General features: G+C 35.3%; 1 protein-coding gene and 1 non-coding gene across 6 annotated transcripts; both read left to right on the plus strand.

The window, feature by feature from the left end:
* The first annotated feature begins 16,054 nt into the window (after positions 1–16,054).
* Positions 16,055–579,702, plus strand: Pcdh9 (protocadherin 9). 5 transcript variants are annotated; one of them, XM_028883014.1, is made up of 4 exons: positions 16,055–16,641; positions 17,880–21,050; positions 331,117–331,218; positions 577,384–579,702. In XM_028883014.1, the coding sequence occupies exons 2-4, from the start codon at positions 18,015–18,017 to the stop codon at positions 577,636–577,638; spliced, it is 3,393 nt and encodes a 1,130-aa protein (XP_028738847.1). In that variant the 5' UTR covers positions 16,055–16,641; positions 17,880–18,014; the 3' UTR covers positions 577,639–579,702. The 5 variants fall into 5 exon arrangements, with proteins under 5 accessions (XP_028738847.1, XP_028738849.1, XP_028738851.1 ...); XM_028883016.1 differs by having other exon boundaries at positions 16,056–16,641; positions 577,510–579,702; XM_028883018.1 differs by lacking the exon at positions 577,384–579,702 and adding an exon at positions 339,377–339,416 and having other exon boundaries at positions 16,056–16,641.
* A 186,654-nt stretch (positions 579,703–766,356) lies between these two features.
* Positions 766,357–766,518, plus strand: LOC114702557. Its single transcript, XR_003736009.1, has one exon. It is a non-coding gene; the product is annotated as a U1 spliceosomal RNA (small nuclear RNA).
* Positions 766,519–1,153,433: the final 386,915 nt, after the last annotated feature.

Below are 1,153,433 nucleotides of genomic sequence, written 5' to 3' on the forward strand. Positions count from 1 at the left end.
GTTAGGGATGGGACTCTTCACTTCCCCTGTCAGTGCTGGGAGTTTTGTCTGGTTTGAACCTCTGAATATCTTTTGGGTGCTGTCACAGTTTTGCGAGTTCATATGTGTATCATTCCTATTTATTTTCAGCTCTCCAAAATGGATAACTCTCTTTGTCTTGGGGAGAAAGGATACCTAGTAGTTGAAGAGAGTGAGAAATAAGCCATGACAGCGGTAAAGCTTAATGCATTTTTGTAGAACTGTCCATTCCTGATGCACAAAGACAGAAAAAAAGAAAGAAAAGAAGAAAGAAAAAGGTGTTTGCTAAGTTTATTCTCTTAAGGCAGAAATAATCAGATGACTGGAGGCTGTTCTAAGGGCAAACAGCACAGATAATATGGTATTCACCATAACATTAGCTAAAACTGGATTTAGAGAAGTATTTCTAAATCTCATATATTCCATTTGTACATACAGCCTTCCCTGGTCTCCAAGAGGGAATGGTTTTGGGGGCTCCCCTGTGGATAGTAAAATCTGCAAATGTTCAAGCCCTTTAAATAAAATGACAGAATTTGCATATAACCTATACACACACTCCTGTATACTTTGTCATTTTGAGATTATTCATAATACCCAATATAACACAAATGCTATGTGAATTGTTGTTTGTGTTGTTTAGAGAATAATGACAAGGAAAAATGTTCCTGTACAGTCAGAAGAGAAGCAATTTTATTTCTTAATAGTTTCCATTAACTGCTTGAATCTGGGGAGTTAAAACATGTATTTGCAGGGTTGACTACATAAATGTATATGTGTATGTATATGTGTTTATCCATGTAAGATTGCTTTTTTTTTTCTGGAAATAATGATTTCATGTTTGCTCCAGTTCTCAAAATATTTTTAAAAAACAGCAATGCAGAAAGTTCCCACATTATGTGAATGAAAAGCATAGCCTAACTCTTAATAAGCAAATCTATATTGTTACTTATGAAAAATCAGGGGGAAAGTGGAGACATGCAGTTACCCAGGAAATTTTGAAATAATTCTAGAACAATCTAGAAACCACATCAAGTTTAGGTATGAGAAAAACTCTATGTAAGTAGCTTATGCAGGATGAAGGGGAAGAATCTTGAAATCTTGTTTCAGAAATTTTGAAGTTCAAAGAACGGTTCTCTCTGTCCAAGACATGACTTGTTTTTAATTGAAAATAATTACTTTTCATACCATATATTCTGATCTTCCATAGCTCCTCCAAGGCCAACCCCACCTATCCAACTCCATGCCTTCTTTCTTTCTCACTTTAGAAAATAAACAGGCCAATAAAACAAAGAGACAAAATAAACTAGAATAAATTTTAAAACACAGCAAAAAGCAGAAGCTCATACACACACATACAATACAAACACAAAATCAGAAACCATAATATTCAAGCAAAAGACCAATAATGTTTTTTAAAAAGTCCCAAACAAAGCTGTATAAGATAAAAATCTACAGAAATAACGCTGAATTTTTTTTTTTTTTTATATTGGCCATCTTCTGATGGCATGGTGATTGTCCTTAAGTTTATGTATCCACTGAGACTCCATTGGGGAAAAAAAACAACAACTAAATTTTCCTTCAATTGACAGTTAAAGATAGTTTTCCTTGGTTAGGGACAGGAACATATATCAACTTCCATTTCTTAGTGCTGGGACCTCCTATGGCATGGCCCTCAGCAAACTGTGGGCATGTTTTCATATCTCTATGAGTTCATCTATGCATCAGTCCTGTTGTGTCTGCAAGATAATGTATAGCTTGTCTTAAACCTTGACCATTTCCTTTCTTATCTTTACAGAGCAGATTCAAAGTCTCTTCAAACCAAGAAATATCTAGTTAATTTAATATTTGGAAAATAATGTATATGAAAGTTAAAAGAACAGGCTACCATGAAAAAGGAACTCTTCCTAAACATGAAGGAAAATTCAGATGTAAATTCAATTGTCTTCATTTTTTTTTAAAGAGTAGTACAGCAGACTTAGGGTGGGTTGGGATCTCCTTACTGCTAAAAAGTGTCATCTAATAAAAGCAATCCTATTCTTACATGACAAATACTGTGATTTTTGATTCATATGTTCACTTGAAGGTCATTAATGTATGCCAGAATCTTACAATGCCAATTTTTCAAGTAACAGAATATTCATATAGTGACATTGAATCATCCCACAGGTCACTGGCTATTTGGAAGGAGAAATAATGTCTACACTGAGATGCACTGCAGCAATTTCCTCAGTAAAATGACCATGCTTGACATTATGCACGGTGAAACAACCTGACATTACAGATCTCCTGGGAAACTGAACGTCAGGAATACAACCTCACCTATGAACTATTACTGCCCAGAGTGGTGTATCACTAAGACCTAGTTCTCTGCTATACAATTAATGTAGAATTATGACTAGTTCAAATTAAGATGTCCTATGAAAATACTTGACAGATTTTAGAGAGGTAGAGTTTTAATGTACTTTTATATTGGTTTCATGATGAAATGATGTGTTTGGATATATTGGGATGAGTTAAATTTTAAGTTATTAGATTTTTTCTTAGTTTTGAAAATGGCCATAAGGATATTTTAAGTTATGCATAGAACACCAATTACATCTTTAATGAACATTAGTGCTTTAATTCTGCCTTCCCTTTTACAAAACTGTAGGTGCTAGAGCATTAAATTAATGATCCTAGGAGAAAGTAATTAAGCAATTTCAAATTGTGGGATGATGCACCCTACAACTGTCCTTACCTCTTCAGAAAGTCAACGTCATGGAAGTGTGCAGATGTTTAAACTCAGGGACTAAGAGACAGAACAATAGAGGCAATGGAACCACATCAGACATGTTGTCGAAGGGGGATTAGAATAGCTGTGAATTGTATATATGTACATATATATATATATATATATATATATATATATATATATATATATATATACACATACACTAGATGACATTACAAAATGGTTGTTACTTTTAAAGGAATACTGTAGTTTCACATAAGGTCATAGTTGTCTAGTCCTGTGTTATTTGGCAGTCACATGGTGTGGTGCTTTGAAAGAACATTCCCCCCAAAGAAAGTGGCACTAATGGGAGGTGTGGAACAGGTGTGGTCTTGTTGGAGGAAGTGTGTCGCTGTGGAGGAATGCTTTAGAGTCTCATATGTGCTAAAGCCATGTCAGTAAGACAGTTCACTTCCTGTTGCCTGCATGATGTAGAACTCTCAGCTTCTTGTCCTGCAAACTGCCTGAAAACCTGCCACCATGACTTGCCATGATGATAATGAGCTGAACCTCTGAACTGTAAGCTGCCACCACCACAATGAAATGTTTTCCTTTATAAGAGCTTGCCATAGTGTCTCTTTGCAGCAATAGAGAATAAGATACCAAGGAATAGGGTATGGCTGTGATAGACCTGACCACATTATGGTTAGAAGGAATATGAACCTTGAGACTGTGGCTTATAAAAGCAGGTTAACACTTTGTGGTAATTAATGTGGATCCTAGTAGGAGCATGGAAGTCAGCACTACTGAGTGTGATTTGAACTGTGGGGGCAGAGCTGAAGATGTTTTAGAGAAGAAGAATTCTAATATGCTGCCTCAAAATTATTCTTGTTCTATTTTTGGTGAGGAATGTGTCTGTTTTTGTCCTTGCATGAAAAGTTTGCCTGTGGCCAGAGTGAAGATTTTTGGATTAAATATCCCCTTGGCAAAGGAAATCTCAAAACAGCCTAGTATAGATTCTGTTATAAGGTTACTAGTGTTGCCTCTAATGAAGATATATGATGTAAAGGAGCAAGCTGAGCCAGGAAAAATATTTAGGAGAAAAGGAGCACCAAAAAATGGAATGAAACTAAATCTTACATTCAAGGAGATAAACAGATTAAGATATGATGAATAAGGGGCGTGGTGACCTCTGAGCAAGATCCCACCCAGCTAAGTTTCCAGCTTGTGAAAAGGAATTAAAGAAAAGCTTAGAATTGGGTGTGGTGGTGCATGCCTTTAATCCCAACACTCAGAAGGTAGAGGCTGGCAGATTTCTGAGTTTGAGGCAAGCCTAGTCTACAGATCCAGTTTCAGGACAGACAAGCTTAGGCAGTAAAGGACAGAAAGCTGGTAAAGATGTCATTGAACTAGGGGGCCATGTTCCATCTCTAACAAGTGTAGAATTTGGCAGCTTTGGCTACATAGTTCTGTCTTTAGAGTCTAGATAGAAGAAAGGCATTATGAAACCTTCCTCCTCAACTAAGGAAAGCCACTGAGGCCAGGCATGTGTCAGGGGTGTCCCTGAATGGATGCCTAGAAAGGCCTTTGTGTGATGCTTTAAGTTGGAGCCTGGATTTCCTTGGAGACTCCAAGACAGTGGAGATACCAGGAGTTGGAGATCTAAAGAGTGCTTTGATATCAAACATGAGACACAGAGTGTGGAGTTTGCCCAGATGGTTTTCGGGCTAGCTTTGGACCAGTATTTCATCACTATGCTCCCTTCCTTACATTTTAGAATGATAATGTACATCCATCCTATGATGGGAGAATGTCTTTCTGTACGCTGAGAATATGTGTTACTCTGATTGGTTGATAAATAAAGCCATTTGACCTATGGCAAGGCAGCTTAGAAGCAGGTGGGAAATCCAAAGAGACAGGAAGAAGACGAGAGAGTCGCCAGCAAGCCCCCCAAGGAGCAACATGTAATGGGACACAGGTAAAGCCACAGAAAACATGGCAAAACATACATTAATAGAAATGGGCTAATTTAAGATAAAAGAGCTAGCTAGCAGGAAGCCAGACATGGCCATAGTTTAAAAATAATATTAACCTCTTTGTGTTTACTTGGGTCTGAGCAGCTGCTGACCAGGTGGGACACAGGAAAACTTCTGGTTACAACCCTCTGTCATTATATATTGGAAGATCACATATGATCTATTTTTTTTATTTTGATTTTATAGGGGACTATAGTTAATAGATTGCATGAGTCTCTGAAGAAACATTGAACTTTAGACTTTTAAATAAGCTTGAGATTGTTATGGACTATGGGGACTATTGAATTTGAATTGAATGCACTTTTGCATTATGATATGACTACAAGCCACTTCATTTTTACTAAAACTAAATTTTTACTAAAACTAAATTTGAATAAAAGCTAAAATTAAATAAGACTGCATCCAATGCCTATAAATGTTTACTTTAATTAGAACTTCAAATAACAAAAATAAATCTTACTTCCTTACTATTCTGCTGTTGGTTCCCCCTTCCAAAGGCTTCAGCACAGCTCTATGTTAATTTGGCAGAATTCTACTTAAATGCTACCTATTTGACTATATTTGAAATGTATGATTCATTTTCTAAACATATAAAGAAGCTTATACTCTTCTATGTTTTAAGTTCAGATCAGTCTTAAAAGAAAAAAATTATCAGTGACAAATTGTAACACTGGTCCCAATTATTGTGAGTTGTTTATCACAAACTTCACAAAGTAATCAATCTGCAAAGAGTGGAACATATAGGCACACTTAAAAATGAGGCATCTATTTCTAACATTCTATTCTGCTTGTGCATTTATACTCATTTGAATCGAATGTGGACATTGCCAGTACCTCTAAAATTCCCATTAAAAACATTTTTATTATTCACCAATACTTCTACAGCATTATATATCTAATAAAAAGTGCTGCATAGACAAGCACACCTCCATTTGTACTCTTTCACGTCCTGAATACATGCAGGGTCTCGACTATCGATGATGAATATCTTTCTCTCCAAGAGGCCGATAAGAGATCAACACGTTGTGCAAGCTAATGAAACAAGGACAAAAAATTCACATTGAGAAAAACAAATTAAAACTAACATATTATGGAACACGGAGGAAGAAAGCAAAAATAATTCAGGTAGATTTGTTGCCTTTCTGTAAGATTGTTCATTACAAAGTTCATTCATAATACATTGGCATCATTATATTTTGGCATTTTTACCATTTACTTTCACCTAATTTTTTACTTCTCTGATGAATTATCCCACAGATAATATTTATTTTGTAAAAAGAAATCCAAATCTAGGAATTTTGTTAGCTTCTGAACTTTATGAAGTAGAAGATTACATCATATACTTGTTCACCCTTTTAGTTTTTCTTTTTATGTGTGTTACAGAAAAAGTCCTCTAGATGGCAGCATTTACCACAGTTAGAAATTATTTTGGAACTAATTTAACTCTAAAACTGACACAATAATTGATAAAGTTGAAATTATTCCTTGTACATTATGTGTCTTCAGTATTTCTGCAATGCCGTGGATGAATCAATGACCTTCATGAGTACATGTTTGCTCATTTATTTATCTGTTAATACAATTAAATTTTACACATTTTTAAAAACAATTAAGCCAACCCCAATTACTAAAATAAATAGATATTATGTGAATCTTTAGGAGAAACTAAAGTAGGATACATTGCTGTATAAATAAATATTAAAGAGATCTTAATCACATGATTAATATCTGTTTTTAAAAACTTGCTTATCATTACATTTAAATGGTATTAGAGATAATTTGTTAGAATGTATAGTTTTAGAATAAAGACCAGTTTTTAAATTTATATTCTGAGTAATCATAGTTTTAATGTTATCACCCTTATCAGCATTCTGAAATTGTGGCTGCATTCACAAGAGCTAGGAAATAGAAACAACCTAGAAAATCACAAATTAATTACAGAATTTAGGGCAGTCAATATTTTGTCAGAACACTTCTAACTAAGTTCAATAATTTTAACTATTTAACTACAATATCAGTTTTAACTATTGTATTGTATATATTGAACACTTTTATAAAAATAACAATTATTTACCATATTCACTGAAATTGTTTTTCATATTTGAGAACAAAGACAGATGGAAATTTGATAGATAGGAACTTGTGGTTGACTTGTACATTTTGTTTACCTTGTATAAATATTGTAGCTGAAGTTTTCCTGGTCCCACCCAGATCCCACAGTCCTGCACCAAGTAAACACACAGAGACTTATATTACTTATAAACTGTATGGTCATGGCAGGCTTCTTGCTATCTAGTTCTTACATTTTTTTGTTGTTGTTGTTGGTTTTTCGAGACAGGGTTTCTCTGTGTAGCTTTGCGCCTTTCCTGGAGCTCACTTGGTAGCCCAGGCTGGCCTCGAACTCACAGAGATCCACCTGGTTCTGCCTCCCGAGTGCTGGAATTAAGGCATGTGCCACCACTGCCCGGCCTAGTTCTTACATCTTACTCTATAAATCTATACCTTACCATGTGGCACGTGGCTTACCACTACTTTTACATCTTGCTTCTTATGGCGGCACAGCTGGCAGTGTCTCCTGACTCAGCTTTCTACTTCCTAGAATTCTCTTCTCTGCTTATCCTGTCTGCACTACAGGCCTGGCTACTGGCCAATCAGCATTTTATTTATCAATCAATCAGAGCAACACATTCACAGCATACAGAGAGACATCCCCAGCAAAATAAAGAACATTTATCATTAATGGTTAGAAAGAGATTTACTTCTTGCAATGTTAACTAACTATACAGAACCATCATTGGTAATATTCCTAACAAATCCCTAAAGATAAGAATTTTACTGATATTATAACCTTTGGTGTGACAATTTAGAAACTCGTATATAAATTCACTCAAACATATGATAATAAAATATAAGTGAACTCCTCTAAATCTGAAGACCTAGTTCAAGTAAGATAATTCTTCGGTTTTAGTTTTAATGTCAGTGGGTAAGTTTGTGTATGCTGAGTAAAAAAGATTTTCTCTTAGGACATATTTTACTTAAAATCATCCCTGTCAATAATAACTAGACGAGTCTACCAGAATCTCTCCCATTGCTCAAAGTGCTCGTAAAGATAAAACACGACTTTTAGTTGAAAAGCATGAAAACAGACATTTCAACTTTTGATTTATTTCCTTTTAGAATTATAAAAGTAGCAATTAAGTTAGGACACTTTACATTCTTTAGTCTTTTGTCAATAAATCAGGATAGAGTCAAGTTAATTTTTCTATGTCTTCAGGTGGTTAGGACTATAAAAAGCAATAGTTATGACCAAAAGGTACAGGGCAAGCTTTTGAGAAATTGTGGCAGAGTGTTACTGGACAGTGGTGAATGGGAGCCAGGTACTTACCCATGGTAATTGTAGTCCCTACATTTAATCATATTCATTTTTCTTATATTTTCTCCACCTACTTCCTGGTGACAACCTAATTTAACACAATGAAAACTTTACTGCATATACAACACTTATTGATCACAATGCAATTAGTTTGAACCTGGAATATTTCTTAGAGACCAAATTGCCTTAAAGAATATGATCATTAGTCTATCTTTAGTTTAGTGTTTGTACAAATACACATGGAATCATGGGAGGACTTCCCTGATTCTTGATGTGGTGTGGTAAATGGGTAGATCTGTATTATTTGAAAATACCTGCTTTATTCATAACCATGTAGGTAAAATCAGGATCAAGACATTTTCAAACATATAGGTACTTTCACTATCATCAAAATTTGCCTAAAGCTTTCTACTTGTGTCTTATGCTACCTCTAGTTGAATTTACCACATACTGCAAAGTATTTGCCAGAAAGCTCCCTTGATGTGCACAGCAGGTGTGATGGTCCTTGTTCTGTTCTATGAATTCTTCCTTCTTCACAAGGGTACCTGACTCTGCATAAACCTGGTCCTCATTCTTAGTCCAAGGTAAGACTAGAAGTTAACTCCAGAGATCTAATCTCATTAAGGAAGAAACGAGATGTATCAAATTAATATGTAAGCAATTGCGTGCACCTCTAGACTGGTTGAGCAGTGACATAGAACACAAAGAGCGTAAATGGGAGAAATGGAGAGTCAGAGGAACAGAAATCCCCATTCTCTGCTTCCTGATGCAAGATAGGTACAAGCCGCTTCCCACTGCCATTGTCAGGCGGTGGTCCCACCGCTAAGTCTCCCCTACTAGAAGAGAAAGTATGCCCTGCCTATGATCCAAAGTACACCTTTCCTCTCTTAAGTGGCTCTTTGTCAGATGTTTGATTACAATGTCAATAAAAATAAAAAGATACTTAAGTTATTCAAAATGTTCTTTACCTAATAAAGAAACAAAATATTTCATAATTTTCTAATAAAGTGTGTGTCAACCTTTTGGACCAAAAAAAAAAAATTCAATCTAAGAGTATGTTTGAAATAGTAAACTCAATAAACAATTTTGCTAATATTAAGTTTTAAAATACACTAAGTTGCTAATACAATTATATATAAGTATATATAATATATTTATGTGTTCATATTTATATCATGTTGATAAATTTCTGAACAGTCTTAATAAATAAATACATGGAGCCAAATGTAGGCATGAAAGCCCTAGAAAAAGATCAAAGAAATAGGACAAACCACAAGCTAAACTCACCTCACCAACTCCGCAGCTTTCAAAGAGAACTTCTTCCTAAATACTCATGTTTATAAGCCTTTTCTGTTCTGTTATCTCATTGGCTCTCTTAGCCCAGCTACATCACTTCCTCCTCCTACACAGCTCTGACACTTTCTGTCTGTCTGTATAGACTTCCAGACCTCTATGGTTGGTACTGGGGTTAAAAGCATGTGTCACCACTCTTGGCTCTGTTCCCTAGTATGGCCTTGAATACACAGAGATCCTGTCTGCTAAGTGATTGGATTAAGGGCATGTGCTACTGCTGCCTAACGTCTTTGTTTCTTAAAATGGCTTGCTATTTCCTTTGATCTACAGGCAAGTTTTATTTACTAAAGCACAAATAAAATATCAACACAATATCAAGGTTTTATACATATATCAAGGTTATTAGTTTTATATATGTATGTGTGTGTGTGTGTGTGTGTTGCATGTTTGACAGTCTATCTGTATAGTGCTAGTTGTCCTGGAACAACTCACTGTATAGACTAGGTTGCCTTGAACTCACAGATATCTGATTATACATAGGTCTTAACTGTTTATTATGTACTTTATATCTAGTAGGCTTCCTAAAATGGATTTTAAGTCAAGTAATTACATCGTATGACACAAAATTCATCTCTGGTATAGTTTATAATCATATCACATTACTCTCCAATTCATTTTTTCTAGTAATTATGGTATTACCCAAAGTATTACTTTATTTATAGGAACAATATTACTATTATTTATTATTATTATTACTGGTTGTTGTTGTGACATTTTAAAATGTCATCTCTTTCGATGATAAAGGACAAATATTATTTGAAATTAACCCTATCATCCTTTTACCATAGCCATTAAAATCACTTCCCTTTATGCAACTACAAGCTATGTAAATTAAACAAAGAGATGTGATTTGTCCTGAGGCCATAGGTATCAAACACAGGTGCTAAAGGACTGCATGATGGTGTTTGAATGGCTCTGAAACATAAACATTTACATTCTTTCAAAAAATTCCTTGGAGTACATGATTATTTTATATTTACAAGGAATAATTCCCAAGAAAATTTTCTTAATTGGGCTTCCTTATGAAGTGTATTTCCTATAGTATTTTAAATGAATATATTATATATTACGTTTTGCTTTGAAATTTTTTATTTATTTTGGTAACTCTAGTTTTCAAACTTAGGCCCTGAGAATGTCATAGGCAGCCCTCCATTCATAGCCAGGTCTTCAATTACTTACCTGCTTTAAAGACAACCTATATCCCTGAAAGCCAATTAATTTCACCAAGCCCTTCCTAATTCTTCACAGTATTTCACCCATCAGTGTCCTGGACACAAGAAGTTCATACAGTGATGAATGACATGATATTGTGCAGTTTAATACCTTTGAGAGGCTATTAACTATAGATTTTACAGAATGAAAGTTCACTTTTCTCCTTCCTTCCTCCCTCCCTCCCTTCCTTCTTCTCTTCTGCCTTCTTTCCTTCCTCCCTCCCTCCCTTCCTTCCTTCCTTGTTTCTGTCTGTCTGTCTGTCTGTCTGTCTTGACATGATGTCATATAAATTGTATCCCTATCTGACCTGGAACTCATTATACAGTCATAATGTCCTTGGGTTTGCAGTAATCCTCTGGCCTCAGACTCCAGATGCTAGAATCATAGGCAGGATTGGCAATGTCTGAACAGAATAAGATTTTCATCTTAAAATATTTAAGGACATATAACTCCATGAAGAAATATAGTTTTACATAAGCAGAGTGATACTGACTCAAATCCCAGACAAAAATGTAAGGGTGTCTGCTGAAGGTAGGGCAGATTCATCTCCATTACGCTGTTACATTGTCCTGTGGAGATAAGCCAAGACTGCAACAGTCAACAAAATGCAAAGTTTTCCTGACTCACCTTGATGAAATCAGAAGAGGACCCTGTTTGAATTTGGTTCTGAGAAACTATAAGAGGAAAACTAGGCTTCTCCGCCTTGCTCTACATGAGTAGTCTATTTATGTGCACCTTATGTAACAAACTGGGCCTCCAAAGGGAAATCATGTGAGTATAGTTTTTAAATAAAGTCTGAAAACATTAAAAGAAGGGAGGGGGATGGACAGTGAAGTCACCCAAGATTTGTGCCCCAGATAACATGAAGTTTTATTTTCAACAATGTATGCTTATTAATGAAAACATAAAGAAATTTAAAATCATAGTATCATTTTTAAAAGAACTTTATAGATTATTTTCTCCTAGTTAGATATTTGCAAATGCAGTTGTACTTAAATTGTGCACTAACAACTAGTTTTAATGTATCAATAAAGTTTCTTCTAAGCAATAAGCATATTTATTCACATCATTGTACATTAATCATTTATCAACATGTGGATTGAATAGATAATACTCAATATTTTAACCTAACAAATTTTAATCTACCTTTTCCATAAAGAATAAAGAAAAGCTTTCTATATTTTGTTTCCAGTTACACAGCTTTAATGAAATTATTTAATTTGAAACATTACATAACTATATTATCATTTTAAAAATACATACCTACCTACATAACCACTAGCTACTTCAGTCACACTGATGAAAACATGTACTTTGAAATGATTGCCTATATATAATTAAAATCTCCTATAAGCCATGAGAAAATCTGAGAGTTCAATATATTTTTAAATGTATGTAGTGATCGTGACAGAATAGTGGTTCTGGAAAGTGTAGGTTTACATTGTAATAATGTTAAAGGCACTGATGTGATTCCTGCAATCCATGTCACTCATGAAAACAGCAAACTGGTTTAAATTTAGATCACTCATTCAAAGAGAATGAAAGATGTCACCAGGGTTCCGTGATGATTTGATCACCTACATTAGGTTGCCTTTAAAAGGGAGGAAAAAATGCAAAAAGAAAAGGAGAAGAAAGAGACTGGAAAGGAAGAGCTGATCATGACTCAGGGAGGCAAGGCATCCTCCAGGAGTGCACTGCAAGTACTCAGTTTGCACAGCCTTTGGAAGGTGCTAATTCCTTCTTGTGGTGTTAAAATTCTGCATTTGTTTTCCCAAGAGTGGTAATACACAGAACCCTTAACACTTTTAACACATCCCTCCCCAAGAAGTACAGCTCAACAGCCTAGTCCTTTTGTGGAACGGGTACAGTGAGTGATACTGCTGCCACATCAGAGTCCCATGATGGATTCACTGTCTGTTAGATACAGTGCCACATTTGGATTAAAATTACAAGTATAGAGCCCACAAATATTTTTTATATTATTTTTAGCACTGAGTGGAACATAGAAGCCCTTTTACTAAGGCCTTGAAATCCCTGAGGAGGGCATTTGGTAATTCTTAACATCAGAGCCTGTGTCTCTTATATAAAATGTAACTTTCAGGAAAATCCCTTATAATCTTTGTGTGAAATGCAATTTTAAAAATGCTGTGTGATAACTAGAAAGTCATACACGAGAATCCAATTAAAGTGAACTGCTTAATAATTCAGGTTATTATATGTCATTGCATGAAAATTATTGTTTAATATATAAATAGAATGATGCTAAACTCGTGGGATGTGAAACAATTGCATTCACTCTACATCTGTTCCTCTGCAGATGTGAAGGCATTTTAGTCTCCAGTTAACTGTCCAGAGGTGACTTCGATTTATAAAGTGTCCCATGACCTAGATAGCCAGGACAGAACAGTGTGGCTCTTTACTGTTGCCCAGATGTTATAATTCTGGAAGTACTAATCAGGTAGTCAGGGTAAGAACATCATGCTTCCTGGTTGTAAAAATATGCATTGTCAATGATGAGTGATAATTAGATAAAGCGGTCTAGTTAGAAATACACACACACACACACACACACACACACACACACACACACGCACACACACACACACACGACTATTTACACACAGCAAATTAACTAAATGGCAATGTAATATTTTCAAATACACCAGAATATACAATAAAAACAGCATAAAAGAACAGATATTTTCACACTAAAATTAACAATATTCTCCCAATTCTTTATTTATATAGTTATATTTTTAAACAGTATACTGTATTTGAAATTGTACAACAAATTATGTTGTACTTTGGTAAGAAACTTCAAGTTAAATAGCAAAGGACTATTTCATGTATAATTTTCTTTTAGGACTATTAACAAAATAATATTTCTCATTGTAGAGTTTATCAGCTGAAATAGGATAAAGTAAGCCTGCACGCTCTTAACATTAAGAGGTTAAGGAATTGCATGGTTAAGGGATGCCTAAATACAGATATCTCCAACAGAAGACAGTGTCTGAAACAAGAGCTCCATTTCTCCTTTGAAGAGCAGGTACCCATGCCTCATTCTGGGGCTTTGACCTGAGGTTTTTATTAATTGAAGTCTTGTGGTCATGCTTCTCAAGCTATGATTTGTTTCCTCTTTCCCAACCTTCATCCTGATTCAGATTAAGATTTCATTTTCAAGCATGGGGTACATAATGGCCTTGGCCAGCTAGTAAAGCTATCTCTTCACAGAGAATAATATCCCTGCTTAACAATGAGGTTAAATAATTATTTTTAAGCTGTGGGCTGCCATTACCTGACTTTGAAATGACTGTGGTATGATTAAAATATAATTGCATTGCTCATGAAATCAACCGGAAAGTGCCTGTGCTGTTGTTTATTGTGACTGTATCAGAATAGTTCAGCACAGACAATACGTGAGCATGAGAACGATGAATTAGCTTTAATTTTGTGAATGACAAATGATCATTCACTGAGGTACGATTAAAAGACAACCTTTAATTCCCTAGCGTTAGTGTATAAGGGTTGTTTTCTGTTGACATCTGGATACTTAGGGGTCCTTTCCTTAAATTTGTTCATTCTGATCATATAAAATAATAATTCAATACTTTTTGACTGTACACAAACACCATCAACCTATTAATTGTAAGAAAAAAAAATGTTTTACCACCCAAGGGGTTGAACTGTTTCATGGTGAACTTTTTGACACTGCACTTTCATTCTGAGTATGCACCTGAAGAAAAGTTTAAGTAAAAAACGGGGACTAAATTTTTATATGAGGAAATCGCGATGTCAAAAAAGGCAGCTAAAAGTCAGATTATTTATACACTATTCCATTTGGAAGGCATGATGAGTGATTTGTTTTACTTTTGACTTAGTTATGTAAAAATAAATGTTATTTTCAGTCACAAGCAAAAGAAACTCCCGAATTAAAAAAAAAGCCTTTAATACCATCACATTCTACTACAGTGTAAGAAACACAAGGTTTAAAATAAACGCCCTTTATTCTCCCTTTACGTTAGCAAAAGTTAACCATGCATTAAGACTTCCTCAGATAACCTTTATAGATCATTCAGAGAAAAAAAAAAGGTTGTTGTTGAACTAATAGTGTTTTATTTCAAACTTGACGCAGGCACCTGTCTGGCACAGGTGCAGCCAATTACACAAACCTTCCTAACTTACTGGTTTGTAAAGATGAGCGAGGCAAATACAGACAAGGGCCTTGGCGGGGGTGGGGGGGATATTACAGGAATTAGGCTAACCCTTTCTGAAATATCCCATCTTACCAAGTGTCCCTTGGTAAGAAAATGAGAAACAAACTTGTGAGGCTGTGCTACAAAGCTGGAGTCAGAGACGTGCCTGGCGGGGGAAATGAATCCAGCAGAAAGTGCAGAGGGGACAAGGAGCTTTTGCAGCTTCCTTAACAGCTGCTGGGTATTCCTTCCAGCCCGTCGGAAGCAAAGTTCGCAGTTAGGTGAGCTGGGAGCGGGCTCGGCTGTAGCCTCCATTCTGGTGAGCTAGGTTCTCAGGGTTCCCTGTGAGGCAAAAGCAGAAAGGCAGAGGCGGCCAGCATCGGGCGCCGCAGCTCTGTCAGCTCCTGGGAATGGAGACTTCTCGCACCATGTACTGGCCATAGCTGTGCCCCAGGACCCCAGATGCACCGTTCGTTTTCCCCAGACTGTTTCAGTGACCTGGTGCGCAGTAAATGCCCAGATTAATTTTCTTTCGATCCTCCACCGAGACTTAAATATCTACTGCCCTATCTTTAGCTCTCCGCCCTCTTCGCCCTTCCTTCAGATGCCCCTGCCAGCAAATGCCTCAATTTGCAGCACGGGGCACAGAGTCGGTTTAATGGTTTAATATGCTCCAGAATTCGCTGGTCAGAATTACTCGCTGAGGGATGGCTCGAAGTCTCAGCCATCTCTGCATTTCAGCCCCTCCACTTTGCAGACAGAAATGCATCAAGGAAAGAGCGACCTCGACGACCCTCATCACCCCGAGGCGAGATTCTAGGTTCCCCGGTTCCGCTAGGTTGCAACCGCATCCCCCCTGGCTCCGCTGCTGCTGCAAGCTCGGTAAGAGCCTGAGAGCTCCAGAGTCTCCCCGGGTGCTGGCCCCTGCCGGGCATGCTCAGTGAGCGTCCTGGAAGCCAGCTCTCCCGGGGCCGGGATCGGTTTTCCAGGTTTTCGAGGCTGCCGAGGGACGCTGGGGAGGGGAGGCTGGAGACAGTCAGCGCCTTGTTCGGCGGCCCCTCCCGCAGCCTCTGCAGCCTCCCGCACTGCAAGATGCTGGCCAATCAGGACCCCGGGGCGGGGCTTTGGCCGTCACGCCCTCCCTCTGGGCTTATTGAGAGTTATATCAAGAAATTCAGTTCAGAGAGAGGAGAGAGAGGAGAGGGAGAAGGAGAGGGGGGCAGAAGAGAAGGGAAAGCGGAGAGTACGCGAGGTAGGAAGGAGAGCCTCAGTCTCCGAAGCGAGAAAGAGCTCACGGATTAAGAATTTGTCGGGCAATTGGCACCCCGGGACAACAGCCAGAAAAATCAGCATCACCCAACTCTGACGTTTCCTACCAGAAGTTAGAGACTTGAGCAGTATTGCCATCGGATGCAAATGGTAGGCTGGTTGCTGTGGGATATACTCCCGAGCTGAAGAAGTGCAACTGGATGTGGTGTGTGCTAAATACCAGAAGAGCCCAGACCCTGTGGGTAATAGCAGTAGCGAGGAAATGTGGAGAGAATGACTAACGACAAATCTGTGAATTTGTTCTCGGGAGTTGCTAATTTGCCAGCCCGAAGCCACACGTTTTACAAGGAGGAAACGTTTTGCTGCTTCTGAATTCTCCCCAAACTGGTGCTACCAGATGCATGGCTTTCTATGTGTTGGAACAAATCCTTCTTAACTGCAGCCTACCGGGAAAGGGGAAAGGTTGAGGCAACTAACGTAAGTGTAAAGTTTCGCATGCACAATGGGAAATGCCTTGTTTAGTTATGTCCTCGGTGTAGACGGAGGGGTGTTTGTAATTGGGTAGCCGGCTGGGGCAGAGCTCACCTACTGGTCTGTATCTGCAACCCCACCTGCACCACTCTGCTGGAACTAATCGCGGGCATCAGCTACTGTGCAGCCTAATGCAGATAAGATTAGAGCCTGGGAACTGACCAGTCCTACTCCAGTGGGGAGCTGCCTGAAGCCTTGCGCCCATTTAAACTGCAGTTAGAGGGGCATCTGAGCGGAAGTTCTCTTACGTGTGTTACCGGGTTGCGGTATTTATGTGTAGCAAATGTTACTAATATTATAATGAGACACCGGATTAAGAAACTGCGTTTTTTTTCCCTCTTGTATGCGCGGTAGAAAAATATTGTGATGTTACATAGGAATGTTGGCTGTGTTTCCCTTCCATCCCAGCACACTGGTTCACCTCGGTGACAAGCAATTGTCTATGATCATACGTTTTTTTAAAAGTTTTAGTGTGTTTATTTATCTCGATGGGGGCAATGTGGAAGCATGGAGAAAAGAGAACAGGCTCTGAGTAAGAAATGTGAAGTCTTGGTTGTGTGCTTTGAGGCAATGAGAATACGTAGTGGCCAGTGACTATCGCTTCTGCTGCTGCTGCTGCAGCATGTCCGGATGCTCATTTCCCAGTAAGGATGGATTAGAAGACAGTTGAAGAACTGGGAGGAAAGAAAAGCAGTCTTTTGAGAGGAAGGGATGACTCAGTGTGACAGAGAAGAAAACACATCATATCTAACATGTGACAAAGCAGTTGGCAGCAATCATAGCTAAATACTTGAGGTTTTTCACTTCCACCTCAAACAACTGGGGGAGGTGGGCTAGAGACCAGGAGGTGGGTAAAGGGGGGAGGGGAAGAGCCGAAGAAGAATTCATGCTTTGAATTAAACAGCCCTCTCAAAAAAAAAAAAAAAAAAAAAAAAAAACAGTGCAGGGGAAATCCAGGTAAAAATAGCTGCTGTCCTTAATTCAAAAGTAGATGAATTTCATTTTCTCCGGGCAAAGGCAACAAGCAAGGGATAGTCGGTGTTTTTGGCCACAGAGTTAAGTTGTAAACTGTGGCAGAGCAAACTGCCATGTTTACTAATATGCAGTGATAATGTGGTTCAGTGTTTTGTGACTGTGTTTTCATTTACTGGAGAATAATATTGTCTGTACAATTGTGTTGACAGTGGCTGTCTCCAAATAAGAGATGAGATGTAATGCCTCCTCCAGTCCATGCACACTTCCTCTTGCAATTCGTGCATCATTCCTCAGTGGGAACCTTTAAACTCTAAAATCCAAGAAAAGAAAATAAATACATTATCATGGACCTGAGGGATTTTTACCTGTTGGCTGCTCTGATTGCCTGTTTAAGGCTGGATTCGGCAATAGCTCAAGAACTTATTTACACTATTAGAGAGGAATTGCCTGAAAATGTGCCCATAGGAAATATACCAAAGGACCTGAACATTTCTCACATCAATGCTGCCACAGGGACCAGTGCCAGCCTTGTCTACAGACTGGTTTCTAAAGCCGGGGATGCCCCTCTGGTAAAAGTGTCCAGCAGCACCGGGGAGATTTTCACCACCTCCAACAGAATAGACAGAGAGAAACTCTGTGCCGGAGCCTCTTATGCTGAGGAGAATGAGTGTTTCTTTGAACTTGAGGTGGTGATCCTCCCCAATGACTTTTTCAGGCTGATCAAAATCAAGATCATTGTCAAGGATACCAATGATAATGCCCCAATGTTTCCGTCTCCTGTCATCAATATTTCCATTCCAGAAAACACTTTGATCAACAGCCGCTTTCCAATCCCGTCAGCCACAGACCCTGACACAGGCTTCAATGGGGTGCAGCATTATGAATTGCTAAACGGGCAGAGTGTTTTTGGACTGGATATCGTGGAAACTCCAGAGGGAGAAAAGTGGCCGCAATTGATTGTTCAGCAGAACTTGGATCGAGAACAAAAAGATACCTATGTAATGAAAATCAAAGTGGAGGACGGAGGCACCCCACAGAAATCCAGCACAGCCATACTGCAGGTCACAGTTAGTGATGTGAATGACAACAGACCCGTGTTTAAAGAGGGTCAAGTCGAGGTGCATATTCCAGAGAACGCTCCTGTGGGGACCTCTGTAATTCAGCTCCACGCTACTGATGCAGACATAGGCAGCAATGCTGAAATCCGCTACATTTTTGGTGCCCAGGTCGCCCCTGCAACCAAAAGACTCTTTGCTTTAAATAACACAACTGGGCTGATTACAGTTCAGAGGTCTTTGGATAGGGAAGAGACAGCCATTCACAAAGTGACCGTGCTGGCTAGTGATGGCAGTTCCACTCCTGCCAGAGCCACAGTTACCATCAATGTCACAGATGTAAATGATAACCCTCCGAACATAGACCTCAGGTACATTATAAGTCCCATCAACGGCACAGTGTATCTATCTGAGAAAGATCCAGTCAATACAAAGATTGCCCTAATTACAGTTTCAGATAAGGACACAGACGTGAACGGCAAAGTGATCTGTTTTATTGAAAGAGAGGTCCCATTTCATCTGAAGGCAGTGTATGACAACCAGTATCTGCTAGAGACCTCTTCTCTGCTGGACTATGAGGGCACCAAAGAATTCAGCTTTAAAATCGTTGCCTCTGATTCTGGGAAGCCCAGTTTGAACCAGACTGCCCTGGTAAGGGTTAAGCTTGAGGATGAAAATGACAACCCACCAATTTTCAACCAGCCTGTAATTGAGCTGTCAGTTTCTGAAAACAACCGACGTGGGTTATACTTAACAACTATTAGTGCTACAGACGAAGACAGTGGGAAAAATGCAGACATTGTTTATCAGCTTGGACCGAATGCCTCCTTCTTTGATCTGGACAGAAAGACAGGAGTTTTGACAGCCTCCAGAGTCTTTAACAGGGAGGAACAAGAGCGGTTCATTTTTACAGTAACTGCCAGGGACAATGGGACCCCTCCCCTCCAAAGCCAAGCTGCCGTGATAGTCACTGTTCTGGATGAGAACGACAATAGCCCCAAGTTTACTCATAATCATTTTCAGTTTTTTGTGTCTGAGAATCTGCCAAAGTATAGTACTGTGGGAGTCATCACAGTGACAGATGAAGACGCTGGAGAGAATAAAGCTGTGACTCTCTCCATTCTAAATGACAATGAAAATTTTGTCTTGGATCCCTACTCAGGAGTCATCAAGTCAAATGTCTCCTTTGACCGAGAGCAGCAGAGTTCCTACACTTTTGATGTCAAAGCCACTGATGGAGGACAGCCGCCTCGGTCCTCTACTGCAAAAGTAACTATCAATGTGATGGATGTCAATGACAATAGTCCGGTTGTGATTTCGCCACCATCCAACACCTCGTTTAAGTTGGTGCCACTCTCAGCCATTCCTGGTTCTGTGGTTGCGGAAGTTTTTGCAGTGGATATTGACACTGGAATGAACGCTGAACTTAAGTATACCATAGTGAGTGGGAACAACAAAGGATTATTTCGGATTGACCCAGTAACAGGCAATATCACTCTAGAAGAAAAGCCAGCACCGACTGACGTGGGCCTGCACCGTCTAGTGGTCAACATAAGTGACCTGGGGTACCCTAAGGCTTTGCACACCCTTGTGCTAGTATTTCTTTATGTCAATGATACGGCTGGCAATGCCTCGTACATATATGACTTGATCCGCAGGACTATGGAGACCCCACTGGACAGGAACATAGGAGATAGTAGCCAACCCTATCAAAACGAGGACTATCTCACCATCATGATTGCCATCGTCGCGGGGGCCATGGTGGTCATAGTTGTGATCTTTGTCACTGTTCTGGTGCGCTGTCGCCATGCGTCAAGGTTCAAAGCAGCTCAGAGGAGCAAGCAAGGTGCTGAGTGGATGTCCCCAAACCAGGAGAATAAGCAAAACAAGAAGAAGAAACGGAAGAAAAGAAAGTCACCCAAGAGTTCTCTATTGAACTTTGTAACTATTGAAGAGTCCAAACCCGATGATGCAGTCCACGAACCTATCAATGGGACCATAAGCCTGCCTGCTGAGCTTGAGGAACAGAGTATAGGAAGATTTGACTGGGGACCTGCACCCCCAACAACCTTCAAGCCTAACAGTCCTGACCTGGCCAAGCACTACAAATCTGCCTCTCCGCAGCCTGCTTTTCATCTCAAACCAGACACTCCAGTTTCCGTGAAAAAGCACCATGTCATTCAGGAGCTCCCTTTGGACAACACCTTCGTTGGGGGCTGTGACACGCTTTCCAAACGCTCCTCCACTAGTTCAGACCACTTCAGTGCCTCAGAGTGCAGCTCCCAAGGAGGCTTCAAGACAAAGGGCCCCTTACACACCAGACAGGTAAACGAGCACCTTTACTGGTCTATAAGTACTGCATACAAGTGCCCAGTCAACCAGTATTAATGTGCCAGTGTGTCTATTGTTTTGGTCTAACTTTAGCCAAGTTATAAGGAGGAAAAAAAAACTTGACCCCTTTTCTATTCCTCTGGGGCTTAGTCAAGAATTTTTAGAACAGCTTTGAAATTTCTGAGAATTATTTAACCTCCCAGTTTCCTTCAAATGGCAAAAGATGAAAAGGGGGAAATTATTCCAAAACGTCCCAAGATAATGTTTGCTCAAGAAGAAAAACCATCCTGATTTGCCCAATTCTGCTCCTGGGGTTTCCAAATTGCCTGCTTCAAGATTTTCCCATTACCTTTTGATCTAAAAAGTCACCTTCAAATCTCAAGTTTAAGTGATATTTGGAGGTCTGATACCAATTATGCTGGAGCTGTGGTTGCTAAAGGGGTTAATGTTTTTTTAGACTCTTTAAAAAAAGAGAGTAGGATATTAAATGTACATCAGCTGTGAAGCACATGATTGTTGATTGATTGCATCTAAGCCATATAGGAAGTATAATCCTTGCTTTCAAGTTATTTTATTGTAATATAGAAAATTGGGTCTTTCTCAGAAAGATTTTCAGTGTCCATAACGGCCAAATATGAAAATGAAAAAAAAAAGGAATGCTTTGTCTCTAATATTACTAATTCATAGGGAAAAGAAGGAATCCATTGTAAATACTTCTTCATCTTAGTAATGCATAAGTGATCTGTCATAACTCATTTTAAACTGTGAAATACGCCATATGAAGAGGGATTAAGAGGCTGAGAAACTCATATTTCAACCAAATCCAGAATTAGTTTTTCTTAGGTCTAATAATTCCTTGTTAATAAAGATTTAAATGCAGCGCTGTCTAATTTATTTCTTTGGTGCTTGTCTGTTGCCACTAAGTTTGAATGTCGATAATAGCCTGTAGATGGCACTACGGTATCATGTCCCTTGTGCTGGCCAGGTGCCAGTCCTGCAGGAGCTGGGAGGAGGGGGAGGGAAGGCTCAAGCTGGTAGTACAGCCAAAGATACCTTTTATTTAATGATAGTCCCTCTGTAGCAACCAGCATTTAAGTTCATTTGCTTGCTCTTCAGTGAGTTGCTCTCAGCACATCAACTTTCTAGGATTTTGGAAGCCAAGCTCCTTCTGTTGTTAGGAGTCCACCTCTGCTGGTGGCCCATGCACCCACATGGCTAACTCTTAGGAACACAGGTCTCAGAAAATCAAGAGAAACACAATTCACTTGCAGAGTTGTCTTGACAGTCATTGGCGAGTCTTTGGAAAAGCAAGAGGGTTTTTTTTTTTGTTACTGTTGTTGTTGTTGTTTTGTTTATTCCTAAAGTTGTTGTAGAGTAGTGTATCTTACAGAAACTGTTTCCCCTTTTTAGATTCAGTAACTGCTCTGTAATGACTTCGAGGCTTCATGACAATAAGGTATTATAAAAATGATTTTGTCAGTGAATCACACAGGTCCTCCATGAATATTAAGTATAATGCCTATGGTTATGAAAGTAAAATCTTCATTTGAAATATTAAATAATAAAGCATTGTAGACACACATATGCCTAAAGCTGAAATGCACAAGATAAAAAGACCTAAAATAACAAATCAGTTTTGAAGTACCAGAGGAATCGGTTAGGTTATTAGCTATAAGTGGAAGTCAACAGTACAGCTTAGTTTCATACCAACCTTATCAGCATTTGAGAAGAGAGCAGTGTTTTAAAATTTTAAAATCATCCAAACATAGCAAAGTTTTTTAAAAGTTGTTAAATAGTTCATTATGGTAAGAAAAATAATTGATGAAACTAAATGATCTTAATTAAGAAGTTGCTATATCAATGAAAAAGGAAGAAAAGTTTTGGTTTTCACTTTATTAAACTCTATACTGTTTATTTGTGGTATGACAGCATTTTTATCATTCCTTGAAAAAAAAAAAAACTAGTGGAAACTGAAACTTTTCACATGAGATCAGAAATTGCTTTCCCATAGAGAGTTACCTGTCTCCTTCCCAACATTCTCACTTCTTTGATGTCAGTGTCATGGGTGTTGCTAGTGAGGTACAGGCCAACACCTTCTGATTTTCCCCACCGTTATTGAACTTAAATACGATACAAAACATACATGCTAGTCAGATGTATTTCAACAAAGCTTTAAAAAGATTTTCTGATGAAGCTTTGTTTGTCTTAAAGACATTTGTTTATATGACATAATCTTTCTCTCAGGATGCTGAGTAACTCCCTAATGGAAACTACAGTATATTCCAGACACACATTTCAACCATGAGGCATTTTGTGGCTTTCTGGTGTACATTTTGATGTTGAAAAGTAGCTGTAAATTCAATCCCATGATAAAGAGCTATTGAAATAACAATGCTTATATCTTTTAAAAGCTTTCACAATAAAAAATAAAAATGTAATAAACATACTTGAGAAAATAAATCTTGGAAGTAAGTAGAGAGGCAATGGGAGTACACCAAGTCATAGATACAATGTTAGGGGGGAAAGGCTATTTCCTGTGAATGAAAGACATAAATTATATATAGCTTCTTAAAACTGTGTTCACTGAATGCTGTGATAATTCTCTAAGATAGTTTTTTAAAACTAGAACAAATAGGTGTTTTTATTTCTTGTTTAACACCTCTGTTTCAACTAGTAGCCTTTATACAAACTAGAATTCCGTAGTTTATGACTTTAAAAATGTAAATTTTATTACTACAAATTCTTTCAAGTAAATTTATATACTAATACATAATATGTAAAGATTTTTTTTTTGGTAAAGTGGGCATGATTGCCTTTAAGAGGACTTCTTTTTTACTTCATGGTGCTAGTTGCGGTGTGGAAAATGCAAGGATCTTGAATAAAAAGTTACCAAATTTAAGTATCACGAGTTTGTATTGTTCATATGAAAGTGCAATGTCTGGTTTTACATCCTGAGCTGGTCTGTGGTGCAGTGACCCTATTTTGTCTGACACACTCTCACTTGCTATTTTCCTGTGTGTTTACAGGTAATGCATGAGGTCATTGTAATTTCCATCTCTCTATTGTCTCTATCTTACTAAGCCTTTTTAAATTTCAGTATCACAACCCTATCATTTAAATTTCAGTATAACAACTCTAACATTTAATAATTTAAAAAGTGTCCTCTGTGTTCCCAGATTGAGAATTTACAGTTTTAAGCAAAGGATTGTGTCTCAATTACTTATCAGTTAAGGATCAAAGCAAAATTCCCTGCTGTCCATTGCAAAGGTGTCAACAGACTAAATTCCAACTGGTCACTTCAAAAAAACGTTCCTTCTGTTTTAAAATAGTCCTATGTCTCAGAATCAATACAGACTCTCTTGAAAGAGGGTTGGGGTCTGAGATTCATCTAGACCAATTCTGATGCATTGCATCTGGGTCAGACTTGGAAAGGTACCCAGTTAGCAGTTTCCTATGTGACATTGCATTCTGCTCCGATGAGTTCCATCCTTTGAGATTCAGACTTAGCAGATAAGGACAAGAAATGATCTCCTTTCCCTTTCATATTATCATATCCAACAGTCCTGTTTTTGTACATCTCAACTCTGCCCATTTACTGACAGCTGTTTTATTGTAGCTGGAGGCTTTATAGTAAGCTGTTTAGTGCTGTTTCCCAACTTGGTTGACAGCATTTGGGGAATTAATTTTCTTGGTCCCATGTGCTTTGTTTTCTCTAGCAGGAGGGCGGGAATAAATGAAAATGTTAACATAAAGAACAGTGATCTATTTACATTTGACAAATTCTTCAAGTGCTCAAACAATCTGTATGAGCTGCACCAGAGTTTGGTTCTGGGTAAACAGTGATACTTAATTTTCTAAGTGAAATGCTCATTTTAGAGCTTAAATATCTTGACTTTAACTGTTTATGCTTTACAGTATTTGCTCAGATGCACATTTATAATGTATAGATTAAAGAATATATACATTGAAAATGTGCAGACAGGCTATACTCAAGCAAGTGTGTGTGCTTTTACAGTTGCAAAGGGAATTGCTTCAATTCCCAATCATTTAGGATACTATATTACATTGGTGAATACTTTTCACTTTTGAGTAATCCACCACAATCAGTACTGCAATGTTATTATGACATGTGGAACACATAAGGCAGTCACAGTGCTGATCTTTACAACATTCAGAAAGACACAAATGCAATTGAGAGTGAAAGGAGCAAATGGGATCTAATGTGAGGCCTGCAGATACTTCAGCACATTTCCAACTACTGAATTTGAGAGTACAGAAGTGGTCATGACTATGCAGTAGGCACATTGCAAAAAATGTCCCCACCTCAAAATCTAATAAAACCGTGATTTGTATTGCTATACCGTCTCCATTTATAACTTATTTTGGTTGTAATGTCAGTTTTCATATTTAGGAAATAAAAGATAACCCCTTGGAGACTGATTCAGACTTCTAAGGTAAAGATGGGTTGATCATTCATAGTGGCTACTCGTCCTCTTGGATTTTTAACAGGGACATTTGATGTTTTGTTTGTGTTTTGGATTTTTTACCCACTTGATAGTCAGTATACTTTGTTTCATTCATTCCTAATAACCTTAAGGAAAATAGAAACAAACAAAAAACTTCATTGTATTAAACAGGATTTTTAGGGTGTGATTACTTACAGAATATTTATTAGCATGCAGGAAATTTCTATAGTTAAAATAGTCTACTGTCCCATTTTCCAGATTTAATGCAATCATGACTACCAAAACCGTGCTTTTTTTTTTCATGGTTCTGACTAGTCATGCCCAAATTGTGACAGAACAGTTATTGGCTTATTAAAATTACCTTGCCTCTCAAGGGATATAGTTCAGTGAGAGATCACTATCATAAAGTGTGCAATGCTCATATTGTAGCATTGCAAAATGAAAACAAAAACCTTGGAAATTTTTTAATTGTGACAATATTCCATTTTATTTTGATATATGAACACCCTCTCTATTTAATTGCAAACTATAAATTACTTGTTAACATTGCATAAATTAAAAGTCATAAAATAGAAAGCCTAAATTGAATGAAAGAACTCAAGTTTAGAATGAGGTTTCTTCACAATCCATTGTGATTTAGAACAAATCTGTAAATTATACTGTAAATACTGCAAATGGCATTTTAACGCATTATTCCTCAGTTACATTATTTTACAGACTAAGGTATGAGAATGATGTGTTTAGATCATATTTCTGTACAAGTGCAGTTTCTGCAATTACTTTTATTCTCCACATTCTTCATTTTGTAAGTTCCTTGGTTTGAGGACACTGGTATTCTATCAGGTGCCAAAAGCTTAACCTTGTATTGTTCCATCTGTCTGAGGCTAAGTGTTTGTGCAGATTGGTCTGCATATCCCGACTTGATGTTTCTGGTTTGGCTTAGCTAGAGATAAAGGCTTAGTGTTTGTGTATTTATGAACAAAACAGAATAAAACAAGGCCAAATCTAGTGAACTGTTTACTGCTTCTACTTAAAATCCTCAACGTGTAAGCCTGTCTGCATGAAATGTGGTTTTTCCATGTGGTGTAATAAAATTATAAATTGCCTTCTTAATAATATTAGTCATGCAGGTAGTATCTTACACATTAGCTTATTTGGAAAAAAAGAACTACAGGCTGTGGTTGTTTTATTTCTTAACATTCATTTTCTATACAATATTCTTTCTGAATTTGTATATATCATGGCCCTTAAATTTATCACAGGTTTGTTAGTGAGAATTTGGGACTGCAAGCCACAAAAGGAACATGAGATTCATGGAAGCACGTAAGTCAGAGTATCTAAGTAGCAATTCTAGGAAATTGAGCACTTTTAAGAGAGAGCATCCCTGGAGCATATATAACACTACAGAAGCAAATGTAGATAAAGTGTAGCAATATGGTCTCACATGTCCATAAAGGGGTCTATACACTCCAGTGTTTAAGATTTCATCAGGTGGTAGTTCAGACAACTGCTAAATCTGTCAAACATTTCATCTGGAAAGGAACACTTGCCTTTTTGCCTTTGTTTTATACAAACCTATTGGGCTGTCAGTCATCAGAAACATAGAACTTGAAAGATACATTACCATGATTGACATTTTGCTTTAGATTTATATTCCTTTTCCCCCCATAAGCCAAGATTCATTAAAGTTTAAAATTCCTATATGAGTTAAACAACTATCTTTTTTTAATAGTAAAGTATTATGACTGAAATAAAGTGGATGAAAAAATCCAATTTCTAATTTTTTACACTTATATTTTGTCTTATATTCAGTGTTTCTCCTATAGATAAGAATATAATGGCAGAATTAGTTGAGTTTTCTCAGCTATAACATATAATGCTAAAGAAGCCAGAACTCCTAAACATTCATTAGAGATCTATTTTTTCATGGATATCCAGTAAGACCTGTGAAAATATTTTCTGATCATCTTCACCATTAGTTGCTTCAAGTACATAAGCATGTATTGGATCGAAAATGATGTACCTGGAGCAACTTATGAGAGCAGTGATGATGTAAACCTAGGCAGGATGATAAAGCAAATCTGACTGTTTCTTCTTATTCATTCTATACAAATTATTCCAGATGGAATGAAAGAAACATGCCTGTTCATGACTGGACATCATTACATACAATTTGACATGTGTAGGCTTTTAATTATATCAGCTAGGGTTATAGGAAAGAGGGGTAATTTTGTCAACTTTTTCTTGCTTGTATAATACCTTTCATGTAACATTCCTTCACAGTTTTCACTATCGAACCATCTTTACGTTTTACTAATACGCAGCTTTGCTAATATCCAGTTCCAAGCCTTTTTCAATCTCTCAGCAGTTGATTAAGAAACTCTCTAATCCCTTTTAGAATATTGAAGAAGTAATGGGTGGCCGGGGCTTTGGATCTTTAAGCTTCCACTGCATGGTATGAAGAATTGTTACTGAGCTGCTCTTTGCACATATCTCCCCTCCTGCTAGTTACTTTGTCTCATTTTCCTCTTTCCCTAATCTTCAGCTTCCATCCTGAGAATATTTATTTTAGTCGGAAATAAGCACTCCAGTGATAGAAGTTTGGGATTCACCTCTAGATGAATGCCATCACAGACAAGGAAGCTCCGGCACACTTTGCATAGATCTGTATGAACACAGTGAACCCTTCATAAGCTTTTAGATTGCAGGAAATCAGTGCTGAAAATTAAGTGGGGTTTTAAAGATTTGCAAAGTAGAGAGCTTTGTATAATGCTGGAATTGCAGGTGCCTATTAAATATGAAGTAAAGGCTTTGTAATACACCAGCTAACACGTTTCCCTCTACATTAGAGTGATTTATAGCCTAGGGAATTAGATTTGCCTAATTTTTCCAAATGCAGACACATTGGATACATTTAAAAGAATGAAAATATCAGACACTTGCATTAGAATGGACATTTTTGCAATTTGATGTTTCTGATTTTGAAGAACAGATGATGCAGGCGTGCTGATGTTTTCTTGGAGGTATCTCTGAGGCCTGTGATTTGGGGCTTCACCTCTCCTGAGAAAGCACTCTCAATTTTTTTTAATAGAATCTCTTCTGTTTGTAAAACAAATGACAGCCCAAGGTATCTTGAATTATTTCTCAAGCAATTATAATATTTCTTTCTGTCTCATTTGTAAATAGTGTATATTTGTAGCATTTTTTTAAGTCCAGGCATGGATAGCTGTCATTTTATTTACCTTCATGATAGTGTTGAGCAAATGGCTGGCAGTTCTTTAATTCTTAATGTTGCAGACTAGCTTGGTTACATGTACATTGGTAGAAATAGCCATGCATATTTAAAAATGATTACAAATATGCTTCTACTTTATTTTTTTTTTTTTGCTTCTATAAAAAATTTAAATCATGTGTGGCCCACAATAGGAACAGGGCAAAGTTCTGTCTCTGTTCATCATAAATGATGGGTTTGGAAAACAAAAGACTAGCAATCCCAATTCAGAGAATGAAATTTTTAGTTTTTTCTCTCATTTCCTCATTAAACAAACATCAATAAGGAGGAAATGGAAACAGAAGGCATTATGAAATGAAGCTGTATCTTTCAAAGGAAGAAAATATCTTCTGCTGACAGTAGTTCTGTAGTAGATCTTTACTGAGAGAGAAAAAAAAGATACTGGTGCTTTTTTGGAATCCGAGGATACGACCAATCTGTGCCTCTGTGTGATAACAGCTGCATGCTGAGGACTTTCAAACACTCAGCTACACAGGATTCTGCAGGAAACTTTGTAGATGGTGCAAGTGACAAATGGAGACAAAATGGAGTGAGCTCTGAGATGTGAGTTGATGCCCTCCTGGGTCATATATTCATGTCATTGAAACAATTTTCACATTGGAAGTCCTGAGTCACAATGGCCTTTCCTCTATATCAGCTGCGAATGCACCTGTGCCAGCAACTCCTCTTTGCTCTGTGCCTTGTTATAATCACTAGATGGAAGATATTCATATGTGTTATTTAGTGTACATCCAGCTTCTCAGTTTCTCAGTAGATTTTAAATAGGGAATATTTTTTCCAGAGATCTCTTTACCATACATATTGGTTAGTACAAGTTCACACACACACACACACACACACACACACACACACACACACACACACACGCGCGCGCGCGCGCGCGCGTGCGCGTGTGTGTGTGTGTGTGTGTGTGTGTGTGTGTGTGTGAGAGAGAGAGAGAGAGAGAGAGAGAGAGAGAGAGAGAGAGAGAGAGAGATTTGAGGTGAGAGGGAAATATCTCGACAATATCTAGGAAGTATCAATTAAACTTCTTGAATAAAATGTAATAGAACTTTTGTGAAAACTGTCCGTATTGTTGCCCCCAAATTAAAACAAGTATGAAAATCACTTTACAGTACTATAAAGTCAATGACAATCTTCATGGTATTTTGGAGTGATATGAGGCATTCATTTTACTCTGTCTCCACGGGAAAATCTGCAAAACCAGTGGCAGCAAAATGTATTAATTTTGACACCTAAAGTCTCTATTTTAGACATTGAAATTCTGATTTAGGTAAGGGTTATTGACTTCTAGTTAGGGCTAGGAGCAGTGATCCTCAAGACCATCTATTACTGGCAGGGCTGCGCATCCTCTCCAGCTGATGGAGGTCCGACCCAGGTGAATAATCAGTATGGTGCAAAACATAGACCTGCTTTCAGTCTCAAATGTCAATGCAGACAGTCTACTTAATGAGGCATTATCATTTGCAGTATAATAGTTAAGGAGAGTTGTAGTGATTTCCTCAAAGTGAGATGTCTTACTTATATTTCCATTTCGCTACACGAACTTTCAGTAGTGGTGAGAGGAAAGAACTAAGTAGCCATTCCGTAAATGACGATCTAAGAGATTTCTCTAATCTTGTTTAATTAAACTTTATGTTTGTGTTGTACTTTCCCCCTTTTTTTTGGTCTACAAAAGTCATTTCAAGACTTTAATATTCTTACTCACTGTTTGCATCCCCCACTTTAACATATTTATTTTTCCTATTGCTTCCTTAATTATTTACCAATAGATCTGTCCATTCAATCATGGCTCTCCAGTCAGGATGGGAAGGGTGAGAAACATTAAGCGGCATCAGTATTCTTTTCTTCATGTCTCAGCATCTGTAGTAGTTTCTTTTTTTCTCATGTTTTCATGGATGTAACAAAACATAGACAAAAATCAAATTAAGGCAGAAAGAAAAAGGTTGTATCAGTTAAGAGTTTGAGGGCATTGTCCATTATAATAGGGGAGGCATGACAGCAGGAACATGCAGCAGCTGGTCAAATTACATCTTCGGTCAGGGTGCATAGCGAAATGATTGCTGGTGGTCAGCGTGCTTCCTCCTCTTTAGTCAATCTGGGATTCCAATCTGTAGGATGGTTCCACTCAAATTTAAAATAAGTCACTTTCCCTAATTTAGAAACACACTCAGAGGTATGTCTCCTTGGCAAGTCTAGATCTAACAGTTTGACAATCAGTATTAACCATAACAGTATCTAAAATGAATATTTAGTGAGAAGTTTCTCCAAAACATAATGACCAATGCATGTTTGTTGTTATATGGTTGAAAGACATACTTACTTTGAAAACAAAAAGGCAAAGGTATCACGCAAGTTTTCTTAATGTACTCTTTAGTAAAGTGGAAAGTAAATTGGAATGTAGCAAAGCCTCTGGAAAAAGAAGCAAAATAATAATTGAATAGTGATTAATGCACTGTCTGGTTACTATATTAATTTTAGAAAGATAAATTTAGTGTCTAATAGAACTCAGAGGATTCTCACATGCTCAAGCTTCAAATGTGCCTTTGAGATGATTTGACCTATTTAATTCACTTTCCAGCTAAGAAATTGGAAACCATAGAAATAATTTGATATTTGAAGTAGCAGAAATGACTGGATTAACTACTACATGAAAACGTTGTGATAATTAATAACACATTGCATCACCTAGGCAGTAGATGTAGGTATTTGATTTTCTTGTCCGTGCCATGTATGTCCCATATTTAATATATAAGTGGTCATGAACTTAAGTATGCAAATAGCATCCAGGTCTGGAGTACATTCTTCAGACATGCCAAAACTTTCTTCCTCCTCTTTTGTCTAAGCAGATCAGCTCTGTCATGATAGAAGTACTCATTTCTCTTAATAGATGGATGCTCTCTTAATTTTGCTTATAATTGTTTTGTTTTGATCCACCTTTTAAATTTTTTCTGTAGGTTTGAATTCGTATTAATATACTTTGAGTTTACCATCATTTTTACTATTAGAAGTTGTAAGAAGTTGATCTTATAACAACATCAGAATACAATACATAATATGCTTTGCTTTGATCTTAGTTCTCACTATTTTGTCTGTGAAATTACTTCACCTTTCATTTTTTAGTATTTTACTTCTTTCAGTTGTCTGCCACATTTTCAATTATTCTGTTCTTTTTAGTATTTGTTATTAATGCAGTTCTTTGTCTGTTACTCATAGAAGCGGCACCCATCTGGGGATTTTCACCTTATACATCACTCCTATTACAAAACAACATAGCAAAGCAAATCTGTTGCACAGTCAGTACTTAACCCAGCTGGAATCATTTGAAACCTGCTGGTTCATGCTTCCAATTATTCCATAGACTAGAAAGCATCACTGTTGAAGTAACAGCATCCACTGTGTAATCAAACTAGTTTAAATGCCTGAGAATATATGGATCATATTTCTAGAAATTGCCAAAATCCAACAGATTCTTTCTACTGTTTCTTATTTTAAAGATAATATACTCTTACTTAAGGACAAAATATCAATGTATGAATAGATAAATTTACAGTCTGTGAGTGTGTGGATGACATAAACATTAATAAAGACAAAATGTAAAAATGTAACACAATAGGATTTTACCTAAAGATACCATTTCTTAATATCGTAGGGCTAAAGTAATTTCCTTTTTCTAGAGTAGCTAAAAGCATCATAATGAAATTGCTGATTTGAAGTTGAAGCTAAGTACAATGGAGTTTTATAACTAATTAGCTTTATCAACCAAATAAGAAGTTAATATAGCCAAATTTCAAATGCTTTCTCTGTAACTTTGATTTAAAAAATTGTTTTATTGCCTTTCAAGACCTTTAGGAAAATTCATTCAGTTTTGGATTTGACTTTGGTTTATTCCTATTTTCATATAAGCCAGTGCTACACATAATACCAATTGACCAATCAGAGCAATTTGACATACAGACCATCCCACGCTATTTTTATGTCTCTGAAATGTTTATTAGATGTAAATATGACAGTAAACACCATTTAACCTTTTCACCAGATTCATCAACTGTACTATATTTTCTCTCTCTCTCTCTCTCTCTCTCTCTCTCTCTCTCTCTCTCTCTCTCCCTCCCTCCCTCCCTCCCTCCCTCCCTCCTTCCCCCCCTCTCTCTCTCTCTCACACACACACACACACACACACACACACACAAACTTATTTCAGATTTATGTATACTAGTCCTGTAGATATTTTACATTGTTTGATACAGGATTATGAGGCTTTCTGGTGCCAATGACCTGCTGTATGATCCAATGATGCACACATATGAACAAATACACACACACTCATCATTTCCAGTTTTTATTCATTCTGTAATCAGACACACATTTAGTGAGTCTCAGCTATGTTTCAGAAGTGATGTTAGACAATAAGATTTTTGTTGTTGTTGTTGTTAGCTAATGGCATTGTCTTTGCTTAAAGTATTTCTGTGGATTTTGATCACAAAATTTCCTTACGTAAAAATGAGTACTATCTCAGTTTTAAAATGATGTCATTTTCCTAAAATATATTTTCCAAGTCTTTCATTTAAAAAAAAAAACTGCTCTAGGAGAGCTGATCTTTCAAGGGGACAATAAAATTCTAAAATATATTGCTCTAATTATAGGAATTCAAGGTTTAAATTTATTCTTCGGGTAATTTAGAAAGAAATGGGCTACTTTTCCCCTAAAGCCCAGATTCCTTCTACAGGCCAGGGTTTTATAAAATGTGGTTGTAAGACCTCAAATTGTTTGTTTGTTTGTTTGTTTGTTGTTGTGACAGAGTTTCTCCATGTAGTTTTGTTGCTTGTCCTGGATCTTGCTCTGTACACTAGGCTAGACTAGAGTTTTGCCTAGTTCTGCCTCCCAAGTCCTGGGATTAAAAGCATGTACCACCACTGCCCAGCTAAGACCTCAGTTTTTCTAACTGTATAAGATTAACCCATGTGCTGTGTTAAAAATTACATGGAATCTACATTGGAAATTTTGAGTAGTGACCCAATTCTAAATAGTCAATGGTTCTAAAAATGATGATTCACACTGTAGCAATGTCTTTGAAGGGACTATTCTACTTCACAACATTCTACAGAAGGTTTCAGCCTTCACCCTTGAAAGAACATACATTAAACATAGACATGGAATACAGACATAAAACTCTGGCTCGTATATATGTTTGGTCTAATTGGTTTTTCCTCCAGATGGTTGTCATTTGGGCAAGTCCATTTTCTTATGAATATTTATTGTAATACTTCAGGGAATCAATGCAATACCATAAATGTTAGAACGAAGGAGGCCTTCATTATATATGTTTTATTCTAAATTTGAAAACATCCTTACCCTTAAAATTTGTTTTTCTGTCATCACACAAGGAAATGTCACAACTGGGTTCTACATTTGGGCAAGGCTGACTGTTATTTTTAACTCATTCATTTCTAAGACACTAACTTACATAAGGATGCATGCCCTTATGTAAGCAAGCCTTTCCAAAATTATACTATCATTTGAGTGAACATCTTTGGCTTATGAAAAGTTATGCATACAGGTCCCCACCTGCACATTCTTGTGCAAATGTATCTGAAAAAACAAAAACCTTCACTGCCAGCAAATGTTCTATTTTGATTGCAATTAGACTTCTCTGATAACCACCAAGCTGGTGCCTAACTCTAAAAGGATCTTTCCAACTGTTCTGTGGCTGCTTAGGCAACTATCACCAAGTAATTACTATAATTAAATGAACTACAAAATTGAAACCTGTTAAAATATGCAGAACTCAGGAATAAAATGTAAAACACACTTGTTAATTAAATACATTAATTGAAATATAAATAAGTTTTTGGATATCATAAATGAATTAGTATGAGCAGTCATATAAAAACATGTACTTCACTTTGTATTAATATGAAAATATTGACAGTAGGGTAAGCTAATTTAGAGCCAAGGAACAGGATAGTGTAAGCTTAATAAAAGGGTACATCTAAACAGAGGTTGGCATGCAAATCACATGTGGCCCTTTCTGTCATAACCCATTTCTACAAATAATTAGACATGACCAATTGTACAATCAATCACATTGACCACTTACTTTGTGTTTTTATATAGTTTCAATTGCATTCTATGCTTCTTCTCAGTGACTGTATTCCATTGACAAATAAAATGAGCCAATAATGGTTATTAAATTTAATATTTGTATTTTTATGCCTTCAAATTTTTACTTTACATTATTTCCTCATCTGGATTGCAATAATATGTACTAAATAACATGCTTACTAAAATTCCACTAAGCATTATAAGTATTTGTTTTCTTTTCTGAAAATTAGCTAATTGGGCCCACAATTTTCTATTGTGTCATTGAACATTAAATTATAGCTTTTATGAATCTGTTAAGGAGACATCTCTTCTTGCATCCTCATGCCACCCAATACCATCTGGCCTACTTCTTCCTATCATCAGTGGTGGATGTTCAAATAATTCAAATCCATGTTAACATGGACTCAAAAGCTCAATCCTAAATGACTCTGAGGGCTCTATCTGTATTGACAATGAAGGAGCTGTGGTATTGACACTGTTGCTATCACCATGTATTGTTCTTAAATTAATCCATCTGCCCATTGCCTCTGGGCTTTTACATTTCTCTATTCATGTATATTTTTTCATTCCTTCTTATTCTGTCTCTGATTGTGGGGTTGTGTGTCTGGCCCCTTCTCTTCTCATTCCTTAATCCCTTTAACTCTTTTTCTCCTTCAATTTATTCTCCGTGCCTGCTAGCCCTGCCTATCCTTTCTCCTGCCTTGGTATTATTGGCTTATCAACTCTTTATTAGACCAATCAGGTGTTTTAGACAGGCAAAGTAACACAGCTTCACAGTTAAATAAATGAATGCAACACATCTTTTCATTATTAAACAAATGTTCCACAGCATAAACACATGTAATACATCTTAATTAATAGTCTACAACAGTAGAGCATACCATTGGATTTATCTTCTTTAAGTTATGTTCTTAAACTTTTTCTTTCTAAACTAGAAAATTATTGTTCCACACAAATTATAAATCACAAAATGAAAATTCAGGGCTAAGTGTGTTCTTTAGTGGTAAGGGACTTATTGAGCACGTACAAGGCCTTGTGTTTTGTCCCTATGGTGCCAAATAAAATTTAAAAAAAAAGGAACAATCCTGTAAAGTCTTTAGTAGACAATTGAAAAACACAGTAATAAGTAAAATATTATCAACATAAAATCAAAATGAAACTGTAATAGTTTTTTTTAGTATATTACTGTTATTGTGATCCTTCTTTCTGTAGTAAGGCATGAAGATGAATTTAATATTTTAAAAAATAGATTTGGCATAACATATTAGTATAATAAAATATATAAATTGGTACTAATTTGACTAAATAGTTACTAGTACAAATATCAAGAGAACTAAATCAATTAGTGTTTATTTTCATTTTAGAGAGACTATTCATGCAAAAATATAGAATGAAATTGCAATATATTCAGAATATTTAGAATTGTCAATTGATTGCTGAAGGAAAATCATGTTTAAAGTTTAAAAAAAAAAAAAAAAAAAGAATGAGAAATCAGTTGGAATGGCTTCCGTGGTACACCACATCGAGCCAAACATGAAAGCTGGTCACATGAACATGGATTAAATTTGTGTTTTGCATAAGAAAGCACAACACATTATACTGTAAATGCAGCAGCTGAAAGGACTCATGGGTTGATGCTGAAGCCTAGGCATCATCCTAGGAATCGGTCACTACTCTTCTACCACAGTGATTTGGGAATCTTAACTCGATTGCATGTCTTACTTCTGTATTGTGTGCTTTACCATATGAAAATTTTAGGAAAGATAAACCCTTTAGGTTTTTTAGTTGCTACTCATAGAAATAATGTAAAAAGGACATTTCTCTGGTGGTTATGTGGCTTAGGAGTTTCTTTGTGAGATGTTGATTAAGATAAAAGTTATAGTTCTAGAAATTCCTCATGTTGGCTAAAGATAATTTAAAGGAACATATTATATTATAACCCACTCTTTTATATTTTCAGATAGACACTGAATGAGCCTTCCTAAAATTTCCATTCTGAACTAGGAATGACATACAAATGTGGCAACCACCTCATACAGAAAACCTGAATTCAAGGACTTTTCAGTGGATTCAGTATATCTTATAATGGTGTAGTTCTTCCACAATGTCAAGGAAACGTGACTAAAATACACACTTTAAATAAAGCTTTGCTGCAAGCTTCAGTACATGGGAATCAATTAGCTCTTTTAATACATTACATTTGTATTAGATTTCAGGACAAAACAGTGGATGTCAGTGTTTCTCAGGAAACCAATATAATCTAAATATTCATTTAAAGTGATATTTAAATAAACCTGGCCTAAAAATCCCATGAGTACTTTCCTGTCTCCAATGATCAATGCCAATGGGAAATACTGCATATGAGTGGATTTGTTCTGATTATATACACCCAGTGGCAACATGTGGGTGTGACAATTCATTGCCTTTGCATCTTGGTGCCTTTGCCTCTCTCTCTGCAGTTCTTCGTACCACTGATACCTAAGTTCTTTATCGTGAGCAAACCTTCTGTAACTACACAAATCCCTGGTTTGAGGTTATTCATTTGGGGGGTGCTACATTTAACCTACCTAGTATTTGCTTTTTTTCAGTTTTCATTTGATTGTAGTAAATTTCTTCATATCAAAGACAGTATGGGAAAGTTCACTGTAGTCTTGAGAGATTTAGTCAGCACCTGTGTCAGCTCAATCATTTCCTTACCAAACACTTGAGAAAATCTAAGACTTTAAGGCCAACTTACTAATTTATGAAGTGTATTTTGTCCCATCAATAAAACATGACATTACTACTATTAATACTAAATTAGTACTAAACAACATATACATGTGTTTTGTTAGGCAATGGCAAAAAAAAAAAAAAAAAAAAAAAAAAAAAAAAAAAAAAAAAAAAACACCAAGCTGAATGGACATATTATGTTATCTAAAATATTCATCCCATAAATATATGATCATCTGGCTGCTACTAATAAAACCTCCAATTACTTGAAGTTACTAATGAATATGATGAAAAATTATAAATGATTAAAAGGAACACAAAATTAGATTAAGAGAAAAACCAGGTTGGTGGGAGGTTAATATACGTTAGCTTTGGGGCACTATAATTGATTAAATGAAATTTAAATAGATTCCAGCAAGATAAGAAGATGGACAGGTCAAGTTATAAAATCCTGTGAGTTCATGGAGCCTTTGTCAGAGTGAGCCATTCTGGGAACAATAGAGCAAATCACAGCTCTGTGATTAATCAAATCAGTTCTCCATTGTCGAAGTACAAAGAGATGAAACCATGTGATCTCATTTGGAATTAGATGCTTGTAGTCTAGTGAACTTGTGTGGACTATCCCTTCCAATATTTTGGCTGGAAAAGAAATAAATTCATTAGAAATTGAAACAAAAGCAATATTGTAAATCCATAATAGAGTTACAGAAGCTTTCAAGTGGAAAAGACTAACCTTGAAACAAATAAAATGATATCAATACTTTGTTATTAATACTGATTATTGATTATTTTAACATGATTAGTTGTTAAAATTGGGACATTCTTTTGGACATGTAAAACTAATTTGCTACAATAATGTACAATAATTTCAGCTAAGTAAGATCTGATTTTACAGGGAAGTAGAAAGTGTTTGGGTCTCTCACAGAAACATCACAATTTTCACTTTAGCAGCATTATCTTTGGATTTTGAGAAAGTCATTGCACAATGATTATCTGTATTTCCAGCACCAGAGCATGACAATAGCTAATATTTACTGGATGTCCATGCCATTATTCTGAGCATTTTACATGTATTAAGTTGTAAGCTACAACCAACTGCTTCCATACAGATAGTACTGAATTTTACTCTAATTTACAACTGTGTCAGAACAAATGATTTGCTGCAAGACACAGGGGTATGAAGTGGGATGCATCTAAGCTTGCTTGTCTAGGTGCCCCAAACCAGAAACTTTGTCACCTATTAAGCAACAATGTGTAATAGAACTTTCATTTTAAAAAATGGTGGAATACTCACAGAATTCATCACACCCAAAATAATTTCTTGGAGAAAAGTTAAAAAAATCTAAGTATAGCTGAAGTCTGACTTACAGTTTTCTGTCCCTGCTTTGTACAAATGACAAAGTGATATAACTCTACCTCAGGCATGAGGGACTCCAGTTTACAATGAAAATTCACAGACAGTGCATAGTAAAAGAAGTAATTAGCATGTGTATCTTTTAAGTAGTAGGATTCTAGTGTGCTTTAGCCCCCTCCCCATTCAAACAGTGGATTTTAGCCGTGAATTTAAAGCAATTTGCTCACCTCAATATAGAACAGCATTTGGAATTGTTCTTATTTTAAACAACTCTTCATATCAGGGAAATGTTCTAAAGGAGATGGAAGGTGAAATTTTAATGATAAAAAATAGGTCTCTTCACTGCTAGACTACAATTATCCTTTCCTTTATTTCTTTATCCTTTCTTTTTTCTTTTTCTCCTTTCCTGGTTTTGTTATATTTCTGTCTTTAAATTTTTATTCCAGCCATTCCTAAGTATTTAAGAAACACCAGCCATCATCCACCCCACCCGAATTGTCTTATACTGTGAAGAAATGGCTTCATGTTCACTTAGACACAATACTCTATAAGTTATTTTACTACTTTTTATTATATTTTTAGCCTTTCCATAGAGAAGGTTTTCCAGTTTTATCACTGAATACCATAAAACGTATTCTTTTATACATTCCTATAAATACAATTGCTGGCTGTTTAATTCTTTCCTTGCTGAAATTTTGAGACTGTATGTTAAAACTTCTCAGTCCCATATTGAATTTGCATGATACCACTGAGATCTAGAAAATGCTATCTAAATATCTACTAAAATTAGATTTCTTTACTGTTCAGTGTTATAATAGAAGCATTTTGATTTATATAATATCTGAGTGAGAATGCTACAGTTTTAATTGATGGTAAATTTGAAGGTTCAAATGACATACTGGGGGACATTTAAACAACTTTTAGTCCATTTGGTAGAGGAGGTTGACTCTTAGAATAGCATCCTTACCTTCTGTCTATCATGTGTTGTGAATATGTGTCATAGGATCAACTGATCAACACCATTCCTATGTTAGATCATAATTTTGTCATACTCTTACAAGAGAAAAAGATCTAACCATTCAATAATATGTGCTGCAACACAATTCAAAAAGACTAGTTTATAATTCAAAACACCTATAATTTTAAACATTATGTCGATTACATATTAGTTGTCATGACTCAGTCGTTTTGTATTTTTTATGTTATAAAAATTGACTTGAAAGGTAATATGAGTTAGAAATGTTTTAACCACAAAACTTCAATTACTCTTACTAGGGGCAGCATTGAGCCTGTTGACTAAAGGTACATTTTTTTCTGCTTTGATTGATGGTAAATTTTATGTTGTTAATTAGACATTAGATTTAAGTGAGAACATATTAAATTGACCATTGCTAATAAACTGGAATTCAGGGTTTTCTTTTGGAAACTCAGATTTACAAGATAGGAGCTCAAATACATATAGATATTTTTGCTTTTGAACTCAGTGGCACTACAATAGTAGAATGCAATCTGTGTTGGAGGTATGAGGAAGAATTTTAGATTTTTGCTTCAGGAATCATGATTAGAGAAGTATTTATTTAAAATTATTCTTTTTATGAAGCTCAGTTTTAATCAGATGATAGAAAAAGTTGGCATTTTAAATAATCTCACTGCAACAGAACCTTGGCAAAATAGGTTTGGTTGCATTGTAGATTAAATTGGTCTGATAAAATTCTTAGGTGGAGTGTGAAAATATATATATATATATATATATATATATATATATGTATATATATATATATTTGTTTTTTTCAAGACAGGATTTCTCTGTGTAGCTTTGCACCTTTCCTGGAACTTGCTTTGGAGACCAGGCTGGCCTTCAACTCACAGAGATCCGCCTGTCTCTGCCTCCCGAGTGCTGGGATTAAAGGCGTGTGCCACCACCGCCCGGCTATGAGAAATTTTTGTGCAGACATCAATACAGCCACCTAAAATAATGTGTTGATGAAGGTTTCTCAGTAGATTAAAATATATAGCTACATTTCTCCTATATCTGAAAACTAAATTCATGAAGAATTGTGAAAGAATCAAAATTACTTTTATATTGTCACCTGAACATTGGTGATAATTAGTCCTGACTTTAAGCCTGTTTTGTATGATTGTGGCAGGCATGTAGACTCATTCCAAATGGACACCAAACAGGAAGGTAGACATAACTAAAATGAACATAAGAACCAAATCAAGTAGTCCAGCTTAGGCCTTTTGTAACCTGAGTAGAGCAGAAGCTCTGCAGTGTGTGCTTTTTGGTGTTTCTCCCTTAATAATTACAGACCAGTGCATGCCAATTTTAGGCAGTTGGGGAATGCCATGAAGGGATTCATAGAACTGGAGTGAAATTTCTGTAATGTTTTCAAAGATCTGAGAGACAAAATAAATGCTGTGAGCCACTAACTACCCTTTCACTCTCTGAATTTCAATAAACCAGAACAACTGGGAAACTACTAGGTAACAAGGGTGATGTGAGTCTTCTCAATTACTCAATACTTTTTCATAGCTATCAAAATTTTTTTAAATGATGCAGAACTGGATATAGTATTACTTTTTCTACATATTACATAATTATACACACTTTGATTTTTTTAAAGTACTTACTTACAGGGAAGAAATTAATTGGCCCAAAGAGAAAATTATTAAATACAAAGATAATACACACAAAACAACTCATATAGAATCATGGATTATTGAAATCACAAGAATATATTTTGCCATTAGATTCTAAAATTTTAATAAGAAAAATTTTAATTTCAGTATATTGAAGTTTCCCTTGACTCCAAGTGTTGAATTTTTTTCCCCTTACCATAATGTTTGACTAATCATAATTCATATTATGATGATATTGCCTATGGCCAAAAGTATGCATTTTTTTGTTTTAAAGTGTTTCTATACCTATACATTAAGAAAATTCTCTATTCGTGAACATTACTTTGGCAGGAGGTGGCACATGCTTTTATATAGGTTTTTGATAATAGTGGTGATCCTTAAAATTTGGACACTGCGATGATTTTGAGATGTATTTTTAGTATGTGATGTAAACTCCTTTTGCTTGATGCATGCATTGTATTTTTATATACAAATGGTATTTGAGTATTGTATAAAGAGTTGCAACCTAAACTATGGCAATGGTAACGTTATTCCACTTTTACAGACACAGATGTTCTAGGCAATCTAATAAGTCACAGGATCCTTTTGAAAACTTACTTTTAAAACGTGATTGAGACAGTGACTGTAAGCTAAACATACCAGGATTGTGCTGAAATGAAGATGATCCCTTGGAAAAGAGAGAAATTATAAATTGTTATTTATGCTGTATTTGCGGTGATTATAAATAAGCCGTTTGATATACAGACAGTTTCTAAGACAAAATTATACTCTAAGCCAACCACAGTTTTGCACTTATGGTTGCAGGCACAGCAAAATAATTATTTTAAGCTTTTTAAGAGAATTGTTCCCAACTTTAAAATGATTTGTATTGAACCTTGTTTATATTTATTTAATATCAATAAACTGAAGAACAAAATGTGTTTGAAATTGTTTTCATCTAATTTTCAACATCACAGGATAAGAGATTGACATGTCTTACTTTGGTAGGAATATGTATATACTTCATGGTTAATTAAGCCATTGCTTTGCTACTTTTGAGGACTTTCAGGCTACTTTTGAGTGCTGAGACAACATAGCGACTTGTTAACGAACCCTTATTTTATGGTTCATAAATTAACATACTCTAAGAATCATATGTTACTTGAATTCCATTTAGTGTTTTGATTACCACTGATATACACCAACATGACCTCATCCATAGACACAGAAATACACACAATGCAGCTATGGATAAAAGCAATGTCACCATGAGGAAGTATTGTATTTCTTCTCATAAACTGATGACAATGGTTATGATGATCTTTCCTCCTGAGCAAATTAAAAGCTTGGATGGAAAGGTGAAGCTTCTGTGTTACAGACTTTGGTCTTTGCTAAAAGTAGATGTGTATGTCCCTTGTGTAGTCTCCCTGCGACTCTTGGTTCCATGAAGAACAAACATATCCACGTGCTTCATGCTGGCCAGTAAGAGGCAAGTTACAGGTATTCTTTGGCTGTCTGCTCTGAGAAGCTGCTCCTTTCACAATGGTCAGTTAATACTTGGGGTTGTAGGAGACTTGAATTTGTCTTGTTTGGTTTTTAGATACAGTAATACCCTAATATCCTAAAAATTTTTAAAAATGCAACAAAATAAGTTTTCATATATTGTTTCTGTGTTGCAGATGTAAACACTGAAACTTAATAATTGAAACAGTAATATGTAATTGGTCACTCTGTAATTGTGGCCAAAATTACTTGCCATTTTGTAAACACTATTATCTGAATATATTGCCATTAAATAAATGCAAAGTACATCTGTTTAATCATTACTGCTTAGGTTACTTTGAAAAGGCAATGAAGGAGTGGGTCCTCTGCCTGTTTTCCACTGCTTGATTAAGTGGGTTTACTTCTTTATATGTACCTTTTTTCATTTTAAAGAATCACATATAAAATCAAACAATTGTTTGAACTAAATGAAAAAGATGGTAATTCAATTTAATTTTTCTTCTCAAAAAGTAGTCACCTTTTTGTATACTCCAAGTAAATTGCTATGTGTATATGCTTAAAATAAATTTGGCTCACAAATTTCTCCCACTGAACTATACTATATAAAGGAGAGGCACAAAACACTTGACAATAAATTTTCCAACACTATTAGTGGCCTATAGTCACATTTACAACACAGTATACAGAACATCTTTAAAAAAAAAAAACTGAATTCTTAAAACTCTAAGTGATGAGCAACACACATTATAATCAAAGAACTTAGAAGAAATTTATTAATTAAATACTATAAACTAGAGGTGTTACATCAAAAAGTGGATAGCAGAGAAGAAAAGAAACTTAGCGTTACAAATTATTTGCATTTAGTTTCAAATAAGTTTTATTATACAAAAACAATTGGGTTCAATATTTGAATGACATAGCTTAGAAAATTTAAAATGGGCAATCTAAAGTTTGCCTATGAAAATGGATATGAAATGTTATATGGATAATTTATAATTTAAAAATTATTACTGTTAATAACTGGTAGAATTTTCTTCCCTGTGGTAGTGATTACAGTTCAATAGGAATTTAGTAACTTATAAGGATGAATCCTAACATCTATATTTGTGGAACAGTGTAAAATACACAGTTAAAGTTTGTCCTTATTGAAATGGACTTCTGTAAACCATAATTGAATTAAGTAATGAATATATATAAATTATTTTAAAAGTTGTATATCAAAATGTAAACGTTCCATTTTAGCTATATTTTGTAAAACTTTTTTTTGATGTAATCAGTATGACGCTCACATCTGTCAAATCAAATATTCTACTATTTATTTAAGCAGATATATGCCTAATGTATTTAGAAGCTAATTGCACTCATATAATTGTATATATTGTGGCTTTAAAAGTCTGTACTTATTCTTGCTTTAAAAGTAGTGTGTGCATTGCTTTCCAATTTATTTTTAATTAATTATATTAAGGATAACATCCTTTACTAAGTGTACTTTAAAATTCACAATAAAGTTTCAGAAATTGTTTTGTACAATGTTGAGACTTTGTGTTGAATTTCTTTGTGAACATTTTATTGTCCTTTGGTCATCTAACAACGAATTCCAGAACTTAATCTTATTGATGAAATGATAAGCAAAAACACATGGGTTGGTAATTAACTAGCTCTTGTTTAGCTGAAATGAAGTTTCCCTAAATGATGCATTGCTCACACATGTCAGAACTTGGCTAGGTGACACCAGTGGACTCCTGCCTCCTAAGTGCCTAGTTACTCAGTATGTGCACTTTTCAGGATGGGAATGTCCAGCTACATGGACTTTGAATGTTCTAGACTGCAGAGAAGCAATCATGAAGAGAGGAGGTGAAGCAACAAACATATGTGCAGATCTGTTTAAGCCTTTTCTGCCCAAAGTACAGAAGCTGAACAGATACTACTGAAAAGGCAAATTTAAAACGTTGACATGCCATTAAGCCTGACGAGACTAAACTCTGAACTACAGTAAATACAAGTTTACACATTTAAATGTGTTTAACTCACTAATAGAAAGACTTACTTTTATAAGAAAAATTTAGAATTCTAGTCTGAGAATGAGCCCTGTTCCACAAGGAATCACCACAGCACTTAATGTCAACCTATGATGTTCCACAAGGAATCACCACAGCATTTAATGTCAACCTATGATGGCTGCAGGAATGGTCCTACTGTGCTATAACCACAGAGGTATTTATGTACATATAGCTATGTAAAGAGCACTTGTGTTTGCTATGTGTTTTATGTTTTTCTTCCCTACGAAGGAAGAAAAATATTGAACTAAGTTTCCCTCAAAAATTAACTACTTCACCTCTGCCTATTTACTATTTTACTTACATTTTTCTAAGGAAACATACAAAACAGTCATTAATCATCAAAGGCACTTTCTCATGAGAGGACTTCATTTTCTGTCATGTTTACTGTAAAATATTTATTGTGAAAGAAGATATACATATGCAAACTTACACATCATAAACAGGGACTAAGTTAAGTTATGAATGAACTGCTATTTTAAAGTTATGTTTATTCAGGACAGAAATATTTAGCCTTTCTTGTCCGTTTTGTACATTTCTTTTCTGCTGATTTTGTTCCAAATAAAAAAGCAAAAATGTTCAAGTATAGTCAATCCGTCTAGTCACACAAATGTTGCTAACCTTCTTGGAGTTGCTGATGTCAAACCCAAACATAATATGTATTCAAGTTCCAGTCATTAACAAATTCAATTAGCATATCAAAGTCAAATGTGAAGAACAAAGAACACCATGCAAGTGGTTTGTTGATTAATTAATAAAATGACCAAAAGCAGGAAAATCAATTTGACTTTCTATTCAGAAAAAGTAGTTCAAAGATACCTATGTAAATATTGAAATTGTTTTCTATTTTAATAGTACTTTTGCTCATTTTCTTCATGAATTGAAATGGTTTACAAATATTTTATTCATAAATAGTACATATTTTCTCAAGATGTCCTCCAATGCATGGCCTGAGTTTTTTTTTTTTTTTTTTTAACCATTTAACTTTGCATCAAGGAAATATTCAAGGATATATTAAGCATATTCTGATATGTTTAACATTCTAAGTATTAAAATGTGTTCTATTAGTCACATGTTACAAGATGCAGATGATTTTGAAATGAGAAAACATGGAAGGATAAGTAGTTTCATATATATAACACATTTTTATAAGTAATACCAATAAATCTATTCCATAATATTAATTGAATACTATCATTATAAATAAAATGTTCTACCTTAAGGGGGTGAATACTGGGTACAGGTTCATACACTTAAAATCTCTGATATCAATAGTCATGTATCTATGAAGGCATAAAATAAACTTATATATATAAATTATTAGAGATTGAAGATATTTGAAACTCTAATTTCTGTTTATAAACCTGAAATATTTGTTATTTATTATATGTGAACAGTTATACACCTATTATAAAATCATTTGAATAACATATTAATGTAAAAATAATTTATTTAAATATTAATTTTCCATTTTAATATTTTCAGTCAAATTCTTTTGAAGTTGCCATTATTAGTTAATATTTTATGAACTATTTTATCATAGGTTGAGGCCTTTTTAAATATTTATTGCTTATACTTAAATGTATTTCATTTGGTTGAACACAAACATAATTTTGAGGGTGTTCAATAAGTTATTTATTCAAATATCTGTTAAATTTCTCATTATTTTAAATGTGTTTTAACTTTTGATCACAATATGATGTTGTATGGAGTGATTTCACGCCTCCCTTATTTGTTAAGTATTTATTGGTCACCTGTAATACAGTGGATGGCTTATACACGGCCTTTGTATGCACTTTAAGGCTTTACACCTGCTGAACTTTCAGCCCTGAGAGCATAGTTGTAAAGTAACATTACTGGAGGTAGAGAGTAAAGGTGGAATGTTGCTATCCACTACAGTGGAAGCTGGGTTTGCCTAATGAGACTGGCTAAGGACATATTGAAAATTTAAGAGAACCCTGAAAACTCTTAGAGCATAATAGACTTTCAGTAAATTCTTTTGAGCTACTGATAGGGAAATCTTTAAGATACACTTATTTTTAACTATATAGCAGGAATTACAATTGACAGTTTTTTTAATAAAATTATGTATAACATTTTTCATAAAGTTAAGTTTTATAAAATGATCAATTTTAATATTTAATTTAATTATCCTTTTTGATTACTAGCAAGATAGTATAAAATATAAATTATTTTGGTTTTGGTATACAAATTCCACATGTGACAATCGAGGAAATGTACATACTTTATAGATCCCCAAATCACCAGCTAGCTATTATATATTTACCATTTTAAATGTAGATATGTGTTTAAGATCATAATATTCTACAAACTAGAATATTATTTTATTTATTTACTTTATTTCTAATATGTTTTTAAAAGCACTCGTAAACACTTAATTGCTCTAGTTTTAACTATGGTTTATTTGCATTATTAATTTCTATCTTACCTAAAAGTTTAAGAGCACTAAAATGTATCCATTTATTTATTCATTTATTCAACCATTTATAAGTCATAAATATAAACTGGTAATATAAAGCAGTCATTAAGTTGACATTAAATGTATGTGTGGCAATTACTTATTTTAATCATTTTGTAAAAGTTTAAGAGCCTTAAGTTTGCAAGTTGTCAATATAATATGAATATAGTTTTTGTTTTAAATATCCTCAATACTCAGAAAGTTCAGTTTGCATTACAAATTGTTTTGAGTAATCAAGAAAAGCTATAGGAACACACCCCACAAAAATCCTTTTTTAAAATATATTTTTAAAAATTGGAAATACATGTTTTCATAGACTACTTACAGCCAATTTATTCAAATGTTCTAGGGGCACATGGCCCTTCATAATAGCCAAATAATAAGTTATTTGGCTCTCAATACTTAATAAATACTATTTAAAAAGAAATCACAGTATTTCAAGTAAATATTCAGTATTCCTTTCTCAGAAATGGCTATTTTTTTTTTGAAAATGAAGTTTCTTCAAAGTTAGTTTCTTGCATATTAGTGACTAATAACTTGATCATTTTTGCCTTTTTACCTTGTAGAATAGAAAAAATAGATTTGAGCATTTAAGACATAGTTTTTTAGGAAAGCTATATACAAAAATAACATTGAGTCAATTAGTTTCTATCACATGTGTAATTGGTGTTGTTAGAGCCATTCAAATAAGCAGCCAGGCAGAGCTAGGACAGTCAAATGGGGTGACTGACATCTGAGCTCCTTTTGCTGTATACATATCTCACTACTTGTTAAGCTGAGTTTCTCTGTTATGTTTTTCGTCCTTTCACTTGTCTGAGGTCATGAAGATTATTCCTCCAGGAGTCTGAAATGACAGGACAAAAGTAAAATATTTGTTCATTCGATTATGCAGCCCAGAAATTGATTGCCATCTACTTTACAAAGAGAGCAAAAGCAGTTTTATTTACTTACTTAAAGCTATATGAGGTAATAAAATAATTCCATGTAAACAGTGCCTGAATACCTCAGAAAGTCAACGTTTGGGTTCTCACACTGCCTACAGAAGTTAAAGTTCAGTATTCAAACTTTGGCAAGGTCATACATACTGAGTGAAAATTTTTGCTTGATGTTCGTGTGTGTGTGTGTGTGTGTGTGTGTGTGTGTGTGTGAATTTTTTGGCATAACTGAACAAAGAGAGAAATTGCTCTCTTGATTTTGGTATGAAAAATATTGTGGATGCAATTTCAAATCAACACAAACTAATTTTCCTATACCAGGTAGTATGCCAACTCATTTTTGGGGATGAATTTCTTGTTTTCTTTCCAATGATTCTTTCTTAGGTTTTTGGCCAGTTCATATCAACATGAGAGCTACTAGGTCTACTGGTTATTTAAGACTATTGTGGGTAGCCATCTCCCACCTTTTAAAATGTTCCTATGAGGAGAATAGACTGATAAAGAATTTTCAAATAGAAAGATAGCCGAGAGGAGAATGATAGAAACACAGGATAGCTGAGGGAGGGCCTAGATCAAAAACAAACATGCCTTTTTCCACTTCCAAAGGGCTTTTTATCACAATACAAACAACGTGGCAAAAGACGTCCCCCTTGCTAGATAAAGCACACCGCACAGCCAAATTTAGATACTTCCAAACACCTGATAACCACGACCATGGGCAAATCATCCCCTTATGCAGCCCTGCTGGATAAAGCAAGCTCAGATTCTTGGACACTGAGTAAGTTCTCACTAGGAAACCACTGTGGATCTCTACAGACTATACATAGTCCACATATTTTGTTGTTGTTGTTTTTGGATCATGAACCATCTAATTGAGCATAGTTATTCTTCTGAACTTATTGCCATGATGAAGACTTGAGTTTAGAGGCACCAGGAAATGTACCCAGAATTTGCTTCAATTTCATAATAAACTGTCACAAGCTGATTAGACATCTATGCCAGTTACTTTTTCAGTATAAAAAAAAAAAATAATGATTCATTTTCTATAACTCAATTCAAACATAATTTTTTTTATTATTGAATGAATGCTTCCAGTGTGCATTTCCTTGACAGTTTTGTCAGAGATGATCAAGTAGTAATCACAATAATCAGCTTTTAACCATTTCCATAACCGAAGTAATACCACGTGCCCATTTAGTGTTAATATCTGTTCGCATCTATGACATCAGAAAATTGCTCTTTTATTATTAATGTCTAGAACTGATATTGTAGGATACTTGAGCATATGGGGTTACACCCCATGTAATATCTCATTCTTGCTTCTTAGGAATCACTTATAAACGAACTCTTCCTTATCATTACAGGGTTGTTATTATTATTATTATAAAAGCATAGCAATGCTACCGTGTTCTGTATAGGGGAGCAACTGAAAATGTTAATCATTCCTCTACAACCTTTTTTCTTTTGTTTTGTTTTTTGTTTTTTTTGTTTTTTGAGACAGGGTTTCTTCATGTAGTTTTGGTGCCAGTCTTGGATCTCTCTCTGTAACCAGGCTTGCCTCAAACTCAGAGATCTGCCTGGCTCTGCCTTCTGAGTGCTGGGATTAAAGGCATGTGCCACCACCACCCAGCTCCTCTACAAACTTTCTAATCTGCAGAGATCCTAGTTCTACTCAGCAAGCTCTGCTAAAAATAAATAAATAGTGATAAGTGTCACCTACGCTCATCCTAGCTCACAAACTATGGTTTCTGTCTTTTGATATCCAGGAAGTAATAGGTTCATCATTTTTACATAACTCAAAATGCATGAACACAAATCATAGCAAAATATTGTCACCCAGTGAAACTGCACTGACAGTGCCTTTGATGTGCCTGGGATGATGCCCTCCTATAAAGATTTATCAGTTGATAAATTTGATTCAAGTTTCTGCTTCTTATCAGACTGACAACAGTCTCTGGAAAAACACAACATTTTGTTGCAAAACACCTTCTTGTTATATCTATAATACTTTAACAAACACTCTTTACATTGCATGAACTTTGCCTTAGTTATTTTGAGCTATTTTTCTTTTTTTCATTCTACATTTTAGCATACCCTTCAGCTGATCCCCTTACTTTAGAAGTTACTACATCACACATTTCCCAGCCCTTACACAGAAATTTAAATGAAAAGAAACAAGTAGTAGTAAAATCCTCCCAAAACTTTAAAAAAAACCATCACAGTCCTTGGCTGAAAACACTACATTTTAAAAATTTCCATAAAACAATGAGTGTGAATATTTCTGTGAATAAGAGGTGAGGATATTTAGCATATAAAATAATAGCCTGTGAGGAAATGGTACTTTTTAACTTGTGATGAAATTCCTAACTTCTTAGAAGTAATCACAATTCCTCAGAAGTAAATTTTAAGCAACTATGAAATGATTTTATTTTTGAGGACAATGTAAGCAAACTTTGTAAGATGGCAGGGGAGAGTCAGTTACGATGTCTTCTTTTTTGAAGGTGATCATACACTGACCTACCATGGGAATAGAGAGGAGAGGGGTAGGGCAGAACTCATGTTATTCCAAGATCAAGACTGAATGTTTGCCTTTGTCATCCGTTTTAGTTCGGAGGTAATGATACCTTGAGAATCTCAACATTCATCAAACAGAGAAATATTCAAAACATTGACATGTGTACAGAGTTTCCATTGCTGTGATAACCAACTGAATCCTCTTGAGTCGGTTAAAATAGTGCTTAGTAACAAGCAAGCATCATTGTGTTCAATAAGTGACTTTGGTAATACTCCTTCAAAAACTTTGGCTTCCCAGTGTGAAATTTAAGATACTTCTGCTTTGAAAGTCTCTAGTTAGCTTTATTTTTATTTTATTTTAACTCTTAGTGTTGACAGAAACTACAATAATCTACACATATAAATTTTTGAAGTTAACATTTTTGTGTTCAGTGTGTATGTAACTTAAATATTAGTAACACTTAAGTTAAATGTTAGCTTTGTTTGTATAATAAAATCTGATTTAACAGAAATATTTTAAAATGGCTTCACATCCATAAAAATATGCACAGAATTAGTAAAAGGTCGTTTCCATGAGGATTTCAGAAGAGTTTACAATTGAGAAATTAAAAGAATCTTTCTGTGATGTGTCCACAAACTTAGTAATGTGTGTTTCTCTTTAATTGAAACTTTGGCATGGGGTTATTTACATTCATAATTTATTTCTTTGGGAAAATCTAATAGAAAATGAATAACATAACTTAGGTGGGATTCATGTTTATTTTTGAGCTATGTTCAAGATTGGGCAAAATTTTAGACACACTGTTTACTTTTCTATATTTATTTTTCTTGTCTTAAGTACCATGAAAAAATGATAAGAACTGGGCGGTGGTGACACATACCTTTAATCCCAGCACTCTGGAGGCAGAGCCAGGCAGATCTCTGTGAGTTCAAGGCCAGCCTGGTTCACATAGTGAGATCCAGGACAGGCATAAAATCTACACAGAGAAACCCCATCTCAAAAAAAGCAAAAAAAAAAAAAAAAAAAAGAAAAAGAAAAAGAAAAATGATAAGCAAATAAGCAAAAAGAATATACAAATATGTTTATCATGGTAACATATGTTATCATGACTAGAGGGATGGAGTTTTAAGGAACAATTCACAAAACATGCCATTCATTTGTGTATGTGTGTGTTCATCTCATGTAGAATACAGCATAACTCCTAATATACATTTGATCAAGAATTTAACCTCCAAATAAAGGGAAGATAATATATATGATCCTAAACTCTTCACGAGGGCATTGACTTGACTTGTGAGGTATTTTTTTTTTAATTCCACTAGACTGGAGAAACTTATCCACAATACAAGTAAAATTTGACATGCCATTTTTTTTCATTTAGGTATTGACAAACAAAGGTGATGTTTATCAGAGTTATGAGGGGGAGAACCAATTTTCTGTGGTAGGAGTAGTGGTGTATGTGCACATTTCAATTTATTTCTCCTGATTTTTTAAAATCAGTTAGGAATTAAAATGTATAGAGAGAAGCAAATGCGAGGCATGTGGTGTTAAACACTCTCCCTACTACATTTTAAAGATATAGATGGCACATAAAAAGAAAAGAAAGAGCTAGCTTTGTAGATTGTCTACATGTTTGTACCATCTCTTGAATATTCAGCTCAATACTATGGATTCTGATTTTTTTGATTCAACATTGCTTACTATCTCTCCTTCTCTTTTAACCTAACATCTCAAACAATATGTAACACTACTTCAGAATTGAATTTTTGTTAATTTTGGGTAAGTATGTTCTTATCTTATCAAAGCACTGATAGCCATCTGGTGAGGTTGACACCTATAATCCCAGAATTCATGAGATGATGGTGAACTTGAAGTCAATCTTTGCTACATAATGAGTTCTAATACAGCCTGGGCTATAGAGTGTGACCTTATCTCACAAAACCAAGCTAAAAATGAAAAGACAACAACAAAAATAACCCACTGACTGTATCTGTTTGTAAGAACAAATGCACACACAGTGCTGTAAAAATTTGAAATGTGCTTCCTCACTGGGATGCTCATGAACTGCTTCAGAGAGGATGAAACAGTAAGATGAGCAGCAAATAAACCTTGAGTCAATGATAGTATTTTTTGTTCACATTTATTTTTTCTGTTATTGTAGCATGTTTTGTACTCTTATTCACAAAACTTAATGAAATAGTTTTATAGATGGAAATATACACCAAAATACTATGGATTTCGAAACTCTCATTCTAAAGATGTACACTAATTTCAATTTTTAGATTGACAGACTCAAGGTTGAAGTCTGGAATAGGTTAGAAGATATATTTAATTTTAATATACACAAAAAACTATTAATTTCCTTTTTATGTTTCACTGATTCTTTTTGTTATGGAAGGACATGGTCTAATTTTTATAATATGTGTTTTAATTTAAAATTTAAAGTTAAAATTTTTTTATGTATAGCATTATTTGAAACATACACACACACACACACACACACACACACACACACACACACACATGCACTCACCCCTTCTGGGATGGCTATGTTAAGTTAATTAATGTATTGGTCTGCCCCAAATTTTATACCTAACATGCAGATTAGCAAAGGTAATTGTTTAGGAGCATTAAATAGTTGTATTCTGTTAAATAGCCCCCAATTTTTGGACCTTTTCTTTGTTCTTGCAGTTGCTTGAAGGATTAATCAGGTTCCATAGAACGAAGAGTGAAAGAAAGCTTTAAAGTGGTCTGAGGGAGGGCATGGAGAGAAGCTAGTGTGTAACAGAAGCCAATGAGAGTATTCACAGCTTGGCTTCATTCTGTGTAGGAGAGAGTTTTAGAGTTACACACGAAGCAGCAGTTGGTATTAAATTACAGGGAGCACAGAGCCATGTTCCTGGTGTTTTGTTGTTTTCAAACCAAAAATGTGACAACATGTTCTCATTTTTTGCATGTGAAATTATGTTTTTTTTTTCTTTAAAAATATTGAAGTAGCTCAGTAGGGGAAAAAATTGAAGCTTGTGGACAGAAGGAGGCTTAAAAGAAGATGATTTATAAAGATAATTTTGTCAAATTCACTCAATATTCTATAATTCATTGAAATATTATTGCATCCTTCTATTTGAGTTTCACAAAATGAGTAGTCAAAAGGCTGTTGATGCACCAAGAAATTTCTCCAAAGTTCAGAGCTCTCATCCATACATCCCAAAGAAAAATAATTATTCAATATTCCATGAGGATTTAGGGAAAATTATGTCAATGTTGTAAAGTTTATAAAATTTAATGATAACCAAACTTCAGACTTTATCAATTTTAGTGTCAGAATGACATCACTGTTTGATGTTCCCTTGTGAGAATATCTACAGGTATTTAATCATAACATTTAACAAAGCTGTTTTCAGAATATTTGTTTCATTTTGTTTAAAACCTACATTCTTGGCTGGAGAGATGGCTCAGAGGTTAAGAGCAGGCAGGACACTGTATACATAATAAATAACTAAATCTTAACAAAAAAACAAAACTACATTCTCTACTCTTGTTTATCTGATTTAAGTAATCCATCATGGTGTTTCATCACCATACCTACTTATTTCTTCTGCCCACAGAGGGAAAAATAGTTTTGGATGATCTGGAGTTGGAGGCAAAGGCATTTGTGAGCTGCCTGACAAAATGCTGGGAAGTGAACCCTGGTTCTTCTTAACAGGAGAACTTATTCTTAATTGAGAATCGAGAGACCTTAATGACAGAAAATGTTATATATATATATTTAAGCTAGTATATTATTTACATGGCCAATACAAGAAAGTGACTTAGCAAAACCAGAAAACTCAGAAGTACAGAAGTCACTGTGTTAAACCTAAGAAACTTTTAAAAATTCCACTTAAGATCCAAATTAATTAGTATATCCTATGAAGTAAGTAGAACACTTTAATATGCTTTCAAAGATACATTTTACAGGTTAAAACCAATCATTTCTTGAGTATCAACTTTAAAATCCATGTAAATTAATATCAATAAATTTTCTATCTACAACTCAAACAGTTAGGTACAGTTTCAGGATTTCAGTACAGTTTAGAGGCATGAACCACAATCTGGTGGTCATGGATATATATATATACAGATCTCATATGGAGTTTAACAAGATGAGGTTTTGGCCTGTTATATGTTAGAAAACTGGATTGTATACCAGACCCTTTGAGATGTATTTGAGGGTCCTCTGCTGGAAATAGAAACTGTATCTAAGGCAATCCATTACCTGATCTTCACAACTTACAGCTAGCAAACCCGTGTAAATCAAATCCTGCCTTGGTCACTCTGGTGTACATTTCTATACTGTGTCTTTCCTCTGTCCCCAGAGGTTCAAGCAGACTCAGGGAAAGGCGGTTATGATTGTTTTCAGTAACTGAAGAAAGAGTCTTTTATATGTTCTGGGAGGATCAGAGAAGCATCCTGTTACCCGGAGAGCTCCCTTGGCTGCCGGTTTTAAGTCGTTGGGATGTGTTTGTTCTTTTGTTTGTCTTTCAGGGCTGCCTGGAACAGCATGACCATCGTGTTCAGCTTTGATGCCTATGGGAGATAGGTTAGATAGAAAACATAATACAGAGAAAGACAGATGCTCACAGCATTGAAAAGTTTAGGAGAAAAAATGTTAGAAATGTTTGGGTACACACACATTGAGGCAAAGAGAGGAACAAACAAAAATATTTCTAACTTATTGACCAAAGGCCTTATGCTTTCATCTCTGTTATTACAGCAAGTCCTATTAAAATTATGCTAACACTGATTATTTTTCTGTTTTTCAGTAGTGTCTTTTACATACTCTGACAAAACAGTCTATGAAACTCTTGAATTTTCTATTTCTGAAAGTTGATGGGAAGATAATATTCATACATACTTCACAAATATTTCAAAATAAAAACTGTATTTAACACAGTGGAATTACAGTCCCATTGATCTGTCACCAGCTAAAATAACTTTTCCTTTACCTCTCATTCATTCTAATCTTTTCCTCTTGTGACAAATCATTTGACATTAATTTCTTCTATTTTTTAAGGTCTTGACTCTCAAAATGCAGTGTGTCTGTAAAGGTGAGGGGCCTGTTAGTTTGTGTACAAACTCTCCAAGCTTACTGAGTCAGTAATCACATTTCAGAGAGGTTCCCAAATGATTAGAATGCATATTAGAGTTTGAGGTGAAAGCTTGTTAAGGTATACATTCTATTACATTAAATATTTCCTACCTCCACATAAATCTTTCTTCCTATAATAAAATTGTTTTCCTATTATATGAAAACAATAATGAGTTCTCTACTTCATGATTACAAAACATATTCAAAGGTAAATCAACATAAATTATTTTTAGCATGTCCTCATCCATCAATATTCATATTGCTAATTCAATGCTACCCTCTTCACATTCAAGACAGGAAAAGATTCTTTTGAGCAGATTCTTCCAGATGCATACATAGTTTTATCATTTTATTGAAAGATGCAGTGTGTGAAAAACTCTGCCGTAGTTAAGATGTTTCTAAAATTTGAAGAATGCCAATAGTGTAAGGTTGCTCTGTCACTGAGAAAGACTTTTTTTCTGGTAGATTTTTGCTACATGGTCCCAGTTGATTTCTATCAGAAGGTTTAAAAACAAGTTGAATCCATGAACACATTTAATATTTCAAATTTTTGATGTGTTTACTAAATCATGATTATGTTAATTTTGCATGTAAATATTTATTGGACTTGGATGGGTGAGACGCCTCAGTAGATAAAGTGTATGTCACACAAACATGAGTAATTCAATTCAAATTTCAGAATTCACATAAAGCTAGGTGTTGTAGCTTTAGTCTGTGATTTGAGTGGTAAGTCCTTCAGGAAAACATGAAGTAGAGAAAAGAAATCTCCCAGAAGCTCATGGACCAGCTATAATGCATCAACAGAACAACAGAGATATTTTTTCCATATAAGATAGTAGGTAAGAATTGACATTCAGGTTGTCCACTGAACCATGGCCCATGCCTGCCTACATCAAGCACATGAATCACTCACACACACACACACTCACACACACACACACACACACACATACATACACACAATCAGACAAAAATATAATTTTATTATATGGTAATAAATACATACTTTTATAATCAATTGAATAATATGTTCCATATGCAAGTATGAATATAATTCCACATGGATATGATCCTTGTTTGTGGCATTACATTTACTCCACATACAAACATACTATCTTTAACTAAAACTCCTCTTCTATCAATTACAATTTTCTTTTTTTTTTTTTTTTTTTTTTTTTTTTTTGGTTTTTCGAGAAAGGGTTTCTCTGTGTAGCTTTGCGCCTTTCCTGGAACTCACTTGGTAGCCCAGGCTGGCCTCGAACTCACAGAGATCTGCCTGTCTCTGCTTCCCGAGTGCTGGGATTAAAGGCGTGCGCCACCACCGCCAGGCAACAATTTTCTTATGGACTGTAATTGACTGTGGAAGCATTTGCTTGTGTAGTTTCTGCTAAATTCTAGTTGGCTGTCTTCCATACATTCAAATATTTGTAATACTAGAAAATAATTAGTGGAAGAATATCACTTTCACATCAATATCTATTAATTATAAAGCTTAACACATCTAATAATCATTGACTTTAGCTCAAGAAATTAGCTTCTTCCAGGCCCACAATCTTCAGACACATAGCAGAGGGGTATTAAATTCGAAACATAGAATTAGGTGTGGGTTTTCAGAATGTCAATGAATTCTTCATTAGAATCCTGTTAATGCATAACTATATCTTAACATATACCCTTGAATCAGAATCTTCATTGTGACAAGTTTTGCAGGTGACTAGGACACATATTGACATCAGAAATGAAGTATGTTAATATAATGTTGCTTTATGGGAGATAGCTCAAAAACCACACATAAAGCCCCATGCTTTCAAAGACTGATTACAAGGAGCTATGTGATATATTTGAAAAGTGAAATGTATTCATTTAATACATACAGTATTATTAACATACAGTCACTGATAAGTTTACATCATTTTCTGCTACACAAATAAGTTAAGCACACCCCTAGACCAAGTAATCAGAATGAACTCTATATGGCAGAAACATCATTAAAAATGTGTAGCATCAAGATATAAAATTTAAAGTAAACTACCAAAGTGGCGATGTTCTCTTTTCCCTTGTGGTAGAGGAGAATGAGTAGAGTATTCTAGGCAAGCATTCCATCATTTAAATAAATCCTCAGTTCACATCTTTAATTTTTTCTAATAGACAGACTAGAAACAATTTTAACTGCTTGAATTTATTTTAGGATGCCAAGAAAGAAGTGTTACAGTCTTTCAAGGACAATGATAGAGCGGAGTTGATAGGCTAGGAGGGCGATTGTTGCTCTGTGAAAGCAGCAAGACACACATGTCATATGTCTTGGCATGGAGTATGCACATTCGGTGGGAAGAGTCATTGCAGCCAATTGGAAAGCCTAAAGGAATGCATTAAGATATTTTAAGGGCGAATGAACTTCTGACAGATCAGAAAATGTCACACTAACTGAAGAGAAGTTAGTGAAAACTTTATTAGTATTTTTAAGAGTCAGTTTTTGTTTCCCAAATCATAAGACTAATTTCTCAAATAATAAAATAGATGTCCATTTATCAAGGAATAATTATTTACAATTTATTACAACCCTTCACCGTGATCACATTTAACCTTTAAAATACAAATACAAATAAAAGCCCGCAAATACACAGAGTTGTCAGTGGGAGCAATACAATGTTCGGACAGAAAAGAACTTATGGAAAGAAAGAATTTAGACCCCTGTGCAGTATGGCCTTATCTCAGCAAATATCACTGTTAAAGAAGCAATATTACTTTTGTTACAAATGTTGTTCTCTGTGGTGTCTGATGGGATGATTCAGACACCAAACACCGAAAGGAGCTTTTCAATGATCACGTGGTTGTGAAATAATGTCCACCTTCCTTTACTGCTGCATGAAACAGAAAACTGGTTATACATACAAGTTATCAAAAATGAAGCAAATTTATAATTTCTGGTACTTCTTTTCTTTAACAAGAAATATTACTAATATGACAAAGAATGATTTTCAATTATATATGAATAGACATGGCTAATCAATGAAAAATGTATTTTTTTCTTAAGGGTTAGAAAGCCAAAGTTGAAGAAGATAGGAATTGTAATCATATTTGACATTTGTTTATTTTCTTGTTCTCAGAAAAAATTAGTCTATAATCTTTATCTTTCACAAGTTTTTTTTTGTTTTGTTTTGTTTTTGTTTTTTTTTTTTTTTCTGACTCAAATGTAACTAAGGGGCCAGGTGGGTGTGGAACAATGGTATTTATCAGGATCAATAGTTTATTTGACTGCAGTGGTCACTATAATAGTAGAAATAGTCACTTCAGGAATCATTCAATCTACATATCAATTTGATTTTCCATCTCAGCAGCTAGGTTCAAATTTTACATTGAGGAAATGCAGACATTCTTGGTCATCTTTCTTTTTCAGGGTACTGATTGTCAATGTTTTAGAATTGTTTTCTAGCCCCTAAATTTACCAAGAAGGTTTAAGGAATACTGGACTGTACTTCTTTTAAGCAATGCCTTCTTAATTAGTAGGTAAATCTCTGCTGAGGGTTTTTATGAATGTTACTCTGCTGAAATGTTGGCAAAAACCAGTTCACTGACATTACGACTAGTAAAATTTGAGAATTCCTTCTAAGTGGGAATAAAATGATTCGAAGTTTTCAGTAAAGAGTAACTTGGCTTGCCTATTGATTTGTAAATATCATTTCAATTTCTATAGAGAAGGCAGCTTAGCAAGGAAAGAAAGGAGCAAAAGGGTAAATGTAATAATAGTTTGGACAAAGATAAAGGGAATAATAGAACATGGTGAGATTTAGCATATGGGCTGATATGTGGGTGCTCCTTGGCCATATTGAGAGATTTGATGAAGAATATGATAGAAAGCAAAGGCTGCTTGAGTTGTGTTTGTTTTTTTGTTGTTGTTGTTGCTGTTTGTTTGTTTATTTGTTATTTTGATTTTTACCTGAAATAATAGGGAAATAAAGAACCTAGATAGGCAGTTGATTTAGGGGAAAACCAAATGTCTGTTTTAGGGGAGAGAATTTTATAGCACCCATCTCCTACATATATATGAATGGAGTTACTTTATTTTAGCACTCGCGAGAGGTTGGGACATGATTTATTTTAGAGAACTTCACTGAGCTGTTCAAAGGTCTGAAAGTAGATAATCAGTGTTAGTAGTGGGAGAGAAAAGAGACCGAAGGACAGAGTACAAGACATGCCCATATCCAGGGCAGAAACGAGTGGCCCAGTCACAAAGGAATGCTCTTTAATAGAAGGGACAACCTGAGGCCAGTGGTGTCCTAGCAACTGAGTGTTTCTGAGGAGGACTCTCTGCTGAAGTACTCCTGAGGGTGCATAAAGGTGTGTCAGGGAATCGACCACAGGAAGATAGATACTGTATCTTGAGAAGAATGGATCTAAATCCATTTTGTGGTAGATTTTTCATGGCCTATCTGTATTAGCTGTTAATACTGGGTGCTTTGGTGACTTTAAAGGAGATGACTCAATTACATTGTGCCTACCTTCTTCAAACTAAGGCACTTTACTCTGATTGTATCCCCATGATCAGAGATGGTAAGCATTATAAGTTTTATTTTTTTAGAATACTCATACAGATTTTCACTTTAGATTGCTTCCATTACTCTCTCTTGCCTACAATGTTGTAAATAACACAGCATCATAACAAGTTAAAATCCATCTTATCATTCTGTGATTTTTGGTACACTTTGTATTACTTTTGCAAATATTTACAAGTGGACTGTCAGTGTAATGATTCTACTAAGTTTTCTCTTCAGTCTCTCACAATTTCCATGATATGAATTTCATATAAAATTGCTCAGCTTAATGACACTGATGATTTCCTAAACACTGAAAACTGTGAATCCTTATTACTGTTCTCACCAAGAAGCTGCCTTAAGTAGCAAATGGGGAAAAATATTGGTACTGTTTGCAAGTTTGATTTACCATGACTTAAATTTCAATAATAGATCCCTAGGAACTCTTCTTTTGACTTAAGCTTAGAAAGTCAGTGAACTAGAAAGGCGGCATTGTGTTAATGCCTTTTATAGAGGACAACACCCAAGGTGAGGGCCAAGCTGATTGTCTCTGGGTTTCGTACACATCTCCCACTGTTAAATTTCACATTAATTTCAGATTGATTTTTAGTAATTAAAATCACAGTTATATTAGCCTCTTGACACAGATTTAAAATGAAGAGCTTTAACTTTATAAACGATCATGCTCATTGTGGTTGATGGTGCTAAAAGGTAACAATACAGCATTTGGAGTTGCTATCCCTGCACATGAGCCAGCATCATAATCTGCTTATCAGTGAGAAATGTTCAGGGAGTGTGAAATTCAACAAGACAAGCCAAAGAAAATTAATTCAGACTTGCCTCAGAAATGCCAATTGACCTAATCTCTCCAATCTATTAATTCTGAAGGTAGAAGGAGCAATAGAGAGAAAAGCCCGGGGGTAATCACAATGACACAAGATTTAACAGCAGCTCACAAAGTCAGCTGGCCTCATGAAGACAAGCCAGGGGATTCCAAAGAGTTCTTGTAAATGGGAATAGGTCACGCTGAGTCTCATAGGTCAACAGCAACACCCGGAAATCAATAGCAAAAAGTGAATTAGTGCACTTGAAGACACAAGTAACGTGATGCCTTCACTTAATGCAAGTGACTCTCAGAATTGTAGACATCCTATAATAGTATTTCTGTAAGTGACCTAGAAATCTAGCAGTCAGCTTCATTAGCAGATTTAGGATTAATAAAAGCTTTGAATCACAACATTTCTAGAACACACTGTAAATAAAGTTTCTGACAGATAGTGCTATATATACATCACATTGACTACTTGTGTAGAATCCACATCTGTAGCTAGTCTGTTACTTTTATTCCCCATCAAAATAATGAAGCAGAAAATATCTATAATTAAGAAGATGAAAGTGATATTGTATAGGCTGGTTAAAATGCTGTGCTAGTCATATCTTGATATACCATAATTAGATATTATAGGGACAGGTTAAATGGCTGTGCTAGCCATATCTTGAGATACCATAATTGAATGCAGTATTCATTCCTTTTCTCTTTCATTCTAACCTTCCTTGGTAATCAACTTTTTAAAAAAAAAAAAAAGCAATTCTAAGAAATAGTATCTACTATATTATGGTAATTAAAATTTTTCTACTCTGTGTGACTAACTGAATACAAATAAATGCAATAATACAACCATTTTAGTTTGAAGGATGTTTATTGGAGTGGGTGACTGAAAAACCTAGCATACATTTCTGAAAAGCCACAGCCTTTTGTTTTGTATTAAAATTGATATTTGTCTCTTCTGTTTTATTTTTCTTATCATTTTCCCTTAACCTTGAATTAGAAATAGGCTTAAAGAAGATAGTAATAGATTCACAAGAGGAAAAATGAGGACACATTCAAGAAACTGGGGGTAAATAAATCATCCTTACTTGATTTTTATCATTTTTCTCCAAGATAACAGCATTTAGTTAGAGTTGAGCTACTGAACTGTCTAGTGCACAGAATCTTCTGGTGTTTTTGGCTTTAAACCTAACAGAGTGTGACAGGCATGGAAACTAGATTTGACATCAGTAATTATTTTAAATTAAATAAACAGTGATTAACATTAGAAATCTGCTTTGGCTTAACCGGGTTTGTTAGGATATACTCTCTGTAGTCATGCTCTGACCTATAATCCACTTCTGGTAAGACTCACTTCATAGCTATTTAACAGTGATATACATAGTAAGATTTGGCCACTGGCCTGTAAATAGATTGTAAACTAATCCCAGACACCAGACTTTTTTGTAAACTACCTCTACATACCTAACCTTAAATGATGCAATTAGTAATACTAGTCATGCAAATCCACAAAAAAGAAAACAAAATGTTTACCTGGAACTTTGACTTTAGTGGTTCTGGCCATGATTACTGGCATGCATACACACACACACACACACACACACACACACACACACAGAGAGAGAGAGAGAGACAGAGACAGAGACAGAGACAGAGAAATACTATAGAACTGAGGAGAGGTTAAATAACTTATTGTATCATACTTATACTTCTGTTATATATAGTATCTAAGAGGCTTTTTATTCAAAGACCATATTTATCATTCTTCTGGAACCTAGGGCAGTCTTTCTTCCTTAGGAATTATTTTAAGAAATGTATAACTCAAAAATTTTGTCTAAAACATTTTTCATTGTCTAGTATAAACTCAATATACAAAAAAAGTTATACAGTATTAGCTGTCCTATTTGAGATCATATCTAAAACTTAATCTAGCAAAATGGAATTTGCAAAATTGTGTAAGAGAGTAATTAAGGAAATGCAACAGTGTATATAAAACTCTAGGATCGATGACAGTGACACCCAAGAATAGCTGAGTGAAACTGGACATGACTATTGAACAAATAAATTAAAATAAGTAGAATATTTATGTCATAAACTATAAATAAGCCACCTGCAAATTAAGGCAATGAAACCTCATTCTAAGCTGTCCTGGGAACAAATAGTGTTTTAATATGAAAATTGTGAGACATTCAGACCTAATAATAAGGCATTGCTGAATTTCAAAATAAGAAAAGTGTTTTCAAAATGTGTATGAAGTATTTCAAAAGAAATACTTTCCTTATTCCCCCTTTATGCTTTTTATTCTATAAAGCTGAATAAATTGGAAATTATAAAATTTAGTCATTTCCCCCCTCCCCCATCCTAGAAGCACAGTGCTAACAGTTGACCTTAACATTTCTGGCATCACTTACCCCCATTTTAAGGTTCTTTGCAAGATATCTCCATGTGTAAGAAAATACTATGAGAGATGAGCACACTGGAAAGTCTCAGGAAGTAATATTACTTGGACTGAGGTAATTGCACATATATACAAATAAAAAGAGAAACCTGATAAAGATACCACTGTTGGTAGCAGATTTTGTATTGCATTAGCAGGAGAAACATAATTTAGAGGTGTCTTCCAAGCATCACTCAAATAATTGAATTAACATTACTTTGTGTTAATGGACTGATGAACTTATGCGGGTGATTGGTTTTAATGTCGGAGATGAGAAATCTTGGGCTTACTTTTGGACATGTTGAGAAAGGAGCACTTGGGATGCACCCAAGCTAACAGGTCCAGTGTAATTAAGTGTGTGTTACTGTCTGAAGGTAACTATATAATAACCATCAAGAGAACAGGTACCAAAGGCAATGTCAGCTTTGCCTGCAAGGGAAAATAAGGAAGAAATAAAGACAATTAAGGATAGAAGAATAACAAAGGCAATAGAAACTCATATAAAACACATCATCTATAGAAACAATATTACAGTTCTGCATCTTCAGAGATGGACAACAAAATGGGATGATGTAGGAGGCAGTGATAGGAGATGTTGCTCTGTATGCTGTGAATGTGATTGGTTAATAAATAAAATACTGATTGGCCAGTAGCCAGGCAGGAAGTATATGTAGGATAAACAGACAAGAAGAATTCTGGGAAGAGGAAGGCTGGGTCAGGAGACACCAGCCCACTGTCTAGGGAGCAGCATGTAATGGCACACAAGTAAAGCCATGGAAAACATGGCAACATATATATTAACAGAAATGGGCTGATTTTAAGTGTAAGAGCTAGTCAGTAGTGAGCCTGAGCCAATGGCTGAGCAGTTTTAATTTATATAAGCCTCTATGTGTTTACTTGGGTCTGAGCGGCTACGGACCAGGCAGGACACAGTAAAACTTTCAGCTACAAGGTAGGCTAAAATGGAAAGATGAAGCAAACACAGATATAAAACCACATGAAAGAGGGCTAAAATGCAACATGATAACAGAGCAGATGCAAAAGACAATTTCAGCCCCAAAGTAGAATCAATATGGCCAATGTGATTGACCAGAAAGTATATGTGAAGAAATGGACAGTTAATGTAGGCATTTTTTTTTTTCAGAAAGGTAGATTTTGAAAGAAAGGACAAGATATAGAAGCTCAAGGAGTGACACATAGTAGGGAAATTTTTTATTTAAAAAGAGAAAAAGTTGCCGGGCGTTGGTGGCGCACGCCTTTAATCCCAGCACTTGGGAGGCAGAGCCAGGTGGATCTCTGTGAGTTCGAGGCCAACCTGGGCTACCAAGTGAGCACCAGGAAAGGCACAAAGCTACACAGAGAAACCCTGTCTCGAAAAACCAAAAAAAAAAAAAAAAAAAAAAAAAAAAAAGAGGAAAAGTTAATTATTTAGTGATAAATTGCAGGTATTTTCTTTAACTTATTTACTTTTATTATTTTAAATTATGTGTATACATGTATGCCTATGTATGGGTATATGCTCAAAAAAAGTAATTTAGTGATTACAATGAACTTAACACATTTATTTTCTTCATAAAAGACACTTTCATTTTTAGTACAACTTAGGAGGACAATATGATTGTTGCTTCCATTTTTGAACCAAAGAAATGCACAATAGATCACATAGTAACCAAAGTAAGTCAGTGACTAAACTCATTTCTATCTACAGAAAAAAAATCTGTGAAGTTATTTTTAATAATGGTAATAAGACCATAAGAATAATACATTTGCCAGGTGGTGGTGGTGCATGACTTTAATCCCAGCACTTGGGAGGCAGCAGCAGGTGGATCTCTATGAATTCAAGGCCAGCCTTCTCTACAGAGTGAGTTCCATGACAAGCTCCAAAATACACCATGAAACCCTGTCTTGAAAAACAAATAATAATAATAATAATAACAACAACAACAATAAAACATTTACTGTAGCAAACAGATTAAAATAAATTAGGTAAGTTTTTGTTTTGTAAGGTGATGTTAAAAGTATCCCTACATGACTTAAGAGAGGGAATTTATGCATCATAGAACCCACAGTAACTCCATGAAAAGTCCTCATAATATTGAAGCATTCAAATGGGTGGTACAATGATAATGTTTTAATAGTAGAATTTGCATTGTAAACCTTGCTAGAATTGAAAATACCTTTCACTTGATGATGAAACAATTGAAGGGTCTGGAGCAGGTTACATGGAAAAAAACCCCAGGCTGCTCATCTGGTTGAGCACAGAGGACTGAACCTGAAAAGATTTATGGGACCCTGAGCAATTTGCTTTACGTTGGTAATAAGGGCACCACCACTTATTCCTACTCCCCTTATTAACTCTCTCTGCATCACCGCTCTTTCTGAGTTCATCTGTCTTAATGAAATATCCATCTCTGTCTCCCCTTACTGTTTTACATTTTAGACTTTAGAGTGGATAGAAGCTAGTGGTCACAGCTGGGCATGTTCACTAGCCAGAGGCTTACTTGCCTTCCAGTTAAGCTCCATGCAATTTCCTCCACTGGGCATTTGTTTCATTGTCTATTTGAAAGCAATAAAACTTACCAGCTAGTTCAATCAGCTGGAAACACTTCTTGCTGTAAAGACGCAGACTTCTAAGAAAGAAAGAAAGAAAGAAAGAAAGAAAGAAAGAAAGAAAGAAAGAAAGAAAGAAAGAAAGAAAGAAAGAAGGAAGGAGGGAGGGAGGGAGGGAGGGAGGGAGGGAGGGAGGGAGGGAGGGAGGAAGGAAGGAAGGAAGGAAGGAAGGAAGGAAGAAAGAAAGAAAGAAAGAAAGAAAGAAAGAAAGAAAGAAGGTAAAAGTAAGTAGGAAAGAAAAACAACAATAAGATGACAAAGGAAAGAAGGTCTCCTTGGATTGCTAAAATAAAATATCCTGAATTGTCTGGATTCTCTAAGCATTTGATTTGTTTTCGTAGTCAACATATAAGGATTTCTACAGACTTGGGAGTGTTAGAATGTTTTATAGACATATTATCACAATTCTGCTTAGAATTATTGAAGGCACACAATCAGAATAATGAGTTTTTAAGTGAATTCTGACTTAGAGAAATACGTATTTCTTATACCCAACATGAACAAAGATTAAGTTTCCATTTTTTTTTTCCTTCTCCGGAGGGGAAATGTATCTCTATGACTTTTCCCCCAGCTAAGATGCCCTTTGAATACTGAATGGAAAAATCACTGGAATGAGTGTACTTAAGCTGGTGTGAAGTAATGGCCTAGGTGGCAAAAAAAAAAAAAAAAAAAAAGCAAACAAATAGGATCTGTGTAAAGCCCAGCACATGATGTTCCCGTGGCTAGAGAATGTTGTGTATGTGTGAGAGAATCAATATTAGTTGATTGTCTGGGCAGCCCTCTCCAAGTGTCACCGTCCCCACTAGCTCCTACAAGGCTTCCTTCCCCTCTTCCTTCCCCAAGCTGAGCCTAATGTTTGGTTGTGAGTCTCTGCATCTGGTCCCATCAGCTGCTGGAAGAAGCCTCTTTGAGAAAAGTTGGGTTAGGCATCAATCTACCATTAGTAATAATTTCATTGATTTTTTTTGTCAGTCCTGTTTGGTTCTACACTAGGTCTCTGTGCCAGCCTGCTTCCTGATGCTGGCCATCCAGGCAGTGGGTGCATGGGTTCCTTCTAGTAGAGCCTTGGGCCTGAGTTAAACCAGTCACTGCTTTACCACTCCCACAAGCTCTGAGCCACCGCTGCCCTAGAGCATTTTGTACGCAGGACAGGTAGTGGGTCATTGGTTTGGTGGCTGAATGTGTATCTCAGTCCCACCATTGGAAGCCTAGACGTGCAAAAGCTAAAAATAAACTTAGGGCTCCTTATTTCTGGAATCATGGCAATTGCCTTATTACAATACAAAGAATTACTTCTAGATATTAAAATTCCAGTTCATCTGAGAAAATGTACAAATCTCTGAAGCATGAGTATCTTATCGTCTAAACAAAAGACAGATTGAGACAGTTTTAACAAGAGGCATTTGATTATATTCTGTGTGTGTGTGTGTGTGTGTGTGTGTGTGTGTGTGTGTATTTCAAAGTTTTTTCAAATGCAAATTCCTTTATCTTCTCAGTTAGTGGAGGTGTCTCTATATCAATTAGCCTTAAGTTTGTTTACACCAAGCTAATGTATAAATATTTTTGATGCAAATTATTATTAAATCTTACAGTAACTCATTATCAACTAAATATTAAAGCGGAATAAATACATTAAAAGTCTGTTTAAAGGGTTAAAATTCAGAATGGAAACCTTGGTCTTCCATTAAATTTTTGGGAGATTTCACACCAGTTCACCCATGTTTACCCCAAGAATGTATTTTTGGTTAGCATATCAATTAACATATAAATTCACTATTAACATGATTTAAGTTCGACCCTACAAATAGCACAGAGATTTTTGTGTTAAGCTTTCAAATGTAACCATAAACAATCCCTTCATTCTCTCTTCCTCCACATATCACTATCATCTGTCTACCTATCTGTCTGTGTGTCTGTTTTTCTATCTATCAGCTCCTTATAATAAGTTTCAAGAGCAGAGTTTTGTCTACAAACACAAGGACTTGTTATATGTGCACTGGAGTTGTGAGAAATAACAATCTCCCCTAAATTATTTTCTTGCAAATTTATTCTGCCCCAAACAAATATTCTTGTTCCTTTAATCAATGTTTTGTTATGCAGACCATATGCTTCATGAAAAAGTAAAGATATTTTTAATATTTTTGAGTGCTAAAATTTCAAATAATACTCATATATTGCTTTGGAAAACTTAATAGTGATAATGTATGGCTTGATAAACGTCTTTTCCCTCTTCTATTGAGCAGTTTCATTTCAGAAAGAAAAAAAAATCTGCTATCTAAGTTGTTAAAATGAGTGAGCTTTTAAATTTGTACAAAGTTATGTTTTTAATTGCAAATAATTCATGCATGAAACTTTATGGATCAAGCCTCTTGAGGAAGTTTATGGTTTGATAACAGGGTGGTAGGATTCTGTTTTATTTTGGTCTCTTAGCTCGAGGCATAAAACGTCTTTTTTTTTTTTTCTGCCTGTACAGAGTACTTAGAATTCAAAATTCAAAACATACCCAGGCTCACACTTCCTGCTGCCTTGCTAACCTATTTTCCAGGGTCATTTTCTTTCAAGTGCAGTTAGATTTTTTTTTCTCTGTCTAACTGAAGTATGTACCAGAGGCTCTGGGGATTTAGTTCACCAGTCCTGACTTTTATCTAGAGCAGGTAGCCTAAGTGAATTTTCCATCTTGTGAAACTCCTGCAGTGAGACCGCAGAGTAGAAAATGGAGCTAAGTACTGACAGATGAGCCACAAGTCTGTGAATTGTGAATCAGGGATAGAGTTGGAAAAATATATATAATTTGCTGATCTTAAAGGATATACCTTTCAAGGGCATAAGCTATTCACCCCTACATTTTCTGCCTAGCTCTGGAGGGTAGATTCAAACCAATACTTCACAGATGATAGAATTCTTCACTTCTAGTTTATTTGTATTCAACAAATCACATGTCCTTTTTATTCAAGATCACTAAAGGGAAAAAAAATACAGTCTTAACGCAGATCACTTTCAGTTTTCTTTCTTCCTGCCCTTCTATGTGTGCCCTGTCTGTACTACGTGGCTTAACTTTTCATTCCTGTGATTTATCCTTGAATGAAAAAGGTTGTTATCACGAATTGACAAAGAGGTAAGAAACCTAGTCACAGACATTCATGTGTTCTCTGCTTTTTAAACTTGATGTGTTTATCCCTGAAGTTCTCAGTGTCTACCTTATTTTACTTATTTTCTGCTCTTTTCATCTTTTGAATTAACTGTCAAGATTAAAAATGTTCCAGCATCCATGGAAAATTTTAGATGAGCTGGCAACACCACTGCACCATTGAGTGGCTAGTCCCTTCCCCGAACTGAGTCCCTACCACTGCCCCATATCACCATCACCTGAAGGCAAGATTCTGCTGCTGTCACTCTTCAACTTACTTCCCATTTATCTTCACTTTCTTTTCTTTTTATTACCAATTCACTAAAGCAACCTTGTTTTGCTGTACCTTTTGCAGGAAGAGATGGTAGGTTCCAAGTTTCCTTCCATTTCTTATAAATTAGTATGTGATACCAGTAGAGAATGCTTGGCATGATGCTGGAGCTTTGTCTAGTTTTATCAGGTAAACTTTCAGCAATTGTCCATGCCTAGGCAGGCTACAAAAACAAGTTTGTTAGGTGGGAGCTAACATACCACTGGAATGTGAAGGGCAATAACCATGCTTGAAATAGACAAGCTGTTGCTAGTAGACAGTTCCTTTCTTTGTTTATTTCTTTGTAGTTGTAGTTGCTTTTTTGTTTATTTATTTATTTATTTGGTTTTGTCATTTTAAGACACATACATGGATTTAGGCCACATAAGAACAGTGTTAAACCCAATTAATAGATAAGTTTAACTGCTGAACTTTCAAATCTCATCTGGTATCGCAAAATGAGTAAGGCCAGATCTTATATCTTGGCTATAGATCTCTGCTATATTCTGCTCCCTTAGGCTTTTGGAAATATGCCCATCCTTGAGAACAGTCAATGAAATGTAGGTACGTCTAGAAGTTACATAAGGAAATGAATTCCACTGGTAATATTTGTTGAGGGCTTACGCTTTGGCTGCCATGCTCTTAGGCAATTTATATTGATGACATCATTTACCTGTGCAATTTACCAGTTTGTAGAAATATATCTTTCCAAGAGGAAAAGGTAAGGTTTAGTAGCTTCTAAAATAGTACCAACTATCATGGTACTCATAAATTACTGAGATAGGATTTACCTTTTAACAGATATTTCACATATATCCAGACAGTTTCCCTGGACAACATATTTAATATTTAAGTCTTTCAAATGCCGTTGGGACTGGCCATCACAATTCTGCACTTCGGTTGGTTGTGGTTTTCCTTAGTTTCTCTTGTCTATGGCATTAAGTCTTCCTGATGAGGATGAAAGCTACACTTATCTGTGGGTGTAAGGACACCTGAGTCCTGCACCTAGGACTCAAGGAACACTGCTAAAGAAGGGACAGTAAGATTATAGGAGCCAGAGTATCCAGGAGTTTGTTGTAAGATTTTTGTCTCCTACTAACATCAAAAGCTACACCCAGAAAGTCTCACCATCATGCATGCCTACATCTGAGCTGAATAAGGTCAACCGCCATGACCATGCCAAAATGAAAGGGGCAAAGCCCAAGAGGCTTAAACCCTACACAAAGAGCTGTAGGTAACCGAGGAAAGCTGGCCATAGGAGAGGTGGTGTTCCCTAGGAAAGAGCACACCTGGTTTTTCCAGTGCCAATCCATCATCTCTGAAAAAAAATGCTTACAAATAACATTATGTAAGTAGCATTATGTATGAAAAAATACATTCAAGTAACATTATAACATGAACCTGAACAGGTTGATTTTAGGAATTTATACATGAATACATGTACATATATGCAGGCAATAACAATTAGTGAAAAAAGAGGCTATGAATTTGAAGAAAATGAGAAGCATTATAGGAGTGTTTGTACAAAGGAAAGGGAAGGAAGAAATGTAATAATTGTGTTATAATCTCAAAAAAGTATTTTGATACATAATGTTTGCAATAATAGATATAAATTCATATGGTCTGGAGTTATCAAACAATTTAAAATCATCTTTCAGTCCTATCATGATTATGTTTCTCTCCAAGTCTTTTTTACATGGTATTCCCATGATTTTCACTTCTTACATTGATTACATGTTTCATTACTTTAGTATTCTGTTATAATGGTTTGTTTCAGAAACAGAAAGATTATTAAGGGACAATATTTCATAAGAACCTATCACTCTCAATCATTGGTTGAGATTTCTTACTTCCTATACATCTTTTTCTTAGAAGCTACTCTCCTCAATTGATACAGATTCCAACTAATAGTTTACCCAGCCTTTCAGAAAATATTAGGACATGTTTGCTAAAAATATATTTGAAACACCAGGCAATTGTGACACACACCTTTAGTTCCAGCACTTAGGAAGTAGAGACAGAGAGATCTTTGTGAGATCCAAGACAGGCTCCAAAGATACACAGAGAAACCTTATCTCAAAAAATAAAACCAAAAAACATGTGAAATGCACTCATCTATGTAAGGAAAACAGTTGTTCTCTTCTGAAACAGATAAATATCGTCTGGGACTATATTATATCTGTTACTATTAAGTAATGTATCATATGGGGATAGATGATGATATAATGAAAGTTTTAATTTTTTTTTTTTTTTTTTTGGTTTTTCAAGACAGGGTTTCTCTATGTAGTTTTAATGCCTGTTCTGGATCTCACTCTGTAAACCAGCCTGGCCTCTGACTCACAGAGATCCGCCTGCCTCTGCCTCCTGAGTGCTAGGATTAAAGGCATGTGCTACCACTGCCAGACATTTTTAAATCGTCTTAATGAATCCTAAGACTATGTGGAACTGAAAAACATACATATTAATTAAATGAATAATTTACAATGTTACATAGATCTGATATCTATACACAAACTAGAAAAAAACATTGAATGCAAAGAATGTATGATGCTTGTTTATTGTCAATTACATATAAACCTAGACATAACTATAAAGAGGGAATCCTAAATTATAAAATGCCTCTTATGAGTTGCCTGTTGAGGGTCAGGCAGTGGTGGTGCATGCCTTTAATACCAGCACTCGGGAGACAGAGGCAGGCGGATCTCTATGAGTTTGAGGCCAGCTTGGTCTACAGAGCGAGATCCAGGACAGGAACCAAAACTACACAGAGCAACTCTGTCTCAAAAAACCAAAATAAATAAATAAATAAATAAATAAATAAATAAATAAATAAATAAGAGTTGCCCGTTGAAATGATAAAACGCCTCTCTAAGAATGTCCCACTGACAAGTCTATAGGACATTTTCTTGATTAATTATTGATATGGCTGGTCCCAGCTTACTGGGAATGGTGCCACCTCTAGCCAGGGCGTTCCTAGATGGAATAGGAAAGAAGGCTGAGGAGTAAGGCATGAGGAGCAAGCCAGTAAGCAGCATCCCTCCATGGCTCCTGTCTCAGTCCTTGCCTGCAGGTTCTGGCCTCTAGTTTCAGTCCTGACTTCCTTCAATGGCTTCATTTAGTGATGAACTATGATGTCGAAGTGTAAAATGAAATCACTTTTCTTCTCCAAGTTGCTTCTGGTCATTATGTTTTACCAAAGCAATAGCAACCCAAACTAAGGCAAGATGTTATCGTCTTCATTTTTCCATTGCTGTGATAAAACACCGTGAACAAAACAACTTAAAGGAAAAATTGCTTTGGCTCAGAGGGAGAATCATTGATGGGACCGGCATGGCAGAAGGAAGCAACCGTAGCACACTAATAGACGCCATCTCAACTGCAAACACAAAATGGAGAGAGTTGGATAAAGAACAAACTAGAGACAAAGCTATGAAGTCTCAAAGCTGGTTCCCAGGGATGTACTTCCTCCAGCAGGACTGCACCTGTTCCCCAAACAGTGCTCCCAGCTTGGGTCCATATGTTCAACTGCTTGGGTCTATTGGGGACACTCTTACTCAAGCCTCCACAGTGACCTAGAATGAGGTACTAACCCAGAAGTAGGTAGATATCAATTTCATGTTGAGTTATGCAAAAGAAGAAAGGGAGTAACAGGGTGTTCTAATGAGTGTAGGGCTCATCGAAGCCATCCCCACAATTTGGAGAGTTGGATAAAGTGTCAGTGTTACAGTTTCATAAAGTGATATACAGCAAGAAAAGAAAAAAAAAAGTTATGTGAGTTTTTCAGCAATGAACTCTTTGGACAAAGAGATGTAGAAGTGGAGAAATAAGATCTCAGATCCTTGATTTACTTACAAAAGATGTTAGTTTGAAGGAGCAGCTTTATTAATTTAAAAATAAAAAGGGAAGTTTTCTAAAATGTCTTATTAGGCAAATACAGAAACATTTTTTTTTTTTTTTGGATTTCTTTCTTTGGTAGCCCAAGGTTGTTAAGATTATATATAAGTTAACATTGACACGGCAGTTTCAATAGCTATATAAGTTAACATTGACATGGCAGTTTCAATAGCTACAGAATAAGTTAAAACATTGTTTAGTTTAGGCAATAAGCTCCTGCATTCATTGTGGAGCATTTCAATGACAATAATTGAGCTTAAGAAAACTTCAGAATCTGTTACATAAGTCTAGCTAAAAGAGGTACAATCAGCAATAATTTTCTGAATAAAACCTATGCCAGAGCTTGCTTTTACAATCGAAATGGGAAGAACTTTCTATGGCAAAGTATTGAAACTTACCACTATATACAGACTGTCCTGGAACTCTGAGACTCCCACTTTTCTATTCCAGGTGTCAGGATTACAAGTATGTGCCCCAACATCTGGCTTAAGTTTTCAGTGAGACACCAAATTCAATTGCAAGTTACACGATGAGTAGAAATATTGATACACACACACACACACACACACACACACACACACACACATGCACGCACGCACGCACACACACACACACACATTTTGAACTTAATTTAGAAAATTACTTCTTTGATTTTCTTAAAAGGTGCCTTTTAAATAGCTGCCCAGCTCTTGTCTCGTATTTGCATTTTTATTTGAATGTCTGAAGCAGCTAATCAGGGGTGTTATGGATATGATTTTGTTCTCCATTAATAAACATTGATTTTCTACAGTGGTATTGAGTACTGCCACTGGCACCCATGTAAGAACGATAGTTTTACTTTTCAAAGTAAAGAATTGAAAAATATTGTGAGTGTATAAATGTAGAGAAGAATATATGAAACATCTGTTATAACTACTTGTCCCACAAACCTTTATTCAGCAGCTAAAGAAAGAGCTGCCATGCTTAAGCACGCTAAAAGGAGTCTAGATGTACACATGACAAGACTTGCAAAGTCATTCAGTGAGCATTTGTGGGAATTCAAATTCTTTTGTGTAGTATTTTTCTCACATATGCTCATGACCATCAAAGTCAGTTTTGGCATGATTTTTAAAAACTATTCCACTCCAGGCATTTCTTCTTCCTTATTTATTTCCACATGGTTATGGGTATTTATATCAATATTTGGCATCAATTCTCCTGAAATATAGCAATATAAAATGCCAATATGATGCAGAGGCTTAGTAGAGGGATTATGTGTTGAAATCATTTCTATATCAGATATCTGTCATTAGGAGAAAGATGCCAGAAGAGGGGTTTGTCACCATTGTTATAAATGTGAATATGAATTTCCATCAGTTCTTGGATAACGTGCTTTTCTAGAGAATTCTATAACACATTTGCTTGCAATACTATGTATTTTCTTCCACAATTGTGTCATTTTTAATATGTACTATTGATATTTCTGCTATAAGGTAAGCAATTTCTTTTTTTCTTGAAATTGTAGGGATTTGACCTCAGGCTCCTGATTACAAGTGTTTTCCTTTTCCTTGTTCCTTGGATGTATGAGGAGAGTTAGGGTTCTGATTGTGTAAGGTGCCTCAAAATCCCTTTTCACATTAGTTCTAATACTTTTGCTAAGATGAATTATAGATATAACTCCAGATAGTTAATCTGTCTCAGTTTCATCACAACACAGTAATAAATACTATGTCAACTTGTTACTAAGAAGGAAAACTCCAGACTTTTTAGATCCATTGGAGCTTGGACCTTCAGCATTTTTAGAACACTATCGAAAATAGACTCTAAATGAATAGGTGTCAAAGCTGGGCATTGGTTCATTACTTAAAACAAGTGACTCAAAATGTTGATTTCTTTTCTGCCACAAGGGAATGTCAACACTTGTAAGGGAAAAGATATTGACTTGAAGCAATCCAGCCAGAAAGCTACACCAGAAACCTTTCTAAGTTAAGTGAAAGCTTACTGAAGAATGGCCTTTCTTATAAAACACCAAAATTGATTTGCACACTAGAACAACAACTAGTCCTTATCAAAGCAGGTGCTGATGCTGTTTTTTTATATTAACAATCTGAGTCTTCATAATTATATTTTGAATGTTATTTTTTTTTTCTTAAAGAAGGGGACACCAAACCTCTAGAAACTTAAGTAATTTTCTGACATTCATGATACCAGTTACTTTTGCTTTCTTCTACAAAATATCAACACAAACACTTAAAGGAAGGGACAATTTATTTCTGGCTTATCACTTCAGAAGTTTACTTCATGTTCCCATGGCTCTATTGAGCCAAGGCCTGTGGTGAGTGAGAGCATCATGCTGATGGGATCATCTGTCAGAGGCAGACAGACAGCAGAGTGATAGATTGACCTAAGCTCACTGAGACCTACTCCTTTCAGCTGGTCTTCAGCTCTTGAAGTTCTAAAATTACTCCACAAATAGCTAAGAAAGAGGGGAACCACCTTTCCACTTGTGAACTTGTGAGGGTATACATCACATACAATGAGGGACGGTAATGGGAATCAGTTTCAAAGCTGTGTATTCGGGGTGAAGCTCTCCCAACTACTGCATTAATGACACAAACAGCATGTTTTAGAACCAAATAATGTAGCCTAAGTACTTTATTCTTAAATTTGACTACTGAGCTAATGATGCCTATTGAACTCTTACATGAATATGGGATGTAATAATAGATAGCATATTAAGACAAAAACAATCTACTACATTTTGAAATTATTGACAACACAGTGTTAACAATTTTGATTTTCAATGTTTAGTCATAACTTTACATGTCAGGTAAAATTTTATTCCTGCATTAGATCATCCAAGGAAAGATAATTTCTACATAATTTAGATAATGATATAGCTGTTATCTTTCTGAAAGGTAAATGCAGAGGCCACATTCATAGACATCATCAACTGCATGCCATATTATTCTATAATTATAAATTTAGTAGAGAAAACAATTTTATTTTCCTCATTAACATTATAATGCTACAATAAAGAATAAAAAGTCATTCAAACAAATACAACAATCAATTAGAATTCTTAACATTATTATTGATCACAATGTATATATGATTCCAGCAAGAAAACTAGTCATCTCTCTTTTTTATAGAAAATCATTTTATTGTGTTACCAAACTAAGACATGTAATAACCATGTCATGTCATGAAGTTGTCATATTTAGATACATATTGAGATATTCACCTGCTGTCTGTTTTGTCTTGTTGAGATAGAAACTCTTCCCTATAGCTTGTGTTGTCCTGAAAATTATTATCTAAGCTCAATCCTAGAATAAAATATTTAGGCTACATCACTTTTTTTTTAACTTTAAAACAGGATATGCACGTACTCCAAGCTAAGATCAGAATTATAGCAATGATTCTGCTTCTACCTGATGAATAATGAGGTTATAGAGGTACAATACCACACGTGGATTCACATGTTTTTATAATTTGAAACTAGGCTTACAGTTGTATTAAATGTCATTTAAAAGGTTATGCCATGTAGTGAAATAACGCCTCCAATCAAACTGATTTCACGAATTTAGTCCACTGACAGTTGCCTTTTAGACATCTATCCCAGATTACTTGTTATAGGTGTTGGATACAACTCAAGGTTTGAAAAGAACTACTTTCATGCACTCAGCCATAGCTAATAGAAATGAAAATCATCAAACAATATGGCATATATAAGATGCTCATGAAGGGAATAAAGAAGCATAAAGATAGATAAGAGCCAAGAAAGTTGTGGTTGATATGTGAGTTGTTTTATATGAAGTTACCAACACATACAACACAGATAAGAATCCACCACAAAGCCCATAGTTGTAGCCGTATGAGCTAACAGATTCCCACAGATTTCCTAACTCTGCTGTGTGGGTTAGTTTTCACTGTTAGATTGAAACAACATAGAATCACTTGAGAAAACAGTCTTTTAAAAATCTTTTTTATTATTGAAAACAGATTCATCTCTCATACAATACATCCAAACCACAGTTTCCCCTCTACACTCATCCTAGCTCCCCGCATCTGCCTTCCATCTTCCCCAGATCCATTCCCCTCCGTTTCCTCTTCAGAAAAGAGCAGGGCTCCAAGAGATGACAGTCAAACAGGAGAAAACAAGATACAATACGATAAGGTGAAAGCCTTCATTTAGAGGTTGGATAAGGCAACCCAGTAACAGGAAAAGTGTCTTAAGTGGCAATTATCTAAATAATATTAGCCTGTGGGCATGTCTGTGGAGCCATTGTCTTTTACTGTTAATTGATGTATAAGACTCAGCCCATGGTGGGTGGTGACATTCCCTGAGTTGAAACTCAAACTGTATAAGATTGACAGAAGATAGCAAACAAACAAGCAGGCAGTATGAGTACATTCATTTCTCTTGGTTCTTGACTAAGAATGTGATGTGTCTGGCTACTTAAGCCCTGCCTTGACTTCTCTGCAGTAATGGACTACAACTTAGAATTGTAAGCTAAAATAAACCTTTCCATTTCAAAATGTCATTTTGTTAGGATATTCATCATAGCAACTGAAGTGAAAGGAGACAGGAATAATAGCATGGAATTATAGGTCTAGTTAATCATAAATGATGTTAAGTACTTGTAGTTATTGTATAAAGTCTGCAAAAATGGACAGAGAAATTTCAGTTTCAATTCAAAGAATATGATAAGCTATTAAGACATTACCATAAGAGCTGGAGAGGTTGCTCAGCTGTTAAAGGCTAGGCTCACAACCAAAAATATGAGGTGTTACCATAAAGCAACAGAATGTTAAATAGACATTACTACACTAGTGCAAATATGAAAATATTTCTGTGAACCATAACACTTTTTAAAAAAAAATCAGAATGAACTATTATGAACCATTTAACCATCCTTAAAAGGTAACCTATCCAAACTTGACTTAGGTTCCAAAAAATACATATCTTCATAAAAAGCAGTTAGAAATAGGTGAGGATAGTGAATTTCTTTCCTTCTTGAAAGAAATGGGAAAATACATGATAAAAAGTTCATAAAAGAGGTTCTGCTGGGCTCAGTATTATTTCTCTTCTTAATATCATGGAAATCATGACCACTTGTAAGATGAGGCACTATCAACATTTCTATGGTTCCAAGTGAAGTAAGTAAGAGAACAAAGTCACTAATACAGTTATATTGTAGATTCTGTTTATGATAGAACCATCAAATTCTGCTTTATAATTATAGAGAATTTTTTAATAATATAAGGTATATTTAAAATTCATGGTCAAAACAGCATTTATATGATGATCTTACATTATAAATACATTACAAAATGCATATTTTTTTGAGAAATTTATGCTATAATTTAAGATTTAATTCATTCACACTATTTCTGTCATTTTGAAATTTGTTAAAAATAACATGGAGTGATAAGATAAAATTCCCCAATTGAATATGATTTTTTAAGTGATGGGCAGATTTATTTATTTATCATGTGCAGCATGCACATGCTTTGTGGCCACAAATGCCAGCAAGAGATATTGTATCCCCTGGAATTGGAGTTCCAGAAAATTGTGAGCCTCCACACAGGAACTAGGAATTGAGTTCGGGTCCTCTGGAAGATCAGTAAGTGCTCTTAACTGTCAAGCCGTCTTTCCATCCTCTCTCCTTTTTTTTTAACATGCTAATTCCAACACATATCCTCAAATGCCTTATCTTTTCAAGGCTGTTTTCAAGGATTAGGCATGGACATGAAAGTGCTCACAGTCATTTCCCCAAATATGACTTTACGGAGCAAAATAGTTGACAAATAAATGATTTATTTTTTGGATCATTACCATAGGGTTAGTGTTATAGGGACACACAACAGAATAATGTAAGAAGGAACAGAAGTTCCTGTATAATTGTGTTCACAGGATGTCTGCAGAAAGAACGGAATGTTGAGAATAAGACAGACATATAAGTACCAATCAATTCATTTATTCTTTCATACATGGCAGAGATATCTTTGAAATTTTAGTTCAAAATTTCTAAGACTGATAATTTGCTTTTTTCTGCCATGGTTGCATAGTTTCTGATCACTAATACAAATGTGAATTATTTGATACTGAAGAGACGGTTCAATCAATAAATTGCTTGCCTTGTAAGGACCTGAATTCAATTCCCAACAACCATGATAAACAAAACAAAACAAAACAAAACAAAACAAAACAAAACAGAATAGGGTGATATGCACTTGTAATCCTAAAAGACAGAGGGCAAGGACATGTGGCATGAGTACCTGCACACATATGAGCAGACACACACATACACAAAAATGGAAAGATGTTTACAGATAATTTTCCTGGTAACATACAAGGAAAAGGACTTATCAGTACCTATTGCTTAAAGAATATATTCCCTATCCTTTCCATAAGGTTTTTGTTAAGTATATGTCTTGATAAAGTATAAAGCATCATTCAAGTTCTAGGATTAAACACTTCTCATTGCATGTGTTTTGGCATATGAATAACAAAAATAAGGTGGTACTTAACTGTCTGAAAGTCCTAGAACTACATAAACAAACTGTTAAAACTACTTGAAGTTAAGGAGTTTGTTTACTTTTTATGATATGACATTGGTAGAGAAGAACCTACTCTGTAATTGTATTTATTTTAAGGTTTATATGTTTAATTGAGATAAAAGCATAGCACATTTTAAAAGCATTATGTGATGTTTTGATACATATATACATTGTGGAATATACTACTCAGGGTAAGCATCTCTATTTATTTAAATATTTATCATTTCTTTGTGGTAAAAATATTGCTCGTTTCATTTTTGTGAAAAAACAAAAAATTGGTTCCACCTAATGACTTTTCCAAGTTTCTCATGTTCATAATAATCATCTAGTGTGGAAAATGCAGAGGTCTCTAATGATAGCTTTGCAAAAAGTATATGCCACATTATTTACATTATTTTTATGAAAACTCTTCTCCCCAGTACAAATTTTCTGATGTTTTCTTAGACCTGAGAAGTGAGTGAAGACTTTGCAATGTTGACTACATTTGAAAGGGTTCTCTCCTGTATAACTTCTCTGATGTTTCTTAAGCAATGTTCAACTCATAGAAATCATCAAAAGATTGTGCTGAGGAAAAATTCTGATAATGTGAAAATGTAGAAAACTTTTCATTTTTTTTCTTTTCAACCTCAAATACTACATACACGTCCAAAATGGAGAAGCCTAAAGAAAAAAAAAAAGTGCTATAGTGCAGCAGTTTCTTGGAGACTGAAACATTTTGTACTGAAGAGAATCTGACTAAACCGGAAATAGCACCTCTTTATAACTTTAGGAATTCCCTGAAACTGACAGGATTAGCCATATATAACTCCCATGAATAAATTCAGACCAAACATGCTGCTTAAAAGAGGCTCTAATGAAATGAACCACCAAGAAAAGACACCCTCCAACCTCTAAATAATGTCTGCATGTATGTGCTGGACGTCCAGGGTCCATAAGCTGTATCTCATGCTGGGTTGGAGTTTCATGACTGGTAGGCAACTCTTTCCCCACATTCCTGGTAGTAATCCAAATAAATTTCCTTGGTTCAAGAAGATTGACTTCAGTGGCATCTTACTTAGGTCTGCTGTCGGTTCCCATGTTGGGTAAGTAGATGCATCTTCCCAGGAAATTTCGATCATACAACATATGCTGACACCATTAATTGTTCCTCCAAACTTGTTTTACACCAGAAAATTGGAATTAGAGCAGAAGCTTTTAAATGTTCATTGTTGTGTTAGATTTGTGCCACAATACACCTTAAAAAATTTCACTCTAGAGAACCTGCAGAAATATATTGAAGTTGTGAAACACTTACACAGTGCTACCAGTGTAGGCACATATGAAAATTGAAAGTTGAAGAAAGAAAAGTCAACCTCAAGTGTGTAGTTTGCAAACACTTACTGGTGATGGCAGAGGTCAGAGGGATATTGTTAGAACTCTGGTAGCAAGCAGTTAAGATCCATGTGATCATGTGTGTTTGGTACTGACAAACAAAGTCAGTGCTTCTGGATGAATAAAGAGTGTTCTTTGTTGATGTGCCATCTCTCTAGCGCCACTGATGACTCGAGTTTGATCCCCAGAACCCACTTAAAGATGGAAAGAGAAAATTGACTCCACAAAGTTGTCTTCTGACTTCCATATGTTTTTTGTGGCATGTGTACATCCACATACTTGCAATTACAATAAAAATGATTTTTAAAAATGAATTCATTAAGGTAAAAAATCATTCCACGTAGATCTTTCCATATTCCACCTGAAATATGCCCTACATTTATTTTCCATGTACTTTCTCTAATAGAGCATGTTAACCTCTTTTCTTCTATATACATCTATAGTATTAATATTTTTATATCCTACATGTAAGCAAAACAATGTGATGTTTGTCTTTCTGTGCAATGCTTAGTCATTTAGCATAGGAATGCAGGTTCCATTCAGGTTGCAAATAATAGCATTCTGTTTTCTCTATGACATTATAGTATACATTAGTGCAATATATCAATATATCATTCTATACTCATTGACCAGTGGGTAGATGCTTAGATTGTTTCCATTTCTTGGCTATTATGAGTAATGGTACAATAAATGTGAGAACATAAAGGTTTCTTGTACTTGCCTATTTCATTTCCTATGGATATACATCCAAGTGTGAGGTTATTGGATCAAAATGTAATTCTGAATATAATTTTTTGAGGAAGTGCCACACTGCTTTACACATACTAATTTACATTCTCACCAATAATGTGTAAGGGTTGTATTCTGTCTTTGCCAGAACCAATCTTTTGTGTTTTTGATAATAGCCCTTCTATCTGCAGAGAGGTGATAATTCATTGTGGTTTTTATTTGTGTTGCCTTGAAGATTAGTGATGTTGAACATTTTAAAATTATATCTGTGGCCATTTATACATTCTCTTTTGAGAAATGTCTACCTAGTTCTACCTTCCTTTTAAAAAATCAGATTATTTGTGTGTTTTTGCTATTGATTTGAGTTCTTTAAATGTTCTGGGTATGAACTAGTCATTAGGCGTACATTCTCTAAGCATCTTTCATTCTGTAGGGTTGTATCAGCATTTTTTTTAAATCTTTCCTTTGCTATATAGATGGTTTTTAGTCACATCTTGTTCAAATTCTGAGATTTTAAATGCTTAGAACCTTATAACCTCAAAGGAAATTTAAGATAAGTAAAAAGCTTGACTACATTAAAAGACCAGGTGCATCATCTGAAAACACGGTTAAAAATCCTGTTTTGTTTTTTTTCTGAATGCGGTGGATTCACAGACACTAACATGTACGAAACATAATATGGTTCCTCCTCACTGAGCGCTGATACATTATGAACAATTGGTACATTTCCGTTGGAAGCTACAATCCTTTCTTTTCTCATTTGTATTTATCGGAGCTGAGCAGGATCTGCTGTGCTTTGTGCTCAACTCCTTTTGATTCTAATTCACACACATGGAGTTGCTACAGTAACCAAACATGTGAAAGCCAGAGGTAGGCTACTTCTCAGAGTTTATAAGCCAATGTTAATATCTATATTTGGGAGTTAATTAGTTGTCCTGACTATTCAGTACTATTCAGTATCATGATCTAAGTTTGGGGCAACTGAATAACAAATAAAGGACTGTGAAAATGCATACAATATGTTGCCCATATTTTTCTCATTAACTCTCCTGTAACTTGGTAGTAGATTTAATAGTAGGCTTAGAAAAGATTTTCTCTTTTAGCAGATTCAAATAAAAGACTCCACCTCCTCCACCTTGAGTAAGACAGTTACATTTTCAACACACAGTTGTTTCTCTGACAGTTTTTTCACCTCTATACATGATGGAAACAGTAAGGTCTGGAGATTCCGGATCAACTTCTCTTTGCCTCTAATGTGCAGAAATATGTTAAAGACACAGAAGGACCTAACCTTTTCCACTCGCTCGGCAGGCTTAGTGGAGGGCATTGTAGTGAGGCCAGCTTTATTTTCTGATGCAGACTCCTGTGGGCTAGGAATTAGGTCAAAATCTGCTGACCTCCTGTGAAGAATTTCTTTTGGTGATCAGATAGGGGAGACTTTTGATGCTTGCTTTTTCTCTGGGGTCAGCATCCAAAAAGTACAAGTCAACACTGCTTATGCTTGTAGTTTTCAATATGTGGCATGAAAGATGAACTTACAAAATTTTATTTTGTATTTAAAGTCCCAGAAGAACATATACAGTCCACCTCAATCCATCAAAATGTTGAAACCAAAGTTTTAGATACGAGTTTTCAGTCAGGCCAATTTCTTGGGAGTTAAGAGGTGATTTGAAATGCTTTTATTTTTAAAGAAATTGCAACTGTAGTTCAATACTCAAAATCATATCAAATGCTTCTTATCTACAAATGTTGGTTTTATACACATGTACATTATTTAGGATCATTATCTAGGCCAATAAGTCCTAACAAATGGAAGGAATAAAGCCAAGGAAAATTTAGCCTGAATATAAAAAATTAATAATGCTAAAAAATATTGGCTTTATAATTGCTTCCCAGAAGATGTGGCTGAGGAAAATAAATGAAGCAGTATTCTTAGTGTCACTTAAGAAGGCTAACTTGAAGGAATTCCTTAGCCTCTGGATTAAACTAGCTAATAAGTGGTGGCACTCTCCAATTCCCAAGCACTATTGACTGCACATCAAATGTCACAGTTACCGAGTCCATGAGTCCAGAGAAGGGCAAAACTCTTTCAAATCCTCTGAGGGATTGTATTGTTGCTATTATTATAACAACTCTGGTTGTGAAACTAATAAGAAGAGGCACAAATTACAGACATTTAGCAAGGGGAAATAGTCTTCATTTCTATTATTCTCCCTTATTAGCTACTAATTTCCCTCTCTCTACTCACATTAACCCTGCCTGACAGGCCATAAGAATTAAAGTGTCTATTAGGTCTTGCTCTTGCCTGCACTGCCAAGGATGCATTCAGCAGTCAGCAGTTCAGCATGTTGGGGTTGTGACCTGCAGAGAAGTGGCTTACTCCCCTTGGAGCCTGGGTCTCTCTATAGAGCTTACCTTCAGATCTGCTGGGAGAACAATGGGCTGTCTGGATAAGCCACATCCAGAACAAGAGTAAAACAGGATTTGGCTATTTGGAGGTGGCTGCAGTCAGAGGGCACTAAGCCAGGTGTTTTTGTCACTGAAGAGCTGTTAGCATGGAAGGAGCTGTCCAGCCTCACAGCAGACCTCCTGAATAATTCATCTCTAGCCTTCACTCTACTGAGGCCATGCTCGTATTTATAAACACACATTACACTGTTATGGATTGCTGTCCTTGCAGAGGCATTTCATTAACTAAAAGGATTGTCCGTTTGCATATGCTTTGTGTCCCGGTGTGTTTCCTTGTATTTGAACAGAAATTTCGAGGCGAAGTAAAATTAAAGAAAATTGTCCGACAAGTTTGACTTGTTCTGTGATCAGGCAGTGAGTTGAAAATAGTCTCTTCTAGATATTCAGACTATTCAATAACTTTATTGCATTAATTGAAGTGTGATCTAGAAGAATGATTTTTCTCAAAGGCACCCTAGAAAGGCATTCTCTCTGTGAATCTCTCTGTCTAGCCTATTTGTCACATGTGGTTCTAAATAGATTATCCGAAATTTCAATATATTTTCCCACGGTACTTGCATTTCAGAAATGCTTAAAATATCAAAGTGGCAGGTAAACAGTTTAGCTTTTCTGCAGGTAGCCTATAACTACATTAAGCAAGAGGGTATCGGACGTGAATTGTTTAGTGCCTCACTAACACGACGAGGAGAAACCAGAGTTGGATATTTAGTCTGACAACTTCCTGTCTCAAGCTCTCTCAGTAGAATTGGTCTCTTCTTAGGTTGATCCCATGTGATATTTGTGAAGCTAACAAGTTCAAATGAAATGATGGCTTATCTCTGATAAAACACAGTGGTATCCCAGTGGGATGGCACCTAGCTGCTATCCTACTACTCTGGGGAACAAGGAAAGAGGACAGCTATGAAATCAAGGCTTACCTGGGCTAGGAATACCTTCCGGGTCATCCTGATGTACTGAGGAATAATGTCTGTAAACCAAACAATAAACAAATAAGGAATAAAAGGGTAAAATCCACAAGGACCTGAAAGGTGCCAAAGCCTGAACAAAATTTTGAGTCATGCTATTTGGATAACAACCTAAGATTGAATTTTTAATCAAAACTTCAGTAGGAAAGCAATTTTCAACTGTAGGAAAGGAAGCTGAACAATGTTTAGAGTATTTATTATTGTTACATTTCATTATGGATGATGAGTTTCTAGTCTGAGATCCTCAAGGCTAGAGAGAAATAAATCACAGGAAATCAGGAGTCAGATTTTCCCAGAGGGCAGTGGTATATATCTGTGGGGGCTCTGAGCTGGAGAACATTATGGATGAAAGAAACAAGCTCTCATCATTTTTTAAGATTATTTTTATATTGTCAGGATCCCTGAATATCTAGGTGACTACACAAAATATAAAAAAGCAATACAATTAGAAAAGCAATTTTTAAGGAAAGCCTATTCATTAAAAAGTTGCCTAGTTGTTTATGGAATTCTGTATTTTTGGTTTACATTACACTAATTGCTATAATATGTTCAATGCCAGTTTCAATTTCTCCCTCTTATTGACTTTTGCACCTTTAGGTTCTATCTTCTGTACCTTTAGGTTTTCATGATTGCCTTTTAATAGAGGAATTCTTGTGTTTTAAGATGTCTTCTAGTCAAATCTTAAGACTGTGTAGGAATGTCCGCATGACTGACATTCTTCACATTCAGATCATTCTCTTACTTCTAATAATGTTCCTCCAATTCATAATATAGTCGAAATTGATCACTACAACAGTATTAGTAATATTGACTGTAAACAGAGATATACATCCTTACTTGGGGATTGATAGTAGTAAACTATGTCAACCCAATTTAATGATAATAGCTGAAGTTTCCTTTGCCTAAGAGATATAGTGATTATAACATAGCTTATTTTATGGAGGGAAAGTAATCATAGAAGATAAGTTATTCATAAAGATATTTCATAAAGAACAAAATTACTACAGAACAATTAATAGCTGTCAGTCATTTGGGAGCACTGGATCATAATATCATAGGCTGGTTTAAATAAGAGAAAAAAATGACTACATCACTGAGAGCTAGAAAATGTTTATGGTGGTGATTTTTATGAATGTAAGCACTCACTCCCATTCTTGTCAGATAGTCACTGGTAGACAATGTGGAAAGAAAGGCACAGGAGCTTCAGTAATGGGAAAGCAGGAAGAGAAGGAAAAAGGAAGGGAGGAGATGGACTGGGGAAAGATTGACGCCCATTCTTTTAAGGGCACTAGTTCTACTCATGAATATTTTGCTCTCATCACCAAGTTTCTTGTAAGGCTCAGCCTCCCAAAACCATTATGTTGGAAAGTTGAGAGTTAACTGAAGTTTTGGAAAGCAAAACATTCACTTAGCCTTTACTATGTGGATGAAGCAGCATTCATGTGAGGGAAGCTAGTGAATTCATTGGTTGGTTTTTCAATTTTATACAATCTACAGTCATCTGATCAGTGAGACCTCCAGTTGAAGAAATGTCTCCATCAGATTGGCCTTTTGTAAAGTATGTGGGACTTTTTTCCTGATTAATATTTGATATGGAAAAATCCAGGTCACTGTGGACCATATCGTGCCTGGAATGGTGGTCCTGAGTTGTATTAAGAAAGCAAGCTCTGCAAATTATGAAAACAATCATTAAACAATGTTCCTCCATGAATTTTATTTCAGCTACTGTTTCTAGAATCTCGTCTTACGTTCTTGACTTGTCTTCCCCCAGTGAATCTTATAGTAAGATGAACTAAACCTCTTTGCTCCTATGCTTGCTTCCGGCCATGGCATTCATCACAGAAATAGAAACAAGACTGGGAAAAGAAGCTAAAGTTGAAAGTCAACTTTTAAAAACTTTGTTCTGAGTTTGCTACTAACTTGTATTCAATCACAAGATATATAGAATTAAGTAGGTATTTTGTTTGTTTTTTCCCTATTAACTCATGTGGTATGAAGAACAATGGTTTACTTGTTTTTTGAGGCTAAAATAAGCACTACTATTTATAGTCTCATATCTTAGCCTTCAGAAATACAAGACAGTCTATTGGTCCCCATTTTGTAAATGATAACAGCTTGCATAGGATATGCTGCTAAAGGTATTTTAATTATCATTATTTTAGGGAATAATGTTAGGTTCTGACATTCAGTTACCTTTGCAAGAAGTTTACTTTTAAAATCGCTCCATCTCATTTGGCATCCAAATGCACCACAGATGCATTTTGATTTTCTGGTTTTAATTAATGTCAACCCCCAGGTTGCAGGGAGAGTTGTCTTATTTCCCTGCCAGAGCCCAGACTGGGGGAGTTATGCTAGCAATGAAGAAATGATAATATCCATTAAGATGTCAAAGTTAAGTTTCAAACTTCCCTGAAATCTGTGCCTGCTTATGTGTTAGATTTTAGAATCCCTTCTGCTAAAGCTTCCTTTGATCATAAAAGAAATGCTTCATAAATACTACGGCTGACATTTAACCATATTAGTAATATTGATTTTACTTCATTAACTCAAATGTATTAGTGAATCATTTACACAAATTAGCTTCATGGTAAGTTTTATATCTAATTTCCTAGTTACTTAAAGGATTTGTTTGGAGCTATATACATTTACCATTGCATAATTTCTTAGGCATTTGAGATTTAAAAACATTTATCCAAAGAATAAGCCAGTCCTAGAACATGCATATATTGGGTTGTCTTGTCCAGCCTTGGTATGAGCACTTTAGCCTTGTCTTGCTGTATCTTGGTTTATCCAGTTTGGCTGTTGATTCTTGGAGGCTTGCTTTTGTCTGAAGAAATAAAGGGGAAGTAGATCTGAGGGAGATGAGGGGTGTGGGAGAGTGGAAACTGTGTTCAGGATGTATTATGTGAAAGAAGAATCCATTTTCAATAAAAAATAAATAAATAAATAGGAAAAAAGAAAATAGAATGCTTATAAGTTACTTTTAAAAGGCAAGTTGGCAGTATCAATTTTGCCATTAATATAACTTATATACCTTCATTTAAATAATTTCCTAGAGCAGTTAATAAATGTATATCTTGAAAGCACGAATGTTTCAAACTGGAAAAAAAATCAAGCTATTGAGATGCTTGAAGTTTAATAGAGGCAATGTTCAAATTGCAGAAGTCCTGGAAATTATAAGTATTTTCCGTAAAATATAGACAAAATATTTGGTGAGGTAGACAAAGACAAGAGGTATGCTGTTAATTCATATGCTAGGAAGGAAAGCTTTTATTCACTTTCAGTGTATATTTATTCAGTGCATATCACATATTGAGGAATTTTGTATTTTAGAAATCACAGGTAAAAAACCTGAAATGACCCTTATTTAACAGAAATGGGAATTTCTCTCAGAGAATTTGTTTAGAAAGTGACAAGCAAAGGGGTGTGTGATGCAGGCTACCCCCTAATGATATATATTTAAGCTGAGACCAGTTGTCTAGCCATGGGTGAGGCAGCGAAGTGAATCTTAAAGTCAGGGAAAAAGTCATGCTAGAAGTTCAAGTAGGCCCAGATTCGTCACTCACATTAATGTTTTGGTTGTAATATATAAATGGAATTTGGTCACATTAGCAAAAGACAAATTAAACCAATAGTGCTTTTATTGAAGTTCTTATTTCCACAAACATGTTACTTTTGTTGGTTATTATAGAGTATTTTCAACGTCTTCTTCTTTGTACAGTTTTTAGTGTTCTGGATATTTCCTTTAGGACTGGCTTCTGTCAACAGTAATACCTCAGCAAATGCAAAGGAAGAAAGAGAACTGTGCCTGGGATTTAAGGTAAAGATAGCTTAGGCAATCCCTCCTAAAGGGACACACGATATTTCTGCATGCCTTCCACTGTTGTACAAAAATACAAGAATATTTGCTTTCCACAAGGTAGTGATCCTATATAAATATGAGCAAATTTTGTTTTCAATACTTTCCATTCTCATTTGGAAACTTTTCCAAGATTATGTAGTTCTCTAACTTCTGATACAATAATGCCAAATAATCACTGAACCAGAGCCTTGTAATGCATTTAAACATATTAGAAAAGCCAGAACCATTGAGCTATCTCTAAAACCCTGCAAGATTTAGGAATGACATGGAACCATTTGAGCCTGCCTGCCTATTTCATTCTTTGAGCTTCTGAAAGTAACCTGTAGAGGAACATGGAGGAGAAATTGTGAGCCATCTGATCAGGTATGCAATGAGAAAATACAAAATTGGCAGTTGTCTATATAGATGAGAAATGCCTTTAACAAAAGGCACAGAGCAAAAGACATACAGAAAAAGGAGGTTAGGAAAGTTAGTTTAAATTAAATGACTATACAGATGAATGCAGAATAATTTACCAAGATTGCATAGGACTTCTTTGTGGATTGTTCTGAACAACTAGTTAGTTGTCTTTTATTAGGTCCTGCTGTGTCTAATATCAGAGTTGGACATCCTAAATTTCCATTTATTTATATTCTTTCCACTCTTACATTTATTTCCAGTTCAACACACAAACTTTCTTTAAATTAGTTGCATAAAATAATATATGCCTTGAGCAAGGTGGAGAACTATGTGTGAAAATTCATTGTGTGTCTTCTTAATTCTAAGGTCACAAGGCCAGATAAGACAGTTCTTTCTTTTGTTGTTCATACAAAATGACTTCCTTTGGCAATTCTGTTATTTCAGGGTGAATTAAATTTTTCATCAGTTCCTATTAGACTGTAAATATATTACTTCTCCAAATTATAAACCTCCAGTAGCTGCAGATAAAAGCACATAAAAAAAAAAAACTCGGTGTAGGCAAAGTTTTTAATGTGCATACTTTGTAAAAACAAAACAACAAAACAAAACTTGCTTTATTGTGATTTCTATCAATCTATGTGGAAAATTCTTAATGTGTAAGATGCTTTACAGGATACTAAATAAAAATCATACCATTTTTGTAGATGAGTCTCCTATAATTTAACAAGCAGAAAATATGGCCAAATAAACTGTTAAGGATACTGTGGGAAATAACGAAACTATTTTTTAAAATATTTAGAAAAGAATTTACAATGGAGAACAGCAGTCTGACTCACAGGCAATAAATGTATTTTAGGCCAAGGGCAAAGGAGAAAGAAAGATATCCCCATAAACCCTGAGGTGCAGAAGAATGCAGGTCCAGGTAAACTATATGAATTGCTGGGCCTCATCATCAGATGATATTCAGTTGAATTGGAAGGGACATCACACTATGTGCATTTTAAAAACAATCATTCTGTTCAGAACTGTGATTTATACCTTGAATTATCACCTGATGATTTCTACATATTAAATATAAAATTCTCTTATCTCTGCACTCCCATTGACCGAGCATAATCTTAAAAGACTATACCTAGCACCACAAAAAGCTAGTTTTTTTTTTTTTTTTCTTTTTAGTGTGTGATGTGTGCGTACTGATGTGCTTGTTTGGGCCAGAAGTCAATGTCAAATGTCTTCTCCGTTGTTCTCTCATGTACATAGTGAGGCAGGCTCTCACTTGAACGTGGACTTCACAGGTTCTGCTATTCTAGTTAGACAATCTCCCCAGTAATCCCCTGTCTCAATATCCAAGCACTAAGGTCACAGGAGAGCTGCCACAAAGTTCTGGCAGCTCTTCTAGGTGCTAATGACAGAAACACAGGTCTTCCCATGTTTATGGATCTCTTTAGTTCCTAAAATGGTAAATTTCTAGGTAACATCAATGATAAATCCTTTCTTCAAATCAATCAAGAAAGACCCTTTTTTTTGTTTTTTTTAAATCCTATTTTATTTGAAGATCAATTCATATTTACATTGGCAAATGTAATCAGAGAACTGATTATAGAACACAAAAAATGACATTATTTAAATTATTAAGTAGTTAAAAAAAACTGATAAACCATCTAAAAGTCTTAATATTTAAAAAATATTTCTGTATCTGACCTTAGGAAAAATATAGCACTAAAACATTTTGTAAATTTTAACTCTGGGATAAAATGAAATCTTATTATTTTCAATGACATATACATATATATATACACGTTAAGCTTACTAAAGCAGTAATTTAAGATTAAAACACTTGTAGTTAATTAATATTGCATAAATTGCTTATCACCTGAAATAGGGACTGTGTGTGGCAAGGATATAAACTACAATTGAGAAAATACTGATGGCTCTGCCCTTTCCGAATATCACCAGGCATCTTTGGGTGGCAGACATTTTCTCAATGACCTCATTCCTGTCTTAGTTAGCACATTTGATGTGATAAAAGATTTAGAGATAGCCTGTGAGTTATCAAAGAGATGATGATTTGAATAGATTTGCTATTATTGCAAAATTTAAGAAATTCTCTGAAACTCAGTCCGGGGGAAAAATATGTTGTTCATAGGTATAGGTTCATTAATAAGGTGAAATCTGAAGTGTAGCAATGTCTTGCCTTTTTACTCTGAAAGGTACAGAGAGGCCTTCGGCATGAGTGTGTTTCTGGAAGCATGAGATTTCATAAATTTGAAGGAAATTGTGTCAGCCGGGGAGTGCTGCCAAGTCATAATTCATTAGTTCCTTGCTTGGCAGGGTTCCAATTCCTATCAACAGTAAAACACACAGGTTTATTCCAGGGGCATGGGATGTTCTTTCTTCCAAAGGCAGCTCATGCTTTTATTTAATGTAAAATTTACAATTCCTAGAACAAATACAACACAGAAAGGTCTTGTAAATTCTTTCTAAGAAGATAAAATTTGGAGGGATTTGTGAAATACCACTCTAGTTTCACTCTTGTAGGTTGTGATGTGTGTCTTCAGAGATGGAAAAGTAGTCTTTAAGAACCCTTAGCTCCAACCCTGCAACCAAAAATCTACAACTTGAGGACCAGAAGTCTAGGTGAGTGTGTCTGTGTCGCTGAGAAATGACAGGGAAACTTCACCAAGGATACCTCAACAACATGACTACCTAAACAAGAAATGAACAAGGGCAACACCAATAGACATGCTGAGATGGAAAGGGAAACCTCACAGGGCCCTGCCCCTAAACAAAGAACTACAGACAACTAAAGAATGCTTAGTGCAGGAGATATCGTTACCCAAGGAAAGATCTCCCACCCAATCAGTTATTAGGCACCAAGTGCTCGGCATTGAAATCATATACATATAAGTAACACTAAATAGACTGAGCAGATTGTGTTCATATACTTGTGTATTTATGTGTGCATATAAAAATAACAAACAAGAATAGGCCATGAATTTAAGAGGGAGAATGGAGAGAGATAGGATGGGTTGGAGAAAGGGTAGGGAAGGGTAGAAATTACACAATTATATTTTAATTTCAAAATTAAAACAATTAAAAATGATATACAATCCAGAGAGCATCTAAGCTACATGCCTTAAAAATAAGCAAGGGAAAACATGTACCAACAAGTAATATTATACAGACAGAGGAAGTGTGTTTATGTATTTAGGAACACACACACACACATACACACACACGTATAACAACAGTTAAACAAAAAGATGCCATGAATTTTAAAAAGAGTCATAGAGGTACGTGGGAGGGCTCAGAGGGAGGAAAAGGAGGGGTGAATGATGCAATTATATTACAATTTCAATCTATCATAAAATATTTGAAAAGTGAATGTGCCAAGAATTCAGTGAAGATGTCCCTGAAGATCTACTCTGGTTCTCATTTCCGAAGACTACACATGGCCATCAAAGCACAGTCTCTGAGAATAATGATACCTTTTTCCTTTTGGTTACTCTAAGCCTCCACTTTGATCAATGGAAAAGATATTCCTTTTCTTTCCTCTGCTCCCCTAACTGTTGAGCACAACTTTGCCAGCTCACAGAAATGGTTCTAATGGTTAGTTGCTTTGTAAAATGAGATTCTTTGTTCCGATGGAATTGCCTGTCTCTTACAGTATAGGATTATAGAATGTAGAAGTCCCTTCTGTGTGCCTTACTATGGTTAAATTTATCACTATTTAACTCAAGTAAGGAAAAAAGTTGCCATCATGAGTTAACTAGTAGACTGCAGTTTTTCTTTCAATAAAATCTTCAGACATAGGCACTTTCATAAAAACCTCATGAAGAGCAGTAGTGCAGAAGGTCATGCTACTCCCAAGATTAAATATGAATGTCTCCAAGAGGAAATGAGTAATGCCAAGGAGGGCCAGGTAGGATTCTCTCTCCCAGAAGTTTGAAATTTTAGCAGAAAAAAAAATGCAGTAAGTGTTTCAGTCTGAATAGAGGAAAAATTATACTAAAGAAAAAAACATCTAAACCAAGTATCTAAGTATCCACAAAACTATTTAAGTTAATTTATTCTTTGACAATTTAACACCCGAATATAATACATTCTGTTCTCACTCATCATCTCACCATCTCTTATCTACACCTAGCAAAACTCCTCTAAAAAGTTCCCCTCTAACAACCATGTGATTTTTGTTTTGTTGTCTTTGTTTTGTGACCACTACATGTAACTAGAGCCATCCTTTGGGCATGTGGACCCATCCACTGAAGCATGGATAGCTCAGCAGCAGCTTGACCACTGAATACAAGGAAAGGTTGTTTTTTGTTTGTTTGTTTGTTTGTTTGTTTGTTTGTTTTTGTTTTTTGTTTTCATTAGAATGAACAAAAATGACATATTCAAGAAAAGGCTGATATTTTGACTGGATTTGGGAAAAAAATTCTGTATTAAAATAGGTACCTGGAGAGGAAACAGGAGTGTAAAGAAAAGTCACCTGTAATATATATTGAGATAATACATAGACAATAATCTATTTATCAGTGGTTAGGGGAGAAAAAAAAAACATGCAAGAAATCATCTTGGGAAAGGAAGATATACAGTTAAAGTTAATATTAATCTTGTTGCAGCATAAAATTTGAAAATAGAGCTTGCTTAACTAACTCTGCTTTTAAGCAAATGTGTAGTATAGGGTTCAGTTACATAAGGAAAGACCACTAAATAGCTGTGCTTATAAAGGGTATATACTAGTTGCTCTGTTTATAAGTAGTTTGCTAGCAAATTAAGAACATGCATGGAGTCATCTCATTATTATGAATTAGTTGTTCATTGTTCTCTATTGTTAAATCATGGTTCTCATTCTTTGATATTATTAGCAGTCTTTTATATGTATTGTGTTTAAGAAAAATATCAGATGGAATTTATACATATAAATTGAGCAAGCCCTTGAAAGGGATCACTGAAATGAGCATAAAAGTCAGTGATTGGTTAGTGACTAATATCCATTCAAGATGTGCCTCTGTTCTGCATCTTATTTCTTGGTAACATATACAAACTATGTCTAATTGTAATCATACTTAGTGACATTGAATTCGATAACAAGTTTACTTGTTATGGAAACCTATGTTTTGAGTGACTTTTTCATTTACCTTAAAATTCAAATTGGATTTAAAAATGTGGATCAAAAACATTCCTGCTGCCTTCCTAAGCCCTCAGAAAAGTCTTATTTTTGTGGACTTCGGCTCCAAAAGTGATTAGATACTTCCAGTATTATTTTTGTTAAACTTAATTCTTATTCTTCATCTTCAAGACAGAGACTGAAAACACCATACATGGTTAAAAATTAAACTATACTAACATTCTTCACCATTGTTCAAGTGAAAATTCAGCTTTCAAAACTCAGACATGATAGAAAACTATGCAGCATTCTACTGCTATCACCTGATTTCAAATTTAATAATTAGAAGGGGAAACTTTTTATACCATTATTCTAAATAGATGTAGAAGCTACTGTTCCTCAGTGTTACAAGTATTTAGAAGAAGTAGAAAAAGAAAACAGTGATTAGAATTCATAGCTTAGTTTCTTATTTGACAATACTATTTTCTGTATGAATGTACATGTTGTATCTGCGGTTTGTTTATTTTCTTTCCTACAACACAAGATAAAGATAATTAAGTAATGAATATTTGTTAGCAGTCGGCTAGACTTAGTATACTAAACATAATATAATGTATTAAGCATCCCTCACATATCCAATGTAGGTATTATTATGGTAAACATTTCATAAATAAAGATAATGAGCCTTACATGTGCTTGAAACACTGTGCCCAGTATGACATAATAGAGAGGAAGAAGATTCCAGCTGAGGCAGTCAGCAATAGGAATCCATGTTGTTTCTACATTTTATTAGCTTTGTCACATTTACTACAAGCTTGTCGAACACCAGAAGTTCCAGGATGACTTGTCTCTGTCCTTCATCTTTTGTTCCACACAGCTATTGGCTATTGTTGCCATAGAGCACATCAGAGCAGCAACTTGGGAGTCAAGGTCTGAGCACAAACTCAAGAGAGAAAACATTCTTATTTCTTTTGTCAGTGTCTTAATTCTCTTACTGTAGAGATTGTTGAAAGTTTGTTTCACTGCATGATTTTTAACTACTACCTATGAGGTCATACAATGCTTATATATCACTGGAATAAATAGCTGTGTGTGTGATTTAAAAGTGTGTGAATATTCTGCCCTTGGAGCAGTCTCTTGCTCTGATGATGGGCTCAAGCAATCTTCCTGCCTCAGTCTGGAGTGAAATAAACCTAAGACATGTTGCCTTTACTGATTAAAGCTACTTCTCTACCCAAACATATTCTTCTCAGGACAGTTTTTGCAGTTTAACCAGTATACCTGAACCTTCAAGAATGTAAAATGTTCAGGCCTTAATAAGCTTTTTCTGTGGCATTCAGAGGTAAATAAAAATGTCTTTATGACATGTGGAAAGACTACAGAGAAGGACATCAAAGGACACAGAGGGAAAAAGGAACTGAGTTGAAAAGAAAGCTGTTTGCAATTTAAATGAATATGTTGATTGATTCAGAAAGGGATAATTTTAAAGAGAATGTTGACTTCTTTTGCTTAATCTTTTCATTTAAAATTAAAACCCGCACGGGTGTGCTAACCAAATGCTGGTTATTGCAGACAACAAGGAACAACATAATTACTCTTTTCACTTCTGTTTTTCTTTCCTATGGCTCCCTGCACATGTTCATGCTTCTGTTACCTAGGAGAAGGATCGGTACATGTATATCATCTATGAAAAAAATCCAAAGAATATAAGAATTCCCATAATTGGTCCTTAACAGTCTGGGGAGAGCTGCTTCACACAAGAAATGATCTTGAACAAATCTCAGTAGCGTGATTTCCCCAAATCACAAAGGAAAAGAAAGATGCAAGTTCCAATTAATGTAACTTTACAGGGGAGGGGGCATGGGAACTGTCTTTAACAACTGAGACATTTTTATAAAATCTCAAAGCTACAGAGATGTAGTGACTTCTGAGGACTGAAAGTATGTTAAAAAGATAGACCGGCATTTAAATGCTGATCTCAACGTTTCACTGGGGACCACTAAAAAGCCTTTCAGAAGAAAACACCAAGATCAGCAAAACACGAAATCATTACAGCAGCAGACTTTCTAGGTCTGCTTTATATTATACTTCTGAAAGGACATTTGTTTAAGGATATGATAGTTTCATCCTGCATGTAATGCATACTCATCTACTGGTGTCGAGGGCGGGAGAAGAGGAGAGAGAGCAAGAGAGCCCTTTGGCAGTGAGATCACAGACCCCAAACAAAAAGAGAACAATCTCGTCCAGACATCAGCTACTTCCTAGAAGCTCATTTGCAATGACACTTTTCTGATATTTGCAGACAATGGGAAAGTGAACGAAATGATGCGCCACATATAAATGTGTTCACCTCTCGGAAAGAAAGAATAGCTTCAGCTGGGGAAAATGTGGGAGTTTATTGGAGGATAGTCCCAATTTTTTTTTTTCTGTCCTTCTTAGCATATCATCACTCCATCTCAGTAATTTTTCCTTTTGATTAAAGGACAGACATGGCAGCCTCTTCAAGCCCATTAGAACTACTGTGAACATGAGCCAAAGAGAGACCACTTTAAAGGAAGGCAAACTTGGCACCTCCTGTGGGACGGAGCAAGCCGCCTGAATAGGGAGCCGGAAGCTGGACTCTGACTGTGAGACTGGATGTGATAGAACACCACGCTGTGGTCACCCTAGCACATGTCCATTCACAGCTGTGTAGTTGTTATGTGAACATCTGCTCTTCCTTTCCCCCTGCCTCAGCCCAACCCCTCATATTTAAAATAACACTGAAGCTGGGAGAAGTGGCACGTGCCTTTAAACCTAACTCTCAAGAGGCAGAGGTGGAGGGATCTCTTGTGAGTTTGAGACCAGCCTGGTCTACCTTGTGAATTCCAGGTCAGCCAGGGCTACAGAGAGAGCCTGACTCCAATAAGTAAGTAAGTAAGTAAGCAAGTAAGTAAGTAAGCAAATAAATAAACAAGTAAACAAACAAGTAAATAAATAGCATTTCAAGTAGAGCCGTATAATTAAAAAGGATGATTTATTTTGTGAAAACTGCTTATCTCTCATAAATTAATTTCCAAAAGAAAGTTCAAATATCTTAGCAACCTAGTTTCAATTGTTTAAAATAAGAAATTGAATGAAAAAAAGGTTAAGTATAAAGACAATGGTTTCAGGAGCCTTTTCAGATGAACTGTAATACATTCAGAATAGATAAAGAGCTGCAGGCTAGAGGAGGGGAGGAGAGAAACAGTCCATTAGAGCATCTCTCCAACATTGTTCATCTACTTGGTATGTATAAAAATGCTTTCACTTGCCTCTGGGCACAGAGATAGCAAAATTCAGAACCATGGATGGATAACTAACCTGGAAAAAAGAGCTGGAATCATTGTGACTTCTGTGCCGACTGAAAACCCACTTCCAAAAGGGAGCGGAGATGTGGGGAGAGCTGTACTATGTTCTTTATTTAAATGTTAAGAAAAAAAATTAACTGCCCTAAAGTGAAAGTTTGTTTTGACTGAAGGAGGCTTTTCTGGGAGAGCACTTCAGTAAGAGAAAGGAGTTGCCAGTGACACATAAGTCCTGAAAAGCACTTTGGATATGGAACCCCTTCCTGAGTCCTAAATGTAACCACTGCTGCTACTAAATGTAAAGGGGCTCAAGGTATCTTGGAAGGATCTATCTTGGACAGAGTCATTTTTTTTTTGTTGTTGTTGTTGCTTTGTGCATATCTTGTGAACATTACAAAATTTACTCAGCAAATTTTTCAAGATTATCATTGACATAAGTAGTAGCAAGCTTCAATCAAAACAAGGGATGGCTATTATTTTTTGTTTGGTTTCATTTGTTTCATTTTGTTCTCTAAAACCATATCAATACATTGAAATTGGATGATATAATACAGAATTTCTGTGACATCTTCTAGTGTACATTCATCATATACTTAGACATTAAGTTTTCTTTTTTAAACATGTTTATTACCATGTAAATTGTAAAATAGATGTGTGTAGCTTTAGTAAACAGTGTCTTAGCAAAAGTTGTGCTACACACGGATTTTAGCTCTTCTCTGAGATTTAGATGCAGCAGAGTATTTAGTATGAGTTTCCTAGAAATATTTAAAGACATTTCAATGTCATTTCATGTTGACTGAAATGGAACGTGAACTATTTCCTCAATTACCTTCCTAAAACATTCAGCAAAAGGAGACCTATTAAAATATGAAGATTAAAGGCAAGCTAGCTTTATAGCAGACAAAATTAATTCTTAAACTTATTGCCTTGCAAGTTAAGAGCAGAAGACTTTCTGATTATAGATATTAAAACCCTATAATGTCATCTTTTAAAAGCAAGTGTTAATATTAAATTCTTTTAAAATATGATTTTGGTGTCATTTTATTGATAGATATATTCTCTCTTTTGAAGTTTAAGAAATGTCATTGAAGTGACTTCTAAACACTTTATGAATATTTTTCATTCATTATGCTAGTATATTTTATATCCAATAAAAATAGTACAGTAACCTTCCAAAAGTAATTTGCCCTTAAGGTGGACTAGTATGAATTAATGCCTCACTTAATCTTTATCCATGATATAGTTCTGTACTAGAAAAGTGATAACATGTCCATCTTTGTAAGTGGCTATAGCTTCAAGAAGTGTCCTTTGTGGAATTTACCATTGTATAGCATTAAAACTACAGTATAAAAAATAACATCCAAGATGATAATTTAATGTGGTATGATATGTTTTCCTTGTAGTAAGGAATAGTCTCTTCTCATTGTTAAGAAATCATACTTTGTCTTAATTAACACTCTTGAGCTTCATGGTACTAAATTAGGTTTAGAAAATCCCTCAACATTCTCATCATGTTTAAGAAAAGAAGAACAAAAAGTTGACAAGGTAAAAATAATGAATTTTGAACACTTGGAAGAAGCCTAAGAATCTTAAAAAAGCAAAGCTTCATTTACAAGCATTTCATTCAGAATAAATCATGAAGTGTTGAAGAATTCTCTTTCTCAGACACGATACAAATATTTAGACAGCAATTCAAAGGTGGCTTTGTATAACATACAATAAATGTTAAAATAGGTATTCTGAAACTATCATCTCTGTTTTGCATTGTGGTATGTAATGCATTTTCTTTTTATTGTTGTTTCTTTATGTGTTTTTGGTGATATAATTGTTTGAATGCAGGTCTTCACTCATACCAGACAAGCACTGTACCACTGAGTTACGTCATAACAACCTCCTTTGTAAAGCCAGTTAGGAAGATAATAAATGGCAGGTTGAGTGAACTATCTTTTCTCTCTTAAATACTTTTTTTTCTCAAAAATAAAAGATTGATAGGGAAATTAAAAATTCCTAAAGGCATTTGTAAATTTGAACAATTAAGAAAATGTGCTATATATATAGTAGGAGTTCTAAATTCTAGATGAGATTTGAATCACTGGCAAACATAAGAAAATTTTAGTTCAATATGTATTATTTCTGAACATTATTTATTATACACTATATAGTTTATTATATTACCTTATACTATATTTATAATATGCTTTCCAATGAGGTGCATAAAATTAAAGATCTATTGTTAATTATTCTTTGAATAGTTCTTAGTAAAGAAGTGTGACCACAGAGATGTCCTGTTTTATTTTCTACACTAAGTGCACAGGGAGTTAGAGAACAGTGTATCCTGTCTGTGTACTTTGAGCCTAATGCGTTCCTTACTCACCTTCTACCCACAGCTTAATAAGAAGCAGTAGGTCTGATATTCATCTGGACACTTGATGTGCATTCTTTGGCATTGAAGGCTAACAATCATTCCCACAGGGAGTTAGGGTCTTCCATATTTTTAGTCTTTGTGCCAGCCGGCTATACAGTCAGTGTCCAACCATTTACATATTTAATGCATGTTCTTGATCCCACAACTATAGATATTTCTTACTATGAATATTTAATAATATATATGAGCTTTTGCTAACTGACTGAAGTGGGTTAGGATTAATAGACATAATTTTAATTTGGACTGTGTTTTTTTATTAGTTTAGTGATACAACCTCCATTCTGGCAAATTTCATAGAGCAAGGTTTCTCCTCTTACCTGAGCAAAAGCTCATTAGGTCAGAAAATACAGTTATTTTTCTTAGGAGAGGAGAATGCACACATTTTACAAAATTGTGGCACCTTCTTTTTCATTTTCATTTCAAAAAGGTTTTCTCCCTCAATCATTTTCTAGCCAATAAGCTCACTGTCACTAAGGCAAATTAAAACTAACTTTTGGAAATTAAGAAGCAACGCTACGCATGGGAATTGTTTAAAAGAGCATAATTTGCATTACCTTTTGTACATTTTCATATTAGAGATTCCCATACGCACTTCTTAGGCTTCTTAGACTAAAAGAAGTCCTCTGTAAGGGTCATTGTTGTCCAGCAGGTAGCCACTGCAACTGGTTCCTCCAGGGAAGTAAGAACAACTGTGTTCTCTAGCAGTGTTCAGTCTAACTAAGAAGTGTAGAGTTGAGAGTATAACCCACTGCTCAACATACACCTAAACTGTAAGTAGGCATTTCTCTTTTAGTATGCCTTTCATGACTTACTGAATAAATGTCACAGCCAATAAACTGTAAAGTTGATAGAATGTCATGTAGGAACTCAGATGGATGCCTCTGTCACAGAGCAGGCTATATGTGTTTGTGTAGGTTACTTCTCATCTTTTTTCCCCCACTCTCCCCCCTCCCAAGAATGGTGTGTTGTGTATCTGGCCAAAAGTGTATCGTTGACTTTCCTTTTAGATTTTTAAGAGACATCACTCTTTATGTCTCCACCTTTTTGAGTACATAAACCTACTGGTGTTTCTTCATCTAACACAAATAAGAAAGAGCCCTATAGCATTTATTTCTACCACAAATGGGATGTTAGGACAGACAGGTTTCCCTAAGTCTTTCTCTAACTGAGGAGACAAAGAAATTCCTAGCATTTTTGTGTTAGCCTATTTTTGTAATTTTCATCCTATCTTCACTCAATTTCATTACATACATTCACAAGTAATTTTTATTCATTCTTTACTGTTCAGATGAGTACATCCCATGCTCTAAATAATGGCTGGGAGAAGAACAATGAACTAAGTTTTCATTTCAATTTTAATGTAAAACACAAATCTAAACTAAAGCATAGAACCACTGATCAACACAGACTCTGAGCTCTTACTTTCAAAGTACATGTTGTAGCATTGAATTTGAGCACTTGGAACTGGATCATTCATACAGAGTGACTTCCTTTCCATTATGTATCAGCATATATATATATATATATATATATATATATATATATATATATGAAAAAATGAAAGATGATACATGGAACCAGGAAGCATTTACTAAAACATCAATTTCTTATAGCATGAAAGATGTTTGATTACATTACAATGCATTAATATGCCATGGGGTTAAGTATTCAAATTCTGGATCCAAATGTACCTGTTTTGATACTTGTATGTATCTCTTTTCTCATAATTCATCTTAGGACAATGATTATGCAAATAGTATCAAAGTAACAGTCACCCAAATTACTACAATGTTCTCTAACCATAGTGTGTGTTGGCAGTCATCTCAAGGTATTTTTTATGTAAATTTAAATATATTTATAAATGCTGCAGAAGCCCTTGAAAGTACCTATGTTTGATAAGTAGAGAACTACTGACATGGAATAAACTCTGTATAATGTTGCCAGAAGATGTGGACCAGGAAACTGTTACTATCCCTGGTTATTCTGTTAATATATTCTAGTAGTATTCTGTTACTAGTCACAATTCAAGGTTGACAGGCCAATTTGTTTTCATGTGCTTTTTCTTCTCATTCCTAACTATTCATGCCTTCTACTTGCCCTTTCTCATATCTCTTGCACCCATTATTAACCCTCAGATAACTAATCTTATTACCTATACATTTCCCCCTTCTATATATTTGTCCATCTTAACAATACTAAACAAATGGAGTTTTTCAAAGCATTTTAGAAATGGTCCCCTTTTTTAATTTAAATTTTGTTCTTAATTCTACTTCTTGTAGAATGTATAGTCATTAAAAATGAGATTCTGCTCCATTTCTCCTGTGGCCATATTACCAGGCGAGAGTCTCAGGCTGTGATGTGTGATGTTATTTACTGTCTGCATCTTCCTTGTTCAGGCCAACTTTTCTGCATCAGTTTCTGGAAATCCATTTTCTAGAGATTCTGTTTACAGATGCACACAGCAGAGTTCCTGTAGAATGTGGTCCTGTACTCCACATGGCAACAGCCATCTTTGTTAGCTTTATTTTACAAACATGTGCTTTTTCACTTTGCTTGTTTGAGACAGATCTCATGGAAACCAAGCTGTGTTGAACTCACTATGCACTTGAGGCTGGCACCTCCTAACTGCTAGGATTACAGATATGTAGAATTTTTAGGACTAAAATTATAATTAATCATATAAATTTACTTTTTTTCTTTATTTGTTTTGATGTTCCAAGTTGTTCTATAATAATATTTTATAAAATACATATAACAAAAAGAATAAATGTTATAACTATATGAAGATGTTTTTTAAAAAAGCAAAATTAGGATGATAAAACTTACCAGAAAATAATGGGTGTCTCGAGGCATCGTGTAGGCACATTGTGTATTTCATGCTTGCCTATCTGAGATGATGAGAAACATGCTACATAGGGGCCATTGTGGCTAAAGCATCACTTTCTAAAAAGAGGAAGGAGCACTTTCTTATCCAACCAGGGGGAACATTCTCTTTCTTAGAAAGGACCAGAGGTGAAGATGCACTAGGATTAACTGGGGGTTATTAGGAACCAATTACATTAAGAATCCACTGCTTGAAACCAAGATTTAAGGCTTGTATAAAGCAATTGATGTGATTACAAAGTGTCCCGTGTTTGAGAATGTCTAACCTGTGCTCTACAACCTTGAAAGTGAAGTTCTCTTTCTGCAGAACTAAGCAAATAAGAAATAGAAGTGTGTGTATGCCTTCATACATCTCCAAAATTTTCTGATTTCTAAATCAATCACTAGGCATTAGTCAATTAAAGGGTCTTAATTTTACCATGAGTTTTCCACCTTATGCTTTCCCAGCAGACTGACTTCTACCTTAGCTGGAATAGTGTTCATATTGCACACTTTCCACAAAAGCTAAGATATATATGGATTGCTACCTGTGGTCATCATAATTAATGACCAATTCTGGCAATGCAAGCCAGACACTTTCTATGACTGAATTCTGGACCCCAGGAGGTACATTTAGTCTTTTAGACAATAATTGACTAAAAGTGCTCTTGTCATAAATCAGTGCCATTGATGTTAAAAAGCATGCTCTTTTACAATTTAACCCTTCCTTAAGCCTTAAGTGCATTATTGTTTTAAAATATGAAACCGTAGGGAGTGATTAGAAAATTGGATTTCTAGCCACATAAGGGAAAAGAACGATGGTATTACCTTAGGGTGGGTAAATTTCAAATGATGAACACATCCAGTCTTGTAAGGAAAAAATAATTCCAAAACACCAAAAAAAGAGACTTCTTGTATATAATTGAGCTGGCTTCGTTTGTGAGTGCTTATCATTTGTGACAAAAATACAAGCTGATGACAACTGCTTGGAGTTAATGGAAGCCTAATTGCTTCATTTCAAGGGTTCATATGCAAAGTCAGATTGGTACAGCAGAGCAGATGTCAGGCTATGGTGCAACCTGAACCTATTACAAGGATTGCCTCTCGACTGGATTGGATATCCAGATGTACAATCATCCACTCTGAGAAGCAAAACTGATAATCGTTGGGATGTTTCTAATTTTAAACTAACAGTAATATATTTGGTATGTGTTCATATTCTTGTTGATGATGCAAATTCAGGGAATACTTAGCTTACAAAGGAGTTACTCCATGCTTTTATTCACAGAGAACAAGAGGACATGAGATGGAGTCACTGTGTTTGTGTTATCCCTCTGTTAGTTTCAGTGGTAACTTCTGTGCTAAAGTCAAATGGGGAATTTGCTCTGATTACAGACTCCAACTGCGCAGAATTTCTTAGCGAATAAGATTTGTTAATAGCACTGAAGAGTCAATAAGGCTGCTCACAGATTCTAGGAGCAACGTGGAGCACTCACAACAAAACTCAAATTATTTAAATGAAGTAAATTTGATTCACATACAGTGTGACAGCTGATGTCATAAGAAAGTCTTCTACTAATGCTTCAGATGGTTATGTTATTACTTGATGATCTGACAAAATTCACCATGCCACATGCAAAATAGGACATGGCAGATGTCAGGGCAGAAAAAGAAGCATATGCAATTGCATTGACTAGATTTCTGCCCTTGAGAATTGCAGAGTGTCATTGTGCTGGTAGACTGCCCTCTTGGTTTTGTTGATTGCTACTATGGAAGATTCCTTTACACAATCACAAAGACATGTAGACTGTTGACAAAGTGTCCAATTATTTTCCTTCACAACATAAATGTTCCACATTGTTTCCTAGGAGAATTCTGTGTCAATGAATCGATAAAGATACTTAGTTACTCTAGTATGCAAGGGGCATTTTGAATTATGTATCAACATAGTAGAAATAAATTCAGTTGTAAATTTAGATCAACAATTTACACAGACAATAAAGAAACATGAGCACAAAACCATCGTCACTATTTTCCAAATATATAATGCAACTTGCATGATTTCCATGCATAATGGACACACATACTGGGTGTTTATAGTGCATTTTCCAATGTATAAAAGCACAACATTTTCAGCTCTTCACAAGTAAATGAAGTAGACATGTATTATTTTGGTCTTTAAGTGAGAGAAGATACTTGGATTCCATGAGACCAAGTATTTTACTAAGAATTTTGAGTCAATATACAGATGGGATATCAAGTTCTTTCCTGTGGAAAGGCAGTTCATGCATTTTCACTTTGCTATAGAGGACTTATCCCCAGTCTGTGAATGTTCTTATAAATGCTAGTTGAGGTAAGAAATATGTCTCTTTCTCTGTGTCATGAAACATTTCTTTTTCTTTACCACATGATTTATGCATGACTCCTCAAAATATGACTGGAGTCAGAATGTTTGTGGGCATTCCTTTCAGCTTCAAAAATTTGTAGAAATTTTTGACATGGAGCTGAACATATTTCCTCTCCCTTTTAGACATTTTTGAATTGTGCTTTTTTAGTAAAAAGCCAACTAATCGATTACGGACAAAGCAAATCAAGTAGTCCCAGTGGTTGATGACATTTTTAGGCCATGCAGTTTTTTAGTATCTAGAAGAGACCACCAGTAAAGCAAGAATTCGCTTTCATTTCAGTATATAAATAGCACATAAGTAGCTGCAGCAGACTGTGTAACAATAGTAGGGCCTCTCACTATTGCACAGTGCTGGAAAAAATGTGGATAGGTTAAATGTTCTAAAATGTATTATAAAATTACATGTCACTGCAGCTGAGAGCCAATTTCCATTACAGCACAGCTCCACTGTGCAAAAGTTGAGTCATCTCTATTTTGGTAACCATTCTTTATCACCAAAGACAATTTATGCCATGTTTTTACCCTTACTGTGGAATGAAGAGGATCTCCCCCAAAGTTTTGACCTACAAAATTTTGTTTGATAAAGCTAGCTGAAGAAATACTGCCATGTACTCTGATGCTTTCATTGAGCTTATGGTTTGAGATTTCAGTAGACAAGATATGATTAAAATATGTTTCTAACCACCTGTCATTCTTACATTAGTACCTGAATATAAATTAGCTTATTTCACCTTCACAGGTGATGCTGAAGTATTAACTTAATAAAGTTTTGAATTATGTATCAACATAGTAGAAGTAAATTCTGTTGTAAATTTAGGTCAATAATTTACACAGACAATAAAGAAAACATGAGCACAAAACCATCGTCACTATTTTCCAAATATATAATGCAACTTGCATGATTTCCATGTATAATGGACACACATACTGGGTGTTTATAGTGCATTTCCCAATGTATAAACAGCTACCATGTGTGTAGCTCAACAAATCACTCATCTTGGAAGTATGTGGACATGGCAAACATAACTGACAGATCTACCTAAAACATGAATTTGGCTGCACAAACTTGCAATCATGGTGCTGGGGAAGTGGGGATCAGAGAGAATCCCTAGGACTCCATGATCACCCGGCCTAGATTGGATAGAACTTGAGGTGTGACAGCTGAGGCTGTCCTCTAGCCTCTACACTGACAAGCAATTGTGTAATATACCTGTTAACAGGCACAAACACCTTACACATAAACATTCACACAGGCGTACTCTTCTGAACACACACACACACACACACACACACACACACACACACACACACAAACACACACCCGAATAGTATTTAATGAGATGTCCTAACTTTTCAAATTGATGTATAGTAAAAGAAAAAGATACTTAAAATAACTAGTTTTAATTTTATACAACCCTCCATTTATAAAACAGGTGGAAAATATGATGAGTGAAAAATGAAGATGTATAGGTAATTAGATAACATTATATTTATTATATTTAAAGGCATTCTTGTGAAGATACCAGTTATTCACTCACCATACTGCTTATCTTCAAACCCTTAAGAGTACTGAATAGCAGTTGAGACAAAAAAGTACTGTGGTCAACATATAACCCAGACAGACCCTTTTTTGCTTGCTAGCAGCAGGAGATGTTATGTTCAACCAAAATTCCTTGATGTTGACTGCAAATGATTTTTTTTCATCTTTCGAAGTAGGAATCTGAAAAACAAACCTACTAGGAAAACACGTTTTCTACTTTGCAAATGTACCTCAATTGTTCTAGCTTCTATTTATCTCAAAGTGTTTTTGTTTGTAACTGACTCCTGACAGATATATGGCATACATTTCAAAGCTCTTTTTGGTTGTTTTATTTGCATACTTCTCTTCAGAATGAAGATGTCTATGTCTTAGAAAAAGATTTTATAAACATCAACATTCTATATGTGAAATTAACCTGCTTTGCAAATTACTAATATTTAATCATACCTCAAAATTTTGCAAAACTGTGGTTAATGTGAGAGATAGTGAGGTGAGTAAAAGTGGAATTCTCCCCATAAACTAAGATCTATGACAAAATGGAAATGTAGAATAAGACACTGGCTTCCTCTTCTTCTCACAACTCAAGACTCAATTTAAATTTTTATCAAGCTGAACCTTAAAGCCAATGTACAACTTTAAATTACAATATATTCCCCAGTTTGCACTGTCATCTACAAAGCTTAAGCATTATTAGATAGGAAAGGGAATTTAAAGCAAAAATATATTATTAAATGTGTATTTTAAAATTTAAAATAGAACCTTTGATATTTATTAAATTATGCTGCATCTTTCCATCAACAACATCATAATATTAATAGATAGATTGTTCAATGGCATTGGAAAGTCTAGAGAAGTATAAAATTAGTGGCGTGGATGGAATCATTGACATGTATTATTATGGCAAATAATAGTAAATGATAACACCTCCCACACAAATAATTTATATGAATCTATGCATATTATGTATGTGGCTGAAAATTTTCATGTATTACTTCTCATTGTTGCCTCCTAACTGCAGCTCCCTTCTTGTTTCTAGACCTGAAAAATATGTCAGCATAGCCTTACTTCACACACACACACACACACACACACACACACACACACACACACACCTCTCAGTAATCAGTTATTTGAAAGAGTTTTAAAATGATATGTGAATGGATAGTCAAGGCATTTAAACTGCCAAGCTACTCAGGTGAGATCCTACCTTCCCAGTGTTTCAAGTTACCTAGAATGTATCTATGGGTGCCCTCTTTCCTCCCATGCAGTTGCTTTGGGAGACCTTTGTTGGTGTTTTTCTGATGTTTGATGATAGCGATATCACAGCATTGGCTTTTGTTGAATTATAAGAAAGAGAATGACTATCAATAAAGAGAAATGCATTTATTTAGACAGAAATGAAATAAGTGAATTGTGTAAGAGAACCAAATTCCAGCAGATCGTTCTCCAGAGTCATCTTATTGTTGGGTGAAAAGCCCGGGCAAGCAATTCTTGGTCATCTTGAGGTGACACTCCATATGAACCATCACTTATTTTCTATTATTAAACAGATATTTTTGAAACAAAGAGTTTTCTATAACACTACCAGTTGGTATTTTCATTTAAATAAATGTCCTAAATCTAAGATGCTCAGGGAATATTTAAATTTTTTAAGACTTCTAAATTCTAATTTTTGCCATATTAAAAATGGGCGGACTAGGATATAGTGATCTGGGCTTTTGGGGGGCGGCTTAAAAATTGAATAATTTTGTTCATTAGTTTTCATAGTTACATCAATAGCATTTGAAAATAGTCACTAATGTGACAGATTAAATAGTTCACCATTACATACAATAATTAAACATATAAAAATAGCAATAATGTAAAATTAAAGTGAGATTTTTAATGCTTGCATATAATAATTGCTTTGAGTCTGAAATGGTATCTCATACCCATAATTCTAACAGTCTACAGGCTGAGCAAAGAACATTAAAAGAAGTTCAAGGCAATCAAGTAAAACATATCAAAATTCCAAATAAATAACAGATAAATAAGTAATAATTTTAGTGGGAATTGTTTGGCATTCTTCACTCACTATGGGTTCATTAGAAGAATATTCCATATATGCCCACGTATTGTAAGCAATTCTAGCAGTCACTCTCTTAAGCATTGTTTTTGATTAACACATCGTGCTAAGAGTGAACACTTGAAGGTTAAGGTATTCCCTTCAAAAGGTTGCTTTTTAACCTCTCATTTGTAGATGAGCAACACAAAAAAAGCAATGCCTTCACTTTGATAAATTACCAACTCTCTGCTGGCGAAGCTGGGTCTCTTCCAGATTTCCTAGCCAAATCTCTTATCTCCCTTTATTCAGAATAGGATTCCAGAGATTACCAGAGCTGGGTGAAGGAGCTGCCTTTTCAGTAATGTCAGGACATAGGATTTTGATTTGAAATTATGGAACTGTAGCAATGAAGGAGACCAATAGTCAAGTGTGCAGAAATATAAGAATTCAATTCAGAATTCCTTGTAGTCTCATTCATTGTCTATGCAAAAACCTGATGTATGAAACTTTGAATTTTTAAAGGAAGCCTATTTTATTGTGGTTACAGTTATAAATAAAAGAAAACTCTACTTCTCTGTTATTTTTATCTTTTGTTCTTATTTCCATCTTCTGAAACAAAAATAAATCAAACATTTTTTTCCAGTTTAGAAACACCAAAATCTTAAGCACTTATTATGCTCTTTTTATTGTGCCCAGACCTAAGATGCTACATACTAAATTAATTTTGCCTTTTCGTTTTTAAAGTTCTTCTATTTCTCCTTTGGAAATATAACTGAAGGCTTTATACAGGTAAGAGACCCATATGGCCTGACTGCAGCAGAACACTTTTGAAGCCTTATTTATCATGATTTGATCTCTTGGTTTGTGATTTCTCTGTGAAAGTACATTAGTAAAGCATCTAACGAGATGACATTGTAAACTCTAGCACATGAAAAGAGTATTGCCTGATAAAACACACGAAAGTGCAAAGATAGGTTTTATAGACACGGTTGGATCTGAGTATCAAGGAATGCATAGAGTTTTAACCAAAGAAGGGCTCTGAAATATGTCATGCTGTCTTACACAATGCTTTGCATTGCAGCTTTAAATTTTATTGAAAATGCTAGAATACAATATCAATCAATATTTTTGTCAGCCACATATGTTTTCTTTAGTTAAAATTCATATATATTTAATGTTATGTACCTGGCAATAATTACTACTAATTTTTTTCTCCTTGGTTTTGACTTACTACTACTGTCTGTGGAATTGATTTTGAATAACTCTCATGATTAGAAAATATAGGCACTAGCAATTCCACATTTATGACTCCTGCATCTTAATTGAAGTAATTGATATAACCTGTTGAGCTGCAGTGGCACATGAAATAATATCATCTCTTTCCATTATTGAACAAAATCAATTTAAGTTTTCTAAGTCTCTGATTGCCCAAACTTTCTTAGCACTTAACTATTTTGAAGGGAAATTGTTGAGGTTGATAAATGAGTTGGACTAGATAATTGGTCATGTTATCTCTGGGAAGAAACAACTCATTTCTTAGTGTAGTAGCAGTTTTGTGTTGCAGTTTGTCCACTTGGAATAGGTCCTGTAGACTTAAGTGATCATAAGGTGGTGGATAGGGGTTGAATTCATATGAAATCGTTGCCTATTACAGACTATTGGAGATGGGATGTGGCCATAAAATTCCATCACAGAATCAGTTTTCTCTGAAAAATCTCTAGGAAACACATTGTATTGTCTATGTAAGTGAGGGTAGTCATTCAGACAGAAATTGAAAGTTGGAACAAAGACAAAGTGAAAGCAGACTTAGCATATTTGGGTTATTTTGTTTTCCTAATTTCCTCAGTTTCTTGACTTCATTCATCCATAATTTTATTAATCTTTTTGAATTTATGATACTAAAATGTACTGTAAATATGAACATTTTCTTGCATGTTAAATCATGAAATCAGTAAACTGTATACTTAAATCTAGATGGCAATAGCTCAGAAAGCCATCTAAAAATGTTAACTGCAGCCATGATATTCAGTTCTGAGGCTTGAAGCTAATGGCTAGCACGTGTTAGGCTAACATTCTACCACTGGGAAAGAGCCACAAGGCTCTTTTAACTTTGTACATTAAGGTAAAGTGTCACTAAATTACACAGCCTTATTTCAACTTGTTCTGCATCCCAGGCAGGCCTTTCATTTGGAATCCTCTCTTCTTAGCAACCCAAATAAATGGGATTAGTGGCTTGTGCTATCTGACCATACTGATAACACTGTTAACTTTAGGAGATTTCTGTAGCCTTTCTTATCTCCATTAATTCATTTTTAATTTTCTGGAGTGAAAAACTAGCCTAGGAGAGGTGAAAGGCTTTACATCATCTGTGGAGAGGTCTTTATCCCCTCCAGCTGCTTTGTTGCAAATAATAGCACATTAGAAAACAATGATCCAATTATTACTTAATGTGCAAGGCTAAGTTTTGTGTTGAAATAGAAGTTGCAATATATGGCTCACATTGTAAGTAATCATGGATGCAATCAAATATCTATATATCTGGCTTTGTTTTCCTAGATCTTTGTTCACCTCTTCATTTATTAGGCTAGTGCCATTTATTAGCTTTAATTAACACATAACATACTTTTTCTCACTAGCAAAGGTACCATGAATATGAAATTTATTTTAATTCTTTTAAGCCATATGCCATTTTAGAGTACAGGATCTATTAATTTTAGGTATTCACATATGGAAATAAGAAGAATGAAGAACTACTTATGTTTAGAATGAAGAATGTTGATTTTATGAGATAATTGGCTTATGGTGTGCTTTTTGTTATGTCTTCAAATGTATTTTGTTTCTAGCATATGATGTTCCTTAGATGCACTGAATTCTCCTTTTCTGAAAAGATAAGTGACTGCATCCATCGTCTGTTTCGTTCTCTGTGTGTGCAGAAAGTGAAAATGCTCATTCATAATAAGAAAATGTAAGTCCGCTAGGCACCAAGGTTTTAATATTTAATTTTCTACATTATAAAGCAGACTCTTTTCTGCCTTCCCATAAATGCAGAAATGGATAAGATTAATTAAACATTAAACCATTATTCTTCATAAAAGAAAAGTCCATTCCTATCATGTTTGATATGCTTTCATTCCAAGGTGATCTTTCCCAAGTATGACTCTCATCTCTTTTTAAAATTTTCAAAATAATTAATAGTATAGAATATAGTGAGTTTTCCCTTTTGTGCTTTCTTATGGAGTCATTGTGACTTTAATATGATCTGTGGATTGAATCCAGAATAACTAATATATTTGATTCACTCAGACATAGCATTTACTCATTTATATTGTAGACAAACTGTCTGGCCACGTAGGAAAATATTTTTAGGTTCTTAGCTACAGAGTCACAGATAAAATTCTGAGGAAAGTTGAGGATTCTCATTTTGAAACCAATAGTAGTAATGTTCATGATTATAGTATTAAAACTCAGACATATAGTCTGATAAATTCACAAGATAAATAAAAGCCATGTAATACTGGATCCCAATTATAGAAATGAAAGAAGAGCAGGATATTGATTTGACACACATATCTTCTATTGTGCATTGCTTTCTTTAATGTATATAAATATAACACATCATTGACTGTATTTTTAAAAATGTATGCACAGTTATTGTGAACATAATTAGAGCTTATTTGCTAGATTCTGTCCATCATAAGACAGTTTTCATTTACAGTGTCTTATTTTTTTTTTTTTGGTACTTTACAAAGATGTGAAAGAATGCCCACAGAATCTTCAGTATTACATAAAAGTAAAACTGAATTGTTTATTAACTGTTATTAACTGTAATGCTAAATCAAAAATACTGTCAGAATACTATTGTAGTTCCAGTGGGAGCAACAATGAAAACTTAAAGAAAAGGTTTCCATTAGTCAGGTGGTTAGTAAATGGGAAGAAATATGTCTGCTATTAGGAAGAGACAGAATGATTAGGTGAACCAAGATCCACCTCACTTCCTTTGTCCTGTCTCTGACCCATTTCCAGCAGGTAGCATTTAGCATTTCAGTAATTCATTGAAGTTGTTTTCTACTGGAAATTCTTTGGAGTGGATGGGAGACACAGCTCTATGCTCTTTTTCCAGGATACGTCTAACAGTGTAACATAACAGTGAAAGCTCAAGATGTCCTAGGGGAATGTAAGGGAATTCAAACAGTGAAAGCAGATGTAACACAGTGGTTTATCCACAGAAGCCTTCCTAGTACCAGACTCAATGTCCTCCATTCTAACAATAACAGAAGCAAAAGTTTACAACACACAATGCACACTAAGGATAAAATGACAGGGAGAAGAGAAGAAGGGTGATAATGATCCCACTGAGTGACACAAATAAAGTAAAATAAGTAAATAAGTAACCCAAGGCTGCCCTTGATGATACCCAACTGCCATAACTTTGATTAACCCTGCTGTGCTTCAGCACTAGGTCATGCAAAACCTTTGATACCATTTCTTGGAGATGTCAGTCACATTTCAATAACTTTTCAGCTTGGACTTGTAAGTCCTGTCTCTTCACTGACTCAGAATGAGGCAGGTTGTTTATAAATGCAGCTTTCAGTGTCACTCAGAGATACTTGCATTGTGTTATCATTGATTGGCATGTCTGGTGGTTGTGGAAAAATTTCAGCATATCCAAAAATTCTCCAAACACTGAATATTTTTACACCAGTGTTTCCTCCAGGAGAGTTGGCTCATTCTGAATCATGTGATGAAGCACTCTTATTGCAATATTTCCTCACAGTATAGAACAAGTGCATCCTAAAATGGGAGAGGTTCATGAGATTTGGGAACTCTGAATCCCACAAACCTTTGGGGATATAACTTAACTAATGATCACAGTAAGTGCTACCTGCAGAGCCAATTATATAGCCTCATTATTTTGATGAACGTATCCATGTAATAACTTCCTGTATGGTAAGAACAGTACAGATAATGTTAAAAGGATTTCCAAACACAGTTTTTTTTTGGGGGGGAAACATCTCCTTCATTAACAAATGGCAGATATATCATTGCTTTAGAAGTCACTTCTGTGAACAAAAACATCCTCCTTTCTCAAGAACCCATTCCCTTGTAACTGATGATATAAGCTCTTTGTAGGAACGTTGGTAAAATTATAATATGAGTGGCTTGATAAGCATAGAGAAGATGATTCCAGTAATGACAAGAGTGATGATATATAACTGCTGGAAATGGTCGAAAGACAGCTGGGACTGACCTACTCTGGTGATGGGATAGCCAAACACCCTAATAGTTGTGCCATAAACCCCATCCAAGGACTGAGGAATCTGGATGCAGACATCCACGGCTAGACTCTGGGTGGAGCGCTGGGAGTCTAATTAGTGAGAAAGAGGAGGGTTTATATGAGTGAGAATTGTTGAAACCAAAGTTGGATAAAGCACAGGGACAAATAACCAAATGAATGGATATATGCCCTGAATTTCCGACGAGGGGAGGGCAATATGAACAGGTTATTGAGGTTATTGAGGAAATAACCATTTACAAGGTCTCTTAAATTACTACACTTAGTCTAAACAAAGGTAGACCAGTCACATAGGAAACATACCTCATGAGTGCAAGTCATAACCCCTGCCATGAGGACAAAAAGACCTGGATAACTGTACACAGATGTTATATCCCTACTTGGCTTTAGTCTTGGATGCCTTCAGAGAACACTGTCTGCTGCTTTTCCACTGAGCTCACAGAGCAACAGAGCCAGCCTCTTGGGAAGCTACCAAAAGCTTGGAGAAAATCCCAATCCAAATCCAAGAGCCATCTGGATTTCTCTCTCTTTATTTAGAGACCAAATTCAATTAATTTGGTCTCTAAATTTAATTAGCTAAGGAGTATCTTCTTACAACACAGATATCTCTCATTGTATTATGGAATAGTTGCCATTTATATATTATTATTCCATTTAATTCTATTGTTTTCTACCTAATATACAGCAACTATAAGTTATGAATTATTGCAACAAAAATGAAATATTATGGTCTAAAAGATCTTGAAGATACAAGGGATGTTTGAGAGTGTTAATATCAGACTTTATATATTTAAATTTTTTGCTCTATTTCTTGTTAAAAGTAAAAAAATAAAGACTTGTTTATTTTCTTCACATCCAGTCTGTCTATTCTCTGCCAGAATACACTAATATTCATGCCTTAATTGATTAACTAATTAAAACAGACTTTGTAAACTATTTGAGGCATCAAAACATGTGTACCATATTGTTTCCATATTTAACAAACTCATGTACAAATTAAATCTTATAAAACAAACTTGTAGGCTGATGTTTTGAGTAAACTTATCTGTCAGTACTTTACTTAAGTATTGGTAAAATATCAATCTATTTGTGAGTATATTTGATATTACTAAATAGCAAGTCTATGGATTAAGAGAGCATGATGTAACCTGAAACAATTTTAGTATAGTTTCAGGTTATTGTTGCAGCATAGATGCTGACAGCCCAAGCTCAGTCATCAGATGTCAGGAAGCATAAGGAATTGGTCATTTAAGTTAAAAATGAGCCCTTTGTTCTTACTAATGCTACTGTCTTCTGTATGCCAAGTACATAGTTTCTGCAACAAAGTGGAAAATGAGGATTCTTCTCTTGCCACAATTTTATTCCTCCCTATCCCAGGCAATATAGCTATTTATTTGCTAAAAGTAATTTAAATATCAGAGATATTAAACAAAGAGATGCACAAGCAGCCAAGTGGCAAACATGGGGTATTAAGGTCAAGACAAAAGATGGGGCAAATAATCAACTGTTTCTAAGATATACTATTATCTTTCCCTTGTCAAGAGTAGCCATTCTCCACAGTTCTACTATATTGGAGGCATAATCCTATGTGTGTATGATGCCCAGTGATACATTGTTGAGAACATTAATATAAAATCTAGGAAGGAAAATTGGGCAAATATTTTATAGGTGCTACCTCCGTACCAGGCATGTCTATTTTTTCATATATTAATACACTAAATTCTCACACACAGATTACCTCAGTATGGAAACTGAGGTTCAGAGTTTTGCTGAAAGTTAGAATTTTTCAGAGATGATGATCTAGGATATGTACTGGCACAGACTCCATGCTCAGGATCTACATACACTTTGCACAGGAGCTGAGCTCTACATCAAGTCATAATCAAGGTTTTATTAAACTAATACAATAAGACTCCTAATGTATGAATTGTGCCAAGATTCATGTAAATCCTCAGAACAGTTGTATTAGTAAAAACCCATGAAAGTGAAAAAAAATTCATTCCTTCTATCACAGCAGCAAGAGTGAATCACACAAGATACACAGTAACTTTTTCTTGTCTTGTTTTGTCTTTCCTTTTTTTCCCCCCGAGACATGGTATTTATATGCATCTCTGGCTGTCCTGGAATTCATTCCATACACCAGGCTGCCCTTGATCTCAGTGATCAGCCTTTCTCTGCCTCTGAGTGCTGGGATTACAGGCTTGTGCCACCACTGCCTGACTTACCACATGCACAACTGATATAGTCCTTCAGTAACAAACCTTTAGCTCCATGGTCGAGTGTGGGTGTGCATTCCCCTGCTTTATCCTCTTTTTTTCCCCGTCATCATCCAGTGACTTAGTCAAGAAAGAAGAGAATTATCACCCCGTTAGGTTAATGTCTAACATCCCCAAATAATGCCACAAAAAAAGCATAACAACTTGCTGGTAAGTGTTGTTATTAAGTTTAATAAAAAATAATGTGCCTTGAGGAGTGCTTTGGATCTGCCATAAATTAATACTGGGAAGCCAACCATGTGTTTATTGTTTTATAGCAAAAATCTGATGAAGAAGCCCCATGGGACACTTTACCTTGTTATGGTATTAATTTTCAACTAATTTTCTACTCCAACAATTATAAGCTGTTTGAGAAAGAAGAACAGGATACATTTTTACCCTTAGTTTACATTATACACGTAATGAGTACTCATCAACTACATATTAAATTATCCAAATGACGTCTATGTGTACAACATCTAAGATATTACCCCTAGTAGTTATCCAGTCATGGCCAAACTTTGCATTGGTTTTGTTGTTTTTTTGGTCATGAGTAGCAAATCAAAGAGTCTACTTAAATTTCAGATTGATTTTATTTTCTCAGCAAACGGCAGTGAGAAGGCTATGCATGACACGGGGTTGGCAGTACACAGTACAGACTGCAGGCATTGTCTCCCCGGAAACCATGAACTCTAAAACATTTAACATCCTTATAAAATAAAGAGTGAATTGAGAATAATTCCGTAAATTACAATGGAAAGTTCAGGTTCCATCACAGTAAGCATGGCGAAGCACGGTCAGATGACAACTCTTTTGAAAATGAAGATTCCCTTTGGAAAGATTTTTTTTAGGATTTAATACCAAATTTTTAATTATTTTGAGCAGTAATTTTAATGGGTATACAAATGATGGACATTTTTATTATATGTTATAAAAATGTATACTATGAAAAAAATGTATCCTCCTAGTTTGATAAATTTTTTTCAATTGCTTCTTAGAAAGATAATTTCTTTTTTTTATATTGGAAACTAGTTTTTATGCTTTATATTTGCATTAAATAAAAATTACACATGTTAACTTTTATTATGAACACAAATGTTCTTCTATCATGCTTTCATAATTTAATAATATAGCAAACCAATGTTGATTGTCATGAAAGTTCTTAATGAAACACATATTTGAACATTTTTATGGGACTTAAGCTAGGGCTTCAAAATAAAAGACAAAAAAAAATAATTAAAGATGATGGATGGAAACTTTGCTATTGAGCATATCTATGTTTGTAAAGGATAGAAAACATTTTTCTCTGCTTTAAACACATGAATGAATAGAGTATTGGTACTGACACACAGAGGAGTTTTCATTTTCTTCCTTCTCATAAGCACGTCTGCCATACAGTAAAGTGCTTAGGAAGCAAGGAAGGAAGGAGGAAAAAAAGAATGAAGGAATGAGAGAGAGAGAGAGAGAGAGAGAGAGAGAGAGAGAGAGAGAGAGAGAGAGAATGATCACAATCAGAAATACAGACCAAATATTAAATGTAAAGTATCTTTGTAACCAAATATTCTAAAATCATGATACTTTTAAGATATTTTCAAGTAACATTGCTTGATATTGCTGATGGTAGATGAAAAGATAAAGTGTGATATAAAGAAATATGGCAAAAGGCAAGAAAATAATGATTGTGTGTGATGTGGGGGGAAAGTTTAAGATACTGCAACAAAGACATTAAAAGTTAACATTGCTCGAGGCAGCAATATGTTGTAATTCTCTGACATAACACAGAACAGATTTCCCTAAACCCAATACAGTAACTCATGGGGCCTCAGGTTCCATACACTTAAAAATGACAGCTCGTGTTCACTGCCTGCTTATGGGACAAATATTTGGAGTTTAGAGGGAAAGCAAGTGTAGGAGAATGCATGTCTCAGAATACATTTACAGCCCACATACTACTTGAGCGGTGTGTCATATGCCCAATTACTACAGCTCACATCAGTCTCCTAATTTTCCAAATTCATTTATTCATTTTATATGAAGTAAAGCCATGAAAGAGCAGAAGATTACTAACATGTTTTCTTTATTCTCCTTCTTACTTTTCTTCTTTCTCTTCCTCTTCTCTCTCTCTCTCTCTCTCTGTCTCTCTCTCTCTCTCTGTCTCTCTCTCTCTGTCTCTCTCTCTCTCTGTCTCTCTCTCTCTCTCTCTCTCTCTCTCTCTCTCTCTCTCTCTCTCTCTCTCTCTCTCTTTTGAGACAGAGTTTCTCTGTGTAACAATCTTAGCTATCCTGGAACTTACTTTGTAGACCAAACTGGCCTTAAACTCACAAAGATTCATCTACACCTGCCTCTGTCTCCTGAGTGCTGGGATTAAAGGTGTGTGCCAGCATGGCCTGGCTTAAAGTTTTTAATTATATATATAAATATATGTATGTATCCAACTACTATATTCTGAGTTGTCTGAAACACTAAGTTTTCATTAATTTATATATTCAGAATTTTGCTCACTATATGGTAGGAAGTTAATATGATATGTAGATTAATAGATATTGTTAATAATGAAATAATCTATCAGTGGAATATATCTTTACTTAAATTTCCTATGCAACAGAGTACGAAGCATTTTATTAAAAATTAGGCATTTTTCAGCTGGTTCCCTATTTGAAAAATCTATAAATTTTGAATCATTACTAAATTAAAGAGTAATTTGAAAACTGTAGCATTATGTAAGTGGGAAAAGGTGTTCTACAAGTATTTTTTAAAAACTAACATGTGACCTTTAAGAAATAAATGCTGACAAATGGTATTTGTCATATTTCAAAATGATTTGACCATGTGTAATATATCTTGTTAGCAATAACAAGAAAGCAGTTAAGTTTCATGTCATGTGGAACAATTTCAGCTAATCACAGAAAAAGTAATACTGTAAGTTGTATCTTCAAGATCAAGCGATGCCCAAGCTGAAGGTTGACTCCTGAAGAAACAAACCAGGGAGAAAGAATGAATGGATAATGCAGAGCTGTTGGTCAGGGAAAAACAAATGAGGCATGCATTTCCGTAATTCCAGAGGTTACCTGAGAAGGCTACTGCAGATACACATACATAATGCAACTGTGCCTGCTTCTTTAGAGGCAGCCAGTGTACAGAGGATCATCTTTTCTGCACATATGATTATGGAATGCACATGGAGCTCAGTAACAATAATAATGGTAATAAAATAATAATAGTGTTATTTGGGGAGAAGAGGGAATAGAGTAAGAGTATCATAGTGTAGTTCTAGGCTTGCCTCAAATCACAAGGTAGAACTGGATGGCCTTTTGCTCTGACTCCTCCTTTCCCAGGCTCTCAAGTGCTGGGATTATAGGTGTGTGCTCCTGGGTCAGCCTGCCTTTGCTTACTCTAGAAGTAGTGTAGAATTCACAAGACTTGAGTTTTATTAAAATGTACATCATAGAGAAGCAAAAGCAAATCCCAAATTGTTTAGGTATTACAATATATTAGCTCTTCTTAGGGATAGTATGAGGTTATTCAAGTGGTGTCCTACTAAGATGTTATCTTGGGTACAATGAGCATATATGCACATCCACTGTGAATATTTATGTCACTTTACTACATAATAGAAACTTTTACATTCAACTGCCTTATGAGGCAGTATGTACTAATACTATAATCTACAGAATGTAAGATATTCTGTAATCATGTTTAATTTTTAAAGGGAACAAATGTTCCCTTTAAAATGCTGCAGAAATGAGTTAGTCTTATTTACAATAAAATGGTGATTGTGTTCATAAGGGCTAGGAACAGAATGTATCGATACTAACTCTGAACTATCGCTGATTGCTTCATAGAGAAAAAAAGGCATAGATGTATCATTTAGTTTATGGAGACTCCCCAAAGTGCACTGCTTAAAGGGGGCAGCATTAGTATCACTTGGACTAGCAATCAGAAAACAGCCAACAAACTGAAGAGGTAAAACCAAAACGGGTCCATCCTACAGTGCTGCAGACTTAAAATAGCTCTAAGGATGGAATCCTTTTGTTTTTAATTAACTACAGTCACACCAAAATGACATTCGGCAGTTTACTTGATTTATTCTAAGCCTGATTCTACCTAAGAAGCTTGGGCTCGAATTCACTGTGATAAACCACATGCTGCTGCAAAGAAGATGTTTTAAAACCAAAGCACAAATAAATTAATAATGATAGGATACATGTCAGGTCATACAGCTTTTTTTTCTGGGCAATAAACTAATTTTTTTTTTTAAAAAAAAAAAGGTTCCTTGCTTTACATTTGGATGGTGACCTGTGTAAATTGTGGTGACATGCAGAAAATTACTTATTAGGAGAAGATATTTAGGATAAATAGGTTGCACTGTGAAAGTGCTGCCGAATCGTGGATATAAATATTGAGGAGCTTACTTATATTTTGATACTTATTTCAGGCCAATTTCATTTAAATAGTATAAAAATTACCTGGCTTTATAACAAACGGTGGTGATTTAGGGGGTCAATTAGGGGCTATGTGTAGCTTTCACCTGGGTCGGCTGGCAAAAAGTCACATTAGATGTAGATCCTACACAATGAAAGAGAAGTTCTGGGAGCACACGTCAGTGAAATGAAGACAAGCACACACTGAGCCGCGTGGCAATTATGCCATATGATTCAATTTATTAGCAAATAAAACTCTTGGCTCACACATTTCAGGGTTTTTACTATACATATCCTTGTGTTTGGGAGATTTTCTGGAGGGTTACTTATCCAGACTTTTATAAAACAGAATACAAATAAATTAATGAAAGAAACTCTACCATTTGCCTTTGATGCAAGAAATATGAGAAAATCAAATCAAACCAGAACAATAAACATAAAGGACAGGCTACTTTTATGTAAGTGTTCAACTTTCAATAGATAAGAAGAGATTTAACTCAATAAGTACTAGAGTCTACTTGGTTTGGGTAGGTATATCCCCATAGCCAATATCTACAGCATAATTTTTTGACAGATAGAATCTTTTGTTTTTAAAGGGAAAGTAGACATTCTTTGCCTTTGTGAACTCTCAAGTACCCATGGGTACTTATGTAGAATTCACAATGTTGAAAATGTACCATCATTCCTTATTAATCAATCGATACTATATTTTTTTAAAAATCATTTATCCTAACACTCTCCATCCAGTTAAATTTCCCGTGTTCCTCTTGAAAAATCATGATAACACATACATTGTTCAAACAATGATTATATATTTCTTGTATTTTATGTGAATTATTTTTGTATTTGAGATTTGAGCACATTGTATTTGAGATCTGACATTTTCATGACTCAGACTTCTTTTAATTTACACCCTTAATTGGGTCACATTAAGGAAAATGCTTTAAAAAATCAAATGTAACCATTCAATTCTAAAAGTGGACATTTATATTATTACTTCAGATAAAATTGTTCACTGTGGTTCAGAAGCCCTGATGCATTTAACAACCGTGCAATTTCTTACTATGTGTACACAGACAACACTGTAAATAGGTTCAAATGTAACTTTTATTCAGGCTGTAAAGTGTGCTTCCCTTTCTTCACCCTGACTTCCACGTTTGGTGATTTTCATTGTACCATTAAACATAAACTGAAAATGTGATGCCCAGAAGCGCTTATGCTTAGAGCTCACTACAACCCCCACCAAGAACAAAACTTAATGTGAACCCCATTCTTACTTCCCCTTGAATATGCAGTTTGACTTTCTCAATGAAGTTGGCAGAGATCCTTAAGACTGAATGAGAAGCAGGACAATAGTGCTTTTCTTTGGCAGCAGGAAAAGATGCAAGAGAACACATTAAATTCCCCACTCTTGCCTTCAATGGCTCAATTCAGCTGGGCCTGCTCATCAACATTTTCAGTGATTGGCATGGAAAAAAGAATACATCAAATGGATATACAGATTTGCTACTCCACCGAGGCAACTCACTTATCCATAAACTGTCAGATTTGACACCAATTAGTGTCAGTATTGTAATCTCTTTGCAAATATTTTATAACACATTTTATACGTTTTTATTGATTCCATTCCATGAGCATGTTTAAGAGGCTCATCTGAAAATATCAAGTACCCTGAATAAAATTTGGCCTAGTCATGAGAAAATCAAATTCTCTTAAGAAGCAGCATTAATAAAGGTTGGGGAGAATAAATTTTATCATTAGTGTAGGTTTAATGTCTTGGTTTGCTTTCCTGAGGTACATTTGTTTTGGCTTTGATGGGTGTGTGTATGTGTGTGTGTGTGTGTGTGTGTGTGTGTGTGTCTGTCTGTCTGTCTGTCTGTCTGTCTGTCTGTATCTGTATGTATGTGTATTGAATTCAATGAGGCATAGAATTTTTTAGATAGCTAGCACATTCTTATGATTTATAGTGGCTATAACAAAAGATTAATAAGTTTGATTTTTGCACATTGCTAACCTTATTTCAATCAGCTGAGCTGAAGTTAGAAGCATGAGTATGCAGTGATAATTTATCCTTTTCCAGTATTAAGAATTTTTTTAAATGATATTTCAATAGGTTCTCCTAATCATATTCTTCCTCTTTTTTCTCAACCAGATAAACATTTAAAGAAGTAAAAAAAAACTGGAAAATTTATTAGCTGATTTTCAGTAGTTACACTAGACTGTCATAACTTATATCCTAATCAGTAGTCATGAAAATATACTTAAATATGAGAAAATGTTATCATTTCTAGGTAAATAGTTTTTAAAAATGAAAACAATTTCATTCAAGAAATGAATTTACCTTTCATTGAATGCAATCTATATGAATGAAGAGAACATTATGTATATAAATACACATTTAATATTATTTATAATTGTTTTGATGTTTTGCTTGAAAATTTTTTTCCTGAAGGCACTGTGTTTTGATCAATCCAACCTCCACTCCTTCTACTTCTGTCTTGTTTGGCCATGCAATACACATATACCAAGCATTCTGTTCGCTCTCATCTCTCTATCCTCCCTTACTCTCCTCCCATGCTCACCCACCGCTTCCCATCTTCATGCTACCATATTTCTACCATACTTTCATGTCTTTTGTTTTTGGTTTTGTTTTGCTTTGTTATACACTGGGATTAATCAGAGCCACTCAAATGGACATTGCTGAGAAGCACAAGTAACTCACCAGTGTTTCTATCACTAAAAATAATGATTTCTGCCTAGCACCCTTCAATTAACTACCCTAGTTGGTCCTCCATGCACCTTTGCCAAGACATAAATAAGTGCTCATAGCCTCGAGATTGTGCAGCCTTAGCTGCTGTGAGTTCACTCTTGCTACAGCTATGCTATGCCCATAAGATAACATTTAGTAGTCCTTCTCCTGATTTTGCAAGCTCAAACATTCTTTAGGCCTTCTTTCCTTCTCTTCTCTGACTCTAGAAGTGGGTAATATGAGTGTCCTGTTTAAGGAAGAGCACTCAGCATTCACATGTCTTCAGCCCCTTAAACCTCCATGAGTCTGCATTAATCATCCTTCCCTGCACATAGAAGCTTCTTTGATTCAGACTAAGAACTGAAAAATTCTATAGGAATTAACATGAATATTTAAGGGTCTGTTTAACAACATGCTTATATAATGAAAGTCATAGATTCATCCCCAGAACAATGAACTTCCTAACTATGAGTGTTGATCAACTCTACAGTATCAGGTATGGACTCACTTTTATGGAAAGGGCAATTAGAAACTGGTCAATTAACTTCATAATAGTCATACCTCTATTGCACTACTAATTATGTTTTGCCTGGAAAGTCAGTGTTGCAGGTTATAAGGCAAGAAGCTGGGAAAAACAAAGAAAAAATCACAGGGTAATCACTAGATAGAGGGAAAGGTTTGTTGTTGTTGTTGTTGTTGTTTTGTTTTCCAAAACCCTACATCTCTTTATCATTAAAGCCATCAAGAGGCAAGGACTGGAGGGAGCATACCTCATCATAAGTGGGACACATATAACAAATCTGTAGGCAACGTCATTCTAAATAGAAAAACTAACAGTATACCCACTGATATCAGGAACAAGACTGGGTGTGGATCATCTACATCTCCATTCACTATAGTCCTAGAGGTCTTGTATAAGAAGATAACAAATTTTCTGTTTTCAGATAATATCAATCTATGAAGAGACCTTACAGACTACCCTCAAATTTTTAGATCTTATAAACACTTCCAACAAAGTGACAATGTACAAAGTTAATACACTTACAATGGTAGCTTTCATACCTATGACAAACTCATTGAATATAATTGAGTGAAGTAATCTAATTCACAATATCCATCAAAAAATCAAATACTTGATACTAAGTTTATCCAACAAAGCAAAATACCTGTACAATGAAAATTTTAAGACATTGAAGAAAGAATTTTAGGCATATTGTGTGTGTGTGTGTGTGTGTGTGTGTGTGTGTGTGTGTGTGTGGTGTATGTGCATGGATATACAATGGAGTGAATTCTTTGCATATGAACAGAAGTCACAGGAGGACATTGGGTATCCTGATTTATCATTCTTTACCTTATTACATGGAAACTGGGTTTCTCACTGAATCTGGAACTAATTTCCTGGTCAGCAAGATTATAATTTACCATTCTCTACCCCCATAAGGCTGAGGTAACAGACATGCATACAACCACAGTTATCATTTTTACTACATTCAGTGGGTTTGAATTCCGGTCTTCATACTTCTTCATCAAGCATTCTTCCTAGAGCAGCCAGTTTTCCAGTCATCAAGATATTATAATAATTTATCTTATAATATTTCATATAATCATGTGTGGCTATGCTTTGAAAAATTGGTTGGTTTATATGTTATCCATATTTATAATATTTGGTATTCAAAAATCTCCTTCTTTTTAACATGGCAAAATAGCTAATCTTCTATATCAGGGAAAGATTATGTAAGAGAAAGCAGTGACTAAAAGTTCTACAGGGCTTGCTAGAATGTATCACCACTCCAAAGAGGTCAGCTGCTTACAAGACACTATAATGAGATAGAAAGAAGAAAAGCAGCAATGTGCATATAAAAAGAAGGAGAAGAATGAAAATTTATAAAAGGGTATGTCTACAGAACAATTCCTGAACCTCTGCTCAGGGAACATTTTGTAAGAGAGTTAGGGAAGACTATAAAAGCTAATGGATCAGGGAGTTTGCTGTAAAACTAAATCTCCTAGGAATGTCAGAAACTACATCTATAAAGCATTGCCAACATGACTTATCTAAACATGAGCAGAACATGGATAATAGCAATAGATACACTAAAGTGGACAAGAGGCAGTGGCAAGGACACGGCTCAACCCTACAAAGAGATACAGGCAATTAAGGAATTCTATTGAGTAGAAGAAATAGCCTTTCCTAGGAAGAGCACACCAATTGGTTATCCAATACTAAATGGTCAGCCTTGGAAATATACAAACCAGTAGCACATTCAGCCTGAGCAGGGTGTATTTAGGGATATATCTACATGTGCATATATGCTTGTAGTAATAATGAGTGGAGATAGGGAATATGAATTGGAAAGAGAACAAGGACAGACATATAGGAAGGTTTGGATGGAAACAAAGCAAGGGAGAAATGGTATAATTACATGGTGAATGCAAAGGAAAAAATAAAAGTAATAAAGATAAAAACATTTCTTAAAAATCAAAATGATAGCAACTCACATGCCACCACATTTCCTGACACTTAGCTCCAACTATAACCAGTCTAATTGTATTACAGGCCTTTTATCACTACCTTTCTAAAAATCAAAGGAATAAGACGATAATAGAATTCCCATTTTGCTTACTGAGAACAAATAGTTAGAAATTTAAACAAAAATCATGCACTGAGAAATGTGTATTTTGCATCCACTCTTTTACCTGATGAGATGAATGTTTGAAGCATTTAATTAACTGAACCAAAATCACTTAGTGCTGGGAAAATTTGGATTCAAAATGTGTCTACCAATGGCTTTGGTCCTAATTACTGAGCTACTCTGTCAATATGCATTTGAATTTATAACTGACATAACTTGACAAATAATATAATTTCATTCATCTCTAGATATCAAATCTCAAAGACTTAATTGATTAATTAATGAGAGAATCATTTAAGTTACTACTTCTGATCCAAAGCACATCCCCAATTGCCACACATTCAAATCAGCTAAGGGACATTGAAATAAATGTACCATGGATGCAAATTGTTCAGAAATCAATATCCACAGGGAGATGGCCAACTGCATTCTACTGGGCACAATTTGTATTTGAAGAAATAGGCATCATTAGCATTACTAACGGTACCAAATATGATTTAATCATCTTAAGTGTTTAACTGTTGAATTACTCAGTTCTCTTGAGACTCCCTATGCCTCCCCCTCCTTTTAAGGACAGAAGTATAGAATAGCACCAGAGGAAGGATTTACCCTGGAATGTATTCAGAGACATCAATTATAGGGCGCCTCATCCTTTCACTCCTGGGTGGCATTCAGCAGACATACAGTGTTTCAAAAACTCCAGCCACTAAGTTGATATAGGCAAAACCACGGTTCCACTCACAGTGTGATATGTTCTATTTATATAGGAACATACTATCAATAGCACCAGAATTAAAATTGAAACCTCATTCAAGATTTTATCAAAATTAAACACAAATCATAAATCCATTTATTAGTAGTAAGCAATGCTAACTTTTTGATATATCCCACTCCAAAACAACATAGAGAAACTATGGCTACATTATTTGTATATGGTTGAAATATCTTGTAGTTCTAGTTCAACAGTTATAAAGAAAAAGAAGTACTGAATGCAAACCAGCATAGATTATCCTATGTTTTGTGTTGTTTTTTTATCCCCTGAAATCTAAATTGCCCTTGAACAGAAATGTAATGAATAACAATAATAATAATAATAATAATAATAACATAAAACAAAACAAGGTCCCAAAGACAATGAATAGTAGGTTAGAGTTAGGGCACCAAATTAATTTCAAAGTATTACACGTTTGTAAATATAATCTGTATTTAAAAGTCAGAAGGTTTCTACATCATAGAAGTCTTGCTATTTGTAAAAGTAAGAAAGATGGTATTTTTCTCCTATTGATTCCAGCTAACAAAATTCTCTAATCCATGCCACATTTATTCTGGGTTTTCTCTTCCTTAGCTTTCCTTAGCTTTTACAGTCTTTTCACTGCAAACATAGAAAACTTACAGAGTCTTTTTGACTGTTTTGAAATTATTTTTGAACATTATTTATTTTCATTTATCTTTGAGTTTTGTTCATTTCATATAATGCCAGGGGAGAGAGAGTCTTCATGGTTTCTAAATTGGTTTTGGGAGAAATGAAAAAATACATTTTATAAGCACAAAATGCATATATAAATATTTTCCATAAACACACCTGTATACATCATTGTTGAAATTAAGAGTTTTGGCATGACAATTAAGTTAAATGTTTTAAAGGACTATTTAGGAGAGAATGAACACTGATTAACAAACAAAACTTTACTATAAACCAACAAATGCTGAATGATAATAGACTCAGCCAACATTATCTTTTCTTTTTTACAGTGACTTCAAGCAGGGTGGAATTTTCTGCCTAGTTATAAGGAAGCTGTGCTATGCCCTTTACTTTGATGAAGAAAAGCACAGAATTATTCTTTGTGGTATACCAAACTGAACATCTTGACTTTCAATTAGTTCTATCCAGGAAAACAAATTTTATTTTATTGCCTGCTTTGGTGACTGTGGTTCTCAACTGTGTTTCATGTGTTCAGTGGGTGAGGTTTCAGCAGTTACTATATACGGACAAAGGATGCTAGGATAAAAGATGAGATTGTAGAAAATGTTTTCTTTGATATTATATTGGGGAAATATTTATGATAGAAAGGGCAGCAATTATATAGTGTGGCTTTGTTGAGGGATGCTATGGCTGCCAGTATTATAGTTGAGAGTTATAAGACATACAACATGAAAAGTCAGCTGCAACAGGAATAAATAAAACAAAATTATTTTACATTTCCCTAGACAAACAAATATTTTATGCAAAGATTTTTAATGTGGGCAGTGCATGTTTGTGTGTGTGAATAAGTATATATGGATGGATAAGCTCCTGCCAAAGGCAGAGAGAATGTCCTGTTCTATTGTTCCCTGATGCATTCCCTTAAGAACTAGTTTCTCGCTGAATCTGAAGCATGCTGTTTGAGGCTAAACTTGTGACCATTTATTTGTCTTAGGGTTTTGTTGCTGTGAAGAGATACCATGACTATGGCATCTCTTATAAAGAAAAACATTTAACCCAGGCAGAGCTTCAGAGGTTTAGTTCATTATCTTTATGGCAGGAAGCATAGCTGTATGCAGGCAGACATGGGTGCTGGAGAAGAAGCTGATAGTTCTACATCTGTATTTGTAGGAAGTGATCTGCCACACTGAGCACAGTTTGATCATCTGAGACTTCAAAAGCCTGCCCCCAGTGACCACTTCCTCCAACACAGCCACACCTGTGGTGATCTTTTATTTGTGATCTAACAAACAAAGCTTGCCTGAAGATCAGGGTGAAGAGCTAAGCCATTAGTTAGCCACAGGTCCAGGCAGTGGTGGCACACAACTTTGATCCCAGCACCTGGGATCTCATGCCTTTGCTCCCAGTACTTTGGAGGCACACATGCCTTTAATCCCAGCACTAGGGAGATTGAAACAGGAAGTGATATAGCTGGGTGGAGAAAGGAATATGAGGTGGGAGGGGACAGGAGAAGGCCTCATAAGGCTGAGGAGTTGGCAAGGGAAGAGGTGGTGGCTGTGGCTTGCTTGGCTTCTCTGATCTTTCAGCACTTGCCCTAATATCTGACTCTGGGTTTTTATTGAGACCAATTAGGATTTGTGCTACACACATCTACTCCATCAAGGCCCGTCTCCTACTCTTGCCCCTCCCTATGGGCCTATGGGGGCCATTTTCTTTCAAACCATTGAAGCCCAGGAAACCTCTTGTTCCAGTACTACTACAACCATGGCAGCATGTAACGGCAGGCTACAGCAGCTCCTGCTATATTATGTGGGTACTTGGGATCCAAGCACAGGTCATTATCTTGTCTAGTAAGCACTTTCTCTCCTTTTAAGTGTTAAGCTGAAACTTAACTTGAATTCTTTTTAGAGAAGAAGTTCCTTTCTTGAAATGTTTTAATCATCTAGTTAACATTGCAGGCCGCCTTGGTCTATCACAATACATTGAGGATCTACACTTTGCCTCAGTATATGTTGTAAATTCAAAATTAATTTTAATGACAGTACCTGAAGACAAAATATTAATAAAGAACTTAATCCCAATAATAGGAAATAAAATTGCATCAAGACTAATGATGTAATCTTTTATGACTTTTTTGAAATTATAATTGCATAATTTTATAACTGTATCTTACCTCCAAACGCTATCATGTATCATCCTACCTTACTTTCCTTCAAGTTCACGTCTTCCTTTCCTTTGTTGTGGTGTGTGTGTGTGTGTGTGTGTGTGTGTGTGTATGTGTTAATGTGTATCCCCAAATATCCATATATACTATGTACTCAACCCATATAATGTTACTCATATGTATTATGTGTTTAGGTCTGACTAGTTAGTATTGGAAACTAGTTGCCATGCTCTTTCCTGGAGAAAAGTAATTATTCCACTCTGAGCATTCCTTTGGTGCCTATAATTTTTTGTCTAGTGTTTAAGCTTCCTGAGAAACTACTCTGTCCACTTTAGCGTGCCTATTACTGTCATAGTTGTTTAAGCAGATACCTGAAAACAGGGCAAGTTTAACGAAAACCTTAGAAACTGTGGAAAGACTGGGGCTCAAGTCACAGGAAAATGAAGCCCAAATAGAAAAAATGTGAGCAATCTTAAAAATGCCTTACATATGATTTGCATGTCAATCAAATGCTAAATATGTGTTTTTAAGGGTTTTCTTTTTTTAATTTGCAGTATTTTTTTTAATTTTCTAGCTTGGGAAATTTGTAAGTTCACTTATTCTACTACTTATTTGACAGTACTGAAATGTGTGTATATAGTCTATTGAGCACAGGTGATCCAGGACAATAAAGAACCCTTTCCTGAAAAATATGTGATGTTAAGAAAAAAGAGACTAAGGTACACAGGGTATTATACTAGAATGTCATTGCTCTGATTAACATCTCTACTGTTGAAATCTGTACCACATGGCTTTAAATACAACACATAAACAGAGCTATCGAACTTCCATACATTGTCTCTATAGCCATGGCTGATGTATCTTATCAGTTAATTAATAGTCATAATAACTACTTTATGCAGCTGTTTTGAAGGTAAATTAATATCAAACAACCTAACTAGAATAAAGCAGGTGTAAGGATAACTGTAATAGTACATGTGATGAAATTTATGATGATAGCAATGATTTTCATAGTAATTATAGAGAAAATGTTGTGAAGATTACTGAGCCAAGGAAAATCTGTAAGATGGACTTAGTTAGTCTAAGTCTGTTATAACTTAATTCCAGACAGTGATTTAGGTAAAATATAATTGGATTATTCTGAACAAATTTCTCTGTTGAAAATGTAAACAACTCATATAATTCCTGATTAGGTGAGAAGTGATAAATATTATCTAATGTTTAGATAAGTGTATGTGTGTGTGTGTGTATGTGTGTGTGTGTTTAATTTCATGAAATATATTCCCAGGATATGGTGATAATTCTATTATGTGTATAAAATTGATAATTTTATTATTAATAAGTGACAATGGAATCATCAAGGTATAACTGGCATAAAAATGTGGAAACTATGCAGAATTCCACATTTTTGAAGACATTACATGTGGCCTCATGTTCAATGGTCTTATTGAAGGAAGCAAAAATTAATATTAGCATGCTAATATACCATGAGTTTCCTCACTTTTATTAACATGATTTTTACATTAGTGGTGTTTGGAGGTTGTCCTTCTAGTTCCATGACTTCACTAGCCCTGCGTAAATTAAAAGTGACTTTATAAGAATGAGTGACATGATTCATGCTTACTTCACAATGGATATTTAAAGCAAAGTAAAGTGATAGTGAACGGTAAATTTACTTAAACTTACTTTTAAAAGTATACAGTCTGTGGTATGTTGGTGATTTAGTACCTCCACCTTTTTGTTCCTTTGTACTTTGAGGAACAGCTAATGGTGGTGTTCATCCTTATCGCTAGAAGAAACTGATACATGCAGAGGGCAGCCATAATTATTTGTTCTTTTGGGTTCTTTATATCCATGAAAATACGTGTGTCTTGATATTTGTTTGTTGGGAGATTAGAAGAGTTTAGGGATCACTAATCTAAAGAATGACATAAAATTTTTTTATAGTACTACTCTGAATGATAACACCTGCACCTTGATTCTTATGTTACTAGACACATACTTCTTTTATTTTTATCAATGTTTTTGTCTTCACACATTTAATTTTACCTATGATGCTTACTTTACAAAAAAAAAAAACAGCTTGCAACCATAAAATATGAATGTGAACACATATGTTCAAGCACACTGCAAATTAGAATTTTATGTCACTTTGGCCAAAAAAAAAAAAGTTTTCCAAGAAGACATTTTTAAGAACTACATTCCATAAATGGAAGAGGCGGTTCAGTATGCATGAAGTAAGTCATCACTATGTTTTCAATATTAGGGAATGGGAGGCTTCGTTCAAATTGCATTCGGGTAAACAACATATAAGTGTGTGAACAAATAAATTATGCGATTCTAGAAGGCAATGATTCCTATAAAGAAAATACAGCCTTTATTAGAATACTAAAGACAGGATGACCATGGAGACTCAAGGAATTTCAGTTTCTTTACTTCTAAAATTGTGATCACACCTCCTTGCCACATGTGGCCATGCCACAGGCCTGTGTACATTGTATGACCTCAGCAGTTGACAATCATCTAGACCATGTGATGAAACCACACAGAACTCTCATGAAATATGTTGGTTCTCTGTAAGGTTTTCTTAGGAATGATTTTTGAAAGACTGTATAAGCTAAACATACAGTCATGGTTCTAAATGTAGCTTTTAGTTTTGAAAATTGAACTGAACTGATTATCCTGTGTTCATCTTTTCTCATTTGCATTGTTAAAAGGAGGGTTCTCTGAACTTATTATTAATCTGTTTAACTGCTTTGAAATCTATCATTATTGATTTACCTCTCAAAGCGTTATCTGACTTATCATCTACACACTAACATGATGTGTGATTTTAAAACTATCATGCACCCATTTAATTTTCAAGAAAGGAAAGTTTTACATATAGTGATTGTAAAACTGTATTGAGACTACTTAGGAAGTCACTAACTCAAATGTCACTTTATCCATTGAGTTACTATTAATTTCTTTCTTGTGTGTAAAGCATCCCCCACTGAATTATCAGACACTTGAAATTAAGAGCCCATCTGCTTCAAAATACTACAGAATGTAGTATTTTACACATAGTAAGTGCTCATCTGTTATGGTCAAATGTAATGGCATTGCCTAGTATTCTCCAACAGGCAAATTCTCATTTGCTAGAGAGTCATCTCAAATGCTTTCATTCTTTTATACTTCATAAATTTAAAATTTCAGAGTTTCAAATTGTAAAATAGCTTGTCTCAAAATCAAATAGATAAATACTACAGCCATTTGAGCCAAATATTTACTAGTTCTAAAGTTAGCTTGGTAAGTCAATTTAGATTTAATGGGAAAACATTTTAAAATAATTCTTTTATCATTAGAATGTTAAATATTAGAATTTTCAAAAGACATTCATTTAAATTGTTAGCAAAAACATTAATTATGGATTAGAAAGCATTTAAAGCAATTTTTTACAGAAACTTAAAAAAATCAGTAGAGAAGGTTTATGTGTGTTTATAAATTAGAGAGGATGTTTGGACTTGGACTGAGACAATAAGCATTCCAAATAAAGACATATGCATCTAAAAATAGGGGGGAGAGAAGTGAAACTACGGGATTTGGCAAATTACTAGCTTACTTAGGAAAATAGACTTAACAATTTTCATAACAAAAAATTACCCGCCGGGCAGTGGTGGCGCACGCCTTTAATACCAGCACTCGGGAGGCAGAGGCAGGCGGATCTCTGTGAGTTCGAGGCCAGCCTGGGCTACCAAGTGAGCTCCAGGAAAGGCGCAAAGCTACGCAGAGAAACCCTGTCTCGAAAACAACAACAACAACAACAAAATACCCAAATCTTACTGGTGAATTAGAACTTCAAAAGAAATCAAGATGGTAGTGGATGAAATCATGTCTCCTTATGAACTTAGCATAGGAAAGACAGCTAGAGGGAGTGTGAAAATGATATTAGAGGATCCACACTCACTAGGTTAAGATCACCTTCCTTTACAAGGCATATTCAATCTTACTATATCTTCTAGAGCTTTGGGTTTGTATGAATTTGCAATGCGTTAGATGCTTATTCAAATTTACTGTTATCAAATTGTCATTGCCCTAGTTATTTAATATATGCCACTGCTAATTTACTTATTTTATGTGTGAACCTCATCAGTGTCTATCACAAAGGGTGCATTTTCTATGCTTATATGATGGTGTGAATTAAGTTATATGCTATGTTCTATTAATGGTACAAGTGAAGGTTACTTTCTTTGATAAAAAATGGATTTTAAATTTAACTTTATGTGGCATTTTTTCAGCCTCAAAAATGACGAAAAAAGTTATTTATCATGTTGGCATGTGTGGCATTTTGTGTGCATCTTCCTTATGCTCACTAGTAGCCATGAATCCACGCATTATTCATTGCTTGTTATGTATAAATCATCCATTCTCTATAGCTTTGCTATCAGCTTACTGGTTAGTGATCGGTGTGTACCATGTTTGATATTTTAATTATACTTAATGATTTTGCATCCTGAATCAGAACTCCATTACCTTTTAATGCCACGTGGAAATGAGAATTTTAGTATGGACAAATTAACTTTCACTTTAAAAATGAAATCTCTGCTATTAACCTGTTTTTCACTTAAAGATGAAATAATTCTTTGTTATTGAAATGCAAAACAACTCTCAAAAATATAGTCATTTTAAAAATAAACTTGAATATCTTATATTTACTTTGTATTTTCTAGAGAACAGTTGGGATTTTAATGTAATGAAATAGGTGAATAAAAGGATGGATAAGTACCAAAAACATGAAATGAAGTCCAGAGGATTTTTTTTATAAGCTATCCAAATCAATAGGCTCAAGAAATTTGAAATAACTATCCTCATTATTTTTGTTGCTGGATGTCTTTCATAGTACAGGCACTTCATATAATTAATCTCCCTTAATTTGAATAGAGCTGTTTTAATTTTGCTAATAAAGAGACTTAGAATTTGGAAGACTTAGTTATGGGCATCTATTTCAGGGCAAGGAGAGTAGCAACTAAATATGTAGCTCACTCAAATTTCATAAAAAGTTGCTTTCCTTATTCCAAAAAGTAATATGTAGATATGGGTTCTGATATAAAGATATAATCATAAATATAAACAAACTTTAGATATATTCCATAAATTCAAACCAATACAAAATATAAGCAATGTTTTCTTATAATTTTTGTGATGTAGATCACTGAACATTATGCACATAATATGGTAAGTATACTTGTTATATTATATTCATATACTTATAATTGTGAAAATATGTTTTATTACTTAATAAATATAATTTTTCAGATATGTGTAAGCTTAATGCTCAAAAAAAGCTAGAAATCTCCTTATTAGAAAATACAAAGTAAAGACACAAATAGAAATATAAAACATGGTGTTTTATCACTCATCTTCAGCAAAGCTGCAGGATTTCTAGACCTCCTTTAAGGAAACTACATTAAATATATAAGACTGGACCATTTCTGAATGGACATCATAAAAATCATCATAGCATCTTTTAAAACTCAATTTTAAAAGTCCTTTTTTCTCGAAAGTAGGCAAGTTTTATGAGCTAATTTCTGTGCTCACTTCATCTCCTGGTACACAGAATTATTTATTTCAGCACTTTCCTGTCAATGACCAATTCTTTTCCAGTAATCCGCAGTGTGGTTCTCAAGCCTGTAGCCAAAGATCATGGTGTTTTATGAGGCTGAAATATATGTTCTGTTTCTTATGTTTTTATTTGCAAAGTTTAGGAAAACTTCGCCTAAGGTATCCAATTAATTTTCCAAATTACGGCCAAGAAAAATTTCCCATTAATATTTTATTCTTAGCACAATAAAATAATAGCTCCATGTACTTTTGACTTGAGCTAAAAGAGTGGCAATTTTACATCACCTGCTTTCCAAATGCACTGTGATCCAGCTAGAAGAAACTGATCTTGAATCATGAATGAATGTAGCCAATACTCAAAAGCAAAGAGATTTAAGTTTGGAACATGAACCCATGGAATGTATGTGACTGTGGACAGGAAGTTGTTGTAGGAGGAAGTGAATGAGGCTTGTTTCAAAAGTAGGATATTGAAAGGAAAAAATGAAATAAGCATTTTAGGGAAGAGAGTATAAAGTTTGGAGTAGAAAAATAGAAATTTTAAAAGAGAAATTGTAAATTCTTATATAGAAAGTGGTGATTCTTCAAAGTTACAACCATCCCTTTTTTAATGTAGCCAGATATTAATTTTAAATTGTCATCAAGTTGAATTATTTGTACTGTGTTGAGCAAATTTGAAATTTTCTTACAACCATACACCAGAAATTAAGGTGTACGTAAATGACAAGAAATATGACTCTGAAGTAGAGCTGTGGAGAGAGTGAGAAGTGAGAAACACTGAATCACTCAGTATCAACGATGCAGCTGATCTGACACCATTCTAGATATATAAACTGCTATTTTGTTGTAAAATTCTAAAGCATTTCAGATTCTGGCAGTTTAATGTTGAAGGTTGCTAGTTAGAAGTGACAGATAAAACTACGTTTCTCATTTGTTGTCATAGTTAAAAGCAGCCTAAAAACAATGCAACTAAGTATAACACTAAATATTTTGCATATAGGGCCACAGGTTAATTCTTTTACAATTCAGTTGAACATCACTTCCCTATCTTTCCAAGAAAAAAAAAGAAGAAAAATCAGTTTAGCGTGTTATTATATCTTATGACAATTAGCAGCAAGGACTCACTTTGCATATTTACTGTGAAATATATTTATTAGGTAAACGTATTGAGTAACTTGAAATTTCTGAAGGTACTTTGTTAAGACCACTAAAATATCACCACACCACAGCGACCATAATTTGATTGCAATTGCTTTCTTTAAAACTAGATGTGAAGTCATTCACTTAGCCATGCATGTAACTATCAAATTGACTGTGTGAATTCCCAACTCAGAGAACTTCAATGACTCCCCACTGCCTACTCAATGGTATAGAAACCCCTTAGTCAGGCATTTAAGACCGTAGGCAATCCACCACCCTCCTATGCATACTAAGAGTACAAGCTGAATTACATTGCCTCCTGTCCATCACTCACTGCTGTCTTAACCTAATTTAAACACTTCCCTTGCTCAAAAGCAACATAGGTTTATCACAGAACATTAGAAAAAGAGTGTACATGAAGAAATGTGGAGCCCTTGCTTTTCTGCAACTTAGGGAAAATCTATATCAATTCCTAATATTACCAAGTATGAGAAAATATGTATTTAGAAGTTTCCAGTATTCCCATTACACTGAATACTTAAGCTGCCGTCTCTTAGTAGTTTGTACAATGAATACATTTTTTATGGAATTTTGTGATAACAACTTGTAATTTCTTCAAAAGCAGAGTTATTTGAATCATAAGGCAGAAATGTTCTAAAGCTTTCCCATTTATGTCAGTACACTCATTTCTGTCCCACCAATTTGCTGAATTCAAAGATACAAGTGGTGTGTCAACTTCTCCACCCTCCTCATATTTACATTGGATATTTTAAATCCATGAGTTTCTAGTTCATTGTCCCTTATTGTTTTTCTGGTAGTACTTTTGCATTTTATCAAGAACCCAATGTATCATTTTTGCAATACCTGGTTGAACTTTGAGATCTTTCCCCCTGTTGTGTTATCCAATAGTACAGTATAAATGCTTAAAATATTTGTATAGTGAAGTTTTCTGGTTTTCTTATTGTTGCTTCATTCGTGACAGGGGCAAAAATATTTTAAGAAAACAAGGTACCTCTATTTTATCATGTACACCTTAATAGTCAATGCAGCCTCATGACATTTTAGCAAATGTGAATTTTTATATGAAAAGAAATAACTCTTATCTTCCAAATAATATTTTCATTTGTAAATTAAGATGTCAATTCAACACAACAACAGCAACTTGCAGTCTCACTGAATATTATTTTCTTATTCTGTGTGTCAAATAAAATTTCACTAGTGAAGTGGATTTGTACAACCCTTTGTATACAATAGTCCTAGTCTAGTCAATATTTCATTGTTGCAGTGTCTTAACCATCCTATGCTATTTGATTGTTCTATTAGAGTCTCTTTGTTTTGTTTCCTGGCACCTTCAGGAAGAAAATTATAGTTGTCCTTTTTGTTGCTTTAGTGGGTGTGAAGGATAAGAAAATTTGTATATTAGACTTGATTTTTTTTTCTCAACAAAGATGTTTACATCACTTAACACCCCTTTTGATTTTTGATTTACAAGTGAAAACAGAGGTGTTCAAAGAGTGTGTGGTACAAACTGATACTTTCAATGTCAGAGTTTTAGATGCACGCACCTTTACAAATTTAAAAACAATGGTCTTTGTAAGTGTAGTTTTCTATTTTGAAGATTAAATCAATGAGATTCAGAAGAACTCGAGATTGCAAGAACACTTAAGGCTCTAATAAGATGTGCTTGTTCTAGGAGAATATAAGGTCTATATTTATTTTTATCCACTAATTTCAAAGAATCAGAGGTTTGAAGATCCACATGTAGCAGTTCAACACTGCATTGTGCAATCTCTCTTGATTTCTTCATGTCTGAAGCACATGAACTGAAACTGCGAAGGACTTGTTTTTGAGAAGAGAGCTCTTTGCTTATTGCCTTTTAATGGTAAATTTCTTACAGATCTTCAAATAGTTAGAAGTAGCTCTCGTCCCCTTGAGACATTTATTTTCATCCCATTCTGCTGCTGGTGTTCCATTTCACAGACTTGTTGTTTATAATTATTCCTTGTAAAGTTTTATTACTCTGTCATTCATTTAGATTTCTGCAAAAGTATCATAAAGATGTTTTAACCTAAGCCCAGAGTTAAGTTAGTAGGTAACTTAGACTAAGGGTAAATACTTAGGAGTAACAGAAGTATTGAGATATTGGTGTAAACCAATCCCTTAAAATGATTCATGATGCTTTGGAATTACATAACTCTTTATTGATCTAAATCTCAATTCTATGCATACAAAACATGCATATACACACACAACAATAAAATAACACTTAATTTGAAATACATTGGCAGCTAAGCCACATATTTTTGAAGTTTTAAAGAAGCAATGAAATTCTACTATCACTTTTTGCATTGAATTATAAAAGAAATACAAGAAATCCTGATAATCACTCTATTATATTGAATATTAGAAGAAGTATTGAAATATATAATTCAAGCAAATTTGTTATTTTCTTATGAAATACATTACCTCATTTTCCCTGGCTGTGCAAAAATTGGTTCACTGGATGATAGATACGTGGCTGAACACAACAAAATTTCAGGTTTAGGAATGAATGGTTTTGTTTGTAATCTGTTTATCTAAAGGCTTTTTCTCTGAAAGCATGAATGTAAATATAGACATCAGTGTTTGCTATTGTGATAGCAATATCACCTCCAGTGATAGGTGGAAGTGGCAAGGGATAAAAGGAAGAACTCCATTGCTCTGGGAGCTTGCACACCATTTGATATGGCTGGCCCCACCTTGTGATGAACTTAGTTCTCTGTTGATGGAAGGCACAGGCTCATTAGCTGTGAAACCTTTCAGGAGTTGCTTGGGATTCAATTCATGTGTCCCTGTCCTCTTTGGAACAAGTATCCGTTTTTAAATAATTATATTTTCCCATCAATGTTATCTCTTATCTTTTTCTCTGTATTTTTGTCTGCTACTTCCTAAGAGTTATTTTTTTAAGTATAAAGGAATAAATTAAAGGTCTTTCTGGAAATTATTTTGATAAAGATGGGTTAGGAGAAAGGAGAAATAGCAATGCTTGCTTCATTGTACTTATTTACAAATTTTGTATTATTCCTTAGATTTATGACAGTTATTGTGTACACATGGCTTATGGGAGAATAATTCCATGTTTCAGTAGGCTTTAAAAAGTAAAGTAAGGATCATTTGTGAAATAAATATTTCCTGTGTGTCAATAAGCTATATTTCTTAAAATTACTTAAGTCTTTACCTTATTTTATGCAAATGATTTTGTATTTTCAGAAAAACAAATGCTACATTATCCTTGCAATAACAGTACACATTTCTGAATACCTAGTTGATATTTTCCAAACATGGCATTATTATTTTTTATTAACACTACGTTCACTGTATTTCTTAATTATCAGAATAATGAAGACTTAAGAATACAACTAGAATTATCTAATAAATTAATATATTTCAGATCAGCTTACCTAAGGTACCTTAAAACTTGAAGTAATGTAAGGTTTCATCAGACATTGCAGAGAAGAGACTTAAAGACGATGTCTTCAAATCTGAATTCGTAGGCCAGGACAAAAAATCATAGGCTTAGTGACTTGTCTACTCTAATGTTTTCTTTTATTTCCTTTTAAATATAGTTCAGTGATTTAAAATCACTGGGAAGAGGATGTTTGAACTTCTAGAGATGTGTAATAGATGTTATACAGTGCCATGGAGCACCAGGACCCATTATTATATTTCATTGTCTCTTTTATTACCTGAGGGTAAGTGCAGGCAATAGAACAAGGTGTCAAACTGACTTTAACCTTTGCTAGAGGAAGAAGCTAGATGAAGGGTTGAAAGGTATTTCGAAGTTATTATCCTCAGAGACGCCTCACTTGCTGTCCCTTTGCAACCGCCAAGCTTGCATGTCATCCAGGGAGTGGTGTCAGACCCTGGTATCACATTCTGCTTTGTCCTGTTGTGTTCACCATAGGGCCTTTCACCTGAGTGACTCTGCTCTCTGGAATGCATTGTAGATGAGAAAGCAGTTCCCACTGTGTAGTCTACTAAGAGGAATTTTGCTCGCAAACAAAATAATCTCTACTACTGAATATTGACAGAGTTGTTGCTTGCTATTATTGTTATATATTCATATTTGTTCTATCAATTGTCAGATGTACTAATTTTATTTTGTCCCGTAATTTAAACTACAAAGTTCAGAGATAACAAAAGTAAACAACATTAGAAGACATTTAATTATACCTCATTTGGTTCATGTTTTTAAATAACTTCATGGCAGATTAACTTTTAAAAAATTCCTACATAAACTTTGATTTTACTCTTTGGATTCATAAAAGATCAATCATTTACATACAGAATGAGGTACAATCTCTTGAGATTGGCTAAGTTATCGGGGGCCTCATCCTTGGAGTTGACTAATTCTTCTTCCATCAGCAATCAGTTGCACGTAGTTCCTCTTTTAGGGATCATGCCTTTTGATATTCTCTCGTATCAGTTGGTGTGGTCCTTTTCTAGGTCTTCACCAAAATACATATGAGCAATACTAAATTATCTCAGCAAATTACATTTTTGTATTTATGGATACATACAATAGTTAAAACTAAGAAGAAGAGGCCATGAATTTGAGAAGGAGAAGGAGAGGGACATAGAAGGAGCTGGAGAAATAAAAGAAAGAAATTATGTAAATATCATTGTCATACATTAAATAAACAAAAAGTGGGAAAAGATTAAAGTGTATAGTATATACGTCTATTCATATATAGTATATACAACTATTCATCCAGGTCTCCATCATTTCTTATATGATAATGCAAAACAGGAAGATAACACTAATGAGATCTGACTAAGGAGGGCTCTAACACCAAGAACATTGAAATAATCTGATTCTACTCTTTGATGATTTTGGTGAATTTACCTGACTTGAAAGATTGGGAAGAGGAACTCAAAGCACTCAAAGAGGACATAGTAAAAGTCCTCTATACTTAACTTTTATCTATGCTCCATCTTCTGTCTTAGTTAAGGGTTCTGTTACTGTGAAAACACACCATTATTAGATCACAGCCACTCTCATAAAGAAAAACATTTAATTGGGACTGGTTACAGTTTCAGAGTTTTGTACCAGGTTTTTTAATTTGGGGCCATCAGCTAGCTCCCAAATCTCGACATGAAGACTTATTAGTTACAAATGGTAGGCCTAGTTTAGGCTTATTTCTGGCTAGCTCTTTTAACTTAAATTAACCTGTTTCTCTTTATCTACCTTTTACCTCAGGACTTCTTACATTTTCTTTCCTTTTGTATATCTTACTTTCATCGTTTCTCGTGTCTAGCTGGCTGTCAGCTGCCTGGCTTCTTACCCCAGGTGTGTTCCCCTTTTTTTCCCTGTTCTCCTCTCCTTCCCTTCTTTTCTCATCCCTCTTCCCTCGAGCCTAGATTTCTCCTTATGTTTATTCTCTCTGTCTGCCAGTCCCATCTATCCTTTCTCCTGAGTAGCTATCAGCCATTCAGCTCTTTATTAGGCCAATCAGGTGCCTTAGGCAGGAATGGTAAAACAAATGCAACACATCTTTACATAATTAAACAGAGTGAATTATCATTGATTGCCATTTAATGTATTACATTGTTAAACATACTCAGTTAACATAATATTCTGTAGCATTAACACATGTAGCACATCCTAACATAGTTAATACTCCACAACAGAGTTTTAGTCCTTTATCAGTGTAGCAGGATAAGGTGTGCAGGCAGACATGGCACTAAGAGTCCTACATTGTGATCTACAGACAGCGGGAAGAAAATTGGCTTGCGTTTCTGAGACCTCAAAGCCCACCTCCTAGTGATGCACTTCCTCCAACAAAGCTACACTGTCTCTAACAAGGCCACACCTCCTAAGTGCCACTCTCAATGGACCAAGTATTCAAACACATAAGTATATGGGGGAGTTTCCTATTCAAACCACCACCCCCTCTTTAAAAACAAGAGAATTAATCTATCTTTACCATATAGTCTTGTATTGTTTTCTTTGAGATTATTCATTGTATCATTTGTGTCAGTTTATTTTCCTTTTTATAGAATATTGGTCCTCTTTTTATTTCCTGAAAAAGATGTTTTAATGATACTTCTATGTCTCCATAATTCATCTGTAAAAAGTTGGGAATGCAAGGTTTTTCAACATCATTCTCTCTGTTACTTGTATTATTCCCATTAAATTCTTATAATCAGGAATTTTTGTTAGGTGGTAATGATGGAGTCTATGAAGCTTAAGCAAATGTTATGTTTAAACAATTTTGATCACAAACAGGATTGCTATTGAGATCTATACAGACAGATCAGTAGAACTGGGAACTGCTTCCAAGATCTCCTTAAAAGATGCTCATCGAATTTCAAAATAGAGATGATCTTTTATGTTCTCCACTTAATATTCTTTTCTTGTATACTGTATTATAACACAATTTAATATGTTAAAGTCATTTGTTAACAATCTTTGTTTATTTAAAATCTTGTAATGAAACTATTTGGGGGTGTTTAGATGGTATATTTTAGAGTAAACAGTTATTGTATGAGCATTTGGGGATGTATGAGACTCTTTTTTTTTTTTTTTTTGGTTTTTCGAGACAGGGTTTCTCTGTGTAGCTTTGCACCTTTCCTGGAACTCACTTGGTAGCCCAGGCTGGCCTAAACTCACAGAGATCCACCTGGCTCTGCCTCCCGAGTGCTGGGATTAAAGGCGTGCGCCACCACCGCCCGGCTGTATGAGACTCTTTGAACAATGTGCAAAATGCCTTTTTGAAGAGCTCCTGTCACTTCTGCAATATCAATTTTAAGCATTAAGCATTTATTCACAAATATGGATAGTATTTACAAAAATCACAAGGACATTATTTAAGGGTAGCTAATTAAAGTATACTTAGCCAGCTTATATAAAACCCTGGAGGCTTGATCTGGTAGTGTGCCCACAACAGCAAGCATTTCAGTTATGTACTGGTTTTTCTTGTTTCTTGCAGTTCTGTGTATTTATTTTTCTTTTCTATCAATAGTCTATAACTGCTTTTCCTGCCATATAATTGCTTTAGTGTTGGTACTGGAATGTTAAAATTAAAATCAGGTTTCCTTTTTCTCCGTTACTGAAAAGCATAACCATAGATCAAACAGTAATGGGAGCAGAAAGTTCATGTCAAGGGAAGTTGTGGGAAATTTCCTTCGACTCCTATGAAGCCCAGAGCCTGTTTAGCCATAATTAGTCCCCTTTGTCTCATGGCAAACATCTTAACAAGCAAAGTACATTTTCCATTTTATCTCATTGCTATAATTTTCCTGTTATGTGATAGTTGTTTTCAAATTGGTTTTTACCTATGCACATAGTTCTTCATTTTACTGTGCAAGCAAAATCTTCAAATTGGCCTTAACTTTCATCAAGGTAAATGAGAGGAGAAACTGACAGACCACTTTTGACTAGCCTTTCCACTAAATTTGAAATTAGGTGTATTTTAAAAATTCGTAGTTTAGGGTTTTTTCTTTTTTTTTTTTTTCTTTTTAATTGCACCAATGAAGCATTTGAAAAGGTATGTGAAGGACAGGAAGTGACATCCCACCATCTTTGCTTTACATGATATGGAAACTATGTTTTCACAACAATTTCACATTCACCACAAAATTCTTGAGTTATGGTGAGGTTTCACATATAATGAGGTTTCCCATAGACACACACATTCTCCTCTACCAGCATTGTCCAGCACAGGAGTTCTCGATATACTTCACATTTATTGTATAGGGACTAGAGAGAGAACTAATTCAGTAACACAAAATCTATAGCACTGTAATCTCAAGTAGAGCTTTTCCCCTGGGTACTGGGGTTATCCCGAGTCTGTTGTTGGTGGAAAAAGAACCACTGATAAGAACAGTTAATGAATTGTGAACAGCACCTAAAAGTTGTCTTTCTATCACCGTGATAAAGTGAATCAAAATCATTTTCCTGGTTTTGCTGAGCATTCTCTGTCGCTAAGAAATCTATCAGTGTAGTAGAAAATTCAGTTTCCCCATCTCTTGGTGCAATGAGGATGCATTCTATGACAGAAGATTTAAGTGGAATAACTATTCTGAATCTAGAAAACAGAATGTTTTGCAAATGACATGGTATGATTTCTATGGGCTGTAGCTTTGTTTGTCACACATTTGCTATATGATAATTTGTTCAAAACAATGACAGCAATGTTCTATAATGATAAAAAAATGTGTAATCTAAGAAACTTTCCCAGTGCCTGCCTGTGTATGTGTGTGCATGCTTATATACATGAATACACATAGTATTTTATACTGTTTCTTCATTAATACCTAGTTAATGTCATATTAAATACTGGATATTTTTGAGGTTAGTCTTTACTACTTTTATTTCCTTAATTTTATGTTCTATAATATATTAACAACTTTTCTCCAAAAGAAAGATGTGATTATTACATGCATCTTTGTCTTTACCAATATAATGTATATAATGATCAAAGTGAGTATTTACACTCTTGGTCATCTCCAATAACTGTAGTTTCAGCTTTGGCATGGATGTACTGTATTTGCATTTACTTTCTACTTAATCATTATTTTCCACAGATTATAAATATTCAAACTTCAATCATTTACTCTCCTGTTGTTATATAACAGCTGGGCAGGATGTGAAAAAAAAAGTGATGGTGTGAAGACTTGGTTTGAATTCATCTAACTAGATTGGGGATGTTTAGTCATTTGTTGAAGTCAGACTATCTAGGTGATGTGCATTTTTCATATATATTATTACATATTCTTTGCAAGAAGTATACTACTAGCATGAAAGATAGAACAAAAAACCTTAATAAATCTAGAGTCACAATACTCGGTGTGGCAAAGATAAATGTTAGTAAAGTCCTATCACCCTAATGTTATCTTAATTCACTCATCTCATCCAAACACGTGTCATCTCTTCCGCATTAATAAGGAACTTTTCACTCAGGACAGTTGTATGGGCATCATTTTTCAGTTCTCCACTTTATACCAGATGAACACACAGGTAAATTCTAAAGATCTTCATTATATTACATCTTATCAAAAACATAACTTAAAATATTTTATGAATATGATAATACACTGTGAAAGACCCACGGTTTTAAAATTATTAACCCAGAGATTCCCTGAGTTCAAGTTTGACTGTACCAGTTCCCATACAAGTGAATTGAACTCCGTTGAAGTGTACAGAGATTGTTAAGAAACTCTGAAATCCTTCTCAGATACAGCTGTGTTCCTTGGTGTCTGAGTAATTGGAATGCAGTAACACTCGACTGAATCACACACAAGCCAACAACTAATGCCTACTCCTGCACCATTCATGCTTCAGTGAAGGTGGTAAAAATGAACAAAACAATTTGAAAGAATATTTGTCATTCTGAAGAAAAAAAACCTCCCAAGATTTTAAATCAAAATATATATATATATGTCATAAAGAGAGCCAAATGCTTCACAATTTTCCCATCAGCTGGGGAGACAACTTGATTTTCAACTATGGACTGCTACACAGTTCTTAAAATACTATGACTTCTTGATTTTAGTCTGGCACATTACATAAATTCTGGTAAGTCCACTAAATCGATGAGCTATATAAGTTTTAGAGCTAGAGTGATAATTTAGTTGAATTGTCCAAGTTAGTAATTCCTAAGAGTAATAAAATTTGCAAATTAGGTGAAAGAATTTCAGACTTAGCTTGATATTACTCCAATCTAATGAACAAAAACAACTGTAAAACATAAGAAACAATCTCAGAGTGACTTTCTAGATAAATGAAAAGAAAAACAGACAGAGACAGAGCTAGTTCTGAGTTTTATTTCCTCCTTTGGTAAGTGCCACAAGAATGCTGGACATGGATAAGTTTCTTTCTTTCTTCCTTCCTTTCTTCCTTCCTTCCTTCCTTCCTTCCTTCCTTCCTTCCTTCCTTCCTTCCTTCCTTCCTTCCTTCCTTTCTTTCTTTCTTTCTTCCTTAAGACAGGGTTTCTCTGTGTAGCTTTGGAGCCTGTCTTGGAACTCACTCTGTAGATCAGGCTGGCCTCAAACTCACAGAGATCCACCTGCTCCTGCCTCCTAAGTGTTAGGATTCAAGGCGTGTGCTACCACCTCTTGGCATGGATGAATTTCTTGATATTCGTGCTTGACACCTGTCACCTAGGACATGGTATTTAACTGCATATTTATTATGTGTTAAGAACAGACTATGAAAAAGTGTCTAAGCATACAGATCATGATAAAATACCCTTCCACTCCAATACATTGTATATATCCCCTAAATGTCAGGTCCCTCCCCTTACTAAACTGCGATTTAGGAGGATATGATATCATAGTATTGAGAAAGATTTTGCAGAAAAGGTGTCTGCTTTAAGGAATGGAACAACAATAGATGAGAATTAGATAAAAGAGTGAATAAAACACCCTGTTATTCATTAAATTTTCTCATTGAGTTCCTGTCCATCATTATTTCTGCTTTTAGTTGGCTCTGCTAGTCCAAACTGGGGACTCAAGCAAAGTTCTATCCACTTGTTTGGAGTTGTGAGCATATATCTATTAAATTCATTTCCTTGCTGAGAAGTAAAGAAGAATATATATGTTAAATTATGTCAAATAATACATTGTTTATAGTGAACAGAGGTACATGGAGAGGAAAAATGGAAAATTCATGCTTTACTTCCTTTTTTCACATGGAACCTCTGCATTCCCTATTTGACATTTTTCTAGCATCTCATTTTTGAAATTTCATAAAATCAGAATTAAATTCAACATGATAGATTACAGAATACATTGGGGAAATAGACAATGTTGTCCTCTTTGATGAACTTGCATATCCTTGGTTGTTCATTATTAAGAAAACATCCTACTTTGTCAAGTTAACTCTCAACAATTCAAATGGCCAGCAGCCCAGATCATTTCTTTCTGAACAGTGGGGCCAGCTTGCAGACATACTGTTTGCAGAGACTGAAGTCCTTTACATTCTACTGTCTTTAGACAGTTGAACAGTCTCCTGATGAGTCATCAGTGAGGGATATGCTAATTACCAGAGAAATAATAAGAATATTTTATATAATAATGAATATTACTCCTAAATGTTTCTCCTTGGTTAAGATCTCTGAGATGATTATTGACAATCCGAATTTTGTTCTTAAGGGCAATGCAAACAACAAAATACTATTTTTCATTTAATTAATGCAACTAACCATTTCTTGTAACTATGAGTTTAAATGGTAACAACATTTTTGTCCCTATCCAATCAGTGTGATACCTGACAATGCATAACTGCTTAGTCTGTCTTTTTGTATAGTCGTTTCCCTCTACATAAAGTAGCCTACCAATCCACATCATTGGTTAGTCTCAGTTTGAATCAAGAGTTACTCTGATGACTATTGATAACACAGAATTATAATACAGACTCATTTATGTGCATACTTGTTTTTATGTAAGAAATATAACATTATCATGAAGCTCAACATTAAAACTGGAGAGTAAAAACCCCAGCTCCAACCACATTCCTCTTTAAAGTCTTCTTTTGGAGAGGGTGTGGAATAAAATCAACAATAGAAGAGAAATCGTGTGGTTTAGTATTGTTAATATGACAACTTTTATATAAAAAGGTAGGTTGCATTCCAGAAGGGCCCGGGCAGCACTGTAAATCTCTGCCTCGGTTCTTCAGAGAGAAATACCAGTAGGCATAAACAGTGGCACTGGTTTCAATCCCCAACACCAGACAGGATAAAGTAGACTTTTGCTGTCGCCTCTTAGAGTTTTGTTTGGCTGCAATAGCTTTGCATTTATATAGACAATAAAAAATTTACATTTACTGAACAATTTTAGAATATACCTATGAAAAGAAAAAAATTTCCTGAAAATTGAGACCAGAATGAAAACAAATTTGACTTAATTGAATGATTTCAGCAGAGATTAACTAAAGCACTGTAGAAACCCAAAATTCTTTTTAATAAATGTATAAAATCTCACTTCTATTTTTTGTATGACTTTATTTTGAAGGAGGTGTTTTTGAAATAAAAGTAGCACCTTATAGTTACCTTAAACTACGTCTCCAAATATTATAAACTCAATTTGAAAAAAGTATGACAGTGAAAAATAATATGTGAACTTTAAATTCATCTTATTGGTGTTGAAAATACAATATTTATTTATGCCAAAGGAATGACTTGTGAATAAACACTATATAACATCAGATAAAAAAAATACTACCAATGATGTACTTGAGGAAATATTAACTTTGATGGGCTGGCATAATTTGAATCAAGGTGAAATGTTAATCAATTGACTTATGAAACTATTTTTTAAGTTTAATGCTTATATGACTGTTATTTTTTTGTTACATAAATAAGGCAATAAATAAACTATAGAAGAGGGTATGTAAAGCTATGTAAAGCCTTGAAGCCGAAGATCTCACAGAAAAAACAAAAACAAAAACAGTACTGGATAGTCTTGGAGTAGATTCTAAACAAATTTAAAAGTTATGGCTGCTGCCTCAGATTCTTAAGCATGTAAGCTAAAATTTGCATATAACAGTAAGAGAACAACATTGGCAGTGAATCCTACAAATTGTGGAAATCCACATATTCAACAAAACATGATAATATTTGTAGCCGGAATTTTATAAACTTTTGTAATTTATGACTGCAGATTTAAGTTTGCAAATTCTATATTGCATTAACTTTATCTCCTGCATTTTTCATGTGGATTTTTGTGTAGATAAAACACAGATATTATTTTGCATTTCAGTGTTACGTACATTTATAATATTTAAGTCATTTGAATAAAGAGCATATGGGAGCTTAAATTCCTTTGCTCCAAAGGGATATGGCATTCATTTAAATTAATACTTGAGTTCAAACGTGTTATGAATTTGAAAATTCATTTGACGAGAAAGAATGAGAAATATTTTAAGACTGTAGAAAGGAGAAAGGAATTGAAACTGATTCATTTCATCCCGGTTGCCAAATACAATATGGATGTTGGAGGAAACCTACAATGAATTTCCAAACACAAGGATATCCTTTCAAATCTCCAATCTCTCTAACATAGAATAATTTTTTTTGGCAAAAAAAAAAAAAAAAATGGGAAGCAGTTTAGAATGAGAGCTGCCAGCCCCCAGCATCATGAGCTAGAGGAAGTCTAAGTACCTGTGGCCACACACCTTGCTCCGTCAGGTAGTATCCATCACTTGATAGGAGCTAGCGCCACGTGGGCATCTTAAATGTGGTTGATTGAAGTCTTTCTGGGGTTGTGGTTTACCCTTAAAGGTCTACTACTTCTTCTCTCTTGCTTTCTGAAAAGATTAACAATTTCTGCATTTTATACTTTGAAAATTCAGAATTTCATTACAGTTCTGGGCAACAATGCTCATGGATCTAGCAATGATGAGTCTCTGTTATCTTTCTTCTTTTTAAAGTTATGTCACATTCTTTACTCACACTCTGTGTTGATTAGTTTTCAAGTGACACAAACAAATGTACCTGGAAGGAGAGAATCTCTACTGAGGAACACTCTCTCTTAAATTAGCCAGCAGCCACATCTATGACACATTTTCTTAGTTGTTAAGTGATATAGAAGGGCTCAGCCTACTGTTAGCAGTTTCATCTTTAGACAAGTGGCCTTTGGCTTAAAAGAAAGTTAGATGAGCAAGCCAGAGGAAGCATGGCAGTAGAAAAGGAAAATTCCTCAATGATCTCTAGTTTTCTTCCTGCCTTGGTATCACTCAGTGCTGAATTGTAACCTGTAAACCAATTATGTCTTTTCTTCCCCCAAGCTGCTTTTGGTCAGTATCACAAAAATAAAGAAGCAAAATAGTATATTCTCTATGGGAATTATAAATGAATAACACAATGTTTATTGTATGATGATCATATAGTAAGCACTGAACAAAGAAATAAGTACCATCAGTGTTTTAAAATGCAGCATAGGGTCATTCCTTCTAACAGCTTTTTATTTCAAGTGTTTGTGGTCTGAAAACATGTGTTCAATAACGAATCTTTTAAACCAGTGTTCTGAAACCTTGCAAGGTAAAGACTTCTAGAGGCAAAAATCACTATTATCACCTGGAAGCTCTTTAGGGATAGAGACTAGCAGTGCCCTTCCCACACCTAAGAATTCAGTTTGCATTTTCATCACATGGTTTGCATCCATTTTTAATCTGGAAAATGACTGCGTAGGCTATTTTCATCCAAATGACTTCTTCATTAACCATATTTCATTCCATTACTCAACAGCTATTTATCACATACCTATTTTTGTTTCTAGAAATACTTCCATTAAGTGGTTTGAGGATGTGGTCAGTACAAAGGAGCAGAGAATGTTTCTGAATGAGACTGTTAAGGTCTCAATAGATGAGTTCCTTGGTCTAAGTTAAGAAAGAGAAAAAGGGAAAAAAAAGAAGGACATTTCATATATTTGGGATGTTATATTGTGCATTACAGTTGGGATTCGTGGTATGTTAACTTACAATAGTGTTTTGAATAAATAACCACAATTTCAAAACTTTTGGTGTTTGTTTACAGGAATATCACCATGAACATCTGAAAAGTGGATGGAATCTACTGTTGAAATACAAGCATGTTAGTTGCTTATATTTCCAGAGAATTTATTATTTGATGAAACATGTTCTTATAGGGGAAAAAAGGTCCTTCCTGATCTAACTATAGTATTTTCAATTAAAACATGCATATCAATAATAATATTTTAGTCTGTTATTTTATTCTAGCCAAACTTTTCATTAAAAACTTCAAAACATCATACAAATTTTAATAGACTTGTGCTTTTCTTGTAGGCAATATCCAAATTTTTAATCACTTTAGTCATTTATATATCAATGGCCTAATCAAACATCTATGAACTGGAGTTATTAAAATATATATCACCAAATACATTCAGTAGAAATGAATGGATGGAACTCAAAGTCTTTGAACTTATTCATATCAGGCATATAATTAGATGAATCACTAGTATCTCAGCAAGAGAGCAAGGAACACCGGAGTCACATCTTGAGGATTTCTTACTAAAGCAGCAAACATTAATGAGACAAAAAATATTTTTATATAAAATGGCTATTATATCTCTGTGCTTAGCATCCAATGAAGGTGATCAAAGTAATATTTTATTCTGATTATTTATCCTCCCACAATATATTTGCTGTAAATTGAATGTTAAGAAATAATCAAGACATTACTAATACATTAATAATTTTAATAGGTCATCTGAAACAACCTTAAAATTTTCATTTCTTAAAAACATTTGAATGAAAGTAGTGAATATAAAATAAGATAGTGTTTGTTTAAATTCCTATAGGATAAAGATCTACCATCTTTCTAATTATATTTTCTAACTAAATACTTCTCTAAAATTAAAGTGGAATTGTATAGTTAAATATCTTAGAAATTAATGGAAACCTTTTGTCTGATAATATGACAGGTAACACAGAAATAGAACACCTACTTCTTAATTCTTTGATACTTTAACTAATTAAACATTTTTAAACAAATGAGTAACAATCGTAGTATGTTTTTTGTCTTCCTAAGATTTCATAAGGAATGTTAATGATTATTTTCAGATTAGAACAAATTGAATGATATGCCAGAACATTAATCTTCTTTCTTAGAGATCGTTTGCTCATCATTAGAAATCTTTTATGATTTGGACCAAAAGTTTGTGTATGTTTGTGTGTGTGTGTGTGTCTGTCTGTCTGTGTGTGTGTGTCTGTGTCTGTGTATTTTGAGGTGGTGGAATACACTTTGTCATTAATGAATTTTCCATGCAAGAATACATGCTTGTCATACGGTAGAAATTTGATAAAGCTTTGTGAATAAGTGACCTGCAGACTAGACTTGATTCAGAATATCATTTGAACTTGCTTGCATATCTGTTCATTGAAGCTGGACAAAGCTAAACTGCAATCTAAAATGATGTGAGATGTCAGAGACACAGGTTAATGCAATGCATTAAACAACACTGTGACCTCATTCAAAAAACTAGAGATAAATGTCACATCAAGCCATTCATGCAGAAATTCTTGTTCTTTAAGCAATAACTCTGAGAGCCTTAAAAAAATGCCCTTATGAAATAGACCAAATCCCTTCTCTTTCACATTGCAGAGCAGTAACAAATCCTAATAGTCAAACTCAGCAGCTTTTTGGGCTGATCAGGCTATTTTGGTGCTATATCAAGAGAAAAATTTGACAGTCTTGGCTCACAATTTAACCTCCTTCAGAACTCTTACAATCTGGTTGGGGAGTATCCATGGAATACTAAACATCTATCTTGTTTTAAAACCAGCCATTCTCTCATAAATAATAGCTGTATTTCATGCATGATCCTCTTTTTGTTCTGTTGCTACAGAAGCAGCCAACTAGGCAACAGAGGAAGCAAAAGTAAACCAACGTATTCCCAATACTCTTGGCATCACTGATGAAAATGTCTATGATTCTTAGGATGATGATCCAAAGGAAATCAGAAGAAAGGCATACTGCCTGTGTTGTATAAATAAAATGCATGTAAGAGGAGAAAAGGACATGGACATCCAGTGTTTGCCAAATGAGAAGGAAAAAAAAAGCTTGAGGAAGAATGTTTCACAGCTCCAATGCATGCTTCAGCTTATGATTACTAAGAGATGAGAATTTAAATAGTTCTTTTTCTTTTCTTTTTTTTTAATTCAGGACTTCCTTTTACTATTTATCTGTTAGCAGTGGTTGAATTACTTGCTACATTAAAATTTATTTCTTATGGAAGATTAGAAAGCATAAACCTTTTTCTCTGTAGATTAGAATAAATTGGGGGTCTATGACATATTTGTAAAATTGGTAGTAAGAAGATTTAATCTAGTGTCCATTAATCTATGTTTCTCATGGTGCATAGAATACACTTTTCTAAGGCCCAAATTCAGCAGATTTGTAGAGGCTTTTCACACACAATCTTTCTTGAGGTAACTCAATTCCCAAACATTACACACTTGTAACTTCTATGATGATTGTTGAAGCTAAACCTGTGTAATGGTAGGAAAATGGTCAATTAGAAAAATTAACAATTGGTCCATGCTCTTCTACTTCCCACATACATTACAATGTTTTCCTGTTGCTTATACATGTACAAGAACTGAACAAATTGTGCAATTGGTCATTTTTTTTTGAGCTACACTGTAATTTAAAAGCTTTGAAACATTCAGAATAAACTTTCATTTCTTCATGAAACAAACAGCTAAAGCAGTTTAAACAAGCCTTGTGCTTCAGCCTACTGCAAGCTCCAGTGTGGCCCATCCATCCTCCCTGCTCTAGCGACATGTCAGGCTCTTCCGTTGGATCAGTTTGCCATATTTCATCATTTGAAGTTGCAGTGTTTCAAAGTGTCCGTGAGAGTTCCTTTATAGTGCAGGTTTTCACTGGTGTCACTGCCTCTGGGACATCATCATCTTTTTTTATCACAGTCACTTTGGGCATTTATAGTGAAAACTTTGCCTTCAGTAAGCTCGCGGGCTGCAGACAGAGCCTCTTGAATAGCTGCTGGTGTCAGCGGCACCGTCCTCAGCCATTTCTCATTTAACGCATTTCTATTTCAGCCACATTTCACTTCTGCTGGTATCAGTTTTGTTCGTTTGTTTCTTTATTTCTTTGTTGAACTTTTGGTTTTATTTCCCAAACTGATTTTTTTTTCGAATTATCATTTTTGTAAAGTATTCCATGGGTTCCTCACTAGGAGACAGAAGATTGTGGAATTATATACTTTCCTAGGAAGACTGAATGAAGCCCCAGCATTGGTCAGTGATATATGTATTTATGTGGTGATTTATCACCTGAGAAGATAGTAGCCAAATCTGTGCTGTGTAACTCTCCATATTTGGCTAATTCACCATGTTCACTGAGATCTAAGCCATGTTGTTGGGAGACTGCTGTTATTTGACTTAATTCATGCTTACAAAGATTCAGATGTGTCAGATACATGCAGATTAGTTCTGCCTTTGTAGATGAGGTGCTATTAAGTCCTATGACTTAAATCCTTTGTATTTAAAGAATAAAATCCTTTGTTTCTTTGATGAAAAGGCAAACACTGAGACATTAATTGCATGTCTTATCAAGTAAGTTATGTTTGTGGAAAATATTAACATATAAGTTAATATTTTACTTTCTCATAAATACAATGAAAATGTGAGGCTATATCAACCTAGTTTCACAGGATTATTTACAACATCCTTCTGTTTCAATGTTTTTTTTTTTTTTTCCTCCTTATAAATTCTAAAGCCCCATAGGACTAACTCAGCTGAAAATGTGTTACATTCTGGAAAATTCACTCTTTTTAATAGTTCTAATAAGAAAATACTAACTGAAATCAAGAGATTTATCAATCCTCTACTGGTTATTTGGACAAATTCACTCCTTCTCCAAAACCAAGCTCTTTTAAGAAAGGTAGAAAATAATTCATTAGGATACCGAATGTAAGACCACAGAATTAAAGTACAACAGAGTTAACATTTGTTTAATTTTGTCCACAGTGACTAGTAGATGTTGTCTGATACCTTGGACCTGCAGGTGTAATATTGATGAGCTTCCCAGTGGGGAGTGGGAACGGAACCTGGGTATCGTGCCAAAGCTGCAAGTGCTCTTAAGTTTGCTCCGCGAAGAGTATTGCTACATTAGTATGAAACTACCAGATTAGAAATATTTGAAAAAAAATATTAAAAGTGCTTTTTTGGGTCTTCCCCACTTAAATTCTAAAGCTGCTGTTTCAAAGTCTATGTGAAACACATAAGAACACAATATTTATAACAGTCTAGTGAGTAATTTATTAAAGTTTGGAAAGCTATAACAACTTTCTGAGAATGAAGGAATTCCATTTTAGAACTTATTATTCTTACCCAAAATACTTTCTTTTCCTCTCCGAAAAAGTACAGCTAGCAGTTATTACTCTATTTTTGTGTTTTATATTTGTGATGTTAAAAGTAATTAGTTTATTGTAAGGCATTTTTTATATACCTGTTTAATATGATGAAATATATCCTTCAAAAATTATTCTCAATCAAGTTACCACTCCAAGTCTGCCTTCTAGATTTATGGTTTTTAACATATTTTGGGGACATGCTAAACTCTACTATTTACTCAGTTATGTCTTTAGTTGCCCATAAGTCCTGAATTTTTCCTATTAATATTAAATCAAAAATCTTTTCGGTTCTTGTGTTTTGACAAGTTCTTGACTGGACAATGCAGGACTGTAATTGAGAATTGCTTTCTGATTTATTGAAAGGTATGAAAGTTTTGTGTATAAATTTGAATAAAGGCTTTCATTTATAAATAATACTTTAGCTTGATATCTCTGTCTCATTCTCTTCTAATAAATTACCCTCAGCAACTAAATTTATTAATATATATTGAATTCCTAGAGTGTCAAGAATTCTGTTTTTACATATTTTTATAAAAAGATGTAACACTTGACTTTAAAGTCCAAGAATAGGAAGTGGACAAAGTATTATGCAAAAAGAATTATGACAAAATCATGTCTAAGAAAAAAATATGAAGTATATTGATTAGAAAAGACACACACAGCCGGGCGGTGGTGGCGGCGGCGCACGCCTTTAATCCTAGCACTTGGGAGGCAGAGGCAGGTGGATCTCTGTGAGTTCGAGGCCAGCCTGAACTACCAAGTGAGTTCCAGGAAAGGCGCAAAACTATACAGAGAAACCCTGTCTCGAAAAACCAAAAAAAAAAAAAAAGAAAAGAAAAGACACACACACCACCTGCATCAACACACACACACACACAAACACAGACTGAGAGACACACAGAGAGAGCGGTGCTTGAGAGTCAAGGATGTCATTTTATACTTGAACAATGTTTCAACAAATAGTGTGAGGAACAGTGAACAGGGGCAGATTTGGAACACATGAGAACTGTGTTTGAGAAATAAGATCTCATTTTTTAAACTTTCTTCTTATTTATTTTTTGTGTTTTTCACATCGTGCATCTCGATCCCATTTATTTCACATCCCTGCCTATTTGCCCTCTGCCATTGTCCCCTGCCCAATCAAATAAAATTTAAGAGAAAAAAAAAAAAAAAAGGAATGGGGGGGGAGGAATCTCATCATGGAAGCTGTAGTGTGACATAGTGAGTCACGCTGTAAAATCCTTTTGTCCATATATCTTTAGTTCTAAGTGTTCAACGCAGAGTCATTGGTCTAGTTCGAGGCCTCCGGTTTCTGCTACACAATCGGTGCTGGGACCGCACTGGGGCTCCTCTTTATTATTCTGCTGTTGCCCTGTGTTGTGGAAATCCTGCAGCTTTGGTTTCGAATGATTGATTGTTCTCTTCACATACTCCAGCCTGCCACCAGTTGCAATACTCAGGAGAGCTGGCCCTGTATCTCGCTTGGGGAGCAAAAGAGAGACAATTCTGTGGAGGAGATGTGGGTGAGCCAGTCCCAAAGTTGTGAGCATGAGGGATGTCGCCCTTACTCATCTGTCATGGGGCGGCAGGGGCAAGGGAGAGATGCTTTCTCCCACCCACTCACCCACTGATCAACACCTGAGGCAAGTGGGAGGAGCTGGCTCTGAGGTCAGGTCAGCGGCTCAGGAGAGCCTGCCATGCCCGCCATTAGCTGCAACACTCAGGAGAGCAAGCCCTGCACCGCGCCTGGACAGCGCGATAGAGCTGTCCCCATTGGCAGAGATGTGGGTGAGCCAGCCCTGATTCTGTGAGAATGGAAGAGCTGTCCCCGATAAGTTTTCAGTTTTACTCCTCCCATAGAAGCCAGCTCAGGGTGTGGGGGAAGGCTTTCAAGAGATTCATTGAAAGATAAATAGGAAGAGGCCAGAACACAGAGGGTGCTCTGTGCATAACGTTGATCATGTGTGTGGAAGTATAAGTGAGTAAGCAAGTATTGTAGAGAATGTCTCAAGACTCCGAGGAGACTTAAGAAGGATCTGGTCAAATGACAGTGCAGCTGAGAGCCAAAGCACTGTCATGAGCTCTTTAGCCATGTCCACCATGTGCTGAGAAGCAGCCTGGGACGGCTTGAGTGCAGGACCTTGAATGACCATCAATGTCTGTGTCCGTAAATAACTCCTACAATGTTCGAAGACTCGAGTGGCCAATGTTCGTGACAGCTCATATAACTGCAAAAATGCCAAATCATTGTGTTTAGCTAGGGCATATAGAATATAACAAGGAAGGACCCGAGAAAACAATATGTGTGATCTTAAATTGTTTAATTGACAATATATATTTTCTGATGGAGACAGACATTGAAATTTTTAGGTTTTTATGAGAAAAAAATATTTATAAAGAATGGATGCTTAGACTATATTTAAATTTACTTAGATATGGCAGGGTTTAAAAGAAGGTTGACCACACAAATCCACTGCTTATTCTTAATATTAATGCAACTGAAAACCCATAAAATGTTGGTGACAGTAGCCAAAATGAAATTTCTAGGAAACAGGTTGACAATTAAATTGTTTGCAGTGCAGAAAACCAAACCTAGGGCTTCATGCATGCTCATCAACTTTCCTACCAGGGAGGTACACTCAAGTCCTTGATTTATCATTGAGAACCAGTGAATCCATTGCTCCTCTATAGGCCACTCTGTGTTTGCTCTCCTAGTGGTTGACTTTTTTTTAATGTTCCATGCATTGTTCCTACAAGGAATGAATATACTGTCATCAGTTTTGCTGTTTGCAATTCCTTAGTGTATTAGTGTTATATAGATAAGAAAAACCAAAACAAAACAACAATGCAAGCTCTTGTTTAAAATGAGGTTTTCAGAAGCAGGCAGATAAATGACCAAACTGTTTCAGGACACCCAGGGATGCATTCTATCTCATCTATCATGTTGAGCATTTCTTTTCTTTTCCTTTTGTAACATTTTGTTTTCCTACAAACTTCTTTGTTATCCTAAATCTAGTACAATTATTTTTTTTCCCTCCTCTGGGAAAGATTACTGATCTTCTTGCATATGTGCAAAGAAGTTATTTAGGTCACTTATGAAAGAGGAAAATAAAGAAGCAAAAAAAAAAAAAGGAACTGGGAACATTCTGGTTTGAGATAAACATAAAGATGCAGAAAGATGGTTTGTTTTATTAGTCTGACCTAATGCCTGGTAAACCTGTTACCTGAAATAAGGGATGTGTGCCCCATGTCCATGTATCCTTTTTACCTACTATCTGGCAGCAACAATAGCCATACCAACAGTTCCCACCAAAAAGATAAAGCACTTAGGAAAACAGACTCCAAATAATCTTGCCTAGAAACAAAAATAAGTTCTAATTTTTTTTGTGTTGTTGTTCAGTGAACAACAATACAGTCAGATTATTGGCCATTGAGGTTAATCATGTAATTGTAGTTTGGATTTTTACAGAAATAATAGATATTTAAAATGCAAAACAAATGCTGAAATTTATTTTTAATTTAGTTTCTGCTCATAGGGGTATACATGGGAGGTGTTAGTGTGAGGAAAGGAAAGAGGAAGTGACATAATTATTTAATTTCATAAAATAAAAATATATCACTCCCAATGGCTGAGTATAAAACCAAAACTATTAAACCATTAAGTCTGATCATTATACTATCCTTATATAATGGGGATCTTCTAGGATATTCTGCAATGGCTAACAATTAAAGGCATAAGCAAAGAAGTTAGAATTTTTTCTTAAATGGAATAAAATCATGAGAAGAAAGTGAATCTATGAAAAAAGAACGTTTAGGACATTAGCAGGGAGGAATATGTAAATCCAAGTGTTCAGGTTATTTCTTGAATTTGAAAATTAGAAAAAAAAATATGTTTCGCTAACTAGGAGTTTAAGAGATTGATAAAAATATAGACAACATTTCCTGAAGCACAGAATTAAAATCTTCAGTAGATGAGAGAGAGCAGGAAATCAACATTTAAACATCACTTACACAAACTATAATTTGAGGTACACGTAGTTGGGAGAAAATGTACAAAGAACCAATTTGTATGTGATTATTAGATTTTATATTCTTGAGCTCAAATGAACAAATAATTAGAAATACCCACTAGAGATTGCAATGTTGTTTATTAAAAAAGAAGCTATTGAGATGCATAATTTATAGGAGAAATATACATTAAGGATGGAAATGATGATTTTGTGTGTCCCCTTTATAATTTAATCTATAAAACAGCAATTGAAATACTTAGAAGTAATAGGAAAGTTCAACATGAAACAGTTGTTTTCCTTATTCTATGTAATCATTATGAGAAAGCACAGCAGGTAGATTTGCTGAAACAATTGTGAGCCCAAAAAGAAAAAGATTCAAATAACAAAGGGAACTTTTTTTCCTGAAAATTCCCAAGTGTTGTGCTTTTCTTACTTAAGAATCCTGTCTTTCCAACTTTGTCAACATCCTACAGTGTGTTGACTGACTGAAAGAGAATCTTTCGTGTTTTGAACCTGTGAAGATGAAGTAATTCTCTTGTGCTTCCCAGTGCTCATTCACAGTAACATCTCACATCACATGAAAGCTAGAGACTGTGTCTTTACACAGGTCAGAGGCACATATGACTAAAGGTTAATATTTATTTGATCTCTGATGAAATGAGTAGTTTATACAGCATTAAAAATAAAAACAATCCTATTTTATTTAAACTATATATTTTTCCTTTTGCAGTACAATCATTTAATAGTCATTTCCAACTGAGAATTCTGATATAAATCTTCACCTTGGTTAATATTCCTGGAGGATTTTTAATTTGAAATTGTCCAGCATGGAGGGAAAAAACATGAGCTATGTAAGACAAAGTTATGAGCTTTTTTGATGACTGGGCACCAAAGAAGAAGTGTAACCACCACCCCAACATGTGTATAATCCCCATTTCTGACAATTCCAAGTAGTTTCTGTGAAGTTTAGAAACACTACAATTTCTTTATGAATTAGTTATTTTAATCTGTTCTCATTAGTGTGGTATATTATTAGCTTCCACAAAGGTAAAAATAACCATTTAATTGGAGAAAATTTCCTCACAGTAAATAAATGCAATAATTTATTTACCATAAAAAAAATTTGAGGCCTGTGAAAACAATAAAACAAGTGCCAGACTTGGTCCATTTTAGGGTGTTAAGAGCCCTCCAGGTGGAGCAACCATTTTCAGGCCGACACGAAAGCAGATGATTTAGCTAGGCAAAAAATGTGTCTGATCCTTTGCAAAGAAAAGATGATCCCATCACTTTAGGATTTCATTTAATTTTTAATGTATTTATTAGATCATTAATAGGAAATAATATGAAAATTTTTCAGGATATTGACAAACTGAGTGACATTTGAAATATACATCTGTTGTTGTTGGGTCATCAGATAAGGATGACCATCCATTCTGTTTTTCATTTTGTTGCAGCTACAAATATACTTAGAAGGCAAAGCTAATATTGCATAGGTTCTCCTCTTTAGAAAGTATCTAAAAATCTATTAGTAATTTATTAGAAATTAAATATATTTAATGTCAGATATATTTGCGACAGATTTGCATAGACAACAAATTGAAGGGCTCTAATCTGCAAATGTGAACCATGAAGTTCTAGGGTTCAGAAGAGCTGGTTCACACTCAAAAAGCTTCACATTTCATCATATTTTAGATTAGAGATGCTCAACCTGTAGTATTATAGAAGGAAACTGTGCATACATAACATAAATATATTTTGTTTATGCTGTCAAACATCATTTAAAACAGGTGACTTTGGTTAGTATTGATTATTCAAATTGTTACTGGAGTGAAAGTCCCAAATTTTTAACATTTCAGATAATCTAGAAATAGGAATGTGTGAAACTCAGCTAGGTTTACAGAACATTGTAATGAAATGGGATTATATGTTTTAACTTGCAGATCTAAATTTTGAATATAATAGATTAGGCAAGATGAAAAGGAAAAATCCCAAAATAACATTCTACTAGGGTAAGAACTTACTATAACGTTTTACATAAAGGTAATCATACTTAGATTTATTACCTTTATTGTTTATCCAGGAATAGTTGATAAATCAAATGTGTTACCTTGGGAAATTTTCATTTCTTTTTCAGTTCTTATTTTGATGTTCAATTTTAAACTCCAAATCATGTTCTACTGAGAAATTAATTCCCAGGTCTGTGATGAAACACGCCTGCTCTAATGTTGTCTCTGCACAAGTCACGACCTGAAACAAGAATAGGTTTACCCCTAAGTAAAATACAAATAACAATATCTAACTGGAGACATCATAAGTGAACGTAATTAATATGTAGACTCCTAATTTTCAAAGCACATTAAACATGCAACTCTCTTTCTTCTTCAATCATACAATTGTTATTAGCTATAATTTTCTTTTAATTTATGATTATTTAGATATTGTAAATGGCATACAAGACTACATAGCTTCATACTTCTTTTATATAGTCCTGGATCATATAAACAGAACATAACATGAAAAAAATGGTTTGATTTTGGTGTGTGTGTGTGTGTGTGTGTGTGTGTGTGTGTGTGTGTGTGTGTGTGTTGATGATGGTTGTTGAACCTACAGGCTTTGAACAGACCAGAAAAACATGATGCACCTGAGCTACATCTCTAGCACTAATTTTGTAATTTTCATTTTTGGTATATGAACGAAAGCATCTATTCTCACAATGAACTTGAAATATGTGAAGTAGAATAGCTAATCCTGGGAATACAACATTTTCATCTGGGATTTCAGGTTAAGAAAGAAGAAAACAGAAGCAAATACCTAAGCAGAACTGACAGTCTCAGTAATAAACTTTAATATCTCTAATCAAAATATATATACTCATGTACCTGATGTGAAAACGCTTTGACTTTGAATATGATGCTGGAGGGACATAAGTCATGTATTTATAATCTAATTGAGTGTTTATTACACAAATGTCAACAAATTGGAAACAAATTGGACATACATGAGTGGGTCATATAGAAAAAAATAGATTTGTACAAATGTGCAATATTGAGAGGTTGTTCATTTTATTTCACACTAATAATATCTTTTTTAAATAGGCAAAATTGCTAAAATATGAGGAATATTAAAATAAAATAACAATAAAAAATAGTTGGTCAGTGTGAAATTTCCCTTTAATGTTTATAAGTAATAATTTGATAGTCAAAACTATAAATAAAACTTTTGCATTGTGCTTTAAGTTGAAATATATATTTGCTTTGCTTTTAAAACTCTCTAACCAAAATTTGTAACTTGTTTTTTATTGGCTGTCAGGTTTCCATGAGTAGATAACTTAAACATGCACATATTTATCATTCTCATTTCATAAAGGCCATGAGAAACAACCCCTCACATACATCATTAAGCATGTTTATTATATTATATAAAAAACATTCTCAAAGCACAGATGCTTCATGGTAAGAAACACATTCTAGGAACTGTAATTTCCACTGCTGGCAAGTTCTCCAGGAAGCTTTTCAGTATTTTACTTTCAGTAGATAGGTAGAAGATGGATTACTTTTTCAAAGCATAGCTTTAAATTTTTTTCTCTTTAAAATGTGTACTATTTCTCAACTTCTTGGCTAAGTATTCTAGTTAACATATATCTTACATGCTAAACCTTGAAGATATATCTTATGTTAAAGTTGAAAAGCAATGTTCAACTACAAGCAAAGGACTAAAAACCTCCCATTTCAATGTGAAGGGAAAGAATTGTGTCTTCAATTCTCATATCAGTTAACTGAGACATGATTACCTCATCTCTAAAGCCTTGTTGGAGGGAGACAATATGCACCAGTGAAATACTTGAGATTGAAAGTTAATTTGGCAACCACAGCAGCTGTGAGTTGACATGCATAAAAGCCATCTCATTTCTAGGGGACGCATCTCACAGCTCTCTTCCCTGTACTCTGCCTCTCAGTTCTTTCTGCCCCTTCTTCAGAGGTGTTCTCCAGCTTTGTGGGGAGGGAGGTTGAGCACTTACAATCGCAATCCTCACTTGTTCTCAGCACTTTGAACTGTCATGTGAATCCTCATAAGCCACTATCCACAATAAGAAGAAACTTCCTTGGCCACAGTTGCACATCCCTAACTGGGAGGTAATACCAGTTCAGATCCACTAGCAGAGAGAGTTATTTTCACCAGGAACGTGTCCACTGCTATGTTCTCCACGCTCCAGTAGAGACCCATGTGCATGTATGGTCAGCACTATTTAGACTCAGTGAGCTAAAAATAAAAATGAAAATAGACAAAATAAATAAATAATATTTTTAAAAGACAACATGAAATTGATTGGGAGATAAGACGACATGCTGGGGAGGAGTTGGAGGTGGATAAAGAAGGATGGATACAATCAAGATACATTGTATACAGTCATAAAATTTTGAAGGAAAAATATGATTATAATTTGGCAGTAAGTTGTACAATTGTTTCCTAAACCAAAGCATTATAGGTTGTTTATTGAAAACTAGAATGTGTGTATTGTTATTTAGGTTCCAAATATATTATACCTCATTCATTTTTTATCACAACATCAGTTCAGTTAATATTTAAAACTAGAGCATAATTTCAAACGATTAAAATAACTGTTGAAGACCCCATATACTTTTAATTGAAATGGGACTGCGTATTTTCATATGTTATTTTAAAAATCAAACTAAAACCTCTTTGCTTGGCACATGAATAAAGTGTAGATTTTAGAATTGATCCAGCAGAGGCCGGTGAGAGGGAGAGAATTCTTGCTTGTTTTCCTTTTCATTTGATGTGTCATCATGCAATGGGCTTATAATAAAGAACCGTCCAATACATCACTAATATCATGTATGCATGCTTCACTGACAAGCTATCAAATCCTCTGAGTTTTATGTAAAAAATAATCCCAAGATCCAATGTAAGCAGATTTCCCTCAAGACAGCTTACACAGTTATCATTATCTCTTAAATCAAACAATCCCTTAGGTGCATTCTGATTCCTATTCTACATATAAAAATATAAATATTTATCTATCTACCTCCTTATTGCCTTATCTATGTATCACTCACCCCCTTTCATCAGCATATACAGACAAATGTACACATATGCTCCCTTCAGGTACTCTAAGGGGTTGTTGGAGGGTGTGCGATTTGTTTCTCTTCACATATTTTTAAGGAAATATAAAACAGCATGCTAGGTCAACAAATTATACCTTTTAGGAAAGTATAAAACTAGAAAAATATATAAGGAGGAGACATTTATTGTGATTACCACACTGGAGTCTCAGTAGGCTAGGCTTATTGTAAGTAAAATTGATTTTGCTCATGATTTGATTTTAATCTAGTTTAGCAGAGTCATATTCTACAAGGAACAGATATTTAATTTAGTATATTATGATTAAAAGACTTCAGTTCAGAGAAGTTTAATGCATTTGATATGATAAAAACACTAACTGATTATTAGGTTTGTAAAACCAGTTATTCCTTGTTATCCTACTACCATTTAAATAATTTCTTATGCTCATAATATTGACATGAAATCTAGAAAATCTTGAGATTCTTCTGTTGCTCCTGAAGCTGATTATCTCTATAAAACAAGCCATTTGGTGAAGTATATACATGGCTTAAATTTTCTGCACAGTTTTTTTTTTCTTTTCCTGATTCTAAGATTTCTAGAGAAACCACTTGTTTAAGAGTGAGCTGGAGCTGTCTAGTCACAAGCTACAATTGTAAACAAGGGTCTATGGAAACCAATCTCCAGCAATTTTCCAGTCTACTGTTTTCCAATATCAAGAAGATAGGACACTTGGCAATTTTGAAGTTGCTGATCAACAGAGGTCTCCAGCACTTTAACAGTTGGGACCAGATGGGATTATTTTCTTGGGCTAAGATCAAGGTTAGGAAAACTATTCAGGCAAAGGAAAGAAGCAAGGGAGAAATTCAGAGGGTATAAAATAACACTTCTTTTGTGCTGAATAATGCAGACAAATTTCCTCATCGAAATAATTTTTAATAGTCTAGTTTTACACACACACACACACACACACACACACTCATGAACGCACACACAACATACATGTATCCCATCTACCAGCATATTTTTTGTAGTTCTCTAACCTGTTTCATTGTTTGTGTTGTAACTAATTCTGAGAATACCAACAGTTTGTGTATGTACGTATGACTAGAGTTCCTTTTTTCTAAATATGTAATTAAAACTATCAGACATGTACCATTAATTAATTTTTTTTAGACATTCTTCAACATAGGATTAGAAGTTTAGCTGGGCATGGTGGCACACACCTTTAATCTCAGCACTTGGGAGGCAGTTCTCTGTGTGAGTTCGAGGCCAGCCTCATCTACAGAATGAGTTCCAGGACAGCCAGAGCTACACAGAGAAACCCTGTCTCAAAAAAAAAAAAAAAAAAAAAAAAAAAAAAAAAAAAAAAAAAAAACCTTTGGAAGCCTAAATTCAAATGGGTCCGCATATGCAATATTCATTTTTATCATTGCTTTTAGAATGAAGAATTAATACTCCAAGAGACTTAGTAGACAAGTTAATAATACGATGTCAAATATATGGGATGGGTAACCCAAGTCAGGACATACTACCTTTTCTTTCCTTACCTTTCTTTTTTTTTTCTTTGCTCCTTTCTTTCTCTCTCTCTATCTCTTTCTTTCTTTTTCTCCTTCTTTCTTCCTTCCTTTCTTCTTTCTTTCTTTTCTGTTCTTTGGCTTTGGAAGTCTTAAATTCAAAGTCTCACTTACACTTGTACATTAACTGAACCTTATCTTTCTGCAAGATACATTGTGTAAATGAAGATTGTACAAAGCGTGTCCAGCATCTCCAAATTTAGGACATGGCTGTTCCTAATTCTCTGTTTCTTGGATCTGGTATGGATAGTTGGAGCTTCACTAATGGTATTCCTCCCTTGCATTGTGTGTAGAAGTGAAGTTCTACCCTGCTGAGAAGGAGCATGTATCTGCTTGTGGTAGATTATCATGTGTTTATACTTGTCTGTGTCATGGTAATCCCCATGTTACACATAATAACTTGATCTATAGAAGCTAAGATCTCAAAGTGAGTAGAGCACAAAATAACTATGATAACCTTGGAACTTGAAAAAGAAACACCCTTTTTTTTTTTGTCAAAATCATTATGAGACTGGGCTGTTACTTGCATGATAATTTAGTCAGTCTCGATCTGAATATCTGAATACCCTAGGGGTTATAATACTCACTCCTGTTCTTTTTTAAAAAAGGAACTCATTATGTAACTCTAGTTAGCCTGTATCTCATGATGTAGATGAGGTTAGCCTGTAACTCATAGAGATATGCCTGCCTCTGTCTCCCTAGTGCTGGGTTTAAAAGCATATGACTCTATGCCTGGCTCACTTACTACTTTTTATGCTCCCTTTATTTAGGAAATTTTGGTACATGTTTCCTGCATCTTTTCTCCTTCTTTTTAAAAATAATTGGACGTGATTATGTCCTTTTGTCCTGGAACGTCTTAGGAAAGCTAATCTATGCATCAATTTAATTAGCCACTCACATGCCTTTCTAGCTTTCCCTCGTGTGTCTAAGGATGCACATTCATTTCCAATGTATTTTCTTTGAGAAAAATTTCAATGCAGTAGATTTCTCTATGAACTATATCTGTGTACAGTTTTGCAAACTAAAGAAAAAGGAACAATTCTTTAAGACCAGAGCTCCAGATGTGGTACAGAACACACAATTGTTCCTACTTCCCGATCATTATCTTTTCTTTCCCTTTTAACATATATCTGCGGCTGCAAATGTGAGCTAACAATATACAATGCGCAATAGGCAGCCATACAGGGAAATGGCAAAAGATGTGCTAGCTTTTTATATTATCTAAGATGGTTAACTTTGTGAAAGAAATCTCGCATCCTCTGCAAATTCCTGCCGTACCATTCTTAGGAACTGCAAGGAAGGCTTTTCTTTTGTCAGATGACTCAGTAGCATGCTTGTGCTCATTCAGATAAACACTGAAATTTTTCCTGCAATATGTTGAGGGATTCGGGGCCCCGGGCAGAAGCTTAAATGTGTTGTGTTTTTCCATATTTTAATCTGTCTATTGAATCTCTCCAATTTCTTGTCTGTGTTTCTCTATCTATTTGGGGCAAAAAAGATTGAAAGTGCTACCTTGGTTTCCTGTCACTTGAGGCCAGGCGAAACAGTGTAAGACACATCACCCAGACTGAATCAAGGGAGCAGTCCTGCGGCCCAAGCCTTATCAGTAATCTTTGACTTCCGCCAGCTGGAACCGCTGGAGTGTTTCACTCCATCTACTCTTCCCTCCTCCAGATTGAGAGTAATGAGAATTCCCTCCCGGTTACTGCCTGCGAGCCTGGGACTGAGATTACATCAGTTCATTTAGTCTGGCTTTGCAGGCACTCCTTTGCAGGAATTGATTTCCTTATTTTAGTCCCTTTGCTTTTGGATTCTGCCCAAAAGACAAATTCAAGGAAGTGAATTCTGCCCTTACAAGGTCTGTTTCAGATAATAACCTGAAAACGTTGGAGGGTGTAAGGCAGTAGCGAGGTTGTCTTTCTTTATCTGTAAACCCACTCAGAAAATGTCTATGATGCACTGAAAAAGGAAGGAGGGGAACCTTTCTTTTCCGTAGTTTGTTGAGAGGTAAGACATGACAGGGATGAGAAAGTAAAGTTAATTGATTTGCCTTTCACATTATTTTCCCAGAAATATTATAAAAGACAGAAAGTCCTGACATTGTATAGTAAAAAGCAAATACGATCTATTTCTATGCCTTTGCATGTGTAAATATACATAGCATGCATTTTTAAAACCAGCCCTTTTTCATCAGTCATGATGCCATTTCGAACAGGCGGTTGCCAGCCTTTAATGCACGGCTTCATTACAGTTGAATGTAGCCATTGTTTCATAAGAATGTTAGATATACACACAGAGATATGATTAAAACATTGTTCCTGCTTTCAAAGACGGTGTACTTCAGTTGCAGCAGTCAAGTGAACACAAAGGTAATGCCTGCTGATAACTGCTTTAGTTGAAAGCAGCCCAGGGCATGATGGGAAAGTACCTCTCACAGCTTCTAAGAGAAACACCAGAAAGGCTGGTGTATAAGAGGCACTTGAAGCACTAAAGAGGAAGCATTGGCTTTTGTGTTTGTTTTACTGCTACTTGACAACGCATAATACCTTTTTTTACATGTCATATGACACAATGTGACTCTACATAAATACAAAGAAGCACTTGCTGTCCAATCCTGATAACCTGAGATCAATTCCAGGAACCCAGAGTAGAGGGGGAGTACAAACTCCTGAAAGTTGTCCTTAGAACTCTACATACATTCACAAAATAATAAATAATGTAACATTTTAAAAATTGAGTGTCACTTGTCAGCTGTGGCAAATATAGCTTTACTTGGTACTTTTATAAGGACTGATAAGAACAAGACAAGAAAAGACTAACCAAATAAGACTTCCTTACACTATATAAGGCTTTTGTTTTATTGATCTTTAGAGAAACCATTGAAGAGTATACAGTACAAAAGATTAAATTACTTTAAAGGGTATGCATCACAAAATGTTACAATGAGCCATGAATGACAAGGACAAGGTTTAGAAAATACATTGCTAGGATTCTTTTTGTGGGAGCATCATGTTGTTTTCACAAACCAAGATGTATGCTGTAATGTAATCTGGGTTATGTGGGTTAGCTGAAGACTCCTAGGCTGCAATTCTGTAAAATATGATATTGTATTAAATACTGCAAACAAATGTGACACCATCAGAATGATACATATTTGAATATAAGATGGTATAGTTAAAAAAATGTAATATTGAAAACACAAAACTGCCGGGCGGGCGGTGGTGGCACACGCCTTAAATCCCAGCACTTAGGAGGCAGAGCCAGGTTGATCTCTGTGAGTTCGAGTCCAGCCTGGTCTACAGAGCAAGCTCCAGGACAGGCACCAAATCTACACAGAGAAACCCTGTCTCAAAAAAAAAAAAAAAAAAAAAAAAAAAAAAAACCACAACAAAAAACAGCTATGAAACTGGAAGCCACAATACATACTTAAAGGAACTATAGGGTGAAAAGAGAGAAAAAGCATATAACTAAAATAAAATATAAATAAGATAAAAAACAAAACAAAAGCCATGGCATGACATTGTGAGACAAGGAACCTGTCAGCATATACTATGGGCATGTGCCTACCCTTAAGGGAATAGAATGTATCCTAAAGCCTGAAACACTGTACTGCTTACAAAATATCACCCTCCTTTATATCCCTATTCCATAAGCTTTTATTCGTTTTTTTCAGTTAAAACTGTCTTTGCTCATTACTACTTCTGCCATAAACTAAAATGCAAGTACATCATATTTTGCTGGGACTACCCAGGTCAGAGCTGTCACTTTAGAGTCTTCTTCCCTTCCATCCTATTCTGTTGAAATTTCTTCAGGGGCAATGGCAATCCAAGAGCAGACATTCAACTACTAGCAATGCCTTCATCTGGGAATGCCTTTCAGGACCTTTCTGAGGTACTTACAATGTATCTCATTTTTGTATAAGTAAAAGGGAGAAACTTCCAAAAATTTCAATGTATACTCTGATAGATATTTAAAAAAAAACAATAAATACAGTCAGGTGTCATCATGTCTTATATACTGTACCTCTGTGTATATAATAAATGCTTATACAACTTATAGTATAGTAGATTTGTTTTCCAAAGATTTACCACAAACACAAGATTAATATGTTGCCCCATGACATTAGGTTGTGACTGGAGGACAGATATTTTGTAGCTGTACACTCTCAGGGGACTGGAGTCATATAAGCAGTGGCTCTTTGACCAAGATGATGGAAAGTGTGGTGTATGAGTAGAACATCCATGAAGGGTTGTGGGAGTAAAATCTTAGAGACATTGCCTGGACAGTGTGTCGAGGGTGGATGGAATGAGGCTGTACTATGTCAGGACTTATTCTCTGGCATTGAAACTGTAAAGATTGCTCTTGAAGTGATTTATGGATACTAGCTAGGAGAGAGAGGAGGAGAAGGAAGCCAAAAGGCTGATATGAATGCCATCATGTCTCTGTGAGATGGGGATAATTGTCAGAATCATAGTACCAGTACTGAGAATAAAAATAAGGGAACTGACAAATGTCACCATGGGGGAAAAAAAAGGAAAGAAAAAATACACAAGTGAAATAGAACTGAGAAAATGCAGCAGACATGCAGCTTGAAACACCCAGACAAATTTATTTGTGAAATGTTATGGCAGAAAGAAAGAAAGAAAGAAAGAAAGAAAGAAAGAAAGAAAGAAAGAAAGAAAGAAAGAAAGAAAGAAAGAAAGGCAGGAGAGAGAGAGAGAGAGAGAGAGAGAGGAGAAATAATGCACAATACTCTTACTGATATGGCTGAAATGTTCTAGGTTTGCACTTAGCTCTCTACTTGTAAGGTGTAGGACTAGAGGAAATTAACTTTGCAGGATTCCTATTCCCTCCTTGATAAAGTCACTCCATAGAAATTATATAGAGTAAAATATGAGGAAATAGTCAACAATGGATGGTGGCCTTTTTCCTGTGGAGTCCACATGGGGCTTAGGCATACTGAACTCTTGGAATACTTCCCAATGTAAGCTGAGAGGTTTGCTCCCTTTGTGACTTATAATAGAGAAGGCCAAGGACAGTAAGCAAACTGTCTAGGGTCAGACAGATAATGAATAGCATAACTGCAATTCATATCCAGGTTTCTGACCTCAGGGGCACACTCTCTCCTCCTCAGTTCACAATAAATGACATTTGCCTTCTTTATCTACACTGATTGTAAAGCTTGTTGAACATGGAGTAAAAAGTGTAGGTCATCATGCCAGGAACACAGCATAACAAAAAGCAACGATATCCATAGACAGGCACAGGTTGTTAGTTTTTAAAATGCTCTTTGGGCAGCAATTTCTGAGAAGCAAATAGCTTAGTGGTTATTCTTATAAATGGAGAAGAAATTTCTTAGAACATCAATGCAACAAGAGAATCAAATGTATCCCCTCATTCAAAATGTTTTCATGAATAGCTTGCTTAGGTACCTTCAATAGTGCCTAGATAGGACATTTACACCTTAATGTTCATAGACCTTTTGCCCAAGATAGCATCAAGAACATCCTTCTTACTGTTCAATGTAGTTGCTAGACCCTTCAGCACCAAACGTTCTCCATAACTCTTCACATCCCACAGAACCATTCCTTATTACAGAATGATCTGAGAGCAAATTTTCTTAAAAAAAAAGTTTCCCCTCACCTTATTTGAGTAGCTGACCTAGAGCAGTACCGACACACAAGTCAGGTAATATTGATTGCATGAGGGTCTGGAAAGCAGAACGGGTAGACTCTAGTGCAGCCATACCTACTGTTTCAGAGAAAGCCAGGGAAGAACAAAAAGAAAACAATAGAGTTTTGGTGGGGCTTTTGGTATGGGATGCTTCAGAGATCGTCTGAGGGCTGAGACCATCTGGAGATCAATGAACAGTGGAGTTAGGTACTGTTTGAATCTCCTCATTAATGCCACGATGAGAAATCTTAAGAGACAAACAATGAGAACAAACAAAAACAACAACAACAACAACAAAAAAACCTCCTTGAACACGTTTCATTGAAGTAAAGGTGTGAGACCCTCTTAAAAACTAGCCAGAAAACTATTGCATTACATATTTTTACCATCATCAAAACTCTGAGATACATTTACAGGTTCACTATATCTTGTAAGTTTCCTGATAGGGGCTTCCCTGTGCCCCCTAATGCCCTCACTTACAGCGAAAAGCTCTTTCCAAAGGTGAGCTAATGTATAGAAAACCATTAATACAATTATGTGTTACTGTTTGAAGGTCAGAGGTGAGCTCGCTGCACAGCATTTCTATTTGACATTCGTCACAGGCATGCTGCTTTGCTATTTTATATTACTCGGGTTCTTCAAAGCATGGAAGCTTCCATGCTCTCATTTACAGTGTTGCTTCTGCGGTGGAAGGAAAATATCTGTAGTTATAAGTTCAATTACAGTCCCTGGTTTATCAGTGGCTTCGTCCTACACTGGACCACGGCCCTGATGAGGGCAGCACGGTGAAAAATGAGGATCTTCCTGAGTACAATAGAAACTGAAAATGAGATTGGGCTTAAATTCACAGCTGGGAGTTGTACACTTGGCACAAGGGAACATGAGGTCAGGTTTGCAAGATAAAGAGTGTTCAATCATATCCTGCAGAGGAGCTAGGATACTGTTTTTGTGGCTGGTGTTTAAATAGCTGGAACTTATTGTTGGATGATGTACAGCCCGTAATGTGGCTATGCAAGTATATGTAAGTAGATACAGAGTTGCCTATACCAACCTAACAATCTTGATTTCTACAGAGAAGTAAATTTTTGAAATTAACAAGTAACATAATAATGTTTTTACAGTGTTTTTTTAAAAATAAAAACACATACCAGGTAATATAAAGTACAACATTTTGACATAATAGTTGATCATCAATTTAAAATATATTTTGTTATATTTTAATTTAACTCAAATAATAATATATGAGAAAACTTAATATTTGTATTTTTGCTTGCATGTTGATATTAGCAGTGTTTCAAAGAAAACATGAGCAGTCAGAAAACAATGTTAGCCTGGTTTTGTATGCAAGGCAGATTAATGGAAAGGAAGGTAGAGTACTGTATTGGTGGATTTATATTGTGCCAAGTGTGTTGACAGACTTTATTCTGGGCATTGAAATTTTTTACTCTAATAGCTAATATAGAATATTACCTAACTAGTTATAATTATTATCTTTAGAAATTATAGAAGCACATTTTAATGGAATTTAACATTTACTTATATTCACAATTTTGGTACTTTGCAAAATTCTGGAATTCATACTTATATAATTTGAAATTCAATGTGTATGGACAAATCTGAACTCCCATTTTGTTTTCTACTTCTTTACATTAAGTAATGTTATCTTGGTATTTTTTGTTTAATTTTTCTCAGCATACACTTAAAATAATAATATTAAAAGAGTTTTCCAGGTAGGGTAGAAGATGACTATACTCCCAGAATCTGAGGACTTGAGGCAGAAGGATTAGGAGTTTAAGATGCTCCACTAATTGGGAGATTATAGACAACCTGGGGTTGCTGGGGCTCTCCCCACCACCACCCCCCAAAAAAAAGAGAAATTTCAAAGAGTAAGCCTACTTTCGTTCTGAGAATGCATTAAAATTCATTAAATACAGAAATACCTATTTAGCAAGGCGAGTGTAAGTACGCTTCAGCTTTGGATGGCCAGCCATGGATCTATGACCTGTAACATGAACAATATGAATATTTTCATTACCACAATTGTCATGCTGAGAATTTCATTTCTCAGTCATCTTCCTAGATCTGTTGCCAGTGGATATGCAAATAGAACCATAGATTTAAAGTCTGACCAAAAGAGGTTAATTAGAAAAACAACTGTGCTTCCCCACGGGTTTCTGTCATATACTTTTTCATTCATTCAGTAAATGCATGGTGAGTTCTTACTATTTGGATAGGCACTCTGCCAGAAATGTCCATGATACTTCCAGAACAGAAAGCCTTCTATACATGTTATAAACACAGATCTTCAGAATGATAATATGAAAAAGTTTATATAGAAAATTTCCTCTATAATCTCTCAAAAGATGCCTATCGAATGTCAACATGAACATCTGCTACTAAATTCTGTCCAATTTTTAACATGCATTGATAATATAGTTGCCTGAACAAAATAAGAGTAGGTAAAACTTCTAAGCCAGGCAAATACCAAATAGCCCAGCTCTTGTGGGCAGAAGCAGGTGAATCTCTGAGTTTGAGGCCAGCCTGGTCTACAGAGCAAGTAGGGCTAGCGAGAGAAACCTGGTCTTGAAACAAAGTACATCAAAATTCTATATTTTATTTAAAATATTCTGTTTAAAAGTAATGACACATTTCGTTGTCTTGCCATTTTTCTGAAGAATAACAGATTCAGGGCAAAGACTAATATTTTCAAATGCATCATCATTGAAGGTTTTGTTTAATATATCTGCCTGTACTAAAGATTGAGTGCTGCACAATCATAGACTCCTTCACAGATTCAGGATTTAGGAAGCAACATATATTAATAATAATTCTCATTTCATAAGTTAAGGAATATATATTTGGCAAACAGTGGCCATGACTTGTGAGATCCTATCCATGCCCAATGCTCAAAGGAGAATTTCCTATGTGTTTAGTGTACCAGGGACACTTTGTGTGAAAGTGTGATTTAATGCTAGAAATGAATATTGTTAAAATAGCCAGTTTTGTAAATGGAGAAAGACACAATTAAACAAGTCCCATGTAGTTGTATTATCCAGTACTTACAAGTTCAAAACAAACGCAATCTTGGAATCACAGTTGCTTCAGATTAAATTCTTCCAATGCACTGTACAACATATTTAATCTTGAGAATCCTCAAATTTCTTACTTTTTTGGGGAACATAGAAATCAAAACATGACTTTGCATTGTTTATAGTTTACTTATAATTATTTGTGTTCTGAGACATGTGTGACATCTAATTGCTTCAGGAAATGGTGGCTATAGTTTCACTAACTCAACTATATGTTCTGCAACTACACACAGAACATGATTGTCTTATTGAATACTGATAATACTGAATGCCAGAAGATCAGACATAGTCATATGTTATCCATTCATACTTTTGGTTATAGGTAACTTTATTAATGAGATGGGCAATATGGATTAGGGTTCACACTCTGCTGTATGAGCAAACTCAAGCTCCCTCCTGAGCTGATTGTCAGTAAATTCCAAGATTCCTCATCATTTTTTTTTTTAGCAACAAAGGAGCCATTGTCTATGAATAGTGTGATTTCATGTGAATGCTGATATGGATAACACAAATAAGTTATAAGGTAGTGATGCTAGGAAGTGCATCAGAATAATTAAGTTCTCATTGGAAAACCATTGTTCTTCAAACATATTAACCTTTAATCAGAATTGTTTTTTAAATCAAGGAAATCAATTTTTTAATTATTTTATATAGTTTTAGTTAAACATTTATTTTGTAAAAAGTCTGGTGATATATGATAAACAACATTGTAAAATACAAAATAGGGAATTTTTCCTCTGTGTGACAAATTCCTTATGTAATATTGGCACAATTATGTATGCATCATCAGTCATGCATTAAATGATTTAATCTGGTGTCTTCATTGGCATATTGTGGTAGATTATGGTGGGGAGGAAGTTAATGTTGAGGAGTTGGAGCATGAAGAGATTTGTAGTTGAAGTTTCCAAGCTCCCGCAGTCCCGCAGGCCACTTATAAAATAATCATTCAGAAGCTTATATTGCTTATAAACTGTATGGCCATGGCAGGCTTCTTGCAATCTAGTTCTTATATCTTAAATTAGCCAATTTCTATTAATCTATAAGTTGCCACGTGGCTCATAGCTTACCAATACTTTACATCTCGCTTCTCATGGTGGTGGCTGGCAGCCTCTCCTCACTCAGCCTTGTACTTTCCAGAATTCTCCACTCTCTTTGTCCCACCTATACTTCCTGCCTGGCTACTGGCCAATCAGCACTTTATTTATTAACCAATCATAGCAACACACTTACAGCATACAGAGCATCCCACAGCAGAGTGTGGTGTAACAAAAGGATGAAAGGAAGCAGAGGAGGGAAGAAGAATAAGAGGAGAGGAGGGGAAGTATAAAGTGTCCAGGCCGTATCAGCCTTGGTATGGTGAGTGCTGTCATAGTTGACGTGATACCCTAAAAAGAAGGTACTAATTTTATATTATCTAACAAAGGAGGTGATGAACAGGGGTAGAGATTAATTAGCCAATGTTACACAGAGCTACTCACCATGACTCCAGAAAATCTTTCCTCTTAGAAAGAACAAGGAACTCTTTGGAGACTTGACTTTTTGCTTAGATTTTACACTGAGGACATACTTCTGTTTCTTAAAAGTCTTTAAAATCTACAATGTGGAGAATTTGTCTGTTCCATTTGATATAATTATAGTTTACATGCATTTAAATGAAATCAGGAAATCTATATAGAGATACAAAAATAGCCCATAAATGGACAGATAGATACTATCTTCTCTGATGAAAGAATTAAATAAATGTAGTAAATGGATTCAGAAATAATCAGTCTTATCAATGAACTCTTCAATGCTTGTTTTTATGTGCCATCTATTCTTCTAAACAGTAAGTCCTTATCTTCAAAGTAAGTTAATTGCCATAATAACTTCATTTGTGGATTAACTAACATGAAACTGTTAAAATATATTTTAATAAATGTATTAAAAATATATTTAAGTGCATGACTTCTTTTTAAGTAGTACTGAGTTTTGAATATTCTACATTAACAAACATGTATTGTTTTCACACTGCATGTTAAAATAATCCATTAATTATTATTAAGAAATTGATTTCCTAGAATATGACCTCCCACACCAAGAAGGTGTAGGATGCATAATTCATTTTGAGTCTAACATTGAATCCTAGGAGTGAGAGCACTGGGATTTTAGAAACATCTGCTGAATGTGGATTGTGAGATTATAGCTGTAAGCACACTACCTGTTATCTTAAAAATCATATAAAAATACTTTGACCAATGTGAGCTACATCATCTCTCATTATATATTTAATGCATTTACAAATATACTCTAACGCTATCAGAAAACTTGAATAAAATAATAAATGCAAGTATATGTTTACCCTGAAATGTTGAAAAATAGGTATGATCAAAAGAGTTCCGTGACTTATGTCAGTTTTCTGTTACTGTAACAAAATACCTAAGCTAACCAACTTAAAGTGAAAAAAGCTTTATTTGACTCAGTGTAGGAAGTTTCTGTCCATAGCTGGTTGGTGGGGTTGCCTTGAGGCCTGTGTGAGGCATCGAATACTGACAGCAATATGAATCACATTACACCATACCTTGATGTGAAAGAGACCAGCTTTGCAGAAGCAGACCAGAATCCCGTGATGCTGTTTGAAAGCAAACTTGTAAGGACCTCAAAAAAACTTCACCACCTCCCTGTACCACTGAGATGGTCTTTCCGTAGATAGTTCATTGTCAAGCAGGGACTTTTAAGTTCTGACTATGAAATAGAATTCAAGAAAAGACAGGTAATTTCCTAAGTGGACCTTGATAATGCTTTTGGTAAGAATTTTGTCCCACAAATACTTGTTAGATATTATAGTCCCCCACTTGGTCTCAGGAAGCAGAAATGTGGTGATCTAAGGAATCCTAAGCAAATGTGTGACACAATTATCCTTCCGGCACTGTGCATACCTGAGCATCAGCTGAATATATGGCAGAGCACTGAATGGGATGACAGATGCAGAGGCATCAGTGATCCTGATAAGGATTATGGCTTTCCTTAGGATGCATTTGGTCCTCTCATGACTACTTTTGAACTTGATGATAACCGGTTTCTTAACAAAACATTTCCATGCTTTATCTGTTTTCTCTTCCTAAATAAAGAATGGTGGCAAAATAATTCTGTCAAAAATACATATCCATTATGCGTGCATTAGAGAAGGAAAGCTAGAACAACTCTGAAACTTTACCAACACCAATTTACCCATCTTCTGTGGAGGCTAGCTATAATTTCAGGGCTTTTAAATGATTTATTTCCAGACAAAAGTGGAACACAAAGGAGAGTCAGTGCAATGAGTCAACTATTTTTGAGGAACTCTTTCTAAATGATCACAAGTTCCAAGGAAAAATAAGCAAATGCCTTTGTTCCTTTTTATTTGTTTCTATGCTTACACACACACACACACACACACACACACACACACACACACACACACACACACCTCTTTCTCGGTTCCTCCCTCCTCCTCTCCTTCCTTCCATCTCTCCCTCAATTCATCCATTCTCCCCCTCTGTCTTTTCTTCTTTCTCTCTTTTTCTTCCTTCCCCCTTTCTTCTTTCTTTCTTCTGTCTCTCTTTCTCCCTCCCTTTCTCTCTCCCCCTCTCTCTCTTTTCTATTTTATTTTGTCTTAGGGTCAAACAAATTTCCCAAGGCTTGATCCTATTCAGATAATTCTTAGCTCTTAAATCTGTGATAATTCTGCCTTAGCCTCCTTAAATACATTGAATTACAATCCTAAAGATAGCCAGCTAATATTTGCAGTTAAACTATTACTGATATTTTGAAGTGGTTTTAGCATCTTTTTCAAGTGGATGGCACATCATTTATTTTCCTTATTACAGTGATGAAATACCTCACATAAGGAACTAAGGGAGGAAGGGCTAATTTGGGCACACAGTTTGATGTCACCGCCCATCATGATGGAGAAGACATAACAGCAGGCATGCACTGTAGCTGCTCAGACTATGTACACAGTCAGCAAGTACAAAGTAATGAACACAAGTGTTATACTCACTTTCTTTCTAGTCAGTCCCCGATGCCAGCACATAAAATGGTGCTGCCCACATTCAGTTTTGGTCTTCACATTGTCTTCACAAAATTTTTGGAAATTGAACTCATACTCACAAATACATTCATTTTCCCCCAAGTGATTCCAAACCCTATAGTTGGAAGCCAAGATTAATGATCACGGTTGATCAGAATTGTTTTAGATCATTTTTTAGATATTTTTTATTGATTCTTCATGCATTTCACATCATGCAACCTGATCTCATTCATCTCCCTGCCCCTTCATATCTGCTCTCTGTCCTTGCAAACCCCCTCCCCCCGCAAAATAATATGAAATTTAAAGGAAAACACAAACAAAAACTAAAAACTATCAGAGAGAGAGAGAGAGAGAGAGAGGTCTTGGTATAGAAGCTGTAGTGTGGCACAGTGAGTCACATACATATTTACTTGTGAGAATTTTTATTAAATATATTATTCATCTTCCTGCTTTCTCCTTAACCTTTCTTTTATTAATATGTCCAGTTAAATTATTTTTTTTATGTTTTTCACCCTTGGTTTGTGGCATGAGAACTTGTAGAGTAAAATTCAGCAGTGATATCTTCCATTTATGAATGTTTTAGAGTACTATATAATTTTACACCTCTCAGAATAGAGGGTTCTTTTTCCAGTGAGAAAGGTGTACTAACAATAACTAGCTCACAGTTTTTATGAGGACTGAATAATTAATAATTACACATTGTTTAGAATAATACATGGCACAGAGTGAGTACTGATTAAGAGTTCTGTGTTGTTGTAGTTACTATCCCAGTAATCAGGAAACTTGTTTTGAATGTGGATTCTGATAAATATTGAAATAATAAACTTAAATTATGTCATCCATGTCATCAAGTTATCTAATGAAATGACAAGTTCATTGAAAAGGCAAATCAAAATTATATACTTCATTCCACCAGTAGCACAAAATATGTTTTATATTACTATGTTTTTCATTTTGGGTCATGCAAAATGAAAATGACTTCAGTAAGAAGTCATTCTTTTGAAATAGGTAATGATAGATATTCTGTATTCTCCCTCTCCCCTCCCTGTGTGTGTGTGTGTGTGTGTGTGTGTGTGTGTGTGTTTCCACTTCTCCCCCTCCATTATCCCTCTCCTTTCTCTCATCCCTCTTTCCCTCTCTGTCATTCTAAAGAATACCAATTTTTATGCATGCACACAATCATTTAAGGGGTTTTTTTTTTGCCTCTCGTTGTGTGTGTGTGTGTGTGTGTGTGTGTGTGTGTGTGTGTGTGTGTGTGATGTTGTTAACTGAACCTCTGCACCCTAGAATGTCACACTTTATTCCCTTTATTCTAACGTTCTTTGCCTTCTCTCTGCCCTGTTTCTCTGTGTTGTGTATGGCTTCCTTATCCTCATATTGCTTTTCCTTCTGGGGTTCCCAGAAGATGCAGCAAAAGAGAAGTCCTAGAAATTTGCAAGGCACTTGCTTGGCACATATTTATGGAAGAAACACTGCCACAAATTCTCTTCCCATTTTTTTAAGATGGATTGGGCAACCAACATGAAAATTGAAATTCCCATTTTCTTTCACTTGTAAACTGTGCCTGAGATAATCTTTATTTTTTCTTCCTTGAGTGCATTCCTGCTGCCAGGAACTTCTCTGATATGGGGAAGTAAATAGCACATAGGATCTTTGCCCTTTTTTGGATTGTGGGACTTTGGATTGTGCCTTTCTAAGCTCTTATAAAACTGCTTATTGTTGTATCCATATGGGTGGCACCATATGGACATCTGCAGCACATACAATTCATTCTGTTTAAAATGGGACCATCTACTGTCTGCATGCTGAGCTTGTCTTAGAAGAAAGCAGAGGTACCTCTTGCAACCAAAACCCTTGAATTTCTTCATTATCCCCTTGCTCTACCTACCTAAAAGAGGTTTGTATCAATAAAAATACAATTCTATAAATATATCCTCCCATTCTAACTACCATCACTCCTACACACACACACTCATACACATAAACACACTCCTACACACAAACATTCCTTACACACACACACACATACATATACACACACTCCTACACACAAACATCCTTTACACACACACACACACACACACACACACACACACACACACACCTACACAGAGAGAGAGAGAGAGAGAGAGAGATTTTTCTTCAAGCTTTCCTACCTAAATCACAGCAGTTTCATTCTACCTGACCTTGTGTGACCTTTGAACCTCTGCTTCTTTTAAGTTGCTGCTACAATGATCTTTTATAATGCAAATATGATCCTTCAAGGAAAAAAAAAAGACTTTCCATAGCTTTTCAGTTATCCTTCAAATAACCTCCCCAAAGCTTAACTGAGCTTAGCAGGTGATTTAAGAGTTGACCCCAGCTGCCATAGACCTTCCTCTCAGAGCTCTTCCAGCCCATTAACCTCCCATTTCTCTCCTAGCCTCAGGGCACGGGTCTCCCCTTCCTGACACCACCTTCCTTTGCCTTTCTTTAACCTTGCTTTAAAAGGTTAAGTTGTACTTTCACCTCCACGTCATTTACTCAGACGTCACCATTGACCCTTCGGACTGGGCCACCAGGCTTTCTAGAGTATGTGTTTTTTTTTCTTTAACTTTAGTGTGCGTGTTAGACACGCGTTAGCATATAAAAGAACCAGATAACGATTTTAGAAATGGAACTCTGAGTCCAAAATAGAAGAGTTGGTTGCTGAGTTGAATGTTGCCTTATTTCATAGCTTTTTTGCACATCTCACAAATTCTTTGAGGTTTATTAATGCCATCTGTAAGATGCAAACAATAATAGAAGGTGTTCAACAATGTCAGTGGACAGTAGCATGGCTATGTTAGGTTGTATTAAGAAATATAGTATCAAACAATTCTGGAATACTTAAAACACAACATAAAAGAGAGCTCTTTCAATCTGAATATTTCTCAATGTAAAAAACTTTAATATTCCAATTAATTCACCTGAAAAACATCTTCACTAATCTTTGAAATATATGAATTTGAAATGAATGACAATGTAATAGATTGTGTATAAATCTATTAAATATACATAATATATTATAAATACATAATAGACTATGTATATACATACCTGCATATATATGTAAGAAGAGAGAGGGAGGGTGGAGAAGCTAAAAGTAAAAGTCAGAATGTTGGTTTATCATTTCAGAAAAGCTAACAAGATTCCCTTGAGCTTCTTTTTCTTTCTTTTCCTTTTTTTCTTCTTTTGACACTTCATGTTTTGCTAGAGGATTTTTATATTTTTTTTACCTTTTATGTTATTTCCCCCCAAAACAACTTTATAGAAAGAACCACAAATCCTTATTACAGAACACATAGACTCAACTTCCCCAAAGATTTTTACACAGGAATGGGGAATCAACTCTGATTTCAAACTGGCTTTACTGCTTCACATTTTTTTTTGTAATAACAAAATATCAGAGGCTGGGGATTTCACAAAGAAATATAAGCTAGCTCATAATTATTTCCTTAAAAGATTTTTTTTTTATTTCTCACGCATGTGTGTGTGTGTATGTGTGTATGTGTGTGAGTGTGTATGTGTGTGTCTGTGTGTCTGTGCCTTACCACATGCATGAACTTCACATGTGCAGGTGCTTGCAGAGGCCTGAAGGGCTACAGGCAGTTGGTTAATGTTCTGATGGGGGTGCTGTGAACTGAATCAGTGTCCTCTGCAGGAGGAGCAAATGATCTTAACTACTGAGCCTTGTCTCCAGACCCTAGCCCCTCATTCCTAAATGTATGCTTCTACAAAGCTGAGCTCTTTGTAATCATGTGATGAGGGATGGCCTTCAATCCATTTGGCAGAGGGATCTCATTTTCAACAGAGATCAGCCTTGTCTTCATATGTTCTGAGCCCTTAAGGGAATCATCTCTTTTACTCACTCAATATTCTTGACCTGTTCTAGTCTTCTCTTTCCAACCCTTCTAATCTCAAGTCTCATTTACAGAGACATCTACATTTGTTGTTATAGTTACAGGAAATGTCCTATGCCATGGTAGCACTTTCTTATCCCATTATTCATTGCTTTATCAAAAGGGTCAATGATTAGCATTAAAAACAATAACAGTTTGGAGGAAGAATGGATGATTTTGCCAATGGTTAGGGTGTGGCTGTTCCATGACATTGCCAGTGGTATCAGATGGCTAGCAAACATGAGGTGAGAGATAATGACCACAGGAAGACAGGAAGACAGGAAACATGAATAGGTCAGTCTCACTATTCCATCATCAACCTGTTCCAAAGAAAGCACTGCCAAAGTCTGCTGACTTTCTCAGAGGACTCACCTGGTTAAGTCACAGCTATTCACATTGCCACATTGGAACCCCAGTTTTCTGCACATGACTCTTAAGGAGACAAAATACTCAAACCACAGGGCTATCTTAAGGTATGCCTTTCCTCTCCAAGTCTATCTTTTACCAACATTTTCTGAAGATAATTGGCCTAACCCAAACTCTGCAATAGAAGGTATTCTCATGCTGAGTTTATTTTGGGAGTAGGTTATATTTAAGGAGTCTCTCAATATTCCTTTGACAGAACCTGACTCCTACTGATACTGCATCTTCATTTATAACCATTAATATGATTCAAACCTCAAGCAAAAGAATAGGATTTCTAATCCCCCAACGATCAATATCTATGGCTTCTGAGCTGTTAGTTGTACTTTTTATTACTAACTCTTGACATGTTTGTATATGCTCAAGATTTCAATTAAAAGAGACAGCAGGGTGATATTGAATCAATACTTGTTGTTTTGTGTCTGGGGGGAAAGAAGCAATATGAAATATGGAAATCTGAGGTATGTAAATGCCCTAGGCTCTGCTGTGAGACATAGCCTCCTGCTTGTCAGACAGACATGATTTTTAGAGCAGAGAATTTGCTGGCTTAAAGTAGACAAGTTGCCAGTTTCATTAGTTTTGTATCTGATGCTAGACAGAGTCACTGTTCCAATCATTAAAGTTCTATCCTAAGCTTCCATTAAGTTTGAGCCAAATGACAGCATGTTTTAGAAGTGCTTTGTGCAATCCGATGTGCAGCTTCCTGCTGCTTATAGATGACTAGGCTTGTGATAACTCTACTATAAACTGTTTTGTTTTTGCTCTCTTTTGTTCCTTAATTTTCATTAGCCTGTCAGGAGGATAATTATCAATGCTTTGTATAAGATCACTCTGAAAGGGATTCATTCTTAGAAGAAAGTTTAAAGTACCAATATGACAGAAATTGTGTGGATGGGGCACTAACTTTTATTCTGTTAAAACAGTTTGTTTGGCGGTTTGTTGTTGTTGTTTTGTTTTGTTTTCCCTGTCTGCTCAAGACTGTGGAAAATTAAACAGAAAAACAACAAATTGCTTAGATACATGTAAGGATTGCTTTAGGATAAACACAGTCAGATTATGGGGCATCTCTTGTAACAAAAATTAGGCTGTGAAATACATTGTAGAGCAATTCTCTAGTGAAGAAAATAATATGTTTTCTTTTTTACCTGCAAGGTTTTTCATTATTTTACACCATAATGTGCACTCCACATCTTTGCAGCCTGGGATTCAAGAGAAACTACAGGAAATCTCGGGACAAACATTTAAGGTCAACTAGATAACCTTTTCCTTCTCTATGATTCCCTCTGAATTCACTATTGTTCCTTCTGAAGTCATTATTCTCTGAAGGCAAGAAGACAAACAAACACTAACCATTGGTGTGCTTGTCTTGTCTGTCTGTGGAATTTTTAGCTACACACAGTTCTTCTGAAGATAGTAGAAAGCATATTTATGTTTACATATCCTCTCACTTCCTGAACATATCATTTGTGGACAGGCTCAGTTTAAATTTCTTAAATTGCCAGTGTACAAGAATTTCCCAAATTGGCAGTGATTGCTTAGACTGGCATAAGAAATATCTTAGCTTGAAAAGTTAACCCTGAAGAACAGACAAGGACATCTCATAAGCTATCAGTGAGCACCAGCCTCCTTGTTTAAAACATGCATTAGGTTTTGTTGTTTTTTGGTTGTTTTTTGAGGACAAGGTCTTAATATGAAGCCCTGATTGGCCTGGGAATTGCAATGTAGACTAGAGTGGCCTGGAACCCACCTGCCTCTGCCTCTTCAGTATTAGGATTGAAGACAGATGCCCTCACTCCTTGGGCACCATCTTCCAAAGGGGGAAAAAAGGTGTTAATGAGAGTAGGAGAACCTGTGCTCCTGGCCTCATCTTTTACCAACAGTGAAGAGACTCCTATCTCTGCTTCCTGAGACAGCTTTGTTCATTTCTAAACAGAAGAACCAGATTGCTTTCCCATATGAGGCACAGTGCATGTGTTGGTTAGGTTTCTTTTTGTTGTTGTTGTTGTTTGTTTTTTTAACTTGACATAAGCTAGGGCCTTCTGGGAAGTGGGAACCACAATTGAGAATATGTCCTGGTCAGATTGAGCTGCAAGAAAGTCTTAGAATATCTTCTTGATTGAGGATTGACCTGAGTATGTGTAAATGCTGCGGGCAGTGCCATCCTGCAAGCCATGGGGAGCTAGCCAGTAAGCTGTGTTCTTCTGTGGCCTTGCTTCAGCTCCTGGCTTGAGTCCTTGCCTGGGTTTCCTTCAGTGAGGAACTATCAACTGCAAGATAAAATAAATCCTTCCTCCACAAGTTGTTTTTGCTCATGGTATTTTGGCAAAGTAATAGAAAGCAAGTAAGACATTATAGAAGTTGATTTGTTCATTTTGTCTAATTTAACCATTAGTATTATTAGCCACATTGTTTCTTAATCTATACCCATAAAAAATGTTTACAATTGTATTAATGATAGGTTTAATATTCTTTTGATAGCAATGTGTGAGTGCCATGAAAATATCAGTTCTGTGGTGTTCTCTTTTATTTCCATTCATCTCCATGTCTTAGGGTTTAAGAATAGTGTATTTATAGAAGGCAAATTCTATTAAAACAAGAAATTCTTATTAAGTAATGCAGAAGTTCAATATAGACAATTTTCAATTTTAAAATCTCAGAAATATCTGATTACAAAATATGTACATTTAACAACTAATTTACCATTCCCTGGTGGTTAAAATTTTGATCTCCTATGGCTCAAAGAACAAGTCAACACAATAAATATTGAAGTGTTTCCAAATGGCAATGTCTTCCAGCAGTTTTATTTACAACTCAAGCCATGAGGGGTCCCCCTGTTTGCCTGTCAGTACAACAGAATAGTTCCTGCAGAAAATTCAGCTCTAGAGATGGGAATGTGAATACCTACAGTGTGCAGAAACTATGTGAGTCATTGAGCAGGAAATATCTATGAATAAGCAGAGGTCCTACTCATAAAGTACTCACAAACCCAGCAGAGAAAAGGCAGGCGTTAGTGATCTTGCTGTTCAAGCCAAATAGCTTTAGAATCAGCGGGCCCAGTATCCAGCAAAACTCCATTCAGCTCATGGCTGCTAAACCCCTCCTTGTATCCCATTTATGGTTATTTTTGTTTTCCCGTGCAGTCTGATTTCTTTTTCTTGGCCTCTTTCCTCCAAGGCTGAGAATACACGCCTGTGTGGGAGTTGATGCCCTGATTCACTGCACATCTACATGAAAAACAAACAGAAGGGCCAGGCTGTCTGCTAATCCTTCTCAGCAGCAAAGCCTTGCTCCCCTTCGCTCCTGACAGTGTCACTTTAGGCTCTGAGCATATGGGCAAGGACTTTCTTCATAGCCACTTATGGCCTATATATAAAATTTACTGTACCTTCCTGGAAAAATGCGGCGTTTGTGAACCACATGAGAGATCGATGGATTTACGCATGGAGAAAAATACACCCAGGCCAGCTATGAAGCACTGATTTCCATGCCACCTTCTGCTGCTACGTTTTGAATGAGGAGTTCTGGCGTTAGACTGCACAAGATGAACAAATGTTTGGATCCCTTTGAAATAGATGACTTACGAAGATCTCTTTTAAGGGCCGTTCAGTTTCACTATTTGGGTATTAGACATCACCCTCTCTTTTTGTTTGTTTTGTTTTGCTCCTTTTAGGTTGAGACCCAGGTGTAAGGCACTCACCATGGCAGGCCTTGCAGACCAAGAAGGCTTTTATTGGGCTGCTGGAGAGATGGTTCTGCTTTTAAAGGCTAGGCTCACAACCAAAAATATAAGAATGCTTTTATTCCAAAACCTCAAAACTCCTTTTGTTGGGGGGAATTAATTCCCCTACATTGCTTCACTTAAAAAAAATGAAAATCCATTTCACAAGTCAGCACGTACTGTAGGTAAACTGTAGGAAACTAGTTACAGGTTTTACAGGACTTGTGGGGAAGGAATCGTAAAATATTAATCCAAGTTGGTCCTCAAATTAAACTTCCAGTTTGGCATTAGCATTCCCATTTCCCTATGCACGATGTTTTAAAGTCAAGAGAGTTGGCTTTGGGTGTAAGGAGGCATATATTAAAGCTAGAGAGCTTGGGGCCGTGCCGTTTGGCCCTGTTTTTCTTGGAGTGGCAATGTACATTTTCACTAATATGATTAGTTTTATTAAAAGACAGTACATGGGCCCTCCACCTCCCCTGAATTTATCTCTGAAAATGCGTCATGAATGTTCATGGTGAAATTTTGAATGGAAATTAATAGGCAGCAGGGTTCGTGTAGAAATAGAACACTCATCGAGATCTTCTGGATGTCAATTTCCAGTGAACAGAAGGAGGGAGAGTCCTTTGTACATAACCATATATTTTGCATAACTTAACCTTTAAAGTGTTGTGCGATTTATTTATATATGAGAAATCAAAGAGAAAATGCCACTCTTTTTTATTGCAGATGTCATTCTGGTTAAGGCTATAATTAGAAATATACAGCGCGAGTATTTGGAAACCGTTTGCTTTTTACTTGGGTGGTGCTCCTGGAGGGAAAGAATGGCACATGCCCTTCAGCAGGTGTTGTTTACTACGTGGTTTCCAGGCTTAGTCTCTGTGGATGTTGGGAGCACACTAAGGAGGCAGTAGAATGGGTGCCATGAAACCTGAATACTGTTAGGTTTCCCTAACCTGTGGTCCATGAGCTACATGCATCAGAGAATAGTTAGAAATGCGGTCCAATACAAAATCATAAACTTATTTAAAACTTTATAAAAAGTGTGTGTGTGTGTGTGTGTGTGTGTGTGTGTGTGTGTGTGTGTGTAGTTATTTTGGAACATGACTGTGTTATTCTTGATTGTGACCTTTGTGAATGATAATGTCATGTCAGACTGTCAAAAAGTTGGGTGTGCAGGAAAGATTATTTTTCCGAGTAGTGTCATAGAGACGGTATCAATAACCTAGGGCAGACCCTCCTCAGCTTTTCCTCATTACCACTTTCTATTAGAGATACACTGTTACTCATGCCTTCCTTTAGGTTCCGAAGGAAGCAGGATGATACACCTATGTATTTCTAAGTAATAGATCCTATCTATATAATTACTAGAATGTATGGAAATGATCTGTTATTAGATAGGTTTTATTGATACCTTTGATGGCTGGTATATTCTGTCATAAAATAAGATTTGTTAGTCTGTTCTTATCCCTTAATCTAAGAACATCTAAGATGTATTTTCTAAAGTGTTTTTAGTGTATCTCTCCTAATGTTGAGTATAAAATCCATTAGCAGCTCAAACCAATCATGGTTTCTCCCCATCACAGTTTGGACAATTCTTGTAGGGTTTTATTTGTTGTTGTTATGCTTATGTATATATTCCCAGTGTTATTATTTCTGCTATTTCAATTTAGTACTCATAGCTCAAATGATTCACCCAGACACAGTGAACTAAATACAGTTCTCAATAGATTGCTCCTAGTGAAAGAAATAAGAAGGAAAAAAAAATCACAGAATTTCAGTTCAATGGCAAATGAAAGCACATAGCAAAGCCACGGTGCTTGCTAACATGTTATCCTTACATCGATCCTTCTGAACTTGATTTGAGCCATCTATCTGATGGGTTGTTTATCATTACTTCTGTGATACCAGTATTAAGATCTAACTAAGTTTTATCAGTTTATCAAAACAGAAGTTCTATTTGATTAAATAAGATTTGTTAGTCTGTTCTTATCCCTTAATCTAAGAACATCTAAGATGTATTTTCTAAAGTGTTTTTAGTGTATCTCTCCTAATGTTGAGTATAAAATCCATTAGCAGCCCAAACTGAAGGCTAATTGCTAGAATATAACCTTGGCAAGATTTTTATAGTTAGTATGAAGTCTGCATAGCTAAGGTACATTATCTTATAGCAATTTTATTCTCAGAGAATTTTGCTCTTAACATAATATAATAGGATGGACAACAGCATGGGCTACTAGCCAATGATAAAATTATAATCAACTGGGATGAAGATCTCCTACTAATATTGACTATGAATTGTCTCGAGTTTATATTTATGGTAGGTGAGATGTATTGAACATCATTGACCATTCTTCCTCTCACTGTTAGAACCCTCCCCTTATCATTCAGGAAGAAGAGAAAAGAAAGGAATGGCCAGGCACATAAGAATTGACTAAAGAGAACATAATAATAAAAAAAAAAAACACAAAATAAATACAAAATTTAACCTAATAGCAAAACATAATAATTTTTTTAAAAGAAGCTGTTTACACAAAGAAAATAAGGACAAAGATTGAATTCTCTTGGTAAGCAACCCAGAGCACTCATCATACTCAATTATATTTTAGTAGTATGTTATCAGGATACTTAACACATGTAATAACTGAACCAAAAATGTGATGAGTTTTTAAATTTCATGACTAGGTGTATATTTAAAAATATGAGACTTAATGACCTTGAAAACAATATAATACACTATGTTTTGCTTCTGCTCTTTTTTGATTATTTTCTTTTTCTTCTGCTTTAATTAAAGGCTTGTCCTTTTCTGTTCATTTTCATTGTGGACAATACAACGACATTATGAGGTCAGAAACTAGATAAAGTAGATAGAAGTGATGGGGAGAGGATGTTGGTGAGTGATGTGAAGGGCCCAGTGATGTTAGCCAGACACATCGATCTGGGTAACAATATTCAAAGTATGGACTCTGCAGGAAGAGAAACAACCAGAGAGGAAATTGGACAATATACTGTCTGGCTTAGTCTGAACATAGAATTTATGTAAGGAGTAGTAAAGAATAAAAGCAGAATAGAAGTCTTGAATAAAACTCTGGACCAACTCAAACATTCATGTGAAAACATTTATCACAACAAGCATTATAGTCCATCATCAGAAAATTCAATAATAAAGAGACCAGCAAACAACAGTTTCTTAAAGTGTTACTGTGATTTCTACGGAGACTCCCACTGCCTCCTGCAGATCTGGTAACTCCTATTCCTCAACTCTATATATTCTATATTCTGTTCACGTCTCAGACTTAGCTGTAATCTGTGAATTCCCAAAGGCTGACATTTCCATTCCCCGATTCCACTTCTGTCCTGTCTGTGTTAACAGTCTTGATTTCTCTCTTTGTATGAAGGAATATTGAATTTCTCTACACATTTCTAATAAAAAAAATCACTAACAGTATTTTATATTTTTAGTAACTGTGCTGAAGATTTGGGAGGCCTTGCCCCTACATTTCTTCTCCTTACTGTTTCCCTCACATTTCATTCAGAGTGTTCTCTCTTCTTTTCTGAAGTTCTGATGCAAGCTGACATCAATGCCCCGAGGGACTCCCCACCACCTTCATAAATTTGCTCATATTCTTGAATTATTAATGTTCAGTAAGACTAAGTCACAGACTTTCCTATCTCTGAAAGTTGTGTAAAGTCAGCAGCCTTTGGAAGATCCCAGGATAGACTTTAACATCTGCTATTCAATTTATGATACAATATAGAAAAAATTAGATTTTGTTTTAAAAAGGGATGGCCTGGAGCAAGCTTAGGGCATAATTCTCTGGGGACTAAAGAAATGAGTTAGTTATTCCACTTTGTACATGAATGCATTGTGCAAAAACACTCACTTCCATACATCTGGGAAATCTGATGAATACTTCTGAGAAGCACCAAAAATTCCCAGTAGTATTGACATTTGGGATATCATCTAGATAACTGAACAAATTGTGATGTGAATTTTGTTCTATTTCTCTTTGATACATTGATAGAATGCAGTTATCAGGCTATACCTCTTTTTTATTTTTTTGATGATGCAAAAACAGATATCAATAGAATGAAAGATCTGGTTGTAGATGGCTATTTTCAACCACTTTACTATCATGTCCTCTAGGACAGATTGATGTTCCCTCATGGTTCTGGCTATAGTATGTACATACCAATGCATTCTAAGCATGTGTTGTATCAATTAACTATTTTCCATATATTAGTTTTATAATTTTATCACACTATTACAATGGTCTTACAAAATTTTTAATTAAAACATTATATTTTGCATCACCTTCATAGAGTAACATTAGATATATCTTCCTTTTTCCCTCCCTACATTCTATGGATCTCATTATTCAAACTTCCACATATATCTCAAATTTATTGACTCTTTCTACATCTACTTCAATTGGCTTGCTTCATTTTCAATCATTCTTCACATAGATTGCTGCAATAGATGCCAGTCACTCTTTTAACCTCCCATCTCTTTCCCTGACAATTCAAATTCCAAATTGCTTCCCGAGGAAGCTTTCTAAAATAAATTTTGGCATGTCATCTTCCTGCTTAAAATTTGTAAGCATTTTCCTCTTATTTGAGGATAAAGTTTCAAGTCTTTTGCATAACATTTGAAACAGTGGGTTTTTTTTTTCTTTTCTGTTTTATATGATATCTAGTTTGATGGCATATGAAATCCATGTCCATATTCTACTTATTGTATTTTAAGTTCTCTAAATGTGTTTTCTCATACTTCATGGTTGTTCATATCAACTCATATAATTTTATTCCTGATTTATAATACTTTACCTATAGAGTCCCTTGTCTTCAAAGATTGCTCATGACAATTGTTGCTTTATAATTGAGCAATTGAATTATGTGCAGGATTCTTATGGTGTTATTCCATACCTACATTGAACACTTTTAGCAAGAAAAATTCTAATAGCTTGTTTTTTTTTTCCTCCTGTTTCTCTACTAAACTGTGAGCTCTAGGAGCTAAGCACCATTTGCCACTGTATTTCAGTACTCTTATTGTGCCTGGCACATGGTAGACAAACAATGTTTGTTTTCAAATGAATAGAAACAGAATTGGTAATGTAAAGAGTAAAAGCTATCTGTAAATTGCATCAGCCTAACTTGCTAAGAAGAAAAATCCTCTATTGTAATTGTTTTTGGTTTACAATTGTCCCAGTGATAATGCATGGCCATCTTCATGTTTGTCTCTGCTGGTTTGCTTTAAACTTGTATGACTTAGAACCGTAATTTGTAGTTTGTAAAGTCTTTTATTTTCCCTGGATTGCACTCATAAATAGGAGCTGGGTGGTATCTGTCTCAAGTGAGGATTTAGAAAATATAATTGGAATCAATTTTTAAAATAAATTTACATGCAATTGAATGGATGTGTATTCTGTTTTGCTATTTAAGAAAACGACTGTAGACCATAGAGGTAGAATAATATCAGGAGGTGATTCTTCTGTAACTTATTAAAGAGAGAAAATGTGTTATGACTATCAGGACAGAGAGAGACAAAAGACACAACCAGCACCTAAAATCTTAGAAACTCAAAACTATAAAATGTCCTCCCCTTTGCTGGAGTAGAAGTTCCATGCTTACAGCATCCAGGTCTTTCACAGTCACAGTTACGCTAACAAGTGCCCACAAAAGAGATGAAATGTGCTGAGCAGGGGACTCCAGCAAGAGCAACAGCAAAGACAGAGAGAAAGAGAACAAGACCTTGTTCATCTTGGACATGAATTTTGCTGCCACAATTCAGAAGTGACAAACTTAGTTTTGATGACAGTTCAGGGTTGCACATTAGTGGCCTTGCCTGACTGCCAGAGGGCTGAAAACACGGGAGTAAATGGGATGGTAATTGTGTCTTTCTGCTGTAGCAGAACATGTTTCATAGATGCAGCTATAGCAGTTCAACTCAAAAACTGACTAATATTTTTGAAGTACAAAGAAGAAATAAAGTCGATGGTTGATTTATTTCTTTCTAGTAATCAATACTAAGTTACTCTTCATTCTCCACTTATATAAATTCATTTTATACATAGGTATATGTATATACAAATATATTTCACTTATATGTCAATGTTATTTCATATAAAATATATTTTAATATATGCATTTTATTTTTAATTATATTGAAAACCTTAACTGAAATATAAAAAAATACTGCATTGATCTACTTGCTCATCAAGAATTTTTTATCTTCAAGTATGATGTCCAACTTTTGCTTTCAACCATGCAAAGGAACATAATACCAATATGCTCATCCTTTGTGGAAATGGACTTGAGACCCATCTTACACAGTTGTGGTAGTAAGGGTAGTAAGGTTGCCCCTGTTATGAAATTATTTTATAACTTCTAGTCCATTTTTATTTCATTTTTTTTTTTTTGCTCATAGTGATCACTTGCACCTTGTTTGTTAACATGAAAAGACTTCACAGATGAGGAGAGTTAGTCACATAGACTCCCCATGTCAAACATTAGTCACAAGTATCTTGGGCCAAGGATAACACCTTCTGCCTACATCCTCTTTAGTAGGGATCAATTTAGTGTGTAGCCATTCCAGCTTTGATCTGAAAGTTACATCTGTAACTGAGATCCTTGCTATTACTTCAATCTCCCCTTCTCTGGCTACAATTGATCTTGGGAGATGCTTTAATATATATGAGGTGGTAGAGAAACTGAGTACAGAACTCTGTCACTCAGTTTCCACTAGGTATCATCTATGATAATGTGATACATTGAGGTCTTGCAGCTGTTTTGGGATGACACACAATCCTATATGTATTCCCTACTAACATGAAGGATATCTGGACTTTCGCAAATACTGAACCAAAGTAAATCTTGGTTTTTAGCACCCAACCAGGCATGCAGAGTTCATTACAACCATGGTTCAAGGGGTCAATTACATGTCAAGGTAGAGGTAGAATTTATCAGAGTCATCCACACTATATTGGCTTGCAGGCATGAAAATTGCGCATTCCAATGGTCCTAGTGTCTTGTATTATGGTTTCAGTGAATAGCTGATCCCAGGTATGTGAAGTGGAGGCAGAGTCCCAGCACAGAGGTCCTGCATGAAACCATTATAATGAAGCTTTTGATGTTACAATGGAGACACATAGATATTGGAGCTATCAGAACCATGGGGCATGTCATGAGAAAAGCTATATGCACAGAGTGGAACAAAAGAGCCAGGCTGTGTATAATAAAGACCACATTGCTGAGAGAGGATATACGAGTGAAAATTATTTTTAATTTGATTTGGGTATTTTAAGGACTCACTATTAGTTTCCCATGATTCTTAGAAAAGACCTTGACTTTTGGCCAATGTGAGACAGTTAATGATCATGGGGACTTTGGAATCTGGAATATTGTGGATTTAGATCATGAGGTGATTATAAGCATATCAGAATCAGAGCCAGGATATAGGGTGAGTGCGCTACAATCTTAAGTGCATGTTTTGAATACTTGCATCTCAGATTAGAGTGATGTTTGGAAGCTTAGGGAACACATAGGAGTTAGAGCCTCTCTGGAGGTAGTGGGTACTGCAGCATATTATGAGGTTTTATAGTAGTGCCTCATTTCTTGTTTACTCCATTTCCTGTGGCTGCAATGTAACTAGCCAGTCTCCTGCTCCTACCTTTAGGCCATTTCCACTACAACCAAAGGCATTTTCTCAAACTGTGATCCAGAAGAAAGGCTTCCTTGATCATCTTCTTGTCGGGCATTTTATCACACAGCAATGAGTAAAGTAACTAATGGATCAAGATTCATAGCTAGCAGTTCCCATGACTCCCTAATGAATTAAAATAGTTTGCTGCTATAGCTTATAAAACTCAGGGAAATTCTACTTATTAGTGGCTTACTGTAAAGGATATCATGAAGGAAAAAAGTCAAAATGTTAGATGAAGAGGTAGAAAGGGAAAACTGCAAAATGTTCTGGAGCAGAGTAATTCTCACAGAATTACTTCCCAGCATCCTGGAAGTTGTCTGAGTTTTGACCGTGGATTCTTATGAAGGTTTCATCATATAAGCATAATTGGTTGTTAACGCTGTCTATCCCACTCCTATTGCTGGATGTTGTGAGTGGGGTGAGAGTTACACACTTTTGATCAGGCATCATTCTTCCTGGAAAAGCATTTGTATCTTGAAGCCATCTAGAGCAGGAATGCTCAAACATGCCTTGTTAGAACAAAAGACCCTTTAAAACAAATTCCCAAAGAATGTAGAAGCTCTGTGTCAGAAACAAAGGGCAACTGCTACATATTTAGAGATTTTCCTTTTACCCTATCACTGGGGTGTAGCAGGAATCTTGGAAGGTCTTATTAATAAAATCAAACCTGGGACAGGTAACGGGGTGAAATGCTGGAAGATCAAAGAAGCAGAACAAGCCACAGCTTCCTCACCTCAGTAGTTCCTCAGCTGATCCTGTTTCCTCAGACTGGAAGCTTCAGAGTCCTCATCCAGAATGAATCTCAGCTGAACTGCTGCTCAAAACCTAAAAGCTTAACCAGCCAAATGCTTCTAGTTTCTGGTCTTCACACCTTATATATCTTTCTGCTTTCTGCCATCACTCCCTGGGATTAAAGGCTCACTTTCTGGGATTAAAGGCATGAGTCACCCTGCTTGATTGTATCCTTGTGGCCTTAAACACACAGAGATCCAGGCAGATCTCTGCCTCTGGAATGCTAGGATTAAAGGCGTTTGCTACCACTGCCTATCCTCTATGTTTAATATTGTGGCTGTTCTCGTCTCTGACCCAAGATAGGTTTATTAGAGTGCACAATATTCGGGGAACACAATACCATCACACTGGGGAAATGATGAGACTTTGAAGCCAGAGAGATCAGATACAAATTTCTCCTACTACTGTGCAGTTTCACAAATAATACAATGAAGAATGGATTATTTGGTTAGATATTTTTATGTTTTATGTTTGCAATTTTTTTTATAAAATTACATTTTTTTTTTAAATTTTTTGAGACAGGTTTCTCTGTGTAGTTTTGTTGCCTGTCCTGGATCTCGCTCTGTAGACCAGGCTGGCCTCGAACTCACAGAGATCTGCCTAGCTCTGTCGCCTGATTGCTGGGATTAAAGGCATGTGCCATCACCACCCGGCTAAAATTACATTTTTCTAAGAATGTGTCATTACATTCTTTATAATGTATTTTTATTTTAAATATATGTCAAATTTAGATATATAGGTACTTTCTCGGGCAACCTAATATGCTATTCCATTATGAATAATCAATTAAACAACTGATATTTAAACATTTTACCAGAATGAAATTTTCTAGATCAGTAAACACACATACCCTAGTAGGGATTAGCACTATATCTGTATTTGACTAGTAATACATATTTGCAGTAATGATATTTATAACTATTATTCCTTCAACTTTATTGTGATTTTAAAGAATTATTTTTAATTGAAACTTGAAGATACTGAATTTTGTGTCATCAGCCACAGTATTTTGCATTCTAAAGTACTTTTATTGAACTTAATTCATCTTATAATTTAAAGTCTCAAAGGAATCTTATATTGACTCCCAATATCAAAACCTAGTTTCTTTGATTGTATGTAAAATCTTGGCACAAAATATTTTAACCACTTATTTTAAAGAAATTGTGGTTTCTGCTTCTGGACTACCAGACATTTTCTTCCTTTACATATGAACCATTATTTATAGCTTTATGTTAAACTTCTGGGAATTATTTTCTTTAATGGATCACCGTACACTTATCATAACATTTATAGTGTTTCTCCCAGCATGTCTGTATCATCTTTCCATTTTTATTATCTTTTTCTTACTTTTATTACCAAATGTTGTTTTATAGAACAGTATCATGGTGTTCTAATTGCCCAGGAAAGCATTTCTCTTATTAATCTAGATTCCTGTGGGGTGAACATTCTGTTTCCCCATACTCTCAATTGTTCTTCTTAACCAGAAGGTCCAATCAGTGTCATGTTGTGAGACGTTGATGTACAATAGCAATAGATTTTAATTTATGAAACAGGATGTCCTGGGCCAACACTCATCAGCGTCTCCACCTTGAGTTCTTATGCTCCGGGCAGTACTTGTGGTGTGTGAAGAAAACTTTCAAAATATATATATATTTGTTTTATGATAGTCATAGTATAGCTCCTGCAGGAAAAACTCACCACATAGCAGACAAATTTAAATAACTTATCAAGAAGAGGAAAGCATGCTCAAAACATTATGGCATCTTACTAAGACAGTTCAAGGAGACCAAGAAGCAATACCTCATAACTTTCTATTTATGCTTTGCCATTTGTCTCAAATAATTTACAAAGAAAGAAAACAAGCAAAACTTTTAAAATTTTGATTGAAATTTTATGTTGTTTTGTGATGTGTTTAAAAATTGCCAGGCTTTGGGCTGCACATGCATATGTAAGACATGAAGCCAGTTCCACACACTCTTTCAGACAGAGCTCTCTGAGCAGACAAGTCACTGCCTGATTTAACATTGACAGAGTCCAGCTCCAACATCGACTTAACCTGGAATTGAAAAGGAGTTAAACCAAAGTCTCTCCTGAATACATTCTGATACTCCCACATCCTCTGAAAAGGCAACATGAAAATACTGTAGGGTTTTGTGGGAAGTAGAAAGGGATGCAATCAGCAATGGAAGGGCACTTGAAAGCTGCTTTCAAGTAAGTCTGTGGGGTAATTTGAAAACTAGATTTTCCAGTCTCACGTTGGGTATATGTTAGGCCCCCGTTTTAATTTACAGCCAGTAATATAGCTTCCTTGGCTGTGGTTCATAAATCTCCATTTCATCTGGACCACTGCTGCATGATAATGGTGCTTTCTTGGGAGCAGCTCTATCCCTGCTAAGCCTGCTTCTCAGACCAGGAAGCCTTCCGCTTAGAGAATAACACCCATGCCAGTCTTAACAAATGCATAGGCTTATTGAAAATGTTCTGGTGCCTCGCATTGTTATGCAGGTCCATGGTCATTAAAATTTTATCATATAAACCCTGCTGTCTGCATAGAAGAGGAATTGAAAATGTTGGCAAGGGATAATCACACATTTTATCAGAATCTTCTGAGAGGGAAAACCAACATGTTTAGAGCAGGAAGCAACCAAAATAACATTGCCTGTAATTTAAATATAACAAAATGTCAAAAAACCCTGAAATTGACATTTATCTACTGCAGTTCACTTTCCCAGTTCCCTTGAATGTCTCAGTTTCCCGAAGTCATATGGCAGCTTGACACTGTTGCATATGATCTGATTTTCATGTTTCTCCTGGAAAGCTGATATTAATCAACAAAGCCGGTAAGACCCGGAGGAAAAGGCAGCATGCTATTGATTGCAGTGTTGACTTATCAAAGACCAGAGAGATTAGTGTGCTCAGAGCCTTATGTAGGAAGGAATAAAGATCTGAATGACTGGAACCTGATTTGATAAGTATATTCTAGCTTATAAAAGCAGATGAAAATATAAAACAGTGTGGATGGGGAGAAAAACTTCACCATACCTAGCATTCTCTCCAAATACCCATGCACTCTCCAAACAAAATATACCTCCCTGCAGTTGTGTCTCACTATATTTCTTTCTCCTTTTTATAGAAAATATATGATTCTCATGCATAATACATCCTAACCAGTTTCCCCTCCCTCCACTGCTCCTAGTTCTCCCCCACTTCCTCAGTCCCCCAGATTCACTTCCCCTCCATTGCCTTCCAGAAAAAAAGCAGGTCTCCAAAAGAAAATAACGGAATATAACAAGACAAGATGAAATAAGACAAAAATCCTCATATTGAGTTTGAATGAGGCCATCCAACAGGAGGAAAGCATTCCAAGAGCAGACAAGAGTCAGAGACACAACATCTCCCACTGTTAGGCATCCCACGAAAACACCAACCTAACAGCCATACTACTTCATTTCATTGAATATTGTACTTTCTTCTTTTTCATTTTTTGATTTAATAAAAATTGTGACTCTACATGAATGCTCACATGCTGTTCCAATTTCTGTCAATCGCATGAGTAATCATTTTTGAAAAAACAACAAATCTATCAGCTTAGGAAATCTATAGGAATTGGCATATCTTGTCATATTGTAATAGTTTGTTCCTTGGAACAGTTTAAATGGTTATATCTGCAAATTTTCAGGGTTATAATCCAAGTATGGCCAGATATCTTTGTAGGAGATAATAGAATTTAACAGGAGAGTTATCACTTTTCTTGGGATTTTACTATTATTCCCTTTTGGACTGTAGTGGGGTTTGATGGGGAAAGTATTTGTGTTCAAAGAAACAGTAAATTTATGTTCAAGTTTACCTGAAAAGCATTGGCCCCGGACTTCCCTTCTGGACCAGAGGTGAGTGCCCGGGGCTCAGGCTAGACCCCATCCCTGGGCACCAGCCACTCCGGGGAAGACCTGCCCAACTTGGCCCCAGGCTCTGGCCACCGGGCAGGTTCCCTTCTAGCCCTACCAGGAAGGCTCCCCTTCTCCAAGACCCCCGACAGACCCTGCAATCTCCATGCCCTGCCCCCATGCCCATCTGCCCGAGACCCCAGCCACTTCCTGAGACTTAGAGACCTGCCCCCAGCTCCCATCCTGCCCCGGACTTCCCTTCTGGACAAGAGCTCCCATCCTACCCGGAGTTCCCATTTGGACAAGAGAGCTCCCATTTGGACAAGAGAGACTTCCTGAATCTGTCAGCTCTGTCTGGACCAAGTGCACTGATAAGACCAAGCACGAACCACAAGGAGTTGGGCAGACATCAAGGCAGAAGTACATACAACAAAATGAAGAGCAATACAGCATCACCAGAACCTAGCCCTCCTCCAACATCTAGACCTAAACATCAAAAATTGGAAGAAGCAGAAGAAAACAGCCTTATGAATAACATCATGAAGAAGGTAGAGGCTTATATAGAGGAAAAGACAAAAATTGGGAAGAATGCTATAAAAAACTAGAGGAAAGGACAAATAAAGTAGAAGAAAACAATAAAGTCCTGGAAGAAAACAATAAAGTACTGAAAGAAAATCATGAAAAAGCAATGAAACAAATGAAGGAAACAGTCCAAGACCTGAAAAGGGAAATAGAAAAAAATGAAGAAGACACAAACAGAGGGAATGCTGGAAATAGAAAATCGGAGTAAACGATCAGGAACTGCAGATGCAAGTATAACCAACAGAATGCAAGAGATGGAAGAGAGGATCTCTGGTGTTGAAGATACGATAGAAGAAATAGATTCATCAGTCAAAGAAAACACGAAAGCCAACAAAGTCATGAACCAAAATGTCCAAGAAATTTGGGACACCATGAAAAGACCAAACCTATGAATAATAGGGATAGAAGGAGAAGAATATCAACTCAAAGGCACAGAAAATATATTCAACAAGATCATAGAAGAAAACTTTCCCAACTTAAGGAAGGAAACGCCTATGAAGATACAAGAAGCCTACAGAACACCAAACAGACTAGACCCCACCCCCCCCAAAAAAAGTCCCCTTGCCACATAATGATTAAACAACTAAATGTACAGAATAAAGAAAGAATATTAAGGGCAGCTAAGGAAAAAGTCCAAGTGACTTATAAAGGCAAACCCATCTGAATAACACCCGATTTCTCAATGGAGACTTTGAAAGCGAGAAGGGCCTGGACAGATGTAATGCAGACACTAAGAGACCATGGAGGCCAGCCTATACTAATATACCTGAAAAGCATTAATATTAACACCCATTATGTTTCTCTGACAAGTAGCCAAATGTAACACACATTTTAATAATGTAGACTTGATATAAGTTGTATATTGAATACAATTACACATTTTTTTTTTGTTTTTTTTTTTTGTTTTTTTTTTTGTTTTTTTGTTTTTCGAGACAGGGTTTCTCTCTGTAGCTTTGCACCTTTGCACCTTTCCTGGAACTCACTTGGTAGCCCAGGCTGGCCTTGAACTCACAGAGATCCGACTGCCTCTGCCTCCCAAGTGCTGGGATTAAAGACGTGTGCCACCACCGCCTAGCACAATTACACATTTTATTGTCTATATATTTCTTCAAGAAGTTTTTTAGCCAAGTCGCTTTTCTGAGTTTAATCTCAAAATTTTCATAAGCTGAGAGATCCATTAGGTAGTGATGAATCTCGGAAATTAGAAATTGAAAACTAAATCTTAGTTTTATAAACATTATCATATGGGCATATGGCAATAATATTCTTATAAATTGCATATACATGCTCAGTAAAACAGTAGGAAAGATACTTATAATATTGATATTTTTATAGATTATATAAAAATAATATTTTTATAAAAATAAGGCAACATATACTCTCTCAGTGCCTGACTTGCCAATTTTGGAAAATATTTACTTGTTTTATAATATATCCTATAGTATATGACTAGTTGAAACAATTTTCTTGTGGAGCAACTGAAAGCTCTTTCAGCTTAGAGTTTAATAAATACCATAAAGAAATTAATAATTACCTGGGAATAATTGAACCCACACTCCCTTGTCTTTAAGCATTATATGTCAGCTGTGAATATATACATGCTTATATAAATATATATATATGCATATTAACATAAAGACACTTATTAGTATGAAACTACTGCTTTCAGAATCACTGTATGTGTGAAATCATGATTCTTTTTTGAAGGAATGTACTAGTATTTACTAGGATTAATTTGTGTAGTAAAAATAGATAAAATTTTAAATAATGGAATATTTTTACAGGAGTATTAAATGCTTTTAAAATAGGTAGTAATGTTTTGAATAATTTAAATATTACAAAGTAAAGGAATATTCAAAATGAAAAATATGGATCTAAAGAATGCCTTGGCTTATTTTACAAAATTAATAATCTATTTCCTTCACAGTCCTTTTATGTATTGAAATGTAGATCTGTATTAGACAGCATAAGTTAGTGTGGTTTTCTAATTTTTTTTCTTTAGCTGAATTTACTAGAAGATTTTTGTGAACATCCCACTTTAAATATGAAATATCTTGGATATGGATCACAAAAGATGTTCAATGCTTGAAAACTTAAATTACTGACTTTAGATCATATATCTGTATTATTATCTCTATTGCATACTGTTTAAAATGACATCACTGTTTAGTTTATGTTGTTTTATATGTACACATAGTTACACACAAATATATCAATTGCTGCTTACATTTCAAACAAGAGAGTGTATCTTTAAAATTATATCATTTTCTCTTTATAAAAAAAGCAACCTTTACAAAAGTTAAAAGTTGTGATGTTTTTCTTAATTATTTCAGTCTTAGTTTTTTTTCTTGATCTCTGCTGTCTTCTGGGAATAAATATTTGTTTATTTGCCATTTCTATATATGAGGTGCTCTCAAGTGTTCAAATGATATAGAATATCTTGTTCTTGAGATTGCCTCAGGATACTTTATGGTGTGCTAAATATTCTAGCAACTCTCCATAAGCAATAAAGTGATTTCATACTGTCATGTCATGGAAAAGAGAGTGTGGCAGTTGTTGAGTTTTCTGCCTCAGTCATATGCATGTAGGAATCAGATAGATTGGTATTTTGAAGATTTCCCTAGCCTTCCCTTAAGCTCGTGAGACTATACTCAGAGTTGACCTTTGCTTCCTTATGCCATTGTTCTAGGCGAAAAGGTACTCCTGTAGAAACATACCTTACCATCCAGCTAGACATATAACACCACTACTTTCTGGTCTGAAAAGAACACAGGGATTTCCTCATCAGTGATATAGGGATTGCTTCCCTGCTTTGTCTTTTCTGTACTTCATTTTGAGGGTGAAATCAGCCTCTCTAAAGAGAAAATCACTTCTTGGATGACATCATCCTTACACCTTTCTACAGTTTTTCTTGTTTTGTATGGTATTATCAGCTACTTTATGTTAAACACTGAGTTCTCTGCTGTGAGACACAGTCTTAACTTAGGAAAAAAAATTGTCATCATTCAATAAAATGATTTGCTACTTCAAGGTACTTGACAAAAGTAAAGAGAGAGGTACTATGTTTCATTGCTGTGGATATTGCTCTATATAAATAAAACGCTGATGGCCAGTGACCAGGCAGGAAGTAGGTTGCCAGGCAGGAAGTAGGTGGGACAAGGAGAGAGGAGAATTCTGGGAAGCGGAAGGCTGAGGGGAGAGACACTGCAGCCACCGCCAGGATAAGCAGCATGTAAAGACTCTGGTAAGCCACCAGCCACGTGGCAAGGTATAGATTTATAAAAATGGGTTAATTTAAGATAAAAGAACAGTTAACAAGAAGCCTGCCATGGCCATACAGTTTATAAATGATATAAGCGTCTGAGTGTTTATTTCATAAGTAGATTGTGGGACTGCGGGGCTTGGGGAACCTGGAGAGAAGCCCTCCAGCAACATTTCATTGTGTTCAACTGATGACTATTTTGTTTTTGGTTGTGCATCTACATAGAAGGGATAGAAGAGAAAGTAGACATTGAGACAGGAAAGTGAGTCTAGCTTTTATTTTAAGGATTTATTCAGAACTATGTTTTTCACTAATTAGGATAGAAAATTTAACACAGTGAATTATTTGTAGGCTGATATTAGAAGTCAGTGGCTCAGATTTTGCAAAACATAGAAATTCATCTGGGGAAATTTCAAGTAACCATATATGATTCTTCCACATCATAGTGGTTGCTATGCTTAGTAAGCCCGTTCTATGTACAAATTTTTATTCCATCATTTGCATTCAGTAGCATCCAGTTGTTCGACATTAACTATTATACCTTTATAGAGCATAAACCATGGTACAAAAGCTTCATAATTTTAACTCAAAATGGATAAAGTAGATATTTGTTAAAAAATTGTGATACTGGGCTGATAAAATCAGATCATTAATGACCTATTTTTTTCTATAAATTCTATGTTACAGGAGATTTTTTTCTATTATTCATCAGAACTTTTACATTACAAATAATTTTAATATCTATAATTTTGATTGCTACACTATTTTTATTAAAACTGAACTTCTAATTATAAAAGCAATTAAGAGTTTGCATTCATATATATAATTTATAACTTCAAACTTTTCAAACAACTTTCACTGAAAGATCCAGATGCTAATTATATTATCTCCCAGCCCTCTTTTGTGTGTATGTGTGTGGTATATGGTGTGTGTGTGTGTGTGTGTGTGTGTGTGTGTGCATTCTTGTATATGTATGCACATGGGTAAATAAGGGAGGCATGCATAATTGGGCACATGCATATGGAGACCATAGGCTTGTATGGTTCTCAATTATTTTTTAATGACTTTATTTTTTTTTGAAGTGTGTCTGTGTTTGCATGTCATTGTGGGCATTTTCAGAAACCGTAAGATTGTATCATCTAGCCATCTGACATGAATACTGGGAACCAAACTCAGGACCTCTGCGAGTTCAATATGTTCCCCTAACCACTGACATCTCTCCAGCCCTCCACTTGATTTTTTGAGATATATTTTCTCACTGAACCTGGAGCACATTGGTTCAGCTAGACTGGCTGGCCAGGAAGCCTAAGCTGCCATAGGTCACTATCTCCCCAAGGTTGGGATTCTAGACGTGCATCACCATTCTGTTCTTCTTATTAGGTTCTGGACATTGAACCCAAGCCCTTAAACTATACATTTACCCTGTCCTTGAAGACCTCTTGGTGAAAGATACTTTCCACAGATACAAAAACCACTTATTAATATTTTTGTAGACTTTTGGAAGGAAATTAATTTTTTTCTTTATTTGTCATTGATATTTTCTACTACCTCAAAGTAAATATAAAAAAATGACCAGAAGGTTATATTTCTTTAACAAGCATAGATTCCAAAGATTAACACTGTAATAATGAATCAAACACAAAATAAACACTTTTAGTGCTCAAAAAATGCATTAGCCAGGCAAATATTTCAGACATAAATAATGGAAAAATAAATCACAATACCAAAACAATAAAAAATCCAATACAGTCTAGAATTGTATTATAAATATAGACAATTGGACATTTTGGAGTTGTGTAAGTGCTATTTAGATTGCTAGTAAAAAAACAGTAAACATTTCTTGAGAAATTATTACTGTAAGTTATAAAAATATAGAAAATTTTAAACTTCATTATATACACATATATTTTAATTTTCAAAAATCACTTTTGTCTATTTGCTCACTACAAAAATTATGGCTGCTTCCAACTGTAGATTATACTGTGCCTTCATTGTTATTTCTTTCCTTGTTACCTGCTTTCAAAGTTATTTATGAAGCCTGGAAAAATAGAAGGCAACATTACAGCTATCTCAAAGCTTTTTATAAATTGTTCAAAATTTTCTCTCATTTATGCTTTGAATACAAAGTCATTCTGAAGAAGAAATTCTTTTTTCCTTTATTTTACTTTCAAAAATGTCACATTTAAACCATAGTACATAATTATACAGCTACATATTCTAAGTTTCCTCTATCAGTGTGATGTGGAATGTGAATATATTACTCTGAGTGACTTAAAATTTTAAATAAACAAACAGACTTTAGGAATTACATGTCTTATATCCTCCTAAATACTCACTGGTTTCCATTATGTCATTAAAAAGTAGAAATTTAGCTTCCTAAGTTCTATAGCAAGACCTTTATTCAATGTTGTCAGGGAAATGAAAGTAAATTTCATTTACATGTGATGAGACTCTAGCAATATTCAAGATAGAGATAAATTAGTCAGATTTCCATCACCATGACAGGTACCGAAGATAATTTATGAAGAGAAATGATTATTTTGGTCCCAGGCTTTGAAAGTTTTATATTAAAGATTCTTGGATCGATCACATTTGTCCAAGAATAAGGTAACCCATTAGTTTGGGGATGTGCAACAGAGCACAGTTTTCACACTCTGACCAGGAATCCACAAAATAGTATTTTAGAAGAATGGCCCTCTTATCTTTTACAAAGCTATACAATCATAGATGCAAAAGCTTCCACTAACACTACTCAATAGCGCTTCTTTATAAGCCATGCTTTGGAGAACAATCAAGGTTCAAACTATAGGAAAATGTTGGATATACCAAGAGTAAACTTATTCTGTAGGACTCAATGTTTCCTTTGTCTTACTTCATGTGAATTGCTCTAAAAATTGGTACTTCTTAGAGATTCATGAATCTGCTGACTTTCTAGAACATCTATGGTCTTCCACTCCACCTATCTGTGACTTTGGACTAATTTACAGCAAGAACCTTGTTCTAAAAATGGGATCAAACATAGCAAGAAAATGATTGCTAAAAATATTACTCTTGTATTTTATAAGGTTTCTTCTATTTTTTACAGGATAGTAAATCATTTTAATATTTCAATATATTTTTATTATATCAAAAAATTCCACTGTAAAAACAAGGATATCATAATCAAAGTGAGATCTAACTATTTTCATTAATCTTTAATTTTAATTTTTATTATGTAGCTGCGTGGACACACTTGTGTCATGACAGAAGTAGAAGTCAGAGGATAACTTGTGGGAGCTGGTTTTCTCCTTCCACTTATAGGGATCAAACTCAGGGCATTAGACTTGTGCCCCAAACACTTTACTTGCTAAATCTTATCTTTAGCCCAGAGAAATGTAAAATCCTTGGGTTAGGGAGTAGAAAAAGGGAAATCCATGGGTGTTTTTATTAAGTAAGAATAGTAAGAATACTGTTTGCATTTAAATATATGCATCAGATATTTGATACATTTTCCTGACTGGATAAAATGGTGAGTAAGCATAGTTCCATAATGCATATTGATCATTCAAAAGCACATTGTGAGCTAAAAGGCAAAACAACTCAGTCAAGGCTCTTAAAATATGTCCAGGGAATTTTGCCAGTAAAGGAAGCTGCTTTCTAAGGAACTGGTGTGTATGTTAGCTTTTGAAAGGAGGCTAACTACTGAGAAGCTCTTTTTAAGACATTGAAAATAAAAGAAAATAGAAAATAAAGTAAACAATTCCCCATGATTTGGGACAGGACTTGAATGAGCATCTACACATTGCATAGTACAAAGCTCGACAACTATAATAAAATGAATACTTATGAATTGTTTTAGTATCCTTTTATTTTTTTTTCTTATCTGTCTTGGTTTGAATAGTTTCTCACACTACAGTAAGAAACTCCTGCAAGTATGTATTGCAAGAGGCTATCACTTTTCTTTTTTTTATTGTTTTGTTTGTGTTATTTATTTCTTAGTAAGAATAAATTTGAAGCGATTTTAGAGTATTTTATCAAAGTGAAATTTTATTTTGCTATCTGACTACAAATTCCTTAATATCAGATCACTTTTTTTGTTTTTTATTTATTTTTTTTGCAAGACCAATGTTGGAGTTTAAATATTTACTGTAGTATGTTAAGCATCTTTAAGAGAAAATTAGATGCATATATAAGTTCACATGATTACTTTAAGATACGCATTTGATACTGAACTGGATGTGATTACTAGATTTATATTTTCAATAGAATTCAACTCTATTGGGTTAGAGAGATAGCTCAGGGGTTAAGAACATTGGCTGTTCTTCCAGAGGTCCTGAGTTCAATTCCCACGTTGTGGCTCACAACTATCTGTAATAAGATCTGATGCCCTCTTTTGGTATGCAGGCATACATTGCAAGTAGAACACTGTATATATAATTAATAAATAAATCTTAAAAAAAAAAGAGAACCGGTATAATGGTCTTTAAAAAAAAAGAATTCGATTCTATTCATTATAGTCAAATTGATAAAGAATGGATCTCTTTCAGGATGCCAAAATGTCCAGCTCTAGATAATAGATGTATTTACATGTATGTAACAGATGTATATATGTTTTCACACTGTAGTTCCGACTCACCTAGATGTCACTCCATAGTACAGGCTGATTTTGAACCAATGACAACCATCTCATCTCTTTGTTTCAACTGCTAGACTTGTAGGGTATGTATCAACACATCCAGAAACATAGCTTTGTTTAAATGTCATGTAAGTATTAAAAATTGAAATCGTTAGGCATCACTTGCCAATAAATAACAGAAATATATATTAGTAAAATGGGGAAAGGGTATTAAGAATAATAGTACAACTGTAGGACCTTTTAAAATTTAAATCTTATTAGGTTTAGACTGACTAATAATAGTTAAATACCTTTATGTCTTTTTTGTTTTATTTTTTTCTTTCATTTTTCTTTATTAAGAAATTTTCTACTCACTCCACATACTATCCACAGATCCCCCCTCCTCCCTCCTCCCACCCCCAGCCCTCTTTCCCAAGCCATCCCACATCCCCACATCCCCCAAATCGAGGTCTCCCATGGTGAGTCAACAGAGCTAAGCACACTGAGCCTAGGCAGGTCCAAGCAGCTTCTCACTGCACCAAGGCTGTACAAGGTGTCACACCACAGGCACTGGGTTCCAGAAGCCTGCCCATGCATCAGGGACAGACCCTGATCCCCCTACCTGGGTGCCCCTCAAACAGTTCAAGCCAAACAACCATCTTCATTATCCAGAGGGCCTAGTCCAGTCCCATGGGGGCTCCAGTGACTGATGGAGGCAGATACAGAGATCCATGGCCAGGCACCAGGCTGAGCTCTGGGAATCCAATTAATGAGAGAGAGGAAAGATACTGTAAGCGAGGGATGTCGAGATCATGATGGGAGGACATGCAGAGATGACCGGCCACACTAGTGGAAGTCCATGAACGTTATGTCTTTTTTTAAAGTATGTAGTTTAAAACAAATTCATTGCCTTATAATTTTAATCTTACGCTTCTTATAAAATTTATGTATTTTTTCTTTTCTTTTCTTTTTGTTTTGGGGTTTTTTGAGACAGGGTTTCTCTGTGTAGCTTTGTGCCTTTTGTGGCTCTCTCTCTGTAGACCAGGCTGGCCTTGAACTCACAAAGATCCACCTGGCTCTGTCTCCCAAGTGCTGGGATTAAAGGTGTGCGCCACCACTGCCTGGCTATATTTATTATTTCTTAAAAAAACATAAGCAAAAAGAAAAAGCATGAACACAAGTCATTATACAATAAAAAAAAATCAATCAAATTACAGACAGATGTGTGCATATATGTTTTTCTTTGTCTTTAGAAATGTTAAAAATGTAGTATTTGAAGTATAATTGAAACTAAATGAGAACATGTTTAAAATGCAACTTAGTGAGTTGTGACATGTGAGTTTACAGGTGGCCCTCATTATAATATTGAATACCAGAAATTTTTCAATCCAGTCTTCTTAGTGACTCCCTTTCGTATGTCCCACATAGTGTGTATTCAACAAATGGAAACTGAAAAGCTTGCTCTTGAGTTTTTTGCTCCAAAGGCATACACTTCATAAATGTCAATTTACTTAATTTTTTATCCCAATAGTATTTAATAATAACATACCTTAAAATGTGCTGTGTAGTTTGATGAGATGAAAAATCCTACTTCAAGAGTAGTAGAAACTATTGACCAGTCAATAAAATGAAAAAATACATTCACGTTAATTTATTTGGACACCCTACAAATTATATTAGAAATTATTTATTTCATTTTTTTATTATATTTAGTAAATGTTTAACAAGGACCTTGAGAATTTGACCTGATCTTCAATAGGAGAGTTCAATGAAAACATGCCAAATATAAATTATTCTTGCAGAAGAAAGAATTAAATAATAAAAATTTCAGGAAAATGTGTGTCTGGAAATGTATTTATTTTAAGAGAAGTACTCAAACTCAGAAAGACAAAAAATATTTTTTATTATTTCATTGTCTTTTTTTTTTTTTTTTTTTTTTGGTTTTCTGAGACAGGGTTTCTCTGTGTAGCTCTGCGCCTTTCCTGGAACTCCCTTGGTAGCCCAGGCTGGCCTCGAACTCACAGAGATCCGCCTGACTCTGACTCCTGAGTGCTGTGATTAAAGGCATGTGCCACCACCGCCCGGCTCATTGTCTTCTTTATAGACAAAATTTCATTGTGTATGTTTACCAAATTCAAATTATGCATTCATTTGTTGATAGACATATAGCTTAGTCCTTTTGTCAAGTTATAATGAATAATGGAGCAATTAAAATGGATGTGCAAGTGTCTCTGGGGTAGAAAGTAAAGTCCTTTGAGAGTAGACCCAGGAGTGGTACTTTTAAGTTGTGTTGAAGTTCTCTTGTTCATCCTTACTGATTTCATAATGGCTGTACTAGTTTAGAATCCCACCTGTAATCCATAACAATTGCTTCTTCCCTACATTCTTGCAAACATATATAGTTTTCTGTTTTCTTTGTGATTCCTTTCTGGCTGGGTGAGATGGAAACTCAGAATAATTTCAATTAGTATTTCCTTGGTGATTAAGAATGGTTAACACTTATTTTTAGATATTTACTTGCAAACTATCTGCCATTTCATTGGTTGATTCTCAGTTTCAGTGTGTGTGTGTGTGTGTGTGTGTGTGTGTGTGTGTGTGTGTTTATGTATGTTGTTTAATAATGAGTGTGTAATCATGCACACACGTCATTGTGTGTGTATAAATAATAATGGGAAACTTTTGGGAGTGATTTCTCTTCATCCACTGTGGATTCCTGGGATTGAACTCAAACTGGCTTTTGTGCTAAGAGCTTTTAATCAACGAATCATTTCACCAACCCTGGTGTTTGATTTTTCTAGTACTTTATGTTCTTTTTTAGATATTAACCTCATATCTGGAGTATAGTTAGGTAATTTAACTGTCATCTTGACAGAATCAGGAATCATCTAATAAAAAACCATCATTGAGCCACCATATGGCTGTTGGGAATTGAACTCAGGACCTCTAGAAGAGCAGCCAGTGTTCTGAACCTCTGAGCCATCTGAGAGATTGTCTAGATCAGAATTTTCTGGTGGACATGTCTGACGGACTTTGTTGTGATTGCCTCAAATGTGGGGAAATTAATCCTGAAAGTGGGCAACACCTTTGCATCATTTGAATTCTGGGCAATACGAGAGTAGAGGTAGCTGAGTACAAAGCCCACAACCATGTATTGTCTCTCTACTCTTGACTATGGATATATGGGAGGTGACTCCACATTTCGAGTTCCTGCCGTTGGGACCCTCTCCACAGTGATGGACTATAACCTGGAATTGCAAGCTAAAATAAACCCTTTGTCTCTTGTACTGTTTTTTTTTTTTTTTTTTTTTTTTTTTTTAGGATGTTTTGTCTGAAATGAAAAGAAATGAAAGCAGGACAGCTCTTAACAAATTTGACAGATGCTTTTTATTTTTATATAATCCAGTTTCCTTGTTCTTATGACCATGTCTGTGCTATTGGTGTCTTATTCAGAAATGCCTACCTCTACCTACAACATTAAGTCTATCCCTATGGTTTCCTCTAGAAGTTTCATCAATTGCAGTTTAAAATCAAGGTCTTCCATCCATTTTGAATTTACTATTGTTTATGGAACAAACAATGAATCTAATTCCAGTCTTCTATTGATAGAATATCTGGTTTGGCTAGCACTGTTTGCTAAATAGAATGTCTCTCATCCAGTGTATTAGTTTGACATCTTTCTTAATTACTCAGTTGCTTTATGGGTTTTCTAATCTTTTACATTTATATGCATGTGTGTTTTCATGTTCTGTCATATAAATTGGCCTAATATTATCATAACTCCAATAGTGTTATTTCTGGTAAGGACTGCTTTTTTTTCTGGAAAGAAACTTGTCTGATTGGTCAGGGATTTCCACATTCTCCCTTTAAATTAGAATGTACCCACTTAAGGTAAAATATCCAAGCCACCTTCTGCTGGCTTCTTGAGAAGGTATTTGGACTACTACATGGGCCTGACATTTTTCAGGCTTCACTTTTCTAAAGTGATGAGGCATAAAATCAATTATAGCAACCAGGGCAACTACACTTTCTAATACTATGCATATTCCCCTGGATCCTTTCCATCCATTCTTTTCTCTTTTCCAAACATTTTCCTTAAAAACAGACATGTTAAAGTACAGTTGGAATAATAGTTCATTGTAATCAGTACTCAAAAATAAAGATAAAAAAATCTGATAGTTTTCATCTTTACTTAAAATACATTAATGTATGTACCATGAGAAGTCCAACTTGTTTGCTTTTAAGTGTTTTCCAACTTTCATTATAGTCCTTCCTACCCTCTGTTAACTTCCTGCTGCCATGGCAACCACCAGAGGTTAGCCATTGTGATCCTTTAAAGCAGGAGACTGGAAAGTTTGGTCAAATTGGTCAAGTGCCAAGAATATGTGCTAATTCAAAAGTTCGAGAGTGACCACTTATTTATCCAGGCTTTGATACAGATTGAGCATTCTCTGCTCTGTTTGCTGCCCCTCAGGCAAGCTATCTTTTATTTACTTCTTTCAGATCCTTGACTATTAGGTGCCACTTCAAATAAGTGTTAAAGAAAAAAAGATTCACTTCAAAAATCTTTCTTGGCTCTCTGTTTTCCTATTTCCTGTCAGTAGATTATGTTAGCATACATAAGAGACAGCTTCACTGTAGAATTTCAGGTATGGCTTTGGAGTAATGAAATTATATTACAAAGCACATAATGTGATTGCGGGTTTTTTTTTTATGGGTAAAGAAAGACAAACAACAGTCAGTGGAGAAGAGAAAATAGATTTGGGGACTTAAACTCTATTTGGAACATGTATTGATCACTTATTTTATTTTATTTTTGGCCTGGCATAAGTAGTATCTGTAAACAAATGGTCGTCTAAAAGAAAAGCTCAATGCTAAGAAGGTTAAAAGAGGCTTGCCATGACAGTCTCTCTAAACCCCTTGCTGAAAAAGAAATGTTACTATAAAACTAACCCTTCAGAGTGGTGGAAAGTGGATGGTGGGAAATAAGAGCTAAGAGAGAAAACTGCATTGCAGTGATTGGTTTGATTTGCTGAATAAATTGCTATTTTCAGATTCAATTTGTATCAATAGGCAGAAGTCTGTACACCTGCAGAGCCTGTCACACTGAGTATCCAAGAAACTGGGCAGCCAATCTTAAACAAAAGGTTTGCCTTTTCATGATAATTACACCCTGATTCCTGACTCCTGAACATAAGAAAGGAGGAGCTTTTTTGATGTCTGAGCACCAAGTGATGGACTGTGTCTAAAGGAAGCAAACAAAACACAACTTGTGGATTTAGAGAGTATCAGAAAATTCTGCCTTTGGGTTTGAAAAATACCTAAGGGATTAGACTTTCTAGAACGATTCGTCTTTATTAAACATGACCGCACACTAGAAGTGCAAAGCAATGTTTCCTAAAAAAAGCCAGGAGATTAGCTGTGGGTTCCTTCGTACTCCAGTGTAGCAGGCTGAGATAGATAGTTATTCCCTAACAGGCATGAGTAGCTGTTGCATTAGTTACTGTTCATACTGTTGTAACCAAATACCTGACAAGGAGCAAGCTAACAGATGGAATGGTTTGTTGGACTAACAGTGTGACAGGGAAGGCATGGTGGTGAGAACATGAAGCGCCTAGTCTCATTATGTCGACATTCAGGAAGAGAAAGGAGATGAATGCCTGGGCTCAGTTTGTTTTGTCTATTCTTTTTCATTATGTGTGGGACCTCAACCATGATATAGAACTAACCATGTTCAGGGCGGATATTTGTCAACTACACTTCAGGACAAACGCCTTCACACACAAACCATCGGTGTACCTCGTTAATCCATGAGGTGATTATCAACCCAATTAATATGAAAGTGAAAATTAACCACCACAATTCTTACCTGGGAAAATTAGTGAAGCAATTATACAACTGCTTGCACTTTCAAAAGTGAGAATTGGGATGTAACAAATTAGTACTCTAAAATTTGGTTACAGGGCTTGTTGAGAGGTTCAGCAGCTAAGGTGGGATACTGCTCTTACAGAAAACCTGAAATTCATTCTCAGTACTCAGATCACCCACATCAGGTAACTCATCACTGCTTGTACTCTGTTCCCAATGGATCCGGTAATCTATACTATCTTGTCCATATAAACATAATAGCTTTAAAAAATAATCTGAACTTTATTTTCAATATTTAAGGCCCTAAATAAATGTATTTTTCCAAGAATTGCATTTAGTGAAACTTATTTTTCTAATCTTTATGGTATTTTATATTTTTATAGTGCTTATTTAAAAATTATGCTACAGTAATATAATCACATTACTGTATTGCCTCCCTTTTCTCCTCCTGCTGCTCCTACATACCTTCCCTCAAAACCCACCCACGCCCCCCCTACTATCAAGTTGGTGACCTCTTTTCCTTTGATTTTATTTATAATTATAGATATTATGTATTTGGACATACAAATGCATACAGTTGCATAAAACTTGCCTCATGTGTTTTTATCATTTGTGTGTATATGTGTAGATGATATCAAGCTGACCACTCTGCATGGGACCACTAGTAAAGATGGTTTATGCTTGCATGAGGCTAACTACACCTCTCCCAGCATTTACTAACTTAAATTTCCTTCAACATATCAATTCAAAATGAAAATGTGGAACATATACACCATGAAATATTACGGAGCTAAAGAGAAACATGAAATCATGAAGTGTACAGCTAAATAGATGAACTGAGAAAAGATTTTAATTGAGTGAGGTATTTCAGACCCTGAAAGTCAAGGGACATGTGTTCTTTTTCACCTATAGTGTCTATCTCCAATTCTCAGATGTGAGCATAGAGCATGGAGTAGCCACAGAAACCAGGAAACTATAAAGGGCCTATAAGTGTGAGTGTGGGGAAGGGATCTTGGGATGGGAGGATGATACATGTGCTATGAAGCGGGGAACAGAATGATAGGAAGGGAGCTCAAACCTGGAAAGAGCAAGGAAGGACAGTTTAGAGAAGGAGAAAGGAGGATGAGAGACAAATAACACCAAGCTTGTTTGATGAAGTCGCAAGCAATCATATTGACATATTAACCTAAAAATATATGTATTAATATGTATACATATATATGTAAGTTAAGACACTTGGCTTGGCTATGCTCCCCAAAAAACCATAGACTAACAAAATCTTCAGTGCTAATCACAAGAAGCCTTCCTTTCAAATGGTTAGTAAGGATAGTCCAAGTGACTTCCACCAAAATAGAGATTATCAATGTTGGGCTTCATGAAACATTTTCTATAAAATAACAGGAATAAAATTCTAAGTTTCTAATTCATGTAAATTGATTACATTGGCTATTTTATAATACATTACATATTTTTAAAATTCAAAGATATACTCTATCCAAAGATATTATATTCCTATATATGCAATATATACATGTAACACATCTACTATATATGCAAAGCATACATAGAAGTATTATATATATATATATAAACATATAGTATAACATAAAATATGTGCTTAACATGGTATGTATGTGTATATGGAGAGAACAAAAATAATCTACATTTTAAAAAAAAATGCTGTTCTTGGTGTATAAAGTATTACTTGTAATCTTTAGTACATTCACAGATCCACACAAACTTTTAAACCAGGAGGTATACAGGCAAAATATGTAATTTATTTCAATGATACTTTTCTAGTATCAAAAAGTTCTATGGGTACTTGAATAAAATAAAGCTATAACACTTACGATGGAAGTATGTATTCGAGTATTTAATGATTTCTTTTTTCCTATTACACCTACTATTAAATATTTTTGGAGTGCCTGGTCAGGCACTTTGGTAGGTGAGGGATGTGCAGTACAAGTGGATCATGCAGAATTCCACTTAATCATCTAAAGAAGGCTTCCAGGTAGAGAAAATGGGCTGCTTTCCTGGCTCTCGGTTGTTCAGTAGAACAATATAACAAGAGCAGCTGTCATTTTGCATCTTGAGTTTTAAGCTGGACCAGGTCTGTATTGAATAACTTAGAGTGAGCTATATACCAGATGATAAGAAGTGTAGCGACACTCTGCAGCTGTGAAAGAGGAGTGTTTTCCTTTTATTTCACACACAGAGAAAAAATTTGAAGTTAAAATATGAAGATGCTAAGGTGATGAAGGATGTTGCCTGTGATCACACACTTGCTTTGAACAGTCTTGGTTTTAGCTTACTTTTCTCATCCATATCTTCACTGGTATTTTAATTACTGGTAGGGATTCATATACTGAGATTTTAGTTTAAAAATTACTACAAAAGTGTCTATCAAAGTCTTATAATAGTAAAGGTATCAGATGACAGGTAACACACTCCAGTTACAACCAAACACTTCATCATTGGTGCTGTGAAGATTTTGTTCCTATATCATGAGATGTCTAACATCACCCTGCACTGATTTATTTGACTCATTGTGAGATATTTGTTTATTCACTGAAGCCTTGGTGGCATTTTACTCCTTCGGGAATTAGGCTAGAACATAAAAACAAAACACCATCTTCACAATTCACTGTTTTGGCTTTTCTGACTGCCTTCTTGATGGACAATCTATTGTTCAGTTTTGGCTGCCACTTTACAAACAGCTTTGAAGGAATATACAATGCATGTATCTTTTTGTTTGGTTGGTTTGTTTTGGTTGTTCTGTTTGTTGTTATTTTGATTCTTATTTCTTACTTTTAATTTTTAACTGAAAGTTTAATTTATAATTGAAAATAGATTCTTTTCATGCAATATTTTCTGATTATGATTTCTCCTCCCCCAACTCCTTCCAGATTCTCCCAGACTCTCCACCCACTCATCACCCTTTCTTTCTCTCTCTCCTTAGAATACAAACAGACATCTAAAAATATTAAAATAAGATACAATAAAGAAAACAAACGAGGGTAGGGTGAAGCATATAAACTGCCAAGAGATAAAGAGGGAAAGGAAACATAAAAGATACACATACAGAAGTAGAGGCATATGTACACACACACACACACACACACACACACACACACACACACACAGAGAGAGAGAGAGAGAGAGAGAGAGAGAGAGAGAGAGAGAGAGAGAAAGCTCTTAAAAACATGGCACCAGAAGCCATAAGATACACCAAAAGACATAGAAGAAAATAAAAGAGTAATGAAAGAGAACGAAACATACAAGTGAAAAATAATGTGCACAGAAAGCATTGTGGGACACACAACCTCCAAAGACACCATTGAGTTCATTTTCTCTTGGCTATCTAATGCTGGGCATGTGGCCTGTCCTTAAGAGGGGTTTGTATAGACAGTGTGACTATACTGCAGAAAATTCAATTTTCCTTTGCACGCAGTTATCAGTTGGAGATAGCTTCTGTATTATGGCTGGGGCTTGAGTCCACTTCCCTCCTCAGTGCTGGGAGACCATCTGGCTTCTACCCATACAACGACTATGTGTGCTGCCACAGCTTCCATGAATTCATATGTGGACCAGTCCTGCTGTGTTTGGAAGATCTTATTTCCTTGGAGTCCATATCTTCCATATCGCCAAGTTCCTCACTCTCTCTTATGGTCTTTTAACCTCCTCTTCAGTAGAGTTCCCTGAACTCTAAGGACAGGGATTTGATGGAGACCTCCCATTAGTGTTCTAAGGTCTCTCACTCAGTGCATTATTTCCAATTGCGGATCTCTATATTGGTTCTGCTCTGCTGAAGGAGGAAGCTTCTCTGATGATGGCTTTGTAAGGCATTGATCTGTGAGTATAGCCAGCTGCTGTTTTAAGTCATTTTAGTGCTACGTTCCTTTAACAGAACAGTGCTATCTGGGTTTCCTCTATGCCACTTCCTATCTAGTCTCAGGTTCTTGGCTGAGGTCTGGTAAGGATTCCATCTTATGGCGATGGCCTTAAGTCAAATCAGATCTTGGTTGGTTACTCCCACAAGCTTTGTGCCACTGTTGACCCAGAACCAGCCTATCTTGCAGGCACGTCACCACTGTGTATCAAAAGGGTTGTAACTGGCTTGGTGTTTACCTTTCTTCTCTAGCAGCATGCAGAGTACTTTCTGGTCTAATGAGGACTATAAGAGTGAAGTCTCTAGGTTGGCACATGTTTCACTTCTCCATGTTGAGGGATTTGTATAGGTGTTGTCATCAATAAGGCCTTACTATCAGTTTGAGAAGAGCAACCAATAGTATTGGCAATAGCCTTGGTTTACTGGAGGTGTCCTTGGGCCCCTTCGGGAATGTAACCCATTCACAGAACTGGAAGTTTCAATTGATGATTATCAATGTCTAGTTGGGGCTTTATCTCTCCCTCTATTTGGTGACTCCCTATAGATGTCTTTCGTATATGTATAGATTTGAAGAAGAGTCTACAGTGTTAGGTTTCTATACAACCCTCAAATGGCCCTTACTCTAGCTCTTCCTTCCCTATTCCATCCCTTAACCCCATCTTCCTGCATCTTCCCTTTATGATACTGCATTTCTATCCCACCCTTCTCCTCCCAGTCCATCCATAACTATCTAGTATAGCTTCCCTTTCTTTGGAAACTGATCCTCCCGCAATCACTTACTCTATATCAGCCTCTGTGGTATAGGGATTATAGCCTGCTTTTTGAAGACTTAACAGCTAATAGCCACATAGAAGTGAATACATACTGGATTTGTCTTTGTGGGACTGGGCTACTTAACTCAGGATGATTTTTTTTCTAACTCCTTCCATTTACCTGTGAATTTCATGACTATTTTTTAATAAGTGAGAAATAATTGTGTAAATGTATCACACTTTCTTTATCCATTCTTTGATTGAGGAACATCTAAGTTGTTTCTAATTTGTGAATGTCATGAATAAAGTACCAACAAACATAGCTGAGAAAGTGGAATAAAAATAATAATATTGACTCTCTGAAACTTGCATTTATCAATGTTTGGAGCAAGTATTGCTGTAGTTGGGTTGTTCTCACCTGATAGAAAGAGACCAGGTTGAACTCTTTATGAATTTAAAGTTTTTACTGAGCCACACAGACCCAGTAGGAAGCAGGCATGCACTCCTGTGACTACCAGTGTAAAGAACCAGCCCTGACCTGAGTGAGCAAGAGAGTTCTCTAGATAAAAACCACAAGTTTGCTGTGCAAGCATGACAGAATATGAACTTTTATTAAGAACAGGGCACAGTGTCAAGATGGTGTCACTGTTTGAACAAAGAGGGGAGCAGAAAGCCTTGTGGTAACAGAAGCAGAACAGTGACAGGGGAGTTATGGTTCTCCTAAAGTAATATGCATACCTGAGGGTCAAGCTGACCTCTGTTTTAAACAGAGGTCAGCTCAGGATTCAGCAAATATGTTTTTCTCATTTCATTATGCAGGTGGTTGGATGTGCTTTTATTAATCATACATGATATAACAGAGTCAAACTAGGATAAGAGTTTTTATTGAACTAATTTATCTACTCTGTTTCTCTGTACCATTTTCCACAGATGTGTCTGCTTATAATTATTGTTCTTGAATTTTATAACAGAAATATAATCACTTAAGTTTAAAATATATAGGGTAAGTAGATATGTGGTTTTATATGAATAAAAACCTGTCTCTCAGTTAGCAACATGTAGGCAAAATATTTGGCTCATTGTCATTGTAGCTTTGGTACTCTGTTCCTCTGTCCCTGTAGTTTTACTTTATTTTGTCTGGGAGTCTAATACAGTGCGTCTTTATGTCTACCTGACAATTTCTGTCTATGTTTGTCACCTTTAGCCTTCCTTGAAATTATTTTTCTCTTAAGCATTATTTTATTAAGAAAACATTTTTATGCATTTTATACACCAATCAAAGATCCCTCTCTTCCCTTCCCTCCCCTCCGTGTCCCCCCCCCCCCACCCACCAGCCTTCCCTTCCAATCTACTCCTCACTCCCTGCCACAAGAAGGCAAGGCCTCCCATGGGGAGGCACATCCAGTAGAGGCAAGTCCCAGCCCTTCCCCGTGCCTCAAGGCTGCACTCGGTGTCCCATTATAGGTAGTGGGCTCCAAAAAGCCCACTCATGCACCAGGGATGGATTATGATCCTACCACCAGGGGGTCCCCAAAACAGATCAAACTACACAATGGTCTTGCCAGGCAGAGCTCCTAGTCCAGTGCCCGGCAGGCTCCACAGCCATTGATCCAATTTTCATGAGTTCCCACTAGTACTTACTCAAGTCAAGGCAGTGTTGAAGCCCTTGGGCACACATGAACAAAGTTAAATGCTTTCCATAATGGGACTTACAGAAAACCCACTCAAACAACCCAGTGTAAATAGGAGATGGTTAAAACCAAAGACAACTGTTGAATTGGATTAAGGTAAACTTTCCCAGCTTCTGCTTGAAAAAGGCATTTTATAAAAGACACGGGAAATCACTGAGCAACTGTGACATTTTTAAGAGGAGGGAATAAACATATGGAAACAATGGAAACAAAGGGACTATTCAAGGAGGTACAACTATCATGGTAGTAGTCTAGGGGAAGAGTGAGAAATGGTAGCCCTGCTGCTAAAGAAAGTTACAAGGCTGACTACCTGGAGTGCTGAGATAGCAAGCTGTTTTTATTCAAGATTCCAACAAACCTCTGAGTGAAGTGAAAGAGAATAAGGATTGAAGTACCTAGTTACTTAGGAAAAGTGAGAAAGAAGGAAGGACTTGAAATACAGGCTGAGGGCTATGATACCCAATATTTACCCTTTGGCCGAGTTCTAAAGTTACTTATCATTACTGATACTTTGGAAACCTATCCTGAACCAGACAAAGGAGCCAAGAGAAGTAACATATTTATAATTATAATGTAAATAACTATCTTAGAGTTTTTTGTTCTTTCTCGTTAGTCTCTTAGGAAAATCTATTCAATTTATTGACTGATTATGTAATTGTCTTTCTATTGCCATTTCTTATTTATTTCCTTTGAATCTTTTGTATTTAACCATGTTTATATATTTGTGACTCTTAGCTGACTATGGTGTAAACTCATTTAGAATCCTGATGTTGCTATTTACCAATATAAGTTTCCTCACTTCAAAAATAATTTGCATATAATTAGCAATTAGTCAACATTTGCTTAGTGCATTTGTGAGCTATCAGCTATCACAAGATGGTGTAAGAAAATATATGCAAGTCATTGATAACTCAATTGCTTCATATAAAAGAAGTTTGTAAAATCAGAGTAATAACAGTAATGAAACAGAACAACAGCAAAGAACAGCATGAGTACTCAACAAAGCAGAGTCAGCAATGTCTGAATCTGTCTTCACTGCAGCTGAGTATATTCCTGGGCAATGGTCATATCTTCCATTATCTACATCTTTGGTTCTATTAAGATATTGTTTTTCTGAAGATGTGAGAGGGCATAAGTTTTATCTATACATAACTAAAGGTTTGTAGATTATGTCCCTATTTATCTCTTTGATAAATTAATGTGCAATACAGTTTTAATTATAGTAACTAACTATTATTCTTGTAGAATATTTAAGAAACAGTGTGTCCTTGAAACTTCAGTTAGAACCAAATTCTTAAAATATTATATTTTATTTTTTGTTCATATAACTATGATAAAGATTAATGTATAAGCTGAAGCCATAAGCAATCAACACCAACTGGCAGCGAAATAAACATAACAATATACTGTAACACATGTTATGTGGATGTGGTCTCTCTTTTTTCTCTCTGAAAAGATTCTATTGTGTTGTTCTCTATTTTCAGACTGCAGTTGAATGTGTGTAACAGAAACTATGGAAAGCAAAATTTTAGATGAGATGAGACTACTTTACTCATAGCCTATGTATTATTTTCTTAAATTTTAGATTTGATAATCCCTACTTTAAAGGAGAATTTCTACAAATGGTAATTATTTTATATTTGGATTATATTTAGTTTCTAAAAATACTACATTAGAAAAAATGTTAAATCTGATCTATCCTATTTTTCCTTTGTAATTGAAATGAAAATTTAAAAATAGATCTAGCCAGTAAACCTGGGTTCATGGGCACTTACACAATACCAGGTGGGAATCCCTCCTTCTCCCCTCATGGTGCCCATCTGCTGGTACCCATCTGCCTTTGTAAAGAGGGATATGTTAAAGTGTAAAGGAATATCAATGTCTGTAAATTGCTTAGAAAGCAAGGTTGAGATTCCCCAAGGTGATGGTATAATTTACTCGAAGTGAAACTTCATTTAAAGTGAAACTGTACATTCTGATTTCTAAAATGCATTGTGTTCTTTAAATTGCATTTTCGGTTTATACAGAGCTACTTTTCTTGGAACAGAGTTTACTTCTGAAATCAGATTGCATTCTACTCTATTTCTGCTCAACAGATCGCGCTTATGCCCAAATGAAATCATTCTATTTTTTTTTCTACACAGAGAAAGGCTTGATATGGCCAGCTTTGTCTGACTAGTGTTCGATTCACATTCACTCAGGTATCAGCAGCTTCTTCATACAGGAAGGCTATTTCAATAGCAGCCACAGTGTTAAGTTAGAACTGTTAGAGGCTGCACATTGATTGTATCACCCATCAGAGAGTGCTAGAAATGCTCTCTGCGGGGAAAAATGCCTTGTAGAAATATCATTGAACACTTAATGGGTGCCCTTGGGTCCTATGTAGTAGGTACTGTTATTGAGAAAGACTGCAATGCAGTAAGTACTTTTTGGAGGTTTATACGTAAATTCCATGTATACCCTACACAGTCATAATACCATGAGAGATCAGCTATTGTCACATGAAATTAATATTGTTCCAGGAGTCTACTACTGAAATATCAGCTGTAAGACAAGTCAAATACATTTAGATTCTGATTTTTGATCATTTGTGACTTTAGTGAGTTAATGGGTCAATGAAATATTGGATAGAATATGGAGAACCTAGAAGCAAAGTTTACTGGATGGAGACCAAAACTCGTTCTCCAGAAGTTATATAGGAGAGTGTTGTGAGTAGAAGACTTGAGGTAAATTGGCATAAGCTGGGGAAAGTGACACAATGGTTTCCTCTGGTAGAGGCTTTGAGCCAATGCACTTATTTGTGAATCCAATTTATCAAATTCATCTCTTAAATTATATAGCCTGCTTTTCCTGAGTAGCTCAAATTGTTTTACAGACATTATCTCATTTGTCCTCATAAAGAGATGGGAAGTTACTATTGAGTGAATACTTCATGGAGAGAATATGTTAATGAATGTAAATTTAGAGTGAGTGTTTTTAATCCCTACTGTATTACCCACTGGGTTCCTGACAATGATAAGTTAAACTCTACTAGTCTTATTTTCTTTATCTAAACCAAGGAGAAATATTCAGACATTTCACTTAATATCATGGGGAGTATTATAAAAAGTCATGCAGACTCTCAAGACAATTCTTGAAATGATTGAAAGTAAAAGGCTTCTTCTAAATTTTAATAAACTTAAAGCTACATGAAATGGTGATTTGTTTTTGAACCAATTGCTTTACACTGCTAGGTATACTTGTTTATCATTGTAATTTCAGTTACAAAAATTTATTATTGAAATATTTATTGGATTTTGAACATTTATCAGGAATTGATCTGTGGTGGGAGTTACTGAAGAGAATAATATGTAAGGGAGTTCTAATCTAACCAGAGGAAAAGTCATGAAAAGAATATTCTACAACAGGACATCTTGACAATTCTGGCCACTACTGTGAAGAAAGAACTTAAGAATTATAGATGAAAACAGAATAGATTTTACTTTTGTGAAATGAAACTAATCATGATGGAAGAGGAGTTTGTTGCAAAATTCTAAAGGATCCCTTTAGTAGCTTAGGGGGAACTTTACTAACAGAGCCAAAGATTTTAAGCCTTGTGAACCTAAACGACACATGTACTGTGCTCTTGGTCTGTGAAGAGAATTGTGACTTTAGGGGAAAAAAGAAAAAAAAAAAGAAAAGAAAGGAACTGAGCATTTGTTGAAGCCATGGAACATATACCAAAACTGGATGCACAAAAGAAGTAACTCACAAAGTATGAGGGGTTTTAAGTTTATCTGTATCCTACATTCCAGGTTTCATTTAAAGTTGAGGCTTCATTTTTAGCTTCCACATAGATTTAATAGTGGCAGTCTCTTAGATAATGGCAAAGCCATGAAGATCATTTAATTGTGACCATCCTGAGTAATAAAGAGAGTGGGGATCAGATTAGTAAAATTTAAAGAGTACCAACAAATCAGCCCATGTAGATAAAAGAAGAGAAGATAAATAAGAACCAAAAGTGTTATTAAATTCTTCTGTGAAGTCAAAGAAATTTAATCAGAACCACAACTCATATTGCAGGTAGTGGAATTAACTGATATTTGGAAAGAAAAATTATGAATTCACATTTACTTTGAAATTCTTCCGGATTTATAGTTAGAAAGTATCTGTTTTGTAATAACAGAAATTTCATTAATGGAAAGAATACTTAGGGGGTGGTCACAACTAGAACCTGTTATGGCACAATGTTAATGTCACACGTTGTTTTAAGTGAAAGTAGTAATGTCACATGGTAATGGGGATTAATTACCCTATGACTAGGACCTGTGGGTTGGCTGGTTGTTTTTTTTTTGGTGGTGTTGGTTGACACCATATTTAATGTCAGCTGATTTGTACATAGGTCCTCTCCAATTTAATCTTCTGGGTTTTTATGTATACACACACACACACACACACACACACACACACACACACACACATAACATTTCGGAATATTTTGTAATGTGTTATGTTTTAATATTTTAACTGTTTTATGTTGAAAAGAAATACTTGTTTCTTTGAGTATTTACATGTTAATGATTTAACTTGTTGGAGAAGGCTGCAGGGGGGAGGAGAATGATGATGGTAGGAGTTGGATGATTCACCAGCTGTCTCTCTAGGGCATGAGGTGGAAACAATGTGATTCACTAACCATTCAATTTATTTGTAGTCTTCCTGTTCATTAGCCCATGAATAGTATTAACTGGTTAAAAGAATGATTCAGAATTTTCTTATCAGTGTTCATTCAGCAAAAAATCTTGAAGTCCCATTGTTTATTTTTTTTCCTTGCATCAATGATAAATTAGAAAAAAGTAATTAAATACTGTTGGCAATAACTTGCTTGTTGTACCTTGAAAGAATAATGTAACTCATTATAGAAAATAAGCTTGATGGCCATGCTTATTTTCATTCTTCCTCTTTGGTACTGATATAGGCACACGAAGATGAACATCGACTTAGATCATTTTACCAGTGGGAGCAATTGCAGCTAAATCTATCTTGTAGTCTACAATAAGGTAACTAGGTTAAAAGCATGCTTTGGATAGAGGTGAGATGATTGAATCCTCGATATGAGTTAGGTGCTGTAAAACACAGTATAGATGAAGTAAACTTTGCTGACATCTTCCTTATACATTTGCTAGTATTTCTACTGAGGAATAATGGCACTTTTAACTTTCTAAAATTGTTACATTCGTTTACTAAGGCATAGCATTATATTGCACTAAAGATAAGTATTCAGTCAGTACTCAAAATTAGTTTGAAGACCTCATTTTAAAAGTGATGCTTCAAATATAAGCAAGAAATACAACAAAGTTTTTCAGCTTTTTCAAAGAAAGAAAAATGAGAAAAGATGGGCTAAAGAAAGCAAAAGCGAAAGAACAGAGGGAACAAATCCCACTGCTCCACAGAGGATGCTGCTCAGCCCGGGGTTTTACTTTTAGTTTTGTTTGACGATTAACAAAAACACATTCTACTAATAAGTAACATGTAAGACAGTGTCCTGGTTTTGCTGGGTAAAAGTAACATGAGTGAGAACAAAAGCACTCAATTCTTTGGATTATGGAATTCTGATGTCAGAGGCCACATGGTATTTTTAAGCATAGGAAACCTAACTAGAAACACTTAAATGAGGAACCAAACATCTTTGCAGGACTGTTCACTGCAAAGCAGATACACATTTAGCTCTCTCTCTCTCCATTACACAGGGTTTTTAATAAGTCATTTAATTTGTTGACAATGTTATATGTAATTTGATTGGTCTTTTAGAGACACTCTAATTAAAAATTAAACGGCTCAGGTCTGATTGCAGTGTTCCACTGACATGCTGTGTGGGAATTCTCACTTTCATGACTCTGAGGGGTTGGTGCGGTATAAACAGGATCTGGCACCTCCACAATATAGCTCAGTAGTAGCATTACCTGCAAGCTATTAATTTAGCAGATATCTAATGAAAGCATTAGAGAAAACCTTCAATCTTCTAAGATAAAAAGCAAATCCTAGATTTTAGAAAAGTAGTAATTATTTTAGTATATTCCTAATACATGGAGTAACTGAAAAACATCTGAAAAAAATTATACACTTGCAATTAAATGTTTTAAATGTTCTTCTATCAGAATTTAAAATGGAAATGTAGAGTATCAATGCAAAGTTTTCTTTTACTTCATCATTACCTTGAGTATAGTATGCTCACTGAATATAGTTTCTGGTAAGTTTTTGAATGAGACTCCACAAATAAGCACTTATAGTTATAAAATTTAAGTCAAACATATCATGATTAAAAGGAGCAGTTAAAGGTGAGAAGGGAAGTATGGCATTATATTACAGTCAGGTATTGTTAAGGTTTTAGTCTTACGTACCTATGTCTTAATTTCCTTTTTCTTCAGATTTATAGTGCCATAGACAGTTGTGTCATTCAGCTTCTAAAGGCTCAAAATCTGTGAAATTATTTCAAATCCATAGACAAGTAAGTAGCAATGAAAGAGAGCTAAATAACTATTTTTTTCATATTCTTGAAAATGGAAGTCAAATAATCCTATGTTTGACTTTATCCACTAGGTTAACCACTTACCAACAGTGATTCACTTGAACTTGAATTACTTTACTTTAAAATGACAAAGTCTTGCAGATGGTTAATATGCCCTGAGATGTGTTTGTGTCACTGGAGAAAAATAGTTGTCTGAGTCATAAGTCATTACATATTGGGAAGTAGTCATACATTTCAGGGGAAGAATATTGCAGAGTCCAAGTTAATCTATAAATGGAGGATTCAAAGACTAGTTGGATACTTGTCTATATAATAGCTATAACCTCAGTCTTTCAGCTATAAAAGATCAGTGCATAACTTTTAAATACTTACTTCTTGCACCATCTAAGATCAATTTCTTGATTTCAAAATGTATCCATTCTTTATGAACCTGGCATATTTTGGATATTTTCTGTGAACTCTGTTGTTTCTGAGAGAATCTAGCCTCCTGCCTCACATGTTTCTGTAGGCAGTAGGGAGAATAAAAATGATTGAAGATTCCACAGAATTTCCTACACCCACTGTGTTTGAAAATAATGTTTACAGTGTCTAATTTAGCTGGTTATGAATAGAGGCTTTGGAGTACTGCTTTTGGGGGTTGACTCTGTATTCTTTATTAACTAAGGAGTTTTGAGGAATTTATTAACCTTCCGTTTTATCTTAAAACAACAGACATCACAATAACACTAGTTAGTTAGTCTGTTTTGTTATAGAAAAGGCTAGTTTAAAATGTAATATTATATATAAAGCTCCCAGCACAATGCCTATCAGGTAGTGAGTCTTTATAAAAACATCAATGCTATTGTTAAAATTATATTAATTCTCTTGAATAACTTGGTCTTTGCATTTCCATAACATCAATTATTTCTTTGGCAGATATGTACAAAGTAACATCTGAAAATATTTTTCATTTAATTTCTTTATGGGAAAAATATAAAGCTGTATTATTATGCTGGGAGGTATCCCAGTAGAGGACTATTTGTGAAGTACACTCAAAGTCACCATTTGCATCTCCAGTACCCAGAACAGAAAGACAAAACAAACTAGTATTTATGTAAGACATGTGACAATCAACAAAACAGAGGCACATTAATCTAATAAGTAAAGAAATGGTCTTGACATTCAAGGATGGGAAAAAATTGCCATGGAAGAGAAATGTGGGTGAGAGATAAAGATCCTAAATAGAGGGAGCAGGTCTAAAAATGCACACAAATAAAAAAAAGTTTAATATGTTCCTAAATCACCTAGGAAACCCACATGCTTACCAACATCTAGGAGAAAACCAGGCTTGTATGACTTAAAGCATACATGCTTTTAGAGTTGTTTAACAAGCAAAACAAAATACCAAAACTTTTCAAGAGTAACCCAATGTTCTAGAAGTCTTGAGAAAATTGATGCCTTAAAGTTCACTCGCCTGTCTAGCAAGAGAAATGTACAGCATGCACCGTGATCAAATGAGCCAACTTGGCACAAGTTACTAGTGGTTCTGAGATGCTTGAAGAAGAGCTTAGAACCTTGCGTCTAGACAATACTCTTCAAACTCATATTGGAAGCTGTCAAAAACTGTTGAGCATAACTCTGAAATTTCTGACCTAGAAACTCTGATGTCTGTAGTCTATGATTTCACAAGCCTTCTGGAACATCGAAATTCTAATAAAGCTGAGCCTGGAGCTACAGGCCTGTATTTCCAGCTAGTTAAGGGACCAAGCTGGGCAAATTGCAATTTATAGAACTTTCCTTGGTTATAAGGGCAGTTCAAGGTTAGCCTAGACAACTAAGTAACGCCTGTATCAGGGTAAAGGGAGAGCTCAATGGCAAATTTCTAACTACACTTAGAAGGTGGGTTCTAAACTGCCTGCAATAGATATCAGTTATGTGAGAGCACACATAATTAAAAATAATTAGATTTCTTACCTAAACAAGACTTTAAATAAATGATGATGTTTTACATGGATCCTGTTAATGGCAGTATCAAGTTTATGAGATCTAGAACCAAACCAGAGGAAGGCCACTGGGAATGCACAGTTATCTTATTAAATTAATTGAGGTGGGAAGACCCCCTACTCACCTCAGGTGGCACTGTTGAGTAGACCCTCAACAGCATGAAGCAGACAGAGTGAGCAGAGTACAAATATTCCAGATTTTGGATGCGATGTGTGATCAGCTGTTGCTGCTTTGACTTCCTTATATTGGTGGCCGGTATGTTCGAACTATGAGCAATAATAACCCCTTTACTCTTTCAGTGGCCTTTGCCAGAGTTCCTCATTTTATCAACAGAAAAATAAACTAAGATAGTTGGTATAATACATGTATGAAAATGCAAAAAAGAAAGGAGAAATGATTTGATTATAATCTATACCTATTGGATAGAGAGAGTTTAAGGATAAATAAAGAATGCCATGTATGCCAGGCATCCTTTTTCATCACTGAAAGTAACGAAATATAGTTTGGTGGACTGTGAAGATGGAATTGGTAGCTGGGAGATTTTAAGAAATTTTGGTTTTGAACACACAGACTGATAAATTAATGAGATATATAAGTTAAATGATCCAATGCTAAAAGGATAAAGATGATGGTATTTTGGTGAGGTGTTGGTCACAGAGTTAGTATATATATATATATATATATATATATATATATATATATATATATATGAAAACAGTATGTAATTACACCCCATTCTCTCTTGGCAAAACATACACCAATAACATAATAGATTGGGTACAAGTTGATTTCTCCCTTTTCAAATTGTTTTAGAAAAGAAATGTGATATAGCTCTTTCCCCAGTGAGTAGCTGGTACTTAAAATAAATTCCACCACTGGTGATCATGTTTACTTCTCAGCAACTTTTTCAACTGCTAGGAAAATATAAACTGAAACAGAATTTGTTGGGAGCTTTTCATTACTTTGTTCTGTACTATTTTGAGTTTGTTTTATGTATTTATTTCAAAATTTATATTTAATACTAATTTAAAACCTTGCTAAATTTATTAAAATACATCTATTTTATTTATCTTTTTTAAGCACATATATAATAAACATCTGAATTTCATGACAGATGCAGACATAAATTCAGAAGAATTACTTGGGGTGAAATCACAGGATTTGGAAGCATTTTCATATTCTATGTATAAAAAAGCAATGATGTAAGTCATTGTATCATTAAAATGTTTAGGTAATATAATGATAACTATCTGTGCATATTAGGAAAGACATTAGAATAAAGATGTATATTTTTGTAGGGCATAGTCAAGATGATGCATATATGCAGAAGTTCAGGGATGACAATGGAAATTACTGATGAACACTTGTCAAGATAAGAAACATGGGAACACAACTAGACAACACTTATATGCACATTGACCATTTCATTTTATTCACCTATAAACCTAAATTAATATTTTTCTCTGAACAGAGCATTTTAAGATATTTTTATTAAAGTATCTTTACTTTTTAAACACATATCTTGAAAAGTAAGTATTGCAAACTCATAGTAATCTCACAATATTTAAATTATGGTTTAATTTTGTACTTTTAGTCTTTATATTTATGTATATATACAATTAAATATTTCCTATCTTGAAATTTGATGGATGTACATTAGTCACTGCTAGAATATTGAATTCACATTGTAAACTATTAACCTATTTCAATTCTTAGTGTTTCTATAAGAAATAATGTGGGAATTAACTTTTTACTGAAAAAGGTAAGTATAATATAGGATACATATGAAAAAAACAGATAATTTATTTCAGAATAAACTTTTATCCCCTCTGAAATATGACAACACATTATATTCACACAGTGGCCTTAATGTTGAGGCATGAATACTTGTATTTATTCTGGGTCTTAACATTTTGACAAATTAGGTTTAGGTATTTATTTTTTAAATATATTTTATATTGGAAATTACATAATTGTCCTATTAAATTGATACATATTTGAAAAAGTACATAGTTATATTACCTTTAATATTATAAGTTATAATTTATTAAATTAATGATGTAAACATTTTTCTCATTAAAAGACTTTATGTAGCTTACTATATGTAATAAAATAGTTTCTGTACATATAATATAGGTATAAATTATATAAAAGGGGTACTTCAAATAAGATGTATTTTTAGAATGAATTATGCTAATTCAACTTACAAAAATGAGATTATTATAATACTTTTTAAAAAATATCTCTTTCCATTAAATCTACCTTTTATTTTAGTTTATTGATTTTGAGGCAATGGTCCAAGCACCAGTACAGAAAGTTCTACAAAAAGTAACAAGGGACAGCTAAAAATACTTATTTCTACATCTCATCGATAAAATCTTTAGTGGTTGAAATTTGGGAATCGGTATTTTTAATAAGTTCCCCTGGTAATTGTGATCATTTTAAACAGCGTTCAGAACCAATGACCTGGATTACCTGAGACATTCAGTCCGTGTCTCTTCTGCTTTATATGTTTTATATCTGTTCCTCTTCCATCCTCCATATCCAAATAAAATCCATTGCATTAGGGTTTGAACTAAAGCCATTCTTACATTCTGCCTCATGGGATCCAATTTTAATCCTGCAATTTAACATTGAATACTGCAGCTTTTTACAGACGGGTTCACTTTGCACTTTGTCTAAAGACGTGGATACAGGATAGGACTAAATACCTGAGAACAAGCTGTCTACAAGATGCTGAATTCTTTTGACCTCCTTGGCTTTCATGAAGGGAATGTGATCATTCCTTAATTAAAAGCATTCCTATGTGATGATGTAAAGAAATGTTCAGATTATTTGTGAAAGCTCCATATAACTATGCTGTACAATATTATCATGGTTTAATTTAATCTGGATGCGATATACTACTTAAAGAACACAGTCTCTGTGCTGATTTGAATGTGAACGGCTTCCCACTGACTGATTTTATATATATATACTTGTTCTCTAGGGAGTAGAGCTGTTTGAAAGGTTAAGAAGGATTAGGAAATATGGCCTTGTTAGAGGAAGTGTGTCACTGAGGATGGGCTTTGAGCTTTTAAATGCCCAGTCCCTCTTTGCTGTGGATGTCACTCTGTATGCTGTGAATGTGTTGCTCTGATTGGTTGATAAATAAAATGCTGTTTGGCCAGTACCAGGCAGGAAGTATAGGTGGGATAAACAAACAAGGAGAATTGAGGGAAGGCTAGAAGGCTGAGTCAGTAGACCCAACCTGCCCTCAACGGAGCAGCATGTAATGGAACACAGGTAAAGCCACGGAACGTGTGGCAACATAGAGATTAACAGAAATGGGCTGAGTTTAAATGTAAGAGCTAGTCAGGGGTAGGACTGAGATAGTGGCCAAGCAGTTTTAATTAATATAAGCTTCTGATTGATTGTTTTATAAGCAGCTGTGGGGTCCGTGGGATTGGACAGGACCAGAGAAAACTTCAGCTACATCTCTTTCATTCTTTCTCTATTTGTAACTGCCTGTCTCTGTCTGTCTGTCTCTCTCTTTCTGTGTCTCCATCTCTCTCTGTCTCCCTATCTCTCTGTTTCTGTCTCTCTGTATTTCTCTCTGTGTATCCCTCTCTGGCTCTCTCTCTGTCTCCCTCTGCCTGTGGGCCAGGTGATAGTTGTTAGCTAATGTTCAGTGCCATGTGCGATGTCAAGCTCCCTGCCATGATTATGAACTAAGCCTTTGAAACTGTAAGCAAGACCCCACATAAATACTTCATTTGTAAGAGTTGCCTTGATCATGGACATAGTATCTCTTCACAATAACAGGATAGCTAAAAGACATTCCTGTAGAGGAGATTGGTGGCAATGAAAGAAAACATTGGATGGGATATCAGCAATGTTAACAGGCATATAATATCTGAAGAAGAGAAAACTGTCAATGAAATTTCTTTTGGTGGTTGCTTTGGTTGGATTTAATACTTGGGGTTGATCTCAGGGCTTTACTACTGAACTATATCCCTAGAAATGTTTACATTTTATGTGGAAACAAAGTCTCACTAAGAGATAACTGGTTTACTTTAGGTAATGATTTCAGAGGGAATTTAGTACATCATAGTTGGCTGAGGAAAGGCATGGAGGAATTCATGGCGCTGGGAAGGTATGAGAAACCCCTCACATCAGGTACCTATTTTTTGCCAACAAACGTGGATTTTAAAGTGTTCAAAGAGCTGGACTGGGTGACTTATTTTTGCCTGTGAGTCTTCTACCACCCAAGCACCCCCGGTCTTACTGCTCCAGTACAGTCTAGGAAGTGAATGTTCCAACCAGAAGCCACCAAACCCTCTTCTCACCTCCACTACTACCACCGGTTCAAAAACACCTAAGTTTTAGAGATGTAAGTCTTATTCTCACTGCACAAGGCACAGGGATGGTTTAACATGGAGACATTTCTGTCACCCTGTTTGTTTGAGGCCAATATTCTCTGCAATTGCCAGTAATTTTTAAACACAAGAAACACTTGCTGCAGATTCTAAGTTCTCTCATGCAGTTGTTGACATCATTTCAATGGAACATTATACCACAGATTAGAAAGAATAATAGTCATTAATGGAAGACATCTATACTTAAGATAAATGGGAAGTCCTAATAATGATGACTAAATTATTCCTTTATATGCTATTATTTGTTAGTTTCTTAAATAAAATACCAAATGTAATCATCTCCTTGCTTCTGTGAATTTGTTATTGTTCTCTCACTGACATGTAAATGATAAAATAAACATCTTCAGAGCCATAAATTACCCAGACAGTAAACCTATGGAAGCCAATCCCTGAGTACTTACCTCTTCAATTTTTCAAGGTATTAGATTTAACTTTAAATAAAAAAAAAACAAATTTATTTACTAAAACTGTAAACAATCATTAGTATGAATATGTAAAAATAAATGAATAAATAGTGTTATGATGAATTTAATACACATATAGAAATACATAATATTATGACACATTTTATACATGTATTACAAGCTCCTTGCCCAAGGACAGATAGTTTCTGAAATGCTGGAGGCTACTGTTTATGGGAGATAACAAACCACATGTATTTCACTCCCCTAAACAAGTTTGTTTGACCCATCTGCACTCGATGTGCTTGCTTATGTGTGGGCAGGAGGTATGTAATCAGGTAATAGAATATATGCTTTACCATGATTGGATCTGATGGGAAATGCAATGAATTGTGGCCTTTTCTTCTTGAGCTGCTGCAAACTGTGATTCTGGCCCATTTCCCAGGACCCTGGGTATGGACCTGGACAGAGATCATCCATCTGGCCAGTATTTAATTAAAGCTTCCTTCACACTTGGTTTTAAACTGTGGTAGTGGTCTTAATCTTGATCAGTGGGATTAATATTTTCTGTATAGTACCATGGCATTTTCTTTTCCAATATATAATATGGATCCAAAAATGTGTTTGTACTAAGCAATGGTGTGTGTGTGTGTGTGTGTGTGTGTGTGTGTGTGTGTGTGTGCTCACATAGATGAAAGAAAATAATCATTTTCCTTTTTTCTCTGACCTACTACCTGGTAGGGAATATATCAGGGCTAGAGAACACCACACTGCAAAGTGGAAACATGTTTCATTGCATTTTTCTCTTTTCAGTTTCTCAAAGAACTTCATCAAAGCTAATGGGACTATGGAGGAGATTTATCACAGACTGTGTCTGTCTTGTCTGTCCTCTGCATGTGGGAAAATGCACATCCATCTGCCTTCCCTAGAGACCAGCAGTACTGGGCACTCATGACAGACATTACACCTTTCTAAAAGACTATTTTGTTCAATGAAAGCTCTTTCTTCCTATGCTATTCTCTAATAATGAGTAGTGATCATTAAAATAGTTCCTGTAAAGCATTCTTTAACTTTGTCATTATAATGGATGGACTAGAGAGGGGGATATCTTGAGAATATCATGACTACTTTTGCAATTGAGACTGGCTTTTTGGCCATAGATGAAGTTCCTGCTTCAATATTGGTTCTCCTTCCATAGTCATTTCAATAACTGGATGTGATGATACTTCTTTGTACATTCTAAATCCAGAAATACTAGGTTTATCTAATAAATTGTGCATCCATCAGCTCTGGTTACAATTAAGAAAACACAGCTCATGTAGATATCTCCAGACAGAAGAGAGGATTGAAATGAAAACATGAACTTCTGTCTTATAATCGCTTCAAATGAGGAGGTTGTCAAAGTTAGCATCAGTTGTCACCTGGACACGCAGGAAGGAAGAGGAGACTGAACTGAAGCATTGCTTCCATGAGAGGGTCCCTTGAGCATATCTGTGAAGAATGTTCTCTACTGCTAATTGAGGTAGGAGGGCCCTGCCACTGCGGGTGGTACTGTCCATAGGCAGGTGGGTCTGGGAACTGTAAGAAAGACAGCTGAGCTTAAGCCTGAAAAACAAGCCAGTAACTCCTATACCTCAATGGTCTCTAATTCAGTTACTGCTTTGAGCTCCTGCCTTGACTTTCCTGGATAATGCACAATTACCAGAAAGATGAAATGAACTCTTCCCCCCTCAAGTTGCTTTTGGTTAGGGTGTTTATCGTAGTGACAGACAGCAAATTATGATAGAGATCCATACATTAGTAACTGTGCTGTAAATGAAGCTTTTCTTCCCCCTTTCCTCTTTCTCCTTTTTATTATTTTTTCCTGTCTACTCTCTTTATTTATTTTTTCTCCTTTTCTTTAAGACTTGGCTCAAGCTCTATATCTCAGATTGGCTTTGATATTAAGACCATGATCTGTTTGCCTCAGATCTCTTGTCCTGGCTTTCAGCAGGTGGGTTTAGTTTGCTTGTTTGTTTTCTGATAAGGTCTCTATCTCAGGCTGGCTTCAAATTCTCTGTGTAGCAGAGGGCAGAGGATGTCCTTGATCTTCTGGTCTTCCTGCTTTCATCTCCCCACCTCTGAGTACTAAATCTTGTCTCATCACTTCCAGGTTATGTGATGTAGGGATTGAATTCATGGCCTCAGTTAAGCTTTCTGACATTTGAGTTATATCCCTGATCTTTATTTTTATTTTTTAAAATTTAAAATCAGAATTGTTATTTCCATCATGGGGTAAAGATTAGAATGTGATTTTTACTTATTTATTTATTGATTTATTTTTTATTAAAGAACTCTTTAGTGTTCATCTAATATCTCTGTAATGAGGAATTTACTTGGAAATATTCTTTTAAAATGCAGTATGAAATTTAAAAATACACTTATTGAGGAAATATTTCTAAATAATATATACTTTCCATATGTATATCTATGGATGTACATAGTTGGCATAAATCTATGTTTCATAAATGAAACAGGCCAACACCCTTTTTGGGAGCCTATGGAGAACCCTTGGCATGTGCCAATATGCAGTTGATGTGATGTCAAACTGAGGGAAGCTGCACTGAAATAATTTCTGACTACATGAGATTTCTGGATTTGATATTAAAAATTTACAATCACAAGATAGTCCTCATGTGTACATAGGTATTATACAACAACCCGAATGTAGATGGCCACAAAGAAAAAGGCCAGGTAGTCTAATAATCAATGTTCAGATCAGTTTGTCACTTTCCAACACAATTCAGAATATATTCAAGTGGAGCCAAAAAGAGATTAATAAACCCAGTAATTAAAAGTGGGGTCAGAGGGTGAATAAGACAAAAAAAAAATGTTCACAGAAGATTAGATGGTTTCTCAGGAAGGTAACTTGCTAGGAAAGTGAGTTAATCAGGAAGGGGATCAGACATATCATTCATTCTTATGTAGAAGGAAAGCAGTGATAATCAGTTCAGTATAAAAGTTGCTACTTCAAAATACAGAAAAATAAATGCAGAGCTGGTTTCTTAAATACCTGATCAATAGTACAATTAATATTAGAACAACACAGCGATCTTTATTTTTTAAAAATATTTACCTTGGCCATACTTGATTATTGCTTTCAGCAAACATGTAATTTTGTACATGTATCTAGTTAAGAAATACTTTATATCCTTTATGTATTAGGAAGACACCGAACACTTTTTAAATTTACTTTAAGCAGATTTATAGTCACCATAGGATGTGTTCCATGGTGAGTTTATTAACACAGAAAACTACAAATTTGATAATTTTATCCTTCATGGTTACTTGTATTTCAGAAACTGACAATGTGGTTTCACTTAACACCAAACACTTTGGGGCTTTTCAAGTTTTAATTCCAAGAAATTCTTAAAGTAAAGTTATTTAACAGTGGGAATTCTCTTTCTTATTATATTAATACATTTGGTTGCAATTATTACTGAGAACAAAACACACAATTTATTGTGGCTATTTTACTGTATTTATTTTGTAGTAAAAACATGGGCCCTACACTCACATGTTATTGGAGGACAGCATGATGATTTGAGTTTTCTCCTACCATGTATGTCCTAGAATGCCAGTTTTACCAACTAAGGTATCTCACCAGCCTCAAAGGCATAGTTTCTTAGCATTATTTCACATGACTTTTATTTTGTAGATGATAAAATACAGTGGGAATCTTTACTTTTGTATACGAATATTGAAGCTTCATAAATAAGAAATAAGTCACATTCTATTTTTTTAAATATGACTAAACTTAAATTTCCATCTTAGGTTAAAAAACAATTGACTTTATTCATTGTCTTTATGAATATTTTTAACCTGAATATCAAAAATATCTAAACATTTTTTCAAGAATGACTAAAGTTTTAGAAGTCCTTGTCTAGTACAATAGTGTACTCACCTGCATAGATAAAAATAAAAAACAAAACAAAAGTTAAAAATAAATCAAGCCTTAACACACCAAATATATCCAAGTTTTGGGGAAGTTATACAGGCCCAGGAAGATTTAGTCTCAAATTGCGTCTCTGAGACAAGCTGGTACCACAGGGAACTCCCTTGCTTTGCCCACTAGGAGTACACAGCCTGTCTGTGCCTGTTCTGTCTACTCTTGGATACCCTGTTGCTCTCCCTCTCTCTGACTTCCAGTCAGAGCCAAAACCACACTGGTCCTAATTAAACCAAGGGGACTGACATTCTCTCCTAGGTACTTAGGATGCTGTACCAAGAGCATCCTTAGACTCTGTCAGCCAGTGAGCAAGCCTCCACTTCCCTTTTCTGAGACTTCTCTCTACCTTTGTTTTGTTAGCAATAAGAATGACACAAAATCAAACCTAGATTCCCTGAAGTAGAACATAGCTCGTTTCTTGTGATGGGTGAATGCCTTTCAGGGATGTAATTCTTAAGCCATCACAGCATTACATTTAAATATCATACATAGTTTTCGAATTATTTTCTTGTTTGGCACAAATCATTGCAGTGAGTAAAAGTTTGGAAATCTTTGTTCAGGCATCATATCTCCCTCTTTCTGTCTTTACGGTGATTTTTTTTTTTTTAAACTAGCCAATCAACTTCATAGCAAGTAAGTACTTGAATCAGACGGATATAATTGTGTGTTGAAATTATTAGCTGTGTGACTTCAGCAAGATAGTTTGACTTTGTAAGTCTCAGTTTAGTCTTGGGTAAAATGTGAGCAGTTGTAATGGCTGTCACAACTGCCATTTTGTAATGACATTTGTCACTTTGTAAATGAGCAGAAGATGTTAAGTATGTAGAAAGCTGACAGGATTATTCTCAGTACTCAGTGAAAGTCAATAGCACTAAGAAAGATTTTACAGAAATGACTTTGCAACCTTAAAAATACCAGGAAATTAATATTTTCAACTTTAAGAAACATTTTGATATTTATTTTTATCTTAGAATTATTGGAAAATACAGTGAATTAATTCACTTGTTCTTGAACTAAAACTGAAACCCATTTTTAAAAGCATGGATTTAAAAGTAAGAATGTTTTAGTCCCTTTTTATACAAAGTGGTATTAATTCTACTCTGTGTGAAATTTATTTTCTGAGAAATACTACTGCAGAATGGAAATGATGTCAATTTACTTGCTTCTTTAGCCATTAAATTGATTTCATTTAAAAATCACAAAGTATATAGGAAGAATTTGAAGACTAGGCCTGAGAAGTCTAAGTCAGTTTGCTCTTATCTCACTTTAGTTCCTTTCTGTCTGATTTTCCTTTTCTTCACTCATCTATTATCACTATTTCTTACATTTGCTGCTGACTTAAGCCTGTATTTCAACTTTGCCTGAACTCTCTGCCTAAATTGATTGAGGATAGAGTTCAAATGATGTATGGAGTGGGCCTTAAAGTGTAAGTAAGAGTTTGTCAGGCTGAGTGCAAATAAATAATGCCTTAGTCTGTGCCACCAGAGAGAAGGGAAAGTGTCCCTTCTGAATGGGAGCAGTGTGAGCTGAGAGTAGTTGACTGGGAAAGGACCAGCCTTGATGGAGGGAAGGAAAGCTGGTTTCCATTGTGAAAGTGGCTTCTTATTCATTATCTTGGCTTATATTATAGTTGATGATTGGCTAAATACTTTGCTTGATATACTGTGTTTAAGCATATGACTTTGTAGCTAGAGTTTTCCTGCCTTGCCCACAGTCAGGACAAATCTCTGTCACCCGCCAGTCCCACAGCTGCTCAGACTCAACCAAGTAAACACAGAGAGTTATATTGCTTACAAACTGTGTGGCCGTGGCAGGCTCTTGGTAACTGTTCTTATAGCTTAAATTAATCCATTTCCATAAATCTATACCTTGCCATGTGGCTCCTGGCTTACCAGCATCTTCACATGCTGTTTGTCATGGTGGCGGCTGGCAGTGACTCTGCCCACCTTCCTGTTTTCTCTGTTCTCCTCCCTGTTAGTCCCTCCTATACCTCCTGCCTGGCCACTGGCCAATCAGTGTTTTATTTATTAACCAATCAGAGCAATTTGACATACAGACCATCCCACAGCATGACTTTTTAACTTTGGCTCTTTCATTGTATAGAAGTCTGCCATAGGAAAGTGGATTGTAGGACTATGTGACCTGGCAAGGAAGAAAGGCAGCTAAGCTTGACTTCCAATGTTCTAAGTGAAAGAATGGCAGGAAGCTAAATTGAGAAGTATATGGAGTTAGTTATAAGAGACGTTTAGTGGACTCTTGGCCATTTGTGACTGAGAGTGGGTCCAATTAGCTATTTGGAAAAAGTAGAAAGTGTGTGGGCGTGCGTGCGTGTGTGCGTGCGTGTGTGTGTGCGCGCGCGCGTGCGTGTGTGCATGTGTGTGTGCATGTGTGTGTGTGTGTGTGTGTGTGTGTGTGTGTGTGTGTGTGTGTATGTGTGCTGTGGATGTGTATATATTTATTTTGTCAATTGTTAGTCCAAAACTCTTATTTCTTTTATCCAATTGAAAGAGAAGAGATATTTGAGCTCTGGGACAGCACAGGTCTAATTTAGCCCTTTTTTATTAACATGGTATCCATATAAATTAGCATCACATAAGGCACGAGCTACTTGAGGGGGAGTTTGGAATTCAGATAAACAGAGTTAAAAGTAAATAATTTATAATTATTAAAAATGAGGTATGTGGTTTGAAGTTCACACCTACTCAAACATGTTCATAATGAAACAAATATGTAGCTAGGATGTTAGGGCTAAGCTTTCCTTAGTTGTATCAACTCCTTAAATGAGCAATACCTAAGTACATTCTGGAGCTGTGGTTGTCTGAACACCTTGGTTCTTCCTTCAGGTTCTCAATTCTTCTGTTCTCACCTGTGGACCCTATTTCTATTCTGGAAACTGGGTTCTCTTACTTATTCCTAAGATCTTCCCTTGGTGTCCAGTATTTATTACTCTTTAAAGTAAAATTCTTACATCACGTTGTTCTCTTTGTGGGTGGTATTTACTGGTAGTCACAGTTCAAAAACACTGAATCTCTGTGATTCCTTTGTGAAAGCTATGAGTAACTAAAATTGCCCATTCTTATCCTTATCATATTCTAGCTTAGCTAGTAAACTGGACCAGGGTTTCCTTCCAAACACCCCTTCTTCCCATACTTCCCTTCTCTTTATTTCCCTACTACCTCTCTTCTATCCTTTTCATCCTTGTTCTTCATTAATTAATTAGAATTCAATGAATGAATGGATGTTTCATTTAGAGGTGGCTCAATTTTCAAGTTCCATAGCCACAATATGATACCCTCCCCCACAAGGATAGGGTCTCATGTATTCCAAGTTAGTCTTGAGCTTATTATATAACTAAGGATGACCTTGAATTTATGTAACAGCCTCCTAAATGATAGTGTTACAGGCAGTTGCTACTATGCCCAATGTTGGTGATGGGTATCCACTCGGGGAGCCATGCACCCTGGGAAGACATTCAGTTTGCTGAGCTATATCCCAACCTAAATCCTTTTAAAAGTAACAACTAAGTTTGTCTAATTCATCTCCCAAAGATTTAGCCTCCTTTATACCTACTTAAATTCTGTCGCCATCTTTACACACGATTCTCTGTCATCTCTTAGTGAACACATAGCTTGATATCAACTATTCCCTGCAATTGTTATTTCTACAAGAGTTGAAAACTTAAATGATTTCATATAAAGTCCTTTCTCTATGAATCTAACCAATGGATTTAGCAACTTATGGAAAGATGCTGCAGTCAATAGGGCATTTTAAAGTCAATAAATAAAACAATACAACAAAAACAACCACTATTTATATTTGAACATTAGCTTCATGATTTAATCAATCTGTCCATAATTTCACTAAATATTATGTGCATGTTCTGTGTCTATTTTTGTACTAGGTTAAATATAAACAAACTCAAATTAAAATTTTCATGTAATTCCTTTCTCAATACATTCGTTCATAAGCATCATTTATTTAATCCTTCAAGTCTATTCAAATGTCACTTTCTCACTGAGGCTATATCAACTTTAATTAAATAGTAATCACTTTTCCTAGTATGGGGTGCCCCATATTTTATAAGATCATCTGCTTTTGAAATTTTTCAATATTCCTATGTTTTACAACAACTTTACATTTTCGCTATGAAATAAACAGTATTTGCATTGTTAGTAAAATATAATCTGTCCAAAGGCAGAGAAATGTGATCCTTATTCACCAATCTTTGGATGGAAAAAAACTAAGTAGTATTCAATGAAAAGCCATTGCCTGGTCATTTAAAGTCACCATCAATCTCACCCAACAATGATCTTTGTGCACAACAATGGTGACCTGCCTGCATTATATATTCACTGACATAATAGTATCACCAATGATTTGGGAGCATCAATCCACAATTTCATTGGTTTCAAGGCCCATTCCATGAACTGAAACACATATTTGACACTGTTAATGAAGCCAAGAACCTGAGACTAAATAGGTTCTAGGCCCAGGGGGGAAACCTACTACTATTATTCTGCTAAATGAATATAATAATAACTGGACTCCTAAAGTTATATTTCTGTTTCTGTAGATAAGTGCATTGTTCAACTCTCATCAAAGAAGCTTCTTTTTTTTCAGTAGATAGGAATTAACCCAGAGACCCATTGGATAATGTGTAAGGAATGAGAGATTTTGGAACACTCTTGCCTAAGCAGGATGCCCTCATCTCATACCACAGCCACAAGGCTCAAGGATCTGTGAGCTTGCTATACTTTATAGCATATTGCCTGAATCTCAGATAAGGCAGAATATGGTCCTTTGCTATATTTTACTGTTAACGGAAAGTTATGTTGTTCACATTTAGCTCATTAGCTCAACATAGGGAATGATTTTTTTTTGAGCAGCTGAAAAAGAGCAGTATACAGGGATGAGAGGCACTGTAAAGAAGCATACAGAGATGTGATACACTACAAAGGACTCACTTGTCAGTTTTCAAATATTGTGACCCAGTTAGGTCTAAGTGAGTTGTCATTTTCTTCACTGAGGTTTTAGAGTCAAATTTAGGAGACCAGAGAGGTTTTTTTCTTTCTTTTTCATTGCAGTATTTTGAACAATTGAGTCTCTGTGACCCAATTGTAAGTATTTGATATGAACTATTTTCTCATCACCCTACAGAAATAAGATGGAGTTCTGCCTTTATGAGGCTTAATCAAGGAGCTTTGGTGTTTGACACAGGACCACACCATAAAGCAATGTTCTTTCCATTATCATCACTGAAAACTACCATAAGTATTGAAAAACTCTCTGAAGTTCTTAACCCAAAACCACAATTTAGGATTTGAAAATTGGCTACTAGTTGCTAAGTGGGAGTCTCTCCCCTTCCGCTCTTTAGATATGTTGTTTTCATTGTGTCCTTTGCTCTTGGAGGCCGCCGGTTTTCTGCACCAGCTATCCAGCACAGTCTCTGGCTTCAGGTGCATTTACCATTTGGGAGACGTGGTGCTGCCCTTGTTTTGTTAGCCTCAGCAATTTTGCAAAACCTCCCCTCGCCTGTGGTGCTTGTGAATATATCACTGTCCACCTCTTCTGCAGTTCGCATTTACCGTTGTCTTAGGCTTCAGCGTTTCCGATGTCCTTGAGAAGCCATAACCAGCCTTTACATTTGAAAGAGTGCCAGCTCATTTAATCAGGCTGCGTTTGAGAGGCATGGATGAATTTATTCTATCTAACATTTAATAAAAAATAAATTAAAAATGTGACTTATGCCAAGACATGCTTAACATTACCCTTCCAGGTTTAAATCTGAGAGTTGTCGCGGGCCTCCCTGGTCTGGAAACTGACATGTTATCAATCTCAGGCTTGGGTGACAAGGCTGCTGATATCTTCCCAAGGCTCTTGTTTAATAATTAATTTTTCATTGCAGGCATGTTCGATAAATGGATTACAAAACTTAAACCCATTTAAGAGGTTTTAGAAATTCATTATTAGTTTTAAAAGATGAATGCACAAGTTAACCATTCCATGATAGATGAGTCATACCAAATATAGCCAGGTCCTCTGTAGTGCTAGCCTATATTTACACACCGAATGGAGTAGGTTAGAAAGTCAGGACAGTCTTGTACACAATGTCACTGAATGACAGAGGACGAGATTATTTTCAAAGAAAGCTAAAAAGGGGAGATCAGATGACAAAGTTATGCTTTGAACATTTTACTCTTTGCTCCTGTTCTCAGAAGTCCCTGCATACAGCCTCTGACCAGGCTCAGAGCTATTTCTGCAATCAGAAGCTAAGCTCTATCCCCACCTCCTGAAATAATATGATTTAGTTCAAAAGGAATCTATCAGTCACCACATCTTAATGTCCATAATTAAATGTCAGTGCTTTTTAGTAAGCTATTATTTGTCAACTCCAGATCCACCAGCTTTGTGATTCCCAGGCTGGATCTCTGCACATTTCACTTCCCCTTTCCCATCTGGCTTCCTGACTGTTCTGCCAATAGAGCCTGCAAGGGGAAAATCAACTGTGGGGAACAGGGAAATGTTGCTTCATCTTTTGCTGGCTTTTTCTCTTACCCTCACACAAGCATGGGCACTGTACCTGGCACACACATGCTCTGGCTGCAGCACTGAGTTCTTTTTGCACTCCTGGAATCATGAGTATCATACCTGAACAGGTGTTTCATCTTTCTTGTGATTTTTTTCACAGATGTGCTACCTCAGTGTGCTTTGGATTTTTACCCTTACATAGAATTTTAGTCTTATTTTTTGGCATGGTTATTTTCTCTGTGTTAACAAATAGTACAGCTCTTATTTTGCCAACTGGACCTCGGCTGGTTCAAGAACAATAGATCATCAATCATTCAATCAGTTGGTAAATCTCTCTTCAGTCTCTTAAGGAAAATAATATAATTAAGTAAGTAGAGAGTTCTGATCTCCTTCTCTTGGTTACTGAAAACATAGTGCATGTGATTTCACTATATATAATTTTATACATTACTTTCTGTATCACATTCTTAGCAAGTCACATCCCAGCATTTTAGCTTATTATTCCCTACCCTTTACTTCTTAGCCATCTTATATTTCTCTTGCATTAGATCAAAAAAGAGAAAAAAAGAGACTAGGATTGTAGCTATAATTGTGGGAATTTCTTGCTTTACTAGGTATTGTACATCTTTTGATGTCTACTAACTCAATCTCCTCTCTCCTATCCCTTCAAAGATATGAGAACATTCAGATAAAAAGCAATAAAGCTACTCACCTGCCATTAATTTTGTCATATTTTTTCATACTTAGTAGCCAGTGTAAATTCAAGAACATAAACTAAATCAATTTCTTAGTTAACTGTTTTTTTCTATGCACTATATCTTTTTCAATTTTATTTCACAAATGACAACTAGATTCACAGTTCAGCTATGCACTAATATAATATTTTACTGAGAAATTATTTGTGGAGACATCCTTTGATGAGCAAAACCAGTGTTATCTCTATTGCATGAGAATATTATTTCATGTAGTCTTTAAACACTTTTTTTATTTGTAGAACACATCTATTCTAAAATGTAAATTTTGATGTCTCAACTTTTGTTTAAAACATTCTCCTTTTTTTTTGATATTTCTGGACAAGATTCCTTCTTTGTTACTACTTTACCTTAGTATATATTAGTTGTAGTCCACTTAGGATCGCAATAAGGAGTAGAGACCTGTAGGTCCTGGTTTATATGCTGATAAAGACAACTGATTGGCAATGATAATGATATACTTTGGTCCTAGAAATTTTTAGTGATGAAATTCAGTGGCCTATTTTCTAAGCTGTGCTGCTTTCTTCTTCTGAGGCAGGCATTTTATCAGCTCAGTCTGTTGGTATGACTAGTCCAGACTCCTTCAGGGCTTCATATCTGGAATTAGTCATTAATTAGACAGTGTTTGTGAACCACCCACTACAATCATCTAAGAATGTCAGGGGGATGTGAAGTGGAAGCAGAAATTAAGAAGTGCTTTGCAATTAGAAGACCTCATCTTTCAACAGCAGTTGGTAACGTACATCAAAGAATAAATAAATTAATATCACAAAAAGGTGCACAAGTCAAAGCTAAGACCGTTGCTTCTATGGCGTCAAACTGGTGCACTATAATGGGAAAAATGCAATTCTAAAGCCTCTCTATTTGAGGAAGCACAGTATCCCAATGTCAAGTTAGGTCTCCTGTCTGTCATAAGATAGTGACAGTCACTTTCTTCCTTTGTCCTACTACTGCTGAAATGTTAGGAAAGAAATTCAAAGCACTCAGAATATGCTAAAGGGAGTCTCAGGTGGAATGACAACAGTGTCTAATTGCATGGGGGGATTCTTCATCTTCAGGTCTCCTGAATTCTCAGGTTATAATCTGATTCCTGCTCTGTCAACAGGTATAAATCATTCAGATAGAGAATTCTGACCATAATATATTTCTATAAATATCTAGAGTTTATTACAAATTGTATCATAATATTAGGAAGTTATGTTTATTCTATTAAATATAGTTTGAATCTCTCATCAATTGGAAAGTCATTCTAATAAATTAAAAAAATCCTTTAAGATAATTGTGTCTTTTCTACCTTCTGAAGTATTAAAGCATGATAATTCTCATACTCATCAAAGAGGTTTATATTTCATCTTTTCTTTTTTCTATTTATATTTATTATAATAAAATGTAATGTCCTTCATGTGAACACATTTTTTAGGGACAAATTTTATTCCTTTATGTTTTATTTAATTTTCATTTGTTTTCATCCCTACCTCATTCTCATTGTTCAATTAATATTACTTCCTAGACAAGTTCATATGAAATGTTAATGGAATCTAAAAACAGTTGAAATTTTAATTAATAAATTCATTTGAAGAAAACTGCAGTAAGGACATGCTAAGCTTATTAAGGAGAAGTAAGTAAAAACAATGGCTTATAAATAATATGAGACTAGAGAAAGCTCATGTGCCTTGGTGACTTGAATGATAATTTCAAAATATATTTTCCTCTAAAGTATGGATCCTTTAGTGAAGACTTAGGAAGGCCTGTAAGACACTAGTAACTGCGCACTACTGGCTTGCACCCATATAATCAAGTATTTCTCATGAAATCCTATCCTGGTACTTGTTCTCAGCAAGGGAAAGATGTGCCTCGCACTTCTGCTTATAGTTTGTTTAGGTATGATAAGACTGGTCTTATAAAATCGAGTGTGTTCTTAAAGAAGCTTGGGGACTCGGTCTTCACTCTCTTCAATAGATTCTAAGAAGTTATGGACCACTGATAGAAGCAAAACACTGTCTCACAGAAAAAGATAAGAAAATACGTTATGAACTCTTGTCCAGATGAGATATATAAATGGAAACTAGAGGCTGAGACACACTGAGAAAGAACACTAATATTGAATACATATTTATATGTCTTCAGGAGAAGAAAGAAATTTAAGCAATAACAAGAAAAGCAGACATGACACAGAGCAGATGCACTTCTGAGAACCCATCTTCAGTAAAATAATTACTTGTAATGAAAATTGTCTCTCTGTTATGAAAAGAGGGAAGGATTTCTTAAAATTAGAATGAATATGACATGGAGATGAAAATAAAAATATATGTATATATATATATATATATATATATGTAAATCTTAGTATTTTATTGGAAATACCTATCATTCTCCAAAATGTACATCTGAATTGAATGTAATTAAAAATGTTATTAATTTTATTTGCCACCATATGTCACTTTTTTGCCTCTTACATTTGCTTAACTTTTACAGAAATGGTTTCCCTTGGAGAGAAATAGAGACTGAAATGATAGGGCATATCAGAACTATTCCTCCAGTTTTACCAGTTCAGACATAGTCAATGCATGGGTCCTTGTCCACGTAGTAGCTGGAAATAGTTTGAATTGTAGAAATTTATCTTATTTACCTGTCAAGTCATAGGGGCATGCAAAATTATTATCACAGACATTAGGCAGGCAGTTTACCCTACAAGTTAATGGATCCATTCACTGGACTATTGTCTGAATTTACTAAGAACTTAAAATTTTCAGAATCGATTATAGAAAAATAAAGTGGAAAGAATAAGAATTAAGAGAATAGAAACCTAGAAGTGTATTTTCCACATCTAAAGAAATCAATGTATTTGAGTATGAACATTTTGGATGCATTTATTATTATGCTGTGGCTTGCAATATGCATCTTCATTAGATTTTGAAACAAGCTGTTTCTGAGTGCTTTATTTGTTTCTTCTGAGAAAATGGCTTAGGTTTTTCAGCCAAGCAGTAATTTGAAGTTGTTCTACAATGCAGGTAGAAATGATGAGACTCTGAAGAAACAGCCCTCCTTTCTCTCAATTTGCTACAGCCCCATTGTGCTAACGCCTCACTCTGCTGTTAGTATTCCATGAGAGTCTGAGGAAGTGGCTGCTGTACCCAGTGCATAGTCAATTAGACACGTTGTCACATGAAGTGAGAATGTAAAATTTAACAATAATTTAGATATCTAAAGTCATTCACAAGTACACAGGATTGTTAGTTCATTATTCATTTGAAAAGTGATTTAAAGTTGAATGCAGGATGAAAATCTTTCTGGTAAAGAGACTGAGTAAAAAAAGAAAGAAAAAGAAAGAAAAAAGAAAGAAAAAGAAAGGAAGGAAGGAAGGAAGGAAGGAAGGAAGGAAGGAAGGAAGGAAGGAAAGAAGCAAAAAAGACTTAAGGGTATAAAGTAATTTTATCAAGTGATATTTCTCCAATCAGAAAATGGCATTCATTACTTGATAAAATTAGCTGAGGAAAACATTCTATTTTTTCTTACACAATTGTATTTGTAAAGTCTTAGAAAGCAAAACACTGGAAAAATGTAATTAATTTAGTGGGTGCAAACGTCTGGCCCTAATAGTAATGGACCATCTGATTTCATGATTATCTGTGGTTTTAGAGGAAGGGATACAGAAACAATGTCTAGCTAACTTACAAAGTGATAGTCACAGGTACTTGTGTTCCATATCTGTGGTGTTGTTCTGTGGTATTTCAGCTGAAATCTGAATTGGCGAATGATTTGCAATATTCTGAGTATTTACACCAATACTATTTATTCAACACAATTGAGAAAAATATAGATCTTTAATTCCTGCTTTTAATACTTGTTTCTAGAAAACTCATCTATCCTTACAGCAGTCCCATTACTTCTTAACAAATATGTTGTGTTTAAGTTTGCAGCACAAGATCATTGTGGTATATATTAGCAAAACTGCATAGTCCTTACTGAATACCTCCATACTTTACTCTGCCATGATAATGAGTAGCAAACCTCTGTGAAAAGTTTAGGTTATTCTTTAGATGCTCTGCTTACCAATACCATACAATGATCTCATCCCTGAATGTTGCTGGACATTTATTTCTTCATCTATAAAAGGACATAGGTGATTGTTACTATTGCTGCGGTCTGTGAGCCTCTAATCCCCAATATTTCTTCCTATTTCAGTTTTTATTATTGTTCATTCTCTTCCATTTCAGGTGGAAAATGCTGTAAACATTCTACTTTCTAAATTACTTTTAAGCACACAGTTCACCACATAGACTCACATTCTACAGCAAAGCAAATATAATTAATGTCTTGTATGTCTTCTATCATCTCTCTAATGAAATGTCAAATGTCCTTTTGAACACAAAATTCACAAAATTTCAAAACGGCACTAGTAAAGGAATATTTGTGAGGGGCTCTTGAAAATATTTTTTTCTTGAGAATCTGAGGGCATATTGAACATTGGAAACTAGCAGTCTTTCTATGAGTATGACATCAGAAGATCTATCTAATGGTTATTCTAAAGATTCTGATTTTTTTTCCATCTTGCAAATAAACAAATCCTCACATCTCCAGTGAACTTGAATGCAATGCATAGTTGGTTTTCATTTATGGGAATGCTCAGGACCTCACCCAAATTTGAGTAATATTCCAAATTTTAAAATACTTAATCAAGACATCACAGAGAACATTCTTAATCTATTTGGTATTTCTTTAAAAATATTTGTCCTGTTTAAGTTTTAGAGTTATTTCTCTTACTTAAAGCCTTGATTATATTATGTAGCCTTTGTTGTGCCCAGATCGTAACCCCAGAGAGACCACCAAGGACGAGCATACCAGAATGCTAAAGCAAGGTTTATCTGTTACAAGTCATGACAGGGAACTCATCTCAAGTGAGGCAGAGAAGAGTTCCTCTTTCTTGGGGAAGTTAGTTTTTATAGGCAAAACCCATAAACTTTCTTAAAGGGGAGGGGATTAGTATGGGTCCACCCTTGATTGGTCCAGTTTTTCCCGGGCCTGGACTTTATCTTATTCTAGCTTATCTGTTTGCCCTGTCAGGAGTTTTACAACTCCTCTCCGGGGTCTGGTCATGTTATCTCCGGAGAGGGGCATCCCGTGGTTAATTGGTTACCATCAGACATCCTGACTCTCTTCTTTTGTTCCTGAGGCTGGCACCATCATTTCTGGGAACTTGAAACTGGCCTGGGTCTATCTATATTGAGATATCTTTGTCTAAAGCCCCCTTTTTGAGACAATAGAGTGAGGGTCTTGTTGTGCCTAGATCATGTCCCCAAAGCCACCACTGGAGACTTTAGGTACAGAATGCAAAAGTAAGGTGTTTTCTAAGTTTACAGGTCTCCAGGGAGGCTCTTCCAAATCTCTCACTCACAGCAGGGAGGTTGGAAGGAGCACTCCCCTTTCTTTGTGAGGCTAGTTCTTAAAGGCACAGACCATATAATTTATTTTGACCCACCTCCCTTTTTAGTCTTTTGGTCGAATATCCTGACTGTTTTCCAAAGTCCCTGTAGCAGATACAGCCACCTGGGGAAAAGGGGTCTAAGTTCTTATCTACACTTAGGAATCCTGGTTTAAGCTTCTCTTTGTCTGTAGGAGATAGAGTGGGGGGTTTTACTGAGGTATCACAGCCTTGTCAATTGGAACTTATTTTTTAAAATAAAAATGAGAAAAATGTGGAGCATCTTTTCTTGTCATGAAGCTATAGCATCAGTGTTTTGTGATTATGCATTTCTCTGCAATTTAAACTGTGCCTAACAGGATTTAGTTGATTAAAAAAATAATGAGGTGCATATCATCTGACTGTTTTTTCATTATGTAAATTTATTAGTACAATACACATTATGTAGGTTGTAGAATGTGGTGATCCACTGGAAAAGTGCAAAACAAGGTCAAATTCCAATGCAGATGAGGTCGTAAACTTTTAAAACAGTCAATAAAGCAATTAATGTATCAACAGCCTGTGCTATTAAGTAGTAATATAATGATAGCACTGATCACATCAGGGTCCTCTGTGTGTTTATAAACAAGGACAGAGCTGGGCATTGCAGACATTTCACATGGCTGCTGCAGGGGGAAGAACACTGTCTGGCCTTGGAATCATTAGAGGTTTTTTTTTTTTTTATGGTTTTCAAGAGACTCAGAGTAGTGATATTATACAATGTATTTTGAATTGATATAACTGATGTGATGTGAAAATATAAAATAGAAATTGGAACAACTTTCATTGTATTACACTTAGTGAAGTGTAATATATTGGTATTACAAACCTGAAGTGGAATTAAACTGCAAAGTTGCTTCCCTGTATAAATCCATTTGTCGAGGTGTCCCCTGTGAAGAGTTCAGAAACATCCTCTCAGTTTTTCTACCTATGGGCCATGTGTGTGATACTGTGATACAAACATACCAACATCAATGTCTATTTAATGACAGTAATATATGCCAAACCCTTCACGTAACTGTGGTGGAGAGGGAATAAATAAATGACGAACACATAAACAAAAAAAATCTGGGGTTGGAGAGACTGGACTCTCAGAAGGAGAAACTGCCAAATCCCGAAAGCTTGGTATGTTTATTATATACAATTGGAAAGGAAAGTATGGCTAATCTATACAACTGAACAAGAATGCAGGTATTATAATAACAGCAGGCAGGTCTTGCACATCTGGGCGAAAGCTCTCTCTGTAGAGGAGCAGTCTTCAAGGAGTGAATGTCTGGGGATAAAAAGCTATTCCAGACATTTTCTGCACAAACTATCAATGAACATTCAGACCAAGGAAGCCTTTGCTCCTCTCTGAACCTCAGGGAGGGAAGGCTTTGCCACTCCTGTGGGGATGAAGCATCGAGATCTTTGGCATGGCTGTGCTCATGTCAATGGCACACAGTCACTCGGGGCTTCTCTAACTCAATAGAGATGCTTGCTTCTTTACTGTGTATTCATAGACAGTATAATAACAAAATCCCTTTTCTTCTCTTATTCTAGCACTTGTATGTTTTCATGTTCATTTTTAGCACCCAAAGTAGTATCGGGAATGAAGAAACCATCTTAGGAAATAATTGGTACGTTACTCAGTGCACTTGGAAATATGTTGCTCTACATTTTTAGGCATCCAAACATATTATGATCAAAGCCAAGCATGATGATATATGCCTTTAACTCCAGCACTCAGGAAGTAGAAGCAAGCTGGCTGATACCTATTAGTTTAAGGCCAGTGTGGTCTATGTTTTGAGTTTCAGGCCAGCCAGGGCTACATAGTGAGACTGTCCTTAAAAATATTAAAGAAAATCAAATCAGGAGAGATGAAATCTATGGTTAATTAAGTTAAGAGTACTGGATTAACTTCTGGAAGACACAGTTTCAATTCCAAGCAGCTACATGATAGCTCACAACCAACATCTATAACTCCAGTTCCAGGGGATCCGATACTCTCTTCCAGCTTTCACAGGCAAAGGCACACATGTAGCAAAACAGCCATAGGCATATGATACTTTTTTTTTTAAGGAAAATCTTTACTAAAAGTCTACTATCAAGGGTTTAATGCGAGGATAATGAAGAATCCCAGAATAAAAACAATGACAAGTGTTTTCTCTTCCCATTTAATTCTATGAATTAGTGACCTGCTATAAGGATTTCATTCCAAACTCACATTTTTAAAGTGGTGCCAGATTACAATGAATTCCATGCCACAAATGAAAGATACATTTTTGATTGCTCTCATCTATTGTGGTAATTTATTCATAAGTATCTTAAAAATTCTTAAAATGCTTGTGTTCCTATTTTGCCTAATTCAGTGAAGTTGCTTTAGACTAAAAGAAGGCATTGTGTGGATTTATGAAGTGTTAAGTCGTACACACAACCAAACATTGAATACAGTGGTTATTGTGCACATGAAGATTTATGGCTTGTAAAGACCATTTTTCTGCATATTGTTTTATTTTCAGATTAAATAAAATGTATATAACATTGAACCCAAATTTGAGAGTGTGGTACATTCCACTCCATTGTTCAAATGCATTCAGATACACTATCAACCACACATTTAGCTAATTTCACTGACTGTGAATTTGAGAGATGCTAAGTCATTGATTTCAGTTGCACTGCGGTTTTGACAACAAGCTTGCCTTGCACACCAGTTGAGCAGGGATACAGTCATGCAGATAAGCTATGCTAATGACTAACTGACATCCAAAGAGAAATAAATCATATGAACTTTAATACAATCTATGGTGGAAGACTAATGCTATTGTAGGTTTATTAACACATGAAATTTCAAACATTACCCAAGAGAAATAAATTCATCTAATTATGCTATATTCAGTCAACTATACCAGACAACTGCTTGCTCAGAGGTCAAATTAGAAAAATAATAAGATAGTCATGCTATTTATCTGTGACTAGAGGGGTTTTAGAGTAATATTTATATATTGTTTAACATTCTGTATGCTTTAAATGTACAAGTGCACTTGTTACATATTTAATAAACATAAGGCCCATTGCTTTGGGTAGATTTCATTACAAACCATATAAATTGGTTTAGTAGACATATATAGATAACATAAATGATAGAAATACACATGTTTCTATAGCAGACCCTGATTCATAAACATTTATAGTTTTATAAGATTGATATCATTGAATTTCAATCTAAATCTTCTAGACAAACAATGATTAGAAGGTATTAGGAAGAAATACCTAGGATAAATGAACTAAGGAAAGAATTCTCACTGCAGTTTACAAAAATAGTCAAATAGTGAAAAAATAAAATTGGGTCAAGAAGATAGTGATGGTACCTTCTAAAATCATGATATGGAAGCAGTATTTCAAGTCAGTAGAATCTCAATTTTAAAAAGGAAGAGAAATGTGTGGTATTTTACAACATTTTTTTAAATTGTATTTATTTTATTTTACAATACTATTCAGTTCTACATAACAGTCACAGATTTCCTTGTTCTCCCCTTCCTGCCCCCCTCCCCTTCCCCCCATCCCACCCCCCTTTCCCACCACCTCCAGATCAAGGCCTCCCCCGAGGACTGAGATCGACCTCATAGACTCAGTCCAGGCAGGTCCAGTCCCCTCCTCCCAGATTGAGCCAAGCGTCCTTGTATAAGTCCCAGGTTTCAAACAGCTATCTCATGCAGCAAGCCCAGGACCTGGTACCACTGCCTAGATGCCTCCCAAACAGATCAAGCCAATCAACTGTCTCACCTATTCAGAGGGCCTGATCCAGTTGGGGGCCCCTCAGCCTTTGGTTCATAGTTCATATGTTTCCATTCGTTTGGCTATTTGTCCCTGTGCTTTATCCAACCTTGGCTTCAACAATTCTCGCTCATATAAACCCTCCTCTTTCTCACTAATTAGACTCCCAGCGCTCCACCCGGGGGTCTAGCCATGGATATCTGCATCCAGATTCCTCACATTCTTAAAAACACATAGAATCACTGCCGGGCAGTGGTGGCACACGCCTTTAATCCCAGCACTTAGGAGGAAGAGGCAGGTGGATATTTGTGAGTTCAAGGCGAGCCTGGTCTACAAAGTGAGTTCCAGGAAAGGAGCAAAGCTACACAGAGAAACCCTGTCTCAAAAACAAACAAACAAACAAACAAACAAACAAGCAAACAAACCCATAGAATCATTTATTTGTAAATAATTTGGTAGTAGCTTTTTATTGTAAAGTATTCGGTTTGTATCTCATTTATGAAGCAAGATTACATTTTAAGTGTTTACTTTCTTGAATCCATCCGGTATGGGATTCAACTTCAGAATTAATGTTGAAATACCTTAGCAATCATGAAATGCAAATAATCCAACGACTCCCTTCCACAAATGAGGAAACCAATGTTCGCATCGTATCCAGGATTCTTCCTAGACCTAACAGTTTGGAGTTCTTAGGCAGGATGTTCCTATTGCACAAGCACATCTGTTATTGAAACACTCAAGAGGTGAAAAATTGATACTTGCAATTTGTGAATATAGATATCTTAATAGCACAGGACAATAATCATGAATATTTAATGTTTGATTTAAATAATTCCTGAAATAATTTTAGTAGATAGCAAATATTACTCCAAGAAATCAAATGATACATAATGAGTGATTGTCTTGTTTTGGACCATCTATATATAAGTGGAGTCTTAGTTAAGAAGAAATTTTCCTCAACTCTCTTCCAATATTGGAAAAACATATTGGGTAAGTGATATTGTATTGACAGCTGTCTTCCTGTTTTGATTTCTTTTAACTGATCCTGAAAACTTCATAGCATCAATATATAAAAAAGAATGTAAATTATAGCAGGGATGCAACACTTATGATCTATTGTTTCTTAGCTGAGTTAATTTTTATTTGAATATCAGGATGGCATTTTTACAAAATGGAACATTTAAATATAATATCATATCCATTTTCATTGGATAATATCAGTATAACAGAATTGAGTATATGAAGTAAACTATTTGATTTCTGTTCTGAGAGAACACTAAACACATTTTGATAAGTGCCTGGTATACCACTAGCAATTGCTGGGAATTCATTCAGTTATCACTTTTCTTTTCAAAAAAAAAAAAAAAAAAAGGCAATGACTAAGCTAAGGACTATTCATATCTGCCTAGTCACATTAACTTTTACTATTGCATTTTCACCATTAATTCATTTTCTCACAAAACATTAATTCTCATCACTATCCATTTTACTTGAGAATTGGATATAAATCTTATTTTATTTTTGTTACCCCAGTTCTTTGAACCATGAAGAAAAAATAATTATGATTTTTTTTTGAGACAGCGTTACTCTGTGTAGTTTTGGTGCCTGTACTGTATAGACCAGGCTGGCCTCAAACTCAGAGAGATCCACCTGGCTCTGCCTCCTAAGTGCTGGGATTAAAGGCATGCACCACAACTGCCTGGCATAATTCTGAAATTTTAAGTAATCTACAAATTTAATTTTATAATGTGACATTTTAAAATCTGATAAAATTTCCCTTAAAGTTTGAAACAACTATTTTCAAATCCTTTTGCTTTTCAGGAAACAATGATTTCAGGTCAAGCAAAACTCAATCCATTAAAACAATTTTTTGTTGTTCTTGTTATATTGCTTAACATGTGACTTTAAAGTCCATATTCAATAAACACATGTACTGCCTCAGTGCCTTAGACATAACTGAATGCAACATATATGTATTCTTAATTTTCCAGACTTCCCATCATGTCAGTTTGAATGTCTGAAGCATCCCTTTAAAGATGAATTTTCATTTTCAGTTATGTGTATGCATGTGCATCTGTGGTATGGGTATCTATTTATTAGTGTAGGTGCCTGTGGAGAGACCAATGTCAGATCCAAGCAGCTGGAGTCACAGATAGTTGTAAGCCTTCACGTATGGGTATTAGGATTCAAATTTTGATTATCCATAAGAGCTTTGCATGCTCTTAACCACTGAGCCATTTCTTCAGACCTATTTTCCCAAGTAAGTTAACATGCATATTAGAAATCCATCAGAATTTAAAGTGACATTGTAGATATTCTTGTCTACCTGCAACAAAATCTCAGCTGATATTTTAAACAAGTGAATAAAACCAAAACAAAACAAAAATATGTTGGTTCTCCTATTGGGCAGGCTAAGATGGGCATACATCAATCCTTTTGGTATTATACTTCCTTTTTCTCCTGATTCTGGCATGTAACTATAATTTGTTGTAAGATGGTATCATGTGATTGGCTTCTGTCAAAGCAGTACAATCTGTCAGAAAATGTCTTGTGAACAGAAAGTGAGTGTTCCCTGGAACCTCCCAGCATGAGTATTCATCTCACTGGGCCACTGTACTTCTCAGCAAATCTTTGAACTGTGCCTTGTCATCGAGAGAATAACCTGTGAGTATGGTCTTAGATTGCGTTATGATGCATAGCCCCTCATCTCCAGATAAGAAGTATGATGAGACAGATTGTCAAAATTGCCAGTGTTCATCTTTGAAGGAGGAAATGGAATCAAGTTTTCTAAACTGTGACAATGTGAGCAGTACTGAATCTTACAGTGTATCTCCTTTAATGAGCAAGGAAATAAAGAAAAATAAAAACCCAGAAATTCACTTAAAATTAAAATGAATTCGTTTTTCTGAGTTTTTTTTAAATACATTTTCACTATTACACAAGTTGTATTATTTTCTAAAGGATGACAATTGCCAGTCTTATATATTATTCCAATTTATCATGATATAAACTTGATAATGCTTTGTCTCAGGAAATATATAATCAGTAAAGTGTTTTCTCCACATGCATTAAGATCTCACTTCCATATCCAGAACCCACATAAAATAGCCAGAACTTGTGTATGGTTATAGTCCCAGAAATGGTGAAGTAGAAACAAACAAAATTCTGAGTATGTTTGACTGGCTTTCCTATTCTCATTGGTGGTGAGCTCTAGGCAAAATTGGAAAGTCTGTTTCAAAACGCAAGACAAACATGGCTTGAGGAATGACATACAAGATTAACCTATACCTCCAAACTCCAGGCCTATGTACAAATGTCCACATGTACTAAACAGAAAAACATATCCATGGGACATAGACACACACACACACACACACACACACACACACACACACACATATATATATATATACATGCAAATATATACAAAAAATGTTTATGTTGATTACATCCTATTCTTGACTATATTGCACTAAATGAAATTTCAATAATTGCAAATCTCACATTTTACGCAAAGATTTCAGAGATTATATTTAACATTGATATTCTATGTGATATCAATAGTGATTAATTATTTTGATGAAATATTATTATAAAATATATCACATAACAATTTCCACTATTATTGTTCTACTTTCTCATGGAAGTTCTACAGTTGAATTCAAGATAACCATAATGTTTTGTTGAATTAATCTATAAATTCTAGTTTAGAACTTGTGTGGTTATTAGCTTTAGAATTTCTACATCTTAATATCACAAGGTTTATCAATTCATCAAGGAAAAAGCATTGAACCTCAGGATTTGCAACATAGATACCCAAATAATTGCAATCACACAGATAATAAAAATCCCTCCCTCCCTGACTCACATTATAATGACAGAGAAAAACAGAAACCAAATAAAAAAGTAAATGTGGAGTATGTCAACTAAATATCATGACAAAATTCTACCATAGTCTTTCAGTGAACTCTCCATTCCAGAAGTGCACTCTTGTACACGCCTTCACAGTCTGGTTCCCACTGGCTCTGAACTCAGATCATATTTTTTTCCCTGCAAGTCCCTACCATAATGTGAGCAACAAACAAGAGATGTAGATCAAAGCTGGATGGCAAGTGGTAGTAAAGGGCTTACAAATGGCATCCAGATAAAATGAAATTTGAATTGATAGTAGAAATCAGGATGCCATAGAGAAGAAAACCCATCGCACTAGGGAAGAACCTTTAGATACACTGGTGGAATTCAAACTTTAAGGAAGCATGCGAGCACAGTGACCCAAATCAAGTGTGATTTAGCTCAAACTATGATATCGAATTACAAAGCAAAAAAAAGATAAATAAGAGCTTGGGTCAGAACCTGTGAGAAACAGACTGTGAAACTGTGTACAGAGGTGTACATCTGGCATGTGGTTTCACTGAAGGAGTATTGGAGAACTTGTGCAGAAAGATGTCACCTTGGGATATATTTCAGAAAGATAATCTGCTCAGCTGGGTTGAGGACAGGCTTCAGGTAGAGAGCATGTATTTTATGCTTCATATGCAAGTATTGCTTACTCTCTGAGCTCTTTTACTGTTTTGGAAAGTCTCTGGATTGGCTTGCTTACATCATTCTATAACACCATTGTAGTAGATACTGCTTTTATTCCCCACGTTACAACTTGAGCCAGTAAACTGGAATGAAGGTTAGATAAATCTGGTGGCAAAGAGGCAATGGGTAAGCTTACAGGACAGGTTTAGTTACTTGACCACAAAGCCTGAAATTTCAGCCAAGATATTGCTTCTTATCATATCTCATCAGTCTCTGCTGAAGAGCTCATTCAAATCTTGTTAAGAGAAGATTGGGCAAGGGCAGTGAAAATCTAATTAAGGGACAATGTAATTTTGTTTATATATAAAGCAAATAAAAAAATCTCTTTAAGGAGAGTGTTGTCTTACCAATTATGATATTGCATATTTGTATGCATGTGATTACCCTTCAAAAACATACCAAAAATGGAAAACTGGAAGCCTTTAAATTGAAAAACCATTTATGTTTATATATAATCAGATGACATCACATAAGTTTGAATACAATGGTGATTATAACAAATAGAAACAACATGTTGTTATATCTAGATATTGAATGAAATTCATTGATATTTTTAGAGGAATATATTATTTCTCTCTGCATTATCCGAATATAAAAGAAAGTATAAGACTTTGTTAAGCTAGCTACCATAGTCTATGAGTTAACTGAGATTGAATGATTTACTCCTTTTGTCCATTGCCCAAGGTGAGAAACTCTATGATGCTCATGACCACCTAGTCCCTGCTAGTGAAGTAAGAAAAGCATGTTTTGTCTCACTTCAGAACTGCAGTCACTGGTATGGATCATGTTTGGAGAGTTAGGAATATACATATTCATACATAGGCATATATATAATCTCTTCCACAGTTTTGCTACACATATATTTGTGTGAAAATTATATATGCATGTATGAGTGTATGTAGCATATGTATGTGTCTGTACATATGTAGCATATTGTAGTATAATATCACCATGTAATTATAGTATAATAATGAAATAGATTGAATTATCATCTCCCCAAATATTTCTAATTGATAATAGTAATGAGTATTTTTAATAATTTATTTACTTTTAGTTTATTTGCATTGATGTTTTGCCTGAATGTATGTCTGTATAAGGGTACCAGATCTTGGAATTAGAGACTCCAAGTTAACTGCCAAGTGGGTGCTGAGAATTGAGTCCTCTGGAAGAGCAGTCAGTGTTTTTAATCACCAAGCCATTTAATTCAGGAAAGTATTTACATAAATGGTTTAAATTCCAATTGAAAAGGCCTGTTCTTGATTTGATAACTATATGTTACCTCTAAATGTGTTAAGACATGCTAGGGACTGTTTTTGACTGAAAAACCAGTGAGAGCCAATTATGTTTACCTTTCTGAATAATTTTGTTAAAACATCATTTTCCTCATGTTAAACTTTACTTGAAGGGATAATACTCCATGTCTAGAGAAATGTGTTGTTTTTATTCTCCCTATCCCAGGAAATCCTCCCTTCTCTTTCTCAATGTACACATCACACAGCCTAGTTTTAGTTTAGATAACTATATATTAACTGTTACATCCTAACTTATTAAATTTTCTTTACACATCAGACATATGAGACTGGAAGCATTCTTTATTGGAAATAGCATTTATAACACATATATTATAGTAGAGAAATTCAAATGAACTATAACCTGCTCATGCACTTGCAGTCCTCCATTTAGGCAGTTAGATAATTCATCCGTGTGAAACTGAAATCAAAGAGAGAAACAGAATAAATAGTTCATAGTACACCCTGCAAACACAAAGTGTTATTGTCTTATGCTTTTATGGTCTCATACTAACCTATCAGCTATTCTAACAGGGACTGTAATCATTTTAAAATTTAGGGTACTAATTAAGACCACTCAATTATTTTTTTCGATGATTTATAATATGTAACACTTAAAGAAAAAAAATTGATCTAGCATTAAATTATTTACTAAGTAAAACACATAATAAAATGAATTCCTCATATCAGTTCATATAATATATACACATATATTATTTTTCCTATAGAATCTGCTCCCCAAGTACAATAAAATGTAATTGCTTAACACATGAAAAAGTAGACATGCTTATGTTTGAATAAAAATGTACTTTATAATCCAAAGATGTCTTATATACTTTGATGATATTTGTTGAATGTATGAAAACTATTTACAAGCCTGGTCTAACTCAAGTTTGACTCAGTGAAGTTCACACAACCTCCTCAACCTGTCTACCAAGTCATCTTCCTTGGACAAACTTTAGATGACTCCCCCTCATCTCTGGTAGAACTGACCTTTTCTACACATCACTATCCAGACAAAATAATAGAAATTGTAGAAATAATATTTGGTTCTTCAATTTCTATACCAATATGTATTTTCAACAGAATTATTTGTAAACAATGTTGAAAAATAATAGTGTGATTTTTCTAGACTCAAAGGTGCTGTGTTCATTTTCAACCATTGTAATAGCTTGTTAGAAAACATCTCATGAAGTTTGCAATTAGTAGTAAGAAATAAGGAAAGAGGATAGTTATATTTCATTAATTATATAAAGACCTCCAGATTATGGAATAGCAATTATTATATTGATAAATTTATCTAACAAAGAGCATTTGATGTAAAATATATAATTAATGTGATATTTCATGAGATGTACGAATTCTATAACATTAAATTGCATCTAGCTTTAAATAAGTTATATAGTAGTAATAAAATTAAATCTTATGTGGAATATTTCCGTATAACTTATACTAAGGGTTCCCTTTTTATATCTTTTTTTTTCTAATTTTACCATATTCTCTGAATGTCAATGTGTGAAGCACATAGAATGCAGCACACACTTAAAATAGACCACTCAAAGCAAAACACAGCGAGGTCCCACAATAAGCATTGTGCAAAGACTAACGAGGAGGAAACAAATATAGCTTTTAAAACAGCTTGGAACCAGCATGTGTGTGCTTGTGTATTTTTGCTTGTTTTGTTGTAGATTTATACTGAAATTCACCTTCATACTCTTTAATACTTGCATGCTTTGGAAATACCATTCAATTGGCAAACATTTAGTAAATACCTACTTAGTGCAAAGTATTAATGTGAAGGACTGGGCAGAAAGTAGGAAGAAAAAAAGTACATAAACATTCACTAGACACTAGATTCAGCATCTAGTATGTTTTTAAGTAAGTTGTCATAGAGAAGCATAAGCTTATAAATGGAGACAAGGATTCTAATTTGGGTTTTGTGAAGAAAAGGAGACCTTTTTTTGTTTTGAGAAATATCACATAGGAAGTAATGGAAAAAATAGTAGCTTTAGGATGGGTATGTAGGTTTAAGTGCTTACAACCTTAGTAATTTATCACTCCCATATAATACATACTTATCCTAATTTAAATAAAAGCATTTTAGGTGGATAAAATGATTTTATAATTCCATTTTGATGTCATAAAGTTTTGTCAGCCTCTGTGAAGAAAAATTGCAATTGACTTGGAGAGATGAAAGTGTGTGTGTATATGTGTGTGTGTGTGTGTGTGTGTGTGTGTGTGTGTGTGTGTGTGTGTGTTTGTGTTCAGGACTGTATTATATTTATGTTTAACTGTAACCCAAGACAATGAATACTCCTTGGTAGTTTAGAGAGGAATGAGAAAGAGGGTGTGGTATTAACATATTTCTAGTTTGGAAATATGAGTAATTGAGCAATCAGTTTTTCTTTCTATTGAGATAGAGAAATGAGATACAGAACAAACGATGTAAAGGTCAGAAGTCAAGATGATGCTGACATAATGATGATAGATATGACAGATCACACACTAATTGTTATTAGAAGCAATGGAAATCAATGTAACTGCACTGAGAATACAAAAGAATTTCTCAAAATTTAAGTCATGAGGTGTTGCAGCACTCAGGAATTAAATGGTGAAGAATGTCACCAGAATTAAGAGAGAGGTAGAGGGGTGATGAAAAATAACTAGCGTGCAGTGGAGTGACTGACGTTCAACAGACAAGAGTTGACATATGGGGAGACATAGACATGGGTGAAAGATTCAAGCATCTTCAGTTTTGTTGTGCGAAACGGGTACTAAAATATGTCTTGGTTTCATAGTGTCGATGAGCGTGGTGGTCTTAAAACTACAGTGGTAGAATTAGTCATGAAATATGTGATTAGTAAATGGTTCTTTCAAGAATTTTGAAGGTGGCTAGCAGAAGAATAGGCAGCTGGTATTACGGAGATAATAGAAGCTGCTTGTATCTGAGTGAAGATTGCAGGAGTGAAAACAGAGGCGTGTTCTACTAGAAAACAACGTTGAAGGCCCAGGAGAAAAATGTCTTTGAGGATATCCTGGATGAGGGATAGAATAGGCTCCGCAGCACAGATGGTTGATGTTATCAATTGTATGATATTTCCATCATAGTTAAAGAGCAAGGTAAAGTGAAAAAGAGAAATTCCACACAGCACAGTTAAAGACACTGGATAAGTCATGAGGGAATGGTAGAAGCCTGTTTTCTTAGTGCTGAGAGGGCTTGCTATTTACCAAAATGAGTTCAATGACACTGAGCTACAAAAGTAAAGTGGGGGGGAATCTAATTATGGTTACGTGTCACTAAATGACAGGGATATGTTCTGTGAAATGTGGCAGGCAATTTGTCATACAAATATCAGAGTGTACTTACACAAACTTAGATAGCTGTGATATTACTAAGCAGTATAATCTTTTCAGACTGCTGTCATGTATCCACTCGGCCACTGAACAGAATGTTCTGTGGTGCATTACTGCATGAAATTTAGCCTAGAGTCTGAATTTGCATTCACTGCAAATCTAAAACCCAATCACAGTGGAAACTCCAAGTTTTATAACTTTACTTTTGAAATACCTTAACTATTTGTTTTATTAGGATATATTATATCCAATTAATATTTATGCATTTTTCCAAAAGACTCACTATATATTTCTTTGGTTCATTAATATGACAACAGTGGTACCAAACATGATTATTCAATATTTTTATTTTTTGTCATTTGATGTATATTTTTATAGAGAATATTTATTTGTTTAAAATGACATAAAAGTGATCAATATATAAGTGTCTAAACTATGATTCACAAACATCTATTAAAGGAGACTGCAAAAATTTAGGATGATACAGAATAACAAAAATAAGTTTGTATCTTGGTGTTTTATATTTTACTTGTAAACAGACATACACACATAATGGCAACTACCAGCAACATGTAATATAACATACTCTGAAACACTATTGATTTTCTTTTCTAAATGTGCAGAACTTTTAGTAGTTTTTATTTTACAGATGGGTGATCCTGACAAAGGAGCAAATTGATCTAAAAATAATCACTTAAATGGATTCTTCTGTTTCAGTATCTGACAATTCTCCTCTTCCAAGTTGTGAGATAGTAAAAGCAAGTACAGAGTCCACGAACCAACAAGAATTAAATTCCATGAAGGGATGTAAATATTGGCAAACAGCCTATACATCAGAAATCCTATTTCTGTACTCAGGGGACTAGTCTTTCATATGTTGGAAAAATGACAGTTTTAAGGTTTTCTTTCTATTTACGTCATGACAGGGCTCTAAAGTATTTTAAAGGATAGACCAGATATAAATAAAATAATAATTGGTGAAGTTTTTCACTGACTGTTATACAGCTGTGTAGGTTATATATTCCCCTGAAATACTGCAATTTTGACATTAAAATCAAGGGTCTGCTAGTAGCATGGCAGGTATGTTGTATGGGAATCTGGTGTCATGGCACATTTCCAAGAAGGAGATGAGTTTTCACCAGAAGCAGTATTTCCCAGCACTCCTTTTTGGTAGAAGCTGGGTTCCTGGTGGAAATGTTGCTACTATTAGGATGATCTGAAGTGCTCTGGAGAGAGACCTTCTGCTCAGTTACCATTCAAGCTGGAGCCTGCTTTGACAGTTGTCAACCGTGCCCTTTATGATGTCTCCCAGTTGTGTTCCATTTAGAATAAGTACTTAAAGAGACACCTGCCAGGAAAGCCAGAATAAAGGAGCTGTATGATGCTGGCAAACATATGTAGACATTGTATTCCTTTCCTACCTTGGACAACAACGTAATAAAGCCTTGAAGAACACAGAATCTTAAACAGTCATCCTTTTTGTTTTTGCTGTTGAGGAGTGATACAGGTACCAACTTCAAAAGGGTTTTTCAGATGCCTACAGCTGGGATCTGGGCATTGCCACATTATCCTGCTGCTCTGACTCTCCAGCCATATGCTGGCATTTATATTACAGCCTACCAGTTAGGCTACAGTGATCGTGAAGTTGGAGTAAAGGCCTTCAGCACTTCATTCCAAATCATCTGAAAGCCAGAGATTTTTTTCCTTCAGAGGAATATTAGATTCCTCAAGTGTCTAGCCTATAGAAAATATATATTCTATATATAAAATATATATAAAATAAAATTATTAAGTTGTATGATCCAAGGAAGCCAAAATTCTACTTATTGTTATAAAAATGTAATGATCTTGAAATGCATTGCTAGAAAGAGAAACAACCTGGTAAAACTTATATATAGCTTTTGTACATTTTCAATGAGCAGAAAAAAAATCTTTTAAACATAGAAGACTGGATATCTGGGCCATTGAAGGTAAAGAAATAGCTGCTTTTAGGATTTTGGAAAATGTTAAATGGAAACCAAAAAGAAAATCAGGTTCAAATATATGAAAGAAGTAATTCTGTGGTTTTTGTGTTTATCCTGAAGAAGACAACACAATGGAAATATAATCTCTTCACCCCTTCAGTCTTTAGATTTGTGTTTCTCCTGATAGTTAGAGATCAGATGGATTATCCTCTATACTGGTCATGGAAATGACAACTTCTGCTTGGGTCTTCCTTTCCTTGACTTCCATGGCAGGAGACACCATCCCTTTGCTTAACTGATCCTCATTTACAATATTTGGCTCTGAATTTTGCTAAGTTGAGTGGACTGTTTCTTCTAAAAAAAATGTAGTATGTTTAGGAATCAATTTTGTGTCTTGTAAATATAGACAAAAAAGTTGTCCTTGAGAAAAAGCATTTGAAATTCAAACAATTGTGTTTTCAGAAAAAAAGGAACCACACAGTAGAAGAGTCCATATAGGAAATGTGCACTAGATTAACGAGGTCTTATATAGCTCTCATCATAGCTCCCCATGGAAGAGGAATCTGACTTAAACTTACATATTTCTTTCTCTCTCATATATATATTTAATAATACAACTAATTAATCAATATCATGTCTTTCTTTCTACAAGTCTCAGCTCTTCAGCTTTCTTTTTCTGATGTAGCAACAGTCCACCTTTTACAGAATACTTCCCTTAATTAACAATATCTTGCTGATTACTGAATTGATCTTCTACACGGTTCTACTTAGGAATATATTACTTTTCACTTATTGTATAGTTGCTATGGGAAGATGATATCAGCAATTTTTACATAAATAGAGCCTCTCAGATTATCTTATTGCAATTATTTTTGTTTGCTATATTAAGACTCCTACAAGGTCAAGTACATTCTTTCTGTGTTCTTGGCACCTAATTGATCTTCCATTCCTGGCATGCAGCTTACACTTGATAGAGGTTTTGTCAATGAGATTTTTAAAGCGTACAAAATGACAGTTGAGCCATTCTCCTATTCCTTTGTTCCTTCATCCACCTACATCTATTTTTCTTTGCTCTAAGTAAAAATCACATTGACATGAAATTTGAGTTTCCCAGAAATGATTTTCAACTACCCAAGTAGTATTTAGCGCTTATCAGCATATTGTTTCAGAACATCCTGTGTTAACAGTGCCTCATTTTATTAGCTGGGTGAGTTTGGGCAATTTACTAAACACATCTGTTCTTTTGTTTCTCTAAAATAAAATGAAAATAACACCTCTATGCCTGCTGTGTGATGAAATCACTCCGTACATATGAATCACTTAAGTCAGACAGTCTAACATACAACAATACTGAACTAATGTTTGTCATTGTTACTTATACTTAGCATAACAAAAATACCCTTTGAGATAATTTAACATTATAATCAGTAGTTTCACAAATTAATTTATATTCTAATGACATCTCTCCATAATGGAGAAAACTTTATGGTACTAAAAATGATTCTGATTGTTATAATTGACTAATTCAAGGTAATTTACACTTGCAAGCTTTATAAAATGCTCTATTTTATCTCTTCCATTGACTATAGCCTCCATGAAGATAGAGATGCTTTGTAAGCATTCATCATGCTAGTTCATGGTGAAGATACGGACTCTTTAATGGAAACTTTAAACCCGCAATTTTCTTTTATTAGCTTAGTGCCATGATTAATATCCTCAAAATAAACAAAGGAGCAAAATCTTAAGCATCTCTAATATCAGACAGGCTTTTATTAGTGTCATATCAAAAGTCACTTAACTACTATGTGGTTAAAGCTGTCTTATTGAAACAAAGTTATGTCATAACACCGCTGCCGAGAAGGTGAGGAGTTCACATTGTACTGCATGTTCAATTGCTCATAATTAAACTTCACAAAATAAAATTTCACTGAGGAGCTGCCTTAGAATCATAATTGGCATAAAACCTGCACATTGTTTCATTCCACAGATTTTTGTCTATAAAATGCATGGTTAAGTTTAATTGTCTGAAACCCAAAGATTTTGTATTTTTTTTTTATAAAACATATTATTCATGTCTTTTTCCCTGCCCCCAAACTTCCCAGATCTATCTCCCTTGCCACCCCACTTCATGTTCTCTCCCTCCCTCCTTCCCTCCCTGTTTCTCTCAACAACAAAGAAAATAAATATACAAAACAATAGAACAAGAAATGACAAAATAAAGCAAAACAAAAAGTAGTATCCCCCAAATCTAGTTAATATTTGTTGCAAACAACAACTTCTTCTTCTTCTTCTTCTTCTTCTTCTTCTTCTTCTTCTTCTTCTTCTTCTTCTTCTTCTTCTTCTTCTTCTTCTTCTCTCTTCTTCTTCTCCTCCATCTTCTACTTTTTATATACATTGGGTGTTTTGTCTTGCACGTGTGTCTGTGTGAATGTGCCAGATCCTGTGAAACTGGAGTTATAGATAGTTGTAAGAGGTAATGTGCGTGCTAGGAATTGAACCTGGGTCCTCTGGAAGAGCAGCCTGTAGAGTTAACCCATGATCCATCTCTCCAACTTGCAAACAGCTTCTTAGTGAGGGGTAGGCCTTTTTGTCTACTTTCCATTCTCTGTTCTGGGAGAACCCCATATGTTTTCTTATGGAAATAGTATGTTTTAGAAGAATTTAGAGCATAATCTAACATACAAATAGTTTTCCTAGATACTACTTTAAAAATATCTTGATAAAGTATTAGTAATATTATATGAAATTAAATATTTTCAGAATCTTAAAAAAATGAGATTATTTCACCCCCAAGTTCTACTTAACTCTTGACTATAATTTTATTTTTCCCTTTATTTTGATATTTTTTCTCACTCTATCCCAGGATGGCCTTGAATTTTGACTTTCTTGTCTTAGTTTCAGAATTCTCAGGTTATGAGTATATATAGTTATTTCTGGTTTTATCAAATATCCATACAATCAAATTTCTGTTCAGATAGAATTAAGCCTCATTCATTTTAAATCCATACCTTAAAACTGAACTGAATAAGGTCTACATTGGAGAATATCTCTGAGAAGATGTCCTTAGAGGTGTAGTTTATATTAGTCGTCTCCAAAGAAGGCAGTAGACTCCCTGGGAGTAATTTCAGATTGTATGTTTCAGTGAAAGAAAATGTTTAAGTATTTAAGTTTCTTTTTAAAAGAAGTATCTTAACTTTCTGGTGATGAAGAGATACAACAGTACTCCAAATGTAAAGGCCATGGGAGTTGATGAAGATTTATAGGGTATCCAGAGGTAGGCTCCACAAACTAACAGAAAGCTGTCTGAATGGAAAGGGAAGAAGAAGCATAGCATAGCAGAGGGAGACCCTGCTGTCTCTAATCACAAATCTGCTTTTGTTGAAACAGGCCATGGTCCACTTTCGATTGGTGTGTTTAGTGTAATAACTGTTTTATTATTCCATTATAACTAGAGGAATCCTCAGCAAGTAGACCTGACCATTTCCAAATGAAGAGTCTGCAAATTTGAATTCCATAAAACCAACAATTAGGCAAACGCTGTATTATGAAGATGGACACATAGTTTATGGTAGTTATATCAGATACATTATAATTTTCTGAAAAAAATCTATCTAGACACCTAAGAAGTAATACAAAACATTAAAAATGTTAAGTTATTTCTAGTCAGATATCACTTCATCCCTTTATTAGCATTGTTATATCTGACCAAGAATTTGTATTTTGCCTTGATGGATTGGCCAAAAGTGAAAATTCTAGAATCAGCTTTGGTACATACATCATGGCCATCATCATATTTTATCTTTTTAAATGGTCAAAGTGTATGAAAAAGTTTTGAGACTGCTCATGTGGCCTGCTTTGCTGCCATGTATTTCATAGACTCTGTGGATTGTCAATATTTGTCTTGTGTTTCCATAAGTGTACTCTATGATACATCCGCATGAACTCTATTTGTATCAAGCTGGGCTACAATTCAGTCTCATGATCTTTTCTTTATTAATTAAATAACCATCTTGCTATCTTATTTTTCTTCAGCTATATGCCACACATTATGAGAAACAGCAAAAAGGAACAGAAAGCCTTTAGATTTCTGAAGGACTGAAGTAACACGGCAAAAAGCCTTGAGCTCTAAGTATAAGAGTGTTGGTGATTAGTAAAAGATACTAGTTTTGAGGAGTCACATACAAGGATAGCACCTTACAGAGAAAAGAATAAAATCTGAAGTTACTTATAGGCCTAATTCACTAATGATACTAAAATGAATCAGAACCTGAGTTAAATGGAAAACAGGCAGCAGTTGTAAAGTATGGATCCATTAGATTGTATCCAAATGCCATTGTAAAGGGGATGAATATCTAAAATGGAAAAATAAAAGAACAAACGAAAGTCTGGTGATACTTGGCTTTTACATCATCAGACGAATTTATACATACATATATTGCATAGACAAGAAAAGGGTGACTCATTCAGCTTAGCTTTGCTCTTTTGTCTTATTTTACTGCTTTGGAAGAAGGATAGAAGGACCAGTGCAAGAATGAGTCACAGAGCTCGAGTTTCAATTAGAATTAGCAATGACTCAAGTTGATCTTGAGACTGTCTGGTTGCAAAAACCAGTTTCAAAGTTTCTCCATCAACGTAATAAAGATTAAAACAGTGTCACAACATCCCTGTGAAAAATAAATGAAACGATGAACCAGGATTTCAGATGGATATTTTTGGAAATTGCCATAGATTTCAGGGAGGGCACAGATCAGTTATTTAAGGAGTTAATATAAATGATACCCCAGTGTTTCCAGAAAAGAGAAGTACAGAAGCATTAGAGACTTACTTTGTTAGGGAAAAAATGAAAAATATGATTTACATGACTTAGTTTATATTCCCTTTTGTTTTCCAGCCATAGGTACAATTCAGATAACCAGGGAGCCCTAACAACAAGAGGCATGATACTGATAAAAAGGCTTTCAAAAGAAAGTCACTGTGCTTTGGGTTTTATGAAAATGACCTCTCATCCAGCTCTATCACTTTGTGTGTCCATAATTATATTTACATATTTTGTAGAAAATATGACCATTCTCTTTAACGCAGCAGGACAGTCATCTATTCTGTATCTTTTAATGACTTCTCCTAAAACCTTCATTCAGCAAGCACATTATGAAAATAATTGGATTTCTTTCACTGTGATGTGATTCTATGTATGCTTGAATTTGTGCTTGTACATGTGTATTCATACTATCGATACATTCATGTGAAACCATCCATAGTTGCTGTGGATTAGCAAAAGACCGGGACCTAAATAAATGTAGGAGCCCAACTCCATTTCCCCTACAGTGTGAAGAAAGCTTGCATTCAATTGATGTAGTTAAAACTAGAGAGATGGCTTAGTGGGTAAATGTGCTTTCCTCCAGGCTTGACAACCTGAGTATAATCAACCAAAATCACAGAGCGGACAGAGAACGAACTTCTACAAAGTGTCTTCAGACCCTTAGTCATGCAATCTGGTAAATGTGTGCACACTCACAATACATAGATAGATGGAAGACAGATAGACAGATAGATAGACAGATAGACAGACAGGTAGATATATGTAGTGTAGATAAGTAAAACTTAATAAAATATTCATTTAAGTCAGATCATAAGTATTGGCCCATTTTTACCTTTTGGTACAGCACACTGCTGTTTAACAATAGCTTCAAGTACTAATTCTAATATATTGAATGATTCTTTATGAAAACATGAAAGAGAAAGAGGTTTTTAATTATATTCTTTTTAACTAAAAGTGTCTTTTGAGATTGATCTCTTACATGGATTCTTTGAAAACACTTCATCCCATTTTAACATTCTTGTTTTGCCTCTGCTCTTCATCAGGACTGACACATGTTCAAGGACACATCTGAAGGGTAGAATTTATGGGCCGCCTGCTCGAGTGTGCATTAGATTTGCAGTCATTGAATAGATTAGTTTAAGCAATTAAAAGAGACACCATATAAACCTTACACAAGCCTATAATGAAGCCAGGAGGAATTAATGGCCTTGAGAGAAAATAAATCAAATAATCAGAATAGGATTAGGTAGTGGTTCCTTTTCAAAACTGCAAGACAAAAAGCATAAATGTTTTCCTGCATTCATCCTTGATTTTATTTAATGTTTTTCAGAACACAAAACAATGTAGTTTTCTTTTAAAGGGATTCTAAGGACACATCAGTAAACATTATTCTGGAGGATTGTGGTTTCTTTATATTCATTTGCATATTATGAACTGCTGTTTGCATAATAAGACCTCTGTTATTTCTAGTCAGGCAATGGGTGATTACACATATGAATAACACAGCCCTGTATCCTTTGTGGTATACATTGTTGTAATTTTTGAAAGTATCCTGACAATTCTCAGCAGTGGGTAACAGTGAATCATGCTACCAAGGTTTAGATGACAACTCCACACTATTGTATTCATATTTGAAAGGCAAAAGACTGAATACACACCAAACAAAATCTGTCCAAATACATTTTCAATATGCATCGCTGTGAGTAGATGTTTCAGCTCATGGATGGAATGAATCTGATAACCTAGCACTCTTTGTTTAATACCTATGATGGGCATGAATGCACAGTGATCTGCATAGTTAAGGTGGTCATACAATTAGACTGACATGATAGGGATTCTGATACTGGCCATTATTGACTGGACATAGGGATTTGTTATACAATAACTTTCCTTTGTTTGTCCAACCCACCCTTTTTTTTTCTTACCCTCAAAAGATACCTTTAGATTCTTGTAATCAAAGTGTATGACAGCAGGTGAAGAAGAATGTAAACCTCACTGCCAGGAACACTCCCATTACCCCCTGGAAATGTGAAGATCCATCTCAAAAGCTGGAAGTGACACAGGGTGAGAACTCATGGGGAGAAAACTAGATGTGTGTGAGAAACTCTGCTGTCTTTTTTTTAACTCCTTAAATTATTTCCCCCCTCCCTTAGGGGCTGCCAGAGAAATGACTCAGGTGCTTGCTATTCTCAGAATGTATAAAAGCTCACACAATACTACACATTTCAATAAATTATTTCTTAGATTCTTCTGCAGTGAAAATTATGTGAGAGCAATAATCATCACACTATCCCTCGTGCTGTGCATCTAGAGTTTTGAAATTCATATCAACTTAAAGAAGCATCAACTTGGAAGAACTTCCCTAGATGTGAGATAATCTAGTATTCTTTACCAGAGTACCCGAAGCAGGATTGCATGGTTTGTTTCCTATTCTTGTATGCACCTATAATTACAGAAAGGGAGACTAGGAGAATGACACCAACTAAAAAAATCTACATAGGATACACATATGTCATGCTATCAAAATCCAAGGGTACAATATTAATTTATCAGTTAAGGTTGTTCTATGTAACCCCTAGTATGTAGTGGTTTAAATGATGTTCACTCTCCAGGCTACCAACTGTAATATATGAATGATAAAGTATTAATATGAAAATTATCAACAATATTATACTCCCTGTTCAGAGGTTATCTGAATTATAAAAGTGATTATGTACGTAACAACTATTAAAGAAACAAGGCTCTGATTTGAAAGGAGCAAGTGGGTATACATGTGAGGGTGTAAAGTAATGAAAGGGAAAAGGAAAGTGATATAGTTTCTTTACAGTCTCAAAAGAGAAAAAAGCAATATTTTAAAAGAAGGGACTTGATAGTGCTTCAGGAAAAAGGGGGATGTGGAAAACTAAATATGCTGCAAACATCTAGGGATGCGTGGAATCACTGAGAAGTATTCACAACCACGAGAGTAGCTACAACAAAGTTTATTTTTAATTAAAAATGATTGACAGATTACTGGAATGCTATAGGAATAAATTAACATCATCAGTATGGCTTTTGACAGCAATTTTTATATTTCTGGGAATAGGATAGATAAATATGTTTGAGGTGCTAAACTAAGGGTCTTTCGCTTTACTTGAAGAGAGTCATTGTGTATTGGTAAAACATAGACTCTGGAGTAAGCAGCACCCACTTGGAATGCTCTCTCTTGCTACCATTCCTCAAATAGCATTGAGTGACTCATATTTTAGGCATTTTCACTCCTAGGCATCAAACATACTATGCTAGGTGTGTTGTTGTAGACAGTAACAATCATGCATGTATGATGCTCCTACATGTAATAACTTGAAAGACTGGTGATGTGAAGGGGACAGATTTAGAAAGTTTTTAATAATGTTCATTGAAATTTACCCTTTATCGGCTTTTAAAGCAATGGACTAGTTGTAAATATATGTATCATATTTCACACGAAGCCCAAAGTTTACTTGATAGCTAATGTACTAGATGATTGACAAAAACAAAGTTTCAGAAATCTTAACTGAGGAAAACAATTCACCAAAGCTACTGACATAAAATACAATCTCCCAGTGAAATATAAGAAAGCAACTCAATCATCATGGTATCTCTTTCTGTGTTCTCCCACTCTGTTCCTGATCCAGCTCAAACCTCTCACTCCCCTAAGCTCTCTTTCCCCCTATGCTTGCCCCCCATTACCCTCCCACCCCCAGTTTGCTCCTGTAGATCTCATCCATTTCTCCATCGCTGGGCCATGACTATGTCTTTCCTAGGATCTTCCTTACTAGCTAGCCTCCGTAGAGCTGTGGTTTGCAGTCTGGTTATCCTTTTCTTTACATCTAGTATCCACTTATGAGCAGAGCTGACAGAGAGGAGGGATTCCATGAGCAAGAGCTATCGAGACCATGATTGGAAAAAGTACAGAGACAACTAGCCAAACTAGTGAAAACACATGAACTGTGGACCAATAGCTGAGGAGCCCCCATGGTACTGGACTATGCCCTCTAGTGAGTGAGACAGTTGTTTAGCTTGAACTGTTTAGGGGGCCCCCAGGCAGTAGGACCAGGACCGGTGCCTAGCGAATGAGCTGGCTATTTGGACCCTAGTGCTTATGGTGAGACACTTTGCACAGCCTTGGTGCAGGGAGGAGGAGCTTGAACTTGCCTCAACTGAATATACCAGACTCTGCGGACTCCCCAGGGGAGATCTTGCCTTGGAGGAGGTGGGAATGGGAGGGTGGTTTGTGGGAGAAGGCTGGAGGGTGGGAGGAGGGAGGACAGGGGAATCTGTGGTTGATATGTAAAATGGATAGAAAATCTCTTAATAAAAAATATTTTTTTTTTTAAAAGAAAGCAACTCAAACAAACCAAGGACAAAGGAGTCACTATTTGACAAGATCTCATCTTTAAAGTTGGGTACTCTTCGTTGATTCTAAGTAGACTATGAGTCATCTTGTGATGGGAATGCCAAGAAAAGCTAATGGAATCTTGGGCATCGTTAATAGCAGTATGCTCTATAGAACTATTGAGAGTAGTTCCCACAGTTCTCTGCACTGTGAAGAACAGCTGCAAGATAATGTCATGTTTTGGACGGTACATTTTGTGAGACACTGTAAAGTTAGAGAATGATAAAGGAGTTTTTGGAAATGATCCTATGTAAGGAAAATGGGGAGGTTAAGAGTTATAACCACATGTCAGTATTTCAAAGGCTTCTCATGCATGGGAAAACAATGAAATTTCTCTTAAATGTCATCTAACGAAACATAAGATTAATGAGAGTTATATAAGCAGGTAAATTTGGATTTTCTGTAATGAAATAACTTCTTTCTAAACTGAACTGTTAAAAACGGAATGCTTTCCTTTCTGAGGTGGCAAATCTCTTGCCAATGTAAGTGTTGAAGCAGATGCTGAATGATCTTCTGTTAGAACTGGAAGGGAAACTCCTTTATCTATAGTTACTGAGTGCATGCTAGGTATCAGTGCCACAAAATGATAAGAACAGACCATGAAATGGCTTAAGTCTAAAAGTAGCAATATGCCCCTAATGCAAGGAAAGGACTCCAGCTTTCTTCCAAGTTTTCTAATTACTCTGAAAATGTAAAATTATATTAAGTGTTTTAATATCTTAAAATAAAATGAAGAAATTAAGCCCTTTATAGCAACAATTTCAATTGATTTAATGTTTTAACTTGGAGAGGATGTATTCAGAAAACATGGAATTTTCTTTTGTTATTATTATTTGCTTTATCCTACATTTATGATTATGTATTAGGCTTCTCTAATATTTTTGTCTCTTAAGTAAGAAAAGCATATGTCTCAATATTGAAAAACTGTATTACATTAAATCAGCACTCCTCTAAAGAAGTCTCTCCAATGATGAAAGTGTTCCATAGCTTTGGGAACCAAGACCAGAGCCCTGTGTACTTTTAAGCCTTTTAACATAGCTAGTATAAGTAAGAATCTCGTGTGAATTTTATTTACTTCTTTATTGATTTAAATTTTAGAGTCTTATGTGATGATAGCAATAATAGTATCCAGTAGCAGTTTAAACATATTATTTGATTCCTGCTACAAATGAATATATATGTGCTTATGACAGGAGAAATTGTTCTTTTCTTTTTTGTGGTCTTTTTAATTATTCATTTTACATACCAACCACAGATCCTCCTCTTATCCCTCCTCCAGCTCCCTCCACCCCGCCTTCCCTCCACCACCCCTTATCCCATCTTCCAACAGGGTAAGTTCTTCCATGGGGGGACAACTAAGCCTGGTATATTTGGATGAGGCAGGACCAAGCCCCTCCCCATTTTATCAGGGGTGAGCAAGGTGTCACACCATAGGTAATGGGATCCAAAAGCCAGTTCATGCTGTTTTCGTTATGATAAGGGTTTGGATGCAGCTTGCACTTTTGTATGATGTGTTCCTCCTATATAACTTATGATCTCTATTCTTTGTGAATTTGTATGTTCTCCAGAATTGTAAACCTCTTCCCTACTGTCAAGTCAGGGACCTTCTGGGTAGATACTTCTGTTCCTTTTTCTTTCTTATGCATCTAATTTTTCTGATTTAAGCATCAGAGTTGGCATTTGATATACTTATTTATTCTTATATTTGGGCATCAGAAGAGATGTTATGCTATTCCATTTAATCTGTTCATGTTTACCCATTCTAAGTACCTAGCATATCTGAAGACTTTCTAGCTTCCTTCTTTGCCTTCACACTGCCTCATTCTCTCTGCTCTTCACTGTAGAATTCTGTTTATGAACTTTCTACAGAACGAGCAAGAACATTGTGAAGCCCTTACAAGTCGGTAGCAGAAATAGAAACAGAAGTTATCATCAATAGATCATTTTGTGATGTAAATTTAAGTAAACCACCATCTTAGTACTATAGGCAGACAAATTCACCAGACATGCATTGACTCCCTTTATAATTGCACCATGCAGGAACAGAAGCAGTAGGATCATCATGAGCTTCAGACCAGCCTGGGGTACTACTGAGTTCCAGGCTCATCAAAGTTACAGAGTGAGACCTTGCTTCAAAAATGTAACAAAGACAGAAAATGAACAAACAAAAACTAAAAGAAGGAAACACAAATTTTACAAATGTTTAAAATCTCAACTTGGTTATAATCGCAGTGTCTTTATTCTTCTCCTAAGAAATACATCTTAGCTGGGTGGTGGTGGCGCATGCCTTTAATCCCAGCACTTGGGAGGCAGAGGCGGGTGGATCTCTGTGAGTCCGAGGCCAGCCTGGGCTACCAAGTGAGTTCCAAGAAAGGCGCAAAGCAACACAGAGAAACCCTGTCTTGAAAAACAAAAAACAAAAAACAAAACAAAACAACAAAAAAAAGAAATACATCTTAATGTGTCCGAACAAAATATTTTCCTAAAACAACCCTCATTGTGGATAGTCCCCATGCTCATGTATTAGGGAGCCTTTATAGAGAACAGCCTACAGAAGAACTAATGGGCTTTCTTTGATTTGGATTAGCTGAGTCTTAAGGTTTGAAATGGTTTTTATTAACTCATTTGCTGCTACATAACTCACTTCTTTATAGATTAGTACTTGCACTTGTTATCAAAAATATTTCTATGACTACATGTGGTAGGTTATGCTTGTAATTCTAGCACTTGGAAGACTGAGACACAATGATTGCCAGGAATATGAGGATAATCTGGACTACACAGTGTGACTCCTGATTGAAACACACAAACACACACACACACACACACACACACACACACATATATATGTATAAATATATGTATATATATGTATATGTATATGTATATGTATATTAGCCATTTGATACTTGAAGTGAATAAAACAGCCAGTGGGAGAGGCATGATCATTCTGATCCATTCGCTAATTTAAAAATCTCAAGTTCTGAAACCCACAGGACTTGTTCACAAGCTTATGTATATCAAGTGAACATTAGTTATATATGAGGTCATGTCTTTCATAAAGCTCCTAGCCCAGACATCAAGAAACAAGAACTAGTATGTAAATGTATGACGTACATTTCTTCAGTTGCTGCATACTATGCAGCCTTTTCTCATTTGTGATATAATTTAGTAACAACAACACTTTTAAAGGGATTTGGATGACTTAATTCAGTAATTAAATGTAGAAAGTGTGACTTTACCTTGAGTTTCTGGCTTGAGCTTATAATTTTTAAATTGTATGGCATTGCTTTGCAGATTAAAATATAGACATATCTAAAATATGTTTTAGATAAAAATTTCATCTCTTTTCATAATTTCTAATATAACTAGACATTAGCAATAGCCAAACATCCTCTTGTTATGACAATAATTTTGCTGTCATCACTATCTTAAAGATCATAATGAGTTGTTATAAAATATTCACTCACTAGGACTACAATAAATAAATTATGAAACTTTCTGAAATCAATTAATAATAAATTTCTTATCTGAGGTGTGATAGCCTTAGGAGGGAAAATAAATAAGACATTTTAATCGAAATAGGGGAGAAAGAAGTTCTATAAGGTCGTGCTTGCAATGCTGGAACAGGTTGCTTTTTGGGGTGTATGGAGGAGGCTGCAATCGCTTGAAACGTGTAATCTGGAAGGCTTCCTAAGCATATGGAGTGGTTAGAAAAAATGGCACAGTAATGTGAGTGAGGAAAAGAGAAAATTGGATAAATCAAGGGAAAAGCCTGGGGGAAGGGAAGCGCCCGGTGTAAGAAAGCTAGACCAGATGTCGAGATGGCCATTGTAGGCTTGCTTTTGACATCACGAGATTATTCTGAGTGTGCTTTTTAAAAAGAATAAGCTCCTGTAATAGTTCAATAAAGGACTGAACTGGTTTGGATGGTTAAAGAAGGTTTTAAATGATAGCGCTTTCCAGTTTTAGCATATGGACTGAAGTAGATTTTAGAATTAAATATGTCCAATAATGGGCATGAAGAGTTTTTCATTTTAAGCACTGCCTAGATTCCAAATGATTTTATTTCATAATGTATATTATTCCCCTTTCTTAATGTAAGGACACTATATAATGATCTGAAAAGTTTCAAGTGCTTAATTTTCTCTCAATATTCTAACAGGAGCCTAAGACATTTTTTGCCCACCAAATGCACTGAAATTTGCTTATTCTATTTAATATATTATGTCTAATAACTGAGAAATGTTTGCTAAGTTTAGATGTTGCATTAGGCCAAAACAGACAGACAGCCATGTAGTATTACAATGCCATTGAATTTTCATGTGTCCAAGCTCTCTCATTAAAAATAATTAATTAACCTGGAACATTTATTTTATTTCAAAAAAGTATTTATGTGTGGAGGCTCATTCTCAATCATCAAAGGAATATTATTTCAAAGGCATCTTGTCTATCATTCTGAAACTGGCCAGAAATTTTGCAAAAAAAAAAATCCATATAGTAATGGGAAAAATACATTTTAGGTTTCCAAAGTGTATTTTTTCATGCTCCTGAAGTTTCTCTTAGTTGATATGCTCATACATAAAACAAGAATAGACCAAGCTGTAAGAAGCACATACAGGTACACATTGCCTTAGAGGTACAGCATATGTAAAATTACTGAAATACAAAATTTGCTAGGAGCAAACTAGGGCAGAACCAGGGAACCTACTAAAAACAGATGAGTATTCCACTAACGAACATTTCAGTGCTGAAGTATGCTGTTATCACAATTCATACCATTATATTTTGTTGTTTTCATTTATTACTACAATTGATTCTTTATGTCTGTCCTTGTTTGGTGTGGTTAGCTGTTCTAACATGAAGCAGTTTGTATAACGTTGAGATAAATACTCCATATGAAGCTAATCTTGATATTCATCAGATTGTGTTCTGCTCCCTGGAAAACACAGAAGAATAGAATATTGGCTATGTCAGTTATTGCTTTGACTCACAAATACATACACACTGAGGTTGTCACTGGGTTTCCAAGTATATGAAGAAGCTGAATTTAAAGGGTTTGTTTACTTTGAACAGCTACAAAACTCACAGATTATCAACACAACCGATACTATATTGTGTTCGTTAAATCTGGAAACTATTTTGGCATTTTACCAGCAGTTCTAACATGAACAGTGTTACAATTTCAATGTGTATCTGAATAAACAAGATGAACACAATCTTCTCCAATGAAATACCTAACACGTTATAGTTGCTTACATCATGTAGTTTAAATTACTCAAAATTATTACTGTAAAAAGATTTGTAACAAAACAATACCCTTTTTTTAATTATCCATCTATGTTTTTATTTACATGTGGCGTGTATATTATGTTCATGTGTCTGTGTGTGCACGTGTGTACAGATGCAAGAGGTTGATATCTAGTGTCTCTTCTTCACCTTATTTTATGAGATGGTGTTCCTCACTGATAGTCAATGATTATAACATGTTCTATATTTGAATATGTGTATTTAATCATGATTTTAAAAGCATATTTTGCGGGTAACATAAGTTTTCTCTGTATTTTAGGTTCATTGTATTGTATTGTATGTATCCATTGGGTATTCACCCATTATATAGCAAGCATGTAATTGTAAGGATTTCATCATGTGTGCAGACACATGTGTGAATCCGAAGACTAGTTTTTACAGGAAAATCATAGTTAGATAAATAGGTTGAGAAATTTGAATAGGTTCATTTCTGAAGAAAACAGTCTAAGTATAAAACACAGCATGACGAATCTCTGCAAAGAGAGCCGCCTCCTCGCTGGCGTGGGTACATAGCTGAGTGACACTTCAATGGGAACGGGGAGAGATCCTATTTGTGTTTAACTTCACTTAAAACCAGCAGGGAAGCTCTGTGCCTAATATAGAAATGCTCTCAGAAAATCTGGATCATTTAAAAAAATAAAAGAACAAAACTTTAAAAAATAAAAAAATACATCAATGAATGGCCTGTCCTGATTTGTAATTGTAAGGTGAGAAAAATGAATGAGGTTTATTTTTGTAATGATGTAGTATATAAGAAAACAAATGAGTCCTTAAACTTTAACAGTTTGCTGTACAGTATTTATTTATAAAATTTAAGTGATCAAAATCCATTTACTGGGTCTTCATGTTTTTTCATAGTTTATCTCTAGCTTCAAAAAATTTTAGCGCATGTCATGAAAAAAATGAATAGTTAATTTTACATTAGCAGTCTTGATTGTATTTTGTCATTTGGAGCAATTATTTCATTAATCTTTTTATTTTGGAATTACATATAGACATCTATTATTTATCTTATCTGCTTTGTAAGTCTACATTTCTAAAGGTTTGAGTTCAACCTGTCCTTCTTTCATAGCTTTAGCAAAAGTGGAAGTAGAAAGAAAAAACACACAAAAAAGAAAAAAGAAAAACACAACAAATTATTAAATAAAAATTTATATGGTTTGGAATCCTTCTGGAGAAGAGCCAAAGGCACAAAAGAAAATGTGGTCTTTGGGTTTTAGTGGGATAAGACAGAGGTCGTCATGTAGAATGCAATTGAATCATAATTTGTCTGACTTTAGACTGAAGGGGCCACTCAGCAAAGCACATTCAGATGCCTGCTGGACCTTCAGCTAATGCCATTTTTCTCTTAGTTATGGATTAAGACCCCTCTGGAATGATAGTCTTGTAGCTTTTGAACAAGGGTGGATCAACACAAAAGAAAAGGGGCAAGGAAATAATAATATATTCCTGTTTTTAAGGATGCCTTTGCTATTTGCAATTGTTATACTTTTTCTAAAGGAAAGTCAGTCAGTTTTCTATCATGGATTATCGCCTGATTTATCAACTACACTCTAGAGTAGCCCCATGCCCAGGATTAGTTAGTCAACACAAAACAAACTCCTTGGATTTGAGAGAAATTTTTGTTCTATATTTGTTTTGATTTTATTTTATTATTGTGGTAGCCTTTTTTAGAAGAGAGAAAGACAGTAAGTTGGGTGGTGGATTTCCAAACGGTATGACAAAGCGCTGTGCATTCAGTAACTTTTTCTGAGGAAAAGATCGACTAGATCATCACACTATCAATTTCAGGTTCAATGTTTTTCATTTCCTCTATTTTAAGGAGAAAGAAGTCTCTTAATTAAAAAATGTGATACCATGTCAAATTCTTTCTCTTTAATATGTAAGGCAAATTTCTTTCTGATGCTGCAGTCAGACTTTTCTAGGTACAGAAATGTATGCATCAAAATTTATTCTAATTTATGAATATTATTGTCTTAATCTTCTACTAAATGTGATTTTCAAGATTACTAGTAACTCCTCCTGTATTTCCTTTTTGTTATTAGTGAAGAGTGGCATATTAGATACTTTTCTTTTACTGTGTTAAAATGTCATGATCAGATGTAAGAAATTATTTATTTTTGTGTTCAGTTCCAGCGGCTAGGGGCCATAATGGCTGGGAAGGCATTGTATGGTATAACAGCAAGAGTAAAAGCAGAGTGATCACATTTTCCCTCACACAGGAAGTAGAAAAAGAATGGGAGTTAGGTAACTCTATAAACACCCAAAGCCCCGTCTCAGTGCCATACATCCTCCAGGAAAGCTCTACCTTCCAAAAGTCACATCATCTTCCCCAAACAGCTCCAGGAACTTGGGATCACATGATTATATACATGAGCTTATGATGAATGTGGCTAATTCATATCATCACAGATGTTTTGCCAAAATAAATATTTAAATGATTTGCACAAAGTAAGTTATTTCATCATAGTTTGAGAACTTAATTGTACAAGATCAAGGGATTGAGTTCTGTTATTAGCTCTTTGTAGTTGCAGACAGAGATCATCTCCTTGTATCTTCACACGGTAGACAGAGATGAGCAAATGAACTTGTGTTATCCCTCTTAAGGCAAATGTCCAAGATCATATCTTAAAGTTTTTACTTTAACAAAACACATTTATTGTTCTATGTTCACTGTAGAACTAGTCATTCAGTAGCCAGTATTTCTTCTGAGGTTTTAGCATTGGGCACATTTTCTCTCTAAGAGGGGAACATTTTCCATCTAAAAGTGGGGATTTTTCATACTTTGTGACACTCTATTAGTAATTCTTCATTTACATTATGTATTGAAAATTCCAGTAAGGTCAGCAATCCTAATGGGCATCACCATTGCAGATATTAAACTTGGATACATAATATTCTTTTAGAATATAGAAGGTTATCTTATAAGCTGGACAAAGGTAAGCTAAAAATAGAGTTTAGACCAGCTATCAGCCCAAGTAAGGCTAGAGGATTATGAGGCTTATCAGCACATGTCAGAAAGACATGGGGATTTTACTTGCGGGAAGTCTCAATATTAGTCAATAATATGATGTGACTGCCAAGTTACAAATGGAATTTTAAGCTACTTTAGCCAGCACATAACTTCCATAACGAAGGAGTTAAAAAAAAAAAAAAAACAAACAAAAACAAAAACATGCTGTAAGCTGTCTCTAACCACAAGGAAAAGTTACATAAAATCCTATGAGCAGAATTTCATATATGTTCTGTGTGTGTGTGTGTGTGTGTGTGTGTGTGTGTGTGTGTGTGTGTGTGTATTCCAAATTGTGTGAGTGGCCTTTGCATAAACAGGAAATTTGTTTTAAAGATACACAAATTAGGAAGTTAAGGCTTGAAATTCTTCATTGGAATAAAACGATATTCTAATTGAAAACAATTCATGTTTTGTTTATTGAGGCACAATAATGTTCTATTTAATTATGCATTCATATAGAGAAAACACTCAAAAAATCAAAATTTTCATTTGTAATATTGAAATTACACACACTATTTTCTTAGTTTTTCATAATCTTTATTCTTACTATATTATATCAACTGTCTTTGAAGACTTATGACAGTGGATGGAGAGAAGGCTCAGTAGTTAAATGCTGTGGCTGATCTTCCAGAGGAACCAAGTTTGATTCCCACAACCCCAAAGTTGGTTCATACCATCTGCAACTCCAGTTCCAAAGTATCTGATGTCCTCTACTGGTCTCAGCAGACAATGCAAAATACTCACACACATTAGAAAAAAAAAAAAATAAAATAAAAATAATTATTATACTTAATTTAAACCTCATCCCCAATTATTAAAAAAAAGCCCCAGTGTATCAAAACAAAATCATTTGTTATCCCTTCATTTGAGAAATAGTATTAATTTTAAATTATTGCCTCCCTGATTTAATATTATGTAACAATTTATCTCATATCAGAACCTGCTGTTACTTGGTCGTTTGACCATGTCCTCAAAATAAGGTACTATTGCAAGTAAGAGGAAACATGCAGTGAGGAACTAGTGATTCACTGCTGCAGTAAGCTGACTAATTACCAAAGGAGTTCTTGGCTAAGCCAATATACTCTTAGACAAGTTTCTAAACTATGTTAAAGTACTTTCTTCAACTTCTTTTATTGACTTACCCTTTTAAACACCCAAAATAGAAATTGCTTGATATTCTTATATTTGTATTAAATGGGACTTGTAAAAAGAAAAAAAAAAGAGCTTTATGTACTATTACTTCCCATATCATAACTGATTGTTGTAAAAAAATTAAATATTGCTCGACTTTTAATATAGTATGGTACACAGTGGAGCTTTCAAAAGTGTCATGAAGAATTGTCTAGCTCCAAAATATGAGTTTAAGGGGCTGGCGCCAAGGAATTTATTCATAAAGAAAATCATTCATTAATGTTTTAAGAATGTTACTGTTTTAGGAAATGAATTGTCTTATTAGCATAGCAAGTTTGTCACCATCACTGAAAATCGTGAATTTGATGGTTAGTATTTGATTAAATGATTGAATAGTTCATTTAAATGTCCTACTGGAGAATCTTTGCTTACCATTGAACTCTAATTTGTTGTATGCATTAGTTTGGTAGGAGACAAACATCATTGACAGTCACTTGCATGCTATTGAACTAAGACAGATGGTAAAGGGAGTCGTAAATTAATGTGTTTAATCCAAGGAAAAACAGTTTCTAGATTGTGAAATATCCTTGTTCTAAGAGAGTAAAGGGTATGTTTACTACTATTTTGTGCCAGAGCATGAGTGGACTCTATGAGTTGAGACCCAGAAAAGTTTCCATCTTGGGCACAGAGATTCTAAGATAGGCCAAAGTTATCTTGGCTTATATACTCCAAGATCCTTGATTTTTCCAATGATCATTCAAGCTTATGTTGTCCTGAAACATCTCAAATCTTTGCCAGTTTCAGCCTATTAAATACTTAGCGTAAAAGTTTGTAGACTACAATAAGTATGTGAAGAGTAGTGGCCTTTGATTTGAATCACTACTGAAATTTCACAAAGGCTAGGCTTTATGCAATAAACTTAATAACAGTTTTTGTAGATAATCTGGGGCAATCAACTTCTACCTCATGAGGTTATCTATGATGATTACTACATATAAATTATGAACATACAATTATATATATAATTTGGTATATATATGTATATATGGTTGTTCATAAACACACACACACACACACACACACACACGTGTATATATATATATACCCATTAAGCTGGTGACCATTCACACACACAAACACATGCACACACATATAACACACATACACAGAAGTGTGTCGGTGTGAAAACAGAGAGAGGAAGAGAAGCATAATTTCTATGACATCATGAGGAGGCATGGTGCAGCTGCAGTTGTTGAACATTGAAAAAGTAGGTACTTGTTTGATAGTTTCTAATTCATAATAGACATAATTGTATAAACAAAATTTTGTAGTGTATTGACCCTGGTAATTAAAATGTGCTTTATGTTGTGTCCTGGACAAGTTTTATGCACCGGTGTGAGGCATCATGGTTATCAGATGTTCACTGTTTTTTTTTTTTTTTTTTTTTTTTTTTTTTTGAATGTCAGTACACTACATTTCAGGTAGAAAGCAAAGAAGAAAGGTGAAGTAAAAATGACTATTATTTTCTAATATCTCTGAAGAAGACAGAGTGTTTTTCTTAGCCTTATATGATTCAATTCCCTTATCCTCTGTTTAATGTAAGTTCACCCAGCAGAATTCAGAACGCAAGAAGAAAATATATATACTAGGTATACTAGAAACAATTACTGTGAAGATCTCATAAACAGAGTGTGCATTGGGCTGTGGTTGAAGGAAGTGGCAACGATCAATAAAGAGTCACCAGGACTTCATCGTTCTTTAATAGACACAGGGTATAGAGGAAGCATACTCTGATGAAAGGGTAGGAAAAAAAAACAGGAAGGGAAATAATGACACAACTAGAAATCATTTCTATGATATTTTTTAATAATTCCATATAAGAATTGGGGTACATACGTTAGAATATGCATAGAACATAAAAAGCATATTATAATAATTAATTTTGTAATAAAATATGTTGTTATTAATTAACCATTCACCGAGTAATTTTTGAGTGTGTATGTCATTCATATATTTAAGGAACTGTAGTTACAAGGTCTGTTTCTACTAAGTACTATGTTGTGGGTACACTGTAAATGAATACACTATGCTGGAACATTGTTTTGATGTTAGGACTTTTAGGTAAATATAAAAAATACACTCTTCCATATGGATGAAAATTCTTTAGAATTCTGTGCAGATTGGTCCTTACATCATATGTACATGTATGTGGCTATATTTACGAAAACATATATAAGTAAACCGGTGACCTATCAATGTTGTTACTGACTTTGCATATGTAGAGAAGTGGAGTAGAATGTTAATAATGCCCTTTAAGTTGGTGACCTTATTTTAATGACTTTACATTTCTTGGGCTTCACATTACTATTTTTCTTTAAAAACACATTTTTTTCCTTTATTAAATGAATCAGAAAAAGGTAGGATAGACAAACAAGAAACACTCACTCTTAGCACCAATATGACATGTAAGGTATTTTTATTCATGTGGAACAAAATGTTAAATAACACCAATTTTTAAAACATGCACATTAAAGGCTATCAAATAATGTTGTTGGGGAATGTCAGTTTAAATCATTAGACTGAGTCGTTGTGGATGCAGGAGGTTGGACATCACTCAATAAATGAAGGGAGACTGTCTTTGTATCAATTACTGCCCAAGGTGCTTCCCACTATGTATTGTGCTTTTGCTGGAAAAGCATTTATACCCTACAGTGCACTGTCAGCACCCTGCTAGTTCATGAAGAAGAAAGTAGCCCGTGCATAACCAGGATAGGCATTCATTTACAACCATGTAAGCGAAGATACAACAAAATGCATGGAAAAACAACTGCCACATTGAATTCTAAGGTCTTTGATAAAGCCAGCTTGCTTACAATTGCACAGATGCTCATATGTACCTTAACAGATGAAAGAAATAATTACAATACACCCCAAGTTTATTTTATACGGACGAGATTAACATACAAATTTACCTTCTTCTTTGAAATTTCTTTTAAACAGCTAGATTCCTCTCAGGCACTTAGAAGTAGAGGTTGTATCTACATATAAAAAGGAATTAGGAAATCAAGGTCATTATCAGGACCCTGTAAGCTCCAAATTGCCCTCTGTTTAAATAAATGTTCTAGAAACTTCCATGAGGAAAAGTTAGATAGCGCCATCAATTGTGTTTTTTACTGTTGGAGGATCTACCTATGGGGCTGTGACATCTGTGTGGTACAGATAGGGACTCTATTAGGGATTGATGGCAGAGAAAGAACATGTAACATCGTCTTCTTTGCTTTCTTCTTTCCATATCATTCCCCCAGAATTTAAATTGGTGATCCAAACTGCTGATATTTTGAATAAAATCTTTGAAGACAATTTTATTCAAACTTGAGTTCAATTATGCTCGATTTCTGGTGTGGAAGAACGCTCCCTGTGACTCAGAGAAAGGCATTCCATTTTCTTCATTTTTCAGAGTTATCTTTTAATCCAGGGTCTTCTTGAAAACTTCCCTCTCTGAATACTTTAATGTGTCTGGATCATCATGAACAATTGGTGTATGTTGCTAGGATATTGAAAAGTAGAATAAAAGAGAGAAATAAATTAATACTTAGTTATAAATCTTCCATATTTATGAGACATTCTTTAACAATCTACTTGCCTGTGGTACTGAACTGGGAGGTTTACAGAATATCTTCAGTGCACATGTTCTCAGAGGGTAAGTGTAGCTTCTAAGGACACCGTAGGAGATGTTTTACCTAGGGAGCATTGAGAAAAATAATTTACTCAATATCATTCAATATTTTCCTTCCCTCTAAGCTAAGGATTAATGGTACCTGACAGAACATTCACAGTCAACCAGCTATCCTTAGTAACCAGAAAAAAATAAATATACAAAAGGAAAACCTGTTCTATGCCACATAACAGATGGATGGATAGATAGCATGTGGAGACAGAGAAGTTTGTTGTTAAGTAGACAATGGTAAGTTGTTCCCATAGTTTTAATCATTTTTTTAAAGTCCACATATCACCTTTCCTAGATGCTTATTTGCAGATCAAAATTTGCAGTATCCTTTAGGGTAGAATAGATATTTCTAGCTAGCTATTTCCTGTGTGTAGATACCCTTGGTCACTCATTATATTTTACTTTTTAAGTATGTCACTTATGATTATTAAACATTTATAAGGAATCTTCCATTCAATCATATATGGACAGGTACCATATTCCAGAGAAAACAATATTCTACGGAAATAAGCCTAATGTTTTCACTTAAGCCATAATATTACTAATAAATATTTATGCTCTACAAACAGCCTTCTATGGAAAATTTGTGATGTTTCACAATCTTTGACATTTAAACGAGGTATCTCATTCTGAAGATTTCTGTATGAAATAACTTAGTAACTACTTCACAGATGACACTAATATAGTTAAAGTTTGAGTAAATTTCCAAACTCCTACATGGCAATCTGGATTCAATTCTCCTGCCTTACTATTGCCTAGAACTGTACGAAGTCACAGGAGAAAACAGAGCCACCAATTTCATTTGGCATATTTCTGTGAATGCAAAGCATACACAGCTATATAAGAGATGTAACTTGTACATATTCTGCTTTAATAATTACATCATCTGGATTAATAGTTCCCCTATCTTTTATAGACAGCTTTAGTTTCCATTTACTGATGTGATTTTTGCCTCTTGATGTAACAAATGTTCTTTAAGACACCTAAAAGCAAATATGATGGATACTAAACTAAACCCTGATATCCAGACATGTCTGCCAAATGTTGGATAATTCTGAAAATTAAAGTCTTTTTTAATTATTTGCATAGTATTTTAATTCTGTCTTTGAAGAACTTTCTGTAGTTTTAGTTTTCATTTCTTTCATGTATATCACTGACTCAGAACTGATGAAGGGTAAATTTGTCAAATACAGAAACTACAATTTTAGGATCTCCTCTCTTCTGCTAGGATCCCTTTATCTTGTTTCTCTACTCATTTTTCCAATTCTCTGTTCTATTTCTTGTTTCATTCCAACTAGTCTGCTAAGATGAGAGTTGATGAAAGATTAAGGCTCTGCATCTCCCAGGAGTATTTACATTTTAATGGGGGTTTCTTGCCGATCAAAAAAGCCTCCAAGATGCAAAGGAATGAATTCTAAAGGTAACAGGCGGGAGAGATATTTTTAGATAGGAGCATCTGGCTTGCCCCTCTAATCACATCCCATAAGCTGCCTACTCCATTTATTTGTAAGACCTTGCCTCTGCTGTTTACGGTGAGAAGGCTCTCTGTAATTGCACATGCTTTTTCAAAGGTTTAAATCCTGTGTGACATTGGTACCTCAGTGTTTATTTTTCTCTCCCAGTTCTGTGTTTCTGATGACTGGAACAAATTCTCAAATGCTTTAAAACGATGATGTAAGTCCTTGAACAAAATGAAAATCTGTTGTTTTAGCATATTTGGAAAAGCATAATTCAGCTATCATAGGAAGAATAACTTGTCTGGAAATGTCATTTCTCATTCACTCTGTTAGCATGCACACCTAAGAGAAATTCTATTTTGGATGGATGCTTGGGTATACATATACATATGTATGTGCATGCGTAATAAAGAATCTAAAAAACATTTGCCCTTTCACCTGCAGAACCCTCTTTACAAAGCCTTTTATAGAAGGCTGGTGTGCCTTCTTGTTTTATCACCCAAAAGAGCTGAAAAGATTAAGAGAAAGCTATTTTTTTCCTTTCTAGCATTGATTTAGCATATATGCTAGAGTAAATTGGGTGCTCTCACATTGCAATTTTCTATGAAAAAATAGACACCCGACTGAGAATTTTCAAACTGAAAATGCTGAATAACTTTCCAAAATGCTTAGTAATTATGATTACTATGATGATGAAAATAAAAATGTATTACAAAATGAAGAACAATTACACAAGGATTTTAAATATATTTATATTGCAAAGATAGTTCAAGAAAATTCCTAATAAACTCTGTGTTCATTTGCCACTTAATATCCTAGTATTTTTTTTAAAGTTATTTTCTATGTCTTTTTTAATTAGGGTTTTTTTTTATGCATTTTACATACCAACCACAGATCTCTCTCTCTTCCCTCCTCCCACCCCTCTGGCATTCCTCTCCCAACCCACTTCCCATTGCCTCTTCCAACTAGGTATAGCCTCCCATTGAGAGTCAGCAGTGCCTGATACATTCAATAGATGCAAGTCCAAACACCTCCGCCTACATTAAGGCTGTGCAAGGTGTCCTACCATAGGTAGTGGGCTTCAAAAAGCCTGCTCATGTACCAGGGATGGATCCTGATCCCACTGCCAGGGGACCCCTTAAGCAGATGAAGTTACACAACTGTCTTGCTTATGCAGAGACCCTAGTCCAGTCCCAAGGAGGCTCCACAGCTTGGTTTAAAGTTCATGAGTTCCTAATAGTTTAGTTTGGTTGTCTCTGTAGGTTTCCCCATCATGATCTTGATGTCCCTTGCTCCTAGAAACCCTCTTCTCTCTCTTTAACTGGATGCCTGGAGCTCAGCCTGGTGCTTGGCTGTGGATCTCTGCATCTGCTTCCATCAGTTACTGGATGAAGGCTCTATGATGACAGGATATTCACTGATCTGATTACTTGGATAATCCAGTTCAGGCACCCTCTCCACTACTACTAGTAGTCTAAGATGGGGTCATCATTGTAGATTCCTGGGAACTTCCGTAACACCCAGTTTCTCCCTATCCCCATGACACTGATAACAGCTTATTTTGGAGAGGATGCTCAGCAAGGGGAACACTCCTCCACTGTTGGTGGGAGTGCAAACTTGTACAGTCACTTTGGAAATCAATATGGTGGTTTCTCAGAAAATAGGGAATCAATCCTCCTCCAGAACCAGCTATACAACTTTTGGGAATATACCCAAGGAATGCTTCAATCATACCACAAGGACATATGCTCAAGTATGTTCATAGCAGCATTATTCATAATAGTCAGAACCTGGAAACAACCTAGATGTGCCACAACAGAAGAATGGAAAAAGAAAATATTGCACATATACACAATGGAGTACTACTCAGCAGTAAAAATAATGGCATCATGAAATTTGCAGGCAAATGGATGAACTAGAAAATATTATCCTGAATGAGGTAACTCAGACTCAAAAGGACAAACATGGTACATATTCACTCATAAGTGAATACTAGATGTAAAGCAAAAGATAACCAGATTACAACCCACAGCTCCAGAGAAGCTGTCTAGCAAAGAAGACCCTAAGAAGGACACATGGATTTCTCTGGGAAGGGGAAATAGATATCTCCACGAGTAACCTGGGGATGAGGCAGGGCAATGGAGGCTAGAGGATAGCGAATGAGAACATAAGGGAATGGGATGATCAAGCTGGAACAGGGACGGAGTGGGAGAGTACTGAAAGAGATACCATGATATAGGGAGATATTTTAGTATTTCATTGTTTAGGAAAACTGTTTTTCCACAGAATGTTAGAGATTGCTACTCATTTTAATATGTGCATAAGGTTCTAGGCCTTTTCCTACTACCTGTTTTACATCATTCACTATTTCTAAGAGTAAAAATGTTTCATATAATGGAAATTACATTGAAAGATAAGCTTTTTAGTGTTATGATTTTTATTTACTATTTTTAAAAGTCATGCAGCATTCACTATACATAGTCAAAAATACGGAAGGTAGTAAAAAGAAATAGGCATGCAAATACTTCCCCTAATGTAAAATCTTTATGGACACAAACTCTGCATTCCAACAGAGTGAAACCATGCACAGTTTTGCGATGCAAAAGTGCAAGACAAATAGAATACTTCACAGCACACAAGTTTTATGAAAGACTATTAAACATTACTTTTGGATAGTGGGCAATCATTTATCTCTAGCAACCAAATTCATACTGCACTAGCAACTTTTCATCTGTGAAATGTATATATTTCTGAAGTTCTAATAAATTGCAACATTTGTGCAGTCTGCGTTCTCAGGATAGCCTGCTAGTATTCCAAATACATATGGTGAACTAATTCACATCAATATCAAACTTCCAGTCTCATAGAACTTCAATTTATGAAGTATCCTTGAAAACTGCCCACACTCCCTCAAACCCACATCTGTTACTGCATGTTGTCAATTCTGCCTCCGTAACAGCTCTCCCCTCCTTCCCATCAGTCTTCAGCTCTCTAGCATATTCCATTTCCCTCTAGATTACACTGCTCTAATGCCTACTTACTTCCCCTCTCTTTATCCGGGGCTTCTTGTCCAATCTCTCTACCTCGCCAAAGAGAGTTGGGCTCACCTTGCTAAGAAGAACCTCTAATTATGTCAGCCCTTTTTAACTTTACTTTTTCCCAAATATAGCAGGGGTTGATTAGGGCTCATTAGCCTGGGTGTGCATGACCTTGTACAATTTCTCCCCCAAGCTACATTTCTTATCATGTCCCAACTGTTTCCTTTAAACAGAACCAAATTACTTAAAAAATAAATGATTTATTCTTTCTTTAAAAAAAAAAAATTCCCCTCATTTCTGACTTTGGGAAGAAACTTTTACTACTTCAACTCTTTTGGTTCAATCATCTAATTCTCCTTCAAAGATATATTTTTTGAATTATTTCCCTATCCCTACTCCTATCATTGCTATCCACTAAAAGAAAAACACATAATACCAATGTGTAATTTTAAAATTTTTCATAGGACTCTGTTTTTAATTCTTCCCATAGTAATCATTTTTGCCTATAGTGCATGGTCTGAGTGTCAGAGCACTCATACCAAGAGGGAGAACATGATTATCAGTTCATTTTTATAGTACTCATATTATCGTACACAACAATGAACTCTATAAGCTTACTGCACCTGACTCTTGATTTGGTCATCACTAAAAGGAGCACAACGTTTTGATTTGGGGCTTGTGTTCAGAGTATGTGGAAGGGCTACAGCACAGAAAAGCTTCCTCCACCTCTCACTGTAGAGTATAAGGAATCTGTAGTACAGAAAACAAAACCAAACCAAACATAGAGCTCTCCTGACTCGCGGCATTCCAGCCACTGTACCCCGTCTTGCAGCTGTACTATCATGCTGACACCCAAGAAGGTGCACCATGTCAGGACAAGCTTGTGAACAAACACATTTCATCATACTCACTAATATAAATCTAGTTGAAGATTTCTTAATAAACATCATGGTTCTTATGCAAAAATTTGAGTACTGGGTTGCATTTTTTCATTGTTTCAACATTAAGGAGGATGGTCTGCATTAAGGATGAAAGATTAGAGGCAAAATGGTATGTTTATTGAACATATATTTAGTTAAGGTAAGTGTTGGCTTTATTTTGTATAAAAATATATTGCTGGAGTTATCCTTGTAACATTCTTATAGTTACATATTACTTATATAGACTACTAAATTCCACTAGGTATTTCATTTTAATATACAGAGAATTGTGGGAAAACAAAATATATAATAACTTTTTATTATAAAACTTTTGCTGTGTGACTTTTATTTGAAAGTTTGTAAATAATAAAGTTAAGAAATTTATGAAGACTTTAAAGATTTGAAATATTCAAGGTCTCTTGGCTCCTATGGTTTTTTCAAGTTCTGAAAAGCAAGGAGGAAATATTTGTGGAACATGTTAGGCTCCTTTTTTTCTGACTTTATTGCTATTAAATGCTCAGATCATAGTCTATATTCATTATATGGAAATTATATGTCAGTCATTGTGGGTTTTTTGTTGTTGTTGTTTTGTTTGTTTGAGATTTGTTGTTATAATTTGTTTCCCTGAAACAGAGAATAACTTCATAGCCCAGGCTAGCCTGCTCTCTAAGTAATTCAAGATGGTCTTAAATTTGTGACAATCCTCCTCCATTCCCCTTCTGAGTGCTGGGATTACAAGTATGAGAATGAATGCTTTTGTACTTATTAACTATAAGAGACAGATCTTAAAAATATTCCTATGTTTTAAATGTCACTTACTTATAGTGTAGTTATTTCTCCATATCTATAAGTAATTTGGAAAGATTTAAAAGAATTAGTTACAATGAACATGCACAAAATTCTTAGCAGTATAGTTCAATGATTTACATAATACTAATTTATATTAAGAATTATATGTAATCAAGAGATGGAAAGATATACACCATTTCAAAAGTTCTCCACCATGTTATAAAATAAACTTATGTATTTACATATTTTGGCATTGGGATAAGACCAATAATAAATACCAAGAAATCATTATATCCATGTATCACATAGCTCTTCATTTTGATTGTTTTTAATTCTTTAATAGCATATATATTTTTTAATAAAATTAAAATTAAATATTTCATATATTTTAATCTGGTAATAGTTACATTAATGGAAAAATATCTTTGATAAGAATAGACATATTCAATTTGAAATATATTGTCTCATTGTTGGAAGTAATTTCGGATTTGAGCTGTTTTTCAGTTATTCATAGAAGCTGGCTATCTTTATTTCTATATTCTTTGAAAAATAATGCTAAATAAATTGATAAGATAAATAAATTTGGCAGATTAGTTGCCATCCATTTAATTCTCACAATTGTCCAAAATATAAACATAGAATCATTATTACTTTAATCCGACCCTCTGAACAATTAATTTCTGCATTTTCTGGAGACAAATAACCTCATATAGTTTATAATCAGGAAGTAAAGATCCAAAATAAAATCTGTTTCTATATTCCTTAGTGCATGTTCTTTGTCTTCAAAGCAGTATATATCCATATTGTCCTCCCTTTTCTTATTGCCCATACACACGAGTTGTTTGGACTCTTATTTATACCTATGATATTTGTGTACTATAAATAATATATGGTTACATATTCATTTTTGTGGAATATTTTATTAATTGCCAAGTTAAACTGATAGATTTACTACTTTATTTTTAATAAGCATGAATTTTCATTTAAGTGATGTATTGTTCACCTGAGGATGAGATCTAATAACAAACTATAATATTCAAGCCATGTATTTTAGTTGACTATTATAGTTTCTTTAATTTTTGAAAAAAAAATATAGCTGTGAGAAAAGTTTAATGATTGAGAGTTAAAATATATTTTTTCAATGTATGTAAAATATATTATTCTATAATAATTTGTCACATCATGTTTGCTTTGTGTTTGCATCCTATAAATCAGTCTTTATTTTATCTGTATATATTTAATTATGCTCAAATATAAAGAAATAAATTCATAGATACTTGTTGATCAAAATGATTAAAATTCATGAAATTTACATATTTTTATTGGAATTAATTATGTGTGGTAAATGCATACATGAATCCAAATTACAGTGATTTACATACAGTCTGTATAAGTAGAAACTCCATATATGTGGATATATATATATATTTTATATGTGTATGTACAAACCTATATACACTCCTGAACTCTAAGTAAAAGTACAAATGTTTCTCAGAGTTGGACAAAAGTTTTCCCAATTGTGTCTCTACTCTTGTTTATGTTATAAGGATAGGTTTTGGGTTAAAGAGGAAAAAAGAATGTAAAAATTTAATAAACACAATTTCTCATTATTTTCCTTAAAAAGACATAGTCAGTAATAGCATTTCTCTATGAAATTTGGAACTACTGAAGAGACTATGGCAACTTCCAATAGCCAGGCCAAATCAAAACCCAGTAATGGTCACTTTATGATTGGTTGATGACACAGTTTCTTATACGGTTGATATAATAATTTATTTTGTGATTTGGGTCAAGATCCTCCATTCAGAAATTAAAGGAGGAGTGAGAAGGGAGGAATGATGGGAGAGATTAGGCACTGGTGGAAGAAAAAGAGAATGAAATGGAGGAAGAGGAAGGGGGTGGAGAGCAAGGAGGAAAAACAGCGGTGGTTGTAGATGCTGCTGCTACTGTTGTGCTCATAGGCAATCATCATTAAAATCCAGAGGGCAAATGAATCTAAAAAAGTGGATTGTTGCATTTTGCATACATCACTTCCTTCTAATTTCCTCATTTCAATGTCAATGATTTATTCTAATTTTCAATGCATAGAAATGATTTTGTTTTAATTTCGACTTCACAATAATCATAAATTTAGCTGACGAGGTCCTATTGATACTTCTTTTTTAAATAGTAATTTATCATGCTCCTGTGGTACTGAGGATGCAGAAATGTACTAGCTATCATTTTGAGCATTAACTTCATGGTTTTGGTAGTTGAAAACAGAAATATGTGGCACTTACCGAAGTTTATTAAATTTAACCTAAGCTATGAAAATGGAACATCTTTTTAGAATGAGATTCTTGGAAAACAGCTGCAGAACTGCATTTTTAAAGTCATTCTATGGAGTCAATGCCAAGTAGAATTATTGCGCAATATTTAGGTGAGTATGTTTCCTGGTCAAGTAGCATGGCAGATGTGGACAGGAAGATGTGTGTTCTTTGCTTGTATTTGTACATTATCACAAAGATTTGAACGTAAGACACTCTGGCTCAATAGAATATACACTTATGTGAATCCTTGTATTTTTAGCTCAGTTGGAAAACCAATATGTGTTTTATCCTAATTATGTATCCAAAGCTTTTTTAAAATAAAAGCATCGGATTCTAAATGTTTTATAAAAAATAAATGCCGTTTTGAGCTGTTTAATTAGAGCTCAGGCAAATCAATACGAGATTAAAAAATTATTTACAAAATTCAAAACACTTCACATGACTCTAAGAATTGATTGGCGACACTTCTTTTCTGCTGTTTTTATGATATTTCGATTGTTTTTGGTGTAAATGGGAGAAATGAACATTTTGTCTTGACAGAAAAACAACTGAAACTCTCCTTGTCTTAGGCAGAGTTAAGTACTTTTATAAATCTAATCTATGAATCAACTAGGGCATTCTCATTTCCAATTTAGACATGGAGGTCTAATAAATCTACTTTACTTTCTTAGCAATACCAGGTCTTAAGTGTTTTTCTCAGCGGGTGTCAAATTTGACTTTCTTACTTAGATTATTAAATAAAACAAACTGCAATCTCATAATATATACTACTGATATGTATGCCATGTTATTCTTTCCTGGTGAGTTTCACAAAACAGTTTCTTACCTTCTTCACCTGGAAAGTTGAAGAATTATTTTCTTTAAATAATTCTTTAACGGTTTCTTCAGTGATAATGCTGGAAATATACCGTTGCTACAGATAAAAGGCCCTTGGATCATAGGCTGTTAACATAAAAAGTCCACAAAAAGATGGCATTTTCTCTTTGACAAATATACATGAAATAAGAAACTAGAGATAACTCAAATACAAGGCATAAGACTTTAAAAGGCAAAATATTAGTTATTTTACTGAAAGTTGAGTAACATGGCTAATGTCTAAAAAGTAAAAATACACACAGAAAAATGTTCCTAGGTTTCTGAAATACCCTTTTGCTTATAGTTGGTTTCTTACACTGCTCAAATGATGAGACTGTTGGTAACGAGCAATTTATTAATATTGTTCAGACTGAATAGGTCACATTTAGGAATATATATGCAAATATGCATACAGGCATGCAATAACAATTAATGAAAAGAGTATTAGACATTTATTTTAACTGTATACCAATATATTATCAATATATATGGAACTTCCACAGTAAGATAAGGTCTTTCTAGGGATTTCCAAAAGTTTCCTAAATATTGTTTGCTTTACTAAATGTTTAAGAAATACTTTCCCCTGGGGGCTGGAGAAATGGCTCAGAGGTTGAAAGCAATGGCTGCTCTTTCAGAGGTCCTGAGTTCAATTCCCAGCAACCACATGGTGGCTCACAAACATTTATAATGAGATCTGGTACCCTCTTCTGGTCTGTAGGTATGCCCGCAGGCAGAACACTATACATAATAAATAAATTTTAAAAAAGAAAAAGAAACACTTGTGGGTATATTTTCCTTTCAGTTATACTCCTATGATTTATATTCTGTATTTGCAAAATGAGATTTAAAAGAACTATATAGAGTATAATATATGTACAGTTGTATACATGAACATACATATATATACATGTATATATATATTCCAATTTAAACATTAAACTTTAAAAAGAAAGTTTTTTTTGTTATGATTTTGCTGACATAGATTGTGACATGTTTGTGAGAAAAATTTAATGGGTGTTTAATAAGAATATGTAATTTAAAAACTGTCTCTGGAGAAGATTATTTTATTTGGGTGGAAGGATGGGAGCTAGGTTTGATAGTATGGATTTTGAATATATATTTAGTTTTATAGTTATAGTAGCAGTATTTTGGAAATAATTTTTGAATTGGGTATGAAGGGCTTCAAAAGTTCATCTTATATATTTTTTTTAGCTAAATCACAGCCTCAAGGATGTTTTAGCTGACTCTCATAGTATCAAGAGGAAGAAACTGAGACAAAGAACTGCTAAGTGAATTTCCTTTAATATTAAGCACTTAGTAAGTGACAGAGCCAAGATTTTTACTCAGGGTTCCTGCATCCCACGAACCAAAAGTGCTTTAGTACTCTTTCAAGATAGACCATGAATTATTCTGTAAGCTATCCAGAAAGACAGATTCTCTCATTTCCTTCCTGTCCTGATAGGAGGTACAAATATTTGTGTTCATTAGACTACTGATCTTCCCTTACTAATCTTCTATTTACTACGTATCTGATAATGTAACAGCTTTATTTAAATAAAATCAAGCAGATATCCACACCCATGCATACACATGCACGTAGGCACTGGATTACTATGTTATTTATAGCCAGTACAAATAAAAGTTCTTCCAACCAGTCCATTGACTTAGGCTATGAAAAAAGGGTGCATTGGGAGGCATATTCAGTCAGTTCTGGAAGGTCTTTATAAAAATTGAAATGACTGATAGCAGCAAATCCTAGCAAGATTAGTTAGATGGAATCAATACCCTGGTGCTGGCACCAGGTATTAAGATCTTGACAGAAGAACTGTCTCTATATAAGACAGGCAAGCTGCTTAGCCTTAAGACGACTGAAAATTTATTGTATTCAAAACAGAATGAGTGATATATTCTATCTCTGTATCTCTCTAACTCAAGGTGTGTGTGTTTGTTTGTGTTTTGTGTACTTATTTGTGTTCCACATGCTTAATGCATCTTTAACTTCAACATAAAATTAAGTAGTTACATTTTATTATAAGTCAACCATATTTTATTTTACTTCCATGTAGGCACATCATGATCATTTAAATTTTTTTTGACATTTCACAGCAATACATTATCAGGCCACTGAATAAGGTGAATTGATAAGGAATAGTTGATTGAGGTCTTTATTTAATTTGTTTCCCAAACATTTTATTTTATAGTGTAAGTCCTTTATATTCTAAGGCTGCTTTTATATTCTCTTTTCCAATTTTTAACATTATATTTCCCATCTCTGTATATTAACAAAGAAGAAAAAGACAGAATGACATCTATTAATGTATTTGAGTTTATAAATAAATATACATAGCATTGCATTCATAAATAATGCAGTTGTTACAAAGCTCTAAGCCAATTCCTTTTCTTTTCTTCTTCTTCTTTTTTTTTTTAATAAGTGATATGAGGGTGGCAGTCCAGTGAGCTTTAGTGAACAAAACAAAGGTGGAAAAACATTCGTTGATGTAGAGAGAAGATAGGTTTTCCTTTTGAAAATTTTAAAACCCTGAGCACATTCAATGCGCACGGCACTTAATGTATTGTTCAAGTCTTTCCTGCACATCCAATTTTTATGAGAACCTTAAAAGGCTTCTAGTAGACAGTTTAATCACATTTCCTCTTACCACTTGTATGTGTGCCTCTCCTATGGAGGTCATTGTCATAAAGGGGAACTTGCTTGCTTTTCAGTCTGCCTTTTCATTTTCATTTTTGGGAGGAAGCGCAGGAGATTTGAAGCACTGAAAAATATAACAAAACCCATAGCACTTACACCATTATGATACTGATTTTTTTCTTCTGAATAAAAACTATCATTTATATTTGTAAAGCATACACTTGCATGTTTCTAGACGTGGCTCAATCTTCTTACATGCTTTACATGGGAAGTAATGCTCAGTGTCATTAATAGATACAGAGAGAACAGAGAATTTTTCATAATACCTTGTTGCAGATATAATCAGAAGAAGTTTCCGTGTAAAAGTTTTTGTAAAATCTTCGTGCTTTTCAACAGCTCTTTTTCACTAGATTTCCTGTTATTTAAAGTTTACAAAGCTATGAGGAATACATACCAAAAACTGACACACTTAAGCAGGGTCTTCTTCACTCTTCATTTCCCCATGTGAATAATTTTTGCTGACAGAACCTAGGAAAAGACATGCTTAAATTTACTCTCCTAGAGAAGTGTTTACAATAGGAACAAATGGAGAAAATAACTTTTGAGTATTTTGTAAAATACCATTCAAAACTATATGTGAAGTTGCAAATGGAGTTACAGTTACCAATGACTGAAACCATGGAATGACAGCAGAATATTAAATAACATTACTGTCAGGTAAAATAAGGATACCTACAGTCTTGATTCAGACAGTGGGCCAAAGACTAAACAATTGTGTATATATATATTTATATAGAGAGCTTGATCATGCCAGAGCATTAGAATTGAGAGGGGAAAATAGTATAACATCGCATAAAACTAATGATGGTATTACTCATTTCTTATTAACAGAAGAAACAAGCAAAATTCTCATTTTGACCAGATAGTTCTAGCGAGAAGTCTGGGAGTATGCACTTAACTTTCTCAGTAGAACTGAAATTTATATGGCTTAGTCCCTTGAGAGAGCACAAAACCTCCTCATCTTTTTAATGATCTGATTGCCAAGAATTCCAAAGTATATTGCTTGTTACACTGAACATGAAATAGAACTCATGATTCACTTCCACATGGTCTCTCAGTTCTCTCTCTCTCTCTCTCTCTCTCTCTCTCTCTCTCTCTCTCTCTCTCTCTCTCTCTCTCTCTTTCTTTCTCTTTCTCTCTCTCTCTCATTTTTCAAGACAGGGTTTCTCTGTGTAGTTTTGGTACCTTTCCTGGATCTCGCTCTGTAGACCAGACTGGCCTCAAACTCACAGAGATCCACCTGGCTCTGCCTCCCAAGTGAGGGAGTTAAAGGAGTGTGCCACCACTGCCTGGCTTCCACATAGTCTATTATTATGAATGGTAAAAATGGATACATAGTCCAAAGGTTACATTGTTATATTTTATTAGAGAAATGAACATGTGTAAGGATATGTGGCAATTGTTATGGTATAAGAAATAAATGACACTATCCAAAACTTATGAAAATCTCAAAAGTTTTAAATTGTCCTAAAATAACTGTAAGAGGCTAATTAATATTAGATATTCAATATAGTAATATGAGTTATTTTTTATAGGTCATACTTTATAAGGGAACTGTATTTGAAACATTGTAGCAATGAAATAGGAAATCAAATAACTGTAATGTTCTGATTGTTTTATTTAAAATAGGAACTCAGTACAGACTGTATCTTGTGTACTCAAGTTATCCTCCTGCATCAGCTTCCTGAATGTTGGTAATACATGGTATAAGACATTGTATCCTACCTCATAACAATGGATTTAAAATAAGAAAAAACATAATAAGTGGAGATTAAAAATTTTAGAACTACACATTTGATATGAGTTTCAAATTGTTGTGTAATTTTAAAAAGAGGGGGAAAAAAGTTACCAAGTTGTCTATTTTACAATAACATCTGTATTCTGTATGAAACTCTTCTGTCTAACATACTTTGAATATGAAAGATGGCGTATAGGGGCCTTGTTATTATTAGCTGGTCAAGTCCTAACTGTCACTTCATGGTCATAATTCAGCATGATCTGGAAATGTCTTAAAGAATGAAAGCAGAAGCTAAAACAGTACTGGTTTATGTGTCTTATTGTATTCACACTTCTTTGACAAAAGAGAAGTGTGAAATTTCAGAATGTAAAATTATAAACAATAGGTATTTATGTCTCAGTGTAGTAACTTGATGCCCATAGCTGAACATCAACAGTGCCAGGCAACCATTGTCTTGGGTTTATGGATAGAAGTTTTTTGCTGACTCCTCCCATGATGAGATGTAAAAATGAATGCTCAAGCCATTTTAATAAGGGCCCTCATCCTTTTTTATTACTACTCTGATACTATTACCTCTTCTACTCTCATAGTAGCATCTATTCATATTATTCCACTTGAGAAAAAAATCACACTAATGCAATGTAAATTCAGAATATCTCTTCCTTATTTGAGCTTACCTTTTCATGCCAGAAAAAAATGGAAATAATATTAGCCAAAACTCTGTATTAAGTGATGAGAGTATTTTAAAGCAAGTATTATCATTCTCATCACTTTCAGGGTTCTACGTCAATATTAAGACAGGCTGTCAATTGATTTCCCTTAACTTGAAGTATTCACTGATCCTCATGTACCAAGATATAATTTCAAGACAAGAGAAAGAAACTCCTAAGTTTACCTTCCCATGCACATAGCTAGTGTGCAAAGCAAACTGAAATGAAATCTCTGGCTCATGCTTCCTGTCTACTGTCCTTCCACATGATTTGACTTTGAGAGAATAAGCACTATAAACATGTCTTCACATTATCCCATCCTTGGAGACAACACAACAATTTATTAGACTAATGATGATTACTCTGCCTATTAAATTTTATTTTGTCCGTAACAAACATAAATTCAGCAGGTCCTATGGGCTGAATGGTGCTCCAGTAAAATTTACATATTAAAATCCAAAATACTTACAATTCAGACTGAGACTTATTTTGGATATAGGGTTCTTTAGCAAAGAAGGAACGTTAAAGGTGAGGCCAATAGGTAGATTTTAATTCACACTGGCTGTTTTCTTATAGCAAGAGGAAATTGAGACAGAAATTTGATGGATGAAAGACTGTGAGAAGATAAGAAAGAAGATAACCATTTATAAGGAATTAGAAAAAGTTCCCAAGAAACCACCCTTGGTAGCACCTTGATATCTGATTTGTAGTCTCCAAAGTGAGACAATCAATTTCTTTATTGTTTAAGTCATTCACTGTACAAACTTTCTTACAGCAGTCCCGGCAAATGAAATCACCAGGGACTAGACAATGTTTTGAAATTTCATTTTCATTTTATAGTTCCACTTTATGTAGAAACATTGAGATAATTGCCCCAAATAAAGACTTTATTATATTTCATGGAAAAGTTGCCCTTTGAGAATTAAAATGTTGACACCTGGAAAGATGTCATTTGCAAGCCATAAAGTTGTTCAAACACATTTCCTTGGTATGTTTCTCTAAATCTCTTTTGAACCTTCATGTGAAGTCCTCCTGGGAACTCTTTAAGTTATTCTTCAGTGATTCTTTCTTTATCAATTTTGAAAGAATTTAAGCTCATGTACAAGAAGATGTTACCCCAAGCACTTAGCACAACAAACTTTATGGCACATTTAAGGACATGACAAATGGTGAAGGGATCCACTAAAACCTCATCACAATGCCTATCCGAATATCTATGCTGTGTAGCTGTCTTCTTTGCTGCTAAAACAGTCTTCTAACATGATCTTTTAAACACTTCGATAATTAAAATTGCTTGGATAGTCTCCAAGAGAGACTAGCTCATGCCAGTGTTATTACAGTGAGCTTCTAGAATGGCAATTCTGGTTCTTGGTAGCACAGATCATCCTTGGTAACTAAAACTAATTAACATAGCAATACAAATCTTAATCCAGGAAGCTTACAAGTAGAAAATCCAATTAAAGTGATGTGACATTAATTACAAGACAATAGGAAGGTTGGATTGAGAGCCCAATGACACAGTCTGAGCATCAATATGGTTGTATGTGTGAGTGGAAGAGTGATCAGTGGGGGTAATATCTGCCCATAGCTTCCCTGCTTCCAAAAATTACTCAAGAGACACTGTGAGGGATGTTTTACCACTATTTTATTTCATTAAGAAAAATTTTTCATTAATTTTACAAACCAAAGATCTCCCTCTTCCCTCTCCCACCCCCAAACTTCTCCCTTACCCATCCCCCACTCCCCCCACAAGAAGGCAAGGCACCCCTCCCATGGGGAGGCACATCCAGTAGAAGCAAGTCCAAGCCCTTCCCCCTGCCTGGAGGCTGCACCAGGTGCCCCATCATGGGTAGTGGGCTCCAAAAAGCCTCCTCATGTACTAGGGATGGATTCTGATTCTACCGGCAGGGGGACCCCCAAGCAGATCAAGCTACACAATTGTCTCACACACAAAGGGCCTAGACCAGTCAGTCCCATGCAGGCTCCACAGCCATTGATCCAACTTTGATGAGTTCCCACTAGTTTGGTTAGGTTGTTTCTGCAGTTTTCCCAATCAGGATCCTGATGCATTTGCTCATAGAATCTCTCCTCCCCTCCCCCTCTCTCTATCTCTCTATCCTCTCTATATATATCTCTATCTGTATCTCTCTATCTCTATCTCTCTCTCCTACTGAACTCCTGGAACTCTGCTGGTGTTTGGCTGTGGATCTCTGCATCTGCCTATATTAGTCATTGGAGAAAATTTCTGTGATGACAGCGCATTCACCAATCTGATCACTGGGGCAAGCCAGTTCAGTTCAGGCACTCTTTCCACTATTTCTAGTAGTCCACGCTGGGGTCATCCTTGGGGATTCCAGGCAACTTCCCTAGCACCAGGTTTCTCTCTATCCCCATGATATCTCCATCCATCAAGGTATCTCTCTCATTGTTTTCCCACTCCACCCCTGTTCCAGCTAGACCATCACATTCTCTTATGTTCCCTCATCCCCATGCCCTAATCTCCATTGCCCACCCCTCATCCCCAGTTTACCCATGGAGATCTCTTCTATTTTCTCTTCCCAGGTTGATCCATGCATCCCTCTTTGGGTATTCCTTGTTAGCTAGCTTCTCTAGAGTTGTGGGTTGTTGTCTGGTTATCCTTTGCTTTACTTCTAGCCTTTTACCACTATTTTAAACACCTCTTAACTCATCTAAAGTACAGCATTACATAATAAAAAGCCTTTTTCTATCTTTCTAATTTTTACAGATACTGTATAGTATAACAGTAAGAGAATGGGAAGGATTGTCTTCAGGAGATTGTAATGAGGAACATTATGATACAGATAAAACACAGATAATAAACACAAGGGTGATTCACATTAGATCTTTTTCCTTTGCAAAATTGTTTACTTAGTAACACTTCTCTGAAAAAAAAATACGTTCATACAATATAATCTTTGAAATGTAATAATGAAACTATTGTTATAGTAACTGCTGTTTTCTACAGGGGATTATATGTAGATAATAAACAAATGAAGCCCACAATTACTAAATCAGGTATAAACTATATTATATGGGGGCAATACTCACTTTAGGAATCACCATTAACAATTCTAAGGAAAGTATTTCTAAGCTATCATCTACTTATTGATTGTATATTTGATTATGAAACATCTGCATGTTACAAATTTTTGATAAAGGGTGTATAAATAACTTTAAAAGCAACCAGTAACTAACAAAGGGGGCATAGAAAGTGTGACAAGAATGAAGACAGAATGTCCAAAATCAACTTGAAAAGGTAGAGGATCAAAAATAGTATTGGAGAGATGGCTCAGCCGTTAAAGGCTAGGCTCCCAACCAAATATAAAAATAGTATTGAAAAGCACAAGAATCTTCTGGTTTTCATGCCAATAAATAACAGAAAAGAAGCTAAGACCTCTACACAAAGACAAAAGAGCTTGGATGCCAGTGGTCCCCATTTTAATAATATCTGTGCACTGTGTCTCTCCCTTATAGTACTCTAAAAACAACATAGGCAGAAGAGCAAAATATTAACAAAATAGGTATAATGTACATTAGGGAGCACATTTTAGATTATATACTACAGAGTCAGTAGACACACAAATATAAATAAAGGCTTTCAGGACATTAAATATGGGAAATTTATTTTTCACTAAAAACCAATTTTCTTTTCATTAAAAAACACATGCTTAACAATGTAATATAGTCGATTAACATGACACAATCTGGAGAATACTTTGAAATTTTTCCACAGCTTCAAAGGGCCAATTCTTTATCCAACTATTCTACTGTGACTGTATTATGATTCTTCTTGACCACGTATGAACTGTATTTGAACTTCCAATGAAAATGGTGAGATGGAAAGAATTATAAACACACAATAATTTTTGTCAGTTGCTACAAGTCATTTTGAACCTCATTCATTAAACAGTAACAAAAAAGTACAACTGCCAACACTCAAACCTGTAGCCTTGCCACAGAAAACACAGCTAGGTGTTTCAGGCAACTTAGATTTTGATACTGAGCCAGTTGTTCAATTTCCTATGCCCCAGTTTCCTTAGCTACTAAAAGGAGAATGTTTGTTGTATTTATTCTGCTGGGTGGAGACGAAAGTAAAGAATATGTTTAAGTTAATTCTAAAGAGGCCAGCATGTACTAATCCATCTTATCTATGCTTACTGTTTTTTAACATGGCTGTTAAGATAGTCTGTTATATAGAAACAGATGTGGCTAATGTGGTGTTTAATACAGTTTCTTTATGAAACAATTTATAAATAAAACATATTTAAGTGCAACACTTATAGGAATATATGTATATTTTAACAGAGCTACACTAATTATGTATACTACTAAAAGGTATGCTGTTTTTTCTTATTCTACTTAATATCTCGAGCAAAAGTTTGTTGTCTGTAATTGGCTATGGAAGAAGCCATAATATTCATTGACACCCTTTTGACTTCCGCTGTTCTACAAAACAATTAGCTTTGTGGTCTCTGCTGTTTCAGAACCATTTTGATACCATCCTGTACTATAATGTTTAGAATGGTTGTGCACTTGCCCAGAAGTCTTGCTCACCATCCACCACAGAGAATAATAAGCATCTCATATTCATGAAAGGAAGGAGAGGAAGCATGACTAGAGATACATCCCTTGTTTTCTATACTTTGAATGAGAAATAATGTTTCATGCCATTTAAGTTCTCTATGTGAGGTTTGGAAATGTGTTTTCATTTACAAAATGTGTTCCTGAAGTTTGAGTATTTATGTATCAGATTCCGATCCATCAAGCCTTTTTTATGGGTCCTGGTTTTACATATTCTTACTAAAATAAATTTCACTTCTCAAAGTGAGAGCTCTATATGCAGGGTATTTAGCTTTGTACCTGTTTTTGGAAGCTATATAATTCTATAAAGTCTTCCGAATAGTAACCTACCTCATACAATGACTATTGTATACCTAATTTTTTCTTTCTGTCTGAAATAATATCCTGTTTCACTTATAAGTATATCCTCTGATTCAATAGCAACCATAATTAGCAGTTGTTAAGAACATTGATTTGATAAATTCTATTCAATATTCCTTATTTGTTAAATTTGGAAAAACAAAAACTAAATAGTTGCTTCTGATGTTTTATGGCATTGCAGAAAATTCTATGACATAACAGTTCTCTGCTCTAGCAGTATATTTTATCTATGGATATGTTTGCAGAATTGAACTAAGAATTCATGTCAGTTTATGAAGTATGTATTTTTTGATTCTTTAAGCAAAGAAAAATTCACTACAAGCATTTATTATCCTTACTCAAAAAGGAAGCCTTCATTATTAATTCTGAGACCCACTCTAAGACAGTTTTATGTAAATAGCAGCATTGCAGATTCCAAGAATAACCTCATAATCTGGTGGCACCATAATTTCAGAGAAATTTGTATGAAGAGACATTTTTGAAAGATGATTGAATATATACAAACATTCAGCAGGTTATTGTTTTAGGACGCCTTAGATTTTTGGAGAGTTTTCTTCAGGCTCTTAAAATTACAGCTCACTGTAGAAATGAATTTGTTCAATGGAAATGATTTTGAACACAAAATGCTACGTAATTTTCAATACATCCATGTTATATAAGTGCAGAATAGAGCATAATTTTATATTACACAGGCTGAGGATGGGGGATTTGTGTTAGGCTTTGCTTCTGCAATTGTCTGGAGAGAAGATGATGAATAATGAGATGGTTACAGGCTTTAATTTTTTGATTGAGTGGAGGGATTGTGTTTACAGAAGGTCATTCACTCCTGTGGGGGAAGTTATTAATATAAGAAATTATGTGCTGAGGTAAACTACCTAAGTTAGACAGTGAAATTCATCATTCAAGACTTGTTTAGGGACTTGCAAAATGCACTGTAAATTGAGTGTCTCCTTTCCAAGGGAATTGTGCTATGGCTGGGAATTTTCAGAAAGTCCTGAGATTTAGTAATGGTCATAATAAACTCAATTTCCCCCTAATTTATCTAGAAAACAAAGCCATATGAATACAACTCCATTTTTTTCTGGTTTCTTGTTTGAGGATGCACTGGAAGAACTTCCTATCTACTACTATTATTTGTAAGTAAAAGCTAAACTTATCCTTTAAATGTATCTGGGTTCATTAATTCAAGGTTTCTCTAAACAAATGCAGTTGATACTTAGATGGGAAGCATACAGCCTCCTGAATAATGCTAGTTCTTGGTGCTGACTTTATGGGACATGCACACTGAAATAAACTATTCTAGGGCTAGATAAATAACATCAGTTGTATGTAAATGTTTAATGATTATAAGAGTGCAAGTAAAAAAAAATCTTTGTTTTTCATATATACATACACAAATGCACACCACACACACACACACACACACACACACCATGTGGGTTATGCAAACCAACAGCCATTCTTTCCTTTCCCACTTCTCCCCTATTTTTCCTTTACTTTTCTACCCCCAGTTCATCTACTCTTCTTTGAAAAACAAACAAACAAAACCATAGAGTCTACTCAGTTAAGCCCATATGTGCATTGGTGTAAGACCAACTACTGGGGCTGTGTAGCCTTTCAAGGGCCACATCTTGAAGAAAAATTGCTTATCAGTACCTATAATTTATAACTTGCTAACAGTTTCTTAGCTATAGTGGGAATTCATGATATGTTCACCAATCCATGCTGTGATTTCTGCTGGCTTGATCTTGTATAGGTATTGTGGTAGCAGTTATAAATCCTGTGAGTCAGAGTATGTAATGGTCCTGCCCTGCCTGGAAAATACTGACTTACTACAGTTATCTACTATTTCTAACATATAGAAGATTTCCTCTTTCCCTCTTCCAAGATAATCTTTGAGTCTTGGTGGTAGGCAGTGTGATACAGATGTGCCATGTAGAGCTGAGCATACCAGGGTCTTATTCTCTCCACGTTAATCAGTTACAGATTTCTGTTTTAAATGTACTGCCAAAATAAACCTCTCCTATGAGTGCTGGCAGACATGCTAATCGGTGAGCATAAATATAAGAACATACATGTTAGTTTAATATTTTGTTAATTAGGGAAGTATGTTAAAACTATTATGAGATTTTTATTTCAACCCAGTGAAAGTGAGAAGAAAAAAATGAGAACTTGTGATTCTGTGCTTGTGGGGAAATAGGCATGTGTTCTTACAGTTGGTCCTAGTTCAAACTGGTACTGCCACTATGGAAACCAGTCTGGATATTCCTCACATTCACAGAAATCATTCTGCCATGTTGGTGGGAATGGAAACTGGTGCGGCCACTATGGAAATCAGTGTGGGTGTTTTAAAAACAAAAAAGAAGAAGAAGAAGAAGAAGAAGAAGAAGAAGAAGAAGAAGAAGAAGAAGAAGAAGAAGAAGAAGAAGAAGAAGAAGAAGAAGGAGAAATAAAGCAAAAAGGAAAGAAAAGAAAAAGGGAAGGAAGGAAGAAAGGAAAGAAGGAAGACTAGAAAGATCTCTAATATGATCCAGCTGTAACACTCCTGGACAGAATCCCCAAGGGCTTTATATCCTACTGCAGAGATACTTTTCATCCACATTCAATGTTTCTTTATTCACAAGAGATAGAAAAATGGAAACAGCTTAGATGTCTATCAACTGAAGAACGGATAATGAAAATATGATACATTTACACAAGGGAGTATTATTGTGCTGTTAAAATGAATGTGTGAAATTAGCAGGCAAATGGATAGAGCTAGAAGTACTCATTTTGAGTATCATAACCCAGACCCATTAAGACAAACACCACATGTCCTCTTTCAAGGGTGGCTGCCATAGTCAAACTTTAGATCTGTATATTTGAATCTGAGTACCCATAGAAGTCAGGAAACCAGTTACTGGCCATGAGGAGCACTCAGGGAAGCTGAAGAGAAATCAGGTAGTATGAAGCAATAAACTGGATAATGTAGCTTGTATGGCTAAATGTGTTGGAGAGTGGTTGTTCGAGGTATGGGGAGAGGCAACAGTAAAGAACTTTGAAAATTCCATCTGAAAATCTACTACTATAGAAGCTTCCATATGGATAGAAAATATATAAAGACATCTAACATTTAAAAATACAGTTGCCCTATAATGGAGTTTGGAAGTGGGGAGAAAATGCACCAAAGTCTATTAAAAAAAAAAAAAAAAGAGCCCAGGACCAGATATGAGTTACGTGTTCTTGAACTGTTGGCCAATGTAGTCCCATAGAACTTGCCCACACACACTCCCAGATAAATACTTTTTTAGGCTATTGTAATGCAAGTGTAACCCCCAGAATTTTTTTTGTTAGATTCTTTTTTCTTATAATACATTGCTATCACAGTTTCAATTCCCTCCAATCCTCCCAATTCACCCCTAACCCTCACCCCTGGCCTAGATCCACCCCCCCCCTCTGTTTCCTCTTCAGAAAAGAAGGCCTCCAGGATATAACAGCCAAACAAGACAAAAGAAGATATAATAAGACAAGAAAAAAGCCCTTATATCAAGTCTGGACAAGGCAACACAACAGAATGAAAAGAGTACTAAGAGAAGACCAAAGAGTCAGAGACATAATAGATTCCACAGTTAGGAGTCCCACAAAAACACCATACTAACAGCTATAACATATAAGTAGAGAACCCGGTGCATACCCACAGACCAATGCAGGGTCTATATTCGCCACTTCAGTCTCTGTGAGTCCATGTGAGAGCTCTGCTTTGTTAATTCAGTGGACTTTGTTCCTCCGATGTTCTCCATCTATCCCCTCTGACTCCTATACACTTTCATCCCCCACTTTCAGTGGGTTCCCTGATCTCTGAAGGGAGGGACCCAATGAAGCCCTCTAATTTAAATTGTCTTTGCATACTTTATGGCTTTGGGTCTTTGCACCCACTCCTATTTGCACCTGACATTACCAAAGACAGCACATAATTGACTTTTGTTGTTTTTTTTTTTTTTTTTTTTTTTTTTACTCTTTTATTTGGAACTTTTTTAAAGAATTTATTTTATTTTATTTTATTTTACAATATAATTTAGTTCTACATATCAGCCACGGATTCCCTTGTTCTCCCCCCTCCCGCTCCCTCCCCTTCCCCCCATTCCCATCTCCTCCAGGGCAAAGCCTCCCCCGAGGACTGAGATCAACCTGGTAGATTCAGTCCAGTCAGGTCCAGTACCCTCCTCCCAGGCCGAGCCAAGCGACCCTGCATAAGCCCCAGGTTTCAAACAGCCAACTCATGCAATGAGCACAGGACACAGTCCCACTGCCTGGATGCCTCCCAAACAGATCAAGCCAATCAACTGTCTCACTCATTCAGAGGGCCTGATCCAGTTGGGGGGCCCCCAGTCATTGGTTCATAGTTCATGTGTTTCCATTCGTATGGCTATTTGTCCCTGTGCTTTATCCAACCTTGGTCTCAACAATTCTCGCTCATATAAACCCTCCTTTCTCGCCAATTGGACTACCGGAGCTCCACCTGGGCCTAGCTGTGGATCTCTGAATCCGGTTCCCTCAGTCATTGGATGAGGTTTCTAGCATGACAATTAGGGTGTTTGGCCATCCTATCCCCAGAGTAGGTCAGTTCTGACTGTCTCTAGACTATTGCCAGCAGTCTACTGTGGGGGTATCTTTGTGGATGTCTGTGGGCCTCTCTAGCACTTTGCTTCTTCCTATTCTCATGTTGTCTTCATTTACCATGGCCTCCTATTCCTTGTTCTCCCTCTCTGTTCTTGATCCAGCTGGGATCTCCCACTCCCCCCAAGCTCTCTTTCCCTCGACCTTCGCCCTTCATTAACCTCCACTCACGTTCAGGCTGTTCATGTAGATCTCATCCATTTCTCTGTCATTGGGGGCGATCCCTGTGTCTTTCTTGGAGTCCTGTTTTCCAGGTAGCCTCCCTGGTGTTGTGTGTAGCAGTCCAGTCATCCTTGTTCCACATCTAGTATCCTCCTATGAGTGAGTAAATACCATGTTTGTCTTTCTGAGTCTGGGTTACCACACTCAGGGTGATTTTTTCTAGATCCATCTCTTTGCCTGCAAACCTCATGATGTCATTGTTTTTCTCTGCTGAGTAGTATTTCATTGTGTATATGTACCACGTTTTATTTATCCATTCTTCAGTTGAAGGGCATCTAGGTTGTTTCCAGGTTCTGGCTATTACAAACAATGCTGGTATGAACATAGCTGAACAAGTGCCCTTGTGGAATGATTGATCATTCCTTGGGTATATGGCCAAGAGTGGTATAGCTGGATCTTGGGGGAGATTGATTCCAATTTTCTAAGAAAGCACCATATTGATTTCCAAAGTGGTTGTACAAGCTTGCATTCCCATCAGCAGTGGAGGAGAGTTTCCCTAGCTCCACATCCTCTTCAGCATAAGGTGTCTTCAGTGTTTTTGATCTTAGCCATTCTGACAGGTGTAAGGTGGTATCTCAGAGTCATTTTGATATGCATTTCCCTGATGATTAGGGATGTTGAGCAATTTCTTATATGTCTTTCAACCATTTGAGTTTCCTCTGTTGAGAATTCTCTGTTTAGTTCTATAGCCCATTTCTTAATTGGACTGTTGGGCATTCTGATGTACTCATTCATAGGAGGGTACTAGATGTAAAACAAAGATGACTAGACTGCTACTCACAACTCCAGGGAAGCTACCTAGAAAACAGGATCCAATGAAAGACATGGGGATCGCCCAATGATGGAGAAATGGATGAGATCTACATGAACAGCCTGGACATGAGTGGGGGTAATGAAGGGCGAGGGTTGAGGGAAAGAGAGCTTGGGGGAGCGGGAGATCCCATCTGGATCAAGAACAGTGAGGGAGAATAAGGAATAGGAGACCATGGTATATGAAGACCACATGAGAACAGGAAGAAGCAAAGTGCTAGAGAGGCCCACAGAAATCCACAAAGATACTTCCAAAATAGATCTATGCAGTGTTATGAGAGGTTATGGACTTTGTGGTTCTATTATAGACTAAAACTAAAATTACTGAATTTATTTCTAAACTTTTAAAAGAATCTATTACTCATGCAATACTGTGCACAGTGGAGATATGAGGAGGGAAATGGGTGCAACAATATATATGACTGTTATTTAAAGAAATTAGTCCTACAAGACTTGGTTTTGCTGTGAGTCCAAAAGGCAAGGAAGATTTAGTGACTAAGGGACAAGCTGATGACTTGAGCTTTTGACAAGTGCCTTAGATGCTGGAAGGAAGACTACAAGAGATAGTTAGTAAACAAAACATGTTTTTTCCTGAGGTGGGAGCAAGACTGAACAGGTAGAAGGAAGGTAGAAGGTTCAGAAGGAAGAAACTGCTGTCATAAGTCACTGGTGTTTAGGAGCCTACTGAAGGCAGGCAATTATAGGAAGTTCTTCAGCCAAGAAGTAAACAGGCACAAAATAAAGTGAGCAAGGATGCAGACTAAGAAATCCCAAGATAAAGAGTATCTGAGGCATGGACTCTAGGGTTGTCAGAGATGGATAAGGAAAGATTAGTCCTACAGAAGAAAAAAATAGAGTGAATATTTCCCAATGTTATTTTTCAAAGAAACTTTGGAACATCCACTTGTACTCTAGAAGTATTATCTCACTTTCCTACTTATATTCTTTATTTTGTTTTGCATTCATTCATTTTTAAATTTTAATTATTTAAATAAATTTTAAATTTAAATGTATTTCAGTCATATTCTTCCCCTTTCCCGAGTCCTTCCTAAACATTTTCCACTCCTACCCACCCAACTTTAAGTTCTTTTTAAAAATACAAACAAAACCCCAGTGCAACACCAATATCCCCCAAACAAAGAAAACAAAATAAATCACAATCATACCAAAAAAGAAAAAAAAGCCATCAAAATATAATGAAATAAAAGCAAATAATAATAATAATAATAAATATGTAGTTCATAAAATGTTGATCTACTACTCCTGAACCTGTCCTGGAGTGGATGATACACCCAGTGTCATTCTATTAGAGAAAACTGATTTTCCCTCTCTCAGAAGATATAAGTGACAGCTCAAATGTTAACATTTAACCTAGTAGCTAAGTTTACATTCATTTATCAATTCACTCATTTTAAAATATGCATAACAAAATAAAATATGAGATAAAATAAAATCTATCTTATTGAAGCTTGACAAGACAAACTAACAGAAGGAAAATAGCTTCAGCAGAAGGCATAAGAATCAGAGACCTACTCATTTGCACACTCAGAATCCCATACAAATACTAACCTGGAGACATAATATATACACAGAGTCTGGTGCAGTTCTTTGCCGACCACGTGTGTGCTGTCTCAGTCTCTGTAAGTTCATATGAACTTTGCTCATGGTGAGTTAGAGAACCTTGAGTTCTTGGTGTCCTCCATCTCTTCTGGCCCTTACACTCTTTGTGATGCCTCAAAATGACTCCTAATGGTATTCTGCTGTGCTCAGAGCTCAGTACCTTGTCTGTCCTTTATCAAGAAGCTTCCTCACACAACAGATGTGAAAAATACACACACAAACAGACATTCCACAGATAATGTAAGACTTTGGATCTTTGAGACATAAATGGAAATTTTCCATCTACTTGTATTTTTTGAAGTGAGAAAATTAGTAAAAAAAAAAAATGTGATAATAAAAACCATGAAATAGTATGCCTGAAGATCTGGTCCCCTTTACCTTCTTGTTATACTGTTCAGAACAGAGCAGAGTGTGCTGACAGGAGGAGCACCACTTGGTGGTTGTGCATAACCATCAGATCTGGGTTCTATAAGTGTTAGCCAGGAAAAAGGTGCCAAGGATGCCAACGATTTATAATGGGATTTAACTACATACAATGTATGTAATTATAAAGTTGTTTGCATAGTCAAATGAATTGTTTCTCTGGCTATGTTATCAAGAGAATATTTGGCCGGGCGGTGGTGGCACACGCCTTTAATCCCAGCACTGAGGTGGCAGAGCCAGGCGGATCTCTGTGAGTTCAAGGCCAGCCTGGGCTACCAAGTGAGTTCCAGGAAAGGCACAAAGCTACACAGAGTAACCCTGTCTCGAAAAACCAAAAAAAAAAAAAAAAGAGAATATTTGTTATATTTTTCACCTTTTAGTGGGTAGATTCTTTTATTCCCATTATCTGTATTGTATTTTACACTATTTGTAATGTCTGTTCATAAGCTTATTTTACCCTGATTCACAATGAGTAACTATGGGAAAATACAAATAGCATGCCAACACATTTACTTCACCAAAGCCCTCTTGAGATAATGTCTGAATTTTCATCAAGACTGTAGTGATTAGTGTTTCTGATTATGGTAATCAAATAACTCATTAGTGATTGCATTTCAGAGATGATTTAAAATATAAAATGTTTCTAGAATATGGTGAGTCATTTGTCTTATGCTCTTCAAGACTGGGAAAATTGAATGAACAATTTTGGATCTTAAAATTATGCATTGATAAAAATATATACAACACAACTGTGTCCCACTTTTACAGGCACATGCTCTCAAAGTCTTTGCTTCATGGCAGTTCAGGTAAAGAGTACGCTTATTTATATATGGTACATAAATGGAGCAAATGTTGTTGCCTTACCTAACTTGACATCAACATAAACCTTCAAGTGAGGGGAAAAAGCTTTCAAAAACTGTAGTGGATGTTTTATTAGTCAATAGGCAATATAGGTACCTGGCAAGCGAAGAAAGAGAATGTAGGTGCTGAGTTTATTCTTAAGCAAATTTTCATTCACTGGTAGTTTGAGTTTAATGAGTAGTAGAAAATAAGGTTTTTCTATCTTTCATGTGTTCTTTTTACATCTTGTTTACAAGTTTGAAAATATTTGCTGAATGAGCCCTTTATTAGGTGTTTGTGCATACTAGGATTTTTCTTCCTTGAGCAAATTTCTCTTGTTGTGTTTAGCTGCTTATTTTAATAAGGCAGCGAACAAATTTGTACACTTTGCCATGCTTTGGAGACCTCACCAGGGAGTAAGAATGGCAAAGATTCTCTCTATTGAAAGAAGACATGTACAATGTCAATAAGCTTAAAAAGCACAATATACAAATTGGGAGACTTTATTCACATCTTGCTTATGATCAACTCCTAATGCAAAAGAGTGCAAATTATAAGAAGTAATTTACATGTACAGCTATTTTGTATAAATATGTATATCTGGCATATATATATACACATATGTATGATACATATATATATATATATATATACATAAACTTTTATATTCATAATATCCCCCTTTAAAGCTGAGGTTATAGGATATGATTGGTCTTTTGCATGTCATAGATTCTGAGCATAGGACATTTTTATTGAATTTCAAACATTGGAATATCAATTTAAGCATCAACATTATTAAGATTTTATGAAAATTCACAATAGTGAAATTTGTCTTCTCTTATATTTAATGGCCATCTGTATCAAATTAGCTAGGGGACAAAGTTCAATACGTTGACAATCCTTTGTTATTAGCCCCTTACATTATAATTAGACCATTTATACTATAAACATCTAATTTATGACATGAGATTGAGAAACTTGAAGATTTTTAGCATGAGATACAGTAGTCTACCAAATGTTGAAGCCATTTGAAAAAGAGAACTTGCTATATCCTTATTTACGAGTATAGATTTCAAGTCCATATTCCATGTATTAACTGAGTGTCAGTGCCGTGAATGACCAAGATCTTCAAACAATGTAGACCTGTAAGAAAGTCACAGAGGAACTCAGAGCTACTGAGTTCAGTATCAAGTACATGGTCAGTTTACTGTGATGACTCTTTGCTCTTTTATGCTGAGTCTCGAAGGAAAACAGTCATTACCAAGTTGTTTCCTTCCCTTCTTTCCCCAAAAGTATGCTCACAAGAACATCCCACTTCTTTCTTTCTCATACCTGGAAATAGGGCGTATATGTTCATTCACGCACAGATAGAGGCATCCACACAAGTATTATTTCCCGCTATACATCTGACAATTTACTTGTAGGCAGTCCCCATATAAAAGAGAAGACAGGCTCAACCTTAAATCTTACCAACAACCTTTGGACACAAAAGAAGAACAAAACACATCAGAACTCACACGCTATCACTTTTAATGCCCAGGTAAGTCTTTCTAAAAAACGGCATGCTGGAAAGTTGCAGGAAATGTTGTGTGACATGATTAGGAGGCAAAAGGTATGAGTTGAAGGTTTTTGAGATTATGTGTTCCACAGGGCCCTGGAGACTTTTGCATCTGTACAGAGTATTAGAGTTAAATAGCTAATCACAGAGATAAGAAACCATCACAAATTAGTGTTGATAATCTCATTCTCCGTTCACATCAAGTCTCTTGCTAATCAAATGATAAAAGAAAGATATTGTCTAAAGGGTCTAGTAGAATTATTGCTTTCATTGGTGAGGAGTCAAAAAAATCCATTCAATTTGGTCACATCCTAATCATTTAAAGTTGACAAACAGCTTTGGAAAAGAGTTTGGAATTGTAATAGAGCGCTATTACATGGTCTCAAAGATCATTGCTTCAAAGGCATTGTTTATTAAGACAACAATTATGTGCTTGTGTCTGTGTGTCTGAAAGTGTATGCTAGTATTTTTCTTGAATTAAATTCTGTTATCATATGGAAGTGATTTACTATTGGTATTTTTAAAAGAAAATGTTTGCACAATATTCTCTCAATATACAATATAATAATTTCAAAATATTTGAAATAGTAACCAAACTTTGTGTTGTAAAAATGATCTTGAAATTAAATATTCTTCTCTTTTAGTTGAAATAAAGGTATTTATTTTAGTTCTCTTGTAAGACAAAATACAATATTATGTATTCTTCTAAATAATTTCATGTTAGAAAACATAAAATGTAACAAAGCTAGTGTATACTTTTAATGAATACAGATTTTAATATTAACTATATTTTAAACTCTTCTAAATAACATTTAACTATGCTGCTGAATACACTTGAGAGATACTGGGAGTTTATTTCAATGGTCTAATATACTAATATGACTCCTAAATAATATGAATTACTTACTTGTCTTTATTTTTCATTAGTTATTTAAAAACATTGGTATAGATAACAGAATTAATGGATCTATGAATGTTTTCATAATTGGTAGGAATTATCATACAAATTTCAGAGGTTATGTGATGCTTTCAAAGAATATCAAATGCACTATTATATTCTCTTTTTCACTAATATGATTTCTCTCTGCATATATATATATGCATACATACATTTCATATTTTGATTTTAATATACGTCTGAACTCATTGCCAAAGTGTCCTTCAATCCTTCACCTAGGGACAATTCGTGACAGTAGATCAGAGAAGCATTAATGTTTAAGTCATCAGATGCTTGCAATTCTATGGCCTTGGGATTAAAAGATAAACAGTGAAATAGTTTTACTGAAATAATATTAGTTTGGAGCTGGGAGACAAAAAAGAAAAAAAAAAAGCAATTCCAAAGATGAAGTATATTAGCAGTGACTATACCAGAAGGCATTTCTTGTTTGTTAAAGTATATTCCTTCAAGGATTATAATTTTTGCCTGATTTTATTAGAAAAAATATTTTTAACATCTTGAAAGTGAGCAAGTTTCTCATGTGCCTTTAAGTACATGAACTTTAATTTTAAAACTTGGTCTGAAAAAAATCCTGCAGCTTGTGAGACATTCATTCTTATGCAAACTAGACTTACAGGAGATTTCCCATCTAGCAACACTGTTGTTTACTTTGTTTGGGGCTATTTAGTTTTACCCATTTCAAATGATATTTCAAGTAGCAGTCAATTACCAATTCATTTTCTATAAAGAAAGAGGAAATAGAGTTGATAGATATCAGAGTTTGTGGCATATATATTGTATGTGTGTGAATAAAATATAATTGGAGCTGGGTATGGAGGCAGAGGTACCAGCAAGTAACGAATGTCACATGCCAGAGCATTCTAGTCCATCAATTTTATTTTAAAGCATTATAGAAAAATTTATGTATTTTTATTCAAATTTAGATAGTACACAATTTAGATTAATGCACTGGAGATCAGAATATAAACTATTAATCTTAGAACAAATATTTTGAAATTACATAATAACAGTAGACTTCATTGTGCAAGAATAAAATAAAGCGCTCCCCCTTGCCTCCTCTTGGCATATATGATTGCAAGCTTAGTTTCATGTCTCAGGGTCACTTTCAAAAACTTTTGTTTCTGAAATGTAGCCTTGGATAAAACAGCATGTGAGCCTTGAAAGACAATATTCAAATAACTGGCATCGTCTTGAATTTTTAAATCACTGTATAGCACTCAGGAATCGAGCCTCTGAAAATATTATTTGATTTCATTGGATGATGGTTTACTTGCAGACTGTGGTTTTTGATGCCTGGCATGCAGATAGACAAAACTAAAAATATTTTGAAAATGTTTATTTTGGGAATATTTTTGTAATATAATGACATACTCAGTTCAGGTTTCAAAACTTTTCTCTTTACCTTGGACATTTCTAAATCCAGTTATAAATCTGTGAGTATTTTTTCAGAAATATTTAACTTTAGAATTTACAATAGATATTACATATACTAAGGGTATAGCAAATGATTTATTTCCAAAATATTTATATTTCATAATTTTTTATTTACATGACCTATCATTTTAATATATGAATGAAATATTTCATAAAATATACTTAATCTAGTATTAGATAAGCATATTTTATATACTAAAATCACCTTAATAAAAATAAACATAATCACTTAAACAGTTTTTCATAAATTTGATCATGTGTTTTTTGTGTGTATATATTTGTACATCTATGATATCATATATGATCCCTCTACAGAAGTATATTTACTATAAGAAAATTCTGTCATTACATACTTTCTGAAGTTTCTGTTCATCTTATATGTACATTAGCTAAGATAGAACATTCACAAACTAGTACTGTGTTCTAATATGTTAATTTTAGTCTCATGTATTTGACACCATTTCAGAACTGTTTTGACATTTTTACCTATAAAAACATGTAAATCTGTGGCTGTTATGTAGAACTGAATAGTATTATAAAAAAGAAACATGTATCACTTATTCATTCTTATAAATCAGTTAACTGCAGTAACAATTAAATATGCTAGTGAAAGTAAGCAATGACCACTGATTAGGTTTTTTTATCCCCCAAACTTTTTCATCTCAATTCAAACACATAACAGAAAATTTGCAGTCTTAAATTCTAAGTGTTTGCTTTTCTTATAGGACTTTTATAATATGTTGGGACTATTTAGAAGCTTTTAATTTCATCTATCATTCCTGTGTTGGAGGAAATTCCAGTTTTAGATGTGTTAAAGAATACAAAGATAATTCAACAATGAATATATGGACAAATCTCAAGGATTTTATAACAATAAATAACAAAGTGAGCTTAAGTCATCTGAAAACACTTATCCTAATTATGAGAGAGATTGATTTTGGTACTAAAAATATATATTATTCCTTCTTTTGTATATGTTTGGCCAGAATTATTTCTTTTGATGTGCCTAGGAAGTATGCATTGTTACAGCCAATTATTTAAAATGCATAATTAAGTTGCAATATAAAAAACAAATGGCATTAACAGAGCTTTGTTGAAGCAATTAAGATGCAATCCTTATGTCATTCAAAACCACTCAGAGTATTCTGTAAGGTAAGGTAATAATGCAAGGTTTAAGAGAAAAGATGAGTAAACTGTAAAGTGAATAACAGTAGTGTTTGAATATAAATATATTTTCTGAGGAAATTATATTTCAATGTACATTTATAGCAACTGTGTCAAAAGAATTGTATAAAGCTGTAACATGGGGTCTATGAACCTTTTAGAGAAATATGTCATAACTATTACGGAAATGGCTATGATTTTTGGTACTCATGCAATTGGTTTCACATTCTTCTATGATGAGCAATAGCCTGAAATTACACCTGACTTTATCTCTATTAACTGATAAGGACTGTAGGTAATTTCCAATGAATGAATTTACAGCTGTGTGAGGGAAAATGTACGGATCTTATTTGTTTAGCAAAGCTGTATTCACCTTCCAACACTGTGTACTGTATAAGCCATGGCTTCATCAATCCTTTTCATACTTACTGCTCAAGATCATGGTGTACATACATAGTGAGCCCTTACTGTACACTGAGAAGGACTCCAGTAAGCAATTTGGAATACAGGGCTGTTTCTTAATTGGATTAGCAATAATTGCTACAATAAGAAAAATATTGGCTTTCCCCCATGTGCATTCATTAAGTTTTATGCTTACAAAAGGAGGGAGAATTCAGCCTAATATAATCCTCTCAAAATTCTGAGTAATTGCTTATTTGGGCCTACATCTATTGGTAGTTCTATGTCTGTGTCTTATACATCTATTTTGTATATGTCAACTGTTCTTTAAGAAAAGTTTTCAAGTTCTGTGTGGAATTCAACAAAACTTACATTCTCAGGAACTGGACAGAGGTTGGAGTTGCTTAATCTTTATAGTAACCATAATATTAATGACAAAAGGTTGCTTTGAAATGCCATGCGAGTAATAACATACTGAAAGAAAACTATTTGAGGCTGTGGCATTTGGTGCCTTTGCATTTTATCAAATTGTTAGAATTACATAGAAAACTTCAGACAGTTTCTGATAGACACCATTACATTCAGAACAGCTATAAAAAGAGACTTTTTAACCAATGAAAGAATACGTTTCATCGTGCTCTCCAATTTAAACCACTTACTGAATTTCTTAAGACTTTAATTTCACATTTTTATATTTTTGTCAATAGATGCATTAAGGTATTTTTCCTGTATATATTGTCTTCCTTTTGCCCTAATTCTTTTGAAATACATCACTCCACCAGTTGTACTATAATTCTGTAAATTGAAGAAAAGCTTATACAAATGTTTTAAAAGTGACCTGCTTGTAAAAGCAAAGTGCACAATCAGAAATATGTACTTTAAGCATTGATCTCACTTGATTGCAAGGAACTATATTTAAGGGAAAACCATTACCCTGTTTAATGGCCTGTGTGGCAAAACCACACAGAGTTAGTCCTTGTATTCTTGTTTTCTGAAAAACAAAGCACGTGACATAAAGCTTGTAAATGTTAACAGGACAACACACCACCATCAATGTGTTCTCTTCAAACCTGAGTTAAAAATAGCTTACAAAACAAAGCATAAATGAAGTACTTCAGATGGGGAAAATGAAGAGCAACCTTTGAAAAAACTGAGAAGGGGCAAAAAGGATAGCCCAAATTAAAAAAATAATAATAAAAAGAATGAAAATTGAAAGGATGTAATGGAATGTTTGAGAGAATTTGCATAGACAAATGCGGAGTGTTATGATGAGCTCTTGAGAGATTTAAAGGACATTCCATTATTTTTATACAGAGGAAAAGGGAATCTGGTGCTACAAAAAAGCAGTGTGGATACTGCAAAGAACACTGTAGGGGGAAAATGTTGCAGTTCTGTGAATTGGACAGGATTTAATCTGTTCATATATTCAGCTAATCAATTCAGATCTCTCCATTTGGGTAACAGATGGACTCATGAAACTGCTTCCTGCAGGAAGTTACTAGGGGTCCAGGGAAGAGGAAGGCCCCGAATCCACTTCTATGTTTACTGCTGCTGATTTGCGTCCTCTCAATCTGCAAAGGCCTTGCTTCTTGCTTTTGTTCTAACACCTGTCCTGCAGATTCTAAGTCTTACAGTCATGACTTCCCAGTGAATTCAGTTAATAGGGACACAAAGAAAGGACTACAGTCATGTGACTAGAGAGTTAAAACTGAAACACATTATGCAATTTAAATTATTGGTAAAAAATATGAGGTTATTCATTTATTCTTTCAACAATTTCATATAAATATATTTATATTCAAAAAAATAGAATAATGCTTCAGGCACTATCTTGGACATCAGCCGGAGAAACCTGTCTTTGTTTTAATTAAAATAAGGGGAAGCTACATTTAGGAGAATATGGAAAGAAGTTTAAGGTGAAGTAACACAGTGTTCTTTGCCTGGCTTCAAAAAATACTTATCAAAAAGGAGACCATTGTAGTCTGATGATTTCCTGTGTCCCCTCCTGCTGACAGGGCAAATCTTTCCCACTCGTATACCCCAAGTAAACACACATAGGCTTATATTAATTATAACTGTGTGGCCATGGTTCAAGCCTTTTGTTAGCTAGTTCTTATATCTTAAATTAGCCCATAACTATTAATTGATATATCGCCACATGTTCAATGGTTTTACCTGCGTCACATTACATGTTGTTCTTTGGTTGGCTTGCCAGCATTCATCCCTAGCCTCACCCCACCCAGCCTTCTTCCTGTCTCTCTCTCTCTCTCTCTTTGAATTTCCCACGTGACTCTAAGCTGCCTTGCCATAGGTCAAATGGCTTTATTTATCAACAAATCAGAGCAATACACAATCATAGCACACAGAAAGACACTCTCTCATCCCTCTAAGTGTGTTCTTTGTCAGGCTTCAAAAAATAATTATCAAAAGGGATATCATTTAGGAATTTTCTTTCAAATAGATGAAGACCACCACAGAAATATCACAACCAATCAAAACCCAGAATTGTGAAGCCCAATCAGTCCCAATGGATACATCCACAACATATTCCCACACCTAAAGCTCAAGGAACACTGTGAAATTTGGGTCAGAAAAATTTTAAGATCCAAAAGACTTAGGAGTTTGCTGTGAAAACTTGTCTTCTAACAACATCAGAAGTGACAGCCAAGTCTCACCAACATGGCTGCTCAAACATAAGCTAAACATGGATGACACCAGTGGATATACCAAAGTGGAGGGGTAAAAGAGCACAAGGCTTCAGCCCTACAGAGGAACCACAAACACCTAAGGAGTGCAGGGAGTTGGAGAAATAGTTTTACCAAGGGAGGAGCACACCAATTAATTATCAATACCACATGATGAGCTTTGAAAACATAAATAAAAGTAACAGTCTACATACTGAACAGACTTTATTTATATGTATGTATGTATACACCTGGTCTATAGTGAGAGTTCCAGGACAGGCAGAGATATATAGAGAAATACTGTCTTAAAAAAAAGAAAAAAGAAAAAAGAAAAGAAACATAGTAAATACAAGGACATAAATTACAAAGGGAATAACAAGAGTTTTGGAGGGAGGAATTTTTTTTGTTTTGTTTTGTTTTAAACATATCAGTGAATGAGCATGTAAAAATAGCTAGTGTGGTTTTGTTTAAAATGAAAATGTTTTCCATTTGCTTAAAAAAAGATTAAAAAGAGAGAGAGAGAGAGAGAGAGAGAGAGAGAGAGAGAGAGAGAGAGAGAGAGAGAGAATGTGCATGTGTGTGAAACTCCAAGCCAAATAAAACCAGATTTACTGTACGTATGACATTGCTTCTGAAGACACATACTTTGGTTGATTCCAAAACTTGGCTATTGTGAATAGTGCGCTAAGAAAATACTCTCTGAAGAATTTCCAGGACCCCTTCTCCTCTTGTGCTTTCCAATTTGAAACCAAAACAAATAATGGTTCTTGAAAGAGGGCAATAGAAGAGTGAAGGTATCATCAGTGGTGGTGTCTTAGAGGGCATCAGAGAAGAAGAAAGTCCTTTATGTAGTTTAGCATGGACTGAAAGTGGACCCCTGAATTACGAATGCAAAATGTTATGTTGATAGTGATAGAGCAGTTTAGTGAAACTGAGGTATTCAGTCTTGTACAAGTATGGTGTGCTATGTATAGATGAAGAGGAGTTGGTGGCACCAAATATAGATAAAATTTAATGTTGATCTTTATTTGTGTGTGTATGTGAACATAACTTTTTTATTAACTTTTAGAAATTTTATTTCATAACTTTCAAGAATGTGTTATGGTTTTCTCTGACAGCGATCCTTGGTTTGTTAAAATGGGTACAAATGGAATATTCAGTGGGAGGTTTTAACAAATAGACTTGTTATTTGATGAAAAATATAGCACAGAAAATAGAGCAAGCTCATGCCTCTATAGTGATTATAAGGGATTTATAAAAGTGCCATTGATTTTTATCAAACAATCTTGATTTTGTAAGAAGGTAGGAGGAGGGACAAAATAATAGAGTTCACACACCTGCTACCCTAGAGTGAAGTAGGAAAAGTAATGAACTCCCTTTTAGCAAACCAAGTGCCTAGTTCTTACTTATGGTTATGTGACTTTTCATGAACCTTTTGTTGCTTTTCAACTATTGATTTTCTTTCTCTTGATATCATGACTATGAAGTGCTTTCTTAGGATTTGTATCAAAATTGAAAGAGCTAAAGTACCTGCTTGTGTAGCAAGTTTGAGTAGGCTTTTCTATAGGTAGTGAATAGTCATTTTCTCAGGAAGCACAATGGGTGTTTTGGGAAAGCAAGTTTTATCCACATATTAAATACAGTCTATCAATCACAGGTAGTAAAAAAAAATATGGAAGGCTTTAAAGTATAAAACAAATGTAGTTACAGTACAGTGATTTACATGTAATACACTTGTTATTGAGCTTACAACATCTCAAGTTTGGTTTCCATACATACTTTATAAGAATAAATCTGATCTAACAAATGCACATTAATGATAGTTTTTAATAAATTAATTAATACTAAATTTTATGAAGAGTAGAATATTTGGGTAGAAGAAACTTTAAATACTTAAAATAATTTTGTTTCCCTTTATAATTTTTGAGATAAAATTAGGAAAGACACATATTGATTAAATTATTTCATCACCATGACTTTTTTTGTCTTACATTTGGGCATTTATAATATTTCATCTCTAAACACTTTTACATTATTACTGTTTTTCTTCATTGCTCTGATTCCTATATTTATAATTTCCAGGGAAAATTTATGCCCTGACAGTGATAAAATAAAAATAGTGAAGAATTAACTATGGGTTGAAATTTTCCTTTGATGTTTTCCCTATTTTACAAAAGGAGGCTCTTCCATAATGAGATACCAGAGAAGCTTATAGGTCAAGCCTTACTGGAACAGGAGAATTTATCCTAGTGTAATTAGTATGCTGCAACAGAATTCCTTTTGTTTGGGATTTATATTTCTTTAGGGTATGTAGTAAAATATAAAAGTTCATCCCCAATTCTTCATTTAGTTTTTTTTAATTAAGAAAGAATTTTCATTCATTTTACACACCAAAGATCCTCCTCTTCCCTCCTCCTGCCCCCCCAGCCTCCCCCTCTCAACCCACTCCCCACTCCCCTCCTCAAGAAGGCAAGGCCTCCCATAGGGAGGAACATCCAGTAGAAGCAAGTTCAAGCCCTTCCCCCTGCCTCAAGGCTGCACCAGGTATCTTATCATAGGTAGTGGGCTTCAAAAAGCCCCCTCATGTACCAGGGATGGATTCTGATCCTACCTTCAGGGGGCACTCCAAGAAGATCAAGCTAAACAATTGTCTCCCATGCAGAGGGCCTAGTCCAGTCCCTTGTAGGCTCCACAGCCATTGATCCAACTTTCATGAGTTCACACTAGTTTTGTTTGGTTGTCTCTGCAGGTTTCCCAATCAGGATCCTGATGCACTTGCTCATACAGTCTCTCCTTTCTCTCTCCTATTGGACTCCTGGAGCTCTGCCTGGTGTTAGGTTTGGATCTCTGCATCTGTCTCCATCATTCAGATAAAAGTTCTGTGATGACAGTCAGGCATCTAACTGATCTGATCTGATCACTGGGATAAGCCAGTTCAGTTCTGGCACACTCTCCACTATTTCTAGTAGTCCAAGCTGGGAACATACTTGCGGATTCCTGACAACTTCCCTAGCACTGGATTTCTTTCTATCCTCATGATATCTCCCTCTATCATGGTATCTCTCTCATTGCTTTCCCACTCCATCCCTGTTCCAGTTCAACCATTCCTTTATGCTCTCATCCCCCATCCCCTAACCTCCATTGCCCACCCCTCACCCCCAGTTCACTCATGGAGTTCTCATCTATTTCCCCTTCCCAGGGTGATCCATGTGTCCTTTTTTGGATCTTCCTTGTTAGTTAGCTTCTCTGGAGTTGTGGATTATAGTCTGGTTATCCCCTGCTTTACTTCCAGTATCCACTTATGAGTGGGTACATGCCTTGTTTGTCCTTCAGAATCTGGGTTACCTCACTCAGGATGATATATTCTAGTTCATCCATTTGCCTGTACATTTCATCTGACAGAGGGTTAATCTCCAAAATATATAAAGAACTCAAGAAACTAGACATCAAAATAATGAACAATCCAATTTAAAAAATGGGCTATAGTGCTAAACAGAGAATTCTCAAAGGCCAAAATTCAAATGGCCAAAAGACATTTAAGGAATTACTCAGCATCCTTAGTCATCAGGGATATGCAAATCAAAATGACCCTGAGATACCATCTTACACCTGTCAGAATGGCTAAGATCAAAAGCACTGCAGACAACTTATGTTGGAGAGGAAGTGGAGCAAGGGGAACACTTCTCCACTGTTGGTGGGAGTGCAAACTGGTACAGCCACTTTGGAAATCAGTGTGGTGGTTTCTCAGAAATTGGGAATCAATCTTCCTCAAGACCTAGCCATACCACTCTTAGGCATATACCCAAGGAATGTTCAATCGTCCCATAGGTGCACATGCTCAACTATGTTCATAGCAGCATTATTCATAATAGCCACAAACTGGAAACAACCTAGAAACCCCTCAGCTGAAGAATAAATTAAGAAAATGTGGCACATATTCACAATGGAGTACTACTCAGAAGAGAAAAACAATGACTTCATTCAGTTCTTAGTAAAATCCTATCCTAGCCAATCATTTCTTATACTGAATTCAGTTGTGTTACTTGTCATTATTGATTCTACTGCTGAGTTCAATATATTTCTTCCCATCTTCAAATTAATCTTAACATTCTTTATATTTGAACTGCTACAACTTCTCATAAATTGACAAAATACAGCTCTTCAAAGAGTTTCATGTAGTTTCTTGTATCTTGAATGTACACTACCCAGGGCATTCTCAACAGTCCATCTCTCAAGTCTCTTCAGATGGAGCCAAACCAATGTCTAGATTTGATCCTGTGCTGCTTAGTACTCATCAACTTGATACAAACTAGAGTTATGTGGGAAAAGGGACCTTCAATTGAGGAATTTCTTCCACCAGATATTTTCTTGATTAATGATTAATTTGAGAAGGCCCAGCCAAGTGTAAGCAGAGGCACCTATAGGTAGACCATACTAGCCTGTAAAGAAAATAAGCTGAGAGAGACCTGAGGAGCAAGATATAAGCAGCATACCTTTGTGTTTTCTATATCAGTTTCTGCCATTAAATTTCTGACTTGAACTTCTGTTTTGGCTTCTCTCACTGATGCAATATATAACCTGTAAGTAAAACAAACCCTGTCCTTTTCAAGATGCTTTGGGTCAGTCTTTTACCATAGCTATAGAAAACCAAAGTAGAAAAGTTCTCATCTTTCTTCAGCAATTTATGTGTACACTTTGTTAGGTATCTTTACAAGTCATGATGGTTAATGGCTACCTTGTATTGTTTAAGTGCCTGAATAAGATTATTAGTTATTGCAAGTCATATCTTTATGGACCTCTAAGTCTTGAGATAATATGCACATATGCACATAGTAAATGACTTTCTACTCACTAAATTAATAAACAAGCAGAACCAAATTGGTGAATGACATAATTCAGTGTAGTTCATCTTAACTCAGGAGCTCCAATCTCTGTCTGAAATTTAAAATCACCAAAGCACTTAAAAACAATTACACATGAGTTCTTAATTAACTGATATGAACCAGAACTCTATCATTAGTGGTTTGTAAAAGTTCTCCAAATGAATCTGATACTTTGCCAATATAAGACCAACTAGTGAGCCACAGGGATTTAAGACATGTTTCTTTTGGGGGGAAACTGAATAGTACATGAGATGTTTAAATTAGATTAATCAGCATGAATAGATATGCAGAAAGGTTAGGTACAACAATTGATTAAAATGTCTATGATCATCATAGTTGAAAATAACTGTTTTAAGATGTATTTTAGTTTTATTGTTTTAGAAAACAAAGAACACTTTAATAATGAAATACCAAAGAAACATGGATGAAGTTGTTCCAACAATTTTAATTGCATTCAATGAATTGATACTGGCAAGGTAGCATATTAGGTACTACACCTAAAAGTTACTGAGTTCTCAACAGATGCTAAAAATGTCAATTACTATTTGTTTGAATTACCCATGTAGATATCTCATAGGAGTTGGGGCTTAAATAAAGCTGAAATCAAACCGTTAATGTGTGTGTATATATGTGTGTATATGATATATATCTATATATACATATACACACACACGCACACACATATATATGTATATCATGAAATAAGTTTATCCATACTAAAGGCTTATGAATAATTGTGTTTAAGTCTTCCTAGATGTCATATGGAAACAAAAGCAAATGAGATGATTATTATCTGCAAAATGCAATACCCATCATAAAAATATTTTTAAAGACAACAAAATTTTGATCTGAGAATGAAGCTGTAATACCCTCAATAATGAGTCAGTGATGGCTCTTTCCTGGTGGTACAATGTCACCTTTTATTAAATTAAAAACTTTGCAAACTATAATGCTGTACTTAACAAACAAACAAACACACAACTAAAACAGCAATATTTACTGGTGTCCCTGTCCCAAGAAGAGACTAGAGAGGAACAAAGGAAAGAAAAGAAAATGAACTATGTCTTGCTTTTAAGTGAAGATTCCTGTGAGAAATATAGAAGCAGCCATATTAATATAGTTCTAGAGAAAGGCTCACCCATAAGTTAACATTTGAAGTATGAACTTTACAACTTCTAAAAGTGTTATTATAGGTTGAATAGTTTCTTCTTTGAATATAAGAAGTGAACTAATATTTTTAACATGCTAATAAGTAATAGTATGCCTTCCATTTTCTGTACAAAATATTTTGACACATTTTATTGCTTTGCCATGGTAGATACCAATGCATGTTATCTGTGAATGTGGAGCCTGGTTAGTTCAAAGTTCATTTTATCCTTAGGCTCACAGCAAGTAGCCTTGTCTCTCAAGGGACATTCTTCACATAGAGTAGTTTGTCACAATTATTTGGTAATCTCTTTCAGTGTAACTCACACAACAAAAGTGACAATATTCCTGTCACACATCAGAAATGCCCCAGCTCTACTGGTTTCCACATTCGAGAGAATGAAGCAAGTCATTCCGAGGTATGAATATGTCTGTAGAGCGAGTGTTAGTACTGAGACATTGTCATTTTCTCTAGATTTTAAATATGCCATGTTGACTATTACAGATGTCTTTGTATGCCTATTTTCTTTTTATCATCAGAATTTTCTACTACTGCTTCAATACAAGTGAAAGTAAATCAGATTAGAAAATTATGTCCATGGATCCTATTTCCCCTGTATAATAGTATCACTGTAAATTCAACATGTTTATAACACAGAATAAAAACTTTATTTTTAGAAACAACAGTAAGTCACCTTCTTTCCCAGGTATATGATATTGGTTGATACATTTTTATTCATTTAGCTACAGAATATGCATAACAATTCATGAAAAGTTATATTTTCATAAAGAGATATAAAAACAATCTTTTTAAAAATAATAATAGTTAATCTGGGAGAAAATTTATTAACTGCTTAACTTTTAATGGTATATTTTCCCAAATTTGATTAATTAACCTATATGGTTAAACACAGTATTAAAAAATTACTGTTGCTTTTTAAATGATAATTTTATCCTCAGTAAAATGTGGAAATACTGTTTACTTTCTTTTTATGTAATGTTAAAAGATCTAATTCATTATGTCTTATGCTACCATGGTGACTGAGGTTAGAAATGTGTTTGTCTCTCTGTGTTTGTGTGTGTGTGTGTGTGTGTGTGTGTCTGTGTCTGTGTGTGTCTGTGTGTGTACTTGTGTTCCTAAGAAACACACGTAATTCATCATATTAACCTTTTAAAGCATTTTCCTTAATATTTTTAAAATTTAACTACAGTATAATTACATCATTTCTACATTTCCTTGCCCCAGCTGTTCCCATACCATGCCATGTACCTCCCCAAGTACAGGGTCTTATTTCTTTGATTATTATTGTTGCATACATAAATGAATAATTATATAAATTTCAATACTGTTATGTGTTCTTGCATTATTGTGAAACAGAAAAAATCCATATTTTAAAGAAATTATGTTTTAGTTGTTAAATCTCATTTTGAGACATGTTTTTCATTTTAATTAATGAAGTCATAGAGGTCATTAATAATATGTCTCTAATTGTGAGTAATTGTTGTCCAACTTGTCATGAATAGATTCTTTTAACCAATTCCTTAAATTATGAAAAGGACATTAACAGTTTCTCTCTCTCTCTCTGGCAACAATTTTGTTTGTCATTGCCCTATAAAGGATTGTATCATTCTAAAAGCTCTGATTGCCACAGAATTTGATAACAGGAATGCAATGGCTAGAATAAAAGTTCTTTGAAAAAAAAATACTTGAGGTCACAAAGTATTAAAGAAACCTTTTAGGGTATATTAACTTATAATTCTCTCATTATACATTTTCCATATATCTCAACAAAACTATTTTCTTTTTGCGTGTGTGTGTGTGTGTGTGTGTGTGTGTGTGAATTTCTCTAAATCCAATTCACTTGAAACTTTCAAGGGCAATCATGTCTTATTATCTCTTTTGTTTTCATAATCATTATATATGTTTTTTAATAACCAAGAAAATATGATACACTGTATTTACTAAAAATAAAAGCACAATATTCATTATGGTGACGATATTTTTCAATAGTAAAGATTTAAATAAGTAAAAACTGGCATATTCAAAACAGTATAAAAGTAAATGAAATGAAAGAGTATTTCAAATGTTTCATAATTGCATTTTAATATATCTAATGTCTCTGTTTTTAAATAATAAACCAATAAATCTCATTAGATGTTTTTGATGGATATTGGGTATAGAAACCTTTTGAGATACAAATAATTTTACTTTCAGATATGTTCTAGACACGCAATGCATAAGAGCTGCATTGGTCTTCCAGGCAAATAAAAATATATATACAGTTAAGGTATCGACTTGTATTATTAGTTCAATAAATAAAGAACTGGGAAAGAAATTTTACTTTGCTATATTAGGAGACAGATATTAATATTTTTTACTATTATTTAAGATATTTTATTAATATATGATTTTTCATAAATAAAAACTCCCTAATTATAATTTTTATTGGTTCAGTAAATTTTAACAAATACAAGTAAAATGTATCCAAAAGATGTAAATAATTTTAAGAAACCCTTTATCTCACACATATTCCTTTGACTATTATATTCATGACTTATTAGAACATGAATAATTTTGAATACTGTCAGCTTAAGGTCCTTTCAATACCTCCTATGTTCCATAACGTGGATGAAATCAACAATGTATGTTTTCATAGCTTATTGTGTCATATGCTGTTTTTATCACTGTCTATGTAAATTCTTTCATCATTTCTACATGTCCATCCTAAGATTAGATTTCTTTATTTGGGTTACATAAATTAAACTCCATGGCCTTAAAAAAATAGAAGACATAGATTTTTGTGTTTGTGAAAGGTGTGTGTATGTGGTCTCAGTTGAAAGGGGAGACATGATTGTCATGAAAAGATGTTGTACAGAATTCTCAAAGGATTAATAACGATATATACAAAGATAGTACATCTAATTCCTTAAATGTATATTCTATGAACGATAAAAGCTTTAAGTCTGATATTTCTTAAATAATTAAACACAGAGCAAAAAAATATATTATACTGAGAATCTAGGAATATTTCTGAGTGATAGATGTTCAGTATAAATACTCATTACTCATGTGTCAATTAAGAAAGTGGTTAGTTTCAATATTCAATACCTGAAAAGTAATTTATCATGTATTTATAATTTTTCTAAGATTCACTAAATAAAGCTGATTATCCCCTAGAACATAATCCTCCAGAATATGATTTTTATTTAAGTATATGTAAAAATCTAATAAATATATGTACATTGTAAACATTAATTTTTCTGAATTTATATTTTCTTTATTTATATTAATAAACCAAAAATGTTCTCTTTTTATACGTAGATATTAGATTCTATAGGCCTACTTGTTAATATCATATTCTGGGTAATTAAAATTAATTAATCTGAATTAAGTTATTGCCTTTATATCACCACCTTTGATACAAAGTGAAAGCAAGACTGTTGAGACTAGCGGGAATTTAAGCATCATGAAATTATCATCCTTAGCCTATTTCTTTTTACCTAGAGATAATTATTGCTTACTTATAGAAAAATGCTAATACCAGCTAGGGAGATATTTTGATCCCAGACACTACTCTAAGTATTTTGTATTCATTACATTAATTCTTCTAATCTATCACTGAATATAAAACATGCTATAATTGTGCGCACTGCTGGCTTAAAAATTTTGTCAATTAAACTGTGATAAATGCTTATTTGCAATTTTTTGAATATGGATCTTTCAGAAACATTAGAAAAGGACTTTTTTTCCATTATTGTTGTGATATTGAGTTTTTCTTCTGATTACAACTCCATTCGTTTGGTATAATAATTACTTTCCCTGTATAGAAGGGGAATCTGAGACAATGAGGTTAAGTAGCCAAATGGAGTAAAACACAACCATAGCCATATGTATGCTCAAAACCTAAACAGTTAACTCTGTTAAGGCATTGTTTACTTACAAACAATCAAATCAAAACCTTTGTAGACCGTTTTATCCTCATGGGGCAAATTTATTACAAATTCACACAGCTCAGTGATTACATAGTCATAACCTAAGGACAGAAGAGATGAGTTAGCCTAGCCCAGGTCAGAGTACTAGAAACTGATAGCATAAAAATTGCTTATGTCCTAGGATTTTTGAATTCAGAGTAATGTAATGATTCCACCTTAAAAGTGCATAAAAGTGGTTTTCCAAGTAAATGTCAAAGAAAATACTTCATACTTGAAATTCTTTCTTAAATTAGAGTTCAAATAAGGTGCGGAATTGAAACTGTCATGTTAAACGTTTTTTTTTCCTTTCCACCATACCTTCTGTCACAGCACAGACAAAACAGAGTAATGGCTAAAATAGAAGCACAGAAATGGAAAAGTATGCATCATTTTTATACCATTTATGCCTATCACCTGACTAAACATCTTTGATCTATAAATTTACCTGCCATTTCCCTTCTCTGATACATCATTCCCTTGAGCATAAGATACAGATGGATAGAGCTTTCTACTTGGTGGAGAAGGGCTAATAGTTACAGGTATTCATACACACACAAAAACACACACCCCCACACACACATACACATACACATACACATACACACAAATTCATATCAATATGAATAGTGGTTTCCTATCACTGTTTTTTTATTCTTGAGCCCAAGTTTCTTACAAAATGGTGTAGTATTCACTATAAGATATTTTCAGATAAGATTTTCCTTGTAGAGATAAAATTCAAAAATCAATGTCAGACAGAACTCTTAGCATTAAAAGTTTGGGAGACTTGTGGAAGGGCTTATAAATAAGTGTGAGTTTTAGCTGACAGACCTTGGAAATGTGGCATTTATTACAAGTGTGAAATTCATAGGTGCAGATGGTTGATTAAGATATCCCAGGGTGGGCAACTGCAGCAAATCATCACAGCAAATGGAGAAAACATTTTGATAGGAGAAATATTTTTGACCTTTTATGTAAATTTATAACACAGGTTTTGGTGGATTCATAAATCAAAAAGAATTATCAACAGTTTTGAGAAAGTTACCGATTTTATAAAACATTGTGATTGAAACATTTAATCGAGTAAAAATGTGTCATATGGTGAGTAATAGGGAGTATGTGGGAAGAAAAAGTAAAATACATTAAACTACTACTAATATATCACATATTTTAAATTAATAACTTTTTAGAAGTAGTGTGCAAATTAAGTATAGCTTTTCCTTATTTAAAATAACCATAGGTGCACCTTGTACCTAGGTCACCAACCAAAGGTATGCAATAGAATTCAATGCTTACAACACAGCTCAGAACTCTGTAAGAGATCAACTGCAATAAAAGAAAATGTTAGTCATAGGCTGCTTTCAAAAGTTAAAAAAAGGAAAGTTAAACACCAGAATACTATTCACATATATTCTCGAGCTTTGTTTGGACTTACTGATTGTTTTATGAAAATATAATTTATACTATGTAGGGCTCAACATGCTTACTCTTATTTCTGGTATTTATATGTAGATATATTTATTCGGTATAAATTTTCCTTCTTGTGTTTCTTATCCACAGAGATGATGTAGAATTGTTTCTTTAGGAGAGTCAGAACGAATTATCCATTATCTCCTTTCTTTTCTTTCCTTTAACTATGGTTATAACAAACGATGATTCATAAAGTATTCTCTTTTATTCTTCTTGTCCCTTCTTCCTTCTTCACTGTTGATTATTTTGGAAAGGATACTAGATACAGTGTAAGTAGCATTAAAAGGTTAGATGCTTATGATGAATGATAAAATCAACAGAGAAATTTAACACAGTAGATAGGGAATATGTTGATACAAGACTTCAGTGAATATTTGTGAGTGGTATAGTTTCTGATAATAAAAATGTGAGAAGTTTACTTGAGTAAAGAGCTTTATGATGTCCTGTTTATTGTTTTATTTTGCTTTTTTAGAAAATATGCTGGTTCTTTAACTTGGATCTGTAAGACGAACTGGTAAATGGTCTTATTTAAAACACACACACACACACACACACACACACACACACACACACACACACAAAACAGGCAGATATTTTGGTGAAAACTGAAAGATCAGAAACAGCTAGACTTCCTGTTTACTCATGTCTTATATACCTTTTTGTGCCCTGCCATATCACTTCCTGGAATTAAAGGCATGTGTGTTTCCCAAGTAAAGGCATGAGATTTCAAGTGTTGGGATTAAAGGTGTGTGCCACCATGCCTGGCTCTGTTCCCAGTGTGACCTTGAATTCGCAGAGATCTTCCAATCCCTGCCTCCAAAGTGATAGGATTAAAGGTGTATGCCACAACTGCCTGACCTCAATGTCTAATTTGGTGACTGGCTCTGTTCTCTGATCCCCAGATAAGTTTTATCTGTTAAAGCATAAATAAAATATCACCACACAAATCCTTTCCGAACTCTTATATTAAAACCACAGTCTGGTTCAAAATATGAAACTACATTAACTATCAGATCGCACATTGTTAGTTAATGTAATATAAATGCATGTATAAATTAAATATGTTATTATGAACACACACATTTACTTATAGAGAACAATGACTTCATGTTTTCCAATGAGAATTTACTATACTTGTCGTAACAATATCTAAACATGTAACTGGAAATATAAGTGTTTCTATGTATGCATCCATTTCCACAGACAGAATTGACTTTTTGAATGAATTAATGTTGAATAACTTTGAATTCACTATGCATTTGGTATACTGTTGCATCTTTGTGTAAGTGGATAGATGGTATATATGATAATAGTGCCTTCAAAAAGGCACACAACAGTAGATTTTTCAGTAATAAATGAGAGTTCTTGAAACATTTTTAGCTTCATAAATTTGTTCACTAGAAATTCATATTTTTTTCAGATGATTCCCTTATATTCCACAACCACATGTAAATAAATAAGCAATAAACATTCAAATTTCCCAACAGTTCACTACTTTTCCAGTTATTTGAGTCTGTACAAAATGGCCATCACCTGCTCTTACTTCCTATTCAATACATTGTGGCAGTTCTTGCTTCTCCACAGAGTGGGCTTGGTTGTATTCTCAGGAAGAGCCACATTTGACAGATCTGCTGATGGTGTCAGCAGTGGTCACAGCCTTGATGGACAGCACCAAACCTTGAGGTGGCCTAGTTCCTGCTAATTAGTTGTTTGAAGTCACTCTGTGTGCCACAGGCAGAGACTTATCAGCCAAAGACATCTTTACCAGTCAAAATGACAGCTGTGATACAGCTGCTCTTGGAAAGTTTGTAGTACACAGAGAGACAGGGAAGAGCCTTTCAAGCAGGGGACAACCACGGTGCTCTTAGCTGAAGCCTTCTGAAGAAGAACTAAAGCAACCAAAACTGAAATTTTGAAAATAAAAAAAGGTCTAAATCTATATCTTCAGGTGAACATACAAACCACACATAAAATGAAAATAAATATTACCACTCTGTGAGAAAGAAATATAGATCTAGCCGCTTCATGAATACATATAAAGCAAATGAAGTTGCATGCTGCTATGATTAATGCAGCCTAAGTTAATGCTTTTGGAATTAAATCATATATATAGTGTTCTCAAAAAATTCTGTGCATGTCCATCTACAAAGACTGCAAAGCTTGCCAGAAGTGCTTGTATTTGAACACCTGGAGAGTACACAGGCATAAACAATGTTTTGGAGAATGTCTCAGACAGGAGTAAAAACCATCAACATGTATATTAGGACTGTATAGAAATGAGAAAAAGTTAGTGGTAACATATTTAAAGACGTATATGTTCACTGAATTAATAATGAATGTCATTCTTTTCTATTCATGTGAAGCATGAGGTTCTCTCTTTGACCACTATTTAACTGATGTGCTAAAAGCTAAAGGTAATTGTGGTTAGAAGTGCATATTCCTAAACTAATTAAACAAGCTTATTTTCAGATATGTACCATGTATTTTAGCAGCATTATAGAATTAATAATTTCAAACATCCACCAAAATGCCTTAATGATATCACAAATACTTTACAAAACAAATATAATCATGTAGACATTATGAGATTTGTTAATTTTCCTGTAAACTTTGGAAACTATAACTGTGAAAGACACTTTAAACTTGAACTAAATTTTGTTTGAAATGGCATTCAGATGCTTATAAAATGTAAATATCCTATTTTGCAGTCACATGTAATAATTGTTCAAGGTGACCTGGCATATAGTTTAAGTGTCAAAGAGTCTAGGTAGAATGAAGGTACCATTATAAATAATTCTTATCTTTCAGTCAGACCTAAAAGTCTGGATTGAAGACATATTCTGAGACTGCTTAGAGTTTTCTGACATACATGGATGTGTAAAAGTTGAAGTAGAACTGGAGACTTGAAAATGGGGTTTTAGGGAGTAGATTGAACAGCAGAGGGAGGGGAAAGGTGAGACCAAAGTACCTTACATACAATAAATGGCATGTCATAATATATCCCATGGTTTCATGTTTCATGCAACTAAAAAAATCACAGTTTTAAACAGCCATCTCATGCACTAAGGACAGATCCCGGTCCCACTGCCTGGGTGCCTCCTAAACAGTTCAAGCTAATCAATTCTCTCACTTATCCAGAGGGCCTGATCGATTTGGAGCCTATGCAGGAACACTTTGCTCAGCCTGGAAGGAGGGGACTGGACCTGCCTGGACTGAATCTACCAGGTTGATCTGAATCCCCAGGGGAGTCCTTGCCCTGGAGGAGATGGGAATGGGGTTGGGCTGGGGGGAGTGCGGAGGGGAGGATCCGTGACTGATATGTAAAATTAAGTCAAATTATAAAATAATATTAATAATAATAATAATAATAAATCACAGTTTTAAAAGTCTAGCTATAGTAGAAGACTATTTTACTTATTTTCACATTTAAGATACACATTATGCCAATAAATAAAATAATTTTGTGCTGAAGAAATGTCTAAGGCATTGATTCTAAGTAGATACAGCTCTTGCTGTGGACTTGTGTTCACTGAGTTCCAGTCCCACATTAGGCAGCTGGCAACCGCCTGTAACTCACACTCTAGAGGATCTGACACCCTCTTCTTGCCTTTTAGGGCATCTGCATTCATATACAAATATGCCTATACACAATACACAGTCAATCACACATATAAATTAAAAATAATTATTTAAAAACTATATAATGCAGATTACATGGGTAACAAATTCAATTATGAAATCATTTTAATCTGTATGTTAGCCTAAAGCTGAGAAACTGAGTTTAAGCAGAGTGGCAGTGGTACATGCCTTTAATCCCAGCACTAGGGAGCCAGAGGAAGATGGATCTCTGAGTTCAAGGCCAGGCTGGTCTACAAAGAGAATTGCAGGACAACCAGGGCTGTTACAAATAGAAAACCTGTCTTGGGAAAAACCAAAAATAATATATAATAAAATAAAATTAAAACTCAAAGCTCACAAGTAGATAAATTTACACTGAATCACTCTAATTAAAAAAAATAACATTGACTTAATTATTTTTAAGTGTTGTTCAGAAAGACCCTGAAATTATGACCTAATGTATGCTTGTATCACATTTGCAGGAAACAGACTGGATTTTAGAATAAATTAAGCAGACTTTCTTTTATGATCATTCCACTCTTTGGCCATGGAATTACAAGGAGCCTAAAAGACAATTTGTTATCTATGGAATATTATACACCACAAGAAACAAATTTTTGTCTTAAAACATAAGAAGAGCCATATTTAGCCAATGTTTGAACTTACGATTTTGAAATTTCTCAGACCCACATGGGTTAACATAGTTGACTTGATAGAGAAGCTGAAAATGGAGTTTTCACGGTGATGAGTAGGGAACATAGCAATCTGAAGATCAGAAACTGGTTAATAGGTTTTTTTCATTGTTGTTGTTTAATATAAAGTTGCAAAAAATTAGCACATCATATAGAACAGAATTAATTAGAATGGATTAAAAATGGGAAGACAGAGTATGCAAGTAAATATAATGAACTTTATTGCACGTGGCTAAGTGCCATTTTACTTCAATTTTTATCTTCGGTGTATTTATTTTTCTGTTCAGGTGTATTTGCAGTGTCTCAGTATGGCATTATGGGTCAATTTCTAAGGTTTGAGAGCCACTGGTAAAAACAAATAATTCACACTTACCACTTCTCATGTATCAGGCACTCTTCAAAAACACTTTGATTATATTAACTGAACTAACAGTTCCTTGGGATAAAAGCTCCTATTGCTCCTGTTTACAGCTGAAAAAGGAAGAAATCACTCAGCAAATACATGGCTGGAAAGGATTTAAACACAGAAAGGCTGTGTGCTGAGATAGTAATCTTAGGATTTTGACAAAGAGGACAGAGGGTCCAGGCTAGACATTGGCTGCTTGACTTTCTGTATGATGCCATATTGTTCTACTTCATAAGCTTCTCTCTTCTATTAGGTCAAATTCGAATCTTGGGTCAGAATTTGATGACTTATGTTTTATGGATCATTTTTCTAGTCTGAATGAGGTCAAGTATTTCTTTTCTCTTCAGTTGGATGTGTAAGTCTGTAACTCGATGTTAAGGAACACTCCAACCCACTCTGTGGCACTATGTTCAATCCCCTACACTGGTATTTAAAAAATACTCTTTTGAATAATTTCTGTCGATGGTTTATAAATAAATATGAAGACAACATACATTTAACAAGTTTAACAAAATTAATCTATTTACATACATTGAAATTAATTTGATATAAAATTATTTGACAATAGGAACACTTAAAGAACACTGATTACATACAATTTATTTTGCCAGCCACTGACATAAATCACATGTCACATGATTTTATAGTATTATAATCAAGACTCTAGAAATTTAAATAGAATCCTTTATTTAAAAATTCTTTATCTTAAAATATACTAAAAATTGATATGTATATGTGTGTGTTCTTGTGAAATACCCACCTACTTCTAAAAAAATAAACTAGTTTTTCAAAATATTTGATTATACCATGCTTTGAAAGAATAATCTTAAAAAAATACATATTTATTAATTTATATTTTTTCAGATGATAATATTCCTTCACAAAGCAGAAGCCTGATTTTTAAGAAGCATGCTGGCTCATACTTGCAATCCTAGCAAAAGTCAAAAGACTGTGACTTCATGGAAAACCTGAGTTAATTGGATGACTTTCTGTCTCAAACAATATATTAGAAAGCAGTACTCCGGAGACTTCCTGAGACTAAAGGCTCACGTGTTTTGGCAACATTTTGTTATTTTTGTCTTTTGTTTTGTTTTTATTTATTTTGTTTGAAGATAATATATACCATTGCACATGAAATCTTAAATTTTTCATTTGTCAATATTTTTGAAAGATTAAAATGGGAGTAAATGTCTTCCTAGTATTTTCAAATTTACACCATATTAAATTTAAATCACAATAACATAATGAAACAATTACACAAATCCTTTTATACCATAAAATATTATAGGCACAATGATAAATTTTAATGAAATACATTTCAGCATCTTGGTCAGGTATTGCCCAAAAGCTAAAATTCTGCATACAATGGGTATCTAATTATTTTGTAATTGGAACTATATAATTGGAAAATTGTATCTGTTAAAGTATATAGATGAAAGTCAAGCACTTTGTCTGTGTGACAAAGCAGATGTAGACTGGCCACGATGGTAAGAAGAAGATGCTTAGCCTTGTAGGTAATAGCGATTGGCAGTATCACTAGACTCCTCGTGCATAGTATTACTATCTCACATGTTTAAAACCTTCAGCTGGAATCTTAACACTGGCAAAGATTAGAGGAAATTCCACAACACAAACATTAAAAACCCTATTCCCCTCACATAAGATGTCAGCAGAGCAATGAGTTTTGCCCTGGTGAGTTCATTCCACTTCCTGAACTATTTTTCCTTGCCCCTAAAACTTGCTGCAGGTCTACTTGCTGCAAACTGAAGTGAAGCGTTTTCTTCTTTTTTTATTTAGGATTTTTTTTTTTCATTTTACATATCAACCACAGATCTCCCTTTCATCCCTACTCCCGATTCTCCCCCCAGACTCCCCTCACCCAACCTACCCCCACCTCCTCCTCTAAAAGGGTAAGGCCTCCATTTTCAAAATGAAAAAAAAAGGAAGATGATTCTACAAAGTGACTGTGAAATTATGAGTACACCATTAATCAATAAAATAAATAAATAAAACATCACAGAAAATAATTCACATATAATACAACTAATATATGTTACATATCATTTATTTAACATACAATTAGTTTTATATTTATCTTATCTCAACAATAGTTTATATATATATCTCAACAAACTTGATAGAAAAGATTTATACTTTTCCAAATCCCTTTCTTAATATTCACATTCCTTTGGTAAGTAGTTTTCCTATATGTTTCACCAGAAATCTATCGTACCAGGAATTAAATGCTCTTTCTGGCTGAGTCATCTCAACTTTGAACTAATGTGTATTTAGAATATAGCATCCATGGAAAATAAATGGCTAGTAAAAAAATTCAGCAAATCCCATATTGCTGTTGAATTCTGTGCATTTTATAAACATGCATTTTTTCCGTCAAATTTCACAAGAGCTTTAACATTGCTTTCAATCATGAGGCTATTTTGTTTATCCATTTACAGATCACATCATATAAGTTTTCTAGTTGATACAACAGAAATTTTAGCTCACACTGGGAAAAAAGAAAGCAAAATCTTTTATGTGCACGTGTGAGTGTGTGCTTCCATGTTTAACTTCATGTGTGCCCATGTGTGCATGTGCATTCATGTATATTTTATCTTGGTTCAAAATGTGGCCAAAAAGTGAAATACAATGAAGACTTTTGTAGGACTAATATCCAATATGGAAATCCAGATGAAAGTCTGTAGATTTGAAGTAAATTGTGATAGGACACAACATAGTACTATGACATTGCCACCCACACACACACAGGCTTTACTGTGTGATTCATTTCCTTGACAATCCTTCCAAAGGTAGGGGATAAAAAAACAGTAATATCAGTGATAGATTGGAATCAGAGTACAAGGCAAACATTAACTACAAAGGAGAATGGCTGGGAGCTTTGGGGTGAGAGTGTATTCTGTACTTTGTTTGTAATGGTTCTCATTTCCCTAGATACACAAAATATGGGAAGACTAGTTCAGTTCTGATCCACTGTTGGAAACATCCGGTAAAGTTAAGGAGGAGATTGGCCAATGAGATTTCAGCAGGTAATTTTGGTAATTGATTCTCTCTAAAGTTAGTTCCTTGGCCTGTCACTAAAACCTGGGCACAGAGAAACTCATCTGCTAAAGGGCTTCTCAAAGAGAAGCCTTCTGTATTCTTTAGAAAGATAGCACTGTGTTGTAAAAACGACACAAACAATAGCAACAGAAACAAACCCAAACAAACACACCCATGTCCATTCCCCATCTCAATAAGGAGAACAGTATTCCACAATCACATTTTGTAAGCGTAGTTTCCCTTTTAAAAGTATGTCCAGTGGTAGAGGTGGTAATGAGTCATGAGTCTAGAGTCATGAGTTAAGTCTAGAGTCAAGACAACATTTCAGGAAGGAAGAACTTTAGTTAATCAGAGCAGAATAATACTGATGTCTTAGTCAGGATCTATGACTGTGCGTGTGTCAGTGCTCAAAATTCCATTCCTAAAAGGATGAATCTTACTGTATGCAAATCACAATTCAAGAATCCTGACATTTAAAAAATGTAGTCAGGAAAAATGTCATCATTGACTCATTGACGTTAGAATTGCAGCAATGAAATCATGATGCCATAGAGAAAAAAAAAGGAATATAACCCCATTATAAATGCAACTGTTTTTTTTTCCAAGTATGGAACAACCAACTTGTTTCATTAGTGACATGATAGTTTACAAGCCTAATTATCCCAAAATAGTGCAAGAATTAGAAAATAGAGAGCACATTTTTATATTTATAAAATATATTTCCTTATATATCTCTGCTTAATGAAATCTTCAGAAAAGAAAGAAACCGTGGCCCAAAAGATTGTGATGATTAAAATCAATAAGCAGACATTTGCAAACTCACTGTCCCTGTTGCTTTGTGGACTGGTCCATTGTAAGGTTTCTTTTCAGTGACAAGTGATATACATACTTAGGTGAAAGGCATCCCAGCAGGAGTGATCTTTGCTTTACAGAGTTAGCCTTTTTCTCAGGATGCACCAATACAACAGCACAAAGAGAAAAGAGCTGTTCTGTATGTTGACTCCTACACTGCTGAATGCTCTATTTAATTCCACAACCAGGGAGTGTTCATTCTCCTCATGATAGTGGCTCAGAGGGCAAAGTCCTCAGCTTCAACATGAAGCAAAGGACAAGGGGCTTGAGATACAATGACCAAGATCTCCAGGGAACATCTAGCTTTAAAAGTCTTATTAACAGACTCAAGTCTCTTCTTCTTCTGGCACTTCATTGAAAACACAAAACACTCCCTTACCAGCACCTGTAGCACCACAGACCCAATCAATCAACCCAACTCCTCTTGGAGGCTCTCCGTGACCTTGAGAAATGGAAGTGATGACTTAATGATGGAACGGGAAGACATTCTGTGATAAGCCCTCAAGTTATATTCTACTGCATGATGCAAAGAAATAAAATGAACGGCTAGATATATGTTTACTTTAAATAAACCTGATAACTTCTGTAACTGCTTCTTGCAGCCTTAGCTGGGCACAGAAGCACTCAGTCTGCAAAGTAATCATGGCTGTCTCAATAAACCTCAGCCTGTAACAGTTCTTACCACATCTACTTTCTCCACACGAGGCTACCTTACAGTTATCTACTCGATTATGGCCAGAGTTCCTAGCAGTTATTGATAACCATACCACAGGCTCTCTATCTCAGGCAGCCCAAGCAGGAGGAATGCAGTCAGAGCCGTGAGTTTCCAAACCTGGTTATGTCTTCCTGAAACTTGAACATGACGACTCAGTTTTACAATGGAGCTTGTGATTCACACTGTGCGACAACTTCCCATGTCATCTTTATTTTTAGTTCTTTGGCACAACTATAGAAAATTATTGTAGGAAAATCACAGCTTCCATAAGGAGGAGCCTTGACTGCTTTCAGGAGAATTTAAATGTTGGGAAAATTCACAAACACTACGTAATGCCTTTCTCCGTGAAAAGGAGCAGGCAGATAAATATTTGTTTATGGAAAGAATCAAGCAAACTTGTGGGAGAGTTTCACTTTAGCGTCCCCTCTCCTTGCCTCTCTGAACCTCCTGTTCTTTATGCTTTGGCTGCTTAAAAACAAAATGCCCTCTCTTCTCAGGCCGGTCTTTCTCTTCAGAATTCTCTTCTGTCTTTCATGTCCATTTCCAGAGTGCACAGCTAAGCTAAGTTAGGTGAATATGTGGTGGATAAGCCTGTTAATTTTGACTGTCTTCTCTCCCACATCCCTTTCACTGAAATGCAAGTGAGTAAAATGATTCAGCATAACAGCTAGCAGTATCTGCAAGCTGGATACAGTAAAACCATTCCACAGTGTTTTTGATATATTAAATTGGTTGCTCAAAAAAAAATCACAAAATATGGGGACAATCTATTAGGGCATTGCTTGTTTTTTTAATGAATTGGTATAATTAACAACAGGGGATTATCCCTTAACTAGAAAGTGATATTACAATGTTTAGGTCTGCTAAAATAGATTTTCAGATATTATTTTGATACAGAAAATGACACTCACATTTTGCAATTAAGTTATTTTAGTAGTCTTAGAACCAAGAGCATGCTTTTACCTCTAAACCAGTACCTAGTTTATTCGTAATACAAGAAATGTTATGAAGTAAACAAATGAACCCTAGACCAAGGTGATCTTTACAATATAAATCTTTTGTAATAAGCACTTCAGATAGAATATTAATAATTGATGCATTAGCGAGACTATAGGTAACTTCTGTGTGTAGCAACAACCGCTACAAATAGATGTTTTGGTGATTTCTTATGATTGCGAGTGCATGTTATTTATAGAGTGCTCTACACATGCAAATCTGCACATTCTTATTTTAAAGGGTAAAAGCAGTTTTTCCTTTTCTATTTCACGACTGCAAGGGGAAAGGGGGCGTCTGTTTTAGAGAAGAAAAGTGGTGTTTAATTTATTTATTTTACGTGTCAGCATGTTTCTCTCACATTTCCGCATGTAAGCAGGTACTCTGGTTCTTTAAGCTTGGTGGCACTGATAGGAAACTGCAGCGGAATGAAAGCAGGGGAGGGAGCACACTGAAATCCCATCATCCCACTGATGACACTGGGGCCGCTCAGCTTCACTGGGATGCTGCCCAGACATCTACTAATAGCAACCATAGTCCAGGATGTGAACTTGGCATGGGATGCCAAAATCACAAATCTAACAAGAAAGCATTGCAGAAGAATGACCGAAATAATTTAAGCAATTATCCAGAAATGAAGGTGGGGGAGTCCTCTATTTGCTGGTGGATGAGTTAGAGAGACAGAGGTCGAGAGCATCGAAGGATGTAAATGATATCAAAGAAAGAGTGGAAGTAGAGAGTACTGATCTCAGCACTCAGTACTGAGTAGGGGACCCAGGAAGGTAAATATTTCTGAATGAATAAATTAGGTTAATAGCTAGAGAGTGCTATGTTACAACTGGCTTTAAAGAATTCAGTTCTTGAATGTTAAGTAACTTCTGACAAATTTGCAGTTTCTTAAGAAGGGACTAGGCTGTTGATTCTCCAGATCCCCCAGAGCTTGCCATGATATTTAGGAATTCACTAGCACTGTTATAATAATTGGCATTATTATTTTTTGTATAAATGAGTGTTATTGTCCCCTATTCACTCTTGCACATGCGGGAACAAACAGAAATGTGCTCTTTGGAAGTGGAGGGAAAAAAACAGATTCTCTGTTCACATTGGGCTAATGCCCAGACTGAACAGAGAATCTCTCAGCTGGGGCCAGCAGCTTTCGTGGCCTCTGGCTAACACAAACTCCTCAGTGGCTTTTCAGAGCCACTTAGAATCAAGTTCCAAAAGTCTGCGTGGAAACTGCAGCTGCAGATACTGAAGGACACCTATGTGGCCCTGCATGCGTACTCACTGCCCCTTTTCTGATTTTAATTCTGCTGACGTTTTGCACAGAAGATTGGGGGTCTACAGAGAAGGGATGTTCCCGTCACCCCTCCCCCCACTCTTTCTTGACTGCCATAGAGTAAGAAAAAACCTTTAGGGAAAACACTCAGTCATAGTTTATAAAGCATAGTGCATATTGAGCTCAGCAACATCTTTACCCTTTAAAAAACACTGAACTAAATGCAGAAGTTCATTGCATACATTTAATGGTCCAGCCAAAGCAAAATGAATCAACAGAACAGAAACAGAAAGGAGGCCAGTTCTGATCATTGTATTTGAATTTGCACTGGACGTTTAGGCGTAGTGTCAGAATTAGTCCACAATGGGAGCTTTTCCTGCTGAGGGACTTCACTAAAGAGAATATAACATAGTATTTTTCAGCTATACCAGGATGATGCTTATGTGAGCAGGGAATAAAACATAAAAGAAAACTGGGGAAAAAAATTGGCAGAGATGTCCTAAAATAGAAATGTTTTTTGTTTGTTTGTTTGTTTGTTTGTTTTTGTTTTGTTTTTCGAGACAGGGTTTCTCTGTGTAGCTTTGCTCCTTTCCTGGAACTCACTCTGTAGACCAGGCTGGCCTCGAACTCACAGAGATCTGCTTGCGCCTGCCTCTGCCTCCCTAGTGCTGGGATTAAAGGCGTGTGCCACCACCGCCCAGCTAAAGCAGAGTTTTATTAGAGGGAATTAGAAGCTTTTCCTGGGTCCAAGGTTTTCGCAGCCCGTCAGAAAACTCTGTTTACTTCGAGTTATATAATTTGTCCATGTTATTTCAATTTTATGCATGTATACTTAAAATCAATGTTAAGAAGAAGCTAAATATTTGTACCTACTAAGAGAGTAAAAATTCCTTACAAAAATAAAAGCTCCTTAGAATTTAGTACCACAACTTGGGATGGCATGTTATTGACCTTTTCTTTGCTGACCGGTTTCATGCTTATTCAATGATAGGCTCAAGGAAGTTCTGTTTTTTTTTAAAACGATACCCAAAGAAAAAGAAAAAAAATAACAATATTTTGGAGATATTTTCTAATATATTTTTTAGTGACATGAATGTAAGTGATGGAAAATTTATAGAATTGATTATGAGAGTAATTGTACAATTCTAAGAGAACATGAGAACGATTAAGCATACATTTTAAATTGGATTATATCACGTTAAAGTCCTTTTTAATATTCCAAACAAACAATGCACGTCTTAAATTTTTTCAGAGAAGCAGTGTGTGAATTGGGATGTTCTCTCTGCCAGTTATGTGTGTAATTCACAATGTTTTCCTAGAAGCTCCTTTTTAGCTTCTGAAGAAATGCTGCTTAGAGACAGGAAGGGGAGGAAAGAGAAAAGACAAACATTTATTGGTTGTGCTGATGTAACATGTATCCTCATTTTATTTCTCTATTAAAGGCTTCCCTTCTATTCTCCATTTTACCAACATATTTTAACTAATGGTTATTAGTTGTACATTTTGATGACATTAGATGTGATATCTCAATACAAACATTCAATCCAATCTCTACTGGGCATCCCTTTTGAGGTTCTCAACTTCTCATTTATTAATGTCTTCCTGTGAGCAAGCATATGACATTTGTCATTCTGTATTGGTTTATTTCACTTGGTTTATAACACCCTGCATTTTCGCGTCGAAGACAGAATTTCACTGTCCTTATATCAAAATTACTTCTCACAGCTTTTAAAACATCAGAACTATTTTTTTTTTAAACATGGAACTGTTAACCATCTGGGTTGACTGCACTTGTCTTCTTTCCCCATAGTGTTACAACAAGACTATGTGTACAGGTATCTCCTCGGCATGTTGAATCCACTCTCTTTGACTATAGGTGCCATGCATTTGAAAACTGAAAGACATTAAAATGTGAGTGAAATGCCACAGTATTGTTTTAAAGATGGTCTTGTTTTGCTCATGATAAAATGTTTTCTAATAGAAAAACTATGGGAGAACATCAGTTTCACTTTGACATCCCTTGCTTAGGGATGATTTCATTCTCTTCACAAATTAACATACTAACCAATAACCCACAGACCAGGCACAAATCTACAACAATCAGCAGGAGTCACAGGATTTTTTCAGTATTTCAAGCACTTAGGATCTCATGAATGAAGGATATTACTGGTACACATATTGAGAATCATGGACAAAAGTGCGACAAAGGAGCATGACAGGATGTCTAGTTTATCAAAGAGTTTGTTCCTGTGGGATGTTCTGTATGTCCTGTGGGAGCCCGTTCTCGGGTTCCTCGTGGCTTTAACCAGCAGGTCCGCATAGAGGATGATTAGGACCACAGGCCTGAGTGCAGGTGTCTGAGATGGTCGGCACTTGGCTGTGCTGGGGGATTGTCTGTATGTCAAATTGCTCTGATTGGTCATAAATAAAACCTGATTGGCCTGTGGCTAGGCAGGAAGTATAGGCAGGACTAACAAAGCGGAGAAATAAAAGAACAGGAAGGCAGGAGTCACTGCCTGGAGCTGCCGGCAAGACAAGGAAGATGTAAAGTACCGGTGAGCCACGAGCCAGGTGGCAAGGTATAGATTTGTGGGAATGGATTAATTTAAGATATAAGAAAAGTTAGCAAGAAGCCTGCCATGGCCATACAGTTTGAAAGCAAAATAAGTCTCTGTGTTTACTTGGTTGGGTCTGAGCGGCTGTAGGACTGGCGGGTGACAAGGATTTGTCCTGACTGTGGGCAAGGCAGGAAAACTCAAGCTAGAGTTTGTGGGGAGTTAGAGAAATCAATTATATTCTGTGAGATGTAAAGTTGAAGAACTCAGAATAAGTATCATTGACTCTGTTGAGAGATGAGTAGGAATAGAGTATATGGACCAATGGTAACACAAACTCTGACAAGGTAGATGAGCAGGTTGGAAAGGAAAGAGTTAAGCTGTAAGCATGCTATTGAGGACTGGAGGTGCAGGACATCTGCAAGGGCTGGAATAAGTGCTCCTGAACAAAGCCCACTGATAATATGTTCCGAAGGAAGCAAACCCAGCCAAAAAAAGCTCCAGCAAAGTCAACAAATTCAGCTATCAGGTTCCTTTCCAGGAGGGTTGTTTCCCTCTTTTTATAAGCTAATGTGTTTCCTTACTCTCACATATGGAGAATCATTAGAAAAATATTAGCTGTACATAGAACCATAATTCTAAGAGACAACTAATGTAGCTACTGTTGCATGTACACAATTTGAGAACCACGGAGTTTGATTACCCTTGGGCAACAAATATAATACTAGTGTTTGCTAGAGAATGGAAGATAGAGGTATTCAAAATTCAATGGGAGCCTGAAACTGAGACAGAGTCTCTCCAGCAAAAAAACAAATAGATCAAACACACATACACACACACACACACACACACACACACACACACACACACACACACAAAACATGAGCCCCCCCCCACTCACATGCAAAGGCATAAGCACACGCAAACACAAACACACACCACATTCCAATCCTATATCTCACCATATTCTGTACAGTAAGAATAATAAAAAGATGAGCAAAAACAGTTTAATTCATTGTATCAGATACTGTTTTACTCAAGTTTTACAATGATGTTAAAGAGAGATTTCAATTACTGAAGTAGGTAGTATTTGATCAGAGCCTCAGAATGGGACAAAGACATATATAAAATACTTTCCAGGAAGGGAGAGCAGACTGGATCAAAATCTGTTGAGAGATTCAAGAAATAGCAAGATCTGTCTCACTGAATGTATGTAGTATGCAAGGAAAATTAAAGATGAAAAAACTATGAGACATAGTTTAATCTTATCTAGACACTGAAGGACATTGAATGCCATCATAAGACATTTGAAAGTCATTCTCTAGTGTGAAGTTGTTAAGTTTGTGCACTGTGAATCATCATCACAGGAAGGAAGAAACTAGAAAATCTTTAGGAGGTCTATGTTATTTATCATCAGTTAAGATAATGTGAGTAGATTGCACTGAGGTATTTTGTGTGTGTGTGTGTGTGTGTGTGTGTGTGTGTCCTGCTTTAAAAGGACTTCTTTCCCATTAATTTGTGTCATGACCAAAGACTAGCTGCCAAAACCTTGTAGTTCAATGAATGAGCAAATCACCTATGAATATGTGCTTTTGAAGATGCTTCAATGACATGAAAAATTACCAGATATTTATGAAGTGTTAGTCTTACTGGGGGAGGTCATGCATGCAAACATGACATTCTGAGGGCAATTATGTATGCTGTTTGGTGTGCAATTAAAGTATAAATGCATCAGTTTACAGTATAGGCAGAAAAATGGAACTAGCTCATGTTTAAAAATAGAATGGAAATAAAGCCAGATCTTGATGAATGAGAAAAATTGGGAGAGACACAGAAAGGATGGCATAAGGGTTATTGCGTTATTTGTTTGGCATTTGAGAGGAAAAGGCAGGATTCTCAAATACTGTTTTTGGAGGAGAAGCACATTAAGGAAATACAAGGCACAATATGACAACCAGCAGTTTCAATTTAGAAAAGAGTAAAATATTTTTAGATTTGTGAAAATGTTAACCAGAGTTTCTCAGTGTCACATGAGGTAAATGTTAGTTTCAGAAATGAGTCTATTGCCACCAAGAGAATTTCTGAGGAATCAGTGTCCCATGCAGAGAGAAAATCACTTGTGTTGCATTTTGGTGACTTGGCTTTCTGGCACCAAGAGGTGATGTAAACTTAGTCATGTTCTAGACATTTACAAGTTTTCTTTTCAGAGTGGATTATATCAGAGGCTGATTTAATATTTCATAAATTAAACACACTAGCCACAAAATTAAGAACAGGGCACAGGTTTTTTTAAAGCATTATATTCAGCTGTCTTAGGTAGCCCTAGAAATCACCTTGCTTTTTATCTACTTTTAAAGCTTTTTTCTTCACCATAGTCTACAGAAGCATTTATTTCATTTTGATGCATATCTATTTCTTTAGCACAAGAGTATACAGAATTTATTGCAGAACACATTGTGAATTAAACCTAACACTTAACTCAAATACCAGAAAACAAGTGATTTTTTTTCATGCCTTGTATAGGGAACCAGTTACAGCTACGATCATTGTATTTTATAAAATTATCTCATTATGCTTTAAAATCACATGTAGCTTATTACTATCAATTAAAAAACTTCAGTAAGTCTCAATCCAGAATCATACTTCACAATGTTCTGTACAATTTAAGCTAGGGGCATTTAGTTAATATTACATATATAATTATTTAATGGGCACTAGTGCACAGCCAGTTATTGTAGAGTACCTTCATAATGTATACACATTGTATCATTTAAAACACAAAGAATGCAGGACGAGGTGGCATATGCCTTTAATTCCAGCACTCAGAAGGCAGAGCCAGGCCGATCCCTGTGAGTTCGAGGCCAGCCTGGTCTACAGAGCTTGATCCAGGACAGGCACCAAAATAACACAGAGAAACTTTGTCTAGAAAAAAAAACAAAAAATAAAACACAAAGAATTCAGAAATATGTATTTTCTTTATAGAGGAAAATACTGACATCAGTAAAGTATAGTTCTGTGCTTAAAGTAATACAAGAGAATAAATAAATGTGTGTTTTAAAATAAGACCCCAGAAACAACAGTTGTCTCTACAAACCTAGAATCCACATTATTAGGAATTTATAAACAATAAAACTTTCATTAATTTGATATATATGTATATATATGTACATATATACATATATCAACCAAATTCCTTGTGTGCTAATCCATTTTACACTTCAGATAAGAATTGTGTGTATGTACTTCTAAAAATGGCGAATATTTTTGAGGCAATAAAAATTATAACTTATTATTTCATATCCTCAGGGCTATGAAATCATAAACCACAATATAAAAATATAAACCAGGGACACCTCAGTAAGTTTATTTGCTTTGTTTTACACACACACTCTCTCTCTTTCTTACACACACACACATACACACATTTTCATTTCAGTAATATGATTATTTGCATTCTTACTATTTTTCTCTAGTCCAATATATTTTCAAAATCTTTTGTTTATGTTTGTCAGTTTTTAATTACTGAATGGAGGCCATTGAATCTGAAAGGAGTTTGTTTCCCCTTTCACCAATTCTCCTGTATTTTAGATCCGATTCTGATAAAAGTAATGATGGCCGGGCGGTGGTGGCACACGTCTTTAATCCCAGCACTGGGGAGGCAGAGCCAGGCGGATCTCTGTGAGTTCGAGGCCAGCCTGGGCTACCAAGTGAGTCCCAGGAAAGGCACAAAGCTACACTGAGAAACCCTGTCTCGAAAAACAAAAAAAACAAACAAACAAACAAAAAAAAGTAATGATGTCTGATGTTTGAACTTGAAAGGATGATGGTACCTGGTGATATTTAGGCAGCTGTATTGGTACCTCAATGGACAGTAACAGTAGTGCCCTTGTAACTTTCTAGCAAACTATAAGACATGTACTAGGTACTGAGAAATCAGCCAGTGTTTCCTTTCCTAGTCAGGCTACTTTTATATAAATTATCTTTAGTTTTAACATAACATTTGGATGTGCATTAATCCACCCTTCCCCAAAATTATTATATAATCTGTAGTGATATGGATATCTAATAAAGAGGTAAAGATAACTGACAGTCAACCACTGGAGAATTCAAGGAAATCATTCATGTTCACTCTATGAATCCTTCATTTCTCTACATATTTATTTCTACTGTATACTGCCGATATACATTTCAGAGTGGAAGTTGATCTATAACTGTTGCCAAGGCAATTAGGTAGCCAGCTGAGAAATTAGCTTGAGATTTGTGCTTGTTTTTCTTCCACACTAGAGAATGCCTCCGTGTGGTTTGAAAAGCACAAGTACCCATGATTCAATGTGACAAATTTAAAAATAGCAGAAAATTAATAATTGTGTATTTTCTGAATTTCTTCTTTCAATTTAAAATGAATCAGAACTACACTTTTAAAACTACATCACAATAAGTCTTGTAAGTGTCTGTCTTCCAAAACAATTGTCATCTTCTCTGTGGCAGAGACATGGCTTACAAAAAAACAACAGCTTTCTAGTTTCTATAGCAATGCCTGCTCCATAGCAAGCCCAATGACAGCATCCCACAGTCTTAGATGCATTCCTTGTCTTAATTGTTCTCTGTGCATTTAATGCTCTGTATAATTGAAAAATAACAACAAAAAGATACTGAAGCTGATCTTTTTATGTCTTGGTTTGTTCCTATCTATTTTCTAGGTATTTTCTGGGTTTGTCCTTTGAAATCTTTCTTTAAAATGTAGCAATTATTTCTTAGTGTTGCTCAAGTCTCAGACCCAGAGAGTCAGTTGTTAATTTAGTCAGCTGTTATTTTTTATCTCCAGCATTATACCTAACATCACACTCAATAAAGATAAAATTAGAGTCTCAAAGCCCAAATATGAAAGGTTATTTTTAAAAGTAGTGTCATAGCTCTTCTATTTAGCATAACTGAATGTGTCCTCACCTCATTCACTCTCTCAAGACTCCCCTTACTCTTCAGTTCCTATTCTATATCTCTGAAAATATTACTGACATTTTGAAGAATCTTTTAGATTGAAGACTACTGTCAAATGCTCATCAAAGAAAAAAGACTATTTTATGAAAAGTTTTTCTTCTTTAATTTTTGATGTGTATTTAGCAAGTTAAAAGTTAATTTAAGTGCCTGTTAAGGTGAAAGGGGTGGTGGGAGTCACAGAAATATGGGAGTGCGCCCTGCTCTTTACTGAGTTCAGAACATCATAATGCAGATAAGGTATTTTAATTCATGGCAGCCACCCACTTAAAAAAAAAAAAAAGCAGATCATAAGGAGTTGGAGAACTACCACACTCACTCTATGAACAGCAATCATTGTATACTTCTAATATTGAGTCCAGTGAAAATGTTTCTTGACTAAATTACATGTTTAAACATTAAACTAACTGAGATGCCTCGAGGGCTAAGGCAGAATGAAAAATGATTTGATTGCTTCTGAAACTCTGGAGGGCTGCATGGAGGCACATTTCCCATAGGCACAATCCTAAAAGTCAGCTAACTGAAAACTGTGGCTCTGGAGCACAAGGACCTCAAGATTCTCTAGTTCTTTGGTCACTTCAAACTTGGGGTTCTCTTTGAACTTAGAATCCCTTCAAGTAATCTAAGCAGTTTAGGTACTCCACAGAAGCGTCTGAGAAAAAGTCATCCAAGGCACTCAGATTCACTTCTCTATTTGTTCTCTTCCTATCAACTCTATTATTATCTACTTAATAGCAAAAGTGGCCTTTTGTCATTTTAAATAGACATGAATTTTTAATGCACCAAAGGTCATATATCTGACTTTCCTGCTTTTCAATTGATGCACTTTCAGCTTTAAATTTGGCTAAGATGAATTGAACATCAAGTACTGTGAAGAAATTTCATTTTCATTGTCTCACCTAAGCTATGCCTTTGAATCTGTGAGGCAGATATTATTGGTTTTGTATTTAGGTTGCAAATCTACTACAGTGTGGGGGAGAGACCTACCACCAAATGATGAGGCGTTTCTGAGTTAGAAGGGTTTTCTTAATCCATAACCTAAGAAGGTAGAGAATATCAAGATGTTAATAGAGAAAACTTGAAGTAGTTAAATTTTCCCAAAGATTTTGTTTTCTTTGATGGTGTTTAAGCCAATTTAATATTTAGAATGTTTTAATTATTAATTTTAAAATAATTTAAATGATATGCTGATATAGTTATTAAATATTCACATCTAAATATTCTTCACATTTGGCCCTTAACAAAGCAACGGACACTAGTTAGCTTAAAACATCCATAATGATTATGATTTTATAGAAACAAAAACCAAAGTAGTGGTGAACACTAGAGAAGTGGACATTCTCCCAAACTCACTGCCTCTAAAATTAATTTGTGTCTTTGACATGTTATAGAACAGAGAAATGTGTCTGAGTTTCAAGTAAAGAAATAAGATTAAAATTCATTGTATTTAACTGGATGTTTGCAATTTATTTCCACCAATCTTCTCTGCCATGATTCCATTCCTAATGATTAATAACTGACAAAAAGATCTGTGGTTATACTTGTATTTTTATACCAAGGAAATCAGATTCACAGTAATTGAATAATTGTGCCCAATATTTAAATAATTGAGTACTTTTTTTCCTTCCTCCTTCTCTGATTCACAATGCAAAATATTTACTCTCATTCTCAGTATAAAATCTAATCAGTTATGGTTCTTGACTTTTGTAAATTCTGGTAACATATTCATGAATAACTTTCTCGACTGACAAATACTGTGATAACTCTCACTAAGCATTTATTGATTCTTTATCATTCAGAAGATGGCAAAACAGGAAAGGCGTTCACAATGAAAATTTTTAATGCCTTGAATGGTTTCGGTGGTTAGGACTGTCTAAATTTAAAAGCCAAGTTCAATCTTCTATAACAAATATCCATGTTAGAATTGGATGCCTTTCAAAAGAAAAGTAGAACTTTAGGGGATGGCACAGTGCCCAGCATAGAACAAGTTTACAGTACAATATTAGGTAGATTGGAAGTATATAGTCTCTGCCACCCACATTATCCCACTGTCTCAACCTATAAATTCAGTACAAAACACTTGAAGGGATCATGAGCCCCTTAGGATCTAGGAACAGCTACAAATTGAAAGCAGTAAACTATAAATAAGTTCAGGACAGATTACATTTGAGAATCTAGATAACAAACATATGGGATTATATAGAAAAGGCAGGGTAAAACGTGATTCTTATGGTAAGTGGGAACTTTTCCCTGGTTGACATTTAAAAATACATAGTGCTGTTCTCTTCACTGAAATAGACACTGGAATGGAAAATGCCTAAACTCACTCTTGTAGAAAAGGAGGCAAATGCTGAAAGCAGTATCTTTCCCTGTGCCTTGCCAGCTTTGCATATCTGGCATGTTGTGCACTCTGTGAGATCCCACACGTGTTGATGTTTACTAAGCAATGGGGTGCCCGGTGTCCTACTAGAGTGCACAGGGACACAAGCCTAGCATATGCTGGAATATTCCAAGTAATTTGTTACAGGATGCTTGTGGATCTATAGCTAATATAAAACTAATTTTTCACAGTCACACACAACACATTCTGTAACCAGATTTTTTCCCAGTGGGTTGCAATATTGTAATCCCTCATTCATGAGCCATGTGTTTGAATTATGGTAGTTGAATTATCAAAGTCATCTTGCTGTTTGAATGCCACCGGCATTGTATTTGGGGAAAAAAAGTTATAATCAAATTTGCTTCTTTCAGGAAACATGTTGATAATATCCCTGTAGGTGGTACAATAGATGTTATTTAGTGACTTGAAGCTATTGTTTTTATATTTTATCTATGAAGCATCAAGTAATCAAAAGACCCATCGATTCTGATGAATCCTCACTCCCTTGCTCTGTGTACAACTCACCCTCAAAACCCACACATACACAGTTGAATGTTTTTATATATACGATCCACTACCTTTCTCTTTAGAAAAAGAATTAGAAAAAAAAAAAACTCAAAGGACTTGTCAACACAAAACAGGATAAGTACATATCATTGACCAAGAACACAGATCCAATCACCCCAAAATCCTTGTTTCCAAGGTGCTAGAAGTTCCATGAAGTTTTTTAATGGCAGAACAAAGACAGTCGTGAATGGTGCTCTTTTAAGTCAGTTGGTGGACACATTAAGTAAGCAGACTGCAGAAAAGGAAGGAAAGCTCAGCTATAGCCTCAGATGGTATTTAATGCCATTCATGGCCCTTTAGCTTCAGGAAACTGTCTGTTTGTATATTCCAAAAGATATTCAGAGGTGACAAAGACATTAGGTTACATACAAAGATGAGTAATTATCTTTTGAAGACTAAAGATAGCCCGGTATAAATTGTCAGGAGATTCTGGGCCTATAGCATTCCAACTTCTCTAACCATCATTGAATTTCTAGTTTAATCATTCTTACGTGAAGTTCAGTATAGGGTGTTATTCCTAAAGCTGTTTTCATTCACTGTCTTTAAAAGTATGGACTGCCTTACCTATATTAAAATAATGTTTTTATATAGGGAAGATTTAGAAATTTGCAAATAGATACTGAAAGAAATATAATCTGATTATCTTCCTCAGTAACAGCCACAGACCAGCTATAACAAGTATGCATTTTCTAGCATCTATTATAAGCCAGAGTTTCAAATATTGTCTCAATGATTTGTTTACTCTCAGAGCCTTATATAATTATGATGTAATAGTGTTTTTAAGTTAAAGTGTGTGTGTGTGTGTGTGTGTGTGTGTGTGTGTGTGTGTTTGTGTGTGTGTGTTTGTGTGTGTGTGTGTGTTAGATAGGTAGATGAATAGACCATCCTTGGTTTTTATTTCCTTCTATTTGTATTAGTAACTTTAGTAAAGACCCATAAAGCTTGTTTATGGCACCTGCATGGATCATGAAATAATTTCTGTAAGATACATAACATAATCAGGATAAAAAGTATATCTGAATGAATAGGATTGCTAAAAATAAATGAATAAAAACAGGCTCATATGTGTAACTTATATGTGTAATTCAACATACAGTTTAACTCCAAAGAGAGTTATATTAAGGAAATTCATTGACTCAGCATTTTAGATAAAAAGGATAATAACATTTAGAGAGTTAAATATAGTATAATGTAATTAAAGAGATTTATACTGACACAAAAATAATATTCTCCTTAGCAAGGTAAGGAACTTTCAGGTTCAATTATGAGGAACTTAATTTAATGGCTATTTATATGAATATTGAGCTTTCCAGATAAGCAATTGTTTTCAATTATTGGAAGGAAGACCTAAAGGATGCATTGGTAGTGTGGGCCACACACCAGGAAGGGGAATTTAAACTGATTACCACTGATAGTATTTCTCACAGTAAGGTCCATCATATAGAAAACCAGAGGTTCTGAGAAGCTTGGAGAGAAATTTTTGGTCTAGCTAATTATTTTTTGTATCTCCAGATACTATAAAGATTATCTAGAGGAAGTAGAATGAACAAATCTATCATTCAATATCACTGCTGAAACAATATGAGAAAGCCTGACACATTAATAGAAAAGTCTTTAGAGCAAGGAAACAGTCTTTGAATGAAACAGTATGGGTTGGTGAGATGTGAGCTGCTTTATCTGAGAAAAGCATTTTTCAAATTAAAAATAAATTGTCCTATTTAACATTTACTACTCTTTATATTTGAAGCTTAAGATTTTATACTTAAAATGCAGAAGAAACAAAGTAAAAATTAAGTCTAATTTGTATTTGTAAGATGGGAAGATATTTCCTATGTGGTGAAGGAAGAGAGGATATTTAATATAAAAGGTTTGAGAAATCTATAAGGAAAAAATGAATAAAACATAACTGACAGGTTTGATTGAGTATGAGTACCAGAAAAGATATCTTGAAAGTTGCACAATGGCAAGTCAAAGTATGTCATATTTCATCAATATGAATGATATAGTCCAACTGATGATGACCTGGGTTTTTATGTATGGTAAAAGACCATACTGATAGATATGTAGGCACAGGGGTTGTAGAACAAGCCCTTCTGTCTTAGAGGAATGAGCTAAAAATTATCACAAATGATAGTTGTGTAACAATAAGTCTCAGCCCAAGACCCAACATGGTTGTTTTGATATTGTTCCTGGGCTCATTGTCTCTTATATGTAAGAAGAAATGAAGGATGATTTAGTCAAGAGTACAATAGTTACACTCTGCAGACTCAGTCTTATCTTTCTTTCTTTTACTTCTTTCTGTCCAAAGTAGGTTTATATCCCTCATTTTTGTTAATGGTCTTTAACATATTAAGGAAACACTAATGTAAGAAAGAACAGTGACATATAATCTGTATGTGTCATTGTATAGAGGAATATGGAAGTGTTGACAAGATTCTATTTAATTAATGTAAACAAATAAGAAATGTAAATTTGAGAGGCATTTTGTTGGGTTTTATATAAAATATAAATAGATAGAGAGGGAATAATCAATTTACTGCATCAATAATATCATTCAAAATATTCTAGTCAGAGCACAGAATATGATCAAAATAGATTGGAAAGCAATCAGGAAAGGAATTGACGGTTCCAGTGTTTCCAGTTCAAGAACTGCATTCAAGTCCAGTCTTTCTTGATTCCTAACAGCAAAAGATAAGGTAATTGATTTGACCTCTATTCAAAGCAACAAGACAAAGATGTGTATTTTCTTTCCTGAAAAGGGCTGTCAAAATAGTGTAAATAAACAAGGCAGCATTTGGTCCATTGTACACTTTTAATCAGGGTTAGTTTTCCGATGATGTGTGCAGTGCTTTAGTCCTGGGACACTTTGGAAACTTTTCATTATGTTGCCTCTATCAACTATGGAACTCAGCATGAAATCTGTAATCTTAAAATGTCCTCTTCAAAGATTCTGCCTCCAATAAAAGACCAGAAAGTCAAATAAAGGCTGTGGACTCAAAGCAACCTTGAACCATGACTGACAATTGTCATTTAGACTTCTAAAGCACAGAAATTAGGGTTATTTTTACAGAGCTAACCCATAAATAAAAACTTTGTGTGGTGTAATCAATTCGAAGTCAAGCACATAGTCAGTTGAATCAGAAGTATTTAGGCACACATTTTATTCTCCCTCAGTATTTATTTTAATTTTATTTTGTTATGCATAGCTTCTTAATATTGTTTTTGAGTGTGTTCTTATTATTCAAGATCACAGGTTCCTGAAGGAGAACCATATTTTTCTTAAGCTTATAATCCCTACAACTCCTAGTGAGATATCTAGCAAATGTGTTTTCCCTAAATTAGATGTACAACATAATTTTCACAACTTTCCCTTGATGTGACAGAAACTGCCTGCAAGAATTCATCCAAATTCTTTTATTCTTTCCTGCCATGGACCTCTTAGTCACTGTGCTTAACAATATGTCTATTTCACGAGAAGATTTCTTAGAACCAACTGATTATTGGCTCATATTTACTTGGGGCTCACGTCTTGATGTTACTTCCACAAATTAAGGAATAAAAATGCTACCATACAACATACACTAGTTCAATTAGTTCTTGATATTTTTTTCAGGTTCATGTCTAGAATTCTTTAAATACTTACTGAAACTCATAAAGAAAATTCTTGGTATATTGATAAATTTATCAGAAAACATGATAAACACAGAGTATAAAAAAAAAGAATCTGGAGCCGGGCGGTGGTGGCGCACGCCTTTAATCCCAGCACTCGGGAGGCAGAGCCAGGCGATCTCTGTGAGTTCGAGGCCAGCCTGGACTACCAAGTGAGCTCCAGGAAAGGCGCAAAGCTACACAGAGAAACCCTGTCTCGAAAAAAACAAAACAAAAAAAGAATCTGTTTTTCTACTTGGTTGTATATTATCATTAATAAAATTGATGACACAAAGATGAATCAGAATTTTCAAAATTTCCATGTAAATAATATTTCTATAAAAATAATTATAGTATCTTGTTATGATTTAATTACCTGATCTGCGTAGTTGACAATTATCTTCCTAGTCTACTACTGAATATAGCCATGCTACATTTTTTCTGCATATTATGTTTTAGAAAAAGTTTCAGGAACCTAATTCTGTCAGATGTCATATTCTGTCAATGATATTTGAATCTCTTGTGTTTTGTCATTTATATTATGACAGTAATTTAGTCTATAAAACCTATTTAGAAAGTGACTTGATGATTGTTAATTTATTGTTTAAAATACAGAGTATCAATCTATCAATTATATTTATGTGAATATCATAAAGTTCTAACACATTAGAATAAAATCAAACAAAATCTATATTTTTTATGAATTTACTAAAAGAATATCAGTTTATCTGTTAAGAGGCTACATATTGAACTTCAAATTTTTAATTTTTTTAGGTGGGGCTCACTTTATGTCCAGACTGATTTGGACTCTCAAACTTCCTACCTCAGTCTCCTGAGATTATAAATTTCTCTTGACACCCTGATTTCTGAATTTTCTTCAAAAAGTGTTGAACAGATGAACTCACAGGAGCTCTAGTTTCTTGCTCAACACTGCAAAAGTCAAGCTAGTAAAAATTCCAGCCCGGATTTAGAAAGGTTGACTGAGGTTCCACCCCTTCAGAAAAACTGCTAGCAGCTGGTGGCTTTTGAGCCAAGGACTGCCTTTTTTTCTTTTTTCTTTTTTTGAGGTGGGTGTGGCCACTGGTAGACTGCCCATGCCCCCGTTGATGATGACTGCCAAGATCATATGGGGCAGTACTTTCTAGACTCAGTGAGTAATTTATGAAAAAGAACAGGACACTGGGTAGGATGGAGATGTGCTAGGAGTTAGTAGTAAAAGTAGAGTGAACTGAGTTGGGGATGGATATAATCATGATACATTGTATACATATGTAAAAATTTCAAATATTAAATAAAAATATTATTAAAATTGTTCGATTGCTAGAGACTCAGGTCCATAGTATATTGTTTGCCAAGAATACACGAGGATCTGGGTCTGGTCATCAGCACCACAAAATAAACCAAAAGTTATCAATAATAGGCAAAATTAGAAAATTTTAATCTCAGTATTCTATAATTGACTCCCATAGAATTGTTATGGACTACTATTTAATGAATTACTTCTTAAAAATAGTAAACACCAAACCATCAAATGACAATAATTTCATGCATATCCTGTGATTATATCTCTTGAGATATCTATTATTCAGTAACATAGTTTGATGAAATTTCAATTAGCTCAGTTTTCAAGTATTTACTACATTTTTACTCTATGATTTGTAGTTATATTAATCAACTATACATGCTTCTACCTTATCTTTTCATTTTAAAATTTATATAAAAATTTTAAGCCATATACTTTCAATAAATCAGAATCATTTTTTGAAGTCTCCTTAAAAATTAAGGGAATCTAATAAAAATTTCTTAATAATAAAAAAAGAGTGAATCCACTTGTAGACAAACAATTAGTTATTTTAAATATTTGGGTACCTAAATAACATTCAGCAGTCTTAGCCTATCTTATTGAGACAAATTGTTCTCTGGTTCTGCATTCATAAACATCACCAGAGAAAACATTAATAATCATTAGGTATGCACTTCCACAGAAACTAGGAAATAATTTAATGAGATTTTTGATTTAAATGAAGACCAGCCATGATTAACACTTACTCTGTGATGGATCCTCATCGATTGAGAGATCACCAATGACAAAAAAAAAAAAAAAAAAAAAAATTAAAAATAAAAAAAAAATCTCTTATCCCTTGGTTATTCTTTTTCTTCTGCATGAGTTCAAGAAAACATATCCAAGAGGCAACCAATTCAACACTGTTGAATGCTGAATATAGAAAAGCAGGCCAAGATATCAAAACTGTCATTAGGATCAACCATTCACAATATACCCAGTTCTAGTGTGTTTTGTTTGATTGTTTTCTACAGTCAAAGAAAAGAATAATTTTTTGAAATTTAAAGCAAAGTTTTGCTTTAGAGTTTATTAATTTTAGTTAGATTTTGAAAATTTTAGACTTTTTTTTTCAATTATAAAGAAGAGTATACACATCTGTGTTGCTAAGGCTTTCTCCCCGCCCACCCCAGGGTCTATATTTTTCCAAAGACTGATACCTGTAGGAAATGTTTAAGGTAATTCTCAGTAGAAAAAAATGTATGCATATGTTTGTTTCTGCATTTATGCTTTCCTGATATTTTTACGTATTCTATCATGCACAACAATATGTCAGGCCTCTTCTAACAATATTAGGTATCATTTATTAAGGTACAAAAAGCAGAACAAGTGGTGTGTTTTTAAGTAAGGATTTGTACTATACTAATGATAAAATTTAGAGGTAGCCTTTCATTGTTCTTAGCCATATTCATTTCTATTTCAATTTATTTTTGAAACATGGAGTCACATACTTCACTTGTTATAGTATTTAAAAGTGTATTGACAGCATATTGGGCATTTGCATTTAGAAATACATATGTATAAGCATATATATGTAACAACAATTAATGAAATATGAGACCATGAATTTGAAGGAGACCAAGGAGTGTTATGTTGTAGATTTGGGAAGAGGAAAGGGAAGAGATAAATTATGTTATTATATTATAATCTCAAAAATAGAAGAAAAAAACTTTGAACTAAATTGACCAATTAATATAACTACATGTACATTCTGAATTAATCTTTCATGATTTAAATGTTTGCTTAGCTGTGATTTAAAGTAAGTACAAACTGAACACAGTTTCTGTTCCTCTTGGATGAGTTCTTCAACAGCATACTGAGAAAGAAATGGACTCACCCATTTCCATATTGTCTAATGATTCTAACTTGGAAAACAGGGCATAACATAAAGGCTAACAATGATCATTGGAAGTTTAGCATTTTTGGAATGACTATCTATCAATATATTATTAATGTGGGTCTAGTGAATCTCAATGTTTAAAGTATCTACCAATGAACACATTGTAACTGTCACGAGTCTGTAATGATCTTAAAGGCACATTATTTTGATTATTTAGAAAATTCATTGTATAGCACTTTGTCAGATATATGAAATATTTGAGTAATATTTTCCTTAAAAAAGAGTGAAAACTAAGTCATAAAAGTATTCTGTTTTAGGAGCACAACATTTAATATTTACAACATTGCAAAATTTAGTGAAGAAGACTCGCTATTGGTACTTTCTCTACTAGTTTCGCTTTATTTTTCCTAGATTCCATATCTTGTGAGTCTCGCCTTCCCAATTTTCCATGGCAAGGTGATTGAGAAAATGTTGGTCTAGTTTCCTTAGAACTTTTTCAGTACCATTATTTGTTGGCACTTTATAGGTAATTGGTCAGCTTTTCAGTTTATTTTTATTTTTAAAATGCTACACAAATAAATAAACTTAGATCTGATAAATGCTTCATTTTTTTAACTTCTGGAATAAACAGACCAGTGATGGAGGCCAGGCAATTTTCAAACAGATACATAGCTTATTTAAGCTACATATTTCTTGGTTCATAGGAATGTATGGGAATTTGCGCGGAGGGGCTTAGAAAAGGGTGGTCGCAGTAATGCTGAACAAAACCTGTTTATTGGTATCTTTTACATTGAAAACATGTAAATGCCCCTGTTGCTGGTGACACACGCCTTAAATCCCAGCACTCTGGAGGCAGAGGCAGGTGGATTTCTGTGAGTTTGAGGCCAGCCTGGTATATAGAGCAAGTTCCAGAATAAGCTCCAAAGCTACACAGAGACACCTTGTCTTGAAAACAACAACAACAACAAAAATGTAAATGTAGGGGGGAAAAAAACACAAAATGACCATGAATATTTTTGATAAAACCTGCTTTTTGTGGTGATGTCACATAATTGTATGGTAGAGATATTAAGAGGATGTTATTGTTTATTCCATCTTTTACAAAATAACTACAGTCACTGAAAGCATATCAGAACACATAGAGATTTTGCTATAAAGTTGGTCTTGTTTTAAGACACCTCATATCTGCTTTTCTTTCTATTCTTCCTTTTGAAGAGATGGAGATAGTTAATAAAATGAATGGCTTGTAAAATAAAGAAACTATCTCCATTATAGTAAAAAGAAAAAAGAGAGGAAGGGAGAAAGAATGGATGGTGTTTGCATTGACGTTTTGTTAACTCAAAAAGCTTACACTATAATTTTTATAACCTTCAAAATATTTTCCTTATAATTTCCTACAGTCTCTACAGAACCAAATTTCCTCATAAATCTGTGCTCTATAGTTCATATGGTGACTTAGTGTTTTTTACTATATTGATTTCAAAATGTGTTTCATTATGCATCTCATTTTGACAACTGAGACCTATTAAATAGGTTTCCTGGGATTTGTCCTAATGATAATTTATTAATTGTTAGGCAGCATGCAAGTACATTTGTGCTTTTTCCAGGCATTACCTCAAATAATCCTCCAAATCAATCTCTGGGACAGGCACTGTTGTTGTTGCTGTTTTGTAGACGAAAAGTTTAAAGTCCAGAGAAGCTAATCAACTACCTAAAGTTTCCTAGCCTTGTAGGACAGAAGCAGATATACAATCAAAATCTCTAGTTCATTTACTATGGATTTCAAATCTTCCATTGGTCTCAGGGGACAAATTAATTATCCAATGAGGGTGAAAATGGATATATATATATATATATGGTGGTATTCTACTTGTACTGAAATGTGATTTTGATTGTATGTTAATAAATAAAGTTGTCCGGGGGTCAGAGCTATTAGAGCCATAGCAAGAGTGTGGCAGTGGTGGCACACGCCTTTAATCCCATAGATCTCTGTGTGTTCAGGGATACAGCCAACATTGGAGACATATGCCTTTAAGACCTAGGGGTCTGTACATTCAGACAGTGACGAGGCAGTCACGTGTTTGGGTTTACAACCAATGAGAAGGCAGAACAATAATACTATAAAAAAGACGTACAGACAGGAAGTAGCCCTCTTTCGGGAAGCTGGGACACCGCAGGCGGAAGTGTGAGATTTTAGCTCTGAGCTCTGACCTCTTGGTTTTCTCTTTTACATTGTTTCTGTGTTTCTTATTTAATAAGACGGTTGGTTACATCAATATATATATATATATATATATATATATATATATATATATATATATATATTTGCATGCATATTTAAGTGACACCAACTTCTTGCACAGAGATGATATGTAGTATCTTTGCAAACATAACCTTTAAGATTCTACTGTTAGCTAGGGGATTAGCTCAGTGGGAAAAATTATTCTTGTGCAAGCATGAGGACCTAAGTATGGGTCCTCAGGACCCACAATAACCAAACAAACAATATACTGCGTGGTATCATTAGTCTGCAACCCCTGAACAGAGTCATGAGGATCCTGATAGGTTAGCTACACTTATCAGCAGATGAGATACAAGTTGAGTAAGAGTCCCTTCCTTAAATGAGGTTGACCATTATAAAGCATACATTGTCTAGCAATTTTAAAATTAAAAACTACACCCTTCCTGCTCACTTTATACATCTTTTTCTGTTACACAGAAATGAACAGAAAAAGATGTATAAAGTGAGCAGGAAGGGTCCACCTGCTTGCCCACAACACACGCTTTTGAAGCCATTCTTTCCTGCTATAAGGATGTAATTCAACAGTGTTTATTTTGAGAGAACAACCAGAATATATGAAAAAGAAATACTTATACCCATCCAATCTGTTTCACTAAAGGTTTTTAGTATTATAATTGAAGTTAAAAAATACATTTTAAAGCATGAGGGTCACACTGTTCATAGCATCTAGAATGACGTTGCCTCCACTAAAGATGGGATCTTGCTGTATATCAGGGATGATAAGGCTAGATTCCATGACTGTCGATAGAATTCTCTTTTTTTCATTTTCTTGGAACTTCTTGTATGACATAAGAATAGAAGAAAGAAAAGAGAAGACAGAAAAAGTGAGCATTGACCACCTCCCCACCCCCATGAGCTTCAATTCCTCGGATTCCATACAGTTTAGAATTATTTCTAATTCTGGTCCAGGTCTTTTGTCCCTGATGTCAATAGCACCAATTCACTCATTTAAAAGAAAGGCTATTTTATTTACTTATAGATATGTAAGACGCGATATATTAAGCTACTTTTCTGAGAATTGAAAATAATGGGTGAATTGTAGGTAATGGAAACAACACGGCCCTTTAGAAACATTTAATGTCCACAGTAGAATAGCCTTTGACTGATTAAGTGGGCAGACTTTATTGACTACATTATTAAATATGAAATCTATTAAACTTAAGTACAACCTTTCCACCCTTCAAATGTTGACATCAGTGCCAGTGCTAGAGTAAAACCCGTGACATTTAGAGAGAATCAGATGAGATTTACCAGAAAGAGGATATATAAATAATTGAGTAGGCATGTCTGTAACAATGCAGCTCTTTTGGATAATGTGTGACACAATATTTCTATTTTCTGATGGGGAAAGTATCTAATAGAGGGCTCAATCAGTTCTTTGGGCAATGTCATCTCAGTAATATTGGAGGCATCTTTCCAAGTTGTGATTTACCATCCTCACATCCCAAGGGTTCTCCATGTTGATTGCTGTGCACAGTCGCTCACTCTAGATTTACTCAGAGAGCAATACTACCCTTCCTCTGGTCACAGTACCTCCATCTTTCAGAAGTGTGGGTTGAATTTCACACCACTCAGTACCTAACCAGTACTAGAGGAATCTCTTCTTCGCAACAGAGAAGGAGCCCACTGTTCAGTAAATAAAATTCAGCAAGTCTCTGTAAACATTTTTTTCCCCAGCTGGGCGGCCAGTTCAGGCAAGAGGAAAGGGATGGATGCACTGAAGTGAGATAAATTAGCGCACTGGCTCATAGAACCAGTCTCACAGCTGTGTCACGGTTTCCCCTGGGGGTCTAGGAAAATGTAACTCTTCATGCTGGATATTTTCCCTATTATTGTTATCTATCCTCTTCAGAGGTGTAAAGAAATGACCTTTCCCCTGCAAATGCCAAACAGTTTCTTTCAGATAGAGTCCTGTTGCTTCTAAAGAGACAGGCCTCTCTTTGAGGCGTTTGAAAAAAAAAAAAATCTGCCATTGCTATCACAGGTAAACTGCTTAGGAGGAAGAAGACAGGGATAGTAGTCTCCAAGGTAGGCCTGAGCTCACAAGGGGCACTGGGGTTTGCCACTTCTCCAGTGCGCGCAAGCTGCCAGAGCGCTTCGTGCATGCTGATATCTCCAGATAGGGAGACCTTCACTGTCCTTGTTTACATTCTGAAAGTGAGGCTTTTCTTCCTGCTGAAAGTTTGCAGGCTGACAGCTTTGGAATTTGAATTTTTCCGTGTCTTTTCAGATCAAGCACGGTGGCATTGACAGGAGCTTCCCACACTGCCTTGTGTTAGTTTTCTATAAAACTTGGGCTTAGAGCCTGGAGTCAGCTATCCCCACCAGCTAGTCAGACCCTGGGACAAAGATAGCCATTCCCAGCCCAAAAGGCAAGGGAGTGCTTTGGACTATACGCTTTATCTTATGATAGTGAGTTCTTATGAAAAATGAATTCCTGAAAGAAAGAGGGTAAACATTCAATCTCTTGTCAAATCACAAACCATTTAACACGGATACTCATAGATTGGTTTACATTTGGCATTGTTGAGAATCTATATTATTTACCCCCAGAATTTTAAATCTCTTTCCTTGTATTTGCATAACATTAAGTGATTGACATGCTGCTCAATTTCCATATTTTTCTTGGTAATCAAGTGTGTCTAGTAGTGAAATAGAAATTCTAAAATGCAGAGGGCATTGTTTTAAGCTATAAGAATAGCATTTTGCAATACATTGCATTCAAATGATTTTGTGCTTATAGATCATAACAGTCAACATTTTTGTTATAGAAGTGTATTTCTCTAAAGATAAACGATTACAACAACATTAGTACTTATATGACTGTATCTTTTAGATTCCAAAATATATCTCAGCGTTGATTTTATGCTGCTGCCTTTGGTGCTGGTGATCAGACCCAGGGCTCCCACAATGCTAAGGAAATACTAGATCACTGAATGGTCTAGTATGCCTACCCTGATAGTTATTCTTCTAATGACTTTTCTAGAGGTAATTTTGAAATTACAATTTTCAAAATATTGTATCAGTTTGCTAATATTAATATTACCAAAAGAAATTACCTCTTTGTGCACATTTTTTTGCTTTATTTTGTTTCCACCAGAGACAGATGGAATTATATAATGGCAAAATCAAATTAATCAAATTTCTTCATTAATTTTTTTCTTAAACGATTTGTGTTTGTGACTAAAAATATGAAAGAACTATTTATTCCTTAGAACAATTACATCCTGATTGTAAAACTGGAACCAAGTTTTATGAGATATTACATAAGCCTTGCTGTCCTATCTAACTGAAATTTTATATTTAAGCTTTGTTAAGTTCTAAGCATTAGCTTTTCAACTCACCTTCTAGTTCAAATGTAAACATTAGATGAAATGATTCTCAAGAAATGCCAACTAAGGATGCAATGAGTAAGTGGATCCTTCACTATAACAAAAGGGACATATCAGCATTGGGAGAACTCAGTTCTAAGTACCCTGACAATAGAAGGTTGTGAAATTCAGGTAGCTAAAATTTTTAAATTTAATGAGCAATTTGGCTAGCAAAGGATTGTATTCATAATGTATATATTTAAATTCATGAATTAGCATGACAGTCCTTTTTCAATTTTTTATGAAAATGGTGTTTTATAAAGCCACAGATTCATAAGAGAGATACTGATTGGACCACCAATGAATGATGTTTGTTTGGAAAGGGTTTTTGCAAGTTACCTGATATTCAGAACACTGAATATTAAACTCCCCAAAGCCCAGTTTTACCAAAAATTAGCATAAAATATGAAATAAGGCTTTGCAGTGATTATCTAGACATAATAACTTTGACAACAGAGGAAGTAGGGGAGAAGATCGGGCTTTGATGAAGCATTAAGTGTGTATTCTCAGCCAGACATTCTCCTAAGCACTAGCAAACAAAAACCAATAGAGGCATGAAGAGCTCTTACCTAATCAGGAAAGCAGACATGTAAACAAGTAATTATAGCACACGGAATTATTAAAAAGGAATCAATAGAGGGCTACGAGAATGTCCAGAGGACATGATAGTGTCTGTCTCATGGAGGTTGATGAACTAAGATATCAGGGCACATAAAACTTCCAAGTTAGGTTGAAATTTGATTCCTAAAAAAAGATTTAAAAAAATAAAAGAAGTAATAAAAAGAGAAAGAGAAGAAGACACAGGGGTTGAGAAGAGAATGAGGAGCCAATTCCGTAAAGAGGACAAGTAGGTGCCAGGGTTTGTTGGCTTAATGTAAGTTAGTCAAGGTGGTTGGACCCAATGGGACTCTGCATGAACTTGGCACAGAAAGACTTGGAAGAATAAAAATGTAAATTTGCCCACCATGTTAAAGAATTTGGATGTTTCATCTATGTCATAGGAAGAAAAAAAATGTTTTATATCAAGTTTATAAGAATCATATTTAAAATGAAAGGAAACAAACAAAAATGAAAATACCTTAGCAAGTGTTTGAAAATAACTGTCCAATTATATGTTCAGATTTATACGGCTGGTTGATTTATGACATGTGCACTCAAATGTACACTCTGGAAATAAAAATGTAAAACACCAACAACAAATTTGCCATTCTTGGCTTTTGGAAAATACCAGGAATTAATTTAACAATTTAATCAAACCATTCACACTAAGAAAATTACTGTCTCAAAGAACTATGGTTTATTATAGTAAGCAGTAAATGTGTCCATATTGTATATTTGTCAGGATGTAACAAATGCGCAATGAGGCTGTTTTGTGACTGGATAGCAGACCAGTGACTGAAGAGCATAGTTTTGTTTCAGCTTTAATGCTGTGAGGCCAGCACTGAAGACAGGGAGACAACATCTGAATAGGTGAGGCTAAAGAAGTCCACATTGCTTTCAATGTGTGGCTTATATATACCCCCAAAGAGATAACTACAAGACAAAACGATCTATCGGGCTTTCCCAGTGTATAGATTTCTTCCCCTATCACATAATTCTATCTAATCTAAAAAACACTTTTCTAGTTGAAATTGATGCATTACAAGTAGTAAAAGAAAAAAAGAAAATTTGAAGAGAAAAAAGAGGTAAGAACAGCCCAAAAGGAAAAAAGAAAACTGGCTTAAATTTCTTATAGCGATATGGTTTTGTATTAGTGTAATAATAGAGCAATATAACAAAAAGTGTTTATATGTTCTCCACTCATACCTAGAAGTTGCTGATTTCAGCTGCCTTGTTTTCTAGAGTGTGCAGAAAACCAGCTGCCTTTCCATCCATTGCTCTGTAGAGTCATGAGACTTCTTCCCCTTCCTCCACCCTCCCTCACACACATATTACAAATCAGGAAAATCTCCTCTGATCATTTATTGTCTCAGAAACTCAGCTAAGTCTCTATACTGTCAATACAAGTCTCACTTGCTTCATGGCAAAGCAGACCATTGAATATCAAAAGGTAACATATGTAATAAACAAGTTTATGGCAAATTACAAATGTCTCAATACCACCTGACCTCTTCAAATGATGCTGAAACCCACTGCTGATATTTGGAGACAACAAAATAGAAATCAAATATGGATTTTGCAACTACGACAGTTTTAGTAAACTGTTGGCAAATACTAGTCTAAATATTTAAATTCTTATAATGTTATAGAAATACTTAGAGATTTAAAAGTTTAAATATTTATATGTAACTACTTGTTTATTTATACATAATTATGAAGTTTAAAATTTTAATTAACTAATTAATTTTTATTTATAACTTTCTGCATGTGTTTCATGCCTCTGTGTGCAGCTGTGTGTGGGAGTGGGGATATAGAAGCCAGAGGTCTCTATCAGGTGTCTGCCACAGTTGCTCTTGACTACGTTTATTTCAGGTAGGGCCTCTCACTGAACCTGGAGCACATCATTCCTCTAGACTTGTTGATAAGGAGCTCCTGGAATCCTCCTGTCTCTCCTACCCCATGATTGCAACCATAGTCCTGGAGCAGCGCTGTTTTCTAGGGCATAAACTCATGTCCTCATCGTGGCCTGGCATGTTCTTTGACAGCTAGGCCTTCACTCCAGCCCAAATTATGCAGTTTTTAGAAGTAAGGGGCTTTATGAAATTTTCTGTAAAAAAATAAAGTTCAACATCACATACTCCTCCCATGAGGTAAGGATATTCTCCATCAAGATAAGCTTATGGGTGCCTGTAAATAAATCATCACAGACTTACAATTTTGGTAAGGGATAGTTGTATTGACAACATAAGTTGACTAACAGCAGATCTCCAGCATGCCAAAGAACCTGTGCTTAATAGTATGGGAATCTCTATACTTAACAGGAACCATTTTTTCACCAGTAATTATTATTTTACAATATTTAGTCATTTGTGGGGAAACAGAAGGAACTCCAAAACAAAAAGAGGGGTTGGATAGAGCTAATGCAAAAATTGTAAAGAAATTTCCTGGTTTTCCATAGGAAAGGTAATGAGAAAAGAAACATCTTTGCTCTAAAAAAATGAGAAAAAAAATGGCCTTTTGATCATTGCTGATATGGATTGCAGAAATTTTTCACAAGCGCAAAATTCTTAATTTTGAAAGTCTCTGTATTTTGTGGTTGTTAATTTATTTTCAGGTTATCAGAGAAATGAATTGCTCTCTTTCATGTTTATTCTGAGAAGATACATGGATTATACACATTTAAGATCCTCTTGTAAAAAGAAGAGATTATCTTCAACATTCTCACATTCTCACTGATGTAAAGTGCATTTTACTTTTTTTTTCTTTTACAATCTCTAGAGTGGTGATAAAATCCTTTAATTTCATCTGCCATTTCTTAAGTGTGAATCCACTGCTAGGAATTATAAAAAAAAATTATATCAATCTTCATGTTTCCATTTAGACCCAATTTAAAAGTTCATACATTATTTAGTATTGTGAAAGACCTAAAAATAAAATCCTCCACAATTTGATCTGAAAGCAGCACAATGTTTAGTAAGATAAAATCCATATCTATTGTGTACTTAAAATGCTCCACCATTCCCATATTCACCTGTTTTTGGAGGAATTTGAAGAATTATCATCACACTTTTAGATTGATGGTTTTGTGTCTTTTAATTTGAAAGAATTTATAGAATTTCTGTTTTATTATTTTGATAGGTCTCATGCATGATGACTGATACCTTATATAGATAGGGACACAGGTGTGATTTATGCTGATACAAAGATAAAGGTTTGTAAAGTATGATGTCCCTACAAGTTGACAGAGATATTAATAAATGAATACAATATCCATTGTTTTGAGTTCCCAGTACTATCAAACCTTAATTTTATTTGAATTATGTAACTTTCCATTTCTTTTCCTTCCTTCCTTCCTTCCTTCCTTCCTTCCTTCCTTCCTTCCTTTCTTTCTTTCCTTTCTTCCTTCCTTCCTTCCTTCTCCTCCTTCCTTCTTTACTTCCTTCCTTCTCTTCCTTCCTTCTTTACTTGCTTCCTTTCTTTCTTTTTTCTTTCTTTGTCTTTCATTCCCTCCTCCCTTCCTTCCTTCCTTCCTTCCTTCCTTCCTTCCTTCCTTCCTCCCTCCCTCCCTCCCTCCCTCCTTCCTTCCTTCCTTCCTTCCTATGTTTCTCCTTTTTCCTTTCACAGTAACTTCAGATAATAAGACTCTAATACATGTTCGATGCAATTGCTTGAAAATTAGGATTCATAAGTATATATTATACACACATACATATTCAGAGAAAGAACAAATGAGAGAGCAAGAAATGGAGAAAGGGAGAGAGATTATTTAAAATGTCTGGATTAATGACTAATAAATGCTATCTTTGTTTCTATCCCTTTTTAATTAAAAATCTGTTTATATTTTATTGACAAAAAAGTCCATATAGCAATTTGGCAATTAGTGAAGAGTAAAACTACATAATTGTATTCTTTAATAGCAATGGTCCTATCAGAGCAGATTGTGAGATTTGCACTTTGTCAGCACATTGTGCAACTTAAGAAGGCAACCAATCAAGACATCTTGATAACCTAACAACTCCTAATCCATTATTCATTTTAGAAATAATGTTTGTGAGACAAAGGTCTATATTTTGGAGTTGACTTCCAATTTTGTCATGTTATTATTTGTGATGCAGTGACTTTTTTCCTTTAATCTCATGGACACAGTCCACACATGTTTTTGGATAAAATAGCATCAGTGGATTCACTTAGCATTGCTGAGTTCTCAAGCACTTGATTTTCACTTTGAAAATAAATCTTTTTTTCTCTACATACAAGAATCTTCTAAGTCACTTTAAACACTGAATTCAATGTAAAGTGAAACTTTGTTCCTAAAGGATATATAAACAGGTTCTTGTGAGCGCCTGGGCATGGTATATCTATATACTAATTAATATATTATCCATCTTACCTGTGTTCTTGCTGAAAGAAAATTTTTTTCACATATTGTTTTGCTTAATACTTAACTTGTTGAGGCCGGGCAGTGGTGGCACATGCCTTTAATTTTAGTACTCAGGAGGCAGAGGCAGGCAGATCTCTGTGTGAGTTCCTGGCCAGCCTGGTCTATAGAGTGAGATCCAGGAAAGGTGCAAAGCTACAGAGAAAGCCTGTCTTGAAAAACCAAAAAAAAAAAAAAAAAAAACTTAACTTGTTAAGTGTCAAAACTAAAGAAACCAAAAAAGGTGATCTGACACAAATTCTTTTTTCTGTAATGTACATTATAGATATTTTGTACTCAAGAATATTAACTAGCATTCCAGCACGATGCTTGCTGGATTACGGAATAGACATTAAAGCCATCAACAACAATACATACAATTACAAAACTATTAACTCAGTGGCTTGCATCGGGACTCTCATTCATAGTCTGGCAGTGGAAGAGGACATGCAGAGCCTTCTATAGTGGAAGATCATCTAGATATACACAACACATAACAAATCTTTCAGTGCTCTAATCACATCCATAAATGACTGCAACAGTTATGAGATTGATGTTGGGCTTAAAATAAATTTTATTAAGGAAGGTCATTTTAAAAATATGTAATTGGAGAATAGTAAAGATCAACTTTCTCTATAGAATAATCTGCATTTTAATGGTTTGTATTCCTGCACCTTGATAAAATTGGTGCAAAGATGACTTATAATAGTAACAATAATCATGTGATAGCAGAAATAGTAAACATTAACTGAATAAAATACTTACCATATCACACATTTGACTAAGTACACTGTACTCATCTAACTACCATAAATACATCATATATTAAGAAATAAATGCTTTAATTAAATAGGCTGAGGTCCACAGGTGGAAGCAGATTTTCTAAGTTTCGTATGAAATGCTGTTTGGATCTAAAGAATACTCACTCTTATCCACAGTGTTTAACTTTTTATTTAAGCAATGCAATATCCAGGTATTCATAGGAGGGAAGCTTTTGTAGCTTTTGTTCCCTATTTCTAGTCCTTTGACCTTTTATTCTCCTCTTCAAAACTTTGCAACTAACTTTTAAATAACACTATTGAAATGTAAAATATAATTTTCTTCTTGCCAAAACTTTGAAAAAACACATTTTTCTTGGTTTTTGGCAGTCAAAATATGTTGTGTACTTCTCCATTTATATTTCCATCAATATGAATGACTTGTGGAACAGTTGTGTTCCCAAGGGTTAATTGTACATGGGTCATCTGCAAATATCTTATAGTGAAGGATGTCTTGAGCATCCCCTTGAACCTGTTTATTCTGTAGTAAACATAGATTTAAGAAACATGATTTGTAGGACCATCTTCTGGAAAGTTGGAAAGGATAGTGTGTGGAATGGCAAAATATGTCATATATATAGTGAATCAGTTTATTAGAGGCTTGCATCAAATTGGTGCTAACTGGTAGCAAATATAGAAACTTATCCAAACTGAAGGCATGGCTAACAATGCAAGAAAGGATATGGGAAGCTCCCACAACTTTGGGGCTGGATGGTGAGAGGAATGAAGTAGATTGAGACAGGAGTGTAGAGAAGAGGAAATTAGTTGGGAATAAAAGAAATACTGACTGTTTGCTGCTTTGTATAGTCTTTGTATAGGGACTTATAGTTGGGCAGGACATCTTCCCATTTGATTGTTATCTATGTTCACTGTTACTGATTTCACATACTCACTGATAGCATAACTTTTAGACACCCACCATTTTTTGTCCCTAACTACTACCCCACTGCCCTGAAAAAGATCACTTTACATGTTTATTTAATGTACTTTTTCAAACCTGCCATAGAAAATCTACACACAATTGATGTATACTTATTGATATTCAGTGCAAAATTATGGAAATCAGTTTTTTAAAAAGGTTTCCTACACAGATTCATTGTATTCTAAGTAATATTACAACTATTTGCTGACATTTTAGATCAACCTGGACATGATCTAATGCAATAATACACTGGATGTATATATCCTATTTTGAATATTTTCTAGACTGGAATTCAGCAACTAAGGGTTTGAATATTTATGGGAGTCCTGGAAGTCAGGCCTTAGGGGGTTGAAACCTGTGCTACTATGGCAATTTAAACAAACTATAACAAATAAAGAAACAACACAAAACAGTGACTATACTGTTGTCCTGCTTTGGCATTCTAGCTATAATAAGACTAATTAGTGTGATGTGCTTGTTACCTAAAAGCTCACCTGTGAGCACCATATTCTGCCCAAAGACAATATGAAGGAGTTAGGAATCAGCAGCAGAATTCAAATGAGACAAGCTAGCTCTATGTCATAAACTGCTAATGTAGAAACCCCACCTACCCCACACCTGCAATCTGACTTTAACAACAATCGTTTCAGATATGTAAATTAAATATTTTTGCCTTCTCTTTAAAATCAAAGTCCATAACACTTCATTTGTTAAGTGGCTTTACAATTCATCACTGTACAAACTGGTGGCTATATTTTGAACATGTCTCTGTCAAAACATTTGTCCCTATTTTTGTTTCCAAGGTCTTACAGATTTTTATGCTACTGCAAGACATTTGGCGACTCATTCAGAGGAGATTAAAAAAAAAAAAAAAAAACAGGCTGAAAAATTTCCAGATATGGATGCTTTTGTGGCAAATTTAAAAGGAAAACTGTCTCAGGGCAGAATGTATTTTAGAAGTTTCTCAGATGCTTTCCTGCCTTTTGTTGCACTTTGTATTTTTAAGTTCTTTGAAAGCAGGTGCAGTTCCTCACATTCAAAAGATGTTCCACGAACCCTAACTCGATTTTCACTGGTTTAATTTGACATTTCTTTGAAAACGTGCAAGTTGGCAGAGACAGAGTTTCCTCAAGGAGGTCCAAAACTTCAGTTCAGAAAAGACTGGTTTGCCTATAGACATACTATATCAAAGCATTTTGTACTCTGATGTAACTTGAGAAGAACATGGGGCCCCACATAAGACATAAGAAAGATCAGCTGAGCATATTTTCAAACAGTATTTCCTTTAAACATTGACCCTGTTGTTTGAACTAAAAGTTTCTGGTATTTCATCAAATGTAGAATTTGCAATAATTACAGATGAAAAAATAATTTAAATCTTGAGAGGTTATGGCGGTCTTTCAATTTTACAAAGAAGAAGAAGTATGTTTATTACTTTTTAAATGAACCTTTATCAGATGTTAAGTTAGTTTATTTTAGATATATTTCAAAACAAATGAATTAATAACAGTAGGTTGATACTGGTGTCTTCTTTATATTTGTTTTTTTTTTAAATTATTTCTTAGTGTTTATACCTTACCCTTTAAAAAAAATTCAAGACTTTCTAATGAAGTCACTCTGGTATTTTTAAACAGCCAGGATTTCCATATGCAAAGATTTACTATCATATATTTATTTGTCTGTGAAGGTATGGTGCATAAAAGTTCAGATGTATGCATGTGTACATGTTTATATGTTTGGAAACCAGAGAACTATCTGATAAGTTGGTCCTCAGAAACCATTCAGCATTAATTTGGGTCACACTGGGCCAGGTAGCACAAGGGATTTGATTATCTCTGCATCTTCAATGCTAGAATTATGAGCACAGGTATCTATAAACAGACATTTCCTGTCCCGACTGCCTAGTTGGGACTGGGCTGAATATGAATTATAAGTGTTCAGCCAATAGCTCAGGCTTGTTACTAGCTAACTCTTGCATTTACATTAACCCATTTCTATTAATCTATGTATTGTCACTTGGCTCATGCCTTTACCTGTCTTCTAGCATGCTTTGCTTCCTGAGTGACTCACTGACATCTCCCCTCATGCTGCCTTTCTTCCCATCATGCTCAGTTTGGCTTTCCTGCCTAATTTTATCCTGTTCAGCTATTGGCCAATCAGCTTGTTTATTAAAATCATCAGAGTGACAGATAAACATACAGTGTAAAGGAATATTCCACAGCAGATATCACTGTCTTTCTTTACATGGTTCAAAGATCCAACTCAAGTCCTCTTGCTTACAAAACACGCACTTTATCAACGGCAGTATTTTCCCTAGCCCTCTCTCTACTTATGGTACTTAATAGAATAACATGTTTATTGTATTTATTTGCTAGGTGGTAAATTGAAACAGCAACAATGTCTTCTTCAGCGGTGAGACTATGTGACCTTTAGGGACCAATCCTCTATCCCCCTGGGGTTTTCTCAGTTCCTACTGAGAATCTAGAAGCCTGCCCTGGTTTCCTTTTATGTTAATAGGGGCAGCACATGGTTGTTAGCAGGTCTCAACAGTTTCTATTAGGTTGGCTCAAGAAGCCCTGGTGATATTAAAACCAGAAACATCTAGTGAATCCTTAGAGTACCCCAAACTTTTAAACACATTTCTCATTATCAATAAAGCCTGGTCATAATTACAGCCCTCCAATGTCTGCTTCTTTCTCTCTCCAAAAGATTCAGTCACATGCTCATCCCTGTTTCTATAGACACACTCCCTTAGAATCTATTAAATTTAATGACAAATATGTCAATTACTACTCTTGCCTGAAAACCATTGCCCAGTTAGAATCTCAGTGTCCTCTATCTATCTGTCTGTCTATCTATCTTTGAATCTTCTATCTGATTTTACATCTATCTATCATCTAGTTCACATCACAATCTATAAATTCTTGATACCATTATTAAAGTTCTTATCACATGGACCTTCTGGAATACTTCCATATAAACAAAACAATTGCAATAATATTTATCATGCCTAAAACACACTTAAGTATTAAAAGTTATGTCTCGATAGATTATATTCATTGCCATACCCTGTTTTAAATTGTACTCTGTTAGATTTTTCTGAACAGGTGAAAGTCACTGTATGGTCAGCCTTAGTATTAAGCCAAGAATTATATTGGTCAGATTAAAATATGTTAACATAATACTATTATGGATAAATGAAGTAATATAAGCATTTGTATATCCAAATGTTATAGCTTGAGCAGATTTTGAAAGTAGGTAGAAATATATATGAAAATTCTAGTGATTTAGAATGTTAATCTGTGGATAAAGAAGCCCAATAGTGAAGTTATTGAATATTATTAATAACAGATAAAATTATTAATATGCTTTATTTGTTTTATAGAAATAATGACTCAAAATATGTGGAGTTATCTAAGTTTCATTCTTGTAAAAAGACCGGTTATGAAAGTACACTTTATAGTTAAAGGGTAGTGACATAGCATGAATATTTATTAACACTTTCACATTAAAATAATTAAATTATGCTTCCCAAGATCTGCTGTTATTGCTTTTCAAGGGCAAGCATTTGATTAATGATGCTTTAAAAAATAAAAATTGAATTTTCCCCCTTTGGTAATATAAGAGAACAATAAAATGTGATAAGCCACCTGATGCCATGTAGCCTGGCAAAGCATATAAATATAATACATAATTTTAAAAGTCTATTAGCTATTTTTAAACTATAGATGTTATGTAATTGTACAGCTTATTTTTTTATTAAATGTAGTATTGTAAATACCAATTTATACAACAAGAAAAATAGCAAGAGAAAGTACTGTAATAAAAGAAGGCATCTTTTTATTCAAATACTATTGGCTTTCTAGGTATTGACATTTTAGTTATTTACAGAAAATTGTGGTTTCTTACAAGCTATGAGAGAGATATTAGAATTGTTGTAACAGTGTAACCAATACCTCATGAGGCACAAGTACACACACAAATAATATAAAATAATGAATACATATATAAAAGTATAGTTTTATAAAGTGTATAGCATAAAATAATACCTTTCTTACTTAAATTTGTTTATACTCATATTTTAAAGGAAAAACAACCTATTATAGAATCTGTTTATTATTCAAAAGATTTGAGTGCTTTAAATCAATATTTGGGAGCATGGTAGTAATTTTGTTTGTTTGTTTTTTGATACAGGATTTTTCTATGTAGTTTTGGTTCCTATCCTGTATCTCACTCTGTAGTCCAGGCTGACTTAGAACTCACAGGATCCACTTGGCTCTGCCTCTCCAGTGCTGGGATTAAAGGCACTTGCCACCACCGCTGGTGCAGGATAGTAATTTTATAAACTTTTCTCACTACATTGCAAAGCATTCTCAAGGATGAGAGCTACTTGAAGAACTATAAGGACTACAACTGAGAAAATGTGTCATTTTAACATATTTTTATTTTCATATTTACAGCTTCTAATATTGATTTATCTGTTCTTAAAGTGATAGATTATTCATTTGAATTTTGAAAGCCATTTTTTAGAAATTACCTACTTGTGAAGAAACAAATGGAGCTCGTTTTTTCTCTCTCTCTCTTTCTGTGTGTGTGTGTTTGTGTGTGTGTGTGTGTGTGTGTGTGTGTGTGTGTGTGTGATAAAGGCAGAGATAGAGACTGATACAGATTGATGGGATGGCTGGAGAAAATCATTCTTCTTGAGCACAGATACTTTTGCTTTAATTGTTTGCAGTGTTAAAATCTAAGAGAGGACAGGATGGTTTTAATTTTCTGGGGTAATGTTCAATGCTTGAAACATTTCCTGCACACTGAAACCTGTAGCTCATGTTTCTCTGTGTGAGGAACTTAACTGATATTAAGGGACTCTAGTAGAATCTAACAGTGACATTTTACCATATCTATAACTTAATAAAACAAATAGGAAAATTAAGGTACATTTAATGTGAATACTGAGTTTCAGAAGACAAAAGTTTCCTTTTGGAAAAATTACTCTACATCCATGGCAATGAATTTGGGGTTATTTATTTATTGAGACAGGGATGCACACTGCCATCCAGTTTGGTCTTGCGTCTTTCCTCTTCTTATAGATGTCTGACTGCTGGTCTTCAAAGGTGGGTGTTACCACAGATAGCATAGACTTTCTGTTAACATTTTATTTCATAGGAGTTGTAGATCTAAGAAGCTATGAAACTACTACCTATGACTCTAAAAATGAGAACTGCTTTCTAGATAGCCATTTTCTCTTTTAAACTCTATTTGTTCCTTAGAAGTATAGCACTATATGATCAGACAAGTTACCTGCTTTCCTTAGATAACAACCACAGGTGCAAGAGAGGATTTTTAGAATATTCCATTCTACAAAAAAACTTCTTATATAAGTCCTGTTCATGACTAATATACAGTTTAGGTTAGGTAATCTTATAAGAACTTCCATTCCTCTTACAGTATTCAGCTATATCTGAAATGTACACAATATCACCCACAGTCTCAGATTGGACACTAGAGTATCACATGGAATTTTAGGAATTCAAAAAGCATGAATTAAAAATTTAAATAGTATTGAGCATTTTGTATTTTTTAAATAAATTATTGATATTTACATAAATCTTATGGTCACTTACTGATCTCCATGCAGGAGCACTTTTTAATGATTATAGAATGGTCAGTTGACTCTCAGGATATCTTGCAAACAAATACTGGAAAGCAGATGATTGTTAAATTTTAGGGTGGAGTCTGGGCTTCTGCCATAGACTGAAATTACTGAGGGATTATGTGATGTAAGCACCAACTGCACCTGTGTATTGGGACAGTCCCAAACTGGCCTTTGTTTACTCTTCTGAAGTATGCTGATTTGAGATCTACACAGCAGTTTCAAGTCCCAGGCCTCCATCTTGTTCCTGTGTTGTCCCATGGACACCCTACTTTATGGCCTGGAAAGGCTTGAACCCACATGGTATCAGCACAGGTTTTTCACTAAGGGTTTGCTCATAACACCTGACAGCCATCCAATTTCTCTGTGCAACTGAGCCCCATGTCTTTCCCTACAACTCTGCTAGTGTCGGGAAGGACAGCAGATTCTATGTGAAGTATGCCTTAACTCTTCCCTCACACCCTATAACTGAAAGTGCAAACACTCAAACAATGCATATTGGTGAAAATGTGGCTAAATTAAACGCAAGTGAATTCCAGGTTGAACCCAAGATGACTTTAGTTTGTGTTCTATTGAGAGTTATGTATGTCCAGCCTGGAGTGGGTTCACTAATGAATATTGCAGTGCATGTGGTGTGTGCGGGGGCTGTGTTGTTAGATTTGATCTTCTTAAAAGGTTCAACAGCTCCAAGCAGATATTTTTGCTGGAGATGTTTGGGAGCTTATATTATTTGGATTTCTCCATTTGTCTCTGTCTACATAAAAAAAAAAAAAAAAAAAAAAAAAAAAAAAACGAAAGAAAACAATCTCTTAAACCTCAAAGCAATGAGTGTAGCATCACTCCTACTTAATGAAGATTTAGTCAGAATTATCTGTGCCAAGGGCAGACATCTGTGTGTAGCTGGCATCTCAAACCCGCATCTACTTGAACTTCACTGCTGATAGTAATTGATTTCATTCCTTCAGTCAACTTAACATAGATCAAGAGTGCAGTGGCACTTGGTTCCACACACAATCTCACAGCTGCAATTTTACTGTCACCTGTCATATAGAGTCCTTCTATGTTTTCTATATTGGTTGCATTATCTCTGAATTTAATTTTGAGATGCTGATTGACTTCTCTTTATATTCGAGGTAGTTAGACATCCTGTACCACACAAACAGAATAGAAAAGCTATTCTGTTATCATGAACATGAGCATACTTTTCCCCCATTGCTTATGATATTTTCATTCCAAATACTTAATCATTAAGATGTAATATTTTATTTCTAACACAATGACCAATAATTCAGTAATATCATACCTTATCTTTGCCCTTGAAAAGGAAAATTTAGAGTGTTGATGCTTTTTATTCATGTACAGTGTAGTTTTCAGTATCTTCAGCTCAGAAAAGAGAAGACAAATTTCTTCTTGTAATAAATTTGAAGAAAGTAATGCACAACCTTGGCATGTACAAGATGGTAAATGCTCAGTTAAACTTATGATAATAATTTTGGTAGGATCTTATTAAACCTGAAAGTTCCTGAAGAATAGAATGGATAGAATAGGAGAGGACAGAAATTCCCCTTTACTGTCCAATTCAATTGGCTTTGATTTGAATCAGAGAGCTAAGCTGTGAATTACATTAATATTAATTGACTATATATACAACAGTAGAACAAACATAGTAACTAAATTTACAGTTTTCTGTTGTAATATTTAAAATATGACATAAGTCACAGATATGTTATTTTATATAGAAGCCAAACATACTTTCCTCAGCTATGATGGTCAATATATGAAATTTTATTGGTTTTCAGGTGGTAATAGGTGTTAAAAATAAAGTTAAACATAACTTCAGGCCAGAATGTTAAGTTACAGTTGTCATCAGTTAATTATCACACTGTGTGCTACTAATATTACTCTATAAATTTTCTTCTTTTTGTTCCCAAGTTTGGAATTTCAGAACATTTGTAAACATTGCTGTGCTTTGTATCCATCCGCATTTTTTCCAGTATTTATAGCTGTTCACCTTATAAAAAATTTGAATTTCCCATATTGGTTTAATTCCTAACTACCTTTTATCAACACTAATGCAAAATTTCATATTCTTTCAAATATTTTCCAATGAGAAAAATAAAACACTAAATGACTGTTTTTTGAGGGGGCCTGAGTTAATATTTCAAATTGTTATTTAACTTTTCATATTATGTAGGTTATAGAGAATAAATAATTTTGATTCCACTAAGGTTTATTAAAATAATGATGTGATAAATTTTATTATAATTTTCTTAAACACAAACAAGCTACTTTAAAAGAAAGTGGATAAAGTAGGTTATAAATTAGATAATACACAAACTGCACGTTTCTAACATTATTATTTTTATGATTACAAATTATGCTGAATATAAAATCCTCAGAGAAAATTTGCTATTTAAATAGTTCTAGCATTGTATAACCTGTGGCTAATTCTTAACTATATTGCTAGATTTCTTGTTATTTTCAATAGCGTATTATGCTGTTTTAATTTGTACTGCTTGTAGTTCATTTAATTAAACATATGAAAAACAGGCATATAAAGGGGAAATCACATAATTGTGATGCAAAGTACATAGCAAAGATATCTTGATTTTTTTTCCCCTAACTATAAGACATTTGTAAGAAGACTTTTATATGTGCCTATATTTATGCATTCGTTATTTAGGGAGCTGCAGGCTATTGTAAAACTCATTATCATAATTTCCTCTTTTTTCATTTTGCAATGTCTTAAAGCTACTCTTCTTTTTAAAAATATTTGAATACGATTGAAATGCCTATATTTAATTATGTTCAGATGTGATTTTGTAAAAAAAAAAAATCGTTAAAAAAGAGACACTTCTGTCCTTGAGATTTAATTCCCTAATGAGGCAACAGTTACATGAAAAGTGAGACCGAAGCAAGCCACACAGGTGCTGCTTTCATTGCCCAAGTGGTCTCTATGAAGCAGAGCATCTAGAGGTATATTTTCTTTAACTTGACTCCATTTCTCCCTAATTAGTAGTGTGCAATGTACCATTGTGATGCCTGCTTCACCCTCTTGGTTCTTGCACCGCCCCTTGGGGATTTCCCAGCTGTTTGGCTCTCCTGTTGTAATTGAAATCTCACTTGTTCCAGCCTGTAATTGATAGTGAACCCAACCATTTTATGTTTGTCATGCAACAGATGTTCAATAGCAACGCTCAAATGCTGCTTATGCGGGGAAAATGCCTTACTAGTGTGATCCTCCACCAAACCCACATTCACTTACCAATTTATCACTTTCTCCTTCTTTCAAAGTTTTGTTGCTTCACAGGCACAAATCACTTGACCCATGTGACAAATCATATTTTACATATCTAGAACATATAACCTTATGTGATTTAGTCTCTGCAGTTAGGACTATGCAGCATAAAGTATATTAGTCAAGAAATAAAAGTGTTCCCTGTATACTTATTTTGTCAGATATTTATAAGGTTTTATTAAACAGTTATTTTTATGAGCACAATAGCTATCTACCTACCAATTATTCTATCATCTATCTATCTATCTATCTATCTATCTATCTATCAATCATCTATCATCTATCTTTCTACCTATCTAATTTCTGTCTATATATCATCTTTAACTATATCCATATGAAATTAGTGAATGGAGTTGTGATAAGACAAGAGTAAGGTTTGAGGAATTAAGTTAGAGCTCTGAGACTCAGTGAAGCTATGGAGGCCAATTAGCTAACAGAAGCCTAGGACTGAGTGAATGGTTGTAATAGAAAATAATTTTGAAAAATGTGTAAAATATGATATTATATAAATATGAGAAATCAGGAATACTGGTAGAACAATGAGTTAGGTCCTACTAAATCATCCAGACATTAGATCAGCATACAGATGTCATTGAGTGAAGACCCAGAGGGCCCAGCAGAACCCACTGCATGAGAGACACTGACTGCAAAGGTCTGGTGTCTTCACTTGCCCCTGAGCTCTGTGGAATAAGAAGAACTAAAGGAAAAGAACGGCCCGGGTATCTCCAGTTGGTTTGTGTTATGTTGTGTTCTGTTTTTGTTCTTCTTCTTCTTTCCCCTCCTGCTCCTTGTTCACCACCACCACCACCACCACCACCACCACCAGAACCACCACTACCATCACCATGACCATCACAACTACTACCACCACCACTGCCATGACCACAACTACCACCACCACCTCTATCACCAACATCAACACCAACACCACCACAACTACCACCACCACCACTACAAACAGAACCACCACCACCATGACAACCACAACTATCACCACCACCTCCATCACCACCAACAACAACTCCACCACCACCACAACTACTCTTCTTCTTCTGTATGTTTTTCTTGTTTTAATTATTTTGGAACAGAATCTTATTTTTTAGTTCTGGCTGGCCTCAAATTCTGAATGATTCTTCTATTTCAGCCTCCTATGTACTAGGGATTACAGGTGAGTACCATCATACCCAGCTAGAAACACTTTTAGCATTCATAAAATAATGATAACAAAGGAGGAAAAATAAAGTCAGATTAAGGTAATATAGTAAAAGAAATATAGTATACTGGGTACATAGTTCATATGTGTAGGTAAAGTAGTTATTTAGAAATACGAATTTGGAATCCAAGGAAAATAGAATTCCAATTAGCATACACAACAAAAAGTTACTGCTGTATATTAATAAATTATACAAAATTTAATGAGCTGGGCGGTGGTGGTACATGCTTTTAATCCCAGCACTCAGGAGGCAGAGGCATGTGGATCTCTGAGAGTTCAAGGCCAGCCTGGTCTACAGAGGGAGATCCAGGACAGGCACCAAAACTACAGAGATACCCTGTCTCAAAAAACAAACAAACAAAATTTATATTTTAGAGTTCTCTATAAGGCAGAACTTGAAGTTAGATATTTTAAGAATCCTGTAATAGAATATTACATACAATTTAAAAACAGTATCCTATGGAGGAATGATATTTTACAAAATATGTTTTGGAAATAATTAAGATTTCAGCATATTTTCCACTTCACAAAAGTACTTATTGCATAATTACTTGAGAAAGTTTGCCTGTTCTAGTTCCAAATGTATTTGTAGTGCTTTTGTGTTCTGAATTATTCAAGTAAGTGACATTATTTTTAAAGGGATCATTTCTCCCTTTGTAATAAAAGTCTGTTTCTAGAGATTGGTGCATCATGCATTATAAAAAGAACAGGAAAAATAATGGGTTTCTCTAAATAATTCTATTACATCATATTTTCCCTTTAAGTAAAAAAAAAGAGCATAAACATGACATTTATATTTAGCTATGTTTGTAATAATATGTGTCTACGAACACACATTTTGTTTCAATTGTGATAATAAAGTGCAAACATTCACATGAGTTTTTATGTACTGTAGTTTTTCATACTAGCATGAAAAATCGTGTTAATATTGGTTTAATTTTAATGAGATAGAACAAAAGATTGTAATATACATCAAGCACATTTTAGCTATTAATATAAAAGTAAGTTCCCATTGCTGCAAACATGGCAAAATTAAACTTTTTTTTTAAATTTCATTGTGTGTATCTGTGAATGAAGGTGTATATGAGTGTGTGGGTGAGTTTGCTTATACAAAGGCCACAGCAGGAATTTGGGTGTCCTGCAATGTCACTTCCTGCCTTGATTCCTTGAGACAGGCTCTTTCAATGAACCTGGAGCTATCTGGCTTCCAGCAAGGCCAGGTAATCCTGTTGTCTGTGTCTCATGCAGCATTGAGGATACAGGTGAGCTCAGTCATCCTTGTCACTAAATGCGAGTGCTGGCAGTGGAAGACCTCACACTCACACAGAAAGTGTTCTTACTCACTGAGTTCCCCCCTCCCAAACACCCCCCCCTGCCCTTCATGTTCTTTGAAAATTGTATAGACCTACATAAAGTACTTTTCCTATGATAAATTAGGAACTTATTTTTGGATATATATGCCGAAAACTTGAAATTTTTAAAATAAAAATAATTTTAAAGAGCAAATAAAATAAGATTAATTCTGGTAACATAAAATTTGACATGAATGACTGATGTGTTATTATTTCCATGTACATTGTTAAAATGACTGATATGTACCCAGAAAAGATTTTCAGGGACTATGCTTTCTAGTTGATGTCTAGTGAGTTTCCAAGTTTGTGAAAGGCTGAAAGATAAAGAAAACGTAATATGGAATAAAGTAGGTATCGTACATGAATGTATATTTAGAAAACTAGAGGTCACAAAGGTATATAAATTTTGAAAAACTGGCAAAGAGGATTAACTTCCCTCAAAATAATTCCATGCTTTGATTTACAATTTTTCTTAATTTTGCTGTAAATTCAGCATTCAATGTTATGTACACTCTGTCTAATACTTTGCCTTTTTCTGGTCCCTTTTCATAAAAAAAAAAAAAATGGTAGAGGAAGAAACTCTTGGTGTTGATTCCCACAGGGGACTGCTTGGTAGTCATGTTGTATCGCTAAATCAACAGCTTGGGGATTGCTGTTTATCTCCTGAAGCCTATTTACCAAAAATATTGTCAAAGCTCACAGAAACAAAAGGTGACCAGGAGGGGCCATTTGAACATAAGGAATTGAAACAAGTCATGTTTTCTCCCAACCTTCAGAGGCTGACGCTGAGGAAGGGCTTCTTTCCACTACCTATCATTGCTCATTTTTGTTCTTTCTCTTCATTATTATTTTATTTGAAGAAGAAAACAGAAATATAATAGGATAAATGAGAAAGAGAGAGGTTAGAGAGTGACAGAGAGAAAGACATCTAGAGAAATGTCTAGAGAGAGGAGAGTTTGATGCTGGAAGGGAAGGAGCAGACACAGAACATATTGGAAGAGAAGAATGTCTTATGAATCACGATGTAAAGACAGCGCAGCAATTCAGTTATCTGAGCATGATCCTTTGATCCAGACTGCCCTGGCTCTCCTCTGTCACACTCTTGCCTAATTTGTGCAGTACAATCTCTCTCTCTCTCTCTCTCTCTCTCTCTCTCTCTCTCTCTCTCTCTCTCTCTCTCTCTTTCTCTTTCTCTGTCTCCCTCTCTCTCTGTTTAATCTTTTGCATAAAGAATCCACTAAATATACCTAAATGCCTATATGTCTACTAAGAAAATTTAATAAAGTTAGTGTCTTCATTACATTAATACTTGAAAAAATATTTACAAAAATACCCAGTGTGTGTGTGTGCTTATTAAATATTTGAGCACTTGTACAGCACATACTGTTCATATCCATCTTATTCATCCCAGTTTTTTCCAGATTTAACTCTTCTCTTCTTGTCTCATCTCGTCTCTTCTCTTTAGTAATGTTTGGGTGCTCCCTCACTTTTTTTTTTCATTCCATCAAGTGCAGTTTTTGCTTCTCAAGGATTCTTGTATTTTGGGCCTTACCTTATTATTGTACTTGTCAACCTGTGAGGGGCTATGCTCTCAGAAAAATTTGAGCTTCCATCTCTGATTAGCTGAGACTGTCAATAGCTCTGGTGTGAGAGAAGGAATTTCATATCCAACCTTGCAATCCATGCTGGGATTTGATCTAGCTTGGGCTTCCACAAGTCTTGTGTATGTTGTCACAACTACTGTAAGTTCATATGTTCAGATTCCCTGCTGTGACCAGGACACAATGTCATAAACTGCCTCTGGCTCTGACAGTTTTTCTGACATCTTTTCTGAATTGATCCTTCAGCTTTTTTCATAACTCTTTATTTTATGTATATGTGTACCTGGCACCACAGCACTTGTGTGAAAAACCTAAGGACAACTTATGGTAATCACTTTTATCCTTCCATGTACTTTTCTGGAGATTGACATAGGGGGTCAGGCTTGGAGACAAATGCCTTTACCCACTCAGACATCTTGTTAGCAACTAGTGCTAAGTGTTCTGTGTTCTGTTATTATCTGCATCTTGGCCAGTTTAAGGTCTCTATGTTAATCAGCATCTACCCCTAATAGAAGCATCTCTGATGATGGTTAAGAGATGTACCATCTGTGGATAGGCATTTCTTCTTGTGGATTGGACCGTAAAACCCTCAGAAAGTGATTGGTACTCTCAGAACATTAATGCTTCATTATACAAGTGGTTATGTCTTGCCCTGCCAGTCATTATTGTAGCTGGAAGAATTCACAACTAGCTAATATTAATGATTGCTTTTATCCTTTGGTAGCATGCATAAAACCTTCTAACACTATGAAAATTAGCCAATACGGATGAAGGGTCAAGGTGAATACCAGCTTGGTTTCTCCATGTTCTATAACTCAAGTATGTGGTACCTTCAGCAAGAGGGTTTTGTCGTCAAGTTCTAAGGTTAACCAAGAGCATTAGTAAGAACAGTTAACATTTTGGGTCTTTGGGAACTCACTGCCCAACAACCTCAAAGGAAGTATCCCATTCTTAATACTGAGTTTTTATGTGTTAGCTTGTGATATCTAGTAGGAACATTATTGCCCTATGATAGAAAAACACATTTTAAATCTTTTTATATATGTATAGATATATTTTAGGTATTTTATACAATAATAGAGTTTTATATGACTTTTTCAAATGTCTTTAGTGTTATTAATTCCTCTTGTATCCGCCCCTCTCTCCTCCCTCCCTTTTCCATGACAATACAAGCATTCCTGTTCAGTAATTCCCTTTTAAGCCATACAAGGCTTACATGCTAGTTGGGTATTTGTTTATTGAGTACAAATTAAAAGAACATTTAAACTATAGAAATCATTACAGAATTTTGGGAACTAGGATAGAACATTTAAAGATAGAAAATGTTGGACTGGGAAAATTGTTCAATGAGTACAATATCAGCCACAGAATCATGAGACCTCCCAACCATGCAAAGCCTGACATGCTACTGCACATTTCTGCAATTCCAGGGTTATTATGAAATATTATATGTATAGACAAGAGAAATCTTGCAAGCTCACAGACCAGCAACCTGCAACGCACAGTTGTAAATAATAAAGAGATTCTGTCTCATACAAAGTAAAAGGCAATGGCAGATACTTGCGGTTGTTTTCTAACCTCCATTTCCACTCTTGTACTTACCCCAAAAAAATGTACTCACATGACATGAGGAAAGTACTTATAATGAAAATAGTTACTTACTGGCATTGTCTTAGTTACTTTTCTATTTCTGTGAAGAGACATCCTGATCAAGGCCACTTATAAAATAAAGTATTTACTTGGAATTTGACTCCCAGTTTGAGAGGATGAATCCATGACTGTCACACTAGAGAACATGGCAGCAAGTCAATGTCCCCATTCAATCTTATTTTTGCTGTCACTCAAGACAAATGTTTATTCATAATTTTATTTATATAAAATTAAATGCTACTAATTCTTCTAGTTTCATAATTCTTCAAGAAAGTAAACATGCTATTCATTTGTCACTATGTTCCATTATCAATCATTATTATGACTGACTGACTGTTTGGTTTTCTTTATTAGAATATTTAACAATTAATTCTGAAATAAATTTTAGTTGTACTTATTTAAAAAAATGTACTCACATACCAAATACTCACAGACATTATAAACATGCATACACATGCACATTATTTACACACACACACACACACACACACACACACACACACACAAATGTGGTATAGATAGAAAGGGCCTAATAGATACTCAAAAACATAAGATGATTTTTATAAAAGATATTTTGTGTTCCACAGCTTTTGCATAGTCCATGATCTAACAATACCAAACATTAGCACATTTGCCCTGGAAATCTTCACAGTTGCCACACAGGTGGTCCTATGATCTGAAGAGGACAGTGGACGAGGAAGATGCTGATAATTAATAGTGACAGGGACTTAGGCTATGCTCGGTCCTTTGTATGCAGTTTTCCTGCTAGAGCACTTTAAAACTCAGCTTTACTGTGTGAGGGGGCCTTTTACAAGCAAGTAAATGGCTGGAGTTAAACAATGGGTCTGAAACAAAACAACAGACATGAATGCTGGAAAGGGATCTGTAGTCGGGAGGGATATTTGAGAGGATTGATAGGGAGAGAAGAGAGGCTGTGAAAGTAATCAAATGCATTGTATACATGGATGAAAATGTCAAAGAAAAGATATACATGATTTAGAAAAGTAAAGAATCAATTTCAGCAAAGTGACTCTTCTCAATTGCCAGAGATCTATAATTCAAGCAAAGACAAGAATAGGCAGATCTTTTCACTTTTCAGTCCAGACCTAGCAAATAAGAAATCAGATGCATGACATTTTAAGGGTATGGTCATTTGTCGTCCATATAAGCCAAAAACCTTTCTAGATACCAATAAAAAAAACTGATACATTGGTGTTTCCTATCTCAGACAGTTCAGTTTTTTTTGTTGTTTTGTTTTGTTTATCTGAACAGCGTTAAATAAGCAAAAAGTATGATGTAGGGAGACATTGCTAGACTGTACAGAGAATGTACAAACCATTTATACTCTTAATGGTGTGGTCCACGGGGGACATTGTATAGGAAAGAAATCTCGGAATGGGATTATATAAAGGTTAGGAAAGTTGATATGCAGATAGGATGTGATATCAAGAAGACATACCATAATGAAAGGACCTTAAATGTGTTTCTTTACTATTTAGGGGGGGGCATGAACATGCAATTCAAATATGAAAAGATATAGTAAAGATAGGACAATTTGTAAGACCTGCATAGCAGCATATACATTTTAATATTTTAGGGACACAAAATCATCCCAAGCCACTGGAAGATATGGTGTCCTGTCAGATTGTCATTTTCTCTTATGAGCCAAGTAAGAAAGCGTAAGGTTAGAAGAGAAACAGTTTTTCGTTTTGAATTTCAGTGTTCACCACCGTGGACAATATCAAATTCAAACAAACACAAAGTTCTTTTGACTTCGTTTCCCCGTGTGACTAAATGTTTTCTCACTTTTATTCCTATCTAGCCTGTGCACAGCTGATGTTTCCTTTCTGATGTTTCAATTCATTTAACATTGCTTTCATGCTCAAATCTCAGTATTTCTCACACCTGGCAAACGAATGCTACTTCTTTTGTATTTTAGATTAATACACTTTTGATATTGAACACTTATCAACTTGCATGCCTAAGGTTGCATTTAACCTTTTTTCTCCTTCCTTGCATTTTTATGACTAGAATAAGTATTGCCCTTCAAAAAAATCTTCTTTAATAAATATGTACTAAACGGATCAGGTGTTGTCAAACCAGGAACAGCCCCTCTCCTTAACTCTATAATATGACCATCTTCTAATATTTCCAGTGCAAAAGAAATAAACTACCCTGATTTTTAAATGTGTTAACTCAAATTTATAGGCATCTCAGTGTAAACATAAAGTTATGGGGAGGGCTGTGTTGTTAGGGAAAGGACATGTTTTGTAGCACCATAAGAAACCCCAAAGAAAAGTTAAGTCAGCATGTAACACAGATTCAGTGGCAAAAATAAAATAGATCTGTAGATCATCCATCACTTCTGTGTTGTGACCTCTGCAGAATCGACTAGCAAATTCTGTGTTATTGAATCACAACGACAGAGCCAGATACAAATGTCGTGACTTTACTGTGTTCTCCGGGTCTTGCCATATCACCATCCCCATTTTATTTTCCCTTCCCAGGGACACTTTGGAAGATTTAGAGGCTTTCAGCCTAATCTGACTGGCTTCACACAAACAGCTGGAGCTTTGCCAAGAGCCCAGCCTGATGATGTCAACAAGGCTGCCTCATCCACAGGGGAGCTCCAGCCAGGGATGTAGAGTTCTGGGAACCGCCATGAATTAGCTTTATATGCTCCAAGAGGCAATTTCTTACAAAAACAGACTTCAGAAGCTGCCAGAGGAAATTGTTTCCCATTGGAAATAAGCATCGCTGGCACTCGTCTTCTGTAACTGTGTCAGTTAGTTAGATCTTGGGACATAATATAGCTAGCCCTTATGTTCCAAGTCTCCATAGAGCCAAGCTGTGTTGGCCCAGCACTTACCAGGGCTCCTCTCTAATGCTTCAGGATTAAATATCACTATTTAAGTGATCATTTTTAAGTTTAAAAGTTAGTAACTAACATGTAGTTTTGACCTCAACTTACAGAAGGTTACGGCCATAATTTAAAAGGGTATTCTATTAAATATAGCACCCGAGTTAAGGAGAGAGGCATAAGGCTCTCTGCAGCTCATTAGCCTTTTTGCTAAAGTGTTAAATGAAACAGTAGGAAGCCTCACTTACAGATGTATTTAAATTTCAGTGGCATTTAAAAAAGGTTGATACATTTTGACTCACCCTTTGCTGTATTTCTTTTCACAAAGTATCATAGCTCAAGAGTAGCCGAAGGTTAACTCTTAGTTACTCCAATGTGCATTGAATTGACCTTATGACCATTTGCGGCAAAGGATTTGAGAGGATGCCAGTGTTCTTGCAGACTTCATCAAAAAATTATGTATCTTTGCAAATTGTCAAATTTAGGTAGATTTTTACATCATATTTGCATTGACAGAATTACCATTAATCATATGAAAATTCTTCGCAAGTTATCAAATAAATGTTGGAGAAACATCAAAGTTTACAGACTACAGAGAGAGAACCTAAATCAAATTCCTCCACTGGGAGCTCAGGCAACCCCTGCCAAAGGGGAGGCAGAAGGATGCAAGAGCCAGAGTGTATGGATGACTATAGGAAAACAATGCCCTCTGATCATCTAACCAAGGCTCCTATGAGTCCACAGAGACTGAAGTGGCCGGCACAGGGCCTATATGGGTCTGCACAAAGAGCTCCACATATATATTACAGATATCAGTTTAGTAGTTTTTTGAGATTTCTGAATGTGAGAACAAGTCAGTCTCTGATTCTTGTGCCTGCTCTTAGGACTTTATCCAGTTGGGCTGCCATGTCCAACTTTAAATGAAAGTTTTGCTTTATCTTATTATATTTTATTTTGTCATGTGTGCTTGTTATCTCTTAGACGCCTGTTCTTTTCTAAGGAGAGACAGAAAAGGAGTGGATCCAGAGGGGCGGGGAGGTAGAGAGGAACTGGGAAGAGTAGAGGGAAGGCAAATTATAATCAAGATATATGAGAAAAGAATATAATTTTTAATAAAAGGAAAAATCTGAAGAAATACATCATAGTATTTTTTCAAAGAATAGAATTATAAGATTTGAACTTCTTATTTCCTGTTTGTTTTTTTTGTTTTTCTATCCAAGAGAAAAATGTATTTTTGTCAGCAGGTTGATTAAGTGCAATATACACTCACAATTCAAATATTAAGGTGTATTTCCTGGAGAGATGGTCCAGTGAATGAGGCAATTACCTTCAAGTATAAGATCTGAAATATAGATCCCCAGAGCCCATAAGAAGCCAGATGTAGTAATGCACATCTGTAATCTTAGCATGCCTCCATGCAAGATGGGAAGCAGCAGGGGAATTCTTAGAATCTTGCAGGCCAGATATCCCATCATACACAGTGGTGACCAGAACATTTTGTCTCAAGCAAAGTGGAAGGAAGTCTGAAGATGGACACTGAAGGTGGTCCTCTGACCTGTGCATGGGAATTTACATTCATATATACATACAAACAATTTCACCATGTTTACCTCCATCATTATACACAGACATAGGCATACATGAAAATACTTATGATTTCTGCATTCATTTCTGAAAGATATTAGCCACTGTAATTTAACAACATTAAAATCAATGTTTAGGGAAAACGTAAGGTTAGACAATTATTATATTTAAATTTCTTCAACATGATTTAGATATTTCATTGGCCCCATGATTTTTTCAATTATTAATTAATTTTGAGTACATGAGACTTAACTGTATGAACATGTTATGCCACAGTTTGACATTAATATAGTTCTAGTTTCTTGAAAATAATCTTATGAAATTTATTTAGAATATTTACAGGATATTTTTACATCTTTAGTTGAAATTGTTCCTCAGCCATTTTTACTCTATGTGTACTGTTATTCTTTCAAAAAGACATTTTAAAAATAATTGAACAGTTGCTGTCATCCTTTTATTCTGAACATTATAGTGAATCTCTGTGCTTTGGTCTGAACTCAGTGCATATGTAGATCTGTGTACAAAGATGTGGAGTTTCTGAAATTTTTTCCCACAATGCCTAAGATATAGGGTGGCTTATAAGGACTCACCTTGCTATTTTTCTTTTCTTTTCAGAGTGACGATTTTATTATATGATTCACCTGCCAAGGATCCATTTTCTCAGTCTTGTTGTCCCAGATGGTGAGGGTCATATTTTTAGTACTGTAGAATCCATCCTTAAATTTCATAATTTCAATCCCAGTGACTCTCATTGTAAATCCAAGATTGAAAGGCAGTAACATGACAGTTGATGTGAACATATCTTAATAAGCAGGCTTACAGCTTAGTCTCAGGTTCAATTTGGTGCCTCAGATGAAATTCCATTTATGAAAATCAGAGGTTAACTGGAGATTAGGTTGTGGAGCTGTTCAGATGTCCTCAGCTTTGTCAGAACACCACTGCAACAACCCCATTTTATTTCGATGTTTCTGTCTGTTCTATCTTCCTGTCTCAGAGATCATTTCCTCATGCCAGCTAACAAACAATAGCAGGGAGAAGGAATTAGGATGATATTCACAGCTTGGTATTATTTTGGAGTTTATTGGTAAACTCGTGTTTTGTGCTATTGCAAGAATATTTTTTAGCTTGAAAGAGAGAGAGGTCATAGGTCATTTTTTTATGCAACATGCTGTATATAATCCAATAATAATAACATTACACATTTATTTCAACAACCTCACATCTTAAAGATCTGCAAAAAGAAAAGCAAACAGACAAAAAACCCTGTATCTCCTGAATTAATTGCAATTAATTAATTAATTAATACTATTATACAGCATGTTGATCTGTTGGAAGTCCCGAGTTTGTACAATTCATGTTCTTCTTTAACTTTATGAGTCTCTTTGTAAGGAACCATGGTATAAAAGCATAGCGCTGTGTACTGACCTGTTATAAGCAGCCTTCTGTAGTGAATAGCTGCAGCTGTTCCTGTTTCATTTGCTTTCTGTTAAAGATTTTTCAATGGAACGTGGGCATCAGAGACAAAATGTATAGAAATTATAATTTCAAAAGTTGAAATTTAATAAAAACTAAAGAGTCCCCTGTGGTGATATATGGTGTACCCTAATAAAATTTACCTGAGGATCAAAGAACAGGACAAGCCACTAGATTAAACATAGAGGCCAGACAGTGGTGGCACACACCTTTAATCCTAGCACTCTGGAGGCAGAGATCCATCTGGATCTCTGTGAGTTCAAAGTCACCCTGGACTACATGAGATTGACTCAGTCAAGGAGAGAAAACAGAGCCAGGTTGTGGTGGCACACACCTTTAGTCCCAGTACTGGGAAGCACACACACCTTTAATCCTTGGAAGTGATGACTGAGCAGAGAAAGGTATATAAGCTCCAAAGAGACAGGAACTAAAGATTTTTCGCCAGAAGCATCCTTTTCGGCTAGAAAGCTTTTTCAGGCTGAGGAATTGGTGAAGTAAGAAATGGTGGCTGTGGCTTATTCCTTTGTCTCTCTCATCTTTCAGCATTTATCCCAATAACTGGCACTGGGATTTTTTAAGTAAAAGACCATTTGGTAATTTATGTTACAGTTCCTAGCTCAAATATAGCAAAATACCTTTTATCCACAGTCCTCTTCACATGAGCGATTTCCTCTCCTAAATGTAAATAATGTGTCCAATTGTAACAAATAACCAATTATTTAACTGACCGTTAAATACATCGAGTTGATTTATATATTTCTTCTAAATGAGTAGTTTGTCATACCTAAAATGTGTATATGTGAGATTTAAAGAAGCAGCCCAACCATTTTACTAAATGGACATAGATAACTAGGGTACCAGGTCGATTTTAAGTACCTATGGATCCTAACTCATTGCTTAGTATCTCCATCTTTTGTCATAGTAAAAGTACAAATGCATTCAATCATATATATGATAATGACTTATGAATGTATATATGTTATTATTATGGTTTTGTTCCTGTGCCATATACTTACACATTTATATATATTTAACACTTAGCTTCAAGATATTCTTAGGGTTTCTAAAAACACACTTTGTATAGTCTTCTCACATTTTGATTATTCAAGAATGAAATTAGGTTAATGACTATTGAAAAACACACACACTTGCCTCAGAGGCTGTAGCTCTAGCCTATTCATGTCAAATTAGACTATAAGAATCATGATGCTCTTAGATTCTCATTTACTATCTCAGGCTTCATCTCTTTGCATGGAGAAAGTACTACCTGTGTTGTTACTTAAATCTTACGTACATGTTGTTTCTCATTAAGAAGCAAGTTCCTGTTGCATCTTTTCCCCTTAAGTCCAAAGCACATGGTCTGGCTTTATTTTCATTAAGGTGTTTTTGGAGTTTCTGCAATAGTTACAAAGTGGCTAGTGCAAATTGTTCTCTGTTCTGCTTTCCTCTCAAAAAACTCAAAACTATATAGATAATAAAAATTGAGAACAATTTTCCTCTATTTTATATGATTTTGTAGGTTGCCTTTGGGTTGAATACAAATGAATTATTTTGAACCCAAAATTTGGATTTCTCAATAAAGATTTGGTAAGTTAAAAATAGGCCAAACACTTGTGATTTTAAAATAAATTGGAGAATCTCAGAGCTATAAAATGAATATACATTTCACTGTTCCTCCATTGGTTATCTTCATTTTATTTAAATAACTATGTTAATTAAGTATAATTTTGATATAGTAAAATTGAGTCTTTTCAGTTATACAAAAGAAACAGTAATAAAAACACCACTAAAACTATAGAGAGTATCTATCATCCTTAATATTTTTCTTTTTTCTTTTATAGTTAAATTTTCTCCCTGTCTTAGTGAGCTTATAATGACTGATCATTTAGATGTTTCAGGTGTCTCTTTTCTACATATAACAGATATAGTGCTATGACATGCAAACTTTAGTTTTGGATTTTTTTCTTCCTTTCAATAATGTTAATAACAGTTTTTTTTTTTACATCACTGCATATGAAACCTGAGATAAGCATCTGTATTGAATGTGGATGTGACAGACTTGCTTTTCATGATGTATATAAATATATAGCATCTATGTATGTATGTATGTATATATATATAAACATATAGCTTTATTTTCAATAATCAAATCATTATTATTATTACTAATGGAAGTGCAACCTGAATATACAAACAACAATCACTGTAGATCTCCATGTTATGCTGAATATGATACACGATTTTCTTTTTAAAATGCTTTTGTTATTCTTTACCTTCAACCTGACTCCCTACTCTTCATCACTTTCTCTTAATATATCATATTAATTTTTCCTAAGACATGTCAGTGATTTATGGGCATTTAAATTACTTTAGCTTTGTTGTACTCTTCTAAAACAGTGTACTAGCTGATAGGTTTTTAAGAAACTATGCTTTTCTTGGATGATTTATGATATGCAATATTGTTTATAGATGCTCATGGTTTTACCGTGAAAGTCAATTGAGTAAACACAATTAAGATGCACACACACACACACACACACACACACACACACACACACACACATACACTGCCTGTGTTTTTGAAAATCTGAAGTAAATGTAAGGTAGGATTCTATTGTGAGAAACACTGTTGTTTCTGGGCATTTCCTTTTGACTGTAATGTGATGTTTTGTCACTTTTCTGGTGTCTTTCATCAGAGAATTCATATATTATTTTGCTTTTAGGATAAAATCAGTTATCACATTAAATTTTTAATGTAAATCTTGTGCTTTGTTTTAATTCACTACCATGTTTGGTGAAGTTTCTGGTTTTTATAAGACACATTCTTGTTTATCATTGCATTATCTCTGCTAACTATTAATATTTTCATGGTTTAGTCTAATATTTTATGCTTTCTTTGCTATCTCTGTGATATATATGTATATATATGTGATGTATATTTAAATATATGTATGTATAATATATATGTATATGTATATATAATTTTTTATGCAAGCATGTGTGTATATGTTCATAAATGTAAGAAGGTGCACAGAAGATGTAGCCGTGTATGCATGTGTCTGAAGCCAGAGATCAAAGTTAGATGTCTTTCTCAGTTCATCTCCAACTTATATTTTGAGAAAAGGCCTCTTAGTAAACCTGGATCTCATCAATTCAGCTGGGTAGACTGGCAAGTGAATCTTAGAAACTGTTAGGCTCTGCTTCAACAGTGCTACAATTATAGATTTTGCCATTTTCACTTGGGGACTAGGGATAAAACTTTTGTCCTTATGCACGATTATCAAGCAAGATACTGACAGGATCAACTTTTTCTAACCTCTTCATGATTTAATTTTTGTCTACTATGTTTTCCTCAGGTGTTTTCAAATGGCCATTTGAACTTAAATTTTCAGTTGATTTTTATTTATCTATAAAATAACTAAGCAGAAAAGATTAGAACTATTTTATGGTTTCTATGGTTTTTGTAATTTATGGTTTTTGCAATTCATGATTTTTTATTTATTTATGTTATTTGCAGTCTCTTGGAGTCTTTTTATTCTTCTCTCTTCAAGATATGCTCTAACTATCCCACAAGAATTGAGCATGTACAAGACTGTCACTGTTACTGCCCTGAAATTTATATGTCTGTCATTCAGCAATTCATAGTGGAAACAATATCTCTGTTTCCACATGAACATAGAATACATATGAACTCTGTTTCTTTTCTACTTTTCCCGGACTTCATATTCTGAAATTAAGTAATCTGATTCTCATGGATGACACAGTCACCCATTTGAGTCAGATTTAAAGATAGTTGTCTTTTTCAACTCTGTGTCCTAACCATTAGCAAGTCCTGTGAACTCTATGTTGGAACTATAGCTCAGACTTCAAGTTCACTCTTGTTTCAACACCAGCATTATCCAAATCTCACCTACCATCCTCCGAGGCTTAGAATGTTGGTAGATGATCTGACAGTATTTTTTTTTTTTTTGTAATTTTTTTTCTACAGTGCCTCAAAATATTCAGTCTCTATGACCTCTCTGAACTCATTTTTTTTTTTAAATTTCCTTGTGAGTTAATGCAGAGTTAAATCTGTAATAAGTGGCCAAAAACTTAGGTGGCCGGAAGTTCTAATTAGCTTCCCAGAGCTGAGATCAAGGTCCTACAGGGCATATTTCACAACTTTTTGGAATGAGCCTTGTTTATTTGCATTTTCTTGCTTCATGTATCCTTAGCAATGACATGTGCATTTCTAGCACTCCCATGTCTTGCAGATCCTCTGTGGAAAGAATCTGCCTCTGTCTCGATGTCACAAAGGGTCACATGATTACAAGTGTCCCATGGAGATAATGCAGAAGAACATGCTCTTCTCCATATTCTAAGCCTCACCTGAAAAGTTCATATAGAATAGCATTCCTGTGTCATAGGCATAAAGATTTGGATGTCTTTGGGCATTATTTTTCAATATAACAAATCTGAATTGCTCTGCTGAAACAAAAGTAAGTATATTAAATAAATCTAAGTTTTTCAGGATTTCTAAAATGTTGTTTATTTATTCTACAATATGTCTACTCTCATCATTCTTCGTGCTTGTAATTAATCTCTTCAAAGAATTCTCAGATCTTGCATTTTAAAAAGCTTCCCATATTCCAATCCAGTCTTTAATTTTGTGTTGCTTTTTCCTAACTGTAATATGCTAAATATATTTTAATATCAATTTAATATGTTATTTTAGCTACATATGAAGGATCTAGAGTTACTAAGCCAATTGGGAAAGTCTGCAGATAGATAATTATAGAACTGTGAACTTGTCTTAGATTTGCCTGACCACAAAGCTCATACCTCTTCTTATAATCTTTCCCCCAAACAAAAAATGAAATTCTGTTTCCAGCAAGGTCTTTATTGCTATGCATCTACACAAGGCACAAGAACAAATACCAAGCAGACATCATCTCCTGTGTTCAGGGATCTTATAGAGTCAAGTGTATGTGGGATGCTGGCTTCCTCTGCCTCTTTGGCTGACATTCTCCTATTTTGCAAAAGATTCTGTAAAATACATTGAATCTGAGCTCAGAGTCCAAAGTCCTTGAAAAATATAACTTATAATGATTCTTAATACCTTTATACTACATATTTATGGAATGTTAGATATAATTGTCTTTCAGGTAGGTTTTACTGAATTCCGTGTGAAACCTGTTTCCATTTGGTATAAAAGCTGCATTATCCTTAAAATCCATTTCCTTCATTTTTGTATTTCTTTAATTTATTAACAATCATGTTTTGCTAAGTGATTTCCTGAGATCAATATATAAAAGCTAAGAGTTTTTTTTTTTTAAATGGGAATGATTTTCTTCTACAGTGACATATAGTTTATGATTTCTTTTGGCACCAATTGTATCAAGCTGCTTGACGGTCAGCCAAATTCTTGAATCACTAAATTCACGTGGAGCAGTAGCTTGAATGTGTGAAAGGACTAGACTTTCTTCATGTTTATTTTGTTTTGAAACACATCTATTGTTGTACTGTCTTTACCACTATGAACAAGCTAAACAGATACCCCCCAAAAAATGCATTATGTTCTTTAAACATAATGTGTGTGTTATTTTATTTAGGTGCCACTTAATAACCATAAAACAGAATTTATAGCCAGTCCTAAATGTTCACCAAATGTCTATGTTTACAATGGAAGCAAAGGTGTTTCGTTTGTTCCATCTGGTATCGGGTAGCAGACCTAACTGAACAAGAAAATTCTGGAACCAATGTTTCTTTTACATTATTAAAATGAGGAAATACAATTATTTGAAATTAAAAGGTGAAGATAGACTTTCTTTAAAAGTGATTTCTAGGCTAGATGGTGGTGGCACATGCCTTTAATCCCAGCACTCTGGAGGCAGAGGCAGGTGGATCTCTGTGAGTTCGAGGCCAGCCTGGTCTACAGAGGGAGATCCAGGACAAGCACCAAAGCTACACAGAGAAACCCTGTCTTGAAAAAAACAAAAACAAACAAACAAACAAATGATTTCTAAAGACTACATTTATTAAGTGTGTACAAATGAATTTAAAGTTTGTTGAAAAGATCTTAGCTAAAGCAAATGGTTTTGAATTACATTTATTCAAGCATATGATACACATCTACAATCTCAGCACCCATGAGCTAAGGCAAAAGCTTGGTGAATTGGCAGCCAGCTTGGACTATAATAGACAAAAATATGTCTATCAAAACAACAACAGCAAGCATACACTTCCATCATTAGTATTAATGAGCAAAATTCAGTTAAACTGTGGAATTTTTTTTATTATTTTTTTCACTTTACATACCAACCCCAGTTCCCCCTCCCTCCCCTTCTCTTGCGCTCTCCCGACCTAAACCTCCATCCCACCCCCTCTTCCACTCCTCAGAGGGGTTAAAGCCTCAGTTGGGTAGTCAACAAGGTCTGGCATATCAAATTGAGGTAGGGCCTGGCCCCTCCCCCTTCCAACAAGGCCTAGCAAAGTATCTCCATGTTCTTGCTCTGCGTTAGTTCGTTCCTGCCCTAACTTCCCTGGATGATGGACTGCAGGCTGCAAGTTGAATAAACCTTCTGCTATTCAAGTCATGCTGTTTTGCTAAGGGACTCTGTAATGAGTTAATAAAGAAATTTTGATACCAAGCAAGTAGAGTGTAGTAAAATCAAGTTGATTAGGTCTCTTCATTATTTTAGTCTACAACATGCTATCCTAAGTAGAACAATAAATAAGTATTATGTATTTTATAAATTAGAATGTGATGGTTAACTCATTTGATTGAGTCCAGAAAAAAAAAAGTTGACTGGTATAAAATAAGCTAGACAATTATTGTGCTGATAAAAATAAGCCTTTTAATGAACTAAAACTAAAATATACAAATATTTTGGGTAATTGAGTGAGCTTTGTACGAATTATATAGAAGATTTGACATTATTTAGCCAGTGCTGATATGAGTCCGTATCAGGTTTTAGATAACCCTCAATAACAAATACAGTTTTCTGAAAGATTAAAACCTTATCATTTATAATTAGAATCATATTAAGATGTGCTAAGGGAGTCAATTATTCCTATTACTTCATTTATAATACTTACATATAATGAGCTAGTCTGAAAAAAAATCTTATTTTACTGCTTTACTTTAGGATGCTATTTTTAAATTTCCAAGATTTGCTTTCAGTAGGTATATTTGTGTGCTTATATCTAATTAGTTGTTGTCTTTATAAATTGTATTTTATTGTTTGTAAATTTGAAATATATTTCTTTATTGAATATGTATATAAATGGAGTGTACTCAATTTGCTGGTTTTAGTTGGCACATTAAAACACTGGTTTTGAGCCGGGCGGTGGTGGCTCATGCCTTTCTTTAATCCCAGCACTCGGGAGGCAGAGGCAGGCTGCTCTTTGTGAGTTCAAGGCCAGTCTGGTCTACAGAGTGAGATCCAGGAAAGACGCAAAGGTACACAGAGAAACCCTGTCTAGAAAAACCAAAACCAACCAAACAAACAAACCCAAAAAAACAAAACAACAACAACAAAAAAAACCACTGGTTTTCAAAAAACTGGTTTTGCCTTCAGATTACATAAATACATTTTTACTGTTTCTAGTGGTATATATTAGTAACTTCAAGTGAAGTCTTTGATATTATATCACAGTTCTAATTTAGTGGAGAATGAGATACTATTTTTCATTTCCTTTTTTTCTGTTGTTGCAATTTAAACTTTTTAAACTTTCTTTTTATTTGTTCTTTGCGTATTTCACATCATGTATCTCAATCCCATTCATTTCCCAGTCCCTTTGTATCTTTCCTTTGCCCTTTCAACCTTCACCAACAAAATAAAATAAAATTTAAGAAGAAAAAGAAAAAAGAAATCAAAGAAAAAAAATCTTGTCATGGAAGCTGTAGTGTGACCCAGTGAGTCACGCAGTAAACCCTTTTGTCCACATACCTTTATTTGGAAGTGTTCATTGCAAAGAGACATTGGTCTGGTTCAAGGCCTCTGGTCTCTGCTGTACCGGCATTGCCGGGCCCTCACTGGGACTCAGAGATATCTTGTTGGTGCCCTGAGTCATGGAGATCCTGCAGCTTTAGGTCTGTAGAACCTGCCCTTTCACATTCTCGTGCTCCTGCAGATCATAAATGGAGTGGATGTAGCAAAACTTTAGTGTCTTTGAAATTTTTAATTTTCCTAAATCCATAGACAGTAAATATCCAAAATTTTGTAAGCTACCTGAAGTACCTATTATAATTTCATTGGGTGGTATTCTACTGTAGTATGCTAATCATTGCTTAACTATACTTATGATGTTGTTCATATTTAATATAGGAATTCCATTTGTTTTTGTTTAATAGATAGCTTTTAAAATTAATAATTAAGATTACTCTAAATTAATGATTTTAAGTGACTAGGATATTTTAAATTGAGTTAAAAACGTTTATTTATTGTTATGAATTCTGAAACACATGAAAAATAAAAATATTGTGTGGCATATTTTAAATCTTTCAATATTTTTAATTTAGTAAACATGTAAATTTAATTTTACATGAACTTAATCAGAACTGGTAAATGCAGAAACATGATTTCCATTGATCATTTTGCACAGGAAAAAATAGAAGTATCCTTGACAACTGGAATCTTGGAAATAAAGAACATATCCTATCTCTATGTACATAGAAATATTAATAATTACTTATATGCACACTGTGATTTTGCCTGGGAAACCACTTAGATAGTTCAATGAACCATTGAGCTGAAGCATGCTGAATTGTGCTTGCATGCTGAAAATTGCCATACAGATTGAGGCGTGAATTCAGTAATGAAAGAAACAAAATATTAACATCTCATTGATACTTTTTCAGAGAATAGTCTGTTGGCATAAAATCACATGAAGAAATGGTAAGAAATTTGTGAAAGTAAATGAGTAGTAGATAAGATATCTCTAGGCAAAATACCTAATTTCATAGCTAAAATTTATGCACAGTGTTTACTATATTCATAATGGTATTCAAGCACATGGGAAAATGAATGAGACACAATCCTCTCAAGAATGAGATCACTTCCACATAGGAACAACTAGCAAAGTTTCCCTCTTTAAGTTTGGGAAACTGAGCATCTATGCTGTAGAACTGGCATAAAATTAGACTGAGTCCCTGAAAAAAAAAAAAAAAAGGTTTTTCTGCATCATTTACCATTCCAGACTTATTTCTTCCAGAGTATAAATGGTCTGACCTACTCTCTTAAGGATGTCATTTAAAACGCTGTCATTTTCCTATGAGAACTGACTAAGTAACTGGTAGAAGATATGTTGTACCATTGCTAGTGAAGTATGACTCTTAGGAGCCTAGCTTCTGAGAAAGTCTCAGAGGGATATAAAATGGTCCGTTTAGCTTATGTTTATATAAACCCTATTATTCTGTAAGGTTGAAAAAGAATAGCTCCTCTTTTTCTGTGATTCAATTTTCCTCTCGTTGCCTATTACTTTCTGATCCCCTGAAGTATCTTCATTTTCCCCCTAATCCAGTGGTCTAAGAAAGATTTCAGTAGGAAAACATGATTGCACTTATTTATCTAGTGTAAAGTACAGCTTTTGGCTGTACATAAAAATGGAGGTGAACATGTCTATGTGTGGCTGAAAACCGTGTAACAGAGATGTCCAGCTCACTAGAGAGTCATAAGGTTTGCAGAGTATAAAATATGAACACTTCTCCTTGTAACTTAACACTGTATAGCAGAGAATTCAAGGTCACTAAAGATGTAAGAAGTTTGCAAAGTATAAATAACTAAAACCATACTTCAATTGTAATTCAGACTATAATCAGAATTTACTTGGATCAACATAATAACATTATCAGAGGGGAAATCCTTCTAATACCCAATGAGTAGGACAAAAATAAACCTGCAGAGATTGGAGCAGATAATTAACTGGCCTTTTGTTTTTCTCTTGTAATTGTATCTAAAAGTATTAGAGGACTCAGGATGGCTTGTCTTTTTTGGTCAATGTGTGTGTATGACAGAATATATTATCCTTGAAAGACCAGAGGAATATTTTAACCTAAATATTTACAACACAGCTTGTTGGAATAAATCAAATATTTAAAAAAATTTTTCCCTGGGTGGTGGTTGCTTGCTGTGGGATGGTCTACATGTCAAATCTATTGCTTTGATTGGTCAATAAATAAAACACTGATTGGCCAGTGGCCAGGAAGGAAGTATAGGTGAGACGAACAGAGAGGAGAATAGAGAGAACAGGCTGCCAGCTGCCACCATGACAAGCAGCATGTGAGGATGCCGTAAGCCACGAGCCATGTGGCAAGGTGTAGATTTATAGAAATGGGTTAATTTAAAATATAAGAACAGTTAGCAGGAAGCCTGCCATGGCCATACAGTTTGTAAATAATATAAGTGTCTGTGTGTTTATTTTATAAGTGGGCTCCAGGACTGGCAGGACTTGGTGGGAGCTGGAGAGAATTTCTCCAGCTACAGTTGCTCATATCTTCAATCCCAGAACTTGGGAGGCATAGGCAGGTGCATCACTGTGAGTTCAAGACTGGCCTGGTCTACAAGGCAAGTTTCAAGACAGGCAGGACTACACAGAGAAATCTTATCTCAAGAAAACAATTTTTTAATCATTTATAAATTTCATAGTTATGTAGAAATGACTTACCTTGACTTCCTTTAGAATAAAAAATTAGGTGACCTCTCTATTTCAGTACTAAGGGTCTCTTTGCTGATGGACCTTGTGTTTGCCTTTCCTGATGAGTTAGAATGAGAGAAAATCAACATGTTATAAAGGAAATAGTAGCTGCTGTCCTCAACTAACTCGTTTGTAGGACTACTGAGAAGTCTAAGAAGAATTGTTTTAGTAAGTTAAAAACCTTGCAGTAAAAGACATTTCCATCTTCATTATAATAAGAGTTATATATCATTCGTAACTTACCAGAATTGTAGAGGGTGCTAAGTAGTAAAATTTACCACAGTTTTGAAGATCTTTTCAAGATTATCTATCCATTTTGTAAGGAATAATCTAGCAAAATGTACATAAAAAGTTGTTTTTGCTTTTTTCCCATATCCATTATTTTGGGTGGAAGCAATTGAGAAGCTCTTTGAGGCCGTGAAATAAACTAAACACAGTTTTATAGGCATCTGCCCTGTGATTTGAATACCCATGAGAATTTCACAAACCTTTGGTTCACACCGGTTTCACTTTCATTTTTTTAAAGTATGGAACAGCCACTTGGGCTCTCTGCATTCCTTGTGCTCAGTTTGAGCAACTGAGCTCAGTCATGTGTTGCCCTCAGCTACCTTACCAAGTTTTTTTTTGTAGGTTATTTTTATGTAACTGTACCTATTGGGACCATTTCATTCTAGAGAGTTTCCTTCAGAAACAAACCATCACTGCTCTGACAGAGACCAAGAGATCCTCACACTTATGTTTTCAGCTTTGGTGGCATTTACAGCAAGCAAGTGAGGAACTGTGAGATGATAAGTATTCTATTTCAGACGATCTCACTTTTTAAAGACATTTTCCACTGATACTGTACCTAAATGAAAAAGTTTTGAGCTGGCCATTTTTAATGGCTCTTCAGTGCAAAGCTTTATTTTATAAAATTTCAATTAAATCAGATAAATATGTATCTTTAAATCCAGCACCCAGGAGGCAGAGACAAGCAATATTTTATCAGTTCAAGGCCAGCATTGTCGGTACAGCAATTTTCTGCCCAGCCATAATGAAACATTATTTTTAAAAAAAACAAGTAAGTCAGTCAATAAAAATTAATTGAAATAAGCAATCTTTGTATTAGCAACATGAGCTGGGACAGTGGCACAACCCTAATTCCAGTATTTGGACAACTGTGACAGAAAAATTCAACTTCAGGCCAGTAGGGGCCTAATGTGTATATTGAAATTTCCTATTAAAAACAAGTCAAATAAACAAATAAATAATAAAATCAAACACAACTATACCTCCCCCAAGGAAAAAAAAGCTAAACATAAAATATAGTATTATAAATAAATAAGGAAATACAAAGTTATATGTAGTTTTGACAGATTTTCACTTCTCTACATGTTTTGTCTTTTGACCAAGAAAATGAATCACAGACAGTACAGAAAGACATAATGATACTCTATGCTGTAAAGTCTCCAGCTCACCAGAGCAGCATGCTGAAGTGAAGGAAAATTTTAAGAGTGTATTCCTTAATATGTATGCTAATAAATGAAGACTCTGTCCTGCAGAGTAGGGAAAGTTCTATGTATTTATTTACTGAGCATCAAGTATTTAGTTAAATATGCTTATGTCATTTCCAAATAAAATTGTTGTGTGTACAACTTAAACATGATCTTTTCAATCAGTTATGTACTAATACAAAATAAAATCAATTTACCGAATTAATGAAGTGATTATAAAATTTCCAATGTATATTTACTAAAATAGAATAAAATATTTTAATATTACATTAAAATTCTATTAATTAAAGACAATTTTAAAATTAGATCTAAATTATTGAATTCACTTTTTTGTGTTAATTGAGGTCTCAAACTTTATGTACTGCTACAAAACACCAAAGGGAATAAGAAAGAGACAGGGGGCTGGGAAAGAGGGGATAGAAGGGGCAGAGAATATTCCATTCCCATTCTCTGGATTATTCTTCTTTTTCAAATTGCTAATTTCCACCCACAATTTAGAAGGGAGGAGGTGCAATTTACATTCACCTCCAAATCTAAAATATTCTGATTCTTTTAAAAAGCAATGGAGATAGTGTTTATCATCTAGCAATAGAAATTGTACTTAACAAACTATGAAAATTAATGTTTTCAGAAATTCATTTGTGAAAGTACTTTAACAGTTCTGAGACACATGCAAAGGAATATTTTCTTCCAGTCTGTCTGAGCTGTTCATAAACTTTCTAATGTGGCCTGGTTTTGTAGTGGTAACTAAATGTTGGGAGCTGGCTTGAAACTTGAAATCCTATGATGTTTTAAAAGACTCTTCTGGTTAAAAAAATGCTAATTTTAAATTTTTCTCTGAAAATGGCAGATGTTGAAATGGAAAGAACATTAATGCTATAAGAAGTGAGTGTTTGTTAGAAGTTATTATACTCTTACTTAATCCAAATCCTATTGAAGTTGAGTGGATTTAGTTTTATTTGATTTTTAAGGATATCCTCATTATCTTAGTGTCAGAATGCTGTGTTCTGGAGAGGGTGCATATTAAGAAACTCCCTTCTGAAAAGTTATTATCTTCTTAAGATACAAAATGCCTTAAATACCCGTGGATACTCTTTGACATTGCTCACAGAAAAGTTAGCTACTCTCAAAGAAAGCTCATCTACTTGCAGAACACTCCTTCCCAAATATTAAATCTTTTACAAATTCTCCTTCTTAAAAAGTTTTTGTGTTGATTAACAGAAATTGATATATGCCCACATTATCTGTTATTACATGTGTTGGTGGGTAAGTACAAATCAGTGGCATTTGTACCTTCGTGCTAAGTTTATTTTTGATTTTTATATATGTGTGTACTGTATTTTCTTGCCTTCCTCCTTCTAGAATTATTACTATGTCCCTCTTACTCATTCTCAAATTCATTGCTTCTTATTCTTTAATTATAGCACATATCATATTATCATATATAATACATATACTACACACTACACACATACACATACAATCAGTCAATCAGTCAATCAATCAACCAAGCCAACATCACTGAGCGTTGCTCATATATGTTAAGAACTGACCTGGTGGGATTCACTAACCTTTCCCATGGCTCCTCTTTGGAGAAGACAATTTCACTACCTTCAAGAAGTCATCAATTGCTCATAGTTCTTTGGGGGGGGGCTGTAATCCTATGAGAATTCTCTCATCCACATTGGCATGTCAATCTTTGATGTCATTTTATCTGTGTTGCTTTGGATACCTCAGTATGACTACCTTGCTAAATAGCACTGAGCTGTTGCGAGCTTCCTTGTCCCTTCTTCCGCTCTCTGCTGATATTTTGAAGCATTGTTTTCTCGTAGTAGCATTTATTGTTTTAGAACTTGGCTGAAGAATTTTTTTTAACAAAGCTAAGGCTTTATTAAGGATAAATTTTTGTAGGCTTTAAGTACAAGGGTTTTAGAAAAAAAGTTATTGGAAAGAAAGTTAAACATACCCAAGAGTGTGGGTATAGATATCTTAGGTGAGTCAACTTGATTTTATTTACATCATTTCCTGGAATGTAGGCTATTTTTGCAACAAAATTTTATAATATTGTATGTGATGAAGCACTTATCCTTGTCTTCTTTCTAAGAACAATTGATGGGTAATTTAATTTGTTATGTGGGAGATCCTAGGTAAAAACAAACATCTCTTCTTTTCAAATAATGGAAACAAAGGGAAGCTTTTCAGCACGCACAATCGACACATTCATCATTCTAAAGTATCAGTTTTCAGAGTTCACTTATGTATGACAATTAAATGTTAACCTTTACACAGATCCTTTCCACTACAAATGAAGTGGTCTTAACCTGTTGTAGTATTTCGTTAAATGACAAGATAAGACTTTATTTATACCTGATAAGGCTTTAATTCATACCTATTTTGCACATGGCTATATCTAATGCTAGCTTGCCTTTCAAGGGGCAAGGCTTTTCAGATTCTGTGCATCGGAATGCCTTCAAGTGACCATTTCTACCAGTTCCCTCACACACATCAGGCCATGATTGTGAGTTCTCACTCAAGGAAAAGTAGAAGCATCAGGTGTTTTTGAAGACCCATCCCCACTACCATCACTGTCTACATTCATCATTGACTGTCAGTAAAACCAAATGCAATGATGGATGAAAAATCTCCATTTAAGGGTATGAAGAATTATATTGAGTGCCATAGAGGGAAAAGTTTGTCTTTCCAAAGAGAAAATGTTATTTATCTCCGAAGATTGTCATTGAAATTTTAAATAAGAAGGAGTGGTGCTACCACTTTTACAGAATGAAATAGGATTTAATAAAAAGAAAACAAATCAACTGGTAAACCTCATTATTTTCCTGAAATACTATTCTTGACTCTGTAACTAAACGGACTGTAATCATTTAACTCACAAACTCAGTCTTTTTATGTGTATTAACCTGGTTGTCTTTCATACTTCTGTGTTGTGATCTGGACCATGTTTTATGACACTAGCTTGCTCATTTTCTTTCCTGTACTATTTTAAATACCCCCAGGCTCCATAAGTGCCTCAGGCTATGCAATCCGAATAGAAAATTAGTTGCTCCTGGACAAGTCAGACATATTTTATATGCAAATTATTTCTTACTGAGTATCTTCAGAGGATTTTAATCCAGTGTTTGACATAGTGACTTATCAGTGTCTATAACATCTCATAAATACAAGATTTTTTTCTGACCTGATAGGATTTGGTAGGAGTGAGGGGAAGTTAATGGTTTTTTTTTTGTTGTTGTTTGTTTGTTTGGTTCTGTTTCTCCTTAAGTTTATAATTATTATATGCTTATAATTATTTTCATTTATAATTATAATGTTATGAATTTGATTTTTAGCACTTTTCTGTTACCCAGGTAGCCTCTGTATTACTATGTAGTCACTCACTTGTTCTTTTGAGTATACTTCTCAAGCACTAGAATTTTAAATATGACGCCCCTCAGTCATGATTTACATGGCGCAGAGCTAGGGATGAAACCCCATGCCCCATTCCTTAGAAATATTTGCCCTCACCCCACATTTCATATTTTGTCATCTTGGATATATTTGACATATTCTTTTTTATCATTAAAAATATTTAAGGGCTTGGTAGATGACTCAGTAGTTAAAAGTACTTCTTGATGTTGCAGAGGCCCCATATTTGGTTCCTAGCACCCACATGGTGATTCATAACCGTATCTTTAGTTCCAGTAGCTCCAACATGTTTATCTGTTCCCCCCAGACCAAGCATGTACAGAGACAAAACATTTGCATAGAAAATAAAAAGCAAATTATTTTTTGAAATTTAACTCTAATGCTTATATTAATAGTTTTCTTCTAAGAAAAAGCTTGTTTCAGAAGCATATTTATTAAAGTTTATTATGCTTTATGACATGTCTCTAAGTTTGTGAAGCTATTTTGCGCTATAAACTTCATGTAAGAAAGAGCAGAGTGGAAGAGGCAGGGGAAATCAGCCTGGGAGTTGAATGCCAGTGAGCAAAAGCACATTCAAGGTGGTAGCTATTAAAATATGATTTAATAGTTGAGCTTAAGAAAAATAGCATTATTATGAGAGCTAAATGACAGCATTCTGTAAAGTATCTTTATTATTTATTTCCCTCGTGGTTACAAAATCTTGACAATAATACACTTGACACTTAGGAAGCTGTTTAATATAGGGCTATGGGGGCCTCATTAGCAGGATTTTTTTTTTTTTAGTCAAGGATTTTGGGCATTGTGTCAATTAGTATTTCTCTATAAAATAGCAGGAACACCTCTTTCTATTTAGATTCCTCTAGTGGATGTAGGACCCCAGTGGCTATGAGAGAATAATTGAAATCAGTGTTCATAATATCCATATGTGCACTGTTTTAGTAAAATTTTGCTTCTCTACTACAGTAAAGAAACTTTTCTTTGTTGCAAGATTTGATGAATAGGAGATGGCTCAGGGGATAAAGTACTTGCTGATTGATTGTGAAGAATGGAGTTTGGTTTCCCAGAACATCAAGTCAGTTGTAGTGTGCGTCTGTAATCTCAGAGCTACTATGATGAGATGGGTAGCTGCAGGATAACCCCCAGACACTCTCAATTCAATTAGTTTGATATATACCATAGTGAGAGAGCCGGTCTCAAACAAGGTGCAAAGAGCACCAACACTCAAAGAACTCATCTGACCTTGAGCACATGGTTGCCCACATTCATACATGTGAACACACACATTTATATTCTAATTTTTATTTTTTTTATTTTTCAAGACAGGTTTTCTCTGTATAGCTTTGCGCCTTTCCTGGAACTCACTTGGTAGCCCAGGCTGGCCTTGAACTCACAGAGATCCACCTGGCTCTGCCTCCCGAATGCTGGGATTAAAGTCGTGCGCCACCACCGCCCGGCTATATTCTAAACATATACTGTGTGTGTGTGTGTGTGTGTGTGTGTGTGTGTGTGTGTGTATACACCCCCATATGAGTGTGGAGGTCCAAGGTTGACATCAAGACTATAAGGCAGAAACTCTCAACAGAACCCAGAGCTCACCAATATTCCTGTTATTATTAATAAGCTTACTCAAGGAATCCTTGGTATCTATCATCCAAATGCTGGAAATATAAGTGGGCTACCACTCCCACTGTTTGAGGGGTGGTGGATAGTATAAACTCTCTGATCCTCATGCTACACAGCAAGTAGATTCAAAATTGAGCCATAAATCTGAGTCAGAGGATTGCCTAATTTCAATCTGCTGAAATGACTCTATAATTCTGAGCTTCAGTGATGAAATACATTTGATGTATAGGGAATTAGGTGGAGTTTATCATGATATTGGTAAGATAAAAGTAAAATGTTATAATAATTTTCTGAATTAGTTATTTATGTATTTGATGAGAGGAGGAAACAGAATTATGCATTGTTTTCATTGTAAGCAGAGACTGTTGCTCCATTCCTTCTTGTAAAATAGATAACTTTTTCTCCTACTCATGCATATTTGTGGCCAACATTTGGAAATCAAAAGAATCAATAGATAAATATATGCTGTACTTAGAAATTGTGCAAAAGCACTGAAGATTATTTTTTCATCCAGTAGCACAATAACACACATTATCTTACTCTTATATTTAGAATTCCTGAAACTGCAGTTCTTGACTTAAGATCAAATGGAGGAGAGTGGATCTGAGAGTAAAAAGAGGAGGTTTGTGGGGCAGACTGAGAGGAGTGGATGGAAAGGACATGCAATGTTTAGGAGAAGAATTATAAAAGAAACGACACAAAACACTGTAGTTTAGAAGGTAACAAAGATACAAATAAAGAAATAAAGATTAATTGCATGGCAAGAACTCATACACAGCAGGGCATAGTATAAACCAAGACACAGAGCTCCTAATTGTTAAAGTAGTTATTTAATTATGGTAATGAGTTCATGCAGGCTACAGGAATTGTGTGTACAGTGGAAGAATAGCTCTTTGCTTCCATAACAACTGTGGCAGAGGTAACCACTCACAGCCAAGATTTCACTGGGTAAAATTGTTGAGCAGATATCCTGATCTAAAATAGTAACTAATTGTCTCATTTGTGTTTGAGAGTGACTTAGAAACATGCTTTTAGAAAGCAGTGGTTATATAAACTTCAAATACCTTCTGAGACACAAGTTTGTCAACATTAGATTATACCACCAGAGTTATGTTTTATTTATAACTAGAGTTCTAAATTGCTGGAAAAACTGAACTGCCAACAGCAACAAACCTTAGAAAGGAGGATAAATAAAAAAAAAATCAAACTAGATCTGAGGTTTATAATGAATTTTGACATAAACATAGCAGTTTGTTGATAGCTTGATTATTGATGAATATATATGTGTGTGTGTGTGTGTGTGTATCTCTATATGTCCATATATATTTATATATGTAGATACACACATATATATTTTGTTCACAAATTTTAAAATTTGATATTTCCTTCCTAGATTTGACCTATTAAAATATGTTTCTGTGCACAAAAGACATACTGTCTGCAAAAAGAGACAAATTTGGCAACCCATTGAAGAAGTCGTGTTTTTTCTAAAATTGATTGATGGTTTGCTGAGGAAAAGAACAGTGGGTTTGGGGGGAAAATGTCATAAAACAGAAAATAAATATGAACTACTGTGGTATTTGGCAACCTTTTATCAACTCTGCTAAGCCAAAAGGGCAGCCTGCCAAACCTCAAATGCAATTGCATTGTATCCAGATTGGATAAAAATACTCCAGCAAACAAGCAGGAAATAAGGGAGCAGTATCATCCCAATGTGAAGAAAATATGGATTAGTCAGAACATTTGTACTTGTATTGAAAAATCTGTTGAGTTATTTTTCTATTATAAAACACAAAATAGGGATAGTCAGGTTCTAATCCCAGCAGGAACTAGCTGGTTGGGTAGCTTTATGTCTATCATTTAACTTCAATGAACCAGGTGTCCATCCTGTGCAACATAAGGAGATTATAGTCCATGACCACTCTCCTCTACCCAGGAGTAAATCCGTATTTCTGATTTTACAAACCATCACAGAATTTTAGTTTTACCTACTTTAAAAGTTCTATCTTTGTAGGCAACAGGCTTTCTGCCTCTGGATTCCCAAGAATATATTAAACCCCTGAGTGTTGTCTCTGGACCTCACTACTGTGCATCATGAATAAGTCTGAATGCAGAATTAATTCCCTTGTTTGGCAATTAGAGCAGAAGAATATTCTCTAGAGATTTGCTGCATATCCTGGAGGATTTCTATAATATGTATTCTTTAGGAAACACAGCAAAATCAAGTTTTACAAAGTCAGAACAATTTATTTGGAATTGTATAAAGTTTGTGCTGCCTAGCACAATCCAATAAATCATTCAAAGATCCTGAGGAACATACATGTACTAAAGAGTACTTGGCTATTTGCTATGATAAGATGGGGGTTAGAACAGGATGCATTCTTGTATTCCTCCCAAAGTATGCCTCTGAATTCCTTGGGGTTGCTAAGCAGAGGCAATGCCATGTAAATTTGAAAACCAGTGTCAGTAGGTAAGATACCAGTTTACCCAGGTCAGTAGGTAAGGTACCAGTTTACCCAGGAACGTGCTGATAAATACAACTTTCCATACTCTCAGTGTGTCTGGAATATTTTGTCATTCTACAAATATCAACTATAAAAAATGTCTATTGAAAATCTGTTGAATTTTGAGTTTTCATAACTCTTCATATACACATAAAAGCTTGGGATGTCTTCATTACATCACTAAAGTTCCTAAAAAGCAGGCAATAATTTTCATATAAGAAATTTCTATGACTGATGATAAGAACTTGACTTTTAGTAGGGTAATTTCAATTTGGTAACACTGTATCTTTTAAGCCGTTATTAGGCATAGGAGGCTTCATATATATTTACTTCATACTTATATTGTGATATAATTTTATAAGTCATGTAGAAAGAGACATAAGACACTTGGCAACTTTTACGGATTGCCTGTTCAACAATCTGCCCTTTAGATTCTACCTTGTAACCTTGTATGGAAATTTGCCTTAAATAATTATTTTATTTTATTCTTAAAAGGTAAATGATTTACTAACCATGAATATTTACTGATTATATGTTTCTTTTGTTTATTTAAAATGACTGTTTCCCTCAGCTCTTTATGTGTATGATGATTCTGGAAAAGCATCCTCATCATTTAATTATTGGTAATCTCGAGTAAAATAAAATACAAAAAAAAAAAAAAGTCCCTTAACCCAGAGAACAGTTTTACAGCTGAATTATTTTGGTGTTTGCTTAGAGTACAGTGTAGCAAACCGTGACATTCTGCTACGGGGAGAAAAGGGGCAAATTAAACGCACACAAGTAAATTAGATGGCAAGGCTCCTCATTGATAGCAATGGACTCACGCACCCAAATGCTACTATTACAGCAGGCTCTCATTGATTTTTTTACCAGGCAAATGGCTGCTTATAGCAAAATCATGTTGTGGTCACTCAGCAGTCTCTGTCAAGCTCAAGGCTGAGTTGTTGAAGCAGCCCTTGGCACCCAGTGAGCCAGAGACAACTGGTTATTACACCAAGCAAATCACACAGATCACTTAACAGCATGTCTGCCTCAGTCAGTTGGAAATCACCTTGGTATTTTGTGGATTATACTGCAAGCCAGCACTGTTGAGCCACACGGGCTTCCTGATACTATTTAAAATCCTTAACCAAGCAAAGGAATATAAATGGCAGTTCCTTCTCATGGGTCAAATTATCTGTAACACTACCCACACATTTGTGTGCACAGTAATCTTCAAACCTGTTTACAATATGCACATGAGATGAATCATTATGGTAATTAATTCAAAACACCCTAGAATTATAGAGAGGTAAGGAAAAAAGGATAAACCCCATGCTTCCTAGGTTTTCAAGATAGGCAGAGGAAAAGGAATCCTTCAGTGAGCAAAATGTTTTGTCACTTCATACAATTGCTCTAAGAGCCCTGGTGACGTGGCTAGCAGGGAGCTGGTGATCTCTACATGATTCTCACTGTAGGTATTAAATATTCATTGAAGAACCTGGAGTTTTTTTGTTCTCTTGAGTACTCGGAATTCTATTGTGACTGAAAGTAAGTCCTTGTTTTCTTTAGCTCATTCATGTTACATTAACCTAGAGATTAGTTCCTTGACAGCCTCAGTAGTATGTAGTCACTGTAGTCACTAACATTACATTTCATAGTTTTTAATCACGATTTTTTTTTATTTTTTTTGTATCAGGAAGTGCATTTTTTAAGAGATTAGAAAATGAATACTTGTTTATAGCATAGGATAGAAACTGCATACATTAGTCGTGGATCTCTAGGGATAGGACAATGTCCCCTAGAGAGGCTGACATCATAATTAATTACACTTATTTGTTACATAGAAAGGAAATTCAATCTTTCCTCTTGTGTGCATGGAGTCAATACCATTTGTAAATCTATACATTCCACACTAATAACTCCAGTTCTAATTGTTGGGAGTTAGATTAGTGACTTCTTTTCTTTAGAATTTGTTCACTAAGCTAAGACTCTGTTAGGATCTAGCAGAATCTGGTTGGATTTGAAAGGAAAAGACAATCACTTTGTATCAACTATTAGTGTTGTTCCAGGGATGCTTTTCACACTCTTGCTCTACGTAATCACCTCAAACCTTAGAATAATTTAGAAACCATGAAACACAAAAGGAATCATAAGTAATGGCCACATGTTCTGATTCCTAAATATGTTTCCAATGGTTATAGAAGGAATTTTTAATTATATAACAGTATACAGTTGTTCTTTAGATGGAATTTGAAGTTCCCATAACCCCTGTAAAATAAAAATAAATACCTTTAATCTTTATAATTTAAAAAAAAATGGACATCCTTTATTTTAGATTAAGTAACCAAAGAAAATAACACAGGGATTATTTTCATATGAATATAGTTCTCCATTGTATGTATTGAGTAGGCAATATAAAACATGAAATTATGGATGACAGCACACATTTATGTCTATGGTGGTTAGTTTTCGTCATCTTGTCATGAGCTAGAGTCACTTGGGAAGAGAAAACCCCAACTGAGAATTGCCTCTATCAGGTAGGCCCATGGCCATATCTCTGAGCCATTTTCTTTTCTTCTTCTTTTTTATTATTAAGAAATTTTCTATTCATTTTACATACTAATGACAGATCCCTGTCTCCTCCCTCCTCTCATCCCCCAGCCTTCCCCTCTCTAAAACCACCTCCTTTTCCCACCTCCTCCAAGGCAAGGCATCCCATGGGGAATCAACAGAACCTGGTCCATTCAGTTGAGGCAGGTCCAAGCCCCTCCCCTTGCACCAAGGCTATGTAAGGTGTCCCACCATAGGCACTGTGCTCCAAAAAAGCCTGATTATGCACCAGGCACAGATCCTGATCTCACCGCCAGGGATGGGCTCTTTTAACAGTTCAAGCTACACAACTTTCTCACTTATACAGGGGGCCTAGTCCAGAATCATGCAGTCTCTTCAGCTGTTAATCTAAAGTTCATGAGTTCACACTAGCTTGGTTTGATTTTTCTCTGTAGGTTTCCCCATCATGATATCTTGATGTCCCTTGCTCATAGAATCCCTTTTTTCCCTCTCATCGAATGGCTTCCTGGAGGATTTTCTTGTTCAATGATGGATGTGGGAGTGCCCAGTGAACTGTGCATAACAAAACACCCCTAAGCAGGTGGTCTCAGGTTGTATGAGAAAGCAAGCTAAGCAAGCCCCTGAAAGCTCCTCAGGAACCAGCATTTCTCCATGGTCTTTGCTTCAATTCCTGCCTCCAGATTTCTGCCTTCACTGCCCTTCATGATGTACTGTGACGTGGATATACATGGATATACTGTGACATGTCAAACAAACTTTTTCATGGGCTGCTTTTGGCCATGATGTTTATCACAGAAATGGAAATTAAGTAAGAACAAGTCCTTGATTTATAAGTGGGTCATATTAAATTATATTTAGTAAGCGTTTACACAGTTATGTCATTATTTAGTCTCCTGAGTGGATGGGAGGTAGAGGGGAGGCAGGGGGAGGGAATGTGAGGAGAGGAGGGAGGGGAAACTGCTCTTGGGATGGGAAATAAATGAAAATTTTGAATTAATAAATTTATAAATAAGTAAAATTTAAAACTATCCTTTCTGATTCAGCAACCTCACACATTATCCCAGTTCACAGTACTATTATATTTAAGTCATAGGACATTGGAAATTAACTCATTTTTTTCTGAATAGTTACCCAAAGAAAATTCAGTGACTCTGAATTTTTAATATTTAAGTCTCTTATTATAAATTTAGTTTTGAAAATTTGATTAACATTAATAGAATTAAATTTCTCATAGATTAAAATAATCGATAGCTAGTTCTAAAAGAAAAAAAAACACTAAGTAGTGTATTCTGTCTATACTTTACTGTGTGGAAGTTGAATCTGTGTCATGTTATATGCCTTTTCAGACTTAAAGAAAGCAGTTTCTAATAAAAAGTTGAAAGTTACCACCTTTTCATGCCATAAAAATTTTGGATTTCATGATAGTAAGTATACCCTTATTATCTTGATTTGTGATCTGGTGAATTCATTAGAAACATGCTATTTAAATGAAATTCCTAAAAGGATTTCAGTGTTATTGCATACTGTATAGGGATAAGAGCAAAATGGACTTCTGGAAAGAAAATAAATATATTCTCAAATCTTTTGGAAACCCTTAGCTCTCCTTTGTTCATTTAATAATGCATCTCAGCCTTCATTTGCAGGCATGTTTGTATTTCTGAGATCTACATTCTATCTTAATGTTAAGATGTATTATTTTGAAGACAGTATATTTTGAACAGCATACACATTAATATTTGAAATAAATAACCCAGAACTACATTAGCTTCTGAAATTTTGGAATTATGTAACATTTCCTTTCTTGTATTCATGTTAGTCTGTAGAGAGCTCAGCTTGATTTTAAAAGCATTTTCCCCTTAATCCTCAACTAAATAAAATGATAAATTCTGACACTCAGCTGATTTGCATAACAATTGGCCACAAAGAGTAATTCATTAATATTCAATGAAGTTCTAATTTGCACAATGCCTGCAGCAATAAGTAAACTTCATTTTGCTTTAAGATGGAAATTTGTTACAGTGCAAATATCAGTAAGTATAATTTTATTACTCAGTCTAGAAGAGCATTTGATTCTGTGACCTTGAGGGTGTCTTTACTTTTGTCCTAGGACACAAAAGAAATAGAAAACCATTGTCATTGTATTTTTTTCTTGTTCACTAATATTTTACTCCCACTTCTGTATATTCAAATACATTATAGTGCAAAGACACTTTGTTATTCAACAGAAAGCCAATTTTGTTCTTTAACATTTTCTAAATATCAAGTTTATTTTCAGTTGTTCTCATTAATTCTGTCAACAAGCATTTGCTAAGTGTTGTTTATTTCCAAATAATTTGTGAGTTTCTTAGGAAATATACAGACATATTAAACCTTTAAGAAATTTCTTAATATGAATTTAGAATTAAGGATAATGTAATTCTTTTAAAATAAGAAAGTAAATATTTGAAATATACTCAGGTTTAGAATGGGTAGATAATATAATAATAACAAGAGGTGACATTTATTTTGTTCTAAGTGATTGGCATGAATTACGGCATTATACAGCCATAAAAAAGAGGTAGGTAGCCATATGATCCTGATTTTAAAAAAATTAATGAGAAATAGCCAAGTTATAAAATACATTGAAAAGCACAATTTTACATACATTGCGATTTAAAGCAAAGTTTGCTTTCTACTTGCTAGAGAGCGTTAGTTTAATCCCTAGCACCTGCAACAGCTGTACTAAGTCACTTGCCGTCAGTTTACTCATAAAATCCTCAGGAGATGGTGAAAAGCAGAGAACAAAAGAAGATATAGTTACTGTGGCACACGGGGAACAAAAAGGATAACAAGGCTTGTGATACCAAACCGTACAGGCAACACCATGTTCTTCAAGAGTTTAATATGGGTAGAATAGTGGAGGTCCTGGAAGGGATCTACAAGAAAGCAGTCTTTGACACGGTACATTGGTTCATTCATCATCATTGTTTCATTTCTGGTTGTCCAGGGTGTCCAGAGGAAAAAGTTATAGTCATCACATGAGAGGAGAACTCCAGTTCCCAAAACATGTTGGATAATATAATAATAGCAAGAGGTGAAATTTATTTTGCTCTAAGTGATTGTCATGAGGTCAGCCTTCCATCATCAGAAACTGTTGTTATTTGTAAGGTGGTTTGGTTGTGCGGGCTCCCAAGTTCTTAGCCTTGGTCACTTATCATAGAATTATTTATCAGTCAGTCTTATTATTCCTGGAATCAAAGGAGCCCCCAGGTTTTGGAAAATGATAGAAGTAAGGGACAAGCTGACCTCAAACTCACAGAGATCTACTGACCTCTGTCTCTTGAGTGCTGGGATTGAAGGCCTGCATTCAACAAATGGGATTTCTAAGTGTTGTTATAAAACCAAGAGAAAATTGTGTTCTTAGAATACTACTAAGTTTCAACAAAAGAAACAGAGTAAATAATCTGGGAGAGAAGCAGAAGGAAAATGAGCAAGTTTCTGCTCCTATCTGGGTGGGATGCACTCCATGTGTTACAGGAAGTTAGATATGGATACTTCTCATACACATTTGAGTAACCAACAAAAGACATGGTTACATAAAATTTTAAATTATCAACCAGATTCTTCAAAGTTCACATTTAAAATAGATACCTAAAACATGTTTACTTGCTTCCTTTAGGGTTTGGCAAAAATCTTTGAGGAGATATTACTTAAAATTGCTGAAGATTCCTCACCATAATTTGGTAGCACCGGTTCCCTTAGTATTATGAATGAAAGTGTATGTGATCCTTATATGTAGTTGGTAATATAATATGCTGCTAGGCATTAGGAGAGAGTAAGATTTTTTTCTATATTAGAAATTTACACACAGATTTTGGTTATGATTTAGATAAATATGCCTGTTAATCATTTAAGTAGCATGTTACTTGGGAGGTTACTCTAAAATATTATGGCATTTTTGTTCTTACAAAATTAACTAAGGCTAATATTCTTCTGCAGCCCAGGCTGGTCTTGCCCTTATCCAACTTTCTTGCCTCAGCAAAGCAAGGGGCTGTACCATGACTTTTAATAGTGACATCAAAATCTGCATTCATCCAGCACTGATCATTAGGATTAACATGTATGATGAGGAAATTTTCATGGCAACTTGATTGTCTCTTTATGTTTCATCAGTGCATTTACCTTCTTCTTCATCATTAGTCTTTTTTCTTTAATCTTTGCCAATTTTGGAAAAAAAAATAATTCATTACCCTAAATTACAAAGCTTTTGGAAAAGGCTTTAAAATAGTAACACAAGGTTGTGAAATGTGCAAAAGATTTTGATAGAATTGTCTCTTAAAAGGGGGGAATAGCATTAAAGACTAGGCAGCTCAAATATTGCAGTCATTTTACTGAAATTAGACAACATTGGGAATGTGCTTGGCGTTGATCAAGTCGCCTGGTTATTTAACTTGTCTCAGTGTCACAAATCCATGCCAGAATCTGCTCCTGGATGCGGGGGGATTCTCTGTACTCCCAGTTTACAGAGTTCGTGATGGTGAGCAAGGCACTGTGGCAGCAATGGCTCAGCACACACCTGTGGGGACAAGAAGTGCCCAATCCCATTGTGGTGAATGTCCAGGAAACAGAAAGCTGGGACAGAAAGAAAGCTCATTAGAAATCAAGGCTGGCCCCAGTGACCTATGTTGATCAGCTTTTTGGAGTATCACTTTCCACATATTACCCTACACTTAAATGTAGTTACATTGATACAGATTTTTTAAAACAATGAAGAAATAGCATACTAGAACACTTGGAAACGTTAAATGATACTTAACCTCAGTAAGTAACACCCAAACAAAGGTCTTATGTAAATATAGAGAGGGAATCTTATTTTGTTTGGCGTACAATTTCACATCTACTTCTTAACTCTTTCAAACTTGATCAGCCTAGGGTTGAAGAGGTGGCTCAGTGGTAAAGAGCACTGCCTGCTCTTCTAGAGGTCCTGAGTTCAATTCTCAATAACCACATGGCAGCACACAACCATCTATAATGGGGTCTGATGCCCTCTTCTGGCAGGTAAGCATACATGCAGCTAAAACACTGATAATAAAATACATATTTTAAAAAAGTGAACAAACCTGTGCAGCCTATATACTTGTTCTTCCAGTATTTTAAAAATTCTCCTAGTGTTTTATATCATTTCACTGCTTTATATTTATTTTGCTTGTATTCTTTCCACAGAATTGCACTCCTTTCTACTCTCATTCATTCGTTAAAATCTTCCTTTATGGAAAGTTAAAATTGAAATCCTCTTTAAACTCTTAAACTGCTTTCCATTGCTTCTACTGTATGTTAATAATTCTTTTTTTTAATTTTTGGAGCTGAGGCTCGAACCCAGGGCCTTGGGCTTGCTAGGCCAGTGCTCTACCACTGAGCTAAATTCCCAACCCCAATAATTCTTGTCAAATAATAATTCATGGTAGGTTTCTTCTCATTAAGGTATAAAAACACCCTTATTCTGGGTGAGGTTATTGTACATGTGGAGCTTTCAGAGCTCAGTCCTGCTGAAGAGGACCACTGAGGCTGCACTCTTAGCCTTTACCTTGCCATCACTAGGAATCCAGAGTTGCAGCTGCACCAAAGACATCTTTCCAGAATCTGATGTTGCTTGTTTCTTTCCTTTAAAAAAAAAAAACAAAACAAAACTAAACTAAATTTATTCACTTATTTTACATCATGACTGCAGTTTCCCCTCCCTCCTGTCCTCCAATTTCCACCCACCATCTCTACTAGACACCACCCCCCCATCCTACTGCTCCTCTCTTTCTGTTCAGAAAGGGACAGGCCTCCCAAGGTTGTCAACAAAGCATGGCATATCAAGTTGAGGTAAGAATAAGCATCTCCCCTTGTTTTAAGGCTGGGGAAGGCAACCCAGTATGAGGAATACGTTCCCAAAAGTCAACCAAAGCTCTAGAAACATCCCCTGCTCCAAACACTAGGAATCCCATAAGTAAAACAAGCTACACAACTATCACTCAAATGCAGAAGGCCTAGCTAGATTCATCCCATGCAGGCTCCCTGGGTGTCTGTCCAGACTCTGAGCTTCTATGAGCCCAGGTTAGTTGTTTCTGTGGGTTCCCTTGTGGTGACCTTGACACCCTGGCTCTTATAGTCCTTCCTCCCTCTCTTGAATAGTACTCCCCTAGCTCAGCTAAATGCTTGGCTGTGGATCTCTGCTTCTGTTTCCATCAGTTACTGGATCAAGGCTCTCTGATGACAAATAGGATAGTCAATGATGACAAATTGGTGAATCTATGCATATAGCAGCATATCATTAGGCATCATGACATTGACTTTTTTTTTTTTTCAATCGTGTTTGGTTCTATCCTAGGTTTCTGGGCCATCCAGCTTCTGGGTCCTGGCTCTCCAGGGAGTATCGTGAATAGACTAACACTCATGGTGTGAATCTGAGGCTAGACCAATCATTAGTTGGTAGTACCAACAATCTCCATGCCTCCCTATCCTCCCCCCTCCACCACACACACACACACACACACACACACACAACTTCCCATAGGCAGGACAGACTGTAGGTCAAAGATTACCTGGGTGGTCTGGCATCCTAATCCCTCCACTGGAAGTCCCACCAGGCCATAGGAGATGACCAGTTCAGGCTAGGCATCCACCATTGCTAGTTGTCTTAGCTGGGTTCATCTTTGTGGATTCCTGGCACTTTCCCTTGCACCAGGTTTCTATCTGACCACAAATGCACATCTTTTCCAGTCATCTCTTTCAGTGTTTTCTGTTGCTGGAGGGCTTCTCTCCAGGTTCCCCAAGCCCCGCAGTCCCACAATCCATTTATAAAATAATCACTCAGACGCTTATATCACTTATAAACTGTATGACCGTGGCAGGCTTCTTGCTAACTGTTCTTTTATCTTAAATTAACCCATTTTTATAAATCTATACCTTGCCACGTGGCTGGTGGCTTCCCAGCGTCTTCACATGCTGCTTGTCCTGGCGGTGGCTGCAGTGTCTCTCCTCCTTCTTTCTGTTTCCCCAATTCTCCTCTCTCTTTGTCCCGCCTATACTTCCTGCCTGGTCACTGGCCATCAGTGTTTTATTTATATAGAGTGATATCCACAGCACTTCCTCTTTCTTCTTTTTTTAAAAAGGAAGGTTTTAACTTTAACATGGTAAAATTACATATAACAAAACAATTACCAAGCAAGAATTATAGTTACAATATTAAAGAAGATGTCCTATCTATCTTATATTTGTGAGTTTAAGGTTTTATAGCTAACTTATCTTTTATCATAACTGAGGAAATTATGACTATCTAGTCTTCAACCACATCAAAGACCTGAGAAGGAACATAATGGTACCTGAGAAATGGTAGACGGATGCAAGCAACTTTCGGGAATCTTGCAAGAATAGACCAAGACAGCTGGCAGCCTGGACAGTCACCTAATGTTTCTCGGCATTGTTGGTGCATTCAAATTGGCTACAGTCCTAGAGTATATGACAGACCATTTTTAGAAGCAGGAATTCTGAAAGACCATCTTACCCTGTCTTGGCAGAGTACAGTGGTCGCTTTCCTTGTTTCCCGCTTGTCCAGAAAGGACAGCATTGCATTCATACTGTTAGCCGTCAAGGCAAGGGCAGTTCTTTGCCCAGTAGGCCATTTTGTGCCAAAAAGACAAACTTCCAAATGGAAATGTCTTAGAAGCCCAACATTTTCTCGGGATCAGTTGGTGCAGCCAGGAGCAATTGTGTCTCACGTCAACAGAATTCTAAGTTATTTAAATGCCATATTCTCTAGGTCTATGAAGTGTTTGAAAATTACCTATCTATCTGAAATATATCTATGTATACCTAGAAGACTTAACTAACATGGCTACAAATATGATTATCATAGATGAATAATTATTAATCTATTTTTAATTATACATTACAATTTTAAATGAGTTACATAAACATAATACCTCAAACAAGAATAGAAATATATATATATATATATATATATATATATATATATACAGTATAACAAAATTAACTTCAAGTTTGTATCAATAAACTAAAATTTATACCAATGTAAAACATTTTAAACAAGTTGTTCTTTAAAAGTAGGTTCATTAATCTACCCTTTTATCTTATCATCTCTATATACTATATATCCATATCATTTCCCCTTTTATTTTTTAGAAAGAGATCACATTTATAATCAACCTGTTTTAAATAAAAATATTGGTTTTTCTCTGTCCCACACCAGAGGGCTTTTCTGATTTGGGACACAAGAATCTCTTAACCATTTTTTTTTTTTTAAAGCAATATGTCTGGGTTTAGAGGGGGAGTGAGCCAATTCCACCTCTAAAGCCAGCTTGGTATATTTGGGAATTTGGGCGTAGCATCTCTTACTACTTCCTGCTGGAGGGGGGCGCTGTATCTTATGGGGATGCAAAGAAAATTTTAGACCTATGGGGTAGTCCGTGAGGCTGTATTGTTTGAACCAGTTGCCTTGAAACCGCTCTGGATGTTGGATCATCTGGGCCATGGTGTCATCGGAGACCTTTCAGGGGGTCTTGGCTGGTGAAACCTGATGTATCTTAATCTGGAACAAATCCACAGCCTCTGGCTTTCTGTGGAAACAAAAGCAGAACCTCTTTTCTAGAGCAACATATCCTTAAATCCAAATTTTGAAGTCAAAGTACCTTTAAAATATACATTTTGGCATAACTCAACAGCTTTTGTAATCAAATGTTTTTCTTCAGTTACGAATATCAAAGACAACATAATCCAGATTCTCTGTGTGGTAGCCATCGTTACATGGCTTATTTTTTATATTACCTTGAGCCTTGAGCCTATTGCTTTAAACTGTACCAATTTTAAGACTGAAACGGCGCTGTGGCTGCTGGCTCCACCCACTTTAGTTTCCCAACATGGCAGTGGTACATTTTTACGCCAGCTCTGGGAGTCATCAAGTCTCAGAAATAGTGGGTCTAAGCTTTTATCAAAGCAGCGTGTAGCCCATAAACCTTTTTTTTTTTTTTTTAAATAATAGTAAAGACTAAATCTACCACACAGCTTAATGTGCCGCTGGCAGACGCCTCATTTCCGCCATACTGCTGGTCAAACGCACATGCCAGGAACCTGCCAGTGTTCAAACCTGTGTTTTGCAGCGTCTAGCTGCCCGTATGAGACAAGAAGCAGGAACCTGGTTTTGGCTCTGTTTAGAATTGGTTATTAAATATTCTGAGGTTTAAGGTGGAAATTCGAGCTGTTGGGCGCCATTTGTTGCTGGAGGGCTTCTCTCCAGGTTCCCCAAGCCCCGCAGTCCCACAATCCATTTATAAAATAATCACTCAGATGCTTATATCACTTATAAACTGTATGGCCGTGGCAGGCTTCTTGCTAACTGTTCTTTTATCTTAAATTAACCCATTTTTATAAATCTATACCTTGCCACGTGGCTGGTGGCTTCCCAGCGTCTTCACATGCTGCTTGTCCTGGCGGTGGCTGCAGTGTCTCTCCTCCTTCTTTCTGTTTCCCCAATTCTCCTCTCTCTTTGTCCCGCCTATACTTCCTGCCTGGTCACTGGCCATCAGTGTTTTATTTATATAGAGTGATATCCACAGCAGTTTTCCCCTTCCATTCACCCTTCAACCCAATGCCTCATGTTCACATCTCCACCCACCCCCAGTCCACCCACATGATCTCTTCTATTTGCCCTTCCTTAGGAGATCCATGCATCCCCAACGTGGGTCCTCCTTGTAACCTAGTCTCTCTGGGTCTGTGGATTGTAGCAGGGTTGTCCTTAACTTTACAGCTAATATTCACTTCTAAGTGGGTATATTCCCTGTTTGTCTTGTGTGTCTTGGTTACCTCACTCAGGACTTTTTTTTTTTTTTCCAGTTCCATCCACTTGCCTGCAAATTTCATGATGTCATTGTTTTTAACAGCTGAACAATACTACATTGGATAAATGTACATTTTCTTTATCAATTCTTTGGTTTCCAAGTTCTGGCTATCATGAATAAAGTTACTATGAAAATAATAAATAAATAAATAGATAAATAAATAAATAAATAAATAAATAAATAAATAATTCATGGTAGGATTCAGGGTTTCCATGTCTGTGTCTCCTAGACTTTGTGCCCCTGGCAGACAAAAAACAAACCACATAATTTTTACTATGAATGATAGAAGCTCAATAAATGTTTCTTGGGTGATTTAATTTCTTAGAACTAAATTTTATTCTGTAAAACACTGAAAATATTTAATATATATGCTCATTTCTTATGAAAAGCTTTGAATTAGGTTTACCTTTCCTCCATGGCATATGAGACTAAAATGTAGTCATTCTTATTTAAGTTTTCAAAAGTACAGAAGTTATCACGTTTTGGAAAGTTATTACCTACAAGATTCAGTCCTACTTGTGTGATTTTTAATAATTGAAGAGGGGATATATTTTTCTTATGAGCGTAACTACCACATTAATGATCATATTCTGTTAACATGATGTTCCATGGCAGGCTCATGAATTTGGCAAATGAGGAGCTACAGTATTTTTCTTCCCCTGCCTCTGTAAACCTGAAAAAATGCCATAGAACTATATATAAATGGAGCTGGCTGAAGAAATAAGCTTCCTTCATGCATCTTCAAATGGAACAGGAGTGGGCATGGCATATAAGTGCTAGCCGTCTGCAAACGAAAGCCAGAAGTGCCTCTGCAAACCAAGGGCTAGAGATAACTGCTAGGAAAGCCCTCCCTCCAAGCCACACTAATTTCATGGAAAATCTTGAACTGCTTGCTTTGTTGAATAAACCACAGTTAGCCTGTTAATATTGTTTAATAGATGGAGGAGTGTGTATGGAGACACCTATGCTAGTATATTGCTGGGCAGCAGTTACTGCTTCCCAGAGAGAGGAGCTAAATCCTTCCAAAAGCAGCAAGCAGGCACATAAACAAATCAGTGGGGAAAGCAAAAGAAACAGCAGTATTTGTAGTAACAAAGGGATGCTGTTTTACAGCAGCAGTGAAAGTTCAGCGGTAGAACCAGAGGAGTGCAAATGTTCCTTCTCAAATGAGCTGCACTACTTAAATCCACAGCATCACCATCTTTCAACATCTCTGTAAACAAACAAAGAAGCAATAACAAAACACAAAACAAAACAAAACGTTTTATTTGCTTGATTCTCAATATGTTAGTAGAGTCCACTTCCTTGTCTCTATTGGGCCGACTTAGAAGAGGGTTTTTATATTCATAGGTAGAATGAAACTTCAAAAATAAAGGATGCATGGTTATACCACTCTTAATTAAAACCTTTACATCATACATAAAGAATAGCTTAATGTAAGATGAAAATATGTTACATTTTGATGTTTTCTCTACTCATGTAATGACTGGAGATATTTAATTTAATTAAAGCTTTTTTTTTTTTTCTTGGTTTTTGAGACAGGGTTTCTTTGTGTAGCTTTGTGACTTTCTTGGAACTCATTTGGTAACCCAGGCTGTCCTCGAACTCACAGAGATACGCCTGGCTCTGCCTCCTGAGTACTAGGATTAAAGCTTTTCTAAGTTTATCTGTATACAGTTGTTCACAATAGTTTCACTGATCAACTTATAATATAATTGTGCATGCATAACATCAGTAGTTTGATATTATAAAAAAAATACTCTAAATGATACACTGTCAAATACATTCCAAATAAGCTCTATTATACAATATTGATAAGGATTTAACTGATTATGCCCCTTTTGAATTTTAACTTTCTCTTTTTGTTTTTGTACCTGTTTTATCTTAGACATTTTCTCCTTAACTCAGGCTAGCCTTGACTCATGCTGTAACTGAGTTTGTCTTGATCCTTCTGTCTCTGGCCACTAAATGCTCAGATTGCAGGCATGCACCACCAAATTAAACTTTCTTTTCATATCTAATTTCAAGTACATATGTATGTGTGTGTGCACACATAATTTAGTTCCATTTGCAAAGTTTATCAGTGAACCTGCAAATTCGATATAATTAGGTTTAATTGTTACCCTATAAATTAAGATTTTTGTTGATTTAAAGTCAGGGAAGAGGTGGGGGAGGGGAACCATGATTAGAATATATGGCACAAAAATTATTTTTCAATTAAAAATAAAAATATGAACCTGTGTGTTATAGTAAGTTACACATTAGTGGGAAAGGTAGCAAGCATGCTAGGAACAGTGTATAGGCTCATAAATGGTTCCATTTTTTAATGGAAAACTTTAGAGTGATGTAGATACATAGCATGAAAGCCAGTTAGCAAGCTGCAATACAGTATTGACAGCATGAGTGTTAAGGTCAAGCCAAGTTGAGCAGCAACATTATTGCCAGCCATTCTTTCTTGTAGATCTGAACTTTAATCCACAGAGATTGTTAAAGCCTCAGGTGGAGGTTGGGTGATAATGGTGCCTGTTATCCTAAGGAACAGATGGTAGAGTGAGTGACACCTATAAATGTGCAGGCTGTGTTGCTTCAGTGACAAGATGCTAAACCCTTCTGGCACTGAAGTAAAAAAGACAGGTGTCTTGACACAAAAAGAAGTATCACAACTCTGTCTCTAACCACGGCTAACAGTGGAGCAAATTCCTCAACTGAAGTGACTGAAAATCTAAATTGGTGTGAAATGATATGGATGAGATTTACTTATGAATCTTTCCCTAGATTCGTTATTCCCTCTCTCCCTCATTCTATCCATCCCTCCTCCCAAACTTGCTCCTTTTTCTTCTTCACGAGTTTTCCTTCCTTCCTTCCTCCTAATTTGTGTAGTTTTTCTGTCTCTACTAGTAGTACATTAACAAGAGATCACTTTAATGCAAGTTTCTCTTGTCACCAGGCTCATGAAGTTATGTGAAAAACCTCTATAGTTTTTCTTTGAGAGAATTAAATGTGATAGTGAAAATTTCAGTTACATTTATGTGTGCATTTGGTATAGTATGAACTCAGTCATTTACCAATCTCTGCATAGATGTGTGTGTGTGTGTGCATGTGCATGTGTGCACGCGCATGTGTGTTTATCTATATGCATACACATATGTATAAATGTGATGGATTTTAGTACCTCTAGAACTAGTGAGATGACTCAGTGGACCATGTATAACAATAGTGTGCATATATATCGGTGGAGAGTGTGAGCGTGTGTTTGTGTATGTATGTATGTGAATGTCTGTGTATCTTTGTTAGTGATTTATTAACATTGTAATTAGCAAGTAAAGTAGAGAGATTCATTTGGCCAACAGGGAAAAGACAACAGTGGAAAAACCAATTTAACAAATGTACTTACTTTAAGTTCCATTACCACGTCCACAGATTACTCCTTTTAAAAGGTATTAAAGCTAATAACATTTAATCTACTTGCTTGAATGTAACAGAATTTCTTGGAAGCTAATGAAAATAAGGTTCAATAATAAAGTACAACAACTGTTCAAGTTTTGGGTCTAATTCTTTCAAGAAAATATGGTCTCATAGCTGACTCCCTGTATACCATTTTTTAATTGATGTAGTCCAATATCTTTATAGAAAGAATGATGAATGTGCTGAAAGAATAAACTATTTTATATTATCCCAATTAAATCTTCTGGTACTAGTAATAAATAAAAAAAATCTCTTAGAGATCTTGAACTAGAACAGGAAGGATGTTCAGCATAGTTGTCACAGTGGTAATATGAGCGAGTGGCACCACTGTAGACAAGGCAGTGATGATATTTAGAGCTAATTAAGCTTTGAGCCTGCTTCATTGAATCTATAAAATCAGTGACATGTCCAAATTAATTCTAAGTTCTTATCTAGCTTTATTGTTCGAAATTCTGTCTCCTTCTAGTTCATATACAGCAAAAGGAAGTTTTTCACAGCTACAATAAATCTAACATTTGACTAATCATTGAAGATGGTGTGTGGCATGTGTACAATCAGGATTAGATAACATTGGGAGCCCCAAGCTCTCTGTAGACAAATCTGTGATGCCTGGATGATGTTCATAGACTAAATGTGAGTTCGTGTTCTTGGTATTATGACTGTCATATAGCAATACATTACACTCTCCTAGGCCTGGAGAGATTGCTCAGTCACCAAATGTCTGCTTGGGAATCATGAGGACCTTGTTAAAAGCCAGGTACATAGTATAAGTCTATAACCCCAAAATGGAAGGTATAGACAAAATCAGCTGCCTGGAGGGTATTGGCAAGCCACCCTAGCTCATCCAAAAAGCATTCCATGCTCAGCAATGGACCCTATCAGAAAGTTCAGTTAAGAATGATCAAGGAAGACACCTAATATAACTACTGAATGTTGATTTTAGATTGCCATATATATGTATACATATATATAATTTATCTTCTATTTCTGTGATCTAGGCAACCTATATAGCATGGATTTTATTTTGCCTTATTGTTGCTGCATGTAAGCAGCTCATCACCATCTCAGGGAAGCATGGCAGCCATGGCCGTCAGACACCAGCGAAGAGGGCACATCTTAAACCACTAGCTAGAAACTAAGAGTAAACTGGAGATCATGTCTGGCTTTGAAATCACAAAGCCAAGGCCCAATGACATACTTTCTCCAGGAAGTCCACACCTCTCCTAACATCTCTACCAGCTGGGGACCCACTATTCAATGAAAGAGTTAGGAGAAACATTCTCATTCAAAACACTACAACATGATGAACATGTACACACACACACACACACACACACACACACAGATACACACACTATCTTACCTTTGTTATAGATAGTATATATACAGTATTTTAAAAAAGTAAATCAGTAACATATGGCCATTTTAATCTTGTTAATTTGATTTATTTTACAAACAATTTTTTTTTTTTTTGGTTTTTTGAGACAGGGTTTCTCTGTGCAGCTTTGTGCCTTTCCTCACTCTGTACACCAGGCTGGCCTTGAACTCACAAAGATCCGCCTATCTCTGCCTCCCCAGTGCTGGGATTAAGGGCGTGTGCCACCACCGCCCGGCCTACAAACGATTCTTACAAAATAAAACCAAATCAAACAAAGAGGAATTATCTTTTTTTCACTGGATTTCACTACTGAAAGCAACTGACTTCGACTTCTAAATTATTTTACTGGTTTTATTTAACATTTTAGGTGCCATACAAATTGCTTGGTTTTAAAATTGTACTTATTTTGCCATATTATCATCCAACACAAAATCTTCATACCTTTAGATAAGAATGCATGTGTCTGTGTGTGCTCATATGATGTTTTGAATTATTTAATTTTTTTGTGTTAACTTATACCAGTACCATTAATTATCCTAAATCTGTGAATAAAACCAAAAGTTATACCTAAGTTCTATGTTTAGTAAAAACTTATATTTACATTACTTTCAATTACTTTTTCCTTAAAATGTTTTATCTAGAGGCATGCATTAATCCTGAGTGCTCACTATTGTTGTGGAATTCTTTATGTGTCCCTGGAATAAATCCTAAAGGAGACAAATGGATAAACAAGAACTTACTTTCAATGAATGCATTATGTAAAAGCACATGCACATACTTTAATAGACCTTCAGAGTTTTGTGAAGTAAAATTTGCAAACCACACTGGTGGAGCAAAGTAAGCATTCTAAATAGGATATTATTGATTTCCATTGTAAAATTCATAACTCAGGTCTTTAAAAGTCTTGAAATAAGTATCTATTGACTTTAGGTCAGTGGAACAAAGATTTTTTGGTGCATAATTTAATATGTTTGGGTGGTAACTGATACTCTATAATATTTTTATTGTAAAAAAAAGTCCACATGATAGGCCAGAATCTTGAGAGTTCAGTTTATATATCTATAATATTATTACAACAGAATACTTTTGTATATATTCACAGGAACCCAAAAACCTTTACATTCTTGTTATTCTAACAATTTCACAAAACTAAATTGATTTTATTGAATGATTTGCCAGTAGAACACAGTAATGAATTGAAGTTTTCATTCATACTTAAATATTTTGTGTAATGCTGCACAATTATACCATGCCATATATTTCATCACTAACTCAAAACATAGAGCAATTGTCAATGATTCAATTCTCTGTGTTTCTTACAACTCATGAACCATGATTTTGTTGTAGTCCTGAAAAATGTGTTAATTTCTCTATGTATTTAATTGCAATAGATCACTCTTATATTATCAGAGATTAGTAGTGAAATAATAGAAAGAAAAATGGCTCCACTTACTCTTGCAATAATGCCAGTGCATGGAGTCAGATGATTGTTAGCCTCACACAATAGCTTTCACCTTGCTAAAGCCTAGTAGGATGCACATCAGCATGCAAACAGCCTATTTAGAAATGGTCTTGCATGTGAGTATTAAGTTGTCTACTCTGTTTGATTGATTATTGAAATTTAACTCCCACAGAGAGTCTACAGTGACTGGCTAACATACCAAACAACTTTGCAAACAATTCAGGTGATTAGCCTCCTATGTGACAGGAGCTTTGTTTTTTTTAATCCTGCATATGGTTTTATAGATTAAGTTTTGTTTAAAAATCTCTGTTCCAAAACACAAATATTATATATGAGACTGAGCACTTTTCACAGAAATAGGGATGCTAGATACACATGAGAGAAGTCATATTTATAATCACCGCATAAATATAGAATTTTCTCTATATATTGATAAAAAGACAGTTTTTATTTAAATAAAATCAATACATAGGCTGCTGCTTCATGCTGTGTATAAGTATCTCTTAAAATAGATTAAAATGCGAAACAGGTAAAACTAAAACTTTTTGAGAATATTATATAGGAATACATCTCTATGTAATAGAATTCTACAATGAAGACAAAATTGCAAACTATTTAGACAGAGTTAATGTATCTTACTATAAAAGCTAACAGGGACATGCACGTTGGCATGCACCTATGATCCTAGCATGCTGGAAGTCATAATAGGAGGAAAGGGCTTGAAGGCCAAGATGGGCTACAAAATGAGCCACTTACTCAAGCTTATTCAACAACAGGCATAAAAATACCCTATCAACAGGAAAGAAAGATAGTCTCATAGTATGAGACATCGCAAACCAATGAATAAAAATTAAAAGTAGAACATTTGCCATTGTTTGATTTGTGAAGGATTACTATTCAAAATATTTCATGTACTCTTATGCAAAAATATGATAAAACACAGTAATCATTTGAAAAAATAATGGCAAATATTTTCTGGGATAGCCACTTCTGAAGATGTAGCTCAGCAGAAGAACTTTTTGCTTAGCATGCTCAAAGCCTTATTTTCAACAGGGGAAAAATAAAACAGGATTACATAAGAAAAGTAAGAAAAAGCTTGTAACTTTATGAAATATTATCCTATCTTGTTATCATGAAAAATCTGAGTAAAGCTGCCATGAAATAGCATCTCACACATATTAGAGTGACTGAATACATAGAGATTTGACCGTACCAAAGAATGTTTGTAGATTAATTGCAATCTAGATTACTTAAGAAAGAACAGTTTAAAACCTTCTCAATTCAGCCTTACCCAGAGAACCCCTTGCCACTCACCATTTCCACTACCAGATGAGTGTCTAGACATCTTGACTGATAGTAGCATGGGTAATATTAGTATCATCCAGATGGACAGATTTGTTAATATTTAGTGCAGAATACAGACACTAGACATCATTTATAATTAGATGTTGAGAATTAAGCCTCAAAGATCACCAACAAAATTCTGCCCTCATAGATCTTGCATTTTGTGAGAGAGCTGAGCTGAAGAACAAACAAAGGAGTCCTTTATATCCTTTATACCTTACATGGCAGATAAAATTGATAGTGGGATCAATAGAACATATAAGACTAGCACAGAATGCTGAAAGGAAGTTGCAATCTTAAATTTGGCTTTGCTTGTGGAGAGAGAAAACATACGGAGCTCATTTGGGATTATAAGCATAGTTTCAGTGGCTAAGTACAGGCTATGTTCCAAGCCAAAATCTTTCTAACTTGAACAAACAACAATAAGAAAAGCAAAGAAGAAGTCACAGTGAGTGGATTAGTCTTATACTGATTAGAGATGCTCTGGAGATGCAATTTTAATTTGGCCCAACCATGAAGAAAAGAAACATTTCAATATGCCCCAGGATAGCAAAATTTCAAACAGAAATTCTTCCAGTATTAATAGTCTTACTGACTCAAACCTCCAAGGAGATCGCCTTGAGGTAGAAGAGTACTTGGCTATGAAGGCAAAAAGACATTTACAGGGGTGTCAGTGTTGCCAGATTTTACCAAGCAGAACTTGAGCCAGATCCTTGGGGACTGAATTAGACATTATCCACAGGAATTTTCTAAAGATTGAAAGGGAAGGCTTCTATAAACATCTTAAGCCAAACAGTGACACATATAATCTACCATAAATGGAGGAAGCTCACCACTGAAATTATTTCCTAGGGGATTAGAAAAGGTGAGTCTTGAAGGAAGCAGGATGAGAATGAAGGAGAGAAACATTAACTTTTTTTTTTAAAGTGGAGTTTTTGAGAAGAAAAGGAATTCTAGAAATTTCAATCAGACTGTAGTCATATGTATGGGAAATTGAGCCTCAGTCTTGAATTGACAGGACATAAGGAAACCAAATAGGAAAGGGACAAGCAGTGGACCAGTTTTCATGTGATGGCCCTTTCAGGAGAATGCACGGAGCATATTTACTTCACGGAGATTGGTTTGTTATGTTTGACTTTTTCCCTGGAGCTTTTAAGATGCTGTCTTGGAGGCCAGTAAAAAACACAAGACTATTTTTCTTTGTTTCTAGAGATAGTCTAGAGCAAAAACAACTCAAAATTTAGAGAAGTCAGTCTAAGAAGGCATGGACAAATAACAGGGACATGGTGGACATAACAAGCAACATGGCAAGTGGTTTTGCAATACCAAATATTTAAGAATTCAGTTGCTATGATATATAATATATATGTATTACATATACATATTCATATCCATATGCATTCCATACACCAGATACTAGTGGAGGTCATGAAGTAAGTCATAAAACTTGCCCCAAGTGTATGGGCAGATGTCTCAGCACCAAATAACAATTGCTCTTCATGCAGAGGACACACATTTGGTCCTCAAAACCCATTCAGTGGTTAATAACCAGAACAAAATCTCATTGATGTCATTTAAAATTTTAAAACTTTATTCATTTGTATTGTTTCATTCTGTACCTCTCTCATCCCATATTTTATTCTTGTGATTATATGGATGCAGGTGACATTATAAGCACTTCTCTTCAAATGCACATGATATTCATAAAGCACCCCTTTCAGTCTAAGATTCTCCTTTAATACTATAGGGCTAGTTTTCATAACATAGGTAATTACTGGACAAAGCAACATACAAGGATATCACCTCTTACTGAAGTTGACAGCTTTATATAGCAGAGACACACCAAATAATATTGGTGTGTACAAGAAAGGAAGAAAATATATTTTGGACATTTACAGCAATTAATACTGGGGCCAATGAGCTGTAGAGCCAAAGGACCTTGATGAAGTCCTTCCATTAAAACAGATACAGAATGTATTTTTTCTTAAGAGAACTTAAAAATTAAATTATGTGGCATAAAGCAACTCTTTAATACCTAGGCTATAAAACATAGTCAACATTGTTATCTGATTGTTATTATAACAGTATTAACTTAATTCTTCCCAAATTTCAAGTACAGTAGCTCTCTGCATAGATAGATGGACAATCTTAAGTAGGGAACTTTTTGGGGAGATTAGGAACCACAAACCTCAACAATGATCAGTGAGTGAACATCAAGATGCAGCATGAGCCATGCATGGCCTATTGAGTAATGTTTCTCTATTAAGGAAAATGACGAAACAGTCAGTGAATTAAGACTCTCATTTTGTCAATAGCTTTCAATTGAATTACAGAATAAGAGGTGGTAGATCAGAATGATAGACATGCAAAAATTCCTCTTTAGTGTTCTTGGTATCCTGTGATTTATCAGTAGAATTAAATTTACAGAAGAAGTAATTTAAAATAATGACACTCTTCATCCCTTAATAGATATATTTTCACTCAGGTAAATGTTTTTAAAATATATGCATTTTTTATATAAAGACAAAGGAATTTTTAATCACACAAATGCAAGTTAAACATTATGTTCTATGTTTACATGAAGAGGAAGGCAATGATAAGATGGTATATTAGAAGATATCTATTTGAAGTTTTGCATCATCTATAAAAACTCATGTCTGACTTAAAATATATTCACCAACTTAATAAATGCATAATAAGTTATTCATGCATGGATATAGTTTTTGGTTAACATATCATATACTTAAGAATTAGAAAAATCCTACAACCACAAGGTAGTTCAAAGATTTGTTTAATTCTACACATTGTGTTATTTTTGAGAACATGTAGTAGCTAATAGAACTACTGTCAGATAAAATAGATAAATAAAACATAAATATGTGGTTGATAATAACTCACATTTTAAAATAAAATATAATTAATATTTCTGTGTGTTACATTTATAACTAAATGATGAGTTTCAAAAAAGTGAAAAAGGAGAGATACTATAAACAAAAGAGTCTTTCAAAATTTAGAGAGAACTATTAACAGATACTTATTTAGAATAGCTATTTTTTAGGAAAATATGGGACATACAACTATGTCCAATTTCTGCTTAGAAATAGCAAGCTGCATTACCTCCAGCAATATGTTTTTAACATTGTACTTATATGAGAATAGTATTTGCATACTATTCTTTGTAAGTTTAAATTATGTGCTCAAGTGAGTGTAAAAGATTGCTATGTTCACAAAGAAACCTACAGAAATATTTCATATCAACAGTCCTTTGGAAGAAATGTTCCCATGAATAAAAGTAATAACTTAGATGCAACATTAGAAAAGTCTATCAAGGAGGATTAAATTTAGCTTCATATAATAAATGCAAATTATTAGTCACTTAAAACACCTCAACATTAGCCTGGGGACACAGTTTAATAACAGAGGGACTTGTACAACATGCAGAAGTTCTTACATTCAATTCAATCCGGAGCACAATTAAAATAAATCAGCAAAAATAAATAAATAAAAGCCACATGAATGTTTCGATACTGATTTATCAAACCATGGGTTTTACTTGAATATGTTGGTGAGAGTTTCTGGATTTCTTCCCAGTATGCCTAGAGACTTGCATTAATGTCTTGGAATGTAGCTCCTATTTGCAATCTTACCACAAACCCGAGAATGCTTTTAGAACTCTAAACTATAATAATTTCTTCCAGATAGCTAGACTCATTAAATAGGGAATAGAAGGGAAGCAAACCTCATGTAAACAGAATTGTGAGATATGTTTCACATTTCCCTTGAGAGCACATTGGTCAGATTTTAGGCATTTTGTAATAACTTGATGTCTCATCTTTTATGTCTGTGGCAAGTCCTGGGCTGAACATTATATGTTGAGTTCCTCAGGAAAAAGAGAAGAATGTCTGTGCGGCTAGGCGATGAGCAGATACCACAAATACAATTCAATTTCAAATGCAGATGACTGTGATCTAGCTATCCTTTCCTTGAGAAAATTTATGTTTAATCTAACCTGTTTTTGAAATTCTTTTCAATCATGTAATCTAATTTTGTTCTTTGGACGTTTGAGATTTATTCTGTTAATATTTCAACACTTAGAGAAAATTAAATCATACTCAGTGCCACGATAACCCTTAAAACTCATTTTAATGGAACAGATATGTGATCCTGCATAAGGTCAGATAATACTAAGGATATTTTTATACTTCTGTGCTGTACTAAAATCAGATTAGAAAATACATAATTAGAAAAAGAGAAATGCTGTTTAGAGAAAAGTATAAAATGTGTCAAATTCAAGTATTACAATTGCTGAGGGAGAAAAAGTACTACTTCATCTCTCACTCCATAATATTTATAATTTTTTGTATATAAACTTAAACACTAAAATAATAACAATTTAAAATTATGTACATCATTAGTAAACATGAAAGGTTATGATTTTATGAGATAATGTGTATTTATCTCAGTTTTCCTGCATTTGCTCTACTGTTATGGAAATCGTTCATTATATACCAGACTGCACATAGCAGCTGCAGTGGACGGAAACTCTCTCCACAGCCTGTGCTCAGATATCTACAATCCAGTTTTTCAATGTTTGACCTAGTTGATAACTGTGTCCCACACTGATTCATCATGCAGCATCAGCCAGTCATAGATGAGCTATGGCAAGGCATGACAGCATGTGCAAAGAAAAGCTGATCCCCACTTCAGAGTGCTTGACAAATGATAGTCAGGAATCAACTGAAAATCCTGGAAGGAAAGCTACCAAATTAAAACACCACATGTAAAACTGTTGGTGTCAGTTTTCAGAGGACACATAATGGCAAAAAATATGAGAGAATTAAGGAAAGCAGTTGTACAGGAAACTGAGGACATTTAAGAGAAGGATAAAGCTAACAAAAAGAGAATCAAAATCTGGGTGCAACCAAGATGACACGGTTTGTCTGTTTAGCCGGCTAAATGACCTGGGAAGTACTCAGATATTGTCCCAGAACAACTTTGGTATTAAAGTGCATGCCTGAATTTCTTTAGTGGGAAGAATAAACCACATGCATGTGCAATGGTTTAATCTATGTTAAACGAGTCGTAACTATATAGAGAGTCATTAATTAAGAAATGTTAATAATACTCATCACTGCATGACAAAAAAGAGAGCTTATTTACTTGAGTGAAGTTATATGTAATTACTACTTATGCAACACATCACTATTTGAGATACTCTTTCTGAATACATTGCAAATCATTTCTCTCCAATGAAATTGCATAAGACATGCAATTCTATTTGTCTAAAATAGTGCTTCATTGTGCGATAACTACGAAATTCTTGGTGAGATATATTAGCTTTCTTAGAAATGAAATAAATATATAGAAATGTTTTACATTTAAAATACATCTTAGACTTTCCACATTTCAATTGCGCAAAATCACATGTGATCACTGCTTACCATATCTGGAAGTTTTGCAAATTGCTATAATTAGTATCCCATTTATAAATATGACTGCCAGCTGAGAGTCATTTCTCCTAAATTTTCCCTTGCCCCTCCAGTTCCTTTATTAGAATAAAGAGAAATTGATGTTGAATAGTTATTGAACAAAATGTGTATCCTATTAAGCATTGTCTTTGTAATTAAACATCTTCTAAATAATAACTTACAGGAGGTTAAAAAAATAATTTAATAAATACAATGAATGTAAAATCCCAGCTATAGTTAAGGCCACTTATCACAATAATGGTGGTAGGAAAGAGGGACTTAGTACTAAGGAAAGAAACAATGACACAAACCAATTAAAATGGTAAAATGAAAATACTAGTACTTTGCTATGTTGATATTTACTTAAGCAAAAGAATGAAAATGTTTTCACTTATTATTTTTTTTGCATAATGGTAAGTTTATAACAATTACCTACTGTTGGTCAAACCTTTACTTTAAAAAAGCCTCTTTGCCCTTTATTATTCATGCTATATACTTTTAGTCATTTCACCTAGAACTTACTGATTTTTTTTAATTGAAAGTAGAGTCTTCTGTCATACAATACATCCTGACGACAGTTTCCCCTCCCTCAACTCCTCCAAGCACCACTCCTCTTTCCATTCCTATTCGAAAAAGATCAGGACTCCAAGAGACGACAACCAAATAGGATGAAACAAGGCATAATAAGACAAAGTAAAAGCTGTCATATCTAGGCTGAACAAGGCAACCCAATGGGTGGAAAAGAGTCTCAAAAGCAGGCAAAAGAATCAGAGATACGCTGATCCTGCTGTTAGGAGTCCCACAAAAACACCAACTCAGAGCACCTGGTGCAGACACTTAGTTGATTCGGGTAGGTCATGTTTTCCTGGTGTCCTCCATCTTCTGTGACTCCTACAGTCTTTCCCCCCTCTCTTCAAGATTTCCTGGTCTCTGAGGGGAGTGACCCAATGGAGGTCTGTACTTTAGACTCTACAATTCTGGCTGTGGGTCTTTGTACCCGCTTCCATCTGCTCCTGGAAGAAGCCTCTCTGATGACCAGTAGACAAGAGAGCTATATAAGAGTGTAGTAGAATAACTTTAGGAATCATTTCATTGATTTTTTTTCCAGATTTGTTCGCTTCTACTCTAGGTCTCTTGAGCTATCCAGGCTCTAAGTCCTGGCCATTCAGGCAGCAATGGACTCGCTCTCATGGTGTGGGCCTCAAATTAAACCAGTCACTAGATGAGCATTCCCACAGTTCTGTGCCAGGCTGGCCTCAGCACATCTTGCAGGTGGAACAGATTGTAGGTCAACAGTTTTGTGGTGACGTTGGTGTACAGGTTTCTCTATCTGTACCCTGTAGAGTACCATCTTGTGCCAAAGAGAATAGAACACGGGCATAAAGATTTTCAGAAACGTTAATATATACATATATAAAAAATCCCCATACCCCAATCACTTTTTTAAACATGTGAATTCACACATTCTAACAGTTTACCATATTATCTAAGCTATTAAGTCTGGCCTTGGCCAAAACAATATTTCACGGAAAACCCAAGATACAGTAAACTAATATGTGCTTAAAAATTTGCTTCTTCCAAATGTTTTCTTTTGGTGCCAAGGACAAAATACATGTGGTTAGCTAATAAACTCTTTGGAGACAAGGCCCCTACTAATTATAATTTCCTATGCTGCTTTCTAATTTCTTTGTAATATCAGTAACAGTTTTAACACCTTGTCAGGCATTCAGGAACCTCCATCTGTGCGGTATGGTGTATTCGTGAACTAAGCCCATCTGTACAGCTGATTAAAAATGGGATCGAATCCATGTTTTGACTTCTCCCTGCAAGAGGTGAATCGTAGTACAGTTGTTGCCTTTCAGGGAAGATTCTGGATTGACTTAACAATCAGGGAGGTAACAGACTAAACATTTTTTTTTTCTTTGAAAGTTTGGTGGTCAATTTCAATTCAAACTTACTTTAAATATAATCACACATTATTTAAATTAGATGTAATCAACTAGCTGAGTTAGAAACAGAACATATATTAAATTTTATTTTTATCTATCTGTTTATTTAGTATGTACATGAATGTGTGCCTGTGTACATGTGTGTATATCGCCTTGGTACAGGAACCAGCTGAAGTCAGAAAAGAACAATGGATACACTGGCACTGGATGTTACATGTATTTGTGAGTCACCATGTGGATGCTGGACACAGAACATTAGTCTTTTGCAAAAGCAGTAAGCACACATTATTGCTTTGCCATTTCAACAGCCTCAAGAAATAGGAGATACATTTTATGACTGCTTTATATAAAAAGGCGTATCATTACCAAACTCCACCCACTTTTATGCTATGGTCTATATTAAATAATTTTTCTCACTTAGGATTTATATTTGGAGAATATAAGGGGAGAAAACCACAGAAAAAATAGATATGTGCTAACAAGAATTGTAATGCAGTCATTTAACTAGGACACCAAGGGGTCTGGTTTAAAGCAGAGTGGTCCTGCCACTGAAGAAATAGTCGTTGGGAAAATGATAGGCTATCAGTAAGCTTGTAACTTTGTTGTCAGAATATAGGGCACGGTGAAAACAGAACCCTCTTACAGGTTAGGGGACCACTGCAGCAGATTTGAGCAATGGCAAATGCAGGATCCTCTGTTCAGAATTCCTGCCCAGGGCCTTTCCATTGTCTTCACTCTTTAGTTCATTGTAGGACCCCTTGAGTTCATTGTCACAACAGTAGGAATCAGGTCCCATTCTTCATGAATTACAAAATTCTGTGTTACAAAATAGGAACCCAAATATAAAGTTAGAAAGATTTGATGTTAGGGTCAAACTTTCAAAATTAAATACTACTTAAGGAGAAGAAAAAAGAAACACACACACACACACACACACACACACACACACACAAGTCATTTTACTACAAAGTTATGAATGGTCTCAATGAGGAAAAGACCAGAGAATAATGACTAAAATCAAGAATCCTTAAAGGAGGACCCTATGATGAAACCATAGTTCTTAGATATAAAATTTAAGAGAATAAAAGAGGTCAACATAAATTAAAGACATTTAATTTTTAACAGCAATGCCCTTAAACTTCAAATACTGACTGTGCTGGTATAAGGTAAAACCATGAAAATAAGATGGTTTATTTTCTCAATTCTGTGATTAGGAAGGTAAAGATAGACAGTTTAAGGCCTTTCCATGAGAAGCTATTTAATGTTAACAGAAGAGAGAATGCAGATAACTGACAGAATTGCTGGTCACAAAGAGGAAATAAAAATAAGTAAATTATGAGTCAGACCAAAGTTTTAATACAAGCTCAATGCTTCATGCAAATACTTGTTGAGCCACAGAACAGAGTTTAGGGTTTTCCATGTTTCTGGTTTTATTTGTTTCTTTAAGTCAATGTCTAAAGTCTTATTATATAGCCCAGAATTGACTTAGGTCATGGTTTTTCTACCTTAGTTTTCTTAGTGCTAGAATCACAAGAGTGTGTCACTATACTCGAATAGTAATATGTGTGTATGTGTGTTTTGTGCATGCATGCATATGTGAGTATATGTAATACCCTAGTGTTAGAAACATCATGTTAGCATATATGTGAGGATGAATTATTTGGGGGGTATTCAGTGCAGGCTCTTGGGAGACAGTATTTGGAGTAAAGTTTGTAACAGGGTGATCCTGTACAATTTCCTACTTCTGCAATTAGCTCTTGGCAAGTTTTCTTTCAACTTAGTTGAGGTCACTTTAGCCCAATGAGTTCAAACATGGGGAAAAGCATGCTCCTCAGTCATAGAGTACTGATATTGACCAAATTACTTTCAATTTGAACAGGCATTTATTGTCTAACATGATAGTTAAAAAGTATAATACACACCTTGGAAATAAAGGAAGTATTTTCACCAGTGTTACTGAAGTATTGGAGATTATATTGGGAAGACAACTACATGTAAACAGAAGCCCAAAGCATGAAGATGGGTCTGAAATGGAATTTGGCAAAATGTTACAAAAAAGTAGGATGAAAAGAGAGCAGTGTGAGAGCTATGACTTTCTGAATGATGGAATTATTCCAATAGACTACATAAATTGGCTGTGGTCCCTCATGCTAGTATTTAAACCCCATAAGAGGCTGAAGGAAGAGAAGTGGACTGGATTTAAAGCTAGACTGGGTTCTACAGTGAGTTACAACTCAGCTGGGTCCGACATGTGAGACATTATGTAAAAAGAACAGCAAAGTTTTAGATAGAAGTAGAAATGTCAAGTTTCCTTATAACAGGGCTGCTCAGTTCTCAGTACAGAACAGACAAGGGATGTGATCGTATACCAAGGATTATTTACCACCCAAGGAAGCATCCCAGAATATATCTAAGCATCATGAATTTGAAGGTCACTATGCCTTTGTTTAAGTAGAGATAGCCTCCATTGACTTATCCTGATTCTTCCACTTTTGAAAGAGTTCCTTGTATAACTACAGAGACCCCAGGCATTATACATAAAGAAAGACCTCAGAACACAAAGCTCTAAATTTGAGATTTCCATCCACAAATCTCTCCCCTCCGAACTCAGGGAAACCCGCCTAAGAGGAGATGGAAAGAATATAAAAGCCAGAGGTGATGAAGAACACCAGGAGGAAATGGTCTTTTAAATCAGTTGAGCAAAGCTCCTCCTCACAGAAAACTAAGCAGCAAATACGGTGCCAACACCATTCTGTTCCAGGTTCCTTCATAAATATTACAGTTTTCAGTGTAGTATTTTTATGGGACTCCCACATGTGTGAACAAATGGGTCTTTGGTTCTTATGCCTCCTCTCGGACTCATTTCCCACTGTTGAGTTGCCTTGTCCAACTTCAATGTGTTGGTTTTGCTTTATTTTACTGTGTCTTATTTTGACATGTTTTGCTACTCTCTTGGAGGCCTGTTCTTCTTTAATGAGAGACAGAAAGGAAGTGGACTCAGAGAGAAGGGGAGGTAGGGAGGACCTAAGAGGAATAGAAGGAGAGGAAACTGAAATCAAGATACATTGTATTAGAAAAGAATCTATCTTCAATAAAAGATAGAAAATTGAATAGAAAGAGTTCTTTTGAACAATAAACTATGGGGCACTTTTCCCTAGTCTGAAAGCAACATCAGAAATTAATAAAAACATAAAGATGAATTTTCATTTTCCTACATATATGCTTTGCCTCTTGAGATGCTGATAAAGCATCTCACTTCTCGTTCTTCAAAACTGATTTTTTTTTAAAAAATACCAAATAAATGTTATGTCATTTCTTAAAAGAAACAATGTACTGGATCATGATTCATAAATCAAAGCTACTCAGGTAAAAGGCTCTTGCTTTTGTAAAGCATTAACAGTAATCAGCATAAAAAATAGAAACTTAATCATCATGCAGATAGATGATAATTATAAAGGATTTCAATGTCATCCACTTAGAAAAATAATATCCAAATTAAATCAACTAAGAAAAAGTAACAAGCCAGTGGGTGCTAAGTAATATGGAAACAAAAATTCCCAGGGTACCACATATCCAAACTTGAACAGATAAAACAAGCTTATGTGATTGAAGGTGAGTAAATATGAACACAGGGTAAAGTTTGAGGTACGTGGTGGTTGTAATTATACACAATAGAATTAGTGCCCACTGAGTCTTGATTTTACTTGAATGTAGTCCACCTTACTGCTTAGGTGATAATAACAATACGTCATTCAGGGTATTGTAAATAACCTCAAGGGTTTTATATGAAAACTCTGGGGCTGAACAATACCCAGGTGTTCACACTTTGATGAAGTGCAATAAATACATGGGTGTTCTTTTATAGAACAAACAGGATGAAAATATAACTTCTGAGCACTGTGTAAGGCAAAGTTAGCTCATTGTGTCCATTTTACATGCTCAGAAAATATGTTAAATATGTTGTAAATTTGACTGACAAGCTTCCCCCTAGAGTAAAATCTAGGAAAAGAGAACACAAAAAGAATGATGCCATCATTTCCCTCTTCTTCTTCAGCCCTGTGATAAGCCATCTGTTTGGGAGCTGTTTTCTTCCATTTACCTCAGAAGCAGACGGTGATTTGCTTAGGGACAGTGCAAGCACGTTAGGTTTGCAAGGTGGCTTTTTATTCCAGCAGGCAAAGAGCAGGTGAGTCAGACTCTAGCTCTCATAATAGCAAGTCAGTCTCCTGTGACCTTCAGTCCCTTATGAATAGCACTAAAGCGACTCGAGAGGAGTCTTATTCTGCTTCTTGAAGCAGATTATTATATGTTTGGACACAATTATCTTGTTCCTCAATGCAAATGTTAATGGAAAAAAAAAACACCATTAGAATGGGTGCAGGTACCGTTGTTTATATGTATTCTTCTGTCCAATGTACGAAGTACAGGGAGCAGGAGCGACATGTTTCTGTTTTTACTTAAACGAATTGGTATCAGGCTTACAAATCCATTCTGCATGATGGTAAACAGTTTTTAAGTGTTTAGTGGCCCTGTGTGGCTACAACTATTGTAATGGAGAGTGCTCAGTCACAGAATATCCCAGTCACCTGAGAAATACCTATTAGACACTGCTAATCCAGCAGGCCATTTTCTTTTCTTTATTGTCTGATATGTGATAGACTCATAAGTGGAAAAACAGCAGCTGAATTGTCATGAGGCCTAACTGATATTTGACATTACCATAAAAAATGAAGTTTTATACATTTCAATAATTTTATTCAGGTTCATGTCTAATCAAGCTAAACTTAAGAGGTTTGTTCATGTTCTTTGTAATCAGGCTAGATTTAAATAGCTGAAAGTATTTTTGTTAGACTTTGTCCTGGCTTGCCAATGAAGATATGCCTATTTACGTATCTGTCTGTCAGTTTGTCTGTCTAGCTGTCATCTATCTCTCCACTCTCATCTATCTATCTATCTACCTATCTATCTATCTATCTATCTATCTATCTATCTATCTATCTAATATCTATCTATTATCTATCTATTATCTATCTATCTATCTATCTATTATCTATCTATAATCTATCTGTCTATAATCTATATTTGCCTATTCATCCATCTATTCATTGATTTATGTGACTTAAAGATAAAATTTACTCTACTATGCTAGATAGGACATAGCCCTATGGCATCTGTCTGATTTGCAATCTTGTGTTAAGAATTTACACATTTGTAGTTTCATAGTGAGCAATCAAAACATAGCACTTATAAACAGATGAGATTTTTTGTGAATTATATGGATGATTTTTTTGGAATTCTATTTCCTTCAAATGTTCTCTTAAATCAATGTTGATTATTATATGGCACATTTAGAATAACAGTATAAAAAGAGGGTTATCACGATGTTATGCATAATTTTTATTTACATTCACATGGAATAATAAAATCCAAAATAAAATAACATCTGAAGGATGGCATTTTCTGAAGGGCAACTCAAGTGCTTGAATAATAACGTTTATAACATTACAGTATGCAGTCCTCATTAGACTACTTATTACCAAGCATACAACATAAACAAATATGTTTTTAGTAAATGAAAAAATAATCCAGGAAGTGGAAAACTTGCCTGTAAATAAGTTGTGTGCCTGCCAAGAGTATCTGACCTAACTCTGTTTTGTGCATTAATGTCAAATAACGCTACACAGGAGGGAGCTAGAAGAGTATATGGAGGCATGATTTCTTTTCTTATTCCAGATGTCTTGAGACAAACAGTGATGCCTAAAGCAGATCTGATCAGATTTATGCATGAAACACACTGTATTAATAAAGCTGTTTTATTGCTTTTTCCAGGTGGCTTCTTATACTAAAGCTATATTTTTGAAGCTGATATATTTTTTCCTTAAATTCCTCATGGTGGAGTATCAGATACCTTATGTTTTACACATAGAATTCTGTTATCTCATGGCTATGTGAAAAATCTAAATATCATCTATTTAAATTCTGCCTTCTTAAAATAGGAAGAAATTGTTTTATTTGATCTCTTTTCTCTTCCCTTTCTTGCAAACCTATACATAGTATAAAGCTTCCCTTCTAGGAACACTCTCATGTTACCTCAACATGTTACTAGTACTTATTTTAGAGATTCATGTAATGTTTTCTCATGTAGATTTATAGTAAGCCCATGTAGTGATTTAGGCAAGTCCCATTTGTAAAATGAGAAACTGGAAACTAAGAAGTTAACCAAATTGCCCAGTGGCTACAGGGAGCAGAAGTCAGAATTCAAAACTAAATCAAATTCATGCTGACGATACCACCCCTATTCATTCTGAAACCTGTAAACTTCCTTCATGACCTAAGGCAGTCCCAGTGCCTGCCAGTTTCTTGTAGAGCTTCTCATGTTAATTCAGGAAAGATGGCTCAGGACACTGAATCTTTGTATTACTCAAATTAAAAATAATTACCTTTTTAACATTGAAATGAGTAGTTTAATATTGCCTTCCATTTCACAATTTAATACCTAGGAATGGAGAAATTATGTTAAAAATGGCTAAATATAATGAAAAATAGACAGAAAAGAAAAATATTGAATGGTCACAAACTAAAGACAGAAGAAAAGAAGTTAGAAGAGTTTAAATATAATCACACAGGCTATTAAAATCAAAGTAATTCCTATGAAAATGTATATATATATACATTTGCTGCAAAAAATTGAACATATATTTTGATCTGAGTTCTGAATGACAAACAGGGGTAAATTAAACTGAAACTTAAGTGTTGGGAATCAGCCAAGACTATTGTGTTTTATAGTTCAGGCTAATGTAGTAAGAGTACGATCAGGTATGTATCAGTGTGTGTGTGTTTGTGTGTGTGTGTGTGTGTGTGTGTGTGTGTGTGTGTGTGTGTGTTTACATACACATTCACGTAAGCACACATATACAAATGAGGGAATCTATTTGGTGGGATCAGCAAGTATATATTTTTTTGAGAAGAGGTCAGCCTAATGACATTTGAGCCCTGGATGTCATTACCTACACCTGTAATTCTGTTCATCATCCTACTCGAGGATGGTGTTCAGTTGACTGCTTATGTATCTGTCCATGAGGGATAGCATACTTGACACACATTAGGAGTAAAAGGATTAATTTTCAGCACATATTTATGGATTAATGCATTTAATGATTGAGATGATAGAAAATTTATTCTAAGTTTTTGTGGCATATTACTGAAAGAAAAAGATTTTAGATGCCATCAAACCTAGTGTTTAAACTGGTTATTTCCAAATGAGAATAAATAAATAATACCCACCCTGCGTATGGTAATAACTGCATGTAGTTTCTCTTTTTGTTACATAGAAAGATAAAAGGCATACCTTCATCTTATTTTCAGTGTAAGTGCCATGATTCTTAATTTGTCACCTTGACACTTCTTTCAATAGATATTTGTTTTAAAAAAAACTATCAAATGTTGTTAAGATATATAATCATATCAATGGTTTTCACTTATTTTTCAAAGGGAAATTTCATTTACCTGTGAAATCAAGTCAGGTCGCACATTTCATAAGCCTGAAAAAAAAAAACCCACAATCTTTCTTTAGACCTTTTATGTATTTGTCACCCTTCAACTGTAATGATGAGGAGTTTGACCACACGAACAATCAATGAAGTTCCCTGAAGTTCTAAAATCCTGTGGTTTTATTTCTTGGAAAATCTTCTAATTGAAAGCCAATGTTTTTATCGAGGAACTTGAAGACATTATCCTCAAAAAAACAGGAGTGCACTTCAACTCCAATCACAGGGTGATAGGATCTTGTTGAATTTCTAATTGAAAAGCAGCTCATGTGTTCTGCAGGTCAATTTTAATAGCATAAGTCTATTTTAGTTGGTAGAATTACAACCACACTGTTATCAAAGTGGCTCCAAGAAACCCTAAGAAAGATCATATTTGCAAAGAAAGATGCATATTGCTATTAATGATGCCAGAGAACTTCAGGAGCTCGCCTTACCAAATATTAATGTTCTATATTATTTCTGCTTTCATTGTAGTGCTACACCCAATTAAAGCATCAAGCACTTAACCTATACTTGTGAAAAAAGCAGTTTATGATGGGTGTAATCATACTCCCATAGGTCCAATTATCTCTGTTGGCTTCCAATTAATCCATAGAGTTGTTAGGGCCTCCTTTTAATTAGATCTCTGCCTCTGAAAGAACAATCTTTCTTTTTTTTCATATTTCACTTTATTATTTCCTTTACTGGAACCCTGCAGGGAAGGAATAGTACTTTGAAATGTACTTGTCTGTTTGATGGCTGGTTGAGATTAATAAAGATGATATTTTTAACTGGCAACTGCTTCTGAGTAGAGATAAAACTGTTAGCCCCTTTCCATGAAAATGAAATGGGAATACGTACAAAATGAGAAGAGACATACCTTGTATTTTTATGTTAAACATGTTTCTCATTAAAACCAATTGATCTTTCCATCACTCGTCTGAGTATGAAAAATCTGCACAGAATTGGCCTGTTCTTGTTTATGCAGTTTATCTATTAGCTTTATTACCTTTCAGGACATTAATATGTGCCTTAAATTAAGATGTAATAAAATGAGCTGTAGGTAGAAGACATTTGGTCCTAGTGTAAAGTTGCCTGCTCAGCTTCCTGTAGATCACAGGCAAACCCCAAGGTTAAAAGATTACTTTGTTAGCAAGGTCTCTCCAGCATACTTGCATTTGGATAGTTGCTCACCTCATGAGTTAATTTTTAGAATTCCTTAAGAAAACTCTGAATCTATAGGTTCAGTTCCCAACCCATCTCACTCTCTGCTGCCAACCTTCGAAACTATGAAAAACTGTTGTCTTATATGTGAATGCAGCATTCTTATTTGCTTCAGAATTTACACAGTCTTGCTGGAAGATACCCTTCCTCACAGTTGGCATCTCGGTTGTTCCATGGTCAAGGAGTGCATTTCTCTGAAGAGGAAAGAACTAAACTATTTCTGCTTTAAATTTATTCCTATTGCAGTTGCTTAGGAAGTTGGGCCTCATAGAAGTTAAATTACCTCAGAAAGTGTTTCCTGTTTAATTTTATATAAATTAGTATACATCTAATTTTCTGTATGGAAAATGTGGCCAACCATATGAGATATACAATTAGTCCCATTGCTTAACACTTTTGATAATATATACCATTGTACTGTTGCCATGAGTGACTATTTATTTACATATTTAGTGGAGCCATATATTGACAGGATGTCAATAAGTAGTAAAATGTCACAGAACTATAATTTGAACATCCTATGGATATAAACTATCCAAATACAGATTTTCTTTCCAAATTAGAAACAATAATCAACTGGCAATTGTTTAATCTTCCTTTCTCAAATCAGAAATCACATGGTACCATTATGACTTTCCAAATCTGTTCCTTGTACTAGTCTTGAGAATATTGGACTCGGCCTCTGGAATTTCTGCTGTGGTTCCAGCTGTTTGCAAACTGCTTGGGATATTTACAAGGCTTTCAGCAAATGTTTATGGAAGGAAAGTGAGGAGGAAATAAACTAAAAGGATTATTCTTAATATTTATTTGGTGAGATTGCTCCATATCACTGCAGACGTGATGGACTATTATGACATGCTTTTAGTACCTAAGGAAAAATAAAATGAAGGTATATTGAACTGAGTTCTACATAATTCAATATGTCCTCAATCTCAAATCTTGGTGAGGATTAGCAGAAAAAAATTGCAGAGAATCTGGCATTTCGCTGTCAAGTTGTCGTGCACAGCTTTCTGAAGATTCCCATTAGGCAGTTTGGGTGGAAGCCTCACAGAAACAGTGATATGAAGTGATTAGTTTGAGCCAGTTTGATTCTTTAGATGGCCTTAACTCATACTGCGTGTATAAATGCTAGACCCTATATACAAATACTTAATGAAACCAGATACCTGAATAAAGGGCAAATTCGTGGTTATTCAGAATGTCCTTCCTTCTAAATTTTTTTATATGAAGAATTGAATGAAAAGTAAATTATCAGGATGTTCTTTAGTGAGTAAGGAATTCTAAAAGTGGTAACTGCTTAAAGTAATTAGGCTGCAATAATCTCAACATAGAACACCTTCCTTTTTCACAAATGAGTTTCCCTTGGCTCTTACAGGAGAACATATCCCTGAAAGGTCCTGGACTTCACTGTTCTTATGGCTTGGGTGCTCCGTTTCCTCTGTGCTTTGCCACTTATCCTTCAGCAGCTTGATAACGGTTTTTCTTTTCACACAGGTATATTTCTTTATCGTTTTCTTTCCTCACCTTCCCATCTCCTTCTCACTCCCTTCCTTCCCTTGTTTTTCACTTGGAGTTGCTGAGCTCAAACCCATGTCCTCATACACACTGGACAATCCCTCTTCTACTCAGCTACCCAGAGATTTCACACAGATATCCTTCCACTATGAATAACTGCTGCACTCTAGAACAGACTTGAGACTGTGTATGCGTAGGGACTTTAAATGTCTCTATGCAAATCATTAAGCAACAGCCATATGACTTGGTTGGTTGCAATGTTACTCCACTTCTTTTTTTCAGGTGAACCCTCTTACAGCTTTAAATGACATTAATAGAAGCCCAAAACCTTAGTGAATCAAATCACCTTGTGGTACTATAATACCACACTACATTAGTTGATCTCAGTTGTTATCTATATTACCGGGAGATCAAGATAACAATTAATATGTGGGATTGTTTATACAGGAAGCCCCAATCCATTATGAACTGTGGATGGCTGCTACAGTCCTCCAACTGAATTATCCACATGGGAGGTAGCTGTTGCTGGGTTTAATGGCATTATTAATGAACAGCCATGTGTGTTTAGTATCCTCTTTCCCTCTTTTCTTTTTCTCTGTTTCGTTTTTCCTATCATTACCCCTAGCTTCCTTCCTACTCTTATTTTTCTTCTCTCTCAAACCATTAGGTGCTTTCCAGACACAGATTTATATACTGTCACAGTTCAAATCACACCAGCATTGTCTACACCCCCTTCTGCTGTGGATATCATTTGGTATAAATAAAACACTGATTGGCCAGTGCCCAGGCAGGAAGTATAGGCGGGACAAGGAGAGAGGAGAATTCTGGGAAGTGGAAGGCTGAGTGGGGGCACTGCCAGCAACCTCCATGACCAGCAGCATGTGAAGATGCCAGTAAGCCATGAGCCACGTGGCATGGTATAGATTTATAGAAAAGGATTAATTTAAGATATAAGAACAGTTAGCAAGAAGCCTGCCACGGCCATGCAGTTTGTAAGCAATATAAGTCTCTGTGTTTACTTGGTTGGGTCTGAGCAGCTGTGGGACTGGCGTGTGACAGAGATTTGTCCTGACTGTGGGCCAGGCAGGACCAGAAAAGCTCTAGCTATACTGTTCAAATTAAAATACCTGTGAGAATTGCTGATTAATATGTCCAGAGTTGGATCTCAGGTTTTTGGAATGTCCCCTGCAACACTTAATCATGTTTGGAAATGATTAATTAAATGTGTTATACATGAATCAATCACCCCAGGGGATTCCTTGCTACCTTCCTTTGCTGGGCAATGGCCTCTTCTACCTTGGCCACGCTGTGTCTGGCAAATGGATCTTCATTACTGAGTCCCTCCAGAGCTGAGGCCCTTGGTGTCCATTTGTCACAACTGTCAGTTCAGACTCAGAGTTTTGTGCCACTCATAACCACCCGGTGCTTTTATCAACTCATTTTTCACTCCTCTCCTCTCCTATTGCAATCTCTTATCCCCTTTCCTTCTTTTTCATGTTTATCCCACTTTGTGTCTATTTTTTTAACCATATTTACCAGTTAGATTCTTCAATTTAGTCTAACCTCCCCACTGTGATCGTACAAGTGATTGCACTTAACTTCTCTACAATCTTCTGTAGAACAGCTATCATTCTATCTACTTTAGGAAAATGTAACTGAGTCAAAGTGAGCACATGCAAAATGTCTCCAAAACAGCTTTGAAACATGTTTTTAAAAATATTGTTATCAAGTTATACTACTACTTTCTCATACCAATGATAACTTGTTTTACATTATTTATATTACTTTGTATTACAGACAATGTGAAATATAAGGTTAGAGATTATTATTATAAATATTTACAAAGAATACCTTATATGAAATAAGTACATCAATCGTGTTTGCCGTTAACACAGTGCACACTGGTGCACACAAGAATTTTTGAAGTAAAGTGGTGGCTTGCTAGCAGCCATCCTTAAAATTAGTAAGAATAATTTCAATGTCACATATTAGGATTACTCCTAGCACTGGCTTTATATATATGTATATATAACAATTAGTAGAAAACATTAAATATATATTTATAGTAAATTATTCCTTAAATTAAAAAAATATTATTTTTACTTTAATGCTCTGCTTTCTACCAGAAATTCTTGGTGAATGCATATAGTCTATGTAGCTGTTGGGAAAATGTTTCTCCTCTGATCCTGTAATTTATAATATTTCATATTTCTGAGGACAAGTTCTAAACATACACACATACTTGCACAACACAAACACAAAAACACACATATTATTAGTTAATCAGGGCTTCGGGTTGTTTTTTATATATGTTTATTTATTTTTGTTTGTTGTTGTTGTTTGAATATTGGAGACAGGGCTTGACTATGAACCTCTGACAGTTGTTATATGGACCAGGATTAAATCAATCTTATGGAAATTCTACTATCCCAGCCTCTAAGTCTTGCAAAAAATCAATGTGAATATCTACTAAGAATACTGCAAAACTATAAAAGTATTTTTGGCAGTTTTGGTTACTTTTTTTTTTTCTGCCAAAACCACCCGATTTGTGTTGTCTTCTCACAGATGTGGTAAAATTTCATATATAAACAATTTAAGAGGGGGAAAATGTGGCTCATGGTTTCAGGACTTTAAATCCATGGTCACATGGCTCCTATGTGAGGTGAGGCATTCCATCAGAGCAGGCAGCAGGTGGAAGGGCAAAGTGGCTCATTTCATGGTAGAGAGGAGACAGAAAAAATGCCAGCCAGTGATCGATCTTAGGGACATAATAACACCTCCAAATGTATGTATTCTGCAACTTATATCTTCTAACTACATCTTACCTTAATATATCACATGCCTTACAATTCTACATCTATCAATCCACTAGTGAAGTTATAAACCTCACAATCCAATGCCTGTCCAAATATAATATCATCCACTCAAAAAAGAACAACCTTCTAATTATGAGTCTGGGATTCTGCTTATTCAAATCATGGCATTGGTTTTGTTCTATCCTGCGAATAGATATGCCTGAGTATGACGTCTCACCCCATTTCATTTGTCCAACTGTTTGGGTGTAGAATAGCAGTAATTATTCTTTCTGTAATATCCTTTTCTTTCCTTTTGAAAACCGGCCATTTTAAACTAACTACAAATTTTAAGAGTTCTCACTGCTCTTACAAAGGACCTGGGTTTGACTTCCAACTCTCACATTGTGGACTACAACTGCCTTTAACTCTAGTATAGGTAAATCTAAATTCCTTTTCAGATGTCTGGGGGCAGCAGACAAATAAATGTACACACACATTCATGCAGGAAAACACATATACACATAAAATAAAAGAAAAGTAAATCTTTAAAACATTACATGTGATTAAACAAATTTCTGTCACTTTGTCTAACTTTGTGACCTTCAACTTTATAGAGATATAAAGTAATGATCTATGATTGTTTCAAGGTCTAACACTGGAACATTTGCAATAACCTATATAGAAAGTTTTACATGTAAATGTTAATGGCTCTGACCTAAATAGACTAAAGTCACATAATTCATTTTACTGAATCAAAACCTCCTTGTTGTCTGGGCCATTTTTTTTTAATTGGCTTCAACTTATTTAATACATAACTTTTCCCTGAAATTACATCAGAATATGAATCAAAGGTCTCCCTTTTTAGACACACACATAAAAGTGTGCTAGTTGGTTGTAATTAATCACTATATAAGTTTAGAATAAAAATCTTTTCTATTTTTCACTTTATGAAACATACAATATTGAAAATCCAATGTACAATTACCCAATTTCAATTTTTAAATGTTTTAAAGTCCTGAAATACACTTACAAAACTCATGACCTGGGCAATATTTGATTAAGAATTTTTGGAAACTGAGAATGAGTCTCTAGACTGTTTTATTTGATGTCCACTGTAGCCAGTGTTGGTGACATCACCCCTTACTTGCAACTTCTCTCACTTTTTAAAATGAAATGACTTACACATATTCTGTTATGTGCCCCTGCAAACTGCTGAATAATTACTTTTAGGTATTTTCTATCTTCAGTAGTCAGGTTTCCCTGTTTCCAGGGAGAGGATATTATTTTATTCCATATGTTTTATACTTGTACCAGATTTTCATCTTAGACAATAAGGTGTTTAATGTAATTCAATTTCTACTATTTTGTTAATTTTTAAACACTGATAAAAATTAATCTTTATTCTATACTGATACAGACTTTTTTTTTTTTTTTTTTTTTTTTTTTTGGTTTTTCGAGACAGGGTTTCTCTGTGTAGCTTTGCGCCTTTCCTGGAGCTCGCTTGGTAGCCCAGGCTGGCCTCGAACTCACAGAGATCCGCCTGGCTATGCCTCCCGAGTGCTGGGATTAAAGGCGTGCGCCACCAACGCCCGGCCTGATACAGACTTTTTAACCTCATCATAAAAATGTTTGTTGAAACCTTTGGAATGTAAGGCTCATTACAAAAAAGAGTTTACTTCTTCCTGGCTGCAAGGTATCATATTTACACACATAATTTCTACAACAGAAAGACTGAAGGAAAAGTCATGATCCATTTTTTAAAAAAAAGTATAACATGCTCAGAAAGTAATGGACAACATTGTCTTACAAAAGATAGAGAAAACATGATTAAGTTGATGTCCTTGATACTTTGTGCGATTCTCACAGAAGATGTGCAGTCATTAGTATTAATTGCAACCAAATTTGTGTTCAAAACATTCACTTGTTTCATATTCTTCTTTATCACTGTTTCAGGGGAATAGCTTATACTTAAGCAAATTAATGTTTGTCCTTTTCCACATTATTAAACAAATGATAATCTCATTTATCTGAGAATTCAGTAGTGTTGTGTTTGCAGATAACACACACAGGATTTTCTTTTTTTATGTGTTTATTTAAACACAGAGGTTAGATCAGGGTGAGGAGACAAATGATACACGTTAGGTATTGGGGAGAAATGTAGAACCCAACGGGGTCCTCTGCTAACCTTACAGATCCTGTCAATGTCCTCCCTTGACTGGAGATCTTTAAGTGGATTTAATAGCAAAATGATTTAATACATTTATATTGACTAGCTACTAAAGTTTTGAGAGAATGCAAATGTAAAGTGAAAGAGAAATTGTATAAAAAGGGGAAATGATCATAGGATATCGTTTATTTCAATAGATGAGTAGAATTTTTAAAAAGTCAGAAGTTTCCCATCCACCAGCAAGTTGTATATCTTGTTTTAAATACTTACTTAACTTGGTTGTGTGTGTATGTGTTCGCATATGTGTCTGAGTGTGTGGGTGTCTACCAAGGCCAGCAATGGGAGTAGGAGCCTCTTTACATGGATGCAGGGAACCAAACTCAAATTGAACACAAAGCAATAGAAGTTAGACTTTAATTAAAATACACTACTTTAATACATCATATCAGAACATTTTCATTATAAAGTTAAAAATACTCAAGACTCGCATTACTCATGTTTGGCATGTTTAGGCATTGCTATGCTTACACCCTTTTACTGAGTCTTTCTCTGTCTCTCCTCTCCAGCTATGCATTTCTGTCAGTTTGTACAAAAACCAGCATAATTAAGACTTGCATCTGCTACTCCATAGCTACAAAGCCCTTCCTTGACCTGTTTCCACTTGGAACTTTCTAAAGTTCCTTTGCACTTGGTTGTCTTCTCCCTCTGATCCTATTAAATCGTTCACTGGTTTTTTGTAAATGCTATTTTCTTCTCAGTTCTTACTTTTATTCTTTTACTGCCTAATAAGTTCCCTGAATCCAGTGCTCTCTTCACCTACAGTTACACATCTATCAGACTAACTGATGTCAGAAAACAACTGGAACTGAGCTGGCTGCTGGGATATCCAACACATGAATGTGTATATGTTGTTTAAATTTTAACTAAATGAAGTTAGAAGTAAATACTGATAGTTACACTGGCCATATTTCACATGCCAAATAGAAATATGGGACTCTGGGCCACATTGAAAAAATTCATACACCATGACCACACTAAGGTGACAAAGAAGAACTTTGGAATGATTGAGATGCCACTGCCGTGAATTTGAAAGATTACTGTATCGTTCTATAGAGACACGAGAAAATTAACATAAGAAAGATTCATACAAATTATATGCTATCACCCCACGAGGATCATGAATTTCTTCCTCTTAGACAGAGGTAAACAGATATTAGCAGTAGGAGATGTCCAAAATTGCTATTAGTTTTGCTGGCTTTTGTTTATAGGTTTTTTTTTTTTTTCTGCAATGATGTTTTGTTGTTTTATCTCCTGACATTAAAGAACATAGATTTATACATTACAAACCTTGTTCAATTCTCCCAGAGAAAATTTCTCTTTGAAGTCATTGGGAGGTCCATAAAGAAAAGAAAGTTAGAAGAATTGAGCCAGGGGGCAAAATAGTCTTCCTTTTCATGTATCTATAAAGTAAAAAAATAAAATATATTTGATGAGTTGCAGCCTATTTGCTCTGCTTCAGAACTTGCAAGATATCTATGTTCCTATGAAATATAGATGCTGAGCAAGGCTAGAGTCCCATAAGCGGGGCTGAGTATGTCAGCAGGCAGAGGGGGAATGGCAGCAAAGAGATCACGTGAAAGATGAAGATGTCTAAGTCCATCGCCAGTTGTTTGATGGAAGTCAGTATTTCATAGAATTAAAATACCCCTGTCTTTTCTATACTTCATGTCTTGGAATGTGTATTCACTAAATTTTAAACAAATGCTACACATTATACATCTGTGTTCAAATGAAACAGTGTCTTACCTCAAGAGATTTCAGTACTAGTTTAATGTGAATGGAATTGCTCCAGGTTTGCTTTTCCAGGGTTTCATGATTGCAGCTATGCTCATTTTTCTTTTCATATGCATTCCCGAACATTTGTTATTAAACCTCTTTGTGTTTATTTTAGGAAAAATATTTTTAGATTGAGAAATGCAGCACAATACATTTATATGTTAATTTAAGGGGTTAAATTAAGTAGTTACAATTGCCACACTTTTGTAGGACTTAAATTTGTTTTTCACTTGACATTTTAATTCATCCCTTTATAATTTATCTTTTATTATTCTTTTTAAAGAAGTACTTTGAGGGCCTAGGGTATTTGCTTTGAATTGTCATAAGAGGAACACAGTTTAAGCCAAGCAGAAATTTTGCTTTTAATTTTGGAATTTTTTTTTGTTTGTTTTTATACAATGAAGAGAGATCTTAAGCACTCTCCATAGCTCCTTTCTTCAGGAATGGAGGGTAACACTTCCTGTATCCAACCTTTGTTACTGGAGTTACAACCCTGGATTAAAAAATCCCAAGTCTCCTCTGCTCCCCCTGCTCTGGTCCAGCTGCCTGCCCCCACATACATGAACAACTAGATTCTGTATTACAGAGGCTGTCTCATTGCCCTAGATGGCAGGGTGACCTCCTTTGATTGAAGAGGAAATGTAGTTTCACTTTCCCTCTGGCCTCAGAAAAAGAAATTTACAGGGTTATGTCTCAGGTGGGCTGACACATGTCAAACTACTCTGCAAAGGTGGAATAAGTTTCCCACCCAGTTTGTGTAACCTCTGCAAGACCCATCATCCCCAATGACAAGATGCAGAATAGAATGAATGATGAGCTTCATCCACCCTGTCCCTATTTTGTAAGGAATCTCCACCTTAGGCTGTGTGGCTTGGGGAGCATGAGATGAGCTCCACTAGAAGACAGCATTTCTTAGGGAATTTGTGGTCAATGAATACAAGACCTACACTGTTCTCTCATTCCTTTCTACAACAACCCTGGGACTTTCTCTGGTTTAGATCTGAACACAGATCTGGTGGACTCAAAGAACTGGCTGGGCTTTGCTGATCTTCTACAGAGTTGAGAACTTAGGAGGGAAATGTTATTGTTGTTACTGGGTAGAGGCCAAACTTGCTATCAAAGGTGAAACAGCCATGAATGGAAGAATCACAGATGATTCCAGAAGAGGTTTGTCTCTTAGTTATCTCGCTTTATCTAATAGGAAATTTGTTTAAAACTTTAGTTGATTCATAGTTATCAACATTAGTTTTTATTGCATCTCTGTTTCTCCTAGCAAAAGAGTGAACTACTCTGAGGAATTGTTTCCTCACACATGTAGACCAAAACAATGCCTTAGGGTTCTATATGCAGTAGACATATATGTTGGTTTTAATGCCCTGCAATTGCCACACAAAACGTCTTAGTAATTGCATCAAAGGACCCAGTCTTTTCGCTTTTTCCCACAAATCACATGGCCATGCTGATTAATTTCATCTAGAGTGAGATTTACCAGATTTGTCTTCAAAGTAGCTCTAATTTCCTCCTTTTGCATAACTTCTGCATTCTAGCAGGGATCAAGATTTGCCTATTTGATTCCCAAGTACTTCATAAAGCCTCTTTCCCTCATTTCTATCACCCTTTCAGGAAAATATTATCTGTCACTCACACCTCTGCAGTCCTCTCAGGGCTCCTTTTGTTCTTCTCTGTAATTAAGCTTTCACACTGCTAAGAGTCATCATTTCAAAATAAAGAGAGAACCAACTTTACCAGTTGTTTAAGTGGTTATTACTCATGGCAAACCACTTCTGTAAAATCACCATTCCACATTTCTTACCTGTGTGCTTTGTTTTGCATGTATAATATGCTGCCTTATTGTTAGCTAATTAACTCATTTAAACATGAGGCTATTCTATTAAAGGATATCAATCATTCTTTTTCAATAACAATATCATATCACTTTATCTAAGGTTTGCTGATAACCATGCTTCAGAATAAACTCATGCTAGCACCAAAGTGATTTCATTTGTGTGTTTTTATGTGAGTGACAAAGACATAGACAATAATATAGAGATTGACAGTATATCATTTCCTCGTACAGAAAGGGATTTTGTTCCTGAAACTTCTTTCATTGACAATATTTTAGACTTTATTGTTCTACATATTGGTTAGGATTCATATCTGAGATTGGTAGAACACAAGAATTGGCCAATGTCAAGTCTCTGTGCTTTTGATTCACTTGAGAGTCTAGTTCAGCTTCTTCTTGAGCATGAGCAAAGAGGATGTGCTGGGAAACTAAGATCCATATCCAGGAGAGAGCCAGGAAAGGTAAGGACCTGAGATGGTTTGAATAAGAAAAATCCCATAGGCACATATATTTGAATCATTGGTTCCCAGTATGTGGAATTCTTTGAGAGGAATTTGTAGGTGTGGTCTTGTTAGAGGAAGTGTGTCACTGTGGGGCCTTAGAGGTATCAAAAAACTCTAGCAACCCGTGCCCATGCTTCCTAATTGTAGATGAAGATGTAAGCTCTCAGCAGTTCTTCCATCTTGCACTCTAACCTTCTAAACTCTTAGTCCCGAATTGAACACTTTCTTTTGTATGTTGTCATGGTCAAGGTGTTTTACAGCAACAGAACAGTAACTGACACAGGGCACATCTTCTAACATAGACATTCTCTGTTTTATGGTATGCATTTTTGCTTTAATATATGTTAGGGAAAAGTTCTAAATTCTATTTCTGAGTTAAAAAAAAACACCCCCCCCAAAAAAAAAATCCAACAAAACTTTCTACAGCAATAAAATGAATGCTTTGGGAATCTAATTGAGTTCTGATCAAACACATCCTACTTTATACAATTATCTTCTTTAGGTGCTAACAAGCTTTCTCTTACCTTGCATCAGATTGTGATACTTTGGTTGTAAGTTACTCTCCGGATAAAAAATAAATTACATGGCACATGGTAAATATATTTAAAAATTATCTTTTTGAGTTTATAATGCAATTTTTTCTTCTGCCACTTTCTTTTTTTTTCTTCCTTCAATCAATTTAAATAATGGTTGGCCATGATAATAGCATGCTTATTTTAGTGCACCACAGTAGCTCTTTGTAGGGGGCAAATTAATTTGACTATCCTCTAGCTATCATATGATTTTTTCCAGAACACTGGTGCAATTTGTGCTTGGTGAAGTCACTGTGTACATTTCAGACATAGTGTAGTGTCTGCATCCACACAGCTTGACTGTTGAAGGCAGTTGGACAAAGATGGTCTTCATGCTGTCAAAGAGTAAGCAACCTGTCTGAGTGCTTCACGTGTGAGTTGGTATTTTTCAAAGATATCCGCTTTCATAGCGAGTACTATAAGTAGATACAAACTCTCACGAATAATTGTACACATTTACAGTTGATTCCCTTTACTGAGCACCATGAACAACTCCCAGTGAGCTGCAATATGGCACACCCCATGACTGTGTGCGCAAATAAAAACGGATATAGAAATATGCAAGATAGCTCTGGAGGTAACAAGAGGTTTGTAGGTAAATAAGATCAAATAAAATGCACTTATGCGTGTGATACTACTTGGCTAGTTCTAGAAGATTCTCAATGATTTTTTGTATTCTTCTCTTATAAAACCTTTGCTGAACTACAACCTCCCCTCTCTCCTCTCCTCCCAGTCTCTTCCCCACTTTCCCTTTCCCCCAGATCCATTTTTCCCTCTGTTTCCCTTCAGAAAACGGCAAACAAACATGGCATAAAAAGACTCAATAAGACTATGCATAAACCTTCATGTCAAGGCTGGTAGAGGGAAGCCAAAAGGAGGAAAAAGGTCCTATGAGGATGAAAAAGAGTCAGAGACAACCTCACTCCCATTGTTAGGAGTCCAGCAAAACCCTAAGCTAAGGAACGACAGCATGTACACCAAGGGTCTAGTGCAGATCCATGTATGCTCAGTGCTTGCTGCTTCAGTCTCTGTGAGCCCTTAGGAGCCCTGCTTAGTTGGTTCTGTAGTACATATTCTGGTGTCCTTGTCTCTCTGGTGCCTACAATCCTCCCCACACCTCTTCTGTGGGTTTCAGAGTGCTCTGTCTAAAATTTGGCTCTGGGTCTCTACATCTGCTCCCATCAGCTGCTGAAATGAAGTCTCTCTGATAGTGATTGGGCTAGTTACCGATCTATGAGTACAGAAGAATAACATTAAGAATCATTTCATTGACTATTTTTTTAATCAATAATGTTTGGTTCTACCCTAGGTTAGGGAGCCACCCGGCCTCCAGATCCTGGCCATCTAGGCAGTGCAGGGCATAGGCTCATACTCTTGGTATGAGCCTCAAGTTAGATCAGGCATTGGTTGGCCACTCTAACAAGCTCTGATATAGACATTCAGAATGGAAATAATTCTGAACATTTCTTTTTTAATGTTTAATGTTTAATAATATTTAAAGTGCTCTGCACTCATCCACTTCCTACATAAGTTCTAGTATTTGCAATTTCATAATTCTGCTATTGGTTAAAAGAAAAAAAAATCTCATTAAAATTGCCCCAGTAATACCAAAACTTATATTTTAAAAGCATGTACTCTTAACAATGTATTATGGTTGGTTTGGGTTTCTATACCTCTTAACAGCTATTTGGGTAATTTCTATATTACCCAAATCTTTCACATCTGTACTATGTTTTAGGATAGATCTGCAATTCAAGTTTTTCTGCTTGAATGTGCACTTTGGTATTATTAAACCCAAAATATGAAGGTCTAATGAACTGATTTTAATTTTTTTTCACCTCCTTAAATGTCTTTGTTTTAATTGGTTACACCATGCTGTACCCCGAACTACAGAGAAAAGTTCACAACATTGGTGCTAATGGTCTCTTTCTAATTACTACATAATGAACAAGGTCTGACAGTGCAGTTTTAGAGGTTAGATACTACAATTAGTAATTATCTTCATCTTTTTATGGAACAGAAATCTTAAGGCCTCAATTGTATTGTATAATTTATATAAACATGTGTGATTTTTATGTATACGTATTTGAATGTATTTCAAGTTTACATAAATGGACAAAAGATGTTTTATTTTAGGTTATATATTTATGTGGATTCATGTATACATATACACACATTGGAGAAAACACTGCATATTAATTAAATTCTCATTTTATTTGGCAAGTGTTACATCTCCAATTTAATATATTCTTTCACAAATATAACACATATATCTTCCTATAACATATTGTCTATTGGGCAAAATACTCCAACAAGCCAAAATTAAAATTCTGTGTTAATAACTTACAGGCATGTCATGTATTAAAAACACATGTTAACATGTATTAACAGTATAAATAAGTTTTCATCTTGTGATATGATATGTAACAGACAGATAATAAATTCTGAATGATGAAATTTGGAGAACTAAGACAGGAAGTTTTACTTATTTTAAGAACTTATCTGAACACAGATTCTTTTTCTGACCACAATTTTAGAGAAATTCCACATGGTCCTGGTGAACATCTGAAGTCCTCTTTTGACCAGATCATATAATGCATTTACTAAAAGTTCATGAAAGAAATTCAACTTCTTTTCTGTTTAACTTTTGGAGCTGTTTTAATTCGAATGTCATTACTTCCTCCCCTTGGATCCCTGATTTCAGTGCTGCTTTCTCTAAGACAGTTTCTATCATGTTATCTATCTGGATGATATAATGTAAAGGGTATGCATGCAATTTCCTGAAAAATTTATTTATTTCTAATATTTTATTCTATGCATGTTTTGTATATACTCATGCATCAAAAATTTTCAATTTATAATCAATGACAATTACTCTTTTTTTTCCTGTTTTTAAATGTTTTTATATAACTTTCAAAATTGCTATGGTTCTTTTTCTCTCCTTTTTTTAAATTAAGAGTTTTTCTATTCATTCTACATATCAACCACAGATTCACCTCCTCCCTCCTCCTACCACCAGGTCCATCCCTCCCCAACCCACCCCCCATTCCCACCTCCTCCAAGGCAAGCTCTCCTATGGGGAGTCAGCAAAGTCTGGCACACTCAGTCCAGGCAGGCCCAAGCCCCTCCTCCCTGTACCAAGGCTGTGTAAAGTGTCTCAACATAGGTACCAAGTTCCAAAAAGCCAGCTCATGCACTTGGGACAGGTCCTGGTTCCACTGCCTGGGAACCGCCCCCAAGCAGTTCAAGCTAAATAACTGTCTCACTTATCCAGAAGGCCTAATCCAGTACCATAGGGGCTCCTCAGCTACTGGTCCACAGTTCATGTGTTTCCACTAGTTTGGCTAGTTGTCTCTGCACTTTTTTTCAATCATGATCTCAATATCTCCTGCTCATAGAATCCCTCCTCTCTCTCATCGATTGGACTCCCGGAGCTCTTCCTGGGACCCTGCCATGGATCTCTGCATCTGCTTCTATCAGTCACTGGATAAGGGTTCTATCATGACAGTCAGGGTATTCAGCCATAGGATCACCAGAGTAGGTCAGCTCAGGTACCCTCTCAATCATTGTCAGTAGTCTATAGTGGAGTCATCTTTGTGGATTTCTGGGGACTTCCCCAGCAATCTGCTTCTCCCTATTCCCATGCTGTCTTCACTAATCATGCCATCTCTTTCCTTGCTCTCCCACTCTGCCCCGATCCAGCTTCAACCTCCCACTCCCCTAAGCTCTCCTTCCCTTGACCCTTGCCCTCCATTAACTCCCCTCACCCCCAGTCTACTCCTACAGCTCTCATCCATTTCTCCATTGCTAAACAATCCCTGTGTCCCTCCCAGGGTCCTCCTCACCAGCCAGCCTCCTTGGAGCTATGGATTGCAGGCTAGTTATCCCTTGCTCCACATCTAGTATTCACTTATGAGTGAGTACATAGCAGGTTTGTCCTTCTGAGTTTGGGTTACCTCACTCAGGATGATATTTTCTAGTTCCATCCATTTGCCTGCAAACCTCATGATGTCATTGCTTTTTTTTCTGTTGAGTTGTACTCCATTGTGTGCATGTACCACATTTTCTTTATCCATTCTTCAGTTGAGGGCATCTAGGTTGTTTCCAGGTTCTGGCTATTACAAATAATGCTGCTATGAACATAGTTGTGAATGTGTCCTTGTGGTATGATTGAGCATTCCTTGGGTATATGGCCAAGAGTGGTATAGTTGTGTCTTGAGCGAGATTGATTCTCAATTTTCTGAGAAACCGCCATACTGATTTCCATAGTGGTTGTATAAGTTTGCATTCCCACCAATATTGTAGGAGTGTTCCCCTTGCTCCACACCCTTTCCAACATAAGCTGTCTTCAGTGTTCTTAAAATATATCTTAGTTAAAACATATTTTCTTGCTTAATATGTCTTGTCATTATTTTTATTAGCACATCATTATTTTTAATCTTAGACCATACAAATGATGTAACTATGTCATAATCTCAACAAATAAAAGTAATAACTTTTAAAAACCCGAATTCCAGTCATGTTGTTTACAATCTAAAATTATGAAAAGAAAAAGGATAAATAAATTGGTATGTGACCACAGACAGGCAGTGCTAACTAGTAGAGGGAGAATTTAGAAAAAAAAAAACTTTGAATTAATATGTATAATCAACATGTTCAGGAGAAATAATCAGAAATCAATTGGCTGGTTTCATTTCTGTGAGGAGAGAGAGGCGAGCATCATTAGAGGGCTATTTCAACATTACACAGGAGGCCGTGGGAATCATTGACAGGATGTAAGGGGGTAGGAATGCATTTGATTGAAGTAAAAATGTTCATCATGTTGTCAAAACTAATCGTTTCTTACTGTGATAATTAATCAGACACCTAAACACTAGCCACTCACCTACTAAAAAACCTAAATTTTACTTTATGTGCACAACAAATTGTTCTTCCATACTCATATTAAAATATATATATATATATAAATTCCCTTTAGGAGGGGAGGTGTTTAAGGCCTGCTTTTGGTGGAAATAATTGTGATTAAATTAAGTTTAGCAGACGCTGGACAGTCCATTAGCATCCCTGTTCTATCTGTACACAGGAACAGAGGGGCACCAGGCTGGCAATGTCTTGGTGGAAGCTCTCCCACTGTTTCCCACAGCTGCTAAAAATCACAAACATTTTAATCTTATTAATTCACCATGAAGAAATCATTAACATTGTACTGAGGGTTTTGGTTCCAGTGCATTCCTGCTTGGTTGCTTGCTCAAGTAAAATTAGGAAATTTCCTGCTTCAGAGTAATTTACCATTTGTTGAATAAAACATAGTGTTCTGGTCACACTGGGGATAACATTCTCCCTTGTTTGTTTTAGAATCATCGTGGAATAAAACTCAAGAATGAAATTATACATTGTGGTTTGCAAGATAGAGATTTTCTGATGGTTATGAATCACTTCATATATGTTACTTGCAATAAATTAATAAAATGTTTTAGAAGAATAAGAAATCACCATCATCATCAATGTTAGCATTTAGTCCTTATCAAATACTAGTATTGTTCTCTTTTCAAAAATTAAATTTACCCAATTAACCATCCCATAATCCTTTAGTGTTTGACACTAGGTCTCTTCTCTTAGACAAGGAAGTGGAATCCTTAAAAGAATTTTTTTTTTCTGAAATCATATAGCTAATTAGTGATGTAGACTAAGTTTGATCCAGGACATCTGACACTGGAATGTGTGATCATTTTATTCAGGTGAATGTGCAAATTTACTCGGGGGGAAAAAATAAGGAGAAAAGAATCCAAAACTTTTTGCTCTGAGATATTTACCAGCAATCTGATTTTATTCCTGGAGGTGAGGAAATAGTCAGTAAATGCCAGAAGTAATATAAATTTGAGGTGTCAGATTTATGAAAGTCAATTTGCCAGTGGATCCAGCAGAGACCAGAAGCCATATTTTCTTTCAGTCAAAATGCTGTCTGCATTTACCTTCGGAGAAAAACATATTGAGCACAGTACAATTTTTTAAGCATCTATATTTCTTTGTGTGTTAGATATAATAAGGGGGATGGAGAATATATATGATCTCTATATCACATTGCATTTCCTTAATACATAATAGCACTTAACTCTTTGTCTTTATATTTAAGTAAATGCATTTTGGGGTATATATGCTTTGGTGTGCTGGATATTTGAAATGTAATATATACATAATAATCACTATTACAAGGTGTCTCAGAGAACCAAAGTTTAATCAAAAGAGCCAACATGGAAAAAAACAACAAACAGGATATGGGAGAGGATTATTATAATCCTGGTAGTAGGGAAGTAGAAACAGCACATCCCTGAGGCTTACTGACTAACCACCATAACCCACTTGTTACCTCTATGCCAGAGAAAGAACCTATCTCAAAAATACTATTAGTGATCACTAGAAACAACTACCAAGGTTGTCCATTGGCATCCCCACCCCAGTCTGCACACAAATATGCACGTGAACACAAACCAAAGTATTTAATTTTAAAGGTATGCCTCTTGTTTAAAAATTTTCAGAAGCCCTCCCAACAATTTACTTACAGGCCCAATGACCATGTTTTCAAAGTCTCTATCCATTGGCATTGTATTAGGGTGCTGCTCCACATACATGCGCAGTTTAATCCAGGAACAGAATCAGAATGTCTACTATGTCAGGCTTTTCATGTAGGCACAGGACATCTTTATTTTATGACATTTGAATTAAAAAAATGAAACTAATAAATCAAGAACTTGGTATCTGTACGAAGGTCTACAGCTTAGGAAGAGAGGAAATAAAGTTCAGTATTTTTTTATCCAAATGTTCAGGACTCTGCTTTCAGCTCTAGTATGAGGAGATGATTTCAAATGACACACGAGTAATGCCAATAATCTTTTTGCACTGGCTGAGTACTTATGCATGTATGATATTCATTATATGTCTTTTCCTTTTGGTACCATTTTTTGTATATATGGTATGTGTGGAGAGCTTGTGTGTGTCGACATATATTTTTCTAAATAGGAGCAGGGATTGTATTTTATGCATCATTGTGTAATGCCTTGTGAACTTCTAGGTTGTTTCTTCAAAGATTTTTAAAATTTACTTTAAATCATTAACTTTTAAATTTGTTCATTTTGTGACAAACATTACATTGTGGGTTACAATTTCATGCTTTGAAACATGCTTTAGTTGTGAAATGGCTAAGTCAAGATAGCATATTCATTATTTCACATATTTATCTTTTATACTGAATGAGCTTAAATTTTGTTTTCAGCAATTTTCAAATATACATAACATATATGTCATATTATAGCATAAAATAGTTGAATTTACACCTATTTTATTACTAAAATTTTATTACCTCTGATGAATTCTCTACTTTTAAGTTTAATTTAAGTAAAATAAAATGAAAATATGCTGAATGAAAGGAAAGGAAACAGTGAAACAATATTTGTAATTTGTAGATCTAACCAACCATCTTATTAAATAAGAAACACAGAACCAATGTATGACTACTGTAAATTTTTTAATTTTATGTCAAATTATCTCTGAAACAGCATGCATGAAGGTTTGTGCAGGCAACCTTCTATCTGGTACTCCAGGACAAGTATAGTAGTGGTTATGCTTATTGATGTGTCTGAGAATCTGTTAAATCTGAAATTGATTTTAGAGGTGTATGTAGCTCTATGGTGGGGAAGCATGTCTGTGCCTTTTAATTAGTTTCTGGAATAGGCAGATGTTTCAGGAATCACAAGTTTGTAGGTAAGTAATGGACAACTGTGGGTAAGATATATTTATCATTTTCTTCACTGTGCTACAGCATGACAAGAAAGCTGATAAAATCAAGTATGGGCAATTCCATATTTTATATAGCAATTAGGGATACAGGGAAATATGAGTATATGCAAACCAAGAATACTTAATATGTTTTATGTAGATACTTCGTTTCTTCTTGATAGGTAGGATTCAGAGAATTGGAAAGGAAATGTGTTTCCAAATTGAAATTCTGTATATAGCATACACAGAATTGAGACTGTCATAACCATATCGTAGATAAAAGGAACACAATTTTCCACTTGTATTATGCATTGCATTTTGTGGCATTGAAAAACACCATGCTCAATTTATGAACAAGTATTATTACTACACATTAAGGATGATCTTGAAATCTATTTATAATTTATATTTATTAGAAGGCTATATTATAACAAAATACCATTAATACAAATTTATCTATAAAACTAGACATTATAAAACATCAGAAATTTACTTACTCCAGTATCTGTGGCTGGAAATTCAAATTAAGATATATGATTGAATATGTTTGGTTTCTCATGAGGTTTTTAATTGGGTAAACTCCCTGTGTCATCAAATGATCTGTATGTTTTGTGCTTAAACACAGCAGTAATGTTACTCTGTGTAATCAAATTATACCCCTTAAAAAGACTCATGATTTTATTTGAGCCAATATTAGCCTCTCTTGCTGTGATAAACACCATGGCCAAGACAACTTATAGAACAAAGAGTTTGTTGGGGCTTATAGTTTAAACAATAGAAGTCCATCATGGCAGGGAAGAGACAACATGGTAGGTGGAGTAGGAAGCTGATTGCAAGGTCCAAGCAGAGGGAGAGAAATAGGAGTTGATGGAGTCCTTAAGTCCTCAGTGCTCATCCTAGAGACATAATCCATCTAGAAAGCTGCATTGCTTAAACCTCCCAAATAGTTCATGTGTTTCCATTCGTTTGGTTATTTGTCCCTGTGCTTTATCCAACCTTGATTTCAACAATTCTCGCTCATGTAAACTCTCCTCTTTCTCACTAATTAGACTCCCAGCGCTCCACCAGGCGCCTAGCCGTGGATGTCTGTATCCAGATTCCTCAGTCCTTGGATGCGGTTTATGGCACAACTATTAGGGTGTTTGGCCATCCCATCACCAGAGTAGGTCAGTCCCGGCTGTCACTCAACCATTGCCAGCAGTCTTTTGTGGGGGTATCTTTGTGGATTTCTGTGGGCCTCTTTAGCTCTTTGTTTCTTCCTTTTCTCATGTGGTCATCATTTACCATGGTCTCCTATTCCTTGTTCTCCCTCTCTTTTCTTGATCCAGCTAGGATCTCCCACTCTCTTTCCCTCAACCCTCGCCCTTCATTGCTCCTACTCATGTCCAGGATCAGGCCCTCTGAATAGGTGAGACAGTTGATTGGCTTGATCTGTTTGGGAGGCATCTAGGCAGTGGTACCAGGTCCTGGGCTCGTTGCATGAGTTGGCTGTTTGAAACCTGGGACTTATGCAGGGACGCTTGGCTCAATCTGGGAGGAGGGGACTGGACCTGCCTGGACTGAGTCTATCACGTCGATCCCAGTCCTTGGGGGAGACCTTGATCTGGAGGAGGTGGGAATGGGGGTCTGCTGGGGGGAAGGGGAGGGGGGCAGAAAGGGAGAGAACAAGGGAATCTGTGGCTATTATGTAGAACTGAATAGTATTGTAAAATAAAATAAAAAAAATAAAATAAAAAAAAAAACCCTCCCAAAAAAAGCACCAAGTGGTGAGGAAGTGATTAACACCTGAGACAGTGGGGAACTTCTCATTCAAAACCACCACAGGGCCCATATTTAGAGCATTTTTTTAAAGCTTAACTCTTTAAAAGTCATGTACCCAAGAATAGTTACATTCTGAGTTAATTGGATTTGAGGCTTCAATAACCAATTCCTGAAGGTATATATTTCAGCGCATAACAGAGCCCAAAGTTAAAGTATGAGACAACTCTTACTTGAAACATATTAAAACAACATGATAGGGTATATTTATATATGGGTGATGCAAAATATATTAACTAAGGTTTAAGTTTTCTTAAATAATTATTCAATAAGCATAATGTCACGGTATATGTACTATGTATTTTTTATGTATTACTTCTAAATTTGACTTTTAAAAATTGACAGCATGAGAAAGTAAGACAAAATTTCCAGAGAAAATATACCAGTTTTCATCTCATAACATTTTGACTCTAAATTAATTGCTTTAACTACCATGGTTTCTTTAATATACAACATATTTTCTATATATAAAATTAAAATTATAATTTTAAAAGTATTGTTACCTTGAATTTACTTTGCCCAAGCTCCATATTTTATATACGCAAATAGGAACATATATATCCAATATATGTCTTATATGGAATATACTTTATATGTGCACAGTGTAAGTAATCTTGAGTTTGTGAGATACTTTATTACCTAACATCTTTTCATGCTCAATTAATTTGAAGATTCTTCTTTTAATACACTGAGATTCATTTGCACAAGACTTTGCAAGTGTTTGCTAGTTAAAAGTCATATTTAACTTTGGGGCATCTGGTAGCATATTGTGTGAAATAAAGTAGTGGAATATGCCTAGGATGTCTCAGCTTGCCTAATTAGCTTATACTCACTTGAAACTTCAAGAAGTCAATAGTAAATCTGTCATAGATAAAATTGTGCAGTGTACAATTATCTGAAATTTTTGGACCACAAAAAATACCCTATGCTATATTCACATGGCTAAACAAGATATTTCTTGTATTTTAGATAATTGTGTTAATCAAAATTTACATACTACTTTAGTCTTAGGATCTTTCAGCATTAATCAGATCAACCTTAAAATAGAATTGAGAACTGTGCTGACAAGGAGAGGCCATATGTGGTCATTTGGTTTGTAATGGTGCTGATTTTGAAGTGTTACTTTGATTCATCATAAATAATAAATCTTAAAATAGTTACTGATTTCCCTTTGCTTTTGAAATTAGCATGCTTTTACTTTTTTGTGAGCTGATAGGACAGCTTAGCACAGGGTTAGACATTAATATATAGAGCTCTTGCATTTCCACTTATTAGATACACATTTTAATTATTCAGTCAAATATATACCTAAGCAGAAATAGTTTGGGTTACTATAATTTCTAGAACAGAATAGCAACAGGCCAGGTTATTGACAGCTGTGGGCTTGTAAGGGTTAGTCAAACTTGAAATCTGGAGTCATCGTCTCCACATTATCTTTGCTTCTCAAATCAATTGCAAGTTGGAGGCATCCAGAAAACTACTTTCTGGTGCAATAATATACTAGGTGGACTTAGAGAAATCAATGTAAATAAACATTATAGTTAATTATAGTTTACCATACATGTGCAGCGAACAGCCAAATAAATAATTGGATAAGGCACAATCTGAGAAGGTTCCTAGTTGAAAGCCTTCAATGTCAAGATGGATTAATTTGACAGCATGTGTTTAATGAAATGCCGGCTCTTTCCAAGCAAGGAAACTCACTGAAGCTTTGTTTTAAGAAATGTATTGAGGGATGTCAGTGGTGCAAGCCTTTAATCCCAGCACTCGGGAGGCAGAGCCAGGCCAATCTCTGTGAGTTTGAGGCCAGTCTGGTCTACAGAGCAAGATCCAGGACAGGCACCAAAACTACACAGAGAACCCTGTCTCAAAAAAACCAAAGAAATGCATTGAGGCTTTATTATATAGCGATGAGTGAATGATTATTGGAATGTTTATTTAGATAAATAATCAACTGTTGTCATATAGCCTACAGTATCTCTCTTAAATGGCATTAATTAATAAAAGGCCATATCTTTGTATTTATGGAAATGGTGCTTAATAATCAGAAATTGGGCAATTAACAAAGTAATAGAAAGTGAGAATATATATATTAAATATTACTTTTTGATGAAAATATAATAATAGACTTGATAGTCAGTGTTAAAATTAAAGACATGGAACAGTTTGAATTTCAATATATGTACTTCAGAGTGCTTTTTTGAGTCATCTTATTTTTAAATAGGTTCTTTAGTACCATTTTTCAATATAAAATATATATTAATCCCAGAACTGCCATTGACTTATAAAAGTTAAAATAACTTATACCTATACTCATTTTTCCATAAAAATTCCATCTACCTTGATATTTACTTTATGACATGAGAATAAACTCAATAGCATATACCTGCCAATTGAGGACATTAATTCATGTTAGCAGGTTTATACTTTCTTTATTTTTTGTCTATACAATTAATAAAGCTGTATATCAAAATGATTAATATTGAGGAAGTGATCTAAATAACTAAAGATGACAGAGTAACACATTTAAATTTAAAAATATGAAAGGAATAATTTGTGGATATGTTTAATAGAACTGCAAGGAGAAGGTCTAATTTTCTATGGTATTGATGTCATAATTAAAGGGACATTGGGAGAGATGGAACTATCTTGAAGAGGATAATTATGCAAATGAAAGCACTCCCTGATGACTAAGTTTATAAAATTGTATGCAGAGGATTTTCAAGGTTAGATTCAAAGCCACTGGGCCAGATTACAACCAACAGAGCCATCAATGTCTATACTGTGGCCACTGACATTGTTTTCTCAGACAACATCTGTGGCTGCTAAAGTATTCCATTTAATAAAATATAAGAATATATGTTAAAATTATTTGTCAGCGTTAATAGTATCACACTTGTGCATATGTATGTTTTTGTCCAAGTTTGTATCCTTTCCAAGTTTAAGTGAAGGGAGCCATGAATTTTGAGCAGGCAGTATTCCAACAATAGTTGTTACCAGTGAGCTTCTCTCAGAGGTCACAATTTGTGCAAGACTTGAAGGTTCTAAGCAATTATTGAAAAGGCTAAGGGTGTAATTCTTATGTTTTCCATCTAGTAAAAATGGCAATTTTCAAGTAAGGCTGTAGTTGACTCAATGATTCAATCATCAAGTTTTTAAACACTTACAGATATGGACACATCTGAAGATCCAACTTGAATAAGAAAAACAAATGTAGCAATAGTGTTTGAGCATGGTCTGCTTCCATGCTTGTTCTTCATATAACATACCCTGACAAAAGCAACCTGGAGTTGTAAAAAACCTTTTAGCTCACAATTCCATAGTACAATACATCACTGTGTAAAAGTCACAGTAGCAGTCATTAAGACAACTAGTAACAGCACATCTGTGGGAGCAGAGAGAGAATACATGTATTTGTGTATTGGATTTACCTAGTTTTCTCTAATGCTAAACGCACCCAAACCATGGAATCATGGTGTTCACATTTAGGTTAGGTCTTCCTGCATAAATTAAAGCAATGATAACTTCCTTGCAAGCATTCCGATAGCCAATTATACTATAGGAAATCCCTCATTGACATGCTCTTCCTAGGTTATTACAAGTTGTGCCAATTTGACAAAACCCATCCCAAGGAGATACTTAAGGAATAATGGTCTAGATTAGAGAACTATGGAACACAATTTTAAAATATGAAATTTTTCTCTACAAAGGGGGGGAGTGTATATTATGTTTCATATTAACTGGAGGCCAATAATTTAATAATTTTAAATCTTTTGCCAAAGTAGACAAAGCCTCAAATGAAAATGAATAGAAAAAACATAAGCTAGGTAAATATATATTGTATTCTTGTTATATCACAGATGAAATTAGTGTATCAGATTATAAATGCTATAATAGACCAGCGCTATATTTTGAATATAATTATAATATTAGAACTGTGACATATATGCATATAGAGGATGAAAAAATTTAATTGAAATTTTTATTTTTCAATGTAAATGGATGATTTTCTATAGTGTTTCACATATAGCAATATTCTTATGGTCCACAGAAATATTAAAATGGAATCAAATATTTTAAAAATATAGCTGCCTCTATTTACATGGATGTAACATATGTAATTGTGTTCAGCACTGATATGGAATATTTTACGTTATTTATTTTTTTATATATTTTATTTTTTATTTTACAATACTATTCAGTTCTACATAATAGCCACAAATTTCCTTGTTCTCCCCCTTCCTGCCCCCCTCCCCTTCCCTCCAGCCCACCCCACATTCCCACCTCCTCCAGATCAAGGTCTCCCCTGAGGACTGAGATCAACCTGATAGACTCAGTCCAGGCAGGTCCAGTCCTCTCCTCCCAGATTGAGCCAAGCATAAGTCCCAGGTTTCAAACAGCCAACTCATGCAATGAGCCCAGGACCAGGTACCACTGCCTAGATGCCTCCCAAACAGATCAAGCCAATCGACTGTCTCACCTATTCAGAGGGCCTGATCCAGTTGGGGGCCCCTCAGCCTTTGGTTCATAGTTCATGTGTTTCCATTCATTTGGTTATTTGTCCCTGTGCTTTATCCAACCTTGGTTTCAACAATTCTCGTTCATATAAACCCTCCTCTTTCTCACTAATTAGACTCCCAGCTGAGGAATCTGGATGCAGACATCCACGGCTAGGCCCCGGGTGGAGCGCTGGGAGTCTAATTTTACGTTATTTTTTAAACACAGATATGAAAAATAAATCTGCTGATAAATTGGACATTTAATTTAATATTATGATAATGCTATTTTTGATGTGAAGTTATAACATATCTCCTTTGACTTTGGGAATTACTGCTTGTGAATAATTGAAACTTGATTCACTTATGAGATATGTTTATCTCAGTTCAGTTCAAAGTGAATTTCCTTTTCCTTTCTATGCCGGACTCATATGTGTTTTCAGCGGGATAATAATCCATCATGCTGTGTCCTGGGAGACACATTTACAAATACAGTATTGTATAGACAAACTTCAATTCTGTTGCATAGAAAACACATTTTTATTTTATTTGGCTAATGACATAGCATAGAGTATCAACTGAGCCTGTGATTCAAAACTCTATAATCATGAGTAAAATAAAAGGAAATCTAAATCTAAAGGCTAAAAATATCCCTTAAAACACCCTATCTATTTTCACTAGAGGCCTATTCAGACATAAAATGGATATAAGCTGTTTGACTACAATAGAAATCAGATATTTAACCATGACATCTGTAATGAGGAAATGACACAGGCCTCTTCAGCAGACTGTCTCAATATTTTAACCTTTGTATTGTCTGAAAATAAATTCAACTTCTCATTAGGGTTTATTCCTCTGATTGTGACCATTAGATTTTCTACAGTCTTGAGAAAAAACTGTCTTTATTTGTAATGATTATTTTCTAAACCTAAAGCTTTTTCAAAAAGTATCACTGAACCATTCTCCTGTGGACTTGTATTTATTTATTCTTCAAACAAAAGAATATATATTTTCTGTCATGTTGGGTCATTGTATGAACTGCAGGAGGTAAAGTGGACACATACCATAGACATTCTCCCATGACTTCATGGGAGCTAAGTATAGTGACCATAATGCCATAAAATATTGACTGAGATAAATGTGTGTGTGTGTGTATGTGTGTGTGTGTGTGTGTGTGTGTGTGTGTGTGTGTGTGTGTACAAAACTGGTGTCAAGATTTTTCCCTGACTGTTCTCTATTTACTGAGGCAGACTGTCTCTAAGCCTGGAACTCACCAACTTCTACTAGTTTATCTAGCTTCTTTGCTCTGGGGATCGCCAGACTCTGGCTGTTGAAAGACGGGGTTAAATGTGGCCACCTTGCTTCAGTGGCTTTTACGTGGTTTCGAGGGATCCAATCTCAGGTCCTCACACTTGCACAGTAAGCCCGTTAATACACTGAACCCTGACCCTGTCATTTTGGAGACTGAGTGGAAACAGTGAATTGTGCAGCTCAACAGATTAAAAGGAGAGCATGATAGTTCCATAACTGATAACAGGGATAGTTAGAGGCAGCAATTTTGCAAGAAGAGGTTTGAAATAACACTTAACTTTTATTAAAATATTTGTGAATGTGCTTGTAAAAGATATAGGTATCAAATAAATATCAAGATAGTTTTACATTAAATGGTTTTAATATAAAGATTTGAGAATATGTAAAGGATAGATGCACATATGTATGAAAAACATATATATGCATTTCAAATACATACATCTATATGAAAATTTTAGTAGATTTAAAATTGAGGTGCTTTGATTATTATGAGTACGCACAAAAATACATCTATGAGCAATAGTCCATTATAGATGGGAGATGCCTTAGAAAATGAGGTGAATGTAAAATAATGTCACAACAAACATTCAAAAAACTTTCTCAAATCTTAACCTGATTTTTATGTTCTATAAGTTTTGTGACTATAAGGACAATGACAGAATAGCACATCCTGTTTTCCATTCCTAAGTATTCCAAAGTCTAACAGGCAAATCAGATAACAAAGCGACATACTAAATTACATCAATATATTATAAAGAGTTTATTAAGCAAAATAGCACTCATTATTATTAAGAAGTAAAGAATTTCAGGAAAGGTTCTACACAGAAATATTTCTGAGTTCCTTTGTTAAAAGAGGGCTAAGGAGGCTAAATTAACTTATATGGTGGGAATAGTTTGTACAGCTGGAAGAGCAGCAATAGTGTTGTAGGTTGATAACAATAGTGTTGTAGGTTGATAACAATAGTGTTGTAGGTTGATAACAATAGTGTTGTAGGTTGATTGATAAAAATAGTGTTGTAGGCTGATAACAATAGTTTTGTAGGTAAAAAATACACCATACAGCCAATTGCTAAGCATGGCAAAGAGTAGAAATGTCGTATTTCGGATATGGTTGGAGGGCTTAAAGTAATGACAATGACTCCTTGATGCTACTGAAGGAAAGGGGAGAGTTTGAAATTTGTTAATCTAGTAGTGAATAAGTAGAATTTATATTTATGTTAATGTGCTTGGTGGCAAAAGGAACAGGTCATTTAATAAATGAAGTGTATATTGACCTATGTGTACATGACCAGGGAATAGACTCACTGGTTCACACTGTAGTGACACAGTTGTGAAGTAATGAGTGTCACTCCATGGGTGAGTTTTGAGCCCAAAGAAAGTTAGGGATCAAAAATGTTTAAGAAAGTTCTAGTTTACATGGCTGGAAAAGATAGGAGACTATTTTGCTTCACTGACCAAAAGAAGAGTAATATTTTAAGTTTTTCCCAATTTGCAAGCATGTTGACCGTTAGAAAATTCCTGGGACATTTGAGTTTCCAATCTTTTGGGGGTGTTTGGTGTGGATCTGGAAGGTTGAAGGGATCTGGAGGAACATGGCTAAAGAAGCATCTTCAGACAAGTATCTGGTCCTTCTAAACAATGACTGGAGAGTTTCGTCCTAATTGTGTTATGTGACTCAGACTCCAAGGATAACACATTTGTCTCCCTTTTGTGTCTTTCATTGTATATTTCTGTTGACTATATAAGATAATCTTGGTTGTAAATGTTAATAAAATGATAAAGGTGGGTGCTATGAAAATGGATCAGTAAAAATGCCCGTCACACAAATATGAGGTCCTAAGTTTCAATCCTCAGCAACCACATAAAAGACTGTGTATGCTGGTGCATTTCTCTAACCAGAATGCAGGAGATGGGTTACTGGCTGCCAGTGTAGTTTATCAACGAACTCTGGACTAAGTGAAATGCCCTAACCCAAAGAATAAGGTGAAGAACAGTCAGCAAGACATCTGAATACAGCCCTTGGTCTCTAAATGCATGGACACACATATCCACATGCACGAGAGCACACACTATGTACTACATCCACATACAGAGAGACATACAAAAGTTTAAAAACTATGAAGATTCACTTGTGGTTTTTAAAATATATTTATATGAAATTCAGCACAGAACCACTCATAACTACATTTGGGGAAGAAAGGGAATGAGTTCTTTCCCATGCTTGCCATGAATGATTTACATAGTTTTCAAAGACTTTCTGATCTGATCTAAACTTGTCTGTAGATGGGCAGAAATCATTTAAATATTGTTGGGCTGTTTAAGAACTCAAGTATTCAAATAATATGAATCAATATAATGCCTAAACAATACACAAGGTCATTTGGAAAGATCTTAGACATTGTTATAATTGGCTTGCCTGTGCTATTATGTCTCCCCATTTGTCTTTGCTTCATTCACCGCATTGTGTTGTCATGTATTTTAGTCTAAATCACATGACCTCTTTTAGAGAATAACTTGCTATTAAGGAAAACCATGAACTTCACATCTTGGAGTCCCCTCCTCTGAGTGACGATCCCCAGCCTTCTGACACAGTGCTACTTATAAAGCTGCCCGGTTCTTTTCTGGCCTTTCCTGAGGCTCTTTCTTCTGTGCTATCCCTGCTGCAGCTTTTCATTAGGATGCTGAGCATGTGGCTTCCTTTGGCAAACCTCTCTCTCCTTTATTCTTGTGCCCTTCCTTTTACCTCCTTCTCCTTGGCTTCTGCCTGCATCTTTTGTTACCCAGCTTCTTTTACCCACTTTGACTTGCTTCTATGTCCTCTTTGTCTTCTTCTCTTATGATTTATGATTTTGCCTTCCCCTTCCTTCTTCATGCCATCTGCTTCCAAGTGAACTCCTTACCTCAAACCAGAGCCAGTGCATTGACTATTTGACTCTCTTTGCAAGTGAATGTTTAAAGAGTCCAAAATAGCTCTCAATTACAGCAAATTTGAACACATGCAAAACCTTTAAGTGCAACTTGCTTAGGCTATTTTAGTTAATTTACAAAACTTGGTGTTATGCCTATTTTTAAACACTTTATTTTCAATACATATTTATATATGTGCATTTCTTTAACTATGAAGGTTTTCCCTTTATTTATTAATGGATACTCCTTTAAGAGTATCTAAAAGGACTCTTACTTTTTGCTTACTTTTTCTCTCTTTTAAAAAATAATAAGTTCCTGAATAATTAGACTTGGAGTAGAAAAGCCTATGTAATGTAAGGCAAAGAATAAGAACCAGGGATCCTTAGAATCTTGCCAAATATCACTAAACAAAAGCAATCCCTACTAAACCAAGACTCCCTTAAAATGTTGGGGTAACTTATTGGGAGAATGTGTAAGAGCACAATGCAGAACAGTTATTTATTTATCACAACTTATAGGTACAAATGTTTAACATTATATGTATTTTATTTCTTTCCCACTTGTCTGTATCACTAAAAGGAAATGGCTCCCAACACTGAAGACAAATTTGTTTAAAGGATTTTAGGAAAGTAACCCCTTTCACAACAAAGTATTTTTGTGTTGGGGGGGATGGCAGGACTTACTTTTACTACTTAAGAATGGAATGGAAATTGTGGATGGTTTAGCATGACTTCCACAGCTGTCATCCTCTAATACTTTTTAATTATTTAATTCCATAAACAAAATCTCTTTGAAGTTTAGTTCTTTCTGCTATAAGAATGGGGATAATCATATCTACCATATTAAGTGATGAGTAAGTACTACTTTATTGCCAGAATAAAACTGCATCATTCTAATTTTGCGATGATTGTTGAAGGAGTTATAATTTGTTGCCCTCACATGCCTGACATGCATATGAGATTTAGGAACATATATGCTGAAGAAGGCAAGCTGCACTTGGCCCTTAATATCATCAGGCCATTCAAACAGGGATGAGAGCATTGGCAAATATCCATGATTATCTAGGTCACCCTAAGTGCTCCAGAAAGTGGGGGAGGGCATTAAGACTTACTTAGAGCAAATGCATTTGTATAATGGCTGAAGATAAATTACAGCCAATAGGATGAAACCGATTACAATGCACCTTTGGGGTCTGAATTCCTAAATTTATTCCTGCTGAGAATGATCAGAAACCACAGTAATGTCATAAATCAGAAGTTCATGTCTTTGGAGGTTCAGGGAGATAAGAAGAAGTCTTTCTAGTACTTGTGAGTATTCATCATGGTAAAACAAAAGACTTGAAAGTGCACAGGGCAGATAGAAGCTTAGTATATTCAGAAAAAATATTGGATTTATCTATGGATGATATGGCTATGATCTTGTCTGTAAGCCATACAGCAATGCTGTGAGTATTTCTGATTTAAGAGCAGAAACGATTCTTAATCCTGAAGGAGAACATCACTAGGCCAAATGCAAAGACAAAGCTTCAAATGTATAAATTGCTATCCAATTTCATGTTTCTATCAGAAGCAGGATATGATTCTGAGGAAATATAAATTCTATAACCTGTAATAAGTCAGCAAAATATCCAAAACCTAATAAAATATACTCATGTCTTTATGATTAGATTAGTATCTCCCCAAACATATGCACAGTCCATAAATGTTGAGAGGCAGAACAGTAAGAGTTTGCTCAGTGGGTAAAGAAGCCTGCCCCTAAACTGATAATATGAACTCAATCCCTGGGTTCTACATGGTGGACAGAAAAAAAAAAAACAGTTTGCAAAAGTTATCCTCTGACTCGTGCATTTCAGAATGACATGTACACACTTACATGAACATGCATATGTGCACACAATACACATTTGAGTAAGGGTAATAGTTTTAAAAAGATGATACAACATCGGAAAATAAGTAATACACTGGAATTCCAAGATGCATTTAATAATACAGCCCTTTCCAAAGTCCCCCTCATGAGACTTGGATTACAGACTTCACTACCAGAAGCCTAATTTCATCATGTTTTTTTATATTACATTAACTAGTCCCAAATTAGCAAAATAAAATCAGCACAGCCAGTACCAGCAGGATAGTTTCATACATACTTCATTAAAAGCACTTGAAACTCCAGTGGACCAATATTTTTTGTATTAAATTAATGCTAATGGTCATAAACAAATAGCATCAGGGACCCTGTGTATAATTGGATTATTGTTACCTACATGATAGTGATTGTTACAATGTGATAAAGTTGCACTCTGCATAGATATTCATGCATTTTGGGCTAACATGTTGCTATACATCATATACAATTTACACACACACACACGCATACATACATATATATAACATATATATGCATGTGTAATATATATATTACAAATATATATAATTTGTTATTTGAGATCCAGAACTAGCAATGATCATGGTCCCATGTTTTTCTGTAGTTACTCTTCTGATAACAATTATACCTCTCCCATGAAATTTTATACATGGATACATTTATAACCTCATTTGATTCAGTGCTTTGGGGCTGCTTAGTGTTAGCATTTGATTGGCACCAAAAATGTAACAATCATTATAGAACATGTTAGACATTTTGATTTTCTGCAAGATCTGTCTTCTAAGATTTGTTTTCTTACTTTCTCATATATGTACACATTTGTGGTGTGTGTGTGTGTGTGTGTGTGTGTGTGTGTGTGTATGTGTGTGTGTGTCTATGAGTGTGCCTATGAGTGTGCACATGTACACATGTAGAGAGACTAGAACAGGATATCTGGTGTCATCCTCTGTTGCTTTTTGTCTTACTGCCTTGATACATGGTCTTCAGTTAAACGCAATTCATATTTTCTGTTAGGGTGCCTGGCCAAATAGAATCTGCTCTTGAGTCTCTTCCCCAACATTAGGATTAAAGGCATCCTCAGCCTTACTTGGGGTTTTACATGGATGCTATATGTTTGTAGTTAGATCATCCAACTTGCAGACCAAATATTCTTACCCACTGAGCCATCTCCCTATCATCTACCTGAAAACTTTCAGTTCTCAGTCTATAATTAAATTTTCTTTAATATACAGGACATTTAAATATAATCCTTGTACTTCTTAATAGGAAATATATTCTCAACTTGAATAAAAAAATATGTTGTTTCTCCAATTTAATGTTTTCTTTATTATGCAGTTTAGTATATGCTCTTGATTTAAAATGGCAGTGGCTCCAAATGAAAGTATTTAACATTTGCTGTTCTTCCTAGTACACTGCCTCACTTCTCCTACATGCTCACACCTAGCTAATGAGTGGATGGCCAGCAATGTACGTGAACACCACTGTGAAGAGTGAGCGATCAGTGACAACTGTCACCTGCATAGATATTCAGGCAAACCTGAAAGAAAGCATGTCTCTTTCTTCTGCAGAAACCATACTTTTGATTATATATATATATATTTTCTTCAATCTGTATCCTATCTTCTGTTGTGAATTATATTCCTGGCTTACTAATTTTCCTAAAGATTCTCAGGGGAAGCTATGGAAGAATTTTCAGGTTCATATATTTTGAAGATGAATGAATTCTCTGTTTCTTAGAAAATGTTCTGCAATCTCTTTAGAATATTAATTCAAACAAAAATGATCTGTCTGCCTTCTTAATACCACCACAATTCACTGATTGTTCACTGTGCTTCTTTTTCATATTTGCCTTGATCTATTCAGAATATAACAAAATACTTCAAACTGAGCATCTAAAAAACAACATAAATTAATGTCTTCATGTACTGAAGGCTGTGAATTATTCAATGAAGGTCTCAGCAGATTTAGTGTCTGGTAAAAGCTTTCAGGGTGCTCTACAATGATACTTTTTTTTTCTCTTCACATGGCCAAGTTTTCAAGGGTACTTTGGGAGCAGTAATCTAATTCACAGGGACAGAACCCCATCATCCTATTTAACAAACTTAATATCATCATAAGGACAAAGAGGCTTAGGTGAGTTTCAGAGAGATCATAATGATATTTAATAGATTATATTAGTATTTAAAGCACCTGAGGAAGCATATTAAAAGAGGCAGTGATTCCTGTCTAAGACTGCCCTTCTACAGACAAGCAGAGCTGGGACTAAAGCCCAGGCAAGGCTATTTCCAAGATTAAAGTACCATCTATCAAACTGCCTTTCTTTCGATTCTGACTTCAAGATTGAGGCTTAAATATACACTATAAAATGAGATTCTGTTTGAAGATAAGAAATGCTAAAAAGTTTAACTACATCTTATATATTGTGTAGATGCAAAAGATACAAATAAGAAATGGGTCAATAACTACTTATCTCCCACTCAGAAGTCTAGGGTTGTCTGGCCTGTGTCTATGCTGGCGTTTGAAACAGTCTTGAGTTTACAGCTCTGGCTCATCTGCCTGTGCTTGCCACAGCTTAATACAGTTAAGGATGTGGAAAGGTAAAGATAGATATCCTTGGAAGCATCTTCATAATGGAAACTCTCCTATCAGAAGCCATACCTCAGTTCTTTCCTTTTGGGTCTACAGGTCATGATTCCATATCTAGAATTGACTTTGTGCACCAACTTACCTCTGGGGATTTTGTCTCAAGCTTGGTGAAATTTGCTCCCTCCAAACCATTTGCAGTTGCTCACCCTTATAACTGCTTATAATTCACAGGGAACATTCAAATGGGATTCATTGATGATTTTGTGCTTCCTTTTGCCTTGAGTACTTAGCAATTTGGAGACAGGGGATAATGAACAACTACTATTACATCGTAATGTATTTTTGTAGTTTGAAGACTAAAGCTGAGCACGGTTTTATCTTTTCAGCAGTTGTGGAATCAAATTCAATTGCATCAAGAGGTTGAGGTTTAAAACACTCTTTAGCAGACTGGTAAAACAAAAGTTTTTTTAAATGATGTAACTTTCCTGAATTTATACAAATGTAAATTATTGACAGAATCGGATTTTTTGCAGTATAAATTATAAAACATATATGAAAACATGTTAGATATGATAAAGTGCCATACATCATAATTTGCCTCTTAGTTTTAATGTGTCTGAACATAAGTAAGGTGAATATGAATCATAGTCCTGATGTTTACCTTTCAAATTTGCTAAGTATATTTCATGAGTTTTATAAGATCCATAAGAACTTCATGTGTTAAGGCTTGTTACCCAGGGTTCCATCACTAAGTGGTAGGGGGATAGTTAATAAGTGAGTCCCACTTGGACATTCTTGGGACCTTGGATGCTGGTTCTTGAGGAAGTCATGGGACCTTGACACCTTTTATCTCTATTTCCTGGATCCAAGCTGAAAAGCTGCCTTTGCAACTTGGAATCTCACCCTAGGACAAATGGAATGTCTGCCCCATCATGTATCAAGCTTTGGAATTGTGAGCTAGCTAAACTCTTCCTTTTGAACATTGTTCAGCACAAACTTCACACTATGGAGACAGGCAGCTGCCTGACACAGTGTAGGAGTGTTGATTTACTCATTTAGATTACATTCAAGTATTTTTCTCTTGTTTTCATATGAACATAGGTTAAATAAGCATCATGATGAGAGAACCATTAATTTTCCTCTCAAACCATCATACCACTGTTATCCCATCATAATCAGTTTGTGTCATTCTGTATTTTTTTCAGCATGGAAGATATCCTGATGTTAAAATTGTTATTGAAAGGCCACCTTACTAAAAGTCAACCATGTGTATGAAAATGATCTTGATTATCATTTTTTTATTTTAAAATTAATTATTATGTGAGTTCTAGACATTGAACCAGAGTCACAAAGTTCCCATGGAATGTGCCTTTTACCCACTGACGCAGTTCACCTACTAAATCCTGATTCATTTCTCTTGGGGATACCAAAAAGTATTTCAACTTAGCATTGATAAGTATGAGTTCTTGTGAATAAGTGACTACTTTCTTAAAAACTATGTCAGACATACTGATATGCATAGACACTGAGTTTAGGAATATCCATTCTATGAATCAGACACTAAAAGTTTACATGTTTAAGGACTGTGGGAATGTTTAAGTAAGTCTTCTAAACATGAGTTCCTGAGTTGGATGATAGAATCTACATAAAATGCTACATGGGGCACTATAAAAATATGTAATCCCCAGTACTGGGGAGGTAGAGAGCAAAGGATCCTGGATGACTGATGGCTACAGAGTAGAGCATACTCAGTGAGTTCCAGGCCAGTGAGAGACTCTGTTTTAAGAGATGGTTGGTGTTCCTGTGGAAGGTACCAATGGCTGTCCTCTAACCATCACACATGTACACACATGTGCAATTGCACTCACACACATATGTTCATATACATAAGCAGGAACATGATATACACAGGAATTTAAAAAAGGAGAATAGTTACAAGGCTTTTTGTGGAAGGCTGATTATTAATCAGATTTTTTTTAAAAAGTTTTTATTTCCATAAAATAATTAAAAGTGAACTTCAAATATTAGAATAATTTCAACAAAAATATATGTGCAATGTTTGAGAAACATACATTTATTTATGTTATATAGATGAAATATTTTATGGTTTCATAGTTTGTTTCTATTTTTAAGCTTTTGATTTGGTTTAGGTATCCGGGAGGAACTTTCAAGTATCCCAAAAAAAACAAAAACAAAAAAATAAAATGGGAAATAAAATATATTTAAGAACCAAAGTGTGAAACATACTTTTAAAGAATGTGAGCACTCATATACGAATATATTCAGAGAACATACGTGCTATGGCATGTTTCTTGGTTTGAAGTACCACATTAACTATTAAAAAGAGCAATCTCTGAAATTTACCTAATTTAGAAGACCTTCACTCAGAAATACTTATGCTACTTGTGAAAATTTGTAAGCCCCCAACACCTTTAAGGGACCTGTGTAGCAGGAATCTTAAAAGTTCTTATTAATAAAGTCAAACCCGAGACGAGTTGTTGGGGTCCATGCTGGTAGATCAGAGAGACAGAACAAGCCACAGCTATCTCACCTCGCCGGATCCTCAGCTGGTCTTGTCTCCTCAGACTGGAGGCCTCTGAGTCTTCATCCGGAATAGGTCTCAGCTGAATTACTGCTCAAAAGCCTGAATGCTTAACCAGCCAAATGCTTAACCAGGCCAAAATGCCTAACCAGGCCAAAATGCCTAACCAGCCAAATGCCTCTAGTTTCTGGTCCTCATGCCTTATATATCTTCTTGCTTTCAACCACCACTCCCTGGGATTAAAGGCTGGCTTTCTGGGATTAAAGGCGTGTGTCACCATGCTTGGCTATTTCCAATGTGGCCTTGAACTCACAGAGATCCAGAGGGATTTCTATCTCTGAAATGCTAGGATTAAAGGCGTGTGCTATCACTGCCTAACTAGTGGCTTGTCTGTTCTCTGACCCCAGATAAGTTTATTAAGGTACACAATACCACCACAGACCTGTTCACAAGACAGTTTAAATTTCTAAATTTCTGAACCATTCTACCCATGAGAATAATAGACTCAATATGTGGCCATATAGGGAGGAGGTTAATGAGAAAAGAAGAGGCCAGCCAAGAAATTTTATAGTAAGTGTTTCTGTTATATAAATATTGGCATTTGTTGCCTAAAGAGAAGAATCACAGCTTAAAAATTTTAAATTTATTGACAAAAATGAGTTTTTGCTTAACTAAATCTATTTATCTGGCTATTCTACAAACTTAAAAGTATTCAGTTCTTTATTTCTAAAGCCAACATTGGAGTGTTCTTTATCCTATCTCTGTTTCTCCCACATTTGCCCAAATCCTGCTCACTGTCACACTCTGCTCACAAAGGAACAAGTGAAGAGGTAAAGTGAATCAACCACTCTAGTCCCCTTGTACTTCTTGTTTTAAATTAATGAGCAAGCTTAACTATAGCGTAAATAACACCCTTTATCCTGAGCATTACTTTATTATCTGTCTGAAGATGCTTGGAGAACAGCAGATACATTGAGTAGGGAACCCAGAACTTCAGTTTTCCCTAGGAATAGATAATGATATCCCCCAGTACTTTTTATATCACTGGAGATTATATTACTCTACTCTTCCAGGAAAAGGAAATGCTTTTTCAAAATTAAGAAGTCCTGGTGTAAATGTGGAAATGTAGAAAGCACTTAGAAACCAGAGGTATAGCTTTCCTTGGGAAATCCAGCCACTGTCTTGGACTTCTCTGATACCATCAAGCATATCATCTATTAATCCCATTTTACACAATTAATAGTAGCTTCAATTCTTGAAGTCAGTTCCATAAATACTTCAGATAAGAATATCCCCTATGTTTATTTTGTTTATGAAATGTTTTAAAGATTCCAAGTGTTTTTTCATGCTAATATAATCTTTGAAAACAGATGTTGAAGGATGGAGACAAAGTATGCACTGAAATGGGATTTTTCTTTAAGTTAAATCACCTCTGAAATGCAGACACTAATACACACACACATTGATCTATTGGTTTTTATTGTCTGCTTATTGTAACATTTATTTGCCTTTGTGTTATTTATTGACACCTATGTACACAGATGAATTGGGTAAAAACTAGACTTTCTATTATGGGGAAGCAGACTGTGGAAGATTATACTCAGTGTTGTACAAAATGATGGATTATATATTTATGTTATCTGTACTAAAACATCCAACAGTACAGTATAAATTATGGATTAATGTATATAATTGAAACCCAATTATGAACTACATATTGATCCAGAATATTATAAATACAACATGCTGATGACTAGATTATTCAGTACCTTCTTATCAACAACACAAAAATCTCATTATACATAGTTACTATTAATCATCTCATTTTTGTCATGCCTATATGAGACCCAAGTACATCCATAATTAATGTTAGTAGAAATCCGCAAAACTGATGACTTCAAAGAGATACTGATTACGTTCTTGAGGTAGTGTTAGAGTTGTGATTTAAAAGAGAAAAAAATTACAATGGGAAGAAATATCCATAGTAGATGCCGTATAGCAAGATTCTTTAACTTTCTTTTCTTTGGCCTGAGAGGTGGTTACTAAACCCTAGTTTACAGATGTATGAATAGATATATAAGTAACAATTTATTGGTAATAGAGTATATATATAAAATTTGCTTTATAACAGTTCATACATATATATATATATGTATATATATATATATGTTTATATATATATTTAGAATTTATGCACCCAGAAGCAAATTTCTAAACTAATAGGATGGATGTACTTATTTTCAGATTTGAATGATATTATGATATAATGAATATCAATGCTGAGGCCATTGTGTATAAATGTGAAGTATAACATGGAAAACATATTTAGAGGCATTTTAGAAATTGTTGGAAAGTTTGTTTTAATTTAGAATACAAAATGAATTTAATGATTTTATTAGAAACTCAAGTAAGCTATTTAAGGAGCAAATGCTGCTTCACAATCCATTCAAAGATAAACTAATTTGATGAATGTTAGGTGATGATGGCCAGATAATAGGAAATAAAGATTGCTGTGGAATATATTTCATTTCTATAGAGCATAAAACTTTGTGTGTATGTTAAACACTAAAAATTTCCTAAATTAAAATAGTCTGAAATTTGAACTGACCTATTCCATCAGTGTCTGTGTGGTATAGCAGCCTGCACAGTGTTCATATGTGTTCAGAAACAGGAATGCAGCAAAGAATAATGATGTCAGATATGTTTCACATTTATTATGTAGTTTATTTGAATCAGTTTTTGGTGAGTACAGTATTAGAAATATTTAATTAATGCCACATTTTCAAAAAACTACACATCTCCAGATGCATAGACTCATATGGGGTCACACCCACAGTTTAAGACATTAGGTTCTACAATATACGATAATCTAGACTCATGACACTATGGATGCTAGTATAAAGGACAGAAATCAAGCAGTTTCTATCAGTCTAGTGAAACAGGAAGACAAGCGGTGGAAGAAGGCTGCAAAAATTAGAAGTGCAGTTGCTTGGACCCAAAGAAGATGTACCTGCTAAAACTGACATCTATGCTCAAAGAATCTACTTTGCAGTATTTTTTAGCTCAGTAGTATTTTATGAATATACATATTTTCTTTTCTTTTCTTTTCGTTTTTTTTTTTTTTTTTTTTTTTTTTTTTTTTTTTTTTTTTTTGGCTTTTCGAGACAGGGTTTCTCTGTGTAGCTTTGCGCCTTTCCTGGAACTTGCTTTGGAGACCAGGCTGGCCTCGAACTCACAGAGATCTGCATGCCTCTGCCTCCCGAGTGCTGGGATTAAAGGCCTGCACTACCACAGCCCAGCCAAAAGTAACTATACATATCTTCTTACTCTGCCTCTTTTCAGTAGAGGAAGTGAGGCTTCTGTTGGTGAATTTCCATCTTGTTAGTTTTCATCAGCCATAACACTTAAATTATGTGATTCTTAGGAAAGGATAACAATAATATCATAATAGAATTCAAATCTCTTAAAAATTTTAATAGTGGCTGTTCTCTTGGCTTTAAAGAAATAATTCAATTTAAATTAAAAAAAATCCCCTAAGAAGTAGAATAAGTTATTTATGTTAGTAGAAACTCCTTTTCTTAATAACCCAACTCAAGCCAGATTAAGTAATACAATTACTTGTACCTATTATAAATATGAATTTAACTGGTAGTGTGTGAAAAATAGAAATATAATGCTTTAATTATTATGTAATCCAAATAAAAAAGTGAATATCATTTATAGATCATTAATGTCAGTATTTTTGAAGCTATTACTGTCTTATTGGACTGTAAAATTATTTTCTATTCCTAAAAATAGAATGTAAAGTAAGAATAAGATTGAAAATAATTTTTTTCTGTATAAGCCAAAAATTATATCCTAATATAAAGTTGTGGTTTATAGTATCCATCACTAGCACACTTGGTTAAAAATAAATTAAGATATTAACCTTTAGGAATCTAATAATTTATCACATTTTGAGTAATTATGAGGATAACTAGTTATAACTAGATGCAGTGACCAATAACTCACAAAAAAATCTTTCTGAAATAGCTTGATACAATATTATATTCAGCAGAATTCATGTTGTCGTTGAATAATACACAGAAATTCATACTTTATCAAGCAGGGTGGACTGGCTGTCAAACACAATTAATTTCATACGTTGAAACTTGATTGACATATTGTATATGATAATCATACTGAAACTATTCAAACTGGCAAAGGTGAAATAACTGATAAATATGTAAAATCTATTTTGTTTTTAATTCACATGGAATAAGGCAGGTAACCTTCAATTTGATTCTCAGGATCTAGGAAATGTACAATATATATATTTATAAAATTTCAATGACTGGATTCACAAGTAAAAGTCCTAAGAATGCATATTCTTTGTTTTTTTTTTTTTTAATTTGTAACACTTCCTGCTCATTTGTTTATATGAGTATGTGGTGATTTTCATCTTACATATTAGGATAAAATAATTTTTCAGAAGAATTAGTAAAAAGTCTGGAACAACACTGGGGAAGAGGAAAGCATCCATGGAAGGAGAACACTGAACACAGACTTGTTGACACATAAGTACTTCCTTTCCCCATTCTCCCACACTTCCTCTGTGACTGAGAAGAGTAGTGAAGGTCTTAGAAAATATGAGTTGTCATTTACTCACTTCTAATTACAGAGAAAAGTATATGTGCTGTGCATTAGAAAGAGTTAAAAAGAAAGAACCACTGATGATACAATCTAAATATAAAATTAAATGAAATATGTTATGATATTTAATTTTATTTTGGAATATGGATTACTGATAATGAGGTAAATTGTTGGTATTGAGAGATGTTTCATGGAAGTACATGTAAAAGGAGAGAAATAAGGAAAAGTATTAAAGGGTTAATTTGTCTTGTACTGTACTTTTTTACTTCTATTTTTCTAAAGAATGTAATAATTTTTATCATAAAAATAGGGCAAAGCCATGGGACATACTTTTCACAACAGAGTACATTTCATATAAAAGCTATCTCTTAAAATAGGAAAGAGAGCCGGGCGGTGGTGGCGCACGCCTTTAATCCCAGCACTCGGGAGGCAGAGGCAGGCGAATCTCTGTGAGTTCGAGGCCAGCCTGGGCTACCAAGTGAGTTCCAGGAAAGGCGCAAAGCTACACAGAGAAACCCTGTCTCAAAAAACCAAAAAAAAAAAAAAAAAAAAAAAAAAAAAAAAAAAAAAATAGGAAAGAGATGTTTTGTTTTGGTTTGGAGACATTGCTGTAAGGTCCCTGGGGTTATCGTCTGTACCCTCTTTAGTGAAACCATAGAAACTCCTTCCACAGTCAAAATTATTCTATAGTGATCATTCTGTTCCTAACAGCTGAAAGTTAATCTACCAGTTACAAACAAGATTACTGGGCAGCTAACTTCTTCACTGGAAGCAAACAGAAAAGAAAGATTTCTTCACTGGAAGAAAAGAGCAAGAGCAGGGAAATCTCATATGTTAGATATGTTTTGCCAAATAAAATCCAAGTTCAAACTTCAAACCTGAAAGGGTATTAAGTTGCCTTCTTACCTTTGCAAGAACATCCTCGAAAGTAAATTGAATATAATTCTTTGTAATTGAGGGTTAAGTTGGTCATGTTACTGTATACATGTGTTTATCATAATCTACAATTCAGTTTATGCACAAAAACAATATGAGGAGTGTAGCTAGAGTTTTCCTGCCTTGCCCACAGTCAGGACAAATCTCTGTCACCCGCCAGTCCCACAGCCGCTCAGACCCAACCAAGTAAACACAGAGACTTATATTGTTTACAAACTGTATGGCCATGGCAGGCTTCTTGCTAACCAGTTCTTATTGCTTAAATTAATCCATTTCCATAAATCTATACCTTGCCATGTGGCTCATGGCTTACTGGCATCTTCACAAGCTGCTTGTCATGGCGAAGGCTGGCAGTGTCTCCTTCTGCCTTCCTGTTCTCTCTATTCTCCTCTCTGTTAGTCCTGCCTATATGTCCTGCCTGGCCACTGGCCAATCAGTGTTTTATTTATTGACCAATAAGAGCATTTGACATGCAGACCATCCCACAGCAGAGGAGTCTAATAGAAAATGTGGGATATATGTGTGCGGCATCAGTGGTCCAATAATACCACATTCAGAATTAACATCAATAGTAAAAGTTATCTAGGTAGAAGATAACCAACACAGAAGAAGTGAGAAGGGTTTCCTAACAGTGTCTCTTTAATGTTTGACAGCACTAGTTTCCATTACCAAAGGCCTCATTGTAAAATCGTTGCTCAAATGTATTACATTTTCATTCTTGTGTGCTAGAAGAAAATAGATATCTTATATGTAAATTAATGTGTAAGACCTGAATGGAATTTTAGCAAACATTCTGCAAACTACCTTATTGAATTTAAGCTAAATAGCAAATAAATAATATGCCTTTGTTTGTTTCTATTCCTTGAGTATAAGTTTGGGGTAATTAGAATACTTTTTAATTTGATGTAAGCAGGCAAATACATTATAACACATAATTTTAACTACATGGATGCGGCCAATAATGAAACCCATATTTGATATTTGTACAATGACTCCTTGACTTATATTAAATTTGGTACATATCCAAGGAAAACATATGTAATTATATTAAAAGCATGTCTCTAGTGTTTAATTTTACCAACAGCTATTTATAAATCTTCTAAAAATTTCAGCTCAGAAGTACAGATTTTCACAATGCTCTTGATCTATAGCACATGAAGGGGACTATGCTGAAACACAGAAAGGACACTTCATGGGGTGGAAAAAGGGTTCACACAATGTCAAAACATGGGAGCTGGAAGCCAGACTAGAGTGTAGTTGCTGTTTGTATGTCTGAAACAAATCTCAGCAGGATCCTGCTGTGTCAAGCAGCAGCCAACAAGGGCTGAAAAATTCAAGTCAAGCTACTGCACCAGATGGTCCTTGAATGGTGAAGGACCCTGCAGACTTCGGAGAGGCCCAGCCTTAGAGCATGATGACTCCAGAGAATGTGGTCATAAGTTAAGGATAAGTAATTATAGCAAAAATGATCACATTTTCAATCATTATACCTTCCAATTTGACTATTTTTGAATTTATTTAGAGTCCAGGATTTACTAGTGCAGACCATTGTAACTCTCTATATGATGGTTTAAATATTAAAGGTTAACTTCTATTCATGCAAAAGTTGCTTAAAATCTTTTATACATTTGACATTTGATAATGTTCTAAGTAATGCTGAAAAATACACACTTAAAAAGAAAAGGACTGTCTCTGAGACAAATAAGAACAAGCTACATCGTTCAGGCTACTATTCATTAGGTTAATCCATTACCCAATTTTCTTCTTCAGTGCACATAGATATTTCTCTCAAAGTCAGTCTACAGACTTCGGGAGAAAAGATGCTTCTGAATCCATAGAAACTATCACCTCAACAATTTACTTGAGAGCATGTTGCTTTTGCATTTAATTTATTTCATAATCATATTTCTATATTTGCATGTCACTGGTTTCTTTGTAGAAGAATTATAACACAACATTTTATGTATATGTCAAAATTGACAGGCAATTATTGTTTTTTTCTAATTTACTGTGAGTAAAAATAACTGTATAATCTTATTTGCATGATACATGTATAATGTTACTGCTCCAAAGAGTCCCATGTTTTACAGGAACAATGTGCTCTGAGGAATGTATCACATTTAGAAATTGGAGATTTGAAGTGTGATCTGCAGGTCCATATAAAGCAGAAGTAGAAAAATGAGTTGGGAGGTGTAGATAAGAATAATTGGTAAATTAGAAATAATCTTTCAGATTTTGAATATGGAAGTAAAGACTTTGGATGCAAGGGTGTAGAAATTAAGCAAGCTTGGACCATGTGATAACTAACCAGATTCATCATGAAATATGAGGATATGTATAACCTAGTCACAATTGGGACAGAAATCAAGCCAGACCTTTGTCCAACTGGTGACATACAGTCACGTAATATATGAATCCTTGGGCTTATGGACAAATTTGTAGTGACTTTTCACATAGCAGTAATACAAATTTAGTATGTGATGCTTTCACTGTTACTGCTATGAGTCTTCATTTATAATGGTATGGTTCCTGAAATAAAAAAAATAAACAAAAAATCAAAAAACAAAACAAAACAACAAACAACATTTTACATGTTTCAGGAACAGTTTTGAGGTGGTCTAGTCGGAAAACTTTTTTTTTTTTTAACTGATATTGTACAAGACAAAATGCATCCTGTTCTTGGCTTTTTGTATGTTTTTCTCTTTAAAAGGTTAGATACTATTGTTTATAGGGCCGAGATAATATATTGCATTACATTTTCTGCAGGAGCTCAAACAAGTATCAAGCCTATTGTGCTACCACAGCAATAAATAACAAAAGACATAAATATCATAGTCAAATGTACAAAGAAGGTCATATACTATTTCCAGGAAGAAAAATAGAACATTCTAGTTACTATTACATGTTAAATAGCACAATTGTTTTGTTCCTTTTATCCTCTTGAAATGGATCTATTTATATTCTTTCTTCGGCATTCACCACTACTCTACTAAAACTTTCTGATTGTGCTTGACATCTTAGAAGCCTCTTGCATAACAAATTAAATTAATAACTGACTGATTTTAATATATTATTCCCCATATTATAACCATATTTATTAATATTGATATACAAGTCATAGTCTTACCTCAAAACAATGCATTTTACACTGAAATCCTGAGGCAGCAGAAGAGGAAATTTGTGTTTATTTTCTTGTTGTTGTTTTATTGGTAAAGCATCCTGTTGAAGGGCAATGTTCAACTCATATTCTTCTGATTTAATATCTGCTAATTTACATGTTCACCTAGATAATGGAGCTTTAAATTTAATTTGTCTTAGATTATATGACTAAGTCATTGTAGATAGCCATTGTATGCCACATCACTTCCTTTTGATACCCCAAACAGGGAACTGAAGCAAATTCATGTATCATTACAGTTAATTTTCTTTGATAAAATTCTGTTACTTATTATTGAGCCTAGGAAATGCTCTTTAAAATTATAGTATAAAATGTGTTCAGAGACACAATTTATTTTTAGAGGGAAATAATCACAATCAGTCTGAATGTCTAGCCCTTTTCTGTCCATAGAGCCACGGTTCCCTACATGTAGAAATGAGATGTAGACAGTGGCAGTATAGAAAAGCCTATGTTATTTTGCAGTGCATTGAATAAAACCTCCTTCCAGGAAGTTGTGCGGTAAATCAATTGTCAAGTCGTGTTTTCTACCAGCACATCTCGCTGTATACTATAAATGAAAAGGCCTGAAGACTGGCTGATGGCTAAAGCTTTCAATCTCTATTCTGATCTTGTCCCTGAACCAAGGGCTTACTTAGAAATGATGTTTTCCAAAGATATATCAAAGAATAGCATAACTGCTATGGCAGTTTATGGGTGGTGTAATCATCTCCCCTTACCAAATGTTTGAAACTTGGTTTGGGGCAGAATGAACAGTCTCTATCAAAACATCAGCTGAGTGGCATGGACTTTTCTTTCGGTTATTACTTTTTCTTTTACGAATTGTTTGTCACACATTCCTCTTTTAAGCTGCAAGGCCTGATATTTAATTGCAAATCTGATTCTCCAGTCACTGAAAAGAGGATGCAGTATTTGAATGGCATATTTACACCAAGGAAGCTTTGGATTTCATGAGTCCTGTATTACTCATGTGGAAAATGACTTCTTCATATCATATCATCTCACCACTGCCCTTTTTATTTTCCAATGTTTTACTGATTCAGCCTCGTTACTATTATTCGTGTGTTCAATGGACGTATGCGTGTCTTCACCAGATGTTGATTATAGCTATCTTCCTCAATCTCTCCCTACTTCATTTACTGAAATGAGGATTCATAAAACCCAGACCTTGGCCTAGGAATTCTGGTTGCTGCGCTCTAAGGGATGGCATTATAGGAATTTTCTATTTCGGACCGACTTTTGTATGTTTGCTGTGGATCTGAACTCCATTCCACACACTTTCCTGTCAAGGGTTTTACTCCTGTTCTCCTCCATCCTTGACTCCTGTACTATCTCCATCCCACCTTACTTACACTGTCATATCAGCGTGCAGTCTCTGCAAAACTTTTAGAATATCTCTAATGAAATACAGTTTCACGTGAGCAGGTTCAGTGTGTATCTGGGAACTACAGGTATCATTCATATTAGAACAGGTAGATTTAAAAAACAACAAAAAAAAGGAACAAAACAAATTTCACTAGTTGTATTTCAAAGTTAAAAAAAATCAAAACAAAACCAAAAAGGACTCTGTGTTAAATTTTAATATTTTCTTGAAAATTATACTAATAAAATTCAGATTGAAAAGAGTAAAATTCTGGAATGATTGAGAATGAAAAATCATATCAAGAAATTGAGTTGGAACAGTTTATATAGCTCAATGGTAGAATGCTTGCATAGAAAACACAGTGGGTTTAACAACTATTAAAACATATGCGGGTGCACACACACACACAGAGAGAGAGAGAGAGAGAGAGAGAGAGAGAGAGAGAGAGAGAGAGAGAGAGAGAGAGAGAGAGAAATTAGTGCAATGGAATTTGGTGTTCTATATACCGTTGACTTATCTATTTCCTAAAATGAATGCCTTCTTGAATAAGTTTAAAAATTCCCAAGTGAACAAAAACTGCTATGGCTTATCGAAGAGAACATATTAAATTTTATGAATATGTATTACATTGGTTGGTATCTGATACAGGATGCAGACTGTTATATTCAGGAAGGATTCAATAAGTGTTAATTAATAGTGATTAGATAAAATCCTGCCAAACACCCCTTTGTACACAAAAGATAAATGAGTGACCCAAGCTCAGAGAGGAGCATGTTTCTTTTCCATGGCCACTAATTTGTCATCCTTACAATCTTGATAATCTCTATGGGTTCTTTCCACTGATGAGTTAATTAATTAATGTTTATTATCTGAGTTTAGTTAAAGAGCCTATGTAATCTCATTTATCCCTATGTTGATCAGTGTGAACGGATAAAAGTGATGAGCATTTCTCTCTAAATGTGGGGTGAATTAAGTGCTGCCTAAGCTAAGACAAGTTCATTTTATATTGCTGGCACTCAAGGCTTGCTGTAGCTTAATAGTTTCTTTTTATGCTGCGATTTCATTCACTTTTCCCCTCCAAATTTCTTCATCGCTGCATTTCCTTTTTCCACCCAATGAAGTAAGTCAAGAGCACAAATGTCTGAGTGAAGCAGAGCAAGCAGGTCAAGTCCATAGTTTTAGTACGTTAGTTTTGGTCTCTTTAAGACGACAACTGCTGAACATCCTTAGCCCTGATATTATTGCTTTAAGCTGCATTGAGGTCCCAATAGGTTCAAATGCGCATTCCAAATGGTTTTAAAATTAAAAAAAAAAAAGTTTCTGGAATGTTTCTTAAAGGATCATCATCTTACATTAATTTGCAATCTTACTTCCTATGAGTTATCGTTCCCTTTGCCGTAAAGCCTTAACCTGAGCTTCCTTGTTCTGCAGGCTTCCTCTTTGGTTTTGTACAATAAGCCAAACACACAACACTAATATATGTTGAAGACCAGGACTGTTCTTGCTGTCCTGTAGCTTTTTCTGTTATTAATGGAAGCAGTCCTGAGTAGTTCTTACCATAACTGATCCACTTGACCTTTGCTTTGATGGGTAAATTTCTTGTCTAACACTTTTTTGTTTTGTTTTGTTTTGTTTTGTTTTTTGTTTTTTAATTCTGGTTTTCAGTTTGTTTCTGCCCTTGAAATATAAATACAATTCAAAGATTGAGATCTTTTTCTTTCATAGCTCTCCTCTTTAAAATTCCCAATCACAACTTCCCATCTGATTGTAGGGATTCAAGCATTGTTTAACTCTCAACACTGGCTCTACCTCTTGAACTCTTAAGTATGCTTTTACACAAAAGGTAATTGCTAGCCGGGTCTCGTAGTGCACATCTATAATACCAGAATGTGAGAAATGTGGGGTAGGAGGATCCTGAGTTCAAAAGTAGCCTCTACCACACAGAGTTCAAGGCCAAATGTGGCCATATGAGACTGTCTTAGCAAAAGGCAAGTAAAAAATTTGCTTAATGACAATAGTACTTCCACCACTGCAGTTATTAGCTATTGACATTTTTATTTAAGAACTTTTTATTAATTTTACATACCAACCACAGATCCCTCTCTCATCCCTACTCCCACTAGCCTACCCCCCCAATCAACTCCCCCCATCAATTGAAATTTTAAGCATGTATTAGGCATCAAATGCCTTACAAATCCCTCATATACAAGACACAGACCTGAAGTGATGCTGTAGTAAGAAATCCCTAGGGTGTGGGTGTTTAGTGTTATGCATAAGGAAATGGGTTCCTGCAGGTTAAAGATCTTGTCTAAATTTACTATTAGTAACCCCCCAAAAAAACGTGAACCTGGACCTAAGTCAGACTCATGCATGAGAAATTTGAAGATTTCTTAAAGTTAGTGCTTATGGTGAGCAAATGGTTCAGAGCCTTGCTTTAACGTCTAGATTTCATAGGATTCTAAATTATATCACTTTTCTAAGGAGTATCTCTCCTACCAAATACATAGGCTAATTTTCACGTTTTGCCTTGTCTATAATTAATGACTCTTCATTTACATAATGGTAGCTGTCTTCTGGCCCCAAGTGCGCTTTATATTCTCCTCCAATCAGAGTATTTCATTAAAGCCACTTGAGCTGTGATCAATAGCTGATGAATAACTTCAAAGGAAATTGTCTGGAATCACATGCCTAAGGGGCAAAGGAAAAGTAGCCAGGAAAAGGACTCTTCCTTTCAATTATGAACAACTGACTATATTTATAACATTCAAAGTTAAATTTCAAACATTACTTTTGGTTTTTGGTCTTGTATGTTTTGTTGAATTAAATTCCCAGCTAAGTATTTAATTTGCCATCTCATTTTCTGCTGCATGATTGTTTATCATTAGCACAGTCTAGTTTATTCATAATCCTATATTAGTGCATGAGTGGAGAAAGGATTAAAACTGTCTGCTAGATAGTCTATGTGTACTATACTTCCCCAAATACCAAGAGGTTTGTTTGCAACACTTTATAGCATATAAAAACCATAAATTTGCTTATGGAAAATATCATACATTATATTCATTCTCCAACAGTTTTCTTGCTAAAATAGATGGGGTAAATGTTATTTAGGTGTGATAGGGGACTGCGTTCTTTGTCATTTCCCTCTAACTAACTATATAATTTAGGAGGAATTCAACACAGGCAGCAAGTATGTTGAATCAACATGCAGTTAGGCTTAGAGAAACATGCTAGCAAACATTTGATTGATGATGGCATAGGGAACACTGTTTCCCTCACCACCGATTGGTGTTAGTACAATAGCGGCAGTTTATGCACTACACACTTTGTCTTTGGTTTTTTATTTCAGGAAATAATTTCCTGCCACGCACAGAGGCTATACACAAATTTCCTATGATGAAAACTTATCCAAAGTAACATTTTTTTTTTTTAGGAATAAAAGGAACTGAGTTATCTCTTTTATAAAAGTGCTGTGGTGTACATTGTCATTGTAAACTTAGACTTTTGTAACAAATTCCAGATTACAGAAAAGACCTTTCTTATAGCTCTAAGTCCTATGGGAGACTAAAACTAAAATAATGGAACTCTAACAGATATTTTATATTAAAGCCTTCATTAAAACAAAATTGGTCTAAACTATAAAATTATGACATGGTTATCATTAGAATATTCTGTAGTGTATAAGCATTTCCATAGCAGTGCAATATCAAGTAAAAAGAAGGGAACATTCAAAACATATCTCTACATAATATAGATGAGGAAATTTGGTGCATTATGCTATTTGTATTTTCTTACCAGAATCTACGTCTGTTTCCCTAGAATGCATTTCCACTGCCTAGTCCCTATATAATGGAAGTCTGAGTTTATTTTTGTTTCCTACAAGTTATGCTTGCTAATCACTAATTTTTCATGACATCATTTCCATTGTTATCATTCGGTTTTATTTTATTAAATAAAATCATCCTCATCTCTTTTTCTTACTAAATTTTTTGCATACATTTATTTCCTCAGGCTTAAATTATTGTTATATTTTTCCTTGTACATTTAGGAATGGGTAAATTAAACTAAACCAGCTTTTATTTAGATACTTAATAAAATATGAATGATATCTGTAAGGCAAAAATTTTACAGCCCTAAGAAATATTTTGTCTTATCGCTTGTATCAATTTAGCCTTGGGCAGCCAAACTGTCTGTCACATAGAAGCCATTGATTTCTTTAACGGAAAGGAAAGAATGTTACAAAAATGAATCCTTAGTTTTTCTGAAACATAATGATTCATTTATTTGTTAACAATTAAACACATTAGATTTTATTTCCTGAAGAGCATTTTGCTTCAACCGCTGTGTATTCTCAAAACATTCTTTCTCATAAATGTAAAGGCATCCTCGCTATAGAATATGAATAATAAGTTTTGTGCCTAGTTTTCACCGTGACACTTTATAAGTAATGAAGCGTAGTTTTGTGAAGAGACGAATAACAGCACAGACATGGTTATTTAATCTCTTCCCATTCCTTATGGACTGAATTGATATGAATAAATGAGAATGTGTGGCTACCAAAACATTATTAAGTATAATGTTTTTCTTAATTTTGATAAATATATCTCTGTCCCCCATATCTGGAGGGACAATCCTGGGCAGTAAATGATCACTTAATCCCAACTGTGATCTGTGCCTAGAGGTGAGCAACAACAAGAGGCAGATTTCATTGTGTAAAGACTTTATCTTTAAACTTCGTTTATCTGACCATTTTGTTCATTAGGCAAATCATTTAAAATCTTGTCATTCTATACAGTTAATCATAAAAATGAAAAGATCATAATTTGCTACAATAACAAAGAGACCATGCCAAGGAGATAATTGTGCTTTTGCTGTGTGACCTGGTTAGTGGGACTGAATAGATGTATTTGGTTCAAATGCAGGTACTTAACAGGATTATGTGTATTTATGAAAATATTTCACTGATTATGCATTACATTAAATTAGTAAATTAAAATCCCAAACATTCTATATCATCTATTTAGGGCCCTCTTTTCCCTGTCACACATTCTCTCTCATATGAGGCATGTAGCCTAAAATCTTCAGACATGAGTACATGTCATAGAGTAACCACATAAACAAGGAATATAAAAGGGGACTATTGCCAGGTTACACATCAATAGAGTTTGGGGACCAATAGAGAAGAGAATAACAAAGACTAATATGTATCAATAAACACTTGCCATTTTATTTTTTTTTCATTTATTTTATACAGCAACCACAGTTTCCCTTCCCTTCTCCCTTTCCATTCCCTCCTCCCACCTCCCATATACACTCCCCGCCCCCCTTTCCCCTCGCAATCCACTCCTCCTCAGTTCAGAAAGGGCCAGGTTTCCCATGTAAGTCATCAAAGCATGGCATATGAAGGTGAGGCTGGACCAAGCTCCTCCCCCTGCTTCAAGGCTGAGTAAAGCATCCCAGCATGGGGAATAGTTTCCCAAAAGCCAGCTCATGTCCCAGGGGCAGATCCTGGTCCCAATGCTAAGGGCCCCTCAAACAGACTAAGCTGCACAATTATTGTCCACATGCAGAGGGTCTAGGTTGGTCCCATGGAGGCTCCCTAGCTGTTGGTTCAAAATCAGTGAGTTCCCAGGAGCTCAGGTCAGCTCTGTCTGGGTGATCCCTAGTCATGATCTTAAACCCCTGGCTTGTCCAGTCCCTCTTCCCTCTCTTCAACTGGACTCCGGGAGCTCAGCCCAGTGCTTAGCTGTGGATAGCTGCATCTTCTTCCATGAAGGCTCTCTGATGACAATTAGGGTAGTCACCAATCTGATTATTGGAGAAGGCCAGTTCAGGTACCCTCTGCACAATTGTTAAGTCTCAGCTGGCATCATCCTTGCTGATTTCTAGAGTTTCCCTGGCACCAGGTTTCTCCCTAACTCCCAAATGCTCCCCCCATCAAGATATTTCTTTCATTACACTCCTCTGTCAGGCATCCAACCAAACCAATCCATCCCTCATATTCCCATTCTCCCACCCCCTCATTCCTCACCCCCATTTACCTAGGAGATCTCATCTTTTTCTTCTTCCTGAAGAAATCTATGTGTCCCTCTTTGGGTCCTCCTTGTTACCTAGCTTCTCTGCGTCTGTGGATTGTACCTGGTTATCCTTTACAGCTTATATCCACTTATGAATGAGTACATACCATGCTTATCTTTCTCGATCTGGGTTACCTCAACAGAAAGGTAACTAGACATCAAAATACCAAATAATCCAATTACAAATGGGGTACAGATTTAAAGAGATATTTCTCAACAGAAGAATCTCAAATGGCTGACATACACTTAAAGAATTTTTCAATATCCTCAATTAACAGGGAAATACAAATCAAAATGACTCAGAGATACCATCTCACAAGTGTTAGAATGGCTAAGATTAAAAAAAAAAAAAAAGAAAACACTTGTCATTTTAATATATACCCAAAATGTAATATCATTGATTATTACAAATATTTCCTGAAAACTAAAATCACATGTATTTATCTATATTGAAGAACATTTATGTTTTTTTCTTTTTCTTTTTCCAAAATAATTGTTACTTTCATTGATAGAATCATCATTGCTTTGGCTGATGAGATAGCTCTGTGATTAAGAGCAAATGCTACTTTTGTTCAGGATCTGGGTTCAGTTTCCAACCTACAAATGTCAGCCAAGAACTGCCTGGAACTCCAGTTCCAGTGGCTCCTGTACCTTCTTCTGGCCTCCTTGGACATCAGGCAGCACAAACTAAACATGAATCCAAGAACTCAAAGCATCCACAAATGTAAAACAACCAAGCCCAGCTACAGCAATAGCCATTCCCACTTTCAACTCGTTGTAGACTCTCCAGCCTGGAGTCACAATATACTTGCAAATCTATTTTTTTCTGTATTTATTGAAATGTATTTGACATATGACACTGAAATCATGTGTACTGTGTATTATAAAATGATTACAAAAGAAGTCACGCTAGTTCACAATCCCATTGCTTTACACAGGACCTGGTGTTAACGTGCACATGTGCCTATAGCTCAAAAGAGCAGGATTGTCACTTTCCAATCTTAAATGTAGAGTACAGTGCCATTTACAATGGTTAATAAGTTGCTTATATGATCATGAATAGTAATTCATTTTGCATAACTGATTTTTTGTTGTTGTTTTTTTTTCGAGACAGGGTTTCTCTGTGTAGCTTTGCGCCTTTCCTGGAACTCACTTGGTAGCCCAGGCTGGCCTCAAACTCACAGAGATCCGCCTGCCTCTGCCTCCCAAGTGCTGGGATTAAAGGCGTGCGCCACCACCGCCCGGCCATGCATAACTGATTCTTTATACTCCATTCTGCAACAGCGCCCCCACTACCAAGCCCCTTTTACCACTGTTTTTATGTATTGCATTTTACATTTTATGCATATTAATATATTTCCCAATTTAAAGGTACATGCTCTGAACAACTTAAAAGTTTTCTTTTAAGTGTATTTAATTATACAAATTTAAGTGCTACAATTTAACTCAAATATCTTTAGTGCATCATAATCTCTACATTTTCTTTCATAAAGTGTTTAGGTTTAATAATGAACTCAGTTTTTAAATGAAATACTTGCTCAAGATAATCATGAAAACTAATCTATAATAACACTTTACATAAGTCCACGTAGCCTATGTAGCCATTTGAAAATGCAATAGATTAAACTGATGAGCAAGCAGAAAGGAAATTTTTTCCTAAGTGACACAACTCTTAGAAAGCATCCTGTTTTATGAAGGTAAGTCATTTTGATAGACTTCATTCTCTTCTCAAAAAAGAGAAAGGGCTACATCATGATCTCTAGAAAAGGAATTATCAGTATTAAATTAAAAATGTATATGATTCTGAGCACATAGTGTACTAACATGTATCGACCTTTTACAGTTAAATATACTATATTGTTTACTATTGTAATACAGCATGTTTAATAAATACATCTTTGCTTACATAATTCTGAGGAAATATATCTTTCAAGAATACACAAAGCATAAGCAATACCCAATTCAGTTATTGTTCAAGCCTTATGAGACAAGTCTAAAGAGGATAAACTTGTAACTAGGTCAAAGATAAAAGCAATCATAGTAGTTAGATATCTCATAGCTATTTGTATTCTGATAGGAAAGCCAAATACTAAGTAGGCTGAATACTTAAAGAATGCAGGAAAATGTTTACCTGTGTGTGTGTGTATATATTTGTGCATATGTACACATATTCAACTTCCATATATATACACTATTGTTGTTCACAGGAGACATGTTGCAAACATTTATGTGAACATAGTATGCCTCACAATCTATTCAAAAGCAACCTGACTTTGAGTCTCACAATTTTCCTTCTTGCAAAATAACTAACAATTTCGAACAAATATGTCATTTTCATGCAGGTTATACAATGTAGCTATATCCATTTTTTACTCTCTATTAGTATTTGCATTTGTTTTCCTAGAACAAAGATAACTTACAAAACAAAAACACTGTGAAAATTCTAAATATATGTGCATAGAAGAAAAGAGGTCTAATTTAATTTGCTATGCTAATTGTTTGGAATGAAACATTGCTAAACTTTATATAAAGAGAACTTGAAAGCATGTGGAAGGAAAGGAAATTATTTATCAATATATGAAAATTATTTCTACCTTAAATGCATTTTTGTAAATACAACTGCCTGAGAGTCTCACTGTATTCAGGAAAACAGCCCTTTTTGTTGGGCTAAGAGAGCACATTTTTGCCAGTTCAACATTTGACACAAGTGAGTTTGTTTTGGGGAGTTTCATCCTGATTTATACAGAACACTTCATTTGTTTCCTTTTGTTGAACTTCAGATTAATCCACCCAGTGATTTCAAGCTGGTCTTCCAGGCTGCTTCCTGTTCTCCCTCCACAGTAATTACTTTGCTAGGATTCTTGTACTGTTATTGTGAGGACTTTCAGTGAAGAAGCACAGATACTGTGTGCCGAGGGTGCAGTCTGCTCTTCCACCCCACCTCATGCTTCCCCATAACCTTTGAAAAGCTTGGAAGCCATGTTTTATCAATGGCTTATATTAGTTTTAATTGCAATTATTTCCTAGGAAGTCTTGTGAAATTAGAGAAAGAAGGGCGCAGACTGACACAAGTATCTTCCGTGGGACCCCTTGTTGGCTCTTGTCTCATTACGTTAACAATCTGATGAGAGAATGCAGTCAGAATCGCAAGAGCAGAGGAGATTGATTTACTTTACAGGCCTTTCTACCCAACCTAATTATTGCATTACAAAGAGCAATTCTTTCACGCCATGAAGGAGCACTTTGATTAGTGTCTGCAATACAGGTGCTGGGGTCTGCTCTAGTAGATGCATGCTAACCAGGTCTTTGCATCACAGTCTCACGGCCTTTATTGCACAGAGTCTGGTATACAAGCCTGACCCACTTTATGAATCATTCAAGAGCATTTCTGGAATAGTTAGAGAAAACACTATATGACATTTTTATGGTAAGATACTAATAAACACACTATAAAGCAAGATTCCTTCAGAGAAAATGATGTCCTTAAAGTAACCTCTCATTGTCAAAATTACATCTGATATACGGTTAAATATTTTATCTTAGTTTTGAGTTTGGCTAAGTAAAACATTGATATTGTTATTGCCCTTGCTTTCTTTGGCTGACCTGCTTTTTTCACTATCAATGAATATAAAAAGAACAGAAACCATACTCTAACAGTTCCAAGGCTATATATCTAAACAAAGGTGTGTACACCTCACTAACTACCCTAGCATGCTTAAGATTGTGTGTTTATGTGTGTGTAAGAATCCTTGTCATGGCTCTTTCAGAATCTGATGGTTGTAGTAGCACTTAGAACTCATTGCATTGTGATGAGATCACTTTAATCTCTGTTGACAACTTCATATTCTTTTTTTATTTGTTATTTTTTATTATTATTAAAAATTTTTTTATTCATTTTACATGCCAACTACTGATCCCCCCACTTCCATCTTCCCTCCCCTGAGCCTCTCCCTGTAACACACCCTCCATTCCCACCTCCTCCAAGTCAAGATCTCCCATGGGGAGTCAGCAGAACCTGGCACACTCAGCTGAGGTGGTCCAAGCCCCTCCCCCCTGCACCTAGGCTGCACAAGGTATCAAACCTTAGGCATTGGGCTCCAAAAAGAGGGCTCATGCACCAGGAATGGATCCCGATCCCCCTGCCTGGGGCCCCCTAAACAGTTCAAGCTAAACAAATGTCTTGCCTATCCAGAGGGCCTAGTGCAGTCCTATGGGGGCCTCCTCAGCTATTGGTCCACAGTTCATGGGTTTCCATTAGTGTGGCTGGTCATCTCTGTACTTTTCCCATCATGATCTACAGCCTTCATCCAGTGCCTGATGGAAGCAGATGCAGAGACCCACAGCCTGGTGCCAGGCCAAGCTCCAGGAATCCAACTGATGAGAGAGAGGAGGGATTCTATAAACAAAGGACATCGAAATCATGATGGGAAAATGTATATCTTCAAATTCTCATTCACCGTGTGTCTGTTTATCCTCTCTCTCCCTTTCTCAACCTCTCTCATTCACTCTCTTCTTCCCTTGCCCCTTACTTCTTGTTTTCAGTTCACCTGGGTATCCATGTGGTATCATCCTACTTGATTATATCTACAAAGAGAGATTTTTTTATTCATTTTACACACCAATGACAGTTCCCCTCTCCTCCCTCCTTTTATCCCTCCAAAATTTTCAGACTCATAATTCAATCCATTAGTATCTGACTTGCTGGTTATCAATAGTTAATGGTTTGTCACATATGTATTGGTAATTATTTTTTCTAGTAATTAAAATTTAATCTTGAAAAGTGAATTGTGAAAAAAGAAAAACATGTATTTTATCAGATAGGGTATGGGTAAATTTCAGAAATGATTTGTGAAATTATGTATGAGGACTGCTCATTTTAATGTCATATAATTATCATTAAGTTAAGCCAAGTGTGGTAGTATACACCTGTAATCAAAGCTGTTGGGAGGTTGAGACAGGAAGCTCATGGGAAGTCAAGGACACCTTGGTCTACACAATAGGTTCCAGACCATCCTGGCCCATACAATGACTGATTTTCTCAAACAAAATATTGGATTATTAATTATTTTGAGAACAAAGACTAAAATATCTAAATTTTATTTTTAAACATGTATTTAAATGTGTGTGTTATGTATATGCATGTATATTCATTTGAACATGCATGTGTGGTATTTTTGCATGAGTAATGATGTGTGTGTCATTGATGTATGGAGATCAAAGGTCAACCTCCAGTTCCCACATTCTTCCTTGTTTGAAACAGAGTGTCTTGTTTTTCAGTGCTATGTAAACTATTTGTTCTATGCAACTAGCTGGCCCATAAGATTCAGGGGTTTTACTCTATATCCTCCATCTCACACAGAAGCATTGAGGTATAGGCTACCTTGCTCAGCTTTCATAGTATTCTGGAGTTATAAACTCAGCTCAACATGAATGTGTGACAAGTACTTAACACGGAATTATCTACTGTCACTTTATATTTATTTTTAGTAAACATTTTATTGAAGATAAAAATATTGTGGGTCTTCATATATATATATATATAATACAAATATATAATATATATTCCAATTTAGAGCCAAAAGAAACTTAAAATTGTAGATGTTCTGCATGTGCTTAAGAATATATTGTTATTGTGATATCAAATCTACCATATGTGCTTCATTAAGAAGAACTGATACTCAGGGCAATTAAATAGATTATCCATATGCACTCTGCTAATGTATGTCAGAGCTAAGAGAGAAAATCTGGTCTAATATCTATAAAAGTCCATTCTAATTTTCTATGACATCAGAATCTGTTTTTCACTTTTCCCTTTACAAAGAAATACTTGAAATTCAAAAGGTTTGGCATGGGTGAACTTGCCAGAGATTCCATGACCAACACTATGTTCCAGTCTTGCATCTTCTATATTCAGTTTGTGTTCTATATTCACAGTCTTGCATGTCTTATACTCAGGGATGTTCTGTTGCCATTTTGACTTGAAAAAACATTGTTTCTAGGAATGCCTGGGTTACAGTCCCTTTTCAGATGACCTTGTTTACCACGATTGAAACATTTGACATTACTATTTTTCTTCAAACCCCTGGAAATCACCTCTCCTATCTAGGCATCAACATGATCATGAGATCCAATATTCATTGTATCTAGAATCCATTCCTCCAAGGGTGCTGATCTTAATTTTAATGGCCTAATTTCCCTTTTGCATTGTGCATTAGCATTTTCAAAAGCCAGAGATTCAATTATTATCAGTCTTGCTTCTGAATTTGGTATCATTCTACTTACTGCTGATGACAGCCTTTGTAAGAAATCTATGAAGGTTTCATTTGGGCCCTGTATAAGTTTTGTAAATGACACAATTTTCTTTCCTATTTCTTCAATTCTGTCCCAAGCATTCAAGGCTGCCATTCAGCATAAAGCCAGGGTCTGATCATCATATAGAGATTGCCTCTCTACATTAGCACAATTTCCCTCTGCAAGAAGTCAATCTTGAAAGATTTCCATACCTCTAGCCCTACTTTGTTCAATGGTATTAGCTTCAATCTTCCACCAGGTCCTCCATTGTAATTGGTGACACATTTCTAAGAGAGCTATAACTAAATCTCTCCAGTCTTGAGGGATAATTCTATTACAAGTTGACCATGAGTTTAACATCTGCTTCACAAATGGGGAATGCATACCATATGGCACTGTAGCTTCTTTGTATCTCCTCAAACATAATATTTGCACAGGAGTCCAGTCAGCTCTTACACAGCCTTTAGCATTTGGCAGTTCCTGTAAGGTTGCCAGATAGAAAAATAGTTAAAGTTGGCTGTTTGAAAGCCTTAGACTGTTTCTCTGTAACCCTATAATGCAATGCTGAGATTTGTTCACCTTTAAATTCCTCTATCTGGGTCTGAATTTCTCTATTATCTGTTTTAACAAGTTTTTCAATATTTTTTATCTTGGCACTCATATTAACTAACTATTTTTTAATGATAAAACAAATAATATTTATAATTGACATTACATAAATCCCATCTATATTAATTACCCTCTCATTTAATCGTTCCATTTTCAGGCTGTCTATTGTATTATAAAACAGAGACCAAATTCCATCCATTGTAAAACTGCTTCCCATTTTTTAATGTGGGGAAAAAACTCTCTTTTAACTAATTTTTCCCTTTACGAAATCCCAAATGTCTCATCTGCCAACAAAGATGATTCAGATGTGAGCCTGACTGCTCCTTCATAGAACAGTAGAAGACCCAGTGGGTTTCAAGGCAGCTAACTATTGTGGGAGCAGCCCAAGGTGGGCATCCAAGGAGAGCCCACAACCACCAGGAGAGAAGAAGCCAAAGAGAACAGCCTTTTGCACAAGGGAACACAAGAAAGTGGCTAACTTCTGTGGTTTTTGGAGCTCCCCCAAACCTATGGAGTTTGCTGCAAAGAGACTACAACAAAGTATTAGCCAATGGGTTATGGACTCCAGCCAAGTGAAGCTCTTGCCTGAGCCAGGGCTTACAAAGCCACAGGGAAGTGGCTTTTTCATGAACACATGCCCCATATTGGGTGCCAGATATTGTTTGAATCTTAGATGGTCTTTTAATAAAAAACTCAGAGTCAGATATCAGTGTGAAAGCTGAAAGGTCAGAGAAGCAGAACAGCCAACCACTAGTTCTTACCTCTATGAAATCTTCATCCTAAGGAGAGTTAGTTCCTGTTTCCTCGTACCTTATATACCTTTCTCTGCCCTACCATGTTACTTCTGGGATTAAAGGTGTGTGAGCTTCTCAAGCAAAGGCATGAGATCTCAGGTGTTGAGATTAAAGGTGTGTGTCACCACTGCCTGACCTCTTTGTCTAATATAGTGGCTGATTCTGTCTTCTGATCCTAGGCATGTTTATTAGGGTACACAATATATCACCACAAGTTTGGTGGATATATAGCATCCACTGCCTGGTTCAGGCTTAACCACAGCTCTTAGACATTTGTTTTCTACCTGTCTGGATGAACAGTAAAAATTATCAAATGCATAATATGGAAGCTTCTGTTACATTACCAGAGTTGTTTGTATCTGATTCTATATCCTAGAATTCTCCAACAATCCAAGATTTGTTATATATATATATATATATATATATATATATATATATATATATATATAAAATCTATTCTTATTGTAATTGAAAAGAGATAAAGAGACCCCCACCCCCAAACAAAGTTCATCTCTGTGGTTCTAATATGTGGTTTAGGTTTAAATAGAGAATGGTTTATATGCATAAATAAGTAGTCCTGGTCAAGTATGTGTGATCCTACATAGCATCATTGTCTCAACTCTATTTTCTTCCATAAGGGAGTCTGATAAATTTTCAACACTTTTGCTGCATCTGGCTGGCACCAGTCTTTTGCCTTTACCTTCTTCTCATATAAGATTCCTAAGTAAGTTCCTAGTTCCTGTAACTCATTATTTAAATAGGCTGGTAGACAAAGGGAGAGGTAGATGTGTTTACTAAGTGGAGGTTAAGAAATATGACTACAAATATTTAACTGCACAACAACAAAATTTCATAGCAGATTATTTAACAATCCAGGTACACAATTAGAGAGTTAGTTATGTTTCCCAATAAGATCTATGACTTCATGGACTAAGAGTATTATAGAAAACCCAGTAAATGAACAAAGCATAAGGTGTTTTCTCTAAAGAAGTTTAGGGGAGGGGCTGGAGGGCTCACTGGTTAAGAACACTAATTCCTCTTATGGAGGATTTTATTTCTGTTCTAAGTAAATATATAGCAATTCACCATGCTCTGAAACTCTTGTCATAGAACATTTGATGTCCTATTCTGGTTTCCTTAAGTACGAGGCATGCATGTGATGCACACATGTACATGTAGGCAAAACAATCAAACATATGAAATAAAAATAAATATAAAAAATTGGAGGTGTGTATCTCACTTGCCACCCATTTAACTTATTTTATGATCTCTGCATTATGTTGTTTCTACAATAGAGGTATTTACTCACAAAACGTGTGGATTAGTATTTTATCTAACTTTCTTAAAACAAAAATGGAATATTTATCAGAAGATGAACATTGATTATTATTGAACAACTGAGATGTAACTTAATGAACTCTCAGTGATCATTAATTTAAGGGAATTGGAAATCATTTCTCCTTTCCTTCAGTGTTATAGTCTCAGGAAAAAAATGATTTTTTATAAAAACTGCCAGATTCACATATTACCTGTATCATAATTCTAATTACCAATGAATTTTAATCAGCACTTAATGTTCTACTTTCAAATCACCAAAGATAATTTATGAGTTCATGTAACTTTCAATTCCCAAAATAGATAACTCTTATGTGATACTTACTCATGTTGATATTTTTTGATTTATGATAAATACAATTATAATTCATGATAATGCAAAGAAATTCTTCTTTTAATTCCTTGTAGATATTTGCCTACAGAATATAAACCAGATTGTTTCTGTTTTTGAAAGTAGACCTTTTTTCTAAAACAATATATCCTGGATATGGCTACCCCTTCCTGTGTTCTTCCTCGTCCCTCCCCATCTCCTGACCCATCTGAATCCAACCTTTTCTGTCTCTCGTTAGAAAAACAAATTGGCTTCTATGGGCTATTAATATACTATAATTAATATAATAGAATCTATGTCAGAAAATAAAATATGGTAAGATAAAACAAAAACTAACATATCTGAACTGTACAAAACATACAATCAGAAAGAAACTAACCCAAGAGAAGGCATGAAAACAGAGAACCACTGTTTTCTCACACTCAGGAATTTCAGAAAACTATGAAACTTGAAGACATAACATACAAAAAAAGGACCTGCAGGATAAAAAGAGAGAAGAAAAACTAATTAATTAATTAATTAAATTAAAAAGGAAAAGCCCTGGCATAACATTATGAGTCATGGAACCTGCAAAGGTAACCTTGAGTCAGCTTCTGTTGGCAATCTCCTGCCAGGCATGAAGCTTACCCGAAAGATTAGTTTGTAAATACACAGATACTTCTATTACTTATAAACTGTATGGCCGTAGCAGGCTTCTTGTTATCTAGTTCTTATATCTTAAATTAACCCATTTCTATTAATCTATAAGTTGCCACGTGGCTCATAGTTTACCTGTATCTTAACATCTTCTCATGGCTGGCTGGCAGTGTCTCTCTCCTCAGCCTTCCACTACCCAGAATTTTCCTCTCTCCTTGTCCTGCCTATACTTCCTGCCTAGTTACCTGCCAATCAGTGTTTTATTTATTAACTAATCAGAGCAATTTGACATACAGAACATCTCACAGCATTTTATTGAATCTCTTGATAGTTAAATGTAAATTAAAATTACTACAGGGCTTAAGTATCATATTTGTTACCATATTTTTATATCATATTTTTACCATAAATTAAGACCAACATACTTAGTTTCCTAAATTTAAAAATTTTTCAATTAGTGACTAAAGTGTTTAAATAAATGTTGTCCATGCAATATTTAAAATATGCCTCCCATATGTAATACTTTAAATATTAAGAACCTACAATAACCATGATATTGCCAAAAACGTAATACTATTAAAATCCTAAACACCCTTTAAAATAGAGAGCTTTTTGACTATATACATACATATATATACATACATACACACACATATATATATATACATATATATATATATATATCACTGACATGTCTCTTTAAACATTTGTTTAAAATAATTACATAGTATGTATCTATAATAAAATTTTACTTTTCCCCCCTCTGTGAGCCACAATATTTTAATCTAGTGGTACACTATGTGAATGTGGCTACAAAATTAATTCATGATTATTACCTGAGGGTCTCCCTGGTGAAACCAATATAAGCCTAAATACTCTCTTGTGGAGTAAATGCAACTTTAGTTGCATAATAATGTTTTTACCTTAATTCACCTTATAAATCAACTTTCCTGTGACCCGCTGAAGTTCATTTTTTTTTTTTTTAATTTTACTTTAGGTTGATTTTCTAACCAGCCCTTAGGACAACCCTATGTACAGCCACTATTAACAAAAAGTTTATGCTTTTGGGGTAATGTATTTCTTGAAATTACATACTTAAAATTTTATTATAGACATTCATTTTACAAAATCTGATGAGAACCCTTTTGCTTTGAGTTGCAATGTCATCCATAGATGAATTTTATGCATTTACAGAAAGTGTCAAGTGATGGCATGAAAGCCTTTAGGAAACCTTCAGGACATTAACTTTGTTTCTCAGCTGGTGTCTCCCTGTGGGAATATCCTATATGCTGTCACAAGAGCATCATACATCACCTGCAAAATAAATCTTTCTTTCTTTTTAAATCCCTGTGCGTTTTACCTCATCGTGGTGAGGTAATGTGTGATTGGAGCCATGTCAATATGTTCTCCACTCTCTTCTAAAGCTGTTACCTGGAGCAATGCCATTTGGCACGCAAATGTGTTTTACAGATGGAAGCTCCACTTCCTAAACACCATTTCTGCTTCATGTTACTGACATATTTGTCTTTCATTGCATAGATGTATCACATGTCTGTTTAGAATGGCTCAGTTGCATACACAGTGAAGACAATATAAAACCTGTTAAAATTGTATTTTCTGATGATAAAACTGCTGACCAAATTCTGCAATGTTTGGATAGAAAAATAACCAGCAAATTCTACACACAGAGAACATTTGGTTAACTTCATAGCATTTTTTTATTTAATGAAATACTTATAGCCGGGCGGTGGTGGCGCACGCCTTTAATCCCAGCACTCGGGAGGCAGAGGCAGGCGGATCTCTGTGAGTTCGAGGCCAGCCTGGTCTCCAAAGCGAGTTCCAGGAAAAGGCGCAAAGCTACACTGAGAAACCCTGTCTCAAAAAACCAAAAAAAAAAAAAAAAAAAAAAAAAAAAAAAAAAGAAATACTTATTTATGATTATTTAACAAATAATTTCTTCACCAAATATTTATTGCTGATTATTACACTCAAGTCAACATGAGTCATTGCCCTTCCCAAACCCTTTGACCTTGTAGATTTGTCTGTTATTCCTGTAAGAATTTTAAGTGAAAATATTTTTTCTTATTTAATAATATAAAAATTTTATCAAAGAAGATAAAATCTAAGAAATGACTTAATATCAGTAAATATGTGAATGAAATTGACATTCTCAAGCCATTCAAAGATTATGAAATTTACATCATAGTAGAGTTGTAAAATACAAACAGAAAATATTCCTATCCTGATTCCAGAGGAGGAAATCCACACATTAAAGTATGAATAATAACCCGACAATACAACATGATCCATAATAAAACCTGAATTAGGACTTATTCCTCCAAATATCTTTAACTAATATGCTGCCCCAAACTCTACTAAGCCTTTAGTGTCTCAGTGATATGACTTTCTTTTAAATTTCATACTAGGCATTGTTGGTAGCAGACATTGTTGAAATTGAGTTCCTAGGCTTGTTTATATGTTTGTCTTTAAGCAGTGATATACTTACTAATATCCAAAATATACTCGGTACATGAGGGTTTGGTGCTCATAGCTGTTGTTAGGCCAGTGTCTGTTACTTCCAGTCATTATGAAATATACTTTATAGTTTCCTTTGGTATATCCATAAATATTATTATCATGTTTGCCATATTTTATGCAATAGAGGAAATTATGAATATAATTAAAATATCTGCAATATTTAAGTATCCTTCCAAAGTAATTAAGGGTATTTTTGTAAAATATTTTATGTGTGAAGTTGGGACAGACTAAAGAGAATCAACTAAATGAGTAGAAATTTCTTAGCACGAGTTTTTGTTAATGTCTTCTCACAAACACATTCATCCTTTTTGAAATATTAACAAATGTATTTCAAATAAAGAACTAAGATTTAAAAATATTAATTTTCTACTTACACATTCTTTGGTAGCTATAAGGTAGATATGACTGTATTATTTCATTTTTGAATATGTTTTGAGTATTTATAAACACAGAACATTTCTTCAAAACCAAGCACTCTCTACTTACTAACAATTTTGAGGCTGAATAAAATTGTAGTAGATTTCTGTAGTACTTCATGTTTCAAAATTACCTTAGCTAAAGCTTTCGTTGAAGGTTTATGATTATTTTAAGCTTTATTGTTGTTGGCTGTTTTTTTTTGTTTGTTTGTTTATTTTGTTTTCTCTTTTGGGGGAGCCTGCCACTCAGCTCTCAAATAACCACATATGGAGGCTTATTATTATTTATAAATGTTAGGCCTTAGCTTGGCTTGTTTCTTGCTAGATTTTCTTAACTTTAAATTATCCCATCTACTGTTTGCCTCTAGAATTTTCCCTTTCTCTAACTTCCATAAATCTTACTTTCACTCTGACTCTGTGGCTGAGTGGCTGGCCCCTTCTTTTCTCATTCCTCGATGTCTCTAGCGCTTTCTTCCTTTTCTCCCAGAGTTCTCCTTCTATTTATTCCCTTTGCCAGCCAGACCTGCCTATCCTTTCTCCTGAGTGCTACTGACCACTCAGCTCTTTATTAGACCATCAGGTGTTTTACACAGGCACAGCAACACAGCTTCACAGAGTTAAACAAATGCAACGTAAAAGAAAGCAACAGATCTTTGCATCATTAAACAAATGTTCCATGGCATAAACAAAAGCATTATGTTAAAATAATATTCTACAACACTTTATTTTCCATAGGAACCAAATATTATCAGAGGTTATGTAAGTGGCACAGCATCCTTTCCAATGCAATGCAAGAGCATAGTTTTATTTTTTGAAAGGTGCTGTATTTTCAATGAAGTGAAGGTAAACAAGTACCATTTGGGGGTTAAAGGAAAGGTGCTTATCATGATTTCAAATAATATGGTTATAGTATGAAACTTGAAGTAGTGTCATTATTTCATATTTAGTATTTTAAGACATTTGACATAGTTTTGTATATAATACATGTTTTATTTGCCTTGTTCCTGTTCCCTTTGAAAGAATCCCAATTTCTGTGAGTGTAAAATACTTGGGTTTATTTTCCCAATGATGATTATAGTGATTAAGTTTATTTTTCTTCTGAGACATCAAGAGAGATATTATAGTAATTTTCAGATGCAGAAATATCTGCTAAATCTTATGTCATTGCTGATCACATAACAGGCTGCAATAATCAGGAAAAGCAAAGTAATATTTTTTTTTAATTTTAATTCATATGTTAACCCTAGACTAGAAAACTAGAAGAGGGGTAATATTTTCACAATTGTCTTGACTGTGCATTTTTGACTAGTGAAGATCACATAGTCCAGAGTAACAGTGATCCACTATTCTCTTGTTCTACCTGTCTCAATAAAAATAAGTACTCCTTGAAAATGATTGATGTATAGGTAGAATATGTTACTTGAAGTTTAATAAAATAAATATACTATATATCTGAAGAACAACACCCTGAAACTTTGAAAGAAAGCCTTGTATAACACAGTAGAGGTCTGTGCTCAGGCTGGTATCCTCAGATCAAGAAAGACTGTCCAGTAAGACTCTTCAAGTTCATTCTAAACAAGCACCAAGACATACTTCACCTAGAAATGCATTTTTTTTTTCCAAAAGAATTTGAAGAATAGTACCAGAAAAGCTCATTTCTGACGCTTGTCTCGACATGTATCAGTAACAATATTTTGACAACTCAGTTTCCACTTTTGGGGAAAAAATGAAATTTCCCTTAGCTGACCTTAAAACTTGAGCTAAAATGACTTTTAAAATTGCCTTTCCTGGCATGCCATCAGCACTTAGACCTGGTGTCTCTCCCTTTGTTTCCATGTCCTTCTCTGCTCCCAAGCTGTGGTGTGTCCATTCTGGACCTTCCCTGTCAGCGACTTGCAAGCTGCAAGTGACCGTGATGCCTCTTTCTCCCAATAAGAAGCAAAAGCAACCTTTTACACAATTGACAATTATTTTTCTTGAAAGAATAACTGACCACCATCTGCTTTTCAGCTCTGAATATCTCAAAGCTTATTTGCATTGGAACATACTTTTCTGCTAACTTTTAAATTCAGACTAGTCTATAAGTTCGTGCTGTACTGTTGTACATGATTCTCTCACTGGCAGGTGTCTTAATTTTCACTTAAGTGGGTCTTATGTGCTAAAATTTTGCAACCAGATAAGCCTAATCAAATTCTTTAGATGTCTTTAATTTTGAAAGGATAGATTTCTTTCAGTTGAAAAGATAATACTTAGGATATATCCTAAGTCACGATCTTTACCTAAGTAGATAAAAAGAGAAGAAAAGATGGGGGTAAACAAACAAAAAGGAGAAATTCAATAAAATTCAAGTGTGTGCCCTGGTTTTTCTTAAGTCGATGACACTGTTTTGTCAACAGCTCCATCTGCAGACCAGGGATGGCCATGAATCTTGCTCAGTGATGAGGTCACTAGGCCTGTGTGCTCTCAGCCTGTAGTTTTCTTTTCTTTTCTTTTTTTCTTTTATTTATTTTATTTTACAATACTATTCAGTTCTACATAACAGCCACAGATTCCCTGGAAGGGGGGGCAGCCTGCAGTTTTCTATTAAAATTTGATTTGAAAGGCAACACCTGAAGTCATCTTTTTGAAGTTAATTTTTTTTAGTCATGTCCGGCTTTATATGACTTCTGAAAAATAGCTTTAGGCTCTGGCAATGGAAATTCCTAGAGAAAGGGGGCAGGAAAGAAAGGCCAGCAATGAAGCAGGATAAACCACCCGTGAGGTGTTTAGATAAGCACACAGAAAATTCATCTTCTCTTCTTTTCCTGGAAAGTTTTGGTTTATCTGGGCATTTCCCCTCCGTGAAGGCCATTTCTAAGCTGTCATTGTTCAGCACTCTTTCTCTGGTGATGTAAGAACAGTTTAGTTCCCACTGCCAATGCTTCAGTCTTAGCTGTTTAAATAATATGTTCTCCTAACAGCAGTACTATCTGCAGTGACTCCACACTGAAGGAAAAGTTCAGTGTGGGAAGGTGAGTTCAGCTCAGCCACACTTGAAAGTAGTTTTTCTTGGAGGTCTGTATGTTTAGAACACTAGAGGGCTGTATAAGTCTTCTATTTTATTTATTTATTTTATTTATTTTAAAAACTTTTAAGAGTACTAAGTTTCTTGAGAAGATAGAGCTGGGATATAATTTGATTTAAGATGAAGTTTGAGCATTGGAAAAGCAGACAGAATTAATCAGCATAACACCTCTCTAACTAGAAATATGCACACACTTACACAATAAATGCATATATATATATATATATATATATATATATATATATATATATACTCTAACAAAAGTTCATTTTGTAGAATAATTACTATAATTGAAAATCCTTATTTAACAAATCTGATGGTCTTCAATGGAAATGCACTTCAAATAGAAAGAATCATATATTCTCCAACATGTAATATATTTTATATGTAAATAATATATTGAAACAATAGTATAATGACAGCATGAGACAAAACCAGGGTTATAGTGAAGTTGCTGTTATTGGAAACCTAAAATAGGTAAAAGCGAACAAAAATACTTTAAAAACATGCAAGTGCTATAAAACTGTAAGTTGTCTATATTATTGCTATTATCATGCTTCCATGGTGTAATGATTTTCAGAGAATTGTTTTGCTAATAGTTGGGAACTGTGTTAGATTGCCAAATTCTGCACACTTGCTAAAACATGGATTCTAAAACTGAATGCAATAAAGTGTAACCTTTACCAATTCTTGTTTGCTTCAGTGATACCATACATGAGCATTTCATTATAAAAGAATTAGAGCCGGGCGGTGGTGGCGCACGCCTTTAATCCCAGCACTGGGAGGCAGAGCCAGGTGGATCTCTGTGAGTTCGAGGCCAGCCTGGGCTACCAAGTGAGTTCTAGGAAAGGCGCAAAGCTACACAGAGAAACCCTGTCTCGAAAAAAAAAATTTAAAAAAAAAATTAGAGCCTTCTGCTTTTTATGTAAGATTTTATATATATATATATATATATATACTTATATTTAAATTCTATTTAAAAATGTAGAAAAGTATGTTTATGTAAGTCATTGTACACATATCCTTAAAAGGACCACTATTCAACCAAAGTGAAAAAGATCAGACTGCATGAGCAAATTGCAAATGATCTAAATAGTTTAATTATCATGATGCTAAGACTTCAAGCATGATGTGGAATAAGGTTTAAATCATTGATGGTATGGGGGATAGAAGCATTAACTTTTAGTCATTTCTAATAAAAATATGATGATAGAACTAGGTCCATTCAGTCAGGAATATAAAGCAAGAGTCCAATGGGTTGTAAAAGAATTCTGGTGATTAAGGATGTTTTAACACAAGAAAACATGAATGAAATCATCAACGCAGCATTAAAAAGGCTTCCTAATGAATGTGGCTATTGATTAAAAAAAGTGTTTGGATTTTGATAACATGTTGAGATATTAAAATAATGAAAAGTTTCTTAGGGAAAAAGAAAGAATATGTCAGACGTAGGTAGAAAAGAGCTACACTGAATTCCTAATTAAAAAAATTGTTTCTAAATAAAGGTTTCGGGGAAAATTTTATACTCTTATAACTATCCAAGTAGAAAATGGAAAGAAAATTAAGATTATTTATTTATTTATTTAGCTACTTTTTACTTCTTTTTTTAAAATTCAAAATAGATTCTTTTTTTTTATGTATATATAACACACCCTGACCACAGTTTCTGCTCAATCCACTGCTTTCAGCTCCCTCCTGCACCTCCCTTCCTCCCCAGACCCACTCCTGCTCTGTTTCCCTTAGGAAAGAGCAGGCTTCCAAGACAGGACAACTAAACAGGACAAAACAAGAAACAGTAAGACAAGGCAAAGGCCCTCCTATGGAGGCTGTATGAGTCAACACAATAGAACTCTTGGAAAAGAGTTCCAAGAGCAGGGAAAAGAATCAGACACAACTGCTCCCACTGGTAGGAGTCCCACAAAGACACCCAGCTAACAGCCATAACATACACAGAGGACATGGTGCAGACTCATGCACATTGTGAGCCAACATGAACCCTGCTTTAGTTGATTCATTGCCTGTAGGAGTCCGCCAGCCCTTCTGACACATACAATCTTACTGCTTCCCCTCTTCCATGGGGTTACCCAAGCCCTGAGGAATGGGACCTGATGGAGACCTCCAATTTAGATTTTTCTATCCACATAATTTTTGTAATAGGTCACTGCACTTGCTCCCTTTTTTTTTTTTTTTTTTTTTTTTTTTTTTGGTTTTTCGAGACAGGGTTTCTCTGCATAGCTTTGCGCCTTTCCTGGAGCTCACTTGGTAGCCCAGGCTGGCCTTGAACTCACAGAGATCCGCCTGGCTCTGCCTCCCGAGTGCTGGGATTAAAGCTGTGTGCCACCACCGCCCGGCTTCCAAACAAGACTTTTAAAAGAGTAAATGTTTCAGTACAAATTGAAGCATAGAGAAGTAAAGTCTAATGTCCTTTGCCATGACAATAACCACTTATGTATGTAAAAATGGAGACTCAGTTGATACTGATGCAACATAATATCAACATTAAGGAGTGTTAAAGTGTGTATCACCTTATTTGGTTCAATTGTGTAACTATTTTCTTCTAAAATATGACATTCATTGCTACACAAGGTGGGTCATGTTGGTAGTATCTGTACATGGAGAGCTGAGGGAGAAAGATTGCCACAAACCTGAGGCCAGCCTGAACTAAGTAGTGAACTCCAGGCAAGCCTGTGCTACATAATGTGACTTCACTTCAAACACACACATGCCTCCTACACATTCTGTAAGTACTAGAAACTAAATTCTTGTATGTTAAGTATGAAGTTGTGATGTACAGTGGAAAAAAGAGCAAACGAGGTACATATGTTGAACTCTGTCTACAAGGAAGGATGGTGGAGTATGTAGAATGTACAAAGCTGACAATGTGCAAGCATCTGGTGATAGAGATAGCTACAGGAATGTTTTTTTCAGAAACTGGAAAGAAATACTTTGATAAAAAATAGAATACTGCTGTAGCAAAACTTACATAATAAAATAAGTCAGAAAACTTTTGAAACTATGAATATCAATTATTTTAAATAAAATGGTAAGTACTGTATTTTCAAATACTAGAGTTTGAATAATAGGATATAATCTAAACACTCTAACCTTGACTATTGGGCGTCCCTCCCCTAGGGTTGCTAAACATAGATCTTGTAAATCTTTCATATTCGTCCACATTGTTTTCTGGAGCTTCTGTTCCTCAGAAAAGCCTGACTGTGCTTCACTCATAGTCAACCAGTGTGTCATGAGTCATCTGTCATTTACTTTGCACTTTTGCCCACGGTAACTGATACTTCTGTATGTGAGACATTGACCTCTTCATTCTGTGCAAAATGAGGACCCAGGCATTTTCTTCTGAGCAGTCATTTATACAATTTCCATTTCTCTGTGTTCTGCCTCCTTCTCACATTTAAGAAAGAAGCCACAATTAAATCTCCCACAATCTGTATTGCTGAGAATTCTCTCTAAACCATGTGATGTTCATTTTGCTGGTTCTGTGTTCTGCCTGCCAGTATTGCCTTTAAGGAAAAGAATGGGGGCTTTATAGGAATAAAATCTTTTAAAAACTTTAAGTGGTTTTTTTGTTTGTTTTGTAAAATAATTACAAAATAATTAATTTCCACCTTCTCCTACCTCCATCCAAATCTTACCATGTACTTCCTCTTTCTGTTTTCAACTCAGGTTTTATTTTCTTAATTATATATACACACACATAGTATATATTCTTTATATAATTAAAGAATATATACTATATGAATATATTCCTAAGTACACTAATACAACCTGTTCTGTCTGTATAATGATACTTGTATGAATATACTTTCAGGATTGACCATTTTATTTTTGGATTACCAATGATGTGTTCTTCCCTGGGGAAGACTATTTTCCCTGTTCTCACTGTTTCTTAATTGACTGTAGTTCTTTGTCTAGGGTTGAGGCCCATTCTGCATTACCAAATCTATTGGTGTTATTATTTCTCTGTTTATATTTAAGCAGATACATTCATGAGGTTTTACAGGTGTAGTGTTTTACATTCCTAGGATAAACAGTCTCAATGTATATTCCCTGATTCCCAGTTCGTACAATCTTTTAGCCACCTCTTCTACAATGAACCCTTGCACAAGCCTAGTGTTTATTGACAAATCATATACCTAGCAAATTGTTCATTTAACAAGAAATATATTAAAGAAGTAAGAATAAAGAAATGGTTATATGAACTCTGTGTACCCTTATCTACTCTTTTAAAAGCCAATGTATATTTCCAGAGGTTAAGTATCATCTATTGTAGCCAATGAATGTGTGATTATTGCACACATTTTGTTGAGTATATCATTTGCCTCATTATATACAAAATACAATACTGAAATAATAACAACATGTCAATATGGTATTATATTAACCAGTAATCTCAGTGGTGTTTGAGTTACTCATTGAGAAGACAATAGCAAGTTTAACAGAATGAAATGTGAATTATGCATTTAAACCTAGCCACTATCTTTTAATAAGTAAAATATACATTTAATTTTTTAATGTGGAACCAATTAAACTGATGTTCCTCACCTATGACACACAGAGCGATTTTTTTATATACCCTTAATCAATGGTGTGATTAAAAAAAATAGATTGTTTCTACACATAATAGAGATTGAAACATAGAAAAGGATCTTTTCTGTTTTTCTTTTTTCTTTTTAATTGCATTTTAGTAAGGTCACTATGGCTTTTAGTCATGACCCTATACACCATCACAAATAATAGCATCTAATGTATAAATCAGCAGAATTTCCTGAAGAAAGTTTAGAATTAAATTCAAGTATGCAGCATACACATTGATAGTGAATTTCTTCCTTAGGGTAAAAACTTGATTGTAATAACATTCTTAAAGTTCCAAATAAGGACAAAAGTAGATAATGAAAGACAACATTTCACCAGCTCATGATCAGAAATACCTGACTGTGGATGTTGTAACAGGTCAATAAACAGTAATATTGCCATTATTTTTCATAAAATTTTACCCAAACCAACTTTGAGAAAATGGTGATCTATAATGATTAATTGTTACAATAATGTACTTATAGTTGTATAAATTTGATAATTAATACCTAAGCTTTAATGTATATTTAAGATACATTCAAACTAAGTTTAAGAATGAGAAACTAAAGTTTGGAAAAATTATTGCCAAGGATTATGACCATATAGAAGCAATTTGGTCTGGGTCAACTCTAAATTTGAAATATAATATGTAATTTTATAAATTAAAAGAATTATATTCTTATATTTTGTATAAAGTAAAGAATAATTTGTGAACAAAGTTTGTAACTCAATTTGTTTATAAAATAAGTTGTGAATTTATACCATAATGATTCAAAACTTAATTTGTTCATATTAAACATATTATTATATTAAATATTATACTCATAAATGTCTAATGTGTGAAAACCTAGAAATGCACTACAATAAACTCTATTCTACAGAGTTTTTGATAACTTTATTCATTTTACTGGTTGTTATTAAATAAAATGACTTTATATTGTTTTATTATTTTAAACTGTGAGGAATACATGATACTACATTTTCTAAAAAGAATCAATGAAAACTTTGGTAAAAGTATCTCCTTCCATAACTCTTTAATGCATTTAGAATTAACAAGGCACAAAAACTTTAAAAGATAAATAGCAATACACATTGTGATTTTGTTACATACATGATTTTTTAAATACATCAAATGGCTTTTTATACTTAAACTATAACTAGAAAATAAATCCCTTTATGAATGATTCAGGTTATATATATTCAGGTATATAAAAGGTTTTATTTGAATTTGATAGATGGCCAAAATTTGTGTAGATAGCAACACAAGACAAATATATGTGGTTTAGCATTACCATATTGAGAAAGGAGATGTAGTTTAGCTTAAAGACTCATTTTACTAGCTCTGTATTTACTCTCAGGTTTTAAACTCAAAAGCAGTTCCTGCTTTTTATTCTTACTCAAGAATCTTTCTCTTATGAGCCTGTTTTCCTATTGGTAAAAGTCAAACAGGGACACCTATATGACATGGTTGGTGTGAGGATAAATGAAGTGGATGTGAAACACTGTGTCTGCCAACATCATGCATGGCAGGTGTTATTCTCCAGATAAGGCTGAGAGCATCCCATGGGCTGGAGCAGACAGTTGACACAGGAGCAAAATGAGATAGTGCGATGATCCCTGTAGTGTGTGCTTGGTGTGGAGGACGGGCCCTGGGAACATTTGGAAATTTCTCTCAGTTTTTTTCTGTAACTAATGCCTGTTTGTTTTTGAAGCCAATGTGGTATTAGATAGCTCCATTGAGGGCAAAAACTAATGAATGTTGACAAGCATGACTTGTCAGCTAAGCCATGTAAATTGACAGTGCAGCTAGGCTAAAACTGGTGTTAGGCAGATAGTTTGTAAGTGCCGTTAGGTAAAAGGGAGTAAAATATAAAAGAGGAACCACCAAAGGGAAATATCTTTTAGGCTAGTCATCACCATTGAAGCCTCCTTGATTGTGGCTTTATAAGCCACCCACCTTGTGTGTCATTACAGGCTGTAACAGTGTGTTTAAATGACAACTACCACTACAAGTAGACTTAACAAGGCAGTGCTCCCTAGAGGCACTATAAAATGTTCCTGGCAAACCTTTACCGTTTGTTGCTAACCACTCTGTGGACTAATAAAAGCCAGCAAAAGCAAGAAATAGGGTGGCAATGCCATTCTCTCTGCAGCTGTTCATGGAAGACCATGATTTCCTCTGCACCTGAGATGTGTGACCATACAGAGTTATTTTTCAAACTGCCGTGGAAATGGAATAGATCCCAGTGCCACCAATTGCTTTCAAAGCTTCAACTCTGATTCAGCTTTGAAAGTAATTAGATAAAGAAAATTAATTCCAGTTGGGAACACATAAAACATTTCATTTGGAAACCAACATGAATAAAATTATAACTATGGTAAATATACAATATGAAAATCTAAAATTACAATACATTCCTACTTTAATATTTCCATACAAATTAATGTTTTGTTAACTCTCTGTAATGTATGAAATTGCCAGGAGACAACACAACAATCAGAATGGAACATGCTCTTTTTGTACATAGCCTTTGGGCAGATTCAAACTCTGAGACCGAGGTAGAAAGAGGGAAATATACAAAGAGAAGCTGAAATAATACATTGGAGATAGCTCAACTGGGCATTCTATGTTTCTCTCTCTGTTTACCTCTTTCTGTTTTTCTCTGTCTCTCATCTATCTATCTCTAGGTTAGAGATGATAAATATGCGTAAATGGAGAGAATTCAGATAAAATGTAGATAATGATGTAGACATATAGACATCAAGCATCCTCAAAAGTCTGTATCATCCTAAGGGATCAAAATTCATTCTTGAGAACACAAAAATCCTCAATGTTGTATAGTGATGCTTCCCCAAAAGGCATGGATACATAAGTGACTACACCATATTTGCATCCAAGTAAAATTTAATTTGGTAGTAATGATTAAATGATTAAAAAAGTCTCTACTAAGATTCAACAGTGAAACAATAAGGAAAAAAGTCAACCTAGGAACATTAATAAAGGTTTTTGTTCTATGAATCATAGAAAGCTTATATTCGAACCCTGTAACTATAAAGAGATTAATGATCATGAGACAGAAGGATCATAGCAATTGAAAAATGAAACAAAAGAATTTTGTGAATATGCATACAAATTTTTATAGGTACATATATATTTCTAAATATATGTATGGTACACATACTAAATATATTGATACTTAGACTTATCTTGAGTGTAACTTCACAGATATTCATAAAGCAACTCTTACATGATTTTCAGGATTCTTCTAATGTACAGTGAAGTGTGTTTATTGTGAAATAAAGATGGATGAATGTTTACCAGTCAATAGCAGAGTTGATGTTAGAAGAAAAGTCAGCATTCTGTGAAGACAGTACCTTCTTAGCAGTTGTACCAATGGAAGGTTATATGTAAGAAGGCTTCAGGAGAAACAGAAGGCAGACAGGCAGAGCTGAGGGAAAAGAGGGTCCTCCAAAGCATAGCCAGGCAAAAATCCTTACTCGGTGGCAGTGTAACCTGTTCACAAAACAAACAGAATCCAACGACGCTCTATGTTCCATATGACAAAATTATATAATGCCTGAAAGCAGCTCAGAAGTAGGTAAACAAAGGCTCCTTAAGTCACCAGGGTCATTTAAAAACTGGATTAGACCAAGTTAATTTCCAGTTCTTAAAAGAAGCTTTTATATTGTTCTAAACAAATAATTTCCCCAAAACATAATGCTTCTGTTTAAAATGAAAATCAAAGCTTGGAATTCATGCTTGGCATATGCTATCTAGAAATAAGACAGCTTGAAATAACGCATTGGATTATTTAATCAAATACACACAGCATACTTTGATAGATGACATTTGTTACATGTTTATGCAAGGTATGGGGGACAGTTTGGATTCAGAAGCTTGAGACATCTGCTTTACATTTCTGATGCAAATCCAGCCGTTGATGATGGAAGAATGAAACAGAATGCAGTTAGAACTAAATATAACCCTCTGTGTTTTCTAAGCCTATAGATTTGTGTTTGTAACAGCCTATGAATACCTTTGTTTCTGGTTGTAATGAGGAACTGAAGGCACATCATGAGCTATATTCAAAGTGCCTTTGGAAGTTGGAATACATATTTTTCTAGAGTAATATTTCAAAGGACTTAAACATTGTCAACCATTTTACTAAAAAAAAAAAACAAAGAGGACACACAATTCACAAAATGTTTCTACTGAACTATCAATACTTTATTAAAGCAAGTGTAGTAAATAAAAACTAAACATTTATCAAAAATTAGAAGTCATTGTATTGCATCCTGCATGGCTTGCTGATGGAAACACTAGCTGTACCTGAAGGGGAATGAAGAAAGGGCAGACACAGAAAAGCCAGAAAGTGGCGGTCTAGGCTTGCTCCAAGAAAGCAGGACCAATTATGCGCAACAACCTGGACATCAGGGTTTTTTCTTACATCACAAAGTGTGTGTGTGTCGGGGGCGGGGCATTACTCTAGGTATAAGGTGCCTATAGGGAGCTTCTCAGTCTCACGTTAGAGTCACCTGAAGAAGAATGCTGTGGTTGCCGGTTTTGGCGCTACCTGATCATAAGAACTCATAGCTGCACACATTATAAATATTTGCATGAGACCAGAGGAAGACTGCTGTTTCCAATGGTGCTGAGTCTTTGCCGTTCTCCGCATGACAGTGCCTAGGTCAAAGATAAATAATTTCTCAGGTTTCATTCACTACTTAAACATTCACTCAGAGTATCCATACTGCCCCACACAGTTACTTAAATGACAAGGTGTAATAATAAGTGCTTCACTGATAAGTATTTCACATATAAAATACAAAAACATTCTAAAGCTAGGGACCATAATCCAAAGAAATTCCTTATTATCAAATTTTTATTGTATGTAAGAATATTTACTGTAAACGCAAATTTTGTTAGCTAATTTTGTTTTATTTCTCCTTCCCAGTGAATCATATTGAATGATAGAGTATTTAAACAGATGTATTTAATCTCGTCATATTTTCTTGGATTGTGTGACTTAATTTTCTTTTGATTTTGTACTTTGGGAAGTTAATTTTGTTCATATGTATTCTGCATTATTCCTATTTGATAGTGGTCCTTTAGTTCATTTAGAAAGTTGCAGAAACTATAGAATTCCACTTATCAACACAAGAAATTATCATTAAGAGTTTCATTTTATTTTTATAACAGTAACCCATGGATGAAGTCAAGGGTATAGAATTTATTCCATCTTGTCCGAAAATCTATTGTGAAACAGACAACTTTTACAGGGACCATGTTTTAAAAAAGGAACATGTGTGGTGCACTTAATAATAATTATGATAAAAAGGCAGGGCTGAGAGATGAGTCAGCAGCTCAGGGTGCATGCTGCTCTTCTACAGGACCCAGGTTTATTTTCCAGCACCCATGTTGGAAGCTCCCACCTGCCCATAACTCCATTTCCAGCGAATTGACACACTTTTCTAGCCTTTGAGGGCACTAGAACTCATGAAGTACAAATAAACTCTTACATGTACACAAACATAATAATACATAAATAACCCTAAAAATAAATTGAAAAAAAAATGTGCACGCTAACGCACATAAAACTATTCAGGACCCTCTAGATATTAACTGTGCTGTTTGTATAACAGGCAGTAAAATTCGTTGATGGATTGATTTCATTCTCAACTGGCAAGATCTCATTAATCCCTGTCTCTCCTCAGTGAAAAGAAACTTTCTAAATTACCAATAAACAGAATGGTCATTAATTACAAAGCTAGAAAACACCAAATCAGCATCTGTATATCTGTGATGACTTTTGTTGCTTTCTGTCAAATTGATGCAGATTAAACTGAAGTGGTCATTGATGATAGCAAATGCTGAAAGGTGCTTGGGACAGAGTTGGTCCTCCCAAATATTTACCCAATAACATTTGGCTTTCAGAAATGCATAGACTCTATCTTACATAGAGAAATAACACGAGGAAAAGTGTAAACCAGAGCTAGGTTAATAGGATTCTGTTGTAGTATGAAGATGTAAAAAAGAAAAGGCAATTTAATTTGATGTTTTATTCCATGAATCATCTGCCTTTAGTTAAGTAGAATTTTCAGAAGATCATTTAATTAGATGCATTGAAGACATTGCTATGTATCAGGTGAGCTAATTTCCAAAAGCATTTGCATATAAAAATTATAGAAATTGTTCTTTTCAGCATTGGAAAGAAATCTATGAGTATTATAACACTGAAAGTAATTACATCTTTATATTTCAAGATAACACATTTAAATAATCTGTTAGGGATTTAGTTTTCAAATTAAATTACTGTAACATTAACATTGCTGTGTTCATACAAAAGTGAGAGTATCAGATACTTTAATTCTATTCCAAATCTTTTCTCCTATTCGTCTTTCAGGGAAATGCAATAATAATTTTGAACAAAAGAATTAAACACACATGAGGTTATATTGAGTTCATAGAATATGGTAGTCTTTAGCCTAAAAGCTTTCTGAAGCCCATTATTGAATCCTTTGCTTCTGTTTGCATATGTATGTGTCCATGAATGCATATATCATTACATTGTTCTAAATTCAACTGGGGCCAAATTTTTCAAGTATCTAAAGTATCTAATTTCACCTGGTGGTCATAGTAATTTAGGTAATTGTGTCATGATATAACAAGCAATATCATATATTAGCACAATTACTGGAAATGTGGGTTGATTATATATAAAAATTGTTAATATAAAGGTTTTTTTCAAATTATGAATAGCTATTACAATTTACAGCTGAGAAAATACTAGGAAATAGCAATGAGCTACAAGGTGAACTTGATCAGCTCTGTAATCCCGTATCAGAGTGTTCATGGTGGGTGGGCTAAATGGGATCCCAACCTGGCCAACTGTTTAAAGTTCAATTTGAATGTTCATCCAGTTACCCACAGTTTGATGCCAGGACAAAGTTTTTCTGTCTTTGTAAACTGGAGAGGTGCCTCCTCATTCTTGATAGAAAAACTTCAATTTTTTTGTGACTACATTTTCAGATTAATTTATAATAAGTAAGTAAAGTAATCAATTGGAATGGAGTCATTAGTGAAAAAAGCTGGGAATAAGACCCACTTCATGTTGGTTAGCATAAGATACACTGTGTAAACATAAAAGCACATGAACACATACAAGCAGAGTGCAGTGTCCTCTTGGATCATTTACTGCCTGGCACCAAGAATAGTTTACAAACTCTATGTTAAGTGTTCTAGAATGTTATTCTATTAGTTTTGAGCCAGACAGGGTGACTGTTCAATTGTTCTTAGCTGATGCTTTTAAAATACACACATATTTAATAAATTTATGTGTATGTGTATACATGAGATTATGTATGTGCACTATATGTAAGAAGGAACCCATAGAGATCAGAATAGAATCCCAAGAACTGGAGTACTGGGTGATTATCAGCCACTATGTGGTTTATTGGAAGTGAATCTTTGATCCCTGCAAGATTAATAATGATTTCAACTGCTGATCATCTCTCCAGTATCCATGATGCAATTTTTATTGAGACCATGACTTTAATATAAAACTCACAAAAAGCCTGTAATATGTAGACCCTAGAGAACCTATTTCTTTGTACATGTGAATGTATTCATACTTATTGTCATGTTTAAATTACATGACTGTGTATCAGGCTAGTAACTACACCAAATCCCTATAAACGGCAGAGTGCGAATTGTAGTAAAATATTTCCCACTTTCGGATTTCTAACACAGTAACTTATACTACGTTCTTCATAAACAAATAGTATTTCCTTTATGATATATCTATTCTAATTAAAGGGAATCTTATCATGATTGGTGATATGAAAAAGATACTCTTTCATATGTGTTCTCCAGTTTGACTTTGCTGATTAATAGCCCTTTGGTTTCACACTTAAATTTATTATTACATATATAGGACATATTTGAAATTGTCACCAAAATAAATGTTTATAAATGTTAATTATTCTATAAAATCATAGTTTCTCATTCTGATATGTGTCTTCTACCTCTATAAAAGAGCTCATATATACACATATATTTATATTTATTTACTTATGTATGATAATGAATAAATGATTTCTATATAAGTCATAGGTATTTTGACTCAATTTTGGTCCAAGAATTTAAATTAGCATCCAATTTTGAAGAGTGCTATATTAGTAGAATATTGAATATAAGACTTACATGCTGTAGATCTATGTGTTTCTAAAATCCATTTCACTAATTGCATTATAAACATTCTTATACTCTCCCTGACTATTGATTCACAATAAAAAGGAAATTACTGTCTCTAATTATTCATAATATTGAAATTATTTTAAACAAATATTGAAAAGTAAAGCAGCATTTTAAGGAAACCAAAGACCTGGCGAAAGTTCTCACCAGGAAAAGATACTTGCCTCCAAGCCTGTGGGACCTTAAATTGCCCCAGAATCTATGTAATTAAAGAGTGAATTGACTTCTAAAACTTGCTATATGACCTCCAAATACTACAATTGCAATGCGCGCACACACACACACACACACACACACACACACACACACACACACACACAAATATATACTATTAGGAAACAGAATTATCAGTAAAGTGAAATGTTAAATAAACAATTTAAATGTCTCCATTTTTACACATGATGACTACCAAGTTTTAGACATTCTTAACATGTTTAGATACCTTTTCATGTAACTTATTATCCTATACTGAAAATAGTAGGGTTCTTTTTTATATACTGTATATAAAAAAGAAGAAACCACTATTGACAGGTAGCTTTTTATAAGTTGACATAGACAAGCATTTCTTCTCATTTCAAGATACTTCAAATGAATTTCCCATTGATTAGATAACATTTATAAGAATTCTATTACCTTAAAATTGCAGTCTGGGCATTGTGTTTATGTTTCTTTTTTAAAATTGCTTTATAAAGTAGTTAAGATGACAGGTACCCTGATGGCTGCCACCCTTTAATGATTTTTTTGACCATAGGCAATCCATTAACCTTCAAGGCATTTCTCTATCACTATGTATAGCTTCTTGAGTTTGATCTATTAGAACTTTTAATCCACATACAGACATTGAGGAGTTTGAAAATGAATGAATATTGACGCATAAGTAGATGTTAAAGTCCTTATACAAGAAAGGAGAATAACCCTTTAAATTATTTTAGGTTTGCTAGCTGCATTGACAATTTTATAGAAAATACCATTTCTGAAAATTGAAGGTCTGTAGTTTTATGCCTCTAGCACTTAGAAAAACGAATTATAAGGACTAAACAAGTATGCTTAACAGTTGCTAAATGAGAGCCAGCTACTTATATTCAAGCACAAAAATGGCATGTGAAATGACAGAATTCTCTGCAGATTCTCCCTTAACCAATTATGACTCATGTGTTCTTAGACACGTGTGTAACTTTTGTAAAAGCTTCAATGTTTTAAGGATAGATTTTGTTACTTAAGAATTATGAGCATGATTGTTGACCAAGCATGACAAACTTGCTTTTGAAGTATTTGTAGTGCTTTAAGCAACTCATTGGTATTGATTAAAAAGAAAACCTATGATTCATCATATTGAACAGAATTTCAGTCTATGGGATGGCTCAGTGGATAAGGTGCTTGCTGACAAATCTTACTATCTAGCTGTGTTTGATCCCTGGGTCCTTCTGTACCGATGGAGTGAGCTGGGTGCTGCAAGTTGCCCTCTGATATTTACACGCATGCTGGGATTGCCTCACTGTCATTAAACAAGCCAAAGGAAATACATACACATACACATGCATGCATACATACATGCATGTAGTTTAGACATTTTAAAGACATTTCATTTTGAAATTACATAATGTGTTACCAGTGAAGAGTAGTCATTTTAATTCTTCTTCAGAAGATATAGTATCCAGTGATTCATGCTGAAATACAAAGTAAACTGATTTCCATTATTCATCAAAAATATTGTGCTAGGGTAAAAGTCACCGGGGATGTCAAGCAATCCATCATGTGGGAGAGATATTAAAACAGGGAATTTTCATAATGTAAATATTAAGGCAAAATAAATAGTATACAGACTGACAGAGATAGCTGCTCCTTGAAAATTTGGAACTGAAACATAGCACTTATTTCTAAAGCTTTAAATTGTGTAGATGCACTTCTAAGTTTTCCTGAGACATGTGTGTGGAGAGTGGCAGGAAATAATTGGGATGACTCTGCTATGTTTAAATTTCTTAATATAGTGCCTAGATTAGGACCAATGTTTTACTTGGGGAACATATTATGAAAAATAAATACAAGAAATTAAGTATTTATGTTTAAAATTATGAAAGTATACATAAGGTACTTTGCAGAAGAATGTGAATATTTTGTTGCTAAAGCTATAAAGAAATGTCCAGGTCTTATGATTTGGAAGAAAGATGAGAAATTAAGTCACTTCTAAACTCTGGGCTAGATGATTTAATTCTCCCCACTCACTAGACATAGTAGATGTCATAATCACTATGTTAGTGGAAAGGTACCCAAGGCAAATTTCAGTTAAGTTGCTGTTTCCTACAACGTGTTAGCTATCTAAACTGAGGAATGAAAGTTTCATCTTTGGACTACCTTGGTCATGAATAGAGACCAACATCTAAATTGAGCCTGTTTACCACTCTACTTTGCAAGAGTTGAAGTGTCTGTGATACAACTAGGTGATACTCAGACATACTTCCAGATAAAACACCCATACACATAAAAGAAAAAAGGTGGTGGTGGCACACACCTTTAATCCCAGTACTTGGGAGGCAGAGGCAGGCAGATCTCTGTGAGTTTGAAGCCAGCCTGGTTTCCAAAGTGAGTTCCAGAAAAGGCGCAAAGCTACACAGAGAAACCCTGTCTCGAAAAAAACGAAAAAAAAAAATCACAAAAGATTTCTCAGTACAATTCTTTGCAAAGTCTTTTAATTTGCCAGTCTGAGAGATAGATTTACATTCATTATTTATATTTAAAATAGTATTCAAAGCCACATGGTAGTGATTTGTACAGTTTCTGAACAATCAGTTTCATGAACAAAAATCAAACCAGGAATAAAGACATAACCCCTAATCTTCTAAAAAACACAGCTCAAATCAGTATGGCAGTTTCTCAGAAAAATGGGCATCAATCTACCTCAAGACCCAGCTATACCAATCTTGGGCATATACCCAAGGAATACTCAATCATACCACAAGGACACATGCTCAACTATGTTCATAGCAACATTATTAATAATAGCCAGAACCTGGAAATTACCTAGATGTCCCTCAACTGAAGAATGGATAAAAAAAATGTGGCATATATACACAATGGAGTATAACACAGTAGAGAAAAAATGACATCATGAAATTTGCAGGCAAATGGATGGAACTAGACAATATCATCCTCAGTGAGGTAACCCAGATTCAGAAGGACAAACATGGTATGTACCCACTCATAAGTGGATACTAGATATAAAACAAAGGGTAATCAGGCAACAACCCATAACTCCAAAGAAACTACCTAACAGAGAAGACCCAAAGAGGGATGCATGGATCACCCTGGGAAGGAGAAACAGATGAGATCTCCATGAGTAAACTGGGGATGAGGGGTGGGCAATGGAGGGTAGGGGATGGGGGATGACAACATGAGGGAGTAGAATGGTCAAGCTGGAACAGGGTTGGAGTGGGAAAGCAATGAGAGAGATACCATGATAGAGACATCATGGGGCTAGAGAAAGGCCCGGTGCTAGGGAAGTTGCCTGGAATCCCAAAGGATGAACTCAGCCTGGGCTACTAGCAATAGTGGAGAGCATGCCTGAACTGAACTGGCTTGCCTCAGTGATCAGATCGGCGAATAACCTAACCGTCAACACAGAACTTTTCTCCAATGACTGATGGAAGCAGATGCACAGATCCACACCCAATCATTAGTCAGAGCTCCAGGGGTCCAGTCAAAGAGAAAGAAGAGGGATTCTATGAGCAAGTGCATCAGGATCATGATGGGAAAACATGCAGGGATGACCAAACCAAACTAGTGGGAACTCATGAAAGTTGGATCAGTGGCTGTGGAGCCTGCATGGGACTAGACTGGGCACTTGGCATGGTGAGACAGTTATGTAGCTTAATCTGCTTGGGAAGCTCCCTGGTGGTAGGGTCAGAATCCATCTCTGGTGCATGAGCCCGCTTTGTGGAGCCCACTACCTATGATGGGACACCCGTTTCAGCCTTGAGGCAGGGGGAAGGGCTTGGACTTGCCTCTACTGGATGTGCCTCCCCATGGGAGGCCTTGTATTCTTGTGGGAGTGGTGGGTTGGGAGGGGAGGCTTGGGGGACAGGAGGAGGGAAGAGGGGTATCTTTGATTGATATGTAAAATGAATGAAAATTTTTCTTAATAAAAAACCAGTTCATTATCATCTGTGGTTATTGAATTTCACTCTTTAGTTTGTGGAAAGACACAATCTACAAAAAGCAAAAGCACCATTTGCTTTCTTAAAATATTTTCCTGATAAAATTGCTTAAGAAATAGTTTGACTTTTTTATTCTCATTGATCCCTGTGTAGTTTTCTATGATAATGCTACACAAGCCTGCAAAAGAAGAATGGAATATTAATGATATATATAAACCAAGAAAGAGTTAAATTTAGGATTATCAAGTCTGATTGAAAACTAAATATACTTTGAGAAGTTGTCAGAAAGTTTGATAATGTTTAATGTTACTTAGGCTTACTCCTTTGAAAGCATAAATTTATATTTTATATCTAAAATCAATCTAGGTTTTTATGTCTTCATAATAGGATATTTGTTTGAGTTTTTAATGTAATGTTTAGAGTATCTTAGAGAAATCAAATGAATACTAATGAAATAAAACTTAATTATATTAGAGACAAATATTTGTTCTACTGACTAATTAAATTGAACTCAAATACCAACATTTGTGGTGAAGTAGATAAGGTAAATACAGATCTCTCTGTCCTAATCCTTGAAGATAATCATATTCCTTTGATACGCCAATATTTAATGACAAGTTCTTACATTCAATTTTCATATATATATATATATATATATATATATATATATATATATATATTTCACTTAAAGGCTTTTCTTGGCTGTTGAATTATATTAAATAGCAGAGTTAATGTCATAGTTTCTGTGTTCATTTCTTATACTTTGAAATTTTACCACTGGTTTCTTGATACAGTCATTTTCTTTCTCAACATGTAGAGTGGAAATTACTTCTGCACTCATATTCTGTCAGCATTGTTGGTAAATAGTTATTTTGAGTTAGTACAGTAGTTCAACAGAATGTATTTTTAAAGCTGAATCAGAATACAGTGATACTGGATAAGTTATTGGACTATTTTGTTTTAGAGAATTCATATATTATAGATACAATTTAAGATTTATAACTAACCTAAAAATTGCTATATAAATTTTGAAAATGTTATATCATGGACATTCCTTATATTATACATCATGATAGAGGGTGTTGAAATCTATCTTGTTATAATTTATCTGATAATCATAAATAAACTTTCTATTTTCATGTTTAATTTTATACACTTACATATAAAAATGAACATAGCACCTCAAAATTATTGGCCTGTTATAAGTCTTAAATTACATTGTTATAGAATTATTCCTTAAATTTTATAGTTAAATAATATCCAGACAACAATTTAGATGCTATTTTGTAATTGTTGGATAATTAAATAATTAAATACTAAATACTGAATGCTATTAATTATTGACAATATTGAGATACTTGATCTAAGTAACAACTTTAGTGATTCAAGTTGGTAATCAAGAATGTGCTGGTTTCCTTTATTTGCTCTAACAATGCATGAACTGTGAGCATATTAAGCAGCAGAATTTGATGTTTCCATGCTTCCCCATAGAAGGCATCAGAAATGAAAGTGTCTGCAGGCTTGCCTCTTTCTCAAAGCTATGTAGAACAGTAAGTTTCATCTCTCTTTCCCAGCTGCTGATAGCCCAGGGCATTGTTTGCTTATAGGTGGTATTATCAATGTGGGTTCAAATCATTTCCTCTCTCTGTATTTCTCCATGGATGTCTGTCCATGAATCCAAATTTCCCACTTTTTATCTGCACTATCTTATAAGTGAAAAGCCTACCTTATGACCTCACTTAGAATTTATTATCTGTGATCTGGTAAGATATTAGGTAAATTATGCTTCAACTTCAAGAAGTTTTCTCCAAATTCTGTCCTCCTTGACTCTCCCTTAATTTAGTTCCTACCATCTGTTATAGGATATATAAATTATGTCATAACGTTTAGAAAAAGTGTAGGTAATTTCAGATATGTGGATATGTCTGTAGGTAGTGATCATGTATAGTATATTCAGGTTTGTGTCCATGTGCATGTCAAGGTGCATGTGTACGGAGGTCAGAGGAGGTTGTATGATATCACATGTCCTGCTCTATCATTTACCTGCTTATGCTCTCGGGACAGTCTCTCACTGAAACTAGAGCTAACTGTTTTCAACTAAGGTGGCTAGAGACATCGGCAGCAATCCTCCTGGAATGCCAAATGCTTTCTTTCCTCACTCCTACAATATTGAGGCTACAGTCATAGAAGATCGCATAAGCTTTTGCAGTAATATTGGGGAGCTAAATTCAGAAATTACATTTAGCAATAAATGCTCTTACTGAAAATACAACCATAGGTATGTATTTTCAAAGACAGTGCCCAATATTGTTGTTCCCAGGTAATAACTAAGATAGTGATGTCCATTTATAATAGAAGCCAAGTAGAAAATATAAAATAAAATAAACTTTAAAATATTATATTTTTCTATACTCTGGTCTAGATATGTGTTCCCCAAAGACTTTGAAGATTTTGAAGTTTGGTTTATAACCTGAGAGACTATATGGAGATGGTTGAATCATCCACAGGAATTATCTAGCATAGGGAATTTTGGTCAGAGAGTACACTTCGTTGATGGGATATTGAAAAGCAGACTATCTCTATCCATCCACTTTATTCTCTTATGCAATATGACATAATCTGTTATGCTCCATCTCAGACTCCCTGATGTGGTGATATATTGTGTACCCCAATATATTGTGTGCACTGATAAACTTATCTAGGGATCAGAGGACAGAGCTAGCCACTAGATTAGACATAGAGGCCAGACAGTGGTGACACATACCCTTAATCCTATTGGAAGGCAGAGATCTGTCTAGATCTCTGTGAGTTCTAGGCCACACTGGAAACAGAATCAGGCAGTGGTGGTACACATCTTTAATCCCAGTACTGGGAAGTACACACACCTTTAATCTCCGGAAGTGACATGGCTGGGTGGAGAACAGTATATAAGGCATGAGGAGACAGGAATTAAGCATCAGTTCAACTGAGATTCACGGGGGTGAGGACTTAGAGGCTTTCAGTCTGAGGGTTCATGGAAACAGGATCGGCTGAGGAGTTGGCGATATGAGGTTGGCTGTGGCTTGTTCTGTTTCTCCAATCTTTCAGCTTTCACCAAAATATCTGCCTCTATTTTTTTAATATAAAACCATTTAGCAATTCATGTTACACCCTGCAAAGTGCTACCTCATCCCTGTGACCAAAGCAATAAGCCAACTGAGCATGGATGAAACCTCTGAAAATGTAATTCAAAAAAAGAAAAACAAACAAACAAAAAAAAAACAGGTATTCCTCATCATAAGCTGATAACCTCACATTATTGCTACATGAAAAAGCTCATGAACTCACCCTATGTTTAGTTTCCTCATTTGAAGATAAAACAAACAAAACATAACCTGGTAAGTTAGCTCTTTCTCAATATTGAGCCAAAGCAGATGATAATTTATGAGCATGGCTAATGATGAAAACATGTGGATGACTCACGGTTAAGATCGGTCTTTGCTTTCTTCCATCCCATACAAGTGTGTGAGTTGATATAGCTCCAATTAGTATTGAGCATTTCATACACCCGCCCCATGCTGTTGCTCTTGTCTTTGTTTATATTCCCTCATCCTCCATCACTACACGGCATTCTGAGATGGTGGCGGGATGCTCAGGCTGCACGTTAGAAAACACTGCTATAGTAATTCTGAGAACATTGACTCCATTTTTGTCAACCTGAACCATTCAAACATCTTCAGTTCTCTTCATTATTTATTGTTTTGTAGAACACTGACAGGATAGTTGCCTGTGTTATAAAGAAAAGAAAAAAAAAGATAGATGATAGAAGGCCACACTCTGCTCCAAGGACATGCAATTTAAGACAGAAAATTCAGACATAAAACACAATGGCTGTGATACTAGTTCCTTTCAGAGAAAACAACTTGAGTTTTCATTCTTGTTTTCAGTGGTTGAAAGCTCACTGCCACATATATTTTCAAAGAACAAATAGATGTGGATAAAAAGAAATGAATATCTACACAATGATTGCTTTTTAAATTTTAACTGATTTACCATTTAAAATTTATCTCCATGGATTAAACATAAGAAACAAAAATCACAATATAACTTTAATGTCCAAGGATGAAGAAAGTCTTGCATTTCTATGATAGATGTAGAATCACTGTTATCAGAGCTTTTAAAGTCAAAACATGGGCCCTGGGATCCTTAACAAGCTAGTCCAGGCCAACTGAAGTCAACTAGTCAACTACTGGTAAGTAGTGGTGAGGAGAGGAGAGAAGACAGGAGAAAAAAGAGGTTCCCTAGAGAAGGAAGTATTTTCATTAAATCTACTAAATCTACCTCAAATGTTTGGTTTGTCAGCAGAAGTAGTCCCTGGCTGGTTCCTCCCACCATTCTACATTATTACTATCATTATATTTCATCAAGAAATTTTATCTTATTAGAAATTAATTCCTTAACCAAGAAAACTGGAAACCTTGGTGCATTAAAGTGAGTTAGTAAATAGAGCGATTCACTTAGGAATACCACATGAGCAGCATTAATAGTATTGTTAACAGTATTGCAGAGTTCCTGGCCTTTATTGAGCAACATTTTATTCACTGATAATTGAGGTAGGATCTTGTGACACTTGAGCCCTTTAAGGATAAGTGTGGTGAGCAAGAAAAAGAAGTTGAAATATTATAGCCTCCAGGTATTGGTGGCACATGACTTTAATCCCAGTACTTGGGAGACAGAGGCAGGCAGATCACTGTGAGTTCAAGGTTGGCCTGGTCTATAGAATGAGTTCTATGATAGCTAGCCTACATAACAAAGTTCCATCTTGAAAAACAAAACAAAACAAAACAAAAATATGTTATTGCATATCAATTTATTTAAAAGGCAACAAAAACATATAATAGCCATACAAATGAATTATAACCATTTATTACAAGACATTTGCTGATGTTTTGGTTATGTATTTCTAACTCATTCAAATTCCCACAAAAGGAGAGGCAAAAAAAATATCCCCAAGTTTATTTTATTCAATAAGGCTGTTAGTAATTAAAGCTATAGAATCTCACTGAGACACAGAAATGTGTGCTATTTAATTCCCAAACTCCTGAAGCTCATATCTGTTCAAATCATTCACTAGAATTTATTCATTGTGCTTATTGCACTGTAAAATTAGATGTACAAAGAAATATATAACTCTTTGTGTTACTCTTGTTTATAAATCTTTAGAACAAGCTTACACTACATTTATTTAAAACTATGCTTCATGACCATATTTGCATTTTATTCCAAATACTTAGTTAATACTGCATAGGCAGTTGCTTCTTATGATTCATTTACTTACAAGGCTGAATACAGATTATTCTCTGTTATATTCAGGAGATTTGATAATATATAATCCTTTCACATGCATAGTGCTAGATATCTATTCTATTTGTCACAGTTAAATTACAAAGTTGGGCAAAGGTAATGGTGGTCTCTATAACAAAAAGAACAATATCAAACATAATCACATGTATGTTTATACAAACAGTATGACTTTATAATTGAGAGAAAATGTGTAAAATCTATTAAATAATAACATACTTTAACTTAGAAGTTGAGGGTCTGTGACCCATGAGTTCTACTGAAGTCTACAGTCTCTCAGGATGTCTGTGTAGCTTAATTATGTATGTACTCTTTGCTCCTTCACAAAGGATTTCACTAGATTCACAAAAGGCATCCAGATGAAAACAAAACAAAATTTAAGCTCATTGTATATATCTTTGTTGTAAAACATTATGCCAGTATATTTACAATTTCATTTTGGAGCATTTCATATAACATCGAGGTTTCTAAAAATAAAAGAACACTCAAATTCTACAGCACCACATTTGTGAGAACTGCATATTTTGGGAAGAGCTCTGCTGAAGTGGACAAGGCCCTTGCAAATGTCATTGCTTATATCTAATGGAAAATTCTTTCTAGGCCTTCTTTTCCACCTTTTACAGTGATCAAGCCAGCTAGTAAATAAGGCAGAGGCATTTTTGTCTACAGTTAGGTCCATTACACCACAGTTTTGGGGGGCTCTGTTTTTAAATTTTATTCTCTACCTGTCTTTGCTTAGGTAATTCTTTTCCTTTTTAGTGAAATCAGCAACAGTGGATTTGGATAGTCTTAAACAGCTACATCGTGTGTGTGTGTGTGTGTGTGTGTGTGTGTGTGTGTGTGTGTTTATAACTCGGAAATTAATACTATGTATATGATATTCATATACACACTGATTTAAAATTTTACAAATGATAGATGTAGATAAAATGTTCTACACACACACACACACACACACACACACACACACACACAATTTTCTTCAGGTAGCTTAAAGGTATTACTTTGGCAGAAGTGTTTATAGCCATGCAAATTAAGCAGGCAAACACATCTAGTGGGTGTTCCATTGGAATTTTATTCTTAATGCATGGGGATCCTCTGTCTCATTCTAAAGGATCACAGCTCAGCCTCACATTCTTACATGATTGGTTAGTGTTAATAACACACTTGAGAGGAAGAACTCAATACTTAGCAAGCAGCACATCTTTTGCACTTATTATGACTCGAAGACATATGGTTTAAAATGCTCTCTTGTGCAGACTATTCCACTCAATTCTTTATTCTTTCTGCTCCAGAACCAAATAGTGATCAAAAACTAGAAAAAAAAAATTGTAGCTGACATGAGAGGGACCCTATCTTTTCTTGCTAGTCACTGAAACTACAGTTAGGAAGTCCCAAAGAGGTTAGACACACCATTTCCAAAGAGTAAGGCTGTTAGCAACATTGCCAGGGGAAATGAGGAGATTTTTCTAAGTTCAGAGAAAAAAAAACTCTAATTTTTTTTATTATGAGAAAAGATAATGGGAAACTTTGTGATCAATGTGCTTAGGACAGCTTCTCAGATTACTGCACATTTGATGAGTGTCTAGCCTTCCCCCATGTAAACTCTGGGAATCAGAGAGAAGTTTCATAGATGGAAAAATGTAAGTGTCCTGATTTCCTTCCCATGTTTTACCTGGGCAATCCTTTCAAACTGCTTCCAAGAGGAAGCTTCAACTATCACATTACCTGTAGAGCATAGTGTTGGTAGAGATCACTCGGATTTTTTTTTTCCTGGAAAGTGTATAGATTAACTGGATACAGAATTGAATTCTCTCATGTAACATGCTAAATTTATAGACATGTGCTCAAAAAGTGTGGTTATTTTGCGTCAAATGCTTACATAATGATGTATTCTTTCTGTTTTTGTTCCTCTTGAATTTGACTCACAATGATCACAAGCATCTGTTTCATTCTTTATTAAAGAAGATATATGTAGCAATAAATACCTACCTAATAAAGTTTTTTGTGAAAATAGTGCTGTTAACCTATTTTGCTTCTTCAGATATGTTTTGCTCAATTATACAAACAGTACAGTTAAATCAGGCATTTCTCGGAATAAAGTAGTATAATATAACAAATTCATCTCACAAGATAGTCTAACATAATCAGTGATCACTGTTTTTACTGATAATGATATCTGTGTTTTCTCTGATGTCTAACACATGATAAACACAAGATGAATCTTCTGATAGCTTATTCTGGAAGCAGCCAGGTTGGATGGTCAATGCTCTTGAATTATTTTATTGAGGCAGTGAAAGATATTGTGTATCCTCCTAGGTAGTTTAAGAAGAAAAACCCTATTTTAACTTGCCTCTGTCATTTTCTATAAATGGGGTCACCTTACAGAGCTTCTGGCAAAAGAGCTTTATGAGGCTGCATTGAGAGCATCCAAAAGATAGGAAACCATAGAACATCAGAAGGCAGTTGGAGGAATCTGCACATGAGGAGAGAATGGGACTGCCAGCCAGCTGGAGTCGTGACCAGACATCCAGCAGAATTCCATCTGGCCTGGGCACAGGAACTTCTTTGCAGTCTGGGCACCATTGAGCATTCCCTGGTTTCTTCTTAGTCTGGTTCTCTGGCTGTCACCTCTCTACTCTGACCAACAGCCTGTTCCACATTTGACCTGCTCAGATTTCTGGCTCTGACGTCTGGCTGTGGCCTTGTTGCCATGACTACCAGTCCTGGGTTTTGACTCAGCCTGGCGTCTGCTTGCAGTTTGTGAACACACACAGCCGGGCGTTCAGTTTCTAGTTTTGGCTTCACATATCAGTATTTGCCACTGGCTGTAGGCCTCTATCCTCCTTAGTTTCACCCTTTGGTATCTGAAGTTTAAGTCTCAGAAACATGTCTGAAGGAGACACTCATCTAGTATCTCACAAAGACACACATAAGTTCATCAGAGTTCCATTTTTTTCATTGTTTTACTCTACTATGAATGACACAAATATATAGGCTTCATATGAAAATTACATCCAATATATATAATGGGAAATCTTTTGTATAGGACAGTGTTGGGTTCTCCATGCCTAGACAGGTATTATTTACTGTAGTTTAGCTGCATTTTCCATGATAAGGACTACAGACACAGAGGGACAGAGTTGAGGGGTGACAAAAATGATGCACAGTGGGTATTCCTAGGAAGCCCTTTCTCATAGGAGGCCCTTTGTCATTGACATGGCCCTTGATGAACCAGCAGACTTTATGTAGAAAACTGAGATTTTTAAGTGTAACTAACAAGGTGAGAAACCAAGGAGAAAGGTGTGGAATTGGCAAACTATCAAAAGTCATCCAGAAAATGATTAGCTTTCCATTTTAACCAGCTGATTCGTTTAAAAAGAAAAGTAAAAAAAAAAAAAAAAAATGCATTTATTGTTTGGAGGAGTTAGACATTGAAAGATACAAAGATTGTGTGAATAGGCTATATTATGAAGGCACAAACAACTACATTATGTAGGCATGAACAAGACAGATTACCTATCATTTATAAAGGGTTATATTTTGAAGGTATAGGAAAAGGCCTAATAGTACATGTTAAAAGTATAGGAGAAACTTTTAAAAGGATAAAGTTGACTGATAAAAGTAATAAAGAGATATTTTAGGAGAAATGGGGGTTAGAAAAGAATGCACAGAGTGAAGTGGACAATTCTAAAGCTAAAATGTTTAGTGTAGCCTGCCTCTGTAAGCATATTATTTTTCCTGGGTAAACATCGTAGCTAAAAGGAACTGTCTCTTGAATTCCATAGAGGGTTTTTGACCACAGAATATCATCAAGTACAATGTTCCCAAACTTGATGATGAATCATAGTACCTTGAACAGATTTAAAATTCTTGTTAATACTTAGTCATAGCATATAGAGTATATGTTTTTTTTTTTTTTTTGACAACATGATGAGCTGTTGGTTGGAACTGAAAGTTGTTGAGTGTGGGACAACTACATATACTGAACCTTCCCCCAAGGTTAAAATAAGCTACTACTAATACCGTCTTGATCTATGATATTTTTATTCTACACTAATGCAAAACAAATAATATCAATGCCTTATTTGCCCATATCCCAACACAAATATAATGATGAATTCTAAACAACACAATGATTTATGCAAGTCGATTTTTTAGAAGGAAATTTTAATAAAATAAAATTTCAGCATTATTTGTAACCATTTTTACTTATTCGTTAATGGAAATTATGGATGGGCTTATGACTCTACAGGTAGGCTATGCATTTTTGTGTGGTTAACGGGCCAGTGAACCCCATCCTACAGTTGTCAGCCTGGATGGCTTCAGTGTGTCCCGCTAGCAGAATTATAGTTGAAAGTCTGTGCTTCTTTTTTTATCTTGCTCCAAGCTCCATGGTGCTCAGCCAACCAAGAAGCTCCAATTGCCTTCAAAGATGACTCGTCACTCGAGTGAGCACTGTGGGGTGCAGAGTTAGATGAGAGTCTGGCTCAAGCAAGAAGATTTAACATATGCCTCCTCTTAGATCAGATCCTGTCTAAACAGAGTCTCCGAAATCTTAAGGCATGTACACATCTCTAATTTCCAATAGGACATAAACCAGAGTGAACTTTATATGTAAAGAGACAAGTTGCTGGTTTCCAGTACTGGAAATTCTCTTTGAATATGGTCTACAGGTTATAGATCATTCGTGTCAGATTACTTACAGATAAATTAAATAGTCACGGACCAATTCTTTTTTAAAAAATGGAATTAGCATCATTTAAAAACACAGTTCACTTTCTTATGTTAGCAAAGATGCTTCCATGTTTGTAGAAATTTCTATGCTCATTCCTAAAGTGTTTTGTTGTTACTCAATACCAAAATGATAATATATTCTCTATTTCCCAAAGGCCTTCTAAGGCAATGTTAATTCAGTGGCATTTTTTTTTATGCTGTCAGGTTCTGACCAGATATTTTTTCCTTTGACATTTGGAAAGAATCCTGCTGTCTTCAGAGCTGCAGAGCAATATCTGAAGAAGTTTCTTATATTTATTTATTCTTTTGGATAAATATATACCTTTTCAACTACACCTTTTTAATTTCCTGAGATACCAACTTCTCAGAGACATAACTGAAATATTTTAGAAATTACAAAATATAACAAGAAAATGAGATTTGGTACTATAATCTACCGAGAGATAAGACGTTTTTCTTGTATGTTTGTTTAGCTTCTGTGAAATCTTTAGGCTAATATCTTCCTATCAGAAAACTAGTTTTCATTGTTATAAAAACAATGACAAAATGTTATTGTAGCTAGAGTTTTCCTGCCTGCCCACAGTCAGGACAAATCTCTGTCACCCGCAGTCCCACAGCCGCTCAGACCCAACCAAGTAAACACAGAGACTTATATTGCTTACAAACTGTATGGCTGTGGCAGGCTTCTTGCTAACTGTTCTTATAGCTTAAATTAATCCATTTCCATAAATCTATGCCTTGCCACGTGGCTGGTGGCTTACCGGCGTCTTCACATGCAGCTGGTCATGGCGGCATCTGGCAGTGTCTCTCTGAGTCAGCCTTCCACTTCCCCGAATTCTCCTCTCTCCTTGTCCCACCTACTTCCTGCCTGGCCACTGGCCAACCAGTGTTTTATTTATTGACCAATCAAAGCAATTTGACATACAGACCGTCCCACAGCATGTTATGTTGATTTTTTTTCCATGTATCACTACATGTCCAACTTGGATGCTTTTTCATCTTAACCTATAAGTAAAATACCTATACTCTATATTTCAACTGCAGACAAGATGGAACTGCTTCAATTCAAAATTGAATGCACTACTAATCCTCTTTCTCACTGTTAATTTACATATAACATGCCCAAATATTTTACAAGTAAATCATCTATATCTGACTTCCTTGCATTCTTCTATTTTACATAGCGTAGCTTTAATACAAAGAGGAGACCAGTCCACATATCAAACTCTTCCTCAGCATATTGGTCTTTTCCTTGTTTTTCTCTTCTTTCTTCAAATACCTCCTCAGTCTGCCAGGTGTAAATCTTCCCTCTGGTGGATATGTACTCTCTATGCAGTCAGTATACCAGACGATAAAGATGCACAGGGGAGTGTTTGGTAGTTTGATATTTTTATCTCATTTTCTATATTGCTGTTGGATCAAGTATTTCACTAGTTTGTTTTTGTTTGTTTATTAGTTTGTTTGTTATTTGATTCTTACCCTCTATATACCTAAAGTTTTCTCTCAGAATTATCAGCTACATTGAAGCAATCAGTTATTAAAAGTTCCTATTCCTATTCTCTAGCATACACACACACACACACACACACACACACACACACACACACACACACGTTTTACCATGTCACATTAAATAAATGCAGGAATGTAAACCTGAATAGATTACCACACTTATTTCATGAAATACAATGAGACTGAATTATTTTAAGATTGACTTGGGTTATTACATTCCAAAGACAGCACATGTTAATTATGGCCAAAAGTATTGGAACTTCAGAATTATGTAATTCAATGCATAAAACAATAAAAAATGCATTTCCCTAAAAGATGATATACACTTTTCACCATACAATGCTTTGAAGTGTATCATAGAGTCCCACTCTGCAGGCAAGCTTTGTCTCTCAGTGTCCATTTATGCATCAATGCATGTGTTTATTCGGATTATGTTGAACCTAACTGTATCTGCATGTGAAGAAAACTGTGAGCAAGTTTTATCACTCTATTTCTAATGTTTCCATTTCAGTTGGCAGCAAATTATGGTCTATGGCTTGGCTCAACCATGCTTTCATGGTCTAACCCAAATAAACAAGGGCAAACCTCAGGGGAGCTCTCAGTGGTGAGCAATTTTAATTAGCAAATGATCCTGAAGCTGCACATTCAAAACAAAATATTACTCAGCAAACAATGTTGGTGCCGCCAGGAAAGGTTGTGTTCACAGCTTGAGAAAGCACAGGAAGCTTTAGGGAAGAGCTGGTGAGGGGTAATGAGAAGTGTCACTTAAAGTTAGTTCCCGGATCTCAGATCAAAGTGAAGGACACTCATCCTCCTGGCACAGGCACTCAAATCAAAGTGTCAAGCTCCAGAGTTATCTCAATTCCACAGTTTCCAAGAGGACAAGAAAAATGTTCACTTAGAGTGAATTATTTCTGTAAGAAATAAGATTCTTCATCTGTAAATACTTTGTCATTGAAAGACAGAGAAAATAGTGGGATAATTATGATTCTAGCTAAAATCAGATCATATGCTTAAAAAGCATGATTTCTGGAATTTGTTTTTGTTGTAAGTTTCATTTAGTTAAATTTTGATTTACTGATACTTGTATCCTTGCCAGTATTTTAAAGAATTAATTTCACTTCTGCATTTCTTTAGTTACTTATAATACATTGCTAATAACACATTGCAAATAATGAATAGCTAGGTGTATTTAGGAAACATCACTGAAATGTTTGCTCTGAAAACGTTGTAAGAGCAACTTCAATTTAACAAGGAAATGAAAGGAAAATATTGCAGTTTGTCCTGTCCTCATGTAACAGAACAACCAAGGCAGGATAACTTTCTTACAGAGAGAAAGAGAGGGAGAGAGAGAGAGATTTATATCTTAACATATCTGGAGGCTGGGAAATGCAAGATCAAAAGGCTTATGACAAGTGATTTCTTGCTGTACCATCCCATGGTGGAATGAAAAAGGGTAGTAAATTTCAAAAGAGCATATGAGTTTTAACTCCAGTAATTCCTTATCATTAATTCATTCCTGATGGTGGAGCCCACGTGCTCCAAACTCCTTCTTATTTCTCAATTATCATCATAGCTCAGTTGAAATTCAAGTTTTAACACATTTGTAGTGTGTGTGTGTGTGTGTGTGTGTGTGTGTGTGTGTGTGTGTTCACAGTCAAGACAGCTCAGCTATTAGAAAAAAACTTTTTTCTTTCGAAGAGGATTTTTACACATGAATGCATTAGATATTTGAATTTGAACATATGAATAGATTAGTCAATATAATCAAATAGGTAAGTCCATTATACATATCTTAACATCCATCTTAGTCCATGTTCTTAGATCATCTTATGTAAACGATGACTCAGAAGGAACCTCAGAAGAGGAAGTATCAGAATGTAAGTGTCTCAGCTCATGTAAATAAGTAGGCAAAACAGCACTTGCTCTGCATGTATATTACAGTATATGGTAAGCATTCATATATAATAAATATCCTCTCTTTCCCATGGAAAACCCATTGCTCTCTAAGTGTTCTCTTTTCTCAGTCTTCTTATATGCCTAAGTTCCAATGAGTGGATATTCATTTAATTGTCTGCTCTGCAGCAGGCTTTCTTGGACCACCAGCCCCCAAATCATGACACAGAGACTTATTACTTATAAATGCCTGTTCTTAGTTAGGCTTGTCCCATTAGCTCTTATACCTTATATTAACCTGTTTCTCTCCGTCTGCATTTTGTCTCGGGGCTTTTTACCTTTCTTCCCTTCTCTATGTTCTACTCTTCTACTCCCGCTTTATCTGGCTGGCAGCTCTCTGTTTGGCTGACCCTAAGCATCTCCCTCTCTTTCTCACTCATTCTTTCTTGAGTGTAGATTCCACTTCCTACTGGTTCTCTCTGCCCACCCTCCCTGCCTATCCTTCTACTGCCTAGCTATTGGCCATTCAGGTTTTTATTAGACCAATCTGGTGACTTAGGCAGCCATGGTGAAACAAATGCAGCACACTTTTACATAGTTAAGGTAATATTTCACAACATAAACAAGCGTAACACATCTTTACATAGTCAAAGTAATATTTTACAACAATGCTGCCTTATGGTGGTGAGTTACAACTTTTCCTACTCACAAATAGAAGTGACAGGGATGGTGCTGGAATTCACCTGGAAAAGTGTCAGGGGCAGTTAAATCATTGTTTTCAGACAGTGTTTTAGCATGAATCTTAAAAGGTCTTATTAATAACAAACAAAACTGGAGCCAGATACTGGGGTGAACACTGAAAGATCAGAGAAACAGAACAGGTCACAGCCACCTCACATTGCCAATTCCTCAGCTGATCCTGTTTCTTCAGACTGGAAGCCTCTTAGTCCTCATCAGAATGGATCTCAGCTGAGCTGCTACAAGAGCCTAAAAGCTTAACCAGGCTCTAGTTCCTGGTTCTCATACCTTATATATCTTTCTGCCATCACTTCCTGTGATTAAAGGCGTGTGTCACCATGCCTGGCTGCTTCCAGTGTGGCTTTGAACTGACAGAGGTCTGGATGGCTCTCTGCCTCCAAGAACTAGGATTAAAGGTGTGTGTGTGTGTGTGTGTGTGTGTGTGTGTGTGTGTGTGTGTGCATGCGTGCGTGCCACCATTTTCTGGCCTCTATGTCTATCCAGTGGCTGTTCTGTTCTCTGACCCCAGATGAGTTTATTTAGATGTATAATATATTGGGAGACACAATATCAACACATAGTATATTTAGGATGCACCATCATGCGACATTGTGACATGTTGAATTGTGTCATTATAAACTGGGTCACCACAGTCCAGTCTGTTTAGGGACTTGCCTATTTACTGTTTCTACGTAAAAATGTAGACACTCACATATACATTCCACATCAGCTCACCCACCTTTGTGAACACATTACACTTATGTCCTTGAATAGTTGGAATTAAGCTGAAAACCGAAAATAAGGACAAAGAGGAGCTAAGGAAGCGCAGGCAGGGTAGGCAGAAACAACAACCAAAGTAAATGCTAAACAGATAATGAAACAAACTTTTTGGGAAACAGACAAACAAAAAAGTCTTTTAGGAGAATGTAGTAGTATGTATGTACTTTAAAACTAAAGAGGGAAACTAAGACCTGCTGCCAGACTGTCCAACTGTTATCCAACTTTTTCCTTTCCTGACAAAAGTATATACTGAACAATCTGGGAGACCTTGAGTTCAACTGCCCATGATTGGCGTTAAAAGATGATTCTCTAAGTAATTACTCTATGACTCAGTCTGACTTGGAGCTATGATCATCCCAAAGTGCCAAATGCAGAGACTAATCATTGACTCTGACAGTCTGATGGTGTTGTACCTCGTGTTGGCTGGTCAGTGTATGCACATTATAAGCCATTGGGGCTTACATTCTATGACTTAATCAATAGATACTGAACACTGTTCTAATGCTAGGAATACATTTAACAGTAAAACAAACATAAGCCTGTCAAGATGGTGCTTAACAAACTAGTAGAAAAGGATGCAAATTATCATGGCACTGACTAATCATTATCTACTGTTTTATGCTTTACACTTTTTATACATTTTTCAACTATTGATAATTTGGATTTTGCTGTTTGTACATGCAAAGTGTGCATGCTTATGAAAACAAACAGTGAATATGATCCAGAAAATTACTAATACATAACAGTGAATTATGGTTCCTGGTTGGTTCATGAAGTCTAAGTGTATTGCCTCCTTTGCTAGTCCAAATTAAGGTGGACTTTTATGAATATAACATTAAAGATAATATTTCTAATGAAGTAGACAGAAACAAATAAATTCTTTAAGATGTTAGTGCAAACTTTTATCTCTGCTGGGATATCAGCATACTAGTATTTTGACAGAACAATAATGTCACAAATTTTAAAGTAAATAGAATCATTACTAAAACAAACATTTAAAAGTACACAAGCAAATTACAATATAATGCTTTCTGGCTAAGCTGATTATATGACATATCCCAAGTAACGAATACATGTATACATTTTCAAGAAAATGCTAAGAATAAACAGTTATTTAGATCAATTTCTTGATACGTAATAATTTAGGCATTTTAAGTATGAAAATAATTCATGTTAATGGTATAGAAAAAATAAGAATGATTACTCTACACATATACATTCATATATGCATCGAGGAAGAGCAAGAAAATAAAATTAAATTAACCAATAAATGATAATGACTAAACATCACCTTAAGATAGCTTTTACTGAGTAGTCTAAGCTACAGTCTGTAACCAATGCACAAGTAATCTTTAAATACTAAGTGTACATCATAAACTTTCTAAATGGATTTTTATTTCAACCATGGAAATCAGAATAAATATAAGAAATGCATAGACATTAAATATATCTCAGAGCAATAGTGTTTTTTGTGTTACTCATTATTTTAAGTGATAAAACAAAAAAAATGTTTCTAATTGTATTATGTGCTATCAATATCATTCAAACAATTTACAGAATGTGTGCTGTTTTTCTAATGCAAATATGGTGGCTACTTGTAATAAGAACAAACTCAAATTATTGAAAGGAAAGTAGTGAAATCTATCAAAGTGTAAGATGATTCTTTGATAGATTTCTTTTTTTGCAGAATGTCTTTGTTAGGGATTTTATTACTGCAGTAAAACATCATGATGAAAAGCAATTTGGGTTATAGTTTACAGTCCATCATTCAGAGAAATTTGTGTTGGAGTTCAACACAGAATCCTTGATGCAGGATTCATGAGGAAGCCGTGGAGGAGTGCTATTCATTGGCTTGCTCATCAAGACTTACTTAGACTGTTTTCTTATACCATCTAGGACCACCAACCACAATCTGGGCCCTCCCAAACCAATCAATATTTAAGAAAACACAACATAGAATTGCCCACAGGCCAATTTGGTAGGAGGATTTTCTCAATGGATGTTCCATCTTCCACAAACAACTTTATCTTGTGTCAAGTCAACAGAAAGGTAGCCAAAATGTATAGTAGTTGGAAGAGTGATTATCAGGTTTATAAGCACTACAATATACAAGTATTTCATGTAGGAAATGATTCTCAGTGCTCAAAAAAATGTCTCTACGAATAGTATGCCTTTCCTTCCTCCACCAACATGACCAGTTTTTGCAACACACATTTTCTTGCAATGTGACTCACACAAATTACCTTCATTTGTACATATACCTTATAGATGTACTGGATTACAAAAGAGTGTTGAAGTACTGGATTTTAAATTTTACTTAAATGCTGTACTGCACTTTCGCATAAAGTCACACTTGGGGTCAGAAATAGCATTGATGTTATTCTGGCACATTCCTCCCTGTGATGTAATTTGGGTCACAAAGGGTTCCCATGTGCCTGCCAGTCTCTTTGTTCTCCATTTGGCATCCTTTCCTGAAATGCTTGAGATCCCAACACTGAGAAAATCCCTTAAGACTGAGCGACTTTACGTGCAGGTGGCCAGATGCCAAGGTGCCTTCCTTTCATTTGTATTAGCCCTTCACTAGGAAACACCAGATGCTGTGGTGGCACAGGGAGACTGTTTACACAAGGAGAAACTAACTGAGAGTTCATTGAAGGCTGAAGTGATGCACACAGGGGAACTCAGACTTCCAGAACTTGTTTGGAACTGAAGTAGCATAGAAGCTTCAGTAACTTGTCTGTACCATTTTTAGATTTATTGATCTCTATCTACCTTCTTCTGAACCCTGAGGCATCTTAATGAATTCTAATATGGATTGCCTTGGTAGTCCAGGCAAACAGTATAATTCAATTGCACACAGGGCTTTGCTTGAGGAAGCTCGGAGCTGATGCACTCTTATTCTTGTTCTTGCTCTGACTTGCACTGCAGCTAGCAAATCTAGTTCTGCTTTGTACTTTTCTTTAAATATTGAAATGTTCTTGTTTCTCTGAGTTGGGGTCTGAGAAAGCAGTAGCAACTATTTTGGAAATCTCTCAGCAAATGGTCAAATCTGTCATTACTGGGCTCTTTCTGATCCAAGAGATTCAGCAGTGTACCTATGATCATTAAAAAATTAGACTTGCAGTTTTGTAAATATTACTCTACTTTTTGCCCTAATATGCTATGAATGCAAAAAAAATTTTCTAAAAGTATTAATTTTTAGAAGATCTAACTAAAGAGAAAACAGGGGTGGTATTAAAATTCCCCCACCAATGTTCTTAAACAGTACATACAGCTTTACACATGTGAAAAACAATTAAAACAAAGCATGCCTAAGAGTGACTTCTGTTCTAGAAGGATGACATTTAGGACAGTTATTAAAGGGGGAGTAAATTTATTAGCTTTCAGAGGAAATCCGTAGAGTTCATATTTTTCTTTAAGAGAGAACAAAGTACCTAACCAAATTTGTTTTTCAAAGAGCAGTCCAAATGCAAGGAACAGGGAGCATTTCTAATTAGAATGTAATTTCAGACTCCTCTGATTGTCTTTTAACTCTACTGAATATGGAAATCTGAAGTCTTCTCCATTAATTAACTCAATTCACTAACATTGGGATGGACAGGCCCCTCACTGGGAAGCCTTCATCGTGTTATGTGGAAGGAGCAGGGTGAGTGGGGCTGCCACCATTGTGCTTTTGTGCACAGTCGGCTTTGTTCAATAACAGGCCCAGCCGAGGAAATAGTCTGCTGATAAGCATTTCACGTCGATTTTACTGTTTTCCTCTTTTCTTTGCCCTTTAAAAATTTTTCATTTGTTTTGCCAACATGCTTGCTTTTTTGGCACACCTGCTTCCTTCCTCAGACAGTGTTAGTTCTCTCAGAATCAATTGCGAGCAGCTTGCAACCAAATGCCTGATTAAAAAGTTAGCAGACCTTGAGTGCAATTACTTCAGCTCTATAGCACTCAGGCATTAAACCCGGTGTTAATTGTTTCCCATTTTTGTAACGATCCTTATAATAGGATAAAAACAGAAGAGATCATTTCTTGCAGTTAAAGCAGCAGAAAATGAAGACATTCATTTTGATTAATCATTGTAATATGAAATTAAATGCAATTAGAAGTAAATACATTTGAGAATGCTTTTTTTATTCTAACAGAAGCCATCATCTCTGCTCTGTCAAAATATAGCTATAAATTATTATTGCAGCAAATTGTGCATCTATATAAAAGGATTATGTAAGTGATAACCATTATAATAATGAATTTTAGAATTTTTATATTATTCCTGAATTCTATTTTCTCTAAGGCTTGTCATAAATATATGTTCATAATATATGGTTTGTGTCTTAAACTTCTATACACTAAATTTTATAATCTCTTTAGCTAAATATTTTAAGAAATTAATATTCCATAAAGAAAAAATTCATTAAGAAGCAGGCATGACACAAAATATTTTAAAAACATCTCATTGCTCAAAATGATCATTAAATAGAAAAACTGTATCCCAACATGGAGAGAGAAGGACAAGATGTTCCATCCCTACCTGAGGAGCAGATAACAACTGATAGCTGCGGGAAGAGGACGAGTCATTTCACACACACACACACACACACACACACACACACACACACACACACACATACACACACACACCCTGGTAGATAAACCATGCTCCAGTAGAAGACCACACATGCAAGAATGTATAGGAAGCCAACCAGACTTGATGGATGTTGAGAAATAAATAAAATTAAATTAAATTATACATAGTGGTTGGATAAAGAAGGAAGGCAGATCAGGAGGAGTTAAATAAGGGACTGATAATAAAAGCACATTGTGTGAAAGCCTCAAAAAACTCAATAATATTTAAATAATAAATAAAAGACTTTTTTCCATATGAGAATAAAGGAACTTTTCTGGTTCACATTCTGCATATTTTTAACCTACTTTATTTTATCCATGATCAAGAAATGAAACCCATATTCTGTAACTGTATAACTGTTGGATTTCAGACTATAATTCTGAATTTTCTTTTACTATAAAACTGTCATGAGTTGCAGATCCCTAATAGCCCTCAGAAAAGACACATTGTAGAAAGGAATGCAACATTCTGGATGGCCTTTTCAATGAAAGTAATTAAAACATTTGAGATGATTAGTATGTAGGCAGAGTCCAATTATTTTTTTAAATATGAACTTAAAATTCAAAAATCAACAATATCTGCTTCATTTATTTTCTTATATGTTAAATCAAAGCCATTTTAAGCAGTTTTACTTGACATACAATAGTTGCTTTCTGTGATTTAAAAAGGTAAAATAGTCAATAATCTCATTTTCTTATTTTCATGTGATATGTTGTGATTATGCAAGTATGTTTTTATTTATAACCCATATTTTGAGTATCATCACACAGTAGGAGTTATAATCAATTCTGTCTTTGAGTAATTTAATTTTTATTCCCAGCTAAAATTGGTCACATTTTTCTTCATATATGATTTAGTAATAACTCAGATACAATAAACTCAAATTATCTGCTTTCCTAAGATCAGCAGTTCTGTGGGTTGCAAACCCTTTGGAGTTGAACAATACATTCACAAGGGTCACATACAAGATATCCTGCATATCAGATATTTACATTATGATACAGAAAAGTAGTAAGATTACAGTTATGAAGTAGCAAGGGGATAATTTTATTGATGTAGTCACTACAACATGAGGAATTGTAATAAAGGGTTGCTTCATTAGAAAGGATGAGCACCACAGTCCCAGATGAAACTGCAGTGAGTGTATCCGAATACCATTGTTAAGTATCCAGAATTATTAATCATTAAAGGTAATGATGACTACATATTTTTATTTCTATTTGTTTGAGTTGATACAGTAAAAAATAAAGAGATGTTCAGAGGGTTGGACTTATTTTTTATTAATGTACACAATCTTGAATTCTACCTTTATTGGAGTTAAAGAGTTTATGTTCTATGAAGGAGTGCATCAAAAGCATTTCTAATGCTTATATTAAGTTATTAATGTATTTTTGCAAAGAATTATAAGCCATTGGCACTAGTAATTGTAACACCCCAATGTATGACTACAGGGGTAATACACTGTTGTCCATGTTTTTTATTTAAAGATTTTCCTGTGCAGCTTGGATATTTCTATATCAAGTGTTAACTTCTACTATACCTTGAGTTTCTCCTTCATAGCTCAACTACATGTGTAATTGCTTGTTCCATTCCATTTAACTTCCCAGAATAAAGCTCTATGAGTGGAATGACTGTTAAATGTGACAAACAAGGTCTCCAGTATCAAACAGAGTCCCTGAAAGAAAGAAGGTTTATGCTTTTGTTGAGTAACTAAATAAAGCGCTCTAGAAAGCTTTTGACTTATTTATTGTCAAGCCTCTTTTCTTGGCCATGTAAGAAATATGTACACCACAAGATGAAGTTTCGGTCATCACTTAGCTGCATGAGTATAACGAAACTCCAAATTTCCTGCCACAGAAACAAGTGTAAAGGTGATTGGAGCAGGCAATAGACAATATCATAGATGATTTACAAGGGGACATGAAAGCAAACTTTTTGCTTGTTTAGAAGCTCCATAAAAGTTTGCAGACAAAGACCCCCAAGTTTGAAAGATGTTTCACTGTTCCTTAAGATTGATATTAATGGGCATTAGGACTCTTTAAAATATCAACATAAAAGCAAAGAAACAATTTAAGTAGATATTCTTGCACACTTACAAGTAGTGTCCTCTATAAGATGTTATTTATTTATTTATTTTTATTTATTTATTTATTTATTTATTTATTTATTTATTTATTTATTTTTTGAGACAGGGTTTCTCTGTGTAGTTTTGTGCCTTTCCTGAAACTCACTTGGTAGCCCAGGCTGACCTCAAACTCACAGAGATCCACCTGACTCTGCCTCCTGAGTGCTGGGATTAGAGGCATGTACCACTACCGCCAGGCTATAAAATGTTATTGAGTGCATGGGATTAGAGTCCTGGGCAAGCCTTTGAGGTCTGTTATCTGTGTCTATGAAAGGAGAGGCTTAGACAGGTCCCACAGCTGGGATCTCAGAAGACGGCTTTGTTGACGCAATGGATATTAGCTTCATGGATGCTGCTGTCCCTAAACAACTTCCAAGGTGATCAGATGTAGAGGTAGAAGATAGTGATATTATGGACCCTGATCATGAATAGGGCTTAGGCACATTTGTTATTAAAGAAAGAGGTATTCATAGACTTGATGTAGTTAAAAATCCAGTGTTTGTGCAGTTGATAGCTGTGTACTGTCATACCTATGCTGTCCTATTCACTTAGTTCTGACTCATTCAAAGCCAACTCCAATCTCTATTCATAGAAAGTGTCCTATAACCATGGTGTTTTATCCATATAATTTTTAATATGTTTTTTATGTTTAGATGTACTAATACTTACCATTGTGCTACAGATGCCTACAGTATTCAGTAGAGAAAAGTGCTGTTTAAGTTTGTAACATGAGAGCAGGAGGCTGTACCACAGAATTTATGAGTGTTATAGGTTCCACAACCTTGATTTATAAAGAACATGTTATATGTTTGAATAAGGCGAAAATTGCCTAACAACAGATTCTCACTATATACTCATATTATTGTGTGACACAGACTTTATATCATAATCAGTCCTAATTCAGATTTACAGATATTTGGATACTATAATTTCAGAAGTATCTATTTATGGAAGAATGAAAGTTAAGTCATTTTCTTCTATCTATTTTCCCAATATGTAAATCTCCTGGATATAATGGGGAACTTAATAATGCAATTAAAGTACATATTAAATTAGAATTTTATATAGAAATTGATTAATAAGAATACATATTATTAAAATACATTTAAATATTTCATTGTAAATATCCTTTTCTCACCAAAAGTACCTACTGTCTGCAAACTTTAGGAGGAATTGTATGTATAGATGTAGGCAGGAATGGGATTATAAGATCATATCCTTGCACTAAAAGTACTATTTTTCTATCATAGTCTCTTAGGAACTATTACTTATTCACTGACATGTTTGTTTGTTTGATTATTGCCTAAAATGCAGGTCTGATGCAACTATCATAGATTTCCATATCTATGAAAGTTAGAGATAAAACAAGATGTCTGTGCTGTATTCTCTGTGTGCTTTATCAGTCTATGAAGGCTGAGATAAGATGCTTTCTATAGACGTTAAACTCTATGATCTATTCCAGGAAAGGTAATTCTTTAATTTCCAAAGTGCCATCATCTATCTTCTTCCATCTGTCAGATTAGGACATGGACTAGACCAGAATTATTTTCTGTTATGTAGAGCACGGCATTCCATCTTCATGCAGCTAACTCATTGAAATATGTCTGTAAAACGATTGATTTAAACCTAAACAGAAGGCAAAATGTTTCCTTAAGGAGGACTTTTAGGATTTATAACATTTTAATTATGAAAATAAGAAGAAAACATGATCGAATATTACAAGATATTTGTGAATGATGAAATAGGTTTTTTGGAAATACAAATGGTTACGTGTAAAGTCTTGCTTGATTTAAAACAGAATAATCAGATACATATACACAAAATAATACTGAATTAGTTTATTATCAATATATAAACAGACACGTAAATTATGTTCAATAGAAATTAGATTGAACAAACTCATAGCAGGACTATCATATTCTAAATTATTTGAAACTGGATTGAAGTACCATTCCTTTTTAGTACAAATCTGTATAATTCCCTTCCTTGGTAATTTTTCAATTTACTTTATTATAGAAAAGATTTTGATTACAGAAAATATGTATATATTCTGGAAAATTTCCTCATATGTTAGTTTCCTGGACAGAATAACTAACTCAGAAGCCCATGAACCAATATTGTTGCAGTTTTGTAAATATTAAAGCTTAAACTAAAATAATTCAATATTGAATATGTATATATATTTTTTAAGGTTTCAAATGCTGTGACAAAATACCAAGACAGAAAATCAAGCAGGGGAGGAAGGGTTTATTAGGCTTACAATTCCATATGTAGTTCATCACTGAAGAAAACCAAGGTAGGAACCTGTAGGCAGGAGCTGATGAGGCTGTGAGGGATGCTTCTTACTGGCTTGCTCCACATGTCTTGGTCATTCACCTTTCCTATAGAACCCAGGACACCAGCCCAGGTTTGGCACCCATAATCAGCTGGGCCCTCCACCATAAATCACAAATTAAGAAAAGGCTCTATAAGCTGGCCCACCACCTGATCTTATGAGAGGCTTCCTCCTCTCAGTTGATTATAATTTGTGTCAAGTTGACATAAATCTAGCCAGCACCCAGAAACACAGACACACACACACACAGAGACACACACACACACACACACACACACACACACACAAACACACACACAGCAATATTATTCAATATGTTTACTTACTGCTGCTTACAGAATATAAGTAACCATGGGAGAGAGGTTATTATAGGAACACGGGTAGCTTATTAATTCTACACTATGAGAGAAAATCCATCTTCCTCCTCACTAATTTAACCTCCTAGAAATTCTCAGGGAGGAGTGGGATCTCCTAAGTATGCTACCCATTCTCTGGCTATTTATTTATTTATTTATTTATTTATTTATTTATTTATTTATTGTCTTTTGTTATGTGATGTTTCCTGAGTACTGCTAGAGTGATTTGCTTGTTCCATTTGCAGATGACAATTCAATGGTCAATTGTTCTAAGCACTCTGAGTAATTATAAGTTGTAGTTAACATGGCCCATTGAAATATAAATTTCTCTATGTCTAGAGCTGCCAATAGGACTAATATATGGGAGTAAGTAAAATTACTTAAAAGGAAAAGGAAATTCCATGGACATCATCATGATCATTTAGTTAAAAAAAAGCTAGATTTTCCTATTAGGATCTATGGCTTCACCAGCTAAGTTATGTTTTTAAAAACAGTTTGTGTGTGTGTGTGTGTGTGTGTGTGTGTGTGTGTGTGTGTGTGTGTATAGGATTGTAGTACTAGGTATGAGTATTTTCCCCAGTCCAGATTGTAAAGTACTTGTTTATCAACATAGCAGTAATGCTTTTATTGCTCCAGTGAACACATCTTATTATGTTTCTTCTATTATTTAAGTAACATATTTACAATTGTTGACTACAATAATTTGACTGAAAATGATGATGTAAGAATAGAACTTATATATCACTTTTGACAATACATATATGAAGACCCCAAATATTTAAGGAATTGCTCAACATCCCTAATCATCAGGGAAATGCAAATTAGAACAACTCTGAGATACCACCTTACGCCTGTCTGAATGGCTAAGATCAAAAACACTGAAGACACTTTATGCTGGAGAGGATGTAGAACTAGGGGAACTCTCCTCCACTGCTGGTGGGAATGCAAGCTAGTACAACCACTTTGGAAATCAATATGGCGCTTTCTTAGAAAATTGGGAATCAATCTCCCCCAAGATCAAGCTATACCACTCCTGGGCATATACCCAAGAAATGCTCAATCATACCACAAGAGCACTTGCTCAGCTATGTTCCTATCAGCATTTTTTGTAATAGCCAAAAGCTGGAAACAACCTAGATGCCCTTCAACTGAAGAATGGATAAATAAATTGTGGCACATATACACAATGGAATACTACTCAGCAGAGAAAAACAATGACATCATGAGGTTTGCAGGCAAATGGATGGATCTAGAAAAACTCATCCTGAGTGAGGTAACCCAGACTCAGAAAGACAAATATGGTATGTACTCACTCATAGGAAGATGTTAGATGTGGAACAAGGATGACTGGACTGCTACTCACATTGCCAGTGAGGCAACCTGGAAAACAGGACCCCAAGAAAGACACGGAGAAATGGATGAGATCTACATGAACAGCCTGGACATGAGTGGGACCAATGAAGGGCGACAGTCGAGGGAAAGAGAGTGGGAGATACTAGCTGGATCAAGAAAAGAGAGGGAGAACAAGGAATAGGAGACCATGGTAAATGAAGACCACATGAGAAGGGGGGGAAGCAGAGAGCTAGGGTGGCCCACGGAGATCCACAAAGATACCCCCGCAAAAGACTGCTGGCAATGGTCGAGAGACGGCCGGGACTGACCTACTCTGGTGATGGGATGGCCAAACACCTTGATAGTTGTGCCATAAACCCCATCCAAGGACTGAGGAATCTGGATGCAGACATCCACGGCTCGGCCCCGGTGGAGTGTTGGGAGTCTAATTAGTGAGAAAGAGGAGGGTTTATATGAGCGAGAATTGTTGAAGCCAAGGTTGGATAAAGCACAGGGACAAATAACCAAATGAATGGAAGCACATGAACTACGAACCAAAGGCTGAGGGGCCCCCAACTAAATCAGGCCCTCTGAATGGGTGAGACAGTTGATTGGCTTGATCTGTTTGGGAGGCATCTGGGCGGTAGTGCTGGGTCCTGGGCTTGTTGCATGTGTTGGCTGTTTGAATCCTGGGACTTATGCAGGGACGCTTGGCTCGGTCTGGGAGTTGGGGACTGGACCTGCCTGGACTGAGTCTATCAGGTCAATCCCAGTCCTCGGGGGAGACCTTGATCTGGAGGAGGTGGGAATGGGGGGTTGGCTGGGGGGAGGTGGAAGGTGGCAGGTGGGGGCGAGCAGGGCAATCTGTGGCTATTATGTGGAACTGAATGGTGTTGTAAAATAAAAAAATCATAAAAATATTTTAACACCTTTAAAAAAATAAATAAAATAAAATTCTAAAGATGTTAATTTTAAATTACAGCCTGACTTATTTTTCATAAATTCTGATGCATAGGCTAAATTATAGTATAGTGTAAATTCTACTTTGTTGTTGAAATACTTCCTTACAATACTGGTCCTGAATATAGTTTACAATCAACCCTAGAATAATACGGACTGCATTTCTGCACATAGTTGTCGGATCTTAGACACAAATACATTTATACTTTATTGTCTTCAAAAGCATTGGTGAAGTGTTTGTATCTTTACATTCTGTGTTGTCATGTCCACTTTTTAGTCCAATCTTTATGAGCATTCTCTATTAAAAACTACATTTTTAAAATATTTTAATTAAAATAAAATTATATAAATTCTTCCTTTGCTTTATTTTTCTCAAGCCCTCCCATGTCCACTTTCACATTGGTGGCCTCTTTTCATAATCATTATCTATCATACACACACACACACACACACACACACACACACACACATATATATATATATATTACACAAAATATATAACTACAACCTTCAGATTCTATTTTTATTGTATGTACAGTTTTACTCTATGTACATTATACAGTTTCAGGGCTTAACACTTTGCATGTCACAATCAAGTTGCAGAGTTACCCGAGAGATATATATTCATTCTCCCTTTAAGTAGTTGTTAGCTGACTTTTTGTTGCTGTTATATAGTGGAAGTATACATGTGGTATTTTCCCCTTTTCCCATTTGTATGTTTATTGACATGGCCCTTGTTTGGGTCTTGTTTGTGCAGCCTACTCTTTCAGTCCCCTCTTTCATGAGGGTCCCTGAGCCTTAAGTGCATAAGTAGTACTGTAGCTACATCTGCTGGAGCCAGGCTTCCCAGTATCTCTTGATCTCTGCACTGTGCCCAGTTGTCCTTTATGGAATGGTGTCCATATGCCATGCAATGAGTCTTCTTTGATGAGGACTGAGAGCTACAGTTACCTCGTTAGGAGGACAGTTGTAGAAAATAGAAACTCCATTCATTTTTCTGAGTATTGCTCATTATTTTACAGGCTCAACTACAATTTAAAGAAAGTTTTACATGCAGAAGATATCAACACATGTTTGAATCCTGTATTTATATTCAGGGAAAAAAAATATCCCCAGCCCACAAATAACTGAGTTTGGCGACTCAGTAATGCTTTCAAAGGGAAGATTAAAAAGCCACAGGGCAAGAAGTGATTATCACTGAGATGTAGGAGTGATTTCTGTTTCGAATATCAGGCTCAAAGTCACAGAGACTGTGTGCAATAAGTGTGAGATTTTTTTTATTATTATTTGAAATAAAGTGCAGCTACTCAGACTGTTCAGAACAAAGGCTATTGAACCCAAGAGGAAAGAGATATAAAATCTTACTCATGTTTATTTCAACTAACACAGTGTCCCTGTTTTCTTATGATCATTATAAGGACTCTGATTCTAGCAGTGTTGGTGATAGGATACATTTTACAGAACACACACAGCTTAAAACATAATTCCTCTAGCTTATAAGACATCTATGTTTTATATTGCACTTTCTAGTATTTAATAACACTTTCAGAAATATTTATATAATGTTTCTATATCTGAAAGTTATTGTTCAATATATATGCTGAAAATTTCTTGTAGAGGTTTTCTCAAATTTCTATAATTATAATCCTCTTGTTAAGTCTGTAAACATTCATCTCATCCTATTCAACCTTCAGTATTACTCCAAAATTTATGATCCAAAAAGAACATTCCTCTACATAAACTGAGAAAAAAATGAGGTTGATTTAAGTATGAAAAGCTATGAATTTAGAAGAGGACTACCCTTCAAATTCTCCTTTGTTCATAACTACACTTAATGCTGTCTGTTTCTAAAGTATTTGGGGACATCACTTTTATAATGATCCCAAATATAATTTTAATGCCCAATATTATTATTTTAACCTATGCTCTATAAACTACTAATGGTCAAAACAACAAAAACAGCAACATCTATTTTAACTATTTCAGAAAATAAAACTAGGTACCTACTGAACATGCACATGGATATCAGTTCAGAGTCCTAGAAACCAAATCAAAAGCCAGTGACATGCATGTGGTGGTTCTATGTAACTCCAGAAATGGGATGGGAAGTTGTGGAATCTTGAAAATTATATGTCAGGCACCATTTCAACAACAATGATCTTCAACTCCAGTGAAAGACTTTGCAAAAAAATATATGGAAAGTGATGCTGATGGAGGAAAAACCGAGTTCTGCCTTGGTCTCCCATGTGTGCACACATATATGCACATGCCTATGTTCACACAGCTACACTAACACGTAAAAATAACACACACAACACAACACCACACCAAAACTTAAATGACAAAATATAAAAAATCGGTTAAGAGAGAAATATGAAACCCTGAAGATGATGCAAATAACATTATACACATTCTCATAATATCACAACTTCAAAAAATTCAGAAACTTTTGAACTTTTCTTTTTGGTGGGGGAGATTATGATTAAACTGATAGTAAGTGCTCAAAACTTGGATGATATAAAATCAGTGTTCTCTTAAATTTCTTTAAGTAAAGACTTTCACAGTTTGGAGTATTGATTGAATAAGATATAGTCTAAGCTCTATGAAACACTATTTCCTAAATATTAACTGTTATTTTCTTTTGCTTTGACTACCCTATTGAAGACTGTCTTAAGTAAAAGTAGAAAGTAAAGGAAAAAAAGACTGCATGCAAGTGGAGATAGAGCCAACACTGTCTCATGCAACCCTAAATGTTTCTGCTAAAAAACAATGTTAATGTGACCTGTAGCATCAGAATGCATCTATATTAATTTAAATGTTCACCTACTCAATAGTGGGTTTTAGACTTTATTTCACCAATAATAACATAATTATCTTATTAATTAAGTCAGACACATTTTTAAACTTTTACACTCTAAGAATGAGAAAATATGGTCCTATACACAGTTGGCATGTAGTATGTCTTTCTTTATTGGTGCTTGAATGTAACTTTTGTAATGTATCATATATTTATTTAGAATCACAAATGTATGCACCATGTGTATTTTGAGAAAATGTTACATTCTTGACTTAAATTAAAATAGATAAATATGACATGAAAATTACTTGTTCATAAAATTGTTCAGATTTAAGTAATATTGTCAATGATATCATCAAATTTTCAAAAAGTCAGAAATGCTTGTCTTTCCAGAGATATTATTTTTGCATAGTATTATTATAAAGATTATATGAAGTGTATAGTAGTCTCTTATTAATGCTAGCATGTAACATGCAGTGTTTATTCATTATCTGTCTATAATTATCTCTCTATCTCTCTCCCAGCCTACCTATCATTTAATTACTTACCTAAATTTATCTATCCTATCATCATTAATCTAACATTGTTCATCCATCATTTTTTAATAACATGACATTCTAATAATTAAAAGATCAAATGAATTTTTTTTCTGTGGTCTTCATGTACAATGAAAGCACTCCAATATCTGCTTCATTTTTTTTTTTTTTGCCTGCTCAACTCTAGGAACTTTTAGTAGAACCCCTTAGGAGTGCCTGGAAAAGGCAATTCAATATTTACTTGATAGTGTTACTCTCATGATTCTCCTTCCCTCTTCTTGCCAACTCCTCCTCACCTGCACCCATCCTACCCCCATCCCCTCCTCATAGAGTGTAAGGCCTCCCTTGGGTAATCGACACAGGCTGGCATACCAAGTTGAGGTAAGACCATGCCCCTCGCCACTTCATCAAGGCCGAACAAGGTATCCCACAATAGGGAATGGGCTCTAAAATGTTAGTTCATTTATCAGAGATAAATCCTAGTCCCACTGCCGGGGAACTCACAAACAGACCAAGCCACACAACTGTCACCCACATTCCAAGGGTCTAGCTTGGCCCCATGCAGGCTCAGAGTTGTCAATCCAGAGTCCACGAGTTCCCACTAGTTTGGGTCATCTGTCTCTGCGGTTTTTCCCATCTTGATCTTGAGCCCTACCCCTTGTTCATATAATCAATCCCTCCTCCCTCTCTTCAACTAGACTCCAGGAACTCATTCCAGTGCTTGGCTGTCATCTCTGTATCTGCTTCCATCAGTTACTGAATGAAGGGTCTATGATGATGGTTAGGGTAGTCACAAATCTGATTACAGGAGAAGGTCAGTTCAGATACCTTCTCCACTATTGCTAGGAGTCTTACTTGGGGTCATCCTTATGGATTCCTAGGAATCTCCCTAATACTAGTTTTCTCACTAATTCCATAATGGCTCCCTCTATCAATATCTATTTCATTGCTCTCCCTCTCTGTCCCTTCCCCAACTCAACCATCCCATTCCCTCCTGTGCTCATCTCCTATTCCTCCCCTCCCCCACTCCGCTCCCAGTTTACTCAGGAGATCCTATGTATTTCCCCTTCCTAGAGCAATCTTTGCTTGTCCTTCTCTGGGGCTGTGAATTATAGCCTGGTTATCCTTTGCCTTTACATATAATATCTACTTATGAGTGAGTACATACTGTAATTGTCTTTCTGGATCTGAGTTACCTCACTCAAGATGAGTTGTTTCTAGTTTTATCCATTTGCCTACAAATTACACGATGTCCTTGTTTTTTTTTTTTTTTTTTTTTTGCCTCTGAGTTACACTTCATTGTGTAAATGTCCCACATTTTCTTTATCTATTCTTCCATTGAGGGGCATCTAGGTCGTTTCCAGTTTCTGGTTATTATAAATAATGCTGCTACCAACATAGCTGAACAAGTGTCCTTGTGGTATGATTGAACATCCTTTGGGTATATGCCCAATATTGGTGTTGCTTGGTCTTGAGGGAGATTGATTCCCCCTTTTTTTCTGAGAAACCTTCATATTCATTTCCAAAGTGACTGTACAATTTTGCATTCCCACTAGCAGAGGAGGAGTGTTCCCCTTATTCCACATCATCTCCAACATTAGCTGTCATCAGTCTTTTTGATCTTAGCCATTCTGACAGGTGTAAGATATAATTATCCCATTTGTCAGTGAACACTCAACCGTCACTTATTTTCAGCACCTTGACCAGTTGTGATTAATGTGACTCTGCAATAACCACTGTCCAGTGCAAAAAGAAGCTTTTCTGACCGAGAACCAAGGTATAGGGCAGCACTCATGTGTAGGTATAAACAAAATACTAAGAAGGTACTTTGACATCAGATTCATTTAGTTAGCAAATAGCTATGGGCTTCTACAGTACGAGGCCTTCTTCTCTGAAGCAGGCCTGAAACCCAGCCAGAAACCTGTGGTTTACCCTCGTAATAGTAAGGATACTGTGACATCACTGGGCACATCTTACCTGGAAGGTTTGATCCATTAATAAGTTCTTAAATACTAGCCAGCAATCAGACTCCAATTCTGTTTTCAGTATTGACAAGTTACACATATGTATTTTACAAATCTATGATTACCCAAAAATGAATCTCTCCCCAGTCCCTAACTCCACACTTCTGCTAGTGACTTATATACGTTTACTTTAATAACAGTCCTAATTTAGTATAATTTCTAATTAAATTGGTGTAATTATCTTGTATGCTGATTTTGTAAATATGATGAGGGTAGCGTACTTTGTCACATGGGTTTGTTTATACTAGAAAATGAAATTGGAAAGGACTCTTGCTGAGCTGTTTTTCCACATTTCTGTACATATAATTTATAGATGCAAAAATTCTGCTTGTAGATTCAGGAACAGCTGCTCTGGTTTAATGCAGTCGTTTTATATTTTGAATGCTCTGATAAAATACTATATTCCTACTGGGCAGCATTTAACTGTGAGAAATAGGTTAAAGGCATTTCAGATAGCAAGAACCAAAGAATGTAAGAAACAGCATAACCCACAATGAGACATGTTTAATCCTTTTTCTTTGCCTTGATCCTGAGGGAGCATGTTCCCCAATCCAGAGGTGAAGTCAGTTTAAAACTTTTTCTATAGCATTCTACATGGGAAAACTATGCAAAAGAAATATTTTTTGTTTTGTATTTGTTTTAAATATTTAAATTCAAGCACCAAGCCTACACACCCAGGGGATTCAAGGAATGTAATTTTTTGGGTTTCTCAAATATATAAAATATTTTTGAGGAGAAATATTACCTAAATTTCTCTCAGACTAAAATCAAATGGAAATAAAATTTAAAGTATAGTAAAAATGTGGCTATAGGCTATTTATGTTAGGGCTTCTATCAGCAAAAATATTAAAAGGTATCCAAAACATGTTACAAAGTCCATTAAATACACATCCTTCCTTTCAGTAACTCATTTTACAGTAATGCATTTACATATTAAATAGATGACCTTTAAGTTAGCGAGTGCATCTCACAAGCATCTTAAAAGTATAAAAATAAAACACCTAATTGTAGAGTAAGTTAGAAATCAAAAGTGACAGTTTTATCTCTAAATGAAATAGTCCATCTAACAAATTGATTAAAAGAACAGCAAATAAAATGTAAGTAAGTACGTCATTTTCTCTATCAGTATGACTTTAGGTGACCAGCAATCATATGCATCCTTATTTTCTCTCTCTTCAAACTAGGTAGATTTAGTTATCAACATGTTATTTTTAATTTGCTGAATTATTGACAATTATCTTTGATTGCTGAAGTCGTTACACACTTTCATCAAATACAAACTATGTATTTTCCATTTTATCAAATACTAAAACATCTGAATGTTGAAGGAAGAAAAGCAATGGTGACATCAGGGTGATGTGGCCACCCTTCTCATTGCTATGTCTCCCAGTGGCCAGCACGATGCAGTGAACCATGGGAAAGTGCACTGCTGGACTAAGGAATGCCCCAATGGTCTCTCCCATTTACATTGCCTGAGTCAAGTCAAGTTCCCATAAACGAACTCAGTAAACTTTTATTAGAATTTCATAATATATCAAGTGTCTACATTCCTCAAAAAACTAGCCAGTGCTGATATTGTTGACAGTTCTTGGATATTCTTACCATCTCCCTAACTCCTAGCTTCAAAAGTGGTTCAATGACAGGTAAAGAATTTTTTGAGACTTGTAACACTAGCCTACTTTAACACTCTGTGTTACTCTTCTTTCCCATATTTATCATTGTTCCCATCGTTTCACAAGAGATTTAAATTTATGTATAGAAACAAATGTTGTAACATGAATTTCTAAGTGGTCTTATTTATTAAAACAAAAACAAAAACCCGGAACCAGATATTTGGGTAAACTCTGAAAGACCAGAGAGACAGGACAATTCCTCAGCTGACCTGTTTCCTCAGACTGAAAGCCTCTGAGTCCTCACCCAAAAGGGTCTTAGTTGAACTGCTCAAAAGCCTCTAGTTACTGATTCTTATGCCTTATATGCCTCTTACCATCACTTCCTGCAATTAAAGGCATGTGTCCTTCCCAAACAAAGACATGAGATCTCAAGTGCTAGGATTAAAGGTGTGTATATACAACTTGTATTATATATCAGGAACGTTTTTTTGTTTGATTAATTCTGACCTTACAATGCTCCTATTGGACAGGCAATATTTTCTCATGTTTTCTCACCAGAGATAAAGTCTTTCTATCTGAGCCAGAACATAAGGTCTAACTCAGAGTTAGGGAATCTATGGTCACCTGTTCTACTTCAGCAAGGTCAACACTTACTGCTGCATCTTTAAAAACAAATTCAGCTTCTTTTCACAACACTCCATTATTCTGCTTTTCCTTGTATTGAAATGTATTCAGATCCTCTCCTTGCATCTGTCTTGATAGTTCATTGTTACAATGATAATCCTGGCAGCAGATTAACAATGGATATGTTTGATCATTTTTCTTCAACCCATTGTATCTACTTACCAGTTCTTAGTGGATGTGCATCTATATCCTACCCCTCCATAGATTGAAAAACATTGCATAATTCTACCTATAAGTTTTAAACACTTTTGGCTTGAATTAGTTAAGACATATTAATTATTTTATCATTCTAATTGACAATATTTCACTGAAAATAGAAAAGTAAATTTGTATTTTTCTTATTATTTCTGAAGTTTACAAATATGATAATTATGTCAAAAATAAAAAAAAAATTAAAATATCTGTGGTGATATTTTGTTTGTACTCCAACACATAAAATTAGCTTGAAGGTCAGAGCACAGAGCCAGCCACTAGATTAAACATAGAGGCCGGGCACACACCTTTAATTCCAGGACTTGGGATCTCATGCCTTTACTCCCAGTAATTAGGAAGCACACAAGCCATTAATCCCAGCACCAGGAAAGTTGAGACAGGAAGTGATATGGCTGGGCAGAGTAAGGCATATAAGGCAGGAGGAAACAGGAACTCAGCTTTTGTGGCTGAGAGTTCAAGGTCATTCAGTCTGAGGGTTTGTGGTGAAACATCTTTCCCTTTTTGCTGAGGAGCTGGCGAGGTGAGAAGTGGCTGTGTCTTGTTTCCTTTGATCTATCAGCTTTTATCCCTATATCTGGCTCCATTTATTATTAGACCAATGAGGATTCATGCAACAAATATCAGTATAATGTGTAAAATATCGAGTCTATCAAGTTTATTTGTTATTCTGTGTAATTATATTTCCAACATTTAATAGATGCTCAATCAATAAATATACAAACATCCATATTGTGGGAACTGTTAAAATAAGAGATAAGTGTTGGAAACGTATTTTGAGGAATATTTCATCGGGGGAAAATGGTATAATTAAAGCAACAATGATTTTCTTTCAAATGTCACATATATAACTTTATCATCTATGAAATACAGACTCCTTAATGTGCAGGGAACATTTGGAGGTTATCAGATAAAAGAGGGATTTGTTCCCTTAGTTTGTCTTGTGCTTTGTTCCCCTTTTATTCAGTTTAAAAATAAGTAAGAGAGAGTCCATCAGAGTTGACACCAGTGGTCTTTCCTCTTCAGCAATCACCTTAAGGACTATTGTGAACAATCATGTCTAATGGTCTATGGGCTCGATGCCATTAGTATTCACTTCATCATGAAAAGATCATAGTAAATTTAGAACATATTGAAATATGAACCAATGAGCAATCTTTCTTTGACAGTTAAATTTCAAGTGAGAAGAAACACAACAATAAATACAGTAACATAACCTTTGTTTTAGAATTTAGGATGCATGTCAGATGTTTCTATCTGTGTCTGGCTTGCTTTTATAAGCACTCACCTAGGCATATACCAGAACCTTTGGAAGAAGAATGATGCTCACCCAGGAGTAGTGTGTAAAGGGGAAATGTGCTACATCAGACACAATTAGTACTTTTTATGATTATAGTATATGGGATGTTGGTGTCAGTTCATTAAAAATGTACTGAACTATCAACTCATTTCACACAAGCCATTGAACAGCAATAAAGTGGTATCAGCTCTTCTCCAAGATGACTTTTAACTGGATTTGAACCAGTGACTCATAGAAAATTGGCTGTGTTCTATTGTCAGTCTATAAAAGCATTTTATAGAGTTGCAATGCACCTGCCTCCTGCATTTTGCTTCTAGCAGCATTCCTGTTTCTTCCAATATATTCCATAAATTATCTCTTGAATAAACAAATATTAGATGCTAGGGGATGGTTATATTATACACTATATATTTAAATTTTGTTTATTTTTATGTGTTATTAATGTCATTTAATCTCAATAAAAGTAGTCATGTGTAGTATAATATTGGAGAATCTTTTGGCTGTGAAAGAATGGAAATTTCGTTAGCAAAATAGTACTCATTTACTAACATATGTAATTCCCTACAGCTTAAATTTTCACACACCCCCCAAAGCTGCACATATTTTATAACTCATGGGTTACATCAGACAAAAACACAATGAACATTAAAATTGAACTCTTGTCTGTGCTAGAATATACACTTTTGTTGTATAAAAACACTGACTTTCACTGAAGTAACTGTAAGAAAATGTTAGCTCATTTCTTGAGTTGATACAGTGCAATAGATACAGAAGCATTTTTCTAAATACATTTCTACAGAAATAGATTAAAAATAGGATAGTAGTAAATCCTGAGACAGTGAGAAAAATGAGACATTAATTTCTCCCTCTCTCTTTTTCAAATTTGGAATAACATCATTTCTTTCAATGTACATCAATTTTGTATTAACAATTTTAATTAATTGCTCATAGACTAGCTTTAATAAAATGCCAACTATTTTTATTCTACATTATTATATGTATTATTACGTTGCATAATTTTAAGAGCAAATTCAAGTGTCACCCTGTAAAATAGCAATGGTGCAGAAATGGCACTGACTGGATACTTCCCTGAAAGTTTCCAGAAGCAAAGTGTCTAATCAGGAGACTTGAAAAGATGAATTAATGAGTTATTTATTCAGTGGCATAGAGCAAATGAATCTGTATATTTCTTGGGAATTTTCTATAATTTTTCTCATAATTCTGCTCCTTTGTTTTTCTTACATTTCCCCAACATTTTATGTAGACTTATGTCCTTAAATTGTTAAAGATAGATATTCATTTTGGTAATTTGCCAGTTGGATATTACCTAGTAAACGCACATGATGAAGAATGGCTCTTTACTTTGTTCCTAGCCTTGCATACTTTGATTTGATACTGTGTCGTTCGCTATGCTGTTTGAATTTGCGTTCTGCAAAGCATGAACATTCTGCCGGGGAGAAGCTAGTGTTAACTGCATGTCCTGTGATCTTCTTTGTAGTCTCAGCGCCGTGTTACCTTTCACCTCCCGGATGGTTCCCAGGAAAGCTGCAGTGACAGTGGTCTGGGAGACCACGAGCCGGTGGGTAGTGGAACCCTGATCTCACACCCTCTTCCTCTGGTTCAGCCACAGGACGAATTCTACGACCAGGCCTCTCCGGACAAGAGGACCGAAGCAGACGGCAACTCGGACCCCAACTCTGGTGAGTCCTCTTCTGGTCTTCATAGCATGAGGTTGTTCTGGTTGAGTAGTTAGTGTGCTGGAACTTGTTTAATTGTCACCCTGCTCTGCAAGCCAGGGACAGTTGGTTGTACTTGCTGTTTTTTGGGTAGATGCATTGAAATAGATGAAGTGTAGTTTGCTTGGTATGTTGACCGTTAAATGGTATGATACTCTGTTTGTTTTGAGTCATCAAAAAGATTTTAAAATTTGCAAATATTTTTGAAAGAAAATTTCTGTTGGAATATACTCTAGTGTCAAAGAGATTACAGTATCAGTAGTTAAAATTGATGAACTAGAATTTATTGGAATATTGTTAATGAGAAATTATCAAAACATTCATTCCTGCAGAATGCTATCTTCCAAAGAACTCTTTACAAAGTATGCAAATAAAGAAGGATTGAATGTGATTAAGATCCATCTGAAGAAAGGAGATGATCTTTCATAAATTTTTATTTATGCATTGTTTTGGATAATTGGGTTTTGTATGAGAATGTTGAAAAAATGTATCTGGTCTAAACCCCATATCATCCAAAGAACTTCACCTCACCTTGGGAATCCTTATATATAAACAAACAAAACACCTTCAGTGCCTAGGTAACAAAAAATAAATCAAACATAATGCACCTTTCAGAGCAATGAAAATGATCTTTATTTTATTTAATTTTTTTTTCATGATAATGTGAATGCTCAGGTGAGCTCATGCAGGTTCCTGAGCAGGAATATTAGAGAAGACTTTGTGTGTTTCTCCAGTTCTTCTTTTAAATAAAAGGAAAGACTGAGTAATCATAACAAGAGGACATCCAAACCGAAAAAGGAACAACAACCACCAAACAAACAGTACACATATTCAAGACAGAAAATCTTGCCTGCTCTTGAAACGGCTGCACGTTGGTTAGCTAGAGAAGGAAATTGTGTTGAGGCGACTTTTCCATAAATCTCCAGCTATTTAGCACCTTCTGTTATAGACATTACTGTGCCTCTGGCATTTGTGTGATGTAGCACTATCTAGAGGAGGTTACAAGCTCACAGGCTTTCTTAACAAGTTAACTTCTGGTAACCCAGCTTTCATGTTCACTTACTTCCACAATTTTGAGTCACCTCTCTATCTAGGCAGGAAGATCTGTGTTAAATTCTTCCTTCTCTCCCTCTATCTCACCTCAACCATGCCACTGCCTATGCAGGCCTCTGATGAAGCTCTTTCTTCACGAGCAAATGGTAAATGTGTGCAGTTATAACACATCTTTCTACAGAGGTTTCCCTCCAGGAAATCTAGTTGAATCTAAGTAAAATGTATGCCATAATTTTCAAGTTGTATGTTTGGTTTGTAAGTGATTTTTTTTTTAACTTAAATTATCTAGAGCTGACAAACTCAAAAGCCTTCATCAAATTAAGTTTGAGAGAGCTGATAATCATTTATTCTCTGGAGATTTCTTGGCACCCTCACTCTATGATCTAATGATTCTAGGTTGTTCCATTGAGCCACATTTTCCAGGAATTGTGTGGGGGTGAGGAGGGTTGATAGAGCTTATAATAACTCCTTGTAAACAATTCTTGTAATCTACAATTTCTTCTTTAATTAGTACTAATTAAAACTTTCTGCAGTGATTTTTGATCACCTTGTCTGAAAGTGTTTGGATGTTCTTGTCTTTGAGTCCAAGTCAAAATCAACACAGAAAGACACACCTTAAATGTATTGGCACACACAGTTGTAGCAGTTTTTGATAATTTAGCCAGTACACTCTGTACAAATATCTTTAAAGCAGGAGTAATTTATGAAATTCCAGGTGAAGGACTTAGACATGCCTAAGAGTTTTCATCAAATTCTTTTTAGCTATAATAATAGAATCATTTAGAATCACACCCAGGATGACAGAGGGCAGTGAGTTTAATCACTAGGTTTTAGAAAGTGATGAACATGTGGGTAATTTTCTACTTAACTGAATTAGAAATATAAAAATATTCATCTAGAAGGGAAAGGCAGCTTTTAGGACACATTCAATACTAAACAGGATAATAGTTATTTTATATTTTCTTTGTCATAGAATTATGTGTCTTTGGTCAGTCAGAGTGAACTGAGAAGTCAATTAGTACAGAAAAGATATAGCTAAAATATAGAACACATTTCATCACCACTATACAGGGATATATATGTATGAGTATATATGTTACCTGTCTTTTCCCTTCTCCATGCAATGAAACATAACTACAAATTCATTTGTAGCAAATTTAAGTTTAATTTTAAATGTTCACTTAAATATAAATTTCACACATAATATGTTTTATACTATACAGTATGATGCTTTGTAGGGGAGTTTTTGCTATAAATAATCTTTAGTAAATTTATTTTTTTATTTACTCCTAAATATTTGTCAAGGGAGTCTGGAATACTTACTGTAATTTCTTCTGGCATCACTAAGTATGTAAGTTAAGAGAAGAAAAGTGATATTAAGAAATTTGCATGTTATTGATAGTTGGTGAATTGACTTAGCCAAAGAAATGAATAGGTTGTATTTTTATTGTGCTGGTCATTTTTGTCACTTTTTCTGTTTCTCCTAAGTCTACCCATAATGGAACCCACATGTGAGGTTTCCAGTAAGAGAGAAAGGAGGGAGGGAAAAAATGAAAGGGCGCATTTTATCAAGATTTTAAAGCAGGAGATAGCTAAATTGCCCTTGGCTAGGTCTTTCTACAGGTATGTCATGCTACTCACACAATGACATCTTAGTACTATACAAATGAACTGGGCTAGCTGCCCAGTATGAATGGATGGAAGAGGTACTGAAGTTGGGGAAAATGAACACTTCAATCCTACTTAAAGGGGTCATCAGAAGGTTTTATTTTTTTATTATTTAAAAAAAAAAAAAAAAAACTAGTGACAGCAATAAAGGAAATCAAAGGGCTAGAAACCTTCAGCATTCTCTTTGAGATAGGGATTTTGCCCAGGACAATGATGGTCAGTAAGATGTCCTTAAACAAGAAGAAATGGGGCTTCATGGTGAAATCAGTATTGATTCATCACTGCTAGGGCATTAGACAATTCAGGTCAGCAGTGAGTAGCCCTGGGAGTCAGTGGTTCATTTGACCCCCTACTAAGACTAAAACTACAGACTCCTTATTAGTGCCTAGAGCAGGACTCATTACAATGCACTGAAAATATTGAAAGGATCAAACTAAATCTAAATTGAAGTAGAATATTATCATGCTACATTCTCCTTACATTGTCCAGTCACTGTTTTGTAACTAACTGAGGAATTAGTGAAGTATGGTAGAGAGAAATGGACATACTAGTCAATGTCTGTCAACTCCCCTTATATCTCAGTGGTTTCCAGTGTCTTCTGTATGATCTTTCTGGAATTTTATACTTTCTGAAAAGGTATGATAGTCTAACAAGTGAAGTATTGAACGTGAGCTTCAGAATATTATGACCTATTAGTACTTATGCCTAGAAAGCTCTCTAATGTTGGAGACATTTAAAACTATGATATTTACATAGTAATAATTTTCATTGTACATTTTCTAATAAATTGTAATGAATAGCTATAGGCTGTAGTGTATTTGGGGAAACTAGATTTTAATATATGTTCTTAGTACTCCTAAAAACACATCGACAACTTACACATGCCTTAAGGATTGCAAGGATGTCCAATATTCTTCTTTACTTCTCAATGTATAGTTTTGATTTGTTGACCCACTATATTTTAAATTTTGTCTGATTCTTGATTTCTTGACTAAGTACTTACATGTGCTATAATAAAGATTTAAACTATAGCTCAAAAGCCATTGTGTTAAAGGCTTGTTAGCATTACAATGAGACTGTAGACTATTAGAAGCTGGGTTCAGGGAGAAAATTTGGGATGACTGAAGGCATATGCTTGAAGAGACTATTGAGAGCTTGGATCTGACCTCTTTGTGGTTTGCTTTCCTGGAGCCTTGTGGTAAGCAACTCTCATCTATCACATGTCTTTCAGTGTGATATGCCTCTTTTTCACAGATGGGTATCTTATGTAACACAAAATCTTGGGGGGTGGGTTGTGGGGGACGACTGGGGGTGGGAAGAGGGAGGACAGGGGAATCTGTGGTTGACAAGTAGAATGAATAGAAAATCTCTTAATAAAAAATAACATAAAGAAAAAAGAAGGAAAAAAATTCCCAGTGCCAGATATTGGGGTAAATGCTGAAAGATCAATGAGACAAAGGAACAAGCCACAGTCACCTTTTACTTATAGGACTTCTCAGCCTGAAAAAGCTTCAGTTCTTGTCTCCTCATGCCTTATATACCTTTCTCCACCCAGCCATCACTTCCTTCCTAGGGCTGGGATTAATGGCATGTGTGCTTCCCAAATACTGGAATGAAAGGTTTGAAAGCTTAAGTACTGAGATTAAAGGTGTGTGCCACCACTGGCTGGCTTCTATGTTTAATCTAGTGGCTTATTCTGTCCTCCGATCTTCATGCAAATTTTATTAGGGTACAGAATATATCACCATATTTCCCCTTTTTTTATCTAAAATAATAAAAAAGGTTATAACTAATATAATAAAAAAACTACAGACAATAACTATACAATGTATACAGTGAAGAATTATAATAACAATGTCCAGTCCATAAATATTTGGCAAATTAGGAAAAAATACTCTATTATCAATCCTTTTTTGGTGAATCCAAAGTGCTGTACCTAATTCACTTTCTATCCTAAGTAGTATTACCAACCAAAAATTATCTTTTGAGTTCAACATCACTCTAGACTACACAAATCTTAGCTACTTTCTATTTCTGTGACTAACCACCATGGCCAAAGTAACTTTAGGAAGAGCGCATTTAATTGGGAGCTAGCTTACAATTTCAGGGGTTAGTCCCAAAAACATCATGGCTTGTAACATGAATAGAAGTCAAGCAGACGTGACTCTGGAGCAGAAGATGAAAGCACATATATAATCCACAAGTTGCAGAAAGTGAAAGAGAAAGACTGGGTCTGGCACAGAATTTTGAAACCCTAAAAATCCTGAAAGAGACCACACCTCTTCCAGCATAGCCACACATATTCCAGTGAGGTAATCCTTCCTACTCCTTTCCAGACAGTTCCATTAAATTGGGACTGAGCTTTCAAAAATAGGAGCTTGTGTGGGTCATTCCCACTCAAAACACTACAGTCCAAGATCAATGAAACTGGCTACCAGCTAAAACCACTGAAATTATTAATAAAAATTAACATTTGCTTTTCTGCCTTGTTAATTAATTATTTCAGGAATTTTGTCCCAATATCACAAAGTTGGCATTCACAACTTACAATGCAAAAAGTAAAGTTTGCAAATTAGTGATTATTTAAAAGATATGCAGGATAGTCTTCATTGCATGAAGTATGGATCTTAGGACACTAATAAATATGTGCTCAAAATAAACCCATCAGCCTCCTTTGAGTATTTAAAATTATAATCTTTTTTTAAATTGAAAATAGAGTCTTGGGAAGTACAATACATCTTGACCAATTCCCCTTCCTCCACTTCTCCCAACTAACTATTTTCCTTCATCCGAAAGTCCCCCTTTCCCTGTTTCTCTTCTGAAAAAAAGCAGACCTCCAGGAAACATCAACTAAACACTACAAAACAAGATGCAATAAGACAAGGCAAAACAAGGCAACCCAATATTTGGAAGCAGGCAAACAAGTCAGATATACTCCCACCCCCACTGTTAGAGGTCCCACAAAAACTCCAAGCTAATGGCTTTTAAGTATACACAGAGAACCTAGTGGAGACTCTTGCAGCCCTCATGCTTGCTACTTCAGTTTCTGTGAGCCCACATGAGCCCTAATTAGTTGAGTCTGTGGGCCATATTGTCCAGGTGTTCTCTATCCCCTCTAACTCCTACAGTCTTTCCTCGTCCTCTTCTATGGGGTTTACCGAGCTCCAAGGGGAGTGTCTCAACAAAGACCTTCAATTTAGACTCTCTTTCCTCATAACGTCTGGCTGTTGGACTCTGTATCCACTCCTACCTGCTGCAGAAAATGTCTTTCTGATGACAGCTGGAATAGGCACTGTTCTATGAGTATAGCAGAATGTCATTAGGAATCATTTCATTTCTTAAAAAAAAAATATTTATTTATTTTTTGCCAGTTGTGTTTCTTCTGTGGGCTAACCAGTCTAAGGTTCCTAGTCATTTAAACACTGTAAAGCATCCTCTCCCTCTCCGGGTATGGGCCTCAAGTTAGACACGATGTGCTCGCCAACCCATGGGTTGACCAGTTCCACTAGTACTGAGCACCATTGCTGCAGTACCATCTTGCAGGCAGGACAGATTCTAAGTCAGGACCTTTGTGGCTGGGTTGGTATCTGGGTTTCTCTTTCTATAGCCTGCTGAGTACCTTCCCGTGACAAAGAGTCTAGAACGTAGGGGTGAAGGCACCACATATGCACCAGTTCAGCCTCTCTATGTATAATGAGCTGTGTGGATGCTCTCTTCAGCAATAGGATCCCACTGTTAGTTTTCAGAGAGTGATCCTCTGCCCTAGAATCAGCCTAGCTTGCTTAGTGATCTCCAAACGACCCCCTCGGCCAACAACTCAACCAGATGCAATGCACTCCCACCATTGAAAGTCATGCCCAGCTACAAAAGATGGCCTATTCCGACTCCATATCCTCCATTACTAGGAATCCGCACTAGCAACACCTTCATAGATCACAGAAAGTTTCCACTGCTCTAGGTTTTCACATCACCGGCCAAGAACTCCTCAATTCCAGTTGTCTCTCCCTGCACTCAATTGGTCCATCCCTCCCCCATAACCTGATACCTCCTGCTCTACTCACCTCTGCCCCCTGTCCTCTCACAAAATTTATTCCACTTCCTACGGAGGTCCGTATGTTCCCGCGAGAGCCCTCCTCTTTGCATAACCTCTTTGTATCTGTAGATTGCAGCTTGATTATCACTTACTTAACAGTTAATACCCATTTGTAAATAAACAGATATGGTATTTTTCTTCCTGGGTCTGGGTTACCACACGTAGGATCATTCCTTTTTCTTGCTGCACCCATTTGGCTGCAAATTTCATGATGTCACTTTTTTTTTTCTTTAACACTGAGTAAGTAATCTTTCATTGTGTAAATAACCTTGGCTTCATTGGTATGGCTGAAACATCACTTCTTTCTCCTCAGTTACAAGTTTTCAAACCACGCCTAAAGGAACTGGAAGACTGATTTAATCTGTCTGGTTGGGGGTCTATTGATTCATTTTATTCAGGTGTTCCTTAAGTGATACTGCTGTTTCTTGATGATCCTGGAATTACATGAGCTTTGCTATTAGTACATTTCATGGAAGGGAAAGGCACTTTTAAGAGTTTGTCTTTGAATTCTATATCCAGATGTCAGGAAGGCCCACCACTCAGAAATTTAGTGCCTCCATGAGCCATCCAAGGAATCAAATATGAAGGAAACTTCCAGTTTCTTTGAGTCTTGCCTAGCTGACATCATACAGAATCTTTTCTCCCTCCATTCAATTAGTCATTCTCTCTTTTTTTGTCTTTTTATTGTTATATATTGTGTTCTTTAATCAAATTTGCTACACACTCTGTTCCTTCTAATTTCTCCCCATCCTGCTCCACTGTTCCCTCTCAACTTTACGTACTCTTCTATTTTTCCCCACTCAGTCTATTTAGTGCTACTTGTACAATGGTGGGTGTAGGACCATCTCCTGAAGTTTGAATGGTCTCTCAGGAGCTCTAATCCCTGAAGAAAACAAATTCTCCATCTCCCAGCTACTATCAGTTGCTAGTAGTCCCTCAGCTCCTGGTTGGACTTCAAGGGCCCTTACCCCACACACATTGATGCTTTGAGTGAATTTATCTTTACCAGGTCTTCTGTATGTAGTCACTGATGCTGTGAGATTTTGTGTGCAGTGACCCTTCTGCATCATGCAAACAGTTTCTTTGTGAATATCTACTACCTTATGCTTTTAGAATCAATCCTTCTCATTCACAAAACCCCTGAGAACTGGATGAAGAAGAGATGAAATACAAATGTTCCACTTTCAGTTGAGCTTTCTCAGTCTTTTGTTCTCTGCATGTTGTGTTTTCTGTATTAATCATCATCTACCAAAATAATGTCTTATATTGGTGTAGAGATATACTCATCCGTGCATACAAAGATAATAGCTTAGGGAACTTTTATTACTGGGATTATTTAGCCAAAAGATAGCATCAACGTGATGCCTAGCGCCTATCTTCCTTCTGGTTATAGATTTTTGGCTTAGGTATAAGTTGGGTTTTATCTTGTGTAGAGGGTTTATAAATCCAATCATGAAGTGGTTGTATGTTCTGATAATATTCCTACCAGTGCCACAGTTAATAGCAGCAGGCAAATTTTCTTCTCAACCACTTCAATTGACTATTTTTAATATCCAGCATCAGGGATTCCCACTGCTGTTTTTTTCTCCCTCTCTTCCTCTCCATTTCTTTCTCATTCCTCCCTTCTTTTCCCTCCTTCTAACCATAATTCCTTTTCTTAATTTTCCTTCTCTTTTTTCTTTTATTCTCTTTTAATTCTTTCACATCAGCAGCATACAGAAGCAATGCGATCTGTTGATGTTTTGAAAAGTTACATATGCTTATGATTGTAGCAGGGATCTTAGAATGTCTTATTAATAAAATCAAACCCGAGGCCAGTTATTGGGGTGAACTGGAAGATCAGAGAACCAGAACAAGCCACAGCTATCTCACCTTGCCAATTCCTCAGCTGGTCCTGTTTCTTCAGGCTGCAAGTCTCTGAGTGCTCATCCAAAATGAATCACAGCTGAACTGTGTGGCTCCAAAGCCTGAAAGCTTATCCAGCCAAAATGCTTAACCAGCCAAGTGCTTCTAGTTTCTGGTCCTCATGCCTTATATACCTTTCTGCTTTCTACCATCACTCCCTGGGATTAAAGGCTTGCTTTCTGGGATTAAAGGCATGATGAGTCACCATGCCTGTCTGTAACCTTGAACACATTGATTTCTGCCTCTGGAATGCTAGGATTAAAGGTGTGTGCTACCACTGCCTATCATTTATGTTTAATATTGTGGCTGCTCTGTCTCTGACCCCAGATAAGTTTATTAGCATGCACAATATTTGGGGGAATACAATACCACATATGATAGCTCCAGGTTTTGAATGTACATCAGTATAGATGTTTGGGAAGAGCAGAGTACATAAGTAAATCTTTAAATAGAAAGTTTATACAAATTAAAAAAAAACATTGTTTCCATAAGACTTGTAAAATTGCATTTGTGTTTATTACTAATATAATTTTGTAGCATGCTTGGAAGTTATTCCATGTGTGATAATAAAATATGAATTTATTATTTAAAATATATTTTAGAATGCTCTTAAATAAATTCACATTTTTGTTGATTGTCATGAAGCAAAATTCTTCCAAGAAAAGCAAGACACACAAGCTTGATTTTAATACAGTTCATAGAAGTAATTATGACCCTAAAACCTCTTACACTGATCGGCAATTTATTTTCTTTTTTCAGTAATGTAAAAAATAAAAGAAACAATTATAGTCATAATTGGAAATGTGTTGGATTTTTAAGTTGATTAACTGATGTGTGTGTGCGTGTGCGTGTGCGTGTGTGTGTGTGTGTGTGTGTGTGTGTGTGTATACATGTGCTGTGCACTTGCGAGGCCTTAACTTGGGGACCCTTTTCTGTGTGAGCATGCAGATGTTACAATCAGCATGTGGAAGTCAGAAGACAACCTGGGGTGTTGTTTTCATCTTTTACTTTATGTGAGGGAAAGCCTGTGTGTTGTTTGATGTGTCTAGGCCAGGATACCCGGCCCCTGAGTTTCACAGGAGTATTGGTTTTACAGATGTGAGCAACATCATCTGGCTTCAGATCTAGCAAGTTCTTTACCCATGAAGGCCCCCTATACTGGATTTTGAGTGGAATTTGAGATTTATTGTGCAATTGTTAAAGTGATATTTTAATTATAGTTTTATTAAGACAAGTTCTTATTTGTAATAATATACTGTGAAAATACATGGCAAGAATATTTATATTTTACATTTTTAGTAATCTTCCAAAAATAAAAAAAATAAAAAATAAAATAAAAATGAGAATTCACACACACACACACACACACACACACACACACACACACACACAAATGTGTTGAAAGACAAATTGATAGCAGAATTTGAATGTTGGGGATGCCCTAATAATGTCTACTTGAAGTGAAATGAAGGAGAAGAAAGAAATAAAAGTATTTCCAGACAATAGACTCTGTGGCATATCAAAAGTTTATAAATTATAGACTGTGAGAGGAAAACTCATAATTTATCATTTTTCTTTAATTTTTAAAGTTTGAGATATTGAACAAAAGTATCTGAGGACAAATAATATGATTCTGAATTATTAATTAAAAACTGAAAATGTAAAACATGATTGAGTTTTGTGAAAGTTATTGTAACAATTTCGAGGGATGGGAACTAATTCAGACAGATTGTCATGTCACAGGGCCGGAGCAGTGATTGAGAGCGGAAGAATGATGAAAGAGGAAGAAATTGTCTAACCCAGAGAACAACACAGTAATTGCTTATCCAATACCAAGTGGTCAGCCCTGTAAATACTCAAACCAATAACATTAGAAAGACTGAGATGTGTATTTAGAAATATCTATCTATCTATCTATCTATCTATCTATCTATCTATCTATGTTCATGTAACAACAGTCAATAAAAAAAGAGGTCATGAATTTGCAAGAGAAGAGGGGCATATGGGATGGTTTTTAGGAGGGAAAGAGAATGCACAAATTATGTAATCATATTACAAATCAACAAAAGAAGAACTACTGGTGTAAAAAAAGAACAGTTTTAATTCCAACACTTGAGAGACAGCTGCAGGTAGAACTCTGTGATTTGCAGGCCAACCTGATATACTTAGAGAGTTCCATGTCAGCCAAGAATATGCAGTCAGACTTTGTCTCATAAAATTACTAAGTAAATAAATTAGTAAACAAAATTTTAAAAGTTCAAAAAAAAAAAATACTAAAGCAAAACCCAAAAAAAGCAACAAACAAAAAAAGTATTGTCAATAAATTATTGGATCTCTTTGAGATATTTAAGTTAATTCTTTGTTAATTACACAGTAAGATATGTTTACTTAAATGGTATACTACTACAACTCAGAAGAGACTGTGGAAGCAGACTAGTCTACATCCTACTCATGGGCCTCATCTAGGGTGAGCTTGTAGGTATTGCCTTTTTTAGTCGATTTCAATAAATAACAACAGTTTAGGAAATTGAAATGTAAAAATTAACTATTGGACAAAAATTATGTTGAAATTATAAAGGTGATTTTGAAATGTAATGTATACTAAATATTTACAATGAAACAAAATTCTGAGACAATTTTGAATTTTGTCTCTAAATCCTTTCTTATTTCACTTTTTCTGAGAGTAGGTTCTAAAAAAATTATAGTTTATTAAAGACTAATAAAAATTTAAATTAAAATATGTATTTGGCATTCTAAAAAGTAAACAATTATTATACCTTTATTAGTTTAAAGAATTTACCATAATATTAATTCTCCATTGCATATTCTATTTGATTAATATTTCTTTTTAAAAGAGGCACAATAATATTATCTATGAGTTAATATAGTTAAAATATTTCTGATTAACAGGAATGAAAACTTTTCTACAAAATTTTAAATTTATTAATTTTGGAATTGATTTTATTACAACAGAATAAATTTGGTTGAATATTCATAATTTTAAATGAAAAAGTCATTAATATTTTGCATTTGAGATTCTTTTTAGGTCAATGTATCAGGTATTAGTCTCGTGGAGAGATCTGAAGAGGGAATATGCCTCCTAGTGTAAAGATGGGGTAATTTCAACTTATGTAGCTAGGTTGTGTAGAGTATCATTTCCATAAAACGTCTAAAAAAGTAAGAGCATTCAAGATCATTTTGTGTAATATTCTAGGGAAGAAAAATGTTCTTCATAGTTCTTGTTTAAAATAACTTTAGTCTGCTTAAAGGGAAAGATAGTTATAATTCAGTATCTATTAAAAAATAAACAGGATATGGATCTAAGTAGCTAATACGAAGGTAAATTTAATATTTCTTAACCATAACATAACCATATATCACAAGAGTAAAGGGAAAGGAATCACTAAACTTTTTATAAAATAAAACTAATACATTTGATTTCATCTGTATGTGCATACTTTTGTAACAAGGATTAATGAATTAGATTATGCAAAGCTTTGAAACAACTCTAAATATGGGAAGAAACGCACTACTTTTATAAAACATTTCACCCATTCTCCTGCTACTTTGACATGAATTTCTGCTAGTAGATTGTAGTAGATACATACTGAGTCACTGGTAAACACAGATGTCCGTATTATAATATATTGTCAGATAAAAATCATAAGGCACCATAGGACTCAAGGACCCAGGAACCATATATGTCCACCCATGAATTTACTGAACAGAGAAGGAAAAACTGCTGAGGGGAATTGGTCCTTGAACCATTTCAGTAAGTTGAGATGAATGGAGGCATTTCTCAAGAGAAGGAGAACAATTACATCACAAGAGATACCAAGAATCTACTTTAAGAACTGTCTACCACCTACCTTCAGGTCAGCATGTTCCGATCTTGCTGTGGAATATCCTATCAATTTACATCACTTTGCATTTCTAATCAATCTTACAATTAAAAAATATAACACACACACAAGACCATCAATTATATTTCAATTTAGACTGCCAGTGGAATATTTGTGATGTTCCTTATAATATATGAGATATACATAAGTAAAATTATCTATTGTTTATCTGAAGTTCTCATTTAACTGGGCATCTGTATTTTGATTAGGAAATTCACAATTTATACACAGTTGTTTGTATGTAGAGTAATCAATTACCTTTCCATTCTAGAAGTCCAGTTTGTAGATATATTCAACATACTAAATTATTTGATCTACCCCAGAAACGTGACTCTGGTGTTTTCTTATTGAAAATGTAATTTAATTGTTTAAAAGTCTTTTATACATTATGTTTTAGAATTTTTATGAATTCATTGAATTTATATACTATGTTTTCCTTTCCAGATTAAATCTAAAACTGATAAGATCTAATCCTGCACAAAGAACCATGTGTCAATCTATCAAAAGTTTAGAAGAGAAAAAGAAGGGGCATGTCATGGTGTTCTGGTCATTACATTCCAATTTCTTGCCAAATGGCCATAGAAATAGAATTATGAGTCTTTGATTGCATCTTCCTCAGAAAAACTGGATTTAAAAGTATAATTTAACACAAGTTGTCTAAGACTTACATATTTTAGTTTAAAAATGTTTTGGAAATGTAACATAGAAATGATTTAGTATTTCTGCAGGATTGACCAAAGCATCTACAAATAGATTTAGAAGTATATTTGGATTAAATATCAGGAATATGAGTGATAACCTATAATAGACAAAACTATCTTTGAATTTGGATATTTTATGGTTTCTTCTTACAAATTATCCTAAACTTCTTAATTTTTTGTAAATCACACTAAATTGTCTTAAAAGACATTTTTGCAGAATGAAATATGCTGTACTGTGTGTGAATTTGTCATTTGATATCAGCAAATTAACAGCATGGTTAAAATACACCAATAACAATTTCTTGTAAAGTGTTCATTGGAAGTAACATGAGATTAAACCATGAGATTTCTGAAGTGCAGCTATTGGTTTTATTGATTTGGTTTTTAATTTTTTTCTAGTTTAACATGAACATGGCTGACCATTCAATTGAAAAAATAAAACAAAACAATGCAAAATATTTTCCACTAAGAATACCACAAGAAACCTCAAGAAACCTCGAAAAGCTCTTAAATTTTTCCATGAATGAAAAAGAAAATTGCTTCAGTCAAGGAAGACAGTACATTATCTTCTGTGCATTATAAGATACAATCTTTGGCTAAGCACAGTATCCCAATTGTGAAATCATTCCAGGGACCAAAAATAGATGTTAAGATTCTACAAAGCAACAAGTCACAGGTTAGGGGAGGTGCTATTTTATCACAGGAGTGGTGCTTCATTGGAATGCTCTCTCAAAGGCCTCGTTTTATGGGAAATATATTTTTAAATTAAGTCAAAGTAGGTCCTTATTCAAAAGAGGATGTTGAGTTCTGATTTAAGCTGCTTAGGCATTAGCTATAGAATATCCTACAGTAACTTTTCAATAATCTCTCCTAAGTCATAACTATTGTGTGCTGAAAGATTATGATTTAAAGTAAGAAGTTCAGGTATTTTGAGCCAGAAATACGAATACTCCACAGGCGGTAAAATCTTGACATAGCAGTAAGTAGCATAATAATAATAATAATAATAAAAAAAAAAGGAAGAGAACTTGGTCTATATTCTATCAATTTTATGTCTTGCTAGCACAATCAGAAAGCTTTTGGGTATTTTACTTTATTTATTCTTCAGGAAGGGCATGGAGTATGAATGAATTTTACCCAATGAGACCCTACGAACACATGCTTCAGAAACAGGTGACTTGAGGTTGACAGAGGCGCTGCAATTTCCAGCTGTGCTGTGGGGTTTTCCACTCCTCCCTTTGTCTCTCTGGCTCTCTAAGTGAAGAAGAATATGTGTATCCTAGAGAGATGCTGTGAGGCATATCAGTAGTAGTATAAGGAGGCTGCAGGTGAGGTCTGGCTGACGCAGAAAGCCATGGATGTTAGTAATACTGCCGTTAAATAACTGCTAGCTCTCCTTACAGGTTCAGTGTCTGCTCTTCTAATATGGTGATTCTAATCAGAATTGACTTGATAGACAGAGATAATTTAAACAAATGATGGAGGACAGACTTGTGGGATATTAGAATGAACAAAAAATCAACAGTCTGCTAAATTTAGAAATTAAGAATAATTTAGCTTGTTCACACATTCTTATTTATGTCTTCTAAAAAAGAACAAACTATAAGGGTTGGGAACCTACAAACTATCCATGATTACACGATAATTTAGCTGAAATTGAATAAAGCATTAAAAAATTCAATTAGGTAGCTATTAAAATGAAAATGTGTAAGGGAAGGGTCAATTTTCACAAATAGATGTCTCACTGTTGTCTTTTATGTTTATCTTCACATAACACAATTCATAAGTTATTTACTTATTTTACAGTAATAGATACTTGAGTAATAATAATTACAACCGGGGGTAAAATAAAACTACACAGAAATAACTACAACATAAAATATTCCCTTTATATTACAAACAATTTTAGTTAGCAAAAGAAGAAATATTGTATTCATAATAAGTTTATGTTATATTCAAAATATTATTGTTGTCAAAGGTAATTTTGAACACGTTTTCCAAATATCTCTGAATTGCTTGTTTACTTTCTCCCAATTACCTGAAAGCATCAATCCCTGCTTCTTTGGCAGGAAGCTTAGCAGCTAAACTCCTGCATTTTCTTGAATTACATGGGAGTATAGTGTTTCCTGTTTTTCAGGTGGGGATCACATGGTACACTCACTCTCTACAGTAAGTAACATAACTCAGAGTTACTTAACACACCCCAAAATAGGGTTGCCATGGAAGGAAAATGCATAAAGAATAAAGGAGAGCTGGAGGGATCTCCGAAACAATACTGTTATAGTTCAAGATGGTATAATGTTTCTTTCTGTGTTTAGCACTGACAGGTATATTTTTCTTCCTTCCATAATTCAAGATGTTGATTTTGATGTATAAAACCTTTTAAATCTGTTCCCCATCTGTTATAGAGGCTATTATTTCCTTTTTGTGTCCTATAGTGGAGTAGAGGTCAAATGAACAGCAGCCTAAGGAGTCCCTGGGTTTGATTCTGGGCTTGAATGCTGCCTGGAGTGTCTCCTGCTTTTGAGAAGTTTGACAGAACTATCTTCTATTAGCCTTTAGGGTGAGGTTCAAACTCTGTACATTCCTTTTGCCTCTTTCCTAGCACTATTAGTTTGGGGAATTGGAGGTTTGAGTAAGTGATGTGACTTGCCCTCTCATTCCCAGAGTCTGGCACACAATGTTAACCATCCTCCTGCTTCTCTGTACTGGGAAAGCAAAGCTGTTTTCTTGATATTAACTTGGTCTCTTTCTCCATTGATCTGAGAAACATTCATATAAATACATCAAATGTTTAAATGAGTCATAATAACTATAGAAGTCTTAAATTTTAGACTTTAAAAATATTTACTCTAGATAAGTAGTACCAGATTAGAGAACGATACAATGAATTTAAATGCTAACACAATACCCAAATAATTAACTTTAAAAAAATCAATTATCACAGATATTTAACCTTTATTTCCACAGAAATATTTTATTGTCAATCTTTCTTTTGTTTATTTCTTGTGTATATATAACTGAATTGAATTAAAAAATCTGTCACAAAATATAGATAATAACAAACTTTCAGAAATATAGTAACATTCCAATAAAACATGTCTACTATTTTTGTTCAATAAAAAGCACTGAATATGAATACATCAATTTCAGTTTGTTTTTAAAAGCATTTTATAATTCATAGAATTTTATTATGCCTTTTCTCATCTATCTGTGGAAAAGATGATTGTATATAAAATGAGTGCTGACAGGATAATAATGAGATCGGTTGTGAAATAGTCAATGATCAACTCTATGACTCAAAGCTGTCTCGCTGGTTTTATTGCAATCTAGATGTTCATACATTAAAAATTTACTGTTCTACAAGTGCTAATAGTCTACTGGGCATGCGCTTAGATCTCAGGCTTAACTTCTGTTAGTCAATCAATCAATGAAATTTGGAGACTAATTAATTGGTTCAAGCATAGAGAAATATAGATACATATTTTATACAGTGCTTATATGGGATATAATTAATTAGAGTAGCACAGAAATTAACAAGGGCTTTGAGAGTTACCGTAAATTTATCTTTGCTACCAGCAGTTTTCATTGGAAAGTCCCTATAGTAGTTTAATGTCAAGGACTCTCACCACCAATATGCCTGTAATAAAAGAAAACCAGAGGGCAATACATAATTTGTAACATTGTTGAAAATAATCCTCCTGCTTCAGTTTTCCAATCAGGGATTACAGGGGTACACAACCACATCTGGATCCTTTAAATGATTATATGTTATTTAATGAAGAGAATAAGATATTATAATTCAGAATGTTTCACCTAAGCTCTAATGTCAATTCCTAATCATGATTCCTTTAAAAAATTGAAAAGCAAATTACTCAGTTAAATATAATCTCAGATAAACAATGCTTAATTTTAACATGGACCATGAATGACCTAAGACATATTTGTTCTAAATTATTATTTACTGTTCATCTGAAACTGTAATTTAACAGAGCATCTTTCTTTACTGTACAATCTCATACCTAGTTGAAACGTTAATTAATGAAAAAATAATGAATACAAGAACAGCACTGCTGCTGTATTAGGATGTCTACGTGTACCATGGAAGGAAGTGTACACATGCTTTTTATAACTTACAGGAAACTTAAAAGTGTTGTGGTAACACTGTATCTGTGGTAATGAGCTCTTACTGCTTCTCACAGTCCACCTTCCAAATTATGTAGAACTTTAGTCAGGGTGAAGAAACTTGGTCCTCTGCAACCTTGCATCTGAAAGACCCTTTACAGATGAAAGATCCACATGCAGGTAAAGAGACCAAAGAAGCCCTTTTGATTTCAACTTCATTGCCTCAAGCTGCATGCTAGATCCATCACATACTGGCATACTCTTGAGCAAGTGAATTCCCTTGTTATGCAGAAAAAGAATCTGATTTATGAAAGCAAGCTCAGCCAATGATGCTTTGAGTCAGAAAAGAAAGGTCCCCTATACTGAGGATACAAATCTTCACAACCTAACCAAGAACTACAGAAGTAAGTCAGCAATCTTCCAGGCCATGTAACATGCATTGTCTTGGCACCATCAACTCTATTAATGGAATGTATGCTAAACATGTTTATTCATCTGACAAAACTGATGAACAAAATCTTTAAATAAATAATCAGAGTGCCAGTTTTGCTGAATAGTGTGTCATGTGGACACTTCGCTCTTTAGCTGATGGCCATGTAGAATAAAAAGCAGTGGCCAAGTAAACACTAACTTTTAAATATAGAGGAGGGCTTACTAGTAAGCATGCCGTTCAATAATTTTTAGAGAAACTTGTAAATTTATACATTGTTCCTTTGCTATTTTTTTCTGGTCGTCTGTGACTTTCTTTTCAGAGCTCATATTCTTCATGGATAATATTTGATGCTATTATGGTACAATAAGAAATGCAATTGAGCAGGCCTTCTGGTACACCAAGAGATCACAAATATTAGCTTAGGATTTTGTCATTAACACTAGTATGGATTTTTCTCACAGATCCCATGATTTATCACAGAATAGCAATTTATGGGTCACATTTCTTCTTAATTTAAAATAGAAAATTTTAGAGATGGAAGAATGCCGAAGTATTCTTTAACAATTTTCTGTGATTCAAATATTAAACTCTTTTCCAGACCTAGATACTGGACATCACTATTCATTGAATATGTCATCATGTCATATAGCTGTAACTTTTATGACCTTCTTTAAACGGAACTGGTACATCTATGGAAAATGTACCACAGAAAGTGATACAGTTGTTGATCCCATCAATAGACAATTTTTATAAAAATTAGTGTAGAAAAATATTTGAAAAACTCATAGTGGATAGCTTTCAATTGAAAACTATTTAACACTTACATTATTTTCTTTATATTTTAAGTTTATGTTAGTATCCCATTAAATGAAATGGTCCCTAATGACATTTAAGATACATTAATGCACTGCCTATACAGTCTGGTAACCCCTGACAAACTTATGAGTCATGCATCTGATCATTAGCACTTTTTAAACTTTGTAATAAAAAGGAGTTATACAGTAATTTATGTGAAAATAAATGTACAATTAATAATATGCAATCTTACTTTCAATGAAGAAGATAGATATTAACTTTTATATATACATAGTAGAGAATTAATTTAGTTTGAATAAAAATTCTTTGTTCAATTATCATAGAGAGGTAATAGAAAAATATATACACTAGTAATGATTTATCCCACAATATACACATTTCACTCACATTATTTTAGAATTCCATCATATAAATAATGTGAGAAGTATGGAATATCATATTCTCAGTCTCGCTCGACTAAAAAGAATGTATTTCAACCTGAAACAGAATCTTTCTCTCTGAAGCTTCCTGAAGAACCGCCAAGCTGCAAAGAGAGACACTGACAGGGTAAGGAGCCCAGGAGGAAGCGACAGAGGCAAGGATTCTGCAAGTGAGGAGCAGACCGGCTTGAGGGTTCACTTTGAGATGCTAGATATTAGAAGGCACCTTTACCTTGTAAAATATGGATGACAAAAGATTAAATTCATAAGCAGAAATCAAAACCTCTGATAATAATGGGGAGAAAACATGACAGCTATGACTACTAAGGGGATTTTTACCAGTAGAATAATAAACTCCATACAAACTGTAGCATTCCCTGGACTTGTTTAAAATTTCAATTTAATACCAAAACAGAGGTGAAAAACAATAAAAAAGTCATGTTTACAATAAACTAGAAAAGTATCTATCAAATGCCAGCTTTGTTTCTTTTATAATTTGTTTCTGTAGATTATTATTGTCTTGAAATCACAGAAAGTTACATATAAAATCTTATGAGACTGACTAAACTAATATTCCTGACCATAGTTAACAAAATACAAAGTGAATAAAAGGTATGGAACTGTAACTCGGATGCTTGTCCACTTACAGTGGAATAACTGGTTATATTAAATTCAAATGCTGCCAAAAAGCCATTCAGTACACACACCCTGTATACTGAACACAAATGCAGAACCTGGCCCACACTGAAGATGCTCAGTCACTACTTTCATTATTCTGCAGGTAGACAACTTCATCTCATATAAAGTCTTTATCTTTATTGTGCACTATAAAATACCTCATGCAGATTGTTAAAAAGCAATTTGTTTGGAATATTTAATAGTCCCAATACCTAAATTCTCACATAGTAGTTAAAACATAGTAGTTAAAATTTACTCAAAATGTTAAGAAGTATATAATTATACACTTGTTTGAAAACCATGTTAGTTTATATTTTTCTGTCTTCTTTTAAGAAGAAAAATAGTCATTAGAAATAATAACAGTAGGATAAAATATATTCTCCTCTTTCTAGAACGCATGATTAAATACCAGATAACATCTACTGCTCAACAATTATCCAGTAGATCCAAAGGCACAAAATTATGTGCACTTAATTGCCTCATCATGTATTCTGAATTCCAGGCTCTGATCATGAGTTTTAAACTTATGCTAAGATTATGAAAGTGAAATAACTTTGGAAACTTTGCAAGGTGTTTTTAATAGGTTGCTCTTGTTCTTCCAGTCTAGTAAATTCAACCAACATAGGATGCGGAAACTGTTTAGTTTCATTTTGAGAATGCTTGTTCCTCTCAACCTCCCCACTCTGTGTTAATTTTATTATACGCGCATGGGTGCTTTGCCCAGGTGGATGTCTCTGTAACATATGCATGCATTCCTTGCAGGGGCCAGAAGAGGGCAATGGATCCCTTGGGCCTCCGATTATAGATGATTGGGGGCCACCTTTTCAGTGCTAAGAAACAAACCTGGGTGGTGCAGAACAGCAGCTGGTACTTTTAAACACTGAGTAGTCTCTTCAGACAACACTTTGTGTTTTTAATTGTTTTTATGGTTACTAAAATCTTATGTATGACAGAAAAGGAAATGCCAACAATATAGGGTCTCAAATGGATGGATAATATATTTGAGGTAACTTTAAGCATTGAAACATAATGTCTTAGGTCAAGAGGTTTATTGTTACACATGGGATCCATCAGAAATTATTCATTAACTACATTTTAGAAAAAAGTATATAAAAGGCAAAACCAAACACACAAAATTGAAATATGCTATTCTGTTATGAGAAATTCTCTTCACTGGTAGATACCATCTAATTTTAGAGTTTTCACAAAATTAAAATGATAATACAAAGCAGAAAAACCATTAATTAGAGCTTCAGAATGGACCAGCAATCTAATGATCGTAGACAACCTGAACTGGGTATCTGAGTTCTACATGGTGAAGGAGAGAAATAACTCCAGTAAATTGATGCAATACATTTAATTAGTTTCAGGAAGGAAACCTAGATATAAATAAAAATCACTGATATCCAAATCATTAGCTTTTTATATCTAAAATCATCTCTACAATTAACCACTAAGTGATATCCTCAATCTCCAGGGTGCTAAATATTCTCAGGAGTTGTATTTCAAGTACTTTATTTTCTTAAGTTAGCAAATTTCCATTTAATACAAATACATTATTTCTATAACAAATGAAAATAATGCAGCCTTTCTTCCAGAGGGATGCTATATATGATCATTCTTTCGGATGGTTTATGTGTTTCAATGTAACATATACATGGAAAGCTACTAAAATTTTACTAATTGAAAACAAGATATGGATTTTTTTAGTGTGTTACAATTACCTATAAATTAAATGTTTGTAAATGTTTAAAATTGATTTTTTAAAAGAATCTAAGTTTTGAGGTACATGTAATGAGAAAAATAAATTATTTGCCTTGTGTTGTTCATGCAAAGTAGTCATTAAAATATGGAGAGCTTGAGGGAAGCTAGCTTTTGCCTGTTTCTATGCTACTATGATTAGCAATGTCTCTCCTTTAGAGCAATTCTGTAGATTGAATGCACAAATCAAAGCTATTTCAGTTACCAATGTAAGGTAAATAAATACAAGTCCAAATATATGAGCTCATTCTCCCATGGCCCAGATGAGGTTCTTATGAAGCATTTATATAAGATCTGGTAATTTCCCTTTTTCCCTAACACGAATTTTAAATTTAGGAATAGACCCCTAGTTGTTTAATCTTCATTAAAGTGCCATGTGCTAAACAAATTTAAGCAAGCACAAAATTTTGCATGTTTAGATTAATTAAATCATTAAGTCAGGAGTTGCTGTGTTGCAAATACCCATTTGGCCTGGTTGAATTTATTATCTAATATCTGTGGGCACTGATTAGCAGTTTTGCTCATTATTAAGCTGAACTTGTTGCATAAATCAAGGCCCTAAAACATTACTTAATGTGGTTGTTCCCTGAGCCATTTTTAACCTTTCTGGCTCAAACACTTCACTTACTTTTAAAAGGATAAATATGTATTAATTTACTAAGCATAAGCTTGAATATAAGCCATCATATTTGAGCAATTTTTCTCTCAGCTTTGCATTTTGTTTCTTCATATTGTCTACATTTTAGACTTAGCATATATTTACCTATGAACTTCTGAATAGGCATGATTAGCAACAAAATTAAAAATTAAAACTATGTATACTTCTGATATCAGTGATTTACAAGAGATATTCAGGGAAAAAAGAGCAGAAGAAAAATTTCCCTCTTCATGCTAAGAAATGGATTATGAAGAAGTATATTTGAGCATTCTACCAAGAAAATTTTAACTTTTTCTCTTAAATTCAGTTATTTGACATATTTTTTTTTGTTAGAGGCAAAAATCCCCTCATGGAAATATTTTTGTCACATCATTAAAATATTGGATTCATTCAGAAAATTAATATGTTACATCTGAAATTATATATAGAAAAATGCCAAATAGTACATATCTAGCAATGTGTGTTTCAAAAGAAATATATGGTGCATAGACTCCAAATTCACATATGTTGGTGGATATGCCTGTATGCACATGTGCATTTCATTGATACATATACATTAATGCATACATGAACACACAAAAAAAAAACCTACCTAATTTTATTTGGTGGACTTACTTAACTATTTATTTACTTATTTATTTGTGTGTGTTGTATATATTTGCAAGCACTTGTGTCTATGATAGTGTACTCATATGTGGAAGAGAGAGGAGGGTGTCAGGGTCCTGATTCTATAATTCCACTCTTAATCAATTATAATTTGTACAGATTAATTTTTCCAAAAGAAATTCTAATTATACTTAAAATAAAATATTTGTGTCATGTTCACACATCACTTCCACACAGATTTTCCATCTACACAATTCTTCAGAGGACTGTATTTAGATCCTCCGGCTTTCTTGGTATGTATTCCTCAGGAGATTTTCCTTAAAAGTTATCAGTTATGATCTAGAAAGTACTTCTGTTGAGAACGTTAGTTCATTGCCTTACTGTTCTCTCACTTGTTACACTTGGTTATATATTCTGACATTTGTGAATTCAGAAAATACTTGCTTTAATTCCAAACATCTAGATCACAGTGTCTTGCTAAAAGATAGTCTCTGTAATTATTTTGTAATTGTTGTCATTCAGAATGTGCATGGTGTATGTCGAGGAGGGAGGAGCTTTGTCCCTTTATGTATGTGTGCAGATCAGAGGACAACACTGTGGCAATAATTCTCTCTTCCACATTCTTGTGAGTTCCAGGGTGGGGCTCAGTGTTTCCAGATTTTTGAGATAAGGGCCATGAATTCTGAGTCATCCTCTCAGCCCCTTTTATGTAATTCTGATACGGTTTCTACATAAAATGCTATCACTGTAGTTTTTTATTGTCTGTTCCAATGAACAACATCTTTGAAAAAATTGCATAATTGAGAACTATATAAATTATTCACATATGATAACGTAATTATTCATTAATCTTGAATTGATATAAATAAATTAACACATGAATACTAATTGTTATTAATAACACCTCAATTTCTCAAGAGTGATATAAGTATCCCAAAGAAGAATTTATATCATTGGGAAGAAAGATATTTACTAAGTATAACAGATTTATAAATCTATGTTAATTTAAAATATTATTCCTTTTTTGATTTTCACGTTAAATTCATAGCTAAAAACAACATAAAAATTTTCTTCTCTGTACTTCAGAAAATGTTAGCCATGAATGTTATTAATTGATGCCTTACTGTTCTCTCACTTGTTACACTTGGTTATATATTCTGACATTTGTGAATTCAGAAAATACTTGCTTTAATTCCAAACATCTAGATCACAGTGTCTTGCTAAAAGATAGTCTCTGTAATTATTTTGAGCTATTAGACAATTATCTTTGGTAAGTTTTTACCAATTTATTTATTCCAAGAAAACTGACATTCTTGATGCTTTATGTTACTTTAGATTCAGCGAGGGTAATAAAGAAATACCACTTCATTTCATGTAATGTCTTAATTAAGGCTTAGCCTACAGGATCTAGAAGGAATCTAATTTCAAGGGGGTATATTTTATATATATATATATATATATATATATATATATATATATATATATGTGTGTGTGTGTGTGTGTGTGTGTGTTTGTGTGTGTGTACATATATATGTGTTAAATGTATGCATATATATGAATATATATGGTAGATTCTCTCATTCTAATCTTAATTTTTTAAATTGATGTTTCAGTTTTTAATGTTTCCAGGCCTATGATTCTCATATGTTTGAGAAAATGTAATAGAAAACTATAAAACTTATACATTATAATAACAAAAAGAAAAAATGTTTAGGTAGATGAGTATCAATCACAGGTCTCTATGCAAATATGTAATATATCTCAGCACTGGATCCAAAAGAATAGCAAGTGTGAACTGTGGAATACCATCAGCTCCTGACATGTATTTCTGCAACTAAAGGTTCTCAGACAAGTAATAATATTTCAAAGATTCACAGTCTACTTCATTCCTAAAATATTGTCTTTCCAAGAGTTTTTGTTTCTATCGTCCCCCTTAATCCTAAGGTCCATTGAAAAGATAGATGACAATATAATGCCTCTGTTGTATGCTGTTTTAGAGAAAATCAGTTACACCAAAATGCTTTATAATATATGTCTCCATTGCTCCTTCTCTCCATCTCTGCTTTACCCTATCTCTGTTCTCTTTCTTAACACCTTTACACCTAATAACACCTATTATTAGAGGTGGGAAGAAAGCATGGGACAGGCAAGCTGAAATCTGGGCATCTGAAGGTGGGAGGGAAGTGGAAAAGAGTAGACAAGACAGTGGCGTTTGAAGTAGAGTCTAAAAAAGGCTCCATATTTAGAAATGGAGGTCAGTAAACAGCTACACAAATGGAGGGCAGGAGGGCTTCAGAGAACTAGGAAGCCTAGAACGACAGAGAAAGCATGCATTGGTTTTTCCAGTATACAAAAAGAAAAGATAAAAGGAAGAAAATTGGAAAGCTGTTCTTTTCTAAGTTGGAACTCAGAAACACATACAAACCATGGATCAGAGTCCCTGGAAGCAGTTCCCCTCCCCCACAAAAAGTTGATTTTATACTCATTCACACATTATTTCTCTGCAATCTAATTATCAAGTGTATTCATTCTAATTTCTATGCTGAAATTTTATATAAAATAGCCCAAACCCTTGAATATATATATAAATATTGTTATCATCTATTTATTCATGGTATTCACACCATGTTTCATTTCTCACGAATGTTTTTCGTCATTCTGTTTAACTAATGGTATAGAAATTCATCTACTTTTTAATTCAAGAGACAAAATAAATACAAAATAAAAAATAAAGATAGTTATCTGAAATCCTCAGCTCTGAATATTTCTTTAATACATCGTATTTTCAGGAATAACAAGAACCATAAAACTAAGATCAAGTGAATTCAAGTAATTTCTTTTGCTTTGAGTATCTTGAAAACATGTATTTCAAATTCCTTCGTCAATACTTTCTGGAAAGTCCAGTTCCATGAATTAACTATTATATATTGAGATAAGATAGCAGTAAATACAATACTGTATATCCTTTCTGCCTCCCCAAACTTTCTCTGTACCAAATGTAAATACCAGCATGTAACAAACAAGCACATTTGATTACTCTTGTTTTATGCCCAGCATTCTACTTAACTGGAATTATGCTGTAATATTTCAAACCTTATTAAACATAAAATATTGTATGATTTGTTAAACGTTTCATCTCCATACTTGTGAGTTCAATCCAATAACCTCTATGGTATAAATAAAACTTCTGACATATTGTTCCCATTTGTACTTCATGTTCATAGGAATTACTACCAAGTGGCTTTCATCAGATTTTTTATCTCTGGAAGTCTCTCTGAGTGATGTACAGTTCACATAATAGTTGACCCTCACATAAGCAACAGATGTTTTCAGTTTCCTCTTTTTATTGCCAGATTTTGAGAAGATAATTTTCTAACAGAATTGTCAAGAGAATACCCATTTTTTTGCAGTGCAGGTATTTAATATTTATCATTGTATAGATATTATTTCTTCAATACTCTCAATTATTTCATGGTCTTATTCTTTTGAAGGAGTGCCTCCTCTATTTTCCACTGCATTAAATTAACAGAATTTTCCCCAATTTCAATATTTTATCTCTGATAATTACTGTAGAACTTTTCCTTGGTTATATAAAATTCATTGTTGTTAAATAATTACAAATTAAAATATGTTCTAGAACAATTGTTATTCAATCTGAGTCAATTCTTCTCCCTTTGAAACTTAAATAAAAGCTGACCATTATTTGTTACATTCTAATTTATTTCTGTTTAAGTTGGTTTCTTTCTGTATTTCAGTAGATCAAACTACTTGATAGGATTCTAAAGGTCACTTTGCTCATGTCTATCTTTTTATCTATCTATCTATTTATCTATCTATCTATCTATCTATGTTCATGTAACAACAGTCAATAAAAAAGAGGTCATGAATTTGAAAGAGAAGAGGGGCATATGGATGGTTTTTAGGAGGGAAAGAGAATGCACAAATTATGTAATCATATTACAAAGTCTACCTACCTACCTATCTACGTATTTACTTATCTATCTCTATAAAAGTGAATATCTGTGGTAAATGTTGGCTTTTCTCAGTTTAATTTTCTGTACTACTATCTAGATTAAATATTTATAAAAATTAGAAATAGATGTGCTAAATATTCACAAACTGCTGGTAGACAATGATCCATATGAAGTTTACTGGGTTTCTTGGTAGAAAAGGAACTTAAAATTGCTTAATTTTGTTGGAAAAATGTGAGTTTAAGATTGAAATTATTTGCACTTACATAAAGAGAATAAGAGCTAGACATATGGCTGATGGGTTAATAGAAACTGATGCTTGGGATTTCTATTGTTGTAATTAAACACCATGTCCCAAAGCATTTTGGGGAAGAAGAGCTTTATTTCATCTCACAGTTTTACATCACAATCCATCATCAAAGGAAGACAGGGCAGGAACTCATGGCAGAAGTCTGAATCAGGAACTGAAGCAGAAGCTGTGAAGGAGTGCTATTTCCTGGCCTGCTCATTATTTCTTGCTCATAATATATATATATATATATATATATATATATATATATATATATATATATATATATACTCGTGGTGCCAATCACAATCACTGTGGACTGGAGACTTCTACACCAATCACTAAATAACAAAATACCCTACAGACTTGCCAATGAGCCAATCTTATGGAAGCAGTTTCTCAAGAGACAGTCTCTTTTTCCAAATGGCTATAGTGTTTTCAAGTTGTTGTAAAACTAGGCAGCATGCTGCTCTTCTAGAGGAACCAAGTTTGGTTCCTAATACTAACATCATGTGGCTCACAACTCTTTGTAACTCTAGCTGCAGGGACTCCAGTACCTATTTTTTCTGGACATGGTGGCACATTTGTATTTATGCCATGCACATAGAAACACAAATAAACTAATAAAAATGCATCTGTTAAATTAGATGGATTGATAGATCATAGTTTTATAACAATAAGTCTTCACAAATTATAAACAAGTCTAAAAAATTTTAAACAGAAATGAATATAAACTACTTTTAATTGGTTATCACACTTCGTCTAACTTGTAATATTCTATAATAAGGGACAACTGAAATACTTATTACTTTTAACAAATAATTATTCACATAATCTTTATGTGATTTTGTGTATTCTTATATGACAGTTTAACAGAATCTATTTTGGAATTAATTTGCAACCCTGCATTAAATGTACATCCTTACACCAGAACTCTAGAGTTTAAATCAGGAAAAAAAAATTATGTTGAAAGGCAAGCTGGGTGAGATAGCAAGTTCTAGACCAATCAGGTCTAGACCAATAGGTCCTATGATAAATTAACAACAATGACAACAAACCTTCATATAGAAATCCCTGGCCGGGCAGTAGTAGTGCACACCTTTAATCCCAGCATTCAGGAGGCAGAAGCAGGCAGATCTCTGTGAGTTCAAGGCCAGCCTGGTCTCCAAAGCGAGTTCCAGGAAAGGTGCAAAGCTACACAGAGAAACCTTGTATCGGAAAAAAAAAAAAAAAAAAAAAAAGAAATCCCTTATGTTAAATTAGGTGTCTTATTTTGTTTATATATTAAATAAGAATACCGTAAACTAAAATAAAGAAGTCACTTGAGAAATGGACTTAAGTGTAAAGATATGCACTTCTATAAAAAATTAAAGTACACTTGCTCTTATAGATGTGAGCTAGCAAAGTCAACATCTAAAATAAAATGAAAAAAAGGAAACATCATGAAAGAGATGGAAGATGGAAGAATGTACAGGTAGAGAGGAGTGATATGGAACACTCTTTTTAAGATATGACATGCCAAAGCAGTTATGAACACAGCAGCTAAGGTTGCCTGCACAATATTTGAAAAGACACAAAGGTCTGAAAAGTGCTAGCTGGCAAGACAGTTGTGTAGCTTGATCTGCTTAAGGGGCCCCTGACAATAGGACCAGGATCCATCCCTGGCGCATGAGTTGGCTTTTTGAAGCCCACTGCCTATGGTGGGACACCTCGCACAGCCTTGAGGCAGGGGTAAGTGCTTGTACCTCTCTACTGAATGTTCCAGGCTCCACTGACTGCCAGTGGGAGGCCTTACCTCTTGAAGGAGGGAATGGGGGTGGGTTAAGGAGAAGGCTGGAGGGGCAGGAGGAGGGAAGAGAAGGGGATCTGTGTTTGGTATGTAAAATAAATAAAAGAAAACCTTTAATTAAAAAAAGAGTGCTAGCTGGGAAGGATGAGGAGCTCAGCAGGAGTGGAATTGGGTGTAAGAGAGGGTAATGGGGATGATTATCACAACAGACGGTGTACAGGCATAACATTGTCACAGTAAAAATGTTAATTAAAAAAGAAAAATGACTGTATTCAACTGACTGTACAACAGACACAGAAGCAAACATTGGCAAAAGTTTCCACTGAATCCTTGTGGCTGTCAATTTACTCAACATCCAATGATAATAAAAAAAAAAAAATAATAGACGCAAATTAGATTTAAATTTTCTTCAAGGGTCCCTATAAACTGCTAAACAGAGTGATTTGTTCTAAGTAAAGTTATACTTTTATACACTGAATGCAGTTTTCACTTGATTGAATAGGCAGCCAATTTATGGTTTAAGGTGAATTTAGAAAATTTAAAATGGTTATGACCTCTAGAATTTTAGCTGGAGACAGAAATATTTATAAACTCAAACCCTTCTCAAGCAAGACTTAAATGATGAACTTTATCATGTAGTAATTAAATAGATGCCATGGAATACAAACACAATTACTTTGAATTGGTTGGCAGGTTTAAATAATCCAAATTAATAGACATTAATAAAAATAGGAAAAGTGAAACAATCCAAAATAAATTCATTTACGATACACAGGGAATGAATGACTTTTTTTTTTAACTTCAAAAACAAACAAACAAAAAATCAACTGCTAAAATAAATAGAAGAAAAGAAACAGAGCTCACAATTAAGCCTGTTATCTGGCCCCACAGAAACCACTTCACCTTTTATATGACTATGACATTCATCTTTACAAGGATCCCCAGGCATCATTGAGCCGTCCTGATCCAGCGAACAACTGTCAAATCACGTGGTCCTAGATAACTATAGTACATATATATTGGAAATTTAACATTTAAGTACTCTTGTATATCATCCTAAAATTGGGTTATAATTGACAGAACCTATTAGGTATATGTGCTTTACATCAAGTACATCATTTGTACCAATGGTGTAAGGAATTGCATGATATATATATATATTATATGAATATAATATATATATATTAGATGAACAGAGACATTTTGTTTAAGGTGTATACATGTAACTCTTCAACTAATTGCTTCATGGCACAGCATAGAGCACATTTAACTTTTTTTAACAGGAAAGTGATACCCTATCATTAAATCTTCATTTCCTGGTTTAGGCAAAAGCAAACATCTAATAAGCATGAAAACAAAAAGAAACATTGGCAACCTATCTTAAGGATTAATGATCACAGAAATTACAAGTCAACATTTGATCTTTTTCTTTGAAATCTTTTCAAAAATAATTTCACACAGCTGTAATTTGCTTGGCATAACTATTATTTTTCTGTCATTTCTACAGTTCAATGTATTGCCTTCATTAGAACCCTAAAGTACATAGTTGCATAAAGTCTATCACACCAGCTGCTCTATTGAGGTCTATGGACTATGGTCACGAAGAACGCTTCTTTAATTAGTTAGTCATAATGCAACCTGTAGAACTTCTATTCTGGATGTCTTTCCCCAGGGCAATGAGTGCAAAGTATGACAGACTTTGGGAAAGAAGCGGGTACCTGTTACATGCCCAATGTTTTCATTCAAAATTTCCTCAGTTTAATATATATATAAGCAGTGAATGTGTTGTGAATGTGGACAATATATGCAAATATACACACATATACATATAAAAGCATGTATATGTATATATGTATGATTTTTTTCTCCTTTGAGTACAAAATAAAATAAAAGTAATAACAGTAAAAAGCCGATGGGCAAAAATTGATTCATAAATGAGATGGTGGCATTCATCTCAACGCTCTTATTGGAAACCTAAATCTCAGTAAATTTGTAGCCTAAGGATACAATGGGCTTAAAGGATTTCTGTCTCTGAAGAAAAATTAGAAGGCCTTTGAGGTAAGGTAAATGGAAAAGGTTGCTTGGGCAAATGCGAAGCTCCAGCACTATTAAATGTTAAGCACCATCAGGGGGTACCTCAGTCATTAACAAGAGTGGCATGTGGGAGATTGTTTCAAACAGAAGAAAAATTATAGATGGCAATGTGAAGGTGGTCCAATGCCATAGGGAAATTCTGTCAAGCAAGAAATGATTTTTTTTTTACAAAGTTATCGTAAAGGAAAATTGAAGAGGGTGTGGTTAGACTACCCTTCTTAGGCCAATGTTTCAGAAAATCAAATACCAAAATGGGTGTAAGAAAGCAGAAATAATAAAGAGATGGTAGAAGAGTCAAAATTCAAAAAATTCTGTACTCTGGCTGTTTAGCTTTCTCCATTTGGCTGTAAATGCAGAAGGGGAGGTTTGAATTTTAGCTTTAGGCAGGATGCTGATGTTACAGTATCAAAGGTATTTTATTTTGCTTTAAAAAAAAAATCTTTATCTTGCTGCAGCTTTCTCTCCCAGAAGAAAGGTTAAGTTAGGGACTGACTTGGAACTTTATTTTTTACATTATTAGAAGACTGAAACACACACATGTGCACACACACACACACACACACACACACACACACACACACACACACCACTGTCTTTCCAGGCAGCCACTTTCTTACAGGGCACTAAATCACCCTTCTGCCAATTCTGAGAAATACCCCGGGATTCAGAGCTCCTAAAGAAGACATTTATGTTCTCCCAGCTGGAAGCATGTAGTTACAACAGCACTGACATAAAATTTCCTGGGCACTTAGGTGGACTTCCATTTCCAGTGCTCACACAGCATGGACTTCAGATTTTTCCTAAGGTGTTGTTTAAATGCTTAAAGGATGCTAGCCAGTATAGTGATATGTAAGCATTTTTTTATTTTAACAAGATGCTCCTCTGTAGTGGTGTCTTTGTGCCTGTGATTATGTTCTAATTGTTTTTGATTGCTACTATATGTTACTTTCAACATTTTGTTTTAATAAACTATACTAGTCTGACTAGAAACATACTTTTTTTAACTTTATGTTTAATTTCCTTCTTTTTAAACACAAGGTACTATGTAGCACAGACTAGCCTCAAACTTATTTTGAGGCCAAGGATGGATGATTCATAATTTTCCTTAATCCTTCTCCTGATTACTATGATTATAAGTGTGTGTCATAATATTCACTATCCCAAACTGTTGACTTTTATAACTCCATAAATAAAATTTATTGGATGGGACCACATAGATGGCTTCATGGGTGAAATCACTTACCAACAAGCTTAAGGGCCTGAGTTTGATCATTCATGGTGGAATGAGAGAACTATTGGATGCACATCTCTACAATATGTATATCTCAGTACACACACACACACACACACACACACACACACACACACACACACACAGGGGTGGGGTGGGGCTAAGGATAAGTCTTTAATTTGTGTGTGTCTGTGAGTAGAGTACAGATCTGTGGACACATAGGAGTGAAGGCATATTCATATAGCTTTTATTCACAAATAGAGACCCATGGTTGCTCTCAGGGACTTCTAATGTCTTCCTAAATCTCTTCTCTACTTATTTTTTGAGTTGAGTTCTATTACTGAATAAGTAGCTCTGCATTTTGGCTCATCTGGGTAGCCAGTAATGCCCCAGAATCTTCATGTACCAACTTGAACACTATGATTACAAAATAACTCAAAATTTGACATTTTTTATGATTTAAGATGTACATTTATTCATACATTCTGAGTCTACATTTTAATAGCTTAATACAGCACAGGAGTTCAGAACATATATGCAAATTATTTCTATAGTACCCATTTCATAAATAGTTTATCAGGACAGACATTATTCCTTGCCAGTATCTAAAAGATTGTCATCATAATTTTCTGTCTGTTGTCCTTTTTTTTTGGTTTTTAAATTAAATTTATTCTTTTATTTTATGTCCTGAAGGCAGTTTTCCCTCCTTCCTCTCCTCCCAATCTCTTCCCCCACTATACCTACATCCACCTCCTGCTCCATCACAATCCATTCCTCCTCCATTTATGTTCAGAAAGTGGCAGGCCACCTATGGGCATCAATAAAGTATGGCATATCAAGTTGCAGTAGGACTAAGCTCCTACCCTTGTATTAAGACTAAGCAAGACAACCCAGTATGAGGAATAGATTCCCCAAATCCAGACAAAGAATTAAGGTCAGTCCCTTCTCCCATTGTTAGGAGTTCCCCAAGCAGACAAAGCTATACACTGTCACATATATGTAGAGGCCTAGATCAGTCCCATGCATGCTCCCTGGTTTTTAGTTCAGTCTCTGTGAGCTTCTATGAGACCAGGTTACTTCTTTCTCTTGGTTTTCTTGTGATTTTATAGACCTGTCTGGCTCACACATTCTTCTTCTCTCTCTGCAGAGGGAATTCCCCAAGTTTGGCCTAATGTTTGAGTGTGGGTCTCTGCATCTCTTTCCATCAGTTACTAAATGAAGGCTCTTTGATGACAGTTGAAGGCGTCACCAAGCACAAGTATAGCTGAATAACATTAGGCATCGTTATGTTGACAATTTTTCTCTCCAGTCATATTTGATTCTATACTAAGTCTCTGGGTCATCCAGATACTGGGTCCTGGCATTCCAGGCAGTTTCAGGGTGGGCTCACTTTTCTGGCATGGGACTGAGGCTGGACAAGTTATTGGTTGTCCACTCCCACAATCTTTGTGCTACCCTTACCCCCAGCACATTCCATTGGTATGATAGACTGTAGGTCAAAGGTTCTGTGCCTGGGTTGGTGTTCCAATCCCTGCACTGGAAGTCTTACTTTGTCATAGAAGATAGCCAATTGGGGCTAATTATCCACTATTGTTAGGAGTTTTATCTGCAGTCATTCTTATAGATTCCTGGGAGTTTCTCTTGCATCAAGTTTCTACCTGACCCTTGAATGTGCCCCCTCCATTTCTAATCATCTCTTTCAGTATTCTCCCAGTACATCCACTCATCAAACTGATCCCTCACATTTCCATCCTCACTTGCCCAGTGGGCTCTAGGGATCAGGTCCTCATGATCACGTGACATCTTACCATTGACCAATATCTCAAGACCAATTTAATTTACTTTCAAGACATAAACACATACTCATACCTTAAGATGAGGTTTTCTTTCAAACTATTTTTAAAAGTTATTCAGTACATTACCCAGGGAGTTTTATCTATTTTAAAGTTTTATACACTTAAATCCCTAGCTGTCTGCATATTATAAAATGGGTTTCTAGTAACTGCCTTTCTAATACAACAAGTTTTAGTAGTCATATAATGGTAGCACATAATTAATCTCATAAAGAACAAAATAATGTCAATATCACTTCTACAGCCAAGGTAGTACATGCAAATGTACTGCAAGAGCACATTTATAAAATATGTGTAAACAAGGACTTTCTCTGTAACTCAGAATCCCAAGACTCCCACTCAAAAAAGGTTGATCTATCATGAGAAAGAGTCTACATCTTCTCATTGTAGGAGATGATCCATAGTACCTCTGATGTATACTTAGATCTGCTTTATAGATATGCATTCATATGAATTTGGTTCCACAGTGATTACTTCTTTCCAAGTGGCATTGAGGGATGAGAAATTTGAGTCAGTTAAAACACTCTATAATTTAATCTAGAAATATAAACTGATGTTTTTAATTTTAATTTTGAGATTATAAAGTAATTATATTTCCCCTTATCTTTACTCTCTCTAAAACCTCTCATCACTCTCTGCACTCTCCTTCAATTTTATGGTCTGTTTATCAGCAAATTGTTCTAGCATGCAAAATATATATGTATACACATATATTCCTAAATATAACCTGCTCAGTTTGGATAATATTATTGTAGGTATGTTTTCATGGGTATGTGTGTGCATGTTTATATATTACTGATTATTATCAAGGCCCACTAATAGTTAACATTGTTTAAACATGTTTTCATAGATCTTCCTAACCTCTAGTCTGTCATTGACCTAGTCCTTTTTATTTTTAGTTCATTGATGTTTATTTCCTCCTGTCTCTATTGCAATAGCTGAATAAAGGCATCAGGGCATGATCTACCATGTGCTTAATGTATGTGCTGACAATTGTAAATGCTTTCTTTTGCTTCTATCTCATCAATAGTGTTTTTAAATAAGAGGTCTGTGTTTGATGTAATTTATAACAGAGCAAGCTTCCATCACAGAGGTACAGTGTGTTAACCTAGCCGAGCTGACCCAAGATAAATCACTCATTTAATGGGCTCAGCTTGAAATGCAAAGGTTGACCACAAAAGAATCAGAAGATCGCTTTTAGTCCTCTTGTCTTAGGTCAAAACTGAAACTGAATTTGTTGGTCACGTATTCATGTTCCAAGATCGTTTGTTCACCTCTGAGATCACAAAGAGTTCACTGTGATTGTTAGTCATTTAAAGGAAAAAAAAAAAGGCCACTGGCATTATAAACCACTTCTGAGTCTCTCTGACAGTGTATCTGAGGTCACCATCGGGCCCTCTTCCTGGTGTCAATATTAACACCTCTTTTGAGGAAGTGCAACTATTTTATAACATACAGTAATGAATAAGAGGCATTATAAAGGAATCTGATTTCCAAAATATCATCTTAAGGTGACTTATTTGTTTGGTTTTGAGACATTTCTCATTCCATATTCCATTCGTGGAACTATTTAGCTCAGATTGTCCTCAAGCTCAGAGGAATTCTCCTACTGTAGACTCCAAAGTCTTTTGTTTAAGACATGAAACACAAAGCCTATCATTTCATAAGTTCTTAAGTGAATACATAAAATACTCTTTTGTGTACCTTATTTTACATTAAGGAATAGATTGATAAGGCAAGAAGGAACCTTGATGAATTCATAAAGTTCAGTGAGAGAGGAATGAAAATAATAGTGAGAATGTCTAGCACATGTAAATACAATGTGAAACCCGCTATACATAGCTAAATTAATTTTAATTGATTGATTTGATATTCATACTCAGGATAGTAACAGAAGTACAGATGTTGTAACACTAACACATATCCTTTCTTACTGATAATCAAAAGTATTGTTTACCAGTACACTTTTTTCTCTTATGTATCTTCAAAGGAAGAGTGATATTTAATGCTAAAAGTTATAGCAAACAGACATTTAATAAAGTAAAAAAAAAATATGGAAGTAACCTGCCTAACACATCTTATTTTCATTTTCCCAATTTATGACAATGTTGATCTCTCAGTTTCATAGATTTAATGTGGTTGGTGAACTCTCAACTAGCAACCCCATAGCTCAGTCTTTAAAATTAGTGATTCTACTCCTATATCATACTACTGCCAAGATCAAGTGATTTTTAATCATATACCGTTATAAATTTTTTTTCTTTAAGTAGGGGTCCTTAGCAATTCTTTTAAACAGGCAAAATTTGTCCTTAATTGAAACACCAAATACTTATTTATAATGGTACTTAAACACAGATTTTAAGATAGGTCCTAAAACTTTTACCACTTATCAAACCAACTCTGTATTATTTGTGAACCCCTGTAGATTAATTATCACATTTCTTTTCTTCCATAATCAGCTATCATGTCTTTGTATACTTGGAGTGATGTAGATAGTATGAAGTTCAATTGATAACTAGAGGCAGCTTCTGAAATGATGAAAATTACTCTGAAAAAATTTCAATGGTTTCCTCCTGAACATAGAAATGATTTGAACAAGCATGACGAATGGGGTTTGAATTATGTATTACGACAGCACAATGCACCATTTGAACCTTCAGTAACTGAAAGCAATTTGAGCTTCTCGGTAAAAGACTGTATAACAGCTTATGGCTCTTTACTTTGGTAAGAATTTTGATAACTTCAAGTCACTAGGAGGCAAAAGGATACATGTAGATTATTTGTATTAGTTATCTTTGGCATAATCTTAGATCTGTGGGCTGTTATGAAAATCAAGAAATTATAATAGGTTTCCCCCTAAAAAATGGCTATGTTGAGCATATATTTCATGTCATTCCTTGTAATGTATTGTACTCTGAGACAATATACTCCAATGTAGATTTACAAAGTGAAAATTTTATGAAGTTCCTTTTAATAGACCCCAGGTTACTAGTGATAAAATATTATGAGTAATAGGATAGATAACCAATGTATAAACTTTAAATTAGAGGTTGAGTTTCTATCAAACAACTGAATGAAGTAAAACAAAACATACTCCATAACTAGGTACTTCTCAGGCATGTAATAATATCACAAATAATTAGATCATGTATAATTGTTTTAAAGGCTTGTTCTCTATGTAGGTTATGGTGTCTTACACAAAGCAAAACAAATATATATACAAAACAGGGAGTGCCAAAATATTAATCATCTTTAGGTTGTGTCATTAATGTACACTGTCTACATAAACTGTATATAATGAATTTCAGTTGGGTAAAATGAAAGAACACTACTTTGTTTGACCATCGTTTGATGATCTAGCTAGCTGAGAGTTTTCATTTATATTTCTCATTTGCTTTTAAATGAAGAAATGATAAATCTTTTTCTCAAGCTATTATATTTTTTCTATTAATAAGCGACAGTATTAAAATTAAGCACATTCATAAAATGTGTAATGACTGTATGAGGTAATTGAGAGTTTTATCTCTTCAAATATTTTCACATCTACTGTGGCCTTTAAAATCTTCATGATTAGATTTTTAAATATCCTGTACTAAGTGGTCATCCATGAAATCATATGTATATGTATATATATGTATATATATATATATATATATAAATCATATATATATATGTATATATATATTTAACAAAATATGGATTGAAGAGATAGAGCACATGGGACATGACTTTGAGAAAGAGTAGAACGTAGCAGTGCATGGCAGATTTAGGAGGAAAGGGAAAAATGAATAATTATATAATTATACTTTAATTTAAACTTTTTTTTTAATTAAAATGTTTCAGAGAAGAGAAGGAGGGCAGTTAGTGTTTGTTTTTCGAAAATCCTCTACTTAAAATTTTTCACTATCTTTGCTGATACAAATTTTCCACTACCTTCTCTTCCACAATAGTTCACGAGGAGAGGTGTGTGATAGATATTTCTAGGGCAGAGCATTCCAAAGTTTCTCACTTTCTGAGTATTGTTCAGTCGTTTGTTTCTGTGTTTATTACCGTCTACTGAAAGAAGAAGCTTATCTGATAATGGCTGAGTAATGCACCCAACGATGTGCATAATAGTATCTCATTAGAAGTAATTTATCAGTATGTTCATTCATCAGATAACAATAGAATTAGTATAGAAGTAGGTTTGTTTCTAGAGCCTATGACACATCTACTCTCAGTTCTTGGGGGTAATTAAACATCTTAGGTTCATGTTTGATCTCATGGAGTGGGCCTTAAAGTCATTCAAACAGTGACAGATTACGACCCTGACATTGACACCATATTGGTCCAGAACACATACCTGGCAAGCAGATCTTTGTTATAGATCTCAGGCTTTGTATCTAGGTGAGGCTAATGTTTACCTTTCTTCTCTGGTGCATGCATAGTACAGCATCTTCTAGCAAAATGGGATGGTAGCCAGTAGGAATAAAGCCTCCAAATGTGTGCCAGCTAGATTTGCCCATGTTCTATGCCATAAATATGTGATATCCTCAGCAAAAAGTCTTACTGTCAAGTTTTGTGTGGAAATCAATAGCATTGACAAGGGCATGTAGTGTATGCAGGCCTTTGGGACTCATTTGGCCAATGATTCAAAACAAAGTAACACATTTCTGATACTGGGAGTTTTATTTGGCAGCCTTTTTCAGACACATCAAGGGGATGTGTGTGTTGGGGGGGTGTGGGTGTGGGTGTTTGTGTGCAATCACAGAGAAAACGACAGCATGGAAAAGATGTGCACAAGCTCAAGCCAAACTAAACCCCAGTACAGAGGAGGATAAATGAACGCTAAGTCTAATCTCTAAGTCAAGAAGCAGTCCACACTGTTCACAAGTGGTAGCTGCTTAGAGAATTAAAAAAACAAAACAAAACAAAACAAAAAAACATCAGTTTTCTTTGATGGAGAGACACTGTGTTTGACAACTGCCCACCAGGTCATTCTCCATTCTCAGGAATCGTTGACCAATGCAAACTGGCCCTACAAGTTTTAGTGGCTCTGTGTTTGTGTGTGTGTGTGTGTGTGTGTGTGTGTGTGTGTGTGTGTGTGTGTGTGTGTGTGTAAGGGAGAGAAAGAACATGTAGTTGGAATTTAGAGAGATCTGAGAGAAGTTGAGGGAATAGAAATAATATAATACAAATACACTGTATGAAATTCTCAAACAATAAACTTTTTATTTACAATCTTTTAATGTTTCAAAGAAAATACGCTACTGTAACAAAAACATCTGAACGCACTTTCTTCTTCACCACTTCTACCGAGATATTTCCTACCTACCCTTTTACTATTCTCCTCTCTAATCTTTCTGGCCTTCTGTGGTCTCCAGCGTTTTCTTTCTCAGTTGCTTTGTGATCTTCTATTTTTATCTTCCATACTCAGTAAAAATATCTAGTATTTTTCTTTCTGCTTCTGCCTTACATTACATAGCAGAACTTCTTCCTGTCTCACCTTTGTTGCAATAAACAATAGGAGAGCAGTTTCATTGCTTTGAGTAACATTCTATAGTGCACAAATATCACTTAAAAAAATTCATCACTAAAAAGACATCATGGTTGATTTGTTACATTGGCTATTGTGAAGAGAGGAGCAATAAGCAATGATGTGGAGGTCTCTCTTTTACACAATCTCATTTCTTTATGCTACCACTAACAGTGTATACTTTCCTACTTCTCTGTATCCTAACATTCATTTCTTACCTGGTGATTATATGATCTTAGCATTTTGCCGTATACCTGTTGGCCCATTGTGCTTCACTTCGAGGCTAAACTTGTCTACTATTTGTTGGCTTCTTATATATCTTCTTTAGGAAATGTCGATTCAGACCATTTTGTAAATTTTAAATTTAGCTTCCATTTTACTTAACTGAGTATTGAATTGTTTGATTTTATCATATAGTCTGGATAAGGACTCCTTGTGATATGAATAATCTTTACATATTTCCCATATTGTTAGTAATCTCTTGACTCTGTTAAATTCTTGTGCTGTGTAAATGTTTTTTGCAATGATTCTTTCTGTTTAATTTTGTTTCTGCCATTGCTGGAATCTTATTTCCCAATATATACCTCATATCTTCAAGTGGTCTCCATGCTTGGCTCTAGCACTGTCACAATTTGAGGTGAACATTTAGGTCACTAATATACATTTAAGTTTTTTTTTTTTTTTCTAATGAATTAGAATGCTTTTTCTTCATCCCATTGTTCTATGGTCTGTAGAACTTCACTTCCTAATGAGACTATATATTTCCTCATCTATGTTGTCAGAGTTTTTTTGAAAGCCAGTTAACAGGTTGTTGAAATATATAAATTAATTTCTGGATTTTCTACCCTTTCTTTTTATCTGTTGGTTCTTATGTCAGTATGAGTTATTTTGCTTAAGTTGGACTTTGAAATTGTGTTTTATTATTAATGCCTATTAAATAAGTATAATTTGTAATTGTTTTAATTACTTTACTACGACAATCATTTCACAATTTATCTCCTAAAATCACATTGTAAATTTCAAATACCGAACCAAAAATTATTTTTTAGAGTTAGAAAAATGGGGGGAAGAATGGAATTTTTGAACTTTTAAACAATAAGTACTTTCTTATCTTATTATGACAAGTCTATAAAGCACAGAGCCTTTGTTTGCAAGACATCACAAAGGATGACTACATAAGGGGCAAGATTAACGCTGGCTTTCCAGGTGACGATTTAAGTTCAAGATTGACTGAAAGAACACGTGAAATAAAATGCATCAGCTCATTTTGCAATTCAGATCCATCTGAATATTGATTGGGCTGCCTGGGTGAGGTACATTTTTCAGCATCTATGCAGGAAGACTGGTGGATAGTCTAAGATTTATGTCATTATCTAGATCTCTGAAGCACAGCTTCAAATGGTAGGCATTTAAAACTCAGAGACTGAGGACAAATTGGGATGCACATTGAGGTGGTTTTCATAGCAGCACCTGGCATGCTTCACTTCTCGGTGCATATGGACCATAATTCAATTTCTGTCAAGAGAGATTGAAATCTTTGTAGGAAATCTTAGAGCAATTAAAGGACGCTTTGGCTTCTTGATGAAAACTTACTTCTCTCTCTCTTTTTTTCTTTTTTTTGAGTTTGAAGTAATGCACTTCATTTTACCCATCTCATGTGTGCAAACCTCTTCCAGTATAAGCTTGTTCCTGTGCAGCATAGTGCTAAATGCTGTTGTTAAAAGGATCTATAAAGAGTATCATACTTCAGAGGGCCCTCTTTTGTGATGTATCTTTTTTGAGATAGACAACTCACAACAGATGGTTTGGTTAATGCTAATTTCCTTATTATTCTCCACCCAGTATTACAGCAAACCTTTGTACCACAAAGTCTGGCCTGGTTTATTCAGCACGGTGCCTTAATGTTTATTCAAGCTCATTTATGAAATTATATTGACCTCCAGTGATCATAAAGCGGGAAAACTATAATATGGATTTTAAAATTAGTTCTTGAATTCTTAACCAATTCCAGACATAACATATTTACAAAACCTTGCTCCCTTGAATTCGAAGGTTTCAGTGTAGATGTAACCAACCGTCTTATTAAAATAAGAAACACAGAAACAATGTAAAAGAGAAAAAGTCAGAGAGGTCAGAGCTCAGAGCTAAAATCTTACCTCCTGAAGTGCTCCTAGCTTCCCCGAAAGAGAGCTACTTCCTGTGTGTCTGTCTTGAAATAGTCTTTCCGTTCTGCCTTCTCATTGGTTGTAAACCCAAACACATGACTGCCTCGTCACTGCCTGTAAGTACCGCCCTCCAGGTCTTAAAGGCGTATGTCTCCAATGCTGGCTGTATCCCTGAACACACAGAAATCTACCTAGCTCTTCTACCAAGTGCTGGGATTAAAGGTGTGTGCCACCACCACCACGATCTTGCTATGGCTCTAATAGCTCTGACCCCAGTGCAATTTTATTTATTAACATACAATTAAAATCACATTTCAGTACAAATAAAATACCACCATATTTCAGTTTCATAGTTTTTTGTTCACAAATTTTAAGTGTGACTCATTTATTCGTAGCTCAGTAATGCATTTTTACACACTGAAATAGAGCTGTATAGATGTAGAAACATCTGTGGCTATAAAGTGTGTAGATATGCAGCTGATAGAGGCATGGATCAAAAGGTGGGCAGAAGTCTTGACAGTGGGAAGAAAGTTTTCATAGTCCTTTGCCATTTCCACTTACATGTTCTGTTCTGAACATTCTCACTTATTGTCAGTATGATTTCAAGTATCTGGGAGAAAAAAAAAACTGTTAAAGCCCACACAATAGTAATGCTAATAACTGTACTTGAACAGATTGAGCTATGATAGGTATAACATTAGAAGGACACATTTACTCTGCACAGTTTGTGACAGTAATATGTTCATGAAGTTGTGCAATCATCACCAATTTCCAGTTTAGCACACTTTTATCATCTTGGAAAGAAATCTATATCCATTAGCAAACAATTCCCACCTCTAACACCCCACTGTCTGCTTTAGCATCTGATACTATTTAGCACTTTCTGTAAGGTTTAATGACCTTTTCCACACATGCATCACGGCAATAACAGACATATACTTGTTTCACAAGGATTTATTGAACATCTTCCAGGTGCCAGATAATGATCCAAAAGAGAACACAATGAAAAAGACACTATCCTTGGAGTCAAGCAAATTAGTAAGAAAGTTAGCAGCTAGGTAATATATATTACAATAAGTTTTAGAATAATGAGAAAAAATAATTTATGAACAAGGTGTTAAATTGATATAAAATTGGAAAATTGATTAAGGAAAGGAGCAATTTTACATGGAGATACTATAAGAAATTATTTATTATCTTTTAATTAAAAGATGTATTTAATTCAATACTGACCACAACAGATTTTATTGGGCTTGAATTTATAGACTTGGGAGACAGAAATCTTATGGTTCTGGAAGCCTGAAAGATCAAATACACATTTTAAAAAAAAGTTATCTGAACATCCTTAGAAGTCATGTTTTGGTTTATATGTATTTTGACTGTGAAATTATTTCCTCAACTTCTGAAAGTATCACTAGTATAAAATCAGTTAATGTGGTCCAGTGAGAAGCTCTTTGAACATTTCATTTTTTGACATAAAACTAAAATACACAAGTTTGTTAGAGAGACCTAAAATATCTATCTCTGTAGACAGACCTAAAATGAGATCTACCTCTGTAGTTTCTTTGCTTGTTGGTTTTTTACTATTATTATTTTTGTCCCTCAATTATTTGAATATCTACTAATTGTGAAGATGATGTCAGTTTATGTACATATTCAAGTCACTTCAAATAATTTGTATAAGGAATTAGTACAAAGAAAGTGTAAAAATATTGCCACTTTTAGTATTTTTATGGTTGCAATGATTTTCATAGTTTTATTTCACCTCCATTCTCACCAACTATCATGCCACATATCATTCATTATTCACAGAAAAATTTCAACAAAAGAGATATCATTTCCTCCACTATAACATATTTTCAAAATCATCATTTCTCCATTCATGACTTTGCCCTTGAAAAAATAATTGTGTAATATTTTGTTTCGTAGTGACTTGACATGCCTTGTCTCTTTTGTAATATTTTTCAGTTTAAAGTTTAATATTTGGCTGCTGATATAGTTCAGCATATTTATATGAAGTCATTTTATGTAGTAGATTTTATGATCTCCATTATGGAACACTTATTTTGATTTATATATTTACATTTTAGTTGTGGTTAATAGCTACTGCAGAAGGAAGCTAATAGGAACATCAATTTCAGAAGAAAGAGTTGCCTGTTTATTATGCGTGCCAAAACTACAGACAAAGCAATTAAGAAGCCATGTACCTGTAGAATGGAGGGGCTTCCATTAAATATGTCATTTCAATGGTTATTAAAAATGGGAGAGAGTGTGTTTTAGAGGTCCCAACCCCTACTGGCTGACATCTAATTAGATGTCCTTAGGGAAACAAAGGCTAACATTTAACATATCAAGTGATGATTAATAGCAGAATTAGAATGTACCTTGCTTATAAATTTAGAAAAAAAAAACATTTGAATTTACACAGACTAAAATATCACATCGAACAGGGAAAATGAATGAGAAATGGAGAGAAAAGTCTTTTTGTAGAGGACAGAATGAGCTCAACTGTGTGCACACAACTGCAGTGCCGACTGCAATAATTGACTGACCTGCATTCCATTGTCGATATTGGTTTAGTTGTTTAGAAACAAGAGACAATGCAGAAAATTCCAGTAACCATTCAAAGACCAAATTTACATTTATTCTACTTAATTTATGGAGATCGAAATTTGGATTTTATTCTTATAAGACATGTTCAAGACAGATTAAAGAATTTCAGACAACTTTCAGGAGCTATGAGCATAAACTTGCTTCTGAGCTGTTTTGCTCTCATAGAGCATAGCCTTTCCAGACACATGACTGCTTAGTTCTACAAAGACTTTGTCCTGTCAAAAACCCTGGGGATTAAGTAGTTTATATCCCAGTTTTAAGGATGAGAAAATTGTAGCTCCTAAACATAAACAGTTTTCTAATTAAAATCTGATGAAAGTCAGTCTTGAATGTGGAAGTCCCCCTATAGTTATGACTTCCCTTAGTACACAACTACCCAACTTAGACAGAGACAGATAATGCAGGATAACATGCTGTTTGCTTTGATGCCAGAGAACATTATAACAAGTTGTCAAAAATGTAATTGTCCCAGTTTATGTAGATGATAGTATTATATGTTTTATTAATTGTCTCAATTATCTTCGTCATGTGAAGTAAGGGGAAGAAAAGCATTTATTATATCAAACCTTCGGTAATTTTGGATTTTCCCTTGATACACCAATAGAGCACCCAACTCAGAGACAAACACTAATTTGCTATCAATCTAATCACTGTTTGTGGTGAGAGGAAGACTCTAGGAATAATAAGTTGTGAACTCTGCCATCTCTCTTGGTGTCAGCACTTTGCAGTAGTCAGTCTCTGGCAGAAGTTTATCGGCTGAGCCTACAGTCATGTGCCCTATTTTTCAGCTTTTCATGCATCTGTCACTTTCTAGGCTTCAGCCAAGTTTGCTGAGCATCAGAATCCTCAGTCAACAAAGTGCTAAAATCCGTAACTTTGAAAACCCTTTTTTAACCAGCAGCTAATGCTCTTCAAGTCAAGTGGAACTGCAAAACTTAAGAAATATGAAAGCAATCCCCTATCAGTGGGACTGGTAGCGTCTCTTTCAATTTATTTGGTGACTCAAAAGTAATAGGAAAATAGATAGAACTATACATCCTATGTACTATATTTCAGGGATACAAACTAGGGATATGACAAATATCTATAAAAGTGACAGGTCAGACTAGTTTTGCACAATGTGGATATTCTGTGCTTTGTTTGAATTGATGCATTATTGATAAATGCTGTAAATAATAATAGGTTTTACACTTAATTAACTATACATTTGTTAGTACCCTGTTTCTCTAACACAATCAGTAACAGTGATTCTGATATTTTGCAATAACAACAAAGATTTTTGGATAGTTTTAATTTATATAAGAGTAGATTACAGTGTATGAGACAATTTCCCAACTACTTTGTTATGTTCTAACTTAATTTTGACACTTATAATATTAATATATGTATACATAATTTGACATATCTCTATCTATCGATCCATTGATCTATATCTGTTTATTTATTGATCTTTCATCTATCTAGTTTGCTAGTGATGTTTTGGAGTAAATAACATTGGAAAAAGAATTAAAAAACATCTCATAAAAAGATTGAAAACCTTTTTACCTGAATACATAATTTACTATTAATTTATGTGCTTGTTTGTATTTTTAAAACAAGGAGGAGCGGTTTCTCAACAGTGTAGTGAAGTTTACCATCCAGAATTTTAATGCTTTTTTGCCCCTAGGACTTCATTTCACCAAAGAATTCCACAGAAAAATGATAAGAAATGAAATGGTAACCAATAAAAATAAATGATGTCCCTTTAGACTTCTTTATGAGAATGCTCCCCAAATTGCATAAATTCCCATTATTTATGTCTCACAGCTAAACCTCTCTGTAAGTCGTTATGATTAGTAAGCAAAATTGTTTACCTTCCAGGTAGAGGGTGGACCCTGACATGCCAAATAGAAAAGAAACATTTGTTATAGGAAGTAAGCATCTCATCAGTGGTTTCTTATTTAATGATCTTTAAAGGTCAGAACTATGTGAATGTTGTCTTTAACAAGGGTCCTTCATAGGTTTTACAATAGTTGTAATGGTTTGAAACTTTAATACTAAATTTTAAGGAAACATTTATGGATATTATATAAGAAATATATGTATGCCTAGGTCTGTGTACATAAATGTATGTGTTAATGCATAACACAAAATCAAGACAGCTACTAGAATCATTTATAACTCAAATTATGGCTTATATATTAAAACTACAAAATAAATGAAGTGGCAATACATAGCTAAATAGAAATGTGTTAATTTCAGATAAAAGAGCTAGTTAGCAATAAGTCTGAGCCATAGACCAAACAGTTTGTAATTAATATAGGCTTCTGAGTGTTTACTTGGGACTGAGCAGCTGTGGGACACAGGAAAATTTCTGGCTACATGTATGTTTCTGTATTGTACACATGTATGAAAATTTGTGGTGGTTGGGGTATACTTGCCTATTTGGATAAATGCAGAATCCAAAAGTTGATGACAGGCCAGACTCTTCAAAGGATTATTCCCCTTATATTCAGAAACAGACTCTCTCATCTCTCACAAACTGGAGCTTACCATTTTCTCTAAACTGGCCAAACTATGAGTTGTCAAGATCAGCTATTTTTCCCCTGGAAATTCCTCTTCTGATATAGAAGTCAGTGCTTACAGTAGCATGCCACCATGCTGAACTCATTCATAGGTGTTAGAACTTTGAACAGCAAGCCCTCTACTCACTAACCTAGGTCCCCATTCCCTACATGCCATACTCTATAACTCATGAAACCTTCAGTAACTTTTTTGTTATGATGAAAACTTTGAATGCTTTTTTTTAGAATTTAGTACATGAGTACTTCATTAATACACTAATATTTTCCTCTCTCTCTCTCTCTCTCTCTCTCTCTCTCTCTCTCTCTCTCTCTCTTTGTTTTTTTCAAGACAGGGTTTCTCTCTGTAGTTTTGGTGCCTGTCCTGGATCTTGCTCTGTAAACCAGGCTTGCCTTGAACTCATAGAGATCCGCTTGGCTCTGCCTTTCGAGAAATGGGATTAGAGGTGTGCACCACCACTGCCCGGCCTTTTAGACCTCCCTTAATCTACTTTGACTCCTTCAGTGTCACTTGCACTCACACTCAAAATTGTGTAATTGTAAATCTTCAATTATTCTTGTCACATACACACACACACACACACACACACACACACACACACATAAATTTCTGAATCCATTTAGGATTCCATTATAGGTACTTGTATGTACCTATATTTAGAAATAACTATCCAGAATTAGATAGTCTACTGGAGGGCTCCTCCCTGTTGAAAGCTAATGCTTCCTCAGCAAATTGAATTCATAAAAATTAATTTTTTTTTTTGAAAATGGATACCAATGACATCAGCCAAAGGTGTTGATCAACACTCACCATCTCATCATTAAAGGGGCTGAATCAAGAATTTGAGAGTTAGAGACCAGCCTGGCTAACATAAGAATATCAAGACCAGGCTGAGTTTACATCAATAAGACCAAGCCTCAGATAACTATAAATATTGGCTATGTTGTGCAGTCTTTTTTTTTTTTTTTTTTTTTTTTTTTTTTGTTTTTCGAGACAGGGTTTCTCTGTGTAGCTTTGCGCCTTTCCTAGGACTCACTTGGTAGCCCAGGCTGGCCTTGAACTCACAGAGATCCGCCTGGCTCTGCCTCCCGAGTGCTGGGATTAAAGGCGTGCGCCACCACTGCCCGGCATTGTGCAGTCTTACAACATTTGCTTACTGTGATCAGTGTCAGAAATGTGATTGCTACTATGACAGAACAAATGTAAATACCAGCCCAGTGCAGGAGATCAGTCACTGCTTGGGAAGAAAGGTTATCTTAACTAAGATCCAATGTTGAATAGAGGTTGATGGATGAGTGTAAGTTTCTCTTACACTGAGGAAAAAAAGCTGGAAAGCAAGTCCAGAGAGAATTTAAGGTAAGGTGGAGTTTACAGCTAAGAGAAGCAATATATTTAGAACATACATATTGAAGAAAGAGCAGGGGGCAAGAGAAATATTATAGATTCATTCAAACCTTCTCTGACTTTTCAAAATTATTCATAAAATTATTCACCAGACTATTTTAATGAATTTAATTTAAGGAGTGATGATGCTAGATATGAGGAGAATGATGGGGGACCAAAAGAGACAATGAGGGTTTTTTTTTTAATTTTTTAAAAAATCATCCCTCATTTTACATTATGTATTTGTGTGTGTGTGTGTGTGTGTGTGTGTGTGTGTGTGTGTGTGTGTGTGTGTATGTGTGGTTATTCTCTGACAATGGGTGAGATATTCTGAAACTGGAGTTACAGACAGTTGTGGGCAGCGATGTGGGTGATAGGAACTGAACCTAGTTTCTCTGTAATAACAGCATACACACTGTACATCTGAGATATATTTTAAAACCAACATTGAGATTTCTGTCTCAAAAATTGTGTGGATGTGGATTTTAGTATCATTTACTAATGTAAGGATCAATAAAGGTGTGAAACATGATTGTGAGAAATACAAAATACTTTATTTTTTTTTCTAAAGTATCAGAACACTGATGCTAAACACCTAAGTCTAAGTATTTTGCAGACAAAAGCATGCCTGTTATTTCTGGGACATTCTTGATTCACTCTATTAATGAAATTAGTCTTTGCAGAATAAACTGTGCAGAAGATGTAACTAGGGTAGTTTCCAGGAAGTGGTGGCAGGCAGAGCTACCCTGAAGTTTGGAGATAAGTTAAGATGACAGGATAGAACTGAGAGTAATGCCTCTTTACACATTGGCTTTAAGAATTTATTTCTAAAGATAACTATGATTTAATCTATTTGAAAGATAAGCAAGGGACAGGGAATGCAAAAATAGAAATGAGATTTACTTAACAAGAAGGTATCTAGAAGTCTGAAGAGTTTGGGAAAAGTAAACCATAAGAATTAAAGAACAGGCACTCCATTTAAAAGAAGCATAAGAAAATAAGATGTATTGAAAGTCTGTGTATCATCAGCTTAGGGTGGTTTTTACTTGAAGACTTCTATTTTCTTTAGGCATTAGGGGACTAGGTCATTTGTATGAAGGGGAAAGTTTGACTCAGTTAAAAAAAGGGTAAGATAATAGGGGAAAGGAAGCTAAACTGAGATCTAAAAATAAACTAGTTGGAAATTATAGACTATAGAGGAAACAAAATAAGTTTTTGTTTGTTTGTTTGTTTGTTTGTTTGTTTTTGGTCAAGAATCATTGAGAATCTCCTCTTGGGTCTGTGTTTCACGTATACAAAGTTGAGCCATCCTAGCCATTGGGCCTGACTTGTTCTTCAGTAGTAGTTAGCAGCTAGAATATAGGAGAATAGGGCACATAAAACTCAAGGTTGGCTTTGTTTATAATGACAAAAATCATTCAATAATGTCGGCAAGAGAAATTGTATAGCCATATAACAGAATTGAAAGATGAAAATTAAAGATTAAAAAAGAAAACTGGAGAAGACTGGTAGAGAGGGAGAAGGCAAATGGGGAAATAAGCTGAAGACTCAATGTAAATGAAGAGGATGAGGAGAAGGTAGAGGTTACAGAAAATATATGCCCACATTATAATAATATTGTCTGTTGCCTTGTATTTTGTACAATTGATTCTGTACTATGAAAAATTCAGGAATAGTCCAAAATAATTTTAATTAAGTGACATCTTAGTAATTATAATTCTGTAAATTCTAGAACACATTAAAATGACAATAAAGATTGCACCTTGATTAATTTAATTAGTATCTTAATGAGCACTAGACACTTCTGGATTCTCTCAATAAAAACAAAACATAAATAAAGTGCAATGCTTTTCTTTAAGGACCGTGTATAGAGCAATAAGGAAATAAATAAAAGGTAATAATCTAAAATTACAAAGGGTGAGAGGTGTATTTCAATTACTGAAAATAGAGATAGCACAGAAATCAATTTTTTTTAACTTTTATTAATGCTTTATGGATTTCACATCATGCATTCCAATCCTACTTATCTCTCAATCTCCCCCAATCTGCCCTCTGCCCTTGCAACCTCCCCACAAATCAAAACAAATTTAAAAGGAAACCCAAAAACCAAACAAAAAAAATCAAAACAAAACAAAGAAACAAAACAAACAGAAGAATCTTGTCCTGGAAGTTGTGGTGTCATCCTTTGAGTCTCACACTTTACACGTTAGTCCCTTCATCTTTACTTTCAATGGTTCATGGCCAAGAATTATTGGCCTGGCTTGATGCCTCTGGTTTCTGCTATGCCACCAACACTGGGCTCTCACTGGAGGTCCTCTTGGGTATCCTGGTGTTGTCCTGCATCCATGGAGATCCTGCTGTTTTGGATCTGTACCTTTGTCACCTTCACATGCTCCAACAGTTCATAGATTTGGTGGATTTTGGGGTAGGCCAACTCATGGCCCTGGTTCTGGACCTGCACCCAGAAGTCAAATTCTTTGCCCAAACTTATCTCGCTAGATTCAGAAGTTGAAATGAAGTTTTTTGATTATCAACTTCAATCTTTATTTATTTCCAGATTTAATATATGAGCTGCCCAAACACACACAATTTCAATTAATCTTATTATCAAACTATTCCAGAACAATGAAAAATATAAATGTTTATGTAATCAAGTATTACATTAATTCAGGCACATTTTTGTCTAGTACCCAACCAAGACAATCAGAATTACAATGTTGGGTTGAGAAACTAGGAAATTGTTACTTTTATTTTTATACCTATGACTGTTTTATTACCTCAGAAGAATTATTTCCCATTAATTATTGGTTTTCTCATTTATAATTGCAAAGGTTTTTAAATGCAAACTGACTAAAACTGATAATTATATGAAAACAGTGATGGTGCCTGGTGAATTCCTGATGCACAGGGCAGAGAAGGACAATTATTTATTATGGTGATATGGTAAAAAAAAAAAAAAGAAAGAAATGAACATCAAAACTATTTAGATCTCATTTTAGTTTAAATATAGCTTGCTAAGTCTTTGATAATGCTCTTATATTTAGCTGTAACTCAATCTGGGCTGACTCCTCTTTTATACATAGTTTCATTGCACTAACCATTTTGCCAGGGCTTTAGATGGAAGACTGAGGGATTTTAAGTTATATCTGTTTCTTAGTCATAAAGAGGCTTGCAAATAGTGAGGATGTGTTGAATGACCTTCATTATCAACTTGACTAGATTACAGTCACCCAGGAAACACACCTCAGGGTGTGTCTGTAAGGCTATTTCCAGAGAAACATAATTGGTTTCAGAAGACCAACCTGAATGTTGGTGACACCAGTCTATCAGCTGAAGTCCCAGAGTGCATAAAAAACAGAAAGCATATTGCGCATAAAAATTTACCTTGTCCACAGTTCCTAACTATGGACAAAATGTGGCCATTTGCCTCATAGTCCTTGCCATGAAGTGCTCTACCTGAAAATATTGATTCAGAATGCATCCTTATCCTCTTAAGGTATTTTCTGTCAGGTGTTTTGTTACAGAAGAATGAAAAGTAACATACACTATTATAACATTTTTTTTCAAATAACAATTTATGTGAATGCATAGATTGAGCAGAATTACATTAGAATTGGTTTTAGCATTGGGAATTTGTTGTTTGTAAAAGATAATCTACTGAATTATACTGAACAGTTCTTTATTAACAAATTACAATACATTTTGACAAAGCAAAGCCCTTGTTCCTTAGAGCCAGTGTTTATGCTTTTCTATTTTTTATGCTTGAAAATAACATTATGCACACATCTGAGGTTAATTCTACCATGCTATCAGTACTTCACTTTTTTTCTATTTGTATTTTTTCTTAGTTTCTGCTTGCTATATATTTCCTCTGTGTTTTAAGTAAAATTTAAATCAACATAACTGACAAGTAAAATGAAAGTTTAAGGAAAAGTAAAATAAAGTTCACTTTGAGCAGCTCAGCCCTTGAGATTTTCTTTAAATGGCATATTGATAGCTACAATTCAGTTACACAGATTTCCCAAGAGTTATTGGTACATCGTTACTCCTGTGTTTTATGAATGTGATTGTACATAATCTTATATCCTGTACAGATTCTCACATCTATGAAGATGTCAAGACAGTGAACATTTCCTATGACTCTTGTAGTCCACGCATAAATACACACACCTACTACTGTCAACTCTCCTCTCCACTCCCCCCCCCATCCTGAACCTTTCATTACTATTAATCTATTTCCACTGTGTTGGATTTTGTCATTTCAAAACTTTACATCAGTCTAATCCTACAGCAGTCTTTCATAATGGATTTTTTCATTCCAAATAATTCATTAGTGAACTGCCCAATTATTTGTCTGTATCATCAGTCTGCTCCTTTTCAGTGCTGGGTGATAGTCCTTGAAATAGCAATTTATAAAGTCTTTCATTCATTTACTCACACATAGCAGGATATGTGGAATTACTAATGTTTTCTTGCTAAAAAATAAATTTTTGGGATTTTGAATATGTACAAAATTATGTCTCCAGATAAATTCAAAATCCATGTAGTATATAGTCATGAGAGAGGATGTATAAGGTAAATAAAATTCTAGTTTTGTGATACTGGGAAGTCAGTTTCTAGATAGGCTAAATTTCGTCTTTCAAGTATAATATATAACTCTTCTTTATGCATATTGCCCTTTAGATTTAATGGCATTTTCATCATCCCATTTCGTATACAGTTTATTCTTCATAAACAAGGATGCCCCCTGACGTGCTGTGTCCTCATATGGTGGAGGTATTCTAAAAACAGCTCTCATATTCTCTCTGTTGGTTAAAGAAGAGTTATGTAAAATTATAGTCACAAACACGTAAACTCACTGAAACTGTATTTCATCCTAGTAAGAAATACTGCAAGAATAGTCACATTGAGGGCCTATTCATATAAACTAGTAAAGGAGGGGCAGGTAAATTCGTTGGATAGCAAACCCACTAACACTGTAGGAGACCCAGCAGCTCAATCAGTTAGGGCAGAATGGGTATACATGATATTACAAGAGTGGCACTATTTCCTCTCTTTCTTTGATCCATGAGGGACTGAGTTAGGGGAAACACAATCAAACTAGGCTACAGGTAAACATAAATGACTAAATAAATAAATAAATAAACTGGTTTTCTTTAAAGTAAAGCACTGTATTTATGGCAACATTTTTTGAAGTTCAATCTCCTTCTGTCATATATGTTAAGCTCTTCTGAGTCTAACATGGATTTTTGAGAAAGGAACAGAAATATGGACCAATTCTTCTGCTTGTAACACCCAACTGTAGGCAGAGTTTCTCTTTGTTTTGCATCTGCTCACAAATGACCACCACAAAGAGGCTTAGTATTAATTATAAATGCTTGCCCAAAAGCTCAAGCTTGTTACTAGCTAACTCTTACATTTTAAATTATTCCATATTATGTCTATGTTCCACCACATGGCTCAGCACCTTATCTCAGTATGGCATGTTCATGTCCTGCTTCCTCTGTGTCTCCTGGTGATTCCTCAGACTCCACCTTTCTTCTTCCCAGCATTCTCCTAGGCTGGCTCTCCTGTCCAATCTCTTCTGCCCAGACATAGACCAGTAAATTCTTTATTAACTAATGAGAGTAACACATATTCACAATGTACAGAAGGTATATTCCACAGCACCCACCATGAATGCTTTAAGAAAAATCATGCAATGCGTTTTCTGAGTTTTATTGGCATAAGTATAGCAGCACAAGTTTGAGTATGATCATGTCTTTACTAAGTTTTATTTTTAATTTGACATGCCCTTATGCCTGTCTGAAGTTTCCTAACAGCACTATACTTATCTAACTGTAATGTTTCACAACATTATGTATTAACACTGAAAACCCAAGGTTTTACCCAGGTTGTACTCTTAAATGAATGTATAAAAAGGGAGCATGATTTTGATACAATGCTGTCTGAAAAATGCATAACCAGATGCTAAAATTATGGCCTAATTGGCCATTAAGAGTGGGTTGTAATTAGTTTTCCCAGATTTAAAATACAGTTGCCCTACAGAATAAATAATAACATGCTAAATCGCTGTGACATATCAATGATTTTGGCTCTGACAGGAAATGTTACTATTTGTAAAAGATACATCAATTTTGGTATCATCATTTGAGTTCTTTTTGTGTGTGATCCTACTGATAGTTTTTCTTTAAGGGAATAACAATGCTGTTAAGCAAACAAACAAACAAAGGATTCTAGGGCATCTTGCTTCCTGATGTGAGAGTAAATCAGCAATATCATAGTCAGGATGTAGGAATCTGGAGTTCTCCTATAGTAATTGAGAACTGTTACATTTTTAAGGTCCATCTTCTTAGTGCGTTTCTTCCACTATTTGCCGGAAGAGAAACATATCGTCTCACAACAAAACACACATTACTCTCTCCAGTGTTTTTCAGTGTAAGAGATATTTAAAGATATTTTCTAGGGAGGTGGGTAATCTGAATTGAAGATAAAAAATCATAAAAGATCTCCATTTGAATATTTAAATTTCTCATCTTTTTCACTGGAGAGAAAGTTGAGCAGTTTATGTGTTTATCAAACAAGCAAGGCAGCTGTAGTTCGGATTCCCAACCCCATGTAAATGTCAAGAAGTATGGTAGCTTTCCTAGATTTCTAGCTTTAGATGCCAGACATAGGAATACCCAAAGCTGTCCAGAGACTTGTCACAATGGTCAGAACTTAGTGTTTGACTGAGAGAGCTGGTCTCAAAAACAATAAAGGTGGAGAGTAATGAAGGAAGATGGTTGCCATGAACCTCAGCTTCCCCACGCATGCACACATGTGAATTCCCTTCCTTGACATGCCATCAAACATAAATATATACCTCCACTGTTACCAACATCAGAAGAAAAAAATGACAAAAAATATCTTATTATTAAAGGTTATTTAAGGAAATCTTCCACCATGATCTTCTCTCAGGTCCAAGTTTCCCTGTACCTAATTACAAAAATTATTATTTTTTTTTTATTTTTAAAGGCTTTTCTTTTCTATAATTCTTTAAAGTCTTATTTTTTTTCCTCTGAGCAGATTTTCTTTTAACAAGGAAATATGGAGCCAAATTATAAAAACTGAATACATTGACACTTTTCATTTATATTTGACAAACTATTGTTTATGAGGAGCTGTATAAAATACAAAGGATTGCATGTGAGCATCTGTAAATTTTATTAAACAACTGGATTCTTGCCATAGGCTTTTCACAAATGTTTGTTCTTTTGTGAAGTAATGTTTTCATGCCCCTCAAAAAATCTGTGATCAACTGTGAATATATAGAATTGTTGCATTGCCTACAGACAAGATCAGTAAGTACATAAAAAAATAACACTGTGAAGCACGATGTGGGGACAGCTCTCAGCTTCTCCCTCTGCTCCCCACACAGCTGCTTTTCCTCTGCTGCCACCCACTCCAGCTTTGTGAACCCAGGCTGAGAGTGCATTGTAGGGTTCGTTTCTCTGAATTTCTAGGCCTTTCCCACAGCTGTCTTCATCACACCCTGTGAACCCTGAGGGCATTTCTGTTCAAGGAAACAAAGGAATGCTGCTTGCCACAAAATCAGGTTTCCTTCTCCACTCAAGGCATTGCCACAGTTGATTTATTTGCATACGGTTTTGTTCTCAATCCGAGGTCAATAATAATACACATGAGAATTGAGAAGAGGTGTAAGCTACAATTTCAAGACATAGAATTTTAACACTGGTAACAATTTATGGAACATTTCAGTACCTGTCACACACACATGCATACACAGTATTCATAATACACATTTGTTTAACTAAAATAGTTAAAAGAGGGTCTATACATTTTATAATGTTATATTAAATCTATCCCTACAAGAAGAATACTCGCACATGGTTCTGCATCAGATAAAAAGGAGTTGCATCTTCATACATGGATGTAATGCTTCCAGTTCTTTATGAGCCAAAGCAGTTCCTGGGTATTATTAAAGATTTGGAAACAGAAAGACTCGCATTATGAGCATGGTGTGCCTATAAGAGCCTAATTTTCTATTTGATTCTGAGATAGATGAAAGATGTTCAAGAATCACTTGTGGGAGATAATTCCCTGTTGACTGTGCATCACGCACCTAACAGTGAAATGTGTTAGAAATTCAGCAACAAAACAATATTCTATGACATCTTACAAATTTTAAACTAGGAACCTCACATAACTAGAAAAGAAAGAAATGTGTAGTTAATACTCTAAAGTTAAAAATTCTTAGTCAATTGCATTATCTGTAGTTGCTCTTCCATTAATTTTATTGCCAGTCTTTCTGCCATATCAGACAGAGATTAAACATTTTGTCCTGTTGCCAGGAAGAAGATACTGAAATTTCTCATAAACATATAGAAACAAATTGTTACTATTGTTGTTCCTTTAAGATTACATCCTCATGGTTAATGGAGAACAGCAAAGCCCTTTCTTTCATGGCTTAGGCGTTCTCTTTCAGGATTGACTATGTGACATTTATCAACTGTCACCAGGGAGTTATAATAGGCAGTGACTCTTATAAGACGCTATGGAAGAAAGGGTAGACCTAACAACATCAAAAAACTCACACTAATATCAATAATAGTGGTAACAACAACTCACCTGTGAAAAAATACTTTACAAAAATGTAATTGGTTAATGTGACGTCACAAAGGAAGGATGGTGGAAGGGAATGTAGGCTGATTATTTTGAATGACAAAATAGTCCTCTGAGACAAGCAAGCCCAAACATAAAAGGTGTTTAAGCATAGGAGAATTGTTTTGACGAAGTACATAACAAAGTACTACCTAATGATCATGAAGACCGAGTAGGCCTGGCTCATAAAGAAATGGAGCAAGACTGCTGAGGGTGGACATCACAAAAGAGCATGAGCCTCCTGAGAGATGAGGACGCTAAAAATGGCTATGTTCTGACTGTAGGCAGCATTTGAGACATACAGCCTAGCACTGCATCCTATGAGTAAAGAACTTCTCACTTAAGGACTACCACTCATGCATGATATGTTGGGTCTTAACTGAGCCATAGGAAAGATTTTTCAGGAGGCAGAGGGAAGTAAATTTGGTGAGGTTTTAAGGCAGGGATGATCAGAGAGAAGGAAATCCTGTAGTGAGATTTCCTGTGTTTCAGCCTGCTGGCAGTCTGGATAAATCTCTCCCACTTGTGTCCCCCAAGTAAACACACAGAGGCTTATATTAATTGAAACTGCATGGCCATGGCTCAAGACTTTTGCTAGCTAGCTCTTATATCTTAAATTAGCCCATAACTATTAATGTATGTATCACACATGTTCTGTGGCTTTATCTGTGTCCCATTACATGTTGCTCCTTGGGCAGTTCCCTGGCAGCTCCCCTCCCACCCCCATTCTTCCTATCTCTCTCTCTGAATTTCCTGGCTGCCTCTAAGCTGCCTTACCATAGGCCAAACAGCTTTATTTATCAACCAAACAGAACAACACATATTTGCAGCATACAGAAAGACATTCCCCCATCACTTTCCTTTTTCTGTCTAAACAAAAGGAAGGTTTTAACTTTAACTTATTAATACACCTTTAATAAAACTCCATGAGTATGCAACCAAGCCATAGGTTGGAGCTGCTCCACAGAGATTTGGGCCTACTAGACTTGTGAAGTTACATTGCTCAAAGACCATAATTTGCATCCAGATTCAATATAAGCAGTATAAAAACTCATTAAACAAGAATACATGACTTGGTTTACTTATTTTACTTATTAATATATTTCTTTTATATGTTCATTTATGAGCTTGTGTTCTAAGGTTAGCACAGGCTAGAATAACATAGTCCTTCAAGGTGTACTTACAGGCTTTTTAGGGAGGATGGTTTGGTCCTGGTTAGCTAGGGTCTGAACTATATTGCTCATTATTGATCAACAAATACTCTTAGCTACTCAGTCATCTCTCAGGCCCCATTATTTTTCTTAACAAATTTGTTTTCTGAAAATGAAACTATAAGATAATTATTGTTTCATGAGCATGTGTATTTTCATATATATATATATGCCCTAAATATAACCGTTTGAATCATATAATGCTACTTATATGTGCGTTTTCAGGGCTTATCATTTAGTACTGGGCAAACAGTGGTATAATCGCCTCTGGGGAGGACCGCCTCTCCACTGCCAGCTATATTCAGTTGCCTGTAGTTCTTTGTGTAGGATTGTGGCCTCTTGGGCTTTTCTCTGTCCAGCTCGGCGTGTTCATTTGTGTCTTTCTTGTTCAGCTCACATTTGGGAGGTCATGTTAGTGAGACTTGACAACTATCACTCCTGATGTTACCAGGATACAACTCAAACTCCATGATCCTCTAGCTCTTACAATATTTCTGCCTCCTCTTCTGTTCAGTTCACTGAGTTTTAGGTGTCCGAGTGTTTTGTAGATGTTTCCATTGGGATTGGTCCCCATAACTCTGCATTTTGAGAGGTCATGATTTCCTGTAGTGGCTTTTGTCTGTTGTAAAGAGAATTTTTCTAGATGATTGGTGAGGAGAACACTTAACGGTGGCTATAAGGACCAAAGTTTATAAATTGTTAGGATTAACTAGTGCCTTGTAAACCTTGGTAATTCCTCACTTCTCCTGAATCCTTCTCAGACAGAATGAGCTGCAGATTGTGAAGTGGTTTACTTACCAATATTTATACAAAACAAATGTTATATAGGGGGTCTTTGGTAAGTAATGTATTTTAAGTTATGGGCCAGGAATGAAAATGCTTACCTTTAGTTATTTCCCCCCCTCTGGAAATACCCCAATCTAAAACCAGTTTTATTAGTTGTTCATTTGAGTTCATGGGATTTCTTAGTATGCAAATAAACCTGAATGTTTCCTCATTTGCTGGAGGCCATGGTGTGTGAATCTGGGCTTAATGAAAACCGTATATTTTATAAGGTAAAATATATATACTAGGTTGAAGTAATACAGTGCTTACTTTTAGCAAGACAGGGAAAGGAATCCCTAAAACCTCACTCTGAACAAAATACTTGGTCCTCTATGGCCAGGCTATTCCTTCCGGAGACTCTGGGTATCTGTATCCCACTTTGTGTGCCATTGAAACTATTGCTCATTCAAAGTACAGGAAGCTATGTGGCCCTAATACCTCTGACACATGACATTAAACAAGACAATGGAGAGTGCAGAGTCTAAAATAGAGAAGTACACTACCATACAAGGTGATTAAGCCCAAGATAAATTATCTTCCAGAGAGGAAATATCTGCCAATTCTTATATGTTCCAGTGGAGCCCAAAAAGATGCTGAATAAACCACTTATTTACACCAAATAAACTTGGTGCACATGTTTTTAAATATCTCATGCTCCCCAGTGTGTGAAAATATGATGGTGTTTTGCTCTGAATGTTAAAGAAAGTGGAAGGGAAATATGGGGAAGTGATAAAAGTATCTCCTTGTTTAATATTAATCCACATGTGAATCCTTACCCATGCATTTCAATAATTTCCAAAGAGTTACTTAGCCTTAATGAGGATCAATTCAATAGTGTAAAGCAGAGAGACTCTTCCTTAAGAGATATGCAGGATAGCCTGGCGGTGGTGGTACATGCCTTTAGTCCCAGCACTCAAGAGGCTGAGGCAGGCGGATCTCTGTGAGTTCAAGGCCAGCCTGGACTACAGAGGGAGTTCCAGGAAAGGAGCAAAACTACACAGAAAAACCCTGTCTCAAAAAACAAAACAAAACAAAAAAGCAACAACAAACAAACAAACAAAAAAGGAGATGCTGGAATAACCTATAATCAAATGCTGATCATAAATCAAGCATGGAGTACCATCGAACAAGGTATAAAAGGCTAATTTTCCCAATCCCCTGTTTCAAGGATTATCGTTTTAACCACCATTACCCAGTTGCAGAGAAGTGAACCTTATAATAGTAATGGTAAGGTATAAATTAGTCAATAGAAAAGTGAGACTGTATTATTTTCTCATAATTCATATTTGGATAGGATCAGATCACATGTTATTGTTCTCTCAGAAGTCACAGGTTTCAAAGTCATTGAATAAGAAAAAGTCAGGGGCATATTTACATCCAGCCTTCATTGGTTCTTGCTGACCTCACTGATCAAATCTTCAAAACCCGGTGCTTGTCAGCTATGCATTGAAGAGTGAAAGACGAGCTCTCTATAGCGCCAGGTAATTATGTCTCACTTCATTGATAAAGTCTTCCATTTGGTGTAGAGAATTTTAGATCTGTTAATTACAATCAAACACAATCAAAGGGGGTACTTATGAAAGAAACCATTGAACCTTTGCCCCGAGGAGTCTTGAGAACCAAATTTTCACTTCTGGCTGACTGCACCCTGAGTGGTCTGAGGGGAATCCTGCGATTTGCCGACGCAGGCCATCCTTTGCATCACTGAGTTCTTCTGCTGTTAGTGCCTGCCCTCTCTGCTTGAGGCGCTGACTCGGCAACTGCTCCAGAGAATCTGACTGTGGACTAGGGCAATTTCTGAAAGTTTCAAGCCGGAGAGAATGGCGGGTTTTGTTTTTTCAAGTTTCTGTGTGTGGCAAAGAGGGCTTTGGGAGCCCTTTCTTCTTCAGCGGCTCTGTAATTCTCCCCATGTGAAATGTCTTTCTGTGTGCTTTGCCGAGAATGGGGTCTCAGCAGAGGCCTTCTGAAATGACTTTAGAAAAGCCTAGACTGTAGTCAAGTGCCATACTGTACCCTGAACCACTTACAAACAGCTACAGGACATAACCATTGGTTTTCCTAACCTTTTCAGGTCACACAAGGATTTGCAAATTTCAAATGTGTGTAACAGCACATAAAATTACACACTAAAACAAATTTTCTTTCATTAAACTTACTTCTATGCAGGACAATGTCTTATTATTGCTCACATGTGACTTTCTCCATTCTTTGATCACGCTTCTGACATTGACCCTTGTAAGTAATTTAGTCAAAGTGCATATGTGTATTCCCTATCTTCCTTTATTAGAGGAAACTTCTTTCTTAGCATATCTTCTGCTTCAAACAGTTCTAGCCTTAATTTTAATTTTAACATCACTCTGGCATAAACACATCTTAGGTTAAAATAGGCTGGTTATTTCTTGCCTAGATGTTCCTTTTAAAAATGCTTGTTAAAACAGGAAAACTCAATTACCATTAGTGAGGAGAACAATGGTGTAGCCTATAAAATTAAGAGAAGGTAACGTATTGTTTTAACCACACAAAAAGTGATTCTAATACATAATGATTCCAATATTTGTGAGTGGATGAATTTTGTCAAAGTTTTCTATTTTCTGACAAAAAATAGCCTCAATTAAAAGTTGTAACTTTGTGAGACAATATTATTTTAAATATTTCAGGTACATATTAACAGATTAATCATGCATCTGACTTTTTCAAGTTCAATATGATCTCTTTCGATTAACAAAATAAATTCTTAATTTCTAAATAAGCCATTATGATATGTTGAGATGAGTTACTATTATAATATCATAATGTCAGAATGTTTCTTGCATGTATATGCACAAACAAAAACACATTACTTCTATGTTTTCTGACACATATCCATTCTGGAATATTGGTCACTAATCCATTTGAACTTGAAAGGATGGGCTACTTCCTCAGCAGTATTTGGGGTCTCTCATCCATAATCTTATTGATGGGCTCTTTGTAATTTGTAAAGCAAAATTAAAATCGACCTGTAATCTGTTAAAACAGTGCTAAGCACTCACATCAGCCATTAGCTCTGATAACTCCTTTATCTTTGTGAAGAGGAAAAGCTCTTAAGCATTGATTTTAAATAAAGAAATGTAGCTGCCAATCTGGGTCTACTTGCCACATGCTTAGCTCGTTGGGCTTTGTTCTACCAATCCCATGGTTGCCCTTTTTGTTATAAGTGGAATAATGCCTTCTTTTGTTTTTAAAGTTGTTCTTCAAGATCTTGGCTCCACAGTGCAACCACATCCTATTTGGCCACCTGTCCTCAATAACAATTAAACCAACAATAATGTAAAGCTAGTCAGGAAGACTTATTCAATTTGGCCACATATGGAAGAGAAAGAGCAATGTTAAAGGACTCATCCCCTAGTCCATCTTTAGGATGCTGACATAAAGTGTTTGGGAAAGTTATACAGATAAGGATTCCTGACCAAGATATAACACTTCCCGTCATCATTGACTGGGCTTTGTGAAGTTATAAATCTTTTCCATTTGACAAGATCCCTATCTAACTGGCACCTGTCTAACAGTCTTTTATTTCCCCAGCATGAAATTCCCAAGGAAGTTCAAGTTCGCTGGAGTCCTTTGCTTTAATAGTCTAATAAACAAAATGCAGGTATAAGTGGGTGCTTAAATACCTTTATTCCTGACATGGCTGTTTTCCTTTTACTTTCTTTTAAGGGACCACAATAAAACCCCTTATGTTTCTCCCTCATACTGTAGATGGAACAGTTGCCACACTATTTTTAAATGAAACTATGTGAAATATAAATTTAGAATTTTATTTTCACTTTTTGTTTAAAATTTTCATCACAACATTGTGGAATTCCAACAAGTGTCACAGAAATATTATACTTGTACAACTGGGCTTTATGTTGCAATGCTAGTTATAAAAGCTGTTGACTATTTCAATATGGAGCTTATTCCTATTTACTTTATATTTGCTTTCTTATATTTCCAAACTCTAGTGCCTGGAGGCCATGTAACTGACTACTTTTGACTAGTAGAATATAATATATAATTTCTAGATTAATCAAACCCAGAATCAACCAATCTCTCTTTTTGCCCTCCCTTCTCCAATCCACCTCCTCCTTAACTGTGTATCTCTGACTGATGACTATCTATATTCCTGATGTTTATAGAGAAAGAACTTTTATATCTTTTCGTTATAAAATTTTTCATTTATTTATCAACCACAGTCTTCCCTCCCTACTCTCCTCCCATTCCTTTCTCTCACCTCCTATCACTTCCCACCCCAATCCACTCTTTCTCTGCCTCCATTCAGAAAGGGGCAGGCTTCCTATGGGAGTCAGCAAAGCATGGAATATTACTTGATTTGCTAGTTGTTTCATTTATTTTAGCCAGTTTTCTTAGTATTACCAAATAGCATGTATACCTTTTGTAAAAATTATGTGTAATTTATCAAAGTGTTATGACATATTTGGGAAGTGTATCTGGTTAAACTTATGTTGGTTTTGTAATATGTCATTTTCTTAGTTAGGTTTTTCTTGCTATATAAAAAAAAAAAAAAAAAAAAAAAAAAAACACCATGACCATAGCAACTCTTATAAGGAAAAAATTTCATTGAGAATGTCAAGTTACAGTTTCAGACCATTGTCACGATGAAGGGAAACATGGCAGCGTGCAGCTACACATGGTGCTGGAGATGAGAGTCTTACATCTTGCAGACAACAGGAAATCAAGTGAAAGTCATGCTGAGGGAAGCTCGAGCAAAGCCCACCCTGACAGCAACACACTTTCTCCAACAAGGCCACACCTCCTAATTTTCTGCCAAACCACCACAGTCATGTATAAATATTGACTAGCTCTTCTCAGTGTGTCCGCATATCACAATCACAGACTATATTGGAGACAATCTGAAAAACAAAATCATTTAACTCTTGAAATATATAAAAACAGAGAAGTGAATATAGGTTTAATTTTTAAATTTAATCCTAATTTAAATGACCCACCAATTAAAGTATTACCCACATGAATATTAATGGTGACAAATTTCAGTATTAGTTGATCACTAAAATACAAAAATATGTCACAAACTGAGAAGAGTAAGATGCATACAAATTTCAGGATTTAGTTGAGATTTAAAAGGAGTAACTTGGAGAAGGTACATGACATTGGTAAAGAGAATGTGTTAGGAGATTTGGAAGCTTTTCTGATTATGAAAAATATTCAGGTCATGAAAGGAGTAGGTAACATAAAACTGCTGCTTCGATTTCTAATAAAATGCAGAGTAGCTACAATAATTAGAGAATGCATTAAAGCAAACAAAAATACTTGGTAATAAGATTGTCTCTATATGGAATTTCTCTTTTCTCTTCAACTCTAGACATATGGTTTGTCAAATTATTAAATCACATCAAAAACATTTATTATTGTTCAATGGACACATAGAACTATCTCATGTGGGAGGCCATATTCATGTTTATATCTAAAGCCTTCATTAACCTGTTTTTTTTGGATAAAGTAGTGGTTCTCAGCCTTCCCCATGTGATGGTAAAACCCAAACATAAAATTGTTTTGTTGCTACTTCATCACTGTAATTTTGCTACTGTTATCAATCATAATGTAAATGTATGACATGCAGAATATAAAAGATGAGTCCTCTGGGAGCCAGAGGTTGAGAACTGCCGGTCTAAAGCATAGTCCTCCATTTAGCTCTAGATATTCTTAATGCTATGTATTTTCAAAAGTCAATGCTATCTTCCTACTTAAAAGATCTCCACAAACTAACACAATGTCATTTCTCAAATTTCGATACATAGTACACACAGTATAACTATCAATTAAATTCTGAATAAAAGTTACATAATTTATAATTTAAATCTAGATAGACACCTCATAATTATATATTCACTTTGAATAAAATTTGAATTAGGTTAGAAATATCTCTTTCACATTTGAAAAAAAAATGGAACAACATAGGCCTGTTTAAAATCACATTTAGAAGAGACCTTGGTTCTTATGGGATTGCTGAAAGCAGAGCTACTTTAAATTCTCAAAGGAGAAAACAAGTGAAACATCAGCATTCCAGCTGCAGCTAGATAGCATGTCCTGAAAATAAGTGTGTGGCTTTTTAAAAACTTACTTTTAGGGGTTAAAGGGTACTTTTTAGGTTGTTAGAAGAAAATAATTACTATTGATTAGAAATTGGCTCAGCTTCTCTAGAAGGATTATTAAGGTCTTAAAATATAGAACAGAGTGTTATAAACAATATCGTATTCTCCTGAATCTGTGCCGCTCTAGCCATTTCTTTGTTCAAAATGCCCTTTGAGATAGCTTATGAATCTTGGGAGCTTTGATATAAGGAACAATTTAGAACTAAAGACAATTTCAGCATTTAAAAAAGATAAGGTTCAGGAACCCTGACAAAAGCCACAGAGATTCTAAGTGAATGGAGCTGAATAATTATAGCATCTATGGATTTGTTCATTTATTTATGCAGGTGCTTTATCAAATGGCTCAATCATTCCAGATTTATATGCTTCTTGCAAAATACCAAAGATTTCAAAACATATAGAACATTGAAAAATTGAAAATGAAAGAATAGAAAATGAAAGAATTATAAGTACCAGGGAATCTGGAATTTCTAAGAGATGCCTCCTGATACTTCCATACATTTCCAGAAGATTTAGCACAGAGCTGTGAAGGTATTCTCTCAAATCACATCTCTCTGAACATGAGATTTTCTCCTTCTGAAAACCATTGCAATGAAAGGATCAGTACTTTGCCTCCACAAATGTTTTAATTGGAGATTGCCCAGTTTGAGTTAAGGAAACTAAGTCACCATTTTATATTTGATAATTTACTTCCTAACAGCATATGTGATTATATCATAGTTCTGCATAAGAATTTTACATTTATGTTTTCAATTCTTTTAAATGTTTAATTTTCTCAAAGAACAATAATCAGTTTCATCAGTCAGTAATTTTTTTTTTCAGCAAACATAATAAATTTCAGTTCCTTACTAGGCTACAACTCATTATTGGTGATTACAATGATTAAGAATGAATATCCTTCTTTTATATTGGTCCATTTTTCAAGCTTCTTTTAAATATCCCAGTAATGTATTTTGAAATATACTATCCTTTCTTCACTGTGAAGTTATCTACACTACTTTTGTCAACTTCTGATTATTTTTATTTTGCCAAGGGTACCAAACATGAAAAAAAATCTAACACATTATACCGATTTTCATAGTAATAGTTGTCCCCAAAGGACATAATCAACATCTGACCAATTTCAGTATATCCATTCCCGATATGTAGTAGATTTTCTGCCACTTTTACTGGGCCAAATTGCAGGCAAGTTTGCTTCCCTCAACTATACAAGGGTAGCTGGGTGAGACATCACACACTGGCACTGGGTCCGGCAAATAACTCAGAGTTATTGGGATTATTAAGAACTGATGTATTGCCGAGAATGACAGTTTAAAAACTTTCATTCCTGTTAGACACAGCCACACTGACAATCACTGTGAAACTGCAAATGATCAAATGAAGATGTAATCTGGTGCTGTAGAGTGGCCATAGGAGGTCAGCCTTCTGACAGGCAAAGACTGAATAGACCAGACCACAGCAAAGTGACTCAGAGGACAAGTGACTGAGAAACTCTTCATAGAACTAGACAAGCAAGCAATACTTTGGAACCTGTGATCAATATCAGTACATTTCAGTCAATCTGAGAAGCTGGAGCTGGTATGGAATAACATGGTATTTCACCGTACAACCATAGACGTGTAAAGCCATGAATCAGATGAATGTTTCCTTCAATCCCAATTGGAGAAAAAAACCAGTAAGTAAGACCAAACTGCAAGCAAGGTACTAGTAGACTTATGATGGAGAGTTAGAGGGAAAAATTTCATCAGAGGCTAATATGTAATCCAGCCTCCACTAACATTCTCTGTGATCATTTGGCTCATAAATACGACTTTAAATTTATATTTGATGATAGCTAGCCTATAAATTCATACTTCTATTTTCAGGAAAATTGTCCCAGTGTATGCATAATGTTCCTCATTTAAAAATATTGGTTGAACAAATTTGAGTGATTTGGTCTCTTCAATTGCTACCTTGTACTTTATCATATATTACTTGATTTCATTTTTGTATAGAATTGTGCTGAATGTAGAAATGTTTACAGTATATAAATTTCTACTGATAGTTGATCACAGTTGAACAAATGAAATGTTATTTTCAAGCTCTACTAAAGAACATCCATGTTTTTGTGTGTGCAATATTTCATACTTTTCAGTTAGCTATGCAGTAGACAGACATTGAAAACATATTTATTACCTGTCACTATGAGTGTGGTTTAATGTCTTTTATTTATTTTCATTTTGTTCCTCCAAGTGGTACATCATGTTGGCCCTTCTTTGTATTCTTTTCTAAAAGAAGTGAGAAAACCCAAGAAGGTAGGAGACATGCAATTTCATGTGTCCATTCCTCACCATTAACCAGTGCAGAGAATCATATCTTTCATAAGGAGAGACAGTATGCTCCTTATAAAAAGCAGTTTAGCCTCCCTATGTGGTAGACAGCTTAAACTGGACACAATTCTTTGGAAGCTAAAGCCCAAGGTCAATTTACATAGGTTATATATCAAGTCAGGGTAAAGAATTTGCTAGTAGAAAAGCTATGATTCCCCTAGAAAATGAGAATTGAGGAAACAAAACTAAATGCAGTGTCCCTGTACTTGAAAGCATAGTAAAAAGCTCATGAAAGTAAATTATGCATGTTTCTGAAAATTATGAAATTTCTTTGCTTTTCCTCAGTTAAGAATAATGTCGGGGGCTAATCTAACAAGTTATAGTAGTAAAACATGGAACATCGTTGGTAACTTTGTAATCACATATGCAGTGTCAAGAACAACTATTCTCTGATAAAATTGCCACACTATTTAGGAAGTATCATCCCTCTTCCCTGCAACAATTTTGCATGAATTTAGAGGAGATTTAACTGAAAGGGAAAATACAAAATACCAGGAGACATAAACAAGACCAAAGCTTGTTTTTCTCTCTTGTAATGTTGGGTGCTGGGATGCTATGGGAGACATAAGTGCTCCTTACTCACTCCTCCACTGTGATTTTCACACAGAACTCAAGACAGGCTGCCAAAAAACCGAGAAGGTAATAGTAGATCTGGTAAATCAGAGGCCAAAACAATATAAATAACAAACCCATACACACTTCTTCACACAACTCATTATCTTGTATCTAATATAAGGCAGGACAAACATACCTGGTGGCCACTATCTCAGCCAAACTATATAATTTGAGGGAATAATAAAGGAAGATATTGGTAAGGAAATCAGAAGTCAAGACTAGATTTGTTTTTCTGAAGCCTTGTGAGTAGTAATCTTGCACTACAACTTTAGAAATGCAAATACCAAATATATTTAAATATATCTGCCTTGTCAATCATTTAATGATCTTTGTTTAATATACATCCATGTGAACTTAATTCTTAAAGTTTCACATATTCAACTATTACTATAAAGTCAAAACATGTAAACACTCAGCCAATAATATGCTGATAAGAATATAAACTTAAATATCAATAAATAAAAAAAATTAAATTTCTTCTAGTGAGCACATTGTGGAGTCCTACAATTAATGATTCTGAATGCGTATTTTCCTCAGTGCATTTTTCCATTCAAGTTCTTGCCATTTAATAAAAGATTGAGTGAAGATAAAATTATTAATTTTTTCCACTGATAGAAGTTTTTAGTCCATCCTCTGTTATTTATGTCTTTGATGTATATACTGTGGTTAGAAATGAGCAAGTATCTGCTCCTAAAGTTCATGTGGTTTGTCCAACATCTGCAAATAGAAAGCAACAAAGGCATTTGGAGTTTGGATTGACAAATACCAAAGTCTGAAGTTTTGTATTCCTCAAATTACTAGCTAAATCAATTAACCCATTGTATTAGGTTTGTTAGAAATATGTTTCCTTTATTTCTAAATATGGAACAAAAGAGTTTTGGATAGTTTTCTTTTGTACAAAATTCATAAATAATTAATAAAAATATAATGTTGGAAAACAGTATTAATAGAGATATTTATCTATTTTTTTGAGGGGGAGGATTCAGACAGGATTTCTTGGTGTGGTTTTGGTGCCTGTCCTGGATCTCGCTCTGTAGACCAGGTTGGCCTTGAACTCATAGAGATCTGCCTGGCTCTGCCTCCCAAGTGCTGGGATTGAAGGCATGTGCCACCACCACCCAACATATTTATCTATTAATCCCTTTATTTGAGATTAAATAACCAGGTTAAGAATAAGGAGGGGGCAACTTTCCAGGTTTGTCTTTTAAGGATCACTAGGGACACAAAATGGAACATATCTTCATGGAAACATTTTCAGATTTTGTAGAGTCAATAAAATTTCTAGCTATCATATTATATTATAAATAAGAACGTTATATTAATAATGTCTATATTATCTCTATTTATTTAACTTTCTGTTGTGTTGTAATTGCCCTCAAAAGTGAAATTTCTTCAAAATTGTATCTAGACATATAATTTGCATAGTATTCAAGTCATGGCAGTGATATCTTCACAAAGATTTGTCATTTATATGTAGAGTAAAAGCAACTTAAAGCATAGTGAAAACATATTTGTGGGTATGAGATAAGGGTGAATGATTTAGAGTACTTGATGCTCTTTCAGAGGACACCAATTTATTACCCAGCACTTACATGGAAGCTCACAACAGTTTGCAACTCCATATCCAAAGGATTCAATATCTTCTTCTGTCAAAGTGGACACTGCATGCATATGATATGCATACAAACATGAAGGCATTCGTGCAAAATAATCATATGAATAAATCTTTTTTTCAAAAATAAAAATGTCATTTTTTTCCTAGTATTTTGACTTATAGAACACGCTGCTGCCTTCTATACTCAGAATTCAAAAATCAAGGATTCCTAAAACAAATGGCCTAATTTGGGCTGTGGGTCTAAAGTGAATCCAAGGCAAAAGAAATAAAAATGGTAAGAAATATGTTTAAAAGTTGTTGATATCCTTAATTATCAATTAGGGAAATGTAAATTACTGTGACTTTTAATCTTACCCCAGTTAGAATGAAGAAGATCAAGAAATCACCTGGTAACAATGCTAGTGAGAACCAAGGGAAAAGCAAACGCCCATTTATTGTTGGTGTTTTTGCACACTGGTGAAGTCAGTATGGCAATCAGTGCAGAGGTTCTTCATAAAGCTAAAAGTACACTGACCAGATGACCAGTCGTCCTTCCTACTTGTTAGCAAATATCAAAATGATTCAACAGCTTGCTCCACAAATTCTTACACATCCATGTTAATTGCTACTCTAACAACAATAGCTAGGAAATGGAAACACTCTGAATGCCATTCAACTGAGGAATGAGTTTTCAAAATATGCTACATATACACAATGAAATTATAATCAAATTTAAAGAAAAATGAAATCATGGAATTTTCAGGGAAATTTATAGGTCTAGAAAATATTAAATGATTGAAGCAATCTAGACTTGGTAAGACAAGTATACCAGTTTCTCTCTGATTTAGATATTAGCTCCCGATGTACAGGTATGAATAAATAACCAAGCATAACCACAAAAACAGGAGAGTTAAAGGGAACATGGGCGGGGAGTGGGGGTGGGGGTGGGGAAGTAAGGATCTCAAGAGAAGGGAAGGATGGGAAACACATGTCAAGAAGCAGGAAATGGAAGCACAGGGAAGTATCTTAACTTGGGACTGAGGGAGGAAGACTTAAATGAGGAAAGATGAGGGAGAAGGCAAAACAACATTAATGGTGTTTGAAAAGGCTGGAGGGAAACAGTGTTTTGCTTTAATACATTTATATATTATTATAATTATATATTTATTTATTTATTACTTAAGTGATAATGCTACCTCTGGGAGCCTATAATTTCTTCAACTACACTTATAACTGGAAGAGTGGCTACCCATAGCTGAAATTGTGATTTTGTTTTTTGTTTTTCCTTTTTTTAAATTTTATCAACATTAATGCGGCCATTATACTCTAAATGAATCACAAGCACAGGACACAGGGACATTCTTGCCAATACTGATTTGGTGGAGAAACTGGGCACCTTTGTGCCCATAAGAAGATGTGCTTTGTGGTTTATTTGGACAATAGCTATTAAAACATGAATTTAATTAACCTTAATCTCCCTAAATTGCCCTCAAATTACTCTGATTTGAAGAAAGTGAGACAAAAATCAGTATGAAGTGGAAAGGAAAATAGTATTGTTGTGTGTTGAATTGTTTCATACCCTGGCTTTTAATACCCTGAAGTTAAGAGTAAATACTCCTGAGACACTTTTATTTTACATATATATGAATGTATCATCAAACTCTGAAGCACAGGTAAAGTACGTGTGTGTAGCGTGTGTGTGTTTGTGTGTGTGTGTGTGTGTGTGTGTGTGTGTGGTATGTGTGCGTGTGCTTCCCTAGTTCCTTCTGGAATAGCCAGTAAATGGTTTGTTTAAAACTTATCAATTGAACTTCATTTTCTAAGAAGATGGCAATACAAGTAACTAGTATAAAATTCGAAATAATTATAGGATTATAAACATATAATTTGTAAAAGTATAAAAGGCAAATGTTATCCTATGCAAAAACAAAGTTGTCCCATTAAAATAAGCACACCTCCAAGCATGGAACTCGTGTGGCTGAGTGTGAAGGACAGGAATAACCAGGGTCGATAAAAAAGTTGAGGCTTTGACAAGTTTGAGTTTCCCTGGTTTTTACACATCATACTAGCTAATTTTTTTTCCAGTACTTGTATTTATCCCAGAGAATGAAATGTGGTAACAACTTAATAAATACCACAAAAGCATTCTGACATGCTTAGTTGAAATAAACTTAAAGTCTCCTCTTGGCAATGGACCATTTTCCTTTCGTCCTCGGTCTGAGATCCTGTCATGCACCTAAACAATAGGAAGCACCATATAAACCTAATAAATTGAACACTGCTTAAGTTTTCTCTTATAATCCAATGTGCTCATATTTAGGTAGCAAGTGTGTTATTTAAACTTGCTTTAAAATCCTTTTGTTAATCTAAAATGCATTCAAATGCATTATCTAATATTCATTAACCAGAGACATTGGATTTGCCTTAATGAACACAAATTACTTCTTACATATGTGGTTTAAAGGTGCGTTTGAGCAAGTCTACATTCACTTAAGATATTGAAATCTGTTAAAATGTGGCATATGTAAAAATTGTTCAGTTCCATAGTCATCATCAAAATTGCAGGAGATCAAGGATTTTATAAAATCAATTTGTGTTAATTAAAAATATTTTCTTGGTGATAGATTCTAGATCCAATAATTTTGATGGAAGTTGAGAACAGAATTACCTGTGATAAAGACATGATACTACAGTCACAGGAATTTATATTTAAAACATGGCATGAAAACATTATGCATAAAGCTTCTTCTATATTGACCCACAGAATGCACTCATATCATTCATTAATGATTTTTTTCATTATTCCTAAAATTTATCATGCTTTGTCCTTAACTCGCTTTCTTTTAGAATCTTATTCTTTAAGATTCTAATATACACTGTAACATCTGTGTGCATGTAAGAGTGCAAGAGAGGGGGGTTGGGGAGAGAGAGAGAGAGAGAGAGGGAGGGAGGGAGGGAGGGAGGGAGGGGGGGAGGGAGGGAGGGAGAGGGAGGGAGGGAGAGAGAGAGAGAGAGAGAGAGAGAGAGAGAGAGAGAGAGAGAGAGAGAGAGAGAGAGAGAGAGAGAGAGAGAGAACATCATGTGAAAACTCAGGACTACAGAGGGGTCTTGACATACAATGGCAGGAGTGGGCATCATTGTTACTCTAGCAGTAGCTGAACAACTTCCCGAGCCTGCAAAGTTAAGAGGCAAGGAGAAATTATCTGGAGTCTTCAGTGGGAATGTGTCCATGCTGCTACCTCTATTTTGTTCGTTTCTCCTCTGCTACTGTAAACATCAATTTCTGCCATTTTAAGGTACTTGGTACAGTAATTTCACAGTAGCTCTAGACAATGAACATGTACATGGTATTTTGAACGCTGGTGTTTCGCTTTAGAAAAGAGTGATAATGTTCCCACAGAAAACTCTAAAGTGTCTGGTTTTAAATCCACAAGGCAATTGGAACACTTATTCTCTGGATAAAGAAGTTCTTTATTCCAAGATTCCTTTCAGGATTTTACTGTAGAAAATGCAATGGGGTGAACTAGTTGCCATTCTGTCTTAAGGGAAGGAAAATTGTTTCAGAAGAGTATGTTTCAATATTGCATTAGTCAAATGAAATTGAATTCTCCTGAATGTCACTGAATATGCTTATCCAAATCCAATTAGTTTTCCAAAGAGAATTTACTGACCTGGCCTGTGGAATGTAAAAAGTTACTTCCACTAGAACTCAAATAAACAGTCCACACTCTCAAAGACAGACTTTAAAGGAGTGTTGTTCACTTTGCAGCAAAGCTACAAAGATTCATTGAGCCTAATTAAATAAAAACAATAAGCCAAGCTATTGAGCACAAAGTCAATGACCTTCAATGATTCCTTAGCTTATTGCTCATACAAAATGAATTTTCATTACCACTAATAGTTTATTATATATCTCAGGTATGATGCAACTGGATTCTGCCCAAAGGGAATCTACCGTTACTTCTTTATATTAGTTACTCCCATGGTAATCAGCATTAATTGCTTACATACAGAAAAAAAAAAAAGAATACAAGTTCTCAAGTCATTTTCTGATGCTTGTCAGCCTATGTATATGTAAGACTTTAATTGTGTCCTGGGTGGCATCTAATATAAAATTATCCTTGAGAGCTTTTAGGAGAACTTCAAACTTTAGATGCCATGTAAGGAAAGCTTTAATAACTAATTTTCTGATTATATTGTTCAGGCAGCACAAATTACACTTAATTTGCCTGAATAGAACTGACAGTTTGATACGTAGTTCACTTCAAATTTAATTTCTTACTAAAATTACTAAGTTTAAAAACCAGCAGTACAATGTTATGTGTTTATATGAACATACAATTGGTTTTATAATAGTTCTGTCATGAATACGCGCATGAATATAAATAGCCTTTTTCAATTGCACTGTTTTGTGTGTAAGGCTTTCTGAAATCTGGTATTAAGTTTCTAAACTTTGAATTCCACTTTAAGCATATCTGAGGAATGTATTTTGAAGGAGTAATTAGTAGGTACAGAAATTACATTATTTAATGGTGCTTACACAGTACTCTTTTAATCAAAACAAAAATCTAATTTCAAAATTAGAGCTAAAATCTATGGTTTACTTTCATACTCGTGGTTTGAGTTCATGGTTGACCATCACAATCTCAGATGGCACCACCCACAACCCTTGTTATTTCATTATTGGCTGTGATAATATGACTATTAGGCCACTTGTCTCTCTCTCCTCCCATTGACTGATGGAAATTTGTTTTTATATCAACCTGGTTCTAGCAGTAAGAGAGGCTGTGGAAAGCTCTCTTGGAATTAGGCTCAGAATTAACACTATTTTGTGGCTTTGCATAGAAAACACAAAGACATAGACCTATAAATTCTATGAAGTTGCAATGCAAAGAAATAATTGCCTTATGGAGTTGAATGAAGAATTGAGCCATTTTGAGAAAGGATGCTTGAAAAATTAATGGTTCAATGTCTGCACAAAGATTCTGGTAGAGTTTTCTGTATGCCATTTCTGAAGTGTTCACTAAGGAAGACTGGCCCCCTGTGGCACTCAAAGTACTTAAGGTCTCAGAAAGTCAGGGTTAAAGCCTTGGATGAATAGAGTTGATAATTCTAAATCCCAAATCGATTCTGATCATCCATCTTTATCTTCTTAGAAATCATTCACAATCTATCCAATATAATTACGCACAGCACTAACTACTTATTACAAAATCATTTCATTTAATTGAGTAATTTATATTCATTATTATCTTTACTACTGTCAGGTTCTTTACTCGTATCACAATGGGTCAAATTTAGAAAAATGATATTCTTAAATAAAAATTTCAAGAAATATATTTTCATATTTGACAGTGTTTGCAGTCGCTAAATTCCATCTATCTATCTATCTATCTATCTATCTATCTATCTATCTATCTACCTACCTATCTATGAAAATCTGAGCTTTAAATAAAAATATTACAAGGTTAACTTAGGTCTCTGTGTCTTATAAAATAGGAAGACAACTTTGTGGCTTATATGTCTCAAAACAACTTTCTCTGTTTGGTTATTATGGCTCCTAGGAAGAGTATTCAAGAAGGTACCATTTGAACTTAGCTCTATTAGTGGTATAGGGTGTTAAGTCAATGATTAGGGAGTGTGAACAAGTAATGAGATAAACAAAATAGACAGGTTGTGGGGGTCCATCTTTAATCAAAGCAGAAAAAAAGAAGGCAAGTTTCTGCATATGAAAACTACTGAAACCATGGATACCACTCAGATATAGTTGAAAATATTTAGGAAGTGATAAATATTTTTCTCCAAGTTCTTAGGAAAAAAGTCCAAGTGGAAGGCATACTGTAGTCAGTGTTTAGTAGAAGGAGAAATATAGATTATTCTGGAATTATTTGTTGAATAAAGAATTCATAGTCAAGATTGGCAGATGATAAATTGATAGAAGATAATCCTGAGAAGAAGAAAAGGTGAAATTTACAGTGTCAGAAACATAAGGTGTCCATTAACAGCAAAATGTAGATCTGGATTTCATTTAATGAAGTAAGTAGTTCTAGGAGACTATAGTATGCCCTTAAAACAAAGTATCAAAAGAAATTTTAGCTTGTGATGTCAACTCAGAGGAATCTGGATGAAGAGAGAAAATGTCTTTAATTTTAAAACTTTACAACAAGTACACTGGACATTATAAATATATTTATTATTATATTAACTATTATTATGGATATCCTATTCAGATAGGTATTATCAGATAGGTATTAATGTGTAAAACCAGTTTATTTGAAATATTTTTCTATTTTAGAAATATAGTTCTATATTTATAAGACACTACACTAAAAACGATGCATTACTGAAAAATAATTTTATTTTCCCAGATGTTGTTGAATCTCTAATACTCCTTAAAAGTATGTAATTTTGCTCAAACCTATTCAGCTTTCTTCAAAGCTCTGCAGTTAATGTGTGCCAATTTTATTAAGCTGCAATTTAAAGATATTTAACCAAATATTTATAGATATCTGTGAAGTGACCCCCACCCCATATTTGGGTTGAAATTGCTATGAAAACAAGTAGATTTCGAATTAGCTCATGGTCTTACTGGAAACTTAGGAGCTTGCACAATTCTAAGATAGGTGAAATAATCTCATGCCAGATACTACCTGGATGACCATGTGTCAGAGACATGATAGCCCAGAGAACCAGGATAAAACGAAAAAAAAAAAAAAAAAAAAAAAAAAACAAAACAAAACAAAACAAAACAAAAAAAAATGACTGGCAGAAAAAAAAGCCAATGAAATGATTCCTAATGATATTCTACTATACTTATAGATAGGTGCTTAGCCCAGTAGTCATCAGAAGGGCCATTCAGCAACTAATGGAAACATAATCAGGGACCCACAGCCATACACTAGGCAGAGCCACGAAACTGTGCAGAAGAGAAGGAGGAAGGATTGTAGGAGCCAGAGGGGTTCAGGTCACCACTAGAACATGGTCCACAGTATCAACTAAGCAGGACTCATAGAGACTGAAGCAACAAACATAGACTGACATAGGTCCTCTGCATCTAAGTCATGGTTATGTAGCTTGGTGTTCTTTTGGGACTCCCAACAGTGGGAGTGTGAGGGAGTATCTCTGACTATTTTGCCTGTGCTTGAAATCCTTTTCCTCCTACTGGGTTGTCTTATCCAGCCTTGATATGAGGTTTTGTGCCTTGTCTTATTGCATCTTGTTATGCTGTGTTTGGTTGAGATCCCTGGGAGTCCTGCTCTTTTTTCAGAAGGGAAATGGAGGAGGAGTAGATCTGGGGAACAGGAGATATGGGAGAGTGGATTGAGGAGATGTGTGGTCAAGATGTCATGTATGAGAGAAGACTATTTTAAAAAATGTTAATATTCTTACTTAGAAATACAAATAAAACTATATATTTAAAAAGACTTTGATTTGCCCCAGTGGGTAGAGAAATGAAGGCCTTGATTTAATCCTTAATCCAGTGTAGAACAAATGAGTGGGGGGCATTGCAAACCCTCAAACAGTGACTACCTATTGCCTATTTTGCAGACTTTGGTCCTACCAGCTTCCATACAGTGTATCTTCTATCATCTCCATTTCTATGGAGAACCTTATTAAATACACAAACGGATGGGACTACTGAAGGCTTAGGAAATATAATTCACTCTGTTTTGGTAAAATTAAAAATAAGTTTTCTCAAACATTTCAGCTGTTGGTAACATTTCTTGAATATTTGTATTTAAAAAAGCATTGAAAGCATTAAATCATTACCTCCAGATGACACATTCCTTTTGCAGTTTCATCAGGTCTAATTGCTTCCCATATACATATTTTAATTGTTAATCTATCACCCTTCTATCTGTCATTATGAATAATATGCAGAAATCAACAGCACAAAGCACTAATTAGTGAAAATGTAAGTGAAATATTTTCATTGAATAAACATCATTAGCATGAAAGACTTTCAAGAGTGTTTTTGTCTGTGAAGTAGACAACTCAGGTAACTATAATGAAAACTGTAAAGAAAAAAATGACGTTCATGTATTTGTATAGTCTTTTTTTTTTTTTTTGGTTTTCTTACATCCCTATCAAATAGCATTTGGAGACATGACAAAGAGCAAAGCAGCCCTTGTTCGGGAGCAGCTCACAGTGAGTTACTTGGAGGCCTTTACGTGCTTACTCATTATTCTACTGAATGAAGTAAGATGAACCTGCACAAGACATGTTTCCTGAATTTGGTCCCTGAGATATCCAAAGCTAGAAGTCTTCCTATTCAGTGGTTAGGTTATGTAATGACCAAATGTACCCAGGATAAAGGACTTATTTTAATTAAAAAACTGTTTGAATGACTCCTATGTTAATATTTACAGAATAAACATAAAGACTTCTCTGAAGACGGCAAGACTTTACTTAATTTGGCCCCTAGGTCTCTCTTTGACCTCATCTTCTTCCACACCTCTGTTATTTCCTCTGCTCATGTGTCACCAGCTTTTAAATTCTTCACAGGTACCAAATGAATTCTGACTGGAATGTTCTTCTTGCAGGCATTTGCATACAAACTCCACTCATTCTTTTAGGTTTTCTGTATTAATGTCATCTCCTCCATTTTTTATGTAATATAGAATTAACATTATCTTGGTTACTTATTTCTCATCACAATATATAGTTATTATATAATATACCCACTACCTACTTATTATATGAAATAACCACTCCTTAAATACTTGGGAGTACTCCAGACAGATATAATGTTTATTGCAATACAGACCTCTCATTTACCAAAAGTACCATAATACCACAGTATGAAGCATTCATTGTTTCACTGTGCATAACAGACATTATTGGCTGCGAAATAAGCCCTGGATAATCAGGAAAGGAGAGGAAGGAACTGGTGGTGATTGGCATGTGCCATGTGGATAGTGGATTTCATGTTGTCATACGTTTAGACATGTGGATGCATGTTTGTAAACACAGGGGAGGTCTGTGTTCCACAAAATAGTGTCACATTCTAGATATACCAGTCCAGATGTACTTACGACTGTAATAATTTTATGATGTATTCTCCTAAGAGTTTTCACCTCTAAAATTATCTTAGCAATATGAAACTCTGAGCTTTAATACAATTGTTCAAGTTTCATTTTGTCCTTCATCCATTAGCAATTTTCTTTATATTTGACTTAAAGTGCCCAGTTATTTGAATTTTAACTTATAAAAATTTGGCATGGTACATGAGATGATGCTAGAGAAGCATGAGCAAATAATATGAACCAGTATTTGTTTAGCAGATGTCCTTTTAATATATTATTCTTTCCATGAGTTTTATCTATTCACTTGGAACATTTCCTAAGTTCAATAACAGTCTTTATAATTCCCCCTACTTATTTGTTTTTTCTTGAATTATGGAAAAGTTAACAAAAATGGAAATGTTGTAATTTGCAAAAGCCTCAACAACTAACTGTAGGAAGAGAAGCCTTTTAAGAGGCTGTAAGGCATACAAGGACTGAATATTATAATACGGTATGAATCACATTGAAAAGATAGTATAGACAAAGTAAAAAATTTTCAGAATAGTGTGGTGGCACATGCTTATGAAAGCATTTAGGAGGTAGAAGTAGGAGAATTTGGAGCTCAAAGCCAGCCACAGCTGCTTGCAAGATCACACTCACTTTGGGCTTTGTAAAGCCAAGGCTGAAATACAAGAAATCAAATCCTAACATTCCAGCACAATTTTATTTTATTTTTACTTATTTATTTATTTATTTATTTATTTATTTATTTATTTATTTATTTATTTGGTTTTTCGAGACAGGGTTTCTCCGTGTAGCTTTGCGCCTTCCCTGGAACTCACTTGGTAGCCCAGGCTGGCCTCGAACTCACAGAGATCCGCCTGCCTCTGCCTCCTGAGTGCTGGGATTAAAGGCGTGCGCCACCACCGCCCGGCCAATTTTATTTTTATGTTAAGTGAAATTATACCAGATATTTAAATGAGTTCCTGGTTATCTTATATGTTTCAATTACATAATGAACTGTATTGTACAAAAGGAATCACCTCAGATTTGGTCATCAGCAGACCTATGTTTGACTTTCAAGTATCTTCCTGCTACTTTGGGGGCATGACTTTATCAAAGTTACCCAGTAAACTGTAATTTATCAAATATAACTAGTCTGTTTCCTAAAACCATATGAGATGGTGAATAGAATCAAGAGATTTCTACTTGTAAAATTCATTTCTAATCTTAAGAAATTTGTCTGGTTGTATGCCCATAAAAAATGGTTCTTAATGTACCATTTGTCCACTAATTTCCTTTTGTCAGTGATATTCATTATAAATTAAATAGTATTTTAAACTAAATACTGTTTCAAAAGAATTTAACAGTGAATATTTTGTTTGTTCCTTGCAACAGTCTGCTCTTGGGTGAGCAGGATCCTGTTTTTGAGGGTACACAATTATTTCAACTCTAGGGTCATAGCCTAGGCTTCCAGGATGATACCATGTGGCTGAAAGGTTACTGTTGAGCATGTTGCTCAGCGTCAGAGTCTTCTGAATATTTTAACTAAATAAATATGAGAGAAGAAGATTTGGCAGAATTTAGTCTAGGATCTATTGGTGACTATAATATGTTTTATGGATAATGATGTGAATCTTTTCATTTGTGATACTCTAAAACAATTAAATTTTGATATGAAACTCTAACATTTAATACTAGCTTGATACTTCATAAATAAAATATTTTCTGTTGTTTATATGAGACTGTTTCTACTATTGTTGTTCTCAGGTCAAAATGTTTAATAGGAAACCAAGCCAGTGTACTGTTAGCACAGATAATTTTTGAGCTTGTTATATACCTAGAAGAACAAGAAATCCTGTGTTCATATTAAAATATGTTGAATTAAAAAGGTAATGTTGATATTTAGTTGCTTTTAAGTCTCATATTACATAAAAGAAGGCATATCATTTAATGTATAATAGTATATAGTGCTGAATTGATGGAAGTAAAACAGGTGTATCAGTAAATACATAAAATATTATGAATGAAGCATTTAATGTAATTTAGTGTTTACTTTACTTTCCATTTTCAAAGCAAGAATTATCTGAAGAATATAATTTAAATATTGCTTGTTACCTTTATTGTAAAGACACAGAAACTTAGTGTCTCAGTGCTCTGATTTTCCATTCATATCACTCATAAGTGAATAGTCAAGGACATTTGGATCATAATTCTTAGTGATTCATTATTTCCATGTTTACACATTTAATACTTTAGGGCCCGTGTAATAAAATATTTTACAATAACTTGAAATAAAATTAAGCCAGGATTTTATAACAAAATACCTAGTAGGTAATAATATCTATAACATTTGTTATATTTGGCAAGAGATATTTCTGAATTTGTAATGAATTTTAGAATCTCTAATAATGGAATGTGCTGCCTATATTTATAATGGTCCAAATGTATATTAGGCTTGATGTATGTCTTATATATTAGACAGCAAACCTGAATTGTTGGTAACTCTGTTGCTTAAAAGGACATTTGTCACTAAGCCCATATAAGAATGAGTGCCTGAAACAGAAGGACAATAGCGTTTGTTTTAAATGACATCTATTGTGGAATGCAAATATTCCTTCCAAGATAATATCTTAAAACACTGATTCTCAATGTGTTGTAGCAATTGGAGGATTTGAATGTAATTACCTTATGATTCAAGAACCTTCATGAATGAGATCAATACCCATTGACAGGTGTACAGAGAGCCTTGTTGCTTTCTTTTTAATGTCAGACTCTGAAGAAAAATCCACAATTCTCTGTCTAAAAAGGGGAATCTTAGTGAATCTGGACCATGCTAAAGCTTTTATCAGACACCTAGGCTTTGGGAAGAAAACACAGCAATTCTGTTGCTCATGACCAGTGTAAGCCATGGTCTATTGTTATATCAGCCTGGGCCTCAGCCAGTGTCTCCAAAACAAGCACTAGTATCCATCTTTAGAAAGTAATTTCTTTCCATTCTTCAGATTTTTACTCAAAAATGGCTCTGACTTTTAATCCTTTAGAACATCTATTTTCTTCTGAGTCGCATAGTTGTATCAAAGTGATGAAATAGAGTTACGGTCGATCACAATGTGCATTGATGAAAATTGCACTTCTAAAAGCAACAATAAGGTAAACAGTAGTCTTAAAGTAAAAGGATGTATACTATGTGTGGTGATCATTCCAAAGCTGTTCTCTGTTCTGTTTTCAAACAGTGCATCCTCAAGACTCTCATCCTCCATAATTATCTGGTCTGCAAAGAACTACCAAAGTCAAACAATCACATTAAAATTAGATTTCAGGAAAAAAATGAATTTAATTATAGTGTTTGATTTTTCTGTTATTTTAGTTTTGATTGCTTTTTAATTAAACATGATATTTGGTTACATAATTAATAAAGTATTTGGAGAAACATATCTCTTCCAAAGCTTATGTTTCTTAAAAGTAAAAGCATATGCAATTTAACATAATACTGTGTCCAAATAAGTACAGCTTGCAATGAATTAGTAATAGCATTTACTTCATGAAAATTCAAGGACATGAATAAATGCTTAAAGTAGATTTTGTTGTAATCAATGAGTGTAAAGTGGTAAAGTTGGAATATTGTTTAGTAGTCTTGAAGACAAATAAATCTTAGATATGTTTACTAAATTTGAACAAAGCAAAATTAAATTCAAAATTTTGCCTAATCCATTATCCTTTTTTTGTTTAATTTTAGAGACTGGATATTATTACAAAGACAAGTGTCCTAACATTGGAATATTTGCATATGCATATGTAACTGCTTCATTTGTTTTTAACAAATTGAAGCTACTACCTTCATAAATAAAAAGATTTTAATAGAAAAAAAATTATTATTAAAATTATCCTTACACTCTTTAATCAAGATTTTGATAATTTTTTTTGGAACAGAGTAAAAATGGAGAATTTAATTTAACATTTTCCTTAAATGTAAGAAAAAATTGCCATTATTGTGATTATAATAGTTGATTCTTTTCCACGTTCATGGCTCAAAAATACTTTTTATATCCTATTATTTTAAATATTATGTACAGCTCATTCAAAATTACTTGAGTATTAAACTACAGTGATCTTCTTGTGAATATTTTAATTTTTTTCTTTGATAAATTATATGCCGACTGAAAAATCTCCTTAAATTTTTAATATTAATATAATTTTAATTTTACATGTTTGTGGGTGTTTTGCCTGTATATATCTTTCAGAAGGGCTTACCTGTTACTGATAGAAACCAGAAGATGGCTTCAGATATATAGAAACCTTGGTTATACTCAGCAGTGAGCCACCATGTGACTCCAGGTTCACTGCAAGAAGAGCTAGTGCTCTTAACTGCTGAGTCATCTCTCCAGCCACCTGACTGAATTCTTAGAAATTATTAGAGAGAGTAGATTTGGTTTAAATATTTTCAACATATAGTATAAACGCACATAATACATATTAGAAGAGAATTGGCAAACAAATGAGTGACAAGTATATGACATAATGTGAGTAAAGTTGGGCTCATAAGATGGCTCAGCAGATAATGCTTGCTGCCAAGCTTGATGACCTAGGTTAAATCCCCAGAACTCATACGATGAATAGACAGAACTCATATTCTCAAGTGACCTGTTGACACTTACCTTGGTGTAAGCACCCACACAGAGACCAAGAATGAATAAAAGTTACAGCAATTAAATAAAGAAATAGTTTCTTTAAAACCTGTAACCAGGTTTGGATGTTTCTGACACTCATGTACTTAGAGACTGGAACACTAACACAACTTAAAACAAATTTAAAGCATCTATGGTGTTTTTTTTTTTTTTAAGTGTAATCAAGGTGTGTGTGCTCCTTTTAATTCTTTAGCTTATAGAATACTTTATAAGGCTGTAATAGTAAAGAATCCCAAGTGAATGAATGGCATGTGGACCACTATGAGAAGATTGCTTTCTGATACTTTCCCAATGTTATGGCCTCATATCTTAACATTATGCCTTGATGTGGGTAATAGTTTTCTCAACTGCCAGATTGAGAACAATGATTGTAATCAGCTTTCCATATATAACCTTTATTGAGCATACCGTGGCAATCCACTGAGATTAAGTAGGGATTAAAAACTGTTGTTTTCTTGTACTTGATAGCAATAAAGTGATGTATCTGCATGGCCTGACAAGAAATTAAAAAGCAGAGCTACTTATTATCTGAAGGGTCCCATTTGTCTTTTCTTTTTAAACTAACAGTGTTACCACAGTCTCAGTCATACAGAGCCACTGTTCAAAAGAGCAAAAGACAAAAGGATATCAAAGACATGAAAAAAGAAAATAAAACAGAACCTTCTTATTTCCAGCCTCATTTGTTAAACAACTTTTCAACTTAAGGTATGATTTTACAAATACTTTTTTAAAATCACTCTTGTATAGGAAGAAATAAGCATGTAAGTAAACACAGCAGAGGAATTTTAAACAAACAGCAAGATAAACTTAGTCTTTTACTAATACAGAAAACCATGGATTGGCCTGAGAAACTACCATGAATGTCAGTATAAAAATCAGTGAGTTTCAGGTAAAAATCAAAAATATTTTAAGAAGAGCTGAGTAACATATTTTAGGTGGCAGTATTCCCCACAAGGAAATGTCCTGTATTTGTAATGCATGCATTGCATTCTATTTACTGTATAAAACATCTTATTCTTCCGAGTTGACTTCTACTAGTGAAAAGAGACCAAGAGCTGTGTGATTGACATCAGCTGTGTATTTCTGCGTCACTGGATCAGCAAGGGCATGGGAATGGGCAGTTGTGGTATACATGGAAGAGTTTTCTTAAGTAGCAATTCCTTTTACATAATCAAAAGACAAGTGTTTTTCTCCTACTATGTACTTATTTATATTTTATCCATTATTTGTGTTTCTGTGTATGTGTATCCATATATAGGTATGTGCATACGATTGTTGGTGCCACAGAGACCAGAGGATCCTCAGGAACAGGGGCTGCAAGTTGTAGTCTTCCTGATGTGATCCTGAGAACTGAACTTGGGACCTATACAAGAGTAGTGTGTGCTTTTAGACACTCTGTCATCTCTCTAGACCCATTATCTTCAACTGAATATAGAATAAAGCATACCCACAGATACAGGCTCACACACATCACAGACACATGCACACATGTATGTATCTTTCACAGAGCTTGAAAATAGAATCTAAAATTTAGAGCTACAACTATGGAAGTAATTTATTTGACACACAGATATAATTATATCATATATTTAATGTTTGTGATATATATATATATATATATATATATATATTACACAAAGATTAGCCTTAAGGAGAAATGAAGGTATTATTTAATAAGCTTATGAAGTTTTCCTCTAATTTGAAGTGTTTGGAAGATAAAAACACATCTGTAACTAAGAGATCTTAAAAAGCTGGCCAGTGGGAATCCATGCCACAACCATGTCTTCTTCTGTTCAGGCAATATTAATAATTCTATCTCAGACATATAGATTGTCAAGACCAAGGTTACAGAAAAATGAAGTAAGGGACACTTTAAAAAATGAAAATGTGCTGCTTGTTTTTAAAAATATATATTAGGGAGGTGTTGATTGATAAACCTACAAAGAATGGCTCCTATTATCTTAATATAACAACTAATATGAAGGAAGAGGAGCGATGTATTTATGTTCCTCGTCTACTATGTAATAAGTGGGTATTAATAACTGCTATTTATCATCAAAATGATGGATCACTAAAATCCAGGGAATGAAACTTTAAAAAAAGTGGAAGTAAATTAAACTGTTCTTTTCTTCAGAGACTGGTGTTAAAACTCTCCAGTGTTCAGTACTCTCTTGTCTTTATGTTGTATTGATCTGTTTGAGGAACCTTATATTTTCACACCTTTGTCCTGCAACTTTGCTGTTTATTGTGAGTTTGTTTTTACTTTTGTTTTGTGAAGTTTACATTTTACTTTCTTTATAAAAGAGAAAGGAAATGCTGAACCTGTTTGCTCTATCAGGCAGTTTTAGTAATAGAAAAAATTAACATCTTTATATTAACAACTTCAAATAATGAAATATATGGAGCGTGCTATCAGTTCCATTATGATCTTATTTAGTAGTCTAAGAAAAATCGGCAAGGTCTCCCCAATGTGGAGTCAGCAGAATGTGGTACATTCTGTTGAGGCAGATCCAAGCTGCGCCCCTTGTACCAAGGCTATGCAAGGTGTCCCAGCATAGGCTCTGGGTTTCAAAAAGCCTGCTCCTGCACCAGGAATGGATCCCGATCCCACTGCCTGGGGGCCCCCTAAACATTTCAAGCTAAACAACTGTTTCACCTATCCAGTCCCATGGGGGCTCCACAGCTATTGGTCCACAGTTCATGAGTTTCCACTAGTTTGGCTGACCATCTCTATATGTTTTCCCATCATTATCTCGATGTCCCTTGCTCATAGAATCCCTCCTGTCTAGGGGAAGGCTGGGTGATGCGGAAGGAGGGAGCAGAGGGGGATCTGTGGTTGGTATGTAAAGTAAATAGAAAGTTTCTTAATATTGAAATTTAAAAAATAAAATAAGAAAATAAATGCATCACAGGATTTCCAAGTACTGTTTGATGAATGCCTGCTTGATTTATAAGGTGTGAAAGAAACTCACTTTTTACATAATTTCAGGAGACTATAAAGTTAATGACAGTGTTAATAAAGTATGATGAGACTTTAATCTCATTTCTTAACAAAAAAGAATAAAACTGGCTTAAATATAAAGAAACAATAAGAACAGTTTTAGACACAAGTATCAGTTTAGTGATACAGAGACCCAATCTCTTTGCTTACACACCTTCATAAGTATTGTGATAAAAATACTCTCACATTTTCCTCCCAAATAGTTAACTTCCATGCAGTGGGTTCTCTTTTCTTGTCTGTCAACACTGTTATTAACAGAAAGATATGGTATATGGCTAGGATTTTCCAATTCCCTTCAGTGGGGAATCAGTTTGAGACTGAAGAAAGAGGGCATTCAAGTCCTTTGCAACCTGTCACCGTCTGAGTGTTATTAACTTCAACCTTCTCCCCTCTTTTGAAATTTGACACTGATTTGTCCTATATTTCCCAGAGGCCTTTGTATGCAATTAGCCATCAGATTCACTGGGTAATTACTTCATTTTTCATGTAAAATGCACTTGATTTATTATATGCCTAGGAAGAAATGGCAGAGATAGGTCAACAGCAGTTAGAGGAGATTAAAGGAGATCTTCTGTTTAACTGTGGAAGCAATCAATCCCCTTAAGACTACTAGAGAGGAGTGCGAAGGGTGTCACTCAAACTAGAACAGAGGATTTCGAAATGAAGTTGACATTACTTTGAAAAATAACAGTAATTAGAGGGCATACATTTTTTAAAAAAATTTCTTCTTACAAACTTGGGTAAAGTAGAGTGAACAATTCAAGAAAAAATAAGTTTTATTTGTCAGTATGGTTTTTGGTATTCTTATAAATTGAGTATCAGTAGAGTATTCAAAAATGAGATCTTTGTCATAATACCCCTACTTCTCCCTGTAAGAAAATCTTGTCAGCAATTGTGTTGATAAAGTAATATCTTTCTAAGTGGACTTTTTTATAGGTAGGTTGCTCTGATGTAAAGTAACTGATATTTAATGCACTAATGCCTACAGTATATACAGCCTGGGATTGAAAAAAAAAATTAGGAATCAGTCCAGATGTGAGTTTTCTCCACACAACTTCACAGAAACCATATAATGGGTGCATTTTCTTTGAAAGGGTCTACATAATCATTTTCTAGAAGGTATAGGTATCTACACCAATGTTTTTATATGAAGAAAATAGTTTCTTTGCAGTTTTAAAGACAATTGTGAAATAACATTGTTTCATCTCCAAAACAATATTTCTTTTTGACCAAGTACTCATATTTTATATGCAGTCTAGTAGTTGATATTTTTTTCTGAAAATTACACTCCAGATGCCTGGGAAAGCACATAAGCAAGATGCTAGCACTTTGACTCAGTTTGCACAATTACACTATCATTGGGAGCTTCCTCAAAGAGAAGTTTCTTCTGTGGGACTGGCAACTGAGGAGAGGATAATTGAGTGACCTTAGCTGCTGAGGAGGAATGCCAAGTCAGTAATAGAAGTCTCCCCTGTGAAGGGGCCTGTTGAGAGTTTTCATTGCCCAATAGCACAACACAGAAGTAGGTCTTTCAGAAATTATCTAGCTAGCTCACAGGGACTACAGTTTTACTTCATCAACCATGTTGTTTCTGTACTTCTAATGCTGGTCATCTGAGAAATGTTGTAAATAGTTGTGAAAATAAATTCATTCCTTCCCCTCATTTTCTTATAACATTATACTCAATGTTATTCATGTGACTTTATTTTCTTCTGTCTTTTTTTGTCTTGTTTCTTCTCTCTTTAGGAATCACCACATATTTAATAACCCAAACCAGACATTTTAATTTTATTCATTTAATATGTATTCAGATACACATTGTTTATATATACAGAAGTAAAGTTTTTATACCTAATAATTTTTCTGTAGTAAATAATCTTGTGTTTCATACTTAGAAAAATCTTTTCTTTAGCACACAGTGGATGCACATCATTGTGGAAGACAATGGGATGTTTGATATGGTTTTTACAATATTTGTTCATCAACTGAGCATATTTCAGTTACTCACTTATTTCAAAGGTATATCTTTTCATTGTCATGAGAACACTCAAAATCCTTCATTTTGTGTTAATAAATTTTGTTGCTCGACAACTTCATACATGCATGAAAAATCTTTAGTTATTTCCTCCAGGCCAACTTGTTTCTTTCCTGCCTCTGCTATGGCCTCCTTTTCCCCTTACAATTTTATTTCCCACATTTACTAGTTTCTGTTTGAATTAATTGATTCACATTGAATTGTTTATATGTTTAGGTCACTGTTCCTAAATATTATTAAAAATAGAAGAGCCTGAATGATCCTTGTAAACTATTGAACTTATTATTCTCACCATCATACCTATTACTTAATCTTAAAATTCAAAGGCCAATAAGACTCACAACTTTTATGCCAGGTATTAGGAATATGCTCAAATTGGGTTCCACTAGCATCCCTTGATGTATATAAAATAAAAGGGATGGAATTAATAAATGCAAGGAAAAAGAAAATAACTGCTTAAATTTAAGAGTAGTATAAACAATTTATACCACATACACAAAATGTTGAATTCAAAGAGAAATGGCAGTGCCACTTTTTTTAATTTAAAGAAAAATGATACAAAAATAAAATATTTGTGAACTGAGTTTTTCCTTCATTTCATTTATTTATGTCTTTGTTTGATCTTTTTAAACAAAATATTGTCTATCTGAATTTTAACATGGTTTTTACATAGAGTAAACTGTGCATGCTTATAAAACAGGGAAGTAAATGACAGTGGTAGCTGTATGAATGCATTAATACACTATGGACATCCCAGGTGTTTTTTCTTGTGACAAATATAATGCTGAAGATTTATGTTTTAAGAGTCACTTAAAATAAAAGATGTTTTTATACAGAAGACCTCTCTTTTAAGTTTAGAATACAAATAGATGCTTTTGTTGAGAAAAAATGTGATACTAATTTAAATCTCTAAGTAACCACTGAATGAAAGATTATATTATAGTGAATTAACAAGTATTTTTACCATGTATTTGTGTGTGTGTGTGTGTGTGTGTGTGTGTGTGTGTGTGTGAGAGAGAGAGAGAGAGAGAGAGAGAGAGAGAGAGATTTTAGCCTTGCACAGGTAAACTAATGCACACAATTAAAATATGTGCTGATTTTAGGTATTTCAATTTAAAATATTTCTGAACCTTAAGCTTTCTACTTCTGAAGAATCTTTGTTCTGGCAAAATCATTATAACTTGGTGTGTGTGTGTGTGTGTGTGTGTGTGTGTGTGTGTGTGTATTTGCAGGCACATTACTTTATTCCATCTTTTAATAGCAGCACAGGGTCACAGTGCCTTTACACAGCATTTTTAATTCAAACCCCAGGTGTTCTTCCATTGTGCTTGCACAGTTTATAATGAAAATAAATAATATTACTCCTCTAAAGGGCTCACAGTGGAAAGACTCTAGTTATTGAAGACTCTTCCTTCTTTTTGATAGAAATAGAGAACTGACTTCATGTATCTTAACATTCCTAAGCAACAGTCACTTCAAAACTTGTTCCTCAACCCTGACAAAACAACCAGGAATACTGTGGTGACAACCTCTTCCAGGGGAAATGTCAGAACAATGTCCAATTAACTGGTACAGAGAGCACTGTAAGGAGAAAAACTCTACAGTTGAGACGTATGTGGACAGAAAGATTCAGGTGTTGCTTGGAGCTGGTGCTTAAATAATATCTTGTGTGGTTTGCGGATGAGGACTAAGTCAAGAATAACAGCTTCAGCTTAGACCAGAAGGTGAACACTGGAGACTGGAAGAGAAGACAGCAATCTCTATTTTTGGCATGCTGGTTTTGAAGTGTCTTTAGAGAACAAAGATAAAATGTCTGAGGTTTGAAGGATTGTGTGTTGTGTGCAGAAGCCAAATTGGAACAGCTTGAATCTTAAAAGAGAGGTAAACAGAATCATTGGATGTTTTAAGGGAAACTGGCTTAGTAAGAAATGGGTGAGTGGGCTGAAAAAGTGTCTGGCCTGCTCTATTTGCTTTTGTTTTGTTTGAAAACAAAGCAGAAACACACACACACACACACACACACACACACACACACACACAGTAAAATAAAATAAAATAAAACCCAGCAAGGTTGAAAGAAGTGAATATGGTGAAAACTAGAGAGAAAGAGAGAGAGAGAGGGGGGGGGTGGAGGGCATAAGATGCATGAGAATATGGAAAATGTGTTATTTTGAACCCAAAAAACCAGAATTGATTAGAGAAGAATTCAAAGGAACTTTAAAGTTACAACAAATCCAGGAATAACTTATTAATGATATCTCTTTGCAAGAATCTCTGCACCCTTTGGGAAGGAGGAGAGATGCTGATTATTTAAAGAAAGCAGGCAGTTTAGTCAATGCTGAAGAGAAAGGAAAGAGTGCTGAGAAAGTAGCAAAACTATGGTCTAGGAGAATTCACCTATGATTAAGTGCTTAAATTTACAGTAACAGTAGTCCAAGATCCTGACAACTTTCTCATTACATGTGCTAGTGTAAAAATGCATACACACACACACACACACACACACACACACACACACACTTGAGATTTCAAATAGAAATTGTCTCATTAGCCCTTGCTTTACATCTAGTATCCACTTATGAGTGAGTACATACAATGTTTGTCCTTCTGAGTCTGGGTTACCTCACTTAGCATCCTATTTTCTAGATCCATCCATTTGCCTGCAAATTTCATGATGTCATTTTTTTTCTTTTAGTGCGGTGTAGTACTCCATTGTGTATATACACTATATTTTCTTTTTCCATTCTTTGGTTGCTTCCAGGTTCTGGTTACTAAGAATTTACACCAGCTTGCTTCTTAAGTCCATTTGACTGGAAAGACTTTTCCCAGCCCTTTATTCTGATGTAGTTAGTGTCTGTCTTGGAGATTGACTAGGAAACCAGGAGGATCCTAAGAAGGACATATGGATCACCTTGGGAAGAGGAAACAGAGGAGATTTCCAAGAGTAAACTGGGGATGGGAGGGGATACTAGAGGGGAAGGGATGGGGGGTGAGAACATGAGGGAATGGGATGATCAAGCTGGGGGAGAGGTGGAGTGGGAGACCCAAGAAAGAAATATTTCATTTTTATAATTTTTTTATTTAAAAAAATTCTTTCTTTTTACATACCAATCCATGTTCCCACTCCCTCCTTTTCTCCTGCTCACTCCCCCCACTTGTCCCAACCCACCCACCATCCCCACCTCATTAGAGGGTAAGTCCTCCCTTGGGAGAACTCACCCTTTTGGAGGAGGGGATGAGAGGTGAGGCACGCGAGGGGGCAGTTTGGTGGAGGGGGGGGAGCAGGAATAAGGATTAGAGCGGGATCTGTGGTTGATATGTAAAATGAATAATGGAAAGTGAACTAGAAGAGTAGGAAAAGATAGTATGTTCAAAAAATTAGAGGTGTCTGCATGCTTTGGATTAAAATTCCACATATATATTTATTTTATAAAGTTTAAGTCTCTAGATTTTATTACCTAAAATATATCAGTGTAAAACATATTAGGTTCTGTTTCCTTTGTTAGAAACTCAGTCTAAGCACTTTGGGATTTTCATTTCCCACAGGAGGACCGAGTTAACTGGGGGTGTTGTGTCTCTCACATTTGGTTTTCTTTTTCCCTCTTCGAGTTCTTTATTTAATAGCTCTGCAATTTCTCTACACCATTTTACAGATCTAAATAATACCACTATTAATATTCTGTGTTAGCCGAAGAGTGAAATAGATCTTGAAATTTCTCACATTTTCTTGTTCATTCTTTCAGATATCGTTTAAATTTTTTGGCTTATTTTGCTTTTCCTGAACTTGTGTTAATGGCATTTTCCATTAATGGGTTTCTGTGTGTTATTTCCACACCGGTATACAAGACACCAGATCAAAGCTCCCTTTAGTGACACACTTTTGATAATATATTCCAAAACTCCAGTAATTACTGTTTTAATATCTTTAAGTTTACAGGTAAGAAACAAGATGTACACTGTCCTTCGGGTTCATCTTGGCTTTGAAAAACAGAATTTTATTTTTCTGAAGGGAGAGTAATATTCCACTGTCTGTATAGCACACACATGCATACACAAATACATTATAACTTCTTTATCTATTCTTGGCCTTCACAGACATGTTGATTTATTTTAATCTTAAGCACTATGAATAATGCAGTAATACATATTACTTTCTCTTTCCTTTATTGTAAATACATATACAATCTCTTTCTTGTTCTGATGGCATTCACCCTGGAGATTTCCCCATACATAGATAGGTAATTTGGAGGGACACTCCGCACCACCCCTCATAATCTATGAATCTGTGTAAATTCCTTTTATTGCACATCATTCTAGTTATTTTTATTTATTTAACCTCTCTTAATGTATCAGGATATGTATCCAAAACTGTCAAAACATTCTGTTAAGTACATTATTTTAAGATTAAATATCCTTCAAGTATTTTATCTTATAAAAACATGGTACACTAGGCCTGGAGTGATCGCTCAACCGGTAAGAGTGCTTATTGTATTTGCCTCTGCAATTAGCTTTCCCATCACCCACACAGTGGCCTCCAAGTGCCTAAAACTTCAGTTCCAGGATTCCCTATGCCCTCTTATCACAACTTCAAGCATCAGAATATACATGGTGTACATAAAAACAGACAAGAACATGCACATATACATAAATAAAATATGTAATTAAAATAATGAAAAATATTTTTTGTGTATGATTATGTTAATCTATGTTTCTACAAAGAAACTGAGTTTTAGAGACTGATTTTACAGATTCCTCCACTGTATCAAATATTTTCCAAATGATAGGGGAACAAGTATTATATTCTGGAAACACTGCTACTTATTGTTTTCTCACCAATCTTTGGGCCTCCTCGCTGGCTCTGTCCCTCATCCCTATCTAGCAGTCAGTGTGTGCATTATTCTGATGAATCACTCAGCGTATCACATAGCTTGTATGTATATGATAAGATCATCTGCATCTAAGTTCAGAGAAGCAACCATCCTCTTTGAGGGGTGCCAGAGTGCTGCCACACCAAATGAGTCACTGTCGTTTTCTGCAACTCTATCATCAGTTCAGTTTTCTCATATCATGTTCCTCTCTTTGGGCAAGTTTCTCAGTTGCTCATCTGTATCAAATCAGAACAATAGTGCCTATTTTGCAGGATTACCCTGAGTACAAAATGAGTATGTTTTATACAGTATGGTAGCAAAATGTAAGTGCCATATGATTGTAAATTCTTACAATGCTGATGACGAGGCTGGAGAAGGGGAATAATGATGGACCATTTTCACAAAAAGGTGATAGTACAGAAAAAGCAAATGAAAGAATGGGGTAAATTATAAGGAAATTTTTCCAACAAATTGCTTAGAGTCCACTTTTGCTTTGATGGAATGTCAATTTGAAGACAGTCTCAATGATCACACTGCCTTCTCTTTCAGGATGCTCATGCCAAGACCAGGGACTATGACCATTCTCCACTATGCTGTCTATCAGTGATCAAATAGGAATAGCCATGAGTTTAGTGACGAGTATAAAATCAACAACAATAACAATAGTAATATAATAATAACTATTATTATTATTAATAATAATAATTTACTACTTCAAAGCTGATCTTGTACTTACTCCCCCTCCTCATCTTCTGAAATACCAGGATCTCTAGTTTGCAACTCTATGACTATGTATCCAAACCTTGGAAATTGAGAACAAGATGCTCGCAGTGTTTCAACCCCTCCTGGACTTTTAGGGGAAATTTTATCTTTTTGTGTGAAATGTCTGGGGACAGCACATGCTCTCAGATTTGCAACAGTCACTCTAGCGCCTGCCTCCATGATCACAGGTTTTTGTTTTTTTTTTCCTCTTCCTTTTGTGTGCCCATGTGCTGATTTCCCTGTAGGCTTCAGAGCTGACAGGGAAAACACGACTCATGAAAAGAGACAAAAAGGAAACTTGACTCACCCCAATTTTATTGTAACTGGTGATAGGCCAGTACTTCTAGAGTCTGGTCTAGATTCTTTGATTTTACCCATAATTAAGCATAGAACAATTTTTGGAAAAAGTATTCAGATATCAATTAACTCATTCCCAAGTTTACAACAATTTAAGACATGTTTACATTGAGATTCCTTACAAAGAACATCTGGATCTTTCACAAGAATGAGTAGTGTTGACTCAGTGATAGTGTCCAAGATTAAGGGTCTAGGAAACTTGACTGAGGTAAACATAATGCCTGTGGGTGTTAACATTGGCTTGGTCCTAAGGTGACATAGAAGTCACTCAGGCTGTTGAAAAGCATAAGTGACATCATTTGTAAGAGTGATGTTCACGGTCTAAAATCAAAACTCAAGATTTGGGGCGGGACGGTCTTGGATCAGTAAAAACATAAATTCTGGGAGTTATGGCATAGCCTGTCTCATCAGACACAAAGGATCGTCAGATAGTACAACTACAACATTCCTAGCATTCCAGGAAGTGCAGCTATACCCTTGAAGAAATAAGCTGTGTGTTTAACTTTCCTGGCATCTCCAGTTCTTATCTGTGTGTGCAAGGCCTTTGTGCCCTTTACATGTCTATGGTATGCATCCTTTAGAAATAAATTTGTAACTGGATTTGCATTTACTCATATAAAGCACAAGGACTTCATCTCCACATCCCTAATTTAATTATATAAGCAAGGACTTCCCAGCCCAATGAGATTACTTCATAAGTCCAGGAAATTTGCATGCAGGGAATGGGGGATTCTTATTGGAACACTACTCAATCTTTTAAAAATATATTTAGATTATGTATTTTTTCTTAAACAATTGGAATAGCTTTACCTCTTTGATAAACGAAAATTTATAATGCTATATTTTCTTCTCAAAGTTTAATAAAAAGCATGGAATTAATTCTAGAAAAAAAATGTGGCTATTCTTGCCCAAAATAACATGAGAAAATGTATCTGTATATGGAGGCATTTGCACAAATACAGTAAGATTAAATTTGCACACTAAAGATACCTCAATAATGTGCTTCTTTTGTTAATTGCACTTTACTGTATCAACTTTTTTTTTATCTGTTACACAGATAGATATTTAAATTTATCTACACGCTAACACCCATAAGTCCATAGTGGGACGAGAAAATGTTGCTGAGTAACACATGGATTGCCTCATAGGATTATCATTTTTATGGTTGGAACAGTTGATGTTTTCTGTCTTATTTTTCTTAAGCCAGTTCCCACCAATAGCTAACTTCCTCTAGGAACGACTTCACATTGTGAAGATTTGATCATGTGGAGTGTAAAACCATGTCTGCCTAAATATAAAATGTTTCTCAATGTGGTACAGATCAGTGGTGTTGTCAGTGTCCTGAAGACTCAGCACAACAATGGTCTCGACCACATTTTCACTTACTATAACAGTATCCATGCCCTCACAGAAAGGTGCTTCTTTTGACAGTTTTTATAAAATTGAAATTCTGCTTTAGCCACCTCTGATAGAATCTGTGATGTTCATAAAAGTAGTTTTCTTATTCCCTCTTCAAAGAGGTGACTGTTTTTTGAGTGACTGACAGAGACCATGATTCTGCATCATGTGGCAGAAACTGCCGACCTCATCATGGCCCATTTCCTTTCAAATTGTGCAAGAAAATAAATGATAAAAAAAATGTGAAGGAAATGTTTCAGAAACAATCTTTCATGTTTCCAACCACATTACACAACACATGGAAAGGCTAATACTGTATTTTATCTCAGTTAGTATAACTCAGAGCAGTGCTTTCAACAGAGGGAAAAAAAGACTTAAATGCAGGTCTTGGTTTAATTTAGAACTGATTGCTCATTAATCTTTGGAATAGGTATGCAAGCTGTCTTCCAAATGAAGGGGAGGCAGTTGGCTGCTTACCCCAAACCCTACTGTGCTGTTTTCAATTTGTTTTTCCGTATGATATTTAGTCCTTCATTCACTGTTTAATACTAAACATTAATGGGGAAATATTGCTTAATGAGCTGTTGTGTTGGGCAGAAAGCAGTCAAACACGCCTCCTTTGCAAGAGCTCGCCAGCTTGTGCCAGTATTTAGATAGTGTCATCAATCATGAAACGTTTCATTCACTTCTGCCCTGGAAGACAGGGTTTCCTGGTGTCATGGAATCATGCCCTGTTAAAATTGGTAATGAATTAAGACATAGGGCACCAAAGTACAAGCCATCATAGTTCAATTACTGTGAAGGAAGTGTTCCCTTATGGTTCACAGTGCTTTTGCTCTAGACTCTATTAACCTGGACAGTAAATAAAGTTCAGAGTTATGAATACATCCTACACACACACACACACACACACACACACACACACACACACACACACAAGGGTTGGAGTTTTTCTGTTGGGAAAGATCAGCTAAACAAATATGTACCTGAAATTATACAGTACTGCAATACTTGTATTTATTTCCAATGAGCTCACTTTGCATCACAGATTGTCAGGTGGCCTCGAACATGCTTGTTTATGTGTCAACCACTGCAGAAAAAAAAATGCAGTAAGGCACAGTGTCTGGAATTCCTACTCACTCATGTTTCCCAAATGTTACTATGAAAACATCCATTTTATTCATGTTGAGACCAGTGACTGAGTCTATTAACACAAGAAAGGTCCTATGGTACTCAGGACAATTACAAGGTCCACAGTGAATGTCAGTGTGAAAAGGTGACTGTATGAGCAGTGAAAGCAAGTTTATGCAAGTCTATTGTCAATGACATTTTTACCATATGGTTAATATTGATGTATGAAGTTAAAGTAAAAGATGCTAAAATTAAACAATATTATCTAGTGTACAAAAGAACACATTGAGATAGCCGATATTAAGATCCTGGAAGCACACAATGTGTTCATGACCCTTCAGCTGGGCAAACAACGGCCCTACTTTGTCTTGTCTTTCTTTTTTCTTTTTTGTCGTAAACCTGCTTTCACATCTATTTTGGCATCAATGTATTAGAGAATAGAAAATGCATATCCTTCCAAGATGATTCATTGAGGGTTAGAGAAGTGGCTCAGTGTTCAAGAGCACTGGCTGCTCTTTCAGAGAACCAATATTTAATTCCCATCACTGACATGGTGGCTCACAACCACCTATAACACCAGTTCCAGCATATCTAGTGCCATCTTTTAGCCTCGATGGGTATCAGGCGAACTTGTGATATACAGACATATATGCAGGCAAAATACTCATACAAATAAAAGAAAAATAAATACAATTTAAAAAGAAAGTTTTATTTATTATAATCCCATAGAAGTGAAATTTAGAAATGTAGATCGTTCTGACACAACTGCCATATCAGTGGTACAATTAACGAGAAGGGCTCAGAGTTGATAGATCCCATTATCATGCCTTAGCATAGTAATTATCGATAACCTAAAACTGCTTCAGTATGCACAACCAGAAAACAATACTTAAAGGAAATTATATGATTGGCAATATCAGTAGGTCATGTAAATGTGGATTGTAAGCCTCCTTAGTCATTTGGGTTTATAACAAAGAAGTGAACTGGATTGTGCTCTCTCTCTCTCCTCTGGTGCCTTGTAAAAGTCAGGATATATGATGTTTCCACATTAGGAGGACTCAGACTTATAAAAAGGTAGGTTCTAAAAGGCCTTAGGTATTCTATGGATTGACTCATTCATTTTTCAAGTATGGAAATTGAGAATCAGAGCTCTAAGTGGTTCACCCAAGGACACTCTTCTAATTAGGTTGGTAGCTGCAATTATTAATAGCCATCTTCTGGATCCTTCTCTCTTGATGGCCAGTTTGATTTTCACAAAGATTTACCCATTCTCACAGGTCATTTAGAACAGCAAATTATTGGTAACTATGCCTTTGTATATATGGCTCAAAGTATTGCTTGTTTGTAATCCTGGACATCACAGTGTAAGGAGTCTTAGGGCTTTACACATTGCAGAATGATATAGTCATTAACTGGTTTATTCCTTGCACATAGATAGGAAAATACATTGGCATACTTTTTACTTTTTTTCTTTTTTTGGGTTTTTGAGACAGGGTTTTTCTGTGTAGCTTTGTATTTTTTTACTTTTTATGATAGCACACCAAAGTACTAAGAACAGAGGTAAGCAATGTATATTACAGAATTTGTATATATCAACAGCATTACCATGCACATGATACATGCCCTGTGCCTGGGACCAACATCAGACATAACTTATAACCTTAAATTGATCTTTTCTCCTGAACCCTGAGAGTAGTTTAAATCTGGATAATAAAGCAGGATTCCATTATTGATTCTGTTTTACTTAGCAACTGTGTTTCCTTAATTGTCTTTGTACCATTCTTAGGATCACAGTATTCCATAAATCTGTGTGCCCTGTTTATAATAAACAGGTTAGTATTTCAGTATTCCATAAATCTGTGTGCCCTGTTTATAATAAACAGGTTAGTATTTTGGTCTTTTTTGTCGTAAAAGTTATAAATATCTTATAAAATATTTGCCCACCAGTAGAACATTTTTATCCTTATCCTTTTAACCAACAGCTCTACAAATGTGCAAAGAATTGGGTGTTTAATACATAGAGAAATTTATCATAACTACTCACAATGTACTCAAAATCATCACTTCCCTAAATGCATATGCCATAAAGACCACAGATGTTTCTTCACAGAGTAAAGGCTGAGGGGACAATGTTGACAATTAGTTGAGCATATAAGCCCGACATGACGTATGAATCTTCTATATTGTAGTTATTAATATTTGCTTATGTCTGCACATAAAAATGTGAATTTCGGGAAGAGTGCCACGTACTAGTAATCTCCACACTATTACATTGAAGGGTCAAAAGTTTTAAGAAAGCCTGAGCTATATACTAAGTTCTTGCCAGATGTGACATATCGTGAATCCATGTCTTCAAATAAAAAAACGGAAAAAAGTGAAAAAATGGTTTTATATAATATGTAAATTCCATTTAAACTCAGTCATTTGCAATACATGGGGAAGAATAAGCGACTTCTAAATCCACTCTGAGAGGAGTGTTTAATATCATCATGAGATTTCCTGATTTGCAGTGATTTCAAATCTTAGTATAAAGTGTCAAATACATCCCTTGAGCAGTGAGAAGGACTTTGATGTTGAACTCAAAATACAATTTTAAAAATTAGTATTACTCTTCAACACTTATTTAGTGTCAAAATGGGCTTTTCTAAGATAAAGGCTCATAAAAATATCCAATTGTTATAATTTATGCCACAATCATCAATATAAATAGGTTGACAATTCTATATTTAGACATGTGTATGGTTCATTTTCTGGATCTTTATGGACATATATTTCTGTGGTGACTGCAAAGGCAGATACAAACAATGATAAATAAAATATAGTGGCTAGATCTGGTCCAGGCTGGGTCCCCAGGCTCCAAAAATCAAATGACACCTAACTCAAATGTATTATGATTTTAGTAAAATAGGTTTTCTTAAGATAGCAGTATTGAAAAATTTGATGAAAAGATAAATTTTATCCTGTTTAATTGGTAAAATAAGTGACTCATATATAGACTGGTCAGAATGAATGGCTTTTAGCAAAGTGCCAAGGAGCAGATAAAATATAAAAATGTAGTAAGTCCATCTTCTTTGAACTCATTCATTGAAAGCTGCTCAGGTTTTGAAAATAGGATTGATTTGTAATGTTGTTTAAACAAAGAGGACACAATGTACTCTTCAGTTTTACCCTATGTGAATTGCTTCCTATGTGCTACGAAATATATATTCCTATGTAATATGATATCAATAGTCTCTTTTAACCTGATGAAATTTCATCAAACTTCAAGTTCCGCCAGGCAGTCATGGCACACACCTTTAATCCCAGCACTTGGGAGGCAGAGCCAGGCAGATCTCTGTGAGTTCAAGGCCATCCTGATCTACAGAGCGAGATCCAATACAGGCACCAAAGCTACACAGAGAAACCCTGTCTTGAAAACCCAAAAATAATTAAACAACAACAACAACAACAAAAACCCTTCAACTTCCTTGTAGATGATTTTCATTAGAAGAATATTTCTAAATTAATTTTACTATGAATAATGTAAATAATAAAATAAGTTTATCTCTCTATATATGGATATAGAATGCTTTTACACAATATATTCTTCCTAAACATTTACTTCTTTATATTTTCACTACATTACATTTTTTGTTCCTCATTTTATTATGATATACTCTGAGTTTGTTCAAAAAATGATATAGAGGTCCACAGAAATCAATAAAGATACCCCCACAGTAGACTACTGGCAATGGGTGAGAGACAACCTGAACTGACCTACTCTGGTGATGGGATGGCCAAACACACTAATTGCCGTGCTAGAAATCTCATCCAATGACTGAGGGAAACAGATGCAGAGATCCATGGATAGGCCCCGGGTGGAGCTCCAGGAGTCCAATTAGCAAGAAAGAGGAGGGTTTGTATGAGCGAGAATTGTTAAGACAAAGGTTGGAAAAAGCACAGGGACAAATAGCCAAATGAAAGGAAACACATGAACTATAAATCAATAGCTGAGGAGCCCCCAATTGGATCAGGCCCTCTGGATAAATAAGACAGTTGATTAGCTTGATCTGCTTGGGAGGCATCCAGACAGTGGGACCAAGTCCTGTCCTCAGTGAATGAATTGGCTGTTTGGAACCTGGGGCTTATGCAGGGTCGCTTGGCTCAGCCTGGGAGGAGAGGACTGGACCTGCCTGGACTGAATCTACCAGGTTGAACTCAATCCTCAGGGGAGTCTTTGCCCTGGAGGAGATGGAAATGGGGGCTGGGCTGGGGGAAATGCGGGGCGGGGGTGGGGGGAGAACAAGGGAATCCGTGGCTGATATGTAAAGTTAAATTTAATAAATAAATTATTATTATTATTATTATTTTGGTTTTTTCAAGACAGGGTTTCTCTGTGTAGCTTTGCGCCTTTCCTGGAGCTCACTAGGTAGCCCAGGCTGGCCTCGAACTCACAGAGATCCGCCTGGCTCTGCCTCCCGAGTGCTGGGATTAAAGGCGTGCGCCACCACGCCCAGCTAATAAATAAATTTAAAAAACCGATATATCTATGCATTGCTTATCTGGACTCAGCAAGTCTTTATATTTACACTATTTGCTTCTGGTTTCTTAGCTTATATGAAAAAAATTAAGTAATTACACAGAGCATATTTTCTCCTCCCTCTTCCTGTTCCAGGAAGGGATTCAAAATATATATAACTTTATGATATTCCACATACCATATTTCACATATCACACACATTCCAAAACAATATTATATTGTTTTTATTTTTAAATTTACTTATATAATATCATCTTTTTTAACCATTTAGAAAATTTATTTTAAAATTAGATTATCTTAATATTCATTAAATTGGCAAGGAGTTTAATTAGGTCTATTTACTGAAGTACATTTATTAAACATATACTCTCTAAAGATTGAAATATAATATTAAGATGAACTATGCTCAAATGTTAAATAAAATTTGACATCTTAGCCAGGCGGTGGTGGCACACGCCTTTAATCCCAGCACTCGGGAGGCATAGCCAGGCGGATCTCTGTGAGTTCGAGGCCAGCCTGGGCTACCAAGTGAGTTCCAGGAAAGGCGCAAAGCTACACAAGAGAAAACCTGTCTCGAAAACAAACAAACAAAAAAAAAAAAAAAAAATTGACATCTTATGCGGTGACATATTGTGTCCCCCAAAATATTGTGCACTCTAATAAAGCTTATCAGAAGATCAGAGGAAAATGTAAGCCCTATATTAAACATAGATGTCAGGCAATGGTAGCACACGCCTTTAATCCTAGCATTCCATAGACAGAGATCCATCCAGGTCTCTGCGAGTTCAAGGCCACACTGGGAACAGAACCAAACATGGTGGCACACTCCTTTATTTCCAACACTAGTCTGGAGGTCTGTATAGACATACAGGAAGTGACAGAGCTGGACAGAAAGAAGAAGTGATATAGCTGCACAGAGAGAGAGGAAGTGAGATGGCAGTGACAGAAAGACATATAGGCATGGGTATACAGGAAATAGCTCTCTTTGGAAGCTAAGGAATTGGTGAGGAGAGGGTGGCTGTGGCTTGTCCTATTCCCTGAACTCTCAGCTTTTACCCCAATATCTGACTCCAAGTTTTTATTAATATGACCCTTTAGCAATTTGTCTTACAATCTTATTCAAATATCATATTTACATTTGCCTATACTAAAGAAGGTTCATATGAGTTACTAAGTTGCATACAGATATGGCTTTATTCACCCAAACAAGACAGAACATAGGACAGAGAGAGAACTCTCAGCAGTTCCTTTTGGAATTCAGGAACTGTGCTCTTATTTTCAAATGAAGAGCCAGGCACGGGATTGGTATTGCTCTCACGGCATTTGGGCATTTGCAGAATTCCAGGAGTAATCAAGGAACTAATATGCTTTTACGATGATGAAAACACCACGCACAAAGGAGAATGGAAAGAAGTAGATATTTGGGCCCTGAATTTAAGCTGAGACAAATGGGCCTGTGTGAACTAGACTATTATGGGTTTATCTTCAATTCATTTTAGAAATGCACCACAGTAGACCAGTGGACCAGATAATCACATATAGTTGAATGTGGAACGATGTTGTATAGCCATTCATTGCTTTTACATTACGTAACAGGCAGAAAATTGTTAAGAATTCAAAATGCTTGTAAACAGCAACCTCTTCTGAATAGAAATATGTAGAATTTGTACTAAATAAGATAATGTAAGCTTCACTAAGCCAAAGGCATCCTTATGTCTGCCACAGATGTAAAACCAAAGGAGAGATTCCTTTGGCATTGGATTTTAAGATTATAAGCAATAATTCAATTATTTTAATAAATGAAGTGTTGCCTAAGGTACCACAATGTACACTCAGAAATCCATTTTGCATGTCATCTTTCTTTCTAAATTCATTCCATCTTTTTATTCATCAATGTTCAGTCATTTCTCTTGACTTATTCTTCAGGAACAACACCATGCTTAATTACGGCATTATACAATGTCTCAATCCCATACCTAAATTAATTGTGTATTATACAAACTAAGTCTTGGGAAAAGACTTAGCATTTGGAAGAAGGACACTGTTCCAAAATACATAGTTAATTCAAATTAAGAAATAACAGATTTTATTGGATTATATCAAGTTCTTAGATATGCCCAAGGGCAAAGTCTTAGTGCATTCTGTTTGGGAAAGTTGAGTATGATCTACAGTGCACACTTTAATCAAACTTTATTCTACTCAGACTAATTTAATCAGCTTTGCAAATGTGAAGCCAGTATTTTTAAAGAGGTAGAACTCCATTTGCTCTGAGGCCACCCATTTTACTTCCTAATATGTGTAGTAGCATTCAGGGTCACAGAGCAGAAGAGCTGTTGATTCAGCTAAAACAAAAAATGCCACATCAAAGCTCTGTTTGCATTTAGTGCTAGTTACTGCCAGAGAGCAGCTTTCTGAATCTGAGTTTTAAATTTAATCTCTACTAGACTGAATTAAACATACATATCTGAAAGAGAGTAAAAGAGAAAAAGAGTTATTTCATTGCCCAACTGTTAAAAGAGAGGCATGGGTGTACCTTTGTGAGAAAAAATATCCTGACTTCATTGTATTTCAAGGGCATCATCAGGGCACAAGCTGGACATTTTTTTGAAGCTAAGAAAGGTTACACATTTATATTCTGACAGCTGTTATATTGTTTTCATTAAAGACTGAGGAATGAAAGACCATGAGAATATTCAGCTGCACCTGATAAGATTTTTTTCCCCCTTTAAAGATGACCCTAACCTGTAGAAGATGATTTATGAAATCATGGTTTTCATTATTGGACTTGGTGCTGACTGCGTTGTTTTTGATTGATGGGCCTGTAGTTTTCGTCTACTTTTGTCTTCCGTAGAGAACAAGGGCATAACACACTGCCGGCAGAGGAAATTATGTAAAACCTGACAATAGTTAGGAGCAGGTTGTTTGAAAGAAAAATAAAGAAAAACATTAAAATAGCTTTGACACCATATAACAGGAGGCTGTTCACATGCTTTAAAGTAGATGATGAATTTTAGAGAAGATTATATATCATATGACATAATTTCTGCAAGGGTTTTCATTTGCTACTGAAGTATATAATAATAGGATTTAAAAAAAGGGGATTTATTTTGCATTTTGGTGGTTGGAATAAGAATGTCCCCATGGGCTCATATTATTTGAATCCTTGATCACCAGAGAATGGCACTATTTAAGATGGATTGGAAGGACTAGGGGGTAAGGCCTTACTGGGGTAGGTGTGGACTTTTGGGAGGAAATATTGTACTGGGGGTGGGCTATGAGGTTTCAAAGGGCCAGACCAGTTCCATGTTTTCTCTTTCTCTCTCTGCCTGTGGATCAAGATGTAGCTCTCAGCTTCTTTCCAGCCTCATGCCTCCCTGCTGCCATGTTTTCCACTAAGATGAGAATGAACTAAACCTCTGAAACTGTAAGCAAGGCACAAATTAAATGCTTACTTTTATAAGAAATGTACTGGACATAGTGTCTCTTTCAACACTATAACAGTAATTAAGACACTATTGTTCATACAGGAGCATCTATTTCTTATATAAAATAGAAAACAGTCTGTCTTGCTTAGAATCTACATGATAATACATCTCTATTACTGTTAAAGTATCCAAACTTTTTCTTTTGTTCTATTGTCTAATGACTGTATAAGTGTAAGTCTCTAACAGTCTTAAAAGTCAATTAAAACAGCTTACAAAGTTTGTGGGGGCAGCCTTCGATAGTAATCTCCTGATCACAAGTTCTTCACTGCCTTGCTTTAAAATACTTTCCTGTATCTATCAGAATACAAGTTCATTTATTTTTATTATTTCATTCCGTCTAACTCCTCAAATAAGAGAAAATTTATATAAAATGCATTAAAATCATATATCAGATTATAAATTTATAATTAATAATTCACATGCATTATTAATTAATATATATGTAATTGTGAATTCTTACTGTATATATTCTATTTTAACATATCCATACACCTTTTTGTATGGTTGAATTAATTACTTGCTTTGCATGTTTCTGTAATGGTTCATTATGAAAGAAGGCAGAAGGAAATCAATATCTAAATATTATATATGCTCTAAGACCTTCAACAACAAAACAAGAACATAAAATTAGCAACACACACTTTACTTAAAGAAGCATATATTAAGCTAAAACAAACACATATGACAATTATGCAAAGTTAAAATCTATTATCGTCACAAAAACCACACCAATGCATTTTCTTTCAGAAAAGCTCATAGTTAGGATGATCTGATGACTTACTAGAACCTCTACCATGTCATCACCATCATCACCATCATCACCATCATCATCATCATCATCTGAGAACTTATGACATGCTAAACACTGTAAATTCTTCATGTTAATTACCTCACAAATGATTTCTCACATCACCATTAGAGAACATGTGTGATCTTTTTCAACATTTCAAAAATGAAGCAACTAATACTCAAGGAGGTTAATTAACATGTCTTATGGCAGGCAGGCTGTTAAGTCCAGAAATGAAAATTTAGTGTATAAGAATTTAGCTTTAATGAAATTAATATGATGTAACAGAAAAAAAGGGGGAAAAGAATAACAAGAGCAATGATGAAAGTCGGATGCAAAAATTCCTATTTCTGTACAAAGGAATATATTATTTTGTGCTTCATAAGTACTTCAGAATTGTAACATGAGGAATGCAATACTAGATGATTTCTGGCTATTAATGCTGACGTGGTGGAGAAAATCAAACTCCGCCATACTTTCAAGCTTCATGACCCCATTTATCCTGGATATTTATGAACAGGGCAGTTTTCTTTTTCTTCTTTTTTTTTATTCATTTTACATACCAACCACAGATCCCCCTCTCATCCCTCCTCCTTATCCCCCTTTCCCTATTCCCCTCCTGCTGACCCATCCTTAATTTCCTGCTCCAAAAGGGTAAGTTCTCCCATGAGCGGGGGAAGCTAAGCCTGGTACACTCAGTTGAGGCAGGACCAAGGCCCTCCCCTCTACATTAGGGGTGAATAAGGTGTCAGAACATAGTTAATGGGATCAGAAAGCCAGCTCATGAACCAGGGTTAGAACCAGGGGCCCCTGGCACACAACTATCTCTGGTATACAGAGGGCCTAGTCTAATCCCATGCAGGTTCCACAGCTGTTGGTCTAAAGTTCCTGAGTTCCTATGAGCTTGGTTTAGTTGTCTCTAGATTTCCCCATCATAATCTTGAAACCCCTTACTCATAGAATCCCTCTTTCCTCTCTTCAACTGAACTCCTGGAGCTAAACCTGGTGCTTGGCTCTGGATCTCTTCATCTGCTTCCATCAGTTACTGGATGAAGGCTCTATGATGACAGGGTATTCACCAATCTGATTACCAGGGTAGGCCAATTCAGGCACCCTCTCCAGTTGTCTAATCTGGGGTCATCCTTGTAGATTCTTGGGAATTTCTCTAGCACCAGGTTTCTCCCTAAACCCGTAATGTCTCCCTCTATCAAGATATCTCTTTCATTCCTCTCTCACTCTTCCCTCCCCCAGCTCAGTCATCCTGTTCTCATCCCCCATTCCCTCCCCTCTACTGCCCTTTTGAATTGGACAGTATTCAAAATGAGCAAAGGAAACATAGCCACAAGAAATGTCATGATTTTCAGTTTTACTCAGCTGCTCACAGTGACTCAACTTTAGGAATGGAACATGTAAAAAAAAAAGTTAGGGTCATCTAAGAGGTCCACCCTTGCCTATTTTATTGCTTCAAGAAATCAAATACATAGAAAATACTCAATACACCAAAAACACTATTAAAATGTATTTCAGGTCAAAATATGCAATTTAAGTCAACTCAGTTGTCAAATTAAAAATTACCACTTTTAGGTAGGTTGATTTTTTTTAAAATGAGATGGTCTAAAATGCTAAACTTTCAACAAACTAAGCATGATTGAATAATTTTTTCAAATACAATAATGATAGCACTTATTTGTAGCTCATGATTTAGCACTGAGTTCTGGCTGAACACAGTATATACTCCACAGATGCCTTGAGGGCACTTTTCAATAACTGTGTGGCAAATTATTCTCATGAAGAATAGAAGGAACATCAAAAATTTGGATGTTTAAATTCAGACAAAATGTGTCCACATGTTTGGAAATGCATTTAACTGTTCCTTGCTAACATAAATGCACAGTTATAAAACTGAATTTTAATCCACAATCTACTCATGTTCTGTACTTATAAAAATGATTCCTAACTAGTATATTTCAGTTTCTTGTCTAAATCTTCATGTGAAATGAAATCTTAGAGATGATTTCAAATTAATCTGTGTTTAGCCAAAGAAGAGATTTCCCTAGCAAGAATGAGACAGTGAAGATGATGGTTGGATATAACTGCAATAGTGTGGAGGATTTATTGAAGAAACAAAAGGTGAAAGGCTTTTTAGGGATTACCATAAGCCATTGAAAGGATGGCAGCATGTAGAAAGAAGGAGGTAGGACAATGGTGTCATTGGAACTCACTGCTATTCAGTTATTCCAATATTTGCAAATATTTTCTCTTTAATTGGGTCATCTATTTTTGCTAACTAGCACTCCTGTAAGAGAGCTGATGGTAGGTAGGAGTTCTATCTACTTTAATGTTTACATTTGAGAGATGGTTTCTAGGTTATTGCAGGGGTAAAATAAATATGTGTGCACATTTCCCAAAAGGCAGATAATTAATTCATAATTTCGGGGTTCCCAAAATAAATCTTCTAAGTGAAAAGATGTAAGAAAATGTCATAAACTTTAGTCACACTGAAGGCTAGATGGCAGATATTTAATAATCACAGCATTGTTTGTTGCAAAGTACAGGATATTTTGTACCCACTATGTTATAAATATCATTTACTTGGGTACATTTAAAAGTATTTATTATATAACAAACATAATTTAAAACACATTCTATTCTCTATCCTATTGAATCCACATCACATTCCAACACATTTTCCTCATGATCATGAGTTTGCACAGAAAGATGAGAAAGAAGTTTTAAGGCTACCAATTAAGGTGATAAGACACTGTCTCTCTCTTTTTTTTTTTTTTGGTTTTTCAAGACAGGGTTTCTCTGCGTAGCTTTGCGCCTTTCCTGGAGCTCAGTTGGTAGCCCAGGCTGGCCTTGAACTCACAGAGATCCGCCCGGCTCTGCCTCCCGAGTGCTGGGATTAAAGGCGTGCGCCACCACCGCCCGGCCTGTCTCAATCTTGATAGCAGAGGTATTCTCTTAACTCCCTCACCAGTTTCTCAGGGGAAAAGTAGCTTCCAGACTCTGTCTTACAAAGAGAAATGTATTTTTATAAAGTAAATTGAATGTTGATACATCTGTTACTGTCTTACCATACTGCTTAAGAGAACAGTAATGAATACAGTGACACACATTAGCCTAACATGATGGATGGTTTGCAGTCAATTTATTTATTTTGGGCATTTTTGTGAAGCTCCCTGGGATACCAAAAAGCCTCAACTAAAGGCAGTCACAGTGGTTGAGAAAAGTTGATTATAAGGACCTGTGTGCTTTGCTCTTCTACTATTTCCGAGTGCTTGGCCATTTTTTTTTTTTTATATCTCATGAAAGGTATTCAGCAGCACAGAAGGAAGAGATTGATACCTGTTACATGACTATCATACATTAATAGTTCCATTAGATTATGTATTTTTTATTATATGCACATGTGTGTGTGTGTGGTGTGTGTGTGTGTATGTGGTGTGTGTGTTTGTGTGTGTGTGTATGTGGTGTGTTTGTATGTGGTGTGTGTGTGTGTGTGTATGTGGTGTGTGTGTGTATGTGGTGTGTGTGTGTGTATGTGGTGTGTGTGTGTATGTGGTGTGTGTGTGTATGTGGTGTGTGTGTATGTGGTGTGTGTGTGTATGTGGTGTGTGTGTATGTGGTGTGTGTGTGTATGTGGTGTGTGTGTGTGTGTGTGTGTGTGTGTGTGTGTGTGTGCATGTCAAAGGAAAACTTGTGGGAGTCAGTTCTTTCCTTCTACCATGAGGGTCCTGGTACTTGAACACTTGTCATCAGACTTGACAGCCAATGATTTTCTCCATCAAGCCATTCCCCATTCAAAGTCACATATCTTGAAGTGATCCCTATATAATATAAAATTAATAGTTTAGAAATGCAGAATTTAGTGACATACAATCCTTTAGCAATGTGGTACAGCCATCACCTTTTTCTACCCCCAAATACTGGAATTTAGAACAAGAATTTCATGTTCATTATGAAGCTCAGCATTGATGCATGGGCGGGGGTGGGGGGGATTGGGGGTTGAGGGAGGAGCTCCGTCCTGCCTGAGCTTGATGTGCCATGCTTTTTTCAAGCCCATGGAAGCCATGCCCCTTTCTGAATGGAGACTGAGGAGGAGTGGATGAGGGGGGTTAGATGGGAGGTGGGGGGAGGGAACAGAAGGAGTGGATGGTCAGTATGTAAAATAAAGGGGAAAAGGTGTTAAATAAAATACACGCGCACACACAAAATATTTCACCATCTTTCCATGACATAGCCCTTGGAACTACCAGCCTGCTTCCAATTTCTAGCATATCATAATCTTTAAGTAAAATTACTTTTATGAAGTACAAATAATAGTAAGCACCAAGTTGAAACAACACTTGTTCCAGGTAAAATTTTATATACGATACTTGTTTTCATGCTTAGAATAATCTTAGGAAAAGGCAGAAGCAGAGAGGTTCAATGACTTGTACACAAGCACATGCATATGCAGTGCAGGGGAAGATTTATCTCATTTAGCCATCACATTGTCAGCAGGGCAATTTCTACCACCACAACAGACATAAGCACAATCGTAATTTTATTGAGAATTTGTGTGCTTTTGCAAGTTAATTAATGCTATAACATGATGTTCACACAGAACAATGAAACAATAAATATTCATTGCATACATATGTAAACCTGTTTCTTGACATGAGAGAGTAATGGAGGTATCTAGGAATGGTCAAGCAGAGACAGCACAAGGAAGCCAGTACCCCACCCAATGTAATGTTCAAAATAAAATATTACTTTGTGATTTTTTTCCACCCAAGATACTCACTCTGAATTTTTGCTGCATAAAAATTGAGAAAAAAATGTGTTTCAACTTAAATACATTTTGCCTTAAGGAGTTTCAGACAGTTTGAACTTGAAATGCAGCCCGTGAATGAATATTTAATTTTACTTTTCTTATAAGTGAAGTTGAATCACTTTTGCAAGTCTGAGGGTGACAGTTTCAAATTTCAGCTCAGGCAGGCAATCAACAGAGAATAATATTACAGCAGGGGAAAAAGTTGGTGATTCAGTAATGACATTTTAATGTTACAGAACAGAGTATTGGTATAGAGATTTGCAATCCCTTGTGATAGCTTTCTGTTGACTTAACAATCAATACCATCATAACAATAAAACTATGCAAGTCTCTAGCTATAGGCAATGCCTAAGAATGAGGACGTGTCCATCATTTGCTACAGCCTTCCAGGTTTTCATACACAACAAAGTGTTTTCAGTGCATTTAATATGGCATTAGAAAGCAAGGCATAGACATTTAAAGATATTGAAAAAACTATTTCTTCCTCTTGGCTCTTATTTATTAAAGTAAAGATGGCTTTCCCGAACATGTTTTAATGTTAGGTTCTAGAACTATTTTGCATTTTTATTTTAAAGTCAAATAGCTTCAAATGCCACAGAGGGTATCTCATCATCATTAAGCATTTATTAAGCCTTTTCATTGTGTGGCGCCATCGGGTTAGAGTCAGAATTTAAGCAGACATGGACTCTGTCCATTAGAACAGCTTGGCCTATAACCTGATCAGTGACCACAAATTGGACTCTGGCTTGTCCACTGATTTTACTTACTGAGTTACAGTGTAATGACTATAAAGGTCTAATCTTTGCTGTTAATGATGTTTATGAATTGATCTTCCTTATGATCTATAAGCAGTTTCTCAATTCTGGCAGGCCTTACTGTTTGCAGGAGCCTGAAAATGAACTGTTGTTATGTCCATCTTACATGGTTGGAGGAAAGAGTGAGAAATAACAGTAACCTGCAGCTTTCCAGACTTAGGGGAGTATGATCATTAAAGATTTTCTAGGACTGTTTTGTAACATCATTTAATGTTCAATATAAACAAACTTACAGACTCACTGAAGACAATGTCAAAATTGGAATCACCGCCCCCTTGCAAATAACCTCTAGGCATTATTTGTTCACTTTACAAAGGTTTGTAGTGGGTATCCACTTGCTAAGGATAGGGAACACAATGAAGCATGGTGTCTACCCTCAAGGAACGCATCATATAGAAAGAGAATAGTAAAAAGTTACAAAAGCTAACTATAAGATCATTGTGAAGCAAGAGACTCTACACATGTCCAAGAGCTATAAGAAATTACAGATTACACTGCTGCTTTAGGGAATGTCTGTCATGATAGGAAAAAATAGAAATAAGATTTAAAATGGGAGGAGAATTTTGTCAGGTTAAGAACGGTGAAGGAGGTGCACTAGAGAGTTCAGACAGTGTTAGCCACTGTGTGTATATCTCAAAACATAGAATGCATGGAAATTATGCATGCTAAAATATGGTAAGCTTGCAGGATTTATAATTCAGATCATAAACCCAGAAGAGAATTTTGAGGTCTCATGCTTGTTCTAATAAGGCGTTTCAATTTAGGCAGCTATTGAAAGTCATCATTGGAAAGAAAACTATTTGAGAGTATATAAAGCATGTAGATATTCATGCAGTGTTTTGCCTCAGAATTCTCCTGACTTAGATATGATGTTCATATCTCCTGTTATATTTTTTGGAAGACAATTCTACCCTCTATTTTTTTCAGGTAAATCTTTCCAGTACTTTTGTTGAATACTCAATTTGCTATGTAATAGTTAATGACAGTGCAGGTGAAATTACAAATGTTGACATTCTTTCCTCAAAAAGCTTCTGTGTATGGAAGGTGCCACTAATGTAAAGTTACTGCTACATAATAAAGCAATTAGAACCTTACAGGCTCAATACCACAACCATTTTTGTTGTGGAGTTTTTCATAGTGACTGCTGGCCAGCTCTGTACCACCAGCTTGGCTCCCAAATAACCACACAGAAACATATTATTAATTATAAATGCTCAGTTAGTAACTTAGGCTTGTTACTAACTAGTACTTATATCTTAAATTAACCTATATGTGGTATTGTATTCCTCCAATTGTGCATGCTACTAAACTTATCTGGGGTCAGAGACAGAGCAGCCAGAATATTAAACATAAAGGATAGGCAGTGGTAGCACATGCCTTTAATCCTAGCATTCCAGAGGCAGAAATCCATGTGTTCAAGGATACAGACAGGCATGGCGACTCATCATGCCTTTAATCCCAGAAAGCAAGCCTTTAATCCCATGGAGTGGTGGTAGAAAGCAGAAAGGTATATAAGGTGTGAGGAACAGAAACGACAGCATTTGCCTGGTTAAGCATTCAGGCTTTTGAGCAGCTATTCAGCTGGGAGACATTCTGGATGAGGACTCAGAGGCCTCCAGTCTGAGGAGACAAGATCAGCTGAGGATCCAGCTAGGTGAGGTAGCTGTGGCTTGTTCTGTCTCTCTGATCTACCAGCACTGACCCAAATAACTGGCCTCAGGTTTGATTTTATTAATAAGACTCTCTAAAATTCCTGCTACACCCATATTTCTTATCTATTCTCTACCATGTTGTGATACCTTTTTCAGCATGGTATGTTTATCTTGCTTCTTTTGGTGTATGGCTCATGACACCAATACCTGGTGTCCTTCTTCAGCGTGTTCTCTTTTTTTATGCAAGTCCTGCCTTACCTTTTCCTGATCAGCTAAATGTCAATCAGCTCTATTAACCAGTGATAGTAATCCATACTCACAGTGTACAAGAAATTGTTCAACAACATCTCCCTCTTTTTGTCTAATTCAAAAGGAAGGTTTTAATTTTAATATAGTAAGATTATATCCCACAAAAACTGCAAGTAAGAATTACAGTTACAATAAAATCTAGTCCGTTTGTATTTGGCAAATTTAGAGAAAGTACTCTATTATCTACCTTATCTTGTGAGTCTAAAGTTTTACACTAATTTGCTTTTATCATAACTAAGGAAGACTTAAAGTCTAATTATTTAGTCTTTAACTCCATCATAGACTCAGAAGGTTATAATACTACCTAACAACAGGGACATCTGGATGCCTGGACATTCATCCAAACTTCCAATGTAACATTGGGGCATCCATCTTTTGTGTATAGACCTAGTATGTCTGACAGACATCTCTGAAAATCAGGGAATTTTGAAGGACTGTCCTACTTCATCTTGGCAAAGTTTGGTAGTCACTTTCTTTTGTATCCTACTATTTCAGTTTGGACAGTATACTGTCAGCAATTGAGGCGAGGACTGTTTCTTTGCCCAGTGTCTAGCTTTTTCCATGAAGGAAGCAAGCCCATATGGAGTGTGTTCAATGCCCCTCATCTTCTTTGAAGAAAATAGGTGCTCCCAGGAGCAGATGTGTCTCACTCTCAAGAAAAGCCTTATGTTATTAAGACATTTTAAATGCTATATTCTGTAGGTCTTTTAAGTGTTTGAAGATACATATATAGCTAAATATATCTGTTGAATTTTGAAAATGTACCTAATATCCTAATATAACTGCAAGTTTAATTATTATAGATGACTAACTACTAACATGTTTCTTAATTATATATTATATTTTTAAAAGAACAGTATAAGCACAATACCCAAATCAAAAGTAGAAACATATATACAATATAGCAAAAACAACTTTAAATTTGTATCAATAATCAAAAACCCATACTAATGTCAAGAATTTTGAGATTAATCATTATTTTTGGATTATATTAGATTCAATAATCTACCCCCTTTTCCTATCATCTCTATGTAATATCTGCCTTTTTTCTTTAGAAAGAGATCTTTGAATTTAATTCTTTAGTTTAGCCGTTGTCCTGAATATTACCAATAACTATTTATAGCTCCACCCCCCAAATGATGACAAATATCCATAACCCATCTTTAGAGGATGTAGACAGTATTTTCTCTAGACTTCTTCCTGTTGTCTGGGGTAGATGGCATCTTTAGAGGAAACATGAGAAAATCATGATAATGATTAAGACTTATCTTGAGTAGTCTGTGTGGCTGGACAATCTCAACCAACAGCCTTGATGTTGTTCTGGATACAGAACTTTGAGGAGGGTGCAACAAAGGCATTCTGAGATACTGTATCACCTGGGCCATTCTTTTTTTATTGGGGTCTCATTCCCTTGCTCTAAAATTAAATAATTTTAAAGTTAACATACATATGTGCTTTAATACAAGTATAGACTCTGTATTATACACATGTTAGCAAAAGATGATTTTTTTAATGTTTGAGCAGGTAAAATATATATCACATGTTTAGCAGTTTTTCTAGGTTTATTTATTTTTAATGCCTGTAGCCAGGATTTTCAGGGTGTTATCTTCAATCAAACCCAATCATCTTCAACCTTGAAAAAAAAAAATCCACAGCCTTTTGTTTCTGTGGGAACAAAGGCAAAACCTCTTCCCCAAAGCAACATATCTTTTGACTTTCATTTCAAAGATGTGGCATTTTAGAAATACAGAGGTTGGTTTAATCCAGCAGCCTCCATAATCCAATGTGTTTTAGCAGCTATTGCTCATTCATCTGTAATCAAAAATTAAAGACAATACAATAACATATTGAATCCAGACTCCCTGTATATTTTTCATTCTTACATGGCTTTTTTCTTTTATATTACTGTACTCCTTTTTAAAGAACTGTATTGCTTTTAAACTGTTTTTTTTTTTTTTTTTTTGGTTTTTCGAGACAGGGTTTCTCTGTGTAGCTTTGCGCCTTTCCTGGAACTCGCTTTGGAGACCAGGCTGGCCTCGAACTCACAGAGATCCGACTGCCTCTGCCTCCCGAGTGCTGGGATTAAAGGCGTGCGCCACCACCGCCCGGCGCTTTTAAACTGTTTTTAATTCTATGACTTTATATACTCTTTCTCCTTTCCTTCTCAAGCATATATATACTTTTAAACTTCTGAATCTATCTTTACTGAGCATAATATGGTCCTCTGATCACATAAGATGAATCTTAAACTGCTATACCAGCCACCTGTGTGGCTCATCTTAGTGTCTGGCACTAGTGCAGGGTGGCTGGTGGCTGGCTTTATCCCTCAGGTAGCTGCCAGGAAAACTATCTCTGTACCTTGGCTGTCATGAGACTGTGAGGCAAGGAACCCTTGTTTGGTTTTGTTTTGGGGTGTTTGGAATCTTTTCTTAAGATTTTTCAGGTTTTATGTGGATATACATTGTCTGACAATCAACCCTATTTGTAGGTGGGATTTTTGTTGGGACAATCTGCCAGCTCTGTCCTACCAGCTTGTTCCCAAATTACCACATAGAGACTTCTTATTAATTATAAATGATTGGCTGATAGCTTACGATTGTTACTAAATAGCTCTGACATTTTAAGTTAACCCATATTTCTTATCTATATTTTATCATGTGGCAGTACATTTTTTTTCAGCATGGCATGTTTATCTTGCTTCTCTCTGCATCTGGCTCCTGACGCCATGACACACCCTTCTTTTTCTCTGTGCTATCTTTTTGACTGCAAGTCCTGCCTAGCATTTCCCTACCTAGTTATTGGCCAGTCAGATCTTTATTAATCAATGAGTAACACATATTCAGAATGTACAAAAACATTGTTGCACAGCAATTTTCTTTTTCTCTGGGCAGACTATAGAATCACTTTTTTTTCTTATTTTATAATTTAATTTAATTTTACATATCAGCCACTGATTCCCCTGTCTTCCCCCTTCCCCCCCCCCCACCTCCCTCCCCCAGCTCACCCCCAATTCCCATCTCCTCCAGGGCAAAGACTCCCCTGGGGATTCAGTTCAACCTGGTAGATTCAGACCAGGCAGGTCCATTCCCCTCCTCCCAGGCTGAGCAAAGTGTCCCTGTATAAGCCCCAGGTTCCAAACAGACAGCTCATTCACTAAGGACAGGTCCCAGTCCCACTGCCTGGGGGCTTCCCAAACAGTTCAAGCTAATCAACTGTCTCACTTATCCAGAGGGCCTGATCCAGTTGGGGGCTCCTCAGCTATTGGTTCATGTGTTTCCCTTAGTTTGTCTATTTGTCCCTGTGCTTTTTTCAATCTTGGTCTCAACAATTCTCAATCATACAATCCCTCCTCTTTCTCACCAACTGGACTCCTGAGCTCCACTTGGGGCCTGGCCTTGATTCTTTGCATCTGCTTCCCTCAGTCATTGGATGAGAGTTCTAGCATGACAGTTACAGTGTTTGGCCATCCTGTCACCAGAGTAGGTCAGTCTATTGTAGAGGTATCTTTGTGGATTTCTCGGGACCTCTCTAGCACTTTGCATCTTCCTATTCCCATGGGTTCTTCATTTATCATGGTCTCTTTTTCCTTGTTCTCCTTCTCTGTTCTTGATCCAGCTGGGATCTCCTGCTCCCCTAAGCTCTCTTTCCCTCAACACTTGCCCTTCATTACCCCCACTCAAGTCCAGGTTGTTCATGTAGATCTCATCCATTTCTCTGTCATTCGGCAAACCCTGTGTCTTTCTTAGGGTCCTGTTTTCTAGGTATCCTCCCTGGAGTTGTGAGTAGCAGGCAAGTCATCTTTGTTTTGTATCTAGTATCCTCCTATGACTGAGTACATACCATGTTTGTCTTTCTCAGTCTGGATTACCTCACTCAGGATGATTTTTTTTCTAGATCCACCCATTTGCCTGTAAACCTTGCGACGTCATTTTTTTTCTCTGCTGAGTAGTACTCCATTGTGTATATGTACCACATTTTATTTATCCATTCTTCAGTTGAAGGGCATCTAGGTTGTTTCCAGGTTTTGGCTATTACAAACAATGCTGATATGAACATAGCTGAGCAAGTGTCCTTGTGGTATGATTGAGCATTTCTTGGGTATATGCCCAAGAGTGGTATAGCTGGGTCTTGGGGGATATTGATTCCCAATTTTCTAAGAAAGTACCATATTGGTTTCCAAAGTGGCTATACAAGCTTGCATTCCCACCATCAGTGGAGGAGAGTTCCCCTTGCTTCACATCCTCTCCAGCATAAGGTATCTTCAGTGTTTTTGATCTTAGCCATTCTGTAAGGTGAAAGGTGGTATCTCAGAATCTCTTGAGTTTATTCTGAGCATTTGGCTAGACTTGTTGATTATCATGACTTCACCTAAATAAGTAAACTAAACTCAAGAGTCAGAGAAATAGATACCATTCTTTGGAGGGAGAATATGATAAAATTTAATGCATTATATCATAGGTATAAGGAAATAAGATTATTGAACATATCAAAAGTTACTAGAAGTGAAGAAAACAACTTAAGAAATGGGAAAAGATTCCTAAATGATTATATCAGGATTAAATATTCCTAATATCATTCAGTAATAACATAGGAGAGATTTATCAATGTGTTTGGTAAAATGCAAATTGTAGCACAAAATAGACACATCAAATCAATTAGTCTCTTAGGTCAATGAGAAAATTGTCCCCAATGACTCTTCATATTCTCAGATTGGTTTATGACTTAAAAAATTAACAGTCACGATAGTTGTTGTTCAGGTGAGAAAATATATCCTAAAAACTTAGTGAATATTGTATCACATTTTAAATTATGTAAGACAACATAGTAAGCACATTTATGTGAAAATAAATTAGTAGATTCTATGTAATTTCTTACATAGATAATTTGCATATATGTTAAAAATGACTGATTATTAAAAATTACTTTCAAAAAAATTTTTACCCTACAATATTTCAACAAATTTTGTTGTCCATGGACCCTTATTTAGCTCTCTTGATTTTTCTGAATATGTGTGTGATTTTGTATTACTCACCTGCCTTTACAATGTTGAAGAAAATTGATTCAATGATTTGGTAACTATGAAAATTTATTTGATGACATTAATTTCTCAGTATGTGTTTATATAGTTTATTGGTTATAAGAAGAATAAGCTATATACAATTTATGTTTAACAAAATCTCATAAATACTTTTAGTTAAAATATTTTGAACATAAAAGAAGGATCTTAATCTTTATAAGCATACAATTTTATGGAACAGCCACATAGAATAAAAGTATGTGAACCAAGTTGACAATTTAAAATATTTTTGTAACTATTATAGAAAACATAAGCCACTGTAAAATTTATGTCAAATTCAAAATGGCAATTAATGTGAAATGAGGTGGTATTAAAACAATAAATACTGTCTGTATTTAACAAATACCTTACTCTGTTACCCCTTTTAAAGATATTTATTTAAGAAAATTTAGTCAAATTGCTTACTTGCAATGCTCTCAGAGTCACTTGTGACTATCAGCTACTATAATGAGTAACAGGAGAGAAAAGAGGTAACATTGCAAAGAATCACAGGTTTGCATTACATCACTGGGTGATGCCTCACACATCAACCCAAGGACAGAAGAACAACAGAAGTTTCTCTGATTCTTTTAAAGTTTTGCCAATCGATGTCATTTTGACTGTCAGATTACTTCAATTTTTCTGAAGAGGTACCACTACCTGGTAGGACAGCCATCCTTTCCAGTTGACTTGATGCCACAGTATAAATAAGGAAAATATCCTGCTTAAATAGTTATTCAGAAATACATGTTCCCACAGAAGGAGGATTCAATGTATTTATTATTTGATCAGTATGTTTTAATTCTTTTGGACGCATACTATTCCTTTTAGGTGTGATTGATATTTTCATTTATTTTAGTTTATTAAAGTGGATGGGTAATTTGTTTTAGTGATGTCTGAATCACTGTTGAGAAAAAGGACATTCTAGTATTATATAAATTTTGCTTAAGTCTATCACCTGCCACCATGATGGAACCATTTAGAAAAGGATGACATCGTTCATTGCTGCTGCAAGAACCTGGGATAGGAGAGAAACTATAAAGCTTGTAATAGAGAGGAAAAATTAGCTCAAAATCACTCTGTACTTTTCCCTAATGCCATTTAATAAATTCCTTATGACACAAGAGAATATTTGACATTTGAGAGTCAGCAAAAGGTCTAATGATGATTCACAGAATGATGAAACAGAATTTAAGATGGCTTCATCGCTGATGAAGACATGGTGTTAAATATTAGTATTCATGAATCTCTCAGTTATGGAGGAAATGCCTCCTAGGAAACAGAGGAAAATTGACAAATAAATGGCATGGATATTGTTTCCGAATGTCCATCAATTCTCAGTGGAATGGCCATTACAGTGGGCCATCAATTAAAAAAAATAGTTTGTTTCACTTTCACTGTTTAAGTGTGGCTCCCATACTGTGGAATTTCTTCATCTACTGTGTTTTAAATATGAACGGCCATCACAATTCTTCTGTAGAAAAACTACCACATTTCAGTTAATTCTGTTGATAGAAACAGTAATATCTAAGAAATGTCTTAGAAACCTGAATTCCTCAATTCCAGATGTGATGTTTGGTAAAAATTTCTTAAATTTTCTAATACAATCTGAGTGGGCAAACAATGGAAACATAGCAAAATGTATCCAGTCCTACAAAATGTATCCTGCTTGTAGTGGGGTGATACTAGAATAATAATAAAAATTGAAAGGTAGGTTATAGACACACAGGGAAAGAATGAGAAATGTTTAAGAAAATCTAGATTCCAAATGTCTTAGCTCACTTTGTGTTTCAAATGGCATAGCCTAAATTCAATTGAGAACAGTCTCAGCTTGACAAATGGTCTTGATTAGATTGGCCCCTGGGATTTGGGTTGATTGTTAATTGATACAGAAGATCTCATCTCTATATGAGCAACACTATCGACTGGGCAGGCAATACTGTGCTACATAAGAAATGGAGCTAAGCATGAGCTGGGTATTGTGCCAGCAAGCAGCATTTCTCTACGGATTCGGCTTCAATGTCCTGTTCTAATTCCTGTCTGACTTTCTCTCCATGGGAGACTGGAACCTCAAAGCTGTAATAAAGTCTTCCTCTCCAGACTTGCTTTCAGTCAGAGCAATTGTTAAAATAAAAGGCATGAAACAAGAACACTAAGAATTGTATTGTAATATATATTGTATGTGAATAAAAATTTAAAAACTAATAATAGGATGCTTAATAATGTCAAAATTTTGTTATATTAGATTTTGTCAATACTGATAAAAATACCAACCTGGGCTATATTTGCTAACTAAAAATCCACAATAAAAACAAGGAAACAATAAATCAGTGTTTTAAAGGTCTTTTTTACAAGCAAGTGACACTGCAAATATAATATGTTAAGCATTATTCCATTAAAAATACTATTTTAGAATAGTATTTTGTGTCGTATTGACAAAAAGATAAAGAAGTACCCTTAAGTTCATTTAATTCACTTTTTTCCCCTTTTATTTTATTTTACAATACCATTCAGTTCTACATATCAGCCATGGATTCCCTTGTTCTCCCCCCTCCTGCCCCCTCCCCTTTGCCCCAGCCCACCCCCCATTCCCACCTCCTCCAGGGCAAAGTCTCCCCCGAGGACTGAGATCAACCTGGTAGATTCAGTCCAGGCAGGTCCAGTCCCCTCCTCCCAGACTGAGCCAAGTGTCACTGCATAAGCCCCAGAGGCTGAGGGGCCCCCAGTTGGATCAGGCCCTCTGAATAGGTGAGACAATTGATTGGCTTGATCTGTTTGGGAGGCATCCAGGCAGTGGTACCAGGTCCTGTGCTCATTTAATTCACTTAATTTTATTTCAAATGATAAGATTGGATTTTTCTTTGTGACTAAACAGTACCACACTGTAAGTAGAAAATGTATTTTTTAAATACCTTCATCCCAGCATACATTTCTATGTTAGTTCTATATCTTGGTTACTATGACTGTTAATTCAATAAAAATGTGTGTAGAAATGCCTTTGACATATTGATTTTGTTTTCTTTGCATAGATACCTTATAGTGACATTGCTAGCTCACATGTTATATATCACTGAGAAATTTCCAGAAATTAAAATTAGAAATGACAATAGTTTTAATAATATAATTAATCTTTATGTCACAAATATAGTAATATATTAATTTTCCACACACTAATAGAATTGGAAGAGGAATCAGTGTTGATGAGTCGAGTTCTTTTATTAAAATAATTATCTATTTATATTTTGCAGATAGGTATTTTGCTTGTAGGTGTGTCTATATAATACACGTGTGTTTAGCGCCCTAAGAGTTTCAAAAAGGATTCTTATTCCCTGGATTCCCTAGATTTACTGATGATTGTGAGCTGTTACATGAATACTAGAATTCAAACATGGGTCCTGTGGATGAGCAAACAGTTCTTATAACTGCAGAGCAATACCTTCAGCCCAAATCTACAGTTCTTTATTTGTCACTCTATTATTCACTTTAATAACATATTCCATGTTACTCTAGTACTCAGTAAATCTCAGGAGAATTTATAATCAATTTACCAACCAGTCTCAAGGGCCATGTAATTTACAACTGCCTTCTGAAATTTTGTATGCATATACCTTCAACTGCAATGCTTCCAACAGCATCATCAGCATCAATCTGAGTAACAGAATTTCTGCCTAGCTCAAGGACAGTTAGTTCACAAGGTAGTTAACTAAAAACATAATACTCTCTTTTCTTCATCCTTGACAAATTGATTTTTTACATTTTGTAAACTAATTAGTTTACAAATGTATGTGTATTGCATTTGTCAACAATATTATCTATATGTATACACATACATAAATATTCCTTTTTAGTTTACAAATGTATATGCATTGCATTTGTTCAACAACATGGTATATATATGGTATTTATATATATATATGTGTGTGTGTGTGTGTGGTATATATATGTATATGTATACACACATATATATAATGTGTATATTATATAAGAATAATCTTGGTCAAATACAATTCAAATATATTAACTTTATAAATATGTATTTATAATACATATATATATATAATGCATGTGATTTAAGATATATATTAAATGTTTCAAATGTAGGCTACTTTTTAATTAAAAGAGTGAGATCTGATTTTAAGGATTGGGTAAACAAAGGAAAGAATAAGTAAAAGTAAATCATTTAGACATGCTTTTTCTTGGCTCTTAACTAAAATTACCCTTTTGAACTTTTATTTGTAGTAATGCTATTTTAAAAGTTAGTAAGTAAAAGAAGTTGTCAAAATTTGAATGGTATAAGATTTCTTTGGACTTCTCAAATGTATAAGCTTCTATTTTGTCTTTCTCCTTTATATTTGCTTTTAGGCATTGAGTCTGACATATCCTTCAGAATAAAAGCAAACAGCAATGAAAAGAAAAATGTTCCTTCAACACATAATTCTGTTTGTTGTTCTTTAAGTGAACTCTTGCCATGTGACATTTGAGAATGGTATCCTTGATGCCTAAATCTAAAAATCGCTTTGTTCTCATATTTTGATTTGTTGATTGAAAGCAACTTTTGGGAACTTAAGAGTCAAACATCGGGCTCAACTGAAAGGGGTAGTTTTTTCCAAGGTGAAATGACAACTATTACTTTGCTGTTTGGGCTGTTGTTGTCTACATTAAATGAAATGAAACACTAACATTCAGTTTTATATCTTTTCATTTATATCATGGTTGCATCACCCATTTAATACTGTGGAGATGAGGTTTCAAGTAAATTATAGCATGAACCGCATGAAAATTAAAAAAAAATGATTATAAGCAACTGCATCCTTTTGTTATATTGTAAGTAGATGTCACTAGTTTTTGTGGGGAGTAGGGCTGGGAATATGGCTTTGTTGGTACAGTGTTCTTCATACAATCAGAGACCAGAATTCAGTGCCTATATTAAAATTTAGGCACATTGTCACATAATCTATTATACTAAGGCAGGAAAAGGGGAGACAGTAGGGTACCTGGATCTTGCTCTTCAACCAACCTAGCAGAATTGGTGATCTTGAGGTATAATTAGGGACACTATTTCAAAAGTAAGTTATAGAGAGATTGGGGAAACTGGACATCAACCTCTACATTACATGTATACAAGTGCACACATGGGTAGACACACACATGCACACATAGTTTTGGGGGGTACATAGTCATAGTGATCAGAGTATTACTTTGAGTAGACATTACCATTCTGTACCTTTCTTAGTTACTGTAAACTCATGGGGTAAAGTGGCTGCAATATAAGAAACATCTGCTTACAAGTCAGAGGGCCTGGGTTGTTATGCCTCTTATCATCACTAAGGCTAGTGGTCATGTTTCCTAATTTCTTTTGTCCTCATTGTTTTCACTATCACATTGTGACATTTATGATTTAATTGCTAACACATGGTTCAAATTGACATTAGTTTGGGAATGAAGAGGAAGATAGTTAATATTTAAGCAAAATTTTTGATTTTTTGACTGCATGAATTTTGGTCAAGTGAGACATTTTATGGAAATTAGGTCCAATGAAAAAATTAAGTGGGATCTTTATAATGTGAAGCAAACTGTGTAGAATATGGATGATTTATGTGTATTACTATTCTCAGACTTTTCCTGGTTCTAATTTATTTATTGACAATAAATAGAAAATAGTCTATTGTAAACTTGTAATTGTTGAAACAAAGGCCAATTTGTGGTTGTCATATGTCAAGAGAAGGAAAAATTCAAAGGTAATGCATGAATTATAGCACAGTATGAAAGTGCCAAGTATTATCAGCCAGCAATTCACTGGATATAAGCAACTTCAAGAAAATTCTCCGTAAATAATCTCACACAGCCTTGGGAATTTAAAAACATCTTTTTTTGGCTTGCATTTGGTCTTGCTACTAATTGTACTATTAAGAACTTAATTGCTTGTGATATGAGGCCATGTTCACTATTAAATACAGGACAAATAGTTAATTGTTGGTACAAGGATGTAATTGTAGCTCACTGAGGAATCATTGACATTATGCTCCAAGCTTCTGGCTTCATAACTAATGTGCATAATCCTGAACACTCACAAGAAAGATATTTACACTAGGCAACTGATCGAGAGACTATTTATTTATTCAACCATTATTGTTTTTAAATGTATAGCACTGAGAAGCTTACAAACGCATGCCATGCTTGAAGTAATTACTTATACTGGTGACTTGATGCATGAAATAGAAAGTGAAAATTAAATACAGTATTACAAAAATCATTTCAAATAATAATTATTTAAAAGAAACGTGTTTGGGCCTCTGAGGAATTAGAAAAGTAAAAGAGAATAATAACAAGGAAATAAGAATATTTTATAGAGAGTTTACAAAATTTGAAATAATTTCAATGATACAAACTTAGTTCTATGTGATACTTTCTACATTTTCAAACATGATCTCATTTGAGTGGTAAATGGAGACTAATCTTTTGAGTATTTGTTCAGCATGAGTAACTAATTCAACAACAACTTTAGTTTGAGAAATAAATGAAAACTGCATTTCAAATTGGTATTTGAGTGTTGCCAACCAAAGGAAGAAGTACATTTAACATTCTGTGGGATAGGAGAAATTTTAAACCATTTAAAAAATAAACCATGTAAACTCTTCAGTGGAACCAAGAAGCTGAGCATCATCCTTGTATTATAGAAGAGGAAGTTGAGTCACCCAACAGAGAAACTTCCCCTAGGAACATTCAACATGTGTTAGAGGCAGGTTTGGACTTCATAAATTTTATTTTACAGTCTGTTCCCTTAATTACAAGCCAAAATACATCTGTTGTGGCACCAACTGGGAGAAAGGATTGTGTGTGAAACAGGGCTTGGTGCTGAAAAATAGAATACAGAATACAGACGTTATGTGGGGAAGAGTGACCAGAATGTTCTCCACCCAACCACAAATTTTACAGCTCTACCTTTTCAGAATGAACTATTTCAAGAGAAAGTTTTCTCGTTGATCAACAAGGAGGCAGGGGTGTTTTCAGAAAGCATTGATGAAATATGTTTGTATTCAAAGCACATCACTCCAATAACCAACTGAGCAAGACTCTACTCTCCCACTTACTATCTGGTGTGAAGGGAGAGCCACTCTTGAACACAGTGATAGAGGAAGGTACTTAGCAGGCCTCAGTGCTTTGTCATAGAGTATTGAGATCCAAGCAGCCAAGTTTCTGCACAGTATGTTCTCCAAGTGTCATTCTCAAAGCCTTGCAATGTAGCTGGGATATTTTTTAAATGTCATTTCCTAGGCACAAACTAGACTTGGAAATCAGAATACTATGAGCAAAAACCTAACTATCCTTTTTCCCCAACACACTTTGTAACTTTATCTTACTTTGTAATTATGATTGTTGTTGTTCAAATGTATAAAGAGAATGATATAACTCAAAATATTACCACCTAAATTTGATACCTATAAAAATACATTTTGCTATATTTTATGTCTTCCTTTATTTCTGCTCTCCTCCTTCTTTATGTACACCCTCCCTCAGCCTTGTATTCAAATTTCACCGTTGTCTTGAGCATGTCCTTACAGGGTTAGACACTGTTTTCTGCTCCAGTTGTTTCTGACACCTCTGGACTAAGCAGTTATTTGCACTCACACACACGTACTCACACACAGATACATATATACACAATTTAAAATGAAATAAACCTTTTGTGAAAAGACATTTGACAACATGTATTAAGTATATGTAATGATTGGTTAAACTCTTATTAACTGTACTTATGAAACCTCACATAGTGATTTATATACATTATATAACATTTTTATAGCTTTCACCCTCTTGGATCCCCCTTGTCTTCATGGTACCACTGATTTCTTCTCTCATCTCAGCCAGTCATCCTTCCACTATCTTGTTATTTTTTTTTTACCATGTTTTTTGTCTCAGTGACTTTCCCTGGAGCTGCCTGCCAGAGCATGATTCAGGGAATACGTATAAGAGCATAGACTGGGGACACCTTACCAATAGCCATGCCTCTGTAGAAAATATTCCAGTATATACAACTAACCATGGCCTACTTCTAAATCCCAAATATGGATGTGACCTCACCTGCTTCCCCCTGCTCTATAACAGTATGTTGATAACCTTTGCAGTATTCACAGCTGAGTGTTCAAGAATTTAGGAAGTATGTCCTTTCTTCAAGGTAGCATTCCACAGCTCACCCCCTTCATCTGACTCTTACAATATTTCAACTCTTTGGTCTGTGCTGTTTCTTAATCCTCGCATAATTCAATAGAGAAATAAATTGCTTTTAAAGACCAGTGGGAGGACTCAGTGAGTCAGGCACTTACTGTGCAAGCCTGGTAACTTGAGTTCAATTGATAAAACCCAGGTTATTATGGAAGGAGTAAAACTCCACCAGAAGTATGTTTTCTGAGCTCCACATATTTGCTCTGGCATGGATACTCTGCATATAGACCATGAACATACATACATTTTATTAACTATAAGTCTCTCTAGATGTATAATAATTTATGCTGCTCTACTCATTAATTATTTTTCTGATGATGGGTATTTGGAAGAAAAAAGTCAGTTCCCTTCTCTGGGCATCCTTAAATATTAAAACATTACTTATTATGCATTTTTAATGTGAGCCTCTTAAAGACTACAAACCCTATAGTTTCTGACCAATGCTATAGTTGTTGATAGACATAGAAGGGTAAGAATGGAAAAATATAGGTACACAGAAGATAGATAGGTAGGTAGATAGATACACAGACAGTAGATAAATGGTAAATAGATGATAGATAGATAGATAGATAGATAGATAGATAGATAGATAGATAAACATATTATATACTGATGATAGATAGATACACAAATATGTGTCAACAGGCATATTGCCACAGAGACATGATTTTAAGATGCTTACTGTGAAATTACAAATATTTTAATTTCTTGTGACTGATAGTAAATTACAGACAGATATTTCAATCACCTAATGATGTATTTCCAAAAAAATAAACCAATCTCCATTACATCTACATTCATTATTTGTTAAGCTTAGTAGTTTGCTATCAATGTAAATATTGTCTACTTCTGACATGTCGTGCTGTTATGAAATCTCTGTGTATCTTATAGGTTACTACCAGTTAATATATTAGTTCATGCCCTTAAAGCTTGGTGCTTATTTGTTTGTCAAGTCCTGCAGACTTTAAAATAAGTAAATCATTACATAGAAAATTCACTGGGTAATTAGCTTTGCTGGCCTTGTTGTTTAATGAATTAGATCCATGGAAAAGTAAGCATGTATTCTTGCAGACAGAATATGTCATTCAATTTGTTTTCATTTATTATTATTATTTTTAAAATTTGTTGATTAGTTAACATACAATTCTATTAATTTAGAAGTCTTAAAACTGAAATTGAGATGAAATCTGGTACATTCAGGGTGGTATGGCTAGTAGATAAAATCAAAAGTAATGTATTTGTCACATTAACATAAAATATAACTGGCCTTGTCCTCTAAAGTATAAGTACAAGGTGGAAAGTGGGAGGTGTGTCTGTGTGGGTGGGAACTGGGAGGAGTTGAGGTAGGGAAAACTGATATATATATATATATATATATATATATATATATATATATATATATATATACACATACATACACACATACACATACACATACACACACACACATACACACACACACACACATATATAATTAGTATTCTAGTCCGGGTTGCATTAGGGTCATTCTGGAGTTAGTGAGAACAAATTCTCATACTATTTTCAATGAGACAGAATTTTCACTTCATTAATAAAACATTGAAAAGAACAGAGTTCCAGGATCACCCTTAGCTTGGCATGCTCACCTTTCCTTTGTAACCATCTATCTAATTCGTTGTATTAATTTGTGTATATTTCATGTTTTCACCAGAGAAATTCATTTAATTTGATCATGACCTTATTATTCAAAGCTTAAATGTGAAACATGACCTTTTCTCCTCTGTGGTGTCAGAAAAGGTTGCATCTTAGTCTTGCAACCGATCAATGATTGTCATTCAGAATGAGGCTTTCGCCAGCTCTGAGTGGCACTTGCTGGTTATTTATAGCATGACCAGGAAAGCCATCTATCTTTCTTGACAGCTTGCTGTGTTACTAGCTCAGTGTCATGTTTCCTCCTAACACTACTTGTGAAACATCTACCCATCTATTCATCATTATTTTATTTTTTCTATTTCTAAACAAATACTACATAGATAATTATTGAAGATGCTTACTATATAATGATGAACAACATTTCTTCCTACCTTCAGGAACATTGCAAACAGTACTTCACCACTGTTAATTTTGAAAAACAACAAAGAAAACAAAACAAATGTATGCTGCTATAGAAGACACATGGATTCTTTAGAGACTTTATTAAATATTTAGAGACTGTGGGCATAAATGTATATAATTCCACAAGAAGACAACTAATACTGAATATTAAGAAAAAGTGACATCAAACTAGATGACTGAGGATGAAATGTTTTGCCCTACAATATGATTTTGAAAGGAGATAATTCTTCATAGCCTTTTATTCATAATCCTATCTTATTTCATTAATCTATATTAAATCATAAATGTACATTACAGAACTTAAGTTGTAGCCAGCAAAAGTCCATGCCCATAAGGGTTGGATACATTAGCAATTCATCATGACTCAAGTGTGTATAATAAAGGCTGAGATCTGCTGATATATGCTATTGGTATGTAAAATCACTTTAATTCACAGAAATTGATAGGCCAAGGGAACATATGTAGGGAAAGCATAAATATATTTAAAGGAGAGATAATGAGAAATGATCAACAACTGCACTGGAAATACAATGGTAAAATCATTTCACAAAATTCTTTTGATAGAATTAAAGAAGAAATTAATAATGCATCAAAAGAAATAGTGTTCACATGATGTCACTTAAGTGAAAATCTCAAATATTTGGGACAACACAACTTTGACTTGGCACATTTTTTTTTTGGGTGTGGGCACAAAGGTTGAAGGGTGGACCTTGGAGGAATGAGAAGCAAGTGTGATCGTGTGATCAGGTGTGCATTGTATTAAATTCCAAAATAATAATGAAAATATTATGCTTGGAAAGAAAATACAAGCGGTATCTTTTAATTGAATGTTGTGTAGCTTTTATACATATGTGTTTGTGTGTCTGTGTCTATATATGTGTGTATGTATGTATGCTTGCATTATTGGCTTTTAAATCAGATTGAATATATTTACGCTCCTTCCATAAAAGAAAATAATTAAAAACAAATGCAACTTCTCAATGGCAAACCAAACTCCCTGCAGTGCTGTACTTCATTTGGGATATAGCAATCAAAGACCTGTTTGCAAACACTGAACCTTGATACCTATGAAGAATTCCCCCCATTTTTAACTCTTTGTGTATGTTTTCTTTCAAATTTACTTTCTTGTGAAATATTCACCAACTAAGCACACATGTTATCTTTCTCTTGAGTTTTATGCCTATCATCTATCTATCTATCTATCTATCTATCTATCTATCTATCTATCTATCTATCTATCTATCCATCTATCATCTCTATACCAATGATACACACACACACACACACACACACACACACACACAGGCTATTCATTTCTTTTGCCAAAGCTGTTTATTTCTAAGGAGGATTAATTTAAGTTCTTCATAAGGCCAGGTTCTTATTAAGTTTTCCTAGAGTGTTTTCAGCCAAATGACCCTTACAAACTGTCCGAGGAGAAAAATGTATGGAGTCATCAAAGACAATCCATATATTTGAGTCTCATTTAAGTTTGTTTTCCTTAAACAGAACAGGAACAAAAGGCAAAGAAATGTCTGTTTTGTAGAACTCAGTAAGTATTTAATGAGGTTTAGTTTCAGGTTTAAATAGATGTTGAAAAGAAGCTAAGAAGAAACGTGTAAAATTAATACCACAAAGTGAGAGAATATCTTTTTCCTATTAACTGAGGATAATTAACTAAAAGAATTTGTAGGCTAGCTTAAAGACAAGCTGTGGTTCTCTACAGGCCAGTTTGAAGCAGGAACCTACATGCTGGGCAAAGAAATGTCAAAGAAGGTTCTGACCAAAGAAATAATTTTATTCAGATTTCATATTTACCTAGAAAAGAAAAGCTTAGTTAAGTCAGATTTTCTAGGTTTATTCATGTTTCTTTCTGTGAACACGCAAATGTGAGTGTATCTGTGCATGAGTCTCTGAGTGTGTGTGTATGTACACATGTGTGTGTTTTTGTAAAGTTTTTCTAAGCTTTATGTATGTTGATTTATTTGTTAAGCTGTAGTTGAGATTTATAGAATGATAAATATATTTAAGACACTATTTATGACTACCTCACGTGTTAAAATCCACTCCAAAGTTGACTAAACAAACAGAACTAATAACTAAACCATACATCACAGAAGTATATGTGGTATACATGTAAACATTAAAAAATATTCTGCTGAATCTCATGTACATCATCTCAAAGATTATTTCAGATTCCTGATGCCTTGGTTAGGTAGCTGTCTGATATTCACTTGGTGACAAATAGAGCTACAGGTTCAAATACTGAAAATTTTACTAAATAAAGCCATTGAACAAAACAACATTCAACATCTTGGCCCACAGAGAAAACATTCACAGGAGGAAGAGGAAAATTGCCCTTTTGGGTTCATTGATAAAATAACAAGACTGACCATCTCAGGAGCCTTAATAGATGTTCTTTTTGCAGATAATGAGACTCTAATTTCAATTTGCCTTCTCCATCAGAAACACATCCTCTCTTGAGAAGTACAGTGGAAGGATGCAAAAGGAAGAATACCTCTAGTCATTGTTGAGTCTTTGTGTTCAGACAGAGGGATCTTAAGTCATTTGTATAATAGTTTGAAATTTTTTAAGTCTGGCTTTTTGTATATACACTGGCCATATTTTAACCTATTGAAAGTGTGTGTAACTGATAAAGAATCGTGAGTGATTTGGTCAGCAGATCCAACAAAATGATGTAAGAAACTGATCTCAGAAATTTCTGCATGATTTGGAATGAATACACACACACTCACACACACACACACACACACACACACACACACACACACACACACACACAGATGCATGCATGCACAACTGCATATTATTTAAATATGCTGCTTTAAGAGATATGTGTGGGTAAGTAATTAATAACATGTACAGCTGTGGCAGAAGAACTGAGTTCAGTTCCCCTCAACCATGTTGGGAGGTTCGCAATTGCCTGTAACTATAGTTCCAGGAGTATTTACAATTTCTGTCCCCTGCAGACTTCTGCAATCACTGGTCCATAAGGACACACAAACACATCGAAATACATGTAATCAAAAATAAAATGAACTTTACAAAAATATGCTGCAAGCCTTTGGGGACATCTTTCAAAAGTGCTATCTCCCTGAGTAGACAGGTAACAATTTGACAATGAAATAATAAAATGTTTTATGGTATAAAGGATAATTCATCAGTTGTACTTTAATATGAAGGCTATTGGAGATAAATAAAAAAATAAAATCAATTTATAAGATTTAAATTTAGTTCTAGGATATTTTTCAACCGAAGGATATTAAAGATTTCAATCTTCAAAATTAAAAAAATCCAGATGTTGAAATATGATACCACTTAATAAATAATAATTTATGACTTAAAATAAGAATTTAGACTGCAACTAATATGTACTTTCTTGTGTTTGTGTCCACACATAATTTAGTCTATGTATCTCATATTTAATATACTTTATATATTGTGATATTCTTGCACGTGGTAATTAATTAATAGAACTGACTTTGGCTGCTGCTTTGTTTTCTTTAAACGCTTAATCTATCTGAAATATAATTTTGTGAATGCAATTCTAGGACTCAGTTTTATTTTCTTTAGTAATGGATTACTCACACTTTTATGTTAACAGCTTTTATTAAATAATTGATCCTGCTCACAGATTGAACTATCATAAACCTCACACATTACATTTTACCATATAAGCATATACATACATTTATAACTATATGGCTATGTTTACACTCTATTGTGTTTCCGTAAGTTACTTTTCTTATTGTGTTAATTTTATTTTAATAGTTTTATACAGTTATCTGATATGTGACTACTTTCCTATGGCTACTACTAGAAAATTTTTGAGGATTTATTTTTTCCATATAGACTGCTAGGTATTTATAGCTGTGTCACAAAATCATTCCTCCTGATTTACCACTGTTTTAAAATCATGTTTTGTGCATGCTTTGCAGTATCTTGCATTTGCTTTCCTAGATAATTCATTTAATCCTCAGTTATAGTATCTCTTTATCAATTAATGGACTGATATTTTTAAAAATTTTTATTGATTCTCTGTGGATTTCACATCGTGCATCCTGATCCTACTCATCTCCCTACACCCTGGCTTCTGCTTCTCTGCCCTGGCAAATCCACCCCCACCCCCCACCCCTGCAAAACAAAATTTAAAAGTAAAACCAACCAACCAAACAAACAAACAAACACAATTACAACATAACAAACAAAACAAAAACAAACAAACAAACAAACCTTGGCATGGAAGCTGTAGTATGACCCAGTGAGTCACAGAGCATATATACCCTTTAGTCCATTTATCTCTTCTTGCAGATGTTAATTGCAATGAGTCATTGGTCTGGATCGAAACCTCTGGCTTCTGCTACATCCTTGATACTGGATCCTAGCTGGGACGCCTCTTTTTTTATCCTCTTGTTGCCTGTGTCACAGAGATCCTGTAGCTTTTGATCCTCAGGTCAGTCCCCTTCACCTGCTCCAGAAGTTGATAGATAAGTGGGGTGTTTGGATGTGCTACCTGGTAGTCCTGGTTCTGGGTGTGGATGGTAACTGAGGTGTTCAGCCTGTCAGCTTCCCCTCATTTGCACCACCCAGGCCAGAACTCCAGCATGGCCCAACCTAGTTTGCTCAATGTAGCCCACAGCAGAGTGGGGCCAGTTCTCCTGCTCCCACAGCCCAGGGCAACCTTACCTGCACTCACCCCAGCAGCGCCAGCTCTATTTTTTTGCCCAGGTGAGGTGCAGAACCACTCTCAGGATTGCTGTCCTCCATGAGGGGCAGGGCCAACTCTTCTGTTCTCACGCTCCCAGAGTCAGCTCTCCAGCTCTCTGCAGCACAAATACATGCAGCCAGCTTCTTTCCTGGATGGGACACCTTTGCTTTTCATAAGGGGCTCCCTGATCTTGGTGTACCACGTTGATCGTCACAAAATGTCCACTGATCCTTCTTTCCCTATAAATCAAACTGAATAACTGCTCAGTTGAACTCAGAGAAGCAAGACCTGAAGTTAGTGATAGAGGCAAGTGGTGTTTTCTGGAATTCACTGAACCTTTTGTGGAGATTATCTTCAGATCATAACTCACTATTCACAGGAATAGAATTATTTTTGTCATTCACAAAAGAAGCCGTATCACTTCTTTTGCGTATGCCCTCACATTTTGTGAAATGGACACTGACAAACCAGGTTTGGTAAATGACAGGGAATCATATTATCACATTAATTGATAATGGTGCAACACTTCATTTCTTAGGACAAATTAATATGTAAAACAAAATGTCTGTAAGGAAAAAAATCAATCATAAAGATATATACAACTCAATAGTTATACACTTAACTCTGTGTTTAAGTAGAATTCTTCTTTTTGGAATTTTACAAGCTTAAAGGAGAATACACCTGGGCAAAATTCTGAATACTGATCGATTGTCATGTATGTACATATGTGCCTACATATGTGGTAACTGTGGTGTACTGATTATGTACTTAGTTCATACATTTTGAGAGCCTACAATCATTGACTAAATATCGCAGTAAATTTTCCTCCAATACGTGAACTCTAAAATATTAATCTTGATAAATATGAATTCACACATCACAGGTTGATATATGTACATGGTAGAGACACAGGAAAACATTTTGGAAAAAAATAATAATCTACGTTTAGCAGCCAAACACACTAATTTATAAACGTTATAGTTCATAATTTGAAAAATTGTCATTATTGCCTAAGAACAATTGTAAATTTTGAGAAATAATTGGTCAACCTTTAGGGGTAAATTTCACAGACAATAGTAAATGATAAAAATTAGGCTAGAAATTAGCACCATGGATTGTTATTTAGCTTTAGACATACTTTCATGGTAGCATATTCTGTTTAAAAGTCAACAAGAGTAAAAATTGGGAGGCAGGGAGAGTGTACAACCAGAAAACAAAAGTAGCTTCAAATTTTCCCAAAGCCATACTTCAACTTTTCAAGAAAACTATTTAACTGTCAGTACTGAACAGCTTCAAATCCATCATCTGCCTTTCCATTGCACTTTTCCTGCAGAATGGATTTTTTTTTAAAGTGACAGATATCAGTGTTTCAAAACTGATCTTGTGAACACATAAATAACACAATTGAAGGCATACTTTATACACAATGTTACAGTAGATATGTAAAGGTTACATGTGCATATCTAGGAATCCTTTAGTCAACACGTAACAAATACTATGGAGTTCATTCCACAAAGCATTGGAGAATGTTTTTTTTTTTTTTTTTCTGTTTGATTTTACCAACTACATGTAAAAGAAATGTTCAAATAATTACCTCATGTAATTACTACATGTAAAAGAAATGTTCAAATAAAATGAAACATAATCAGAGGACTCAAGTGAAAATCCCAAGGAACAGAATTGGTATCCAAAGCCACATGTTAATTCAGATCCTTCACCCTTGATGACATGAAGCTAGATTCTCTCATTGTCTATAACTATTTTTCACTAATAAAATTCTTTTCTGCCACTAGATAACTATTAACTGATGTCTACACTAGAGTATCTCAATATCAGTGTCAAGAAAGCTAAGAAATAATTGAATTATATCACAAATCCTGCTTAACGTCCATATGACAAAACCGTGGAAAAATATGAATTGAGTTTTCCATCCAAAATAGGGTAGATCCTGAAAATAAAATACTATCTGATACTTTTAATTCTTCCCTGAGAATACATATACCAAAAACAAATACTTTCACATGAAGGGACTGTTTATAAGTAAATGACTGCTTTCTCTACAAGAACATTAGTAGACACCAGTATAAGAATCTTTGTTCTGACATCTATACTTTGAACCTACTAAGCTGCTCAAAACAGTACAAAAATCTCTCCACACACACATTTCAAACTATTGTTTTGTTTGTGAGGATTTAAAAACAATAAATTTTATTTTATGGATTTGCCATTCCATTTTTTCCTGCTTATATAACTGAAGGCGTGAATAGTCCCTCCATTGACTATAGTATATACAAATTCACATCCTATGCTGGTATCTATTTATTTTTGTAAGATAAAATTTCATATAAGGCCAGAAGCCATTGTTCTGTATAGTTTCTCCAAAAGAGAAGCCAATGAACACTTTCAAAGTAGATATCTAGACACAACTGCATATTTCTGTGTATTTCAAATGACTTAATGGGTTTAAATAAATTGTTGATTCCTTAGATTTATCACATGACTTAAAAGAATAATAAATTTCCATCACCCATCATATTGATGACATTACTCCTAGAAACAAACAAAACCTCTAGACTACCCAGAAATTTCAGAATTAAGATCCATGAATTCAAGAAGTAGGAGATAATGAGCACTGTAGCTGGAGTTTTCTCCAGTTCTGCTCTGAACCCTGCAGTTCCACCGCTCACTTATAAAATAATCACTCACAAGCTCATATTAAAAAATGCTACTGGCCAATCAGCATTTATTTATCAATCAATCAGAGCAACATATTCATAGCATTTCACCAGGGCATCGATGTCCAGACAAGTCAGAAGCACAGAGAGCACCCTTAGATCACAGAATCATTCTTTTTTTAAAATAGACTTTTAGCTTCATTTTATCATTGGTCTCAATGATATTGGCTATTTTTGCTATTGCTAGTTTTTGAGATTGTATTTTAATTACAATATTTCTCCCTTCTTGTCCACCCTTCAATCTCTTCCATAAACTCCTGCTGTACTCCTTGAAGGTCATGGCTTATTTTTTCATCAATTGTTACTGCAAATATTTGTATATACATATGTATTGGCTTTATTTTGAAATTAACTTTGCTAAGTAGTCAGAAAGCTATTTAGGCTAAAATTTCTGAATTAATGCAATATATGCCAAGTATCACAAGTAATCTAATATATTGATTAAAAGTAAAAGAACATAAACATAAATCATATCATAGCCATATCAATTATGCTGATACTGTCAAAGTGCTATGTTTTGTATATCACTGGTGTTTCTAGCCCATAACTCTTTTAAAGTAGTCCTGCATTCTTTACATTCTTAGACTGTAGGATTTAACATGTTAATCACCATGTGACAAATTATGGTTTTATTCTGAGACCATCATGAATATTGGAATATATGTTATCATTCACTTTATTTAAACATTACTAGAACTAATTATGCTAGAGCAACTCACTTCTGAGTGTTAAAAGTGAGTGGAATACCTCTGAGGTCCATGTGTGTCAATACTTTCCCTACAAGATGGACACTGAAGGTTTTCAAATTTTATATCTGGAACTAGAAAAGCCACAGAAGGAGACTGGTATACAGACTCTTAGATTTTAGTGCCAACTATCAAAAAGAGAAAGAAATAAAAGAAAGAGTGAGATAGATAGATAGATAGAGAGAGAGAGAGAGAGAAGAGAAGAGAAGAGAAGAGAAGAGAAGAGAAGAGAAGAGAAGAGAAGAGAAGAGAAGAGAAGGGAGGGAGGGAGAGAAAGAGAGAGAGATTTAAAATTCCTAAATAATCTGGCACACTGTTGAATGAACGTTCTACATTAAAAAATAAATGTCTAACCAAGAGAAGTATTAATGTCATTGTTGTTTTGGACATAATTAGACCTTTCTTTACAGGTGTGACCAAGTACATTCAAATCTAATAAATTCACTGTTTATCTGCAAGTAGATAAAAGTAGTCAAATCATAGAATTTCTAGCTCTCAAAATAGGTTATTGATTACAATAGCTTTCTATTTCTATTTTGTTTTACTTGTTCATATGTACATGTTCCTCAGAATGACTTGTGATTTTGATACAATATTTTGTGAAGTGTCTTTACTAATGGCTTTTGCGTTGGATGTCTTTCAAACCTTATACAGAAGAAGAGAGTTTAAATTTTGCTTAATTTAAGAGAATGAGTAGGAGGAGGTAGATTATGATTGTCAATTACTTTTCAGAGACAGAACATTTGTAATTAGATCTGCAATTAACTTTGAATAATTGAACACTGAACTGTGCAGTTGAAATGGATTTAACAACACAGATGTTTTAAATGATAATATATAGTTATTCATAATATCCTCCTATAAAGTCTCATAATCATACAAGGTCATCATAGAATCAATTATGAATTTATGCAAGGTAAGCTAAGTTTTTATTTTACTATTTAAGAGAATAAGTAAGCAAGTTGATTTTTTTATCATCATATATTCCATTGAACTTTTTCAGACATATATATATATATATATATATATATATATATATATATATATTCAAACCAGTAGAATATAGATGGATATATGGCTTGCATATGATTTTTACTGAAGATAATATTTCATTTAAAGCATTTCATCCCAGGCAATGGATGTTTTATATATTAATATTTTTATTTTCCATTAATATCCTTTAAATAGATTATTATTAATTTATCACTGATTTTCCAATGAGATACCAAACAATATGTAAGTAAAGCCATTTCACAAATGTTAATCATTTGAAACAATTCCAATCTATGGTATTGATTGCATTTATTACCTGTTATAACTGCAGTTGGCTCACATATTATCTCAAATCACAGACTTTGTGTAAGCATAAGTCAGCACAACATCGAAAGTGATAGTGAGATTTTATGTTTAATGAATATTTGCTATGAGACTGTAGAGATGGCTCAGGGGTTAAGAGCACTGGCTCTTCTTTCTAGGAGATCAGAGTTCAACTCCCATCACCCATTTTTGCTTACAACCATCTTTAACTACAGTTCCAGTGGATTCTTCATTTTTTTGGACCCACATGAACACTGAACATTTGTCATACACAGACATAAGTGCAGGCAAACACCCAAATATAAAAATTAAATGAAATAAATTTCAAAAAATGATTATTTGATATTGAGTGTTTAAATATAAATAATCTCATTCAATATTCACTGTAATCCTTTTAATTAGGTGTCATGATTACTCAGCTGTATAGATGACGTTTCTTGTATTAATTGTCTGAGACATATATTTTGTGAGTACTTAACACCCAAGCTTTTATGGGTACTGATGACAGATTACATGCTCTTGAGTAAACCTTCCCAGATCAAATACATAGTCTAGTTGTACTCTTATTCACACAGACACATATGTGTATCCATGCACATACATATACCTACAGACACACACACACACACACACACACACACACACACACACACACACACACAAAACCTGCTTCACAACTCCTTTTATGTTAAAATCCATTTTGTACCATCAACCTGATGGCTAAAATAAATGAAACAGGACCAGGTTATTGTTAAAATAAAATGACTGTTGTCTTCCAATGTGATGTTTACCATCAAATAATAAATCATGCAGAAGGTAGCAAAAACTAGTTATCTTAATAACATGACACCTACTTATTTAGCTAGTTGTGTCCTTAGGCCCATACTCTAAAAGATGTTGTATTTTATAGGACTATTAATATGACAAGCTGAGGGTTAAATCAACACCTGCTAAGTAAATATTATGCTTTCCTTTCTTCATAATGTTTTGAGGATTATTCTCATGAAGACATCCTCGGTAATCACAAAACAATGTTAAGAAGATATTTGACTTCTGAATCCATGTTGGAAAAAAAGCTGGTATCCCAATTACTTGTCAAAGGGTTAATAGATGGATGTATGGATTACTAGATAGAAGAAGATAGGTAGATAGATAGATAGATAGATAGATAGATAGATAGATAGAGTTCATTTAAAAATTTTAAAAAATATTGAAATAGTCAGACATATCAATACAAAAGCCAAATGCTTAGCCCTGAAAGCATACACATGCAAAAAGCATATACATTCAATAACATTGTAAACACTGAGTATCTTAAATTTATTTATTTGGGCATTTGTGTGTGTGTGTGTGTGTGTGTGTGTGTGTGTGTGTGTGTGTGTGTGTGTGTGTAGGCAAGAGTACTGCCTTAGGTGACTTAGGTGCTGTTCCTCAGGCACTGAATACCTGTGTGTTTGTATGTGTGTGCCTGTGTGGCAGGGGGATATGGTAGAGGACAACCTTAGGTGGTGTTCTTCAGTCATTATCCACATTTTGTTCTGTTGGTTTTTGAGACAAGGTCTCTCACTGGCCTGAAGCCTGCCAAGTAGGCTATGCTGGTTGGCCAGTGAGCTCCAGGGATCCTCATGTCTCTGCCTTCCCAGTGTTGGGATAACAAGGGCGTCATCACACCTGCCTTTTAAAATGTGTGTTCTGGGGCTCGAACTCAGGCCATCGTGCTTGCATGGCAAGTACTTTACTGACTGAACTATCTCCCCAGCCCTTCGCCTCTGGCCATGTGGTGAGGCAGAGGAGGAGGATTCCAAGTCCATGATTTTGAACTCGAGAAACACAGCAGGGTACATGGAAGGGATTGGAAAGAGGAAATTGAAGTAGAAATCATATAACTATATTCTAATTTCAAAAAAAGAGTTAAGACCTTGGAATACAGTTCTTTGCCAAGAAGGAGGTGTAATGATGGTGATGGAAAGTAGAAAGTGGAAGAAATGAAATTAAAGCTAAAATGGTAGAAAATCCTAGTTATCTCGAGGAACAATGTAAGATAAATGGAGGAGACAGAAGACATTTGCTCAATCTGGGGAGAGAACTGGAGGTGACCTCAGGAGCTGGCATTCACACTCAGAGGAAAGAAAGAAAAACATGGCTGCTAATGCAAATTCACAATGCTCAAGTTGAACAAATGCTTACAGCTCATTAGTGAAAAGCAAGCCCCATACCCTCTTGGCTAGGCATATGATTATGCAGTTTCTAAGATGATCTGAGCTTTATTCTCTCCTGATAAGGACATTTTGAGGACACATCGCTAAGTAGAACTGAGGATAAATGTGTCTTTACTGCATTCTCTTTCCTTTACTTTGTATAGCCAAATGAAACTAAAGATAAGGAAATATGGTGAATATAACAGAGGGAACAGACAATTGGTCAAAGGGATATGCTCATGCATGAGCATTGTAAAGTTGCATATACATTTATACTTGCAAATAATTGACCCAGAAATGGATACATTCTTCAACCTGTGAATATAGCACCTTAAGTGAGTATGCATGTTTTAAAGGTTTCTTTCTTTTTTCATGAATTGAATAGTATATAGTAAACTATTGTGATAAAAAAACCCTTTTAAGGAAACATATATTTTTCTGAGAAGTTATTTTCAAGTCACAGAGACAGCAGGAGTGTAAGGAAATAATTAACATAGTTTGTGCCTCTACTATGTGCCAGCAACTGTGTGTCACACATATGGTCTCTTTTAGCAAAACTGCCAGATATTTGCTAATCTTGTATCCAGACAGTCTGTACAACTAACAACAAATGTGTTTCTCTATGCTCTGGGCACTGACTACTTGTGCAGTAAAATGAAGCATCATGCTATATTCAAACATTCCTTTTCTAAGATACTGTTTTGCACTCACCATGTCTATCAGTGCAGGAATCTTTGTGAGTCTTCTACGCTGATTTGGTGTATCCTTTTGTCATTGTTGTGTCATAGTATCCTAAGATGTCATTAATTGTGATAAAGGCTTGGAGAAATAGAGTCTCCCTGCTTGCCTGAGATGACAAACACTTCAGGAAGATTTCTATATATGTCTTATGTTTGAAGTAAGTATTCACTAGTATTAATAACACAAATTTATGGTAAAAAAAAAACCTAAGAAAATTTAAAACTTGAATTAAAAGAATGGTTACAGTGTCTTCTAGTCTTACATGTTTATGACCTTTAGATGATAAACACTAGAAAGATTCACAATTATCTACATATATTAACCACATTTCCTTTTCAATTACAAGAATCTAAATGAGTTTGATTAAATAAATTGCATTCATATAATATATTATTTTGGGTTTTAAATGTATAACATATATCCACATAAGAATAGTATTCACTTACTGCAATGGATGTATTTATATTTGGGTATATTATGCAAATTTTTCTCATTCTTTTTTTCTTATTTTTTTTCCGAGACAAGATTTCTCTGTGTAGTTTTGGTGCCTGTCCTGGATCTTGCTCTGTAGACTAGGCTGACCTGGAACTCACAGAGATCCGCCTGGCTCTGTCTCCTAAGTGCAGAGATTAATGTTGTGCACCACCGTAGCCCAGCTTCATTTTTTGTTCTTATGACTAGCAAAGGACTGTTAGTATGAGGATTACAAATAATGTTCAATGTTTTAACCAAGCAAATATGTATTGAACACCTATCATAACTCACATTATTAATAGCAGTTCAGATTCTTGAATACTGCTTTGGATCAGAATATAAAGTGGAAGAGAAGAATGTTTTTTTTTTCCTCTTTCCCTTTCAATAATCATATTCCCTCAAAGCTTCCACCATCTGTATGAGGTCAAAGACATCAGAGTCATTTTGCTCACTGGATCTGTCTTTCTAAACTATGTGATTTTGTGGAACTGAGCTTTCAGCTGTACATTGTGGTTTCCCCATGGAGATAGCTAAGCCTGAATATATAAACATTCATTACATTTTTTTATTTGAAAAGGCATAGGTTTTATGTCAAGTTCTATAATCGTGGTTGAATGAAATTATTGTCACACTCAATTCTTCAAATAGATATATTTAAAAACATTTAATGAGTTCGAAATTTATCTTGATCATTGAATTTTCTGATCGCTGATACATTTTTATGATTGATATGTGTGTATTCTGATTAAAAAACTAAGGGTATTATGCCATTTATCAAGACAGCTGTTAATGGGATTGTTTGATTGTGGTAAATGTGTATATCATATGAGACCTACATGCCCATAATGGGAACAAAGCCAGATATATTCCTTTTGTGAATAGAGCCGAATCAAAATTTGCTTTTCTTTTCACAGTCTTATAAAATAAGCTTTACTAGTCCTGAAGGAAAAGTCATGGTGTGCATTTAAATAAAAATATTAATAACTTGAGCTGGGGCTCTTTTCAGAAAGCTGTTAGATGGTTTTAGATATTTTGTGTAGGTAAGAATGTGAATTGAATTGCTAATGACACATCCGGAATGATTTTGAAAGCTCATCTCTTGTCACTTATCACATTGTGTGTAGTAAATTACTAGTTATATTGAATCATAAATCCTAATAAATGCATTATTCAGGAGTTGTTCATAGAATTTCGATAGCAATATGCAAGTACACTTTCACTGAGCTTCTATTAGTGCTATTCACTATGATAATTCTAATGTATGTTACTAAATGAAATATATATCATAAATGAAAAGGAAATGAGCATGTAATTCATTATAATTAATTTATCAGTCATAATCATAAACATGCTAATGATAGTAAAATTGACAGTTGTTAATTCTTGAGGGCTCATTGCCTGGTTTTTACTTTCTTCATTTAAATTTTAATGCATACCTGGCTTGGTTTTTTGTTGTTAAAATCATGATCAAAATTATCTTCTAAAAATCACTATGTCAATAGTTAAAAAGTATTTTTAGTAGGGTTTGTTTGTACCTGCCTATTATCTCAGCTACTTGAGAACTAAAGCAGGAGAGTAGGACTTTTGAAATTGTCCTGAGCTAGAAATGAGTTCAATATCACCCTAAGCAAGTGAAATTATTTCAAAATATCAACTAGAAACTATATACAGTTCAGTGCTAACTTGAATGCCTAGCTTGTGTGCAACCTTAGGTTCAGTCCTCAGTATGTCTAAAGGAAGGAAAAAATAGGTTAAAAATATCTTTTTAGGCAGGCAGTGGTGGTGCACCACTTTAATCCCAGCACTCGGGAGGTAGAGCCAGGCAGAACTCTGTGAGTTCAAGGCCAGTCTAGTCTACAGCGGGAGATCCAGGACAGGCACCAAAACTACAAAAAGAAACCCTGTCTCAAAAAAAAAAAAAAAAAATCTTTTCTTTTTTAAAAAAGAACATCTTTGTGAGGGATAAAGATAGTATAGATACATTACAATAATCTGAGTCCTCAATTTATACCTAAACATATAATTTTTTGTTGAAGTTTCTATTTTGAACATAAAAAGTAAAATACTTCAAATATATTAAACATACGGTGAAAGTTTAACTGCTTTTATCATATATTTACACAAAAATAGAGAAATTATAATAACCATAAATAAGGCATCAAGTTACAAGAAAATAATATGCTAATATTTCATTGTTTGGGAAATGAGTCAGTACATTCCCGATTTAATGACACCTGAGATGAGTTAAAACCCAGCACCGAATCAACAGTTGTCACTCATGGGAGTTTTTACACCTGTGTTGATTCTTAAGTTTGCATAGATTTTTACAACTAGACAAACAGGAGTGTTGAAAGTGTGAAAAATATGTACATGTTTCTTGTTTAACTAATTATTTTTTCTTCATTCACAAACCTTTAAAACGTTCATACACTGTAACATGTGTTCTGCTCATGCCCAGCTACCACGACCTTTCTCTATTGCCCCCTTCTACCCCACACACGGTCTCACCCCCAACTTCACCTCCTCTTTTCATTTTCTTAAACTTCTTAATAATCGCTATAGTGAAATAGTGTTGTCAATATATTCATGTGTATGGAGCCGTCCATTGGAGGACCTACATAAGTTACCTACAAATGGTGACCAATTGCCAATAGCTCCTGCAGTAGGAGCGGGGCTAGGGAGCCATAGTCATAGTTTTGTGTACAACAGCCATGTGACCTTTGGCAGTCAGTCTATCACAACTCTCCTTCCCATCCATCAGTTCCCTCAGTCTTGCAGCAGTGCTTCCTTAAAGTTTCTTGAGCCTTGGATATGGGCATTTGAAATAAATGACCCTTTCAAAGCTCAGCACTCACAGTTACTGATACTTGGCATTTTGTCCAGTTATGAGTCTTTGTATTAACCACGACCTACCTCAAAGAAAAGCTTCTTCAACCAAAGTTGTGAGCAGGACAAACCTATGGGTATAAAAATAAATATTTAGAATGTAGTCTGACAGCACTGATCATTTAGCATATCAAAAGAAGTAGGTGTTTTGTTAGAACATATGATCTCCCAGTTGAGAATCTTTTACAAAATTTATAGTACCAGTCATAAAGTCCTCATATCCAAACAAAAAGCTTACATTCCCCTCCAACCAGTAATTCTTAGTTAGATATCCTGTGAGTGAGATTTCCATTTAATAACTCATATCTTCTGTATAGGCTTCTGTTCAAACTGTGTGTGTATGTGTGTGTGTGTGTGTGTGTGTGTGCGCGCGCGCGCGCGCGCGCGCGCGCGCGCGCGAGCGCGGAGAGAGTTTTAGCATGCCAACTAGTGGATTTCCATATGGCTTCTATATGTAGCCCTCCTTCGGGCTAAGGCTAAGGCTTCCTTTAGGCATTTCTTTTCCTAATCCGCATTCCAATTTAAACATCTAAATTATAATTTTTCTCACATTTCATCATGTCTTTCCTTGTTTAGAAGATTATAGATTTACATATAGCTTTGCATGCACCATTTGCATCATTTTGGTTAAGCTTCCTGCCTCTCCTCCATCTCCCCATCCACTCCCCATTCTGTGCTTAAACTTTTCTGTACCCAGAATTTCCTATGTCTACTTTCATTTCATCTATATTTTCTTATCTCCTCCTTAATGTATCTGCCCACTAAAATGACGTCTTATTTAGTTTCTTGGCTTCCAAGTTACTCCAGGTAAAGCATACAAGGTGAAAATTTGAAGCTATTATCGCAAAGAGTTAGGACAGAAGAATTTGAACATACATCATGATACAATGTAAGGCTATATATATATATATATATTGCCTTGAGTTGATCATTGTCAATGTCTACATAAAAATATTACAGCATGTCTCATAAATATCTACAAATATTTTGTGTCAGTCAAAAAATTTAAAATTAATATAGAGGTCTTCAAAGTTCACAATCAGTTGTTTATATAGGACAATCACAAAATTAAATTGTTATGATATAGATTAATTTTCTGATATAAATGAACTATATTTCTATTGTAATAGAATAAAAAATGTCACATGAAGACATATAGCTAAGAGGATCTGCAATCTAACTCAAATCTTATTCCAGCACATTTTCATTCAGAGTCACATATTTCCCTGGAAGTGTAAGTGGCCTGTGAGGCTACCTTGGTAGTTCCAACAGCGGGGTTCAAATCCTAGCTCTTTTGCTTTGTTGCTTTTCAAATATGAATAATTCATTTAATTACTGTTACATTGATTATTCTCCATAGTAAAACGGGTTACTAATATAAATTTCTTAGTAATGTTGCTATGACTGAAGATATTAATAGCTAGTAAAATACTTTGAATAGTGTCAAGGAAATAGTTTGCTATATATTAGTTATTGCATTTAAGTAAAAAAAAAATCATCTGTCACTATCTCAATCCTATTACAGAAATACAAACCCATAAGCTGGTGAAAATAAAATGCATTCAGATCGAATTAAATATATACCCAACTTTAATTTTTGCCAATTCTTTAGAAAGTTTTATTGTAATATCTTTCAAAGTGTAGCTCTAAGGTCACTTAAAGGGAATTGATTGTTTGTAGCTAAATATGGAGGAGTTGATAACCTGCTAAGACTGTTCTTTTTGCTTATTTCACAATTGGTTCTCTTTGTTGTCAAGGTAACGATTTAACAATCACCTTTCTAACTGCCTATACCCTCCCCGAGAAAAAAAAGGCATGTATAAACTGATCAGCCCTTTAAAAATCCGTAGCTAAAAATATGAACTAGAAAACAGATTGATTTTATGTGCAAGTTGTATCTTTCTTAAGCTATAAGCAAGATTTCTCTGGTTCTGGTTTACAAGATAAGAAATCATTTCCCCAAGGCTCTCAACAGAACTATCTTCTTCATATTAGATATTAACAGTCAACCAATCATAATAAAAGATGTCTTTTATTCAATTTTTACTATTTGCCATCTATTAAGTTTTATGAGACTCTATTCATAAAATTTTTAGAAAATAATCTTTTCTAGCTATCTTAATTCAGATATATACTGTCTATAGTTTGTAGTTTTAAAATTCTAGAGTAAGCGAAATGGAATAGTTACACAAGTTCACTCGACAAGTAGTAAAATAGGTAAAACTAGCATGGAATCATGTGACTGAAAGTCTTTAATACAAATTCCTATGTGATACTCCAAAGATTTTTTTTTTTTTTTTTTTTTTTTTTTTTTGAGGATGGTGACTGTACTATGCTACATATATATCCCTGTTGCTTTTCTCTGGTTATTTAAAAACTTTACATTTTCAAGATATTTTTGTACCACATCATTGTTTATGTATATTTCAATGAGGTCCTGTTTAAGCAAGGTTTCCTTTATAGGCAAATTGACACAGATTCTTGTCTGCATCACTTTAAGCAATACTACACTTTTCAAACCTGCATCAGCTCCTAAAGATGACCAGAACAGCATAGTGATCAGGGCTAATACCCTTAAGGGACTGAGTTATTCATCTCATGCATAACTCAGAGAGATAGTACTATGTAATTAAGACAAAGTACTAGGCATGAGTACATGCTGAAATTCCTCAAACAAGTGTATATAGTTCCAAATATTAAATCATACTGTAGCAAAGGGATCCTATTTTCTGGTTATTTCCTCTCTCTAACTTATGACTATAAATTCACACCATTTCCTCTTTCTATTTTCTGACTATAAATTCACACTCACAGGTGACTCAGTTGAAACCAACCACAGATGAACATATGAGATTCTTATAATTGCTGAAGTGTTTGTACTTTCCTAGGAAAGACAATTGGTTACCACTTAATTGATTATTAAAAGCACAAGCATACCTTTGAAACACACAAACCAACAAAGATACTCTGAAATAGAGAGGGAGAGCTGGCATTGTGTTTCAGAGATTTACCAGAGACCATTGAAGAATGTGAGTTAAGTCTAGAGAGACTGCAGACAGTGTAACTAACAGTATTGCCACACTGCCAGTACCTGTGAAGGACAATGAAAGTGGCCTTATCCAGGAAATTCTGGGGCTTCCTTTATCAGATACAGACAGAACAGACAAAATGTCTAGGATGGAAGGACAACAGAAAGACAAGGTGAAAAGAGGGAAAGAAAGAAACCATTGGAATGTGAGAAACCCGAGGAACTGTAATGCAGTTTGTGAGCTGGAAAGACAAGTGCTATGATTACCAGGGCACGCTACTGTATCAACAGAATATTTATAATTTAAAATTGAAAGCATAGTGAAATATTCAGTGACAGAGCAGGAGCAGTATCAATATCCATGTGGCCATATATCTGAAACGGTATAAAAGAAAGTTAGTCTATTTTTAAATATTTTGCTATAATCTAAGCACATACCCATCCCTTCTTTCCTTCTTCCTTCATTCAATTATTTTTGCCTGTAAATCAATATTGATACACTATACACATTTGTGGTGTAGAATAAGGTGGCATAATGGAGATTTGTCAAAGCAAAATGTTAACTTTTTCTGCAAACAGGTATGTTACATTCCTCATTAAAACAAATTAAACTGTCAGATCTAATGACACATAAATTACCTAATTTCTAAGCAGCTTTAAAGAAATATGAAAAGGGTCATAAATGAGTTTAAATAGGCAATGGTACCAGGTCCTGTGCTCATTACATGATTTGGCTGTTTGAAACCTGGGACTTATGCAGGGATGCTTGGCTCAATCTGGGAGGAGGGCACTGGACCTGCCTGGACTGAGTCTACCAGGTAGATCTCAGTCCTCAGGAGAGGCTTTGCACTGGAGGAGGTGGGAATGGGGAGTGGGCTGGGGGGAAGGGGAGAGGGGCAGGAGGGGGGAGAACAAGGCAATCCGTGGCTGATATGTAGAACTGAATGGTATTGTAAAATAAAAGGAAAAAAAGAGAAATAAAAATGTCATATAAATAATAGGGAAGAGAAAGACATTATTAGCCTGGCAGAAGGATTATCCCAAACCAAGAAATTTTTAGACTCTGAGCACACTTACACAGAATGACTCTCATGTACAAGTACATAAAAGAATCTATTAGAAGACTTATCTCCTTAAATTATGTTCCCATAATGATACATATGCATATGTTCATTAGATTTTATATTTTCATCTCATTTTGGCAGGTAAATAGTGTCTAGATCTTATTAGACCTCTCATATAACTGCAGATGGTTCAGTGTCTACAGGAGGTACATAGAGAATACTTAGAAATCTGTCTGTAGATTAGGGATGCACAGCCCTTTGATCCCTTTTTTACCAAGATGAGATTCTGGCAGATGTTAGCACCACATGCCTATCCTCACAGCTCAATTTCCTACATTTAAATTCATGACAATTGAACATAGAAATAGCTTACAGCCCATGCTTTACCCATTTATAAATGTTGAAACATGTATGTGACTGATAATGTGCTTGGCATTTGAGAGGTATTCAATGTACAGAATAACCATTATCATTATAGTGCAAGAAGAGTTTCTTCATTTTGACTAAGGCATAATGTATCCCATTGTCAACAATTAGCATTAGACATATGCAAATATCTGTCCAATGATAATTGTTTCAGTACTTGATGACTTTGCAACATGAAAATCATATACCTTATATTTTAAAGGTCTTATACTGAGTTCTTCTTGGGAAAAGACTATGTTACTGAAGAGAGACCTAACATACAGGACTTGTCAAATCTGTTGAAAGTGAGAAAGTGGTGAGAAAACAAATATGTCTGCATTGATTTTATTAAAGTAGCTAATATGCTCATTGATATCAGGAATATGTGAAAGCAACAAACCAAGCCAAAGATACATGAAGTGTTCTCTACTTTCCCTTGTGAAACAGAATGGTGATCAGAACACACAGAATGAACAAGTATACAAAGTTGACAGATTTTAATTTGGGGAAGAAAGCAGTGGTCCAGATTCAGTCATGGTGGACTTGAGCAATGCAAAGACACTCAGTGCAGGGCAGACGAGGAGTTGAACAAACAAATATGCAAAGGACTGGAGAGCAAAGCAAAGGGACACTTCACAAACAGCAGATGGGGAGATGTGATTGGGAATTAGGTGAGAATGGATGATGGCACATTGGCTTGACTAACAGATGGAGCAACTAGCCTATCCTTGTGAACATAGAGGAGAGGGTCAGTGAATCATTGAATGGACTCTTACTGAAATGGGTTCATCCGAATTAGAAGCATTTAGACTAGAAAAAGATGTGCATGCAGCTACTAAGAATCATATTTTAAAGAAAGTTAGGTAAATTTAATATTTGTTATCAAATTGATAGTCAGATTAGAGATTTGGTTTGTTTTAATAATTTACATTTTTTTTTATTTTTCACTAATTGATAGGATCCCTTTAAAAAGAAACATAAATCTGCTTTGGTAAAGGGCTAATTGCTGCTATTTTTAAATAGACTGTAACAAGATGTGTTATTGAAAGTATGACCTCAGGGAAGAGGAGAGAAAAAAATTAATTCAAATAATCAATTAAAATTGTGTGTGCATGCGTGTGTGTGTGTGTGTGTGTGTGTGTGTGTGTGTATGTGTGTGTGTGTGTTTAGAAAAGAATCATCTACTACATTTTTGAGCAAACAGGATTTCATGAAACTAGATTATATAATTTTTTGGGTGATCTTTTTCTTTTAGTAACTGGGTGCTTCTGGTAGAACATTTGGAGAACATTAATATTAGATTTATAGGCAAACTTTCTTTTTCTACCAAATTTTAAGGGTGTTATGTGTTATTTCCTTTAGTGTGAGACTCAAGTGAATTGAAACCAGTAATATATTTCACTCAAATTTTTATTGGCCCATATGGAGCATTTTTCTTAATACTTAACTCTCTTTTAAATAAACATTCCTAAGAGTTGTTTATATAATTAAAGTAAGTTGATACTTAATACTAAAACTTTTAGTGATATAATTTCACAAATAAGCAATAGGCAGAAGAAAGTTTGTGGGAGAACCTGGTGTTATGTGCTTTGTTTCAAAGCTGCTTTAGGGAGTTAAAAGTATGAAAAAATTCCTGATGTGAATAAAACTGGACAGGATGCTGCCTACCTTAATACTAAGGTTATTTTGAGGTATATAAATCATACTAATTGAGCTGTCACATATACTTTCATTTTACTAAAATTAATTTTATGTATACCTGGCAATTTTGTCTAACCTGAAACTCAAGTGCTTAATCTCAATCATTATGAATACTCCTAAAATCAGTTTATGACAAGATTTCAATTATTTCCAATATGTTTTGTGAGCTTTACAAATTTCTATACGTAAGGCTTTGGATTTAGTGAAAATATTTTGGTCTTCAATAAAACGTGTTTCATCAGGTGAATTCTAATGCTATCGACACTTTGTTCTTTATCTCATCCGAAGTTGCAATCCTAGCGTTTCTGATTTTTAGAAGCTTGTTTGGTCAAGTCTTGTTGATTGTTCCTTCTTGTTTTAATCACTCCCATCACCGCCCCCCCCCCACCCAAAGATGGTACAGATGAGTAAAAGGCTATGGCTGAAACTTGGACATCTAGAAATAGAAAGTAACAGCCTTATGAAAGTCAAGTGTGCGATAGATGAGGACAGGATTCAAAAATTAGCTGTCATAGAATAGGCAGTCCTTTGGGCCTATTTCAAAAGCAGTAGACGTTAGAATGTTGAAAACCAAAATCAAAATTTCAGAAGATACCTCCCCGTTAACATACTTATATTTGCTCCTTTCTAGATTGTCCTTTTCTGAGGAGTACTACCCAGGGTGAGACAGCCTTGGACAAGCACTTTACTGAAACACTCACTTGCAGGCTTCTCTCTGGAGCAAAGGGGGAAACTAACAGTTTCTTCCTTGAAGTACGTCCAAGCCTTTGATTACTTCTATTACTGCACAGTGTCTATATCTGGCTATTAAATTGTGCAATTTTCCTTCATCATAGACTTGGCTGCTTCAGATTGAGAACACTGTACTCTGTCTTCTAATTCCAGTAAAGTCAATTATATAAACTCTTTTGCTTTTAACAAAATTCTCTTTAGCACACTGCTTCTCTCGTAGCAGGCAGAGCTAAGCAAAAGGGAATTGTGCAAGCTTTTCAGGTACAGCAGAGTTCCGCTCAGCAGGTACATTTATTACTAATGGGTAAAATAGTCTCCGTTTTTAGCTACATAATGCTTCTGAAGCCTTCCGTTTTCAGGTTTGGAGAGACATTCCAGTTATGTTGAGAGAGGAAGGTGCATGCCACTGAGCACAACTTGAGGTTGCAGCAGGGGCACTTTTTATCATTTAGTTTGCTTCAGAAGACAGCAATGCTTGTGTCTTTAGTGGGTTGATTTGCATTATATACCATGGTCCACCCAGACTTTAACCAATTGAAACACATCCCTAGTTTGTAAAAAATCTCTTAGTAAAAAGAAGTTCAAAAATGTTGATGTTATGTTTACATATTCAATATTTTATCAGAAAGGATGATTTTGAATAATCTGTTGTACACTGCATAAAACAGAAATACTCTATTTTTTGGCATCTGTTCAATTTAAATTCTTACTACTCATGGGATGTTTTAAAATATTTTCCCTAAACAGTTACTTCTATGTGAATCAAAAATATCCAGTCATATGCATATCTGTGGCTTGTTTTTCTCCTATACCTGAACAACCATTCCTTGCTAATGACTAATTGTACCTATGCATTGAAAGCATGGTGGTTTCTGCATGAAGGAGGTTTTCTCATCTGTAGTGAGGTTTGTGGATTTGTGGATTTGCTGTACCTAATGAACTCTATTTCCAGAGTCCATGTTGGAAATGAACCAAATAAATAATACACACAGCATACTTTTTACCCTCCAAATTTTTATTGTCTTGCTACTCAAATGAGGTCCATAAGTGGGTGAATTACAAATATCAGATTCACTTGAAAGCTTGGAAAAATGTGGAATCCCATGCAGCATACCACACACATTATTCGGAATCTGTGATTCTATTCTTTCTCCTTTCTCTTTCTTCCTCATCTCTCTCCTGTTCCTTATGTCTTCTGTTTAGTGTACAACATAAATATATGTGACAGTGCACACTTGAAGACAAAAGCATGGGTTTAGTTCCATCAAAATGCACTAAGCCATTCTGTTTTCTAGAAAACTCTGAAACTGTTTGAGAATTCAGAAGAGATAGAAATGCAGGATTACTGAAATTAGTTTGTTTTATGGGGAAAGCAAAGAAGTGGCCCAGTCCATTCATTATAATGTTAATACATTCTCCCAGTAGGAGAGCATATGCTTAAGGAGGTAGCTATCTGTCTTAGGAATCATCACTTAGAGGTAATCAAACTATTTTTACTACAATTAAAAGAGATCTGAATCATAAATATTGCTGATATGCTATTTGTGTGTATGTCATTTCATTTGGAAGACCAGTTTAAGTATTGACATCACATCATAGTTTATTACAAAAACAATTAGTTTTATCTCTCTTTTTTAAGAACAGACTTTGCTTTGAAATTATTCTCAACAATTTTGTGAATATCTAGAGTCTTTGTCAATATCAGCCATTTAAAAAAAAATATTCTCCCATACATTGCATTGTGATCACATTTTATCCTCCCTCCACTCCTCCCTGAACCTCTCACCTCCCCTCTCCCCCCAATCCACTGTTCCTCTGTCTCCCTTCAAATAAGGTCTGGCCTCCTAGGGATATCAATGGAACAAGGCATAACAAGTTACAATAAGACTTGGCACAAACCCTTGTATCAAGACTGGACAAGGCAACTCAGTAGGAGATAAGGGTCCCAAGAGCAGGCAAAAGTGTCAGAGACCCACTCCAACTCCTACTGCTAGAATCTCATAAGAACACCCAGCTACCTAACCATAACATATACACAAAGGACCTAGCTCAGACATTTATAGGATCCATGAATGCCACATTTGTCTCTGTGATCATTTATGATCCCTACTTAGTTGATTCTGTGGTCCACATTCTAATATGTCCTTGACCTCTCTGACCCCTGAAATTCGTCCTACTCATCTTCTGCAGAGTTCCCCTTGCTCGGCCTAGTGCTTGGCTGTGGGTCTCTGGATCTACTCCTATAAATTGCTAGATGAAGCCTCCTTTATGACAAATGGGCTAGGTACTGATCTATAAGTATAACAAAATGACATTAAGAAGCATTTCATTGAATTTTTTTCCAGTCATGTTTTCTTCTATCCTAGGTCTCTAGGGTGTCCAGACTCTGGTTCCAGGCCATCCAGGTAGTTTCAGGATAGTCTCCCTCTAGTGGCATGGGTCTCAAGTTGTATCAGTCATTTGTTGAGACATCATAACCCCAGCACACCTTGCAGGCAGAACAAATAGGAGATCTAAGGTGTTGTGGCTCAGTTGGTGTCCCAGTTCCCCCTTCAGGATGCCTTTCCTTGTCATAGAAGATAGTCAGTTCAGGCTCCATATCCCCCAATGGTATTTGCTTTGTAAAGTGAAAATAACTAATCTTACTTTACTGAAATCCCGTAGACAGTACAATTGGAAGTGACTATCTCCCATGGTATGAGTAATGTCAAATCTCTAGCACACTGAAAACTTGATTAGTTTCAGTTCTCTAAATATTTAGTATGTAACTATTTCTTTCTCTATTTCAAGTACTTGGGATCTTAAGCTCTTTTAAAATGTTTAAAGTGTACAGCTACATTTCCCAAGTCAGACAATGTATTAGAATCAACTAGGGCGCTTGTAAAAATTCCAAAGCTCAGGCCACATTCCCCACCAATTAAGTCCCAGTCTCCCAGGCTAAGATTCATCCACTGGCATATCTTCAGTCCCACCAGTTGACTGTAATATAAAGGCAATTTAAAGATCTGCTATCACAGACAAAGCTGTGATCATGGATGATTTAAATTCCAATTTTTATCTCCCCTGATGTTTCTTCTTAATTTCATCCCTAGACAAACAACTCAAGTTTCATCTATACCTCCCAAATGAATCTTCCTTCCTGATTTCTTTATTTCTGATAATGAAAATTTCATTCTTCAAACCACAAAGGTTTAAGCTGTCAAAATTAGCTTTAGTCATCTTTCTGTTTGGGGGCTTTATTTATTTTTCCATCACTATAATTTGAAATAAGTATGTGGGAAACTGGGTTTGGGTCTTAGCTATTATCATTAACCCCCTGTAGCACTGTGCACAGGCAGATGTTTCTACATAAACAACAAAGGGGCAAGGGGAGGTAAGCTTTGTACCACTGCCAATTTCCGTGGTGTAAATATCCCCACCGGGACAGATGTTGCACTAACAATTGGTTGCAAAATATGTGACTATTTGGCAATCAGCCCTGGCAAACTGGCATAAGCTGGCTCCAGTTCAACACAGCAACAGGCACTCAATGGGGACATATTGTTGACTAAATAAGATTAGAGATGGTAAAGTAAGGCCTCTCATGGCATGTGTACTTACCCATGAGTACCTATTTCCTTGTATTGCAAGTTGTCCACATTATGATCCATTGCACTCATTTATTTAGAAACAAAGCATTTTAATAGTGATTGTTTAAAATGTACATGACAATCATATATTGCTCATGTAATTGTGGGTGTTGCTGCTGTAGCCATTTGTTAGTATTCAAGATACTATATCAATTTTCCTTAGAAAACCTAAAGGATTATATACTTAAAATAATAAACACAGACAATTGTGGGTCTCATATTTTCTGTATATCATTTTCTTGTTGTAATATCATCTAGAAATGAAGTAAAATCATAAATTTGGAAGGATTTAGCAGTATTTGTAGAGGTGGTTATATGGATACCATTCTTAATGGGCTAGAAGGTATTTAAAATGTATTTAAACTAAAATAATTATTTAAGCTGTTTTTTTTTCCAAGATCGATACTAATGCTAAACAATTTTCTGCATTCAGCCCAAAACAATAATTTTAATTTGTTGAGGTCTGTGAAGAGTAGAAATGTGTAACGTCTCAGAGAAACTTGAAGATTAAAACTATTTTTAGCTAAAGATGATTTATTTAGTTTTGATATAACTGAAACCCTGCAAAGGGAATTTTCTAAAATGTAACAAATGTGATTTATAGTTTCAAATTCCACATGAATGAATCACTAAAGAAATATATGAGTCAGACATAATCTTTTAAGAAGGTTTAATGTGCTAGTGATAGCTTAAGAACTATCTCCCAGTTAATTTATTTTAGTATTTCAAAGACAGTCTCCAGAGGCGATACTTAGGAAAAGCGGGAGGTGGTATATGGACAATCTCAATTGTTGACCAAAACTAGCTTTCCTGTTCTGTACCTCTGATAGTTTAAACAGGCATAAAAAGTTCCTAGCCAATGCTTGTTGCAGAGAGTTTTCTTTCCAGAAACGTCAATAATAATATATTGCTTTAAAAAAAAAAAAAAAGGCAAGAAACAACCAGAGTGTGGGAAGAATCTTCCACTATTGTCCACTGTATTGTTATTCCATAATGATTATGACAGAGTGTCACTGGGGAAGGATCTACATGCTGGAGTTATATGGGAAATCCTGCAGCTGTTGACTGAGAGAATTCTGAGACCAGCTTGTCCAGTGTCTGTCGTTCAACAGATATGCTTGTTTCTCCCATTGATTTGCCCACATGACTTTGGAATAAGTCACATACAACTCCGAGTTTTGGACCTAGTACCTTTAAAAGATAAAAGAGGTTTAAATTTATGTATCATATCATAAGGCAGCAGCAATAAAACATCCAGTCCAGACTTTTTATAAGGTGCTTACAAAGGTTCTTTCTAATTTTAACACTTGAGTTTCGCCTTACTTGGAACTTTCTGTTTGTCATTCATCTCCATGATTGCTGATATTCTAATGTGGAAAATTCTTACACCAAGCTCTCTCTATATATATTCCATTCTTTCATGAAGCTGATATAGTTCTTCAGATGAGAAAATGTCTGGGTCAACATTCCAATATCTCTGTTACACATAATGAAACAGCTTCCATCTTTTTATCTTTCGGTCTTTCTTTCTATATCTGTCTTACTATTGAAGACTATCAGTCAGTATGCTTTTGCTTGATTGTCACATTAATTTCCTGTCATCCTAATTACCATTATATATTTTAAACTAAAGCCATGATGTTTATGTTTTATGTCTCTATCTATATGTCACTACTAGTCAGAAAGCCCAGAAAATTTAAATTGTATGGCATAAAGACATTAAAATGATACCACTTATTTTTGAAAGTGATACAACAAAATTTGGGGGTCATTTTTCTTGACTCTCCTCATTAATTTTAACTAGAACACAGATGATATTTAAAAAAGCAAGCTATAACTAGAAATTGAATGTGGTTTAGATAATGATATTCTACATGAGAAAAAATCACTTGCACACTTCCTCACCAATTTTTCCTGGGATGTGTATGATTTACATAATCCATATAAACATTAAAGGATTCAAAGCCAGCCCAGAGCTAACTCTACTGAATCTGTACTCTGATGTGGAGAGGATATATTTATCAATCACAACTGAAGCATTGGGCAGCTGGGCTGGCGTTTCCACAGCAGTCTTCACCTTTCTAAGCACAAGTTTGTTCATATACCACTCTCGTTAATCAACATCCTTTTATGATTTTACAGTTTTAAACTCCCTGGAAATTTACATCAATGAATATTGTTTCAATATATCAATTCAAACTCATGATACTCATTTAAAAATAGCTGGTTTTGAAAGCTTAAGTCATCGTATCACAATCATTACTCTCCACTTTCCAGGCAGAAATTCATTGTTCAGAATTTCATTGCTCCCTATTCATTGTTTGCCACACAGAGATCAATGATTTCAGATGTTGGAAATATTGACAATCATCATATTTGGCTGCTCTGCACTGGGTGTCAGCCACTGTTAGGACTCTACCCCCCCCCACTATAAACGATGCTGAAGCAGAGCCCCATGGAGACACAGGCTTCTGAGATCCAGAAGGTTAGAGTCTTCTCCTCTGGGTCAAGCACGGGAACAACTTAAAAGTGGCTTACTGTTTTCCACGTAAAATTTCAAGCTTCTGGAAGCTTCACCTACATTTTCAATTATAAACAGATGGTAATGAATTGCAAGTTATTGTTTTAAAAAACCCAAAGTGGAATCTGTTGGTGCTGCCGGGCCTGTAATCGTAACCTCCAACGCATGAGGCATATTGCTTTGACTTCATCTCATAATTGTGGTTTGTTAGTCTTTCAGTCACTGTGGAATTTTGTCAAAGCCTAGAGAATGCAAAGCCTGAAGAAAGGAGTGTTTAGCAATGTATTCTGGGCATGACTGTAATTAGAATTATTTAATTGTTAAAAGTAATTGATTAAGCCCACATTAGTCTACTATGATTTGTGTGTGTGTGTGTGTGTGTGTGTGTGTGTGTGTGTGTGTGTTCATGTTTATGTTCAGGTGTATGCATCTGTGTGTGTGCATGTGGGGTGCTACAGAGTAACTTCAGATATTTTATCTCAGGTGACTTTCACCTTTCTGTTGTTTCTGTTTGTGTGTATTTGAGACAGTGTCTGTCATTAGCTTGCTGATTTATTCAGGCTGGCTGGCCAGCAAGACTAAGGGATCTATGTCTGTCTCTGCTTCCCCATCAATTAGGTTCCTAGCTTGTGTCACATGGATCATGATGATCAAAGGAAATCCTCAGGCTTCTAAGGCAGACACTTTATCTACTGAGATATTTCCTTTTAGTCCCTTATTCCAGTAACATTAAGGACTGCATTCTCATGGGAAAACAGTGGTAAAGAACACCATTTCAGCACTGACTGGTTCATCCTTCTGGAAATCTCAGTAATGTTTTGGATAGAGTTATGAACAAAGCTTTTATATGGAATCTGCAGAAATTAGAGTGATCTGCCTGACACTCATGATATGTAAACTCTTTTGGTATTAATGAGATGTAATCTGATTATAAAGCAGAGAGCATCAGCATTGACATGAAAAAGTAATATATATGTGATGAGCATTGATAAATGTCAAATCAAGAATGATAGTGTTAGGCTGATATTAAGTGGAATGAAAGTAAAAAGAAAAACCAAAATATAATAGAAATTTTCATAACTGAAATTAATATGCAATTAAATCAGCTAAATAATTATGATTACTCTATGTAAATTAAAGTTTCAAAACAGTTTTAAATGAAATAAAATCAATTTTAATAACTCATTCCAAAATACTTACCTGATTAGGAAATTATTCCTATTGTTTTTCATATGGATTTTATGATGTTGGCATAGAAACCTGATAATTTCTAAATTGTGTGTTCAAGATCAATTGATATGCTTTTAAGGGTGATCTATGTTCTGAAACTTTCATTTCTGATATATTAATAATATTGAGTGGGAAAAGTGTGTGTATCACAAAGAAAGAAAACTATCAGTGACTACTTGCCCATTACTTCATTTCTCTCAGTTGCTAGAGTGAACTTCACATATCTTCCAGTGCTTCGGGATGAGAGTCGAAGGGATAACGAGACCCTCATGGGTGCTTCAAATGTACTCCCATTGTTCAGGAAGGACAGGATGGCTCCCTCAGAAGCCATGTTGCCCTTGGCACAGCTCATATCCTTCCAGAGATCAAATTTCAATCTTGCTTTTAATAGATAGGAAACAACCTATCACTACTTCCTGGTCACTAATTCCATTACTTGCATGGTCCCTGTTTTGCAGAATGTTCTTCAACTTTACAGGCTCTAGTTAGAAACCTGGTAGAAAATTTAAACCTGTTGGTTTTTGTTGTTGTTATTGACTGATTTTTATTTCCTTTGGCAGCTCCTTGCATTTTATCTGCCTGGATGTAAACATTCCGGCAGCTAAAATTACTGTTCTTTTATATTTCCTCATAAAGTTGCTGCTAAGTTGTTTTTTTTTTTTTTTTTTTTTTTTTTTTTAGGTTGAGATAAAATGTTCATTTGAATAAATAAACCTTTATTAGTAAATATGCATTATTTGATTTATTTTCATCTATACTTATATTGCAAACATATATAAAAATCTTAGTGAATATGCAGTAAAAATCTAATTGCTATTTCAAGGAAAAATATGTCTTCTCCCTTTTGTAGACATTCAAGTTTTTTGGTCTGAATATGGTGATGAGGTAAATTTAAAGGAAGATGTTTATTATTATTTAAAAATATTTTCCTAAATTACTATTAATGAGATTTAATTATAGAGATATAAATATCTCACTTGTAATTATTCAAGGATAATAATTTTAATGAAAGACAACAACAACTAAATCCCAGCTTTGCCCAGTGTAGATTCCACTGAGGTCCTAATTTCAAGTTCTCAGAAGGACTTTGATGATCCCAGCAGGGTCCTTCCCCTCTGCAGAAACAGGGCTGCCAGGAGCTCCCAAAATGACATTTCCACACATGTCCCCATGGGTGTCCACAGTGATTGGAGAATTACCAGGAAGGGAGGCTGACTTAATTAACTTTGAGAGTGTTTCTGCTAGCAGAGCTAAGAGTAATTCATCATTAAAGTAGGCATAGGGCGGAACAAAGAGGAAGAATGAGACTCTGCCTTTGAAGAGGGTAGTGATTTCCTAGGGATAAATTACAGTGCAGAGCACTTGCAAAAAAATAAATATTAGAGAGTAATACGACATAGACCACTAATGCAGATTAAAGTGTGTTTGAGCGATAGTAGCAAGGATATCTGTCTAGCTCAACTCATTTATTGAAAGATATCTGTACTTTGACATTTAAATTTGAGATTATCTTTCAATGAGTAGAGTTTTTTATGTGTGCATATGTGTACATGTGGGTATATACGTGTGAGCATATGTGTGCATGTACTGTTGTATAGTTTTGAAGACAGAGTTTTAGAGTCCTTAAATTAAAGTATAGGATGCTATTGGATTTACTTTCTATTTAAAATTATTGTTTAATCACTATTAATTGTACATGTTAAGGGGATGCATAGTGATAATTCAATATATTTGTACACCATGTATTGATGACATTCATCCTATTTTTATGCTCCTTATTCCCTATTTCCAACTTATATCAACCACTATTTGATATTCAGGTTTATTTTTAGCTTGCCTATATGAGAGAGAGAACATACAGCACTTATTTTCTGCCCTTGCATGTTTCACTTAAAGCAATTTATTCCTGTTTCATTCATTTTGCTTCAAATAATATTGTGTCTTACATAAAGAAATTTCTAACCTATCCCTGAAATGAGAACTTAGAAAAGGCTCTCTCTTTGGTCCACTGACTTCATATTTTTGAAATATATATATGGCAGTAAAATAGTTGGATAATGGTCAAGAAATTTCATTTATACCAATTTCCATAAGGAATGTAGTAATTCACTATCAATACCAACGAAGGATGAGAGTTTCTTTTCTTTACATCCTTAGTAGGATAATGCTGGTTTGAAATAAAATACCATCATAGTTTTAATTTACATTTCCCAAATGGGTAGATTCTTCAGAGTTTTTCATACATTTTTTGAAATAGATGTTTATTCTCTCATTAAATGTCCTTTCAGATAATTTCCCCATTTTCAATTGGATTATGTGGAGTTTTTTTTTTATATTACCTGAATTGCTTATATATTTGGGGTGTTGATCCTTGTCAGGTTAATTTCTGCAAAGCATCTAGCCTAAGTTGTCTTGGTATTATAATTGTTTCTTCAGCTGTGCTGACTTTTGCCATTATGAATAATGCCATTTGTGAATTGTACCTTTGTTTTCTTGTGCTTTTATTCTCATGCCCAGACAACTGCATACTAAACCAATGTCTCAAAATACATCCCTTCTTTCTTCTTGTAGATTGTTTTTGTTCTAATACGTATTTCTTTCATTCACTTTAACTTGATTGTTGTACAAAGTTATATATAGAAGACTGATGAGATGTAATGATAATGATAAAAGTGTTTTGCCTTAATCAGTGCATGTTAATGTAATGCAATATATTAGGGCCAAATAGGAAAAATATATCTACTCATAGTTCTATCAGAGACCACTAACTGATTATGCAATTGGTTTAGGAAACTTTGGGAAATGCATTCAGAACTCAAAATAAGGAATTGCGCTATGATTTTCATAGCCAAGCATTAAGAAATGTACTAACCAGTTGATTTCAGTAAATTGTGAATAGAAATATGAGAATATAAGACAACATAGTGGCGATCTGAATGTGATAATATAAGTACACTCTAAAACACTTAAAAGAACAAAATTCAGGGATTATGTGTGCTTCAAACATTGGAGTAAATGAAAAAGGAACAATTAGATATTTATCTAGAAATTTTATCTAGGCTTAAGGACAAAATGCAAGGATATTAGCAAAATTGAAAAGTTGGCAAAAGTAGTTTGCATGGCTAGACATATTTGATGTGCTATATGGCAATATTGTTTCCCCCAATATATTGTGCACCTTAATAAACTTATATGGGGTCAGAGAACAGAACAGCCACTAGATAGAGAAGCCAGATGGTAGCACACACACCTTTAATCCTAGCACCCTGGAGGCCAGAGTGGAAGCAGTCAGGCATGGTGACACATGCCTTTAATCCCAGGAAGTGATGTCAGGAAGCAGAAAGGTATATAAGGCATGCAAACCAGGAACTAGAGCCTGGTTAAGCTTTTAGGGTTTCAGCAGCAGTCAGGTGAGATTCATTCACATGAGGACACAGAGGCTTCCAATTTGAGGAAACAAGATCAGCTGAGGAATTGGCAAGGTGAGGACGTATGTGACTTGTTTTTTCTCTCTGATCTCTCGGTGTTCACTCCAATACCTGGGTCTGGGTTGGGTTTTATTAATAAGACTTTTAAGATTTGTGCTACGGTGCTATGCTTTGTATCCCTTCTCAAGAGAGCTTTTTATAGCCCTCAGTTTTTCCAGCTTTCACAAAAACATCAGTCTTGCTGTCATCTACTCAAGTAATTATATCTTAGGTATTAACTAACAAATTTATCTCTTATTTATTGCAATGACATGGTCACAATTTCCAGATAACTGTTAAAAAAAGCATAAAAAATCAATATGACTTATATGTATTTATAGGGGCCTTAAATAGGGACAGGCTAGGCAGCTGTTCAAGCTCAAAAAAAAAAAATACTGAAATATTTATACATTTTTCACAAGTATTGAAAAATATCTTTAGTTGTTGTGTTTAAACATTATAGTATGCAAATTCACTTTTAGTAATTGAAGAATTGAAGGGTTTAATGAACACAGAATCTCACATAATCTCAAATTCTTAATTCTTGTGATTTCCTAAAATCAACACTACAATCTAGACTTTTTTATTCATTTTCTTCTGGTAGTAACTAAACAGATCCATGTGAATATGTATAGTTTTCAGTCTTGATGAAACAAGAACTCCATTCACTTGCTAGCTTTGTGTCTGTGGGGAAAGCTCTACACTGTAGAGCTCTCATTTGTAAGTAAATTTCTGGGTACCCTAGTGTGCCGAACCAAAAAACGCACTTCTTGCATCTAGTAATTGCTGATACCATTTTTTAAAAATAATTTTTAAAGTTTCTTGGTTGAAAATGTCTATTTTGTTGGAATATATTATGCAATATTAGAAGAGATATCGATATTGAAATAAACAGCTTTCTCATGCTCAGTTTCATTTTAGAATATCACCATAGCAGCTCCTTTGCAAATCAAAATGGGAACTTATAAAGCGTACTTATTTTTTTTTTGCCAAAGCTAGATGAGGTAAATTATGTCAAGCACAACCTTAAGAGGTAGTCTGTAAAATATCAAAGAGTAGAATGTTGTGTAAATTAGATTCATCCTTCCTCAACTTCATTCTACAGAAGTAATTTCATAAAAAAATTTTGTACAGCAAATTCCTTACATGAAAAATATTGTCCCTTAATGAATCAGAATTCTAATTGCATACCCTCAATTAAATAAAAATTTCAGTTTTCAATCATATATATATATATATATATATATATATATATATATGAATTTATGTATATGTGTGTGTGGTGTGGTGTGTGTGGTGTGTGTGGTGTGTGTGTGTGTGTGTGTGTGTGTGTGTGTGTGTGTGTGTGTGTGTGTTTGCTGGTATGTCTGTACATATGCATGCATGGTTGCGTGTGTATGTGTGGTGACACAGGACATGTATGGAGGTCAGAGGACACTTTGAGGGAGTTGCTTCTTTCCACTCACCTAGTGGGAACTATGGAGCAAGCTCAAGTCATTATGCTTTGTTTCAGGGACTTTTACACACTGAAATATCTCACTGCCCACCACTGCATTCTAGAGCTACCGGAAATGTTGACATAGTAATTTCATAATATAGAGAATGCTATTTGTTAAATTTGGAAAAAAAAAAACTCAATATAACATGCAGCTGTAAAATCACAAATGTCACTTTTATACAAGTAATATGATTAGCCAATAGAATAATTTTGGAATTACACAAATTATATATTGATATATAGCCTGTTATTTTGACAAAAATTGAACTATGGGATTTCTGTTTGACTCCGAATACAATACCAACTTTGAAACTTCCAGATAAAAGCAGATTATGTGTGTATGTGTGTGTTTGTGTGTGTGTGTGTGTGTATACACATATAAATTTTCTATTCAAGTTTGTATTTCATTTGTAAGAAACGGCTTACTGAAAATTCAGGTGATGTTGTCATTTTAGAATACCTTCAGTGTATTGTAGATGACAGATTGTATACATTTGCAGTTCTTTAGCCCACTGTAGAACATCTGGTAGAAAATGTGTCAAGTGTAGGCTAGGCTCTGGTTTGTTTCCCTGCACTGAAAACCAAAACAACGTGAAAGATAAAGAGAGAGATAGAGAGATAAAATCAGCTCATTCTTTGCCTTCCAAATGAATCTGCCCTCTTAACTAAATATAGGAAAGAGAAAAGAAGCAAGCTCATAATATAAAATAATGAGACATAAAAGGAAGATACAATGAGATAATTTTACTTAACTGCATGGCAAATTTAATCATGAAATGATGTTTAATTTGACTCTTAATTTTCCTGTTTTAATCATTCAACAGCCCTTCTGATTACAGCTAAGACATCAGAGCAACTGTATGTTTAATAAAAAATACCTTAAGATGCAGTTTTTGTTGCTGCTTTTCCGTTCAGCTCTGGTCAGTAACTGAAACCTTAACAATAGGAGTCAATGATACTCCCCTTGTCTCTGCCAGAGGAGCTAAAGGACTTTAACTTTATTGGAATTCTCCCTAGCAAGATATTCTCACTCAAATGGGGACAGAAATGTTAACTGAAGCTAAGAAAGCATTGAAGTATAGTGAAAACCAAACATACCAAACATGTCTAGGTTCCCATGACCCCCTGTCATATAGCGAGAATTATTTTGTGACTGGGGAGGGTAGGAAAATATTTGCTGTATAATTAATTTCATTTTTAATCAAATTTCCTGAAAAATCTTTATTAATTTGGTCTTATGATTTTGAAAGTACTGGGCAGAAAATAATCTAATCCTTTATAATATAGGCCAATGTATTTTCTTACAGAATGCATTTCTGGTTATTTCAGTTTTATTAGTGTGCTGCATTACACATACATTAATTTGCCTTTATTAGTCCAGAACTGTATCTTTGTCCCTCTATATATGATGTTGCATTATCAATAATACCCAATACCAAGACAGCTCAGAGCATATAACTCAAAGATGTTTTTCTTGTGGCTATAATTTTAACTTGTCCTCATAGCTCAGTCTCTTTAATCCTAGTATTAACCTTGCTATTATTTTTTAGATCTTTTCTGGAAAATGTTACAATATCTTCTTGCAGTAAAGTAAAAGAAACTGACACAAGGCTCAAATCAGAGACTAGTTCCTATGATCTAAACCATGGAGTTCACTCCATTCATCTCATTTAACACACATAGAAGAGTCATATATATGCACTGTCCATTTATAGCTTCCTTGGATGTATTTGTAGGGCAGTGATATTTATGAATCAATATGCAGGATAATGGCTTCTACCCCAAATATGTGAATTTCTAGCATCAAGACATTCAAAAATATTAGACTACGATATATGGGACTTCATATTTCAAAGACACAATTTTCAATCACTTGAATTTGTGTACATTTTGAACTGAAGAACTCTGTTCTAAAGAACCTATACCCAAGTGTGCCACAAGCATGTTGTTTTCTATTGGATAAATAGAATAAAGAAAAGAATTTATTCAAGCAAATATTACCCAATTAAAGAGTAATTATAGTGAGATAACACAACAATTAGGATATAAATGGCTAGATGAGATTCATAACATGAGAAACAGTGAGACTGTGCTTAAAAGTCCCCAATCTGATAGAATATTTAATAACATTGAGAAAATGTTACTATGTGATATTTGCCAGTACTTCCAACTATGACGAATGTAATTATCTCTGTTTAAAAGATGCAGCAGGATCTAATTGTGCCTCTTGTTCCTGCATCATTCAGCAACTTGTTGAATGAGCTAGCTTTCACAAACTATGGGACAATTTTCACTTGAATTCTCACTTGTTCAATTCTATAATAGTAAATGGATAACTGTTTTTATGATTTCTGTTGATAAATTTTGTACCACAAATGCATATGTTTTGTTTTATCATGGCTTACAGCTTAAGCTTACCTAGAACTCTTCATAATCCTCATTCTTCAACATTCCAAGTACTTAGATTACACTGTGGGGCACCAGTGCCCCAAACCTTCATTTATTTTAATAAATTCAGTAATTAGCAAACATGGTTTTGCTTTTGTTTATTTGTTTGCTTTTTTTAAAAACACCCAGTCTTAAGTAGCACATAACCATATGATTGAGCATGGATACTGAAATATTAAAAAGCAAAGAGTCTAATTTATTTTGAGAAATAGAGTTGGAAAAGTTGCCATTAGTATGGATAGATTCCTCTGACTTAGCATCATGTGTGATAAATTATTACAACTCATATTCCTTAAAGCATTAGCACTTTATTATGAACACAGTGTGGTTATAAGCACCTCACTACGTGAAAGTCTCCTGGGCTACTAGTTGTGAACTCTGAGTCCATGGGTCCCAGTAGAGTTGCCTTGAAAAGTTGCACAAAAATGACTTCCAAGTGATAAGAGGAAACTCACACCTCAAAAAATTGTATTATAGCCTTTTCAAGAGTTGTATAGTGCTCATATGGTTCATGAAAATCTAGTAAAAATTTCATTAAAAAGATGCACGTATGACAGAAATTTTAAAAAATGTGTTACATGATCATAAATTCATAGACAATTAAGATAACATTAGCATTTATGTTTAATGTCTAACATTTAGTTATATTTCATGCCATTCTGAAGCATATTCACCTACTTTATTTACAGAACATTATCAGTTTAGACATACATATCATTATAAATTTAATTTTTTTTCAAAAGTTAGATTAAATATTATAAAAGTATATGTTTGTGGTTCATAGATTTCTCTACAAAACAAACAAATAGATAAGCATACCAAACTTCTGGGGTTTGAGATTCTTAACAATTTTAGGAATTCTGAATTTACCATACAAAGGAAATAACCATTTGTCTAGCAAGAATGTATGTTTTCATGATCTTAAGGAAACATATTATATATTCCAGAAAAGAGTTGTTATACAATTGTATTCTCCTACATTCTATTAATGTGCAGTCTACAGAACCAATAGGGTGGATCTTTTTAAAGGTCTTATAAACCCTGGCTATGACACTATTAGTGTCTTCCTGTGGAGACTCATTTGAGATATCCTTTCAACTCTCCATACTCTAAATATAGTGCTTTTCTATGTATTATTATGATGATTGTGTGTGTTTATGTGTGATGTTTTGTTGGTATAAGTGAGGGTTAGTGTTCCACATATATGGTTTGACATTATTTTTTCTAGTAAATCTACGGAATGACATCAAACTTCCAGAGTCAAATGAGCAAAAGAAGACACTGTACCTATGATTTTTCTTTTTATGTTAAACTGTTCCTCATTCTTCTCATGTTTACTACATATCCTTTTAGCATCCTGCTATGCAGCTTAAATAGCTGTAACTATCATTTTCCAATATTAACTAACTAAATATGATCATCGAATATTACCATTAATCAAAATTAAGCTCTCCAAGATGAAGAATTACTTTGTTTCTATCAGCACAATTAAACTTTCACTGAAATTTCCATTAGAGATATGCAACTTTAAGTACCATTTCTCATAAAAACTATTTTGAACTTATCTTCTTTCTAACATATATCATTCTCAGCAAGAGAAAAAGTCTTATTAGGGAAGGGAAAATAAGTTCTTTCCTTGTGAAGCTGTCTAACCATTTAAATACATAACTTGATTTCCTGTGCCTCTGAGCTACACTACATAGAAGTCAATCCTGGTAGGTTATAATTAGACATGTAGGATAATTCTAATGATGTCTTACAACTGATGGAATCAGCCTCAGCCCTGTCAACCACCTGATTACCATGGAAACCATTGCTGGCCAACCAAGTAATTCTGATCAAAAGGAATTATTATTAATCCTCCTAGTATATGTTGGGTAGGGATTTGCAGAGCTTTTGTTAAAGTTTCTTGTGGAAGCTGAAAGGTCCAGTAAGGGTAAATATTAATTCTTAATGTGCTGGAGAGCAAGAATGGCTTAGGCTCTGTGGGACACAACTGGCTTTCAGTAAATCAGATATTAACAGATTATAGGATCAGCCTTGCACTGCCCAGGGACTAGAGATAAACAGGTGAATTTTAGAAGAGGAAAATAATTTCTAGAGCAGACTTAACCAAGTCATTGCCTCATCAAATAGAAATTGGGAGAAGAAAAATTGGAATGTGTATGGAATTTGGAACTTGCTAGATTACATCTCTGGTAGCATCTTAGCTATCATACAATAACATAAAATCTTTTATTTTCTCAATCACATAAGTAAGAACAGGGTGTCTGTAAGTAGCAGATAAACAGCATTATACAAAATTCTTTTTATCTGTGTATTTACCCACGCCAGTATTTTAAACTACAAAATCATGTAATAAGACACTAAAATAAGTATTACAGGTTACAGGTAACTAAACACAAAAACTTGTGTGTGTCCATAGGTGTGTGCATGCATGCATGCATGCATGCATGTGTATATGCATTTGTGTGTATACATGCCTGCTTATAGTGGAGATAAATTCAAGTCCTTGCATGTACTAAGGAGGACTTCTAAAACTGCACTGCATTCTAATATCTAGAGACATATTAAAATGAACGTCATTATGAACAACCATAGCTTATAGAGTTGTCTTCCACACTTTTGATACATGATTCAAGATTTTAAACATACATAAAACATCAATATTAATTACATTATAATTTAACTTTAATAAGTCATAAACAATTTAAAATACCATTGATTTGCCTGTTTTGTGTGTTATTCAGATAATACAGAAAATAAAATTGTTTTAACATAAAAAGCAACAAGTCTCTTTAGAACAATAAAAATTTAATTTTGGACATCATTTAATTGTCTAAACTTTGAACAATATGAAGATTTCTAAAAATAACCACATCCTTTTTTCCTGTTAAAAATCATATTTTCATTGCAAAATAAAATTGTTTTCAGTTTGGTGGTCCAATGAATGAAAATTTACTTCAATGTGTTTGTGGAGGGTATTGCATTGCCTTGGATCTCTTTACTAAAAGAAAGAAATGATAAAAATCAACCCAATATTTTGTGAATAGATCTTGGTCCTCTAACTTTACAGGATACTTAACATATTTCTGATTGCTTTGGTTTCTCATGGATAGTGAGCTCCTGTTTCTGTTCTTGTTTTGGAAGTTTTAAAGAGGCAGGCCTGGAATTGGCTCTTGTAGCTTGTCATATGAAATATGTTAGTGTTTGCAGGCTGGGTAAACTGAAAATGGAAATCCTATCTAGACATGTCTGGATAAGGAACTATGTTTACACAGGATACTTACTTAATAAAGATCATCAGTTTTTTAATTATCTTTCTTTTTGTTTTTGTTTTGATTAAATATCAACAAAATCTGAAAAAATTAGGAGGTGCAAATGAATGCTACTATGTGATTTGAGAGTCTATATTGTTTTAAAACTGAGTTGCTCATTTATAATCATTTAGTGTTCTCTCCTAAAAATGTAATCTCAAAGGCTCATTGCAAAGAATTTCAGAGAAGGCTAAAGTACTCAGACTCATTAGATTTTATATCACATAACACATACCACAAAACTTTGATTATTGAAATAGTTGGCTTTTCCCCCTTGGTAGAGAACATTTGTTCATTATCTTAGATTTATTCCAGTATAATCTCTTATTTTTTTAATGTTTTTTTTTGTTTGTTTGTTTTTGAGGCAAGGTATCTCTAGGTGGCTAAAAGCTCACTAGTATTCATGATGTATTTCAGTTAGGCATCTCTCTCTCTCTCTCTCTCTCTCTCTCTCTCTCTCTCTCTCTCTCTCTCTCTCTCTCTCTCTCCCTGTGTCTATCTCTGTCTGTCTCTTTAGGTCTCTCTGTCTGTGGACTGTATCTGTCTGTCTGTCTGTCTCTCTGTGTCTCACTGTCTCTCTCTGTGTTTCCTTTTCTCCCTGTGTCTCTGTCTCTGTCTGTGGACTGTTTCTGTCTGTCTGTATCTCTCTCTCTCTCTCTGTCTCTCTCTCTCTCTGTCTGTGTTTGTGTGTGTGTGTGTGTGTACCTTCACATATACTCCTTTGTGTCTCATGCAGTTCTGCCATAGTCAACCTAGTGCAGGGATTCCAAACTGTGACTATAAGCTCATTATATACTTTTCCTCATGTAAAGAATGCTTGTTCATATGCAAGAAACTAACAGGAACAATCTTTCTTGCATATATTTTTCCAACTACTTAATAGCCTGGACTAATAATAAACATAGACTAATACCTCTGTGGTTTTATATAAAGGGGAGAACTTATAACTGATCTTTGTATCCTTCCTTAAGAGAACATGTGTGCACGACAATTGTCCTTGAGATACTTTCTTGCAGTTACCTATAAACTATATATCAATTTTTTATTTTTTATTGTTTGAGAATCATATTTGCACATAATTTGTTTTGAGAAAATCCACTCCTCTTTCACACACCTTGAATTTCTCCCATGCCACCATTATGTCTTCTCACATAAATGTGCTCCTGTGTTAAACACATTGGAAGCACCTAATGTGACTGAATGTAGGACAGTCTATTACTGCATCCTTGAAAAAAAAAAAAAACTTCCTCTCTCAACTTTCATTCATCCTTTATGAAGAATACAAAGGTTGCAGTGGCATGCCTCAGTGAGTTTTGTTACTGCCTTTCTATGTATGCCAGTTATATATTCTCATGGAAGTTAGAACCCTCCCTTACTCCTTTACGGTATTAGAACTATCCCTTGTAAATTGGTGGTATAGATACAAGCTTATACATTTGCTGAAAACTCCTTCAGTTTAGATGCAGAACCCAAAGAAATTACTCTGCTGGAGTAATGGCATTCCAATTTCCTATTTGCATACATAACCTGGCAATTCTGTATAATCTTGTCATAGATAAACAACTAGCTTTAAGATTTATATTGGAACAAACCAGAAAGTATAAAGGAGTGGATAAATGTAGTGCTGAGGAGTCATAAAACATCTCCAATTTTATTATACTTTATAGATATCTGAAGTATTTTCATTGTCCACCAACCATGTCTTTTCAATTCCTAATTCATTCAGAAAAAATTCATATTGAACTTAATAAAAATATGTAGTAATGAAACATAAATATAAAATAACAGCCTAATGATGGCTTTTCCCCCAAGGTTGCTATTGTAAGGAATGTGTGTCCAATGCAAAGTGCTTGCTTTGCATGAGTAAGGCTTGTGGATTGATTTGATTCCTCATCTCTGGAAAATGATAAAGATTTGTTACCAGCTTTTGAAGATTTAGTTTTGCATTTCATATTTCAAAATAACTCATTGAAATTAAAGCTGTGCACATATATATTATGAAACATTTTATGTAAGATTAAGCTTTTTTTTGTAGGCAGAATAATGTTTTTGGAACTCACCTTGTTTTGTAACTTTATCTTTTGAGAGCAGACACTTAACAATCTGACTATTGGGGTAAGCCATTTCAGGCACACTGTGCACTATTGCTAGTAGTCTTATTTGGAGTCATTTTTGTTGATTCCTGGGAATTTCCCAAGCACCAGCTTTCTCTCTGACTCCAAAATGTCTCCCTCTACTAAGATTGTAAATGAAAGTTTTCCTGTGTCCTGCCTGGTCTGCAGATGCTTAGACCCAAGTAAACACACAGAGGCTTATATTAGTTATAACTGCTTGGCCATTAGCTCAGGCTAACTACTGACTAGCCCTTATATATAAACTCAGCCCATTTCTGTTCATCTATATGTCCCCAAATGTTCCACAGCTTTACCTATGTGCCATTACATGCTGCTCCCTGGATGGTGGGCTAGGATCTCCTGACTCAGCCTTCCTCTTTCCAGAATTCCCCTTGTCTGCTTATCCCCTATAGTTCCTGCCTGGCTACTGGCCAATCAGCATTTTATTAAACCAGTGTACATAAGCATTATCCCACAACACAAGATATCTCTTTCATTGCTCTCTACTCTATCTCCCCCCAATCTCAACCATTCTGTTCCCTCATGTTCTCACCCCCATCCCCTTTCCTCTATTTCCCACACTCTTCCCCAGTTTACTCATGGAGATCTCATCTACTTCCCCTTCCCAAGGCAATCCATCTATTCCTCTTGGTGTCCTCCCTTTTCACTAGCTTCTCTGGTGCTATGTGTTATAGTCTGATTATCCTTTGCTTTACCTCTAGCATCCACTTATGAGTGAGTACATACTCTGTTTATCTTTTGAGTGTAGGATACCTCACTCAGGATAATATTTTCTAGTTCCATACATTTACCTGCAAATTTCATTATGTCATTTTTTTTTTTACAGCTGAGTAATACTCCATTGTGTGTAAGGACCACATTTTCTTTATGCATTCTTCCATTGAGGGGCATTTAGGTTGTTTTCATGTTCTGGTTATTTCAAATAATGCTTCTATGAATATAGTTGAGGAAGTATCCTTGTGGTATGACTGAGCATCCCTTGGTTATAGGTCCAAGAGTGGTATCATTGGGTCTTGAGGTAGACTGATTCTCAATTTTCTGAGAAGTCACCATACTGATTTCCAAAGTGACTATTCACCAACAGTGGAAGAGTGTAAGTTTAACTTTTGTAGTTTATCTCAGTTTCCTAATAACCTTTTTCCTTCCCTATAAGACAAAAAGTCTTAAACTGAGACAAATTCAGTCTCAATGCTGGTCTCTAATTGCCTCATTGCAAGCACAAAATTTGTGTAGAGTTTTGGGCGGTAATTTTTAAGATGCTGTCAATATTCAAACTGGTTAATGTCTCTACTCTGTTCATGCTCCTACTGTTTCCAGCTTACACACTTCACTGGCTAGTGAAGCAACACTCAAAGTGTGGCTTTAATGTTCTAGAGATGTAAATGGAGTGTATGGTAGAATGGCTATAAAAAGGCAATTTCATTTAGGAAAACTCATTTCTTAATGTATATCCTGTGAAGGGATATTGTTTGATTACAATAAAGGACATTAAAATTCAATAAAGACAGAATGATCATGGCTGAAAGAAGTTGAGTCATTTTAAAGTTAATTATGTTTGTGGCTGATCCTGTGCCTGTGTAACACACACACACACACACACACACACACACACATATATATATGTTTGTTTGTTTTCACACAGCCACATCGAGGAAATAAGATCTGTGAAGGCTCTATATGAAAGTGCAGGCATACAGAAAGGATAGACACAAGAAAGAAGCTACAAGAATAAAAATGTAGACCCTTCCTTATTGGAGAATGTTAACTTAATATCCTGTTAGATATATTTGTCAATGAGTCATTAATGGGTAAAGGAAAGCAGCCAGGTTTACCAGCTGGCTTACAAAACCCTGTAGGTCTGAGATGCCACTCTTTCCATTTGGTTGCAAAGTTATTTTCACATTGACTTCCCTCCCTCTTCTGTGGATTTATAAATTCATAAATTCATTTATAAATTCAACTAATGATACCTGTTTATGTAAATCAAACTTCAGAGGTGACAGAAACAAATAAATTATGAATTCAATATAGTTCCCAAACTCATTATTCGTAAGTAGTATCTAAAGATCATATTTGTTACAGAAATTCACTTAAAGTTAACCAAACATCCAGAGAGCATTTCTAAGCCTCAAACACAAGATGTTAATAATAAATTAAGCTGTGACCTAATTTTTCCAAAGATGACTACACATTTCGTCCTGTAAATAAAAGTGGCAATGACTTCATCATCAATCTACATACTTCCAGAATTTGAAAAAAAAAAGGTGTAAGGAGGAGTCTCTGAGACATTCTTTAATTAATAAACTGTACAATATCTTCATATAATGGCTGTTTGGGGTACATAAAAGTATAGGGTTTAGTCAGACAAGAGAACTCTTCATGGACAGACAATGTTTTTGCAATGTTTATTGCATAAATCATGCCCTGATTTGCTACACACTTAAAAGGCTTCTCCTTCTCTAAGTGGGAAGCTGTTGGCCCACTTGGGTGATGCATGTTTAGTTTAAATTAAATTATTAATGCTAAAAAAGTGCATTGAGGAAATTAAGAATATATATGGATTGACATTAACCACGAAACTAAAGGCAATTGTTGAACTGAATGGTAGTGTTCCTTCTCACAGGTTTTAAGTTTGCATAATACAATAGAGCTCTTGTGTAAGTTCTGGAAAACCTAAGACATGCAGTGAGAAATAAAGAATGCATACACTAAAACATATATATAATTTATAAAATACTTCAGACTTAATATCATAAGTAAATTGTTGAAACAATAGTACAAACCCTATGATTTTATATCTAACATCTGTAAATAAAATTAAAAATAATGAGAACTGTGAGGCACCAAATATTAAATGTTCCAATATATGCCAAGTAGTGAGCTTTTCAAGGATATTTTTATTCATTTCATTTGTGTGCCTACTTATAGTTAAGGGCCACATTATACTTATGTACATATGCATGTTCAAATGATTACTAATTTTAATCAAATTAGCACTTCCATCATTTTGTATAGTTTTTGTTTGCTAGTTGATTGGTTTTGTTTTTTGAGACAAGGTCTTAATATATAGCCTTGGCTAGTCTGGAATTTATTTTGAAGCCTAGGCTAGACTCAAACTCATGAAACTCCACTTGCCTCTGAATCTTCAGTGAGTTCTCAGATTAATGGCTTGCCTCACAACATTTGGCCAGTTTTTGTTAATTTGTTTGTTTCTTTGTTAGTTTTAATGTAGTAAGATTACTCAAAATTTACTTTCTTAAACAATTTGTTAGCGAATAAAACCATATCATTAAATATCAGTGCCATTTCATTGCACATCAAAATTTACCCACATAATTCATACTGTTTAACACCTTAACTAAAGAGGTTTGTTTGCTTGTTTTTTAAATATGAATCTCAGTTTTTTCAAAGTGCATAGTGACATTCTAAGATCTGCATTTGTTTGCTCTTCTGGTTCTCAACAACTTGAAGCTGTGAGTTATCCATACCTCTGACACCTGCATCCCAGATTGCAGACTTAGCATAAAAAGAAAATTGAGAACAGTTGGTCTTGTGTACCTTAAGGTTCTTGTTTGAAAGTTCTGTCTCCAGTGATTCAACCAACTGTACCTCAAAACATTTGAAAAATATTGTAACAACACCGAGCATAAACAGTGTTTTCATATTACTAATCTGTAAACAATGTATACAATAGTTATTTATATTTAATTTACATCACAGTTATCTTGAGTGAGTTAGTGCTGATCTAAAGCATGTAGAAAAATGATGATGAGTAATATGTAATAATTATATCATTTTATATAAAATAATTAAGCATCTTGGATTTTTGTATACATAGTAGGCATAGAACCATTAACTTGGATATCAATGGACAGCTATGGCACAATGTATAGTTTTTTAATTACTGTGGATTATGAAGAAACCAGTAATAATGTCTAATCCTGCAGTTGAATGAAACATGCTTTGTGAGTGAGCTGAAGAAACAGCTCAGTGGTTAAGAGTGGATTCTGCTCTTGCAGAGCACTTGAGTCATTTTCCCCCCACCCATGTATGTCCTCTTACAACCTTGTACATCTCCAGATCTATGCCTCTTCTGGCCTTTGCAGGAATTGTACTCAAGTGCACAAGTCCACAGGCATGCACTTCTGCAAATTCACACACACACACACACACACACACACACACACACACACACACACATACACACACTTAAATATTTAAAAAGTGAAAGATTAAAAAGAAATATGTTCATGAGGCTCTATTACTAATAATATCTTCAATTAAATACTATTTCAATTTACTATTATATCTAACTCTCAGCTTAAAAGGTTGAACTTTGGCCCTATATTATTTATATGAATACTTACTTGAAGATAAGACACACTCTAGTTTTCCAAACTCAACTCAATATAAAACAAATTAAGCGTTAAGTGTGGTATTTTTAAGTGCATGCAAGAATATAATTCAAGATACTGAGCAGTCCAGAAACAAAGATGAGAAAGCAGAACCATTATTTCACATCTAAAGATAATACTCTCTGGGAAACAAAGATGAAGATGACTCAGATTAATTTGAGCTATTATAGCAGAATGCCTATTATTAAGAAACTTGCAATGTTTAGGAATTTACTTCCTCCCATTTTTGGAGACTACCAAGCTAAGATCAAGGTTCTGGTTCCTGGCAGGAATCATATTTCAGTGCCTTTGTTTGGCTGCCATTAGAAAGGTGGTGGGACAAAAGACTCTTGGATCTTCCTTTTCAAATGGTTTCAGCTTTACCATCAAAGATAACACTCTTATGGGCCCATCAACTTATAGACATTCTTTGTCCAATATTGCCACAAGGAAAATCACATTTCAACATGAGTGTACTCCCTGGGATATCCATTCACACCATGTTAGTGAATTGACCATATTTATAGTAAATTTAAAATATTATGAAGAAAAAAATACAGCGAATTGTGTTTTATGATTACTGGGTAATAACACTTTGGAAAACTACACTGCGTCCTTAACCTGAAAACCCACGAGCCTTCCAAGTAAAAAATGAGATTGAATCACTGAGATCCAGAGTTCCATTACAGCATTGAAGAAAACCGCTTCTTCCCCAAGACCCTGCTTCCCAGTGCCGTCCTCCAGCATCTGTTCATCTTCGATTGTGGGGTCCTAACAGAGGTTCCTTTTCTTAGATGCTTAGGTTTTTTTGTGAGGATCTGTGGATAATTAAGGCAAAACCCTTTTGTAGTTCAGCATTAAATCCTACATTTCGCTATTCTCCTGCAATATATAGCAACTCTTGTTTCTTCTTGTCTTAATGAATTGAATTTTAATGAATATAATGTGAAAGTGGCTTTGCTATATATAATTTTTAAGTGAGCCTGTGAAGGAACAAGATGAATTCATCTTTCTTTTTTGAGTTATTAATACTTCATAAAGCATATCACTGCTTCAGCATATTGGTGACTTTCATTTGATAAGGCAATTAGCATGCCACCAATGCAAATATTATGATAAGACTTTAATACCAAATTACCAGCTTTGATAAAACCCTGGTAGTTTCCAATTTAATAACTGATTTACATGCCATAGATAAAGCACTAATGCTCACAATGGACATGACATCAAAGAATTATACATCCGATTTTACTTTTATCAAAAGGGATTTCTACTTTAAAGAAACTAGATACAGACACAATTGTCAGAGTTTCTAATATTTAGTCCTGTTTCATTCTTGAGTATTATACAGTGCTGTAATATCAGCAATTTCCCTTGCAGAGTTTCTATTATGGCCCCTCCCCCTCACTTTATGCTGCACTACAATGTCCCAAGTTATTGTGATCTCCATGGAAGAGCTTCTTTGATTATAGTTTCTGGACACTGATTTAGCCTTCTACCTTGAGTCAAACCTCACTTCCACTTTAGACTTACTGATTTCTAAGCCATTAAATATTTTCCTAAGGCATATATTTCTTCACACTCCATGATGACACTTTTCCAATATTATTTTATTATTTATACATAATTCTCCAGTTCATAGGCTCTGAATATGACTCACCAATACCTAGTTAGAATGTCAGAGTAACTCAAATTTTTTATGTGAATAAATAAATTATTCATTATAGTGTAGTATTTAAAAAAACCACAAAGTTAAAAATGCTTGAAAATAATTTTCACTATATTTGCATTTCATTTAAAAATCTACACATATTCTCTGTTTAAGAGACTAAGATATATGTATATTTTTTTTGAGAGAGAGAGCTTCTTGAGACATCTCAGTATGTGAAAGCATTTGCTGTACAAGCTTGGTGATCTAATTTCAAACTGACCGTAATCTGCACAGAGTGAGTTTCTATAATCCTAGCACTTTGACAGATGGGAAACAGAGACAGGAGAATCCCTGAAACAGATGAGCCAGAGATCCTGTCATGTGCAGTGAAAAAAAACATCAGAAATATTGTTTCAAGAGATGAGAGGACCAGCAGCCAAATTAGTTTCCTGATCTCCCCATACACACCTCTACATGCATTTACCTATTAAATGCAGATATACATACACACTTCTTCTTTTCTTCTTCTTCTTCTTCTTCTTCTTCTTCTTCTTCTTCTTCTTCTTCTTCTTCTTCTTCTTCTTCTTCTTCTTCTTCTTTTCTCTGTCTGTCTCTCTCTTCTATTACACACACACAAACACACACACACATAGAAAAAAAGATAATTCCTACACACATAGAAAAAAAGATAATCTTTCAAATTTTTTGGATTGTCTTTTTTTTTCAGTTTTCTCAGAATGTATTGATCAGCCATTATGTGCTAAACACTGCATTCTGATAATGAAACATTAATGAAAAAGAGGAAATTCTATATCTCATTTTTGAGGCAAATCATAAGTATATGAATATTTTAACCATAAACATCTATATACCTTTGATCAAATCTGAAGTATACAATTCATTCAAATTTACTTCCTAAAGTTTGAAAAGTGGCTTAAGATAAGGACAAAAATTTCTTGAGCTACTGCACTTTAATTTTTTTCTTTTAAAATAAAATTGATTATAAAAGTTATAACTGAATTAAATCATTCCACACATTTTCTGTGTAAAATCCAGATTGTTATTGATATTCAGAAGCCTTAGATAGTTATTAAAGCGATTAGTGAAAGCCCAGTGAAGATAATGATAAATTGTCAGCATGGCCTGTGATCATATTGACTTCCATAAAAAGCATAATAAAAATTTTGAATCTTCAACATTTGTTGTGTAATGTATTGAATGTCTTGGTAGATTTGTAATATCTAGCCCATTATTTCATAATGTAAGAAATGTGTTTCATGGTCAGTATAAATTAAAAAAAAAACTTCTGATCAAACTTTCTTATAATTTCTGCCTTTAATATGTAATTTAGGAAAATTAATTACTGCATCCTGGCCCTAATATACGTGACTGCTCTATTAGTTTTATGTGTGGTTATCCAAACAAAAGACAATTTCATGTTATTGAAATGAAGACCTACTTGTGAAAGTCTAATTAGCACTCTTTATTAACTTTTTACAAGTGAAAATGCTTATTTGATTAGCACAGACTTTAATATTATATTATTTGATTAACACTGAGTTTAATCTTATATGTGAGAATATATTCCAACAACACAATATAGTCAAAGTGAGTAAAACAGGGACAAACCTGAACAGCACTGATCCTTAAGCTGCATCCCGAATACTTTGCTATTGTAGGGCACAGAGTGGGATACTTCACATCCGTTAATATGAAACTGATTACGATAGAATGTAGCCAAACTTTTTAAATTAGACAAACCAAGTAAGGAACACTGTTGCATGAATCTTAAAAGTTGTTATTAATAAAATCAAACCTGAGGCCAGTTATTGGGGTGAATACTGGAAGGTCAGAGAGACAGAATAAGCCACAGCTATCTCACCTTGCCACATCTGGCGCCCAACGTTCGTGTTGTGAATTCATGAAAAAGCTGTTTGCCTGTGGCCTTGTGAGCCCCAGCTCAGGCCCAAGCTACACTCAGGCAGTTGTGGTGGCACACACCGGTAAGATTTGCTGAAGGAGACAGAGGCAGTAGGATCCCGAGTTTGAGCCAGCCTAGGAGGCTTGGGAGAAGCTTTAGCCCGGACTGAACCACAAACAGTGGTGGGACCATGGATGCAGTGGCTACTGCCCCACGTTGCCAGCTCCTTCTCATCATGTTGGTGACTGCGGTGATGCTGCTACCTGGGATGAAGGGTTTACTGCTGCTGGTTGAGAGAAGAATTGCCAGGACCATCGTGTTACAAGAAAGCATCGGCAAAGGTCAGTTTGGAAAAGTTTGGAAAGACAAATCGTGGGGAGAAATTGTTGTGAAGATTTTATGTTCTAGGGAAGAATGTTCATGGTTCCGAGAGACAGACATTTATCAGACTATGATTGCTCCAAACCACAGAGGAGGCAAAAAAAAAAAAAAAAAAAAAAAAGACTGCAGGAAACCATGACCACGCCTAATAGTGACTTTGAAATCTTCAAAAAGATGACAGGATCCTACAATGATGATTCCACATGGATTATGATAAAGCTATTAAGCCGATTAACACCATGGAAAAATCGACTTTGGACTACAAACTGGTCAGGACAATTTCGAGAGGACTACCTGAGATGATACAGCCTGACAGACTACTTGAACAAGGACTTGAAACAAGCCCTGAACTTTCCTATTATGCAGAGACTGGACAAATGATACAGGACTTGATGATTAACCCAAAAATTTTCTTTTCAAGATTCCCTAAAGATATCTTCACCCCTAGAAAGCAAAAAGAAAAAGAGAATATAGATATGAGATAGATCATCGAATCTACTCTGAGAAAAAAGATAAAGAAATAATAGGATAAATAGGTAGATCATTGAATCTACACTGAAGAAAAAGGGGAAGATATAAAAATAACAAAAGGTAGACTACTGAATCTATTATGAAAAGAAAAAAGAGAGAATATGGATATGATAAGATAAAAAGGGAGATTATGGAATCTACTTTTAAAAAGGAACTACTTGTTTTAAATAAGATAAGTAATGAAAATTTTTTGGTCTGAGTTTATCAGATGTTACTGGACTGGACATTGTTAATATATATAATGGAGTTTTTATCTGAATCTGTCAAATGTTAATGGACTAGATATCATTAATGTAATTTTTGGCTGTATATATTGTATATACTTATTGGATAGTTTTTCTTGTATTAGTTATAAGCTTTTTTAATTTTAGACAAAAAGAGAGGAGATGTGGTGGTATTGTGTTCTCCAAAATATTGTGTACTCTAATAAATTTATCTGGGGGTCAGAGAACAGACAGCCACTAGATACAAAGGCTAGAAAATGGTGGCACTCACACCTTTAATCCTAGCATTCCAGAGATAGAAATCCCTCTGGATCTCTGTGAGTTCAAGGCCACATTGGAAATAGCCAAGCATGGTGACACGCCTTTAATCCCAGAAAGCCAGCCTTTAATCCCAGGGAGTGGTGGTAGAAAGCAGGAAGATATATAAGGCGTGAGAACCAGAAACTAGAAGCATTTTGGCTGGTTAAGGTTTTGGCTGGTTAAGCATTCAGGCTTTTGAGCAGTAATTCAGCTGAGACCCATTCCGGATGAGGACTCAGAGGCCTCCAGTCTGAGGAGACAAGACCAGCTGAGGATCCGGCGAGGTGAGATAGCTGTGGCTTGTTCTGTCTCTCTGACCTACCAGCATGGACCCCAATAACTGGCCTCATGTTTGATTTTATTAATAAGAACTTTTAAGATTCCTGCAACAGAATACACTTTAATGTGAATGTTCACTTGAATGTTTGTAAAAGGTCCATTTCGTTAGAACATAGCTTTGCTTAATTTACAGGAAGGTACTGTCCTAAAATTTCTAGATTAGCTTATAAAATAGATAAATAGTTTAAACAATAAAAATTTCATTACTTGTCAATTAAATTTTAATTAAAATACTCTACTTTGAACTTACTTTTTGTATATTAAGGTTACATGGATTCTAAAAATACTGAAAGCATAAGAAAAATTAATTAGAAGTCATAAATATAAAATTAAAAAAATGCAAAGGCACAAAACTAAACCAATCATTAACATTTATTCTTTTAATTAACATTTGACAAGCTTGCTGTTACAAGTTAGTCTGACAATTTAGCTGATGAAAATTCTAATTGACATTTAATAATTACACTGATTAAAATATATGTTGTTTTCTCCACCATTTCAAATGACAATTACCTGCTTAAACATCCTTTCATTTCACAAATTAATAAGAAAAAAGATGTGTGAACATTCTTCTGATCCCAAGATTGTCATTTCTATGATTTACATTACATAGGATTTAGAAATTTGGAATGTACTTCCTTGCAGTAGATTAATCACCTTCCTTGGGGCACTGAGCCATATTTTCCTGGTGTGCAAATCTCAGTCCTAGAGGTAATTGCATCATTCTTGGAGCCGTGCTCTCTCATACAGAATAGTGAGATGGTCTTTAGAAGATAACAATTTAGTCTAAATTGTATTCACCATTTCCTGCTTATTCTATATATTTTTAAAGTTGTTTGCTTTATTTTGCTTCTTAATTTTGTCACCACCATCATAATCCATCTCCAGGCAAATGTTAACCAAGGATTGAGTTTTCAAGCAAGAGAATTTTGAGATAAGAAATGAACTAGTCTCGAAACTTTTATATTATCTCACTTACTCCAACTACTCTGTAATTCCTTTATCCAAACTGGCCTCTTTTGCTCCTTGAGGTTGATAAAGACTGCTGAGAAATATTAGGCTTCCTCTCACTGTCCTTAATAATTTTTCCTAAATTCTGAGGTTTCTTTACTACTGCATCCTAGAATAGAGAACAGTCTCCATCAAGGTCCACTTTTGAGCTGCTTGTTAGGGTTGTCCAAAAGAATCTTAGGCATTGAAGACACTCCATATGGAGTTTATCTTCACCTTGGCAAAAATAGCCATTTGGGCAAGAAACTGTTCTTGTCTGGACTGCTTGATGAACTGGACATGCAGGACCCATAGGAAGGTGACCACTGAAATTTGCTTGATAAAATGGTCCTTCAGGTTCCTGCTTCACAGAGGAAACTGCCAGACATTCTACAGGACACAGAAAAAATAAATGAGAGACTCTAGGCCTATGGGCTAAAGACAAATGCCCCAACTTTACAAGAGAACTTTGGCTAACTGTCCAGGCTGTCAGCTGTCTCTGTCTACCCTGCAAGACTCCTGAAAGTTGCTTACATCCTTCTCCCATTTCTCAGGTAGTATTATATCCTTCTGAGGTCTTTGATGTGGTTAAAGACTAGATAGTTGTAATTTCCTCAGTTATGATAAAAGATAAGTTAGATATAAAACCTCAAACTCACAAATATAAGATAGATAGGACATCTTCTTTACTATTGTAACTGTAATTCTTGCTCGATAATTGTTTTGTTATATATTTTACCATGTTAAAGTTAAAACCTTCCTTTTTAAAAAAAGAAGAAAAGGGAAAGTGCTGTGGATATTACTCTATATAAATAAAACACTGATGGCCAGTGACCAGACAGGAAGTATAGGCAGGACAAGGAGAGAGGAGAATTGGGGAAACAGGAAGAAGGAGGAAGAGACACTGCAGCCACCGCCAGGATAAGCAGCATGTAAAGACGCTGGTAAGCCACCAGCCACGTGGCAAGGTATAGATTTATAGAAATGGGTTAATTTAAGATATAAGAACAGTTAACAAGAAGCCTGCCACGGCCATACAGTTTATAAGTGATATAAATGTCTGAGTGATTATTTTATACATGGATTGTGGGACTGTGGGGCTTGGTGGAACCTGGAGAGATGTTCTTCAGCAACACTTTTGACTTTGGTAGCCCCTTACCACCAGAGGAGGGAGGTAAGTCTATGTTGTTGAAAACACCACACACTTCAGACACAGGTTCCAAAAGCTCCTGAGCCTCCAAAATGGACTTTAAAGCATTCTCCCTAAGGACTAGCTTTTATTCTACAAGAAGGTCATATGCAAACTTCCAAAACATGGAAAGAACTCTGCTATAATGTCTATGAACAACATCAACGACCAGCATGACACAATAACCTAAAGGTGCTGTAGTGACACACATACCTTGGTAGTAACATACTGCTGTCTAATTAGACTTCAGACCCATTCAACAAGAGGGAAAGTATACCTGATGCTGGAAAACTTGCCTACTACCTGGGGCTAGTGAGATCCTGGAGAGGAAAAACTACAACAGTTTACTAAACCAGCACAATCTCTACATTCTAAATATTTATCCTCCTACTAACAAACAAGTGTAGTCCTTACCTGCTATCAAGGAATCATCTCTTTGCATCAGATGACAGAAAACCAGAACCAATCAAAATACAGAGTTGTGGAGCTCAGTCCCAAAGGATATATCTTCAATATACCTCCAACAGCCACGGCTCAGGGATTATTGTTGAAGACTGTGTGGAAAGATTGTAAGGGCCAGAAGAACAGGGAGTTTGTGAAACTGTGTCTCCTAAGAGTGTCAGAATATACATTTTATAATCTCAACAACATTACTGACTAAACATGAGCTGAATAAGGGCAACAATAATAAGCATGCTAACATGGATAGGGAAAGCCCATGAAGGTCTCAATCATACACAATGAACTATAGACGACCAAGAAAGGCTGAGGATGGGAGAAATAATTTTGCCCAGGGAAAAGCACATCAATTTTTTGTCAATACAAAATATTCAGACCTAAAAACATATACACAAGCAACATTATACAAAGTAGCAGGTTATGTTTATGTATTTATAAAACTGTATATACATATGCATAACTGCATGTGAGTAACAACTATTAATGAAAAAAGATAATTTGAAAGAGAGCAAGGAGAGATATATAGGAATGCTTAGAGTTAGGAAAGGGAAAGGAAATATGATGATTTGCATTATAAATTAAAAGAAACTTTAAATTTATAATAACTTTTAAAAGTAAGTTTCTGCCAAATTAGCATTTCAAGTAGAGATGCTAACTTTTCAAACGTTAATAAATATTACATATTGAAAATTATGATATTTAATTTATGTTATTTATTTAATAACTTTCATAGCAATGAAAGGCTCTAACTAACCAACTAACTAACTAACTAACTATATATATATAAAATAAGGTGTGAATTATTATTTTGAAAGTAGCATGTTATACGTGCTTCAGGTAAATGATCCTCAGCCACAGATATGTTGTCACTAATTCCTAAAGGTGCTTTAAGGAACCTAGTTTAGTGTACTTTAAACTGTCCTCAGTATGTTTCAACTATGCACGACAGGTGACAGTATGTGGATGCCTCCATTCAATCCAATTCAGTTTGCAACCCGCCAAAGTTCTGCTATATGGTAATGATAAGAAATGAATTGAAAGGTCATTTTGGCTACCGTGGATAGTTTGGGCCCTCTCGCCACAGTGGTATCGTATCCCCTCAGTGTCAGGAACTGACGAGCACTCAGTAGATATTTGCTGAATGAAAAACAAACAACAAAAAAATGAATATACTATGCTTCTTCACATATATTGCTTCTCCGAAAGGATTAAGAAGTGCTTCAAGAAATGCATCCCCCGTTTTCCCTTACATCTTACCCATGCCCAGACCTGCAGCTGTGAGAAAGATGGGATCACTACCTCCCCTCATTTTTTACAACATTTCCATTTGGCTTATCAAATGAAATAAATTAAAATTTAGTTTATTTACTAAAATTTAGTTTACTTACTCCTACTTAAGTTTACATGTATGAAGCAGTGATAATCAAAGAAATGGAGAATATCAATTTGAGAGTTTAGGGGCATGGTAGGGATTGGAAGGAGGGTCAGTGAGAGGAATTGAGTGAGGAAAGGGAAGAGGAAAATGATACAATTTTATTTCAATTAATGATGCATTATTTAAATTGAAGATGAAAACCTGAAAAGAAAAAAATAACTTCCTGCAAAATAATATGTAAAATTATCAAGGAGTATATATTTGACTCAGTCAATCTATCCACAGAAGACATTGACATTTAAGACAGTCTTCCTGGCAACTTCAATAGCCCTCTACACTTTGGGTTATATCAAAAAGGCTGAATGAATGAGGCATGTTCTCACTAGCATTTGCATTTTTCTTAATGGGCTCTGCGGAACTAAGAATGGCCCAGTTGTTAATTTGCTAAACCCACCTACCTTGAAAAAGTTGCACTTGATCATAAAAGCTTGTGCTGCTGCTACTGAATCAAACTAGTTAACCTCAGTATCAAGAACTTTTAAAATAACCGGCCATTTCTTTTCCTTTTCTTTAGCTGCAGGCATTGTTCTGTGTCCTCCTTTCTTATGACATTATAAATGACGTCCTTCCCTTAATCTCAGGGTTACCTTGAAGATATTTATAGACCTGGTTCTGGTCCCTCTGAGAGAGCTCATCAGTGTAGACTTTTCAAACTCAGCTTTTTGTACCTTCAAGCTTTATTTTCTAGCATTTATTTTGGAAAAAAATGGTTAGCATAAAAAAACACAATTGTACTTTTGCACATGTTTTTAAACTATGTGGATTTAGAAACTTCTTAAAAAGAAAATCACAAGAACTGGGAACATGGCTTAGCTCTTTACAGGGCTTACTACGCAAGAGTGGGGTTTTGAGTTCAAAGCCTGACACCTACATGAAAGCTCCCACAGTAGCACATAGCTGTTATATCTGCCCTGGGGGAGAGAGAGAAACAGAACAGTCCTACAGCCTTTTTGACTAGCCATCCTACCTAAACCAGCAAGCTCGAGGTTCACATAGGAAAACTATGTAAAAAAAATAAGATGGGCAGTCATTGAGGAAGGGGTCAAACTCACGTGCTTGCACAGAATATCCACACACACAAAAGAGAAATGAAAAATGAAAGGAACATTTAGAATGGTAGAGGATTTTGTTGCTCACCTGGATGGCATTTGCCCAAGTCTGCCCTTCTGGTATTTACATTGCTGTTGATTCATTGGTGTATGGCACTGATTTATTTTGCCTGTGCGTTCTTCTGTGAACAAATTTATTAGTCTCTAGCTTTCCTAGGTTTTGTCATTCTTGTCCTTAAGGTTTTAAAACACTTTGTGTGGGTGTTTGCCTGCACACATGAAAGTGAACCATACCATACATGGGGCCTGCAGTGGTCAGATGAGTGCATCAGCTCCCCATGAATAAAAATTACAGAGAGTGGTGAGCCACCATGTGGATATTGGTAATTGCACATGAGTCCTTTCAAGTGCTCTTAACTATTAAGCTACTTCTCCATCAAAATATTTGTCATGCTTAACGTGCTGTATTTACCTACAGACAAAGTTAGCTTTATATTGATATTGCAGCCATCAGCACTGTCATTTTTACTACATGAAAGAATTTTGCCAAATGCAGAGGAAACAGGTATTCTCTTTTATCAAGTTGATATTGCTAGAACTATTAAAATAATATCCTTATTAAAATGAAATGAATATTCTCTTTTATCTCTGAAATTCATATTTTTAAAGTAAGATAGTTTGTATACCATGAATATGTGGCCATTAACCCACTAAATATTTAGTCATTTGGATATGTAAGGGCTTTTATTAGTCATGGCAAATGTAACTTTTTCAATCTTCCATTATATCATTTTTCATTGTTTAAGATGTATTTCCCTGTTTGATTTGATTTAGTTCTTCAATCTTTTTTCATTTAAGTGACCAATTAAGTAAGATATGAATTTAATAATGGAATTTATGAATAATAAGTAATAATACCTGTAATTATCAAAAGCCATTAGTCCTAGACACCCTATTCAACCAAATTTCAACAGTTTATTCAGTAGTATGATCAGGGGGGAAAAGACCAGCCATTTTAAGTAAACAAATAAGTCACGCAGCACATGACCTTAATCCCTTAACAGGCAGGGTCTCTGTATGTTCAAGGCTACACTAGGAAACAGAGCCAAGCATGGTGACACACACCTTTAATCCCAGTACCAACCATAGAAACCTGGAGGTCTTTACAGACAGACAGACAGACAGTGACAGAGTTGTGTAGGAATAGGACGTGAGGTAGCTGAATTAAAGTAGCCAATGAGAAGGCAGAAAAGCAAGGTCTATAAAACCTGGGTAGACAGGAAGTTGCGCATTTGGAAACTCCAGATTTGGTGGGGTTGGCTGCTGGCTTTCCCTGTTTCCCTGATGTAAGGCTTTCACCTCTTAGGGCTCTGTGTTTTTTTATTTAATAAGACCTTTTAAGCTTTGTGTTACAAATAAGTGTAAAAAAAAAAGGACAAGAACTATAAAACATTTATTTTTCTGTATAAAAAAATCTGTTAATGAGGATAGACATGTGCAGTCATTATTTCGGGGTTTCTGGTTATCATCTACAGCTATGACCAGCAAACTTTCCCATGTGAAGCAAAAGCACACATCTAAGTGAACCAGAGAGTTTTAGTTCTCTGCAATGAGATGGAATTAAATAAATAAAGCAGGATAAATGCAAGTAATAAAATGAAATGGAGAAATGCATCATTTCAACAAGACAAGCAAATAGAGATGTTTCTGCTCCTTATATCATGAATATGCAGTTGAGAAACTGTGTAGGTAATGGGAGAATTGCATAATTAGCATTTAACTATGTAATCAAAAGAGTTTATCAGCTATATTAAGCAATTATTTCCCATCAGTTCATGACTTAAATTATTATAACAAAATCACTCTATTTTTACACAGTTTTAAAAATGGTATCTTGAAAATTTCTCACTGCATTTTAGTGTTTTACTTGTGTAGAAACACTTTATTAATTTCTAAAGGGAAGTATTAAATTATTTTATGTTAACACTGTAGCTAATAGTACTTCCCCATTTGTTTTTCCCGTGTTATTATGCAATAAAATTACAGCACATAATATTCCTTTTTTCAAATTCAACCTGTAAAATCATACAGTGTCACATATCTGTGTAGATGTGATGAAATGCTCTACTAATAGGTTGTGCTTCAGAATTACTTTAGATACTCACCTGGAAGGTGAAATACCATGATCACTAACATGGTTTCTCCAGGGCAGTGCTTATCCATTGTGCTCTAGATATGCTGACCCCTGCAATTTCCCCAAATGTGGAAAACTCGCCTGCATAATTTGTGGTAGTGAGTCACTATGTTCATGCTCCCCCCTAAAAAATGTTATAGGTGCAGTATTCCACATTTATATTTTCAGAAAGAAGAGAGAATTTGTACATTTTAATACATATTATATTGTCTTAATTAGTGTTACTGTTGCTGGGATAAAATGATATGACCAAACAAAAAGGGAAGTATTAAATTATTTAATGTTAACACTGTAGCTAATAGTACTTCCCCATTTGTTTTTCCCGTGTTATTATGCAATAAAATTACAGTACATAATATTCCTTCTTTCAAATTCAACCTGTAAAATCAGACAGTCTCACATATCTGTGTAGATATGATGAAATGAAATTTCCTTTGGGGAGGAAAGGGTTTATTTGGCTTACGCTTCCACATAATAGTCAATCATTGAAGGAAGTCAAGACAGGAATGGAATAAGGACAGGAACCTGAAGACAGAAGCAGATGTAAAGGCCATGGATGGGTGTTAATTACTGGCTTGTTCTTCATGGTTCAGGCTGAATTCTTATAGAATCTAGGACCCCCATTCTAGTACAGCAACACTGTTTAAGAAAATCTTCTACATCTGGATCTTATAAAAACATTTTTTTTCACTAGCAGTTCCCTCCTTTTAGATGACTGTAGCTTGTAGCAAGTTGACATAAATGTCCTGACCTTAAATGAAGGCCAAGTCAACTGAAATTTGTTAAATTTGATTAAGTAGCCATTTTGTGTTTCCAGTTAACTTTGTATGAGTTTATTCATTTATTTTTATTTTCTCTGAATGATACATATCATGTCTACGGGATTCTAACATTCCATAACTTACTTTTCCCCTTGTTTAAAAAGAGTATCAAAGAAAATGATGCTTGATAGAGGTTCTCTGTAATTGCGGGTTCCAATCATAAAGTATATTTTCTATTTTCTTTCTTATAAGGAAGTGATTACAGCTGAAGGGTAAACTTCTCTTGTGTTTTGCATCCCCTTTCCTTGGTCCTAGTTGTCTGGCTTTTACAGTATGCCTTTAGTTCCTCACTTACAAGATCAGTTCAATACAATGGAAGAGTAATAGTGCCTCTAATTATACACTGAGTAGACTAAACTATTTTTGGAGCTATCTCATCACTTTCTCTTGTGACTATAAATTAGAAAACTCTTTACTCCTCTTTTTCTTTCAATACCCAGTCAGGTTCTCCATTTGTGTCATAAGATATGGCAGACACAGCTATAATATGTTATTGTAAAATATTTCAATAATCAGGTTTTTATGGTTATCTGTTTCCAGTCTTTGGTCTTTATGTGGTCTGATATGGATTAGAATTGTTAACAAGTTCAGTCAGGAGTCACCCATGTGTCTGTAGGAATTTCCACATATGCTAGACTTATTTGGGGCAAGTGTTTGTTGTTTTATTTTGTTTTATTTCTCTGACAAACCATTCATAGGAATCAAATTAATCAATTGTCCTATATAAACAAGTCATCCCAATGAGAAAGATTCCATGAAAAGTCCAATTTTTCGAAAGTTTGACCTGTGACATACAGACAACAGAGGGAAGGAACCCCCAAAACTGGAAGACATTTGGCACTATAATTGTGTAAGTCCATTCTTTATAGCTTTGAGTCTGGTAGGCAGCCAGAACCCCTGAGATAACCAGGCATATGCTACAAATACTATGATAATTACAGTCTGAACATTTTACAATTTAGTTGCCTCTTCTGTTACTAAAGTGTACTTTCTACTGTTGGGGAAATTACAGTAAGATTCTTATAGAATAAGGCAAAGACAAAGCTGTGGACTTTTTGCTGCTGTTGATGTTGATTGCTGTTTGTTTTGTTTTAGTGCTTTTATATCCATTTTAAAAACAAATACAGTTACTCTTAAAGTGATTCACGCCATGCTTACCACTTTGGAAAGATAGCCATGAGTGTCTCATGTGATTGAAAAGTGAAGATAAAAACCTACTCTTCTTTGGCTGTGTTTTGGTTGTAATCTTGCTTTTATCAAGCAATGGGAAGCTGATTCACATATGCATCCTGCTAGGAGGAAATTGAATCAATGTAAGTTATATACCTAGTGTTTCATTAAATTTTAAAAGGTGATGGAAATAAAAAAAATTGGCTATGAAAATAAGCTGCAAAAGTCCCATAGTCTTTATTAATAATGTCCTTCTTAAAGATCTTTACACAGAAAGAGATCAAAAGATATTAATGTGAAAGTGGAATTCAAACCAATTACATAGTAGAATAATAAGCCATATTTTGTTTACAGCAAATTCTATAAAATTATAAGCATAATGCAACTTTTTATTTTTAAATCTTTGTTAAACTTATGTAAAAGCATTGATGTGAACCAAAATCCACTGCTCAATTTGTTGTGTTTTGACTACACTTGCGATGAATATGTTACTATTACTAGGAAATTAGTTTTCACATGCTGCTTTTTAGAAAGAGCTGCAAGGTTCATCAATAAAGATTACATGTAGCTATTTATTTACCCTTAAATAGAAGTATTCAGTTTTTTTCAGATATTGTTTGCAGTTTTCTAAAGATTATATGAAGGGATCCCTGTGCTTCAGAGATTTATGATGTATTCAGACACATTCTGAATGATTGAATCAAAAATTCTCCATTACCTACACTAGAGAATTGGATAAATCAGGATATCTGAATTTCAAATGACCTTTATCTTCTTTGTTTATCATTGCTGTTGTTTTAGTCAAACAGCACAGAATTGTTCTATGGTAACAATAACCAGAGTGGTTTTGAAAGCATGGTATCATTGGCTAGGCATATTCTCATTTAGTTAAAGGCAAGTTTTTATATACATCTTCACTCATATAGATGAGGAACCTCAAGGTTAAAGGATGTTGTTCAGTTAGATTTTTCTGATGTTTATGTTCTTGCTATATTTCTTTTCATGACAGGCTTAGATATTATAAAGAACATGATTTACTCATTATGAAGAGATTTGCCCACTCCTAGGCTTGAGAGGATGCTATTTTGTTTTTTTTAATTGAATGGAATCTTTTTCTTATTATAACTATCATCATCATTATATCATAACAACCAAAAACATCACCAACGCCAACACCACCATCATTGTTAACCTCTTTTCCAGTTCATGATCATACAGCAAACATCTGATACTTACTCCATATTTTAATATGAGAATCATACCTTTGTGGCACAAATCTATTACTGAGGCTTGTGTATGTTTCTACATCACACAGGATTCCATGTAAAATTTGTATCCCAATAGTTTCTTGGTGTTTTCATTTTGGCTCTTATAGCTCAACAAAGGCATGCCCATGGCCTCTGACTACAGAAAACCAAAGCAAGCTGCCAGCTTATTTGCTGGAAATGTCAAATATGACTTTCTACAACTCTGCGAAGGCATGCTTCCTCTGCCATCGAGGAGGTCTCTGGAATGGGACATCCTTCATGTTTATGTCTATACTCTGTGTTCACTCTTGATCGTGCTCTGATAAACAGCCCTGCATATCTAACTGGACCAACTAATAAAGAATCAAATCTATGGGCTTAAATGTTTGATGTTTGAAAATACGTTAATTCCTATGGCAACGACTTTTGTCATTTTTAGGCACTCATATACCTTTTAGGTGATTGGAATAAGTAGAAAGCTTTTGAGTTACTGGACAAGATCTAAAGCAGCATTCATAAGTGTAGAAGAGCTTTCCTTTGTTTGCTTCACTTTTTAAAGATAATTATTTTTTTTCTTTGTTCCATAGTGTTCTTCTATGGGCAGTGATAATCACTGGCTGTCTAAATCCAGGAAATATGAATATTCACACATTGACTCCTTTACACTTTCACTCCTAGCATTGAAGGATATGGTGGTTTCAATGTACCAAAGTCATTCTTATTCCCATGCACAGACAAGGCAAATGAATACATCTGCCCCCAACATATACACACAACAGTGCCTTTTAAAACATCTTGAAATGCATCAAAGCAGTAACACAGAGCCTTCAGGCAATGCTTCTCTCTGGAGTAATATCTGTTGATACTGCTGCTTGTGGTTATGTCCTACAGGAAACCAATGGAAACTCATGACAGCTATCAGAAAATATTCTGAAAATGAAGCTTACTATATATCTCTATTCTATAAATTCTAATTTTCCTAAAAGATGGAAAGAATTTTGTATTTTGATAAGGATCAATTTATCTTCTTGCTGGCCACAAAGGCAAGAATATTTTTTGTATTCTTTTTATTTTGACTTTTAGATACCTAATTGTAGACCATAGAAGGGATAGTTTTTTTCACTTCTGTTTTTCAGAAGATTTTCTCTTACTTTTTATGGCTCTGCTTTCTTTCCCTAGAACTGCTAGTTACATGCCTTTGACATATGTAGTCCACTCTACTACACTAAATAAAAATGAGAGAGGACAGGAATACAGCTACAAGTGTAGACAAAGGAGAAGGATTAGAAATGAACCATAGCAGTTCAGCAAAGACAGAGCATCCTGTTGTGAACACTGTGGCAGTTGCTGGGTGTTGCTTGGATGCTCTCTCACCAGTTATAGTAGAGTTTATTTGTCAATATTGGGAATTGCTATGTGGTTAGGATTGCCATGAAAAGATGCCATTTATCATAACATAGATGGAACTGGAAGTGAGGCAATGTCCAGTAGTTGGTCAATAAATCTGAACTATATCAGGAACAGATGGATTTGGAGAAAACATGTTGCCAGACACTGTTTCTGTTACAATCAGTCTCCTGGGCCTTTGGTGAATAGCACAACTATTTCCATTTGAATATGAAAATGCATAGCAAAGGAATTAAAGAAGTAGGAAAAGACAAGCAAAAAAATAAATGGAAGGAAACTGATTTTGGATTAATATTTGAGATCAACTTCATTCATAATGCTAGTTGTTTCATTTAATTTATTACTTCAAATTATCCATTTTAGCTACTCTAATATTTAATCCTAGGAATTATCAAAGCCTCCAAGCAACCTCATATGTTTCTCTTTAACATATTGTTAGAGTCTCAGAGTTTTTTATCCCCCAAAACTTTATCATTGGCTTAAATAAATAAGCATTTCTTTCTCTGGAAGATGCTGGTACTTGTAATGTATCATAATCTTTATTCTCTTAGATGTTTGTTGCTTTGACCTGTGTTTGTAAATGAAAACAAATTTCTATCTCACTTTATTCATCTATTTATAAAATTAAAAAAAAGAAAAAGAAAAAAAAGAAAAAAATTTCATTATATTGAAATTAAGAAGATTTATTCAAGGGAGCAAAATAAACATATAGTAGTATATATATGGAAGTATTATATTTACAAAGCTGACAACTTATAGAAGAAAAATTATTTTAGCAATTTTTTCACATGTGCAAGGTTTCTCTCAGAAAAAAATATATTCTATATATTTAGCAGAAATTTGTATCACACTAAAAAAATCTCAAAGTCTTTAAACTTGCTTAATTCTTGTTCTTAAATAGGTATTTGTGTAGATCATAGTCAGGTCAACTGCACAAAGCAAATGTGTTTATGTTTTTATAAAGTTAAAACATCTATCTTCATATCAATCATGAAGTAAACCTAGTTACCTGAAAGCCTTTCTCATAACAAATATACTTTAAAGGGAAAGGAAATCATTCCAGAGAGCTTCTACTCTGGACATCCCAAAGGTATCTATTTGTGTAAGAACCTGAGGGCAGCTTGTGAGATGCAGAGACACAAAAGTTCCATGTAAGCTTTGAATAACTGGACTCTGTGCACTAAGTCTCTACAATGTGACATGTGCCACAGTAAATAATGTTTCTACTGAAGTCAGCATCTCCACAATTTGGTAGAAAACCAAGCCCATGTGTTTATTTTCATTGCAGCTGAAAAACACTGACACATGAAAGCAAGTTGATCAAATCTGTTCCAAATTGCAGAGTGAAATTTAAAATGTTAGGAAAGATATGAACACAAAGGACTACATAAAACACATATCTGGTCTATTATTTTCCTTTGACTGTATAGCATAAAAGATGCTTTTAAGGTAGAATTTATGATATTTCTTTAAGAGTTTAAGATATTGTTATTCTCTTTTAGATTTTAGGTATTTGAAAAGAAAATAAGTTTTGCCTATATATCAATCATGAAAACATTTTACTTGTTAAATTTATGGCATATAGATATATGAAAATTGGTAAAAATGTGATTTGTTTATCTAAAACTACTAACATTGCAAAGATTTAATCTTATAAGTAAATTTATTTAATTTGAACTTACATAGAAATAAAGATGCTACATCCTAGAAATCATAAGTACAGTTGGATGATAGTGAAATATAGAAAAAAAGATGAATTAGAAACACCTGCAATTCTCTTGTAAGATCCTTGGTCTTAGCCAGGCAGTAGTGGCTCATGCATTTAATCCCAGAATTCAGGAGGCAGAGGCAGGTGGATCTCTGTTAGTTTAAGACCAGCGTGGTCTACAGAGCAAGTTCCAGAACAGTCTCCAAAGCTACACAGAGAAACCCTGTTTTAGAAAAGAAAGAAAGGAAGAAAGAAAGAAAGAAAGAAAGAAAGAAAGAAAGAAAGAAAGAAAGAAAGAAAGAAAGAAAGAAAGAAAAAAGCAAAGCCTTGGCCTTATAACAGTTTCAGTCAGATATGTAGGTGTCAACTAGCAAAACAATGTTCTTGCAATAAAAAAACACAATGTTTGTTAGTAATAACAAGACGGTTACTCTAAATTTCTGCATAGCTTACTAAAGATATCCTTCTGTACATAGGTGCAACCAATAGCAACCCTATTCTTGTGTATTTAACTCAGGTACTGAATGACTTCAACTTTCCTCTAAAATCTTTCAGGTATCTAGGGCAATTTACTGTAACTGGCCTCCAATCTACTACAACTCACCCATATTATATTTACTCTGCTAACAAAAGAACAAAAATTGGATAATAGCTAGGGGAATAACTGAAACTAAATATGAATCTTTTTGGATTCTAGGCTGGAATGGAAAATCTGAAGCTTCTTTTTGTATACTACAATTCTGAATTTCAAATGTAACTTTTATGGTTATAATTATTAATATCTGTTAGCTAGGCTTGATAGCTCTATATGCATATTCACCAATGAAAAGATAATATACACAGATATATGTGTGCTCTTATAAGTCCTGTGTTGATTTTGGATTAAGATTACAGTACTCTTTTTTGTGCACATGGTTATGTATGTGTATGTTGTATATGTGTACATAAACTTGCATACTCATGTAGTTGTGCAATTGTATGCATGTGCCTCTGAACATGTGTGCTTGAGAATGTGAAGGCCAGAGTATAAATACCTCAGATGTCCTTTCTTAGGAGCCCACTCTCTTTATTTTAAAGACAAGGTCTCTCATTGAACTGGAGGTTGCTGAGTGGGAGAAGTTGGAGGTCTTTGGAGTGTCAAAGATGCAACTGTATCTGCCTGCACAGTACTGGGATTATACGCACAGGTCCTCACAATCAGCTTTTTACTTGCTGTATTTCCATGCGAGGAATCAAACTTAGTTCCTTTCACTTGATTGACGAGCATTTTGCCAACCAAGCTAGAGTTCACAACCTAGTTTCTGGTTTACGGAAGAAGTAATCACTTGAAATATTTCCTAAGATGATTCTTCTGCTCTTCTGTTTCATGTGGATGAGCTCTTTCATTTAGTGAATAACTTGTAGTTTGCCACATTGATAAGTCACCTTCTAGAACAACAATGAAGTAAAACCTATCAACAAAGGTTAACCTTATATGGTGAAGGTTATAAACATTTCAGAAACTAAACACATTTCTTATAAAGCAAATTCTTGTGTCACTTTTGTCCCTCCTGTGGCAGAATACCTGGCAAGGACAAATTTTAGGAAAAGAACCTTATTCCAACTTGTATTTGTTGCACAGAATGTATGATGGCAGCTCTGGGTGGGATGGCATGACTATGGGAAAACTGTTAGTGGTATCAATAGTTTGATATCTCTCTTTTGATCAAGAAGCAGAGGAAGCTCTTGATTGAATTAGGCTGGGAAAAATCCTCATGACCCATATCCTCTCTCCCACCTCCCTTGACCCACTCTGTATACCTACGTCCTGCCTCAAACATTGCACAACTTTTCAAAACTACGTACATCACCAACATGAGACAAAGTGTATAAGCAAATTTTTATGTTCCAATCTCTGGGACATAATCTCTCACTCACTTTAGATGGTAAAAATGGACCCTAAAACTGGTCAAAAATAATTAAAACCCCAGGAAGTTATATTGGTAAATATTGCTCTATAATCTAAGGGACTACTCAGCAGTGTTAAGCACTGGCATTGGGATCCCATGTAATCAACCATGAGTTGCATGTGTGTCCCATTGCAATGCATTATGTCATGTTTGAACATTCTGTGTTGTGTATCTACCATGGTTCACATGTATCACTGGAGCACTCCTCAGTATGCCATGTTTAAGGTACTGTTGGAAAAATCTTTAGGAAGAAGAAAGATGAATATAAAGTTTTACTTCTATTTTCCCACTTGCATTACCACAATTACATATCAAAATAAATCCAAAGCTTCTTTCACCTCCTTGGCAGTCATAGTGCATTACTATATAGTGACGTTAACAATCTAAAACTGATTTCCCATGTGAAGTGAGTTTTAGCCAACCATCTGCTCAGGAGAGGAGAAAGACAGGCAAAGCTTATTCTTGCCTGCTACCCCTCTTCACTGCTGTTAGGTGACTACTGGGAACCTTTAAATAGGATTGCCAGCTTTAACTTTTCAGAAGTTAGAATAGCCATATGTGTCTTCTAGGAATCTGGGGAGGGAAGGTTCTAGTTAGGCAAAAGGGAGTGCTGACATATTAGATATTGATTTGCTGAGAGCCATAGATGGTCCTGTTTCCTGCCTCAAATCCATCATTCAGCAATAGGAAAGGTGATGATTTTGGGCATTGGTATTACCAAGGAGCATGTATATGGACTCACATATTGCTGTGATGGCTGTATTTCATAATTCAATCGATTTTAATTTTAATTTTGCTATTAAATTTTCAGGATGCATATATTGAAAATGAACTTGTAGTTCCAGTTACAAATTAAAGGAACATCTACCAATTAAAAGAGACAGTATTGAGCCAATGAATTTCGGGGGGAATATTCTAATGTCAAAAACAGTGAAAACTTTATCAGGTTATATTCTATGATACATAATTGATTTTATTTTTTTCACTACAGAAAATTGTATAATAATGAAGTAGCTCCTGGTATACTTCTTTAGGTATACTCAATGTAAACTCTATTATGCAAAGAATAAGTAGTTATTCTATGCAACATTTACCAGAGATTTTAGTTCTGTAGTCCCTGACAGGAAAGTTTTCAATGTGATAGATTCTGAATTCAACTCACAACAGTCTAGAAGTTAGCTTCTCTAACCTACAAAACTACTTTCTGCTAGTAAAGGGTCTGTTTTAATTTTGGACTACTGTCACTAGATCTTTGTTGAAAATTTAAGTAATCAGTCTCAATCTCCTAATTCACTGTGCTCTATTAGACCCAACTATAAATTCTTCAACAGTGATGTTGAAGTACTGAAATGTGATAGAGTACTTGAAAGTATGTATAATGTTAAGAGAGCCCTCGGGAATTAATTGCTGTTTCATCAGCAGGAAAAATATAAATAATATTGTGTGTAAACGGCTGAGATCCAAGAGACAGCCAAAAGAACAGGGTGCAGGTCTCCAAAAATGATAAACATACTAAACTTCAGTATGTCAAGTTATCCATAACTTTAAGTTGCATTCCTTATAGCTTGTAATACCCTGAATTGAAAGCAGATTTTCTCTCTTTGAATGCTGTGGGTGTGCTGATGTGTTTTAGATGTCATGCATTCAGATGTTCCATACTGAGTTTTACCTAGATGGAAATCACAGCTACAACGTTAGGAACAAACTTGTCCCCATGGACAGGATGAGATTCATGCTGACCAAGGTTCAGGCTGTGAGATTGTCACTCTCAACCACAGTGCTTCAGGATAAACCTAGAATAATAAGAACAATGGTCTATTAGTGAGTCAAAACCTGAGTCTCTTATTGAGCAGACGTTTTAGCATGCAACAACTATCCCAGATTGAATGGATGGTAGTATAAGTCCCTTTAGAGTCAGATTCTTCTCCTTCAGATACATTTCTGCTTGAGCATATTTATTGCAGCCTTTTTTATATTGTATTGTTTCTATTACTAGTACTTGAAAAGTCTCTCACCTCGAAGGAGAAATGATGAAGTCGTTAAGAAAGAGGACATTGCTCCAGTGGAAAGGGTTTACCCTCTAATGCTTTCTAAGTGCATCTTTGGGGCTATAAGTGAGATCTGCACCTTGCTTCCCAGAAGAGCAAATAAACTCTATTTTGGTAAGGCATTGCTTTCTTTAGTTGCCTCTTGGGTCTGCCTTTCTAAACCACTGTATAAAGTTTTGCTGAATCATTGAAAATAGGAACTTTTCTGTAGCTTGAAATCTCCTCTCTATATATTTGTAACAAAAAATGGACATATTAGTGGAAAACATCATAGGAGAATGTCAGCTTCTCACCATGTATATAATAGCTAAGCATCTTCCTGTCACTAAAATTTCACATCAGTAGTTGCTCTAGTTATTTAGTTTTATTTTGCATTTCCAGCTTTCCAGGTATTGAAGATTCAGCAGTGAACAAAATAATTTTGTCCTCTCTTTTCATGATTTAAGGTCACAGTAGTTCAGTGATTTAAAATATAACTTGGAAATTATACAGACCTAAATTCTGATAATAATGTGCCCTACTGTTAAACCAGGGAGAGTAGATATATGTGTAAAGCCTCTGAGTTGTGTAGTTTCTGGGCAAATGACATGTAAGAGCCAGTTTTGTTAATGTGTAGTATCATTAATAATCTAGTAACCATATAATGCATAACAGTTACTACTATTCGGTGATGAGATTTAACACCTCACAGTAACAGGAGCACTTTGTACAGACACCACTTCTATGACAAACATCCTCAAATTTCCAAGTGGGCCACAAAGTTCTATGTAGACATCCTTTCACATCGGAAAAGAAAAAGTCTAATGTAGAGAGTCTTTCTCTGTCCAGCCATCCAGCTCCCAAATAGTGACATGGAGACATTATTAATTATGAAAGCCTGGTCTTAGCATAGGCTTGTCCCACTAGCTCTTATAACTTTAATCCACCCATTTATCTTGATCTACATTCTGTCTTGTGGCTCATTACCTCATCACTCCATACTACTTATGCTGCTTCTCATGGCTTCAGTTCTCTCTCTGCCTGAAAGTCCCACCCATACCTCCTGCCTAGCGATTGGCTGTTCAGCTTTTCATTACACCAATCAAAGCAATATACTTTCACACAAATGTCCCACAACAGTCTGATTAAAACTCACAAGTTTCACAGCTGTTCCTTTTCAGAACAGAGAAGACCCGTGTTCATTCACTGCTCAATACCATGTATTTCCACTGAGTTAATCTTACACTCCATCCAAAGCTTGGAGTGCTAGAAGAAAACTTTCTCCCCTTTCTTCCTTTTTGAGGGGTCATACCTTCTCTTATCCACAGCCTACATTCTGAAAGCAGTCAGGAAGCTAACATCCTCCTAAAAATGATGCTCTGACTGAAAACATAGCCAGAACAGATTTAAGATGCTTACTATTAAAACAATCCTCCCACATCATCATCTCCACCCTAACTCATATCATTCCAAAAACTGTCCTCTTACACATGAAGTCCCCAAATTGGGGTATTTCAGGGGAGCAAGTTGGGTCATAATTATGTCTCTGGCCTTAGAGTTGTTACCATTTCTATCCCAGAAAGTATAAGATATATAAACAAGCTATTTATAGGAGTCAAAGCTTAGATAGTATTATATTAGGAAGTATTTACCATAAAAAAGGAGAAACATTTTTCCCTGTATATGGACACATAGATACTTTCCTCCTAAGGCCTAAGAAAAGTCACCTTTTTATTAATGCATCTTTCAGTCCAAGCTCAGTCACCTCTGAATAATAACACCTTACACTCCTCCTTCAGACCAAGGAGAAATGAATGACTAGAACCTTCCTCTTATAACATTTAAGTAATCTATTTTGTGTTCAGAGCATCTGTGATCAAGAACATTTTATATTCTGTTTCAAATCCTCTGGTCAATGCCCACATTAGAAACCTAGGTATTTGGCAGGAAATGTGCTCTTTCAAATGGTTTGTTCAATCATAGCCAAGTACCAACTGCAAAAGAAGACATATTTATAAGCCATAATGCAAATTTCACTTTCATGAGAAACAACAGGCTTTGTAGCACTTTCTTATTTTATTCAACATTCCTGGAAAGTGACTGCTTTGTGAAATATTTCATATCGAAATAGCAAAGAGAAAGGAAAAGAGTTTATGCATAGAATTCAGTAAGATAACTGAACACATCGAGGTAAATGATGGAAGCAGAAAACAAAACAGGCAGAAACAGACAAAAGTTGCTGTTTAGACTCACCTCACAGTTCCTTGAGTTTTAGGATCTGTGGTAGTTCAAATATAATTGGATCCCATAATTTCATAGGGAGTGGCACTATTAAATGCTTTCCTTCATAAGAGTTGCCATGGTCATAGTGTCTCTTCACAGCAGTAGAAACTCCAACTAAGACAGGATCTATTTATCTTTAGGAGTTTATGGAATTAGATTATATTTCAAGTGTATTTCAACTCTAGTTAATATCTTCAGTAACAATTTAATTATGTAGATACAACACAAAACAGTGAATAGATAATACACAAAAAATGTAATAGTCTACAATTTTATGAGCGTTTTGACAATGTATTTGAAAACAAAGTTCAGAGAAGAAAGGAAAAAAAGACTATTGAAACTAGAAATACAAATAAAAAGATTAAACAATTTTTCTCTTTTTACCTATCCAAAACAAACAAAGAAACAAACAAAAACAAAACAACAGCAAAAATTTGCATAGTCAAACTATAGAGGTTATTGCATTCTGACTTTTGGTCATTTTTTAATTAACTGTTCATGCTAAATCTTTTAAGATGTCCTATAACTGAATTTGCTTTCTTATTCTTTCCTCTTTTCCTCTCCTTTCTGGCTGGTTTCATTCTTTTTCATTATTCATTTTTTTTTATTTAGTTGTACTTACAATTCTGGATCTCTAATCTATGTCCTTATGATTCTCAATGCCTTTGCAGCAATTGACTTCTACTCTGTTATTAGCTTTTTATTGAATTATATTTCTAAATTTTTGAAATTTTCCTACATCTATTCTTATTTCTACCACAGAAATTCTGGAAGCAAGTTTGCTTTAATAGTCTTTGGAATCTAGGTCTAAGTTAATACAATTTTTCTCCTTGACTGCAATTGCCTTTGTTTATTATTAAATAGAGAGAGTATGCTGTCTTCTGTGAACTCCTATCATGACACTTAAAATAAAATACTTGATTTTTTTTCATTTCCCTTATTTATTGGAATTACTTTCTAAGAGAAAGTGCAGTCTTCTTTTATGGTCTGCTTTCTAAGAGATAAAATTGACACTAAGGAGAGACTTCGGTTGCATCAAGCATTCTCCTTGTAGATTACAGAGTAGTCAAGGTTTCATGGCAATGGAACACTCAGCATTGCTGGCTTCAAATAGAATTGAGAAAGGAGTTATTCATGTTTCAGGCATTTTGGTAGTATATTAGTATGTTTGATTCTGTCATTATTTCTGTAACCTGTTATGTCTGTCTAGTTGTCTGGAAATAAAAAGGACATCCAAGCAGCCTTGGACTATGAGTTTTTTTCCAAGCGTTTCTTCTTCTTATGATATTCCACCAGTTCTCCCAGTGGGAACAGGGAGGCCTGGGGAAGGAAGATCAATCCTCTGGGACTGTAAGACTAAGAAAGTCTGTGTCTTTGTTCCCATCATGTTTCTTCACCTATGTAGATGTTTCCAAGGGGTATTTATGTGGAGATGCTTCATTACTCTGACCAACAGTGAGATGTGTGCCTTACATTCTTGTAAGGATCAATATCAGTTATAAAATAATTTGCTTAAAGTCGTGGCCATAACATTCATTCTCGTGAAATGTTAATGTTGTACCTTATCTTGCCAGTTATACCTACACTTTCTTTTAGGTTGCCAGTATTTTCCAAACATTTTTTTCTTTTAATATTTTTGTTAAACATGTAGAAAACATATGTTTGACACATGGCACTTTAAAAACATTATTTTAGGAAAAGGAAATCTATGTATATTTCATTAAAAGACATTAAGTAGAGCATGAATTTAATAATAAATTTCTGATATGTCGACTTTGGCCTAATATATATTAAGATACAATATAGATTGAATTTTTTTAATGTCTTTGCCACTGTTATAGCCATGTGAAAAGAAGTGTTATGTTTCATTTAATTCATTTTCTGTTATTAAAATATATTTTACACAGTTGAGAATGAACATTATTTTCACTTGAAATACTGAGAAACAGAAGTTTCCAACTGTAGCAAATATCACATATAAGTGGCATATCATCATTAATAAGAATTTGAATTTACGATAAAATTAATACTGACATCTCTGCTATATACATTAAGACTAATAACTCAAACCTAGGTCAATCAACCATCAGACTGTGATCATTACAGTTCTGAAATATGAAATTAGGAGAATGGGATATACAGCTTCGATCTAAATTATGTTGACATCTATTTCATATAAACAGTAAAACTGTGTTATGATAATTGTGATTATCATATGTATTGATAACAATACAACATACAATGTTTTCAAGTTGGTGTTTCTCTTAAATAAACACATGCTAGTTACTGAACAAGATAGCTCTAAATCATAAAGACATTTCCTGTTTGATTTGCAGTAACTGCCCATATCTAGATTCAGGCAGTTTAACACCATTTAATGATGTGGTTAAGACCAAAGTATTTCATGATCCATTCTCCATTTTGTTTGTTTTTATCAATGCTACTTGGTTGCAGACAATGTTAATTATTGCTTGTTAATTCTTGTAAAAGGCAAATTGTGCCCTTGAGAAGGAGAGAATATTCATACATCTCTACTTCTGAATCAGGAGTTATAACTTTCTCTGAAAATTATTAGATGACCTTTCTTCTATATAAGTCTACCTGTCAAAAAGGTCCAAAGATCACATGACTAACACAAACAATGAGAAGAAACTGTTTTATGTTAGAAAAATTACAAATGGAATAATTAGTTTCTTGTGTTCAGATGCCTTTCTATATTGAACAACTTCAAATTCAGAAAAGCATCTTAATATTAGGGAAGGAAACTAATCGCAGTAGATGCCCAGAAACTGAGAAAGTCTTGAATTCCATCATGCCAACATAAGCACTGGGGAAGACATAGACACCCTGAAAGGAAGAGTGTTCACTAAATCCAAATTCAAAAGGCCAGAGTGAAAGATGAACAAGATAAGCACACAGAAGAGAAACCAGAGTTGAACTATTTTATTATGCAAATTCTATATTTAAAAAGACAAGTACAAGGCATCAATACCCACTTTTGAATGAATGTCCATCAAGATTTATGTCTTGTTTGTCAAACACCAATGAATTATATGGGAATATCAGTGTGTATTTGGGATCCATGTTACCTTTCTTGGATTTGTTAAGCATTGCTTGATAGGAGAGTATACTTAAAATTCAACAGCCTCTACAGTCATATCAACCTAGAGGCTTTCTAAGTCTTATTTTCCCAAATCAAGAATGAACTCTACAGTGTATAGAAGGTAAATTTAGAAATAAATCTTTCATTATAGGGAAAGGGCAGGGAAGCAAAGCTTCTGAACAGTAGAAATGATCTCTGGATGAGGCACTGTTGAACTTCCTTGATATGAAAGAGATTTTCCTGGGATGGCGGAAGGAAGGGATGATGAACTGCTCTGACCTGCTTCCATTGCTGTGTCTGGATGCCTCATGGTTTCAGTCACTTCCTTAGTGTGGTTTCCGGAAAAGGAGGGCTCCATTAGAAGAAAATAGAAAAAAAAGTATAACACTTTCTGGCATCTCCAGCTTCCTGCCACAGTTTAAAACTAAAACTGAGAAACTTCTGGCTTCAATACTTCCAACATCTCTGGCATCCATTAAGGATGAGGCTGCTGGCAAGCTCAAAGGCAGTTCTTTTTGTTGTTGTTGTTTGTTTGTTTGTTTTGTTTTATTAATTTTATTAAATAAAATCCAACCTTGGTTTCAACAATTCTTGCTCATATAAACCCTCCTCATTCTCGCTAATTAGACTCCCGGTGCTCCACCTGGGGCCTAGCCGTGGATGTCTGCATCCAGATTCCTCAGTCCTTGGATGGGGTTTCTGGCACAACTATTAGGGTGTTTGGCCATCCCATCACCAGAGTAGGTCAGTCCCAGCTGTCTCTCGGCCATTGACAGCATTCTTTTATGGGGCTATCTCTGTGGATTTCTGTGGGCCTCTTTAGCACTTTGTTTCTTCCTTTTCTCATGTGGTCTTCATTTACCATGGTCTCCTATTCCTTGTTCTCCCTTTCTGTTCTTGATCCAGGTGGGATCTCCTGCTCCCCCAAACTCTCTTTCCCTCGACCCTTGCCCTTCATTGCTCCCACTCATGTCCAGGCTGTTCATGTAGATCTCATCCATTTCTCTGTAAATGGGTGATCCCTGTGTCTTTCTTGGGGTCCTGTTTTCCAGGTAGCCTCACTGGTGATGTGAGTAGCAGTCCAGTCATCCTTGTTCCACATCTAGTATCCTCCTATGAGTGAGTACATACCATATTTGTCTTTCTGAGTCTGGGTTACCTCACTCAGGATGATTTTTTCTAGATCCATCCATTTGCCTGCAAACCGTATGATGTCATTGTTTTTCTCTGCTGAGTAGTATTCCATTGTGTATATGTGCCACAATTTATCCATTCTTCAGTTGAAGGGCATCTAGGTTGTTTCCAGGTTTTGGCTATTACAAACAATGCTGATATAAACATAGCTGAGTAAGTGCTCTTGTGGTATGATTGAGCATTTCTTGGGTATATGCCCAAGAGTGGTATAGCTGGATCTTGGGGGAGATTGATTCCCAATTTTCTAAGAAAGAGTCAAAGGCAGTTCTTAACCATTGCTGTTTACTCTTTCCATGATATTTATGCAGTTTGATGATGCCAACTTGACAAAATGCATTAATAAGTTTGAATTTCCCTACCTTTGTAAAAGCAATGTAGGAAGAAATATCAGTTTTGTTTCTTTATATATATATATATATATATATATATATATATAAATCTTGTTTCTTGTCCTTTCTACTTCTCCACTGTTATCTTGTTACACTGGGTAGACTTTTAGCTTCTGTGCCCAAAAGAATTCCTATCTGTAAGGGAGGAGCCCAGGGACCCACTGGATCACACTCATCCTTCGATATAACCTTGTCAAAGTGAGTAATTAAAATCTAACACATTTCTTGTAGTGATATTCCTGTGAGAGTCAATGCCGTGACTGGGGCTGCATCCTTCTTTAGCTACTAAGTCCCACTTCTAGTATTACTGAAGAGATATTCATGAGTTTGCCTCTACTTGGACTGGGAATGCTTTAGTAGTGACTGGACTGCTCCTGTTATAGCAGATACTACAAATAGTGTTGTCTGAATGGCATATTTTCATTTTGAGAGGGAAAGCCAAAATCAGAGAGCACCAACTAAATGTGGATAAATGATAATCACATGGTTTAGCCTCTTTAGATATATTCTAAAGATGTGACTTATTACTTACATATTACCTGCTATTAATATTTATATTTAATGAAATAACAAGTACATTCTAATCTCTAGATCATAGAAGCTAATTTTTTTAGGAATGCTAGTCATTCATATGTGTAATTCTCATCTGTGCATTTAGTACCAGAGCTGTACTTTAAGAAAGTAGCATATCTACCAAAAATGTTCATTCCAGATACTAAAATGCTGTATGCTTCCTCTAACACAACTTTTGTCTAGAGGACCAATGAGAGTAGGACTTGTAAGTTTGGGAAATGACAGTTTCATTGGTGAAAAGCCAACAAAGGCAAGTGTATCATCTCTTGGATTTATCATCACATTTAAACTGCCCTGGAGATAGACAACTTTGCTCCATCAATACTACATTGGAGACCTTAAGTTAAATTGACCAGTTAGATTTTTTTTTGAGATCTAAGCTCTAAGTTTAATAATCACATTCCCCCCACACCTATCAGAAAATTAAAAATTTGCATGTGAATATCTATGTAGTTTTAACTCAAAATCAGTGATATTTCACAGAGAAATCCAACTCACTTTTATTTTTTTAGTCTTTCCCGACTTTACCATTTTTAAACAAAAAAAGTTATTTTCTAGAGAGAATGTGTAAGGAGAGTTGCAATTCTATTTTTACTGTTTTAAATTTAGATAGTTTTATTAGTCTGATTCAGAAGAAAATGGGCAAGTGTCCTGTAGACTTATATCCATCCCTTGCTTTAAGAGAGCAATCAAATGTGTTTTCCTATTTACTCTCCAAGTCCCATTTGAATTCCAAACAAGTAACAGTAACATGCCAGATCTCTTCTCAGCTGCCTATTTTAAGCTCCATCAGAAACAGGGGAGGGGAGGATGTTCATCATGTCTCAACCACTTGTGCATCAAAATCACACTGCTGGAAGATACAGAAGAATGAATGCAGGATGACACTCAGCTTAATATCCACATTTTAAAAGCTTTTTTCCTGGCAGAGGGAATTTCACAGTTCCACCTTTAGTGAGTTTGATGATATGTCCAGTTTTGATCAGTGAAAGACTCTAGAAAAGACTGAGGCTGATTAAGCAGGAAAGAGAACCAATAGAACCCTCAGGGGACCAGAATCTCTCCCAGAAACACTCAAAGGCATTCTAATTTATGCTCCATAATGCTCCTGTAATATAACTATCATTATTCCAATATTTATAAAGGGAAAATAATTAAGTGGGTTCCTAAAGCAATAACTCATCCATTTTTCACTATTTAAATGTAATGATATCAGAATTCAATTATAGATATGTCTAGTCTCAAGTACAAAGCTTTCACCCCCTGCACAGTCCAGGTGAAAGATACAGCTTAATGAATAGCAGGATTCTCTATTCCTTACAGTTGGCAGCATAATCAACAAATCTCAAAGCATACAATTAAATTTGTTTTGATCAGATGCATGCTATATACATACTGTTTATCAGCATTTGTATTCACCTTTTCATCTAGTTTTTGTTGAATTTAATGAATGAAAATTAAGCTTTCAGTTGGGATTAAAATTACCCTCATTATTTCAATAAGTATTAGCCACAATGTGACATTATATATAGAAATTTATATTGTTTATATTTGATTATTAAATTTGATTGTTTATATTTTGGGAAATTTTCTAAGTAAGTCCTACAACATTACTTTTGAGTATAAAATTATATGTGTTAATTTAAGTACTAAGTTTGAAATTCATTTAAACTGTATCTTCATAAGTTTCCTTTTTTGCACATTTAATGAGAAACCTTAAATTTAGCATTTTACCCCAAAATAAGAAAAAAACAGGAGAGCAATAAAATTCTAATGGGGATATAGAATTTTTAAACAGACAAATCAGTTTCTAAATTAATTAAAATCTCTCCAAATCTCAAAGGTCTTTTAGTCTTCTCACTGATGCAAACCTAATCTCAAGAGCATATTATTTAGAAAATTTAGTCATAAGCACTCTGACAGCAAAATTGCTAAATATATTCAACAAACACATTTATATTCCAAAACACATGACCAAAGATATTTTGTGAAATTAACTGAAAATATTATTTTTAATTTCTAGATAGCAGCCATTTTACAGATACATTTTTAGTTTAGGTGTTTTTTGTTTGTTTGTTTGTTTTTCAAACTAAACTTTCGTACATTCTAAGATCTTGCTCAACATTGAGACATACCCAAAACCCTCCAAGGAATTTCTTTAGATCTATGCTCTTCATAGCAGATTTTCCTTAAAGAATCACATTTCCTCATTCTTTGAGTGGCCTCATATTGCCCAATTCTAACACAGCCTGTCATGCACTGTAAAACGTTGGACAAATGGCATAACATTGCAGAAACACAGGTGGACTTCTATAAAACAAAATGCTTAAACTCAAATTTTTTTTCTCAGCTAGACATATTTAGGACAATATAAAATAAAGTTCACGGTCCTTGTTAAGTGTATAATTTAAATATACCTTATTTTTCTTCAAGCAAAATATTCTTGCTATTTCACATTAATAATTATTGTTATAATGCGCTTATAAATGAAACTGTTTTTTTTGGGCACCTGTCTCTCATATGGAGAAGACAGTAAGTTGCTTAAAAGAAAAGGAAAAATTGTTTATAACTCATTTAAAAATGGTTTGACCAGTTTATGATCAAAAAGGAAGTATAGGGAACAAAATTTAGGAAAGACATTTAAAAATAAAATATTGGGGGAAACAAGATAGTTGAGTGGGTGGGGGTGCATATTTGCTTGTCATGAAGATTGGGGATCTGGCTTTGAAGTTCTGTGTTCAGAATCCACACATGGTGAAAATAAAAGAACTTATTACCTTAAGTTGTCTTCTGACCCCATGTGCACTCTATGACTTGTGTACATATACTTTATATATACATATAAACACACAGACAGGCACACACACACACACACACACACACACACACAATAAGTAAAAGTAATAAATAAAACTAAATACCTTATAATTGGTGGCTACATCCTATATGCACTAGAAATTCATTGGAGTAGATGTCCAGCCTGAAATCAGATCATATTCATAATTCAAAAGGTGTAGTCATATATTAAGCCAAAATTGAAATTACTGGCTCAAATATTTTTATATTAATATAATAGAAATAAAATGTCCAGATTTACATATGCCTCAACTTTGAATTACTTTTTTTTTTCATTTTATTCTTTTCTTTTTAATTGAAAATAAATTCTTCTCTCATATAACACTTACCGACCACAGTTTTTTCCCTCAACTCCTCCAGCCTCCTTACCTCTGTCTTCCCCAGATCTACTCTCTCCAAGAGATGAGAGTGGAACAGCGAAACATAATACACACTAAGACAAGGCAAAAGCCCCAATTACTTTTATAATTAAAGTGAAAATGAAAAAGCTTGCTATAGATTGACAGCTAAACACAATCCTCATGATTCTCTCCTTTATCTTCATCTCATTTTTAAATTGTACTTCCTGTATTTTTCTTTATAGTGAACGATTTTTCTGCCACTTCCTTTTTCTGACTTCTAAACTGAAATTCAACAATTCTTTACTCTGCTGAAAGGTGAATATATTAGGCCAAACTATAGTTTCTTTTAAATCCATCATCATTAATTGAAATAATCCCATGTATATCTGAATTTATGAATTTAATTTGTATCAAGATAAAGAATTAAAGTGAAATCCTCCATGCAATTCCACTATCCCACCGCTGACACACTTACCTGATTTATTTCTACATATGTATGCCTTTGTGCATATATGTCTGCGTGTGCACACTTATTTCTCTGTATCTATACATGCTACTTACTTATTTATAATGATGAACTGAAATAACTAAGCAGCTAGGATATAAAAGCCAGTACTGGTGTGTATTTGCCATGTTAACAGTGTTAGAACTATAGCAAATGTCATTTGGTAGCTTCTGAAAGATAAGGTCCAGAATTCCAGGATGAATTAGGCATTTATCAAGTTTAGTCAATCCCTCATTTTAAATAAGTTACTGTATCTCCTGAAAATGTTAGGTACTTTAGGAGTAAAAATGGGAATAGATACAGTTTTCTTCTTTTAAGAATTCACAATTAATAAACAGTCATTAAGGACAACAGGATTGGGAATTTTGTGACCATCATGATTTTCTCCATCTCTCCTATATGTCCTTCTAATATTGTGATCCTCCATAAAAATGAGTGACATTGGTAATAGGTCATGTTCAAGTCCCCACAATGTTAATTTCCTTTTTCTTATTTAAAAGCTTTTTTTTTAATTTTATATACCAAATACAGTTCCCCCTCCTTCCCCTCCTTTCCCTCCTTCCCCTCCTTCCCCTCCTCCCACTCCCTCCCCTCCCTCCCCTCCTCTTGCTCTCCCCAACTCCCACCTCCCTACACTCCTAAGAGATGGTAAGGCCTCCCATGAGTAGTCAACAAATTCTGGTACATCAAGTTGAAGCAGGACCAAACCTCTCCTTCCTCCACCAAGGCTGAGCAAGTGTATCCCTCCATAGGGAATAGGCTCCAAAAAGCAAGTTCATGCACTAGGAATAAATCCTGGTCCCACTGCCAAGAGCCCCACAAACTGCCCAAGCCCCACAGCTGTCATCCACATTCAGAGGGCCTATATCGGTCCCATGGTCCCATGCAGGTTCCCCAGCTGTCAGTCTAGAGTCCATAAACTCCCATTAGCCTGGGTCAGCAGTCTCTGTGGGTTTCTCCATCCCAGCTAAGACTCCAAGAAATAGTGGAGGGGGTTCCTGAACTGGCCTTCTCCTGAAATCATATTGATGACTGTAGTGGGTAGCCATTCCAGCTTGGATCTGGAAGTTGCAACCCCCATTGAGGCTTCAGTAACTGTCACGCCTACAAGGCAGGGCCAAGAGAGGGCCCTGAAGACCCGAGATCCGGATGCGCTGCCTTCTCTTGGTTCCTGGACCCTGGACACTAGAGTTAGAAGGAACAGAGTTCTCCAGAGAATACCGCCAGACTGCACTATGTCTTCCCCAGATCCTGCAACCTACCTATCCCTTCATTTGTAACTTATGCCACTAAATAAACCTCCCTTTTAACTACGTGGAGTGGCCATAATAATTTCACCAATAGATGACTACCCTAATTGTCATCATAGAACCTTCCATCCAATAAATGCTGGAAGCAGATGCAGAGATTCACAGCTTAGCAATGGGTTGAACTCCTGGAGCCCAGTCAAAGATAGGGAGGAGGGATTAAATGAGCACAATGTTAATTTTAAGTCTCATTTAAATATTTTTGTATTCAGTGGACTACTTTTTAAAGAAACATGACATTCTTAAACAGATCAATTGTCCTAAGGAACATTCTTCAGTTGTGTACTGAATGACAGGATTAAAGAAGTATCCTTCACCTTTTACTATCCCTTGAGATTCATCATGCATTCAGAGTTTTATTGAAAGTTTAGTTGTTGTTTGGAGGTGTTATTGTAAGTTAAGAATAGTATCATGTCACTTCTCTGCAATGCATAACTATAAAACAGAAAAAACTGTACATGACCAGTATTGCTTTGTGAGAATGGTCCCCTGAGACTTTCTACTTTGGGAGCTGCAAACTTATCAACATATCAGCAAAATTCCTACATGTGGTTGTCATCTTACTACTGATGTAGCTAGCAGCCATTTGTTTTCATTGGTTGTAGAACAGTCTCTTCATTTTCTCCTTGTCAAACATTTGCATGTATTAAGCATGAGATGTCTTCTACTGTAAATAACTCTACATTTTAAATTCATTGCATAAACATCTTTTAATTTCCTAATATTTTTCTGGCCAATTTATCAAAGTTGGACATTGATACATTAATTACATTACACTTACTAATTACAGCTTACACTTATAACATTAGATCAATATGTAGGTATTTTTATGGGTAATTCAGTGTTAGACATTTGACCTTGGGCTGAGTAGAAAGGAGAAAGAAACATAATGTACATAAAGCAGAAAAAGATATACACTGAAACAGAAATAATGTTGTACAATTTATTTTAAATTATATTCAAGTTTAGTTATTCTCCATTATATGTAACACAAATTGCTAAAATGGTCTCTTGATAAAAACCAGGAGCCAGATACTGGGATAAAAACTGAAAGATCAAAGAGACAAAGGAACAAGCCACAGCCACCTCTTACCTCTAAGACTCCTCAACTTGAAAAGGCTTTAGCTGCAAAATTAGCCAAAAAGCTTCTAGTTCTTGTCTTCTCCTCACACCTTGCATACCTTTCTCTGACTAGCCATATTACTTCCTTCTTAATTCTGGGATTAAAGGCATGTGTACCTCTCAAGTACTGGGAGCAAAGGCATGAAACCCCAAATTCCAAGTGCTGGGATTAAAGGCATGTGACTCCAAAGTATCAGGATTAAAGGTGTGTGCCACCACTGTCTGGCATCTAGGTTTAATCTAGTGGCTTGTTCTGTTCTCTGATCTTCAGGTGAAATTTATTAGGGTACACAATATACTTGTATAGCTTGGAAAAACTAGGAGTGTAAATATCCAGACTACCTCATATAAGAATTGAGATTTATTCTGTGGATACATGCTCACAATGTATACTTCCATGCTATTTATTATGGTTAATTATAAAATAACTATCTTCATATCTTGCTTATGATCTTATCCAAATACTATTGAAAGGAAACTTGACAGTCCATCATTCAGGAAAATCATCCCTCAATCTGAGAAGTCTATATCATTTACATAGTCGAATCATATCTGTCATCAAAATCATAGTTACTTTCTATTTTTTTTTGTTTTTTTTTTTGTTTTTTTTTTGTTGTTGTTTGTTTGTTTGTTTGTTTGTTTTTCGAGACAGGGTTTCTCTGCGTAGCTTTGCGCCTTTCCCGGAGCTCACTTGGTAGCCCAGGCTGGCCTCGAACTCACAGAGACCCACCTGTCTCTGCCTCCCGAGTGCTGGGATTAAAGGCGTGCGCCACCACTGCCCGGCTTCATAGTTACTTTCTATCTCCATCCATTGCCAGCGCCCACCTTACTGAGCCATCTCATGTATTAATACCAATTGAAAAATGAAAAAGAAAAAAAAAAACATTCTCTTTCTTTAACTTAATGGACTTCAGTTTCCTTTTCAGACTGTTACAATATCAAACACCTTATCACTGCAGTTTATTTTGTAGTAATCTCTACATACTTGATCCATACATTCCTTGTTTCACCTTCCCTATCCTCATCTATTTACTGACTATTTCCCATCATCAGTAGTTACTTAGCATGAGAAATATGCCAAAGATATATATCAGCATCTTGCCATCAATAACTAAGAAAATACTTTTCATTTAAATAATAATTCATAAGTCACTTCTGGAAATATGTGTCCTCTGTCTCCTGCCCTTTCTATTGTCAGTGTACAAACATATTTTTTAAAGGATGTTCTGTTTTAGACCTAGGATTTTGACATCAACAGATAGAATGACACCATTTGAGAACTGGTGGAAAGGTCCATTTAGAGCCGGTCCATGGTTCTACTAGAAGCCACACAACAACTAAAGTGAAATTTTCAGAATATCGTAATGGTAAAGGTATGAGATAGTGTTTCATTCTTACCTGGAACAAAATGCAAAATATCGGAGGTACTGATATAATTGTAGCCTTTAAAAAATAAAAATCCTATTTTTCTTCAAGTGATATTTAAACACTTACCTTAAAAAAAATTGATATCAGTATGTTTACCTTCCCCTGCTCCTTTGAAACTATGCTTCTTGTTGCATAATCTGCTTTAGTTCAGTCATAGTGAGGCCTTCCAAAAATATGAAGTTATTATCTTCACTACATATTGATGCAGTTTAACATGAAATGATGCTGGATAATTTTATCTATATAACAAATTAAAGTGTGCAATGCAAGGCTCTAAATGTAGTTTGCCCAGAAAAAGACATTGACTGTAGTAACCACTCTGCCTTAGTCTTTGCTGTGCAGATGTTAAACTTTCTAATGGAAATACTGCTTAAAACGTAAAGAATCATTAAGACCTGTAAGAGGAAGAGGTTTAAAATGACATCTAAAGGAATAAGAGTGCTATGTAAATGTAGTTTTCTATCCTGCCATCAACTCCCAAATACTTGGAAGCCACTTCCCAAATTACCACACAGAGGTTTATATTAATTATAAATGCTTGGCCGATGGCTCGGGTTTATTACTATCAAGCTCTTACATTTAAATTGACCCATTTCTGCTAATCTATGCATTGCCAAGTGGTCCTTGGCTTACTGGTTTTCTGGCATCTTGTTCCTTCTGAGGCTGGCTCTCATCTCTCGCCCTCACCCTTATTCTGCCCCTTCTTTGTTTAGTTTTTCCACCTAACTTATGCTGTCTTGCCATTGGCCAAACAGCTTTATTATCAACTAATGAAAGCAACACACATTCACAGCATACAGGAAGATCCTGCCACAGCAGTGCTAGGGAGAAAATAACACATAGTAATATAGCTAATTTTAGTTCATTAAATAAAATGTGTTTAAGATACATTATAGTACACATCCAAGCTTAAATTTTCCAGAATTTTGAGAAATACAAGAAGAAATATATAAGATAGTTAACAATTTTTATTACAGTGCTTTTCACTCATTAATTAAAAAGTTCTTGTGACTATTTAATACTATCTTCTAAAATGCTGTTACTGGCTTAACACATAACTTCAGTAAATTGTTAACTACAATTAGAGTTTTTCAAGGAACACCTACTGTGTTTCTTTCCAGTAATTTATTTGTAATTGTTGGGATCTAGCTCGAGGTCCTACAAATGCCAGCAAATTCCTAAATGTAGCGTTTAAATTATTTTTTTGACAAATTTAAATTTTATTTCTTATTTCTATCATATAGTACTCAGCATACACAAAATAACATACACATTAAACAGACACACATACATATTTTGTCTCCCTACTTTATCTCTATTCCTCTTTTTAACAGGGGCTTTAAGCATTAAGTGTTTAAAAGGATGCAATTGTGTCTGCAAATATAATGTCTTCTGTAGTTGAATTTACTATACATAAAGGTGAATATCGATAGTCAGCTTGACAGGATTGAAAGTGACCTAGGAGTCAAGCCCACGGCCATGTCTGTGAGGGATTATCTAGATGATGTTCACTTCTGGATGTGTGTGAGAAGGATTAACTAAATTAACTGAGATGGGAAGATTCTCCTGGATTCATGAAAGTGGCACCATTCCATGTACTAGCATCAGTGACTGAATTAAAACGAGAGTTGGCCTGAATTAGCATCATTTCTCTACCTCATGTCTGTGGGTACACTGCCCCTAGCTTCCTCCAGTTCCTGGTTTCATGACTTCTTCACTGTGGTGTTCTGTACCACAAACTATGAGCCAAAATATGCCCTTTCTATCTTAACTTTCTTTAGATGAATTCCTAAATGGTCATATTAAATAAGAAATACAGAGTCAAATACAGAGTTAAAAGCCCAAAAGATCAGAGCACTAGCGAAGAGCCAAGATCACTTTATTTTAACACTTGCTGAGTCCTTCCCCTGAGAGAGAGACTTTCTTTCTTTGTGTCTTATGTTTTATTGTTTTCCTGCTCTGCCTTCTCATTGGCTCAAAGCCCAGCCACATGACTTCCTCGTCACTGTCACTGCCTGTCTATACAGACCGCCTGGTCTCTATGGTTGATACTGGGATTAAAGACTAAAGGGTCACCAAGTTTGGCTGTGTCCTTGACCACACAGAGACTCTGCCTGCCATGTGATCAGATTAAGGGCATGGGCTAACACCACCTAATTTCTATTCCTGGCTCACTAATGACCTCTGATCTCCAGGCAAACTTTATTTATTAACATACAAATAAAATCACATTTCAGCACAATTAAAATATCACCACAACTTTCTATTGTTGTGTTTTAACACAACCAAGAAGGTAACTTATAGGTGTTTTAAGGAACATTTTTTATATATGTGTGACTATGTTCTCTCTCTCTCTCTCTCTCTCTCTCTCTCTCTCTCTCTCTCTCTCTCTCTCTCTCCCTCTCTCTCTCTCTCTCCCTGAATATGTATGTGTGGATGGGTGTGTGTTTGTGTGTGCATGGGCATTTGCACACACACACACATGTGCAAGTTTGTATTTGGAGCAGAGGGAGCAGAGGAGAGAAGCACAGTTTTACTGTAACTAGTGTATAGGATTTATTTTGAGCAAGCTGATTCTATATCAATGCATATTGGACATGGATCACTTTCATAACAGTCATAAGCTAAGCCCTTTAAACTGAATACATGATAAGTTCTCCCTGTAAGCCTTCTACAGTATAAGCTACCTTCAGGTTGTTCATTCATTTATGAAGGTTTAGGTTTGGTTCTCTGAACTGGGGGAAAAATTGCAATTCATGATACCAAGAAATGAGCATAGACTTCTTGTCATGCAACATTGAATTTGTGAATCTAACCTGAATATATAATGTGAGCCTCCTAAATTCGTTGGCAAGTTCCTCTTTTACAAAATCACTGAAGCTCAAGGCTCTATTAGATACACTTGTTGACACTTGGGTGCCTTAAAAATGTACCTGTTCACTGAAGAAAATGATAAAACAGACAGTGCATTTGTAGCTAACAGTATTTGGAGCCTGCTAGTTACATTATGCAACTCTCATTAGGAACTTTCAAGACATTGACATGAAGAATATATTTGTAATTGCATAGCTTGTCAGCCGAGAGTGCATCTGCAGGACTTAAAATTTTAAATAGGTTCTGATCATTTACTGTAGCATGATGCTCTCTCATAAAATTGTTGGTTGTTAGTAGCTGTTATTTTCTTTTTTGCCAATTCAGAAGTGATGATTTGTTTCATATCATAGCATTAGACTGAAATAAGATCAAAAAAGGGAGGATAGTGATGTTATATTACATACTTCTTATAGTGAGTATGTTAGTAAATCATAGCATAGTCAATTGGGACAGCACAAAGGAAAAGGAAATCTTACTGATTTTGTCTTTGGTCCTGGATTATTGTAAGGTATTGGGTTGGGCCAGAGACTACAGAGAGACACCATCTTTGTGCATAGCAATCTAATTTAATAGGGAAGAATATTACTATATTTAATAATATGGGGAAACTCCAAGAAAAACTCCAAGAATCTACAGTCCAAATAATGGGGCAGATTTAAATGTGAGTGCACTTATCATGTGCAATTTCCATTCTACACACGCTTGAGTATAGCGTAGTCGTGGTCTCTGAAACAATGGTGTTGGGATAATCTTGTTCATACTACAATACATTATTGGTTAGATATTCTCAATCTTGGTGGAAGTGATCCCTCAGAAATTCTTGGTCTGTGGATCTTCTCAAGCCTGGAATTTATGAGATAAATTGTAATGAGCACAAGTGAAAGAGGCTGGACTTACAGGACGATAACCAACAGCATAAACTGATCATCCAGAGTAAAGCTTAATCAATCCTTTTCTGCCATGCTTGTACTTCATGTACAGCATTTGAGAGGCAAAAAAAAAAAAAAAATCATCTGAGTATACATTTTTTGGCTCAGCATTTAAAAAATAGCTATTTAAATTTTAAAGAGTGAATGGCTATTGGAAAATTACTTATTTGTTTATGCAAGCAATATACATGCTTGCCATGTTGATGTGTGAAGGTATCCTCATGTCCATCTCTGCATCTTTACTCAATTTGCTCACTTCTCTGATTGTGAAAAATGTAAGAATAAGAAAAAAGTATAGAGGAGGCACAATTTCTTCCAGAAACAGCATTGATGAAGAAATATTTATGTTTAAATGGATGAGTATATCTCTAAAAAACTATAATGATGGCTTTAAGACATACATTTTCGAGGATAAAAATATCACTTTTTACAATATCGGAACATTCAACTAAAGCCATCAATGAATGTCTTTTGCGAGTCTGCATGAAACCATAAGATTACCTTCCTAGAAGCAAAAGATCAGTATAGCTGTTTATCTTATTTTACATGTAGATCCATTGAAGTAGTCAAAGGAACTGAAATCTCCTTACTAACTAAAGTCAAGCCATATGAGAATACACATAAATAGCAGTTTTGTCCCTTTTAAGATTCTATTTTAATCTCCAAGGGAATTGTCATTGAAATGAATATATATATACATATATATATATACAGGATTAAATATTGTTTTTCAAAAATTCTATTTCTAAAGATTCTGGAAAATTGAGTAGCTTCAAAAATTTGTATAGTTTCAAATTTTTATACTGATGCTTGACTAAGAACATAAATTCTTAGAGATCCCTTTTCATTTAGCAATGAGCGTCTGCACCCAGGAGAAGGAAACAAGCACCATTTCTTCAAGGATCTTTCACATCTTGAAATAGTTTAGAAAGTGAATGAAACTGAACACTGGGGAATGCAAGGTGATAAGTAGGCCATTGATAGGACTTTCCATTTGTGCTTCTTGTTTGTTAGCATAATACTTGGCCAGCATGCTCAAGGCTCTGAATTTGATTTCTAACTTTTAAAAGAACAAAAATGTAACTAGAGATATAACAAAGATTAAAAATGTCATGATAAGACGAACATTTTTAGTAAATTATTTTATTCATAAGAGCATATTTTATTCATGAATTTTGGTGATGATGATGATTTCCAAATTCATATTTTCAGACTATTTATAAAATTTGATTTAAAAATATGTCATAGATGGACTTGGAGATGGCTGAACACTTGAAGGTGATGGCTGAACTTTCTGCTCTTCTAGAGAGCTCCTGTTTGGTTCCAGGGGACCCAACTTCCTAGTTTTGTTTCTATGGGTTCCAGGCATGAACTCTATAGCTCACATATATACATGAAGGGAAGCACTCATGGACATAACATACAAAAAATGAATTAAAATACAACATGCATCGAAAAATAAAATTGCTTGTAAACAAATTTTTTCATTCAAATTTATTTGGGGGTTGGGAAAATGGCTTAATATATCAAGTACTTGTCCTGAAAGTGTGAGAGACTGAATTTGGATCACCAGAGTCGACTGTTGGCTATGTGTTTTGGTCTGCCTGTAATCTCAGTGCTCAGAAGGGAGAGATGAGTTTCCCTAGAACAAGGTAGCCAGTTAGCCAGGAAAAATTGTAGATACTACCACTGAGTTAATTGAGAGCTCTTACCCCACTAAAGCAGAGAGAATTGAGGAAGATTCCCAGCATCAACTCCATACTTTCATACACATGTACATACATTTAACCCCACATGTGAAAATATACATACACATGTGCACACATACCACCCATACCTACATTGAGTAATAAAAATTAATGATATAAAATCTCTTGATTATTTTAGGGAATAATGAACTCTCATTAAGGCAAAATAAATTTAACTTAATGGATGGATAACTTAAGTTGTTATCCATCTCATATCTTAGAATTGTAATGTGAATAGAAACATAGCTCTAATATCTGAGAGGGCACATATTTACATATTTGGCCATTTTTTTTTTCAAATTGCTTTCACAATAATCTGTTTATGCAAATGTACAATGATTGTCAGAGTTTTGGAACAAGTATTTATGGTGCTTGCGTAAATTGCAATTACTCAAAACCATCAGCAAACATAATACTGTCACATAAGATATAAATATTCAGCTAACATAATTCAGTAAACTTTACAGTTTGGTGAAAATAAATTGCATCATGTGAATCAAAAGCCTGAAAGGATTTTCTTTTATTTTGGAAAAATAATTACTTTATTTGATAAAGTAAAGTATACTTTTGTGACAGTATTCCTGGGAAGACATGAACAGGTATCTTCCTAGTCCAAATAGGGAACCAATGGCATACCAAAGCATGGGTACCACTAAAGTCCAGTTGTTGAACCAATGAGTTTATTGGGGATACTAACAGGAGTATGGACAAAAGGTTACTTATAGGATCAACTCAAAGACAGTACCATCACCAAAGCTCACGCCAGCATAGGTGACGGCTCACAAAGTAGGAAACCTGGAGGGTGTTATATAACCTGCAGTGAGACATTCCTGAAAATATTCTGATATAGCTGGGTAAGAGTGCGGCGAGCTCCTCGGCCAGCGAGGAAGAACGACCACCACGCGAGGATTCTTCTCAGATCACACTTTATTGGAGCGCCTCTTGGTTAAGGGAGAGCGGGAGGTGAGCGGCCCCGAGGACTAAACTGCAGCTGCTTATATAGGGAATCAGGCAAACGTGCCGTACTGTGATTGGGTCCCGCTAGAATGTGAGCACAGGGAGTCACGGGATAGGCTGAGGACATAAGGTTGATTACCATACCCGTGCATGCACAGGTCACAGGACACATAGTCCCGAGAGCATAGCCAAATATGGAGTTGTTTACAACTAGGCTGCTAGGAAGTCATCGCCATCTTTGAATGGCGGCTCCCTACATAAGAGGAATAGAAAAAAAAGTAATATCAAAAGTCCTTCACTGTTAGTCTTCAAACATACATTAGAGTCACTGTGAAATCAACACAGACATAATTAAAAATAAAAGTTCACCAGCGGTAACAAAAATCAATATTCACTATAGAACAATTTTATTTCTAATGAGTAGAAAATGCAATTCTTACTAGTATAAGCAGAGTCATACATTTCAAGTTCCACAAATATAAATGATAGATATATCCTTCCTTCTAGTCCAGAATAGATCAGTTACTAGCAAGCACTATTATTGAAGGGAACTATATCTTATGTTGAAGAGTCAAGGAAATACTTGAGACAACTACATATTAATGTAATCATTTGTTAGTGCACTCAGTCAAAATCTGCTTCAACAATCACTTCTCTAGAGATATGTACAGAAGTTTGTTCAACTGAATTCAAATTAGTCCTAGAAGTCTTCAAAGAATATTTTTGAGACTATAAAAAATGCAGCATTTCTTTCTTCCCTTTTCTCCCTCCCAATTCTACTATATACCCCTTCTCACTCTCCTCACATCCATGACCTTTTCTTCAATAATTATCATTGCATGAATATTTGTATACATACTGTTTAGTCTGTACAATGTTACATGTATGTATGTTTTCAGAGCTGACCAACCAATCAGTGTGCTGGTCTCTGGGGAAGACCACCTCTCCCACTTCTAGCTTTTTTCAGGGTTTTTGTATAGGGTCGAGGCCTCATGAGATCTTCCCCAAAGACTTTGGTATGTCCAGTGTTAACACCTTGTTTAGTTCACATTTAAGCAATTGTGTTAGTGAGACTTTATTGGTGTAGCTTCTGAAATTCCTAGGAGACACGATCTCAGAGCAAACTCTCTTATCCTCTGGCTCTTACAATCTTTCCATAAGAGTTTTTAAAACTGTGCATACTGCCTGGGGAGAAAGATCTATTTAAATTTAGTTCAATCAATTATTTATTAACAAATTAACTGATCTAGCTATATACCAGCCATATAGTAGTCTCTGAACATGGAGACACAAAAGACGGAGACTATAGCCTTTAAGAAACATTGGATTCAAATCGCAAAATTAGTATCTTTTTTAAAAGTAAACATATTCATAGATTTCAGAGAAAGAAGGAATGAGCTTTTTTTGTAATTCTTCATCATATTTACCCTTGATGTAATTATGGGGTACAAGTGAAATATGTGAAGAAATCAATAAAAACATGGACACTTGCTACTGTATTTTTTTGACTAGACAAGAAAATTATGTATTGCTAATACAACACAGAGAAGATAATTATGGGGGTCAGATCATGCTTTATGGCTTGCTTTTTGCTTGGCTTTTTTTGTTTTGTTTTGTTTTATACATCTTTTTCTTATGAGAGACTATACAAATGGAGACCACTTCTCAAAAATAACATGTTATTCTCAAAGTGTTCATGGCAGTACTGAGTTTTAATTGTGGACCTCACTGTATCTCAGACATAATTGACCGATTGCCCTGGCCAGCAGGGTGTCAACGGGGGTGACCCACCTGTGGGAGAGAATGAAAGGGATGGGGAGACATGAAGGAAGACAGCAAGACAGGGTTCTGATCAAGCTGCAAATTTTATTCTCCTCAGCAAGGCTTATATAGCATGAGAGGGGGCAGGAAGGAGGGAAGGGGTGCACAACATGCCATACGCAGGTGAAGGGAGACATGCACGTTGTGAGACTGCTAGGTGATAAGGCCACTGGTCAGGGCCCATTGTTCGGTTGCTTTGCTACCTGACCTATCTGACCTACCTGACCTGTTCTCTATCTTTGGGGGCATCTGGTTTAGGGCCTGTGGCTTGTTCTCTGGCCTAGCTAGTACTTTTCCATGGTTGATGTTTGGTTCCTGACAACTGATACCATGGCTTTATGTGGTATAAGTTATGTAAAAATAATTGAAATTATTACCACCTTGACACTGTTATGTGTACTTAAGAAAGGTATAAATTGTAATAACATGTAACAAATCTGGTTTTTGGCAATAATAAGACTTAGAAATACTTTTCTCTACACTGGAGTTTTTAATCTATAAATTACCATCAACAATATTTTAATGACACACTGTAACATATGTATACTGTTATCAGAATCTATCCTAGTTTATCATTAGTTCAGATTTTAATCATCATTCATTTCTGCCAATCATTGCTGCAGTAATTTTGTGAAAATCTATTTTAACTCATGTTGAAAGATATATTAAGGTGTAAATGATCTATGATAGATTAATGTGATTAATAATTAATTACAATAATGTGCTTCTATTAGTCAGGCTATGCTGTGTGACTACAAAGGAGTCACTATGTTTTAGTTATCAGTAAGTATTGATTTTTATTTTGGATTATTTAAAAGTTGATTCACTTTGATTAATCACTTCATCAGAAAAAACTCAGTCATATAAATCAGTAAGATTGTGCATGTGGTGGGGTGGAATAGTGATTAAGAATAAAAAAAACCTCAAAAAATACATAAATTTAAAAAAAAATAAAAGAAAAACCAACATTAGGTAACAAAGAAAATTTTTCTACACTGACTTCCATTAAGTTTTATTCAATGTCATTTTCCCAAAATATTAATTTATAATATTAAGAAAAAATCAAAATAAAAGAATAGTATTACTCCTTAATTAGTGGAACCTGGATGTTGTTTCAGGCTGGTGTATAGTACAGAAGATCATTGCAATATATTTAATTTGTAATGTATAAAGGAAGGATCTTAGGGATCATTAAACTGATGGTTTTCAGAACAAAATATAACATAAATTTGTAACAGCTTTTATTTGCTACATTAAACACATTAGTGTCTGTCTATCAAAGAGTTTCAATATTTTGTAAACCTCCCAGGATTGATGGTATTCAACAAAGTTTTACTACTAGATTTAGTTTTACTGAGCCTTATCAAACAGCAATCTTTGAAACCACTGTTATCATTAGATGTACATGAACCAATTTTACCGTTATTGTCATGGAAGTTGACTACTTTATTTAATCTTAATAATAAAAATACATTAAAAATTCATAATTTGAGATTGAGTATGATGGCTCAGTGTATATACTTCCTTCAGTGCATGCCTGGGACCTGAATTCAGATCTCCAGGATTCATATACTGCTTGGCAAAGTAGCATGTATAAATGATCAAAGTGCTTCTTAACAAAAGCAGGGAAAGATGAATCCTCAGAAACTTATGGGACAGCTAGTATTGTGTGCACAATGGTATGCAACTAAAGGAGATGTCCTATCTCAAACAAGGCTGAAGAAGAGAAAGGACACAAACCTAAAGTTGCCCTCTAACTTGCACAAGCATGCCACTGTATACACACTCCTACAGCCATGCACTTAGAAACACACACACACACACACACACATACACACACACACACACACACACTCCTAATTCTGCTGCCACAAAAGACAGGATAAAGTTGTAAGCAAGAACATGAGATGAGTAGAAAAACATTGAGATACTGTTGAAAATATCTTAGCTCAATTATTTCCATTTTATCAGTCAATATTTATTTGAATGACATGAGCATTTTTCCATTCTTTCCTGTGCTAATATGAGGAAAATGAATTGTCTCATATGAAGGTAACAGATAAATTATTAGTATTGAAACATTATTTTTTTCAGAGAGCTGAAGAGGATAAAAGTAGAAATGAGAGACAATGACAGAATTTATACAAGTACACAATTAACATTTGCTTTTTTAAAAAATTATAATATGGTGCTAAATTAAGTATAGAAGTGGAATATTATTTTGTCTTCAGAAACAAGGGAATGCTACTTTTTGATCTATCATCATGAGCAAAGATGAAGATTGATATACTAATACAATAAACCAGTAGTGGAATGAATAATTATATATGTTCTATACCATATGTGTAGCTTAAGAATAAAATGAGGATCACACTGAAAATAAAATGGTGATTACTGGGAGCAAGAAAATGGAGCAGGGAAGGGAAGATGTGTATAAATGGCTAAGTCAAAAAAAAAAAAAAAAAGCTAAGGCAGAGCATAAGTATAGTTACACAAATAGCAAGTTTTGAAATGATTAAGTTTTAGATAATCATGCTAAGCCTATACAAAAAAGTAAATGTATGGAAGAATGATAGATGTAGATGTAACCAACCGTCTTATTAAATAAGAAACACAGAACCAATGTAAAAGAGAAATCTGAGAGGTCAGAGCTCAGAGCTAAAATCTTACCCTTTCTCCTGCAAGCTCCTTGCTTCCCGAAAGAGAACTATTTCCTGTCTGTCCATCTTTTCCGAATTGTGAAGGCTACTTCAGGGATGGGGCCATAATGTCCTGGCCTCAGAAGATGCCTTTTGATAAAGTCATAACCACACTTGTTTTGACAAGAATCAGTAGTCCTTTGTTTCATGTTCTGTCTGTCCATTTTGTCCTGTTGATTCGAGGATACTTTGTTGTCCAGTGGCTAACTTTTGCCACAATGAAAGTTGACTCCATATGCAGTTTCTTAAATGCCCATATTTTCTCTGAAGTAGATTGGTACTGCCAGGAGCCGACATGTCTCAAAAAAGAAAAATTTTCTAAGTTATTAAAGCATTTTAAATGCCATATTTTGTAGATCTCTGAAGGGTTTGAAGATGACCTGTCTAAAACATCTCTGCTCAATTTTTAAAACATATCTAATATGACTACAAGTTCTATTGTAATGTCTAACTACTAACTTTCATTTCTTTATATCCTGATAGTTGGTAATAATACCATTCAAGGATCAGAAAATTGCATTACATTGTTAAATGAATGGTATGAATACAATTAGAAATATACATATGGCATTTTCTAACAATATCAGTTTCAAATTTGTATAAAATATAAAACAATCTGATCCAATGTAAAGTATTTAAAACTAGTAATTGTCTTTTTCTTTTCTTTCTTTCTTCCTTTCTTTTTTTTAAAACAACAACCTTAAATCTAATCTCCTTTGCTTAGCCTTTTTCCTAACCCTTGACAACAAGCCAAAGAAATAGTAAAGAAATGTCCTACTTGTTCCTTCTACAATCAAATGCCATTACCAGCAGGATGTAACCCAAAGGGTACTCAGAGGAATGAAATCTGGCAGATGGACATGTTTCACTTTGCAGTATTTGGAAAATTGAAATATGTACACCACACCATCGATACTTATTCAGGATTTCAATGGGCAACTGCTTTGAGTTCTGAAAAAGCTGATTCTGTAATCACTCATTTGCTAGAAGTTATGGCCATCATGGGTATACCTACACAAATCAAAACTGACAATGCACCACCACCGCCACACTCTTGCTATGGCTCTAATAGCTCTGACCCCTGGGCAACTTTATTTATTAACATACAATTAAAATCACATTTCAGTACAATTAGAATACCACCACAGATATATACTTGCTTAGAGATAATTTTTATAACACAAACATATATCATATAATCATATTCTATAACATAAGCACACCATAACTAATTTTTATCACCAACAAATACACAATGATAGTCACATTATTACCAGCAACATTTAAATTTACAATGACTATCTCTTGAAAACAACAGATTTAATTCTTTACATATTTGTTGGCAATACAGTTTTTTTTTAAAAAAACTAGGTCTATGCTCTAGAAACTATATACAATTTCTAATAGAATTCTCCTATAAATTTAAGTGTGCCCAATCATCAATAATATTTCCAAGATGAAAATATAAATAATATACATAAAAATACTGAAAGCAAAATCAAATACTGACATTGCCTATTGTTGTGATGAACAAACAGGAAATGTTTTAATTGTGTGATTATTTATGTTAGCTGCTATATATTCCATATTTCAAAATTATTATTTATGTTTTACCTAGAAATATTTGTACTTGAATTCAGTAATTTTATTAAGATGATGTATAGAGAAATTTGTTCTTCAAACCAAATATATGAAGGGATTTAAAAATAAGCTTAATTAAAAATTAAGTACACTTACTTAATCACCTAGTCACATAAAAAACAATCAATGATCATATTTCACCATGAATGTTACACCTTTGGAAGATCATTGTTTTGTCTTTCTAGAAGATTGGCTTACAAGGTGCTATTACTTTTTCTTTAGCATTCTTTTATACTGCTTGGTGTGACCTTAAAGCTGTATGTTGCATAGGAGAAATGTGAGAATTTGGGAAAGCAGTCATTGTTTAAAAAGACTTACTTTTAGTTGATAAATAAAGCACAGTTTCAAACAAGGTGACTATGTTGCTGTCATAATATTGAGAAGAAAATAAAACAAGCACAAAAGAATAACAACAACAACAAGGAATGTAACTTGACATTGGTTTTGTTATTAGTGCTGGTATGCGGAGGTCAATCGCCACACCTGCTTCCAATGTAACTGCTGCAGAGGTAACTTTGCAGCATCTGAAGTTCTTCAGAAACAACTAAAACCAATTAGCAAGTTAACTTTGATGTGTGCTGTCCTTGCAAATGACATTGCACTTCCCAGAGGAGTTAGGATGCTTCCTTCCTGCACATTTCAAACACACACACACACACACACACACACACACACACACACACACACACACAAATAAATAAATAAATGAGCAACAAAGATTCAAATTTCATTGGGAAAAAAATTTCCTTGGGGCCCAAATCTTTAACTTTATTAATGTATGAATGAATGAATAAAGGAAGCCTCAAAACTTCCTATGCACATGATAATGAAGATAAATTCTTTTTCTACTGACAGTATTGATGATCAGAGGCATTTGTGAGAAATCCCTTCTTGTTTTTAATTTAATTTAATTTAATTTTTTTTCACTTATAACTCATTACTTTTTTTTATATTTTATTTTTTATTTTACAATACTATTCAGTTCTACATAATAGCCACAGATTCCCTTGTTCTCTCCCTTCCTGACCCCTCCCCTTCCCCCCAGCCCACCCCCCATCCCCACCTCCTCCAGATCAAGGTCTCCCCCGAGGACTGGGATCGACCTGATAGACTCAGTCTAGGCAGGTCCAGTCCCCTCCTCCCAGATTGAGCCAAGCGTCCCTGCATAAGTCCCAGGTTTCAAACATCTAACTCATGAAACGAGCCCAGGACTTGGTACCACTGCCTAGATGCCTCCCAAACAGATCAAGCCAATCGACTGTCTCACCTATTCGGAGGGCCTGATACAGCTGGGGGCCCCTCAGCCTTTGGTTCATAGTTCATGTGTTTCCATTCATTTGGTTATTTGTCCCTGTGCTTTATCCAGCCTTGACTCAGAAAGACAAATATAGTATGTACTCACTCATAGGAGGATGCTAGATGTGGAACAAGGATGACTGGACTGCTACTCACCTCACCAGTGAGGCTACCTGGAAAATGGGACCCCAAGAATGACACAGAGAAATGGATGAGATCTATATGAACAGCCTGGACATGAGTGGGAGCAATGAAGGGCTAGGGTCGAGGGAAAGAGAGTGGGAGATCCTAGCTGGATCAAGAAAAGAGAGGGAGAACAACGAATAGGAGACCATGGTAAATGAAGACCACATGAGAAAAGGAAGAAACAAAGAGCTAAAGAGGCCCACAGAAAACCACAAAGATACCCCCACAAAAGACTGCTGGCAATGGTCAAGAGACAGCCAGGACTGACCTACTCTGGTGATGGGATGGCCAAACACCATAATAGTTGTGCCATAAACCCCATCCAAGGACTGAGGAATCTGGATGCAGACATCCACTACTAGGCCCCGGGTGGAGCACTGGGAGTCTAATTAGTGAGAAAAAGGAGGGTTTATATGAGCGAGAATTGTTGAGAAATCCCTTCTTAATATGAACTTCCCTGAACTATTTAAATTCTAGCAAAATTGATGTTATACTTAACCATGAGGTTTTTTTTTCTGTGTGTGTGTGTGTGTGTGTGTGTGTGTGTGTGTGTGTGTGTACAAAAATGCACATGCATGTACCTGTGGTGGCCAGGACATGGCAGATGATCCCCTGGATATGAGGTGATCTTAACTTCTGACTCATCTCTCCACTCACCAAAAAGAACATAATTTTCACATAAAAAATTAGGTACAGGTAAAATCTTCAGACCATATTTAAAATTTCACCTTTAGTGGTAGAAAACCAAGAAATCCTCAGTATTTAACCATAGCTATCAGAAAACTTTTAGTGTTGTCTTTAAAAAATAATTTGCTTCCTTTTTAAAAATGTAAGTTAATAAAATTTTAGAACATCATCACAATTTGTACAACAGGAAAGTCATATGTTTCCATATCCATTTAATTTTATTTTATTTTTAACATCTTGGAATGTAACAGGTGATTCCTTGATACCTGCTATGACCTTCTTCCCTAAACTCAACAAGTTCCTTCCCTACATATCCAGGAACTCTGCTACTTTTGACATTAATATCATCCCTGTTTCTAGATCTTACATGTTCTCTTTCTTTACCCATGGGCTGTGTGGCCTATTCTTGCTAATTGGATTTGTTTCAAAGAATTTGACCTATTGGCACACATTGGATTCGAATTAGGGTCATTTTGAAGAAGTATATTCATTGTACTGTGAATCTGGAAAATGAAAAGTTTAACAATTAATAGATATTTCGAGAAGATTTCACTTTTAATTCTAGCTGTGAAAAGAAAGGTTGTACTATTTTTCTCTATTTTTGTTCTTGGTATAAAGACTTTCTTTCAGCAGAAATTATCACCATGCCTAGCCTGCACTCTTTATTCAAGAATCTGTGCCAAGTCCCACATTTTCCTTTCTTTGAATAATTCTGCTCTTAGATCCCCCTCGTCAGAGTGAGTTTGCCCTTGGAATAGATGGCAAAGTTCGAAGTGAGAGTTTAATTATAGCCATTTAGAGACAACTTAAAACTCCTGCCTAATTTACGGCAGTGCTAAAGTAGATTCTGGGTGAGAGTTTTAAAACTACTAATATATAAGATGCTCACAGGAAGATTTTTCTTTCCAAGGAGAAATGACAAAAAGAAGCTGCATTTTCATAATGTTAACCACATGAGCACATCTAGCTTAAAATTTGTTCCTTTTTTTGTGATTTTTGTATTCAATGGCTTAGTTGATTTATATTGTGCTGATGTGTTCTAAGATGGCCACCTCACAGCCATTTATTATTTAGGACCTCTTTTAATTATGTTGTCTTTGTTTTTCTTTTATTGTTTTCAGAAGAAACTTTTAGATCATAAAAGTAAATGTTATTGAATTTCAGTCCTAAAACTCAATCTTACAAAATCTAATATGTAAAGCATCATCTTCAGTAGTTTTATGCCGTATATGGAAACATCATGGACTTATTATATATAGGTTTTGTGCCTCAGGTGTTCTCTTGTTATTTGAGCTATCATGTATGAAACTCAGCTAAGAATGTCATGAACTAAAAATGTAGATGTCACCAAACTTCTCTCTCAAGGTATTCTTCTACTTTTCAGTGTCAAAGCTCTGTTTTCTTCATAATGACTTCAAATTATCTGTAAACTATAAGATGCGGGTCCATCTTCAGTATAGCAGAAAATTTAAAGATGTGGTTTATGAAAATGTGGTGTTTAAAAGGAAAAATATTCACCTTTGCTTATTAAAATACAATTTCAAACTCTTCAAATAAATAAGACTTCATCCTCATTTTGCACATCCCTCTTTCTCCCCCTCAACTCCTCCTCCTCCTCTTTTTGTATCGGTGGAAGGAGTAATTATTCACAAACTTTGTTCAAACTGCTAGAGTACAATAGATATGTCTCTTACTCTATTTGATGTGAATGTTTCTTTTAAAGCTTGAATCATATTAAAATTTCTGTGTCACATAAGAAAAGTGTTATTTCACATCTTTCTAAATGACTTTTTAACTATGAGTTTATTATATTATTATATGGGGACGATTTTGACAGAGAATGGGGAAGTAGGAATAAAATCTAAGTGACAATTAACAAACTGTTTCTGATCAAAATGTTAGTTTTTTTTTTTTAACCTGAGAGACCACATGAGTATTTTCTTATATGTTATGTATTAATCCCTAATTCAAGTTGCAAATTTGATGGCTTGTTTCACTGGCTTTTTGCTTTAAATGATTTTTAGTTTAATATCATTTTAACATTCTTGTCCATTATGTCTTTGTAAAAATGGTTTCTCTCTTGGTTGTTTGAAACCTGGAGCTTATGCAGGGACACTTGGCTCAGTCTCAGAGGATGGGACTGGACCTGCCTGGACTGAGTCTACCAGGTTGATCGCAGTCCTCGGGGGAGGATTTGTGCTGGAGGAGGTGGGAATGGGGGTGTGCTGGGGGTAAGGGGAGAGACTGGGAGGGGGGAGAATAGGGGAACCCATGGCTGATATGTAGAACTGAATGGAAATGTAAAATAAAATAAATAAATAAAATGGTTTCTCTCTGTGGCCCTGGCCAATCTCCCTCTCACTGTGCAGATCTACCTCCCCTAGAACCTCTAGTTACCCCCCAACTGCTGCTCTTCGAGTACAAGGATCAGAGGCGTGTGTTATGATTCCTAGTGGTTTCTGGTTTTGTATGCTTATCTGCTTTAATGCACTGACCACTTTCCCCAGCTAGTTATTCAGAATACATATATATATATATATATATATATATATATATATATATATATATATATATGTGTGTGTGTGTGTGTGTGTGTGTATTATATATATATATATATATATATATATATATATATATATATTATACTTTTAAAGATATTCACTTTGGAAACCTGGTTTTCTGCATTGGACTTGTTCACATTTACCTGTACACACAAAATTTAGAGGTGATGATTTAAACTTTCATTAGCTACATTCTATTTCTTTAAAACACATTCCTCCCCATGCTGCTGCCCATCCTCCTCTTTGGTTTCTACTTCTAGAGCAAGCTTGATGTCACTCCCCTGGCCCCCTCATCCCCGCAATCCTCAGTATCAACATGATCTGTCATCACTTCCTTGGCGGCCTCTATCACCTAACCCTGCCACCTTGTCCTGCATCCTTATTAATCAATGAAGTGATTATATCCTTCTATCGTCTCACAAGCATTTAACTATCAATTTATATCTCACGGGAGCAGATTTTTTGTTCTGCATTATTTCAAGTTTAGGGGAAAAACATTAATGGATACAGACCATGATAAACCACGATGCTGCTCACCTCCTTTTCTTATAAAACCCAAGGGAATGGTGAATACTAGTTATCAAAACTCTGTATCTCATAACTTTTTTGTTTCCTTGCTCTATGTTATCATCCGAAGCCTTTTGCAATCTTTATTGCATCCATTTTCCGTATCGTGTGTCACACACAGAAGTTGTCCTATGCAGTCATTTCCTCTAAGCTTACCTAAATGTCCTTTCTTACTGCTATTGGACATCAGAATATAGTGCACAAGGAATCATCAATGGTAATTAGTAATTTCTTAGAGTACATAACACCTCAAGTATTTAGTTTCTAGCTTGCATCAATAACCTTTTTGTTATATTAATAAGCACTCTTACTCTCTGGGGTCACAATGTTATTGGAAGCCATCGTATTTCCTGCAGTAAAACCCTCATAAGTTGCACTCAGCTGTCTGCTCCTTCTCACATCCTCTTGTGACGTATAGCACACATGGCGGGACAGATGGCCAGAGAGAGGTGTATTATCGATGCTCAAGCAGCACTTTCTCTGTTTCTCTATTAGCATATGACTCTTCTGCCCTTTTATTTTTCATCTGCTAGTGTTAAGTGATGCAGTCACATCTGCTGTGCAGATTGTTGAGACAGTCTTTGCTAAACAATCATGTAAGGACTGCCTGTACAGTGGAAAATTTTAAGACTCTGTTTCTGCATGGTTCCCCTTAAGAGACAAGGGGCATATATTGACAGCTTGAAGGTGACTTGCCTGGTGAACTCTTGTTGTCTTCTTAATTCAGTAGCAACTCATAGGTTCACTTAACTGAGAAATCTACACTCTTTTCTCTATTTCTAAAAATCATAACCTTATGGACCCTTAGTAATAGATGAGGCAGGCCGGGCGGTGGTGGCGCACGCCTTTAATCCCAGCACTTGGGAGGCAGAGGCAGGCAGATCTCTGTGAGTTCGAGGCCAGCCTGGGCTACCAAGTGAGTTCTGGGAAAGGCGCAAAGCTACACAGAGAAACCCTGTCTCGAAAAAACAAAAAAACAAAAAAACAAAAAAAATAAAAAATAAAATAAAAATAGATGAGGCAATACTTCCAGGCCTAATATTCATCAGTATTAACTTTCAATTGGTAAAAATAGAGAGAATTACAGCAATGCCAAGATCTAACACAATAGTTTTAGTTCCTCTATATAGTACTCTATAATAGCCTGTGATAAATATATAAAACCAGCAATCTTGTTATAAAACAGCACTTCCAGACCTCAAGAAGTTTCAGTTTTAGTAGCAGAAATTTCACTCATTGGGCAACTGTGGGTCTTTATTGCAGTGTCTAAGTCAGAACTGTGTGTTGTTCCCAGATTTCTTATTTAACTCTGACAAACTACATTCAATAGCTTAATGGCATTTTCTGATGGAGTCAATGTGAACATTTATAGTTAAAAAGACACAGATACATAAAGATTATCCGTTGTCCTATCTCAAAAGTGCTTTTCAACACAGAGCGTGTCTTTGGATACAGACAAGCACTTACCCATCTTCAGTTAAGAAGCTAACAGCTGTAAAATGAACTCAGGATGGATTACTTCTCACAAAATCCAGGGCTTGGGCAAGATGATGTAAAATATTATTACATCTTTGAAATGTTGAATGAAAGCAATTCCGGTACAGTTCTTGTGATTAGATCTATTTTCATTTGAGCACACAGTTTGCACTTCTCTTCATCCTCGGGCTTTTTTGGCAAAGTTATTTCTGTAATCAATCCTTTAAAGAAAAGGAATAGAAAATGTAACCTAGAGTTTCTGTTTGAATGAATTATCTTTTCTCTCCAAAATTCAAATAGCTTTGAAACATGTTTTCCAAATAGAATTTCATCAGTTCTACTAATGAACAGACTTTTTCATTTAGATTCAGTTTGTGACAAAATTTGAGTTATAAAATATTGATTTTGAACACTTGCATCCATGATAGTAACCCACATAAAAACACATGGAGTCAGAACTTCGGGAGGAGAAAAAAGAATGACAGGGAGGCAAAAACTTAATGTGAACGAAGGTTGAACTCACAGGTAAGAGAAGGTTGATAACAAACATCTCACCCATTCACTGTGAACTGCAGAGTCAAAACTGAAGAGCAGAAGCAGATGGAATTTTATCTGTGTGCTTTCCAAATATTTCTTAGCACATGCTGCTGCATGTGATTGTTCCCATAAACGCTCAATCGCTCCCTTTTCTTGTTGAGAAAGTAGAAGATTTCCTTGCTAATCCCTTCCAAATCCTTTCATGTGGTTGACTCCAGAAGTCTCTGGGAAGCATCACTGGAGACGCAAGCAGCTGCTGAACTTCCATGTTGAATTATGGATATGCTTTGCTTTTTCATGTGATCTCAGCATAGTTGCCATTTTTTATATTGAAATATTTTATAGAGTAAAACCATTTTGATTATTTGTTTTTCAAATTGTGAAACATCTATTCCTACTGTGCTCACTAGACCATCAAAAAGAATGTCTCCTGGAACTCATGGAAAAGATAGCATGTTGAACTTCAAGAATGAGGTTTGCTTTTGCTGATTCATTGACACTAGGGAACAACTGACCTAGAATGTGCTTATTACACAATGTCATATACTTAGAGGCAGTTTTAAATGTGAAAGGATAGAATGCCTTACTTCCATCCATGTGCAAAGGAAACAAGCATTTCATTCATGATCTCCTAAACAATTTGATGAGAGGAAAGCATAGTCTCTTTCTTTTAGCCCTTTTATTGCATGTAGGTTATCTTAGTTAAGCTGGCTTAACCAGTGTTGGGTTTGTCAACACAGCCATTTCCTTTTATTTTGCTGCTTATAATTAAGTATAACAGAAGGCCTCAGAATGGATGCCATTACCCTGAACAGATGGTTGATTATTTAAATGCTCCATAAAGAAGGAGCATCAAAGGCATTTTAATTTAAAACAAGTAAATATATAGTCATTTGTCAATCATTTTTGTGTAATGCTAAGGCCATTTTTTTGGTTGAAGTCTCCTTAATATTGTACTTCTTTCTTGTTGACCAAAGTTATAGTTATTGATTTTTCATTATGGTTTTATGCTGTTTCCATTCATTTTTTCTCACATTTTATTTACACATAATTAAAAGAAATACTTTTAGCTTTGACTTTATTCAGGTAATTTGCTTTCCCAAAGAAACTAATGTAATTCCCATGGAAAAAGTATCTCTCTATTTAGCATACCAATGTTAGTAATATGTATGTTGTATAGCTAAAGTGAGAAATGAGTTTAGTTGGAAAGTGATGAAGAAGAAATTTTGCAATTTTAAGTTTTAGTTTGAGGAGGAGTATAACTCAGATTAAATAGGCAGTGAACTGGCCAGAACTGACAGCCAGCATGAGATACATGGAGAATAGTTTCCTGGGCTTCATCATCTAGAAGGTAGATGTCCTCAGGCTAGAACTTAGGTGACCAAAGAGACATGCATTTTACCTGCTGAACTAATTAAATGAAAGATGATTTTTCTATGTTGTTACTGTCTCATACACAAGGTTTTCTAACTCAACCTTCCTATATTCCTTCAATGTTTGATGCTATCCAGTTTTGGAATACATACTATTTTTGCACATTTTTGTTTGAATAATTCTAAATCTTAGAAAACTTGCATTGTCTAAGTTCATGAGAAGTCAATTATGAGGATAAACTGTATTTATTTGTGTTTGTTTTTGTTTGTCAATTGAACATCTGTTAGTCATTAGCTGCAGCATATTCACCGAGAACTAAAACATGATTTTATTAGTAAGTAACTCATGCAGCACTTTGACCCAAATAGAAGCTTAACTTATCTCATGAAATGATTGACAACTTAAAAGGGATATAGTTTTGGCTCTGATACAATGATTTTGAATTCTAAAGTATGTTTATTGATCCATAAGCAATATTAAATCCTATTGTCATAAGTGAGTGTCAATTTGGTATTTGTACTTTCTTAACTCTGACAGTAATTTCGTACATGTCTTCAAGCATGGCTCTACTGGCTTTATGAGTTAGAGAGTATTGCAAAAATAAACATTAAAAAATCTGTTAGTCCCAATCACTAAAGAGTAGAGAACCACGTTCTGGCTACTTACCCTGGTGTTCCTTATTATAAACTTATTAAAGTACTGGTTGATATTTCTTGCAAAATTGAGGGCAAATAAACAACATTTTTCTCTTTGTTATAATAACAAAAAAAAAAGTCCTGTCTTATCTTTAAATATTACTAAGCCAACCATGAGATTGGTTGGAAGCAGTGAGAGAAGCATCGAACTCACTGGAAAGAAGGTGCTGTAGTTTGATTGTGGAATGTCACCCTTAGACTCTCCTGTTTGAACAGTTAGTCTTGAGCTGGTAGTGCTGTTAGGGAAGGTTAGGGAAACATTAGGATCTGGAGTTTTAATGGGCTAAATAGCCAGGAGCCCCTTCCTTTGCACTCACTGCTTCCTGGGTAGAGATGTAATATGAACAATCAGCCTCCTGATCCACTGAGCATATATTCTCTGCTATGTTGGCATATAGTCCCACCTAACTGTAAACCAGAATAATCCCTTCCTTACGTTGCTGCTTCTCGGATTTTTAGTTATTTATTTATTTTTTTTGAGTAAAGTAACTAATACACATCAGTACTGAATTGATGAGGACTAGGAGACAAATGTGAATTTTCTGATTAAATTAATAGTGTGGGTTTTTCTCAAGAAATTGGATGACATGTTTAAGAACTGCTATCAGTAAGCATGTATCACACTATGAAATGAAAGCAACAAAATAATTACTCTAATTCTCTAACCTAGACAGTGCTGACAACATTCAGTTAAATAACTAAATATACCATAGGCAATGAAAGACCTGTTCCCATTTGCTAAAAACAAAAATGTTTTTAATAGTTAATCATAAATGGATAGCATCCTGTTTTGAATAACTCATAAGTAGTATGCAGCAAATCAGTTGGCAGTCTAGTTTTATGAAAAGAATATTGACTACCTGAGTTTTGTTAGATGCAATTCTTCATTTCTCTGAGTCTAGTTTTCCTCAATGAAAAGATTACCTGTGAGGCTCTCCGAGTATTCTTTTGCCTTTAAACTATTCCGACCAGTCTGTCCTCATCAAAGACATACAACGTGATGCTCAGCAGCAGAATAGAATGTTTTATAGACATATACCCTCCAGTTAGAGACAGTTTAGATTTGGAAGATGAAACGCTGCCTAGGTGTGCGATCGTTCTGATAACACACCTGGGTGCATTTTGAAAGGTGGAAGCTTGATCAAATGATATTATGGAAAATGCATAGATACAGGAGCTAAAGTGAGCTGGCTAGACAGCCACTCTCCATTTACTACTTCCATGGTCTGGGACAAATTACTTACAGAGCCCTTAACCTAAAAAAGAGAATAAAAGTCTATCTTCTTGAACTGTTGTGAAAATTGAATAAAATAACATGTGTAGAGTGCAAAGCTCAGGGAGAGAAAATGCATTTCCCTGTGTCCCCAGCTTCCTGCAGCTCTAATCCAAAATGAACAAGAACTCCCTAATCACGTCTCCAAAAGGAGTATTATTCCACCATTTTAGCTCCTCCCTGAGGCTCATTCTCCCTAGATTCTTTTGTATCCCGTTGCATTCACAGAAACACTCATTCTTGGCGAGTTGTTTGTTTGTTTGTTGGTTGCTTGGTTGGTTGGTTTTTCTTGTATAAGACCCACAAAGGAATACACTAAAAAAAAATAAAATTAAAAAACAGCACTTGCAAAAAAATATGTATCAAGAAGGAAACAAATATCCAAATGCTTAAACTACATCCTATTAATCTACAATTCAGAGCTGGTAAAGAAGCAGGGAGTTTGGTTTCTCCTTTACTGAGTTTCTTTTCAGCAGAGCCACTAGGGGCCCTGTGATGGTTGTTTCTAATGGGCCCCACTTGCTTTTGGTAATGTCATTGTTTACACAGATCCCAACAAGGAGGTCAGCAGATGATGCTGACTTCCAGCTTTGGTGAACACAAAGCCTTAATAAATGAGTGTGGGACTCTGAACAATCCCAGGAGACAAATAGCCTTACAGATGAACTGTTGGTTTAAATTGAGGCATAGAGGAATTTTTCAATATCTTATAAATAGAAAGCATGAGAAGTCAAAACTAGAAGAGAAACCTGGTATATTGGACTCACACTCATGCAGAAAGGACTCTTGGAAGCCTTTATTCTGAAGGATAAAATAATTAATTTCACCAAATTTAAATACAACAACCTACTCATACCTACAGTATGATTTTCCTTTACTTTTATATTAACATCAAGTGAATACTAGTAATGCATTCATTATTCACGCCTTTTATTTATTTAAAAATATTTGTGATAAAATAGGGCATAAAATTCATCAATTCCATCATGTGATGTAAATAGTTCCAAAATGTTGATTATATATTCATTGTTACAAAGCCAAAGTCTAAAATGCTTTCACCTTATAAAACTCTATACTTCTTGCACAACAATTTTTATTTGTCCTTTGTAACTCTCCAAAGCTACATGGCTCCATCATTCTTCTTTCAGTGACTAGGTTTGAGTGTTCTTAATATTTCACATAAGGAAATGCAACAAGTATTTGTCTTTCCTTGAGCTGACTTACTTGGTTTGACACAATGTCCACAAAATTCAATCTGGTTTATCACAGCATTTTTACCTGCTGCTAGCATAAGATAACTGATAAAAGCAACTTAAAAGACAAAGGTTTATTTTTGGCTCACTTTTCATGAGTCGAATTCTCTAGGGTGGAGAAGACAAGGTCATTGGATATTGAAGCATCTAGTCACATCTTATCTACAACCAAGAAACAAAGAGTAATAAACTCTGCATCTCTGTCGATATTCTCCAGTTACATGGCCCAGGATTACTTCCAGGGAATGGCATAACCTGCAGAATTGGTAATGCTAATCTTCCACAGACGTGCCCAGAGTGATTCCATCAAGATGACAATATTACAAAATACACAGAATTTCTTTACAATTATGGTATGTTAATACTCCTTTGTAATAGCAACACCACTTTTTATCAGTTTAACCTTTCCTTGACCTTGCATTCTTCACCCTTGTCTATTGCACACAATGCAGCTATGGATGTCTGTGCATAACTATGAGGTCTGCAGAAGGTTCTATTCTGATTTATTTATTTATTTATTTATTTATTTATTTATCTATCTATCTATCTATCTATCTTGGAGAAAGACTGAAGACTGAAGCCACTGTGTCAGATTTATTGAAACTTCTATATTTTATTTACATCCTCACTTTGACTATTTGCCTTAGAACCAGTGTATTAGCCATCGATTTTACAGGACACCATAGATACCAGAGTAATTTAAAATAATATTGCAACTTCTTTCTGCTTTGCTTTTACTATTACTTTAGTTGTTAGTCATTTGTGAATTTTCTTTCTATAACATGTCCCCATGATTGCAATATACAGACCAAGATGCTCTGTATCCATATTATCAGAGCTACATCTTTAGGAGCTTTTCTTGCTGATGGATACTTCCTCCTTGCTTTCTGATTTTGTTTCTTGTCAGATAACATTTTAAACAATAACTGATGTTGTCTTTCTTTGCTTGATAGCACATGTATCCCTGTTCATTAGAAACTATAAAAAACCAAAACTGTTTAGTTTGAGGATTAAGTTCTGTGATAATTTTAACTACTTTATTTTGCTTCTGCCATATCCCTGTACTGGACCTAGTTTCTGTACAGGTTGAATTAGTTGCATATTTCCTTCACTACCTTATTTGCTTTCTTCTTTCTTTGTGTTGTTTTACTGTGTGGAATGTCTTTATTTTTTATAACAATCTTTGTCTCTCAGCCCAAATCCTTTGTGACCCCTTCAGACTCCTGTGAAAATCCTGCAGCAGTCTATGATGAAATAGTTTTACTCTACCTCTCCCCAGAATTCTAAGGGTACTTTATAGATTTTTTTTATTCTATGGCATTTAGTGCTTTCTATCTTGCACAATAGTTATTTATGTAACCTAAATGTTATACAAGAAATAGCTTCCAAACTGCTACTTGAGGGCAGAATGTGCCTGTGTTCTTCTCATTTCACGTTCTCTAGTCTATTGCAGAGTACCATCCACACACTTAGCAATCAATGTGTATGCTTGCAGGGAATAAATAAATCAGCAAGTAAGCTAACATGAGCATTGTGGTTGGGAAAGTGCCTTATGATTTCTTACACATGGTGATATATGTGTATTTGAGAAACAGAATGAAATCAAGTAGAAAGGTGTTAATATGGGACTTACATTTGAGCCTGAAATCTATGTCTTTTAGGCAATGGACCTGCAATTTTTCTGAGCATCACAGTGAAAGACTCTAACCCTTCAGGCTTACCCCCCTCCCCAAGCCCCAGGAGAATAAGGAACTAAAAAGAAAACTAGTTCCAAGGGCAACCTCACTCAGCCATTATTCAACCACCCCTGCCACAATGTAACAATGTAAAGAGATCTCTGTTAAGAGGTGCGCTTAACTGTAACTGAGATAATTGCAAGTGCTCCAGGAAGGACCACTGTGACCTTTGTGCAACCTCCACTCTTGCTCTGATACCCCCCTTGAGGTTTTGGGGAAAATGTGCATGCAGACGTGAGTGTGCCCCCTCTGTGATCAGACCATGATATTGAGAAATTAGCCTCTAGACATAAATCAATCGAAATGAAATTGTATGGGAATTGTAATCTTGTGGGTTTTGTGAGTTTTTCCTTTAAAAGCACCCATGTGGCTGCAGTAAGATGGGACTCTTGCTCTCAGGACAAGAGTAGTCCACCTGTACAGTAGCTTCAATATACCTCGTGCTGTTGCATCAACTTGACTGGAGTCTGGGTTCTTGGGGCACCCACTTGAGACACTAGATTTTGGGGTCTATCAACAGGAGTCATACAAATGAACCACAACATTTGTTTCAACACTTGGTCTTAGCCAGAGAGTGAGAGATGATGATTTCTGAAATAGTTCTCTGAGGAATAACGATTAGTAATCACCATAGAACTGTTCTTTTTTTTTTTTTTTTTTTTTGGTTTTTCGAGACAGGGTTTCTCTGTGTACCTTTGTGCCTTTCCTGGAACTCACTTGGTAGCCCAGACTGGCCTCGAACTCACAGAGATCCGCCTGGCTCTGCTTCCCAAGTGCTGGGATTAAAGGCGTGTGCCACCACCGCCCAGCGAACTGTTCTTATTCAGAGCTAGTGGTTTATTGGGAAGTGAGCAGTTGGTTGTTATAAAATATCATTATCTTCAAACTTAAAAAGTAATCAGCAGAGTTTTTAGTTATTTAGAAAGGTATTTTAAGCTGATTGTCCAAGTTATGGCTCCATTTTATTTCTAGAGCAAATGGAATTAAAGTGAAGATGTGTAGAGTTTTGTTGTCAATAGTTTTAAGAAGATGTGCTGCTTGCTAAATGGTTTATGAAACATGTCTGAATATTAATTCCCCATTGAAAAGCAACACTTTAATTAATTGAACAAAATATCATATATATATATATATACATATATATATATATATATATATATATATATAATTCAAAGACTAGGGAATGCTACACAAATATTTAGCTAAATTAGATGCTTCACATAAGAAGAAGCACTAGCCAAGCATCGGATACAATCTTAATAACATGTTGTAAACATAAGGTGACTGGGAAGTGACTGAAGGGAGGATGGGACTGTCCCCCGTTGTTTGACTCCACTAAGAGTGAAATTTTCTACAATCAATGATTTGAAAATAATTTTGAAAAATACAACTAAAGAAAGATTATCTCCAATACGGAGCACAATTTTCTCACATTTGTACTATTTTTAATTTCAAGCTATATTTATAAGAAATATATTATTATAATCAGAAATAAGAGTCCAATAATGAAAATATTTTCAGTTCTATGAATATACTGAAATTGAGACAGATCGAAACTTTTGTGCTAAGAAAGACCAATAATATACCACTAAGCTATACTCACCACTCTTTTTAAGATGTATACCAAAATACGATTTCATGATTTACGAGGGAGGAAGACTAAATTTGTAGTTGCATATTTGAATTGAATTCTTAAATGACAAGAAATAGTAAAACTTCTTAGAATTATAATATATGCCTGCTAAAAATTAAGAAGGAGATTTGTTTTAAAAAATGTTGTAATATGGGAGAATGTCAAGAGCATACTCATTGAGTTAACAAGTCTAAATTAAAGGAAAAGCCCAGAGAATTCCAGTGGGAGGTTGGTCTATATAATTAAGTCACCTGTGTTGGCTAATTTTCATGAGCAGAGGTTAGGCCAAGACTCTTCCATTGCAACTAGCCCAAGTTTTTCATGTGTTTTGTATTTCAAACAGATGGCTTCTTAGTCCTTTAGAAAATCACAACTGGTAGTAGAAAACTGAAATCTCAAAGAGCCAGGGAAAGATTTTCCAGTTGCAAGTTTTCAAAAGCCACTGTGTTGAGAGTTGGAAGGCCAAAGGTCTAAGGTTAGGCCTAAAACTGTTTAAGGTGTGGTCAAGTTGGTAAAGGCATTCCTCCAGTAATGGAGATAGCCCTGTGACTCATGGATGCTAGGCATGTGTCTCACCACTGAAAGTCACCCCATCTTCCTAAGTAACCTAGATATTTGATACCTGTTACTGAACAAATCATCCCAACTTGATTTTTTTCAAGTTTTTCTTTTTTGTTGTTGTTTTGTTTGTTTGTTTTTGTATTGTTTACTTGTACTTTTTCTGGAGTAAATCTGGCCCAGCATGTGACTGAGCTAACTAAAAAATGTGTGTCCTTTGCTTTCTAGAGAGTGTTCATTTCTAAGATTTGAACAAATAAACATCAGATATAATAGATTAAAAAACTTTAGACCATTCTGTCAATGTACTGGCTGGTTCTGTGTATCAACTTAACAGGAGCTAGAGTCATCAGAGAGGAAATAGCCTCAGTTGATGAAATGCCTCCATAAGGTCTGACTGTAAGTCATTTTCTCATTTAGTGATCAACTGGGGAGAGTTCAGCCCATGGTGGGTAGTTTTATCTCTGGGCTGGTGGTCGTGGGCTCTATAAGAAGGCAGACTAAGCAAGACATGTGAAGCAAGCTGGTAAGTAGCAACTTCCGAGGCCTCTGCGTTAGCTTCTGCCTCCAGATTCCTGCCCTGTTCAAGTTCCTATCCTGATTTCCTTCAGTGATGAACAGCAATGTGGAAGTGGAAGCTGAAGAAAGCCTTTTCTTCCCAAAGTGCTTTTTGGTCACGCTGTTTCCTTGCGGCAATAGAAACCCTAACTCAGACAGTGAAGAATTTCAGTACTTGCAACCACAGGTATTATTTGTTGGAACCCTTCCAGCCCAGTTTTACCACACAATGCTCCTTTGTTAAACCCAAAATACCTTCCAAACATAAGCAGCATTATACTTGAACAACAGAGAAAGTAACAGGTGTGCAGGCATGTATGGGACCCATTGAAAAAAATAAGTGTAACTTTAATTTTTAAGGAAAACTTTGCTTGAAATAACTAATCTGATTCTAATTTTATGTTGTAAAGTAATTACAGAAAACAAAATTATGTCAGTATGAAATGCTATGTCAAAATGATACAGATAAACCTTTAAATATTTCTGATTTATACTAAGTAAAGTGAATTAGCAAGTACAGTGTACAAATTTAACCACACAGCCTTCTCAAATAATCAGCCAAGTATCTACATAGTTGCAGGAAAGGGTACAGATGTTCACCCTTAAAAAAAACCTGTAATTAAGACACATTTATGCTCTGCAGATGCAGCCATTTTTAAGACTACCAAGTGCACTTGTAAACACACCCAAGCCACAGAAAAATCTCTGAACTTTCTTAGTTTTGTTTTAATACACACACACACACACACACACACACACACACACACACCAATCTTGCAGATTTCTGGTTATTTAATCTATATGTTATTTGCCAGTCAGCCAAGTCTATCTTATAGGTTGTGTTGACTTTAAATTTACAACATGCCATTGCTTTCAGACATCCTTTATAAAAACCTCGCAAGAATACTTATGTCACACCAATGTGACAAAAAAAATTAGACATTGTACTTACTTTGGTAAAAACCATGGTGAGTCAGCATTTGAACCAAAATTAAATGACAAACACTTCTTGAAAGAGAAAGACTATCCTGAAACTTTCAATTAAAGTCTTCAATAATTTGGATACGTATTGTATTATAAAATTGCATCTGTATACATTGAAAATTGTTTTCAAATATATCCATGAAAGAATGGACATATATGTGAATGTATATATAATATGTAAAATATAATATATAAATATATACAAATATATAGTACATATAAAATAATGAAAATGGTTTTTCTTTAAAAACACGTGTGGTAGCATTGAAGACACTTAAGGAAGACTGTTTTCACTAGTAATGTTGCCTTTGTTTTGCATTTAAATTCCTCTGCGTGTCCAACTTTAAATGTTAATGTTGTGTTTCATAAATATATTTACTTGGTATCTTGGTTACACTTCAAGAAATGTAGAATTTTAAAACAGATTGTAGGAAATTCATAGAAAAGTTTTGCACAAATGGAGTCCCCCTTTAAAGGAAATCTTACTAACATTTTTTTCCCACAGGATACTTATGTGATGTCTTCCCATTATACACTGCAAAGGTGACAAGGAAAATTCTGGTTTATGGTCAGTCATAATTCTGCAGCTTGTCTACAGTTACTTTACTTCATGCATGAGGGCTCTGCCATACCTTTCAGTTTTTAAGTGGCAGGCAGTTTATTCCATTATACAGCACTGAACTAAAACTTCTCTTTAAATGGCCAAATTTGAACTCTGAATTGTCAATCTTATTGTAATAATTCAACTAATCTGTTAAGAATGTGCTTTAGGATAGGCTTCCCTGGGGAGAAAACTATAGCTACCATTAAAAAGAGATATTTAAAACTGAAGCTATTCTTTGGTTAGAAAGGAGTTGTTATGTATTTGAAATTCTTGTTCCTTATTTTCTTATTTTACACATATGCCCTCAACTCTAGATTGATGTAGACACAAGTTTCATTCATTTATCAGTATAAATTAACATGTTGTTCTCAACATCAACATAGTTATAAATATAATAATTCAGTCTGTTAACTATTTTGAACAGAATCTGAATCGATATATCTATAAAATAAAATGTTTTTAATTAAAGATTAATGTGTATAATGCTGGCTTGGTTGGGGAACACATATGAATAAGAGTTGTATTGGTTATTTTTTATATTACTGTGGTAAAACACCATGACTTAGGCAATATATATATAAAAAAACATTTATTTGGACTTATGCAATGCCTGAAACTGGGACAGCTAAGTGTATTTGCTTTAAACTTATTTTTATAGTTTTATTTATATATTTTATGTATATAGATTTATCTAGTATAGCATAATATTTCAATATGTGCAGGCCATGCTTATGAATGAGTTATAGGTAATTCACACTTCCATGCTGTTATTATTACATTGTATTTCAGCTATTGGGCTCCTTTTGTTTAATTATGGATGCATTTTAACATGGAATTAAAATGATGAATCTCACAAATATCACATTGTCCCTAATAATCATGTTTAATCTTTGTGGTGATTTGAATAAGTATGGCCCCCACAGAATCATATGTTTGAATTCTTGGCCCATAGGGAGTGGTACTATTAGGAGGATTGGACTTGTTGGTGTAGATCTAGCCTTGTTGGAAGAAGATGTGGCCTTGTTGGATGAAGTATATCACTGTGGAGGTGGGCTTTGAGGTCTCACCTGCTCAAGTTATACTCAATGTGGTACACAGTCTTCTGTCTGTGGATCAAGGTGTAGAAGTCTGAACTCTTTCTCAAGTACCCTCAGGCTGCTAAGTTTCCTGCTATGATGATAATGGACTAAACCTCTGAAATTATAAGCCAGCCCTAATTAAATATTTTCCTTTATAAAAAGTTGCTATGAACATGACATCTTTTCACAGCAGTAGAAACCCTAACTAAGACAGAAGTTCATGTATATGTTTAAAATTAATCGACTAAGCTCTTCTAGAAAACTACAAATTTAGGACCAGAGAGATGACTCAGATGTTACAAACATTTGCTGTCCTTCCAGAGAACCCAGGTTTCATTCACAGCACCTACATAATTGTTCATAATCTATAACTCCATATTGAATGGATAGAGTCTTTCTGGTGTCTGGAATTTCACATACATGTTGAAGTTTTTCTGATAATCTGCCATCTTTATACCTGCATTAATTTTCCGTGATGTGATAAAGTGCAACAAAAACTCAATGCAAATGAACAAAGACCTATTTTGTCCCTGGTTTCCCTCCATGATCACTTTGCTTCATTATTTCTGGACCTCAGTGAGGCAGAGCATCATGGTGGGGAAGGCAGGGTAGAGAAAAGCCACAAGCTAATCTTAGGGCAGCAAGTAAGCGGAGACTGAGAGCAAAGGATCAGATGCACAATATGTTTCCCCAAGCATTGTCCAGAAGACACCTATAACTTCAAGTCTTAAACTTTTATCACCTCCAAGAAGCCTGTACAACCATGAACCTATCAATGGATTGATCAAATCAGAGCCCTCATGATCCAACCACTCACAATATCTTATCTATGAATATTACTGCAGTGAGATAACATTTTTAGCACATAAATCTTTGGGGGATGTTTCAGTTACAAACATAGCAACATATGTGTTTGTATGTGAGGTAGAGGTCTTAATCATATTGACTAGTCCCAAAATTAATGAAATTATAAATTTATGCAATATCATTCATTAGAACCTCATCACTTATCAATAAAACATAAGCCACAGAGGATGAAAAGACAAAAGGAAATGTGGCAAAGACAAAAATTGTGGATAGTATTGTAAATGGAATATATTTTCAATTAACTCTGCTTGCTATCCTCATACTGAGCAAAAACTGTGCCTGCTATTTTTTGCCTAACAAGTCTATTTCTTTTAGACTACTATGGTACAGCAAGGGTAAAAAATAAAAACAACTGATTGTTAATTCACACAATGTTCACACATTTAAAAATTTTAAAACAATGAAGTAAATGTGAAAGGGTATGTTTCTGAACTAACCCTCCATTTCTCTGCAATTGAAAGTCTTCTTTTTCACAGCTACTCAGCTTTTCCCAGTGTGAGGTAGTTGGTGACAATGTGCCAGTTAAAACATCATCTGTACATGTTGACAAGTGTCTAAGGGAGAGTACCAACTGTTTCAAATACGCCAAGATGACTCAGAAATAGCTGTCAGACAACCATGTTCTCCAGAGGTGGCACATCAGTAGGACTACAAGAGCCATTAAATGACATTTCTCCAAAGAAGAATCTTGTCATTCTGCAGTCTTCCTGCTATTGGGACCTCACTTTTGCCTTATGAAAAACCAGAATACAGCATATGGGAAGGTGCTAAAAACCGAGCTTTATCTCGGCCCCAACTCTGTATGTACCAAAGGAGATAAATTCAGTTTACTGACTTTCCTTTCCTTTAATGATAATGGAAGGGGAGATGCCTACAGAAAGTAATCCTAATGAAAACTGGCCCATAAAATGCATCACCGTATCTGGAATGCAGAGCCACAGAAATAAGATAATAGAAGGGATTGTGAGAAATACTTTCTGAGTCTCTCTACTTTTGACAGCATTAATAACAGAACCTATATTTGATCTAATCCTCCAGTCACACTGACTCTTGCTGTACAGTTCTGTTCATTCTTGTTTTCAGTATAATCTTTCAAACTACTCTGAAGAAAAATTGAAGAAAATTATTCTGCATTTCACTGTTTTGAAGGAAAGAGAAGGAAGCATTTCTTCCCTCCAAGGTTTATTCTTACACAGAAAGTTTTTTCTTCTCTAATCTGAAATGACAGTTGATTCTTTAACTCATTCAATTTTCTATACACATTGGTAATGTATTTCTAGGTATCAGAAAATCTAGTAATTTACTGTAATGAGTAGAAAGGAGATATTCCTAAAAATTTTCACATATATCTTATATTAATTCTGCAAGAGGATTTGAAATGAACTTACTGACATAATGCTTTGACAAAAAGAGCCTGCTTCAGATACTTGCTCATATGTCTCTAACTACATTTCTGTATAAATGAAATATACCTTTACCAGTTGCAGTCATTTCTAAAGTTGGAATGATGAACAAGTTACTGGGACTTTAAATTGGTCATGATGTCATTTATAGTTCTAGAGTTAAGGCACCCATCCTCTCCTGGCCCATGGCTAAATGTGTCTCAGTATTTGTAGACATTCAATTCAAGGATAATTTATCAAACTCTGTCCATTGTATGAATATGTGTTTAAGTAAAATAATCACAAAAGTTATATAAAAAGTGAGAAAGCAAACTTTGTTTCTTTAGAAACTGCAAAAGTAGTAGGCCCAACATCATTATGCCAAGTCTCGATGTGTGTGCATGGAGATATGTACACTGACATGGAAGAATGAATGCATTATGCATGAAAGGAATATGTTCACATGTACAAATATAGTCATTCATATTTAAGTACATTTTCTCATATGAAATTCAATACAAGTTGATCTCTGCCATCTGGGTTTTATATAATTTGGCTCTAGAATTTTCTGTAGAGATTTTTCTGAATCTATAAACTGAGCAAAAAAGATTTGAAAAACGTTTTCTCTAAAATCTCCTCTTATTTTTATTGTGTACCATTTATGATAAATCTTCCAAAGTTTTCTTTTATAATAGTTAACTTTCAGTTTACATATTTTCTTATTATACTTTACAGTTCTCCCTCTTTTTATTAACCTTAAACGTAAAGCATACATTTCTCTAAAAATTACTAAGAAAATGATTAAGCAAAATTTTCTAGTGGACAACCTTGATCTTCAATATCTCCCCTGTCTTTCTTATTGAAGGGACCTACTTATGAAATACAAATATATTTGATATATACTTCCTACTTTTTGTTGTTGCTGTGATTGTGTCTCACTGTGTATCTGGTTACCTGGAACTCTATTGACCAGGCTGTGCTTGAACTCAGAGAGGTCAAGTTCTGCTTGTGACTGTCTCCAGATTGCTGGAATTAAAACCATTAAATTTGCATTTTTAATTTATCCAAAACTGAAAATGGTTTTACATCTAGTAAAATGATAAACAAAATTTTAAAAGGATTTTCCTAGCTAAAAGGAACCATGAGAATATATATATTTAGCTAGTACCTTTCTTTATGGGTAGAGATCTAAGTTAGGTGACATACATGCTTTTTATAATGTGACTCATAGCTATCCACAAAAGGTGATGATTAGAACATGATGTGGGTGTCTTTTGTTACTCATGAGGCCTAACTTCAGTGTTGGCCAACTTTCAAGATTCTATATCTATCTGTCTCTCTTTCTGTCTCTCTGTCTCTGTCTGTCTCTCTGTGTATCTCTCTCTTGCGTGCATAGGCGCTTGCACACATGTGCACACACACACACACACACAAACACACACACACATAAACACACATAGCTTCCTCCTGCCCAAACACAGGCAAAAACTTGGAAGGCAAGCATAGCACCAAACCCAGATACAGGGGTCATAAAGAGAAGAGACACACGCTAACCAGAGGAGAGAACCATGCATGTGCCTTCAACTCTGGGGAGTTTTAATAAGGTGATAGATTTTTATAGATAGAATGTCCCAAAGACATGTCTGTGCAATGCACAGGGTCTTCCAAACTGGATAAAGATTTCAAGAAGAACACATATTTGCCAATGACTTTATTTTCCAGAAATTTCTTCCAAATTTAAAAACCTTTAATCTTTAAGAAATGCTGTCTCAGCCGGGCGTTGGTGACGCACGCCTTTAATCCTAGCACTCAGGAGGCAGAGCCAGGCGGATCTCTGTGAGTTCAAGGCCAGCCTGGGCTTCCAAGTGAGTCCCAGGAAAGGCGCAAAGCTACACAGAGAAACCCTGTCTCGGAAAAAAAAAAAATGCTGTCTCTTTAGCTAGTATATAAGGAATTTTAGATATAGATATCTGCATAAACACTGAGCTACAAAGAAGCTATAACAGCACATGTCTATGTTGTTTCAATACATTGCTCCTACAGTATGTATTTTTAAAAAATAATTTAATACTTGGAGTCATTTAAAGGATTAAACATTTACTTTAAAAATGCTGGGTGGTGGTGGCACACAACTTTAATCCCAACACTTGGGACGCAGAGGCAGGCAGATCTCTGTGAGTTTGGGGCCAGCCTGGTCTCCAAAGCAAGTTCCAGAAAAGGTGCAAAGCTACACAGAGCTGTCTTGAAAAACCAAAGAAAAAAAAATGCAGAACTTGTCAACCAATATATTTATAACTTGCACTGTGTGTTAGATGCTTTTAAAATTCTTTTCTAAAATATAACAAGTATCCTAAAATGCATGACTAAAATTGTTCTAATAATCCAGTTTTGAAAGTTCCTATGAATATTGATAATGGAAATGCTAAATGAGAGAGAGAAAGAGAGAGAGGTAAAGGAAACTAAAGACATAGGTGTTCAATGTTTTTATTACTACCTAATTAAATCACCTTTGCATATTCCCATATCCATGTGTACACTGAATTCATATTGTTCAGAACACATTTATATTAAATTCACTAATCTGAATTAATAATTATTTACACATATTTAATCCATATAACATGCATATACAAATAATTAGAGAATTACATTTAAACTCATTCAATTAGAATTCCACTTGGAATGATGCTTTTTTTACTGCCAAGAGATAAAAATTTCCCAGTGAAGGATGAAAGAGGTATAATTATGAGATTAGCACACTACTATTCCTGTTGGATGAGAATACTCATTGTGAATCTGTAGATCCAATCCTCTTAATAGATGCTTTTGTATATAGTCAATGCCCCATTGACTTAACTGAAACACACAAGGGTCATGTTATTATGCAGATTATCTCATCAGATATCCAACACTGGGGTGCATGAGAGCACTGGAGGAAACCCATTGGTAGTCCCACCTCATTTACTCTCAGTGACCCGTTGTTTTCAATGGTTCTCCATCAAAAATTAGCTCAGCTGGGAGAAGCATGGCTTTAGAGATCATTGGGTACTCACACAAACACCATATCTAGTGAAAGGTAATTGCTGGTGATTTAGTTCCTGTTACGTGCTTCTCCAACTCAGAAATTTGATGTAATAGAAAGCTATTGATAAGGTTAAAGGGAACCTTCATTCAACATTTATTTCCACTCACCCTGAATTCTACTCTGTTTTAATGCAATCAATCATTGAGACTCAGGAATGAATTATGCCAATTCTAAGTGATTTTTCAGATAACCCAGTATTACCTTCAATTTTTTAATGTACAATTGATTCAAGCCATAGTCATTTCTTAAAGGTAGAAAATTTGAATACAAGCATAAAAAGGAAAGCAACTTTGAAATGTTAAGACTGTAAATAATTGCTCAAACTTTTTGATGTATTTTTTAATTAACATTCATAATCACATAGGTAAGAAAACCTTTGAGTTTAAAATTTAATTTAAAAGCCAAGCTGTTTTAGCAAAGGATGGGCATATTTTACTCCTAAATATCCTCTGAGAATCACACTTAAGTTTTAATAAACACCCTTCTCATTCTGCTGCTGGTGAGTTTCATTTTGCATAGAATGACCTTGGTTTAGGATATGAGAGTTGGTTGTTAAACTTACAGCTTGCTATCAAGGTGCACATCAACACTTGCAAAACAATCCCTATCGATATATTTCTCATTCAAGTAGCATGCATTTTCAGTAGCCATACTAATATCTAGGACATCAAAGAAGGACATATGCAAAACAGGTCTCTCATTTCTTGTGCAAAGGAGATTCTATGTAATGGATTTGCTTTGTTGGGTAGTGGATTGTGAGCTGTCCTCTCCAAAAATTCATACCAGCTGCCAACATCTCCCACATAGACCAAATGTCTTCACTTGAAACAAAAGCACCTTTCCATAGAGCTAGCCAAATGCAGATTAAGATTGTTTTGTTCATCCTACATGAGAATATAGGAAGATATATAAATAGTTGCTATTGTTTGAACTCAACATTCATCTATTTTAAATCTATACATACTAACAGGTTTAGCACATGCAATTCCGTGCTAGTCTTTATTAGCTCAGAATTAATTCAAATAATCAGAAAACTGCGAAGGAAAGAACAATGCTCAAATAAAGAAACTGAATAGATCAACTTAGAGATAGTTTCTAAAATATTCTTTGGTTTTTATTTAATTTATTTTATCCTGTTCTGACAGCTTCAACTCATGACACAGGAGACATAGTTTGGCTTTGTCCTCCTGTAGTCCATTTGCCACTGTGACTAGACGGGCTCAATGTTTTTGCTGGAACGTAATTCATCTTCATTGTTTCCGTGCCGACAGGATGGAACCTGCTTACAAATTTTACAGCTAGCAATACTTTTTATTGTTGTTCTGAAAGGGCTCCTGAGGGCTTTCTATTTTATTTTTAGGAACATTCTGAATTTTTTTCCCCTTTATGCTATACTTTTCACTATTATGAGTGATGACCCTGGAATTCTAGGGAGGGAAAAAATAACCAACACCCACCAAACTCTGTGACTGTCATAAGTGTTAATGCAATCTTCCAGTTCTTTGATTGATTGCAGGTGCTACATTTTAACTATGTTATAGTTAATGAAGAATATCAACAGCCCTGGTGGAATACTGACATTCCTTCAAACTAAAAGATGTTCAGTGTGTCTCAAATGTCTTTCAAGGAAATAAAGAAGGACAAAATAAGGAACCATTTTTCTGTACTTGTGGATATTGAATTATTACCTTAAGCAAATGAAATCAAGTCAATTTTACAACATAACTATGAAATTATATCATTCTACTCAAAAGAGCCCCTCTTCCTTTCAATGTTTTATTTTACTCCTTTAAAATTCCTTAAACCTGTTTATAATTGAGCATATGGAAAAGAGAGGCCCAAAAAAGAAATATAAAGGTGAATGTGGGTTTCATCAACATAAGAACTTCTATTTATAAATCATCTTGTGAAAGGTCACTTATCTCATATGAAAGACAGCATAGACAACCCAAAAAACACATCCTGTAACAGGAGGGACAATGGCCGTCATTGGGAGAAGCCCAGGGTTACATGAACAGAGCAGATTACGTCAATGTCAAAAACAAAGCTGCCAGAGAACTGCATTGCACTTGTGTGTAATTGCAAATTCAGTCTAAAGCAGCAAACATGTTGCATATTCTGAAAAAGCAGTTTTTCATATGTGTTTATTGCTGTTTTTTAAAATTAGTTTTTATAATAGTATAGTGTAAAAACGTACCTGTTTTAAATAGCTTTTAAATTCGAAAAAGACCCTTCCTAACACAAAAGCTGTTAATAGTTGGCTTCTATTCCTCAATCATGAGGTGTTTAGTTGTTGTTGTTACTTCTCTGTAACGATAGCTACATATTGGCAAGTAACCTAGGGCTAACAATTTTAAGTAGTTTATTTCTAGAGAAAGGAACATAAAAATGCAGAAAATAATTGCATTCTCTCAAAGGTGCTATATTGAAACAAAAGTGATCATGTTTTCAACATTTACTATAACTGATATTTTCTTGTAATTAGTTTTGTTTAAATTAAAATTATGAATAATTTACTGCTTATTGGATTAGAGAAATGATAAAGTTACATGAAAGTATTATTCTATGATCATAAACCTAAACTGAATCCTGGTAAGCAATTTAATTGTGTTGCTTTCATTGTATAAAATTTTAATTTTAATTAGAATTATAATTCTTGTTGTATTGCTCAGAGTATATTACTGATTAACATTTTTATGATAGATTCAGAAGCATCATAGTTATTCCATTTACTACAGCAATTAAAATTTCAAAACTTGTGAGCTTTCTGTATCAATAAACTTATTAAAGAATATTGAGAAATGTCATACAGAACATATGATATTGAATACATATGAAATACAAGTTGTAGTATCCAAATAGAGTGTGTGTCCCATACTGAGGTTGTTTATAGATATCTAAGTGTAAGTTTTCTGTTTTCAGTTGTACAATATTGTTATGAAGATATACCAATAGGTCTTAATCAAAGCATATCCTCAGTGATGTAATGAACATCAGTCATGTGATAATTGTTATTCTTCATGGGAGAGGGTTAAAGCAGCTATGCAAGAAGATTAATCCTGTGAGGCTGAATCTATGTGCAATTTGTCGCGGATGAAATTTAACACATAGTCAGATGTCTATACAGCGATGTGTAATTCTTCCTTTGTCTAGAAAAGGTGTAAGGGTGCTAGAAGAGATATGAGATCTTGGTGTTATCATTGGCTAAAAAAGAACAACCTAAATAATTATTTGATACATTATATCATTCATTTTACTGTTATTTGTTGCAATGGACAATGAACTTCCTGTCTATACCTAGGATAGAGAAAAATTTTCTTTTCCTTTTTGTCTGACAAAATTTTCTCTATTTTATCCTGTTGAAATTTTCTGGTTCAGAAACTTTTTTCACCCACTATCTCAATTATTCCTCTAACTTTTCTATTTCCACTTGCCTAACAGAAACACTGTCCATACTTCTATTTCTCTTTCACAGAATTAGTCATTCACCAAGACAATTGTGAACTACCATTTTAATGAAATGATGAGTCTTTTCATTCCCTTTGAAATTCTGGTCATTCTTTGTGTAGAATTCTGGTCATATCTTGCATTTTTAAATTGTTATTCTTTTTTCTTCTGAGAGGTCAAAAAGACTGTAATATCAAACGTGTCTCCTAAACATGCTTTTGAATATTTTTTCTCCTGTACACTGAGAGGGAGGGGTAGTAAGGTACCCTTCAAGTGCATCACCATTCTATATTCCAGCCCTACCAGCACTAGCCCAGAGATCTTCAAGGATTACATGTAAGTGTCCATCTTCAAATAAATGATAAATAATATAATAATAATAATAATAATAATAATAATAATAATAATACTGCCACCAGATAAGTGCCAGGGAAATTTTGTAGGATACATAGTTCTTGCCCAAAAAAGCTTTCTGTCATATAGTAGATACTTGGCATATATTTGTTCAGTGGAGAAGAAGTGGACACTAGAAAAGTAATAACCACAGTGTGGTTTTTAGGAAATTGTCCTTTTGGGAAATGGTCCACATTTTGTTATGGTCCTATTGATTCTGAGTCTGTTCTGTCCCTGTCTTACCTTAAAAATGATATTCACATTGTAGATCTCTCTGTGTGTCTCTGTATCTCTCTCTGTCCGACTTTCTGTCTCTCTATCTCTGTCTCTGTCTTTCTGTTGTGCACAGATGTGTGTGTGTGTGTGTGTGTGTGTATTTCATAAAAGTAAAACAGACTGGAAGTAGTAAATTAGTAGGATAAATAAGTCAAAGCCATATAATAATATAATATAGAAAAAGTAATGTGAGTCTAGGTAATGATATAGAATAATGATGAAGACAACAAGCTCCGGAAATCAAATGCAGGATTTGGAAAAGGAAATATTCTGTAGGAACTGATGGCTTTATCAAAGGCTGAAAAATGTGGGCTCTTAAAAGCACAGTTTTTACACTAACCTTTAAAATACAAGGATTCTATGCAGGTGCTTCAGGGATACTGTAAGACTTAATTGGTATTTGAGTTTTAAATGTTTCATATGGTTTTAAGGCTTTAACTTTAAATGTAGTCAGACATCAGAATTTCAAGTCAATACACCAAAAAGCTCTAAAAACCCTTAAGTTTGTTCTGGTTTTATAAAATATTTTAATTTTTTAATACATAGAAAACATTTATTCTATTAAGTCCACTTTATCTATAGTATATGTTGATTTACCCCCATTTTTCATTTACTAAACAATTTTTACTACGTAAAATATTGGTAAATGCCTAACTTGAGTATGGTTGGGTTCACACACCAAAGGGCTTGTTTTTAGTTGGAGGCAACATGGATTTGGAGTCTATGTATCTATTGACATTTTTCTCACGGGAATAGTACAGGAGGTATATAGTCAATTCTCATTACTTTCGGTAGTTAGGTTCTATAAACTCACAAAGAACACCAACTTAGCAAATGCTAAATCATTACTCTTTCAGGAAATACAAGGTTAGGATCCTTTGAGCCTCTGCTCACAATATTTTTTATCAAAGAATCAATATATAAGCTTGTTTTATGTGTTTGGTGGTTAAAGGCACCTTATTTAATATATATTGTTGATTCATTAGCATTGAACTCAGAGGCCAACAGCCTTATAACTCAAGTCGGGAACAAAGCTGCCTTAACACCATTGTCTTTTGTTCTGTAACACACTCCACAGCATTCTTTCAAGGGAGAAAATTCCACAGTATTCCAGCCCAACCCACAGTAACCAAATAAAAATAACTATCCCAACAAAAAAGCACAGGTATGCAAATAAACAAATGGACAAATTAATGAATAAATAAGTAAATAAATAAAAAGACTGTTTAAAATCTGAGAAATGTGCTTTTTAGAATGTAAAAAAGCAGTTTCACAAATGCAGAAAATGTTAACTTCAGATGTAAACAGCATACATTTTTCTTTTGTGAATGATCCTGTCCCTTAATGTGTACAAAGTAAGAATAGTTGCTATTATGATTGTTATCGTTACTATTATTTGGGTGAAAATTTTTACCACATAGATGAATTTTCAAATATAGAGTTGTGTGTAAGGGAATCAACCACATTTGTTTTTCAGTTAACCATAGAGATTAGACATGAAGACAGGGTCTGCTTAACTTAAAGTGTTACTCCAGTGGGCAGTTTAAAAATAGTCCTATCTGAACACATGCTGATAGACTGACTGGTAAAATATGCTTCACCCTGTACCATAGTCTTGTCACTGTTGTATATCTTGTGGAGAGATCCCTAGGGAGCTGCAGGGCTTGTTGGAAAGAGGGATTCTCAGTCCTCACCACACTGAGCCATTTTGATAGCCCCGTTAGTTTTTGAGACATGATCTCTCAGTGAACCTAGAGCTTGTCAATGAAGCTAGTCTGGATGGCCAGCAGGCCTCTGTCTCCCTTGCTCATGCCGCTGCAAGTAGGTATTTTTATGTTGGTGCTGGGATTTGACCTCAGGTCCTAACGCATGCCCAATCAGCCTTCTATGTGTCAAGCCACGGCCTCAGCTTAATGCCTTTAGATTTCACTTTGCCTTTTAAAAACAGTCGGAGTTTTAAAAACAGTTTCCTTAAGCATGACAAAAAGTCTTTCATAGTGCTGAAAAGAAATCTTACAAAAAGAAGAAAGAAACATATTTAAATTTATCTTTTACAGGAATTTTGAGGAGAGAGATTAGTTAAAAGTAAGAGTAAAGACAATAAAATCCTCTGAGACCAGTGAAGTACATGTTTATGAATGAAGTAAATGAGAATAAGTGAAAAGAGAAATGATATTTGGTGTTCTTAAAATATCACCCAAGTGTACTGGAAGCATTTTCTGTTTGTTTCTAGATTAAGACGGGGTGCTAACAAGAGAGTTTTCTGTCTTACCAGACTGTTTAGCCACCCAGAGATTGAATTGCGCCAGGTGGAATTTTTCCAAACATGCCATATTTACAATTCTCTATTTACTAGTTCCTGGACACAGTCAGGTAAAAGCACAGTGGCAAAAGCTTCTATCTTCCACATAAAAAAAAGCATACACATATCAGAGACAAAATTTCAGACAGCCTCAAACTGATACCAGGTTCACACACAGAAAACATTGCACTGTGTTTGTGCAAAAATTAAAGTGTGTCTTTGCATTAAATAAGTATGAAAATTATAATTTAATTGAGATTGTCAAATAAAAATTGAAAATTTTACTAGGTGTAACAAGAAAGTATCAATTAAAACAAAAAAGTGGAAAAGAATGAGTATTTATGTACATAAACAATCAATTTTATGGACACAAATACCTTATTTTAGGAAATAACCTTAGATTATGTTAAAAATCAGACTTGAGTAAAAAGTGGTAAAGAAACAGCGCATCAATAGCACCTTATGTTGTTTTATTTTCAACACTCATCCATACACTGTGGGAAGTTGTCAAAGTTGATGTATGTACTGTCTACCTCCCCGCAGCAAAGAACTTCTCTTAAACTCTGCTTTTTAAGTATGCTCTTGAAGTTCAGGCATTAATATTTTTATTTTCAACTGTTCCTGCCTCCAAGGTTTTATAACACTATCGATTACAGTGCCAGCAAATCATTATGTTTTTTAAGGACCTCTCTCTTTCTACCAATATGTAAGTGCCATTGCTGAAAAAATAAATATATATATATTTTAAGAAAACCATTCTTAGATCACATAAAAAAAAATCAAAAGAAGGGAAGGTAAAAGGAAGGTATTTCATTGAATCTTAGATCGATAATATTTGACCTTATCCAGCATTTAATTGATTGGCTCTTCAAATCTGTAAAATGGAGGATTACACTTCTGGTTATAGAGGCGGTTTTACAGCCTGTATGTACACTTGTATTGATCAAAGCTGTATTAGGTCATAGTTATCATTTCACAGATAGGTCAGAATGGAAGAATTATTCACTTATTTTTCCTCAGAGCTGTGATCCATCTGGAAGTTGCCAGATGTTTGTGACAACGAATGTCTTATTTTAGAATTGTGAGCTCCCCTGAATACTTTCTGCAACTGTTTGTACCATATATTATAGAGGACCAGTAACTAGATAGCTTGTTTTCTCAACTAAATATTTATATCTCCTTAGAAATAGTATGTGAAGCCTTATCTCTCCGTGTGGTTATAACTGGAAAGACTCACTCTAAAGAAGGGATTAAAATTAAATCGTGTCCTAAAGGAGGGGCACCAGCCAAGAAGAGACAGCAGAAACTCACTTGCCCTCTGTCTCTGCCTGTGAAGAGAAAGACATTTCTGTGAGCACACAGGATAGTGGTTGTCTGTAATGTATTAGAATAGTGTCAGGATGAAACTTACCTGTCTTCACCTTCGTCTTAGAACTCTCAGCTTCCAGGAATATAAGACATGAGCATGTATGGTTTAAGTGCCACATTAGCTGTGCTGATATGTTAGGACTATAATATTCAGAAAATACAGTTATATAGAGTTTATAAAAAGTCAAAAGCATTCCAAACAAACATCAAGATGGTTTACACAGTAACAAAGATTAGCTGTTTATCTGGTATTGAAGCAAAAGAATTTTCTGGAGAATGTTACATTGTATAAAACTAAGTATAATTTAAGAGGAAAGATATAAATGCAATATAATAAAGGAATGTGTGATGCAAACTCAACTTGTATTTTGATTTTGGGGAGTAGTAGCCTGTAGAGCACTCATATTGAGAAGATGTAGCTTAGAGTGCTATGCGGTAGCTGTTTTGGCCTTTATAATATTTTCCATATACATTAATAGCTTCAAAATTCAATTTCTCAAGTGAAATATCTAGGAAATAATATTTAAAGGTTTTAACATAGGAATTAAACGAGGCCATCTGAACTACCTGAGCTCAGTGCTAGAACAGAATTGTCACTCCCAAGAGTTTGGAAATCTGAAATTCTGTTATCATTGTCATTATTTCATAAAAATTCACCAGATTAAAGAAAACACTATATTTTTCTTTAAAGATAAATGAACTATTCCTGCTTCTTCCTTCACTGATTACCTGCATTAAAGGGATCATGAATCACTAAATACAAAAATAGCTTCATGGCTGGTGACGTTTGGCATTGTTTGCAGTAGGAGAATTCTTCCATGAAAGCTCTAACTAGGCACAGCCAAGTTCCTTTGCAGAATTAGCTTCCATAGCAAGCCTATTATCTTCTAAATCTCTTTAAATGAATTTACTCAAGACACACGGAGCCTGCTGGGCATATATATCAACTTTGACTTAAGTTGTCAAAGACAATAACTCTGACACCTAAATGATGAGGTTGTAGACAGGATGTGGTGGATGCATAGATGAGAGTGATTAGCATAGGGTCAGCTCTGATCAAATTCCTTACAGAGCATCAGTGCTGACAACACCGTTGTTAATTTCCATCACTATTAATATCAGAATGGCTGCCCTGTGGGTTACACAGTCCACCATCTTGGATATATACAGCTGCCTCATTATCTTTGTAACAATGCACAAGAGGCAAGGTTAGCAATGCTGCTTGGCATGAAGAAAAACATTTTGTTTTTCCTTTGATAATTTGCTGACTCTCCCGAGAGTGTAACCATTCTTAAAGGAGACACGATTAAAGTCCAGTGAGAAGAGAGGTATGCAGAGAAGAATGACATAATCTGTAAAGCACCCGAAGATTCATTTTGATGCAGCTAGAAATGTGGGTTAGAAAACATGACTGGAATAGACTACTTCAGAGGTTCTTCCTTTAATTTAGACAGGAAATGAAGTGAAGTGAACATATGGGAAGAACCAGGACATATAATATTTTTTTAATTAGAAATTTCTTCTGAATATACTCTTCAGGAGATAAAATACAATGAAGTTAGTTAAATCAAGTGAAAAGATCCTCTTGTTGAACCCCTTGCAACCACATAAAATATTCAGCTTTTGGAAGCTCCTCTCCCCTAGCTTGTCCCTAGTCTCTCTCTTCCCCTTCCTTCTTTGATCTATATAACGGATGGCCCTTATACCATTCCCTAAGTTGTAATACAGGTATTGGAGATTACCATCAGCAACACTATCCCCAATAGCTGCAGAAGCCATTGTATTCTCATCAGCTATTTTGATGATGCTAGCACATGGTACCAACAGCACAGGGAAAATTAAGAGGCCTGCCAGGACTGTAGGAACTCCTGTTGTGCAAAGAGCTCTCCAATTGCCCCATGATTTGCCAAAGCTATGGTATATTTTCTGAATCTCCTAAAGCAAAGCACTATAGTCAGATGCTAAAGTAGGAGGCAAACTCCTCTCCCCCGCCCCATGCATTGTGCATAGCCATTTGTGCTTAGCATAGCAAATATGCCGCAGCAGTAATGTGCCATCAACAAGATGATGAAATATGAAACAGAGGAGAACAAAGTAGAAAATGTAGGTTTATGTTAAAATCATTCTTGCCCTAAAGCAACCAAAGGCTTGTCTTCATGAACTTGTTTATGTACTTGCTGAAGCTCTGAGGGTCAAGGCTTTCCTTTTGAAAGTTCTGAAGGGAAAGCTTCCCCAGTGGAGATGTTGCAGCTGTGAAGGAAAAAATCTTTCCTGATGGACATTATTGCAGATCTGAGGGAAGAGGTTCCCCTGATGGAAGGGTTACAGCTGTGAGCAGGAAAGGTACCTGCACAACAAACCTCACACAAGGGATTTATTGGGAGAGACACAAGAGGAAGGTGGCTGCCTCTGCTAAGGCAAGAAGCAGCAGAGAACTGAGCAGAAGGTAGGCTTTATAGAGTTTCTTGTGGGGTGGTGGTCGAGCTTTCCAAATTGGCATGGGATTGGTGATATTATTGTGGCTTAATTTGAGGGCAAGCTCAGAGATAGGTGGTTTTTTTTTTTTTTTCCCTGCTTGGAGTCAAGTCAAGGCCAAAACATTCTTTCATTCTTTCCTTGGCTTTTTTACTCTACACAGGGATTGGTGAGTTTTGAGGTTCAATGACTGCTGAGTTTTTGTTGGTTTTCAAATCTGGAAGTGGGCTAAGACTCATGCTTTATTTGCTGGCTGCTATAGGATAACTTTTTGCCCATCTCTTTGACCTTGCTTGTATAGGTATCCAGTTCCTATCTTGCTAAGACTTTATGTTTTCCAGAATTCTGCCATTTGAGCATTCTGAGGAATAAAGGAACTTGTAAGCCCAGGGGCTAATATTGTAGATAGTTCTTAAGTGCAGATGTATTTATCATCTACTTTTCGGATTTCATTTATATCTGAGACATGTGTGTATGCGGATAGCTTAAATCCCAGCCTGAAACTTCTGCTGAAGAGGAAGAAAGGGGACTGTGTGTCAGGAAATGTGAGAGCCACAGAAGGGGGAACACAGCTGAGAGGAAAGGAATGCAGTTGTTCACAGGGTAGAGAACATGGCCTTGAGAAAATACTCTAATCCAATGGGGAGTTGTTGATTCACAGGATGACATGGAAGTAGGACCTATTATGCATTTGTTTAAATCAGTAGAGTTAAGTATCAAAAAGCAAGGGAATGTGTCAGTGTGTAAGCACTATAAAGATAAAACACTAGATTAAGGCAAACATTATTTTTGCTGTTGAAGTTTATTTCTTGAGTTTTTTTTGTGCTGACATGGGATAGCTATTGAACACTTCCACACTGGAGGGAGTCTACAGAAGGAGACAGAATTTATTGTAAAGTTCTGAGTTCTGTGGAGATTTGTTGCTGACAAAGAAACAACAGTGGTATGGTGAGCAAGAAAAAATATCAGGATGTGAAAACTCACAGTAAAAGAAAACATGGTAACAATTAGAAAGAGAAGAGTAGATATTGTCTTTTTCTGAAGGAATAAGAAAGAAGTTTCTGCAAGGGGGTGGGGCAGGCCTTCAAGATTTTCTGTTAACTATCAAGTGGCATTTGCCAACAAAACAGTGGTTAGACCTGGACTGAGGCCTAAGGTAAGCTACCATGTTGAAGTGTCCCAAGAGTCAATAAGCAATGATTAAAGGAATTGTTAAACAATGGTCTGGGTCAAGTTGAGGTTGAACAGCACAGATTAGTAGAAGAACCTGTCAGCAATGCTTTCTGAGATGCTAGAAAAGAACTGGCAGCTCAGAAGAGAGAAAAAGAAAGAGGAGAAGGACAGTGTTTTGCACAGTGGAGAATTAGCAGGGTGGGCATGGCTTAATGGCTTAAAGCCTACTATCAGCTCTGTGGCCCAGCAAGAAGCCACTGAAACATCTGACCAGAGGGGAAAGATTGGCCAGGAAGAAAATGGAGCCAGAGAAGGATTAGTACAGAGGAAGTAGGAAGGGCTGAGATACTATATGTTTAGCTTTTGTTGAAGAATATTCTCAGTGAGCACAGGCAGAAAGAAACAATGAATTTAATTTCCAGGTGATTTCAGAAGCAAGTTTTTGGGGAGTGGTTCAATTCTGAGTGATTGATTCCTTTCTTTCTTATTCTGACACTTGTTTTGATTTCTAATTTGTAGTCTGTTCAATAGCTGAAGGCCTGAACCGTTTCTCCATCTTAAGTACACTAAATGATAAGGGAATTGTGCTGCTATGGATATGTTTTTAACCTAAACAGAGCAACTCAATGAAATGATTAAAATTCAAGAAGTAAATGCAGCTCACTCTTGCATTCTGTTTGCGCATTACATATGTTCAGAAACAAGAACACATTAACATGCACTTGGTATGCAATTGAAAGTGAGATTTAATATATTTTTCTTCAGAGACATTCTTAAATTTTCCTTGCTAGGTAAATTTTATGCCAGTGTATAAAAATTATATAGCAGGCTATAACTTATAATTGTAATACAAGGTGCATGTTTAGTTATAAAAATGTATACTTTTGTGGCAAAGTCCCTCGGGGTTTGAGAGAATTAAAACATGCTTGTAATTCTGAATTTGATAAAATGAAATGAGTTTATTGTGGTGAGATTAACATGTTTGTTTTCACTCTTGTTGCCTTTTTCACAAAGGCTTGTTGACTGCATTCCCTTTCTCTAAAACTAATAAAAAAAAATGCAGCTTTTGTGATCTGTGCCTTTCTAACCTAGGGGAACAACTGGAATCCATAGGGATTCATTTTACAGAGGTGTGAAAAGCCAGCTGGATTCCCTGTCACAGCCAGCTGGGGATAGGACTGAGACTAGAATCAAAGACAAGGGATTACAACCAGTGCTTTTTGAACACAGAAACTTTGCTGTCTACCTTATCAAGGGAGGGATTGTAGAATGACACTTCTCTTTCCTGAATTTCCATGGGTATTTTCCAGAAAACCCTCACTTTGTCAGTAGATGGGCCACTGAAGTACTGATGATTTCATTAAACTACTATGATTTGTAGACTTATACACTAGTGTGAAACTCCATTATTGACTAATTAAGGGTGTCTGTGTGAATCTTATGGATGTGTTTGTGTATGATGTTGCTGTGGGATGTTGTCCTGTATGCTGTGAATGTGTGTTGCTCTGATTGCTTGGTAAATAAAATGTTGATTGGCCAGTAGCCAGACAGGAAGAATAGGTGGGGCAAACAGACAAAGAGAATTCTAGGGAGAGGAAGGATGAGTCAGGAGTCACTAGCCAGACACAGAGGAAGCAAGATGACAAGGCAGAACTGAGAAAAGGTACCAAGCAACGTGGCTAAATATAGATAAGAATTATGGGTTAATTTATGTGTAAGTGCTAGTCAGTAATAAGCCTGAGCTAATGGTTGAGCAGTTATAATTAATATAACTCTGTGTGTTTACTTGAGGGACATGAGTGAGAGAGTTTTGTCCTGACCACTGGCCAGCTAGGATACAGGGAAACTTCCAACTACATGATATATGTGTGTATTGGCGCATTCACGGCATGGTAAAACTGGAGACCAGAAGGCAACCTGGTTAGTTTCAGTTCTCTTTCTTGTTTATTAATTGTTGAGTATGCCAGTCAAGCTATTCAGAGCTATTAGCTCTCAGGGAGTCTCCTATCTCCGATTCTCATGTCCTGAGATAGGAACCCTAGGATTACAGACATGTGCTACTGTCTTTACGTGAATTGGGTGCATTTGAACTTAGGCTCTCAAGCTTACAAGTAAAAAGCTTTACTCATTGAACCATCTCCCAAGCCCAGAATGAAGACAACTATCTTCACTTTGCTTTCAGAATGAAGAGAAAAAAAAAACCTGAAAATGTGAATTACTTGTACATTCCAGTTTATTTCTGTAGCCGTGTTTCTAATGTCTCCCTGTGTACACACAAAACCTGCAGCAGAGATGTTTCTGCAGCCACAGAATTTCTCATCAAGAAGGAATGTTTGCCATGGTTGGGTGCTAATCATAGAAGATAACAGAAGACAAATGATGGCAAGGGGATTATAATTCTTGCTTTTTGGGGTCTTTTCCAGCAAACAAGAAATGCTTGCTGTTTTGTTCCTATTTCAAAGAAAGAAAATTGTGTCGTATTAATTAAATGCATTTGGCTTGGTTGTGTAAGTGTGACAAATAGAGATGTGCCAAACTGCTTGAAAATAATTTGGGTCATCAGCAAATCACTGTTCCTGCCAGTTTGCAGACAATTCCTAGTCTTTGTGGTTTGTCACATCTCTTTCCCATTAGCTGCTTAGTATCTGATAAGTGGAAGAGCACACTCATTTATTTCTTGCAAAATGATGCCCTGTCTAATCAGTAGATTTTTTTTCTTCCTCCATGTTTTGTCTTGCAGAATGCACACTCTATTGCATTTGAGAAATTTCCCCCAAACAGTGTTACAGTTAAAAAGAGGAAAGAACTTTTCCTTTTAAGTTTGCCTATTCCGCTTCATTCTGATGAAATGACAATTGTGTTTAGATTAGCTCAGACTCGGTCTATGCTTCAAGACACATGAAGGGGTATTTATGACAGTGGACATTGTGATCTCTGTTGCTTTGACAGCAGGCAGCTTTCTTCCTCTCTGAATGCAGTCCAAGCCAGCCTTATGCTCTTTAGTTTACAGGAAATCCAGGGTAAACCTTTTATTTACAAACAAGGAATACTTGCCAAGACAGGATAAATAAAGTAACTGATTAATCAGCATGCAGTCTTCATCTTGAAGGGCCTCCTTGCCTGGTCCTTTTGAATGTTCAGGAGATTGGCCTTGTATAAGAGGGTTGTACTGTGGAAATATCTTTGATAGCTCCGTGATTGAGTCCATCATGCTTTGGATAGGGACGGGACTTGGTTTAAACAACCTTGCCTGATAGAACACAGTGTGTGCATGGCTGGAAAAAAAATTACCTCATTATAGCTCAGTGCTGTTGCCCTTTGGAGTAAAATGAGAGAAAAGCTTGCTCTGGTACTTCTGCTGATAAAATTCTCTTTCTGGAATACAACCAAACCCCAGCATATATCATCTGAGAGAAATAAAGCAGTCAAAAAATCGTATTCCTAAAGAGGCCTGGAACATCTTGGCAACTGCTAAAGCAACACAAATAAGGAACAGTGCCCTACTAGCTCGACCCTTAAATTATGCAGCTGTTCATTACCCGAATTATACATCGCCGGCTGCCCTTTGGAAAAAGGCATGGAGCACAGAGCTGGAACAATCCCTGAATTATAGTACAATAAGAAAGACCTCCTAAAGTGTCACACACTTGTAGTGGAAGATAAGAAAGGCCAGCTTAAGTTCTTGGCATTTTAAAGAAGGCAATCAAGAAAGCCTTTGAATCCCTTAGTTTTCGTCCTCTGTAATTCATTTACATTTTTTTGTGTTAGTTAGACAAAGCATCCCATTCATGTGTCAGCAGGCCTGTGTCTATCTTCTTCTCAGGAGATGTGTATGCGTGTTTGGGTTTAAGCTGCACTGCATTTACAGATGGGACCCTTATGAAATTCTAATGACAGTAGCAGCAGGCTTATGGTTTTTACCAAGCTAAATATTTAGTATGTCAAAAAATAAAGACATCATACAAACATTGCCATCCTAGTGTTAAAGGGCAGCATTCTAAAATTAAATTTTGCCTCTTTTAATGTATTTTTCACTTTGAAAATTGTATTCCAAACTCATAGATTAGCTCGTGACATGAATTGCATGTTTGTTTCATTGTGTTGTGAAAGCATAGACTTTCTTTGAGTATACTATGGCATCATTGATTAAATTGGCACTCACTTGGTTGTATTAATATTTAGGTACACTTTTGAGCTCTTACTAGGTTCAGTCAAATTTTTTCTGTCCAGTAATAATCTTTGCACAAAATTGATGTGGTTACCAATATATCATATCATTTATTTTTTAGTAGACAATGTTAGACATTCTCTGGCTTAAAACAAAGATGATATTTGAGAGATGAGCAATCTTGAACTAAATAAAAATGATTTCCATGCTCATTTTTAATCTTCTAACCTGTTACTTCTGGCTTATGTGCCATTCTCTCTCACACTCTTCCCTTTCCAATGGAGGACAGTAGTCTGGAAGCCAGCCATCCCTGTAGCACACAAAGTTGGTAGGAAAAAGTGGCGGTGGGGATTAAAGGGAAGATAGATTTGAACAAAGTATGTTATGTACATGGGTGACATTTTCAAATAACAAAGCAAATTCAGAATCAGAAGTGCAGTTTCTTTTAATGTTGAAGCATGCACTTAAATGATATTGAGCTATCTTTGAAGTAGTGTTATTCAAATAGCCAAGGCTTAAAATCCTCAGAGTACTCTTACAAGATTCTAAAGGATCTGGAAGATTCTGAGTTTGGATGTCTTTAATTTCTAAGTAGTACCCTGCAGAGGCTGGCCAGTAAACAAAGGTCATCTTGTACCTAAAAGCATCAGCAATGTTTATACATATACAGAACAAAGAGAAACGGTATTCTCTGCTCAAAGCTATATATATATATTTTTTTTTTTTTGGTTTTTTCGAGACAGGGTTTCTCTGTGTAGCTTTGCGCCTTTCCTGGAGCTCACTTGGTAGCCCAGGCTGGCCTCGAACTCACAAAGATCCGCCTGCCTCTGCCTCCCGAGTGTTGGGATTAAAGGCGTGCGCCACCACGCCCGGCTTAAAGCTATATTTTTTTGAGATTATGATTTCATTACATTTCTCCCTTCCCTTTCTTTTTTCTACAACCTCCAAGATACCTCTCTGTGTTAGTTAAGGTTTCTATTTCTGTGAAGATACACCATGATCATGGCAATGCTTATAAAGGAAAACACTTAACTGGGGCTGGCTTACAATTTCAGAAGTTTAGTCCCTTACATCATGACAGCACACAGGTGTGCAGGCAGACATGGTGCTGCAGAAGGAGCTGAGAGTTCGGCAGCTTGATCCACAGGCAACAGAAGCAACTGTGTGCCACACTGGACGTAGCCTGAACGTAGGAGACCTGTGTCCTCATAGTGACACACTTCCTCCATCAAGGCCACATATACTGAGACAAGGTCACACCTCCTATTAATGCCACTCCCCATGGGGATCTTTTTCTTTCAAACCACCACACCCTCCCTGCTTTCCTTCAAATTCATGGTTGCTTTTAGAATTAGTTATTATTGCAAGGAAATATGTATATTAAATTATAAAAGACTGACTCTGCTTGTCTCTCAGACCTTATCTTCTTTATTGGCTCCAACATTTTCTAAGGAGTAAGCACCTTGCTCTAGAATCTATAGAAAGCTGGCCATGGTAAGATCAAAGCAATTCACTCAGACCTGACATTTGGGTGTTTCCCACAGATAGAGGCCACAACACAGTGTGGATTCTTAAGAATCTCTGTGTTTAGATTAAGCTTCATTCCAGTCAGTTATGCATTTAACAGCTTTTAATAAAATATATTTCCTTTCTAAAAACAATGCCCTGCAGGGCGGTGGTAGCACATGCCTTTAATCCCAGCCCTCGGGAGGCAGAGCCAGGCAGATCTCTGTGAGTTCTAGGCCAGCCTGGACTACCGAGTAAGTTCCAGAAAAGGTGCAAAGCTACTCAGAGAAACCTTGTCTCGAAAAAACAAAACAAACAAACAAGCAAACAAATAAAATAAATAAATAAAAACAATGTCCTGCTTCTATTTGAATGAATGAGGTCACTATTAATTAAAGCGCAGTCTTTCCCAGTGCAGGACAAAAGAGGAAAGATTCTTTCTTTTTTCTTTTCCATTTTGCAGCTTTATTGAAACTTCAATCTAACTGAGGTAGGCACTTGTCCTGTTACAGCTTGCAGCCAATACAGCAGCTAGCAAAGTGTATGTAAACATACACTTCCAGTGTGCATATTTATGTCTCCCCTGAGCGCACTGGAGTTGCAAGCTCTCCTGCATTGTGCCTCTGTTCTGCCCTGACTATGGCCTCATTCTGGAGATTTATGGCCATCATTGTACAATAATCCTGTGCCTCTTTGTACAGGAACAGTTCAGGAAAGCCAGCTCAGTGCAAGTATACATGTTGTATTCCACAGCTGCAGATACATAAAATGTTTGTTTTTCTCTGTGTTGCTTATGCAGTGACAATTAAAAAAAAATCAGGGGTCTTTAGTTAGGCTGGTAGATCTTTCCTTTCCTTTCTTTTGCTTTCTCTCTTTCTTCTTTCTTTCTTCCTTCCTTCCTTCCTTCCTTCATTTCTTTCTTTCTCTTTACCTCCCTCCTCCCTCCCTCTCTTCCTCCCCTCCCTCTCTTCCTTCGCTTCTTCTTCCTCCTCCTCATTCTTCTTTTTTTCTTTTAATAAGAGCTGCTGGATTCCTTGGAGCTGGATTTACAAGAAGCCACCTGGCATGAATGATAGGAATTGAACTCAGGTCCTCTGAAATAGTAATATGAGCACTGAAGTGCTGAGCTATTTCTCCAGACCCATAGTTGTTTTATTTACTATTTATTTATTTATTTATTTATTTATTTATTTATTTATTTATTCATTCATTCATTCATTCATTCATTCATTCACTCATTTATTTATGTAGAGACAGGATTTTTCTGTAGTGCTAGCTGGCCTGGATCTCACTTTGTGGTCCATGCTGGCCTCAATCTCAGAGATGCACCTGCCTCTGCCTCCTGAGTGCTGAGAATACAGGTGTGCACCACCACCACCTGGCTTGGTTGGTAGTTCTTGAACTCTAGTGTGAATGGAGTCACTTACTAGTTTGTTAAATGCAACATCAAGTTTAGGGGATCTGAGGTAAGTCCTAGGCTCAGAGTTTTTAAAAATCTGCCAGGAAAAGTAAGCCATTGCTCCAGATTCTGTACCACATAGTGCTTCACAAAAGAAAAACATGATCTGAAGTTTAGTTACCTTCATGTGAAATACTCTATCTCATCTACAATGGCCTCTTAGGTTGCCTGAGTATGCCCTCTAATTTCCGATTTTTCAAAATACTTGAATATTATAATAGGAATGTAGAATTGACATCTGCTTTTATGCAAGGAAAACTATAGTCAGAACAAAACTGTGTTAAATAAATTCTCTTGGAATGAAAAGAAACACCACTCCAAAGATTTAGATTAAGCTTCGTTCCAGTCAGTTATGAATTTAACATCTTTTAATAAAATTTATTTCCTTTTTAAAGACAATGCCCTGCTTTTCTTTGAATGAATGAAGTCATTATTAATTAAACTGCAGTCTTCCCCAGTATATGGACTTTATAATTACTACAAGCAGAAAATTTAGTAATCAAACAATATCCAGCAATTTAGATTTTGTGAAAATAATCATTATCTGCTTGCCAATGATTATTCATAGTAACTAGTTACTTGTTCAGATGGTCTTGAAAAGGTTAACTAAATGATTTGTATAATGAAGGATGTAGAGGTGACCATGGCTAGAGTTTTAATGTAAGAATTTCCATGAAAGTGCTTCCATGAACTGCTCATTTATAAAGATACCTGTGAGAGTTCCTTGTTTGTTATAGACTCATCATGTGAATCACATGTGAATTATAAAATATAATGAAAACTATGATGTCTATAACATACATAGCTAGCATAATTTTATGGTACCAGTGATGCGTGGGGTCCAGCTTGGCCAAAATGCTGCTAAATGGTAGTATATGGCTGTACATTAGGAAGAACACTTTTATTAAAATGAAATAGACTCATTTCGAGAATCGCCACCAACAGTGAAATAGCATATATTTGGCAGATTTTGAAATATATCTTTAAGAACATTCTTAACTGTTATAATTGATTTATCACACTGCAAACAATAGGTAAACATAAAAAGAACTAAGTTTAATTTGTTATTAAAAATCTAGACAAGGTCGGTCAGTGTCTCACATCTTTTAGATTTATTCTAACCTCATTTGTTTAGGGCCATAAAAGCAAGTTGCAAAACAGAAAAAAAAATGTCATCATGAAAACAATCTCCTCAAGAAAACAAACAAATGAACAAAGAAACAAACAAACAAACAAACACACCATATCTCTCCTGTTCCCCAATTATATTTCTAAAATCTAAGAAAATTTGCTAGTTGATCAGACTAGTTGATGATAAGAAAAAATAATTGATCCTCTGGATTTGCAAAATATGAGTTGCTCTTCACAACATGGATTTAATTTAATGTCTGCACAAATTAATTCCAAGGATTTGAAAATAGCATGACATCATCGCACAATTTATTTCCTAAGTCTCTATTTGAAGAAGATAGTGGAGAAGCTTTGCCTTAAGAAGGCATATCTTTCCTTTCCTCTTGCCTCCAATTCCCTGAATAGGGTGGTAAAGGGGGACCCTGGTGACAATGCATGGTTAAGCTTAGGGAACAATAGGTTTTAATAGTCATTGAGAGAACTCACTTCAAAGAGAATTAAAATTATACACCCAAAGGCTGACGAAAATGAATAAAGAAAAGCACTTTTATATGATAGAAGGGATGAAGGAAACCAAAGAAATTAACTTGAGAAAGCCCATGTTGCTGTAAAATTCTTCTTGAAACATCTCCAAATGTGGATAGAGCCCTCTATTTGCCATCCTGCTATTTGACTCAACTATAATTGTACGTTCAATAAGATTAAAATTACAGCAAAATGAATGGTTCTATTTTGTTTGTTTCTTAATGTAGAATAAAGCAATGCATACAACTTAGCAAAAATACTATAACTGCAATATGGTGGATTTGCTTACCAAATTTATTCTGAGTGTCTCATTACACTTTAGATAAATTATACTAATGAACTGCAGCAGAATGTCTGTGATGTGAAAAGCAAGTGAAATACAACTTTTATAAAAAGAAAAAAAAAATCTAATGAGTTACATAGGCCACGATCCAGAGAACTGTGATTATCTAGGAGACAAGAGTTCAGTGAAGGAATGCAGATCTAGAAAGTTCACTTTAGTGTTGCCCTTGTGCCCTTCTTCTTATTACTATGAGAAATTGTGATGAATATTTCCCTGAGTCTGTTTCAACTCACTTACACGATCTTAAAATTGGTAAGTCTGTCTTTGTTAGGAATGGAACTTGTGTTTTTCTCATTTCTGCTTCTACTTTTCTGCTTCTCTTTTATACTTCTACACTACAGTGTATGTGAAGAACTCAAGTCTCCTGAAAGTAAACAATACTCATGTTTGCAGTAAAAGTTCTCATTAATAATCATATATCATCAGCTGCCAAGAATCTGACAGTGTTTCAAGTTACGGTTATTTGGAGTTGCTTTTCTGCCAATATGAAAATTGTTTTTGTGATATGTTTTATTGCTGCATCTTACAGTCTTCCCCACACCCTCCACCAAGGAACACTTCTGTTCTGCAGAAACAATGGAAGCCTAAAAAGATAGAATGTTTTCATGTCAGAAAAATTAAAGTCATAAAGGAGATAGATTTCCAGAATTAAATTAGAATTGAACAAGTCAGTTATGTGTGCATCCATCAGTACAGTGGTCAGGATCTCATTTCCACAGAAGCAACTTAGCTCGAGGGCAGATAGAATTTCTAACACAGAGAAACCCCTACACATACCTTTCACAATGAATTATTCTGAGAAGACAAAGCATTCGATGCCATTTATAATAGCTTGAAAAAAGTACTCTTCGCCTTGAGAGTGCTGTTGAGTTTCCAAATTAACCTAAATAGGTAGAAAACAAAATATTAAAATACATCAGAATACACTGAAATATTTTTTCTCACATATTATTTTTGTGTTGTGGCATTGAATCTTCACTACAATAAAATTAGTTAAAATACTTGTGCTGACATTTTATTTGTGCTGAAATGTGGTGATATTTTATTTGTGCTTTGATAAATAAAGCTTGTCTGGAGATCAGGGGGAAGAGACTAGCCATTTTCAGTAAACAAAGTCAGGCAGCACACGCCCTTAATCCAATCACTTAGCAGGCAGGGTCTCTGTATGTTCAAGGTCATACTAGGGAACAGAGCCAAGCATGGTGACACATGCCTTTAATTCCAGTAACAACCATAGAGACCTGGAGGTCTGTACAGACAGAAACTGACAAGGAAGTGAGGTAGATGGGCTAAGAACCAATGAGAGGGCAGAAAAGCAAGGCAATAAAGGCATGGGTAGACAGGAACTAGCTCGCATTTGGAAGCTGCAGAGTTGGTGAGGTAAGGTTGGCTGGTGGCTTTTCCTGTTTCCCTGATCTCTAAGGCTTTCACCCTAATATTTGGCTCTGTGTTTTTTATTTAATAAGACCATTTAGAAATTTGTCTACATATACTCATCTTAACTATTCATTTTTCAAAACTTTAAATTAGTGATATCACAACAAGTAATGTCTTTATATAGCATGTTAGTGTGCAGATGCATGTGACATAAGAAGTATAATAATTTTGTCCCTTGCCTAAGGGAAATAAGAAAGAAAGATAAGCCAGCAGGGGGAAAAAAGTGGAAACATCAAGTGTTGGCTGTTTAATTAATGCACTAGATCATAGAAGGTTCACATGGAAAACATATTGTTTGTCAGTGTTAGGCCCCTTTGAACCCAGTGTAAGGTAAAATTCATCACTAATTTCAGCCATTCTTACACTTTCATTATTTATGTTTTTCAACTCTTTTGTCATGTTCTTATAAGAACATTGACCTTTGAAAGGCAGAATTTCTCTCAATACATAATGCCAAAGATGTAGTTAATTAAATTTACTTTTGGAATCAATTTTCTCAAATCGAGACCACAGTGTCTTTTATTTGTTTTGTTTTATATATGCATATAATATACTATATAAAATATATAATATAATATAAGGTTTGTTGATGACTTTAATCTCAAAAATGCCTTGTAAAATTTGAGGTAATTTGAGAGTTCTCTAATAGCAAGGACTCAGAATTGAAAACCATTACTAGAAATTATTCTCAAGCTAAAATTTATTTTTGTTTCTGTGTGTTGAGAGGGTTTTTTTAACATTCAAATCAGGATGAGTTTCACTCAATGGGAATTGTTCAATATCTGGAATCAGAGGATTACAATAGAATATTTTAAGCCTTTAAAAGATCTAAAGCAATAATGAAGGTTGAAGTCATGCTATACACCTGAAATAGTTCATAAAAATCTCAGTTACCCATGGATCCCCATGATAAGAGCTGAGATCTAGGGGTATATCAATACTGAATGGGCAATGAAATAATTAATTTTTCCCTACAAAACAACAACAACAACAAAACATTATGCCAAATTAACTTTCAGGAAACAATTTTAGAGTCAAATTTCAGGAAAATTAAATTTCTAAAAATATGTAAATTGAATGCAAAGTCATAATTGTGTTTGAACCTTACACTGGCTTGACCATCAAATTGATGCTACCAAGAATCACCAGGGAAGAGTAATTATCTAGATTTTTCCTGTGGGAATGCCTATTGCCTACGTGAGATTTTTTTTTTATTGTTAATTGGTGTAGGAAGACAGAGCCCATTGTAGGCTTCACAATTTTCTAATCAGGAAATCTGAAACAGTATGAGAGGAGGAGGTCAGCTAAGAGAAAACACCCAGGCAAACAAGGATGGCAGCACTCATTTCTTTATGCTTCTAAGTTGAGTGGGATGTGACCAGCTTCATGGACCTGCCTTGAATGTCCCTCACTGACAGACTATAACTTGGAATTTTAAGCTAAATAAACCCTTTATCTAGAGGTGTCGTCAGAGCACAATGACAGAAAAATAAACTAGGAAAAATATAAGATATGTAAATATTTAATATTTTTAAATCATAATACTTTTAGTGTTTATAATGAAGTGATTTTCTATTCATTTTACATATTCCAAATATTGCTTTACTGCTCTTACATTTTAATATGGTTTCATCATCATAATCATTATACTTATTATTTTGTATTTTACATATTCACACTATTTCTAAGTTCTTCTTTCAGAAATGGAAAATTCCCTAAATAGAATAGGGTGGGCCATGGCCAACCAAAAAAAATTATTTATTTATTCATTTCAATTGTTTAAAATAATATAATATATATATATATATATATATATATATATATATATATACACATATTGGTTTTCAAGGGGTTTCTCTGTGTAGCTTTGTGCCTTTCCTGGATCTCATTCTGTAGACCAGGCTGGCCTCGAACTCACAAAGATCTGCCTGCCTCTGCCTCCCAAGTGCTGGGATTAAAGGCATGTGCCACCACCGCCCGGCTATAATTTATATTTTTTAAAGTGAAACTGTATGTTTATCTGTGAAGAGATCTGTGGACTTGGAATTATGATGAAAATAATCCTTATATGACACAAGAGACACTAATCTGGTCTTAGTTTGACAAAGCAATTAAAATGTAGAGTTTTTAACTGAGTTCCTGTGATAATTTAAATGTAATTAGCCCCCATAAGCTCATAGAGAGTGACACTGTAAGTAGGCGTGGCTTTGTTGGAGTAGGTATGACCTTGTTGGAGGAAGTGTTTCACTATGGAAGTGGGCTTTGAGGCCTCATATGTGCTCCAGCCACACCCAGTGACTCAGTTCATTCTTGAGGCCTATGAGATAAAGATCTAGGGCACTTGGCTACTTCTCCAGTACCATGTCTGCCTGCATGCCACCATGTCACACCATGATGATAATGGACTAAACCTCTGAAAATGTTAGCTATCCAATTAAATATTTTACCTTTATAAGAGTTGCCATGGCCATGGTATCTCTTCACAGTTATAGAAACAGCAACCAAGGCAGTTCCCCATTGGGATATGAAAGGAAAAATGAAGAAAAAGTATCATGTGTCACTAGTACAGCTTTTATCCTTCAAAATTTAGAGAACATATAAAGCTTTAAGTTGAATTTTAGCTTAATTGTCTTCAAATAACCTAGCTTAGTTGTTTCTCTATCTGCAAAGTTAGGACACCATTTAACTATCTGTTGGGGATTGTGTACCCTAGAAGGTTATTTGCCATTTTAAAGTCACATATTAAAAACACTTATATGTGTTTTTTAACACTTAATATTTAACACTTATTGTGTATTGAGAGTGTTACATTTCCAGAGTGTTATATCCTTTCTCACATTCAGTCTGAACTGCTGTAAAGTAATTGAAACAAGATAAATGTAGAGGATGGACTGAGAATGGCCCTGTGGCTCATGTGCTTGAATTTTTGGTTTCCAGCTGGGGGAGGTGGGAAGGATTAAGTGGTGGGACCTTGCTGGAAGAGCAATGCCACTGAGGATACGATCTGAGGATTCTACAGTATTGCCAGTGTCACTCTTCCTCATGATCTTGGATGAATATAAGCTCTCAGCTGTTCCTGCCACCATGCCTTTGTTCTGCCTTTATGGACTCTCACCCGCTGAAACTGTAAGCCAAAATTAAACACTTACCCTTAAAAGCTGCCTTGCTCATGAGTCTTGTCAAAGAAATAGAACAGTAACTAACACATCATACCCTGTCTACATTGAGGTTTTGCTCTTAGCACCACCAAATCTCACCCCAATTCCAGTAGTCCAAACATGTACCTCCTTTAGCACTGTGCCACAGCATCGTATGTTCTACACCTTGAAGCTTTTGTATAGGATGCTGGGAGATACTACAAATTATTGCATGCATGCATTTTTAAATGGTGCTTTAATTTTACAAGTTAAAAGGATTTCAAAGTATACTCTAATTCCTGAGAGAAGAAAGTAAACAGATACCTATAGCAGCCTTCGCTGATGCCTCTGACCTCTTGGTTTGTTAGGAAGAGTTCATTTTATGATGTATTCATTACCACATATGACTGCTTATCTGTAGAAGAGGCTGCAATCCAGAGGATGTTGTTAGGGAGTCTATTCTTGTAGAACTTTCCAGCATGTGCTCTGCTGAAATTTAGATCTTTATGCATTACTCTTTTGCTGCAAAAATTGTAGTATTTGTCTTCTTCCTAAATGATGCTTTCAAATACAAGAAGTTTTTTTTTTTTGCAGTTTATACTATTTTCACTGCTTTATGAAGGGTAAAGTTCTTATTTATTGTTAAGAGTCATTTTTTAAAAGCTAATAGAAAGAAAGGTTATAGGGTCAAACCACATTTCACAGTCAGACAGTATTTCTTCTACCTACAACTGTGGTTAAAGATTAATGGTAAAGTAAAAAAGTTTTGTCATCAGATATCCCTGGGTTTGAATCATAATCTAGCTACTTATATGCTTGGATATTTTCTGAAAATTAGTTTATTTGATTTTCTGCTTCTTTCTTGGTAAAATATCCAGCTCAAATTTTGTTAGGAATTAAATTTTAAAGATGCCCATCATTTACTTGGAATAGTATTTAATCTGAAATACTCAAACGTGGTCACATTTTTATACATCGTTTCATATTCTTATTTATTATTATTGTGATTCATGTTTTATCCAACCAAACTGATATCCTAGATAATGTACAGGTATTTTATTGATCAGTTATATACAAAAAGTCAGAGCTAGGATGACAAAAAGTGGCAAGCATTTGCAGCTTTACAAGGGTGTTTAAGCCAAGGAAGTCAGCTTTCACATGGGTACCAGAAATCTGAATGCATGTCTTTATGATTATACAATAGGCACTTTACAGAATGAATTGTTCCTCAAACCCTAACACTCTATATGTGAAAATAAATTAAAATGAGCTTGCTCATGGTATGACAGTGCTTTCTTTAATACACTTTGCAGAGCTAATGTGTGCTAGCAACCACAAGAAAATAGTAACCCTTTTCATAGTCAGTTCATGATTATTTACTTAATCTACTGTGATGGGATCGAATTAAAAAAAAAAAAAACCAGAAAATCAATTAAGCAAAATAAGGGTTTGAAGTCCACCTGGATGAATTTGTCCTCACTACCAACATATTTTTATAAATTTTTGGCCAAGATTCTATTATTGTCTTAAATCAGAAGTCCTTCTTTGGATGTATATAAGTCAGTAGTGAAAACTGAATGAGAAACAAATCTTCTGAGAAGTAGTAAATTGATGTTCAGACAGATTCTGGAAAACTAAGATCACCCTCAAAATTACACATTCAAGTATGAATGGCTATGCCATCATCTTTTCTTTGTAAAATATGAATCAAAAGGGGAAACATATAAGAATAATAAAAGCTTGTGTTCTGTGTCACAATTGTATCATGGAGTGAACATGGAAATTAAGTTATAAAGAAAAAATAATTGAATAGTATAATTGTATCTGGGATATTTTAATAGTGAAGACATAGATTATGAAGCTTCATGCATGGCACTTGAGGAAAAATTGAGAAGGATATGCATGAAATTATGGAGAAAGATACATCTTTCAGGGAATTGAATCAAAGAATTGTGAAGGCTTCCAAGAATAAATGCCACAAAGAACAGACTGCAAGGACTTTTGGCCCTCTACTATGAAGACAGAATTCCTAGCCTTGTTTAGGACTGCCACCTTTTATTCCTTTTGTGGATTTCAATTGATCAGAATAAACTCAGACATGTAATAGGAGAAATCTATTTTACTTATAATTCATGGGTTTGAATGTCAATCATACATAATGAATATCAATGAAATAGCATTATGTTGATGTGTGACCAATTGCCTGCTTACTATGGAAAAGCCAAGTTAGCACATAAAATATTCCAAAAGAAAGTGGATTGTAGTTTTACTTTACTTTTCAAACTACACTTAAACTATCCCATTATTATTTAATTATTCAAGCACCCTTCCAAAGAGGAAATTTGCCTTGATGATTATGTTAATACAGAAAATATCCCTCACTATCTTTCTATGTGGCTGTTCCCCATAGAGTCCTTCCCTAGCATAGGGTTTACTCCTCAATGTTCAAGAAAAAAAATGCCTTTAAATTTGATGGGGAGGAGAGAGAGAGAGAGAGAGAGAGAGAGAGAGAGAGAGAGAGAGAGAGAGATCAGAAACAAAGATCTTTGTTTTCTTGGCATTCCACATATTTCTTTTCTTTCTAAAGGATTTTTACTTCTCCACAGAACTAGCTGATCTTTTTTACCATTTATTTATGTATTATTTATTTTATACCACAGCCACATCCTCCCCTCCCTTCTCTCCTCTGACTCCCTTCCCACTTATTCCCTCCAACCCATCTCAATCCACTCTGTAATCACTAAGAAAGGGGCAGGCCTCCCATGGGTTTCATCAAAGCACAACATATCAAGCTGCTGTAAGATCAAGCACCTCCTCCTGTATTCAGGCTGGACAAGTCAGTCCAGTGTGAGGAATAGGCTCCCAAGAGCCAGTCAAAGCACTGGAGACAGCCCCTGTTCCCGTTGATAGGAGTCCCACACATAGACCAAGCTACTCAACTGTGGCATATATATGCATAGGGCCTAGGTTGGTCCCATACAGGCTCCCTGTTTGTTGGTTAACACTTTGTGAGTTCCCATGAGCCAGGCTAGAGGTTTCTGTGGGTTTTCTTGTGATGTTCCAGACCCCCTTGTTTCCTACAATCCCTCTTCCCTCTGATCACAGGGGATGGCCACTTCACACTAAGCATCCACTGCCCCCAGGAGTCTTAGCTTGGGCATTGTTTGAAGATGCTTGCAAGTTTCCCTTGTATCAGTCTTCTACCCAACTCTGTAAAGCCCCCGCTCCTTTCTAGTCATCTCTTTCAGCACTGCCCCCCTCACCTATACCCTAATGTGACCCCTCAAGTTTCCATGCCTCAGAACTCTGTACTGAGTTCAATGAAGATATACCTTCTCTATTTCCCCATCTCAGGGAGATCCATTGGTCCACCCTTGGGCCTTCCTTGTTACCTAGACTCTCTAGGTCTGTAGATTGTAGCATGGCTATCCTTTACAGTTAAAATCCATCCACTTATGAGTGAGTACATGTCATGTTTGTCTTTCTGGGTCTGGGTTGAGGGGCAGCTAGGCTATTTCCAGTTATATTACAGATAAAGCTGCTATGAACATAGTTGAGCAAGTGTCGTAGTGTAATTGAGTGGTATAGCTGCATCTTGAGGTACATTGATTCCCAATTTTTGGAGAACCTGCCATATTCATTTCCAAAGTGGCTCTACAAATTTGCACTCCCACCAGCAATAGAGGAGTGTTTCCCTTGCTCCACATCCTCTTTAGCATAAGCTGTCATTTGTGTTTTTGATCTTAGTTATTCTGACAGATGTAAGATAAAATCTCAGAGTTGTTTTGATTTGCAGTTCCCTGATGGCTAAGAATGATAGATATTTCTTTAAGTGTTTATCTGCAATTTGATATTCTTCTGTTGAGAACTCTCTGGTTTTAAACTTCCTCTTTAAGTATGTCTATCATCTTCATAAATTTATTTTTAAGGTTGTTTTCTTATGTTTCATCTGTGTTGGATGTTCATGTCTTGCTGTTGTGGGATAGATGGGTTCTGGTGGAGTCATATTGCCCTGTCTGTTATTGATTGTATACTTACACTGGCATTTAGGCATCTGGATTTGGGATGATCATGGGTCTAGATGTTGATTCCTGTGTTTGTCTTCATTAGATGGATGTTTTATTGCTTGGTTTCTGTTTTCTTTCTGGTCTTCTGACATAAGTGGCCAAAGGTTCTGGTGACTGATGAATCTCTAGGTCCATTAAAGTGTCTCTGCTGGAGTTTTGAGGCCCTTATGGTCTCTTTCCTGTCTGGCTTCTCATAAAGCTGAAGACTTCTTGGTCTCTAGATTTGTCTGGGAGTCCAGTAAAGCCTGAGTCTTCTTCTGGGGTACCTAGGAGCAGCCTGGCCTCCCTTACAGCTGCTAGGGCTATTATTTTGAATGATGTTAACTGTATGTCGGTCTATGACATCTGTTCCTCCAGCTGGTGTGGACTACATCTGGGCCTATGTATCTGCTGGAGTACCATTTTGGCTTGTGTGGTCTGTGCCTCTTTGGCAGAAGTCTACTGGTATTGGGGGTGGGGTCCCTGTGGTAGTAGGACTAGGGATGAGCTGACATTAGGCTGGGGAAGGGTCACAGTGGACAGAAGAGGGGGGGGTACAGTTCTTCCCTAGGTGGTTCACTGGCCATTTCTGGCTGGTGTGGCCTGGGCCTGCTTGTCAGAAGTCTTTTGGGGTAGTAAGGAGGTCCCAGCCATGGGGCTGGGGGTTAGCTGGAAAAGTGTGGGCTTAGGGAGCAGTCTAGGGGGTTAAATCCAGCTGGAGGTGTAGTTCTGACTGATGTGTTCTGTGTCTGAGTAGTGGAAAGTCCTCTGGCAACCCGAACTAGTTGATTCTAAGGGGGAACCACTGTTGACTTCAAGAAAGAGGAGAAAGAGCATTGTGAAGGGATAAGCTTCTTCTGGCTTTGCTAACAAAAACATAGGAGCCCTGCTTGCCAGAACTTGACAGGATTACTAGTTCATCACTTCTAGCTCAGTGCTTGCTATTCTTCTCATAACAGTAACTGTAGCTCTATCAATGTCTCCTATGGTTAATGTCTTCCATGGCTAATGACTCCTATGGTTTAGGAATGCATTAAAAATAAAATCTGGACCATAAAATCAGAAAACTATGCTGAATCAATTCCATGGTTCTTTTTTCCTGAAAATCTACATGTATTCATTTTTCCAACCAAACATAACTGTTCCCTATTCTCGTCTCTTCTTTATTTTACCTTGTATTTTGTATTCTATACAGAAGCACTTGTAAGTCAGACAGTCTTCCTTATTATGGAATCCTATATGTTCTCAATTCCATCATAATTAAGAGTCTTTGCAGTTGTAAATGCCACCTTTAGGTTAAATATAAACCAAGCATCTGCCACCATCAATGTAAGAGAGCAAAATAATGCCATGAATGCTGGGAGTAAAGCTTGTGCTGCATTGAAATGAGCTTGTCATCTCAGTGAACAGTGACAAACACATCCTGGCTTAGTATGTAAATGAGAAAGCTAATAAGCACACACATTTTATACACACACACACACACACACATACACGCTCAGACAGACAGACATATGTGCGTAAGTTTAAGTTTGTATTAGGTTTGTGCTAGAGAGCATGTGACTTTTGTGTTCCATGTCCCTTAGTCCCCTTACCTTTAATTCAAGGTCCCCTTCTCTTGGTAGTGATTCCCCCCTCAGACACCAAACCTCTCTGCTTTATGACATACCAGTAAACCCTGCCACAGACACTGTCACACTGGCAAATGACTTTTATGCCTCACTTTGGAGACTTGAGTCTCTTGAAATAGTTTCAGAAGAACCCAGCTCTGCGGTTTGTGCAATACATGCTTATTGAAAGAGAGAATTAATATAAGTCACTAAACAAGTATGGTCTGTACTAGCAGATTCAAGAACTATGACAGCACTCCACTGATAAAATTAATTGAAAAGCCTTGAAAAATTCTCTCAACAAAATCAAGACCATCCTGCACAAGCCACTTAGGGGGACTATTATCTAAAGGCCTCCTTTTCCCATGGTGTTCTCTCCCTTTTATACACTTTGCTTCTTTTTATTTCTGGCCCCTGCCTCCCTTGAATGAGTACAGCAGCAGCACTTCGCAATGGTAAGTTACTTAGCACTTCTAAATGCATCTGAAACTTGGAAGGTACTCCTTTCCTGGGTGATCCAAGGAGCATGGAGAGCTTTTGAATCTTCTGAGTAGAACCACGGAGTGCAGTCTTCTCTTTGCTTTTGAGAAAACACCTGCTGGCAACTTTGATTCTCTCCTATTCTCCCACAGTCACCTTCTTACTTTGCTTTACAGCTTTTACCAGGATCTTCAAATACTTTTAAGTGTTTGGTTATTTTACTGCAGTGCTAAGGAGGCAATGTAGAATCCTCCCACCAGGCTACCCCCTGCATTTTTCACTAAACCACCAAAAATCAACCTCTAGCATAAAACAGAGTAGTATTACATGTAATGTTGACATTTTGTCAAGTAATCTGTTATTGCTATATTCGCCTATGGAAAGAATCAGAGTCATTGTTTCATTTATTTCAACTAAAGGACAGTACCCATGGGGACACTGCCATGTTCCCCACTGTCCCCTCTGTCTCCCAGACTTCTTGAAATGCTTAGGGGATCAATAGGATTTTCTAAACCATAAAGTTTCCACCAAATCATTGGGGACAGTCACTCTGTTAAAGGAGATTTTCAATAAGCCACAGAACATGTTAAAGCAATTCATCCCACTTTTAAATTTTATTTCAGCAAAATTTCACTGAGTCCTTCATCAGAGTTAGGATAGATTCCTATCCACATTTAGTGAGAAATACTAGCACCTAAGGGATTTGTTGTAAGCATTTGCTTTTCCTTTGGCATTTATGGCCAAAGTGATCACCCAGTAAGCAGCATTTCAGGATGTCTTCTGTCATTTCATTGATCCATTTGCCTATGTTGTACATTTCCAAAGACAATCTAATGAGCTTCAGATTTGAAAATCTTCTCAGGTTGTCTGAAAATTGCAAGTTTATGTTTACTCTGTATTTTACACACTGTACCAAGTTTTGCATATAATAACTAAAAACATTTCAGGAAATACACACACCTCATATTCATACCTAAATGCATGGATGCACTCATGCACACACACACACACACACACACACACACACACACACACACACACACACCCCTCTATCTCTATGCACAATTTAACACATTTATTTCCCCGAGACAGATTAACTTAGAATCCTTCCACCTACAGTTCGATCTTAAAGGAGTTGTCAATTTGTGAGACAATCTCTGGCTTAAAGGATCCCATTGTTATGATTTGTTCCCCAGAAACTTCACAGTCTTTAGCTATGTGCTTGACTGTTTTGTTTTGTTTTCTAAATAGTAGTCTCTTTGCTTAAAATAGAGTAGCCTTTCTGGAATGATCTTACACTAAGCCAGAGTGTGATGAATATAGGCCATTGTACTTGAACCCACAAGGCTGTGCAGATATTGTTTCAAACAGAACTCTTTTGTGACACGCAGGTTTCCCTTCCTTAATAAAACAATAACCCTCGAATGCCTTTTGGATTTATTCTTTACTGTCCCAGAAGAATCATGAAAGTTTGTATTATTGTCCTGGAAGTTATTTTGCCCTTCTTATTTCCTTTTAAGGAATGAAGTCTTGTATTTTTGTTGTTGCTGTCTGTTTTGTTCTCAATTTTTTGCTGTATTTTATTTTTCAAAATCGTATTTTTTCTTTTATCAGAGTGGAGGAGTGGGACAGAAAACTAACCCAATATTTTGTGCAAAATCTGTTCCGTGGGCCATCGCTAAATCACATTGCTGAAGCAGGAGTAGGTATTAGCAGGAAGAGTAAGCGTCTGAAGCAGGGAGAATACGCAGCAGGGGCAACAGCTTCTGGTGGGCACTGAATCTTGCTTTCTGCAGGACATGCTGAGGCAGACATTTGTAAAGACAAGTGCTTCTAAATATGCCACTGGATCAGCAGGAAACAGAAGATCTCCTCACTTGAAGTTTTGCTAGTTTTCATTTTGGAAAACGGGACCCTGTGAACAATTACTTGGTGAATTAGCAAGCATCCTGGATAAACATCCAGATCCAAGCTCTTGAACTGGAGGCTATTTTAAATAACAAAGCACAGCAGAGAGAAGCTATCAAAATAAGCAGGGAGCAGACTTGTATATGGTTCATTCCCTGTGCAAGGATCTTGGGAGGGAAATGAGAGATGGAGTGCATTATTTCTTATGCAGCCCTGTTGAGCACTTACAAAGTGTTCTAATCCTCTAATTGGGTTAAATTCATTTAATTAGCACTGAAAAGATGCAGTTTAAGTGTTTAATAAAATGTTTATATTCAGAACAGCTACCAGATGTTTTCACTATAGATGTTTGTAAAGTTATGCATGTTTTTTCTTCTTAGAAATATAATTTCACATAATAAGAAATACCTGGTTTGCTTCCACAAATTTTGGCTAACCTCACTCACACACACACACACACACACACACACACACACACACACACACAGAGATAAACACACACACACAAAAAAAACCCCACAGGATTTTCTTTAATGATAATGATTTCAGTAAAATCTCTCCTTTGATATTCTCCATTCAGCCTGCCTTCTTACACTTGCATCCCTATACAACCTCCACACACAAGCAGACACTATTTTGAGCTGAAGAAGAGCAAGAATTGTTTTGAATGACAAGGGTAAAAAAAAAAAATGATCCCTAGACATTGCATTAGAAGCCCAAGGCTAGTGAGATAACTTAATGGGTATAGGTAATCACTGCCAAGCTTATGTACTGATTTTTGACACCTAGGTACTTATGTAGTGAAGAAGAGAATACAATCTTGTGAGTTCTCTCTCTCTCTCTCTCTCTCTCTCTCTCTCTCTCTCTCTCTCTCTCTCTCCCCACCCCCCCACACCAACAAATGCAAGCATGCACATTCACACACACATACATTCACACAGAGACAATAATAAATATAGAATACATCCTTTGCACAGGGAAAGATGTTAGAGGGTATAATGAGTTAATGAGTCACAGTGTACTTCATCAACAGGGGACATTGTCTGTTTTGTGATACACCGTCTCAAGAAATAAGGAGTCTGAGCGCCACTCAACGTAACTCCCTTAGGTAACATGCTATTAAAAGGGTTGGTGAAGGAAGGTGGCGTCACTTGTTCAAATTAAATCAGAGCTTTCAATGATTGAGCAGCACTATATTGTTAGATAGAAATTGATTTCTAATCTGTTCAGTCCAGTATTCCTGCATCTTCACTGAACACATAATAACTGTTAAGTATTTAGATTTTTTGCCTGTCACTTATCACACAGACAACTGTGACTAAATTTTTTGACTGAAAATTATAAATACAAATTTACAGAAACTAAACAATTTTCATTTGTAGAAGAACCTGCTGTTGTTATTTAACAATGCCTTGTGATGTGACTCACTATTTTCTCGCTCTCTCTCTCTTTTTTTTTTTTTTTTTTTTTTTTTTTTTTGGTTTTTCGACACATAGTTTCTCTGTGTAGCTTTGCCCCTTTCCGAGATCTTGCTCTGTAGACCAGGCTGGCCTCAAACTCACTGGGATTAAAGGCGGTCACCACCACTGCCCGGCTTCTCTCCTCTTATAACTTAGCAAATCCTAAAGTCCAATAGATAATGTAAAGATGAAATATAGACTTCTTCCCCTTTTTTGCATGCATATGTATGGATGCATGTGTGTATGAATGCCTGCATGTGAGTGAAGTCATGTGTGTAGATGCACATGTATTCATGCAGAGTCAAGAAGATGTTTGGTGTCTTCTTTGATTGATGATATATATATATATATATATATATATATATATATAGAGAGAGAGAGAGAGAGAGAGTCAAGACATCTGACCTGAATCCAGAGATCAAACATTTGGCTAGTCTAGCTTTCCAGCTCCTTCTGGGAATAGCTGTCTCTACTTCTTGAGTTTTGAGATTACAGAAGGGGCTACACTACTGACATCTAGCATTTACATAAGTTCTAGCAATACTAACTCCATTCTCAGGAGTGTGTAGCAAGTACTTTACCCACTGAGATAGCTCCAAAATCCCAAAAATATAAACTTATTTCCAAACATATTACTCTTAATACTAAATAATATAGGAAGGACATTAGAAAGTGACATGTTCGCCGGGCGTTGGTGGCGCACGCCTTTAATCCCAGCACTCGGGAGGCAGAGCCAGGCGGATCTCTGTGAGTTCGAGGCCAGCCTGGGCTACCAAGTGAGCTCCAGGAAAGGCGCAAAGCTACACAGAGAAACCCTGTCTCCAAAAACAAAAAAAAAAAAAAAAAAAAAAAAAAAGAAAGTGACATGTTCTACAATAATATAAACAATAAATAAACTCAAAGATACAGTTTGAAAAGAAACATGGTATATGTTTCCTTGACTGAAATCCTTGGCTGAAATTTCACAGGCCACAATGTTTATTCTCATTTTATAATTCAGAGAAAGAGACATAATACTTCTTTTAGGTCATCTTGTGCTTAAATGTCTATAATCATATGTTTAGAGAAAGTCTCTAGGAAAATGTTCTCTAAAGCTTGAGGATCAAAGCACATTAATTTATACCATTTCAGAGCCGTCAAGACATACAAGCATCAACTCTCACATGAGACAATTGAGAACTCAAAGAAAAAGAGGACAGGTCAGCATAGCTCTGAAACACAATAGAGTCAAGTCACTGTAACTTCTGTATGAAAAGTTAAATAAAATAGTCAGAAAATGATTTATTAGCTTGCTACTGTAACTGTTAGCTCATTTAACATATAAGGTATTGCCATAGATCTAAGTGACTTCCTATATTCATAATATTTGTCTTCTGATTAACAAGGTATGCTTGAGCTTAAGTGACACGCATGCACCATTTAGATCATAGAACGCAGAGTATATGTATGAAAAATAGCCTTGATCAATTTTTATAATTTTACAAAGCAGCGAATAAAGTAATAAATGATAATAATTTGGTAAAACATTTTATTCAATGCCTGAAAAATTGTTTTAGAGGGATGAAATATTTGTCTTTGATGAGAACCAAACTAAGCAGATTAAAAAATGACTGATGGACTTTATTCAACAACTAATTATAAAGTACCCTACATCTATTTTTAATGCCTAATGGGATCTTTGAAGGGTCAATGATATTTTATTTATGTTCTCAGCATTGATCTTTAATAAGTAACTAAAGGCTTATTAACTAGATGTCAGATGATACAAACCAGTTTCTACAATTTCAGAGAAATACAAGTGGTTTTGGTGAGATTAATGACATAGAAATTAATAAAATTAAACTATTTTAGGTTTCATGGTTGAGAAAGATGAACTATTAAAAATCTGGATGCACTGGCTAATGTATTTAATTTGATTTTTATAGTAATCACACACTCATACCTACTTTTTGTGATGCTTCCAATAGACTTATAATGATTTAGGTATCACATTTCAAATTATGGAGAGGAAGAATTTAAGAAGAGTTATCCAAAGCCTCAATGTCTACTGTTTATTACTGCACAGGTACTTGACCTGGGTGGTCAAAACCATGCTCTCATAAGACTCTATTTTATATTTTTATAATATACAATTTTGTGTTACTCTGAGGCCTACTTTGAGAAATGTGACATAATTTGGCACATATGGAAAAAAGAGGTAGAGATGCTTAGTACATACACCAGAACAAACTGTGTGCTCTCACTTTTCAAAGTCCCATGATGTGTCTTTAGGGAAGTGAGCTCATTCAAAGCCAAATAAAATGAGACAACTTAAGAAATGGTAATCTGTTGCCCCATTTCTACCAAGTACAAAATGTGGTACTATACCTTCAAGGTGTGCTGTAAGATATTTACATTAACAAAAATATCAAGAGCATCCTAACACCTAAATTTTATCCAGAGCAGTCTGGCCACAGGGTCAGGGAGTGTTCTCCTTAGCATCTAAAACAATCACATTCTCATTTCATCTCAGAGCTGTGAGTTGGTGTGATTACTTCAAGTTTTATTTAAAGAGGGTCTCATAGGAGTTGGCAATATATAAGACTTATATAAAGAGAGCAGTCCTAAGACTTAGAAATGTAATTATATTAAGAAAGAATTACAAAGAAAAGGAATCCATTTGAAGTTTCTGCAAATGCCTGAGAAAGAAATGGCAGGTCTGAATGTAAGGCCCTGTCCTTAGGCTGAGTAGAGAAGAGAGCTTTATTTTATTATTTTAAGCTTACTTTTACACAAATTTAATATATTGATTTTTAATCTGTAAAGTTTTAGAATTGAATACAGTTTCAAGATGTTTGCCGTTAACTTCACTTGTAGGAGGGCAATTATGAGTTAAGAGCATTTCGAATCTGTGAAATACAAATGAATGTATGTCTGCCATTATAACCTAATGAGGGAAGTAATACTGTTAATCTCGAAGGATTAGCAATTGAAAAAATTGGAAGATGAGGGAATATACGTGAAGAGTATATTTGTGCGATTACATATGCATGTAAAGAATCAGTAGTTGTAGTTTTGTTTGCATTTGCTCCCATTGAAACTACATGAAGACTTAATCAAAGTCAGAAAAAACTTAATTGTATTATCATGCTATTTAGAGTAGAGTGGCTGAAAATATGGGACGTGCTAGCCAATTAAGCAGGGCTATTAGTTTTCAAGATGTGAAACTACCAGAAAGTGGACATAGGTTTGAAAGAATGTTAAGAGGATCAATGGCCTTGAGATGTATTACAAAGAAAAAGTGTGCCATGGTATCTTGTCAGTTTTATGAATAGAAGGTGGGGAAGATCGGCTGATTTTGCTTCATTGTGACTATAACGAACATCAGTTTAATGATGTCACATTCTGTTTTAGTAAAAATCCGTGGACACAGAATCATGAAGCTAAGCTAATTCTGTGACATTTTCTCTCCAAATATTTTTTTAACTACCCATATTTGTCAGTAATGTCCTGAAACATTAGATTTAATAACTGTGAATAGGGTTGACTGCCCCTGTTGTTTATTAGGGTATCATTAGGGTGATTGTTCATAATTACATTTTTGTGTAAATTAATGAATAATGTAAATAAAGATTTTTAAAGCTGTATTACTCATACACAGAAAAATAAAATCAGAAATTTGATCTTGTCCACTCTTAACAGTGTGATGATAGACTGACAGAATTTAAGTTAACCCAAATACTAGCTTTATCACTAAGATACTTGTGGCTTCTGAACATGTCTCTACCTCATTACTAAAGACAATTCATCACAAGTCCCAGAGGTATCATACCTGTATTTGAACCTTACCCCATGAAAGGGGAAGAAGTGTGCCACAAATACGAAATTCACAGCTTGTCTTCTTCATCTACAGGCAGAATAACTGCTTTCTCTTGGAAAAAAAACAGTGCTATCCAATGTAGGAATGCAATGACAAATATTTGTTTGTTTCTATGTGTGTGTGTGTGTGTGTGTGTGTGTGTGTGTGTGTGTGTGTGTGCAGGTGCAAACGTGTATGCACGGAAGATCGAAGGACAAAACTAGGGTAACATTCCTCAGTAGCTGGTCATCTTGAATTTATTGTAGTCTTACACAGTTTCTGGTGGGTTGCTGTTATTGTTTTGTTTTTGTTTTTATCTTTGAGATGGTTTCTCAGCCTGGGACTTGTCATGTAAGTAGGCTAGACTGATGGCCATGAGTTAGAGGAATATACCCAGTGCTCTGCCTATATCAGTACTGCCGTTCATACTACAGAGCTGAGATCTTTACACAGGTTATCAGGCATGAATTCAGATCGTCAGGCTTGTCCTGGGAACCTTTTAGACTTGCCCACATTTTTTTTTAATGTAGAGACCTTTATTGCATATACCTATATGTTCTGTTACCCAGTGTTTCAGCAGTATGTCATGCTTCTATGAACAGTTGTTTATAGCATAATTAAAAATCACAATCTTAAGATTTACAGAAGAACGTGGTCTGTCAATTAACCAAATTGATGCTATTGTTGTCAAGGTCCTAGACGGGAATGAATGATCATAGATTTTCTGGGCCTGTTTATGCATTCAGTTCTTCTTCCTTGTTTTTTTGTAACTGCACAGATGTTTTTATTTTCTTAATTTTATAGTGTTCACTCCTCAGATGTATTTTCAGATTTTTTTCTTTTATTACTGACAGCATAATATAATTATAATCATTTCTCTCTATCCTTTCTCCCTCTCAGTCTTCACATCTATCCCTCCTTGCTCTTTTTCAAATTCATGGTCTCTTTATTTAAAATTAATTGTTGTTACTTGTTTATATGGATAGATATACATCGATATTCCTAATTGTAACCTGCACAGTCTATGTGATATTGCTTGTATGTATGTTTTCAGGGCTGATGATTTGGTTTTGGATAATCAATTGGTTTGCTCTTGCCTGGATGAGACTGTTTCTCCTAGTCTCAGCAGTTTTTAGTTTCCTATAGTTCTTTGTGTAGGGTTGAGGCTTCCGGGGTTTTCCTAAGTAGGTAATTTTATAGTCAAAGCTTCAAAATCCAGTTGAGTATTTGTAAACTGCTACACTCACCTACACACACACACACATTTCTAATATTCTTTCTCCTTCTTTGTAGTTTTCTTCCAATTTAATTTGTTTCTTAAAATTTGTTTCTTGAAATATGTTTTGATAATATTCTTTTATCTCCCTCAACTCTTCCCAATTCCTCCCTAACTTCTTATGCATCCAACTATTCAACTTCACATTCTCTGTCTCTCTGTCTCATCTGTTTTGAGGTACGTTTTTGTGTTTTTGCTGTGTGGCATGCTTGCCCTTTCATCTACCTACAGATTCATATTAATGAATTGTATGGGTAATTCCAGTTTATATACTGTGTGTTTTTTTTTATAAAGTTGCTTAATTATTCTGTTTGCTTAGGAAAACTGTATTTCTGTGATAATTTGCATTTTATTAATCTTTTCCCTTGTCTCCCTAACATTCTTGTTAATCTACCTTCACAAGCATTTTTGCTACATAGAAAGATCAGTGTCTCCCTCTGTCCCTTACTTAAGGGTTTATTTTATTCTGGGAATTCTTATTTTAACCTCCATTATTAAGCTAAAATTCATTTCATGTGTCAAATACAGTGATGTAGCAGCCAGAAGCTGTTTTTGAATAAGATCTCTAAACCCTGCTCTAGATCTAAACAGGTGTGTGACCTTTGTCAAATACTTTTATCTATCTGAACGCATCATCTCTAGTGAAAAGAATGGGGTTAAAGGAGATGTTCTCTTGTCTTGGCTACTTCTAAAACATTTAGTCTTATCCACAATAATCGCCAGTGTGCTGACCTATTTTCCTCTTCTGAGAGAAGAACATGACAGACCTGTGGAGTGGCCTGTGCAGCCTCAGCTCCAGGGTTTTGTCCTTTCGGATCCTAAAGCACAACCAAGCCTGATAGGATTTTGAGTGTCCTAAGAGTTTGCCTTCCTTTTTATGGCTCTTTGCTCACTCCTCTGTTCTTCCTTCTTTAGAGAATTTAAAAGGACAGTAGCACAAAGCTAATTAAGAATAATATACACAGAGTACCCAGTGTTTCAAAGAGTCATGTTATGCATGGGTAGGAACCTGTGCTTTAGTGCTTGTACCTCAACTTTGTTTACTGTACCAAGATTGTGGGGGAGGAGAGGGACATTTCAAACAGCCAATGTGGGGAGCTGAGAACAGTTTACTGGGGAAAGTGTTTATTGAACAGCATGAGGAACTGAGTTCAATTCTATGTAAAAATCTGGGCATAGAATCACATGCTTTCTTTACCAGCTCAGAAGAGGCAGAGACAGGAAGAGGCTTAGGTCTCTCTGTACAGCCAGCCTTGCCTGGTTGTCAGTAAGACAGCCTGTCTACCAAAGCAAAGATAGAAAGCACCTAAGAAATAATGCAAGAATGACCTCTGTCCTGCATGGGTGCGCGGGCACACGTTTGGGCGCGCGCACGCACACGCACACACACAGAAAGAGACAAACACATATACATATACAACACACACACACACAGACACATGCATACACAACACACACACACACACACACACACACACACACACACACACAGATGCAAGCAAGGAGTTATGGAGTCATGTGATTTTGCTGATCCTTCCCTATAAGGTTAATGGAGTGAGCCTTCTGGAGTATGTATCTTGTCTCCCACTTCTTAAAATGCAAGCATCTTGACATGTTGGATGAGTTTGAAGGGTAGATTTGACTGTAACTGAGACTTACCATAAGCACTCACTTCAAAACCTACTCAAGATGTGGTGTCACCATGGGTTTAAGATAGTAAGTTCCAAAGCAAAACAAAATCAATAAAAGAACAGTTTTTAAAGACTAGTTTATTGTAGGAGAATCCTCCATGCTACCCATAAAACTTGATTTTTAGAAACCGTACTTCCAAATACAAATGAGAAGCCAAAACGTGTTCATCTCTTGATCTTCTTAGATGGAAACCAAGCAACTCCTGACTTCTTCAGTGATAATGTTTTGTTCTTTATCTCACTGCTGTGATACTCTGGGGGGAATGGTGGTCCACCCAACTACTTCAGGTCCTGGTTGCTTTTAAATCAACCACTGTTCTGGAATTATTTCCAAACAATTCAGCTCACCAAGTGAAAATGAAAGTGTCTGGCTTAAGTGCATCTACAATTTTTGTTTTAACAAAAATGCTAGAATGGTTCCTTTCCTGAAGTCACTTTCCTGAAGTTTCCAATTGTGCTGGGACTGTGTGCGGAAGGTGAGAATATTCTTATTTGAATTAATTAAGATCCATTTCCGTGTTCTCCCACATGAAGTAGTCATCAAACCCAACAGAGGTCAGAGGGTACAGAGGCCATGGACTTTACATGTCTTGCGGAGTACTTCTGTGTATTATAATTAACATCTGTACTGCTATTTCTGTTAAGAGAGGGAAACACTGAATAGCTTAACACTAGGAGATGGACTCATTTTTCTTCTCCTGATCTTACTTAATAGTTCTGTTAAAACTGTTTTTCCTTTAAAACTGGAAAGTCGGGATGTAACACAATTCAAAGAAAATATTTTTTCCTGTTGAGTTTGATTGGAATCATCACAAGTAAATGCCAGAGAGCATATTTACACAGAGATTTTTGTAATCAGTCTAAATAGAAAATACATAGGGCTTTTTCATATTCCTGGTTTGGTTAGGAAATCTTGGAGTAAACAGATAGGCATGTATCAATGAAATTACAATGTCTACCCTTAGAAATAATTGATTCTACTTCAGAAAAAGCCATGTTTTTCCCCCTAGACTATAATTTCCATGTCCAAATAACCAATTTTCATATCCGAACATACAGGTTTTCGAATTAATGAGGATTCTATCAGGCAGTCGCCAATAAGTATGCAGCTAAGTAAACACAGAAAACAAATGTGGTCTGTGCCTCGTTCTCTAATGATACAAAGAGCAGATGGCTTGAGAAAAAAAGTGTCAATGCAAAGTGGTAAATCTTTAACCAGGATAGAGTGCTGGCTTACCTCAAATCCAGCCTGCTATCCTGTCCCTAATGTTTCTTTTAGTACTGCAACTCAATTTCAACTTCACCATGTTGGAATTTGAAGAACGTGCTTACATACTTAGGCAGTAACTATGTGACAAACTAAACTGTGGTGATTTCCACAATTTGTACTGATCAGCTCAGTCAAAATGATCATAGGTGATTTTACATCTGTCACTGAGATAACCAGGAAAAAAATGTGTTGGCTTTGCTCATTTCCATTCATGTCTTGTAGCTTGTAAGGACTGTGATACTGAGAACTCAGAATGTTTGCTAGTAGCAGGAAATAAAAGAATAATAATAATAATAAACACAAGCATAAATCTAGTGTGTCTTTTAGGGAAACAGCAAAATAATGTGACCTTAGGCTGCCCTCACTTTCAGACAATAACAGCCATGCCTTTCTCACTCACATATTTTCACTTTCACTCATAATTTTAGTTTGAAAAAGTTAGTGAGACCTTTACAATGCTGACCTAGAATATTTCTAGGCCATTGGTTATGAAGCTAAGTTCAACAGGCTCTGGGCAGCTGTGCAAGTGAAAAACCAAAAAATCAAAAGGAAACAAGACACATCTATTCCAGATGAGCTATGGTGAGGAAACTTTAAGTTGCCCAGAAAGGGCAACATTTAAAAGTTTGTAGAGTTCAAAAACCACAAGTAGGGCTTAATCATCTGGGAGATTATCTATTATAGAGAACAATGAGTTTTGCTTGGTTGTTTTTAAGCAAGTGTTCTGTTTTTTTGTAAAAATCACAACCTCTTCATCTACAGTGACTACTTGAATCAAACACATGAGAACAAATTCCAATTTCTTGAAAATTATCGAAGTACAATATGACCTCAACATGACTCAGATTGATAGCACAACTTCATTCATCAATTATTAAAAGAGCACTGATGAATATCAGATGAAAGATGTGTTTTACATAAGCACACAATTGTTCAATATCACACTGATCTTTATCTGAGTTTATCCACTGGATGTTGTCCTTAATATAATGAAAACATCATTTGATTTCATCATTTCCATTTTATTTTTAAAAAGGAATTGGATAAAATTATCTTACCCTTGCTAAAAAGATGATTTTAAAAATCATTAATATTATTTATAACACAAAAAGCAATCTAATGTCAGGGTATCTGAGGGGAACTTTGCTATATTTACTGACATGTCTTAGTCAAGTTCTAGTCACAAGTATGCATTTATAGTTTAATTCAGGTTTCAAATCAGGTGAGATTGTCTAGCAATTTCGGGTATATGTCTTATGCATTGCTAAAGTGTGTATAGCAATTCAATAGGGGAGAATACATTTTACTGCATGATCGCAGCAATCACCAAGAAGCCAGGCTTTGGGTTTAGCAAATTGAATTCTGAAGGGAAAAGAGTTTGGTTTAGTGTCAATGCTTAAAGGGAGTATACTCAAGTTACATGCAGTGATCTAATCATACCACTTCATCCTATTCCAAATCTGTCATATTTTAGTCATATGATGCTTAGAAAATACAACTAAGACTTACAGATACATTAACTAAAATAAAATTACTCTTTATATATATAGTATATCAATGATATATGTGTTTGCATATACATACATATGTATATATGTGATACGTGTGTGTGTGTGTGTGTGTGTGTGTGTAGTTTATTTAGAGATGGGTGCATGCACACACAAATACTCACACATCAGCCTTCAAACATAAAAAAATATATTTTCACAAATGATATAATGCTATATCTCTAACTGACATCAATTACTACATAGTGATATATACTGCTATCTCTTTACATTTTGTGATGACAGAGTGAACATTTTAGAACATTTCAACCAGGTTAAAAAGTACTCTGAGTCATTAATCTTGAGCTATAATCAAACCAATTGTCCTAAAAGGCTTAGTTTAAAAATCCTGTCAAATTTTAAAGATCTTAGAAACTTTGACAGCCACCTAGATTAAAAATAAAGGTTCATGTTACAGTTTGTTTCTATTAGAGTGAAACAAAGTGGTACCCTACACAGTATTGGTAATATTTGGCCAGGAGAAGCGATTTTGTGATTTTACTCCTGTGGTAGACTGAATCACAGAGAATAATTAAAGAACTCAACATAGAATCACAGGCTTTTATGCCATTTTGTTATGTGATCAAAAATTTATAGAAAAAAAATCTCTTGTTCTCTAAAAAACAAAGAACAGTTGTTGACTATATAAGCACATAATACCTATAATTTAAAAAAATATTTTTAAAGCATAATGGAGCCTTTTATCCATATTTTTTTCATATTGGTGTTTTCAGACTGTGTCTGTTTATGTAGGCCTTATTCTCTTAGAACTCAATATTTAGACCAGGCAAGCCTCAAACTCATAGATCTGCCTGCCTCTGCCTCTGTAGTGCTGGGATGAAATGTGTGTACCACCATGCCCAAAGAATTCATCTTTTATTTGGTTTTGGTTTTGGTTTTGGTTTTTTCGAGACAGGGTTTCTCTCTGTATCTTTGCACCTTTCCTGAATCTAGCTCTGTAGACCAGGCTGGCCTTGAACTCACAAAGATCCACCTGCCTCTGTCTCCCGAGTGCTTCATCTTTTATTAACATACTTTACATAAAATCACAAGGCTGCTCTAAAAATTTAAATCGATTTTGTTTTAGCTTTTTAAACTAATAATTTGTTTGCCTATCAGTTTTATCAATGTATTACCTGTCTGATTTTAAGTTTTACATATCATTTGGTATCACTTGTGTCTAACATCAAAAGGATTTTAAAGTTATATATATATATCAGTTAGAGTTTGAAAGTTTCAATTGCACGTGGAACATTATGTTAAAGAAAATGAATGGGGTTTGCTGGCTCTGAGCAGTTGTAGAGCATGTGCTAACCATGCTTCCCAGGGCTAAAGTCTTGGTTCAGGTCACTGAGCAAAAACCGGAGAGGGACAAAAATAAGAAAATTTCATGTAATGTTATTTGTACAGAAACAAAAATTTCCTACATTTTATCCTTGATTTTAATTCATCATTTGCCTTTGTGGGGCCATCATTAATGGGATCAATATAAGATAATACATATTGATAGTTTTACTGATCAAATCACAGTTACTAATATTTCTAGCCTTTCAAAGTTAATTTGTCTTTAGAACCTGGAGCTCAATATAGTGACTATGAGGGACTAGGAAGATAAGGGAGGACTTGTTCTAGGTCAGCTAAGACGTTCCCTTTACATTGTAAATTATCTTGCTTCTTTATTCTCTGGTTTTCTGAGTGATTGTTTAGTTCTTTGGAGGTTCTTAGATCTTCTCACTCTACCTTGATCTGTCAGGCCTTGTGTTTGTGGGCCTTTTTTCCTTTATCAGTTTCTGACCTTCCTTTATTAAGTTTTTATCAGTTAGTGTTTTTGCTCTTCATATCCTTCCTGGGGAGGGGATGTTGGAGGGACTGGAAGATGCATGAAGTATGACTACTGGGGAGCCATATTTTTACATGGAGAATTGACAATTACTTCCAATTTTCTGTAGCTCAGAATCGCATTCATCTGCCATCTGCCTCAAGCATTTGTGCATTTATGTTCAAGCATCTCTACAAGGCTCCCATTGAAGTACAGATATTCTCCCAAAGAGTAACACATAACATATTGGTCAATAAAATTGTACCATTAGTGAAATTAGCATAGTAATCAACCGGCAATTATGCCCAAGAGATGAGTCATTTTAATAATACATACTGGAAACTAAGAACATATTTAGTGTAAAGAGTGAACAGACTTAGAGAGGAAGCAAATGTGATTATTTATAACTTCTCAGAAGTTATTGAAATAACCAAAAAGAAGCAACAAGGCAATGCCTCAGAATAAAAAAAAATGCTTACTAAGTAATTTATTCCTAAATATTGAAATTATTATCAGTCCCCTTCTAATATTCTTACACTTACTAAGATATGTTAACCTCAAATATTCCCATGCAAATTTTGTCATCTGGAGGGATTATTAAAAATTTATTATGTTTTTAGAAGAAGTAGAAATACATAACATTTTCCTTCCCTTTCCTCCCTTCAGTCTTCCCTATGTACCCTACAATCAACCCCTCCCATGATCATTCCATTTTCAAGTTCATAACTTCTTTTTCTTTATTGATGTTGTTGCGTGCGTGCGTGCGTGCGTGCGTGCGTGCGTGCGTGTGTGTGTGTGTGTGTGTGTGTGTGTGTGTATTGGTGACATGACCACTCCTTCATATTTTTAAGTGGATCATTTTTATTATAGATATGAGAGAGATCAGCCAGAGGCAGAAAGAGAAAGAAGTAGACAGACTATGGACAGCTGACTAGACCTGGCCATCAGAGAAGCAGGAATGAACAGAGAAGTAGAGAGGAGGTTAGGGAGGGGAGGGACCAAGAGATTGAGGTCATGCCAAAATAGAAGAAGGGTTATAAGGAGAATGTGTAGCTGCAAAAAGGGATGTCCATGATCTAAACCAAGTTTATGGAAGGGAAGTAGGGGAGAAGAGCTGTGATGCTAGTATGGATTTTCAAATGTGTAACAGGTACTTGTGATACTGAACTATCCTGGAGGCTACCATGTGCTTTGGTATGCTAACAGACACCACAGGTAGACATTTGTCCCATCTACCAGTGATGAGGGAAATTATTATTATTATTATTAATTATTATTTTATGGTAAAAGAAAATCAGTGTCACAAGTTTATAAGGAAGGCTGGCAATTATTTAAATGCTAAAAATCCTCCTATAGTCCAGGGTGAGCCCATTTCTGGATATTTAGATGGCCTTATGGAATTTGGGGAAATGGAGTTACCTTTGTACTTGATATATATAATCTCCAACCAACTGAGTTCATTTTTATTGTTTCTGTGTATAATATTACAAGGCTTAGAATATATGTTTTGTGTGTGTGTGTGTGTGTGTGTGTGTGTGTGTGTGTGTGTGTGTATGTATGTATGTATGTATGTATGTATGTAGGATATGGTTCAGCTGGATCAACAATAGCTGTCTGCCAATCGAAAGTGCAAGAATCAGTCCATGAGGCTAGATGTCCCAGCTGGTCCTCAGTATATGCTCAAAGAAGCAGGGTCTAGTGACAGTGAAGGAATGGTCATGCTAGCCATAGTGAAGGTTAAGCAGCAAAGGAAAAAGGAAAGGAAAAAGATTCTTTCTTCCATGTCCTTTATATAGGCTGCCACTGGAAGAGGTGACCTAATTAAAAGACTGTCTTCTAACCTCAAAAAAAAAAATCCATATTAACAGTAGACCTTTCCATTTCAAATAATTGAATTAAGAGAAATTCCTCACAGCCGTACGCATCTATTTAGGTTTTAATTAATTACAGATGCAGTCAAGTTGACAACCAATAATAGCCATTGCACCTGTTAATGTGGCAAATGATACTGCTATTATTCCAGTCTTCTTTAAGCTACCATTTCTAGGAAAGACAGTTTTACAACAGACTCCTGGTATTCTGCCTCTTCCAGACATTCAATGCTCTGTTCAGAGATCCTCTGTGATCTACAGATGCCAAAACTGAGATGTAGCTGTATCCACTTGATTGGGTCTCCTCACAACCCATTGATCTCTGCTTTATGTCCATTTTTGATTGAATTTTAAAGCACACTAAATTTGCAACAACTTTCTCATCTCAGAAAATGGTGTTTTATAAGCATTATAGAAGAAATGTTTAATAACTTTTCTCTGAGAAATCTTGCAACATTAAGTTTACTAAATATTTGAGACTAATAATCAACCTACTAGGAGGTTTATCTGTTCTTCCATCAAAAAAAATCAATGATTGTTAGTAGGCAGATCAGAAGATACTGCAGAAGTCTCTCCCATGTTTTATTTATTTTGCCAAGTTCTAATGTATATATCACTTTATAAATGAATTTATCTTTCAGAGATATGTTTTAATGAACTGATTTCTCTGTATTTGCAAGGTCTTCTAAGAAATAAACATTCAGTTTACAATGTGAAGGTAATCTGCTGCATCTCCCTGAGGGATATTCTCTATATAATACTCCTTTATGTAGGTCATTTTCAATAATAGAGTAATGGCATTTTCAGCAGTTCCCTTAGGACATTCTTTCAAAATATAATATTTTATTTTCACATTTTTATGTACAGCTGAGTTTAAGCAATAAAGGTCACAGTGGTATTCTATAGGTGCTCTTACAGGAAGCATTAACTTATTTTAAAACTCCAATTTTCCTTGATGCTTACAAAAATTAATTGTGTCTATTATTCTTGTAACGTAATGTACTTATAGGGTATAAAGTTGTTTTGCTAATCAACTTTTTTTCTAAAGAGTTCCTCAACTTGAACACACCTGTACAAAACCCTAAGTCCTGCCTTGACCTACGTCTCTGTACACCTTGGCCTCAGAGTAATTGCTAATAATTACTGTGGTATCTTCAGGCTTTAAAGGATGATTTCATTGCATATTGTGTGACTCTGGATTTTTGAGGCTCTTTAAAGAGCTCTGTTGCTAAAAGAATAATGAACTGTCTGGCATGATTAAGTAGAAACCAGGGATAGAGGAAACAGTATAATTAGGTTTTATTTGTGGGCAGTTAAAGTATTTCAGTTCCACAGTTAGGTGTAATACAACATTTTTTAAATGTGTCTATTTTGTCCTAGTTACATTACTTAAGTATGCCCTATTATCTCTGTGAAACATTATACTATGGACTTACTATCAATTTTTGTTATATGTGGGTTAGAAATAGTACTATAAACTATTTTCTTCATGGAAATAGCCACATAATTCTTTATAAAGGGGTCTTCTTGTTAATTTGATAATATGGAAACCCACTACAAATTTCCATTCCTCCCTTTAAATTTATCTAATAATTATGGATAATAAACTAAATTATCATGACAGATATTAAATATATTTCATTTAAGGCAAACTATCTATTTTCTAGCTTGAAAGATAGACCATTAGCAAATATATTCTGAGAGGTGGTGATGAGTGCTACCCAAAAACACACAAAAGAGAGAATACTATGAAGATGGGTATGGAGCTAGAGAATATCTAAGTGGAGTATATTATTTTTAATTGTGTACTATAAATGACTCAATGAGGAAGTGCCTTTTCAGAGACATCTTAATAGAAGGAGGACATGAGTTACTCTAAAATCATTGAGAATATTCTAGCCATAAACAAAGGAAAAGCCAAAGCTGCAAGAGTACGGTATCATCACTGTATTTAGGACACCACAACCAAGCCAATGTGGTAGAGCATGGTAGACATTTAGGGAAGTAGATTTTAAATTGAGAAATTTGATAGAGACAAGATGGATCACGTCAGCCAAAAAAAGGCTTATGGCTTTCACCATGCTGTCATGGGAAGCAAAAAGGGAGACATTCTGCCCAAATACTGTTATAAAGTGAATGATATGATTCTAAATTGTCCATCTTCTCAATAGTGCTCTTATCTTTCCTCAGAATGTATTAATTAATAAGTTGTCATTGGCAAAGGGGACTTTGAGGATAATTAGATGTCTCTTAGTGAAAAATATTCTAGATAAATTCATTAAAAGTAGACAGAATCAAAAGTCAAAATAAAGGATAAAAGTGATAGAGATAGAACAGTGAGCTTTGAAAATAGGTTGAAAGAGGCACATCACAAAATCACAGAAAGCATGAAGATGCTGAGAGAATTCAGGAAGAGATTTCCTGAAGAAACCTGCCTGTGGTCTTTGTGGTTTTATCCTGGAGAAATTGATTTCAGATTACCGATTACAGGAGAGTAAATGTTTGTTTTCCTGAGACAGTAAATTTGTGGTAATTTGTTATCACCCAAAGTGAAACTAAAATATATCTATAGCCTCTGGTTAGAATTTGCAGACCTAAGTTTGCAAAACTTAGAAGACATACATAAGCAATATTAAATGACAATAGTGGTTTGGAGGAGTAGAACTCATGAGGGATTAGGTAGAATAAAAGAATTGTCAGGTACCTGACTTTGTGAGTTGAGTAAAAGTTAAGTGATGATATGCTTTCTATTTGCCCAAAAGCAACTTTGCACAGTGTAGCAGGTATAGAAGCATAAGAGTGCATCCTACTGTTAATTTGTTGTTATCACAGATGTTCACACGGGATTGACAGGATTGAAGTCTCACAGGCCAGAATCAAGATTCTGTGTGGCTAGCTTCTGTTCTGGAAGCACTGGGCCATGAGCTCCCAGTGCATTCAGTTTGGTGGTTGTATATGTTCCTCAAAGGTATGAAGGTGAGATGACTAACATACAGCTTGAAGAATGAGGAATTCATTCAGGTCTTAGAAAATGAACTCAGAAACTTTCCATTTGGTATCTGGTATTCAAATCCATGTTTAGGCTCCCCTTAGCCACTTTTATTAGCTAAAATTCAATGTATTAGTAAATTTATTACAACTCTGAAACCTCTTTGCCATGTGTTTGATATAATCATTGATTGCATATTTTATCACAGAATAGTCAGAATAAAAATTATTATACAGAGACAAAGTTTAGATTTCTGCCCAACAGGTGCCAAAGATGACTGCATTTTCATCTCTAATTATGTATTTTTCTGAAACATAAATTGTGTGATTAATATTGCTTATTTTGGAATGATGAATTAAAACTGAGTGTGGTGGATTATGTCTGTAATACCAGTTGAGTGCTGCAAGATAATAGCCAAACTGGGTTGTGTTGAGACTTCTAGGACTTCCAGGGCTATAGAATGTTTGAATGAACAAACAAACAAATGAAGGAATGGACAATAAATAAATTTCATGCATAATAACTAAACACAGGATATGGAAACATTTACTTTTGAAATTTGTAAATGATAATCTGAAATCTAATGCTATTGGCCAGTGGTAGTCAGGTCTGTGGTCCTGGTCTAAGAAAAACCACAAAGGACTGTGCATTCAAACTGTGGAATCATCAGCATGCAAGGCCACGTTATAATGAGAATTTGCCAGAGCCAATATTATACAATAGTGTTCTGGAGAAGCTTGAACTGTAGTAAAAGAAACTGAAGCAGTAAGGTTAGTGGACTGAAAGACACAGAGTGGGTCAGCACTAAATTTGACAAACTCTACATTTCACATCAAAGCTACTGAGTCATCATTTCTCTGTGGAAAGATGCAATGCATGTGTGTAAAAGCTCTCCAGTGAGCTCTGAGACATGATGAACTCTGAAAAACTTAACTTTAGTTGAGAAATGATAGACTGAAGAGAAATAAAAATATGCCATTGCATCTCAACAAGAGGTTCCTGAACATCAGATAGCACTTTTTTTTTCTGAGTAATTTGCATAAATGTGAAGATTCAGGACACACTCCACACTTCCTGTCTCATAATCTGCATTTTAAAGGTTTCCTCAAGTGATTCATAAGTGTATTAACATTTGAGAAGCAGAGAGATAATGACATTTCAATTAAAAGTGGTGGTAAAATAATTCCAGTATAAACATATATACATGTACTCTGATAAATTGAATGGATCACACTAGACTTTTGTTTGATTTTCTTTCTTGCTACCCCCCCAATTTGACCTCTAAAATAATGATCTTCAGATACCATTTAACGTTCATAAATTACATCATATCTTGAGATCTTTGGTTATGTGGGTGTATGGCCTGTATGTATGTGAATGTATGTAAGTATATACACCTTAACACGTGTGTGGAGGTGGGAGAACAAATTGGGATGTAGGTCTGTGCCATCTACCTTGTTTGAGACAGGATCTATTATTTCTCTTGCTGCACACACTGCCAAAGCGAGCTGGCATAAATGCTCCTGGGCACTCCTCAGTCTCTCTCTCTCTCTCTCCCTTGTCCCCATATAAATGCTGGAATTACTGAGGGTTACATTATGTGCCCTGCGTTTACATGAGTTCTTAGATTCAAACTCATGCCCTCAAGCAGAACAGTGTTTTATAAATCGAGCCATCTTCCCAGGTTCAGGGATCTTTGATTATTTAATGAGGTATGTTCCCTAATTTGTCTGAGGGTTATAGTCTTACGGGACTACTTATTATCTAAGACTGTGAGAAGCAGAATGCCAAAACTCAGACATTAGCACCCAAATGAAAACTGCAGAGACATACCTTACTTTAAAAAAAAAAATCTTCACAGATCTCTGAGCATAAGCATGAATACGAACTTCACCATTCTCTGTTCTGACTGATAGATCTGGAACGCAGGGCATAAGAGAAGAAGCAAAATAACTACCCAACACTGTGTAATACCTGCTTGGATTCAAAGAAGTAACTGCAACATTTTAAGGAAGCAAAACTGCATAAATTGTTTCTACCTTTTAAAGTTTAATCGTACTTGGAAATCAATCTTGTGAACTGATTTCTAAGAGAATATAAACAAACAAAAAATCAAAACAACAATAACTACACTCACTTTAAAGATTCTACAAGGCTGATGGACCTTTTAAATTTAGTAAATGTGGAGAGATGAAATATTTAGATTCAGATCTTTTGTTCTATAACTGTAAAAGTTTGTGAAACTGACCATGTTGCAGTAATGCGAATCGATGTTTCTGGGCTCAGTTACTTTGGCTCCAGACTATACCACCTCTCATTTCCCATAAGAGGAAAATTCAACTATCGTGTGGGCAGTCTCTTAAAAGTGACTTCATTGCCTCATAATGAAGATTTTCTCTTTAAATGATATTTCACTCTCAGTTAGATGTACCTATATTTTCTGTGAACCAATTCAGTTCACAGTAAATGGAGAGTAATTCAGTGATAAGTATATGAATTATTTTTGTAATGAAAGTCATCAAATACCACTAAACTAAATAGTAAACTCTAGACTAAAGTAAATGTGATTTGCAGTAATGTAAACAATGTGTTTCAAATTAAATTTGATCAAAATTTGAAACTTAGTTTACATAACCAATGAAGGTCTGTTTCATTAAACTGTTGTCATCAAATTGATTACAACATAAAATTGTAATAGGAAATAAATGGAAATACATAAAGTTATCTGAGACAATTTTCTTTTGAAAACTTGCTTTTGGTGGATGAGAAAAGGTCTACGGCTATTCTTGTAATAAAGAAAAAGGAAAAAGAGTTCTAAGGAGCTGTCCTCTATTCTGTTTAAACTCTAGGGTTTAACTCCTATCAGTATCTTTTCTGGAAAAGAACCTGATTCTTGGAGTGAGCCTGAGTTATTGTATTTGGATTGTTTCTGCAAATGTTCACTTTCATCTGTGACTAAGAGGAATACTGATGTATGAAGCACATGTAAACTATTACGTGTCTTCTCTCATGTAGAAATAAGTGTGTTCACTGGAAATACAATTTCACATTCCAAAACATAAATGTAACCCAAATGATAAAAATCATCTACCAGAACAATAGAATCATGATATTTTTACCGATATTGTGCTCTTGATATGTAAAATGAGAACAAAACTGAAATGTTTGATTATCAGGTTCTATGAAAAACAAACATAGCGACATCAAGGAGTAAGAAATATGAAAAGCTCATGCATTAGTATCCAGTCTTTCCATCTTAGTTTATAAGTGAGAGACTGTGATCTATGGCATCTAAAATTGCTTTCTCCAAATCCATCCTAATTCATTCTTCTGCTAGAACTCAGATGAGTTTCTGATGACCATGGGGCTTGAAATTTAAGAATTTGTTCTGACAGCAGATGCTTCCTGCTGCAATAATTTGAACCTAACATAAGTTAAATCAGAAAAAGTTATTAGTCAAAGACTGAATAAATGAGAACTTTTTTCTCAAAAAATAAACTTTTCAGTTGGTATCTGGAATCTGCATTCCCTTACCAAACTTGGGCATGCTCGAGTCCCTGTATCAACTGAGTGGCTTTCAGTTGTGCTGTCGGCATCCTCCTACATATTTGAAGCCAGCTGTACATTGATGTGTTATTTTTTTTTTTTTTGCCAGTCTGACATATATCTGAGAAAAAGAACTCAGGAGGAAGAATAGTTCACTCACACAGCTGTTAGATCATATTTTGGTGTGCCACATTGCTCTGAGCTGATAGCTACATCGTATATAATGGCAAGAGTATATGGTAGAGAAGGCTATTCACATCACTTTATCCAAAAAGGATGCAGGAAGAGAAGTAGCTGAGGTTATGTCCTCTGCACAGTTACATGCAGAATGGCCTAAAATCCCTTCACTAAACCATTATTCCAAAGATTATGCCCATAACTATAAGCTGGTAACCAGACCTTTAGAAGACATGGACCTTTGGAAGGCATTCGAGAACCCAACTGTTCCATTTGTGATATCTTATAACCTTTAGAGAGTGCCGTATAATCTTTTACACAAACTTTATGCTTGAGAACACACAATGCAGTTATAAAAAAGAAAGAAAAAAGTAAAAACAAAAAATGTGTTGGTCTGAATTCATGAAGGCCATTCTAAGCTGTATGACCCATGCACCACAGGTTGGGCATGCTTGTGGAATGACATGTTAAAGAGACTGAAGGTATTTAGAACAGACACACTCTTGTATATATGTATGTGTATGTAATGGTATATGTCTGTGCTTGTTTATGTGCACATACATGCACCTGTGGAAGATGGTCAAACTTGTGAACAGACACACTCTTGTATATATGTATGTGTATGTAATGGTATATGTCTGTGCTTGTTTATGTGCACATACATGCACCTGTGGAAGATGGTCAAACTTGTGTGAAGTTGCACAGATGCTGTCCACCATTTCTGAGACAGAGTTGCTATGTCTTATGGCTTGCCCTGGAGGGGAGGCTAGCTGGCCATTCAGATCCCCAAATATCCATGTATTTCTGCCTGCCCACCCTTGGGATTGCAAGCATAGAATATTACAACCCCCTATTTTACATGGAGGCTGGAGATTGAACTTGGGTGCTCATACTTATTCATACAGCAAAATGTAACCAACTGAACTATCTCTCTAGCCACAAAAGTACACAATTTCAAATATCTTTCCCTACAGTTGATTGGATTCTTGAATATGGTGGGAAACTACTACTGAAATTTTGTATGTTCACCTCCAGGTTGAACTTGTTCAGCTGGCTGAGGTGTTATTCCATTTCACATAAAATCTGAGTTGCAGTGACATCAAAGCCTGGACTTTGATGGTCACTTTCACACCAGAGCAGAGTAGTAACTCAGTAATGTTTAGTCCCCAAATATCATTCTTTATCAGTACTGCTTTGGCATCGAGGAAATTAGTGTGAGGTAAGAAGTATAGTGGCAGTTTGCCCGGCGGTCAGCAGTCCTTTCTGTTTCTGATGGCTGCTCTCCTTTTGAAAATTATTTATTTTTGCCATGTTTAGATGGTAAGTAAATTAGCCATGCTGATTTTTCACAGTAAATCAAAAATACAGAGAATAATGAATATATAGTGGTGGCTATAGCAAATCTATCAAGGAAATATATTTCTGACATTTTTTTCAGCTACAAAAATTCTACTCAAGTTAATCTATAAAAAGATAAATCATTTTGCTCTCCTATGTGGATTACAAAAGAAAATTCTTAAAGGAAAGAAAAAGAACCCGAGGGTAGAAGTAAGCTAGTAAAAACACTGAATTTTGTTGTTTTGGTCTTCTACAGACACTAAAATGAACTTAAAATAAGTGGCCAAGAATATTTATTTTCCTGAAATTTTATCATAGGAAGAATGATTAAGGGAAGAACAAAAATAAAAATTTAAGATTTTCTACCGCTGGTTAATAACAGTGAACCCAAAGCAAAATTATTGAATACACAGTCTATGGCTAGCCTGGGGGTCCATACCAGAACACAAATGATAAAGTGGAAGAGCCTGCAGGATCAGATCAGGATTTAAGATCAGTTTGTGGTTCTCCTTGACTGTTGTCTTAGTATACACCTTTAATAGTGGCACTTCTAGGTAGAGGGATGAGAATCCCTCGAATTTTGAGGCCAGCCTTGCCTACTTAGTGAGTCCAAGACCAGCCACAACTTCAGAATGAAACTCTATCTGCAAAAGAAAAAAAAAAAAAAAGGAAAAGTCTATGTAAAATAAACAAATAAATAAAACATTATTTTTCCTAAATCTTAGGTAAATGACTATAGCAAATCGAAATCATTGGATGTAGCTATCATTTTGATATGCTTAATGATGCTAAGGTTTATCTGCTCATGCTAATAGAAAAAACTGAGGCAACTTGAGAAAACCACAAGTTAAAAATAATGTGTTGTTTTATATAGTATGTTTATAACCTTGGGAATTTCATACCTACATGCAAAGCATTTAAGATAATATTCCTCCCTGCTCCCAAACCTGTCTCATCCCAGATCCACCTGCTACTTATCCCCCAATTCCTTTACATAACTTACTGAGTTCAACTTCTGTTGCCAATATACTCATGGATGGCAAAAATAATCCAAAGTAATATGGAATGACTTATCTGTTTTTTCATTGAAAATAGATTCTTCTCTCATATAACACTTCCCAACCACAGTTTTCTCTCCCTTTATTCCTCTTAGCCCCACCCACCTCCTCTCTCCCCTAGATCTCCTCCCATTTTGTTTTCTCTTCAGAACAGGCCTCCAAGTGATGACAGCTGAACGGAAAAAAATTTAAAAAAAAAAAAAGATTCAATAAGATAAAGTAAAAGACCTCATAGCAAGGCTGGACAAGACAAATCAATAGGAGGAAGAGAGTCAACAGTGTGCTTAGATGCATTTTACCTGATAACAACTACATGACAAATTCATTCACAAAAAAAAAAAAAAGAAAGAAGAAACAAACAATAGGCAAATGTAAACGACATGAAATCAGTCAGGAATGTAAATGGCCCCATCAGTTTTGCTTTGTTGTCATACAAGTTCAGAGCCAACAGGATTCAGACAATCAAGATGTGAGACTGATTTCACTAAGCCAGACACAGTGTGTGGATCACATCAGTGAGTTAGAGAATGAAAAGATGGTCCTGCTTCCACGTATAATAACGGGACATCAAGCACCACGCAAGCACCATTGCTGTAAAGACAGGGGAGTTCAATTGGAATGGAAATAGGGAGCCTTCAGAAGTCAGGAGTGGAGGGGGCATTCAGATTGTCATCAATGCTTACATTCTTGGAAAGTATTTTGTTTGATTTTTAATGAGAAGGTGACTTGTGCAGAGTATGAGAGATAACTACTTTGAGATTTGATATAAATATTAACTAAGATCACTTTCAAGGTGCTCTGTTTTGTGTACTTTTGTTTGTTGATTTTTCTAAATGTATTTCTAAAATCTGAATTTTATCGGCACTTGTCTTTTTATAAACCAAAACCTAGGAAGGGTAAATTCAGATTGAAGATTATGAAAATGAGTAAATAATTCTAGGTTTTTAAAGGAAAAAAATCAATAAACATCTCAACATTTAAAATCACAAGGGTTAGTTTCCAGTTATTTTAAGAGAAAGGAACAAAAACTTATTGTTGTGATTAAACCATTAAAAGTATTTGTGGCAGTTTTGAATCCTTACCAGGATGTGTGATGTGCCTTGAATAAGTCATCACAATTTTGCTGTTGATGTTGTTTATTTATTTTTCTTGTTTATGCATCCCAACCAAAGTTTTCCTCCCTCCCCTCTTCCCAGTTCCTTTCCCCCACCTCCGCTCTACCCCCTGCCCATCCCCTTCTCCATTGTTTCTCTTCAGGTACAGGCTGGCCTCCCTCCTGTGGATATGAGCTAGGCAAGGTATATCACGTTGTAGTGAGACTAGACTCCTCTTCTATTAAGGCTGGATGAGGCAATCTGGTAGGAGGGATAGGTCCCCAAAGCAGACATCAGAGTCAGCGGCTGACTCTGACTGTTAGGAATCTCACAAAAAGGCCACTTCATACACACAAATACACACAGGGCCTCCGTCAGTCCCATGCAGGCTCCCTGGTTGTTGGATGAGTCTCTATGAGCCCCTAGGAGCCCAGGTTAGTTGGTTCTATAGATTTTATTGTGGTGTCCTGGACCCCCTGGCTCCTACTAGCCTTCCCCCTCCTCTTCTATGTATTTCCTGACCCTAAAGTTTGGCTGTGGGTCTCTGCATCTGTTCCCATCAGTTGCTGAGTGAAGCCTCTCTGATGACAGCTGGGCTAGGTACCAATCTATGAGTATAGCAGACTATTGTTAGGAATCATTTCATTGGCTTTTGTTGCCACTCTTATTTGGTTCTACCCTAGGTCTCTGGGATATGCCGCCTCTAGGTCTTGGCCATCAGGGGTGTGCTCCCTCTCAGTGTATGGGTCCCCAATTGGGCCAGTCGTTAACTGGTCACTGCCACAATTCCTGTGCCATCTTTACCCCAGCACATCTTGTAGGCAGGACAAGTTGTAGGTCGAAGGTTTGGTGGCTGGGTTGGTGTCCCAATCCCTCCACCGGAAGGCTTACCTGGTTGCAGGAGATGGCTGGTTCAGGCTCTGTATACCCCACTGCCAGGAGTCTTAGCTAGGGTTACGCTCATAAACTCCTGTGAGTATCCATTGCTCTAGGTTTCTAGCTAATTCCAGAGATGCCCTCAGATTCCAGTATTTGGGGCGGTTTTGAATTCTTCTCAGAATGTGTCACGTACTTTGCATAAGTCATCACAATAAAACCAAAATAATAATAATAAAAATAAAACAAAATTACCCAGTGGTGCAGTCCTTACAGCCACATAAACACACACACACACAAAATCCCAAGATATTTACAAGGAATTTAGCACTGTGACATGCATGAAATATATTACATTGATATGGCTATTTTTAAATGGAGTCTGAAAGAAAAGAGTCCAGGAACACTTCTCAGTGTGTAAAGATGCTTAACCCCAGGAATGAGGACCTGAGTGTCAGCCTATGGACCCACATGGGGGAAAGGAAGCAGTAACTCCTGCAGTTGTCCTCTGACTGAGAAATACACATACTCACCCACCCAAACAATGAGTAAAGGAAATTGTAACAGACATTTGCAAAATATATATAAAAAACAATTAACCAGCAGGCAAACAATAATATAATAAAACATCTGTTAAAGATAAAGAATTACAATCTATTGTTGGAGAGATGGCTCAGCGGTTAACCTGGGTTCCGTTGTCAGCAACCACATGATGATTCACAGCCCCTGTACTTCCAGGTCTGCCAATGGAACACCCCATTCTGAACTTTGGGGGCACCAGGCATGAACTTGGTGCAGAAATAAACATGCAGACAAAACACTCATGCGTATAAAATAAAATAAATGTATCTGCAGTTTAAAAAAGAATTACCACCTAGTTAGTGGGACTTTCAGCCTTCTAACACTGTAGTGTAGCATTGTCATTTAAAGATGTGTTGGGACACCTTAATTAGATAATAAGCATAAACAAAGCCAATGATAGGCATAAGCAACATGAGATATTCCTTGTAATAAACACTTATTCTCAAATTACCATTTTTCTTCCAACCAATTCGCAACAATTCCATATGAGAAAATATTTTTAATTTCTACTATATAATTCAGTGTGGCTTTTGTTTGGTTTCACTTTTCCTCTGAATTTATACACCTAAAACAAATAGTAATTTTTCTTATATCATCCCCCAGAAAAAAAATGTGAAATATAAAGTTCACTCTACTTTCCAAATAAAGCAGATCACACAGCAAATTAATATAAATGTTTCTTTTTACTCCCTCACTTGTCTTCCCATCCCCCTTTCCAGCTCATCCTTTCCCCAACCTTCCATTTCCATCTTTCTCCTGTGGCCCCTCTCCCTTCTTCCCTCTCTCTCACCCTCCACGTCTCCCTCCATTTCTTCTTATTATTTAGCCCCAAGCATGTGGGTTTCCTCTTCTTGAGTAGCTTAACCAATATCTTTCTACTTCTCTTTAAAATTCTTACCATAAATGGGCACTTTATGCTATAGATTATATGTTATAGATTATAGATATATATGCTGATACCTGAGAAATTATTTCAATTATTCTATTCAGAAAGAAACATTAATGCTCAGTAAATGTCATCTAACTATACACACACATTACTCCAAGAGCATTCCCTGCTTGGTACACTAGTTTCCAGGTTAACCCGTTGTGTGTCTCTGTCTAGCTTCCTCTTTAAGGGAACTCTAATAATAACAACAATAACAACAACATAAAACTGCCTAAGATCTATCTAACCCACATGCTTGGGGCTAAATAATAAGAAGAAATGGAGGGAGACGCGGAGGGTGAGAGAGAGGGAAGAAAGGAGAGGGGCCACAGGAGAAAGATGGAAATGGAAGGTTGGGGAAAGGATGAGCTGGAAAGGGGGATGGGAAGAAAAGTGAGGGAGTAAAAAGAAACATTTATATTAATTTGCTGTGTCACTATGTGTCTGTCCCAATGGTAGATGGTTAACTTGAAACTTGTTTAAGAATATACGAAAGTTCTACAGCTTTATTTATAGTCTTTATCAGATTCTTCATGTTCTTTTATATGAATGCATTATGCCTGACAAAATTCTTGAAGAAAAATTATATTACTTTAGTGGAAAGAATCACCTGTTTTGAAAGCTAAGGATTGCATAATATATAGAAATTTTAGCTCTAAAAATGCCTTAATCTGTCAGTTACCTTGAAGAAGAACTTTCAGGATCTTAGGGAAATTATATAATGAGATTAAAAAGTTGGCCTAGTGGCCCCCATTTCCTTCACAATGTCACCCTTTTCTACCCTCTAAGTCCAAGGCTCTAAAGACAATTCAAGGTAGATTCAAGGTAGATGGGAGCTCAGTGATGGTAGTGCAGATATTTTCTTTGTTAACTGCTCTATTGCAGGTGCCTTTCACAGTGCCTTGTGTGGTTAGGGTTCAGCAGATTTTTATAGAATAATAACCATTGATCCTAAGAGAAAAAAACATTGTACTCTGTTAAAGTGAATCAATGTGTCAAACTTAAGTTTCGCACATAATTATAGACACAGTATATTGAGTGAAGCAAATTTAAAAATAAACTTGTATGGTTTCCTTTTAGGGGTTCAATGAAAACTTAATTCTATTGACATTTCTGAGGTAACTTGCAACACTCAAGAAAAGAAAAATGTATCCAATTAAGGAAACTGTAAAAGTAAAGGGTAAAGGTTGCTGTGCAGGCTCCAGGATATGTAACACATCAAAATTGGGATTCGCTAGTTTAGCTCCATTGATCTCTAAAAGGAGTGAATATATTTAACAGAAGTTAAATAAATCATTTATTAGCCGTCACCAAGTATTGCTGGGCAAAAGACTTCGCTGTTGAGGAGCTTTCAGTGTGAGGTTGGTGAAATCAGCATCTTCTATCCTAATTACTTAAGGTCTGCCTTTAAGCAGAGGATATCTTTAATAATTCTCAGAACATTTTCAACCTCATAAAATTTTAATTAACAATTAGCATTGTTCATAGATCATCACTATGAACTGCTGCTAATTGCTTAGCACTGCTAAGGAAGCCGAAAACTGATTTGCCATGTTCCTCTACATCTACATCACTGGGTTTTTCAGCAAGTTGGGACAAAACAAAATTAAAACTCGTATATGCCCTACCCCCCCCAACACACACACAAACAAGGCAAAAATGACATAAATGAAAAAAATAAAGGAGAGTGTTCTGAAATTTTGCTACTCTCCAAAACAAAGATGTGTGGAACTTTCAAGGTGCCTATTACAGATGGATCAGTGAGGTCATGGATATTTGGTTGGGGAATATGGAAGAGAAATGACCCTTGAAGGAACTAGTAATTAAATGAAAACAGGCCAGGCAAAAGGCAGCTGCAAGCTCATGATCCTTTTGCAAGAGGCAGGCTTTGGTTTAAGTAAAATGTGTTAGCTTTGTGGCTGTAGAGCCACGAAGTACACCACCACAGACCTAAAAGTGAGAAATTAGTTTGAACTTTGAAAGTGTGGCTGGGTTATAGAGGGGAAAAAAGGCTCATACAAAAAATTTAAATTAAATATCCAGGGAAGTTAGTCATCACTGGAGATTTCAGAGCGAAGTAGTTTAAAGTAATGAATGTATGTTTGAACACAGTAAAACTGTTTGCTTTTGAGGAGATGAAAATACAGGTCATATGGGAACAAATTTGAAGGCTATTCTCAAGAGCAGGTTTTTAAATATAGAAATATGACTGAATGTGAGTTTGTTTGAAATAGTGTTATTGGCCATGAGTTTCTACCGACCATCACCAACTTGTTCGGTGATGTGACCTGTGTGCTGTGGACTTAGTTCTCACCATCAGCTGTTACCGCTTCAGCAAGTAGTTTATCACATGCCGAGAGAGCTACACTGACCTAGAAGTGTGAATGTTTGTTGACTGAAAGTATACGTGCTTGGTTAGATGGCCACTTCTATAGTCCCTGTGAGATTTCTAATCCTGGAATGAACCATACTACCACGATAGCTGAAGATCTCGTTGACTGTGAGCGCATCTGTATGCCCTGTGGACATTAAGTTCTCAAAACACATTCCAAGGCTGTTACCGAGCTCCTTCAGCAAGTAATAAGATTTATCTACATGCAAATAGAGTAATACACAATCGAAGAAAGGAGTTCACTAGGAGAGGCGCAGACATGTGAGCATTTTACAATAACTAGTTAACGCATTTTTAGTTTAAATTTTTCTTAATGTGCTTTATTTTATTGCTTGAACTATAATATTTATTTATAAATATTTTAACTTCCAAGTATTCTCTTTGAGATTTTAGACACACATTGTGTCATTAGTCATCTGAGTGCAGAATTATTTGGTATTTTTTTTTCTCTTTTTGGTTGACTTACAACTCACTTTTTCTTCTCCCATAGCTCTAGGATTTGGTTGCCCTCTTGCTTTGAAGCGGATCTACTCCAACCTAGGCTCAAGCTTTAGCATCCATGAGATTTTCTTGTTCTATTTCTGCAGCAGAACTTGAGGATTGTCACCCCTGCCTCTGCTCAGCATATAAAGTAATATTGATACCCCAATGTTCCATGCCCTCTAAAGCATTTTTGCTTTCGTCCCCATTCTTCATATTATCAATATGCCAAAAAGATTTGATTCTACAATTATCAAAGGATGCATTTATTCTCTTCACACAATTTAATACTTATATCATTCTAAAAATCTATTCCTCATTTTAATATATATATCCTATTATTTAATTACACACTACAGATAAACTCTCACCTTGTTCCTCTTCATCTACTCTTGAACTACTTTCTTTCTTCTTTTACATAATGGAACAAACTTACTAGTACAGGAAAACCTTCAAAAGACTGATCTTACTGTATCTATACCTTCCTAAAGTGGCAGTGCTCGCACCAGTGGTACCACCCTAACAACATATATCCTAATGTGCTAGAGGAATGTGACCCACAGATCCTTTATTAATGCTTTAGTACAAGTCTTCGCAACTTGCCTACAGATTATCACACACTATGGAGAAGAATAGGTAAATAAAGAGGCGACAGAAAGATTGTATGGATACCATCTCTGTCTCAACACCACAGCTAAACACATACATGCATATCAAAAAACAACATATTTACAATATCAATACACATCTACAGACAAGAGTCGATGATCTCGCTGTAACATAGCATATCTATCGCTCATGGTCTCACATCATCTGCCTCTCAAGCTCTCACAGCCTTTTGAGTGAGCTCCAGTGTGTTACATTGACACATGTGATTGACTCCAGCAGAAAGGCCATGATCTATGTAGTCCTACCATATAAGGCTCACAGTTAAGTGCGAGAATTAATTAAAATCATAGAATCATAGCTAATATAAAGGAGAGGTGAAAATGTCGAATATAATGGCCATGCTGCACGTTAAAGTAAGTTATAATGTTATACTGTGTTATCTTATGTTTTTTTTTCCCTGCGACTAGAAGGAGAGATGACCGAGCGAGATATCCGTTATGCGCCTCGCTCTTGCTCGTGGCTATGGTATATATGTACATGACTATCTGACGTCGCACTTGTGCATGCATTGGCCCAAACACGGCGCTATACCTCTTGCTTTGGTAACGTGTAATCTACAAAATGCATCGAGATGGCCTGCTTATTTATCCAAGAAGGCATGGAAACAAATTTTCATTTCTAATTGCAAAATAATGCTAAGAGATATGATATACAATATGACTGGCATGAGACAGATGAGATAGGCAGCAGGCGAGCGAAGTATAAGATAGTCGACACAAGATCAAATAGAAGAACAGATAGAGAGAATGAGGAGAAAGAAGAGAGACGAATGCAGTGTGGGTCAAATCGAGCACTAGACATAGAGTTTATTCAAGCGTAGAATGAAAATAAAGAGCGTATATATGTTAAGCATATGGCAGGATCTAGATATCATCAGTAATATATAAGAGAAACAGGTACAAATCATACAATATTCATATTCTTATATTTCTCTCAGAGAGTTATACATCAAATCCCAAAATTTTAAATATCTAATAATAAGCTGAACAATATTCATGTATGATTCATAACCAGAAGGCCAATAAATAGGAATGTTACTATGTGTCCTAATGATGCAGACTGGTGTTAATGCGTTGTTTACCCCAACAAACGAAATAGACGTCTGCTTTAGTCATTCTGTATGCGTTACGAGCGTATAAAGAGATGATCGACGATACAACGAGTGAAAGAGATGAAAAAGAGCGAAACCTATACTCTTTCCATTGTAACTAAGGAGCAGGACCTTATTAGTTCTGTGTATAGTAAAAAAAAACAAGAAGAACTCATGCACACAATGATCAACTGTCATGAAATGTTTTAGGTTACCTAGTCAAGCACACAGAACTATAGTACTACACAAGGAGGAGGCCTAGAGCATACAAGTGTACGTACCTTCTTGAGGATGAAGATATTGCGACGCAAAGTGCTCTTATCGTAATTCTTACGTCGTTCTTTCCTCCTGATCTCTAGTGCAACAGCCTAAGACACGATGGATGATTGTGGCAATCCCTGCACTCCTTGGACGTCCCGTAGGATATTTAGTCTCTACACGCGACAGCACACGAAAATGTTCAACATCGCACGAGGATTGCGTGTTTCTTGTCTACCATTACACCACCACTGTATTAGCTGCTTAGCGCTATCGAAGCCTTGGGTCATAACAAACAACGCCAGAAAAGAGGCTACTACGGCTATGAAAGAACACATAATGTCGCACACCCGCCTCCCCACCAGAAAGATGGGTTACAGAAAGAGAGCGAGACAGACTTCTGATGAGTCTTCGTGTCCATCTTTTCCACACACACCCTACAAGAGAGATTGGAAAGAAAGAGAGTGGACATGCAAATACAGGAAAGCAATTCTATCATGACTGTAAGCAAGTATGGAAGCCAACAATGAAGCATTTACAACGAATGCAAACACCAACGATCAGACATTCCTCTGAGCAAATGCTGAAAAAGTCCTAGAAGCATGCGGTGGCGCGATTGAGAGTCTAAGGAGAGCACCAACTTTAAGATGAAGTGTATGGGACCTAATACCTTTAGTTCTAAAATAGACATCTAAAATGGTGTGTTGGAGATTATGTATCAATAGATCTCTACAACTAATCCATTATATAGGGAATCTCATAACTTTGTTCTAGCACCATGGAGGATACAATGCTTGTACTTGAGAGAAAAGAGTTTCTACAGCCATGGTGATATGTCTTACTATCATTGATTAAACTCTCCAGAGATTCTCATCCATTGTGCAATTTATTTTTGTTATTTGCATTTTATTTGACCTGGACTGCTGCTAATGAACAATAGCATATGCCATTTGGAGAGTAAAGAAAGTCCATGGATTAGAGTGACTGAACAAAACATATCCAGTTAGAAAGTGCTTGGTGCTCACATCCTCTTGTAGTCCATTGCATTACGAAATAGCATACGAATACCACAACTAACACATCGAGAGCCTCGAGAACAGCATAACTATCGTAAGTACACAAACAGCACGGAAGAGAGATAATCATTGAAAACCACTGTCTGTGCTCCTGTGCTCAACATCACCTCGGTCTTAGGAATAGACACTCTCTCCAAGAGTTATCCAACTGATGGTCTGATTAAAAGAGCTTATTGTGTGTAAAATAAAGAGTAGCAATAGTCATACTCTGTTCAGATTAACACTTTTGTGTACATCTATGCATTCACCACGAGTAAACTGTCGCTATCATCAAGTACTCTTGTATGCATATATCTCGGCGTCGTTGCTTGAGAAAGGTAAACTTCGCTTATCCTTTTCAAGTTCACTCTCCTTCCGTCATGAATCAGGCCTGTCGCGTGCTGCAGGGTGACCGATGTGTAGGACGTCACGTGTACGTAATCTCGTCTGGCCAACGACAGTGTGAGGCTAAAGGAGCCATCTAAACGATTTCGTTAGTTCTCGTCGAATATAAGATTCTGCAGCAATATTTATGTGCTGTCGTTCGTAGTGTATAACGTGTCATATTAGAACTTCAATATGAAATATATTCACTGAGAATGTTAGTGACCATACAACTGAAATACTTCAATACAACGAATAACTAGGCAAGAATCAAAGTAAATGACTTCTCTGCGACATGACTCAGCTGTAGAAAAGGATCAGAAATCGCGCTTGTAAGGATAGTACCTATTATGTACCACAAATAGGAAAAAGGGACAAAATCATCTAAATAACACATTAGTTGAGGCAAAGTGTGATGAAGACAAGTGTCAAACCATATGATGTGATAATATCTGCATTTCTTGAGCGCGACCATCGTCTTTCATTGCTTCCCCGATAAGACAATACCTTACACGTCATTAAAATTAGCATATATTAAGAAAACAAAATCCACCTACTTCAAAAACAGTAAGTATGTCAAGTTTGGCTCACACATGGTGTCTCACGAACCTTTGTTAAATCATGACAGAGTTTGTGTTGATCTCATACACAATACTGGCCGTTGTTGTAACACAGGAGTCCGTTGATCTGAGGAGCATCCCAGAATGAGGCGGCGGCACAGGAGAATGGAGTATTAGATGGCATGTGGGCTACGACATACGAGAGTTTTACTCCAAGCAGAATCGCATCAATGCCCTCATCGGCCTTCAGGTGAAGGGACGTAGTTGAGGAGAGGCAAAGATAAGCTAAATGGAACTTATAGTATCTCTTGTGAATTATTATACGAGCTCGGCGCTGTAAGGTCACTGGTTGTTATCATAGTTTGTCAATGCTGGCAGGTAACCCACCCAGCATTTTGTCACTAGGACACACCAAAGAGTGACTAGTGCTAAATCGTTAATATGGAATCTACTTCAGTATCGCACGTGAGCAGAGAAACAAATCCAAATTTGAACATCTTAGGAGGTTTTTGTTTAGGAGCCGCTCGAACCAGACTGTATTTAACAGACAAATAATAGCGAATGCAAAAAAAATGTCTTTATGATAACAATGAAAAGTTATATTAATGACACCGGTCCACACCATAACAAGCTCAAAGTAAAAAAAGCACAAAGTATAAAAAATTGCTAATCTGATAAGTTATATTTGTTCTTATTCTTCAGATAAAAATAGAAGGTTAACTTCTTGTAAATAGCATTTCACATTTTCCACAGTAAATGGAAATAATCGAGGTGAAGGTCGCGTAGCATGTGTCTTATGGTGAAGCTAGTCATTTCCTAGTTCGTCCATTTTGGAGGGGTGTTGCACAGACTTTGACAAATACAATATCTAAACAAATATCCTTGTACTCGCAAGCCCACTGACTCCCTGTCCTGCTTTGCCAGTTCTCGTTATTAATTAATTCAGGCTTTGCACATCCAATGTTCTGAATTAACTGATTGTGTCTGTGTTGATTCTGCTCAATCATCTCCAAACGAGCAACTAGCTATCCATTATCTAGTAATAGCATCAGATTCGTTTTTACAATACTTCCAGGACACAACGTTGCGATCTTATACAATCAAGAGGACTTTGTGGACTCGTGCTGATGCCTCGTTCTGTTCTTATCATAGGTATCGTGAGCTTGCGTGCACAAGACACCACTAGAGCGAATGGCATGTTGAGAGCTCTGAGAGTAGAAAGAGTGCGTCAAAATGATTGCCTTTATAAGACATCATGTTTCAAGTACAATTGAGATATGTGACTGTGTAAGAGAGATACGAACTCAGGAAACAGGACTTGGGGGAGAGAACGTTCGAAACGATGCGATGTCAGGGTAAGCAGAGATTGCGAGGACCATTTGCCAGGACGCAGTCCGGTCATATTTGCTGGCCTGCATTCTTACAGAAACAGTACTAACCGCAGAGGGCAAGGAATGGCACACCGAAGGCCTACCTTATGGACTATGCGCAATCTTAATCAACCAATTAAGAATATAAAAAAACCATGAAGAGCGACAGAGGTACTGTGAGCAGGCTGTTGGTAGTGCTTCATAGGAATGTCGATTTCTCTCAATCGTGATGGGCTTGCTCTCTTCACTGTCTGACTGCCGAGAGAGTGAGTTGCTTAGTGCTGCAATGCTATGAGAGGACACACAAACTCCAGTCCCAGTTTTCACAACTCGTAAGTGAAGTGACAACATATGTACATATTCAAATTTACAAAAGAGAAAGTTTTTTCCACAGTGCCCTAACATGGGAGATGCAATTTTCCAAGAGAATATTCAATAGAGAGGGCAAAGATAAAGAGCTATCGACAACTGAGAACGCTCAGTAAAGTCATACTCTTGAGCTTTTACGTGATTCACACCTAAAGTCATCACACGACAGCAATGGGAAGAGGTTGGGCCCAAGACACAATTGTATAAGTACAGATAGTCTTCTAATAATAACATTTTGATAGTGAGAAGAGTGATGAATGCTCGTGTGTGTGTCGGTAGTGGATCGACATCCTGTTTTGTAGAATCTCACTAGTCAGCTTAACAAAGCAGCCTTGTGCGCACAGAGGGTGTTTAAGGCCATCTCTAGAAGTTACCAACCGTTCAATCCGCACACGAAAAAAGAACAAAGCTTTATCTCCTCAGCTCGCTTATTTCCCATATGGATAAGTCAAGCCAGGCGAGAGCCGACATTTGAAGCTTCTATACACACACGTACTAGTGCCAATGTTGAGTAACGTATCAGATAGCAATATGAAATCTCTGTATTGTATAGACTACTTTTCCATAAACAGTTTGTGATAATCTGATCTACGCATTGGTGGCAGAGCTGAGAAATATGAAGTATACTGATTCTTTTGCTATACAGATCTGGATTTAGGTGTGTGGAGGAGAGTCAAACAGAGAAGCGAGACAGATAATACTTTGCGAGAGTATACACTATACAGTATTGACCCGGTATGCCAATCCTAACCAGTCGTGCTAATACGTTACGCAACCATAAAGTCACCGACAATAATTTTGACTGTACCAAAGCCAATTTAATCAACTTTACTTTCCTTTTTCGCAAAAAACCGAGAGTGAGAGAGACTGGATGTGCCAATTTCCTTGAGACCAGGAGATGAGCTGATTGAAGAAGAATCACTGCGTACTGAGAAGCCCTCTGCAATACTATTCCATCTTTCTCTTAGATCGTCACAGTATCCATGCCTTTATTTGCAGGGGCTTGTTGTGCGACGAATCAGCTGTAAGTGTGAAGTCACTATCCCATTATGTAATCCAGGATGACTCGGTAGCTCCATATAGAGTATCATGAATAGAAACAATTAAGATTTTTGCTTGACGTAAGGTTGGTCGTTTGATTGAGTATCCTTTCATAACAAAGCAATGACAAATGCCTATGACTCTTCGTGGTCCGCAATTGAACCTAGACTGCAGGAGTGCTGTACACAATATAAAATTCTGTTCTGTTGTCTAGGAAGTAATTCTTCAAAGATGTGTAATATGACCAGCACATATGTAGGCATTCAGTTATATGCTCTGTGAACTTTTTACTTTTTTATTTTTAAAAAAATATTTTCTTCTTCTGCTGGGCAGTGGTAGTGCATGTCTTTAGTCCCAGAACTCGGGAGGCAAAGGCAGGTGGATTTCTGTGAGTTCGAGGCCAGCCTGGGCTACAGAGTCAGTTCCAGGAAACGTGCAAAGCTGTACAGAGAAACACTGTCAAAAAATTATTTTGTGATGGAATACATCCTTGCCACAGTTTCCCCATCCTTCACTTCTTTCATCTCGCCCCACACTTTCCCTATCCCCTGGATCCACTCCCTCTCTTTTTCACTTCAGGAAAGAGGAGCCTCCAACAGACAATAACCAAACAAGATACAATAAGAGAAGGCAAAAGCCCTCATATTAAGGCTGGACAAGGCACCCACTAAGAAGAACAGAGTCCCAAGAGCAGGCAAAACAGTCAGAGACACATCCACTCCCACTGTTAGGGGTCCCACAAAAATATCAAGCTGATAGCCATAACATAAGTGCAAAAGACCTGGTGCAGACCCATGTAGGCCCTGTGCTTGCTGCTTTAGTCTCTGAGAGCCCACACGAGCCCTGCTTAGTTGACTCAGTGGACTATGATCTTCTGGTGTCCCTCTCTGACTCCTACAGTCTTTCCCCATCTTCTAAGGGGCTCCCCAATGGAAACTTCCATTTAGACTCTCTCTTTGCATAATGTCTGTCTGAAGGTCTCTGCATGGGCTCCCATATGCTGCTGGAGGAAGCCTCTTTGATGATGACTGGACAAGGCACTGATCTATGAGTACAGCAGAATATCATGAGGAAGCAAAAATTCTATATTTATTTATTTATTTTTGACAATTGTGTTTGGTTTCATACTATGTCTCTGGGCTATCCAGTCTACAGTTCTTGGCCTTCCAGGCAGTTGGACTCCCTTTTCTGACATGGACCTCAAGTTAAACCAGACATTGGTTTAACTCTCTCATAAGTTATGCACTACCATTGCCCCAACACATCTTGCAGGACAGATAGATTGGAAGTGGAGTGTTTTGTGGCTGGGTTGCTATCCAGACTTCTCTTTCAATAGCCTGTAGAGTCCCTTTCTGTTCCAAAGAGATTAGAATATAGGTTGAGGCTCCAGCTTGACATTTCTATATTTAATGAACTATGTGGATATTGTCCTTGGCAATAAGACCCAGCTACCAGTTTTCTGAGAGTGAGCCTCTGTCCTAGCATCAACTTGGATTGTTTGGTGATCTCCATAGGAACCCCTTGAGTAACAGCTCATCTGAATGCCATCTGGTTTCACTACCAAAAGCGTTGTCTGGCTAGAAAAGATAGCCAGTTTAGACTCTGTATCCTCCATTACTAGAAGTTGTTATTAAGGTCACCCACATGGATTCCAGGAAGCTGTCAGTGCACTAGGTTACCACACTGCCCCCAAATGTCCCCCAATTCCATCTGAGTAAACATCACAAACCAAGCTGAAGAATTTACTCACTCAGTAAAATGTTATATTAACAATGACTATTTTGTCAAGATCATCCATGTTGCTATTCTATATAGACACTGAATGTTAAGAATGATCATTTATCTAGAAATAAAAGTTATTTACATTAACCAAGAGAGTGCACCTATACAACATGGAAAATAATAATCATTTGAGAGTTTCATTAACAAAGGTTACAATGCTATCTTAGCTGTTTTCTGAGTCAGATGTAGAACTAAAGTTCATAAGACTAAATGGGACCTAATGCATAATCATGTCTACACATAAAACATAAAATATGCACACAGAGTGGCCATTCATTAATAGCCAACTGGGTGGCTTTGCTGCACTCATGCTATTCAGCAAATCTCATTCAGGATCCCATCTTTCCCTTGCTGTAGCTGGGAATGCAGCTGAGGCCCGAAGCTGTTTCAGTATTTATTAAATTGCTGGCAAGAAGCCAAGAGTGACTAATTATTATTAGTGAGGAGTTTTGGCAGTGAGGGATGAAAAGGATGCTTTGTGATCTCAATTTTAATGTGGATGGAGTGTGCTATTTTGTATGAAAGCAAACTAAAATATGAAAAGGAAGAATGGAGTTGTAAGCATAAAAATGCTTCATTGTCCTGCTTTGTTTTCAGTAGAGTTCATCCTCTCTCCCTAAAAGAATCTCCTCCTGTGGTTCCCAGAGAGACCACTTTAAAGTTTGCCCAACATTCTTAAAGGCACAGGGATCACATATTAAATGCTCTACATATTTTTCTCCTTACATAACTACTGATTACATACATATATATGTGTGTGTGTATACATACATATATGTATATATAATATATATTATATATAAGTAATACCAAAAATTAACTTTTCAAACATTAATAATTAGTTCCTCAATATTAAACTATAATTTTATACTATAAAAATATGCCTGTCATAATTCTTTGTCACTCACATTCAGTTCACTAAAAGTATATATTAGTAAATATTCAAAAAATAGCAATTTTTTGTTGTCTCAATACTACTAACTTCTAGTCTTTAACATTAAACAGTTTATTTTCAGGTTTCTTTATTTTTTTCTGTTGTTTTTAGTTCATGGGGTAGCCAGTATCAATTATTTTCATTGGTGAATGTTCAGACCTTAATTCAGACAGACATCAAGTCAACATACACTATATGCTCAATGATTAAGTGAACAAAAAAAATCAGTCTTTTCCAAGTCATTCTGTGGGTGTATCCTGTGAATATGGAATAAGAACAATTTGACTGTACACAGGCAACAGTCCATTTTCCTCTGTTTAACATATTCCTAATAACAATAAATATAATATTCTTTAAGTTAAGGTCAAAGGAAAACTGTAATAGACTTTATCATTTGTGAATAACTGAAATGCTCTTCTATTCATATTTTTACTCTTCTACTCATCTGCAAGTGTGCTTCACCATTGTCATTGGGAAATGTGTACCCCACAACAAAAAAACATAAATTTACATGAAATATTCTATCACTATAACACTCGTGTGTGTGTGTGGGGGGAGTGCGTGCATGCATGTATGTATGTGTGTAATTACTTTTTCTGGAACTGGATGAATGTTACTGAAGCATGAGCTTTATAAACAACAGTATCTTATCACAATGTCCAAAGGTTAGAGACTTTGTATTATCTGAATGTGTCATTTTACTCACTAAAAAATTATATATTTTCTGCAATTTTCACATGTTCAGTTTTTGTATTTCTAAAAACTTGATACTTTAAAAACTGATAAAATTATTTATTTTCACTTTTATCATGTGATTTTTGGTCATAGCAAATGGTCCTATTTATTTTTTACACACTGACCCTTGAACTCTACACACATATGACAGTATGGTCTTTGATTACTACTTTGTAGACAAGTGATTATTCCTTAAAATTTCACAACAAAACATCATATGAGTTTTCTTTATACTCTGTCATTATATATATCACCTTTCCAGTCCTCTGCCTATACCATGGAGTAGTGATTTGTGGCCATCACCCCTGTAGAAAAAGCTAAGCTGAAACAGCTGCCATTTTAAAACTAAACCACATTTATAGCATAAGGAATATATAAAACAACTCTTAAAAATATAAGTCACTGGCATCAGGAAGGTAGCATCACTCTCTGGAAATCCAACATCCACTCTGACCAAGAAAGCAGGGAAACTAACTGCCCATCTTCACCTCTTCTCCTCCAAGATCAATTCCTTAGTCATATCCCCAACTCCGTAACAGACTACCTGCTGCAGACTCCCTGTCTTCTCTGCCCTCATCCTTAGTGAATCACATAGATCTCCCCCTCCGAATTTCTTTCTACTCTTCATTGCTTTATGTGATCCTCAAACCCCAGCAGGGATTCCCTAAGAACTCTCAGACTACTTAAGCCAGGGAAACAGGTAGGCTTACTACAGATCTTCACATCTCCCCCCATTCTCCAAGTATAATCCCCCTCTTTCATCCTCTGCTCTGCAGAAATCCATATGCTGAGGTCTCCCTTTCTCTCCTGCCCCATTTTCAGTAGATGACACAGATTTTCCCCTCCTAACTTCTCTCCCCCAACTCATTGCTTTGTTGTAGCTGCCAACTCCAGTAGGGACTCCCTGGGAGGAGGCCACTCCTGCTAGGAAAGCAGGTAGACTAATTGCAGTCTTTAACTTTTCCTCCATTTCTTCTAGTCCAATCCCCCTGTCTCAACCCTGCCTCTGTAGCAGACTATCTGCTGTGGTATATCCTCACTTTCACCCACCATTTACAGGGAACTAATCAGATCCTGATGGAACACATTGCTCTCCTCCCTCCTATGAGCCAACAGCTCCTCCCTCCTAGCCCATCTGGATTCTTAAGTGTTTTTTCTCAATATCCACAAAAACATTGTACTTGGAACCCCCAGTAGCCACACTTACCAGGATCTAATATTTTCCCATCAGGCAGTATACAGTCATCACACACACACAGTCGCCACACACTTGTGAGAAACAAAGAAAGCAACAGAATCTAGGGAGCAAGACACATATCCAACAAAGATAAGACACGATATCAGCACCTAAAATTGATCTTCCCAAGCCAAGATACCAAGATACCAGCACAAAACCACAACCACAATCAATAACAGCCAGGACAACGTGTCTTCACTAGAGCCCAGCTGTCCTACCATATCAGGACCTGAATATCCTAATACTGCTAAAGCATAAGGAGCAGACCTTAGTAGAGCCTTTATGAATATGGTAGAGGCACTAAAGAGGAAATTAATAAATACCTTAAAGAAATTTATGAAAACATAAACAGTGGGAAGAAATTGACAAAACTATTGAAGACCTGAAAACCAAACAGAATTAAAAAATAAAAATAAAAACTGAGGGAAATACACAGATGCAAACTTTAGGAACTCAAAGAGGAACCTCAGAGACAAGACTCAACAACAATATATGAGATGAAGGAGAGAGTTTCAGGCAGTCATGACAAGATAGAAGAAAGGGAGACAAATGTTAAAGAGAAAGAAATGGCACAAAACATCCAGGAAATCTGTGACACTATGAAAAGACTAAACCAAAGAATAATAGGAATAGAGAGAGAAAAAGAAACCCCTGTCAAAGTCACAGAAAATATTTTCAACACAATCATAGAAGAAAAGTTCTTTAACCTGAAGAAGGAGATGCCTATCAAGGTACAAATAGCACATAGTACATCAAATAGACAGGACCAGAAAGTAAAGTCCCCTCAGCACATAATATTAGAAACACTAAATGTACAAAGCAAAGAAAAAAATATTAAAAGCTTCAAGGGAAAAAAAATATCAAGTAAGATATAAAGGCTGATCTATTAGAATAACACCTGACTTCTCAATGGAGACCCCAAAAGCCAGAAGGGCCTGGACAGGTGTTCTATAGACTCTAAGGGACCAGAGGGGTCAATCCAGACTACTATACTCAGAGAAACCTTCATTCACAATATACAGGGAAAATAAGATAATATATGAAAAGAAAAACAAAATTAAGTAATATCTAATATAAATCCTGCCTTATAGAATGTACTTGGAAGTAAAAGAGCCACCTAAAGAAGTTAACAACATCCAAGAAAACACAAAGAATAAATAATCCCTTGCCAGAACACACACACACACACACACACACACACACACACACACACACCACAACAACAACGTGATGGAAACAACAAACTGCTCACTGGTAATGCTCATTATTAATGGTCTTGATTCCACATTTAAATGACAAAAAATAATGGAATGGATGCACAAACAGGACCTACCCTTCTGTTGAATTCAAGAAACACAGTTTAGCATCAAAGACAGACATCGCCTAGGGTAAAAGAATGGAAAAAGATAGTCCAATCAAATGGACATAAGAACCACCATGGTGTAGTTATTTTAATATCTGAAAAAGCAGACCACAACAAAGCTAATCAGAAGAGATAAGGAAGGACATTACATACTTATCAAAGGAAAAATCTACCTTGAGGCTATTGCAATTTTTATCATCTGTGCACCAAATATAAGGGCACCAAGTTCATTAAAGAAATGCTACTATAGATTAGATCATATAGTGACCCTCACACACTGATAGTGGGATATTTGAATACTCTCAGCAATTGACGGGTCATCCAGACAAAAACTAAACAAAGAAATACTGGTGTTCACTGACATTATAAACCAAATAGACCTAAAAGATATTTACAGAACATTTCACCCAGATAGAAACGAATATACCTTCCTCTTAGCAGCTCATGGAGTGTGAATACCAGACAGGATGGAGGACACAAAGTAAATAATGCCCACTAAATAAACATGATCAAAGCTCAAATGAACTCACAGACTGAGACAGCATAAACAGATCCTGCTTGGGTCTTCACCAGGTCATTTGTGTCTGTACTATGGCTTCTAGGTTAGTGCATTTATGAAATTCGTGTGTGTGTGTGTGTGTGTGTGTGTGTGTGTGTGTGTGTGTGTGTGTGTGTAAATGGCTCTATGGTTGTAGTGTATTATCTTGGGCTTTTTCCCCTTTTGTTTGTTTCTTTGCTATAATTCTGATGTGTCAGTTTTTGTCTTATCTTATTGTATTCTGTTTTATTAAATTACAATTTTATTTTGTTATTATATCTTAGAAGACTATTTGTTTTCTACTATGAGTCAGAAAAGGAATGGATCCAGAAGGGAGGTAGTTGTAGAGGGATAAAGAGGAGAAGAGGGAGGAAAAACCATAATCAGGATTTATTTTGTAAGAAAAAAAATTATTTTCTATAAGAGGAGAAAATACTTTGAAACAGTAACAGATATTTTAAGAAATTTAAGAAATGTATAAATATAAATAAATATATAAACCTTTAGACTATGCTCAAAGGTGTTCAAAGTATTTAATATATTAATCTACACAATTTTCTCTTATACTTTTAAAGATATGTGTTTTTGGTGCATATGAGCTCACTTTGGTGAAAGCACTAAGAAAATCTGTGCAAGCCCACGATAAACCAGATTCCAACATGGGGAGGAGAGTTGGGTATAAAATCCCACCCTCAGAAGAGGCATTGTTGACAGTTGTTAGCAGCTGGGAAAGGGAGAGATTGTGCTTTCTAAGAGTTTAGCCCCTGGTAAGTGAATAAGTAAACTACTCTCCAGTAGAAGACTGGGCATCTGAGAATATTTGAGCAGCAAAAATGGTCTTAAAGTTTCAAAAACAAGAAAAAGAGAATTCAGATTTCAGGAAGGTTGATCTGGGAAGAGGGAGTGGATTTGATCAAAACAAAATGTATGGAATGCTCAAAGACCACAAAGCTCTAATAAAAAATAGAAATGTGGCTTTGGTATCACCACTTCACAGACAAGAACACTAAGATATGGGCATTTAAACAAATGTAACAGGGACCTCACAGTTAACAGTCACAGTACCAGACTGCTTTGCTGACTATTGGGAATGAGCTTTCATATTGAACAAAAACTCCTCCTTATGAAAAATTCAAGCATATTTTGTTCTGGGACTGAATGATAAATCACCATGTTTAAAACAACAGAAAATGATTTATTAAGTAGTTCTGAAATGAATATTCCATTTCCACTTGAATATGGGTGTGCACAATAGATGTTGCACTTAAAGGTTGATCCAATCTTTCTAATATATATATATTATGTATATATATAATATGTATATATGTGTGTATATGTTTGTGTATGTATGTGCATGTTCATGTGTAAAACAATTATACTATATAACCTTAGGACAGAAAAAAATATAAAATGACATAAGGTTACAGTAAATATAGCCTAAGCCTAATGTTTGGTAGTGTTGCTGAAGTTCCCAATGCTAAATATAAATGTGACTTTCTCTTAAGTGTTCTTGGTGTGTCCAGCACCTATCTCCCTGTTATACACTTACCTTCAGTTTCTAACTTTAGAAAGGACAGACAAGAAACAAAGTGGGCCACATATAAGACTTTTATTGCCACTAAACAGGGCATTAAAAAGAAACTAAAATCAGTCTGGTAATTAATGTTAAGAGCCCATTTTCTTCTCATCATGGAAATGCAGCTCTGACTGACATCAAGGCAGATGACATGCTCACATGCAGAGAAAGGGTTCCCCAGGTATCACAGAGACAGCTCTATGTGCAACTTCAGACAGAAATGCCTTCTCTTCCTGTACCATCACTTCTAAACCAGTGATCTTACATCTATAGTTTGGCTTACTTTTCAAATGAAGAAAATTTTTTTAACAAACAATAATCTGAGATTATACAATTGAAAGATTGTTCATAAGATCAAAGTCATATCATGTATTTCAATACTAGTCTTCATCTTGTTCCATGAAAAGCTTTCCATGTATTTAAATTGTTATTACTTTGTAGCTTATAATCTATAGCACATATTTGTAGTACAGAATAATAACAAATAGCATAAAATATTACATATAAATATTCAATTATTTATTTTAATAAATACTAAACTATTACTTCATTATGACACTTCAAAATAGTAAACTTTAATTCTTGTATTTTGGCCTTCAATAATTTGTCATTTTATGAGGGCTAAAATAATTTCATATCAAATTCAGAAAAAAAAATGTTTGTATACACATGTTAATCAATGTGAGAAAAATCAATTATCAACATTTATGATGAAGAAATACCTATAATATTTCATTTAAAATATTTATCTTGGATTCTTGCCAAAATTTATACATACATATAGAATAAACTTGTTATTTTTATACATTTACATGTATATATTACACATTCTTAACCACTTACATAATTACATTTTTGTCAGATTGGCATGTTATATACTTCAGAAATTCTAAGCAGAGAAGATCATGTAACACAACTATTTACTTCCACTGGAACAGCATTTAAACTATCCAATGCAGACAAAATATCTCTGGAAAAGAGGCTGCTTTGGTAATGTATTCTAGGAGCTCGTGAATTAATTTAAAGTGAGATGGTACAAAATGAAATGCTTGAACATTTAGCTTTGATTGATGTTTTCATGGTTAATGATAGTGGATTTCTTTATAAATTTTTATTATAATCCTTATGAGAAAAATACATTTTTATTATAATACTTATAATAAAATTTCAAGATTTATTAAAATTCATAATGAAATGAAGAAAATGAGATTTAGCTCATAAATCCTATTTTGAAAAATATAAAGGAGATCATGATCCTGAATTTCATCAAGTTGAGAAAGTCTATATTCAATATAAAATTCTGGCATTTTACATAATTCACATAATCATCTTTTTGTAAAGTAAAATGAAAATAATTATATCAAATTCATAGGATTTTTATTAGTATCACTTGGAATGTCCAAAGTCTACTACGGATGTGGTTAGTAGTTGAAACTTAAACTAATGAACATTGTTTGTTTATCCCCATATCATTGCTTATCCCAAATCTCTTACAATTCCAAAACAATTAAAAGGTGCTAATTTACACATCATTCCACACTAGGAACATTCATCAGGGATTTTCCTACAGTTGGCGGCAGACTTTCCATCTGATGGATGAGTCCTCCAACTTCTCACCAATACAGATGAAGTCTCAGTTGAACTGCTTTGTTTGCTGTAAATTTCTTTTGGAAATCTTCCATTCTAATCCATATCTTTGAATTTTACCAGGATTTTCTATAAGCATTCTATCATTACCATGAATTTAAACCTGGATGAATTCAAATATCTATACAGGTTAGCCTTGGAAAAACAAACGAATCAGAAAGGCAGCTTACTTACTTCCGTTGGAAGACACATCAGGCTATCTCCTCTATTTATGGGCCAATCATCACCAAAGAAGCCAGACTGTTATTTGACTGAAACATTTCTATTCCCTTCTGATTAAAATAAAGACTTCTTCCTTCCCCATGCTTCTTTTCATACCTAATTAAGATTATTCTACTCTCTATAACTTTAAACAAGTAATAAACTTTTCTTCTACTCATTTTATCAGCTGTGGTATCCATTTCATCAGTGTTATAATCTTCTTGGAAGAGGTGAAACTATGCAAGAACCTATTTTTGTAGATGTAACCAACCGTCTTATTAAAATAAGAAACACAGAACCAATGTAAAAGAGAAAGCCGAGAGGTCAGAGCTCAGAGCTAAAAATCTTACCTCTTTCAGTGCTCCTAGCTTCCCCGAAAGAGAGCTACTTCCTGTGTGTCTGTCTTTCAATAGTCTTTCTGTTCTGCCTTCTCATTGGTTGTAAACCCAAACACATGACTGCCTCATCACTGCCTGTAAGTACTGCCCTCCAGGTCTTAAAGGCGTATGTCTCCAATGCTGGCTGTATCCCTGAACACACAGAGATCTACTTAGCTCTTCTACCAAGTGCTGGGATTAAATGCATACGCCATCACCACCATGCTCTTGCTATTGCTCTAATAGCTCTGACCCCTGGGCAACTTTATTTATTAACATACAATGAAAATCACATTTCAGTACAAATAAAATACCACCATACATTTTCCTTCTTCAATTCTGAAAATCATCTTGTCTGTTCTCATCCACTTAGCAGCATTTGGCATCTTAGCACATTCTAAGACTATATTTCTGAAATTCATGTTTTATAAAAAGACTAATTGTGTCAGGTCCTAGATAGATTCATACCTAGCCCCACAAACAAACAAAAACAACTCTGCTGGTTATTCTCCTGCTATTTTTGTCAGATTAGTCCTTCTGACTGACTTTTTAGTGAATTATCTTTGTCAATTAAATTTTTGCATTTATTTATTTATTTATTTATTATTTATTTATTTATTTGTATGTATTATGATTATATTTATGCATGTGTCATGGTACATGTATGATTGTCAGAAGACAGCTTCTGATTGTTTCTAACCTTCCATTCAGGTTCTGAGCATCTAACCCAGGTTGTCTGTCCTGACTGCGAGCTCATTTACCCACTGAACCAACTGAGCCAGCTCACCAGCCTCTTTTTCCAAGTTTTGAATATTAGTTTTCCCCAAGATTTGGCCATCTCTCATTCTATACACTGCTCAGGCCTTTGGCTCAGTCTCAGTATTCAAACATTAACAATGTAGTCCAGTCTTTTTCCCTACACATCCAAGTCCATGTAAATAATTAGCCAGTTAAGTATCATCGAAACACATCCAACTAAATTCACCCAGCTCCCTGATATAAGGAGGGGCTTTCATAGGATGATTCAGTTCAAAGGTGAAATGAAATTACTGTCATGGCCCCACTGTATACTGGTCAAGTTGTGCTTCATCAATTGAGCTTTTATATATGACGTTTTACTGAGTAGGATGAGACAAGAACAACCTAGGATCTGTTTTTTTGTTTTTTGTTTTTTTTTTTTTAAAAGAACAAGAGATAATGTGGAGCATAATGTGGTATGAAACATGAATACCAATGACAGTCTAGGAGGTAAAAGGAACCCACTGAAAGCTAAGCATTGCTTATATTGCAAGATATCATTGTGAGGTAACAATTTCTAGCACACTTTTCTCAACATTTTGGCTTGAAGTCCTGAAAATGTATTATATGCACGCAGGTGGGATGGTTTGTCTAAAGTGTATTCTGATCTCACTGCTCTGTGATGAGGGATTCAGTCATTCTTCATTACTCTTTCAGTCTAATGTATTTTGAAACAGCTTATAAACTTTAGCATGCACAGTCTTCTGATTGTTTGTCCAGCTCCTATTATACTATGAAAACATAGGTCTCTGATGACCCAGGATAAATGAACTTCTCTATGGTTTGCCACAATTTGCTGTTGTTTTCTTTCCTGGGCTTTTTGTGTTTTCTCTACTTAGCTAATACATTCTTTGCATTTTTTCAGACCTCACACATTCTCGCTGTTCAGGTGAAAGCATAAAATATGGCTTCCAAAATCAGTCCTAAATGGGATGCCTTCATCAAACCAATCCTTTTGGGGCTAAGGGAAGAGGTAGAGGAAGCAGAAGACAGTAATAGTCAGAGGGAGTGTATAATAACACAAGGAAACCATGTCTTCCAGAAACCACAGGGTGGGCACACAAACAATCTCACAGGGGCACAAATAAACTCACAGAAAGTGTGATAGGAGGCATAGGGCGTGAAATTGTCCAAGCTAAATGGAGTTCCAGCACAGAGAGGGGGAAGTGGACATGAACTCTCATCCTTAAAGAAGAAGCTAGCTCCAACTGACATCTACTTGCAAAGGAAAAATCTGTTTTCTCTAATGAAGTTTCACTGGGGATATTAACTACACTTAAATGTAGGTCCCTTCCCCAACAGCAGATGGCCAAGACAAAATTAACTCAATGGTATTATTGAAGACTTTTTGCCTTATATTGCTTTGTTTGAGCATTTATTTTTGTCTTACTGCTCTCTTGCTTGTATATTATGGTTTTTTTAACTTTATTTTTTATACGTTTTATTTTTGCCTATGGTGTTTGTGTATGTTTCTTGAACCTTCTCTTTATTTCTACTTTTTTAAAAAATTCTATTTTATTTACATTTTTGTTTAACTGTTAGTTTTTCAAGGACAGAGAAAGAAGATGTAGCACTGGATAGGTGGCAAAGTCAGAAGAATCTTGGGGGATATTAGGGGAGTTGAAACCATGGTTAGAATACATAATATCTGAAAATGATTTTCAATAAATTATTAAGTGGAAATTTCCAGAAATAAACAGTTCATAGAGAAAGAAAAAGAAGAAGGAGAGTGAGTAGAGGAGAAAGAGAGAGGGAGAGAAGAAGGGAGGGAGGAAGGGAGGGAAGGCAAGAGATATAGAAAGAAAAAGGGAGAAAGAGAGAGAAGATATAACTTCCATTAGCAAGGACGTTTTTACTACTCTGGGTAATGAGATGTTATGACCCTTTTTATAACACTTATATTTTATCCCAATTGTTTTTTGCCAGCCAATATCCCTTAGGAGACTCTAAACTATTTGCAAACAAGCATTATGTGTATCACTTCACGATTCAATTCACTGAGGCTTTGACATAGTAGCAGCTCAATAAATATTTGTGGAATCAATAAATGTTTGCATAATCATTCCATGATTGTAATCTAATTGTAGAGTCCTATTCATGGTGGAGTGTTTGAGTTTCAGTAAATACACAACTGGAATTAGGAAGAGTATTAAAATAATAGCCCGACTATTTTTATTAGAAATACTATAAGGCATTATGAAGATATTAAAAACATTATACAGGTACTAAAGGTATTACTAAACTGATTTATAGGGGCTTTTCTCTTCTCTTCACTAATATATGTGCTTTTTAGACTACTTTATATTTTGTCCTATCATTTGCTTTCTCTGTCTGCAGAAAAAAATACAAGCATACACCTTTTGTTTGTATCTGATATAGACTTTGCTCCCTCTGTCAAGCTGGAAATGCCCACAAAGTTGAAAGCAAAGATGGCCCCACCTTTCAAAGGTGGGTTCTATAAGGACTTGGCTGGCTTTCTCATGTTCATAGACCTCTGATGTACACATTTGGTTGATAATCAAATATTTTTAAAATAAGTTGAAGTTTTCAGTTTATTTCAATATCTGGGAAGCTATTTTAAGACAGGAATAGCCTTTGTTAATCTGGAAGTGTAAATCCACGTGGGGGTTCCTGCTTTGTGTAATCAAGAAACCATGTTTGATACCTAGAGCTCCTACAAAGAAAAAGGATTCAAAATAATCAGTCTCTCTCCCTCTTCCTCTCTCCTTTTCTCTCTTTTATCTTTTTCTTTCCAAAACATAAGTAACTAGTAACTGGCAATATAAATGCAATTGATGAAGTATAGACATTATGCAGAAAGCATTTAATGAATGTATGATGTGAAACACATGCAAAACTGTTTGTAGAAGTAACAAGTGCTAATTCTTTTATGTAATTCAATTATTCAAGTGGATTCTTAAAAAAAAGTATAGGCATCAGATACTGGATTGACTGAATAATCTTTAGGTATTGTCTTCCAGCTTGATGTTGCAAAACACTCTGCAACACAAGTAGAAATTTGTAGAAATTAGTATGCAGGATATAATTAGACATGAAGTTAAAGATCTAGAAGCCAAATAGTATGCTAATATTCAAAGTTGTTTCTTGTAAATGTGATTTCATTAAAAGGATTTTTTAAATAAAACAAACAAGTAAATAAAGCAGACATTTGAGCTAGTTTATGTCAAACTAATTTTTTAAAACTTTCTACTCTAAGTTCTGTGTGTTTCTTATTTTTCTCCTTCAACTTTGTATTATAGCATAAATCATCCAAAAACATTTCCAACTTACAATTCGAATATGAACTACATAAGAATTATGCAGCAATTGCTAAATGCCACCATAAAATAAAAAGGTAGAGCTGTGAATGTGAAAAAGAAATGTACTCAAATGCAGTTGTTTAAAGTTTTACACATTAAACACAGAATTATGAGTTATCAGTCATTCTTAAAAGGTGCATTTTATTTGAAATACTAAAACATATTCCATAAGAGACAGTAATTTGAACTAACTTAATGCTTCAATACATAGAAACCATAATGATTATGCAGGGGGACAAACTGCTATTTTACAGTTACCAAGAGTTTCTCATGCTTAAAGTGGAAACTGGAGTTTATGAAGTTGGAAAGATGGCAAATGCAGAATTTATGAACACATTCTATATTTTGTGGTTAACAGTGGATTTCTGGTTGAGACATACTCCGGATTTATTCTTCTGAGTCATAAGGAAATTGATTTATGTAGATGTGAAACAATCCAGCAATCCTTATTAGAAGCCAAGAGGCTCAGGGGTCAGTGGCCTTCTGTGATTTGTTAGCTTCCTACTACCTCCACAGAAGACAATAGGGATTTACTTTTTGGAATGAATACAGATTTTCTTCTTTGTTTGTTTGTTTGGGGTTTTTGTTCTTGTTGCTGTTTAAAACTTTTATTTTCTTTTTATTTGTTCTTCCTTCATACAATACATCCTGACCACAATCTCCCCTCCCTCCACCCCAGTACTCCCTACCTCCTCTCTGACCCAGAAGAGTTGCTCCTCTGTTGCCCTTCAGAAAAGAGCAGGACTCCCAAGTGTAGACGAAATTCTAAACAGTCAAATTAAATACGAAACACAGAGCCAAATGCAGAGTTAACAGCCCAAGAGATCGGAGCACTAGTGAAGAGGAAAGACCACCTTTAGCTTACCACTTGCTGCTGTCCTTCCCCTGAGAGTGAGACCTTCCTGTAGGTCTTGTGTTTTATTGCTTTCCTGTTCTGCCTTCTCATTGGCTCTAAGCCAGGCCACATGAACTCTTCGTCACTGCCTGTCTATACAGACCTTCTGGTCTCTATGATTGGTACTGGGATTAAAGACTCAAGGATCACCCCACTTGGCTGTCACAGAGACTGCCTGCCATGTGGTAGGATTAAGGGAGTGGACTTCTATTCCTGGCTACTAATGACCTTTGTTCTCCAGGCAAACTTTATTAACATACAGATAAAATTACATTTCAACACAATTAAAATATCACCACACCCAGGGATAGCAACTAAACAGGCAAAACAAGATGCAATAAGACGAGGCACAAACCCACATATCAAGGCTGGACTGATCAGCCATGTTAAAGGAAAGGTTTATGTCCCAGTCTCACCGCTGGATGTATTTCCTGATTACAGTACTGAGTGGTTCAAGCTCCATATCCTCCATTAGTAGGAGTCCTTTCGAGGGCCAGACTCATAGGTTTCAGGAAGTTTCCACTATATTAGGTTTTCACATTGCCCCTCAAAGCCACCTAATTCCAGATGTCTCTTCAAATACAAATATGTATGGTCCTGGAAATAAAGGGACCTTCACATTTTTAAGAGCATACAGTAGCATTAAGATTTCTTTTCTGTCATTGTACTTACTAGTATTAGAGATATTAGACTTGAATGCTCACAAGGTTTTATTTTATTTTATTTTTGGTTTTTCGAGACAGGGTTTCTCTGTGTAGCTTTGTGCCTTTCCTGGATCTTGCTCTGTAGACCAGGCTGGCCTCGAACCCACAAAGATCTGCCTGCTTCTGCCTCCCTAGTGCTGGGATTAAAGGCATGCACCACCACCACCCGGCCTAACAAGGTTTTATTAATATTATAATTTACTACTTGCTGTAGGATGGTCTTTCTGTACGCTGTGAATATGTATTGCTCTCATTGGTTGATAAATAAAGCTGTTTGGACCAATAGCCAACAGAATAAGGTTTGACAGAGTCAGGGCTGATGTCAGCCAGCCTTTGGAAGCAAAGATATGTAGAAAGTGGGGAAACAAGCCACTAACAATGTGGCAAAGCATAAATAAGAAATATGGGTTAACATAAATGTAAGAGCTAGTTAGGAATAACCCTGAGCTATTGGCCAAGAATTTATAATTAACATAAGCCTCTGAGTGATTATTTGGAAGCAGCTGCAAGACAGGATGGGACAGAGGAAAAAAGCTCCATTTACAACTACTGATTGTATCTTTAAGGAATCAATATGGAATCACTCCTTAGAATAATTATTTTCCTTGTAAATGGTGGAGAAGTATCTGCCAAACAGAAAGTTGTAAAGAACTAAAGAACATTCTGGAAGAGCTCCATGTCAAGCTGTGACAAGAGAAAACCAGGACTGGCTTATTGAACTATAAAAATGTTCCTTGTGAAACTTTTTAAAAGAAATGATTCTGTATTTGGTTTTTGGAAATAGAATTATATTTCATCTCCTGCCTTCTCTTCCCTCCATCCCCCCTCAGCTACCCTTGCTCAAACCCCTCCCATGATGCCTACTCACAAGTTGATAGCCTCTATTTTTTTGGTTACATACATTATGAGTGCGCTCATATGCACAAAAACCTATGCAAATATAAACTTCTGAGTCCATTTTCATTGTTTCTGTGTATGCTTTCAAGGCTGACCACTCTCTATTGGACTACCCACATGAAGTTTCATCTTAGGGAAAGGATAATTATTCTTCTGCCATCAATCAATAATTACCTTTATTTCTTTGTCTAGGGATGAGACCCCATGAAATTTCCTCTGTTCCTCATTAACATGTCCAATGATATTACTATCATTCTGGGCATGATTATGAAGCCCTTTCTAGGAGAGCAATTTACTCCAGGTATTAAGACTCTTGCAATCTATCTGCACCTCATCCATGATGTTCCCTGAGCCACAGATTCAGGAGCAATGACATGGATATATTTGTTGAAACTTTAAAATAATAAGGCACATCTTAAAGACAAATTTTCTCTTAAAAATAGGATTTGAGGATTTCTGTGGGCCTCTCTAGCACTTTGCTTCTTCCTATTCTCAGGTGGTCTTCATTTATCATGGTCTCCTATTCCTTATTCTCCCTCTTGATCCAGCTGGGATTTCCCGCTCCCCCAAACTCTCTTTCCCTCGACCCTCACCCTCCATTACCCCCACTCATGTCCAGGCTGTTCATGTAGATCTCATCCATTTCTCTGTCATTGGGCGATCCCTGTGTCTTTCTTGGGGTTCTGTTTTCCAGGTAGCCTCCCTGGTGATGTGAGTAGCAGTCCAGTCTTCCTTGTTCCACATCTGGTATCCTCCTATGAGTGAGCACATACCATGTTTGTCTTTCTGAGTCTGGGTTACCTCACTCAGGATGATTTTTTCTAGATCCATCCATTTGCCTGAAAACCTCATGATGTCATTGTTTTTCTCTGCTGAGTTGCTGTGGATATCATTCTACATAAATAAAACACTAATGGCCAGTGACCAGGCAGGAAGTAGGTGGCCAGGCAGGAAGTAGGTGGGACAAGGAGAGAGGAGAATTCTGGGAAGCAGAAGGCTGAGGAGGGAGACACTGCAGCCACCACCAGGACAAGCAGCATATAAAGATGCCGGTAAGCCACCAGCCACATGGCAAGGTATAGTTTTATAAAAATGGGTTAATTTAAGATAAAAGAACAGTTAGCAAGAAGCCTGCCATGGCCATACAGTTTATAAGTGATATAAGTGTCTGAGTGATTATTTTATAAGTGGATTGTGGGACTGCGGGGCTTGGGGAACCTGGAAAGAAGCCCTCCAGCAACACTGAGTAGTATTCTATTGTGTATATGTACCTCGTTTTATTTATCTATTCTTCAGTTGAAGGGCATCTAGGTTGTTTCCAGGTTTTGGCTATTACAAACAATGCTGATATGAACATAGCTGAGCATGTGCTCTTGTGGTATGATTGAGCATTCCTTGGGTAGATGCCCAAGAGTGGTATAGCTGGATCTTGGGGGAGATTGATTCCCAATTTTCTAAGAAAGCGCCATATTGAGTTTACTCTGTTGAGAATTCTCTGTTTAGTTCTATAACCCATTTCTTAATTGGACTGTTGGGCATTTTGATGTCTAATTTCTTGAGTTCCTTATATATTCTGGATATCAGTCCTCTGTCAGATGTGGGGTTTTTGAAGACCTTTTCCCATTCTGTAGGCTGTCGCTTGCCTTGTTAACCGTATCCTTTGCTCTACAAAAGCTTCTCAGTTTCAAGAGGTCCCATTGATTGATTGTTTCTCTCAGTGTCTGTGCTACTGATGTTATATTTAGGAAGTGATCTCCTATGCCAATGCATTCAAAACTACTTCCTACTTTCTCTTCTAGCAGGTTCAGAGTAGCTGGATTTATGTTGAGGTTCTTGATCCACTTGGACTTAAGTTTTGTGCACAGTGACAGATATGGATCTATTTGCATCCTTCTACATGTTGATATCCAGTTATGCCAGTACCATTTGTTGAAGATGCTTTCTAATTGTCGTGCTAGAAACCCCTTCCAACGACTGAGGGATCTGGATGCAGAGATCCATGGCTAGGCCCCGGGTGGAGGTCCGGGAGTCTAATTAGAGAGAAAGAGGAGGGTTTATATGAGCAAGAATTGTTGAAACCAAGGTTGGATAAAGCACGAGGACAAATAGCCTAATGAATGGAAACACACGAACTATGAACCAAAGGCTGAGGGACCCCCAACTGGATTAGGCCTTCTGAATGGGTGACACAGTTGATTGGCTTCATCTGTTTGGGAGGCATCCAGGCAGTGGGACCGGGTCCTGTGCTCATTGCATGAGTTGGCTGTTTGTAAACTGGGGCTTATGCACAGTTGCTAAGCTCGGCCTGGGAGGAGGGGACTGGACCTGCCTGGAGTAAGTCTACCAGGTTGATCTCAGTCCTCGGGGGAGGCTTTGCCCTGGAGGAGGTGGAATGGGGGGTCGGCTGGGGGAAGGAGAAGGGGGCAGGAGGGGGGAGAACAATGGAATCTATGGCTGATATGTAGAACTGAATTGTATTGTAAAATAAAATAAAATAAATAAGATTTGAGGGAGACATTATGAGTTAAGGAAGAAACCTGATGCTAGGGAAATTCCCAGGAATCCACAAGGATGACCCCAGATTAGACTACTAGCAATAGTGGTGAGGTTGTATGAACTGCCCTATCATGGTAATCAGGTCAGTGGATACCCTGTCATCATAGAGCCTTCATCCAGTAACGGATGGAAGCAGATGCAGAGATCCACAACCATGCACCTGGCCAAGCTCCTGGAGTCCAGTCAAAGAGAGGAAAGATGGATTATATGAGCAAGGGGGTTCAAGATCATGATGGGGAAATCCACAGAGAAAACTGAACCAAGCTCAAAGGAACGCACCAACTTTTGACTGCATGAGACCAGACTATACCCTCTGCATACTGGAGACAGTTGTGTAGCTGGGTCTGTTTGAAGGGGCCCCTGACAGTGTGATCAGGATCTATCCCCTGGTGCGTGAGCTGGCCTTTGGCTCCCATTACCTCTGGTCGGACACTTTGCTCACCCCTGATAAATCAGAGGGGCTTGATCCTGCCTCAACTGAATGTACTAGGCTTAACTGTCCCCCCATGGGAGATCTTATCCTGTTGGAGGAGGGGATAAGAGGTGAGGGGAAAGGTGGTGGGGTGGGGAGCGGGAGGAGGGATGAGAGGGGGTCTGTGTTTGGTATGTAAAATGAATTAAAAAATAGGATTTGAGGTTTTAAGTATATTATTTTTAAATTACAAAAAGATAAATTGTTCAGGTTAATAAATGTATGATACTTGATTTTTACAGAATATATAACACATATTATGTGTTCAATTAATTTATATTCACAAATATCCATGCATTTTAAAATAAATTATAATTAAAGTGTTTACTTAGATATTAAAGATTACAAAACTGGGAAATTTCTCAAGTAGAGGTGTAATATACATATAGTTCACATTAGATTATTCAAGAGCTACTTTTCCATACTGACTCATTTTTAGTCTTTCCATTTAGATCACATTATTATCGTTTATGTTTCCATAATCTGCTGCTTCCATATAAAGCTTATTGACTCAGCATGGACTAAGACAGGATCTTGATTGCAAATCAGTGGCTCTTTTGTATTTAAAATGTTTATTGACAAAGAGGAAAATGTTCTTTCCTGTGACTCACTTTCATCTTGTCATAGACTTTTTTTCCTACCTCCATCCTGTCTACCTGTTAAGATTTCATCACCTCAACATGTAGATAAATGTAAAATGATAGCAAAAATTGGCTCTAGTGGAACTTTGAACACTGGGTATAGCATTCAAAAGAAACCTTGGCTTTTCTTGATAGTACAGAAAGAAGTTACGCAGAAGGGAGTATCTCTTAAGGGTCCAAAGTCCACATCATTGTCATTATGAAAAATATGATAGTTCAGACTTCACTTGTGCAGTACAGGAAGCCCTTGCCTTCTGCCTGCCTGATTAAATATTTTTGTGTATGTGTAAAATAAGAATTTCCAAAGCAAAAACAATAATAAAATAAAATATATTTCAAATTTAATATATATATATATATATATATATATATATATATATATATATGGAAAAGGATGTCATTGAGAAGATCCCAGAGCCGCAGTTAGATAAAGAGATAAATGAGTAAAGGATAATTGTTAAAAATGGAAGGGGATAGTAAACTCTAAATACTGGTCCTGATGTTATCTAGAAAATTCTAAAAATATATTCTTTGAAGTATGCTTTGATACAGCTACAATTTTATAGAAAAATTGGGTTTGAAAATTTGTTAGCAAAGAATAATGATTAGAATATCACTTACTTTAATCACACTAAGGTGAGTAACATATTCCCTAACATTTTTTAATTGATTCAGTGTAATTTTTGTAAAAGTTGACTTTAAACATTTTGTATTAAAAACTTTCTTTAATACTGCAACAAAAATAATCATTGACTTTAATTCATAGAATTCAATTTTTTAATTTCCTTGAAAAATCAACAGTATATTTTATAAATATGATATCGATCATTTAAATGATCATTGATGTTAAACTTTCTACAAGACCATAGTTTTGCTATAGTCTTATCCCATGTGTAGCTGCACATAAAATATTGAAAAGGTCATCTATAATTACTAATCATTACATGACTTTAAAATCTCCAAAAGTAAGGTAGAGCAAATGGGAGGGGAATTCTTTATTTAAGAGAAAATACTAAATAACACAAATTTAAGGGTACTTAATCATGTGTTCTTAATCATGAAAGGGAATATGCACATTTATTAGCAATTCTCTATTACAACAGTTATCTTAGATTTCAGATATTCACTATATTCATTAAATTATTAGAAATATATCACATAAAAAGAAAATATCCTATGACTTATAACTTGAAAAATATTTATTAAAAGTCAATAAAATTGGGGAAATAAAAATGTAATTACATTTTTCTTTAAAATTTTTATGTTATTTTCCTTCAATGTGCAGGCAAGAAGAGTTCATAATGATACTTTTCTAATGTGCATAAAACTCTCTATTTTTTCCTGTGAATAATGTCTCATGCATTCAATTACTCAAAGGTGAACTTTGCACTTCCTTTCCTGTTTAAGTCTTATTGTCTCAAGTTCAAACAAGCTCAATATCATTTTGTTAATGCTAAGCTTACAAAAGCAGTTTTTGTTACAGAAATATGTTCTTACAACATTTTTGTTCAACTGATTGTACAGATAAACCTTTTTGTTGCAGACCTAAATAGGGTAATTACATTTTGAACTCCATGCTGCTGAGCAGAATTGAGCAATGATGCTGTAAAATATTAATTAAGGTAAATTGGGATACTTACCAAGTCTCTCAATAATATGTAACATTGATTTGTTTTAAATTCTGTGCCTAATATTGGATGTTTGTAATAATTTTACTAAAAGTTTATATTGCTCTGATGCTGTCTTCATTAGAAAGAATTTGTATTTTCCTTTTTTCCTAAATATGTATAAAGGTGATTCAAAAGTAGATTTTTAACATTTAATGTGTTTTTAAAGTATTTTTTTCAGATATTCATGAATCTTTATCTAAAAGTTACTCACTTAGTAGATGTATTTCTTATCATAATGGGAAAAGAATTCACTAGTTTAAATGAAGGTAAGACTGGTGTAGTGATTTGAAAGAGAAAAAAAATCTTACATAGTGTTGGGCATTTGAAATATTGGTCTCCATTTGGTGGGAGATTTAGGTGGTGCAGTCTTGCTAAAAAATAGTACATTAAAAAAGCCGGGGTAGGTTATGGAAGAAATGGCTGGGGGGGGGGGAGGGAGGAGAGGGATCTGTGACTGGTATGTAAAATGAATAAAAAATTTCTTAATTAAAAAAAAAAAAACTGTCCTGACTTGCCAAAAAGAAAAAAGAAATTTTTAAAAGCCTTGTATGCATCCACTTTGCTTTCTCTGTTTCTTGCTTATCATTCACTATGTGAACTCTCCGTTTCCTTCTCTTGACTCCATGCCCCGCCAGCGAGCCCTGTCAGCATGCCCACTGGTCACTCTCATGATGGACCTTAACCCTCTGGAAGCATAATGCAAAAGAGACTTTGTATTCTATAAGGTATTGTGCTCAGGGTGTTTTAGCACAGCAACAGAAAAAACAACTAATACACCTGGTCTCTGACATAAAACTGGATACATTGTCGTGGCTGTGTGTTCCTGCCTTGTTTTCAGGATGAGACACAAAAGGACCAGCGCTATTTAACAAGGGCTCTGAACACATCCATCTTATGCATCGAACCAATTGAATTGTCACCAAGCTCAATGTTTTTGTATTTTTTTTAACTTTGTTAAAAAACTGAAGGATCGATCTTATATGGCTTGAGCATCAGGCTGCATAGATCTTTAATCATTGGAAGCAAATGTACCAAATACATGCAGATTCAACAATGAGTTTCTCGAGCTTAGAGACAGGCAAGCAAAGCTGATGGGCTGGCTTAAAACAGGCGATTCTCCAACTCAAAGAAGAAATTGCATTAGAAAAGAAACAAGTCACATCAGTGCAATGACTATGGGGCACATTTATTACAGCGCTTGACTTTTGTATTGGTAAAATCTTCAGCAATTTTACTGGCAGTCAAGTGAGAGGTTGGGAAAGTGACATGGTATGAGTTAACATATAATGAAGGCTGAGACATCAGAAATATGTCATTAATTCTTACTTTGTTTCCAGGAGTGACAGATTTCAAGTAATATTGCAAATACAGGGCAGATAATCCATTTGTGCAAAAACAAGTATATTAAAATCAATCCTATATTCACATTAGCAATAACTGATTCAGATTAACTGTAGATATTCTATATATAGTACAATAGTATCACTTAACTCAGAGTGAGAGCCATTGTTTGCTTTCAGCTTGAGACCATTAATTAAAAATTTAATTGCTGGTCTATGAGAGATGGAAAAGTAGAACTAATAGCCTAGACAAAGAATGAAAAATAGCTAATATAATTACACCAGAATATTTATTTTAAAAGAAACAATAGTATAATGATTCAGAATGCCTTTTGTTGTACTTATGAACATTCAACATCATATATCAGGGACAAAATGGATGAAACTGAGCCCTGAAGAAGTGAATCTTTTTTATCTCACCTATGATGCTTATTATAGCTATTATTCTTTTATCTCTTTCACTGTTTGAAAGAGCAACGTTTACCCTTTATGACATGTACAATACTTGATAGCTTCATAAGTCTTTCCCTGTTTACCAGCAGCTTTCTATTTCCATTAATGATAAAAACATGAAGGAAAACAACATAACATAATTTTTAATCTATTAAAAATACAGTATAATTTCTGGCAGATGACTTTTACTCTTTTCACTCAGGAACAGTCTCTTCTTCCCCTTTTTCTGAAATGATGATTGTATCTAAACCATACTGTGTTGCCTGTATTCTGTAGGATACCTGTAGTTACATTAAGAAAAAAAAAACATGAAATAAGATAACATAAACAAGTAGATAGAGGTATATGGTTGAAATTTTGGTACAGACTGTGACCAGTATATTCCCCCCGCCCTTTTTGACTCTTTTTTAATTAATTAAGATTTTTTTATTCATTTTACATACCTACTACAGATCCCCTTTTATCCCTCCTCCCACTGTGCACTTGCCTCCCTCCCCAACCCACCTCCATCCCCTCCTCTGACAAGGTAAGGCCTCCCATGGGGAGTCAGCAGAGCCTGGTACATTCAGTAGTGGCATGTCCAAGCCCCTCCTTCTGCACCAAGTCTGTGCAAGGTGTCCCACTCTAGGTATTGGGATCCAAAAGCCAGCTCATGCACCAGGATCATGGATCCTGATCCTAATACCAGGGGCCTCTTAAACAGACCAAGCTACACAACTATATTGCTTATGCAGAGGGCCTAGTCCAGTCCCATGCAGGCTCCACAGATTTTGGTCTAAAGTTCATGAGTTAGAATAGTCTAGCTTGATGAAAGCTTATGTTGTAGAGGGTGTGGAGCAAGGGGAACACTCCTCCACTGTTGGTGGGAGTGCAAACTTATACAGTCACTTTGGAAATCAGTATGGTGATTTATAAGAAAATTGAGAACCAATCTACCTCAAGACCCAATGATAACATTCTTAGGTATATACCCTAAGAATGCTCAATCACACCACAAGGACACATGCTCAACTATGTTCATAGCAGCATTATTCATAATAGACAGAACAAGGAAACAACCTAGATGTCCCTCAACCAAAGAATGGATAAAGAAAATGCGGTACATATACACAATGGAGTACTACTCAACAGTAAAAAACAACATCATCGAATTTACAGGTAAATGGATGGAACTAGAAAATATCATCCTGAGTGAAGTAACATAGACTCAGAAAGACAAACATGGTATGTACTCACTCAGAAGTGGATACTAGATGTAAATCAAATGACAATCAGACTACAACCCACAGTTTCAGAGAAACTAGCTAACAAGGAGGACCCTAAAAGGGACACAAGGATCACTTTGGGAAGAACAAATAGATAAGATCTCTTGAGTAAACTAGGGTGGGGGGGGAGGTCAATAGAGAGTAGGGGATGAGGGATGAGAACATAAAGAACGGGAAGGTCAAGTTATTTCTTCCTTTTAAATATAACAAGTAGTCAAATACTACAATTTAATTTTCTTTATCTACTGCATGCAAGGAAAAGGAAAATTTTTGTCTATAGTGTTTATATAATCGTGTTTTGCTGTGGATATCACTCTATATAAATAAAACACTGATGGCCAGTGACCAGGCAGGAAGTATAGACGGGACAAAGAGAGAGGAGAATTGGGGAAACAGGAAGAAGGAGAGAGAGACACTGCAGCCACCGCCAGGACAAGCAGCATGTAAAGACACTGGTAAACCACCAGCCATGTGGCAAGGTATAGATTTATAGAAATGGGTTAATTTAAGATATAAGAACAGTTAGCAAGAAGCCTGCCACGGCCATACAGTTTGTAAGCAATATAAGTCTCTGTGTTTACTTGGTGGGGTCTGAGCGGCTGTGGGATTGGCGGGTAACAAAGATTTGTCCTGATTGTGGGCAGGCAGGAAAACTCTAGCTACAAATGACGCCCAACGTGGGGCGCCAGATACTGGAGAAATTATTTTGGCCACTCCACGTAGTTAAAAGGATATTTATTTAATGGCGTAACTCACAAATTAAGTAATAGGTAGGTCGCAGGGTCTGGGGAAGGTGTATTGCAGTCCAGTGGTGTTCTCTGGAGCTCTGCTCGGTCCACCAGCTCTCAGGTCTCCCGGCGCCTCCCCTGGCCCTGCCTCGTAGGCGTGACAGTTGCCAGAGTCTCAATGGGGGTTGGAACTTCCAGATCCAAGCTGGAATGGCTACCCACTACAGTGTTTGTTCTTTAAAGTTCACAAAAAATAGAAAGCAAATGCAATAAAAATTTCAGGTTTTGTTTGATAGGAGGAGTCTTATTTTGTCTTTAAGTTCCTACATTTTAGAAAACACATTATCAAGGTCGATTTTTAGGGTTATGAACCTGTTGTTATTATTATCACTAGCATTAGGTTGTAGTATATCACTACAAAAGTTGGTAACGTGCTTATATAATGGTAAGAGGTCCCATGCATCTACTAATTGCCTAACCATTATCCTAAGCCTACAATGCTCAAATGCATTTACTCATTAATCATTTTACCCTTTCTTATAAGACAGTATGCAAAGATGGCAAAATAAGGAAATAGTAACAGTATCAATCAATCCTGAACACTTCCTATCATCCAAGAACTATAATAAATGCTTTTTAACAGATTTGTGTTGAAGCATTACAGCAACCTCAGGAAATCGACACTATCATATGATTAACAGAAGAGAAAATGGAAGTTGTAAATTTTAGGTATTTTTTTTTTCTTTTTTCATCATTACACATCTCCTGCCTTTGGTCATGATGGGAGCCAAGTATTTTCAGGTTCCTGATATCTTATTCAAAGAATAGAAACAAATACTCAAACATCCTTCCCAATTATCAGGGAAACTGCATTCAAAGATCAGAACTAAAACTGCTGTCAACATGACAAGGTCACATGAGTGAGGGTAGATAGAGCCCTAGTTGTTTGTGGTTTTGTTTATTCAGACCAAAAAAAACAAAAAAACAAAAAACAAAACAAAACAAAACAAAACAAAACAAAAACCAAAAACTTAGTTACTAGGTGAATCATCTGATTGATTTTACATTTTTATGAATGGATTAGTTATATAATATGTTTCTCTATGCATGCTCCCCCCCACTAATTCACCTGAGTTTAATCGGAGGCACATCCAATTATGTATAGAGACAAGACAATAAGTAGAGTGTTCTTCCTAGTGTTTCACTTAGACAACACACTTTGCCTTATTTCCGTGTGGTCAAAGTCATATTAGTCCATCTCTTTGTTTCAGGATGTGTCCTGGGATACATTTTAATTAAAATAAGAGATTGTGAAGAGGGAGTAAATTCTTTTCAGTATTTCACAAGTATATGTGCAGCTTGGTGCTGATGAGGATCCCAGTTTGTTCAGGGATGGGTATGGGCATAGCCCAAACCAACAGAGTCCTCATGTGCTAAGCCATTCCCCATGCTGGCCTGGTGAGCCATCTGTTTATGAAGTCAAGGAATAACTCTGGCTCAAGGAAATGTAATCATCTGGTAAATGTTATTCAAATGTATTTAATCTAAATAAAACAAAACCGAATCCAATCATTTTCAATGAATTGATTCTTTTTTTTCTGACTGCAAATAAACATTCTTTCTCAAGGAATTTTCAGTTACTTTTTCTAATGAAGAACCCAAGACTCAAAATGAGTAAGTGGATAGAACGATGCTTCATTTTCTAAAAAAGAAAAAAAAATAGAATTGTCAATTTCTTAGCTATTATCCCAAAGCTTTTGTGGGTGCTTTTTTTCTTACAGTTCTGTGAGCTCCATTGTTAACTATGAGTTGAGTCTTCTGATTTCTTATTTCTTTGGAGTTTTTAATAGTCAGTATTTTTGACTATTTTTTTATAAATAGAGTAATTTGAATTCAGTATTGTGGTGATTGTTTATAGTCGAGTTAGGCTGAAGATAATGGAAATGTCTTTTATAAAAAGTATCATTTTATTAAGCTGAAGGTGGGCTTTGTTCCCTTGATAACTTTTTGACATTGAGACTGCCAAAGAAGATGGATTTGTATTTTGAGTGCTTTGAAGTTGGGACAATTTAAATAAGAAAAATTTCAAATGTCTCATTGAAACACAGCAAACTTCTTCATTGCCTGAAGCAGATAAAGAAAAAAAGCCTGACTCATTTAAGTTCTACTTTTAAAGCTCTTTTAAATTTGTAATCATGAAGTATTCATATGTCAGGACCTTTAAGGTGTAGTAATATGATTAACTGAAAACCAAAGCATGAATACTATTAAAATAGCAACATTTTCATTGGTTTTTAACTGCTTCAACACTGTTCTTAAACCGAAGTTTTAGAAACTAAGGTTGAAAGAATGTTAGTTTATTCATGCAAAATTATCCTTAGAGAGATGTACTTAAAACATCTTTTGATACTTCTCTCTTAATGTTTTACATAGGAAAATAAGATAAAATCAGTACTCATAACTCATTTGAATAAATAAAAATATCCTAAGAAGATACCTGAATGAGAATAAGGAGAAGGAATATGATTATGGTTTATCTGCTTGCACTTATAGAATCATTAATGTCTTGATCTCTGGATGCTATAAGAAGCACTTATAACACTGTGATGAAAAATACATATCCAAACCTACACATGAAATAAAGTTTCTTTGTTCTTTCTGTAAATACTCTTCTGGATCTCCAATTTACCACAAGTCATAAAACTTCACAATAAACACCCCCCCCTTGAATGACCACTAGGCTACCTTCCTCTAGAGGCTCATAAGCAGGAAGGAAAAATGTAAGGCAAAATAGATCTCACTGCATATGACTCCTGACTTTATCCTCCATCTACGATGATTTTGACTGAAACAACACCAAGACCTAATGAAACATTTTCTGAATTATATATGAAGTACACATTATTTGCTACCATTTCATTGAAAACAAGATTTCATAATCTGGTTTTATAATCATTTTGTTTGTTTGTTTGTTTGTTTTGTTTTTGGAGACAGGGTTTCTCTGTGTAGTTTGGGAGCCTGTCCTGGATCTCGCTCTGTAGACCAGGCTGGCCTCCAACTCACAGAGATCCACCTGTGTGGTGGTATTCTAATTGTACTGAAATGTGATTTTGATTGTATGTTAATAAATAAAGTTGACCGGGGGTCAGAGCTATTAGAGCCATAGACAGAGTGTGGCGGTGGTGGCACACGCCTTCAATCCCATAGATCTCTGTGTGTTCAGGGATACAGCCAGCATTGGAGACATATGCCTTTAAGACCTAGGGGGCTGTACATTCAGACAGTGACGAGGCAGTCACGTGTTTGGGTTTACAACCAATGAGAAGGCAGAACAATAATGCTATAAAAAAGACGTACAGACAGGAAGTAGCCCTCTTTCGAGAAGCTGGGACACCGCAGGCAGAAGGGTGAGATTTTAGCTCTGAGCTCTGACCTCTCGGCTTTCTCTTTTACATTGTTTCTGTGTTTCTTATTTAATAAGACGGTTAGTTACATCTACACACCTGGCTCTGCCTCCTGAGTGCTAGTATTAAAGGTGTGTACCACCACTGCTGGCTCTGGTTTCATACTCTTGTAGTTATATATTTGAAAGCTTCCTATTGGTTTAGTTAAAAGAACAAAAATATAGTTACACAAAATGTAAAATTATACTTTTATACTTTAATCTTAGATATATAGAAATGGTTTGATCTCCATGTCTATGTTTGTTCCTACAGCTTTGATGCTATTGAAACAATGTGAAAACAAAAAGAAATGTTAAAATAAAATGAAAATTTTTTTAGTTCCTTATTGTGGATAAATATTTTATTTTGTTAGAAACACTAAGGATTTTGTGATATTTTACCTGCTGTCTGGGAATGTAAGGAAAAACTGAGGTTATATCACAGTTCACCTTTATGATCAAATACTGTGAAGATTGTAGGAGGTTTTCATGCCAAAACAGAAATGGGAATGGTGCACATCTGAAAAATACTAAGTATAGAATAGAAATGAGGCTTATCATCCAAATTGTAAAATCAATTTTCACCCATATGACAGTCCAGATAAATGTCCATCTGCCTGGCATTTCCATTTATCAGTGACTTTGGCCAACAGTCACCATTTCACATCTGAATTTTTAAGTATCTTGTCTGCATCAGTGGGTAAAAGTGATGGGTGATTTCTTTTTGTATGCTGTGAATATGTATTGCTCTGATTGGTTGATAAATAAAGCCACTTGGCCTATGGCAAGGCAGTTTAGAGGCAGGCGGGAAATCCAAACAGAGAGAAAGGAAGAAGGCAGGGAGAGATGCCAGCTGCCACTGAAGGAGAAGCAACATACCAACAGACCAGTAAAGCCACAGAACATGTGGCAAAACATAGATTAGTAGAAATTAGTAATTTAAGATATAAGAGCTAGCTAGCAAGAGGCCTGCCATAGATCATACAGTTTGTAAGTAACATAAGCCTCTGTGTGTTTAATTGGGTATGAGTGGTTGTGGGACCAGAAAGGACAAAGGAAAACTTCCAACTACATGAAAGTAACTCCTCCTCCTCCTCCTCCTCCTTCTCCTCCTCCTCCTCCTTCTTCTTCTTTTGAAAGAGAACATTTAAAAATTCCCAGTACATTTTCAGACTTGACATCCCCTTGGACTTTCAGGAATGTCAGATCAAATCAGATTCTTCAATTTCCAAGGCATCTATTTAAACCTTGAACTTTGTTGGGTTTTAAAGACCTTGTACTTTTATTTATACTTATAACATTATTTTTAATATATTTTATTAACTTTCAGAAATTCATACAATGCATTTGATCAACTGAAACCCCACTACTTCCCCTAACTCTTCTCAGATTCCCTTTCCATCCCAGCCCCTATTAATCCACCAAATTCAATCTGCACTGTACATATACACTTCGGTGTGTGGAAATCCACTGGAGTGTGGTTGACCTACTTGGATGCACACTCTTAAAGAAAACTGACTCTCCTTCCCTCAGGGCATCAGTTCAACATGGGGGCCAATAAGCCATTCCCTTCTCCACACTAGAATGTTGACTGAATTGATCTTGTATAGGTCTTGTGCAAGCAATTTTAGCTGTTATGGGTTTGTAAATACAATGTTCCTGTCATATTTAGAAGACATTGGTTTGCTCTGGTTCTTCTTGACCTCTCACTAATATTTCTGTCCACTTTATCCATGGTAGAGCCTGATTTCCATGGTGGTGATAGTGGTGTTGGTGATAGTGGGGTTTGATGCCTAAACATATAACATTTTTTCTCTACATTTTCACCAGCTGCAAGTTTCAACAAACCATTTTCCACTACACACACAAAAAAAAAGTTTATCTGATGTCTAAAAGTTGCAGTATTCTATAGGCATAGAAATATGGACTTATTTAATGGTTTAATGGTATATAAGTTGTTAAGAACATTATTCATGCAACTCCTAAGGCCTGTGAACTCTCCAACCATGGGTTCCTTGCCAGATTGATAGTACCATACTAAATGACTTTTTTCCTATTGAATAGATCTTCATCTGATTAGAAACAATTGGTCACCCTCATAACACTCGCTCTATTATTGTGCCCATTAGTATATCTTGGCACTACAGTTCTTATTGAAGCTCACAGGGTTCCAGCTGGGTAAAACTGTAGAATTCTCCTTCCCTGCATCAGCTCACTTAGCACCTGATAGTGTGAAAGCTAGAATGCATGGGAGGAAATGTCCTTTCCTTGTCTATAACAACTTGATTTCTCTGTTACCTATGACCAAAGTATATAAAGTCTTCAGCAATAGTGTCTTATCTTAAAATTCTGGTAGGCAACATAACCAATGGAAATAACCTGTATTGTTTGGGGGGTCTTTGGGATATTACTGACCAAAACCTCAAAGGAGGTATTCCACACTTGGTACTGGGACAACTGATTTGGTAAATGTGGTGGTATTGTGTTCCCCAAAAATATTGTGTACCCTAATAAACTTCTCTGTGGTCAAAGACAGAAAAGCCACTAGATATAAAGGCTAGAAAATTGTGGAACTCACACCTTTAATCCTAGCATTCCAGAGGCAGAAATCCCTCTGGATCTCTGTGAATTCAAGGCTACATTGGAAACAGTCAGGCATGGTGACACACACCTTTAATCCCAAGAAGTGAGCCTTTAATCCCAGGGAGTGATGTCAGAAAGCAGAAAGATATATAAGGCGTGAAGACCAGAAACTAGAAGCATTTGGCTGGTTAAGCTTTCTGGCTTTTGAGCAGCTGTTCAGCTGAGATTCCTTCTGGATGAGGACTCAGAGGCTTCCAGTCTGAGGAAACAGGACCAGCTGAGGAACTGGTGAGGTGATGCTTCTCTGATCTTCCAGCATTCACCGCAATAAGTGGCCTCAGGTTTGATTTTATTAATAAGACCTTTTAAGATTCATGATACAGGTAATCAATTTCTTCTGAAAGGATTAAATTTTTAATAAGAAAATATGTTTAGAAAGCATATAAAATAACAAATAATTTTTAAAGATGCTTCAATTTAGTTTAAATCTCCCCTATTGTCTTCTATACTATATCATCTTATGACAACCTTGAGGTCCCCTCATTATTCAGATATTTTTATCCCAAGAAAATATATCAAAATATTCTTTCTTTTTTTTGTTTTTTTTTTTTTGTTTGTTTTGTTTTTTTGAGACAGGGTTTCCCTGTATTGCTTTGCTGGAACTCACTCTATAGCCCAGGTTCACCTCAAACTCACACAGATCCACCTGCCTCTGCCTCCTGAGTGCTGGGATTGAAAGCATGCACCACCACCCCGTGGCTTAAAATACTATTTCTATATCCACGGTTACATTTCTCTTATATGTCTGCATGTTTTTTTTTCTCCAGAATTGACTATTATGTAGAGTGAAGCCATCATCCTCATTGACTGAACTTGAATGGAGAAATGAGTTCTTCAGGCATTTATTACTATCATAGATACTAGTAATATCTATGAGAAATTTCACTTATTCATAAACTTTTCTGCTACCTCTATTTGTAAATGTTTGTGCATAATAAAGCAATCTGAAGCCATGGTTGCTTATTTACTGAGTTTCTACTGAAAGTCTCTTTGTATTCATTGTGATGTTTGAAAGCTCTCTTTCTTGTTCATGTTCTACAATTTATGTTCTACATTTCATTCTCAAAGTACCATTTTCTAATTTTTAACTTTCTCTTTATACTTTAATGGATTTCTGTTTTGAACAGACATTAGTTTCTCACAAATGCAAATTTCTAGGTTGAAAGACAGTCTCTTCTCTTTGCCTCCTGGTTTGGCCTGGGTGGTCACATTACTCAAGGAGATATGACTCTAAGTCATCACAGTAGAGTCAGTCTGGTTGTGCCTTGGGCAAAACATGTCTGTTAGTAATTGTAACAGCTAAATCATATCCAGAAGACAGCAATTCGTGACACTCTTCCCATCCTCAGCTATTATAATCTTTCCACTCCCTCTTCCACAATCTTTCATGGACCTTGTAGGGGAGTAATAAAATGTTCTCTCAATGATGGAGCCAGGTACTCTTGGTACTTTGAAACATTATGAATATCTGTATCAACTCTTATCTTTTGCATACCAAAGCATCAAAGAGATTGACAAACCTTTAGCCAAGTTGTCCAAAAGAAAGATGATCCATCCAAATAAATAAAATTAGAGATAAAAGGGGATAATACAACAGACACTGAATAAATTCAGTAAATCATAAGGGCATACTATAAAAACATCCATTTCAACAAACTGGAAAACCTAAAAGAGATGTACAAAACTCTTGGTATATAAGACCTACCAAAGTTAAATCTAGATAAAATAAACAATTTTAACAGACCCAAAACCCCTTGTGAAATAGAAGCAGTGTTTAAACAATTTCCAATTTTAAAAGACCAGAAGAAAATGGATTTAGCTCAGAATTCTATCAGGTAGTCAAAGAATAATTAATTCCAATACTTTTCCCCAGAATAGAAACTGAGAGAACATTTCCAAATTCTTTTTATACAGACACTATTACACTGACACCAAAAATACACAAAGATTTAACAGCAAAGAAATAGCTCATATGACCATAGATACACAATTTTTCAATAAAATGCTTGTGAACATAACTCAGTAATATATCAAAAAGATTTATCTACCATGATAAAATTGACTGCATTCCTGAAACAAAGGGATGGTTCAACAATCACCCATCAATAAAATAATCTATAATATAAACAGAATAAAAACCACAACCACAACAACAACAAAACAAAATAAGATCATCGCATTAGATGTGGAAAAGGCCTTTGACAAAATCCAACATGCTTTTCTGATAAAAGTCCAGAGTAGGAGTGACATATCTCAATGCAACAAAGACCATTCACAGTAATCCCAAAGCCAACAACATTTGACAGTGGAGAGAAACTCAAATATTTCCACTAAAGTCAGGAACAAAGTGAGATGTCTAATCACTCTATACTTATTTCACATCACACTTGAAATCAGGGGAATACAATTAGGAAAAGGAGCCAAAGTACATTTATTTGCATATGCTATATATAGTTTATATATAAGACCCTAGGCATTCCACTGGGAAATTTCTACAGTTGATAAACACATTCAGCAATGTAGCAGGACATAAAATTAACACTCAAAACTAGTCTTCCTGTATACAAATGACAAACATGCTACAAAAGAAATATGGAACTAGAATTTTTCATAATAGACTAAAAAAAGCTTGGAATAACTAATTACACAAATGAAAGATTTGGATAATAAAAACTTTAAGACATGGAAGAAATCTGTTAAAGAGGAAACAGAAGGTAAAAATTTTCCATGCTTTTGGATTGGGAGGGTTAACAGAGTGAAAATATTCATCCTATCAAAAAAAATCTATAGACTCAATGCAGTTACCATCAAAATTCTGATACAATTCTTCACAGAAATTGAAAGGACAATAAAGGACAGCTCCAGCTCCATATAGAAACACACACACACACACACACACACACACACACACACACACACACACACACCAGGATAGCCAAAACAATCCTCAATAACAAAATAACTGCTGGGAGCATTACTATCCTAGATTTCAAGTTGTACTATAGAAATATAATAGCAACAACATCATGGTATTGACATTAAAAAGTGACATGTGGACAAAAGAAATGGAATTGAAGACCCAAACGTAAGTCTCCACTCCTACAATCACTTGATTTTTGACAAAGAAGTAAAAATTAATAGTAATTTAAGGTTTCATCTTATCCAGTCATGTGGTGGTATTGTGTTCCCCAACATATTGTGCACCCTAGTAATCTTATCTGGGATCAGAGGACAGAGCAGCCACTATATAGACATAGAGGCCAGAAAATGGTGGCACACATGCCTTTAATCCTGTCACTTGGGAGGCAGAGATCCATCTGGATCTCTGTTAGTTTAAGACCACACTGGAAACAGCCAAGCATGGTGACTCATGCCTTTAAGCCCAGGAAGTGAGCCTTTAATCCTAGGAAGTGATGTCAGAAAGCAGAAAGGTATATAAGGTGTGAAAACCGGGAACTAGAAGCATTTGGCTGGTTAAGCTTTTAGGCTTTTGAGCTACAGTTCAGCTGAAATTCCTTCTAGATGAGGACTCAGAGGTTTCCAGTCTGAGGAAACAGGATCAGCTAAGGAACTGGCAAGGTGAGGTAGCTGTGGCTTGTTCTGCTTCTCTGATATTTCAGCATTCACCACAATATCTGGCTGCAGGTTTGATCTTATTAATAAAACCATTTAAGATTCCTGCTACACAGTCAAAATGGCCAAAGTTAACAAAAAGAAAAAAAATGACAATAGATGCATTAGTAAGTCTTTGACACTTGTGCCTACTCTTGGGACACTTTTCCTCCTGTCAGATTGCCATATCCAATTTCAATATAATAGTTTTTGCTTTATCTTATTATATTTTATTTTGTCACGTTTGGTTGTTATCTGTAGCAATTTTAAAAATAAATGTTCCAAATACTGAGTCAAACATGGCTTCCTGGTGACCATAATCACTCCTGTAGCCATGGCAATGTACAGAGATGTGGCTATCAGCTGCTGCTTGAGTGCTGTAGCCAGCTACCAACTCCATGTGTCAGAGCCATATATCATGCTGAGCTGCACAGTGGTTGATAGAGAATACAACAGATGTTCAGTAAGGACTGATCCAGATAGGGAAAAAAAAAACCTAAACAGGTTCAAGTATCTTGAAAATATATATATATATATATATATATATATATATATATATATATATATATATGATAAGCCATGTAGAGATGGGAAATACACAAGAAGTCTAGATGCTGTATGGTGTTGTACTGATTTTAAACTTTTTGATTGATGATGAGCAAACAATACCTGCTGAGAGATATTGGATACTAACATCTACTAAATTCAACCAACCCATATATTTAAAAAGCATCTTAACTTCAAAACAGAAGTTCCAAGAATATGTTACATTTGGTAAGAGATTATGCTTTTGTTTCTCCAGAAATCAAGAGGCTGTTGATTCATTGAAGGTTGATAGATATAAGATTAAAGGCCCCCTGAAAATCCTGGCTACAGATATGAAACACTAAACCTAGAAAAACTATAAGACAGGAAGGCAGGTGGCATGCATTTACTTACTCAAACCAAAACAAAATATAATCCTTGGCTGGCTTGTGTATAATGCATGCTCCATATTTGTGTTAATGCAGATATATATGCTACCTTGGAAAGTTTATGTGTTTTTAGTACAAGGGAATGAGACACCAATGAGAATTGGTAGCCCCAGGTGATCCAGCCTCTCAGAGTACCTCTGTTGTAGCTGTCTCAGAGTTATACATCCAGAACATCTTCAAGGCTACCAGCTGAGATGGTCTAGCTTCATAGACTACTCCAACCAGGACTTGAGATAAGTCTTACATTATCTTATCACATAAAGACTGGACAACAGCTACCTCCCCTAGGGATTGACTATTAATTTACTTTTCTCAAGTGTAGATTTTGTGAGGTTCCCTTGGGAGATAGGGTGAATAGGCGCAGAGTCAATGATACAGACCCTGGGAGTCAGGTTGTAAACAACAAGTTCCATTTATTCAGAAAGAGGGAAGCCTTAAATACCATCATTCTCCAGAGGAATATCTGATAAATACATATCTACTGGTATGATATGGCTGCCTCTCATTGGTCCAGGTCATCTCAGATCATGGCTCAGTTGCTGTTGCTAAGGCCCTTAGTCAGATCCAAGTTGGCTCTCAGGAAGTATCTTATGTGCATGCTCTCAATACCGGTTTGGGCCAGCTGGCACTCAGGCCTTCTAGGGCTGAGTTATCCCACATCAAGGTCTCCTAAAGATGCCATTGCCTCCAGAAAACAGGAAGCAATTTTAAGAAAAGGATATTCACATTTCCAAGAAGTGGGGTGGGTGGTTTTCTGGTAATTTGGTGGATGTTAGTCATAGCTTAGGGGCATTGGCCACAAGTTGTTATTGGTCTTGGTCAGGAAGGATACTAAATGAAATTAAATTCAGGTATCACATTTTGAAAAGAAAAAGGGGAATATAGAAATGATAGGATAAAAGAATAAATTATTGTATCTACTTTCAAAATAAAAAAACTACTACTTGTCTCAAATATTTTACATTGGTATGAATTTCTGTATATTGTATCAATATACAGAAATCTAAGGTTATTTTTGTTATATGATATATATATTTCTATTCTTGTTTACGGCATTTTTGTATATTGAAACAAATTTAGGTTATTTATGTTAAAGCATGCTATACATACATTTCTGCTCTTGTTTAATGTATTGTACTTATGCAGATCATTGAAATGTAATATAATTTCCAGTCCTTGAAAGTTACTGTTACAAAATACTTAGGATCCTAAAGAAATGCAGACTAGTATTTAGTCATCTATAACAATCAAAGTAATGGACATGTTAAGTATATTTTCAAGGTCAATCAGAGACATATTTTAAATAGATAGTTGAACTTTAACCACTTTGGAGACCTACACGAAATTGTATTTTATTGTTTTAATAACAGAGCTTTTCATAAAAGTGAGACACATCTGCTCCTGGCAGCATCTACCTATTTTATAAAAGGATGATAGGCTTTGAAAAACCTCCATGTGGAATTTGCTTTCAGAGTGGCAAAACTAATAATTTGGGCAAAAAGTTGCTCTTGACTTCACTGATGACAGTATGCTGTACAAACTTGATAAGCAGAACACAGAGGAAATCAACTGATAAATTTCCCTAACACAAAGTGAGACAGTCCTTCAAAATTCTTGCTTCATAGAAAAGTCTGCCAGACATTCTGCAGGACAGATAGGAACATGATTGCTGAACTTTGCCAAGACTAGGAGGTATATTCTTTCAAAATTCCTGCTCAACAGAAGAGTCTGGCAGATATTCTAGGCTTCTAGGTAGAAGATGGATGCCCCAAAGTTTGCAGAGGAAGTTGGGGTGACTGTCTAGATAGCCAGATGTCTCTATTGTTTCTGTAGGGTTGAAAGTGACTTACACTTCAATTTTTGTTTACTGAGGTAATATTACATCCTTCTGGGGTCCTCTATGGAGTTGAAAATTAGATAGTTATAGTTATACTTTTCCTTAGTTATGATAGAAGGTAAATTAGGTATGAAACTCTGGACTCATCAGGAGAGGGTAGTTAATAGAGTATTTTCTCTGAGTTTGCAAAATACAAATAGACTGGACATTGTGAATGTAATTCTTACCTGATAATTGCTCTTATTGTATATAGTTTTACTGTCTTACAATTAACCTTTCTTTTTTATTTAGACAAAAATAGTTGTGGAATAATCTTTTGTACACTGTGAAGAAGTGTCACTCTGATTGGTTTAATAAAACATCAAATGGCCAATAGCGAGTCAGGATTTTCAGGCACAGAGGATGCTGGGAAGAAGAAGAGGAGACACAAGGAGATGCAGAGTGACAGAGAACAAACACATGCAGAAGAAAGGTAAAAGCAATTAGTCACCTGATTATATACATATGAATAAAAATGGGTTAATTTTAGTTATAAGAGCTAATTAGAAATAAGCCTAAGCTATTGGCCAACCTTTCATAATTAATAAAAGTCTCCATGTGGTTATTTGGGATCTGGCAGGTGGAACACAGAAAAACTCACTATAGTTACCTCTTAGAAACCTTCTCTTTTCTAATGAGTCAGAAAGGGAGTGGAGAGGCAGTCGGGGGATTGGGAGGAATGTAGAGAGGGGAAATTATAGTCAGGATATATTATATGACAAAATTCTCTATGGTCAATAAAAAGAAAAGAAATGAAAATAAAACCTGAAAAAAAAACTATAGAAATTAGACACTTACAAGTAGTATTTTCAGATAATCTGTTATAAAATATTTAGTTTTTTGGATAATTAAAAATCACAACTTTTTTCATGGGTCTGATTTGAATGGAATTTACCACATTTCTCCCTCTTAAATATTTTCCATATGTTCCTAAAATAAATACATTTTTAAATTCTGTAATTCACTGCTTTATGAATTATTTCATCATTGACACTGATTTTCATGTGTTTCAGACTGCATTTGTTATATATAATCTTTTTATAAACTAAGCCATATTTAATTTTTCTGAAAATATTCATGTTAAAAGTTTACCTAGGCTTGCCCTGCTTATGACATAGATTAAGGATCAAGATTAAACTGTTCATTACCAACTGTCTCATTTATCCAGAGGGCCTGATCGAGTTAGGGGCTCCTCCTCTATTGGTTCATTGTTCATGTGTTTCCACTAGTTTGGTTATTTGTCTCTGTGCTTTTTTTTTTTCTTTTTTTTTTCTTGGTCTCAACAATTCTCACTCATACAACCCTTCCTCTTTCTTGCTGATTGGATTCCTGGAGCTCCACCTGGGGCCTATGCAGGGACACTTTGCTCAACCCTGGGAGGAGGGGACTGGACCTGTCTGGACTGAATCTACCAGGCTGAGCTGAATCCCCAGGGGAGTCTTTGCCCTGGAGGAGATAGGACTGGGAGGCAGACTGGGGGTGGGCTGGGGGGAGGGCAGGGGGAGCGGGAGGAGGGAGGACAGGGGAATCCATGGCTGATATGTAAAATTAAATCAAATTATAAAATTAAAAAAAAAAGAAAACAAAACTGTTCATTATCTCTTACCTTTCCTTCTCATTAAAAAAAAAAAAAAAATCACATTGTTCCTAAGTACAGAGTGTAGTCTTCAGGTATTATCTGAAGGTAACTAGAACCTAGGTAGAGGAAAGTTTGTAAGAACTTATGCTATATATGTACTTGTTATTACCACCAGAAGCAGGCTGACACTGGTGTGTTACCTACATGAACTATCTACTTCCACTTTTGTGCCTTGTCTCACAGTTCACACACATACACACACACACACACACACACACACACACACACACACTAACACACACACACACACACATACACACTCCATTTCAGGTTGTTAATACAAATTATAGTGTATTTAATTCATTTGTACCTGAGGTTTATGCAGACCCCCCATCCATCTCCATCTCCACAGTACTGAATTTCCTTCATAGTTTTAATATTCGTGCCTGACTCTATTCTACATGTGGGCATCAGAGTTCAACACTGGTTGACAGTACTTATTCTTTTTACTCTGCCACTGCCAGAAGCCAGTGGAAAATACCTGATTGGAAGTGGCTGTTTTCTTCTGATATTTATTGTTTACCCATTTGTTTCTTTTCAATTAAAAAAATCTCTGAATAATGATGTAATATTTCATCTCATATTTTCTTTCATGTCCTTTTCACTCTGAAATTCTACTGCATTGCAAATCCAATGGCTTGTCCACCATCTACCATCCACCACATGTTTAGGCCATTGGCTACAAACTCAATTTCTAGAAAAGATATTACAATTTTCTAAAGCATATTTATTGTAAATATTAGTGTTCCAATGTAGAAAAGTCTTATCTTAAAGAAAATGTAATTTCTTTCAGGTTTCTGAGAGGAATTTATATTTTGCCTACATGTTTGTAGGTAGATTCCTTGATCTACAAGACACTTCAGATTTTGCCCTCCTAGACAGGCATTTTTTAATATTTTATGTAATATTTAATCTTGACTTCAGTTGTTACATTCTAATACAAATTTTCATTGATCCCTGAAAAAGTCTCTAAATTCCTAAGTGTTTAATGTCAGATTATTGCAAAAGGAACAACAAGGTAGTGACTAATTTGCCAACACTGTAGTTCTTTCTATATAGAAAATTTATTTAAAATGATTGCTGCATGAATGTGAATTACTTGTGTGTAATCCAAGAGTTTTTAGTGCTAAGATGCTAACACTTGACACAAAGCCTATACATAGGTTTTTAAACATTTGTAAAATTAAAAGAAGTGTTACTTATTTTCTCATTTTAAATTCCAACCATAAAATAGATTTGGAGATGATTTATTTGTTATTGTTAACACAATAACATATAATCCTCTTCTGTACAACAGCCTTTAAGGCACCCAAGAAAAGAACAAAAATAAGACAGTAATGAAATATAGAATGCAATTCAGCAGAATAATGGAACATGCTAAATGATGGTAAAAATTCCCTTGATTGTTTCAGTTTGTTTTCCTATAGAGTTTTTCTAGTGTTACAAAAATGCAGATATTAATTGTTCTAAGCCAAGCTTAATTTTTCTTTCAGATATACAACATGCTTCCAGGAACACAAATTGGAACACTTCAAAATGTTTATGTTAATCAGAAAATCTTTTGGAGTGTGCTCATCCCTGTTAGCACTTTCATTTTATGGGGTTCTGGTAAGGAAAAGGAGCCTGCAAGCACCTTCTCAACCTTCCTCCAATGTGACTTTGAAGCTGGTTCTTAGGAAGACAATGGTGCTCTGTGGCATAAGCATTGATGTGCTTCTAGCCTTTGAGGGAAGGGCGAGTCTTTCCAACCCTGTCTCAGTCTGCCTTACACCCAAAGGAATCACTGGTGCAATAACAAGGATAGTCTAAGAGCTATCTTACACATGGGAGAAGAGGATTGAAACAATGAGCCAACGGCTGTAAGAAAAGGCTGCATTCTTCCATGGCAAGCCCCTTCTAGTCCCACTAAGGGTCTTTGAACAGCTTCTGTCCAATACCGTGGAGCGCAGGGAGACATTAGGTCAGGTAGCATTTGTGCAGGTTAAAGAAAACAAGTTCTTTGGAAACCGCCTGGGTTGAATGTGTTTTCAGTGTTGACCTGCTAGTGCCCAGGGCATGCCTGCATGAACATGGAGGCATTCCGAGGAAAGGAAATTGTAAGACTGCTCCCACTGACAGCCATGCAGAGTCTCTGCAGGAAAATTTCTGGACAAGCTCCAGTCATTACATGTTTGGAAAGGGTTTCACACAAAGGTATTTTGTGCATGAATGGTCTAGAGGAATAGGTTTCTGGACCAACTGGTGTGTAGCTAATTTTGAAAAGTCAGTTTACCATAACAATTATTTTATGGGCTGTAGAGCAGATCTCATTAAAGAAGGGAGAGAATTGTAAATTAGAGTAGAGGGAAACACATTAATATCCTTAGTGCTGCTTTTCATAACATGACCTTACAAACAGGACTAAGCAAACTTTGTCTTATTCTTTCTTTTTATTTAAAAACAAAAGACAACGTTCACTGGGAATTTTCAAATACGCCATATCTCAATTTCTTCATTTGATTATTAACAAACATCTATAGAATGTCTACAAATTTGTTCCAAAACCTCTCCAAAGGCATTCTAATTATTTCACTAGCTTACTCAATTATCATTGCCTCTTTTTGTTTTATAGAAATATTTTGAAATTCTGAGGTTTCAGTATTTTATTTCTCTAGTGGCCACCCACTTTCTTCTAAAATCTGTTTGGAATTAAACCCCAGTTGCCTAAGGCTGTTCTTGATAGCTATTAGAGAAAATAAAATATGTATGCCCCATTGCCTATCCTCACTTAACAAGAAGACTCAGTACTTTTTCGTTTCCATTTATCTAAAAATAGAGACCTTGTGTAGTTGGAGAAGGGTGAGGACTTAAAAAATATTCGCTGTTGTTTTTATCATTCTACCTCAAACTTTTTTAGTCACATATATTTACAGTGTGTTTTCCCAATTATGTAATATAAATATTCATGTGGCATGCATTAGGGTTATACAGTTTTTAGATTTTTTTTTGTGTGTGTGGGGAGCCCACCAGAGATGACCGCTCAGACACAGGGTACAGGATATTGAAAGTCTTCAGCCTTACCAGCCAGGACTATAATCCGCTATGAGGAACCCACATGGAGAGTTCAGAATAAGTGGTTTTTAAAGGAAAAACCCACATTCTGGTATCTCACTGGTAGCTGTAGGGGGAAGGTTTTGTGCAAGCAAGATGTTTTACATAGGCTAAGAAAAGCAGTAAGCTGGAGGATAAACAGCCAGTTGAATGAACACTAGAATAATTTTGCTGAGGCATTTCAAACATAGGTTCTTACAACAGAGTGGGTAGTTTTACATGGGGCTTCCCATCAAGGACAGCAAATTCTATATACACCTCTAACATTCTCAAAAAGAACATATGATGTAGCAACCTCTTCCCCTCTTCTCTTAATCACACATTCTCCAAATTTAATAGGAGTTCAAAAGTATTCTTTTAAGTCCTCCTTATGTTAGTGACTTATTAGTTCCTCAAATACTTAACTAGATATCTACTGTAAACCAGATAGTGATTTATTCTCACATTTGGCAGATGAGATAATGTTATATGAGTGTGTTTTTAAAGAAAAATAATAAAATGAAATAATCTATAACTTATTCAGTGCTGAAAAAGCATAAGAAGTTGTACACAAATTACAAATTGCTTTGGGGTCTTCCAAAACTTTGAAAGGAACCTGTGTAAATTAAGACAATGAAGTTAAATATTTTCACTATCTTTGGTGAAAAATTGACTTTAGTTTTACACAGTAAAACTGGTTCTAAGAACTAGGGACAAAGAAGATACAATATGACGTTATTCATGAACTTGTGATCTAGAGAAAAATATTTCTGTTATGACTATTAAACATATTGAACATAAAATTATGATTGATATGTACTGTGATACTTTGATACATATGCATTACCCTGTGTTTAATTCTGGGAACGCTATGTATTTCTTCAACAGTTTTTTTTTTATTTCCTTATAAAAAAAAGTTGCAAAATATTTATTTTCACTGTCTCTGCCTAAGATTGCCTTCTGATTGGTTTAATAAAGAACTAAATGATCAAATGGCCAATAGCTAGGCAGAAGAGAATAGGCAGAGAGGGAAACTGGAAGAAGGAATCTAGCTAAGATTTTGCAAGCAGACTCAGAGCAATTCAGATGTGCCACATTAAGAAGAGGTAACTGTGGTGATGTATTGTGTACCCTAATAAACTTTGCCTGAAGATCAGAGGACAGAACAAGCCACTAGATTAAACATTGAGACCAAACAGTGGTAACACACACCTTTAATCCTAGCACTCCTGAGGCAGAGATCCATCTGGATCTGTGAGTTCAAAGCCACCCTGGACTACATAGGATTGACTAAGTCTAGGAGAGAAATAACCAGACAATGGTGGTACATACCTTTAATCCCAGCACTTGAGATCTCATGCCTTTTCTTGGGAAACATGCATGCCCTTAACCCCAGGAAGTAATATGTCAAGGTGGAGAAAGGTACATAAGGCATGAGGAGACAGGAACTAAAGCCTTTTTGGCTGAGGAAACCCCTTTTTGCTAGAGGCCTATCGACTGAGGCCTTTCTCAGGCTGAGGAGTTGGTGAGGTTAGAGGTGGCTGTGGCTTGTTCCTTTGTCTCTCTGATCTTTCAGCATTTACCCCAACATCTGGCTACAGATTTTTTATTAAAAGACCATTTATAATTTCAAGCAACAGGTAACAGTGCCATGTGGCAGAATGTAGAAAAAAATATAGGAAAATTAAATTATAAGGGCTAGTTGGGGAAAAGCCTAAGCTAAGGCCAAGCTTTCATAATTAATAAGATGCTCCTGGGCCATTATTTATGGGATGGAGATCCAAAGATAGTCCAACAAGAAAGATTGCTACAAAAATTCAAAATATTTCTTCTAGTATCATATATGTGTATGTATGTGTGTGTGTGTGTGTGTGTGTGTGTGTGTACATTAGTCATAATCTACCTTTGCCTGAACTTGTTTCTCTTCTCTAACTATAATTTTAATAAATGTATCACTCATCTTCCCTCACTGATCTTTCTCTCATCCCTCTCATGTCTGTGCTTTACCTCTATTTTGTTTCAACTTCTATCAGATCAACCTTTTAGCTTCTACATATGACTGAGATAATGTGATATTTATCTTTCAATGTTTGGCTTATGTCACCTAGCAATCTTTACCACCCAACATGTTGCCACAAGTGACATGATCTTGTCATGTTTTCACGTTGAATGGTGTTCTCATAGATAAATGAATCGCACAATATTTTTAATTGACTAATCAGTTAATGGACACCTTGTGTCATAGCATTATAGTGCTCTTTAGCATATTGATTTAATTTACTTTGTCTTTAAATATGAATGTTCCGATGAACTGAACAATTTGGTTTTTAATTATTTGAGGAATTCCTGTATTTTTTTAAATATCTGGATTAATTTTCATTCAATAAGAAAATATTTAAAGAAAACATATAAGCAAGTATATGCTTAATCTTGTCTTCCTATGCTACTCTGCCTGACCTTTCACTATTTTCAGCTCTTTTCTTTTGTTGTTCTTTTCAGTTATTTAAATGATGTCTTCTCAGGTCCTACCCAAATTCTTTCTTTTCTTATTATACCATATATTAGGCAATCCCATGAGAGCCTCAGTTAGAATCTAGCACAATCCAGTGACAACTATGTTCATTGGCAGACGATCATAACACTCCATATTGCAAACTCCTAAGAAATAGAACTGTGAGCTCTCTTCCAACTTCATAGCTATTTAAAGTGATTTTTATTTAAATATGCAATGGAAAGAAGATATATTCATAATCATAAATAGAGGGCTTTATGATCTGTGTCTCAATTCATCAGAAATCCTGGCTATCATTAAATTCCTCCCAAAATGCCTAAGGGTCTTCATAGGTATGTAACAGAGATGTTCTTGAAACTAATTCTTTGGATCTTGAGACACTTCCTTAAAGATATTTATTGGTTCTTGTATTCTTGGTGATTACTGTTGCCAAAGACAATTACTTCTATGCCAACAGAGTTATGATGTCTTATGAAGTTTACACTGAACCTGTAATGTTAAAGGGAGACAAGTTAAGTCAGAACCAAAAGAAACATCCAAAATTTCAAGTGCAAGAGGAACATCTTCCAGCATAGAAGGACCTCATATACAGGTCCTATGAAAAGAAAGTTTGCCACATGTCAGAAAATCTTCAAGGTTAAAACCTAGAAAATAACTACTTGTGTCACCATTTTATATCTTTGCTTCCTTGTTTATCCAATATAACATAAAAAAGATTGATAACATATAGAGAAATAAAAACAACAATAATAAATACCTGGATGCCACCTTTAGGCTCCTTGAGCTATTGTGTTATAATCTTATTCTCAGACAACTAAAATTATATTTTCCCTAAATATTTTAAAACTGTGTATATTTTAAGAAGTGATACACATTCTTTTCTCTTGTACTTCAACTCTCCTTGTACAGAAAGTTAGATACCAATAAAATAAAGAATATCTCCCTTTTGAAAAATGTACATTATTTTAAACCGTCCTCTCTTCTCCAGAAGAGTTTTGTTTGCATTTGAGCTTCAAGATAGTAAGGTAATAGATGATTCCCTGTAGCTGAATTTGAGGAAGTGTTGCTAGATACCACTTCATGCTTACAATGTCCTGTACTCAATGATATGCTCACTATTTGCCTATAACTGTAAAGAATTTCTCCCTATACTCATTGTTAGCTAAACAACACTTTGTAGTTGTCCACCCCATGACTTTTCTTTCCTGTATCTTGTGTCTTTGCATCACAATTTTTATATCTTGGAATGCTTTTATATTAAAATCCTTCAATGCCTTGGCAACATTTGGTACACACCTATAAACATATCATCCAATTGAACATACTGTTAGAGTCCCCTAGAAAAAGGAAGGAATCATTACATTAATGACATTTTGTTGGTGATCTTGGCTGCCAATATGATTGAATGGAGAAGTTCCTATAAGATGCATAAAACACTACCTTCGCTGTGTCTTGGAGGGCATTCTCAAAGAGATTTAAATCAGGGCCAAGAAATTCTTTGAATGGCTTGAATGTCGTTGGCTCAATTCAATTGGCTCAAGATGCAGATGGAAAATAATGGGCTTATAGTGCCAGATATTAACCCTTTCTCATAGAGTAGGACGTAAATCCAGTCAGTAAACTGTTGGTGGTAACAACAATAGTCACTCCATTATTGTACAAGCAAGCACATCTTGTCTAGTATTTCTGTGCTGTAGCATGCAGCACAGCAGGAAAGTTAGTGCTACTTATCCTCCAGCTATCTGCAAGCAACTTCTGGAACTATAAAAACCATCCAGCAGAGAGGGGGCTTCCAATGGAGTTTCAGCTTGATTTCTCCACAAATTGCAGACAAAATGTTAAGGGGTCTTAAGGAATTGAACATTACCCTTTAGTTTTCACAAACAATGAACTACAGCTGTTAGCTTTATGATTTGTGGGGCCTCAGGGGATTCCTTGGTCAACAGCTCTTAGCTATTTGTAGCTGATCCCTGGCAATGGAATTTTCATTCAACAAGCTTATAGCCTCTGAGAGTGTTAGTTTTCCATCCACATAGGCCACTTTTAGGATTTAAACTCTATCTGTTGTCTTAATAATCATTTTCCTTTAAGACATTCACAGCATGATTATAAAGTAGATGGAACTATTATTATATCTGGTTGTCTTCACCCTATCAGCATTTGTATAATGGCAACCTTTGTCAGTCTCAATTATTTGTATACATAATACTAAGTTGGGCCAGATAAATGATGGTGGCTTACTCGAGTGTGACGTTTTTGAGAGACCTGTGACAGTGTCCTCATGAATGAGGACATATTTGCATCCATTACTGACAGGCATAGCCTTTATGGTGTCCATCTGCCAACTTTGCACATTAGGTCAATTTATGTAACTGTCCAATCAAAGAATCCACTTGTCAAGACTGTAATCAGGAACAGGCCTTATATTTTTGGATGGCATGTAAAATATCAGAATATTTCATGAGGAAATGCCAGTGGCATTAATTATTTTCAAACCTATGATGGCTCCCCTATGGCCAGACTTAATATTTAGCCATTGGAGAGTTTCCAAGGGATTCTAGGATAAAATTATTCCATACTTTGGTAAGGAGATCTCCTTCTTGATTTTCTTAATAGACTGCCCCATGGAAAACTACCAGGTGTTCTCATTCTTGTCAAATTCTGTTCTATATTTTCTTCCAGATCTGTTATTCCCACAGTGAACATCCAGGACCTGTCAGACCTACTGCTCTTACTGAGACATCCATCAAGTGGTGTATCTGAGCATAGCCCAACAGTTAATATGTGTTATTAAAGGCTCAGTATTGAATATGAGTCTTATGGCCATATTGCTCTTAATTCAGCCCCTTGGCTATCTTTTCATCCTTCATCCAGACACATGGTATTTGTGTTCATTTGCATTCTAGCGCTACCCACTCTTACTTGATGCTTCTACTCATACTGCCATTGCACCATGCAACCCCAGAGCTGAGTAATGACCCTTTCAGCACCTTGTCTAGTTTACCTATTGATTCAATTACTGGAGGATACTCAAAGGTTTGAAATAACACGGGCCCTAACACAGCCTATGTGGTACTGTAAATGGGGCTTGGAGACACCAAAACACATAATTGTAAATATCACCTCCTTGTTGTAGAGTTTTACTCTTTACCATACCAGAAATAGGCTGTTTCCAGAAAGCCTGAAATTTACCTTTTATTTGATAAGATGTTTCTGAATTTATTGGGTGAAATTGGTCATGGAGTCTACCAGTTGCTATGCTTTACATATGTCCCACAGTTACTATTCTAGTGTCTGATATGGAGCTTCTGCCCCTTTCCACTAATGGCACTAGTGGCAGGGTACACAACTGTTCACCCTGTCCGACAAGGATCTTAGCTGGCTCAGAATCGTTCTGATCCTTTCTGTCCCAACTCCACTAGTCACTATTCTTTTTGAAGAAGACGATGGGCAACTGTAGTAAGATAGTGAATGAAAATCATCCAGAATCCCAAGGTCACCCAAATATCTGAAGCTTTTTTACATTTTCAGCCACAGGCTTTTGTAGAACTTTTCTTAAAGTGTGATGTATCAAATAGTCTTACTGAGCCATAGTATATCCAAAAGTTTATACCTGTTTTTTTTAACCTTGCATGTATTAATCTTCCATCCACCTTCCCTTAAGTGCATCTTTATGTCATTTAGATGCTTTGCTAATTTTGCAAAACACTCAGAGTTTAGCATTATGTAACCCATGCAATGAAATATTTTTATAGAGAGCAGGTAGGATAATAAATAAATCAAGGACCTTGGCCACCATCATATGACACACATTAGAACTCTGAATGTTACCTTAGGGAGTACTCAGAAGGTTTACTGTTGACCATTACAAGTGAATGCAAATCAGTGGATTTAACAGTCAAGGTGTATTAGTCACTGTTCCATTGTTATGAACAGACACCATGACCAACACAATGCTCATAAAAGGAAGAGTTTACCTTGTTGCTTGCTTACAGATTCAGAGGTATAATACATCATCATCACAGTGGGGGGCATTGTGGCACTGGAGAGGTAGCTGAGAACTACATCCTGATCTGCAAGCAGAGAAAGAGAGAGAAGTGGAGAGGGAGAGAGAGGGGGTCAGGTGTAAGACAAATTGCTAAATGGTCTTATTAATAAAATCCTGGAGCCAGATATTGGGGTGAAATCTGAGAGATCAGGGAATAGGACAAGCCACAGCCAACCTCACCTCACCAACTCCTTAGCTTCCAAAAAGAGACATATTTCCTGTATACCCACACCTATATTCCTTTCTGTCCCTGCCACTCAATTCCTCTCTCTACTCAGGTACATCACTTCCTCTTTCTGGCCAGCTCTGTCATTTCCTGTCTGTTTGTACAGACCTCCCAAATGCTAGGATTAAAGGTGTATGCTACCATTGCCTGACTTCTATGCTTAATATAGTGGCTGGCTTTTTCCTCTGATCCTCCAATAAGCTTTACTAGGGTGCACAATATATTGGAGGACACAATATATCACATTTCCCCTTTTTTGCCTAAAATAAAAAAAAAAATTAGTTATAACTAACATAAGAAAAATTATATACAATAAGTCTAATAACTATATACAATATATGGAGGCAATAAATACACCAATAAGGTCTAGTGCATTTGCATTTGATGTAGTCAGAGAAAATATTCCATTGTCTATTCTATTTCGGTAAGTCCAAAATGTTGTACCTAATTCACTTTCTATCCTTACTTGTATTACCAATGAAAAACTATCTTTTGATATCTCTCCAAATATATACTTTACACCTCTTAGTGAGTTTCTTTTCTGAATTTGTTAACAAGGAAAACTATAACTATATATTCTTCAACTCCCTCAGAGATCCAAGAAGGAAATAATATTAACTGAGTAAGAAGGAAATGCAAACAAGTGACTTCCAAAAAATTTGAGAAATGACAGAAACAGCTAGCTGCCTGGACAGTCACCTAAGGTTTCTCTGCAACCTTGGGGCATTATCTTCAGCCTACAGACTTGGCATATCTGACAGACTCAACTGTGAAGGAGGATTTCTAAAGAGCTTTCCTACTTTGTCTTGGCAAGGATTGGCAGTCCATTGTTTTGTGTCCTGCTTGTACATTTTTGACAGCATACTGTCAGCAGTCAATGTGAGGGCACTTTCTTGTCCAGTGGCTAACTTTTTTCACAATGAAAGTAAATTTCATGTGGAGGTTCTTCAATATCCATCATCTTCTCTAAAGTAGATTGATGCTCCCAGTATCAGACATGTCTCAGAGTAACAAAAAAAGGAAGAAAATCTATGTTGTTAAAACACCTAAATTGCCATATTCTGCAGATCTCTGAAGTGTTTGGAGAGATGCCAGGCAGGTGCCCAAGGAACACCATGCCAGCAGACTGGTAAGCCACAGAACATGTGGCAAAGCATAGATTAATAGAGATGGATTAATTTAAGATATAAGAGCTAGCTATCAAGAAGTCTGTCATAGCTTGTAAACAATATTAAGTCTCTGAATGATTACTTTATAAGCATCTGAGGAACTACAGGGCTAGGTAGGAACTGGAGGAACACGGGAATAGAGGGCCAGGTGTGACTGGAGAAAACTTTTGACTACAAGCCAGGTGTGGGCTCTTGAGACCTCCACGCCCACTCCATTGACACACTACATCCAACAAGGTCACACCTTCTAACCTATCTCAAAATAATGCCACTCCCTGATGATTAAGGTTTCACACATATGAGTCTATGGGGGCCATTCTTATTCAAACCAACATGCCAGGGGATACTTTAAAATTCATTTACCTCTTCTAATACAGCATAGAAAATCCCATTGCTAAGATCAATGGTTAGTCTAAAGAATAACAGCATCATGGATGGTGGAACTAACATATTCAACTCTCCATAATCTGATGACATTCTCCATGAGCCATATGCATCGTTATAAGCTATACTAGTCTGTTGAGAGAGTTCTGGGGTAGATGAGTAACCACCAACTTTCTTAGATCCTTGATGGTTTTGGTAATTTAATTATATCTCCAGGAATTCTATGTTGTTAGAAGTTTATCACCCAACTAAGATCAGGCAACTTTATAGGTTCCCACTTTGCTCAACTACATGGGACTGTCTTTACAATTCCCATTCTTTTGGACTCCAATAATACATCTATCCCCAGAAAATTCTCTTGTAAAAGAGAAATCTATAACCTATACTCTTAAAGTAATCCACCTTTAGGAAAAGTTTAGTCATTTTTAAGTGTATTGCTTTATCAACATATCCATTTACTGTTGTTCATTGTCAGTAATGCTTTTGGAGTTTGTTGTGAATTGAGGTACACTCAATTCCAGAATATACCAAAGATCAAGTTGCTTTCAGCATTAGTAGAGAAGGAGAAAGTCTGTAACTTGACATGGGGTCTCCAATGACCACATTTGGCCCTCATGCTCAGACACCCTTGCCCATTCCATCAAAGAATTGGCTGAGGTTGATACCACCCCAGTTGACCTCCTTTCTTTATAGAAAGTTGTGCACAGGGAATTAATTTCATCTCCCTGTATTCCACTTCTTTTATCCTTTGTCAATTGTTGTTCAGTATTTAATACTTTACAAAGACTCATAGGACCATCATTTGGCTTTTTATCAGTTTTCTCACTGGGGATTCTGGCTTGGCATAAACCTTGCCGCCTTTGTTTTCAGGTAAGGCAGATGGAACCCACGGTCTGACTTTTCTTTTTTTGTCTTTTACTGAGTTAAAACAATGTCACACTAAATCATTCAAGTCTGCCAAAGTTTCTCCGGCTACATAAAGATTATATCCTGACACTGGACTCAACAAAGTCCTATGGTTACTGTGGAATTAACTTCTTCCTTACCACTACTGTGAATGCCAGATATGATACACATGGACTTATAGATCCAGGCATCAACTAATCCCTCTCTAATACACAATTCTCTAAGTAATACCTCAGTTGTCTTTTGGTCCTTGGTATTCATGAGAACTTCAGAAAGTGATAACATGATTTCCTTGAATGGATCATATAAACCAGTAGTCGGGGACTAATTTTAACAAATTGACTCAGGTTATTGAACTTTTGTCTTATCTGGGGTAATTCATTATATTTCTTAACTTTTCTTATTCTGTGGCACTTTGATTAATCCTGTCTGCCCCATGTCCCAAAGCCTTACATGCCAGACTGTGACTCTTTTTTATTTAATGTTTTAAAGCTATATGTTTTTTAATTAAGGGTTTTTTATTTATTTTACATACCAATCACAGACCCCCTCTTCTCTCCTCCCACCCCTCCAGCCTCCCTCTTCAACCCCTCCCATTCCCTCCTACAAGAAGGAAAGGCCTCCAAGGACAAGTCAGCAGAGCCTGGTACATTCAGTAGAGGCATGTCCAAGCTCCTCCCCTTGCCTCAAGGCTGTACAAGGTGTCCCACCTTTGGTAGTGGGCTCCAAAAAGCCTGTTCATGCACCAGGGATGGATCCTGATCCTAGTGTCAGGGGGACCCTTGAGCAATTCAAGCTATACAATTGTCTCACTTATGCAGAGGGCCTAGTCCAGTCCCATGGAGGCTCCACAGGAGACTTTTTTTATTGTTTGTTTAAGAGATTAAATTCAAGCAGTTCACATGCTGAGTATCTGATTAATATAGATTCTTTTACCAGATAATAGTTTTTGTTTATTTGCTAGGGTTTTTAAGACAGAGATTTTACATGGTCCTGACTGTCTTAGAACTCAGTATGTAGACTAGACTTGCTTCAAACTCTGAGAGATCTGCCTAACTCTGCCTCCCAATGGCAAGAATTAAAGGTGTGCATCACCATGCCCAGCTTAGCAGATCATTCTTAATGTCCCTATCTACATAGTGAAGCACCAATCCTCACTTCCTCTCTATCAAATGTCTTACCAGGAGGTTATAGTCTATTATTCTGTTTTCTTTTTTTTCTATGGGTTCCAAATTTCTGAATCTCAGAAATGGGTCTTTAGCACAGACCCATGTTTTCTATATCTTTGATCCCCATCTATAAGAAATAACAAGCCTGTAATTCCACTGAATCCTCTCTTTTATCTAACATACTCAACAACTCAAAGGCTAACATGGAAGATGCTAACTATATCTCACTTTTCTCATTGTAATCCCAATTTTCATAATTGAGTTCCCACCAAGCAGCCTAGAAGGCTGCTTAGTTTATAACTTATTAGACATAGCATTGACCATGCAATATCCACAGGAGGCCACTGACACTCTGATTTATATGTTATACTGTAACATTTTTTGACCCTCACTTATCTTCATAACATTTCCATACTTAAGCAATAGACCCCGTTCATCAAACAAGCCTGTTATTCCATGCTACATAAATGAAGACTGTCACCCTGGGATCACTCTCAGAAACAATACATTTCCTCATGGTTCACCCTGACTTACAATCTCACTATTCATAGCTAGATGCATGTAACCCCTGCCATAAAAGAAGATACACTACCATACGGGGAAAGATAGAAATATGTGGATTCACCCCATAGATTTGTTGAATTAATGCTATTCCACCTCATTTACATTCCTTGCTAACCAAAAGCAGGATCACACAAACCCTCTTCCCTAACTCATCTTTTGCTCTGTTCAACTCTGTTCCAGCACCAATTATGCTAAGATAGTATTCTTAAGGGAAATATGAGCAAATGTTAACTCAGACCAGAGAGGGAACTGATAGACCAAACTGAGACTATCACCTAAGTTCAACTCCGTGGACACTGGGGTTTGTTGCAGGAATTTCACTGAGGGGTTCCTTACAAGAGCAGAAATTTTTAAAAGAAAGATGCATCATCAAAGGCCCACCCTATCATAGATGACATCTGGAACACACTGTACTACCTGTTAGCATCTCAAAAGGTTTTAGTTTCTTTTCCAGGTAGTCCAGTTATTCTGATCTACTGGTTACCGCAGTTGGTCTAATCCTCTTCCAAGCAGTTCAGCTGATCTCTGCAACTTTCAGGCAGTAGCTCGGCTTCTTTGCGTGTCCCTCTTTTTTTCAATTTAATTTAATTTTTTTATTTTATAGTTTAATTTAATTTTTCATATCAGCCACGGATTCCCCTGTCCTCCCTCCTCCCACCCTCCCCCCAGCCCACCCTCCATTCCCATCTTCTCCAGTTCTTACTGCTTATATATGCCTTGGGAGAGCTGTGAATCTTGTCCCTTTCAGGGACTTCTGGAGGCTATTTAGCTGTTTATTTCACGAGCTTAATCAGCTCCTGAGAATAGAATGTTTTTACCTCTCCTTGGAATATTTTGTGCTTTCTTGAGCTTCTCTCAAAAATGAAATTTTCAGTCTATGAAAACATTGTCTGCAACACAGAGACAAAAGGTCTTAATACCATATCATTTAAAAATACTTAAATAATAATGATTATCTATCATCTAATATATGTCTAACTACCTTGTGAGTATTTATCATTGGCTAAATGTGTCTATGATTTGCAGATTTATTAGAATGGTTAACATTCACAATTTTCTGACTCCAGAATCCAAGTCAAGTCTTATTTACTTAATATAACAGGTAGGTCCCAGAATAACACATAGTCTACTCTACTGAAGTTTTGCAAATACTTTCAGAATCTAGTTTTCACTTTTACTCTTCTTCTATCAAGGAAATTTTAAGAACACATCTCCTGAATTTCAACAATTGTCATTTTTTAACCTGGAAAACTTTTTAGAAGATCATAATTTGAGAAATATTCCTATTTAGTTTTAACTCTTTAGTACATGCATGATAGTTAATAACTGCTGTGGATGATTGATAAATAAAACACTGATGGCCAGTAGCCAGGCAAGAAGTATAGGTGGGACTAGAGAGAGGAGAAAGGAAAGGACAGGAAGGCAGGGAGGGGAGACACCAGATGCCATCCAGGGAGCATCATGTAGAGGCAACATGTAAAGCCACAGAACACGTGGTAACATATAGATTAACAAAAATTGGCTTAGTATAAGAGTAAGAGCTAGACAATGGTAGGCCTGAGCTAATGGCCGAGCAGTTTAAATTATATGAGTGGGCATGTTTATTTTATAAGTGGGCTTTGGGACTGGCGGGGCTTGACGGGAGCTGGAGAGAAACTCTCCAGCTACAAATAACTATCTATGTTCTGAATTGTCATAAAATGGATATAATTTTCTCAATTTTGTTGTGTTAGAGATAGTAAAGTTTGATAAATTATATATACAATGGACATGTTATATCCAGTGTCATTTGATAGTACGAATTTAGCCATGTGACAAGACAGATCACAAAATAATTTATTTTAGTTTTCTCTTTCAATTAGTATCTTCTTTATAGTCTACATATATAATAGCTTGGCTTTTGAGCATCAAGCCTCTATTCATAATACTCTTTATAATAAAATGAGGGATATTTACTTTGAAAATTAATATTCATAAAATACTTTCATGCCACATGGTAAATCCATTTAGAATTTCTTTTTCTTTGAAATTGTTTTTATTCCCTAAAAATACTAACATGCTCCTTCCCTCTAAAGTGAAATAGAACTAAGACTGTTGAAATGCTTAGAATTTACACCTGAAGTTATTGTATAATAATTGTAACTATATTCCTTTCATGCGCCTGTTTTATTTCTTTTAATGCTGCTTTGATTTTTCCTTATCTATTTTAATAATCCTTTATTTCAATACTCAACATTTTCAGAAACATATAGATATTCAGAGGGAAATAAAAAGGAAATAACTAATTCTGTTTTCAAATTACAGTACATACCTTCAAGCGTTTTCATTCAAAATGTGCAAAATCAGTTTAGATTAAAAACAGGTAGAAGAAAAATACTGAGCTTGATAATGACATTTCAAAATATAAAGAATGACTGTGATGAAAGGATCTATTATTTTGAATTCTACTGATATTAACAGAATATGTTCAGTGCTAAAATGTGCTGTCAAATGAATTTTATTTGAACTGCAAAGCTCTTGTTAGAGAAGTAATAACAAAATCTGAGTAAGTACCTCCTTCCCCATAGATTTCAGAGACTTCAAAATTCCAGTGTATTTTATGATCTGATCATTTTCCACATGAAGAAACAACATATTAATTTCCTGATCACTGAATTAGATTGATATTCTTATCCAAAAGCTCATCTGCCTAAGAGCTGGTAAAGCATTCTTTAGCTTCTGGGTGGCTCAGTTTCTTCGTCTGTAAAATTAAGATAATGCAACACCTCCTAAATACTTTTATGAAGTGAATGGCATAATTTAGATACAAAATAAGACCATTTGGTACATAATTGCCATCCAATATCTTAACTGTTTCTTGGGAAAATGACAATGTGCGACAAGGGCACTGAATGGGTGATACAGTTTATTGTATGTACTGAATAATTTTGCTGAAGGCAAAAGATGTATTTTGGGGGGGGGCGTTATGATGACATAACCATAAGTTGTTTTTGAGACACGAGAAAAAGGTTTTTTGAAGATGACATGCAAATTGTATATGATTTATATGAAGTAACAAAATAATTGCATTTTCAAGAGCCCTAGTAAAACCTCTAGAAATTACTTGTAGGTGAATTTTCAGGGATGACCATTTGGTATTGGATACTGAGCTGCTTATATATGTATGTGTTTAAAACGTGTATATATATATATATACACACACACACACACACACACACACACACACACACACACACACACACACACACACGATGACCAGTGTAGCCATGAACATCACCAGGGACCTGCAAAGGGCGTAATGGTAAACAGAGAAACAAAACCCAGAGTTCACTTCAAAAGTGAACAAATTTTATTTTTCCACTGCTGTTTAGATTCTGTTTAGGAAGATACCTCTTAATAATGAATCCTGAGAAAGATGACCCATATCCATCAGAGTCTCTCTATCTTAATTGATAGGAATTATGGCCCATATCTAAAATGACCTGCCATGTAATTAAAGATCATTGTACATAATAAGAGCCTTGTGTATTGTAGAGTTGTGAATTCCTCAACTAAATTATTTTGGAGTAATTGAAAAAAAGGCATGAAGTACATCAACACAATGACCTCAGGAGAACTAATAAATTAACCCAACACAACCCTCCTCATTCATGAGAATAGTATTATTCATTCATATTTTCAGAGAAAAATGTTCAAAATAAACAAGAAAATGTGTGTGAACTGATGAACCACTTCTTAACACAAAATAAACCCTCAAGAGTTGCTAGTTATTCTATTTATTACATTACTAGTGGAAACTCCTAAAAAAATCTGCCAATGTGTTGTTTGTAGAATGTGAAATTTTGCACTAGAAGAAGTAGAAGGACTGTTAGCAACTAAAGAATACTTCCCAAGAGAGGGAGAATTATCTTCTCCCAGGAATAAGTCCCCTTACTGATTATTCAACAGAAAGCTCTCAGCCCTGAAGCACACACTAACAAGAAAAATGGACTCAATGATTGTATTTATATATCTGTCCATATGTGTGTATGTTTAACAATAATAATCATATAAAAAGAGACTCTGCATTTGAGAAAGGGGGTACATGGGAGGACTAGAAGGGAGGGGAAATAAGAAGAGATTGGGGAGGAAAAGAGATAGAGAAAATAATGCAATTATATATTAGTTTAGACAGTAAAAGAATGTTTGACAAATTAATAAAATACAAAATTAAAATTAAAATTTAAGTATCATTTTTGTTCCAGTAAAAATTATGGAGATGCATGAAAGTTTACAACTGAAATATAATTGGAATGTAAAAATAAAGCAGCATTACGGTACATATCTTTCTCTGTTTAAGAAGTTTTCTTCTTTCTTATTTTACTTAGGTAAAGTAAGATGGCATATGCCATTTGTTCCTCAGAAGGAACCTCCCTTACCTTGAGACAGGACAAAAAGTGTTTAGGATATTCTGAGTGAGTAATGGTGATTTTAATGATATTAGTGGAACTATTTCTGGAATCTTACAAGTTTTATTCAAATTAATCCTCCTGATAACTTCATACAAGCACGTTCCTTTCCCTCCATTAGGTAAAAGATGAGAACTTTAAAGAAAGGGAAGTTAAGTCTGACTCTTATCTCAAAATAAAGAAGTCATCTCACCTTAGCATGAAAGACAGTGTTTGCTAGAACAGCATACCCAAAAGGATCAAAGAAACAAAAGTTGAGCTGGCAGCCAGCTAGAAGTTATAACCTTATTGACTAGCATTCTTCTTGATAGAAGGCACCTTGCATTATGCCAGAAAAGAAAGGTAATCATCAACATCATTCAGCTACAAATATTACTACCTACAAGAAGGACCTGCCTGTAAGATGCACTGGCAGAAATATCATGAGAATAAGGAAATTTTTATTGGATTTAAGGCACACTACGTGAGATAGAACTCATACATGACATGCTAAAGTGGCCAAGAAACTGAGACTAGATAAGTCATGGGCCTATGAGAAAATCTACTAGTAATATTCTGCTGGGGAATATCTCAATAAAGTTCCTCTGGTGGCAGATTATTATACCTATATAGCAGTACAGCACTCAACTCTCATCAGAGAAGCTTCTTCTTATACTAAATGGTAATTATATGGAGACCCACAACTGGAAAAATGTACAGACCATATGACATTTTGGAGCACTCAATCCTACATAGAATGACTTCAGTAACTACCTCCCAGCCAGTACTCAGGGATCTATGCAGAGAGAAGATGGAAAGATTTTTAAGAGCCAGAGGAAGTAGTTGACTCAAAGGAAACCGTGTCTTCCAGACACAAGAGGACTGAGGCACATGTGAATTTACATGTGGCAGCATGCATCAGACCTGAACAGGGTCCAGTCAGACAGGGACTAGTCCTAGAAGAGGGAAATGGACCTAGTATACCACCCTTAAATGAAAAGGCACTTATATTGATAGCTGCTGGCAGATAGAACAGTTGGTTTTCTACAACGGAGTGTCACTGGGTATATCAACCACATTTCAGAGCAGGCCCCTATCCAGAAATATTTAGCCAACACAAAATTAACTTCTTGGTTATTTTGTGGACTTTTTGTTTTGTGTTGTTCTGATTCAGAAATTTTTGTGTTTTTTTTAATTTTTTATTTTTTTATAATTGCTTGTTTTGACTTTTGTTATTTAAAGTTTTTGGTCATTTCCTAGAGAGAGAAGGAGATAGACAGAGACGGAGGGAGGGCAGGAGGGAGGGAGAGAAAGAGGGAGAAGGAGAAGGAGCACATAAATGGGTAAGGAGGTGGTGAGGATCTGGGAAGAGCTAGGGAAGGGGAAAAACAATGATTAAATATATTATATAAAAATGTTGAACGAAAAATGGAAACAAAAAATGTAGAGGTTTTAGGGGTTTTAGTTTGCTAGTTTGTTTCTCTGGTTGTTTGTTTTTGTTTTGGATGTTTTCAGGAAAATATCTTAAAGAAGTGTTTTGTGTGAAACACTATTATTATTATTATTATTATTACTATTATTATTACCTTTTCTCATCAAGGCTCCAAGAGGGATTTGGTTTTCATGATATCACTGAAGAAGTGCCTTTTAAATTGAAGTTCTTAAATGGTCAAACACAGTGACCAGCTTTCAATTTGCTTTTAAACTCCAAGAAGTCCTAGGTCTGTGGACGCCTTTCCCCTTCTTGAATGAATTTGTGTTCTTGAATTTTTCCTATATTGATCATTTTGTTTATCTTCTGTAATTGCTCAACTTCCTCTTTTATGCCACTGTAAATGAAATCAACTCCACACTTATCCATCCTCTACCCATTATTTAATCCTTGAAAACCAATCACATGATATCAAATTTTATTCTGATGATAATAGTTCTGAAATATGAATCCTATCATGCCTCTTTCTGTCATGAAGGACACTAAAACTCATATTCTCAATCATTAGATAATGGATCTACTGCCCCACTACTCCTTTAGATCTTTATCCTAAGAAGCATGCTGTATTATACTCTTCCCCTCACCATCTAATAACCATCTCCTCTTTATAATATTCATCTAATCTTTTGTTAATATTTTCACAGCTCTATCTAGTCATCTATGGTATAATTTCCCCCATTTTTCCTATTTCTCTTCTCAGTCCCTTCTCCACACAACAGTCAGATCTCTCCACGTATAGCAGCTATCATATCAGCAACCGGAGTTTGAATTTCATACTAGGGCTGCACATTACTCAGCTTGCTTGGAAAAGCCTCTATTTGCATGAGTTAGCCAAAATTGTCCTAGTTTTTTTAGTCTTGAAGTCTTTTTATGTAACATTGATTGTGTCCTTTTGCTCTAAAATGTCTTTGGGGTGTGATAAAACTCAGATGCGTGCTGAAGACAAATGGTAACATAAGCCTGTGGTTTAATAAGCTCCCTTCTAGATGGGTAGATAAATACTGTGTGAGATGTTCATCACAGGGCTGTAATGAATCCCCACCATAACAATTGAACTGGCAGTTTCGCTGAGGCATGCAACTGTTCATTAGGAATGAGGGCCTCTGAGTTGATTAAGAAGAGATTTCAAGGAAACCTCTAAGTGTTTCTTATTAAGTTCAAAAGGGAGGTGAAAAGTGTGAAATGGGTGTGGTAGAGAGAATAATAATAGCTCACAAAATCATTTGGCCCTAATTCCAGAGAACTTGTGAAGGTTTTGTAGATGTGATTAAACTAAGAACTTAGGCATGAACAATTAGGCTGAATTTTCCCAGTGGGCCCAATCTAGTCACATAGGCCCTCACAAAACAGACATTTTTCTCAGCTTTTTTCTCAGCCAGAAGGAGATGTGATCAGAGAAGGATACCCAGAAAAAGTAAGATCTCTGGCTTTGAGGACATAGGACATTCATTCAAAATAAGAGTGTGCATGTCTTATAGAAAGCAGAATAGCAGGAAAGAGGTACTGTTTTCCAACACTCACCAAAACAGAGTCCAGGTCTAATGACATTGTGACTTTAGCCCAGGGAAATATATGTCAGACTGGTGAAAGGTGTTAAAATAGTGAATTTAAGATCGTTACAGAATAATATAAACTTATTGCAATAAAAAAACTTAAGCCGGGCGGTGGTGGCGCACGCCTTTAATCCCAGCACTCGGGAGGCAGAGCCAGGCGGATCTCTATGAATTCGAGGCCAGCCTGGGCTACCAAGTGAGTTCCAGGAAAGGCGCAAAGCTACACAGAGAAACCCTGTCTCGAAAAACCAAAAAAAAAAAAAACAAAAAAAAAAAAAAAAAAACACCAACACCTTAATTAGAAGGTTCTTACTCTATCACAACGAAGAAAGCCATCCTAATGAATTTATCATCTTCGAGTATAGTCATTTTATCTCTTGGCCCTTGGCTATCGCACTAAACATAGTTAGAACAACCTATCTGAAGTGTAGATACCTTTGTTCAGTCAGTGAGGGCCCATTGACCCTGAGTATAGCTGACTCCTAATACTTGCTGTGTTGGAGCAGTTCTGAAGACAGAGCTGTGCTGGAGCAGAGGACTCACTATCCCCTTTTCCGTCTCTGTTTTTCATCAGTGATATGAACTAACACTCCAGGTTTACCTCTAACCACCTAGGAATGAGGTCTTCTTATGACCTTGTCTTCTGTTCTTCTCTAATTACAGACATGAGTCCAAAGCTACAGGGCTTTGAGTCTGCACACTAAAGCCTTCAACCTCTTTTTAAGTTGAGTTGCCGTAATGCCATACAGTAATTACAAACACTAAGAACCCAACTCCATACTCATGAATAGTAAGTGGATCTGACTATATTAGGGACCACATTGTTGATTTTTATGACACTGATGTAAGGATAAAAAACATCACTGATGTAAATGGCATGAAAAATATGAACAAGAGTCAAGCAATTAAACAAATCTCATTTATTCTTCTTCTCTTCCATATTTTTCACTCCTTCCAAATCAGAATATACATTTTCTCTGCACTGGCCACTCTTCATGAAGCATTATTAATCCATCTGTGTTCACTTCAAACCCCTTGAACAAAATGTTCTACTGATTTGCTGTTAATAAATATTGATAGCATTCCCTAGAAATTTACTTTTGAATGTAAATGTTTTATCCATGTTTCATAGACCTAAAATGCCATGAAAATAGTTAAAGTGGATTTTAAGGTGAGATTTCTTCATCAATGACATAATAGATGTCTAGACATGTGCCACAGTGATTAGGTAGCTTGTGTTCCTCTCCTTGTTTACATAAGGGTAACATAAAACACTAAAAGAACCCATCTGTGTATAGCTCCTGTACCAAATCAACATTTTCTTTTTATTGACACATAAAGATTACATAAATTTACAGTGTATAATTTTTTGAATTATCTGTTATCTTCTCAGAATGATGCTTTGTTTTTCTTGGCAGTCTCTTACATTGTTGGTGTCAGTTTATTCATCTGTCTGCTGAAAAAATAATCCCTCCTTTTAAAAATAAGATATTTGATGAATAGAATTTAAACAACTTAATAGTAGTTTCCATATGACATGTAGGTAGGAGGCTATTAAAAGAACATATGTATCAAATACTAAATAGTCAAGTTGCAAGTTAATTTTCCCAAACTGCTTAAATGTGATTTTTCAAAAAAATTATTTGTATGTGTGCATGTGTGTCTGTGTGCACATCTCTGTGTGTGTGTGTGTGTGTGTCTGTGTGTTTGTGTGCTGTATGCGACTGCATGCATGTGTATTTAGTGTGCTTCTGCATGTGGGGGTGAGAAGTCAACAGCTGATTTCTTCCATTATTGCTGTCCATCTTACTTTTCAGACAGGATCTCTCTCTGAACATGGACGTCATCTTTTCAACCAGACTTCCTGACCAGTGAACCACACTATCCACCTATTTCTCCACTCCCAGCATGGAAGTTAGAGGGTTACTGATATACCTGGGTTTTACAGAAGGGTTGCTGACTGGAATCTAGGGGATTGTGCTTACACAGCAAGTACTTCACTCACCTAGCTGTTTTCACAATCCTAAATTGTGTTCTGATTGCTTTCTGGGGTTCCCTAGTATGTAAGAGTGAGGCTTTCTCTTTATCTTCTTCCGTCATTTAACCATTTCACTTTTTTTCTTGCAAAAAGTGCTAAGTGATACTGGTGGGTTAATGTGGATGAGAAGAGGACATCACCTAAGACTTACATTTCAAGGATCATTCAGCACTAAACCCCCTGTCAGCATTAACATAGTGGGATTCCTAATAACCACATGCACCAATCCATTCTTACCACTTAGAACTTGACAGTAGCACTCTATTTCTGAAAACACCATATATTTGAGCCATTAGAACATGGAGAGATCAAGCTGGTACTGACCTGGAAGTTTCATTTACATTCGTCAGCCTTCATATGTTTGGAGGAGAAAATAATCATCAATAATGCTATACTGTGATCCCTGCAAGCAACAATAGCAAAAGGTCTGGAAAGACATGTACACTGGAGCAATAGTGGTCTGAACCTCATGAAAATAAACAACCAGTTTCTGATTGTATTTAAGTCTTGTTGCACATGATGAAACACATCCCTGGCACCAATAATGTACAAGCATCTATGGCAAGATAGGTCCTAAGTCCTAGGGAAGAACTATGGTTGTGCTAAGTGGATACAGAACTAAACTGACCCCAATGACTTATCCTTTACCTATTGATAAGTGCATATCTCAACACTCATCTGAGAAGCTTCTATTTACAGCAGATGATTATTAACACAGAAACACACAACTGGACAAGGTGCAGAGAATAAGGAACTGAAGAATGAGGCATGTAAGTTGCACCAACCCCTGCCAAGGCTCAGAGATCATTGCAGACCATAGTTCATCAAGAATGTAAGATCCAGAGGTGGTTGATAATTACAATCAAACACTGTCTTCTGGACCCATCAGAGCAGCTGCACATGTGAATTCACAGTGGTTTTGACAGTTAGCACAAAAGCTATGCAAGTCTAGACTACATCAGCTCCCAGCATGGAGACAGGAGCTGGGCTTGAAGTCTCAGCCCTAGGTGAGCAGTTATTGTCCATTATTAACTGCTTGGTAAAGATACAACTTTCTCTAAGATTGTAGCCCCAATTCAGTTGACCAGTCTCTAGTTGAAGATAGATCCAAGAATATTTAGGTTGCACAAATTGGTCATGGTATTTTAATTGTGGAGGTAGGGTAAGTAGATCTGGGGATATTTGGGGAAATGGGGGGTTGAGTATCAAAACATGTACAAAACTCTCAAAGACCTTAAAAAAGGTGATAAACTAGTGAATGTCATGTATATGCCCTTGCTTCTTGAACTTGAACAGAGACGATGAGTACTTGAGTTGACTAACAATAGGTAAAGTTTTATTATCCTACATTATACTAATAAGACATTTGTGCTCAGATCTCAGCTGCAGGACTAAAATCAATGTACTTTGGTGTGGAGTGCATAGAGAGAAGCTAAGAATATTTGGAGTAAGAAAGTATTCTCCCTGAGCATAGCCTTTCAACTATTCCTGCCAAAGAGCATGAGTAAAGCTGTTGTGGATACTTTAGGCAAACTTAGCAGGCAGCCTAATTCACTAACACCCTTTTGATGTTATTTAGCACAGAAATACCATCCGTTTAAGATGTTGATGAAATTTGTCTTTCACATTATAAATATAATGATTATTCCATGCAAATAAATTAGTGTTATTACAAAGAGTTCTGCTTTGAGAACACATTTCCCTAGTCAAGTTCAGTGTGTACTAAAAACAATGCAATCGATATAATTCATCTCTCAGTCACTTCCTTCTTTAGTGAAGGGTTATGTTTCTCTAACCATGAGAAATAAATTGTACTCTGATGGTAGCTGCCTCAATTTAGAATATGCTGATGCCTTATTTATAGATTGTATGATAATTAAATTGCTGGCAATCAGTAATATTGAACAAGAGAGACTGGCCCTCCTTATCTATACTACAAGTTTCCTAGAAAGAGTGCCTGAGATAGAGAAAGATAGAAATACAAGTAAAAAAAATAAGTCTTGCCTTCATGGAATGCTGCTGCTGCTGAGGGAATCTGACAAGCAAATTTATCTGTTATCTGACTATGAACGGGGAGCTCCTACAAGCATTTCCAGGAGCAGAGGGCTCTAGACAATCTGCCTTCTTTGCTTAGCTAGCATAACATGCATGGTGTACATTGCGGCTGATTTTCCCAAGAAGATCCTAAGAAGACTAGAGAAGACCATGACCACTGATAGCCCTTGGGAATTTTTGGACAAGAGAAAAGCATGACTGTTGATGGGCACTCCTGGACTAGAGACTAGAGTGGCCACTAACAAACCTCGCCAACTCTTAGACTAGAGAAGAGAGTAGCCACTGACAGGCACTCTCAGACTAGAAGAGAGCTTGGCTACTGGCACCCCTTGGGCACTCTCTTTAAGTCGCTTTGTCTGGTTGCCATCTCCTGAGAGAATGGCTCTTTCCCCATCACCTCTAAGTTCTTTCACAATTCTTCTTTTAGATTGAGTTCTTTTAGATCTTGGATTTCTGGACAAATTTTATCCAATTAACAGGACTATGTTTCATGCATAGTTTAGGAATTCTAAGGGCACCTGATTATTTTCAGAGTGGAAAACTCCTGCACAGATTTTTCTCCACCTCAGTCTACATAGTATGACAGGAACAGAAATCAAAGAAAAGAGATAGGAGCCTTAGTTACAGATTGATGCATGAGTACTGATGTAGAAAGTCATCACTGTTCTCATTGGGCAGAATATCTCATCCTGCCCAAATCAAAGGCTCTCATCCTCACTAACATTTGGTGTAGATTGCATTTCCCTTATTTGTTACAAAGTTTCTTTTCATGTGACCCCTACTCACTATAATTCATGAAATTCAGAAAGGTTTCATGAAGAAAAAAATATCCAAATGAGAATTTATTTAATTTGGAGGCATCTCTATTCAAATTAATTTTATATTTATATGTATTTCGTAACTAGGAAGGTTTGAAAATGAAATGCCAGATTAGCTCATGTGTTTGAGTTCTTATTTTCCTGTTCATGTCTCTTTTGTGCAAAACTGTGGAACTTGGGAGACACCTATGTCGATGTCACAGGTTATGATTGGGAGAGGGTTGCTATGAAGACAGCGACTTTTCCTTCTTTGTGGCCTCAGTTCTCCTTTTCCTGTCCACCTTTGTGATGTGACCAGTTCCTGCCTGTTCCTGCTATCAGGAGTATGGACCATTCCTGGTACAGGCCTTCTCTCCTACCCTGGACTCTGTATCATATTCCCTATCATACCCTTCAGAGTGAACCAAAATGAATCTTTTTTCCCATAAGTTATTTGTGTTGGGTATTTGGTCACAGCCATATGACAGTAATACACACTGGGTCCTTATATAACACATTTTAAGTTCTTCAGATCTGGCTTCATATAAAACTTATTTCTAGCCTAGGGAAGTAAGCAGATAAACTTTGTTCCAAAATGCCACTTTCCAGTATCTATGATCACACCATTGCAGAGATTATAAGCATCCAAAGATTTTAGCCTTATCTAAATCTGAACCCACAAGAGGATAACAAGATAAGAGACCTTAGGATGGCAAAGAAGCATAATTTCTTAGAGATTCAGGAATCAGGCAAGGACTAATTCTGGATGAACTACAGTATTTTTGACTGGGTGTCAGTAGATACCATTTTAAATATTTTGAATGTTCCCTCTAATTCTATTGAACTAAAGCCTAAAGGATAAACAGTGTAACTTTCTATGGGCCAGAAGTTGGAATGTGTGTGTGTGTGTGTGTGTGTGTGTGTGTGTGTGTGTGAAGAGATGGGCACTAATTGATAAGGAAACATTTTAAGGCTTAATGTAAAGCCTTGAAAACACCTAGAATTTGTGAATTTTGTATTGTCAAGTGACGTAAGAAAGGCAAACAAGCATTCAATTTGAATCTATATGGACTCTCAGCCTCTTAGTTCATCTGAACTCTGCCAGTATGTTTGGAAATAAGCATCCTTGGCATCATTTCTGTGGTATAATGTATGTAGTACCAAGTAGGATCATAGGCAATATTCCACCTTCTTGTTCCAAGAGAGGAGATAGATCCTTACCTTCAAATTCTATCCTATACAATATAGAATTTTCATGGCATCTATTCAATTCTATCTCTGCAGAGAATATAAATCTTCCTAAAGGAACTAGAATCATCTTTAAAGCCTTACACTTAGGTACAGAATGGTCCAAGCAGAGGCTGTAACTCCCTCATGAGTGATCCTTAATTTTGACTTACAGATTTTGGCTCTCGGGAAGACATTTCTGTGCCTGTGTTCAAGCAGTCCAAAGCTTCCCTGATGAGACTGATAGAAAAGGCATTGACTTGCATCAATTGTGATGATAGGTTTTATGACTAGACTGAGATCAGAAATTCATTTTACAGACCACTGAACAATTTCTAAATGCCTGCTCACCTCAGTTTCCAACCATTTACTAATAATTTTAGTTCTGGGGTGAGTTTTTATAAATGCTGACCCAATGATACAAGGGTGACATTTTAAATTATTGGGGGAAAATGGGAAGATCTTGATTTAACATGTGAAGTCTTTTGCTTCTGATTGTTTATTATACAATTTGTTTGCTGAATATTTTTTCTGATTCACAAAAGCAGCAATTTCATTTATTATCTTATCATAATTCTGAGTACTGATTTCAAAAGAAGGCATTTATAAGGGATTTAGATGATACTGAAATACAAATTAACTTACTATGATTTTTATCCTCTTTACTCTGGTATTTCTGCTTTTATGTGTTTAGGCCATTCTAAACAAACCAATCATCTACCTCTGGGATTTAATAGTGATATTTTAAATATAATATCCATTTTAAATAAATGAGTACTTAACATTAAAATTACTAGTGTTCTATGTAAATTTTCATGTTCTGTGGGAACTGGATACATAATGTAGCCACCAGACAAATTTAGATTATAAAATGAATTAATAAACTTGCTCTTAAATTTCAACAGCTTCATAAACAACAGAGTTGCATTTTTATTGGGTAACAGTTCAGTCTTTTAGACTATGTCGGCTGCCCTTGGTCATTCAGGATGTCAGGCTGCCATGAAAAACACTTCTTTCACAAATTATAGACATGGCCAACTAAGTAAAAATGGTAGAAATTAAGATGCATTGAAGGAAGTTTGCTGGGACATTTTTAAGACAACATACTGTTGCTGGAGGGCTTCTCTCCAGGTTCCCCAAGCCCCGCAGTCCCACAATTCACTTATAAAATAATCACTCAGACGCTTATATCACTTACAAACTGTATGGCCGTGGCAGACTTCTTGCTAATTGTTCTTTTATCTTAAATTAACCCATTTCTATAAATCTATACCTTGCCACGTGGCTGGTGGCTTACCAGCATCTTCACATGCTGCTTCTCCTGGCGGTGGCTGCAGTGTCTCTCCCCTCAGCCTTCCGCTTCCCAGAATTCTCCTCTCTCCTTGTCCCACCTACTTCCTGCCTGGTCACTGGCCATCAGTGTTTTATTTATATAGAACAATATCCACAGCAACATACAGCATTTAGTAACAGGTGAGTTCATAGATGGCAAAGTATGTATATGTTCTGTGACTCATGGTTTCATTTAACAGAGATTTAAATTAAAATTCTAAAAGTAAAGAGATTTGTTGGCTATTGGATCTAATATGATAAGGAGTAGGTCGGCTTCTTACAGCTAGAATTAAGGGCTTATAGAGGATCAGAAATGCTCACCCTTCTACCATTCCAAAACAAGATTTATTCTTCATTCACTCTTCTTATAGAGGGTCTCCAGCTGTGATAACACGAACAGTGGCAGGAATACCTCCTCACAGTTTCCAGAAGAGCATGACAAAAATATTGCTCATGCTATTGTTGAAAAGCAACACAACAATCACTGCCTTTGGTTCTAACTGATGATGTATAGGTTTCATACTTTGAAACTAAGGAGTGTTTTTTTTTTTTTTTTTTAGTATATAAGAACTGCTCAAGCAAGCCTAGTGCATGGAGAGTTCTAACATACTGGGATGATTTCATGTGCCCTGAAGCCAATATTATGAAGGCAATATATTTGTGAGATATATTAAACTTTTAAGGTGAAATGTATCCCATTACTATATTTTGAACTGTTTCAGTCAAGTAAAATGCTCACTACTTTGTTTGTTTGTTGATTTAGTATTTTTAGATAAAGTCCTGCTCTGTATCCTAGAGTAATCTTTACCTCATATTTCTCTTCCCTCAATCTCCTGAATGCTGGGATTTCAGGCATGCACAAGAATGCCTCATTTACAGTGTTCTCTTAATCATAAATAGTCCTGGTTACTATTAAAATCATCCTTTTTTTTTTTTTACAGATCAAGTTGAAACTTAAATATGGATATGAAATTATCTGATTTTCAAAACACAATTCTACATCAACATACTTTTATGAATTGACTTTGGACTTCAAACATATTGTTCTCCAACCTATACTCCTAACCTGTGTTGATGAGCTGAAGGTTTCCTCCAGAATGGAAGATTTTGAAGCTGTTTATTTGTAGATAAGGGAGGTGTAGTTAGAGTTTTCCTGCCTTGCCCACAGTCAGGACAAATCTTTGTCTCCCACCAGTCCTACAGCCTCTCAGACCTAACCAAGTAAACATAGAGACTTATATTGCTTCAAACTGTATGGCCGTGGCAGGCTTTTTACTAACTGTTCTTATAGCTTAAATTAGTCCATTTCTACAAATCTATACCTTGCCATGTGGCTCATGGCTTACTGGTACTTTACATCTTCCTTGTCCTGGCGGCTGCTGCAAGCAGTTACTCCCTCTGCCTTCCTGTTCTTTTATTTCTCCTCTCTGTTAGCCCCACCTATACTTCCTGCCTAGTCACGGCCAATCAGGTTTTATTTATTGACCAATCAGAGCAACTTGACATACAGACCATCCCCCAGCACAGCCAAGTGCAGACCATCTCAGACACCTACACTCAGGCTTGTGGTCCTAATCATCCTTTATGCAGACCTGCTGGGTAAAGGCACGAGGAACCCAAGAACGGGCTCCCACAGGACATATAGAACATCCCACAGCATTGCACACTGCATACTCCTAACCTGTGCTAATGAGTTGAAGGTTTCCTCCAGAATGGAAGATTTTGAAGCTGTTTATTTGTAGATAAGGGAGGTTCTGACATTGCCATGTGTAGTTAAAGTAATACAAGTTTCCTAATATGGTGTGTTAATACCCTATTGACCACTAGTACAGTAGAGGTTGAGAGCTTGGGTAGGGTGACTTTGAAGCCAAGGGTTGCAGTCTGAAGAGGATGGCTCATGCTCATGTGGCAAGGACTACAGCAGTTACGCAGGCTTCTCTCTGCTAAGGACTTTTTCAGGTGCATTTTTATTATTTTCTCATCATCTATTTACTGAGAGCTGGAGAATCACCTTTTCTCCCCTAAACTATAGAAGCTTTTAGTACATCTTTCTGGTAGAAGTCCATCTCACTGCAATTTCCTTCCTCAGTACTGCATGAGAAATATACATCAGCTTTAAATTAAATAATATATAGAAATCAAATTACTTTAAAAGAATTACTTAGATTTTTACTTTAAAGCTTAAATTAAACAATGAATTAACTATTAAATTAATTTCAGTTTACCTAATATTAATTAATCCTATGCCTTTTGGGATAAAAATTTACACTAAGCTATGAATTTGGAAACAGATTATTTAAGCCAATATTTAGCATACATGTTACATTTCTCACAAAAAACACATATTCTTTATAAAAGTCAGAACCCTCAATACTTATACTTTCTGTTTATTAGTTTTTAAAATAAGTTTTGAAAATGACATTGTTTGACTTCGTTATCATTTCATTAATTAGAAAATGATGTTTCTTTCATTTATTTATTTTCAAACAGTGAGCCCAGTAATGGTCCTCTATGAGCTGTAGTCATTCTGCTGTGTGATACTCTCACTTCCCCCCCTGGAAAGCAGCCATTGTTTTATAGAAGCAATTGTGGAATTGGTATAAGAGTTTAGGACAACAAGTACATGTAGTATTTAGAGATGGAGTCATATGAGAAATTCCAGCCCTAAATGCTGACGGAGTAATAGATCACATGTGAAATCTTGGGTTGGGTTGCTTTGAAAAGTGCATGAAGGATCATGTATTATCTTTGTTATTAGAATCTATAATTAAGTTATGAATTGGTAAATAAATTCTTATCATCACTTTCCATTTCAGAAGCTTTTAGAATTTATCTTTTAATGTCCAGGCAATAAAAACTACAAAACCTCATAGATGTTAGCTGTTAGAAGTCAGTCTTTTTACTAGACCAATCTTAAAAGAACTGTCATCCTGAGAAAGGAAACCAGCCATGTTGTTAAATTGCTGCCTGGCTTAGTGCTCTGTGAAGAAGAACTTGGCTATGAGCAGCAAAGGGCCATTATGTCTTAAGTGCACACAGAGGTCATCTAAACTTGCCTTAATCTTTTCTCCATTTTCCACAGTCTGTTTAACAATCACTACCATTGACATTCATACTTCCTTCCTCCTTTGTTATGGCTTGGTTTGCTCTGACCTATTTAGTCTAGAACAAACCTACTATGCTGCCACCATTGAGAGCTCTGGTTTATGTGTCTAGGGACCAAGTAACTTTGATACAATTTGGCAAGTCATTTGAGAAAAATAATGGAAAGGGATAGGAAATCTTTTGGCTAATAGAACAATCTAAAAATCTTAAGAAATCACATTAATGAGGTCAAGAAATCTCCTGCCAAGTTTGAAAATATATCAAATCACTATGCAGCTTGTTGATAAGATGTATATATTTGGAAACCATGGACTTTTATAATATCCTACAAATTCTAGTGCATTTTAATTGTAGTGCATGTAGCATTAGGTAAGTAAAAAATGCTGACATGTGTCAATACCTTTCCATATAGACTGAAATTTTCTAGGTTTCAAATGAGGAACATGAAATTATTGCTTCTACATGTAGAGTGTCCCAAGTGGAATAGCCACCAAATGCAGGCAAACATAAGAATTTCTTTTAGTTTTGGTAATTTGAAATCAGTATGCCTGTAACTGACATGACTTTATATAAAGATGATTGGACACATCTTGGTAGTTTTTAAATATTTAAATATTTAAAAATTTATAAAATATGCTACATTTCTGAAAACTTCATTTTTATTAATACCATACAAGAGTGTATGAAGCCATGTAACAGAATGGTCAAAAGTACACGCTGTTAAGAGGAAAGTTTCACACAAAGTCATAACACTGTAACTTTTTCTTGCCTGTGACCTAAGATGACCTAAGGTTCCTCTTATATTCTCAACTTTAAGTTAAGCTTTTTTTCTGAGACCAAGACTGTAAAGTCCTCTTTTCTAATGTACTTACTTTAGAAAATTTGCCACTGCTTTCCCAGACTGGAATATAAATCTTTCAGGCTCCAGCCAACTATAAATACACACCAAGGATATTTCTTCCAGTACCTAATATACGTCTTTGCAATATAAAGACAGTGTTGCTTCTCCACAGCATCTGTGGAACTGTAGTGATCAAGATTAAAGAGGCAGTTAGCATGCGCAGAGGGCTGACTCACATCAGACACCAAGATTCTCATGACCTCCAGTGTTTCATTGCAGGCTTATCTCAGAATTTGAAAGGAACTCCCACCATTTAATTCAGGAGTTAGGTTTTGGGATTCTGCCTTTTGTTTTAAGGTGATAATCACATTCTAAATATTGCAAAACCTTGAATGTATATCCTCTTTTGTCTATAAATCTCTTATCATGTTTGGAACTTTTTTTTTGGACAGATCATCCTGTATATTATAGTAGATCCCTATTCCATGTCTCAGCACAATAAACACCAGTAACGCTTCCCAGTTTGTAGTAATATCAAATTTCACATTGCAGTTTTCAAAATTTTGTATACACATGGCACAACTCAATCCACTGATTTGAAGTTTATGCATTTAAGGCTTGAATCATGGGAATACAACCTGTTTCTGAAGTACTTATAGGAACGTAATCCCAGGAAAGCTGCAAAAGCACTCTGTTTATGTGCTTGGAATAAATGCATAATAATGACACCCAACTTTTATATGATTTATATTATGTTCAAGTGTATCTTATACTAGAAATACCTTAAGAGTAAATTAGGTAGTAGAGTCACACATAGTCACAGTCACAGCACATGAGGCAAGTAGGGGTTGAGAACACTCAGAAAGACTCGTATCACCTGTGGTGATAGGTTTCCTGGATATCCTGAAGAAATCTATTGCATAACTAATTGTGGACCAAGGAAAACATTGTCTTACAGAATGGTGGGAAACAAATATAAAACCACAAACACAGCAAGGGTGGAAGGTAATAACTTTTGCTGAAGCATCTTCAGTAGTGAGAAGCATGAGTCTTTCATTTCATGTGGGTCTATATTATTAAAGATATAGAACTTTCATGCATCCTTGGATTCATTTAGAAGTGTATGAACATGAATAACTTTATTGTACTTTATAGGTTAGTATTATAATTTTTAAATAATTTAGAATATTTGACAAATATTCCTACATTTGTTGATTTTTAGACTCGTCCTCCATTTAGCACATATGTGTCAAAATTATAAAAGAACAAACAGAAATAATAAATCTATAGATTGATAATAGTCAAGAGAATTCTTGGGCTGGTGAATGAGTTCTGCATCATGATAAACCATTTATATGCATTTAAGTTCACAGCGCTTATCATGCCTATTCTCCATATGAGGGAACAGACACAGGGAAGATAACTTGTCTTTCCAAGACCATATGATTATGCAGTGTTAGAATTCACAAAACTACCTAACCAGGGTGGTTTATCTCTGTCACTACATTCCAAGTCCTGATTTTAAGTCCTTGAGTGCATACCCATATCATTCCATTATCTTATAAAAATCAATTAAAATTATTTGCTGAATGTCAAGTATAGGACATAGAGTATGAAGAATAAACTGAAACAGGGTTACCTTCAAAGAACATGCTGTGTAGAAGGAATGAAGGCAGTAAAAAGCCAATTGCAAAGAAAATTCAGTTTATGCAATCTTCTATTGCAGTTTAGAAACCATAATATATATATAAAGAAAAGTTCCTAGTTAGAGAGCTACAGATTGGGCCTGAACCCTGTTTTAAATCAAAATAAGAAGGAACCAGAAGACAGTGTTAAAGTGTACAAATGCTATGAATTTGCAGTAAGAAGGCTAAGCTTCTAGCAAGAGTACATCACAGCATCTCACTTAAAATGGTTTTTTTTCCTCTCAATACAGAAGAGAGGTATCAAATAGATGATATATTAGAACCCAAGGCTACAACTCACTCAGTATGGATTAGATCATTATACTGGTTGCTTTGAATATTTATTCTAATATTCTGGACATTCATTTGGATTTAACCATGTGAACCCTACATCAGTTAATTAATTCTTCTCAATAGTAACTCTCCTTATGTCATACACTGCAAATATATGAAGAGATGGTTTATGTCAAAGTGTTCATAATATATAATATATATTATATATATGAACAAAAATGATAATATCTTTCAGGATGCATTTTGGCAATTTCTACCTTAAAACAGTCTGTAAGCCTCTTTTGTAATATAAAACTTTGACTTAGTCATGTTTGATTCCAATACCTAACTACTTTAAATGTTGAGATTCAGTGTTCTATGAACACATCTATTTATCTAACTAATAGCTGGAACCTGGAACTTGTAGCAGAGAATGGGAAATTATTTTCATAAATTAAATTCCTATTCTTGGAAATTTGAACAAGGGCTATTAGAAGGAACTTTTCATTTGATACAGAAACATAAAAAACAAACAAAACAACTATAAAACAAAATTTAAAAAAACCAACCAACCAACCAACCAACCAACCAACCAATAAATGCACCATAAATATGTTATATCCCTGACTTGATCTTAAGGACATTCTGCCAGGCAGTGGTGGCACACGCCTTTAATCCCAGTACTCGGGAGGCAGAGCCAGGCGGATCTCTGTGAGTTCGAGGCCAGCCTGGGCTACCAAGTGAGCTCCAGGAAAGGCACAAAGCTACGCAGAGAAACCCTGTCTCGAAAAAAACAAACAAAAAAAAAAAAAAAAAAGACACTCTATGAGTTACTGTTCAGATATGCTGCTTAGAAATAAAACTTCCTAGAGTCTCAAAATATTACTCAGCTTAGTCTTGAATAAGCTCCATTTTTATAAAAACGTAGAGCTTCCATTAGTTTGGGCTGCTTCTTAACTCCTCTCTTAGTATGTGATGAGTTTTCCTTCATGGGAATGCAATACTAATGATTGACACATTTAGTGCCTTAGTTTCTAACAAAGATGATTGCACAAAAGAGTTGATCACGAGCCTGCCCCCGACTTCCCTTCTGGTCCAGAGGTGAGTACCCGGGTCCAACCTGGACCCCATCCCTGGGCACCAGCCACTCCGGGAAGACCTGCCCAACTTGGCACCAGGTTCTGACCACCGGGCAGCTCCCCTTCTAGCCCCACCAGGAGGGATCCCCTTTTCCAAGCCCCCCGGCAGCCCCTGCAAAATCCGCGCCCTGCCCCCACGCCCATCTGCCCGAGACTCCAGCCACTTCCTGAGACTTAGAGACCGGCCCCTAGCTCCCAGCCTGCCCCCGACTGCCATTCTGGACCAGAGCCTGCCCCCGACTTCCCTTCTGGACCAGAGAGTTGGACAAGAGAACTCCCTTTTGGACAAGAGAGAGAGTTTTCCTGAATCTGTCAGCTCTTTCTGAAACAAGAACACTGATAAGACGAAGAAGGAACCACAAGGAGATGGGCAGACGTCAAGGCAGAAGTACATACAGCAAAATGAAGAGCAATACAGCATCACCAGAACCTACCCTGCCTCCAACATCTAGACCTGAACACCAAAAATTGGAAGAAGCAGAAGAAAGTAGCCTTATGAGTAACTTCATGAAGAAGGTAGAGGCTTGTGTAGAGGAAAAGACAAGAAAATTGGAAGAACGCTGTAAACAACTAGAGGAAAGGGCAAACAAATTAGAAGAAAACAATAAAGCCCTCCAAGAAAACAATAAAGTCCTGGAAGAAAACATTAAAGTCCTGGAAGAAAACAATAAAGCACTGAAAGAAAATCATGAAAAAGCAATGAAACAAATAAAGGAAACAGTCCAAGAACTGAAAAGGGAAATTGAAAAAATAAAGAAGACACAAACAGAGGGAATGCTGGAATAGAAAACCTGAGTAAAAGATCAGGAACTTCGGATGCAAGTATAACCAACAGAATGCAAGAGGTGGAAGAGAGGATTTCTGGCATTGAAGATACAGTAGAAGAAATAGTTTCATCAGTCGAAGGAAACACTAAAGCCAACAAAGTCATGAACCAAAATGTCCAAGAAATCTGGGACACCATGAAAAGACCAAACCTACGAATTATAGGGATAGAAGAAGGTGAAGAATACCAACTCAAAGGCACAAAAATATTTTCAACAAAATTATAGAAGAAAACTTTCCCAACTTAAAGAAGGAAATGCCTATGAAGATACAAGAAGCCTATAGAACACCAAACAGACTAGACTCCCAAAAAAAGTCCCCTCGACACATAATAATTAAACAACGAAATGTACAGAATAAAGAAAGAATATTAAGAGCAGCCAAGGAAAAAGGCCAAGTGACCTATAAAGGTAAACCCATCAGAATAACCCCCGATTTCTCAATGGAGACTTTGAAAGCCAGAAGGACCTGGACAGATGTAATGCAGACACTAAGAAACCATGGATGTCAGCCCAGACTAATATACCCAGCAAAACTTTCAATCATCATAGACAGAAGGAACAAGACATTCGAAGACAAAGCCAGATTTAAACAATACCTATCCACAAACCCAGCCCTACAGAAAGCACTAGAAGGAAAATTCCAACCGAAAGAAGTCAGATACACACTCGAAAACACAGGCAATAGATAAAGCCACAACAGTAAACCCCAAAGAAGGGAAGTACAGACACACTACCACCAAAAATAACAGGGATGAACAATCACTGGTCATTAATATCCCTTAATATCAACGGACTTAATTCACCTATAAAAAGACATAGACTTACAGAATGGATACGAAAGCAGAACCCAACTTTCTGCTGCATACAAGAAACACATCTCAAATTCAAAGACAGACACTACCTAAGAATAAAAGGCTGGGAAAAGACTTTCCAATCAAATGGTCTTAAGAAACAAGCAGGGGTAGCCATCCTGATATCCAACAAAATAGACTTCAAACTAAAATCAATCAAAAGAGATAAAGAAGGACATTACATATTCATCACAGGAAAGATCCACCAAGATGAAGTTTCAATTCTGAACATTTATGCCCCAAACACAAGGGCACCCACATATGTAAAAGAAACATTACTAAAGCTTAAACCACATATAAAACCCCACACATTAATAGTGGGAGATCTCAACACCCCACTTTCACCACTGCACAGATCTCCCAAATCGAAACTTAACAGAGAAATAAAGGACTTAACTGATGTCATGACCCAACAGGACCTAATAGATATCTACAGAACATTCCATCCTAACAAGAAAGAATATACCTTCTTCTCAGCACCCCATGGAACTTTCTCTAAAATCGACCACATACTTGGCCACAAAGCAAATCTCAACAGATACAAAACAATTAGAATAACCTCCTGTGTTCTATCAGACCACCATGGGTTAAAGTTAGATCTCAACAACAACAAAAACTACAGAAAACCTACAATCTCATGGAAACTGAATAATGCTCAACTGAATCACCAATGGGTTAAGGAAGAAATAAAGAAAGAAATTAAAGACTTCCTAGAGATCAACGAAAATGAAGACACCACATACCCAAACTTATGGGACACTATGAAAGCAGTGTTAAGAGGGAAATTCATAGCACTAAATGCCCACATAAAGAAGTTGGAGAAATCTCACACTAGTGACTTAACAGCACACCTGAAAGCTCTAGAACAAGAAGAAGCAAAGTCTCCCAGGAAGAATAGACGCCAGGAAATTATCAAAGTGAGAGGTGAAATTAATAAATTAGAAACTAAGAGAATAATACAAAAAATTAATGAAACAAAGAGTTGGTTCTTTGAGAAAATCAACAAGATAGACAAGCCCTTATCCAAACTAACCAAAAGACAGAGAGAGAGAATCCAAATCAACAAAATCAGAAATGAAAAGGGGGACATAACAACAGACATTGAGGAAATCCAGAGAATTATAAGGTCATATTTCAAAAACCTCTACTCCACAAAACTGGAAAACCTAAAAGAAATGGACATTTTTCTGGATAAGTACCACATACCTAAGCTAAATCAAGACCAGATAAACTATTTAAATAGCCCAATAACCCTAAGGAAATAGAAACAGTCATTAAAAGACTCCCAACCAAAAAAAACCCAGGACCAGATAGTTTCAGCTCAGAATTCTACCAGATCTTCAAAGAAGAGTTAATACTAATACTCTCTAAATTGTTCCACATAATAGAAACAGAAGGAACATTACCAAACTCCTTTTATGAGGCTACAATTACCCTGATTCCTAAACCAAACAAGGATACAACAAAGAAAGAGAACTACAGACCGATCTCCCTCATGAACATTGATGCAAAAATACTCAATAAAATATTGGCAAACAGACTCCAAGAACACATCAGAACAATTATCCACCATGATCAAGTAGGCTTCATCCCAGGGATGCAAGGGTGGTTCAACATACGAAAGTCCATCAACGTAATACACCATATAAACAAACTCAAAGAAAAAAACCACATGATCATCTCACTAGATGCAGAAAAGGCATTTGACAAAATCCAGCACCCCTTCATGATAAAAGTCTTGGAGCAATCAGGAATATGGGAAACATACCTAAACATAATAAAGGCAATATATAGCAAACCAACAGCCAACATCAAATTAAATGGAGAGAAACTCATAGCAATTCCACTAAAGTCAGGAACGAGGCAAGGCTGTCCACTCTCCCCATACTTATTCAATATAGTACTTGAAGTTCTAGCCAGAGCAATAAGACAACATAAGGAGATTAAGGGGATACAAATTGGAAAGGAAGAAGTCAAGCTTTCCCTATTTGCAGATGACATGATAGTATACTTGAGTGACCCCAAAGATTCCACCCAGGAATTGATAAAGCTTATAAACACCTTCAGCAACATAGCAGGATACAAAATCAACTCAAAAAAATCAGTAGCCTTCCTATATACAATGGACAAAGAAGATGAGAAGACAATTAGAGATACATCACCCTTTACAATAGCCAAAAATGACATAAAATACCTTGGGGTAACACTAACCAAGCAAGTGAAGGACCTATATGACAAGAACTTTAAGTCCCTGAAAAAATAAATTGAAGAAGATGTCAGAAAATGGAAAGATCTCCCATGCTCATGGATAGGCAGGGTTAACATAGTAAAAATGGCAATCTTACCAAAAGCAATCTACAGATTCAATGCAATCCCCATCAAAATACCAACACAATTCTTCACAGACCTGGAAAGAATAATACTCAACTTCATATGGAAAAACAAAAAACCCAGAATAGCTAAAAGAAACCTGTACAATAAAACAACTTCTGGAGGCATCACAATCCCTAACTTCAAGCTCTACTATAGAGCTACAGTAATAAAAACAGCTTGGTATTAGCATAAAAACCGACATGTGGACCAATGGAATCGAATTGAAGACCCTGACATTAACCCACACACCTATGGACATAAAATTTTTGACAAAGAAGCCAAAAGTGTACAATGGAAAAAAAGAAAGCATCTTCAACAAATGGTGCTGGCATAACTGGATATCAACGTGTAGAAGGCTGCAAATAGATCCATATCTGTCACCGTGCACAAAACTTAAGTCCAAGTGGATCAAAGACCTCAACATAAATCCAGCTACTCTAAACCTGCTAGAAGAGAAAGTAGGAAGTAATCTTGAACGCATTGGCATAGGAGATCACTTCCTAAATATAACACCAGTAGCGCAGACACTGAGACAAACAATCAATCAATGGGACCTCCTGAAACTGAGAAGCTTTTGTAGAGCAAAGGATACGGTCAACAAGGCAAAGCGACAGCCTACAGAATGGGAAAAGATCTTCACCAACTCCACAGGTGACAGAGGACTGATATCCAGAATATATAAGGAACTCAAGAAATTAGACATCAAAACGACCAACAGTCCAATTGAGAAATGGGCTTTAGAATTAAACAGAGAATTCTCAACAGAGGAAACCCAAATGGCTGAAAGACATTTAAGGAATTGCTCAACATCCCTAATCATCAGGGAAATGCAAATCAAAACAACTCTGAGATACCACCTTATGCCTGTCAGAATGGCTAAGATCAAAAACACTGGACACTTTATGCTGGAGAGGTTGTGGAACTAGAGGAACTCTCCTCCACTGCTGGTGGGAATGCAAGCTTGTACAACCACTTTGGAAATCAATATGGCGCTTTCTTAGAAAATTGGGAATCAATCTCCCCCAAGATCCAGCTATACCACTTTTGGGCATATACCCAAGAAATGCTCAATCATACCACAAGAGCACTTGCTCAGCTATGTTCATATCAGCATTGTTTGTAATAGCCAAATCCTGGAAACAACCTGGATGCCCTTCAACTGAAGAATGGATAAATAAATTGTGGCACATATACACAATGGAATACTACTCAGCAGAGAAAAACAATGACATCATATGGTTTGCAGACAAATGGATTGATCTAGAAAAAATCATCCTGTGTGAGGTGACCCAGACTCAGAAAGACAAATATGGTATGTACTCACTCATAGGAAGATGCTATATGTGGAACAAGGATGACTGGACTGCTACTCACATCACCAGTGAGGCTACCTGGAAAACGGGACCCCAAAAAAGACACGGAGAAATGGATAGATCTACATGAACAGCCTGGTCATGATTGGGAACAATGAAGAGCGACGGTTGAGGGAAAGAGAGTGGGAGATCCTAGCTGGATCAAGAAAAGAGAGGGAAGACCATGGTAAATGAAGACCACATGAGAAGGGGAGGAAGCAGATAGCTAGGGAGGCCCACGGAGATCCACAAAGATACCCCCACAAAAGACTGCTGGCAATGGTCGAGAGACGGCAGGAACTGACCTACTCCGGTGATGGGATGGCCAGACACCCTGTTAGTTGTGCCATAAACCCCATCCAAGGAAGGTCTGAGGAATCTGGATGCAGACATCCACGGCTGGGCCCCTGGTGGAGCACTGGGAGTCTAATTAGTGAGAAAGAAGAGGGTTTATATGAGCGAGAATTGTTGAAGCCAGGGTTGGATAAAGCACAGGGACAAATAACCAAATGAATGGAAGCACAGGATCTATGAACCAAAGGTTGAGGGGTCCCCAACTGGATCAGGCCCCCTGAACGGGTGAGACAGTCATTTGGCTTGATCTGTTTGGGAGGCAGCCGTGTGTTGGTGCCGGGTCCTGAGCTTGTTGCATGAGTTGGCTGTTTGAATCCTGGGACCTATGCAGGGACACTTGGCTCGGTCTGGGAGCGGGGGACTGGACCTGGCTGGACTGAGACTACCAGGTCGATCCCGGTCCTCGGGGAGACCTTGATCTGGAGGAGGTGGGAATGGGGGGTGGGGTGGGGGGAGGGGGAGGGGGGGCGAGAGTGGGAGAACAGGGGAATCTGTGGCTATTATGTTGAACTAAATGATGTTGTAAAATAAATTTACTTAAAAAAAAAAAAAAAGAGTTGATCACAAGCAAGCACCAGGCCAAGCTCTGGGAGTCCTGTAGAAGAGAGAGATGAGGGACTATATGAATAAAGTGGGTCAAGATCATGATGGGGAAATCTATAGCAACAACTGAACCAAACTCATAGGAACTCACAAACATTAAACTGACAGCTGTGGAACCCGAATATGGAACAGAGATGTGTAGCTGCATCTGTTTGAGGGGACCCTGGCAGTGTAATCAGGATCTATCCCTGTGCATGAGCTGGCTTCTGGGTCCCATTACCTATGGTCAGATACTTTGCTCACCCTTGAAACAGCGAGGAGGCACCTGATCCTGCCTCAACTGAATGTAACAAGCTTAGCTGTACCCCCTTGGGAGAACTTACCCTTTTGGAGAAGGGGATGAGGGGTGGGTCACAGGGCAGGGGGAGAAGGGGGAATCAGGAGGAGGGATGAGAGCGGGGTCTGTGGTTGGTATGTAAAATGAATAAAAAAATAAAAAAAGATTAAATAAAAGAGTTGATCACATATCCAGAGAAAATATCAATTCCAAAAATTTCTTTTTTCTTTGAGTTTTTGTTTGACTAGTCAATAGCACTATTCAACATCTATGTACATTTAGTACAAATGTATAAAGCAGAAGAAAACTTTAAAATCGTTTAAATTAAAATTTTCTATTCTCCAAAATATCTATATGTGACATAATTTTCCCTAAAGACATCTGAATTGACCTCAAACTTAGTTTCTTAGTTTTTGAAAATACACACAATAAACTGCTCTTAGACAGCTTTTCTATTTCTGTTTGAGTTGATCAAATAACCTTTGTAGTTCTCTGTCATCTTCATTGTACATGAAATGTGACTACATGGAATATACCATGATTTTGCGAACAGTAATGCCTTATCTTGAGGCTCACATAGATCAAAATCAAATGGCTAAATTGAGAAATAGGATAAAATTCAGAGTGGAAAAAAAAATAGTTTTATGGCCGGGCGGTGGTGGCATGCATGCCTTTAATCCCATCACTCTGTGAGTTTGAGGCCAACCTGGGCTACCAAGCGAGTTCCAGGAAAGGCTCAAAGCTACACAGAGAAACCTGTCTTGGAGAAAAAAAATGAGGTTTTTGATTTCACAGAATAAAGATTTTATGATTTTTTGTGGAATAATTTTTTTGTACACTGTAAAGATGTCACTCTGGTTGGTTTAATAAAAGGGTGAACAGCCAATAGCTAAGGGTGAATAGCCAATAGCTAGGCAGGATTTCCAGGCACATAGGATGCTGTGAAAAAGAGTGGAGTCGCAAGGAGAAGCCATGAGATGCAGCACAAGCAGGATGGGAGCACATAGATGAGGTAAACGAGACTTGGGCCAGGACATAAGTCAACAGAAAATAGGTTCATTTAAGTTATAAGAGCTAGCTAAAAACAAGCCTAATCTATTGGTCAAGATTTCATAATTAATAAGAAGTCTCCATGTGATTATTTGGGAGCTAGCAGATGGGATAGAAAAAACTGCTGACAATGAATATTTGGTCTATTTCACAGTGACATTCATGCATAAGTCAAGGCATCTGCTAATCAACCTATAACATTACTGACTCCTATAATATGTGTTCAGTTCTCTCCTTTTAAATGAAAATACAATCTCATTAAAAATACTATTTTTATTATCATCTAAACAGTATATAACACTGTAATTCTTCTTACAATGTCTTATTTGTAACTTATTTAAAATATATGTGGCTCATTAAATGATTCTCAATGTGTCTTGGAACATATAGATCTTGAAATGAAGAACTTTATAGGGAGAGTTGCAAAACTAAATTTCTATTATCCATTAGGTATATGCTTGTGTGCATTTGGTGCTTACACCCAAGCATGACTAGTTTTTGTTGTTGTTATTGTTGTTGTTGTTTGTTTGTTTATTTTTTTTTGTTAATAATGCTTTTTGTTCTTAATAAAACTTCTAAGTTTTAGCTTGGAATTTTGGACAAGGTTACTCACTAAATTATCATACACCCCAGGGATGGTGAAAGACTGTAAGTGTAAACAATGTGTACATCTGCAGTGTTGCCCACTGCAAGGAAATGTTTTCCTCTTCATCCTGATATTTAGCAATGGTACATGTTCTAGCGAAACTCCTCAGACCTAGAAGTGAGAATTTACCTTTGAGTGCGGGGAACTACCCAAATAACAGTGCCATGCCTAAATAGATCATAAGTCATACACATATGATGTTCTTGGTCTGTTTTTTAAATGAGCTCAGTATTCTAGTGCTAAATGGATACTTTTGAAATTCAATTTCAATGTTTTTTCAATATTCTTTCTCACATGTTCATTCTCTGTGAAGTTCCTACTTGTCCAGCTGAGGAGTAATTGATAATTGTCTACACAACTCTTGCCTCGCTCCATCTATATTTGGCTCTCTTCTAGGATTTGTAAGCAAAATGATCAGGCCAGCTTCTTTTGAGATGCATTGGCATTACTTTTCATACTTTTAGTTACATATAACTTATAAATAATGTTATATATTAGATATAATATACACATGCATATACACATATATATGAGATACACACACACACACACACACACACACACACACACACATCTGCTTCCAGCCCTCAGCACATTCTAGGCTCACAGTATTGTTCAAGAAATATATCTTGGGTAAATGATGGCAGAAAAACTCCAAAAAGAAAATCAAAACTAGAGAGGAGCATTCCCAAATGACAGGATGGAGAAGGAGGAGCTGTCTTAACGTTAAGCTTCAGAAGGGTTGAAAAATAAGGGAGAACACCAGAAACCAAGAAGGTCTGATTGTTATGCGTGTGTGCCTCAGGGTTTTTTTTTCCCTCAATTTTCATTTTAATTTTTTAGCTCCAGCTGGCAGAGCCCATGCCTCCCTTACCAGCTGCCTGCCTGAGATGCTGGCCAGCTGCCAACAGCTGTGCCTGTGGAAATAGGACTCCCCTAGTACCCAAAGCGGGCCACTGAATATCATTCCTTTAAGCTTTCTTGAGAACATTCATTTCTTAACATTTAAACATTAAGTCAGTTATCATTTGAAACATCAACTTTTGTCAAAAATTAGAATAAATGTACTTCTCAAAAAATGTTTACTTTATCTCAACTTTATTTTAATGTTCTTGTTTACATATTCTATTCACTGTTCAGGGTTTGGTTTGGTTTGGTTTTTTAGCAATTTCCTACAGTACAAAGGTGTTCCAAGACCAAATTCTATAACAAAAATAGATACCCATTTCAATAGCTCCTTGTTGTAGCTTATTTCATATTGCTTTATCTAGTAAGAGTGCAAAGATTACATTTGGGGAGTTTGGGGCTCATTTGAATTCATAATTCTATCAATATTGACCACAAATTGTTACCTAATAATATCAGTTCAATGACCTATACAAAATAAATTAGCAATCTCTATTCAGTTCTGGTAGATATGTGTTCAAATCACAGTTGGACATCTTGTTAGCTGCCTCAGTTAAGATTTCAGTGAGAGAATGAACCATCCTAGACTTATACCCCAGGAGACCATGCTTCTGTGGACTAGAGGTTCATTAACACATGTTTTGCATAGAGATTGACCACAGCATACTTGTTCTAACAGGTTTTCATACTTGCAGACATGGTAAAAGTCTATTGCAAATCTTATTGACATTTAATTTTAAATTTATCTTCTGTATTTGTTTGCAATTTTCTCATAATGAATGCATAATTCCAATCTGTTGAAATATTGATTCTGATTTATGATTTAGTAAACTAAGGAATGCTTGAGTTGAATATAAAACTTGAGGAGTGATTCATAATATATTACATTTATATTGCCCTTTAGAGTTTCACAAAGTACCTCTATGAATACTATCTGTGAGTATATATAGGAAAGAATTATGTTTAATTCATGTTTATATCATTAGCATGTAATCAATGCTAGCACATGGCAGCAACATAATACAGTTTATAATGAACTTATTTAAGTCTCATTTCTCAAATAATGATGGTGGCATTGTATTAAAACCTGCCCATCGAATCTTGATCCTTCCTATATTAGTATTTTATTGCTGCTGTAGCATATTATCCTAAAGTTAATGGCTTAAATAACATAAATGCACTGTTTGCAGGTCTAGAGATCAGAAATGCAAAGTGGATCAAAATCTATGTAGAAGTCTAATATACTAATGCTTTCATTTGAGAAGTAGTTGACTTATTTTCTCTAATTTCTCAGGGCTAGCTTGTCTCAATGCTCTGGTGTCTATTTTGTCTTCCCTTTGCTTTGTCTCTGAGTTAAACTCATGGTCTCTCTTTGGAAGCCTTTGTGGTTTGCATGAGTCCCTAAGTATCATACTAGATGAGCTTACAATCTCACAATCCTCCAGCATTTATTTAAAAGCCATATAAGGTAACTTCCATACATTTCTCACCTCAGGAGGAAATATTGGATTGTTTATCTTATCACATACTCCTAAAGATTGAGTTCATCTCCAATAATGTGATCACCAAATAGCTTTAGTGACTTATGCCAAGTATAGAAGGTGAAAGAACAACATGAAATGCTTTTCTATTCTAGTTTACATGAGTCAGCATGCTTCCTACAGAAGCTTTGCTTTCTTTCTTTTTTTTTTTTTTTGAAACCTTAAGCTACAACACAAGTAATACAATTGTGTTGAAGTCACTGTTCTTCAGACACTACCTAGATCAATTACAGATAGACCACAGAGAAAAATGAGTAAACATAAGCAAAGTAAGACTTCTTATTCTTTATACCAGGCACTCCATTTTCCATTTGATTGGTGAAAGCAGACATTGAAACATGACAGGAGACAAATCTAAAATATAAACTTTCATAAGGCCAACACAAGTTAAAGTTGAGTACATTGGTGTCATTACACAAGACCTGGACCATATCTCTCTTGTCCAGCCTCTAACATTTGCTTGCTGTATAACCCAAAGCATGATCCTTTATATGTCTGTATTTCAGTCTTCTCAGGGATAGTATCTTAATGACAACATGTAGCTGTCAGTAATGGTTTGAAGACTAACTGTTATAGTGGATAAAGAAAACTGAATGCTTTATATTATTACCACTGGGATAGAAATATATTATTTGTGGGGTTTTTTTGGTTGTAAATTTACTATTTTAGCCTGAACTGGTTCCTTCATAAATATTCCTTGGTATGACTTGAAGATTCAGTGGTATTATTTGAGGATGTCCTATATACCTGAGTTCTAGCGTGTGTGTGTGTGTGTGTGTGTGTGTGTGTGTGTGTGTGTGTGTGTGTTTGTTTGTGTATGCTTGTGAGCACTAATAAATGAGTGAGTGTGTTTTCATGCACATGGAAGTCAGAGGTCAATCTCAACTGTCATTCCTCAGATGCCATCTACATTTTTTTTCAGGCAGGGTGGCTCAGAGGATTGTTACTTAGGCTAGTCCAGTTGATCAATGGACCAAAGGGATTTGCTTGTTTCTGCCTCTCAAGTGTTAGGTTTACAGAAATTGCACCAGTATTCCAATCTTTGTGTATGTGTTCTTCTCTTATACAGTGCATCCCACTATAGCCTCCCTTCACTCCACTCCTCCTAGTTTCTCCCCAGCCTCCTTCCCTTCCACTCATCTCAGTTCCAACCATCTCCACATTCCTCCAGACCCACTGCTCCTCCATTCCCTTAAGAAAAGAGTAAGTCCCCCAGTGACATCAATGGAATACAGCAAAACAGGATTCAAAACAACTAAGCACAAACCCCATATCAAGGCTGGACTAGGTATCCCTGTAGAAGAAAGGGAGTCCTAGGAGCAGGCAAAAGAGTCAGAGACATCCTTACTCCCTCTGTTAGGAGTCTCACCAAAAACTCTAAGCTGAGCAACCATAGTACCTATGTAGAAGACCTAGCAAAGACCCATGCAGGTTCCATGATTGCTGACTCAGTCTGTGAGCTCCTATGAACTCTGCTTAGTTGAACCTATGAGCTTTGCTCTTGTGGTGTCTTTCACATGCCCTGGGTACTACAATCCTTCCTCCCCCTCTTAGCTCCACCTAATGTTTGGGTATGAGTCTTTGCATCTAGAGGCCTCTCTGATGGTAATTGAGCTGGACACCAATATATGAGTATAACAGAGTATCATTAGGAATCATTTATTTATTTATTTACTTACCTATTTATTTACTTAATCAGTTGTGTTTGATTTCTATCCTAGGTCTCTGAGCCATCCAGTTTCTGGTTCCTGGACACCCAGGCAATATGAGCCATGGGCTCCTTTTCAAGGCTTGGGCCTTAAGTTAGATGAGTCATTGTTTGCCCACTCCTACAAGCTGTGAACCACCATTGCCCCAGCATATCATGAAGATAAGACATGTTTGGGTGAAAGGTTTTGTGGCTGGGTTGGTGTCTTGGTCTAATCACAGGCAGCCTTTTCATGGTTTGAAACGATGGGCCGATTCAGGTTCCTTTTCCTCCAATACTAGAAATCCTCACTAGGGTCACCCTCATAGGTTTCGAAAGTTTCCACTGCATTAGTTTTCCACATCACCAACTGTCTCATAGTTCTCCTTGTGATCTCTCTTAACGTCCCTTCCTTGCCTAACTGATACCCCTGTTTCCAAATATCCTGAGTCCACCTTCAGATTTTATTCTATTTCCCCTTCCCAGGGAGATCCATGAGTCCCCCTAGAGCCCTCATTGCTACTTAAGCTCTCAGGGTCTATGAATGATAGTTTGATTATTCTTTTCTTAACAGCTAATATCCACTTAAAATTTAGTATATATCATGCTTGTTGTTCGGAGTCTGGGTTGCCTTGCTCAGGATGATTTTTATTCTAGTTGCATCAATTTGTCTGCAAATTTTATGATATCATTGTTTTCTTACAGGTGAGTAATAGTCCATTGCATAAATGTACAATGTTTTCTTTATCTAGTCTTCATTTGAGGAACCTCTAGGTTGTTTCCAGTTTATGCCTATTTAGGAATAAGGCTGCTATGAACATAGTTAATCAAGTGTCCTTATGGTAGGATGTAAATATAGTTAAGTAAGTGTCCTTGTGATAGGATGGAGCATCATTTGGGTATATACCCCAGAGTGGTATAGCTGGGTTTTGAGGTATATAGATTCCCAACTTTCTGAGAAATGAGAATAGATATTGATGTCCATATTAGCTGTAAAAGGTTGGACTTACTTCAGCAATTAAGAAGTGTTCCCCCTGCTCCACATCCTTGACAGCATGAGCTGTTACTTGTATTATTTACCCTAACCATTCTTACAGGGGTAAGAAGAACTCTTAAAGTAGTTTTGATTTGCATTTTCCTAAATTTGCATTTGCTAAGAATTTTTAACATTTCTTTAATGTTTCTCACCCATTTGTGATTCCTTTATTGGGAATTCTGTTTTGGTCTGTACCCCGTTTTTAATTGGATTTTTTGGTTTATTGATGTCTAATTTCTTGAGTTCTTGTGTATTTTGGATATTAGACCTGTTTTGGATGCATAGTTGGTAAAAAAAAAAAAAATTCCCATATAGTAGGCTGCCTCTTTGTACAATTGGTGGTCTCCTTTGTATTATAGATTTTCAATTTCATGAAGTCAGGTTTATTAATCATTGATCTTAGAGGCTGCATTAAAGGTATTCGGTTTAAAATGTTGTTTCCTGTGCAAATGCATTCAAGACTATTCCACACTTTTTTGTTTTCTGTCAGTTTCAGTGTGTCTGGTTTTATGTTGAAGTCTTTGATCCACTTGGACTTGAGTTTTGCTCAGGGTGATGTATATAGATCTATTTGTATTTTCCTACATGCAGACATTCAGTTATACCAGTACATATTTCTGGATGCTTTATTAAAAGCCAGGTGTCCATAGGTATGTTGATTCATGTCTGGGTCTTCAGTTAAATTCCACTGATGAATATGTCCATTTTTATGCCAATACCATGGGATTTTTATTACTATAGTTCTGTAATACAGCTTGAAATAAGGAATGGTGAAACTTCAGGAAGTTCTTTTATTGCCCAAGCTATTCTGGGTTTTTTATTTTTCTATATGAAGTTGAGAATTTCACTTCCAAGTTCTGCAATTATTATTATTTTTTTTTTGAAAATTTGATGGAGAGTGCATTCAATCTGTGGATTGCCTTTGGTAGGTTGGCCAATTTTTTACTATGTTAATCATAGCAATCTCTGAGCATGGAAGTTCTTTGCTATCTCCTTATATCTTTTTCTGTTTCTTTCTTCAAAGAATTAAAGTTTTTGTCATACAAGTGTTTTACTTGCTTGGGTAGAGTTACCAGAAGGTATTTCATATTATATGAAGCTATTGTGAAAGATGTTACTTCCCTGATTTCTTTCTCAGTCCATTTGTCATTTGCATTTAAGAGGGCTACGTATTTTGTTGAATTAATCTTGTGTCCATTCATTTTGCTGATGGTGTTTACCCGCTGTAGGATTTCACTATTGGAACTTTTAGGGTCACTTATCAATACTATCATATCACCTGCAAATAATGATACTGTTACTTCTTACTTTCCAATTTGAATCTCCTTGATCTGCTTCTATTGTCTTACTGCCTTAGCTAAAACTTCAAGTACTTTGTTGAATATATATGGAGAAAGTAGACAGTCTTGTCTTGTTCTTGATTTTATTGGAATTGCTTTGAGTTTAATTCCATTCAATTTGATGTTGGCTATAGGCTGCTCTAAATTGACTTTTGTAGACGAATTTCCAAATGGTCTTATTAAATAAAAAACACAGATCCAAGTATAGGGGTGAAAGCTTTAGCTCAGGATAATAGGGAAAGCCACCAGCCAACCTTACTTCACCCACTCTGCAGCTTCCAAATGCAAGTTACTTCCTGCCTACCCATGCCTTTTATTGCCTTGCTGTTCTGCCCTCTCATGGGCTATCTTAGCCCAGCTACCTCACTTCCTCTTCATACAAAGCTCTGTTACTTTCTATCTCTCTGTATAGACCTTCAGGCCTCTATGGTTGGTACTGGTATTAAAGGAGTGTGTCAACATGCTTGGCTCTGTTCCCTAGTGTGGCCTTGAACACACAAAGATCCTGTCTGCTAAGGGATTAAGGGCTTGTGCTGCCTAATTTCTTGTTTACTTAAAATGGCTGGTCTCCTCCCCCTGATCTCCAGGTAAGCTTTATTTATTAACATACAAATAAAATGTCACCACAGACTTTAATATGTTTTGGTATGTCCCTTGTATCACTAGTCTATCCACGACTTTAATCATAAAGGTATGTTGAATTTCATCAAAGTCTTTTTAGGCATCTAATGACACAATCAAGTATTTTTCTTTCACTTCATTTATATGGTAGATTACATTGACTAATTTTCATATTTTGAACCATTCTTGCATCTAGAATGAAGCCTACTTGATCATGTTGCATGATGTTTTCTTAGATTTGGTTTGAAATTATTTTATTATTTTGCATCTATGTTTATTAAGGAAATTGTTCTGTAATTGGCATTAATTCTACTTTGAATGTTTTTAGAATTCTGTACTAAAGTTGTCTGGCCATGTGCTTTTTTGTTTGTTTGTTTGTTTGTTTAGGGATTTTAATGATGGCTTCTATTTTCTTAGGGGTTATAGATCTATTTAAATTGTAATAACCTAATCTAATTTAACATTAGTAGTGGTATCTATCAAGAAAATTATCCATTTCTTTTAGCTTTTCCAATTTTGTGGAGTTCAGGTTTTTAAAGTATGACCTAAAGATTCTTTGGATTTCCTAGGTGTCTTGTTATGTACCCTTTTTATTTCTGATTTTGTTAATCTGGATATTCTCTCTTTGTCATTTAGTTACTTTGAATAGGGGTGTGTATGACTTGCTCATTTCTCAAAGATCCAACTCCTCATTTCATTGATTCTTTGTATTTTTCTCTTTGATTCTATTTTATTGAATTCTGATTTCAGTTTGATTATTGCTGCTGTCCACTCCTCTTGGGTGTGTTTGGTTCTTTTTGTTCTAGAGCTTATAGGTGTGTTGTTAAGTCACTAGTATGTGATCACATAGTATTTTATGTAGGCAAGTAGTGCTATGAACATTCCTCTTAGGACTGTTTTTATTGTGTCCCATAAGTGTGGGTATGTTGTATGCTCATTTTCATTGAATTTTAGGAAATCTTTGATTCTTTCCTTTATTCTGTCTTAACCCAGTAGTCATTCAGTAGAGAGTTGTTTAGTTTCCATTAGTTTTTATTCCTTCTGTTGTTTCTGTCAAAATTCAGATTTAATCCATGGTGGTCTGATAACATACAGGGTGTTATTTCAATTTTATTGTATCTGTTGAGACTTGCCTTGTGACTCAGTATTTTGTCAGTTTTGAAGAATGTTAAATGAGGTGCAGAGAAGAAGGTATATTCTTTTGTATTTGGATGAAATGTTCAGTAAATATGCTAGATCCATTTGGTTTAAAATGTCTGTTAGCTCCATTATTTTTCTGTTTAGTTTTTGTCTCTGCATAACTTGTAATTTGGAGAGAGGGGGTATTTAATTCTCCAACTATCAGTGTGTGAGGGTCAATGTGTGTCTTAACTTTTAGTAATCTATCTTTTCTGTTTCTTCTCTGGTTTACTGGCCTGTATGTCTGTGGTTTAGCAGGGGGTCCCAATCTAAGATGGAAGTTGGACTTCTAGTGTCTGGTGTGGTCTCTTGTCAAGGAGGGAGTCTTTTTCTGAGTTGTAGGCTGGCATTCGGGTGGCCAGTGTGGCTTCTGGTTCATTGGAGTGTCTGCACCTTAGCCCCAGGGTAAGATATGGTGACAAAGAGAAGATGGTTATGGGGAACAGTGTCAGAGTTGGGGCACCATGAGAGTAGAAGAGATCTTTTTTTTTTCTTTTTCTTTTTCTTCTTCTTCTTCTTTTTTTTTTTTTCCCCCGAGACAGGGTTTCTCTGTGTAGCTTTGTGCCTTGCCTGGAACTCACTTGGTAGTAGTCCAGGCTGGCCTCGAACTCAGAGATCTGCCTGCCTCTGCCTCCCGAGTGCTGGGATTAAAGGCATGTGCCACCACTGCCCGGCAGAGGAGATCTTATGGTAGGCAGCCTACTTGATTTTCTGGAAGGCTTGGCCTGGGTTTAGGTAGGGATTGTCCACTGGAGTTGGGGGCTGTGACACAGCAACAAAGGGGGAGGATTACTGAGGATTAGGTTTGTTACAAACTAGAGAGTGGAGAAGTACTGTGAGTTGGTGGCCTACCTACCTCTACTGGCAGGCATGGCCAGTGTTTCGGCAAGGAGTGCCTACCTTAAGGAACTGAGAGAGTGAGGAAGGTACAGTATTCCAAGCTTTTCGTGTGGTCACGGGAGATGGAACTCAGGTTGTTAGGAGTGTATGACCAGAACTTTACCAACTAAGCAATCTGCCCAACAGCATGGATGGCAGATTTAAATGCCACCCAGAAATTTAGAGGGAAAGCACCCAAATATCCCAAATGCACTGTAACGTTGCTTGGTATGGGATTTGTGAATTTAATTTTTAACAGGAATTTATAACAGGTTCTGAAATGATTCACTGATGTCCACACTTTTTCTAAGATGACAAAGAGGATATCCCTTAGAGATAATGCACATGTCAGCAAATCAATTCTTTCTCCTGATTTCTTTCTTCCCATGATCCGTGAATCTTTAAACACTTACTGCTTCATTTGCTTCCTGCCATGCTGCAGTTAAGGGAATCATCTCTATCAGAAGCAAAACAAACTGAAGGCAGTGAAGAATTCTAGGACTTCTATATCATTCATACCCTTTTCACTAGAACCTTATTACATATTGAAAGCCAGTTTCATTTCCTATGGCTTCCTGTATTAATGTGTGCTTTCTTAAAGCCGCAGCTGTTCCATCATTTTTCTTCTTCTTTTTTTTTTTAAATAACTTAATTCTTTATTGATTCTCTGGGAATTTCACATCATGCAGCCCAATCTTGCTCACCTCCCCATCTCTTCATATCCTCCTCACACCACCATGGCTTCCCTCCCCCAAAAGGATCCCCAAAATTAATTATAAACAAAACAAAGGAAACAAACAAAAAACACCTCTCTCCCACTATTGCCCTGAGTCATGGAGATCCTATCACTGTCATTCTGTAGGACCAGTCCCTTCATATGCTCCAGCAGGTCATAGATGCGGTGGATGTTAGGGTGAACCAACCCAAGGCTCAGGATGTGGGTCTGAGTGGTAGCTGAGGAGTTCAAATAGGCTGATAGAACCAACATCCTCAGTCAAGTTGTGGTCCATGCCATCAAGGCCAGCGCCCCCATGCCCATGGTGAGGAATGGGGCCATCCCTCCTGAGTATGTGGCCTAGCTCTCCCATGAGTGGTAGAGCCAGCTTTCCTTTTCCGGTGAGGGGAAGGGTCCGCAATCCCAGGGCCACTGAAGAGCAGGCTAGCTCAGCACAGTCCTGGGATTTCAACAAGCATTTTTCCTATAAATCCCTGTAGTAGCATAGGCCATGGAGACAGGGGTATGGGCCTGGGTGTCAACATGGCCCTGGTGGCAGCACAAGCCACCCAGATCATTTTAACCCTGGCAGCAGCACGGCCTTGCACAGCAGCATGATCTCAGGTGGCTGACCAGATAGACCCCTGGCATTAGCATGGCCTTCAATGATAGATATCAGGAGCCACAGACATCAAAACCGATCCTGGCTAAAGTTGAGCCCTGGACCCAGACATGGTCCCTGGCCCCCGGCCTGGTCCAGATGACAGCATGAATGTAGCTTACACAGATCAGCTTGGCCCCAATGGTGGCTCAGCCTTTGGACACCAACATGGCCACAGGTTGCAGCTTAGTTGCTGGGCATCTGTGTTACCTCTGGCGGCAACACTGGGCCACAGACATCAACACTGACCCCATCTGTGGTAAGACCACAGATACAGATGTGATTCTTGGTAGCAGCCCAGCTCAGATGTCGCCATGGCCCCAGGTGCCAACACAGGACACTCAGATTGCTATGATCCTTTTTTTTTTTTTTCTTGATCATCTGATATAGCGCTTCAATACCTAATTTACAGTCAATTATAAAGACTACTGAATTCTAACTTTTTTTCTTATCTACCACATTATGTGATTCATATCAATAGCTATTGTTGGCAGAAAATTCAATATTCAAACCCAAATAACTTCTTCTCAGTCAATCATGACACACTCATGTCCCCATGGGGATTTTAACCATTGTTAAGAGAAGTCTAATATACTTCTTGTGATTTAACACATCATTAGAATTCCTCCAAAGAGTTGCAAAGTCATAGAAGGAAAAAAACAGTTTATATTAAAGATTGCTACATCTGTATTTTTATTTATTTTTTATTTCTATTTACAGTTTTATCACCTCTGAACTCACAGGTATCTACACTGTACGTAGCCACATCTCCACATCCTAATGTCTGACCTTGTTTGTAGCATAGAGAAAAAAATATTATTGGAGTTGGGTATTTTTCTTCAGAAACACTTCTTCCTGTGTTGACAAATGGTTGACATTTCTATGCTGATTAATGATTTGGTCAATGAATCATTCCTTCTGTCACTAAACATGTCAGTGAGAATTTTTAAATCTGCTTTTCTTATTCACTCTCACATTTGAAATACAAATTTTACTATAAAGAAAATTCGCATTGATAGGACATGAAGATAGTCTTGAGAACATTAGCTACAGAGCCTTTAGGACTAAAATGGAATAGGATGAAGGTAATAATGTTTGCTTGCTTCTTTTTTGTTTTGCTGTATATTTGACACACACAGAGGCATATAGGCAGATATGGTGCTGGAAAGGTAGCAGAAGTACTACATCTTGATCCACAGGTAGAAGAAAGAGACTCAGACATACTAGGCCTGGGTTGAGCTTCTTAGACCTCAAAGCCCTCAGCCAGTGACACACTTCCTCCAACAATGTCACACTTACTCCAGCACCTCCCATTAATGCCAGTCCCTATGAACATATGGGGCTATTTTCATTCAAGCTACCACACTAAACATGCTTCAATAAATGGCTTTATACATGTGCACATGATGGCAACAGTATGTGGACATGGTGGGTTAAAACAAACTGCCATATGGGATTTCCATAGTGGCTGTAGAAGACTGTTTCCCACCATCAATGGAGAAGTGTTCCCCTTGCTCCAAGCATGAACTGTCACTTGTGTTACTGATCTTTGCTATTCTGACAGATGTAAGATGGAATTTCAAAGTAGTTTTGATTTGCATTTCTCTGGTGGCTAAGGATGTTCAGTATTTCTTTAAGTGTCTCTCAGCTATTTGCAATTCCTCTATTGAGAATTCTGTTAAAACATGTACCTGAGTTTTAATTAGGTTGTTTGGTTTATTGATGTCTCATTTCTTGTGTTCTTGTATATTTTGTATATTAGACCTCTATTGGCTGTGTAGTTGGAAAAATCTTTTCCTATACATTAGGCTGCTTTGTTTGATTGTTTAATTGATGGTGTCCTTTGCATTACAGAAAATTTTCAGTTTCATGAGGTCAGACTTATTAATCATTGATCTTAGTGGCTGCATTAAAGGAAATTGTCTCCTGTGCCAATGCATTCAAGGCTGTTCCACACTTTTTTTTTTTTCCTATCGGTTTCAGTGTGTCTTGTTTTATGTTGAAGTCTCTGATCCACCTGAACTTGAGTTTTGCTCAGGGTAACAAATATGGACCTATTTGCATTACCCTATGTACAGATATCCAGTTAGACCAGCATCATTTGTTGAAGAAGCTTTCTTGTAGCCACTCTGTATTTCTGGATATATTATCAAAACTCAGGTGTCCATAGATGTGTAGATTTGTATTTGGGTCTTCAACTCGATTACATTGATCAATGTGTCCATTTTTCATTCTAATACCCTGTGATTTTTATTACTCCATCTCTGTAGTACAGCTTGAAATGAGGGCTGGTGATACCTCAGGAGTTTTTGGTTTTTTTTTTTTTTTTTTTTTTTCATTTTTTATTGTCCAGGATTGTTTAGGCTATCCTGGGTTTCCTGTTTTTCCATATGAAGTTGATAATTTCCACTCCAAGTTCTGTAATTAAAGGTTTTTGGATTTTTTTGATGGTGATTGCATTGAATCTGTAGATTCCCTTTAGTAGGAAGGCCATTTTTTACTTTGTTAATCCTAGCAATCTCTGATCATGAGAGATCTTTCCATCTTATATCTCTTTATGTTCCTTTCTTCAAAGACTTAAAGTTTTTGTCATACAGGTGTTTTGCTTGTAATTGTAGAGTTACCACAAGATATTTTTATGCTAATGAGATTGTTGTGAAGTGGTTGTTTCCCCGATTTCTTTCTCAGTTCATTTGTCACTTGTATATAGAGGGCTGCTGATTCTGTTGAATTAATCTTGTATCCATTCATTTTGCTGAAGGTATTTATTATCTGTAGGAGTTACCTAGCAGAGTTTTTATTGTCACTCATGTATGCTGTCATAACTGCAAATAATGCTTCTACTTCTTTTCCAATTTGCTTCCCCTTAGTCTGTTTCTATTGTGTTATTGCTCTACCTAAAACTTTAAGTATTATATTTAATAGATATGCAGAGAATTGACAGCCTTGTCTTTTTCCTGATTTTAGTGGAATTGCTTTGAGTTTTTCACCATTTACTTTTATGTTGGCTATGGGCTTGCTGTAAATTGCCTTTATTATGTTTAGGTGTTTCCCTCTTATTCCTAATCTCTCCAAGACTTTTATCATGAAGGAAAATTGGCTTTTGTGAAAGGGATTTTTGGCATCTATGTAGATGATCATTTGTTGTTGTTGTTTCTTTCATTTTGTTTGTACAGTGGATTACATTTACTGATGTTCATATGTTGATCTATCTCTGCCTCTCTAGGATAAAGCCTTTTTTGCTCGTGGATAATCTTCTTGATGTGTTATTGTATTTGGTTTGTAATTATCATATTGTGTTTTTTTGCATCTATGTTCATAAGAGGAACTGGTCTGTAGGTCTCTTTCTTTGTTGAGTCTTTTTATGGTTTGGTATCAGGGTAACTGTGGCTTCATAAAATGAATTGATATAATATTTCTTCTGTTTCTGTTTTGTGAAATAATTTGAGTATTAGCATTAAAACTTCTTAGAGATGTGGAGGGTAACAGAGGAGAGGTGGTGGAGATTGTGTTCAGCATAGACATTTGTAGCTAGAGTTTTCCTGGTTTGTCCACAGTCAGGACAAATCTTTGTCACCCGCCAGTCCCACGGCCGCTCAGACCCAACCAAGTAAACACAGAGACTTATATTGCTTACAAACTGTATGGCCGTGGCAGGCTTCTTGCTAACTATTCTTACAGCTTAAATTAATCCATTTTTATAAATCTATACCTTGCCACGTGGCTGGTGGCTTACTGGCGTCTTTACATGCTGCTTGTCCTGGCGGTGGCTGCAGTGACTCTTTACCTCAGCCTTCTGCTTCCCAGAATTCTCCTCTCTCCTTGTCCCACCTACTTCCTGCTTGGCCACTGGCCAATCAGTGTTTTATTTATTGACCAATCAGAGCAATTTGACATAAAGACCATCCTACAGCAGATATTGATCCAGTCAACTATGGAAAAATCAGACATTAGACACTCATCTTAGCTTCCTGTTTTGATAATACATTACTGATACAGGACCCAGAAGCTTCTAATTTTAGACTCTCTGAGACTTCACTGTCTACATCTCTTTGGGTTGTACCCTGCACAACAGACTATCTTGTTCATTTCTCAAATAGCCAACTATTCATCTCATCGATTATTTATATTTTTTCTTTGTTTTATTTTATTGATGTCAGCCCCAGTGTGAGGATTTCTTGCTCTCTTCTCTTGTTGGGTATGCTTATTTCATTTTGTTGCTAAACTTTCAGGTGAGGTGCTAAGTTGTAATATAAGATCTCCCCATTTTTTTAATGTAGGCACTTAGTGCTCTGAATTTTCTCTAGAAACCTCTTTCATTGTGTACATAAGTTTGTGTATGGTTTGTATTCCCTTTCACTAAATTTCAGAAAGACTAACTTTTTTTCATTATTTCTGTCTTCACCCAGTTTCATTCATTAGAGAATTATTCAGTTTCCATGAGTTTGTAAGCTTTCTGGTATTTCTGTTGCTGTTGATATTCAGCCTCAATCTGTGGTTTTCTGATAGAATGCAGTGAGTTATTTTAATTTTTATGTATTTATTGATACTTGCTTTGTGACTAAGTATGTGGTCTATTTTGGAGAAAGTTCTGTGATGTGTTGAGAAGAAGGTATATTCTTTTGTGTTTGGGTAGAATGTTCTGTAAATATCTGTTAAGTTCATTTGGTTTATAATGATAGCTCCAGCATTTCTCTGTTTAATGTCTTTTTCTGGATGGCCTGTTCATTGGTGAGAGTGGGGTATTCAAATATCCCACTATCAGTGTGTGAGGAGCAATATGTGATTTAAGCAGTGGTAATGTTTCATTTTACGAAATCTGTTGCCATTGTGTTTGAAGCATAGTTGTTAATAATTGAAATGTAATCTCGGTGCTTTTTTTTCTTTTGGTGAACATATGGTATTCTTCCCCAGCTCTTTCAATTAATTTTGTTTTGTAGTCTATTTTGTTAGGAATTAAAATGGCTACTTCAGCCTGCTTCTTAGGTCTATTGGCTTGGAATATCTTTTTCCAACCCTTTACTTTGAGGTATTATCTATCTGTGATGTTGAGGTATATTTCTTATATTCAGCAGAAGGGTGTGTCCAATTTCCCATTCTGCTAATCTGTGTCTTTTTATTGAAACAATGAGGCCATTGATATTGAGAGTTAGAAATGACCAATGATTGTTAAGTACCCTTATTTTGTTGTTGGTGGTGGTAGTGGTGGTGGTATCATTGCTGCTGCTGCTGCTGCTGCTGCTGGGGTGTGTGTGTGTGTGTGTGTGTTTCCCTTCTTTTAGATTTGCTGCTGTGAGAATCTTTAATTTCATGTTTGTTGTTACCCTCCTTAGCTTGGATTTTTTCTTCTAGTAATTTTGTAAGCCTGTATCTGTGGGTAGATGTTGTTTAAATTAGACTTTAAAATAGGATATGTCATTTTATCCATCTCTGGTGACTGAAAGTTCTCCTAGACATAGTAATCTGGGCTGATATGTATAGTCTCTAATAACATGCAGCACATCTGTCCAAGCCCTTCTGGCTTTTAGAGTCTTCATTGAGAAGTAAGGTGTAATTCTAACTTGGACTCTTTTCCTTGTAGCTTTAAATATTCTTTCTTTGTTCTGTACATTTAGTTTTTCAATTATTATGTGGTGAATAGACTTTCTTTTCTGGTCCAATCTTTTTGGTATTCCCCATGCTTTTTATACCTGTGTAGGCATCTCCTTTTCTTTAGGATAGGAAAATTTTCATCTTTTACTTTGTTGAAATATTTTCTAGGCCAATGAGCTTGTACTATTTTCCTTACTCTATTCCCATTATTCTTAGGTTTGGTCTTTTCATAGTGTCCCAAATTTCTAGATGTTTTGTGTCAGGAATATTTTAAATTTAACATTTTTCTTTCACCAATGTACCCATTCCTTCTATCATATCTTCAGTACCTGAGATTCTGCCTTCCATCTCTTGTATTCTGTTGCTTGCCTCTGTAGTTCCCATTGGCATTCCTAAATTTTTCATTCTCAGATTCTCCCAGTGTGTGTTTTCGTTATTGCTTCTGCCTCTACTTTCAGGTTTTGAACAGACAAATTTGTTTTCTTCAGTTGTTCATTTGTTTTTTTCTTGCTCTTCATTAGGGGTTTATCCATTTCCTCTAATTGTGTATTTATGTTTTGTGAAGGCCCAAATTGCTCGGGGTCAGAGAGTCTGAGCTTGCTTTACCCAGCAGGGCTACATAAGGAGATGATTTGCTCATGAGCGTGTTTACCAGGTGTTTGGAAGGGTCTACACTTGGCTGTATGGTGTGCTTTGATCTGGAAAGAGAGCTATTTTTTTCTCCTCCCCTTGGCATGTTATAAAAAGTGCTTTTCATTAAAGGAAGAGGTTATTGGGTATTGGCCTAGGCCTCCTGAAGCTTTCCTGTGTTTCTGTCTTTGTTCTCATCATCTAGGTCTCTCTTTCTCTCTGATATTTCCTCATTCCTTTATCCTCCACATAAGAACCCTTCAAAAGGTGGGAGCCGAACTCCCACTCTGTTTTCCTGGATCTCTTGAAGAGAAGTTTTTTTATTTTCTCTTTGAGAACCTTCATATATTTACTTTTAAGGTCTTTTTCTTTTGCTTCCCCTATGTTAGATTATTCAGGGCCTGCTGTGGTAGGATAGCTGATTTCTGGTAGAAACATTTTGCCCTGACTGATATTGATTGTGTTCTTAAGCTGACATGTACTACACATTTAAGTTTGGAGTGATTATAGGTCTAGGTACTGTTTTCTGGGTTTTTCTTGATTGGATGGGTGTTTTGTTCCTTCATCTCTGTTTCCTCTCTCGATTTTCAGAGATTGTGTTGGCTGATTGCTGCTTGTTTTATTCACCTGCTATGGTGGTGTGTTCATAGGAATGCTTGCTGATGTTGGAGGGTAGTGTTATAAGCCAGTATTAGACAGTCTGAGGGATCTACGGGAGATGTCTACAAGGAGGATGAGAAGCTGTCTACAGTTGGAGTACTAGGGGCATGTAGTCGGTAGCTGTTCCAGTTTTGACCTGGAAGTACTACCCCAGTGAGGTTTTTGGTAACTGCCATGTCTACCTATGACCTGGCCCTGGGGTAGGGCCAAGACAGGAGCCCTTAAGACCCAAGATCCGGACATGCTCAGTCTCTTGGTTCCTCATGATCCTGAATGCTGGACCACAGTCCAAGTCAGAGTTCTCCAGAGAACCCTGCTGGACTGCACCTCACCTCTCCCAGATCTTGTAACCAACCCCTTTACTGGCAGTAAGTTACCTCAAAATAAACCTCCTTTTTAGCTACCTGGAGTTGCCTTGTTAAATCCCCACATTAGGAGTGACCTGAGAATTGGATCTTGGGTAAAAGAGAAAGTAAGGGAGTAGCTAGTTTGGAAATTGGTTGGTATGGTGGTTTCTTAGACAATTTGGAATTGACCTATCTCAAGAACTAATATACTACTCTTCGGCATATACCCAAAGGACATGCCATCTTACCAGAAGAACACTTGCTGAACTATGTTTACTGTGGCTTACTTTACAATGTCCAGAAATGGGAAACAATCTAGATGGCACTCAACTGAGCATGGATAAATAAGATGTGGTAGATTTACTCCTATGACTAAGCTATTAAAAATGACATAATGAAAATAGAGGCAAACAGATTCAACTAGAAAAAAAATCACCCTGAGTGAGGTAACTTAGACCCACAAATACAAACATGGTATGTTTTCATTTACAAGTGATATTAGCTGTTAAAAAAATGACAATCAAGTTATAATACACAGACCCAGAGATGTTAGGTGAAGAGGAGGGCTCTAGAGGGGAGTCATGGACTTTCCTGGGAAGCAGAAATAGAATAAAGTTTGCTGGTGGACTGAGGGCAGATGGGGATGAGAGATGGAAGGACCAGGTTGGGAAGGGGGTGGAGGAAGAGAACGTGGGGCAAGATAGCTGGAACTGAGGAGCATTGAGTAATTATGTTGGAACCCAATGTGGTGGAAACTTCCTGGAATCTATGAGGATGACCCTAGTGAGGACTCTTAGTAATGGAGGAATGTGGTGGTATTGTGTTCCCCAAAATATTGTGTACTCTAATAAATTTATCTGGGGTCAGAGAACAGACAGCCACTAGATACAAAGGCTAGAAAATGGTGGCACTCACACCTTTAATCCTAGCATTCCAGAGATAGAAATCCCTCTGGATCTCTGTGAGTTCAAGGCCACATTGGAAATAGCCAAGCATGGTGACACACGCCTTTAATCCCAGGAAGTGATGGTAGAAAGGAGAAAGGTATATAAGGCGTGAGGACCAGAAACTAGAAGCATTTGACTGGTTCAGATTTTGGCTGGTTAAACATTCAGGCTTTTGAGCAGTAATTCAGCTGAGACCCATTCCGAATGAGGACTCAGAGGCCTCCAGTCTGAGGAGACAAGACCAGCTGAGGAATTGGCAAGGTGAGATAGCTGTGGCTTGTTCTGTCTCTCTGATCTACCAGCATTGACCCCGATAACTGGCCTCGGGTTTGATTTTATTAATAAGAACTTTTAAGATTCCTGCTACAGAGGAACCAGAATCTGAACTGGCCCTCTTCTGTAGCCAGGAAAGGCTCCCAGTGGTAGGACTGGGATATATTCCTTAATGTTGTTGGCAGAGGGTTCCCCATGGAGATTCCTAAACAACCCAGGCTGATGCTAGGACAGAAGTTCAACCTCTGAAAACTGACAACAGGCCCCCATTGCCAAAGAAAACATCCACACAGGTCACTGATTATAGGGTGCATATAGAGACTTCACCCCTACATTCTATTCTATTTGGCATGAGAATGTACTCTGCTGGCTATGGAAAGAGAAACTGGGACACCAACCCAGCCACAAAATCCTCAACTTACAATCTCTCTTGCCTGAAAGATGTGCTAGGGCAACTGTGGCACAAACTTGTAGAGTGACCAACCAATATTTGCTTTACCTTGAGACCTATGCCATGAAAGGAAGCCCATGGGCAGAAACTGGAGACTGGATAGCCAAAAAGACCTAGGATAAAATCAAATATGAATGAAAAAAAAATGAAATTTTTCCTAATGATATTCTGTTGTACTCATAGATATAGAATCTTTATCCAGAGAGGTTTTCCATGGCAGTAGTTGAAAGCAGATGCAGAGAACCACAGCCAGCCATCATGCAGAGAGGGGGCTTAAATTGGATGTTTCCATGAGGTCCCTTCCCTTCCTTCTGAGATCTTGGATCCCTACCAAAAAGGGGAACTAAGTATTATAAGAATCAGAAGAAATGGAGGACACCAGGAGAACATGGTCCACTGAGTCAACTAAGCAGGGCTCATATGGGCTCACAGAGACTGAAGGAGCAAGCACAGGGCCTATGTGAATCTGTACCAGGACCTGTAAATATATGTTATGGCTGTTGGTTGATGTGTCTGGGGGGGCTCATAGCAGTGGGAGTGGGTTTCTCTCTGACTCTTCTGCCTGCTGTTAGGACTCTTTTCTTCCTGTTAGGTTTTCCTTGTTCAGCCTCCATAAGAGAGCTTTTGCCTTGTCTTATTATATCTTGTTTTGTCCTTTTCAGCTGTTGTTTCTTGGAGTCCGGCTCTTTCCTGAATAGGGAAGGGAAAGTGAATCTTGACAAGAAGGAAGGTGTGTTTGTATGTGTGTGTGTGTGTGTGTGTGTGTGTGTGTGTGTGTGTGTGTTGTGTCAGGGGAGCTGGGAGGAATAGAGAGAGGAGGAACTGTGTTCAAAATCTATTATGTGAAAGCATCTATTTTGATTAAAAACAAACAAATAAAGAACATATAAAATTGAGCACAGAGTAATAGAGGTGATCAAAACTTATTATATATACATTTAGGAATTTAAGAGTGTCTCAAATCAATAAATAAAACATAATGAGATAGCATCTGGGCATATTAACCCATACCTGTAATCCCATTTACTGAGGATACTAAGTCAGGGCAGTCATAATTTGTACGCTACCTCTAAGCCACATAGTAAATTCTAAGCCAGTATGAGCTAGATTTTGTCTCAGGGGCAGGGGTGTGGCGTGAATGGTGGTTGCATAGAGAGTAGAAGAGTCCCAAAGAATAATGTAAAAGGAGTCACTTGCTGAATTTTGTCAGGGGTTCAGGAGTTAAATATTTTAAAACCTACTGTGGTTCAATTGTTAAAAAATGTGTAAAATAGATTTTAAATTATTGCAAAATACTTTAAAGATGGAAAATTAATTCAGATATTAAATGACAAGGCAAAATGCAAGAAGGAGCATGACAATGAAGAGAGTGTCTGAAGGACAATGGCTATAGCTCAGTTCTTAGAGTGCTCATCTAGCATACAGAAAGTTCTAGACTCCATTGCCAGCACTGCATGAATGGGGAATGCCAGTTCAAAGAGATCCACTGAGATATACTGTGGTGGTATTCTAATTGTACTGAAATGTGATTTTGATTGTATGTTAATAAATAAAGTTGCCCAGGGGTCAGAGCTACTAGAGCCATAGCAAGAGTGTGGCAGTGGTGGTGGTGGTGGTGGGGGTGGTGGTGGTGGTGGTGGTGGTGGTGGTGGTGGTGGTGGCACACGCCTTTAATCCCAGCACTTGGTAGAAAAGCTAGGTAGATCTCTGTGTGTTCAGGGATACAGCCAGCATTGGAGACATATGCCTTTAAGACCTGGGGGGCGGTACATACAGACAGTGACGAGGCAGTCACGTGTTTGGGTTTACAACCAATGAGAAGGCAGAACAAAAGACTATGAAACGACTTACACACAGGAAATAGTTCCCTTTCGGGAAGCTAGGAGCTCACAGGAGGAAGGGTGAGATTTTAGCTCTTAGCTCTGACCTCTTGGCTTTCTCTCTTACATTGGTTCTGTGTTTCTTATTTAATAAGATGGCTGGTTACATCTACAATATACACTGGTAAGGCAATGTTGTACATTGATTTTGAAATATTACTGATTTATTTTTCTTTCAGTTTATAGTGTTGATTTGTTTATTTATCAAATGGTCATTAGGAGCTGATCTGCTGTGAACTGTATTCATAGGCTTTTGTAAAATGGAGAACAACAACAACAAAATACAAAGCATAGAAAAGAGAACAGTTGTCATAGAAAAGACAGCCACCAAGATAAGTAGAACAAGTTCATAGAAATGATTCATTTGATCACATGTTTAGAGGGAGACAAACTTTAGGAAGATTTATGAAATAATTTCAGACAAGGCTTTTAGGCCTTTTTTATTTTTATTTTAATTTCTTTGCTGTTATAGGGAATATTCATTCAAGAACTCATGATTTTCTTTCTTTCTTTTTTTTCAATTTTATTTTATTTTTGTTTTGTTTTGTCGAGACAGGGTTTCTCTGGGTCATTTTGGTGCCTGTCCTGGATCTCACTCTGTAGACCAGACTGGCCTCAAACTCACAGAGATCTGCCTGGCTCTGTCTCCCAAGGGCTGGGATTAAAGGTGTGTGCCACTGCTGCAGGCAAATTCATGATTTTCTTTGTGTACCAGCCAGGAAATGTTCAGAGACTGTCTTTCACAGCTTTCTTCATCATACTGCAACTTTCTACTTTTTTTCTGCTTCATCCTCCCTGTTGTATCCTGAGACACATATGCACTTAAATTATCTATGATTATCCACCCAGGATCTGCAGAAGTTCAAAAGAGTTAAAAACAAACAAACAAACAAAAAATACCATCATGAGTGGGGAGGGGCTCCCCATCTACCATCTCTACCTGAGAAGTTAACGGCAGTTGATGACTGCTGAGGGAAAGTTCTTTAAGGGGTGGACATTGGTTTGTTACCTATGATGCCGAAGATGACCCCACAATCATATGAGCATGCTGGCAGCAACAATTTGACTTAGCAGGGTGAGGCAGAGGTGGGAGAGAGCTGGCAAGAGGGAGCTTCTCTCATGTTCTTTGCCTTTCTATATTAACTAATACACTATAACAGTGCTGCAAAGTAGATGTTCCTGTTACCCAGTCATAGACAGTTTATTTCGGTAGGTAGAAGTAACTCTTTCGACTAGTGTTTGATTGATTACAAAGTGAGTCAGAATACCAGAATAAGATCCCCTGCCTCCTGTAGAATTGCAACATCTTATAATGATTATTGGTAAAATTAATCCAACAAACTACTTGACTTCCCCTTATTTCAGTTCTGTTTGCCAGTTTATATGCCAGGACATAGGAGTGTGTCTCTGAAACTGACTCATCTATCCAATCTACTAACCCCCTGAAGTTTATTTTGTGTGCCACTTCCAACAAGAAATCACCAATTATTCAATTCCACCCACATGCCCTGTCTATGGTAATTAGTTTCCTGTGACTTTCAGTTGCTTATCTCTTGCCACACTGGTTATCATAGGCTTTGTTCCTGGCATCCTAATGGTTTATAAGCTTTGCATCTAGAAACTGGGCTTTTCATGCTATACATGTTAATTGGATGAATCAGGTTGTATGCAAACACTGATTGATTGTTCTTGATTGTAGAAACACTAATTTTGTAACCCAATCTGTTCCCAGTTACCTCGGTTATCAGAGGTTCAATATTCCCCATGTTTTTCCTCGTCCAAGAACTTTTTCAGCAGTATATAGTGTTATATGCTTTTATATTTTAAGTAAGAGTGAATATTTTTTGGAACATACTTTGCCTAAGCCTCAAGGCTTCAGCATGTAGAACTTACAGAAAATTTCATTCTACTATTAAACTTTAGAATGCAATTTTCAAAATGCAAACAGAATCCAGGAGTTATATTTAGTTTCTAAATTGGCATTTAGTTGGAGCATAGTATTGAAAATTGTCTTTCAATTTCCTGTTAGCTTGTCAGCTGGTATGTGTTCAATGACTTCACGAGATAATATCTGTTACCACAGTAGCCTAAGTACCTCAAAAATGATCTGTGACTGGTAGAATTAAATTCTGTATAGAGCAGGTGTCTTCTTATATAATAATGATCATAAGATCCTGTTCCTTTATATTATAACTACAATAAGTAAAATCATGATTTTTTTTTTCATTCTTAGAGAATAAAGAATCTAACAAAGGGCTTTGGGGTTGTGGTGCATTAATAGATAACAACATATTCATTTTCTTTATCTGAATGGTAATTATATATTTTAAGGGTTCAATCATAAGCCTAGAAAAACCTAGTCAGTAACAATACCTAGAATCATGTATTTTTCATTTGGCATTAATTAAATCATGCTAGTCATAGGAGAGGCTGCCAAGATAAAGACAATTTTCAGCTGTTAAATGCCATTCTTATTTATAAAACAGTAGGAACCTTAAATTCTCCTAGCCAGGTGCTTATAATGTTAGGTACAAAGACCAAATGTCTAGAAATATTTGAAGAACAATTTAACAGAGGAATATAAAAGCCCTGATACCTATAAAGTTTGTTCTGTAATGTTCTTCATAGGTTTTAGAATGGCATCTCATTCACCCATGTTGAAATTTCATTGCTAATGTCTTTAGTTAGTAATACAGTTGTTTTCTTCTGCTTTTAATGTGACACTGAAAATAGCTTTTGTTTTTCTTCTTCAAGATATAGGTCAGATCATATTTGTGCTATGATAATGAAAAAGGATATAGAGAATTAACAATACCAATGTTAATAAGAATAGAGCTGAATTCAGCATCCAGGAAATTGCTTCTCAAAAATACAGCATCAAAAGTTATCTTTTTTTAAAATTATGCAATATGAAAGAAATATTTTGTGCTTTTTTAAAACTTTTGTTTATTTTTGTCATTTTTTAACTTTCTTTTATTCTTTGTGTCTTTCACATCATGCATCTCCGTCCCATTAATTTTCCTGTCCTTTGGTGTCTGCTCTCTGTGCTTGCAACGTCTCCCTCCCTACAAAAAGTAAATTAAATTAAAGAGAAAAACAAAGAAAAAGAAAAGGAAAGGGAAAAGCACATCCTCTTTCATGTCATGCTCCGGTTAGTACTGATGATTTCTCCAGTGGGGTGACTGCAATGTACAGAGGTTACCTGATGTTGAGACATGCATTTGAAACATTGCTTGAGCTCGGGAGTCTAAGATTAAGGTAAAAGCAAGCTTGTTTCTCTTTGAAATCATTTTCCTTGATTTGCAGGTGGGATAACCTTACAATTTTGTCCTTTTGTTAACCTCTCATTTGCATGCATCCTATTTCTTAGTGCCTTCTCCTCATCTATTGAGAGTATTCATCATACTGGACTAAAATCCACCTCTAAAACCTTTAATACTTTGCATCAATTATGTCTGTTATACTTTCTCCAAATATGTTGACACTCTTTTAAGGAATCAGAAAGAATTGTTGAAGGACACAAGTGAATACTTAACAGGCACTGGAAATTGGCAATTGACCAAACAACTTCTTTTTTGTAGGTTTGGTTTTTGGAGGCAGGGTTTCTCTATGTGACAACCCTGGCTGTCTTGGAAATGGCTCTGTAGACCAGGCTGACCTCAAACCCACAGAGATCTGCCTTCTTCTATCTCCCTAGGTCTGGGATTAATGGTGTACACCATCACTACCTGACCAAATAACTCTTTCACTCTGTATTGGCATAATGAATGGAACAAGAGAAAAAAGTTAAATTGAATATTACATTGAATGTTACATATGAAGACATTGTTCACCACAATGGAGCTGAGGAATATAGCTTTAAATTAAAAACACATGAGGTCTCTAAATGTAAATTTGAATGATATCAAATGGTTAAGGGTAATTTCTGAGAAAAGTGATGGAAAACTGTATAAGAGTAAGATTTCTTGCTTATGAAATAGAAAATGTAAGAGACAATTGGTTTTTTATTAAACTTCTAAAATGTATTTACTTTATAGCACATTTTAAGTTGGGTTATTGTGAAATGTATGATTATCTGTTTACTTAGTAATTGAATTAAATATCTTCCAACAAAAGTAATGGCAAGAGCTGATTCACTCAAGCAGTGTATACAAGTTGAGCCGCATGGTTTTAAGTTGTTCATTATCTCAGTGTTATATTTTAAAAAAAGTAAGGAAATGGCTAGAAAATTCACAAATATTTCAGGGTTTCATCTACCTACTCCAAGTAGACAAAAACATCCTGTTCTTTGGGACTTTAGCTTGGGAGTAGGTAAAGAGGCAATACAGAGGAGAAGACAGACAGACAATAAAGATGTTTGAAAAGCCATAGGGAATCATTTTTAAGTTAAACTTTAGTATGTATACATAATGTTATTCCAATTGGAGCACGATGATGCACTGTCCAAGAGCCATAGATTAACAAAACCCCAGCACCAAGCAGTGGAATCCTCCTTTCCATCTGTTGGTCAAGTAGTCCAAGATACTTCCCAAACAACATAGGCAATCTCAATCAGCCTTTATTGTTTTCCAGACATTCAAAATAATCCTCTAATATTGAAGACAGAACAGACTTTGGATATAGGACTTGGCAGACTCAAGAAAATATGTAAAAGTAGATGTCTTCTGTAGTTGCCTGATGTAGAATTCTCCTCCCTGAGGAATAACTGTGAAGTACCATGAGGTAAGATGCAATCTGCCAAGGAAAAAATAAAAAAAAGCAAGAAAAACAACAATAAGTAGTGCTACCCAGCTGTAACTGTAATGTGTATGAACCACATTATTAAGAAGAACTGCAAGATCTCCCAGAAGGTATGACAGTAGCACTTACATCTTGGAGATAACTAACAACCTATTATTAAAAGGCTGCCACGGCCGGGCGGTGGTGGCGCACGCCTTTAATCCCAGCACTCGGGAGGCAGAGCCAGGCGGATCTCTGTGAGTTCAAGGCCAGCCTGGGCTACCAAGTGAGTTCCAGGAAAGGCACAAAGCTACACAGAGAAACCCTGTCTCGAAAAACCAAAAAAAAAAAAAAAAAAAAAAAAGGTTGCCGGTTGCCACAAAATCATGATTTTAAGTAATATTTATTTTTTAATTTATAATTTTTATTTTATGTATATGGATGCTTTACTTGCATATATGTCTGTATACCACATGAATGCACAGAATCTAGAAGATCCCCTGTGATTGGAGTTCCATGAGTGAGAGCCAGCAGGTTGGTGCAAAGAATGGAACCCTGGTCTTTCTGGAAGAGTAGTGAGCACCCTAAAGCACTGATCCATCTCACTAGCCCCCTATTCATTCTTTTTTGTTTTTTATATATATATATATATATATATATATATATATATATATATATGTATCACTCTACTAACACAGAGTATGTTTTGTCAATGAGTAGCATTTTAATAAGTTATAAACAATTTATTGGAGCAGAGGAGATTTAAACAGTTTAACACACACCCACATTGTTCCTTTAGAGGATCTAAGCTTGGTTCCCGGGTCAGGCAGCTCACAGCAGCCTGCACTTCCAGCTCCAGGAGTTATGACAAGCTGTTCTTCCTTCCACAGAAAATAAATCACTAGAAATATATTTTGAAGGAAGAAAATGCAGGTACATTCTGGTGAATTATCTGTGGAAAAGTACTCCAAGATCTTTATGTTCATGACAGTGTGCTCCAAATTTAAGGACAAATATTGAAATAACATGGTAAAAACTATGAGGGAAAACAATAGAGTGAGACTATAGAAGGAAGAAAAGCACTTCCAATAAAGGGGCATGTGTACCCAGCTGATGTGTTAGAATGCTGTCTCTAAGGTGGCTGATGTTTGAAGAAATTCATTCTGACAGTAACAGTCTTTGAGATGTTATATTCAACACAAACTACAACAAACAGTAGTTTCAAGCCACAGTTCTTGCTCCACAGTCTGTGAGTTAGGGAAACATGGTTTATCTCTCTCCAAAATCTTCCTAAGATTTCAAGGAAGATTTGTGCTATCTAGAATATGTTTAAACTGGTTGTTACATTTGGGATAACAATACATTTTCCATATTATTTAAGCATTCCATAGATTCCATTTCCTTGAATATACTTTGAAGGCCTTAGCCTCTCTCACCTTCTGTTGGAACATTCACTCTGGATACAGGTGCCATGATCTCATCTCTGCTAAATCACATTTGTGCAGGATGTTTACTGCGCGTGACTGCTTATTTCTTTGAGGCAAGCAGTAGAATCTCATTCTTTTTTTCTGAAATAGAAGCTCATGTGTTATAATGTAGTCATGAAAGTGACATTTTACATTTATTTTTTCCACACTCTAGAGAAACATATACCCAAAGGATTTACAACAAATATCAAGAGAGAGAATACATAGATGAGCAGAAGCCTGTCTTGAAGAGAAGTAGCCTAAGAAGGATCTATTGTTTTATTAGAAAACCCAGTTCCCCAATCCCATCTCAGACCTACTGAATTATAGCTTCTAGGAGTAGGTCTGTAGTTCAGTGTTAAACTGAAAGTTCTCCAGCTGATTCCCATATACACTAACAGGTGAGATGCCCTGACTGAGCTTCAGTACTTCCTTGTTCTAAAAGGAAGGCTTGATGTATCTTCTGCTGATATTAGGACATATTCCATGGAATAGTTCCTAGAATTAGGTTACCTTCTCCAGAATTAACAGAAATTGTGGTGGGAAAAGAGACCAAAGAATAAAATCTACAAAACAAGAGTAAGTATGTGAATCTAACTTTAAGCAGTTAATAAGGACAGCAGTGCATAATTGAAGGATGGGGATTTGGGGGAATTGGTAGTTAAAGCAATTCCTGAGCTAAATTAAAGGAAGGCATAGTGAATTGATCTGTTTTATATTTTCAAAGTCCAACTCTAGTATTTGTGGTACAACTGGGGAGTAGGTGATGGATGCTGGTATTTTATCCAAAAAGAATCTATTGAATGTAATAACAATGGGCTGACTATATTCACATTTACAGGACTGATGAAGAAATCACTAAAAACAGTATTAACAAAATCAAGACGAAAAACATAAAAGTGGTACTGTGTAAGGTTACGAAAAGAAGGTTTGATGCACTTGAGTGCTACATATCTCAATATGATTGTTTTATGATATTTTCCTTGGTGAATTCTATAAATCTAACCAAAGCTATTAAAATAATAAACATTATATATATATATATATGTGTGTGTGTGTGTGTGTGTACGTATGTATGTTTCACATTCATTATATGTGATATATCTACCAGATTACCAAAGAAAGAACCCCTATCTGTTTTTCTCTCTGTCTCTGCCCCCACTTCCTCTTTTTTCTCCTCCTTCTCCTGACACCCATCTCTGCCTCTGTTTTGTCTCTCTCTTCTTCCCTCTCTAACCCACCTTTCTCATTCCTTCTGAAAATTCTAGCTTCCTCTTCTACATTTCTTTCTTTCTTCCACCAATTTTACACATTCTGGAAAAGACTTGGTTTCCAAACAGCAAAATATATCATCCTCTTGGAGCAGTGATGGTGCCCTAACAAGGAAGCCATTGTGAATCAGAGCCCATGACTCAATTCTGAGCATTGTTTCCTAGACACGTTGTTACCTACTCAAATGTTATCAAGTCTGCTGTCAGAGCTTTCGGACGCTTTTCTTCTGTCTTAATTGTTTGGTCAAAATCACAGCAGATTTGTTTGCAACCTTAGGTTGGCATTAATGGAAACAAGTAAGAAACTTTGATGTTTTATATTTCAGAGACAAACGACAAATTTTGGCTCCCATGTTAATGGATGTCAAATGTCTTACCATGCTGACTATAAGGCACAGAGGAACACCTTATAGACCTACTCTGCCTGGCTTCTACATTCCAACCAAAATTCAGAAGAGTCCAAGGTATTCAAAGTTGACCTTTTAGATCATTGTGTGTGCTCCTTTCTCACAATAGGTGAGCAGTCTGTAATCTATCTGTTTTTAGCTTGATATATAAATTAAAATATTTAAACATTTGATGTGTAAAAAGCTTTCCAATTACTGCTTCAGAGAGACTGCATATCTGCAAGGATATAAGATAAAATAAATTGCAATTATGGTTGATGTTTTAAAAAATATTTTAGAATAATGAATGTTATTCAATGGTAGAAAATGCTAGGCCTCTGAAACTTTATGTACTAAATTTGTTCCAGTTTTTCCCTATGAAGAAAAATCATGTGAAGTTTTATCTACTATTTTTCACTCTTCCTTTTTCATTATTTTCTTTGTCATCTATTCTAAAACCAGCAAATATATATAAAACTGATATATTGTTATTGTCAATATGTTGACTTGAAAGTAGGTCAGTAATATTTTTAATGGATTCCAAAGCAATTTGATTTTTTCCATCAATTTCTATTTTGGTTAGCCTATTTATTGTGCTCTCTTTATAAAAATAGATATTTTCTTTGCCAATCATGCTTTCTTTTCTTGTTATAAAACTGTTTTTTCTAATATTTTTAGATGGTAGAATAATATCAGAATTATATGTCATCCTTACTTGGGTGAAGGTGATTTTATAGTTTAATGCTTTATGATTCAATAAGATATTTAAACTTTCCAAGTTTTCTCACTTTTGGTTATTTTATCCATTTTGTATGGAAATCAGCAGTGCAAAAGATTTATTCAGTTTGAGTTATTTAACATCTGTAAGGATTAAGTTGACAGAGTTGTTGTGATAGAATTAATTCTTCTTTATTCCTTGGTGCAAAAAGATATGAAAATTTTTAAGTTTGATCATCATCCTTGCCCTTCAATACAAACATCTGTGGTTCCTCAAAAAATATTGAATTATTTAGAAATAGAATATAAATCTCTTTTAAGAGTATGCCTATGTAAATAATAGCCAAAAAATACTTCCATAGGGAAGTTTTGACAAGAACGGCAATGAAATTCAAAACATCCAAATATTGAAGTCAAGAGAAGAAGAAAAATGTGTGAGAAGATTACTGGTTTTATTCCTTATTAACTTTGTGACCAGTAACAGGTTTCATGCTTTCTCTTAGGGAAAGTTTTTAACTTGATGTAATGTAGTCACTCCTAATATTTGCCTGAAATTCATGCTGAATTGGCAAACAAAATGTACAGCATGTAAGCAGTCTTTAAAAATGATTTCCCTTCTACCTTTTCATCCATCTGAACAGGAAAAAAGAAAAACTACAAATATATGTTTTGTGATTTAGTGTTTCTTTATGTATTACCTGTTGTATCCCATGCTAGAGAATATCAAGTTTATACACCATCATGTGCAAACATGCCATTTAACTTATAGGCAAAATACCAAATATTTTAAATGCTTCCTTGAGGTATTTTTGCTTGAAGTGCCTCATTTAATTTTCTGGATAATGTAGGAGTAATTCACAGCAGTTGTAAGTCTTGTATAACATGTATATGTCCAAATGAATCAAAAGCTGTTCATGGATGTCTTCAAATATATTTTACCTCCAAATAACTGAATGGTGGAAATGAAAGTAGAGTATTTTATGAAAAATGTTTCTTTTTTACTATTTGAAAAATATTTCTAAGGCATATGTGCATATAGTTGTATATATACACATAAGCACACATATGTGAAGTCATACATATACATATGCACACATGTATGTGTTTGTACAAATACATTTATATACCTTTTACTTGAAAACATTTTGGGGATGTTTTGTATTGGACATAATATAGCTAAGATTTCTGGTATATTTCAGGGACCCAAAAGAGAAAAGAAGAGAGTCTCCTAGCTGGACTATCCACCAAGCATAATTGGTATTACTTGGGTCATTCTGTCAACAATTCCATTTTCAGACAGCATACTTCCTTTCTTATCTTGTCTTTGTCCTGAGGACATAGAAAAAAATGTCATGTCAGTGTCAAGGGAAACTTTTCTTGAGAACTAGAAGCTTCAACATAACCAGATCAGGAAGGTAGACTTGAACTGTGTGGGCACAAATCTCAGTGGATGGCCTGAGGGAACTGCCTGAGCAACTCACACTCTTTATGCTCAGCTCTGTGGTCTCACAGAAATGGCTCTCATTTAATTTCCCTACTCCCATCTCAGCCTTTGATTGTAGCTCTCTGAACTCCTTTGCAGAGTTGCCTGAGCCCAGACTCTAGAGTGAGAAGTTTTCCTCCATTCCTAAGTAGAGGCCCCCGACAGCAGAGAGCAGGATGAAGAGCTACCGTCCAGAAAATCTAAAAATAGTGAGTGAGCAGTCACAAATACAATAAATGTTAGGTATTTTTTTTACATAAGTGCTAAGGGAGGAATGACATGCTGAATAGTAAAATTATAATATATTCCTAATTCTAGTTACCTGTTTCCATTTTATGATACATACTAAGCATACACCATTACTGATATTCTAACTGCTTGGGCGTGCCCTCTCACAAATTCATATACATTTCCACTCTGATGATGTGGATGCAGATATCTAGTTAGTAAAGTACATAACAAATCTTGGACAAAGATGCATAGCAAAGAGAAAGCTTTCTTTCTACTAACAACACATTCGAGTGCATGTTGGGCAAATAGAGAAAGTTACAGATTCTAGGAATACATGACAAATCATTTAAGGAGAAAGAGTTAGGAAAAATGACTATAAAATCAAAGATTTCATGAATCTAGAAGCCTGAATTTGCAGTTTGGGACATTTGACCTAGTTCTGTAAACTACTAATCTTCAGTGTCCTTTGTTGGAATGGTTGTTGCAATAATATTCCATTCCATTAAGATATACATAAGGCAATGTACATGAAATCCTTTGCTTAATAAATTCTCAAAGTCTTCATATTTTTGCTAATGTGAAACATGTTTTGATAGCAGTATTTTTCATTGAATATATATAACTATGTAGTTATACATTAGTTTGTATAGTTTTCAATTAAACATTGAAAGTATATTAAAAATGCAGATGGAAGTAGATGCAGAGATCCATGGCCAAGCCCTAGGTGGAACTCCAGGAGTCCAATTGGCAAGAGAGAGGAGGGATTATATGAGCAAGAGATATTGAGACCATGATTGGAAAAAACACAGGGACAAATAGCCAAACTAGTGGAAACACATGAACTATGAACCAATAGCTGAGGAGCCCCCATGGAACTGTATCAGGCCCTCTGGATAAGTGAGACAGTTGATTGGCTTGAACCATTTAGGAGGCCCCCAGGCAGTGATATCCAGACCTGTCCTTAGTGCATGAGCTGGCTTTTTGGAACCTAGGGTCTATTTTGGGACACTTTGCTCAGCCTTGGTGAAGGGAGGAGGGGACTGGACCTGCCTCAACTGAATCTACCAGGCTGAGCTGAATCCCCATAGGAGTCCTTGACTTGGAAGAGGTGGGAAAGGGGGGGTGAGTTGGAGGGAAGGCAGGGGTAGGTGGGAGGAGGGAGGACAGGGGAATCTGTGACTGATATGTAATATTAATTTTTTAAATTATTTATTTATTTATTTATTTATTTATTTATTTATTTATTTATTTATTTATTTATTATTTATATACTCGCCAGAAGAGGGCACCAGATCTCATTATAGACAGTTTGTGAGCCACCATGTGGTTGCTGGGAATTGAACTCAGGTCCTCAGGAAAAGCAGCCAGTGCTCTTAACTTCCGAGCCATCTCTCCAGCCCCATAATTTTATTTTCTTTTATGTATATGGTTGTTTTGCCTGTATGTATATGTCTCATATCTCCTGGAGCTGGACTTACAGACAGCTGTGACTTGCCGTATGGGTGTGGGAATCAAAACCTGATCCTTTGGAAGGACAGCCAGTCCTCTTAATCACTGAGCTAACTCTCCACTTGAAATTTTTTATAAAATAAAAAAAAAATAATTTGAACCATAAAAAAATGCTTAATGTAGACATAGAGATGTAAATTTACTTTTGAAAGCAGACATATTACTGCTAATGCATATTATGAATATGAGTCCATTCTGTATTGACTATTGCTGTCATTTCTTTTTTAAAAGCAATGGTAACAGCTTTATTTCAACAAGCAAACAACTCCCTTCAGAATGAGAAGGTCCTTGGAACTGTGAGTCTGCTAAGTGGACTCTGGGTTAGGTGTTTTATATTTTTATTTAAAAGTTGTTTTTTTTTTTTTTCATTTTACATACCAATCACAGTCCCCCCTCTGTAAAACAAGTTGCTGGATGGTCTTATTAATACAAAGCCTGGAGCCAGATATTGGGTAAAAACTGAGAGATCAGAGCAGCAGACAGAAGCCAGCCATCTTTTTACCATTAGGAAATTTTCAGCCCAAGAGAGTTACTTTCTGTATACTCACACCTGTAGCCTTTCTGTGCCCTGCCATCTTGTTTCCTCTCTCCACCCAGCTATATCACTTCCTGTCTATGTGTACAGACCTCCAGACCTCTATGGTTAACTAGCACTGGGATTAAAGGCGTGTGCCACCATGCCTGGCTCTGTTCCCAGTGTGGTCTTGAACTCATATAGATCCAGATGGACCTCTGCCTCCAAAATGCTAGGATTAAAGGCATGTGCTACCACTACCTGACCTCTATGTTTAATATAGTGGCTGGCATTTTTCCTCTGATGCACAGATAAGCTTTATTGAGTTGCACAAATAAAATATCACCATACCCTCCATCCCTCCTCCCCCTGCTCCCTATCCCCATTGTCTACTCCTCAAAGAAGATAAGTCCTCCCAAGGGGGAGTCAAGAAAATCTGGCATATCAAGTAGAGGCAGGACCAAGGCCCTCCCCACTGCATCAAGGTTGAGCAAGGTATCCCTCCATAGGGAATGGGATCCAAGAAGCCATTTCATGCACTAGGGAGAAATCCTGGTTCCACAGCTGTAGCCAGAAGTTTCTCTGGTCCTTCCATGCTCCAAGTTTGGGACAAGTCTCTCCCATCTACATCCTGCAGCCTCTCGGACCCAAGTAAACACCCAGAGTCTTATATTTTTTACGAACTGTATGGCTTATGGCAGGCTTTTCACTAGCTAGCTCTTATAATTTAACTCAACCCGTAACTATTAATCTATTTATCACTATGTGTCCCGTGGCTTTACCTGTATCCCATTACATGTTGCTCCTTGGGTGGCTGGCCCATGTCTCTTTTCAGACTCTTCTTTTCTTTCTCCTGCCTATCTCCTTGGATTTCCCGCCTGCTTCTAAGCTGCCCTGCAAACGCAGCTTATTTATTAACCAATGGGAATAATATGTATTCACAGCAGACAGAAAGACATCCCCCAGCACACTGCCAAGGGCCCCACAAACTGCCCAAGCTACAAACTGTCTCCCGCTTAGTTTTGGTCCAGTGTAGGTTCCTCTGCTGTCAGTCCAGAGTCTATGAGCATTAGCTCAAGTTAGCTGCCACTGCGGATTTCCCCATCATGTTCCTGAGGCCCCTTGCTCATATAATCCCTCCTCCCTCTCTTTGACTAGACTCTAGGAGCTCAGCCCAGTGCTTAGCGGTGGATCTCTGCATCTGCTTCCATCAATCACTGAATGAAGGTTCTGCAACTGGGAAAGGCCAGTTCAGGCGCCTTCTCCACTATTGCTTGGAGTCTTAGCTGGGTTCATCCTTGAGGACTCCTGGGAATTTCCCTAGCACCAGGTTTCTTCCATGCTCCATAATGGCTCCCTCTATCAAGATATCTCTTTCATTGCTCTTCCCCTCCATCCCACCCCCAACAATGCCATCTAGACCCCTCATGGTCCCATTGTACAATTTTGGCTTCTTTGTCAAAAATCAAGTGTACACAGGTGTGTGGATTAATATCATGGTCTTCAATTTGATTCTATTGATCCACATGTGCGTTTTTATGCCAATACCAAGTTTTTTCAATTTTTTTCTTTTACTATAGCTCTATAGTAGAGCATGAAGTCAGGGATGGTGATGCTTCTGGGGGTTCCTTTATTATACAGAATTGTTTTGACTATCCTGGGTTTTTGTGTTTTTTCCATATGAAGTTGAGTACGGTTCTTTCAAGTTTTGTAAAGAATTGTGGTGGGGCATTTTATAGAGTCTGGGAGTCTTCTCTTTTCCCACTGGCCCTTTTAGATTCCCAATCCCACAGCCTTCTCACAATATCTCCTAGCAATATCTGCCATTTCTCTTTAAAGTTTTAATAATATTGGCTCTGCAAAAGATTCAGTAATAATTAACTATTCAATGAAAGAGTGGATTGAGCTTTATATTAATATGTATATAATTCATTCTAGTGTTCTCTTAAAGACAATGCATAATAATTGGATAATTATGAAAACTAATGTGTTATGACACATTGGTTAGAAACAAAATTCCAGTTCTTTAATTTTTCCTGTATTTTTACACTTGCAATGTAAGCTTTCAGATTTTCTTAACAAGAAAAAAAAAACTATTGAACCATTTGTGATGGACTTGGCATGTGGTTTTTTAATTAAAATGCTTGCATATATGTTCTTCCTCTTTTACATGACCTTTATATTATCCTATGACCAGACCACTGTAAATGGATGAATTATGAAAGACAAGTTTACTATGCCAGGCACACTAGCTAACAGGCAATCAATCACTAAAGAACTGAGTTCCCCAAGTAAACTCTAAGATGATGACAAATATATAAGCAAAATCAGATTGTATCATCAAAGCCTAGATCATAACAGCAAATTTTCTGGACTGATCAATAAACTCAGGAAATATAGCAAAATGTGCTATTATATTTTGATATGATTTGTTATACAACAATATAGAAATGTTTTATCAATATAATTGTATGAAATAAATTATTATAGAATGTGAACACTCATTTATATATTATTCATAAAGTATATTTACATATTTTACAAACACATGTTTTATGTACAGATACCCACATACATGAATTTACATAAACTGAAGAAAAAAGGAGGAATTAAGTAACACATTATTTTAATCTCCTCCCAGACAATGAGAAATTCTAATTCTGGTTGTATTTTAATACTCATTATGCTATTGTAATTACCCCTTCAGTGTAAGTATTTGTGCTTTTTTGAGATGGGGTCTCATTATGTAGTCCTGACTGGTGCAGAACTACGTAGAGTAGTCTGGCTTTGAACTCACAGAGATCTTCCTACCTCCATTTTTGGAATGCTGCAATTAAAGGTGTGCAACACCATGCCCTGCCAAAATAGTCTTAACTTAAACAATTTTCAAAGCTGGGGGGCATCTCTCAGTGAATGTGTCTATACTGCCACAGATAAGATGAAATATTAAAGAATAGCAAATCAATATGAAAGCTCCCTGAGTCAGGACTAAAGGCTTGGTAGTTAAACTATCAGTATTTGTTCAGAACCTTGTAAACTGCAGCAAAACCTTTTTACATCGTAGTTTCAGGCATTACCCTGAGAAAAGACAGATATGCTACATTTGTCAAATGGTTATCTAAAAGTACATGCAAAACATTCTCCTATTCTCTTTTTCCACAGCATTTAAACATTGATTTGTAACATTTATTTTTGTATTCTAATTAAAAAATACCAAATGCCATTATAAATAACTTAAACCCTAAATTTATGAGCCCCGTGAGAAGCTTAGTTCTTAGAGTTTTCCCTTTTGTTTCTGTTTTTAATTCATGAAATGTAGAGAATAGTTAATGTTCCTGGGTTGGTAAAATGAGCCATCATGGAGAACAAATAATCTGTGAATAAAACATGAGGTATTAAACAGAGACAAGTATCACCACCATTCTTCAATAAAATGAAAACAGAATCACTATGTGACCTGGAAGTCCCTTTTCTGGGTATGGACCAAGGGTATGGACCAAAGGCAAATGAAATCAGAATCTTGAAAAGGGATTACTAATTATAGCCAAAACATCAAAACAACTTATGCATATTTTAACATATGTAAATAAATTGTGGTAAATATTATTCATCCACAAGAGGAGATAGTGCTCTCTTTTTCTAACAGTATAGATTAATTTGGAGGACATTATGCTACTCAAAATTAATTAGAGTCAGAGAGAAAACTAGTGAATAATTGTATTCATATATGAATTCTTTAAATGGTAGATACATAGAAATATTATGTGCAAATATGGTCACAGCTATGTCAGGCCACTGAGTCTGCTCTTGAACTGTGGACTGGTAGTTTGCTAGGGGCATGGACCTAAAAGTACTTGTTCTGGTTTCTGTTCTGTGTCTGTTGTATAACATAAAATCCGTCCTCTAAGTGGCCAGGGAACCCTGCAGGAGAGGAGACAGAAAGGGCGTAAAAGCCAGAGGGGACAGAGGAAACATGAATCTCCCTATCAACATGAGTAAAGCTCATATGAACTCACAGAGACTGAAAAAGCATGCACAGGGCCTGCATGGATCTGTACCAGGTCCTTTGCAAATGCATTACATTTTCCAGCTTAGGATTTTTATAGAATTCTTGTGTGTGTGAACAAGTGGGTTTCTGATCCTTCTGCCGTTTCTTGGACTCTTTTCCTTCTGTTTCTTTTTTATTGTGTTAGATTTGTGTTATCTTATTATATTATATTTTATTATGAAAAACATTCTAAACAAGAGCAACTTACCAGAAAAGGGGATTTTTTTTTCTGTTTTTCACATTCAGGTTACAGTCCATCATTGAAGAAAGCCAGGGCAAAAACTCAATGCAGAAATTAGAAAGACAAAAACCATGAAAAAACTACATGCTGCCTTGCTCATTGGGTAATAAATAATTAGTTACCTTTTTTTTTTTTTATAGAGTCCTAGACCACCACCCCAGGGAATGGTGTCAACCACAATGAACTGAGCCCTTCTGTATCAATTAACAATTATAACAATCTCCCACAGATACATCCACAGGCCAAAATTATTTGGGCAGCCATTCAATTGAGACTGCATTCCCAAGTAACTCTAGGGTGTATAAAGTTGACAGGTAAAGCTTAATTGGTCAGTACTTTTAACTTGATAGGGAAAATGTTTTAGGTAAACAATGTATTAATTTGCTTGATGATAGTATCTCTTTCACTATGTATGGATATATCAGAATATATTGTTGTAGACCTTAAATATATAATGCAAAATGGTTGCATTTATGGAAGTAGAAAAACTAATGGGTATATAATAAAGAACAAATGGAAACACAATGGTGAATGAAAAACAGATGACATCAATTGAACAGGAAGTTAATTTAGGATTCAGTATAACATAGAGTGAAAAAGGAAACAGAAAAAATCTTCCTACTTCTTAACCATCTTCCAATTATATAACACTCAGCATATGTACAGGAAGTATATATCTATCATCCATCAAAGCCTGTCTTGAATAATGAATGCTGTACAGAATGTAGGAATGCAGATATCTCTATGAGGTTTTTATTTCAGTTCCTTTGTGTATAGAATAGACCATAAGGGAGACTGGTACATCAATATGATAGTTGTTTAATTATATTTTCAAATCTATTTATTTATTGTGTTTGACTGACACATATAATTCTTCATATTTATTATACACAACAAGGAGGCCAGAAGCACTTATTTGTTAGTGTTTCTGTATGCATGACACATTACATTTAATTTTTTAAACATTTTTTTAATAATCCTCTGGAGTAGCAACTGTATTCACCACATTATATAAATGATTCCTCAGTCATGGTATTGAAATTTTGGAACTCTTTACATAATCATCCTATGCCCAATTCAGTGCTTACAATCACACAGTCTATGCTATCATAATTCCACTATGCATCTGTGAGATTACTCTTGAAATTTCACACATAAGTTTAGGCAATACTTGTATTTTTCAGTCTAGCTAATTTCAGTTAACAAAGTGTCCTGCCATGTCATCTTAACTGTTATGAATGACACAAGTTATGTTTTCTCCTTTTCAACTGAGTAATAGTCCACTGTGAATTTGAACTTCCTCTTCTTGATAAATTAAATCATTGATGAATATTCATGTTCATTCTACCTCCTGGCTCTTGTAGACAATGTTCATCAAGCACAGATATCTCTCTGCCATGTTGATTAAATTCCCTTTGGATATGTACCCAGAAAGACATTGCTGAATTGTATTCTAGTTCCTGTTTTGAATTTTAAATAAAACAAAAAAAAAATCTCTTCATGTGATGTCTCATAAATTTCTATTCCTAAACATTGCACAAATGTTCCATTGATCTGAAGCTTATAAATACTTACTTTTTCCTTATTTGATACTCTTAATTCCTCTGCTATAGTTCTTGGAATATCATTTTAGCACACATACAGAAGTATGTTCAAGATATTTTATATATTTAGTTTTGAAAGATAATTTTTAATTCATTCACTTCCTAAAATTCAATGAAAGACCTCCATCAAATGCTTTAACTTTTACCTACATGGAAAAATTAAAAATATCTTAACCATATATTTCTGCATAGCAGGACTAGACAGTTCAGATCCCTAAAAATACAAGCTACTACAAACCACTGTACTACACAGAAAGCCTCAAGAACTTTGCTGGTAAAGGGAAACATAATTGTAGGCCTTTATATCCAACTAAAATTAGCAGTTGCTATTTTTCTACTGCAGAAAAAAATACATCTAATAGCAGTTTACTGAAACTCCATCACTGCAAAATGTCACTAGTACAAGAAAAATATAATCAGGGAAACACTATGTTTAGCTCATTTCTCCATCTTATCAACCCCCAAATTTCACAGATTTTTTAAGTGTGACTACAGAAATCAATTACTTAGTTATGAAAAAATCATTCAGTACTTTGTGATTTGAGTCATTCATTGTCAATAATGGTGGTAACCACCACTTAAAAATATCTCTATAAAAAATTTAGGCACATAATATAAATACATAGCACAAAATGTAAAAATGCATGGGAAGAAAAACATGCTCTCTGGATTTAAAATTAAATGTACAGATATAAAGTTGATGACAAGCAAATTTAATGTTTACTTATAGAATTCAGCTTAAATGAGTTATCCAACTATATTTTAAGTTATTTACAGTGAGTACTTATTATGTTAGTTACTAATGTACTTTTTTTAGGTACAAATAATGCAATCTTGTTGTGTCTGAAGATACAATATCTACTTTATCCCAAGACACTTTTTCATTGATGTCTAGGGCAAATTGTTTATTAGGTGACATTAAAATTCCCTGGATAGTCAAGTAGAAAATTTTTCTTTTGTGTTCTAATTGGATTTATTATTGCTTCTGATAGCCAATATCTTGAGAAAAAAATTATTTTCTTCAACCTTTTTAGAATGGTTAGTTTTCAATGTCAACTTGACTAGATTAGGATTCTCACTGAATGCATACCTCTAGGAGTGTCTTTGATGGTGGTTCTCAGCAGATTTAACTGAGCATCCATTTTGAATGTGGGTAGCATAATGCCCAGGAACTGAGTTCCTGAATAAGTAAAAGAGGGTGAATGCAATTGAACAGCAACATTCATTTAATTATTAAATACTGAGGACAAGATGTGTCCAGCCATTACACATTGCTTTCCCTGCTATAACTGATTATAGCCATCAAAGTGTGAACCAAATTAAAGTATCTAATATGCTCTTTAACAACAATCAATTGCAACCAACTTGCAACTTAATTGCTGGCAATGTGGGAAAAAGGAGTTATGTATGCCTTCCAGCAAGATCCATGTTACCATACAGTAGGAATCTTTGGTTAAAAAAAAAAAAAAAAAAAAAAAAAGTAAATTTGAATTTCCTATAAAAACCTTCTTTTGCAGTATTTGGTACATACTTTATTAATTGTTTTCTTTATCTGAAATCCACATTTTTCTTGACAGTACAATATTCACTGAGGTACCATCTTGGTAGATCTGGGAACCCACTGGCAGTTCATTGTCAATGTATCTGGACTGTAGTCACTCTAAAGGTCCCTCTTCAGTGGCCCATCTTCTCTAACAAAGTCTCTCTTTCAATCCTGAACTGAGATGTGAATTTTCTTTTCCTTTCTTCATTGCATATTCTCCCGTGGGCATATTTTCACTACATTTCATATTTCTATGCTTTCGGTGTTTTCTTCCATTTCTTAAGTAATTATCTTTAGTAATTAATTGTTTCAAAATAATTGTTTCAAAATTTCTATGTAATGATTTCTGGTATAATTTTCAATTTCTAAGTGGATTCTGGCACAGAATTGATTTTAGAAATAGCCCTAAAAGGTAGAGATTAAAGATATGTTCTCAGGATTGGCCATATCTTTGAATTCCAGGCTAGTGCTGACATACTATCTTTCAGGATACAGCAAATAAACAATGCCAAGCATACAGCAACATTATAATTAATCAAGATACCACCTGTGTTTAATATTATAAAGTAAATCAATCACATGCCTTTTGTACTTAAGTGGTATTTGCATTTCCATTTGATAATGATATTGATAATTACTATGATATAATAGTAGACTGTTTAACCCAATGGAGAAAAGCAAACAGAACTAAATGACATTAAGTGACAAGCCTTTTAACAGTTAATTCAAATCATGGTCTAAAATCTCTATCTATCTATCTATCTATCTATCTATCTATCTATCTATCTATCTATCTATCTATCTAAAAACCAGACACCTTCCAAGTCAGCCTGTGAAGAATATAGTTTTAGTCATAGAATTAATATTACTCAACCAAATAAGTGTGTACATTGCTAAATGACATTGTCTGCATTCTCAGTTTCAACTTACCTTTGTAAAAACGTTATGCTGAGTGGGAAAGAAGACATGCTTGGAGCTTGGAATTAAAACATGTTTGCACTCACTGAAATAGACAGGTCAAAGTCCCAAGTCAATATTATCTGTAGCTAGAGTTTTCCTGCCTTGCCCACAGTCAGGACAAATCTCTGTCACCTGCCAGTCCCACAGACGCTCAGACCCAACCAAGTAAACACAGAGACTTATATTGCTTACAAACTGTATGGCCGTGGCAGGCTTCTTGCTAACTGTTCTTATAGCTTAAATTAATTCATTTCCATAAATCTATACCTTGCCACATGGCTCTTGGCTTACCAGCATCTTCACATGCTGCTTGTCATGGCAGAGGCTGGCAGTGACTCCTCCTCAGCCTTCCACTTCCCAGAATTCTCTTCTCAGTTAGTCCTGCCTATACTTCCTGCCTGGCCACTGGCCAATCAGTGTTTTAATTATTGACCAATCAGAGTACACATTTGACATACAGACCAATTATCTTCCCATTAGGACAGAAAACCTGCATCTCAGATTTACCATTCTTTATTTAAAAGCAAATGACAAGCTCACTTTGTTAGCTCTCTGGAAAGAGGATACTTATTTTCTTTGAAATGGATGACAATCACAAATTTCTGCTACTAGCCCCACATCTAAAATCAAATCTTTAAAATCCACCTTTAAAGGCAATATATCCTATAATCTTCACCCAACATCTAAGTGTTGAGTTGTTGACTGGGGCTGTCAAAGAAACTCCAAAACATACACCCTATTGCTCTTAACCCTGGTTACTCCCCAGAGGTAGAAGACAGGTTCCTATTGCTGAAGACATCATGCACTTCAGAAACAGGATCCAAATATTCCCAAGCTGGAAGTGATCTAAAAGATTCCTCCATGAGAATTAGCTTTCATGGTACCAGAACACATTATGCAAGTCTACAAAGGATGGAAGCAAGCATCAGGAATATACCAATTTATGATGTCTGTGAACCATAACATTGACCAGGCTGGGATGATAGCCATAAGGGTACAATAGTGGCACTCGTACCTTACCCATAACCAACACCTCTCAAACTGGACTTAAAACCTTTTGAACAAGAGGGAAAACATGCCTGGTTCTGGAAACCTAGCTAGCAACTCGTGGCTAATGAAGTCATGAATATTGGAGAAGATTCTACAAACACTAGTTTATTAAACCAGCATGATCCCTAACAACAATTTATAAACATTTGTTATTACAGCCACAGTAAAGTCTAATCTTAATCAGTCATCAAAAACACTTCTCTTTGCCAGAGACAGAGACTATTACAGAAAACCACAATAAATAAAAATGAAGAGTGGGACCAAGTCCCAATAGTACATCTATGAATGTCTCCCACAATAAGGCTCAGAGACCATTACTGAAGGGAGCAGAACGATTCTAAGAGCCAGAGGAGTTTGTTGTGAGATTTGGTCTTCTAGTAACATTACAAGCTATATTCATAAAGTTTCAGCAATACAAACTCTAAAACTGGAGTTGAACAGGAAGAAACTAGTGAATGGGGTAGGGAAGCCCACAAGGCCTCCAAACCTAAACAAAGAGGTATAGGCAACTAAACCTGGGAGGTGGTGGTCCCTAGGAAAGAGTACACTAGTTGCTTTTCCAGTGCCAATTATCCCTGAAAACATGCATTCCAGTAATATTATACAGACTGAGCATGTTATATTTAGACATACATATGTATTTACTCACACATAATTGCATGTAATGAAATTCATGAAAAAAGAGGTCATCAATTTGAAGGAGAGTAGTGGGCAGTATATGGCTGGTTTTGGAGGTAGGAAAAGGAAGGGGGAAATGTAATCATATCATAATCTCAAAAATTCTATCTTTTGTATATCTATCTGTCTATATAATGAAGAAATTTTCTTCATTCTAACATGTATCTATCTGTGTAGCTATCTGTCTATATAATGAAGAAATTTAATCTATCTTTACATTAGCCTTGATTCATGTGATTGAATAATGGCCCCTATTAGATTGTACTGTTAAACTAATATTAAGTCTAATACAGAAGTTTCTGTAGTATGAGAATAGTGATCCAGTAAAGAATTAAATTTGTGATCATTTGATATATCTCACAATGGCAGGAGGAAGCACTAATATTGACTTCAATGGCCCCTTTCCCCTAAATTTTCTTTCACAAAGACAATTTTGTTTTCTTCATTAGCATATTTATTTTAATAAGTGATTCTTTACTTTAAGGTTTTAAACTAGATTTTATTATTTAGTTTATGTGTGAATGCCTTTTGTAAGTGAATGCTTCATGTATGTGGGCATCAACAGGGGCTAGAAGACAGGATTAAAGAATGCCTTACATAGTTGCCAGACCCAAATCTGGATCTTCTGCACCAGCACTAAGCACTCAAGAGCTGAGCCATTTCTGCAGGTCAACTACCTACTTTATTTCCAAAGTTTTCCTATGCATCAGTAGTTTGTCTCTCCATTTCTCATAATGATTAAAATACCTGGGTATGGGAAAAATTTAGACTATGGACAACCATTATATACATATCTATGTACCAAAATTTGCACATATTTATATGTTTAATAGATTTGGCATTATGAAATATTTGTGATTACACAAAGACATCATGATGTTACAGATATAGAGTTAAATAAACCTCACTTTATACTCCATTCCATCGCCTGAATTTATCTCAGAAACAACTGTGTGACAATCAGTTCAGGTAAGGTAACATGAGTTGTCCAGGGAACTGGTAGAGGTAAAAGATATTGTTGTATAGTAGGAAAATAAATCCCAAATCCCAATTCCTTATGTAAAATCATTTTACTATTATATTTGTAAAGTGAAAATATCTATTTCAAAAGAATAAAAATATATTTAACCATAGGTATAAATGTTAGTAACATGCCCATTTTGAAGCAAGGCTGCTTTTCTAAAGACATGAAAAGGTTGAATTAAAATATAAATACCAGAGAAACACAATTTTCAACAATGATTAATTGGCACAAATCATTATTGAGGCCCCATTAGAGATAACTTCCTAGCAAAATGTGAAACTGGGCAGGAGCAGGAGAATATGGGCTAGCATATTGTGTGCTAGGCCCTTGGTTTGATCCTCCACACAGCAAAAACCATATTAAATATGTATTGTATATTAAAAGAAAATTTTGTATACATATATTAAAATTATTTCATTGATTTTTCTGTTTGAATGGTAAAGGAAGGCCAGTAATATATCATATGCATTATTTAGACAAACTAAAAAAAACTATGTTAAGATTTTTAACAAACTAAAATCTTTGTTAAGAGATAGACAAAAGTGTCAGGTTTGGGAGAAATAGTATGTCTTTGTTTAAACTACAAGGAGAATGATTCTTTATAAATTCCTCTACAAAACATACATAGTTATAATATTGAATTGATGCAAAAATCACCTCAAATAGATGGCTGCAATGTCAGCCAAGGCACCTTTAAGGATTAGAAAATTGATCTGTAGGAAGTTTAAGCTTGAAATGGGAGTTTGGTTAGAAGAAAAATGAAAAGCGAGTCAGAGAGATTCAATTCAGCAGTGCTGATCTAAGCCCTTTTGCTAAAACCAACCTCTCTTAATACATGCTAAAGCTTACAAAAAAAACCCCTGAATTTTAGTTTGGGAAGTGAGACATGAACTTAAACCTTTGATATAGCCTTCCAAATGACTTGCTGTTCATTCCTAAGAGGACTTAGTAACTTAAATATTTGTTTGATGAAGTACGTTTTAAATTGAGACATGAAATTATTTGCTTAAAATTGTTGATCTTCAGTCAATAATAAACATGAACATACAACACAGATACATATTATTTAGAAATTACTCTAAGAATAGACTTTCTACCTATGTCCATACAGCTTTCTTCACAGGCCTATAGAATATAATACATACTTATAATTATTTTAGTAGTTTTCAGTAGATATGTTCTTTATAACAACTTTAGACACATACATTGTTACTTTACTCATAATGCCTCCAACACTATCCCATGTTCCCTCTTCTAGAAATATAGATGTTGATGCATTAAAAATAAAGTCTAGATTTGCTGTAAAAAAAAAAAAAGAAAACGTATACTATGTCCCTACCATTTTCCTCTCTCGTGATTCTTTCTTGTTCTTCATATTCACCCCTTATGTTTCTTCCTGCCCTCAAGAAAATCTCTTCAATTCCCATGCACCCTCTGTGTATATAGGTCGAGCTATTTTATACATTCTGTAGCATGTGATATTTGTCCCCATTTAGCTTGTTTACCATGGAGATCTCGATTTCTACCCATTTTCCTGTAAATGCCATAGCTTCATTCTTCCCATTTAAATAGGATTTTCAATTATCAGTCCAATTTTAACTAGACATAACATTTCTGATTGGGTATGCTTCCCTGGCATAGACCTAGAGGATTTTTTTTTTTTTTTTTTGAGACAGAGTTTCTCTGTGAAGTTTTGGTGCCTGTCCTGGATCTCACTTTGTAGACCAGGTTGGCCTTGAACTCACAGAGATCTTCCTGGCTCTGTCTCCTGGGTGCTGGGATTAAAGGCATGTGCCATCACTGCCTGGCCAGGAAATTTTTTCAATTGGGATACTTTAGAATGTTTGCATGAGAGTATTAAAATTCAATTAGGCATAGTTCGCATGTCGATTGAATTCATTATACATGGTATTGTAGGAACAAAATAAGGAAAGGAATTTGGGCTTTTATCAAAAGTGTTAGATGTGCAAAATGAAGTACTGCAAAAATTTTTTTTTAATTCTCTAGTGTTGTTGTTGTGAAATAAAGTCATAAAAATTCTAAGAGTTCAAAAATGAAAAGAATTTGAAAAGATAAAGAATGTCACATTTGACAGAGGTGGATGGATGTTACAATGCTGCGTTTTGTGTATCCACCTGTTAGTCAATTTGTGTTCTTAAACAAGAAGGCAAGTGAGCTTCACAAGAACAGGGCAGTTCAGCTATTGTAAGAATTTACAGATATTTCGGGAAGAAAATGCTGTGTAAAACTAACTAATTGAATTTTAATAATGTTGAGAGAATTTATGTTTGCCTATTTTGTTAACAACATTCAAAACTCTGACCTTACATTAATAAATTAAAACAACAAAAGTTGGCTTTATACTCATATACACCCACTTGAGGGAAGAAGATTTTAAATAAGTAATTAGGGAAACATGTAATTTAGTTTATGAAAACAGTAATAAAAAACAAGCATTCCATCATAACTCAAGAGGGTCTATCTAGTGAGATGAAAAAATACCTTTACAAGGTTGTAAGTTTGAACAGAGATATCAATGAAAAGAGGAAATGGGCTATACCAGTATTTGAAGGCACCCTTTCCCAGACAAAGGGGAAAGTAATACCCTGCACCCTACACCAAAATTTGAGTATACAAGGAGTGTCACAGGAAAGAAAAGGGATCAGAACAGAGAGATTAAAGTTCCTTCTATAATTGAGGAGATTTTTGTATTTAATAGCTTATGGGTAAGGAAAAGTTAGTTTTCCTTAATTGTATTTTATAGTTTCAATGGAATTGCCCCCTGCTAGCTTATAGGGAGTGGCACTGTTAGGATATATGGCTTTGTTGGATTAGCTATGGCCTTGTTAGAGAAAGTGTGTTACTGTGGAGGTGGGCTTTGAAGTCACACATATGCTCAAGCCACACACAATGTCTGAGTTTACTTCCTGTTGCCTTCAGATCAAGATGTAGAATGCTCAGCTCTTCTCCAGCACCATGTCTGCCTGAACACTGCCATGTCCCACCATGATGATAATGAGCTAAACCTCTGAAACTGTAAGCTGCTCAGTTAAATAGTTTTTGTTGTAAGTGTTCCTGTGGTTATGGTGTCTCTTCACAGTAATAGAAACCACAACTAATACAGTTTGTGATTTTTGGCAGGTTGACCACTTTCTAGGAGATGGCCACACACCTAAGAATATATGTGCCCACTAACTGGACTTCACACATTTTAAAAAAGAAAAAGAGAAAATTTGTTAGGTAGGGTGGGTAGGGGTAGATGTAGTAAGAGTTTGGAAAGAAAGGAATATATGACCAAAGTATCTGTATATGTGTATAAAGCTCTCAAATAATTAAAAATATTATCTATTAAATGTATGTAGTATATATGTGTATATGAACACATATATGCAGATACAGGTGAAAGGCAAAGATCAGTATCAATTTCTTTCTCAATCCCAATCAAACTTTTTTTGAGACATAGTGTTAATGAAAGTGGGAGTCACCAATTTGTAAAGAGAATCTGGCCAGTGAGCTTCAGGAATCTATCTGTCTCCACCTCCCTGATCCACCTAGTGCTGATGGTACAAACTTATGCAGCCATATCTATCCTTTTTATATGGGGACTGAGGATCGGAGTTGAGGTACTCATCTTAGCTTGCAGAGTGAACACTTTAATGACTAAACGTCCCCTCGGGAAACACACCTGATTTATCAGAGGCTCATATAATTCTTTTATATACTTTTAAATTGATTTGAGTATCTCATCCCTGAGGACTAACTTTATGAATTCCAGAAGCTGCCATGTAGGCTTTCAAAGAAAGAAAACAACCAACAGTCCTACCAAGTTATGACACTTATGAGCCACAAAAGTGACCAGAATGACCTTAAGGATAGCATTAAGAGTAAAGTAGTTGCATGCATACCTTGGCCTTAATCAACAGCTTTCTATTTGAATGTAATACCTGTTTAACAAGAGGGAAACCTAACCAACTACTCAGGGCTAGTGAAGACATGTATATTGAAGGCGATTCTACAACCACTAATTAACTGAAACAGAATAAACTGAGTATATGCCAAATACTTTCTCTTAAACACACAAGTAAGTATAGTAGTTACCACTCATCAAGGAACATTCCTTTTCAACAGATGGAGACCATTATAGAATATCATAGCCAACCAAAATGCAAAGTAATAGAGTCCAGTTCCAAAATATAAGCCTACAAAACACTTCTTCCCAAGGCTCTGAGAATAATGTTTAAGAGGCAACACAAAAATTGGAAGAGGTGGAGGATCTGGCAGTTGCTGCAAGATTTCTTCCAGTAATGTCAGAAGTTATACTCATAAAGTAACACTAACATGACTGTCTAAACATGAACTAAACAAGGACAACAACAATAGACATTCCAAAGTAGACTCAAAACATTATGAGACCTCAATCCTATCAAAGAACTAAAGGCAAATAAGGAATGTTAAAAGTCAAGGAAAATAGTCTTCTCCAGGGAAAAGCATATCAGTTGGATATTGGATACCAAGTAATCATCACTTAAAACTTATATACGAACAACATTATACAGATTGAACACATTATGTTTAGGAATATACATACATGCATATGGAAGAAGAAATGATGTATGTAACTATACTGTACTCTCAAAAATAAAAGAAATCTATAAAATTGAACCCAAATATTTTTTATCTCAAATTTGAATGGGTAGAGTGCTGGAGTAAAAGCACAGATAGAGAAGTCTGAACTGGACCTTAGACTAGAGGATAGAAATGGCAATGAAGGAACCACTGATAGCTCAGCAGAGAAGGGATTTGCTGCCCAGCCTGAAGGCCTGAGATCCATCTTGGGGCCCACAGTATGGAAGGAGTGAAGTAACTACTATAAGCTGTCCTTTAACCTGCCTGAGTGTACCTCAGCCAGTGTGTGTGTTTGCATGCAAACACGCACACTGAGAAAAGTATAATTCATTCTGAAAATGTTACAAAGGTGAAGCTATTGGAGGTTTAACCCATGGTAAAAGTTTGTTGTAATAGAATGGGCATAAATTTAAAAATCTCGTTTCTATTGCAAACACATATTATTTTTTTTTCCTTAGCAAGAAGTGACAAAACTCAGGAGCCTTTGATGCTTGTATTCCTTAAAAATTTTCATCAGTTTCCATCAAAATGTTTCATTTGTAATTACAGCAGATTTACTGAATACCAGTATGCCATTAAAATTAAATAAGGCATATATTTGTTTATGCTGTTATATCCAATGTATAGAAATCATTATCTAAACATATCAATTTTAGTTTTATATGTAGTAAATTGTAATATTTTACTTTTAGTACACATAAAGAATATCCTCTCAAGAACAGATATTATAAATATATAGTTAGATGAGTGCTTCATCAAGTCAAGAAACATATATTTAGTATCAGCTAAGAGTAAAGTATACAAATGAAAACTTTGCGCTATATAAATAACCTTAAAATTATCGATCCACATAGATCATTTAGAACATTTATTGAATGCCTACTATAGCTGAAACATGATGTCAAACCAAATTGCATCTTAATTAAAATCCCCCATTGTGGGTATTTCTTTTAAATTACTTTTAGTCTATAAATAAATGTAAGATTTCAATAACCCAGAATGGTTCAAAGAGAAGAGTCATCACTGAATAGCTGTGTACCAAACAATGAGAGTCTGTAGTACACACTGCAATGTTAAGACAATAGTGCTATTATGCTGTTGTATCTTGATTACCCTAAAGCCAAGTGCTCAGAGTACTTCTGTTCATTCATTTTATATTTGCTCTTATGAGTGAGCTTAAGATGTTATTTTAGCAAAACAAAACCCAAAACAGGACTCTGGAGACATATTTCAAACACAATCTTAAAAAGTAAGAGAAGGAGATAACTCTTCCCCAAGCCCACACTGCCCCAGGAAGTCCCTAACCCTCCTCCAACCCCAAAAGACTACCACTATTCAGGCCCAGGCCACACAAGCCAGAACAGATGAGTGACCTGCCTGCCAGTTGAACTGTACCCCTCCCTGGATTCTGTCCCAGATAATCTTTCCCAAGCTCACATCATTCCAGCTAGTCCCTGTCCCCACTGGGTCCTCCCCCAAACCCCAATGGACTTCTACTACTGTAGCACAGCCTATACCAGCCTCAACCACCCTCATCAGTCAACAAGCAGTCATTCTGCAGAATTTCAGCAGAAAACATAGGGCCAGACATAGTCCACATCAGTAAGAATAGCAGCCTAATCACTGGAACTTGAGGCAAGATTAGCCCTAGGTACCTCAGACTTTATTGGATGCCAGCCTAGATCTAGAGACCCAGGAAGATTTGGGCTTTATGAGAAACCAGACTGGGTCAAGAGATCCAAGGCCCCCAAAGATCCAACGGAGACACCCTACTGGAATTTAAGACTCACATATCACCAGAACCCTGGTCAGTTAGCCCACAAGCCAGAAAGTAAAAAGAAGCCAAAAAATAATACACTCATCCAACAAACACAGGAATGAATGACTAGACCTATAATTATCTCAAATGCACATTCCTACGTGACAATGTAAGAACACAATCACTAACAGACTGGGCAATGTTTCACCACCTGGGCCCACCTATCCTAAGATGGTAAGAGCTGATCGTTCCAATATGGTTGAAGCATAAGAAAATGACCTTTAAAATAATTTTATGAAGATGACAGACATTCTGAAAGAAGAAATTAAAAAAAAAAGATTTCTTAAAAAAATAGAGGAAAAGACAAATTAAAAAAAAATGACAGATATCAATAAATCTCTTAAAGAATGTAAAGAGAACCAAGAAAAGAACAAACAGTTGATGGAAACAAAACTGTTCAATATCTGAAAATTGAAATAGATGCAATAAAGAAAACACAAACTGAGAGGATTCTGGAAATGGCAAACCAGGGTAAATGAATAGGAACTACAGATGCAAGCAGGTATTGTCTTATACCAACACAATAGAAGAGATGGAAGAGAGAATTTCAGGCATTGAAGACACGGTAAAGGAAATAGATTCATCAGTGAAAGAAAATATAAAATCTAATACTATCCTAACATAAACACACAGGAAATCTGGGACACTGTGGAAAGACTGAATCTAGAAAAAAAGGGGGGGGAGTAGAAGGCCCAGAAAATACATTCAACAAAATCATAGAAAAAAAATGTTTTCCAACTTAAACAAGGACGTACCTTAAAGGTATGAGAAGCTTACAGAACAACAAATAGAGTAGACCAGAAAAAACTTCCCTCTCCACATAATAATCAAAACAGTAAACATATAGAATAAAAAATATTCACCTGCAAAGGAAAAAGGCCAAGTAACATATAAAGCAGACATATAAGAATTACACCCAACTTCTCAATGGAAACCACAAAAGCCAGAAGAGCCTGAACAGAACTTTTGCAGACTCTAAGAGACCATGGATGCCAGCACAGACTACTATATACCCAGTAAAAATTTCAATTACCATAGATGGAGAAAATAAGATATTTCATGAAAAAGTCAAATTTAATCAATATCTATCCACAAATCCAGCTCCACTGAAGGTACTAGGAGGAAAACTCCTAACCAAGGAAGTTAGCTATACCCATTAAAACACAGGCAATAGATAATCCCACATCAGCAAACTTCCAAAAGGGAAACACGCATACACACATACACACACACAGACACACAGACACAGACACACAGACACACCATACCACCACCAACAATAAAGAACAGGAAATAATAAGCATTGGTATTTAATATCTCTAAGTATCAATGTACTCAATTTACCAATAAAAAGATACAGGCTAAAAGAATGGATACAAAAACAGGATCTATACTTCTGCTGCATACAAGAAACACACCTCAACATCAAAGAAAGACAGTACCTCAGAGTAGAATATTGGAAAAAGATTTTCCAATCAAATGGACCTAAAAAAGCAATCTGGTATAGATATCATAATATGTAACAAAATAGACTTCAAACATACAAAAAAAAATCAAAAGAGATGGAGAAGGACATTTCATATCCATCAAAGGACAAATCCACTAAGGTGATGTTTCAATTCTGAATATCTATGTCCCAAATACAAGGACAATTACATTTGTAAAAATATAATTACTAAATCTCAAATCACATATCAAGCTGCACACATTAACAGTTGGAGTCTACAACACCCCACTCTCACTAATGGACAGGTTTTCCAGATAGAAACTAAACAAAGAAATTATAGAACTATAGATGATATGACTCAAATGAACCTAAGTGATATCTACAAAATGATTCACCCAACCCCCAAAGATATACCTTCTTCTTAGAACCTTATGGAACCTTTGTCAAAACTGACCACATATTCTGTCACAAAACGAGTGTTACCAGATACAAAAAAAATTGAATTACCCCATGCAGCTTATCAGATTACTATGGCTAAACATTGGTTATAACAATAGCACAATTTTTTGTTTGTCTTTTTCTCAATTTCTTTATTGATTTCTTCCACTTTTTTGTTTATTTTTTCCTCCATTTCATTTTTCATTTTTTTGAAAGGCTTCTAGCATCTTCATGATGCTATTCTTAAGGTTGCTTTCTTCTGCTTCTACTGTCCATGGCCAAATGGTTTCAACACAGAATTCTACGAGACTTCCAAAAATACCAGTACTCCACAAATTATTCCATAAAACAGAAACTTAAAGAACATTGCCAATTTTTTTATTAGTCCATAGTTAGCCTGATACCCAAACCACACAAAGACTTAACAAAGAAAGGGAATTAGAAACCAGTCTCTCTCATGATCATTGATATAAAAATACTCAATAAAATAATGGCAAACTGGATCTAAGAAAACATTAAAAGTATCATCCACCATAGTCAAGTGGTCTTCATCTCAGAGATTCAGGGATAGTTCAATATCAGAAAATTTGTCAATATAATCTAGCATCTAAACAAACTGAAGGGAAAAAAACCCACATGATCATTTCATTAAATGCTGAAAAAACTTTGACAAAATCTAATATCCTTGAAGAAATCAGAGATACAAGGAACATACCTAAATATAATAATAGCTATATATAATAAGCTGACACCCAACATCAAATTAAATGGAGAGAAACCCAAAGCAAAAATCAGGAACAAGCCGGGCGGTGGTGGCGCACGCCTTTAATCCCAGCACTCGGGAGGCAGAGCCAGGCGGATCTCTGTGAGTTCGAGGCCAGCCTGGGCTACCAAGTGAGCTCCAGGAAAGGCGCAAAGCTACACAGAGAAACCCTGTCTCGAAAAACCAAAAAAAAAAAAAAAAAAAAAAAAAAAATCAGGAACAAGACAAGGCTATCTGCTCTCTCCTTATATATTCCATATACTACTAAAATTTCTAGATAGAGCAATAAGACAACACAAGGAGAACATTGGTATACAAACTGGAAAAGAAGTCAAAGTATTTCCATTTGCAGATGACATGATAGTATATATATAAGGGACCCCAAAAATTCTACCAGAGAATTGGTATAGCTGATAAACACCTTTAGTGAAGTGGCTGGATATTAACATTAGCTCAAAAAATCAGTAGTCCTCATATATATCAACTATTAAATGGCTGAGAAAGAACTTAAGGAAACAACACCTTTCACTATAGCCACACACAACACAAAATATCTTGGGGTAGCTCTAACCAAGGAAGTGAAATACATGTATGACAAGAAATTAAAGTCTTTGACGGAAGAAACTATAGAAGATATCAGACGTGGAAAGATTCCCCATGCTCGTGGATTTGTAAGATTTTTTTTTTTTTTTGGTTTTTTGAGACAGGGTTTCTCTGTGTAGCTTTGCACCTTTCCTGGAACTCACTTGGTAGCCCAGGCTGGCCTTGAACTCATAGAGATCACGTGGCTCTGCCTCCTGAGTACTGGAATTAAAGGCATGTGCCACCACCGCCCAGCAATGTGTAATATTAACATGGTAAAAAATGGCCATCTTTCCAAAAGCAATCTACAGATTCAATCCAATTCTCATCAAAATTCCATCTCAATTCTTTACTGACCTTGAAATAAAAATACTCACCTTCATATGGAAAAACAAAATATTCAGGATAGCTTAAACATTCCCATACTATAAAACAAAAAAAACAGGCAGAGGTATCACCATCCCTGATTTCAAGTTCGAATGCGGAACCCTAGTAATAAAAATAGCCTGGTATTGGGATAAAAACAGACATATTGAACAATGGAATAGAATTGATACCCCAGACATAAATCCATACACCTATGGACACTTGATTTTTGACAAAGAACACAAAAGTGTACAATGGAGAAAGGAAAACATCTTAAACAAATGGTGCTGGTCTAATTTGATGTGGCATGTAAAAGAATGCAAATAGATCATTATCTTTCACCCTGCACAAAACTCAAGTCCCAGTGGTTCAAAAACCTCAAAATAAATCCAGTTACACTGAACTTGATAGAAGAGAAAGTGGGGAATAGTCTTGATTTCTTTGGCACGGGAGACAACTTCCTGAATATAACACCAGTAGCACAGACTCTAAGGTCAACAATTAATAAATGGAACCACATAAAGCTGAAAGTGTCTTTAAGACAAAGGACACTGTTCATAATTCTGAAGAAACTAGACATCAAAAGCCAAATAATCAAATTAGAAAAAAAAAAAATGAGTGTGGACCTAAAAACACAATCTTCAACAGAAAACTTTCAAATATCCAAGAAACAATTAAGGATATGTTCAACATCCTTAGCCATCAGGGAAATACAAATCAAAAACAGCTCAGATTCCTTTTTACCCTGCTGAAATGGCTAAGCTATAAAACACAAATTACAGCTTTTGCTGGAGAGGATGTGGAGCAAGGGGAACACTCCTCCATTGTTGGTGAGAGTGCTAAATTGTTTAGCCACTTTGGAAGTCAATTGTATTTTCTCAGAAAATTGGGAATCAATCTACTTCAAGACCCAGGATACCACCCTTAAGCATATACCCAAAGAATCCTCAACCATAACACAGGAATACTTGCTCAACTATACTCATAGCATCTTTATTTATGAAAGCCAAAATTAGAAAAAAATCCAAGATGCCCCTCAACCAAAGATGAAATAAAAACAAAAACTGTGGTGCATTTACACAATGAAGTATTACTCAGCTTTTAAAAAGTGACATCAGGAATTTAAAGGCAAATGGATGGAACTAGAAAAAAAAAATCATCCTGAGTGAGGTATCTCAGACCCATAATGACAAACATGCATATATCAACTCATAAGTGGATAGTAATTATAAAGTAAAGGAAAGCCATGCTACATTCCACAGTCCCAGAGAGGCTAGAAAACAAGGAGGGCCCAAGGATAGATAAATGGATCTCCCTAGGAAGGAGCAATAAAAGAGATCTCCTAGGTAGAGTGGGTGTGGGTGGTAATGGGAATTTGAGAGATTAGGTTGGATGTAGGTGGAGGGGGAATGTGCTGAACGAGATGCCTGGAAAGGGGATGCTTTTGGGGTCAGGTAGAAAACTAATGCAAGTCAAACTCCCATGAATGTTGAAGGATGGCCCTAGCTAAGGTGGCTATCAATAATGGGCATGTAGCCTGAACTGGCTATCTCTTATGATCAGATTGAAGACTACTCCAATTGTCATCAGAGAGCTTCATCCAGTAACTGTTGGAAACAGATGCAAAGACTCACAGCCAAACATTAGGCTGAACTGGGGGAATTCTGCTAAAGAGTGGGAGGAAGCATCATAGAAGCCAGAGGGATCAGGGACATCACAAGAAAACCTACAGGAACAACTAACCTGGCTCATAGGAACTCACAGAGTCTGGACCAACAATCAGGGAGCCAGCAAGGGAGTGACCTAAGTCTTCTACATATATGTGACAGTTGTAGAGATTGGTCTGTTTGTGGAACTTCTACCAATGGTAGCAAGGTGATGTCCCTAATGCTTTGACCAACTCCTGGATTGCCTTGCCCAGCTTAAATACAAGGGGAGGTGTTTGGTATTGCTACAACGTTTTATGCCATGTTTTGTTGTTACCCATGGGAGGCCTGCCTCCTTTCTGAACAGAAACAGAGGAGGAGTGGATTGAAGGGGTGAGGATTGAGGAAGGAAATGGGAGGAGAAGAGGGAGGGGAAACTTCTACTAGGGAGTTAAATAAATAAATAAATTTTTAAGAAGTAATAGAAAACAGGGCTTATATTATTCTACCCCATTGAATTTTCAAAGAGACAATCTTCCATTTTACTCCTTGAACCATAACACTGATCTCAGAATCCAAAACTTTATTGATACTATTACAATGACAGTATAGCAAGATAGTGAGGAACTAGACCTTTGATATGAACTAATAAAACAAGTTCTCTCTTTTCCTGGTTGCCTCAGATTCTGAAATCATATTCTATTTCCTTTTTTCCACACCATAAGTTTTTCTACATCCCACAAAATGACTGTAGTATTGGTATTTTTCCTCTTATACCTGGCATATTTGCATTTATTACATCTTCCAGCCTTATTATGTTTTTACATATAACAAGGATTTATTAAAATGTATGGCAGAAGTATTGAGGAATAGATGGAATTTTAGGTTGTTTCCATATTGTACCTAATGTGACTAGGACTGTGATAAGATAGAAGCATGGATGGCATGTGGACTTAATTTCTTTTGGATATATACATTAATATAGTTGTTTTACTTTTCATTTCTTGATGAAACTTCAAGCTCTTCTATACTCTATAAATTTGTATTCACTAACAATAAAAATTCTCATTTCTCTACATATATTATCAAATGTTAGTTTCTCTTTTAATAATAGTCATTCTAAGTTTGATGAGACAAATCTCAATTTTATATTTTATCTCAATCTATATTTTACTTATATTTATGTGTGTGTACCTATTTTATCAGTGCAGAGTGTGAATGTATCGTCCATGGAGGGCAAAAGAGAGTTAATCAGAACTGAATTTACAGGTGATTGTGAGTTACCATTGTGGGATATGTGGAACTGAGCCCAAGTCCACTCCAAGAATAAGTTCTATTATGCTCTGAGACATATGTCTACCACTACATTATAGTTTTAAATTATACTTTCCTAATGGTTAATAATGTTGAGAACTTCTATTCCTTTTTATTTAATTAAATGTAATTACATCATTTCAATTATCCTTCTTCCTTCAAGCCCTCCAATGCCCCCCTACTCTCTTTCAAATTCATGTTCTCTTTTTCTTTAGCCGTTATTATTATATATGTGTGTGCAAATGACTATCTCAGTTCAATCTACTCTTTCTATTTATTGTTGCTTTGATATTTATGTTTTAAGAGATGACAATTTGGTATTGGATTACTACATAGAGGGCTCATCCCCAAGGAAGACTAATTCTCCCTTTCTCAGAAGTCCTTACTTGCCTGTAGTTATTCATTTAGGGACTTTTTCAGAAGTCCTTAAATCTCTATAGTTATTCAGTTATCACATTAAGTGTATGTATTATTCCCTCCATCCATGTTGCCAAGTTAACTGGTATTGTCAGTGTTGGGTCTTGTTTAAGCAGCTATCTTGGTGAGATTTCATAGTGCAGCTTTTTTATGTAGATGATTCAATCCTGCAACAGACTTCCTGGTCCTCTGGATCTTTCTGTACCTTCTTCCCACATGTTCCCTTAACAATGGTATAGAAGTTATACTATAGATAGTTCAGTGGATAACACCACTCTGCCAGTAATTCTCTGCATTTTGACCAGTTGTAAATTTCTATAATAGTGTCTGTTTGCTTCTTTGATGAGGAATAATAGCTACAGTTATCAATGAATATAAGGATATGTATTTAGAATGCTGTTAGGAATTATAGTGGTTTATGAAAGTTGTAGTAGTATGTTTTCCTCTAAAATCCAATACCTTGGAAGTCACAGATAATTGGCTAGGTTTACAGTATCCAACATGATTTCCTTTCTGTTGAGCAGGACTCGAGTTTAATTAAATAGCTATGGGTACCACCAAGAGGTAAATGTCACTACTGTACCTTTGAGGAGAACTTGAATATATTTGTTGGCCATTGTTATATTATTGTTTAGATTGGTAGTAGACATTTTGTACATTTTCCAACCTGATTAGTTTTTATTTTTGCTGTCAACTATTGAACTTCCCTATGAATACCAGATATTAATGCTTGTCAGATGCATAGTTTGAAAATTTTTTCTCACATGTTGGTACACTGATCTACGTGCCTATGTTATGCCACTTCTATGTTGTTTTGATTACTATAAATTGGTGGTACATTTTGGCACTGAGAGATGTGTTATATACAGCTCTATTCTTTTTTATTTATTATTCTAGGCCATCGAATATCAGTAAATATTCTGGTGAAAGGATTTAAAGCATAAGAAATGATCCTGAATCAGGGAAAAAAAGCTCTCTCTGAGGGATGTTTTAACAATCTAAATGTCAAGATTTTATGTGAAAGTACTATTCATCTTACTTTAATATTTAGCTTAAGTTAAAGGAAGGGCATGGCTAGTTTCCATTTTTATTTACATATTTAATTTTTTATTTAAGCTTTGGCATGTATGTTCATTTACCACATTCAATTCCCTTATACATACCTTTTTCATGGCATACAATATAATTCAGCTCATATCTATTGACTATTCTTTATTTTTCTAACTGAATTTCAGGTCTCACCCTCTAGTGATCTTTAGCATATATCTAAAATTCTAAACAAGACATCATCATGTGGCGAAATGTGAGGCAGAAGCTGTACATGGAAGAGAGAGGGTTTAATAAGCAAGAATAAAGGGTGCAAATAGAAACTTGATTTCTGAGATTAATTTTTATTGTCATTAAAAATAATAATTTCTGTTTGGTCAATTGCTTTATTCTGTGCTTTAAAACATCTGTTTCTAATTCTTTGGAACACATTCTGTAATAATGCTTTCTATACTTGAACCTTCTTGCATGATCCCAAGTCCAGTTATATTCTAGGAGACTGAAGCAGAATATGGATCCAAGATCCTGAGGAACCTGAAGGTCAAGGTGCACATGTAAGACAATACCCCCCAATCAAAGGCCCCTCTGAACACAGTGTTCACTGTCTGTCACAAAATTCCTTAAGGGGTGTGAGAAGAGCAAAGAAGGGTGAGATGGGGCTGCACAAGGAGTACTCACAGTCTGGTGACATCAGATCAAAGCTGCTGATTATTTTTGTGGGCTTTTCAAAGTCTCTCTTGTTTTTAGTAAAACCATGTGTGCCTGCAAACGATGTATAATATGTGTTATTTCTGGATGAATGCACTAAATTATCTCTAAAAATCATTTCACCAACAGATGTCTCCTCCTCCTTTTCCTTGTACTAATCATTCTCTGCAGTTGCAAACTTTTTTTTTCCAGAGTCCTTGTGTTCCCTTTCCTTTTTTTGTGAAGGATTTCTCCTCCAGGGCAATTTTCCCTCTCAAAATCAGAATGTGAAGTGGCACCATAAAAGATACCATAAAGCTATGAAAGTGTTCTCTAGTGCATATTTTAATATAGCTACCAGATTTGTCCAAACAAAGAAAGTGAATTTTCATCAATTTGGTAATTTTGCAGTGGCATTAAAATCCAAATTTATTAATCTATTTCCCATTTGTTTATCCCTGTAAGTGTGTTTATATATTATTTTGACAGTGACTAAGAAATTAAAGTGAATTATACACAATGTTAGAGTTATTCATTTATAATGTTATATCTCTCATTTCATGAATCACACCAATTAAGTGTTTAGAATTCTTATTACAAAGGGCAGGTAGGACAGATCTCTAGCTAAAGTACTAAGCCCCTAGAAAAATAAGCAAATATGTCTCTTGGGTTTAGCAATGAAATTAAGCCCAAATGGAATTGCAAATATACTAGAGTTTTGAGCTTTAAAGCCAATATGACTGTTACATTTATTTCCTGTGATGTAGGTTCGCTTGAATGATTGTGATTGATATGTTTGTATTCTCATTTATTATTAAACTAAGAATTTGATAAAACAAAATCTAATTGTAGTCATGTAAATGTTTAGAAATAAATTCACAAAAATACAAGATACTTTATATGTGAATTCCTAATACCATTTACATTTTGTTAATTGAGTTTTCATTTCTTTAGCCATCACGTTAGGACGTTATGTCCAATATGCTCCAATGAAGCACACACACACACTCCGAGAGTTTTTCCTTTCCTTTTTGCTTTCTTTCTTTCTCTTTTATTTCTTTCTGCACATCAAAAGCCTACAAAAAGTAATTTGAATTCCAGAAAACCTGGCATTTTTTTTTTATTTTACAAATTTCCTAAGCTTATTTTTACCTGTAATTTGGTATAGAACCACTAAATTGAATGACTATTATAGAGTCCATGCTGGAGAGAGTATGACATATTTGGACTTTCTCAATTAAATACTTTAGAGATTTCTAGTGGGCTTTTGAAGGGATGAAATCTTTTCAAATTTGAGTCTACTCAAAGAAACTGTTCAAAATGGACTACCTGTGAGGAATAAAAATCCAATTGGATATTTCAGTTGAATTAAAATATATTATTTGCATAAAATAAATATTGGATAAAGTTTGGATTAAGACAAAAATGCTTTGCTAACTTCAAATGAAAGCGGTGTCTTTTATCGTGCATTGCTTTTACCTCCGGACTCCTTTAATATAACTTATTATGTTAAATCACATTAGAGTAATAATGTTTGTTGTAGTGTAATACCTTAAAATATTAGTACTTCTAAACATTTTAATTTATATATTAATTGTTCTGGTGAATTATTCTTGTGATATTCCTAATGGATTAATAGTCTATGTACAAAATGAATATATATATATATATATATATATACATATATATATATAAACATGTTTTTAAAAGCATAATGGGACCTGTGGCAATTAGAAGCTTATATATGCAAAAGAAATTACCAGTTATTTTAAGAAAAAAAGTTTTTCTGGCCCAAATTGAAATTCAGTAAGAGAAGTAATACAAATATGATAGATAAGGAGGACAGTGAAATCATTCAGCAAATAAAGACACTTTTCACCAAGCCTGATGACCTGATTTCTTCCCTGGAGTCCACATTGTGAAAGAACTAACTCCTTTGGATTGCCAACTGCCATCAACGTGCTCCTCATAAAATGGAATACCCTACTGCACTCCCTCCACACACTCATAAAATAGTTCAATAAACATAATAAATAAATGGATGGATTATGATAGACAAGAGCAAGAAGCAGAAATGCCTTGAAGACTCATCAAAGTGATATGTGATGACTTTGCCTTCATCTAGAAGCTTCTCATGACCATCTGCACCTAATTATGCACAGTATTCCTTCTAAAGATGTTCATAAGTTCATACATGTGTGAGATAACATAAAACTGACATTAAAGTAATTGACCATGCACTAACTAAATTATGTACTGATATAAATAACACACACACACACACAAACACACACACATACATTGAAAAATTCATTTACTAATAGCCACAGAAAGAACAGTCAGATATTTTTATTCTTTCAATTACATAGTACCTTCAGCAATGACATCATAAAACAAAAGAAATTATATACCTCTTAGCTAATGGATCTTAGTTATAGTTTTAGGGAGCATGACTATAATCTTATAAAAGATATGTTTTCTCCTTGTGTATCTAATTAAATGTACTTTGTACTATTATAGAAAGTTATCATCAATGAAAGATTGTCCAAAGCAGTATGGAAAACACACACACTGGAACGCTGGAAAGACTGCCCTCAGTAATGCTGCAGGGAAGCTATTTCATCTACAATGGTAGAGAGCCACAAACTAAGCCGTAAGGGTAGTGTAGAGAAGCTGGAACAAGCAGTCACCAAGGGAGGGGGTTCTCACCCAGGAGCTTCTACAAAGAATTGCAGCCACTCAAGCCCCCTGTTTTTAGTGAGGGAGACACAATTTTGGAGAACATTTGAGAACCTGGTTTGTTAGATGGTAAACTTTGTTTTTTCACACTATTCTGTTATGGTTTGTTACAACCTCTCTAGAAACCTAGTAAAGCATCCTGTGAACGTCAATTATAACCCTTTATTTTCATTTACATTCCTAATTAAAATGTGTTGTAGAGAAGCAGCAGAATTTTCTACATCAGTAAAATTTCCTAAATAATTCTTCTTTATCTAGGGCAGCATTATACCTGCCTGTTTTGGGGAAGCTTATACCCCTACTATTTCTGATTGACATGTTTTTAGTATGTAAATAATAGTGGAAGGTGTGTTCTCAAAGGAACAGAAACATCTTTACATTACTGTGTAAGACTGCTTTATTTCTATAACAGCTTTGGATGTTTCTTCTCTTGAGAACACTTATTTATAAATCAATACTAGTTGGCTCCTCATCATGTTGCATTCAATAAGCTGTGCTTATTTTCATTTATTTTAGACATGAGGTTACTTAGAAGAGCAAGATGTCTTTTTAATCTGTACTAGGATTAAGGACTAACTAAAAGTATGAATAATGTTGTAGTTGTGCTTAACAATTTCTTATGAAATTTAACATAGTATTTGTGATATAAAAATCATCACAATCAATAGGAACCTTAAAAGAATCAGTTTAATATTCATTTATGGTACTTGGATGATAATAAAATGGTCACATAGGAGAAGAGAAAACTTCTCTTATGTATGATGTTACATATTGGTGTTTCCTTAGTGAAACTAACAACCAAAAAAGGCTTCTTAGGGATGCTTTTAACTCGGAGAAATTGAAGTTAGAACATTTGATCAAAGCTGTATCCCTCTCTATTAGAAAAACTAAGATTTGTGGCAATGTCATTGAAGAGAAGCCAAGAGGTAGTCACCCAGATCTAATTGTGTATGCTGTATCTAATAAGGTTGCTGCCTAATGGACTTCATACAGGGAAGTCTTTATTGCCCAAGAGACCTTGACATCAGGAGCATTATTGGAAGGTTTCTCTCTACATATGTATCTAACTATTTACCCTCTCAGAGCTAACATAAGACTTTTTCAAAAGGTTGATTGGTTCAGTCATCACTTTGATTTCCTGTCTCTTGTCACCTTTTGCAGTAATCACATAAGTAGTTTTTGTTGTTGTTTTTTAAGCAACCTGGATTAAGAAAATAGTTTTTCACTTGTACTAAGAGGTGTTTTTCATTAAACAACCTGATCAAAGTTGCTATTTTCAATTTATATGCTAATAAAGTGTACTTTAGAACTTATAAACATGCATTACCCAGTGGGATTTTATTCCTAGAGCCAACATAATCTATGGCCTCTGAGGATCTCTTCAGGGTATAAGACCAAAGCAAAAGTGGTTGTCAATTGAAAAACATGAGACCGTATGCAGGGGGTAGAAGCTTAGAGCAATAAATGATAAATTTAAGAAAGACCTGAGGGTAATATAGATATAATAAAAGTTGCATAATTTTTCAACATTAATTATTCAGGATTCTCTTTTCTGCATCATATGATTGGTGCAAGTATGCATTTATCTTTTGAACATGCCTTTATGCACCTTTATTTATAGCATATATATTTACTGCTATGTTTGGCCAGTATTATTTTCATCACATTTAACTACTGTGAGTAGTGATGACTGAATTTTTTGAGATGCTCTCCATTCATGATTTCTGCTATTGGTAATGAAAAGGAATTCTTAATTTAAGATTATTCAGATTGTTTTTAATGCAACTTGTCCCAGAAAAAAATGACAGCCCTAATGCAAAATCTTGACAGATGGAAGACCACTAAAGAGATCTTTTTATATGAGACTTGTGAAATTGTGATTACCCAAAGTAGCACAGTGTAGTAGGGTGGTTACATTTAAGCTTTTCTCAGAAAAAATATTTCTCTGCAATACACAAAGAGCATGAAGTTTTACTGTAAAAATTTTTCCTGAGAAAACACAAGGAGCTTGAAGCAGTAGACAGTGATTTTGGAGAATACCTGAATAAAGAGTAGTAATTAGTAATCAGAAAAATCCTATGGGAAATAGTAGCCATGTGCAATAAGGAATCAAAGAAGAAGTGACAAGAGATGATATAGTATGCTGATGGTGAAGAGAAGAGGGGAGTGTTGAAGTAAATTTTTCTAAACTCCTCTTTCTGATAAAAGAGGCCTATCATAGCCATATATTGAGGAGTAGATGAGCAAAAGATGAAGTGTGTCACAATTCTACACTGGAAGGAACTAAAGGAACTGCTATCTATCATCCAACTACCTATACATCTATCATCTTTCTGTATATCATCTCTATCTATCATCTCACTCTCTGCTCTCTGTCTCTTTGTATATATTATATACAGAGAGAGATGTGTGAGAGATGTGTGTGTGTGTGTGTGTATGTGTGTTTGTGTGCGCATGCATGTGTGTGCACATGCATATGTGTCTTGACATAGATTTTACTTCTTGGTTTGGTATATAAATCATTTTGGAAGTAAAAATGAGATGGCAGTGAAAGATTACTGCCAAGATAAATAATATAATTAAAAATAATATTCTGGACTTCCTATTACTAGATTAATCTTACTGAGAATTAAATATATTTTAACATTGACTATTTGACAAGCATGCCTTATTAATTTGATAAAATACTGGTATAATTTTGTAATTTTATCATTTATGCTGTTGCATAATGTTAATTTTGTTAACTTTGTTAATTGAGGTACTACATTATGTTCAATATATCAATAATTTTTTGTCAACTTACAGTAGTGCATACAGGTATATGTATGTCAGACAGAGACTCAGAAAGAAAGAGAAATAGAATTATGGTCAGTGATATGAATATATATTTTAAAATTTAGATTATGTTAAACATAGTTTCAAAATATTTTTCTGGTGAACATCACTATTTTTTAATGATATTCAACTTTGTCTTCTGTGTAAACACCTAAATTTTACATACTTCATATAATTGAAAATACAAGAAACCATATCACTTCCATGGCTGATGACAATTGAGCTAATATTATATCACATAATTAAACACATATCAATATTAGATTAGAATATTTATAATAATATATAATCACCTGTTCTTATACAGTCCTAAAAGACAGTATGGTGTTTGAATGAGAATGTGCCCTTTCGTGTAATATGGATGAATACTTCGTCCCAGTTCCTGAAACTCTGGATTGAGTTGCTTTGGTCATGTTATTTACCACATAAATTGAAAATTAACCATAGTAGCCGGGCTGTGGTGGCACACGCCTTTAATCCCAGCACTCGGAAGGCAGAGGCAGGTGGATCTCTGTGAGTTTTAAGCCATCCTGAGCTATGGTGTCAAAGCCCAAAGCTACTCAGAGAAACCTTGTCTCAATAAACCAAAAAACAAAGCAAAAATGAAAGAGAGAGAGAGAGAGAGAGAGAGAGAGAGAGAGAGAGAGAGAGAGGGAAAGGAAGGAAGGAAGGAAGGAAGGAAGGAAGGAAGGAAGAAAGAAAGAAAGAAAGAAAGAAAGAAAGAAAGAAAGAAAGAAAGAAAGAAAGAAAGAAAGAAAGAAAGAAAGAAAGAAAGGAAGAAAGAAAGGTAACCATACAAAGAAGATCTATTATAATGTTATGTGGGTATTAGAAACCAAAGCCTTGACTAGGTCACTGTTAGCTCATAACTATTTTCATACTTTAATTCAAGAGATGCACTTTCTGATGTTTTAAGAAGATGAAAGTCGTTGACAAAAATTCAATAAAACATTGAGTGAAACAGCATTCAGTGCTTGATAGAGCCATCAGTGGAACATGCCTGGGAAGGAAGGTTCTCTTACTGCTTCAAGGGGAGGGAGAGGAAGACTTCTCAGCATATAGCTTCCCTTTGGTAACCATAGTATCTGCTTCAGCTTGGCAATCTATGAAAGAGCCAGACCTACTAGTCTAGTAGGTGCCCCACCTCAGCATGTTTAAAGGATTCAGTAGATCTGTTCCAATACATCTAGACATAGCCATCTGAAGGTTATCAAACTCTCATGGCTAGATATCTGGAGCCATTGCCCTTTGTGTGGAAAAACCATGGCTGCCATGCATCTCACACATAGAGCCTAAAAGCAGAAGTCAGTTCTTCACAGTCAGCCATGGAAGTTATGTTGATTCTGAAGTTAGAATGAAGTTTCCTTTGAACAGTGTGGTTAAATTAGAGCCTCGTGAGCAGTGTGGGCTCTTTAAAATAATTATGGCTCTCAAGATGGCAGATGAAAAGTTGCTGAAGAAGTCCTATTTTGTTCAGAGGTCCTACAGCCTCTGCAGAGATAGTGGCCCTATCATCCTGGGTGCCACCACCTCAGGGACCTTTAAGATCAACTGTAGGCTCAGTCACAGCAGAATGCCTCTGGTTCTGGAACTACAAAGTGTTTGTAGTCTGGCCTTCTTCCTATCCCAGTTCATATTCTGAGTGGCTAGCTACTTCTGCTAAGAGAGGAGCCTCTCTGACAAGTCAATCAGTCACTTAAGCAGCTCCCAAAGAAAGAAGAAAGGATTATTATGAAATCAACATTCTTCCTTAACACATTTCATCCAACAAAGCTTAGCATATAACCACATATATTTGAAAAAGATTAGTAAGTCATAATCTGTCTCAGAATAGTTTCTAAACATTGTTCTATTTACCAATAACTGGCTTAACTATGTACAAGATGGCATAGTTGCTTGTTTTGACCAATGAATGAAACAGGTGTAAAGAAGCCCCACCTTTAGAAGAAGATTTAATCCTTTCTATCCAGAGAGAAATGAATTTTCTTTGTTTGAAGCTCTTCTGATAACAAAAACTATAAACATTCCCATATTTCAATCTTTACAATTTTGGGTTTATTTTGTAACTCAATATCATGGATTCTCCAGTTAATGCTAATCTGACTATATTTCTATGACTTGCCTTTTTATGTCTTTTTTACATTAAGAAATAAGAGATTTATTTCATAATTGATTTGGTTAGGTCTTTATTTTTTATGTGTTATAATCTTACTCCAATTTTTTGTCTAGATCAATTTGATCATTTAACTCTTGGCATTTTAATTCATAGACTAGCAGATTGTTTTACATGCCATTTTAAGAATTAAATAGTTTACTTTATTCATCATTAAGACAAATTAATATTAATAATCTATTAATATTAATAAAATAACATTAGTTAAACTGTCATGAGATTGGTTTATAATTTTGATTTTTAAAGATTATTTAGCTTCCTGCAGAGCTAATAAAACATTTTGTCATTGATACAAGGTATTTTATAATGGAAATGTCTTTCTGTGTTTCAGTGATCTTTTCCTAGGGAACCAGTATAGAAAGTTTAAATAGTAAGAGCTTTTTAATTTTTTTAGACAGCCCAGACTTTGTAGGTATACTTTTTTAAAAAAAAGAGTTAGTTCTCATACAATTTTTTAGACACACACAATGTGCTTCTGTTATTCCCTGTTCCTTCCGTCTCTCATTTGCCTCTGATCCTTGTGTGTAACTGCCTCAGTGGCATCATGCTTTCTCTAGATTTAAGACTTTCAGTTTTGTTTTGTGACTTTCTTGCTTTAACCAGGGCCATCTCTGTGACCATTGGATTGAGACCATCCTTTGAAGCCTGATAGAGTCAACCGTGTGCACACAACTGAAGGCAAAGAAAGACTCTGTTTCTCTAAACCTGAATCTCCAGTAGCAAATGGTGTAGGAATGAGGACTAGACCCAAGAGGCTAAGCCCCCAAAATGCATTGCTGCTGCCCAGTCAATTCTTTGACAGACCCATTCAAGTCCAGTTGCACTTGTGTGTGTGTTCCTGATTGTGATGGCAGTGCCTGTCTCAAAGACAGCATTGTTCCACAACTTCTGCTTCTTACATTCTTTCTGTTCCCATCTCTCTTATGCTTTTAAAATGTTAGAGGCAATGTTACAAATATCTTACTTAGGATTGAGAAATCAACCATCACTCATTCTCAAGAACTTGTTTAGCCCCAAGTGATCATTCACTACTGTTTACTAGAAAGAGATGCTTCTATGGTTAAGGTTTAGAGTAGCAATTCTCTTTAAATATACAATAAATACTTAGAAGACTGTTTGACACTACATTGATTTAGCTAAACAACAGCATTTAGTTCTTGCTTAGGGTCTATGACCTAATCTGCCATGAATCTTTGACTGGGCTTACATTACAAAATGTGAAATCTGTCCTGTGGACAAAGCTTAAACTCCAACAGAGAGTTGTAGGTTGCTGTGGAATAATCCTTTTGTACACTGTGATGATTTGGCACTTGGATTAGTTTAATAAAAACCTGATTGGCAGGTAGCCAGGCAGGAATTGTAGGCAAGACAACCCAAATAGGACAATGATAAAAAAAAAAAAAAGAAGGGCAAAGTCAGGAGAGATGTCAATCAGCTGTTGAAAAGCAGGACATGGATAAAATGGGGTATCAAGTTATGAGTCATGGTGGCCAAGCATAGATAAAAAATACAAGTTAATTTAAATGTAACAGTTAGGTAGTAACAAGCCTTGGCTGTTGGCCTAACATTTATAATTTATATTATAAATTATATTTTTTTATTTTTATTTTTATTTTAAATTAACTTAATTTTACATATCAGCCATAGATTCCCCCATCTTCCCTCCTCCCATCCCCCCAAGCCCTCTCCCCCAATCCACTTCCCACTCCCACCTCCTCCAAGGCAAGGTCTCCCCTGGGGAGTCAGCCCAGCCTGGCAGACTCAGCCAAGGCAGTTTCCAGTCTAGTGGAAGCATATAAATTATAATTTATAATTATAAGTTATATGTATTATATTAATTATTATAATTTATATTATAAAATATAATTTATATTATAAATTATAAGTAATTATAATTATTTATATTATATAAATAATTGTGTAATCAGTTATTTGGGAAGCAGCTACCAGTTATTTGGAAACAGGCAGTCAGACAGAAAATTTTCACATAGAGTAGGTTACCCCTAAAACTAGAGAACTAGAGTGCCACAAGAGAACACATTTTATCTGTTAGGTAGGTATGTTAGTAAGGGTTCTCTAGAGTCACAGAGCTTATGGAGTGAATCTCCTTTCTTTGTCTCTGTCTCAGCTATCTATCTATCTATCTATCTATCTGTCTGTCTGTCTGTCTGTCTTTCTGGAAAGAGAGATATGAGAGAGAGGAGAATCACTTCATAAGTGAATATATATATAATATATATATATATATATATATATATATATATATATATATGTATGTATTTATTGGAATGACTTACATGCTGCAGTCCAACTAATACAACAATGGCAACTGTGAATGGAAAGTCAAACACTATAGTTGCTCAGACCCATGGGACTGCTTATCTCAGCTGGTCTTTTGTATGTGCTGGAATCCCAAAGAAGTAGGCTCCAATGAAGAAATGGATTTGGATGCAAGGCAATGGCAAGCAGGCAAGAAAAGAAGGAACCCTTCCTTTTCCCATTGTCATTATCTAGGCTTCCAGCAGAAAGTATGGCACAGATAAGCCCTCACACCTCCAGATCTGGATTAAAGGTTTTTGTCTTCATCCCCAAGATCCAGATCAAAAGCCTGTGTATTCCTGCATCAAGACCTGGATCACAAGTGTGCCTTCCAGTTCTGTATTGTAGTTCATTTCAGATATATTCAACAACCAAGATTAGCCATCCCAGTAGGTACTATAATATGCAGGTTTGACAGGCATGGGGGTTATCTCAAATAGGTCACTAGAGTTTTTTTTATATAATTTATAGCTCCTACAAACAGTTTTCCAGACATGCTTGGTATCTTTTTTTACTGCAAATTCTAAGAAAAAAAAATACACTTCTTATTTTATTACAAATTTGTAAATTTCTGAACTATTTTTGTTCATTTGTTTTTCATAACCTATTCATTTTAATTGTCTCTCTTCCCAGGCTCTCATGTCCCTTCTCCCTGAAGCATCTCTGTGTTTATCCTTTCCAGGCCCCACCATTCTTACTCTCTAATTTCATATTATATGCATTCTAATACCCTCCCCTTAATCTGCCCTCCTTACAGTGGCCTCTTTATAGTGTCCTGGATTCTGCAAAAACTCTAGGTTGAAAACACAAAATTAGAGAATTAAAGCTGGGATTAACATATGGGGGAGATTAAGATATGTGGCATTTGTTTTTTTCCTGTGCCGGTTATCTAAATCAGCATGCTTTTGCCAATTATATCCTTTTACTTGTACATTTCTCAATTTCATTTTTCTTTACAGATGAGTAAGTTTCAATTGTGTATCAAAATTTTTATAATCTATTCATCAGTTATACATCTCTTATCATAAATTAATACATCTGTTATCAATTTGGGGAAATATACCTGCATATCAAGTATGCAAATTTCTAGGGAAATCGAGTTCCTTTTTCAGTGTTCTTAGCCTCATTAATAAAAGAATGAAAAAACTGACTTAGAAGGGTGCTCAAGAATCATTTAATTACAATTTAAAAGGAAAAAAAAACACAGAACATACATGCTATACATCTTGGCAGTTTGTTGGAGGTAGAACATGGAGATGAGAAAGAGAGGATATCATGTTGTCTGAAAGAAATCCCCTGATAGATATCAGAACATAACTTCATACAAAAAGGGGAGAAAGCCAAAGCACCCTGGAAAGCATGCCTGGGCTTTAGCAGATATCTGAATGAATGAAAAAGAGATTTTAAAAATTGTTATGCTATTCTAATTAATTAAAGAAAGCAGGGAGCCTTAAGTAGCCATTTGCTGCACCTCCATCAGCAATTACAGCAAAGATGGACATCCTGGTAAAGACAATCACATTGTCTCATTAAAGGGATAATTATTTTTTCCATCTCTGTATGTTAGTTTAAGGAGAATCGGCTCTCCTGAGGTTTTATCTCAGAGCAAGGTGATTGACAGGATCAGTTGGTTTAATTCTAATATGTTTTGAGTAGCTTGAGATATTAGATCTCCATGTAGGCCAGATAAACATACCCCCTTATTGTTCTTCCATAAAGCCATTGTAAAATTAACTGTTACACATACAGATTGAGTCTATTTCCTAGCTATTGTGAATAGAGCAGACATAAGCATGGATTGTTTGAATTTCTGTTATATAATATTAAGTCATTTAGGTATATTTCCATGAATGGATTAGCTGATTCATATGGTAGTTTTATTTCTAGTTTTTTGTTTGTTTTTGCTTTCACTTTTATTTTGTTATTTGAATTTCCACATTGATTTTTCATATTGATTGAACCAGTTTGCCCTCCAATCAATGGTGAATAAGTATCCCCCATGTCCTACATACATTTACTGTTATTTCATGTGTTAATGATAGCCATTAAGTTTTGGATTAAATGCTAGGCAGTGATGCATAACTTTAATCCTAGCACTCTGGAAGCAGAAGCAGGCAGCTCTCCTAGTTCAAGACCAGCTTGGTCTACAAAGTGAGTTCCAGGACAGACAGAGCTACACAGAGAAACCTTGTCTCAAAAAACAAAAAAAAAGAAGAAGAAGAAGAAGAAGAAGAAGAAGAAGAAGAAGAAGAAGAAGAAGAAGAAGAAGAAGAAGAAGAAGAAGAAGAAAGAAAAAAGCAAACAATCAAACGATTTGGATTGAGTTGCAATCTTAAAACAGTTTTTATTTCCATTTCCATGTTGGTTAATGATGTTGAACACATTTACATCTTTTCAAGCTATGTAGACAGTACCAGGTTTCTTTTAAATGGGAAGGATGGTTTCCCATCCACCCTCATGACAGGAATTTGAGAGGGAACTGTGGAACACAGGAAGAGGTTGAAACAGAGTCAGTTAGTAGTTCCCAAGTCCAATAGAAAGTCAATGGACCTACTCACTACCTGCAACATCATTGCACCTTTTCTTGGCTGTTCGATTTGTATTTCATTATCTGAGAGTTCTAGGTGAAAGAAAACACAGATCCATTTTTAATTGAGTCATTTCATGTTTTGATTTTTGAATTCTTTGTATATAATAGGTATTGATTCTTCATCATATGTATACCTGGTAAGTCTTTTTCTCCTTTTTTATGGGCTACTTATTCCCTAAAATGATTCTTTTGGAGTATAGAAGATTTTGAAAATTATTAGAATTTTGTGTAGGAGGGGTTGGTTATACACGTGTGTTTGCATGTGTGACAGCCTCTAGACACCTGGAGTTCCGTAGAAGGTGCTGCATGCTGTTCCTTACCAATATCTTTGTTATTCCTTTGAACCATGGTCCTTCTCTGAGCTTGGAGCTATAGTGTTTGGGCTTGACTGACAACAAGAATTCCCCCAGCGATCTTTCTACCTCTACACGCCCTTACTCTACAACAGCTCTGGGGTCACAGAAGCACATGAGATCAATTCATGTTCCTTATTTGCTACATGGATACTAGGGCCTGAGCTCATTGTATAGCAAGTACTATTAAACACTAAATCATCTCTCCAGCCCAATAATTACTTTTCATTGTTTACCTTTTAGAACCAAAACACTATGTTCCCTCTTTGTCATTTTCCTTAACAAGTCATTTAGAAAATTATTACAGAACAAGGCTTTTTATGCTTTTTTCCTCTCAGTAAATTTTTTTGATGAAATAATTTTGTACAGTCCTGGGTACCTGTATTGAGGTTTATAAAATCACTCTACAAATTCAGCATTTACCAATAAGAAACCATAAAGAAATTTGTTCAAAAGCAATTCTTTGGTGTACATATAATTTTAGCATTTGTTAAAAACATGCAAGCTTATATACTGTTTTTGTCAGAGTTTACATTACTGGAAAAAACAAAAACAAACAAACAAACAAAAAAAACACCAAGACCAAAAAGTAAGTTGGGGAGGAAAGGGTTTATTCAGCTTATACATCCACATTGTTTTTCATCACCAAAGGAAGTCAGATCAAGAACTCAAACAGGGCAGGAACCTGGAGGCAGGAGCTGATGCAGAGGCCACGGAGGAGAGCTGCTTACTGGCTTTTTCAGCCTGCTTTCTTATAGAACCCAGGACTACCTGCCAGGGTAGGCAGGACTCACAATGGGTGATTGATCACTAATTAAGAAAATGCCTTGTACTGCATCTTATGCGGGCATTTTCTCAATTGAGACTCCTTCCTTTCTGATGACTTTAGCTTATGTCAAGGTAACATAAAACCAGACAGCACATATACTAATAAAAAGAATGTCCTTATGTATTTTGACATGAAGATTTAAATCCTGGATGAATATTTGATACTGAAGGTTATCGACACCTTAAATGTTTTCAGAATTAAATGTTATCTTGATTTTTCTTCATTTGTGTATGAGTTTATGGGTATGCATATGTATATAGTTGTATTTGTATGTTTGGGTAGATATGTACATGTGCGGTCATATATGTAGGGACACAAAGCTAATGTCTGTAATCTTCCTTGATTGTTTTCTACTTAATTCATTGAGGCACATCCTCACACTTGAACCCACAGTTCACTGGTAAGGCTATTAGGGTTGTTTAGCTTGTTCTGTCTTTATTTTCTAAATACTGAAATTACCAGTGGTTTTCCATGCCCACTACTGGCATGTAAGTTGGTTATGGAGATCTGTCTGGTTTGTACATATGTCCATCAAGTGATTTAACCACTGACTCACCATCTCCCCATCTACGATATTTGGAATTCTAGTTGTCAATCTTGAGACTATTTCATACGAACATATATAGTGTATAATATATTTAAGTTCATTCTAAAATTTGTTAGAAATTCTCTCTTAAACATAAACTAAAACTAATACAATGATATTTATATGAAGTACTAATTAGGAACTCAAACGACAAATTTTAGAACCAAACCTTCTAATGCAGTACAGGCCACATACACAGAAAATTGATACTTTTATGTACTAATGACTGGAGTTAAGAAAATATTGCCTTCAGTTATTTTCTGTAGTAAAACTAGTGTTTCTCTAAGAGCAGAAAACTGATAATATGCATGAAAACACTACAACTAGAAACACACAATTGGATGTAATCCTAGCCAAGTTGTTTCAGGCAGCCTTTGCAAGTACTGAGTGGTGCAAAGACATATACACTACAAAGTACACACACTGTGTGTTCAGGAGCCAAGGCTATTGTGAAGTCACATGGTGCGCCACAGGTAAGCTCAAGCAGAAACACCTCAATTCATTATGGTGTTTGATTTTTGAATTAAACTTTGGTTGTTGAATGCTCATAAAGGAACTTTTTGCCACTGCCAACTTTGTCATGATACCCCCTATATTCAGTTCCACAATCCACACGTGGTCACAAGTCACATTATAAAAAATTATGGTATAGAGTTTCTAATCAAAGCTGCTCTAGGAAAGCTTTCTTCTTCCTTTTCAGTTAGTAGCTTCCTTTGTTTTTCATTACTTGTTTTGAATTTTTGTTACACAATTTAATTAATTTTAAAAAGTCCAGTATGATGTTAGCTCTAGTAGTGATAAACATTTTAGTGTTTTGAGGCCAATATACTTGAAGTCTCTCAAGCTTCAAAGCATTACAGGAAGGGAGAATGTATTTACCTCTTTTCAGAGAGGTGTGAAAATACATTTATTCATTATCTACTTGTTCATAACCCTTCTTATGTTCAACAACAACAAAAACACTGTTTAAAACATTGTTTTATCATCAAAAATTAGGCCTAATTTACATTATATTCATCTGGAAATATAAAATACATTGTTTCAAAGATAAATATAGAAATATAAAAGGGAAATATTTTAGAGTACATTGTATGAATCTTGATAATAATGAGTGAAAATTTACTTATCTTTGAAACATTAAATTGGATAGGAGAAATATAGATTTATAGGTTGTTTTTTCCTCTTTTGGGGCCCTACCACCCAGCTCCCAGATAATTACATGGAGACTTATTTTTACTTATGAATGCCTGGCCTTAGGTTGGCTTGTTTCTTGCCAGCTTTTCTAATTTAAATTTAACTACATTTTTCCTCATAACTTTTTTGTTTGATTGTTTGTTCATTCGGTTGGTTTTATTTGTTTGTTTGTTTGTTTTTTGTTTTGTTTTTTTTTTTCTTGAGACAATGTTTCTTTGTGTAGTTTTAGTGCATGTCCTGGATCTCGCTCTGTAGACCAGGCTGGCCTCTCAAACTCACAGAGATCAGCCTGGCTCTGCCTCCCTTAGTGCTAGGATTACAGGTGTGTGCCACCACTGCCTGACTCTCCTCATAGCTTTTTGCCTTTTTTTTCTATGTATTTTTCTTCTGTTCTTACTCCATGGCAGGCTGTGTGGCTGGGTGGCTGGCCCTTGGCATCTTCATCCCTTTCTCTTTTTCTGGCTCCTCCCTCCTCTCTTTCTTCTCTCAAACCTAGAGTTCTCTTCTCTTGCCAATGTATTGGCGGCTCTTTATTAGATCAATCAGGTGTTTTAGATGGGCCAAATAAAGGCAGACCTTTACAGAGTTAAACAAAGGCAGTGTAAAAGAGTGCAACACATCTTTGCATTATTAAACAAACATTCCACAACATGAACAATTGTAACACATCTAAAACTAGCATTCAACAACATAGGTTCACATAAACTATTCTCAAAAGAAATCTTTGCTCCTTGTTGTATGTGCACACTCATTTATTTGGGTTTGGGAGCTTTTTTCCTTGACATACCAATAGAATTATTGTTTTCTTCTGTTTTTACTAGTGGTGTTCCCCAAACATGACTAACTACAAAGCAAATCTCCCAATGCATGTGTCAAAACAATGTGATCCATGCCTGAGTACAATACCAGAAACAAAACTCTAGTGATATTTCTAGAGCAACACTTAATTAAGTTGTTGTTTACGCAGTAAATACAAGATCAGACTCTTGGGTCCAGCATCATGAACTAAGGGACCACAGAGCTTCACAGATTCTAATCAGAGGATGTGCTTTATGTAGAGAGAGAGGGGAAAAAACATCTAAAAGGGATAGCAGAGATTCTGACATATATTTTCTGATCAAGCATGTGTTTTATGAATAAATTTTTCATTAGGGAGACCCAGATAGCAAAAGGGTAAGTAATACAATCATAAATAACTCAACCAAGCTGTATTTTAAAAGTAAGAAAAAATTTATTAGACAATTAGAATATGTCTCATCTTTTTTTCTTTTGAAGTAATGCCTAATAATTTATCCTAGAATAAGATGATATTGCCTAACTATATCATTAAAGTATGTTTGGGGAAAACAAAAGTTCATTGGAATAACTAGCAGTATAGACTATGTTGTTGTAGAGTGTAAATAGTTTCTCAATATTGCTCTTTTAACAACCATTTTAAAATACAGTATGTTCTTTGAAAAAAGACATAAATTAAGTCCATAACATTAAGTTCATGAAAGTAAAGTATTAGAAGAACTGTAGAATTGCATGGATATACCTTTTGAGCTGAAGTGAAGTGCAGTAGAACAAACATACTCAAGCTGATATCACAGACACTTGTGGAAAGATAGTCCAAGCTATGGAAAGAGAAATTATCCAGATGGAAAACAGGTCAAAGCATCCCTATTTACAGGTAATATGATCCTAGTCGTGGGATAGCCTAACATTCTACCAGTAACCCTTAGGAGTGAAACATACATTCCTTATTTATAGGATACACATTCAGTGCATTTTTTGGAATGCCAAAATCAGTAGCCTTCTTATCAGATGATAGTACTCATACTGAGAGAAATCAGGAAAACATTGCCATCACAGCAACTTCAAAAATAATACTTTGGAATTAAGCTAACCAAGAATGTGAAAAAATATCTACAATTACATTTTTCAAAGACTGAATATGAAATTGAGGAAGATGGAAAGATGCCATCACACTCAAGGATTAGAAAAAAATAATGTTATGAAAATCCCTATTTTAAATAAAATGCTCTATAGATTTAATGCAATTCTCATCAGAATTCCAATGACATTCTGCACAGATTTAGAACAGGAAACTCAACAATTTATGTAAAAGCACAAAAGACAGAATGGCCTGTGCAATCCTGAACAAAAACAAAGGAAGGTATCAACACACCTGATTTTGAATTACAGACATTAGCTCAGAAACAGAATTCTACTAGCACAAAACAGGCATGTAGATGAATAGCCTAGAAATACACTCATGCAGATACACCATACAATTTTTGACAAGATACCAAGAATATATCTTGGAGAAAATAGAGCCACTTTGACAAATGGTGCAAGAAAACTGCATATCCAAATGTAGAAAATTACAATAAGATCACCTATTTTTATCCTGTACAATGATCAATTCAAATGAGTAAAACAGATTACCTGAGATCTAATATTCTAAAACTATTACAGGAAAACATGGGGAAATACTTCAAGACAAAGGTATATGCAGTAGCATTCTGGATAAATACCAGTACTGTAACATATACAAATAAGAAGGGACAAAATGGATCAAAAGAGATTTAAAAACCACATCTGCATAACAAAGAAAACAATTGAGTGAACAAATGGTTTTTAAAGAATTGTAGAAATATTTTGCTAACTATATATTTGACAGAGAATTATTATAGAGAATAAATATATAATTTAGAAAGTTGAAAAAACAGGCAACCCAATAGTCTAATGAAATTAACACAGTTATAAAAGATGGAGTTTCTATTTTGTGTTGAACTTGGCTGCTTTTTTTCATATTGAAAAGATGACATTGCCCCAAGAGCCAAAAATAAATGGGAATTGGAAAAAAAAAGATGGAGTTATAAATGGACAATCAATATCCATAGTCATCAAAGAACTTAAATTATAACTTTGAGTTTCATTTTGCTTTAGGCAGAAAGTTTTACCAAGTCAAATCCACAACAACAAAAAATGGTTAGGTTGTAGGGCAAACAAAGAAAACCCTTTTATACTGTTGGTGGAAATGTAAACTAGTGTGGTCATACTGAAAATTACTATGGAGTTTTTGACAAAAATTCAAAAATAGAACTATTACATGACCTAGTATAAATATATTTATATTGTTACAGCACTATTCACAATAGCCAATTCATAAAGTCTATCAAAGCCTCTACCAACAGACAATTAGATAAAGGAAAGTTTATGTTTGCATAAAGAATTCATTGATAAAGAAGAATGAATTTATGTTTCTTGAACAAAAATGAATGCAAGTTGACCTCATTTAGCTGAATAAGTCTTACCCAGAAAAAAAGTAATGGTGTGTTTTCTGTCATTTATGCATTCTAAACTTACGTACATCTTAAAATAGTTTATATATGCAATGGAAGTAGATTGGGTACTGTAAAAATGAAGGGGCATAGTAAAATTAGAGAGAAATTGGGAAGGGATAGGAGATAAATCTATTAAACTTCACGATATATCTTCCAGAAAATGTCTTTTGAAAGCCATTATGATGTACGTTGAATATTTAATGACAAAAATAATAAAAATTAGTAAACAAAGATGAAAAATGATTAGAGAAATTATAAAGTTCTGTAGCACGAATCTTAACAGGTCTTATTAATAAAATCAAACCTGAAGCCAGGTATTGGGGTGAACACTGGAAGATCAGAGAAGCAGAACAAGCCACAGCCACCTCACCTTGCAAATTCCTCAGCTGATTTGTTTCATCAGAGTGGAAACCTCTGTGTCCTCATCCAGAATGAATCTCAGCTGAACTGTGCTGCTCAAAGCCTAAAAGCTTAACTAGCCAAAAGCTTCTAGTTCTGGTCTTCATGCCTTAAATACCTTTCTGCTTTCTGCCCTCACTTCCTGTGATTAAAGGCTCACTTTGGGGCATTAAAGGCATGAGTCACCATGTCTGGCTGTTTCCAGTGTGGCCTTGAACTCATAGAGATGCATGCCTCCAGAAGGCTAGGATTAAAGGTGTGAGTGCCACCATTTTCTAGCCTCTGTATCTAGTGGCTCTTCTGTTCTCTGACCCCAGATAAATTTATTAGGATGCACAATATTTGGGGGAACACAATACCATCAGAAAGTTCAATAATATCTTGTTACATTCTCTCTTAGATTACACTGCAAATTCAATGATTATGTGATTTAAATATGAACTTATTTTACTTACTTATAAATTGACACTTATTTTAAACAATATACTAGAAGAAATATATAATAGTTATGATTAAGCTCATACAAAATTGGTAATTATGTGTGCATAAATTACAATTTTGTACATTTTCATTGTATCTTGTTCCAAATTATAGAAAAGTGTGACAGAAGTTCAGTTAATGATGCAGTAAATATGTCATGAAAACAAATTTTTCCAGTGTACTCACACAAAATGACATAGATGAGACTTGGCAGGGTCGGGCCAGGGACAGGAACATAAAATAATAGAGGTGATGAAAGGAGTGCCGCAAAAAGAAAGGAAGAGGCCACCGTGGGAAGGTCCGCGTAAACCAGGATAACATTGTGCTGTGAAGATTGGATTTGCTGTGCCGAACTTCAAACCCGGCCTCACTCTAAAAATACTCGGAATTGAAAAATAACCCCCAACTTAGAGACAAAATCTGAATGAAAGTCATGTTATTGAAAATACATCAGGTGTAGAAGGCAGACACCAGCTATAACTTGTGTTTGGGGAACATCTCTGACTTTGTGGAAGGGAGATCAGGACTCATAAGAAAGCCTTAATAACTACAATTCATTTTCCATTGGCTAGTTTCCAGGTTTCTGGGCATTCAAGAATCTTTCATAGTTGTATGAACAGCACCTTTTTGGATCCCAGAATCATGCTAGAGAGACATATTTCACATAACATTTAGCATAATGATTTATTTTAATTTTTATTTATTCTTTCATATATTACATTCCTACTGCAGTTTCTCCTCCCTCCACCTTCCCCAGTCCCTCCTCCCCATTTTTCCTTCCCTCCAGGTCCATTTCTCCTTTTCCCTTTAGAAAAGAGCAGGCCTTTCAGGGATATCAACTGAACACAGCATAACAAGTTACAGTAAGACTAGGCACAAATCACCATGTAAAGGCTGGGTGTCACAAACCAATTGGAAGAAAAGGGTCCCAAGCACAGACAAACAAGTCAGAGACAACCCCCACCCCTGCCCCATTCCCACTGTTAGGAATCCTGTTAGGACACCAAGGTATACCACCATAACATACATGCAGAAGACCTAGCTCAGCCAGATGTAGTCTGATTGTCGGTTCAATTTCTGTGAGGCCCTATGAGCCATGCTTAGTTAATTCTATGGTCCATGATCTTGTGGTGTTCCCGATGCCTCTGGCTCCTACGGTCCTTCCTTTCCCCTTTCTGCTGGGTTCCCTGAGCTTCACCTAGTGTTTGGCTATGGGTCTCTGCATCTGCTCGCATCAGTTGCTGGATGAAACTTCTCTGAGGATGATTGGGCTAGGCACCAATAATCTATGTGTATAGTAGAATATCATTATTAGGAATCATTTCGTTGCTTTTTTTTTTTTTCTTCTTTTTTGCCAGTCACGTTTGGTTGTATCCTAAGTCTCTGAGCTGTTCTCCCTCTGGTTCCTGGTATTACAGAGAGTGTCAAGCTTGGGCTCCCTCTCATGGCATGGGCCTCAAGCTGCACCAATCATTGGCCACTCCCCCAAGTTCTTTGCCAAAGTTATACCAGCACATCTTGCAGACAGGACAAACTGTAGGTAAAAGCTTGTGTGTCTGGGTTGATGTCCCAACACTATCACTGGAAGCCTTGCCTGGTTACAGAACATGGCCACTTAAGGCTTTGTATCCCCCATTACTAGTAGTGTTCATTAGGCTCACCCTCATAGATTCACGGGAGTTTCCATTTCACTGGGTTTCCACATAGTCCCTGGAATGCCCCTCCCCCAACTCCAGTCATTTCTGGCAGTACTCCCCATCCCGCCCCCATACCTTCCAACCAGATCCCTCCTGTTTCCATTGTCACTTGCAAGTCTATCCCCCACATTTATTTTATTTTCCCTTCCCAGAAGATCCAACATGATGAATTCTTGACTGTTAGATCTCCAGACCTTTCAAGAATGTATTAGATTCTTAGTGCTTTGAATTAAACTCAGTTGTTTAACTAAGTAGAAAGGTTTGTATTTTTTACACTAAACTTTAGACTTAAATTTTGACTGGACTTCAGAAATAATGAATGAAGGAAAAAAGAAGGTGTGAAAGGAGACTGATCAAAAAATAGGAAAGGGGACAAATTAAGTTCACTGTTTATTACAACATCTAAAAATCTTAACTGCCTGTCACTTTCACGTTTGTGGATTGCTTCTATAACAACTATAAATTTGAATCAATAAGAATAATTAATTCAGCAGCCTGCTATATACTCCATGTGCTGACCCAGTCTAGGGAATAATGCATATATATTTAGAATGCTTTGTATTTTGGGCACTTCAAATACACACTTTCATGTGGCCATAGCTAGTATAACATCATTAAATTTATATAAAGCTTGGGAAATATTAATCTCTTCTTTACCTACATTTACTATTCTGTAACTCAGAAAAGTTTTAATATAATTATTTTCATGCTTTTTAAAGAACAAAAAATGCCTTCTAACTAACACTTTTTTAATATTGCATAGAAATGCATATCTGTTTACTAGAAATGTGTGACTCCTCTTGATTCCCCAACTGTACTCCCATTTCTGTGCAGGTCGGAGGGCTCCACTTGATCTCAATGCCAAATGCATTTAGAATCCACTTTCCCTCAGGTAAGTCACTTGGCTGTTGAGCCAGTGTACAGCTAAGGATAAATATCTATGTCACCTCATTTTGCTTCTCACTGCTGATCCTATTTCTAATTTCCTTTAATGACTAGAGTCCTTTCACATACCCTTAAAATTCTATTAACCTGACCAAGCTTCTCAAGTTCCATTTAGATTTGGAGAGCATCTCCTCTTATATTAATTTAATTCTTTATCATTTGTGTGTGCTAACACGAATGGTTACTACTGTCGACGAAGCTTTTATAGTCCATTTAATGAATTTTCAAGTGATACACTCAGAATAAATGTTCTGGAAACCGGCCCTGATCTCTAATATTTTGTATTACCAACTGAGGCCAAATATATCCAGAAACTATTAGGCATGACATAGTCACATATCTCTAAACTCTAACATGAAATTTTTTGCTTCTTCCATAGACACAGATCAAGTGCATCTGCCTTCTCTTCAATTAACTCACAATGCCATTAATTGTATATTTTATAAAAATTAATGCCCATATGATAGTTTTATTTCAATAAACAAAGAGAAATGAATATAACTTCACTAAGAAATAATCACTGTTGTCAGTGGAATGGACTATAATTTATGAGTTTTTATCTTTAAACTTTATTAGTTAAAGCCACAAATTCAATATCTTATAGAATTATAATATTGAAATTTTATCTGAAAAAATAAATAACACTCTCAACACACCCCTGTTATTAACCACTTTACATACTAGTGATTTAGTACTTAAAATGTTATTATAATAGATTTAATAGTTTCTAAAAATAGAAAGTGTTATTGAAATTAAGAAAATATGAATGTTTCTTATAAAATCAAACACTATGAGAACTATAGCATGTTGATTACCTATAGAATCTATCTTTGTTCCTCCCTAAACTCACATACTTCTGAACTCAGAGATCCTCTGATATAGCATTCCTATCTGCAATTAAAATATGACCTAATTTGAGTTTTTGCTTAAGTGACATAAAATTCAAATGCTGTTTTTGCCAACAAAAACTCCAGATTATTTATAGTTTGGTTAATCCATGCTGCTCCATTTTTGTAGTTGAAAATTATCTGTAATATATTCCATAAATGTGATAATTAGTTAAAATAAAAATAAATCTTTTCTATACTTATAAGCACAATTTTGATATTTATAATCTGGATATTTATGATAGCACATCTGTCTAAAACCCTGTATGCTATTTATGTTAACCATAGTGAGTAAATGATCAAGAAGTTTTGTTAAACTCTAGTAATGAAAAATAAGGATGTTTAAAAACAAGTACTATTTCTATACCTTATATTATAAATTTGGAAGTGACATTACATAAATATATTTATTACATTTTTTCTCAAATACAACCCACTGATAAATCCAATGACCTCTATGAATAGTTTAGCTTAATATTTTAATCCTTTCTTATCAAATAAAATGCCTTTTCCTAATATTTGCAAACCTGCTTCCAATGAATAGCCAATCTGATTATATAAACAGTTAATCCAGAAAAAAGGAACATGATACATTTCTACAAAGTTTCTATCTTCTGTAAATAACTGTCTTTGTTCCCTAAAGAACACAGTATGAAACAAAAGCTTTCAAGAAGAATATTGAGTATTTTTAAAGATAAAATAAATTCCAGCACAATTTAACATCTCAGGAAACTAAAATATAGAAGCTACATAGCCATTATTAGGAATCTTCCCATGCCCTCCCACCTGAGGACTATCTAAAAGAATCTTCATGACTAGTAAAAATAGCCCATGTCTCTTGTTTCTCTTCCAATAGAATCTCCTCAGCATTTCTAAAGGTATTCAGAAAAGTTTGATTTTAATTTTCAAGTTAAGATCCTCCTTGCTGTTTTACTGGTTAAATAAAAATTTATTTCTTAGCTACTCAGACTTGTGTTTTTCCATTCACACATCAAGCAACTCTTCTTCAGTGTTTAATTTATTATGAAACCTATTATAAGTTATAATAAAGCCTTATAATAAAGCCTAATAGCATGTGGTAATTTCTTATTGTCCTTCTTTTGTAGTTCTATAGCATACTTTTAGTCAACTTATATAATGCTACTTATATCTTTAGACTCAGTTCATATTTTTCCAAATGAGGGAAAAAACAAAAAAAAATACTACACATGTATCAAGCTGCCTAGGCATTCTCCATGGTGTTCTAATGCCTATTCCTTCAGAACTACTTTTTTTCAATTTCTTTTTTTATTTTAATATAATTACATTTTTCAATTGATTTCCTCCCTCCAAAGCCTCCAATATAACCTTCTCTACTCTCCTTCAAATCCATAGCTTCCAGAACACTTTTATTTTACCACAGAAGGCTCCTGACAACTTGGAATGTGAAATGATGGGCTACAAAGACTGATTCATTACGTCTACATTCTCAAATCAACACAGTGTCTGACACAGAGTAGATGGTCAATGAAGATCTTTTCAGTGAATCAAGCGATTGAATATGGGCACCATATAACTGTGTTTTTGTCTTTTGTCCATTAGAGTCATTTAATCCAGAGAGATAAAGCTATGAATATGAACAAAGGCATAATGAAATTTTTATCTTGATAAGTTAATCAAAATATAAAAAAATAAAAAAGCTTAAACAGAGGTTCGTTGTGTTGGTGGGGGAAAAAATGGAGCTCAGAGGCCATAGATTATTAAACAAAAGTCCCAGTGTCAGAAGTGGTCTATCTTTCTTTTTGTTGTCATTCAGAGAAGTCCCTCGGGCTTTCAATGTAACAATTGTTGGTTAGATGTTGGTTATCAAAACTAGATGACAAGACCCTAGTGCTGGAAAAGCCACTTACCTCAGTCACAGTACATAGAAAAATCAAGTTGCCACTGACTTGGAAGCTTCCTCCATTTTGCCCAGCCCTTAAAATGTCAGCAGTTCTTGTACTGAGACAGAACTGTCGTCAATGCTTTTATTTTTCTATGGAACTTGTGTTCAACAATGAGCCCACTGGTGAAGTAGTAAGAAGTCTCTTTAGGGGATCAACAACTATTTAATCCTTCAATTTGATACATGCTCCACAGGAAGTAATCCATGCCTGATATTATCTATCCATTCAACCCAGAAGGTGAGGTAACACACTGACTTCTGGTCATGGACTCTTTTTGCACTCCAGAACTCATAGAAGCTATAATCATATATTACATAATTACATAGATTTGGTCCACCAATATTCTACCATGGGAAGAAGAGGGACCCATGGGACAGGATGCCACTCCAAGAATTTATATTCAGTTAACGTTTGATGGTGAAGGATAAACAAAATCTTACCCAGGTTCCCATTACCAACCCTGAATAAACTCCTTAGCTTTCCTCCTCCTTTCCTTCCCTCCAGCAAAAAAGGGCCATGAAAATATAGGATACAAGTTACGAAGAGTGGGGGGATTACTGGGAGTGGGACAAGAAAAGGAAAGAGTAAGGCTATAATAGAAAAATGTTATTTATGTGTGGAAAATGTCAAACTGTTTTTAAAATAAAAATAACACAAATAAAAGACCTGAAATTTTTACTTTTTTTTTTTTTTTTTTTTTTTTTTTTTTTTTTGCTTTTGCAAGACAGGGTTTCTCTGTGTAGCTTTGCGCCTTTCCTGGGACTCACTGGGTATCCCAGGCTGGCCTCGAACTCACAGAGATCCACCTGCCTCTGCCTCCCGAGTGCTGGGATTAAACACATGCGCCACTACCTCCCCGCAGGACCTGAAATTTTTAAACCTTGAGAATTCCTGTAGCAATAGCTTTGCAGTTTCCAAAAGATTTGCTGATGTGCAGTTTTGTAGCATGAATCTTAAAGAGTCTTATTAATAAAAACAAACCTGGAGCCACGTATTGTGGTGAACGCTGGAAGATCAGGGAGACAGAACAGGCCACAGCCACCTCACCTCGCCAGTTCCTCACCTGATTCTGTTTCCTCAGACTGGAAGCCTCTGAGTCCTCATCCAGAATGAATCTCAGCTGAACTTCTGCTTGAAAACCTGAAAGCTTAACCAGCCAAATGCTTCAAGTTCCTGGTCTTCATGCCTTATATACCTTTCTGCTATCTGCCATCACTCCCTGGAATTAAAGGCTCACTTCTTGGGATTAAAGGCATGAGTCATCATGCCTGGCTGTTTCCAGTGTGACCTTTAACTCACAGAGATCCATGCCTCCAGAATGCTAGGATTAAAGGTGTGAGTGCCACCATTTTCTGGCCTCTGTATCTAGTGGCTGTTCAGTTCTCTGACCCCAGATAAGGTTATTAGGGTGCACAATATTTTGGGGAACACAATACCACCACGTAGTTTAACTCAATTAATTCATTTTCATGTTTTGTGAGAAATTCTTTGTTATTTTATTTTATTTACTTGTTTAATTTCAAAATGAAGCTTCTGTGAGTAGCACTGGCTGTCCTGGTACTTACTTTGTAGACCAGGCTGGCCTCAAACTCAGAGATCCACTTGCCTCTGCTTTCCAAATGCTTGGAGAAAATCCTCTTTTAATACCCATGATGATGCTAAAGCAGAACACACTATAGGTTGACACATAAGTATTTTGATATGACTGCAGTTTGCATACATCATGTGCACACTTAAAATACAAGAAATGCTCAGAGAACAATTTTCTTAATATTTTCCATTAATATTTTTATCTACTTGGTGAAAACATGTTTCAAAGTTGTTATTAAATTATGGTTATAAAATGTAATAATCACACAGGATATGGTGCTGCATGTCCATAATCCTAGTAATATGGTATTTAAAGTAGGAGAATATTTGGTTCATGATTAACCTGCACGTTACAACTAATTAGTGACTCATTAAGAACAGAAAGCTAGGAAGAAAAGAAGGAAAGAATAAGAAAGAAAGAGAGAGAGAGAGGGAGGGAGGGAGGGAGGGAGGGAGGGAGGGAGGAAGGAAGGAAGGAAAGAAAGAAAGAAGGAAGGAAGAAAAGAAGGAAAAAAGGAAAGAAAGAAAATGCATCTAAGAAACCTAAGGACATTTTTCGTTATTTTGTTTTGCTTGTATAGTTTGCGTGCCTTTTTGTTTTTCTCTTTGTTTTATAAAGAAAAGGAGAGAGAGAGAGAGAGAGAGAGAGAGAGAGAGAGAGAGAGAGAGAGAGAGAGAGAGAAACAATTCAGTGGTTCAGCGGGTGGGAGTCTGGAAGAGTTGAAGGAAGAGAGATCATGGTCGGAATATATTGTATGAAAAATTTTCAATACAATAGAGGATAAAAAAAAGAAGCCAGTGGAAGCCAATGTCTATACCATGATATCAGATAATCTTTACCTGGACATAGATGTGAGGAAACCATTCATGGTGAAGGAGAATTCAAATAGAACATTGCTGTTAAAGGAACCAAAGTTAGGTACATAGTGTAACAGAGCACTGGATATAATTGCAGTATGTTGTGTAATGTGAGATCAGAATGAACAGACCATCAGGTAATACAAGGACTACAGTAGACACAGGTTTTGGTTTGGCTTGGTTTGGTTTTCTTTTTTCTTTCTTTTTTTTTTTTGAGATTATATACAATATCATACATGATATATTTACATCAATTCTCCCTCCAAAACCTCCCATATACTCCTCCTTGTTCTCTTTCACATTCATGGCCTCCTTTTTCATTCATTGTCATTAAATGTGTATATGCACATCTATTTGTGTATGTGTATACTTATATATTTCTAAATATACTATTATATCTGTATAATGTTAACTGTATACATGCTCTCAGGGCTGACAGTTTGACATTGTACAAGCAATTGTTGTACTCTTCCCTGGGGAATATATTCTCCCACTATCAGGGTGCCTTTAGTATGTTTTGGATGGCTGAGGCCTTGTAGGCTTTTCTTCTCTAGCTTTGGCATGCTCACTGGTATCATTCCTGTTCAGCTCATGTTTGGACAGTCATGTTATTGAAACTTTATGGAAGTACTTCCATACCTTCCTAAGCGACACAACCTTAAAGTAAACTCCCCAAATCTCTGGCTCTTACAATCTTTCCATCCAGTCTTTCCATGCCCTCTTTCACAGTGTTTCCTGAGCCTTAGGTACAGGAGGGTTCTATAGCCGCATCCCCTGTGACTGGGCTCCACAACTTCCAATTTTGATCCACTGGGCTTTTCTGTAACATTCTCCATCTGTTGCATTGAACAGTTTCTTGTAAAAAGACAATGCTGAAAGGATTATCCTTCCAGATCTTAACATATATCATAGAGCCATATTAATAAAAAACATATGGTACTAACATATATCATAGAGCCATATTAATAAAAAACATATGGTACTGCCACAAAAAACCAGACATGTACAGGATAGTTTTGGTTATTTTTTCAGAGCACTAAGAAGTAAATGATGAGTCTCAAAAAGGAAATTATTTTATAAAATTGTATATAACTAAGGCATGATGTATAGAAAGTACTGATGTTACCATAAATATGGTGATGCCACAAGTTCATACAAGAGATGATGTAGCTGTATGTAGAGTGGTTATAAAGAATATTAAAAGGTTCATCTTCAGTCATACCACCCTGAGCATGCCCGATCTCGTCTAAAAGGTAAGGGTAAAGAAGAAAATATGTTTATAATGGAGATGGTTTATAATGAGGAGAGATTTGTGAATCTAAAAGGATTAATAACATGGCCCTTTTGTAAAATAGTTTACTTAGAAAAAGTACATGAAATGAATAAATAAATGACATAGTAAAATACAATAGTATTATGTTCTTCATGGTCAAATATTCACATATGTCAAAAGATATTTAAGGAAATGAAATGTGCAAGAGTAGATAAAAAGGGATTTCATTGTAAGTGTTAAAAGAAACTATAATATATAATATTATTTTTTGAAGTAATTGAACAGAAAATATATGTTTAGGGCTTTGGGCCTTGAACTGTACAATTGGATTACCATAATAAATGACAATTTCAAGAGGGAAGTGGAGTGATGTACAGTTGAAAATCAGTTGCACAGAAAATGATGGAATTTAGGGATAACAATAATGGGTTAGGGTGTTCATTGAATGATTGACATTGTCGTTAAGGAGCTATAAATGATTAGGCATGGAGACAGGATACAAGTGAGCCAGGTGTTGAAGTCATCAAGGAAAGTGGAGAAGCTGTATTGATCATTTGGACAAAACTCTAAGTGATATGGCAAGGTTTCAAAGTGAGAGAGCTAAAGTTTCAGATGGAGGCATCAGCCAATCAATAGTTCAGAATTTGTTCTACAGTGTTCAGACAATGTGGACGTACCTTATCCTTGAAATCAAAGACTGGGAAATTCTAGTTTTGTGTGTGTGTGTGTGTGTGTGTGTGTGTGTGTGTGTGTGTGTGTGTGTGTCTTTCTAACATTTATGATTTGTTGTCCTGCTCTTCTGTCCTGTTCTGTTTACAAACGGAAACTTGCATACTATCAGTTTTAAAAAGAGAATTTACTGACAATACTATACTGTTGTGGCTATTTTGTGCAGAAGTTCAAGCTTTTTCTTTGCCTCTTCTTTCACAGTGAAACTGCCAATAATAGCCATGTTTTCATGACATAACTACGAGATAATTTGGACTACCAAATGTCTATTTGGCACTGTGTTGCCCATTTCATATAGTCTGCTACTGGCTCTAACTATACTCTGAAGGAAATCTCAATCGTCAGAGAGAGATTTAATCTCTTTGTTGAGACATCAATCTGACATTCCCCCTTTTCCACAGAATGATCAGGAGAGGAACATCCTCAAAGCATGTACAGTAAAAATAACTATTGAAAATATTCAAAAGAAGGGACTTTTATAAACTCTTCAGAATGTTTACACCCAGCATGCCTCTGTCAACATTTAAAAAATGAACACAGCTTCCTTTCCTTAGAAAGCCTTTTCTACTCATCTTTATTTCTTACTCGGTGATTTCATCATAGCTTTTGTGCTTAAGAAAATTTTCTGAACATCACCCAATTATTATATTGAAATGTAATTGAGACACAATAGACATAATAAAAAATGACACAAGACAAAAATTCTTAAGTACAAATGATACCCTCATTAAAATATTACAACTCAGAAGGTGGAAATGTGATGCATGTGGTAGAAACCATACTTCACCTTTTATTTTTGAATCTTTCCCCAGGTTAAAATATGGAATAAGACTTCATGTCAGTATGCTGAGAAGACTCCAGTTAGCCACATATATCAGTTAGCATCTGATAATTTATAAGGCACTACTAAGCTACAGTATTAGACAGGTTAGGTATATTATAGAAATTTTTTATTTATAAGATTTTCAACTTGGGTACACATTAAAATATTATTCTACCATAGGAGCCATTCTTGCAAATACTATGAAAATAATACAAACTTCCTTTGTATATACAGGCAAATTTAAGATATATTGATCACTGATTGATCTGAAGTTATCTTCACAACATGATTTAAGATGATATGGGCTGTATGCTGTGTAATAAAGTCCAGTATGTTACTTGAAATATTTCTTTATATTAAAAATTCAGAAATATCCTCATGTGTCTATTATGTGAGAATATAACAAGAGCATAAATGGGTGGTGTCTCATTTTCATGAAATACATTCAATTAATGAGAGGGATTTTTTTTTCTTCTCGTTAGAAAATTCCTCTCCTTTGACATTTGGCTGAACTATCTTACAGGTTTCAAAAGAGAAGAATTACTTCAATGCTTGTTACTTTTAAGACTAGTGTGTTTATGTGTGCTGACAGGGAGGCCAAATCCCCACCTGAATGTTTAACCATCTTGGATAATGCCTTTGACTGTTTTATGTAAGTATAAAAACTAGAGAATAGACACCTGTCAAGCATCTGTCCATAAACTAAAATCTCTGGTGATTACCTTCTGTTCAGGCTGAGAGAACCAAGTTGTTCCACAACTTTAAGGTAGATAGGCAAGTACATAAAGTGTTAAATTCAGGTGCTAAGTTTGACAGTCACCTTTAGTATTACTGCTCCAGACACCTGAGACTCTGTCAATGTAGAGAACAAAATGACTCTACCTAGCTGTCCTCCTCTCTTGGCTCTCTTCCCCATTTAATTTGATCAGCACAGCTAATTAAGTGCATCTGAGACAGTGTAGTAACTAGCCAGACCTGTTTGAATTGTTTAATCAATAAAGCAAATATGACTTCTGCAAACTATATTAGTTTTGCTTTTCTCTTCTAAGAAAAAGCCTATGTAAGTGTTCAAGCGGAGACTAAAAATATAGCACAGGTGAAACAATACAATACATTTGATCTCTTTCTTCCTGTATGCTATACCTAAAGACAGAAAAAAGGTGCTTATTATGTTTCACAGTACTGAATAAATAAAAGTATAATCAAAAGTTAATCTACCCTCTTATTACTGAATTTCTGTACTATGTGAATCTGTTTTAAACCTGTGAACAAATCACTTTATGTAAATAGGTACTAGATTGAAGAAGCCTCCTTTCACCTCCTGTTTTTTGTTTTGTTTTATTTTGTTTTGTTTTTCTTTTAGGGATAGCAATCAGTGTAGCAATGAGTTACCCTGCTCAGCTTCTTCCCCCATCCCTCAACAGGATAAGGCAAGTACATTATCAAGTTGGTAATTTCAGAAGCATGAGTTTGGCAAAGGAAGTTATCATCATCCATCTTCTCTCTCCTTGGCATTAGTCTTTGCAGGGAAAGCATGTTCTGCTCTGTTGTGGACTCTTTCTTAATCTTGTCAACTATGGTAGTACTGACACTGTGGGCCTGATAATTCTCCACTAGGCAATGCCTTTTCATTCATTGTGGAACATTTAGTAATATTTCTAGCTTAAACAAACTGGATGCCAGCATCACTCCTCTACTTACAATGGTCAAAGAATTTTTACAGACATTGTCAATATTTCTTGAAAGTGAACAAATTATTCCAATAGAGAAACATCACTTTGGGGTTCTCAAAGGGAAAGCAGAGCAATTCTGTAGACATAAACCAGACACTGTTGTGAAACAACCATTTGTACGAGAGGCACATTTAGCGTGGTAAGCACATTTCGTTTCTTTACATGTGGACTAAGACAACAGTAAAATGCAGATTAGTGTATGGCTAAAGGATGAATCCATTTTTCTACTCTCACTCTGTCTAGAAATTATTTTTCCAAGCTGTTGAGAATAAGGAAGAATAAAATACATTGTGACATTAAGCAGTCTTCATTCATTTACTAGCTCTGTATCTGTATTTAGTATAAAAATTTCTCCAATCTTGTGGTTTCATCACTTAATAGGCAAATGTTAGTACTTCCCTCAGACATTTTTAGTTTTGTGAATCACATTAGATAATGCACGTCAAGTACACATCACAGTATCTGGCATTTAAGAAGCACTAAAAATTATAGTCATCATCCTAATTCACACTCAAAATGATAACAGCAGGATAAGAGTGTGTTCAAGGTGTGTGCTGCACAGAAATCAGGGGGATTGCTGATACTCTGGGCTCAGCAGAGATGAGAGCACTTATCTGGGGCACTAAACAATTGGGTGTAATCGAGTTTCTCAGAGTGTTTATAAAGATGATGTAATGAAAACAGTTGCAACCCTTGCTACAGTACACAGTGCAAGTGAGTGGAGATATGGAAGTTCAAGGCCTAGGAGTGAGGTTTACTATTCATTATTTTAAAAAAAAATCACAGGAGACTATTAACATCATTACTTATTTAATTTTAGGGGAGTATGCTATGGGATGTTCTGTATGTTAAAAGTGTTGCTCTGATTGGTTAATAAATAAAACACTGATTGGCCAGTGGCCAGGCAGGAAGTATAGGTGGGACAAAGAGAGAGAGGAGAATTCTGGGGAGTGGAAGGCTGAGGCAGAGAGATGCTGCCAGCTGCCACCATGAGAAGATGTTAAGATACTGGTATGCCACGAGCCCTGTGGCAATTTATAGATTAATACTAATGGGTTGATTTAAAGTATAAGAACAATTAGCAGCAAGAAGCCTGCCACAGCCACACAGTTTATAATTAATGTAAGTCTCTGTGTGTTTACTTGGTTGGGTCTGAGCAGCTGTGGGACTGGTGGGTGAGAAAGATTTGTCCTGACTGTGGGTCAGGCAGGACTGGAGAAAACTCTAGCTACAGGAGTACATTCTTATTTCATGAAAACTATACTTTGGATTGAGTGACTATGAAAAGATTTGATATAGAGACCTCCAGGCAGTCTATTCTTGAAGGTCAATGTTATCCAAAATAATTGTAATCTTTAGCATGTCAATGGTTTTCAATAGATGCATAAATAGTATTCAGGATTTTATGTGCCCATTTATATTAACAACCTAGAGAATGCATTGTTTACTTTCCATAAATGCTCTGGTTTCTCTCATTTAGTTAAACGAGTTGTAAATGAAAGGGTCTTGGTTAAATGCGGCCAACATATGAAAGAATAGACCTAAGTAAACACAACCACGCTTGTACAACAAGGCAGATGCCTAGGAAACAACTTCCCATAGTCGTGGCTGGCAGCAGGATTGATTCTCCTTGCACAGGAGGGCATCAAAGCAGGGGCTGTTAACCAGATAACCCACTCTTGCTGTAGACAGGAAGACATCTTTACATTGTGCTAAGTAGGATCAATGGTCTCTGAGGTCCAACCTTTGTCCTCCCAGCTCAGTTGGTAAGGCATTGATATAAGCCTGGAAAACAAGCAAGGAATAAGGTGGCTATTGTCAAGAAAACAGTGCTTGTGCTCTGCTTTATTCTTTCCTTCTGTGCAGCATCTGGCTTTTTTCCCTCTGGTGAAAGTCCTATAGGTAAGGCAGTAGAGAGTACTTCGTGGAGACATGGAAAAAAGGAGGAAAATGCACTTTGGACATTTCTGTGTGGATTTTACACTTTGGGGAATTTTTCAAAAGGAGATACAGAAAGTGACATCTTATTTACAATTCAATCTTCCTAATTATCTCCCAATTTACCTTTGGTTGTTTTGCCCTTCAGCACTCAGGCAGAGATTGGACTGCTTCACTTTCCTCTGAGATTCATGAATAAAGGAGCTGAGCACTCATTGAAAACAGAGACAGTGACAGGATTATCCCTCCCATCCATTTTAATATTTCTTTCACAATTTTAAGAATTCAAGGTGCCATGGTTCAAACTTAAATGCACTTGTCTACTTTCCTCTTTAAAACAGAGGCTGTCAATCACAAGTGTAGTAAGGGGACACAAGTCTTTCAAAATGATATTTACTTCATATTTGTTTAAACAAAATCCTTTTAAAAATGCAGCGTTTCAGCAACATAGATCTTATGTGTATATCAACTTCATTATTACCCATATGAAGTCATAATTTTGAGGGAAAACAAAAATTAAGTAAATCATTAGAATGTATCATGACAATATGCAGTGACAGGTGAGGGCCTGGAGAGAATGCTCTGCTCTTAAAAGCACTGGCTGTTCTTCGGGAAGTGTCAGGTCTCTTCCCAGCACCTAAGCAACATCTCAAAATGTCTGCAATTCTAGTTCCAGGGGATCCAGCTTCCTCTTCTTGTCTCCTTAGGTACTGCACACATGTAGTGCGCCAACCAACATACACACAAGTGTGACACGCACACACACAAAATAAAAAGGGAAAGAATTTTAAAATATGCAGTTCTTAAAAGATGAGACCCACTCAACAAGAGGAAAATCATGCCTGGTACTGGAAACCTAACCTATTACACAAGGCTAGTGGCGTCATGAATCTTGTAGAACATACACCTGCCACATTACTAAAGCCGTGGAATTTCTAACTATATTCTAAAGGTTTGTCCATATGTCCACAGTTAAATGTGTTTCTTACTACTTGTCAAGGAAGTATTTATTTGAAACAGATGGATACTATTACAAAAAACCACAACCAAGCAATAGGCAGAACTGTAGATCCTAGTACGAAAGGACTCATCTGCCAAAGAACTCCAATATAGAAGGCTCAGGCAACATTGATGAAGAAGTGGTGGGAGGATCGTAAAAACTAATGCAATAGGAAATTTGCTCTCAAAATATGACTCCTAGTAAGATCAGAAGCTATACCCATAGAGTCTCAAAAACATGACTGCTCCAACTTGAGCTGAACAAGGCCAATGAGAGTAGACATGGTAGTGTGGATGGGAAAAAGCTCATCAGGCCTCAACCCTACATAAAGAACTACATCACGTAACTAAGGAATGCTGAGAGTAGAGAAATAGTCTTCTGCTGGGAAGAGCATGTCAACTCATTATGCAATGATTAGTTCTGAAAACATCTATACAAATAACAGTATAGAGACTGAGAAGATTTTGTTATTGTATTTTGAAACTCACAGACACACACACACATGTACGTAACAATTCATGCAAAAAAAGTCATAAATTATAAAGAGAACAAGACGAGGTATATGAAAAAGTCTGTAGAGAGGAAATGAAATGAAGAAATGATGTAATTATGTTATAATGTCAAAAAATAACAATTAAGCCGGGTGGTGGTGGCTCATGCCTTTAATCCCAGCACTCAGGAGGCAGAGCCAGGCAGATCTCTGTGAGTTCGAGGCCAGCCTGGGCTACTAAGTGAGTTCCAGGAAAGGCACAAAGCTACACAGAGAAACCCTGTCTCAAAAAACAAAATAAATAAATAAATAAATAAATAAATAAATAAATAAATAAATAACAATTAGTAAAAGATTTACTTTGGAAAGAAATAAAGTACATATTTGGACATTAATTCTCATCAAACTTCTTTATTTTTATAGTACATTTTTCAAGAGACTTTGTTAATTTATTTTCTGTGCATATGTGTGAAAGTCAGACGACAACATGCTGGAGTCAGTTGTCTCGACCGCATGGATTCACACAGAGTATTGGCCTCAAGTCAGCAGGTTTGGAGGCAAATACCTTTTTCCCTGCTAGACTTACATCTGTTCAGAGCACTGTATATTTACATATATAATATGGCATCCCTCAGTTACTTTCAGAAAGACAGGAGAATTGGGAGAGTTTTGATCTGGGAAAAGCCCTGAATGTAACACCAAGTTTTGGATCTTACTATGTTGGCTAGACAGGTTCTGTGAGATCAATCACCGCCCAATCTGATCCTAAACATTATTTAGCATTTAATTTAGATTTTCAGCATTTCACCTTCTCGGTCTCCTACACATTGCAGAATTTTATACATTGCTGTCTTCATTTGATTTCTGTTGCTTTTATTGATACAAAAAGACCTGACAAATGAAAAGTTTGTCCGTTGTGGGTAGTAAAATTGTCAAGGAATCAGACTCAGCCTTGAACTGAAATGAACTTTATCATGTAGGATAAAGAGGGGAAAAAAAAGAACAAATTATTATTTATGATGCTACCATTAATAAAGTCATTCTTGCTTGCACATAGAAATCAGCCTTCAAAAACCTCACATTCATTTTATCTCTTGTTTATTATCAGTTATTGTCTTCATATATTCTTTCTGATATATTTTTATGCCTGTTTTTTTTTTTTTAACACACCAATCAGTATGGCTCCAATTCAGGGTCTAAGTTGCAATTTTTATTGAGGAATGTGTTGTTTATTTTACACAGAAATGCACATTACATATAAGAAATATGCTACCTACATATATTTACGCATATGATTTAAGTTGGAATGTTTATCTATTTATATGTATTTGTATCCTGTATTTAGTTTTTCAAACTTCTTGAAAATTCTCACTCTGTATCCTGTACTAAAGAATGTGAGGAAATAAAAACAAGTTTTCTTTTTTTAATCATAACACTTCTAGCTGTATTTGAGAAATAAGTAGATTTAAGTCAAGTGCAAGTGGGGCACAGTGCAAGTTTTTTAAATATCTGTGCAATGACTTAATAAAGTTTACCTTGTAAGATAAAGAATATAAACACAATGATGATGTATAAATGAAAAAAATTGTTGAGCTTTGAAGAAGAGAGATGCTGGTGGAAAGCTAGTTAAGAGGGCTGGTATAATATAAATTATGTGATGAAGTACAGTCAATATTTTGGACACAATGGGCTTGGCTGTTGGACCTTTAAAAAAAAAGCATAAACGTAGAGACACAAGCCAGAATTTTCAAAGAAAAGTTACAAAGTTGTCAGAAATAAACACACTATAAAAATGATTTACCTTCCCTCAAGCTCACATATTTTGCTGTCTTGATTATGTCAGTAGCCATCTACCTTTCATTTAAGCTTTGCATTTTCAATAGGTCCCAGTGCTCTCTGCTAATTTCTAAGCATCTGACCCTATGGTGCCCCTCACATTGTTTTTACTGTTTAGACCTTTGGAGTAAACTCTATATTTTTAATTGCTGTGCCATGGGTATTCTGGGAATATAATTTCAAATTTTAAAAGGAATTTTAAGTTGGAACATGGGCAACAAGCTGGTGGCTCAGTTGGAAAAACACACATATTAGACAATCAAACCAGAAACATCTCCAACTAAAATCATTGCAACAGAACTTGTACTAGTGAGGGCAGAAAGTGGCATCTGTTTAGCTCACCTGGAAGAATTTTACTTTTTGTTCACAAGGGAGCAGATGAAAAGGAGAGTGCAAAACCCACACAGAGAACACAGGCACCGGCAGAGCAGTGTCAGTAATTAGGAGAGTTTGCTGATGTGCTACAGATGGCAGATGCCAGAACTATATCATGTAAATGAATTTGTATTTGGAGGCTGGTTGTTTCATGGTAGAAGAAAAAAAATCGCTGTTGCAATATCTGAGTATTGCCGAGCTTCTTTACACATGTATTACTACTGGTCTATGTTCTAAGATTAGAAAGAATGGACTTTATATATTTTCACATAGTATGCTATATTTCTAAAGAGGAGAAATGAATTGTCTTTGGCAAGACATTTATAGAAAAGGCTCATTTGAAGCAGTGCGTTTTCACGTTTTTATTTTAGTAACACATCACTTAGCAATTGGGGGTCAACATGAATAGGAAAATCAGACAAGTCTAGTTTACTGTTAAATGATGAATATTTAACAGTAAATATTCCTTTCTAACTGCTATGTTAGTCTTCCTTGGTTAAGAGAAATGAGAATGGTAGAGTCATCATGATGTAAGAATGGAAAAGAGAAAGGCCAGCTTCTGCTTTCCATATTTTCTTATATTTCTGTTTAAGCCAAAGACATCGAGAAAGATTTGTTCTTCCTGTACATCTATGTCTAATTGTGTTTCTGTCTCGTCATTTCCATTTCATTTTAAAGCTGACTGTAGAAGAGTTTTCACTAATAATTTTGCTCTAAAATTAAATTGGTACTTTTTGATTCCTGGCTGGGTCCGCACCATATCATTTGAATAACTGGGGAATAAGAAACTGTATTTCAGAGACATGGTATGATAGAACACAGTCACCTTATGATGATTTGAACTAATCATCAGATTCATTAAATCGAAACTGCACACTAAAATGAGAGAACAAAAGAAATAAAACACAGTGGGTAAAGAGAAGCAAAGCAATGCATCTTTAATATTTTCAGACTACACATTACAGGAAAATCTGAACCCTTCCGAGTCAGCGGCTGCCTGCAGCACTTAGCAGACTGCTCAGATGGAGAAAGATGGAATTGTACATCTCTATCAACTCTGACCACAGTCTGACTTGAGTACTTACAACTGATATCCCTTAGCCTCTAGGGCAACATTCAAATGCATGGGCAGAAACAAAACAGAGATGGCTGAGCTCAGAAGAGAGCATTTATGATAGTATTGCAAACAGCTCATTTAAAAGGTTTTCAAAATATGGTTGTAATATTGTTCCATGACTTCATTCTGAAGACTCTTAAAAGCATTTGTCTCAAAAAAATGTAAGCTCATAAGCACTGTTCATTCTTCCTGTTTCTCTCTTTTTTCAGTTCCAAGCTGTTCGTTTCCAGCAGGGGGGAAAGTGGACAGAAAAAAGATAGGCTTCAAAACAGACCTCAACGCTGTGCAAGATGTCCCACCATAGGTAACTGGCTCCAAAAAGCCAGCTCATGCACCAGGGATAGATCCTGATCCCACTGCCAGGAGCCACCTAAAACAGACCAAGCTACACAACTATCTGGCTTATGCAGAGGGTCTAGTGCAATCCTATTCAGGCCCCACAGCTATTGGTCTAAAGTTCTTGAGTTCTCACTAGCTTGGGTCTGTTGTCTCTGTAGGTGTCCCCATCAAGATCTTGATGCCCCTTGCTCATAGAATCCCTCTTCCCTCTGTTTGTGGACTCCTGGAGCTCAGCTTGGTGCTTGGTTGTAGATCTTTGCATCTGCTTCCATCAGTTACTGGATGAAGGCTCTATGCTTGGACCTGCCTCAACTGAATGTACCAAACTTTGCTGACTCCCCATGGGAGGCCTTATATTTTTGGAGGAGGGATTGGGAGTGTGTTGGGGAGGGAAGGCTCGGGGGAGAGGAAGGAGTGATGAGAGGGGGATGTGTGGTTGGTATATAAAATGAATAAAAAATTTCTTAATAAAGAAAAGGGAAAAAATAGACCTGAAATTCCTGTTTTGATGTCCAGTAAACAAAAGTCTTAAAGACTAATCTGTTTGCTTTTGGAAGTTTTTTTTTTTTTTTTTTTAGTGGATATTATTATTACTAAAGATGTCACAAATCCCTTTGATGCTATAGAGATTAATACATTTGTCACCAGGCTCTGCCATGAGAATTGCATGAGAAAATTTCTTGAATTGCAAACATCTCTTTGGATATAGGCATGTGTGTGCTTTGCACTTTTCTCTCTTCAGTTCTCTTGTGGACCAACATAAAAGAATGTGAAAGCTTAAAATATCTTAAACTGTCAGAGTGTTTAATAGCTGTTATCTTCTTAACACCAGCTTTACTTGCCCTTCAATTAGATGTTTCTATTTGATGCTTTATCACTGATAAGTTGCAAAAGCGAAAGAATAGTTTTCTACTTAAATGCTTTGTGAGATTCCCTGTAGGTAGCTTCTCCAAGATTATGGTAATCTCTCATAACAAGCAAGAAAGTACTCCCTCAACTGAGTATCCATGAGAAGAGTATTCTACCAATAGTCTGAAAAAAATTGTACATGAGATTTTTCACTCAAATTAGAATATCCATTTATTAATGCACTTTAATAGTAATTGAACAGTATGTTGAGCCTCACAACATGTAGATGTTTTCTGCAGCTAACAATTACACAGCTCCAGGTTCATATTTGAAGATTTGGGAATAGAACTAATACGACTAGATAAAGATATGAAATGAAAATGAATAATGGTCAATATGGAAAAAAATATTTCCTTGGTCTTAATTTGTACTCATTGAAACAAAACACTAGCATAATATCATACTCCCTGACTCAGAATAAGTTTAGTGTGGTCCTTATTAAATAAACTTCAACATTTGGTGACAGTGAAGCTGTATATATCCAGTGTGACATTCACATGCTGTTTTCCTTAAATTAAAATTTCTGTGCTGCTTTTTCATTTTTTATTAATGAGAAATTTATATAATGAATTTTTATTATATTCATTTCACACCACGCACCTCTCTAATCCACCAGCCATTCTTATTTATCTGACTTTGTGTCTTCACTTTATTTTTAACATATCAAGTACAATTTGTGTTGCATACATGTTCTTAGGCGTGTGCCCATACATTGGAGATTCCAGGAGCCACACACTTAAAGGAAACTGATTCTCCCTCTTCTAACTGCTATCACTTGTCAATAGCTCCTCAGCTCAGGGTGTGATTATATGTCTGTATCTTATCTCCATGATGGGATTGAGCTTGCATTGATCTTGTGCATACTTTCAACACCACTGTGAGTCCATATGCACAAATGCCCTGCTGTGTCCACAAAACACCATTTTCCTTCAACCCACTGTTTATGGGAGTCTCAGGCTCCCCACCTCCTTCGTCAATGACCCCTGTGCCTAGGAAAGAATTGTATGATGCAAAAATCCCACTTAGGGCTAAATAATATATAGTTTTGTTGTTGGGTTTTTTGGTAAGATGGTTTGTTTGTTTGTTTTTAATTCTCATTATCTTGGTCAATTGTAGGTCTCTGTGTTAATTGCTGTCTACTGAAATACTGAAAAAGAAGCTCCTCTAATCAGAGCTGAATGATGAACTGACAATCTATGGGTACAAGCATAGAATATTAGGGATCAGTTAAGTGTTATGTTTATTTAACAATAGCTGTAGATTTTACTGTAATAGTTGCAGGTTTTACTGTAGGGTCTGACAATTTGTCTAACTAGAGACTTTTAGCCCGAATAATGGTCAAATACGGGTTCCATCTTATAGAGTTGTATATCAGTCCAATGAGAAAGTCCTTTGTAAATCGAATTGCATTGGTGCCACTGAGCATGTATAGTACCTTCTGGTACTACCAAAGTAGTCAGTAAAGATTAAGCTCCCAGTCAATATCCAGCTTAACCTTTCCATGTTCTATGAATCAAATAAACATGTAGGGGCTTTTTGCTGTTTGTTTTTAAAATAGGGTCTTACTGTCAGGCTCAAGTAGGTAATCAAGAGCAATGGCAGAGCTGTAATGTCTGGGGTCTCTTGGATCATTCTGGACAACAACCCACAAACGGGTAACCAGCTATGGCAGGGAGTTTTGTTTTGTTTTGTTTTGTTTTTAATTTGTTAGCCTGTGGTGTCCAGTAATGGCATTGTTTCCCCCATTTTACTGGGTAACTTCGTGTGTGTGTGTGTGTGTGTGTGTGTGTGTGTGTGTGTGTGTGTGTAGCTTGTACACTAGTGGATTTCTATCTGAGAATTTCAAAAGAGTAACAACGATGATGCAAAATTTGTATTTACAACTTGTTAGAGCTTTAAAATACAATTCTTGATATTCTGTTATTTTGTAACTACATTCTGTGTTTTAGTGAAATACAATATATGTTGTGTAGCTATTTAAGTATTTCCCCATCTACCCATGGCCTTATGGAGAAAACATTGCAGAATCAATGCAGAATGGTGGGATACAAAAATGGATGGGACAATAATTTTCTCAGTCTGTTTCTTCAAAAGCTTTATGCACTTTGGTCCTTCACACTAGCACACTTCTCCTACCAACAACAAACATGTCATAATGATTCAAAACCATTATCCTGGCAGCAAGGGCACCTTTCCATTATTTCCCTATCTGAATTAAGAACCAAATAATGGAATAGTTTAATGGTGTGGACGTAGGAAAAAGTGGCCCAAGTTTACCATCTCATATGATTTCATTCCAAATCTTTTACTACTGGGTCAAAGTAAAACAAGGTAAGGTAAGTCAATTAAAAGTATCTCATTGATGTTATATTAATTTTTTGTTTTAAAATGTCATTTCATTTATCAAAAGTATTTTATATACAATATCCTGTTTCCTATATTCTGTGTTTCTTGCACTAGTATATTTTATTATTTGATAATCTAACATTAAAATTATTTTTAAAAGTTGCATTATTTTCTGGCAGAATTTTCCCCTGTGGTGCCTACTTTCTTCTGTATCATATCTTATGCATAATAACCAATAACTCATTGCATTTAATAGTCAAATCTTCTAGGCCTTCTGATATATCAATTTCTCAGTCATCTCCCCCTTTTTTAAAACCTTACAACGTTTTAAGAATCCTGGTTCAGTGTCTGTTCCTCTGCTGGGTTTTCTGACATGTTTCTAATGATTGAATGGAAGTACGCATCTTTTAAAGGTGGTAGAAATAACTTCTTTCCTATCATATCAACAGTGAGTAATCAGCCTTGCTGTTAAATATGATCACAGACTGAAGCAGATTACTAGGTTTTTCTACTATCAGTTTTAGAGTAGCATATACATTTGATCAGTACTAATTCAGATATATTGGAATACATGTGCAAATAAATAATCACAAATATCTATATAATCTCTCTTTGTATGTAATAAATATTTCTATTTATCTATATAACAACCACGTTGTTTTCCATGGTACATACACGTCAATGGCAAATGACCTCTTGTGAACCAGAGAAAAATGGAAAAGTTTACAAGCCTGTGAGTTTTCAAAAACTCCTATGAAATGTTGTTAAGTCAGTAATACTGCAGAAGCAGCAGAATCAATGCCAAAGAAAGAGTACTATAAAACCATTGATGGAGGAGTGCAGGAGGAATGATTCTCTGTACTAAAGTGTCCTTCACCAAAGAGATATAAAAGAAACTATCATAGCAATTATATAGCTTATAATAGTGAATGCTAACATACAAATAAATGAAATATATCAATTACTGGGAATTGAGTATTTCTCTAAAACAGATTTATAACTTGAATATATTCACAAGAAAATATAACACCTGCTTTGTGGGATCCTAATTAGTCTAATTAGTCTTAATGATAATAACCCAGAGTCAGATATCGGGGTAAAAGCTAAAAGATCAGAGAAGCATGAAGCAGTCACAATCACAGCATCCCTCTCTGACTCCTCAGACCAAAAAGGGCCAAGATCCTGTCTTTGTCCTGCCTTATCACTTTCTCTTTCCACCCAGCCATATCACTTCCTGTCTCATGTCTGTGAAGACCTCTATGGTGAACTAGTGGCTAGCTCTACCCTCTGATCAGGCAAGTTTTATTTGTCAGAACACAAACAATATATCACAACAGTTTTGTCTTGTAGTTCAGCTAGAATTTTCTAATTGGTACATTATAATTAATTACTAGTAGAAAGTTTTGATGTTAAATATTTTGTAATATTGCTGTGCTGCCAAGTTGAAGGAATCATCTTGCCAACACCTAGGAAAACTAGTCAGGCCCTCATCCAAACAACCACAAATAATGAATATGCATTTGAAATGTATGTATTGATGATGTACAGGAGTTGTAAGTAACCATGAACCTGAGTAAATTGGAAAGGTGTTAAAAGACTAGAAGTTTGGTTCAATCAGTGGGTTATGCAGTGTTTCCTCAGATGCAGGTTTCATAGTTTTGTGGCTGCTCTTGGTATTCTATTCCTGTTGTGGGGTTGCCATGTCCAACCTCAACATTTTTGTTTTATTTTATTTTTTTCTGTCAATTTGTTTGTTATCTCTTAGAAGCCTACTCTTTTCTAATGAGAGACAAAAGGGATGTAGTTGTAGAGGTGGGGAGTGGGGAGGAACTGGGAGAAGTAGAGGGATGGGAAACAGTAATGAAGATATATTACATGAGAAAAGAATCTAATTTCAAGAAAAAATTAAGTCTTTATTATAGTCATGGAAGACAGTTTAACACAGTTTCTTGCACTCAGTTTGTGAAACAATTCCTTATGTATGATTCTAGGGTTGAATTGGAATAACCAATTAGTATCATTAATATTCTCTAAAGACTTGTAGAGCATAAACACTTATCAGTGCTAATTTAGGACAAATAATAGTTCGATAAATAATACAACACTATGTTCACTTAATTCCCTGATCATTTGGAAGGGACCAGTGAAGTACTACCCATTTTACATCATTGTCAGTATATTACTTAGTCTTAATATTAACACAGTGAATTCTCAAGATGCTTTATGATCATTAATTAGTCATACTGTGTCACACTGTGTGAAGAAATGTGAAGATTATCAGAAATTAAGTTACAGATAATGTAGTTGACTATCCTGGAGGAATTACTTCTTACAAGTAAATATGTACTTCAAATTATAGTTTATTAATTTGTGGGACTTTGAGCTTCTTGCACTGATACGTACAAGTTAATTCAAGTAATGAAGAAGTACACCTGTATTATAGCTATTCTATTCCTGCCTTTTGGCTTTTGGCTGCTCTCGGTTTTGAAAGTCTTAGATACCAATATGATTAGATTTTCTATTCCCCTTGAAGTCATGGATGAAAAGTTTAAAGAAAGAAAAGCTTTCAGCCTATCATATATCATGTTTTTCTTTCTCTAGGCCACAATGTCTTTATAAATTTATTAATGCTTTTATTTATCGTGAAGATTGCTTAGGGAATCTCTGATAGCCTTGGTTTCACAACACCCCCAAGTAGCTTTGCTACATTTTCTAATGAAACCTTTGCCTCAAAAAATCAAGAAACATGTGCCCTTCCTAATATATGTCAGCTATTTGCCAGAAAACACTCCTGAAGTATAATAGTGTTCCTTCCTCACTCTTCCATAACCATGAGGTTCCAAGAAGAAAACATAACAGAGTTTCCTAGTAGATTTAGGGAACAACAATTTTCATAGCCATTAAATAACTTACCAATAACTCGATAAGTCATTTTGTCATCTTAACTGTAACAATGTGACTTACAATACTATAACAATTTCTTCTACAAATGAAAGATATTTCCTTTAAGAAAGAAGGAGTCAGGGTATTCATGTGAAAATGGAGTAGATCTATATTTTCCTATTTCAGTTCATAATAAAGAATTGAAATGTATTTTAATGGGATGAGGAAAATTCTAGAGATGGGCATAACATATTAAGAAAAAAGAAGGATTTGAGAAGGGTAGAAGAAAAAAATGATCTTACTTATAAAAGAGGAAGCTGCATACCAGTTTGGGTTTGTCATATTATCTAATTCATATATGCTTCAGTGACTTAGAACAAATGAATTGCTGGAAGAGGAGTATGTGTTTCATTTATTCTTTAATGATTATAGCTCAGAAGAGAAACTTGTGCTGTCTATATAAATATTGTAGATACATAGATGGTAGTTTATGTACAAAGAAATGCCAATACATTAAACTCCTTATATGTACAACCATATAATATAAAGAAAGATGCCGCTGCATGCATAGAATTATAGCCTGAACATATGAAACTACTGGTCAATGACTATTTTGAACCACATAAAAGGCAAATTCATTACTTGATTAAATAGAAATAGTATAGAAAGTAGAGTAAAACAGGAATACCTGGTGTCATAGAATTGTTACTTTTCTTAGGAAGCTGGTTACTGTTTTTCACTGGATGCTAAAGAGGAATAATAGCACAAAATGGCCATGAATCTAGCATAGAGATTCATGAGGGAACATACAGATAATTAAGTCCTTTATATATTTATCTTTCATTTTTATTTGTATGTACATACACTCATTTACTAAAAAATATTTTCTGATTTAATATCTGCTAGGTTAATTTTCTTGGCTTTTAAAAAAAAAATAGGTAACATTATCTTAGTGTTTAGAGCTTAGTTTTCCTTCCTTTACCTAGAATAAGAGAAGTACTCTTTTAATAAGATATATTGCCCAGGAGCTCAATGTTATTCTAAAGAGAAAGATTTCTTATTGAAACTTATGTCCCCTGTTTTGGTATCAGTTATAGAGAGATAACTACCCTAATATGTCAATACAAGGTAAGTTGAAGAGTGAAAGCTTTACTGCTAATTTTGAAATCTGCATCTTCAGATAATTCTAACATTATGTAAGTTTTCTTGCTTTTAATATGATTACAATAACTTTTATCAGGATATATAGGAAGGAACTAGAAAAATACTATTGGTTTTTGTCAGTTATAAGAAATACTTCCTTTCAAAACTTTCTGATGATTTTTATATGAAATTTTGTAGGATTTTCATAAAGAAAAAATATTTTTTGTGTTTTTTGAATCTTAAATAATACTAAGTTGTTTTTTTTTCCCTGTAACAACTAAAAGCTGTTGGATTTTGCTTTGTACTCTATAGCAGTCCATTTGTCCTTGACTACTAGGCTTAGCTAGGCACAGCATTCATTGTCTGGGATATTTGGAGAGCTGGCAGGAAACACATTCATTCTGACAATGACAATTAAGCATAACTGACATTATGCAGACTATTTGGTGTGTCTACCCAGTTAACACACTCACTACTTTGCCTTCACAGTAGTTTTGTAGAGATGAGGCTTTTGCCCCACTACTGGTAAACATGGTACAGCTTAAACAGGACTTTAATTTTCCTACGTAAATAGACAACAATAACAACCAGGGAATGTATATTTGAATTAATAATCACTGTATAATAAAATCATGCTGAATACATTTAGGATTCCAGGATTCATCACAAATGACATGTTAATAATTTTACTGTGATAGCCTACAAAATTAGATATGCTAACATTCTATGAATTCAGAAACTCTTTCATTTCCTCTGTTCACATAGCTTTAAATCATGTCATATTATATTGCTTTTAATAAGAAACAATTTTTATCATAATAACTACACCATCCTGTTTTTAGCCATATATTTAACATATTTTTATATAGCTAAGCCTATTTTTACACCTACACTGGTTTAAATGGATGTAAACTAAATATATGAAATTTCTCTGGTTGTGTGTTTTAATGATACCTAAGGTATGTAAATTCTTTCCCTCCTGATAGACAGAGTAACAATAACACTAGACTTCTCAAGTGCTGGTAGGTCTTGAATTTGTTAATATTAATTTCTTTTCATTTCTGCTGTGACTACTAAATAATTTGATTTTATCTTTATCTAGCTCTTTTCACACCCTCTTTTTAAACATCTAAAAAAGTAATTATACCATTGTCTCAGGCCACTTTTAATTTAATAAAATCCCCTCACATGGCGCTATCGTTACACCACTTGCATAGTGTGCCCAAAATTTTCATTTTTCATGCACTGCTTCTCCTAGCTTTGTCAAGAGTGCTGAGAAGACTAAAATGATGTTCCAGTTAACTTTGTCACCTATAAAGATCAACTCAGCTTTGTGTGAACTAAAATTCCTTTTGGATGGAGTGTGGCATGAAGGACCACTAAAAGGAGTGAGCAGCTATGATAATAAATCAGTCATCTCACCCCACGAGACATTCGGTGTTGTATAAATCTAAAATGAGAATGATCTTGCCTGTGAAGACTTGTAGAGACAATAAGGTTTGTAATGTCAGTTAAAACTTTAGAATCAGCAAATGATATGTGAATAAAAGTTGTAATTTAGAACAACAAGGCAGGATAAGGGACTAAAGAGAGGTTCTTGGGAAGAATAAGAGCATTCTCTCTCTTTTCAAGATCTATCCTGTTTTAGATGTTATAGATGCTGTCTAGACTCAATGACTTCTGTGGCCTCAAGTGTCCTGATTAGGATCACTAATAGATCCGATACATCCCGAATTCCTGATTGCAGCCACTAATAGATACAGTGCACCTCAAATTCCTCGTTCCTTTTGCGAGTGGAAAAAGTTTGTTCTTCCTATCTTTTTAGATAAAATTTAGCTTGGCCAGCTGCCCTTTCCCTACTCTCTCATGGTAATTACCATAAGAGATTTCAAATGTAATTATCCTGATTGCATTGAGCTGGTAATTTGTAGGGTAAGCAGGATGATTTTGAGGACAGACTGGAATACGATGATGGCTTGCAGTAATGAGGAAAGCCAAATGATTTACTATGAATCACAGATTTCATGAACAAAAATCCAATGAATCCTATCGGGTATGAAATTCACATTAACTTGGAAAAAGAAATTCTGGCAAGGTTTTTGCAGTTAAAAGAAACATATTTACTAAAATTATTTAAAGTGACAAAGAATTTGTTTTAATCATGACTGTGCATTTAAGTAAAATAATTGTATAATTAGGTAGTGAGCAGAAAGCAACCATAACAGAAAAGGCCATTTTGAAAATAAAATAAACAAATGCACAACAACAATAAAACACTATTTGTTGTAGATATATTATAGGACAGAAAGCCACAGCTTAAAAAGGCTGAACAGAATCATTAATGGATGAATGTTCTACTGTAAGGTACCGAAATGAGTTGCACAAGACCCTCCTGTCCTTTGTTTCAAGTTTCGTCTTTTATCATGCATGAACATTCTATGTGCTATGTGTCCCCTGTCTTGCCATAACTTTTGCCTTCCTATACCTTAGCATGCTGTGCATGTTTATGAACTTGGTATTTCCTTATTTCTCATAAACTACTTAAGACTTCCTTCCACGAGGCTTTCTAGCTTCATCCTCTATTGGAAATTATCCACACATTTTACAATTTAAATTTCTGACTAACAACATATAATTACCAATACAGCTTTTTTTTTTTTTTGCTTAATCTACTTATCAATAAAGCTCAGTGTTCATTTATGATACAGTTTTCCATGGTTTAGGATACAGAATGAAGTGATTGTAACTAAGGGTGTTTAAGGTTTTGTTCTAACTTTAAAAGTGTAAAAGAAAAAAAAAACAGAAATGCCTTTAATCATATGAAAATAACTTCTGAATAACAGTAAAGGTTACCAGTTAAACAGTAGGGTGAAAGCCCCACAGTTTAGAGTATAGAGTGATCTTCTAGAGATCAGAGGATCTATTGATAGACCCTACATGGTGACTCACAATTATCTGTAATAATAGCTCCACATGATCTAATGTCCCCTTCTGGCCTTCATGGGAACCAGATGAACATGGGATGCACAGACATGCAGGTAAAAACCTTCATATACATGAAATAAATATTTTATGAAGTGTTTTGTAAATGGAGTACAAACAGATTATGTAAATTATGTACTAGAAATACTAGTATGTAAAATATAATAAAAAACTTTTTAAACCAAAAATTGTTAGAGTAGTTAAGTAATTAACTGTCAGTTGAGTGAAATATATTTTTTAAAAAGGATTATTATGTCCTAAGGCTGAGAGACTAAATATTGCTTTGCATATGTGTAAAATAAAATTTTTGAGGTAAAGGATAAGGAAAAAAGTATGAAGACCACCAGTAATAATTTAAATATTGACTAAGGTAAGGAAAATTACTAAGGACTTTATCAAATAGATTATCTAAAACCATAAAAGCATTTTAAGTAGGTGCATAATACAATGACACATTCATTTTAAGAACAGCATTCTGGCAACAGATGAGAAAAGTTTGCATATGGACTAAATGAGTCATAAAATAGGCTTGATTTATGACAGCACTGTCTGTCAACTGATAACAGAGAGATGGTAGTGATGGGTGAAATGAAAGTGTAAGGATAAATGTGAAAGGTTCTCATGAAGAATCAATGGACCACAGCAATCAGATCCTGGTTTGAAACTAATAATAAATTATTAAAGTGTGATATTTATTATTAATTATCACATGTATCACTTTCAGAATGGCTGTTGAAATTTATCAGTGATGTCTAAACAGGAGAATCAATTTATAATATTGATGGATTGGCCTTAAGAAGAAAAAGAGTATTCTATTGTATGGGGTAGGACTTTTTAGAATCAGGGATGGAATAGTTACTATATCCTCTATTTATAATAAAACCAAAGTATTTTCATAATTGAGTTAAAAACTCAAAAAGGTTATATAATCAGTCATAAATTTATTTAACTCTTTAGATGAGCAAAGAGAACATGTAATTATCCTATTCATTTATAGAATACTCTTTTCTTGGAAGACAATTTTAGTGAATGCATTATAGATACAAATATGTAAAAAAAAATAAACAGGAAAATAGAAACGAGAAGAGGTAATGGCTTATTTGTTAATTGGCTGGGAAAGTTAAAGGACTCCCAAGACATGGGGGAAGTAATCAGGCTGTTTTGCCTGATTAAATAAAAGGAGTGGGCAAATGGGGCCCATACTTATGAGCATATTGATGAGGTTACAGTTTTAGGGAAATAGAGAGGTAGGGCCTTTGTCTGAAGATGGAGAAATCCTCTTCTATCTAGTGACACTTATGAAGAGGTAGACACAGATTAAGGGCACCCCACGAGGAACACTGGATTTCATCTCTCCCTTGTCTCCCTTATGTGCCAATTACAATGATCTTGGGGAAAAAAATGTTAATTTCTTTGTTCCCCCAGGGATCAAAAGAACCTAGTATTCTAAGCAAACTCTCTCTGTTGTTGTACACTTAATGTTTCTTCCATATTTTATGGGAAGTGTGTGGAAGATGCTATCTTTTTTACTTCTAAAATTAATATATTTATATAATGATGCTCTAAAATTTCAGTAATCTGCCCCTTTAGCAACACAGCAATGATTTTTGTTTTAAAATGGTGTGAAAAACAACCTCCCCATTATTATGAGTGTTCCTACTTACAAAAAATAAAGTGATTTGCATGAGGTAGGTAGTATTACCTGCTGCAGAATCAGATTTCAGTATCTGTCTCCTATTAAAACTGAGTTCAGCTGCTGTGTGGAATAAAATACGTGCAAATCCTGCCAAAGCCTTCCAGTATTTCATAGACCTGCCTGTCTGGGCATGGAAGACATCCCTGTCACATATTTGCTAGGTCATGAGCCCATACTTATTTTAACACCTGGGAGCTACCCTTGGGGGCATGACTGTTGAAAAATCATCATTCTGGGGGTTAAGCACTCTGCATTAGAAAGAATTTACTTTATTTGTTTAATATAGGTTTTCAAAATTTACTATTTATAAGGCCAGAAATAATCTTGTGGAAATATAATATAGCATTTTTTTATTTTAAAAATACAAGTTTAATTGAATTTCAGAAGTCTTTAATTTCTGTATTTAGTCATTTAAAAATAAAGCCTCAAAGAACAAAACATCTTGATTGATGAACAGTCTTAATTTATCTTTTGTGGGTTTTCCCTGGCATGGCAGACATATCTGCCTTGATATCAACTTATGGAAATATTGCTCATAATGCAGTAGAACCTACTGTAAGAAAGTCTCAACAACACTCTTTTGTCTCAAGGGGATGAAGGTGCATTTATAAAATATGTATATTTGGGTATTAGACATTTGATTTCATTTCTTGCACAAACTTTATTAGTATTTTTTGTGTAAATATAGAGAAAATGGTTGCAAATTTTGTAACTTTGGCACAAAGTATTAACTGTGTGCCAGAAAGAAGTAGGAATGGTAGAGCATACCATGCATTGTGAGTGACAAGAGAGCTCAAAAACTTCAACAATTTCTAGTATCCCAATTTTTTTTTCATGCTGTTGGGCTATTACTTCAAATATGTTTGGATGTGTATGAAATTTTTATTGATTGGTGTTTTATTATGTTAGAATTCCTAGAGTACTCTTTGTCTAGTAACTAGCTTCAAACTGTACAGTTATTGTCTTCTATGAATATTTGCAGAAAGATGAAACCACTGCTAATAAATTATTTGATTAATTAGATTAAGGGGCTGAAAACAAGGTAAGGCCAGTAACACGTGATGGGGTTTAGACTTCAAATGTCTCCTTGTAATACACACAAACACTACCAGTCCCTTTTGATACACATGCAGTGCCAATGAATTCTATGGGTAATATTTCTGTTTATCATAGCCAAATTTGCTTGAGAGTATTGTTCTGAGCTAAATGCCTATATCAAAATTCAATTTCTTTAAAAATAGATGAAATTTTTGAGCAAAAGTACTTTGATGTAACCTTCTAATTGCTAAATAGAAGTTGACATTAATTTGAAAGCAGCTTAGATTTCACCTTATTTTTCTTAATTGAATCAATTTATATAGTACTGATATATGGTATACAATTAGAAAAAAATTAAAATTAGACGAGAAATTCAGGAATTTTAGTGACAAAATAGAGCTAGACATTAAATTATTACAAAAGAAAATACTGTAAGCCCTTTACTTTTTCATCAGTATTTCAAAATTTTGTTACTAAGAACTATGTTCATCACTGCTTTGTTCATAATAGCCATAAACTGGAAGCACAGTAGATGTCCTTCAACCAAAGAATGGATAAGGCAAATGTGATACATATACACAATGGAGTGTTACTTAGCTGTTAAAAATATGACATCATGCAATTTGGAGGCAAATGAATGGAAACAGAAAAAGGTACCTTAACTGAGGTAACCCAGGCCTAGTAATACAAAAGTGGAATGTACACATTTATAAGTGGGTATTAGCTCATAAGTAAAAGATAATCATGCTAAAATCCACAAAACCAGAGAGGCTAAGTAACAAGGAGGACACAAGGAAGTACTCATGGATCTCCCATGAAAGGGGAAGCAGAATAGAATTTGTGGGTGGACTGGGGACTAGTGGAGATGGGAACAGTAGGGATCAGGCAGGAGGTTTGAGGGGAAGAAAGAGTATGGGGAGAACCATTTGGAATTTGGTGTCCTTTAGAAGTGATGTGGAAACCTACTGCAATGGAAATTTCCTGCATTCTACTAGCAAGGATTTCTAGTGATGGGGTATATGGAGCCTGAACTGGCCATCTTCTGTAACCAGGCAAGACTACCATTGGCGGGACTGGGACAGCAGCCCAGCCATGAAATTACATCTTGTCCTGACTGCAAAATATGCTGAAATAATGGTGGCATATAACTTGCCCAAGCCGGGTGGTGGTGGTGCATGTCTTTAAGCCCAGTACTCGGGAGGCAGAGCCAGGCCGATCTCTGTGAGTTCGAGGCCAGTTTGGTCTACAGAGCAAGATCCAGGAAAGGCACCAAAACTATACAGCAAAACCCTGTCTCTCAGAAAATAAAATAAAATAAAATAAAAACCACTTGTCCAGTGGCCAACCTATGTCTGATCTAACATGAGGCTGGGACCACAAGAGGAAGCTCAGGCCTGATATTGCCTGGATGTCCAGGAACCCAGAGACCTAGGGTAGAAACAAACACGACAGGTCAAAGCAGGGACAGGTGTTGTCAAAGAAGAGTCATCACGCAACTGATAGGAACAGATGCAGAGACCCACAATCAGATACCAGGCAGAGCTTGGAGAACCCAGTGGAAGAGGGCTAGGAAGAATTGTAGGAGCCAGAGTAATGGAGAACACCGAGAGACATGGCACATAGAATTAGCTAATTCTATAGGGCCTCACAGAGACTGAAGTGACAACCATGGAGCCCCGATAGGTTTCCTGCATCCCCTACATATATGTAATAGTCATGTAGCTTGATGTTCTTGTGGGCCTCCTAGAAGTGGGAGTGAGGTTGTTTCTGACTCTTTTGCATGCTCGTTGGACCCTTTTATTCCTACAGGGTTTCCTCGTCAACCTTGATATGAAGGTTTGTGCCTAGTCACATTTTAACTTATTGAGCTGCACTCGGTTGCTATCCCTTGGAAGCCCATGAATTTTGGAAGGAAAATGGAGGAAGTGTGGATCTGGGAGAGAAGCAAGGAAGGCTGGGAGGAGTGGAGAGAGGGAAATCTGCAATTGGGTTATATTGTATGAGAGAAGAATAAAAGAAAAAAAAAAAAAAAGGGAAACTTCAAGCCGAGGCATTACAGACACAGTGAATGGAAGATCCCAGGAAGGAAAATTCACTGGGATCTTAATTTGAGATTGTCCCTTTGATTTGAAAATAAGTAAAAATAATTGAATTTTTTTAATTTCAAGACCTGAATCTGAATGATTTGGCAATTACTATAGTTTTGTTTGTGTTGCTATTAAGCATTCTTCCTGAAAACAGTGTCATAAAATGAAATATGAAGAGATCAATTTTTAAGCACTTGAGTTGGTAATGAATTTGAAACACTTTATACTGTTGTTAATTTTTCAAAAAAAATAAGTTTCTTTTAAATATAGGTAATGTTTTAAAAAAATCTTGTCAGTCTCTCTAAGTAACACAAAATGTTACTATGTATTTTTAAACTCACATTTCTCCTCCTTCATTTGATTTTCAAAATATGTACAATTGTACCACTGAGTAGATCCTCCAGAAAAGAATTGTCATAGGAGAGGTCATAATAAAGTATTCATTGTGGTCATTTCTGTTCTTATGCTGCAATTATTTCTCTTATAATATTTTAACTTGAGAAACAAAAAAGTAAAATGTGTGCATCTTATGCTGCAATTATTTCTCTTATAATATTTTAACTTGAGAAACAAAAAAGTAAAATGTGTGCATTTTTCTACATATTGTCTTTTGATCCTAAAGTCTCTCCTCTGTGTTTTGTGTTAGACTTTTAATGGTAATAGTTTGCACGTACACAAAATTTTCCTAGCAGATAAATATCCTTGAAGTATTGAATAACTCGTTAATTATTGAAGAAATTGTAGGTCTAGTTAGAGGATCAAAAAAGTCATTAATCATTAATGCTTCTTGCTTAAATGCATTAGAATAAACATTTACTTCTCACAACAGAAACACAGAAATATAGATTTTCTCTGTTTAAAAGCTGCTTTCTTATTCTATTCACTTAAAAGTCAGTTAATGTTTAGTACTCAAAGCTATTTTCTGTCAGAGGAACATGGCCTCATCTTTTCCTCTAAATGAACTAATTTGTGGACATTTATAGTACTGTCTAACTTTTCATAATTATTTTCAACCTAAATTTTGTCTGAAGATGTCTGACTGTATATGTATGTGTGTGTGTGAGAGAGAGGGGGGGAGTGTGGGTGTGTGTGCTGTATTCATTTTTTTCCCTTTGAGGAACCTCACTGTGTAGTTCAGACTGGCTTTGATTTCATGATCCTCAGGCCTCAGAATATTCCTCCAGTGTTCTAAATATAGAAATGTATCATCACATTTAAATATATGTGTATGTGGTTGTGTGTGTATGTGTGTGTGTGTTGTGTTCACACATGTGTTTATGCATGTGTGTATGCATGGAGATCTGAAGTCAACATTGAGTGTCTTCCTCTATCATTCTCCACCTTATTGTTTGAAACCAGCTCTCCCACTGAGTGAAGCACTCATCAATTCAAGAAGACTAATTATCCCACAAATCGCAGTGATCTCCTATCTCAGCATCAGGACTAAAGACTCAGATCATCACAATTGGACTTCTGTGTGGGAACTGGGAATACAAACTCATTTCCTCATGCTGCACAGCAAGCACTTGAGGAACGGAACTATTTCTCCTTAATCCATAATTCATCTTGATAAAAAATCGTGTGTGTGTGTGTGTGTGTGTGTGTGTCCGTCCGTCCGTGTGTGTGTGTGTGTGTGTGTCCACATATTTACATATGTAAATTCAGGACCCTAAATAAAAACTATGAAAACAAAACCTAAGGAAAGTGAAAACTGAGGTAAATGCATGTTATTTGAAAACAAAAGCACATTGTCATGCCTTATGTAATTGTGTCCTTTTGTGGAAAAGATAAATGAGACCCAGTGGCAACGTGGCCATTTTAAATTAATACAATAATTAAAATGAGAGCTAATAGAAGAAATGAAATCCCGTACCCACTGGGAATGTTGCATTAAGCATTATGTTCTTATATAAAGTGTATAATACAACTTTAAACTCAACTTTAATTGCGTAATTATCAAAAATTGGTTTGTTTAATGGGCATTTGCCATATAGTCATGAGCATAGCTGTTTTCCAAAAATTAGTTTGCTTGTAAAATACAGCTTTAAGGTAAATTGTTTTATTGTTTTCTAAAAGGTTGTATACATGAAATAGATGGATACAGATAGAGCCATGGATGCAGAACTTCATGGGTCAAGCCAGGCACAGGGAAAGGACAGACCTATTGTGATGATTTTGCTGTAACATCTCACAGAATTCATTTTGGTGACTTTATTCTTATTATTGATCAGAAAAACACAACAAAGAATATTTAAAAATATGTCCTAATAAAAGTTAAAATGTTTTCTTTCATGGTCAAATAGTAGATATGATTAATTCTATGTGACTGATAGATTTCTGATTTCCTAGAAAAATTAGGAAACTGTGACCCCAGAATAATGTAATAAGCAATAGTGATTGCTTTCTTGACTCTCTTCTTGGCTGTCTTTTGACTGAGGCACTCTGCTGATGAGTCTTTCACTGGCATTTGTTCCCATTAGGAATCCCACTGCATTCCTTCCTTCTCCATCAAGTGCCAAGGACTTCTAAGTACATTCCTCAGTGACTACAGAAGACCCACTGCACAAATCAATGAAGAAGAGTCAAAACAAAGGCATGTATTCAGGACTACTGACATCACCATAGTTTTGTTAGATGAATTAATGGTGACATAATGACGCAGAAATAAATATGTTAAAGATGTATATATAAACGTTATATAAACATGTATGTCAAAAAGTATATTAAGAAAGAAAAAGTAATTGGACAATATCCTACTTTGGCTTTAGGATGAATTTCTTGAAGTATTTTTTCCAAAGGAAATCTAATTACTGGTATATGATTTGTAAAAAGAGCTATGGAGAAACTAAGGTAAAGTATATATTACTACAGAATTCCTTTCTGGGAGCCCATGACACATATGTGGATTTTCTGAAGAAATGGTTTGTTTTAACCGTTATTCATACCTAGTCTATAAAATTTCTTTATTGTCTTAGATGTTACCAATTTGCAAGATATTGAGCAAGGATAGAGGGAAAATAACATATTTTAACCTTGAAGTTCTTATCAAGCACCAACAGAGATAAAACAAAACAAAATAATTTAATTAGTCAGAGATTATCTTGCTCTATTTTCAAGCATTTTATCAACTCCATAAACCCAGCTGCCATTAAGCCTGATGATGGTGAATAGGATAAAAAAATTTGTCTCTGTCGTTTCTGCTGTCTAAGTCATTGTCATTGTTTTTTCTCAGTTAATATGCCTATGTGACCAAATCCTAATATAGTCAGCACAATAGTAACCTGTAGGCAGTAAGTTAAAAATAACATTTTAATTAGTTATAGTTTATATAAGCTTGGAAATAAAAAGTAATTTCCCATATATCAGTATATCACAGGAACTTTTCATTATGTGAATAGTTCAGTGAAATTTTCAGTTATTTGACAGTCCATTAAAGTAAGTACATTTCAAGCTTTATCTGGATGCTTTATTGTAATATGAAAGGGCATAGTTGCTGAATTCTAATAGGATGTTTGGAATTTGAGAATAACCAACTGCGGTGATGATGAATAACAAAAGATAACATCCACTGGATAAGGAGATCCTCTGAGTTTCTCTAAGCATACTCAGTATGCAATAGTTCAACTTACAGCGCTTTCGTCTGCCAGCTCTGCTGGACACTGGGACTGGATAATTGGCACGGCTGGTTACCTTTAGAGCCATTACCTGTCAATTCCTAGGTCTCAAGGTAGCAGCAATACTGTTCATTCCACATAGCTGTTATCAAACTTAGTAAGTGAAATCTAGAGCTTTAGAGAGTTTCTCTAAATTAAAACAAACATGCACAAGCTCCAGGTCAGAGGAAATTAGATGCACTGACATTCCTTCATTTATTCTGAAGGGCAGAGGAAGACAAGATTTGCTTACATAGCAAATCCCTTTAGAAACTTTCTCCTTAAGTACCCCAGACAGTTAAGGGTGCACTTATCAACAGCAAAGACGTAATGTTACTCAAACTTTTAAAGCGTCTCTATCTGGGCTTCCTCTATGAAGGTAATGGAAAGAGGCTTTATTTTACAATCAATATTCTTGTTAAAAGACATTATGGCTTCATGGAATTCAGCTTAAAAGAAACTCTCAGAAAAGTAACTGAACAAGAGTACATACTCAACTCTTTCTCTTCTCTTAATATGATACCGAAACATCAAAGTTGAAGCCCTCCAGCAGTAGCAAGAGTCAGCTACATCCATCAGATGACAGAAGATTCTTTCTACCTTATTAGCTTTCATACTGGAGAAACAAGTCAGCTTCTGAGGAAAACCATAGACCTTATAAAGCAAAAAACAAAATAATAATTTAAACTGGATAAATATCACTTTTAAGTATTAAGGATCTGAAAAGCATGTGTTTGTGGCTCTTCTCACTTAGAATCATTAATTGTATAGTGAAAGCTGATATTGACATTATTGCAAAAATAGCTTCTGGTTGGAGTCTCAAAATCACAAAAACACTCAACTCTCCACACATTGGACTACTTTACTATTAGGACATAGAAATGAGTGACACATGTGAAATCATAGAATGTGCATGACGGTAGGATTTTGTTTCTCTAGATATGAATAGGGAAGTGATCTATATTGTTCTGAGGCCCTACATTTTTCTCAGCCCTTAAGAATTTAGTAATCTTATATATCTGTTTTGTAACATCACACTTTCTTCAATATTAGACTTTTTTCTTGGTGAATGAAATAATTTGATTGAAAACAACTAAATGAGATATTGTATTTTCTTCTACTCAATTTCTGTTCTCTTTTTATATGGTTCCTATGGATTTTGATTGACAGATCATTATTTTTAGGGATATAAAGCTTTTATAGGAATATTGTTCTTAAGAATTTCTAAATGCCATGGTCCCAAGACAAACACCACAAAGCAGCTGTCCTTTAATACGATTGTATAAGCTGTTTCCTTATAGTTGATGACAAATCTTTGAGGAATACAGAAAAACAATAAAAGGTTGCCATCTTACATCTTATTTCTTTGTTGCAATCCAACTCTTTTTCCATAATGTAAATACTGAATATTGACATTGTCTATTTCAATGTATAGTAAACTTTGGTTGACAAGTAAGGTGACATTCACAGGATGATGGGAGTAGAGGCTACACAAAAGAATTAAATATGCTGACTGTAAGCTTCTACCTTGGAAGACTGAACCAAAATTTCCTAAGACTGTGGTAAACAACTTCATGCCTTGTTGTATAATAGAAATGTGGATTCTTAAAAACATAAATAAATATATTTCAAGAGAGAACGTTAGCAATTTAAATTAGTGAAAAATATTATAGTTTTATCAATCTAGCTTTCTTGTACAAATGATGTGATATAAGAAATATCAGTCTTTAAAAAGCATTGCTTCATTTATGATACAATTTGGTTCCTAACTGCATGGTGGAAGGTGATTCACAAAGTCTCTGAAGCTCATGCCGTCTTTTATAACCTCAGAAATGAACCTTGCATTCTTCACAGATACAATGAGAAGACTGCATAATATGTAGGAAGGATAACATTTTCAAATTGTAGGACACAGTAGATACAATTATAATGCTAGATATCATGGAACTCAGAGCTGATAATTATGACACAATGCAATGTGTTTGTAGTTTTATAATTATTTTTACAGTCTGAGATGAAAACATTTTTTCTTTCTCCACAGTCACCAGTGTGTGACCATATAAGCATAAATAGTTTGTACGTAATTTGACAGAGTTATTTCTTCTAAATTAGCCTGGGAATGATAGTGTAAGACTATTTGTGGCTTTTCTTCTCTTCACTAAGTCATAGTTACGGGCTGCTACTGAGAAATATGTTAGACTAGCAACATATTAGTCTATTTCCAAGTTAAATGTGTATACTGATATCATTAATGATAAAGGAATGGAATCCTAGACAAAAACAAAAGGAAATTGTTACTTGTGTTGACTTCATCAAGTTAATAAATATTCCCATTAGGTTCTGAAATACCATATGGAAAATTCTAAGATGACTGCAAATGCAAGAACTCTGTCAGACTAAGAGTGTGGAGGGGTGAAAGGTTGATTTCTTTTTGTTCCTAAATATGAGAATAAAATAATTAATCCAAGTTATTATATATTTGGATAATAAGGCCCTCCACATGTTTCCAGATGTTGTTATTTTGTATCAAGAAAGAATAAAAGATAGTATACATATTTAAATTAGCAACACATCTTATTCAAAGGCAAAACATGAGGAAATCAATGCTAAGTAGACATTGTCTGCTTGCATACAGGACACCACTGTAATACCTAATTATTCTTGATATTTTGACCATTATACCATGAGTTTCTTCCAAGGACAGAAATAATCAACTATAAGTGGAGACTAGCTAATTGTCTAGATTCTAGGAAAACTATGATATTATAAAAAGTAATGACAATTTGGAAATTGGTTAAAATTCTGACAGTAGAAATATAACTTGGAAATTACTCAGTCACAAAGTATAAAATTATTGTCATCATATTTTGTTTTACTTCTGTAAGTCAACAAGATATATCCATAAGACTGTAAGTAGATTACATAATAGAAAATTTACTTTATAAAATCAATTTTTTTTTGCAAGAAGTGGTGGCACAATTCTGTAATTATGCACACAAGAGGAAGATGAAGAAAGATCCTGAGTGAAGCATTTCTCTCAATAGTAGCATGTTTGTCTAATATGTGGACTCCCATGTTTCAAAAGTGATAGATAGATGATAGAGAGATAGATGATAAATCCCAGCACAAATATAAAAATTAATGAAACAAAATTTAAACCAATCACTTTCTATGCCAACAAGCATAATGGTTTTTTTAAATTGACTTACTATTCAAGACAATTATATATGTTCTTCCTGTCAACGTTGGAAAATGATCATGATTATCCATACTTTGTTCATATTAAAAATAAATCATTACTTAATTTTAGTAGTAATGTGTTAACCCAAGTGTAATTTTCATGGGTTTTCACTACAAAAGTTGATCATATTATGCTATTGAATCTAAATGTGTTACAGAAATCATTTTGCACTACAACTCTACCCTCGGGCAGAGGGTAAATTATGTAAAGAATTATCTTCTTTATGATACTGGGATGGATTATACCAAAGATTTTATCTCTGACAAATTTTGCCATCACTTCATTATTTCCTTTTTTAATTTGGGAATTACGTGAGTGAAACTGACAAATCCTTGGTTTGTGTTTAACTCCATAAACTATAAAATACCAATAGTAGCAACTGAAATAACCCCATTAACTAACTGTACTCATATGTGGAAAACTGTTATAAGGCAAAGGTGTGGCTAGAATGTCACCCAGCCTTCACTTTTCTGTCCTGCTACATCAGTATTAGTGTGATGATTAGCCCCATTTACTTGGCTGGAATTAGAATCATGGATGCATACCTCTGGATGTGGCTTTCAGAGTGTTTTTAGGACAGTTCAGTTGAAGGCTGAAGAATCACTATCACCTGCTGAAGAAAGCAAGCTGATTAGGGCAATCATCTCTCACTGCCTTCTGCCTGAAGATCCAAGCAGACTATTTGCTCACTTTGCCTGTCATCATGGCTTCTCCACTGTGTCCGACTGTACCCTGGACCTGGGGCTGTCATGGCTTCTCCACTGTGACAGGCGGTACCCTGGACCTGGTGTCATGGCTTCTCCACTGTGACAGGCTGTACGCTGGAACTGGGGCTGTCATTGCTGCTCCAGTGTCACAGACTGGGAGTCAAAAGAAACCCCTCCTACCTTAAGTGGCTTTTGTCAGGGATTTTGTTATAACCATGAAAAAAGTAACTGATATTTTTATCATTTCAACTAGGCCAAGTCGTTCACTTGAGGGAAATAGACTTGGGAGAGGGTGTCTACTCGCTTCAATAGTAACATGGGAGAACTAGCCTTGGTCTGTGGGAAAGGAAGTGCAATGAATGACTGTTCTGTCCTCAGTATTGGTCTACCTGTAATAGTGTTTGCCGGAGATAAAAGATGGTACACTCAGAAAATTCTTTTTCAAATCTAGTTACTTACATATAGAAAGATGTGAATATGTTCTGCTCTGATTGGTTGATAAATAAAGCTGCATTGGCCTATGACAAGGCAGCTTAGAGGCAGGTGGAAGATGCCAGCCTGCCTCACAAGAAAGAACGTGCCAACACACTGGTAAGTCATGGAACATGTGGCAAAACAGATCAATTAATTAATAGAAATGGGTTAATTTAAGTTATAAGAGCTAGCTAGCTAGCTAGCAAGAAACCTGCCATAGGCCATGTAATTGGTAATTAATATAAGCCTCTGAGTAATTATTTCATAAGTGGCTGTGGGATGCCAGCTGGGTGGGACTAGAGCAACCTTCTGACTACAGTATACATAAGCATTCAAATGTGAATAATTTACAGATAAATTTGAATATTTGAATTATTCACTCCCCCCCCCAAAATATGATATTGTAGTATATTCTCAAATTTACAAATGGATATTTGTAAGTATGTAATGCAATTAAAAATTTGTAAAAATCCCTCCTTCAGGAGGATGGAGACCCGCTGAGCTGCATGGTAGGAGTAAATCAAATTGACTATATCTAGGGCACCCCATGATTCGCTGAATGATGAAGAAACGGATACAAATTTGGTACTTTAAACATTCCCCTCAATTTTCAACCTAAAGTTAGAAATCTTTTGCTTTATTTCTTCACTTTAGTTGCATTAGTGAAGACTTAGTAAGAAACAAAATGTGTGCAAAGTGTGGGTGTGTGTGGGTGTGTGCATGCATGCACACGTGTGTGTGTAAGGAAAGAGAAAGAGAGAATTGAAAGCTCATGACTTTCACAGGATTTTGGCCTTTTATGCAATTGTGCAAGCACAAGTAGGTAAGGTCACTGTCCTTGCATGTGGTGCTCATGTTTGAAACAGAGCGTTTGAAGCCACAAGGGATGTACAGTGAAGGGGAACAAGGACAAGTTGAAACTCACAAGCACAGCAGTCAGTTCTCATTTCCTTTAACCCTACTGATGTGTGCATCCTGTGAAAGAAGCTAGTGGCCTTTGTCATCTTGCTAAACACAGATCTGATCCTGCAGTCGCAGAAGCTGGAGGCAGATTCAGGGAAAGGTTGGGCATTTGCAGGCCAAGTGCTACTTCTCATCAGTGAGATGAGCCAGTGGATCAATGTGTCTGAGCCACAAAGTGACTGTCGCTTCACTTCTGCAATCCAAGTGTTAAACAAGAATCTCTCTTGTGGCCCATTCTAATCAGAGTCGTAGGGGATGTGTAGTTCAATCTAGCCAGGGTGACACATTACAAAGCCACCACAATAGTCACCCGGAAGATGAGCTATGATTCTGCCTCGGAGGCTTAAACGATTTATAGAATCTGTGTTCATAGAGCAGGGCCACGTGGTGAATAAGTGTGGGCTGTGTGATTTGTAGTAGACCCAAGGCAGGTAATGTAAATACGGCCTGAGCTGTAAATGGTTATAGAACTCTGAGGCAAGTACATTTTCAATTCTCAGATACACAATTAATATCTATGCAATTGATTTTGTAAGGAGCAAATTAATCTAAGGCAATATGTTATTTAGATTCACTTAGAAGCCAGTGGCTCAAGTAATCTCTGGAATACGTAAGTAAGTAATAGAGAACAGGAAAAGCAAGTCATGGCTCTGATAAATGCAGTTCCATGGAGTCTGCAATGTACATCTCAAGGCTGTTACCTATTTTATTTTGCTGTTTGCTATGCCTTGTTTCTATAATAAAATGATGATTCTTTTGCTGCATTTATTTAGCATGAGTGCAAGTGTGTGTGTGTGTGTGTGTGTGTGTGTGTGTGTGTGTGTGTGCATATGTCCCACAGTACATGCATGTGATGTCAGAGCACAGCTTTAAGGAATCAGTTCTCTTCTGCTACAGTATGTGTTCCTGGAAATGAACTCAGGGGTCAGGCTTGCCATCAAGTGCCTTTACTAACTGAGCCATCTCACCAGCCCACAATGATGCTTTAGTATTAATATCTCTAATAATCCTTTTGTTGCAGTCATAAAATTACATCTAATCCCTAAGTGAGTAAGAAAGAGATTCATCACCTGAGAATTCTGTTAGCATGAAATCAAGCCCTAAAATTCAAACTGGTAAATAACAAGTGATATAATATTGTTTCACATAAAATAAAAAATATTGTTTTAAAATTTATCTTTAGTTATGAAGTGCACATTTCAACTTTTTTCTCTAACAGAACATTTCACATTGCTATGTGGTTATTTCTGTTTATGTTTACTGCCTCTAAATTTTAGAATATAGAAATTGGGAATGGTTTATAAAATGCCCAAGATTAACATAAAAATGTGTGAACGATGCAATACAATGAAAACTTTAAAGTAACTTCTATTATCTCCTCTAAAATTCATCTATACTAGATTATCAAACCTTTCAGCTTTCTTTTTTCCATTAGTTCATATCAACTTAATAATGAACAGTATTTAGTGTCATATTTTCCACATATGCCTAAATCCTGTGTTGCTCATGCACATGTGTGTTTCCTCTACCTCGCTTTCAGACTATAGTAATTGATTTTTCACTTTCTACTTTCAAGTCAATTTTTTGTTTGTTGATTTCCACATGGGAGAATAATCACAGGAAAACTTTGTTACTAGGCTTGCATACTTGGCTTGCATTTTCTAACATGATGCCTTCTGTGGTTGCATTCTACTTACATCAAATAGTAGAACAGCATAATTGTTTAGTTTGAATAACACTGCATTATGGAACTCTAAAGATCCCTGGTACATGAGCTGGCTTTCTGGAACCCATTACTTATGGTGGTATACCTTGCTCATCCTTGATGCAGAGAGGAGGGGCTTGGTCTTGCCTCAACTGAATGTACCAGGCTTTACTGACTCCCCATAGGAGGCCTTACCCTTTTGGAGAAGGGGATGTAGGAGTTGGGGTAAGGCTGGAGAAGAGCGGGAGGAGGAATGAGAATTGGATCTGTGACTGGTATGTTACATGAATAAAATTTTTTTCTTAAATAAAAAAGATGTTAAAAACAAAACAACACCAGACAGACCTAACACATGCAGGCAGAGTCCACATACTAGCAATTGCAAGTAAAATTACAATAAACTCAGGCATGCGTGGTTCTGTTCTTTGTGTTGACTTCATTTCTTGCAGATATATTCACTGGGGTGTTGTAGTTGGAAAGTATAGTAATTTCATTTTGAACAGTTTTAGAAACCTCTTTCCCATTTTTTCATTCTGGATTTATCAATTTACAGTCCTACTCACTGTATATTTAGTTAATTTCCCCACAGCACCCACTGCACCCACAGCATTTGCTTTGTGTTATTGACAAGACTCATTCAAATGGGTACACAAAAGTATGTCCTTACAATTTTGATTTTTCTTTTTCTTGATGTCTAAAGCTAATGATAATTTCACATAAATATTAATCATTTGAATTTATTTTTGAAAGAAATATTTTCAGATCATTTTCCTATTTTCATTGTATTACCCTTTAGTTGTTAGGATTGATTTCTTCATATTTTTTTGAATATTAACCTTTTAAAATTAGTAAATGTGTGTAGGTTCTCCTTAAGATTTATGACTCCACTAACTCTAGTTACTTACAAGGTTTCCAGCACCAGTCAAGGTTTCCCTCTAGTTGAACAAGTCCTAAGTTCAGTTAGAGATCTGTTGTTTATCACCAGTGTTTTGAAATCCTCATTCCTACACAAAGAATACAGCCAACTAAGAAATATGAAATATGAGTGTTCAAGAAATAGTCCTGCCCAGTGTAGAACACAGCAATTGGTTATCTAATACCAAATGATCAGTCTTGAAAACATACATACAAGTAATATTATTCAGATAGAGTAGGTTACACATGTGCATAGATACATGTAACAACAATTAATAAAAGAGAAAGGAGGAGAATATAGAAGGTGTCTTAATTTTGGTTTCTATCACTGTGAAGAGACACTGTGACCATGGCAACTCTTATAAAAGAGAACATTTAGTTGGGACTGGCTTACCTTTCAGAGTTTTAGTCCAATATCATCATGGCAGGAGACATGGCAGCATGCAGGCAGACATGTAGCTGATCATTGCAGATCTCTTTCACTTTGGTTATATTTATTCCTCAGTACTTTTCATGACTGTAATGAAAAGCTTTGTTTTTAAGATTTCATTCACACTCAATTTACTACTGTTGAAAGGGAAGCAGCTAAGTTTTGAATTCTACTATCTAATTCCCTCTTAGACATTTTATGTATAGAATCATATCAAGAGCAAACAGATAATTTGAAAACCTTGATATATTTTTAAATTTCTTTCTCTTGTCTTGTCCCTTTGGCCAAGACTCAGTATGTTAGTTTGTTCCCTCAACTTGCCTCTGATCTTAGAGAAAATGTGTTCAACTTCCCCTCACTTAATATGATGTTGTGCATGAAATTTTCTCCTATAAAACTGGAAGGTCGCCGGGCGGTGGTGGCGCACGCCTTTAATCCCAGCACTCGGGAGGCAGAGGCAGGCAGATTTCTTTGAGTTAGAGGCCAGCCTGGGCTACCAAGTGAGTTCCAGGAAGGGTGCAAAGCTACACAAGAGAAACCCTGTCTCGAAAAACCAAAAAAAAAAAAAAAAAAAACAACCAAAAAACTGGAAGGTCAAGGAGAAAATACAGAATTACCTTCTTTGTACGGTTTTATTACCTCCTGTTTTTCTCCTGTCTGACTAAATTCCTTCATTGTTATTAATGAAATTTGGAAGGGATGTACACTAATGGATTTCAGGTTTTTAAAGAAAAAAAAAAAGAGACAGAAGCATCAGCAAACACAGAGAGGCATAATTCTGTGGGTGTGTTGCCATCCTCCTGCAAGCACTTCAACCCTATCTATTTTCTCCCTATGGCTCTAACTTTCTTAGACCCTTGTTACTTTCATGTTGTCACTTTAGACTTCTCTTGTGACTTGGTTGACTGACTAATAAAAATGAACTCCCTTCATATTCTTAAATGTAAGTTGCATTACTATTTGTCTAATAAAATAGCTCATGTTCTCACTAATTCAATAGGTCATATTAGAATATTTTTCTAGGTGGTATGGAGTATATTTTTTTTTACTTTAATCCTTGGAATATGCTGCACTAGTTTGTCTATGGTTGTGTTCATCTATAAAAAGACTGTTGGAGGAAGGGAACTGAGGATTAATTATGGAGATTTGTAGTGAAAGAATGGAATTGAAGGTAGTAGGATTGGGCAGAAAATAAGATTTTGATGTATCAGTCGCAAATAAGATGTAAGATGACCACATAGTTCTGAAGCTACTACTATCCTTCAATTGGTTGAAGTTACAATAAAGTATTGGGGGATAGCCCGAGCTGCACCTGTTATGAACCAGCTATTGAATCATAGCAAGCACCTGGTCAGTATTCTGACTTTGAGTGGTAGAATGCTAATCATGTAAAATAGTTTTAAGAACGCTTATCAGCTCAGAGCTGTCTACTAGTAACATTTTCCCAAGCAAAGGGAATTTCCTCTGCAGACCTAAAGGGAAGGTTCATTAGAGAATCTTCTTCAGAATGTTATTGTTTTCTTTAGTGCATTTCCATATGTCTTTTAGACTATCTGTTTTCATTCCTTTTGCTTGAAATTTGAGCAAATGGGACATTTTTGTCCATAAAAAATCATGTTATATTAAAAATTATTTTCTACACTAGTATACAATAGTTGATCTATTATAATAGATGATTAAAATATAGAGAAATATGAAAAGCAACAAAAGTAAAAGAAATGTCCAAAATTAAATCAAATTTAACCAAAATAGAACATAATATCTATAAATTAGATTAAAATATTAGAAGAAACTACAGGAATGCTATATGATATTCAAACTGAGAAGAATATAGCTTCCTGAATTACATTAAATGTCTACTGTAGCAAATTATAATGTCTTAGATCATAGAAGAGTACTTGATATTGGTTATCTTATTTAAAACTTCTTGGTAGAATTTAATACCATAAAAACACTTGAAAAATATTTTGGATCATGTAGCATGAACTCAAGCATTCCAAATTCAGATTTACAAGCTAATGTTCCATTTTACCTCAGCCAAAATTAAAATATGTTCAATTCATATGAGGTGTAAGATAATTCATTAGTATAAAAAAGAAAATAAGGCCAAAGTCATTTTCTAAAATATTAGAATATCAACCTATGCACATTCAAGTGTTAAAATGTCAAGTATGTTCTTTCTGATAAAATGTATGATAAATTTTGCATTAAACTAGTTTTTATTAATGTCAAAGTTGCACATAGCTCTACTAGAGAATGATTTGTTATTATGAATATATAATCATCTGCTTATAATTATAATTACTTATAGTTGTCTACCTATGCCAATCTGTATCTTTATTGATGTTAAGAAAATTAGTGTTTTGAATGCTAGACAATGTCTCATATGATTTGGTCATCTGCCATTAATAGCATCCATAATCCATCTGGTATAAAAATTAGCATTAATAATGATTATTGGCAGCTTTCAGTCTTTAATTTGGAGTAGCGTGATTCTTTTGAGATATTGTCTCATTATGTCATCAGGCTAGCAGGCTAGGCTGGAACTGACACTCCTCTTGTCCACATCCCTTGGTGTTGAGATTGCAAGTGTGGACCACCTCTATTGGCTTGTAGCTTTGTTTGCTGTGTGGGTAACCTTAACAGAAGGGGATAATTCTAAAAAAAATTTAAAAGGATGTTTTTCTTGTCCATAAGGACCCTTGCATTACATTCCTTATCATATGTACATTTTTGGTTTTAGTCTTCTTTTAAGATAATTAACTAAGATAAATTAAGTTTTGACTATAAAACTGTAAACCAAACCAGGCTAAGTCATACAGGGTTAGCATTGATATACTGTTTTTAGTGTATTTCACAGGAGAAGTCTAATCCAAAGAAAGTGAAAAATAAAATACAGCAAAGCAAAAGGGAAGCCAGATGGTTAGTCATCCAATGTTGATTTTGATTACTAAGTCCCCAATCGAGAGGTATATGCTAATGCATTCCTTGATGCACCTGAGAGTCTGCAGCATGGCGAAATAGGCCAGTCTATATTATACTATTCCACTGTAAGAGTCTCTCTCAAAGCATAAATAAATAAATAAATAAATAAATAAATGTCAGATATATTGATAGATAGATAGATAGATAAAAATCTTTTAGAATTTCTTCCTCCTCTATTCAACTTAGCTTTGGTCATAGGTAGTGTTCTAACTTACATGAATTTCTCAGTTTTTGCTGTTTGTCTCTTTTACTGATTAAATATGCAAAAAGCATATCAGAATTACTTAAATCCATATTCCTGAGAACAAAATAGACTCAGGATAGAGTTAATATTTTTGAGAGTATATCTTAAGAAAAATTTGGGGCTAGGTATGGTGGCACACATCTTTAATCCTGGACTCAGTAGCAGAGGCAAGCAGATAGCTATGAAGTCTAAGCCAGCCTGATGTACTTAGTGAATTTTAGTCTAGATGCTACCAGACCTTTCTTGTCTAAAAACAAACAAATGAACAAAAATAAAAAGCCTGAAATGATTAAAAACATCTTCAATCTCAGATCTAGAGAGGTAGAGGAAGGTGGATTTCTGCATATTAAGACCCCATCTACAAACATAGCTTTTGGGTTTATTTTTCTGTAATTTTAAAATGAAAGTTTGGTATAATTAACCAAAATATTATTTTAAAAAAGTTAAATAACAGGCATACTACTCAACAATTCAATCAAACTTTCAGCCTCTTCACACCCTTTGATAGGAGAATGCTGTGGGATGGTCTGTATATCAAATCTGTTGCTCTGATTGGTCAATAAATAAAACACTGATTGGCCAGTGGCCAGGCAGGAGGAAGTATAGGCGGGAAAAGGAGGAGAAGAATTCTGGGAAGCGGAAGGCTGAGTCAGAGAAACTGCCAGCTGCCACCATGACAAGCCGCATGTGAAGACACCGCTAAGCCACAAGCCATGTGACAAGGTATAGATTTATGGAAATGGATTAATTTAAGATATAAGAACAGTTAGCAAGAAGCCTGCCACAGCCATACAGTTTAAAGCAAAATAAGTCTCTGTGTTTACTTGGTCAGGTCTGAGCGGGTGTGGGACTGGCGGGTGATAGAGATTTGTCCTGACTGTGGGCAAGGCAGGAAAACTCTAGCTACAGGAGAAAATAAGTGGAAACATTTTAAAGCAAAGTATTATGCATTAATTATGAGAAATGTTTAAGATTAGAGTATTTGTAAAGTAAGACTGCAGAGGGGTGAGGTAGGTGTATATAAAAGAGTATGTTAATAAACAATGAAGTCGCTATTTACCAATCATTATACATTAATAAAAATAATACAAAGTACTAGTAACTTTGAGATGGAGAATCAGCTGTTTCTACACTTAATGGGAGAGCATACTCAGATGCTTGATTGTTATTGACTAAAGCATTCTATTACCCTGCACATCAAGCATGTAAGAAGGTATTATGTACATCTTCAAATTGTGCAAGTGCTGGAGTGCAAGTTGAGCTTTTTATCTTGACACTGACATTTACTACATGGGTGATCTCTCTTTCTTCATTTTCCTTATCTTAAAATGAGGATAATAATTTTGCCTACCTCAGAAGATTGCTGCATGCATTAAATGGGATAAATAATGAATGTGGCGGTATTAGCGCACCGCCTGAACCCAGATAAGCCTTCAGTAAATGTCTATTGTTTTTGTTGCTATTGTGGTTGCTACAAGATGTACAATAAAAATAATAATAAAAGGGAGACTTTACATAGATAAATTTATCTTAATGTCTAAGCAATGAAATATTCATTCCTTCATTCAACAAGCATTGTTGAGAGAAGGCTGTGTATCCAGTGTAGCACTAATGGAGTACAAGGATAGATATTGCTCTGTCTCTATGCTGGAGAAATGCCCAGATCAGTGAGAGAAGCTGGCAAATCAAATGTTACTATAACATAGTGTGATGAATCTTAGAATAGCCCCACACAATAAAATCTCTACATAGCGATACAGAAAACATTGACCTTGACTTATGAGAAAAGATACATAAATTTGTATGAGTCATGTCTTGAAAGATAATGCTAACATCTCCAAAATTGTGAATGAGAATGCTGAGCTGAGGAGCAAGATTTTTCTAGGCAGGTGGATTCAATATGAACAAAAATAAAAAGTGAAAGTGTCTGACAGAGCCAAACAGTGGCAAATGCTAAGTGAACTAGTCAAGGAAAGTGAAACAAAAAGAGAGGGAGCTTTTGTTATAAAGGATCTAGACTGTGAAGTTCTTTTTCTTATCTCCTTTGTAGTTGCCAACACGACTCATCATCCCCTCAAATAGATTGACTTCAGAGAAAAATGCACAAACGAATAATTGTATAAATAATAAACACCTAAGATTCCTTGTACTTCAACAGAAGAATAGACATTGAATAAAAAGGGATGAAAAAAATCATGTAATGTTTGACAGTTTTAGATTTTGCTTTTCAAACTGATTAATTTTGGCACGATCATATTTGACACATTCAGTAATCAATTGAAGACAATTATTTCAATCCAAAGACATTTCACCAGTCTTTAAAAGATATTTCTTACTTGCATAATTAAGCAATTATTATAGCTTTAAAAATAATCTCTGACAAATAGTGATTTATTCAACACATTTTATTAATAATATTTAGCATTTCAAAATATATCTAGTAGAATCTATGCTCTTGTGAATTCTTCCTTGTTTCTGCACTGAGACAAATGTGAGCTGTTTATTACATTCTGTCACATATGAAAACTATTTGTTGTTTTTGAGAAGGACCAGCAGCACACTGAGCTTCTAGTTGACTGTGTAAAATCCCCTTGCTCTAGGTTGGCTGTGTTTTTGCTTTGAACACTTTGTCCAGCTTTGTCTCAATGAATTCTGGAATACTTGCCACAGCTACTTTGACTGTGGAAGCATGGTAATCTTATTAATTAAATAGAATCCAGTAAGGAAGTTCTTATGTGAGACATCATATAACTTATAGGACTGTAATCATGGAGCAAAGATGAATGCACACAATTTTCATCCAGTTCAAACTAAGTTTAAGTTTAAAATGTAAATGGCAAAGAAAGGCATTGTGGAAAATGCTGTTATACACTGGGAAATGATATATAGATAAAGACTTTGATGCAACATGATAATTCCCTTGTGCTCCTTAGATGAAAAAATAGTTGCAGAGTCCTCTATGAGGAGTACACAAGGGCATTCTTGTGATAACTCAAATAACACCAAAAGAACAAGGCACCCATAACTCTGAATTACATTAAAAATCATCATGATATTTTATATTAGAAGAACCATGTACATTACAAATGGTAGTTATTTAAACTGAGAATCCATGTCACCCAATGGCAGATGACCAAGGCTCACTAGAGCTTTCATAAACAAACAGAAGAAATAAAAAACTCACAATGTTCCATTCCTTAGCATGTGATGATTTTTTGAAAGGACATTTGAGCATCTCTACTGATGGTAGAAATGTATTCATTCATCATATAAGTTTTCTCCGGTTAAAGTTCACCTTTTTAAAAAAATTTAAAAGGCCTCTGCATAAGTGAGACAGTTGTGCAGCTTGATCTGCTTAAGGGGCCCCCCGGCAGGAGGATCAGGACCCATCCCTGGTGCATGAGCTGGCTTTTTGGAGGCCACTACCTATGATGGGACACCTTGAAGAGCCTTGATGCAGGGGGAGGGGCTTGGACCTGCCTCTACTGAATGTACCAGACTCTGCTGGCCCCTCAATGGGAGGCCATACTTTGTAGGAGGAGGGAATGGGGGGATGGGTTCTGGGGGAGCAGGAGGAGGAAAGAGATGGGGATCTGTGGTTGGTATGTAAAATGAATAAAAAAAATAATAAAAAAAATCACAAAAAGTAAAATTAGCAAATCCCGGAGCTAGACAGCCTGCATAGGTGGATTAACAAAATGTTTTCTGATGGATAGTTCTGATTTTGTACTGATATTTTAAGTTTTTGACAAAATTTGATAACTCTTCTTGCATATTTCTTGTAATACAATTTGTACAGTTTATTTTTTGTATTGTCTCCCAGTGAAGATTTTGTGTCACTGTGTTTTTCCTAAGATCCTTTATTAGTTGAATCATTCCACAGAGTAGTTAAAACAATATTATACAACCACTCAACTATTTTCCATATAATATTACTTCCAATATTTAAATGAATAATTATTTCCCATGCTATCCCACGGTTACTACATTTGATTGTGCTTCCTTTTAAGTTCTCCCACAAGAAAAGCTGATTTAGATGTTCTGCCAGCTTTGCATCCAAAATATGAGTATAGATGTTAAGTGCTTATTCAAAAATTGGTAGTGCTTAACTAAATCTGACAACAGGGATCTGTGTTAAGTGTGTGTATTGTAATTATTGAAAACATAGTACATTTGGCTTTTATTATGTAAGTGCATACACTTCACACTATGAGTGCTTCCAGTGAATGGTGCATGAGTACTTGTTGTTAAGTACTTTGGTGGCACTTAAGCACTTAATAGAGATTTGGTATGCGGTGACAATGAAGGGTTTTAATGAATCATGAGAGTTTTAAAAGTAACACTGATGCCAGACTTGATATCTGTGAAATGGTTTACATTCTCATTTTCACATAAGAGAACTTGAACTCTAGAGTAGTTATATGAACCGTGAATGAATACTTGAAAGTGAGAGACAAGAGTAAAACACATCTCCTGGCTTACCATTTATATGCAGATGTTTCTAAACTGAGAGGATTAGAAAAGGCAGTGTGAGCACATTACTCTGTGAGAGTTTATCATAAATATCTTCCTGGTATGTTAATTAAATAGACCTTATTTTGGATGTACTACATCTGTTTTTTTTCTCTCTTTGGTGGCTAACTGATAGAGCTCATTCTTCTTAATTATTATGTACTATTTATCTAAGCTATATGTATACCTAATTCCTTGAGGAAAAAGGCAATGGTTTATTAATTTTTGTATTCATTGAAGTATTCATTCATTTCAGAGAATTGCCAATATTTTAAAACCACAAAACAGTGTAGTTTGACTTTTCAAAAGGAATGCATGTCTGATTTAAAAAAAAAAAGAGTGTTTAAAACTCTGATTATTAGGATTTCAAAAAAGATTATGATGGTGGGCCTAGGATAGGATTCAAGACTCCTGAGATGCTAAATCAGTCTGACGTCCCTTATGTTTGGGTCTCAGTTGTAGGATGATAGAGGGGTGTAAAGATGAGTTGACACTCCTTATCTATATAAAGCATGCTCTCAACAGACTCCTGACTCCCAAGCCACAGACTGTTTGGGTCTCTAGGGATGAGCATTGTTCAGTATTACAAAAAAGATGTAGGTGAACATCTGTACCTTATCCCTTTATCTGGCTGCAGGCTGCAGGCCAACTGCAGGCTGCTGCCAGATTATTCAATCTCAATGAAAGGTATGCAATAGTATTGATAAGAATCTTAAGTAGAATTACTAGTTATCGCCATTAAGTTCATATTTTCAATGCACTTAACAAATATGCAACAAATATAAATATTATTTGTTCAGATAAACACGGGCATAGCAAATGTTATGAAGTAATTTAAGTAATATATTTAGTATTTGTGTGTGTGTGTGTGTGTGTGTGTGTGTGTGTGTGTGTGTGTGTGTGTGTGTGATGTTCTTAGGCTTGTCTGGATATGAGGCAGAAATACTTTAAAATTTTTTCTCTGATGATAATGAACTGTAAGCCACCTTAATTAAATGTTTTTCTTTGTAAGAGTTCCTGTGGTCATGGTGTCTGTTCACAGCACAAGAAACCCAACTAACACATCATTATTATTAAGAAATTTATGGGGGCAACATTCCTTTCTGTGCAAAAAAAAAAAAAAAAAAAAAAAAAAAGCAGTGTTCATGAGACGGCCCAGTTATCAGGGTATCATAATCTTTCGACCCCTGCTTCTGCTATGTTCCTGACCCTTAGGTATGTGGGTTGAGTGACAGATGTCCCTTTTGGGGCTAGGCACCCTAGTCACTTACTGTTAAATAAAATGGAATATTGACACTAAGGAATATTATGTATGCACAGTAGATATGACATTTTAGTTGAAAAAACTGGGAAATAAGCAGATATATAATTTCAAGTGTATACATGCATGTGTACATATATACACTCACATATAGACTTGTACTTTGAAATTTATGTATACAAAATAAAATAAAGAAATACATCAATATAAGAAACAGCTGTCTTCTACAGACAGTGAACTTATCAGGCTATCACTCTTTGTATAGCATACGACTACTGCTGTTGCTGCTGCCGAGATCCTAAATATTTAGTCAATTCACATTCAGGAAGAAGAATTGTCTTGATATTGTCTTACTGTCCCCATCTGCTCCACTTATTCTAAAGGAAAAGTAAGAAGATAGATGTATGAGCAAGATTCTGCTCTACAAACACAAAATATCTAACAAAAGATGTCTGCCAAATAATTTATACAGAAATTTACAGTTTCTGAGTCTTTTCCTCTGTATTTCTCATGTTTCTTTGTCTTTAGCGGGTGGAATAGTAATCACATCAGTTAAGAATAAATATAGTTTGTCCTGAACTGTATCCTTAACTGATACAGTAAAATAATTTTAGATTGCTATGTGCCTTCGTAAGGTATAATTTCAGTATCAAATATATTTTTAATTAAGATCATAGTTATGTTTTTTTAATTATTCAGGAAAATGAAAGTATAATTTAAACATTCTTTTCAAATTTACATATCCTAGTTTCTTGAATATAAATTCCTTCCCTTTTCAGTGTTCAAGTAGGTGTGTAGTGGCATAGTTGACGGATTCTATCATTTACAAATATAATTCTTCTTTATGACTTCACATTTGCCTGTAAGGAATAATATGGGTATATAAGTAAAAAAGAAATTTCTGAAAAGAAAAATATGCAAAGTTTTACAGATATAGTATTTTCTCAAATAAAGGACATTTGATATTACTATTCTTTCCTCTTATGGGATTTTTTTTTTTATTTTAGTTTTACAAAATACCAAAATACCATGTGAGACCTGTTGGGGTGTAAATAAGTTGTATCCCACCAGAAATGGTGCTTTTTAGTCTGATTGCTACTATTCTAACAACACAATATGAAACTTCAGATAGAGACTTCCACTTTAGAAAAAAATCTAACTAGGAGGACATGGTGTGTACATATCAGGTGAACAATTACACTGTTTTATATTTATATTCTTCATATTTTTAAATGAATACAATCATCTAAGAAAGAGACAATCTAGTTTCATACATAAATCTTCAGTTCCAGGAGCATTGTGTCCAGGATCAGAATATCTGTTGCTCATTGACCCCACTTATGTTTTATTTCAACTGAGCAGAGACTTTAATTTCTTCAGTGTGGGTGGGAGAAAGCTGTTGAAAAGCCAATTTAATGGTATGTATATCTAATAATGTATGTAAAAAAAATTCCTTCTGATAAAGTAAATTTTGATATTTGGATAAATTTTGACATTGGTTTGAACAAATATCAGGGAATCTAAATAATATATTGTATCCTATTTTATTATAAATACAAAGCAGATATCATGTAGTAATCCTTATAACTGTATCACTGAAAGCTTCTTAATTAAAAATATCCTCCAAGAGCTGACAGAATAACATCTATATAGAAAGGCATGGATTCTAAATTTGATTACCCACAATAGCAAAAGATACTATGCCTATATGAGGAAACACTGCTATTGTTGATTTTCACTTTCTATCACCAAAGGATATATGGCATTTTGGTTAAAGCCCAAGATTTGACTAAAACAAACAAATTAGAGTCTTTGTACTTCTACTTACAATTTACTTTGATCACATTCAGCAGCTGGAAAAGTTAATTTTGTTTTTTTTAAAATTTTTACTCTGATAGAATATTTCAGAAATCAAATTAGAAAGTGGAATTTGGCTGTATTATTAATAAACATCAATATAATCAGATAATATGTAGATGTTCCTTTGTGGTTTGTAGCCCACGTTGAAGAATTGCTTTGGGGAAGCACATTAGTAGCTTGGAAACATCACTAGGGGAGAATAGATCTCTTAGACACAGTGAGTTAACAAGGCCATGGAGAAATGCCATGTATTTAGCGTATATCTTAATATGTGACATTGATATGTGTGTTTTATACATTGGGGCAGATAGATTATAGATTAGATAGATGATAGATGATAGATAGATAGATAGATAGATAGATAGATAGATAGATGATAGATAGGTAGATATGCTTACCTTACCTATGGAGTTAAAAGAGAGATCTATATTTATTGTAGGAACATGACTCTGTTATAGATAGTTATTCCTAGTATACAAATCTATACTCTATTCCCAAAGTACTTTCAACAATATTATGTGTTTATGTGTGACTATAATGGAATATATATTTCTTTTTATTGTTATTATTATTATTATTATCATTATTATTTTATTATTATTATTATTATTATTATTATTATTATTACTTTGGTTTTTTGAGACAGAGACAGGGTTTCTCCGTGTAGTTTTGGTGCCTGTCCTGGATCTCACACTCTAGTCCAGCCTGGCCTTGAACTCACAGAGATCCACCTGGCTTTGTCTCCTGAGTGCTGGGATTAAAGACGTGCACCACTGCTGCCCAAATGAGTAACATCTATTCTTTAAAGAAAATAAAAAGAATCTAAATCATTTGGAGACTCTGCTCCATGCAATCAATGAATTTATTTTGGTATGACTTGAAATTCTAATCTTTTGTTTGTTTCTTTTAAAGCACAAAAGTGATGTGCTCTGTACATAGCATAAAAAAAGAATCAACATCTCGCGTTTTTACACACACACACAACACCCATGCACACACAGGGAAAAATAAATGGAATTTTATGAAATTTTCATCAGATGATGCCTGATGAAAAAGAAGCGGGATATGTTAACCTTCACCTAAAAGATGGACAGTGGAAAAGCTAATTGAATTGCTCCTGTGGAACCATTATTGTCAGAATCAGCAGATTTGAGTGGTTATTTGTTAATGATGCCGCAATTACTTATTCTTACCAATGTGTTTTTAAAATATTGTAGACAGTTTTTGTTAATTGACATAAAGAAAAGTTATTGATGTTTTTATTTCTAAATGTAGTAATTATTTATAAAAAAAAACTTTGAAATTTCTGCTACTGTTATAGAGTACATAATAACTACATATAGTAGATAATAAATATATATGATAATGACAATTTTTCTCATTTTTTTTATAATCATAATTCTTTATGTTTGTTTTCTTGGTTACTAGTTAAGTATATCACCACAATGTTAAATAGCATTTTATAGTATTAAAAATAGTTTTGTTTTGTGTGTATATATATATACATATGTGTGTATTTTATATAATTCATTTTTATTTACAGTTATAGACACACACATACACACACAAAATGAGAATGGCTAGAAATAACATCAGAATGTTTATCTAATGTGGACTTAAGTCTCAAATTTTCTTTATAAACTTCACTTTTATAGAATATGAAAGTTTCCCTATGTGTCTACCTCAACAGAAATAGTTGAAGATATATAGATATATAGAGAGAGATGTTATATTTATATACATATACAACCAGGGTCCTGAGCATCTTAAGACTTGGGGCAGAATTTCTTCTGGCTCTTCATGAGCCCCTCACTCTCTGAGGCACCTAGCTGTATCTCTGTTCCTTGCTGCAGCCCTTAGTTACTTTTTACAAACAGAAGGATCTATAACTCCATCTTTTGTTTTTCATTCATCAAGTTGTTTGTTTGTGTCTATTCACTTTTTTCCTTGATCTGTCTCACCAGAAGCTTGTCTTTTTTATTAGACATTTAAAGAAATAACACTTGCTTGGATGCTAGGAACCATGTATTTGATTGGCATTTTATTACTTTCTGCCCTTATCTTGACAGTTTTACTCTAAATTTTTTTAAGTTTTCTTTCTGTTCTTTTATTATTTTCTTAAGACGTATGCTTTCTACATGTCATTATTATTCTTGTCAAATATAGGCACTAGAGCCACAGACTGTCAAGTATTTTCTATAGATGAGCAGAATGTGCTTATTTTAAATTATACAGACCACAAACAGATTATGTGAAATAGTATTATGTTTTTAAAATCTTTAAGACACTTCCAAAACATTATCATATTTCCTGTTCACAAGAGCAGCATGTTGGATTTTAATAGCATTCCTTAATTTTCTGATCCCTAGTTATATATACCAAGTAATATAACCTTAGTTAATAAGTTTTTAGACTTTTTTTTTCATTTTCAAATATCCAGTACCACTGAGAATTAGTTCAATGGATATGTGGATTTTACCCTGAACATATAAGCTATAAGATTCAACTGGGCAACACTCCATGAATTTCTCACTGGGAACAGTTTGCAAGAGGGAAAAATCACATTTAATTGTTTACTTGAAGAGCTTGAAATCCTCAAATTGCTTAGGTGAGAAGAAAATTTGTCAACAATAACAGTTAAACACACTAATTTCACCATGGAAATATCCTCAGTGATAGGTATGTAATATTGGTGAATGGAACAAATCTTTTCTGTTAAAATACTAAATATTAATAAAGTAATAAAAATGCCATGCATCTCTGGTACACTTTTGTTTAAAAGCAGATCATCACAGTGCTACTTCAATACAACCTAGATTTAAGATCCAGCATCATAAACATTTTGGTTAGGTTTTAGTCTTTTTGAAATCAGGTAATATGTAACTATAGCATTTCTTTTATGCAATTTTTTTTGTTTGTTTTTCGAGACAGGGTTTCTCTGTGTAGCTTTGCGCCTTTCCTGGAGCTCACTTGGTAGCCCAGGCTGGCCTCGAACTCACAGAGATCTGCCTGGCTCTGCCTCCCAAGTGCTGGGATTAAAGGCGTGCGCCACCAACGCCCGGCTCTTTTATGCAATTTTTAAACCATTTGTTTTATCTTATTTGCTATTTTCTCTCTCTCTGTGTGTGTGTGTGTGTGTGTGTGTGTGTGTGTGTGTGCAATGTGCATGTGTGTGTGATGTATGAATATATATGTGGATTCCTGTGCGTGTCTACTTGTGTGCAAGGGTTGTTCATGAATGTCTGTGCTGGTGTATGTGCAGAGCAATGTGCAATTTTTCCCCTGATTCCTCTCTACCTCGTTTAAGTATCTCACTGATGTCGGAGCTGACATATTCATCAATGCTAGCTGGCCAAACATTTTGACGGATCTTACATCTCCACTTACCAGGCCCAGAGCTAGGGATGCCAAGGAATAATGTTGTGACTGGCTTTTATGTGGGTGTTGGAGAACAAATTCAGGTCTTTGTACTTACAGACCACAGGCACTTTTCTCACTGAGCCACCTTTCAGCCATTATGCTTACTTCATAATAGAAATTGTTGAAACATTGAAATTATTGATGTACAATGAAAACCATGAAAAACAAAATAACAATATCCAGAGATAATAGTAGTCTTCATCCCTTTTCAAGGAAACTTCTCTTTCCACTGCAGAAAGCCACAACTAATAATGCATAGTTGTGGAAACCCAATCCCAATGGATACATCATAAAACACTCAAGCACTTAAGGCTCATAGAGCATTGTAGAAGAGAAGAAAGGAAGATTATAAGAGTCAGAAGATCAAGGAATTTGTTGTTAGATTATGTCTCCTAAAGAATGTCAAAAGCTGTGCCCATATAATCTCACCAACACGACTGTCTAAACATGAGCTAAATAACAACAACAGCATAAACTTTCAGGGAAAGCCCAGGAGGCCTCAACTCTATGAAACAAAATATATAAAGGCAACCACAGAATGCAGAGAGGAGAGAGAGAGAGAGAGAGAGAGAGAGAGAGAGAGAGAGAGAGAGAGAGAGAGAGAGAGAGAGAAATAGTTCAGGGAGGAGTACACCATTTGGAATATGTGGTGTGTGTGTGTGTGTGTGTGTGTGTGTGTGTGTGTGTGTGTGTATCCATGCAATAACAACTAGTGAAAAAAAGAGATTATGAATTTGAAGGAGAGTCTGAAGTGATACATAGAAAATTTTAGAGGGAGAAAAGGGAAGGGAAAATCTCAAAAAAAAAAAAAGAAAAGAAAAACAAGCTCAAAGTTATACTTGCTATAGATACTCTGGTAGCACTGATGAAGTAAGCACTTTTGATTAGAGAGATCAAGACTAGGTCTCTACACATAAGCATTTGGTTTTGCATAAATAGAGACCAAGGAATTTGTGAAAATGAAGAGGCATAAAGAGCACCATGGCATATTCATAGAGTAATTACCAATCTGGTGTGGGTAGAGTGTGGCACTATTTTGAAATGAAATGGTATTAGAGGAAAATTAAAATTATCATGTTAGATGAGATGATAAAAGCAATAGTTTCAATTACTATTATAATTTTAACAATGATTTAAAACATGGATTCACATTAAGACATCAAAAAAGACTATAGCATGAATGGATAAAATAGTATCAGTGTTGTCTGATAAAAGAAGAAAATTAATAGAAAATATTCTAGTCATCAATCAGAGTAATAACACTACAGAAGAACTTAGACTTCAATTTCTCTTCTTCCTCTTATCATTACATCAAGACTTCCTAGTCACAGCAGCAAGGAGGCAGGGAGCTACTCTTTAGATCCTTCTGGATAGCAGTATTTCTTTCAGTCAGATATACTGGGACCAAAATAATCATGCTGAAAAGTAAACTCTCTCAAACATTCCTTGTTATGAATCTCATATAAAATGTTAAAGTTTAGTTAGGAAACTTATATATACATAAATCCAGTGTTGAAGTAATTTACAAATAAATATTTCAAACAAATCAATGTTATTTCTTAATATGAATTATTGAATTTGTTAACATGCACAACAAATAGACATTCTTGCAATCATTCATTGCAATCAAAGCAACCACATAAGCTGACATCGTGGTGTTCTGTTTTGGTACTGGTACATCCTGTAAATAAATAAATTGTGTGCACAGATAAAAGACCCAGGTTTAGTGAAACACATCTCAAGTCCCAGATACTCTGGAAACTGAAGTGAGAGAATCATGTAAAGACTAGAATTGGTGAAAGAGAGGGAGAAAAGGAAAGAGAGAGGAAAGATGAGGAAGAGGAGCATGACAAGGAGGAAGAGGAGAAGAACATGCAGGAGAAAGGAGTGAGAGAGAGGGGAGAAAGGTACAAAGGGAAAGAAGTGACACCATAAAATGAAAATATAAATGAAAACACTTATTTTAAAATTCTATCAGGGTTTAAAAATTATAAGTCATCCAATAGAAACTTATGTCAATATTTGTCTCTCCTGGATGCTGTATTCAAAAGCAGCAATTAGTTACTGTGTCACCTCCAGCAATATAATACAAAGAAAAATTTGAGCTCCTTTTTGTGATATATGATCAGATTTCTTAAACAAATTTGCCCAGTTGATAGTTAATTATGAAAGTTTTTTTTAACAATTTATTCATTTAGAGAGAGAGATACAGAGACAGAGACAGGAAAGAGAGAGACAGAGTTGTATGTGTGTGTGTGTGCTATTTCATTTCATGGTAGGAGGACAACTTGCAGAAGTCAGTACTCCACATCTACCAAGTGGATGCATCTGCTCAAAGTCATGTAGTTTAGAAGTCAGTGACTTTACCTGCTCACCCATCTCAGCAGCACATCAGAGTGACTTTTGACAATGAAAATGCATGTCTCATTGATAGTTTTAAAAAAATTTAATGCTACATTATTGCTGTGCTAGCCAAAAGAGGATTCATGAAGGCCAATATAAAGTGCCCAACTTTCCCAAAAAAGCTCACTTTATAGAAATACTAACAGAGGGAATCATCTTCGAGTGATGGGAAAACTGTAATTATCCTGGTAAGCACAGGTGTGTTATCCAGATTACGTGCCAATTTCAATGTAGGTGAAGGATGAGATAGAGGAGAACCAAGGTCACAGCTAAGAAAGGAGAAACTGCTATACTTTCCTCCTATCTAGAAGTTGTCTGTGTCAACTCTCTCCAAGGAAACCAAAGACGTAGATGAAAATGAGGAACAAATAAAAGGATAAAAGGTAACCAACAACACAGGAAATGTATTAATAAAACAATGTAAATTTGTCCCTGATATCCTTAACAGGGTGTTTTTGACATAATTATTTTTCTTAAATGTCATCAATCTGTGGAAGTCCGCATTAATATAAATGGGCAACTGAACAGTTTTGAGAAGGATGTTGGCTTCAAATGAACCTAAAAAGGAATCAGTGAAACCTACTGGATTCCATTTTCATATCTAGTTCTAGATAAGTCAAGATAAATTTAAAGAAATCATATCCAATAGTGATTTTTTTTATCATTTCTGCATTAATTACAATGCTTATAATTTTATCAGTAGTAAATCTTTGATGTTGATAATTAGCTTCCAGTTAGTTTCTTTGGATATCTCCCCTTTTGTGAATATTCTATCTAATAGGTTCACTGATTACTTTATGAATAGCTTATATATACAATATCATTACCCATTTAGGACTTGAAACCTGCTGTCATTAAAAAATGTGGTCAGAAGGTAGAAGAAATTATATATAAATTTATCATTAAATGGATACTAATTAGTTCCTGAGAATATTTTCATTCATGATTAGAGGAATAAAATATTATTGCATCATCACTGTGATTCTCACAATATTTCAAAGTGCTTAACTTGTTATGAACATGTGGAGGAAGAAAATATATTTTAATCTCAAAAATATTGTTAAAAATTAAAAAGAAATCCAGTTGTCTATCCTTTTTGCTAAAAACTTACATTTTAGGTATTTGGCCAAGGGGTGGAACTCAATATGACACTCAGGAACTCTGAATGTAAGAATTGTGCATCATTCATGAACACCAGCCATGGCCAGTATTATATTGCACACAGGCAATTTAATGACTAGACAGACCTCCACATTATTCAGATAGAACGAAAATTTTCATTTGAAAATCTGATTTGACCCAATAGAAATCAGTATTAAAATTAATTTCATGCTAAAAGACTTTGAATTTTGTTTGCATATAAAACTGTTGTCTTTTTTTTTTTTTTTTACTTTGAAGTCCATAACTAAAAACTTAATTTAGAGAGAAAACAATAATATCCTCTGTGTGGGGCCACTTCAATTACCTACGAGTGCCATGTAACTCCTGCCTTCTGAGGTACCTTGTTTTTCGATGGCCCTTTTTCAATTTATTTTATTTACTTTCGAAGTGACATTTCCAGAGGTATCCACTCTCATTTCCACTCTCCTTTGACATTTCTGTGACTTGGAGTGTGAGAAGCTGCTTGCCAAGGACTTGGGAGATTGATGTTTGGAGAAAAGAGAGAAAAAAAGCTGCAGATAGCAGATGTTTCTTTTCTTCTTGTTTTGCCTATTACTTTGAAAAACTGACACTGCTTAAAAACAGATTTCAGATGTTCTGTCTTTTTGGCAGCAAGAGTGAGTGTGTTGCCCAACCAGGGGAAGTAGAGTATTGTCTGAACAAGCAAATTGTAGTTGTAGATGAATCAATAAACTACCAGGGACAGTTTGCTTTTTTTTTTTTTTAATTTTCTCAATTAATCTATTTGTAAGCAATCCCCAACTTAAAAGGAGTCCATGAGACACATATTTCATTTTTCTTCTCCAAATATGCCTACTGTCCTCAATAGTACTTTAATGGAATTATTTCAATTATTTCTCCCTTATTTAATAAGTGAAGCATTAAAGTATTTCAGCTTCAAACTTAGTTGATACATCTATGCAATTTTTTAGATTTTGTGTGCGTGAGTGGGTGCGTGCGTGCGTGCGTGCGTGCGTGCGTGCACTCGTGTGTTTACTACCATCCTAAAGTTACTCAGCTGGTTGCTGCTACCTTGTATGCATTCTTGTACAGAAATTAAAAAAAAAAAAGAAGAAGAAGCCTCTACTCCACGATTGCTAATTAAATAAAGGAATTCCCTTTTAGGGAGACAAATTATAAATGGACATCTGTCTTCCATGCTAAATACAAACGATTCGATACAGGTAAACTTGAAGATTCTACAAGGGATCTGTTTAGGACATTTAGGCAGGACAAATACTGTAATGCAATGCAGTCACCCTGTAAATAGATGAAGCGTCTATCCAGAGATGCTTTGGAAATTTTTCTGAGTACTATTCTTCTCGTGTAAATGTCGCATGCATATCCTGTCTACTTCAATATTCAGCTAATGATTTTAAGAGAAAACATTAACAACTCAAGATCAGCTCTAGCAAATTTAAGAATGCCATGGGAATAGGCAAGATTTACCTCCCTTGTGTCTTACTTTAGGCCCACCAACCCTTGCACATAAAGATAAGAGAGCTTGCTGTTTAATCAAGCACATTTTCAAGGATACTCTTACAGTTTGACTGTAATCAGTTTTTAAACCATCTATATACATGCTATTAATATTGTCATATAAGTAATGAAAATATATTAACTAGTTAACGTAGAATGTTGTTGTTATTGCTAATTTTTGCCTCTTTTTCACCTTTGTTAGTGCTTTTACTATTAATTTTTGTGAGATAGATAATAATATCAAAAGGCTTTGATTTACGTGGCAGAGAGAATGCAGACCAGTGAAAGTATAATGTGAAATAAATTAAATATCCCCACAAAAGATTGTATCTGTTCAGAATTTTTTTTTTGGGGGGGGGGCAGGTTTCGAGACAAGGTTTCTCTGTGTAGCTTTGTGCCTGTCCTGGAACTCACTCTGTAGCCCAGGCTGGCCTTGAACTCACAGAGATCAGCCTGCCTCTGCCTCCCTAGTGCTGGGATTAAAGGCGTGCACCACCACCTCCCTGCCTAACCAGAATTCTTTTGGCAAGGGCTAGATTGTATTTTTTTTTCATAAAAAGTCAGAATCATATAGAAAATGCTTATAGAATCACCAAACACTCTTCTGTTTAAAGTTAAATAAACATGAACCAAAAGGACATTCCATAAGATTCAGTGAGAGCAAAGAATAGAAATCTAGTGAAATATTTTATTAGACAAAAGTCAAATATTGAATGATGACTTAGTTTTAAAACAGTTTTTAAGTAATTTTAGATAAGATTTGTATATTACGGGTAAATGTTGAGCTGTTCCCTAGCCCTGTCAAGTTGTTGGAAGCATCTGCAATTAAAAAAAAAAAAAAAGAAAAGAAATAACATGCAAGAAAAGAGAGAAGTGACCTTAACAAACCAGTGATGAGAGCTGCAGAATGAAATTGGCTATGTAGTTCAAAGAACCCCCAAAGTGAGATGTTTTCCACCCTTGGCTGAAAACTAGAAATGTCCTTGTCCCTGTAGGCACCTTTGTCCTTGCTAGAGGCCAGAGAGGCCAGGAATGTTTAAGCCAAGATGACTTTAGTCTTGCCCTGGCCCAAGGCCATGGATGCCAGAAAGTGAGTTTGGTTTTCCATTGTCTCCCGTAATGAGTGTCTGCTTTCCACGAAACCATATATGAGAATGTAATTGAAACTAAAAGGCACCAAGATTCATGAAATGGAAGCTCAGCTAATCTGCTTACCCCTTCTCCATGACTACATCCAAAAAAACAGTGCCTCCAAAGCAGTGACCAGCATTGCTGTGCTGTTTCTGCATACCCCTTCTACTATAAAAGAGCTCTGTCACCCTTCTTTCTTTTAAGGACTATAATTAAAAATACTCCTTTCTAAAAACTCACCTTTATTGTCTTTTCATGTTCCTCTCAGGTGAAGTGGATAAGAGCAAGTACTTCACATTATTCATTACAACTGGCTGTTATTTGTTTATATGCCTCAATGGAAGAACACTATGGAGTCTCCGTGGGCCCCCTAGATTTTGTTCAGGACAAATTCTTCAGATTTTGCTAAAAATGTTAGGACTTAAAGTAATTTTTTTTTAAAAAACAATTGATAGTAAATATTCTTAAACAATACTCAATGAAATAAGTTCTAAGATAAAAGTTATTTAATATTTGTGCATATTTAAGAACAATAACTCCACATTGTTGGTCCAGGCCCTCCATAGCTTTTATTCTCTTCATTACAGATACTCAGGCACTCAATATGCAATACCAGTTACTAATGTTAAATCAAGATCAGATAAACAATTCAAATAGACCTATAATTCTATCAGATTTTCAAAAAAGAGCTAATGGCAATGCTCCTCAAATTATTCCCCAACATAGAAACAGAAAGAACCTTGCCCAATTTGTTTTAGGAGGCATCATTCATCCTGATACCCAAATTGCACTAATATTCAATAAAGAGAATTACAGACCAATTTTGTTCATAAATGAACATGCCAAAATACTCAATAAAATAGAAATTCAACCCAAGAATACATCAAAAAGATCATCCACTGTGATCAAGTAGGAATCTCATCCCAGAGATGCAAGGACGGTTCAACATACATGATGAAACTTTCTTGAGAATATTTCCCAAAAAACAGAACCACTATATATGTCATAAGTTGATTTTGTTGTTGTTGTTAATAAGGTAGGAAGAGAAAGTAAAACACACAAAAAAGAAGGAATTAAACAAATGTCACTTTAAAGCAGTGTAGAGTATGATTATAATACCTTTTAAATATAGAAACCACATTTTATAGTTTTTGCTGTGTTATAACTATGACATTTATAGTGGTTCGGTGGGGTGCATCTGGGAGGAGTTTGGGGAATCAAGCATAATCAGAATATATCATATGAATTTTTTTCAATAAAAATGAACATGAAACTTTTTAAAGAAAAAAAAGTTACCAAAAACCATTTAAAATTAACCCACCCGTCCAAAAAAAATTTAAAGAGCAATATGAAAAATTCTGGTTATTTAAGTTTGGGTGGCCAAGTTGTTGGGTAAGTGGCCGCGCTTGTGGCCCGGCGCTGTCCACGGCCATGCCGACGAAAGAGAGCACTGGATAATCAGTGAGGAAAGAATCATGAGACATGGTTGCCTTTCTAGAGTTTTATTGGGAGAGAGAGCGAGAGAGCGAGAGAGCGAGAGAGCGAGAGAGCGAGAGAGAGAGAGAGAGAGAGAGAGAGAGAGAGAGAGAGAGAGAGAGAGAAACTGTGCAGAGGGGAGAGAATACGGAAGGAGAAAGTGCAGAAAGAGAGGGCACAGAGAGGGCACGCCTGCTTTTTAGGCTGAGAAGCCATCACAGGCTGGTGATGTAATTAAGGACATAATCCTTACAATAGTTTGGTACAAAACACAAAACGTGAGTCAGAAGCTTATTCAAGAAATTGGGGAAAATATATGGTAATGTGTTGAACTTCTATGTTTGAGCATGGATCAAAACAACAAACATAGAAGATCTCACACTATGTACACACACACACACACACACACACACACACACACACACACAGATGTTTTTATTCATAAATACAACCTGCACAGTCAATCTAATGTTACTTGAATGTATATAATTACAGGGATAACCGCCTGGTACTAGATATAATTTGAACAAATAGAGACCATAAATTTGGTAGAGAGAGAGAGAAAGAATGGGGTGAGAATATAGGTGAAGAGTTGGAAAAAGAGAAGGTGGAAATAATGCCTTTTTTAATCACAAAGAAGAAGTATTTTAAAAGTAAATAGTATCCTTCCCATTTAGGTATTTTCAAACATGGTCTAATAATGATTCAGTGGAATAAACATATAAATAAGGTCTAAAACATATATATAGAGAGATAAAATCTAAAAGTTCCAGATGTAGGAGTGTGGTTTCTCATGGTGTGGCATGTGAGTAGAAATGTGAAATGAAGAAGTAAAGAACTAATTAAAGTAATAACACACTTTAATCTTTTGACACAATATTAATTCTATTTCTTGAAGCTATAAACAACTATTCACGGAAAGACTGTAGTTGATGAGGAAACAGCATGTAAGTAAGCAGATATAGTAGAAAACAATGAGTTTTGTGCAGATATTCCAAAATCTTCCCCATTGCATCTCTTTTTCAATTAAATTTAACCTCTTTTATCAATAGATTATGGTAAAACTGATTTATGAATCTTTTGGGTCCCCAAACCAACTAGGTACAACTATTTGTCTTTTTATTTAGTTCTAATACTTTCATGTATGACATATCACTGGACCTTCAGGAATTTCAGTGATGTGAAATGTTCCTGGTTTTTGCTAGACTGATTCCTTATACTGTGAGACCAAAATGAGCCATCTTAGAAATAAGACCAAAATGCTTTCACCCTAAAATTAAGGCCTAAGACTTCTCCTTTTGGGAATAGGCCATTAGTTACTGAAACTAGTCAGTTTAGTTTCCAGAAACTAGGAAGTGTAAAAGTACAGAGTCACAAGATAGTCACAAGGTAATGCCTGCCAGACTATGGAATGTCCTCTCCCTGGTTTCCAGGGTAACTGACCATAAAAATGCCCCCACCTGAGGGCAGCCAATGAGAAATGGTGGCGGGCAACCACTCCCTTAGAAGTAAGATTAAGCCATGATTTCTAGAAAGCCCCTAGAAGCGAGCCAATCAGAATTGTACCCGTACTAGCACCCCTAAATGATGTAACCTTGTGATTTTTCTCTTTAAAAACTGAGCTTGCAGACAGGCAGGCACTTCCTCCAGCCTCCACTGTGTTGGATGTAATGGAGGAAGTCCCTGCCTAGGCCTGTATTGCTTTTAGAGCAATTAAACCTTGCTTTTGCATTCCGGCATGCTCATCTTTGGTGGTCTCTCTGGGGGTCACGATCTGGGCACAACAATTTAATTTTTTTTTTCATTTTTTTATTAAGAAATTTTTACATACCAACCACAGATACCCCTCTCTTTCCTCCTCATGCCCCTCCCCAGCCTTAATCCCCAGCCCACCCCCTACTCCCTCCTCAGACAAGGTAAAGTCTCCCATGGGGAAGTCAGCAAAACCTGGTATATTCAGTTGAGGCATATTTAAGCCCCTCCCCCTTCATCAAGCCTGTGCGAGGTATCCCCCCTCCCCCATAGGTAAAGGGCTCCAAAAAGCCAGCTCATGCACCCAGATTGTATGGATTGCCCAGAGTCCAGGGGAAGATGAGTCAGGCATAGGACAGGTGAAGGAAAAAAAAAAAAAAAAAACCTACATACACTATGCTCTTATGTCTGTTAACTTTATTCCTCTAAGACAAAATTCTATCTTTATAGCTACAGCTCTGTCAGGTATTCAGGGCAGGAATCAATCTAGATACACCAAGCTCTTTGTCCATCTACTATATTTCTCTGGGAGGAAATACTGTCTGCATAGCTTCAGTTCCATCCTGACATTTAGTTCCTCTTTGTCCCCTCATTTACTGCCTCTCATAGTCATGCTAACAACTAAGCTCTTATGCTTCCAGCCTCATCTTCGTCCTCTGTTTCTTTGCCCTCCACTCCTGGCTCTGATGAACTCTACAAGAGTTCTGCCTTACCATCTACAAAAGCTCTCTTGTTCTTCTCTTCTCCCTGGTCATGCTGCTCTGTCTGCCTCTACAATAAAACACATGTTTCTTCTTCTCCTGGACTCTAGTTCTCTGCCTCCTCAGGAATGACGTTCTACTCTATCTTCCACCTTGATATGTAAAAACCTCTTTTGTTCTCAGTCAGTTGCTCTGAAGAGCCACTAGAACTCAAGGCAAGGAAATGGTCTGAGCTTCATTTGCACAAGAAACAAAGCTATGCATCTCCAGCCAGCTTGTCTCCTAGGCTCAGCAGGGGAAGTTAGTTACCTAGAAGTTCTGCAGGTCTGAGGAGCTGAACTGTTTGCCAAATGCTGTGGGAATATTTGGGCACACAAGAATTTCATACAGAAGACAGCTGAAATATTAAAAGCTGGATAACACCAAATATGCATAATAAATGGCTTGCCTTTTGACAGACCTTTGGCCGGTCAAAGGATTGCTTTAATACACAGCTGGACTCCTTATAACATATTCTTGTGGCTCACCACAGAAATGGATACTGACCATAATGCCAGGGGGGCCCTTAAGCAGATCAAGCAATACAACTGTCACCCTTATGCAGAGGGCCTAGTCCAGTCCCATGCAGGCACCACAGCTGTTGCTCTAAAGTTCACGAGTTCCCACTAGTTCGGTTTGGTTGTCTCTGTAGATTTCCCCATCATGATCTTGATGCCCCTTGTGCATAGAATCCCTCTTCTCTCTCTTTGGCTGGACTCCTAGAGCTAGGCCTGGTCCTTGGCTGTGGATCTGTGCATCTGTTTCTATCAGTTACCAGATGAAGGCTTTATAATGACAGGGTATTCACCGATTTGATTACTGTAGTAAGCCAGTTCAGGCACCCTCTCCACTATGACTAGGGTCATCCTTGTGGGTTCCTTGGAACTTCTCCCTATCTCCACGATGTCTTCCTCTATCATGGTGTCTTTTTCATTACTCTCCCACTCCATCCCTGTTATAGCTCAACTGTCCTGTACCCTTATGTTCTCATCCCCCACCCCCTACCCTCTATTGCCCCCCCTCGATACCAGTTTACTTTTAGAGACCTCAATAATAACTGTGGAATATTTCCTAAGTGTTACTTACTCTGCCTAATCAAAACACTACTAAACTATATTTCTTATACTAAGAAAAATGCAAAATTTGACAAAAATATGACAAAATTTGTGTGGACTAAACATTGGCATCAGGTGATAAGCCTATCAAATGTGAGTTTGATACCTAAGAACAAACTTTTGCTTGGACTTAGGGACAGAAATGTGGAAAATGCCATTTTCAATATATACCAAGTCCCAGGGGATTGTTAATTTGCTCAAGCAATAAAATCACATCTGGTTGTTACATTACAGTGAAGTCACCACCTGTTTAAATTTGTAATAACCTCTTGCATTCTCCAAGAGTCCTCTGACTTCTGCTCAGGACACACACTAGCTGACTGGGGATGTGGTAGTAATCATCAGTCTTATATGTTTCAAGTCCTTGATGATGGCACTGATGCTTGCTATTACTACAGGAATTCATTTCTGTTTGCTCTTTTTCTCAGCTGTAGTAACTTATATAAGGTTTTGCCTGACTTTTTTTTTTTTTTTAACCATATTAGAACCATAAGTCATTTAGGCAATGTGGGAATTTCAATACCTAGTGGATATGTCTGTTCCAATTATGCATTTCAGAATAAAGGAATTAACCACAGAATACATGGGGCTCACTTTGAGATGAATATTACTGATGAGTCTACTGACACCTTGTAGACCGTAAGTCCTTATCTTGGGTCACTTTTGATATATGAAAGTGAAGTTAGAGATTTGCTAGAATTTATGCTAATCTCAAAATAAAGACCAGTTGTTCCTAATAATTCTAATTGTTTTATTTTCAAGAATGCTCAGTTAATCTAATGGAAGTCTGTGTATCCTTGGGGATGATAGGAAAAGGTTAATGGCATGCATTTTTTGAAATATACCAAGCTCCTTTTTAAGGGACCCAGTAATTTCATATTCAAGTAGTGTGTATCTGAAAACTGGCCTATCCCTGAACTGATTGAGGGCCATGGTACACCATTTTTATAGTTTGAGTTCAAACTTTTCATTGTATAGATAGTTAATTCAGAAAAGATTTTTATTCAATTCACTTTGAAGTCAAACTCAATTAACTAGGAAAATACACTTCTATAAGTGAGTATATTCTGATTGCTACATTGATTTCCATATCCATTACATGTTCATGTCTGCCTTGTCATTGGTAATTAATGTCAAAGATTTGGCCTCTGACACTCTAATATTCAGTTACAGTCTTGCATTTGGTTTCCACTTTGATAATTTCATCTCCAACTTTGAGGTCTGATATTCTACAGTGACCAAAGGGCTCAGTGATATTGGGACTCATTTAACAGAGTAATAAATAAAAATCAACTTTAGTATGTAACTTACTCAAGCGTTTGAACCAGTAAGTGTAGAGAAGTTTCAGCTCACAATTTTTGGATGATTTTTTGGTCTTTTTGAGTTGATCAACCAGAGAATCTGTAAGATTCCTTTCTAAAACCTCGTGTAATAGTTGCTCAAATATAAATGACCTGTTTACTGAACACATAGCTGTAGCAGGAATCTTAAAAGTTCTTATTAATAAAATCAAACCTGAGGCCGTTATTGGGGTCCATGCTGGTAGATCAGAGAGACAGAACAAGCCACAGCTATCTCACCTCGCCGGATCCTCAGCTGGTCTTGTTTCCTCCGACTGGAAACTTCTGTGTCCTCATCCCAATGAATCTCAACTGAACTGTGTTGCTCCAAAGCCTGAAAGCTTAACCAGCCGAATGCTTAACCAGCCAAATGCCTAACTAGCCAAATGCTTCTAGTTTCTGGTCCACGCCTTATATATCTTTCTTCTTTCTACCACCACTCCCTGGGATTAAAGGCTGGCTTTCTGGGATTAAAGGCGTGCCACCATGCTTGGCTATTTCCAATGTGGCCTTGAACTCACAGAGATCCAGAGGGATTTCTATCTCTGGAATGCTAGGATTAAAGGTGTGAGTGCCACCATTTTCTAGCCTTTGTATCTAGTGGCTGTCTGTTCTCTGACCCCAGATAAATTTATTAAGGTACACAATATTTTGGGGAACACAATACCACCACACATAGCAATGAAGTCTTTCCCATCAAATTGTGCTTCCTTGCAATTGTGTCTCTACAACTTTAATATCCATCTCCACACACATTTCTTAGATTTCATTTTTTTTTTTGTTTGTTTGTTTTGGGGTTTACGTTTATTGAGACCAAGTTTTGCTTAATATCCCAAACTCATCGTAAACTCTGTATGTGTTCTAGGATTGCCTCAAACCTAGGCACTAAAACACTCCTGCTTTAGTCTCCCAAACTCTGATATCAAAAGCATACACCACAATGTCCAGCTTCTTCCTCAGTTTTTTGTCATTACAAATAATGGATCTCAGGTAAGTACAGCATACTTTTTTTTAGGGTCACAGTGTATACTTCATCTCTATGATCTTCCATGGTTCTATTTCTTATCATGAGGATAACACAGAGCAGGGAAAGGAGTGTACCTTCAGCAAAATCTCCCTTGTCTTACATTTCAGCTTCTGCACATAATGCAGTGTCAGCTGTCTCTGATAGGAGTTCCTGGAGAGAGAATGCAAATGCTGGATTTTCTAATCTCTTACTAGGAATCCTGATGCTGGTTCTTCACAGGTAGTAAAAGTGAAACAAAGAGAATATGGAGAGATAGAGAGAAGAGATGGAGGAAAAATACATATAACTTGTTATATAAGATACAACATCCCATGTGGTGGTTGCATAAGCTACAAACACATGAAAGACAATTGTGAAGGAATTGAGCTCAAGTAAGAGAATCAAGAACCATGATACAACTTGCTAGATATGTAAATATTGATCTTCAAACAATCAGTGTTACAACTTATGTGGTCAGAAAGAAAGAGGGGGTGAGGTTTTCTTTTCTCTACCCTTTGTTCTATTCAGACTCTCAGTGGATGTGCTGCTCCAAAGTATTAAATATTAATCTCATTCAGAAACATTCACAGAAACACCCAGAAATACAATATTGCACATATATATTCCAATGAAATCCAACCAGGTTGATAGGTTAATGCATAAAATAATTACCAGATAATGTCACATTGTAGTCAATGGGAAGTGAAGAAGGGCCATGCTCTGAACAACTTCAGAATTAGTTTTACCTGGAATAAAATTGCTTTTACCCCATACCTCTACCTCTCTTCTTTATCCTCCCCTCTCACTTTCTTTCTATACAGTCCTGAGAAATTTTCCATAGTAGTACGATTTTTGTTTTGAATGAATGATCTTATTGAATATACATCAAGCCAAAGTAAAGGAATAAATAACACATGATAGATAGCAGGAAAAGAGGAGGAGGAAGAGGAAACCTCACAGTGGGTGCTGGAAACAACTGCCAGAAACAGAATGGGTAAGGTCCTTTAAGACATCCTGGCAGAGCACTGCGCCCCCTCTGGTGAATCTATACAGTCAAGGAACAAACAGCAACACATAGAGGTAACATCATCAAACCAGTGCTTACAGCCTCCAGAGAAAACTAAGGAAGTTGAATCAGCCAACTGGAGTTTTCAGTTGAACTTTCGATCCATGGACAGCTTCCCTTAGTTGAACCTGTGACTGCACTTTTCCATTGAAAACACTTTTAGATTATGGGATAAACGACAGCTACTTCTGTTGGAATAATACGCTGTGCTGTCAAAGGCACAACTCCTTGGTTGTTGGTGGTTTTCTTCCCTTCCTGTAACAGATAAGGGGATAGCACATCCCCAGACAAAGGGTCTGAGAGCCACCTGACAGTAACACACTTGAGTTTGGTGCAGTGATGGGGTGGTGTGGTGTTGTGCTTCCAGCTTCTGAGTGAGCCCCACAGCACATGAAACTTTTCCAAGGCCATCTTCCTCCCTCCAACTTCCTGTCTGGTGATGTTGATGTTCTTGTTTAGAGATGAAACAACAGACAACATGCTAGAAACTACAGTGGTCAGTTAGCAGATATAAGTAATACCTTCATTCACAAGGTCAAGGCATTTCCTGGAAGAATGGCAATGTATTGGGAAATCAGTGGTTACTCTAAGTTACACAATTTACAAGTTAGTGCATCAACTTCAGAAATTCAGTAAACAATAAATGTTCTTATGACTTAACTCAATTTTAATTATGTAGTCCCTTATGTATAGACAAATGTTCCACATAAAATATGTAATAATAATATTTGCATATTATTCAAAAATTGAAAGTTACTTTGTGTCCTTAAGAAAAAATATCTTGAAAACAACCTGTCCAATATGCAGTACTGTCAGGAACAGAACATAAAATTATTTAGAATGAATAATATGAAATATGTCTTGAGATAATTAAAATCATTGACAAATTAGAAATTTAGCCATAAATATTCATGAAGCATCCATGTTGAGCCAAGTTATGCTTTATTTACTGGACACAGAGTACCGAACAAGAAGAAAGGCAAAAACTGCATTAAAAATATGTTTTTGAGCTGGGTGTGGTAGTGCATGGTATAATCCCAGCTACTGGGAACCAGAGGCAAGACTCTAACTATAGGTTTTAAGTCATCCTGTTCTACACAGTGAATCCCAGGAAATGCCGGGAATACTGTCTAAAAAATAAATGGAATGAAAGAACATCGCATATCACTTTCTTCCCTAGGTTCTGCATGGAGATGAAGTTAAGTAAGATACAAACTAATAGATTAAAAAACCCAAGCAAGAAGCAAAAACAGGTTCACTTTGAAATGAAAAGACAGACTATCATTCCCTAAGCTGCTAGGAGATGTATCTGGTTTTTGCAATCTAAATGGTATTACAGCTGTTAACAGAATGAGCTGCATTTCATTATTAGTCTTGCATCTAAGCTTGATAGAGTGCTAATGCCACTGAAGATTGCATGCCATTATGCAATTCAGTGTTTGAACACACAAGATGTCAACATGATACATATCTGTAAATATAAAAAACAACCAAACTTTAATTCTATGAATAATGATGGGATTCAATTATGTTATTCAAAATCATTTATTTAAATCTTTACACAATGTATGCTGTACAAAGGCTCAGAATCACACTATTGATATAGTAAAGGCCCTGATAATGATAAACATGGCAATAAAAATTGACACAAAATATTAAGCATAGTAGAAAAAGAATGAATTATAACATAGTAATGATTCCTAATTGAATATTAAATATGAGACTATTAGGTAATTATTGGTGGCATTCATTTTAGTAATTAATATCAATTTTCTAATAGAATTAAGTATATTGCTAAAATAAATGGAGAACTTTAGCACTTCAGAAGTCATCCCATATGATAGACGTAATGATAAAGTATGATGAGCAAAATGTGATAGAAAATCACACACACATTTTACTCTATCTGAGGAAATACATTTTCTTACTAACTGTTTTATAAGAGTAACTGACTTACGGCCGGGCGTTGGTGGCGCACGCCTTTAATCCCAGCACTTGGGAGGCAGAGGCAGGCGGATCTTTGTGAGTTCGAGGCCAGCCTGGGCTACCAAGTGAGTTCCAGGAAAGGCACAAAGCTACACAGAGAAACCCTGTCTCGAAAAACCAAAAAAAAAAAAGAGTAACTGACTTAATTTCTCTTGGAATGCCAATAAAATTATACTATAATAGAAAGGAATATAATTTTCTCGGCCAATTTTTAGTCATTTGTTGGGAAACATAAAAAGTAACTACTGTTAGGGAATCTCATACAAAACCACACAGTGTGGTTCCATGTCTCAGATGAAGGCTTGCTGAAATAATAGTCAAGGCATATGGCTCTTCCCAAGTGCTTTCCTCTTGAATGGAATTATATTTCTTCTTTGGAGAAGCTTGTTTGACTGTAACTCTGTTTGTTTCTCTTTTTTATTTGAAAAGTTTCCTTTGCCTATCCATATTCAACTCATAACCCATTTTATGCAGCTTTCATTAATTTTAATCAAATTTCCTATCATTTTGATTTGCTTCCATAACCTTTTCCTCAATTCTTTCAAAGGGTGTGTGCAACACATGTCTCTACTGTGCTTCCTCTATCTTGCTCTGCGATGTAACAAATTTTATCTAATTGTTATCTGTAGCTAGAGTTTTTCTGGTCCTGTCTGGCCCACAAGTCAGGATAAATCTGTCTCACCCACCAGTCCCACAGCAACTCAGACCCAATCAAGTAAACATACAGAGACATATATTTCTTATAAACTGTATGGCCATGGTAGGCTTCTAGCTAGTTGTTCTTATATCTTAAATTAAACCATTTCTATTAATCTATAAGTTGCCACGTGGCTTGTGGCTTACCCTTATTTTAACATCTTCTGATGGCAGCTGGCAACATCTCTCTGCCTCAGCCTTCCACTTCCCAGCATTCTCTTCTCTGCTTGTCTTCCCTATACTTCCTGCCTGGCTACTGGCCAATCAGCATTTTATTTATACAGAGCAATACTCACAGCAGTTATCTATGGATTTCTGTGTGCCAGGATATATATCTAGTGTTATGTAAGAATATTATGTTCTTTCTGATACCAGTTAAAACATCCTGCATATTTTCACAGTCATGCCATTTCTTATGCCTTTGGTAAAACCAAGGACCTGCCCTTTTAACTTCACAAGGATGGTGTATTTTTATGAATTGAATTCGTCTCTTCATCTTTCTAATGAACCCCATGCTATTACTTAATTATTTTTCCATTTGGGGAATTTAACTTTGCCTCTTACTTCATCGGTTTTATCACCATTTAAATATACTTATTCAATGACAAACTTGTGCCCAATCACTATGACTCATTGAATATATTTTCTACTCACATTATTTGACCTCTGAAGAAGTATTCAACATTTTTATGATTCTTCTATTATAAAATATCCTTTAAAAATAAAGTAATATTGCAAGGATTCTTAGTTTTCTGTGACCAGGATTCAACTTTGTCTCTATCTTATGCTTATTCTGTATATTTAATTCCATGTTAAGAAAGCAATTATAATAAAGCTAATTTAGATTTGATTTTTCTGACTAGCCAAAAACACTAATTACTGTATTGTTTAAAGAAATCTGTGTGCTAATTTACATTAATAATAAATATATTTTGACTTTTATAGAAGAATTATTTTTGGTTGTGGAGATGTCTTGTCTGCAAGGGTGTCTGTATACAACATGTGTACAGAGTCCTCAGAGGGCAGAAGAAGGAATCCAAGGTAAAATCTGGAATGGGAGTTACTGAGAATTGTGAGCTACTAGGCAGTTTGGGAGATATAACACTGTTTCTCTGGATGGAGAGCTGGTGCTCTTATCTACTAAGCTATTTCTTCAAGCTAATATTTTAACTTTTTAGTTTCTTTATTTTTAAGTTTTTTTATTTTAACTTTTTAATTAAAATCTTTTAAAATTAAAATACAATTACCCCATTTTTTCCTATTGTCTTTTCTTCCTTGAATTAATGAACACATTAAAAATCATGTACATAAGTGGCATCAAATATAATCTGACACACTTACATATTACATGTTTAAATCAGATTAAATGTATCCATCTCCTCCAATGTTTATTGCAGAAACATTATAAATTATTGTTTCTTCTGTATTTGAAATACTGAATGCAATTCTGTCTACAGACATCTGCAATTCTGTATGTCAGAGCTTCCTGTTCCTTTCTGTCTATAACTTGGGACACAATGGTAAACTATTTGTGTTGCATTGTTTTAATACCTTAGGAGAATGTTTCTTTAATTAGTAACTGGATATTTTAGCTTAAACTTCTATATGCAGTAATTAAATATCAGAAATACTATAGCTTACTTCCTGGATTCTCTCTGCCATCAAGATTCTTTTTCTGAAAATTTATTTCAAGATTTTTCAGCTACTTGTAACATCACAGTAAGCCTTAGCTATGATATAACCGCCCTACACACCCTTTTAACATTCCTGCTCTTACCATTCTTGGCAAACAAAAGCCAGAAGCTGAACTAAGAATTCTATTTATTTAATTTATTTGTTTGTTTTACATCCAATCCGCAGTTTTCCCACCCTCCTATCCTACTATTCCTTTATCCCACCTCCCTTCTGCCCTCCCCTGATCCACTCCTCCTCTGTTTTTTGTCCAGAAACTGGCAGGCCTCCCATGGGTATCAACAAAGCATGGCATATCAAGTTGCCATAATACTAAGCACCTCCTCTTGTGTTTAGACTGGGCAAGGTGATTTAGCAGAAGAATAGATTCCCAAGAGCCAGCCAAAGCATTAGAGACAGCCTCTCCTACCCTTGTTAGGAATCACACAACTAGATCAATCTATACAACTGTCACATATATGTAGAGGTCAGCCCCATGCTGGTTCCCTGGTTCTTGGTTCAAACTCTTTGAATTCCTATGAGCCAGGCTATCTATTTCTGTGGGTTTTTTTTTTTTTTTTTTTTTGTGTGTGTGTGTGTGTGTGTGTGTGTGTGTGTGTGTGTGTGTGTGTGTGTGATGTCTTTGACACTTCCCTGACATATGCAATCCTTCCTTCCTCTGTTTAGCAGGATTCCCCAAGTTTTGCTTAATGTTGGACTGTGGGTCTCTGTATCTGTTTCCAGCTGTTAGTGGATGAAGGCTTTCTGAAGATAATTGGGGTAGTCACCAATATGATCACAATGGATGACCACTTCAGGTTATGTATCCACTATTGCTAGTGGTCTTAGCTGCAGTCATCCTTGTAGATTGGTTGGAGTTTCCCTTGCATTAGGTTTCTACATGACCTAGAAAAGCCTCCCTTTCAAGTTATCTTTTTCGGTATTCTCTCGGCTTGTGCTGCCCCCCAACCACATTCCTCATATTCACATCCCTACCTGCCCCCAATCCACCACAGAGATCTCTTCTATTTCCCCCTTTCCAGGGAGATTTATGCATTCCCCCTTGGACTCCCTTTGTTATCTAGTCTCTCTGGGGCTGTGGATTTTAACATGGTTATCCTTTACTTAACAGCTAATATCCACTTATGAGTGAGTATATACTCTTTGTTTTTCTGTGTCTGGGTTACCTCATGCAGGGTGTTCTTTCTAGTTCCATCCATTTGCCTTCAAATTTGCTCTGGTCATTTTTTTAAACATCCATTGTGTAAATGTACCACATTTTCTTTAGCCATTCTTTGGTTGATGGGAATTGAGGTTGTTTTCAGATTCTGGTCATTACAAATAAAGCTGCTATGAATATAGTTAAGCAACTATCCTTGTGGTATGACTGAGTACTCTTTGTGTATATGCCCCAGGAGGGATGTCACTGGATCTTCAGGTAGATTGATTCCCAATTTTCTGAGAAGCAACCATATTGATTTCCAAAGTGGCTGTTCAAGTGTGCACTTCCACTGAGACTAGATGATCTTTCCCCTTGCTCTGAATTCTCTCCAGCATAAGCTGTCATTTGAGTTTTGGTCTTTAGCCATTCTGACAGGTGTAAGATAGAATCTCAGAGTTTATTTGAGTTACATGTCTCTTATGGCTAAGGACAATGAACATTCCTTCAAATGTTTCTCTGCCATTTGAGATTCTGTTGAAAATTCTGTTTAGGTTTGTACAGCATTTTTTAAGTTGGAATTTTTTTTCTGGTTACTTTACAAACATGGTCACTTAATTTTATATTAATGACTAGACTACTATACATCTTATTTCATAAACTAGAGGTGGGAAGTCTATGTCAGAAGTAGGAGGCAACACCACAATCAGAGAAGAAATAAATTAATAATAAAAATAATGTGTTGTATAAAGAGATTTTCAATTGTAGCTGAAGTTTTTCTGTGTCCCACCCAGTCAGCAGCTACTCAGACCCAAGTAAACACACAGAGGCTTATATTAATGAAAACTGCTTGGCCATTAGCTCAGACTTTCCACTGACTAGCTTTTACACTTAAACTCAGCCCATTTCTGTTAATCTATATATTGCCACCTGTTCTGTGGCTTTACCTATGTGCCATTACATGCTGCTCCCTGGATGGCAGGCTGGCATCTCCTGACTCAGCTTTCTTCTTCCAAGAATTCTCCTTGTCTGCTTATTCTACCTATACTTCCTACCTGGCTAATGGCCAATCAGCATTTTATTAAACCAGTGTACAAAAGCATTATCCCACAACATTTTCCCTTTTCTGTTTAATTAAAAAGGATGGTTTTAACTTTAACGTAGTAATATTATATATGAAAAACAGTTATCAAGCAAGAATTACAGTTACAATATCTAGTCTATTTGTATTTGGCAAAATTAAAGAAAATATTCTATCTGTCCTATATTTGTGAGCCTAAAATTTTGTATCTAATTTATCTTTTAATCATAACCAAGAAAAATTATAACTATCTAGTCTTCAACTACATAAAAAAACCCAGAAGGATACAATATTACCCAAGTAAACAGGAAGAACATTGTAAGCAACTTTCAAAAATCTAGAATGACAGAGACAGCTGTCTGCCTGGACAGTCATCCAAAGTTCCTCTGTAATGCTGGGGCATCCATCAATCTTCAGTCCATAGGCCTTCAATCACTTTTTTCTGTGTTCTGTAAAATGTCTGGCAGTTTCTTCTGTGAAGCAGGAACCTGAAGTACCATTTTGCCTTGCAAAATTCAGTGGTCACCTACCTATGGGTCCTACATGTTTAGTTTATATAACATATCATCAAGCAGTCAACACAAGGGCACTTTTTCAGCCAGTGGTAACTTTTGCAACAAAGAAAGCAAACTCTGTAATGAGTTTCTTCAATGACCATTATCTTTTCTTAAGTAGATTGGTGCTGCCAGGAGCAGACATGTCTCAATGTCCAGAAAATCAAAATCTTAAAACATTTTAAATGCCATATTCTTTAGGTCTTTGAAGTGTTTGAAAATTACCTACATAACTGAATTATATCTATGTATATCTAGAAAATTCAACATGATTTTACAAGTTTGACTATCACAGAAGACTAATTATTAATCTGCATTTCTTGATTATCCATTACAAATTAAATGAGCTGAACAAACATAATACCTTAAACAAGAGTAAAAAAATACATACAGTATAACAAAATTACTTTTAAATTTGTAACAATAAACTGAAATCTATATCAATGTAAAACATTTTAAGCAAGTTGCTCTTGAAAAGTAGGTTCAACATTACACCCTTTTATCCTATCATACCTATTATATCCTATATTTCTATATCATATCACCCTTTCTTCTTTTAGAAAGATATTGACTATGACCCATAACAATTGGTAACCAACAACCTAAACAAAGATCAATATCTATAATCCACTTTTTAGGAATGTGGGCATAGTTTTCTAGGCTACTTCCTGCTGATAAAGGGCACTGTATTTTTATGGGGATACTGAGAAAATTAAGAATTGTGGTCAAGTCCTGCCTGAAGTAGTCTGTGAGGCTGTATTCTCTGAGCCAGTTACCTTGAAGTTGATTTTGGTTGTTGGATGATCTGGGCCATGGTTTCATTGGAGACCCAATTCAAACCATATTAGCCTGGAAACAATCCATATGGTCTCAGCTTCTGTGGAAACAAAAGCAGAACCTCTTTTCCAAAAGCAACGTATCCTTAGACATACATTTTGAAATCAAGGTATCTTTAAAATATACATATTGATTTAACTTAGCAGCTTTTACAATCAAATGTCTTTCTGCAGTTAAAAATCCCAAAGACAATATAATCCAGACTCTCTGTGTAATATCCATCTTTACATAGCTTATTTTTTATATTACCTTTACTGTCTCTTTAAAGCTTTTATTTTTTAAAACTCTTTATATAACTATGTATATTCATTTTCTTCCCTCTTCTAAGCTTACATACATTTTTACATATACTGTAGACCATTTAAAATCTTATTCCATCTATATCTGCCTTATTGTGAATCTATTGCTTTAAACTATAGTGATTAGTACTGAACTGGCAGCCTTGGCTGCTGACTCCGCCCATCTCAGCTTTCCAACATGGTGGAACTATGTTTACTGCCAGCTCTGGGGGAACCATGCTCATTGCTGACTCTGTGAAGCAGTAATCTATGCTTCTATCACAGCAGCCTGTAGCCCAGAAACCTTTCTTTTTTTTTTTTTTTGTCTGTACTAGCAAAGGCTAAATCCACCACGCAGCATATTGTGCGGTTTGGAGACACCTCTTTCCCGCCATGCTGCAGGTCAAGCTCAAATGCAACAAACCTGCCATAGAGTAGTTCAAGCCTGCAGGCTTTGGCTGGAAGAAATAGAGTTATTGTAAATCATACTAAATATTAATTTTATTGTACTTACAATACCACTTAAGGGAACAACAGTAGGTTTGAAGTGGTTCCTTTTTGCTTTGCTTCTATAAATGTTTATACTTAGTTTCCAGTGTACGGTGTCACCTCACCAAGAATTTTAGAAAGTTTATAGAGTTGATAATGTGTGTAAAAGAAGAAATTTTCACGTTAAAAATTGGTCAGATTTTATATCAGGATATTGTAAATTTCATTTTCAAAATGGAGAGTTAGGAAAGGGAGGGTGAGAAAAAATATGAAGTCATATGAATGAAAACGCAAAAATGAAATCCATTATTTTCATGCTATCAATATATATTTATTTTATATTTATTTATGTGTTTATGCATGTGCCTTCAGGAGTTTATATACATCACATGCGTACAGGTGTGCTGAAGCCAAGTACCTTAGAGCTGTAGTTATAGGCAGCTGTGATCTGCTTTCTGTGAGTGTTGTGGACTGATAGCTGGTCTTCAGAAAGTATGGCATGCACATTTAATCATGGGTCATGAACAATTAATGAAAAATGAAGAATGGACTTGAAAAAAATAAGGAAATGTATATGAGAGGGCTTGGAAGGGGAGAAGGGAAGGAGAAAATAATGCAATAATATTACAATCTCAAAAAATAAAAGAAATAACTTTTTAAGATTAATTAAGCAAATCAAGTATCATTTTGTGTTTTCCCCACAGCTAAATTATAAACAATTAATGCATAATAAAATTGTCATGAGGAATTTTAGTGATTAGTTTACCTTAGCAAGAAATTTGAATTTGTTGATTTGAACTTCAAAAGCAATGGTCACATTGCTGTTTAATAAAAATTATTAAGAAACAATCATAATAGTGTATAATATTTTTACATAATCTCTAATCTGTGGCAAAAGCTTATATAAATATTACACCAAAAAACGAAATATTACACATATTAAGTACAAAAATTATGATATAGTAAGAACTGTCAATGTATTTAAACTAAAATGCTTAATTTTGAATGAAGAAATTGAATGTCAACATTTTCTTAGATATTTGTAAATAACTGGGAAAATATTTTGACAGTGAGGATTGAGATGTGCTAATTAAAACTAATGATTGTACCATGATATAAATATTGTTTGTCCTTCTCTAGTTATTTTTTTATTTTTATTTATTTTATTTATTTATTTATTTATTTTTTGGTTTTTCGAGACAGGGTTTCTCTGTGTAGCTTTGTGCCTTTCCTGGAGCTCACTTGGTAGCCCAGGCTGGCCTTGAACTCACAGAGATCCGCCTGGCTCTGCCTCCTGAGTGCTGGGATTAAAGGGGTGCACCACCAATGCCGGGCTTTCTTCTCTAGTTATTACATATCACCTCAAATATTTTACTTATCACAATTACAAAATAAATTAACAGTGTCTCAGCAATTTATCTCAGAAATATTTTTTTTTTAACTTTCCAAATTTGAGTTCCCCAAGTGAACATGAGTCAGTCAGTGTTACTGGAGTTATCTCTCCCCTGTGAGCAGGGAGGAGGAAATGCCACAGCTGACTAAGCTTAGTTATTTTTTTCTCAAAGACTAACTCTGTGGAGTGCTGTTATTGTGAACTAAACACTGACTTCTTAGGTTCTGTGGGGCAAACATATCTGAGCTACAAGTCTGGAAGCAATCCTTACCCACTGAGTCTTCATTTGGATGGTATTATGTGAAAAAATATTAATGTCTTTAATGGGTAGTATTTGAGCTGACATTGTTTTAAAGTATTAAAACAGATTTAACAATCACTCTGTTAATAAAAAAGTGTAAAATGGGGGAAAATTTTCAGTAGTAAAAGTTAATCTCAGGTGTAAGTAACCAATCAAACAGTACTTGCTTTTATATGCAAAAGTTTTGCCCTACTTTATAAGAATTTTATTACAGAATGAAGTCCATTAATTTAAAAATTTAGGTGGAAGATGACTACTGTTTCCTAGTGCATTTATATTCTGATTACTTGTAAACACTGAGATTACATTTTAAATAGTATCACTGGCTATAAACATTAAATTTCAAAAGTTTGGCTTAGATTGGCCTAGACATATTTTTGATTTTTTTTCATACTTGGGGAATTCAGTGAAGATGGAAGCCAGTTGGGAACAAGAAGGAAGAGATACAATGATATACAGTGTTGTATTCTCAGCCCCCTTGACCCTATGAGTTACACCATTTTTTAGTCTTGAGATGTTTTCATTCATGTCTGTAGAATTATCTTTCACTTCATTTTCCTTTCTCTAGATGCCATCATTTTGAATAATATAGAGATCTAGTCATATCCCATCTTTGGCATGTCAGAGTGATTATTTCTAGGGAACTGTCAAGTTAGATCAACTTTCATTTCTATGTTAAAGCTTGAACTAGAGTATTTAATTTGAGCACCGCCTTTCTGAATTTGACAGTATGACACTAAGAATCTAGTGATAGATGTTACATGTGTACACTCGGAATAGGAATGATTTACAGAATGTTTGGAATCTGAATGCAAATGCTGCAAAATGCATTAAGTGTTACATTTAATTAATATATGGATTATTTTGTATATAGGGGAATATTTGAAAGTTTTAAATTGTCACTCCAAATATTTTAAATATGTGTGAGATTACTCCTTTTGTCTACATTAAAAATGACCTACAAATCTATATTATGCATTTCATGTTTTTATTGCACATCACTCTGAAATTCAATTTTCAAAAATCAGGGTACTTTGAAGCTTAAAAATACAGTTGTAAACCTTATATTATTTTTAAACAAATCTGTGTGCTATTTTTAAGTACTGACTGCATCTACACTGAGAATGTAATGTAAGAAATAAATAAATGATAACTTTAAAGAACATTCAAACCTTCCTCAGCTTTGGAGGACCTTGAGCAGTAAGATGAACAGTACAGAATTTTAAAGTTCAGACTTCCATGAGGAAAAGGGAGAGAGAGATAAAATTGAGAGGCAGCTGGGAGTTCTCTGAGAAGTGCATAATCCTTGGGATGAACCAGAATTCTGGAAAGAAGTTAGATTCTCGACACTGAATGTGATACTTCCTGTCGAAGAAGTATTGGGATAAGAAAGGAAGAAAAAAAAATAGAGTATAAGCAGTTAGCTTTCAGGTAATATTGGTAGATTACATTACAGCTTCTTATGTATATGCACCATAGCCAATGTGTGTAGAATACTGAAACCCTAGATTGTCTGGTGGAGGAAAAAAATTAACTTATTTGTCAAGTTTGTACTATAGGTCCTCTGATGAGAGTCGGGAGCCTCATTTTTCTATGGATATAAAGATAAGTATTTAGAATAGATATTAATACTATATTAATTTAATAAAATGATAACATAGCCTAGGTTCTGTGACTTCCTAAACCATGTGTTCTCGGCTCGTGTTACAGTACCAGGCATGAATATCACCTGTGGAATGGATCACAAAGTGGTAAAATACCCTAATGAAATTAATGCCACTATTGCAACTATCATCAGATTAACCTTTTAAAGAAGGTAAGGGGGGTCATTCATCTAAAAGAAAAAGACAAAGAAACACCTCGATAAAACCAGCTGAAAGTGGATATTTCTCTAGAAAAGCAAGTCAACAAGAGAAAAGTTGAAAGGAAACAAATCTCACTAATATAGAGAACAGTCAAATCACAAACAGCAGAGTTGGGGGAGAGACAAAGGATATGCAAAATAGTCATTATATCCTGAAGGAAATGTCAGGTGAAAGTATACAAATAATAATAATCTTCAATTCTCCAAATAAAGCATTTAGATTTCCTACCCTGGTGGCGAAGACAGGGGACAGCTGGTGAGCTGACCAACCCTACAACTACCCAGGCCCAGAACTAGGGTTATGTGTTGGCCCAATTCAACATCCACACCATCTGTGATCTGCTGGAGCAAGGGAGGTGGGAGATGGGGGTTGGTCCTGTGGACCCAGGGCTGGAGGATCTCCAGAGAGCAGCAATGGGATGTCCAGGAATAGTCCCAGTGAGAGCCCAGCATCAATGGTGATGGTGTAGCAGAGACCAGGGACCTTGAACCAGACCAATGATTCTGTGCAATGAATGCCTGCATGTAAACATGCATGGATAAAGGGGTTTACTGTGTGACTCACTGTGTCACACTGCAGCTTCCATAATGAGATTTTCCCCTTCTTCCTTTTCTTTTTCCTTTTTTCTCTAAAATTTTATTTTGGGGGAGGGGCAAGAGACGGGTGGGATTAGGAGGCATGATGTGAAAGACAGTAAAAAGAAAAGACACCCCCCACCCCCCATTGAGATTGCCTTAGTAGATATAAACAATAAAAACTTATCAGGGTCTTATACTGAAGAAAACTTACTCTTTCTCAATAACCCTGAACTTCCTAGAGCTTCTCAACACTGGGGGTGTGTTGTGAGCTTGTCTACCATCTGTGCTAATATACAGAAGTATGGTCTTGTGCAGGTCTCCCTCGGGCAACTTTTGTTGTTGAGAGCTCCTGGGTGCAAAAACTCCTGTCATATCTAGAAGTTACCATTTCTCAGCAGTTTTTCAGTCCTCTGGCCCTCATAATCTTTGCACTTTCTCTCCCACAGGTGGGTGTAGGCGTGATGCTCTGTCTCTTTAGGAACGAGTCCATATCTGTCAATTGTTCTTGGCACCTTGAACAGTTGTGATTCTCTGTAATAGTCCACTTTCAAATCAAACTACTGTGATGAGATGGGAGACCTTCATTAATCTGTAGGTATAAGGTTAAATGTATATAAGACAGTCAAATATTATGTTCATTTAGGAAAATGGTGTTTCTAGGTTGTTTTCTAGCATGTATGACATCTCCAGCCATAGGTTTACAAAAGCAAGCATGGATTCCCACCTGGAGCAGTTATCTGATTGTTTTCCCCAGCATATTACTACAAACTGCAGTGTTGAGCAAATTTCCCCCTTATTTGCTTGAAAGACTTTTGTTAAATGTCTCCCCAGCAACCTGATTGCCCCCCTGTGACATAAGAGCTAATCATCAGGGGAAAAGGCTTGCCAATTGCTGTGACAGACTCATTTTACTCTTAAAGATACAGACCAAAAGAACAGCGATGAAGCCAAAATCAAACAAGACATGTTTATATTTGATAATATAGGCTTTAAATTAAGGACTACAGAAAGAAATGTGGGTCATTATAGATAATAAATAATGGAGTTAACAAGAAAGCATAACTACATTAGCAGCAAATGTCACAACACTTAATTTTATGAAGCAAACATTATCAGACGTAAAGGAAGAAGTACTACAATACAGTAGCTATGGAGAAAGACTCAAGAACAATAGCTGTGGACCCAACACTTCACCTTCATTAAGTAGCTACTATTTCCTTAGGATATTGCCATGCCTCAACTATTATCCATAGTTACCAGATGGGAATATTTGAGGGGTGTTGTTACTTCATATGAATTTCATGGTTGTTACCCACTGTTTGTTTGAAGAATGGTATGGAAAT

This window comes from Peromyscus leucopus, chromosome 9 (assembly GCF_004664715.2).
Source record: "Peromyscus leucopus breed LL Stock chromosome 9, UCI_PerLeu_2.1, whole genome shotgun sequence".
Lineage (NCBI taxonomy): Eukaryota > Metazoa > Chordata > Mammalia > Rodentia > Cricetidae > Peromyscus > Peromyscus leucopus.

Excerpts from the sequence above, each read along its gene's own strand:
- Pcdh9 (XM_028883014.1), top strand. The coding sequence starts at position 18,015 with ATGGACCTGAGGGATTTTTACCTGTTGGCTGCTCTGATTGCCTGTTTA. Across the intron at positions 21,051-331,116 it reads GCCCCTTACACACCAGACAG|TGTAACTCACACAACAAAAG; the intron begins GTAAACGAGCAC and ends AATCTCTTTCAG. Across the intron at positions 331,219-577,383 it reads ATGAAGCAAGTCATTCCGAG|TCTCAGCGCCGTGTTACCTT; the intron begins GTATGAATATGT and ends TCTTCTTTGTAG.